Source organism: Bos indicus x Bos taurus, chromosome 3, assembly GCF_003369695.1.
Source record: "Bos indicus x Bos taurus breed Angus x Brahman F1 hybrid chromosome 3, Bos_hybrid_MaternalHap_v2.0, whole genome shotgun sequence".
Classification (NCBI taxonomy): domain Eukaryota; kingdom Metazoa; phylum Chordata; class Mammalia; order Artiodactyla; family Bovidae; genus Bos; species Bos indicus x Bos taurus.
In genome coordinates, this window is record NC_040078.1 from 4679351 (window position 1) to 5832783 (window position 1153433).

At 38.7% G+C, this 1153433-nt stretch overlaps 3 pseudogenes; 2 read left to right on the forward strand and 1 right to left on the reverse strand.

Moving 5' to 3' along the window:
• Positions 1-788076: 788076 nt before the first annotated feature.
• Positions 788077-788565, forward strand: LOC113890392 (annotated as a pseudogene).
• A 93341-nt stretch (positions 788566-881906) lies between these two features.
• On the reverse strand, positions 881907-882182 carry LOC113890393 (annotated as a pseudogene).
• A 230998-nt stretch (positions 882183-1113180) lies between these two features.
• LOC113882593 lies at positions 1113181-1113780 on the forward strand (annotated as a pseudogene).
• Positions 1113781-1153433: the final 39653 nt, after the last annotated feature.

A 1153433-nucleotide genomic window follows, 5' to 3' on the forward strand; every position in this document is an offset into this window, starting at 1 on the left:
ATAGAGCAGCCTGGTGGGCTACAGTCCATGGGGTTGCAAAGAGTCGGACACAACTGAGCAACTAACACAAACATGTTATGATAAGTAGCAAAGGGAAGGAAACCACAAACTGAAGATACTACCATTGCTGGAGGTCCCAAGTGATCAGATCAGGAAAGCTTAAACCATAGAAATAACACCCACACCAGCCAGATCCTCCAATGTAGTCAAGCTCAATATACCAACCATGTACAGTCTCCAAATTTCTAGAGTATTGGGAACCCAGTGTAGGGTTATTTTAATGAACCACAGTCACACTGGCTAAATTTTATTGCACCGTTGGTGTAATCAGACTACAACACAGGTGAGTTATGTTTCTCTATGTCTTTGTTTTCACTGTCTGCTGATCTCCACTGTGCATTTCCACTTTTCATAATGACAGAAGGGTCCCCCTCCTGACTGAATTAGTTTTGCTATTCATTACTTGGCAATCACACCTGACAACTCCTGAACCTCTGATCACCAGTAGAAACTCTTACCACTCTACTGTAAACGAGCTCCAGGAGGTCACTGTGTGGACTTTATCATCACTCAGTATTGCTTCACCATCAAGGTCTTACAGTGAGAATCTCCATCACTTCATAGCCCTCTTCCCTTCTATTTCATAGACTTGTCACTGCTTAAGCCATCCCATCACTCTCTGTACCTCTAGACCCAATATCTTTTCTAGTCATTGGATATTGGACATGTCACTTAAGATTTTAGACCCCCAGAATCCTTATCTGTATAATAGGGATCTTACTACCACTTGAGGAGCCACTGTAAAAATTAGCTTAGATAAACTGTAAAAGTGCTTCTGAATTCTTTCATCATTTGCTTTGTACTGCTTCTTTGACATTCACCATACACTGTTTTGTGGTGGGATAATGAATGTATATATCACCTGTCTCCTTTTAGATTCTAAACCCAAGAAGAAGTATACCTAATCTCTGCTTCTTATGAAACTTGAAAATAATAGATGGTAAACAGGTAAGACATTGTAATGTTTTAATGAAGGCAATACAATTTTTCTGTGTCCTTAAATCATCATTGATGTTCTGTTTTAATATCCCTTTACCTCTTTACTGAGAGGATTGTTTTAATATGTTTAGTCAGATTAAGATAAGTTGTTCCTGAGCTTATCCCCTGATGCTCAGAACCCACTTTCCCTTGCATGTCTCCAACTTAGTATCCAACAATAGCCTTTTAACAGTCAGAGTCAGAGCTGCAGATCCCGTGGCTGACTTGGGGCTGGGGTTTCAATGAGACTGTTTCACAGCAACAGTGACCTTGCTATGTTTTTTTTTTTTTTTTTTTCATGAGATCTACCACCTGTCCTCATTTTCCTCCATACTGTCCCCATTTAGGGACATGAAGCCCCAGTCTGGGAGAAAGAGTGGCAGGGATGTGGAATTTTCCTTGCAGTTTTTTTTTTTTTTTTTTTTAATGTGCTATGGCTTCATTCCCTTTGGCAAGCTGGTTTAACATTTAATAAACAGTTATTGAGTACATGTTATTTGTAAAGAACAATGGTCATTTAAGGAAAGTATTAGATCATGAGCTATAGTTGCTTCACAAAAATTATTTAGACTTGAGAAGGATTTCTGCCTTGTGTGTCTTCATTATTAAATTAGTATCCAGGGCAAGGTAACATACCTACATTTTATATAAGATTACGATTCTTGAGACTGGGACATGAGAAAACTGGGCACAATTATCTCTAAAATCTCTTCCAGTTCTAAAGGACTAGCCAGCCCCTACTGGAATTAGGGATCATCTGTGAACTAAAGCATCCATTCCTAAGACTGAAATTTGTTTCGAGGAAGATTCACCCAACTTTGTGCAGCTTTGTGCAGCTACTGCCGACCTAAGGATGATTATTATGAAGAATGATAACCAAACATTATGATCATGTCTATGCGTGGTCAGTGAATCAAACCAAATTGGGAGTTTAGTCATGATTGATTTTCTTGGCATCCTGTGAGGTGATGACTGTTTTATAGGAGCAAATGAGTGGTTTTGTGTGTGGTGGTGCCACAGATTCCCAGCCAAACTGGTGACTGCATCTGCCACCTGGGGTTTTGATGGCAGGAAGCTGTGTCCTGGTGTCTGGCCAGCTGACTCAGCCACCGCCTGGACCCTGAGCCAATGACTGTCCCCCAGAAGACAGTCCCAAATCTCCTTTCAGTCCAACCTATGAGGGCCTTAGGAAAACCTGTGCCCCTCTGCATGTTCCATGGCTTTCTAGCTGTATAGTCCTAGAACACATAGTTTACTTTCTCTTAGCCTCTGCTTCCTTCACAGGGTTGTTGTGAGCATTCTCTGAAATTTAAAGCTCCTACAACACAGAGGAGGACTTCAGTAATGTTGTTTTCCTTTTGCCACCTCACCCTTTCCTCATCCATAGCTGTCATGCCCCTTGGCACAGCAGGCATCTGAAAGTTTAATTGTAGCAATTATTCACTGAGGCAAAAACATACTCTCGGCTCAATCCCACCCTCCACTTACCATGCTGTGCCCACACAGCTGAACCTGTTGGAAGAAAACACACAGTCCCATAGCCTAACTTTAGACTCCTGGTCACTCAGCACCAGTGGGCTGCAGGCTGCAAGGCAGACCCAGTCCATTCATTCTCCTGCTTTCCTCATGACAACTTCATACCTCCCCTCTCTTCTCAAACCTCCATCATCTTCTCTCCAGTCTCCTCTTCCTATTCCAGTGGGAAAACAGAAGCACTCAGCAGGTGATCCTCACAAGTTCCCCCTCCCCCCACCAGTGGATCTACTAGCACCTATGTTTATGGATGCCACCTTAGTTTTTGTTAGTGTGGATGGACTCTCTTCATCACATCCATGACTGGCTCTTCCCTTGGGCAAAAACTTCTATCCCTTCTCATTGAGTCCCAGTAAGTCTTCCCTTTTTCTTTTGTATCAACAAATTTTTTCTCTTTGTTGGACCTTTCTCAACATAAACATGCTTTGGTTTCTCCTATCTAAAACCAAAAACTGTGTTTCATGTTCCCTCTCCCTTAGCTAGGGCACCAGTTCTTGACTGAAAAATTCATTTAAAATCTTTGAAATGCAAAACGAAACCACAATGAGGTATCACCTCAACACCAGTCAGAATGGCCATCATCAGGAAATCTACAGATAATAAACTCTGGAGAGGGTGTAGAGAAAAGGGAATCCTCTTATGTTGTTTGTGGAAATGTAAATTGGTACAGTCATTATGGAAAACAGCATGAAGATTTCTTGAAAAAACTAAAAATAGAGCTATGACCCATATGACCCAGAAAGCTCACTCCTGGGAATATATCAGGAAAAAAAATGAAAAATCCTGTCAAAGGATACATGCCCCCCAGTGTTCATAGTAACATTATTTACAATAGTCAAGACATGGGAAAAAACCCAAGTGCCATCAACAGATGATTGGTTTAAGAAGATATATATATATATATATATATATATATATATATATATAATACACACTTTTATATATATAATGGAATATTAATATCCATAAAAGAATGAAATAGTGCCATTTGCAGTAACATGGATAAACCTAGGGATTATCATACTAAGTGAAATAAGTCAGATAGAGAAAGGCAAATATCATATAATATCACTTCTATGTGGAATCTAAAAAAAAAATAATACACATGAATCTATATACAAAACAAACAGGCTTATAGATATAGGAAACAAATTTAGGGTTGTAGAGGGGAGAGGGATGGGGGAAGGGACAAATTCAGAGTATGGGATTAGCAGATGCAAACAACTGTACATAAGATAAATAAGCAACAAGCATTTACTATATATCATAGGGAACTATATTCAAAATTTGTAATAGCCTCTAATGAAACATGATCTGAAAAAATATGCAACTAAATCACTATGCTATACAGCTGAAACTAACATAATAATATTGTGAATCAACTATACCTCAATAAAAAAATATTTGTCTCATCCTTGCTGTCTCACCCCCCCCCCCCCCCCATTCTCTCTTAAACTCACTGTAGCCAAGATTTTGATCCCATCTTTTCCCTAAAGTAACTCTGGTCATGATTACCAATAATCTGTCACTAAATTTAGTAGTTATGTTGTAGTCCTCATCTAACTGACCTATCAGCAGCATTTAACACAGTGAATCATTTCCTTTTTCTAGAAATACTTGCTTCTTCACTTTATTTCTGGGTCCATTGAATTTTCTCCAGCCTCACTGATCACTATTTTTTTCTCTTTACTTGCATCTTCTCTATTCCTCAAACACTTAATTGCCCTTAATACAGCAACTTCATCTTTCCAGTTGCTGAGGTCAAATATTTTAGAGTCACTTGTAATTCCTTTTTCTTTCACTCCCTGTATCTAATCCATCTATAAATCCTGTTGGTCCTAGCTAAAAAATATTCAGAATCTGACTTCTCACCACTGCCTCCTACCTTTCCATTCAAGCCACTCTATTCTCTTCTCTGAATTGTTGCAGTCATCTCCTGACAGAATTTCCTGCTTATTCTTCTGTCTGTCTACCATCTAGTCTTATCGGAGCAGCCAGAGGGAACTTGTTAAATTAGGTGACCAGATTGTCACATATAATGAACAGCTCAGATTTTCTCAATATCATCTGATGGCTCCCACTTCATTCAAAGTAAAATCCAGAGTCTTTACAGTGGCCTCAACTGGTTGGGGTCATCGTTATCTTCCTGTTGTCATATCTAGTGATGTGTCTTTGGTCCTCATCTTTATGTGTCATCAACATTTGTCTCAATTGATCATTGCCTTTAAAAATGCTTTCCATACTTGTCTTTTGAAATACACATTTTCTTGGTTTACTGCTGACATAAGTAACTGGCAACTTCAAATCAGTTTTTGTTGTTCCATCCTTGTATTTTCTAGATGTTATGATATATACCAGAGCTTGTATTGGAGTAATGTCTGTCCTCTCTCTTATTTTTTATTCCCATGGCTTTAAATATCATCTATATGCTGAAGCCTCTCAAGTTTATGCCTCTAGCCCTGGGCTCTGGGTATGTTAATCCTACTTCTATTATAATTGTGATTGTCTAAAAGTCATCTCAAACTTAATATATATAGAAGATAATTTTTGAGTTTCAACTCTAAAATTGTGCTCTCTGCTCAGGTTTTCTTATTTTAGTAAATGATACCCTTTTCTGTGGTTGCTTAGGCTAAAGATCAGGAGAGATTTTTGTTTCATCTTTTTCTCTTTATTATAACAATCCATTAATAAATACTGTTGAGTCTATAGTTGAAATATATCCTATATCTGATATTGTTTAAATAAAACAATGTTGAATGAATAGATGGATGAATGTATAGATAGATATGGACCTAATTTTTAACTTATTCCTCTGGAAATTGCTCCAAAAGAGCCCTTTAAGAATATAAAATAAAGGGACTTCTTTCTGAGATATACTACATTAATTTGGGAGGCTCTACTGTATATAGTGGGCATCCCAGGTAATACTAGTGATAAAGAACTTTCCTGCCAATGCAGGAGATGCAGGAGATGTGGGTTCAATCCCTGGATGGGAAAGATTCCCTTGAGGAGGGCAAGGCAATGCACTCCAGTATTCAAGCCTGGAGAATCCCATGGAGAGAGAAGCCTGGAGGCAGGCTATGGTCCACAGAGTCACAAAGAGTTGGACATGACTGAAGCAACTTAGCATGCATGCACACACTGTATAAAGTAGATGCCCAACTAGTATTCATTAATATCAGGAAAGAAGTATTATCAAGCTACAGATAGTGAATAAACAATCTAACATAATTTTCCCCAAATGGTTCAAACATTTCACAAAACATGCTTAAAAAACCCCAGTTAATTTAGAGGAACAACCATACTCATTTTACATCTGGGGGAAACAAAACATTGAAAAGTAAAATAACTTGTGTAAAATTATGGCAATGGGTCACTTAGTTGTAGTGGACAGAAGTGGAAACAAATAGACCAGTCAGGTGGCAGCTTCAGCAATCTAGGGAAATAAAGGAACTTTTCACTTTAGCATAGATATGCTTGGAGTAAAGATGTCTACAAAGCAGATATCTGTAAAGAAATTATATTTTATCTTTTAATTCTATTATTCAATTAGATATATGTTATCAAAGGATGAATTATATAATACACTTACTGAACAGTCAAGTGTTGAAGAAGCTGAAGGTGAACGGTTCTATGAAGACCTACAAACCTTCTAGAACTAGTTCTATCAAAACCTACAAGACCTTCTAGAAATAACACCCAAAAGAGATGTCCTTTTCATTATAGGGGACTGGAAAGCAAAAATAGGAAGTCAAGAGATACCTGCAGTAACAGGCAAGTTTGGCCTTGGAGTACAAAATGAAGTAAGGCAAAGTCTAATAGAGTTTTGCCAAGAACTCACAGGTTGTAGCAAACACCCTCTTCCAACAACACAAGAGATGACTCTACTCATGGGCATCACCAGATGGTCAATACCAAAATCAGAGTGATTATATTTTTTGCAGCCAAAGATGGAGGAGCTCTATACCGTCAGCCAAAACGAAACCAGGAGCTGACTGTGGCTCAGATCATGAACTCCTTATTGTCAAATTCAGACTTAAGAAGAAAGTAGGGAAAACCATGAGACTATTCAGGTATGACCTAAATCAAATCCCTTACAATTATACAGTGGAAGTGAGAAGTAGATTCAAGAGATTAGATCTGATAGACAGAGTGCCTGAAGAACTATGGATGGAGATTTGTAACAAAGTACAGGATGCGGTGATCAAAACTATCTCCAAGAAAAAGAAATGCAAAAAGGCAAAATGGTTGTCTGAGGAGACCTTACAAGGTCTACAATAGACCTTCACAGCTTCTATTCACAAAGCTGTGAATAGAAGAGAAGCAAAAGGCAAAGGCGAAAAGGAAAGATATACCCATTTGAATGCAGAGTTCCAAAGAATAGCAAGAAGAGATAAGAAAGCCTTCCTCAGTGATCAGTGCAATGAAATAGAGGAAAACAACAGAATGGGAAAGACTAGGGATCTCTTCAAGAAAATTAGAGATACCAAAGGAACATTTCATGCAAAGATGGGCTCGATAAAGGACAGAAATGGTATGGACCTAACAGAAGCAGAAGATATTAAGAAGAGGTGGCAAGAATACACAGAAGAACTGTACAAAAAAGATCTTCACGATGGTGTGATCACTCACCTAGAGCCAGACATCCTGGAATGTGAAGTCAAGTGGGCCTTAGAAAGCATCACCATGAACAAAGTTAGTGGAAGTAAGGGAATTCCAGTTGAGCTATTTCAAATCCTGGAAGATGATGCTATGAAAGTGCTGCACTCAATATGCCAGCAAATTTGGAAAACCCAGCAGTGGCCAAAGGACTGGAAAAGGTCAGTTTTCATTCCAATCCCAAAGAAAGGCAATGCCAAAGAATGCTCAAACTACTGCACAATTGCACTCATCTCACACACTAGTAAAGTAATGCTCAAAATTCTCCAAGCCAGGCTTCAGCAGTTCGTGAACTGTGAACTTCCAGATGTTCAAGCTGGTTTTAGAAAAGGCAGAGGAACCAGAGATAAAATTGCTAACAAACTGTGGAAAATTCTGAAAGAGATGGGAATACCATACCACCTGATCTGCCTCTTGAGAAACCTGTATGCAGGTCAGGAAGCAACAGTTAGAATTGGACATGGAACAACAGACTGGTTCCAAATAGGAAAAGGAATACATCAAGGTTGTATATTGTTAGCCTGCTTATTGAACTTATATGCAGGGTACATCATAAGAAATGATGTGCTGGATGAAGCACACCCAGAATCAAGATTGCCGTGAGAAATATCAATAACCTCAGATATGCAGATGACATCACCCTTATGGTAGAAAATGAAGAAGAACTAAAAAGCTTCATGATGAAAGTGAAAGAGGAGAGTGAAAAAGTCAGCTTGAAGCTCAACTTTCAGGAAACAAAGTTCATGGCATCCAGTCCCATCACTTCATGGCAAGTAGATGAGAAATAATGGAAACAGTGACAGACTTCATTTTTTGGGCACCAAAATCACTGCAGATGGTGACTGCAGCCATGAAATTAAAAGATGCTTGCTTCATGGAAGAAAAGCTATGACAAAGGCTAGAAAGCATATTAAAATGCAGAGTCATTACTTTACCAACAAAGGTCTGTCTAGTCAAGGCTATGGTTTTTCCAGTGGTCATGTATGGATGTGAGAGTTGGACTATAAAGAAAGCTGAGTGCCAAAGAATTGATGCTTTTGAACTGTGGTGTTGGAGAAGACTCTTGAGAGCCCCTTGGACAGCAAGGAGATCTATCCAGTCCATCCTAAAGGAAATCAGTCCTGAATGTTCATTGGAAAGACTGATGCTGAAGATGAAATTCCAATACTTTGGCCACCTGATGCGAAGAACTGACTCGTTGGAAAAGACCCTGATGCTGGGAAAGATTCAAGGTGGGAGGAGAAGGGGATGACAGAAGATGAGCTGGTTGGATGGCATCACCAACTTAATGGACATGAGTTTGAGTAAACTCTGGGAGTTGGTGATGGACAGGGAGGCCTGGTGTGCTGCAGTCCATAGAGTTACTAAGAGTTGGACATGACTGAGTGACTGAACTGAACTGAGCAGTCAAGTTTGGAATTCATTCCTTTTCTTTTATCAGGAATTAATGAGGGGAGCAGAAGATTTAGAAAGATGTAGTTTAAACAGTATTTAAGTCTACTGTTTGTTGAAAATTGTATTGGGGATGCTTTGGGGAAAATCTGAGTTAAATAAATTTACCAGTTTCCTATGATAGTCTCTAACATGGTTATATATACTGTGAAAGATGAAGAAGGAGATACGATATAGAGCATTTCCCATAGTAATTTGATCAGGGAATCTCTTTTCATTTACACAGATTTATTTCTTGAGGCACATTTGTTTCTTTCTTTCTTTCTTTTTTGTGGAAGAGAATTTGGAAAATTGTCCATAATAAACAATTTCCTAAATGTCTACTCTTAATCTCCAACTCACTGCTTTTCTCCTCCTTTAATACAATTATCTTTATTTCAGTTCCATGTCATCTTGATATTATACAAAATTCCTCTCTGATTCATTCCATAAGGCAATCTAACTTGAGAGTAGTATTAATTACAGGTCTTGGGAAAAGCAATATAATACATTCTCGATTATTACAAGTACTTTTTAATGTAGCTTTTCATAAGGACTCTATTTGTATGGCTTTCCTCATCCACAAGTGTTGACTTTTGGCAGCAGTCATTTTACATACACATACACATATATTTTAATACATATGGAATATCATTATTGGAGAAGGCAATGGCACCCCACTCCAGGAAAATCCCATGGATGGAGGAGCCTGGTGGGCTTCAGTCCATGGGGTCGCTAAAGTCAGACACGACTGAGCGACGTCACTTTCACTTTTTCACTTTCATGCATTGGAGAAGGAAATGGCAACCCACTCCAGTTTTCTTGCCTTGAGAATCCCAGGGGCAGGAGAGCCTGGTGGGCTGACGTCTATGGGGTCACGCAGAGTCGGACACGACTGAAGTGACTTAACAGCAATATCATTGTATGTAATATAACAATATGGTGTATATTATTATATTTAATATACATATAATAAAAGGCACAGATATGTGTTCCATTCAATGGGATTTGATGACTGTATGCAGCCAAAATGAAGTATAAAAGATTTCCATCTCCCCAGAAAATTCTCTTAAGCCCTTCCCAATCAATCCTTCCCACACTTTCACTGAGTATATTTTCTGATTTATTTTTAAACCTATTCTTATATTTCCTATAGATTAAATAATTTAGATGGTACATTTTCATTTCTGACTTCTTTTTGTGCTTTATACAACTTGCTTTTGATACTCATCCATGTTATTCTATGTATTAGCTGCTTGTTCCTTTGTATTTCAGAGTAGTAATCCATTTACGAATATATCACATTTTGTTTAACAATTCTCTTGTTGAAGAACATTTGGATTATTTGCAATTTTTGTTTTTTTATGACTAATGTCATCAGAAACATTCTTAAACAGATCTTTTGGTTGGTCGTTTCTCATGAGTAAATGTCTAAGAATGGAATTAATAATTAATAGGACAGCTGTATATTTAAGTTTATAAGATGTTGCCAAATAATTTCCCAAAGTAATTTTATCACTTTACATTTCACCAAAAATATGAGTAGTCCCAACTTTCCAGCATATTTGCTGACATCTGTATTGTTGTTCTTTTAAACTTCAGCCATTTTAGTGAATGTGAAATGGTATCACCTTTTAAAATTTACATTTCCCTTATGATCCCATTTGAACAACTTCTCATATTCTTATTGATACTTTTAAAATATTTTATTTGTGAAATGTCTGTTTAGATCTTTTGCCCAATTTTGTTGGTCTTTTGACTATTGATTTATAGGTGCTCTTTCTGTATGCTGGAAAAAGAATTATCACATATGTGTATTGCAAATATTTCCTCCCAGACTGTGTCTTGCCTATTTATTTTTTTCCTGGTGCATTTTGATAAACAGAAATTCTAATTTCAGTAAAGTCTAGTTTATCTATATTCCCTCATATGGTACTAGTCTTTCATCCTCCATTGATTTATGTAGTGTTTCTGGTGGTCATATTGGCATTGCTGCTGCTAAGTCACTTCAGTCGTGTCCGACTCTGTGCAACCCCATAGACGGCAGCCCACCAGGCTCCCCTGTCCCTGGGATTCTCCAGGCAAGAACACTGGAGTGGGTTGCCATTTCCTTCTCCAGTGCATGAAAGTGAAAAGTGAAAGTGAAGTCGCTCAGTCGTGTCCGACTCTTAGCGACCCCATGGACTGCAGCCTACCAGGCTCCTCCATCCATGGGATTTTCCAGGCAAGAGTACTGGAGTGGGTTGCCATTGTCTTCTCCGCATATTGGCATTATGTGATTTTATTTCTCTGGTTTTAGACAGTTGTAAAATTCTGCTAGTAATCATTTTTAAAGTTATTTATTTTAAATTGATTGATGATTGCTTTATAATATTGGTTTGATCTCTGCCATACGTCACCATGAATTAGCCATATATGTACATATATCCCTTCCCTCTTGAACCTCCTTCCCACCTCCCACCCTTTCCTACCCCTCTAGATTGTCACAGAGCCCCAGGCTAATACTCATTTATTCTGCTAATAATCCTAGCCTCATTTCTGAACCAGACACTGTGCTAGTCTCTGGAAAGGACAATGGAAAGCAACAGTCATTGTCCCTATCCTTAGAGTTGGATTAGCTGGTTAGCTCAGTAATTGAAATCTAAAGTGGCTCAGACCTAGGGATACATATATAATCTTACAAAACCAGAATTCTGTGATAAGGCTAACTTCAGTCAATTGAATTCAGTTGCTCAGTCATGTCCAACTTTTTGTGACCCCACAGACTGATAACTTCAGGGTTTATTAATTTTGTGGCTCAATGGTGTCATAGAGGTTTTTTTTCATCTTTCTGCCCTGCCATCCTCACTCAGATTGCCTGTATCCTCAGGCTATAAGCAAGGCGCTTACTGCAGTTTAAGGTATTACAGTGAGACAGAGTGATGCCAAGAGGTGGACAATAACTTGGTTTTACTTTTAGCTCTAATTTTGGAGTAAGGATTTTTAAAATTCTTTTCCTAGAGTCACTTCAGTGGACTCACTCATGTCTCACTGAAAAGAATCACATCTGTTCCAGAGATAAACATTGGCCAGGGGAGTGAGATTGCTCTTAGATCAACCAAATCCCTTTCTGGACCTGGGCAGAGGCTACTTCTGCTGAGGCACATGGAAATTTGTGGAAATGACAAGTTAGTCTCTCCCACCAGGAAGCTTCCATAAGCCTCTTACACTTATCCATTAGAGGGCAGACAGAATGAAAACCACAATCACAGAAAATTAATCAAACTGATGACAGGGACCACAGCCTTGTCTAATTCAATGAAACTATGAGCCATGACATGTACGACCACTCAAGACAGACAAGACATGTTGGAGAGTTCTGACAAAATGTGGTCCTTTGGAGACAGGAATGGCAAACCATTTCAGTATTCTTGCCTTGAGAACTCCATGAACCATATTGAAAGGCAAAAGATATGACTCTGAAAGATGAACTTCCCAGATCAGTAGGTGCCCAATATGCTACCGGAGAAGAGTGGAGAAATAACTCCAGAAAGAATAAAGAGATGGAGCCAAAGTGAAAACAATACCCAGTGGTGGATGTGACTGGTGATGGAAGTAAGTCCAATGCTGTAAAGAACAACATTGCATAGGAACCTGGACTGTAAAGTTTGTGAATCAAGGTAAATTAGAAGTGGTCAAACAGGAGATTGCAAGAGTGAGGATCGACATTTTAGGAATCAGTGAACTAAAATGTACCAGAATGGGTGGATTTAACTTAGATGACTATAATATCTACCAGTGTGGGCAATAATCTCTTAAAAGAAATGGAGCAGCCCTTATAGTCAACAAAAGACTACAAAATGCAGTACTTGGGTGCAATCTCAAAAATGACAGAATGATCTCTGTTCGTTTCCAAGGCAAACCATTCAATAACACAGTAATCCAAGTCTGTGCCCAACCACTAATGTTGAAGAAGCTGAAGTTGAACAGTTCTATGAAGACCTACAAGACCTTCTAGAATTAACATCCCCAAAAGATGTCCTTTTCATCATAGGGGGCTGGAATGCAAAAGTAGGAAGTCAAGAGATAACTGGAGTAACAGGCAAGTTTGGCCTTGGAATGAAGCAGTGCAAAGCCTAACAGAGTTTGGCCAAGAGAATGCACTGGTCATAGCAAACACCCTCTTCCAACAACACAGGACTCTACACATGGCATCACCAGATGGTCAACACCAAAATCAGATTGATTATGTTCTTTTCAGTCAAAGATGGAGAAGCCCTATACATACACTCAGCAAAAACAAGACTGGGAGCTGACTGTGGCTCAGATCATGAACTCCTTATTGTCAAATTCAGACTTGAGTTGAAGAAAGCAGGGAAAACACTAGACCATTCAGGTATGACCTAAATCAAATCCCATACGATTATACGGTGGAAGTGAGAAATAGATTTAAGAGATTAGAATTTATAGAGTGCCTGAAGAACTATGGATGGAGGTTCATAACATTGTATAGGTGGCAGTGATCAAGACCATTCCCAAGAAAAAGAAATGCAAAAAGGTAAAATGGTTGTTTGAGGAGGTCTTACAAAGAGCTGAGGAAAGAAGAGAAGTGAAAGGCAAAGGAGGAAAGGAAAGATATACCCATCTAAATGCAGAGTTCCAAAGAATAGCCAAGGAGAGATAAGAAAGCCTTCTTCCGTGATCAATGCAAAAAAATAGAGGAAAATAATAGAATGGGAAAGACTAGAGATCTCTTCAAGAAAATTAGAGATGCCAAGGAAACATTTCATGCAAGGATGGGAACAACAATGGACAGAAATGGTATGGACCTAACAGAAGCAGAGGATATTAAGAAGAGGTGGCAAGAATACACAGAAGAACTGTACAAAAAAGATTTTCATGACCCAGAAAACCATGATGGTGTGATTACTTACCTAGGATCAGACATCCTGGAATGTGAAGTCAAGTGGGCCTTAAGAAGCATCACTATGAACAAAGCCAGTGGAGGTGATGGAATTCCAGTTGAGCTATCTCAAATCCTGAAAGATGATGCTGTGAAAGTGTTGCACTCAATATGCCAGCAAATTTGGAAAGCTCAGCAGTGGCCACAGGACTGGAAAAGGTCAGTTTTCATTCCAATCCCAAAGAAAGGCAATGCCAAAGAATGCTCAAACTGTGGCACAATTGCACTCATCTCAATAACACTCAATAACACTAGCAAAGTAATACTAAAAATTCTCCAAGCTAGGCTTCAACAGTATGTGAACTGAGAACATTCAGATGTTCAAGCTGGATTTAGAAAAGGCAGAGGAATCAGAGATCAAATTGCCAAAATCCGCTGGATCATTGAAAAAGCAAGAGAGTTCCAGAAAAACATCTCCTTCTTTATTGACTATGCCAAAGCCTTTGACTGTGTGGATCACAACAAACTGTGGAAAATTATCTAAGAGATGAGAATACCAGACCACCTTACCTGCCCCCTGAGAAATCAGTATGCAAATCAAGAAACAGTAGTTATAACTGGACATGGACAAAGGACAGGTTCCAAATTGGGAAAGGAGTATGTAAAGGATTTATATTGTCGCCCTGTTTGTTTAACTTATATGCAGAGTACATCGTGAGAAACACTGGGCTGGAGGAAGCACAAGCTGGAATCAAGACTGCTGGGAGAAATATCAATAACCTCAGATATGCAGATGACACCACCCTTATGGTAGAAAGTGAAGAAGAACTAAAGATCCTCTTGATGAAAGTGAAAGAGCAAAGTGAAAAAGCTAGCCTAAAACTCAACATTCATAAAACAAAGATCATGGCATCTGATCGCATCACTTCATGTCAAATAGATGGGGAAACAATGGAAACAGTGACAGACTTTATTTACTTGGGTTCCAAAATCACTACAGAGAAAAATTATTAAAAATTCCAATGTATGGAGGCTGAACAACATGCTGCTGAATAACCAACAAATCACAGAACAAATCAAAAAAGAAATCAAAATATGCATAGCAATGAATGAAAATGAAAACACAACAACCCAAAACCTGTGGGACACTGTAAAAGCAGTGCTAAGGGGAAGGTTCATAGCACTACAGGCATACCTCAAGAAACAAGAAAAAAGTCAAATAAATAACCTAACTCTACACCTAAAGCAACTAGAAAAGGAAGAAATGAAGAACCCCAGGGCTAGTAGAAGGAAAGAAATCTTAAAAATTAGGGCAGAAATAAATGCAAAAGAAAAAAAAGAGACCACAGCAAAAATAAACAAAGCCAAAAGCTGGTTCTTTGAAAGGATAAATAAAATTCACAAACCATTAGCCAGACTCATCAAGAAACAAAGGGAGAATAATAAAATCAATAAAATTAGAAATGAAAATGGAGAGATCACAACAGACAACACAGAAATACAAAGGATCATAAGAGACTATTATCAGCAATTATATGCCAGTAAATGGACAACTTGGAAGAAATGGACAAATTCTTAGAAAAGCCCAGGTCCAGATGGCTTCACAGCTAAATTCTACCAAAAATTTAGAGAAGAGCTAACACCTATCCTACTCAAACTCTTCCAGAAAATTGCAGAAGAAGGTAAACTTCCAAACTCATTCTATGAGGCCACCATAATCCTAATACCAAAGCCTGACAAAGATGCCACAAAAAAAGAAAACTACAGGCCAGTATCACTGATGAACATAGATGCAAAAATCCTTAACAAAATACTAGCAATCAGAATCCAACAACACATTAAAAAGATCATACACCATGACCAACTGGGCTTTATCCTAGTGATGCAAGGATTCTTCAATATCCACAAATCAATCAATGTAATACATCACATTAACAAATTGAAAAATAAAAGCCACATGATTATCTCAATAGATGCAGAGAAAGCCTTTGACAAAATTCAACATCCATTTATGATAAAAACTCTCCAGAAAGCAGGAATAGAAGGAATATTCCTCAAAATAATAAAAGCTATATATGACAAACCCACTGCAAACATTATCCTCAATGGTGAAAAATTTAAAGCATTTCCCCTAAAGTTAGGAACAAGACAAGGGTGCCCACTCTCACCACTACTATTCAACATAGTTTTGGAAGTTTTGGCCATAGCAATCAGAGCAGAAAAAGAAATAAAAGGAATCCAAATTGGAAAAGAAGAATTACAATTCTCACTCTTTGCAGATGACATGATCCTCTATGCAGAAAACCCTAAAGACTCCACCAGAAAATTGCTAGAGCTAATCAATGAATATAGTAAAGTTGCAGGATATAAAATCAACACACAGAAATCCCTTGCATTCCCATACACTAATAATGAGAAAATAGAAAGAGAAATTAAAGAAACAATTCCATTCACCCTTGCAAAGAAAAGAATAAAATACTTAGGAATATATCTACCTAAAGAAAGTAAAGACCTATAAATAGAAAACTATAAAACATTGGTGAAAGAAATCAAAAAGGACACTAATAGATGGAGAAATATACCATGTTCATGGATTGGAAGAATCAATATAGTGAACATGAGTATACTACCCAAAGCAATTTATAGATTCAGTGCAATCCCTATCAAGCTACCAACGCTATTTTTCAAAGAGCTAGAACAAATAATTTCACAATTTGTATGGAAATACAAAGAACCTCGAATAGCCAAAGCGATCTTGAGAAAGAAGAATGGAACTGGAGGAATCAATCTGCCTGACTTCAGGCTCTAGTACAAAGCCACAGTCATTAAGACAGTATGGTACTGGCACAAAGACAGAAATACAGATCAGTGAAACAAAATAGAAAGCCTAGAGACAATTCCACGCACCTATGGACACTTTATCTTTGACAAAGGAGGCAAAAATATACAATGGAGAAAAGACAATCTCTTTAATAAGTGGTGCTGGGAAAACTGGTCAACCACTTGTAAAAGAATGAAACTAGAACACTTTCTAACTCCATACACAAAAATAAACTCAAAATGGATTAAAGATAATGATAACCCTGTATACAAGACAGCAAAAGAGACACAGATGTATAGAACAGTCTTTTGGACTCTGTGGGAGAGGGAGAGGGAGAGGGTGGGATGATTAGGGAGAATGGCATTGAAACATGTATAATATCATATAAGAAACAAATTGCCAGTCCAGGTTCGATGCAGGATACAGGATGCTTGGGGCTGGTGCACTGGGATGACCCAGAGGGATGGTACAGGCAGGGAGATGGGAGGGGGGTTCAGGATGGGGAACACGTGTATACCCATGGCAGATTCATGTTGATGTATGGCAAAACCAATACAATATTGTAAAGTAATTAGCCTCCAATTAAAATAAATTTATATTAAAAAAATAAAAATTACTGCAGACTGTGGCAGAAGGTCTCAGAAGAAATAGAAATTCACAGGGAGAAATGGAAGTTTCAACATATCAGCCAAATAAAGGGTAAAGAAAAGACTCGGAAAGAAAGTAACAATTGATGAAACCAAATTCAGGAGTATGTGTGTGAGCCCTTCCTGTAGAAAGAAGTGTGAGTTTTCAAATCTTAACAAAAGAAGCAGCTTTCCAGTTATGTGAAGAAGAGAACAACAAAGAATGAAATGAAATTCATGGTTCTTTTAAGAAATGCTCAGTATGGTCAGAGCAATAGAAATGGTTAATCTTTTTTTACTCAAATCCCTGATAATTATTAATAACTTGTCACAGTGGGAGAGAAATGCTATGGGGAAAAAAAACTATGATGAATTCTCAAAAATATGGTCAAAATAAGCATAAGAGAATAGAATGTAAACAGAACATTTTTTGTGGATATAGGAAAAACATATTTATGTGAAAGGAATTTGTTGCGGTCATAGGGGTTTACTCTCCCTTTTCTGTTTTTTTTTTGGTTTTTTTTTTTTTTAAACACTTCCAGCATTTTAACTGCTCCTCCAAAAGAAACTAAATCTGGAAAAATGATACTTAGCTGGGATCAACTCATATAGATGACTTGATTTTAGTTAATTTGTTCACAGAATGTCAAACTCAAAGAAATTATATGTGCTTCGATTAACAGCTTTTTAGTTGTAAGTCATAAAATCCACTTCAAGTTAGTCTAAGCAAGAAAGGTGAATTGACTAAATGAATCCAGCACATGCACACAATTTCAAGGACTCATGGAAGGTACTGGGAAAAAGGCACTGAAAAGCAATCAGGATTTTCTCTCTCTATCTGCCTTGTCTCTGCTCCTTTCTAGACTTCTGCTTCTTCTCTTTCACTTCACAGACTTTTTCTGCTTCTCACTCCAGGGCCAGGCAGATTTTCCCTCATCTTCCTGCCCCAACTCCAGTTCTGGAGCTAATATTCCTGCATCTTGGGAGATAATTCCAAGCTGAAGTATATTCAGTTATTCTCTATTCTGAATTACAAGAAAAGAAAAAGCAAGGGCACAAAATGGCCCAGCAAAGCCTGTAAGACCTTGAATGATGTGGCCCTTCCTGTGACTCCAACTTTGCATCATGTCCCCCTCAGATTCATTCATTAACCCATTCACCCTTTGAAGTCTCAGAAAATGGCAAGCTTTCTCTCTCCCCAGACACTTTGCTGTTGCTAGTCCCTTTGGCAAGAATAATGCTGTTCTGGATATGGACAGGGTTGGCTTCTTCTCAGTCACTTTTCTCCTTAGACATCATTGCCTTCAAAAGGCCTGCCTTGAACACTCTACCTTAATTGGGAATTCCTTGCCCACTCACTCTATTTGTTCTCTATCATAGAACTTGATTAACTTACATTTTAAAACATTCCAGTCATTTCCTTTCCTGTTTGCTTATACACTTGGGTTATGTGCATCTCCCCTAATTGAACATGAGGAACAGACCATGAACACGAGTGGTTGCTGATCCATTATTGATTTTCCCTGCCTGGATTACTAAAAATTCCACAATTTTTCAAGTACAATTTTTCAAGTTCAGTCTCAGTCATGTCTGACTCTTTGTGACCCCATGGACTGCAACATGCCAGGCCTCTCTGTCCATCATAAATTCCTAGAGTTTGCTCAAACTTGTGTCCGTCAAGTCGGTGATGCCATCTAACCATCTCATGCTCTGTCATCCCCTTCTCCTCCTACCTTCATTTTCCAGCATTTTCCAGTCTTTCCCAGCATCAGGGTCTTTTACAACGAGTCAGATAGGTTAGAATATTCTGATCTGCTGGAAATTTTTGACTGTTTTGACCTGCATAGATTTGCTTTCTCTGATGTTCTCTTATTCATATAAGCAGATTTACAGATTTTTAAAAAATTAATTAATTTATTCTAATTGGAGGCTAATTACTTTACAATCAGTTTAGTTCAATCGCTCAGTTGTGTTCAACTCTGTGACCCCATGAACCGTGGAACACCAGGCCTCCCTGTCCATCACGAACTGCTGGAGTTTACCCAAACCCATGTCCATTGAGTCGGTGATGCCATTCAATGATCAAATCCTCTGTAGTTCCCTTCTCCTCCTGCCTTCAATCTCTTGCAGCATTAGGGTCTTTTCAAATGAGTCAGCTCTTTGCATCAGGTGGCCAAAGTACTGGAGTTTCAGCTTCAACATCAGTCCTTCTAATGAACACCCAGGACTAATCTCCTTTAGGATGGACTGGTTGGATCTCCTTGCAGTCCAAGGGACTCTCAAGAGTCTTCTCCAACACCAGAGTTCAAAAGCATCAGTTCTTCGGCACTCAGCTTTCTGTATAGTTCTACTCTCACATCCATACATGATTACTGGAAAAACCATAGACTTGACTAGATGGACCTTTGTTGACAAAGTAATGTCTCTGCTTTGTAATATGCTGTCTAGGTTGGTCATAACTTTCCTTCCAAGGAGTAAGCGTCTTTTAATTTCATGGGTGCAGTCACCATCTGCAGTGATTTTGGAGTCCATAAAAGTAAAGTCAGCTACTGTTTCCACTGTTTCCCCATCTATTTCCCATGAAGTGATGGAACCAGAGGCCATGATCTTTTTTTTTTCTAAATGTTGAGCTTTAAGCCAACGTTTTCACTTTCCTCTTTCACTTTCATCAAGGGGCTCTTTAGTTCTTCTTCACTTTCTGCCATAAGGGTGGTGTCATCTGTATATCTGAAGTTATTGATATTTCTCCCAGCAATCTTGATTCCAGCTCGTGCTTCTTCCAGCCCAGCGTTTCTCATGATGTACTCTGAATGTAAGTTAAATAAGCAGGGTGACAATATACAGCCTTGACGTACTCCTTTTCCTATTTGTAACCAGTCTGTTGTTCCATGTCCAGTTCTAACTGTTGCTTCCTGACCTGCATATAGGTTTCTCAAGAGGCAGGTCAGGTGGTCTGGTATTCCCGTATCCTTCAGAATTTTCGACAGTTTATTGTGATCCACACAGTCAAAGGCTTTGGCATAGTCAATAAAGCAGAAATAGATGTTTTTCTGGAACTCTCTTGCTTTTTCAATGATCCAGTGGATGTTGGCAATATGATCTCTGGCTCCTCTGCTTTTTCTAAAACCAGCTTGAACATCTGGAAGTTCACGGTCCAAGTATTGCGGAAGTCTGGCTTGGAGAATTTTGAGCATTACTTAACTAGCTTGTGAGATGAGTGCAATTGTGCGGTAGTTTGAACATTCTTTGGCATTGCCTTTCTTTGGGGTTGGAACAAAAACTGACCTTTTCCAGTCCTGTGGCCATTGCTGAGTTTTCCAAATTTGCTAACATATTGACTGCAGCACTTTCACAGCATCATCTTTTAGGATTTGAAATAGCTTAAGTGGAATTCCATCACCTCCACTAGCTTAGTTCGTAGTGATGCTTCCTAAGGCCCACCTGACTTCACATTCTAGGATGTCTGGCTCTGTGTGAGTGTGAGTGATTACACCTTCATGATTATTTGGATGGTGAAGATCTTTTTTGTATAGTTCTTCTGTGTATTCTTGCCACCTCTTCTTAATATCTTCTGCTTCTGTTAGGTCCATTCCGTTTCTGTCCTTTATTGAGCCCATCTTTGCATGAAATGTTCCCTTGATATCTCTAATTTTCTTGAAGAGATCTTTAGTCTTTTCCATTCTATTGTTTTCCTCTATTTCTTTGCACTGATTGCTGACGAAGGCTTTCTTATCTCTCCTTGCTATTCTTTGGAACTCTGTATTCAAATGGATATATCTTTCCTTTTCTCCTTTGCTTTTCCGAAACTTCTCTTCTTTTCACAGCTATTTGTAAGGCCTCCTCAGACAGCCATTTTGCTTTTTTGCATTTCTTTTTCTTGCGGATGGTCTTGATTCCTGTGTCCTGTACAGTGTCATGAGCCTCCATCCATAGTTCATCAGGCACTCTATCAATTCTAATCTCTTGAATCTGTTTGTCATTTCCACTGTGTAATCGTATGGGATTTGATTTAGGTCATACCTGAATGGTCTGGTGGTTTTCCCTACTTTCTTCAAGCCTGAATTTGACAATAAGAAGTTCATGATATGAGCCACAGTCAGCTCCCAGTCTTATTTTTGCTGAGTGTAAAGGGCTTCTCCATCTTTGGCTGCAAAGAATATAATCAATCTGATTTTGGAGTTGACCATCTGGTGATGTCCATGTGTAGGGGTTTCTCTTGTGTTGCTGGAAGAGGCTGTTTGCTCTGAGCAATGCATTCTGTTGGCAGAACTCTATTAGCCTTTGCCCTGCTTCATTCTGTACTCTAAGGCCAAATTTACCTGTCATTCCAGTTGTTTATTGACTTCCTACATTTGCATACTTTACAATATTGTAGTGTTGTTTTTTTTTTTTTTGCCATACATTGACATAAATCAGCCAGGGGTGTACATGTGTCCCCCATCCTGAACCCTCCTCCTCCCTCCCTCCCTATCCCATCCCTCAGGGTCATCCCAGTACACCAGCTCTGAGCACCATCTCATGCATCAAACCTGGACTGGCGATCTATTCCACATATGGTAATATGCATGTTTCAATGCTATTCTCTCAAATCATCCCACCCTCACCCTCTTCCACAGAGTCCAAAAGACTGTTCTATACATCTGTGTCTCTGTTACTATCTCACATATCAGGTTATTGTTACCATCCTTCTAAATTTCATATATGTGTGTTAATATACTGTATTGGTGTTTTTCTTTCTGACTTACTTCACTCTGTAGAATAGGCTCCAGTTTCATCCACCTCATTAGAACTGATTCAAATGCATCCTTTTTAATAGCTGAGTAATACTCCATTGTGTATATGTACCACACTTTCTTATCCAATCATTTTCCAATGAACATCTAGCTTGCTTCCATGTCCTAGCTATTGTAAACACTGCTGCAATGAAATTGGGGTACACATGTATCTTTCAATTCTGCTTTCCTCAGTGTATATGCCCAGCAGTGGGGTTGCTGGGTCATAAGGCAGTTCTATTTCCAGTTTTTAAAGGAAACTCCATACTGTTTTCCATAGTGGCTGTAATAGTTTGTGTTTCCACCAACAGTGTAAGAGGGTTCCCTTGTCTCCAAACCCTCTCCAGAATTTATTGTCTGTAGACTTTTGGATAGCAGCCATTCTGACTGGCATGAGATGGTACCTTATTGTGGTTTTGATTTGCATTTCTCTGATAATGAGTGATGTTGAGTATCTTTTCATGTTTGTTAGCCCTCTGTGTGTCTTCTTTGGAGAAATGTCTGTTTAGTTCTTTGGCCCATTTTTTGATTGGGTTGTTTATTTTTCTGGAATTAAGCTGCAAGAGCTGCTTGTATATTTTTGAGATTAATTCTTTGCCAGTTTCTTTGTTTGCTATTATTTTCTCCCATTCTGGAGGCTGTCTTTTCACCTTGCTTATAGTTTCCTTTGTTGTGCAAAAGCTTTTAAGTTTAATTAGGTTCCACTTGTTTATTTTTGCTTTTATTTCCATTACTCTGGGTGGTGGGTATTAGAGGATCCTGCTGTGATTTATGTCAGAGAGTGTTTTGCCTATGTTTTCCTCTAGGGCTTTTATAGTTTCTGGTCTTACCTTTATCTTTGTGCCAGTATCTTACTGTCTTGATGACTGTAGCTTTGTAGTATAGTCTGAAGTCAGGCAGTTTGATTCTTCCAGTTCCATTCTTCTTTCTCAAGATTGCTTTGGGTATTTGAGGTTTATTTGTATTTCCATACAAATTGTCAAATTATTTGTTCTAGTTCTCTGAAAAATACCATTGGTAACTTGACAGGGATTGCACTGAATCTGTAGATTGCTTTGGGTAGTATATTCATTTTCAATATATTGATTCTTCTTACCCATGAACATGGTATATTTCCCCATTTTTTGTATCATCTTTGATTTCTTTCATAGTGTTTTATATTTTTCTATATATAGGTCTTTTGTTTTTTAGGTAGATTTATTCCTAAATATTTCATTATTTTTATTGCATTAGTGAATGGAATTTTTCCCCTTAATTTCTCTTTCTGTTTTCTCATTTTTAGTGTATAGGAATGCAAGGGGTTTCTCTGTATTAATTTCATATCCTGCAACTTTACTATACCCATTGATTAGCTCTAGTAATTTTCTGGTGGTGTCTTTAGGGTTTTCTATGTAGAGGATCATGTCATCTGCAAAGAGTGAGACTTTTAATTCTTATTTTCCAATCTGGATTCCTTCTATTTCTTTTTCTTCTCTGATTGCTGCAGCTAAAACTTCCATAACTATGTTGAATAGTAGTGGTGAGAGTGGGCACCCTTGTCTTGTTCCTGACTTTAGGGGAAATGCTTTCAATTTTTCACCATTGAGGATAATGTTTGCTATGGGTTTATCATATATGGCTTTTAGTATGTTGAGGTATGTTCCTTTTATGCCTGCTTTTTGGAGGGTTTTTTTTTTTATCATAAATGGATGTTGAATTTTGTCAAAGGCTTCCTATGCATCTATTGAGATAATCATATGTTTTTGTTTAATCTTTCAATTTGTTAATGTGGTGTATCACATTGATTGATTTTCAAATATTGAAGAATCCTTGCATCCCTGGGATAAAACCCATTTGGTCATGATGTATGATCTTTTTAATACATTGTTGGATTCTGTTTGCTAGAATTTTGTTAAGGATTTTTGCATCTATGTTCATCAGTGACATTGGCCTGTAGTTTTCTTTTTTTGTGGCATCTTTGTCTGGTTTTGGTATCAGGGTGATGGTGGCCTCATAGAACGAGTTTGGCAGTTTACCTTCTTCTGCAATTTTCTGGGAGAGTTTGAGTAAGGTAGGTGTTAGCTCTTCTCTAAATTTTTGGTAGAATTCAGCTGTGAAGCTGTCTGGTCCTGGGCTTTTGTTTGCTGGAAGATTTCTGATTACAGTTTGGATTTCCATGCTTGTGATGGGTCTGTTAAGATTTTCTATTTCTTCCTGGTTCAGTTTTGGAAAGTCATAGTTTCTAAGAATTTGTCCATTTCTTCCAAGTTGTCCATTTTATTGGCATATGATTGCTGATAGTAGTCTCTTATGATCCTTTGTATTTTTGTGTTGTCTGCTGTGATTTCTCCCTTTTCATTTCTAGTTTTATTGATTTGATTCTTCTCCCTTCTTTTCTTGATGAATCTGGCTAATGGTTTGTCTATTTTATTTATCTTCTCAAAGAACCAGCTTTTAGCTTTGTTGATTTTTGCTATGGTCTCTTTTGTTTCTTTATCATTTATTTCTGACCTAATTTTTATTATTTCTTTCCTTCTACTAACGCTGGGGTTCTTCATTTCTTCTTTTTCTAGTTGCTTTAGGTGTAAAGTTAGGTTATTTATTTGATTTTTTCTCCTGTTTCTTGAGGTTAGCTTATATTACTATGAATCTTCCCCTTAGCACTGCTTTTACTGAATCCCATAGGTTTTGGGTTGTTGTGTTTTCATTCATTTATATGAATATTTTTCTTTATTTTTTGATTTGTTCTGTGATTTGTTGGTTATTCAGAAGTGTGTTGTTTAGCCTCCATATGTTTGTACTCTTAATAGTTTTTTTCTTGTAGTTGACATCTAATCTTACTGCACTGTGATGAGAAAAGATGCTTGGAATGATTTCAACTAAAAAAAAAAAAAATTACCAAGGCTAGATTTATGACCCAGGATGTGGTCTATCCTGGAGAAGGTTCTGTGTGTACTTGAGCAAAATGTGAAATTCATTGTTTTGTGGTGAAATGTTCTATAGATGTCAATTAGGTCTAACTGATCCATTGTATGTTTTAAAGTTTGTGTTTCCTTGCTAATTATCTGTTTAGTTGATCTATCCATAGGGGTAAGTGGGGTATTGAGGTCTTCCACTATTATTATATTACTGTGAGTATCTCCTTTCATAATAGTTAGCATTTGCCTTACTTATTGCCATGCAGTCTTATGTTGGGTGCATGTATATTTATAATTGCTATATCTTCTTCTTCGATTGATCCTTTGATCATTATGTAGTGTCCTTCTTTGTCTCTTTTCATGGCTTTTATTTCAAAGTCTATTTTATCTGATATGAGTATTGCTATTTCTGCTTTCTTTTGGTCTCAGAATTTTGATGCAACCATTCTCTCCCTCACTTTTTTCTTTTTGCATATATGAACATCTGTCTTCTCAGTAAGATTATCAATTTTAGAAAACAGAATCTCAGTTTCACATGTTTTGACAGTTAGGATTTGGTTTTACTTTATAAAACAATAAAGCCAAATACTTTGGTTGAATAAGATAGAGATTTATTATTTGCTAATGTAAAAGGAATCTGGAGCTGTTGTTTCAGAATGGCATGGAGATTACACCGACATTAGAGACTCAGGCTCCTTGCTTTCTTTTGTTTTATAATCCTTAGTATGTAACTTTTCAATCAGTTTTGAAAGCTTAAGTCACCTCTTTGTAGGCAACCTTGACAAGTGGGAAAACTGTACTCTAGGATGTATCTGCTGTTACATGTTGTATGCTCCATATTGTGTTGAGTAGTGCCCCTCCCTCAATTTCCGTTTATTTATCAACTGTAAATATGACTTTATTTGGAAGTAGGGTCTTTGTCCCTATCATGGATGTGAGTCATGTCATGGTGAAAGGGCTCTATGAAGCTATGAGACATGCAATGCAGAGCCACCCAAGATGAATGGGTCATAGTGAAGAGTTTTCACAGAATGTGATCCACTGTAGCAGGAAATAGCAACCCACTCCAAATTCTTGCTTGGAGAACACCGTGAACAGTATGGAAAGGCAAAAAGATATAAACAATGGTGGGTGAGCTCCCCAGGTTGGAAAGCATGCAATATGCTACTGGGAATGAGCAGAAAGCAATTACTAGTAGCTCCAGTAGGAATAAAATGACTGGGCCAAAGCAGAAATGATGCTCAGTTGTGGATATGTCTGGTGGTGAAAGTAAAATCCAATGCTGTAAGGAGCAATATTGCACAGGAACCTGGAATGCTAGGCCCATGAATCAAGGTAACTTAGACGTGGTCAAGCAGGAAACTGTGGTTTTCAGTCTGTCTGCCCTCTGATGGAGAAGGATAAGAGGCTTACGGAAGTTTCCTGATGGGAGAGACTGATTGAGACTCAGCATTCAGAAAATTAAGATCATGGCATCTGGTCCCATCACTTCATGGCAAATAGATGGGGAAACAATGGAAACAGTGAGAGACTTTATTTTGGGGGGCTCCAAAATCACTGCAGATGGTATCTGCACCCATGGAATTAAAAGATGCTTGCTCCTTGGAAGAAAAGTTATGACCAAGCATATTAGAAAGCAGAGACATTACTTTGCCAACAAAGATCCATTTAGTCAAAGCTACGGTTTTTCCAGTAGTCTTGTGTGGATGTGAGAGTTGGACTATAAAGAAAGCTGAGCACTGAAGAATTGATGCTTTTGAACTGTCTTGTTGAAGAAGACTCTTGAGAGTCTCTTGGACTGCAAGGAGACTCTAACAGTCCATCCTAAAGGAAATCAGTCCTGAATGTTCATTGGAAGGACTGATGCTGAAGCTGAAACTCCAATACTTTGGGCACCTGATGCAAAGAACTGACTTGTTGGAAACGACCCTGATGCTGGGAAAGATTCAAGGTGGGAGGAGAAGGGGACAACAGAGGATGAGATGGTTGGATGGCATCACTGACTTGATGGACAAGAGTTTGAGTAAACTTTGGTAGCTGGTGATAGACAGGGAGACCTGGCATGCTGCAGTCCATGGCATTGTAAAGAGTCGGACATGACTGAGTGACCAAACTCAACTCAAGCAGGAGAGGGCAAGAGTGAATTTTGACATCTCAGGAATCCGTGAACTAAAATATATGGGATTTCTTCTAAGAATCCCTTAGAAGAAATGAAGTAGCCCTCATGGTCAAAAAAAAAAAAAAAAAAAGAGTCCAAAATACAGTACTTGGGTACAATCTCAAAAATGACAGAATAATCTCCATTCATTTCCAAGGCAAAGCATTCAACATCAAAGTAATCCAAGTCTATGCTCCAACCATAATGTCATAGAAGCTGAATTTGAACAGTTCTCTGAAGACCTACAAGACCTTTTACAACTAACACCAAAAAGAGATGTCCTTTTCATCATAGAAGATTAAATTGTAAAAATAGAAAGTCAAGAGACACCCAGAGTAACAGGCAAGTTTGGCCTTGGAGTACAAAATGAAGCAGGGCAATAGAGTCTTGTCAAAAGAACACCCTGGTCATAAAAAACACCCTTTTCTGACAACACAGGAGTTGACTCTATATATGGACATCACCAAATCGCCAATACTGAAATCAGATTGATTATACTCTTTGCAGCTGAAGATGGAGAAACTCAATACAGTCAGCAAAAACAAGACCTGGAGCTGATTGTGGCTCAGATCATGAGCTTCTATTTGCAAAATTCAGGCTTAAATTGAATAAAGTAGGAAAAGTCACTAGACCATTCAGGTATGACCTAAATCAAATCCCTTACAATTATACAGTGGAAGAGACAAATAGATTCAAAGGATTAGATCTGGTAGACAGAGTGCCTGAACAACTATGGATGGAGGTTCACTACATTATACAGGAGGAATATATATGAAAATATACAGGAACATATATATATATATATATATATATATATATATATATATTATTTTTCCCAAAGGAAAAATACAAGAAGGCAAAATGGTTGTCTGAGGAGGCTTTACAAATATCTGAGAAAAGGAGAAAATCGAAAGGCAAGCGAGAAAGGGAAAGATATACCCAACTGAATAAGGAGTTCCAGAGAATAGCAAGAAGACAAAAGAAAACATTCTCATGTGAACAATGCAAAGAAATAGAGGAAAACAATAGAATGGGAAAGACTAGAAATCTCTTCAAGAAAATTGAAGATATCAAGTGAATAGTTTAAGCAAGGATAGACACAATAAAGGACAGAAAGAGTAAGGACCAAACAGAAACAAAAGATACTAAGAAGAAGTGGCAAGAATACACAGGAGAACTATCCAAAAAAGGCCTTAACGATCTGGATAATCACAATGTTGTGGGCACTCATCTTGAGCCAGATACCTGGAGTGTGAGGTCAAATGGGCCTCAGGAAGCAGTACTACAAGTAAAGTTCGTGGAGGTGACAGAATTCCCCCTGAGTGGTTTAAAATCCCCAAAATGATGCTACAAAAGTGTTGTATTCAATATATTAGCAAATTTGGAAAACTCAGCTTTGGCCACAGGACTGGAAAGGGTCAATTTCCATTTCAATGTCAAAGAAGAGCAATGCCAAAAGAATGTTCAAACTACCATACAATACCGCTCATTTCACAATCTAGCAAGACTATGCTCAAGGACTTTCTTCAAGGTAGGCTGCGGCAAATTGTGAACTAAGAACTTTCAGATGTATGAGCTAGGTTTTGAAGAGGCAGAAGAACTAGAGATCAAATTGCCAATTTTCACTGGATCATGGAGAAAGCAAGGGAGTTCCAGACAAATGGCTGCTTCTGCTTCATTGACTATGCTAAAGTCTTTGACTGTGTGGAGCATAACAAACTGTGGAAAAATTCTTAAAAAGATAGGAATACCAGGCCACCTTACCTGCCTCCTGAGAAGTCTGTATGCAGGTCAAGAAGCAACAGTTAGAACCAGATATGAAACAACTGACTGGTTCCAAATTGGGATAGGAGTATGACATGGCTGTATATTGTCATCCTGCTTATCTAACTTATGTGCAGAGTATATCATGCAAAATGCTGGGCTGGATGAAGCACAAGCTGGAATGAAGAACATCATTGAAGAAGTATCAACAGCCTCAGCTATGCCGTTGATAACACTCTAATGGCATAAAGTGAAGAGGAAAAGAGCCTCTTGATGAAAGTGAAAGAGTAGTGTGAAAGAGTTGGCTTAAAACTCAACATTCAAGAAACTAAGATTATGGCATCCAGTTCCATAACTTCATAGCAGATAGATGGGGAAACAATGGAAACAGTGAGAGACTATTTTTTGGGCTCCAAAATCACTGCAGATGGTGACTGCAGCTATGAAATTAAAAGACGCTTGTTCCTTGGAAGAAAAGCTATGACCAACCTAGACAGCATATTAAAAGGCAAAGACATTATTTTGCTGACAAAGGTTCATCTAGTCAAAGCTCTGGTTTTTCCAGTAGTCGTGTATGGACATGAAAGTAGGACCATAAAAAAGCTGAGCAATGAAGAATTGATGCTTTTGAACTGTGGTGTTGAAGAAAACTCTAGAGAGTCCCTTGGACTACACAGAGATCAAACCAGTCAATCCTAAAGGAAATCAGTCCAATATTCATTAGAAGGACTGATGATGAAGTTGAAGCTCCAATACTTGGGTCACCTGATGTGAAGATCTGACTCATTGGAAAAGCTCCTGATGCTGGGAAAGACTGAAGGCAAAAAGAGAAGGGGGTGGCAGAGGATGAGATGGTTATATAGCACTACTGAATCAATGGACACAAATTTGAGCAAACTCATTCCAGATGAACCTGGCATGCTGTAGTCCATGGGGTTGCAAAGAGTAAGACACAACATTTTGACTGAACAACAACAGCAAGGGTCTTTGTAGATGTACTCAAATTAAAATGAGGTCCTGTTGGGTTAGGGTGACATCTAAATCTAATAAATGGCATATTCATAAAAAGAGGAAAATTCAGACTGAGACTCACAGGGAGACACATGGAAGATTGCCATGTGATGCAGGAGGTAAAAATTGGAGTGATTCAGCTACAAGACAAAGAATACTAAGGATTGGTGGTAACCACAAGAAGTTGGGAAAGGCAAGAAGTGATTCTTCCGTAGAGTTTCCCTGAAATTCTAATCTCCAGAACTGTGAAAAAATACATTTCTACTATTAAGTCATATAGTTGGTGGTAATTTGTCACACTAGCTGTCAGAAACAAATATAGTCCCCCAATAGTCTCAACATGTGCATCTATGAACCGAAGCATGGGAGCGAGATGAGTTCTCTCATCATCACCTTATGTGACTCATCTGTGGAATTTATGCCTCCTGCTCAACAGAACTGGTTGTGCCCAAATAGAATCTCCTGTTTCCTGGAGTAGAGATGATGGTAGTGGTGGAGAGGGCCCACAAGGGGATGTACTAGTTCTCTATACCTAAAGCTATAATAATAATTATTATTTTTTAATTTAATTTTATTTTATTTTTTAACTTTACAATATTGTATTGGTTTTGCCATATATGAACATGAATCTGCCACAGGTAGGGAGAATGGCAAAGCTACAATTATTAATACAACCTGCTCATTTGGGCATTTCCTGCTACAATAACGACAGACAGAGAAAAGACTGATGATACTGATGTGTTAATTGATCCAAGTTATCATGAAGAATTAGAATTGCTGAAACAAAGGGTTCAGATAAGAGTATATGTGGCATCTAAATGAATCACTGTTGTATCTCTTGGTATTTCCATGTCCAGTGATAATGATGAAGAGGTAACTGTCATAACCATTGCTTGACAAGGGCAAAGCAACTAGGGATGCACATCCTTTAAGGATGATGTTCTGGATTACTCCATCAGGCAAGCAGTCTAGATCAACTGAAGTGCTGGCTGAATGTGAGAAAAATCTAGGATTGGTTTTGCTAGAGGTGGATAAAGACTGTCAATTACTATTTCAAGACCTGCTGTTTGTTTCACTATGTCTCTGTACTGAGCACATGCAGACTGGCTATTCACTACCTTGTGAAGTGAAGTGAAGCCGTTTAGTTGTGTCCAACTCTTTGCGACCCCATGGACTGTAGCCCACCAGGCTCCTCCATCCATGGGATTCTCCAGGCAAGAATACTGGAGTGGGTTGCCATTTCCTTCTTCAGGGGATCTTCCCGACCCAGAGATCGAACCCAGGTCTCCCGTATTGCAGGCAGACGCTTTAACCTCTGAGCCACCAGGTAAGCCACGTATTCACTACCTTAAAAAGGACTAAAATGTTGGACCTAATAGAGAGCTAAATGATAGAACTCCTTATTGCGAAATTCAGACTTAAATTGAAGAAAGTATGGAAAACCACTAGACCATACAGGTATGACCTAAATCAAATCCCTTATGATTATACAGTAGAAGTGAGAAATAGATTTAAGGGACTAGATCTGATAGATAGAATGCCTGATGAACTATGGAATGAGGTTCGTGACATTGTACAGGAGACAAGGATCAAGACCAACCCCATGGAAAAGAAATGCAAAACAGCAAAATGGCTGTCTGGGGAGCCCTTACAAATAGCTGTGAAAAGAAGAGAAGTGAAAAGCAAAGGAGCAAAGGAAAGATATAAGAATCTGAATGCAGAGTTCCAAAGAATAGCAAGAAGAGATAAGAAAGACTTCTTAAGCAATCAGTGCAAAGAAATAGAGGAAAACAACAGAATGGGAAAGACTAGGGATCACTTCAAGAAAATCAGAGATACCAAAGGAACATTTCATGCAAAGATGGGCTCGATAAAGGACAGAAATGGTATGGACCTAACAGAAGCAGAAGATATTAAGAAGAGATGGCAAGAATACACAGAAGAACTGTACAAAAAAGATGTTCACGACCCAGATAATCATGATGGTGTGATCACTGACCTAGAGCCAGACATCCTGGAATATGAAGTCAAATGGGCCTTAGAAAGCATCACTACAAACAAAGCTAGTGGAGGTGATGGAATTCCAGTTGAGCTATTCCAAATCCTGAAAGATGATGCTGTGAAAGTGCTGCACTCAATATGCCAGCAAATTTGGAAAACTCAGCAGTGGCCACAGGACTGGAAAAGGTCAGTTTTCATTCCAATCCCAAAGAAAGGCAATGCCAAAGAATGCTCAAACTACCGCACAATTGCACTCATCTCACATGCTAGTAAAGTAATGCTCAAAATTCTCCAAGCCAGGCTTCAGCAATTTGTGAACCATGATTGACCCAGATGTTCAAGCTGGTTTTAGAAAAGGCAGAGGAACCAGAGATCAAATTGCCAACATTCGCTGGATCATGGAAAAAGCAAGAGAGTTCCAGAAAAAACATCTATTTCTGCTTTATTGACAATGCCAAAGCCTTTGACTGTGTGGATCACAATAAACTGTGGAAAATTCTGAAAGAGATGGGAATACCAGACCACCTGATCTGCCTTTTGAGAAATCTATATGCAGATCAGGAAGCAACAGTTAGAACTGTATGTGGAACAACAGACTGGTTCCAGATAGGAAAAGGAGTATGTCAAGGCTGTATACTGTCACCCATCTTATTTAACTTATATGCAGAGTACATCATGAGAAACGCTGGGCTGGAAGAAGCACAAGCTGGAATCAAAATTGCTGGGAGAAATATCAATAACCTCAGATATGCAGATGACAACACCTTTATGGCAGAAAGTGAAGAGGAACTCAAAAGCCTCTTGATGAAAGTGAAAGTGGAGAGTGAAAAAGTTGGCTTAAAGCTCAACATTCAGAAAACGAAGATCATGGCATCTGGTCCCATCACTTCAAGGAAATAGATGGGGAAACAGTGGAAACAATGTCAGACTTTATTTTTTTGAGCTCCAAATTCACTGCAGATGGTGACTGCAGCCATGAAATTAAAAGACGCTTACTCCTTGGAAGGAAAGTTATGACCAACCTAGATAGCATATTCAAAAGCAGAGACATTACTTTGCCAACAAAGGTCCGTCTAGTCAAGGCTATGGTTTTTCCTGTGGTCATGTATGGATGTGAGAGTTGGACTGTGAAGAAGGCTGAGTGCCAAAGAATTGATGCTTTTGAACTGTGGTGTTGGAGAAGACTCTTGAGAGTCCCTTGGACTGCAAGGAGATCCAACCAGTCCATTCTGAAGGAGATCAGCCCTGAGATTTCTTTGGAAGGGATGATGCTAAAGCTGAAACTCCAGTACTTTGGCCACCTCATGCAAAGAGTTGACTCACTGGAAAAGACTCTGATGTTGGGAGGGATTGGGGGCAGGAGGCAAAGGGGACGACAGAGGATGAGATGGCTGGATGGCATCACTGACTCAATGGACGTGATTCTGGGTGAACTCTGGGAATTGGTGATGGACAGGGAGGCCTGGGGTGCTGCAATTCATGGGTTTGTCAAGAGTCGGACAGGACTGAGCGACTGAACTGCACTTAAATGATAGAACGGTGGACAGTATTAAACACCTGTGTGCCATTTCAATCCGTTCACTCTCATTTCCTATTCCAGCCACTTCTGTAGCAGCGTCTTCCATGTAGGCTTTGACTAGCTTCGTATGGTGAAGTTTGATAACACTTCTACTTGGGCCAACACTAAATACTTCTTGCTTCCTTTCTTAAGGCTTTGCTAATGCCACTATTGGGGAGACTTGTTGAAATCTACTTGACATTTTTGCCCATGAAGCCATCCATTTAGCAAAGGGAGGAGTTAATGGATAAATATGTCTTCTTATCAAATCTAAAGTGTAAGGGCTTCCCTGGTGACTCAGATGGTAAATAATCTGCTTGCAGTGCAGGAGACCTGAGTTTGATCCCTGGGTCAGGAAGATCCTCTGGAGAAGGGAATGGTTAACCACTCCAGTATTCTTGCCTGGGGAATTCCATGAACAGAGGAACCTGGCAGGTTACAGTCCATGGGGTCACAAAGAGTTGGATATGACTGAGCAACTACCACTTTGAGACTCACTTCATACTATTCTTCACAATGTCTCATAGAGGTGAATATCAGATGCTCATCTTTAGGGTCAACTGAAGTTGCCATATTGTCTTTTCTTACTCCCCTGTTTTACTCCCTCTTAACATTTTTCCCTCTTCAGAGCATTACTTCCCCAATAAACTACCCATATGCCAGTCTTTTTCTCAGCCTCTTCTTTTGAGGAAACACAATCTAAGTTAAAAAAAAAGATTTAATATTTATTCTGCCTTAGGCATAAGTATCTGACAGCATTTTGAGGTTACTTTGCTAAGAATATGTACAGTTCAACAGAGTAAACATTTATGTTAAAAGGGCTGACTCCTCATATGGGTTTTCAGACACTGGTGATCCCTGATAAAGCATTTTTGCATTGAGGGATCTTCTTTACACTTTTCAACTACAGCAGGATCTCAGAGTGACTTATTTAGTTCATTCTGGGTTCTTAACCATTTATTCAGACTTCTAGCATCTAAGTAATAGTGTAGTGTAGTGTTAGTTGCTCAGTCATGTCCAACTCTTTGCTATCTAAGTAATAATAACTCCCAATAACTTCCTGCAGAAGACACAGCTTGAGATAAGAATGCCAAAAACACATGAATGTTAGAATGCTCTACTGCCTTTCACAGTAGGTTTCAGGAAAATGTATTTGGCTATCTGATCTCTGACTTCATCCCAACAGGGTTTCACCCATTTTCAGTCATATTAAGTCTTCATGGAAAAAAGCAAATTTGTTCCTTGGTTAACTGCAGCTGTTTCATTTGTCTTGTTTCATATAGAACTTAAAACACTCCATTAATTTGGTTCATACTGCTTTAAGAGCTAATTTACTACACTTTATCTGACTTACTCCTATTTGTCACCAAGGAGAATTGTACCTATTTTAATAATCCATGACATTCAGCCTGAGTAGGGTAATGTCTTGCAGAATATGGAAGGTGCCTGCAGGGAAGTCCCAGCACCTGGTGGATTAGACTCTCTTTGTGTGAAGATACCCCTTTGGGGCACTTAAAAATATTTTGTGGGAGATGGAAGAAACCAGATTAGATTCATAGGTCCTGAATTTTGGGAGGTGTTAAGACCTTGAAAAATTCGCATTATTCCTATTAATGTGTTTTTTCCCCAACATTTATTAAACTAATAAGTGCTGTGTGAACTCAGGTCACATTATTATCCTCATTTTCAAGTGAAAAAATTGAGGCACAATTGGCACAAATTATGTGCTTGGAGCCATTTGACTGAAAGGTGTTAAGATAGGAATACAATTCAATTTCGACCTCTAACTTTTGTGTTCAGTTCAGTTCAGTTCAGTCACTCAGTCGTGTCCGAATCTTTGGGACCCCATGAATCGCAGCACGCCAGGCCTCCCTGTCCATCACCATCTCCCGGAGTTCACGCAAACTCACGTCCATTGAGTCGGTGATGCCATCCAGCCATCTCATTCTCTGTCATCCCCTTTGCCTCCTGCCCCCAATCCCTCCCAGCATCAGAGTCTTTTCTAATGACTCAACTCTTCGCATGAGGTGGCCAAAGTATTGGAGTTTTAGCTTTAGCATCATTCCTTCCAAAAAACACCCAGGGCTGATCTCCTTTAGAATGGACTGGTTGCATCTCCTTGCAGTCCAGGGGACTCTCAGGAGTCTTCTCCAACACCAAAGTTCAAAAGCATCAATTCTTCAGCACTCAGCTTTCTTCACAGTCCAACTCTTGCATCCATACATGACCACAGGAAAAACCATAGCCTTGACTAGACGGACCTTTGTTGGCAAAGTCATGTCTCTGCTTTTCAATATGCCATCTAGGTTGATCATAACTTTTCATCCAAGGAGTAAGCATCTTTTAATTTCATGGCTGCAGTCACCATCTGCAGTGATTTTGGAGCCCAAAAAGATAAAGTCTGACACTGTTTCCACTATTTCCTCATCTATTTCCCATGAAGTGATGGGACCAGATGCCATGATCTTCCTTTTCTGAATGCTGAGCTTTAAGCCAAAATTTTCACTCTCCTCTTTCAGTCTCATCAAGAGGCTTTTTAGTTTGTCTTCACTTTCTGCCATATGGGTGGTGTCATCTGTATATCTGAGGTTATTGATATTTCTCCCAGCAATTTTGATTTCAGCTTGTGCTTCTTCCAGTCCAGCGTTTTTCATGATGTACTCTGCATATAAGTTAAATAAGCAGGGTGACAATATCCAGCCTTGACGTACCCCTTTTCCTATTTGGAACCAGTCTGTTGTTCCATGTCCAGTTCTAACTGTTGCTTCCTGACCTGCATACAGGCTTCTCAAGAGGCAGGTCAGGTGGTCTGGTATTCCCATCTCTTTCAGAATTTTCCACAGTTTATTGTGATCCACACAGTCAAAGGCTTTGGCATAGTCAATAAAGCAGAAATAGATGTTTTTCTGGAACTCTCTTGCTTTTTCCATGATCCGGCGGATGTTGGCAATTTGATCTCTGGTTCCTGTGCCTCTTCTAAAATCAGCTTGAACATCTGGAAGTTCATGGTTCACGTATTGCTGAAGCCTGGCTTGAAGAATTTTGAGCATTACTTTACTAGCGTATGAGATGAGTGCAATTGTGCGGTAGTTTGAGCATTCTTTGGCATTGCCTTTCCTTGGGCTTGGAATGAAAACTGACCTTTTCCAGTCCTGTGGCCACTGCTGAGTTTTCCAAATTTGCTTGCATATTGAGTGCAGCACTTTCACAGCATCATCTTTCAGGATTTGAAATAGCTCAACTGGAATTCCATCACCTCCACTAGCTTTGTTTGTAGTGATGCTTTCTAAGGCCCTCTTGACTTCACATTCCAGGATGTCTGGCTCTAGGTGAGTGATCATGCCATCGTGATTATCTGGGTCATGAAGATCTTTTTTGTACAGTTCTTCTGTGTATTCTTGCCATCTCTTCTTAATATCTTCTGCTTTTGTTAGGTCCATACCATTTCTGTCCTTTATCGAGCCCCTCTTTGTATGAAAGGTTCCCTTGGTATCTCTAATTTTCTTGAAGAGATCACTAGTCTTTCCCATTCTGTTGTTTTCCTCTATTTCTTTGCATTGATTGCTGAAGAAGGCTTTCTTATCTCTTCTTGCTATTCTTTGGAACTCTGCATTCAGATCTTTATATCTTTCCTTTTCTCCTTTGCTTTTCACTTCTCTTCTTTTCACAGCTATTTGCAAGTCCCCCCCAGACAGCATTTTGCTTTTTTGCATTTCTTTTCCATGGGGATGGTCTTGATCCTTGTCTCCTGTACAATGTCACAAACCTTCATCCATAGTTCATCAGGCACTCTATCAGATCTAGTACCTTAAATCTATTTCTCACTTCCACTGTATAATCATAAGGGATTTGATTTAGGTCATACCTGAGTGGTCTAGTGGTTTTCCCTACTTTCTTCAATTTAAGTCTGAATTTGACAATAAGGAGCTCATGATCTGAGCCACAGTCAGCTCCCAGTCTTGTTTTTGCTGACTGTATAGAGCTTCTCCATTTTTGGCAGCAAGGAATATAATCAATCTGATTTCGGTGTTGACCATCTGGTGATGTCCATGTGTAGAGTCTTCTCTTGTGTTGTTGGAAGAGGGTGTTTGCTATGACCAATGTGTTCTCTTGGCAAAATTCTATTAGCCTTTGCCCTGCTTCATTCTGTACTCCAAGGCCAAATTTTCCTGTTACTCCAGGTGTTTCTTGACTTCCTACTTTTGCATTCCAGTCCCCTATAATGAAAAGGACATCTTTTTTGGTTGTTAGTTCTAAAAGGTCTTGTAGGTCTTCATAGAACTGGTCAACTTCAGCTTCTTCAGCATTACTGGTTGGAGCCTATACTTGGATTACTGTGATATTGAATGGTTTGCCTTGGAAACGAATAGAGATCATTCTGTCGTTTTTGAGATTGCATCCAAGTACTGCATTTCAGACTCTTTTGTTGGCCATGATGGCTACTCCATTTCTTCTAAGGGATTCCTGTCCACAGTAGTAGATACACTGGTCATCTGAGTTAAATTCACCCATTCCCATCCATTTCAGTTCACTGATTCCTAGAATGTCAACATACACTCTTGCCATCTCCTGTTTGACCACTTCCAATTTGCCTTGATTTATGGACCTGACATTCCAGGTTCCTATGCAATATTGCTCTTTACAGCATCAGACCTTGCTTCTATCACCAGTCACATCCACAGCTGAGTATTCTTTTTGCTTTGCTCCATCCCTTCACTCTTTTTGGAGTTATTTCTCCACTGATCTCCAGTAGCATATTGGGTACCTACTGATCTGGGGAGTTCCTCTTTCAGTATCCTATCATTTTGCCCTTTCATACTGTTCATGGGGTTCTCAAGGCAAGAATACTGAAGTGGTTTGCCATTCCCTTCTCCAGTGGACAACATTCTGTCAGATCTCTCCACCATGACCCACTCGTCTTGGGTGGCCCCACAGGGCATGGCTTAGTTTCAGTTAGTTAGACAAGGCTGTGGTCCTAGTGTGATTATATTGACTAGTTTTCTGTGAGTATGGTTTCAGTGTGTCTGCCCTCTGATGCCCTCTTGCAACACCTACCATCTTACTTGGGTTTCTCTTACTTTGGACGTGTGGTATCTCTTCACTGATGCTCCAGCAAAGCGCAGCCGCTGCTCCTTACCTTGGATGAGGGGTGTCTCCTTACCTTGGCCCCTCCTGACCTTGAATGTGGAGTAGCTCCTCTCAGCCCTCCTGCGCCTGTGCAGCCACCACTTCTTGGACCTGAGGTAGCTCCTCCCGGCTGCTATTCCTGGCCTCGGGTGTGGGGTAGCTCCTCCCGGCTGCCGCCCCTGGCCTCTGGCCGGGGGTAGTTCCTCTCGTCCACTGCCCCTGACCTCGGACACTTGGTAGCTCCTCTTGGCTACCGCCCTTGACCTCAGACGTGGGGTAGCTCCTCCTGGCCGCCGCCCCTGACCTCGGACGTGGGGTGGCTCCTCTCGGCCGTTCCTGCGCCATCACAGCCTGTCACTCTCGGCCGCTGCCCCTGACCTCGGACTTGGGGGTAGCTTCTCTCGCCCGCACTTGTGCGCCGTGACTCTTGTGTTAGTCGTTGTTATTTGGTCCTGAGCAAGTTCATTGGCTGGAGCTTCAAATTTCCCAAAGTTCTCTGTTTCTTACAAATTTTAGGTAGCTTTGATTCTTCTTTATCAGTTATTGTTTTTCATGTTTTCAGGGCTTGTTTTCTGTCTTTTCCTTTTTTTTTCAAATTTGTTTTTATTGGAGGATAATTGCTTTACAATATTATATTGTTTTCTGCCGTACAACAATAAGAATCAGATAAAGTGTATATATATCCCTTTCTCCTTGAGCCTACCTCTCACTCTTTGCATCCCATCCCTCTGTGTCATCACAGATAACAGAACTGAATTCCCTGTGCCATATAGTGGCTTCCCACTAGCCATCTATTTTATACATGGTAGTATATGTATGTTGATGCTAATCTCTTAATTTTTCCCACCCTTTCCTTCCCTCACTGTGCTTACAAGTTTGTTCTTTATGTCTGTCTCTCTCTGTTCCTGCCCTGTAAATCGGTTCATCAGTACCATTTTTCTAGATTCCATATATATGTTGAAATATGACATTTGCTTTTCTCTTTCTGACTTACTTCACTCTGTATGACAAACTCTAGGTTCGTCCACCTCACTACTTCTGACTATTTTGTTCCTTTTTATGGCTGAGTAATATGCATTATATATATATATATATATATATATATATATATATATATATATACCACAACTTCTTTATCCATTCATATATCAGTGAACATTCTGTCTATTCTTATATGTAGTTTTCAAAGCTTCACCCACAGTGCCCTCTCTTTCATAAGGTGTGAATCTCTACCCATGAAATTTGGAGCAATTGGAATGTGGCTAGTGAGAACTGAGATGAGTCGTAAATGTAAATAATACACTGGATTTCAAAGACTAAATATGAAAACAAAAATGATAAAATATCTCATATATATATATATTTCTATTGATTTCACATTGAAATGGTGATATATAGATTTGTTGTTTTGTTGCTGAGTCATGTCGGACTCTTTTACAACCCCATGGGCTGTAGCCAGCCAGCCTCCACTGTCCATGGAATTTCCCAGGCAAGAATACTGGAGTGGGTTGCTATTTCCTTCTCCAGGGGATTTTCTTGATCCAGGGATTGAACCCTCGTCTCCTGCATTGGCAGGTGGATTCTTTACCACTGAGCCATCAGGGAAGCCCAATTTTAGAATGAGGGGCACCATTTTCCTCTTGCTTAATTTTCTCGTTGTGATGTGTTGGGCTCTTGATTTCAACATTCATTATTTCATTTCTAACATAATGCTTCTCTTCCTAAGCTAGGCCTTTTCATCTAAGATATTCCAGAGTTTTGGATGGTAGTATATACATTAGAATGCCAACTTACTATTGTGGGTAGGTAAAGAAGAAAATATCAACAGTTGATAGCAATGTTATATTTTTTTCATAATAAGGTAGACTCACTTTTACCAGCTTTTCAAAATATGCTGACAACTACCTTCATTCCTCAATCATGTATTCCCTTGCTCACATATTTATTCTTTAATGAATATTTATTTAGTGCCTATTTTCCACATCTCACAGTACTAATTATTGTGGGTAGATAAGGAAGAAAATATTAGGGGTTTATAGTAAAGTTATATTCCTTTTTATAATAAGGCTGACTCACTTGTTCATGTTTTCTCAGGATGACTTTCCTAACCCTTTCTGTTATTTTATAAACTCATTCTGTACTTACCTGTTTTGCTCTTATTTGTTCATTCTGTTCTTATTACCTGAAAAGCTTTCCATCTTATCTCTATTTTGAACATTCAACCCCAATTCTATTTTCTCTTGAGACTTGCATATATTCCTTGTTTCCTCTTTCTTGTCCCAACAAAATCTGGATTCTCCTGATGGGGTATAAGTTACAATGAAGGATACCTAAGATGCATTATTATGGCTACCATTTCAAGTAAAAAGAGTTGGGATATTAGGGTAATTCTATCAACATATTATGTTAGCCACCTACTAAGTGGAAACTGGTTTCACTTATACTTGGCTTATTTTGTTTTGCCTCACTTTAGATATTCACTGGACACATTTTGGTTTTCCTCTGCTGAGCTTATTCTGCTGATAAGCACATTGAATTCCTTATCTCTGATGGATTTTGCTCACTTTAAGGATTTCCATTCCTCATCTGTTCATGTGAATTTTCCCACTTTGTAAAACATTTTAAGCATAGATATATTATTAAAGTCTGTGTTGATAATTCCAACAATTGGGCAGTTTCTGGATCTGGTTCTATTGACCATTTCCTTTCTTGGAAATTGGCTGCACTTTCTTGCTTCTTCACCTGTTTAGAGATTTATGATCAAATGCCAGAAATTACTTATAAAAGACACATAGAAACTAAAGTAATAATGTTTAAACTCAGAAAAGGGGATCACTGGGTGTTGGGTGGGAGTTGAGTCAGTCCAGTCTGTGGTTGACCCAAGTATGCACTTTGTTGTTTTAGTTAGATTCATTTGGCCACTGCATCAAAAAACTGGAGGGCTGGGAAGAATCCCTCCTTTAGCAGGGATCTGAGTTCCTCAAGGGTCTGTCTCTGTTCGCCTGCCCTGCTCTCAGCACACTCTTACCTTTGGGTGTGGATGGGGTCTGTCTCAGCTCCCCTGTCTCTCTTATAGCCACAGTTGCCTCCTACCTCATGTTTGGTGTGAGGCCAGAGGTTTCACAGGCATTTCTCAACTTCAGACTTCAATAGGCTCTGCATGCTCTTCTGTTCCTATCTCAATGATAGTGGCTGCTGTATCAATGTAAGATTGGGTGTTCCTCGAGTGCTTCTCTTGGTTCTCTTGTCCTGTCCATAGACTTCAGCAGGCCCCCATTAGATTTTTTGCATTTTGAAGCCACTCATTTTGTCTCTCCTTTTCTGAAATCCTTCAGCACAAGTTAACTGCTCCACATAGTAACTTCTTATATGGCATCTTTTTGTTTAAAACGAACAAACCATTTCACGTTCTCGCTCCAGTCTTTTTAAACAGGACAGGGAGCCTGCAAAAAGACTGTTTCTAATGTCCTGAGCATAGTATAGTACTGAGCATTTTATATACATTTATATCACTTTATCATTATAGCCATAGCTGTGAAAAGAAGAGAAGAGAAAAGCAAAGGAGCAAAGGAAAGATATAAACATCTGAATGCAGAGTTCCAAAGAATAGCAAGAAGAGATAAGAAAGCCTTCCTCAGCGATCAATACAAAGAAATAGAGGAAAACAACAGAATGGGAAAGACTAGGGATCTCTTCAAGAAAATCAGAGATACCAAAGGAACATTTCATGCAAAGATGAGCTCGATAAAGGACAGAAATTATATGGACCTAACAGAAGCAGAAGATATTAAGAAGAGATAGCAAGAATACACAGAAGAAGTGTATAAAAAATATGTACATGACCCAGATAATCACGATGGTGTGATCACTGACCTAGAGCCAGACATCCTGGAATGTGAAGTCAAGTGGACCTTAGAAAGCATCACTATGAACAAAGCTAGTGGAGGTGATGGAATTCCAGTTGAGCTAGTTCAAATCCTGAAAGATGATGCTGCGAAAGTGCTGCACTCAATATGCCAGCAAATTTGGAAAACTCAGCAGTGGCCACAGGACTGGAAAAGGTCAGTTTTCATTCCAATCCCAAAGAAAGGCAATGCCAAAGAATGCTCAAACTACCGCACAATTGCACTCATCTCACACACTGGTAAAGTAATGCTCAAAATTCTCCAAGTCAGGCTTCAGCAATATGTGAACCGTGAACTTCCTGATGTTCAAGTTGGTTTTAGAAAAGGCAGAGGAACCAGAGATCAAATTGCCAACATCCACTGGATAATGGAAAAAGCAAGAGAGTTCCAGAAAAACATCTATTTCTGCTTTGTTGACTATGCCATAGCCTTTAACTGTGTGGATCACAATAAACTGTGGAAAATTCTGAAAGAGATGGGAATACCAGACCACCTGATCTGCCTTTTGAGAAATCTATATGCAGGTCAGGAAGCAACAGTTAGAACTGGACATGGAACAACAGACTGGTTCCAAATAGGAAAAGGAGTACGTCAAGGCTGTATATTGTCACCCTGTTTATTTAACTTATATGCAGAGTACATCATGAGAAACGCTGGGCTGGAAGAAACACAAGCTGGAACCCAGATTGCCGGGAGAAATATCAATAACCTCAGATATGCAGATGACAACACCCTTATGGCAGAAAGTGAAGAGGAACTCAAAAGCCTCTTGATGAAAGTGAAAGAGGAGAGTGAAAAAGTTGGCTTAAAGCTCAACATTCAGAAAATGGAGATCATGGCGTCCGGTCCCACCACTTTATGGGAAATAGATGGGGAAACAGTGGAAACAGTGTCAGACTTTATTTTTTTGGGCTCCAAATTCACTGCAGATGGTGACTGCAGCCATGAAATTAAAAGACACTTACTCCTTGGAAGGAAAGTTATGACCAACCTAGATAGCATATTCAAAAGCAGAGACATTACTTTGCCAACAAAGGTCTATCTAGTCAAGGCTATGATTTTTCCTGAGGTCATGTATGGATGTGAGAGTTGGACTGTGAAGAAGGCTGAGCGCCGAAGAATTGATGCTTTTGAACTGTGGTGTTGGAGAAGATGCTTCAGAGTCCCTTGTACTGCAAGGAGATCCAACCAGTCCATTCTGAGAGAGATCAGCTCTGGGATTTCTTTGGAAGGAATGATGCTAAAGCTGAAACTCCAGTACTTTGGCCACCTCATGTGAAGAGTTGACTCATTGGAAAAGACTCTGATGCTGGGAGGGATTGGGGGCAGGAGGAAAAGGGGAAAATAGAGGATGAGATGGCTGGATGGCATCACTGACTCGATGGACGTGAGTCTGAGTGAACTCCGGGAGTTGGTGATGGACAGGGAGGCCTGGCGAGCTGCGATTCATGGGGTGGCAAAGAGTTGGACACGACTGAGCGACTGATCTGATCTGATAATACCTTTGTGCAGATAAGGAAATTAAGATTTAGAAAGGGTGAATTCACTCATCTGTTCCAAAGTAACTTAGTGTTTACTAAGATATTTTCAATACTACGATGCCCATTTAAATATTTCTGAATTTGTCAAATACTTTACATAGATCTAACATGTCTGAGCATTTAATGTGATAGTAATTCCCTGTCCTGGAGAAGGGCATGGCAACCCACTCCAGTATTCTTGCCTGGAGAATCCCATGGACAAAGGAGCCTGCTGGGCTATGGTTCATGAGGTCGCAAAGAGTTAGACATGACTGAAGTGATTTGACACACACACACAGTTCCCTCTCACCAGAAGGCTATTATTAAACACTATCTAAGCATGAAGGTAGGGGAAATAGATATAGTGGTGAAAATGTCTCTTAGAGATGTATCCTCATGGAGGTTACAGTCCAGTAATCACATAGAGAGTATTAATAGGAAGAGGAAAAGACACTTAAATCAACATAACTTTCATTTGGCACTAGACTCAGAAGCTCCCTGAGCTTTCTTAATTCCTTGCTTTGATTACATTATCAATAGCTCCAACTAAATGTTGAGAGCTGAGGTACTGACTACTATTATTTAATTACTTAATTGAGTTTATTTTTTGTCTTTTAATCTCATCTGGCTTTAACTATATCAATTATTAAAGATTTATGCTCTTTTTTGTTGCTTTACCATGTCCCTAACTTAGCTTTTCTGTCCTTGGGGCATATCCTCCACTCAGGTACTGTTTCTTGTCTGTTTTTGGTTTAGCTATGCCCAGGTCTGCACCTTCCTTTCTGGTGGGTGACTGACTGTGACTATCAGCAGGTACTATACTATTAAATGCTCTTTTATTCTTTGATTTTGGCCCATTGACTATTTTGTCCTTGTGGAGCCACTCAGCTCTAATCAGGCTTATCTTTGGGTATATGGTTCACACTGGAAAACTTGGCTTGTGCTCTGGCAGTTTATGGAAGTTTGCCTTGCTAACTTTTGAAGGCAGTGCCAACCTCATTACATATGATCCATACACATGGCCATGATCTACGCTTTTGTGTGTTTTCTATATCTGTGTTCATACTGTAATAAATTGGGAGTGATAAATAAGGACAGAATAAGGCCACTAACAGTACACCAAGTAGTCCCAGGTGCTACTTCCTTTTGCTAATGTGAGGGCTTTGATCCGTGGTGAAATTTCTGCAGATTTTCTCTTGGAATTCCCAAGGGGAGAAAGTAGAGTGATTTTACATATGCCATGAATGCAGCACCTTCAGCTCTCAAGAGACTACTGCTATTGTTCCTTTTATTGCTTTGGCTTTTTGGTGTTTTCTACTCCTTTTCTCACCTGTGTCTCCCATGACACTTCACAGCAGTGGTGCCTTCTGCTGATACCCATCAGAATTGTACTGTGTCCACAGCAAGTTGAATTCCAGTGTGCCCAACCACCATGCTTGATCTCAATAGCATTCTGATATCAATGAGGGAATGGTGTCCTTTATGTGTCCTCTTCCAAGAAGGGGAGAATTATTTCTTTGTGTTTTAAAAGAAATGGCATGACAAAGTGACAGAATAGTGCTGTTCAGTGATGCTGTAAATATAGTGAAGTTTCTATGAAGAAAGTTGCACTTTCAGTTCTCTTCTCATGGAGCTCAAATGGGATTTCATAAGGCCCTGGGCCAAAGGACAAATTAGCTGACAGGTATTACTGGGCACAGGATCATTCTCCCTTCGGTACAGCTGGGTATCATAATTGGCCCAAGCTCGTACACCTTACTCTCTCCTTTGGTGGGGAGATGGGCTCATTTACAGTTGATTTTTTTTTTTTTTTGCAGTTATTGTGCACAATTCCTGTAAATATCCAGTCCTATAGGCATGCCTTCACATGCCGAAATTCCAGAGTTAACACAATTTAGGTTCCTGTCTACCTCCCCCACTCCATCTTTATGATCTTTTTAAGTGATCACAAGTTAACTATTCTTTTTGTCTTCAATTTTTCCCTTTTATCTAATGAGGTAAGGATAGCATATTACTTCTAAATGAAGGGATGTGAAAATCTGTAAAATAGAACAATAGAATCTTATCTGTAACTTTTTCTTTGATTCATTATGCTTTTTTATGGGACTCATATAATCTTGATTTCATGTCAGATGACCAGTGCTCACATATAGGAAACTGTACATATTTAGAATTCATTAGTATCACATTTGCCATGTCTGTAGTTTGTCTTTGTGTTACTTTTAGAAGTAAGCCATTTCCATATCCCAGCATCTAGTAATGTGCTGCTTGCAAAAAAAGTGACTTTTTTGTTATATATCTTTAAAAAATCAATTGAGATGACTGGAATATGGATTAAAAGGATAAAATCAGAGTTAATGTGTTATGAAGCTGATATTTTCAACATTAAATGTGAAAAAGTAATATATGGTTTGTCAGTTCAAATAGAAAGAGTAAATTGAGAAAAGTTTAATGATCATTATTAGATCAGAAATGTTTGAAGGATGTGTTAACCAAATATATATATATATATATAAAGAGAGAGAAAATGAATATGTGTATTTGCCATGCTTGATAAAATAGCACTGCTACATACATGGTAGAATATAATGTACTCATTCAACTTTACTAGAGAATAGTCCTAATGAAATTTGGCATTTTTATTCATAGGCAATATAGATTCAATAACTACCATTTTGTGAAAAAAATACACTAAAGTTTTTATTAAAAATAATGACTTTGTGCTTGTTAAGTACCCATTGATTACTTAAAAACTCACACTCATTTAAGCTGGAAGAATAATTAATAGAAGAATCATTTCAGAGTTCAATTTTCCAATTACAAAGTTTATTTCTACATTTACTGTAAAAGAGACAATATTGTCGCAAAACACGAAGCTGTAATTTATCCCATTTTAACTACTTCTGTGTTTCAGGCTTTTCCTGAACATGCTGCTGCTTGCTCACCTTGACAGAAGCATTCTGGAAGTCATGTGCCAAGACGGTGATGTGTTCTGTGAGACCCCCGGAGGCCTGGCTGTGGAGAGACTGGTCCTAGCATACACTTGTGAACTACCCTGGCTTCTTGAACTGGAATTAACTTTGCAAATAATTGTGATTAACTCTGCTCAAATGTGGTCTGCTCTGACAGAGTGTAAAATTGTTGTTTGGGGTGCACAGACCATGCCTGATTAATTCACTCGTGGACACCAAGCATTTCAGAGAAGGCATAAAAATGGAGGCTAATCGAGGGCTCTAATAAACACTTTGCTTATAGTCAATTTCCATTAAAAGGCCAGATAGCCTGCATCTGTTGTGGCTATTTTTCCTGGGTGATATAAATGTCTAATGTGCCAAAGAGACCATTTTTGCTGTTATGTGCTATACTGCTGATTTGAGAAAGAATCAGAATACCTTTGCACTGGCTTTGTCACTTTAGATTCCAGACTCCTCAAGCAGTCTTCATTTTGCTGTTCTAAAAGTCAAGAGGAAATTCTCCCTTTGCAAGCTGTAAATGCAGCAAGGAATCCCCACACAAGAGCTCTGCCTGTGTTGTTCCTCAAGGGCATCAGCAGGGCTGATGGGACCATGAGTACCCCTTTTGCCAACAACATGTGAACCAGGAACTTGGGTTTGCCTTTGATCCAAAAGAAATTATATCCAACACACACATAATGTGTGAGATTAGCCATCTGTGGTAATAAACCTAAAGACTGGCAGAAAATATGTGATGGTAGAGGCATCTACCTCTACCATCTGAGGTAGAGGCATCTGCCTCTGCCATGTGAGGTAGCGGCACATCTAAGGGTGCCTAAAATTCCAACCAAGTGTACTGAGTATCATCTAAGGGGTACAAGGCTGAAAGTAACTAATTTTGTAAAAGTAAAAGTGAATGTCGCTCAGCCGTGTGTGACTCTTTGGCACCCCAAGGACTATATAGTCTATGGAATTCTCCAGGCCAGATTATTGGAGTGGGTGGCCTTTCCCTTCTCCAGGGGATCTTCCCAACCCAGGGATCGAACCCAGGTCTTCCGCATTGCAGGTGGATTCTTTACCAGCTGAGTCACCATGGAAGCCCATAATTTGGTAAGAGCATGACTAACTCATTTTATTGTACCCAGTCTGGAAAAACTAAAATGTAACAAGCTGACACAAAGTATAAGATATAGAATCCCAAAGAGTCAGAAATCACAGCATTTACTTAGGGCTAGATCCAACCAGTCCATTCTGAAGGAGATCAGCCCTGGAATTTCTTTGGAAGGAATGATGCTAAAGCTGAAACTCCAGTACTTTGGCCACCTCATGTGAAGAGTTGAGTCACTGGAAAAGACTCTGATGCTGGGAGGGATTGGGGGCAGGAGGAGAAGGGGACGACAGAGGATGAGATGGCTGGATGGCATCACTGACTCGATGGACGTGAGTCTGAGTGAACTCCAGGAGTCAGTGATGGACAGGGAGGCCTGGCGTGCTGCGATTCATGGGGTCGCAAAGAGTCAGACACAACTGGGCGACTGATCTGATCTGAGGGATAGAAACACACACTGTAGAAGGCATCAGCTCTCTGATCATTCGAGAGGCATTTTCTGTTGTGGCACAGAAATGGTTCGTTAGGCCTAAGACTAACTCTAGACCTTGTATTTGGTAGCTTGTTTGTCTGAAACACAAGGAAATATGAAGAGATTATATCTGTATGTGGAAACCATTAAAAAACACTGTGAGTTTTAAAAGCTATAGTTGCTTTACAGTGTTGTGTTAGTTCCTGCTGTACATTGAAGTGAATCAGTTATATGTAGACATATACCCCCTCCTTCTGGCACCTCTTTCCCACCTCCCACCTGGTCCACCCATCTAGGTCACCACAGAGCACCAAGCTGAGCTCCCTGTGCTACACAACAGCTTCACACTAGCTATGCAATTTACACATGATAGTGTATATATGTCAATCCTGATTTCCCAGTTTATACCACACCTCTGCCTTGTGTCCACACATCTGCTGTCTACATCTGTATCTCTATTCCTGCCCTGTATATAGGTCCACTTGTACCATTTTTATAGATTGCATATATATAGGTTAATATCTGAGCTTCCCTAGTGGCTCAGATGGTAAAAAATCCACCTGCAATGCAGGAGACCTGGATTCAATCCCTGGTTTGGAAAGAGTCCCTGGAGAAGGGAATGGCTACTCACACAATATTCTGGCCTGGAGAATTCCATGAACAGAGGAGCTTGTCAGGCTACAGTCCATGGGGTCACATCTGCTATTTTTTTCTCTTTCTGATTTACTTCACTCTGTATGACAGACTCTAGATCCCCACATGCATTGCAATGTTCATTGCAGCATAATTTACAATAGCCAGCAATTTACAATTGAAGCAACCTAAGTGTCCACTGATAGAAGAACGGATAAAGAAAATGTGGTACATATATACAATGGAATACTACACAGACATAAAAGAATGAAATTGAGTCATTTGTAAAAACACTGTGATTTGAGACAGATCTTCCCATTGCTATTGATATACTAAAGAACAATTATAATTACATAATTACAGAAATTATAGAGTTTATTTAAACTTGCTTTAAGATTTGGAAAGTAGTGGAAATGGGAAGTCTCCCACCATTTGTGGATGATGGCAGGCAGATTTACTGAAATAAAAGATTGGGACTTTGTCAAGAATCAATGACAGTGACAATAACAGGATTGGATTAAGTTAACTAGGTGGAAATATTGAGGCAACTAATCCCTATGGATGGTGTAAAGTGAAGTGGCTCAATCATGTCCAGCTCTTTGCGATTCCATGGACTGTCACCTACCAGGCTCCTCAACCCATGGAATTTTCCAGGCAAGAGTACTGGAGTGGGTTCACATTTCCTTCAGGGGATCTTCCCGACCCAGGGATTGAACCCAGGTCTCCCCCATTGCAGGCAGACACTTTACCGTCTGAGCCACCAGGGAAGCCCCTATGGATCATGGGTGGGATATAAATTATAAATAAACAAATTAAGTTGATAGTGAAAGATCCTGATGGCCTAACAGAAAATAAATAGTTGGAAAAAAACACAAAACAACCCTGTTTTATGAATAGTTACATCCAAAATTAAACTGCCAATATTCTATTCTTTGGACCATTGTGAAAATATCTGGGATCTAGCCATGTTCACTAGGTCACATATTTAGAAGAGAATATTAAAAAAATACAGTATTTCTTTACAATAATGGTCTTTTATTCAACAGATATTTATGAGTATTGATGATGTGTCAGCCTCTTTGCAAAGCACTGAGGCAAAGCACTGATCTCAAAAAGCTTGAGGTGATAGAAACACATGTTCACATTATTACAGAAAATGTACCACAAAAGGGGATATGATGTAATAAGTACCAAACATGACACACACATGCACACAACGCTCAGGGTGTAAGTCCCCTGAGACATCAGCAGACACTGATGACTCTTCAAGGCTATTGTTAGTCAAAGAGTCTAAACTCTAAGAGGAATTTGAGAAGGAACAATTCTGTCTTTACTCAATTATCCATCCATTTTCTCATGTTGTCACTCATTAATAAGTATTTTTGAGGACCTATTATAGTAAGGTGCTGTGCTACTTCCACTTTTTGAACAGGGCGGTGGACAAGCCATTCTGCATGGTATCAAGAGTAAAACTTAAAAAAAAAATTTTAATAATTTTTATTGGAGTATAGTTGATTTACAGGGCTTCCTATGTGGCACTCTTGCCAAGGCAGGAGATGTAAGAGATGCAGATTCAATCTCTAAGTTGGGAAGATTCCCCTGGAGAAGGGCATGGCAACACACTCCAGTATTCTTGCCTGGAGAATCCCCATGGACAGAGGAGCCTGGCGGGCTATGGTCCATAGGGTCACAAAGAGTTGGACGTGACTGAAGTGACTTAGCACACAGTTGATTCACAATGTTGTGTTACTTTTAGGTGTAGAGCAAAGTGAATTAGTTTTACATATACATATATCCACTCTGTTTTTTTAAAGATTCTTTCCCCATATAGGACAGTACAGAGTACTGAATAGAGTTCCCTGTACTATCTGTGGGTTATTATTAGTTGTTGATTTTATATACAGTACTACGTTTGTCCTTTTTATTATTAATTTTTGTTCAGTTTTTAAAGCTCTTGTCCTCAAGCTTCCTCTTTTGGATTATTCTAAATCTCTGGGCTCAGTTTTCTTCTCATGAAGTTGTTTACTAAGATGCTTTGCAAGCACCTCGAATCTCAATTGAGAGTGAGGATTTAGCCTGGGTGATTATTACCAGCTTGACCTCAGCCATTAGGGAGGGTCTCTCTCTTTTCTCTGTTCTAGCTAATTTCCTGCTCCCATAGATTCAAGATGAGAAAGGAGCTTAGTTCAAGCAAAGCAAGACACCAATTGTCAGGTTTAGAATAAGCCTTACACTAAAGAAACAAGAAATGATAACAAAGTATAGAGGTGAAGACTGGGAAAGGCTGCCCAAGCAAATGGCATTTAAGTTAGGACCTGCATGGATATTGTTTGTCCAAAGGAAGATCAGAAGAGAATTGGATATGGAGTGGGGAAGAAAAGAGAGTGTACTAGGCAGAGAAAATGATGCTTGAGAAGGGAAACTATGGCACAACTAAAAAGCTCAAGACAGTTTAGTATGGATGAAACTTTGGGCAGGGTATGAGTACAAGTGGAAGAATTTTAAGGAAGGGAGTGTCACTATGTGATTTCACTTTTGAAAGAATCTTTGTGGCTGCAGTGCTGAGAGCAGACTGGTACAGAGAAATGGAAGAAGGTAAAGCAATTCTCTAAATGAGAAATGACTGTTGCCTAATCTAGAGTGGTGGCAGTAGAGATGGAAATATATAGACTTTTGAGAACTATTTTGGAGGCAAAATTTGCAGAAACTTACATGGAGAATCTTTTCTCATACAGGAGAGCCAGAATAGGTATTAATCTAAGTGGGTAATCATTTGTCTACGTATTACAAGTTAGACATTCCTAGAGAAAAACCTGTCTCCAAATATGATTTTTGTGAGCTGCAAACCAGTGCCTGCAATTCCATCATTAATGATTAATTTCTTTTGATAAGAAATTAATTTAAGATCTATGAGCATTACAGAAGCAAAACCAGAAACTATGTTTCCTAGAATCCCTTTCCTTGTGTAGCTGTAGGTAAGAACTCACATGTGATTTGGAAGGTGGGAAAGGAGAAGCCAATATTCACTGGACACAGTTGCACCAGATACAAAGGCAAAGTTGAGATTCACTCTGGCTTCCCAGTGATTTCTTAAGAATCATTCTGTGGCAGGCTGAGACAGTCAGTGCAAGCTGATCAGCAGTTTCCTGGCAAACTTTTGAGAATCACCCACTTTGTTGCTTCAATCTAATATCATCAATGTCACTTTCCTTGACCTTTGCTCCTCTAGCCTTTCCAAAGATTGCCCCTAATTCCTGTAGTAAACTTTTCATATTTCACATGCATTTAATGGGTTCTATTTTTCTGATGGAGTTCTGTCTGAAACAGATTTCTGTATCTCAAGTGTTTCCAAGGGGAATAGAAAATTTAAAAGTGGGAATCTCACATTAGTTTTATGAGCTGTTTAGTTTTGGAGGAAGTAATAAATTTCTTGCCAATGGAAAATGGGTCACGAATAGTCCATGGCATGCAGTGATAAACTAGCTGTTTAAATTATCACCTTAAACTGCCTGGAGTCATGTGGCTACAGAAATGAGGCTTGGGACCACTGAGTTGTACTAGTAACATTTTATGGTGCATAAAAACTAGTGTGGATGGGATGGTTGCTTATCCCTGAATGGGAGAGTGCAGTGAAAGAAAAGCCAAAGCCAAAAACTTTCAATTCCAGCTCAAGATACCTACAGAGAAGGAGAAAGTATGGCTGTTCTAAAGCCAACAGAGATTTAAATGCAGGTGTGACTAGATACATAGGGCTGAAACTTCTGAAAAGCAAGTCCAGAATCTGATTCTGTGGATGGCTGAATTATGTGCAGATTGTGTCCATGAACTTACTCTGTCTCTTAAGTTGAGGTGAGTTTTTAATTAGAGAAGAATGGGGCCGCAAGACTATAATGAGGAATTTCGGTAGACTGTTATCAGTTTGAGTTCACTGAGCCAGCCTCCAGTCATCCTTCTGTATTTCTGGTTTCAGAACCCACCCCAGATAACAATATCTGGATGTCCCAATCACCAGAGGACTGGATGCTGAAGTCCTTTATTTAAAATGATATAGTAAGGTCAGCCTTCCCACTATGCCTTCATTCATAACCCCCACCCTGTCTAAAAAGTTCAGTCTCCACCTGAGACTGGCTCTGAACTGATCTTCAGTGGAATGCTGATTCTCCTCAAGACCCTCTCTGACCATTTTTCATTTCCTGCAGACCCATAACTAGACTCAAATACCTAATAATCTGAAAGACAAGCACCAAATCTGACCCACGAGGAGATTAAAAAAAGAACTGTGATACTTCGATGTTTAAAATCAGCAGATATTTGGTAAGCGTGTGTGGAAATGAATTTCAAGTGTATTAAGCCATAGAAAAAGATATGTAATAATGGACTGGGCTGAATTGAGTCATATGGGAACACTAAACAGTGATTGGGCTTCCCTGGTGACTCAGTAGTAAAGAATTCACCTGCAGTGCAGGAGCCACAGGAGGCTCAGGTTCGATCCTTGAGTTGGGAAGATCCCCTGGAGGACGGCGTAGCAACCCACTCCAGTATTCTTGCCTGGAGAATATCATGGACAGAGGAGCCTGGGGGGTACAGTCCATGGGTTCTCAAAGAGTGGAACATGACTAAAGCATCTTAGCACATTCGTATGCCCTCCCCTTAGCAAACAGAGATTACATCTGTTATCTCAAGAATCTGGAAGGGACTTTAACAATATTTTCTGTTGACTGATTGAAAATTCTCAACTTAAATGAAAATGAGAAGCTGGAAGTTTCTTGGTATGCTATAGAAGAAAGAGTTTAGAAGATGAGAGAGATAGGAATGCTGGAGTGGCTTTATTAAGAATTATCTGTAACCATCCCCTAACTCTGTCCCCCAGAAGGCATCCCTTTCATCAGGTACTGAGACATATATTGGTTAGGGGAGCATCATCATCCCTAATAGGCCCTATATTGGTTGTTCTCTGGAGGTCAGGGTTGATAATAGGAGATGCCATCTTTGAGATGTAGTCATGCGGGGATAGGATCTCAGAAAGGGAGAGGGAGGCACTTAAACACCAGAGACAAGGTGGAGGAGCTTAGTCTAACAGACATCAAGGCCAGAACATTAAAACGAATGATTTAAGTCTAAGACTGAAATAGATATTTAGCCTGCTGTTACTTGAGCTGTATAAGAAAATAATAAAACAAAGTACCCAGGTTCACTTCTTAGCAATGGATTTCTTTTACAGGACTCACTTGTGTCTTGGTTTTGATAATGATTGCTATTTCCCCCATGGCCTGAGATATGACAGTGGTTTGGCACACACAGAGTTAACACTGTTGCCATCTGTGTCTAAGTTTATGAGCAAGACCCTGTGGCTGTCTCAAAGGAGCACTGAGAAATGAGAATTAGACTAGGCTCATGGTAGGAATAAAAACCATTACCACAATGAAGAAATCTTGAGTTTATTCTGCTTGTTTGCTTATGATTTTTGTTTCCCTTTCTTTAGTCCCTGTGACAAATTCTTGACCCTCTCACTGTGCGGTAAGAACTCTGAGCATTGTTTCTGGTTCATTGAGCTCACAGGCACTGTCTGAGTGGTACTGATCACTAAAATTGTTCTGAACAATTCATCAGCACCTACTGTCTATGAGACCATGCGAAGATGTTGTTGTTGTTCAGTTGGCAAGTCATATCTGACTCTTTGCAACCTCATGGACTGCAGCATGCCAGGCCTTTCTGTCCCTCACCATCTTCCCGAGTTTGCCTAAGTTCATGTCCATTGAATTGATGATGCCATCCAATCATCTCATCCTCTGTTGCCCCCTTGTCCTCCTGCCCTCAACTTTCCCAGCAACAGGGTCTTTCCCAATGAGTCCACTCTTCACATCAGGCGGCCAAAGTAGTGGAGTGTCAGCTTAAGCATCAGTCCTTACAATGACTATTCAGGTTTGATTTCCTTTAGGATTGACTGGTTTGATCTCCTTGGAGTCCAAGGGACTCTCAAGAATCTTCTGCAATATCACAGTTTAAAAGTATCAATTCTTCAGCGCTCTGCCTTCTTTATTGTCCATCTCTTACATCTATACATGACTGCTGGAAAGACCATAGCCTTGACTAGATGGACCTTTGTTGGCAAAGTGATGTCTTTGCTTTTTAATCAATTGTCTAGGTTTGCCATCACTTTCCTTCAAAGAAGAAATCATCTTCTAATTTCATGGTTGCAGTCACCATCCACAATGTGTTCAGAGCCCAAGAGGAGGAAATCTGTCACTGCTTCCACCTCATCTCCTTCTGTTTGCCATAAAGTTATGGGACTAGATGCCATGATCTTAGACTTTTAATATTATTTTAAGACGGCTTTTTCACTCTCCTCTTTCATCCTCATCAAGAGGCTCTTTAGTTTCTCTTCACTTTCTGCTATTAGAGTGGTATGATCTGCATATCTGAGGTTGTTGATATTTCTCCCAGCAACCTTGATTCCAGCTTGTAACTCATCCAACCTGCCATTTTGAATGATTTGCTCTTCATATAAGTTAAATAAATAGAGTGACAATAAAGAGCCTTATCATACTCCCTTCTCAATTTTGTACCAGTCAGTCGTTCCATAGAAGGTGTTAACTTTTGCTTCTTGACCTGCATGTAGGTTTCTCAGGAGACAGGTAAGATGGTCTGGTATTCCCATCTCTTTAAGAGTTTTCCACAGTTTGTTATGATCCATGCAGTCAACGACTTAAGCTTAGCCAATGAAACAGAAGTTTTTCTGGAATTCCCTTGCTTTCTTTAGGAGAAGATGTAGCTAACCACAAAAGTGACAACACAAACTAATGCCTAAGACAGTCTTCTGCTCAGTAAACAACCCTGAGCTCAAGTCAATATGGCTGCCACAAACCTAGTCCCATGATTTACACCAGGGCTGATGTCAAAGTTGGGAAGGGAAGACCTGGACGTGGAGACTAGAAATTTCTGACAGGCATTTGAAGTTGGACTCTAGTGAAAATGGTGGAGGTGACAGAGCCAAGCAGGTAAATTATGATGTTCAAAAGGTACAGTAATGGGTGGTTATGAATCCTGCCCTTCCTCATGGGAGTATGGGAGCATCTGTCTTGTCTTCATGGGACATGGAGTATCAGTGTCTCAGGCTGGGAAATGCAGAACAATAAATCAATGAATGGATGGGTGCTGGGGGAGTTAGAAAGATCAACAGGTCTTGGAGATCTGGGCTTCCCTGGTGGCTCAGACAGTAAAGAATCACCTGCAATGTGGGAGACCTGGCTTGCAAGAGTCGGACACTGAGACACTTTCACTTTTCTTGGAGACCTAAAGGAGAAATCAGCTGAGATATTGAGGGAGAAGTTCAGAGTCAAGGAACAAAGTTGGAGGGAAGTTAAGTTAATCTGAAATAGACTGCAGCATGAGAAACTTAGGTTTAGTATCCAGGAGGAGCATAATATAATCCATTGGTGCAGTGGTGGCTGTATTAAAGATCAAAGAGTTTGAGGGTAGAGAGTGAAGAGTAGGTGGTGAGCAGATAGTAGTACCTCAGTTTGGGGATGCATCTCTAGGGGAGGGCTCTAATTTTTGGAGACAATTGCCAGAAGTCACACATGGTTTCTTTCTTGTAGTAGATGAGGAACAGTATAGGATTCTGAGGTGGAACTTCAGCCAGAGTGAAATTTAAAAAGTACAAAACTGGGATATAAGGTAGGAACTTGTCTATAGAAATAAGGTAGTAGCATAGGTACCAGAACAATGTATAAATGCATCTTTATATAAACTTCATTAAATTTTCCTGTGGAACAGAATCAGTTCCAGGACCAGGGGTAGAAATGGACTGAAGCAGTAGTTAAGAAAACTCAGCCATGTGTAGGGGAGATTCCTAGATGGTTTACAGTGCTTTATACACAGTTCAGTTCAGTTCAGTCGCTGTCGTGTCCGACTCTTTGCGACCCCATGAATCGCAGCATGCCAGGCCTCCCTACCATCACCAACTCCCAGAGTTCACTCAAACTCACGTCCATCGAGTCGGTGATGCTATCCAGCCATCTCATCCTCTGTTGTCCCCTCTTCCTCCTGCCCCCAATCCCTCCCAGCATCAGAATCTTTTCCAATGAGTCAACTCTTCACATGAGATGGCCAAAGTACTGGTTTCAGCTTCAGCATCATTCCCTCCAAAGAAATCCCAGGGCTGATCTCCTTCAGAATGGACTGGTTGGATCTTGCCGTCCAAGGGACTCTCAGGAGTCTTCTCCAACACCACAGTTTAAAAGCATCAATTCTTCAGTGCTCAGCCTTCTTCACAGTCCAACTCTCACATCCATATATGACCACTGGAAAAACCATAGCCTTGACTAGATGGACCTTTGTTGGCAAAGTAATGTCTCTTTTCAATATGCCATCTACGTGGGTCATTTTTCCAAGGAGTAAATGTCTTTTAATTTCATGGCTGAAGTCACCATCTGCAGTGATTTCGGAGCCCCCCAAAATAAATCTGACACTGTTTCCACTGTTTCCTCATCTATTTGTCATGAAGTGATGGGACCGGAGGCCATGATCTTTTTCTATGAATGTTGAGTTTTAAGCCAACTTTTTTACTCTCCTCTTTCACTTTCATCAAGGGGCTTTTTAGTTCCTCTTCACTTTCAGCCGTAAGGGTGGTGTCATCTGCATATCTGAGGTTATTGATATTTCTCCTGGCAATCTGCATTCCAGCTTGTGCTTCTTCCAGTCCAGAATTTCTCATGATGTACTCTGCATATAAGTTAAATAAGCAGGGTGACAATACACAGCCTTGACGTACTCCTTTTCCTATTTGGAACCAGTCTTTTGTTCCATGTCCAGTTCGAACTGTTGCTTCCTGACCTGCATATAGGTTTCTCAAGAGTCAGGTCAGATGGTCTGGTAATCCCATCTCTTTCAGAATTTTCCACAGTTTATTGTGATCCACACAGTTAAAGGCTTTGGCATAGTCAATAAAGCAGAAATAGATGTTTTTCTGGAACTCTTGCTTTTTCGATGATTCAGCGGATGTTGGTAATTTGATCTCTGGTTCCTCTGCCTTTTCTAAACCAGCTTGAACATCTGGAAGTTCATGGTTCACGTATTGCTGAAGCCTGGCTTGGAGAATTTTGAGCATTATTTTACTAGCGTGTGAGATGAGTGCAATTGTGTGGTAGTTTGAGCACTCTTTGGCATTGCCTTGCTTTGGGATTGGAATGAAAACTGACCTTTTACAGTCCTTTGGCCGCTGCTGAGTTTTCCAAATTTGTTGGCATATTGAGTGCAGCACTTTCACAGCATCATCTTTCAGGATTTGAACTAGCTCAACTGGAATTCCATCACCTCCACTAGCTTTGTTCGTAGTGATGCTTTCTAAGGCCCACTTGACTTCATATCCCAGGATGTCTGGCTGTAGGTGAGTGATCATACCATCCAGAAAGAATGAAGGGATGGAGCAAAAGCAAAAACAAAAACAAACAAACAAAAAAAAACCTCAGTTGTGGATGTGTCTGGTAATAGAAGCAAGATCTGATGCTGTAAAGAGCAATATTGCATAGGAACCTAGAATATTAGGTCCATGAATCAAAGCAAATTGGAAGTGGTCAAACAGGAGATGGCAAGAGTGAACGTCGACATTCTAGGAATCAGTGAACTAAAATGGACTGGAATGGGTGAATTTAACTCAGATGACCATTATATCTACTACTGCAGACAGGAATCCCTTAGAAGAAATGGAGTAGCCATCATGGCCAACAAAAGAGTCCGAAATACAGTACTTGGATGCAATCTCAAAAATGACAGAATGATGTCCATTCGTTTCTAAGGCAAACCATTCAATATCACAGTAATCCAAGTCTAGGCTCCAACCAGTAATGCTGAAGAACCTGAAGTTAACAGTTCTATGAAGACCTACAAGACCTTTTAGAACTAACAACCAAAAAAGATGTCCTTTTCATTATAGGGGACTGGAATGCAAAAGTAGGAAGTCAAGAAACACCTGGAGTAACAGGAAAATTTGGCCTTGGAATACGGAATGAAGCAGGGCAAAGGCTCATACAGTTTTGCCAAGAGAACGCACTGGTCATAGCAAACACCCACTTCCAACAACACAAGAGAAGACTCTACAAATGGACATCACCAATGGTCAACACCGAAATCAGATTGATTATATTCTGTGCAGCCAAAGATGGAGAAGGTGTATACAGTCAGCAAAAACAAGACTGGGAGCTGACTGTGGCTCAGATCATGAGCTCCTTATTGCCAAATTCAGACTTAAATTGAAGAAAGTAGGGAAAACCACTAGACCATTCAGGTATGACCTAAATCAAATCCCTTATGATTATACAGTGGAAGTGAGAAATAGATTTAAGGTACTAGATCTGATAGAGTGCCTGATGAACTATGGACGGAGGTTCATGACATTGTACAGGAGACAGGGATCAAGACCATTCCCATGGAAAAGAAATGTAAAATAAAAAAAAAAAAAAAAAAGCAAAATGGCTTTATACACAAACCATGGCCAAATAGGAAACAAACAGTTGTTGGGCACCCATTAGCACAAAACTTTGATTAGTAAAAAGAAGTGGGAAATGTAAAGTGTGCTGAGTGTGCATGTGCCCATGCATGTGTATGTGGATTTTCCTAGGAAGAGGAGACATGAGTTGCAAAAATAAGACATATAAATTTGGTTATAGGTTTTTTCGGCTCTCATTCTAGTCTAAGAACAAAGTTATAAATATTTTCATGAGAAAACCAGAAGTATAGCAACTGAGTACATGAAAAGGTAGTCAAGTTTACTGGAATTATGGTTGTTAGATAAGCCTTCACCAGAGAGATATGGGAACTCATTTGGAAGTTTATGATATGGGTAGACAGAGAAAAGGAGAAAGAGCAAACTGAGTAAGGAAACAAAATGTAATTCATGGGAGGAAAGACATTAGAAAAGAGTGGAGGTGGAGGCGCCTTGGCATGTTAGTGAGAAAGACCCTGGCTAGTGCGGAAAATTTTGTAGGGGAGTACTGTCCATAAAGGAGCTTCCCTGGTGGCTCAGATGGGAAAGAATATGCTTGCAATGCAGGAGACTCAGCTTCAGTCTCTGAGTTGGGAAGATCCCCTGGAGGAAGGCATGGTAACCCACTCCAGAATTCTTGCCTGGAGAATCCCATGGACAGAGGAGCCTGGTGGGCTATAGTATACAGGGTCAAAAAGAGTCAGACATGACTCAGTGGCTAACACTTCACTTCTTCACTGTTCCATTCAGTTCAGTCACTCAGTCGTGTCTGATTCTTTGTGACCCCATGGACTGCAGCACTCCAGGCTTCCCTGTCTATCACCAACTCCCGGAGCTTACTCAAACTCATGTCCATTAAGTCAGTGATGCCATCCAACCATCTCATCCTCTGTCATCCCCTTCTTCTCCCACCTTCAATATTTCCCAGCATTGGGGTCTTTTCTAGTGAGTCAGTTCTTCGCATCAGATGGCCAAAGTATTGGCATTTCAGCTTCAGCATCACTCCTTCCAATGAATATTTAGGACTGATTTCCTTGGACTGGTTGGATCTCCTTGCAGTCCAAGGGACTCTCAAGAGTCTTCTTCAACAAGACAGTTCAAAAGCATCAATTCTTTGGTGCTTAGCTTTCTTTATAGTCCAACTCTCACATCCATACAAGACTACTGGAGAAAACAACCTTGACTAGATGGACCTTTGTTGGTAAAGTAATGTCTCTGCTTTTTAATATATTGTCTAGGTTGATCATAGCTTTTTTCCCAAGGAGCAAGTGTCTTTCTTTCTTTCTTTTTTTTAATTGGGTAATTCTGATTTTATTTTTTTCATAAGCAAATCATTTTTATTTATTTTGTTAAAATTTTATTTTATTTTTAAACTTTACAATATTGTATTGGTTTTGCCAAATATCAAAATGAATCCACCACAGGTATACATGTGTTCCCCATCCTGAACCCTCCTCCCTTCTCCCTCCCCATACTATCCCTCTGGGTCGTCCCAGTGTCTTTCAATTTCATGGCTGCAGTCACCATCTGCACTGATTTTGGAGCCCCACCCAAATAAAGTCTGTCACTCTTTCCATTGTTTCCCCATCTATTTGCCATGAAGTGTTGGGACCAGACACCATCATTTTAGTTTTCTGAATGTTGAATTTTAAGCCAACTTTTCCATTCTCCTCTTTCACTTTCATCAAGAGGCTCTTTAGTTCTTCACTTTCTGCCATAAGGGTGGTGTCATCTGCATATCTGAGGTTACTGATATTTCTTCCTAGATAAAGCCAAGAGGAAGAAATGAAGTTTGCATTTTATATTTAAGAGATCATTGTTCCATCACATTAAAAAATATTTTTATTTACAATGTTGTGTTAATTTCTGTTGTACAACAAAGTGAATCACCTATACTTATACATATGCCCCTCTTTTTTGGATTTCGTTCCCATCAGGTCAGCACAGAGCACGCAGTAGAGTTCCTTGTGCTATACAGTAGGTTCTCATTAGTTATCTATTCTATACGAGTAGTGTATGTGTGTCAATCCCAATCTTCCAGTTCATGTCACTCCTTCTCTCCCACTTAGCATCCATAAATTTATTCTCTACCTCTATGTCTTTATTTTTGCTTAGCAAATAAGTTCATGTGTACCATTTTTTTTTTGATTCCACATATAAGTGATGTTATATGATATTTGTTTTCCTCTTTCTGACTTTCTTCACTCTGTATGACAGTCTCTAGGTTCATCCATGTTTCTTTAAATGGCACTATTTCATTCCTTTGTATTCCATCACATTTTGATGTTCACCTCATCAGGGCTGCTTTTTTTGTTGTTATATTTATTTCAACTTCACCTAAGAACTAGATGGGATAAGAAGGTTCTAGGCAATAAATAGACTAACATTTTGGCTTATAGATTCTTGGAGATATTTCAAAGATTTCTTAATTTTTATTGTCACAAAGGAATGTTTGCTTTATTTTTGTTTGTAGTATGGCTAATAAGCTAATGAGTGTTCAAGCATGATTCAAACCCTGGTAGTTTTTCCTAAAATCTGCATTCTCACCAGTATATGGTGCGGTGGTGTTGTAGGGTCACTAAGTCTATCTGACTCTTTGCAACCCCATGGATTGTAGCCTGCTAGGGTCCCCTGTCCATGGGATTTCCCAGTCAAGAATATTGGGGTGGGTTGCCATTTCCTTCTCCAACACTATGGTGGTGACTCTGTAAATATCTGTTTCACCCCTGCTCAACTGCCTCTGGGCTGGGCTTATATGTATAGACCCTGAGTGGCTTGCAGCAACATGCTGGTTACTATTCTTATATAAGAATGTGTAAAATTACAAAAGTAATATATGTATTTTATTTGACATGCATTTAATTGTACACGGGCAAAGTATATAAAAGGACTGAAGCCTTGATTTCTTTTGAAAGAAGACATCAGTGAATGAATAGCATTGTACACAAACTTCTAGCAGGGTGACAGGTGACAATAATTGACTGCATGGGTGGGTGAACCAATGAATACTGAAGTGGGGATGATGCATGCACAAGGTGTCACAGGGAATGTGGTTGCCCTAGACAAAGTCAATTAGTCAATTGGGTCTACATTAAGGACAGCTGTGTGGCAGGATATGAGGGCACAGCTATTGCAGGTTTGGTTTCTATTTGGGGGTAGAGATTTAATCAGAGTCCACAGGCACGACCTACTATCTTATAATTATCACTAAAAGCACAGCAACTTACCTATATGATGAGTCTGAAGTAGTTTCCTCTCACAGGCAAAAAATACCTACTCAATCTGCAAAAGAAGAATTGTTATGCTCTTTGAGTGGGAGCTTGTGTGTGTGTGTTTCTTTGAAAGCTAGCAGTGAAAGGCCAAGTAAAGCACTGCAAGGCAACATAAATGATTTAAGACCCAACAGTTTTGCCAGGGAAACATTCAAGACGGAGTCTAATCCTTTAATCTAACCCCAGTCCCTTTAAAAGCTTTGAGCTAGGAGTTGACTCAGCATGTCAGTGCCAAGAAGATCCATTGACCCTGAGTTCAGTGCTAAGAAATTGAGAAATGTTCTTTTTAATGTCTATTCAATAAATACAGCATCCACCTTGCAAGGGGCTGCACAATCCACTTCAAATCCATTATGGGATGTTCTAGTGGGCTGACAAGTTGTCCTGAGACAACAGCGGCCATGAGATGAGGTTAACCCTTCCTTTGGAATGTAAATCATCACAGCCACTACCATTGCAGGCTCTTCTAAGACCTTGGAAAGAAGGTAATATTTGCATTGATATGAGGACCCTGTGGTATGCACTTCCTTCAAGAATGAGGTCATCTTCTTCAGAACACATAAATTCATACACAGATGCCTACACAGAATAACCACAAAATGATATTTTCTAAAACAAAAACAATGACAAAAAGTGAAATTATGTCTTTCTTTGTCATCACCCTTGGGGACATGGATCAGATTTTTCTCACCTCATCTGGCAGAGACTATTCCTAGGTGTTGCCTATGAGTACTGTGACCATACTTTATGAAGTTCACATCAAGACATGCAATCTGATAAAGAAAGTTCTGCTGATAATAGGTGAAAGAAGAAATCTAGGGACTGTAGCTTGTATAGGAAAGTATTAGAGTTGTGTGAACATTTCACTGGATTATAAGACAAATGGAGAGACATTGAAGATCAGGACAATTCCAAAATATGTCTAATAGGTTATACCTGTCCTCCTGCATGGCTAGAGGGAGGGGTGAACAAATTTGGACAGATTTCTCCAGAATCAGACCCAGTCAAGGCTGAGGTTCAGTGTTTTGAATTTTTCACATTAGATTGTCTTGTATGAAACTATTCAACTTACAGCAAAGAGCATATGATGCATTGGAGAAATATTTGTGGGGTGATAGATTAGTTAGTTGACAGTTTGTGGTGTCACATTAGCCAACAAGGGGTGATTGCCTATTGTTTGCCAAATGGCTAATCACTTGTGAGATCTATTCATTTAGAAAAGACTTACTGAATACCCTCTATCTGTTAAAAACTCATTAAAACCTAAATAGAATTTTGAATACGTAGGAGAAAAGAATCAGACTCTTTGCCAAAGTTACCTTTCTTAAAACCAGTTTCATAGAATTTTACAGGTGTTCTTTGGAAAAGGGATTCCCTTGTCAAATCAGTTTAGGAAATATTAACAAATATACAGAAGCTGCTTTACCAGAATTCCTTTCTAATAGATGCTGTCAGTCTTAAAAGGTGGGGATGTGACATGTAGTGTCTTACCAACTTTAGATCATGAAGTAGTCTTTTTTTTTAAATAAAAAAGAAAAAAATATCTCTGGGAACTAGCATGTCATAGAGCATATCTTGAAGAATGGTTGTCCATTGAATTCAAGTAGGATGACTTTTTCAAAGCAACCAGAAGTTTTTTGCAGTCAACCTTGATTTTCTCCTTTGTGTCTGAGAAGGTGCTAGCAATTTGCTATAGTGGACTCTTAGGAGGCCAGATTTATGCCTCCCAACAGACTAAAGTGACTTCAACGTACAGATTGCTGGTGTTGAGAAATGTAAGCTCTGGGGATAAAGGGAGGGTTTAAACAGCTAGGGAATGTCTCAGCAGAAAAAAATGACTAAATGGCTCTGTTCTTCTCCATCCCTGCCATGCTCCCTCCTAAGAGTTTGTTTAGATCAGGGATAGGGTATTATGCCCAGGCCTCGCTGCCTGTGCACAGTTTCTTCTCTCTTTTGTAGCTTTATATGCGTCTCATTACACACCTCCACATCCACACATGGAGCTCATATTGATACTTGTTTACACTTACCTTTTCTTCCCTTTGCAGAGGGATGAGGTGTCCCCACTGTCTTCATCAGGATCATCCAGTGAGCAAGTATAAGAGAGAATGGACATTTATTAGATCCTCCATCCCAGGTAGATGTTTTATACATGAACTTTGGGGCAGGTATTATTGTCCTCATTCTAGAAACAAGGGAATTTAACTTGCCCAAGAATGGGGAGCTGATAAATAATGGGAATAAAGTGGTAACTGTGTGGCTTAGCCCAACTCCAATGTCTATTGCGTCATAAGATGTATGGAAATGCCTTACAGGTGACAAAGAGTTACATATGCATTATGTCATTTGAATTCTGAACTTTTATTAAATCAGGATCCAGATTAAAAAAGAAAGGGCTTTTCACTTCTCCAAGGTCACACAGCAGACTGTAGGCTCAAAGGAAAAGATCCTGGTCTAGGTTTGAGCTAGATATCCTGCCTCAAAACAGATGACAACCTAGGTTGTCTTTGTAAAAACCGTTACCATTTTTATAAATTCATAATGGTTCATAAGTAGCATTTTCTCATTTAATCCTTGAAATAATTCTAAAAGTAGTTATTTTTATTTTCTGTTTATTCCAAAGGAGGACTATAAAGCCAAGAAAGTGACTTACTCCACATTAAGCCTAGATATCATGCTAGGGATCTGGTAGTTATTATTTTATTTAACCCTCCATAATCTTAGGAGGTGAGTATTATTATTATTCCCATGTCTCAGAAGAGAAAACTGAGGCCCACAAACCTTAGGTAAGGAGTGCTGGAGTTGGTCCTCCACTCTCTTCAGGCTCTAGAGACTCAGCTATCAGCCCAATGCATGGTTACCTCTCAAATTAATGCTCCACCTTAAGCCTTCTTTCTGGGAACTCCCTAGTGGTCCAGTAGGACTGAGCACTCTCACTGCTGGCATGCATACTAAGTCACTTAAGTTGTGTTCCAACTCCTTGCCACTCTATGGACCGTAGCCTACACTGTTCCTATGTCCATGGGATTCTCCAGGCAGGAATACGGGAGTGGGTTGCTATGCCCTCCTCCAGAGGATCTTCCCGCCCCAGGGATCAAACCCGCATCTCTTTACGTCTCCTGCATTGGCAGCAGGGTTCTTATCACTAGTACCACCTTGGAAGAAGACACCCAGATTCAATCTTTGGTGGGGGAACTAAGATCCCACAAGGGACTATTGACCCAGCCAAATAAAATACTTCTTTCTGATTCTCATTCTCTTTCCAATATAGTTACGAAGCTGTTAAGAACTATGGATGTAAGCTAAGAGTAAGCCAATAATCAGGACACCTTCTCTATTAGAAATACTAGGTGTGCATCTCAAAATGTGTGCATGTTTAAGGTTGTAAATATAAATGCAACCTACTGTGCCTTAAAATAACTCACCAACTTTAGAACTCCAAGAGAGGATCTCCACGTGCCCCACTTCTGTGGCTTTGCCCATGTTACAATGAAATCCTGTCATAAGTCAGTCTCTTTATATCTGAGTCCTGGTGAGCTCTTACTGATTGATTAGGATGGAGGATCTGTCTTTCAACCAGAACTGCACAGTGTGTGTCGTGTGACAGCCCGTGCATCAGTCTGGTCCTCCGTCACTGCAGTTGCTCGAATCCCAGATTGGCTTGTGCCTGAACATTGACATTCCGGTACTGATGCTCATGTGACACTGGGAGCTATTGTAACAATCTTTATCTGTGGCTTTTGCTCTCGGGCTTGGGTTGAGCCCCCACAGGGTTACCACGATAATCAACACCTCTAATTAGCACTTAGAAATGTCTGGCTCCCAAGGCTGTCATTAGAAGACAAGCTTGGTGTGCAAAATACTGACGCTCTTGCATTTCCCCAGCAAAATCTTCCTCCCAGGCCTATGTCATGGATCGTGCTTTCAACACTCTGCCAGCAGGAGACACCCCCTCCCTGCTCCCCTCATTTAGGAAGACCTGAATTCAGGGGATGAGGTCTGCCTGGGCAATTGGGAGGCTGGAAATTAGACATCACATCGCATGCCTGATTCTTTCTGCCCAGAAGGCAGGTCCTCATTTCGAACTGAGCTCTCTGCCCACACTCTACTGTGATGACTGAGATGATGGGCTGTGAGTGATCAATGCAAAGAAAGTCACCAAGCCTTTCTCCTCTGTTCCTCCATCTCATTTTCTTTTTACAAATGGGATGGGGAGGAATAGCTGAGCACCTGCTGATATCTCTGTGCTCAGCAGGCCCAGGGGAACACGGAGAAAGACACTATCTCATTCTACTCACTTCCACCCCTCCCCAAGCAGGGAGCAAGTGATGAGAGGCAGCTGGATAGGTCCTCAGTGGAGGTTTTCTGGCAGGAGGGAAATGATCCATTGGCCAAGGGGACCATGGTGTACCTGTGAGCAGGTTCGCTGTTTATTCTCCATAAGTCATCACCAAGTCAAGTGGGAGCTAATGCTGATAACAATTTATTGCTATTATTGTTGCTGTTACTGATATGAACACAAACTCCAGAGCAAGAGAGAGAGCAGTAGGACACCCAGCTGCAGCAGCGGATGTCTTTGACTTCCTCCCTCCTTTAAACACAATCTTCTCTTTAATCAACTGACACTGCATCATTCTCCTATCCAATTTTCAGGGAGCATTCTTAAATGGCTTTATTTATCTATTCGGAGAGCCAGGGCAAACGCAGGAGGTGGTAGAAAAGGAAATAAGGGTAGAAAGGGAATTAATGCAGAGTGAGGCTAGCCTAGGCTCACTGGGAAAGGTCTATGTATCCTCTACTATCAATAACCCTTTCCACCCTCTCCAATTCTTGCAGCCACGATGGGTGAATTTCCCCAGAACCTGATCCGAGGAAAAGCCTGGGGGACAAAAGAGTCACAAGCCAGTTGCAGCCTTCATAACACAAAGATAGAAGACTTGGTTTCTCTTCTGCTCCTAGATGCTCACTGGTGAAGTTACTTCAGTGTTTTCTGCTTCTTATTTTTCCATTCATAAGAGATAACAATATTTACTCTTAGAAGACAGGAGGCAAATGGCCTCTGCAGGTTACTTCCAGTTGAACAATTTAGGAAGCTGGGTTTCGGCATTTTCAACTTTGTTCCTAACAAAATTGGCCTCACTACCCTCTCTTTAGAGAATAAAGCTCCAGGCCAATGGCTACTCATTCTTCTGCACTTACCTGCTCAGCCCTCAGTTAGTTAGCAAGGTTACCAAGGATGACAGTGATTCTGTGCTTCTCACCAGTAGCCAACTTATTTTGTTATCCATCCCTGCCCCCAGCCCCACACATACACTTTGAGACCTATTACTCCGACAATATTTTAACTCAAAGGAACTATTTTATTTGAGTTAATAGGGTAATAGAAATGGTAGTATTTCAGTTTTTCTTGTATGAAGGGTCTAAGATTCATATTTAAAATCCACCCTCAAGCACCTTATAGCTATCGGGAACCATTCCAGGCATATTTTGTGTATATTATCTTCTTAACTAATGTAACCCTCAAAACCAAACCCTGTGGTTATTATTCTATGTATTTTATACACTAGAAAACTAAACTGAAACACAAAGAGAGTTGAACTTGTTCAAAGTCATATAATGATCAGTTTTGGATTGAAGTGTCTTTTGGTTTTCCCTCAAATTAAACCAAAGGAAAGCAGGTTTGCTTCGTTTACCCACAATCTTAAATCAGGTTCCATCTCTACATTATCTGGTCTGGAAGCTGGACTTAGATGTAACTGCAGTCAGGCAGCCCTGCCTGCGTCTGGTGGCCACAGCGTAGTAGACGGTGGTGTGGTGGTGGGTGACAGACATGGGCTTCAAGCAGGCCTTGAACTTGCAGCTTGATGGGCAGATAGGCAACCATTTGAGCCTCAGTTTTCTCTGTAAAATGGGATTGAAACACCTTAAGATTAATGTAAGTGAGTGAAGTTGCTCAGTCATGTCTGACTCTTTGTGACCCCGTGGACTGTAGCCCACCAGGCTCCTCTGTCCATGGGATTCTCCAGGCAAGAATACTAGAGTGGGTTGCCATTTCCTTCTCCAGAAGATTAATGTAAAGGGCCTGGCAAATAGGTGCTCAGTACAGGTGACTTCTTTCAGACTAAGGCAAGCTGGTAAGTTTAATAATAATGGCTAGGATTTCTGGGAGAGGTTATAGTTTGCAAAACACTTTTACATGTTCTTTATCACCTCACTTTACTGGACAGATGAATATAAGAGGTAGTCAGAGAGTATTTTGGTATTGACACCTATCAAGTAGTTTACTCTGTAAAGGAGGAAAATTAGAACTGGTGGGCAAAGCAGACTTGGAAATGTAGAACATGATGTTGTTTTCTTGAATGAGTACCTAGGAAATCTAGAAGATGGGAAATCAGCTTTCTCTGATTTATATCTACTAAAGCATGAGTATTTTATTCCACACCTGCTTTGTCGGTATGACCAGGATGAATCCTGTTTAGTCTGTTTACTTGATATTTGCCCAAGTCTGCAATCAACAAGAAAACACATCTCAGCATCTCACTTGGCAAGAGGAAGAATGGAGGCAGCACAGCAGCTGTCATATTTATTTCAGTGGCAAAGCAGGTCAGGAAAATTGATAAAATTAATCATACAAACTAGCAAACATCAGGAGTGAGAACTGGAGAAACAGATGAGTTCCTGCTTCATTCCAGGCTGCACCTGCCCTTAGTTCTAATGGAATCGGTGCAGTCAGCTGATGGAAGCAGGAGTGGAGGGGGCCATGGCAATGGGAATAAAAGCCTGAAGAGAAATTGGAACATGAGAGATTATTGGGGCAGGTCTTTTTCTGTGGGCCTGTGGTGTCTGTGAAACTCTATTAAGTTCTCTGAGGTAGTAGGAAATCCATCTTTTGGTGTCCCATGAAGAGAATAAGTTCAGGACTTAATATTGGCTTGGCTCTATGGCAGGTGATTCTAACTAATTTGGGCAACATTTCTTTCCTGTTAGGAGAAGCAGCATGGCCTTGACTGCAGTAGCCTCTGACTCCAGATGTACTTTAGCATCACCTGGGGAGTTGTTAAAACAACTGATGCCCGCACCCTACCCCAGATGAAATGAGTCAGACTCTTGGGGGTGGGGCCTCACAATTGAAGTTTTGATTCAGTAGCTTTAGGGTGGGGCCTGAGAATTTTCATTTCCAATAGTCTTCAGGGAATGACTGTGCTGTTGGTCCAGAGAGGAAACAGCTTCTCCTTCTGAAGATTAAACCTCATCATTAACTAGCTGTATTACCTTGAGAAATTCATGCTGAAACTCATAAACAGAAATTCATGCAGTTGCCCTATTTATTGCAAAAAAAAAAAAAAATGAGAAATGTACATGGAAGTACTTTGTAAACTATAAACACAGGATGAAAATTAATTTTTAATTATTTCTATTCAAATTTCCATTTTGCTCAGTGTGTAATAGATCTAGCTGTGCTCATTACAACTTACAGGGAGATTTATTTATTTATTGAAAAAGTAACTAACACAAGCCATTATATATGAGGCCCTGGATCAAATCCTGTAGTATAACAGTGATATGATAAGTGTATCTCTCTCCGCACAAAGTTTATATTCAGGTGCAGGGCCAAATTCACCTATTTCTATATGACCTGTGAGTTCAGCAGGTTTTTACATTTTTTGATGGTTGAAAAAAATCAAAAGAATATATTTCATGATTCAAAAATGATATGGAATTGAAGTTTCAGTGTCTAGAAATAACGTTTTATGGGAACATAGATATGCTTATTTCAGTTTTGCTGAAATATAACTGCTTTCACTCTACAATTCTAGTGGACTGTTGTAGCTGTGATAAGGATGGTATGGCCCACAAGGACTACAATACTTACTCTCTGGCCCTCTATGGAAAAATCTGCTGACTCTTGTTCTAGGGGAAGAGTGAAATCCCTCCATAGTAAGTGCTGGGAGGAAGCAAACAAAAGACTGGATAAACTCACAGAGGCACGGATGTACTGTGGATACGGAGGCCAGGGAAGATTTCTCCAAAGAGATTGTGTTAACCCAGGACCTAAAAAATGAAAGGGGTTAATCATGCTGATTTTCAGGGAAGAAGAGAACAACAGGTACAAAGGCCCTGAGGTGACCAGTTTGGCTCTTTTGAATCATGTAAGAAGACTAGCATAGCTGAAGCATAGATTCAACATGAAATTGGGTTTGTTATTGATTCAAGATGAGGGCACAGAGAGGCAGGAGTGAGGTCAAGAAGGGACTTTTATGCCTTAATGGTTTTCCTTTTATTCTAAGTACAATGGACACTATTTTAAGGAAGGGAAGGCACTGATGATAAACAAAGCTAATTTTTATTGAGTGCTTACTATGAGCTATGGGCTTTCCTGATAGCTCAGTTTGTAAAGAATCTGCCTGCAAGGCAGGAGACCCTGCTTCAATTCCTGGGTTGGGAAGGTCCACTGGAGAAGGGATAGGCTACCCACTCCAGTATTCTGGGGCTTTCCTTGTCGCTCAGCTGGATAAGAATCCACCTGCAATGCGGGAGACCTAGGTTCAATCCCTGGGTTGGGAAGATCACCTGGAGAAGGGAAAGGCTGCCCACTCCAGTATTCTGGCCTGGAGAATTCCATTGACTGTATAGTCCATGGGGTTGCAAAGAGTTGGACATGACTGAGAAGGCAATGGCACCCCACTCCAGTACTCTTGCCTGGAAAACCCCATGGACAGAGGAGCTTGGTAGGCTGCCGTCTACGGGGTCGCACAGAGTCGGACACGACTGAAGAGACTTAGCAGCAGCAGCAGCAGCAGAGCAACTTTCATTTCACTACTATAAGCTAGGTATTATTCTAAAAGCAGTCCAGTTTTCCAAACAAAGTTGTAAGATAAAGGCTATTGTTATCCTCATTTCACTGATGACAAAAGTAAGGTGCAGAGAAATTTAACACCAAAAGTCACAGATTTGAGATTAGAACCCAGAAAGTGTGGCAATTGTTTAGAGGTATAAAAGGAGAAACAGATCAACTGGGAAGCTGTTCCACAAGTCCAAACAAGAGATAGTGTGGGCCAATCTAAGGAGTTCACATCCATACATGACAGTAGTCATATATGGTGAGAGTTCAACTATAAACAAAGCTGAGCACCAAATAATTGATGCTTTTGAACTGTGGTGTTGAAGAAGAATCTTGAGAGTCCCTTGGATTGCAAGGAGATCCAATCACTCCATCCAAAAGGAAATCAGTCCTGAATATTCACTGGAGGGACTGGTGCTGAAGCTGAAACTCCAATACTTTGGCCACCTGATGCAAAGAACTGACTCATGTGAAAATCCCTGATTCTGGGAATGATTGAAGGCAGGAGGAGAAGGAAGATGATGGCAGAGCATGAGATGGTTGGATGGCATCATCAACTCAATGGACATGAGTTTGAGTAAACTCCAGGAGTTGGTGATGGACAGGGAACCCTGACATGCTGCAGTCCATGGGGTTGCAAAGAGTTGGACATGGCTGAGTAACTGAACTAAACTGAACTGAATCTAAAGAGTTAGCAAAAGAGATGGTCAGAAGAAAAGGCTAAGGCCTAATCAAGTCAAGTTGATGGGACCTGTGGTTGTCTAGGGGTAGAAGTGAGAGAAAGGTCAAGGACAACTTCCAAATTTCAGGTCCGGATTAATCGATATTTATTGAACATGCCTTTTCATACTGTCTCATGGGGTTCTCAAGGCAAGAATACGGAGGTGGTTAGCCATTCCCTTCTTCACTGGACTGCATTTTGTCAGAACTCTCTACCATGACCCATCTGTCTTGGGTGGCCCTACATGGTACAGCTCATACTTTCATTGAGTTAGACAAGGCTGTGGTCCATGTGATCAGTTTGATTAGTTTTCTGTGATTGCAGTTTTCTTTCTGTCTGCCCTCTGATGAATAAGGATAAGAGGCTTATGGATCAAATTGCCAACATCTGTTGGATCATAGAAAAAGCAAGAGAGTTCCAGAAAAACATCTATTTCTGCTTTATTGACTACACCAAAGCCTTTGACTCTGTGGCTCACAACAAACTATGGAAAATTCTTAAAGAGATGGGAATACCAGACCACCTTACCTGCCTCCTGAGAAATCTGTATACAGGTCAAGAAGCAAGAGTTAGAACTGGACATGGAACAACAGACTGGCTCCAAAGAGGGAAAGGAGTACATCAAGACTATATATTGTCACCTTGCTTATTTAACTTACATGAAGAGTACATCATGCAAATGCTGAACTGGATGAAGCACAGGCTGGAATCAAGATACCCAGGAAAAATATCAATAACCTCAGATATGCAGATGACACCACCTTTATGGCAGAAAGCAAAGAAGAACTAAAGAGCCTCTTGATGAAAGTGAAAGAGGAGAGTGAAAAAGCTGGCTTAAAACTCAACATTCAGAAACTGAAGATCATGGCATCCAGTCCCATCACTTCATGACAAATAGATGGGGAAACAATGGAAACAGAGACAGACTTTATTTTCTTGGCTCTGAATTCACTGCAGATGGTGACTGCACCCATGAAATTAAAAGATGCTTGCTCCTTGCAAGAAAAGCTATGACCAACCTAGACAGCATATTAAAAAACAGAAACATTACTTTGCCAACAAAGGTCCAGGTAGTCAAAGCTATTTTTCCAGTACTTATGTATGGATGTGAGAGTTGGACTATAAAGAAAGTTGAATGCTGAAGAATTGATGCTTTTGAACTGTGGTGTTGGAGAAGACTCTTCCAACCAGTCAATCCTAAAGGAAATCAGTACTGAATATTCATTGGGAGGACTGATGCTAAAGCTGAAACTCCAATACTTTGGCCACCTGATGCGAAGAACTGACTCATTTGAAAAGACCCTGATGCTGGCAAAGATTGAAGGCAGGAGAAGGGGATGGTGGCAGAGGATGAGATGGTTGGATGGCATCACCAACTCGATGGAGATGAGTTTGAGAAATCTCGAGGAGTTGGTGACGGACAGGGAAGCCTGGCATGCTGCAGTCCATAGGATTGCAGAGTCAGACACAATAGCGACTGAACTGAACTGATTGAACATGCCATCACCAGAAGCCTCAGTGGACTCTATAATTTGGAACAGGCATCACAAATGCACATAAATGCATATCTTACTCTCACTCCCCCATCCCTGAGAACTGTGCACCTTTTGAGGATATAGACAGTGAGCCTTTTTTTTTTTCTTTCCCTGTCTCCAACATGTAATAGAATGTATGGCATATTAAAGCCTGGTCAATATGATTTATAGAAAGTTAAGTAAATTTTAGTACTTATGCATGTTGCACATGTATAAGTTGACCAGGCTCAGCCACATAGAATTTTTACCATAAAAGTGTTATTTGAATGCTGAAACCTTAGTGTTAAGTAGATTGGATTATTTTGAAGGAAATTGTTTATTTATATATTTATTTTTTCTTTTATCATGTCAAAAACTTTTCAGGGTTGGATTCCCTCTTGACCAGTCCTTGAAATTTCTGGAGTATCTAAGTATTTATAAAAATTAATATTAAAAAAAGGTCATAAAAAGACTCAGAAATGTACATGTCTATGACTTCTGTCCCTTCTTTTTAAGGATGTTAGGAAATTAAAGAAAAATTGGATTTGGTTTATACACACTTCTATTCACAGATTCTTCAATTTCATCTTGCAGAGATCAGTAGAGAGTTTTCTGGCTCCTCAGTGACCTTTAAGTTCCCTTGATCCTGATGCTGTGACCTCTTCTAACTCATTGGATCCCTTCAGATTCTCTGAGATGTCATACACAGGTTGCCAGGCAACATTAACAAGACCAGTCCTTACCCTGCAGTTAGGCATCAGCTGCTGTCATCACATTTTAAGTTATTATTACTATTTAACAAAACAATGGCCAAGGCCCGTGTCTCTCTCAGTGGGGTACTCTCTCTTGAGAAACATGTAGATTTCCTGGGAAAGTGATTTATTTTCTTTTCTTAAAACAGATCACTGTTAAGTCTGTAAAGGATAGACAAGGTCTAGGATAGGGTAAAAGGAGTGTGGTGCTGGACAGATGAAAAGACACCATACAGGCTGTCCTGAGCAGATAAATAATCAGTATGTGCAAATTATACATAGGAACAGAGCAGAAAACACATTTATTTCTTGACAGTTGCTAAGACTACCAGTGTTTTGGTAAATTCCTAAGTATGAGCCTGAACTTGAATTACAGAAACTGTGTACCCGAGAGCCAACCTTTCAGTGTGAAAATGAGCTTAACAAGTAGGATTTTCACTTAGAATTTTAGAGATGTTTTGTTTCTAATTCTTTACTAATGTCTGGCTAACACAGTGACAAGCATAATTCCTTAGTCGTTGTCGTTTCTTGATAAGTATCTGTGGATTGGGGTAATTTATGCAACAAACTTCTCCCATTGTGCTTACAGATGGAGTTTCTCAACCAAGCAGTCAAACCCATATTTATTAAGCTCCTACTATTTGTCCTTCAATGTGCTTGGGAATTTGAGAGATGAAGTAGAAAACCTAACAGTTGCTTTTAAGTGCACAACTTATTTGAGACCATAATTACACAATCGTTACCTTTACTGAACACCTACTATGGGCCAGGCACAAGGATGAACACTTTCTAGCCTCTGTCTCCAGTTCATACAACAGCCCTCCATGGTGGACATTATTGCCCTTGTTATCTTGTCCGAGGTTACACAGTTTGTTATGGGGGGGGGGCACTCAAGTTCTATACCAGGTAGGGCTGGAACCAAAGATCTTCTATTTCTGCCTATGCCTATGGTATTAGCACGCATGAACATATTCATGCATTTGGTCTTTCATTTACTATCTATATGGTTCTACCACATACCTGACACAGTACTCAGTCCCTGGGAGAGAAAGTCTCAAAGGACCCACTGAATAAAACAAACAAGGTTCTTTCCCTCTTGGAACTTGTATTCCAGTGGGAAAGAAAAACAAGCAAGGAACGAAACAGTAAGCACACAACTGAGTAAGCGAACAAGCAAGCATTTATAATTTCTGGTAATATAGTATGGTCTGATGAAATACAGCAGGGTCAGAGGACAGTTAACATGATCTGCTCCAGTTTGCCTGCTATAGACCCAGAGTTGCTTACTTCTCATTCAGTGGACTTTCTACTTCATGATTACTTAGAAAAGCCAGAATCTTCAAGCATTTCCAACTTGTGACATGGGATCTGATATGACTGGCTAATAGTGCTCGCTTTAACATCACAATGTACTATTCCATTTAAAATCAAGTTCAGTAACTTTGAAAGCCAAAAGTTGAAACACATCACATCTTTGTAATATATGTAACTGGACCATCTGCCTCCTATTACAACTCCTAATTCTTTGACTTATGTTGATAGCTATGATAATGATAATGAAGTAACAATTTCGAGAGTGTAAATACTATGCAATAGGCCCTCTGTTACTAGGGAAAACAAACAAACAAAAGCCACTGATTTTCTGCCTATGTCTTATGACTCTGAGACGAGAAGAGGCACAAAGGAAGGTCTTTTTAATTCTGTTGCCTGCCTCCCTCTCTCCCCTAACCTGCCAAACAATGCAAAGTCACCAGTAGAAAGCTAAACACTGCTGCAAATATGAAGAGTAATTCTACTATTAAAGAACAGCCCAGGAAGACACAACCACTAACAAGCATTAAAAAAAAGGCAGAACAAACCCTTGTATAGAATCTTGCTGACAAGTGCTATTAAATATTAATTCTATAGACCGTGGAGACATCATTAAACAAACACACATACCCTGATGCTGAATGTGCACTGGTTCAGGCATTTGTTTTACATGTGGCTGTTGACTAGGTGTAGTCTTTTGTGTTGCTTTACCAGGGAGAAGACAATTTCCCCCCTGCTTCTATTAATTGTATCCTTACACATCACTGAAATTCTCATTGCCTTTTTGGTTATTTGTCTTATCCTTTCATTTAATTGGAAAGACAATTTTAGGGAAAATGAAGTGAGTTACCTGTTTTAAGACTGTCACGCATGGATAAAAATGCTTCATGGCTTGATGGCGATCTTTTGGATTTCAAGAACCAGTGCTACAGACACAAGCATCTAGAGAAGTGACTGCACTGGGTGACCTTCGCCCAGCTTAATACTACTCTCCAATTTCTTCTCTTCAAGACTCTTTCAATAAAGATCCTAAATGTTAAAGAGGAGCAAAAACTATCCCACAAAATTAACAAAGCTTATCTATGCAGTTTAATATGAAAGCATGGAGGGACTTTACATACTGTAAATATGAAGGAACAACCTCAACCTATATGGCATTATAGTCGTGGGACTGCAAAGAGCCTTAGGGAGCATCTAACCCAGTGGTTGTCAAACTTCAGTAGTATCAGAAAATCCTTAATAAAACACAGGCTGCCTTCCTCAGAGGTAGATCTCCGTGATGCCAGAGAATTTGCATTTCTAACAAGCTCCCAGGTAATGTGGATGCTGCTGATCTGGGACCATGCTTGAATCTAGTCTGGGGATGGTGGTTTAGTCCCTAAATCGTGTCTGACTCTTGCGACCCCATGGATTGTAGCACGCCAGGCTCCTCTGTCCATGGGATTTCCCAGGCAAGAATACTGGATTGGGTTGGCATTTCCTTCTTGAGGGAATCTTCCCACCCAGGGATTGAATTTGTATCTCCTGCATTGCAGGCAGATTCTTTACCACTGCACCGCCAAGGAAGCCCTTGGATTTAGTCTAACCTTCATATTTTACAGATGAGGAAACTGACATCCTGGGACTTTACTATAATTTCACATGGTTACATGTTTAGTTAAAGGCTGATACTCCATTGGAACATGAGTCTCCAGAGCCTAGACCATGCTTTTCCCATTATACCAAGGAGAATTTTAGACAGATTTCATGGGAGGATTTCACTTCTGTCACTGTATCAGAAAATCACCCTCTAGGTTAATCATTCTGCTGAGGAATTCTAGAATCATTCAGTGGTACAGCAGGGGAGCACAGAAGCAATCTCTCAGTCCTAGGGCTCTCTTACAGGGCAGTATCCAGCCTTGGGATGCATGTGGCATACATCACAGCCAGCGACAGAGATGGAATCAGAATCCACTCTCCAGAATCCCAGGACGGGCTCTTTCTGCCAGCTGCTCAACCATATGGGACAACCATCAACTGCCTCTGCAGGACGCTGGGGCCAACTGAAAACATGGTTAAAAATCGCTCGCCTACTTTTAAGACAGACTTGGTCCAAGCAGAAACATAGCCAGGAGGGACGCTTCAAAACCTCCCAGAGAATACATCCCGTAACACCATGAACTCCAAGGGCCTTTCGGGGGTCTTTAGTTTTCATGGTACTCTTCGTCCATCATAAAAGAGGAAACATGATCTTTTATCCTTACATTGACATGAAGACCAGTATAATCCAGGCTGCCTTCATGATTCCATTTCCATTAGGATTTCTTCTGATTCTAAAAGAAATTACCATGCCAGCTTTCTCGTGGGCCCCTCCAAAAGCAGGCACTATGTCAAATGTCCCAGTGGGTGAGCGGTCGCGGAGGAGCCCAGCACTTTGCTGAACGCCCTGGACTGGAGACAAAGGGGCGGGCCTCCATGGCCGTCGGGGCAGAATCTGGGAGCAGCGAAGGCCGGACCGCCAGGAGCAGCGCGCAGGTGGGACCGCCCGGCGCCGGCGGAGGCGGCCTGGACCCCGGGGTGGTGGTCGGGCTGCGGACGCTGGAAGCGCGATTCCCGGAGCTGGTGAGGCTCCTGCGACCCGCTTGCGCCGAGGAGGCGCGGCCCGGCTCCCAGGATGCCGCGCACACAACAGAGGGGAATGCGGTCCTGGGCTTTTTTCTTTTTGCATACAATTATAGTGATGGCATCATTTTTTTTTGAAACAAACTGTCCATAAATGTCACTGAAAATCCGGGTCTCCTTTTATTAAAACTGAAAAATGTGTATAAATGTAAATAACAAATGACTGATACAGGGATAAGAACACCAGAGAGGCTGCTGGCGTCTCTCTCTTTCTCTCTTTTTTTTTCTCTCCTCCTCATGTAATTTGCATTAATAAAGAGGCTGTTCCTTGTCGGAATGTGTTTCATCCGGTTTAAAATCCCAGGGCGATCCACTAGGAAGAGCTCTGGGAGAATCCAACTGTCAGAGCCGACAAGACAAATGAATCCCGGTGTCAGGAGCGTGTGGTTCAACGATGACAGATTGAGAAGAACTGTCCCCCTCTCGACAGGCGGGCTTCATTTTCAAATTAATAAATCTGAATAAAATATTTTTCCTTTCATTACGAGCGGAGCCTGTTTGACAGTTCCTGTGACAGGAGGGAGTAGCAGTGTTGATGAGAACAGTTTGCATGAATTCCACCTGGGCTTTTTCTGTTTTATTTTTACCTGCAATCTCTTCCCTGTTTGCCTCTCTCTTTACCCCCTCCCTCACCTCCCGGGTCTCCGTTTTCCCCTCCCTTCTATTCCTTTTCGTCTTCTGTTTCCCCCATATTCTTGTTTCGTGATTCTTGCCTCCCATCCACTCGCTTCGCTATTCCGCGCTCTCTGAAATGTCACCCGCTTCTATTTTTTTTTTTTTTTTGCTATTCTTTTGATTTACCTGCAGGCTATTACCGTGAATTAAAGGCCAACGTATTATTTCACTAAAAAGGGCCAGAGCTAATTATTATGAAATGTTTGCTTTATTTGGTGGTTGCTTATCACTGATCATATTATGATAATAGGACACAATCAGGCTGGAGAAAATAGTGGATTTCTCTAATTTATAATATCATTTTAGGAGACAATCCTAATAATTTCCTCTTCACCCATACAAAACAAAAGCAACCCCTTCAAACAAACAGACAAACGACAAAAAACTCCTTTGTTGTCATTTTCCTCCCACAGCCAAAAGAATGAGATCAAGTGCACCTTAGGAACTAGTGTGCACAGGCAAATCTTAATGCACAGGGTGACAGGCTGTTCCTCTTAAATAATTTAGGAGTACTTTCTGGGAAACAATATGTGATCATTAGAGAAATACTATTGAGAAAAGTGACTTCTTGATAAGAGGGAGTTTTGTTTTTGCATTTGGTATAGAATCCGGGCACAGCAGGCAACTTGCAATGTCCCTGTTCTCCAGTCTAAGAGCCACAGAGTCAGAGAATAATTAATGTGACTGCAGCAGTCAATGACTCCCAAGTGCCCAACCTGAATGGCAGGCCTCCTCCTTCCTTTCTCCTCAACGTGGAAAGAAGGAAGAAACCTACCACAGCTACCACAGTAAAATGGAAGAGGCACCAGCAGAGTCTGAGCTCTTTAGCCCTAGGGTCTGGTCTCCAAACCTGATGTGTTATAATGTGCCCATCTGTTGTTCCTGCTCTTTCCCATCCCTTGACAAGGTTATGAGCCTGCAATGTCTTCTCTGTAATCATACAGGACAAACTTAGGTCTTATGGTTTTGTGTCCGATGAGCATGGACAGTTTGCTTCCCTTCTCCCCAGTAGTCTTTGAGAGCACAGGGCATAACAGTACAAAGACTGTGTTTGGTAAACGTAGATGGAATTTTCAAACAATTTTAGGAAAATGTTCTTGAGCACGCGAGTGTGTGCATGCAGGTGTGTGTATGTGTGTGTATCATATTTTGGGTTCAATTTGTGAAATAAATTATTTAACTGGCAGAAATTAAGACCATAGTAAAATCAGGAGAGCTTTCTGAATCCCCATAGGTATGACTACACTAGTAGGAGGCATGGTTGTAATACTCAAATTTCTCAGACAGGTGACTTTACTTTGGCTGAAATCCCAGATTAATCATTAAAATAAATAGAAAAGACATCCACTAAATGGTCAAAAGCAGGCCATCACTGGGAGGATGGGAGGAAGTTTGATGGTCAGTGTCAAGATTCTAGAAGTTTTTACCCAGGTTTTTGTGGTCACTTTATTATACACCTCCCTAATTGTACCTTTTCCACATAGATAAAAAAATATATTTCTGAGGCTGTCTACCAATGTCCAAACCCAATATCATAAATATAGATTTTAATCTTCAAGTAGCTATTGCAACACTATAGGCATGTAGGAAAAGGAATGTGACTGTTTCAAGTTTTTAATGTATATTAATTCATTTGATTTTCACAATCCTGGTAGGTAAAGTGGGCATTGCAATCTTCATTTTACAGAATTTACAGGAAACTGAGTGTCAAGATTAAGTGACTTGTATTACTTATGAGCACTTGACTCAGAAAAGGGAGGATTGATTTTTTTCCTTACTCCATGTGCCATTACCTTTTCACCAAATTATACTGCATTCTGCTCTGTGTGTGTGTGTTCTGCATGTAGAAGTCCTTAGGTAAACCAATAATAGTAGAATTGACTACCATTAATTTTCCAGTGGTTGGAAATTATTGCTTTTGAATCTTAACAACCCACATTCCATTTTGATGATTGATTTATATCTAAGTTTTTTTTTTCCTTTCAGATTCTCTCTTACATTTTGTTTCTGAATAATATTCAGGTGTTTAAAAAACAGTCATGCTAGGACCATTACTGCCCTCAAACAAGCAATATTATTGATTATTGAAAATAGCCTACAAAAATTCAAGATCCTGCACAATGTTAAAAATATTCACAACATTGAAATAAGACCATAATAGATAAAATGATTTATGCATTTAATTTTTAAAGATGTGATTCACTTTAAATTACGTGAACATGGAGAATTACGCCCTATTATAATTCAGTGAGCTGGTTACTTATTGAGTATTTGATTTTTTTTGACAACTCTTCTTCCTTGTGGCTGTCTTAATAAAAGTGGACAGTAATTATTTTATAGGAACACTTCAAAGACACTTGAGGATAACATAACACTTTGCATTTATATGGTATAATTTTCAAACTATCACAGAAACACTGCTTCTTTTCTTTCTTGAACCAGACAGAATAAGAAAGATGAATAAATTAATGAGTAAACAAGCAGATAAACAAATCCCTTTATCTTCATGAAAACCCTGTAAGGTGGGCATGATTATTGCCACTTTACTGTCAGAAGATGATACAGAGAGACCAAATGGCTTAGAATATCCAAAGAACAAATGTGAGCCCGAACCAAATTCAAACCCACACTGTCTCAGTCTAAGGTTCTTTCTACTCCATCAGAGGTGGACTTGGAATCTAATCATGTCTTTTTTGTTACTAGAACAGACAGTCACCCTGGTGCTTTAGGTAATACACTAAACTGGCAAATTGCATCTGGTACAGATCCGCTGAGTAATGGAGAAGTATTGAAAAGGAAGAATGAGTCACTCATTCCATGGGACACTTTTTAGCCTGAGCTTTCATTAAATGCAGCTCCGCGGTTTACTAAGAAGATGTGGCTCAGGCTTAGGATCTGGTTGTAGCTCCACAGGCCGAAGGTCACTGTGAGGGCTGAGAACACCAGAATCACCGGGGTACATGGCAAGCAGAGGTCAGCCCTGCCCTGGGCGTGGGTGCCCTCCTCCCAGGTCTCCTGCATGGTGCTGAAGGAAATCAAACCACAAGAGCTTCTCTTTCCCCTTTATGGGAAGGAAGTACCAGAGGCAGTTACAAGAGCAAGTGACTCACTTACACAGTTCTGAGCTCCAGCTCTATGCCAAGCATGTGTTGGAGACAAGGCTAGAAAATGCAGCAGGACTCACACTTGTCTTCATGGAGCTGAGTCACACCAGTGCTCACAGTTCTCTGGGCCAAGTTCTCTAACAGAGGCATATTCATAGTGCTTTGAGAGCAGAGAACGGAGCAGCTAACCAGGTGTGGAGGATGCATAGGAAGTTTGCTTTAGAGAAACAGGATAATTTCACTGAAAAGTGAGTGTTATGGAGTATGGTAGTGTACTTGTCTTATCTTTCCATTATTCACTTATACACATTCAATTTTCCAGTCAAACTGAATCACTTTCCTTTTTGTAGTAGTAATTATTGCCATTAATATTATTGCTATACCATTACTTAGGTACCTACTGTGTACTAGCACTTTGCTATCTCTTCCATGTATGTCTCATTTAACCCTGACAACAGCTCTCTGAAAGTTGTTGTTGTTTTTTTTTTTTTTTTTTTTTACCATTTTCTCATTACATAGATGAAAAGATTGAGGCTTAGAAGCCTCCTAGGTCATGTGACTAGTAAGATGTAGAGACTGGATTCAAACTGTGGACTTACTATCTTCTAAATCTGCATCATTAATTCTGAGGTGTTACAGTCACTTACCTCATTTATGTGCTGCTTCTTTGCCTTTGTTTCATTTACCTAGAGTTGCCTTTCTCTTTATCCCAGTTGTCAAGGTCTCACTCAGGGCTTACTTCAGATGCCTATTTCTTTTGAAATCTTTCCTGATTTTGCACTGCTAGAGTAGGCTGTCTCCACATGAAGATCTTTGAGCTTGGAAATCATGACACTCATTTGAGGATAATTGTGAAATCATGACCTAAGAGCCCATAGTCCTGCCTTCAAACAGACTTGATTCATCATGTCCCTCCCTCAAGAGATATGAATCTCTGTTCTTCCTTAACTATCTCCAGGGAAAGGATTTCTACAGTCTCTAAGTAGTCCATTTCTTTTGGCAGATCCACATTGCCTCCACTTGATCTAAATGTGTTCCCTCTTGTTTGATATTCTGCTGTGTTAGAGGCTATCTGTGTTAGAGGCTCACAGATAATGCCCTACCTGAAAATCATCCCTCAAATCCAGTACAGTAACCAGGCAACCCTTTTGCCTTCCCCTCTCTGACTAACCTTTCACAGTTCTTGTGACCTTTCCTTCAACGTCTATTTTTCATCTCTTTAATCCTTTTGTCACTGCCCTTTCTCACCTTTAGCAGCAACGGCGAGTAGACCAGGTTCTGACACACAAAGATGCCACTCGCAGGTGGCAGGCAAATTGGCATGCTTAGAACAGCCCCAAACACCCTCCAGGGATTAATAATAAAAACCATTTGATGATGAAATCTGAGTGTATTTTCTTTTCAATGAGACAGTGTCAACTGTTTTCTTCTAAAATAGAAACGAGCAGAATACAAAACTGAGCAGCCTTCATTTCTCCCCGCTCAGGAGGCTGTTGTGACTGATCTGGTTGGCGTTCCTCCTGGCTTAGCCCAGACGGAAGGAAGCTTAGCAGGTGCCGTTGCACACCCCCTTGATAGCTAGCTCTAATTTATGAAAAATTGGAGATGAGTACTTGGAATGCTTTGTTTTCTTTATTTCCTGGTCCAGTTGGTAATACTTTGAATTATTAAAGCAGATGATTTTAACCATTAACTAGAACTCCAAAACAAAGTAGAAAATCATATATATATATATATATATATATATGTTAAAAATTGGATGACTATGATGGGGCTAGCAGGATTCATCCTTCTGACACTTACTGAACCTTTTCTCTGTATTCTAAAGTTGAGGTAGTTTTGAGAGATGGGTGTAGGGAGAGGAAATAAGGGTGGAGATCCTCAAAGTAATCTACTCCACAGACTTTAATTCCCAAATAAGAAATCTGAGGCTCTGAGAGGCTGGATATAATTCATTGGGATTTTATTGGGAGGATTTAGATCAGGATATGTCTTATTACACTCACTGAAAGTCTATTTACAGTATGATCATGCCACCTCTGTTTTTCTTCAAAAAGCACTATGTCAGTGCCATGGAAAAAAGAAATATAAAACTATGGTTCAGATAGCCAAAAACAGTGAAATATAGATCAGGCGAACTTGGGGCTCTGCTTGAATTAGGGATGGAGGCCTGGCGATCTGCCTCCCTTGCCTTTCTTTGCTTCTCCCTCCTAGATGCCTAGGGCTTTGAAAGTGTGTAACAAAATAATTTCTCCAGGGAGATGAAAAAAAAAAAAAAAGAAATAGGAGAGTTTTCCTTTGTCAAGGAGAATCTATGTTAGTTAAGGTTAAATGTCAGAAAAATGCAGAGAGTTAGTAACGCCAGAGATAAACCAACAAGGCAATCAAATACACACTAAAAATCTGAGGGCATGGTTAATTGCCAAATGAATGATTCCATAATTGCTGTAAGAATTTAAATATGGAAGCAAAACTGTGAGGAAGGAGAGAAATTTAAACCTCATCTGCAAGAATATATATGATCTGAATATATAGAAAGCAAAGAGAAGAATTTCTGGGAGATATGGGGAATATTTTGCATCAAGAAAAGGTAAAATAAGTTTGGATAGTAAATAAATCATTTATTATACTGGGGTATTTGATAAACTGAGTTGTTAGAGATAATACTTTAAAGGCGGGTTTGAGTCAGACAATGAAAAGTGCTGAAAGTCAGGTCAAGGAAAATGGAATTTATTGTAATTTCTTAGTATTGAATTGTTTCAGTATTACCCAAAGAGCCAGCCTATAAGAACTGGTCCACACACCTTCCCTGGGTGGATTTTTTTTTTTTTTTTTTTTTGATAACTTTCACATAGTCTCTAATTTCTGAACCAACAGTGACATCTACCACTTGTTCTAGTTCAGTTTGGCAAGTATTTTTTTCAAAAGTGTGGCCCTCTATCCCCCAATCTCATTCCTATATCACAGAATACATTTGTCTCCACTCCTGTCATAACAACTGACCGTAAAATACTCTTTGACAAGTGTTGCTTCCAATTACTGTGGAATGTCATACAGCGTGCAACCAATCTGCTGATCTGCCTGCCCCTAGTCGTCCAGCCATCCTCTGACTTCATGTGCAATGTTAGTTGTATCTTCCTATCTTTCAAATGGGGATAGCACTCAGGCAGCGTGATTTTCACTGGTATGGACATGACTATCCTAATGTACACAATAGCAAATACCACACACCAAATAATCAATAGAGATGATGAGGATCTACAGAAAAATCTAGGACTTATGTGGGACAAGAAAGGAGACTGAGGTGTGCTACCTGACATGTGATTAGGGGAAAAGAGCTAATAGACATAGAAAAAATCACACAGGGTATAGACAGGGAAGATGCTAGTCTGAATAATTACTTAATTGAGAATTATTTGATTATATTCAATAGTCTATATGATACTCACGATTGTATTTTTGCCTTGTGGTTAAAGGTAAGACACAGTCTTCTTATTAGATCTACACTAAAAGAATCTCAAAAGAAGAATCCATTTCTAATTGATGGAAATTTAGTTGCTGGCAAGAACCACACAATGGGCTCGAAAGAAAATAAGGTGAGTTAATAACAACCACCACATTGGAAAAGACTCTGATGCTGGGAGGGATTGAGGGCAGGAGGAGAAGGGGACGACAAAGGATGAGATGGCTGGATGGCATCACCGACTCGATGGACGTGAGTCTCAGTGAACTCCGGGAGTTGGTGATAGACAGGGAGGCCTGGCGTGCTGCGATTCATGGGGTTGCAAAGAGTCGGACACGACTGAGCGACTGATCTGATCTGATCTGATGAATCTTTGAGTGGAATTGTTTAAGAGCCCCTCCAGGGCTTCCCAGGTGGTACTAGTGGTAAAGAACCCTCCTGCCAATGCAGGAGATGTAAGAGATATGGGTTCGGTCCCTGGGTTGGGAAGATCCATTGGAGAAAAAGATCATGGAAACCTACTCCAGTATTCGTGCCTGGAGAATCCCATGAACAGAGGACCCTGGAAGGGAGTCAAGACACAACTGAAGCGACTTAGCACTCATGCACGCATATACTTACATGAAGTGTAAAAAGTACTGGAAAGGTCACGACGTGCCCATAGGGAGAGACAGTGTGCTAACCTTGGCCTTATTACCAAATGTATGATTTGCAGTAAGTCACCTACAGAGGACCAAGTGATTTTCTGGAGATGAGACAACATGTAGTCTAAGAAAATATCTATGCAGTTTATGATAGAACACTGAAAAAGTTGTGAAACTTTGTGGACTATTTTCCAACTTGAGCTCTCAAATTTTATAACTTTGAAATCGTCTGTCATGTAAACCAGAGTGTTTACTTAGTTTTTGCTAAAGAACCTTTGCTAGATGACCTTCAGGAACTTTTAATGTGTGGCTTCAATTTTCTACTATGTTTAAAAAAAGACAGGTTAACAGTTTTTCTTTATAGTACATATATATGTTTAAATGATAGGTCCTAGATTACAATAGTTGACAACTATTTGCATTATTTTAGCATTTATCAAGTGCTTTTGAATACATCTATTATAGAAATTTTATTATAACATAATCAACAATAAAAAATAAGAATACAAATTTGTATCTTAAAGAAACAAGTCAATTACTGGAGTAGTAATTTATAACCTATAGAAGCCATAGCCAGAATTTAAATCTAGGTCCTCTGACTCCAAATTTCACTCTTTCTAATCTATCATGCAGCCATCATATCACATGTAAATAATGCAGTCTAATGCAAGATATCTAGTTGAGGTTTTTAGCTTTGTTTGTAAAAACACGTAGAACTTTGCTTTTGAAAAATCACCTTCATTTATGAATCACAGGTTGGTTGGAAGACTATAGCCAAGGTATATTCCATCTCATCTTTCCCATCTGTAAGGTGGAGTAAACAGTACCTGCCATCTTCGTTTGCTTGCAGGGTGGTGGTGATATTGAGTGATGCTGTGGATGCATAGCTCCTTGGAGTAAGGAAGCCATATAAATCCAAGGTATTTCATCAAGATGCTCCTGATATTTACATAGCTCTCTTCTCCAGGGCATAGAGGGCTTTTATTGCTTCACAGAGCTCTAGGAAATGGAGCAGTAAATGCTCTTTCCAAAAAGGAAGCTGACCAATAAAGTGAATAAGTAGATGACCCCTGCATGGCACAGTAAGGTGATAGTCGTATTGCCCAGTGATGTTCATTAATAATTGCTAGTAATAATTAGTCCAGTGAGTCTAGCCTGCTGCTGGCTATCACTAAAGTAATAAAAACTCTCCTGTTATAGAATAGTCCATGGTTTCCAAAATGGAATTTATACTGAACTTTTTTATTTTTCCTGAGGCTCTTAAATTCTCAGATAGCTTTCTCCTATACTTCCTTTCTGGTTTCAACAGAAATAGCACAAAAATGCTGACTGTGGAATTCCTGGCCCTCAGAACAATGGAGGGTTTGAATGTTGCAAGAAATATTGGTTTCCTTGAGGCTTTCAGATACCTTTTTCTAATGACCTAAATAGCTTGGGGGTGAAAGAGAAAGCAAGAGGTGGGAAAGAGTTGACAAGAGTGAAAATGTTGCATTTTCAAAAGAGAAGTGGAGAGTCTATATGTGTTTCATCTCACGAGGAAGAAAAGTGTGTGTGCTTGGGGTGGGGGAGTGTGGAGGTGGGTTAGTAAGAATGGCAGTATGAAATAGCGGGTATCAGGAAGAAGAAGACCTGAACCCTATGCTTATATAAATTTATTTTTGGCTGTGTCAGGTCTCAGTTGCGGCACCAAGCCTTAATTGTCCTGCCCATGTGAGATCTTAACTCCCCAACCAGGGTTGAATCTGCGTTCTCTGTTTGGAAGGTGGATTCCACTGGATCACCAGGAAAGTCCCCTGTGAGCCCCTATGCAGTGGCAGATGTGTGATTCTGCCACTGAGTTTGACCTGGGATAGTTACTTAATCTACCTTGGTTTTTAATATCTGAATCTTTAAAATTAGAACAATACATTAGTAGATCTATAGGAGACTCTTTAAGATTTAGTGTATCCCTAAATATCACCATAAAATTGCCTTCTGCGTTAGCTATTTTTTGTCCCTCCACTTTGTGCCATGAGAAAACTTCTTCATATGAGGAAAGAGCAGCCTTGAATTCTTTATGTGGATTTTTGAAGGTGTGAGATGTTCCAGGAGGTTCCAGCATGTTTTTTCAAGGCTGAATTCCCTTTGAGGATAACTGAAGGGACACTGATAAGGGCCTGAGACTCCATGGAGAATCTCTCACTGTGAACCAAGGAATGACAAGTGTTGATTCTATTCACAGACTCCAAGAACAGGCACTTGAGGGGAGAGATCAAATTAGCCAAGATGGCATGTTCAGGCTCTCTCGCCCCACGTTTTGTAGATAACGACTATTTAACAGCTGAGATCATTTACAGCACTGTGCATGCCCCTTACGAGGTACCCGCTTGGTCAGGGGCTACTTTGTGCTGTACGGATGTATGCACTCTACCCAGAAAACTGGGGGCAATCCTGCTGTCACCACTGTGTTTGTTGGGTCAGCCACGAGAGGAGAGAATATAGTGTGCCTGCTGCTATGGCTGCTGTGCCAACCAGGGGAGAATAAATGTGTCTGCATTTCCTATGGCTCCCCTAGTCTCCTTCCAGCCTCTTAGCTCATGCCTTGCCTACCCTGCGTTCAACTAACAGTGTGCACAGCATGAACGGCAATATAACTGGCACAGTCAGCAGGATACCCAGTGGGTAGAGAAGCTTGAGGCGCCTCTGGATGGAGGAAGCCAGTGGCCACCAGACAGCATGTGACACTGTGTGGCTGTGATCCTCTCGGTGTAGGCTCTGGTGGAAGCCTGGGAGGTGGGGGACGGTTCACTGGGTAGCATTGAAAAGGCATTACTGGGGTGAGTGTTTGCCAAACAAGGCAGCACTGGGCTGCTGCTGGCACCGTGGGGTGGATTTTCCTGACTGCGCTGAAGATGAATATGGATAGCGCTCTCTGTGATGCTGTGCCAGTGCTCAATGTGCAGAGACTCTTGGAAGAACTAGAGCACTGGCTTTAGAGCAAGAACCCTGTGGCCCAGAAAGAACCAGTATCTCGGACAGCGAGGTGATAAGTGATGGTGATGATGAACGTTATGAGACTGCATGTCGCCGCTTGGCAGCGAGGCCTGTTGTACAGCAGAAAGTGAAGCATGAGCAGTCTATGGCACAGAGCGGAGGGGATCCTCGAGGGGCCCCTAGCGTGACTGAATTCTCAATGTATCTACCATATCCTCAGGCAGAGTTGGTCAACTTGGGTAAAAAGTTTTGACAAAGGGAAGGGGAACCTTGACAGCTTGGCTTTTGCAACTCTGGGACACAGGGGTGGGCCTGGCACTCGTGGGAGTGTTGTAGGTCCTTAATGAGAGAAGTAGAAGAACGGCGTGTGAGATACCATTTTGAAAGTGTGAAGACCGCGGAAGGGGCCCAAGCTGCAAGGGGCCCATCTGGGTTTCGCGGATGCAACTGTGGGATGATTTGTGTGAAAGTATACTCAACTCACTCCAGTACTCTTGCCTAGAAAATCCCATGGATGGAGGAGCTTGGTGCAGGCTACTGTCCATGGGGTCGCAAAGAGTCGGGCACAACGGAGTGACTTCACTTTCATACTGTAAAGTAGACGTTAAAAAAAAAAAAAAACAAAAACAAAAAAAACTACCTCTGCTTTATTGACTACACCAAAGCCTTTGACTGTGTAGATCACAAAAGACTGTGGAAAATTCTTCAGGAGATGGGAATACCTGCCGCATGAGAAATTTGAATGCCTGTCAAGAAGCAACCATGATAATCACGATGATAAATGAAGATAATCACGATGGTGTGGTCACTCACCCAGAGCCAGACATCCTGGAATGTGAAGTAAAGTGGGCCTTAGGAAGCATCACTATGAACAAAGCTAGTGGAGGTGATGGAATTCCAGTTGAGCTATTTCAAATCCTGAAAGATGATGCTATGAAAGTACTACACTCAATTGTCAGCAAATTTGGAAAACTCAGCAGTGGCCACAGGACTGGAAAAGGTCAGTTTTCATTCCAAACCCAAAGAAAGGCAATACCAAAGAATGCTCAAACTACCGCACAATTGCACTCATCTCATACGCTAGTAAAGTAATGCTCAAAATTCTCCAAGCCAGGCTTCAGCAATACATGAACTGTGAACTTCCTGATGTTCAAGCTGGTTTTAGAAATGGCAGAGGAACCAGAGATCAAATTTCTAACATCTGCTGGATCATTGAAAAACAAGAGAATTCCAGAAAAACATCTATTTCTGCATTATTGACTATGCCAAAGCCTTTGACTGTGTGGATCACAATAAACTGTGGAAAATTCTGAAAGAGATGGGAATACCAGACCACCTGACCTGCCTCTTGAGAAACCTGTATGCAGGTCAGGAAGCAACAGTTAGAACTGGATATGGCACAACAGACTGATTCCAAATAGGAAAAGGGGTACGCCAAGGCTGTATATTGTCAGCCTGCTTATTTAATTTATATGCAGAGTACATCACGAGAAATGCTGGGCTAGAGGAAGCACAAGCTGGAATCAAGATTGCCAGGAGAAATATCAATAACCTCAGATATGCAGATGACACCACTGTTATGGCAGAAAGTGAAGAGGAACTAAAAAGCCTCTTGATGAAGGTGAAAGTAGAGAGTGAAAAAGTTGGCTTAAAGCTCAACATTCAGAAAACGAAGATCATGGCATCATGGTCCCATCACTTCATGGGAAATAGATGGGGAAACAGTGGAAACAGTGTCAGACTTTATTTTTCTGGGCTCCAAAATCACTGCAGATGGTGACTGCAGCCATAAAATGAAAAGACACTTACTCCTTGGAAGGAAGGTTATGACCAACCTAGATAGCATATTCAAAAGCAGAGACATTTCTTTGCCAACAAAGGTCCGTCTAGTCAAGGCTATGGTTTTTCCAGTGATCATGTATGGATGTGAAAGTTGGACTGTGAAGAAAGCTGAGTGCCGAAGAACTGATACTTTTGAACTGTGGTGTTGGAGAAGACTTCTGAGAGTTCCTTGGACTGCAAGGAGATCCAACCAGTCCATTCTAAAGGAGATCAGTCCTGGGTGTTCTTTGGAAGGACCGATGCTAAAGCTGAAACTCCAATACTTTGGCCACCTCATGCGAAGAGTTCACTCATTGGAAAAGACTCTGATGCTGGGAGGGATTGGGGGCAGGAGGAGAAGGGGACGACAGAGGATGAGATGGCTGGATGGCATCACTGACTCGATGGACATGAGTTTGGGTGAACTCTGGGAGTTGGTGATGGACAGGGAGACCTGGCGTGCTGCAATTCATAGGGTCGCAAAGAGTCAGACACAACTAAGCAACTGAACTGAACTAAAACAGGGCTGTAGAATTACCCAGTTTTTAAAAAATATGAGCCAAGACCTCTCATTTTTTTTTTTTTTAGACTATTGGAGTGGAGTTGCTTTATTTTTGTATTTCTACTGTACAGAAAATAAATCAGCTATAAGTATGCATACACCCTCTTTACTTAAGGTCACCACAGAGCATTGAATAGAGTTCCCTGAGCTATACAGTAGGTGATCATTAGCTATCTATTGTATACATAAGATCAATAGTGTATATATATCAATCTCAGTCTTCCAACTTATTCCGCTAGAATTACCCACATTTGTACTGTTCCTTACATCTTCTTAAAAGTAATCAGTGCATGATAAACTCTTACTAGGTAATTTTAAACAAACACTTGAGGTCTTTTTCCTTCTAGAAAGAGCTGAAACTCCCTTTTTCCACCTTAAAGAAATAGTTAATAGTACCACTGTGGTGTTGTAATAAAATATACTAATTTTACAGGTGCTTTCCATTTTATAATTTGTTTAAAGAGTATCTTTGATTCCTGAAAGGGGGCAATTGAACATAAGGAAATGAAGCTTTCCTCTCTAGCTCATATTGTGTCTTTTTGATCATGTCATATCTGGTGTATTACACAATGTTTCTACTATCAGAAATTTTTCTTGTGACCTCCTATGGTGATGGTTATACAGGAATGTCAGCCAGGATTATAACCTAAAGTTCTAATTTGCTTTCTCAGTCTATTCTACTTTGGATAAGAAGAGTCATATCTCCATGTGGATTCAAGTACAGCCTCCAGTTCATATACACTTCATAGGTTTGGACTTAAGTAATATGACCACAGAAATGGAAAGTATGAGCTTTGATTTAAACTGAAGGTTCTACATGGGAATCATTTTCATTTGACAATTGAACAATTGCTTTAATTTTCCAGATTACTCTGAAATTATCCCTCTGTGACTATCCAGCTCTGGACCAAAGCTTAGAATATTAATCTAATGGAATTGAACAGCTACCTAGTCCAATTTCATGGATAAAGACTGGAGATTATTCTTATAAAATCAGTTGTCTTTTTTTTTTCCCTACTTTTATCTGTAAACCCAACATATTTGACAGTTGAGCATTCTTCTCATAAATATAGCCCAGGGGCTAATTTGCATTGTCACAGGTTGAAGTGGGATGCCTCGTATTTCAGGAGCCTCTTTAGAAAAGGCTCTCTGGCTCCATGTCTTGGGCTACAAGAAGGACTTTGAAAAGGTTTAAGGGGATTTTTCCCAATTAAGGCCCAGATACTTACATGATGGACATGATCCCCCCTGGGGAGAAGATCTTCACAAAAGTAAAATAGCAGGAGAGAGAAACAGAGCACAGAGTACTTAGGTTAGGAAGACTAGGTAGCACGTAACATGTATTTGGTTTTTACACTTTTGGACTCAGTCAGTGAAACATAGAATAATGTCTTGCTCCTTTGGCTCTGTAGCTCAAGCCAGTTTATCTAGTCTAGTTCTGATATAGATGGAGCCTGTAGGAGCAAAGTCTCTCCATGCCAAGCATGCTCTGGCAGACAAACATGCTGACCTGGAGGAGAGGCAGCAGGCTCAGCCAGAGTTGGGAGAAGTGTCCCTGGCAGGGATGTGAAACAACAGATGTAGACCTGAGAGGAGAGCAGTGGGCAATTATGATACCAACTGGAATTGCAATGTGGTATGTGTTGGTGTCTCAACAGGATATGTGGCTGTAGTAGGAATAATAATAATAACATTAACACATTTTTTGCTGGGTTATTTTCACATATTATCACATTTAATTTTCATAATAATCACATAAAAGACCTGTTATTGTCTTTTTAATGCATATTAAAAAAGTAGAAGTTGCAAGACTTTAAAACCACACAGCTATAAAATTGGAGCTAAGATTTGGACTCATTCTGACTTGAAACAAAACCACTTCAATGTCACAAACAATAGAAATTGTCCCTGAAATGAATGGGCCTTTGGTGACCCAGGGACAGGGTTAACACATTCTCAGTAGAACCATCTTGCCAGAAGAGTGTCTGGAGGAAGAATTGTAGAACAGAGTAGGGTTATAAGAAACAGAGACAATGTGTAGAGTGGCCCTTGGAGGTGGAGACAGAAACTAGGATCAGTAACGGTGTCTGTGCTTCCCTTCTAGTCTGAGAGCATCTGAAAGGGCAAGAATTGTGTCTTATTAATTTTTGTATTTTCAGCACTTAGGATAGTATCGAGTGTATTTAAAGTGGTAAACAGATTCTTAAGTGTTTGAACTCAAGGTGGTTGCACAAGACTCAAGTTAGCAGGGAGGTGGCGGTCAGCCGTAATGGACAAGATCAGATGCCAGCAGGGTGATGCCAGCATGACTCTGCTATATGGAGGGTCAAGTCTACCCCAATTTGGCAGGGTCATTGGGATCCACCAGAAGTAGAGGGCATTGTTTACCTTTTACATCTGCAGTGCCTAACCTTTTTGACACTAGGGAGCATTTCATGGAAGATGATTTTTCCATGGAGCAGGTTGAGGGGATGGTTTCAGGATGATTCAAGTGCATTATATTTATTGTGCACTTTATTTCTACTATCATTACATCAGCTCCACTTCAGATCATAAGGCATTAGGTCCCAGAGGTTAGAGACTCCTGCCTTACATGACGAAGGCAGTATCCTCTGGCAGATAACTTTTACTTTGAGGGAATATGATTTAATATACTTATTAGTTTTGTAGTATACATTTATTTATTTTAATTGGAGGAACTCCTTATTACCAAATTCAGACTTAAATTGAAGAAAGTAGGGAAAACCACTAGACCATTCAGGTATGACCTAAATCAAATCCCTTATGATCATACAGTGGAAGTGAGAAATAGATTTAAGGGACTAGATCTGATAGATAGAGTGCCTGATGAACTATGGAATGAGGTTCATGACATTGTACAGGAGACAGGGATCAAGACCATCCCCGTGGAAAAGAAATGCAAAAAAGCAAAATGGCTGTCTGGGGAAGCCTTACAGATAGCTGTGAAAAGAGAAGTGAAACGCAAAGGAGAAAAGGAAAGATATAAGCATCTGAATGCAGAGTTCCAAAGAATAGCAAGAAGAGTTCAGAAAGCCTTCCTCAGCGATCAATGCAAAGAAATAGAGGAAAACAACAGAATGGGAAAGACTAGAGATCGCGTCAAGATAATTAGAGCTACTAAGGGAACATTTCATGCAAAGATGGGCTCGATAAAGGACAGAAATGGTATGGACCTAACAAAAGCAGAAGATATTCAGAAGAGGTGGCAACAATACACAGAAGAACTGTACAAAAAAGATCTTCACAACCCAGATAATCACGATGGTGTGATCACTTACCTAGAGCCAGACATCCTGGAATGTGAAGTCAAGTGGGCCTTACAAAACATCACTACGAACAAAGCTAGTGGAGGTGATGGAATTCCAGTTGAGCTATTCCAAATCCTGAAAGATGATGCTGTGAAAGTGCTGCACTCAATATGCCAGCAAAATTGGAAAACTCATCAGTGGCCACAGGACTGGAAAAGGTCAGTTTTCATTCCAATCCCAAAGAAAGGCAATGCCAAAGAATGCTCAAACTACCGCACAATTGCACTCATCTCACACGGAAAATCCCATGGATGGAGGAGCCTGGTACGTTGCAGTCCATGGGGTCGCTGAGGGCCGGACACGACTGAGTGACTTTACTTTCACTTTTCACTTTTATGCATTGGAGAAGGAAATGACAACCCACTCCACTGTTCTTGCCTGGAGAATCCCAGGGACGGGGGAGCCTGGTGGACTGCCATCTATGGGGTCACACAGAGTCGGACACGACTGAAGTGACTTAGCAGCACACACGCTAGTAAAGTAATGCTCAAAATTTTCCAAGCCAGGCTTCAGCAATACCTGAACCGTGAACTTCCTGATGTTCAAGCTGATTTTAGAAAAGGCAGAGGAACCAGAGATCAAATTGCCAACATCCACTGGATCATGGAAAAAGCAAGAGAGTTCCAGAAAAACATCTATTTCTGCTTTATTGACTATGCCAAAGCCTTTGACTATGTGGATCACAATAAACTGTGGAAAATTCTGAAAGAGATGGAAATACCATACCACCTGACCTGCCTCTTGAGAAATCTGTATGCAGGTCAGGAAGCAACAGTTACAACTGGACATGGAACAACAGACTGGTTCCAAATAGGAAAAGGAGTATGTCAAGGCTGTATATTGTCAGCCTGCTTATTTAACTTATATGCAGAGTACATTATGAGAAACGCTTGACTGCAAGAAGCACAAGCTGGAATCAAGGTTGCCAGGAGAAATATCAATAATCTCAGATATGCAGATGACACCACCCTTATGGCAGAAAGGGAAGAGGAACTAAAAAGCCTCTTGATGAAAGTGAAAGTGGAGAGTGAAAAAATTGGCTTAAAGCTCAACATTCAGAAAATGAAGATCATGGCGTCCGGTCCCATCACTTCATGGGAAATAGATGGGGAAACAGCAGAAACAGTGTCAGACTTTATTTTTCTGGGCTCCCAAATCACTGCAGATGGTGACTGCAGGCATGAAGTTAAAAGATGCTTACTCCTTGGAAGGAAGGTTATGACCAACCTAGATAGCATATTCAAAAGCAGAGACATTACTTTGCCAACAAAGGTCCATCTAGCCAAGGCTATGGTTTTTCCAGTGGTCATGTATGGATGTGAGAGTTGGACTGTGAGGAAGGTTGAGCACCGAAGAATTGATGCTTTTGAACTGTGGTGTTGGAGAAGACTCTTGAGAGTCCCTTGGACTGCAAGGAGATCCAACCAGTCCATTCTGAAGGAGATCAGCCCTGGGATTTCTTTGGAAGGAATGATGCTAAAGCTGAAACTCCAGTACTTTGGCCACCTCATGTGAAGAGTTCACTCATTGGAAAAGACTCTGATGCTGGGAGGGATTGGGGGCAGGAGGAGAAGGGGACAACAGAGGATAAGATGGCTGGATGGCATCACTGACTCGATGGACATGAGTCTGAACAAACTCTGGGAGTTGGTGATGGACAGGGAGGCCTGGCGTGCTGCGATTCATGGGGTCGCAAAGAGTCGGACATGACTGAGCAACTCAACTGAACTGACACTTATTAGTTTTTAAGAACTTATTATATGCAAGCCACTGTGCTAAGTTCTGAGGCAAACAAAACTCTTGAAGTCTTCCCCATAAGAGATGTGTGTGTGTGCTCAGTCATGTCTAATTCCTTGAAACCCTCTGGAATGTAGCCTATGAGGCTCCTCTGTCCATTTTCCAGACAAGAATACTTAAGTGGGTTGCCATGACCTCCTCCAGGGAATCTTCCTGGCCCAGGGATGGAACTTGTGTCTCCTGCACTGGCAGGCAGGTTCTTTACCACCGGGGAATCTTATGGGAAGTCCATAAGAAACTTACCAGGTGATTACAGGCAACTAAGCAATTACATTGCAATATGAGAAGCACATCAATAGTAGAAGAACTAGGTACAATAGGAATAAATATTAGGAATGTCTAGCCCAGATATGGAGATTCAAGGACAGCTTTCCAGAGAAAGTGGAAAGAGGCATTCAATTTGGATTAGACCTGAGTTTGAAGTCCTGTTCTGTCATTTTGTAGCCACAGACATTTGAAAAGTTGCTTAATCTATCAGAGTTTCAGTTTTCATATCTTTGAAACAGGGAAAGTTGAAATTGACCATTTATATTTATTCAGTAATTGCATGAATTAAAGTGCTTAAAGTACCCTGCACATTAAGGTGCAGGGCACAAACAGATGGTCAAGAATGTTTTCACCCATCTCCATCCTTCCCTTTTTTGTGGGAATACTAAAATACTTTGTGTTAATCTGGTGGCCACACTAGCTTCTCAAAATCACTTGAATCTTTATGAAACAATATGATTTTATCATTTTCCATCTTTTTCAGGGATACTTGTGTTTCTAGAATCATGTAAAATCTGAAATCATTAAGTCATGTCATGCAGTGATGACATCCAGGTAATACTTCACCTTATAAATAATAATAAAAAAATAAACTCTTAAGGGAATGCAGAATACCTTAGAGTATTAGATAATGTTTAGCATATGCAGATAACTTATGGTTTCTTGGTTTTTCAGAATGCTTACTCAGATGTTGGCAAAATTTTTCTTTTATTGCGCCTGTGTACAAAGTCTGGGAATACTAAACTAGGAGAGGGAGTGTTTTAACTGCAGAAGACAACTGTTTTTAGTTTTCTCCATAGAGACTGTCCCATAAACTGAAGTGTGAGTGAAAAATTTAGCAACAACAGTGTTCTAACAGTGATTGTGATGACCGTATCTCCTTAAACCGGCAATTTGCAGCAAATTGCAATGAAGATAAGTAATACAGTGGCCACGGACACTCCAGTCCCAGCCAGTCCCATCATCGTGAAGGCTTGGCTTAAGAGTTCCAGGTTTCCACAAACTTAACAAAACTCTATCCTTGTTGACTTTTGTATAACAATAATGACAAGAACACAGGAGCAATATTTCTGCAATCAGAAACTTCATAACATCATGAAATCGAATACCTATTCACCACATGCACTGCTTCCTGGAAGAGACCTCAGGCCCTTTGTGTGGATGGAGCCAGAACATCTAAACTGTAATTCTCAAAACACTTAACAATTCCCAGTACTTTATGAGTAAAAAGAAAAATCCTAGGGGGCATTTGAAGATATTTGGCTTAGGACTTGAAGTATGCCAGTGCCCTTTACATTTTTTCTTGCTTTGTACCCCTAGGCTCTTTTGCATAGATTTCATTCACTTCCAAAAGGAGGAAAAACTAGAAATCATACAGACAGTACTAAGGATCAGCATTAGGATAAATGTAAAAATAAGTTATGCAAACAATGGAGAAGAGGGCAGTGGGGTCTGAAATTGGCTTGGGATCCATCTTTCTGAAGGACTGAGAGAACATTGGTGTTAGAATGGAACACAGTGAATTAATTCTAAAAGGCTTTGTTCATCCTTCTATTTATGACTCTTGCACTCTTTGGTCTAAATATGTTGTCCTAAATTGACTTTGTTTCTCTTCCTGTGATGCAGACACTCTTAAATGACTTACTGCATTTTTGCAACAGTTAGAGTTGTGCAGAGTACATTTTCATGTACTGATCCCACCCTCTCATAAAGTGAGGCAAATGACATTTTCCCCATTACAGAAGTAGATATTGGGAGATTTTAGAACAGTGGGGGACTTGGACTATAGACCTAAGATTCCTGATTCTCAGTCTAGATTTCCCAGTAAATTATGCTGCCACCCTGATCCTGGCTGTTGTTAATTTCAATATGAGACTGATTTCTTCATTATCAATGACATGAAGTTCTATCAGCAGATGCACATAATATGATTTTCCCTCTCTCTTCTCTTCTGAATCACAGCAAAACCATTTGTGGCCACTGTAATGAAGTTTCCTAGGAAGTAGGAAAGAGAATCTAGGAAGTAGAGGGAGCAGACAAAGAATCAGAGCGAATTAATATCCTGTCCTTTCCTTCTATAGATGATTCTGTGACTATTTACATACATGAGATAATAATTAACAGGTGAGCCCTTTGAGCTCTGAAGGGAAAAAAGTGTCATGTTATTGCTTGGATTAATTGGGTCTTAGCACAATATAACAGTAAAGAGATTATCAAGATAAATTTTAATTGTCTATTTTGAGGTAAAAATGTCAGATGTGCAGAAATCTAATTGGATGTCAGGGTATGACAATTCTGTAACTTCTCATTGTATGTGAAATCACTCTAAGAGTTGAACAGCCTGACTTTTGTCTAATACTTCTCCATCTCTGGCTTTCTTTTAGCTCTTAGAATTATAAGTAATAAAATCTTATCAGGCATCTTGGCATATGTTATTGGGATATTGCAACTTAAATCTCTGTATTAAAATTCACTGTTTTGAAAGTGTCGATCTCTGCCTGGTTCAGATCTCATCGTAGAGTAACACTCAATGGCCTCAGAAGGTTTCCAGGCACACTCTCCTGGTACCAGTGGATTGTGGCATGCTGTTAACACTCTTATAGGAGAGTCTAGAAAAGTTTGTGTTTGAATTCCAGCTCTAGTATGTATTTTATAAACAGGATGATCATATTCCTGGCTTGACCTGGGCAATTCCAAGTTATCTATTATGCCAGAATCATTATTATAGCTCTGCCTTTCATTCTCAAAAGGGCCCTTACCATGCTATATATGTGGTACCCTGGAAAAATCACAGCCTCTTTAATCTGTACCTTTTCTCATCTGGAAAAAAAATTTGAAAAACTTTGCTAATTTGAAATACATAGTAAGTATTGAAATACTGACTATTAACATTATTTTTTGCAGCATTCCATCTATGGGCCTTTGAAGGATGACTGACATGTTCTGTTGCTCTCCCATGGCAGTTCTGAAAAGCAGCTGCTGGAGTCCATCTTTAATGGGACTTTCATCTGACAATCTCTGGTTTAGATTGGCATAACATCCAGAGTTTTTATACCTGATGGCTGTCTTTCCTGGTTGAGAAGACCTCTCCTCTACTCCAGTTGGACATCTAGGCACTGACAGTGTTGTTTCCCAGGCTCAGCCTGATCCTACTCTACGTCATATTTGATGGATTTCTCCAGATACCTGGGCTCTGCCTCTTCTTGAAAGTCTAATTTTTAAAAATTAGAATTGATTTACAGTGTTGTGTTAATTTCTGCTAAAACTTTAAAGTCTTGCGATCTCACCCTGGCATTCCCACTTCTTTCTCAATGATGTTGGGTGAGTGGAGTAACAGAGATACAATGAAGTTAAACAAACAGTGAAGAAGAGAGGGGAACAGTGGGGGAAATGTGAAGAGCCAAGGGGCTGGCCAAAGGTGAAGCCCTTTAAAGAAAGTGGAGGTAAAATGTTAGGTGCAGACACCAGGGGCTAAGGGTAAAGGCAGAAAACCCAGGTTAACATGTGAAGACAGGAGCCTACAGTTTGATAAATGCAAGTTCAGAGCAAGAGCAAACAGAGTACAAATAAGAAAGGCATGGCGGATTCATTTTGATATTTGGCAAAACTAATACAATTATGTAAAGTTTAAAAATAAAATAAAATTAAAAAACATAAATAAAAGCAGATCCAATTCTAAAAAAAAAAAACAAAAAAACAGAAAGGCATGGGTATTTGCTGCAAAGAATATTGAGATGTCTTCTACTTTCCAAGCTGGCTGGTTTGAGTGGTGAATGGGAGTGTGGAAGGCTTAGAGACAAGGGTGAGTGGACATTCTTCCACTCTCTCAAATGGATGCCTTCTTGGATATGGATGCCTTCTTAGAATTGGACTGAAGTGGTCACAGTCTCATCAATTTCATCTCAGTTATGATTCTTGAATCCTCCTTGGACCATTGCTTGTCCTCCTGCTGCTGCTGCTGCTAAGTCACTTTAGTCATGTACAACTCTGTGCGACCCCATAGATGGTAGCCCACCAGGCTCCTCCATCCCTGGGATTCTCCAGGCAGGAACACTGGAGTGGGCTGCCATTGCCTTCTCCCTGAAATGCTATTAAATCTTTCCTAGAACTAAGACTGCCTTTGTTCTCTGAATGATATTCTTTGTTGTGGCCCAAGTCTCTCCTGGGAAATGAAGTGGTTGCCAAGAACAGGTAAGAATCTCACACTCAAGGGGTACTGCTAAAAATCCCAAGCACAGCCCCAGAACAGGATTTAAAGTTCCTTGCTCCAATCCAGATTCCAAGGATGTACTAGAGAAGGGCTACTCTGGACCTAGCCAACATTTTGTACATTGCTACCTGTGTTAGCTCTATTTTCTGTTTTCCTCATGCTCTGACATCAGAGGCCTCTGAACTCTGATGACCCAGACAGGGACAGCCCCTTCCAGGGTTAGCTAATTCTTAGATATTAATAGTAAAGGCTTACCTGTAAATATGTCTTTGATAGGCAAACCAACTAATTCTAAGCTCATATCCCCAGTAGTCTTGAAACTCTATGCACCTGGCTCAGTCACCACAGGGCTAGGTACTGGATAACTAGAGAATATTTCTATAGCCTAGAGCCCATTGGATTTATTCAAAGTATCTGTTCCTAAACCTGTTTACTCTACCTCATGATTCCTTTTCTAGACAAGCACAATCAAGTCTCTTGCCAGCGGTTCCTTTCTCTCTCTATGCCTGCACATGTTGCTTTGGTGCTTCCCAGTTGGCCTTGAATGGGATGCTGTGCCATTACTCCTGTTTCTAGGGGACTAGGAGGATAATAAAGTTCTTCATGACATGATTTCTGTGTCTGTGTGTCTTACCACACCTAATTAAAACAAATCTTGGGCACTACTATAACCCCTCTGTTCATGCTCTGTTATTATAGTTGTACAAGATTATTTTGGAGTGAAAACTGAGCTCTGCTCTTTTCAGTATCTGCCCTCTCTCATAACAACACACTTTGAACCTAGCGCATGTGTATCACAAATGACCAAAATCGTAGATGGAAGATTTTTCTATCTGGGAAGGAGAACTAGGCCAGGCCTTGGTCAAGTTTGGGAGAATGATACTGATCTTGATTGAGGCAACTTTAGCTTCAGCTAATAAACAATGTATAGAATATTTGGTGCTATTCCTTTGACCCTCCAACCATTTTTTTTTTCCCCCCTGCAGGATTGTGTCCCAGATTTCAGAGGTTTTAGCAGAATGTGCAGAGTGAAGATTCTACCAGATTAGAGAAATAGTATAGGCTCGCTGCTTTTTTTATATTGTTTCAGATCGGAATAGCAGAGAAGGAGGGGGCAATGTTCAGCACCTAAATTCTATCTAATCAGCATAAAAATTATTTCAGACTTCACCAAAATTGCAGCCTTCAGCTTTTATTTCTTCCTCCATTATCTGAACCCTGAGGTCTCAGGTTATCTGAGTTGTTTATGGCTTACAACACAGAGATATACAGTCAATTTTTATTATTTTGCAGTAGTTATATTCTATAAAATCACCACAAATTTTGAATTAGCAACTACTAAACCATTGTTCCTAGTGGAAAATATAGTGTTAGGTTTCTGCAAGCTTTTGCTCACAATATTTTCATCAACTTATCCATACCTACCTGTGTTTGTGTTTAAAAAACCAGTTTGATCACTAACATTGATCTTGCAACCATCAGCACTGTAAGAATGTTCAAATGAAGCTAATCTGACACACAGTTTCTTGGTCAGGTGTATCATTTCCTTCTTGCACTCAGCAGCACTAGATGTTAATAGCACCTTAGTATTATGCTCGAAGGATGATTGAAACAGAATAAATTACCCCAGAAAAGCACAAAAATGGGAAATGTGGCATTAAATAGACCCCCAAAGACTTACACTATGAGAGCCAAAACAAGAAGGCACAGCATTGGGACTTCCCTGGTGGTCCAGATGGCTAAGTGGCTAAGATTCTGAGGTCCTGATGAAAGGGCCCTGGGTTTGATCTTGGTCAGGGAACTAGATCCCACAGTATTGCCTTGTTCAGCCTCAGCCAGGAAAGGCACATTGGGTAGCTCAGATTTTTCACAACTCAGAATGTCTGTGAATAACTGCAAAAGCATTATGTATATCAGTTTGGGGGTTACTAATGCATTTTAATGAAGAGGTGAATTTACAAATATGAAATCCATGAATAACAAGGATTGACTTTAAAAATCATATGAAAAGGCCCATAGCACTCCAACGCCAGCTCTTCCAAGATCTATTCTTGACCGAGCCTACTATTCTCCATTCACAACACACTCTGTCTCTTCCTTGTTTCTGTCCCACTTGCCACTTTCACCGGCTGGAATTCTGTTGGTGTAAGTCTAGTTTAAGCTCAGGAACATTGATACAACTACTTTCCTGAGCTTCAACTCATTGGGATTTCTTATATCTTATGAGTTTTCCTCTCTGCCTTCTTCAGCCTAGCATGTGAGCAGTCTAGTGTATATAGGACTCTTTTTTTTTTTATTATCAACAACTCACTTCTGTGGATAGCCTCAGTGGATAGCCATGAGTGTATATTCTAGGGCTGGACATCTTCTCAGGCAACTGATCTGGAAAGTCAGCCTTGCACACCCAAACTGGACTTGCTTTATGACATGCAATGTCTGCTTACTCTTAGTACAAGGGTTGTGCTACATCATGGGACAGCTGATTACATGTTAAAAGTTTTAATCATGAGAAAAGTATTCCTCCCCTTAAAGTTGAACTTAAATTTGAATCTCTATAATTTTCATTTCCAGTCTCAAAAATTTTATGATCATAATACACTTTATTGATTTACTATCATTTTGACCAATTTTTTTGCTGACTGTATAGAGCTTCTCCATCTTTGGCTGCAAAGAATATATCAATCTGATTTTGGTGTTGACCATCTGGTGATGTCCATGTGTAGACTCTTCTCTTGTGTTGTTGGAAGAGGGTGTTTGCTATGACCAGTGCATTCTCTTGGCAAAACGCTATTAGCCTTTGCCCTGCTTCATTCCATATTCCAAGGCCAAATTTGCCTGTTACTCCAGGAGTTTCTTGACTTCTTACTTTTGCATTCCAGTCCCCTATAATGAAAAGGACATCTTTTTTGGGTGTTAGTTCTAAAAGGTCTTGTAGATCTTCATAGAACCAGTCAACTTCAGCTTCTTCAGTGTTACTGGTTGGGGCATATACTTGGATTACTGTGATATTGAATGGTTTGCCTTGGAAATGAACAGACAGAATTCTGTCGTTTTTGAGATTGCATTCAAGTACTCCATTTTGGACTCTTTTGTTGACCATATGGCTACTCCATTTCTTCTAATGGATTCCTGCCTGCAGTAGTAGATATAATGGTCATCTGAGTTAAATTCACCCATTCCAGTCCATTTTAGTTTGCTGATCCCTAGAATGTTGACGTTCACTCTTGCCATCTCCTGTTTGACCACTTCCAATTTGCCTTGATTCATGGACCTGATATTTCAGGTTCCTATGCAATATTGCTCTTTACAGCATCGGACCTTGCTTCTATCACCAGTCACATCCACAGCTGGGTATTGTTTTTGCTTTGGCTCCATCCCTTCATTCTTTCTGGAGTTATTTCTCCACTGATCTCCAGTAGCATATTGGGCACCTACTGACCTGGGGAGTTCTTCTTTCAGTATCCTATCATTTTGCCTTTTCATACTGTTCATGGGGTTCTCAAGGCAAGAACACTGAAGTGGTTTGCCATTCCCTTCTCCAGTGGACCACATTCTGTCAGACCTCTCCACCATGACCCACCCATCTTGCGTGCCCCACAGGGCATGGCTTAGTTTCATTGAGTTAGACCAGGCTGTGGTCCATGTGATTAGATTGACTATAGTTTTCTGTGCTTATGGTTTCAGTGTGTCTGCCCTCTGGTGCCCTCTTGCAACACCTACCTTACAAACAAAACCGTCTTACTTGGGTTTCTTTTACCTTGGACGTGGGGTATCTCTTCATGGCTGCTCCAGCAAAGCGCAGCCATTGCTCCTTACCTTGGATGAGGGGTATCTCCTCACCGCCACCCCTCAAGACCTTGAACGTGGAGTAGCTCCTCTAGGCCCTCCTGCACCTGCACAGCCACCTCTCCTTGGATGCAGGGTAGCCCCTCTTGGCTGCCACCCTCGGGCATGGTGTCCTCCCAGCTTCTGCCCCTGACCTCGGACGTGGGGTAGCTCCTCTCAGCTGCGCTTGTGCACCATTGCAGCTGCCCCAAGATAATCATGATGGTATGATCACTCACCTAGAGCCAGATATCCTGGAATGTGAAGTCAAGTGGAACTTAGAAAGCATCACGAAGAACAAAGCTAGTGGAGGTGATGGAATTCCACTTGAGCTATTTCAAATCCTGAAAGATGATGCTGTGAAAGTGCTGCACTCAATATGCCAGCAAATATGGAAAACTCAGCCATGGCCACAGGACTGGAAAAGCTTAGTTTTCATTCCAATCCCAAAGAAAGGCAATACCAAAGAATGCTCAAACTACCACACAATTGCACTCATCTCACACGCTAGTAAAGTAATGCTCAAAATTCTCCAAGCCAGCCTTCAGCAATACATGAGCCATGAAATTCCAGATGTCCAAGCTGGTTTTAGAAAAGGCAGAGGAACCAGAGATCAAATTGCAAACATCTGCTGGATCATTGAAAAAGCAGGAGAGTTCCAGAAAAACATCTATTTCTGCTTTATTGGCTATGCCAAAGCCTTTGACTGTGTGGATCACAATAAACTGTGGAAAATTCTGAAAGAGATGGACCAGACCACCTGATCTGCCTCTTGAGAAATCTGTATGCAGGTCAGGAAGCAACAGTTAGACTTGGACATGGCACAATAGACTGGTTCCAAATAGGAAAAGGAGTACATCAAGGCTGTATATTGTCACCCTGCTTATTTAACTTCTATACAGAGTACATCATGAGAAATGCTGGGCTGGAAGAAGCACAAGCTGGAATCCAGATTGCCAGGAGAAATATCAATAACCTCAGATATGCAGGTGACACCACCCTTATGGCAGAAAGTGAAGAGGAACTAAAAAGCCTCTTGATGAAAGTGAAAGAGGAGAGTGAAAAAGTTGGCTTAAAGCTCAACATTCAGAAAACGAAGATCATGGCATCTGGTCCCATCACTTCATGGGAAATAGATGGGGAAACAGTGGAAACAGTGTCAGACTTTATTTTTCTGGGCTCCAAAATCACTACAGATGGTGACTGGAGCCATGAAATTAAAAGACACTTACTCCTTGGAAGAAAAGTTATGACCAACCTACATAGCATATTCAAAAGCAGAGACATTACCATGCCAACAAACTCCGTCTAGTCAAGGCTATGGTTTTTCCAGTGGTCGTGTATGGATGTGAGAGTTGGACTATGAAGAAGGCTGAGCGCCGAAGAATTGATGCTTTTGAACTGTGGTTTTGAAGAAGACTTCTGAGAGTCCCTTGGACTGCAAGGAGATCCAACCAGTCCATTCTGAAGAAGATCAGCCCTGGGTATTCTTTGGAGGGAATGATACTAAAACTGAAGCTCCAGTACTTTGGCCACCTCATGTGAAGAGTTGACTCATTGGAAAAGACTCTGATGCTGGGAGGGATTGGGGGCAGAAGGAGAAGGGGACAACAGAGGATGAGATGGCTGGATGGCATCACTGACTTGATGGACGTGAGTTTGAGTGAACTCTGGGAGTTGGTGATGGACAGGGAGGCCTGGACTGCTGCAATTCATGGGGTCGCAAAGAGTTGGACACGACTGAGCGACTGAACTGACTGAACTGACCAATTCTGCTAATAGCAGCTGTTTTCTAATCATTGTGCTTGATTGTAAATTGTATTTACAGATTAATTACATAGCTTATATTTTAGGGTGAAATATGGAGTTCAGTTTAGTCACTCAGTTGTGTCCAGCTCTTTGCGACTCCATGGACTGAAGCATGTGAGGCCTCCCTGTCCATCACCAACTCCAGAAGCTTTCTCAAACTAATGTCCATTGAGTTGGTGATGTCATCCAACCATCTCATCCTCTGTTGTCCCCATCTCCTCCTGCCTCAATCTTTCCCATCATCAGGGTCTTTTCCAGCGAATCAGTTCTTCACATCAGGTGGACAAAGTATTGGAGCTTCAGCTTTAGCATCAGTCCTTCTAATGAATATTCAGGACCGATTTCTTTAGAATTGACTGGTTTGATCTCCTTGCTGTTAAAGGGACTCTCAGGAACCTTCTCCAACACCACAGTTCAAAAACATCAATTCTTTGGCTCTCAGCTTTCTTTTTGGCCTAGCTCTCGCATCCATACATGACTACTGGAAAAATCATAGCTTTGACTAGATGGACCTTTGTCAGCAAAGTAATGTGTCTTCTCTTTAATATGCTATGTATGTTTGTCATAACTTTTCTTCCAAGAAGCAAGCATCTGTTAATTTCATGGCTGTAGTCACCATCTACAGTGATTTTGGAGTCCAAGAAAAGGAAGTATCTCACTTTTTCTATTGTTTCCCCATCTATTTGCCATGAAGTGATGGGACCAGATGCCATGATCTTTATTTTTTGACTGCTGAGCTTCAAACCAGCTTTTTCACTCTCCTCTTTCACTTTCATCAAGAGGCTCTTCAGTTCCTCTTCACTTTCTGCCATAATGGTGGTGCCATCTGCATATCTGAGATTATTTATATTCCTTCCAGCAACCTTGATTCCAGCTTGTGCTTCATTCATCCAGTCCAGCATTTCACATGATGTACTTTGCATATAAGTCGACTAAGAAAAGTTACAATATACAGCCTTGACGTACTCCTTTCTCAATTTGGAAAAAGTTCATTTTTCCATGTCTGGTTCTAACTGTGGCTTCTTGACCTGCATATAGATTTCTCAGGAAGTAGGTAATATGGTCTGGTATTCTTATCTCTTTAAGAATTTTCCAGAGTTTGTTGTGAACCACACAGCCAAAAGCTTTAGTGTAGTCAATGAAGAAGAACTAAATGTTTTTCTGGAATTCTTTTGCTTTTTCCATGATCCAATGGATGTTGGCAATTTGATCTGTGGTTCCTCTGCCTTTTCTAAATCCAGCTTGAACATCTGGAATTTCTTGATTCATGTACTGTTGAAGCCTCACTTGGAGAATTTTGAGCATTACTTTGCTAGCTTTTGAGATGACTGCAAGTGGGGTGGTAGTTTAAACATTCTTTGGAGCAATATCCAAAGAATGTTGGAGATAAAATATGGAGGCAATATCCAAACACTGTAACATTAGTATAGATGGATTATTGAATCGATCAAAGAGAGCATGTTCCCCAGCTCATGAGTCAGCCAGGTGGAAATGGAGGTTAGGCAGGCAGTTTGTTAATGGTGACTTGTGGCAAAAGCCTCAGCTGGGATACGTAACCATGGTTACAGTATGATATGGACTCTGGGTGCAGTGTTCCAAGGATAGAGTCAATAAAATTATTGGGAATGTCATACTCCAGATGGAGAAGTATAATATGTTGTTATAGCAGAAGTCATGGAGAAACTGGTAGAAGCTAGTATGCATAACATGATGGGTATTGTTCTAGGGTCTAATTATCATCTTAATCTGCTATTATGAATTTACTACATTCAGTCAGACTCTCTATTAGCAAAGGAATGTGCTTCCTAACACTGGGAAATCAGCTCTGGCTCCCAGTCAGGTACGATATTGTCTCCTCACCATTGGATTGAAAGGTGGCCTATCAATACTGTACAGTTGTCTCTAGAGTTGTGGGAGGACTTTGGCAGAGAAGGTCAGGCATTATCCTAGATGTTCATGATGACCAGACTGACATTTTGAGAAAGCACCATGTCATTTCTGTAATTCAGAATGTAATTGCAAAGTGTGCTGCAACAGGTGAAGTGTTAGTGAAAACTGCTATGGACTGAATGTTGGTGTTCCCTCGAATTCATATGTTAAAGCCCTAAATGCAAATGGGAGGTATTTGGGTAGGGGCATTTGAGAGATAATTAGGTTTAGATGCAGTCATGAGGATGAGGCCCCCATCATGGGATTAGTATTCTTACAAGGAAAGGAAGAGAGACAAGAGTTCTGTTTCTCTCCCCCACATTAGGATGTAGAGAGAAGGTGGCTATTTATAAGCCAGAAAGAGTTTCATACGTCTGCTAGCACTTGATCTTGGACTTCCTAGCTTCCAGAACTATGAGAAACAAATGTCTGTTGCTTAAGCCACCCAGTCTATGGATTTTTGTTATCTCAGCCTGAGCTGATGAAAGCAGAGGTAAAGCCAGTTATCTAGGATGCGTATGTCTCTTAAGACACAAGACACAGATTAAACTTAGAGAGGACTGAAGCTACTCAGTGTCTCCTGTAAATAAGCTTAAGGTTTAAAAAAAGCCCTGGATCCCTCAGCAGGGCACCAAAGCATAAGATGATAATATGCACTTTGGTGTCCTTAGTGGGAAAAATAGGGAGAAAGATGCGAAAGGTGATTCCATAGGTAATCTCCTGGGGTAATATTTAAACTGGGAAGTTTTGGGTGAGCAAATCCTGGTTAATGCTTGTGTCATACAGCAGCTAGTACATCCTAACAGGTGTAAGCTGTAGTCTGGTTTCCCACTCAGGCCCCCTGTGGTGTTTGATACAAGAGGTCATTCCCTGGGAATTGAGAAGAGCTTATTCGCTCCAAAGTCCTTGAAAATTCCTTTGCTGAAGGCAGGTATGCTTCAGTAGTACTGTCCTGAAAAAAGAGGAAAAAGTGTTGGGATAATACCTGAGGCATATTGAAAGACTTGATGGAAAAAAAATAAAATAAAAGGTAGTTCAAGTAAATTAACATACCATAATGCAGCAGAACTGTACTATGCAAGAATAGTGAAGAATTAGGATTTGCAATTAATCTTCCTAGTTTCAAATTCCAATCCTACTTTATTAACTCTATGACTTTGGGAAATTAAAGTCTCAGTTTGCTTACTGACTAAGAATTACTTATTGGCCAAAGGGAAACAGGAAGATGTCTCGTGTAGAATGGGTAAGACAATAAAATGATATGAAGTAAAGAAGAAGACTTCCCTGGTGGCTCAGATGGTAAAGCATCTGCCTACAATGTGGGAGACCTGGGTTCGATCCCTGGGTTGGGAAGATCCTCTGGAGAAGGAAATGGAAACCCACTTCAGTACTCTTGCCTGGAAAATCCCATGGATGGAAGAGCCTGGTAGGCTACAGTCCGTGGGGTTGCAAAGAGTTGGACACAACTGAGCGACTTCACCTTCACCTCAAAGAAAAAGAAAGTTGCATAGTGGTTGAATATTGTTGTTGTTTAGTCAGTAAATCATGTCTGACCTCTGCATTGCCATGGACTGCAGCATGCCAAGCTTCCCTGCCCTTCACTGTCTTCCAGAGTTTGCTCAAACTCACAATTGAGTCGTCGATGCCATCCAACCATCTCATCCTCTACCTCTCCTTCTCTTGCCCTCAATTTTTCCCATAATCTGAGTCTTTTCCAATGAGTTAGCTCTTTGCATCAGGTGGCCCAGGTATTGGCATATAGTAAACCTTTAATAAATGGCAGTATTATTATTTGTACTGTTATAGGATTTGATGTCTTATTTGCTCCTAGTGGTACCAACTAATCTTATAGTTTTCTTAGAAAGTCCGACTTTTCCCCAAATGCTATTAGTTCTAAGCTTGGGTCAAATTCTATGGTAAGTATTGAAGATAAAAATATGACCTTTGAATGTGTTTCGGAGATGGCTCCTGGAAAAGAATAGCATACACCTGCCAGTAGGATGCCCAAGCTTGGACATGAGTGTTTTAAGGATGGGGGTTGTCATGTTGCAACATTTTATTAACCAGTCAGATGGATGGTCCTTTAAAAATTTTATTAATGGAGCAATCACAAGGATTATAAATTCATTTTGGTTATGGGATATATAGTCAAACTTAGCATTTAATTAATTTTAGGATGTATTGGGAAGTGATGATCTGTGTAAATTTTCTTCAAAGAACCAGATAATCAGTTTGACTTTGTGGGTCTGGCCATAGGCATCTATACAACTACTCAGTCTGCCATTGTAGTGCAAAAATAGCCACATAGATAACTTATGAGTGTAGCTGTGTTTCAATAAAACTTTATTTACAAAACAGGTGATGGGTTGTGTTTGGCCCATAGGCTACAGTTTTCCAAGCTCTTATGTATGGAAACTAAGTTTCTCTATTTGTATGTTTATATCTCAGTAATCATAATATACTAAAGCTAAGGTATTCAAAAATAGGTTCTTGGATTGAGGTGAATCTGAAAAGAAAAAAGTTAAGTAAATAACCAAATAGCATGATATCTTCAGGGGAAGGGTAAGTGAGTCCATCCCTTTGGCTAAGATTACTCCTTAGTTTATAGGTTCATACTAAGTCATTGTTCTTCAAGCTTTGCTCGCCATGTCCGGGTGGCTGGATTAGAAGTGGCTTGAGCAGCAGTCACATATGCCAGAACAGCCCTCCTTTCACAACCACTTGCACCATAGTGCCAAACCTGTCGGATCCGTAGTGCTGGATCACCTGTCAGATCCTCGCTCCGCACCCCTACCCCTCAGTGGTGGATTCAGCTTGCGTACTGCTAATATTCTTTAACTCCAAAGCATCATGGTCAAAACTATCTCAATTTATCAGAAAAGGTCTAATGATATCAGTCTCCAAAGTGAAAGTGGTCAGGAGTCCTAGTTTTCCCCTTCCACTTGGCTTCCTAATCCCTACATAAAACATAATCACCTTCTTCCTAGAGAGGGACTCTGTACATCTGAAGGCAGTGTTTACCAAGGCACAAATTGTTTCTTTTCACCTTTTAGCACAGCAGTGATCACCAAATTAATGTATCTGCACAATGAAGGAGGAAATTCATATATGACACAGAACATTAAGATTTGCTGAGATGACTTTCTGTCTTAACAAGACAAGGAATATCAGGCAGCCTTTAAATAATAACTCCTCTCACTTTAGTTCCACTTAGCTTGATCCCTTGTTGCTGCTGCTGCTGCTAAGTCACTTCAGTCATGTCTGACTCTGTGAGACCCCATAGACGGCAGCCCAGCAGGTTCTTCTGTCCTTGGGATTCTCCAGGCAAGAATACTGGAGTGGGTTGCCATTTCCTTCTCCAATGCATGAAAGTGAAAAGTGAAAGTGAAGTCATTCAGTTGTGTCTGACTCTTAGTGACCCCATGGACTGTAGCCTACTAGGCTCCTCCATCCATGGGATTCTCCAGGCAAGAGCACTGGAGTGGGTTGCCATTTTCTTCTCCACAGATCCCTTGTTAAGTTGGTTATTATTCAACCAGAATGTAAACCAGTTATTCACATTTTTCATTTAATGATACACTTTTTAATAAGGGCATATAATTGTTATTTCACTTGACTGCTGTGTCATACTCTTAAGTGTGGCTTTCACTGCACTAAAATGTTGTCTACAAGCTGATCACTATTCTTTAATATAATTTTTCAAAGTGTTTTAAGATCTTCAGTTTGACAGAATAGCAGAAATACAGATGGTTATTTCAGTTTGAAAAAATTCCAATGCCACCTATTTATATTTAATTGAGAAGATAAAGGGCAAAGTTTCTATGGTATGTGAATACTTCTCTATGGGAACGAAACAAATATTTAGGTTGCAATAGTTGTAACTTTCTCCATTACCAAATCTATGAACTCTTAAGGCATCAGTGTTTCTTGATCTCTTTGTAGCTTCTTAGGACATTACAAGAAGAAAGACAATGTGAGAGTATGCGGACACAATTGAATATATGAGTCTCAAAACTAAAGTATGCTACTTCACAGGATGAAAGAGAAGGGAAGAAATAAAATCTCACCAAAAGTTAAAGCAGTAATCAGGGAGTAGCTCTTCAGAAGAGGGAGATAAAAGGAAATGGCAGAAAGGCCAAGGGAAGCTGAGTGCTGAGAACTGGCAGAGGGGTTGGAAGGCTTGGAGTGATTGACTCAAAGAGAGCGCAACATTAAAGGAGGCTTTGAAAACACCTCAAACGCAGAATGAAAAAGGCTAGTTAAACAGGCATTGCTTTATCTTGAGTAAGGACATGTTTTATTTATGTCTATATAAACAGATATGAAAAGTTATAGCGCTTCACTTGTTTCTTTTTTCTTTTTTGTTAGATGCAGTGCTGTTTTGCAAAAATGGTCCCTGGGCTTAACTTGAGTAAATCAGATGGTCTGACCCTGATTTAGCTGAAAGAAACTCTTGAAGCATAGAGCAAGAAATATGATATTCAGGGTGCTTTGAAAAGAATGGCAACTAACCGATGACCCTATAAACTGTGGAGCTGTGGTGAATGCTACAGGAAAATGGAAGGAATGACACATTCAACCTCAATGAATTTGAACTAGAAAATGGGAGAGTTGGGAGGAGATGAGCAATAGAATCAAATATGAGACCTTCCTCCTCTCTCCCAACTTAATTTTTAAAGTTTTATTTCTTGGGGGCTTCTGAACAGCTCAGTGCTATGTTTCTAATGTATTTCTTGAATGGACTTGTCCTCCTGATTCTTCTTCCTGCTAGCTGTGTGGCAGAAGGGATGAAGCATTAGGCCCTAAAATATCCGTTCCTTGATTCCCATCCTCAAACAAAAGTTCTCCAAAAACTTAGAAGGGGCTTGTATATGTGTTCTTTATTGTAGCTTAAAAGCTCCAGACTATCACTTTTCTTAAAGAGGGGTCTCTTTCTGACCAGTTGGTGCTGGTGCATTTTGTTGTTGTTCAGTTCTTCAGTCTGACTCTTTGCAGCTAGGAACTGCAGCTCACCAGGCTTCCTTGTCCTTCACTATCTCCCTGAGTTTGCTCAAACTCAAGACCATTGAGTTGATGATGCCATCCAACCATCTCATTCTCTGTCATCCTCTTCTCCACTGCCCTCAATCTTTTTCAACATCAGGGTCTTTTCCAACAGATCAGCTCCTTGCATCAGATGGCCAAAGTATTGGAGCTTCATCTTCAACATCAGTCCTTCCATTGAATATTCAGTGTTGATTTGACTTTAGGATTGACTGGTTTGATCTCATTGCAGTCCAAGGGAGTCTCAAAATTCTTCTCTAGCACTACAGTTTTAAAGAATCCATTCTTCTTCACTCAGCCTTCTTTATGTTCCGACTTTCACATCCATACATGACTACTGGAAAAACAAAACAAAACAAAATATAGCTTTGACTATATGGACCTTTGTTAGCAAAATGATGTCTCTGCTTTTTAATTTGCTGTTCAGGTTTCTCATAGCTTTCTCCCAAGGAGCAAGAGTCTTTAATTTAATGGCTGCCGTCACCATCTGCAATGACTTTGAAGTCCAAAAAATATTCTGTCTCAATAGTTCTCACAGAGAGTCAGTCTCACAAATTGATATGATTCCAACCCAACTCATAGTAATAGCACCATGACTCTTACTACACTACTTCTTCTATTAAATACAATGATGGCAATCATTACAATTAGCTGACATTTATCAAGCACTTGCTATGTGTTGAGCACTATATTGAACACTTTCTATGCATTATCCCATTAAACTTTATAATAATCCTCTAAGGTAGATGCCCTTGAAGATATTCATCACTTCCACTGTACAGAAGTGACAAATAGATTTAAGGGATTAGATCTGATAGAGAAATAGCCTGAAGAACTATGGACAGAAGTTCATGACATTGTACAGGAGGCATCAAGGAGGCATCATTGTACAGGATGATCAAGACCATACCCAAGAAAAACAAATGTAAAAAGGCAAAATGGTTTTCTGAGGAGGCCTTACAAACCGCTGAGAAAAAAAGAGAAGCTAAAGGCAAAGGAGAAAAGGAAAGATATACCCATCTGAATGCAGAGTTCCAAAGAATAGCAAGGAGAGATAAGAAAGCCTTCCTCAGTGATCAGAGCAAAGAAATAGAGGGAAACAATAGAATGGGAAAGACGAGAGATCTCTTCAAGAAAATTAGAGATACCAAGGGAATATTTCATGCAAAGATGGGTGCAATAAAGGACCGAAGTGTTACGGACCTAATAGAAGCAGAAGATATTAAGAAAATGTGGCAATAATACATGGAAAAACTACGCAAAAATTATTTTCATGACCCAGATAACCATGATGGTGTGATCACTCACCTAGAGCCAGACATCCTGGAACGTGAAGTCATGTGGGCCTTAGGAGGCATCACTATGAATAAAGGTAGTGGAGGTGATGGAATTCCAGCTGAGTTATTTCAAATCCTAAAAGATGATGCTGTGAAAGTGCTGCACTAAATGTGCCAGCAAATTTGGAAAACTCATCAGCGGCCACAGGACTGGAAAATGTCCATTTTCATCCCAATTCCAAAGAAAGGCAATGCCAAAGAATGTGCAAAATACTGCGGAATTGCACTTATCTCACGTGCTAGCAAAGTAAAGCTCAAAATTCTCCAAGTGGGTTTTCAACAGTACATGAACTGTGAACTTCCAGATGTTCAAGCTGGATTTTAAAAAGTCAGAGGAACAAGAGATCAAATTGCCAACACCTGTTGGATCATTGAAAAAACAAAAGAGTTCCAGAAAAACATTTACTTCTGCTTTATTGACTATGCTAAAGCCTTTGACTGTGTGGATCACAACAAAATGGAAAATTATTAAAGAGATTGGAATACCAGACCATCTTACCTGCCTCCTAAGAAATCTGTATGCAAGTCAAGAAGCAACAGTTAGAACTGGACATGAAACAATGGATTAGTTGCAAATTGGGAAAGGACACATCAAGGCTGTATATTGTCACCCTGCTTATTTAACTTATATGCAGAGTACATCATGCTAAATGCCAGGATGGATGAAGCACAAGCTGGAATCAAGTTGCCAGGAGAAATATCAATAAACTCAGATATGCAGATAGTGCTACCCTTATGGCAGAAAGTGGAAAGGAACTGAAGAGCCTCTTGATGAAAGTGAAAGAGGAGAGTGAAAAAGCTGGTTGAAAACTCAACATTTAGAAAACTAAGATCATGGCATCTGGTCCCATCACTCCATGGCAAATAAATGGAGAAACAGTGGAAACAGTGAGAGACTGTTTTCTTGGGCTCCAAAATCACTGCAGATAGTGACTGCAGCCATGAAATTAAAAGACACTTACTCCTTGGAAGAAAAGTTATAATCAACCTAGACAGCATATTAAAAAGGAGAGACATTAGTTTGCCAACAAATGTCCTTCTAGTCAAAGCTATCGTTTTTCCGGTAATCATATGGATGTGAGAATTGGACTATAAAGAAAGCTGAGCATGGAAGAATTGAAGCCTTCAAACTGTGGTGCTAGAAAAGACTTTTGAGAGTCCCTTGAACTGCAAGGAGATCCAACCAGTCAATACTAAAGAAATCAGTCCTTCATACTGAATATTCATTGGAAGGACTGATGCTGAAGCTGAAACTCCAATAGTCTGGCCATCTTATGTGAAGTACTGACTCATTGGAAAAGACCCTGATGCTGGGAAAGATTGAAGGCAGGAGAAGGGGATGACAGAGAATGAGATGGTTGGATGGTATCACTGATTCAATGGACATGAATTTGAGCAAATTCTGGGAGTTGGTCATGGACAGGAAAGCCTTTCGTTCTTGCGGTCCTTGGGGTCTCAAAGAGTCAGACACAACACAGCTACTGAATTGAGCTGAGCTGAAGGTAGATGCCCAAATTCATATAGCAAGAAAACCTTAGAGTAAGAACTCAAACTTTGTTCCGTTCCTTCATTATATTACACTTTTTTGTTATTTGATGCCTTGAGTGTTTTTTTCTCTGTAGGCACTGCCTGATCTCTTTCTCCTAAACCATTACTCCCTTGCTGCTTCCATCTGCAGGGCCTCTCTGAGAGGAGCATTCTATCAAGTGTTGGGGTGCTGGGAGTTGGGGCTTTTACTTAGCTGAAGGAGTCTGCCTCTGTGCCTGAAAGATACAAGCTATGAACTCAGATCTTAAAGAATCTGCCTGTAATGCAGGAGACCCAGATTTGATTCCTGGGTTAGGAAGATCCCCTGGTGAAGGGAATGGCAAACTGCTCCAGTATTCTTGCCTGAAGAATTCCATGGCCAGAGGAGCCTGGTGGGCTATAGTCCATGGGGTCACAGAGTCAGACATGACTGAGTGACTAACACACACACACACACACACACACACACAGGTATTTTTGTTATCGTGTGTTCCTCTTTCATTATGGTTTGTTGATGAGGATGATACCCTATTGGGGCTCCATGACTCTGATGGCCAGTGCAATCTTCCTTGTGGTCTCTCTCTTCAACTTTAGAGCTCCTGAGGTCATATGGGATCACAGAGACCACATAAGTCTGGGTCTTTTTTGTGAAATCTCTCACCTCCATTAGTCTGCATTGCACTGTAACTATAGAAAGAAGTGACTCCTCATTGTGTTGAATGACTGACAGTGGGGTTCTTTGTTATAGTAGTTGGTATTCAGTTCAGTTCAGTTCAGTCACTCAGTCGTGTCTGACTCTTTGTGACCCCATGAATCAGAGCACGCCAGGCCTTCCTGTCCATCACCAACTCCTGGAGTTCACTCAGACTACTTATCCAAAATAATGCATGACTGTACTGGATCTTCCTTTTATCCTTACACATTTTCATAAAAGCTTTTGCTTTCATGAGGATGGAAATAATAAAATAAGGGAAGGAAAGAGAGGATATGGAAAGGAGAAAAGAAAGAAAGGAGGGAGGAGAAAAGGAGAGAAGGAAAGAGGATTGGTATTTAGATATGTCATGCCGATATGAAAAAAGACTTACTGTAGTTATACTTGTCTCAAATCTGGATACATATTACAGGTCTTATTTGTACACATTGTGATTTGTGGATCACAAATAGGAATGTTGACCATGTGACAGATGTACATGGACTGTCTTTCAATACCACCAAGCAATTCTTCAGTTTTCAGTAGACGCAGATTGGGTGTCCTACAAACTTAATTTGATTTTGACATTATGCATTTGGAGAGTGTCAGACTCCACAGATCAAAAGGTTGAATTTTGTAGGACTGCTTCCCCTTCAGATTGTCACTTGCACTCCTAATTGACTGGCTATAAACCAGGGATTCCCATGATCCCTTCCTCAGCTTTGATATTTGTCAGGATGGCTCACAAAGCTCAGGGAAACACTTACATTTACCATTTAATTATCAAAGATATTATAAGGATACAATGAACAGCCAGATGAAGAGGTGCATAGGGCAAGGTCTGGGAAGGCCCCAAGTATAACATCTTCTTCCCCAAGATATAACTGGGCATGTGAATGTGTTCATGAACTCAGAAGTTCATCAGGTCTCACTGTACAAGAGTTTTCATAGAAATTAATCTGCAGCCCACTCCCCTTTCTCCTTTCCAGAGGTTGGTGGATATAGCTGAAAGTTCCAGTTTTCTGATCATTGGATCTTTCTGGTGGCCAACCCAATCCTCAGGCTATCTAGGGGCCCTGCTTTAAGTCACTTCATTAGCCTAAACTCAGGTGTGCTCAAAAGGGGCTCCTTATTAATAACAAAAGACACACCTATTACTCAGGAAATTTCAACAGTTTTTTGGAAGCTTTGTGCTGGGAACTGTGGAAAGGGTGTAAATATGTATATTTTTTTAATATACCAGAGGTCACCATTTGTAGGATATGTTCCTCAGGATTTTGAGCCCTTATTCTTCCTGAAAGCTGTCACTCTCCTCCCCATTCCCCACGGAAAATATTTTCTTCTTTTTTTAATATAATTTTTTTTGCTGTTATTTAGTCACTAAGTTATATCTGACTTTTTGTGACCCCATGAACTGAGGCACACCAGGCTCCTCTGTCTTTCACTATACAGTTTTCCCCACAGCCAGTCCTTCCCATCAGGAAGCTTGCACAAGTCTCTTATCCTCATCTGTCAGAGAGCAGATAGAATGAAAACCACAATCACTGAAAACTAAACAAAATGATCACATGGAACACAGTCTTGTGTAATTCAATGAAACTAGGAGCCATGTAAGTAGGGTTACCCAAGATGGACAGGTCACATTGGAGAGTTCTGACAAAACGTGGTCCACTGGAGAAGGGAATGGCAAACCACTTCAGCATTCTTGCCTTGAGAACCTCATGAACAGCATGAAAAGGCAAAAAGGTAGGACACTGAAAGATGAACCCCCAAGTCAGTATGTGTCAACATGTTACTGGAGAAGAGCAGAGAAATAGCTCCAGAAAGAATGAAGAGGCCAAGCAAAAGCAGAAATTATGCCCAGCTGTGGATGTGTCTGGTGGTGAAATTAAAGTCCGATGCTGTAAAGAACAATATTGCACAGGAGCTTGAAATGTTAGATCCATGAATTAAGGTAAATTGGAAGTGGTCAAACAGGAGATGGCAAGAATGAACACTGACATTTCAGGAATTGGTGAACTAAAATGGATGAGAATGGGTTAATGTAATTCAGATGACCATTATATCTACTATTGTGAGCAAGACTCCCCTAGAAGAAATAGAGTAGTCCTCATAGTCAACAAGAGTCTGAAATGCAGTACTTGGGTGAAATCTTAAAACCTACAGAATGATCTGGGTTCATTTCCAAGGCAAACCATTCATAATCACAGTAATCCAAGTCTATGTCCCAACCACTAATGCTGAAGAAACTCAAGCTGAATGGTTCTATGAAGACCTACAAAATCTTCCAGAACTAATACCGAAAAGATGGGGATTGGAATACAAAAATAAAAAGTCAAGAGATACATGGAATAACAGGCAAGTTTGGCCTTGGAATAAAAAATTAAGCAGGGCAAATGCTAACAGAATTTTGCCAAGAGAACGCACCGGTCATAGCAAACACCCTCTTTCAGCAACACATGAGACGGCTCAACACATGGACATCACCAAGGTCAACATCAAAATCTGATGTATAATATTTAGCAAAAACAAGACTGGAAGCTGACTGTGGCTCAGATCATGAGCTCCTTATTGCAACTTCAGACTTAAATTAAACAAATAAGGAAAACGCACTAGGCCATTCAGATATGACCTAAATAAAATCCCTTATGATTATACAGTGGAAGTGACAAATAGATTCAAGGGATTAGATCTGATAGACACAGTGCTTGAAGAACTATGGACAAAGATTTGCAACATTTTACAGGAGGCAGTGAACAAAAACATCCCCAAGAAAAAAAAAATGCAACAAGGTAAAATGGTTGTCTGAGGAGGCCTTACAAATAGCTGAGGAAAGAAGAGAAGCTAAAGGCAAAGGAAAAAAGGAAAGATATACCCTTCTGAATGCAGAGTTTCAAAGAATAGCAAGGAGAGATAAGAAAGCCTTCCTCAGTGATTAATGCAAAGAAATAGAGGAAAACAATAGAATGGGAAAGACTAGAGATCTCTTCAAGAAAATGAGAGATACCAAGGGAATATTTCATGCAAAGATGGGAGCAATAAAGGACAGAAGTGTTACAGACCTAATAGAAGCAGAAGATATTAAGAAAAGGTGGCAAGAATACACAGAAAAACAATACAAAAAAAGATCTTCATGACCCAGATAACCATGATGGTATGATCACTCACCTAGAGCCAGACATCCTAGAGTGTGAAGTCAAATGAGCCTTAGGAAACATTACTATGAACACAGCTAGTGGGAGTAATGGAATTCCAGTGGAACTATCTCAAATCCTAAAATATGATGCTGTGAAAATGCTGTGCTCCATATGCCAGCAAATTTGGAAAACTCAGCAGTGGGCACAGGAATGGAAAAGATCAGTTTTCATTCCAACCCCAAGGAAGGGTAATGCCAAAGAATGTTCAAAGTACTGTACAATTGTCCTCATTTCACATGCTAGCAAGTTAATGCTCAAAATCCTTCAAGCTAGTCTTCAACTGTACATGAACCAAGAAATTCCAGATGATCAAGCTGGATTCAAAAAAGGCAGAGGAATCAGAGATCAAACTGCCAACATCCATTGGATCATAGGAAAAACAAGGACATTAAAAAAAAAAATCTAAAAAAAAAAAAAAAAACCTACATCATCGACTATGCTAAAGTCTGTGTGTGAATCACAACAAACTGGAAAATTCTTCAAGTGATAGGAATACCAGACCACCTTTCCTGGCCTCTGAGAAATCTAAATGCAGCTCAAGATGCAATATTTGGCAAAACTAACACAATTATGTAAAGTTTAAAAATAAAATAAAATTTAAAAAAATAAATTAATTAATTAAAAAAAAAAGAAAAAAACAAAAAAAAGAACCAGACATGGAACAATGGCTTGGTTCAAAACTGGGGAAGGTGTATTCAAGGCTGTATATTGTCACCCTGCTTATTTAACTTATATGCAAAGTACAATATGCAAAATGTCTTGCTGGTTGAACCACAAACTGGAATCAGGATTGCCAGGAGAAATATCAATAACCTCAAATATGCAGATGACACCACCCTTATGACAGAAAGTGAAGAGGAACTAAACAGCTTCTTGATGAAGGTGAAAGAGGAGAGGGAGAAAGCTGGCTGAAAACTCAGCAAAAACTAAGATTATGGACTCTGGTTCCATCACTTCATGCAAGTAGATGAGGAAAAAGTGTATACAGTCACAGATTTTATTTTCTTGGGCCCCAAAATCACTGCAGATAATGAGTACTGCCATGAAATTAAAAGACACTTGCTCCTTGGAAAAAAAGCTATAACAAACCTAGACAGTGTATTAAAAAGTGATAGACATCACTCTGCCAATAAAAGTCCATCTAGTCAAAGCTATGGATTTACCAGTAGTCATGTATGGATGTGAGAGCTGAACCATAAAGAAGACTGAACACTAAAGAATTGATGCTTTCAAATTATAGTGCTAGGGAAGCCTCTTGAGAGCAAGAGTCTTGGACAGCAAGGAGAACCAATCAGTGTATGTTCAAAGGAAATCAACCCTGAATATCCAATCGAAGGAATGATGCTGAAGCTGAAGCTCCAATACTTTGGCCACCTGATGTGAAGAACTGACTCACTGGAAAAAACCCTGTTGCTAGGAAGGATTGAAAGCAGAAAGAGAAGCGGGTAACAGAGGATGAGATGATTGGATGGCATCATCGACTCCATGGACAAGAGTTTGAGCAAACTCCAGGAGGTAGTGAAGGACAGGGACGCCAGTCATGCTGCACTCCATCGGACTACAAAGAGTCAGACGCAACTCAGCAACTGGACAGCAACAGCAAATCTCCCTGAGTTTGTTCAACTTCATTTGAACTTGAACTGTTGGTGATGCTATCTGACCATCTCACCTTCTACAGCTCCCTTCTTCTGTTGCCTTCAGTCTTTACAAGCATCAGGGTCTTTTTCCAATTTGTTGGCTCTTGGCATCAGGTGGCCAAAGTATTGGAGCTTCAGCTTCAGCATCAGTCCTTCCTATGAATATTCAGGGTTGATTTCCTTTAGGATTGACTGGTTTGATTTTTCTGCAGTCCAAGAGACTCTCAAGAGTCTTCCTCACGACATTGGTCATAGTACCTTTGAGTTGCACGCGCCCCTACGCCATGACAAGCCTGTGATACATGAAGCGGAAATACAAATTTTACCTTTGGTCAATGTACAATGCAGATCTTCTCCACTTTAATCATAATTACTTTAATCTTTAGAACTGATGTCAGTACACATTGATCTTTGTCCTCCCCCATTTTCTTTTCCTTAATCAGTTTGTCGATTAGCCACATGTTATTTTGTTTGATAAAATGTCTGTGTATATAGCTTATGTATCTAGACTGAAACTCCTTGTGACCTGAGAGGGTGCCTTGTTCTTTTTTATTCATAAATGTCTCAGGCATGATATGGATAATTAATAGATTTCCATAATTATTATTAGAAGACAGGTTTATGTATCATGCTTTTATCTATCATGATTATGTAATACCTTAACATGCTTACATGTTTGTGAAAATTAAATATTAGGCAATGGTTTATAATAGTGAAGGAACTCATTAGAAAATCCATGAATCATGATCCTAGAGACAAGATTTTTGTTATTTTAAGAGTGATGTGATATTGGGTTCATGACTTTCATTTTGTTTAAATATGTATAAGTCTATAAACCTGTAGGCTTTGCAGCTCATTAGAGACAGTAACAGTGCCAAGGAAGGCAGACAACTTTAGCTCAAATAAACAAATGGTTAGAGATGACAACAGAAATTTAAACAAAACTCTCATGACTCTCTTCACTCCTCTAGACATTGTTCTCTGTTCTGTTACCTCTAACATACATGCATTCACACAGTGTCATTCACAGACACTGCATCTCTTCAGCACAGAACAACTTTATATTCTAAAGGATAGTATTGTGTTTACCCACAGGTACAGGTTTCTGAAGATCCTCTACAAAATTATCATCACATTAACAAAGCAAAACTTCCTAGCTCTGTTTTGTATTTTGCAATATCAGCCCTGCTCTGGAAGCTGTTTAGATTTGCAGATCAATGGAGTAGAAGAAAAAACAAGACCAGGAAATGAGATGCAACCAGGAGCTGGAGGGTATCTGGGGAAAAGGAATGGTGAGTGGAGTTGAAGCTTAGTATCAGGGTCAACTAGGTCCATGAGGGTGATAGGATTTCAGAAACCACTGACAATTCTACAGTTTTTTTTATTTTTATTTTTTCACTTAAAAGGAGAAAACAATGTCTGGGCAAAAGTGCTATTTCAATTTAAATGTGTGAATGGGAGACATTATGTCTACATGTGTTAATCTGAGATGTGCTATGTAAGGAAGAACTGAAAGAGTCCCATTTTCTCTTCTTATGCCCCTGAATTTCTTAATCTATTTTTAGCTTTTGTCCTTTCAGCTCAGCCAGGAGCTGCCTTGAGACTCAGTCTATGGAAATGTGCTGGGCTCTGAACTGAGCTGTAAAGAATGAAGGTGAAGCTTTGAGCTGCTAGATTCATGGCTGGGCTTTTTACACACACATAAAATATGAATCTCAGTTGTATACAAAGCTGAACCCATCGTGCCAAAAGGATCCCAGTCAAGCAGGCCTGTAAAATGAAATCCTCTTGGACTAATTTAGGGAGACCTGAGTGATATAAATTGTGGCCTGCTCAAATGCAGGGAAAAAAACAAAAACAAAAACCCAACTTGAATACATGCTTCTCTCTTGGTGCCATTGGCAGCCCTGGAATATGAGCAATGGGAACAGAAAACAGACCCAGAAGTTAGATCTCAATTCATTTCCCAAATAAGTCTGCAGCTCCTTATTTATACTGGTCTTGTGGGCCTAATGAAACTCTCTTTTCAGTGGGAATTTAATATGGAGATAAACTTCAATAAATAAATGGCTTTGAGTTGGCTCAATTCTAATGCCTTTCAGTCTGGAATAGCCACTTCTCTGGAATTGGTATGCATAGAAGCAAAATGCTCGTAAAACCATTCTTGATAAAAGAATTAATTCACACAGAACACTGAGCCGGAACCTCTGCCTATCAGACGAAGATTTCTCTATTTCATTCGATTTTTCACTAACTGTCTTAGAGGTCTTTTGTTATCTGACTAGGCACAAATGCTCAAGGTCCCTCTGACCTTCTTAAGCAGGCACTTAATGGTTATTAGAGCAATTAAATACAGTTGTATGTAAAAAGATTTCAATATCTGTTTAAAAGATTTCAAGGAGTAGAAGATGTACTGCAAATAACATGTGTAACCTTGAAGATGAGTTTCATGTGAAGCAACATTCAGGCTCTTATCTCCTAGAATGCATTAATTTGTTAGGATTTGAGAAATGCATCATCTTCACACACTGGGACAGAGGATCTGAACTTTTCTGTAGAAGATAGAAGATAATTTCTGTGACTGCCATTTAGTTAAGTTTTTAGGGAAGGGTACTGATGTATTAAGTCACTGATGTATTAATTTAAAAAATTTATTTTTTCTATTTAACAACTATTTTTTGAGCATTAGCAAGTGTTTGGTGTGTTCATAATATTCCAGACCACGATCCTTTACTTGGTAAGTCAATTAATGTACAGAGAAGACAGCATAATCATGAATATTTTATCAAAAATTAGATTTCCACCTTCTTGCAGCACACATGAGAATCTAACAAATCATAATGTGCTTTTCTTTTCAATTTAAAAAACAGAACAAAAACCTCCAACTTTGTACAAATTGATGTGGCTTATTTCTCCAAGTGTTGGGTAATTTGCTCTCTTCCAACCTCACATCATTACAAGAGAGAATTAATGTTGTAATCAATTTATAAAGGGCTTCATAACTATTAAAAATGTAAGAGAAAATAGACATTGTTTTAAGAAACTATCTTATGAAACACTGAAAAACATATTTTATATAAATAGAAGAAAAAAATTGAACATAATATGAAAATACTTGCTTAAATTTTTTTTTTTTTTTTTTTGCTAAGGAATCAGTTTGCCAAAGGAAAATGTGAATCTCCAATGTATAGTTGCAATGTTGTTATATTCTAAAGATAGTTTAGTAAGCCAATGAAGAATTTTCAAGACTTGTTTACTGCTGAGATATGTGCTATGTAAATCCAAAAAGAACATTCCTCTAAAATAGAGATGATAATTTTTTTTCTTTGAGAGTCTCAAATGACAAAAGTTCTGCTTTTCCTCTAGAGTTTCTCCTTTTATAATTTCTATAAGAAAAGATAGTATTTTCTAATACACTTAATCAAAACTTAACTCTAGAGATTACTATGTTTATAAGGTTATTCTAATAGGACCTTTTACAAAAATGATGGGCCTGAGCCCTGTTTCAAGTTCAGAGTGTCAGGCCTAGCAGGTTGCTATAGCTTCAGGGCAAAGCCAGCTGTATTCTAGGACAGAAATGGGTGCCTGCTTACCAGAGTGATGAGAAGCATACTAAAGTCTTAGAAACCAGAGCTGTCACCTGTCAGCCTAGTATTACTTTGGAGTTTGAATCCTTGTGTTAATGACTTCTTTTTATGCTTTAGCCAGGGATGATGATAGATTTGATTTCGTTTTCCCGTGTTGGCAGTGGCTGTAGGAACTGCATCTTTAAGATTGTTTAACTGCTAAAATGATCAGTGGAAAAGAGTAATTGTTTAGCAATGTCTGTCATAGATCAGGGCTAGATTGTATCTGACAATCTTTTGAATTATCAATTTGGCCATATAAAGCATAAATACCTCCTAGAGAATGAACTTATGGTTGTGAGTGGAGGGTGAGAGGATTGGAGGATGGGGGAAGGATAGTTAGAGAGTTTGAGATTGACATGTACATGCGGCTATATTTAAAATGGATAACCAAAAAGGACCTATAGTATGGCACACTGAATTCTACTCAGTGTGGAGGGGAGCTTGGGGGAGATTGGGGGAGAATGGGTACCTGTATATGTATGGCTGTGTCCCTTTGCTGTTCACCTGAAACTTTCACAAGATTGTTAATCTGCTATGAGAAGTGAAAGTGAAAGTCACTCAGTCAAGTCCGACTCTTTGTGACTCCATGGAATATACAGTCCATGGAATTCTACCGGCCAGAATACTGGAGTGGGCAACCTTTCCCTTCTCCAGGGGATCTTCCCAACCCAGGGATTGAATCCAGGTCTCCTGCATTGCAGGTGGATTCTTTACCAGCTGAGCCACAAGGGAAGCCCAAGAATACTGGTGTGGGTAGCCTATCCCTTCTCCAGCAGATCTTCCCAACCCAGGAAATGAACGAGGATCTCCTGCATTGCAGGTAGATTCTTTACCAACTGAGCTAATCAGCTATACACCAATACAGAAAAAAAAAAAAAAAAACAGCATAAATACCTCCTAGAAGGGCATTTACTATGCCTATTACTTGGTCTGTGGAATCTTTTTTATTTGGGGAAGTATATTTATACACATGTTTCCTGTGGTCATGTATGGATGTTAGAGTTGGACTGTGAAGAAGGCTGAGTGCCGAAGAATTGATGCTTTTGAACTGTGGTGTTGGAGAAGACTCTTGAGAGTCCCTTGGACTGCAAGGAGATCCACCCAGTCCATTCTGAAGGAGATCAGCCCTGGGATTTCTTTGGAAGGAATGATGCTAAAGCTGAAACTCCAGTACTTTGGCCACCTCATGCAAAGAGTTGACTTATTGGAAAAGACTCTGATGCTGGGAGGGATTGGGGGCGGGGGAGAAGGGGACGACAGAGGATGAGATGGCTGGATGGCATCACTGACTCGATGGACGTGAGTCTGAGTGAACTCTGGGAGTTGGTGTTGGACAGGGAGGCCTGGCGTGCTGTGATTCATGGGGTCGCAAAGAGTCGGACACGACTGAGCGACTGATCTGATCTGATCTGACACGCGCATAATATATGTATATATGAACGTAGATATTTATAGACATTGTGAATATATAAATATATGTATTTTGCAAAGTGAACATATTAGTATAACTACCACCAGGATGGATTATTAGAACAGAAACAATATTACCAAACAATCTCTTAAGCTTCTTGTCCCTTTATTGTCACTGTTTATTCCCCTCCCCAATGACAACAGATTTTGACTTTTAACACATACAATAGATTTGTGTGTTCTGAAATATACATTAATGAAATCATACAAGATGTTTTCTCTTGTGCATGTCTTCTTTAGCTCAACATTATAATTGTAAGATTTACTCACTTGGCATGTGGCAACAGTTTATTTGCAATTGTATAATATTTTATTTTTTGAATATACCACAATGTATTATTACATATTATTGCTAATAACATTTGGTTTGTTTCTACTTTTGGGTTATTAACATTACTATGAACATTTTATGCGTGACTTTTGTAGCATACATACGTTTATGTTGGGCAGTAGAGTATGCTGCCCTACTCTATGCTTAAGAGTAGAATTGCTTGGTCATAAAGGATGCATGTATTCGGTTTTAATAAGTACTGCTAAATGGCTTTCTAAAGTATTCGTGTGAACTTATACAATCATCATAAATTTATAAGATACTCCACATCCAGTCCAATAATTTGTATTGGCATTTGTAAGATTGTGGTCATACTAGTGGATGTGTAGTAGAATCTTATTGCAGTTTTAACTTACATTTTCTGATGATTACTAATGGTGAGGATATTTTCTAATACTTATTAGCTCTTTGATATCTTTTTTTGTGTGTGAAATATCTAGTCAAGTCTATTGCCCATTTTTTCTTATTGAGTTGATTACCTCTTCCATATCTCATAGGAATTTAAGAATATACTCTAGGTATAAATCCTTTGTCAGATTCAAAAATCTCTCAAAATGTTTAATAATGTCTTCTGGAAATCAGCAGTACTTAATTTTAACAAAGTTAAATTTATCATTCTTCATTTATAGTTAATAATTTTTGTCCACATTAAGAAATCTCTTCTTACTCCAAAGACATGAAGCATGCAGATGTTCATATTCTGATTTATATACCACCTAGAATTGAGTGTTGTTATGTCTAATGTGAGGTAGGGGAAAAGATTTGAAATGAATATCAATTTAGTGGAAATGATAACACCATTTTTTTCTCATCGAATAGTGATGGTCTTAAGAAACTGTATCTGTCTTTTTCTGGTTTCTCTCTTGTAGTGTGCTCATCTATTGTCTATTTTGTATCAATACTACTTATAGGAGCTTTGTTATGTCTTAATATTCCATAGTCTAATTCTTGCAACTTTTTAAAGATTATTGTCACTGTTTATATTTTAATTTTATATTTTATAAAATATATTTTATATATATTTTAGAATCTTTATATTTTAATACACATTTTAGAATCAGCTTGTCAATTTTCGTATTAACACTTTCACATAGACACAGGGTATGTTAGGATTTCTATTTTAGTTTCATTGACTCTATAGATAAATTGGGTGGGAGCTGATATTTTTATTATATTGGATGATATGGCCTATTTTATCATTAATTCAGATATGGTTTCATTATTTGAAAAACAGCTTATAGTTTTCCATATAGAGATCTTGTATGTTTTCCTAGGTACATTTGTAGACTTAATGATTTTAGATAACACTGAAAAGTTAAAAGTTAAAAGTTTCACTTTCTAGTTTTTTTTGTTTTTAGAATGTAAAAATAAAATTAATATGCATACAATGATTTTGTACTCACAGAATGAGCTAAATTAAATTATTATAATAACTCTAGTAGTTTTATGTAGATTTTTAATAGATGAAAATGTTTTCAGATAATGATAATTCTACTTTTTCTATTCTATTTTTTAATCTTACTTTATTGGGTTAGCAAAGATCTCTGCTACAATGATAAGTAGAATTAGTGAGCATTCTTATTTTGCAATGCTTTTAATATTTCACCATTAGGAAGATATTTGCTGTTGGTTTTTTGTGCATATATGTTATCAGATTATGAAAGCTTCTGCCATTTCTAGTCTGCCAAAAGTTTTTTTTTTTTTTTTTTTTTGAATGCTTAGGTGTTGTATGGAACAGGCAAAGAAACCAGAGATCAAATTGACAGCATCTGTTGGATCATAGAAAAACCAATAGAATTCCAGAAAAACATCTACTTCGGCTTAATTGTGTCTTTGACTAAGTGGATAACAACAAACTGTGGAAAATTCTTAAAGGGATGGGAATATCAGATTACTTTACCTGTTTCCTGAGAAACCTGTATGCAGGTCAGGAAGTAACAGTTAGAACTGGACATGGAACAATGGACTGGATCAAAATTGGGAAAGAGTACATCAGGCTGTATATTATCACCCTGCTTATTTAACTTATATGCAGAGTACATCATATGAAAGGCCAGGATGGATGAAGCACAATTTGGAATCAAATTACTGGAAGACAAACATCAATAACCTCAAATACGCAGATGACACCACCCTTATGGCAGAAAGTGAAAACGAACTCAAGAGCCTCTTAACGAAAGTGAAAAAGGAGAGTGAAAAAGCTGACTTAAAACTAAACATTCAAAAAATGAAGATCATGACATTTGGTCCCATTACTTCATGGCAAATAGATGGGTAAACAATGGAAACAGTGAGAGACTTTATTTTCTTGGGCTCCAAAATCACTGCAGATGGTGACTGCAGCCATGAAATTAAAAGATACTTGCTCCTTGGAAGAAAAGCTATGACCAACCTAGATTGCATCTTAAAAAGCGGAGACATTACTTTGCCACAAAGGTCTATTTAATCAAAGCTATGGTTTTTCCAATAGTCATGTATGGATGTGAGAGTTGGACCATAAAGAAAGCTGAGCACCGAAGAGTTAATGCTTTTGAACTGTGGTATTGGAGAAGACTCTTGAAAGTCCCTTGGACTGCAAGATCAAACCAGTCCATCCTAAAGGAAATCAGTCCTAAATATTCATTGGAAGCAATGATGCTGAAGCTGAAACTCCAATACTTTGGGCACGTGATGTGAAGAATTAACTCATTGGAAAAGAGCCTGATGCTGGGAAAGGTTGAAGGCAGGAGGAGAAGGGGATGGCAGTGAATGAGATGATTGGATGGCATCACCAATTCAGTGGACATGAGTTTGAGCAAGCTTGGGACGATGGTGAAGGGCAGGGAAGCCTGGCAAGTTGCAGTCCATGGGGATGCAAAGAGTTAGACATGACTAGCAACTGAAGAGCAACCCAAATGCTGAGAAAATCTTATGATTTTTCTCCTTATTCTGAAGATGTGGTGTATCATAATGATTCTTCCTCAAACATTTGACAATCATACAGTTATAGAATAAATGATACACTTTTTTTTTTCTAACATTTTGGGTTTGATGGCATCCGGTCCTATCACTTCATGGCAAATAGATGGGGGAAATTTGTAAACAGTGTCAGATTTCATTTTCTTGGGCTCCAACATCAATGCAGACAGTGACTGCACCCAGAAATTAAAGATGCTTCAGTTCAGTCAGTTCAGTCACTCAGTCATGTCTGGCCACCTGGTATGAGGGCTACTCATATTAGCAAGAGTCCGAAATGCAGTACTTGGGTGCAATCTCAAAAATGACAGAATGATCTCTGTTCATTTCCAAAGCAAACCATTCATTATCATAGTAATCCAAGTCTATGCCCCAACCACTAATGCTGAAAAAGCTGAAGTTGAATGGTTCTATGAAGAAAATATGCTTACTCCTTGGAATAGTTATGACAAACCTAGACTGTATTGAAAAGTAGAGACATCACTTTCCTGACAAGGGTCTGAATAGTCAAAGCTTTGGTTTTTCCAGTAGTCATAGATGGATGTGAGAGCTGCACCATAAAGAAGGCTGAGCATTGAGGAACTGATGCTTTTGAACTGTGGTGTTGGAGAAGACTCCTGAGAGTGTCTTGGACTGTAAGGAGATCAAACCAGTCAATCGTAAAGGAAAGCAGCCCTGAATATTCTTTTGAAGGACTGATACTGAAGCTGAAGCTCCAATACTTTAGCCACCTGATGCGAAGAACTGACTCATTAGAAAAGACCTGGATGCTGGGAAAGATTAAAGGCAAGAGGAGAGGGGACGACAGAAGAGGAGATGGTTGGATGGCATCACCGACTCAACTGGACATGAGTTTGAGTAAACTCCAGTAGTTGGTGTTGGACAGGGAGGCCTGGCACCCTGCAGTTCATGGGATCACAAAGAGGTGGACACGACTTTGCAATTGAATAACAGAAATATTTTATATAAGGCATTTAACATTTACTTTTTGTAAGAGCTATTGGACTATTTTGTCATTGAAATTTTCCTTTCCTTTAAGGTCCTTGTCTAGCTTTGGTGTCAGCAAACCATAGAGGGACTTCCCTAGTGGTCCAATGGCTAAAAATCTGCTTTGCAATGCATGAGATGTAGGTTCAATCCCTTGTCAGGGAACTAGGATCCCACATGTTTCAGGGCAACTAAGCCCATGTGCTATAACTAGAGAGTTTGTACATGTCAACAAAAGCTCCCAAATGCCAAAGACCTTGTGCAGCTGAATAAATAAATGTTATATTAACAAAGAAACCATAGAATAAGTTATCTGGTAAGTATATCTTTTTATTTTCTTTGAAATTTGTTATTTAAAATACATAATTAAATTAATATTATATTTTACTTCTATGCTTAGAAGAATTCACCAGCAAGCCATATGAGCCTGGAGTTATGTTTGTGTGTACAAAGTTGCATTTTTCAAGCATTTCATCCATTTCATTAAAAATTTTCAAGTTTACTGGCTTGGAGTTATTCATGAGAACCACTTATTATTTTTTAAAAGTCTGTAAAAACTATAGAACCTATTGTATGTTTATCTTTTGTTCCTGATAATGGTAGTTTATACCTTGCCTTGCTTTTGTTTTTTCTTGATTGATCTTGCTAAGTACTTATCACTTCTATTAGTCTTAAAAAGGAAGAAAAAATGTTGTTTCTCTTGATTCTTCCCCATTGTTCTTAAAAAATTCATTGACTTGTGTTCTTCTTCCTCTTTTTTGCTTTTTTACTGAATTTTGCCTTTTTTTTTTCCCTCCAAGCTCCTTGAGATTGATACCTAGATAACGCATTTTCTCCATTACATATGTGTTTAAGGACTTACTAAATTTGCATTTAAGCTTAGCTCTGAATTCACCCCCTGAAATCTGATTAGTTATATTTTTACTTTCATTCAAAGTATTTTTTAATTTCCTTTAGGATTTCTATTTTGACCCTTGTGTTAAGTAGGAATATATTAGCTGATTTACAAACATATGAGGATTTTCTGGTTACTTTTGTTTTTATTTCTAGTTTAATTCCACTGTTGCTGGAGAATACACTATGTATAATTTCAATACTTTAAAATTTGTTGAGACTTGCATTATAGTTCCACATATGGTCAATTTTGGTAAATGTTCAGTTTACACTTGAAACAACGTGTTTCATGCAGGTATTGGATGCAGGATTCTCTGCATATCAATTAGGTGAAAGTGAAAGTTTCTCAGTTGTGTCCAACTCTTTGTGACCCCATGGACTATACAGTCCATGGAATTCTCCAGTCCAGAATACTGGAGTGGGTAGCCCTTCCCTTCTCCAGGGGATCTTCCCAACCCAGGGATCAAATCCAGGTATCCCGCATTGCAGGTGGATTCTTCACCAGCTGAGCTACTTGACTGTGTGGATCACAACAAATTGTGGAAAATTCTTGAAGAGATGGGAATACCAGACCACCTTACCTACTTCCTGAGAAATCTGTATGCAAGTCAAAAAGCAACAGTTAGAACCAGACATAGAACAAAAGAATGGTTCCAAATTGGGAAAGGATTTCATCAAGGCTGTATATTGTCATCTTACTTACTTAACTTATATGCAGAGTACATCATGAGAAACGCTGGGCTGGATGAAGCATAAGCTGGAAACAAGATTGCCAGGAGAAATATCAATAACCTCAGATATGCAGATGACACCACCCTTATGGCAGAAAGCAAAAAGGAACTGAAGAGCCTCTTGATGAAAGTGAAAGAAGAGAATGAAAAAGCTGGCTTAAAACTCAATATTCAAAAAAACTAAAATCATGGCATCCAGTCCCATCACTTCATGGCAAATAGATGGGGAAACATCAGAAACAGACTTTATTTTCTTGGGCTCCAAAATCACTGCAGATAGTGACTGCAGCCATGAAATTAAAAGACACTTGCTCCATGGAAGAAAATCTATGACAAACCCAGACAGCATATTAAAAGCTGACATTGCCCATAAAGGTACATCTAGTCAAAGCTATGGTTTTCCAGTACTCATGTATGGATGTGAGAGTTGGACCATAAAGGAAGCTGAGCACTGAAGAATTGATGATTTTGAATTGTGGTGTTGGAGAAGACTCTTGAGAGTCCCTTGAACTGCAAGGAGATCAAACTAATCAATCCTAAAGGAAATCAGTCCTAAATATTCATTAGAAGGACTGATGCTGAACTGAAGCTCCAATACTTTGGCCACCTGATGCAAAAAACAGACTCATTGAAAAAGACCCTGATTCTGGGAAAGATTGAGGGCAGGAGGAAAAGGGGCCGACAGAGGATGAGATGGTTGGATGGCATCACAGACTCGATAGACATGAGTTTGAGCAAGCTCCAGGAGATTGTTATGGACAGGGAATCCTGGTGTGCTCTAGCCCAAGGGGTTGCAAAGAGTCTGATACAACTGAGCAACTGAACTGAACTGAACTAAATCTTTGTTGTCTCCTATTTCAATCATATTCTCTCTATATCTGTCAAAATATTTTTAGTTTCCTAGTTGCTACCTTTCTCTCCTTCAATGCCCCTTAATAGGTATTCAGTTTTGTCTTTTTTTCCTTGATTAGTTTCTCATTTCAGTTTTTTTCCCCTGAAATTATCTTTTTCATCTTTTACTTCTCTATTTACCTATATTCAACTGACTCTCACTTCATTCCTTCCCTTTTTAAATTTCCATTTCTGTTCTAAGTTTTTTCAAAATATCTGTAAATACTTGTGTTGATATTTTAATACAGTTTAGAGTGTTGTGTAATTTCCTTTTCCATCACAATTTTTTCTTTCCTGTGTTTTTTTTGGGGGGGAGGGGCAGAATGGAGTTTTCATTACCTTATCATTCTTATTCTCCTTTTATGTTTTATTTTGGTACTAATTTTCAATAGATGAAGACTGTTTATAAATTTTTCCATGGAGAGGACTGGTGGTTTGATATAAGATTCATAGTCTAAGGTCTGACAAAACATTTCTGACAAAACGTGGTCGACTGGAGAAGGGTATGGCAAACTGCTTCAGCATTCTTGCCTTGAGAACCTCATGAACTGTATAAAAAGGCCAAAAGATATAACAGTGAAAGATGAACTCCCCAGGTCAGTACGTGCCCAGTATGCTACTGGAGAAGAGCAGAGAAATAGCTCCAGAAGGAATGAAAAGGCTGAGCCAAAGCAGAAACAGTGCCCAGTTGTGAATGTGTATGGTGGTGAAAGTAAAGTCTACTGCTGTAAAGAACAGTATTGCATAGGAACCTGGAATGTTAAGTCCATGATTCAACAAAAGGAACAAGTCAAGTGAACCTGGAGTAATAGGCAAGTTTGGCCTTGGAGTACAAAATGAAGCAGGGTAAAGGCTGACAGTTTTGCCAAGAAAACACACTGGTCATAGCAAAACCCCTCTTCCAACAACACAAAAGATGACTCTATACATGGACATCACCAGATGGTCAATACCAAAATCAGACTGATTATATTCTTTGCAGCTGAAGATGGAGAAGCTCTATACAGTCAACAAAAACAAGACAGAGAGCTGACTGTGGATCAGACTGTGAACTCCTTATTGCAGAATTCAGACTTGAATTGAAGGAAGTAGGAAATAGAGAAAACCACTAGGCTTTTCATGTATGATCTAAATCAAATCCCATGCGATTATACAGTGGAAGTGACAAATAGATTCAAGGGGAAAGGTCTGATAGACAGAGTGCCCAAATACCTGTGCATGGAGGTTTGTAACACTGTACAGGAGGTAGTGATCAAAGCCATCTCCAAGAAAAAGAAATTCATAAAGGCAAATGGTTGTCTGAAGAGGACTTACAAATAACTACAAAAAGAAGAGGAATGAAAGGCAAAGGAGAAAAGGAAAGATATACCCATCTGAATATAGAGATCCAAAGAAGAGCAAGGAGAGATAAGAAAGTCTTCCTAAGTGACTGATGCAAAGAAATAGAGGGAAGCTACAGAATGAGAAAGACTAGAGAGCTCTTCAAGTAAATTAGAGATAACAAAGGAAAATTTCAAGCAAAGATAGGTGCAATAAAGGACAGAACCAGTATGGACCTAAAATATAAGCTGAAGATACTAAGAAGATGTGGCAAGAATACACAGAAAAACTAAACAAAAAAGATCTTAATGATCCGGATAACCACGACGGTGTGATCACTCACCTGGAACCAGACATCCTAGAGTGCAAAGTGTGCCTTAGGAAACATCACTATGAACACAACTAGTGGAGGTGATGGGAATTCAGCTGAGCTATTTCAAATCCTAAAAGATGATGCTGTGAAAGTGCTGCACTCAATATGCCAGCAAATTTAGAAAACTCATCAGTGGCCACAGGATTGGAAAAGGTCAGTTTTCATTCTAATCCCAAAGAAGGGCAATGCCAAAAAATGTTCAAACTACTGCAGAATTGCATTCAATTCACATGACAGCAAAGTAATCCTCAAAATCTTCCAAGCTAGGCTTCAACAGTATGTGAATCGATAACTTCCAAAAGTACACACTGGATTAGAAAAGGCAATGGAACTAGAGATCAAATTGCCAACATCCATTTGCTCATAGAAAAAGCAAGGAAATTCCAGAAGAACATCCACCTCTGGTTTACTGACTACCCTAAAGTTTTTGACTGTGGATCACACAAAAAATGGAAAATTCTTCAAGAGATGGGAATACCAGATCTCTTTATCTGCTTCCTGGAAATCAGTATGCAGGTCATGAAGCAACAGTTAGAACCAATAATGGAACAACAGACTAGTTCAAAATTGGGAAATGAGTACATCAAGGCTATATATTGTCACCCGCTATATATTGTCACCCTGCTTATTTATGCAGAATACATCATGTAAAATGCTGGGCTGTATGAAGCACAAGCTGAAATCAAGATTTCCAGGAGAAATATCAATAACCTTAGATGTGCAGATGACACCACCCTTATGGCAGAAAGTGAAAAGGAACTGAAGAGTCTCTTGATGAAAGTGAAAGAGGAGAGTGAAAAATCTGGCTGAAAACTCAACATTCAAAAAATGAAGATCACGGCATTCAGTTCCATCACTTCATGACAAATAGATGTGGAAACAAAGGAAACAGTGAGAGACTTTATTTTCTTGGGTTCCAAAATCCCTGCAGATGGTTACTTCAGCCATGAAATTAAAAGACGCTTGCTCCTTGGAAGAAAATCTATGACAAGCCTAGACAATGTATTAAAAAGCAGAGACATTACTTTGCTGACAAAGGTCCATATAGTCAAATGTGTGTTTTTTCCAGTGTTCATGTATGGATGTGAGGGTTGGACCATAAAGATGGCTGGGCATTTAAAAAATGATGCTTTCTAACTGTGGTACTGGAGAAGACTCTTGAGAGTCCCCTGGACTGCAAGGAGAACTAACCAGTCAATCCTAAAGGAAATCAACCCTGAATATTCATTCACTGGAAGGACTGATGCTAAAGCTGAAACTCCAATACTTTGGCCACCTGATGTGAAGACCTGCTTCATTGGAAAAGACCCCGATGCTGGAGAAGATTGAAGGCAGGAGAAGGGGCTGGCAGAGGATGAGATGGTTGGATGGAATCACAGACTCAATGGACATGAGTTTGAGCAAGCTTCTGGAGATGATGAAGGACAGGGAAGCCTGGCATGCTGCAGTCCATAGGGTCACAAAGAGTCAGACATGGTTGAGTGACTGAACAATAGCAATAAGTTTAAGGTCATCCACTTCTGCTATTACAGTAAAGTAGAGTTCTTTATGGGCTTCTCTGGTGGCTCAAACAGTAAAGAATCTGCCTGCAATGCAGGAGACCTGGATTCAATCCTTGGGTTGGGAAGAATCCCCAGAGGAGGTAATGGCAACACACTCTAGTTTTCTTGCCTGGAGAATCCCCATGGATAGAGGAGCCTGACAGGCTACGGTTCATAGGGACACAAAGAGTTGGACATGATTGAGCGACTAAACACTGTCCAGCACATAGTTCTTTATCAATAGTCTTTGCTTTGTGGGGATGGGTTTTGGAGGAAAGAAGCATGTGTCCTTTAATGTTAAATTCCTTGATATATTTTGTTTTGAGATATTTTATTTTCTCTTCTTTTTCCCTCATTTACCAAGTACTCTTCAAAGCTTCTGCTCCCTTTTTCACCCTCTTGTACAAAGTGTTACCCTTTCAGGACAGGATCCTCAAGTCTCAGATGAAGTTTATGAGTCTTTCCCCTGTAATTTTATTTGAGTTCCTACTGCTTTCACACTTAGGGAGGACTTTCTCTTTATAAAGACTGACTTACTGCAGTTTCAGATCTGATATTATTTCCATTCTCCTCTGTTATGCGCATTTGTGTATGAGTGTGAGTTGCACCTGCCTTAGCGCAGCAGCAGCTTGGGAGGAAGCTCACCAGGGTCTGGGGTTTATTTTCCTACTTGCAGGTGATTTGAAACTTCTGAATTTCCTTATTATATTAATTTATGAGAGAATACAATTGTTTTGTTATTATTGATAATTTTCTTGAGGGGATATAATAGGAGATTCAGATTTACACCACATGCATTGCCTTGGTTACCTAGAAACCTAGCTGTTATTTTTCTTAGCACCTTAACGATATCAATCTGTTTTCTTGTTTCCCGTATTTGTTTATAACAGTCAATTTTTAGTCTTTAATGTTGCTCCTTTGAAAGTAATGTGTTCTTTTATTTTTAATACTTTCAAAATTTTCTTTGTCTTTTTCTTCCAGAAATTTTACTCTGAATGTCCTAAATGTTATTTTCTTTTTCTTGCTTAGATTTGCAGAGATTCTCCCACATAATGTTTGTTGCCTTTTGTCAGTATAAAACGTTTCTGATCAGTATCGCTTTTTATATTGTTTATTTCCCATTTGCCCTGTTCTCTTTTTCTGGGATTCCAAGTGAATTTATTTGACTTTTCTACCATACTACATATTTTTCTTTTCTCACTTCTGAATTTTCTAACATTTTCTTTTTTGTATTGATCTGGATGTTTTCAGCTGATGTATGTCCCAGTTCACTAATCCTTCCTCTTGCTGTGATTAAATATTGTTTTACTCACCAATGAAGTATAAGTTTTCATTAAATTTTACTTTTTAGCTTTAGAATTTCCATTCGATCCTTTTTTTAAAAAAATAGCTTTCCTGTGGCAACATATTTTGTTAAGCATATTAAAATAGCTATTTCACAGTGTGTGCTGTGGCTCCCTCCAACACCTAGTCATGTTCATGTTTCTTCCTTTTTCTTTCCTTTTCTGGGATTGAGTTGCTAGAGAGAAGGTAAGACTGGGAAGGAGTCTGGATGGGGGGGGTCCAGATCATTTCCAATTAGCATAATTAGTTATACTTTGTTATATGATATGCTTAAATATACCATTTTGCTGTTTGTTTTCTATTTGGCTGATATTTTCTTAGTTATAATATATGACCCTAACAGGATACTTTCATTTCATCCTTCTCACTCTCCTATCCTCGGTGTTATTTTAATCATTCATTTTACTGTTACATATGTTACAGACCCATGAATATACTGCTTTACATAGTCACTGACTTTTAATGAAAATTTTAAAATGACTAAAAAGAGAGAATTTTATATGTAATTTATATTTGCCATTTTAGAGCTTTTCTTTCTTCCTACCTTCTTTCCTACCTCTCTTCCTTTCTTCCTTTTTAAGTTTCTTTTGGCTTTGTGGCATATGGGATCTTTGTTCCCCAACTGGAGTTTGAACCAGCACCCCCTGCATTGGAAACACAGCATCTTAACCACTGAACCATCAGAGAAGTCCCTTTTCTTCTTTCCTCCTTCCCTCCCTCCCTTCCTTCCTTTCTTCCTTCCTTCATTTCTTTCTCCGTTCCTTCCTTCCTATCTACCTACCTAGATCCAAGTTCCCCTATAGTGTCTTTTTCTTTCTGTATGAAGAATGCCTTTTTATGTTTCTATTAGCAAATGACATGAAGGCTTAATTGTTAACTAGTTCTTGTTAATATGACATCTTATACCTGATGAGTCAGTTTGTTTTGTCAGGATGGCAGGTGGAGAATAGTCTAGGAGATGAAGCAGTGCATTGAGAAGGCATACCTCAGCAGAAAAGTACTGCAGAGACTGCTAGGAGAAAATATACTTTCTGCATGTAACAGTAAATATATTTTCACTTTTTGAAAGTTAGACAAATGAGAATGGCAAGAGATAAAAACTAAAAGTGATTCTAGAGAAAGTTTGCTATAAATTGTCACAGTGAATATATCTTCATTTCTTTGCTTTTACTTTAGACCCTAATCTGTAGACTTCATATTAGCATGCTTCAGGATTCCAAATCAAACTTACAATTCAGTTCTTCGCATGATAATTTGTATAATGTTCAATGAATATCTGATGAACGGACACATGAATAAATGGGTCAGACTTGAAGACTCTAGAAAAAGCTCCTTTCCTTCCTGTTCAGGCAAAATACAAAGGATCTGAATGAAAAAAAATGTCCCCTCCCCCCTGCCTTTTTTTTTTTTCTGTTGTCAAAGGAGGAAGAAGGGAAAGGTTGAGATTATGGATACATGGTAGGTAGTAGAGTCTGAATGAAAAAGAGGGCTCTCTAGGACTCTTCAAGCATTATTGCCCTACATTGATTTCTGAAATTTTGAAAATGCAATTCATCTTTCAAAAACCAACTATTCGTATAGCAAAACACATACCTTAGAGAAGGCAACTAACAAAAATTTAGTTGCCATATTGTAAGATTGGGAGAGAAGTTGATAGATACAAATTTAGCAATTTAAATAGAACCTAATAAAAAGAATCAATTTAAACTGTCACTGAATATAAAACTATTTGCCCTTTTTTGAAAAGGAAGCCAAAAAGAATCAAAGACAATGTAAAGAACTCACATATAAAACTCCCTGTAAATGATAATAGTGAAGGTTTCTTTTATATTTTTATTTATGTGACTTTTCTTATCAGATTAATTTGCTTAAAGCAGTATTTTGTAGAGCTTGGTTTTTCTCTGCTGGGTTCTCACACCCTAATACCAAAACCTGACAAAGATCCCACAAAAAAAGAAAACTACAGGCCAATATCACTGATGAACATAGATGCAAAAATCCTTAACAAAATTCTAGCAATCAGAATCCAACAACACATTAAAAAGATCATACACCATGATCAAGTGGGCTTTATCCCAGGGATGCAAGCATTCTTCAATATCCACAAATCAATCAATTATATACACCACATTAACAAATTGAAAAACAAAAACCATATGATTATCTCAATAGATGCAGAGAAAGCCTTTGACAAAGTTCAACATCCATTTATGATAAGAACTCTCCAGAAAGCAGGAATAGAAGGAACATACCTCAACATAATAAAAGCTATATATGACAAACCCACAGCAAACATTATCCTCAAAGGTGAAAAATTGAAAGCATTTCCTCTAAAGTCAGGAACAAGACAAGGGTGCCCACTTTCACCACTACTATTCAACATAGTTTTGGAAGTTTTGGCCACAGCAATCAGAGCAGAAAAAGAAATAAAAGGAATCCAAATTGGAAAAAGAAGAAGTAAAACTCTCACTGTTTGCAGATGACATGATCCTTTACATAGAAAACCCTAAAGACTCCACCAGAAAATTACTAGAACTAATCAATGATTATAGTAAAGTTGCAGGATATAAAATCAACACACAGAAATCCCTTGCATTCCTATACACTAATAACAAGAAAACTGAAAGAGAAATTAAGGAAACAATTCCATTCACCATTGCAACGGAAAAAATAAAATACTTAGGAATATATCTACCTAAAGAAACCAAAGACCTATATATAGAAAACTATAAAACACTGGTGAAAGAAATCAAAGAGGACACTAATAGATGGAGAAATATACCATGTTCATGGATTGGAAGAATCAATATAGTGAAAATGAGTATACTACCCAAAGCAATTTATAGATTCAATTCAATCCCTATCAAACTACCAACAGTATTCTTCACAGAGCTAGAATAAATAATTTCACAATTTGTATGGAAATACAAAAAACCTCGAATAGCCAAAGCTATCTTGAGAAAGAAGAATGGAACTGGAGGAATCAACCTACCTGACTTCAGGCTCTATTACAAAGCCACAGTTATCAAGACAGTATGGTACTGGCACAAAGACAGAAATATTGATCAATGGAACAAAATAGAAAGCCCAGAGATAAATCCACGCACATATGGATACCTTATCTTTGACAAAGGAGGCAAGAATATACAATGGATTAAAGACAACCTCTTTAACAAGTGGTGCTGGGAAAACTGGTCAACCACTTGTAAAAGAATGAAACTAGACCACTTTCTAACACCATACACAAAAATAAACTCAAAATGGATTAAAGATCTCAATGTAAGACCAGAAACTATAAAACTCCTAGAGGAGAACATAGGCAAAACACTCTCTGATATACATCACAGCAGGATCCTCTATGACCCACCTCCCAGAATATTGGAAATAAAAGCAAAAATAAACAAATGGGACCTAATTAAATTTAAAAGCTTCTGCACAACAAAGGAAACTATTAGCAAGGTGAAAAGGCAGCCTTCAGAATGGGAGAAAATAATAGCAAATGAAGCAACTGACAAACAACTAATCTCAAAAATATACAAGCAACTCCTACAGCTCAACTCCAGAAAAATAAATGACCCAATCAAAAAATGGGCTAAAGGACTAAATAGGCATTTCTCCAAAGAAGACATACAGATGGCTAACAAACACATGAAAAGATGCTCAACATCACTCATTATCAGAGAAATGCAAATCAAAACCACTATGAGGTACCATTTCACGCCAGTCAGAATGGCTGCAATCCATAAATCTACAAGCAATAAATGCTGGAGAGGGTGTGGAGAGAAGGGAACTCTCTTGCACTGTTGGTGGGAATGCAAACTAGTACAGCCACTATGGAGAACAGTGTGGAGATTCCTTAAAAAACTGGAAATAGAACTGCCTTATGATCCAGCAATCCCACTGCTGGGCATACACACTGAGGAAACCAGAAGGGAAAGAGACACGTGTACCCCAATGTTCATCGCAGCACTGTTTATAATAGCCAGGACATGGAAGCAACCTAGATGCCCATCAGCAGATGAATGGATAAGAAAGCAGTGGTACATATACAGAATGGAGTATTACTCAGCCATTAAAAAGAATACATTTGAATCAGTTCTAATGAGATGAATGAAACTGGAACCTATTATACAGAGTGAAGTAAGCCAGAAAGAAAAACACCAATACAGTATACTAACGCATATATATGGAATTTAGAAAGATGGGAACAATAACCTTGTGTACGAGATAGCAAAAGAGACACCGATGTATAGATCAGTCTTATGGACTCTGTGGGAGAGGGAGAGGGTGGGGAGATTTGGGAAAATAGCATTGAAACATGTATAATATCATGCATGAAACGAGTCACCAGTCCAGGTTCGATGCACGGTACTGGATGCTTGGGGCTGGTGCACTGGGATGACCCAGAGGGAGGGGAGGGGAGGGAGGAGGGTGGAGGGTTCAGGATGGGGAACGCGGGTATACCTGTGGCGGATTCATTTTGATATTTGGCAAAACTAATACAATTATGTAAAGTTTAAAAAAAAAAAAAAAAAAAGATACATTGCAGCAGGAGTTCCAAAAGAACTTAGGGGAAAATGCTAAGTGGGCCCTGAATCAAACTTCAGGTTTCAGGGAACTTACAACAACCAATAACCCCCCACTATCATAAACATTGTTACTCTTTAAGTGCACAAAATTTCACCATTCTTCCAAAAGTTAGAAATTGTAGCTGAGGATCTTAAGTGAATCACTGCTTAATGATCTGTTCAAACTTATCCACATATAGGTAGAGGCCAAAGTCAGAAAAATCATTGTTTTTTTTTTTTTTTTGCATGTGCCATCAGTATAAGCACATAATTAACTAGGATGCTCTTTTGGCTTTTGATTTAGTTGTTTTCAGAAAAGATAGTAAAAATCTCTTAGAGAGATTGTATAGGTTTAAAGAATAGCACAGAAAGGAGATTCTTAAAGATCATTAAGTGGAAAGTTAAGTTTTGCGTATCTTGTTCAAGAATAGTGAAGTGGTTTGCCATTCCCTTCTCCAGTGGACCACATTTGGTCAGCGCTCTCCACCATGACCCATCCATCTTGGGTGGCCCTACATGGCATGGCTCATAGTATCATTGAGTTAGACAAGGCTGTGGTCCACGTGATCAGATTGGTTAGTTTTTGTGACTGATTTTCATTCTGTCTGCCCTCTGATGGAGAAGGATAAGAGGCTTATGGAAGCTTCCTGATGGGAGAGACTGACTGAAGGGGAAACTGGGTCTTGTTCTGATGGGCAGGGCCTTGCTCAGTAAATCTTTAATCCAATTTTCTGTTGATGGGCCAGGCTATGCTCCCTCCCTGTTGTTTGACCAAACTATGGTGGAGCTAATGAAGATAATGGCGACCTCCTTCAAAAGGTGCCATGCGTGCACTGCTGCACTCAGTGCCCCCAACCCTGCAGCAGGCCACTGCCCATGCACGCCTCTGCCGGAGACTCCTGGATACTCAAGGGCAAGTCTGGGTCAGTCCTTGTGGGGTCACTGCTCTTTTCTCCTGGGTCCTGGTGCACACAAGGTTCTGTTTGTGCCCGCCAAGAGTCTGTTTCCCAGTCCTATAGAAGTTCTGGCAGCTCTGCGGTAGGGTTCATGGCGACCTCCTCCAAGACAGCTTATGCCATACCCAGGTCTACTGCACACAGAGCTCCTGCCCCCGCAGCAGTCCACTGCTGACCCGTACCTCCACAGGAGACAGTCAAACACAGTTCTGTCTCAGTCTCTGTGGGGTTTCTGCGTCCTAGTTTGCACAAGGTTATTTTGAGCCTTCTGAGCATTGCTGGCGGGAATGGCGTTTGATTCTAAATGCAGTTTCGCCCCTCCTACTATCTTGCTGGGGCTTCTGAGACATCAGAAAAAACATATACTTCTGCTTTATTGACTATGCCAAAGACTTTGACTGTGTGGATCACAACAAACTGGAAAATTCTTAAAGAAATGGGAATACCAGACCACCTGACCTGCCTCCTGAGAAATCTGTATGCAGGTCAAGAAGCAACTGTTAGAACTGGACATGGAACAAGACTGGTTCCAAGTCTGGAAAGGACTATGTCAAGGCTGTATATTGTCACCTTGCTTATTTAACTTATATGCAGAGTACATCATGAGAAATGCTGGGCTGGATGAAACATAAGCTGGAAACAAGATTGCCGGGAGAAATATCAATAACCTCAGACACGCAGATGACACCACCCTTATGACAGAAAGTGAAGAAGAACTAAATAGCCTCTTGATGAAAGTGAAAGAGGAGACTGAAAAAGCTGGCTTAAAAGTCAACATTCAGAAAACCAAGATCATGGCTTCCGATCTCATCACTTCATGACAAATAGATGGGGAAACAATGAAAACAGTGACAGACTTTATTTTTTTTTGGCTCCAAAATCACTGCAGATGGTGACTGCAGCCATGAAATTAAAAGACGCTTGCTCCTTGGAAGAAAAGTTATGACCAACCTAGACAGCATATTAAAAAGCAGAGCCATTACTTTACTAACAAAGATCTGTTTAGTCAAAGCTATGGTTTTTCCAATAGTCATGTAAGGATGTGAGATTTTGACTATAAAGAAAGTTGAGTGCCAAAGAATGGATGCTTTTGAACTGTGGTGTTGGAGAAGACTCTTAAGAGTCTCTTGGACAGTGAGGAGATCCAACCAGCCCATCCTAAAGGAAATCAGTCCTGAATATTCATTGGAAGGAGTGATGCTGAAGCTGAAACTCCAATACTTTTGCCACCTGATGTGAAGAGCTGACTCATTTGAAAAGACTCTGATGCTGGGAAAGATTGAGGGAAGATGGAGAAGGGGATGACAGAGGATGAGATGGTTGGATGCCGTCACCAACACAATGGACATGAGTTTGAGTAAGCTCCGGGAGTTGGTGATAGACAGGGAGGCCTGGCGTGATATAGTCCATGGGGTTTCAAAGAGCTGGACATGACTGAGAGACTGAACTGATCTTATTCAAAGCCATATAAAGAGCTAAAAGTTTTGTGTTATTCTTGGGGAAATTTTCCATACTATAGTAAAATGAGTTTAAAGTGTTTTTTTAAACTTAATAATATTGGCAAAACTATTCTGAAGAAGAAACAAAAGAGTCTATTTGAATTGAGAGGCACTGGGATGTTTGTGAAGTAGTTTCAGCAATGCAGTGCTAATAAAACAATCAATGGAATGCAAGAAGCAGGTCAAGTCAAATATATATAACATTCAATATTTGACAAAACTAGCATTTCAAAAAAGTATAGACATTCCAATAACCTGATTGTTGATATTGAATAGTTGGAAAAATTAGAAAGCTCAATTGCTTACATCAAATAATACACCAAATTGAATTACCAATATATCCAGTGTTAGAGCTTCCCAGGCAGTGCTACAGAACCCGCCTGCCAATGAAGGGGACGTCAGAGGTGTGGGCTCGATACCTGGACTGGGAAGAGTTCCTATAGGAGGGCATGGCTACCCACTCCAGTATACTTGCCTGGAGAATTCCATGGACAGAGGAGCCTGGCAGGCTACAGTCCATGCGGTCACAAAGAGTGAGACATGACTGAAACGACTCAACGTGCATGTATACAGTGTTAAACAAGAAAATTATTTAAAAAATGTACCTTCATAATCAGAACAGATGATAGGACAATTAAATAGCATAAGATAGAATAATTATATTATGATATATACAGACCATAAAATTTTATACAAATATTAAATTTTTAAGCTTCAGCAGAATATATAATGACATGAGAAAATAGTCATGCCTATTGCTAAGTGACTTGTGTAGAATCTCTTCAAAATAATATTGTTGTAACTACATCTGTATTTCCAGAAATATATATACCAGTGGCATATTTTTAAAAATAAAATTCTGCTTTTAATATTAGATAATTAATAGTTGTGTGTTCTATAATCAAAATTCTATTAATAGACACAAAAAAATCAAGAAGTAGCAAAAATGTAACAATTATTACATCTAAGTGATAACAATAAAATAATTTTGTCATTGTTTATTATATTTTACAAATTTTATATAATAAATGATTTTTATAATGAGGTAAAATCCTTTCTGATCCTAATTAATGTGTGTAATATGTGTATAGAAAAGAACTGTGAACAAACACACAAATATAGTCTTGATATTTTCTCGGTAGTGAGGTTTTTCTGAGGATTTAAATTTTCTTCTTTATACTTTCTGGTATTTTCTATTTTATATATTTATTTTTTTTTTAATTTTATATATTTAAAAAGATCTATGTATAATAAGAAAAATAAGTGTTATTTAAGTATCCTCACTATGTCGTGTTTAGGTATTACTTAACATTATATGGTAGAGTTTTTTTTTTTTTTGTACTTACATTCTGTAACAAGAAGCAGAGTTTTTCTGCATGAAGGTAGTGAGTGTTTGTGTATTTAAATTACTAATCAATTAAAGCACCCTTAAGAGATTGCAATTCTTGCTGGAATGGAAATGTTAAGGCCTGATGTGAAACAGAAGAGAAATGTTATGATTGCCAAACAGTTAATCATAGAGGGTCCCACTGGGACAAGGGAACTTATTTCATACTCATTCCCCTATTTTTACTTCTTTTGGTGAGTGGAAAAATAGGAAAGACAGGAGCAGAAAAGCCAAAAAGATTGTATGGATGGTCATACTTTTATTTAACTCTGTTTAATGAGTGGGGACGAGTTGATGGCTGACATACATCAAAATAGCATACAAATAACTGAGGAAACAAAAACCAGCTGAAAGTTGCATACACGCTACTAGGAGGTCACCTAACCTCAATCTAGGCTGGAATCCTAGAACAGTGTTAGCAGAAATTTTGACAGGATATAAAATTCTAGGTGAGTGGTAAAAAGTGACACTTTCAACATTCTGTATAAAGCAAGGTTAGATTAAACACAGGTTGATAACTTTTGAAGACTAATTCAAAAGGAACCCAATTATACTGAGGGTTTCTTGGTTAGCTGGCTCTGTGGTAGTATCAAATTCTTTTTTCACTTTTTAAACTGTGGCAGAATATATATAACATACCTTTTTCATTTTAACCGTTGTAAATTGAGGTATAGTTGCTTTACAATACCGTGTTAGTTTCTGCTGTACAAAAAAGTGAATCAGCTACATGTATACGTTTTAACCATTTAAAAATGCACGTCAGTGGTATTAATTATATTCACAGTGCCCTGCAACTATCATGACCATCTCCCTAAACAGAAATTCTGTAACCATTAACTTTCCAACCTCCCATCCCCGCAGTGTCTAGTAATTTTTAATCCACTTTCTGCCTCTATGAATTTACCTATTTTAGGTACTTCATGTAAATGGAATCATATACTACTTGTTCTTTTATGTCTGGGTTATTTCACTGAGCACAGTGTTTTTAAGGTACATTAATGTTATAGCTTGTGTCAGAACTTTGTTCCTTTTCTATTGTAAATATGTAACACATTTTCTTTATCCATTCATCTGCTGATTTGACATTTGGGCTGGTTCCACCTTTAATCTGTTGTGATTAATGACACAATAAATATTTGTTTATAAAAGTACGTTAGACTCCCTGCTTTAATTCTTCTGGTTATGTACCTAGGAGCGGAATTGTTGAGTCACAGGGTAATTATGTGTTTAACATTTTGATGAACCACCCTATTGCTTCTTATAGTAGCTGCACTAATTTATATCACTACCAGCAATGTATGAGGATTACAATTTCTCCATATTCTTAGCAACACTTGTTATTTTAAAAAATGATTATTATAGGTATCCTACTAAGTATGAAGGTGGTGTATCGTTATGGTTTTGATTTGCATTTTCCTAATGATTAGTGATGTTGAACATCTTTTCACATGCTTACTGGCTATTTGTATATCTTCTTTGGAGCCTGTCTATTGAAGTCCTTTGTTCATTTTTTATAAACTGTGTTTGTCATTCTGCTGTTGAGTTGTAGCAGTACTTTTATATATTCTGAATACTAAAACTTTATCAGGTATATTATTTAGAAAATATTTTCTTTGTTTCTGTATGTTATTTTTTCACTGTTTTGTGTCTTTTGATGCACAAAGTTTTAAAATTTGGTGAAGTCAAATTTATTATTATTTTTTTCTTCTATTGCTCATGCTTTTGGTGTAATATCTAAGAATTCATGGTCAAAAACAAGGTCATGGAGATTTATCCATATGCTTTCTTCTAAGAGTTTTATGACTTTAGCTGTTATATTTAGGTAATTGCTCCATTTTGTGTAGATTTTTTGTGTATTACATGAAACTGGAATCCGACTTCATTCTTAGTCATGTGGAAGTCCAGTTGTCCAAGCAACAGCTGCTGAAGAGATTCTTCTTTCCCTATTCAATGGATTTGTCACTCTTGTAAAAAAAAAAAAAAAAAAATCAGTTGGCCATAGATGTATGGCTTTATATCTGGATTGTCAATTTTATTCCATTGGTCTTTATGCTATTTTATACTATCTTGTTTATGGTCACTTTATCATATAAATGTTGAAATTGAGAAATGTGAATTCTTCTAACTTTGCTTTTCTTTTTAAATATTACTCTAGCTATTTGAAGTCCCTTGCAATGCTATATGAATTTGAAATTGGCTTTCCCATTTCTGCAAAGAGACTTGGAATTTTGATAGAAACTATATTTAATCTATAAGTCACTTTCAGTGGTATTAACAAGTTAGCAATATTAAGTTTTCCTATTCATAAACCGCAGGGGATCTGTCCATTTATTTAGGTCTTCTTCGATTTCCTTCAGTTTTGTGGTTTTCATTGCACAAGTCTTTACTTCCTTGCTTCAAGTGTTGTCTTTTAAAATAAAGTGATACATATAAAATATTATCACTATTAAAAATGAAAACAAAATGAAAGTAACTGAATTGAAAAGCTGACTAGTTTCTTCACTGGATAAGCCTATGTTATAGGCAGCTGGCTGTTCAGACAAGGATACTTCAAGTCTCTGTGGAGTTTATAAGCTCAAACTCATAATGAGCTAATAAAAGGTGTCTCTGCTATAATATAGAGAGTCAGCAAGCCTAATTACATCTTTCTTGAATTTCTGAGGATATGAATATTTCTCAGTGAGATAATTCTGAACGTAAATTAAATTATGGGGTAATGATAAGCAGAGAAGGTTTAGAAGATTGGGTTGGTGGTATGGAGCCTCCAAAAATTGTTTGGGACCACTGACAATTTTTTAAAAATTAATTTATTTATTACTCCTGTCTCTTCTAACAGGCAAAATAGCTGATGCTATCCCTTTCTTCTCAAAGGAATGAATAAAATATTTTATGTTTTATTTTTATTTATCAGGATTTTCTATAAAAGGATTATATTGAAGCAAAACAAAACAAAAGCTGGACCATCTTGGTTCCTTGGAAGACCCTCAAGACACAGTTGAGGCTACTCTGGTTGCCCCTCTGTGATGAATGGTGAAGTGCCTTTGACAGGCATCTCCAGACAACCTTCTAGAAATTCTGAGAGCTGGAGGAGACTTGGACCCAAATGAGTCTTCAGTCCAAGTGACTTTGAAGGGGTCTACTACTTCAGATATTTTGGCAGAAAATCTCTTAAAATTTTCCTGAATCTATCTGGGGAATTTTAAATTTTGATGAGAATATTTTATAAAATTATATAGACTATATCTTTAAAAAGTAATTAATCAATTAGTTTTTTATTGAAATATATGGTTAATATACAATTATTATTGTATATTAGTTGTATTAGTTGTGTTAGTTTCAGGTATACAGCAAGATGATTCAGTTATATCTATCTAGATAGATATCTATCTGTATATATTTTTATATTATTTTCCATCATAGATTATTATAAGATATTGGGGATAGCCCCCTGTGCTATACAGTAGCTCCTTGTTAGTTATCTATATTTTTTATATATAATAATGTGTATATTTTAAAACTGAATAGACTTTAAATTTTAACATTTAGAATAAGACTTAGACTGTTTGGGAGGATTTGCAGAACTAAACCACAGATTTCCCCTCTGTCTTTGTCTGTCTGCCTTTCATAGAGTCTTTTTGCAAAGATGTCCTTTTCCTTTTCTAGGAAAATGAAAAAAAAAATCCTGAATTCCCCTCTTGTTTTCCTCTCTTTCCTTCCAGTTCAGATTGGCTTCTTAAAAGCTTGAGCTCCTGATGACTGGAAAGTTGAGGGTTTCAGAGTCTGTGTCTTAAAATTTTTAGTATAGTCACTTAGATTTTATAATAAAATAGGAATGATGTTGGAGGTGATGGTGTAAAACAAATTAAAGAGTTGTAGCTGAGGATTTATGAAAACCCTAGTGTGGAGTAAAAATATCACATTTCTTAGAAAATAGGTGTCAGGTTCTCAACCAAGTCTCTTTGGACATAAAAAATAAAAGAGGTCTAAGATGCTTAAAAGAATTATTATTTGTGGTATTCATACAAAAATGCCAGTATACTAGTATGTAGCAACATTTATTAAGCAGCTTTAAAGTATTTTGTTAGGTATCCTTGAAAATAATCCTCAGAGGTAGGTCATTAAGTTTTCAGAAAATAAAAGAGGAATGGTAAGCTAAATAATTTTAGAGGTAAATGGTAACTATAGGTTATATATACATCTGCTCAAACACACGTGAAGGTTAACCAAGAAATGACTCTTAAGATTGTTTAGCTTTCTTTGTTTCTTCATAGGAAAAGATATAAAAGATAAATATACAACCTTGGTTCTGCAATCAGGGAGCTACCTTTTAGAAAAGTCTACTCTGAAAAGTCCTGAGAAGTATTTGCAAAATGCTGAGGCAAGATAGTGACTATCTGGGGAACTTCAAATGCATGCCTGCCTATACCTGCATCCGAGGAGGACTACTTCATGTACAGTCATTCTGATATATAGTAACTATTTAAAAATTTTGGTTCAATTAAATTGGTCCAGGAGAGGGCACTTGATTCTGGGATGTCTAGGCAGGGTTTGGCCAGCCATGCATTCTCTGTGGCTTGGCTTTTGTTTTAATTAATTAATTTATTTTGGTTGGAGGCTAATTACTTTACAATATTGTGGTGGTTTTCGCCATATATTGACATGAGTCAGCCAAGGGTGTACTTGTGTTCCCCATCCCGAACCCCCCTCACACCTCACTCCCCATCCCATCTCTCTGGGTCACCCCAGTGCACTGGCTTTGAGTGCCCTGTTTCATGCATCAAACCTGGACTGGTCCTCTATTTCACATATGGCAATATACATGTTTCAATGCTATTCTCTCAAATCATCCCACCCTTGCCTTCTCCCACAGAGTCTAAAAGTCTGTTCTAAAAGATGTGGTAGTCCAAAATAATTTCTCTTGCAAGAATTTACAATTAGAAAACCAAAAGTAAAGGGCAGTTAGTGGTGGGGCCAGAAGATGAATGGAGGTATTGAGATATGAGAGATAGAATTAGAACTAAAGCAAATGGAAAGCATATTTAAATCAAACTCGTGAGGCAGCAGACATGATGAGTAAGCATGAGGAAGTCAGTTGATAGAAGGAAGAATAAGTAATATACAGAGAGAAGAGGCACCAGGAGATGGCCTTGTTCCATTAGCGCCAGAGAATGAGGCTTTCTGCTTTGTAAAGCTTTTCAGTTTCCCACCGTGGGGCTTTCCTGGTGGCTCAGACAGTAAAAAATCTGTCTGCAATGTGGCACACCCAGGTTCAATCCCTGGGTCAGGAAGAACCTCTGGAGAAGGGAATGGCAACCCACTCCAGTAACCTTGCCTGGGAAGTCCCATGGACAGATGACCTGGGGGGCTATAGTCCATGGGGCCATAAAGAGTTGGACATGACTGAGTGACTCACACACTGCAGTTTCCATTAGGTCAGATGTCAAGGTCTTGGATTTCTATGAGGTCTCTGAACCTTTGCATTAAAAATAGTCCAAATCAATTATTTCTGGAGACAGATTGAATGGGTCCCTTTTCTTGAAAGGCAAATGAACTTTACCATAATCCCCAGAAAATACTGTTTGAAACACAAGAGCCCAGTGCATAGCTTCATTTTCATTGAGAGCTGTAACAATGCTGAAGCATGCACATAAATGTATGTCCTATTGGTTCTGGGTACTTCTACACACAGCTGTACAGTTCTGATTACTTCTTGCTGTCAGCTTATAGGGTGTTGGTGAGTGAAGTTGCTCAGTCGTGTCCGACTCTTTGTAATCCCACGGACTGTAGTCTGCCAGGCTTCTCTGTCCATGGGATTTTCCAGGCAAGAGTACTGGAGTGGGTTGCCATTTCCTTCTCCAGGGGATCTTCCTGACCCAGGGATCGAACCCAGGTCTTCTGCATTGCAGGCAGACTCTTTACCCTCTGAGCCACCAGGGGTGTTGGGGAAGATCATAAAAATGGATGTCATCCCCATGGTACAGTGCCTACTTCTCATTGTGATGCCAAGGACACTGGTAAGAGCGGTGATGGGAGAAGAGCAGATGATGGCTGTGAATGAGGCAGATGGAAGGATTGTTTTTGAGGTGTTGGAATGTGACAACAATGATTATGCCCATAGTTGGACCATAGAATTTCAGAGCTCATGGGACCACAGTGAGCATCTCTTCCTGCTTCCTTGCTTATAAAAACGGTTCAGACTTAGAGGACTGATGATATTCTAAAAGACTATTGAAATTAGGGACAGTGCAGGGGCCTGAAAGCAAGTTCTCTGCCTCTTAGTCTGGCAGTCATTCCATCTTACCTGGGATCCAGCTTCTTTCCTTGGTTATCTTTTGAAGGCCGTTAGCCTGAAGACTCACCAACAGACTGGAGGGTGGACCATATGATCTTGGAATTTATTAGATAAATAGGTACATGTTTCTTTGACTTCCAGTAATTTGAGAGTGCTACAGAAGCAGGAAATAAAAATGTGCTCTGCCCAGGTTTGTGCTTTTAAGACTTTTTAAATCTTACAGATGGGTGCACATTGACCTCGCAGTCTAAAATGCCAGTCTAGCCATCTCACTAAATAGAAATATGTTGTACTCTGAGTTATAAATTTTTCATAATTATGAAGTTGATAAAGAGTTATTTCAGGCAGAAATAATAGGCTATGAACTGAGGTCATAGATTAAACTTTTAGATTGTAGGCCAAGCACATTGAACAGAGTCAAAATGAAGCTTTATGCCTCACACTTATTTCTTTGTGTTGCATATGCAATAAGGTGGTTTTCTTGGAGATGGCTGAGTTTTAATTGACTTGTATCCTGTAGTATAGTTTTTCCACTGAGCAAAAAGCCTGCAAATTCAGCTTGGAGGATTTGCCTGAGGCAAGGTGTCATAACTATTCACAAATCACTACTTGTATCCTGTTTACACTACCTTTGCCCCACAGAAGGCTATGTAACTGATCTCATTTGCCTTTTGCACAAAGGGAAAACCAGGTCCTATAAAGTCATTGTTGCATAGCTGTAGCTATCACAATACTGTGCTAAAAGAAAAGGATGAAAACAGAGGTTCCACTGCCTTGAATACTATTTGAGCAAAGGGTTTAAGAGTAAAAGCAAGTACCACCAAGCCACATCACGCTAAATACCATTAAGTACCACCAAGCCACATCACGCTAACTACCATTTACTGAGTGTCTACTGTGTGCCAAGCACTATGCCGTAGTTATTTGATTTAAGGCTCATAATTATCCTATGAGATAACTTTTGCTATGTACATTTTACAGATAAGAGGACTGAAGTTCAGAGAGTCTAAGATCACATATCTCAGAAGTGGCCAAACTGAAATTTAAATTTAGGTGCCTTTTCCACTAATGCCCATGGATTCTCTAAACTAGTACATTATCTTGTCTTTCATCTGATAGAGAAATAATTCTGTGGCAGTCACAGCAACTTGATATATTATTTGACCCACTGAGATAGAATGTATATGAAGACAAATGCTTCACAGAGGAACCAAACACAGCTGTCCATGACCCATTAATGAACAAACTTTTACTGATACAAACTGTATGCATGACACCGGACTGTCTGCTCTAGCAGGTTCCAAGAAGTAGAAGAATCAAGCTTTGCCCTTAACGACTGTATAATGTAGTTGGGGCAATAAGATGTGCATATCAAGGGTAACTAACAACACTGGACTTATATGATAATAGATGACAAGAAATATCTTAAGGGTAAGAAAGAATAATGAGAAGATGTGAGGTCATCCTTTCCCCCCAGGAGAACAGAGACTTGCAGTGCAAATTATGCCAGAAAAATCTTTATGGAACTGGCTAATTTCATTTGAACTGGAGATGATTTCTGGGCTGCTGGGCTGCTGACCCCATTCTGGCTCTAAAGTTAGACTTTTTATGAAAAACAGCCTATCAGTAAGACAGTAGAAAGCACATCTGGTCTGTCACAGGGTTCTATTGATGGAAGCAGGACGCTTGTCTAGAGTGTAACCTCATTCTCCTGAACCTGTCCTTGTTGGAGACCGAAATGTGTACAGCAGGCAATTATCAGCTGAGAGAGTTTGAGGTACTGCAATCCTACAAGCAGTATCCTATCCTTGCAAAGTACTTCTTCAATTCCATTACTCCAGAGACATATCTTATAATACTAAGAAAAAGCTATATAATTTTCCTTGCCCTGTCATCTTCTTAGGCAGTCTCTAATGGGTTCGTACAATGGCATCTGAACTGAGTAATCACAAACCTCTAACAGTTGAATCAGTAATGTCGAGTGATCTCTGTTTGGCATCGCCTCATGAAATGGCCCATTGACAAACAGAGCAAGCCACTGTCAAACACACTGGTGGCTGCGTGCTTCCCCTTTGTGTGCTCTGAATATGTCCCCTAGGCCACCGGGCTGACATGCCATGGCCCCACTGTCAGATCTGTTTATAAAAACTACCCAAACCCTTGTTCTACATGCTCCATGTGGTCCTCCCATGCCTGGCTTTATACTGTGATGTCATCAATCAATGCCATACTGAATTCACCCAACTTTGTCAGCTCTGTGTTTACCTTCATCTTAAATGCTGTTAGTGTGGTCTTCTTACCGATAGGGAGCCACCAAAACATATATAAACTGGACTTGTGGCCAGGACTACCAGTGCAGTGACATCCCATAATTGCTAGAGCTCTTCACTGCCATGGTCTGTGAGATGGCATTCTTATCTTTGCAAGCCTATCTTGATTTTTTCATGTTCTAGACAGAACTCAAGTGAACAACACTCAAATACTCAGGCTTCCAGCATGGGTCACTTTCTTTGTTACTTCGTTTAATAACACTGGCCACTAGGAAGATTCAGAGTATCTGTAGTTATTCCTCATTGGAGTCACCGTAGAATGCAGAACCTCCATAAAACTGTGGTAAAATTGTGATCTCTCTTCTTTAGAAAAGAAATGGTATAACATTAGCTAGGAGAAGAAAAGCATAATTGGATGTATATATCTTGCCTTTATCCAAATGTGGATAAACTTGTATTACTGGCTTCTGTATCTGAAATGTGGCATAAAGGACACATTTGATTTTGTATACTTGACTCCAGTCTTTCACCTGGTTGATGACCAATGGCTGAATTATTTTGAGGAAATGTTTGTGAGGACACCCAAGACGCTAATTTCATTGACAGTGTTACCTCTGTGGGAAATTCTGATGGATAAAGGAAGCTTTAAATATACACTTGACATGTTTCTAATTCACCATCTTTTTTCTCCTCTCTTTGCTAAAGTCCTTAAGGAAAGAGGAATGTCTTTTTTAAAAACAAAGCTTTTTTATCATCCACAAAATATTTTACAAAGGAAGCTGAAGTACAGTGTAGCATCTTGAAGCCTATCAAAGTACCAGCATAAACTCATCCTGTTTCTCATAGATATATTCTACAGCCCTACATTCTGCTACTCTGTACCCTAATTCCTGTAAGCAGTCCCTTGTGGTAAAACTAGAAATTACCATTTGATTTTTCTCTCCATACCTTTTGTTCAAGTCTGTTAAACTCATGAACTTATGTTTGTCTGATGTCCAGTTTGTCAGTTTCTAAGTCAAGTGAACCCCAAAACTAATGTTCCAGAGAAGAGTTCCTTGTCATAATAGCCACTTGTATTTTTTTTTTTTTGACTGTCTTACTATATTAGAGTCCTTTTGCTGAAACAATGAGAAAATATGGGCTGTTCTTTTCTTAAGAATGTATTTCCTATTGATCAGTTGTTTGTTCTCCCCACTTCTTGACCTTAACTTTGAAACATCTTGTTCTTGACCTTAGATATGACCCAAATACATCCAGTGATCAAGTAGCAGAACCAGGAGGGTATCACTGAAGTGGCATTTGCCAGCTGTTGTTAAAAGCATGCAGGGACAACCCTAGCGGGGACTCAGTTTTTATCTTTCCCTCCAGTGTTTGCTACAGAGTAAGAGATGGGAAGACCAGGATGTCCAAAGAATGATGTCAAGCTGTGAAAAGGGTGTTGATATGGAAGGCACTTGAGTAAACTCCTTTCAGCATAGGCAGATGCTCTGGCTAGTTCAGCCGCATATCTCTGCTCTGGGTATGGAAACTAGGGCCGAGAAGTAATTGAGGGAACCGTTGTGTCTTGCTGAGAATTCTATAAATTTACTTGCATTCCTAATAAGCCAGAGGAAAACAGTGTTCTTAAAGAAAAGAAATTGGCATTCTTATACATTGCCACATTGTCAAATTTCCCTTCTTCTCTGCAAAATTTGCTCTTACATATTTAAATAGAAAAAAAAAAGTAAAAAGAGTTAGAAGATCTTGGCATATTTCCCGAAGCAGAAAAATTACCCTTACCCTAAGGTGAAAGAAAGTGTGAATGGTGCCTTAAAGGCAATTCAGGAAGTATTCATTAATCAACAAATATTTATTAAGCACTATTTTCCAAATTGTGCTTGGGGCTGTGGTAGGATAATAAAAGATGTGTAAAACAGAATTCGTGCCCTCAAAGAATTTATGCTTTAATTGAGGAGAGAAGAAATAATAAGAGGCAGTTTCGAATAAATGCTAAATTGTATGTTTCAGATCATCAGAACTGTAAGAAAGAAGCAGGTTGTCACTGAGACCTGGAGTAGTCAGAGAAGCCCTCACTAATGTGATAGGTCTTGAAAGGAGTCTTGAAAGATGGGTTAAATACCGTTAAAATGACCCCCACATTAATTAATTTAGAGAATTAATGAATTCTGGTAGTGGGGAATGTGACCTAGGATACAGCACTACTGTCACCATTTCCTTTAATTACTAAGAGGAAGAATTAACCTATACCACGAAAGCATTTCAAATGCATGGCCACCTTTGAGACAATTTATAGGCAAGCCACTTAAGTAGCAGGGTTTTTGCTAATCGACCTCATTTCTCCTTTCCATTTTTTTTTTTTCTGCAGGCATTGTAACCTTTAACATTTTTGAACTATAACTTTGCTTTGTGCTACGTGAAAATTCTCTTAAACTTAGGTTGGAGGTGCGCCTGAGGACTCAGATTGAGAAGCTCTTCCGTATCTTGTGATCTGGAGATGCTGCATGACCTATGGCACCCTTGTGTAGGTCAACAGGACAGCCACCTCTTGTTTCCTAGGTGACAGTGAAATGGCATTGCATAATCTACAGTCTACCTTGCAGGGGGATCCAAACTGCCACTTCCTTTAAATCTCTTTTTATGCCCTGGGAAAACTTCTTTGCCATTACTCCACGTCATCTTGAATTAGGCTACAGATCACCAAAGAGAGCAGTTTCGTCCCTCCCACGTTACCTCTCATTCGCCCTATAATATCCATGCACAATGACTTGAGTCTTAGGGAAAGCCCTTCCATTTGTTGTGTGCAGAGCAATAATGACAGTTCACATTTTAAAGCATTTTTGTGTTCTTTTTCCTATTCAATTCATATGCTGGTTCAATGAGATAAATAGGAAAGAGTGGATTATAAAAACCTATTTCCTCACACATAAAAATGCTTCTTCTGAAGAAATGCTTTTTAAAGCATTTTATAAATATTTTAAGAAATATTTCTTTTCTTTATATAAAAGTCATATGTATAACTGTGAAATGATGTGTAAAACATGTATAAGCCCACATATACTGGATTTAGAAAGGAGAAAATAATATGAATGAAAGCTTTGAGCCTTCAAGAAGTTAAGACTTGCTCAAGGTCATATTCCTATGTGAAGGACAAGATTGGGCTCAAATTTAGGTTGCTTGAGGCCAAACCCTATGCCACTGGTCTAGTTCAGAACCTTACTAGAGAATGGTTTACAAGGTAAAGTTTTTCAGCAGCATCACCACCCTTGATATTCAGGAGGGTATATAATTTTATCAACACAATACAAAGGTTAATGGGATTGCTTCCTTCCAACTCTATCATAGTGAATGCAGGCTTTATGGCAACGTTAAAAAAAATGACCCCTCTCTGCTTTATGCTGATCATTAACTAAGATTATCTCACACTAGAGATTTACTACACCGAAAAGCACTGACATCACTAGCTGCTATTAAGTGTATGATACTTAAACTCCATAAAGAGGAGCAAAATGCCTTTGTCAGCAGTTTAGGGAAAGTAGATACAGCCAGAGACATTCATCCCATACAAAACAGAGTTGCTGCTTGCAGGAATCTGTCTACCAGTTTTTGATACTCTCTGGTCATATCTACCTGATGAAAATCTCTGTCTAGAACAGATGGTCTGTTCTGTGTTTCTGCTCTTGTAAACAACTGAATGAGATCCTCAACAGTCTAGTCATTTCAATAGGCAGTGTGGAGTGATCAAAACTTTCCAGCTGCAAGAAAAACAGAACAGAAACAATTGAATCAGTATATCTGGATATGGCTACAAGATTTAAAATTTCAAATGATTAATATGATCATGTCCCTAAGGAATCAAGCTTTGTTTCCAATAAGGATGTATTAAAAAAGAATGAGTTGCATCAAAAAGGATAAAACATATGGGAATAAACTTAACTGAGGGAGGTGAAAGGCCTGTACTGAAAACTGCAAAACATTAATGAAGGAAACTGAAGATAGCTCAAAGAAATGGAAAGGTAGCCTGTACTCTTGGATTGGAAGAATTAATATTGTTAAAGGGATCAAACTACCTAAGGCAGTCTTCAGATTTAATGCAATCCGTATCAGGATATCCATGACAATTTTCACAGAACTAGAAAAAATTATCCTAAAATTTATATGGAACCAAAAAGAACCAGAATAGACAAAGATATCTTAAGAAAAAAATCCAAACTTATAGGTATCATGCTTTGAGACTTTATACTACAAGCCTCAGTAGCCAAAAATGCATGGTTTTTGCATTTAAGCAGACACATAGGTTACACAGACACATAGATAAACTGAACAGAATAGAGTCCAGAAATAAACTCGTGAACTGATGGTCAATTAATCTATGACAGAAGAAGCAAGGGTAGACAATGGCAAAAAGACAATCTCTTCAACAAGTGGTGCTTGGGAAATTGGACAGCTAAACACAAAACAATAATCCTAGAACATCACCTCTCACCATATACGGACATACATTCAAAATGGGTTAAAGATTTAACTGTAAAACTTAAATGGAAAACTACTAGAAGAGGACATACGTGATTTGACATACATTGTAATACATTCTTTTTTTTAATATCTGAATCCTAAGGGAAAAAAAATAAAAGCAAAAATAAGCAAATGATATCTAATTAAACTTAGAAACTTTTGCACAGCAAAGGAAATCATAAACAAAAAAATCTCACAGAATGGAAGAAAACATTTGCAAATGGTATGATCAACAGGGGGTTAATATCCTAAATATATAAACAATTCATCCTACTCAATATAAAAGACCTAAACAACCCAATCAAGAAACATCAGAAAACTGAATAGACATTTTTCCAAAGAAGACATACAGATGGCTAACATGCACATGAAAAGATGCTCAGAATTTCTAATTATTAGAGAAATGCAAATCAAAATGAGATATTACCTCACACGTTTCAGAATGGCTATCTTCAGAAAGTCTGCAAATAACAAATGTTGGGCATATGGAGAAAAGGGAACTCTTATACACCATTGGTGGGAATGTAAATTGGTGCAAACACTATGGAAAATGGTATGAAGATTCCTCAAAAACCAAAAAATAAACTACAGTATGACCCAGCAATTCCACTCCTCATTATATAGCTGGATAAAAACAAAAACACTACTTCAAGAAGGTACCTGAACCCAAAGTTTCATAGCAGCGCTATATACAATAACCAAGATACGGAAGCAACCCAAATACCCATCAGTAGATAAATGAATAAAAAAGGTGTGCTATATGTACACAATGAAATATTATTCAGCCATAAAAGAATGAAATTCTGCCATTTGCAGCAATGTGAATTGACCTATAGAATACTATGCTTAGTGAAATGTCAGACAAATACTCTATTGTATCATTTATATGCATTATCTAACAAATAATACAAATTAATGTATATGCAAAACAAACTGGTGGTTACTAAAGAGGAGAGGGAAAGAAAGATGGCAAATTAGGGTTATGGGATTAAGAGATACAAACTACTACACATAAAGAGATATAATGTATTACACAAGGAATTATAGTCATTATCCTGTAATAATTTTTAATGGAATATAATTTATAAAATGCTAAGTCAGAATGCTCTATGCCTGAAACTAATATAATATTGTAAATCAACTGTTCTTCAATAAAAAATAAAAATAAAATGAAACAATTAAAGAAAAAAGAATGAGATAGGTAAGGCAATTTTCACATGAATTTTCTTAGGATTCTTGTAGGAGTCATTTATCCAACAGTATGCAATCAGTGTTAATTCAGAGAATATTTATTTAGTGCCTGTTATTTCTGAGACATCAATGTAGGCTCTGGAGACAGTGATGAAACAAACAGCTGGTCTCAAAAAAGTCCCCATCCTAGTAAAAAAGACAAACATTTAAGCAATTGGTATAGGTGTTTTGGGAGTGGATATTTTGGAGACCTGATTCTGAGTGGCTCATAAACCCACTGTGGAGTGGGGAGCAGTGTTATAACAAAGTGAATTTTCTAGAATAGTCTTTCTGAAGCTTATATTTGGAGTTCCAGTAAAATGTCATGTATATGGATTCCTTTTCCCTCACAAACAACCCATAGGTAGTAAAATGTCTTCTTTAAGAGCTCAACCTCTAGTTCTATGAAGATGCTGGAGGCTGACATAACATAGTGGGAATTCTGGCCATTTACTAGGAAAGTAAACACCTGTTTTTTTTTTTTTTTTTTTAAATCGGTGTGAAAGAAAGTGAAAGTGTTAGTCACTCAGTCGTCTGACTCTTTGCCACCCCATGAACCTGCCAAGCTCCTCCATCCATGGAGTTCTCCAAGCAAGAATACTGGAGTAGGTTGCCATTCCCTCCTCCAGGGGATCTAGATCATACCTGGGTCTCCTGCTTTTCAGGCAGATTCTTTACTGTCTGAGCCATCATAGAAGCAGGTAATAATAAAATAAGATTTTCATGTATCAAAGTTACCCATTTGGTTAAATAGGTATCTTATTGAAAACACTCATTTTAATTTTGTTTAATTTTATATCCAAAGTCATTTAAATAGAAAGAAGGCACAGTATCATGAAATTTCAGAACACTAGGAGTTTCTAAAAAGTTTACTTTTAAAAAGTTGTATGCTATGCTATGTTATGCTCAGTCACTTAAGTCCTGTCGGACTCTGTGTGACCCCGTAGACGGCAGCCCACCAGGCTTCCCCGTCCCTGGGATTCTCCAGCAAGAACACTGGAGTGGGTTGCAATTTCCTTCTCCAATGCATGAAAGTGAAAAGAGAAAGTGAAGTCGCTCAGTCGTGTCCGACTCTTAGTGACCCCAAGGACTGCAGCCTACCAGGCTCCTCCGTCCATGGGATTTTCCAGGCAAGAGTACTGGAGTGGGGTGCCATTGCCTTCTCCGTAAAAAGTTGTAAGAGCAGTGCAAAGAACATCTATATTGTGTTTTATAGGACTCAGTTGTTAACAATTTATCACATTTGCTCCAGTACCATCTCCATATTCTATCTATAGACATTGCTCTCTATATACCCAGAAGTATATGTTATCATTCAAAACTTGCTCAGGACTGAGAGCTGCAAAGTAATTTGAAGCAGAAAAGTTTAATATAAAGTATTATTAACTACAGCTGGAGATTGTAGAAATGAGCTAATAAAAAGTGAAGAGAACTCTAAACAATATAGGAATAGCAGAGATAAGAAGCAGCCACTACCCTTAGGGATGAAGTGCCTAACAAGGAATTTTTCTAGGGCTGGAATTCAAACCTTGTCGAGGAAAGCACAGCTGTAGTTTGTTGAATGGCAGAGAAATTGTTGTGGTGGTGTGCTAGTGGAACTTGCTGGAGATCTACCCTCTAATGAGTCAGGGAAAGCTGTTCACAAGTAGCTGTATACCTGGAGGTGATTGCAGGTGGATGCTATGATCACTTGGCTCTTTTGGCCACCATGCACTGCTGGGGAAGCTGCAGGCACTGAACCCCGGAGAAGCTGCCTGGGCCACAGGAGCTAGGTGAGAGGGTTGCTCCGTGTGCTGGAGGAGCCAGCACTGGGGAAGCCACCTGCTCTACAAAACCCTGTCAAGTGAACACATGGGATCCAGGAAGCAAAACCCCTTCCTCCTGCAATAGCTTTCCAATATCTCCACCTCCCTATACTGATAAAGCTTTTTGTCAAGTGGCAAAAAACTTAAAAAGTCCAGATCCATTTTTGTAGAGCAGGCTATAAAATATGAATTTGGAGTTGAGAGAGACAATACACTGATAAATCACTTTTATTATCTCAATCATATGAGAACCAGTTACATAATGCTACAGCATGCCTAAGTACTCTAATATATGTTCTCCCTATACTTTCTTACACAACCACAATACAACTTTCTAAATTAAATCAGCATTGATACCAGATTGTCCCAATAGAAGTCTTTTCTCTTCTAATCCAGCATAAATATGGGATAACATTTGGCATTCAGATGTCATTTTTCTTCCATGTCCTGTAATCTGTAATAGTTTCTTAATTTTTTATACCTATAATGACCTTGAAAGTCTTACAAATTACAAACATTTCATTCTGTAGAATGTCCTTCAGCTGAGGCCTCACGACAGGGCTCAGGACATGTAAAGTGGGCATGACTCCATAGAAATGATGGTTACAGTGTGCATATTCATATGTCTATGACATGGACCTGCTCTTCCACTGCTGATATTAAACTTGATCATATAATGAAGGTGATGCTTCCTGTTTCTTCACCATCAAGTCACCATTTTTTCACCTCTGCAACTGGTGTGTGTATCATGAAAAAATACAGACATACCTTAGTGATAATGAAGATTTAATTCCAGACCACTTCAATAATGTGAAATTTTGTGGTTTTCCAGTGCAAACAAAAGTTATGCTTATGCTATACTGTAGTCTATTAAGAGTACACTAGCACTGCATCTAAAAAACAATGCACATAGCCTTAACTAAAACTATTGAATTGCTAAACATGCTAACTATCATGCTGGTGGAAGGTGTTGCCTTGATGCTGATGGCTATGACCCATCAGGGTGGTGTTGCTGAAGGATGAGTGGGTGTGGCAATTTCTTAAAATAAGACATCCCTGAAGTTTGCTGCATTGATTGATTCTTCTTATGAACAACTTCTCTGTAGCATGCAGTGTTGTTTGAGAGCATTTTACCCACAATAGAACATTCAAAATTGGAGTCATATATTCCCTAGTGCTATCTTCTGATAGTGCAAACAAGTAAACACACTCTAGTAGCAAAAAACACACTTAGCACCAATTGTCCAGCCTGATGTGGGTTAATAGCCCAGTTAATAATATTTGCTAATGTTTTAATTCTATTGAATAAATACTCCGTCCTTAAATATTTTTGCTCCTATGTCTTTGTCACTCATCAAAGCACTAATCCTTCATCCTTTTTGTTGATTTCAATGTAAGATATTGATATCTTTTCTAAAACCCCGGCTTTTCAATTCTGTGTCCTCTTTTCTTTCAGTGGTCTTATTCTTTGTCTTTCCTAAGCCATTTATTTCCATGGTCACATCCTAGATCTTGTCATTGGCAATAATTTTAACACTTCCACAATCTCAGTGTGATGTATTTCATTCTTTGACCACTACTTTCTATCTTTCTAGCCCCACCCTCCCTCTTTAGATTCTTCAAGTCTTACAAGTCTTAATCCTAGTTAAGATATATAATCCATTGATGTGAATATACTCTCCGTGTTCCCCTGCCCACCTCTCCTTTGTAATCTTACGTTCCTACCCAGCTTAAGTTCTCTGGTTAATTATTATAATCACTCCCTTAAATATACCTTCAGCTCTCTTGCACTTGTCATTACTGAATTTCTTCAGCTAAACCACAACTCGGAATAATTCAACCCTTATTATATACTGTGCTTACCCACTTGTAGTTGAAATGGCTGGAGGAAAACACACAACTAAGCTGATTGATCTCACTTGAAAGTCATAATCTTCAAACTCAAATGGGCCCCTAGTGCTATCTAGAGCTCATATTTTTTATCCATTCATTTTTAGATATTTTAGAACATTATTTCATGCCTTTTTCTCTCTCTTGAAATCTCGAATACCTTTATACCTCCTTCTCTTTATCAATGGCTTTGCTTCTTATTTCACTGTGAAAAAATTCTGTAACCTATTACTATCACATCTACATCCCTGCTGACACCTGTGCCTATGGCTCTCACTTCCCTGAACTGCCTCTGTTCCTCTGTAAGACCATCCCCTCCATCTGTCCATTAGATTTCATCCCATGTTGTCTATTCAAGGATATGCTGCTCTTTCTCCATCAGTTAAAAAAAAAATCAGAACAAGAGAAAACAAAACTCAATTGATGACCCTCTTTGTCCCTCTTTCCAGATATCACTCCATTTGTTTCTTCCCCTTGAGATTAAACTCTGTGAAGTGTTTGTATAGCTATTGTCTCTAATTTCATATTTCTCATTTTCTCTCTGACCAAAAATCCACAGTCTGCATTTTTTTGCTTTAGGTCTTTTTAATAATTCACATTTCTTAAGCTCTATACTTTGCTTTATTCATCTCTTAAGTGCCAATCCCTGTCTCTTCTAAAATATAATATATTCTATTTATGTTTTAAAATGTATGTCTTTCCTATAAGACTTTAAGTTCACTGAAGACAAGGACTTTAATAAACACTGGATATAAATAAATAAGACAGAGTGGAGATGTTTGTGTAATTATACGTTTCAATTCTTACGTGACTGCGATCTGGGGACCTGATCTAACACAGCCACGTGAGGAATTTCTATCAGTAAAAGGACCATCATAGAAGATCAATGTGAGTCATTGTTGTAACGCCCACACTGGTGCACTTGAACCCACATCCTGAAACACCTCACCTCCAACGTCCCAGCTGCTTTACTTTGTAGATTGCTATTAGCGCTGTGGACTTGAGCATTCCATGTCATTATCTTTTATTAACCACCTAAATATTACAAATTAAATTTGCACAACCTGGCACCCCAAACTGTATTGTCTATTATTTTACTTTTAAAACTAGTCGGGACAGCACAGTTGATTGAGGCTCACTAACACCCATAAATCATACAAAGTCTTGTATGATTTATGGGTGTTAGTGAGCCTCACTTGATATGGCAAGGCTGTTGAGTGTCCTGCATTGCATTTTAGAGCTGCGAATAGACCTTACTGTCTTCTATTCATATTGTGCTCCAGGGGACACATATCCTCGTTTCTCTACTGCCCATTTCCTCCCCCACCCCCGCTTTCTTTATCTTCCCCTCCTCTCCCATTTCCTCCTGCCTTATTGAACCCTTTCCTTTGGTACATTAGTTGTTTCTTGGCAGTGGCATATTTGTTGACTTGCTCTTTTGGTGACATCTTCTTCTAATAAGGAAATCTGTCTCATGGTGTCTCCTTGCCTAAGGGTGTGCTTACTTAAAGTGTAAAATGTCAAACTCTACCAAGGATGACAATAACCCTCTGGGTGAAGAAGAATCAGCCGCTGTATTATTAACACTGAAGAAGTAGACAGGAAATATCAACCCTCTCAAAGAAGAAAACACTGAAATTAGGCAGATTCTGCACCCTCTTCCTTTTAGTCCCTCCCCATCATCTTGTGCACAGGCCTCAAGTGTCACCTGTTGCTCCCCATGATTTCAAAGGTCAACAATAAAAAAGTCAAGAGTAAGAAAATCCCACCTAGAAACAACTGCATTGGCCCTAATAGCAATTGGAGCTTGAATTTACCCAGTGAGAGTCACACTGATGAGTCTAAGAAAACATGGGAAATATTTCTTTGTTGTGAATTGAGACTATCTAGATTAGTGTCACAAACTGTGATATGGATTAGGGCATGAGGGAATAAGTAGGTGGCTACATTGTGACCCTTACTATTGCTTGACTGGCAGAGCTAGAATTCCCAACTGTCCTGATTTAATGTCCCTTAAAAATGACAGCAGCCTGACCTTCATAAGTCTGCAGAGAATGGTAGCCTGAAGTTTAACAGGAAAGAAAACTGGGTCTAATGAGTAACACCCTACATGAGCATGATCTTTCTGGATGGTTACACAAGCATGAAGAAATGGAGAGAGGGTGTTTTATCTTGGTTTGTCTATCTCCAACCAAATAGTGATCACAAGTTTATTCCATTGTGAGGTATTCTGTCTGCCAATATCTCTCTATCTGACATACACACACCTGTACACACCAATATTCTTTACACAGACTATCAAAACAATTGAAAACACCCTACAGAATGCTAGTGCTGCTCCCCAAATCCCACATCTGTGGACCTGGAAGCAGAATATCTTTTGTGCAGATCCCTTGTAGCTAATAATACTTTCCTTTTTGTTCCAGCTAAATCATGGATTTCTGATTATCTTGGCATAGTGCCAGAAGCATCATCATAACTTGAATTTTCCCAGTGAGGAATTATATTGAAATTAAAAATTTTAAAAGAGGTTTTATTTTTCGTGATAATTTTCTGCTCTAATATGTATGTTTTATTTGTTTATTTTTGTTTGTAATAGTATTTAGATTCTTTCAAAGGAACCAGCTAACATAAAAATATAGTTTAAGATCTGGACTTTTTAACTTTCAATCTGAAATCTCATGAGCCAGTTCAAAGCTAATGGGATAAATGTGATTGATAGATGATCTGGTCTACATATAGAGATTCAGCTGAATTTTAATTGTTAATAGGCAATCAAAAGTCGAGCCTTAGAGGAGACTTGAGAGTTTATGTAGTTAACTGTTTTCATGCAGAACTGTACCTGAGCCGTTTAAGCTACAGTGTTCAATGAGAGGGTTGCTTCTACTTGACAAACCCTATTCTAATGTTTTATACATATAGTCTGATTTTATTCTCATGACAACTGTATAAGATAGAGATTAGTATATTAAATTTGTAGAAGAAACAGAGTTTCCAAGAAAATAGATAACTTGACATAAGCAGAAGAGCAGTCCAATTTCAACGATTTCTAAAGCCCACCATAGAAGAAAACCTTATTATATTTTACAATAAATAAATATTTTTCCAATATGAGTGAATAGATTTTTCTCTGTACTTTTGCCTGAGTACACACACATACATGGTATTCCCTTTAATTTCAATATGCCAAATTTTGTCCTGAATTTGAATTTTTTAAAAATATGAAAAGCATATTCAGGATAAACTGATGACAAAAAACCCTTTGAAACTCTGAGATGTGGCATATTTTCATGCAAAAAATATATTTATTACATATTTGTGAAGTCTTAATGTAGGTTTGAAATTTATTGTAAAATTGTTATAGTACAAAATGTAATCCAGGTTTATGAACTCTGAAGATTTATGGTTCTATCTTAAACTAGAATGAGCACCCAAATATCAGTGAGATTTAAAAAAATTCAACAAGTACTGTACACATAATAGAAGCCAAAGACACACAAAGCCCTATATTCCAGTTCTGAGTAAGAAAGATAATACCCTTGCTATTAGAGGGGTCTCACACATCTTGAAAATTACAACTAATATGTATGTATTTTTAAATCTCAAAAACAAAATTCACAAAAGGGAATGATCTAGCAATATTTCTTTTTCTTTCTGATAAATAAGGTTTTTTTTTCTTTTTATTATTATTATTATTTTTTTTTACTTTGCAATATTGTATTGGTTTTGCCATATATCAACATGCAACCTAGGCTACAGTCATTCTAACATTAAATGTCATTAATGTTAGAATGACTGTAGCCTGGGTTCATCTGTTTTTTAACATTAAATTAATAACTTATACAGGATAGAAAATCCATGACTAGTCAGCTGGCCATTTGTATTTATGTAAAAAATCTGTAATAAGTCCAAATCATTCAGTTGTTTTGTTCTTTTCTTCATTTACTATTTTGCAAATGCTTCAAAGTGGTATATATTTAATTCCTATAAATACTAGGTTTAATTAATATTTAGTAGTTTAATTGTATCAAATTATATTGATAATATAAAATAGTTTAATTTGTGTTCATTGTGATTAATTGAAATATATGCCCTTTCCCATAATTCTACCATTTTTGGTTTCAGAGGCTCAGAGACTTGTTATTACTTCCTTTGAATGACTTAACTGAAATTAAACCATGAGAGTTTCTTTGACTTAACAGTCATGCTGGATAAAAAGTATGTTAGGGTTTCTGGAAGATGTAGCCTTAATATTTGAGAAAGAACAATTGTAGTTGATGATCTACAGAATAATTTCTGTACCTCCTACGAGAAGTGACGCAAAGGCCACTGAAGACCTGTACAATAAACTAAGAAAAAGCAATTGTTCAAAGTTTCAAATAAATATCAACTAAGGTATATATTCAGATTGATGTTAAGGTTAGTTCTTACTGCTAGGCAACCAGTTGACGTAAGTGAATTTAAATTGCCATTATAGTGTTTCCTAATCCGAACTGTCAGTAAGCAGAATTTCTGTGGCATACAGAATGTAGGGATGCTCCCCCTCTCCAACTCTTACTTGTAAAAAGTGACTTCATACCTAAATTGTGTCTACAAAGCCAAAGGAGATGGGAAAATATGACAATTATTGGAATAAATCAGTCCACTATAAGACTTTCATTAAAATTTCCCAGGCAATACAGAGTGTGCCTGATATTTTGGGTTTGAACTATCTAATTTCCTTATTGCTTTGTTTTCTTTTATGTTTAGACACCAGTGAGACCACATAAAATCAAATTTAGTGGTACTGGCAGGAATGTTTTTCTGCTTTCTTATTGTATTATTCTTTCTTTTTTACTACTTTTAAATGCCAGATTTTCCCTGACTTTTTGTTTCTATGGACTTATTTCTATCTGAAGCAAGAAGCATCATCTCAGCTAAGAGTATTTATAAGGTTCCAGTGTGTGGGAACAGTGGTGCTCCAGGAACTCTTGGCTTCCTGTGCTGGTTCCCGTAAATCAGCCTAAGAGATAGGGGTTTTATCGAATATATCAGCTGGCATCCTAGGTAATGGCAATATAAAACTCCCAGAAATGTTAAGTCCAAGCTAATGTTTTGTGTAAATCCTGGAAGGGCATTGTCAAGTCTTATTTTGTAGTCACTAGCTCCAAACAAAGGGCCTTTTCCAGTTTCACTATTTCCACTCACCTTTTTCAATAATGTCAAGATGATACAGTATAGACTTTAGCGTGGCCTCCAAACACATAACTATATAGTTGATTTCTTTTGCTGATTGAGTCTTCTACTTAAATAAAGTTTATTAACAAGTTTTAAGAGAAATTACAGATGCGGAAAATGTTCACCATGTAACTAGTTGAACATACAAGGGGTAAGAAAATACAGTCACTAGTAGAGATAATAAATCATATCAACACAGCAATTTCTCACTTTTATCTATTATACTTGAAAATATATTTTTCAAAAGATTATTCATTCCTGTTAAGTTATGATAAAACACATACTCCAGTGAATTGTTATTTGCCAGGACCTTGGTGAAATTGTTTTGGAAATGAACTTGCATACATTAATGTTTAGACAGTTTGGAACAATAATTTCATTTTGAAGGGATATTTTGCAATTACCTAATTCTTTTGTAGAAAACATTATATGAAAGAAGGTGTTACAGAGTTTATTATTTAATTGTTATTGGAAAAAATAAAGAAGCCTACCAATAAGAAATTATTATAAAACTGTAGAATACCTTGTTATTTTGAAAGTATTTACATCAATAGACTTACGCTACACTGTGGGGAAAATTTTATCAAGTGATGTAAAATATAAAAGATAATACTGGATGCTTGGGGCTAGTGCACTGGGACGACCCAGAGGGATGGTATGGGGAGGGAGGAAGGAGGAGGGTTCAGGATGGGGAACACATGTATATCTGTGGTGGATTCATTTTGATATTTGGCAAAACTAATACAATTATGTAAAGTTTAAAAATAAAATAAAATTAAAAAAATAAAATAAAATATAAATGGGAAAAAAATAAAAGATAATTTGAAAACTTGGCTATCAGTATGATTATGACTATATCCTCTTACAAATTGGTAAGTAGTGTTGGTGAATTATTTAAAGTAACAGATAAACTGAAATTCCAGTGGTTTTTTTAATCAAAAGTTGTTTAGCACTTGGGTAAGACTAGCATAATTCAACACTGCTGTTTGGAGGGTATCTTTCCTGATGATTCAGGGACCTAGGCTGCTTCTGCTATGTGGCTCCACCATCTTCTCCAGGACTTGAGGTCTTTTACTTGCAGCTAAGAGAAATGGAAAACATGAGGCAAAGCCTCGCCTTCTCTTAACCACCTCAAGCCTGAAGTGACACCAGTCACAATTGGTAAGAACTAGCTCATGTCTCTGCCTGGACACTTCTAGATGGGAAAAGTAGCTTTTCTGGATAGAAGGCTGTTTTGCAAAAATAATGTTGCATTAAGGAAGGCAGACACAAATTTTGGCTAGAAAACTGGCTGTCTCTGCCACAGTTGTCATGGTGGTATCATCCTGGGTCTTGGCTCTAACAATGGGGATTCAGTGGGAATTATTGGGAGAATTACATGAAGTAATCTCTATAAAGCACCAAATAAGAGTTCAGAAAATGTTGACTATGGTTATAATGATATTCTTGCCCTCTCTATCACATCTGTGAAAAATATTGCAAGGTAAATTGGCAAAATGCTAATGATGGTGGTATTAAGTGACTCTTGTTCCTTTTTCTGTTTGCCCATTTCTCTCTATTGTGGTCTGGTAGCTTTTCTCATAAATATTAATTCATATGAATATCTGAATATAGGGTGCTCAGAAAATTTATAATTGCTATAATTAATCAATATTTATGTAATGCTTACTATGTGATGGACATTCTTTCAAGCACTTTACAAATCTGTCTGAAATAAAGACTGTGGAGAGGATAGCAGGTTGCAGTTTATAAAGTCCATGTGAGTAAAGTTGGCTGCAGAAGATCATTAATAATACTTGTATCAATGAGATTTCTAACGTATGCAAAAAGCCAAAACTAGAACATGGTCAGATTGATGGCCCAAGTTTTTTCTGCCGGGATGCCTAAGGAGTTTGTTTGGTCCAACTCAAAAGAATATTACTCCTGGCAACAGGAGTATATATTTTTACTTTTACGTTTTATAGATGAGAGAACCGAAATTCAGAGAGAAAGGGACTTGCTTTCACTCACACCCCTGGGTTGCTTTTGGTGTTGGTGATGTTAGTGGTCAGGAACACTGACACAGCATGCAGCCCTGAGAAGCATTTTTATGGCTAAAGGGCAGCGTCATCAATGCATTCAGCAATTAAGGGATGGGGGAGCAAGTCTGGGTAGCAGGACATTGGGGAGAAATAGAAAGGGAGATGAAAGAATTCAAGACATCTCACTGATTTCTGAATTTTGCCTAAGGTTGACAATATTTTTAAAAAACTTCTTAAATAGTGGTAAGAAATAGATTGCAAAATGCAAGTATTTATACCAGCCTGAAGAATACTACTGGAGGGTTCATTCAGTTGATAAACATATCTGTATTCAGAGAGTAAGTTTACAAAATGAATGAAATTCAGTCTCTTCCATAGAGCAGCTCAGAACATTGTTGGGGAAAGAAGGAAGTGTAATTACAACATATATTGTTACAAGCTGAAATAGATGGATACTTGAAATGTGTTTTAAAATATGAAGGAGACTCTTCTATGGGAAGTAAACTTTTAAAGGCATAGAGAAGTAAAACAAGTTCTCCAAAATAAAAGTAGTTTCTTCTTTAAGTTTTATTCAGAATGGATTACCAATATTGAGTTGATTTTGTAATTATGTCAAGAACATTCTATACATATGTATCCTGAGGACAAGGATGCAATGGGAATATTCAAAATCTTCAAAATCAAGGTAGCTGTGTTTTAGGGAATGCTCATTCAAATGATGATACAACTAATATTCATTGAATACACTTGTGTACCAACTAAGTCCTCATATTCACTCCACTGGGTACCAAGATAGTTTTTCACTAGAGAACATTATGGTAAGAAACACTAAAACTGCTCTCTCAACAAAAGGATTTATTCATGAACTATTTTTAGTTTATTAGAAGGAATTATTAATAGTTCTAGTGTTGTCTAGTATTTTTAGATCTGAAATATAAAGGCATAACTATTGATGACTAGCCAACAATTTCAGAACATTTGCCTCTCCTGTACCTCTTTATCTCTTGGTCAGTTGCCCTCACATAACAAATTAACCTTCTAGAACTCATTATATAATATCTCCAATGAATAAAAAGACCTTTTGTGAGTGTGAGTGGATGTATGTGTGTGTGTGTGTGAGTGTGGGGGGTGTTTTCCTGGCTAACACAAGTCAGGATCTGTTTAAACCCCTTGCTTTGTGCTCAAATGTCACCCTGCCAGAATTCATTACATCCTGTTTATTAATTAATTAAAATATATTTATACAGAAGAGGTTTTATGAGATGGAGTAAAAAATAACATTATGAGAGGCATCCTCAAGATGGAATGGCTTGTCTCCAATGGCAACCAGGAATGCAAACCCAGCATTAGCTGTCAATGCCACTGGAAGGGTCAAGATGATACAAGAATTCAGTAATTAAAGGTAAGAGATCAAAGGAAATAATTCCGGGGTTGGATATGGGGAAAGTGCTTTATTTTCTAGACCAGTATAAAATTACAAATATTACTTGTGTTTTTGGATACATAAAACACACACTCACACACACACACACACACACACACAAGGTCTAATGGGGACATGATGTGCGGTGCTAAGGCAGCTCTGAAGATTCAACTAATGCTCGCTGACCTTCTACTGACACCAAGCACTGGACTGGATGCTCCCATTATCCTTTCAGTTCAACTACCTCTACGATACCAGGACATTTACCTCATCCCCTTTAACCGTGGGTTCCTCTCTTGTTTTCCAAATGGGGTTAAACACACCTGCCCAATCATTCAAAGTGACTGTGAAGGTGAAATAAAGATGAGAACTTATTCTGAAAATAAAACTAAGAATGACATAGAAATGAAGTGTCATTGCTAGATGGCTTTTCCAAGCATCTTCTTAGAGACATCTTTATTCAAGAACTAGGTTATTTGTATAGGGCTCAGTCCTGATGTTTAAAAAGGGTTAGTCCTTGAGTGCAAAAGCTGGGGAGTGTGTCAGTGATGGGTGAGATAAACACATTATTTTAAAACATTATAAAGTAGGCTCAGTGGGTAAAGAATCTGCCTGCAGTGTAGGAGACACAGAAAATGCAGATTCAATCCCCGAGTCAAGATCCCCTGGAGAAAGAAATGACAATCCACTTCAGTATTCTTGTCTAAAAAATCCCATGGACAGAGGAGTTTGGCAGGCTACAGTTGAAAAGAGTAGAAAAGAGTTGGACATGACTGAGCGACTAAGCACACATGTGAGTTTACTGGAGAAGAAATAAATATATGAGTATTATATGCTATGGGGAATCCTTCGAGGGCAGTGCTACAAAATTAGGAAGAGAATGATCCAAAAAAAAAAAAAAAAGGGAAAAAACTGAAAAATAAACCAAAAGATAAAAACAACAATGAGAAAACAGTGATAGGAAACAAGAAATAGAAAGTAATTAAGATCAGGACTTATTTCCTTTGTCTTCCAGCAAATGTAGAAATGAAAGCAAAATATTGTAGAACCTAAAATAGTGTTGAGAACATATTTACTGAGTGAAATATCTGAACAAGTTAGAAGGAAGTTAGTTCTATCCAATACTGAATAAAAATTACTTATCCATTCTGGTCCTCTCACCTAAGTGGAAATCAATGTGAAAAATCAAATTTCATTTACTTAAGTTCTCTTTAAACCTGCTTTTCAGGAACATGTCTATTTCAGAGTATGAAGCAAAGCTATTTGTGATAAGCTGACTTTTGCCTGTTCAATGATACTAGTAATGATTTTGATTTGTAATCATTGGTCCAACTCCAGTTTGTGGGTTGTGTTTAATCTAAAATTAATCCTTTAAAAATATTAGGCAGTAATTCATAATGGTATGATGCATGGCTATCAGAACTGGTCTTATCTGGTTGAGTTTCCTTCCCTGGGCCTGTATAGATGTTTTTTTTAAAAAGGCAGAAAAAACATCGGCAATTTGAATATTAACCATCTATAAACTGAGCCTGAGATTACCTGGAAGGTATTTGCATATGACTTCCATTAATGATATATTTCAAAATTTAGGTGTTGAAAAAGATTTTATGAATTGTCTATCCTTCTGTCTTATTAAATAGGTAAGAGAACAGGCTCACAGAAGTGCAGCCAACCACCCTTAGTGTTGAGGACAGGTTCTGGTCCTGAACACCTAGCCTGCATTTTTACCTCTAAAAAATGGGCTATATCTGTAGAAAGCAACCTCTTAGACATGTTTGGAAAATAAAATCAATTTTCCAAACTTACTCAGAAATAAATCAGTGTATTTTCAGATTAAATCTCTGAATACTTGTTGGGATTTTAATCTAGTTATTCTATGATTTGGAAGTGAGGAAACAGTCCTAGCTAGCAAAGAAAATGCTTGCTGATTTAAACTTGATGAGAATTTTATGTTTAGGGGAATTTTGGTGTGAAAGGAAAAAAAATGATCCAGTTTATTTGAAGTACAGTATAAGAGATAATCGTTTTATTTAATCCTACTTTCTCTTCTGTATGCTCCTAAACTTAAGTATCTTGTGGCAGACAGTTCTTGGCAAATAATCCAGGCCAAAGCAGCTAAGTGCCCATATACTTCGGTCATCCTTTTGCCTTGCTTCAACATCCTTAGAGGGTATCTGTTTTACAAGATGATATAAGACTGCTAGACTCACATGGAGCCTTACGTGAGCAAGAAGTAAACTTTTGCTACATTTCACCATTCAGGTGGGCACTTGGTATTAATTGTTCATTTTACAGTGATCACTGTGACTTCCTGTGCCTCTTTTCCTTTCATTCTCTGGGTCTCAGTTACGATTCCACTGATATATCCTAGTCTTCCTAGGGATCAAAGAGCCTCTTGAGAAGGTGAAAGAGGAGAGTGAAAAAGATGACTTAAAACTCAATAGTCAAAAATAAAGATCATGACACCCAGTCCCATCCCTTCATAACAAATAGATGGGGAAAAAATGGAAACAGTGACAGACAATTTTCTTGGACCCCAAAATCACTGGAGACAGTGACTGCAGACACGAAATTAAAATAAGCTTGCTCCTTGGAGGGCTTCCATGGTGGCTCAGTGGTAAAGAATCCTTCTGCCCATGCAGGAGACATAGGTTTGATCCCTGGGTCAGGAAGATCCCCTGTAGAAGGAAATGGCAACCCACTCCAGTACTCTTGCCTGGAAAATTCAATGGATGGAGGAACCCGGTAGGCTACAGTCCACGGGGTCACAAGGAGTCAGACACAACTGAGTGACTTCACTACTCCTTGGAAGAAAAGCTGTGACCAATCTAGACAGTATATTAAAAAGAAGAAACATTTTTTTGCTGACAAAGGACTATATAGTCAAAGATATGTTTTTTTCCAATAGTCATGTACAGATGTGAGAGCTGGAAAAAAAGGCTGAGTGCTAAAGAATTGATGCCTTCAAACTATGATGTGGGAGAAGACTCTTGAGAGACCCTGGGACAGCAAGATTAAACTAGGCAATTGTAAAGGAAATCAACACTGAATATTCACTGAACAGACTGATGCTAAAACTCCAATACTTTGGCCACCTTTTGAGAAGAGCCAAATCATTGGAAAAGACCTTGATGCTGGGAAAGATTGAAGGCAGAAGGAGATGGAGATGACAGAGGATGAGATGGTTGGATGGCATCACCGACTCAATGGACATGAGTTTGAGCAAACTCCAGGAAATAGTGAAGGGCAGGGAAGCCTGGTGTGCTTCAGTCCATGGGGTCACAAAGAGTCAGACACTACTAAGCAACTGAAAAACAAGTGAACAGGTGTAGAATTTTCAGTAACTTTGCATGATCCAAGAAATGCCACTGCTTTGAATGTCATCAGAATATTCCTTATGAATTACATTCTCCTCAAAAGATTATCTTGGTTCCTACTAAAAGCATTTTTTTTGGTATTAAAATGTTTTTATTTACTACTTTGAAAAGGGATTAGGCTGATTGCAGCTTTTAAATTCCTCTCTCTCCTCTTATTTTTCAAAGTTTGTATCTGAATAGCCTAGCAGTATAAAGGCCAAGGTGGTGTTACTTTTCCCACTGGCAACCAGTTAAATCTATCCCATGACCATATTACTCCAATCTTCATTGTAATAACAATTGCAACAAAAAGATAACAATTTTTGCAGAAATTGTAACGTGTCCTTCTTTATTCTCTTCTCCCTTCCTTTTGTCACATGGACTGTTAGCTTGGTCTGCAGCCATCCAGAAAGAGGCAGACGTGGCCACTGTGAGAGGATGTGTTATGTGTGACCTTCATGTCATCTCTTCAAGAGGAAATTGCTTTTCCTTTTTTCTTTAATGTGGTGCTGATGGGTTAATTTTAACTAAGCTGATGAGACATATTCTAAAGCAATGCTTCTCAAATATTAATTTGCTTACCTAGTGATCTAGTTAAAATATGGATTCTAATTCAGAAAGTTAGGATGGGGCCTGAGCCTTAACATTTTTAACAAGGTCCCACATAATCCTGATGTTGCTGATCTGGACCACACTTGGAATAACCAGACCTTAGAAGATGACGCAAGCATAGGCAGAAGACACATGGCCCCTGAATCACCTTCAGGAACAGAGCTTTATCACTCACCTAGACCACTCCATTCTGCATTGTTTACTGATAAATGTATCAACTTCTATCATATCCACAGTCTTTGTATTTATTGGTTAGCTCTAGCCTATACTGAAATAAGTATAAAACTAGTAGTAGTAATAAGTATCATTTACTATTTACCATGTGGCTTATTTACTGAATATCATTTACTGAGTGTTTGCCAGGGTGTTTACCAGGTTTATCATTACTGAGTGTTTATTCAGCTGGTAAAGAATCCACTTGCAATTCGATTCTTGGTTCGATTCTTGGGTTGGGAAGATCTGCTGGATAAGGGATAGGCTACCCACTCCAGTATTCTTGGGCTTCCCTGGTAGCTCAGCTGGTTAAGAATCTGCCTGTGATGCGGGAGACCTGGGTTTGATCCCTGGGTTGGGAAGATTCCCTGGAGAAGGGAAAGGCTACCCACTCCAGTATTCTGGCCTGGAGAATTCCATGGATTGTATAGTCCACGTCACAGAGAGTCAGACGACAACTGAGTGACTTTGACTTTGACTTTCACTTCACACTACTGTGAGGTAGGTAATATCTCAATGAAGTGTTATACCCATTTTATGGACATGGAAACTAAGGCAAGAAGGGGTCAATAGCTGGCCAGATGCATGCAATTTGCAAATGGCAGATATCGCAGATGTGGTATTAAATTCTAGTGACAAAAGAAACATTACCAAAAGGATTACAATTTGACTGGTGCATTTACCTTGGGATTCCTAAGTTTTAAATCTGATCGATCAGCAGAGGTTTTGTCTCTCTTTGGGTTAGTGTTGTCTATTCTCTTCCAGCCAACAAATCAAGGAGAATCACTCTTTACAATTCATGGAAGAGTGTCACTCTTTCTGCCCACCATCTATTCTCAACCAAGATTACTGGAAGAAACAGGCTGAGACTGTAGAAGGCATTAATGTGCATACTACAGCTGAAGATTAAAGAGATTTGTTCTCTTTTACCGCTTCATCTTATTAGGTTCTTGTCTTCTACCGATCAGCTCTTTTTGGTCCCTAGTGAGCTATGAGAGGGAAGGAAAGAGAGAGAGATGCTAATGGATTAGAAGCCTGGGAAAATGTCAAGTCTGGCAGAGAGAGGAAAACTAGTATATATGCCTGATGTTCTTCTGGCCTTTGGTCTCTGTTGCCAATCAGAACTGTTAGCCTGAGTCAATCAGAGGTTCTAATAACCTAGAGAAGTATAAAGACACAGCACACCAGATACCCCCTATATCTATTCATCTCTGGGTTGTCTAACTGTGTGGAAGCAAAGCCAAATTACACACTATGTTTATGAACTGTGTGTGGGGAGAATAACAGATGGATTAAGACATTTTAAAAACACAACTCTGGATTAAAAGTCAAAAGGAGCACTTCTCCATTTGCTACTCGAGAAAAGTAGAATCCACCCCTAGTGCGAGCAGTTTAGGGCTATTATTTTTGTGACAGAATAGCAATGACATTTCTACTTAAAACTCCTTGTGACCTTTCCAAGGGAGCTGTTTGTGCTTCACTTGTTCTGTTTTTTTTTTTTTTTTCCCCCCTCTTCTCCTCTGGAGATTGCATTGCTTTTATAACAATGAAAGACTAATAAATAGAAGGAGTAAGAAAGGGGTAGGAAGAATGAAAAGGTGAAGAGATGAGAGAGAAAGAGACAGTGTAATAAGATTAAACTGTAATAAGATAAAAAGAGAAGGTGAAGGAAGATAAAGGAGAGAAATTAGCCTAAATAATAAATGTAAATTCTAGGTCACCCAGCTAAAAATATCAGAAAATGCTTTCTTGTTTTTTTGATAATTGCACAATTAATAGATTTCCAATGAAAAAGGATCACTCCTGCAATACAGAAAGTCCAGGATATTGTTAACTGAATGCTCGAGACTGTGTAACAGGAGACTGATTTTGCTTTCAGAGCTCTCCTTTGGCCCAAATTCTTTACCTCTATCCTTCATAGATACTGCTGCATTCTACCATCTGCTCCTTTGAAACTCAGGAGCCTCACTGTGACCCTTAACTTCCTTGAGATCTTGAATTAAATCTCAGAGGAGTTCGTGGGGTGGGTGGGGAGCACCTCCCATCTCATCCAAAGGTACCTATTGTAAGTTCCTTTCCTCCAAGAGTCCACCTGCCCTTATGACATCAACAAACTCAAATTAAGCCACTAGTGGATAGTAATTAAATCATTCACTAATCTTCCCAAGCAATATTTGCCTTTCAATATGCAAAGGAATTTTAATTATCCTGGTTAGAATTCTAGATACCTTGGTAAGATTAGAAAGAATTAATCATAAAAAATATATAGTAGCTGAATCTGAATGCCCTTCTAAAAGAGGAATACATACATAGTATATAATTAATATCTATCTATCTATATCTGTCAGGGATTGAGAACTGAATTATTTAATTGAGTATTATTATTTGTGATCACCTTGGGATCAGTTTGATAAAAATTATCTGTATCTATTTCTCTTTCATTTACACATAAAATGCTAAACCTCATTAAATTACACTGAAAAATGTAAAAGTAATTCAAGAAAAAAACCAAACTGAATTTTAGAAAGGAAAAGTACTATAGTTTTCTAAAGAACTTCAATTTCCCCAAAACTGATGCAGATACAATAGGAGGCACATGAAGTCACCAGAGAGAATGGAGTTTTTTATCCTCCCAGTCCTTGATATAATATTGTGACTGAAGAATTATTCTCTTACTAAAGTAAGGAGTACTTGTTAATCTTTTTTTTAAACCCTATTGCCAACCAGATGACCCATAACTTGTGAGTAATAATAAATACTTACTTGTTTCAGCTGTTTACTTTACAATAGCTTGTTCTGAGGCCATAGCTCACTGAAGCATTTATCCACAGCTGACAAATTCTGCCAGCAGTCCCATGAGTTAGTAAACACACAGAACCAGCAATAGATTCAGCATAATGATAATGTGGAATTAAGCTATGACCATAGTTTCACTTTGTGGTAGATACTTGGAAGTGATAAAGAGACTCAGGGAAGTTCATGAATTCTTCTCTACCTCTCACTTTTTCTTCCTTTATAACATTCATCTAACTTCTGTGATAGGAAGTGACAACAAGAATGAGTCACTGTCTTTGCCCCTAAACTCAGGGTTTATTGAGCATATGTGTATGTATAGGGAGGCAAACAGGAAATGATTAATTAATGACATCTGTGAAACTTTGATGTTTGAGAATACAGAAGGGATACAAGGCTTAATTCTCCTTGAGAACCTAAGGAAAATTTTTATAGAAGATATCTCATTTGAGCTAAGTGTTGAAGAAATAGGTTGAAGAAATCATAAAATATGATCCATGGACCACATGATGCCAATTGCTATTCACACTGTTCACTAAACCCAGGGTAGGCAAGGCTTGGACCTTATTAGAGGCTGGAAGGAGACTCAAAGAGCCATGGGAACTGCAGACACATTTACTCTCTCCTGCTGGCACAGCAACCATAACACAGCCTCTCTTCCGGACGACTCAACAGCCACAGCAGCAGCCACAGTATAACCATCATGGAGCTACAGTGGAGCCATAACATAACCTCACATAACATAACCACGCTGTCACTGCTTTGCAGCCCCAATGCAGCAGCGGCCAGAGCTCTCCTGGTGACACTCTTACAGGTATACCTCACACAGAGGGCCATGGCCAAGAGAGTACCTCATGATATGTGTGCGCAGTGCTATGGATGACCTCAGCTGTTGGTGAGATGTGAGAGAGCCTGACCAGCTATCTTGGCTAATTTGCTTTCTCCCCACAGGATCCCATCCAGACTACTGGATCAAAATCTGCATTTTAAAAAGCTCCACAGGAGATGCACATGTGCATTAAAGTTTGGGTTAGAGTTGTTGTTAGTGTGATGGTTCTATTTTGTCTGTGCATTAGAAACATCAGGAGAATTTTTAAAAAATGTATTAACACCCATGGTCGCTGTATCTAGAGTTTCTCACTCAACTAGCCTAGAGGAATCCCAAGCATGAATATACATAGGGTATGCAGGCTCTAGTCAGTGGTTTTTTATGGCTACAGCCATATGTTAGACTGTTGAACTGTCATGAGCTTTGAATGTTATGAGCTGGATCTTAAGGTATAAAAAATGGGCATGGTGAGATACAGTTCTAAGATTCTGAGAAATTCTTCCAACTCTCCAAGCTACAAATATGAAAGTTCTGCAAATGGTCATGATGACTTTCATTGATGCCTGAGTCCTAAGCCTGATTGCATGACAAAAATCTTAGGATACCTGGAAATGTGGGCATAAATTAGATGGCAAAAGTTCTCATGTTGCAGGAAATAGAAGCAGAAGGACATGATAAAGGAGACAGATCATATTTGGAGATCTACTTGTCAAGGCTGTAATGAACAAAGGCTTAGAGACAACTTATGGGGATGTTTTATATAGGAGATGGTGTTGGAAAGAACATAATTTATCCAACTTTTTTTTTAGTGGTTTTTGTCCTGTTCTGATTCTTGCCAGACTTGACTCAGCTTGGAGAGAGAATTTAACTGCCCCCACCCCAAATCTCCCACTGATGCATATTACAGATCCCATGACATTCTCACTGTATTCATTGCAATGTTTGGGCCAAGTTCCAATCAGAAAATTACTTTCTATTGACTGTAAATTTCACACCTCTAGCATGAGGACTTCTTGTAATACACAGTCTCTAAATTGGCTTCAAGTCCTTCCTGAGACCAAGTATGACACATACCCTCAAATGGGTTTCAAATTGAGCCACAGCCTTGGCTAAACATATTTTAATGACAACACATAACATTCAGGTCATTGAAAGAATATTTCCCCCTTCATATGATACATGTGTTGCTGGCATAAAATTATATGACTTATGTCCCCTTTCAGCGTTAGGAGGGTCGAGAAATCTTTTTCACTTTCAGCCTGAAATTACTCTGCAGTATAAATTATTACTCACAGTTCAACACTTGCTGTGTTCAGCCCAGAGGTGGCTGCCTTCTCAAAGGCTCTGTGATTTATGGGTGGAGGCAGAAGGGCGAGAGTGCCTCTGAGCAAGCATGTACCAGCCCTGTGTTCCCTCTGTCAGAGGCAACAGAAGGTTGAGAAGATCATTCCCATCAAATCATACAAATCAGAGAAATAACAGAGAAGCTTTCAACTCCATTGATATGGGAGAATCAGTGCAGGAGGGTAGGGAGAATCACTGAGGGGAACATCTATTCTGCTTAGCTGTTTCCTTATTTTGATTTTTGGGTTCCTCAAGACTAAAACAATTAGAATCTTGAATAATCCAAGAAGCAGACAATAGATTCAGCTGCTGGATTCTCTCTGCTACTTGCTAACATTTGGTCATCTCAGACTCCATTGCCTCAATGTTAAAAATGGGTATAATAAAATTTTTGCTTCATTTACAAGGTTATTGTTTCACTCAAGTGAGCTGAATTCTTGGAACTATTGTGCGAACTGTACAAACGCAAATACTTTATTAGGTGAAAGTTGCTATTTTTACATATGATAAGTTCATCCTGGGGCACACCCTCCTCAAGGGTGATAGCACTTTTATTATGACTGGGTTGTCCAGAGGTGTTTCAGACATGATCCTGCTGCAGCCCTTCATCTTCACCCTGTATATTACAACCTCATCTTCACCCTGTATATAGCTGGTATTCTCTCTATATTTTTTTTTCAGGTAAAACTCTTTAATGATAATTGGTTAAATGTCAAAATTAATATGAACAATAGACTACTAGACAAGAGCATCTAATGAAAGACTTTACTGGTAAGTTTCTATATATTTTTTTATTTCAAGAAAACCATTTTTGATTGCAAAGGAAATAGATCTCCAACACCTGGACTCCTTCATGAAATGAAAGACTGTCCACAGGAGAAACTAAACAAAGTTCTATCATTTTTGTAAACTTTTGTTACTTATATTAAACTTCAAAGAGTGAAAGCAATCATCTTTAGCAAAGTAGAGAATTTAGAAATTTAGAATTACTGATTTTTTTTTAATGGAAAAGGTACATTGAGGTTGTTATCTACCTTGAATTAATACTTCCATAATAAGCATGTTTGCATTAGTAAAAACTGTCTGGGGATTATACTGGTTTGCAAAACACTGAAATTAAAGTTACATAGTATTGTAAGCAGGAGAAAACACTCAGTTGGAAACACTGAAGGGTCTATGTTTCTCTGTGCTTCAGCAAGCATTGACAGTCCAAGTTTGGACATGTGTCTATTTAGAGAGGAATAAACCTCTGGTAGAGTTAGTGAAAGCTCTTAGCCACACAAACATAAAACATCAACTGAAAGGTGATAACAACACTTCTCATACAATCAGGGATCTTGGGCGATGTGTGCTTGTAGGGGGCCAGGGTGATCACAGGCCTTAGTGGCTGTGAGTGGCAGGGGGCTTGGGAATTCTGACATTTCTAATTAGAAGTCATTTCCTCATAAGCTATCTGTCTGGCGCAGACAGTAAGGAATCCACCTACAATGCAGGAGACCTGGGTTCTGTCTCCAGGTTGGGAAGATCCCCTGGAAAAGGGAATGATAACCCACTCCAGTATTCTTGCCTGGAGAATTCCATAGACAGAAGAGCCTGGAGGGCTACAGTTCATGGGGTCACAAAGAGTTGGACATGACTGAGCAATTAAAAACTTTCACTTCACAAAAGTTGAATTTTTTTTTTCTTTCTTAAATTGGCAATTCAACTTTGACTTTAAATCTCTTTCAGGGTGCTTTAAAAGATTAATTTTTTTCCCCCTTGGAAGCCAGAGTCTGTTTTATGGGGAAGAACTCTGAATAGCCAAAGGAAAAGCTTTCCTCGGATCTCCCAGTGAATCTTGGCAGATTTTAAATATAGGCACCTTCTTATCCTTGATTTCGAATTTCAAACATCTTTTCTACGTCCACTCTTTCTTCTGTTATATAAATGCAATCCCCAAAGACATACTTCTCAGTCATTAATAACTATTAGAAGAATACTATTAAAGGATCAATGTGCTAAATTTCAGCAGCATTGCTAGAGGTTACATTGATTTATAAGGTTTAGAGAGCTACTGTAGCTGGGATTAAAATTTTTTTTAGGGTGAGATGTTCTCCTATTCATTAACTGTAGAGGTGGATGGATCTGCTAATGTATGATACAAAATGAATCAACCAACCAAACACAGCTATTTAAAGCATTTTGAATGTTTTTGTCATGCTTTAATCTAAATTTTTTAAATATGAAAATATATCATAATATATGTGTAAGTATTATAAATAATGCATATTTATAATTATACATACATATTGTATATAAAATGTAATGATAATAGATGTTTATAATAATTGATATAAATCCATTTAAAGGTTTTCCATAAGAATGAAATTCGTAATTTGGTTCTTCATCATAACATTGTTTATATGTATTTAAAATAGTAGTTGTTTATAGAAATTCTGCTTACACATGAATTCTCAGGAGCACATTTTTTATATTAAAGAGTACTTAAGAAGTAGAAATTGTTTAGAACCAAGCTACTTGGAATTTCAACTCTGGAGAAATGCTGAGGAGCACAGTACTGGGCAATATACCACCCTCACAGGACAGAATGTATATCAAGGAAGATTTCTCAGAAGAGGTGATGCTTAAACTGAACCACCAAGGATAAGTAAGAGTTCCAGGCAGAAGCCCAGTAAAACGTGAAGGCACATGCATCCTGTGTATGTGTCTAGGGGGCAGGAGATGATGCAGTAAGGCTCTAAAGTAAATAAGGAAGGGCTTTGTGTTCTAAGTCATGGCACTTTTATTCTGAAGCCAGTGAAAGGTTTTAATATAAGTTTCATGATGAAATCCTGTTTCTATCTGGACAGCCTAGCAGGTGATGTAAATGACTTTGTCATTTATGTGACTTTCCTAAATATTTGACATTTCTACCTAACGTCACTCTCCTTAAATAATGTTGGAAGACAACACTATGGAGTGGGTCAGAGTTGATTGATGTCACAGTGTAAAAAGAAAGGGAAAATGATTCTGCAGCACAGACAGCAAAGTCTTTCTTCTAGTGATCCCTGGGCCTGGGTATCTGGAGACGTTGACTTGAGTGAGAGCTGTCTGTTAAATACCTCCTTGTATTAGCAAAGCTCCTTGAGTGGCCTTGAAAATCACTGAGGTGCCAGAAAGCTTTATAATCCAGAGCTTAAGTTTACTTCAGTGATATGGCACAGGAATTGTTAAGTGAGAGTACGACCTGTCTGTTCACCTTAACAAGTAAGAGAGGCCGACAGTCTCTCCTAGATCAGAAAGGTATGTAAGAGGGGGAATGAAGAGGTACCTTGGAAAGCCGAACCAACTGAACCAGAGGCAGACTGAACCAACATCCAGGGTAGCACACAGCAAATCCCTGAAGAAAGAAGCAAGGTTTCACTCCATACTAATTTGTGCCAAACATAACTAAACATCTCCTGTATAATTTTGGTTTGTGTGGTTTTAAGATTTTATGGGCTCTTGGAACCAAAAGGAGAGACCAATGAGGAAAGTAACTGTCAACACACGTTCTTAAGGAAATCATACATTTCAATTCAACTGGCATTCAGGCATGGTGCTGACATAATAATTTTCAGGCAAAGGTGTAAGAGACATCTTTTTATACAGGACTTCAATCAACCACTGGAAGTCCCTATTGTAAGGGTGGAGAACCAAATGTGGGCTAAATGAAAATAATTTAATTCAGAGAAGAAGGTGCCAGTGTTAGATGAAGCAATGAGATGATTGCGATTTTTCAAGTTCACAGAGTATAATCTTTATGCCAGACTAACCTCTTTCTTCCTTTTAATTATCCAAAATTATGTGATTTCAAACAAATGTGCTGCTCTATACATGAGAGAAAAGTGAAGGTAAACCATTGCTTATTGGTTATAATTTCCATCAGTGGAGACATTTGCAGTTAAATCAGCTGAAAGTTAAGACTGGAGATTCTTACCTGCTATGGGCAAGTTGCTCCTATCTGAGCCAGCTGAATCCTTACTCTGTTTTCTGGCAAGCATATTTGCCCAACACTTATTGAACATTCCAAGGTATATGCTAGGTATTGTGTCAAGTTCTTTACATAAATCATATTATCTAATACTCACAGCAATTCTCTAAGAAAGACCTAATTGTTTCCCCATTGTTATAAAAAATTTATTTCATGTTTGAAAAATCTGAAGAGAAACAAACAAATGAAAAATAGCAGTCTGTATTGTTGTTGTTATTTAGTTGCTAAGTTGTGTCTGACTCTTTACGATCCCATGGACAGTAGCCTGCCAGGCTCCTCTGTCCATGGGGTCTTCCAGCAAGAAAACTGGAGTGGGCTGCCATTTCCTTCTCCAGGGAATCTTGGCGATCTTGGAGATCTTGGTTCAATCCCATGGATTGAACTTTCATCTCTTGTGTTGCAGGTAGATTCTTTAGCAATAGTCCTTAGGTAAATGGGCTAAAGGGCTATTTAGGCTAAAGGGCTTTCTGAAAGCCAATGTCACTGTAGAATGTACTGAGTGAGTGAAAGTAGCTCAGTCATGTCTGATTCTGTGTGACCATGAACTGTAGCCCACCAGGCTACTCTGTCCGTGGAATTCTCCAGGCAGGAATACTAGCGTGGGCAGCCATTCCCTTCTCCATGAAATCTTCCCAACCCAGGGATTGAACCCAGGTCTCTCGCATTGTAGGCAGATTCTTTGTCATCTGAGCCAACAGGGAAGCCCATAGAATGCACTAGAAGGCCTTATTTTTAACTCAAATTTTCAGAAGGGGAGATTGTAGTACAAAGTAGTTAAGTAACTTACTCAAAATCAGACTGTCTTTAAGTGGCAGAACTAGGATTTGATCCCATGACTACCTAGCTCCAGAGTGTAAGCTAACTAGTTTGTTAATTATGAGTTTAATCTTTCCTATGTCTCAAGTTTATTAGTTCACTTATGGCCGGAACCTCAAACTTTGACCTTATTCACACTTTGTTCTTAAAAACCACAAGCAATGAACATTTATACTCAACTATGATAACTCAATAGACAGGTATTTACTCAAAGTGAATTCATGTATCCTCAAATCCAAGATTCCTGCATAACCATCTGAGTTTCAGAGAAGTATAAGAAAAATTCAGGAGCACACATCTCAGTGGGTGGAGGAAAATATATTTTGTGATTTTAACCTAAACATTTTTTAGCCTCAATATTTAACTCATTTTCTTTTGCACTTCAAAAAAAAATTATCATTCAAGTTCATGAAATGAAGGATTGTACATCAGAGATCCTAAGAAAGCAGACAGCATACTAACCAACCTTCTGAACACTGCAGAACCTTGTTTAGAAACTCTGGTTAATAGGGCCCATTCAACTAGCCACTGGCTAGACTATATGTAATAAAGTACCTTAAAAGAAGCTCTCATTTATTCATAGGAAATACTGATACTTCTATTTAATGACTTCTTAGTACATTACTCTCTAGCAGAGAATGATCATATTTTGTGTATTTCCCCATCTCATTAAATGACAACACTCTATACAGCTTTTCAGACCAAAATTTTGGGCATCTTTTCTTTCTTTGGCTTCCTTATATCGCCAATCCATCAGTTCTACTTTTGAATTATATCTAGTGTTAACGCATGTCTCATCATTTCCACCACTACTTGGTTCATGCCTCAGTCATTTCTTACCTTGGCTATTCCAACAGCCTCCCAGCTAGACTTTCTTCCATTTCTGCATTCGTCTCTTTGTCTTGCAGAGACCAGAATGAGCCTCTTGAAACGCACTTTCCTTCATATTACTCTTTTGCTCAAAGCTATCCAGCTGTTGTCCATCTGACTCAGAATAGAATGAAAACACTTCACAATGTTCCACAAGACTGTGCATAACCTGATGCACTGAAAACTCTCTGATCTTATCTCCTAACTGTATCTTTCTCATTCATCAATTTCCAGCCATCTTGATCTTTATGGTAACCGTTTCTTTGTATTTCTTAAAGTTCAATCATGTGAGCGTGCAATATAACAATAGTTGTTTGCCTTCTCTTTGAATTTCATATAAAATGGACTCATCCTACACATTGTTTTTCCTCACTTAACTCCTTTTGCTCAATATTGCTTTTTGAGATTTATTCATGTCGTTATGAATAGCTCTAAGTTCTTCGTTTTCTTTTCAATATTTTATTTTATTGTGATTATTTATAGCTTATTTTTATTCTATTATTGATGCACATTTGAGTTGTTTCCAGTTGGAAGCATTATGATAAATGAGGCCATGACCATGAATTTCTGTTGGATTCTACCTGGAAGTGGAATTTCTGAGTCATAGGATATGGAAGGAGAAGGCAATGGCAACCCACTCCAGTGTTTTTGCCTGGAAAATCCCATGGACAGAGGAGCCTGGTAGGCTGCAGTCCATGGGGTCGCTAAGAGTCAGACACGACTGAATGACTTCATTTTCACTTTTCACTTTCATGCATTGGAGAAGGAAATGGCAACCCATTCCAGTGTTCTTGCCTGGAGAATCTCAGGGACGGCGGAGCCTGGTGGACTGCCGTCTATTAGGTCGCACAGAGTTGGACACGACTGAAGCGACTTAGCAGCAGCAGCAGCAGCATGATATGGAAAGTTTAGTTAATAATTCCAACTTGTTCTTTAAATAACTGTGACAGTTAACACTTTCACCAGCAGGGCATGAGATTGTTCATTAATCTACATTCCTGCCGAATATCAATTGTTTTTGTTGTGTAGTCACTAAGTTGGGTCCAACTCTTCGCGATCCTATTGACTGTAGCCTGCCAGGCTCCTTCTGTCCCTGGGATTTCTTAGGCAAGAATACTGGGCTGGTTTGCCATTTCCTTCTCCAAGGCATCTTCTCAACCCAGGGATCAAACTGTGTCTCCTGCTTGGCAGGCAGATTCTTTAGCACCGAGCCACCTGGGAAGCCCATATTGTCAGTTAAAAAAAATTTTAACTCATTTGATAGATATGTAGTAACATTTTATTTGGTTTTAATTTCTGATTGCTAATTACATTGGACACTGCTTTTGTTAATATTTATTAGCCATTTGAATATTTGTTTTTTTGAAACACTAGCTCTAAATGTTGTCTGTGTTTTATTTGGTTTTCAGGTGTTATTATTTTTAATTAATTTATAGAAGCTCTTTATGTATTCTATATAGTATCCCCTTCTCATTATGTGTGTTGAAAAAAAATTTCCCATTCCATGTCTTACCTTTTCATTCTTTTATGGTAATTTAATGGACTTCCCAGCTGGTATTAGTGGTAAAGAAACCACCTGCCAATGCCAGAGATATGAGAGACATGGGTTTGATCCCTCAGACAGGGAAGATCCCTTGGAGGAGGGCATGACAATCCACTCCAGTATTCTTGCCTGGAGAATCCCATGGACAGAGGAATCTGGCAGTCTACAGTCCACAGGGTCACAAAGAGTTGGGCATGACTGAAGCAACTTACCACACATTCATTGTACTTATAGATGAAAAGAAGTTTGTCATTTTATTATACTCTGAATATATCTCTTCCATTAGCATTTGTTTGCTTTTTATGTCCTGTTTAGGAACACTTCACCACAAGGTCATGAATATCTTCCATGTTATCTTGTAGAAATCACTGATTTACCTTACACATTTAGATCTACAGTCTGACTGAAATTGAGTTTATTTGTTTAAAAAAAGCAGAGGTGGGAGGAGAAGGGGATGACAGAGAATGAGATGGTTGGATAGCATCACCAAGTCAACGGACACGAGTTTGAGTATACTCCAGGAGTTGGTGATGGACAGGGAGGCTCGGCATGCAGCAGTTCATGGGGTCGCAAAGAGTCGGACTCGACCGTGACGGAACTAAACTGAACTTGTTTGATAACTAAAAATCAACAGTTTTTCTTAATGCAGATATTTCAGTTGATACAACAACATTTACCACTCTCCACTGATTTGCAGTATTACCTCTGTCATAAATTTTAAGTGTCCATCTTCACATTTTAGTTATTGTAGATCCATAATACATCTTGGTATCTAGTAGGGAAAACCCTCTCATCTTGTAACTCTTTCTTCAGAAGATTTTGGTGATATTTTGTAATGGTCATTTCCATATCACTTTGATAATTATTTTGGCAACTTTCAAGACACATGCATCTCTTTTTGGGATTTTGATTATAATCATTTAAAAACTAAATAGATTTATTTGGAGAGTCTTGATATCTTTAAAACACGTGCTTAGTTGTTCAGTCATGTCCAACTCTTTGTGACCCCTTGGACGGGAACTCAGCAGCCTCCTCTGTCCATTGAATTCTCCAGGCAAGAATACTGAAGTGGGTTGCCGTACCCTCCTCCAGGGGATCTTCCCAACCCAGGGATTGACCCAGGTCTCCCCCATTGCAGGCAGGCTCTTTACCGTCTGAGCCACGAGGGAAGCCCATCTTTAAAACATGGTATGAGTCTATTGAGAAGGGGTCCGAGCCCTCCCGGGCAACTCCTGGGCCCTGTAGCCTACCTGCCCATCTGTTCCCTTCCTGGAACCTACCTCCTTTTCTCCTCCAGCCTTCATTCAAATAAAACCTGTAGCCTTCAGGTTAATTACATTAACCTGTCAAGGGGTTGGGGTCAACAGGGCTTTCAGCACAAAGACTTCATCATTCAAGTTTCTTTGCCAATAGTGCCGAACATTAATACATTCTAGTTGAATTCAGTGGGACACTTGTCCTCAATGACCTACATCTCCTTCCTTTGTTACTATATCTCTTACCCCTCTGATAAAGTGATCAATTAAGGGGGGAAAGGAGTGGCTTTAAGAAATTACTTAATTCTCAATCTCGTCTTTGGAGCGCTAAGAGTAAGAGTTTCTGTGGATAAATTAGTTCTCTCAATTTGAACCTGGAACTGTTCTTTAGGTATGTAATCTGTATTCCTCACCTTACCCACTTGAAACAATAGGCTTTTTAAAATATAAATTTATTTATTTTAACTGGAGGTTAATTACTTTACAATATTGTATTGGTTTTGTCATACATCAACATGAATCCGCCACAGGTATACACATGTTCCCCATCCCTAACCCCCCTCCCTCCTCCCTCCCCGTACCATCCCTCTGGGCTGGTGCACTGAAACAATAGGCTTTTATCATTAGAATGTTCTAGTTCAGTCTTCAGAAAATCTAGTTCTTGACTGTGAAGATCCAAGTGAGAAAGTAAAATCTTTTAGTAGGAACAAGATTTAAACAGTAAAGCTTATTGTTTTGGTTTTGCAGTTTTTCATGGTGTTCATGGTTAACTTTGCTTCAGATTCCTGATAGAGCCAGTATAACTTTGAATGGTAAAAGTTCTTTAAGACATGTTTCCCTCAAAGAGGCCATATTTGTGTTTCCACCCATATCCTGCCTTTCTTATAGTTACTTTTGGGCATATTTTATATCCTGTATAGAGTTCCTGGGATGGAAGAAATATACATTTAAAAATAGTAGTGAGTGGATTTTGGAGGTGTGTGGAGGGTGTGATCTAACTGAGCCAGTCTTTTTCAGTAGTAATGCTTAAGATGTTTGCCAGTGATGCACTTGAGTTGACTTTGAGACAGATTACATTAAAAAACAAACAAACAAAAACCCCAAAACCTTTGTTGGCAGAACTTCCCAAAGAGAACTGTGTTTGTGAATGGTTGCCTCAAGAAAAGTAAATGTTTGACAGAGGTAGTGACTTCACTTTCACTTTTCACTTTCATGCATTGGAAAAGGAAATGGCAACCCACTCCAGTGTTCTTGCCTGGAGAATCCCAGGGATGGCGGAGCCTGGTGGGCTGCTGTCTATGGGGTCACATAGAGTCGAACACAAGTGAAGTGACTTAGCAACAGCAGTGAAACCAAATCTATTCTTCAAGTGGAATATTTTAAGTGGCTTCGAATTCATGCTGGCTTTTCTTTAAGAGTGATTTTAAAGAAATAGCATTTCATAGTATAGGCTAAATTAACACTTCAGAATGCAGCTGTTATTGAATTCTATTTTAGGTATGTTCTAGTATGGGGTCGCACAGAGTCGGACATGACTGAAACGACTTAGCAGAAGCAGCACAGCAGTATAGATAGGATGGATTAGATTGGAATACCAGCTTGAAGAGGGGCCTCCCAGTTGGCTCAGTGGGAAAAAATCTGCCTGCCAGTGCAGGAGATGCAGCAGGCATGGGTTCAATCCCCAGGTCAGGAAGATCTCCTGGATTAGGAAATGGCAACCCATGCCAGTATTCTAGACTGAAAAACCTCACGGACAGAGGAGCTGGTGGGCTACAGTTCATGGGGTCACAAAGAATAAGACACAACTGAGCGACTGAGCACAACTTGAGTTGAGCATTCACTTAGATCTTTGGTTTCTTTCAATAACATTTTATGGTGTGGTTTTTTGTTATTATTGTTTTGTTTTTGCAGATATCTTACACATTTTTGATGTCATTATTCATAGAGACTTGATGTTTTGATATAGCTTAAGATGGGATCAGTTTTCAATAATTTTTTTTGCTGGTATATTGATATAAAAATGCACTTAATTTTTGAATGTTGACCCAGTGTCTAGTAACCTTGCTAGCCACATTGATTGTCACTATTTATCTGTGGTTTCCTTTGTGCTTTTTCAAAGTAGATTTATATAATCTACAAAAAAAGTTTTGTTTCTCTCCTTTCAAAGTTTATAACTTATATTTATTTTTCTTGTCTTACTAAGTTGGTCAAGACACCTAATACAATGAAACAGGCATTTTTGACTGGATTTTTCAAAGGGGAAATTTCAAGTTTTGTAATTAAATGTGACACATACAATAGGTTATTTTGCAGATATGTTTTACTAGACTAAGGAACTTCTCTTCCATTCTTAGATTTTTAAAAAACTGAATATTTTTAGAATTTTATCACATGACTTTTCATGTATTAAAATGACCTTATTAGTTTTCTTTGTTAATATGAATTGCATTGCATGGTTTTCAGATGTTTCACTCACTTGACTGAAATTAACTAAATTTGTGATGTATATTTTCCATTTTCTATATCAGTGAATTAGTTTTACTAACATTTTTATTATGGCTTTTAACCTATTTGATGTTATTTGGCCTGCAACTTTCTATTATTGTAAAGTTCTTTTCAAAGTAGATATCAAAGTTATTTTGATTGTATAAAAATGGATTTAGAAATATTCTTTCTTTGATTCTCTGAAAAACTTTAAGATTGATGTTATTTCTTGCTCAAATATTTGTAAGAATTAACCAGGGAAATAAATCATCTGGGATTATATATTTCTTTGGCAAAATTTATATAAAGAATTGAATTTCTTTAGTATTTTGGGTTTTATTAAAATTTCATTTCTTTTTTAATGTAATTTTTGATAAAAAACATTTTAATTTTATCTAGATTTCAAATGCATTTGCATATATTTTTTTATACAATTTTAAAATTGAGTTTCATTATGTCTATCTGTACCATCTTTATTTTTACCTTGATCAGACTTGCTAGAAATTCATTAATTTTACTGTTTTTTACTTTTTCAAGAGCCATTTGCTTTGTTTATTCTCTGAATAATATCTTTGTTTTTATCCCTATTATCTCCTTTTTTCTTTCCTTGAGCTTAATTTTGCTATTAAGTTTCTAATTTCTTAAGGTAGTTAATAGGTTCTTGATTTTAACCTTTCTTTTTTTCAAATAATACAATTACAGAAATTGATTTTTAAAATGAAGTAGTTTTAATTGCATCTCAAAAGGTTTGATACACGTGATTTTGTTGTCATTTGCTTAAAATATTTTGTAATCTTATTGTGACTTTTTTCTTTAACCCATAGGTTATTCTGGAATGTATTAATATTTATTAATTTCAAAATATTTGAAGAGCTTTTTTCTCATTAAAAAAAAATTCTAGTTTATTTCACTTGTTAGAGAGCATTCTCTATATTGATTGCAGTCTTTGAAATTCATGGAGACTATCCTAATGATCATTATATGATTAATTTTATAAGAATTCTGTTTGCTATAGAATATTCTTATTTTGCAGTTATTTGGTACTCTGTACATAATATGGCAAGTTTGCTAATATTGCATATGTTGTACATTTTACTGGCATTTTGGACTTGCCTGGTGGCTCAGATGGTAAAGTGTCTGCCTACAATGTGGGAAATCTGGGTTCAATCCCTGGGTCAGGAAGATCTCCTAGAGAAGGAAATGGCAACCCACTCCAGTATTCTTGCCTGGAAAATCCCATGGATGGAGGAACCCGGTAGGCTACAGTCCATGGAGGTGCAAAGAGTCAGTCATAACTGAGTGACTTCACTTTCACTTTTCTAGTATAAAATTAGCTGTTCAATATACTACTTTATATTAGTATTTAATTTTTTCTATTAATTAGTGAATTCAGTCAGTTCAATTCAATTCAGGAGCTCAGTCATGTCCGACTCTTTGCGACCCCAAGGACTGAAGCATGCCAGGCTTCCCTGTCCATCACCAACTCCTGGAGTTTACTTGAACTCATGTCCATTGAGTTGGTGATGCCATCCAACCATCTAATCATCTGTCATCTCCAACTCCTCCCACCATCAGTCTTTCCCAGCATCAGGGACTTTTCAAATGAGTCAGCTCTTCATATCAGGTGGCTAAAGTATTGGAGTTTCAGCTTCAGCATCAGTCCTTCCAATGAATATTCAGGATTGATTGCCTTTAGGATGGACTGGTTGGATCTCCTTGCTGTCCAAACTTGGGACTCTCAAGAGTCTTCTCCCATACCACAGTTCAAAAGGATCAGAGTCTTTTCAAATGAGTCAACACTTCGCAAGAGGTGGCCAAAGTACTGGAGTTTCAGCTTTAGCATCATTCCTTCCAAAGAAATCCCAGGGCTGATCTCCTTCAGAATGGACTGGTTGGATCTCCTTGCAGTCCAAGGGACTCTCAAGAGTCTTCTCCAACACCACAGTTCAAAAGCATCAATTCTTCAGTTCTCAGCCTTCTTTACAGTCCAACTCTCGTATCCATACATGACTACTGGAAAAAACATAGCCTTGACTAGATGGACCTTTGTTGGCAAAGTAATGTCTCTGCTTTTGAATATGCTATCTAGGTTGGTCATAACTTTCCTTCCAAGGAGTAAGCGTCTTTTAATTTCATGGCTTCAGTCACCATCTGCAGTGATTTTGGAGCCCAGAAAAATAAAGTCTGACACTGTTTCCCCATCTATTTCCCATGAAGTGATGGGAACAGATGCCATGATCTTCGTTTTCTGAATGTTAAGCTTTAAGCCAACATTTTCACTCTCCTCCTTCACTTTCATCAAGAAGTCTTTTAGTTCCTCTTCACTTTCTGCCATAAAGGTGGTGTCATCTGCATATCTGAGGTTATTGATATTTCTCCTGGCAATCTTGATTCCAGCTTGTGCTTCTTCCAGCCCAGCGTTTCTCATGATATACTCTGCATATAAGTTAAAAAAGCAGGCTGACAATATGCAGCCTTGATGTACTCCTTTTCATATCTGGAACCAGTCTGTTGTTCCATGTTCAGTTGTAACTGTTGCTTCCTGACCTGCATCTAGATTTCTCAAGAGGCACGTCAGGTGGTCTGGCATTCCAATCTCTTTCAGAATTTTCCACAGTTTATTGTGATCCACACAGTCAAAGGCTTGGGCATAACAAGAAAGCAGAAAGCAATGTTTTTCTGGAACTCTCTTGCTTTTTTGATGATCCAGCAGATCTTGGCAATTTGATCTCTGGTTCCTCTGCCTTTACTAAAACCAGCTTGAACATCTGGCAGTTCACAGTTCACATATTGCTGAAGTCTGACTTGGAGTATATTGAGCATTACTTTACTAGCGTGTGAGATGAGTGCAACTGTGTGGTAGTTTGAGCATTCTTTGGCATTGCCTTTCTTTGGGATTGGAATGAAAACTGACCTTTTCCAGTCCTGTGGCCACTGCTGAGTTTTCCAAATTTGCTGGCATATTGAGTGCAGCACTTTCACAGCATCATCTTTCAGGATTTGAAATAGCTCCACTGGAATTCCATCACCTCCACTAGCTTTGTTTGTAGTGATGTTTTCTAAAAAGCCCATTTGACTTCACATTCCAGGATGTCTGGCTCTAGGTGAGTGATCACACCATCGTGATTATCTTGGTCATGAAGATCTTTTTTGTACAGTTCTTCTGTGTAATCTTGCCACCTCTTCTTAATATCTTCTGCTTCTTTTACTGCTACTGCTACTAAGTCGCTTCAGTCATGTCCAACTCTGTGTGACTCCAGAGTCCCTGGGATTCTCCAGGCAAGAACACTGGAGTGGGTTAGGTCCATACCATTTCTGTCCTTTATCAAGTCCATCTTTGCATGAAATGTTCCCTTGGTATCTCTAATTTTCCTGAAGAGATCTCTAGTCTTTCCCATTCTGTTGTTTTCCTCTATTTCTTTGCATTGATCACTGAAGAAGGCTTTCTTATCTCTTCTTGCTATTCTTGGAACTCTCCATTCAGATGCTTATATCTTTCCTTTTCTCCTTTGCTTTTCACTTCTATGTTGGTCATAATTTTTCTTCCAAAGAGCAAGTGTCTTCTAATGTTGTGGCTGCAGTCACCATCTGCAGTGATTTGGGAGCCCAAGATAATAAATTCTGTCACTGTTTCCATTGTTTCCCCATATATTTGCCATGAAGTGATGGGACCAGATCCAATGATCTTAGGTTTCTGAATGTTGAGTTTTAACTTTTTCACTCTCCTCTTTCACTTTCATCAAGAGGCTCTTTAGTTCTTCTTTGCTTTCTGCCATAAGTGTAATGTCATCTGCATATCTGAGGTTATTGATATTTCTCCCACAATCTTGATTCCAACTTGTGCTTCATCCAGTCCAGTATTTCTCATGATGTACTCTGCATATAAGTTAAATAAGCAGGGTGACAATATACAGCCTTGACGTACTCCTTTTCCTATTTGGATCCAGTCTGTTGCTCCATGTCCAGCCCTAACTGTTGCTTCTTGACCTGCATACAGATTTCTCAGGAGGCAGGTCAGGTGGTCTGGTATTCCCATCTTTCTTAGAATTTTCCACAGTTGGTTGTGATCCACACAGTCAAAAGCTTTGGCATAGTCAATAAAGCAGAAATAGATGTTTTTCTGGAACTCTCTTGCTCTTTTGATGATCCAGCGGATGTTGGCAATTTGATCTCTGGTTCCTCTGCCTTTTCTACATCCAGCTTGAACATCTGGATGTTCTCAGTTCACATACTGTTGAAGCCTGGTTTGGAGAATTTTGAGCATAATTTTGCTAGTGTTGCTGCTTCTGCTGTCGCTTCAGTCGTGTTCGGCCCTGTGTGACCCCATAGACCACAGCCCATGAGGCTCCCCCATCCCTGGGATTCTCCAGGTAAGAACACTGGAGCGGGTTGCCATTTCCTTCTCTGCTAGTGTTGAGATGAGTGCAATTGTCCTGTAGTTTGAGCATTCTTTGGCATTGCTTTTCTTTGGGATTGGAATGAAAACTGATGTTTTCCAGTCCTGTGGCCACTTCTGAGTTTTTCAAATTTGCTGGCATATTGAGTGCAGCACTTTCACAGCATCATCTTTTAGGATTTGAAATAGCTCAACTGGAATTCCATCATCTCCACTAGCTTTGTTCATAGTGATGCTTCCTTCCTAAGGCCTATTTGACTTCACATTCCAGGATATCTGGCTTTAGGTTAGTGATCATGCCATTATGATTATCTGGGTCATGAAAATCTTTTTTGTATATTTCTTCGGTGTATTCTTAATTAGATATATTAAAATGAAGCAAATAATTTTGCTTCTTCCTTTGGTTCTTTCAATTTTTGCTCTCCATAGCTTTATCATATTTTTTTAGGTATATACATATTTAGAATCATTATTTTTCTCTTCACCTACCTTCCATTTCACATATTTTTTTTCATTGGCTGTATCTAACCTTTTCTCAACCAATCTTAAAATTGGCTATTACAGAATTTTCATTTGGTTTCTTTTCTTATATTGTAATTTCTAGAGCTCTGCTGAAATTCTCAATCTAATTCATGTTCTGTGAAAATAACAAGCATTTTATTTTAAAGTCACTATTTGATATCTCCAGTACTGGTGTGTCCCGCTGGCTTGTTTCTCTTATCTGTTGTTTCTTTTGGTTTCGGTTTAGTTTAGCTTATTTCCTATTGTGTTGTTACTTTTGATTTTATGCCAAATATCTTATTTATAAAATTGTTGACAGCAATAATTTGAGATCAGATATTTTTACATTCTTCTAAGAAGATTTTAATTTATTTCAGTCAGGGATTGGAAGTAATAGAAATTCAGCATCATCTTAGTCCAAATCCAGAGACTGAATCAATCGGAATCTGAGCTACAGGCACCTCAAGAGTGGTCTTTTGTAATTTCATTCTCACTCTTGGGTGTGACATTTCAGATATGAACCCAAAGAGTGGGAGGTAGTTATCAGGATAAAGTCTTCTAACTTGTTGGGTCCCAGACTCTTAATAGCCGTGTGTGTCTTTCAAAATCATAGTGCAGTCCCTAGCACCCACTCTGGAATTTACTAACGCTCCATAAAAAAGTGATACCTACACAGCTCTCAACTCTCTAGGTCTCTGTTCTCTTGCTCTGGTAAACCCCTACTATCATATTGGTCCTTTAATTCCATTAATAAACAGTATTTTTTCCAGTTGTTTTGTTTTCTCTTAGATAAGATTTCCCTGCATTTCTCAACCCATTAATTGAGCTATATGTTTCTTTACAATACTTAGCACCACCCCAATTCAAATCCATCTTTGCTTCTTACCTATCTTCTCGCACTGAAATGTAAATTAAGTTCCATGAAGAGATGGACTGTTTGATTTTTTTTAATGTTGATTTTATTTAATAATGATTCCCAAAGATCTATAAAGCTTCCTGAGGTATCAGTTCAGTTCAGTTGCTCAGTTGTGTCTAACTCTTTGCGACCCCATTGACTGCAGCATGCCAGCCTTCCCTGTCCATCACCAATTCCCAGAGCTTATTTAAACTCATGTCCATCAAGTCAGTGGTGCCATCCAACCATCTCATCCTCTGTCATTCCCTTCTCTTTCCACCTTCAATCTTTGCTAGCATCAGGGTCTTTTCCAATGAGTCTGTTCTTTGCATCAGGTGGCCAAAGTACTGGAGTTTCAACTTCAGCATCAGTCCTTCCAGTGAATATTCAGGATTGATTTCCTTTAGGATGGACTGGTTGGATCATATCTTGATGCATAGTAGATAATAACAATGAAAAAAGTAAACAGATGTATATTTATCAATTATGACAGATGCTTTATCTATGTATTATATCTGTTAAAGTGATTTTACATGAATATACACACTTGATCATTGCAACAATCTTGTGAGGTGTGATTACTGGTGCATTTGTCAGATGAGAAAAGCCAAAATATAGGGACTTCCCTGGTGATCCACAGGTTAAGACTTTGCCCTACAATGCAGGGAGTTTGGGTTCGATCCCTGGTCTGGTAGCTAAGGTTCCCACATGCCTCAGGTCCCTGTCCCTCAGAAAACCAAAACAAAACAGAAGCAATATTGTAGCAAATTCAATAAGGACTTAAAAACAAAAAAGAAAGAAAACTGAGGTACAGAGAGACTGTGGCCAACCCTTGATTCCACAAATAAGTTTCAAGTATTTTATTTGAATTTACATATTCAAACTTGGAAATGTAGATTTGTAGCTATTGAGTTATAATTTGATATTTGCTTACATCTGGTGGCTGAGATGGTAAAGCGTTAGTCTACAGTGCGGGAGACCTGGATTCAATCCCTGAGTTGGGAAGATCCCTGGGAGAAGGATATGGCAGCCCACTCTAGTACTCTCGCCTGGAAAATCCCATGGATGGAGGAGCCATGGGGTCGCCAATAGTCGGACACTACTGAGCGACTTCACTTTCACTTTACACAGGAAAAGCATATGTGTTTATTATCTAACAATGTGAAATCCTTCATAATTTGGAAATTCTTCCTCATAAGTGATTTCTTTAAAATCATACCTTAGATGCCAGAATTTACTATTCATAATCCATGCTTCCTAGAAATTTTAAGGTAGCATGCAGAAATCAACAGTGGTAAAATGTTTGTATCTCCAATTAAATGGACGGTATTTAAGTATTTAAAAAAATAATAAAACTACTTGTTTTTAGAAACATAGTTTTCTCACCTCCTTCAAATCTGAGAACTCTCAAATATTATTATCAAAGTGTTTCAGATTAAATAATTGGGACCTAAAAATAGGATTTTTTCTCTTATTATGAAGGTTATAACTTTTTATCCAGACAATAGATACAAATATAGATACTAATATAGAAAAAAACCTTAAAACATTCTTTAATAAATAGCCCTTATTAGTAGTTTTATTAATAACTTCATATACGCTCACATGAACTTTCCAGGAAGCTCAGTGGTAAAGAATCCACCTGCCTATGCAGGAGATGACATGGGTTTGATCTTTGGGTCAGGAAGATCCCCTGGAGAAGGAAATTGCTACCCACTCCAGTATTCTTGCCTGGGAAGTCCCATGACAGAGGAGTCTGTAGAGTCACAAAAGAGTCAGACACAACTTAGCAACTAAACAACAAGAACAACACACACACACATGTTTTGAAAATTGGATTAATACTGCAGGATTATTTTGCAACCCAACTTAATTTTACAATACATTGCCAATATACTGGTCAATTGTTTTCATTTCATCAAATATTCTTCTGAAACAAGAGTTTTAATGGCAACATATGCAATGCAATGGAATATAATTAACTTATTAGACACTACAGTTATTTATAAAATTTTTTAAAATTTTAAATGTGCACTTCTGTACTTGCTTTTTCACAATGTTTATATAATATAATATATTATATATAAAATTGTTGTGTAGGAGATTATTCAGAAGTTTGATTTGTTACATAATTTTAAATTATTCCAAATTTGTTACTGTAATTTATAACTCAACTAAAATAATACAGTAACTTTCTTTCTCAAATCTACTGTTACATTGGAATTATCTCTTTGAAAGCCTTTACCATTGATAAATAAAATATTATTTTTTTCTTAAAAAAATTGCCCATTTTTGATCTATCATGAGGTTGACTATTTTAATGGTTTTGGTTTTATATTGTATGTGTGTATGCGTTATGTATGTACTGATGTGTAAATATATTCATTCTGCAAACCTTTTATTTTTTGTTTATGTACTTTTCTTGTTATTTAAGAATTATTCTTATATTAAGGGTGTTAGTCTTTAAGTAGTAGGAATGTTAACCTTTTTCTTTCTCATGTAAGTTAAAATATTTCTCCACTTTCCCACTTGCTTTTTTGTTTATGGTAATTATTTTTTCATGTGCAAAAGTTTGAATAGATGTAAGTTCTTGTTTCTTCTTTTTTCTTTACACTTTGAAAACATTAATTATATTATTTATAATTTCATTATATCTTATTTCATATGTAGTTCTAGATAGTTTAACTAGATTTTACTTTGCTATCAAAGAAAGTTTAATTTATGTTTTCTTAAGAGTTAACTAATTTTCCCAGAACTAGTTGGTTGAAAAATCATACTTCTCTATTATTTTAGCATGCCAGCTTTTTTCCCTGGAATTCTGTTTCACAAGATATCTTACACTAGTATTGTAATGTTTATATTATAATGTTTATATTACTGTAGCTTTATAGTATGCTGTAATTTCAAGCAATGAACATTCAGCTTCCCAGTGAAACAGTTAGGACTTGAAGATGACAGCTAGAACATGTGCACAAGATAAATCTGAGCCAAATATTAAAGATTTGGGGGAAATTAACTGACAGAGCAAAGCCTATGGCATGAAACAAAGAAAGTGTGAAACAAATAGAAAGCTATTTGGACCAGAAACCCTCCCATAGCAAGCGTGGTGAGGATGAGGTAGAGATTCCTATTAATTATTGATTTTGCCTAAATATTTTGAATAAATGGAGTAGAATTCATAATATTCAGCATCATTTTAATCATTCTCCACATATTTTGTTGTATTCATGAGATTCTGACTTATAGAACACTGCTAAGTATTATGTATTACACAAAAAGACCATTTGGATAAGGTAGAATATACTTGCTAATTAGAGATATACAAATATAAATGTACAAACTGAGCAAAATCATTAGAAGAGCCCACCATCCAGACTTGTTAACAAGACTGATCTCTGCCTGATTATGCTGTACACTGTACAAACCACTGATACCAAATCCTGTAGAAATGAACAGGGAAAGAAAAGGGAATTAGATCCCATCAGTGAGCTATGTTTTGAATAACTGACATAGTCTTCATTATTGTGCAGGTATCTCTCATTTTCCTTGGCCACAAGTTGGTTTGACCTGGTTTTAACTGTTATGCTTACATGGGAGAGAAAGGTGAACTCCCTGCTTTAGCTCAGCCCCTGAGCTCTTAGCAGACTGGTAAGTAACCTGGCTGTTGAGTGAGTCAAATTTTAGGGCCCTGGATTTGACTTCACATGCTGTTTGTCTGTGCTTTGGCCCTTCAGATTTTCTACTGATGCTTGTAAATCATTTGTCATCTCTACCACTGAGAAAGAAACCAAAAAGATCCTTCATGAGTCAATGGTACTCATTTTTTTTGAAAGGAAAATTTCTCTGGTCTCCCCACTCTATCTTGACAAGGACAGCAGCAAACCCTGCTCCATGAATACTAACAGAGTCCCCTGGCAGAGCTCAGATATACAGGCCCAGTGCCCCCTACAATTGAGAAGCTGCAGACACTACCTCCTGGTAAGGTCCACTTGACCTGACAGGAGGTATCAGTTGGGCTGATGAAGGCCCTGTCCTAGGACTTGGGGTGAAAAAGTTAAAGTGTTATTTTCTCATTGTTGTCCGACTCTTTGATGGACTAGAGTCTGCCAGGCTCCTCTGCCCATGGAATTCTCCAGGTAAGAATAGGGGAGTGGGTAGCCATTCCTTTCTCCAGGGGATCTTCCTGACCCAGGGATCAAAGCCAGGTCTACCTGCATTGCAAGCAGATTCTTTACCATCTGAGCCACCAGAGAAGGCAAGAACTTGGGCTAGTCCCAACCAAATCTATGCTGATATTGTGAGCTAAAAGAAAACCACGAGAGAATCTGAGTGCATGAGACACAGCAAAAAAGGAGTGTGCAGGGTTATAGCTCAATCCTGCCTCAGAAATTCTGGGGCTGGTTGGGACAAAGGGTTAAAATCCCTTAAGATTTGCTTTGGCCTTGACTGCCTACACTCTCAACCTCCCCCGCCACTTCCTCACATTTCTAAGATGTCCCTTGTGCCGAATTCTTATTCAACTTCAAACTGACAAACTGTTTTTAATCTTTTCTTTCCATCCAGCCTGGAGATTGGGAAGCAAAAATCAATACTGGTTGGCAGGTGATCAAGCTGCTTCAGACTGGTGTGAGGAAGGAGAAGAGCCAGAGAGCAAGGGGACAGGAGGAAGGAGAGGGGCAGCAGGAGGGGCTGGAGGCGTGGGGGAGGGAGTTTGACTAAGCACCATGAATTACTAGCCAGAGGTCCAAAGGGCTGTGATTTCTCTGGCCTTGAGCAGGGGAGCTTGGGAATGCCATTAGAACAATTAGGTCAGGAGTTCACAGCTGTTGAGGTGCCTTTGAAGAGAGGCACAGAGAATTTTCCTGACAATCCATTGAGGGTGAGTGTGAGGGAGAGAGACAGCCAGAGAGGGGGGCTCGATCCTTCTGTAGTGTCCTCCAAGTAGAGACTCGACAACATCAGCCCCTAGGTGTGAGGTTGACTATTGCTTTATAAAAGAAAACGGGATAAACGTTTTCTTAATTCCATTAAAAAATAAAGTTTGAAATATTTTCTCAAGGATGGCAGGGACGGATGTTATGGGGAAAGGTGCTCACCCGGACTTCTCTAAACCCAGTGATCTGGGAGATTTAGTCTCCATTTCTGGTTCAGAGACACAGTGATCCTGATTATTTAATTATTGACATACTGAAAGTTTTAATAAGGCAGTAGATCCTCACTTCACTGGGTGGGAGCTAGGAAACATGGCCTTTTTAAGTGTTTGTTTAGTCTCCAAATTATGTCCGACTCTTTGCTACCCTATGGGCTGTAGCCCATCAGGCTCTTCTGTCCATGGGGATTTTTCAGGCAAGAATACTGGAGTGGGTTGCCATTTCCTTCTCCAAGGGACCCGCCCAACACAAGGATCAAGCCCACATCTCCTACGTCTTCTGCATTGCAGGCAGGTTCTTTACCACTGAGCTATTGGGGAAGTGTGGAAAACCGATCAAAGCCTGGGCCACATTTGTGTGGCCACAGCAACAAAAGGGCTGCTATGTGGACCTATGATATAATTCAGACAAAATTCTGAGATTTTATCTAAAGATTCTTCCCTAACATTTACTTTCCCCAACATTTGGGCAGTAGTATGGCCACTCTATTACCCTTCTCAGGGAAGGGACAATGTGGAGAGAACAAAGAGTCAAAATGTGAGCCTCCCAGCTTCTCTAGATAGTATTGTGCCAATTTGATGGTAGGTAAAATTCCTCAATGAGAAAGGTTTTTCAACATTAAGAATCAGGATTTTGGCATAATGTTAGGTATAGACTCCTAATTAGTCTCCTGCTTCCACTCCTTCTAGGAAAGGGGCTATACACTCTTCCTGCTGCTGCTAGGTCGCTTCAGTCGTGTTCGACTCTGTGCGACCCCATAGACGGCAGCCCACCAGGCTCCCCCGTCCCTGGGATTCTCCAGGCAAGAACACTGGAGTGGGTTGCCATTTCCTTCTCCAATGTATGAAAGTGAAAAGTGAAAGGGAAGTCGCTCAGTCGTGTCTGACGCTCAGTGACCCCATGGACTGCAGCCTACCAGGCTCCTCCGTCCATGGGATTTTCTAGGCAAGAGTGCTGGAGTGGGGTGCCATTGCCTTCTCCTTACACTCTTCCTAGAGTAGGTCAAAGAGTTTTTGTCTCCAGTGGAGGAGGAGTAGAGTAAAAAGGCAGTCGATGGTCACACGGGTTCTGCACAGTGTCCTCTATTACCATAGGATCCTTGGGCATGAGTAGGTAGAAAATACAAACCCAGGTCCTTATGAGGGGAATCTCAGAGCAAAGAAAACTGTACTTCCCTTTCCAGCATGTAGCCGGGGAAGGCTGTGTAAAGGATGTAGAAGTCTGAGGCCAGAATTTTGTTACAGCAGAAGAGCAACAAAGATTGAGAAGCACCTAGGAGTTGGGTCTTACAAAGTGGTGGGATTCAAAACACACTGTTCTCCCAATATGGCACCATGGGGTATTGAATATTTCAAACTGACAGATTTGAGAAATGGCATGTGCAGCAAGAAGTTTCTGACCTTCTTATATGCTATAAAACAGTCATATGAGATGTGTCTGTCCTATATTTAGAAGAAAGGAGCATTCTTGTCTCTGAAGAAGAAGAAACGGAGAGCGGAATCTGAAAGTACAGGACTTGCTAAGATTATTACCGTTAGCTCAATTTCATCCTATCACATCTTTCTGTGACTTTCCACTCTTCATTAAATCTAGCAAAAAATCATTCAGATTTAAACTGGTTTTCAAGTCTCCATTTCCTTATGAAGCCTCCTGTCATGTGAAACTTATATTAAGTATGTTCATGTGATTTTCTCCTTTGGTTTATCTCTTTAGTCTTTGTTGGTCTAATTTTCAGATCCAGCCAAGGACCCTAAGAGGGTCAAGGAAACATCTTTATTCCAGTACAAAGTTATCCATTACAGTATGATGTGAGGAAAACAGTACAGAAATCTTTTTCCCCAAGCTTTATTATGGTACAATTGACATATAACATTGTATAAGTTTGAGGGCAAAAGAAGACGGGGCAACAGAGGAAGAGATGATTGGTTGGCATCACTGATTCAATGGACATGAGGTTGAGCAGACTCCAGGATGTAGTGAAGGACAGGAAAGCCTGGTGTGCTGCAGTTCATGGGGTCACAAAGAGTCTGCTACAACTTAGCCACTGAGAAATAATACTTGTGTAAATTTAAGGTATAAATGACTCAATGATTTGATATATGTATGTGTTTTGAAAAGATTACCACAATAATGCTAGTTAACATATCTATCACTTCCTATAGTTACACATTTTGTGTGTGTGTGTGTTGGTACATACTTTTAAGGGTTTCTCAGGTGGCGCTAGTCTGCCAATGCAGGACACTTGGGTTCAATCCCTGGGAAGATCCCCTGGAGGACAGCATGGAAACATACTCCAGTATCCTTCCCTAGAGAATTCCATGAACAGAGGAGCCTGGCAGTCTACAGTCCATGGGGTAGCAAGGAGTTGGACAGGATGGTTTTCCCTGTGGTCATGTATGGATGTGAGAGTTGGACTGTGAAGAAGGCTGAACGCCGAAGAATTGATGCTTTTGAACTGTAGTGTTGGAGAAGACTCTTGAGAGTCCCTTGGACTGCAAGGAAATCCAACCAGTCCATTCTGAAGGAGATCAGCCCTGGGATTTCTTTGGAGGGAATGATGCTGAAGCTGAAGCTCCAGTACTTTGGCCGCCTCATGCGAAGAGTTGACTCATTGGAAAAGACTCTGATACTGGGAGGGATTGGGGGCAGGAGGAGAAGGGGACGACAGAGGATGAGATGGCTGGATGGGATCACTGACTCGCTGGGCGTGAGTCTGAGTGAACTCCGGGAGTTAGTGATGGACAGGGAGGCCTGGAGTGCTGCGATTCATGGGGTCATGAAGAGTCGGACACGACTGAGCGACTGAAATGAAATGAATGAAGCAACTTAGCATGCATTCATTAATGAGTTCTTTTAAAACCTGATTTCTTAGCATCTTTCAAATATGCAATACAGTATCATTAACTGTTGTCAGCATGCTGTATGTTACGTCCCCAGAACTTATTCATAGATAGTTTTTGAGCTCAGAGGAAGAGCTTGAGAAATCTGAGAGTAAGCTTGTAAATCTCAAAGGGCACTTGGCATTCCGGAAAAGAGAATTAATGTTGGGTAATCTTGGGATCCTGAACACACATATGAAGGAGTATTGACATGAATTATATCATATTGGAAGTTACAGAGGAGAGATTATTATGACTAAGTATGACATGTTCTCCCTTGACCTCTGGGCCCATTTCAAGAATGATATTTAATTTCCTCTCCAACTTTCAAGACATATGTCAAACTTGAGAAGAAAGGAAGAAGAAGAATGTATAGATGGAGTGTTTGTGTTCCCCCTCCCCATTCATATGTTGCAACTCTGGTCCCCATTAAGATAGTATTAGGAGGTGGGGCCTTTGGGACCAAGTATTTGTTTAGATGAAGTCATGAGGATGGAACACTCATGATGGGACTGTGCTTAGTCACTCAGTCATGTCCCACTCTTTGCGACCCCATGGACTGTAGCCCACAAGACTCATCTGTCCATTGAATTCTCCAGGCCAGGATACTGGAGTGGGTTACCATGTCCTCCTCCAGGGGATCTTCCCAACCCAAGGACTGAACCCAGGTCTTGCATTGCAGGCAGATTCTTTACCATCTGAGCCACCAGGACAGCCTCACAATGGGACTAGTGCACTTATAAGAAGAGGAAGGGACACCCAAGTTTCCTATCTCTACCAAGTGAGGTCACAGCAAGAAGGCAGCTGTTTACAAGCCAGGAAGAGAGTTTTCTTGGACTGAAATTTAAGGGTTTTAATGGAGAGCTGTTATTCAATAGGTATAAAGCTTCAGTTACATATTAAAAATATATTCTAGAGATCTACTGTATGTCATTGTACCTATAGTCAGTCAACAATACTGGATTATGCACTTAAAATGTGTTAAGAGGGTGGATTTCATGTTTAGTGTTCTTACCACAATGATAAAAAAAAAGCAAGTCTGGCTGCACGATGTTGAGATACTAACTGCTCCTGCTTTATGACTAAAGCATCAATGATGAAAACATATCTAAAATGAGCTTACTTTTTGTTTTCTCTCCTTCCAATCTGATGTTCTGTCTGCCTGACCTTTGTATGTGGCATCACGTGTTACCTGAGTGCCATCCTTTGATCTGTTCACCTATATGCCTGAGTTAATAGGTCATGCAGTTCTGTTTATTCTGCTTTTAAAATGTCTCTTGAATCCTCCACTACTCGCTGCTATTGTTTTATTTCATACACTCCCACCTCCCTCTGGATCCCAACTGTTCCTGTTTTGTTGGCATTGGAAATTCCTCTCTTCTGGCTCATCATGTGCACATCCTGAGTCTTTGTCTGGTGGACAACCCCGCACAGTGCGATTGGGGCCCTTCTGCAGCTTGTAGATATTCTCATCTCACCATTGGCAGAAGTGCACCTGACTTTAGTGCCCTCCTCCTCTCTGTTTCCTAAGCAGGTATCTCTTCTCCCTTTAGTCTTTCTTAGGTGACAAATACCTCAAACTTTAGGGGAAATATGCCAAATCCTCCAGCGGGTGTTGAGGAAGTCCTCCTCTCACTGGGTTTAACGTGGAAATAAAGTAGTCCCACTTATTCCTTGAGGCTGGTAAGGGTCAGGCAGCAAGAATTGTGAAATTCTCTCCAAAGAATCACTTCTCTGATCCTCTTTAACTTCAGATTACTTATCACAAAGGGTAGTGTGAGCAATAAAGAGAGCGTTGTAATGAAAATTAAATCCCTAAGGTAGAAAATGTTCTGCCAGTTATTGCTTGTTGGTTATAAAGAAATATATTGAATACTGCCTAACCATCATATTTCTTGGTGTCCAGTGACCAAACAACATCACTGAAATTTGCTTTTTGGCCAGCATATGTCATCATTTTTGTGTTCCAAATTTCAGTCAACCAATAAACACATTTTCACTCATTGGTTCATTCATTTACTTATTTAAAATGTTTATTGACCTCTTGGAGCAGTATATTGTTGTTATTGAGAAGTTCACAATGGTATGTACCGTTTCATGGGAGTTCAGAGGAGGAAGCACTCAATTCTTTGTGAAGGAATTTGGAAAGATTTTCGTGAGGGTTTGAAATCCTTGTGTATTTATCTGCAAAAGAAAACAAACCTCTTTTGATTCTAATTATTGCCGACTTTTCCTTCAAAGCTAATAACACTGAAAGCATAGTCTTAGCTTGTTTATGATCAGTTTATTCTTTAACTCACTGCAATGAGGTTTCTCTTCCATCTCTCCCATGGAACTAGCAAAGGTCAGCAGTGTGCTCCTAATCACCAAGTTCAGTGGGCTTTAATCATCATCTTCTTACTTGACCTTCCTCTGATGCTTGACACTATTGATTACTCTCTTCTTGAGATTCTTTCCTTCTTTGACTTCTGTGGGTTTTTTTTTTATCTCTTTCTCAGCTTCCCCTCATATTCCTCAGTATTTCTTAGCTTCCTTAGTTGCATCCTTTGTTCTATCCATCCTATAAATGTGGCTGGTGCCCAGGGTCCTGTCCTAGACCAGCTTTTCCTCTTACTTTATACTTAATCATTTTCATTGCTTCAACTAGCATCTGTATAATAATGTCTCTTATATCTAAATTTTTAGCCCATCCATATGTGTCTTATTTCTAGATTAGTACAACTAACTAACCTCCTGGGAATTATAATTGGATTTCCTACAAGTATCTTAAAATAAATAGGACTCAACCCTATCTTACATGCTCTTCATCTTTATGATCCCTTTTCACTGGATCATACCAGTCATTCAAAACCAACCCTGTGACTCATCCTGGAAACTTTCTTCTCTTTTACTCTATACATCCAGTCCCAAGTCTAACAAATTCTACTCGTTATTCTTTCATCAAATTATTTTTCCCTCCTCACTGCCACTCCCTAAGTTCAGGCTCTCATTATTTCTTGACTGAAACACAGCTGAATTCCTTACCTCCAGTCCTGTGTTAATCTTGGTTAGAGTAATTGTTCTAAAAACACCAACCTTATCATTCTGATTTATTGCTAAAAATTCTCAAGGGTTAGTTATTTTTAAGGCAAATTCCCACCTTTTTAATGTATAATGCAAGGGTTTCCCTGAAACAGCCTCTGCTTTCTTCTCTAATTTTATTTCTTGGTATGCTTCATTCTTGCACAGTGTTTAAAATTCTTTCAATTTGCATTAACTTGTCATGCTGTTTCATGAATAAGCATTTTTGCTCCTGCTGTCGTGTTTGCTGAGAGTTACTTTTCTCTAACTCTATTTCATCTCTTCAGCCTAGTAAGAAATTATGCCATTTTTTAGACTGTAATTTCAATGACTTCTCATTTTAGAGTAGTATCTGACCCTCTACCAGGCAGAAATGATCACAGGACTGTTTCTGTCTTTCCTGCTCTACTTCTTTCTATACAGACTTCACTTACATCATAAAATAGTTTACATTACTCATGCATGACAGACTAGCTCTATCAGTATGGTGGGTAGAATAATGCTCCCCAAAGTTATCCACGTGCCAAGCCCTAGAATCTGTGAATGTGTAACATTACAGGCTACTGGAGAGTTAAAGTTGATATTCAATTGATTTTAAAATAAGGAACATTTTCTGGGTTATCCAAGTGGGTCCAATGCAGCCACAGGGGTCCTTAAAAGTAGTGGAAAAGAAGACAGAAAAGATGGAGTCAGAAAAGATGTGATGGTGGAAGCAAACTTGGAATAATGCTATATATGGTTTAAACGCTTGATTGCTGGCTTCACGAATGGAAGGAGGCCATAAGCCAAGGAACACAGGCAGCCTCTAGAATCTGGGAAAGGCAAGGAAACAGATTTTCCCTAAGAATTTCCAGAAGGAATACAGCCCCGCCAACACCTTGGTTTTGAGCCTGGTGAAAACCATTTCAGACTTCTAATCTCCAGAACTCTAAGATAATAATTGTGTTGTTTTAAAGCCACTCAGCTTGTGCTAATTTTTTAAAACAGCAATAGAGAACTAATACAAGCAGCATGATGCAAGCTCCTTAAAGATAGTTCCTTTGTGTGTGGGGTCTGGCACACAATTAATATTTAATATTTCTGTATTGAGCAACTAAGCCTAAATCATGATTACTAAGGGAATTCCAGGAGTTTGCTTTCCATCTGTGCATGTGCAAAGCTTTGAAGCATAAAACTCCAATTATGTTGCAACTAGTTATAACATAATGGAGTTGTAGGGTATGCTCAAAGCTTTAGACTTTGCCCTGTAGAAAAGGGGAAAAAATGGAATGTTTAAAATTAAGGCAGAACAGCTTGGTGTGGAGACACTGCATCAGACACAGTCCATCTCTCAAGTGTATAAGTCTTAACTCTATTTCAGGAGATAAATATGCAGATGGAAAGAAAATGAACATAAGAGAGCATGTAAAAAGAACTTGAACAGTGAAGGGATAATTTTGTTCTGAGATGATCACAGTAGATATTACAGAGGCACAGGGGACAGGAAGAGGATTGTCACACTGTGTGTGTTTACAGCTTCATTTTGGCCAGGCATGTAAAGCCAGGGGAGAGGCTTATGCTGGAGACTTACTAGAGGCTTGGATATACAAGTGAACTAATAAATAGTACAGTGAATGGATGGATATAGAAAAAGAAAGCCAGGTTTACATCATAAGGATGCAGTTCTAGGGGAAAAAAGGAAAAAATACGGAAGCATACTTAATAAAGCCATTTTAGACACTTGTGCTTGCTTTTTACCATGCCTAAATTGTATCAGATGTGAACTTGGGGACAGCAATAAAGAAGTGCCTATATTTTCACTTTGGCTCCTACACCTTTACCAGAATAGTTCTCTCAAAGAGTGACACACTGTTTTCCAGTTTTTTTTCTTCAAATGGCCTTCTTTCAGTCCTCAAGCTATTCAGCTTCTGTGTAGCATGTGATACCAAGCGCTCACACCTCTTCAGTTCTAGCCACCATACCTACTTTTTTATCCCTCTTTTTAGTATCCTCTCACTCCCCACCACTTTCAGCTTAAAATGTTGTATACCTTGGGAAGCCTTTAGGTATCTGGCAATGTTGGGTTCTTCATTGTGCCTAATGAGGATATCTACATCATTTATATCCCCAAAGAGTTGTGAAGTAAATACGAATTCCAAGGTGAATGAAGTGGGTAGAAATACAGGGTCTGCCTGTCTCCTTCCTTCAACCAGAGGGTGAAGACTTCCACAAGATTACTGAGTACAGTTACAGATGCCACCTCCTGCATGGTCAGAGGAGAGAAACAAGTGTCTGTGCTGCATTGGGGGAAGCAAAGGAGAGGAGCTCTTGCACTGTGACCCACTCGTGGGAACAAAGGATCTATACGTGCTTTTCAGAAAAATCAGATGTATGCTATGGGTGGGGCAAGGCAGGGACCACTGGCTGAAGCCATTTGATTCTGGCTCAGGAAAACTGCCTGGAAGGTCAATGGAACCTGGAGAGAGGCCTTGAGCGGGGAAGCAGTGGGCAGCTGGAGCAATACAGGACTTTGCCTGTGAAATCAGGACTTGAATTCTGTAAAAACACTGTTCACTTCGAAGAGCACATCAGAGCAGCGTGCAGCAGTGGCTGCAGGAGAAAGGCTGCTTCACACATCTACCAGGACCCAGAAAACCAAAGTTATATAACCAGTTACACAAGTAAAAAAATGGCCATATCCTCACTACTCTTCTATGCTCATGCCCCATTTTCTAGAAATTAATAACAAAACCTAAAAGTTGGAGAGGAGATTTTTGGGAGACAGAAAAAATACACCACATTCCCTTCCTTAAAGGAGGTTCTTGAAGAAAGCTTATACAAGGCCCTAGCTGAAGCCAGGAAAATTGAAGTGTGTGCTGCATATGTATTGGACTGGGTGTTCTGCATTAAGACTCGGCAACTTGAAGTGACCATAAAAGTATTAGCTATGTTCAGTTTAAGTGACTATCAATAATATTACAAAGGGCCAGGAAATTCATGGAGCAGTCAAGGATTTTACCCAAGGGCAAGAGTTAAGCTCATCCTTTGAATAAACACACACATACAAACACACAAATGGTGGGAGAAAGCAATTCAGTTACATATGGGACCATCCCACAATTTGTGTCTAATAATTTTTGTTTTGGTTGCAAAAGTTATCATTATCCTTTAATGATTTTGTAAGTGTCGTTTCTTTTTAAGAAGGAGGCTGGCTTCTAAGACTACGGTCTTTACTTTGTGTAGGTTATACTTATAAATACCTAATTAAGAACCATCACAACTTTTGTGTAAATGATGAGGCCACCCCTCCACTCTTCCTCCCTCTCCTCCCTTTCCACCATGAGAGTATAGTGTGAGCTTCTTGCAATCTACAATACCTTGTGCGTCTCACAAAAGTTGGGCTGCTGTAACATTACTGTCTACTTTCTCAGAGCCTGGTACTAGATCACACACTGGATTCTAGACCAAATCCATCTTTTATTATGAAGAAAACTTAAAAAAAAAGATTATTTAAAAATTTCTTTCAGACCTATTATCTTGTTTAGTTGATTCTGGTTTTTAAATGTTCAGAAAAATAATCCTCTACTGGACAAATTTCTCCCTTTATTCAGGAAACATAAATATAGCTATCTCTGTTAAACCCTATGTTAAATACTGGCTGTGTAATGGTGAAAAAAAAATAGACTTATTTCTTATTTTCACCAGGGTCACTGTTAATGAGAGGCTTATATTCAACAAATATGCAAAAAGACTTACAAGTTTTAAGTACTAAGAAAAAAAGATCAGAATCCATAGAAATAATAAGAGGCAACAAATTTTGACCAATATAAAAACCTTATTATAGATAAAATCAGTTTTAGTTTCTGAAAATGGGATTGTAATTGGTGCAATCACTTCGGAGAGCAGTTTGGCCCCTATATTTCAAGAACTTTAAGAAAATTCTCAGGTGCTTTAACCTAATGATTCATTTGTAGAAATTTATCCTGCAAAAGTGATTTGAGATGGAACTAAAGAGCTATGATCCAGCATATTCATTGCAGCATTATTTAAAGTAACGAACGACTGAAAATGACCTAACTTTCTAATAAAAAGAGAATGGTTCCATAAATTAGAGTAAATTCATAAAATAGAAAATCATGAAGTCTTTTACAAAGGGTAGTTATGAGCTGTTGATAAGTGGACTTTTGGTCTTGCCCAAAATGGTCACTGAGACATTTGGTCCACACCAAAATTTTGTCCTATCAAAAATGTCCATAAGTATATTAGGTCCATGTTAAAAAATCCTTGATATTCGATCCTCTTAAAACCTCCACCCTCAGAAAACATCCCTGGGTTCCAATAGCCTATGATATTTATTTATGTTTTTGGTTTATAGAATTAATATGTAAAAATACCATCCATCATGTTTTATTGGTCCAATAATTGTGTTATGTCTATATTGCCACTAATAACTCTTTTTGCTTTAGTAACCTAGCTGGTAATCATGTAGGTAGATGGGCTTGGGATCAAACCATGCAGAAAAGCTGGATTTATATTAATTATATTTACCAAGGAAGACTCCTACAGTTACAGAAATATACCGAGAATAACTCTAGGATGGACCCTTGTGATCCATGATGTATTAATAGCTTACAGGGCTTTTGGTTGGCTATAGCTGGATTGTTCAATAAGGGTGGAGCTTGAAAGAAGGAGCTTGGTCAAGCTTCTGGGTAAAACAAATGAAAAATACTTTGAGGCAAATTTTCCATAAACTGTCTTCCTTTATTGGGAGCAGCAAGAAGGGGTCAAGTGATCATAGCTGTCATGAGGGAGATGGTTGTTATTCAGTAACCAAGTTCTGTTTGACTCTTTGTGACCCCATGGACTGCAGCATACTAGGCTTACCTGTCCTTCACTATCTCCTGGAGATTGCTCAAACTCATGTCCACTGAGTCAGTGATGCCATCTAGCCATTTTATGCCCTGTTGCTCCCTTCTCCTCCTACCCTCAATCTTTCCCAGCATCAGGGTCTTTCTGAATGAGTTGGCTCTTTGCATCAGGTAGACAAATTATTGGAGCTTCAGCTTTAGCATCAGTCCTTTTAGTGAATAGTCACGGTTGATTTCCTTTAGAATTGACTGGTTTGATCTCCTTGCAATCCAAGGACTCTCAAGCATCTTCTCTAGCACCAGTTTGAAAGCATCATTCTTTGGTGCTCAGCCTTCTTTATGGTCCAACTCTTGCACTCATACACAACTACTGGAAAAACCACAGCTTTCACTACACAGACCTTTGTTGTCAAAGTGATGTCTCTGGTTTTTAATATGCTGTCTAGTTGCATCATAGCTTTTCTTCCAAGGAGCAAGCATCTTTTAATTTCATGACTGCAGTCACCATCCACAGTAATTTTGGAGCCCAAGAAAAAATTTGTCACTGTTTCCACTTGTTCCCCGTCTATTTGCCATGAAGTGATGGGCTTGGATGCCATAATCTTAGTTTTCTGTAGTTGAGTTTTAAGCCAGCTTTTTCACTCTCCTTTTTCACCCTCATCATGAGGCTCTTTAGTTCCTCTTTGCTTTCTGTTATTAGAGTGGTATTATTATCTGCATATCTGAGGTTATTGAAATTTCTCCCAGCAATCTTGATTCCACCTTGTGCTTCATTCAGTCCAGCATTTCACATGATGTATTCTGCATATGCTGCTGCTGCTGCTAAGTCACTTCAGTAGTGTCTGACTCTGAGCGACCCCATAGACGGCAGCCCACCAGGCTCCCCCATCCCTGGGATTCTCCAGGCAAGAACACTGGAATGGAGTGCCATTTCCTTCTCCAATGCATGAAAGTGAAAAGTGAAAGGGAAGTCACTCAGTCGTGTCTGACGCTCAGCGACCCCATGGACTGTAGCCTTCCAGGCTCCTCCATCCATGGGATTTTCCAGGCAAGAGTACTGGAGTGTGGTGCCATTGCTTTCTCCGGTATTCTGCATATAAGATGCAAATAAATAAGGTGACAATATAGAGACTTAATGTACTCCTTTCCCAATTGGGAACCAGTCTATTGTTCTATGTCCTTTTCTAACTGTTTCTTCTTCACCTGCATACAGGTTTCTTAGAAGGCAGGTTAGATGGTCTGATATTCTTATCTTTTTAAGAATTTTTGAGTTTGTTATAATCCACACAAAGGCTTTAACGTGGTGAATGAAGCAAAAGTAGATGTTTCTTTCTGCGAATTCCCTTGCTTTTTCTATGATCCAGCAGATGTTGGCAATTTGATCTCTAGTTCTTCTGGCTTTTCTATATTCATGTTTTATATCTGGAGGTTTTGAGTTCATGTACTGCTGAAGCCTATCTTGAAGGATTTTGAGCATAACCTTGCTAGCATGTGAAATAAGTGCAACTGTATGGTAGTTTGAACATTCCTTGACATTGTCCTTCTTTGGGATTGGAATGAAAATTGACCTTTCCAGTCCTGTGGCCACTGCTGAGTTTTCCAAATTCGCTGGCATAGTGAGTGCAGCACTTTAAGAACATCATCTTTTAGGATGTGAAATAGCTCAGCTGGAATTCCATCACCTCCACTAGCTTTGATCTTAGTAACACTTCCTAAGGCCCACTTGACTTCATACTCCAGGATGCCTGACTCTAGGTGAGTGACCACGACATCATGGTTATCTGGGTCATTAAAAGCTTTTTGTGTGTGTGCAGTTCTGTGTATTCTTGCTACCTCTTAATATCTTCTGCTTCTGTTAGGTCCATACCATTTCTGTCCTTCATTGCACCCATCTTTGCATGAAATTTGCCCTTGGTATCTCTAATTTTCTTGAAGAGATCTCTAGTCTTTCCTATTCTATTGTTTTCCGCTATTTCTTTACATTATTCACTTAAGAAAGCGTTCTTATCTCTCCTTGCTATTCTCTGGAACTCTGCATTCAGGTGGGTATATCTTTCACCTTCTCCTTTGCTTTTCCCTCTCTTCTTTTCTCAGCTATTTTTAAGGCCTCCTTAGACAGACATTTTGCCTTGTTCATTTCTTTTCCTTTGAGATGGTTTTAGTCACCATCTCCTGTACAGTGTTATGAACCTCTGTCCATAGTTCTTCAGGCACTCTGTCAGATCTAATCCCTTGACTCTGTTTGTCACTTCTACTGTATAATCATAAAGGATTTGATTTAGGTCATACCTGAATGGCCTAGTAGTTTTCCCCACTTTCTTCAATTTAAGTCTGAATTTTGCAATAAGGAGCTCATGATCCAAGCCACAGGCAGCTCCAAGTCTTGTTTTTGCTGAATGTATTGAGCTTCTCCAACTTCATTGAATACCCAGCATCTAATTATCACCCCCCCCCCCCCCGCCACACACACAACTATTCCATTGCTCAAGGTTATTGGGCAATATTTCCCTTGAATTGATGTCCTACAGAGGTACAACTGCAGTAGCCTGCAAGAGCTTCGTACTGCTACTTGGGAAAACATTAGTTGATATGACTTCCACACTTACCTCTCGATCACTGTGGACCACCACGCCGTCAGCTGTTGCCTACCTACTGGTGATTCAGCCTGGTTGAACAGGGTGTCGGATGCATAAGATATCAGTAAGGTTTACCCAGCTAGTAAACCAGTATGGGTCAGATGCTTACAAAGAAATAACTCTTCTCCTCTTGCTTGGAAATATGACACCTTTATTTGAAGTTTCTCACCAGAATATGGCAGAAATAGTGTACTCTCAAAAAGAAAAACCAGTGTTATATCTTAATGGTTTTTGTTACCATTTCCAATCCTTAACAGTAATTGTAGTAAAGCTACTGAAGCTGTGAAAAGAGGAGAATCTTCTACACCAGATATATTAAGTCAAGGCTTGGATGACATTTCAATTATTCAAGGTGAGACAGGAAAACATCAGCACAACACTGGTCTTGAAGGGGAAGTAAGAGAACCTGGAATAGGTTAAAATGGCAGAATAAGAAGCAAATGCAATACCATCACAAGTACTGTGAAGACCTCATCATGATATTTAGGATGAAGAGGTCCTTTTGATACTACCAGAAAGCAACTCATTAAAGAGGAGAGTAAACAGAATTTAAAACAAACATCAACCCCTGAACCCAACTTCATTGCATGGAGCTGAAATTCCAGAGGAGTATTCCAGTAACCAGTAGAGACCCAGTTCTTATGCATGATTCCAGTGCTCAAGATGAGGAAATAATTCTTTTTTATGGCTATACAAGTGCCAGTACAACATTACTCAGCGATGGCACCTTCAAGATGGCACCAACACAGTTCACTCAGTTATTTACTGTGCACCGTGTACTGTTGGGTGAAAGTGTGCCATTGATTTATGCACTAGCAGTGAAAAGGCAAGGAAACACTTATAGATAAGCAAATGAGAAAACACTTGCATTGTACAGAAAGAAATCTCAACAACAACCTTTCATTTACCTAATGAATTTTGAGATTTGCAAATATGAATGTGATTTGACAACACCTGTCAAATGCAGGAGGAAAAGGGTTCTTGATCCACTTTTCACTCTCACGATGGTGAAACATTTCTTTGTGTCTGATATTTGAGAATATGACAACAGAAAGTAACACCTATGAGTGTGCATCCCTGTTATCTGCACTTCTATCTGTGTCTTTGGAAGATGTAAATGAAAATTTTAGGTACATTGTGGAAATTGCAGAAAAAATTTAGATGACCTAATGGATCATGTGGTGAGAAAACATGTCCGTGGAAACCTTGGCAGAGGCATAAGATCATAAGTTCTAAGATTTCCACCAGAAACTTGGAATATTTTTATATCAACACTGAACAGCAATCACAGAACAAACAACACAGTGGAAGGCTGTCATAGCAAATTTCAAAAGCTGATGGTAATACATCATCCTTCAATTTGGAGTTTTTTTTTTTTTAAGTGTTAAATGAAGAAAAGCAAAGCAGTTATGACTCAGGTCCTTGGTGGTCACACTCAAATATGGCCACTAGCTTCATGACAATATTAACAAAATAAATCCATATAATGAAAATTGTCGACAGATATACTGGATATAAAACCAATGATCAGGCCAATGTATCCTTGAAAGCAATCACTCAGTGACTTAAGAGTAATCCTGATGAACATGACTAGGAAGAACAAGAGTAAATGTGAAAGCCAAAACTCATCATGAATTACAATAAAATAATGCAAAATACAGCTTTAACACAGTTAAAATTTGTATCATTTAATGAATAATAGACCAAAATTCTCAATAAACATTTTGAAAGCAATAAATGTCCTGCAAGAGATCTGTTAAGTTGGTACAGAATTCTAAACACATATAGTATAATTTCAATCTAAATAAAAATCACACCACTTATTAATGATCTATTGTGTGCGGCCCAGGAACTATAGCTAATAATAGATGTCTTTTACTTTCTCTATATTTTTCTGTGTTTTCTATAATGAAGATGTACTCTTTCTACAAGAAGAAAAACAAAATGTTATAAAACAGAAAAATATGCACAAAAAGGAAATTAAAGGGCAATGGCTATCTGTAAACCATAAGAATATCTAGGTTAAATAATTAGCCCATGTTTCTAATTTTTGAATATTTTCATTGTTTTCTAACTTTATAAAATGAATATGCACTATTTTGGGAACATCAACAGTGTCTACCCAAATAACAGGTTTTTGAGTCAAATAGACTCAAAATCCCATCTGACATTGAAAAATCATTTCTGTGAATTTGGACAAGCTATTTAACCTCTCAGAATTTGTTAACACATTTGTAAAACAGATGTACCAAAATGTCTCAAGTTTGTTTGTTTTGTTTTTTGGAAAAATAAAATGAGGAAAAAAATCACATGAAATGGCTTACTGCAATCTGTCATAGAATAAGTCTTCTTTAAATTCTCCCTTCTTACCCCTTCTCTTATTTCCTGCCACCTTCCACTGCATCAGTTTTCCTGCACTGGGGAAAAAAAAATTACATTAGCCTAGTAGCACTTGGTTAAATTTCAAACAATCATATAAAGGATAGGAATTTTAGCTGAATTTTAAGAATAGCAGGACAAAATTGATCAATGAAAACTGGACAGGATTTATATCCCCTTTGTTACTGAACTTTAACATTTTTAATGACTTTGTATTTATAGAATTTCAATTTCAATATTTTCTAGACACGGGAATCTACTGAGTTGTTGCAAATGTGTTCAATGTTCATTTCAATTGGGTTATAAATGATAATTCATTTATGTTGACAAAGGGAGAGAATTTGAAATTATGTCTGTTTTCCTACTTCCTTCAATCCTTTTAAGATAACCATCATCTAGGATACCATCTTCTATTTCAGTTGCACATTTTCTGATGGGTCAGCCATAGTGCAGAACAGAGACATTATTATAGGGAGCCATAGAAACCAGTGACTTTCTAAATTTTAAAGCAGTCCCACAATTATTCTCAGTAGTTAAGCACTCTTTCCCCTAAAGTGTCATTGTATATTCAGTTTAAATATTAGCTCACTTTCTATAATGGCAGTGCTCTTAAAGAGATTTTATGTAAGTGCATTTGGAAAGCTAGTTATTTAATGCTGTCCTATGGTGAATTCTTTATTAAAATAAAGGCTTGTTACCAAATTTACCTTTTCTTGTATAGGGTTTTGTTTAATGAGGCATATCCACATTGATCCCTGCTGAATGAAAAGGCATTATTTCATAGGCTGGTGGAAGTTTCTAAGGAGAGGCACTGCGTTTAGTGAGGCTTGTCAGTCTCTCCTTGTATCACCCTGGCACCTGAATAGTGATATAGCAGGCTGGGAAGGTAGGGATAGGTCCAGTAACTGACCTGAAACTTACCAGAGGTCTAGACAGTCCAGTCCTATCCCGGAGACTGGTGAGTAATGTTGTTCTAAGAAGGAACAAAGTTGGGGATCAGTGAGGTCAGGGAGTCAGTGAGAGAATTCTAGTGAGCTGGGGGATGGTGGGAAGGGTAGGGTACTGAATGTCTCCCAGACTTGGGACTGTTGGCTGCTCAGGCTGGTTCTTCATTGTCTACTGACTGTCAACACCTCTAAATTCCCAATTGTTATTTCTGAACAATAGGAAATCACAGTTCTCTATGATACACTGATATATTGATAAGTGTTTAACAATCTGCTGGGAAGTGGGTTTGGGGGTGAAAGTGAAAAGAGCTTTTATTGGTAGCTTCTGCTGATTTCCATGGTGTCAATACTTTGGTGACAGCTGATTTCAAGCTGTAAGTGTGAGTCATTGGACAAGCTGTTGGTAGAAATGGGAGACCTCAACTCTTACCAGCCAGTTTGAGATGGCTCTGGGAACATTACATTACCTTTTCTTGCTTGATGTTATGTCTGATGTATGGGAATACTGGAATATTCTCAAACTTTTACTTTTTAATCTCTGTCTCAACATACTTTCTCTTTCCTTTCCTTTCTTTTCCTCTCTCTCTCTCCTCCTTTTTTTTTTTTTTCCACCCCTCCTTTCTCCAACCCTCTCCCGCTTTTCTCCAGTTTTCAGTTAACTAGTGAATCACCTACAAATATTTCTCCCATAAAATAGCCCCAGGGTTATTGGTCATGTTGCTCCTTTCAGCAGATTTTAACATTCTTTTTTCCCCCTAAAACAATGAATTGCCATACTCTTGTCTTTACTGACACAGAGATCTTTTCCTTCTGGTATGCTTTCTTAACACCTGAGTGATGTTAGCGAAAAGTTACTATTTTCTCTTCCATTAGCAGTATGTTAATAATTCTTGTATTTTAATCTTCATTCATATACTACTATATGAAGTAGTACATGTGATATGAAATAGTTTCATATGATAGTACTTGAATCTTCCAGTATTTGTTAGATGCAGCATTGGGTACTATGAGATCTATGAACAGCAATGAGATGACAACCTGGCCTAAAATTTAATTAACAAGAAAACAATAACATACAGTAAAAAGCAGAGAAATTTATGGGAGTGAGTAGAAACAGATGCTAAATTCCATAGAAGATTACAGCAATTTAAAACTGACTGCCCTCAGAAATGTTTTGTTTGGCTTGTATAGTGTTTTTCAAATTTTCAACCAGTTCTAAATTTCAATTTTACATGAAAGTTAGATATTATGATTCAATGGGATAAATGGGATTATTTAGGAATCTTAGTCCCACACTGGAGAAGGTAGCAATCTCTTGAGTTTATGATCTTCCTTAATCCCAAAGATATATATCTGTAAACTCATCTTGTCTCAATATCTGGGCCAATCCTTCCTTTGCATGATAGGGATTTATGAAATTTTTGTTCAACATTCACCTGATTCAGCATAAAAGTAGCTTTGATAGTTTAGGATTTGTATCATAATCTTCATAATACTTCTTTTTTTCAACTAAGAATGAATCTCTACTTGGGGGGCCATTTTTCAAATCTATCCAGGCCAGTCTCCTTTTCTTCATGTCCCCTCTTCATGATGATACTTGAAACCCAGAGTTTGTCAGGGAGAAGTGAAGCTTGAACTACTAGCATAGTCTCAGTGTTCCCTGCCGCTCATTGGCTGGACTGACCATGCTACTATCTCTGGTTGAACAGTCTATGACAACTATTTTTCCCTATTTATACCATCTTACCAGATATAACCTGCCATTTCTAATCATCTCAAGAAATTGAATTAGTTTGAGTGGGGTTGAATCTGGATTCTGTGGAAACAAGTTTGGACCAAGATTTCGAAGGGGCATCAACCACCTTGCAAAGAAAATATTCAGTGTGATTCTACTGACATTTTTCATTATATAAAATTAAATGTGGAGATGCTCTAGCACTGAAAAATGAGTCTTAAGCACTTTAAAGCATTTAAAGCATCACTATTCAGTTCAGTTAAGTTCAGTTCAGTTGCTCAGTCATGTCCGACTCTTTGCAACCCCATGAATAGCAGCACGCCAGGCCTCCCTGTCCATAACCAACTCCTGGAGTTCACTCAGACTCACGTCCATCGAGTCAGTGATGCTATCCAGCCATCTCATCCTCTGTCATCCCCTTCTCCTCCTGCCCCCAATCCCTCCCAGCATCAGAGTCTTTTCCAATGAGTCAACTCTTTGTATGAGGTGGCCAAAGTACTGGAGTTTCAGCTTTAGCATCATTCCTTCCAAAGAAATCCCAGGGCTGATCTCCTTCAAAATGGACTGGTTGGATCTCCTTGCAGTCCAAGGGACTCTCAAGAGTCTTCTCCAACACCACAGTTCAAAAGCATCAATTCTTTGGCTCTCAGCCTTCTTCACAGTCCAACTCTCACATCCATACATGACCACAGGAAAAACCATAGCCTTGACTAGCCAGATCTAAGCATCACTATAGTTCATGTTTAACATGGCCTTTATATTCATCTTAGAAAATGTTTCCATTTCTGCATCCCCTACCATTTGCTATTGAATTTGCAAACTCTAACACATGTTCATTGTTCACATTTCCAGACATTGCCAATGGGAGATGAGAAAGGAAGAGAAAAAGAAAAATCTGTGTTTAATCAGCCCTGGGTGTTCTTTGGAAGGAATGATGCTAAAGCTGAAACTCCAGTACTTTGGCCACCTCATGTGAAGAGTTGACTCATTGGAAAAGACTCTGATGCTGGGAGGGATTGGGGGCAGGAGGAGAAGGAGACAACAGAGGATGAGATGGTGGATGGCATCATTGACTCGATGGATGTGAGTTTGAGTGAACTCCGGGAGATGGTGATGGACAGGGAGGCCTGGCGTGCTGCTATTCACGGGGTTGCAAAGAGTCGGACACGACTGAGCGACTGAACTGAACTGAACTGAACTGAAAATAAATATTCCTCTCAAAAATATACCAGTATGCCGCCTACAACCCACAGCAATTTTTTCCTCAGACTTTACAGCTTCTCTTCTTTTTTCTTCTCTTTTCTCTTTCTTTTTAATCATTGTCCTCTTGCTCATCTCCTTTTCTTTCCTTTTCGTTTATCACTGATGAGTTGTCTTTTCTTTCTGTTTGAAAGTGGCTAAAACAAGAACACTATCACGTTAGATTCTAAGCAGAACTCCAACATCAAGACTAGTAAAAGTCATGTGGTTCTTCAAGAAATTCCCAATAGTGGGGTGGTATATTTAGCTCAATTATTTTGTACATGAAGCAGTCCATAGAGTAGCATGATACTGTCTGTAACTATGTACCTAATTACTATTTAGCATAGGACAGTATGTATTATCATCAATATATGTAAATAATTTCACAAATCCCCAAAAGTATATAGATCTTTATTCAGAGCTGGTGCCTTGATTCATTTAAAAAAATCATCATTCATTTATTAATTTTTTTGGTTCTGGAGAACTGCAATAATTTCTCTATTAAGGGAAAATTATAGTCAAGCTAGTAGTTTCACAGGAGGAAGTAAATATGGACTGGATCTGGTGGAAGTAATGTCCTTGGAAGAAGGTGATGGAGAATCTTACCAGCTCTGTGCCCTATTTATTTATTTTTTTTGTGCCCTATTTAATACTCTTGCTCAATGGACCTCTCAGGATCAGATATATAGTGGTAAAGAGAAGAGAATTCAGAATGACAAGAATGATTTGTGAATCAAAGCAGCCAACTAAAGGAATGATGAGCATGCTCAACTCAGTAATGTTGAAGAAGAAAATACTCCTTTTTATAGAATGTGACTCAACAAAGAGCTCAATAAGGTGAAAAGTCAACTTCAGTTATTTGGAGATGATTATGCCATTAATTATACTAGCTCATATTTTATATTACTTTATAAAATATATCCTTCTCTTTTACTCTTTAAGCAAGCATTTTAGGTAAGATAAAATTATACTTCATTAATGCAGATGTAGAAACTGAGGCCTGGAGAGGATGTATTTTACCCAAGGATGAGCAAGTAATGAATGCTGAAGTGGAGAAGAAAATCTAGGTCTACTGGGTCTACATGTGTTAATGCTGCTGTCCAGATACTATTAATAAATGATAAAGACTAATTGGTCACTGAAACCAAAGAGCAAAGAGAATGAGATGACTAAAATAAATTGCAATTATGTAATATTGTACATAATATTTATATAAATTATGGGAGATAATATTATAAAGTATATAACAATTATATAATATAGTACATAATATTTATATAATATTATGGTACATAATATTATAAGCATATAGCAATTATATAATGTTATGGGGAAAATATGTTAACCCTCTGACATCATTTTCCTATTGAATTATTTGGAAATGCTTGGCTTGGGCCATTTGAAGCTGAAATTGAAAAGACTGTGTAAGGCCCAGGCTGCCCTGAGGATAATAGAAGATAGACTGGGTGATCTGTTAAATGTGACTGGCTCAAGTCTGGAGGATTCAAATGGCTCTTGTTGTATTCATTAGAAACAGGTTTGCTTAACAGTCTCGAGAGCTCCCTGAGAATGGAGCTGACATTTGCAAATGATAGGCTTAGGAACTTTCTTCCCTCCACAAGTCCCCTTTTTCTATTGTTCTTTTTCCTCCGAGCTTTCCTTCTGGATGTTGGTAAATCTCTAGGAAATGCACTTGTGTTTTCTGTTGTCACATCTCATCAGTGCCTTGCAAGGGGGGTTTGCAGGGGAGATGAGGGAGAACCAGGAAGAAGGAGAGAATGCCCTGGGCTGAAATGGCAGCAGCATGCAAATGAATGCCAACCCTGTGAACGTTTCCCAAGCAGTCACATTTTATTACAACAAAATTATGGGATGCAATTCCTAGAAAATGGCAAAAGAGGGACAAAAAAAAAGAAAAAGGAAAAGTGATCATGCATGATTTATTCTTGATAGACTTACTGTTGAAATAGCAAAAGTACTATAATTTAGTTCTTTCTATCCTTCAATAAATGCATGCATATTTACTAACTATGCTTACCACCCTAGGTAGGAAATAGAGGTGCATACATTTGTACATTAATTTTTATATCTCCACCCCATTTTTTTTGTTCTTTACCATCTTGGTTCTATTATAAACCTTCAAATTTAAGTAGGCTCCTGGGCAACCAACATTTCTAAAATATTTTAGCTCAGAAATGCAATCCAAGATCTTTGCATATTTAACTGGGAACAAACCCAGATATTTGTTGATGACCACACTCACTCTAGCGACTATTTTTTAAAAAAAAAAAATATATATATATATATACATTCCTATGAATAACTCTTATGAAATTTTTTATTTGCTAGATCTCAGATGGGAGATTCTGATGACAGCCAGGTTTGGAATTATGAGATAAAACACATACCTCAGGTAATGACAAATTGGTAGAAGCAATTAATTACTTTAACAAGCTTGTAAGACTGCACCAAATAATAATTGTAGCTTTTGCAATATTAAATTTGGGACAAAATTCAAGAATAAACTATATGTGTATTGGATAAAGAATATTTTGATAAATATTAAACTTGGAGAAAAGGAGAGTAGTATACAATACTTCAGAGAAGCACTGAGGAGCTCAATCCAAAGTGATTGAGATGTGGTTCTTACCTTTCATATGGTGTCAGTCTGCTGAGGAAATCTTGTATAAACTCTTAGTGGTATACAAAGTAGTATGTGCTAGAATTTGTGTATACATGAACAAAGAATTGTAGGAGCAGAAAAGGGAGAGAAACAGGATTAGCCTCAGAGCAGAGGGGAAAGGCTTCACAGAAGAAATCTGTTGAATGTAAAAGGGTGTAAAGAGCTGAGTGAGGTCAAGGTGGAATCACATTCCAAATGGAAAGAAAACTCTAAACGTGGGAAAGTGTAGACTTTTGAAAGTACATGACAATATTTATAACCCGTATAAAAGCCAGTGGCTCAGTTTATGCATACTACAATATTTAAAATAAATCAAAAGACAGGCTGACAAGAAAAAGTAATTTGAAAATAATGCAAATTTAATTGCTTATTAGTAAATTTTCATATAAATGAAACCTAGGGAAATCATATTTATAGTTCTTTCTTCTTTCCTATTCCCTTCTCTCATGAGTCATTCCTGAGAACTAAGATCTTGCCTATCCCAGTGTCTCACTCCTTTTTGGCTATTGCTTCATTCTTTTTGCTCTCTAGACTTAAACTATTTATTCTCCAAACTCTGCATTAAAAAATAAAACAGTATAAAAATAAAAGCAGCCACAGTACTTACTCTTTAAAACAAGATGGAATAACAGAAATTGTATTTCCTTTTTCCACATAAAATAATTGAACAAAGTATAGGAAAAATTATACTTTGACCACCTGATGCAAAGAGCTGACTCATTTGAAAAGACCCTGATGCTGGGAAAGATTGAAGGTGGGAGAAGAGGATGACAGAGGATGATATGGCTGGATGGCATCACCGACTCAATGGATATGAGTTTGAGTAAACTCTGGGAGTTGGTGATGGACAGGGAGGCCTGGCATGCTGCAGTCCATGGGGTCACAAAGAATTGGACACGACTGAATGACTGAACTGAACTGAGCTGATATATAAGTCACTGGACATCAGTCAAACAAATCAGGTGACCTATGATTGTTTCATGTTATTGTATGGAGAGTTCATGGGTCATGGTATAAGAAAGGTTAACTGATGGTGGTTCTAGCCCTCTGGCTGAGTAGAAAGGATATTGTTGAGAAAGCATAGAGTTCATAGGAAAGACTACTAGAGAAGAGAAAGTTGCACAGCCAGAGAATTTCAGAGATATACAAAGGGTTACCCTTGAGTCTTTACTGGAGCAATGATCAACATACATGTGTGAGGAAACTGGCAGATTGGGGAAAGAATCATCTGAAGGAAGTAGAGGCAACATGCCCACATTTAGGAAATGTTCCTGGCCCCACCAATAAGACTAGAAAATCACATGATTTATGAAACATTTGAGTAGAATATACAGAGGAATATTGCCTCAATAGTATAAAATATTTATTTCTAGATTAATCATAATCTAGACCTGCTTAACAAATCTTAGAAACAAGACCCCTCAAAGTTTAATTGATTTAAAGTAAGTTAATTTTAGAAAAAGTTTTGACTAGGTATAGGAAAATAAAAATATCCAGCATCTAAAAAGGTAAAGTACAAAAACTAAAATGTCTGAGATGAATCATAGATTAGATTAGACAGTGCAGAAGAAAATATCAATAAGTGTAATACAATAAAGCAGGGGGAATATTCCAAATTAAACATAGGAAGAAAAAAACAAATATGCAATTAAAGCAATATTAGTGAGTTTTGAAAAGCCATGAGCGACCTAATATACATATAAATAGAATCCACAGAAGAGAGGGGAGTGTGAAGAAAAATAATTGAAGAAATAATGGTCAAAACTTTGCTAAACCCGATAAAACCTATAACCTCACAGATAATAAGATTTTATGAACCCTAGGCATAAGAGGCATGAAGAAAATTATACCAAAGTACAATGATTGCTCAAGTAATAAAGAGACTGTCTTTATTATAATAAAGACAAAGGAAGACTGAGACAAAGGGCACATTTAATTCTAAGGATCCAAAATAGTGTTTATTTTGTAAGAGTATTTTGTAAGAAAAAATTCAAGCAAGAAGACAGTAGAGCAATATCATTTAAGTACTGAAAGATAAAGATATCATTCTGGTATTTTATATTCAGCAAGAATAGTTTTCAAATTTGAGGGTGAAAGACTTTTCCAGATACATAGCAGTTGAAAGTAGTGTTCATTATCTGCACACTTAACTCAGAGGAGATGATAAAGGAAGTCTTTGGGGAGGAGGAAAACAATACCAGATGATAATTTGAACCCCAATAAAGATATGGAGAACACTAGAAACAGTTGCAACATGGGAAAATATAAAATAATAAGAAAATATTACTATAAGTATGTAAACTATAATAAACATTTAAACAAAAATAATATTAACGTAGTGGGATTTATAACATATGTAAAAGTGAAATGTATGGCAATAATAACATATCAGACAGAAGGGGAGACACTGAAGTACACTACTATAAGTTTCCTATGTTATATGTGAAACAGTATATTGTCACTTGTAACTAGACTGATATGTTAAAAATGGATACTATAACCCCCAGATCATCTTTTAAAATAACATGGCAGATTTATAACTAAAAATTCAACAACAACAACAAAAAAACCACAATGACACTTTAAAAGAGCCATTAGTTAATCCAAAAGAAGAAAGAGTAGAGGAAAAAGAAATTGTCTTCTAGATAAAGTTAATCCTAATCACATCAGTAATCACATTAAATGTAAATGGATCATATACCCCCAAATAAAAGACATAGCTTGTCAAATTGAATAAAAAGCAAGGACCAACATATGCTTCCTCTAAGAAGTGCATTTTTAACATAAGGGCAGGATAGCTGGCAGTCCTAAGACGGTGAAGGACTAGGACAGGGAGACCACTTTCTTCCCTACAAATTCATCGAAAGATCATTTGAACGCTGAACAAATTCCACAAAACAACTTCTGAATGCTGGCGGAGGACACCAGTCACCCAGAAAGGCAGCCCACTCTCTTTGAAAGGAGGTAGGACAAAAGATAAAAGATAAAAAGAGAGACAAAAGACTTAGGAATGGAGACCCCTTCATGAGGGAGTTGTGAAGGAGAAGTTTCCAAACACCAGGAAACCCTCTCACAGGCGTGTCTGTGGGGAGTTTTGGAATTTCAGAGGGCAACATAACCAGGAGGGGGAAAAAAAAAAAAACAAACCCACAGATTACACGCCTAACCTCAACTCCCAGTGGAAAAGTAACCCAGATGCACGTGTCTGCCAGCAGCAAGCAGGGGCTGAACAGGGAGGTGCGAGCTTCATTGCTTAGGGAAATGATCTGAGGACAATCTGAGGGAGCTAATGCGAAGAGTTGACTCATTGGAAAAGACTCTGATGCTGGGAGGGATTGGGGGCAAGAGGAGAAGGGGACGACAGAGGATGAGATGGCTGGATGGCATCACTGACTTGATGGACATGAGTCTGAATGAACTCCAGGAGTTGGTGATGGACAGGGAGGCCTGGCGTGCTGCGATTCATGGGATCGCAAAGAGTCGGACACAACTGAGCGACTGAACTGAACTGAACTGAATGTGAGATAGCAACCTAAACTGTGGGATAGCCAGAGAGAGAGAGAGAGAGAGGGAAAAAAAAAAAGAGAGAGAGAGAGAGAGAACTTTCCCGTGAAAAGCTCTAAGGCATAGCCTGGCCTGCTCACAGAACAAAGGACTGAGCAAATACCAGAGGAGAGCTAGCCGGCTGCAGACAGGCCCCTCCCCCCGCTGGAGGCAGAGAGGCAGGCGGGTGACAACCAGAGCCGGAAGGCGACGGGCAATCTCGGCCCCAGAGACGGCATCCTCCACCAAACTATGAGCAGGCTCCCAGTTACTAACCAAGCCTTCCTGGGATCCTGGATGGTTGACATCCACCAGGAGGGTTGCAGTAAGAAATCAATTTCCTAGAAGAGAAAAATGGCACACTTGAGATGGCACTTTTGTGGTGCACCCTGGAAACTGAGCGGCTGGGAAGGGGGAGGTGATAAGACACACCATCCACCTGGGGAGAGTGTGCTTGCCAAGCACCTGGCCACCTGAGCTGCTCGGATTTGTGAAGGGCACAAAACAAAGGCCCAACCAAGTCTGTGTTTTTGTGGAGTACCCAAGAACCTGAACCTGAGAGGCTTAGACCTGGGAAGTGCACACAACCCAGGGCCCCCTGTAGAAGAACCTCGAGTCTGAGTAGTGTAGACTGGGAAAGCACACACGCCGTGAGCGGGGGCAAACCTAGTAGGGCCCAGACACTGCGAGCACTCCTCAGTGTTCCTCCCTCCCCACAGCACAGTTGAACAAGTGAGCCTTAATAAACATCCACCTTTGCCCCCTTGTGTCGGGGCAGAAATTAGACACTGAAGAGACGTGCAAACAGATAAGCCAAGATAAACAAAAAGAGGGAATCGCTTTGGAAGTGACAGGTGCGACAGATTAAAACCCTGTAGTTAGCACTGACTACATTGGAAGGGGCCTATAGACCTTGAGAAGTATAAGCTGGAACAAGGAACTATCTGAAACTGAACTGACCCCACACTGCCCTCAACAGCTCCAGAGAAATTTCTAGATATATTTTACTATTATCATTTTTTAATTTTTAAATTTTTTTAATTTTTAAATTCTTTATTACTCCTTTAATTTTTAAAAACTACTATTACCTTGAAAAAAAAACCCAATTTTTAAAGCAAATTTCATATATATATATATATATTTTTTTTTTTATAATTTTTGTGATTTTTAAAAAAAAATTGTATTTTTGGAGCCTAACCTCTACTCTAGATTTTTAATCTTTATTTTTAATATTTGTTATCAATTTTGTACCTTTAAGAATCCAATCTTCAGTACCCATTTTTACTTAGAAGTGTGATTACTGGCTTGATTACTCTCTCTCCTTTTGACTCTCCTTTTTCTCTCCCAGGTCATCTCTATCTCCTCCCTCTCCCTTCTCTTCTCTACTTAACTCTGTGAATCTCTTTGGGTGTTCTGGGCCATGAAGAACTCTTAGGGAACTGATTACTGGCTAGATTTGTTTCTCTCCTTTTGACTCCCCCTCTTCTCCTTGTCACCTCTATCTCCTTCCCCCCTCTTCTCTTCTCTATGTAACTCTGTGAACCTCTCTGAATGCTCCAGACTGCAGAGAGCACACAGAGAATTGATTACTGGCTAGATTGCTCTCTCCCCTTTTGACTCCCCCTCCTCTACTCCTGGTCACCTCTATGTCCCTCCTCCCACTTCTCTTCTCCATGTAACTCTGTGAACCTCTCTGGCTGTCCCTCACTGTGAAGAATCTTTTCACCATTAACCTAGATGTTTTATCATTGGTATTGTATGGATGGAGAAGGCTTGAGGCTACTGTAAGAATAAGGCTGAAAGCCAAAGGCAGGAGGCTTAAATCCAAAATTAGAGAACACCAGAAAACTCCTGACTCCAGGGAACATTAATCGACAAGAGCTCATCCAAAAGCCTCCATACCTATACTGAAACCAAGCTCCATCCAAGAGCCAACAAGTTTCAGAGCAAGACATACCAAACTAATTCTCCAACAACACAGGAAGATAAGCCTGAGCATTAAAACACATGTGGCCAAAAGTCACACCAAATGCATAGACACCTCAAAATTCGCTACTAGACACTTTATTGCACTCCGGATTGAAGAGATCCAGCTCCACCACCAGAACACTGACACAAGCTTCCCTAAACAGGAAACCTTGACAAGGCACTCTTCCAACCCCACCCACAGGGAGGAATCTCCACAATAAAGAGGAACCACAAACTTCCAGCACATAGAAAGGTGTCCCCAAACACAGCAATCTAAACAAGATGAAAAGGCAGAGAAATATTCAGCAGGTAAAGGAACATGATAAATGCCCACCAAGCCAAACAAAAGAGGAGGAGATAGGGAGTCTACCTGAAAAAGAATTCAGAATAATGATAGTAAAAATGATCCAAAATCTTGAAAACAAAGTGGAATTACAGATAAATAGTCTGGAGACAAGGATTGAGAAGATGCAAGAAAAGTTTAACAAGGACTTAGGAGAAATAAAAAAGAGTCAATCAATAATGCGACCCCATGGACTGTAGCCTACCAGAATCCTCAGTCCATGGGATTTTCCAGGCAAGAGTACTGGAGGGGGTTGCCATTTCCTTCTCCAGGGGATCTTCCCAACCCAGAGATCAAACCCGGGTCTCCTGCATTGTAGGCAGATGCTTTACCATCTGAGCTACCAGGGAAGCCCGAATAATGCAATAGCTGAGCTCGAAAGCACTCTGGAGGGAACCAAGAGTAGAATAACAGAGGCAGAAGATAGGATAAGTGAGGTAGAAAATAGAATTGTGGAAATAAATGAAGCAGAGAGGAAAAAAGAAAAAAAGAATGAAAAGAAATGAGGACAACATCAGAGACCTCTGGGACAATGTTAAACACCCCAACATTCGAATCATGGGAGTCACAGAAGAAGAAGACAAAAAAAAAAAGACCATGAGAAAATACTTGAGGAGATGATAGTTGAAAATTTCCCTAAAACGGGGAAGGAAACAGCCACTCAAGTCCAAGAAACCCAGAGAGTCCCAAACAGGATAAACCCAAGGTGGAACACACCAAGACACATATTAATCAAATTAACAAAGATCAAACAGAAACCACAAATACTACAAGCAACAAGGAGGGGGAAAAAAAAAAACAAATAACACACAAGGGGATTTCCATAAGGATAACAGCTGATCTTTCAATAGAAACTCTTCAGTCCAGAAGGGAATGGCAGAAAATACTAAAGTGATGAAAGAGAAACATCTACAATCAGATTACCATACCCAGCAAGGATCACATTCAAATATAAAGGAGAAATCCGGAGCTTTATAGACAAGCAAAAACTGAGAGAATTCAGAACACCAAACCAGCTCTTCAACAAATGCTAAAGACCTTCTCTAGACAGGAAACACAGAAAAGGTTTATAAACTCAAACCCAAACAACAAAGTAAATGACAAGGGGATCATATTTATTAATAACTACCTTAAATGTAAATGGGTTGAATGCCTCAACCAAAAGACAAAGAATGGCTAAATGGATACAAAAACAAGACCCCTATATATGCTGCCTATAAGAGATCCACCTCAAAACAAGGGACACATACAGGCTGAAAGTGATGGGCTGGAAAAAGATATTTCACATAAATGGAGACCAAAAGAAAGCAGGAGTAGCAATACTCATATCAGATAAAATAGACTTTGAAATAAAGGCTGTGAAAAGAGATAAAGAAGGACACTACATAATGATCAAAGGATCAATCCAAAAAAGAGATATAACAATTATAAATATATATGCACTCAACATAGGAGCACCACAATATGTAAGGCAAATGCTAACAAGTAAGAAAGGGGAAATTAACAGTAACACAATAATAGTGGGAGGCATCAATACCCCACTCACACCTCTAGATAGATCAACTAAACAGAAAATTAGCAAGAAAACACAGACTTTAAATGATACAATGGACCAGTGACACCTAATTGATGTCTATAGGACATTTCACCCCAAAACAATGAATTTCACCTTTTTCTCAAGTGCACACGGAAACTTCTCCAGGATAGATCACATCCTGGGCCATAAATCTAGCCTTGGTAAATTCAAAAAAATGGAAATCATCTCAAGCATCTTTTCTGATGACAATACAGTAAGATACGATGCCAACTACAGGAAAAAACTATGAAAAAATCAAACATATGGAGGCTAAACAACACACTTCTGAATAACCAACAAATCACAGAAGAAATAAAAAAAAAAGAAATGAAAGTATGCATAGAAATGAATAAAAATGAGAACACAACAGTCTAAATCCTATGAGATTCAGTAATAGCAGTGCTAAGGGGAAGGTTCATGGCAATACAAGCTTACCTCAAGAAACAGGAGAAAATCAATAAATAACTTAACTCTCCAGTACTCTTGCTTGGAAAATCCCATGGATGGAGGAGCCTGGTAGGCTGCAATCCCTGGGGTCATGAAGAGTCGGACACAACTGAATGATTTCATTTTCACTTTTCACTTTCATGCATCGGAGCAAGAAGTGGCAACTCACTCCAGTATTCTTGCCTGGAGAAACCCAGAGATGGAGGAGCCTGGTAGGCTGCCATCTATGGGGTCACACAGAGTCAGACACGACTGAAGTTACTTAGCAGCAGCAGCTACATCTAAAGCTACTAGAAAAAGAAGAAATGAAGAACTCCAGGGTTAGTAGAAGGAAATAAATCATAAAAATTAGGGCAGAAATAAATGCAAAAAAACAAAGAGACCATAGCAAATATCAATAAAACTAAAAGCTGGTTCTTTGAGAAGATAAATAAAATAGAAAAAACTTTAGCTAGACTAATCAAGAAAAAAAGGGAGAAGAATCAAATCAACAAAATTAAAAATGAAAATGGAGAAATCACAACAGACAACACAGATATACAAAGGATCATGAGACTACTATCAGCAACTGTATGCCAATAAAATGGACAACTTGGAAGAAATGGATAAACTCTTAAAATAGTGTAACTTTCCAAAACTGAACCAGGAAGAAATAGAAAATCTTAACAGACTCATCACAAGCATGGAAATCAAAACTGTAATCAGAAATCTTTCAGCAAACAAAAGCCCAGGACTGCTGGCTTCACAGCTGAATTCTACCAAAAAATTTAGAGAACAGCTAACACCTAGCCTACTCAAACTCTTCCAGAAAATTGCAGAAGAAGGTAAACTTCCAAACTCATTCTATGAGGCTGCAATCACTTGAATAGCAAAACCAGACGAAGATGGCACAAAAAAAGAAAACTACAGGCCAATATCACTGATGAATATATATGCAAAAATCCTTAACAAAATTCTAGCAAACAGAATCCAACAACATATTAAAAAGATCATACATCATGACCAAGTGGGCTTTATCCCAGCGATGCAAGGATTCATCAATATTCATAAATTAATCAATGTTATAAACCACATTAAGAAGTTGAAAGATAAAACCATATGATTATCTCAATAGATTCAGAGAAAGCCTTTGACAAAATTCAACATCTATTTATGATAAAAACCCTCCAGAAAGCAGGCATAGAAGGAACATACCTCAACATAATAAAAGCCATTTATGATAAACCCACACCAAACCTTATCCTCAATGGTGAATAACTGAAAAATATCCCCTAAAGTCGGGAACAAGACAAGGATGCCCAGGGTCACCACTAATATTCAATATAGTTTTGGAAATTTTAACCACAGCAATCTGAGAAGAAAAAGAAATAGAAGGAATCCAGATTGGGAAAAGACAACATAAAACTCTCACTGTTTGTAGATAACATGATCCTCTACATAGAAAACTCTAAAGACTCCACAAGAAAATTACTACAGCTAATCAATGAATATAGTAAAGTTGCAGGATATAAAATTAACACACAGAAACCGCTTGCATTCCTATACACTAACAATGAGAAAACAGAAAGAGAAATTAAGGAAACAATTACATTCACCATTGCACTGAAAAGAATAAGATACTTAGTAATAAATCTATCTAAAGAAACAAAAGACCTATATATAGAAAACTATAAAACACTGATGAAATAAATCAAAGAGGACACTAATAGATGGAGAAATATACCATGTTCATGGATTGGAAGAATCAATATAGTGAAAATTAGTATATTACCCAAAGCAATCTATAGATTCAATGCAATCCCTATCAAGCTATCAATGGTATTTTTCAGAGAATTAGAACAAATAATTTCACAATCTGTATGGAAACACAAAAAAGCCTCGAATAGCCAAAGCAATCTTGAGAAAGAAGAATGAAACCAGAGGAATCAACCTGTCTGACTTCAGACTATACTACAAAGCCACAGTCATCAAGACAGTATGGTACTGACACAAAGACCAACATATAGATCATTGGAACAAAATAGAAAGCCCAGAGATAAATCCACACACCTATGGGCACCTATCTTTGACAAAGGAGGCAAGAATATACAATGGAGAAAAGACAAGTGGTGCTGGGAAACTGGTTAACTATCTGTAAAAGAACAAAACTAGAACACTTTTTAATGCTATACACAAAAATAAACTCAAAATGGATTAAAGATCTAAATGTAAGACCAGAAAATGTAAAAATCCTAGAGGAAAACATAGGCAAAACACTCTCTGACATAAATCACAGCAGGATCCTCTATGACCCACCTTCCAGAATATTGGAAATAAAAGCAAAAATAAACAAATGGGACCTAATTAAACTTAAAAGCTTTTGCACAAAGAACAACCTATAAGTAAGGTGAAAAGACAGCTTTCAGAATGGGAGAAAATAATAGCAAAAGAAGCAACTGACAAATAATTAATCTCAAAAATATACAAGAAGCCCTTGTCGTTCAATACCAGAAAAATAAGCCACCCAATCAAAAAATGGGCCAAAGAACTAAACAGACATATCTCCAGAGAAGACATACAGATGGCTAACAAACACACGAAAAGATGCTCAACATCACTTATCATCAGAGAAATGCAAATCAAAACCACAATGAGATACCATCTCACACCAGTCAGAAGGGCTGCTATCAAAAAGTCTACATACAATCAATGTTGAAAAGGTTACAGAAAAAAAGGAATACACTCATACACTGTTGGTGGGAAAGCAAACTAGTATAGCCACTATGGAGAACAGTGTGGAGATTCTTTAAAAAACTGGAAATAGAACTGCCATATGACCCAGCAATCCCACTGATGGGCATACACACCAAAGAAACCAGAATTGAAAGAGACACTTGTACCCCAATTTCATCACAGCACTGTTTACAATAGCTAGGACATGGAAGCAAACTAGATGTCCATCGGCAGATGAATGGATAAGAAAACCGTGGTACATATACACAATGTGATATTATGCAGCTATTAAAAATAATACGTTTGAATCAGTTTTAATGAGGTGGATGAAACTGGAACCTATTATACAGAGTGAAGTAAGCCAGAAAAAAAAACCACCAATACAGTATATTAATGCATATATATGGAATTTAGAAATATGGTAATGATGACCCAATATGTGAGACAGCAAAAAAGACACAGAGATAAAGAAGAGACTTTTGGACTCGGTGGGATAAGGCGAGTGTGGGATAATTTGAGAGAATAGCATTGAAACATGTATATTACCATATGTGAAATAGATGACCAGTCCAAGTTCAATGCATGAAACAGGGCACTCAAAGCCAGTGCACTGGGACAACCTTGAGGGATGGAATGGGGAGGGAGGCGGCTGAGGAGTTCAGGATAGGGGACACATGTACACCGATGGCTGATTCATGTCAAGGCATGGCAAAAACCACTACAATATTGAAAGTAATTGGCCTCCAGTTAAAATACATAAATTAATTTTTTAAAAAAAGAAACTAAAAAAAAATTGTGGGCATGATGTTGCAACATAAAATTTAAAAAGTATTCATTTTATAAGGCTTAATAATATATCTCTTTCTGAGATTTTTCTTTAGTGATGCACCCCTTCCCAAATACTCTGCATTCTTAGTTCTCATCACTACTCTTATTTTCCTGGGGCTTTTTTTCACTCATTTTCCACTATTGTTCTCTTATACTATGGATTTGTTCTCAGTTCTTCACTTTAGATTTACCTTATCTATCTTTGTCTTGAGGCTAATGATCAGCATTTTTCTTTAAACTCTTCCAGATCACTGAGAAATTTTACCTTAAAACTTCATGTCTTTGGGAATTTGGCTGTCTTAGCTACCTCGAGTTGTTCTAGATGTACTGAAGTCAAATAGAAAAAAAATGAAAGCATAGTTGCTAAATGCTATCCGACTCTTTATGACCCCATAAAGAAGCTCTCCTGCCCATGGCAAGAATCCTGGAGTGGGTAGCCATTCTCTTCTCCAAGGGATCTTCCCAACCCAGGGATCAAACCTTGGTGCCCTGCATTGCAGGTGGATTCTTTACCATCCGATTTACTGGGAAAGCCTGTATAAAAGTCAAGGACACAGCGAAAGAGAGCTCATCTCAGATGGTTCAGATGAAAGACTTTAAAGAAGTGACCACTTTTTAGTTAAGGGGTAAAACAAAAAGGAGTGTTCAGGGAACACCAGAAGCATAGAAACTGAGCTGTCCTTAGGAGTGGAGCAAATAAGGAAGAAATGCCGTGATCTTTTTCTTTCATCTTCCAATCTCCAGTGAAGGCCTCCCATTACCAGCTGGCACAGGAATATGAGGAATGCTGTTTGCAAAGGCAGTCCTACTGCAGATATAAAGCATGGCAGAGAAACACACACAAAAAATGTATCTAGGAGAGAAAAATAGCATAGGACAGAGGGTAATTCTGAATTACTTTTTGTCAGCCCATAAATATCTTCTGTTTGTATGACATAACTACTAGGTCATGATGTACATAATTTAAAAGGCAGAATTTTCAGAAGATTTTAGAAAGAATTTACTTGTTTGTTTTTAGGTAAGAAGCAGATTTATTTAGAGAGAAACACACTCATAGAGTGTGGGCCATCTCAGAAGGAGAGAGAGGCTTTGAAATATGGCATGGTTAATTTTTATGGGCTGGCTAAGTTCATAGGTAAATGAATGGGAGGATTATTCCAACTATTTGGGGAAAGTGGGGGGATTTCCAAGAATTGGGCCACTGTCCACTTTTTAACCTTTGTGGTTGGCCTCAGAACTCATGGCACTGGTAGAGATGTAATGAAAGGGAAAGAGAGCAATCAAGGATGCCTAGAATATTTTCTTCAACATCACTGACAAATTATCATCTGGCTTTGATTAAATTTATTGAATAGCTTGTTCTCACCATTTTGCAAGGCATCTATGATGTTCATATTGCCCTCTATGGTAAATCAACTACACCATTGATGCATTTTTTTCTCCTATGAAATTTTGAAGTTTAAATAAATTAATTAATTAAAAACAATAAATTTTATGTTTAGTTATTTATCTCTGTAAACTGTTACTGTAACTTTAATTTTTCTTTTCTGCAGATGCCACAATGCTTGCACATGAAGCTCTAAAGAACCACATGAAGCCCATGGCAGTGGGTTGAAACATCCCTACACTTGCCCTTTTCCCAATGTGCTTCAAATGAGGGGACTTTGACATTTTCAGTGATGATCTCCTTTGATACTGTCTGTGAGCCTTCCTTGTCTGTGAGGCTATTGCTTCCTTTGTAAGAGGGAAGAGGTGATTGAAGATATTTCTCTTTACTTGCAATACAGTCAGATTAAACAATCACTGAGGGACCATTCTTTGCATTTTGTGAAAAGGTGATGCATAAAATAAAGTACAGAGGCATAATATAAGAGTAACAATAAAATAGTATCTATCAAAGTTATAAAATCCAATATGGGTTTGTTTTGTGCTTGGGAAAGAATATTCTATATTTCACCTGATGATTGGAAAAATATGTAATTTTACGATTGTTCTAGTAAAGTAGATTATATCAAAGCTATAATGCAAGCAATAGTGAGAACTTACATTTGTGTCGTGCCTTTCATCACAAAACACTTTTAGAAAACTGTATGTATTAACTCTAAGACATATAGAAATGCATAGTCAAGATGTGTGCTATAGACTGAATGATTGTATACCCTACCTTCCAAATTCATATGTGATGGTGTGAGAAGGTTGGGGGGGCCTTTGGGAAATGATTAAGTCATGAAGGTGGAGCCTCATGAATGGGATTAGTGACTTTATAAACTATCTCAGAGAGCTCTCTTGCTGCTTCAACCATGTGAGGACACAGTAAGAGGAGAGAGCCATCTATGAATCAGGAATCAGACTCTCACCAGACACCAACTCTACTGGTACCTTGATTTTGGACTTCTCAGCCCCCAGAATGGTGAAAAATAAATTTCTTTTGTTTAAGTCACCTAATCCGTGGTATTTTGTTATAGGAGCAGGGGTAGATCAAGAACATACATATAAAAGAGATTGACACACAGATAGTTCCTTCACTGGTATGAACTGACTTTATCTTGTGTAGGGTGGAGGGACTCAGGCAACAATGGACACGATGTTGCTTGCTGTCTGCTATACATTTATTAGCAGTCAGCCAGCTTGCTCTGAGTTATCCACTTTCTAAGGGGGAGGGGGGAATAAGTGACACAAAATCATGCAGGGGCTTATTTAGTGTGCTTTGTGAAATCAGAGTGTTATTCATAGACATTTCATGGATAGGCATACATCTGAAGAGAGGGAATAAAATAGCTACATGAGCAGCTTGAGAGAATGGAAATTCCCTGGAAATGAGGAAGTCCTGGATAGAGCAATGGAGTCTTAGACAAGAAAGAGGAACAGCACTGATTAGTTTGTGCCATTCTGGTTCTTGGATTTGTGTGGAAATGAGGAGCAGTGCAGACAGTACCAGCCTCCCAGGTGGTGGAGTGTTAAGGAATCCACCTGCCAATGTGGTAGACACAAGATGCTTGGGTTTGATCCCTGGGTTGGGAAGATCCCCTGGAGTAGAAAATGGCAACCAACTCTTGTATTCTTACTTGGAAAACTCCATGGACAGAAAGGCCTGGCAGGCTACAGTCCACGTGGTCGAAAGGAGTGAAACACAACCGGGTGACTGATATGAAATGAAGAAGAAGCAGAGAGCAAGCACAGACATTGCACATAAAAAGCACTTTATTTTGCCAGAAACTGAGATGATCATTTAATCTATGGCTATAGAAAAAAAACAAAAAAAGAACCATGGGTTGAGAGAAAATGATTCTATAACTTTGGCTTATTGAAATAGCCCTTTCAAATAATCAAGTTCATATGGCCTATTGTGTGATATTTGCTTACGTGTCATGGCTTCACCAAGAATGAGCAAATAAGGTAGTTACACATAAACCTCAGGGGGTAAAGAATCGCCTGCAATGCAGGAGGCACAGGTGATTCAGTTTTAATCTCTTGGTTGGGAAGATCCTCTGGAGGAGGAAATGGCAACCCACTCCAGTATTCTTGCCCGGAGAATCCCATGGACAAAGGAGCCTGGCGGGCTACAGTCCATGGTTTCTCAAAAGAGTCAGATACTACTGAAGTGACTGAGCACACACACACACAGACACAAACCTGATTCCAGTTCCTTGTGACTAAAATTCAACCTCCAGACCTAGCTCCTCTTAGGAAATGGAACATGAGGATAGTTTTCTTGACTCTCCTTAACTTTTATTGATACTGTATAGAATTAGAAACCAGAATCTAATAAGACTCTTTATTGAATATTTTGTGTAATACTGAACCATTGCTTCAACAAGTCCCCGCCCCCTCAACCCAGGAGCATCATTTTTGTTGGCCAGGAGCCAATTTGGTTTTTATCTTAATGAAATTGGAGCCAGACTGGTCATTCATTCTCATCAGGGTTGGGAAGGGCTTGGTTCACATCATGTCTCGCATTGCCTACTGCTCCACTCACATTTCCCATACTTTCTGCCTGTACATGTGTGATGGAGTCTGCCCACTCAGAAAAAGCAGACAAAAATCTCCTTTCCAGTTGAACACAATCACCTGCAATTCTCAAATCACCAGTTTTGTAAAAGGCAAGAAGGTGCTATTCTATGTGATTTTGGCAATAAGGAGAACATCTGCTTCCCCAAAACTGTGGAATCTTTCATTCCTTTACTAGGAGGAAACGGATAATACAAGTATTAAAAAGATACTTGTCTCTTTAGAGATACATACTGAAATATTTTCATATGAAATAGTCTAATTTATGAGATTTATTTCAAAATAATCTTGAAATAAGAGAAAGTGGAGCTTGGAGAAATAGCTGTAGGAAGACTGGCTATGTACTGATATTAGATGGATCTAAATTTTGGATAAATCAGTTTAATTATTCTATTATCTTTACACTTGTAGAGATATTTAAATATCTATATTTGTATTTATAGATATTTAAACACATATTTTAAATATTTCATAATAAAAATATTAAATATTTAAAGTGTTCTGGTGGAGTGGGAAGCCAGGCTACTAGCTTAATGACTTAAAATTACACAAAAGTTGATTTGACAGGTAAGCTGTACAATAATACCATCAGCCTCCCAACCCATCAGAAGCATCACGAGTAAACTGATTAATCAGCACATTTCCCCTCACATTCTGTCCAGTAATATGTTGAGAAGAATTCTGAGGCAGCCTTCAGGGAGTCACTACATGAACTGACTACAGCTGACAAATAGGATGATAACCAGTTGTTTTCCCTACTATAAGATGTAAATACTTGGGACGATGGTGCTGAATGCCTAAGGAAGGTGGAAGAGAAAAATGGAAACATGAAAAAAAGTAGTATCTACAAAGGAAGAGCCTGATATCACTAAAGAGAACCTGGAGGCAGTATTCTTAAAAATTCTTAAAAATAACTCAAAGGATTAGCATAATCAAAGCATTTTAGGGTCTTAGGACACACTGATTCCTCACTTTGCCTAAAAGGCTAGAGGTCAGTTAACAGTTTAATTCTTCATGATTGACATCTTAGCCTCTTTGTTCTCTTTTTCTGCATAATTTATAGTATTCTCAACTATTTTGATGTGCTATTTTTGATGAATTATTATTCATCATTTGGAGAGAAGAGATAATTAGGGAAAAGTAAATAAATCTTTATGGGGCTCTGATTATAAATTAGGCATACATTTTGGAATTTTATTTATATATATATATATACACATAACATTCCATCTTATTAAAATATAGAGCATCTTAGAATCACTGAGCTTTTCAAGTTGTGTGGACTGAATCTTCATTTATTTGGCTTTTACTCCAGCTAATTCAGTTTAAATGTATACTGACAAAAATGAAGAACTCAATGTAGGCTATATACTTTTCTCCATCTAACTTATAGAAACCTAACTGCCTTATAGCATAACTTCATAGCAACATTTAATGAAATGATAATCTGCCTCCAGAAACCTTGAAGAATAACATAGATCTTTAGTCTAGATCTCTGTAAAACTGCTGTAAGTGTCATTCAGGGCAACCTACAATACAGAAAACAGATATATATATATATACATATATATATATATATATAATTTCTCTTTAAATGTATCTTCTTCTTTGAAAAGCTTTATTTCTCTCCCTAACTCCCTTATTCCCTACCTCCATTACTGTCTCAACATTGCTTTTCTGTCCACTTTTTCCAACTCCACTCTGTACCTTCATAGGCTGAGTTTTGACACATGGCCTCCCTTGCTGGGAACAGCCCTTTGGAAATCTGGTCTTATCATCATGACAGTTTTTATCATGAGTCAACAGCACTGTAATTCTGATGGGGGAACATTTCAAAACTTGTTAGAAATGTAGCTTTCTTGTTTTGGAAGTGTTGCTATTATTCCTATTCTCCAAAGTCATAAAGAGTTACGGACTTGTGCAATGGCAACCCACTCCAGTACTCTTGCCTGGAAAATCCCATGGACAGAGGAGCCTGGTAGGCTGCAGTCCATGGGGTCACGAAGAGTTGGACATGACTGAGCGACTTCACTTTCACTTTTCACTTTCATGCATTGGAAAAGAAAATGGCAACCCACTCCAGTGTTCTTGCCTAGAGAATCCCAGGGATGGGGGAGCCTGCGGGGCTGCCGTCTATGGGGTCGCACAGAGTCGGACACGACAGAAGCGACTTAGCAGCAGCAGCAGCAGCTTTCTTTCTGGAAGCTAGAGCAGTGAAGAGGGGGTATGGGAGGACTGAAATATCCTGCCACATGTGGTTGCAGGAGCGAGGTATAGAAGTGAATGGAGCCAGCCTGCATCTGCTGCTCAAAGCTAAAGTCTAAATCCTGTAAAGGGTAGGTACCAACATCTAGGCTGGACATTAAGCAAAATGTGTTGTTTACTTAAGCAGGGCTGGGGCAGTTTAAAAAGTAAAAGATAAATTAAAATGTTGTATTCAAGGGTATGGAGAAAGAGTTGCAACATATTCCCTAAAGTGAGAAAGCCACAGAAAACAGATAAGGTAATAATACACATTTTGGAGGTGGTAGTATCTAGCTTTGAGACAAGGGTTGTGTGTGTGTGTGTGTGTGTGTGTGTGTGTGTGTGTGTGTGTGTGTGTGTGTTGGTAGTATGCTACAGATGACTATATTAATCTAGGACCTAAGACCATACTTACCATGTATTGGTAAGTATGGCTTGGCCCTACATTTCCCCCCTTAATTTTCTAGGACATTTCAGGTTAGGAATAACCCCTTTGGCATCAACATGTCCACATTCTGTTTCTCCAAGCACCAAGAATTGGTGACTGTACCAATGAAAAAAAATGCTTTTCAATCTTAAGAGCAATTGAGAATTTTATGCAACATTTTATTGAATACTTTGTGAAGCACGAGTGAGTGATGGTATTTATTATATTTTAAGATCTGGTTTTCATTCCAATCCCAAAGAAAGGCAATGCCAAAGGATGCTCAAACTACCACATAATTGCACTCATCTCACACGCTAGTAAAGTAATGCTCAAAATTCTCCAAGCCAGGCTTCAGTAATACATGAACTGTGAACTTCCAGATGTTCAAACTGGTTTTAGAAAAGGCAGAGCAACCAGAGATCAAATTGCCAACATCTGCCGGATCATGGAAAAAGCAAGAGAGTTCCAGAAAAACATCTATTTCTGCTTTATTGACTATGCCAAAGCCTTTGACTGTGTGGATCACAATAAACTGTGAAAAATTGTGAAAGAGATGGGAATACCAGATCACCTGACCTGCCTCTTGAGGAACCTATATGCAGGTTAGGAAGAAATAGTTAGAAATGGACACGGAACAACAGACTGGTTCCAAATAGGAAAAGGAGTATGTCAAGGCTGTATATTGTCACCCTGCTTATTTATTTTATTTATTTATTTATTTTTTAATTTTATTTTATTTTTAAACTTTACATAATTGTATTAGTTTTGCCAAATAACTTCTATGCAGAGTACACCATTAGAAACGCTGGATTGGAAGAAGCACAAGCTGGAATCAAGATTGCCAGGAGAAATATCAGTAACCTCAGATATACAGATGACACCACCCTTATGGCAGAAAATGAAGAGGAATTAAAAAGCCACTTCATGAAAGTGAAAGTGGAGAGTGAAAAAGTTGGCTTAAATCTCAACATTCAGAAAACTAAGATCATGGCATCTGGTCACATCATTTCATGGGAAATAGATGGGGAAACAGTGGAAACAGTGTCAGACTTTATTTTTTGGGGCTCCAAAATCACTGCAGATGGTGATTGCAGCCATGAAATTAAAAGCCGCTTACTCCTTGGAAGGAAAGTTATGACCAACTAGATAGCATATTCAAAAGCAGAGACATTACTTTGCCAACAAAGGTCCGCTTAGTCAAGGCTATGGTTTTTCCAGTAGTCATGTATGGATGTGAGAGTTGGACTGCGAAGAAAGCTGAGCGCTGAAGAATTGATGCTTTTGAACTGTGGTGTTGGAGAAGACTCTTGAGAGTCCCTTGGACTGCAAGGAGATCCAACCAGTCCATTCTAAAGGAGATCAGCCCTGGGATTTCTTTGGAGGGAATGATGCTAAAGCTGAAAGTCCAGTACTTTGGCCACCTCATGCGAAGAGTTGAGTCACTGGAAAAGACTCTGATGCTGGGAGGGACTGAGGGAAGGAGGAGAAGGGGACAGCAGAGGATGAGATGGCTGGATGGCATCACCGACTCGATGGACATGAGTTTGAGTGAACTCCGGGAGTTGGTGATGGACAAGGAGGCCTGGCGTGCTGTAATTCATGGGGTTGCAAAGAATCAGACAAGACTGAGTGACTGAACAGAACTTAAGATCTTAAAATGTCGTTAAGAAGGTCTGTTGCAGCTATTTTTATGTATAGAGGTGATTGATTAACTAGTACTGGGAGCATTTCCATTAGGCTATTTCAACTAAGACTTTTAATTATGAGTTTTTAATTGAACTACAATAGTTTTCCCTGTGATATTTGGTTCTAGTACCCTTATTTTCATGCTGATGTTCCCTTCAGAAATAATACAAGATTTCATAGCTTTAAGTTAGCTGTCCTTTGCTTGCCATTTGGTTTTCTAAGAGTGCTGATAGTTAAAATTCTATACTGATGTATTCAAAACCTGATTCAAATATATAATTGCAATATATCACACCACTTAAAATAAGTACAACTTCTTTTGCTGCTTATATGCCAGGATTACTAATAGTAATCTTTGTACTAAAAATCTTAAATTGCAACCTGGTGTTTCTGGAAGCAGACATAAGATAAAATTTAACACTTTTATTGGTGCTCAATACCTCTGGAAGAAAGGGAGAAAGTAGTGTTGGTTAGAGGAAGGAGAAAAGCTATGACACCAAGCCTCACTCACCCTGGCAGTGACTTACAGAGTGACTGTTACCCAACAAGTGTCTTGGTGCTGTGCTGATAAATATTTAATAGCTAACTCTCTGGAGTGGGGTGTGGGGGGGGAATTTGGATTTGTAGTATTTGCCAATTTCCATCACTTAAATTCCTCTACCGTGGCTGACTTGAAACTACAAACGTGATGCCATTGAGTGGGGAATGAGGAGGAAATGCATACACACAATTCCTGTGATATGGCGCCAGATAATCACTAGCCGCATTACACCCCGATAGCCAGAATTCTGCTCCTCTGCTTTGCAAAGTCTCTGGATATGGGCTGCTCTGGGAAGGTCATGATTTTGGGCAAACCCATTTTCGACAATTAAGGCAGAAGGAACCTTTGACTGCATTCCATGCAGAGTGGTATTAGGTTCTTTCTTGCAAAAGACTATGGATAATTCATCTGTCTACTATGTTTCATTGTTTATGCCACTCAGATCCACTTTTCCGTACAGTAGCACTTTATCATGTAATTCAGTGGGACACTTATTGTGTCCCCTAAAAAAAAGTGTGGCTCTTTTGAAAACCAGAACCTATAACCCAGAGTACTAGATACTGGAAACACAAAATCCAGTGAATCATTCTTTGTGATGGTAAGACCATTGATGCCTCCACCCCTTGATTTCTTAAACTATATCTTTTTTCTTACTGGGGGCACAGTGTATACATTTTTCCAGTTGATGGCATTACATCCTCTAGCAGAGGGGTTGGCAAACTTTTTCTGTAAAGAGCCAGATAGTAATTATTCTAGAATTTGTGGGCCATATGGTTTCAGTGACAACAACTCAAGTCTGCCCTTGTAGTGCAAAAGCAGCCATAGACAATATGTGTACGAATAAGGATGGCCGTGTTCCAATAAAACTTTTATTTACAAAAACAGGTGGTAGACTGAATTTGCCAACCCTTTCTTAAAATTATAGTCTCTCTGCTGGAGCTGGAGCTGTAACTGTGCCTCTGTAGGCCATCCCAGCATTCTATGAGGCCAGCTGCTTCTGCCATTATAGTATGTCAAATGACCATTGGATCCTGCTTTGTGCCCACACTGAGGACCCTGTGAAGTGGGCCCCAGCCTCAGCCACTCTGTAAGACAGTGGTGATGACTGAGGCTTTGTAAACAAGAAAGGGCAACCCATATGGGAAATGGGTCACTGTGAAGATAAACTGCTGGCCCTTTTGGGATATAGGTGACCCAATGTGGTCTACTTGTCATCAAGTGGCCATATGGTATTTTAGAGAAATAGTGCCATGAGGGTGTCAAGTACTGATCTCAGTTGCTGCCATTTAAACCTCCAATGGCAGCAATGGTTATGTCAGTCTTTATTATTAGGAATTCATGCACTTGAGTCCATGCATAGCCTCCATCTCTGTCAACATGGACACTTTATTCTTTTGTCCATTATATAAAATCATTTGATATACTTATTTGACTGGATCCCTGGTGGCTCAGCTGGTAAAGTATCCACCTGCAACGTGAGAGACCTGGGTTCAATTCCTAGGTTGGGAAGATCCCATGAAAAAAGGAAAGGCTACTCACTCCAGTATTCTGGCCTGGAGAATTCCGCAGACTGTATAGTCCATGGGGCCGCAAAGAGTTAGACACAACTGAGTGACTTTCACTTTCTTCCTTTCTTTTATTTAACACTTATGTGGGGAATGCTCTTTGGTGGGTGTTATCTTGTGTTTGAAAGACATTCAAACTTTATCCCCACTCCAGTATCTTCTTTTATGTGTCTGTATCCAAGAATGACTTGTCCCCAGTATTTCAATCTGTTTCCTTCTAGGCTCCTTGCCATCTGGTCCATTATTTACCATTGCCCATGAAGTCTAATGTGGGGTCACCTCTCCTTCACCACAAAGTGTATGAACAGGGGCACTGTCCCAAGCTAGGAATTTCTGTTCCTTCTTCATGAATCCCCACAGAGCTCTAGATGCAAGGCAAGGAAGCGTACAACAATGATGGATAGCATGGGAAATTTTGACTATATATTTATGCAGTTTCTTTCTGCCCTCTGATCCTACTTGATCTCAGTCTTAGAAGTGACACTTAATCCCACAGTGGATGATCACTGGGTCACTGCCCTCCAAACGTGGTGAGTCTGATAGGAGCCAGCTCAAGATGGGAAGTTTCAGGTGCATGGTCACCTGTGTCTCATGGTCATGCTTGTGCTCTACCAGGGCCAAGAAACGTGGTAAGAGTTGTTTTTCAAAAGGAGTATAATTATCTTCAGCAGATGGTAAAGTCCCACTTCAGAATCCCAAGTGCTGCCATGTGATTCTCTTACTTACAAACTCCATGCAGCATCTTTTCCCATCACTGATACTTCTGACACCAGAGGAGCACAGTCCAAGTGATACCTTGGACTATGTTGCTACCAGTTGGTACCACAGCGTGGATCTTCTGGAAAGTCCTCCCCTACTTTGGGCCTAATCAAAGCTGATAGCCTTTTGCCTCTTTTTGTATAAGGGGCAAAGCCATATTCCTAGGTGTAGAATATGCAGCTTCTGGAACATGTGATTTAGGCTTTATTCTTTGTGGTAAGAAGAGCAAGATGCAATGATTGTCTTTACTTTGATGCAAATGTCCTGGTGCAGCAATAACCACTGAACCACTACAGATTTTACAGGTGTATTTGATCCCTGCATCTCTCTTTGGAAAGGTATGTACAATGCCTTTCTAAGGCCTCCAGTGCTCCAGCCACTTCTTGCTTATTCAGCCCAGATCAGTGTAATGTTATCAATGTGATTTTTTTGTGGCATGTCGCCAGCTGTCTCTGAATTATATTATCACCTAAGGAAGGAGAGTTAATATAACTCAAGACGATAACTCTAAATGTATAACACTGTTCATTCCATGTGAATGTAAACTATTTAAAATCTTTTTCTAGCTTGAGAAAGAAAAGACTATATTCACCAAGTTGATAGTTATATAAAATATATCCAAGTTTGTAATCTGCTCTAGCAGACTAAGTGATTTGTGGCATATGATGGACATCAAGACACATTCCTAGATTCCCCTTTAACCCACCTGGATCTGTGTTGGGCCTGATTTAGAGAGAGAAGAGACTCTGGCTCAAATGAACTACATAACCAAGCTGACATACACTCACAGTACAGTAAGTCCCCTACATACAAATGAGGTCTATTCTTGGAGCACCTTCCTAAGTCTCCTTTGTTTTTAAGTCCAACAAAGTTAGCCTAGGTACACAACTAATGCAATCAGCTACATAATACTGTAATATTTTTTCACACAAATTAATACATAAAAAGTAAACACAAGAAAGAAAGCATTTTTAGTCTTACAGTACATACTTGAAAGTACAGTATTATAGTACAATAGCTGGCATACAGGGGCTGGTATTGAGTGAACAGGCAAGAAGAGTTAATGACTGGAGGAGAGAGAAGTGGAAGGTAGTAGAGATGAAGGATCATCAGAAATAGGAGATGGAGGGCAAGCTGCAATTTCACTCACACCTACCTGATATTGATGGCACAGGTTCTGCTCCTTGCTGAATTCAATTCTATCTACTCCAACCCACTCCAGTATTCTTGCCTGGGAAATTCCAAGGATGGAGGAGCCTGGTTGCCTACAGTCCATGGGGTCAAAGAGTCAGACGTGACTGGAGCAACTGAGCACAATGCAACCTCTTCAAAAAACATTCCAGTTATGCATATTCACATATTTGAAAGTTTGCAATTTGAATGTTCTTTTGCAGGGGACTTACTGTATTCCTGGGGCTATATTCTTAGCAGGTTAGGTCCAGAGTCCTCAAACACAGAATGTTATGGAAAAGAATTTATTGGCCTGGGAGCTTGCTTAACTTTTTGGCCACATGGCACAGCATGCAGAATATTGGTTCCCCTACAAAGAATCAAACCAGTGCCCCTGCAGTGGAAGTGTGGAATCTTAACCATTGGATAACAACCATGGAAGTCCCTGAAAACTCTTTCTTGACATATCAGTTCAGTTTAGTCACTCAGTAATGTTTGACTCTTTGCAACCCCATGACTGCAGCACACCAGGCTTCCCTGTCCATCACCAACTCCCAGTGCTTGATCAAACTCATGTCCATCGAGTCAGTGATGCCATCCAACACTGTCATCCTCTGTTTTCCCCTTCTCCTCACACCTTCAATCTTTACCAGCATCAGGGTCTTTTCCAATGAGTCAGTTCTTCACATCAGGTGGCCTAAGTTTTGGAGTTTCAGCTTTAGCATCAGTCCTTCCAATGAATATTTATTACTGACTTTAGGATTGATTGGTTTGATTTCATTGTTGTCTAAGGGACTCAAGAGTCTTCTCCAACACCACAGTTCAAAAACATCAGTTCTTTAGTGCTCAACTTTATTTATGGTCCAGTTCTCACATCCATACATGGCTACTGGGAAAACCATAGCTTTGACCTTTGTCAGGAAAGTGATGTCTCTGTTTTTAGCATACTGTCTAGGTTTGTCATAGCTTTTCTTCCAAGGAGCAAGCATTTTTTAATTTCATGGCTGCAGTTACCATCTGCAGTGACTTTGGAGCCCCCCAAAATAAAGTCTCTCACTGCTTCCATTGTTTCTCAATCTATTTGCCATGAAGTGTTGGGAACAGATGCCATGATCTTTGTTTTTTGAACGTTGAATTTTAGGCCAGCTTTTTCACTCTCATCTTTCACTTTCCTCAAGAGGCTGTTTAATTCTTCTTTACTTTCTGCTATAAGGGTGGTGTCATCTGCATATCTGAGGTTATTGATATTTTTCCCAGCAATCTTGATTTCAGCCTGTGCTTCATCCAGCCTGGCATTTCACATGATGTACTCAGCATATAAGTTAAATAAGCAGGGTGACAACTTTCAGTCTTGACATACTTCTTTCCCAGTTTGGAACCAGTCTGTTGTTCCATGTCTGGTTCTAACTGCTGCTTCTTGACCTGCATACAGATTTCTCAGGAGGCAGATCACGTGGTGTGGTATTCCCATCTCTTTAAGAATTTTCCACACTTATTTTGTGATCCACGTGGTCAATGACTTTAGCATAGTCAGTGAAGCAGAAATAGATGTTTTTCTGGAATTCTATTGTAGTTCCTATGATCCAGTGGATGTTGGCTATTTGATCTCTGGTTCCTCTGCCTTTTCTAAATACAGCTCGAATATCTGGAAGTTATCAGTTCACATACTGTTGAAAACTAACTTGGAGAATTTTGAGCATAACTTTGCTAATCTGTGAGGTGAGTGCAATTGTGTGGTAGTTTGCACATTCTTTGGCATTGCCTTTTTTTTTTAGGATTGGAAGAAGACTGACCTTTTCCAGTCCTGTGGTGCCTGCTGTTTTCCAAATTTGCTGACATGTTGAGCTCAGCACTTTAGCGGCACCATCTTTCAGGATTTTAAAAAGCTCTGCTGGAATTCCATCACTTCCAATACAATATCGGACTTTACTTCCATCACTACTCACATCTACATGTGGGCATTGTTTTTGCTTTGGATCAGCCTCTTCATTCTTTCAGAGCTATTTCTCCAGTCTTCTCCTGTAGCATATTGGGCACCTACCTATGTGGGGAGTTCATCTTTCACTGTAATATCTTTTTGCTTTTCATAATTTTCATGGGGTTCTCAAGGCAAGAATAGTGAAGTGGTTTGCCATTCCCTTCTCCAGTGAACCACATTTTTCAGAATTCTCCACCATGGCCCATCTGCCTTGGGTGGCCCCACACAGCATGGCTCATAGTTCCACTGAGTTAGACAGGCTGTGATCCAAGTGATCAGTTTAGTTAGTTTCCTATAATTGTGGTTTCTGATCTGCCTTCCCTTTGATGGATAAGGATAAGAGGCTTATGGAAGCTTCCTCATGAGAGGAACTGCTTGTGGGGAAATCTGGTTCTTGCTCTGGTGGATGGGACCATGATCAATAAATCTTTAAACCATTTTTCTGTTGATGGGTGTGGCTGTGTTCCCTTCCTGTAGTTTGGCCTGAGGCCAAACAACGGTAGAGGTAATGGTAACTGGCAATCTCCTTCAAAATACTTATGCCTGGACTGTTGTATTCAGTACCCTTGACCTCATGGCAGACCACTGTTGACCCACGCCTCTGCTGGAGACTCCTGGACACTCACAGATAAGTTTGGCTCAGTCTCTTTCAGGGTCACTGCTCCTTTCTCCTGGGTCCTGGTGTGCACACCGTTTTGTTTGTGCCCTCCAAGAGTCAGTTTCCCCAGTCCTGTGGAAGTTTTGTAATCAAATCCCACTGGCCCTCAAAGTCAAATTTCCTAGGGATTCTCAGGGTCTTTGCCAGATCCCCAGGTTGGGAAATCTGTTGTGGTCCCTAGAACTTTCACAACAGTGTTAGAATTCTTTGATATAACTGTTCTCCAGTTTGTGGGTTGTCTGCTCTGGGCCTCTGTGTTGGGTCTCACATGCTGCACCTCCCAGGTCTGCTGCAGCCAGAGCCCCTGTCCCTGCAGCAGGTCACTGCTGACCTGTGCCTCCACAGGAAGACACTCAGACACTCAAAGGCAGGTCTGGCACAGTCTCCTGTAGGGACCCTGGGTCCTAGTGCACACAAGGTTTTGTTTGAGCCCTCTGAGCATCTGGCAGGTATGGAGTTTGATTCTAAACATGATTTCACCACCCCCCCAACCATCTTGTTAGGGCTTCTCCTTTGCCCTTGGACATGGAGTATCTTTTTTTGATGGGATCCAACATTCTGCTGTTGATGGTTCTTCAGCTGTTATTTGCAATTTTGGAGTTCTCACAGGAGAAGATAAGCATATATTCTTCTACTCTGTTGTCTTGTGAAAATCAGGAGCACTGAGTACAACAGTCCTGGCTCAAGTCCTTTTGAAGTAGGTCTCCATTGCCCCCATTACCCCTACCACAGTGAGGGAACACCTCCCAGCAGAAAATCAATCAACAATCAACAGAAAAGTGGATTAAAGATTTACCACCTGCCAGTGTCTCCCATCAGGAAGCTTCCACAAGCCTCTTATCCTTATCCATCAAAGGGCAGACAGAATGGAGACCACAATTACAGAAAACTAACCAAACTGATCACCTGGATCACAGCCTTGTTTAACTCAAGGAAACTATGAGCCATGCTGTGTAGGGCCACCCAAGATGGACAGGTCATGGTGGAGAGTTCTGACAAAATGTGGTCTATCAGCTTCTTGACATATATGATTTCGTATTCTGGACCTAAACAAATTGTGTAAACTTGCTATTGATATAGCTTCTAGAAGCATTGAAAAGGTCATGACTACACTGAACAAAGTTCTAATGCCACAGTTAGCACTGCAGATTGTGGAGATGGGAGTCAAATATTCAAGGAAGTGAGTATGTTGTAATACATGTACTATAAATGGCTGGAAAAATACAAAATGGTATGTTTTCATGGGAAGCTGCAGAGAATAGACCACCTATCAGAGTCATCAGGAGTGCATGGTGAAAGGGTCTCCAGAATCAGAAGTCCAGAATATGTCCTTGGTCTGTAGGCCCATTTCTTTCTTCTTCATGCCTCAGCTTGGGTGTATTGAACAACTCTGAGCTTTAGTTTCCTTATCTGTAAAATAGAACTAAATGGTAATAAAGTGGCTTTTGCAACAGTTAACTGAAATGCTGTTTGTAACATTCTCAGCATAGTCTGTAGTGCATACTAGCAGTAGTGGTTATTTTTTAAATGATAAGATAGGGCTCATTCAAGGTATCTTGGAATGATTAAGGCAGACAACATGGAGACCCTATGTCTTAACCTGCCCAGAATGAATTTCCTGTTTCTAGTCAAGGATTCATAGCTGTGGCTCACACTGCCTCCTTGCTTCTAAGTCCAGACATACTGTCATTCAGAGAAATTTATCACCCAAGGGACACTTGATGGACACTTCATTAAAGTCAGAAAAATAAATCACCTTGAACCTATACTAGAATTAATGGGAAAAAGGAATTTCTTTTTAATACTTCTTTAGGTCTCAACAACTACCTGATCACCTGTGTCAGCATTTGTAATGAAACCACCTGAGAATTAAGCAAAACAGGGGAAACCAGAGTCCAGAAATTAGGAGTAATGTGAAGAAGTGCAGATGCGGGGCACAGATTCCTAAAACATATTTTAACTCTTAAATCTAGCCACATCTGTCCAGATACAGCTCTGGAATGTTACAATTACATGAATTAATATCCATTTCTACCATTTAAACGAGTTGTCTAAGGAGGCCTTACAAATAGCTGAGAAAAGAAGAGAAGTGAAAGGCAATGTAGAAAAGGTAATCTGAATGCAGAGTTCCAAAGAATAGCAAGGAGAGATAAGAAAGCCTTCCTAAGTGAACAATGGAAAGAAATAGAAGAAAACGATAGAATTGGAAAGACTAGAGATCTCTTCAGGAAAATCAGAGATATCAACGGAATGTTCATGCATAGATAGGCACAATAAAGGACAGAAATGGTATTGACCAAACAGAAGTAGAAGATATTAAGAAGAGGTGATAAGAATACACGGAAGAAATATACCAAAAAGATCTTAATGACCCAGATAACCATGATGGTGTAATCACTTACCTAAAGCCAGAACTCTTGGAGTGTAAAGTCAAATGGGCATTAGGAAGCATCACTATGAACAAAGTTAGTGGAGGTGTTGGAATTCCAGCTGAGCTATTTCACATCCTAAAAGTTGATGCTGTGAAACTGCTGCATTCAATATGCCAGCAAATTTGGAAAAATCAGCAGTGGCCACAGGACTGGAAAATGTCAGTTCTCATTTCAATCCCAAAGAAGGGCAATGCCGAAGGATATTCAAACTACTGCATATGAATAATGCTCAAAATTCTCCAAGTGAGGTTTCAATACTACGTGAACTGAGAACTTCCAGATGTTCAAGCTGGATTTAGAAAAGGCAGAGGAACTACAGGTCAAATTGCCAATATTTGTTGGACCATACAAAAAGCAACGGAATTCCAGAAAAACATTTCTTTCTCCTTCAGTGACTATGCTAAAGTCTTCAACTGTGTGGATCACAATAAACTGTGAAAAATTCATAAACAGATGAGAATACCAGACCAGTTACCTGCATCTTGAGAAATCTGTATGCAGGTCAAAAAGCAACAGTTAGAACTGAACGTCGAACAGCAGACTGGTTCAAAATTGGGAAAGAGTACGTCAAGAACCTACATTGTCACCCTACTTATTTAACTTATATGCAGAATACATCATGCAAAATGACAGGCTGGATGAAGCACAAGCTGAAATCAAGATTGCTAGGAGAAATATCAATAAGCTCAGATTTGCAGATGACACCACCCTTATGGCAGAAAGTGAAGAGGAACTAAAGGATGTTTCGATGAAGGTGAAAGATGAGAGTGAAAAAGGTGGCTTAAAACTCAACTTTCAAAACACTAAGATCATGGCATCTGGTCCCATCACTTCAAGGCAAATAAATATGGAAACAATGGAAGCAGTGATAGACTTTATTTTCTTGGGATCCAAAATTACTGTGGATGGTGACTGCAGCTTTGAAATTAAAAGACACTTGGTCCTTGGAAGAAAAGCTATGACAAACCTAGACAGTGTATTAAAAGGCAGAGGCATTACTTTGCCAACAAAGGTCTGTGTAGTCAAAGCTATGGTGTTTTTTCAGTAGTATGAATGCAAGAGTTAGACAATAAAAAAGGCTGAGTGCTGAAGCTGGACAATAAAAAAGCCTGATGACTTTGAACTGTGGTGTTGGAGAAGACTCTTGGGAGTCCCTTGGACTGCAAGGAGATCAAACCAGTCAATCCTAAAGGAAATCAGTCCTGAGTATTCTTTGGAAGGACTGATGCTGAAGCTGAACCTCCAGTTCTTTGGCCACCTGATGCAAAGAGTCAACACATTGGAGAAGACAGTGATGCTGGGACAGATAGAAAGCTGGAGGAGAAGGGGATGACAGAGGATGAGATGGTTGGATGGCATCACTGACTCAGTGGACATGGGTTTGAGCAAGCTCTGGTAGATGGTGAAGGAGAAGGAAGCCTGGCGTGCTGCAGTCCATTGGATGGCAAAGTTGGACACAACTGAGTGACTGAATCACAACAACTACTTAAAATGAAAATTTTTAGTTTCAAGTCTGCAGCAAAGCAATCCAGTCAAACTATATATATATATATATATGTGTGTGTGTGTGTGTGTGTGTGTATTTATAATCTTTTCCATTATAGCTTATTACAAAATATTGAATATAGATCCCTGTGGTATAAACAGATCCTTGTTGTTTACCTTTTTTAGATATAGTAGTGTATATACATTAATCCCAACTTCCTTATATATTTCTCCCCCACTCCACCTTTTTGAACTGTAAGTTTATTTTTAATGTCTGTAGGTCTATTTCTATTTTGTATATAAGTTCATTTGTGTCATTTTTTTTAAGATTCCACTTATAAGTGATATTGTGTGACATTTGTCTTTGTCTGGCTTACTTCACTTAGTATGATAATCTCTAGGTCAGTTCATGTTGCTGAAAATAACATTTTTCATTCTCTTTTATACTGAGTCATATTTCATTATATATATGGATCATATCTTTATTCATTCATCTGTCAATGGATATTTAGGTTGCTTCAATGCCTTGGCTATTGTAAATAGTTTTTGAGACCTAATTTTAGTTGGGTTTCTGTTGCTTGTAGCTGAAAAATTCCTAATTTATAGACCTAGACAACCTAGTCTTTGGTGGTCAGAAAAAGCTTCTCTGGGTAAGTGAAATTTAAATGGACCCTTTAAGAAAGAGTAGAAACTAAGTTGGCCAAGTTGGGAAGAAGGATCAGTTAAAATGGCATAATTTTCTCTCTTAGCCTATTCACCATTCTTTGATAGATTCAGTTACAGAAATTTGATAATCTGGATTATACAGCACATTGCAGATTACAGATATCAAATTGGAAGGGGAAGAAGTCAATGAAATTTCAGACTTACTGACAGCGTGGCAAGTGAACTTAATGTGAATAGTGTTGGTGGAGTAGTGGGGGCATCAGCCTAATCATGAGGTGCTGTAAAAAAAAGGATAAAGTATCGTGCATCGAACCTGGACTGGTGACTGGATGCTTGGGGCTGGTGCACGGGGACGACCCAGAGGGATGGTACGGGGAGGGAGGAGGGAGGAGGGAGGAGGGTTCAGGATGGCGAACACTTGTATACCTGTGGCAGATTCATGCTGATATGTGGCAAAACCAATACAATATTGTAAAGTTAAAAAATAAAATAAAATAAAAAATTTAAAAAAAGAAACAAAAAAATTCAGATAAAAAAAGAAAAACAAAAGGATAAAGTAAAAGTCATAAGAAAAATTTGTCATCATGTGTACTACACTTAGAGTGAAAGCAGAAAGCCCATAATCACTGCATGACAATAATAGCAGAATCAGTTATGGTGTATTGAACCCTTTACTAAATTCCAGGTATTGTGTTAAATCCTTCTCACTCATTATCTATAATTTTATCCTGAGAACAATTCTGAAAAATAGGTGTTATAATCTTGTGCATCATCATTTATTTTTCTAAGGATCATTTATTAATATATCAGCATGCAAATATAATAACACCACTCATTTTAAATAATAGGAGAAAATAAAAGTTCTTAACTCCAGTGTCTCTCCAGCTTTCACCTAATCCCTTTGATCTTTTTCTGTGATCCTCTTTCTATTTGAAGAGCTGCTTATAATTTACTGACTCCAAGTCATCTCTGATTCTTTCTTAAAATTTTGATTTAATTAACATTCAATAAAATGCACAGCCTTCAAATGTATAGTTCATTGAGTTGTGACAAGTGCTTACACTCATGGAACTAGCACACAAAACAAGACACAGAGCATATTCATCAACCCAGAAAATTTCCTTTTGCCCTTTCTAATCAATTAGCTTTCTTCCCACGTGAATTTCTATCTGTTTATAGTTTTTTTTTTTTTTTTTTTGGACTTCATGTCCTCATATAATCATGCAGTATTTATGTTTTTGAATCTGATTTCTTTTGCTCAACATAATGTTTTTGAGATTTTTCCATCAGTATCAGTTTATTCTTTTGTATTGTTGAGTAATAACATTATACAAAAGTGTGAAAGAAAGTGAAAATCTCTTAGTCGTGTCCAACTCTTTGAGACTCCATGGATTGTACAGCCCATGGAATTCTCCAGGCCAGAATACTGGAGTGGGTAGCCTTTCCCTTCTCCAGGGAATCTTCTGAACCCATGGATCAAACCCAGGTCTCTACCATTGCAGAAAAATTCTTTACCATCTGAAGCACAAGAGAAGCCCAAGAATACTGAAGTGGGTAGCCTATCCCCTCCCCAGCAGATCTTCCTGACCCCGGAATCGAACCAGTGTCTCTGGGATTGCAGGCAGATTCTTTACCAACTTAGCTATCAGGAAAGCTCTCACATTATATGACCACACCACAGTGTGAATATCCACTCTCCTGTTGATGGATATTTTAGTTTTTTTCTAAGTTTTGGCTATTATGAAGAGGCTCTTCTAAGTCCTAGTATATAAGTCTTTGAGTGGATATACGTTTCCGTTTATTTTGGATATTTGTCTTGGTTGTATGTGCTGGGTATTATGATAAGTATATATTTCCGTTTAAAGAATCTGCCAAACAATTCTGCAAAGTAATTCTAAGACTTCATATTCCAATCAGGATTGTGCGAGAGCTCCATTTGCTTTACATGCTCACCTATATTTAGTGAATAGTCTCTTTGATTTTAGTTAATATTCTAGTGAATGTGAAAAGGTATCTCATTATGATGTTGAATTAAATTTCATTCTCTTTTAAATCCTTACATGAGTAAATTGCCTGCACCAATTTACTCTAAAATGGTTCTTGTCAAGGTTTCCAACAATCCTCATCTTGGCAGATCAAATGAGAAATCCTTAGTCCCCTTATTATTTTACGTGGTTTGTCACACAAGGGTTCCAGCATCTATTTTTCTCCCCTCATTGACTGCTCATTCTCATTATCCTTTGCTGGTTCCTCATCATCTCCTGACCTCTAACATTATATTGCTTCAGAACGTATTCCTTAGTTCTCTTCTCTTTTGTTGGTGAGCTCATCTAGTCTCATGACTTTAAGCTTTGTATCGTCAGCTCAGATCTCCCTCCTCTAAACCACAGATTTGGGAATACAGTGGATAGCTGGATATATTCATCTGGATGTCGCATAGGCATTATAACTTAACATGTCCCAAAAATGAACTCCTGAACTACTACAATAAATTTGCCCCTCTGTAGATTTCCCTGTCTAAAATAATGACACTTAATCCTTCCAGTGGCCCAAGATTCAAACACTGCAATCATCTCTGACTCTTTTCTTTCTTTTATACCTAATATCAAATTTGTTAGCAAATACATCACTTCCCACCACTTCTGTCACTACTTTTTCTGTACAAGCCACCGACATCTCTAACTTAAATTATTGCATTAGTTTCCTAAATAGTTTTCCTGGTCCCAGTCTTGTAAACTTACAATTTCTTTTAAAGAGAGCAGCCCATGTGATTCTATTGAAATATAATTCATATCATGTCACATTTTTACTCAAAACTCTTTATTCTTTCAATAATTGACACCTATCATGTGCCAGCCAGGGACATTCTGGCATGAAGAAAAAGAAACAGGTTTTGTGCTTTCTTGAAACTTGTGATTTATTAGGAAAGTTGGACAGTAATTATACACTTAATTTCATAGTAATTCTGATAGCTGTCACAAGGGATAAGTACAGGGAGACCTGAGAATGTGAAAGAAGGAGTGAGAAAGACAACTGGAGGAAATGATATTTGATTTGATATCCAAATAGTTTCACCTCTGTACAGGTGATGTGAAAATATAAAATATTCTATCATTAGAAAGTGGTGGAATGACTCAAAACCAGATTAATATGTTTCCAAATTTTCAGCTTATAAGCATTGTATCATATTATCCTTGATGTTAAACATATTGATTGCATTTTATCAAGATCGTAAAGCCCATGGATAATGGAGCCTGAACATAAATGCAGAGTCAAGGGCTCTTTTTTTAAAACCCTTATGCCTGTTAGCTATTTTATGGCAAGACTTACATTTGCAATGAATGAAAAGAGAATTAGTTAATTAAGAACTTATGCTTAGAAATCAGGCTTAAAATTATGTATGTTATATGGATTAATTACAATAATAATCACCTTTCCATAAAATGTACTTTACAGTACAGATACTATGTTGAACACGCCACATAAATTATTTTAATTTCACAACAGGATTATGAAATAGGTTCTATTATTCCCATTTTGCTAACAAACAAATTTCAGCTTAGAGAGAGAAAATCTTAACCTAAAATCATATGGTCAGAAAATGGAAGAAGGGGGCTTTGAACCAAGTACTTTGGCTCCTGAGTCTGCTGTTTTAATAACTGTGTTATCTTTGATAATATTTCTGTGTATTTAGTTGAGAGTTTTCAGGCAACACTAGCTCTGAGTTATCCTTTGAGCAAGCATAAGGTGCAAAAGGAGTGCTGTTGATTTTTTTCTTCCAGTCATTATCTACTCATCCCTTGCCCTCATCCACATTCAGCACTTCTAGAAACAGGTGTGCTTTGTTAACAGTTTTGACACCTACAGAGACCAGCTGTTGGATTGCAGAACAGGCAGCAGTGTTAGGCAACCTCACGTTGGAGTGTGTGACATGTGGCTTGCATAGGCTCCACTTTCCCCTTTTCAGCCTGCTATCATTATCCAGGTCACTGTCACTTCATAAAACATCTTATTGAAATTACTATGGGTCTTCTTTAATGATTTTCATTACTAACAGATATTCTAATCTCAGATTTTCCTTTTAGTATTAAGAAAAATCACACACATGTAAAAACTGTAAGAATGAACATAACCAACAATAACCACAAGCTAGTGCATCACAACTTCTGAGGAATTTCTCTTGCAAACAGCTAATTGAAACAGTCCTTCAATTTGTGCTGCTCAGTTTTGACAGTAACTCTGTCCCTTGTCATAAAATCAATGGTCTTTTTTCATCCCATCCCTCCATTCACCATCTCGCCTCTGACTGTAGGGCCCTCTTTCCCCACTCAGAGTCTTCCTCAGATCATCGGGGTTAAGTGATCTTTTCAAACTGCCTGGCCAGACTGTCACAAGGCATTGAGTGCCTTTTGAAAATGAGCCATGTTAAATGGACTTGATGGGGGTTAAAACCACCATTATTGCTATCACCACTGTGATAAAATGGAGCAATAATGACGGGGGAAGGTACTTATCACTGTCTTTTTGAGATCACTTAAGATAGTTTGGATTTGAAGCTTTTTGCCAAAGATAAATGGAACATGTATAAGATAAATGTTACCATTGCAGAATCTTTTGTGTGTGAACTTGCACGGGCCTGAGTTGTTTAATTGTGCAACAGCTAGAAAGGGGGCAATAAAGCCAGGACAGAAAACTCCATTTTGTATAAGGCGGCCACTTGTCATAGTTGAGGGTGTGAGAGCCTTGATTAAAATGAGTAAGTCAGAATGCAGAGAATGGAACAAAATAGGATAACATCATTTTTTTTTAAATTGCTAATATGCCATCCATTTGCCTTAAACATACAAGGTTATGTGTGTGCTCAGTCACTCAGTCATGTCCAATGCTTTGTGACCTCATAGACTGTAGGCCACCAATCTCCTCTGTCCATGGGATCATCTGAGCAAGAATACTGAAGTGGGTTGCCTTTTTTTCTCCTTCAAGGATCTTCCCAACTCAGAGATGGAACCCATGTCTTCTACATCTCTTGCATTGTCAGGTAGAGTCTTTACCACTCAGCTTCATATAACCACTTCATATAACACTTATATGAAGAGTTAAAGTCTGTGTTTCGAAATTTAATAATCACTTAGTCACTGTGGTTTAGTTGGAAGGGCCCAGGACTAGTTAGGTAGGAGCTCTGAGTTCTCGTCCAATCCCATCACTAATTTGCTGTGTGACTGAGGATGAGAAATTTAAGCTTTCTCAGGATCATCAGCTCATTTCAATTGGTCCAGGACTGTCCTTGTTTTAGCACTGGAAGTCATATGTTCAGAAAAGCCCTCAGTCCTAGGCAAAGTCCTGTTTCCTGATCTACTTTGTCAAGCAATTATATTAATCTCTTTTGTGAAAACTACTGAATATTATAAAATGAATTAGAAACATAAAGGATAAATTGTTATAACATGAGTATCCCCACAGGCACATCTTTGTCCTATCTTGACTTTAAAATCTTGAAGTTATCAAAAAGCCACCTCACTTCCAACTGGAAATGCCTGATGGCAACAGATTTTGGAAAGGTACTATGGCAATGGTCAGACAACTGAACTTTTAACAGTTACTGATTAATGCTACAAACAGCAAAAAGAGCCTTTAGGAATCTCTGTTTCAGGGAATACTAACTCTGGATCACCTCAAAAGACGAGTCCGAAAGAACTGTAAAATTAGCATTCAAAGACCTATTTTGCAATCTAACCCATGTTCTATTTTAACCTGTTTGAATATTCAGATTTTCTGAGACATCGAGACATCGTCAATTATTGTAAGAAACTATGAAACGAGATTAAGAATGTATATCTGTCTGTCAAGTAGTAGTTGCTCAATAAATGTTAGTTTTCTTCCTGAAAGGATTTAGTCCTTGGTTCATCTATACCACATCAGTTTTCAAGTAAACCCCACAGTTAAATTATGATGCAGAATATCTATACTTTTATTTTATGTTATTTACAGCTTTCAATGAGAAATGAAGCCCTTTGGACAGTTCTTAAATATCTTCCAATTCTAACATTATGTTACTCTAGAATCATCAATAATGTCTATAAATAAGAAACAATTGCAGAACAACCTGTATGTACCCATCATCAAAAAAGCAAGAGAGTTCCAGAAAAACATCTATTTCTGCTTTATTGACTGTGCCAAAGCCTTTGACTGTATGGATCACAATAAACTGTGGAAAATTCTGAAAGAGATGAGAATACTAGACCACCTGACCTGCCTCTTGAGAAACCTATATGCAGGTCAGGAAGCAACAGTTAGAACTGGACATGAAACAACAGACTGGTTCCAAATAGGAAAAGGAGTACATCAAGATTGTATATTGCCACCCTGTTTATTTAACTTATATGCAGAGTACATCATGAGAAACACGGGGTTGGAAGAAGCACAAGCTGGAATCAAGATTGGCAGGAGAAATATCAATAACCTCAGATATACAGATGACACCACCCTTATGGCAGAAAGTGAAGAAGAACTAAAGAGCTTCTTGATGAAAGTGAAAGACGAGAGTGAAAAAGTTGGCTTAGATCTCAACATTCAGAAAATGAAGATCATGGCATCCGGTCCCATCACTTCATGGGAAATAGACGGGGAAAGAGTGAAGACAGTGTCAGACTTTATTTTTCTGGGCTCCAAAATCACTGCAGATGGTGATTACAGCCGTGAAATTAAAAGATGCTTACTCTTTGGAAGGAAAGTTATGACCAACCTAGACAGCATATTAAAAAGCAGAGACATTACTTTGTCAACAAAGGTCCATCTAGTCAAGGGTATGGTTTTTCCAGTAGTCATGTGTGGATGTGAGAGTTGGACTATAAAGAAAGCTGAGTACTGAAGAATTGATGCTTTTGAACTGTGGTGTTGGAGAAGACACTTGAGAGTCCCTTGGACTGCAAGAAGATACAACCAGTACATCCTAAAGGAGATCAGTCCTGGGTGTTCATTGGAAGGCCTGATGTTGAAGCGGAAACTCCAACACTTTGGCCATCTGATGGGAAGAGCTGACTCGTTTGAAAAGCCCCTGATGCTGGGAAAGATTGAGGGCAGGAGGAGAAGGGAAGGACAGAGGATGTAATGGTTGGACGGCATCACCAACTCAATGGACATGGATTTGGGTGGACTCTGGGAGTTGTGATGGACAGGGAGGCCTGGCATGCTGTGGTTCATGGGGTCATAAAGAGTCAGACATGACTGAGTGACTGAAATGAATGCCCCATCACGAGTTTCAGAAATTAATAAAAATATGAATATAAAATATTATGTATTCATTGTGAAAATGTAAATAATATATAAAGGAGCAAAATGAAATTTATCCTATTTCCTCTTCTTAGAGATGAGAACTATATCCTTATAAACATTATTTGACAAAGCAGTAGCTTTTTAAAATTTGCAATTATTCTGTAGTTTTTGGTATTTTTTAGTTATACAAAATAAAACCCAGTTATACAAAACATAGTAGTGGAATAGAAATTGGGAGTTGTGTGTTCTAATCTAGAACCGGCCACTATCTACTACTTTGCCATGATTCTGAAATGGAAGGATTGAACCAGGTGTTCCTTAGGTGCTATAGAGGTTACAAATTGTGGTTATCTAGTTTAATATTTTATTATAGAAGTATCAGGCATACAGCATTTTAATTTGACATCTGTATACACTGAAAAGTGATCACCACCACAAGTCTAGTTACCGTGTATTTGACCCCTTTAACCCATTTCACTCATCCTTCAACCTACCCCTCTGGACACTAAAGTTCTCTACATCTATAAGTTTGTATTTGTTTTATTTTTGTTTAATCATTTGTTTTGTTCTGTTTTGTTTCTTAGATTCCCTATGAGTGAAATCATATAGTATTGGTCTTTCTTTGTCTGGCTTATTTCACTTAGTATAGTTCCATGAAAATCTATCCGTGTTGATACAAATGGCAGAATTTCATTCCTTTTCATGGTCAAATAATATACCTGTGTGTGTGTTTGTGTGTGTGTGTAACACATCTCCTTTATTCATTACTTCATCAATGGACACTTAACGTTGTTTCCATATCTTGATTATTGTAAATGATGCCACTATAGACACATGGGTGCACATATCTTTTTGAATTAGTGCTGAGCCTCCCTCCTTTCCCCCCATCCCAGCCCTCTAGGTCATTACAGAGTGCCAGGCTGGACTCCCTGTGTTATGTAGCAACGTCATGTGTTTTATACATGATAGCACGTATACGTCAATGCTATTTTCTCAATTCATCTCATCCTCACCTTCCCCACTGTGTCCACAAGTCTGTTTTCTACTAGGTTCATCAGTAGCATTTTTCTAGATTCCATATATATGCATTAATATAAGACACTTGTTTTTCTCTTTCTGAATTACCTCACTTTAAGAATCACCAGGTTCATTCACCTTACTACAACTGACTCAGATCTGTTCCTTTTTATGACTGAGTCATATGCCATTGTATAAATATACCACTACTTCTTTATCCATTCTGTCAATGGACATCTAGGTTGCTTCCATGTTCTGGTTATTGTAAATATTGTGGCAATCAACATTGGGGTGTATTTTTAGAATTGTGGCTTTTTCATTGTTTATGCCCAGTAGTAGGATTACTGGGCATTGTAAGCTTAACATAGCTCATTATTAGAGAAAAGGGAAGCTTTGCACAAAAATAGGATTTATTCCTAATTTTTAAAGTAATCTCCCTACTGTTCTCCATAATGGCTATATCAGTTTGCATTCCCACCAACAGTGCAAAGAGGGTTCCCTTTTCTCTATATCCTCTCCAGAATTTATTATTTGTACTTTTTTTTGATGATGGTCATTCTGATTGGTGTGAGGTGATATTTCTTTGTAGTTTTGATGTGCATTTTTCTAGTAATGAACTATCTTAAGCATCTTTTCACATGTTTATTAGCCATCTCTATGTTTTCTTTGGAGAAATGTCTTCTCCCCATTCTTTGATTAGGTTTTTTTTTTTCTGACATTGAGATATATGAGCTGCTTATATGTTTTAGAGATTTACCTTTTGTCAGTTGCTTCATTTGCAATTATCTTCTCCCATTCACAGTGTTGTCTTTTCATCTTGCTTATAGTTTCCTTTGCTGTGCCAAAGTTTTTAAGGTTTATTAGGGCCATTTCTTTATTTTTTATTTTATTTCTGTTAATCTAGGCGGTGAATCAGACAGAATATTGTTGCAATTTATGTCATAGAGTGTACTGCTTATGTTTTCTTCTAAGAGCTTTATAGTTTCTGGCCTTACATTTAAGACTTTAGTCCATTTTGAGTTTACTTTTGTGTTTGATGTTAGGAAGTGTTCTAATTTCATTTCTTCTACACATTGCTGTCCAGTTTTCCCAGCATCATTATCAAAGAGGTCGTCTTTTCTTTATTGTATATTCTTACCTCCTTTGCCCATAGTTTTGTGGGTTTATCTCTGGGCTTTCTATCTTGTTCCATTGGCCCATATTTCTGTTTTTGTTCCAGCAGCATATTGTCCTCATGACTGAAGATTTGTAGTATAATTTGAAGTCAGGGAGTTTGATTCCTCCAGCTCCGTTTACCTTTCTCAAGATTACTTTGGCTATTCAGGGTCTATTGTGTTTCCGTACAAATTGTGAAATTTTTTGTTTGAGTTCTGTGCAAAATGCCACTGGTAATTTGATAGACAAAGAAATGAATTTGTAGATTGCTTTGGTTAGTATATTTTGGTTAATATAGTCATTTTGACAATATTGATCATTCCAATCCAGCAATGTCGTATATCTTTACATCTGTTTGTGTCATCTTTGATTTCTTTCATCAGTGTCTTATAGTTTTCTGTTTTATAGTCTTTTGCCTCTTTAGGTGAGTATATTCTTAGATAATTTATTATTTTTGTTGCAATGGTGAATGGGGTTAATTCCTTAATTTCCCTTTCTGAATTTTCATTGTCAGTATATAGGAATGTGAGTGATTTCTGTGTATTAATTTTATATCCTGTGGCTTTACTAAATTCATTCATTAGCTCTAGTACATTTTTGTGGCATTTTTAGGGTGTTATATGCACAGTATCATGTCATGTGCAAACAGTGAGAATTTTACCTCTTTTCTAATCAGTTGTTCAGTCATGTCCAACTCTTTGTGACCCCGAGAACTACACACAGCACACCAGGCTTCCCTGTCCTTCACTATCTCCCAAAATTTGCTCAAATTCATGTCCATGAAGTTGGTATGCCATCCAACCATCTCATCCAATGTTGTCACCTTCACCTCTTACCCTCAGTCTTTCTCAGCATCAGGGTCTTTTCCAATGAATCGGGTCTTTGTGTTAGGTAGTCAAAGTATTGGAGCTTCACCGTCAGTCCTTCCAATTAATATTAAAGGTTGATTTCCATTAGGATTAACTTGAACTGAAGGCATCAATTCTTCAGGGCTCAGCCTTCTTTATGGTCTAATTCTCACATTTGTAAATGACTGCTGGAAATACCACACCTTTGACTATACAGACCTTTTTTTGGCACAGTGATGTGTCTGCTATTTCATATGTCATCTAGGTTTGTCATAGCTTTATTCTCAAGGAGCAAGCACCTTTTAATTTCAAAGCTTCAGTCACTGTCCACGGTGATTTTGGAGTCCAAGAAAATGAAGGCTGTCACTATTTTTACTTCCCCCCCATCTATTTGCCATGAAGTGATGGGGGCAGATGCTATGATTTTAGTTTTTCGAATGTTGAGTTTTAAGCCAGCATTTTCACTTTTCCCTTTCACCCTTATCAAGAGGTTCTTCAGTTCCTTTTTGCTTTCTGCCATAGAGTGGTATTATCGTCATATCTAAGACTATTGATATTTCTCCTGGCCGTCTTGATTTCAGCTTCTGATTCATCCAGCCCAGCATTTTGAATGATGTACTCTGCATAGAAGTTAAATAAACTGGGTGACAACATACAGCCTTGACATACTCCTTTCCCAACTGGGAATCAGTTCATTGTTCCATGTCCTATTCTAACTGTTGCTTCCTGACCTGCATGCAAGGTTCTTAGGAAGCAGCTAAGGTGGTCTGGTATTCCCATCTCTTTAAGAATTTTCCACAGTTTTTTGTGATCCACACAGTTAAAAGCTTCAGCGTAGTCAACGAAGCAGAAGTAGACTTTTTTTTTTTTTTTTTTTCTGGAATTCCCTTGCTTTTTCTGTGATCCCACCAATGTTGGCAATTTCTCTGGTTCCTCTGCCTTTTCTAAATACAGATTTAACATGTGGAGGTTCTTGGTTCATGTACTATTGAAGCCCAGCTTGGAGGATTTTGAGCATTACCTTGATAGCATGTAAAATGAGAGCAATTGTATGGTAGTTTGAACATTCTTTGGCATCGCCTTTGGGATTGAAATGAAAATTGATTCTTTCTATCACATTAACAGCATTATCCTTTAAGATTTGAAATAGCTCAGATGAAATTCCGTCACCTCCCCTAGCTTTGTTCATAGTAATTTTTCCTAAGGCACAGTTGACTTCGCACTCTAGGATGTCTGACTTTAGGTGAGTGATTACACAATCATGGCTATCTGGGTCATTAAGACCCTTTTTGTATAGTTCTTCTCTGTATTCTTGCCATCTCGTGTTAATCTCTTCTGTTTCTGTTAGGTCTTTGTCTTTTCTGCCTTTTATTGTGCCCATCATTGCACGAAATGTTCCTTTGGAATTTTCAATTTTCTTAAAGAGTTCTCTAGTCTTTCCAATTCTATTGTTTTCCTCTATTTTTTTTTTTTTTTTTTGCATTGTTCACTTAAGATGGCTCTTTTATCTCTCCTTGCTGTTCTTTGGAACTTTGCATTCAGATTGGAATATCTTTCATTTTCTCCTTTGGTTTTTGCTTCTTTTCTTTTCTCAGCTGTTTGTGAGGCTTCTTCAGACAACCAGTTTGCCTTCTTGCATTTCCTTTTATTTCTTTTTCTTCTCTGATTGCCGTGACTAGGATTTCCAAAACAATATTGAATAATATTAGTGAGAGTGAGCCTTCTTGTCTTGTTCCTGATCTTATAGGAAATGCTTTCAGGTTTTCATCATAAGGAATATTTGCTGAAAGTTTGTCACTGTTGTTTTTGTTCAGCCAATCAGTCAGTCTGAACTTTGCAACCCAATGGACTGCAGCATGTCAGGCTCCTGCTTCCTTTACTATCTCCCAGAGTTTGCTCAAATTCATGTACACTGCGTCAATGATGCCATCCAACTATCTCATCCTCTGTTGCCCCCTTCTCCTCCTACCGTAAATCTTTCCCAGCATCAGGGTCTTTTCCAATGAGTTGGCTCTTCACAGCAAGTGGCCAATCTATTGGAGCTTCAGCTTCAGCATCAATCCTTCAGTGAATATTCAGGGTTGATTTCCTTTAGTATTCACTGGTTTGATATCCTTACTGTCCAAGGGACTCTCAAGAGTCTTCTCTGGCACCACATTTGAAAGCATCAGTTCTTCAGTACTAGGTCTTCTTTATGGTCCAACTCTCACATCCATACATGGCTACTGGAAAAACCATAGCTTTGACTATACAGACTTTTGTTGACAAAGTGATGTCTCTACTTTTTAATATGCTGGTATATGACCTTTATTATGTTGAGGTATATTCCTTCTATGTTGGTTTTCTGGTGAGTTCTTATTTAAAGTGGGTGTGAATTTTGTTGAAAGCTTTCTCTGCATCTATCGAGATGATCACATTGTTTTTAACTTTCACTTTGTTAGTATGTTGGATAACACTGATTGATTTGCATAAAATGAAAAATCCTTCCATCCTAAATGTGGCATAAACTCTAATTGATTATGGTGTATGATTCTTTTAATGGATTATTGAATTCTGTTTGCTAGAATTTTGCTGAATATTTTTGCATCTATGTTCATCCATCATATTGGCCTGTAATTTTCTTTTTTTTAAATGATATCTTTGTCTGGTTTTGGTATCAGCATGATGGTGGCCTTGTAGAATGAAACTGTGTTTTCCTCTCTCTGCGATTTTTTGGAAGTTTGAATAGGATGGATATTTCATATTCTTTGAACTTTTAATAGAATTCACCTGTGAAGCCATTTGGCCCTGGGCTTTTTTGTTGGAAGACTTTTGATCATAGTTTCAATTTAAGTGTTTATGATTTGTCTCTTCATATTTTCTATTTCTTTCTGGTTCAGTTTTGGAAAGTTTTTCTTTTGTAAAAATGTGTCCATTTTATTAGTATATAGTTGCTTGTAAAGACTAGAGATCTCTTCAAGAAAATTAGAGATAGAAGGGAACATTTCATGAAAAGATGGTCTCGATAAAGGACAGAAATGGTATGGACCTAACAGAAGCAGAAGATATTAAGAAGGTGGCAAGAATACACAGAAGAACTGTACAAAAAAGATCTTCACGACCAAGATAATCACGATGGTGTGATCACTCATCTAGAGCCAGACATCCTGGAATGTGAAGTCAAGTGGGCCTTAGAAAGCATCACTACGAACAAAGCTAGTGGAGGTGATGGAATTCCAGTTGAGCTATTTCAAATCCTGAAAGATGATGCTCTGAAAGTGCTGCACTCAATATACCAGCATCTTTGGAAAACTCAGCAGTGGCCACAGGACTGGAAAAGGTCAGTTTTCATTTAAATGCCAAAGAAAGGCAATGCCAAAGGATGCTCAAACTACCGCACAATTGTACTCATCTCACATGCTAGTAGGTAATGCTCAAAATTCTCCAAGCCAGGCTTCAGCAATACGTGAACCGTGAACTTCCAGTTGTTCAAGCTGTTTTTAGAAAAGTCAGAGGAACCAAAGACCAAATTGCTGACATCTGCTAGATCATCAAAAAAGCAAGAGAGTTCCAGAAAAACATCTATTTCTGCTTTATTGACTATGCCAAAGCCTTTGACTGTGTAGATCACAATAAACTGTGGAAAATTCTGAAAGCGATGGGAATACCAGACCACCTGACCTGCCTCTTGAGAAATGTGTATGCAGGTCAGGAAGTAACAGTTAGAACTAGACAAAGGAGGCAAGAATATACAATGGATTAAAGACAATCTCTTTAACAAGTGGTGCTGGGAAATCTGGTCAACCACTTGTAAAAGAATGAAACTAGAACACTTTCTAACACCATACACAAAAATAAACTCAAAATGGATTAAAGATCTAAACCTAAGACCAGAAACTATAAAACTCCTAGAGGAGAACATAGGCAAAACACTCTCTGACATACATCACAGCAGGATCCTCTATGACCCACCTCCCAGAATATTGGAAATAAAAGCAAAAATAAACAAATGGGACCTAATTAACCTTAAAAGCTTCTGCACATCAAAGGAAACTATTAGCAAGGTGAAAAGACAGCCTTCAGAATGGGAGAAAATAATAGCAAATGAAGCAACTGACAAACAACTAATCTCAAAAATATACAAGCAACTCCTACAGCTCAACTCCAGAAAAATAAACGACCTGATAAAAAAAATGGACCAAAGAACTAAATAGACATTTCTCCAAAGAAGACATACAGATGGCTAACAAACACATGAAAAGATGCTCAACATCACTCATTATCAGAGAAATGCAAATCAAAACCACTAGGAGGTACCCTTTCACACCTGTTAGAATGGCTGCGATCCAAAAGTCTACAAATAATAAATGCTGTAGAGGGTATAGAGAAAAGGGAACCCTTTTACACTGTTGGTGGGAATGCAAACTAGTACAGCCACTATGGAGAACAGTGTGGAGATTCCTTAAAAAACTGGAAATAGAACTGCCTTATGATCCAGCAATCCCACTGCTGGGCATACACACTGAGGAAACCAGAAGGGAAAGAGACAAGTGTACCCCAATGTTCATCGCAGCACTGTTTGTAATAGCCAGGACATGGAAGCAACCTAGATGTTCATCAGCAGATGAATGGATAAGAAAGCAGTGGTACATATACACAATGGAGTATTACTCAGCCATGAAAAAGAATACATTTGAATCAGTTCTAATGAGGTGGATGAAACTGGAGCCTATTATACAGAGTGAAGTAAGCCAGAAGGACAAACACCAATACAGTATACTAACGCATATATATGGAATTTAGAAAGATGGTAACAATAACCCAGTGCACGAGACAGCAAAAGAGACACTGATGTATAGAACAGTCTTATGGACTCTGTGGGAGAGGGAAAGGGTGGGAAGATTTGGGAGAATGACATTGAAACATGTAAAATATCATATAAGAAACGAGATGCCAGTCCAGGTTCGATGCACGATACTGGATGCTTGGGGCTGGTGCACTGGGATGACCCAGTGGGATGGTATGGGGAGGGAGGTGGGAGGAGGGTTCAGGATGGGGAACACATGTATACCTGTAGCGGATTCATTTTGATATTTGGCAAAACTAATACAATTATCTAAAGTTAAAAAAAAACAAACAAAAAAAAAGAACTAGACATGGAACAAAAGACTGGTTCCAAAAAGGAAAAGGAGTACGTCAAGGCTGTATATTGTCACCCTGCTTATTTAACTTATATGCAGAGTACATCATGAGAAACACTGGGCTGGAAGTAGCACAAGCTGTAATCAAGATCGCTGGGCAAAATATTAATAACCTCAGAGATGCAGATGACACCACCCTTATGGCAGAAAGTGAAGAGGAACTAAAAAGCTTCTTGATGAAGGTAAGAGTGGAGAGTGAAAAAGTTGGCTTAAAGCTCAACATTCAGAAAACGAAGATCATGGTATCTGGTCGCATCACTTCATGGGAAATAGATGGGGAAACAGTGGAAACAGTGTCAGACTTTATTTTTGGGGGTTCCAAAATCACTGCAGATGGTGACTGCAGCCGTGAAATTAAAAGACGCTTACTCCTTGGAAGAAAAGTTATGACCAACCTAGATAGCATGTTCAAAAGCAGAGACATTACTTTGCCAACAAAGGTCCATCTAGTCAAGGCTATGGTTTTTCCAGTGGTCATGTATGGATGTGAGAGTTGGACTGTGGAGAAAGCTGAGCACCGAAGAATTGATGCTTTTGAACTGTGATGTTGGAGAAGACTCTTGAGAATCCCTTTGAACTGCAAGGAGATCCAACCAGTCCATTCTGAAGGAGATCAGCCCTGGGATTTCTTTGGAAGGAATGATGTTAAAGCTGAAACTCCAGTACTTTGGCCACCTCATGTGAAGAGTTGACTCATTGGAAAAGACTCTGATGCTCAGAGGGATTGGGGGCAGGAGGAAAAGGGGATGACAGAGGATGAGATGGCTGGATGGCATCACCGACTCAGTGGATGTGAGTTTGAGTGAACTCCGGGAGTTGGTGATGGACAAGGAGGCCTGGCGTGCTGTAATTCATGGGGTCACAAAGAGTCAGACATGGCTCAGCAACTGAACTGAACTGAATTGAGTAGTCTTTTATAATCCTTTGTATTTCTGCATTATCTGTTGTAACCTCTCCTTTTTCATTTCTTTTTTTTCATTTCTTGATTTTGTTGATTTGATTCTTCAATATTTTTTCCTTCATGAGTCTGTCTAAAGGTTCATCAATTTTGTTTATCTTCTCAAAGGGCCAGCTTTTATTTTTATTAACCTTTATTATTTTTTCTTTAACTTCTTTTTCATTTTCTGTTCATATCTGTATGATTTTTTCCTTCTACTAATTTTTTTTAATTGTTGTTTTTTTCCCCAGTTGTTTTAGGTGTAAAGTTAGGAGGTCTATTGGATGCTTTTCTTGTTTCTTGAGGTAGGTTATTATTACTATAAACTTCCCATTTATAACTGCTTTTGCTGCATCCCATAGGTTTTGAGTTGTTGTGTTTTCATTGCCATTTTTTTTCTAGAAATTTTTTGATTTCCCTTTTGATTTCTTCAGTAACCTGTTGGTTATTTAGAAATGTGTTGTTTAATCTCCATGTATTTGTGTTTCTTTTTAAAATTTTTATCTATTTTTTAATATAAATTTATTTATTTTAATTGGAGGTTAATTACTTTACAATATTGTATTGGTTTTGCCATACATCAACATAAAACTGCCAAGGGTATACACGTGTTCCCCATCCTGAACCCTCCTCCCACCTCCCTCCCCATACCATCCCTCTGGGTCATCCCAGTGCACCAGCCCCAAGCATCCTGTATCATGCATCAAACCTGGACTAGTGATTTGTTTCATATATTATATTATACATGTTTCAATGCCATTCTCCCAAATCATCCCACCGTCTCCCTCTCCCACAGAGTCCAAAAGACTGTTCTATACATCTGTGTCTCTTTTGCTGTCTCGTACACAGGGTTGTCATTACCATCTTTCTAAATTCCATACATATGCATTAGTATACTGTATTGGTGTTTTTCTTTCTGGCTTACTTCACTCTGTATAATAGGCTTCAGTTTCATCCACCTCATTAGAACTGTTTCAAATGTATTCTTTTTCATGGCTGAGTAATACTCTTTTGTGTATACGTACCCCAGCTTTCTTATCCATTCATCTGCTGATGGACATCTAGGTTGCTTCCATGTCCTGGCTATTATAAACAGTGCTGCGATGAACATTGGGATACATGTATCTCTTTCAATTCTGGTTTCCTCGGTGTGTATGCCCAATAGTGGGATTGCTGGGTCATAAGGCAGTTCTATTTCCAGTTTTTTAAGGAATCTCCACACTGTTCTCCATAGTGGCTGTACTAGTTTGCATTCCAACGAACAGTGTAAGAGGGTGTGTGTGATTGATATCTAGTCTCATAACATTGTGGTCAGAGAAGATGCTTGATACAATTTCAATTTTCTTTATTGAGGTTTGATTTGTGACCCAAAATGTGGTCTGTCGTGGATGATGTTCCATGTGCACTTGAAAAGAAGGTGTGTTCTTCTGCATTTGCACAGAATATCCTGAAGATATTAATGAGATCCATCTCACCTAATGTATCATTAAAGCCTTGTGTTTCCTTATTAATTTTCTGTTTTGATGATCTGTCCATTGGTGTGAGTGGGGAGTTAAAATCTCCTACAATTTTTGTGTTACTGTCAATTTCTCCTTATATCTGTTTGTGTTTGTTTTATGAATTGAGGTGCTCCTCTGTTGGGTGCTAGATATTACAATTGCTATGTCTTCCTTTTGTATTGATCCCTTGATCATTATATAGTGTCTTTCTTTATCTCTTGTAATCTTTATTTTAAGGTCTATTTTGTCAGATATGAGGATTGCTACTCCAGCTTTCTTTTGCTTCCCATTTGCATGGAATATATTTTTCCATCCTCTCACTTTCAGTCTATATGTGTCTTTAGGCCTGAATTGGGTTTCTTGTAGATAGCATATATACAGTCCTGTTTTTGTATCCATTCAGCCAGTCTGTGTCTTTTGGTTGAAGCATTTAATCCATTTACATTTAAAGTAATCAATGATATATATGTTCCTATTGCCATTTTCTTAATTATTTGGAGTTGATTTTGTAGATCTTCTTTCCTCTCTTGTATTTCTTGGCTATATAAGTCCCTTTAACCTTATGGTAAAGCTGGCTTGGTGATACTGAATTCTCTTAACTTTTGCTTGTCTGAAAAGCTTTTGATTTCTCCATCAATTTTGAATGAAATCCTTCCTGGGTACAGTAATCTTGGTTATAGATTTTTCCCTTTCAACACTTTAAATATATCCTGCCAATCCCTTCTGGCCTGCAGAGTTTCTGCTAAAAGATCAGGTGTTAAGCATATGGGATTTCCCTTATATGTTACTTGTTGCTTCTCCCTTGCTGCTTTTAATATTCTTTCTTTGTGTTTAGTCTTTGTTAGTTTGATTTGTATGTGTCTTGGTGTGTTTCATCTTGGATTTATCCTGTATGGGACTCTTTGTGCCTCTGGGACTTGATTGACTATTTCCTTTTCCATGTTGGGGAAGTTTTCAGCTATAATCTCTTTGAAATTTTTCTCATACATTTTCTTTTACTCTTCTTCTTCTGGAACCCCTATACTTTGAATGTTGGTGCATTTGATATTATCTCAGAGGTCTCTGAGACTGTCCTCAGTACTATTCTTTTTCTTTTTTTACTTTATTCTGCTCTTCAGAAGTTATTTCCACCATTTTATATTCCAGCTCACTGATTCGTTCTTCTGCTTCAGACATTCTGCTATTGATTCCTTCTAGAGTAGTTTTTTTTTTTTTTAATTAATTTTATTTTATTTTTAAACTTTACATAATTGTATTAGTTTTGCCAAATATCAAAATGAATCCACCACAGGTATACATGTGTTCCCCATCCTGAACCCTCCTCCCTCCTCCCTCCCCATACCATCCCTCTGGGTCGTCCCAGTGCACTAGCCCCAAGCATCCAGTATCGTGCATTGAACCTGGACTGGCATCTCGTTTCATACATGATATTTTACATGTTTCAATGCCATTCTCCCAAATCTTCCCACCCTCTCCCTCTCCCACAAAGTCCATAAGACTGTTCTATACGTCAGTGTCTCTTTTGCTGTCTCGTATACAGGGTTATCGTTACCATCTTTCTAAATTCCATATATATGTGTTAGTATACTGTATTGGTGTTTGTCCTTCTGGCTTACTTCACTCTGTATAATAGGCTCCAGTTTCATCCACCTCATTAGAACTGATTCAAATGTATTCTTTCTAATGGCTGAGTAATACTCCATTGTGTATATGTACCACTGCTTTCTTATCCATTCATCTGCTGATGAACATCTAGGTTGCTTCCATGTCCTGGCTATTATAAACAGTGCTGCGATGAATATTGGGGTACATGTGTCTCTTTTCCTTCTGGTTTCCTCAGTGTGTATGCCCAGCAGTGGGATTGCTGGATCATAAGGCAGTTCTATTTCCAGTTTTTTAAGGAATCTCCACACTGTTCTCCATAGTGGCTGTACTAGTTTGCATTCCCACCAACAGTGTAAGAGGGTTCCCTTTTCTCCACACCCTCTCCAGTATTTATTGCTTGTAGACTTTTGGATCGCAGCCATTCTGACTGGCGTGAAATGGTACCTCCTAGTGGTTTTGATTTGCATTTCTCTGATAATGAGTGATGCTGAGCATCTTTTCATGTGTTTGTTAGCCATCTGTATGTCTTCTTTGGAGAAATGTCTATTTAGATCTTTGGCCCATTTTTTGATTGGGTCGTTTATTTTTCTGGAGTTGAGCTGTAGGAGTTGCTTGTATATTTTTGAGATTAGTTGTTTGTCAGTTGCTTCATTTGCTATTATTTTCTCCCATTCTGAAGGCTGTCTTTTCACCTTGCTAATAGTTTCCTTTGATGTGCAGAAGCTTTTAAGGTTAATTAGGTCCCATTTGTTTATTTTTGCTTTTATTTCCAATATTCTGGGAGGTGGGTCATAGAGGATCCTGCTGTGATGTATGTCAGAGAGTGTTTTGCCTATGTTCTCCTCTAGGAGTTTTATAGTTTCTGGTCTTACACTGAGATCTTTAATCCATTTTGAGTTTATTTTTGTATATGGTGTTAGAAAGTGTTCTAGTTTCATTCTTTTACAAGTGTTTGACCAGATTTCCCAGCACCACTTGTTAAAGAGATTGTCTTTAATCCATTGTATATTCTTGCCTCCTTTGTCAAAGATAAGGTGTCCATATGTGCCTGGATTTATCTCTGGGCTTTCTATTTTGTTCCATTGATCTATATTTCTGTCTTTGTGCCAGTACCATACTGTCTTGATAACTGTGGCTTTGTAGTAGAGCCTGAAGTCAGGTAGGTTGATTCCTCCAGTTCCATTTTTCTTTCTCAAGATGGCTTTGGCTATTCGAGGTTTTTTGTATTTCCATACAAATTGTGAAATTATTTGTTCTAGCTCTGTGAAGAATACTGTTGGTAGCTTGATAAGGATTGCATTGAATCTATAAATTGCTTTGGGTAGTATACTCATTTTCACTATATTGATTCTTCCAATCCATGAACAGGGTATATTTCTCCATCTATTAGTGTCCTCTTTGATTTCTTTCACCAGTGTTTTATAGTTTTCTATATATAGGTCTTTAGTTTCTTTAGGTAGATATATTCCTAAGTATTTTATTCTTTTCGTTGCAATGGTGAATGGAATTGTTTCCTTAATTTCTCTTTCTGTTTTCTCATTATTAGTGTATAGGAATGCAAGGGATTTCTGTGTGTTGATTTTATATCCTGCAACTTTACTATAATCATTGATTAGTTCCAGTAATTTTCTGGTGGAGTCTTTAGGGTTTTCTATGTAGAGGATCATGTCATCTGCAAATAGTGAGAGTTTTACTTCTTCTTTTCCAATTTGGATTCCTTTTATTTCCTTTTCTGCTCTGATTGCTGTAGCCAAAACTTCCAAAACTATGTTGAATAGTAATGGTGAAAGTGGGCACCCTTGTCTTGTTCCTGACTTTAGAGGAAATGCTTTCAATTTTTCACCATTGAGGATAATGTTTGCTGTGGGTTTGTCATATATAGCTTTTATTATGTTGAGGTATGTTCCTTCTATTCCTGCTTTCTGGAGAGTTTTTATCATAAATGGGTGTTGAATTTTGTCAAAGGCTTTCTCTGCATCTATTGAGATAATCATATGGTTTTTATTTTTCAATTTGTTAATGTGGTGTATTACATTGATTGATTTGCGGATATTGAAGAATCCTTGCATCCCTGGGATAAAGCCCACTTGGTCATGATGTATGATCTTTTTAATGTGTTGTTGGATTCTGATTGCTAGAATTTTGTTTAGGATTTTTGCATCTATGTTCATCAGTGATATTGGCCTGTAGTTTTCTTTTTTTGTGGGATCTTTGTCAGGTTTTGGTATTAGGGTGATGGTGGCCTCATACAATGAGTTTGGAAGTTTACCTTCCTCTGCAATTTTCTGTAAGAGTTTGAGCAGGATAGGTGTTAGCTCTTCTCTAAATTTTTGGTAGAATTCAGCTGTGAAGCCGTCTGGACCTGGGCTTTTGTTTGCTGGAAGATTTTTGATTACAGTTTCAATTTCCGTGCTTGTGATGGGTCTGTTAAGGTTTTCTATTTCTTCCTGGTCGAGTTTTGGAAAGTTGTACTTTTCTAAGAATTTGTCCATTTCTTCCACGTTGTCCATTTTATTGGCATATAATTGTTGATAATAGTATCTTATGATCCTTTGTATTTCTGTGTTGTCTGTTGTCTGTTGTGATCTCTCCATTTTCGTTTCTAATTTTATTGATTTGATTTTTCTCCCTTTGTTTCTTGATGAGTCTGGCTAATGGTTTGTCAATTTTATTTATCCTTTCAAAGAACCAGCTTTTGGCTTTGTTGATTTTTGCTCTGGTCTCTTTTGTTACTCATATCAGATAAAATAGACTTTAAAACAAAGGCTGTGAAAAGAGACAAAGACGGTCACTACATAATGATCAAAGGATCAATCCAAGAAGAAGATATAACAATTATAAATATATATGCACCCAACACAGGAGCACCGCAGTATGTAAGACAAATGCTAACAAGTATGAAAGGAGAAATTAACAATAACACAATAATAGTGGGAGACTTTAATACCCCACTCACACCTATGGATAGATCAACTAAACAGAAAATTAACAAGGAAACACAAACTTTAAACGATACAATAGACCAGTTAGACCTAATTGATATCTATAGGACATTTCATCCCAAAACAATGAATTTCACCTTTTTCTCAAGCGCACATGGAACCTTCTCCAGGATAGATCACATCCTGGGCCATAAAGCTAGCCTTGGTAAATTCAAAAAAATAGAAATCATTCCAAGCATCTTTTCTGACCACAATGCAGTAAGATTAGATCTCAATTACAGGAGAAAAACTATTAAAAATTCCAACATATGGAGGCTGAACAACACGCTGCTGAATAACCAACAAATCAGAGAATAAATCAAAAAAGAAATCAAAATTTGCATAGAAATGAATGAAAATGAAAACACAACAACCCAAAACCTGTGGGACACAGTAAAAGCAGTCCTAAGGGGAAAGTTCATAGCAATACAGGCACACCTCAAGAAACAAGAAAAAAGTCAAATAAATAACCTAACTCTACACCTAAAGCAACTAGAAAAGGAAGAAATGAAGAACCCCAGGGTTAGTAGAAGGAAAGAAATCTTAAAAATTAGAGTAGTTTTAATTTCAGTAATTATGTTGTTTTTTCCTTTGCATGTTTATGCTTTAATTCTTCTCAGTCTTCATTAATTGATTCTTGCATTTTCTACATTTTGTTCCCAAGGTTTTTCATCATCTTTACCATCATTATTTTGAATTCTTTTTGAGGTAGTTTCCCTATTTCCTCTTCATTCATTTGGACCTCTTTCTAGATTGTTCTTTCATTTGTGTAGTATTTCTCTGCCTTTTGTTTCTTTTTTTTTGGTTTAATTTATTGTGTTTGAGGTCTCCTTTTTCCAGATTTCAAGGAAAGTTGAATTCTTTCCTTGAAGAAGGTTGAATTCTTTCTTTCTTTTGGTTTCTGCTCTCCTAAGATTGGTCCAGTGGTTTGTGTAAGCTTCTTATGGGGTGAGATTTGTGCTAAGTGTTTGTTTTTTTCTGTGATGGGCAAGGCTGAGTGAGGTGGTAAACATGTCTGCTGATGATTGGGTTTGTATTTTTGTTTTGTTTGCTATTTAGATGAGGCATCCTTCACAGGGTGCTCCTGGTGGTTGGGTGATGTCCGGTATTGTATTCAAGTGGTTTCGTTTGTGTGAGTTCTTACTATTTGATACTCCCTAGGATTAGTTCTCTGGTAGTCTAGGGTCTTGGAGTCAGTGCTCCCACTCCAAAGGCTCGTGGCTTGATCTCTGGCCAGGAACAAAGATTCCACAAGTAGTTTATTATGGCATTAAGTGAGATTAAAACAACATCCAAAAATGAGAAACCAAAGATGCTGCTGCTGCATCGCTTCAGTTGTGTCTGACTCTGTGAAACCCCATAGACGACAGCCCACCAGGCTCCCCCGTCCCTGGGATTCTCCAGACAAGAACACTGGAGTGGGTTGCCATTTCCTTCTCCAACCAAAGATAAACCCCAGACAAATGGCAGGTATAGAATCAGGAAAATAATAATTAAAATACTGGAATATACACATACACATATACACCTATGAGCAAAATCAAAACAGTCCAACAAAAATAAAATACCATAGACTGACCCTGCAAACAATGGAAACCAAAAATTACATTTACCAGTTAAGAATAAAACTAACTAAAGCACAATCTGGAAACAAAACTAAAGCAAAGTGTCAAGTGGAAATAAAGCAGAGGAAACAAAACTAAAAAAATATATTGAGAGGAGTGAAAGAAAAGAAAGAAAGTATAGATATGCTAATTAAATAGCGGTAGTCGAAGAAGATTCAAACAAAGATTAACTGTAAGGGAAAAGAAGAGTAGCAAAGGCAAACAAAGGTATAAGTGTATTAAAAAATAATAGGTTTTAAAAAATTACAATTATAGAAAATGGGGGGGGGGGGAAGGAAGAAGAAAGAAAAAAAGAAATAAAAATAGGAAAACTACACAGAACTGCAAAAGCTCAACATAGAGGCAGAAGTTTATAACAGCAATAAAATGTGTGACTGAATATCCACATATACATATACACCCATTACAAAATCAAAACAATCCAAAAAAAAAGTAGAGTACAATAGACTAACCCGGCAAACAAAGGAAACCAAGCATTAAATCTATCAGAACAAAGCTGACTATAGCACAAACTGGAAAACAGAATGAAAACAAGGTGCCAGTTAGAGGATAAAGCAATGAAAATAAAAGGACAGAAGAGAAATAAAAGAAAGATAGAACAGGTATGCAAAGTTAAATAGAGGTAGATAAAGAAGATTTATATACATTAAAGGTTAACTGCAAGGGGAAAAGAACAGTCGGAGAAGCAAAGGAATAAATTTAGAAAAAATAATAATAGGTTTAAAAAATTACAAATGAAAAAAAAAAAAATAGGAAAACTCCACAGAACTGCAAAAACCAACATAGATGAAGAGGTTTATAACAACAATAAAATACATGACTGAGAAAAAAAAAATAAGAAGCTCAAAAAGTTAATTGGGTTTCACTTCATGCATTGGAGAAGGAAATGGCAACCCATTCCAGTGTTTTCTTTTTAAATTATATTTTAAATTATTTTTTTTACTTTACAATATTGTATTGGTTTTGTCATACACCAATATGCATCCGCCATGGGTGTACACGTGTTCCCAATACTGAACCCCCCTCCCACCTCCCTCCTCATACCATCTGGGTCATCCCAGTGCACCAGCCCCAAGCTTCCTGTATCCTGCATCGAACCTGGACTGGCGATTTGTTTCTTATATGATATTATACATGTTTCAATGCCATTCTCCAAATCAACCCCTCCCTCCTACAGAGTCCAAAAGACTGTTCTATACATCTGTGTCTCTTTTGCTGTCTTGCATACAGGTTATCGTTACCATCTTTCTAAATTCCATATATATGCGATAGTATACTGTATTGGTGTTTTTCTTTCTGGCTTATTTCACTCTGTATAATAGGCTCCAGTTTCATCTACCTCATTAGAACTGATTCAAATGTATTCTTTTTCATGGCTGAGTAATACTCCATTGTGTATGTACCACAGCTTTCTTATCCATTCATCTGCTGATGGACATCTAGGTTGCTTCCATGTCCTGGCTATTATAAACAGTGCTGTGATGAACATTGGGATACACATGTCTCTTTCAATTCTGGTTTCTTCGGTGTGTATGCCCAGCAGTTGGATTGCTGGGTCATAAGGCAGTTCTATTTCCAGTTTCATAAGGAATCTCCACACTGTTCTCCATAGTGGCTGTACTAGTTTGCATTCCCACCAACACTATATGAGGGTTCCTTTTTCTCCACATCCTCTCCAGCATTTATTGCTTGTAGACTTTTGGATTTGTATCTCAGTCATTCTGACTGGCGTGAAATGGTACCTCATTGTGGATTTGATTTGCATTTCTCTGATAATGAGTGATGTTGAGCATCTTTTCATGCGTTTGTTAGCCATCTGTATGTCTTTTTTGGAGAAATGTCTATTTAGTTCTTTGGTCCATTTTTTTTTATCAGGTCGTTTATTTTTCTGGAATTGAGCTGTAGGAGTTGCTTGTATATTTTTGAGATTAGTTGTTTGTCAGTTGCTTCATTTGCTATTATTTTCTCCCATTCTGAAGGCTGTCTTTTCACCTTGCTTATAGTTTCTTTTGTTGTGCAGAAGCTTTTAATCTTAATTAAATCCCATTTGTTTATTTTTGCTTTTATTTCCAGTATTCTGGGAGGTGGGTCATGGAGGATCCTGCTGTGATGTATGTTGGAGAGTGTTTTGCCTATGTTCTCCTCTAAGAGTTTTATAGTTTCTGGTCTTATGTTTAGATCTTTAATCCATATTCAGTTTATTTTTGTGTATGATGTTAGAAAGTGTTCTAGTTTCATTCTTTTACAAGTGGTTGACCAGTTTTTCCAGCACCACTTGTTAAAGAGATTGTCTTTTCTCCGTTGTATATTCTTGCCTCCTTTGTCAAAGATAAGATGTTCGTAGGTGCGTGGGTTTATCTCTGGGCATTCTATTTTGTTCCATTGATCTATATTTCTGTCTTTGTGCCAGTACCATACTGTCTTGATGACTGTTGCTTTTTAATAGAGCCTGAAGTCAGGCAGGTTGATTCCTCCAGTTCCATTCTTCTTTCTCAAGATTGCTTTGGCTATTCGAAGTTTTTTGTATTTCCATACAAATTGTGAAATTATTTGTTCTAGCTCTGTGAAAAATACTGTTGGTAGCTTGATAGGGATTGCATTGAATCTATAAATTGCTTTGGGTAGTATACTCATTTTCACTATATTGATTCTTCCGATCCATGAACAGGGTATATTTCTCCGTCTATTAGTGTCCTCTTTGATTTCTTTCACCACTGTTTGATAGTTTTCTATATATAGGTCTTTAGTTTCTTTAGGTAAGTATATTCCTAAATATTTTATTCTTTTCATTGTAATGGTGAATGGAATTGTTTTCTTAATTTTTCTTTCTATTTTCTCATTATTAGTGTATAGGATTGCAAGGGACTTCTGTGTGTTGATTTTATATCCTGCAACTTTATGATATTCATTGATTAGCTCTAGTAATTTTCTGGTGACGTCTTTAGGGTTTTCTATGTAGAGGATCATGTCATCTGCAAACAGTGAGAGTTTTACTTCTTCTTTTCCAGTTTTGATTCCTTTTATTTCTTTTTATGCTCTAATTGCTGTGGCCAAAACTTCCAAAACTATGTTGAATAGTAGTGGTGAGAGTGGGCACCATTGTCTTGTTCTTGACTTTAGGGGAAATGCTTTCAATTTTTCACCTTTGAGGATAATGTTTTCTGTGAATTTGGCATACATATCTTTTATTATGTTGAGGTATAGTCCTTCTATTCCTGCTTTTTGGAGAGTTTTTACTATAAATGGATGTTGAGTTTTATCAGAGGCTTTCTCTGCATCTATTGAGATAATCATATTGCTTTTATTTTGCAATTTGTTAATGTGGAGTATTACATCCATTGATTTGTGGATATTGAAGATCCTTGCATCCCTGGGATAAAACACACTTGGTCATGGTGTATGATCTTTTTAATGTGTTGTTGGATTCTGATTGCTAGAATTTTATTAAGGATTTTTGCATCTATGTTCATCAGTGATGTTGGCCTGTAGTTTGCTTTTTTTGTGGGATCTTTGTCAAGTTTTGGTATTAGGGTGACGGTGGCCTCATAGAATGAGTTTGGAAGTTTACCTTCCTCTGCAATTTTCTAGAAGAGTTCGAGTAGGATAGGTGTTAGCTCTTCTCCAAATTTTTGGTAGAATTCAGCTGTGAAGCCGTCTGGACCTGGGCTTTTGTTTGCTGGAAGATTTCTGATTACAGTTTCAATTTCTGTGCTTATGATGGGTTTGTTAAGATTTTCTATTTCTTCCTGGTTCAGTTTTGGAAGGTTATACTTTTCTAAGAATTTGTCCATTTCTTCTACATTGTCCATTTTATTGGCATATAATTGCTGACAGTAGTCTTTTATGATCCTTTGTATTTGTGTGTTGTCTGTTGTGATCTCTCCATTTTCATTTCTAATTTTATTGATTTGATTTTTCTCCTTTTGTTTCTTGATGAGTCTGGCTAATGGTTTGTCAATTTTATTTATCCTTCCAAAGAACTAGCTTTTTTGGCTTTGTTGATTTTTGCTATGGTCTCCTTTGTTTCTTTTGCATTTATTTCTGCCCTAATTTTTAAGATTTCTTTCCTTCTACTAACCCTGGGGTTCTTCATTTCTTCCTTTTCTAGTTGCTTTAGGTTATTTACTTGACTTTTTTCTTGTTTCTTGAGGTATGCTTGTATTGCTATGAACATTCCCCTTAGCACTGCTTTTACAGTGTCCAATAGGTTTTGGGTTGTTGTGTTTTCATTTTCATTTGTTTCTATGCATATTTTGATTTCTTTTTTTATTTCTTCTGTGATTTTTTGGTTATTCAGCAGCGTGTTGTTCAGCCTCCATTTGTTGGAATTTTTAATATTTTTTTCTCCGGTAATTGAGATCTAATCTTACTGCATTGTGGTCAGAAAAGATGCTTGGAATGATTTCAATTTTTTTGAATTTACCAAGGCCAGATTTATGGCCCAGGATGTGATCTACCCTGGAGAATGTTCCATGTGCACTTGAGAAAAAGGTGAAATTCATTGTTTTGGGGTGAAGTGTCTTATAGATATCTGTCGTATCATTTAAAGTTTGTGTTTCTTTGTTAATTTTCTGTTGAGTTGATCTACCCATAGATGTGAGTGGGGTATTAAAGTCTCCCACTATTATTGTGTTATTGTTAATTTCCCCTTTCATACTTGTTAGCATTTGTTTTACATATTATGGTGCTCCTATGCTGGGTGCATATATATTTATAATTGTTATATCTTCTTCTTGGATTGATTCTTTGGTCATTATGTAGTGACCTTCTTGGTCTCTTTTCACAGCCTTTGTTTTAAAGTCTATTTTATCTGATATGAGTATTGCTACTCCTGCTTTCTTTTGATCTCTATTTGCATGGAATATCTTTTCCAGCCCTTCACTTTCAGTCTGTATGTGTCCCCTGTTTTGAGGTGGGTCTCTTGTATACAATACATATAAGGGTCTTGTTTTTGTATCCAGTCTTTGTCTTTTAGTTGGAGCATTCAACCCATTTATGTTTAAGGTAATTATTGATAAGTATGATCCCATTGCCATTTACTTTATTGTTTTGGGTTCAAGTTTATATACCGTTTTTGTGTCTCCTGTCTAGAGAATATCCTTTAGAATTTGTTGGAGAGCTGGTTTGGTGGTGCTGAATTCTCTCAGCTTTTGCTTGTCTGTAAAGCTTTTGATTTCTCCTTCATATTGAATGAGATCCTTGCTGGGTACAGTAATCTGGGCTGTAGGTTATTTTCATCACTTTAAGTATGTCTTGCCATTCCCTCCTGGCTTGAAGAGTTTCTATTGAAAGATCAGCTGTTATCCTTATGGGAATCCCCTTGTGTGTTATTTGTTGATTTTCCCTTGCTGCTTTTAATATTTGTTCTTTGTGTTTGATCTTTGTTAATTTGATTAATATGTGTCTTGGGGTGTTCATCTTGGGTTTATCCTGTTTGGGACTCACTGGGTTTCTTGGACTTGGTGATTATTTCCTTCCCCATTTTAGGGAAGTTTTCAACTATTATCTCCTCAAGTATTTTCTCATGGTCTTTATTTTTGTCTTCTTCTTCTGGGACTTCTATGATTCGAATATTGGGGTGTTTAATATTGTCCTGGAGGTCTCTGAGATTATCCTCATTTCTTTTAATTCGTTTTTCTTTTTTCCTCTCTGATTCATTTATTTCTATCATTCTATTTCACTCATCCTATCTTCTGTCTCCGTTATTCAACTATTTGTTGCCTCCAGAGTGTTTTTGATCTCATTTATTGCATTATTCATTATATGTTGACTGTTTTTTATTTCTTCTAGGTCCTTGTTAAACTTTTCTTGCATTTTCTCAATCCTTGCCTCGAGGCTATTTATCCGTGATTCCATTTTTATTTCAAGATTTTGGATCATTTTCACTATCATTATTCAGCATTCTTTATCAGGTAGATTCCCTATCTCTTCCTCTTTTGTTTGGTTTGGTGGGCATTTATCCCGTTCCTTTACCTGCTGGGTATTCCTCTGTGTCTTCATTTTGTTTATATTGCTGAGTTTGGGGTGGGCTTTCTGTTGTCTGGCAGTTTGTGGAGTTCTCTTTATTATGGAGTTTCCTGGCTGTGGGTGGGGCTGTATTGGTGGCTTGTCAACGTTTCTTGGTTAGGGAAGCTTGTATCTGTGTTCTGGTGAGTGGAGCTGGATTTCTTCTCTTTGGAGTGCAATGAAGTGTCTAGTAACGAGTTATGATATGTCAATAGATTAGGAGTAACTTTGGCCAGCCTGTATATTGAAGCTCAGGGCTGTGTTTCTGTGTTTCTGGAGAATTTTCATGGTATGTCTTGCTCTGGAACTTGTTGGCCCTTGGTTGGTGCTTGGTTTCAGTGTAGGTATGGAGGCGTTTTATGAGCTCCTATCGCTTAATGTTCCCTGGAGTCAGATGTTCTATGATGTTCTCAGGATTTGGACTTAAGCCTCCTGCTTCTGGTTTTCAGTCTTGTTTTTACAGTAGTCTCAAGACTTCTCCTTCTATACAGCACCATTGATAAAACATCTAGGTTAAAGATGAAAAATTTCTCCACAGTGAGGAACACCCAGAGAGGTTCACAGAGTTACATGGAGAAGAGCAGAGGGAAGAGGGAGTTAGAGGTGACCCGAATGAGATGAGGTGGAATCAAAAGAGGAGAGAGCAAGTGAGCCAGTAATCACTTTCTTATGTGCGCTCCACAGTCTGGACTGCTCAGAGATGTTCATGGAGTTATATAGAGACGAGAAGAGGGAGGAAGGAGACAGAGGTGGCCAGGAGGATAAAAGAGGGGAATGAAAAGGAGAGAGACAGATCCAGCCAGTAATCAGTTCCCTAAGTGTCCTCCACCATCTGGAATACACAGAGATTCAGAGAGTTGGGTAGAGAAGAGAAGGGGGAGGGAGGAGACAGAGGCGACCTAGTGGAGAGAAAGGAGAGTCCAAAGAGGGAGAGAGCAGTTAAGCCAGTAATTTTGCTACCAAGTAAAAATAGGTACTGAAGATTGGGTTCTTAAAGGTACAAAATTGATAACAAATCCCCAAAAACAAATATTAAAATTCTAGAGTAGAGGTTGGATTTTCAAAAATACAATATTGAAGAAAAGAAGAAGAAGAAGAAGAAGAAGAAAACAAATTCACAAAAGTTATTAAAAATATATATATATATATGAAGTTTGATTTAAAAAATAATCTTTTTGAAAAGTAATAGTAGGTTATAAAAATGAAAATTAAAGGAGTAATAGAGGACTTAAAATTAAAAAAAAAAAGTTAAAAAAAGAAAAAAAGAAAGAAAAGAAGAAGAAGAAGAAGAAAAAAGAAAAGAATGATCGTAAAAATAGTAAAAATATATCTAAGACTTTCTTTGGTGGTGTTGTGGGCAGTGTGCGGTCAGTTCCTTTTCAGATAGTTTCTTGGTCCGGCTTATATTTCTCAAGATCTATAGGCCCCTTCCTATGTAGTCCATACTAACTACAGGGTTTTAATCTATTGTACCTGTCACTTCCAAGGTGGTTTCCTTGGTTTTAGCTTCTGTTTGCTGGTCTCTTCAGTTCAACTTCAGCTTCTTCAGCGTTACTGGTTGGGGCATAGACTTGGATTACTGTGATATTGAATGGTTTGCCTTGGAAACGAACAGAGATCATTCTGTTGTTTTTGAGATTGCATCCAAGTACTGCATTTCGGACTCTTTTGTTGACCATAATGGCCACTCCATTTCTTCTGAGGGATTCCTGCCCACAGTAGTAGATATAATGGTCATCTGAGTTAAATTCACCCATTTCAGTCCATTTCAGTTTGCTGATTCCTAGCATGTCGACATCTAGGAATCTTGCCATCTCTTGTTTGACCACTTCCAATTTGCCTTGATTCATGGACCTAACATTTCAGGTTCCTATGCAATGTTGCTTAAAAATTTTTTTTTATATTTTTTTAAATTTTATTTTATTTTTAAACTTTACAATATTCTATTAGTTTTGCCAAATATCGAAATGAATCCGCCACAGGTATACCTGTGTTCCCCATCCTGAACCCTCCTCCCTCCTCCCTCCCCATACCCTCCCTCTGGGTCGTCCCAGTGTACCAGCCCCAAGCATCCAGTATTGCTTTTTACAGCATCGGACCTTGCTTCTATCACCAGTCACATCCACAGCTGGGTATTCTTTTTGCTTTGGCTCCATCCCTTCATTCTTTCTGGAGTTATTTCTCCACTGATCTCCAGTAGCATATTGGGCACCTACTGACCTGGGGAGTTCCTCTTTCAGTATCCTATCATTTTGCCTTTTCATACTGTTCATGGGGTTTTCAAGGCAAGAATACTGAAGTGGTTTGCCATTCCGTTCTCCAGTGGACCACATTCTGTCAGATCTCTCCACCATGGCCCGCCCATCTTGGGTCGCCCCACAGGCATGGCTTAGTTTCATTGAGTTAGACAAGGCTGTGGTCCTAGTGTGATTAGATTGACAAGTTTTCTGTGAGTATGGTTTCAGTGTGTTTGCCCTCTGATGCCCTCTTGCAACACCTACCATCTTACTTGGGTTTCTCTTACCTTGAGCGTAGGGTATCTCTTCATGGCTGCTCCAGCAAAGCATAGCCATTGCTCCTTACCTTGGACGAGGGGTATCTCCTCACTGTCACCCTTCCTGACCTTCAGCGTGGGATAGCTCCTCTAGGCCCTCCTGCGTCCACTCAGCCACGGCTCCTTGGACGTGGGGTTGGTCCTCTTGGTCACCGCACCTGGCCTCGGGGGTGGGTTTGCTCCTCCTGGCTGCTGCCCTTGGCCTTGGGCTTAGGTGTGTGGGGTATTTCCTCCCGGCCACTGCCCCTGACCTCGGACGTGGGGTAATTCCTCTCGTCGCCACCCCTGACCTCGGATGTGGGGTAACTCCTCTCGTCATCACCCCTGACCTCAGACACGGGGTAACTCCTTTCATCGCCACCCTGACCTCGGACGCTGGGTATCTCCTCTCGGCTGCCCCCCCTGACCTCGGACGCGGGGTAGCTCCTCTCGGCCGTTCAATATGTGAACCGTGAACTTCCTGATGTTCAAGATGGTTTTAGAAAAGGCAGAGGAACCAGAGATCAAATTGCCAACATTTGCTGGATCATGGAAAAAGCAAGAGAGTTCCAGAAAAGAATATATTTCTGCTTTATTGACTATGCCAAAGCTTTTGACTGTGTGGATCACAATAAACTGTGGGAAATTCTGAAAGAGATGGGAATATCAGACCACCTGATCTGCCTCTTGAGAAATTTGTATGCATGTCAGGAAGCAACAGTTAGAACTGGACATGGAACAACAGACTGGTTCCAAATAGGAAAAGGAGTACGTCAAGGCTGTATATTATCACCCTGTTTATTTAATTTATATTCAGAGTACATCATGAGAAACGCTGGACTGGAGGAAACACAAGCTGGAATCAAGATTGCCGGGAGAAATATCAATAACCTCAGATATGCAGATGACACCACCTTTATGGCAGAAAGTGAAGAGGAACTCAAAAGCCTCTTGATGAAAGTGAAAGTGGAGAGTGAAAAAGTGGGCTTAAAACTCAACATTCAGAAAACGAAGATCATGGCATCTGGTTCCATCACTTCATGGGAAATAGATGGGGAAACAGTGGAAACAGTGTCAGACTTTATTTTTCTGGGCTCCAAAATCACTGCAGATGGTGACTGCAGCCATGAAATTAAAAGACGCTTACTCCTTGGAAGGAAATTTATGACCAACCTAGATAGCATATTCAAAAGCAGAGACATTACTTTGCCAACAAAGGTTCGTCTAGTCAAGGTTATGGTTTTTCCAGTGGTCATGTATGGATGTGAGATTTGGACTGTGAAGAAGGCTGAGCGCTGAAGAATTGATGCTTTTGAACTGCGGTGTTGGAGAAGACTCTTGAGAGTCCCTTGGAGTGCAAGGAGATCCAACCAGTCCATTCTGAAGGCGATCAGCCCTGGGATATCTTTGGAAGGAATGATGCTAAAGCTGAAAGTCAAGTACTTTGGCCACCTCATGGGAAGAGTTGACTCATTAGAAAAGACTCTGACCCTGGGAGGGATTGGGGCCAAGAGGAGAAGGGGACGACAGAGGATGAGATGGCTGGATGGCATCACTGACTCGATTGATGTGAGTCTCAGTGAACTCCGGGAGTTGGTGATGGACAGGGAGGCCTGGCGTGCTGCAATTCATGGGGTCGCAAAGAGTCGGACACAACTGAGCGACTGATCTGATCTGATCTGATCAGTGTCTGATTTCCGCCCTGACACAAGGGGGCAGTTGTGGACACTTTTTTAGGCTCACTTGTTCAGTCGCACTGTGGGGCGGGAGGGGCGCTGCAAACAAATAACACTGGCGTGTGCTTGTAGTGTCTCAGCCACACTGGGCCTGCCCCCGCTCACACCACGTGCACCCTCCCTGCCCACACAGCTCAGGCTCTAGGTTGCTCCACCGGGAACCGTCCAAGGCCGGCCCTGGGCTGCATGCACCTCCCAGGTCTAAGCCGCTCAGGTTCAGGTACTCGGGTAGTCCTCAGAGGCACAGACACTATTGGGCCTGTGTTTTGTGCCCTTCCCAGCTCTGAGCAGCTTGAGTGATGAGGTGTTTGTTGAGTGTGCTCCCTGTGACTTATCGCCTCTCCTGTCCCTGCCGCTCAGTTTTCTGGGTGTACAACTGGTGCACCTTCTCTGGCGGATGACTGTCCAGAAACCCAAGAAGTCTCAGTTAGCAAAGAAGCCCGCTTGCAGTTTGGTAGATAATGTCTCTCTGGGGCTGCGATTGCCCCCTTCTGGCTCTGGCTGCCTGTCACCGGAGGGGGATGGTCTGCAGCCGGCTAATTCTCTTCGGCCCTTTGTTCTGTGAGTGGGCCTGGCGGTGTCTTAGGGCTTTTTGTGTGGTAGCTATCCCACAGTCTGGTTTGCTAGCCCAAATTAGTTTGCTCTGATTACCCTCGGGGCATTCAGGCCTGATCCTTACTCTAAGCAATGCAGCCCGCACCTCCCTGCCCAGCCCCTGCTTGCTAGTGGCAGGCGGCAAGCATCTGTGCTGCTTCTCCACTGTGGGAGTTACCGTTGGGGGCTCGTAATCTGTGGGTTTTAATTATTTACTTATTTTTCCTCCCTATTATGTTGCCCTCTGTGCTTCCAAGGCTCAGCACAAACTCAGCAGTGAGAGTGTTTCCTGGTGTTTGGAAACTTCTCTCTTTTTAAGACTCCCTTCCCAGGATGGAGCTCCATCCCTACTTTTGTCTCTTTTTTTGTCTTTTATATTTTTCCTACCTCCTTTTGAAGACCATGGGCTGCTTTTCTGGGTGCCTGATGTCCTCTGCCGGCATTCAGAAGTTGTTTTGTGGATTTTACTCAGCATTTAAATGTTCTTTTGATGAATTTGTGGGGGAGAAAGTGGTCTCCCCATCCTATTCCTCTGCCATCTTAAGACCGCCTCCCACTCCAGTGTTCTTGCCTGGAGAATCCCAGGGACGGGGGAGCCCGGTGGGCTGCCATCTATGGGGTCGCACAGAGTCAGACATGACTGAAGCGACTTAGCAGCAGCAGCAGCAGTGTCAATGAAATCGATAACTACAACAGATGGGGGAAAATGGGGGGAAAAGTCCAAAAGAATCTACAGAACAAGTCAAAAAATAAGTATAATATGTTTTTCTTGAGTCACGGCTGTCAGGGTCCTTTCCCTCACTGGGAGTCACAGTCCACCTTACCTTCCTAGGATGCCCTCCAACACTATGCTGATCTCTGAACCTGCTATGGGGGCAGCTCAAATTCTAATCTGGTCCTACTCCTGTGTATTCTTGCCTCCAATGTCCACAGCTATCAGAACTAGTGTGTTCTCTTTTGTGGGAGCTGTCAGTGACCTTTAATATATTCCATAGTCACAGTCTGCCTAGTTGATTGTGTGGATATAATCTGCAGCTTGTACAGCTGGTGGGGAGGTTTTGAGTCTTCTTTCTTAGCCACACTGTCTTGGGTTTCAATTGTCATTTTATTTCCACCTCTGCATGTGGGCCGTCCACTGGGGTTTGCTCCTGTGAGGGCCAGGTGTGGAGGAGGTGCAGCTGCTTGGGTTGCAGGGGTTCTGGCAGCACCAGGTACTCAGGGGAGTTGGCGGCTAGGGAAGGAGGGAATATAGTGCTCTAGAAGGCTATGGCAAACAGTATTGGCCAATACACTCCAGTGTTCTTGCCTGGAGAACTCCCCTCCTCCCTGACAGAGAAGCCTGGCAGGCCACAGTGTACAAGGTCGCAAAGAGTTGGACATGACCAAAGCAACCTTGCGCACATAGATGCAAGACATTTTTTTTGCCTATGGCAGCTCTGCCCTGGTGAGAATTGAGCATGAATGTGGTGCAGCTGCTTGGTTGTGGGGACCCTGCTAGCCCAAGTGTGTAGGGACATGGACTGCCTCCAACACAGGAGTAGGGCCCTATCAGAATCTTTTTTTTAGCTTCTTGTAGCTGGTAATCGGAAGGCCTCTTTGGCCAGTCTTTCTCCATAGCTGTGCCTGTTCAGGCACTTAGAGGGCTCCCTTGTCTGGAGAAGGCAATGACACCCACTCCAGTACTCTTGCCTGGAAAATCCCATGGATGGAGGAGCCTGGCGGGCTACAGTCCATGGGGTCGCTGGGGGTCAGACACGACTGAGCGACTTCACTTTCACTTTTCACTTTCATGCATTGGAGAAGGCAATGGCAACCCACTCCAGTGTTCTTGCCTGGAGAATCTCAGGGACAGGGGAGCCTGGTGGGCTGCCGTCTATGGGGTTGCACAGAGTCGGACATGACTGAAGTGACTTAGCAGCAGCTTAGCAGCTTGTCTGGTGTGCTTCTCTGTTGTTCAGAGTTAGGCACATAGAGGGGCCACCCTGGCTGGGGTCCTACTCTGTAGATTCACGCATCAATCACTTAACGGAGCACCCTGGGTGGGTGCTTCAGTTCAGTGCTTCAGGCGTTTGATGGGCCAACCACTCTATTGTTCAGCTGCAGATACTGGCATGTGGAGACAGAGAGGCTTTGGTGATGGCTCCACTTAGCTGTATCACCTTGCTACTATGACTGCGTGGTTTTCCTCCACCAGCATTTCCCACCTTGATCTCCTCCCTCACATCCCCTCAATCCATCTCTCTGCAGTCAACAGCAGCTTTCACCCTGAAATTGCACCACAATCCCTAAACTCAAGCTCCCAGCTGCTGTGCCTTCCAGGGGACCAGCATTCCTGTCCAGGGTATGTAGGGCTGTGGCAAAGACTTTCAGATTCTCATTCAATTTATGCTGCCACAGATCAGCTGTTTCACTCTCAGCCTTAAATGTTTCTCCTCTGACTCAGACAATTGCCCCGATGTGGGGATTGGACCCCATGCCTCAGTTCCCCCACCCTCCAAGGGCAGGTCCAGTCTACTAACACTCCTGTTTCCCCTCCTAGTACCTTCATCCTACCAAGTTTTGCATGATTCTATATATTCTTTTCCACTGGTCAGGTAATCCTGTGTGCTCTCAGCACACAGGTGTTTTGCATGCACTTCTGTTTCTGAAAGTGTATTCCTGATGTATCCATGGAGACAGATGTACTCCTCTGCCATCTTGTTCTCCCCTTGTTTGCTTAATATATATATATATTAAGCATATATATATATATATATATATATATATATATATATATTTACTTATTTGGCTCTGTTGGCTCTTAGTGGCAGAATGTGGGATCTTTTGTTGTGGTGAGTGGGTTCTCTTTATTTGTGGTGCCCAGGTTTAGTTGCCCTGTGGCATGTGGGATCTTAGTTCCCCTACCAGGGATTGAAACCACCTCCTCTGCATTTGAAGGTGGATTCTTAACCACTTGACAATCAGGGAAGTTCCTTGGATCCTTTTAATGAGAGAAAACCAAAGCTTGGTGAAGCTCAGGGCTGGGCTCCAGGTGGGAGAGAGGTCTGGCCAGAGAGCCTCATGCCCCTCTCATGGGCTCCTTGCTGACAAGCCTCCACATTCAGGGGACTTCCCAGTGCTTTCCCCCTTGTACCAGAGGCTGTACTGTCTCCTTCCAGGTTGTACTTTTTATTTATTTATTTTTTAATTTTATTTTATTTTTAAACTTTACATAATTGTATTAGTTTTGCCAAATATCAAAATGAATCCACCACAGGTATACATGTGTTCCCCATCCTGAACTCTCCTCCCTCCTCCCTCCCCATACCATCCCTCTGGGTCGTCCCAGTGCTCTAGCCCCAAGCATCCAGTATCGTGCATCGAACCTGGACTGGCATCTCGTTTCATACATGATATTTTACATGTTTTAATGCCGTTCTCCCAAATCTTCCCACCCTCTCCCTCTCCCACAGAGTCCATAAGACTGTTCTATACATCAATGTCTCTTTTGCTGTCTCGTGCACCAGGTTATTGTTACCATCTTTCTAAATTCCATATATATGCGTTAGTATACTGTAATGGTGTTTTTCCTTCTGGCTTACTTCACTCTGTATAATAGGCTCCAGTTTCATCCACCTCATTAGAACTGATTCAAATGTATTCTTTTTAATGGCTGAGTAATACTCCATTGTGTATATGTACCACTGCTTTCTTATCCATTCATCTGCTGATGAACATCTAGGTTGCTTCCATGTCCTGGCTATTATAAACAGTGCTGCGATGAACATTGGGGTACACGTGTCTCTTTCCCTTCTGGTTTCCTCAGTGTGTATGCCCTGCAGTGGGATTGCTGGGTCATAAGGCAGTTCTATTTCCAGTTTTTTAAGGAATCTCCACACTGTTCTCCATAGTGGCTGTACTAGTTTGCATTCCCACCAACAGTGTAAGAGGGTTCCCTTTTCTCCACATCCTCTCCAGCATTTATTATTTGTAGACTTTTGGATCGCAGCCATTCTGACTGGTGTGAAATGGTACCTCCTAGTGGTTTTGATTTGCATTTCTCTGATAATGAGTGATGTTGGGCATCTTTTCATGTGTTTGTTAGCCATCTGTATGTCTTCTTTGGAGAAATGTCTATTTAGATCTTTGGCCCATTTTTTGATTGGGTCGTTTATTTTTCTGGAGTTGAGCTGTAGGAGTTGCTTGTATATTTTTGAGATTAGTTGTTTGTCAGTTGCTTCATTTGCTATTATTTTCTCCCATTCTGAAGGCTGTCTTTTCACCTTGCTAATAGTTTCCTTTGATGTGCAGAAGCTTTTAAGGTTAATTAGGTCCCATTTGTTTATTTTTGCTTTTATTTCCAATATTCTGGGAGGTGGGTCATAGAGGATCCTGCTGTGATGTATGTCAGAGAGTGTTTTGCCTATGTTCTTCTCTAGGAGTTTTATAGTTTCTGGTCTTACGTTGAGATTTTTAATCCATTTTGAGTTTATTTTTGTGTATGGTGTTAGAAAGTGTTCTAGTTTCATTCTTTTACAAGTGGTTGACCTGTTCTCCCAGCACCACTTGTTAAAGAGATTGTCTTTAATCCATTGTATATTCTTGCCTCCTTTGTCAAAGATAAGGTGTCCATATGTGCCTGGATTTATCTCTGGGCTTTCTATTTTGTTCCACTGATCAATATTTCTGTCTTTGTGCCAGTACCATACTGTCTTGATAACTGTGGCTTTGTAGTAGAGCCTGAAGTCAGGTAGGTTGATTCCTCCAGTTCCATTCTTCTTTCTTAAGATGGCTTTGGCTATTCGAGGTTTTTTGTATTTCCATACAAATTGTAAAATTATTTGTTCTAGCTCTGTGAAGAATACCATTGGTAGCTTGATAGGGATTGCGTTGAATCTATAAATTGCTTTGGGTAGTATACTCATTTTCACTATATTGATTCTTCCAATCCATGAACATGGTATATTTCTCCATCTATTAGTGTCCTCTTTGATTTCTTTCATCAGTGTTTTATAGTTTTCTATATATAGGTCTTTAGTTTCTTTAGGTAGATATATTCCTAAGTATTTTATTCTTTCCGTTGCAATGGTGAATGGAATTGTTTAAAGAAAACTACAGGCCAATATCACTGATGAACATAGATGCAAAAATCCTTAACAAAATTCTAGCAATCAGAATCCAACAACACATTAAAAATATCATACACCATGATCAAGTGGGCTTTATCCCAGGGATGCAAGGATTCTTCAATATCTGCAAATCAATCAATGTAATACACCACATTAACAAATTGAAAAATAACCATATGATTATCTCAATAGATGCAGAGAAAGCCTTTGACAAAATTCAACATCCATTTATGATAAGAACTCTCCAGAAAGCAGGAATAGAAGGAACATACCTCAACATAATAAAAACTATATATGACAAACCCACAGCAAACATTATCCTCAATGGTGAAAAATTGAAAGCGTTTCCTCTAAAGTCAGGAACAAGACAAGGGTGCCCACTTTCACCATTACTATTCAACATAGTTTTGGAAGTTTTGTCCACAGCAATCAGAGCAGAAAAAGAAATGAAAGGAATCCAAATTGGAAAAGAAGAAGTAAAACTCTCACTATTTGCAGATGACATGATCCTCTACATAGAAAACCCTAAAGACTCCACCAGAAAATTACTAGAGCTAATCAATGACTATAGTAAAGTTGCAGGTTGTACTTTTTAAATGAAGCAAAGTAAGCGTGGAGTTCTTCTCCTATGAAGGCTTGCTTCCCCCTCCTTCCTTCCCTTTCTTTTCTTTCTTCCTTCCCTGTTGCCTCCCTCCATTTTTATTTCCATTCTTTTATTCCTTCCTTTCTTCCCTTGTCTCTCTGCCCTCCCCATTCTACTTTATCTCCACCTTTTATCCCTTTTGACTTCTATTTATTTTTTTATTAATTATTTATCAGATATCATATCAAAATGCCTCATCTTCCTCATCACTGGAGGGTGAGGTGGATATAAAGGTGAGAAAATTTTAAATGTTCATCAAGGTTTTATATAAAGTAGTGAGAAAAGCAAGTATGCAAACCACTAAGTTGGTTCTTTGGTTCTTGTTTTCATGCCAAGATGAGTTATTATCTAGGTGTATTTTGCTAATGCTCTCCACTCTATTCTTTAGCAAAACCAGGGAAAATATAAGCCAACTTTAACTTTTTCCCCGCTGGATTTGTGGGGAAAAAAAATGTTCAAAGATTCTAATATCCTCCCCATCCCTTTATGTGGGAAAAAGAAGTTCCTTCTTCACCCCAGATTTCAAACACTGCTGCCTCTTTACATGCCAAGTGAAGTGCAAGTTGCTCAGTCCCGTCTGACACTTTGTGACACCATGGACTACACAGTCCATGAATTCTCTAGGCCAGAATACTGGAGTGGGTAGCCTTTCCTTTCTCCAGTGGACCTTCCCAACCCAGGAACTGAGCCAAGGTCTCTTGCATTGCAGGTGGATTCTTTATCAACTGAGCTATCAGGGAAGCCCCTTACATGCCAAAGTATGCTCTTCTTTTCAGTTTATGCTTCAACAAATGCAAAGTTTTCTGGAATTGAGATGTGAGTGTAATACTAGAAGTTCTTAGTGCCACTAATCTTTGCCCCATGGCACAGCTATAATTACCCCACAAAGAAACATAGTAGGAAAATGCCATGTTATGACAGAGTATTTATAGAGGTTTGAGGATTATTGTATAATTACACTGAAGAGGTCCAAAAGTAATTACTACATGCTTCTCTTGGGGTTTAGAGGAAAAGGATTATCATACACACAGAACCCCTTCCCTCAAAGCAAATCTCTCTTGTCAGGATTTCCCAATAGGAAGGGAGAAAAAGAGCCTTAATAATTCTTTATGGTCAAGCACTTTGCCTAAAAGCACTGCTATAAACCCCATTGCTCTGGCCTGACTTCAGTTCAGAAAACTATATTTTGCCGTCCTGTTTCTCCCATTTCACTTTTATCCCAAGAAATTTCAGTCCAACTGTATCTGTGTTCATTGCTCTTATTCATAAACCCAGCATGGCCTGGGCTCATTCCATTTCATTCTGTTCACTCTGGTTGAAATCCTGGTGACTGATAGGCATTCATGGTACAAATTGCCTAGTCTGGTAGGGAAATGAGATGTACCAATCAGAAGTATGAGGCAGAATATGGTGAGTTCCTTAAGAAAGTTAAGGTAACATAAAAAAGTGGTTAGTTTCAATAGAGGTTTCCAACAAAAGAGATCATAGATGGTTCCATGGAGAAAGGCAATTTATGCTCATATTGGAAGATGGGCAAAAACTCTCAGTAAGGGAGGGACAATTAAAGAGAAGGAAATGACAAAGAGAAAAAAATATCATGAGCAAGTTAATGGAAGCATGAGAGGGAAGGGAAAACTTGGAAAAGGATAAGAAATCATGCTTATTTGGAAAGTTTGGTAACATGAAAAGGACTTGTCAGTCAGAAGGGTTAAAAGTAAAGTGAGTTCATATGAGGAGGGCTTTGGATACCAAATTATGATGTTTGAATTTTATACTTAAGTGAATAGAGATCACTGAGTGGAGAAATATGATTAAGGGCTGACTTTACAAAAATTAATATGGCAACACCAGGAAAGATAGGTTAGGTTTGGACAGGAGGGCAGGAAAAATTTTGAGGTTGAATGTTCTGAAAATAGATAGTCAATGGGAATTTGCTGCATGTCTCAGGAAACTCAAACAGGGGGTCTGTATCAACCTAGAGGGGTGGGGTGGGGAGGGAGATGGGAGGGAGGTCCAAAAGGAAGGGAGTATATATATATATATATATATATATATATATATATATATACATACATACATACATACCTGTGGCTCATTCATGTGGAGGTTAGACAGAAAATAACAAAATTCTGTAAAGCAATTATCCTTCAATTAAACAGTAAATAAAATAAAAATACAACAACAATTATGTAATATCAAGTTGAAAAGCAATTGGGATCACTAGATGAACAATTCAGGAAAGGGAAAGTAGAGGATGTTTAAAAAGAAACATTACCTAAATTCAGTAAGCAGATTAGAGTTAGAATTTGAAGTGAGGAATAAGAAAGGGGTGATAGGAAAGGGACATAATTATATGTCAGAGTATGACACTGTTATTGCTGAGGACAGCAGACACAGAGGAGAAACCACAGCAAGAAGGTGAGCTCAGCTCTGAGGGGTGGCATTTCAGAAAAGATTTGCAATCCTTTTCAGAAACAGAAAGGAGAATTTTCCATAAACTAGTGGCACTCCCAAGAAGCAGAAAATGTACTGCCTTTCTCTTGCCTTTCATTTCCTCTTCCAAAGAATGAGGGCGTCAAACAAGAACATGGCAAGAGTTTCAGCTAATACTTGCATCCTACCTTCTAGGAAGAGTTCAGCAGAGCAAGGAGAGATGAGCCCCTGTCTGTCTACAACAGGCTTATAATGTATAAAACCAAGCAAATCAAAATTTGGCTATCTGTATATTCTTTGTAAGATCACATTTATAGAGTAACAGTGATGATTATTGGTACCAAATTACCTCCTTAAAATGTGCTGCCTGTAATTACTGTCATTCTATTGACTGACTTACATAATCATAAATTCAAGAAACATGAAACTATCCTCCTCAACTCTCACTCAGGTCACCCACCTTAGCATTATATGGTGATTCATAGGTGCAATAAGAAAAAAAAAATTGTATTTAAAAACAACTTTGAAGAAAAAAGTCCTAGCAAATACTAATAACTCATTTAAGCACTTATGAAATGATCTCAGCATATGGAGTATGCCACAAGTATACAATAAGTCTATAAATTGGTGAGGTCTTTTGGGTTGAATCCTTTTTCGTGTTTGTGATTTTTCTACCTTCAAAAGCAATGTGATGCCCCTGTTTCTAACTTTCTTGCCTTTTATGAAATAGTATCTGTTAAACAAATCAAAGAAGAAACAATTTACTCTGTACACCATCTGAACTGCGTTCTGAAAAGATTTAGCAGGGAGTGGAGAAAAGAAATCTCCTTCTTTACATAGTATTTACATAGTAAATTTACATAAGTATTTACATAGAAAGCTTTTCCAAAATAATGAATAAGCAGATAAATTTCATAGAAATCTTAATTTTGAATACATGCTGGCCTATATCTTTTTTCACTAATGTTGGAGATAAAATATTAGGTTGGCAGTGAGAGAATCTGAGCACACAGCACTGAAGCTGTTGGGAGTCATTTCCTGGATGTATACACTTTCTCTTTTTCTCTTTAGGATGCTCATGGATCTTGAACTAGTGAAGAGGTGACAAGCTTAGGATTCCTATGTCCTATAGAATGACATAGCCTAAGATTGCACTGTCCAATAGAAATTTAATGAGAGTTACAAGTCAAATTTAAAATTTCAAGAAGCCACATTAACAAAAATAAAAAGGTGAAATTAACTTTGATATACTATTACAGTTAATGCAATATGGTGGAAGTATCATATTTCAATAAATGTATTAGTTGCCAGGGGCTGCTGTAATGAGTTATTGCATACCTAGAGGATTAAAATAAGACAGATTTATTCTCTTACAGTTCTGGAGTTCAGAGTCTGAAATCAGTTTCATTGGGACAAACTCAAGGTTTCAACAGGACCATATTCCCTCCAAAGGTGCTAAGGGAGAAACGTTCTTTTGCTTTGTCCACTCTCTGGTGACTGCTGGCGTTCTTTGGCTGGTAGTGCATCCTTTCAGTCTTTGCCTTCATGGTTAGACACACATACTTTGTGTATGTCCAAATATCCTTATACCTTTCACTCATGAGAAAGTATGTGACTAAATTTAAGGCGGACCTGGATAATTCCAGATAATCTTCTCATCTCAAAGTCTTTAACCACTTCTGTAAAGACCCCTTACCCAAATAAGGTGCAAGTTGCAGGGATTAGTACCTGATATCTTTTGTTGACAATTTTTTCAGATATTGGCATTCAGATTATGACATAATGTAATGAATAAAAAAATTTTTAATGAGAATCTTTATTTTTTGTACTCTTTTTGACCTCTAACATACATTCCCCATTTTCAGCACATCTTAATTTGGATGTGAAGTTTTCAGTGGCTTAAATGAAACATAGTCTTACTTTACAAAAGAAGTTGTGTTAAACAGAAAAATATTAAACACTGCTTCAGGTTTTTAAATTTAAATTAAAATGAAAGACACTGAAGATTCAGTTCTTCAGCAGCATTAGCTGTGTTGCAGGTGCTACATAGCAGTATGTGGCTATTCGATGCCATTTTGGACTGTGTAGGTCTAAAGGGTGCCTAGTTGTCCTACTCTTTTCTCAAGCCAATAAATACATGTAGTTGTATTCTGTGTACAATGATGCAAATATACAACATTTTCCCATAAATAATTTGGTTTTGAGACTAATAGTAGTCACTTTAATGATAGCTTCTCCATCTCCCCATATACTTTACAAATAAACAACCTAGAGAGAAAACATGGGTTTACAAAGAACTCACTGGTCCTTAGTGATGCATGTGTGTTTGAATCCAGCAGTATTTTCATGGCATCCTAGTGTATTTTTCCAATAGTGTATCTTAAGATGAAAACATGAGAATTTTCCTCCCATTCAGAAGTTTAGCTTAGTTTAGTAATAAACTTCCAGAGGTTGAATCCTGCCTGAAAACATTGCTAAATAAGATACAGGCATGGAAACAGTGACATCTAGTTCTCTCAGTTAAGAGTTATAATGTTTGATGAAATTGAAAGAAAACCATTTGCCAAGAAAACATATGACATGTGCATATGACATATCTAATTTGTTATAAAATTACAATTCAGTTCCGTCACTCAGTCATGTCCGACTCTTTGCGACCCCATGAATTGCAGCATGCCAGGCCTTCTGGTCCATCACCATCTCCCAAAGTTCACTCAGTGATGCTATATTACAATCTGTTTTATTGACTATGCCAAAGCCTTTGACTGTATGGATCACAATAAACTGTGGAAAATTCTGAAAGAGATGGGAATACCAGACCACCTGACCTGCCTCTTGAGAAACCTATATGCAGGTCAGGAAGCAACAGTTACAACTGGACATGAAACAACAGACTGGTTCCAAATAGGAAAAGGAGTACATCAAGGCTGTATATTGTCACTCTGCTTATTTAACTTCTATGCAGAGTACATCATGAGAAACACTGGGCTGGAAGAAGCACAAGCTGGAATCAAGATTGCCAGGAGAAATATCAATAACATTAGATATGCAGATGACACCAACCTTATGGCAGAAAGTGAAGAGGAACTAAAAAGCTTCTTGATGAAAGTGAAAGAGGAGAGTGAAAAAGTTGGCTTAAAGCTCAACATTCAGAAAACGAAGATCATGGCATCTGGTCCCATCACTTCATGGGAAATAGATGGGGAAAGAGTGAAGACAATGTCAGACTTTATTTTTCTGGGCTCCAAAATCACTGCAGACGGTGATTGCAGCCATAAAATTAAAAGACGCTTCTCCTTGAAAGGAAAGTTACGACCAACCTAGAGAGCATATTCAAAAGCAGAGATATTACTTTGCCAACAAACGTCCATCGAGTCAGATCAGATCAGATGAGATCAGTCGCTCAGTCATGTCCGAATCTTTGCCACCCCATGAATCACAGCACGCCAGGCCTCCCTGTCCATCACCAACTCCCAGAGTTCACTCAAACTCACGTCCTTCGAGTCAGTGATGCCATCCAGCCATCTCATCCTCTGTCGTCCCCTTCTCCTCTTGCCCCCAATCCCTTCCAGCATCAGAGTCTTTTCCAATGAGTCAACTCTTCGCATGAAGTAGCCAAAGTACTGGAGTTTTAGCTTTAGCATCATTCCTTCCAAAGAAATCCCAGGGCTGATCTCCTTCAGAATGGACTGGTTGGATCTCCTTGCACTCCAAGGGACTCTCAAGAGTCTTCTCCAACACCACAGTTCAAAAGCATCAATTCTTCGGGGCTTAGCCTTCTTCACAGTCCAACTCTCACATCCATACATGACCACAGGAAAAACCATAGCCCTGACTAGACGAACCTTTGTTGGCAAAGTAATGTCTCTGTTTTGAATATGCTATCTATTTTGGTCATAACTTTCCTTCCAAGGAGTAAGCGTTTTTTAATTTCCTGGCTGCAGTCACCATCTGCAGGGATTTTGGAGCCCAGAAAAATAAAGTCTGACACTGTTTGCACTGTTTCCCAATCTATTTCCCATGAAGTGACGGGAACAGATGCCATGATCTTCGTTTTCTGAATGTTGAGCTTTAAGCCCACTTTTTCACTCTCCACTTTCACTTTCATCAAGAGGCTTTTGAGTTCCTCTTCACTTTCTGCCATAAGGGTGGTGTCATCTGCATATCTAAGGTTATTGAGATTTCTCCCAGCAATCTGGGTTCCAGCTTGTGTTTCTTCCAGTCCAGCGTTTCTCATGATGTACTCTGCATATAAGTTAAATAAGCAGGGTGATAATATACAGCCTTGACGTACTCCTTTTCCTATTTGGAACCAGTCTGTTGTTCCATGTCCAGTTCTAAATGTTGCTTCCTGACCTGCATACAGATTTCTCAAAAGGCAGGTCAGGTGGTCTGGTATTCCCATCTCTTTCAGTATTTTCCACAGTTTATTGTGATCCACACAGTCAAAGGCTTTGGCATATTCAATAAAGCAGAAATATATGCTTTTCTGGAACTCTCTTGCTTTTTCCATGGTCCAGCGGATGTTGGCAATTTGATCTCTGGTTTCTCTGACTTTTCTAAAACCAGCCTGAACATCAGGAAGTTCACGGTTCACATATTGCTTAAGCCTGGCTTGGAGAATTTTGAGCATTACTTTACTAGTGTGTGAGATGAGTGCAATTGTGCGGTAGTTTGAGCATTCTTTGACATTGCCTTTCTTTGGGATTAGAATGAAAACTTACCGTTTCCAGTCCTGTGGCCACTGCTGAGTTTTCCAAATTTGCTGGCATATTGAGTGCAGCACTTCCACAGCATCATCTTTCAGGATTTGGAGTAGCTCAACTGGAATTCTATCACCTCCACTAGCTTTGTCCATAGTGATGCTTTCTAAGGCCCACTTGACTACACATTCCAGGATGTCTGGCTCTAGATGAGTGATCACACCATCGTGATTATCTGGGTCATGAAGATCTTTTTTGTACAGTTCTCCTGTGTATTCTTGCCACCTCTTCTTAATATCTTCTGCTTCTGTTAGGTCCATACCATTTCTGTCCTTTATCGAGCCCATCTTTGCGTGAAATGTTCCCTGGGTAGCTCTAATTTTCTTGACGAGATCTCTAGTCTTTCCCATTCTGTTGGTTTCCTTCATTTCTTTGCATTGATCGCTGAGGAAGGCTTTCTTATCTCTCCTTGCTATTCTTTGGAACTCTGCATTCAGATGCTTATATCTTTCCTTTTCTCCTTTGCTTTTCGCTTCTTTTCTTTTCACAGCTATTTGTAAGGCCTCCCCAGACAGCTGTTTTGCTTTTTTGCATTTCTTTTCCATGGGGATGGTCTTGATCCCTGTCTCCTGTACAATGTCACGAACCTCATTCCATAGTTCATCAGGTACTCTATCTATCAGATCTAGGCCTTAAATTTATTTCTCACTTCCACTGTATAATCATAAGGGATTTGATTTAGGTCATACATGAATGGTCTAGTGGTTTTCCCTACTTTCTTCAATTTAAGTCTGAATTTGGCAATAAGGACGTCATGGTCTGAGTCACAGTCAGCTCAGGGTCTTGTTTTTGTTGACTGTATAAAGCTTCTCCATCTTTGGCTGCAAAGAATATAATCAATTTGATTTCGGTGTTGACCATATGGTGATGTCCATGTGTAGAGTCTTCTCTTGTGTTGTTGGAAGAGGGTGTTTGTTATGACCAGTGCATTTTCTTTGCAAAACTCTGTTAGTTTTTGCCCTGCTTCATTCCGTATTCCAAGGCCAAATTTGCCTGTTACTCCAGGTGTTTCTTGACTTCCTACTTTTGCATTCCAGTCCCCTATAATGAAAAGGACATCTTTTTTTGTGTGTTAGTTCTAAAAGGTCTTGTAGGTCTTCATAGAATCGTTCAACTTCAGCTTCTTCAGCGTTACTGGTTGGGGCATAGACTTAGCGCTTTGACTGGTGTGCTAAGCGCAGGCGGCTGTGACCAGCACGCTAAGCGCGGCTGAGAGGAGCCACCCCACATCCGAAGTCAGGGGCAGAAGACGGGAGGACCCCATGCCCGAAGGGCATCGGCCAAGAGGAGTTACCCCACGTCCGAGGTCAGGGGCGGCGGCCAAGAGTACCAGGCTGCGATGGCACAGGAATGGCTGAGAGGAGCTACCCAGCATCCGAGGTCAGGGGTGGCGGCTGAGAGGAGATACCCAGTGTCCAAGGTTAGGGGTGGCGACCGAGAGGAGCTACCCCGAGTCCGAGGTCAGGGGTGGCAGCCGAGAGGAGTTATCCCGTGTCCGAGGTCAAGGGTGGAGGCCGACAGGAGCTACCCCAGGTCCAATGTCAGGGACGGCGGCCGGGAGGAACTACCCGACGCCCCATGCCCGAGACCAGGGGTGGTGGCCAGGAGGACCAACCCCACGTCCAAAGAGCTGTGGCTGCACGGGTGCAGGAGGGCCTAGAGAAGCGATCCCATGTTGAAGGTCAGGAAGGGTGACGGTGAGGAGATACTCCTCTTCCAAGGAGCAATAGCTGCGCTTTGCTGGAGCAGTCCTGAAGAGATACCCCACGCCCAAGGTAAGAGAAACCCAAGTAAGATGGTAGGTGTTGCAAGAGGGCATCAGAGGGCAAACACACTGAAACCATACTCACAGAAAACTAGTCAATCTAATCACACTAGGACCACAGCCTTGTCTAACCCAATGAAACTAAGCCATGCCCATGGGGCAACCCAAGATGGGCGGGTCATGGTGGAGAGATCTGACAGAATGTGGTCCACTGGAGAAGGGAATGGCAAACCACTTCAGTATTCTTGCCTTGAGAACCCAATGAACAGTATGAAAAGGCAAATGATAGGATACTGAAAGAGAAACTCCTCAGGTCAGTAGGTGCCCAATATGCTACTGGAGATCAGTGGAGAAATAACTCCAGAAAGAATGAAGGGATGGAGTCAAAGCAAAAAGAATACCCAGCTGTGGATGTGACTGGTGATAGAAGCAACGTCCGATGCTGTAAAGAGCAAAATTGCATAGGAACCTGGAATGTCAGGTCCACGAATCAAGGCAAATTGGAAGTGGTCAAACAAGAGATGGCAAGAGTGAATGTTGACATTCTAGGAATCAGCGAACTGAAATGGTCTGGAATGGGTGAATTTAACTCAGATGACCATTATATCTACTACTGCGGGCAGGGATCCCTCAGAAGAAATGGAGTGGCCATCATGGTCAACAAAAGAGTCTGAAATGCAGTACTTGGACGCAATCTCAAAAACGACAGAATGATCTCTGTTCGTTTCCAAGGCAAACCATTCAATATCACAGTAATCCAAGTCTATGCCCCAACCATCTAGTCAAGGTTATTGTTTTTCCAGTGGTCATGTAGGAATGTGAGAGTTGGACTCTGAAGAAATCTGAGTGCCAAAGAATTGATGCTTTTGAACTGTGGTGTTGGAGAAGACTCTTGAGTCTCCCTTGGACTGCAAGGAGAAACAACTAGTCCATTCTAAAGAGATCAGTCCTGGGTGTTCATTGGAAGGACTGATGCTAAAGCTAAAACTCCAATACTTTGGCCACCTCATGTGAAGTGTTGACACATTGGAAAAGACTCTGATGCTGGGAGGCATTGGGGGCAAGAGGAGAAGGGGACGACAGAGGATAAGATGGCATTAATAACTCGATGGACATGAGTTTGAGTGAACTCTGGGGGTTGGTGATGGACAGGGAGGCCTGGCGTGCTGCAATTCATGGGGTCTCAAACAGTCGGACATGACTGAGCCACTGAACTGAACTGAACTCATATTAGCATCTGCACTATATATTGCATTGTATCAATTTTATATATTTGGTTAAAAGAAATGACATGTATTTTGTATTATTTTCTACTTTTCACAGTATATTTTATGCACTGTTTCATTTGATCTCCTGAAATCATCCTCCAAATTTGACGAGAAAAAAATTACTTATAAGTATGTCAAGATACACAGTTTTACAGACATAAAATATATCAGTATGTATTGTTAAATAAATTGAATAAAGGAAAATAGAGTAGGAAAATATAAAAAAATAAATTTACCAAAGATAGAAACAGAAAATATCTCAGCCCATGGTATAACAGTTGGTGGGTATTAAAAGTCACACATATTGTCTGTAGTATAGCCTTGTCAATGTCAAAATTCTGATGACTCAGTTCTTTTTCAGTGGCTGCTTTTGACATTTCAGCTATGCAGAGTTCTGAGGACCCTCTTCTGTGTCAAATAGACATTCCATCTTTTCAGCTGAGATTCCCCTATCACCTCACTCCTCCCCTCCCCATCCTCTCTCCATGTGGTGCTGTTGCTTGTGATATTGACAGGCTAAAGGATTGCTCATTCCCCATAGCCACACAAGGTAAATTAAAAAAAGGAAAAGTCAGAGCTATTTCTGGACCCTCTCACACGTAGGGACTCCCAACACAATACATCTTGGTTGCTTGAAAATAATGCTTATTAATAAGTGAGGAAGGCACAGTTAGTTCATGAGGCTTCAGGGTCACCTATTTAGGGGATACTTCACTTCCCAAACATACTTTTGCTTTCGATTCTTATAAATTGTTGAGCACAAGATATTTTACTTTAAAGCAACTGCTGTTATCTGATCTGTAACTACAGCAAATAATCAGAGGAGCTGGGGAAATTTTCCAAAATCTTTCTAAATTCCATCAACTGAAAATTCTTAGCAATTAACCCACCAGTGGTTACAGTCATTCAGAGAATCAAAATATGTCCACATAAAATCAGATTAAACTTGAATTCCTTTCCAGAAAGAAAAATAATGGCAAGAAATAGAAAATAGTATAAGTTAAAAATATGTGATTTAGTTTATAAAATATACAACTGAGTAGGTAACTTTCAGATATGTGACACTTTGAGCTTTGATGTCTAATCTTTAATCTGACATTGAGCTCTTGAAATGACTACAAAAACATAATGTTAGCAAAAAGCCTGTGTTAGAGTTGGAAGGTAGGAAGAGACCTTCTACATGTAAACCCTTCAAAAATTTTCTGATACATATGACATTAAATATTGATGGATATCAATTAGCTGAGAAGACAAGTCAAAACCTGGAAGAAAATATTTGCAAAAGACACATCTGATAAAAGGATATTATCTAAAATATATAAACAATTCTGAAAACTGAATAATAAGAAAATAAACACACAATAAAAATGGGCCAAATATTTTAATGGGAATTTCACTAAAGAAGGTATACAGATGGCAAATAAGCATACAAAAGATAATCCACAGCATATGTCACCGGGGAAATGCAAATTAAAACAATAATCACATACTGCTGCTGCTAAGTCACTTCAGTTGTGTCCGACTCTGTGCGACCCCATAGATGGCAGCCCACCAGGCTCCCCTGTCCCTGGGATTCTCCAGGCAAGAACGCTGGAGTGGGTTGCCATTTCCTTCTCCAATGCATGAAAGTGAAAAGTGAAAGTGAAGTCATTCAGTCGTGTCCGACTCTTCACAACCCCACGGAATGCAGCCCACCAGGCTCCTCCGCCAATGGGATTTTCCAGGCAAGAGTACTGGAGTGGGGTGCCATTGCCTTCTCCAATCACATACTACTACACACCTATTAAAATGGCCAAAATCCAGAACTCTGATAACACCAAATGCTGATGAGAATATAGAGCCACAGGAACCTATATTCAGATGTTGGCAAGTATGTAAAATAGTATACCAATTTGAAGGGAAGATATGACCTAAATCAAATCCCTTATGATTATACAGTGGAAGTGAGAAATAGATTTAAGGGCCTAGATCTGATAGATAGAGTGCCGGATGAACTATGGAATGAGGTTCGTGACATTGTACAGGAGACAGGGATCAAGACCATCCCCATGGAAAAGAAATGCAAAAAAGCAAAACAGCTGTCTGGGGAGGCCTTACAAATAGCTGTGAAAAGAAAAGAAGCGAAAAGCAAAGGAGAAAAGGAAAGATATAAGCATCTGAATGCAGAGTTCCAAAGAATAGCAAGGAGAGATAAGAAAGCCTTCCTCAGCGATCAATGCAAAGAAATGAAGGAAACCAACAGAATGGGAAAGACTAGAGATCTCGTCAAGAAAATTAGAGCTACCCAGGGAACATTTCACGCAAAGATGGGCTCGATAAAGGACAGAAATGGTATGGACCTAACAGAAGGAGAAGATATTAAGAATAGGTGGCAAGAATACACAGGAGAACTGTACAAAAAAGATCTTCATGACCCAGATAATCACGATGGTGTGATCACTCATCTAGAGCCAGACATCCTGGAATGTGTAGTCAAGTGGGTGTTAGAAAGCATCACTACAAACAAAGCTAGTGGAGGTGATGGAATTCCAGTGGAGCTATTCCAAATCCTGAAAGATGATGCTGTGAAAGTGCTGCACTCAATATGCCAGCAAATTTGGAAAACTCAGCAGTGGCCACAGGACTGGAAATGGTAAGTTTTCATTCCAATCCCAAAGAAAGGCAATGCCAAAGAATGCTCAAACTACCGCACAATTGCACTCATCTCACACGCTAGTAAAGTAATGCTCAAAATTCTCCAAGCCAGGCTTCAGCAATACATGAACTATGAATTTCCTGATGTTCAAGCTGGCTTTAGAAAAGGCAGAGGAACTAGAGATCAAATTGTCAACATCTGCTGGATCATGGAAAAAGCAAGAGGGTTCCAGGAAAACATCTATTTCTGCTTTATTGACTATGCCAAAGCCTTTGACTGTGTGGATCACAATAAACTGTGGAAAATACTGAAAGAGATGGGAATACCAGACCATCTGATCTGCCTCTTGAGAAATCTGTATGCAGGTCAGGATGCAACATTTAGAACTGGACTTGGAACAACAGACTGGTTCCAAATAGGAAAAGGAGTACGTCAAGGCTGTATATTATCACCCGGTTTATTTAACTTATATTCAGAGTACATCATGAGAAACGCTGGACTGGAGGAAACACAAGCTGGAATCAAGATTGCAGGGAGAAATATCAATAACCTCAGATATGCAGATGACACCACCCTTATGGCAGAAAGTGAAGAGGAACTCAAAAGCCTCTTGATGAAAGTGAAAGTGGAGAGTGAAAAAGTGGGCTTAAAGCTCAACATTCAGAAAATGAAGATCATGGCATGTGGTCCCATCACTTCATGGGAAATAGATGGGGAAACAGTGGAAACAGTGTCAGACTTTATTTTTTTGGGTTCCAAAATCACTGCAGATGGTATCTGCAGCCATGAAATTAAAAGATGCTTACTCCTTGGAAGGAAAGTTATGACCAACCTAGACAGCATATTGAAAAGCAGAGGCATTACTTTGCCAACAAAGGTTCATCTAGTCAAGGCTATGTTTTTTCCTGTGGTCATGTATGGATGTGAGATTTGGACTATGAAGAAGGCTGAGGGCCAAAGAATTTATGCTTTTGAACTGTGATGTTGGAGAAGACTCTTGAGAGTCCCTTGGACTGCAAGGAGTTCCAACCCGTCCATTCTGAAGGAGATCAGCCCTGGGATTTCTTTGGAGGGAATGATGCTAAAGCTGAAACTCCAGTACTTTGGCCATCTCATGCGAAGAATTGACTCATTGGAAAAGACTCTGATGCTGGGAGGGATTGGGGGCAGAAGGAGAAGGGGACGACAGAGGATGAGATGGCTGGATGGCATCAGTGACTCGATGGATGTGAGTCTGAGTGAACTCCGGAAGTTGGTAATGGACAGGGAGGCCTGGCGTACTGCGATTCATGGGGTCGCAAAGAGTCGGACACGACTGAGCAGACTGAACTGATGGCTGTTTATTGGGGGCTTCCCTGGTGGCTCAAATGGTAAAGAATCTCCCTGCAATGCAGGAGAACTGAGTTCTATCACTGGGTCAGAAAGATCCCCCGGAGAAGGGAATGACAATTCACCCCAGTATTCTTGTCTGGAGAATTCCATGGACAGAGGAACCTGGAGGCCTACAGTCTATGAGGTCACAAAGACTTGCTCATGACTGAGTCTAACACTACCTACACTACACTATGGCAGTTTCTCACACAATTAAAGATATAGTTACTATACAAGATAGCAATTGCACTCGTTCATATTTACCAAAAGTTGTTGAAAACTTTGTGCCCACACAAAAGGCTGCACATAGATGTTTATAGAACATTATTTTTATAATTTCCAAAACCTGGAAGCAACCCATATATCTTTCAGTAGATGAATGAATAAACACCTGGTGGTGTGGTGTGGCTCAGTCATGCCCAACTCTTCATGACCACATGGACATGGAGCCCACCAGGCTCCTCTGTTCATGAAATTCTCCAGGCAAGGATACTGGAGTGGTTTGCCATTTCCTCCTCCAGGGGATCTTCCTGAACCAGTGATTGAACCTGAGTCTCCTGCTTTGCAGGCAGATTCATCACCATCTGAGCCACCAGGGAAGCCCAAATACCTTTGGTAGATCCAGACAATGGAATATTATTTGATACTAGAAATGAGCTCACTTGGGACTTCCTGGCTCTCTACTGGATAAGACTTGAACTTCAAATGCAGACGTTGTGGATTCAATTCCTGGTCAGATCCCATTTGCCCCATAGTGTGACCAAAAAACAGAAAAAAGAAAATAAATGGGTTCTCCAGCCATGAAAAGACATGGAAGAATCGTACGTGCATGCTACAAAGTAAAAGAAGCCCATCTGAAAAGGTTGCATACAGTATGACTCCAACTATGTGACATGCTGGTAAAGTCAAATTGGAGATGGAGGAGGGAGTGAGGAATAGGGTGAGCACAGAGAATTTTTAAGGCAGTGAAAATACTCTGTACAAACATTAATGATAGATATATGTGTTATATGTTTGTCCAAACTCATAGAGTGTACAAACCAAGAGTGAATGGTAAGGTAAACTATAACCTGTGGATGATAATGATGTGTCAATGTAGGTTCATCCTTGATTAAAAATGTACCACTCTGGTGGGGCATAATGATGGGATGGGGAAGGCTTTGGCTGGGCAGGGCATATATGGGAAATCTCGGTACTTTCAACTTTGCTGTGAATCTAAAACTAAGACTTTTTTTTTTTTAAACCCCCTCTCCCCCCTTTTAAAAATGTATTTATTTTTGACTGAGCTGGGTCTTTGTTGCTTTGCACAAGCTTCCTCTCGTTGTAGAGACCAGGGGATACTTCATTGCAGTACAAAGGTTTCTCATTGCACTGGCTTCTCTTGCTGGGGAGCACAGGCTCTAGGTGCATGGGCTTCAGTAATCACAGCATCCAGGCTCATTAGTTGAGGCTCATGTGCTCTAGAGTGCAGGCTCAGTAGTTGTACCACATGGGCTTAGTTATTCCACAGCATGTGGAATCTTCCTGGACCAGGGATCAAACCCTTGTTCCCTGGATTGGCAAGTGGATTCTTATCTACACCTCCAATTGTTCAGTTATGCTCAACTCTTCACAACCTCATGGACTGCAGGATTCCCTGTCCTTCACTGTCTCCCTGAGTTTGCTAAAATTCATGTCCACTGAGTCAGTGATTCTACCATCTCATCCTCTGCCTCCCCCTTGTCCTTTGGCCTTCAGTATTTCCCAACAGTGGGGTCTTTTCCAATGAGTTGGCTCTTCGAATCAGGTGGCCATAGTATTGGACCTTCAACTTCAGTATTAGTCCTTCCAATGAATATTTAGAGTTGGTTTCCTTTAGGATTGATTGTTTTCATCTCCGTGCAGTCCAAGGGACTCTTAAGATTATTCTCCAGCACAATTTGAAAGCATCAATTATTCAGTCCTCAGCTTCTTTATGGTCCCACTCTCACATCTGCACGTGACTATTGGAAAAAACATAGCTTTGACTATATGGACCTTTGTTGGCAAAGTGATGTCTCTGCTTTTTAATATGCTGTCTAAGTTTATCATAGCTTTCTTTCCAAACAAACAAACAAACACACAAGTGTCTTTTAATTTTGTGGCTGCAGTCACCATCTGCAGTGATTTTGGAGCCCAAGAAAAAAAAATCTGCCATTGTTTCCACTTTATCCCCTTCTATTTGCCATGAAGTAGTGGGGCACGATGCCATGATCTTACTTTTTTTAATGTTGATTTTTAAGCAAGCTTTTTCATTTTCCTCTTCTATCTGATGATGTTGATGTGCAGAGTCCTGTTTTGTGTTGTTGGAAGAGGGTGTTTACTATGACCAGTGTGTTTTCTTGACAAAACTCTGTTAGCTTTTCATTTTGTTCTCCAAGGCCAAACTTGCCTGTTACTCCAGATATCTCTTGACTTTCTACATTTGCATTCCAATTTCCTATGATGAAAAGGACATCTTTTTTTTTTTTTTTTGGTGTTAGTTCTAGGTCTTGTATGTCTTCATAGAACCAGTCAACTTCAGCTTCTTTAGCATTAGTGGTTGGATGGGGGATAGATTTGGATTACTGTGATGTTGAATGGCTTGCCTTGGAAATGAACTGAGATCATTCCGCTGTTTTTGAGATTGTATCCAAGTACTGCATTTTGGGCTCTTTTGTTGATTATGAGGGCGACTCCATTTCTTTTAAGGTAGTCTTGTCCATAGTAGTAGATATAATGGTCATCTGAATTAAATTCACCCATTCCTATCCATTCCTTTGGAGAAGGAAATGGCAACCCACTCCAGTACTCTTGCCTGGAAAATCCTATGGACAGAGAAGCCTGGTAGGCTACAGTCCATGGGGTCACAAAGAGTCAGACCCGACTGAACAACTTCACTTTTACTATTCCTATCCATATTAGTTCACTGATTCCTAAGATGTTGATGTTCACTCTTGCCATCTCCTGCTTGACCACATCCAATTTACCTTGATTCACAGATTTAACATTCCAGGTTCTTATGCAATATTGTTCCTATGCAATATTGTTAAAGTCAACACCGGACTTTACTTTCATCACCAGACATATTCACAACTGAGTGTCATTTCCGCTTTGGGCCAGCCCTTCATTCTTACTGGAGCTACTAGTAATTGCCCTCTGCTTTTCCCCCATAGCACACTGGATGCCTTCTGACTTGGGGGGCTCATCTTTTGATGTCATAATTTTTTTTTTTTTTTTTTTTGCCTCTTTAATACTGATCATGGGTTCTTGTAGCAAGAACACTGGAGTGGTTTGCCATTCCCTCTTCCAGTGGACCACATTTTGTCAGAACTTGCAACTATGACCCGTCTGTCTTGGTGGCCCTGCACAGCATAGCTTATAGTTTCGCCAAGTTATGCAAGACCCTTCACCATAACAAGGCTGTGATCTGTGAAAGGGCACAACCAGGGGAAGTCTTTAAATTTTTTTCTTTATTAAATAAAATGGTTGTGTTTGGTTAAAATGGTGAGTTAAAGGCAACTTCGTCTTGCACTTCCTTAATTAACTGAAACAACAGCAACAAAAATTAATGAAAGCAGAAAATTCCATCTTCAACCAAGCTAGAAAACAATCACAATCTCAAGGCTGTGAGGAATGGCACACAAGACCTACACAGAAAGAATCTATACTTAGTCAGAGGAGAAAAGTGAGAACAAATTGATCCTTTAAAGAACTTGAGCCCTGTGTGAAATCCTCCAAAATTTTTTTAGATATACTAAAAATCAAAATTCTATGACCTTTAGCTTTCAATGTAAGCCTCATTTTGTGGAGAGCTTCTAGAACAACGTGGTCTGACACTACAGACAGAGAAGAGATGGGCCTGATTGAAAAAAAAAAAAAAAAAGACAGGACACATTTTCTTTTGCAAGAAAACAACTATTGAGTCTGTGATAAACAGAATAATGGCCTTGCAAAGTTGTCCATTTCCTAATCCTTGGAACCCACGGATTACATGGCAAGAAGAAATTAAGTTTTAAAATGCAATTAAGTGTCTAATCAGTGACTTTATATGGAAGATTACCTTGCACTAAGATTACCTTGCACTACACTGGCAGAACCAGTATAATCACAAGCGTCCTTAAATGGAAAAGTGGGAGACAGAAATTCAGAACCAGCTAGAAAGCATTGAAAGACTCAACCAGTTATTGATAACTTTGAAGCTGGAAGGCAGCCACAAGTCAAGGAATGTAGGCAGCTTCTAAAAGTCAGAAAGATGAAACAGATTCTTCCCCAGAGGTCCCAGAAAGGAGCAGAGCCCTAACAATACCTTAATTTTAGCCCAGTGAAAGCCATTTTGGACTCTGACCTCCAGAACTGTAAGATAATAAATTTCTGTTGCTCTAAGCCACGAAATTTGTGGTAATGTGGTATAGCAGCCATAAGATACTGATACATGATATGACAAAACAAAGGGAAATAGTGGATGGCAGCCAATTTTGCAGTTGACAAATTTAGTCTACTATATAGATGTAATATTAAGTTAAATCTTTGCAATAAAGACTGCTAAATGAGTTTCTTCTCTGATCATAATTACTATAAGCACTTATTATGTACCAGGCACTGTACTAACTGCATTACATGAATTATCTGATTCAGTCTTGAACAGAACCCTGTGAAGTAGGTGTTATTGTTACACAATTTAAAAAATGCAGAATATAAGACTCAGAGAATTGAATAAACCTGCCAAGGTTACAAAGCTAAGAACAGTTGGCTTTAGAATTCAGACCTGTGTACTCTAATTTTATTTATTATTTATTATTTTTTATTATTTTTTATTTTTTTATTTTTTTTATTCCTTTACTTCTCATGCGTTCCTTGCTAGCCCAGACTAAAGAGACACTTATTAAGCATAGTACTGGAAAGAAAGTGACTAAAGACTAAAACAAAAGCTGTCTGTTAATCCACCTGAGTTCTCCTTCCTTCTCTTCCATGATCCATCAAACGATAGCTTATCATATGAATAAACAGTCAACATCCAAATTAATAAAAAGAAAAATATATAGATATAGTCCCTGCTAGTCTACAAAGAGAAAGAAAAATAAAAACAAAACCAAGATGCAGACTATGAAGTACACAAATTGCATTATAAAGCAGATTACAACTATGGATCAACATAATTCCAGGATATCAAAGAAATGAAGGAAAAATGACCTCCTGACACAAGAGTTCAAAAAGTGAATACACAGGCTAATGGAAGAAATAAGACAACAGAATGTGATGAAAATTGAGCTGACAGAGTTCAGAAATTAAATATAAGGAGAAATTTCATAAATGAAAATTCTGTTAATAGCAGCAAAGAAGGACAACAGATACTCCTGAAACCACAGGAAAGGACATGGAGGACAGAACTGAGAAAAGAAATGCAATAAAATGGAAATGAGTTAAAGGAAAATAATAAGTATGGAATTTATATGAAAATCTAACAGGCACATCATTGTTATCAATTAGGAATATAACTGAACATATGAAATGTTAAAAATTCAAAGTTATAAAGAAAAAAAATTAATGAAGTAGATGAAATTCTGGAACTTCTGTGTATCTAAAGATATACATTAATAAACATCAAACCACGGTCTGGTAGAGTTATAGTGCTTCAGTGATAAACAGAGAACCCGTTGGTATAGACAATCCCTCCTACTCAAAAAATGAAACCACTTATTAAGAATCAGACTATCAAGAGAATAAGATGGCAGAGGAGTTGGTGGACATGGAGTACATCTCTCTCCATGGATACACCAGGAATACACCATCAGATACAGAAGTGCATGCAGAAAACCAGCTGAGAGTGGACAGGAGTACCTGACCAGTGGAAAAGACTATATAGACCCACGCAAAACTCCATAGGACAAAGGAACAGGGGGAAAAACAGGAGTGTTAGTAGGACTGGGCATATTCTCAGCAGGTGGGGGACCTGAAGCAGGTGTCTGATCCCCACATCAGGGCAATGGTCTGAGTCAAAGGAGAAACATTTAAGGCTGACAATGAAACAGTTGATCTATGGCAGCCTAAATGGAATGAAAATCAGACAGTACTTGCCGCAGCCATACATATTATGGACAGGAATGCTGGTCCCCTGGAAGGTGCAGCAGCTGGGAGCTGGAGTTTAGGGATTGTGGGGCAAACCCAGGACGAGGGCTGCTGTTGACTGTGGAGATACAGATTGAGGGAATGTGAGGGAGGAGATCATGGTGGGAAATGCCCATGGAGAAAAGCCAGGGAGCCATGGAAGCAAGATGATACAGCTGAGTCATGTTAAGCGGGTGGAACCATCACCAGAGTCTCTCTCTCCCCACATGCCAGCATCTTCAGCTGAACAATAGAGAGGCTGGCCCATCAAACACCAGACACACTGAACTACAGAGTAGGATCCCACCCGGGGTGCCTCTAAGCAACTGATGCACCAATATACAGAGTAGTGCTCCAGCCAGAGTGTGCCCTCTATGTGCCTGATGCTCTGAACAGCAGAAAAGGCCCCCAGGAAAAGAAGCCCTCTAAGTGCCTGACTGCACAGAGCTATGGAGAAAGACGTCAAAGAGGTCTTCGAACTGCCAGCTACAAGAGGCTCAAAAAATAAATAAATAAAAAATAAAATAAATAAAAATAAAAAAACCCACACTCTGATAGGGCCCTAACTCCTGCATCTGAGGCAGTCCGTATCCCTGCACACTTGGCACTGCCAGGGTCTTGCTGCAAGCCAAACAGCTGCACCACATTCATGCTCAATTCTCACCAGGGTAGAGCTGCCACAGGCAAAAAAGTCTTGCGTCTATGTGCGCAGGGTTGCTTTGGTCATGTCCAACTCTTTGCAATCTTGAAGACTATGGTCTGCCAGGGTTCTCTGTCAGGGAGGAGGGTTCTCCAGGAAAGAATACTGGAGTGTATTGGCCAATACTGCTTGCTATACCCTCCTAGAGCACTATATTTCCTGCTGTCCTAGCAGCCAACTCCCCTGAGTACCTGGTGCTGCCAGAACCCCTGCAACCTAAGCAGCTGCACCACCTCCACACCTGGCCCTCATAAGGGCAAACCCAGGTCCTTCAGGGCAGCCTCAGGAGCAAACCCCAGTGGACAATCCACATATAGAGGTGGAAATAAAAACCACAATTGAAACCCAGGGCAGTGTGACTAAGCAAGAAAACCTAAAACCTTCCCACCAGCTGTACAAGCTGTAGATTAAGTCCACACAATCAACTAGACAGACTGTGTCTATGGAATATGTTAAATGTCACTGAAAGCTCCCACAAAACACAGCACACTAGTTCTGATCAGATCAGATCAGTCGCTCAGTCGTGTCCGACTCTTTGTGACCCCATGAATCGCAGCACACCAGGCCTCCCTGTCCATCACCAACTCCCAGAGTTCACTTAGACTCACGTCCATCGAGTCAGTGATGCCATCCAGCCATCTCATCCTCTGTCGTCCCCTTCTCCTCCTGCCCCCAATCCCTCCCAGCATCCAAGTCTTTTCCAATGAGTCAACTCTTCGCATGAGGTGGCCAAAGTACTGGAGTTTCAGCCTCAGCATCATTCCCTCCAAAGAAATCCCAGGGCTGATCTCCTTCAGAATGGACTGGTTGGATCTCCTTGCACTCCAAGGGACTCTCAAGAGTCTTCTCCAACACCACAGTTCAAAAGCATCAATTCTTCGGCGCTCAGCCTTCTTCACAGTCCAACTCTCATATCCATACATGACCACAGGAAAAACCATAACTTTGACTAGACGAACCTTTGTTGGCAAAGTAATGTCTCTGCTTTTGAATATGCTATCTAGGTTGGTCATAACTTTCCTTCCAAGGAGTAAGTGTCTTTTAATTTCATGGCTGCAGTCACCATCTGTAGTGATTTTGGAGCCCAGAAAAATAAAGTCTGACACTATTTCCACTGCTTCCCCATCTATTTCCCATGAAGTGGTGGTTCTGAGAGCTGTGGACATTGGAGGCAAGAATACACCAGAGTAGGACCAGATTAGAAGCTGAGGTGCCCCCACAGCAGGTCCAGAGATCAGCACAGTGTTGGAGGGCATCCTAAGAAGGTAAGGTGGACTGTGACTCCCAGTGAGGGAAAGGACTCTCACTGCAAAGACTCAAGAAAAACATTTTTTATTCTTATTTTTGGACTTGTCCTATAGATTCTTTGGATTTTTTAAACTTCCCCATTTCCCTCCCCTCTCTGTTGTAGGTGTCAATTTTATTGGCACTAAGAAATCCTCAGCTTTTGAGTCACTCCCCCCCCCCCCCCCCCCCAGTCACATTTTTTTATTGTGGTAACCCTCTGCATCTACATTGGGCTTTTGTAGTTCTGTGGAGTTTTCCACTTTTTTTCCCCCCTTTTAATTTCTTCTATTTTTTTTCTTTCTATTTTTCATAATTGTAATTAAAAAAAATTTAAACCTATTACATTTTTTCTACATTTACTTCTTTGTTTGCTTTTCCTACTGTTCTTTTCTGCTTGCAGTTAATCTTTAATGTATATAAATCTGATTCATCTGTCTCTATCTCACTTTGCATATCTATTCTTTCTTTCTTTCACTCAGCATATTTGTTAGTTTTGTTCTCTTTGCTTTATTCCCCACTTAGCATTTGCTTTAGGTTTGTTTCCAGATTGTGCTTTAGTTAGTTTTGTTCTTAACTGGTAAACATATTTTTTGATTTCCATTGTTTGCAGAGTCAGTCTACTGTGTTTTATTTTTGTTGGAATGTTTTGACTTTGCTCACGGGTATATATGTATATGTGTATATTCCAATATTTTAATTATTATTTTCCTGATTCTATAAGTGCCATTTGTCTGGGATTCATCTTTGGTTTCTCATTTTTGGATATTTGTTTTAATCTCACTTAATACCATAATAAGCTACTTGTGGAATCTTTGTTCCTGACCAGAGATCAAGCCCTGAGCCTTTGCTGTGGGAGCACTGACTCCAAGACCCTAGACTGCCAGAGAACTAACCCTAGGGAGTATCAAATAATAAGAACTCACACAAAAGAAACCAGTTGAATACAAGACCTGACATCACCCAACCACCAGTATCACCCTGTGAAGGATGCCTCATCTAAACAACAAACAAAACAAAAATACAAACCCAGTCATCATCAGACATATTTACCACCTCACTCAGCCTTGCCCAACAGAGAAAAAACAAACAAAAACTCAGCACAAATCTCACCCCATAGGAAGCTTACACAAACCACTGGACCAAGCTTAGGAGGGCAGAAACCAAAAGAAAGACAGAATTCAACCTTCTTCAAGGAAAGAATTCAATTTTCCTTGAAGCCTGGGAAAAAGAGACCTCCAACACAATAAGTTAAAAAAAAAAAAAAAAAAGAAAAGGCAGAGAAATACTATGCAAATGAAAGAACAATCTAGAAAGAGGCCCGAATAAATGAAGAGGAAATAAGGAAACTACCTCAAAAAGAATTCAAAATAATGATGGTAAAGATGATGAAAAACCTTGGGAACAAAATGGAGAAAATGCAAGAATCAATTAATGAAGACTTAGAAGAATTAAAGAATAAACATGTAGAGACAAACAACACAATTACTGAAATTAAAACTACTCTAGAAGGAATCAATAGCAGAATGTCTGAAACAGAAGAATGAATCAGTGAGCTGGAAGATAAAATGGTGGAAATAACTTCTAAAGAGCAGAATAAAGTAAAAAAAGAAAAAGAATAGTACTGAGGACAGTCTCAGAGGCCTCTGAGACAATATCAAATGCACCAACATTCAAAGTATAGGGGTTCCAGAAGAAGAAGAGTAAAAGAAAATGTATGAGAAAAATTTCAGAGATTATAGCTGAAAACTTCCCCAACATGGAAAAAGAAATAGTCAATCAAGTCCCAGAGGCACAAAGAGTCCCATACAGGATAAATCCAAGATGAAACACACCAAGACACATACAAATCAAACTAACAAAGACTAAACACAAAGAAAGAATATTAAAAGCAGCAAGGGAGAAGCAACAAGTTACATATAAGGGAAATCCCATATGCTTAACACCTGATCTTTTAGCAGAAACTCTGCAGGCCAGAAGGGATTGGCAGGATATATTTAAAGTGTTGAAAGGGAAAAATCTATAACCAAGATTACTGTACCCAGGAAGGATTTCATTCAAAATTGATGGAGAAATCAAAAGCTTTCAGAGAAGCAAAAGTTAAGAGAATTCAGTATCACCAAGCCAGCTTTACCATAAGGTTAAAGGGACTTACATAGTCAAGAAATACAAGAGAGGAAAGAAGACCTACAAAATCAACTCCAAACAATTAAGAAAATGGCAATAGGGACATATATATCTTTGATTACTTTAAATGTAAATGGATTAAATGCTTCAACCAAAAGACACAGACTGGCTGAATGGATACAAAAACAGGACTGTATATATGCTATCTACAAGAAACGCAATACAGACCTAAAGACACATATAGACTGAAAGTGAGAGGATGGAAAAATATATTCCATGCAAATGGGAAGCAAAAGAAAGCTGGAGTAGCAATCTTCATATTAGACAAAATAGATCTTAAAATAAAGAAGATTACCAGAGATAAGGAAAGATACTACATAATGATCAAGGGATCAATCCAAGAGGAAGACATAGCAATTGTAATATCTATGCACCCAACAGAGGAGCACCTCAATTCATAAAACAAACACTAACAGACATAAAAGGAGAAATTGATAGTAACACAAAAATAGTAGGAGACTTTAACTCCCCACTCACACCAATTGACAGATCATCAAAACAGAAAATTAATAAGGAAACACAAGTATTAAATGATACATTAGATGAGATGATTCTCTTTGATATCTTCAGGACATTCCATCCAAATGCAGAAACCTTCTTTTCAAGTGCACATGGAATATCCTCCAGGATAGACCACGTCTTAGGTCACAAATCAAACCTCAATAAATTTAAGAAAATGGAAATTGTATCAAGCATCTTCTCTGACCACAATGTTATGAGACTAGATATAAATCACACACACACACACACACACCCTTAAGAAACACAAAGACATGGAGATTAAACAACACATTTCTAAATAATCAACAGGTTACTGAAGAAATCAAAAGGGAAATAAAAAAAAATTCTAGAAACAAATGGCAATGAAAACACGACAGCTCAAAACCTATGGGATGCAGCAAAAGCAGTTATAAATGGGAAGTTTATAGCAATACAATCCTACCTCAAGAAACAAGAAAAGCATCCAATAGATCTCCTAATTTTACACCTAAAACAACTGGAAAAAGAAGAAGAACAACAACAACCACCACCACCACAACAACAAAAAACAAAATTAGTAGAAGGAAAGAAATCATAAAGATCTGAATAGAAATAAATGAAAGAAAAAATAGTAAAGGTTAATAAAAATAAAAGGTGGTTCTTTGAGAAGATAAACAAAATTGACTGAACTTTAGACAGACTCCTGAAGAAAAAAAGATAGAAGAATCAAATCAACAAAATCAAGAAATGAAAATCAAGAAATGAAAAAGGAGCAGTTACGACAGATAATGCAGAAATGCAAAGGATTATGAGACTATTATGAACAACTATATAACAGTAAAATAAGTAACCTGGAAGAAATGGATAGATTCTTAGAAAAGTTAAATCTTCCAAGACTGAACCAAGAAGAAACAGAAACTATGAACAACCGAATTACAAGTCCTGAAATTGACACTGTGATCCAACATCTCACAAAAAACAAAAGCCAAGGATCAGACGGCTTCATTGGAAAATTCTATTAAACATTTAGAGAAAAGTTTATTCCTAGCCTTCTAAAAGTCTTTCAAAAAATTACAGAGGAAGGAACACTTCCAAACTCATTCTATGAGACCACCATCAGACACCAAAACCAGACATAGACAGCACAAAGAAAGAAAACTACAGGCCGATATCACTGATGAACATAGATGCAAAAATCCTCAACAAAATTTTCGCTAAGAGAATTCAACACCACATCAAAAAGCTCATACACCATGATCAAGTTGGGTTTCTTTCAGCAATGCCAGGATTCTTCAATATATGCAAATCAATGTGACACCCCATATTAACATGTGCAAAGATGATATCCATATGATCATCTCAATAGATGCAGAAACAGCCTGTGACAAAATTCAGCACACATTTATGATTAAAACTCTTCAAAGAATGGGCATAGAAGGAACCTACCTCAACATAATAAAGGCCATATATGATAAGCCTACAGAAAACACTATTCTCAATGGTGAAAAACTGAAAGCATTCCCTCTAAGATCAGGAACAAGATAAGGGTGTCCACTTTCACCACAATTATTCAACAGAGTTCAGTATGTCCTAGCTACGGCATTCAGAGAAGAAAAAGAAATAAAAGGAATCCAGATCGGAATAGAAGAAGCAAACCTCTTATTGTTTGCAGATGACCTGATACTGTACATAGAAAACCCTAAAGATAGTATCAGAAAATTACTAGAGCTATTCAGTGAATTTACCAAAGTTGCAGGATACAAAATCAATACACACAAGTCACTTGCATTTCTATATATTAACAATAGAAAATCAGAAATATAAATTAAGGAATAAATCCCATTCACCATTGCAACAGAAAGAATTAAATATCTAGGAATAAACTTACCCAAGGAGACAAAAGAACTGTACACAGAAAATTATGACACTAATGAAAGAAGTCAAAGATGACATACACATATGGAGAGATATTCCATGTTCCTGGGTAGGAAGAATCAATATTGTGAAAATTACTATACTACCAGACACAGTCTACAGATTCAGTGCAATCCCTATCAAATAACCAATGGCATTTTTTCACAGAATTAGAACCAAAACACTGTACAATTCATATGGAAACACAAAAGACTTCGAATAGCCAAAGTAGTCTTGAGAAAGAAGAATGGAGCTGGAGGAATCTACCTTCCTGACTTCAGATTATACTACAAAGCTACAATAATCAAAATGGCATGGTACCAGCACAGGAACAGAAATATAGACCAATGGAACACAATAGAAAGCCCAGAGATAAGCTTACTAACCTATGCGCACCTTACTTTTGACAAAGGAGGCAAGAATATACAATGGGGCAAAGACAGCCTCTTCAATAAATGGTGCTGGGAAAAGTGGACAGCTACATGTAAGAGTGAAATTAGAATACTTCCTAATGCCATACACAAAGATAAACTCAAAATGGATTAAAGACCTAAATGTAAGACCGGAAACTATAAAACTCTTAGAGGAAAACATAGGCAGAACACTCGATGACATAAATCAAAGCAAGATCCCCTATGACCTACCTCCTAGAGTAATGGAAATAAAAACAAAAGTAAACAAGTGGGTCATGAGAAACGCTGGGCTGAAAGAAGCACAGGCTGGAATCAAGATTGCTGGGAGAAATATCAATAACCTCAGGTATGCCGATGACACCACCCTTATAGCAGAAAGTGAAGAAGAACTCAAAAGCCTCTTGATGAAAGTGAAAGTGGAGAGTGAAAAAGTTGGCTTAAAGCTCAACATTCAGAAAACAAAGATCATGACATCCGGTCCCATCACTTCATGGGAAATAGATGGGGAAACAGTGGAAACAGTGTCAGACTTAATTTTTGGGGGCTCCAAAATCACTGCAGATAGTGATTGCAACCATGAAATTAAAAGACGCTTACTCCTTGGAAGGAAGGTTATGACCAAACTAGATAGCGTATTCAAAAGCAGAGACCTTATTTTACCAATAACTCTGCCATCTAGTCAAGGCTGTGGTTTTTCCAGTGGTCATGTATGGATGTGAGATTTGGACTGTGAAGAAGGCTGAGCGCCAAAGAATTGATGCTTTTGAGCTGTGGTGTTGGAGAAGACTCTTGAGAGTCCCTTGAACTGCAAGGAGATCCAACCAGTCCATTCTAAAGGAGATCAGCTCTGGGTGTTCTTTGGAAGGACTGATGCTAAAGCTGAAATTCTAATACTTTGGCCACCTCATGTGAAGAGTTGACTCATTGAAAAAGACTCTGATGCTGGGAGGGATTGGGGGCAAGAGAAGGGGATGACAGAGGATGAGATGGCTGGGTGATATCACCAACTCAATGGACATGAGTTTGAGTGAACTCCGGGAGTTGGTGATGTACAAGGAGGCCTGGAGTACTGCGATTCATGGGGTTGCAAATAGTCGGACATGACTGAGCGACTGAACTGAACTGAACTGAAACAAGTAGGACCTGATTAAACTTAACTTTTGCACATCAAAGGAAACTTTAAGCAAGGTGAGAAAACAACCCTCAGAATGGGAGAAAATAATAGGAAATAAAACAATGGACAAAGGAGTTATTTCCAACATATACAAGCAGCTCGAGCAACTCAATACCAGAGAAACAAACAACCCAATCAAAAAAGTGGGAAAAATACCTAAACAGACATTTCTCCGAAGAAGACATACAGATGGCTAGCAAACACATGAAATGATGCCCATCATTGCTAATTATTAGAGAAATGCAATTCAAGGCTACAATGAGATATCACCTCACACTTGTCAGAATGGCCATCATCAAAAAGTCTACAAGCATGTGTTCCCCATCCTGAACCCCTCTCCCACCTCGTGTACACCTATGGCTAATTCATGTCAATGTATGGCAAAAACTACTACAATATTGTAAAGTAATTAGCCTCCATGAAAATAAATGAATTAATTAAAAAAAAGTCTACAAACAGTAAATGCTGGAAAGGGTGTGGATTAAAGGGTATGCTCTTGCACTGTTGGGAATGTAAGTTGATACAGCCACTGTGGAAGATGTTATGGAGATTCCTTTAAAAACTAGGAATAAAACCACCATATGACCCAGCATTCCCACTCCTAGGCATATACCCTGAGGAAACCAAAACTGAAAGTGACACATGTATCCCATTGTTGATTGCTGCACTATTTACAATAGGTAGAACATGGAAGCAACCTAAATGTCCATCGACAGGTGAATGGATAAAGAAGTTGTTGTACATATGCACAATAGAACATTACTCAGCCATAAAAAGGAACACATTTGAGTCAGTTCCAATGAGATTGATGAACCTAGAACCTATTATACAGAGGGACGTAAGTCAGAAGGAGAACAGTAAATATATTCTAATGCCTACATATGGAATCTAGAAAAATGGTACTGAATAATTTATTTACAGGGCAACAATGGAGAAAGAGACATAGAGAATAGACTTATGGACAAGGGGAGAGGGGAGGAGAGGGTGAGACATATGGAAAGAATAACATGGAAACTTAAACTGCCATGTGTAAAAAAGATAGCCAATGGGAATTTGCTGTATGGCTCAGGAAACTCAAATAATATTAAAAATAAGTTAGTTTAGGGTTTAATAGTAAAGCAAAATAAAATGATATGCTTATTTTTAAAATGAACATTTTATGTTTAAAATGAAAAAGACACATCTGAAACAGTAATCTTGACTAAATCAGGTTAATCCTAGGGGAATACGGTTAGGTCAATGTTAGCAAATCTAACAATGAAACATGTTATTAAATATATGATCAATCCCCATAGACAACAAAAAATGTAGTTGGTGAAATACTTCATTAAACTATGGCTGATTCATGTTGATGTTTGACAGAAAACAACAGAATTCTTTAAAGCAATTATCTTTCAATTAAAAAATAAATAAATCTAAAAAAAGACAATTATTTTAAAAAGCACTCTCTCCTTTTCCTTGTCTCTCTCTAATCTCTCATTCATAAAATTATATATCTTAATTAAAATCTAGCATTAGTTTTAATGAAAAAATAGTAGTCATATTTTCTTTAAAATTAGTAATCAATGACTCAATGCTAAAAAATCTGCCTATGAATGTAGGAGCCATAGGAGATGTGGATTTGATCCCTGAGTTGGGAAGATTCTCAGGAGAAGGGAATGGCAATCCACTCCAATATTCTTGCCTGGAAAATCCCATAGACAAAGGAGCTTGGCAGGTTCCCAGAGTCAAATACGACTGAGCATGCATACACAGAAGATGCAGCACAAGCCAACTTTGCCTACCATGCTTACTATAATTAAGCAATGTCCTAGAATGTAGATGCACTTGCTAATAAGACAAGAGAAAGAAATAAAACGTATAAAACTTGAAGGAAATAAAATTTTTATGACATAGAGATAAGATAATATATATGAAAGACATAAGGAAAATAAATTAATTTATAAGAAAGTTTAAAAAGCAGCAAATTACCAAATTAACACTTGAAAAAAAACTGTCTTGCATGCTAAGAGTCAATTGAAAGAAAAGACAGCATCATCAATAACAGTACAGTGATAATATATTGAAAGTTCAGCTTGTCAAGGAATATTCAAAATCTATTAGAAGTATATCCCTCCACCCTTGGAACATAAACAAATCTTGCATAAACAGAAAGATACACTTTATTCTAAAAGGAGAATTATTGGGGAAAGTTCATAGCAATACAGGCATACTTCAAGAAACAAGAAAAAAGTCAAATAAATAACCTAACCCTACACCTAAAGCAACTAGAAAAGGAAGAAATGAAGAACCCCAGGGTTAGTAGAAGGAAAGAAATCTTAAAAATTAGGGCAGAAATAAATACAAAAGAAACAAAAGAGACCATAGCAAAAATCAACAAAGCCAAAAGCTGGTTCTTTGAAAGGATAAATAAAATTGACAAACCATTAGCCAGACTCATCAAGAAACAAAGGGAGAAAAATCAAATCAATAAAATTAGAAATGAAAATGGAGAGATCACAACAGACAACACAGAAACACAAAGGATCATAAGAGACTACTATCAGCAATTATATGCCAATAAAATGGACAACGTGGAAGAAATGGACAAATTCTTAGAAAAGTACAACTTTCCAAAACTGGACCAGGAAGAAATACAAAATCTTAACAGACCCATCACAAGCACAGAAATTGAAACTGTAATCAGAAATCTTCCAGGAAACAAAAGCCCAGGTCCAGACGGCTTCACAGCTGAATTCTACCAAAAATTTAGAGAAAAGCTAACACCTATCCTGCTCAAACTCTTCCAGAAAATTGCAGAGGAAGGTAAACTTCCAAACTCATTGTATGAGGCCACCATCACCCTAATACCAAAACCTGACAAAGATGCCACAAAAAAAGAAAACTACAGGCCAATATCACTGATGAACATAGATGCAAAAATCCTTAACAAAATTCTAGCAATCAGTATCCAACAACACATTAAAAAGATCATACACCATGACCAAGTGGGCTTTATTCCAAGGATGCAAGGATTCTTCAATATCCACAAATCAATCAATGTAATACACCACATTAACAAATTGAAAAATAAAAACCATATGATTATCTCAATAGATGCAGAGAAAGCCTTTGACAAAATTCAACATCCATTTATGATAAGAACTCTCCAGAAAGCAGGAATAGAAGGAACATACCTCAACATAATAAAAGTTATATATGACAAACCCACAGCAAACATTATCCTCAATGGTGAAAAATTGAAAGCATTTCTTCTAAAGTTAGGAACAAGACAAGGGTGCCCACTTCCACCATTACTATTCAACATAGTTTGGAAATTTTGGCCACAGCAATCAGAGCAGAAAAAGAAATAAAAGGAATCCAAATTGGAAAAGAAGAAGTAAAACTCTCACTGTTTGCAGATGACATGATCCTTTACATAGAAAACCCTAAAGACTCCACCAGAAAATTACTAGAACTAATCAATGATTATAGTAAAGTTGCAGGATATAAAATCAACACACAGAAATCCCTTGCATTCCTATACACAAATAATGAGAAAACAGAAAGAGAAATTAAGGAAACAATCCCATTCACCATTGCAACGGAAAGAATAAAATACTTAGGAATATATCTACCTAAAGAAACTAAAGACCTATATATAGAAAACTATAAAACACTGGTGAAAGAAATCAAAGAGGACACTAATAGATGGAGAAATATACCATGTTCATGGATTGGAAGAATCAATGTAGTGAAAATGAGTATACTACCCAAAGCAATTTATAGATTCAATGCAATCCCTATCAAGCTACCAATGGTATTCTTCACAGAGCTAGAACAAATAATTTCACAATTTGTATGGAAATACTAAAAAACCTCGAATAGCCAAAGCTATCTTGAGAAAGAAGAATGGAACCGGAGGAATCAACCTACCTGACTTCAGACTCTATTACAAAGCCACAGTTATCAAGACAGTATGGTACTAGCACAAAGACAGAAATATTGATCAATGGAACAAAATAGAAAGCCCAGAGATAAATCCACGCACATATGGACACCTTATCTTTGACAAAGGAGGCAAGAATATACAATGGATTAAAGACAATCTCTTTAACAAGTGGTGCTGGGAAAACTGGTCAACCACTTGTAAAAGAATGAAACTAGAACACTTTCTAACACCATACACAAAAATAAACTCAAAATGGATTAAAGATCTAAACCTAAGACCAGAAACTATAAAACTCCAAGAGGAGAACATAGGCAAAACACTCTCCGACATACATCACAGCAGGATCCTCTATGACCCACCTCCCAGAATATTGGAAATAAAAGCAAAAATAAACAAATGGGACCTAATTAACCTTAAAAGCTTCTGCACAACAAAGGAAACTATTAGCAAGGTGAAAAGACAGCCTTCAGAATGGGAGAAAATAATAGCAAATGAAGCAACTGACAAACAACTAATCTCAAAAATATACAAGCAACTCCTACAGCTCAACTCCAGAAAAATTAAATGACCCAATCAAAAAATGGGCCAAAGAACTAAATAGACATTTCTCCAAAGAAGACGTACAGATGGCTAACAAACACATGAAAAGATGCTCAACGTCACTCATTATCAGAGAAATGCAAATCAAAACCACTATGAGGTACCATTACATGCCAGTCAGAATGGCTGCGATCCAAAAGTCTACAAGCAATAAATGCTGGAGAGGGTGTGGAGAAAAGGGAACCCTCTTCCACTGTTGGTGGGAATGCAAACTAGTACAGCCACTATGGAGAACAGTGTGGAGATTCCTTTAAAAAATGGAAATAGAACTGCCTTATGACCCAGCAATCCCACTGCAGGGCATACACACTGAGGAAACCAGAAGGGAAAGAGACACGTGTACCCCAATGTTCATCGCAGCACTGTTTATAATAGCCAGGACATGGAAGCAACCTAGATGCCCATCAGCAGATGAATGGATAAGAAAGCAGTGGTACATATACACAATGGAGTATTACTCAGCCATGAAAAAGAATACATTTGAATCAGTTCTAATGAGGTGGATGAAACTGGAACCTATTATACAGAGAGAAGTAAGCCAGAAAGAAAAACACCAATACAGTATACTAACGCATATATATGGAATTTAGAAAGATGGTAACAATAACCCTGTGTACGAGACAGCAAAAGAGACACTGAATTATAGATCAGTCTTATGGACTCTGTGGGAGAAGGAGAGGGTGGGAAGATTTGGGAGAATGGCATTGAAACATGTATAATATCATGTATGAAACGAGTCGCCAGTCCAAGTTCGATGCATGATACTGGATGCTTGGGGCTGGTGCACTGGGACGACCCAGAGGGAGGGTATGGGGAGGGAGGAGGGAGGAGGGTTCAGGATGGGGAACACAGATATACCTGTGGCGGATTAATTTCAATATTTGGCAAAACTAATACAATATTGTAAAGTTTAAAAATAAAATAAAATTAAAAAAAAAACATATCTAACATTGTGAACCAAAAAAATAAAAAAATAAAAGGAGACTTATTGTAAATATATCAAGAAGAACTATAGAATTAATGTAATGAAAGTTAGGAAAAGAGACCTTTTTTCCCCACAAATAAAGAATGATCAAATACTGATGAAGGATAAAATAAGATAGAGTTCAAAAGATTTATTCGATTTGAAAATTAAGTGGTTATTGGTGAAGTTAACTTCAGTGAGAACAATGTAGAAGTGGGAAAGATAAATTTTAGCATAGAGAGAGGAAGGATAACTGAGGAAACTTGCTCCATTTCTGGTGGAAGGAGGAGGGAATCGAGTCAAGGTGGGCAGGTGTCTTGTTATGTGAACTAAAGGAAAAAAAAAATGGAAGAATGAAAATATGAAAGCTCTCAATAGGTAGAGCTGAGGCATGGAAACCAACAAAATAAAAATTTTAGCAGGGATAAGGTCTGCATTTGGGATAAAAAACTAAATTGTCTAAAAAAGAGAGAGCTAAATGAGAAATTTATTGCTTTTACTTAATTGGAAACTCAATGTGTGTTAGTTACTGGGAACAATTTTTCAGTTGCATTTGTAAATAAAAATCCATATCCCAATCAAATGTTAGGATGGATGGATTCCCTGTAATCTAACAAATCATGCCACACTTGAACATTTGGATCTAGCCTTAAAGCACAGCCCTTTACAAGGCTAAAAGTGGATAAACCTAATCATCGGTAGTAAAGGCTGAATGTTAGGCAAACCATGATTTGGGAACTTTGATTTGGAGAAGGGAACGTTTCGAAAAGAGATGCCCAGGAATTTGGTTTTAATATTTGAAGAGTTGCACTGATTTCGTATATACCCTTTACCTTTATTTTTTAAAGATTGAAGATATGCATATATTCATATGGATAAACAATGCAACTGTGGCCATGAAGTGGTGAGCTCCTGTCCACTGGAGGACTACTCCCAATTATCCTATATTTTCAAGAAAAATAAGAAATAGACTATCATCCTGAAGTGAGCAGATTCTCACCATGCCCCTCCCAATGTGGGGAACAACAACAACAACAAAGAGCGAATAAAGCAAAATAAATCACTGAGTGGATTCTATGTACCAGGCTTTGTGCTCAGTGTTGAGTTGACTATAACGTGGTAAATTTTAAGTCTTATAAAGAAGAAGCTTCTAATAATTATATCTGTAAATAATTGAGCTTCCTGTTTTAAAAAGTGATGTGATCTCTATCACTTGAAATATTCCAAAGGGGAGCTGCATCAACATTTTTCAGGTGTGCTTGAGAAATCATGTTTTAGGAAATGAATTATACCAAGTAGTATCTTAATTACCATCTAGTGGGTTAAAGGACCCTACGCTTTGGATGCTATTATTGGGCAATGTACATGGACTGGGTCTCTATGAACTCTTCACGGACTTCTCCCTCCTGTCCCTCATTGCCTGTTATATTACATCAGAATATGAATTACTGCTCCCAATATTCATCTTTTTATGGTTAACTAGAAGTTGAATGGTCACTAATCCTTCCTTGTTCTCTTTAATCCCCACCCTTCTCAGCTAAATATTCGTCTTTTGGTTTCTTTTACTCCACTGGCACAGGCCTAGCATGTCTGTGCAATGTTGAGAGATGAAGTGAGGAAGAAGTTACATGGTGTTGAGTTGTTAGCTTATAATTTATTTATTTAACATATACGTTTTGATCACCCTTGGCTGTACAGCCATCTTATTGGCAATTCTAGAGTTCAGTAACAATATTCACTCTGCCTCATACTTCCTCTGCTCTGGTATGCATAGATAGTTTTACTCACACTTTCCAAGTTATACCTTTTGTTTGTCCTCTAGATCATCACTAGCAACCAAAGCCTTTTATTTTGGGTTAAAAATGAAACCTTTTGCTATTTCAGGACTAAATAGTTCTATTGCTGTTAAGTGTGTGTGTAATTTTATGAAAACTACTTCTGGTATACTTAGCTTTCTCTCTTATTTTAGATAAAACCAAAATAATCCTCACAAGTTAACTTTGTTACTTGTCTTTTTTTTTTTCCCTATCTGCTAACATATATAAGTTTTCACTCAATAAATATTCAAGCAATGCCAGACTCTGTTCTAATTGTTATGGAAGCAATACTGAATAAAACACCTGCCCTCAAGGAACTTTTATTACAATAAAATTATATTTTATGGAAAAAATTCTGAGATCACATTTAAATTTAAAAGGCTAAAACATATGAAATATATATCTATATCTATGTTTATGTTTGTATATACATATATATGTATACCTATAGCCATCTATAGGGGAGGAGAGGGGTGTTTGTGTGTGTATGTGAGTGTGTGTGTTGCCTATAAAGTTTGAGAAATTAACTCTAGGTCAGCTGAAGAATGTGCTTTCTGTTAAAAATATATGAAAACAAAGAAGAGGAGAAATACAAGAAGGAAAGCATATTGAGTACTTTTTATATAACTCTTCCTCTTCACAAAGTAGTGAAAGATATTACTAAGTCTACCAGAGGGGTTTTTTTCATTCAAACTCCACCTAGGCTTTGAGTCTTGAAATAGAGGAAGAGAGAGAGAGAATCAGAAAATATCTGTGGTGAAGACTGGGTAGTAGAAGAGGGAACTTGTACTATATAAAACATTTCCTAATTGGAAAAATCCATTTGCTTTCTCCTCGCCTAGTTTTGAAACTTTCATGTTTAGATATTCTTGAAATAAGACATGGAGAAAAGAAATGGCTGGTCCCCAAGAGCAACTGTACATCTGAGTTCTGCTTTAGGAGGAGGTAGAGGTCATGCAGGACAGAATGGTTAGTTTGGACCAAGTCTACTAAGATCTCTGTCAGAAATCATGCTGGAGTTCTAGGCTACAGAGGCTATGAAGTTCTCTAATAGAATTCACAGGGTCCCTGGATGTAAATGGGTTAACTATTATATCTTCATTTTTATTAACTTCTAACTAGAGTTTAGCACTTCCTTCTATTATGAATGTAGGAAAGAAATCACATTAGGATTAGCAGAATTTATGGACATCATCAATAGAAATCACATATATCCTTATACCACATCACAGTTGTTGCAAGTGTCTACAAATCACGTTTGTGCTCATCAGTACTTTGAGATTATGGTGGCTATTAGACCCACACTAGACCTTGTTATTGAATATGTCAATAAAAACATATATGATCTTATAGGATATTTTTTCCCTTAATTGAATAACTGTCTCAATAAAACAGGTTTCTTTTGAAATTTACCTATTTTGCTTTTGTATTTAAAAGCTTTATTCTAAGGAGGAATTTACAGGCTTCCTCAGACTTTCAAAGGAGTGTATGACACAGAAAAATTAAGATTTCTGGACTAGAGAGAAGAGGTTACTGTTAGAAACACCTGGATCAAAGAATGTTCTACACTCGGTTGGATGATATTATTATTTTGTTAAATTTTTTATTCGAAGATATTTCCTCTACAATATTGTGCTGGTTTCTGCCATACATCAACATGAATCAGCCACAGATATGCATATGTCCCCTCCCTCCTGAACCTCCCTCCTATTTTCCACCCTGTTCCACCCCTCTGCTGCTGCTGCTGCTGCTGCTAAGTCGCTTCAGTCGTGTCCGACTCTGTGCGACCCCAGAGACTGCAGCCCATCAGGCTTCCCCGTCCCTGGGATTCTCCAGGCAAGAACACTGGAGTGGGTTGCCACCCCTCTAGGTTGTCACAAAGCACTGGGTTGAGCTTCCTGTGTCACACAGAGATTCCCACTGGCTATCTATTTTACATATGGTAAGGTATGTGTTTCCGTGCCACTCTTTCAATTCGTCCCACCCTCTCCCTCCGAAGTAAGTCAGAAAGAGACAGGCAAATATTGTATATTAACAAGTGTATGGAATCTAGAAAGATGGTACTGATGAAACTATTTGCAGCAATAGAGACACAGACATGAAGGCTTCCCTGTTACCTCAGTTGATAAAGAGTCTGCCTGCAATGCAGGAAACCTGGGTTGGGAAGATCCCCTGGAGGAGGGCATGGAAACCCACTCCAGTATTCTTGCCTGGAGAATCCCATGGACAGAGGAGCCTGGTGTCACAGAGTTGGGCACGACTGAGTGACTAAGCACAGCATAGTGTCCAACATAGTGATTCATAATTTTAAAAGTTGTACATCATTTATAGTTATTATAAAATATTGATTATATTATCTGTGTTGTACAATGTATCCCTGTAGCTTATCTATTTTATACATAGTAGTTTGTATCTCTTAATTCCCTACCCCATTTGCCTTTTCCTTCTACATTCTCCCCATTGTTTATTTTCTATATCTGTGAATCTATTTCTTTTTTGTTATATTCACTAGTTTGTTTTATTTTTTAGATTTCTCATAGAGATGACATTGTATGGTGTTTGTCTTTCTCTGATGTCACTGCTATGTGAAATCTAAAAAAAGAAACTGTTGAACATAACGGAATTTCATAAGCATTTGTACATCATACAGTATGTGTCTGACATTTCATTTAGCATAATACCCTCCAAGTCCATCCATGTTTTTGCAAAGGGCAAAACTTCATTCTTTTACACATTCATTCTTAAGGGTTTCAAACTATTAAAAACTAGTTTGAGGGAAGGACGGAGGGAGGGGGGTTCAGGATGGGAAATACATGTAAACCTGTGGTGGATTCATGTTGATGTATGGCAAAACAAATATTGTAAAGTAATTAACCTCCAATTAAAATAAATAAATTTATATTAAAAAAAGAACTAAAGGTATACTTCTACTAAACACTTAGAGAAAAGGAGTAGCTTTCCAGAGCATCCTTGCTATAGGAACAATACAAGGTTGATCAAGATAAGAGGTAAGATTAGGCCATGATGTTGAGTGGTAGTCAAAGGGTAGCGCAATATGAAAAGAGTTTGTGTCCTACCATCAAATAAAGTTAGTTTAGTATTTAAAGGTGAAGGAAGAAAAACAGAAAAGAGGGCACTATAACTCAAAGGGTCTCTGAACTACATTAATGTGTCAAGTGTATTTGATTCATTTTGAGGCACAGAGCTTGTCAGACAAAACTGGGAAGCCATACTAGCTTGTTTTAATAAGCTTTCCTTATTTGAAAAATGAAGGGAGTGGGACAGATAAGTTACTGAGGTCACTTCTGGTTCTAAGCTTTCTATGTTTAGAGCTTGTAAATTCTTTAAAAGGCAGATACAGGCCTCATAACTCCTATTCTCCAGCAACCCTTCAGTCCCTGCCTGTAGTATAGTGTTCTAAACACATTTCTTAAGTTGGTGCTGAATGAGGGAGGTAGAAACACAGATTGTAATAGATAACATGCATTGAACTACTATGTGCCTGGCACTGTGTTCTCTGACTTTTCCACATGCTTCATTTAATCATCCTATGCTGCCCCTAATTGTTGGATGCATTCATTTTACAAATGAAAAATAGGACTCAAAGACAGAGCTCTCAACAGCGTAACTAGGATTTAAACCTACATCAACCTGATTGCAGAGCCTGTCCTCTTCACCAGGTCCTCATATTGGAGATGCTGAGAAAGGGGTCACTACTGAGACCAAGAGAAAAGAGTGGTCTCACTTGGTCCTTGAAGTCAGACATTTACGGCTTCAGACAGAGCAAGACTCAGCTCTTGCCTGAGCCATCTAGATAACCATCTAGTCCTCTATGTGGATGAGTATTGGTTCAAGGTGACATTTCTAATGACTGTTCTATACCTGGGAAGGCATCTGTTTTCTTGGGGTGGAAAATAATTTTGCCCAATAGATTATGGAAGCCCTGAGAATGAGGAGCCTGATACTAAGAATAGCCAGTTTCCTTGAAAAACTGCTCACATAAAGTAGATCTCTATTTATACGACAGCATGAATAAAATAAACTATTTTGCATTTATATAGTGCCTTTCCTCACATAAGAGCCCAGGGGCTTTGCTAATATAGCCTTACAATGAAACACAGCCACCTCTGGGAGACCACCAGACAGACAACCACAGCTGTGCAGACTGTAAGGCAGTGGGGGAGGCAAATGTGGAGCTGAGAACATCAGACACCTGTTCTGAACTGTGCTAAAGTGAATGCTTTGATAAAAACCTATGCTTTCAGAGCTCAATATAGACACACCATCAATTCTTAAACTTGCCAACAAGAAGTATAGAAGTAGTTACAAATATTCTGTTTCATAGATTACAAAACAAAGAAATTATTTTTTAAAATTGCACTTTCAATTTAATTTAAAATAGTATAATGTCATTTTTGAAATTATAGCTCCTATATATATATCTATATGTGTGCTAAATTGCTTCATTTGTGTCTGACTCTATGCGACGCTAATTACTTCAGCCTGCCAGGCTCCTCTGTCCAGGGAATTCTCCAGGCAAGAATACTGGGTTGGGTTGCTGTGCCCTCCTCCAGGGGATCTTCCTTACCCAGGGATCGAATCTATGTCTCTTACATCTGCCCTGCATTGACAGGCAGGTTCTTTACCACTAGACCACCTGGGAAGTCCACATATATATCTGTATAAGTAGTTGTATATCTCTGCTTAATGTCTCAGTGTGTGTGTGTGTGTGTGTGTGTGTGTTCTTTTATATGGTTGAGACTGTATTGTGCACTATACATAAAAGATCTTTTTTCACTTGGTAGTCCATGAGTATCTCTGTGTATTATGGAAATATCATAACTATAATGTAATAGCACACATTGTATTTCATTTTCTATATGATAGTCCCATAATTCACCTAACTGTTCCTTTTATATTGTTTCTTTTCCCCTATTTATAAAACAGTTCAATGTATTTCTGTATAAAACTTTGTATTTATTTCAGACTTTTTTTCTTGGAAGTGAAATGACTTCATGATGTGATGAGCAAGTTTGAAGTTATTAGTACACACTGCCAAATTGACAACGTAATTTCCTGAAGCTTGTACAAAGTTCTATTATTAGGCACGATCTATGTGCCTATCTTAGTTCATCAATTCTGTTTATTATCACTGAAAATTTATTTTCAAATTTGAACAAATATATATTCATGTTAAAGCTGAGCACAATTTTTAATGATAATCACTTATTTATTCTCTGGCAAATTGTTCATGTTTTCATGGAATATGATGATCTCATACTGATTCAAAATAGCTTTTTCATATGTTAAGGATATATTAACTCTTTTACTCTCTTATTAGAAACATAGCTTGCTGTTTTAGAGTATTATTTTTGGAATTATTCAACCTTAAATTCCAAGCTCAGCTAGCAGTTTACATGCTACGTGATTATGGACAAGTTGCTTTCTCTTCCCATCTTCAGTTTCTTAAAACTCAGGTGAGGATAAGCAGAGGTAAATTTTCCATGAAGACAAGAAAGCACGTTTAGAACTGTGTTGACAGGGTCTAACATTTGGTAAAAATTTGCAAAGGTGAAATATTTGAACCGCACTTAATTTTAGACACCGATCTCCTTCTGTTCCAATTTTCCCTTTATCATTCTGCCCCTCTATAGTGCCTTTGCTTTCTTATATTTTCCCCTGTGACACATTGCATTGTAGTACCTGCAGGAATGTTAGGACCCAGCTAATAGGATATACAGAGTTTGGATGTGTGGTGCATTTTTATATGGCTTACCACTATGTGTATGTATGTATGAAAGAAACTTGATAGCGATTTCCCCAAAGTTGACAATAACCCCAAACACTTGCATGACATTATTAAAAAATGAGTTGAGAATATGAAGAAATTTCCTCGTTATCAATAAAAAATAAAATGACTGTTTTGATGGAAAACAGTATGCAGACAGAGCAAATACAGGGAAAAGTATTATAGATGTGAGAAAACTGGCTTAAAACTCAGCTTTGAAGAAACTAAGATCATAGCATCTGGTCCTATCACTACATGGCAGATAGGGAAAATATGGAAACTGTCAGATTTCTTTTTCCTTGGTTCCAAAATCACTCTGGATGGTGACTGCAGCCATGAAATTGGAATAGTTATGACAAACTTAGACACTATATTAAAAAGCACAGACATAACTTTGCCATCAAAGGTCCATATTGTCAAAGCTATGGTTTTCCCAATATTCAAGTGTGACTGTGAGAATTGTTCTGTAAAGAAACCTGAGCACCGAAAAATTGATTCTTTCAAACTATGGTGTTGAAGAAGACTCTTGAGAGTCCCTTGACTGCAAGGGGATCCAACCAGTCCATCCTAAAGGAGACCAGTCCTGGGTGTTCATTGGAAGGACAGATGCTGAAGCTGAAACTCCAATCCTTTGGCCACCTGATGTGAAGAGCCGACTCACTAGAAAAGACCCTGATCCTGGGAAAGACTGAGGGCAAGAGGAGAAGAGGGCGACAGAGCATGAGATGGTTGGATGGCATCACTAACTCAATGGACATGAGTTTGAGCAAACTCTGAGAGACAGTGAAGTTAATTTCTTTATTTTAATTGGAGGCTAAATAAACTACCACACAATTGAACTCATCTCACATGCTAGTAAAGTAACGCTCAAAATTCTCCAAGCCAGGCTTCAGCAAATGTGTGAATCATGAACTTCCTGATGTTCAAGCTGGTTTTAGAAAAGGCAGAGGAACCAGAGATCAAATTGCCAACATCTGCTGGATCATCGAAAAAGCAGGAGAGTTCCAGAAAAAACATCTATTTCTTCTTTATTGACTATACAAAGCCTTTGACTTCGTGGATCACAATAAACTGTGGGAAATTCTGAAAGAGATGGGAATACCAGACCACCTGACCTCCCTCTTCAGAAATCTGTTTGCAGGTTAGGAAGCAACAGTAAGAACTGGACATGGAACAACAGACTCATTCCAAATAGGAAAAGGAGTACATCAAGGCTGTATATTGTCACCCTGCTTATTTAACTTATATATACAGCACATCATGAGAAACACTGGACTGGAAGAAACACAAGCTGGAATCAAGATTGCCGGGAGAAATATCAATAACTTCAGATATGCAGATGACACTACCCTTATGGCAGAAAGTGAAGAGGAACTCAAAAGCCTCTTGATGAAAGTGAAAGAGGAGAGTGAAAAAGTTGGCTTTAAGTTCAACATTTAGAAAACGAAGATCATGGCATCCGATCCCATCACTTCATGGGAAATAGATGGGGAAACAGTGGAAACAGTGTCAGACTTTATTTTTCTGGGCTCCAAAATCACTGCAGATGGTGACTGCAGCCATGAAATTAAAAGACGCTTACTCCTTGGAAGGAAAGTTATGACCAACCTAGATAGCATATTCAAAAGCAGAGACATTACTTTGCCAACAAAGGTTCGTCTAGTCAAGGTTATGGTTTTTCCAGTGGTCATGTATGGATGTGAGATTTGGACCGTGAAGAAGGCTGAGCGCTGAAGAATTGATGCTTTTGAACTGTGGTGTTTGAGAAGACTCTTGAGAGTCCCTTGGACTGCAAGGAGATCCAACCAATCCATTCTGAAGGCTATCAGCCCTGGGATTTCTTTGGAAGGAATGATGCTAAAGCTGAAACTCCAGTACTTTGGCCACCTCATGCAAAGAGTTGACTCATTGGAAAAGACTCTGATGCTGGGAGGGATTGGGGGCAGGAAGAAAAGGGGATAACAGAGGATGAGATGGCTGGATGGCATCACTGACTCGATGGATGTGAGTCTGAGTGAATTCTGGAAGTTGGTGATGGACAGGGAGGCCTGGCAGCTGCGAATCATGGGGTCAGAGTTGGACACGACTGAGCGACTGAATTGAAATGAATTAAATTTCAATATTGTGGTGGTTTTTTTGCCATATATTGATATGAATCAGCCATGGGTATACATGTGTCCCCCCATCCTGAAACGCTCTACCACTTCCTTCCCTACCCCATCCCTCTGGATTGTCCCAGAGCACTGGCTTTAAGTGCCCTGTTTCATGCATTGAACTTGCACTGATCATCTGTTTTACATATGGCAATATACATGTTTCAGTGGTATTTTCTCAAATCATCCCACCCTCACCTTCTCCCACAGAGTCTAAAAGTCTATTCTTTACAGCTGTGTTTCTTGTGGTGTCTTGCATATAGGGTCATTGTTACCATGTTTCTAAATTATGTGTATATGCATTGATATACTGTATTGATGTTTCTCTTTCTGGCTTACTTCACTTTGTATAAAAGGCTCCAGTTTCATCCACTTCATTAGAACTGACTCAAATGCATTCTTTTTCATAGCTGAGTAACATTCCATTGTGTATATGTACCACAACTTCCTTATCCATTAGCCTGCTGATGGACATTTAGGTTGCTTCCATGTCCCAGTTATTGTAAAAAGTGTGGCAATGAACATTGGGGTACATGTGTCTCTTTCAGTCTGTTTTCCTCAGTGTGTATGCCCAGCAGTCGGATTGCTGTTCTATTTCCAGTTTTTTAAGGAATCTCCACTGTTTTCTATATGGTGCCTGTATTAGTTTGCATTCCCACCAACAGTGTAAGAGGGTTCCTTTTCCTCCGCACCCTCTTCAGCATTTATTGTTTGTAGACTTTTGGATCGAAGAAGACAATGGAAACACACCCCAGTACTCTTGCCTGGAAAATCCCATGGACGGAGGAGCCTGGTAGGCTGCAGTCCATGGGGTGGCTAAGAGTCAGACACGACTGAGTGACTTCACTTTCACTTTTTTGCTTTGGAGAAGGAAATGACAACCCACTCCAGTGTTCTTGCCTTGAGAATCCCAGGGACAGGGGAGCCTGGTGGGTTGCCGTCTATGGGATTGCACAGAGTTGGATACGACTGGAGCGACTTAGCAGCAGCAGCAGCAGCAGACTTTTCGGTGGCAGCCATTCTGACCAGCATGAGATGGTACCTCACTGTTGTTTTGACTTGCCTTTCTCTGATAATGAGTGATGTTGAACACTTTTTTATGTGTTTGTTAGCCATCTGTATGTCTTCTTTGGAAAAATGTCTGTTTATTTCTTTGGCCTGCTTTTTGATCAGGTCATTTATTTTTCTGGTATTGAGTTGCATGAGCTGCTTGTATATTTTTGAGATTAATTATTTGTCAGTTGTTCTATTTGCTATTATTTTCTCCCATTCTGAGTGCTGCCTTTTCACCTTGCTTATAGTTTCCTTTGCTGTGCAAAAGCTTTTAAGTTTAATTAGGTCCCATTTGTTTATTTTTATTTCCATTACTCTGGAAGGTGGGCCATAGAGGATCTTGCTTTGATTTATGTCTTTGAGTGTTCTGCCTATGTTTTCCTCTAAGAGTTTTACAGTTTCTGGTCTTACATTTAGATATTTAATCCATTTTGAGTTTATTTTTGTGTATGGTGTTAGAAAGTGTTCTAGTTTCATTCTTTTACAAATGGTCGACCAGTTTTTCCAGCACCATTTGTTAAAGAGATTGTCTTTTCTCCATTGTATATTATTGACCCCTTTTTCAAAGATAAGGTGTCCATAGGTGCATGGATTTATCTTTGGGCTTTCTACTTTGTTCCACAGATCTATATGTCTGTCTTTGTGCCAGTACCACACTGTCTTGATGACTGTAGCTTTGTAGTATAGTCTGAAGTCAGGCAAGTTGATTCCTCCAGTTCCATTCTTCTTTCTCAAGATTGTTTTGGCTATTTGAGGTTTTTTGTGTTTCCATACAAACTGTGAAATTACTTGTTCTAGTTCTGTGGAAAATGCCATTGGTAGCTTGATATGGATTGCATTGAATCTATAGACTGCTTTGGATAGCATACTCATTTGTACTATATTGATTCCTCAATCCATAAACATGATATAGTTTCTCCATATTTGTGTCATCTTTGATTTCTTTCATCAGTGTTTTATAGTTTTCTACATATAGGTCTTTTATTTATTTCAGTAAATTTATTCTAAGTATTTTATTCTTTTCATTGTAATGGAGAATGGGATTGCTTCCTTAATTTCTCTTTCTGTTTTCTCATTGTTACTGTATGGGAATGAAAGGGATTTCTGTGTATTAATTTTATATCCTGCAAGTTTACTATATTCATTGATTAGCCCTACTAACTTTCTGGTGGTGTCTTTAGGGTTTTCTGTGTAGAGCACCATGTCCTCTGCAAACAGTGAGAGTTTTACTTCTAGTAATTTTCTGGTGGTGTCTTTAGGGTTTTCTGTGTAGAGGATCATGCCATCTGCAAACAGTGAGAGTTTTACTTCTTTTCCAATCTGGATTCCTTTCATTTCTTTTTTTTTTTTTTTCTCTGATTGCTGTGGCTAGGACTTCCAAAACTATATTGAATAGTAGTGGTGAGAGTGGGCACCCTTGTCTTGTTCCTGATTTTAGAGGAAATGCTTTCTTTCTTTTTTTTTTTTTTTTTTTGCCATTGAGGATAATATTTGATGTGTGTTTGTTGTGAAGAAGGCAATGGCATCTCACTCCAGTACTCTTGCCTGGAAAATCCCATGGATGGAGGAGCCTGGTGGGCTGCAGTCCATGGGGTCACTAAGAGTCGGATATGACTGAGCAACTTCCTTTCACTTTTCACTTTCATGCATTGGAGAAGGAAATGTCAACCCACTCCAGTATTCTTGCCTGGAGAATCCCAGGGATGGGGGAGCCTGATGGGCTGCCATCTATGCAGTCACATAGAGTTCAGACACGACTGAAGCGACTTAGCAGCAACAGCAGTGTTTGTTGTATATGGCTTTTATTATATTGAAGTATGTTCCTTCTATGCCTGCTTTCCTGTAGAGTTTTTATCATAAATGGGTGTTGAATTTTGTAAATGGTTTTCTCTACATCTATTGAGATGATATGTTTTTAATCTTTCAATTTGTTAACATGGTATATCACATTGGTTGATTTGTGAATACTGAAGAATACTTGCATCCCTGGGATAAAACCCATTTGGTCATGATGTATGATCTTTTTAATATACTGTTGGATTCTGTTTGCTAAAATTTTCTTGAATTATGTTCATCAGTGATATTGGCCTGTAGGTTTCTTTTTTTGTGTGTCATCTTTGATTTTGGTATTAGGGTAATTGTGGCCTCATAGAATGAGTTTGGGAGTTTATCTTCCTCTGCAATTTTCTGGAAGATTTTGAGTAGGATAAGTGCTTCTTCTCTGGATTTTCAGCAGAATTCACCTGTGAAACCATCTGGTCCTGGGCTTTTGTTTGTTGGAAGATTTTGATTAGAATTTGAATTTCCATGCTTGTGATGGGTCTTTACGATTTTATATTAAAAATTTTTTTTTAATTAAAGTGGTGACATTTAACAAATATTTATTTATTTGGCTACTCTGGGTCTTAGTTGTGGCATACAAGATCTGTAGTTGTGGTTTGTGAACCCTTAGTTGCAGCATGTGGATCTATTTCCTTGACCAGGCACTGAACCCAGGCCCCCTGCATTGGGAGCATTAAGTCTTAGCCACTGGACCACCAGGAAAGTACCTCTCCAAAGAAAACCTTAATAAGACATATGTAAGACTACGAGGAAAAGTCAGAGAAATTTGAGTTTTAGGCCTGGGGAAAAAATAATTGAGGATTACTTACAAATTGCCTACACTATAATAATGATGGTAAATATAGGTACTATGCAATGATAAATAGGTTTAAAGTAATTTTAATATAGAATGATAACTAGCAGTTTTATTAGAGGTTTTTAATCATAATCGTTTAGAAGGTAGCAACTGTGTCCTGTGTGCTTAGTCACTCAGTCGTGTCTGACTCCTTGGGACTCCATGGACTGTAGTCCACCAGGCCTCTTTGTCAGTGGAATTCTCCAGGCAAGAACACTGGAGTGGGTAGCCATTCCCTTCTCTAGTTTGGATCTTCCTGACCCAGGGATCGAACTGAGGTCTTCTGCATTGCAGATAGGTTCTTTACCTTCTGAGCTACCAAGGGAAAGAGAACTATGTCTTAGGTGGTATATTAAGTGTGATTTTTGGATTATCTTAATTATTTTTCATTATATCCCTAGGAAAATGGTATTATTATTCTCATTTTACAAGGAAGAACATGAGGCTAGAGAGGAATATTACATTGTCTAAGACCAAACATCTGTAAGAAGAGGGCTAGAATTTTATCCCACTCAATCTGCCCACACTCCTAATTAGTAGAAACATCTCACAAGTTATTGGGGGTTTTAACTGTATGTGTGGCTATGTGTTTTAATTAATAAAATGTACCTATATCATACCACAAAATAATCACATGCTCCTTCAATTGCTTTTTTTGTTTTATAGCCTCTTTGCTATAATAGCCTCTATTGATAATTTGCTTATTGCATCATGAGTTGTATCTACGCTTCTCTGGAAAAAAAAATAACTCAATAAGTCACACTAATCCATTCTATCACAAAAGTAAGCATTATCTATTACAATTTATTTCCTAAAGAGTAAAGATCTTTAAGTAGTGACTAGGACAGGGTAGAGAGGAGAAACTAGGATGGCTGAAGTCTTGGGCAGAGGTCTGTTATCAATGATGATAAAGCCATCACTTATAATGGATAACTCAGAGGTTGACATATATAGATAAGATGAACCAATTACAGCAGTTGAAGAACTAGGAGTGTGATGTGAAGGACTGTATACAAAGGTTGAGAATGGGGAGCTTGTGGACCATTGGATCAATAATTTAGATACTATGGTGGAGCTAAAGAGAAAAGATGATTAGTCAGATCAGGTTATATAGAAAGAAAGGTAGTAAAGATAAAATAGTGTACATTAGAGGATGCCAAAATAATTGAGATGAAAGTGGCTAAGTGGAACATGCCCATGTCAAATATTTTAAACAAGATTCTGTCAGACAAGGGAATGTTAATGCAATAGTTATGCTTGCCTCCAATATTTCCCAAGGTTAACATAAGTGGCTTCTGATTCCAGAGATCTCAAGGAATCTCTAGAGGGCTTCAGGGACCTGTGAAAGTTGTAATCTGGCTCTCATGCATGTCAATGAACTCAATGGGAGAAATTTTGTGTCCCTTTCTACTTATGAGAGCCTGCATTTCCTTTATTAAGTCCATCCCAGAACTCTGCTGAAGTGGCAACCCAATGACAGGTAACACATAAACTCTTGGCTGGATAAATAGACAGATGATTCTTGGAACATGTTCTGTTGCACTGATTTCATTTCCCTCAGATGGAATGATACCTGGAGATTTAATCATTTTCACTGCTGAGTGGATGCACAAAAATACAAGACAAGGCAAGAAGAGAGTTGCAGCTTACAGGAAATGTTAATGTGTAAAATCTTTCTTCAAAAGCAGGTTTTTAAAAACAGCATTCTGGTAAATGAGAAAGCTTGAACCCATATGGATTTTTAAATTATTTTTATTTTAATCCAGAACATTTGCAAAAGGCAAAGGAGAAAAGGAGATATAGCCATCTGAATGCAGAGTTCTAAAGAATAGCAAGGAGAGAAAAGAAAGCCTTCCTCAGTGATCAATGAAAAGGAATAAAGGAAAACAATAGAATGGGAAAAACTAGATATCTCTCCCAGAAAATTAGAGATATCAAAGGAATATGTCATGCAAAGGTGGGCACAATAAAGGACAGAAATAGTATGGACCTAACAGAAGCAGAAGATATTAGGAAGAGGTGGCAAGAATACATAAAAGAAATACATTAAAAAAAGATCCTAATGACCCAAATAGCCACTATGGTGTGATCACTCACCTAGAGCCAGACATCTTGGAATGTGAAGACAAGTGGGCCTTAGGAAGCATCACTATGAACAAAGCTAGTGGAGGTGATGAAATTCCAGTTGAGCCATTTCAAATCCTAAAAATGATACTGTGAAAGTGCTGTACTCAATATGCCAGCAAAATTCAGCATTGGCACAGCACTGGAAAAGGTCAGTTTTTATTTTAATCCCAAAGAAGGGCTATGCCAAAGAATGTTCAAACTACTGCACAGTTGCACGCATCACACACATTAGTAAAGTAATGTTCAAAATTCTCCAACCTAGGGATCAACAGTACATGAATGGAGAACTTCCAGATGTTGAAGCTGGATTTAGGAAAGGTAGAGGAACCAGATCAAATTGCCAACATCGATTGAATCATTGAAAAAGCAAGAATTCCAGAAAAGCATCTACTACTGCTTCATTGACTACTCTAAAGCCTTTGCCTGTGCGGATCACAACAAACTGTGGAAAATTCCTCAAGAGATGGGACTACCCGACCACATTACCTGCTTCATGAGAAATCTATATGCAGATCAAGAAGCACAGTTAGAATCGGACATGGAACAATGGACTGATCCAAATTGGAAAAGAGTACATCAAGGCTGTATATTGTCACCTTGCTTATTTACCTTAAATGAAGAATACATAGTGAAAAATGCCAGACTGGATGAAGTAAAAGCTGAAATCAAGATTGCCAGGAGAAATATCAATAAACTCAGATTTGCAGATGACACCACCCTTATAGCAGAAAGGAAGAGGAACTAAAGAGCTTCTTGATGAAAGTGAAAGAGGAGAATAAAAAAGCTGGCTTAAAACTCAACATTAAAAAAACTGAGATCATAGAATCTGGTCCCACCACTTCATGGCAAAGAGATAGGGAAACAATGGAAACAGTGAGAGACTTTATTTTCTTGGGCTCCAAAATCACCGTGGATGGTGACTGCAGCCATGAAATTAAAGGTTGCTTACTCCTTGGAAGAAAAGCTATACCAAACCTAGACACCATATTAAAAGTCAGAGACATTACTTTGCCACCAAATGTCCATCTAATCAAAGCTATGGTTTTTCCAGTAGTCATGTATGGATGTGAGAGTTGGACCATAAAGGAAGCTCAGCACTGAAGAATTGATTCTTTTGAACCGTGGGGTTGGAAAAGACTCTTGAGAGTCCCTTGGACTGCAGGGAGATCAAACCAGTCAATCCTAAAGGGAGTCAGTCTTGAATATTCCTTGGAAGGCCTAATGTTGAAGTTGAAGCTCTAATACTTTGGCCACCTGATGCGAAGAACTGACTCACCAGATAAGACCTTGATGCTGGGAAAGATTGAGGGCAGGAGGAGAAGGGGACGACAGAGGATGAGATGGTTGGATGGCATCACCGTTTCAATAGACATGAGTTTGAGCCAGCTACAGGAGTTGGTGATTGATAGGGAAGCCTGGTGTTTTGCAGTCCATGGGGTCGCAAAGAGTCAGACATGACTGATTGACTCAACTGAAGTGAACTGAAAGCATTTGGGGTTGGAGTAATTCATTTTTGTTGTACTTTTATTGATACATTTTTTTGCTAATAGTTAAAATGCAATAGTATCATTTTGGAAATTCAGCTATGTGAAATTTATGCTCTCTACTTAGAACATGGTTGGCACTTGTAATTTGTTCTCAAGACCAGAAACTTAGGGTTGCTTGATCTTCACTTTGTTTTCTTTGGTCCAAAGAAACTTGTAAAAATATCAGGAAATCAAAGAGCTCTCCAGCTGATTAGTTTTCATGTATTTTTTTTTAATTCTTTTCACATATGTGTTTGGGTTTAAAATGATGAGATAAAGCAGTGTATTATTATAGTTTTTTGAGAGTATGTAGATTCTAAGTGACTCTTTACACATGAAGGTAAATGAATGGATTAAATTCTTTTAATTTTATGAATAGATTGTATTTTTAAAACCTTGGTATATCCATTGGCATATTAATTTATTGTCTGAACACTCGTTCATTCATGTATCCACTCCATGAATGTAATGGAAAGTTGGGCCATAAAGAAGACTGAGCACTGAAGAATTGATACTTTTGAACAGTGCTGCTGAGAAGACTCTTGAGATCCCTTGCACAGCAGGGAGGTCAAAGCAGTCAATCCTAAAGGAAATCAGTCCTGAATATTCATTAGAAGGGCTGATGCTGAAGCTGAAACTTTGGTCACAATTATATGTGTGATGACTGTGTGATATACTGTGATGAGAATTATATTAAAGAACATATCCATTATTCCCAAAACATTCCTCTTGCCTCTTATAGGTCCCTTCCTCCCATCCATTCTTAAACCCTTCCCTTCCTCAAGTAACCACTGATCTGCTTGCTGTCACTATAGATTATCTCATGCTTTACAGAATTTTATATGGAGGAAATCATGCACTATATTCTCTATTTTTTTTTTTTGGCTGTTTTCACCCCTTGTGTCTATTTTGAGTTCATATATACTGCTGCATGTACCAATAGTTTCTTTTTTATTTTTATTTTTAAATATTTCTTTTTTATTGCTGGGTCACATTCTATTGTTTGGCTATGCAACAACTATTAATTTACCTGTTGATAAACATATTTTTCTAGTTTCAGGTTTTTAAAACTAAGCATTGCTACAAACACAGTGCTAAATCTTTATGGGCCTATGCTTTATTTTCTCTCTGGTAAACACCCAAGAGTGGAATGGTTAAATCATGTGGTGTAGATACTTACTTATCTATAAGTTTTTTTGTTTTTTTTTCAAACTGCCAAACTGTGTCCCAAAGTTGTGGTTGTGTAATTTTAGATTCCCATCAACAGTGATGAGAGTTCCATTTCTTCTACTTCCTTGTCAGCTCTAATATTGACAAGTATTTTTAGTTCAAATTTTAATTTTAACAAATTTTATTTTTTACAGTAATTTTACATTTACAGCAAAATTGAAGGGAAAGATAGATATTTCCCAAATACTCTCTGCCATGAATCATGCATAGCCTCACTCATTATTCATACCCCCCACCACAGTGGTCCATTTTTTACAACTGATGAATCTACATAATCATCATTATCCATCATTATCACTCTAGATCCATAGTTTGCATAGTTCACTCCTTGTGTTATGCATCCTGTGTGTTTAGACAAATGTGTAAGGACATGTATCCATCATGGTATCATAAAGAGTATTTTTATTGCTATAAAAATCCTCTGCACTCTACCTAACTCATCCTTCCCTCCCTAACCCCAATCCCTGGCAACTATGGACCATTTTTCTGTCTCCATAGTTTTTCCTTTTCCAGAATGTCATATAGTTGGAATCATATAGTATGTAGTCTTTTCAGACAGGCTTCTTTCACTTAGTAATATGCATTTAAAGTTTTTCTATCCTTAGCTTTTCATTACTTGATAGTTTTGTTTTGTTTTTTGCTGAATAATATTCTGTTGTCTCGATGTACCACACTTTATTTTTTCATTCACCTATAAAGTTGAATGAAACGTGGTGAGTTGCCAAATTCTAGATTTTGGCAGTTATGAGTAAAACTGCTATAAACACTCGTGAAAGTTTTTATGTGGGCATAAGTTTTCATCTCCTTTGGTAAATGCCAAGGAGCATGATTGCTTGATTGTATGCTAAGAAACTGCCATTCTACCCTCCAAAGTTGCTGTAGCATTTTGCATTCCCACTAACAATGAATGAACATTCCTGTGGCTCAAGAATATTGCCATTTGACGCTGTCAGCATTCTGAATTTTGGTCACTCTAATTGGTGTGTAATAGCATTATTGTTTTAATTTGCATTTTCCTTATGTTGTGTGATGTGGAGCATATTTTCATATGCTCATTTGTTATCTGTGTATCTTTCATGAAGTGTCTGTTATGATCTTTGGCCCATTTTTAAATTATATTATTTTCTTATTGTTGAGCTTTCAGAAAATTTTGCATGTTTTGGAGAGCAATCCTTTATCAAATGTGTCTTTTTCAAATGTTTTCTCCTGGTCTGTGGCTTAGCTTTTCATTCTTTTCATATTGTCTTTCACAGAGCAAAAGTTTTTTTTGTTTTAATAAAGTAGAGTTTATCCTTTGTTTCATTGATCTTGTTAATGTTTTATATAAAAAGTCATCATCCTACCCATCATCATCTAGGTTTTTTCTTATTTGCTTTCTAGGAGTTTTAAACTTGTATTTTACATTTAAGCCAGCAATTTATTTAGAGTTAATTTTGTAAAGTGTTTTTTTTTTTTTTTTTTTTTTCCTCCTGCATTTGGATGTCCAATCGTTCTAGGACCATTTTTTGAAAAGATTATCTTTGTTCCATTGCATTTCCTTTGTTCCTTTGTGAAAAGTCAGTTGACTATGTTTCAGTTCAGTCACTCAGTTGTGTCCGACTCTTTGCAACCCCATGGACTGAAGCTCGTCAGGACTCCCTGTCCATCACCGACTCCTGGAGTTTTCTTAAACTCATATCCATTGAGTCTGTGATGCCATCCGACTATCTCATCCTCTGTTCTCCCCTTCTCCTCCTGTCCTCAATCTTTTCCAGCATCAGGGTGTTTTCAAATGAGTTGGTTCTTCACATCAGGTGGCCAAAGTATTGGGGTTTCAGCTTCAGTATCTACTTCCTGAATATTCAGGACTGATTTCCTTTAGGATGGACTAGTTGGATCTCCTTGCTGTCTAAGGGACTCACAAGAGTCTTCAACACCACAGTTCAAAAGCATCAGTTCTTTGGTTCTCAGCTTTTTTTATAGTCCACCTCTTACATCCATACATGACTACTGTAAAAACCACAGCTTTAACTAGATGGACCTTTGTTGGCAAAGTAATGTCTCTGCTTTTTAATATGCTGTCTAGGTTGGTCATGACTTTCCTTCAAAGGAGCAAGCTTCTTTTAATTTCATGGCTGCAGTCACCATCTGCAGTGATTTTGAAGCCCCCAAAATAAAGTCTGTCACTATTTCCACTGTTTCCCCATCTATTTGCCATGAAGTGATGCCATGAAGTGACTATGTTTATGGGGGCCTATTTATGGGCATTAGTTGCTATTCATGTGTATGTGTGTGTGTGTGTGTGTGTGTGTGTTTTGAAAGTATCTTTCAACCTTCTGGTCCATTTTATTAGTTTTCAAGTTTTTCTTATTGCTGAGTTTGAGAGTACTTTTTGTGTTATCTTTATATCATTTTTTATCATGTGTAGTCTTTCACTTTCACTTTTATGCATTGGAGAAGGAAATGGCAACCCACTCCAGTGTTCTTGCCTGGAGAATCCCAGGGACGGCAGAGCCTGGTGAGCTGCCGTATATGGGGTCACACAGAGTCGGACATGACTGAAGCGACTTAGCAGCAGCAGTAGCAGCAGTCTTTGCAAATAATTTCTCCCAGATTAAAACTTGTCTTTGAAAACTTTTATTCATTTTTATTAGTTTTTAGGGTATTTTTTTTTGGATTATTCATTGCTACTATTTACCATTTATTTTTGTATGTTGAACTTGAAACTAGAATTTGCTTATCTTACTTACTAGTTCTAGTAGATTTTTGCTAATTCCCTATGTTTTCTATGTGAATAATCATAATGCCTGAGAATAAAGATTTCTTTCTTTCTGATATTGATGCACTTATTTATTTTCTTTCCTTATTGTACTGAGTAGGGGCTTCCCTGGTAGCTCAGACAGTAAAGAATCTGCCTGAAATGCGGGAGACCTGGGTTGGGAAGATCCTCTGGAAAAGGGAATGGCTACCCACTCTGGTCTTTTTGCCTGGAGAATTCCATGGACAGAAGAGCCTGGCAATCTACAGTCCGTGGGGTTGCAAAGAGTCAGACACGACTCAGCGACTAACACACACAAATGAGTAGAACCTATATGTTGCATAGACATTGTGAGATAGGAATCCTTATCTTTGGTATGATTTTATTTTTTTAAATTTACTTTTATTTATTTATTGGCCATGAGGCATATTAGGAACTTGGTTTCCCAACCAGGGATCAAACTCATGCGTCCTGCTTTGGGAACATGGAGTCTTAACCACTGGACCACTAGGGAAATCCCTGGCCTGATTTTATTGAGAAAATTTTGGATTTCACCATTAAGTATGACGGTAGCTGCAAGATTTTTATAAATGTCTATCATCAGGTTGAAAGAGTTCACTTTTCTCCCTAATTTGACAAGAGATTTTATCAGGAGTAGATGATAGATTTAGTCAAATACTTTTTATGTGTTTATTGAGATGATAATTACATTATTCTTTTAAGAGTATGAATATGATGAATTACATTATTTGATTTTTGAGTAGTCCTTTGCATTCCCAGGATAAACCCCACCTGGTTATGTAGTATTTTCTCTATACTGTTGGGTTTAACTTGCTAAAATTTTGTTAAAAATTTCTATTGGGACATTGGGCTATTGTTTTTGTATCTTTTTTAAAAATTTAAATTTATTTTAATTGGAGGCTAATTACTTTACAATATTATAGTGGTTTTGCTTCTTGTACTACTTTTGTCTTGTTTCAGTATCAGAGTAATGCTGACCTTATAAAATGGGTTGAGGACATATTCTCTTCAATTTTCTTGAAGAGTTTGTGTAGTGTTGCTAAACACTGTAAATTTTAGTTGTTGGGTATATAGACAGATATATATAAACATATATATCATACAACTTTATTAATACTTGCTTTTGTTGTCTTCAGGTTTTATTTTTTTATTTTTTTTTTACATGAGAAGTTGAAATTACAAAAATGTTAGGTAATTTGCTTGAAGCCATAAGCTGATAAATAATGAGGCCAGGATGTAAAATAGGTGGACTGACTTCAAAATTCATGCTCTTAACCATCACAGTATCTTCTCTTTTAATTACAGTAAGATTTCCTAGGTTTGTCTGATTCCTGAAGTTTTAAAAAGTAAAGCAATATTGTCTGTCCCAGAATAAAGCAGTGGTTTAATGATGGGACACAGAACTATTCCTTTACTTCTTTTGGCTAAGTTCTCACCCTTTTCTGCATATTTTTCCTTCACACTACCGAAATAAAGAATATCAGCTCTCAGTTTAACACATAAGCTTGAACATGACGTACTCTCTAGGCTTGCTGGGTCTGCTCATAAATTGTTGGCAGGAACATACTTAAGTAATTAAAGGTTTGGTTCCTATATGTTTTCTATTTGATGAGGTACATTTTGGAGATGTAAGTAGCTGTTGAGCTTGGCTTCTGTTTGCTTCCTCTTCCCACAGCTGAAGACATTTTTTTACTTCTACCATTATGCTCAGTCCCACTCTGGTCTTAGAAACACTTCTTGGAGTAGACAGATACAGCAGCTCAGTACTGTATCACTTTTCTTGTTATTCTGATGTATATTTCATAGTCCAGTTGTGGTGACTGAGCTCCTGCTATATTCCTTAATTTGATAAGAATCCCGTGGCCTATTCCTAAATGAATACCTGATTGTGCCAACCCCATTCCACCTTTCTCAGCCTTCTCTCTCCAGATTGCTCAATTCTAGAACCAGAAATATAAACGCAATTACTGAAGATCCCACCTGCCTGTTATAGGGATTGCACTTGGTAATGTTATTCAGAAAACGAAGATCATAGCATCTGGTCCCATCACTTCATGGGAAATAGATGGGGAAACAGTGGAAACAGTGTCAGACTTTATTTTATTGGGCTCAAAAATCACTGCAGATGGTGACTGCAGCCATGAAATTAAAAGACGCTTACTCCTTGCAAGGAAAGTTATGACCAACCTAGATAGCATATTCAAAAAGCAGAGACATTACTTTGCCAACAAAGGTCCGTCTAATCAAGGCTATGGTTTTTCCAGTGGTCATGTATGGATGTGAGACTTGGACTGTGAAGAAGGCTGAGCACCGAAGAATTGATGCTTTTGAACTGTGGTGTTGGAGAAGACTCTTGAGAGTCCCTTGGACTGCAAGGAGATCCAACCAGTCCAGTCTGAAGGAGATCAGCCTTGGGATTTCTTTGGAAGGAATGATGCTAAAGCTGAAACTCCAGTACTTTGTCCACTTTATGCAAAGAGTTGACTCATTGGAAAAGACTCTGATGCTGGGAGGGATTGGGGGCAGGAGGAGAAGGGGACGACAGAATGAGATGGCTGGATGGCATCACTGACTCGATGGACGTGAGTCTGAGTGAACTCCGGGAGTTGGTGATGGACAGGGAGGCCTGGCGTGCCTGATTCATGGGGTCACAAATAGTCGGACATGACTGAGCAACTGAACTGAACTGAACTGAACTGAATGTAATGAATTGAGTCACAGTTCTGCTGGTGACTCTCATCCCTTTATTGGTAATTCTTTCACCTGCTCAAATGTTTCCAGATGCCAAGTATTTGCTTGCTGCTTGACTCTGGCTTCATCAGCCCACCCCTCATGTAACTATATGTCTGAATTAATACCTATAGTCTTCTGCCAGGTTTTGTGAACATGGTACTCTGCTTGGAGGCTGTGTCTTCTTCAAACATGAGCAACTAAGTCTTTCTCTCTGGCACTTGTCTGGTCAAATGTGTTGGTATTTTTTTAATAATTGTTAATTTATTTAGCCATGTCAAGTCTCAGTTGTGGCATATCAATTCTTTGTTTCAGTGTTGAGGCTTCTCTATTTGTAGCACATGTGCTCCAGAACACATGGGCTTAGTAGTTACAGGGCTTAGTTGCCCAGAGCATGTGAAATCTTAGTACCCTGCCCAGAGATGAAACTGACATTCCCTGCATTGGAAGGCAGATTCTTAACCACTGGACCACCAGGGAAGTCCTGGGTTGGTAGTTTTGGACCTTGGATTCTTTGCTACCCGGTTCTATTGTAGTCAGCATAGCCATATCAAGGCATTAATAGAATAACAAACTCTTAGAGCAAAAATAGCCCTTTTAAGTTCGTGTGTACCTAATTGATTTAGCTATGTCTCTTCTAACCCTTCCAACAAATCATTATCCTGCTTGAAGACCTCTGGGGATAGAAAGATAAATTAGGAGCCACTATTTTCTAGCAAGTCCATTTTGAAAATGTATGATAATATTGAGTCAAATTTTTTCCTTTAGATTTTTACATCTTATCCAAATTTCATTATCAGGCTTAAAGTCATTAGTTTTAACAACAACAAAAAAAACTAAAGTCAATACAATTTAATTTCATTACAATTAAAAGCAGAAGAGAGCAGAGCTGGCAATCTAGAAAACAACTTGCTAAACTTTAGGCATTAGTGCTGCTAACCAGGGGCAAGAGTCTTGGCTCCATTTCTTTATCTCATAAGGTGAGAAGCTGAGCTACATCATCCATTTCAAAATGTTTACTGGTTTTCTTACATTTTGATAGGCTTTCCAAATACCTAAAAAGCATTCTGTCAAACAACCCAAATTGCTGGGTTAAAAAAATTAGTTTTTTTCACAGGAAGATTTCTTAAAATCTTTAATAAATCAATGTGTTTTAGAAGTCCAAGAAGAAAATAATATTTTCTAAATAATAAAATAAAAGCAATAAAAAATAGTTTCTAAAAACCTCAATTTAGTTATTTTTTATTCTTTCATTGACTACCTAATTAACAGAATTCAACTGAACACTTCTGGAAATGCTGCAACTAATTTCTATGGCCAAAATATGTGATTCTGTGTTGAAAAGTGTTGCCTTTGAGGAGGAAGCTTAAAAAAGCGCATATATATATATATATATATATATATATATATATATATATATTTATATTTATATTTATATTTATATATACTTCCCTGGTGGCTCAGACGGTAAAGCGTCTATCTACAACGCTGGAGACCCGGGTTCCATCCCTGGCTTGAGAAGATCCTCTGGAGAAGGAAATGGCAATCCACTCCAGGACTATTGCCTGGAAAATCCCATGGACAGAGGAGCCTGGTAGGCTATAGTCCATGGGGTCGCAAAGAGTTGGACACGACTGAGCGACTTCACTATACATCACTATATATATGTGTGTGCATATATATATATATGATTTATACTCAAGATTTGAATATCAGTTAATGCATCTTTCAAATATATCCTTTAAATTATTCTATAAAACTTACATTTTTAAAAGCGGCTTCCTCAAGTAATATCTGTATTCTGATCACTCTTGAACTCTGTGTATTCAGCTGGTGAGAATCTGTCTGCGTTAATGACTCAGGTATATCCATGTATTACCCTGTCTCCTTAACTAAACCCTTCAACGGTATGGGTAACCTGCTCCGTTGTCTTCCTTTCAGAGTGTCTAGAATAGTGCTCTAAGTACAAGAGATCTGCACATACAAATGGACTTTCTCGTGATTTTTTTTTTTTATTTCTCGGTTTATTGATAGACTGATGTTTCTTCTCCTCACAGCAGCTTCTTTCCCAGGACTCTATTTAGTCTCATGATTTTTAGGAACCGGCGTGTAGCAATTGCTTTTAAATAACTCCAGTCAACTGTTTAAGTTACTCAAAAGATGAGCTGAACTTTAAGCGATATTATTTTCTGAAGAGACTTTTAGTCTCATTTAATACCATACCCCAAGAAAAATATGCCATGCCATTTCAGACAGATTTCAAACTTCCTGTTCATCCCTCCTCCAGTGTGCCAGCTCCTCTGCAGAATGAAATGTCTCCAAATCGCTGAGACTGTAATTTCCATGACAGTGTCGTCCATCTCATTTCTCGCCTGTCCTTTCAGTTTTATGAAGGTTACAGACATTCTTCCTGGGTGTTTGCTAAATTGTTTATCTAGTCTGGAACCAGCTACCTATGCTCTCTTCAGAATATTTTATGCAGATTCTGCTATCCCTTGTTGCTGGACGCCTCTGAAAGCCGGCAGCCACCAAGCAGGAAGAGACATTTCTTTGATGGCTGTTTCATTTGCGTTTAACCATATTCATTCATGTCAGTTTCTCCTGCTTACTCGTTGGACTCAGAATATATGCTGTGTCAACAGACTAGGGCATTTCCTGTTTGGTCACAAGTCTGCTGTATTTTTCTGTCTCACTCCAGTTCAGTGCACACAGCGGATCTTTGGTTCCACTTCATCAATATTCAAACCTGTTGTTCTGATCAGGAAAATAAACACACATTCTCTCTCTCTCCTCCCTCTTTCTCTCCTTTTTTTCTTCTTTTGCAAGACATTTTGTAAAAATGGCATACAGTTTCTCCTACTGAACTTCTCCATATATTTAATGGAAAATGCATTTATGTGGTCATTCACTGATTGATGCACTCCAATGCTATTGAACATGACCCAGGAATAAAAATAAAAATAATAAGACAAGATCCTTGCCTTCGAAGAGCTTGCAAAGTGTTTTGTTTGGGAAGGACCAATGTGGTAGCAAGAAAATTGGGTGGTTTAGTTACGAATGGAACTCAATATATTTTTTAAAGCATTATGGCTAAAAAAGATGAAATTATTCTCCAAAGCTGGTGGCAATTCTTCCATTTCTATAGAGAAGATATTTGACTTCTTTTTTAAGGTAAATTATCCTGTTGCATTTTAGGGAAAAATCATTTAACATTTTAATGTACAAAGGTGAATCTGTGCTACTATTCCAGAATGGCAAGGATTTATGCTATGAAAACCTAAAGCATTCTCATGGAAACATGAACAGTTATCTTCACTATGGATTGTTGTTGTTCAGCTACTCAGTTGTGTCCCACTCATTGCAACAACATGGACTGCAGCACATCCCCTTCATCTCCTGCCTTCAATCTTCCCCAGCATCAGTGTCTTTTTTAATGAACCAGTTCTTCATATCAGGTGGGCAAAGTATTGGAGTTTCAGCATCAGCATCAGTCCTTCCAATGAATATTTAGGACTGATTTCTCTTAGGATTGACTTGTTGGACCTCCTTGCAGTCCAAGGGACTTTCAAAAGTCTTTTCTAACACCACAATTCAAAAGCATCAGTTCTTCAGTGCTCAGCCTTCCTTATGGTCCAACTCTCACATCTCTTCATGACTACGGGAAAAATCATAGCTTTGACTAGATGAACCTTTTTTGGCAAAGTAACCTCTGCTTTTTAATATGCTGCTTAGTTTTGTCATAGCTTTCCTCTCAATAAGCCAGCATGTTTTAATTTCATGGCTGCAGTCATCATCAGCAGTGATTTTAGAGCCCAAGAAAATCTATCACTCTTCTCATTTTTTCCGCTTCTATTTGCCATGAAGTGATGGGACCAGATGCCATGATCTTAGGTTTTTGAATGTTGAGTTTTAAGCCAGATTTTTCACCCTCCTCATTCACCTTCATCAGGAAGTTGTTTATCACTATGGATAGCATCCCTGAAAATATACTGAAGAAGAGCCTGGCCTTAGACTTGGAATAAGAAGGAAACTGAGACTTTTTCCTTCTGCTGGGTATCAGAAATGAACTTCCTTGAAGGAGACCGTATATACAGACAGTCAGATTGGAGATCAAGATTGCTTTGTTTTGTTTCATTTTCTTTTCCCCAAGAACTCTAATTCTTCTTTGTTGTCCCAGGCTATTGGTCAAGTTTTGATAAATGTTAAAAAGCCTGGCCTTGGTAGTGCTTTGGTGAATTAAGGAGCAGAGATGTATTCTTATAGGGCAAAATGGAATAAGAAGAGCAGCAGCAACTCATTACACAGTGGGAAGCAGTGATTGTGGGAGCTGAACAGGGAGGGTTGTTGCCAGTCTGTCCTACAAGGTTACACATGAAAAGTAGCTAGGCCCGTGTAACATGAAAGCTTTCCTCACAGGTGTCCAGAGATGTCTGGGGAAAACTTGGTAAGGACTGAGCGTATTATAGCCACATTGCATTAGTCTTCAGACTCTTGCTGTTTGAAAAATGAAAGATTACCATTTCTGATGAGGGACCAAAAAAATTACAGATATTTTGTTATGATGCACAGAAGGGCCTTCCAACTACATCCATAGCTATATTCTAAATATACTACAACAAAACTAATTTTTGATACACTTATCAACTCTAGCATAAATAAAGGGAATTCCTAAGGGCCAAACAACCAGTTTTGAAGCACGGTAGATGAAACTACAGAAAGTAGTGAGGAAGGGTGAGCAAGAACAAAAGCTAGGATTGCCCTGCAGTCACTGAAATAGGGAAACTAAGTCTTAGACCCACCTCAACATGAGGGAATTGAACTTGACACTAAACTTGTTTCCAGATTATTAAGCTTTGTACTGCCAGGAAAAAGAAAAGCAATTCCTCTCTGTAAGAAACTATATCCAACTTACACCCTTAGAATTTTTCCAGATTGTATTCAGTGACATGTGAGGACATAGAACATTTCTCCAACAAAGAAAAAAATGAGATATCATAAGTAATAGTAAAAAAATGAGCAATAGATGTATACCCTCTAAAACTTAAGATATTGGGATTATCAGGCACTTATTATTTAATATATGTATGGAGTGCCTAAAGAAATAAAGAAGAAATTAAGAAAAGCAGAAAACATGAGACTATAAAACATATTTAAATACTATCATTTTTAGAAATAAAAATATAATTGTTAATATTACTACATGTTCTAAACAAGGATTCTAATTGGTTGAGTAAAATAGACTACAAAAGTGTAGAAAAAATATCAAAAGAATGTAAAAAATATCTTACTTTTTCTTTATGTGAAAGTACCAGGTGGATAATTTTCAAAACTGTTGTGGTAGGTTTGTTTCTTATTTACTTTTATACAGAGAAGCAAACAATGGAATCTTAATTTTATATGATGTGGAGGTTGAAATTCTTTTTAGCCTCCTCACTTGAATAGATACTCAGATGGGGCTGGAAACTGGACATCTAAAGTCACCTAATTTGATAAAAAATCTTCACTATAAAACCAGGTTTGATTCTCTACTTTCTTCTTTAGATTCACTGTTTTTCGTCTACTTAGCTTTTTGTGGAAATTTTTTTTTCTACTTTATCGCTAATTCAGTAATGCATTTAAAAAATGGCATTAAGTTATGTTGCTCAGCACTTTAGATTTTTTTAGATAGTCCTTTCAAAGCTCAGTTCAAAACAAGCAAAAAGAGAAAAATCAAGCAAGTGTGGTGAATAGAAAAATACAATAAAATAATTATAAAAAGAACAAAATAGTTTAACAGCCATAATATTAATATATATAATAGAATTGTTTAAAGACAGGGTCAAAAATCCACTTAAGAAAAAGTCTATACCTATTCTTTTCACTAGATACATATTTAAAGCCTGAGGATGAAAAAATAATGAGGTCAAATGTATGGCAAAACCACTACAATATTGTAAAGCAATTAGCCTCTGATTAAAATATTAAATTTATTAAAAAACCAAAGAATGGAATGTTGGATATGCCAGTTGAATTCTAAAATAATTTGAAGTGAGTGAAGTCGCTCAGTCGTGTCCGACTCATTGCGACCCCATGGACTGTAGCCTACAAGGCTCCTCTGTCCATGAAAATTTCCAGGCAAGTGTACTGGAGTGGGTTGCCATTTCCTTCTCCAGGGGATCTTCGTGACCCAGGGATCAAACCCAGATCTCCTGCATTGCAGGCAGACACTTTACCGTCTGAGCCATCAGAAAGTCAAAAAATGCACATCAAAAGACAAAAAAAAGACAAGCAACACTATTAAGGCTGTTAATTATTTAGAAAAGGCAGAAGAACCAGAGAACAAATTGCCGACATCCATTGGATCATCAAAAAACAAGAAGGTTCCAGAGAAACATCTACTTCTGCTTTATTGACTATGCCAAAGCCTTTGACTGTGTGGATCACAATAAAATGTGGAAAATACTTAAAGTGATGGGAATACCAGACCACCTGACCTGCCTCCTGAGAAATCTGTATGCAGGTCAAAAAGCAACAGTTAGAACTGGACACGCAACAGAAGACTGGTTCCAAATTGGGAAAGGAGTACGTCAAGGCAGTATATTGCCACCCTGATTATTTAATTTACATGCAGAGTACATCATGCAAAATGCTGGGCTAGATGAAGCACAAACTGGAATCAAGATTCTTGGAAGAAATATCAATAACCTCAGATACGTAGATGACAGCACCCTTATGGCACAAAGTGAAGAAGAACTAAAGAGCCTCTTGATGAAAGTGAAAGAGGAGAGTGAAAAAGTTGGCTTAAAATGCAGCATTCAAAAAACTAAGATCATGGCATCTCGTCCCATTACTTCATGGCAAATAGATGGGGAAACAATGGTAACCGTGAGAGACTTTATTTTGGGGGGCTCCAAAATAACTGCAGATAGTGACTGCAGCCATGACCTTAAAAGATGCTTGCTCAGTTCACTTCAGTCGCTCAGTTGTGTTTGACTCTTTGCTATCCCATGGACTGCAGCACGCCAGGCCTCCCTGTCCATCACCAACCTCCAGAGCTTATTGAAATTCACGTCCATTGCAACAGTGATGCCACCCAACCATCTTATCCTCTATTGTCCCCTTCTCCTCTGACTTTCAATCTTTCCCAGCATCAGGGTCTTTTCTAATGAGTCAGTTCTTCACATCAGGTGGCCAAAGTATTGGAGTTTCAGCTTCAGCATCAGTCCTTCCAATGAACACCCAGGACTGATTTCCTCTAGGATGGACTGGTTGGATCTCCTTGCAGTCCAATGGACTTGCAAGAGTCTTCTCCAAACCACAGTTCAAAACCATCAATTCTTCGGTGCTCAGCTTTTTCTATAGTCCAACTTTCACATCCATATATGACTACTGGAAAAACCATGGCCTTGACTAGATGGACCTATTGTTGGTTAAGTAATGACTGCTTTTAATATGTTTTCTAGGTTGGTAATAGCTTTTCTTCCAAGTAACAAACATCTTTTAATATAATGGCTGCAATTACCATCTGCGGTGATTTTGGAGCCCCCAAAATAAAGTCTGTCACTATTTCCATTGTTTCTCCATCTATTTCCCATGAAGTGATGAAACCAGATGCCATGGTCTTAGTTTTCTGAATGTTGAGCTTTAAGTCAACTTTTTCACTCTCCTCTTTCACCTTCATCAAGAGGCTTTTTAGCTCCTCTTCATTTTCTGCCATAAGGGTGCTGTCATCTGCATATCTGAGGTTATTGATATTTCTCCCGGCAATCTTGATTCCAGTTTGTGCCTCATCCAGCCCAGCATTTTGCATGATGTACTCTGCATACAAGTTAAATAAGCAGGGTGACAATATACAGCCTTGACATACTCCTTTCCCTCTTTGGAACCAGTCTGTTGTTCCATGTCCAGTTCTAACTGTTGCTACTTGATTTGTATATAAATTTCTCAGGAGGCAGGTTAGGTGGTCTGGTACTCCCATCTCTTTAAGAATTTTTCCCAGCTTTTTTGATCCACACATTCAAAGGCTTTGATGTCGTCAATAAAGCAAAACTAGATGTTTTTCTGGAACTCACTTGCATTTTTGATGATCCAGCCGATGTCAATTTGATCTCTGGTTCCTCTACCTTTTCTAAATCCAGCTTGGACATCTGGAAGTTCAAGGTTCATGTACTCTTGAAGCCTGTCTTGCTCCTTGAAAGAAAAACTATGACAAAAGTAGACAGCATATTTAAAAGCAGAGACATTACTTTGCCAACAAAAGTCTGTCTAGTCAAAGCTATTGTTTATCCAGTAGTCATGTATGGATGTGAGAGTTGGACTATAAAGAAAGCTGAGTGCTGAAGAATCGATGCTTTTGAACTGTGTTGTTGGAGAAGACTCTTGAGAGTCCTTTGGACTGCAAGGAGATCAAACCAGTCAATCCTAAAGGAAATCAGTTCTGACTATTCACTGGAAAGACTGAGGCTGAAGCTGAAAGTCCAATACTTTGGTCACCTGATGCTATGAACTGACTCACTGGAAAAGACCCTTATTCTGGGAAAGGTTGAAGGCAAGAGGATAAGGGGATGACAGAGGATGAGATGGTTGGATAGCATCACTAACCCAAAGGACATGCATTTGAGCAAACTCTGGAAGTTGGTTATGGACAGGGAAGCCTGGCGTGCTACAGTCCATGTGGTCACAAAGAGTCAGACACAACTGAGTGACTGAACTGAACATTATTAAAGGATAAGCATAGTCACTACATAATGATAGAAAGAGGTTCAGTTCACTTGGAAAATATGATATATCTAAGTTGTATACTTTTAATAAAATAAGCTCAATATTTTCTCAAAAAATTGAGAAAAGTCTATAGGGAGAAGTTGAATAATTTACCAGAGTTGAAGCTTTTGATACACTTGTCTTAGTATCAATGATATAAATTAGACAAAAGCTACGAAAATTAGTGAAAGTTTAAATAATGACATTAATAAATCTAATTTAACGGGCCTCTGTAACAATGCAAAAAAAAACACATTATTCTTTTTTTTTTTAACACATTATTCTTAAAGTTTATAAAATGTGTACAATAAGTAACAAGATAGTAGGCCATAAAGCAAAATTTGATAAATATAAAAGAAATCACCTTCTCTGAAAATAGTGCAATTAAGTTTGAAATTAGTAACAAAAAAGACAAGTGAAAACTCCAATTTGGGATATTACAAAATATTCCTAGTTAGCTTGTGGTAACAGATGAAATCATATTAGATATAAAATTACAAAACTAAATATTAGGAAATTTTGTTGTATACAAGTGTAGGATGAAATAAAAGCGGCACTTCAAATTAAATTTATAAATTTCAATGCTTATTAGGAAGGAACAAAGATAAAAAATGAATTGCTAAGTTTTTGATTGTAAGGTATTAGGAAAACCACAGAACAGAGGACAGGATAAAATGCAGAAATCAGTGAAATAGAAAAAAATATATAATAGGAAAATAAATAATAAAATAAATTTCCGGCAACATCAGTTATGGGAAAAATTATTTTACAAAAAGTTCCACCAAACTTTCAAGTTCTGGATAATTCCTGATTCATGAAGAGACTCTTCAGAGGCTGGAATGAAAGAAAATATTCCAGAACTCATTTTAGTGGGATCAGAACAACCCTGTTATAAAGGAGAGAGAGAACCACAGAAGCAGAGATAAGGAAAGGGGGAGAGGGAAGAGAGATTGATTTATTATGAAGATATTGTTTATGTGATTAAGGAGGCTGAGAAGTCCTACAATCTGCTGTCTGTAAGCTAGAGACCCAGGAAAACTTTGGGGATGTAACTCAATCTGAATCCAAAGGCCTGAGAACCAGGATGGTAATGGTATAAATCCCAGTCCCCAGGCAGAGGAGGTGACATGAGATGTTCTAGTTCAAACAGTGAAGCAAGAATACAGTGAGTGAGTTTCTTGTTTCTCTGTCGTTTGTTCTGTGCAGTCCCTCAGTAGACTGCAGTTTGCCCATCCTTGCTGGGGAACACTACTACTTCAGTGAGTCCACAGATTCAGATGATAATCTCATTCAGAAACACTTACAGAGCACCAGGAAATGGTGTTTAATCTGCAAAACCCATGGCCAAATTGACATATAGAATTCATTATTACGCTGGCCAAGTATAATACATCCAAAATCTCTAGAGCAGATTGAAAGGAAGAGAAGAGCTCAAGCACGGGAGAACTCCATGGGCACAAACTCAAATTGCTCTCTCTAGTGAGAATTCCTTCTCTCTTTTGGGAAAGTCTCAGCCTTGTTTTTTAATTAATTAATTTTTATTGACATGTATTTAACTTACAACGATTCAGGTATACAGCAAAGTGATTCAGTTATATCTATATATATGAATATGTATATATATATATTCTTTTTCATTATAGATTATTATGTGCATTTGTTAGTTGCTAAGTCGTGTCTGACTCTTTGTGATCCTGTGAACTATAGCCCGTTAGCCTCCTCTATCCATGGAATTCTCCAGGCAAGGATACTGGAGTCGGTTACCATTTCCTTCTCCAGGGGATTTTCCCAACCCAGGGATCAAACCTAGGTCTCCTGCATTGCAGACAGATTCTTTACCATCTGAGCCACCAGAAAGACCCTAATAGATTATTACAAAATGTTGAACAGTCCAGATTTTTAAGATCTTTCAACTGATTCTTCAAACTCATCTGGGATAATCTTCCCTACTTGAAGTCAACTGAATAATTGACTTACATCTTAGCCCAGAATTAATGTTTGATTTAATAGCTGGGGCCAGGAGCTGACTGTGGCTCAGACCATTACTCCTTATTGCCAAATTCAAATTAAATTGAAGAAAGTAGGGTAAACCACTAGACCATTCAGGTATGACCTAAATCAAATCCCTTATGATTATACAGTGGAAGTGAGAAATAGATTTAAGGTCCTAGATCTGATAGAGTGCCTGATGAACTATGGAATGAGGTTTGTGACATTGTACAGGAGACAGGGATCAAGACCATCCCCATGGAAAAGAAATGCAAAAAAGCAAAATGGCTGTCTGGGGAGGCCTTACAAATAGCTGTGAAAAGGAGAGAAGTGAAAAGCAAAGGAGAAAAGGAAAGATATAAACATCTGAACGCACGGTTCCAAAGAATAGCAAGAAGAGATAAGAAAGCCTTCTTCAGCAATCAATGCAAAGAAATAGAGGAAAGCAACAGAATGGGAAAGACTAGGGATCTCTTCAAGAAAATCAGAGATACCAAAGGAACATTTCATGCAAAGATGGGCTCGATAAAGGACAGAAATTGTATGGACCTAACAGATATTAAGAAGAGATGGCAAGAATACAAGGAAGAACTGTACAAAAAAGATTTCACGACCCAGATAATCACGATGGTGTGATCACTGACCTAGAGCCAGACATCCTGGAATGTGAAGTGAAATGGGCCTTAGAAAGCATCACTACAAACAAAGCTAATGGAGGTGATGGAATTCCAGTTGAGCTATTTCAAATCCTGAAAGATGATGCTGTGGAAGTGCTGCACTCAATATGCCAGCAAATTGGGAAAACTCAGCAGTGGCCACAGGACTGGAAATGGTCAGTTTTCATTCTAATCCCAGAGAAAGGCAATGTCAAAGAATGCTCAAACTACCGCACAATTGCACTCATCTCACATGCTTGTAAAGTAATGCTCAAAATTCTCCAACCCAGACTCCAGCAATACATGAACTGTGAACTTCCAGATTTTCAGGCTGGTTTTAGAAAAGGCAGAGGAACCAGGGATCAAATTGCCAACATCCACTGGATCATGGAAAAAGCCAGAGAGTTCCAGAAAAGCATCTATTTCTGCTTTATTGACTATGCCAAAACCTTTGACTGTGTGGATCACAATCAACTGTGGCAAATTCTGAAAGAGATGGGAATACCAGACCACCTGACCTGCCTCTTGAGAAACCTATATGCAGGTCAGGAAGCAACAGTTAGAACAGGACATGGAACAACAGACTGGTTCCAAATGGGAAAGGGAGTACGTCAAGGCTGTATATTGTCACCCTGCTTATTTAACTTATATGCAGAGTACATCATGAGAAACGCTGGGCTGGAAGAAGCACAAGCTGGAATCAAGATTGCCAGGAGAAATATCAATAACCTCAGATATGCTGATGACAGCACCCTTATGGCAGAAAGTGAAGAGGAACTAAAAAGGCTCTTGATGAAGGTGAAAGAGGAGAGTGAAAAAGTTGGCTTAAAGATCATCATTCAGAAAACGGAGATTATGGCATCTGGTCCCATCACTTCATGGGAAATAGATGGGGAAACAGTGGAAACAGTGTCAGACTTTATTTTTTTGGGCTCCAAAATCAGTGCAGATGGTGACTGCCACCATGAAATTAAAAGACACTTACTCCTTGGAAGGAAAGTTATGGCCAACCTAGATAGCATATTGAAAAGCAGAGACAGTACTTTGCCAACAAAGGTCCGTCTAGTCAAGGCTATGGTTTTTCCAGTGGTCATGTATGGATGTGAGAGTTGGACTGTGAAGGAAGCTGAGTGCTGAAGAATTGATGTTTTTGAACTGTGGTGTTGGAGAAGACTCTTGAGAGTCCCTTGGACTGCAAGGAGTTCCAACCAGTCCATTCTGAAGGAGATCAGCCCTGGGATTTCTTTGGAAGGAATGATGCTAAAGCTGAAACTCCAATACTTTGGCCACCTCATGTGAAGAGTTGACTCATTGGGAAAGACTCTGATGCTGGGAGGGATTGGGGGCAGGAGGATAAGGGGACGACAGAGGATGAGATGGCTGGATGTCATCACTGACTTGGTGGACGTGAGTCTGAGTGAACTCCGGGAGTTGGTGATGGACGGGGAGGCCTGGCGTGCTGTGATTCATGGGGTTGCAAAGAGTCAGACATGACTGAGTGACTGAACTGAACTGAATTATAGAACAAAGGAGAACTAAGAGAGATTCTAATTTATCGTCTGTAGTTCAGACATACTCCTCTCTATTTCCACTGTGTAATAACAGACCCCTTCCCTTTGCTAGTAGGGACCAATTGCCCCCAACAGTAACCACTTCTTTGCTTGTTGAATCAGAGACACTTGGAACCCAAAGTGAGTTGGGTGGCAGTCTCACCTTTCAGTTCAGTGGAATTATTGCTATGTCCTCTGATGGAAGAATTCTCTTGTTAAGAACTAGAAACACTCTTCCACAAAACTGCGGTTTATAGGAACAGGAAGCAAAACTTTTGCTAGTGTATCACTAGAGTTAATAGTGACAGGAGTCACTCCTATTTCTGTACTTTAATTCTCAGATCTGTGAGTCCTGGATAAAAGAGAAACAGCACCATACCTTGGATGCTGATTCAGAGTATGTATCTTATCTGAGAGAAAACTGCCTCTGCTCTACAAATTATTGCCAGCTAGTCTTCATCATAGCTGAGTCTTCAAAAGACCATTACACAATTCTATCACATGAGCTTCTTCAGACTGATGAGAAAGATGCTAAGAACAGTGAATTCCATGAGCCTGAGTCAATTGCCATAGCTTATTTACCGTGAAATTCATGTCTTGATTAAAAGCAATCCAGTGTGGAATATCAAGATAAGATATTCTGTAAGTCAACAGATGGTCATTTGGAAAGAAGAATTACAGGCAGCATAAAAGCAAGAGAGTTCTAGAAAAAAATCTACTTCTGCTTTATTGACTACACCAAAGCCTTGACTGTGTGGATCACAATAAACTGTGGCAAAATTCTAAAAGAGATGGGAATACCATATCACCTTACCCGCCTCCTGAAAAAATCTGTATGCAGGTCAGGAAGCTGCAGTTAGAACTGGACATGGAACAACAGGCTGTTTCCAAAGAGGGAAAGGAGTACATCAAGGCAGTATATTGTCACCCTGCTTATTTAACTTACATACAGAGTACATCATGATAAATGCTGGCCTGGATGAAGCACAAACTGGAATCAAGATTTCCAAGAGAAATATCAATAGCCTCAGATATGTAGATGACACCACCTTTATGCCAGAAAGTGAAGAAGAACTAAAGAGCCACTTGATGAAAGTGAAAGAGGAGAGTGAAAAAGTTGGCTTAAAACTCAACATTTAGAAAACTAAGATCATGGCATCTGGTCCCATAACTTCATGGCAAATAGATGGGGAAACAATGGAAATAGTAAGAGACTTTATCTTTTTTTTTTTTTTAATTTTATTTTATTTTTAAACTTTACATAATTGTATTAGTTTTGCCAAATATCAAAATGAATCTGCCACAGGTATACATGTGTTCCCCATCCTGAACCCTCCTCCCTCCTCCCTCCCCCTACCATCCCTCTGGGTCCCAGTGCACTAGCCCCAAGCATCCAGTATCCCACTGCTGGGCATACACACTGAGGAAACCAGAAGGGAAAGAGACACGTGTACCCCAATGTTCATTGCAGCACTGTTTATAATAGCCAGGACATGGAAGCAACCTAGATGTCCATCAGCAGATGAATGGATAAGAAAGCAGTGGTACATATACACAATGGAGTATTACTCAGCCATTAAAAAGAATACATTTGAATCAGTTCTAATGAGGTGGATGAAACTGGAGCCTATTATACAGAGTGAAGTAAGCCAGAAGGAAAAACATAAATACAGTATACTAACGCATATATATGGAATTTAGAAAGATGGTAACAATAACCCGGTGTACGAGACAGCAAAAGAGACACTGATGTATAGAACAGTCTTATGGACTCTGTGGGAGAGGGAGAAGGTGGGAAGATTTGGGAGAATGACATTGAAACATGTAAAATATCATGTATGAAACGAGTTGCCAGTCCAGGTTCGAGACTTTATCTTTGGGAGCTCCTAAATCACTGCAGATGGTGACTGTAGCCATGAAATTTAAAGACACTTGTTCCTTGGAAGAAAAGTTATGACCAACCTAGATAGCTTATTAAAAAGCAGATACATTAATTTGCCAGCAAAGGTCCATCTAGTCAAAGCTATGGTTTTTCCAGTAGTCATGTGTGGAATGTGAGAGTTGGACTATAAGGAAATCTGAGTGCAGAAAATCGATGCTTTTGAACGGTGGTGTTGGAGAAGACCCTTAAGAGTCCGTTGGACAGTAAGGAGATCCAACCAGTCCATCCTAAAGGAAATCAGTCCTGAATATGCATTGGAAGGACTGATGCTAAAGCTGAAACTCCAATACTTTGGCCACCTGATGCGAAGAACTGATTCACTTGAAGAGACCCTGATGCCGGGAAAGCTTGAAGGCGGAAGGAGAAGGGGATGACAGAGGTTGAGATGGTTGGATGGCATCACCAACTCAACAGACATGAGTTTGAGTAAACTCTGGGCATTGGTGATGGACAGGAAGGCCTGGTGTGCTGCAGTCCATGAGATCACAAAGAGTCAGACACGTCTGAGAGACTGAACTGCACTGTACAGGCAGGGACTACAAATTCATATCTAGAATATATGTCTATTCCAGTTAAAAAAAAAACACTGCTCCTTCCATGGTGGAAGTGGCCAAGTGTAATCAAACTTCTATCAGGTAGCTTATGACCCTAGGGAATGCTGCCATGTTGGAAAAGCCATGTTTGTGATGATGCTGGTAGACTGGGCACTCATCATTAGCTCTAGTCAGGTAGCCTTGGTTAGTTAGAGTTCATGACTGTTGAGCTCAATCATAACCTCCATTGTTGCCACTGTGGCTACTTTGTCCATGAGCCCATTGGATATTTAGAGGGATAACTAGACAAAGAGACTGCTTGAAACCTATAGAACCGGTCATTCTCTTCACTTGGTTGTTAGAATCCATCTCTGATGAATTACTCTGGTGAATATTCACGTGGGACACAAATATCTGCATGTCATTTGCTCATTTGGAGAGGTTTATCCACATAAGTCTTTTTCCGGACCTTCTCACTGCTAACTTTCCAATCACGTTCTTCCTAAAGCCTTGATCAATCAGCTAAACCACTGGCCACAGTCCATGAAATGGTATACACTCATGACTTTGGCCATTTCTTCTTCAAAGCAAAATGAACAATCAAGTGCTCTATATGAAGTTTTGCCCAAAGGAAGGAGTTCTCCTCTTTGCTGTCTTTCAGTGTTACCTTAGAAAAGGACTGTAGTTCTACTGCTATCCACTTGTGGGTGGCACTTGCAATATCATAAAGAACCAGCAATAAATCTGGATCAAATTATTTTTTTCTTTCTTATTCAACTTGTTGTAGGAAACTCTGCATGAGGACATAGGTATGGACTCACAGAGAAAAGGTAGTGTAGTAAGAGTCAGGTATGTGTATATGGGGCACTTCCACATGAATCTTACTTGTGTGCTCAAGGTTTGCTTCAGTCCAATCTCACATATATGAATTTCATTTAGTATTGGAGTCTGGAGGTGCACACCCAGATCTGTAGTTTGATGGATAACAACCAGTTCAGGTTGTATAGTTACTTATTGACCCATAGTAAAGTAGTCAGTCTCTACTAAGGGCCAGTAACATGCTAAAAACTGATTCTAAAAGGAGAGCTTTTCACAGATGACATGGCTTTGCTCCAAAATCTTAAGGGTCTGTGTTGTAATTTACTTATATGGAGCTGCCAAAATTTCCAAACAGCATCTCTATCTGTTGCTGACATTGCAAGCACTGTTATCTGTTGGATCACATGGTTTAAGTGTCAGCACGGTTTGTAAGGCAGACTGGACCTGTTGAAGAATCTTCTCTTGTTCTGGAAGTCTCTCAAATCTATTAATAGCAACTTTCAGGTCACTTAATAAATGAGTCAGTGTAGTATATCCACATGAGGCATACATCAAAATGCAAAGAGGTCCATTTCAGGAGGCACCAGACCAGCAGTTTACCTTTTACCTTGGAAAGGATATTTTAATATCCCCAGATCACTAGACACCTAGAAATTGTACTGTGATTTTTTTTGTGAAAGGACATTAACAGAATAGAATCAAGGTGATTTATTATGCAACAATAAAAAAACCAATATACCTAGGATAAGAACTTCAAAACCTGAGAAACTGACAAAAATAGGATTAAACCGAACTGGATATAAAAATTGAAGGAAAAAAAAAAAACAGGAAAAGTAGATGTTACATTTTTTACTTGGTTTTCCTGGAAATAATACAATGAAAGAAAACAAATATTTGGAGTTATCATCAAGGGAAACTTTCTTAAAATAAGGTAAAATCACCACATTCATATTAACAAGGGCCAATTAAGTTACATGAGAATGGTAAACTCTAGAACTTACTTTAGTAAACTATTAGAAAAACAAAAATACCTACAAGGTCTTCAGGAATAAAAGCTAAAAAAAAAAAAAATACTTAAAAGGGTAAGAAAATGTGATTGGCATCAGATTTCTTAAGAGAATAGGGCAACTGTGCAAAATATTTACAAGAAATTTAAAAAAAAAGGAAAAATATGAGCCCAAAAATTTATATCCAGAAAACTTACCCTTCATACATGAGGATAGATACTATTTTAAACTTAGAATAAATCAAGCAATACTTTGTTTACAAACACTTTGCCCAATCTTGCTACAAGAGGATGAGATTTATCCAATTAAGGAATTAATGGTAAAACAATGTGATGGTGAGCATTTATGCATATAATCAAACATTTAAAATAAAAATAAAAGTAAAGTGTTAAAGAATATTATGTAAACATTATATGTTCTGACAAAATAGAAATATTATGACTAGAAATGTGAGGTAAGGGGAAAGAAAGAGAGTAGAACAGAATCATTGCAGTAAGTGGGGTATTTATGGGAGTCAAAGGACACTTTGTAAACCTGAACAAACTAGTTAGTGAACAGTTACACAAGAAGACAAGGGGAGGTGGATTAAGAGTACTTTAGAATATACAGCTATACATGTTACCACCAGAATTTAAATGTAAAACACTCTCCGAATAAGGGGAAAAAAGAGAACAGTGAAGGTATACCATTTGTGACCAGAGCAAAATAATACATGCATAATTATGAAATAATATGATAAGAATACATTAGAGGTATTAGAAGAATCAAATATATTTACCTTATCAAAAAATCTAACTACTTAAACTGGCATAGTAGAAGGACAAAGATTTTTCATATTGGTCCATAAAGCAAAAACAAATTTATGTTGTATAGTTCGGTTCAGTTCAGTTCAGTCACTCAGTCGTGTCTGACTCTTTGCGACCCCGTGAATCACAGCACGCCAGGCCTCCCTGTCCATCACCAACTCCCAGAGTTAACTCAGACTCTAGTCCACCAAGTCGGTGATGCCATCCAGCCATCTCATCCTCTGGCGTCCCCTTCTCCTCCTGCCCCCAATCCCTCCCAGCATCAGAGTCTTTCCCAATGAGTCAACACTTCACACGAGGTGGCCAAAGTACTGGAGTTTCAGCTTTAGCATCATTCCTTCCAAAGAAATCCCAGGGCTGATCTCCTTCAGAATGGACTGGTTGGATCTCCTTGCAGTCCAAGGGGCTCTCAAGAGTCTTCTCCAACACCACAGTAAAGGCATCAATTCTTCGGTGCTCAGCTTTTTTCACAGTCCAACTCTCACATCCATACATGACCACTGGAAAAAACATAGCCTTGACTAGGTGGACCTTTGTTGGCAAAATAATGTCTCTGCTTTTCAATATGCTATCTAGGTTGGTCATAACTTTTCTTCCAAGGAGTAAGTGACTTTTAATTTCATGGCTGCAGTCACCATCTGCAGTGATTTTGGAGCCCAGAAAAATAAAATCTGACACTGTTTCCACTGTTTCCCCATCTATTTCCCATGAAGTGATGGGACCACATGCCATGATCTTCATTTTCTGAATGTTGAGTTTTAAGCCAACTTTTTCACTCTCCTCTTTCACCTTCATCAAGAGCCTTTTGAGTTCCTCTTCACTTTCTGCCATAAGGGTGCTGTCATCGGCATATCTGAGGTTATTGATATTTCTCCTGGCAATCTTGATTCCAGCTTGTACTTCTTCCAGCCCAGCGTTTCTCATGATGTACTCTGCATAGAAGTTAAATAAGCAGGGTGACAATATACAGCCTTGATGTACTCCTTTTCCTATTTGGAACCAGTCTGTTGTTCCATGTCCAGTTCTAACTGTTGCTTCCTGACCTGCATACAAATTTCTCAAAAGGCAGGTCAGGTGGTCTGGCATTCCCATCTCTTGAAGAATTTTCCATAGTTTATTGTGATCCACACAGTCAAAGGCTTTGGCATAGTCAATAAAGCAGAAATATATGCTTTTCTGGAACTCTCTTGCTTTTTCCATGATCCAGCAGATGTTGGCAATTTGATCTCTGGTTCCTCTGCCTTTTCTAAAACCAGCTTGAACATCAGGAAGTTCACGGTTCATGTATTGCTGAAGCCTGGCTTGGAGAATTTTGAGCATTACTTTACTAGCATGTGAGATGAGTGCAATTGTGCAGTAGATTGAGCACTCTTTGGCATTGCCTTTCTTTGGGATTGGAATGAAAACTGACCATTTCCAGTCCTGTGCCCATGGCTGAGTTTTCCAAATTTGCTGGCATATTGAGTGCAGCACTTTCACAGCATCATCTTTTAGGATTTGAAATAGCTCAACTGGAATTCCATCACCTCCACTAGCTTTGTTCGTAGTGATGCTTTCTAAGGCCCACTTGACTTCACATTCCAGGATGTCTGGCTCTAGGTCAGTGATCACACCATCGTGATTATCTGGGTCATGAAGCTGTTTTTTGTATAGTTCTGTGTATTCTTGCCACCTCTTCTTAATATCTTCTGCTTCTGTTAGGTCCATACCATTTCTGGCCTTTATCGAGCCCACCTTTGCATGAAATGTTCCCTTGGTATCTCTAATGTTCTTGAAGAGATGTTGTATAGAGACACATCTAAATAAAGAGACTCAAAAAGATTAAATTTAAAGTGATGAACAAAGATGTATCAGTCAAAGGAGGGGGAAAAAAAGGAAAGAAAGTTTCATAATGCTATTACCAGGCAAATAGGCTACCAAACAAAAAGCATGAATTGAGATAAAATAGAACACTTTAAATGCTAAAACCCTTGACTCTCAATGAAGATATAATATTTATAAATGTTTCTACATAGTACAACATTGCTGTGACCTAAAGCAGAAACTGCTCAGCAGTAATTAAAGGAGAAAGTAGTAAACACATATTAATAAAAGGAAACAAACATTACTGTCTGTATAACACAAGCCAAATGGACAAAAACTAAGGATACTGATGATATAAACCACATTGTCAACAGATAAACCATATAGAAAGTGAGTCAGCATGTGTGTGAAACACTGTGAAAGCAGAGAATACATATTCTCATTTACATACAGAACTATAACAAAAATTGATCACTAATAAAGCACCAACAATTTTCATGAAATAAACATATTACAAATGACCATTCTCATTACAATGCAACAAAAATAGAAATTAAAGCTATCAAGCTTAAGAGGACCCCTATCTGGAAAGTTAAAAATCTTTTAAAAACTTTTGGTTAAATGAAACGTATAAACAGATGTTTGGGAAATAATGATAATAGAAACACTATAAATCAAAATTGAGATTTAAATGTGTGATCACAGAAAAATTTATAGGCCTAAGAACTACCTATCTACTAAAACATATAAATCAAAACCAAAACAAATAAACAAAATTACCAGATACAGATATTTTCAGAGGGAAAGTCTGTCTATTCAATCTTTAGAGATTGTCTCAATGCTACATAAATTATTTCAAAGCATAGAAAATTAAGAAAAACTTCCAAATTATTTTTATGAAGCAGATAAAACATTGATATACCCAACTGGATAAATGTGGCTAGGTAAAGAACACAGAACAAAAGCACTTAGGAAAGTAATGCAAAAATCCTAAATAAAGTGTTAGTGAACAGACTCCAACATCGAATTAAGCAAATAATATACCATCACTAAGTAGAATTTATACTAGGAATGCAAACATGCATTAAGAACTCTATCATTTAAATATATCTAAGCAGAACAAAACAATCATAATTATCCCCATACATGTTGACAAAGCATTGGAATAAATCAACATATTCTTTATAAGAGGAATATTCCCAAGGATGACTTTAGTACAAAATCCAGTATTTACTAATGAGAAAACAATGGAAACATTCCCACTATAGTCAGAAAAGAGGTAATGTTCAGAATCTCCATTACAGTGTTTTGGAGGAATTAACCAATCCAATAGGAAAAGAACCTTTAGAGGTGTAAGAATTGCAAAAGAAAGGAAACTATTTGTAGATAATTTCTTATGATATGGAAAAAAACTTGACCTTGAGAATCAAGACTATAACAAACAAATAATTCAGCAAGATATGAGGATATAAATTTATGCACAGAAATCAATTGTCAGTTAGAAACTATAAAGGAAAAAAATATCGATTTACAATAGCAACAGTAACACACAAGTTTAAATGCTTAAAAACATACTTTAAAAGTGTTCAAAGCCAGCATTAAGAAAACTTAAAATATTTCTGAACACAAAAAGGAGAAATTTCCCTTATCCTTGGATGGAATGTCTAAGTAAGATGTCAGTTTCCCTTAGGTTAATTTATAAGCTTGAAATGATTCCAATACAAAACATTGCACGTTGTTTGTATGACTCTAGAAAACTGATATTACAGTTCTTGTGGAAAAATAGGCACATAAAAATATATGGGAAAACACTAGAAAGGGAGTGGTATCAGATACTAAAATATTCTACAAAGTTTTAATACTTAAAACAGTATAGTACTCAGCACATCAACAAACAACTAATGAAATAGAATTCACTAATAGAACCAAATGCCTTAGGACCCTTTTGTGTATGATATATGTGGAGCATCTAATCAGTGGGATAAAGTTGGAGCTGTCTGATAAGTGTTTGGGGACAACTGAACAGGCATGTGAAAGAGGTAATATAGAACTATGTGTTATACTATCCACACGAATATGCTCTAAAGAGATCAGTGACCTTGATTTATAAAATGGAACTATAACTGTACTAAAAGATAATGTGGATTGATTCTTTTATAACTTAGGTGTATCTCTGTGTGTCTATTAATCTTTAACCATATAGATCAGATTTCAGGGAGTACTTTTTGGTGCTATATATTTAACTCTGTTCAGTTCAGTTCAGTTCAGTCACTCAGTCGTGTCTGACTCTTTGTGACCCCATGAATTGCAGCACACCAGGCCTCCTTGTCCATCACTAACTCCCGGAGTTCACTCAAACTCATGTCCATAGAGTCGGTGATGCCATCCAGCCATCTCATCCTCTGTCATCTCCTTCTCCTCCTGCCCCCAATCCCTCCCAGCATCAGAGTCTTTTCCAATGAGTCAACTCTTTGCATGAGGTGGCCAAAGTATTGGAGTTTCAGCCTCAGCATCAGTCCTTCCAATGAATACCCAGGACTGATCTCCTTTAGGATGGACTAGTTAGATCTCCTTGCAGTCCAAGGGACTCTCAAGAGTCTTCTCCAATACCACAGCTAAAAAGCATCAATTCTTCGGTGCTCAGCCTTCTTCACAGTCCAACTATCACATCCATACATGACCACTGGAAAAACCATAGCCTGGACTAGACAGCAAAGTTGTTGGCAAAGTATTATCTCTGCTTTTGAATATGCTATCTAGTTTGGTCATAACTTTCATCCAAGGAGTAAGTGTCTTTTAATTTCATGACTGCAATCACCATCTACAGTGATTTTGGAGCCCGAAAAAAATAAAGTCTGACACTGTTTCCACTGTTTCCCCATCTATTTCCCATGAAGTGATGGGACCAGATGCCATGATCTTAGTCTTCTGAATGTTGAGCTTTAAGCCAACTTATTCACTCTCCTGTTTCACTTTCATCAAGAGGCTTTTTCGTTCCTCTTCACTTTCTGCCATAAGAGTGGTGTCATCTGCATATCTGAGGTTATTGATATTTCTCCCAGCAATCTTGATTCCAGCTTGTGCTTCTTTCAGCCCAGTGTTTCTCATGATGTACTCTGCATATAAGTTAAATAATGTATATTAATCACTCAGTCATGTCCTACTCTTTGCGATCCCATGAACTGTAGCCTGCCAGTCTTCTCTTTCCATGGAATTCTCCACCAAGAATACTGGAGTGGATTGCCATTCCCTCCTCCAGAGAAAATTCCCAACCCAGGGAATGAACTGTGGTCTCCTTCCTCACATATTATTTACTGTTTGAGCCAGAAAGGCAATGCCAAAGAATGCTCAAACTACCGCACAATTCCACTCATCTCACACGCTAGTAAAGAGATGCTTAAAATTCTCCAATCCAGGCTTCAGCAATATGTGAACCGTGAACTTCCAGATGTTCAAGTTGGTTTTAGAAAAGGCAGAGGAACCACAGATCAAATTGCCAACATCTGCTGCATCATGGAAAAAGCAAGAAAGTTTCAGAAAAATATCTATTTCTGGTTTATTGACTATGCCAAAGGCTTTGACTCTGTGGATCACAATAAATTGTGGAAAATTGTGAAAGAGATGGCAATACCACACAACCTGACCTGCCTCTTGAGAAACCTATACGCAGGTCAGAAAGCAACAGTTTAAACTGGACATGGAATACCAGACTGGTTCCAAATAGGAAAAGGAGTACGTCAAGGCTGTATATTGTCACCCTACTTATTTAACTTGTATGCAGAGTATATCATGAGAAACCCTGGGCTGGAAGAAGCACAAGCTGGAATCAAGATTGCTGGGAGAAATGTCAATAACCTCAGATATGCAGATGACACCACCCTTATGGCAGAAAGTGAAGAGGAACGAAAAAGCCTCTTGATGAAAATGAAAGTGGAGAGTGAAAAAGCTGGCTTAAAGCTCAACATTCAGAAAACTAAGATCATGGCATTTGGTCCCTTCATTCATGGAAAATAGATGGGGAAACAATGGAAACAGTGTCAGACTTTATTTTTTTTTTTGGGGGGGGGGTGCTCCAAAATCACTGCAGATGGTGACTGCAGCCATGAAATTAAAAGATGCTTTAGTATACTGTATTGGTGTTTTTCCTTCTGGCTTACTTCACTCTGTATAATAGGTCAGGGAACTAGATCCCAGATGTGGCAACTAAGCACTAAGCATTCACAAACTGCAACTAAGACCTAATTCATTTGGTGCTGTCAAATGAATAAATAAAATAAAATATATTGTAAAAAAAAAAAAAAAAAAAAGATGCTTACTCCTTGGAAGGGAAGTTGTGACCAACCTAGACAGCATATTAAAAATCAGAGACATTATTCTGTTAACAAAGATCCATCTAGTCAAGGCTATAGTTTTTCCAGGGTTATGTATGGATGTGAGAGTTGTACTGTGAATAAAGCTGAGCGCCAAAGAATTGATGCTTTTGAGCTGTGGTGTTGGAGAAGACTCTTGAGAGTCCCTTGGACTGCAAGGAGATCCAGCCAGTCCATCCTAAAGGAGACCAGTCCTGGGTACTCATTTGAAGGACTGATGCTGAGGCTGAAACTCCAATACTTTGGCCACCTCATGCGAAGTGTTGACTCATTGGAAAAGACTCTGATGCTGGGAGGGATTAGGGGCAGGAGGAGAAGGGGATGACAGCAGATAAGAGGGCTGGATGGTATCACCGACTCGATGCACATGAGTTTAAGTGAACTCCGGGTGTTGGTGATGGACAGGGAGGCCTGGCCTGCTGGAATTCATCGGGTCACAAAGAGTCAGACACGACTGAGTGACTGAACTGAACTGAACTGATGAAAAATTCTAGACTATGTTTTGTTTTGTTTTTCCCTAAAAAGCAAATGTTTTGGTTAAACATAGACCACTGCCTTGTCGTGGAGAAGGGGCTTGCATAACTCAATGATGCTATGAGCTGTGCCATGCAAGGCCACTCAAGATAGATGTGTCATAGTGGAGAGTTCTGACAGAATGTGGTCCCCTGGAAGAATGAATGGCAAACCACTCCAGTATTCTTGCCAAGAACCTGATGAACAGTATAAAAAGGCAAAAAGATATACCACTGAAAGATGAGCCCCTCAAGTTGGAAGGTGTGCAGTATGCTACTGAGGAAGAGCAGAGGGCAATTACTAATACCTCTGGAAAGAAGAAGTGGCTGGGCCAAAGCAGAAGCCATGCTCTGTTGTGGATATGTCTGGGGGTGAAAATAAAGTCCGATGCTCTAAAGAACAATAAAACCTGGAATGTGAGTTCCATGAATCAAGGTAAATTGGATGTGGTCAAGCAGGAGATGGCAATAGTAAACATCAACATCTTAGGAATCAGTGAACTAAAGTGGACAAAAATGGGTGAATTTAATTCAGATGACCATTATATCTACTTCTGTGGGCAAGGATCCCTTAAAAGAAATGGAGTAGCCCTCATAGTAACAAAAGAGTCCAAAATGCAGTGCTTGGCTCCAGTCTCAAAAATGACAGCAAAATCTTGGTTCATTTCCAAGGCAAACCATTCAACATCACAGTAATCCAAGTGTATCCTCAAATTACTTATATTGAAGCAGCTGATGTTGACCAGTTCTATGAAGAGTGACAAGACCTCTGGAACTAACATTAAAAAAAAAAAAAGAGAGAGAGAGAGAGAGATGTCTTTTTCATCATAGAGGATTGGAATGCAAAAGTAGGAAGTCAAGAGATACCTGGAGTAACAGAAAAGTTTCACCTTAGAGTTCAAAATGAAGCAGGGCAAAGGCTAACAGAGCTTTACCAAGAGAATTCTCTGGTCATAGCAAACATGCTTATCCAACAACATAAGAGATGATTCTCCACATGGACATCATCAGATGGTCAATACCAAAGTCAGATTGATTACTTTTTTTTTTTTTTTTGCTGCTGAAGATGGAGAAGCTGTATACAGTCAGCCAAACAAGGCCTGGAGCAGACTGTGCTTCAGATCATCAGCTCCTTATGGCAAAATTCAGACATAAATTAAAAGTGGAGAAAATCACTAGGCCATTCAGGTGTCTGACCTAAATCAAATCCCTTATGATTATACAGTGGAGGTGAGGAGTAGATACAAGGTATTAGATCAGGTAGACAGAGTGCCTGAAGAGCCATGGATAGAGGTTCATTTAACATTTTACAGAAGACAGTGACCAAAATCATCCCCAAGAAAAAGAAATGCAAGAAGGAAAAGTGGTTATTTGAGGAGGCTTTACAAATAGCTGAGGAAAGAAGAGAAGTGAAAAGCAAGAGAGAAAGAGAAAGATATGCTCAATTGAATGCACTTTCAGAGGATAGCAAAGAGAGATAAGAAGGCCTTCTTCAAGGAACGATGCAAAGAAGTAGGAAAAAAAATAGTATGGGAAAGACTAGAGATCTTTTCAAGATAATTGGAGATATCAAAGGAACACTTCATGAAAAGATGGGCATGATAAAGGACAGACAAGGTAAGGACCTAAAAGAGGCAGAAGAGGTTAAGAAGAGGTGGCAAGAATACACAGAACTGTACAAAAAGGTCTTGATGAGCCATATAATGATGATGGTGTGGTCACTCATATAGAGCCAGGTATCCTGGACTGTGAAGTGAAATGGGCCCTAGGAAACATTACTATGAACAAAGCTAGTGGTGGTGATGGAATTCCAGTTAAACTATTTAAAATTCTAAAAGATGATGCTGTTAAAGTGCTACACTCAATATGTCAACAAATTTGGAAAACCCAGTAGTGGCCACAGAACGGAAGTAAAATCAGCATTCTTCCCAATTTTAAAGAAGGGCAGTGCTAAAGAATGTTCAGACTACTGGACAATTGTGCTCGTCTCATGCTAGTAAATGTTACTCAGTTGTGTCTATTTGCTGCCCCATGGATTCTAGCCTGTCAAGTTCCTCTGTTCATGAGATTTCCCAGGCAAAAATGCCGGAGAGGGTTGCCATACCCTTCTCCAGGAGATCTTCCTAACCCAGGGATAAAACCCAGAACCCTGTATTGCAGGCGGATTCTTTACAGCTGAGTTACCAGGGAAGCCCCAACCTTACTAACATGGAGCCTCATGATAGTAATGTTATGCTCAAAAATTTTCAAGCCAGGCTTCAGTACTTGAATCAAAAATTTTGGAGGTACAGGCTGGATTTAGCAAAGGCAGAGGAACCAGAGATCAAACTGGTAACATTCATTGGATCATAGAGAAAGCAAGGGGATTCCAGAAAAATACCTACTTCTATTTCACTGACTACACAAAATCCTTTGACTGTATGGATCACAATAAACTTTGCAAAATTCATACAGAGATTGGAATACCAGACCACCTTAGCTGTCTCCTGAAAAACCTGTGTGTGGGTTAAGAAGCAGCAATTAGAACCTTACATAGAACAACAGATTGGTTCAAAGTTGGGAAAGGAGTGGGAGATAAGGCTGCATATTGTCACCCGCTTTATTTAACTCATATGTAGAGTTCAGTTCAGTTCAGTTTAGTGACTCAGTTGTGTCTGACTCTTTGTGACCCCATGAATTGCAGTGCGCCAGGCCTCCCTGTCCATCACCAACTCCCAGAGTCTACTCATACTCATCTCCATTGAGTCAGTGATGCCATCCAACCATCTCATCCTCTGTTGTCCCCTTCTCCTCCTGCCCCCAATCCCTTGCAGCATCAAGGTCTTTTCCAATGAGTCAACACTTCGCATGAGGTGGCCAAAGTATTGGAGTTTCAGCTTCAGCATCAGTCCTTCCAATGAACACCCAGGAATGATCTCTTTTAGGATGGACTTGTTGGATCTCCTTGTAGTCCAAGGGGCTCACAAGAGTCTTCTCCAACACCACAGTTCAAAAGCATCAATTCCTCAGTGCTCAGCTTTCTTCACAGTCCAACTCTCACATCCATACATGACCACTGGAAAATCTATAGCCTTGACTAGACGGACCTTTGTTGGCAAAAGTAATGTCTCTGCTTTTTAATATGCTATCGTTTGGTCATAATTTTTCTTCCAAGGAGTAAGTGTCTTTTAATTTCATGGCTGCAATCACCATCTACAGTGATTTTGGAGCCCAGAAAAATAAAGTCAGCCACTGTTTCCCCATCTATTTCCTGTGAAGTGATGGGACCAGATGCCATGATATTCCTTTTCTGAATGTTGAGCTTTAGGCCAACTTTTTCACTCTCCTGTTTCACTTTCATCAAGAGGCTTTTTAATTCCTCTTCACTTTCTCCATAAGGGTGCTGTCATCTGCATATCTGAGATTATTGATATTTCTCCTGGCAATCTTGATTCCAGCTTGTGCTTCTTCCAGCCCAGCATTTCTCATGATGTACTCTGCATATAAGTTAAATTAGCAAGGTGACAGTATACAGCCTTGACATACTCCTTTTCCTATATGTAGAGTATATCATGCTAAATGATGGGCTGGATGAGCTACGAGCTGGAATCAGGATTGCTATGAGAATAACAACCTCATATATGCAGATGAACCACTCTGATGGCAGAAAACAAAGATGAGCTAAAGAGCCTCTTGATGAAGGTGAAAGAGGAGACTGAAAAACTGGCTTAATGCCCAGCAATGAAAAAACTAAGATCATGGTAGCCAGTCCCATAACTTCATGGCAAATACAAGGGTAAAAAGTGGAAGCAGTGACAGATTTTCTCTTCTTGGACTCAAAAATCACTGAGGACAGTGACTCTCACCACAAAATAAAAAGATGCTTACTTCTTGGAAGAAAAACTATGACAAACGTAGATAGCATATTTAAAAGCAGAGACATCACTTTGGTGATAAATGTCTGTATAGCCAAAGTTATGGTTTTTCCAGTATTCATGTGCGGATGTGAGAGTTGGACCATAAAGAAGGCTGAGTGCCAAGGAATTGATGTTTTCGAATTGTGGTGTCGGAGAAGACTCTTGAGAGTCTCTTCAACAGCAAGGAAATCAAACCAGTCAATCCTAAAGGAAATCAACCCTGACTATTCATTGGAAGGACTAATGCTGAAGCTGAAGCTCCAGTATTTTGGCCACCTGATACAAAGAGTTGCCTTAATGTAGAAGACCCTGATGCTGGGAAAGATTGAAGGCAAAATGAGAAGAGGGTGGCAGAGGATGAAATGGTTAGATAGCATCAGTGATTCAGTGGACATGAACTTGGGTCCAACTCTGGGAGAGAGTGAAGGACAGGGAGGTCTGATATGCTGCATCTGGTCCTACCACTTCATGGAAAATAGATGGGGAAACAGTGGCTGACTTTATTTTTCTGGGCTCCCAAATCATAGCAGATGGTGACTGCAGCCATGAAATTAAAAGGTCCTTACTCCTTGGAAGGAAAGTTATGACCAACCTAGACAGCATATTGAAAAGCAGAGACATTACTTTGTCAACAAAGGTTCATCTAGTCAAGGTTATGGTTTTTCCAGTGGTCATGTGTGGATGTGAGAGTTGGACTACAAAGAAAGCTGAGTGCCAAAGACTTGATACTTTTGAACTGTGGTGTTGGAGAAGACTCCTGAGAGGCCCTTGGACTGCAAGGAGATCCAACCAGTTCATCCTAAACGAGATCAGTCCTGGGTGTTCATTGGAAGTGCTGATGTTGAAGCTGAAACTCCAATACTTTGGCCACCTGATGTGAAGAGCTGACTCATTGAAAAAGACCCTGATTCTGGGAAAGATTGAGGACAGGAGGAGAAAGGGGTGACAGAGGATGAGATGGTTGGATGGCATCACCAACTCAATGGACATGGGTTTGGGTGGACTCCAGGAGTTGGTGATGGACAGGGAGGCCTGGCATGCTGTGGTTCATGGGGTCGCAAAGAGTTGGACACAACTGAACGACTGAACTGAACTGTACTGATGGGGCTGCAAAGAGTCAAATACAACTTAGTGACTGAACAGGAACAACAGCATGACTTAAAAATAACTGAAAGTAATTAATTGAATAAAAATACTACTTAATTTCACACAAAAGTTAAATGAATAGCCAATGTACCATGTCTACTTTATGTCTACTTTATACCACCTTTTATTACCCATTTATTTCACCTCCTAAATCCTCAAACTCCTTTCAAACAAACTAAATTTTAACCCAATCCACTCACTAACTGGTTGTGCAATACTGATTTGCATCTTCATCACAAGAAATTAGGATAGAGGCTGAAATAGAATGATGGAAGTTAAGGAAAATAATACCACAGAGAGTAAGTAGCAAGCCAAACTTGAGATAACATAAAACATTTTAATTTATGTGATTTGAGATCCAGTTTTTACTTATCTTTTCTTACTAACCCTCCCAATCCATAATCCTTCACAAACCTAATTTCCGGCCATATCAATTCCACTTAAATCCAAGGAGTTCATGAATTGTTTCACTTCAGCACTGTTTGTAATCATAATAGCAATGATTAATGAGTATAAATGTAGCTGAAGTCCCACTGTCATCTGACTGAAATGTCCCACTCTATACTCCATTTAAGCATCAGTTATTTTAGCTTTCTCCCCTTTCTCTATTCTCTATATAGTTGCATTTGGACCTTTAAATTTCAGCCATCTTATTTCTCTAATTATTATTATTTTATTTATTTAATTATTTTTATTATTTTTTTTTTTTACTTTAAAATATTGTATTGGTTTTGCCATACATCAACATGAATCTGCCAGGGGTGTACACGTGTTCCCCATCCTGAATCCCCCTCCCACCTCCGTCCCCATACCATCCCCCTGGGTCATCCCAGTGCACCAGCCCCAAGCATCCTGTATCCTGCATCGAACTGGACTGGCAATTCATTTCTTATATGATATTATACATGTTTCAATGCCATTCTCCCAAATCATCCCACCCTCTCCCTCTCCCACAGAGTCCAAAAGACTGTTCTATACATCTGTGTCTCTTTTGTTCTCTCTCATACAGGGTTATCGTTACCGTCTTTCTAAATTCCATATATATGCGTTAGTATACTGTATTGGTGTTTTTCTTTCTGGCTTACTTCACTCTGTATAATAGGCTCCAGTTTCATCCACCTCATTAGAATTGATTCAAATGTATTCTTTTTAATGGCTGAATAATACTCTATTGTGTATATGTACCAAAACTTTCTTATCCATTCATCTGCTGATGGACATCTAGGTTGCTTCCATGTCCTGGCTATTATAAACAGTGCTGCGATGAACATTGGGGTACACGTGTCTCTTTCAATTCGGGTTTCCTCGGTGTGTATGCCCAGCAGTGGGATTGCTGGATCATAAGGTAGTTCTATTTCCAGTTTTTTAAGGAATCTTCACACTGTTCTCCATAGTGGCTGTACTAATTTGCATTCCCACCAACAGTGTAAGAGGGTTCCCTGTTCTCCACACCCTCTCCAGCATTTATTGCTTGAAGACTTTTGGATCACAGCCATTCTGACTGGCGTGAAATGGTATCTCATTGTGGTTTTGATTTGCATTTCTCTGATAATGGGTGATGTTGAGCATCTTTTCATGTGTTTGTTAGCCATCTGTATGTCTTCTTTGGAGAAATGTCTATTTAGTTCTTTGGTCCATTTTTTTATCATGTCATTTATTTTTCTGGAATTGAGCTGCAGGAGTTGCTTGTATATTTTTGAGATTAGTTGTTTGTCCGTTGCTTCATTTGCTATTATTTTCTCCCATTCTGAAGGCTGTCTTTTCACCTTGCTAATAGTTTCTTTTGTTGTGCAGAAGCTTTTAATCTTAAATAAATCCCATTTGTTTATTTTTGCTTTTATTTCCAATATTCTGGGAGGTGGGTCATGGAGGATCCTGCTGTGATGTATGTTGGAGAGTGTTTTGCCTATGTTCTCCCCTAGGAGTTTTATAGTTTCTGGTCTTATGTTTAGATCTTTAATCCATTTTGAGTTTATTTTTGTGTATGGAGTTAAAAGTGTTCTAGTTTCATTCTTTTACAAGTGGTTGACCAGATTTCCCAGCACCACTTGTTAAAGAGATTGTCTTTTCTCCGTTGTATATTCTTGCCTCCTTTGTCAAAGATAAGATGTCCATATATGCGTGGATTTATCTCTGGGCTTTCTATTTTGTTCCATTGATCTATATTTCTGTCTTTGTGCTAGTACCATACTGTCTTAATGACTGTGGCTTTGTACTAGAGCCTGAAGTCAGGCAGGTTGATTCCTCCAGTTCTATTCTTCTTTCTCAAGATTGCTTTGGCTATTTGGGTTTTTTGTAGTTCCATACAAATTGTGAAATTATTTGTTTTAGCTCTGTGAAAAATACCGTTGGTAGCTTGATAAGGATTGCATTGAATCTATAGATTGCTTTGGTTAGTATACTAATTTTCACTATATTGATTCTTCCAATCCATGAACATGGTATATTTCTCCATCTATTAGTGTCCTCTTTGATTTCTTTCACCAGTTTTATAATTTTCTATATGTAGGTCTTTAGTTTCTTTAGGTAGATATATTTCTGAGTATTTTATTCTTTTCGTTGCAATGGTGAATGGGATTGTGTCCTTAATTTCTCTTTCTATTTTCTCATCATTAGTGTATAGGAATGCAAAGGATTTCTGTGTGTTGATTTTATATCCTGCAACTTTACTATATTCATTGATTAGCTCTAGTAATTTTCTGGTAGAGTCTTTAGGGTTTTCTATGTAGAGGATCATGTCATCTGCAAAGAGTGAGAGTTTTACTTCTTCTTTTTCAATCTGGATTCCTTTCATTTCTTTTTCTGCTCTGATTGCTGTGGCCAAAACTTCTGAAACTATGTTGAATAGTAGTGGTGAGGGTGGGCACCATTGTCTTGTTCCTGACTTTATGGGAAATGCTTTCAATTTTTCACCATTGAGGATAATGTTTGCTGTGGGTTTGTCATATATAGCTTTTATTATGTTGAGGTATGTTCCTTCTATTCCTGCTTTCTGGAGAGTTTTTATCATAAATGGATGTTGAATTTTGTCAAAGGCTTGCTGCATCTATTGAGATAATCATTTGGTTTTTATTTTTCAATTTGTTAATGTGGTGTATTACATTGATTTGCGGATATTGAAGAATCCTTGCATCCCTGGGATAAAGCCCACTTGGTCATGGTGTATGATCTTTTTAATATGTTGTTGGATTCTGATTGCTAGAATTTTGTTAAGGATTTTTGCGTCTATGTTCATCAGTGATATTGGCCTGTAGTTTTATTTTTTGTGGCATCTTTTTCAGGTTTTGGTATTAGGGTGATTGTGGCCTCATAGAATGAGTTTGGAAGTTTACCTTCCTCTGTAAATTTCTGGAAGAGTTTGAGTAGTATAGGTGTTAGCACTTCTCTAAATTTTTGGTAGAATTCAGCTGTGAAGCCGTCTGGACCTGGGCTTTTGTTTGCTGGAAGATTTCTGATTACAGTTTCAATTTCTGTGTTTGTGATGGCTCTGTTAAGATTTTCTATTTCTTCCTGGTTCAGTTTTGGAAAGTTATACTTTTCTAAGAATTTGTCCATTTCTTCCACGGTGTCCATTTTATTGGCATATAGTTGCTGATAGTAGTCTCTTATGATCTCTTTTGATCCTCTTATTTCTGTGTTGTCTGTTGTGATCTCTCCATTTTCATTTCTAATTTTATTGATCTGATTTTTCTCCCTTTGTTTCTTGATAAGTCTGGCTAATGGTTTGTCAATTTTATTTATCCTTTCAAAGAACGAGCTTTTGCCTTTATTGTATTTTGCTATGGTCTCCTTTGTTTCTTTTGAATTTATTTCTGCCCTAATTTTTAAGATTTCTTTCCTTCTACTAATCCTGGGGTTCTTAATTTCTTCCTTTTCTAGTTGCTTTAGGTGTAGAGTTAGGTTGTTTATTTGACTTTTTTCTTGTTTCTTGAGGTATGCTTGTATTGCTATGAACTTTCCCCTTAGCTCTACTTTTACAGTGTCCCACAGGTTTTGGGTTGTTGTGTTTTTGTTTTCATTCATTTCTATGCAAATTTTGATTTCTTTTTTGATTTCTTCTCTGATTTGTTGGTTATTCAGCAGCGTGTTGTTCAGCCTCCATATGTTGGAATTTTTAATAGGTTTTCTCCTGTAATTGAGATCTAATCTTACTGCATTGTGGTCAGAAAAGATGCTTGGGATGATTTCAATTTTTTTTGAATTTACCAAGGCTAGATTTATGGCCCAGTATGTGATCTATCCTGGAGAAGGTTCTGTGTGCCCTTGAGAAAAAGGTGAAATTCATTGTTTTGGGGTGAAATGTCCTATAGATATCAATTAGGTCTAACAGGTCTATTGTATCTTTTAAAGTTTGTGTTTCCTTGTTAATTTTATGTTTAGTTGATCTATTCATAGGTGTGAATGGGGTATTAAAGTCTCCCACTATTATTGTGTTATTGTTAAATTTCCCTTTCATACTTGTTAGCATTTGTCTTACATATTGCAGTGCTCCTATGTTGGGTGCATATATATGTATAATTGTTATATCTTCTTCTTGGATTGATCCTTTGAACATTATGTAGTGTCCTTCTTTGTCTCTTTTCACAGCCTTTGTTTTAAAGTCTATTTTACCTGATATGTGTATTGCTATTCCTGCTTTCTTTTGGTCTACGTTTGCATGAAATATCTTTTTCGAGCCTTCACTTTCAGTCTGTATGTGTCTCCTGTTTTTAGGTGGGTCTCTTGTAGACAACATATATAGGGGTCTTGTTTTTGTATCCATTCAGCCAGTCTTTGTCTTTTGGTTGGGGCATTCAACCCATTTACGTTTAAGATAATTATTGATAAGTATGATCCTGTTGCTATTCACTTTATTGTTTTGGGTTTGAGTTTGTACACCCTTTGTGTGTTTCCTGTCTAGAGAATATCCTTTAGTGTTTGTTAGAGAGCTGGTTTGGCGGTGCTGAATTCTCTCAGCTTTTGCTTGTCGGTAAAGCTTTTGATTTCTCCTTCATATTTGAGTGAGATCCTTGCTGGGTACAGTAATCTGGGCTGTAGGTTATTTTCTTTCATCACTTTAAGTATGTCTTGCAATTCCTTCCTGGCCTGAAGAGTTTCTATTGAAAGATCAGCTGTTATCCTTAGGGGAATCCCCTTGTGTGTTATTTGTTGTTTTTCCCTTGCTGCTTTTAATATTTGTTCTTTGTGTTTGATCTTTACTAATATGATTAATACGTGTCTTGGGGTGTTTCATCTTGGGTTTATCCTGTTTGGGACTCTCTGGGTTACTTGGACTTGGGTGATTATTTCCTTCCCCATTTTAGGGAAGTTTTCAACTATTATCTCCTCAAGTATTTTCTCATGGTCTTTCTTTTTGTCTTCTTCTTCTGGGACTCCTATGATTTGAATGTTGGGCGTTTAATATTGTCCTGGAAGTCTCTGAGATTGTCTTCATTTCTTTTAATTCGTTTTTGTTCTCTGATTCATTTATTTCTACCATTCTATCTTCTACTTCACTAATCCTATCTTCTGCCTCCGTTATTCTACTATTTGTTGCCTCCAGAGTGTTTTTTATCTCATTTATTGCATTATTCATTATATATTAACTCTTTTTTATTTCTTCTAGGTCCTTGTTAAACCTTTCTTGCATCTTCTCAATCCTTGTCTCCAGGCTATTTATCTGTGATTCCATTTTGATTTCAAGATTTTGAATCATTTTCACTATCATTATTCGGAATTCTTTATCTGGTAGATTCCCTATCTCTTCCTCTTTTGTTTGGTTTGGTTTGTTGGGCATTTATCCTGTTCCTTTACCTCCTGGGTATTCCTCTGTCTCTTCATCTTGTTTATATTGCTGAGTTTGGGGTGACCTTTCTGTATTCTGGCAGTTTGTGGAGTTCTCTTTATTGTGCAGTTTCCTTGCTGTGGTTTTATGGGTGGCTTGTCAAGGTTTCTTGGTTCGGGAAGCTTGTGTCAATGTTCTGGTGGGTGGAGCTGGATTTCTTCTCTCTGGAGTGCAATGAAGTGTCTAGTAATGAGTTATGAGATGTCAATGGTTTTGGAGTAACTTTGGGCAACCTGTATATTGAAGCTCAGGGCTGTGTTCCTGTGTTGCTGGAGAATTTTCATGGTATGTCTTGCTCTGGAACTTGTTGGCCCTTGGGTCGTGCTTGGGTTTCAGTGTAGGTATGGAGGCATTTGATGAGCTCCTGTCGATTAATGTTCCCTGGAGTCAGGAGTTCTCTGGTGTTCTCAGGATTTGGACTTAAGCCTCTTGCTTCTGGTTTTCAGTCTTATTTTTACAGTAGTCTCAAGACTTCTCCTTCTATACAGCACCGTTGATAAAACATCTTTAGAAGACAATGGGCTGCTTTTCTGGGTGCCTGATGTCCTCTGCCGGCATTCAGAAGTTCTTTTGTGGAATTTGCTCAGTGTTTAAATGTTCTTTTGATGAATTTGTGGGGGAGAAAATGATCTCCCCATCCTATTCCTCTGCCATCTTAGGACCGCCTCCTGCACCTCTTTTAAATTGCATCTCTTACTTCAAATTATCTTACCAACAAACTACCAGTCACCTAAGCCAAAATATGGGTATCACTCCATCCCCTCATCTTCCGCATGTGAATGAAATTCTATAAGGCTTAGGACAGCATTGCTACCCCTAACATCCCTGGAATGAGGATATTAGCAGATGGTGGACCTGAAGTATCAACCATGGTGTCAACTCTTGTTTGGTGAGTGGCAGTCTGGGCATATGACTTGGAGTCTGATCTAGGCTGTGCCCTTTACCAAGTGAGCCACCACTCTTAAGTCTCAGTTCTTTTCTCCAGGGCCTGAGAGCATGTGCGTGACACAGGCTGGGCGACAAGAGGACGGGCGTGCTGCCTCTCTAATTATTTAGAAGTCTGACTCTTCTAGGGTTTCTCCAGAATAAAATCTCTTCATTTCCAGCATGGTGCCCAATGTTTGACCCAAGCAACTGCTTAATACATGTTTATTAAATGGCAAGCATCAATGTCTGTAGAGTGTTCTACAATTTACAGCAAACTTTCACATGCAAAGTCTTATGATTTTGTAAGCTTCCTTATGAGAAAAAAAGAGATATCCTACAGCTGCATCTACCTGCAATAATGTAGCCTCTTTCAAACTTTCAGAACCAGACCAGGTGACTACTGATGCCATCTGCTTCATACATCCCCATATCCTGCTTGCCTTTTTATTTCTCAGTGTGGTAGTGGTATAGGAAGAACTGGGCTCGGAAGAGAATGCTCAGTGGACATATAATTGTCAATCAGTAATACTAATAATGGCTAACATAGCTGCTCTGTCTCAGGCCACATTATAAATGCTTTACACACATTAACTCATCTATTCTCACATCATACATACAAAGTTTATATTCATCTATTCATTTGTCACTCCCACTGTATAATCATAAGGGATTGAATTTAGATCATACATGAATGGCCTAGTGGTTTTCCCTACTTTCTTCAACTTAGGTCTGAATTTTGCAGTAAGGACTTCATGATCTGAAGTCCTTACTGCAGTGGAAGTGACAAATAGATTCAAGGGATTAGATCTGAGAAACAGAGTGTCTGAAGAACTAAGGATGGAGGTTCATAACATTGTACAGAAGGCAGGGATCAAAATCATCCCCAAGGAAAAAAACCTGCAAAAAGGACAAAAGGTTGCCTAAGGAGGCCTTACAAATAGCTGAGGAAAGAAAGAGAAGCTAAAGGAAAAGGAAAAAAGGAAAGATATACCCATCTGAATGCAGAGATCCAAAGAATAGCAAGGAGAGATAAGAAAGCTCTCCTCAGCAATCAATGCAAATAAATAGAGGAAAACAATAGAATGGGAAAGACTACAGATCTCTTCAAGAAAATTAGAGATACCAAGGGAACTTTTCATGCGAAGATGGGCTCAATAAAGGACAGAAATGGTAGGGATCTAACAGAAGCAGAAGATATTAAGAAGAAGTGGCAAGAATACACAGAACTGTACCAAAAAGATCTTCATGACCCAGATAATCACGATGGTGTGATCACTCACCTAGAGCCAGACATCCTGGAATGTAAAGTCAAGTGGGTCTTAAGAAGCAACACTATGAACAAAGCTAGTGGGGGTAATATAATTCCATTAAGCTATTTCAAATCCTGAAAGATAATGCTGTGAAAATGTTGCACACAGTATGCCAGCAAATTTGGTAAAGTCAGCAGTGACCACAGGACTGGAAAAGGTCAGTTTTCATTCCAATCCCAAAGAAAGGCAATGTCAAAGAATGCTCAAACTACCGTGCAATTGCACTCATCTCACACGCTAGTAAAGTGATGCTTAAAATTGTCCAAGCCAAGTTTCTAACTAACAGATGCTCAAGCTTATTTTAGAAAAGGCAGAGGAACAAGAGATCAAATTGCCAACATCCACTGGATCATCAAAAAAGCAGGAGAATTCCAGAAAAACATCTATTTCTGCTTTATCGACTATGTCAATGCCTTTGACTATGTGGATCACAATAAACTGTGGACAATTCTGAAAGACTTGGGAATACCAGACCACCTGACCTGCCTCCTGAGAAACCTGTATGCAGGTCAGGAAGCAACAGTTAGAACTGGACATGGAACAACAGACTGGTTCCAAATAGGAAAAGGAGTATGTAAAACCTGCATATTGTCACCCTGCTTATTTAACTTGTTTGCTGGCATAGTGAGTGCTGTACTTAAACATGTAAAATGCCAAAATGCCAGGCTGGATGAATCACAAGCTGGAATCAAGATTGCTTGGAGAAATATCAGTAACCTCAGATGTGCAGATGACACCACCCTTATGGCAGAAAGCAAAGAGGAACTAAAGAGCCTCTTAATGAAAGTGAAAGGAGAGTGAAAAAGCTGGCTTAAAACTCAACATTCAAAAAACTAAGATCATGGTATCTGGTCCCATCACTTCATGGCAAATAGATGGGGGAATAATGGAAATAGTGACAGACTTTATTTCTTAGGCTCCAAAATCACTACAGATGGTGACTATAGCCATGAATTTAAAAGATGTTGCTCAGTGATGTTTGCTCAGGAAAAAAAGCCGTGAAAAACTTAGACAGCGTATTAAAAGGCAGAGACATCACTTTGATGACAAAGGTCCATATTGTCAAAGCTATGGTTTTTCTGGTAGTCATGTACAGATGTGAGAGTATGACCAAAAGATACTTGCACCGAAGAATTGATGCTTTTGAACTGTCATGCTGGAGAAGACTCTTGAGAGTCCTAAGGAGATCAAACCAGTCAATCCTAAAGGAAATCAACTCTGAATATACATTGAAAGGACTGATGATGAAGCTGAAGCTCCAATACTTTGGCCACCTGATGTGAAGAACTAACTCATTGGAAAAGACCCTGCTTCTAGGGAACACTGAAGGCTGGAGAAGGGGATGACAGAGTATGAGATGGTTGGATGGCATCATTGACTCAATGGACATGAGTTTGAGCAAACTCTGGTAGATGGTGAAGGACAGGGAAGCCTGGTATGCTGCAGTCTGAGCAGTCACAAAGAATCGAACACAACTGAGGGACTGAACAACAACATCTATTCATTTTGATGGAGCAGGAAACTAAGACTGAGGAAGGCTAAGAAACTTGCCCAAGGACACAGGTTATAAATGGTAGAAGAGGAATCACACCAGTCTTTCTGGTTGGATCCCACTTCTTCACATGCCTATTGCAATATTTTTTTTTAATTCCAAATAATGACATGTAATGAATTTCAAACTAGTTCAGGCTTGTGTCTTGAATTTTAAAAGGCAGAAAGTCTTAGAATGTACTTCTCAAAATAAAGGAATTTTCTTTCTTTTTTTTTTTTTTTTCTTTTTTTTGTGAAACACTTGTTTGAGATATGTGCAAGCATAAAACAGTTTCACTGGTAAAGTTGTACGTTTTGGGTACTTCACAGAGGCACCCAGCTCTGGGGTCACAGGGAATACATGCAGCCATCTTCACATAGATCAAGTCATGTGCCCCAGTGTCTATGTCTGCAAGAGATAGCACCTGTTTCTAGTTTGCCCACCCAGAGGGAGCACCTTTGAACAATTTTCACAAAGATGCCATAAAAAGTAGCAGTGCCTCTATACAAACATATGTGTGTGCTGAATCAGGGTGTGAAATATATTCCTTACTATGGGCTGTAATCAAAAGAAAAATTTTAAAAAAAGTTTCCTACACCATGCCATCAACAAGAAGTTATGTGTTTTAAAACAGTAAAGGATAAATGATATGTTGACCTCATATCATTTATTATAAAGACAGGGCTTATTAAAGCTCAGTGGAGGTTGATGATGGAGCAGAAAGCTTCGGTGGCATTTGTAGCATTTAGAAGTTGCTTCTTCAGTAGTTGCTCTGACCACAGGTTCATAAAACTCTTATTAAAGTGCTTTCAGGACATGCATAACTTTTCACCATTTGGAATTTAGCCTGATTACTTTTTAGGAATGTCCTATTTAAAAATAAAAGCTGTCAAATTTCTGTAATTGTAATAATAATACAGAGGAGGAGGAGACAGAGGAAGAAGAGGAGAAGGGAAAGAAAAAAATATGAATAGTAGCAGCTAATAGATGTTGAGCACTTAACCACTTTGCATTTTATTTTCCCAGTAACAACATGAACAGGTCTTGCATTATCCTTACTCTGCACGAAGCTACCTAGGAATGGGGAGCTAGAGTCTGCACAAGATCACAGAGATATTAAGAGTTGGACCTGGGAATTGAACCCAGTTGCTCTGGTTTCAGGGTCCAGACGTCAGTTCCTCTCCTATTCTCTCTCTCAAAACTAGATAGAAAGTAATTTTGGTCCCATAACAATTACAACAAACTAGTAGGTACTATTCCAACTTTCTGGATTAGATTACCATGAAATATTTGTCACTGCATGGTAAAATATTCTATATAATCTCATCAGTAACTACAGACCACAAAGTGGTTATTTTACTCTCATACTATGAAAAATACTATGAAGAAAACAGGATGTTATGGTTAAATAATTACTTCAGACTGCTCAGCAAGCACAAAGTTAGGCATTGCCCTTGGGGTGTGACATCATAATGTTTGCTACCTCCACTAAATACAAGGTTGTATTTTCAATGGAGCCAGTCTTTAAGAAGCCAAGGAAAAAGAGTGCTGAGACCTCATGATCTCATTTCAACACATATACCAGCAAGTGATAAAAACCTGAGAAGTGAAATAGAGAACTATCAGTTGATAAAGAAATAAAATTGTCTCTAAATACTATGTCTTTCAAAGTTTTCCTGGATACATTCCTGTGTCTGTAAAGACAGCTTTCCCTTCTTTAAAGACAAGGTCAGTCAAGGGCAGCCAGTCATTTATCTCAGAGGTGGCAGAAGTCTATAACTTAAGAACACCCCACTTGAAGACGACAGTCATCTGAAGGCCCCTTTTATGATATCTTCTTCTTTCAAACTGATAATAGCACAGAACTGGGTAAGGGCCACTCCGGGCCATGAATCAGATCATACTTCACAAAAGTCATTTCCTATTGATGTTGATGTGCCTGTTCCTCATTTATATTGATCAGTGGACATTTGTTTGCCAAGATAAAGCTAAAAGAGATTTCCTGGATGCCCTGTGACATTTTCAAAGAGGGAAATTCATTCTTTTCAGCATTTTGAGTATGACTGGGTTTCAGAAAGAGAGTTACAAACCTTCTACTTCAGAGATATCTGGACTAGAATGGGGAAGATAACATCTCTGGGTCATTTCCTGTTTCCCATGGGCCATCTTTACAAAATTGGAGTATGTATCATTTTAAAAATGACACTGGGACCATCTATTCATTCAATTCAGTTGGGTTCTGGGATTCTAATGCTTGTGATCAATTTTTGGCATCTGTCACAGAGAGTGAGAATAGCTGGGTTTCAGAAAAACCTTAAAGCTTTATAAAACAATGGTTCGTGATACATGCTGAATTAAAAGTCTTAATGTGTGTTGTGTGTATATTGTGTATATGTGCACATGTGGGTAGTACCCCTCGAAGCCAAGTAGAAAAACTCAATGTTTATTTGGACAAAATATTTACTTACATTCAGTTCATTAAAAAATGTGCTCAAATCTGTTGCACTCAGAACATTGATATCTATCTATACAACTGTTATATTACAATAAAGTTATTTGCATAAGTAGTTTATCAAAATCAAATATCTGCTTTAATTAAAAAGAGGCTATTTTCACAAAGAAGATATAAGTCAGGATTAATGCATTTAGAAATGGAGGCTCAAACCAAATGCCCATTAAGCAACAGTTACTGTATTTCATCTTGACAATAAAATGTATAAGGGCATTGAGAAATTGACCTTTTGTGGTAATATTCTATGACAACACTTTTTTCCAATTGATCTTGGTGATACTTTGGGTCACATACAAATCTTTTATTACCACCTGAAGAGGCCAGCAATCAAACTCAATCACTAAATTGAGAAGAACAAGATGCTCTTTTGAAGGTCATTGCTAATCTTCTGGGTACAAAAATCTGTGACCTTTCCTCAATTTTTATGATATTTACATTTCCTTTACTACTGAAACTGAAGATGGCCCTTTTATCAGAGGCCCTTTTGCCTTTTCATGTTTCATGAAAATGTACTCTCCATGTTTTATTCTTGATATTCTGAGACTTCCTTTCATTATTTTCTTTGTCCTTTCCCTAATGAAATTGAAATTTTCTAAGATTTAGTCTATAGTTTCCTCCTTTCTTTTTGTAAAATCTCATGTCATGATTTTGTTTTTGCTCTTGAGTAAATGCTGTTTGTACCACTTGTGTTATGATTTCTTCCTAGGTCTAGCTATATCTTACTTTATGCAATGTAGGGATAGTTAAAATATTAAGTTCAAATTGATCTATAAAACAATGTAACAGCAAAATTTTAGAATATTAGAGCAAGAATATTGGTTAATTATTCAAAATATATGTGTGTGTGTGTATATATATATATATATATATATATATATATATATATATATATTTAAAAACAGATAAAAAACTGAAGGCGAAGCAAATCTACAAGAACAGTCTTAGCAATGAAGGAGTGATTGGACAGGTATTACTGCTACTCTTGTGGGAACAAATATCAAACCTGCACCACCAGTCTTGGCTGCTTCTCTGAAAGCTAATTCTGATTTCCAGAGGTTTTCTTGATGTCCTGCTAGAATGTCAAAATCAACTTATCCTTTACCACAAGGTAGATTTTTACTAATCATCACCAGATTTGCTACTGTCCTTGATTTCTCTTTTGTGTTAGTTGTTCTTGTTCAGTCACTAAGTCATGTCCACTCCTTGCAACCCCATGAACTGTAGCATGCCAGACTTCACTTTCTTTCACTATCTCCTAAAATTTGCTCAAACTCATGTCCATTGAGTAGGTGATGCCATCCAACCTTCTCATTCTCTGTTGCCCCCTTCTCCTCCTGCCCTCAATCTTTCATAGCATCAGGGTCTTTTCCAATGATTTGGCTCTTCGCATCAGGTGACCAAATTATTGGAGCTTCACCTTCAGCATTAGTCCTTCCATTGTATATTCAGGACCAGTTTTCTTTAGGATTGACTGCTGTGATCTCCTTGCTGTCCAAGGGACTCTCGAGTGTCTTCTCTAGCACCACAGTTCAAAATCATCAATTCAGTGCTCAGCCTTCTTTATGGTCCAACTCTCACATCTGTACATGACTACTGGAAGAACCATAGCTTTAACTATAAGGACCTTTGTTGCAAAGTGACATCTCTACTTTTTAATATGCTGTCTATGTTTGTCATAGCTCTTCTTCTAAGGAGCAAGCATCTTTTAATTGCATGGCTTCAGTCACCTTCTGCAGTGTTAGTTGTACCACAACTGTAAAAGGAAAAATGTATATCTGTTCTTGCTTTGGAGAGGCTTCTCATATTTTAGATTAGATAAAATTCTTTGGTTAATGATGGGGCTATTTGTCCAGCTCTCCTTCCCTACTAAGACTATTATTCTGGTTTTGTATTTGTCATTAAGTCATTATTCCTATTCTTATATTAATATAATTATTAAATAACCGACATAGGACTTTATCCAGATAGCCTAAGATCCAGTCTTTTCTATGCTTTTTAGTTCCACTGGATGCCATGATTTAGCTTTTTCAACATTTTCTAATGCTATTTTAACTAAGCCAACTGGTAGGATCCTAGGCATAACACTATGTTTATTCCTCTGGGACATCCTTCTATTTATCACATACTGTGAACACTATTATTCATCAACTCTATCTGCAGATCCATTATATTTTAGCTTCATCTAGTTAGAATTTATTCATATTTGCATATTCTTTCATTGCTCAGAATTTATTCCCCACCCACTTTTGGGCAGGTATCATGCTAGGCCTTGGGATTCAAACATAGAGAAGACAATAGCTTTACTCTTAAGGAGTTTCAGTATCATGGTGTAGAGAGAAAATTAAATTAATAAATATAATTCTCTGTATTGAGGTACACATAAAAGTATACCTGGGGTGATATGTGAGACCAGAGAAGTAGAGATGTGTCATCTAAATAAGTAGGGAATCAGTAAGATTAGAAACACTTCCTAGATGAGGAAGTATTTAGCATGTGCAAAGCTCCTGATGCTTGAAACTCATAATCACAAAGTTCTGAATAACTAGAAAGAAGACATTTATCAAAATTTTATAGGGGATTATATATTATACACACACATATATAAGTAAATCATATAGATAAAGGCTTGAACTAAACTTTGAAGGAACTCTGCTTGGTTGTTGTGCTAATGCATTTGAACAGTGTTCTGAAAACTATGGGAGCAAGGGAATGTTATGAATAGACAAACATTCTAGAAAGATCATCTTGGTAGAAAGATAGAGAATGGTCCTAAGCAAGCAAAACTGGAAATGAAGAACGTCATTAGAGTACAATAACAATCCAGGAAAAGTATATTGAGAGTCTGATCTTCAGGTCCTGATATTATAAAAGGAGAAATAATGATAGCATTGAGAGACATTTACCTAGTAGAATTATAGGTGCTGGTGAGTAATTACATTTGGGGGATGAATGATTGAGAGGGAGAGAGAAGTCTGTGATGAATACCAGGTTTTTTTATTTCCATGATTAGATGTGTGGTGATATTTTCACTAATGAAAAACATAGAAGAGGAGAAAAAGGTGTTTGGGAAAAGACAAGAAATTAAGTTTTGTACTTGTGCAAATTGAGATGTCTGTGGAACATTTAAATGGAAGTGTCTGGCAGCTCATAGAGTTTTGAAGCTTAACAGGGAGATCTAGGTTATAGATGTACATTTGTAAGTCATAATACAGATGGTAGCTCAAGCAATGAGAGTAGATGAAGTCATCCACGGTAGGTATGTGGCACATGATCAGGATCCTGAATTGAACCTCAGATACTGCTAGTTTTAAGGGTTATTTGGAGGAAGCATAGGTCATGACAAAAAGGAAGGAAGGAAGGGAATGAGTAAAGGATGAAGGAAGGAAGGAAGTGAAGAAGAAGGTGAGGAAGAAAGAGAGAGAGAAAAAAGGATTTTTACTAGAGTAGAATGACAGCGAAGAATCATGAAATTTAGTTAAATTCAGTCACTTCAGTTGTGTCCAACTCATTGTGATCCCATGAACTGCAGCACACCAGACCTCCCTGTCCTTCAGGAACTCCCAGGAGCTGGCTCAAACTCATCAGGAGCTTGCTCAAACTCATGCCCATCAATTCGGTGATACCATCCAACTATCTCATCCTCTGTCATCCCTTTCTGCTCCCACTTTCAATATTTCCCAGCATCAGGGTCTTTTCCTATCAGTTAGTTCTTTACATCAGGGAACCAAAGATTTGGAGCTTCAGCTTCAGCATCAGTCCTTCAAATGAATGTTCAGGACAGCTTTCCTTTAGGATTGAGTGGTTTGATCTCCTTGCAGTCTACGGGACTCTGAAGAGTCTTCTCCAATACCGCGGTTCAAAAGCATAAATTCTTTGGTGTTCAGCTTTCTTTATGGTCCAACTCTCACACCCATACATGACTACTGGACAAATCATAGCATGGGCTAAATGGACCTTTGTTGGCAAAGTAATGTTTCTGCTTTTTAATATGCTGTCTAGTTTAGTCATAGCTTTTCTTCCAAGGACCAAGCATCTTCTAATTTCAGATGGTAACTGCAGATGGCTGCAGTTACCATCTGCAGTGAATTTGGAGCCCAAGAAAGAAAAGTCTGTCACTGTTTGCATTGTTTCCCCATATATTTGCCATGAAGTAATGGGACTGGATGCCACGATCTTCGTTTTTTTGAATATTGAGTTTTAAGCCAGCTTTTTCACTTTCCTCTTTCACTTTCAATAAGAGGCTCTTCAGTTCCTCTCTTCTTTCTCCTATAAAGGTGGTGTCATCTGCATATCTGAAGTTATTAATATTTCTCCAGGAAATCTTGATTCCAGGTTGTGCTTCATCCAGCCCAGAATTTCGCATGATGTGAAGTGAAGTGAAAATTGCTCAGTCATGTCCGACTCTTTGCCACAGGCCAGAATACTGGAGTGGGTAGCCTTTCTCTTCTCCAGGGGATCTTCCCAACACAGGGATCTAACTCAAGTCTCCCACATTGCAGGTGGATTCTTTACCAACTGAGTAAATCATGTACAATCATGTACATTGCATGTAATTTAAATAAGCAGGGTGACAATATACAGCCTTGACATACTCCTTTCCTAATTTGGAACCAGTCCATGGTCCTATGTCTGGTACTAATTGTTGCTTCTTGACAACAGTTGGAAAAACAAACTGGTTACAAATTAGGAAAGGAGTACATCAAGGCTGTATACAGAAATCTGCACACAGGTTTCTGCATACAGATTTATCAGGAGGCAAGTAAGGTGGTCTGGTATTACCATCTCTTCAAGAATTTCCCACACACATTCAAAGACTTTGGAATAGTCAGTAAAGCAGAAGTAGATATTTTTCTGGAACTCTGGATCCAACGGATGTTGGCAATTTGATCTCTAGCTCCTCTGCCTTTTCTAAACTCAGCTTCAACATCAGGAATTTTTTTGTTCACATACTGTTGAAGCCTCCCTCACTTGGAGAATTTTGAGCATTACCTTGCTAGCATGTGAAATGAGTGAGATTATGTGGTAGTTTGAACATTCTTTGGCATTGCCCTTCTTTGGGATTGGAATGAAAACTGACCTTTGCCAGTCCTGTGCCAATGCTGAATTTTCCAGATTTGTTGGCATTTTCAGTGCAGCACTTTAATGGCATCATCTTTTAGGATTGAAATAGCTCAGCTGGAATTCCATCATCTTCACTAGCTCTGTTCATAGTGATGCTTCCTAGGGCCCACTTAAGTGACTTTGCACTCTAACATGTCTGACTCTAGGTGAGTGATCATACCATCATGGTTATCTGGGCCATTGAGAACTTTTTTGTATAGTTCTTCTCTGTATTCTTGCCACTGCTTCTTAATATCTTCTGATTCTCTTAGGTCCATACCATTTCTGTCCTTTATTGTGCCCATATTTACATGAAATGTTCCCTTGGTATCTCTAATTTTCTTGAAGAGCTTTCTAGTCTTCCCCATTCTATTGTTTTCCTCTATTTCTTTGCATTGGTCACCAAGGAAGGATTTCTTATCTCTCCTTACTATTCTTTGGAACTGTACATTCAGATGCATATATCTTTCCTTTTTCTTCTGCCTTTAGTTTCTTTTCTTTCCTCAGCTATATGTAAGGCCTCCACAGACAAACATTTTACCTTTTTAAATTTCTTTTTCTTGGGAATGGTCTTGATCTCTGCCTCCTGTACAATGTCATGAACCTCCATCCATTGTTCTTCAGGCACTCTGTGTATCAGATATAATCCTTTGGATCGGTTTGTCTCTTTCACTGCATAATCATAAGGGATTTGATTTAGGTCATACTTGAGTATTCTAGTGCTTTCCCCTACTTTCTTCAGTTTAATTCTGAATTTTGAAAGAAGGAGTTCATGATCTGGGCCACAGTTAGCTCTCAGCTTTGTTTTTGCTGACTGTATAGAGCATCTTCATCTTCATCTTCAAAGAATACAATCAATTTCATTTTGGTATTGACCATCTGGTGATGCCCATGTGTAAAGTCATCTCTTGTGTTGTTGGAAGAGGGTATTTGCTATGACCAGTACGTTCTCTTGGAAAAACTCTGTTAGCCTTGGACCTGCTTCATTTTTTTTTTTAATGTTGTTCTGATTTTATTTCATTTATTTATTTATTTATTTACTTTACAATATTGTTTTGGTTCTGCCATACATCAACATGCATCTGCCATGGGTGTACACGTGTTCCCCATCCTGAACCCCCTCCCACCTCCCTCCGCATACCATCCCTCTGGCATTTTGTACTCCAGGGCCAAACTTGCCTGTTACTCCAGGAATCTCCTGACTTCCTACTTTTGCATTCCATTCCCCTATGATGAAAAGGACATCTTTTTTGGGGTGGGTGGGTGTTAGTTATAGAAGGTCTTGTAGGTCATCACAGAACCATTCAACTTCAGCTTCTTCAGCATTAGTGGTTGGGGCATAGACTTACATTACTGTGGTATTGAATGGTTTGCCTCAGAAAGGAACAGAGATTATTCTGTCATTTTTGAGATTGCACCTAAGCACTGCATTTTGAACTCTTTTGTTGACTATGAGGGCTACTCCATTTCTTCTAAGGAGTCTTGCCCACAGTAGTAGATATACTGGTCATTTGAATTAAATTATTCCATTCCAGTCCATTTTAGTTCACTGATTCCTAAAATGTCAATGTTTATTCTTGCCATTTCCTATTTGACCACTTCCAATTTACCTTGATTCATGGACCTAAGATTCCAGGTTCCTATGCAATATTTTTCTTTACAGCATCAGACTTTACTTCCATCACCAGTCACATCCACAACTGAGCATTGTTTTTGCTTTGGCGTTGTCTCTTCATCCTTTCCGGAGTTATTTCTCCACTCTTCTCCAGTAGCATATTGGGTATCTACCGACATGGGAAGTTCATTTCAGTGTCTTATCTTTTTGCCTTTTCATACTGTTCATGGCATTCTCAAGGCAAGAATGCTGAAGTGGTTTGCCATTCCCTTCTCCATTGGACCACATTTCGTCAGAATTCTCCACCATGACCTGTCCATCTAGAGGTGCCCTACATGACATGGCTCATAGTTTCATTGAGTTAGACAAGTCTGTGGTCCATGCAATCGATTTGGTTAATTTTCTGTGATTGTGGCTTTCATTCTGTCTGCCCTCTGATGAATAAGGATAAAAGGCTTATGGAAGCCTATAGAATAAACATGAAAGGAATTAAAGAATCAGTAGCTAAAATTAATGGGTAAAATTTGATGAGAGGCAGGTTATTACAGTCTCAAAATATCTCTCAACAATTTTATTAATTTGCAAAGAGAAAACTGTAACATTATAATGAATAAACCTGGTGGACATCGTCTTTATCAGGTCATCAAATTTTGTAATATCAATATTGGGACAAACTGACATTCTGACATTATTTGTTTCTCGATATTCTCGGGGAAAAGTAATATGACACTTCTCCATAAATTCTGCAGAAAATGTGGGGACCTGGTACCATCCCTTTATGGCAAATAAGTTCAGTTCAGTTGCTCAGTCATGTCTGACTTTTTCTGACCCCATGGACTGCAGCATTCCAGACTTCTCTGTCCATCACCAACTCTGCAAGCTTGCTCAGACTCATGCCCATCTAGTCAGTGATGCCATCCAACCATCTCATCCTCTGTTGTCCCCTTCTACTCCTGCCCTCAATCTTTCCCAGCATCAGGCTCTTTTCCAATGAGTCTGTTCTTCTCATTAGGGGGCCAAAGTATTGGAGATTCAGCTTCATCATCAGTCCTTCCAGTGAATATTCAGGACTGATTTCCTTTAGGATGGACTGGTTTGATCTCCTTGCTTCCCAAGCGACTCTCAAGAGTCTTCTCCAGCACCACAGTTAGAAAGCATCAATTCTTCAGCACTCGGCTTTCTTCATGGCAAATTGATGGAGAAAAAGAGAAGACTCTTGTGAGTCCCCTGGACAGCAAGGAGATCAAACCAGTAAATCTTAAAGGAAATCAACTTTAAATATTCATTGGAAGGACTGATGCTGAAGCTGAAGCTCCACTATTTTGGCCACCTGACGTGAAGAGCCGACTTATTGGAAAAGACCTTTATGATAGGAAAGATTGAGGGCAGGAGAAGAAGGTGACAACAGTGAATGAGATTGTTGTATGGTGTCACCAACTCAATGGACATGAGTTTTAGCAAACTTTGGAAGATAGTTAAGGACAGGGAAGCCTGGCGTCTGCAGTCCATAGGGTTGCAAGGAGTCGGACATGGCTGAGCATTTGAACAACAAAAAAATAAGAAAAACTTCAGAAAAACACTAGTGAGGGACATTCTATAAAATACTTAGCATGTTCTTTTTATATGTAAAGATCAATAAGAGCAGGAAAGACAGGGCTCATTCCATATTAAAAAAGACTACAGAGACATGACAACTATATACATGCTTAAGTTTGCATTGCATCCTGAATGATAATATAAAAAAAAAAGACCTATAGATGCCATGACAGCTGATAAAGTTTGAATATGGACAGTGGATTAGATAATAATATTACATAATGTTAAGTTTCCTGATCTTGATAATCATTCTATGGTTATCTAACACATTGTTCATGTTGTTAGGAAATATACACTGAAATATTTGGACACAAAGAGGCATGCTATTTCCAGTTTATTCTTAAATTGTTCAAGACATAAATCAGATAATTAGATAAATAATGATAAAACAGTTTGTAAATAAATTGGTGAATCTCTTTAATGGGTATACAGAAATTCCTTGTACTAATCTCGTTACTTTGCTACTTGTTTTTAAAGTTTGAAATTATATCAAAAAGAAGATTATTTTGATTCTTTATTGCTGAGCTACCAGGGAAGCCCTGTTTCACCCATACCCCATTCTGTAATGTCCTGCCAAGACCAATACAATAGTAGAGCTTATTGATGTTGCAGCTCTATGATGTTAAACAGCCTGAGGAATATAGACAGGAATCAAAGACACAAATTGCTCCTGTTAAGACAGGACATTTGTAAAGAAGCTCTCCTTATCTTCAGAGTTAACAACAGGATATAATGAATTTGTGACACTGTCAAATTGAGGGCCCAGAGCCACCCTCACCACCAGGACAGTTGGCTTCACTAGTCATTCCTCTCCACTACTTTGAGTTCAACTTCAATGCCAGAGGACAGACAATCTCAGGCTTTTTAACATCATAGAGCTGCAACATCAATAAGCTCTACTATTTTATTAGGTTTATCTGGCCAGGATGTGTGGATCTGTTATCAAAACTCTATCCCACTTTATCTTACAACAGCAGTCTGTGAATAGCATGTTACATCCATGCTTAAAATATGACTGTTATTCCATTAAAGCTTTAGAGACTCTATTCAATGTGCAGTAGAGTCAGGGCAGTGAATTGTGCATACAAAAGGAAATAGATTATAGTTTGATCCTTTTTTTTTTCCCCCCTATGGCTTACTATTTTTATTTATTTATTTACATTATTTTTAACAGAAAAAAAAATCTCAGGCTTTGTCTCTTCCTAGGGAAATAACTACTATAATTAATTTTCTTGTTGTTATATTGTAAAAATTCTATTTTATTTTTAATTTTATCATCAGCTTAAGTTTATTCTAGTATTTTGCACATAGAACTATACATAGCTTTTGGGGCTTCCCCAGTGGCTCAACAGGTAAAGAATTTGCCTGCAATGAAGGAGACACAGGTGATGCAGGTTTTATTCCTGGGCTGGGAAGATCACCTGGAGGAGTAAATGGCAATTCGTTCCAGTATTCTTGCCTGAGAAGTCCCATGGACAGAAGAGCCTGGTGAGCTGCAGTCCAAATGTTTGTCAAGTCAATCCAAAAGGAGGAAAAGAGTCAGACACAATTGAGTGACTGAGCACACAAAAATAAACTACCTTGCTTAAATGAGGGCAGTTAGGGTGCAATCTTAGCAACAATATTATCCTTAGGGTTATCACCCACAACAGGTGAAGTACTGTATTGTTCACACACATACTCTATTTTCTAGGGCAGCAAATGTCTTTCTTAAATATATAGACTCTTCATTGGTACGTGCCATTTCAACCCGTATTCCTCATCACAGTTGTAGATTCATCAAATGCAACGTGAAGGTAGTTTCCCTATTGGACCACTGAGAAGAAAGGAGAGGGGAGAGGAAGAAGAACTAGGAGAAGGGGGGCAAAGAAAGAAGAGGAAGAGGAGGAGGAGGAAGAGAAAGGAGGAGGAGAGGAGGAAAATGAGGAGAACAAAGAGGAGGAGGAAGAAGGAGAGGAAGAAGAAGAGGGTGAGGGGTGGGGGAGGAAAGAAAGAGGAAGAAGAAGGCCAGTGGTATTATACTACTATTTTTACTCCAGTTGTATATTTTCTATGGGTTTATGTATAAGATCAGAAATGTCAAATAATAATCAGCTTTGCCTATTCATTGATTACATTTGTCTTCTGATTCAACTTGTAACCATATAAACTTTACTTTTTATACCTCAAGTCATAAAATATTTGACTAGCCTTATAAACTACAACTTTTCCCTAAAGAAACCTTCCATATCCCTCCTAGGCATAGTGTCTTATCTCCTCTATCATGTTGACATTGCCCTTCTATATGCCTGCTTTATTATGCACATGACACTTTTTCTGCAAGAAACTATAAATAGGTTTTTTTTTTTTTTTTTCCACTACCTCCTGGAACTCTTGTTAACTTTAAAAATTTAGTTTTGAATCCTAGATACCTAGCTTCATGACTGTGTGAAAGGTAGCTCTCAGTAGTAGACTAAACCTGTTTCGTTGGATGTAATAGGATGTAAAGATGGGCCTCTCAACTCAAATTTCCCCCAAGACCAGTAAAATAGAAGTAAAGTACTAAAGTCATTGTGGGAAAGACACTTAGCCTCCACCAACCCTACGTAAAAACTACAAAGGAAATATCTACATATCAGGTTATCTATAATTATTTTCCCTTTAATGGATCAATAAAATAAACTGGAGTAAAGACTGTGAAGAGAATTTCTTTAGAGACCCTATACTTTGATTCCCAAAAGATTGGGATGTGGCAGGGGAATGCTACCTGTTTCACTTGAAAATCAGAGTGTAGTTTAGAGTTAAGCAAATGTAAACGACGTAGCAAAGGATGTAGAAGTAAGGAACCATATGTCTCAGACTTTTCAGGACAGTTCTACTATCAGATTGTCCTGTTGTCCCCCATAAGTATACTCATGCTGTCAGACCATATGTTTTAATTTTATGATAAAATATGAAAAAAAGACGCAGAAATTTTAAGATAATATGATTTTCAGATATTTATATCTGAAAAACTTGAAAGAAATAATAAGGAGAAAATGGCTTGACAGTTCAGATAACTCTGGGTGATAAGGGTGCTTTTTTTTTCTTTTTTTTTAATTTAATTTTATTTTTAATCTTTACATAATTGTATTAGTTTTGCCAAATATCAAAATGAATCCACTACAGGTATACATGTGTTCCCCATCCTGAACCCTCCTCCCTCCTCCCTCCCCATACCATCCCTCTGGGTCGTCCCAGTGCACTAGCCCCAAGCATCCAGTATCGTGCATCGAACCTGGACTGGCAACTCGTTTCCTACATGATATTTTACATGTTTCAATGTCATTCTCCCAAATCTTCCCACCCTCTCCCTCTCCCACAGAGTCCATAAGACTGTTCTATACATCAGTGTCTCTTTTGCTGTCTCGTGCACCGGGTTATTGTTACCATCTTTCTAAATTCCATATATATGCGTTAGTATACTGTATTGGTGTTTTTCCTTCTGGCTTACTTCACTCTGTATAATAGGCTCCAGTTTCATCCACCTCATTAGAACTGATTCAAATGTATTCTTTTTAATGGCTGAGTAATACTCCATTGTGTATATGTACCACGGCTTTCTTATTCATTCATCTGCTGATGGACATCTAGGTTGCTTCCATGTCCTGGCTATTATAAACAGTGCTGCAATGAACATTGGGGTACACGTGTCTCTTTCCCTTCTGGTTTCCTCAGTGTGTATGCCCAGCAGTGGGATTGCTGGATCATAAGGCAGTTCTATTTCCAGTTTTTTAAGGAATCTCCACACTGTTCTCCATAGTGGCTGGACTAGTTTGCATTCCCACCAACAGTGTAAGAGGGTTCCCTTTTCTCCACACCCTCTCCAGCATTTATTATTTGTAGACTTTTGGATCGCAGCCATTCTGACTGGTGTGAAATGGTACCTTGTTGTGTTTTTGATTTGCATTCCTCTGATAATGAGTGATGTTGAGCATCTTTTCATGTGTTTGTTAGCCATCTGTATGTCTTCTTTGGAGAAATGTCTATTTAGTTCTTTGGCCCATTTTTTGATTGGGTCGTTTATTTTTCTGGAGTTGAGCTGTAGGAGTTGCTTGTATATTTTTGAGATGAGTTGTTTGTCAGTTGCTTCATTTGCTATTATTTTCTCCCATTCTGAAGGCTGTCTTTTCACCTTGCTAATAGTTTGCTTTGATGTGCAGAAGCTTTTAAGGTTAATTAGGTCCCATTTGTTTATTTTTGCTTTTATTTCCAATATTCTGGGAGCTGGGTCATAGAGGATCCTGCTGTGATGTATGTCAGAGAGTGTTTTGCCTATGTTCTCCTCTAGGAGTTTTATAGTTTCTGGTCTTACATTTAGATCTTTAATCCATTTTGATTTTATTTTTGTGTATGGTGTTAGAAAGTGTTCTAGTTTCATTCTTTTACAAGTGGTTGACCAGATTTCCCAGCACCACTTTTTAAAGAGATTGTCTTTAATCCATTGTATATTCTTGCCTCCTTTGTCAAAGATAAGGTGTCCATAGGTGCGTGGATTTATCTCTGGGCTTTCTATTTTATTCCATTGATCAATATTTCTGTCTTTGTGCCAGTACCATACTGTCTTGATAACTGTGGCTTTGTAGTAGAGCCTGAAGTCAGGTAGGTTGATTCCTCCAGTTCCATTCTTCTTTCTCAAGATCACTTTGGCTATTCGAGGTTTTTTGTAGTTCCATACAAATTGTGAAATTATTTGTTCTAGCTCTGTGAAGAATACTGTTGGTAGCTTGATAGGGATTGCATTGAATCTATAAATTGCTTTGGTTAGTATACTAATTTTCACTATATTGATTCTTCCAATCCATGAACATGGTATATTTCTCCATCTATTAGTGTCCTCTTTGATTTCTTTCACCAGGGTTTTATAGTTTTCTATATATAGGTCTTTAGTTTCTTTAGGTAGATATATTCCTAAGTATTTTATTCTTTCCGTTGCAATGGTGAATGGAATTGTTTCCTTAATTTCTCTTTCTGTTTTCTCATTATTAGTGTATAGGAGTGCAAGGGATTTCTGTGTGTTGATTTTATATCCTGCAACTTTACTATAGTCATTGATTAGTTCTAGTAATTTTCTGGTGGAATCTTTAAGGTTTTCTATGTAGAGGATCATGTCATCTGCACATAGTGGGAGTTTTACTTCTTCTTTTCCAATTTGGATTCCTTTTATTTCTTTTTCTGCTCTGATTGCTGTGGCCAAAACTTCCAAAACTATGTTGAATAGTAATGGTGAAAGTGGGCACGATAAGGGTGCTTTTGATGATCCTTTTAGTCATATAGATTTAGAACATTTGGAAGTTGGCTTCTATGAGGCATCTCCTAGCTTGACTGTCAGCCTAAACTTCCACTGAGGCTGATAAAACTTGAAATATCTTTACTTTAGTTAGAAGCAATCAAACCAAAGAAGAAAAGAAATGGGATCTGGGTGTGAATTAGAGGACCATAGATGGCTATTGAAACTCAAAGCCCAGAATATACTTGGAAATGGGGAAGCCATGAAGAAATTGATGGATATTTTTTGAGGTTTCTCATTTCCATTTCATATACAACTTTGTTTCTTTCTTTTCTACTTGTAGATTATCTTTCTCTGATCATCACAAAATAGTATTGTGACTAGCTATCACGTTAAGCATTTACTCTATGCTTCATTTACATGGAGGGAGCTGGTGGCTCAGTGGTAAAGAACCCATCTGCCAATGCAAGAGATGTGGGAGATGTGGGTTTGATCCCTGAGTCAGGAAGGTTCCCTGGAGGAGAAAATGACAACCACTCCAGAATTTTTGCTGAAAAAATCCCTTGGACAGAGGGTCCTGGCGAGCAATGGTCTGCTGGCTCGCAAAGGGTTGGGCATGACTGAATGACTGAGCATGCATATCATTTACATAATAGCTACTGCTGCTACTGCTAAGTCACTTCAGTCGTGTCCGACTCTGTGCGATCCCATAGACGGCAGCCCACCAGGCTCCCCCGACCCTGGGATTCTCCAGGCAAGAACACTGGAGTGGGTTGCCATTTCCTTCTCCAATGCAGGAAAGTGAAAAGTGAAAGTGAAGTCGCTCAGTCGTGTCCGACTCTTAGCGACCCCATGGACTACAGCCTACCAGGCTCCTCCGTCCATGGGATTTTCCAGGCAAGAGTACTGGAGTGGGTTGCCATTGCCTTCTCCGCTAATTTAATGCCAACTACAGCCTTATGAAAGTGAAAGTGAAGTCACTCAGCTGTGTCCGACTCTTAGCGACCTCTTAGACTGTAGCCTACCAGGCTCCTCTGTCCATGGGATTTTCCAGGCAATAGTACTGGAGTGGATTGCTATTTCCTTCTCCAGGGGATCTTCCCAACCCAGGGCTCGAACCTGGGTCTCCCACATTGTGGACAGACGCTTTACCGTCTGAGCCACCAGGGAAGTCCACCCTTATGGAGATAATCCTATTTTACAGATGAAGAGATTAAGGCCCAGAGATGTTAAATAATTTTCCCAAGCTCTTAACTCTTAGAAGAGAGTTTTGAAAATAAGTCATTCTGACTCTGGGACTTCTAACCACTAAGGAAAATTCCTCTACCTGGCAAAATAAGTACTCTCCCTCTTTAAATATCTCATAAGAGATCAAGGTACTGGAAAAGTATAATTCTAATTCCTCAGGTTCAATTCTCAGCCCTTGAGGGTCAATATCTGCCTGGTCAAGATCGAGTGAGATGGGAATTTCTGATGGGGATGGTCATGCTTTGTAAATGAGGACTCATCTGCTACAGAGGATCTTTATTGAGGAACGATCCATTTTCTGAAAATGGAGACTCACACACCAATATATGTCTATTATACTCTCCTTTGCAAATGATATTCCAAATCTCTGATTACAATGCAAATGGAATTCCATATCTCACAGGTTAATTTGATTCTATCCCACAAATATTTATTGAACACCTATTATGCACATGGCATTATTCAGGTTGCTCAATTTAGCAAATAACGTATAGGACATCCAGCTATATTTAAATCTCAGATAAACAATTAACACTTTTTAAAGCTTATGTATGTCCCAAATATTGCACGGTAAAAATGGATTTTACATGGCAACCCTGAGCATTATTTTTTACCCCAAAGGTTCTAGTGTCATGAAGAAGAAGGAAACTAGTCATCGTTTCTGGTCATTTTAAACTAAATCTAGGCAGTTTCATTTAATATGGACAGGCTTGAACAGTATATTTTCTCCCTACATTTCAGTTTGGATTCACTCACAATATCAGCTAGCACTTTTTTTTCTAGACAGAAGAAATTATTACCCAGGTTATTACCTGTGGGGTTATTTTGGTAGTTATAAAAGGAATTAGCTCATTGAAGAGCCCTCCGCCAAATATCATTAAAATCACAGATCTTTGGATTCAGCATAGGCACCTAAGATTTTGAATCTGTTCCCAAGTCTTATTTAGGAAATTAATTATTTAGAAATATTAAATGGGTTGGGAATGGCTAATTTAAGATGATTAAGTGGTCACTAATTAAAATCAATTTTATGTCCAGAAGAGACTTCTATCCAGGTGTGTGTTATGACAACTTGGCGCTCCAAATATCAACTCATTAAAATGTCTCCATATTGCTCCTCTTACTTCACTGTTTCCATGCCTTACCTCCCCTTCAAAGCACACACACGTGCACACACACACATACACACACACACAGAGGTGAGCTCACACAGGTACATACACACATACACACACACAGTTGAGTGGTGAGTTGGAAGGACTGCACAGTTTTTGTGTAGAGAAAGGTGTTTATGACTCAGCTGTGTACACCTTCAATACTACATTATTCCCCAGAAAAATTCCCCCTCCTTTCGTATCTGGCTCCAGATCACATCCAGTATACCTGAGGCACCGGCTGTGCTTTATGAAGTCTAAAATTTTCAACTGGTTGTATCTTTCCATGCAAACTCATTAGGCACTATTTACACCCGCTGCAGCTGCGAAGAGAGAGGTTCTGAACTCTGGCATTCTACAGTAGGCTTTGTTTCTCATTTACATTTGCATATTAAAGTGTTTGCCTGAAATAGGCTATTGAAATTAATTCAGGATTAATTGGTGTCTTTATCTCATTAGGACAATCTAATTTAAGGATGATGAAATTGTTTAGCCTCCCGTTTGCATAATTAGATTGCTTTGAATTGCTGTCATTATTGGCTCTTTAGCATCATCTGTAGGCCTCAAACAGACAAGAGCTTCAACCTCATAAAGACCAATCATGTGTTACAGCAGAGGGCTGTTAACCCCTTTTAACCCAAACTCACTTGGATTAGCAGTCACAATAGTCAGGCCTTGGTCCCTGAGAGCCTGGAGTGCCTTCCTTCTTGAATTCTTAATGTTCAGATTGATAAATTTCTCTGCATTTGTGTGTTTGGTTGTGGAAACTGCTATAGCATCTCTTTTGAGATCTAAAGTGTTCTCAAGACTCTTCTCCTTTGGCCATCACCCTCAATGTGGAGCAGACTTTCCTTCACTGTAAGTTTATCTCTTTCCACCTCTTAAGCCAATTGGGAATTCTTCATGACCTCAAAATGTGACAACATTCCTAACATCTCTGAGAGTATATTGGGCTTCTACCAAGTCCAGTGTTCTTTACTTGTCTGAATGCTCAGCAATAAGCATTATTATTTTATTGAAATTACAAATAAGACACAGGGAACCTTCTGACATTCATTCAATTATTTATTCATTCTGCATTTAACAAATGTTTGAGTACTTTTCATGTACTTGACATTGTGCATGGCACTGAGAGGTCATTGGAAAATGTTATAGGCTTGTTCTGCAAATGTTTTTGGTGAGTGAGAACATAGAATAAATGACAGGAAAGCTGGGTGGTAGACCTAGCTTAGTCACTCCTTTGGGAAGTCACAGAACCTCAATGAACTCGAATTTCTTTACTACTTTGTTTTATCAATGAAGAGTTGTACCACATTAAAGATTCTCATCCCTGGCTGCACATTAAACTCACCTGTATGCTTTTGAAAACTACCAATACCTGGGCCCAAATTCTCCATAAATTAAATTCAAATTGCTCAGAAGGGGTGTAGTCCCCTAAATTCTTCAAATTCAGTTAAATCTGAAGCACTGAAAGCCAGTCTCCTAAATATCTTTAAGGCTGTTTATAGTAATTAAGGGCTTCCCAGGTGGTGGTAGTGGTAAAGAACCTGCCTGCCAATGCAGGAGACATAAGAGATGTGGGTTTGATCCCTGGGTTAGGAAGATCCCCTGGAGAAGGGTATGCCAACTCTCTCTGGTATTCTTGCTTGGAGAATCCCAAAGACAGAGGAGCCTGGCTGGCTACAGTCCATAGGGTCACAAAGAGTTGGCCACGACTAAACTGACTTTAGCATACATGAATGCGTAGTAATTAAAATAAACCTACAGAAAAGACACTGTTTTCACTTTCTGCTAAACTAGTAAGAATAATTCCTGGAATACAAAATTTGACTTCAATTTTCTCAGGTATTAATTAAGAAGAATGGAAACAACAGAATAAAGAGAATTTTTCGATTTTAAACTAGAAAAAAAGTGGTAACTTCAAAAAAAATCAAGGCTTTATCTGGAGAATACATATTTGAGAAAATTAAAGCCACTTAAATTAAGAACAACACAAACAATATATAATAAAACAACAAAGGCAGCATACATAAACATTTGGTGACATTTCCCACCACCCCTGAAAAACTGAAGTGGCTTATTAAAGATGCTTGATTCTCATGTTAGTTGTATTTCTCATGCGTTGCTGGCTCTGCAGGTCATAAGAGTTAATTTCTCCAAATTATCGGTTAACAAAACAAGCCAAGTCAAGAACAGACAGTAGAAAGAAAAAACTTTAGACATAAATTACATTGTGGTAAGTTTTCACAGTACAATTCAAAGAACCCTTGAGTACCCTTAGTCAATATTCATTATCAACAATATTATGATAGAGTGATGCATTGTTTCATCACCCAAGTTATTTAAAAGAGAATGAAATTCAGAAAAGGAATTATCTATCATGAAGGATTATGATATCTGATTTTTAAAATCTGTTTCTATTTCCATTGATTTTTGCTTTAAATTTAGCCTGGCTTCAAATATAAAGGGTTGAGATTATAATTATGTATTTATATTATATTAGTGACTGAACACGTGCACACATATCATATTATTAGTTTCCTGAAGAGGCACAACAATGTGCCCAAACAGGTATCTGGAGCCTTGGGTTTGAATATCAGATTGCATAATCTTGATAATTTGCTTGATAATTTGCTTAAGCAACATGGCCTCAGTTGCTTCAACTTAAAATGACGAGAATACGCCAAAGCCCAAAGGGTCTTTGAGCTTTGCTATTTCTAGAACTACACTTTGGAAAATATATTACAATTCATTATTTCCTAAAAGTGTTAAATATGTCTTAATAAGTTTGAAAGAATAGGAATCATATGTAAAATCAGACCATACATCTTGGGGTGAGTAAGGACCATAGATAGACATGCTATTTTCTCACAACACAGCACAGCAAGAGTGTTCCCAAAGAATGGCAATGAACTCCACACAGGAGCATTAAGTAACAGGAAATATCTGTGGAGTCGGTGATAACAACTACTTCATTATTCATATTGAAAGATATACTTGTTCTGGAAAGTGATTGACTTCAATTTAGACAAACAAGCCCCTCAGCTGAGGATGAAGAACTAAATGGACCACCAGTTTCTATGACTTGGGAAGAAAGAGCAGGAGAGAGGCTGCTTTATGAGTCAGTTCACGTTTGGCAACATCTGGTTGTGTCTCATCACATTGCAAATTTATGACCCTGGAAACAACATGTTGATGTTGATGATCCTTTACGAAGAGAAGCCTGAACTATAAGCTTATGACCAGAGCAGCGGCAAGAGGCTGTGGCTGCATTCTCTGATCTGACAAATCCCTGGCTTGGGTCAAACTGATAAAGACTTGGACTGCTGGCCCTTCCTAAACAATGTCATGGATAAATATTGAGTGAAGAGGACTAGCTGACAGAAGAGCAGAAGGTTATGAGGAAGTTAAGGCCTGGCTTCCCCCAGGAAAAGCGTAGTGAGATTTAGCAGAGGCCACACTGCACAGAAGTCAAGAAGTGAAGACCTATCACAAGTCAAATCTCCAATATTTAACTCCCACAATGGCAAATTCATCAAATTACAAGGCAAAACTATTCTATGAAAAAATTGGGGTTTGTTTTTAGATAAGTCTGAAACTCTGAGAACCAAAGGCATACTGTGTGTATGTGTTAGAATAACTTTAGGCTTCTCATCACAGCCATGTTACAGGATAAGATATATTTCAGCTCACAAGCACTATGTTTTTAACAGCAAAAGACAAGTTCCTGTCCATGAAGAATTCACCTTTGAGAAATTCATTCTCTCAAGTCAAATGGAAGACTAAAAATTTATCTTAAAATATATTAAAAATGTACCTCAATATTTGCTTGACAATGTAGGCAATGGAAGAATTATTGTATTTCTGCATATTATATTTAAATGTCTTATTTTTAAGACTGCTGGTAAAAGAAAGCAGAATAAAGTGTTTGTTCCATACCATTTCCTGAAAGTAGCTCCACAGAAGTAAAAACATTTTTTTTAAAGAGAAAATTCTACTTCCCACAGAGATAAGAAAATCTGCCAAACAGAGTAAAAACTGTACATTTAGACATGTTGTGTAATAACACACACTACTCCAGATCTCATTCAGTGTGCCACATTTTCCTGCAATAAGTTAGAGTCTTGAAAGATTCAAGTAATGATTTCTCTGGAGTGATGAGAAATGGGTATATATGTTTTAAGGGAGGTGAATATAAGTCATAGAAGGCATTTTTAGAGCAGTTCATTTCCAGGAAAATAATATAGTTGAAGGCTACTCATGGAAGGATTTGTCCATATTTGCCAAATTCATTCACCACACATCCTCTCAGGAAATATAAGGGGCAGAATGTTAAGAAAGAGAGAACTGCACAGTAGGTAACACTGAAGTTGCTGACAAGAGTCAACTGAATAGAGATATATAAAAATCTAATAAACACAATAAGATAAACAAAATATTTAATGTGTCACACAGTCTTCTTAACAGGGTAAACTATTCATCTCAAAATGTAAACTTGCCATGCTCAGGAGACTTTTTCACTGAAATTGAAGGATATGGAAAATTTAATGGAGTATTTTAAGGCACCATACTTGAATTAAAGTGTTGCTGACTTCCCCAGTTCATTTTATCAATTGATCTTTATTAGTGGGATTAGGTGAAATTCTCAAAATTCAAAAAGATACATGCACCCCAATGTTTATTGTAGCACTCTTTACAGTAGTCAGGACATGAAAGTAACCCAAATTTTCATCAACAGAGGAATGGATAAAAATGCAGTACATGTATACAACAGAATATTACTCAACTACAAAAAGAATAAAATAATGCCATTTGCACCAACAAGGATGGACCTAGAGATCATCATACTGAGTGACGTAAGTCAGAGAAAGCCAAATATGATATCACCCCTTACATGTGAAATCTAAAAAATAGGCACAAATGAATTTATTTACAAAACAGAGGTAGTCACTGATATAAAAAGCAAACTTATGGTTACCAAAGGGAAAAGGAGGAGGGGATAAGCTTAGAGATTGTTATTGACATATGTACACTACTATACATAAAACAGATAACTAATAAGGGTCTACTGTATAGCACAGAGAACTCTACTCAATACTCTGTAATGGCCTATATGGGAAGAGTTTAAAAATGGGTGGACACATGTATATGTATAACTGATTCACTTTGCTGTACACCTGAAGTTAACACAATTCTGTAAATCAACTATATGCCAATGAAAAAAGTCAAAACAGAATTGTTTATATATATATATATATATATATATATATATATATATATATATATTTGATTTTGGAAATAAAAACACATTAAAATACTCAAAATTAGAATAAACATTGTTTGAAAAGAATGAATGCATGGAATATGGCTTGGAAAAATCTTATAAAAGAAAGTAGAAAAGAGTAAAAAGCCATGAGATGATATTATTACAAGAGAGAAAATAGAGATCCAATTTGCATAATTGATCTTCCTCAAGAAGAGAATGGAACAAATGGAAAAGTTAAATACTCAAAAGTATAATAAAAGAATATTTTTCTGGAATAAAAAACTGAAATTATAGATCAAAGGAATATGAGTTAAATAACAATTAGCTGAAAAATTCAAGAGTAACACAATTTGAGAAGTTATGATCTTCAAGATTCAAGAACCAAGAAAGAATTATATCAACATCAAAGCAGAAGAACTAAGCCACAACACACACACACACACACACACACACACACATCTTTGATAACATATTAAACCAAAATCTAACATCATGTGTAATGATAACACAGTAGAAGTAACCCCACTGAGGATAGGGACCCCCCCCCAAAAAAAAATCTATCACCAAGACTATTTAACACTTCACAGATAACAATTAATGAAATCAGTTTTTAAACTCAGCTTTTCTGATACGTAGAATTTATAGGAAGTCTATTAGAAATTAGAATGGAAGTTATTTTATGTCTGAACTCTGCCTACAGTTCACCACAACCTTCAATAAAATCTGTATAATTAGCAGCATTGATTTAGTGTTATAAAGAAAGAAACAAAAGGGTTACCGTCTCAGAATTTCAAGCATTAGAAGCATTAAAATGATCAGAGTTTTCAGGAGATGCAAGAAACAGTGAGAGACAGAGTAGACCCTACTCAGGAACCAGTATGAAAAAAAAAAATAATAATCTTTTCAAATATACCAGAGAAAATATGTGTGTATATGGGGAAGAATCCATTAGCATACTACTATTATATGGTGAAAATTCTCCACTTTTTCATTTAGACTTTAAAGGAACAGGAAGCCCATTAAGGTTAAAGAATAAAGAGAACGATTGCAAAAATAACAATGTGAAAAAAGACAAGGAGATAGAAAATTCCATTCGCAAAAAGGGAGAAGTACAGCTAAGTAAATTAAAGAATGTGAAAAGATTTGTATAAAAGAAAGTTGATACTAGTTAGGAGTATAAATATATATACAATTTAAAAGGAGTGTCTTTTTTCTTGGGTAGGACACCTACTTTTGAACGATGTTTTTCCCAAAGCTTATCTATAACTAGCAGTACAGTTCAGTTCAGTCGCTCAGTCATATCTGACTCTTTGCGACCCCATGAATCGCAGGACGCCAGGCCTCCCTGTCCATCACCAACTCCCGGAGTTCACCCAGACTCACGTCCATCAGGTCAGTGATGCCATCCAGCCATCTCATCCTCTGTCATACCCTTCTCCTCCTACCCCCAATCCCTCTCAGCATCAGAGTCTTTTCCAATAAGTCAACTCTTTGCATGAGGTATGGACCCCATCAAAATATTAACAGAATTTTTTAAAAACTTGTCAAAATGTTTCTACTGTTTGGGGGAAAATGCTAGAATAGCTTTTAAAAATATGAAAAATGTTACAAATGACAAACTATTCCTACCAGATACTAAAAATTATTTTAGGGTACAATAGTTTAAAAATCATATGACTGGTGGAGAAAATGTCAGATTATTGGAATAAAAATAAATACAAATGATCCTTAATAGCATGAAGGCCAGGGTGCTAAACTGCCACAAGGCCAGTTAAAAATTGGCACCTGACTTTATAGTTGGCCCACTGAATCCGCCGTTCTTTGTCTATGAATTCAACCAAATGTGGATCGGGTAGTACTGCTGTTGCTGTTGTTCAGGCTAAATCGTGTCTGATTCTTTGTAACCCCACAGACTGCAGAATACCAGGCTTTGCTGTCCTTCACTATCTCCCAGAATTTGTTCAAACTCATGTCCACTCATTCGGCGATGCCATCCAACCATCTCATCTACTGTCACCCCTTCTTCTCCTGCCCTCAATCTTTCCCAGCATCAGGGTCTTTTCCAATGAGTCAGCTCTTCACACAAGTTGGCCAAAATATTGAAGCTTCAGCTTCAGCATCAGTCCTTCCAATGAATATTCAGGATTGATTTCCTTTAGGATTGACTGCTTTGATCTCCTTGCTGGCAAAGGGACTCTCAAGAGTGTTCTCCAGCACTTTAGTTTGAAAGCATCAATTCTTTGACACTCAGCCTCCATTATGGTCCAACTGTCACATTTGTACATGATTCTTGGAAAAACCGTAACTTTCACTATATGGACATTTGTCAGCAAAGTGATGTCTCTGCTTTTTAATATGATGTCTATGTTTGTCATAACTTATCTTCCAAGGAGTAAGCATCTTTAATTGCATGGCTGCAGTCTGGAAACCCACAAAAATAAAATTTGTCACTGTTTCCACTTTTTCTCCATCTATTTGCCATGAAATGATGGGACCAGATGCCATCATTTTCAGTTTTTCAAAGCTGAGTTTTAAGCCAGCTTTTTCACCCTCATCAAGAGGCTCTTTAGTTCCTCTTAGCTTTCTGACATTATGGTGGCAGATCTAAGGTTGTTGGTATTTCTCCTGGCAATCTTGATTCTGGCTTGTGATTTATCCACCATTTTGCATGATGTACTGTGGTGTTGGAGAAGACTCTTGAGAGTCCCTTGGACTGTAAGGAGATCCAACCAGTCCATCCTAAAGGAGATCAGTCCTGGGTGTTCATTGAAAGGACTGATGTTGAAGCTGAAACTCCAATACTTTGGCCACCTGATGCAGAGAGCTGACTCAGGTGAAAGACCCTGATGCTGGGAAAGATTGAGGGAAGGAGGAGAAGGGGACGACAGAGGATGAGATGGTTGGATGGCATCACTGACTCCGGGAGTTGGTGATGGACAGGGAGGTCTGACATGATGCGGTTCACAGGGTCGCAAAGAGTCGGACACGACTGAGCAACTGAACTGAACTCTGCATAGAAGTTAGTACCCTTTTATGGGGGGGGGGGAAGGGATGTAATTGTACCTGGGCAGTTCAAATCCATGTTATTTAAAGGTCAACTCAGTTAGTTCATATGCAGCTATATTTGTTCATATGTAAATATAGTAAGAAAAATATGACTTTTCAAATAAAGGGAGGGGGAGGGGATGATCAATTTTTTTAAAAAAGTGGATTAACTGGTCAGCTGTTTGGAAGAGCCACATGAATCATAGTTTTATATGTAAAAATGATAAAAGTAATACTAAGTTAAAATATTTCTATATTTGACTAAAACATTTAAAAAGAAAATTCTTAGTGGTATTTATAAAAATATGATAACAAAATTAAAACAAAAATGAGAAAAATTGTAGTATACGACAGACAAAAAAAGGGCTGATTTCCTTCATATAATAAGGGCACTTATAAATCAATATAAATGGAATAACAGAGTGTGGACTGCAAGGAACTTGTTCTCCCTATAAAACAATGAAAGCATCAACAAAAAGGCTTCCCTAGTGGCTCAGACAGTATAGAGTCTGTCTGCAATGTGGGAGACCCAAGTTTGATCCCTGGGTCTGGAAGATTCCCTGGAGATGGAAATGGCAACCCAGTTTAGTATTCTTGCCCAGGAAATTCCATGGATGGAAGAGCCTGGAGGGCTACAATCCTGGAGGTCACAAAGAGTTAGGCATGACTGAGCAACTAACGCTGAATGAACAAAATACTAAAGTCACGAATTTCAGATTTCTAGCTAGTAACCAAAGCCAAAGAATGAGGTACAAATCATATATATAAGAGACACTATCAAAAATCATTAAGACAACAGAACCTATAGTGTTCTAACTTGGGACTATGTATATTTCTCCTTTTCCTAGCTCAGAGGCATGGTAGCCAAAAGCTGTCTTAATTGCAAACAACAAAGAGATCTGATGGTTCTTATATTGTGTTAAAAGCATCATCCCCAGAACACAGTGAAAGTGTGGGAAAATGCTTACTCCAAAGGATTAATTTAAACAATTCTAATGATCATCTAGGAAAAATGCTAGGATACCTCTTAGGTGACTAGGTATGTGAATTCAATTGGGGCAAACAAGAGCCTGTCTAGATCTGTAAAAACAAATAAACAAATAAAAGAAAATTTGAAAACCTCTGAAACTGAAGGTTTTCATAAGGCTGTGCACACATGCCATACTATGCTCATATCCAGGAAAGACACAGGAAAAGTGGAGGCTCATCTTGAGACCCTGTGTAAGGAGATGGAAGCTGTGGGAGATTATCATTATACTTGTCTAAATTGGAAAGAAATCTTTCCTAATTAAACTTAAAAGCTTCTGCACAACAAAGGAAACTATAAGCAAGGTGAAAAGACAGCCTTCAGAATGGGAGAAAATAATAGCAAATGAAGCAACAGACGAACAACAAATCTCAAAAATATACAAGCAACTCCTATAGCTCAATTCCAGAAAAATAAATGACCCAATCAAAAAATGGGCCAAAGAACTAAATAGACATTTCTCCAAAGAAGACATACAGATGGCTAACAAACACATGAAAAGATGCTCAACACCACTCATTATCAGAGGAATGCAAATCAAAAACAGAACAAGGTACCATTTCACACCAGTCAGAATGGCTGTGATCCAAAAGTCTACAAGGAATAAATGCTGGAGAGGGTGTGGAGAACAGGGAACTCTCTTACACTGTTGGTGGGAATGCAAACTAGTCCAGCCACTATGGAGAACTGTGTGGAGAGTCCCTAAAAAACTGGAAATAGAACTGCCTTATGATCCAGCAATCCCACTGCTGGGCATACACACTGAGGAAACCAGAAGGGAAAGAGACACGTGTACCCCAATGTTCATTGCAGCACTGTTTATAATAGCCAGGACATGGAAGCAACCTAGATGTCCATCAGCAGATGAATGGATAAGAAAGCAGTGGTACATATACACAATGGAGTATTACTCAGCCATTAAAAAGAATACATTTGAATCGGTTCTAATGAGGTGGATGAAACTGGAGCCTATTATACAGACAGAAGTAAGCCAGAAAGATAAACACCAATACAGTATACTAATGCATATACATGGAATTTAGAAAGATGGTAACAATAACCCTGTATACGAGACAGCAAAAGAGACATGATGTATAGAACAGTCTTTCGGACTCTGTGGGAGAGGGAGAGGGTGGGATGATTTGGGGGAATGGCATTGAAATATGTATAACATCATATATGAAACGAGTCGCCAGTCCAGGTTCGATGCACGATACTGGATGCTTGGGGCTGGTGTACTGGGATGACCCAGAGGGATGGTATGGGGAGGGAGGACGGAAGAGGGTTCAGGATGGGGAACACATGTATACCTCTGGCAGATTCATTTTGATATATGGCAAAACCAATACAATGTTGTAAAGTTAAATAAAATTAAATTAAAAAAAAAAGAAATTTTTTTCCAACCATCAACTGATTTCAACGTTTGGGAGTTTTGTTATAAAAAAAAAAAAGAAATCTTTCTCATACAAATATTTTTGGCAAAAGTGAAAGTTACACAAGCATGCTAGTTAATAAAACCTTCTGACCAATTACTGGCTGACCACTAAATTATATTAATCCAGGATGACTTTTAGGAAGCCGGGCTTAAAGTATAAATAAGCGCTTTAAAAAAAAAAAAAACTAACAGAAAACTTATAAGCTACATTGTAGAGATAGTGGAATGCACAGTAGTAGTCCTAGAAAGTCACCAAACAAATAAACATCAAGAAAAACAACACATACCTTGTAAGATGGGGCAATCTGATATCTGAGTTTCCATACTATCTGAAAGGGGATAGTTAGGGGAATTGGGATTAACATGTATAAACTACTGTATTTAAAATGATAACCAACAAAGAACTATTGAATACCACTGAGAATTCTGCTCAATATTATGTAACAATCTAAATGGGAAAAAAAATTGAAAATGAATAGATACATGTATAAATGTATAACTGAATCTGTTTGCTGTACACCTGAATTAACCACAACATCATTACTTGACTGTACTCCAATATGAAAACAAAAACTAAAAAAAAAATTTTTTTTTAACTGTCTAGTTTCAACAAAAATTTAGCAAGGCATGAAAAACAATAGTAAAGGATGCTTCATGAGAGGGGGTTGGTGAAGCCAACAGAACATCTCCCTGAAAGGCCCAGATTTTGGAATTAGTAGGTAAAGACTTTAACTTGGTTATTGTCTATTCAGTTCAGTTCAGTCGCTCAGTCGTGTCTGACTCTTTGTGACCCCATGGAGTGCAGCACGCCAGGCTTCCCTGTCCATCACCAACACCCGGAGCTTATTCAAACTCATGTCCATCAAATCAGTGATGCCATCCAACCATCTCATCCTCTGTTGTCCCCTTCTCCTACCCCTTCAATCTTTCCCAGCATCATAATAACTTGGTTATTATAAACACGTTAAAAAGACTAAAAGACAACATCAGTCAGTCAGTTCAGTTGCTCAGTCATGTCAGACTCTGAGATCTCATGAACTGTAGCACACCAGGCCTCCTCATCTGGGAGTTGTCCATCACCAACTCCCAGAGCTTGCTTAAACTCATGTCCATCAAATTGGTGATGCCATCCAACCATCTCACCTTCTGTCGTCACCTTCTCCTCCTGCCTTCAACATCTCCTCCTTTCCCAGAAACGAGGTCCTTTCCAATGAATCAATTCTTTCTACCAGGTGGCCAAAGTATTGGAGCTTCAGCTTCAGCATCAGTCCTTTCAATGAATATTCAGGACTTATTTCCTTTAGGATTGACTGGTTTATTTCCTTGCAGTCCAAGGGACTCTCAAGAGTCTTCTCCAGCATCACAGTTCAAAAGCATCAATTCTTCCACACTCAGCTTTTTTTATGGTCCAACGCTCACACCCATACATGACTACTAAAAAAATCATAGCTTTGACTAAACAGATCTCTGTTGGTAAAGAAATGTCTCTGCTTTTTAATATGCCATCTAAGTTTGTCATAGCTTTTCTTTCGAGGAGCAAGTGTCTTTTAATTTCTTGGCTGCAGTCACCATATGCAGTGAGTTTAGAGACCAAGAAAATAAAGTCTGTCACTGTTTTCATTGTTGCCCCATCTATTTGCTATGAAATGATGGGACTGGATGCCATGATCTTAGTTTTTTGAATGTTGAGTTTTAAGCCAGGTTTTTCACTCTCCTCTTTAACTTTCATCAAGAAGCTATTTATTTCCTCTTTACTTTCTACCATAAGGGTGGTATCATCTACATACCTGAGGTTATTGATATTTCTTCCTGCAGTCTTGATTCCAGCTTGTGATTCATCCAGTCCAGCATTTCATATGATGTACTCTGCGCAAAAGCTAAATAAACAAGGTGACAATATAGAGCCTTGATGTACTCCTTTCCCAATTTGGCACCAGTCCATCGTTCCATATTCAGATCTGATTTTTTCTTCTTGACCTTCATATAGATTTCTCAGGAGGTGAGTAAGATGGTCTCATGTTCCTATCTTTTAAAGAATTTTCCACAGTTTGTTGTCATTCACACAGTCAATAGCTTTAGCGAAGTCAATGAAACAGAAGTAGATGTTTTTCTGAAAAACTCTTGCTTTTTCTATGATCCAACAGATGCTGGCAATCTGATATCTGGTTCCTCTGCCTTTTCTAAATCCAGGTTGAATATCTGGAAGTTCTCAGTACACGTACTGTTGAAGCCTAGCTTGGAGAATTTTGAGCATTACTTTGCTAGCATATGAGATGAGTGCAATTGAGCAGTAGTTTGAACATTGTTTGGCATTGCCTTTCTTTGGGATTGGAATAAAAACTGATTTTTTCCAGTCCTGTGGCCACTTATGAGTTTTCCAAATGTGTTGGCATATTCAGTGCAGCACTTTAACAGCATTATCTTTTAGGAGTTGAAATAGCTCAGCTGGAATTCCATCACTTCCACTAGCTTTGTTCATAGTGGTGCTTCCTAAGGCCCACTTGACTTCATACTCTAGACTGTCTGGCTCTAGATGAGTGATCACAGTATCATGGTTATCTGGGTCTTTAAGACATTTTCTGTATAGTTCTGTGTATTCTTGCCAGCTCTTCTTAATATCTTCTGTTTCTGTCAGGTCCATACGATTTCTATCCTTTATTGTGCCCATTTTCGCATGAAATGTTCCCTTGGTATCTCTAATCTTCTTGAGGAGATCTCTAGTCTTTGCCATTCTGTTGTTTTCCTCTATTTCTTTGCATTGATCACTTAGGAAGTCTTTCTTATCTCTCCTTGCTATTCTTTGGAATTCTGCATTCAGACTGGATATAGTTTCCCTTTTTTCCTTTGCCTTTCACTTCTCTTCTTTTCTCAGCTATTTGTAAGGTCTCCTCAGACAACCCTGGGCTTCCCTGGTGGCTCAGAGGTTAAAGCATCTGCCTTCATTGCAGGAGAACTGGATTCAATCCCTGAGTTGGTAAGATCCTCTGGAGAAGGAAAAGACAACTCACTCCAGTATTCTTGCCTGGAGAATCCCATGGAGAGAGAAGCCTGGTAGGCTATAGTCCCCAGGGTCATAAGGAGTTGGATATGACTGAGAGACTTCACTTTCACATCACTTTCCTCAGACAACCATTTTGCCTTTTTGCATTTTGTTTTCTTGGGGATGATTTTGATCATCACCTCCTGTACAATGTTGTAAACCTCCGTCCATAGTTCTTCAGGCACTCTGTTTATCAGATCTAATCCCTTGAATCTATTTGTCACTTTCATTGTATAATCATAAAGGATTTGATTTAGGTCATACCTGAATGGTCTAGTGGACAATATACAAAGGACAACATATAAAACAATAAAGGAAAAGATGATAATCATATCTAATCAAATAGAGAATGTCAATTAAGAGATAGAATTATATAAAACAGAATTGAATAGAAATTCTAGAGCAGAAAAATAAAATATCAGAAATAAAAAATTCACTAGATGCACTCAACAAGAGATATGGGTTGATAGAAGAATCAGTGAATTTGAGGATATGTGAGTAGAAGTTGGGCTTCCCTGGTGGTTCAGTCTGTAAAGAATCTGCCTGCAATGTGAGAGACCTGGGTTCAATAAAGATTATCTAGTCTGGAAGTAGGAAGAAAATGAATGAAAAAAAAAAAAGTGAACAGAACCTCAGAGATATGATATAAAACATACTTATAATGAGAGTTCCATAAGATTAGGAGAAAGGGAAAAAAGACAAAAATATTTGACAAATAGTGGCTGAAAACTTCCCAATTTTGATTAAAAATATTAGCATACACTTTCAAGAAGATAAACAAGCTCCTAGTAGAATAAATCAAAGCAATCCACACCAAGACACTTTATAGTCAAGCTGATGAAAGACAAAGAAAAAATGAAAATCTCACAAGTAGCAAAAGAAAAGTGACTTATCACATACCAAAACTTCACAGTGAAATTAACAGCTGGCTTCTTTTCACAAGTGATAAAGGCCAGATTATAGTGATATGACACTTTAAAAGTACTGACAGAAAAAGCTGTCAAGGAAAAATTCTATATTCACTTATGACCTCTTTTAAAAATGAAGGAGAAATTAAGATATTTCTGGATTTTAAAAAACTGAGAAAATGTGTTACCAACATCCCTACTCGACAAAAATTGCTGAGTCCTTGAGGCTGAAAGTGAAGAACTAAAGAGCCTCTTGATGAAAGTGAAAGAGGAGAGTGAAAAAGTTGGCTTAAAACTCAACATTCAGAAAACTAGGATCATGGCATCCGGTCCCATCACTTCATGGCAAATAGATGGAGAAACAGTGGAAACAGTGGCAGACTTTATTTTGGGGAGCTCCAAAACCACTGCAGATGGTGACTGCAGCCATGAAATTAAAAGACGCTTTCTCCTTGGAAGAAAACTTATGACCAACCTAGACAGCATTTTAAAAAGCAGAGACATGACTTTGCCAACAAAGGTTCATCTAGTCAAGGGTATGGTTTTTCCAGTAGTCGTGTATGGATGTGAGAGTTGGACTATAAAGAAAGCTGAGCATCAAAGAATTGATACTTTTGAACTGTGGCGTTCAAAAAAGAGAAGACTCTTGAGAGTCCCTTTGACAGCAAGGAGATCCAACCAGTCCATCCCTTCAACCTGAATCTGAAACTTATGCTGAAGCTGAAACTACAATACTTTGGCCACCTGATGAGAACTGACTCATTTGAAAAGACCCTGATGCTGGAAAGATTGAAGATGGGAGGAGAAGGGGACAATAGAGGATGAGATAGTTGGATGGCATCACCGACTCAATGGACATGAGTTTGAGTAAACTCTAGTAGGAGTTGGTGATGGACAGGGAGGCCTGGGATGCTGTAGTCCATGGGGTCACAAAGAGTCAGACATGACTGAGTGACTGAATTGAACTGAACTGAAGCTTCAATGAAAGAACACTAGAAGGTAATTTGAAACCACATGAGGAAAAAAAAAAAAAACACGCTAATCAACAGATGGCATAGGTAGTGTGAAAGAAAGTAAAAAGCGTTTTTGTTTGTTTCACTCTTCTTTACCTATCTATTTTTAAAAGAAAACTACATAAAGCAATAATTATAAAAGGTGATAATGGGTTTCTAAAGTATACAAATGTAATTTATATAGCAATAGTAATATAAAAGGAGAGAATAGAAGTATGTTGAAGCAAAAAATTTGTTACTATTTAAATTAAGTTTTTCCTGTGGTCATGTATGGATGTGAGAGTTGGACTGTGAAGAAGGTTGAGCGCCGAAGAATTGATGCTTTTGAACTGTGGTGTTGGAGAAGACTCTTGAGAGTCCCTTGGACTGCAAGGAGATCCAACCAGTCCATTCTGAAGATCAGCCCTGGGATTTCTTTGGAAGGAATGATGCTAAAGCTGAATCTCCAGTACTTTGTCCACCTCATGCCAAGATTTGACTTATTGGAAAAGACTCTGCTGCTGGGAGGGATTAGGGGCAGGAGGAGAAGGGGACGACAGAGGATGAGATGGCTGGATGGCATCACTGACTCTATGGACGTGAGTCTGAGTGAACTCCAGGAGTTGGTGTTGGACAGGGAGGCCTGGCATGCTGCAATTCATGGGGTCACAAAGAGTCAGACATGACTGAGTGACTGAACTAAACTAAACTAAACTAATGTTAGTCTGAACTAGGTTTTTTTTTTTTCTTTTTTTTAGTTAAGATACCAATTGTCTTTCCTAGGGCAACCACTAGGAGGAAAAAAAAAAAAAAAACTCTTAAAAACATAGTAAAAGCAAAAATAGAGCAATTTAGAAGATACTATGTAGTTTCCTAGGGCATTCATAACAATCATAAACTGAGTGACTTAAAATAGCAGATTTATTTTACCAAAGTTCAGGATTCCAGAAATCCAAAATCAAGATATTGGCAAGCCAACACTTCCCCTCAGGGCTCTAAACGAGAATCCTTCTTTTCCTTTCACCTCCTGGTGGCTCCTGTTAATTCTTGGCAAGTAGTAGCATCAGTCCAATCTCCATATCCATCTTCACATGGTCTTTTTACTGATCTACTAATACAGTAGAATCTCATCTTGATTCCTACTTTAGCTACAACTGCCAAGATCCTCAGAGAAGGCAATAGCAACACACTCCAGTACTCTTGCCTGGCAAATCCCATGGACAGAGGAGCCTGGTAAGCTGCAGTCCATGGGGCCGTGAAGAGTCGAACACGACTGAGCGACTTCACTTTCACTTTTCACTTTGGTGCTTTGGAGAAGGAAATGGCAACCCACTCCAGTGGTCTTGCCTGGAGAATCCCAGGGACAGGGAAGCCTGGTGAGCTGCCCTCTCTGGGGTTGCACAGAGTCGGACACGACTGAAGTAACTTAGCAGCAGGAGCAGCAGCCAAGATCCTATTCCTATATAATGTTGCATTTTGAGGTTCCAGGTGGATGTGAAATATTGAGGGACACTAGTCAAAACACTTCAAATGCACTAGAATATGGGTTTCCCAGGTGGCACTAGTGATAAAGAACCCACCTGCCAATGAAGGAAATATAAGAGACGCAGATTTGATCCCTGGTTTGGGAAGATCCCCTGCAGGAGGGCATGGCAACCCACTCCAGTATTATTGCCCAGAGAATCCCTTGAACAGAGGAGACTGGAGGGCTACAGTCCATAGAGTTGCAGAGAGTCAGACATGGCTGAAGCAACTTAGCATGCACACACACACATTAGAATATATCTATTCAACACGCATTAAAAAAAATAAAAAACAGGAATTAAGAAAGAGAGCAAAAAATATAAAAGACATATTGAAAAAAATGGCAAAATAGCAAATGTAAATTCTATTTTATGGGTAATTGTATTACAATAAATGAATTAAAATGAAAATCAAAAGACAAAATTAGCAAAACACATTTTTAAAACATAACAGCTATCTATCTATATATATATATGTCTTTAAGAGATACACATCATATTCAAAGAAAAAGAGTAAAAGAATGAAATATGAAAGTGAAAGAATGAAAACTGATAAACCATGAAACAGTAACAAAAATGAGAGCTGGAGTAGCTGTACTAATAAGAGAAAAATTAGATTTTAAAACAAAAATTGTTACTAGAGAAAATGAAGGATACTTTATATTGATATGAAGGTTAATTCATCAAGAAGAAAGGATGAGTATAAATATATGTGAACCTAACAACAGAGTCTAATCTTCTACTCACATTGTACTGAGCTTCTAAGGTATAGGCTAAATAAGCAAATAAATAAATAAATGAGTGACATGCTTATTGGAAAGAAAGAAACAAACTATAGTTATTCACAGATTATGTAACCTTATATGTAGAAAAGCATAATAATTAAGGATTCCACAAAACTCTATTAGAATTAATAAATGAGTTTATCATTTTGGTAGAATATAAGAGCAACATACAAAAACGCATTGTATGTCTGAACATGAGCAATAAACAACCCAAAACGAAGGAAAAAATTCCATTTAAAAAAGCATCAGAAACAATAAAATTCTTAGTAATAAATTTAGCAAAAGAACTGCAAATCTTGTACACTGAAAATTTAAAAAAAAAAAATTTGGAAGACTGGAAAAGGTCAGTTTTCATTCCAATCCTGAAGAAAGGCAATGCCAAAGAATGTTCAAATACCGCACAACTGCACTCATCTCACATGCTAGCAAAGTAATGCTCAAAATTCTCAAAGCAAGGTGTCAATGGTATGTGAACTGAGAACTTCCAGTAGTTCAAGCTGGATTTAGAAAAAGCAGAGGAACCAGAGATCAATGTCAACACCAGCTGGATCATAGAAAAAGCAAGAGAGTTCAAGAAAAACATGTACTTCTGCTTTATTGACTATGCCAATGTCCTTGACTGTGAGGATCACGACAAACTATTGAAAATTCTTCAAGAGATGGGAATACCAGACCACCTTACCTGCCTCCTGAGAAATCTGTATGTAGGTCAGGAAACAACAGTTAGAACTGGACATGGAACAACAGACTGGTTCCAAATTGGGAAAGGAGTACATCAAGGCAGTATATCGTCACCCTGCTTATTTAAATTATATAATGTATGAAACGAGTCGCCAGTCCAGGTTCGATGCACGATGCTGGATGCTCGGGGCTGGTGCACTGGGACGGCCCAGAGGGAGGGTATGGGGAGGGAGGGTTCAGGATGGGGAGCACGGGTATACCTGTGGCGAATTCATTTTGACGTTGGGCAAAACTAATACAATATTGTAAAGTTTAAAAATAAAATAAAATTAAAATTATGGAACCCAGAAAAAAAAATAAATTATATGCATAACAGACCATGTGAAATGCCTGCCTGGTAAAGCACAAGCTGGAATCAAGATTGCCAGTAGAAATATCAATAACCTCAGGTTTGTAGATGACACCTCCCTTATGGCAGAAAGCAAAGAAGAACTAAAGAGCCTCTTGATGGAAGTGAAAGAGAAGAGTGAAAAAGCTGGCTTAAAACTCAGGATGGGGAACATGTGTACACCCGTGGTGGATTCATGTTGATCTATGGCAAAATCAATACAATATTGTAAAGTAATTAGCCTCCAATTAAAATAAATAAATTTATATTTTAAAAAATAAATAAATAAAAAAGGGAAAATACAATGGAGACCAGAAAAATAAATAAATAAAACAATAAAAACAAAAACAAAAAAACCCCTCAACATTCATAAAACTAAGATCATGGCATCCAGTCCCATCACTTCATGGCAAATAGATGGAGAAACAATGGGAGACTTTACATTTTGGGGCTCTAAAATCACTGCAGATGGTGACTGCAGCCATGAAATTAAAAGATGCTTACTCCTTGGAAGAAAAGTTATGACCAACATGGACAACATATTAAAAATCAGAGACATTACTTTACTGACAAAATTCATGTATTCAAAGCTATGGTTTTTCCAGTAGTCTTGTATGGATGTGAGAGTTGGACAATAAAGAAAGTTGAGCGCTGAAGAACTGATGCTTTGAACTCTGGTGTTGGAGAAGACTCTTGAGAGTCCCTTGGACAGCAAGGAGATCAAACCAGTCCATCCTAAAGGAAATCAATACTGAATATTCATTGGAAGGACTGATGCTGAAGCTGAAACTCTTAATACTTTGGCTACCTGATGCGAAGAACTGACTCACTTGAAAAGAACCTGATGCTGGGAAAGATTGAAGCTGGGAGGAGAAGGGGATAACAGAGAATGAGATAGTTGAATGGCATCACTGACTCAATGGGAGTTAGCTCTGGGAGTTAGTGATCGACAGAGAAGCCCGGCATGCTGTAGCCCATGGGGTCGCAAAGAGTCAGATACGACTGACCGACTGAACTAAACTGAACTGAACAGAGTACACCAGGTGAAATGCTGGGCTGGATGAAGCCAAAGGTGGAATCAAGATTGCTGGGCAAAATATCACTAACCTCAGATATGCAGATGACACCACCCTTATGGCAGAAAATGAAGAGGTGCTCAAGGGCCTCTTGATGAAATTGAAAGAGGAGAGTGAAAAAGCTGGCTTAAAAACTCAACATTCAAAAAATTCACATCATGGCATCCAGTCCCATCACTTCATGGCAAATAGATGGGGAAACAATGGAAACAATGACAGGCTTTATTTTTCTGGGCTCCAAAATCACTGCAGATGGTGACTGCAGCCATGAAATTAAAAGATTCTTGCTCCTTAGAAGAAAAGCTGTGACAAACCTAGACAGCATATTAAAAATCAGAGACATTACTTTGCTGACAAAAGTCTGTCGAGTCAAAGCTATGGTTTTTCCAGTAGTCATGATGAATGTGAGAGTTGGACCATAGAGAAAGCTGAGCACTGAAGAATTGATGCTTTTGAACTGTGGTGTTGGAGAAGACTCTTGAGAATCCCTTGGACTGCCAGGAGATCAAACCAATCAATACTAAAGGAAATCAGTCCTGAATATTCATTGCAAGGACTGATGCTGATGTTGAAACTTCAATACTTTGGCCACCTGGTGTGAAGAACTGGCTCATTTGAAAAGACCCTAATGCTGGGAAAGATTGAAGGCAGAAGGAGAAGGAGATGACCGAAGATGAATGAATTGATGGCATTATCGACTCAATGGACATGAGTTTGAGCAAGCTCCGGGAGTTGGTGATGGACAGGGAAACCTGGAGTACCATAGTCCATGGGGTCCCAAAAAGTCAGACAAGACTGAGTGGTTGAACTAATTAAATAAATGGAAAGATAACTCATGCTTATAAGACATTCTTAAGTTGTTGGTACTCCCAAAACTGAGCTACAGAATCAGTGAAATGTTTCTCAGAAAGCTTAAGTTTTTGGTGTGTTTGTTTGTTGCATACATTGACAGTCTGTTACTAAAATTTATATGGAAATGCAGCAGACCTAGTATAGCCAATGTGGGAGAACTGGGTTTGACCTCTGGGTTGAGAAGATACCCTGGAGAAGGGAAAGGCTACCGACTCCAGTATTCTGGCCTGGAGAATTCCTTAGACTGTATAGTTCATGGGGTCACAAAGAGTTGAATGTGACTGAGAGGCTTTCACTTTACTTTAGCCAAAATCATCAACAACAAGAAAAAATGGATATAGAATAAATTTTCAATTGTCTCAATTTAAAGCATAAAACTTTAGTAATCAATACCGTGTGGTGCTATTATAAAGAAAGATATATAAATCAATATGAAATTGAGTGTACAAATAAACCCTTATATTTAATATCAACTGATTTTCAACAAGGGTGTCAAGACAGTTCAATTGGGAAGTGTAATCTTCACAACAGATGGTGGTGAGACAATTGGAAATCTGTATATAAATGAATGAATTTTGTCCCTTATCTCCAACCATACACAATAATTAACTCAAGTGGATCATAGATCTAAAGGTAAGAAAATTATAAAATTCCTCAGAAAACATAATAAATAATAAATCTTCATGACATTTGATTAGGCAATAGTTTTTAAGACATGATGCCAAATGCATTAATGAAAAAAAAATAGGTAAATTGGACTGCCACAAAACTGAAAACTTCTGTGTATTAAAGGATATCATCAAGAATGTGAAAAGGCAACTCACACTGACAAAGGACATATATTTGGGATATACGAACACTTACAACCCATCATTAAAAAGATTATTTCAGTTAAAAATGGTTGAAGATCTATCTAATGAAGATACACAAATGACCAACAAACACATGAAATGGTACTCATCTTCATTAGTCTTTAGGAAAATGTAAATAAAAATACAATATCATTCCATACTCACTACCATATTTAAAATAAAAGGGAAAGACAATAACAAGTAAATAAAATGTGTGTGTGGGGGGAAATGGAACCTTTAAACATTGTTTCTGCCAATACAAAATGGTGTAATCTCTTTACAGAAAAGTTTTGTTCTTACATTGCTCAACCACGTCATCCAGTAATTCTTAGTAGATATACTCAAAAGAAATGAAAATATGTCTTTACCAAAATTGTACACAAATGTTTATAGCATTATTATTCATAATAGCCCCAAAGTGGAAACAGTCTAAATGTCCATCACTAGATAGCCATGATGGATGCTACCATGAACAATGGTAAAACAATCATCCATGATGATGGATAACCAAAAATGGTATATCTATACTATGGAACATAATTCAGCAATAAAAATGAAATGAAGTACTGATATGTGCTATGTGTATTAACTTGAAGATATTAAGCTACACGAAAAATCCAGTCATAAAGACTTAATATGGTATTACATTTACGTGAAATGTCTAGAAATACAGTTCATGGATATAAAAGGTAAATTCATGTTTACTTGTGACTGGGAACAAGGTGAGGAAAGAAGTAATAGGGGATGATTGCTAATGTGTACATGGCTCTTGTGAGGGTGCTAAAAGTATTCTAAAATTGGATTGTGATAATGCTTACACAGCTCTGTGAATAAACAAAAATCATTTAAATAGGAAAATTTTCTATATGAGATACATATCAATAAAGCTGTTAAAGAAAAAAGTGCCATCACCTCAATAGAGAAAATAATTTTTTAAAATCTTAAGGACACAGATAAAAGAACATAAATTACTTTTAAATATAATAGAGATAATAAACTATCTTCATGATGAAAAAGCTAAATTAAAACAAAGTGTTATGTTTCCATTTATTTTTGCAAGTATTAAAAAAATGGTAGTGCTCTTTTACACAACAGTGGAAATGTAAATGGGAGCACACATTTTGGAAGGCAATTTGAAGAGATAGCTGGATGAGAGGTTGATGTAGGTATAGATATAAAAGTATCTGAACATTTGAAATATATATATATTTATATATATTATATATTATTATATATTCAATATATATATTGAAATATATATATATATATATATCTCCAACAGCTATTCCAAGAAGTGAAAGTGAAAGTCTCGCGATCGTGTCCAACTCCTTGTGACCCCATGGACTATATGTTTGTGTGTGTGCTAAGTTACTTCAGTCGTGTCCAACCCTTTGTGACCCTATGGACCATAGCCCGACAGGCTCCTCTGTCCATGAGATTCTCCTAGCAAGAATACTGGAGTGGGTTGCCACTTCCTTCTCCAGGAGATCTTCCTGACCGAGGGATTGAACCCAGGTCTCCTGCATTGTAGGCAAATGTTTTTACCATCTGAGCCACCAGGGAAGTCCTATATAGTCCATGGAATTCTCCAGGTTAGAATACTAGAGTGAGCAGCCTTTGCCTTCTCCAGGGGATCTTCCTGACCTAGGAATTGAACCAGGGTCTCCTGCATTGCAGGCAGATAACTATTTCCAGAACTTTATCCTGGAAATAGTATGTAGAGTATACCAATACCAATAACTTTATATACCAATATATAAATATAAGAATATATATATATATATATATATAAAGAATATATAATATAAAATGTAATAAAATATGTATAATATGAAATGTATATATTATTTATAATATATATAATATATATAAGCATATAAAAACATCTATTTCTGCTTTAATGACTTTGCCAAAGCCTTTGACTGTGTGGATCACAATAAACTGTGGAAAATTCTGAAAGAGATGGGAATACCAGACCACCTGATCTGCCTCTTGAGAAATTTGTATGCAGGTCAGGAAACAACAGTTAGAACTGGACATGGAACAACAGACTGGTTCCAAATAGGAAAAGGAGTACGTCAAAGCTGTATATTGTCACCCTGCTTATTTAATTTATATGCAGAGTACATCATGAGAAAAGCTGGACTGGAAGAAATACAAGCTGGAATCAAGATTGCAGGGAGAAATATCAATAACCTCAGATATGCACATGACACCACCCTTATGGCAGAAAATGAAGAGGAACTAAAAAGCCTCCTGATGAAGGTGAAAGAGGAGAGTGAAAAAGTTGGCTTAAAGCTCAACATTCAGAAAACGAAGATCATGGCATTTGGTCCCATCACTTCATGGGAAATAGATGGGGAAACAGTGGAAACAGTGTCAGACTTTATTTTTCTGGGCTCCAAAATCACTGCAGATGGTGACTGCAGCCATTAAATTAAAAGATGCTTACTCCTTGGAAGGAAAGTTATGACCAACCTAGGTAGCATATTCAAGGGCAGAGACATTACTTTGCCAACAAAGGTTCGTCTAGTCACGGCTATGGTTTTTCCTGTGGTCATGTACGGATGTGAGAGTTGGACTGTGAAGAAGGCTGAGCGCCAAAGAATTGATGCTTTTGAGCTGTGGTGTTGGAGAAAACTCTTGAGAGTCCCTTGGACTGCAAGGAGATCCAACCAGTCCATTCTAAAGGAGATCAGCCCTGGGATTTCTTTGGAAGGAATGATGCTAAAGCTGAAAGTCCAGTACTTTGGCCACCTCATGCGGAGAGTTGACTCATTGGAAAAGACTCTGATGCTGGGAGGGATTGGGAGCAAGAGGAGAAGGGGATGACAGAGGATGAGATGGCTGGATGGCATCACTGACTCGATGGACATGAGTCTGAGTGAACTCAGGGAGTTGGTGATGGACAGGAGGCCTGGCGTGCTGCGATTCATGGGATCACAAAGAGTCGGACATGACTGAGCGACTGATCTGATAAACATATATAAAGAGTATGCCAATACCTTTACATGCTTAGAAAATTCCTGAAAATATATAAATTCAATAGTTCAAAGTAGGTACTTCTGGGAATGGGATAGACACCTTTGTTATTACAAACACATATAAGCTTATAATTTTATAGCAAAGATCTTGTTAAAATGTTTGAAATATATAAAGGATTTGATGCCACATTGTTGAAACACAAATGATATTTCATAGCTATTGATGTCTACAAAGAGGAAATTTTTTTGGTTACTAATTCTGGTGTTTGATCACCTAACTGCATTTGATAAGTATTGCAATTCCAGAATGGTGGCTCCACAGTTACAGACGTCAGAGACTCCTGTCTTTCTGTTATACTATCCGAGCAGATCCCAAACTTAAGTTAACTCTATGGTTCATGATGGAGCCTGGAGCCATCACATACTTTTTCTTAAGTTTTGAGTCCTCTATTTAAAGAATGTGTAGTTAGAGTTGAGTGTTATTAATCACTACCTCGAGAAAATTACAGTAGATTTTTTTTGAGGTTATAAAGTCAAGAGTTAAAAATTACATTTTTCACCAGTGCTTTGGCATCTCTTTGGGTTTAGTGAAACAAAACAAACAGAGGAGGATTTTATAATGGTATCTAACTACTTTGACTGTGTGGATCACAATAAACTGTGGAAAATTTTGAAAGAGATGGGAATACCAGACCACCTGACCTGCCTCTTGAGAAACCTATATGCAGGTCAGGAAGCAACACTTAGAACTGGACATGGAACAACAGATTGGTTCCACATAGGAAAAGGAGTACGTCAAGGCTGTATATTGTCACCCAGCTTATTTAAATTATATGCAGTGTACATCATGAGAAACGCTGGGCTGGAAGAAGCACAAACTGGAATCAAGATTGCCAGGAGAAATATCAATAACCTCAGATATGCAGATAACACCACCCTTATGGCAGAAAGTGAAGCGGTAAAAGACTCTAAAAGACGCTTACTCCTTGGAAGGAAAGTTATGACCAACCTAGATAGCATGTTGAAAAGCAGAGACATTACTTTGCCAACAAAGGTCTGTCTAGTCAAGGCTATGGTTTTTCCAGTAGTCATGTATGGATGTGAGAGTTGGACTGTGAAGAAATTTGAGCACTGAAGTATTGATGCGTTTGAATGGTTGTGTTGGAGAAGACTCTTGAGTCCCTTGGACTGCAAGGAGATCCAACCAGTCCATTCTAAAGCAGATCAGTCCTGGGATTTCTTTGGAAGGAATGATGCTAAAGCTGAAACTCCAGTACTTTGGCCACCTCATGCGGAGAGTTGACTCATTGGAAAAGACTCTGATGCTGGGAGGGATCGGGGGCGGGAGGAGAAGGGGACAACAGAGGATGAAATGGCTGGATGGCATCACTGACTCGATGGACATGAGTCTGAGTGAACTCCGGGAGTTGGTGATGGACAGGGAGGCCTGGCATGCTGCGATTCATGGGGTCGCAAAGAGTCAGACATGACTGAGCGACTGAACTGAACTGAACTACATTGAATACATTTTATATATTCTTTTGATAATTACAAGTTACCTTGTCTATTGATTCACTCAAAGTTCTTATTTACTAACCACATTGTTTCTCTAATTCTCCGTGCCATTACATCTAAAGTCTGGGTGTTCAATAGCAGAACATTGAGTTTTGACAGTTTGTACATCGTGTCTGATATTTCACATCTGGCAGCATTATAAAGTGACAGGTCTTTCACAGTTTTTTTTGAATTCACTCTGGTAATGTTAATATAAGTGATGAACTTTGTGTATGCTATGGACATAATGGGCAATTCTATATGACTGACACTCTAATTTTACTCTATACTAATGGGCACTAATTGTAACAATCAGTGATTATGTCAGTTAAAGGCAATGCTGATGGCAATTGATGTCAGCAGTGAAAGCCCTGACACCATTTTGGAACAGAACTTGGAGCAGCCATTTGTAAAGATGGGAGATCAAATTTGTAAAGATGAAAGATCAATTGATTTCCTATATTTTGTATCTTATACTTTTCTTCATTTTTAAAAATAACATACAGCATGTTGTCCTTAAATATCAATGGCTTTCTGAACTCTTCTATCTATTATAACATTATTTCTATATACTAGGTATATTGCTCTCAAAACACTGAAATGACTCAAGGTATTTTTTAAAGAGAGTAATGCCTCTTAAAAAGATAACTCTGAATAAAATTTTCTCTTAAATTAGGGGCAAGTTATGGCTAAAAGAAGCAACAAGTGACTATAAATTCCAGTGGAACATCTGGACTGTGTGATGATGCTAGACTTACTGTCTGCTTCCCTGTAAATATTCCATGGGTATTTATAAGTCCTCTGCTGTTCCTGAATGAAGACAGTCATTTTTAGTGATAGTTAAATTTGTATTCTATCTAAATGTAGCATCCTTCTCCAAAGTTATAAGTTATTTCCAGAAAAGAACATTACTTACTGATTTGGAAGAGAATGAATAGTATTCAAAGGCACAAAATGAAGTAGGGAAGCAACACAAGTCAATAATAAAAAAAAAAATGCAAACTTCTATTGCATGTATCATATTAACAGACACTACTTAAATACACATAGTCTATATTAAAACAAGCAATATATTTATGCATAAACTGAGGTTAAGAGAGCTTAAATATCAAGCATAAATATTCAAGGTCACACAACCAGTAGTCTCCTAGACATTCTTTAAGATTTAATTAAGTTTGATGTCATATCCTACAAGGGCCCTTCTTTGACTATCTCCTGGCTGAATATAGATCTCTACCTGCCTATTTCTACAGTGTTCTTTGCTTCCTTCTGTTTTTATGCTTATCACAATGCATGACATAAATTTTCTCTGCACTTGTTGTTGATTTCCTTGGTTGAATTCTAACCTTTTAAAACAATGACCTTATTTTGTGATTTTTTTTTAGTCCCAAATCTGTTAGCATAACATTGGACTTGTAGTAGGAACTCAAAAAAAAACATGGAATAAGTGAATGAATGAGTAAAGAAATGAATGAGTATAACAAAAATTAATAAGGCAAGGTCATATCTTAGGGAATAAAACCCACTGGAGGTGGTGAGGGAAGAGTCCAAGAACCGCAAAATCAACCAAATGCAACCTCATAGCATTCATTGCTGTCTTGTATGATGTGGTTTTCTAGGTGGGTGCAGTGAATTTCACTGGTTCTCCTTGGATAAGCTTAATTTTACATAATGCTAGATTCATCACACACATTATACCACAGATATAAAAACAATGAGGCATTGCAATTATCAATATAAAAGTCTTGAAAGTCCTTACAAGAAATATAATTTAAAGATAAATGTTTATTATTTAACATTATAGGTTATTGCAAGAGAATGAATATAGTTCCCTGTGATACATGGTAAATTCTTATTATTAATATTAATCTGTTTTACATATAGTAGTGTTTATCTTGGAGAAGGCACTGCCGACCCACTCCAGTACTCTTGCCTGGAGAATTGCAGGGATGGTGGAGCCTGGCGGGCTGCCGTCTATGGGGTCGTACAGAGTCGGACACGACTGATGTGACTTAGCAGCAGTAGCAGCAGCAGCAGTGTTCATCTATTAATCCCATTTATTGGTGTTCAGTCACTAAGTCACTATGTTGTCTTTGCAACCTCATGAACTGCCAGGCTTTTCTGTCCTTCAGTATCTCCCAGAGTTTGCTCAAACTCATGTCTAAAGTGTTGGTGATGCTACCTAACTATCTCATCCTCTGCTGCCCCCTTATCCATTTAATATTCGTCAGCATCAGGGTCTTCTCCAATGAGTTGTCTCTGAACATGAAGTGGCCAAAGTATTGGGGCTTCAGCTTTGATATCAGTCCTTCAAATGAATATTTAGTGTTCATTTCCTTTAAGATTGACTGGTTTGATCTCCTTTCTGTCCAAGGGGCTCTCAAGAGTCTTCTCCAGCACCACAATTCATAAGCATCAATTCTTTGGTCCACAGCCTTTTTTATGGACCAATTCTCATGCCTGGATGTGACTACCAGAAAAAATTGTAGCTTTGACTATATGGACCTTTGCAAGCAAACTGATGTCTCTGCTTTTTCATAAACTGTCTAGGTTGTTCAGAGTTTTCATTCCAAGGAGCAAGCATCTTTTAATTTCATGGCTGCAGTCACCATCCACAGTGATTTTAGAGCCAAAGAAAATCTATCACTGTTTTCACTTCTTTGCCTTCTATCTGCCATTAAGTGGTGGGACCGGATGCCATGATCTTTGTTTTTTGAATGTTGAGTTTTAAGCCAACTTTTTCACTGTCTTCTTTCACTCTCATCAAGAGGCTCTTGTTCCTCTTCTCTTCCTGCTATTAGAGTGGTATCATCTGTATATCTGAGGTTGTTGATATTTTTTCCAGCAAACTGGATTCCATATTGTGATTTTCACATAATGTACTCTGTATAGAAGTTAAATAAGCAGTGAGACGATATACAGCCTTGTCATATTCCTTTCTCAATTTTGAAACAGTCCAGTTTTGTTCCATGGAATCAATTTTGTTCCATGTCCAGTTCTAACTGTTGCTTCTTGACCCACATACAAGTTTCTCAGAAAAAAGGTAAGGTGGTCTTGTATTCCCATCTCTTTAAGAATTTTCTTCAGTTTGTTGTGGTCCACACAGTCAATGACTTTAGCATGGTCAATGAAGCAGAAGCAGATATTTTTTCTGGAATCCCCATGCTTTCTATATGACTCAATGAATGTTGGCAATTTGATCTCTGCTTCTTCTGCATTTTCTAAACCTAGTTTGTACTTTTAAAATTTCTTGGTTCATGTAACATTGAAATCTAGCTTGAAGGATTTTGAGCATAACCTAGTAGCATGTGAAATAAGGGCAATTGTATGGTAGCTTGATAATTCTTTGGAATTGTTCTTCTCTGGGTTTGGAATGAAAACTGACCTTTTCCAGTCCTGTGGCCACTGATGAGTTTTCCAAAATTGCTGACATGTTGGGTGTAGCCCTCCAACAGCATCATCTTTTAGGGGTTGAAATAGCTCAGCCAGAATTCCATCACCTCCACTAGCTCTGTAGTAATGCTTCCTAAGGTCCACTTAACTTCACACTCTAGGATGTCTGGCTGTAGGTAAGTGATCACACCATCATGGCTATCTGGGTCATTAAGACCTTTTTTATATAGTTCTGTGTATTCTTTCAACTTCTCCATCTCTTCTGCTTTTGTTAGGTCTTCAACATTTCTGTCCTTTATCAGGCCCATCCTTACATGAAATGTTCCCTTGATACCTCCTATTTTCTTGAGGGAATCTCTAGTTTTTCCCATTTCTATTGTTTCCCTATTTTTCTTTGCATTGTTCACTTTAGAAAGCCTTCTTATGTCTCCTTGATATTCTCTGGAACTCTGCATTCAGTTGAACATATCTTTCCATTTATCTCTGCTTTTCACTTCTATTCTTTCCTCAACTATTTGTAAAACCTCCTTAGACAACCACTTTGCCTTCTTGCATTTCTTCTCCTTCGGGGTGATTTCGGTCACTGCCTTCTCTACAATGTTACAAACCTCCATCCGTAGTTCTACAGGCACTCTGTCCCATACTCCTAATTTACCCTTCCCCTACCCCTTTGGTAGCCATAATTTTGTTGTCTATGTCTGTGAGTCTGTTTCTGTTTCATAGAAAAAAAAAAAAAAAAAGGTTGATTTGCATTATTTTCTTAGGTTCCACATGTATGTGATATACACTATTTATCTTTATCTGATATACCTCATTAAGTATGATAATCTCTAGGTCTATCCATGTTGCTGCAAATGGCAATATTTCATTGCTTTTTTATGACTGAGTAATATTCCAGTGCATATATCTCTATGTCTATATCACATTTTCTTAAGCCATTCATCTGTTGATGGACATTTAAGTTGCTTCCATATCTTGACTTTTGTGAATAGTGTTGCTATGAATATACAAGTGCTATAATGTTTTTCAATTTGAGTTCTCATCTTTTCCAGATATATGCCCAGGATTATTGGATCATATGGTAATTCCACACCCTCTCCAGTACCTATTATTTGGAGATTGTTTGGAGATGGCCATTCTGATTGGTGTGAAGTGGTTCCTCATTGTAGTTTTCATTTGCAGTTTTCTAATAATTAGTGATGGTCTGTCACTTTATTATTTTCTGCTTTGTTTTTAGCCCAAAACAGATAACAAATCCACCAAGAATGATATTCCTTGATTAATTTTTAAATTTGCCAGGGTGAAGATAGTAATAGAAAATAACAGGTTGGTAACTAATTGCAAAAGGATTTGTCTTAGTAAATTAATTTCATTCAATTTTGTGAATTCAATGATATGAAAAAGTAATATATTAAATGTATATACAAAAATATGTGGTGGCTTCCTGGTGGCTCAGCAGTAAAAATTCCATCTACTAATGCAGGAGATGTAAGTTCAATCCCTGAATGGAGAAGATCCTCTGGAGAAGGAAATGGCAACCCACTCCATTATTCTTGCCTGGGAAATACCATGGATGCAGGAGCCCGGTGGGCTATACAGTCCATGGGGTTACAAAGAGTCAGACATGAATGAGCGACTGAACAACAACAATAAGTACATGTAGTTTTTCCTGCATATATGTGTATTTGTGTGTGTGTACATTAACAGCAGTTATCTTTAAATTGAGAAGTTATGGCCATTTTAATAATGATCTTATCTTTCCTAGGGCTTTCCTTGTAGTTTCCTTGGCAAAGAAACTGCCTGCAATACAGGAGACCTGGGTTCAATCCCTAGGTCGGGAAGATCCCCTGGAGAAGGAAATGGCAACCCACTCCAGTATTCTTGCCTGGAGAATCCCATGGACAAAGGAACCTGGCAGGCTACAGTCCATAGGGTATAGGGCATGACCTAGTGACTAAACCACTGCCACCAACTTTCCTAGTCTTTCCACATTTTTTATTGTAATCATGCATTAGTTACAGAAATAACAGTTATAGCTAACATTTTTAAGCACTTATTTATGACATTAAGCTGAAATCAATACATAAATTATCTCATTTAATACCACAACCCTGTAACATTGGTATCTACTTTGTAAGTTTAAAAATTGTGGTTTTAAAAAATTCCTGAGATTAATAAGTGATGGAGACAGGGTCTGACCCCAGAGTCTAACCTTTTAAATACTACATTCCATACCCATTGGAAAAGAAAATGAGAGAGAAACAGAACGGAGGAGAGAGACAGACAAATAGAACAGCATAGACAGTCATTTTATAATTGTTTTGCACTAGTGAGACAAAATTGGAGAAGGAAATGGCAAACCACTCCAGTGTTCTTGCCTGGAGAATCCCAGGGACGGGGGAGCCTGCTGGGGCTGCCGTCTATGGGGTCGCATAGAGTCGGACACGAATGAAGTGACTTAGCAACAGCAGAGAGACAAATGTGGTGTAGTAAAAAGATTGCTATACTGAAGATATTGAGTTATGGATCTATCTGAATCCATCTTTTTCCCTAGAATGACTAGTGTGGAGCTTAGATACCACATGTACTCTAGTGTATCTTCCAATCTTAAATTCCGATGTTTCAAAGCTCAAATATCTTGGGCACTTGAGCACTTGATTTGTTATTGTTCAACAAAAGCTTTTGTTGTTCAATCAGAAGCACTCTAATTTGATAGTAATATACACAGAGAAGACATTATTTTCAGTATCAATCTTTTTTGGAACATCATTATATCTGTCAACTAAATTGGGCAATTTGGATTCATGGCCACATGTCTCAACACCTTTATAACATGATTCTGACTTTTTAAAATTAATTTAGTTTTTAATTGAAGGATAGTTGCTTTACAGAATTTTGTTGTTTTCTGTCAAACCTCAACATGAATCAGCCATAGGTATACATATATCCCCTCCCTCTTGAAACTCTCTCCCATCTCTCTCCCAATCCCACCCCTCTAGGTTGATACAGAGCCCCTGTTTGAATTTCCTGAGCCATACAGCAAATTCCCCTTGGCTATCTATTTTACATATGGTAATGTAAGTTTCCATGTTACTCTCTCCATCCATCTCACCCTCTCCTTCCCTCTCCCTGTGTCCATAAGTCTGTTCTTTATGACTGTTTCTCCACTGCTGCCCTGCAAATAAATTCTTTGGCACCATGTTTCTAGATTCTGTATATATGTGCTAGTATATGATATTTATCTTTCTATTTCTGACTTACTTCACTCTGTATAATAGGCTCTAGGTTCATCCACCTCATTAGAACTGACTCAAATGCATTCCTTTTTATGGCTGAGTAATATTCCATTGTGTATATGTACCACAACTTCTTTATCCATTCATCTGTCGATGAACATCTAGGTTGCTTCCATGTTCTAGCTATTGTAAGTAGTGCTGCAATGAACAATGGAATGTTTCTTCAGGATATATGCCTAGGAGTGGGATTTCTGGGTCATATGGTGGTGTTATACCTAGGTTTTCAAGGAATCTCCATACCATCTTCCACAGTGGCTGAATCAATCTACATTCCCACCAACAGTGCAAGAGAGTTCCCATTTCTCCACACCCTGTTCAGCATTTATTGTTTGTAGAATTTTTGATGATGGCCATTCTGACCAGTGTGCGGTGATATCTCATTGTAGTTTTGATTTGCATTTCTCTAATAATGAGTGATGTGGAGGATCTTTTCCTGTGTTTGTTAGCCATCTGTATGTCTTCTTTGGAGAAATGTCTGTTTCGGTCTTTTCCCACTTTTTGATTGGGTTGTTTGTTTTCCGGGTATTGAGTTGTATGAGCTGCTTGTTTCTTTTGGAAATTAATCCTTTTTCAGTTGTTTCATTTACTATTATTTTCTCCCATTCTGAGGGTTGTCTTTTCACCTTGCTTATAGTTTCCTTTGCTGTGCAAAAGCTTTTAAGTTTAATCAGGTCCCATTTGTTTACTTTTGTTTTTATTTCCATTACTCTAGGAGGTGGGTCATAGAGGATCTTGCTTTGATTTATGTCATTGAGTGTTCTCTTTCCTCTAAGAGTTTTATAGCTTCTGGTCTTACACTTAGGTCTTTAATCCATTTTGAGTTTATTTCTGTGTATGCTGTTAGGAAGTATTCTAATTTCATTGTTTTACATGTATCTGCCCAGTTTTCCCAGCACCATTTATTGAAGAGGCTGTCTTTGCCCCTTTGTATATTCTTTGCATATTCTTTGTCAAAAATAAGGTGCCCATAGGTATACACCTATGGGCACCTTATTTATTTCTGGGCTTATTTCTGGCTATTTATTTCTGAGTTTATTTCTTGGCTTTCTATCTTGTTCCATTAGTCTATATTTCTGTTTTTATGCCAGTACCATACCATCTTGATGACTATAGCTTTGTAGCATAATCTGAAGTCAGGAAGGTTGATTCCTCCAGCTCCATTCTTCTTTCTCAAAACTGATTTGGCTTTTCACGGTCTTTTCTGCTTCCATATGAATTGTAAAATTTTTTTGTTCTAATTCTGTGAAAAATGCCACTGGTAATTTGATAAGGATAGCATTGAATCTGTAGATTGCATTTGGTAGTATAGTAATTTTCACAATATTGATTCTTCTTACCCAGGAACATGGAATATCTCTCCATCTGTTTATGTTCTCTTTGATTTCTTTCATCAGTGTTCACCACTTTATCTTCCAGCTCACTGATCCATCCTTCTGTTTCAAATATTATGCTACTGATTCTTTCTAGAGTATTTTTAACTTCAGTAATTGAGTTGTTTGTGTCTGTATGTTTATTCTTTAATACATCTAGGTCCTTGTTAATTGATTATTGCATTTTCTCCATTCTATTTTCAAGGTTTTTGATCATCTTTACTACAATATTTTGAATTCTTTTTCAGGTAGTTTGCTTATCTCCTCTTCATTAATTTGGACTTCTATGTTTCTAGGTTATTCCTTCATTTGTGCAGTATTTCTCAGCATTTTCATTATTATCATTTTTTAAACGTATTGTATTTGAGGTCTCGTTTTAAAAGCTTAAAGGTTAAATCTTTTCTCTTTTTTGGTTTCTGCCCTCTTAAGGTTGGTCCAGTGGTTTGTGTAAGCTTTGTATAGGGTGAGATTTTCACTGAGTTTTTCTTTTTTTCCCTCTGATTGACAGGGCTGAGTGAGGTGGTAATCCTCTCTGCTGATGATTGAGTTTATATTTTTGTCTTGTTTGTTTTTTGTATGAGGTGTCCTTCACAGTGATACTACTTGTAGTGGGGTGATGCTGGGTCTTGTATTTAAGTGGTTTCCTCTCTGGGTATTCTCACTATTCGGTACTCCCTCATGTTAGGAGTTCTATGATAGTCTAGGATCTTGCAGTCAGTGCTCCCTCTCCGAATTCTCAGAGCTTGATCTCTGGCCAGGAATGGAGATTCCACAGGTGGTTTGTTATGGCATTAAATGAGATGAAAACAAATACACAAAAATGAGAAATCAAAGATATGCTATGCTATGCTAAGTCACTTCAGTCGTGTCCAACTCTGTGCGACCCTGTAGACGGCAGCCACCAGGTTCCCCCGTCCCTGGGATTCTCCAGGCAAGAACACTGGAGTGGGTTGCCATCTCCTTCTCCAGTGCATGAAAGTGAACAGTGAAAGCGAAGTCGCTCAGTCGTGTCCGACTCTTAGCGACTGCATGGATTGCAGCCTACCAGGCTCCTCCATCCATGGGATTTTCCAGGCAAAAGTACTGGAGTAAACCCCAGACAAATGACATTTACAAAATCAGGCAAGTAATAATTAAAATAACTGCACACACACACACACACATATATACACATATACCCATAAGCAAAATCAAAACAATCCAATTAAAATAAAGTACAATAGATTGGCCTGGCAAACAAAGGAAATAAAATATTATATCTACAAGTTAAGAACAAAACTAACTAAAGTACAAACTGGAAAACAAAACTAAAGCAAGTTGCCAACTGGGGAATAAAGCAATGAAAACAAAACTAACAAATACGGTGAGAAAAAGAAAGGAAAGAAAGAAAGACTAAAAATGCAAAGTTACATATAGGTAGATAAAGAATATTTACATACATTGAAGATTAACTGCAAGGGGAAAAGAACAGTAGAAAAAGCAAATAAAAGAATAAATGTAGAAAAAATAATATTAGATTTAAAATTTTTAAAAATTAAAATTAAAAAAAAAAAAAAAAAACAGAACAAAGAAGAAGAAGGAGGAAAACTCCACAACTCCGCAGAACTGCAAAAGCCAAAATAGAGGCAGAGGTTTATAACAGCAATAAAAAGTGTGATTGGAAAAAAAAAAAAAAAAACTCAAAAGATTAATTAGATTTCATAGTGCTAATAACACTGACAACTACAACAAAGAAGGGAAAGAAAACAAAAAGAAAAAAGTCCAAAAGAAATGACAGAACAAGTCAAAACATAAAAATAGTAACTGATTTTCTTGAGTCACTGCTGTTGGAGTCCTTTCCCTCACTGATAGTCTCAGTCCACCTTGCCTCCCTAGGATGCCCTCCAAGGCTGTGCTTGTCTCTGGACCTGCTGTGGGGCCAGCATAGAGTCTGCCTAGTTGATCATGTGGATTTAATCTGCAGCTTGTACAGCTGGTGAGAAGGTTTTGGATCATCTTAAGGAAATGGTAAGCCACTCCAGCACTTTTGCCTGGAAAATCCCATGGATGGAGGAGTGTGGTAGGCTACAGTCCATGGGATCACAAAGAGTTGGACACAACTGAGCAACTTCACTTTCACTTTCCTTAGTTACAGACCTGGGCTTCAATTGTGGTTTTATTTCCATCTCTGTATGTGGGTCATCCACTGGGGTTTACTCCTGAGGCTGCCTTTGAGGACTTGGGTCTGCCCCAGTGAGAGTCAGGTGTGGAGGTGGTGCAGCTGCTTGGGTCATGGGGGTTCTGGCAGCACCAGGTACTCAGGGGAGTTGGCGGCTGGGGAAGCCGGAAATATAGTGCCCTAGAAGAGTATGGTGAGCAGTATTGGTCAATACAGTCCAGTATTCTTGCCTGGAGAACCTCACTGACAGATAAGCCTGGCAGGCCACAGACCTCAGGGTCTCAAAGCGTTGGACATGATCTAAGTGACCCTGCATGCATAGACACAAGCCTTTTGTGACCTGTGGCAACTCTGCCCCAGTGAGGGTTGAGAATGAAAGTGTTGCAGCTGCTTGGGTCACAGGGACCCTGATGGCACCAAGTATTCAGGGACATGGACTGCCTCAGCCGCAGGAGTTATGTCCCTATCTGAGTCTTTTATTGAGCCTCTGGTAGCTGGTGATCAGAAGTCTGTTTTGGCTAGTCTTTCTCTGTAGCTCTGCCCATTCAGGCACTTAGAGGGCTCCCTTGCTTGGGTCCTTTTCTGTTGCTTGGTGCATCAGGTACATATAGGTGACCCCTGGCTGGGGTCTTAATCTGTAAATCTGTGTGTCAGGCACTTAAAGGGGCACCCTGGGTGGAGTCCTACTCTGTAGTTTGGTGTGTCAGGTGCTTGATGGGCCAGCCTCTCTGTGGTTCAGCTGCTGATACTGGCTGTGTGGGAAGAGAGAGGCTATGGTGATGGCATGACTCAGTAGTATCGCCTTGCTTCCATGGCTGTCTGGCTTTCCTCCACCAGCATTTCCCATCCCAATCTCCTCCCTCACATCTCCTTGGTCTATCTTTCTGCAGTCAAAGCAGCCCTTGTCCTGGGATTGCTCCACAATCACTACACTCCAGCTTCCAGCTGCTGTGCTTTCTAGGGGAATTGTGTCCCTGTCCAGGGTACTATGGCTACAGCAACGACTGTTTGATTCTCATTCCATTTAGGCTGCCACAGATCAACTGCTTCACTCTCAACCTTAAATATTTCTCTTCTGACCCAGACAATTGTCCTGATATGGGGATCAGACTCCTGCTTAAGTTCCCCCACCTTCCAAGTGCAGGTCCAGTCCTACTGACATTCCTGTTTTCCCCCCTAGTTTCTTCACCCTACCGAGTTTTGCATAGTCCTATATATTCTTTTCTGATGGCCAGGTACTCCTGTCTGCTCTCAACTGGTGTTCTGCAAGCACTTCTGTGTTCCCAATGTATCCATGGAGAGAGATGTACTCCACGTCCACCTACTCCTCCACCATCTTGTTCTCCCCCCATGATTCTGATTTTTAAAAACCACTTTTGAGATGAGATATACTCAGCACATGCTAGACAGAGTAAAAGAAGATGAAAATTGAGAGATAGTGTGGGTGGGGGAAAGGTGGAGGAGGGGAGACAGTAAACCAAATAATAACTACTATGGAATATACAAGACAGTGGTTTGGTTACTTTCCCAATGTGTTCACCATTTTCCAGATTCTACTGTAATATCAGGAAGACTCAACTGCAAATGGATTTTCTTTGGATACCACTCCATTGTACTATCTACTTTTTTTAGATTTTTTAAAAATTTATTTTTAAATGAATTTTAACTTCAATAAATTGAAATTTATTTTTAACATTTCTTTACAATATTGTGCTGGTTTCTTCCATACATCAACATGAGTCAGCCATAGATATACATATGTCCCCTCTTTCTTGAACCTCCCTCCTGGGATCAAAGGAGAATAACATGAAAACAAATATACTACCTACGTGAACTAGATAGCCAGTGGGGATTTGCCAAGTGATTCAGGGAACTGGTGTACTGTCTTCTTATTTAAGCAAAAAAAAAAAAAAAAAAGTGTTGGGTGTAATTGACAGTTTTGTCCACTTACTTCAGTGAGCTCTTTTCAAGCTATAAAACTATAACAATTCTCAAGGGTGTTCTTTTCTTGGGACTCTGTATAAAAGGATAATAAAAAATACAACTAGAGGAGAATTGAAGCTCTTTTAATGTACCACATACAGTTTATTATACAGATAATATCATAAAAATGAGTATTTAACTAACCATAGTTAATATACTTATATGTCTATAATGCAGTGCCAGTGTCATTTCATAAACTTCTTTACTCTTCTTATTTAATTTCTCTTATTTTTTTTCATTTTGCAGACTGGTTCTGTGCTATTTGTCAAACTGCTTGGGTATCCTGGTCTATGTATTATGCTGGTGCTCACTTAGACTGGTTATTTCCTTATAATGGGATATTCCCTGAGAAACCAATAAATGTATCTGCCATTGACCAAGATTCAGTATGTGAGGTCTAAAGTTTCCATAGCTGAAAATCTATAAATCCACTTGTTTTTCATTTTCAACACTACTCATCAATGGAACATTAAAATTCTATTTTCCTCTAGGGTATACCTGCTGAATATGCCTAATATGGATGCCTGGGGAGGGGGTGCTTATATCTCTATCTGCTATGGCAAGTAGCAGATAGACTACTAGGCTTACATGTTGCCCCTATATTTGGCAGTAAGAGAAAGACTTTAAAAATTAATGCTGCTGCAGACAGTTTTCTCCCATTGGTCAAGCTATTGTTCATCTATGGGTGCTTCTTGTTTATACTGTTATAGATCTCATGATAGTTCAAAACTTGTGCATTTTATGCCAGTGAATGAGTTGTTCCAACTTAGAGTCCTTTTATATGGCTCAGTTTTGTGAAGACCAGTTAAAGGGCATTTCAGACAGTAAAGCAGTTGCCTGCAATGCAGGAGACTCAGGTTCTATCCCTGGGTTGGGAAGATCCCCTGGAGAAGGAAATTGCAATCCACTTCAGTATTCTTGCCTGGAGAATCTCATGGACTGTAGAGCCTGGCTGGCCAGTCCATGGGGTCACAAAGAGTTAGACACGACTGACTAACACTTTCACTTTTGTGAAGACCAGTTAAATACTCTGTAGTTTATTTGTTCTTCTGCATATAGTTTGGATTTAAGGCATAAAGAAATTCCTACCAATGAGGAGATCAAATTTTCTAATCCATCTCTTATTTAAGGGGAACAAAATATTTTATGTATTTTTCTTCCTACACTGAGAACCTATATGACGATGGTGAACACTGGCTCCTTGAGAAGAGCAGGGGGAGGGGGTAATTCTATAAGCCATTTCACAGTCCAGTGCTTCATCTAGGAGGTGTGATATGAGAGTCATGAAGCTCAAAGTCATCAAAGGAAACCTTGATAAAAACAACTCGATAAATATTCAGACATTGCATGAACTACTTAACACTCATCCAGACAGGAGAACAGCTCAGACACGGCTGGAAACTTGAGCAGCACCAGAAGTTTAGACCAACTAGTTTTACTCACTACTTCTGCTAAAACTGAGGAGTCACAAATTAGTAAGATTTCTAGAGATATCATTTAGCAGCCACCCACGGAACTGGTTTTTGTGACTCTGCATTTATATGAAGAGATGCTGTTTTCATGATGCTTTAGAGAATTGTGATGGGAGGGAGAGCTGTGTATATCTAAACAAGCAGAAGGATTTTGTGTTAATGAGGATTAATTAAACATCAGAATGAAGACATGCTTCTGTTTATCTCTTAAAATTTGAATAGAAATCCATCTATTTAAATGGTTTAATATACAGGATTATGACCTTCAGTCTATTTTTTTTCAAGTTTTCTGGCTTTAAATGTGCTATTTTATACTCAGTTTATACACCCATAGCATTTTATCTAGGTATATTTTATTTTCACATATTTATCACAGTTTTGGTTTAAAGATATATTTGCTACTATAACTATACCTATATCAGCTATGTATTTATTAAAAAATAAAGTTAAATATCTGAAAAATATCCTTAGTTCTTTTCTTCAAGGATTTGACAGGCAACAAGAAGTTCTGAACTGTGTCCTAATTAGAGATGGAAGTAGGAGAAGTGAAGAAAATATTAATTAATTTTGAGGGGTGTTCAATCTACTTAGACAAACATATGGAAAAACACATATGAATATCTTCATCAGTAATAGATATCTATGTTCCTATTCAACAGCTCTAAGGATACACACATACACAAGTTATAGAGCATTTATAAAGTAAATGTAGGAGTATAACAATGTGCATAAAAAGAATCTAGGGACTTTCCTGGTGCTCCAGTTGTTAAGAATCCATCTTTCAGTGCAGAGTACTTGGGTTCGATCCATGATCAGTGAACTAAGATCCCATATGCCTAGGGGCAACTAAGCCCGTCTGCCACAGTGGAAGATCCTGCATGCCACAACTAAGGCCAGACACAGCCAGATAAGCAAATAAATATTTCAAAAAATCTAAAAATCTCCACTGAATAAGCAAAAATGAATCAACACAAAGAGAAGCATAAAATAAATTCCAGAAATAAAAACTCAAAAAGGAAATGATCCAATGTTGTAATTGGGAAGAGTTATTTAGGGGTTAGTAAGCAAGTCATTCTGGCCACAAAACGCTGAGCAAATGGTTGAATGAATAATCATTCTCTTCTACTTTCTACAGTAAGCAGAATAGATGTGGGGAGCACATCGCTGCCATTCCAGAGACCCAAATCTGCTCCAGGTGGTGCACAATAGTTCAGGTTGTGCCACAGACCACTGGAAATACTTCTGGATGCTCTCCAGGGGAATCAAATCTGAAAGGTGATCTAACACCTTTTATTCAGAGCAGTGAAGTAAATTGTTTAAAATGACAACCAAGGGTGTAGGACTTCCTGCTCAGTGTGGGAACAATGAGAATCTTTTTCATCTTAGAGTCTTGTCGTAAAAGACACTGAACAATTTTAGTCAGTATCAGGAAGCAGACTGAGAATTGAGAGGATGAAAAATTATGGAAGGGAAAGACTTAAATGTGATGATGGAGGAAATACCCTTTTGCTTTTCAAATCTTATTCTTCATATTGCAAAAAATGTTTGGAAGAAAGAGATAAATTAGTATGGGGAAGAAAATGAAAATGAGGAACATGGAATCAGCTTTGAGTATAAAAGTGTCCAATGAAACTAAATCCATTGAAATAGAAATGGATTTAGTTTTGATGAGTGCGTATAACTAGAACCAATGGGTAGAATATACAGAGAGCCATATTTTGGTTTAATGTCAGGAATATTTTCAATTAGTACCACAATAGATTGTTAAATGAATTGGAGAAAGTCCTTCAATGGGATGTGTCAGAGCAGAATCTTTGTCTGTAAAAGGGCTGATGAAAGGACTGGTAAATTGCTTGGAAGTTTGTTTCAGAATCTGATCTTTACAGGTCTTTCAACTTGAAGACTCTCAACAAAAGAAGAGCAATGTTTTGAGACTGCATTAACAATAATACGGAATTACAGAGGAGCTAGAATTTCATAATTCTTTCTGCTGTGTAAGTCGCTTCAGTCGTGTCCGACTCTTTGCAACCATGTGAACTGCAGTCCTCGGGCTTCTCTGTCCATGGGATTTTGCAGGCAAGAATACTGGACTGGGTTGCCATGTCCTCTTCCAGGGGACCTTCTCAATTCAGGGTTCAAATCTATGTCTCCTGCATTGGCAGGTGGGTTCTTTACCCCAAGTGCCACCTTACCCCTGCCCAAAACCTGTGTTTGAGGGGATGCGGGGAAGTGGAATGATGCAGGGGCCATCAGGAAATATGACAGTAAACAGTGATGGCAAGACACTGGGAATTCAAATTCAATGATTGCATAAACAGATTAGTTTAGATCATATATCAACCTTCTGTGTATCCAAATTCTATACATTTTTCAAGGGTTAGTTCAAAAACCGTCCCCTTAAGCAGTACCTAACATGCCACAGCTCTTTGGTGCAGGCACTATCCCAGGCAATGCAATTTTAGCTGACTGCATGAATAGTTGTAATGTGATATTCCACTGAAACACTGAGGATCATTTAATAGAGATTTAAAATACTAAGTTTTTTTTTTTTTAATTACTGTTTTAAAAGATTTGCGGTTAATTTACTTGATCATCGAATAGCATTTTCTCATTTGTACTTCTCTTTCTCTCAGTGGTCTCAGCTTTTAGGCGCTTGATGATGGTGATTTCACTAAATCTTCTTCCTCTAAATACTTGTCCTTGTTGTTTGGGTATAATTAAGTTTCCAGGTTGCTTAGGAAACTAAACCTAGGCAGCAGCTGCCAGGGCTTAACAATGAGGTCCCATTCCAATTCAGCTCCTTTGTCAGAGGTTAAGTGGACAACCATTATTATTTCAGAAGAAACATTTTTCAAATAGTTCATTTAATTTAAGTTAAAAATAAATTGCTAAGTAAATAATCCAATAAATGCTTTTTCAAAGACATGCTGAAGGAAGATAGGGCTACATTACTGTTGCAACCATATATTCTAGGATGTAACAAGCCATTGTATCAGTTGCAGGCAGCATTGGGGATATGGCTGGGAGTGAGATGGGAGCTGTGTTTGCAGTTGTGCCAGCATCTCTGGACAGGCAAATGAAAACCACCTGCCAGAGCAATGATACCCAGGAGCCTTCCTCAGGCCAGGCAAGCAGAGTCAATTGTTCTTAGGAAATGAAGGGAAAAAAAAAAAAGAGTTCAGCCTCACAGAAATTAAAATCGTTCAAGAGATGAACAACATAAGGATAATGGCTTCAGCTGTGGCTTTTTCAGAGTTATCAAGCTCTCATGGACACATTTCCTGCATGTTTTATCATAATAATTTAGACTCGTTTATTAAAGAGCTAGTTGTTTGTGTCACTTTCTAGCCACAATATTAAATAAAAATATATAGTTTTTCCCCTCAAATCTCTTAACATTATTAATGGTTACTTGAGCCATTTGTTTCTGCATATATGAATTTATTCAGTAAACAAGTGTATACTGAATGCCAGGTATATAATAACTGTGTCAGGTATAGAGTGACACAAAGGGGAATAAAACACAACCCCTCAAAGACTGCTATTCAGGAAAGTAATAAGACTACATCAGGACACTGATAAACACGGTTAGGTTAAGTACAGGTGCTATGGAAGCAAATATGACAGGCAACAAAGCCAAGATAGAATGATGGTTAGAGATGTCTTTTCCAGATGATTGTAAGAGAAAGCCTGGAGATGGCATTTAATTATTTATAGAAAGTATGTATAGAACTGATACTTTTATGTGGAGGGAAGTAGTCAGGTTGATGTTAATAATATTTTGTACACCATAATTTTATAAGGATGATAATAAAAGTAATACAAGAGTTTTAAACAGAGAATTAATTTGCTTCTGTTTGATAAATGTTTCATTTTTCTTTGTGGTGCCTGGATAAGAAGTGGGAGGGCTAGAAGTACAGACTCGTGTGAAGCTATTCAGTTCAGTCACTCAGTCATGTCTGACTCTTTGCAACCGCATGGACTGCAGCAAGCCAGGCTTCCCTATCACCAACTCTAAGAGCTTGCTCAAAATCATGTTCATTGAGTCGGTGATGATATCCAACCATCTCAACCTCTGTTGTCCCCTTCTCCTGCCTTAAACTTTTCCCAGCATCAGGGTCTTTTCCAATGAGTCAGTTCTTCTCATCAGGTGGCCAAAGTATTGGAGTTTCAGCTTCAGCATAAGTCCTTCCAATGAATATTCAGGGCTGATTTCCTTTAGGATGGGCTGGTTGGATCTCCATGCTGTCCAAGGGACTCTCAAGAGTCTTCTCCAAAACCATAGTTCAAAATCATCAATTTTCGGTGCTCAGGTTTCTTTATGGTCAAACTCTCACATCCATACATGACTACTGGAAAAACATAGTTTTGACTAGATGGACCTTTGTTGGCAAAGTAATGGCTCAGCTTTATAATATGCTGTCTAAGTTCATCATAACTCTTCTTCCAAGGAGCTCTCTTTTGATTTCATGGCAGCAGTCACCATCTGCAGTGATTTTGGAGCCTAAGAAAATAAAGTCTGTCACTTTTTCCATTGCTTCCCCTTCTATTTGCAGTGAAGTGATGGGACTGAATGCCATGATCTTAGTTTTTTCAGTGTTGAGTTTTAAACCAGCTTTTTCACTCTCCTCTTTCACTTTCATCAAGAGCGTCTTTAGTTCTTATTTGCTTTCTGCCATAAGGGTGGTGTCATCTGTATATCTGAGGTTATTGATATTTCTCCTGGCAATCTTGATTCCAGCTTGTGCTTCATCCAGCCTGGCATTTCTCATGATGTACTCTGAATATAAGTTAAATAAGCAGGGTAACAAAATACAGCCTTGATGTACTCCTTTCACTATTTGGAACCAGTCTGTTGTTCCACGTCCAGTTCTAACTGTTGCTTCTTGACCTGCATACAGATTTCTCAGGAGGCAGGTAAGGTGCTCTAGTATTCCCATCTCTAAAAATTTTCCACAGTTTGCTGTCATCTAAACAGTCAAAGGCTTTGGTGTAATCAATAAAGTAAAAGTAAATATTTTTCTGGAATTCTCTTGCTTTTTCTATGATCCAACAGATGTTGACAACTTGATCTTTGGCTCTTCTGCCTTTTCTAAATCCATCTTGAACATCTGGAAGTTCACAGTTCATGTACTGTTGAAGCCTTGCTTAAAGAATTTTGAGCATTACTTTGCTAGTGTATTGATGAGTGTGAAGCTATTACTCTAATCCAGAAATGAGATGCTAGTGGCTTAAACTAAGAGAACACCAATGGGGATCCAGAGACGTGAACAGATTTTAGAAATATTTTGGAGGTAAATTTTATAGGATTTTTACTTTGTGATATGGCCACTGAGGGATAGAGAGAAGCAAAGATCAGCTGAGATTTCTGACATGGGCAGGTGGAGTGGTGCTAAGGCCATCTTTGAAATAGAAGAATACCAAAGATAAAACAAATTATAGAAGAATATTTATTGAGCACGAGCCACTGGGTCATATACTGTTCTAAACTGAGGAAGAAAAAGATTTTGACCTCACATAGCTTATATTCCAGTTGAGAAAGCTAAGTTGACAAACTTCCATACTCATAAATATAATAGTTATATGGTGGTGAGTTATTGAAGAGATAAATGGAAAATGTGAATGCAAAAATGGTAAGAAAGAAAAGGACAGGAATGTGATAGATGATGATTACAGGTTGGAAAGCATAACAATTCAATGATGGAGGAAGTCTTCTCCAATAAGATGGAGCTACTCTTGAGAAGACCTGAGGATGCATGGCATCCCAGACAGAGGAACCCATAAGTAAGAGGTTCTAAGTTGGAATTGAATTTGACATGATTCAGAAACAAAAGATCAGTGTGGTTAAAACATAGTGGATATATGGGTATGGGGAGTCCTAGGTCATGAGATAATACAAGCAGGGATCCCAACAGTAAGGGACTTTTAGGCTTCAGTAAGCAATTTAAATTTTATTGTGACAGATATGAGAAAACAATGAAAGACTATAAGTAGATGAGTGACATAATCTGACTTCTCTTTGGCTGCTGTGTAGTAAATAGATTGATTATAAAGGAATAAGACAACAGAATACCAAGTAAGAAGGCTGTAGCTACATAGAAAAGTGTAGATTTGTAGATATGGTGGTCATTAGATGAGGCTGTTTCTTTCTTATTTCTATCATTTTATCAAAGGATTACAAAGTAAAGTATCAGTTGAAAATAAAGGGTGAGGAAGTGTTTTGGAGATTTGAGGAAAGAAGTAGAAGTACACATATTATGCTGCTTGAGTTTAAGTGAGAAGTAGACATGCAACTGGATTTATCCATGCTTAGAATTTTTAAGCCAGTATTATGATGTTATAGGAGAATAAAATAATCAGTGAGGTTTGCAGTGTATGAGTATGAAATTGTACCTTAGAATGGGTATGGATTTAGGATGGATAGTGGAAGCCAATCAAAGAATTAGAGGTCCTTAACTGTGGGAGAAGTTGTTGGACTGAAGTTATTAGAGTAAGCTTTAAGCAAAGGAGGTATCAGAGAGACAGACAGAGAGAGACATACACAGAGAGGTTATTGAAAGTGAGATTCCAGAGATAGTGCCATTGGCTGTAGCACACAATTGAGTAAGTGAGAGAGGTGGAGAACTTGGTCAATGGAAATAAGATCAAGAAAATGAGAGGCTAGGGCATTTGATGGATCATTAAAATGGTTGTGGAAGTTACCAAGCATCATGATGGAAGCAGTAGTAGAGAATAAAGGGGCAGATGTTAGAATCATCAGTAAATGAAACAGAAGTCACCAGGATCATGGCTGCAGAGACCGAGTCTAATTTGATTACATAAATTTCAGATAATCTTGAATGTCTGTATTGGATAGGAAGACAATCAGTTTATTAAAGTGTGTAACTTTATGATGACTTCCCCAGACAGAATTAGTTTAGCCATTAGAGGGTTGATCTACAGCATAGCCAAGATGATTTTTAATATGGATCTAGAAGTCGAGGAAATGAGACGAAGAAGAAGAAGTTGAAGGCAATTGAATATATGAAGGTGATGAAGTTAGCTGATGAAAATTTTGAGGGGTTTTACTCTTTAGGGGAAACAGAAAAGAATCCATAAAGAAAACTGAGAAACATTTAAAAGGGTAAGAAATGATCCTATGGACTGTAGCCCACTAGGCTCTCTGTCCATTGAATTCTCCAGGCAAGAATACTGGGGTGGATTGCCATGCCCTCCTCCAGGGGGATCTTCCCAACTCAGTGCTCAAATCCTTGTCTCTTATCTCCCCTGCACTGGCAGGCTGCTTCTTTATCACAAGCACCACCTGGCAAGCCTAAAAGGGTAAGAAGGATACCACAAGTAGTGTCAAGAAAACAGGACTGTATATACTGTAGTATACGTGTGTATACACATATGCTAGAAGGTGTATGTGTGTATATGTACACACACACACACACACACACATATACCCTATACACATTTATAGGGTATATATATGTGTGTGTATATGTACCTTACAAAACAATAAATTCTTCCCAATTAGCACAAATTTCATTTTATTATGACAGTGAACACATTGAATTACAGTAATTTTTGTAAGTCTACCATCTACATTTTATTGTGAGCTGATAAGCTCACTACCATTGATAAATGGTAGTGAACACATTTTATTCAACTTTGCACCTCAAATAGTTATTGTAATGAGACAAATAAGCATTAAAAATATCTTTTTTGAATTTACTTCTACATTTAAACTTTATGTTGTTTTGGCTTTTTTCCAAAACGGTATTTTAGAAAAAGAGAGATTAATGAAACTAAGATAAAGCAGAGGCAAAGAAAGGTTAAGTAATGGTTTAGAGTGGCATGATAAGTTTAATCTTTATGATATTATATTTGACAGGGAAATAGATATCCCAAAAGAAATGCAACCTGAATTTGCTCTGTGTTTGTGTGAGGATAGGGTGTTGGGAGATGCGCATCATAGGTGAACTGATAAGTTTAGAATTTATTGAAGTCAAGGGATAGGTTATCTTGAAGCTAAAATATTCAGTTGCCTTCCAGAATAAAGGAGTAAGGAGTAGGACAGACTCTCTATTCAGCAAATAATCTTTTATTGGGGGAAGTTATTTTTAAAAATACTGAAGGATTCTTTTAGTCTCTGAGCATTGTTGTAAGGGCATACCCCAAATGAATGTACACCTACTTAAAACAACCTATTAAACCTCAGTAAATAGCAAAGAGACTGTGGCATTTGAGCCCAATCCATGGCCTCATACAGCAAACTGTTTTATGAAAACTACTTGGATAACAAATCCAGATAGATGTGATCAAGAAAATAGAGTGCCTTGTTTTTCTAACTCCAAGTCTGGGACTAGAAATTTACTCTGGGAGGGGAAAGCCACTAGTTTGTTCTCTTCTAGCTTTGTGTCATAGAAGCTTTATTCTGCATACCAAGAGGACTGGGATTTCTTCCTCCACCCACTTGCCACTGGGCAGAAGCTCCCCCCAGGTGCAATAGACTGAGATTACTTGACTCTAATACCTCCTATCTAAGCAAATGATCCCATGTTCATTCAGTGGAAATCCCATGTTCCCAACAGGTTTTTGGGGCAAGCTAAGAATGCCAGTGGCACACTCTCCCTGCTTGTAGGGCAAGGGTGACAATGCAATACTGGCATGAGGATAGAAAAAGAGAATTGACAGGGCTTCCCTGTTGGCTCAGCGGTAAAGAACCCACCTGTCAGTACAGGAAACACAGGTTCATCCCCACATCAGGAAGATCCCTTGAAGAAGGAAATGGCAACTCACCCCAGTATTCTCGCCTGGGAAATCCAACGGACAGAGGAGCCTGGTGGGCTGCAGTCCATGGGGTCACAAAGAGTCAGACACAACTTAGCAACTAAACAACAACACAACAATGGACTTGACAATACAGAAATAAATATTTATAATTACGGTCAATTGCTTTTGACATAGGTACCAAGATGTTTCAGTGGGGAAAAGTACAGCCTTTAGAACATAAAATACTGGGACAAATAGATATTTGCATGCAAAAGAATGAACTTTATCCCTTACCTCACATCAGACAAAAAGTAAATCAAAATGGATTATAGATCTAAATGTAAGATTTAAAACTATAAAACTCTTTAGAAGAAAATGTAGGAGTAGATTTGATGACCTTGAATTAGGCAACAATTTCTCAGATATGACACCTAAAAATGTGAAAAGGGAAAAAAAATGTATAAATTGGACTGCATTAAAATGAAAATCTTTTGTGCTACAAATTGTATCTTCAAGACAGAAAAGATAGCCCTCAGAATGGGGAAAATATTTGGAAATCTTATATCTAATAAGAAACTGATATACAAAATATATCTTAAAACTCATGAAACAAAAATAATCAAATGACCCCATTTAAAAATGGGTGAAGTATTTGCCTAGACAAGTATCCAAGTTGCTGCTGCTGCTGCTAAGTTGCTTCAGTCATGTCTGACTCTGTGCGACCCCATAGATATAAGCCCACCTAGACAAATGGATGATAAGCATGTGAAAGCACACACACCATGTTAAATTATTAGGGAAATGCAAATAAAAAACACCATAGATATCCAAACCCAGAAAATAACAAGTACTGGTGAGGATGTAGATAAATCAGTAACTTTATACATACTGTTGACAATGTAAAATGGTGCAGCCATTTTGGAAGACAGTTTGGCATTTCTTCAAAATGTTTTGCCTAGTTACTGTCTGATCCAGCAATTCCATTCCTAAGTATATACTTGGAAAAATTGAAAATATATGTCCACCCAAAGACTTATAAAATAGCAATTATGACAGCATCATTCATCATAGACAAAAAGACAAAACTACCTAAATGTACATCAACTGGTGATTTATAAGTGTAAATGTCCATATAATAAAATATAATTCAGCAATAAAAAAGGAATGAACTACACATTTATGTGAAAACACTGATGAACCTTGAAAACGTGTTACAGGGTGGCGGTCTTAAGATGGCAGAGGAATAGGACGGGGAGACCACTTTCTTCCCCACAAATTCATTGAAAGATCATTTGAATGCTGAGCAAACACCACAAAACAACTTCTGAATGCTTGCAGATGACACCAGGCACCCAGAAAGGCAGCCCGTTGTCTTCAAAAGGAAGTAGGACAAAATATAAAAGATAAAAAGAGAGACAAAAGAGATAGGGATGGAGACCCATCCTGGAGAGGGAGTATTAAAAGAGAAGTTTCCAAACACCAGGAGATCCTCTCACTAGTGGTTCTGTGGGGAGTTTTGGAATCTCAGAAGGCAACATAACCGGGAGGAAAAAATAAATAAATAAAATTCACATATTATGGGTCTAACTATAACTCCTAGTGGAGAAGTAGCCCAGATGTTGACCTCCACCAGCAGCAAGCAGGGGCTGAACAGGGAGACATGGGCTGCATTGCTTAAGGTAAGAACCAGGCGAGAATGCCCTGAGGGCAACCCGAGGGAGCCAACGTGAGATAGAAACCCAAACCATGGGATAGCCAGAGAGGAACAACAACAAAAAAAGAAGAACAAGAAAGATAGAGAGAGAACTTTCCCTCGAAAAGCTCTAAGAAAGCCTTCCTCAGCGATCAATGCAAAGAAATAGAGGAAAACAACAGAATGGGAAAGACTAGAGATCTCTTCAAGAAAATTAGAGATACCAAGGGAACATTTCATGCAAAGATAGGCTCGATAAAGGACAGAAATGGTATGGACTAACAGAAGCAGAAGATATTAAGAAGAGGTGGCAAGAATACATAGAAGAAGTGTACAAAAAAGATCTTCACGGCCCAGATAATCAGGATGATGTGATCACTGACTAGAGCCAGACATCCTGGAATGTGAAGTCAAGTGGACCTTAGAAAGCATCACTATGAAAAACGCTAGTGGAGGTGATGGAATTCCAGTTGAGCTCTTTCAAATCCTGAAAGATGATGCTGTGAAAGTGTTGAACTCAATATGCCAGCAAATTTGGAAAACTCAGCAGTGGCCACAGGACTGGAAAAGGTCAGTTTTCATTCCAATCCCAAAGAAAGGCAATGCCAAAGAATGCTCAAACTACCGCACAATTGCACTCATCTCATATGCTAGTAAAGTAACGCTCAAAATTCTCCAAGCCAGGCTTCAGCAATATGTGAACCCTGAACTTCCTGATGTTCAAGCTGGCTTTAGAAAAGGCAGAGGGCCAGAGATCAAATTGTCAACATCCGCTGAACTGAAGGCACTGCTGGCCAGCTCACAGAACGAAGTTCAGTTCAGTTCCGTCACTCAGTCATGTCCGACTCTTTGTGACACCAATGAATCGCAGCATGCCAGGCCTCCCTGTCCATCACCAACTCCTGGAGTTCACTCAAACTCATGTCCATCGAGTCAGTGATGCCATCCAGCCATCTCATCCTCTCTCGTCCCCTTCTCCTCCTGTCCACGATCCCTACCAGCATCAGGGTCTTTTCCAATGAATCAACTCTCACAAGAGGTGGCCAAAGTATTGGAGTTTCAGTTTCAACATCAGTCCTTCCAGTGAACACCCAGGACTGATCTCCTTTAGAATGGACTGGTTGCAACTCCTTACAGTCCAAGGGACTCTCAAGAGTCTTCTCCAACACCACAGTTCAAAAGCATCAATTCTTCAGGGCTCAGCTTTTTCAAAGTCCAACTGTCACATCCATATATGACCACAGGAAAAACCATAGCCTTGACTAGATGGACCTTTGTTGGCAAAGTAATATCTCTGCTTTTTAATATGCTATCTAGGTTGGTCATAACTTTCCTTCGAAGGAGTAATCGTCTTTTAATTTCATGACTGAAATCACCATATGCATTAAGGACTGAGTGAATACCAGAGGAGAGCTAGCCAGCTGCAGACCGGCCGTGAGAAAATACTTGAGAAGGTAATAGATGAAAACTTCTTTAAAATGGGGAAGGAGATAGTCACCCAAGTCCAAGAAACCCAGAGAGTCCCAAACAGGATAAACCCAAGGCAAAACACCACAAGGCAAATATTAATCAAATTAACAAAGATCAAACACAAAGAACAAATATTAAAAGCAGGAAGGGAGAAACCACAATTAACCCACAAGGGGATCCCCATAAGGATAAGAGCTGATCTTTAAACAGAAACTCTTCAAGCCATAAGGGAATGGCAGGACATACTTAAAGTGGTGAAAGATAAAAGCCTACAACCCAGATTACTGTACCCAGCAAGGATCTCAATCAAATATGAAGGAGAAATCAAAAACTTTACAGAAAAGGAGAAACCAAGAGAATTAAGCACCACCAAACTAGCTCTTCAACAAATGCTAAAGGATCTTCTCCAGACAGGAAACACAGAGAAGGTGTATAAACTTGAATCCAAAACAACAAAGTAAATGCCAACAGGATCATCAGTTCAGTTCAGTTCAGTTCAGTCGCTCAGTCGTGTCCGACTATTTGTGACCCCATGAATCACAGCACGCCAGGCCTCCCTGTCCATCACCAACTCCCGAAGTTCACCCGGACTCACGTCCATCGAGTCAGTGATGCCATCCAGCCAGCTCATCCTCTGTCGTCCCCTTCTCCTCTTGCTCCCAATCCCTTCCAGCATCAGAGTCTTTTCCAATGAGTCAAATCTTCGCATGAGGCGGCCAAAGTACTGGAGTTTCAGCTTTAGCATCATTCCTTCCAAAGGAAACCCAGGGTTGATCTCCTTTAGAATGGACTGGTTGGATCTCCTTGCAGTCCAAGGGACTCTCAAGAGTCTCCTCCAAAACCACAGTTCAAAAGCATCAATTCTTCGGCACTCAGCCTTCTTTGCAGTCCAACTCTCACTGGAAAAACCATAGCCTTGACTAGACGAACATTTGTTGGCAAAGTAATGTCTCTGCTTTTGAATATGCCATCTAGGTTGGTCATAACTTTCCTTCCAAGGAGTAAGCGTCTTTTAATTTCATGGCTGCAGTCACCATCTGCAGTGATCTTGGAGCCAAAAAAAAAATAAAGTCTGACACTGTTTCCACTGTTTCCCCATCAATTTCCCATGAAGTGATGGGACCAAATGCCATGATCTTCGTTTTCTGAATGTTGAGCTTTAAGTTAACTTTTTCACTCTCCACTTTCACTTTCATCAACAGGCTTTTTAGTTCCTCCTCACGTTGTGCCATAAGGGTGGTGTCATCTGCATATCTGAGGTTATTGATATTTCTCCCGGCAATCTTGATTCCAGCTTGTGCTTCTTCCAGCCAGTGTTTCTCATGATGTACTCTGCATATAAGTTAAATAAGCAGGGTGACAATATACAGCCTTGACGTACTCCTTTTCCTATTTGGAACCAGTCTGTTGTTTCATGTCCAGTTCTAACTGTTGCTTCCTGACCTGCATACAGATTTCTCAAGAGGCAGGTCAGGTGGTCTGGTATTCCCATCTCTTGAAGAATTTTCCACAGTTTATTATGATTAACAGTAAAAGGCTTTGGCATAGTCAATAAAGTAGAAACAGATGTTTTTCTGGTACTCTCTAGCTTTTTCCATGATCCAGCGGATGTTGGCAATTTGATCTCTGGTTCCTCTGCCTTTTCTAAACCCAGCTTGAACATCAGGAAATTCACGGTTCACATATTGCTGAAGCCTGGCTTGGATAATTTTGAGCATTACTTTACTAGCGTGTGAGATGAGTGCAATTGTGCGGTAGTTTGAGCATTCTTTGGCATTGCCTTTCTTTGGAATTGAAATGAAAACTGACCTTTTCCAGTCCTGTGGCCACTGCTGAGTCTTCCAAATTTGTTGGAATATGGAGTTCAACACTTTCACAGCATCATCTTTCAGGATTTGAAAGAGCTCAACTGGAATTCCATCACCTCCACTAGCTTTGTTCGTAGTGATGCTTTCTAAGGCCCACTTGACTTCACATTCCAGGATGTCTGGCTCTAGGTCAGTGATCACACCATCGTGATTATCTGGGTCATGAAGATCTTTTTTGTACAGTTCTTCTGTGTATTCTTGCCACCTCTTCTTTATATCTTCTGCTTCTGTTAGTCCATACCATTTCTGTCCTTTATCGAGCCCATCTTTGCGTGAAATGTTCCCTGGGTATCTCTAATTTTCTTGAAGAGATCTCTAGTCTTTCCCATTCTGTTGTTTTCCTCTATTTCTTTGCATTGACCGCTGAGGAAGGCTTTCTTATCTCTCCTTGCTATTCTTTGGAACTCTGCATTCAGATGCTTATATCTTTCCTTTTCTCCTTTGCTTACGCTTCTCTTCTTTTCACAGGTATTTGTAAGGCCTCCCCAGACAGCCATTTTGCTTTTTTTGCATTTCTTTTCCACAGGGTTGGTCTTGATCCCAGTCTCCTGTGCAATGTCATGAACCTCATTCCATAGTTCATCAGGCACTCTATCTATCATATCTAGGCCCTTAAATCTATTTCTCACTTCCACTGTATAATAATAAGGGGTTTGATTCAGGTCATACCTAATGGTCTAGTGGTTTTCCCTACTTTCTTCAATTTAAGTCTGAATTTGGTAATAAGGAGTTCATGATCTGAGCCACAGCCAGCTCCTGGTCTTGTTTTTGCTGACTGTATAGAGCTTCTCCATCTTTGGCCGCAAAGAATATAATCAATCTGATTTTGGTGTTGGCCATCTGGTGATGTACATGTGTAGAGTCTTCTCTTGTGTTGTTGGAAGAGGGTGTTTGCTATGACCAGTGCATTTTCTTGGCTAAACTCTATTAGTCTTTGCCCTGCTTCATTCTGTACTCCATGGTCAAATTTGCCTGTTACTCCAGGTGTTTCTTGACTTCCTACTTTTGCATTCCTGCCCCCTATAATGAAAAGGACATCTTTTTTGGGTGTTAGTTCTAAAAGGTTTGTAGGTCTTCATAGAACCGTTCAACTTCAGCTTGTTCAGCGTTACTGGTTGGGGCATAGACTTGGATTACTGTGATATTGAATGGTTTGCCTTGGAAACGAACAGAGATCATTTTGTCGTTTTTGAGATTGCATCCAAGTACTGCATTTCAGACTCTTTTGTTGACCATGATGGCTACTCCATTTCTTCTGAGGGATTCCTGCCCGCAGTAGTAGATATAATGGTCATCTGAGTTAAATTCACCCATTCCAGTCCATTTCAGTTCGCTGATTCCTAGAAAGTCGACATTCACTCTTGCCATCTCCTGTTTGACCACTTCCAATTTGCCTTGATTCATGGACCTGACATTCCAGGTTCCTATGCAGTATTGCTCTTTACAGCATCGGACCTTGCTTCTATCACCAGTCACATCTCAGCTGTGTATTCTTTTTGCTTTGGCTCCATCCCTTCATTCTTTCTGGAGTTATTTCTCCACTGATCTCCAGTAGCATATTGGGCACCTACTGACCTAGGGATTTCCTCTTTCAGTATCCTATCATTTGCCTTTTCATACTGTTCATGGGGTTCTCAAGGCAAGAATACTGAAGTGATTTGCCATTCCCTTCTCCAGTGGACCACATTCTGTCAGATCTCTCCACCATGACCCGCCCGTCTTGGGTCGCCCCACAGGCATGGCTTAGTTTCATTGAGTTAGACAAGGCTGTGGTCCTAGTGTGATTAGATTGACTAGTTTTCTGTGAGTATGGTTTCAGTGTGTCTGCCCTCTGATGCCCTCTTGCAACACCTACCATCTTACTTGGGTTTCTCTTACCTTGGGCATGGGGTATCTCTTCATGGCTGCTCCAGCAAAGCACAGCCGTTGCTCCTTACCTTGGACGAGGGGTATCTCCTCACCACCGCCATTCCTGACCTTCAATGTGGGATAGCTCCTCTAGGCCCTCCTGCACCCACGCAGCCATGGCTCCTTGGACATGGGGTTGGTCTTTCCAGCTGCCTCCCCTGTCCTTGGGCATTGGAGCGTGGGGTGGCTCCTCCAGGCCACTGCCCCTGGGCTTGGGCTTGGGGGCGTGGGGTAGCTCCTCCTGGCCGCCGCCCCTGACCTGGGACGCGGGATAACTCCTTTCGTCGCTGCCCCTGACCTCGGATGCGGGGTAGCTCCTCTCGGGACCCACCTCCCCCGACCTCAGACTCGGGGTAGCTCTTCTCGGCCGTTCCTGTGCCGTCGCAGCCTGGCACTCTCGGCCACTGCCCCTGACCTTGGACGTGGGGTAACTCCTCTTGGCCACCGGCCTTCGGGCATCGGGTCCTCCTGGCTTCTGCCCCTGACCTCGGACGTGGGGTAGCTCCTTTCGGCCACGCTTAGCGCGCCGGTCGTGACTGCCTGCGCTTAGCGCGCCAGTCGCGGCCACCTGCACTTAGTGATCATACTTATCAATAATTATCTTAAATGTAAATAGGTTGAATGTCCTAAGCAAAAGACAAAGACTGGCTGAATGGATACAAAAACAAGACCCCTATATACGCTATCTACAAGAGACCCACCTCAAACCTAGGGACACATACAAACTGAAAGTGAAGGGCTCAGAAAAGATATTTCATGCAAATGTAGACCAAAAGAAAGCAGGAATAGCAATACTGATATCAGATAAAATAGACTTAGAAATAAAGGCTGTGAAAAGAGACAAAGAATGACCCTCCATAATGATCCAAGGATCAATCCAAGAAGAAGATATAACAATTATAAATATATATGCACTCAACATAGAAGCACTGCAATATGTAAGACAAATGCTAAAAAATATGAAAAGGGAAATTAACAGTAACACAATAATAGTGAGAGACTTTAATACCCCGCTCACACCTATGGATAGATCAGTTAAACAGAAAATTAGCAAGAAAACACAAACTTTAAATGATAAAATGGACCAGTTAGACCTAACTGATATCTATAGGACATTTCACCCAAAAACAATGAATTTCACCTTTTTCTCAAGTGCACACAGAACCTTTTCCAGGATAGATCACATCCTGGGCCATAAATCTAGCCTTGATAAATTCAAAAAAATTGAAATCATCTCGAGCATCTTTTCTGATCACAATGTGGTAAGATTAGATGTCAACTACAGGAAAAACAAACTATGGAAAATACAAACACATGGAGGCTAAACAACACACTTCTGAAAAACCAACAAATTACAGAAGAAATCAAAAAAGAAATAAAAATATGCATAGAAATGAATGAAAATGAAAACACAATAGCCCAAAACTTATGGGATTCAGTAAAAACAGTGTTAAGGGGAAGGTTTATAGCAATACAAGCCTACCTCAAAAAACAGGAAAGAAATCACATAAGTACTCTACACTTAAAGCAACTAGAAAAGGAAGAAATGAAGAACCACAGGGTTAGTTCACATCAGTTGCTCAGTCATGTCTGACTTTTTGTGACCCCATAAACTGCAGCACGCCAGGCCTCCCTGTCCATCACCAACTCCTGGAGTCCACACAAACCCATGTCTATCGAGTCAGTGATGCCATTGAAGCATCTCATCCTCTGTCATCCCCTTCTCCTCCTCCCCTCAATCTTTCCCAGCACAGGGTCTTTTCAGATGAGTCAGCTCTTCGCATCAGGTGGCCAAAGTTTTGGAGTTTCACTTCAACATCAGTCCTTCCCATGAACACCCAGACTGATTTCCTTTAGGATGGACTGGTTGAATCTCCTTGCAGTCCAAGGGACTCTCAAGAGTCTTCTCCAACACCACAGTTCAAAAGCATCAATTCTTCGGTGCTCAACTTTCTTTATAGTCCAACTCTCACATCAGTACATGACCAATGAAAAGACCATAGTCTTGACTAGACAGAACTTTGTTGGCAAAGTAATGTCTCTGCTTTTTAATATGCTATCTAGGTTAGTCATAACTTTCCTTCCAGGGAGTAAGCGTCTTTTAATTTCATGGCTGCAGTCACCATCTGCAGTGATTTTGGAGCCCAAAAAAATAAAGTCAGCCACTGTCCCACTGTTTCCCCATCTATTTGCCATGAAGTGATGGGACCAGATGCCATGATCTTAGTTTTCTGAATGTTGAGCTTTAAGCCAACTTTTCACTCTCCTCTTTCACTTTCATCAAGAGCCTCTTTAGTTCTTCACTTTCTGCCATAAGGGTGGTGTCATCTGCATATCTGAGGTTATTGAAATTTCTCCCAGCAATCTTGATTCCAACTTGTGCTTCCTCCAGCCCAGCATTTCTCATGATGTACTCTGCATATAAGTTAAATAAGCAGGGTGACGTTATACAGCCTTGACGTACTCCTTTTCCTACTTGGAACCAGTCTGTTGTTCCATGTCCAGTTATAACTGTTGCTTCCTGACTTGCATACAGGTTTCTCAAGAGGCAGATCAGGTGGTCTGGTATTCCCATCTCTTTCAGAATTTTCCACAGTTCTTTGTGATCCACACAGTCAAAGGCTTTGGCATAGTCAATAAAGCAGAAATAGATGTTTTTCTGGAACTCTCTTGCTGTTTCCATGATTCAGCAGATGTTGGCAATTTGATATCTGGTTCCTCTGCCTTTTCTAAAACCTGCTTGAACATCTGGATGTTCACGGTTCACTTATTGCTGAAGCCTGGCTTGGAGAATTTTGAGCATTACTTTACTAGCATGTGAGATGAGTGCAATTGTGCAGTAGTTTAAGCATTCTTTGGCATTGCTTTTCTTTGTATTTGGAATGAAAACTGACATTTTCCAGTCCTGTGGCCACTGCTGAGTTTTCCAAATTTGTTTGCATATTGAGTGCAACACTTTCACAGCATCATCTTTTAGGATTTGAAATAGCTCAACTGGAATTCCATCACCTCCACTAGCTTTGTTCGTAGTGATGCTTCCTAAGGCCCACTTGACTTCACATTCCAGGATGTCTGGCTCTAGTTGAGTGATCACACTATCATGATTATCTGGGTCATGAAGATCTTTTTTGTATAGTCTTCTGTGTATTCTTTCCACCTCTTCGGTTAGTAGAAGAAAGGACATCACAATAATTAGGGCAGAAATAAATACAAAAAAAAACAAAAGAGAGAGAGAGAGACTATAGGAAAAATCAACAGAGGTTAAAGCTGGTTCTTCGAGAAGATAAATAAAATAGAAAAGCCATTAGCCAGACTCATCAAGAAACAAAGGGAGAAGAATCAAATCAACAAAATTCAAAATGAAAATGGAGAAATCACAACGGACAGCACCAAAATACAAATGATCATAAGAGACTACTATCAGTAACTATATGCCAATAAAATGGACAACTTGGAAGAAACAGACAAATTCTTAGAAAAATATAACTTTCCAAAACTGAACTAGGAAGAAATAGAAAATCTTAATAGACCCATCACAAGCAGAGAAATCAAAACTGTAAGCAGAAATCTTCCAACAAACAAAAGCCCAGAACCGGATGGCTTCACAGCTGAATTCTACCAAAAATTTAGAGAAGAGCTGAGACCTATCCTACTCAAACTCTTCCAGAAAATTGCAGAGGAAGGTAAACTTCCAAACATTCTATGAGGCCACAATCACCCTAATACCAAACCCCAAAAAAGGTGCAACACACAAAAAAGAAAACTACAGGCCAATATCAGTGGTGAACACAGATGCAAAAATCCTTAACAAAATTCTAGCAAACAGATTCCAACAACATATTCAAAAGATCATACATTGTGACAAAGTGGGGTTTACCCCAGGAATGCAAGGGTTCTTCAATATTTGCAAATCAATCAAAGTAATACACCACATTAACAAATTGAAAGATAAAAACCATATGATTATCTCAATAGACACAGAGAAAGCCTTTGACAAATTTCAACGTCCATTTACAATTAAAAAAAAAAAAAACCTTCAGAAAGCAGGTGTAGAAGGAACATACTTCAACATAATAAAAGCCATATATGACAAACCCATAGCAAACATTATCCTCAGTGGTGAAAAATTAAAAGCATTTCCCCACAAGTTAATGATGCCCACTCTCACCACTACTATTCAACATAGTTTTGGAAGTTTTGGCCACAGCAATTAGAGCATAAAAAGAAATAAAATGCCTCCAGATTGGAAAAGAAGAAGTAAAACTCTTACTTTTTGCAGATGACATGATCGTCTGCATAGAAAACCCTAAAGATGCCACCAGAAAATTACTAGAGCTAATCAATGAGTAAAATTAATATGCAGAAATCCCTTGCATTTCTATACACTCTCAATGAGAAAACAGAAAGAGAAATTAAGGAAACAATTCCATTCACCATTGCACTGAAAAGAATAAAATACTTAGGAATAAATCTATCTAAAAAAATGAAAGACCTATATACAGAAAACTATAAAACACTGATGAAAGAAATCAAAGATGACACAAATAGATGGAGAAATATACCATGTTCATGGATCAGAAGAATCAATATAGTGAAAATGAGTATACTACATGAAGCAATCTATAGATTCAAAGCATTCCCTATCAAGTCACTAATGATATTTTTCAGAGAATTAGAACAAATAATTTCACAATTTGTATGGAAATACAAAAAAAACTTTGAATAGCCAAAGAAATCTTGAGAAAGAAGAATGATATTTGACAAAACTAATACAATTATGTAAAGTTTAAAAATAAAATAAAATTAGAAAAAAAATAAAATAAAAAATAAAAATAAAAAATTAAATCAAAAAAAAAAAAAAGAAGAAGAATGGAACTGGAGAAATCAACCTGCCTGACTTCAAGCTATACTTCAAAGCCACAGTCATCAAGACAATATGGTACTGGCAAAAAACCAGAAACATAGATCAGTGAAACAAAGTAGCATTGCCAGAGATAAATTCACGCACCTATGGACACCTTATCTTTGACAAAGGAGGCAAGAATATACAATGGAGAAAAGACAATCTGTTGAACAAGTGGTGCTGGGAAAACTCAACAACCACCTGTGAAAGAATGAAACTAGAACATTTTCTAACATCATACAAAATAAAAAATTCAAAATGGATTAAAGATCTAAATGTAAGACCAGAAACAAAAAACTCCTAGAGGAAAACACAGGCAAAACAGTCTTTGACATAAATCACAGCAGGATCCTCTATGACCCACCTCCCAGAATAATGGAAATAAAAGTAAAAATGAACAATGGGACCTAATTAAACTTAAAAACTGCTGCACAACAAAGGAAACTATAAGCAAGGTGAAAAGACAGCCTTCAGAATGGGAGAATATAACAGCAAAAGAAGCAAATGACAAAGAATTAATCTCAAAAATATACAAGCAACTCCTGCAGCTCAATTCCAGGAAAAAAAAAAAAAAAAAGCGACCCAATGAAAAAATGGGCCAAAGAACTAAACAGACATTTCTCCAGAGAAGACATACAGATGGCTAACAAACATGAAAAGATGCTCAACATCACTCATTATCAGAGAAATGTAAATCAAAACCACAATGAGGTACCATCTCACACCGGTCAGAATGGCTGCTATCCAAAAATCTACAAACAATAAACATTGGAGAGGGTGTAGAGAAAAGGGAACCCTCTTACACTGTTGGTGGGAACTAGTGGGCAAACTAGTTCAGCCACTATGGAGAACAGCGTGGAGTTTCCTTAAAAAGCTGAAAATAGAACTGCCATATAACCCAGCAATCCCACTGCTGGGCATACACACCAAGGAAACCAGAATTTAAAGAGACACATGCACCCCAATGTTCATCACAGCACTGTTTATAATAGCTAGGACACGGAAGCAACTTAGATGTTCAACAGCAGACAAACAGATAAGAAAGTTGTGGTACATATACACAATGGAATATTACTCAGGTATTAAAAAGAATGCATTTGAATCAGTTCTAATGAGATGGATGAAACTGGAGCCTATTTTACAGAGCGAATTAAGTCAGAAAGAAAAACTGTAATACAGTATATTAATGCATATATATGGAATTTAGAAAGATGGTAATGATGACCCTATATGGGAGATAGCAAAAGAGACACAAATGTAAAGAACAGACTGTTAAACTTGGTGGGAGAAGGCGAGGGTGGGATGATTTGAGAGAAAAACATTGAAACATGTATATTATCATATGTGTAACAGTTCACCAGTCTGGGTTTGATGTATGAGGCAGGGTGCTCAGGGCTGTGCACTGGGATGACCCTGAGAGACGGGATGGGAAGGGAGGTGGAAGGGAGGGTCAGAATGGGGAACATATGTATACCCATGGTGGATTCATGTGAATGTATGGCAAAAACCACCACAATATTTTAAAGTAATTAGCCTCCAATTAAAAAAAAAAAAGAAAGAAAGAAAATGTGTTACATAAATAAGCCTAGTCAGAAAACATGATGTATTTTCTGATTCTCCTTATATAAAAAGTTCAGAATTGGTGAATTTATATACTAAAAGTAGATTAGCAAGTGTCTAAGGAAGGGATAAAGAGTGATAAGAATGGAAAGTAACTGCTATTGGATAGGAGTTTCTATTGAATACGATGCAAATGTTCTAAATAGATTATGGTGATGATTGCACACTCTCAACACACTAAAACTGTTGCAGTATACATTTTAAATGGGTACATTTTATGCAATGAATTTATACTCCAAAGATGCTTAAGAAAATAAAATAGGCTGATGGGATGTCACAACAACAAGCAGAGAAATGGGACTATGTAAGGCGATTTCAAAGAATGGTAAGTTGTCTAATTGGCTGAAGAAAATGATCAGAGTATGGTGTTGGGGGTTGTGAGTAGTGAGAAAGTAAATTAGAAATGCAGGATGCAGCCAAAGGTCTGACTATGGAACTCACTTCTGATGATCTCACTCCTCTGCTTAACAAATAGTGGGAGTCAATATAGGCTTGTGTGCAGAAGAGTAATATGATCTAAACAGTGCTATCAGAAGATTGATTCTGGTATGGTAGGATTTTTAGTTTAGTTACACATCATTTTTTTTCACATCAAAATGAAATTATTATATGTCAATATGATTTCTCTCTCTCTCTCTCTTTTTGTCAATAGAGTCATTTCTACAGGAACCAAGCTAACTGCTTTGCCATTTCTCATATTTAAACTGTGTTTATCTTTCCTTATTCAATTCACCCTAAATGGAAGTCACTTTCCCTGTTCTCTACAGTATTTTGAGCCCTAGTTCAAAGACACATGTGAAACACCTCTCTAGAAACCTTCTTTCATTACCTCTTACTCAACCCTGACCATTTCTATACTGTATATTTCTCTTTCAACATGTGTGTATCAATGTGTGCTATATTGGTTGATATGTATAAACATTATATGTGTGTTTAATTATGTCATTTTAAATATATATTTTCCCAATATAAACTTAAGGTTGGTGCTACCACTTTGGTTTCTGTTGAATGCATCCTGAGTAGCCATAGTATAGTATAGTATTTTGTGCTTAAAAAGTTTACTCAAAAATTGTTCTAGCTGGCAAAGTCCTCAGGGAGGCTCACATTCTTTTTGGATACTTTTCATTCATATCATTTGGCCAAATCTAATTTTCTCTGTGAGATGTTTAATGGCTATCTTCTCAATTTTCAGGATGTGCTGTCTATAATATACACTTCCCAGATGGCCCTATTGTTAAAATAATATTACAGAACATTTACATCTCTTTAACTTTCTCTTCTTCTGACACCTTCTGATTAAGGTGACACACTCCAGTCATACAACTTCATCCTGAGTTGTGACATGCATTGCTTCGAAAACCAAGTTCTCTATTACTATGATTTCATTTCAAGTGCTAAGAACAATGGCATGAAGCACAAAGGGAGTTCTTATTCAATATTTTGCTTAGGAGGTATATACTATAACTTATTTGTTGCCCCTTGGCATCACTAAAAGACATTTTTAGTTGGAAACTTGACCTAAAAGAAAGGACTGTTTATGAGTCCGAAGAATGGCTGTCATCATCTTTCTTAGTGTATGAGATCTATAAAATATGGGACTTTTTAGGAGAAAAGAGTACCTCGCAGATTTAATTAAGACCCAATGCACGTGCATGAGGCCTTAGCCCTGTTCTGACTAAATGAAGACAAAACATAGAAAATTTATAAATGGACACAAGTATTCTTCGATTATTTTGACTAAATAATGGATAATAAAATAATTTTTATGTTCATTCCCATGTCCATCACAATTTAACACTTTTTGAGAAGCCGATTTCACTAAAAAAGAACTCACCTTCAATTCAGGAGATTTTGGCTTTAGTTTTAAATTCTGCCTCTCGCTATTTTTATTTTGGAGCAAATTATATAAACTTTCTGATCTTTGGTTCAAACTTTTTAAAAGGCAGTTATGAAGAACAAATGCACTAAAGCTAGTAAGTTGATTTAAAATTAAAATATTCTAGAGATGAAAATTAATATTATTTTTCAAGATGAAAAATGTCAAGTGTTTATTTTAGAGTAAAAAAAAAAAAGTCCAAAAATAAATGCCAAGACATTTTTTAAAAAAAAGTTTTAAGCATTTTAATATTTATTTTTTCATGAGATAAATCAATATACAAGCATTTAAACTTGTATATGACTTTGAATTTAGCCATTGCATATATTAAAATATGGGGAAGCAGGTTATTTTTAAGTGAAATGAAGTAAGTTCAAATGGGCCAGACTTTGAAATTAGAAGTAAAGTGCAGCAGATGTTTGGAGAACAGATCCAGTTATAGGAGCTAGAAGGAAGTCTTGTCAAAGGTTCAGTTCAGTTCAGTTGCTCAGTTGTGTCTGACTCTTTGCGACCCCATGAACTGCAGCATGCCCCTGCCCATCACCAACTCCTGGAGTCCACCCAAACCCATGTCCATTGAGTCAGTGATACCATCCAGCCATCTTATCCTCTGTCATCCCCTTCTCCTCCTGCCTTCAATCTTCCCCAGCATCAGCGTCTTTTCAAATGAGTCAGCTCTTCACATCAGGTGGCCAAGTATTGGAGTTTCAGCTTCATCAGTCCTTCCAATGAACACCCAGGACTGATCTCCTTTAGGATGGACTGGTTGGACCTCCTTTCAGTCCAAGGGACTCTCAAGAGTCTTTTCCAACACCACAGTTCAAAAGGTCAAGGTTAAAAAGAAATTCCTTTTCAGGCATCTGGCTGTAAAGCCCTATCCTTTTTTGTTGTTGTTGCTTGTTTTCTTAGAGTCTAGCTTTTAACAAATGTAATATACTGTCTCTTGGTCTCATGAAAAATCCCATAATGAGACTATCAAAGAAGATAATTCCATGCTGCCTGATGTTCACTCTTACAGGGATGGATTCCCAGTAGCCAGAGACAATGAAGCTAAACTGGAAGCTTATTATTGGTTTTAGAAACGTCCAAGTCCAAGCTATGAGAACAATTTCAGTGTCAAGTCTAAACTATAGTGAGGATGAAGAATCAGAGCATATGAGAATAGATGGTATCAAGTAACATGGTGTGCAGGATAAGTAAGCTCTAGAAAGGGTTTGAGATTTGAAGTCAGGATATAGGCATTTGATGATGTGGCCAAGACATTAACAGTAGAGGTTGGCACACAAATTCAAAAGAGAAGGACTAGGGTAGAAAAAATGTGGCTTGTGCTTGTTAAAATAATCTCCTGCTTGAAGTGAAGATTGGATGGATTGGGAGATCCTCACCATCAGGAAGAACAAGCAAAGAGGACCACGATTCTCCTGCAGGAGAGGCTGGATTTGGTGGTTGTATGTAATGTCTCTTCAGATCTGCTCTAGCCTAATTAACATTATTCTCTTTTAGAGATAGTTATGATTCACAGTGAGTATAGACCCCTATTCCCAGATAGTATGAGAATCAGACACAGCATGAATTTCAACTCTACTGGGACACACATTCCTGAAGAAAATACGTTGCAATTTTGTAATTGTTCACACATATCCTAGTAAAGTGGTAAATATAAAATTTGTAATATCCAACAAAGTACAATAAATCATGTTTTGAAAACTTCCCTTCCCGATGGCAGATGCTGATTATTTCCACACTTCCTCAAAGAAGCTTCCAATTTCTCCCCCTTATTTCAAAGAAGACTCTGACCCCCTGCCCAAATGATTCTCCCTTTAAAAACTTTTCTGGTCAAGCAGAATCTCTGGAGTTGGTTTTTGGAAACTAGTTTCCCTTCTCCCCAGGTTGCTGACCTCCTGAATAAAGCAACCTTTCCTTTTCCAAAAAACACTTGTCTCAAGTATTGGCTTTCAAGTGGTGAGACACCAAACTTGAGTTTAGTAACACTAAGAGGATGGATAATAAGCAATAGGGTTTCCAAATGATTCTCTTGTAAATCTTTCTTTTGAATGAAAGAACAATCGGATTGTCCTGAGGCCTGTGATCATGGCCAAAAAGACCATATAAGGGCCACATAAAAAGACCCTGAAGCTGCATAAGGAGAGACATTCTCAGTTGCTCATCTAATGTTTCAGTTCAGTTTAGTTCAGTCACTCAGTTGTGTCTGACACCTTGCAACCCCATGGACTACAGCACTCCAGTCTTCCCTGTCCATCACCAACTCCCAAAGCTTGCTTAAACTCATGTTCATCTAGTCAGTGATGCCATCCAACCATGTCATCCTCTGTCATCCCCTCCTCCTCCTGCCTTCAATCTTTCCCAGGATCAGGGTCTTTTCCAACGAGTCAGTTCCTCTCATCAGGTGGCCAAAGTATTGGAGTTTCAGCTTTAGCATCAGTCCTTCCAGTGAATATTCAGGACTGATTTCTTTTAGGATTGACTGGTTTGCTCTTGCAGTCTAAGGGACTCTCAAAAGTCTTCTCCAACACCACAGTTCAAAAGCATCAATTCTTCAGTGCTCAGCTTTCTTTGTAGTCCAACGCTCACATCCATACATGATTACTGAAAAAACCATAGCTTTGACCAGACAGACCTTTGTTGGCAAAATAACGTCTTTGCTTTTTAATAAGCTGTCTAGGTTGGTCTTCACTTTTCTTCCAAGGAGCAAGCGTCTTTTAATTTCATGGCTGCATGAAATATCTGCAGTGATTTGGGAGCCCAAGAAAACAAAGTCTCTCACTGTTTCGATTGTTTCCCCATCTATTTGCCATTAAGTGATGGAACCAGATGCCATGATCTTAGTTTTTTGAATGTTAAGCTGTAAGCCAACTTTTTCACTCTCCTCTTTCACTTTCATCAAGAGCCTCTTTAGTTGTTCTTTGCTTTCTTCCATAAGGGTGGTGTCATCGGCATATCTGAGGTTATTGATATTTCTCCCAACAATCTTGATTCCAGCTTGTGCTTCATCCAGCCTGGCATTTTGCATGATGTACTCTGCATATAAGTTAAATAAGCAGGGTGACAATATACAGCCTTGATGTACTCCTTTCACTATTTGGAACCAGTCTGCTGTGCCATGTCCAGTTCTAACTGTTGCTTCTTGACCTGCACATAAATTTCTCAGGACACAGGTCAGATGGTTTGGTATTCCCATCTCTTTAAGAATTTTCCAGTTTGTTGTGACCCACACAGTCAAAGGCTTTGGCATAGTCAATAAAGTGGAAGCAGATGTTTTTCTGGAAATCTCTTGCCTTTTCAATGATTTAAAAGATATTGGCAATTTGGCCACTGGTTCTTCTGTCTTTTTAAAATCCAGTTTGAACATCTGGAAGTTCACAATTTATGTACTGTTGAAGTCTGGCTTGGAGAACTTTGAGCATTATTTTGCTAGCCTGTGAGATGAGTGTAATTGCGTGATAGTTTGAACATTCTTTGGCATTACCATTCTTTGAGATTGGAATGAAAGCTGACCTTTTCCAGTCCTGTGGCCACTGCTGAATTTTCCAAATTTGCTGGCATATTGAGTTCAACACTTTTACAGCATCATCTTTTAGGATTTGAAATAGCTCAACTGGAATTCCATCACCTCCACTAGCTTTGTTCATAGTGATGCTTTCTTAGACCCACTTGACTTCACATTCCAAGATGTCTGGCTCTAAGTGAGTGATCACACCATTCTGGTTATCTGGGTCATGAAGATCTTTTTTTGTATAGTTCATCTAATGTTTAGTCCACCCTAGTGTGTATCTAGCTGGCTTGAAAATACATGTAAGATCTGAGCCAGATGACTTGAGTGCCATATCCTGAATTTCTTATTCATAAAAATGTGAGGTGATAATGAAATTAGAGTATTGCTTTGAATCACCAAATTTTAAGATGATTTTTTGAAGAAATAAGAGAAAGAAAACAGGAAATATTCCCAGAAGCATTACACACAGTTAAATATAGAATTCAAATAGTAAAGGAAGAAGAGTAGACATCATAGGTTATCAAGCAGTATCTGCCACATTTCTCATAATTTTATGTAATCTGGTGGTAGGAGAAATGGTATGTAAAAAAGTATCAATATATTGTAATATAGTAAATGTAATATGCGCACTTTAATTTTAGTGTACCCGGGCATGTGGATGTGAATACTTTTCTGAAGCTGGTAGTTGAATGAAGCCCTCCTTTAGAAGTTTAATAATAATAAGATTAGCAATGATAAAATTTAACATTTAATAGACTCTTAGTGAGATAAATACTTTAAATATCTAATCTCAGTCTTTATACCCACACTCTGAAGTTTCATTATCCCAGATGTATAAAGGAAAAAGTGGAGACATAAAAATCATTTATCTAGTAAATGAAGGAATTATTTTTTTTTCAAATTCAAATCATTTTATTTTAAATTCTAGATTTGATTTGAGTCCCAAAGAAGAATAAGAAGAAATTAGTGAGTGAGTAGTGAATGAAAAGAGAAAGAAAAGGGATTTGCAAATACAGGAAATTGTATTTATAAGAAAAAAAGGAGGAAAATTTGTGGGAGAACTTCCATTTTGGCATTATTTAAGCACAAAATTCAAGACAGAAAGTGGAAAAGGCTATTGGAGAGTAAAAGGTACCAAATTATAGAGGGTCTTAAGTGACAGGTATAGAACTTCTGCTTTATCCTTTAAATGATAAAAGGCCATTGGAAAGTTTTCTACACTGTTGGTGGGAATGTAAATTGGTACAGACACTATGGAGAACAGTAAGAAGATTCCTTAAAAAACAAGCTACCATATGATCCTGAAATCCCACTCCTGGGCATATATCTGGAAAAAATATGTTTTTTGAAAGGGTGTATGCACCCCAGTGTTCACTGCACTAGCCATGCACATTACAATAGCCATGACCTGGAGATATCCATATATATATATATATATATATATATATATATATATATATATATATATATATCTGATCACATCAGATCAGTCACTCAGTCGTGTCCAATTCTGCAACCCCATGAATCGCAGCATGCTAGGCCTCCCTGTCCATCACCAACTCCTGGATTTCACTGAGACTCACGTCCATCGAGTCAGTGTTGCCATCCAGGCATCTCATCCTCTGTTGTCCTCTTCTCCTCCTGCCCCCAATCCCTCCCAGCATCAGAGTCTTTTCCAATGAGTCAACTCTTCGCATGAGGTGGCCAAAGTACTGGAGTTTTAGCTTTAGCATCATTCCTTCCAAAAAAATCCCAGGGCTGATCTCCTTCAGAATGGACTGCTTGGATCTCCTTGCAGTCCAAGGGACTCTCAAGAGTCTTCTCCAACACCACAGTTCAAAAGCATCAATTCCTTGACCCTCAGCCTTCTTCACAGTCCAACGCTCACATCCATACATGACCACAGGAAAAACCATAGCCTTGACTAGACAAACCTTTGTTGGCAAAGTAATGTCTCTGCTTTTGAATATGCCTTCTAGGTTGGTCATAACTTTCCTTCCAAGGAGTAAGCGTCTTTTAATGTAATGGCTGCAGTCACCATCTGCAGTGATTTTGGAGCCCAGAAAAATAAAGTCTGACACTGTTTCCACTGTTTCCTCATCTATTTCCCATGAATTGGTGGGAATGGATGCCATGATCTTCGTTTTCTGAATGTTGAGCTTTAAGCCAACTTTTTCACTCTCCACTTTCACTTTGATCAAGAGGCTTTTGAGTTCCTCCTCACTTTCTGCCATAAAGGTGGTGTCATCTGCATGTCTGAGGTTATTGATATTTCTCCTGGCAATCTTGATTCCAGCTTGTGTTTCTTCCAGTCCAGCGTTTCTCATGATGTACTCTGCATATAAGTTAAATAAACAGGGTGACAATATACAGCCTTGACGAACTCCTTTTCCTATTTGGAACCAGTCTGTTGTTCTATGTCCAGTTCTAAATGTTGCTTCCTGACCTGCATACAAATTTCTCAAAAGGCAGATCAGGTGGTCTGATATTCCCATCTCTTTCAGAATTTTCCACAGTTTATTGTGATCCACAAAGTCAAAGGCTTTGGCATAGTCAATAAAGCAGAAATAGATGTTTTTCTGGAACTCTTGCTTTTTCTATGATCCAGCGGATGTTAGCAATTTGATCTCTGGTTCCTCTGCCTTTTCTAAAACCAGCTTGAACATCAGGAATTTCACAGTTCACATATTGCTGAAGCCTGGCTTGGAGAATTTTGAGCATTACTTTACTAGCCTGTGAGATGAGTGCAATTGTGCAGTAGTTTGAACATTCTTTGGCATTGCCTTTCTTTGGGATTGGAATGAAAACTGACCTTTTCCAGTCCTGTGGCCAATGGCTGAGTTTTCCAAATTTGCTGGCAAAATGAGTGCAGCACTTTCACAGCATCATCTTTCAGGATTTGGAATCGCTCAACTGGAATTCCATCATCTCCACTAGCTTTGTTCATAGTGATGCTTTCTAAGGCCCACTTGACTTCACATTCCAGGATGTCTGGCTCTAGGTCCGTGATCACACCATTGTGATTATCTGGGTCGTGAAGATCTTTTCTGTACAGTTCTTCTGTGTATCCTTGCCATCTTTTCTTATTATCTTCTGCTTATGTTAGGTCCATACCATTTCTGTCCTTTATCGAGCTCATCTTTGCATGAAATGTTCCTTTGGTATCTCTGATTTTCTTGAAGAGATCCCTAGTCTTTCCCATTCTGTTGTTTTCCTCTATTTCTTTGCATTGATCACTGACGAAGACTTTCTTATCTCTTCTTGCTATTCTTTGGAACTCTGCATTCAGATGCTTCTATCTTTCCTTTTCTCCTTTGCTGCTGTAAAGAGCAATATTGCATAGGAACCTGGAATATCAGGTCCATGAATCAAGGCAAATTGGAAGTGGTCAAACAGGAGATGGCAAGAGTGAATGTCGACTTTCTAGGAATCAGCGAACTGAAATGGACTGGAATGGGTGAATTTAACTCAGATGACCATTATATCTACTACTGCGGGCAGGAATCCCTCAGAAGAAATGGAGTAGCCATCATGGTCAACAAAAGAGTCTGAAATGCAGTACTTGGATGCAATCTCAAAAACGACAGAATGATCTCTGTTCGTTTCCAAGGCAAACCATTCAATATCACAATAATCCAAGTCTATGCCCCAACCAGTAATGCTGAAGAAGCTGAATTTGAATGGTTCTATGAAGACCTACAAGACCTTTTAGAACTAACACCCAAAAAAGATGTCCTTTTCATTATAGGGGACTGGAATGCAAAAGTAGGAAGTCAAGAAACACCTGGAGTAACAGGCAAATATGGCCTTGGAATACAGAATGAAGCAGGGCAAAGACTAATAGAGTTTAGCCAAGAAAATGCACTGGTCGTAGCAAACACCCTCTTCCAACAACACAAGACTCTACACATGGACATCACCAGATGGTCAACACAGAAATCAGGTTGATTATATTCTTTGCAGCCAAAGATGGAGAAGCTCTATACAGTCAGCAAAATCAAGACCAGGTGCTGACTGTGGCTCAGACCATGAACTCCTTATTGCCAAATTCAGACTGAAATTGAAGAAAGTAGGGAAAACCACTAGACCATTCAGGTATGACCTAAATCAAATCCCTTATGATTATGCAGTGGAAGTGAGAAATAGATTTAAGGGCCTAGATCTGATAGATAGAGTGCCGGATGAACTATGGAATGAGGTTCGTGACATTGTACAGGAGACAGGGATCAAGACCATTCCCATAGAAAAGAAATGCAAGAAAGCAAAATGGCTGTCTGTGGAGGCCTTACAAATATATATATATATATATATATATATATATATATATATATATATAATATTACTCATATATATATAGAGAGAGAGTATTACTCAGTCATTAAAAAGAATGAAATAATGTCATTTGCAAAAACATGATGGACCTCAAGATTATCATACTAAGTGAATTCAGAGAAAAACAAACATCATATGATATCACTTATATGTGGAATCTAAAAAAAAATGATACAAATAGCTTATTTACAAACAGAAAAAGACTCACAGATTTACAGAATGAATTTAGGGTTACTGAGAGGAAGGATGGGGGGAAGGGACAGTGAAACTGATCAATCACTGTACTAGAGGCTTTAGAATTTTAGACTTTATCTTCGTGCATATGAGCTATTTGAAATTTCTTTTTGCATGGAGTATGAGTAATGTAGGGGCTTCCCTGATGCCTCAGAAGGTAAATAACCTGCCTGCAGTGCAGGAGACCTGAGTTCGATACCTGGGTTTAGAAGATCCTCTGGAGAAGAATGATTACCCATTCCAGTATTCTTATTATTCTTGCTAGGAGAATTCCATGAACAGAGGAGTCTGGTGAGTTATATGGTGCATGGGGTCACAAAGAGTCGGACACAACTGAGAGATTAACACTTTCACATTTTTCACTTTCATGAGTAATGAAGATTTATTTGTTTGTTAGTTGTTCCAGCACATATAACATGATTTTATTTTCCACATCCAATGGGTCAGTTCAGCTCAGTTCAGTCACTCAGTCATGTCTGATTCTTTGCGACCCCATGAATCGCAGCAGGCCAGGCCTCCATGTCCATCACCAACTCCCAAAGCTTGCTCAAACTCATGTCCATCTAGTTGGTGATGTCATCCAACCATCTCATCATCTGTTGTCCCTTTCTTCTCCCACCTTCAATCTTTCCCAGCATCAGGGTCTTTTCCAGTGAGTCAGCTCTTCGCATCATGTGGCCAAAGTATTGGAGTTTCAGCTTCAACATCAGTCCTTCCAATGAACACTCAGGACTGATTTCCTTTAGGATGGATGGGTTGGATTTCCTTGCAGTCCAAGGGATTCTCAAGAGTCTTCTTCAACAGTACAGTTCAAAAGCATCAATTCTTTGGCACTCAGCTTTCTTTATAGTCCAACTCTCACATCCATACGTGACTACTGGAAAAACCATAGCCTTGGACCTATCCAAGGGGTAGGTCATTATATGGACTTTATCTTTAGTTCCATTGATCTATTTGCCTATCCTGACTTCAATAAATAAATTTAAATAAATTAAAAAAGGATCAATTTTTCTTTTATTAGTGTAGATTTGTATGAGTCTTGCAATCAGGAGCTGTTTGTTCTCCAATGTAGTTCATCTTTTCCAGGATCATTTTTGCTTTTCTAGATTGGTTGCATTTCATACAAATTTAATTATCTGTAGAAGACATAGAACTAACACCAAAAAAATGTATCTTTTTCACCATAGGGGACTGGAATGCAAAATAGGAAGTCAAGAGATACCTGGAGTAACAAGCAAGTTTGGCCTTGGATTACAGACTGAAGCAGGGCAAAGGCTAACAGAGTTTTGCCAGGAGCATGTACTGGCCATAGCAAACACCTTCTTCCAACAGCACAGAGATAGTTCTACACATGGACATTACCAGATGGTCGGTACAAAATCAGGTTGATTATATTCAGCTGAAGATGGAGAAAATCTATAGAATCAGAAAAAAAAAAACAAAAAACCAACCCTGGGGGGTTACTGTGGCTTAGATCATGAATCTTTTATTGCAAAATTCAGACTTAAGTTGAAGAAAGTAGGGAAAACCACTAGACCATTAAAGTATCACTTAAATCAAATCCCTTTCAATTATATAGTGGAAGTGACAAATAGATTCAAGGGATTAGACCTGATAGATTAGAGTGCCTGAAGAACTACAGACAGAGGTTTGTAACATTGTACAGGAAGCAGTAACCAAAACCATACCCAAGAAAAAGAAATGCAACAAGGCAAAATGTTTGTCTGAGTAGGCCTTACCAACAGCTATGAAAAGAAGAGAAGTGAAAGGCAAAGGAGAAAAGGAAAGATATACACATCTGGATGTAGAGTTCCAAAGAAGATCAAGGAGAAGAAAGAAAGCCTTCTTATGTGAACAATGCAAAGAAATAAAGGAAACAACTGAATGGGAAACACTAGAGATCTCTTCAAGAAAATTAGAGATACCAAGGGGAAATTCATACAAAGATGGACACAATAAAAGACAGAAATGATTTGGACCTAAGAGAAGCAGAAGATATTGGGAAGAGGTGGCAAGAATACACAAAACTGTACAAAAAATTCTTAATGACCCAGATAACCATGATGGAGGGCTTCTCTAGTAGCTCAGCTGGTAAAGAGTCCACCTGTAATTCAGAAGAGCCCAGTGCAATTCCTGGGTTGGGAAGACCCCCTGGAGAAGGGATAGGCTACACATGCCACAATGCTCGGGCTTCCTTTGTTCCTCAGACACTAAAGAATCCACCTGCAGTGCAAGAGACTTGCATTTGATCCCTGCGTTGGGAATATCTTCTGAAAGAGGGCATGGCAACCCACGCAAGTATTCTTGGCTGGAGAATCCTCATGGACAGAGGAGCTTGGAGGGCTACAGTCCATGGGTTCACAAAGAATCAGACATGACTGAGTGACTAAGGACAACACAACCGTGGTCACTCACCTAAAGCAAGACATCCTGGAGTGTGAAGTCAAGTGGGTCTTAGGAAGCATTGTTATGAACAAAGCTAGTGGAAGTGATGGGATTCCAGTTGAGCTATTTCCAAATTCTAAAAGATGATACTGTTAAAATGCTACACTCAATATGCCAGCAAACTTGGAAAACTCAGTAGTGGCCAGAGGACTGGAAAATATCAATTTTCATTCAATCCCAAAGAACGGCAATGCCAAAGAATATTCAAACTACCTCATAATTTCACTCATTTCACATGTTAGCTAGTTAATGGTCAAAATCCTTCATTTTAGGCTTCAACAGTACATGAACCTAGTTCCAGAGGTATAGTAGGATTTTGAAAAGGCAGAAGAACTAGAGATCAAATTGCCAACATCCATTGGATCATAAAAAAGCAAGGGGATTCTAGAAAGACATTTATTTCTGCTTCATTGACTACACTAAAGCCTTTGACAGTGTGAATCACAACAAACTGCAGAAAATTCTTAAAGAGATGGAATACTAGTCCACCATACCTGCCTCCTGAGAAACCTGTATGCAGGTCAAGAAGCAACAGTTAGAAACAGACATGGAACACTGCCCTGAGTCAAAGTTGGGAAAAGGAGTATGTCGAGGCTATATATTGTCACTTTGCTTATTTAACATCTATGCACAGTACATTATGTGAAATTTCCGGCAGGATGAATCACAAGATACGATCAAGACTGCTAGGAGAAATATCAATAACCTCAGATATGCAGATGACAAAAGTGAAGATGAACTAAAGAGCCTCTTGATGAAGCTGAACGAGGAGAATGAAAAAGCTGACTTAAAACTCAACACTCAAGAAACTATGATCATGGGATCTGGTCCCATCACCTCATGGCAAATAGATGGGGAAGCAATAGAAACAGTGACATACTTTATTTTCTTGGGCTCCAGAATCATTGTGGATGGTGATACAGCCATTAAATTAAAGGACATTTGCTCCTTCAAAGAGAAGCTATGACCAACCTAGACAGCATATTAAAAAACATAGACATCACATGGCTGACAAATGTCTATGTAGTCAAAGTTACAGTTTTCCCAGTAGTCATGTACAGATGTAAGAGTTGGACCATAAAGTAGGCTGATCACTGAATAATTGATGCTTTCAAACTGCAGTCCTGGAGAAGACTCTTGAGAGTCCCTTGGACTTCAAGGAGATCAAATCAATCAATCTTAAAGGAAATCAACCCTGAATATTGGAAGGACTGGTGCTGAAGCTGAAGGTCCAATACTTTTCCCACCTGATAAGAAGAGCTGAATCATTTGGAAAGACGCTGATGCTGGGAAAGATTGAGGGGAGGAGGAGAAGCAGGTGACAGAGGATGAGATGATTAAATGGCACCATCGACATAATGGACATGAGTTTGAACAAACTCTGGGAGATAGTGAAGGACAGAGAAGTCAGGTGTGCTGTAGTACATGGGGTCAAAAAAAAGTGGAACAGGACTGAGCAACTCAACAGCAACAATGACAAAGCAGGGCACCCAAAGGCAGTGCTCTGGGACAACCTAGAGTCCTAGGGTGGGAAGCAAGGTGGGAGGGGGTTCCGGATGGGGAGGACACATATATACCCATGGCCCATTCAATTTATGTATGGCAAAAACCATCACAATTCAGAAAGGAGTACATCAAGGCTATATATTTCCATACTGTTTATTTAACTCCTATGCACAGGACATCATCAGAAATGCCAGAGTGAATGAATCACAAGCTGGAATCAAGTTTTCCTGGAGAAATACCAACAACCTCAGATATGCAAATGATACCAGTTTAATGGCACAAAGTGAAGATGAACTAAAGAACTTCTTGTTGAAGGTGGAAGAGAAGAGTGAATAAGCTGGCTTAAAACACAACATTCAATAAAGGAAGATCATGGCATCTGGTCCTGTCACTTCATGGCATATAGATGGGGAAAATGTGAAGACAGTGTCAGATTTCATTTTCTTGGACTCCAAAATCACTGGAGATTGTGTCTGCAACTGTGAAATTAAAAGATGCTTGCTTCTTGGAAGAATAGCTATGACAAACCTAGACAACATATTAAAAAGCAGAGACTTCACTTTGTTTACTATGGCTAAATATCCATATAGTCAAAGCTATGGTTTTTCCAGTAGTCTTGTATGGATCTGAGAGTCGGATCATAAAGAAGACTAAGCAAGGAATTATTGATGCTTTTGAACTATGGTACTGAATATGACTCTTGAGAGTCCCTTGGACTGCAAGGAGATCAAACCAGTCAGTACTAAAGGAAATCAACCCTGAATATTCATCAGAAGGACTGGTGCTAATGCTGAGGCTCCAACACTTTGCCCACCTGATAAGAACTGACTCTTTGGAAAAGACTGTGAAACTGGAAAAGATTGAATGCAAGAAGAGGAAGGGGTGACAGAGGATGAGATTATTGGATGGCATCACTGACTCAACAGACAAGAGTTTGAGCAAACTCTGGGAGACAGTAAAGGACCGGGAAGCCTGTCATGCTGTAGTTCATGGGATCGCAAAGAGTTTGACATGTCTTAGTGGCTGAACAACAGCAACAACAATTATCTTCCCATTAAAATAAATTAATGAATTAAAAAATAATCTGTATGTAAGTGTTGCATAAAATTTCCATTGTAATTTTGAATGGTGTGGTATTAAATTAATAATAGGTTCTGAAAGAATAAAATCTTTAATACTCCATTTATTGAACATGATATATATAGATCTTTGTTTAGGTCTTTATTTCTTCTAGTAGTGTTTTGTAGTTTTTAGTGTAGAGGTCTTAAATATTTGTTAATTCATCTCAGTATTTTGTTCTCCAATGATGCTATAAATATAATTTTATTTAAGAAGAAAGGTTTTGAGCAGAGGAATGACAAGATCACAGTTTTTGGATTAGTCATCCATGTACATATGCAGATTGTATTCCAAGAGTAAGAATATAAAATTACAATCAGAAAACAATTACACTACATCAGCATGAAAGACCATGGTGGGCTTGTCAGAATAACATAAATTTGATACAAGGGAATAGGTTCAAGACATATTTAGGAAGTAAAACTCTTAATCCTTAGTTATTAAGGCTGAGTAAGTAATAGACAAGAAGAAATCTCAGATGACTCCCTGGTTTGGGGATTAAGTAACCGGGTGAACTGAGACCTGGAGGACTTGCACATCACTGTGAAGTGTAATAAAATTGTGTTTAGTTCTGAATTTTTCAGTATGATGTACTTAGGAAGACATCTGATGACATATCTAGCAGGAAACCCCATACATAATTTTAAAGTTTGAATGAATGTCCAGGTGAACAAATATATCTTTGGTAATCATAAGCATGTGGTTGTAATTAAACCAGAGTTGATTAAATCATGATCAGAATACATAGAGAAGAGGAAGAGCAGTGGTCTGGAGTCAGACTCCTATGGATGAAGGTCTGAAAAAATGAGAAAGAGCGGGGAGCTATGAGAGGACTTGAAAGGGAGAAGTTAGAGGTATAAGAGAAGAGCCAGAAGGAAAGGGCATCACCAGTAACAGATAAACAGGATGTTTTTAGAATGAGCAAGTTGCTAATATCACATAAAGCAGTGAGGATGTTTTCTGGATAGTCAGAGAAGTCTGAAAATTATTTGATTGATTTGACTTGGATAAAAAAAAAAAATTGGGTTCATGTTTGACTCTTCTCTGTCTCCCACACTTCAGAATTTTTTAGTGAATCTCATTAGCTGCACATTCACTAGAATTTAACCACTCACATTCTCTCCAATTGCTAAGTCCTCTCCTCATTGCCACATTTGACTCCTTACATTCTACTGTCAAGACAGTACCAAGAGTAAGTCCTTTAAAAAGGAGTAACATCAACTCACCTCTCTGTTAAAAATTCTCTAATGCCCTCTCTTTTGGTATAACAGAAATTTTAAATTTTAATGTAGTCTTACTTATTGATATTTTATCTTTTTTGTTGTTAGTGGTATGTATGTTCTCTAAAAATATTTTTGAATACTTCAAGATTGTAACGATATGCTTCTATATTTTCTTCTAGAATTTCACACTTAGGTCTCAAATCCATCTGGAATCTGTTGTTGTGTATGGTGTGAGATCAAAGTCCATCTGTTTAGCTAGATGTATCATATCTATTATGCACTGGTCATAGCAAACAACCTCTTCCAACAACACAAGAGAAGAATCTACACATGGACATCACCAGATGGTCAACACCAAAATCAGATTGATTATATTCTTTGCAGCCAAAGATGGAGAAGCTCTATACAGTCAGCAAAAACAAGACCAGGAGCTGACTGTGGCTCAGATCATGAACGACTTATTGCCAAATTCAGACTGAAATTGAAGAAAGTAGGGAAAACCACTAGACCATTCAGGTATGACCTAAATCAAATCCCTTATGATTATACAGTGGAAGTGAGACATATATTTAAGGGACTAGATCTGACAGAGTGCCTGATGAACTATGGATGGAGGTTCGTGACATTGTACAGGACACAGGGATCAAGACTATCCCCATGGGAAAAAAACTCAAAAAAGCAAAATGGCTGTCTGGGGAGGCTTTACAAACAGCTGCAAAAAGAAGAGAAGTGAAAAGCAAAGCAGAAAAAGATGATAAAAGCATCTGAATGCAGAGTTCCAAAGAATACCAAGGAGAGACAAGAAAGCCTTCCTCAGCGATCAATGCAAAGAAATAGAAGAAAACAACAGAATGAGAAAGACTAGAGATCTCTTCAAGAAAATTAGAGATACCAAGGGAACATTTCATGCAAAGATGGGCTCGATAAAGGACAGAAATGGTATGAACCTAACAGAAGCAGATGTTATTAAGAAGAGGTGGCAAGAATACACAGAAGACTATACAAAAAAGATCTTCATCACCCAGATAATCATGATGGTGTGATCACTGACCTAGAGCCAGACATCCTGGAATGTGAAGTCAAGTGGGCCTTAGAAAGCATCACTACAAACAAAGCTAGTGGAGGTGATGGAATTCCAGTTGAGCTCTTTCAAATCCTGAAAGATGATGCTGTGAAAGTGCTGCACTCAATATGCCAGCAAATTTGGAAAACTCAGCAGTGGCCACAGGACTGGAAGAGGTCAGTTTTCATTCCAATTCCTAAGAAACGCAACACCAAAGAACGCTCAAACTACCGCACAACTGAAATCATCTCACACGCTAGTAAAGTAATGCTTAAAATTCTCCAAGCCAGGCTTCAGCAAATACATGAACTGTGAAATTCCAGATGTTCAAGCTGGTTTTAGAAAAGGTAGAGGAACCAGATATCAAACTGCCAACATCCGCTGGATCATAGAAAAAGCAAGAGAGTTCCAGAAAAACATCGATTTCTGCTTTATTGACTATGCCAAAGCCTTTGACTGTGTGGATCACAATCAACTGCGAAAAATTCTGAAAGACATGGGAATACCAGACCACCTGACCTACCTCTTGAGAAACCTATATGCAGGTCAGGAAGCAACAGTTAGAACTGGACATGGAACAATAGACTGGTTCCAAATAGGAAAAGGAGTACGTCAAGGCTGTATATTGTCACCCTGCTTATTTAACTTATATACAGAGTACTTCATGAGAAACCCTGGGCTGGAAGAAGCACAAGATGGAATCACGATTGCTGGGAGAAATATCAATAACATCAGATATGCAGATGACACCACCCTTATGGCAGAAAGTGAAGAGGAACTAAAAAGCCTGTTGATGAAAGTGAAAGAGGAGAGTGAAAAAGTTGGCTTAAAGCTCAACATTCAGAAATCGAAGATCATGGCATCTGGTCCCATTACTTTATGGGAAATAGGTGGGGAAACAGTGGAAACAGTGTCAGACTTTATTTTTTTTGTGGGGGCGGGGCGCTCCAAAATCACTGCAGATGGTTATTGCAGCCATGAAATTAAAAGACACTTACTCCTTGGAAGGAAAGTTACGACCAATCTAGACAGCATATTGAAAAGCAGAGACATTACTTTGCCAACAAAGGTCCGTCTAATCGAGGTTATGGTTTTCCCAGTGGTCATGTATCAATGTGAGAGTTGGACTGTGAAGAAAGCTGAGCGCTGAAGAATTGATGCTTTTGAACTGTGGTGTTGGAGAAGACTCTTGAGAGTGCCTTGGACTGCAAGGAGATCCAACCAGTCCACTCTAAAGGAGATCAGTCCTTGGTGTTCTTTCAAAGGACTGATGCTAAAGCTGCAACTCCAATATTTTGGGCACCTCATGCAAAGAGTTGACTCATTGGAAAAGACTCTGATGCTGAGAGGGATTGGGGGCAGGAGGAGAAGGGGACGACATAGGATGAGATGGCTGGATGGCATCACTGACTCAATGGACGTGAGTCTGTGTGAACTCTGGGAATTCGTGATGGGCAGGGAGGCCTGGCATGCTTCAATTCATGGCGTTGCAAAGAGTCAGCCACGACTGAATGATTGAACTGAACTGATGTATTAATATCTATCGCTCTAATGTATCTGTCTATCCAGTTGGCCCCACAACAGTGACTTAAGCCCTTAATTTCTCTCTACATCTATTCAGTACCATCTTTCTTATAAATCAAGTAACAAAATATGTATAGGTGTGTATCTATACTCCCTTTTTTTTGCATTGATTTGTCTATTTTCATGCCAATATCTCACAGTCTTAATTTCTGTAAATTGTTCAGTTTTGTTCTTCCTCATGATTGTCTTGGGTCTTTTTGATTGTTTCCATTTTGAATAGAAAATTTATTAATGTGGCACTGAATGTAAAGATAAATTTGAAGAGAAATAACAGTTATATAATATTTAAATTTCTAATACAAGAACTTAGCAAATTTACTTATTTTTCTCAATAATACTATGTATCTTTCTCTATAGAGGTCTTATTATAATTATCCCCATGAATTTAATATTTTTGGTGCTATTTTGAATTGTAATTTTTTACAATTTTTCACTCTTGTACTGTCTTTTGCCAGGCCCTAATTTTTCACCATACCAATTTTCATCCTGCAACATACTATCTGATTATTATTTACGTCTTCTCACTAGAATGTAGCCTCCATGGAGAATGTGAAATTTTATTTGTTTTATTTACCAATATAATCAGGTACTCAGAATAGTGCAGAGCAGGGGATTGATAAATATAAATGAATGAATAATTGAATGCATATATTTTAAGATGCTTGGCTAAAGGGACATCAATGGGTGGTAGATAGGAGCGTTGACATTTCTGGTTTTATTTCATGTTAATGTTATTCTTGATTAATATGTTAATAGTCTGAGGTGATAGAGCCAGTAGTAAAGAAGAGGTTGAAGATATAGAACAAAGTGGGCAATAAATGATGTCTCTGTGGGTGCAGAACAATGTTACAAGAGTGGAACATCTTGTTTTAAGATGAAGAATAAGAGGACTGGAGGGAGGGAGTATGTAGGTCTTCTTTAGATAATCCACAGTTGATTGCTCAGTGGTCAAAGCTGTTTATTTCAGACTGCCTAAAGCTCTGATGATATTGTACAAAAGCTCATCTGCTGAGCATGAAGAAATGAATAGAAAATCAGGAGTGAGAAGAAACGAGTGAAGATTAAGAACAGTTTCTGAGGAAAATGGGAAAGGGAACTGACAAGGGACAAGTAAGCAAAGGGCACAGCTAATGTCAGAGACCATGGATTGGTTGTGGCTCCAAACCACATGTTATATGGTTTTCCGTAAGAGTGCCAGTTGTTAAAGTGAATGGAGAGTTTGAGTTTTTTTCTGGAAAAGGGCAAAAGAAGAAAGCCACAGGAAGTTGAAAGTACTCTTGAGAGTGTAGTTCCAGTGACCAAAAATGTAATCTAAGATGATGAAAGCAAGTTTCTTGACTGACCAAAGAAATTCAGACTCCAAGCTGTTGAAAAAAAAAAAAAAAAAGATTCTATATTAGACAGCCTGCTGACCTTTTGAGAAGAATAAATGTCTATACATGTCTGCTTGTAATGTGAAGAGTAAGAACAATCAGTTTTCCCCTCAAACTGCATCTCCTTCATCAGCCAGCTAACTCTCTGTAAATACCCCTTTGTTGCTACCCTCTAACAGCAAATGAAAATCAGATCACTCGATAAACTGTCAAATATATCCATGCCAGGTCTGTCCGAAGACATATGGGGAGCTACACTTTCTCTAGCTATGAAACTCTGCTACAAGAATTTTGAAAACTGTCTCAATGCCTGGAGACCCAATGCTTTTGAGACAAATAAAGTGCATCTCTCACCTGGTGAGAGGTAAAATGTGAATGATTTAGGGTGCTCTGATTTGCCTTTCAAGGAGAGTTTTCTCAAAGGGAGAAAATCTGCCCACCCTCACAAGCTACAGCTCAACCTGGCTCTAATTAAGAAAGCCCTGGGGTTTCCGTAGCAACTATGCAGGACTTTCAGGGATATGCCCAGCTCTCTGCTTGGTTGCTAAGGAAACAACAGCAGGGGGCACTGAGGAAGCTGAGCATGGCGGGTAGCTGATGCTTGTGAGACACACATCCTGTGGGAAGAGTATTTCTGATTTCTGGACTCAGTCTGGCAGATTTCACCATCCCTTGATCACCAGTTACAAACAACATGAAAAGATTCCTGACTTTAGCATGAAGCCTGAAAGCATTTTCTCCTCACTCACCCTTTCTCAGTCTGATTTGTGTGTATGTGTGAACAACTGAGAAACAATAGGAAAAAGTGTGATTTTCAGTTTAAAAGATGAAGGTTGCCTCTTGAAATGTGAGACGTTTGAGAGGCATCTGGTCAAAGATACCACTGAGGGAGAAGCTCTGAAAATTTTGAGAGATGTCTCCCATCATTTGTGGAGCAATATAGGAAAACTTCTCAGATTGAAACAAGAAAGGCAATTAGTTTCCTGTTTGGAAACAAAGAGACATCTGTGCAAAGTATGCTGGCATATTCACCAAGGGCAAATACTCTACATGAGGAATATATTCCAGCTGGACATCTCTCCCCTTCTTCACCAAAGTTCAAAGGTTAGTCTCAAGTAAAATCATTCACTACAATCTAAGGAAAGTGCCGATGCGTTAATAGTCAATTCCCAGCCTTCTCAAAGACACAGGAAAAAGATGTGCTGTATGTTTTTGTTGTTCAGTTGCTCAGTTGTTTTCAACTATTTGCGACCCCATGGACTGCAGCACGCTAGGCCTCACTGTCCTTCACCATCTCCCGGAGCTCGCTCGAACTCATGTCCATTGAGTCGGTGATGCCTTAATTATAGTATTTCTATTCAAACTTAAAAGCTTTTTTGAACTGATAGCTTATGGTGTCGGATTTGTGATCTACAAAGAAGAAGATTTAACCTCGGGACCAGGGACCAGGCTTTATCACTCAAGAGCTTCTGTGTAGCAGAATTTTATTAAAGTATGAAAAGGGAGAGAGAAAGCTTTTGACATAGGCATCAGAAGGGGGAGGGAGAGTGGCCCCCTTGCTAGTATTAGCAAGGGAGTTACATACTTTTTTAAATTGACTATTACAATAAATCAAAAGAATGTCTCAAGGTTGTAAAAATTTTACCAAACCCCCTCCCACAATTTACATTTTAAGATGACAGGATTAGAACTAACAAGAGAGAGATCTTACCAGACCCACTCCCACAGTATACATTCTAAGATATCAGGATTAGTCAGAGGTTTTCAGGAAGAATAAACAGTTCTTGAGCAGGAGATACTGTTGTTATATAATCCTTACTAAGGAATAAAAAAAAAAAAAAAAAGTTTGTCCTTTCCTCCTCCTTGAGAATTCCAGGCCCCTATCTCCTCTTCGAGAGCCCTAGACCCCTTTCTCCTCCTCGGGGACCCTGGACTTCTTATCAATCTGTTCAGGAATTGACTTTCTAAGAACTCTCTGAACCTTACAAATTAACATTATCTGAATTACACAGAAAAGAAAACTGAAGTCTAGGGACATTAGTAGCTTACCTAAGCTACAGAACAGGTAACTGAGATAAACTGAATCCTTATTATCTGACAATATAATCATACTACTTACTAAATAATTAATGTTTGTTGCCTTTTACAAATGTATTCTTATTTAATCCTCATGATCATCTAAGAAAGAATGTATTATTATTTCTGTCTTAGCAAAGGGAACAAGCTTAGAGTACAAAGTAAATTATTCAAGGTCACACAACTAACAAGTAGTAGAACTAGACTCAAATAAAGGTATATCTGACTCCAAGATACAAGGACTTTTCACTGCATGATTCAGAATCTGGATATCTTTCTTAACATGGTGGAAAGCACCTGTGCAGTTAGATATTCATTGTGGGGAAAAAAAAAAAAAAAAAAGCTGATTCCATGAGGAAGCTCTTGAATATTGTTTTAAAGACACAACTGTCCCCAATTTTTTGCCTTATGAGGGATTATGAGTAGTAAACATTTACCCTGTCCCTCTTATCATATATGTTCCACTCTTTCCATGACCCAATTTGAGCCTGTGGTTCAGACCTTGTCACATTTTGTTCTTATATCTTTTTTTCTGTATTATTCTTTGATTATAATACATTATTTTTTTCTTAAAACATTTTATTTTGTATTGGGGTGTAGCTGATTAACAACCAATGTTGTGATAGATTCAGGTGAACAGTGAAGGGACTCAGTCATACATATAAATGTGTTCCTTCTCCTTCAAGCTCCCATCCCATCCAGGCTGCCACATAACACTGAGCAGAGTTTCATGTGCAATATAGAGGATCCTTGTTGTTTACCCATTTAAAATATAGCAGTGTGTACATGTTCATCCCCAAATCCCTAACTATCTCTTACCCCACCCTTCCCCTCTGCAACCATGAGAACAGTCTCTGTGTGTCTGTTTTGTAAGTAAGTTCATTTGTATTATTTCTTTTTAGATTCCACATGTAAGGGATGTTATACAATAGTCCTCCTTCTCTGTCTGAATTACTTGACGCAGTATGACACTCTCTAAGTCTATTCATGTTGCTACAAATGGCATTATAGCTTTCTAATGGTTGAGTAATATTCCATTCTATATATGTAACGCATCTTCCTTATTCATTCCCCTGTTGATGGACATTTAGGCTGCTTCCATGTCTTGGCTATTGTAAACAGTGTTGCAATGAACACTGCAGTTCATGTATCTCTTCAGATCGTGATTTCCTCCAGATATATGTCCAGCAGTAGGATTTCAGGTCATATGATAGTTCTAGTTTTAGTTTTTTAAGAAACTTTCATACTGTTCTCCATAGTGCCATGCCAATTTACATTCCCACCAAGAGGAGGAGAGTTTCCTTCTCTTCACATCCTCTCCAGCATTTATTGTTTGCGGATTTTTTGAAGATAGCCAAAGAGATGGGAATACCAGACCACCTGACCTGCCTTCTGAGAAATCTGTATGCAGGTAAGGAAGCAACAGTTAGAACTGGACATGGAACAACAGACTAGTTCTAAAGAGGGAAAGGAGTACATCAAGGCTATATCTTGTCACCCTGCTTATTTAACTTATATTCATAATACATCATGAGAAATGCTGGGCTGGATGAAGCACAAGCTGGAGTCAAGATTGCTGGCAGAAATATCAATAACCTCAGATATGCAGATGACACCACCCTTATGGCAGAAAGTAAAGAAGAACTAAAGAATCTCTTGATGAAAGTGAAAGAGAAAAAAGTTTGGTTAAAATAAAACATTCAGAAAAACTAAGATCATGGCATCTGGTCCCATCACTTCATGGCAAATAGATGGGGAAACAATGGAAGCAGTGACAGACTTTATTTTGGGGGGCTCCAAAATCACTGTGGATGGTGACTGCAGCCATGAAATTAAAAGACACTCCTTGGAAGAAAAGTTATGACCAACCTAGACAGCATATTTAAAAGCAAAGACATTACTTTGCCAACAAAGATCCACCTAGTCAAAGCTATGGTTTTTTCCAGTAGTCATGTATGGATGTGAGAGATGGACTATAAAGAAGGCTGAGTAGCAAAGAATTGATGCTTTTGAACTGTGGTGTTGGAGAAGATTTAAGAGTCCCTTGGATGGCAAGGAGATCCAACCAGTCCATTCTAAAGGAAATCAGTTCTGAATATTCTTTGGAAGGACTGATACTGAAGCTAAAACTCCAATACTTTGGCTACCTGATGCGAAGAAATGACTCATTTGAAAAGACCCTGATGCTGGGGAGGATTGAGAGCAGGAGGAGAAGGGGATGACAGAGGATAAGATGGTTGGATGGCATCACCAGCTTGATGGACATGAGTTTGAGCAAGCTTGGGGAGTTGGTGATGGACAGGGAAGCCTGGCTTGCTGCAGTCCATGGAGTCGCAAAGAGTCAGAAACGACTGAATGACAGTTGACTGATTCTGGCTGATGTGAGGTGATACCTCATTGTAGTTTTGATTTGCTTTTCTTTAATAATTAGCTATGTTAAATATCTTTTCATGTGCCTATTGGCTGTCTGTATGTCCTCTTTGGAGAAATGTCTATCGAGGTCTTTTATCCATTTTTTTGAGTAGTTTGTTTTGATATTGTTAAGCATCATGAACTGTTTGTGAATTTTGGAGAGTAATCCCTTATTGGCCATATCCACCTTCAATACAGAAGAGCCCAGTTCACTTCCTTGGTTGGGAAGATCCCCTGGAGAAGGGATAGGCTCCCCACTCCACAATTCTTGGGCTTCCCTGGTGGCTTAGACAGTAAAGAATCCACCTGCAGTGCAGGAGACCTGGGCTTTATCCCTGAGTTGGGAATATCTCCTTGAAGAGGGCATGGCAACCCACTCAAGTATTCTTGGCTGGAGAATCCTCATGGACAGAGGAGCCTGGTGAGCTACAGTCAATGCGTTCACAAAGAATCAGACATGACTGAGTGACTAAGCACAGCACAACCACGGTCACTCACGTAAAGCAAGACATCTTGGAGTGTGAAGTCAAGTGGGTCTTAGGAAGCATTGCTATGAACAAAGCTAGTGGAAGTGATGGAATTCCAGCTGAGCTATTTCCAAATCCTAAAAGATGATACTGTTAAAATGCTGCACTCCGTATGCCAACAAACTTGGAAAATTCCGTAGTGGCCAGAGGACTGGAAAAGATCAATTTTCATTCAATCCCAAAGAAGGGCAATGCCACAAAGAATGCTCAAACTACCTCCCAATCAGTGGGTTGTCTTTTTATTTATTTTTTCCTTTACTATGTAAACCTTTTGACTTTAAATAGGTCTCATGTCTTTACTTTTGTTTTTAAATTCCGTTATTCTGGGAAACAGATCAAAAACGATATTGTTGAAATTTATGTCAGAGAGTATTCTGCCTATGTTTTCCTCTAGCAGTTTCATAGTGTTCAGGCTCACATTTATATATATATATATATATATATATATATATATATATAGTATATGTAATTAAAGGATGATATAGTTTTTTGTTTGTTTTTTAATGTGTAGCTGTCCACTTTCCCAGCACCATTTGTTGAAGAGACTATCTTTCCACCATAGTACAGTCTTATCTCCTTGTCACATATTAATTGACCATAGTGCATGGGCTTATTTCTGGGTTTTCTATCTTGTTCCATTGATCTGTGTTTTCTATTTTTATGTCAATGCCATACTGTTTTGATAAGGGCTCATTAATGAATTTGATAAAGCTGAAGGTTGCAAAATTAATACACAGAAATCAGTTGCATTTCTATACACTAACAATGAAATATCAAAATGATAAATTTAAAAAAAAATCCATTTATCATTGCATTAAAAAAAATAAAACACCTAGCAATAAAACTGCCTAAGGAGATGAAAGACCTGTACTCTGAAAACTATAAGATACTGATGAAAGAAATGGAAGAAGACATAAACAGAAGGAAAGATTTACCATGTTCATGGATTGGAAAAATCAGTATTGCTTAAAATACTGAAAATTCAGTATTTGATTCAAATCAGTCATTGAATCAAAGTGACTCTACTACCCAAGGCAATCTACAAATTCAATGCAATCCCTATCAAATCACCAATGGCATTTTTCACAAAACTAGAACAAAAAGCTCAAAATTTACATGGAGACACAAAAGACCCCAAATAGCCAAAATAATCTTGAGAAAGTAAAACAGAACTGGAGGAATCAGGCTCCCTGACTTCAGATTGTCCTTATCTCTTAACACCATCCCATTCCATATGTTGGGCCCAAATTTAAACTCCTAACCCTCATCCTTCTGGTAAAAATTCTTTACTGTCTAGGTTTATCCATTTTAATTTTTAGTATTATATACACTTACAGCTTTTTTTCTCTGTGTGTTTCTTTTTTAATAAGCAATGCCACCTGAGATAACCTGTACTTCCTTTTATCTGCTCTTCATCCTCTCCTGAACTAGTAAGGGAGCCCTGAGAAGTTGAATGGTTAGGGGAAAGAATTTTAATTTATACAGGCCTTGACCAAAACCTGGGCTTCCCGAGTGGCTCAGATGGCGAAGCATCTGCTTGCAGTAAAGGAGGCCCTTGTTTTATCCCTGGGTCAGGAAAATCCCCTGGAGAAGAGGATGGCAACACACTCAAGTATTCTTGCTTGGAGAATTCCATGGATGGAGGAGCCTGGTGGGCCACAGTTCAGGGAGTTGCATAGAGTCAGACACGACTGAGCAACTAACACACTGACCAAAACCTAACTTAATGTGAGATTGAGATGCACTGCCTGCTCATAATGCCCATGCTATATGAAGTCAATTAAATTTATTAAAAAATTATTCACCATCAATCCTTATCCCCCATCCTAGGGAACAACTGTCACTGGTGCTTATGGGCTCCGTTCTAAATTCAGTAAATGATATTATGATCAGAATTATAGACCTTGTATATTAATGATAACAGGTCATAGTTTCTGTAGGCATTTGGCTGTGATTTGCAATTTCATTCACATATCTGCAGTCAACTGGTTGCCACAGTTTGGCCCTCCTCTTAGGAGGAAGAAAAAAATAACATTCAGAATATTACATACTAAAATATTTTTATAACATCCTGAGTGAGGTTACTGAAGTACTAATGTCTATATATTTGCAGTCCTGTAAATATAATGTGTCAGAATCTCTTTCCCATTTTTTACCTATGTATTTTACAGTTATATTTCCCCATACAACATCTATTTTATCATGGATTATTTTGATAAATGGCATATTTACAAATGTAATCAAGCAGAAACTTGGAAAGCTATTGTGTTTGGGGATGTGACCTTTCTTGTTGTGTTCAGAACCCTGAGACCATTACCATGTGAAAAAGTCCAAACTAGCTTCTAGAAAGGAAGAGACTATTTTGGAAAAGGCCGACACATGAGTGGAGCCATCCTGGATCATCCAGCCACCATCTGGCCTGCCAGCTGACTGCAGAGGCTTTAGTAAACCCAGAAAAAACAGCCCAGCTGACCTAGGAAAAAGATCTTCTCAGCCAATCCACAGCATTCTTAGCAACATAAATGGACATTGTCAAGTCTCTAAATTGTCTGTTTCTTACACAGCAAAAACTAAACAATGCAATAGCGAAAGAGAGTGATAAAGTCAGGATGAGATCATAACCTCATTTTCTTTGTCGATAAAATAGAAACAATTATATTTCCCAGATTCGTTATAAGAAAATAAGAATAATTCAGGAGAGAGAAAAATGTATAATGTGGAATGGGCAAAATTGCCAATGTGATATCCTTGAGTAGGCAAGACAGGATGAAAGCTTGTTCACAAGTGGAGCTTTGAGGTTAAAATAGGAATAAAGGCAGCTCTACGTTAACAGGCAAAAGGCAGGTAGATGCCAATATGTAAATATGGTGGGAAAATCTTGTGGAGGTTCTTTTCTGGAGAGAAAAGACAATATTATTAGATATCTATCTGGAAAAGTACAAAAATTTAAAAAAAAAGATTGACAAAATCTTACAATCAAAAGCAATATGTTAGACATAAATGAATTTATCAAAAATGTTGTGATATGACTATTTAATAAAATACTAGCCAATTAAAATCATATTCTTTAAGGACTGTTAAAGTCAAAAGAAAATACATGAAAAACTTGAAAATTAAAAAAAAGATAAAAAAGCAGAATACAAAACTATATGTAGAACATGACTCCACAAAAATATTTTCATGTAAGTAGATAAAAATAAAACTAGAAATAAATATGCCAATATTTAAAAGTAATGGTCTCTTGAGTCTGAAAATTCTAATAACTTTTATGTCTCTTTTAAGTTTTTGAAATTTTCTAAATTCCTTATGAAAAACATGATAAATAACACAGGAAAATAAAAACAATTGATGCTATTTTGATAGCAAACTAACAATAGGAAAAACAAATTCTTCTTTCCCTTTCCTTGCTTTCTAAAAGCAGATTTAAAAAACTGGAAATTTCCAACACAGGATGAAGTGCAGTGGAAAATAACAGAGAACATAGAAAGTAAAAGAATTACAGAAACATAGACAAATTAATAAAGTACAGGAGCTTTGCTCTCAGGGTTGTCAAGCCCTTTCTTGTTCACCACCATTCTGAGATATTTATGGTCTATTCTCAAACGGTCAGCAGCACTTTCCATTTCCTTACCTTGATGCTATGCTTCCCAGCCGTTCCCTGACTCTGAGAAACGGATGCAGGCATGTGAATTCCCCAGCCCAGCAGCCCAGTTGGGAAATTTTAATTCCTTCAAGGTCAATACCATGGGAAGAAAGCCTCAGTCTATCCCTATAGCAGGCCTGAGCATCCTTTCCATTTCCACCTCACAGCTGGAAGATATATTTCATAATTAACATTTCATCATTCAGATGAAACTCTGCCTGTACCCACAGATTTAATAATAGAATGACATTTTGATTATAAAATAGCCATATTCAGCAAAAAAAAAAAAAAAAAAATCTTAAGATCAGCTATGATCTTGAGTTACAGTATTGAATAAAACTAAATCCCTACCCTCAAGGGGTTAATATAGTGTAGAAAAAGTGTAATTTAATGCATTGGCTTTCAAATTACTTTGACTCTGATAAATACAATTTATACCTCATCCCTTATACATATATTCACATGAATATAAAGACTAAAACAAAATTTTCACAAGACAATACTGTCTCTTATTTCACTTTGCACTCTCTAATACTTTAAAAATTACTTTGGAAGTCATGAATAGGTCACAAATCGTGTTGAAAAAACTGTTTTAATAAAAAGAACAGAGGATTTGAAGTCAAAGAGCCTGAAATAAATTCCCAGCTCTATGGATGATCAGCTTTGTTATCTTGGAAAATTATTTAACCTTCTTGGCATCAATTTTCTCATCTATCAAATTAAGATAATAGTACCTATCATAAAGGCAGTTCTAAGAATTGCATATTATAATATCTTAGCACAATCCTGGTACGTAGAAAACATTTGATATAGGACATTTGCTTAATAATAAGCTATTGTTATTACTATTATTATTGTTATTAATATTGTTATTCAGATGTGATTTTGCTGAGTGGTAGAGGATAATTTTCATGCTACATCTATGTTATTTAGACAGGAGAGGGTGGAAATGGGTTGTGGATATAAGCATTGATTCTGCCAAAGGGAGTTCATGTAATAGAAGCAGACAGGCACCTCACATCCATATAAATAGTCTATCCCTCCTTTTCATTTTTTGTTGGATTAAGAAAGATACCAAGACTGCAGCATATGACTTTTAAAAAGGTTATAGAAAAGGAAAAAGTAAAAAAAATTGTATTCAATGAGGAGCATTCAATTTAACTGTTTTAAGGGTGTTTGAGAACTCTTTTAAGAAAAAAATCTGGCTGATTTTTAAAAACCATTGGATCCAGTTTCATCCACCCAGGGGTTCAGGATGGGGAACACGTGTATACCAGTGGCAGATTCATGTTGATGTATGGAAAAACCAATACAATATTGTAAAGTCATTAACTTCCAATTAAAATAAATAAATTTATATTAAAAAAAACCATTGGATCTCCAGTATTTTTAAAACCCTAGAACCATAGGGTCATGATGACTTGGGTTCACAGGAATACTCTTCAAAAGGGGAAAATGAAGTTCTACTGAAGAAACTATTCTTGAACACCTAGGAAAAGTTATTTGGAGAAAATAACACACAATTTCCTGTTTCACACTGAGGCACCAACTGCTCTTGCTCCTAAGACTCAGTGAATCTTGTCTACCTGCAGAATAGCCCTATAATTCATCTCCCTCCAGTGTGATAAGGTGGAGATTGGCTCTGTGTCTGTTAATTGACTGTCTAATAATTCAATTATTAGAAATCCTTTTAAACGACTTACAATTCAAGTTGAACAGTAACATATATATTTTCTCTGTTCAACAAAAACTTAATAACCAAATAAAAAAGAAGAAGAAAGAATATAGAAGCTAGAATAAAGAATCTCTCCCCCCTACCTTTGAAGTTATCCAATGCATTTACATTAGCCTGAGTGTGATGAATGGATGTGTCGCCTTGCTGAAAGACAAGAATCTCTGACCTTTCAATGCTTGGGTGAGTCATTAAGGTAAATTATGAAAAAGCAAACTTCAGTACTGAAGCTGGGAATATCCCTCTTTAGATCTCAAATTATCTATCAATGATCTTTCCTCTTTTTGTCTCTCTCCTCATCTTTTGCTCTTTAACTAGCTTTTTAAATCTATAATCTGGATAAATGGGAATTCATGCCTATTGATTTATAAGATTTACTTATATAAGGGTAAATGATCCAAACATTACTTAAGTTTCTTATCATGGCCATACTTAGTGTTTCATGATCTGGATGAATAGGACAATGCCTTGGAAAGTCAGATGGGCAGGAGTATTTTAGAATCTACTGAATCAATCCATGAAGTATACTCAGTAGCTAGAAATTCTGCAAATAGGAAAACCCCAGGTTATTGTCATTGTATTTTGGACTCAGAGGAACAGTTAAGCAGAATTAAATCAGAACCTCTCATTTTCAATGAGGATAAAACATCAACAGGACCAAAACACCTTGTCAAATGTCACAAAGCTAGTTGGTGGCAGACCAGGCCTCCTGATGCTTGGTCTAATGTTCCTCTGCTGCTGCTGCTGCTGCTGCTGCTAAGTTGCTTCAGTCGTGTCCGACTCTGTGCGACCCCATCGACGGCAGCCCACAAGGCTGCCCCATCCCTGGGCTTCTCCAGGCAAGAACACTGGAGTGGCTTGCCATTTCCCTCTCCAATGCATGAAAGCGAAAAGTGAAAGTGAAGTCGCTCAGGTTGTCTACTTGAAAGTTACACAGTCATGTCCGACTCCTAGCGACCCCATGAACTGCAGTCTACCAGGCTCCTCTGTCCATGGGACTTTGCAGGCAAGAGTACTGGAGTGGGGTACCATTGCCTTCTCCAATGCTGCTCTAGGGATACCATAATTTCAAACCTGAGGAAGAATTTCTCTTACTTCTTTGATTCAAAGGAATCTGGATGGATTTTCCCCCAATGTTTTTATGATAATCAAGAAACCACTGAAATAACCAAAACAACAGCAACAACAATAACAGAATTTTTCACACAGGGAACTATCTTGGAAAAGAAAAAATACAAAAGCAAAGGATGCATATAGATTATGTCTCCATGGAGGGAGAAGTACTGTTCCAGAGGCACTAATTTCAAGAAAATTAAGATATTCTCATGTGACTGGATTAAGATATAAACAAATTATGGTTTATGGATTTCATCTGAAGTCAGAAAAAAAATTTAAATGTCACTCCATATGTTTGTGAAGACCTAATGCCTACTTTACCAAATATGCAGAAGGGATATTTTTTAGTTTTTGTCTTTTAGTATTTAATTAGTTATATTGATGTCTATCCTATTATTATTTATATCATGGTTGAAAAAATACAGGCAAATATGGAAAGAGATATAAAAGGAAAATTAGTGGTGGTGTGTAGAACAGGGAACAAAGAAAAAGCAAAGTGAAGAGATGTGAGCAACTGAAAAGTCATGTTCAAGGTCAGATTTTGAAGACATTTATGTCCTGTTTTATTAAATCATCATGTTGTTCTTCTGAAAAAGAAAACTAAATAAAGAATGTTTTATAGGCTTGTATTTCCTACCCCAAAAAGTAGCTATTTACAACCTGTTAACAACTTATCTCTCTAAATCTCTACTCACTTCAACCTGCATACTGTTTCCTGGGTAAAATCTTTTGATTCATCATTTGATAAATAAGAAATGGTAGGGACCTAACAAAAGCAGAAGATATTAAGAAAAGGTGGCAAGAATACACAGAAGAACTGTACAAAAAATATCTTCACGACCCAGATAATCACAATGGTGTGATCACTCACCTAGAGCCAGACATCCTGGAATGTGAAGTCAAATGGGCCTTAGGAAGCATCACTATGAACAAAGCTAGTGGAGGTGATGGAATTCCAGTTGAGCTATTTCAAATCCTGAAAGATGATGCTGTGAAAGTGCTACACTCAATATGCCAGCAAATTTGGAAAACTCAGCAGTGGCCACAGGACTGGAAAAGGTCAGTTTTCATTCCAATCCCAAAGAATGCTCAAACTACCACACAGTTGCACTCATCTCACACGCTAGTAAAGTAATTCTCAAAATTCTCCAAGCCAGGCTTCAACAATACGTGAACCGTGAACTTCCAGATGTTCAAGCTGGTTTTAGAAAAGGCAGAGGAACCAGAGACCAAATTGCCAACATCCACTGAATCATCAAAAAAGCAAGGGAGTTCCAGAAAACCATCTATTTCTGCTTTATTGACTATGCCAAAGGCATTGACTGTGTGGATCACAATCAACTGTGGAAAATTCTGAAAGAGATGGGAATACCAGACCACCTGACCTGCCTCTTGAGAAACCCGTATGCAGGTCAGGAAGCAACAGTTAGAATTGGACATGGAATAACAGACTGGTTCCAAATAGGAAAAGGAGTACGTCAAGGCTGTATATTGTCACCCTCATTATTTAACTTATATGCAGAGTACATCATGAGAAATGCTGGGCTGGATGAAGCACAAGCTGGAATCAAGATTGCCGGGAGAAATATCAATAACCTCAGATATGAAGATGACACCACCCTTATGGCAGAAAGTGAAGAAGACCTAAAGAGGCTCTTGATGAAAGTGAAAGAGGAGAGTGAAAAAGTTGGCTCAACATTCAGAAAACTAAGATCATGTCATCTGGTCCCATCACTTCATGGCAAATACATTGAGAAACAGTGGAAACAGTGGCTGAGTTTATGCTGGGGGGCTCCAAAATACTGAAGATGGTGATTGTAGCCATGAAATTAAAAGACGCTTACTCCTTGCAAGGAAAGCATATTGAAAAGCAGAGACACCACTTTGTCAACAAAGATCTATCTAGTCAGGGCTATGGTTTTTCCAGTAGTCATGTATGGATGTGAGAGTTGGACTATAAAGAAATCTGAGCACCGAAGAATTGATGCTTTTGAACTTGGTATTGGATAAAACTCTTGAGAGTCCCTTGGATGACAAGGAGATCCAACCAGTCCCTTGGGAGGGGGGTTCAGGATGAGGAACACATGTACACCCATGGTGGATGCATGTTGATGCATGGCAAAACCAATACAGTATTGTAAAGTAAAATAAATAAATAAATAAATAATAGTTGTTAAAATAAAATAAAATTATGAAGAGCGAAAAAAAAATAAAGGTGTTCATTGGAAGGACTGATGTTGAAGCTGAAACTCCAATACTTTGGCCACCTGATGCGAAGAGATGACTCATTTGAAAAGACCCTGATGCTAGGAGGGGTTGAGGGCAGGAGGAGAAGGGGGTGACAGAAAATAAGATGGTTGGATGGCATCACCGACTCCATGGACATGCATTTGGGTGGACTCCAGGAGTTGGTGATGGACAGGAAGGCCTGGCATGCTGTGGTTAATAGATGCAGAGTCAGACACTACTGAGCGAATGAAATAAACTGAACTGATCGAAATTCATATCTTTCTGTTTATATTGTAAATCTATATTCAAATTGGAATGTCTTTCTCTTGTCCTATGAGAAATTGACCTTCCTTCAAAGCACAGGATTTCCTCACTTCCTCTAGCCAACTTCTGTGCTGTGCTGTACTTAGTCATATCTGACTCTTTGAGATTCCCATGGACTGTAGACCATCAGGCTCCTCTGCCCATGGGAATTCTCCAGGAAGAATACTGGAGTGAGTAGCCATGCACTCCTCCAGGGGATCTTCCCAACCCAGGCATCAAGCCAGGTTTCCAGCATTTCAGGTGGATTCTATACCATCTGAGCCACCAGGGAAGCCCAGTCCCACCCTAATCCATGTCTATACAACATTTTCCAATATATTTTAATAATATTTGACATATTTTCTTAGTTGATGTGTTTATTTCTGTTGATAGAATACAAATTCCTTAAAGTTAGAGATATGTATAAATAATCATCCTTACATATTCTTCACACATGGTTACTCTATGTTTATTGAAAGTATTTATGTATATTGTATTTTCTGCAAGAGAGTAGAGAACAGATTTCAGATCTCCTGACTGATATTGGAATCCAGTTCCAATTGAACTGCACAGTTTCCTTAAATCTCCAGATTTTTTTCACAGAGCTTTCTCACCCACCCCAGCTGGAGTGGTCATGCTCTAGTGATTCCAGATGGTTGGAGTGGGCATTGGGCAGCTGGATGGGGAACGTGCCTTCCATCTGATTGCACTCACCATGGGTGGGCAGGTGCCCTCTGTCAGGAAGGCTGCAACCAGAAGCCAAATGGGTAAAGGCACTGAGGTAAAGGCAGCAAACAGAAATTGCCATGCCAATTCCAAGGTGGACCTGAGCTAAGAAGACTTGATGTTGTTGACCTTAAAGTAACTGGTCCTCCCATTATACAGGTCATTTTCATTATCATTACCTAAGGGTTTGGCTTCTTCCTCAGATACATTTCCTTTCAATTTCATAACCCGATTGAGAAATAAGTCATCAAGAACCACAATGCCTTATTGAGTCAGGAGTCTGGAGTGCTACCAAATTCTCCTTAGGTGGTAGGCATTTATAATGCTACAGACTATGTCCAGATGGGCAATTACAGGTAAACAAAGGAGGTAGAGAAGCCAGCTTTATCCAAATCAGGAGAATTCTCAGAAGTGCTGATCAAGCTCTTTCAAATCTGGAGCTTTCCCTGATGTGTCTGACCATTCTCACCACTTTCAAGCCACCGATATTGCTCCCTGGATATTGTAATATCTTCTCAAATGATTTCTTGGTTTCTGCATTTATATCTCTTTGTATTTTCCTCATGGTAAAATTTCTTTTTAAATTGAAGTCAGTTCAGGTCACTCCAAAGTACAAAACTCTCCAAGGGCTTCCCATTTCCTTCTGAGTAGATTTCAAAGGCCTTGCAATGGCCTATAAGACCCCAAGTAGGTTAGCTCCCATTATCAAAGCCTCATTTTCCATTTCTCTCTCCCTCCCTTGCTTTGCTTCAGTCACACTAGTGTTCCTATGGATCCTCAAACATTTCAGTCTTTGCACTCCTGTTCAGTTTTGCCAACCTTACTCTTTCTCTAGCTCTGAGACAACCACATAATGAACATTTACCTTTCTCAAGCTTCACCTGATCACCCTTTATAAAATCGAAGTGCTCCTCTACAGGATGTTGCTAATCACTCTTCCTGTACTATTTTTGTCTGTAGTATTTTTACTTGTTGGCATATATATTTTACTGATTTATTATTTTATTGTCTATATTTTTCCTGTAGAATGCATGCTCCAGGAAGGCAGAATTATTTGTGCTTTTCCATGACCACATCTCCAGTGCCCAGAGCAGTGTCTGGCACAAGTAAGCAGTATCTTTTAAATGAACATAAGACATTGAACAGATAATTGCATTATCTACTGTACATGCAGTCCTCTTTTCAATAGGAAAAGCATTATCCACAATCCTTATAAGCCTTTTATTCTTCATCAGTAGCCATATTCTGTACTACATAACTCTGCTTTACCTCCTATAATTCTTTAATAGTTGGTAAGACCAGGGGTGGGCGCATGACTCAAGGGAAAATCATTTATAGACTGCTCAGTGGTCTGGATGGAAATTCTAACCTAACAGGATTACAGTGATTAGCTAGGTCTAGAGGAGTCTTTCTCTCAGGAATCTGAGGTAGGAAATAAGAGAAGAATTCCTCAGATGGAGGAGAGAGGAACTACAAAGAGGGGAAAAAACATGACTTCCATAGACATTAATGCCCTATAATTGAGGGCAAAGAACAGTTGCTATTGAGGAGTAATTCAACTGTGAGGATTTTCTAGAGTTCTTTGATACTCCTGTCTTTCCTACTATTGTGTGTAACCTAACAATAAACCCTCCCAAACTGAAAAAAAAAAAAATTGTATAGTCTCTATTCCTTGCCTAAATCAAGCAATCTAAGATTACCTGGCTGCAGAGGAAGACTGATTGTCAAAGTACTGGTCTATCCTATGTAGAATGATCTTCCAGATGTGTTTCTTAATAATATGAAGAAATAATGAGTACATACTACACATCAAGAACAGTGCTAATCACTTCATATACTAGCTAATAACACTAGAGGCATGTGTGTATAAGAATTCTGGAATCCGTAAGATGTTACATGAACATCAAAGTCACTGTTTTCTTATAATTAGACTACCAAAATGACTTTCTAATTGATTGCAATGAATCCTTGTTTACATTCTTGTCCCTGTATACACTGTAGAGGAGAGACATAGAAAGACACATTAATGAGAGCTATTTTTTTTAAAAAAAGAATGGTCAAGTTATAGCAATCTTCTGCTCAAAACCACTCAGGGGGATCTCATCACATTTAGAACTAAATTTAGGCTCCTTAGGTAGCCACAAGGTCCCCAGTTCTCTAGTTCCTGCCTTCCTTTCTGCCTCACGTGCTCCCAGTCTTTCCTTCTTCTGATATTCAGTCACCCCGCTTCCACTTCCAGGAGTTCCTTAATTTTGCCTCAGTCCTCTTGTCTAGCAGCCTTCTCATTAATCATTTATTATTAATAGATCAAATGCCACCTTCTTAGAGAAGATTCTTCAGTCACTCTCTAGATTTACACTGTCCAAACAGTAGTCATACTATGGTAATGAGTACTTGAAACATGGCTACTCTGAACTGAAGTAAATTACAAATATAAGTGTAAAAAACCTCTGAATTTCAAAGACTTAGTATGAAAAAATAATGCAATATATCTCATCAATATTACATGTTGAAGTGATGATGTTTGGCACATATTGGGTTAAATAAAACAATATTGAAAATTATTTCACTTGTTAAACTTTTAATTGGAGGTACTAAAATACCTTAAAATGTATATGGGACTTGTATTATGTATTTCTATTAGACATAATAGACTGACCTATACCATTACTCCTGTTCATTTTCCTCTTAGTACCTATGCCTTTCTCAAATTATTTTAATTGTATGTTTGTTTTCTGACTCCATCACAAAAAACAAAGTTCCAGGAGGGTTGTGACTTTGCTATGTTCACTGCTATATTTTTAGCACTCAAATAGTGACTGGCAGATAGTGAATACCAAATAAGTTTTGTGGATGATTGGTGAATACAATAATAGGGACTTTTTTCATCAACTCTACTCTCCTTTCAATGGATTCTGTTCAGTTGGGCCCAGTTATCTTCTGAGTAATAATAATTCTTTTATATTATGACATTACTATTTATGTAGATCAGGAATCAGCAAACTTTTTCTGTAAAGGACCAAATAATGAATATTTTAGATTAGCAAGACAGACTGTCACTGTCACAGCTATTCAGATCTGCAGCTATGGAGTGAGTGCAGTCAGAGATAATACATAAGCAAATAAGTATGGATGTCTTCCCAAGAAAACTTTACAAAAACAGATAATGGGCTGGATTTAGCCCATGGGCAGTCATTTTCGGCTTCTAATGTAGGCAGTCCAAAGATAACATTTTGACAACAAAGACTTTTGAATAAATGCATGCATGCTAAGTCGCTTCAGTTGTATCCAACTCTTTTTGACCCTACGGATTATAGCCTGCCAGGCTCCTCTGTCACTGGGTTTGTCCAGGCAGGAATACTGGGTTGGGTTGTTGCTCTTCTCCATTTGAATATATACATACATATATATGAACTTCCCTGGTGTTTCAAATGGCAAAGAATCTACCTGCCATGAAGGAGACTCATGAGTTGGGAAGTTCTCTTGGAAAAAGAAATGGCTACCCACTTGTCTTCTTGCCTGGAGAATTCCATGAACAGAGGAGCCTGGCAGGCTATAGTTCATGGAGTCTCAAGGAGTCAGACACTACTGAACAACTAACTACATAAATATATTTATATGTATGTATGTATGTATTTATATTTATTTATCTAAAGTGAGTTTGCAATATACAATGCCATGGAAAGTACAGAATGAGCACAATATATCACAAATCTTCACTTATATATTAGCTGTAGAAATCATATCTGTAAGTATTTATATAAAATTCTTAATAAATGTGTAGTCAGGTCATATCCCAAAAACCAAACATTAAGAGTAATGGCTCTTTCTATACTGATATATGGAAAATATTGAGTTGCCTATGCAAAAGCTATGGAAATTGGACATTTGACTAGGAAAGAAAGCTATCCATCTGACTTAAGTACTATAGAGAAGAAGATACTTTATTCTCCTAGGCAACAGTAGAAAAGTGAAAGTGAAAGTCGCTCAGTTGTGTCCGACTCTTTGAGACCCCATGGACTATATAGTCCATGGAATTCTCCAGGCCAGAATACTTTCCCTTCCCCAGGGGATCTTCCCAACCCAGGGATAGAACCCAAGTCTCCCACATTGCAGGCGGATTCTTTACCAGCTGAGCCACAGGGAAGCCCAGGCAATAGTAGAAGAAGCTTACCTAGAATTCTCCTGAAATCTTTTGAAGATACTGCATCTTTGTGCAGACTGATGATGCAAATAAAAATTCTCTAAGATGTTTAGTACAAAATTATAAGTCTTCAAATAATAATAATAATAAAATTAAAAAAAGATAAATTCTTTCTTAAACTATCTAAATCTGAACTTTTATACTTCCCATTAGGTCAGTTTAATATTTCCTCACAAAGCATGCAATAAGGAAGTTAAGAGTTATGCCATTTGAATTTGACTGACTCAATGGACTGGGTTCAGCCAGTAACGAGATTGTGATTTCAATATTTTAAACTCAGATGAAAATCATCAGTTTCTCCAACATGTAAAATTACCCTCAATTTTCTAATAGTTCCAGAGTATTAGTGCTTTCCAGAGAGAATTATAAATTCTCCAAAGAACAGGTAAGATTCAACGATTTTAGAACCAATGGTCCATTTCATAATCTTATTGAATTTGTCACCTAATTAAGGAACACCGTCAGCCATTCCTCAAGAGCTTGCTTGACCTGATGGTTTCAGTTTTCTAGACACACTCTTTCCCTTAGTTAGGAGGGTGGGAGGGAAACAAGAGATGAGCTACAGCTTAAAGCCAACCTTTCTGTTAGCCAAATTCATTTTCCATATTTATTAATGTGCAAGGCCTATCTCTTTCCCCCTTCCTCTCTAAGTTGTTCCCTTTTATTATCTTTCTCACTGCTGATGCAGCATCACTCCTGCGGTTTTTCCAGGAAAGAAAGGTGATTACCAGCTGAATGACAATTGGGTTAAACAAGTCCATACTGGAGAGCCAGCTGCTGAAATTTGACGTTATAAGTACCACTTACTGTGGCATTTCTGGAGAGGAACTTACATAGGATCATTGAAGTCATTTCGTTAGTGCATGTCTCTGCAAAAAGGACAAGGGGATGAAAAGTGGGGAAGAGGGAGAGATGAATGAATAATTCTTTGTGTGGTGCTTTACAGTTTTCACTGTAATGAATATACATACATGATTTGGATAAAATATTGTGAGAGGGTGCCCCCATTCATTTATGTGTCACTTCCATACATAATCATCCAGTTACACAGAATATTCTGTTAGAATGACCAAAATGGGAGAATAAGATGGAAAATCAATGGACAAAAAGTAGAGAATAATAATTATGATTTAAGGCAAGTGACATGCATTAAAACCACTCTGTGGGCAGCTAGGACCAGGACCAAGGACTTCACTTCTGTTACTGTCCCAGAAATTTATTTCTCTAGAATTTAGGATTCGATTCTAGGGGGTAGAGAAAATAAGGCAGGTTTGTGTATTGTTTAGCTAGATAAGCAGGGGATGGATAACAATCAGCACTGAGAGGAAAAACCTTTATTCAGTGATTCTGCTTGCATAACAGGACTTAATGTTCTGCATGGCATGAATCCAAACCAGAGTCCCTATTTAAAAAAAAAAAAAAAAAAACCATCAAACTTGAAATTGTGAACCACAGGAATTTAAGACAGCTCTGCTTCTTTCTTTCTAATACCTAATCACCATTTTGGACTTTGGCAGAGAAGGAAAAAAAAAAAAAAGCGGACAAATCAGAAAGAGGAGGAAGAGGAAAACATGAAAGTGAAGAATTTCCAGTTGTTCAGATCTACTCAGAGTCTGGAGAGCAGAATTACACTTCAAAAAATAACATAGATTTCTTTTTCTCATTCTTGATCTTTTAGTTCAAATGTTTACTTTTGACATTTTTCCTTTTGTGTTCCTTCCTCCCATGCCCCTGCTCTCTTCATCTAGTGCTTTTCCTTCTCCATTTGAAACTTTTCCTGTGGCCTCAGAACTGCCAAGGACCACACAGGTACTCTAACTCCCTTCCCAAACTGCCTATTCCACCCTGCCCCAATTCACCCCACCCTACCTCTGCCATAGAGTCAAGTACTACAGACGTGTGAGGCGACCCTAAGGTTTTATTGATTTCCGCATTCATTCCTAATTTGTAAATCACAGATTTTCCTGGGTGAGGCCTCTAAGCAGTCTGATCATTTTGCTCTTTTAGGAGCTTTGTTTTAGGAGCACAGGGTGAGAGATGGAGGGGCCCTGAGAGAGAGTTCAGCAGCCACCTTTTAAAATAAAGGAAGTGGGGAAAAAAGTCTCTCTATTTCTTCCAATTTTCCTATAACTTATATAAAGTCCTTGTCCAAGAAAATAATCAGGCCCTTACAAGAAGTCATTTCAAGCCTTCTATGGGTCTCTGTGTAGCAAGGTGAACAGCCATTAAGAGGTACACGGCTGGCAGAGTCTTATTCCTCACTCTGGCAGACCCAGCATATAGTGGGAGGGGTTTAATGAATGAAATTTAATGTGGCTTTATTTGGGAATGGAAAAATACCAGGTGGTGGGGAAACGTGGAGCCTTGCAAACTGTAGGTAGATTGGGAAAATATTTCTCTTCTACTTTGAGTGTTAGATGAGTGCTTCAGAAGCTAAGCATTTCTAAAAACTACCTAAGGGTATACCTATAGAATAATAATTTTAGAAAGTGTTTTTAAAAATGATTCAAGAAAGTATTTAAAATTAATGAGTTTAGGGGAGAATGAATACATGTATGAATACATGTATGGTTGAGTCCCTTCTCTGTTCACCTGAATCTATCAAAACACTGTTAATTGTCTATGCCCCAGTACAAAATAAAACATTTTAGAAATGGAATAAAATAACAATATTTTAGACATAAAATTTGAATAATATATCAAAAATAATGAAAATAAAACAATGTAATTTATTTATTTATTTTTAAATTCTATTTTTTAAATTTTATTTCATTTTAAACTTTACAATATTGTATTAGTTTTGCCAAATATTGAAATGAATCCGCCACAGAAAACAACATAATTTAAAAAAAACAATCATTAAACTTTCTTTCATGTGGATGTGAAATAATTATTTAACAACAAAAATACATTGAGAACATACTATATGCCAGACTACCAGGGCTTCCCTGGCAGCTCAGTCAGTAAAGAATCTGCCTGCAGTGTGAGAGACCCAGTTTTGATTCCTGAGTTGGGAAGATCCCCTGAAGAAGGGAATGGCAACTCACTCTGGTATTCTTGCCTGGAGAAGTCCATGGACAGAGGCGCCTGGAGAGCTACAGTCCATGGAGGTCACAAAGAGTTGCATCCAACTGAGTGACTAACGCACATACAGATGTGAAATATTTATTTAACAACTAAAATACATTGAGAACGTACTATATGCCAGACTTAGTTTTAAGTGCTGGAGATATAGTTGTGAAGAAAGTAGTTTCTACTTCACAATGCTTGGTGGAGAATTTCTCAAGAGACAAAGTTAGGAGTGTGTGGGAAGGAGTGCTATAAAGTGATCTGAGTCACTTTGGTCATGTATAATATTTAGGTCATTCTCAGTAGGTAAATGTTACTGCTGAAGAAGTCTAAAGTTGTAAAGGAAGAGTTGTATCTTCATAACCTCACAACAACAATTTACCTGGTTGTCATGAACAAAGTATGCAAACAGTACTAGGGTGCACCTCAAAAATGACAGAATGATCTCGGTTTGTTTCAAGGCAAGCCATTCAACAGTAATTCAAGTCTATGCCCCTTCCACTGACTCTAAAGAAGCTGAAGCTGATCAGCTCTACGAAAACCTAGAAAACTTCCTAGAACTAACACCTAAACATTATTGCAGATTGGAATGCAAAAGTAGGAAGTCAAGATATAGCTGAAGAAACAGGAAAATTTGGCGTTGGAGAACAAAATTAAGCAGGGCAAAGGCTAACTGAATTCTGCCAAGAGAATGCACTAGTCACATCAAATATCCTTTTTCAACAACACAAGAGACTGCTTTACACATGGACATCACCAGATGGTCAATAGCAAAATCAAAGTGATTACATTCTTTGTAGCTGAAGATGGAGAAAGTGTATACAGTCAGCAGAAAGAAGACCTGAGGCTGACTGTGACATAGAACATTAGCTTCTCATAGCAAGATTCAGACTTAAACTAAAGAAAACCAAGAAAAACACTAGGCCAGCCAGGTATGTCTTAAATCAAATTCCATATGAATTCACAGTAGAGGTAACAAATAGATTCAAGGGACTAGATCTAATTAACAGTGTGCCTGAAGAACTATGGACAGAAGTCTGTAATATTTGACAGGAAATGGCAAACAAAAAAAAAAAAAAAAGCAAGAAGGCAAACTGGTTACCTGAGGAGGCTTTACAAATAGTGGAAGAATGAAAATAAGTGAAAAGCAAGGGGGAGAGGGAAAGGTCCATCCAATTAAACACAGCATTCCAGAGAACAAGTAGGAGAGACAAGAAGGTCTACTTCAATGAACAGTGCTTAGTAACAGAAGAAAACAAAAAAAAAAAAGTTAAGATCTCTTCAGGAAAATTGGAAACATCGAGGGAGCATTGCAAGCAAAGAAGGCATAAGGTAAGTCACTTCAGTCGTGTCCGACTCTGTGCGACCCCATAGACGGCAGCCCACCAGGCTCCCCCGTCCCTGGGATTCTCCAGGCAAGAACACTGGAGTGGGTTGCCATTTCCTTCTCCAATGCATGAAAGTGAAAAGTGAAAGTGAAGTCGCTCAGTCGTGTCCGACTCTTAGCGACCCCATGGACTGCAGCCTACCAGGCTCCTCTGTCCATGGGATTTTCCAGACAAGAGTACTGGAGTGGGGTGCCATCTCCTTCTCCGAAAGAAGGCTCAGCAAAGGATAAAAGTGGTAGAAACCTAGTAGATGTTGAAGAGATTATGAAGAGATGGAAGGAATACATGGAAGAACTGTATAAAAAAGATCTTAATGAACTGGATTATGATGATGATGTGGTTAGTCACCCAGAGTCAGACATTCTGGAGTGCAAAGTCAAGTGAGCCTTAAGAATCACTGCTGTTAATAAAGCTAGTGTATGTGATAAAATTCCAGCAGAACAATTCAAATCCCTAAAGGATGATGCCATCAAGGTTTTACATTCATTATGTCAGCAAATCCGGAAGACCCAGTAGTGGCCACAGGACTGGAAAAGGAAAATATTAATTCCCAATTAATCTTGTCAAAGAATGTGCTAACTCTCGGACAATTATACTCATCTCCCATGCTAGTAAGGTTACGTTTAAAATCTTGAATGCTAGACTTCAGCATTATCCAAACCAGGAACTTCCAGATGTTCAAGATGGGTTTATAAAAGGACGAGGAACTAGAGATCAAATTGCAAACATTTGCTGGATTGATAGTGAAATCAATGGAATTTCAGAAAAATACCTATCTCAGTTTTTTTGACTACACTAAAGCCTTTGAGTCTGGATCATGACAAATGTGAAAAGCGCTTAGAGAGATGGAAATACCAGACCATCTTACCTGTGGAGAAACTTGTATTCAGGTCAAGAAGAAAGAGTTCAGATCAGATCAGTCGCTCAGTCATGTCTGACTCTTTGCGACCCCATGAACTCCAGCACGCCAGGCCTCCCTGTCTATCACCAGCTCCCGGAGTTCACTCAAACTCATGTCCATTGAGTCAGTGATGCCATCCAGCCATCTCATCCTCTGTCATCCCCTTCTCCTCCTGCCCCCAATCCCTCCCAGCATCAGAGTATTTTCCAATGAGTCAACTCTTTGCATGAGGTGGCCAAAATACTGGAGTTTCAGCTTTAGCATTATTCCTTCCAAAGAAATCCCAGGGCTGATCTCCTTCAGAATGGACTGGTGGGATCTCCTTGCAGTCCAAGGGACTCTCAAGAGTCTTCTCCAACACCACAGTTCAAAAGCATCAATTCTTCAGTGCTCAGCCTTCTTCACAGTCCAACTTTCACATCCATACATGACCACAGGAAAAACCATAGCCTTGACTAGACGAACCTTTGTTGGCAAAGTAATGTCTCTGCTTAGGACCCTACTAAGAAAGAGTTAGGAACAACTGATTGGTTCAAGACTGAGAAAGGAGTATGATAGGGCTGTCTGCTGCCACCCTGTTTGTTTAACCTATGTGCTGAGCACATCCTGAGAAATGCTGGGCTGGATGAGTTATAAGCTGGAATCAAGATAGGTGGGAGGAACATCAACAACCTCAGATATGCGGATGATACCGCTCTAATGGCAGAAAGTGAAGAGGAACTAAAGAGCCTCTTGATGAGGGTGAAGGAGGAGAGAGAAAGAACAAACTTAAGACTAAATATTAAAAAAGCTAAGATCAAGGTATCCAGACCCATTACCTCATGCCAAATAGAAGGGGGAAAAGTGGAAGTAGTGATCAATTTCCTCTTCTTGGGCTCCAAAATCACTGTGGACAGTGGCTGCAGCCATGAAATCATAAGACAATTGCTTCTTAGCAAGAAAGTGATGACAAACCTAGACAAATCTAGTGTGTTGAAAAGTGGAGACATTACTCCGCCAACAAAGGTCCATATAGTCAAGGCTATGGTCTTCCCAGTGAGAGCTGGACTATAAAGAAGCAGGACACCAAAAACTTTATGCCTTCAAACTGTGGTGCTGGAGAAGACTACTGAAAGTCCCCTGGACAACAAGGAGATAAAACTAGTCAATCTTAAGGGAGATTAACCCTGAATATTCACTGGAAGTACTGATGCTGAAGCACCAGTATTTTGGTCATCTGAAGTGAACAGACAACTAATTGGAAATGTCTCTGATGCTGGGAAAGATTGAGGGCAGAAGTAGAAGAGGGTGTCAGAGGATGAGATGGCTGGATGGCATCACTGATGCCATGAATATGAACTTGGGCAAACTCCAGGAGATGAGAAGCAGTAGGGAGGGCTGGCATGCTGTAATCCATGGGGTCACAAAGAGCTGGACATGAATGGGTAACTGAACAACAACAAGAACAAAATTCTAAAGTTGTGAAGGAAGAGTTGTATTTTCACAACCTCATAACATGATATCTGCTTAGCATGAACAAAAGTCTCAGACCAAATTCTATAGTGCACCTATTTCATTGGCCAAACACTCTTGACCTGAGGCACAAAATATTTCCTAGACCCACCCAGAGAGATTCAATAAAGTACAATTTTCATATGCTAAGAAAAATTAACTCTAGGTAGAAGGACAATATTTTCAAGGCAGAAGGCAGGGTTCTATGCACTGTAGTAGAATATTGCAGTCACCTGTGGCGGATTCATTTTGATGTTGGGCAAAACTAATACAATATTGTAAAGTCTAAAAACAAAATAAAATTTAAAAAAATACTTAAATTACTGTAGAGCAAAGTGAATCAACTATACAGATACATATACAACCACTTTTCTGGATTTCCTTCCCATTCACATCACTACAGAGTGGAGTTCCCTGAGCTGTACAGTAAATTCTCATTAGTTACCATATGTATCATTTTATACATAGTGTGTATAGGTAAATCCTAATTTCTCAATTCATCCCACTCCCCCCATTTTGGTATCCATAGATTTGTTCTTTGCATCTGTGTCTCTATTTCTGATTAACAAATGAGTTCATGAACATTGTAAAGCAACTATTAGTTTAGTTCAGTCGCTCAGTCGTGTCCGACTCTTTGCGACCCCCGGTACTGCAGCATGTCAGGCTTCCCTGTCCATCACCAACTCCCCAAGCTTGCTCAAACTCATGTCCATCGAGTTGGTGATGCCATCCAACCATCTCATCCTCTTTCATCCCCTTCTTCTCTTGCCTTCAATCTTTCAAAGCAGCAGGATCTTTTCCAATGAGTCAGTTCTTTGCATCAGGGGACCAAAGTATTGGAGTTTCAGCTTTAGCATCAGTCCTTCCAATGAATATTCAGAACTGATTTCCTTTAAGATGGACTGCTTTGATCCCCTTGCAGTCCAAGGGACTCTCGAGTCTTTTCCAACACCATAGGTCAAAATCATCAATTCTTTGGTGCTCAGCTTTCTTTATAGTCCAACTCTCACATTTATACATGACTACTGGAAAAAACATAACTTTGACTAGATGAACCTTTGTTGGCAAAGTAATGTCTCTGCTTTTTGCTGTCTAGGTTGGTCATAGCTTTTCTTCCAAGGAACAAGGGTCTTTTAATTTCATGGTTGCAGTCACCGTCGACAGTGATTTTGGAGCCCCCCAAAATAAAGCCTGCCACTGTTTCCATTGTTTCCCCATCTATTTGCCATGAAGTGATGGGCCCGGATGCTATACTCCATTAAAAAGAAGAAGAAATAGGAGGAGGAGGAGGGGGAGGGGGAGGGGAAGGAGGAGGAGGAGGAGGAGGAGGGGAAGGAGGAGGAGGAGAAGAAGAAGAAGAAAGAAAGAAAAATAAATCATAAAATTACTGGCAGGATTGGGCCTTCGTGGAGATCCAGCCTCAGCAGGCCCATTTATAGGTGCTGCAGAACATCGGTCTTCAAGGGTAAAGAGAACCTCTAAGCTGCTAAACAATGTTTGTACGTTAAATGCTTTAATTTCACAAAGGACAGCCAATTTCTAACATCGTGATGCAAGTGAATAGGTTTCTAGTCGCACCAAAAAAAAAAAAAAAATCACACTTGACATTCAGTATGTCAATTAGCAAACGTTGGTTGCAAACAAGATGGGGATAACAGAAGGACTTGCAGTGACTGGATCTGGAACGAGATTTTGACTGATAAAATTTCTGGTTGATTAGGCCATGACTGGGAATTCTTGATATTATGTTAACTAACCACATTCAAAATTCAAGTTTAACATAACTAGAATATTTGTATTATTCCACTAATTATGCTTAGCATTCTAATGTAAATTATAGATCTCAAAAAATGTAGTTGGAGAGGCCACAAAGAATAGTTCAGTGTTTTGGCCTGAGCAATGGAATAGAGTTGCAAATTAGGGAGAAGGTACAATTCATGGCAGATTTAGGTTTGAGGCAAGAATCAGAAATTCACATGAAATGGCTTAGGGACATAAGTGGAGATGTTGAGTAGAAAGAAATTTAAATATATGATTCTAGAACTCATAGGAGAAATAAGTAGAGGCATGACTTTGGAGATTATCAAGTGCTTCATGGTAATTAGTGTCATAAAGTTGATGCAATCACTTAAAGAATGACATGGCTAGAAAAAAGAAGAGGATCTGGGTACCAAGCCCTGGAGCCACTGTGGCATAAGTGGTCAGAAAGACAATGATGTCGTGGTGATATGACAAAATCTAACGTGCATAGTGCTCTCGTACCAGGCACTAAGCACTTTAAGTACCTTCGTTCATTTAATCCTCAAAACAATGTCATGAGTCAGATATTATTGTTTTTCCTGTTTCAGATGAAGATGGTCAGAAGGGTTAAGTAACTTGCACAAGGTCATACAGTTAGTAAGAAAAGGAGAAACCAATAAAGCAGAGAGAAGAGAAGCAGCCAGTGGAAAAGGAGGACGGCCAAGACAGAGTGATATCATGAGGCCAAGTGAAGAGAGTGATTCATAGAGGCAGGACAAATCTAGTGTCAAATACTTTTAGGTCAAGTTAAAATAATTTAGAGGCATAGCTATTGGTGACCTTCCTAAGATCAGTTTTATTGGAAGGGAGTGATAAAAGCCTAATTGGAGTTGATTCAAGAAAAACTGGGAAGAACGAAAGTGAGATAGAAAGTATTGAAAATCACTTTTAAGAAGCTTCTGCAGAGAAGGGTAAAAAAAAAAAATAAAGCAGTACATAGAGTTGGAAGGAGCATGTTTGTATATTGTTAAGCATGCCTAGATGGGTGGGAAATTTAGATAGCACTGGAAAGAGGGTAGAAAATTGAAGAGTGGTGTCATTTTAGAAGTAGATGGGTTGAAATAAATGTTATCATACGATTTCAATAAAAAGATCGCAGTATCTTATGTATTTATATTAAAAATATGTAAAAACTAGCCCAAATTATTTTATATCTTAAATCTTGTGCACAGCTGGTCTCTGTTGTTCTGCTATGGATGTCTTGAATTAACATAAAGCTTACAAGGCAAAATAGCTAGGAAAAAATCTCCCCCAAAATATAATTGTGAAATTTAAAGAAATGTGTGTATTTCTCCTTAACTTTAACACTAGCCAGACTTCCTGTGTCATGCACATCAATTTCAAAACTTTTATAAATAAGCAAATGTGTATAATTTTAAAATAATTGGGAATAATAAAAATCTATATGTGTAATAATGGCTTCTTGCTAATTTTTATGAGGCCTTTAAAAATATTTAACCCAGAAAAGTTATTTAAATATGAAGTTGTTTAAGGGGAAAGAAAAGAAGCAGATGAGTAGAAGTACAGATAATAAATGAAGATAAGGGTGGAAAATGTTTATGCATTTAATGGTTAGGGAAGCAAAACATAATATAGGTATATAGGCAGATGATTTGGTACACTGGTCAAAGTTCTCAGTCGGTTGGTTCTATTTTCTCAGTGGCCCAAGAAGAAATGTCATCAGTTGAGAATGAGGGGGAGAGATATTGTAGTGGTTTGAGGTGTGTGAGAGAGGTGTGAAATATTTATTTAGAACACTGAACAGTGAAATGACAAGAGAAATGTAAGACAGCTGGATAACCCTAACAGTCTGCTTGAGGTTAGCGGTCATGAATTAAAGGAAAATTATTATTTGAAATTGTAGGAAGTGCTACAATTGAAGCTTTGCCAAGAAACCAAGATGAAATACATGCAGAAATCTGAAGTGTAAGGCCAGAACAAAACGCAAATTTTTAAAGTAAATGGCCGTAATGTATGAGTATTTTTGGTGGGACACATGTGATCTGCAGTAGGAAAAAAAGCACCAACTTGGAGAAATTTTACATCCTGCTCCTCAGGATCACCTGGAAATGGCAGTGAAGTGTCAACAGATTCTAGGTATGGAGTGAACTAGGGGATGAGGAGAGAAAGGCTGCCTTAAGGGGAGTTCTGTCCCTGTTACAAAAGCTGCAGCCAAAGTCCCATCCAGGGAAGCAGTCTTTATAAAACAGACCCAGGAGACAGTCCTCCATGTATCCTCTTTCCATGAAGAGCCCCGAGACTGGAAGACAACTGCACTACCCAAGTTGAACTGGAGCTTTTCCTTTAGTTTTCTTTCCCTCAGGGGTGGTTGACACAAGTATTAGGTAGAAGCAGGAAAGGCACTGTTAGCCAAGGAAAGAGACGAGAAGAACCAGCTAAATTCTCTAGCTCTGTAAGCCAACTGTGTACAGGAAGGCCATTGGTGGAGAGAAGATTTGTCATGAAACAAATTTTAGACTTTAGTGACTTATTCATGAACTGAGACAGTGTTTATGAGCTACAGTTACCAAGGGTTCTCTGCTAGTAAACAGAAAACATAAGAGTCATGGAACTAAACCCTTCTACCCCACCTCCATCACACACACAAACACTTTTTTTTTTAACCCAAGTTCATGGAGGAAATATTTTCTCTATACAATAAATATTAAAGTCATAGTGAAAAGTCAAAACAAGTCCATGCCTATTCAATGTTAGTTATGCAATTTTCACATCTTATTTATTTTCTTACTCTTCTATTAATGTAAAAAATGCTAATTTACACATATAAGGTTACTGTGAAGAGTAAACACATATTAGTGGTTCTGTCAGTGAGTTCTGGATGTTCAAATCAAACAAAGACCCAGAAATTGATACATTTTTAAAAATAATACTTGACAGATACTATAGTGAAGGTAAAGGACCCATAGCATTAATGGTGTACTAAGGTGAAGAACCCATCACACTAAAATGCAGGGAGGTTTAACGTTTCAGTCTTCAGTTTTTTTGAACTCTGGAAATTATGCCTTCCCATTATTACTGCAGTATTATGATGTTTCAAAATATTATATATAATGGTAAATTGATCCGGTCTTTAAGTGATAAAAATCAGTGACAAAAGGAAAAATCTGGTGGCTGAAATGTTTGCATCATAGTTTGGATTTCTTTTTTAAAATTGTTAATATATTAAACTAACCATTTAAAAATTTTAAATATTTTCACCCAAAGTGATAGTCACACACTTTATCACTAAGTTAGACCACTAGGACAAGGCACATGCAATCTTAGATATGGTCTATACTGACATGCTGGGGGCAAAAAAAGGAAGTTCATGTCATTTGATAATAGTTACAATTCCCTATTTCCTTCAAAAGCACATTAGGATAATGAGTTGTAGATTGGCCAACAAGTAATTCTGGAAATAAAATTGTGTGGATTGGCCTTAGGATATATCTACTTTATTTGCATACCTATTTTTCTGCTATTATTGATCACAATGCATTATTTTCAGTTTACATTCTATCTCACAAAGTAATCAAAACCATTATATTTGCTGTCTCATGGATCCTCTTTGGCTTACAAAAAATTGTTTCCTAATCCTTCTTCTTTACCAGGTATGTGTCAGGAGCTGTTTCAGACTCTGCACACCTGTCATTTCACCCACATATAAAGCAAACACCTGCCCCAGACATAAATGATGGCATTTGCTCATTCACTTTGTGTCACTGATATTTCATAATGTCCAGATGGTGTCTTTTGATTTCAAAATTGCTAGTGCTTTATTCTGAGTTATCTCTAAGGAATCGCTTTGTCATTAACATTTCACAAGTTTCACAGTAAGAACATGACCTGAACCCACACAGGGAGTGCACTGATCCAAGGCGTGTCACTTTGAATCATACCTCTGGCATTTTCTTCTTTTCCATATAAGCAAAGATTTTCTTCTTTTTTTTTACTGAAAAATATTATTTAATTTTGTTCAGGGGGAAAATAATCAATTACTTTCCTAGAAAAATTCTATGCTTCCTTCTGTAGTCATGCAAAAACATCAGTGCCTTCATACTACTGTTTGAGAATGACATCTGCAGTCCTATAAGATCCATTTCCCAGAAATTCATCATCATACTTGGTGTTTGCTTTTTTATGATGAAACCCTTTCAAAATAATATCACTGCATTCACAGATATACTTGTAGCAGCATATACTGAAATCCTGTTCAAGTTTGTCTAATTATGTCTTGTATTCTTCAGTATTTCTAGTTTTATTAATCTTTCCTGTTTCCAAAAGACATACTTAAGGCTTTTGTCCATTTTTTTTGAGAATTCTGGGCACATTGCACCACAAAAGAACTGTAAATCTAACAAAAGTAAGCATTAACATGGAAATACAAAGACAATATATTGCCTGAAATGAACTATACCTTGTTAAGTGAATTTCAATGGGGTTGAACTTCCCAAAGCAGATACTGAATGTATGTTCAGACTCTTAAAAAAATAAATGTCTGTTTTAAGTATCTATCAAATTCTTTGAAAATATCACAAGTTTACATTTCAAATTTGTGAAATGCAAGTGAAGAGAATTGTTTCATTCCTTTTTTCCTGCATCTGTCCACCTTTAGGTCACATTGTGAAGACCATCAATCATCAGTGGACACACTCTGTGATGCACTAGTTCATAGCAAACACATATCTCTGAGTTTCTGTCTGTCCTTGTGAGACTGTGTACATGTGTTTGTGTGCATATGCATTTGAGATATACACATAGAGGTGGATGGGTTAGAAAAAGAGACCTAATATTTAGAATAAAGAAATATGTTTTAAATTTTAAAAATGAATGTATGAGTAAATTTTATTTTCTCATTAGTGAGAAAACCTCAATGTTGACTAGATTTGAAGTGCTATCTCCCACTCTGGAATAGTTATGGAACTTAACGCAAGCAGGTCAAACTGGGCCATCTCGCCTGAACCACTAAGACATCATTTTAGGCACTATAACCCAGGCTTAGAAAGCCATTAGGAAATGCTATAGTCTGTGCTTTACATGTGTAGGTGTACACTAGCATATTTATAGAAGAAAATTATTCCTCCTTTCTTCCACTTTCATCTTTGTCCAGCCACTGCTGTCTCTCAGATTATTGTAAGAGCCTGAAAATTAGACTCTCTGCCTTTCTACAATATATTCTCAAAACAAAAGTCAGAGTTGCCCCATTAGAAAATAAACCAGATCACATTGCTTCTGCTTTTAAAACCTGGATGGCATCACTGACTCGATGGACATGAGTCTGAGTGAACTCCGGGAGTTGGTGATGGACAGGGAGGCCTGGCGCACTGCGATTCATGGGGTCGCAAAGAGTTGGACATGACTGAGCGACTGAACTGAACTGAACTGAACATATAGGGTTTATATATACATATCTATTTTATTATATATGCCATATTTATTGTTAATATGTATGTATCATATATGTGCATATGAATATGCTTATCATATGCAATGATATATATATACACACACAGTATATGTAAATACACAGAAGCTTCTCATCTACTTCATCTCATCACATGAACAGTTTTTCTGTTTACTCATTGTGTTCTAGCCACATGAGCCTCCTAGAACATCCTGGGACTTCTATCTCAACACCCTTGCAATTTCGTTCATTTAATCTAGAATATTCATCTGTCTATTTTTATGTGCTTTGCTTCCTCATTTCCTTCAGGTATTAACTGAAAAGTCACCCTCTCTGTATAACCTTTCTTAAGTACCCAGTTAAAATTCTTATCTTCCCCCCTACCTCTATTCAAGAGCTTTCTTGCTTGCTTTGTTTTACCCCATACAATTTACTTTCACCAACTGCTACACATTTGATTTATTTCTTTTTTGCCCATCTACCTTATTACAAGCTTTATGAGGCTTAGATTTTTATCTGTCTTTTTAACTGATGTATCACCAAGATATGGATTTTTATTTGGCAAATAGTAAGCACTTAATATTTTTTGAATGAATAATGATGGACGCAGGAGGAAGGATCTTGGAATGAGCCAACTTAAATGAGTAGGAAGCAGATCTCTCAAAGAGGCTGGAGATACATAGTGTAAATTAGAAGACAAAAAGAAGGTGCTTTTTTTCAAAGAGAATTTCAGACCAGATGGCAAGTTTCATAACTGAACTGTACACATGAAACATTTAACCTTGGGTACTTTCTCTTTGAACTATAAATATATGACTTGCCAGTTTTACTGTCTTGTTTCACATGATGTAATTCCCTTTAGTTTTACGCAAATAGTAAAATCAATAAACCCAAACTCTTGAGTGGTAGTCATTTGAAGGAAAACTCCCTGCCCACCTCCACAAAGTTCCACATAGAAGGGGCAGACATGTGTCAGGGGAGAGTGTGCTGGGATCTCCAGGCCATGAGTATTTAAGTGAATAGTGCTGACAGAAATGCTTTGGAGCAGTGGTCAACATCGTAGACTGGTAGCAGACAAAAGATGTGCATATGTGTGTGTTTTAAGTCACTTTAGTTGTGTCTGACTCTTTGCAACCATATGGACTGTACCCAGCCAGGCTCCAAGGAATCCCAAGGATTCCATGCGATTCTTCAGGCAAGAATACTGGAGTGGTTTCCATGCCCTCCTACAGAGAATCTTCCAGACCCACGGACCCCACCTGCATCTCTTGTCTCTTGCATTGACAGGTGGGCTCTTTACCTCTAACATCACCTGGGAAGCCCCAAGTGAAAGTGTTAGTCACTTGGTCCTGTCCAACTCTTGGCAACCATTCCCTTCTCCAGGGGATCTTCCTGACTGAGGGATTGAACCTGGGTCTCCTGTATTGCAGGTGGATTCTTTACAGTCTGAGCCATCAGGGAAGCCTGAGACAAGATGATCCTCTCTCATTCCTAAATAGACTAGTTGAAGGCGATCCTTGTGGGAAAGAGGAAAACTGATTATTTGGGTACAGGTAGGTGCAGAAACAGATCTTCAAAAAAAATGATTTGTTTTCTTAGTCTTTTAATTCTTGATATTGAATTCTTTTAATTCTTGATTCTTGGTGCTCGTTCTACAATTCCAGGCCACTCTTTGTAATCAGCTCATATTTAACACAAACATGTATGGACCTCAATTCCCCAATCTACATTATAGGCACAAAAATTCTTATGCTTTAACCTATCTCAATTTATATGTCTTCCAATACTCTTGACTCCCTGGATTTTACATGATTCTCAGAGCTTACTGAATCTAAATTTTAGTAATTGTTAACAGTGGCTCTTCTTTCATCTGCTTGAAATTTACTAGGAATTCTAGTAAAAGACAATTAAGAGAGAAGAAGTTCTATAAAAGAAATGTGATCTCTGCAGACTATTCGTTTTATTCTCTATGCACAATTCCACAGCCAAGAAGAAAATATTTCCCCAAAGAAAGCCAAACTGATAAGGGTATTTTATCCTTCTCCCTAATGTCTATATTTTCTAAAACTATTTCATGTTTTAAGAAATGAGAAAAGGAAAAAAAAAAAGTTTATATTGGTTTGAAATAATGTGTGGCATTTTGTCACTTAGAAATGAAAACATCTTTAGTTCTTTCAAGGACTCTGCCTAACCTTTGTTCAATCCTAACTAGTAGAGCCCAAAGTCTGGACATTGCTAGCTTTGGAAATATTGTCTTGCTGGGTGAAGTCACACAATATTGCAAATGTTCCATTGGCGTGTTGTTTCTTTCCCCTACAATAATTGCCTTTCTTTTAGATTTCAGTGTTTCCCTTTTGTGTTTACGATAACAGAGGGATGCTTTATTGCATTTCACCAGGCCGGTTGCCATGGTGATCAGCAGTTGCTGTATGCTGTAAAAATAACCCTCCTTCCTTGATAGATTTCACTTGAGTGAAAATAACCCTTAAAAATAGGTTGAAATTTACATACTAACTCTTCCAGCAGGTTCAAGGGGGGAAAAAGAATGAATTACATTGTGATTTGACAAGCTATTATGCTAGGGGCTACTGAATGAGGTTTGAACAGTGAAGTTTGCTATAAACCAATGTGAAGCCCACCAAAATTCAGTATGGAATCATCAAATTTCATTGGGTCTTTCTTCATTAATGTTGTATGATGGCTAAAAAGATATGTAAGGGAAAATTAAAATTTCTGTTAGCATTACAGATTGTAAGAGCTGGGGACTCAGGGATATTACAGGTTGGTCTAGACCAGAACATCAGTTCTCAAACTGTGCCCCAAAGGACACTGTTCCAGAAAATGTAAATAATAGGCTAGTCCAGACTATGTTAATAAAATGATCTGTGGTCAAATATATTTGAGAAACATAAACATACTGTACTTAAGACATAGTATCATGTCAACATCTCTGAGATATTTTAAGGCAAAATCCCACTTATTTGTATTTAATAGACATTCCAACTTCATTTAAGCATGACTATTTTATTTATATCATTTATGAGAATTCTACTTTGGGAAACCTTTTGGATCCTTTAAATTCTTTTATTGTACAGTTCTAAATAATTTCATGAAGATATTTTAGCAAACTAAGAGGAACTTCTACTAACTCATTTTTTCATGTTTTTCCCAAGGGAAAGAAAAAGACGAAAACAAAAATCAGGGTAAGGGGTAGTGGTAGAGTTGGTATAAATAAACTGGATAATGATATAGAGGGAAATATATAGATCATGATGTAGTCTCATAGCAATGAACAGATAGTAGGGTCAAATGGGTTTCAGAACAAAATTAGAATTGATTTACACACCTACCTTAGTAATCTAAAGTGAATTTGTTGTTGCTGTTCAGTCACTCAGTCGTCTCTTTGCAGCCTGTGTCACTCCTTCAGTTCAGTTCAGTCGCTCAGTCATGTCCAACTCTTTGCAGCCCCACTAACTGCAGCATGCAAGCTTCCCTGTCCTTCACCATCTCCCAGAGCTTGCTCAAACTCATGTCCATCAAGTCAGTATGCTATCCAACCATCCCAACTTTTGTCGTCCCCTTCTCCTCCCGTCTTCAGTACTTCCCAGCAGCAGGGTCTTTTCTAACGAGTTGGCTCTTCTCATCAGGTGGCCAAAGTACTGGAGCTTCACCTTAAGCATCTGTTTTTCCATTGATTATTCATGGTTGATTTCCTTTAGGATTGACTGGTTTGATCTCCTTACTGTCTAAGGGACTGTCTAAGTCTTCAACATCACAGTTCAAAAACAGCAATTCTTCAGGGCTCAGCCTTCTTTATGGTCCAACTTTCACATTCATACATGACTACTGGAAAAAACATAGCTTTGACTATATGGACCTTAGTGGGCATAGTAATGTCTCTGCTTTTTAATATGTTGTTTAGGTTTGTCACAGATTTTATTCCAAGGAGCAAACATCTTTTAATTTCATGTCTGCAATCACCATCTACAGTGACTCTGGAGTCCAAGAAAATAAACTCTGTCACTCTTTCCATTGTTTCCCCATCTATTTGTCATGAAGTGATGGGACAGGATGCCATGATTATAGTTTTTTGAATGTTGAATTTGAAACCAACTTTTACACTCTCCTCTCTTACCTTTATCAAGAGACTCTTTAGTTCCTCTTCACTTTCTGCTGTAAGCATGGTGTCATCTGCATATCTGAGGTTATTGATATTTTTCCTGGCAACCTTGACTCCAGCTTGTGTTTCAACAAGCCTGGCATTTGGCATGATTTACTTTACATATAAGTTAAATAAGCAGGGAGACAATATATAGCCTTGACATAATCCTTTCCCAATTTAGAACCAGTCCATTGTCCCATGGCTGGTTCTAACTGTTGCTTCTTGACCTACAGAAGTCAGGTTAGAGGGTCTGGTATTCTCATCTCTTTAAGAATTTTCCAGTCTGTTGTGATCAGTATAGTCAAAGGTTTTAGCATAGTCAATGAGGCATAAGTAGATTTTTTTTTTCTGGAATTCTCTTGCTTTTTCTATGATCCAACAGATGTCAACAATTTGATCTCTGGTTCCTCAACTTTTTCTAAATTAAGGTTGAACATCTGGAAGTTCTCAGTTCACATACTGTTGAAGCCTAGCTTGCTGAATTTTGAGTATTACTTTGCTAGCATGTGAAATGAGTGCAACTGAGCAGTAGTTTGAACATTTTTGGCATTGCCTTTGTTTGGGATTGGAATGAAAACTTACCTTTTCCAGTCCTATGGCCATTGCTGAGTTTTCCAGTATGCTAGCATATTGAGTGCAACACTTTAAGAGCATCATCTTTTAAGATTTGAAATAGCTCCCCTAGAATTCCATCACTTCCACTAGCTTTGTTCATAGTGATGATTCCTAAGACCCACTTGGATTCACACTCCAGTATGTCTGGTTCTAGGTGAGTGATCACACCATTGCAGTTAACTGGGTCATTAAGATCTTTTTTGTCTAGTTCTTCTGTGTATTCCAGCCAAGTCTTCTTAATATTTTCTGCTTATATTAGGCCCATCCCATTTCTATTCTTTATTGTACCCATCTTTGCATGAAATATTCCCTTGATTTTTCTAATTTTCTTGAAGAGATCTTTAGTCTTTTTCATTCTTTTTTTTTTTTTTCCTCTATTTCTTGGGACAGATCACTAAGGAAGGCTTTTTTATCTCTCCTTGCTATACTTTGGACTTCTTCATTCAAATGGGTATATCTTCCCTTTTCTCCTTTGCCTTTCACTTCTCTTCCTTTCTCAGCTATTTGTAAGGCCTCCTCAGACAACCATTTTGCCTTGTTGTATTTCTTTTTCTTGGGGATGATTTTGATCACTACCTCCTGTACATTACAAACCTCCACCCATAGTTCTCCTGGCACTCTGTTTATCAGATCTAATCCCTTGAATTGGTCACTTTCACTGTATAATCATAAGGGATTTTATTTAGGTCATGCATGAATGGCCTAGTGGTCCCTACTTTCTTCAATTTAAGTCTGAATTTTTCAATAAGGAGTTCATGATCTGAGCCATAGTCAGCTCCTGGTTTTGTTTTTGTTGACTGTATCAAGGTTCTCCATCTTTGGCTACAAAGAATATAATCAATCTGATTTTGGTATTGACCAGCTAGTGACATCTATGTGTAGAATTGCCTCTTGTGTTGTTGGAAGAGAGTGTTTGCTCTGACTTGTGTGTTCTCTTGGCAAAAACTCTGTTAGTCTTTACCAACATAAGACCATAAATAATTCTTTACAACATATGCTCAAAATAATTCTTGTTTGTTTAAAAAAACTTTTAAAAGATTTTTATGTATGTATGTTCCTGTATGATATTGAACTTAGAGCTAATATGTTGTTTTTGCCTGATTATATTTCCAATCTGGGATCATACCCAGAATTATATGTTTTGGTATCATCATACCCAGATTATACCCAACAATCACATTATTATTAGATGTAAACTATTTTTTCCAAGCATAAATTCAAGTCAAATGATATTTTTTTCCTATTTACCTCCCAGAGGTTTCTGGAGATGAATTGGTCACTCCTTGGGATATTAGCCAAACCCTTTAATCTAAGTAGGTTGAAGTCTTCTTATATGGCCAGTTTGTTCTTCTTACTTCTCAGTTTATTGATCTGATATTATTTTTTACTAGCATGTCAAAAATGTTCCCAACTATTTATTAACCTTGACCTCTTATCCTCACTCCTGACAGAAGTGGTCATAATCTAATTATTTTTGTACCCCTGAAATTTTATAAGCTGTGATGGATTAAATGTTTTCATTCTACATGTATCTGAAGATAGCAATAAATCATAATATTTTATATATTTTTTATGTATGTGAGTTCACGCCTAACATATATTGAATTCAGTTCTCAGTGATTGGAAGAAGAGCTTTATTTCCCTTTAACATTGACACCCTACCTCACACCATACACAAGAATTAATTTGAGATGGATCATATAAAACTGTAAGAGGAAAACATAAGGGAATTCCTTTGCAACCTTAAATTAGGTAAAGATTTCTTAGGATATAAAAAGCAATGGATCCACAACTTAAAAATAAATAAATTGGAATTTGTCAAAATTAAAACAACAACAACAACAAAAAACCTCTGTCAGAGGACGTAATTAAGAAAATGAATAAGCAAGCCACAAATTGAGAAAACTATTTGCAATACATGCATATGAAAATGGGCCCATATCTAGAATATATTTTAAAAACCTACAAATCAACAATAAGATAAATAAGACAAACATCCTATTAAAAATTATCAAAAGGCTTGAACATATATTTCATGCAAGGAAGTAGAGGTTTGGCCATGTGAAATGGCCAACATCATTGTTAACCAAGATAATGCAAGTGAAATCCTTAGTGAAATACCATTCAATACACATTAAAATGACTAAAAGTAAAAAGAAAAAAAAACCTACAACCCCAAGTTTTGGCAAGGATACAAGAAAATTGGACCTCTTATTTACTGTTGGTAGGAATTTTAAATCACTTCCCATTTGGAAAAATCTTTAGCAGTTTCTTGTACAGTTGAACATATATTTAGCCTATGATCCAGCAACTCTACTGCCAAGAGAAATATAAATACATGTATAGAAAAATACTTGAAAAGGAATTTTCATATGAGGTGTATTCTTTATAGTAAATAGAACGGAAGTAACTTGTACATACAACTGCTGAAAGTTAAAGCATTGTGCTCTTTCTACAACTGAGCATTTGATGTTGTCACTCAGTTGTGTCTGACTCTTTGCGAACCCAAGGATTGCAAGATGCCAGGCTTCCCTGTCCTTCACTATCCTCCTGTTTTCTCAAACTCATGTCCTTTGAGTTGATGATGCCATCCAGCTAACTCATCCCCTGTTGTCCCCTTCTCCTCCTGCCCTCAATCTTTCCCAGCAGCAGGGTCTTTTCCAATGAGTCAGCTCCTTGCATCAGGTGACCAAAATATTGGAGCTTCAGCATCAGTCCTTCCAATGAATGTTCAGGGTTGATTTTCTTTGAATTGACTGGTTATATCTCCTTGCTGTCAAAGGGATTCTCAACAGTCTTCTCCAGCACCACAATTCAAAAGCGTCAATTCTTTGTCATGCAGCCTTCTTTATGGTCCAGCTCTCACATCTGTAGTTATGTACAGTTATGTACTACTGGAAAAACCACAGTTTTGACTATATGGACCTTTATCAGTAAAGTGATGTCTCTGCTTTTTAATATGTTGTCTAGATTTATTCCCTTCCAAGGAGCAAGCATCTTTTAATTTCATGGCTGCAGTCACCATCCACAATGATTTTGGAGCCCAAAAAAATAAAGTCTGTCACTGTTTCCATTTCCTGTTCTTATCATCTATTTGCCATGAAGTGATGGGTCTGGATGCCACGATCTTAGTTTTTTGTATATTGAGTTTAAGTCAGCTTTTTCAGTCTCCTCTTTCACCTTCATCATGAGGCTGTTTAGTTCCTCTTTGCTTTCTGCCATAAGAGTGGTATCATCTGTATATTTGCAGTTATTCATATTTCTACTGGCAATCTGATTCCAGCTTAAGCTTCATTCAGACTTGCATTTCACATGATGTACTCTGCATATGTTAAATAAGCAAGGCGACAATATGTAGCCTTGACATACTCCTTTCCCAGTTTTGAACCAGTCCATTGTTCCATGTCCGGTTCTAACCGTTGCTTCTTGACATGCAATTGAGTATTACCCAGTAATAAAAAGAACTGGACTACTGATACATGCAATTGAACAAATGAATCAGAAACACATCAGGTTGAGTGAATGAAGCCAGGCATAAAAGAATATACACCACATAGTTTAATTTATATAAAGTCATAGAATAGACAAAAGTAGCCTATTGCAAGAGAGATCAGAACAGTGATTGTCTCTGAGAGATGAGGCATTGATAGGAAAAGAAAATTTCTGGAGGAATGAAAATGTTCTGTATTTTATCAGGGTGATTATATGATTATATGAGCACATGCATTTATCCAAACTCATCAAACTGTAGCTCAAACGGTAAAGAATCTGCTTGGGATGCAGGAGACCAGGGTTTGATCCCTGGGTTGGGAAGATCTTCTGGAAAAGGTAATGGCAATCCACTCCAGTATTCTTGCCTGGAGAATTCCATGGGTAGAGAAGCCTAACAGACTACAGTCCGTGGGGTTGTGAAGAGTTAGACATGACTGAGCGATTAACACACATTCATCAAAATGTACACTTAAAATTAGTTCTCTTTCCTCCACATAAATTGCATGCCTATTTTAAAATATTAAAATATTAAAGAAAAAAATACCTTGTTTTTTAAATTTTATGTTTCATTCAGTGATCTGGATTTCTTTCTCAGTGCTGCCCCTTCAGTTTCATGAACTACGGAGAATGGAATAAATGAGTTCACACAGGTGGTGTCTCCTTTGACCAATCAATAGAAGGAGAAAATCAATAGTTTGAATTTTACAGATGGCCATCATTTTGGAACCTGATGTTCATTTTTGAATTTTTGCCTTAGAATCCCAAGAAAGTGGAAACAAGTAAAGCAGGAGGGTTTTTATTTCCCATTTCTGACTTTGTTCACCTGGTATATATATTTAAAGTACAGTACTGATGTGTCTTTTCTCTTTAATGTTCTTTCTTCTTGGGGGAGATTGAAGGGACTCTGAAAGAGGAGTAGATACAGCCTAGAGTTTTTCCATGATATTCAAAAGGAATAAGTTTTCAAGATATGAAAAATGAAAACCCTAACTTTACCTTTCATTTTCTAATCTTTATGTGGATTCAAATAAAAAATCTATTGTTCATTTATCTTTTATTGGAACCAAGTTTTCGATTTTATTGAAGTATAATTGAGATATAACATTATATTAGTTCAGGGGTACTGCATAATGATTCAATATTTGTATATATTGTGAAATGATCATCATAATAAGTCTAGTTAATATCCATCATCATACATAGTTACATTTTTTATTGTGATGAGAACTTTTAAGATTTATTCTCTTAGCAATTTTCATGCTATTATTTTCTATTTTGGAAACTATAATGTAATCTTCTATATAATCCATAGTCTTTGGTTTTTCCTTTTTTATTTAGAAATTTATTTTTAAAAGAGAGTGAAATGATTCTGTCTAACTTTCTTGACGGCAAGGATTGTTCCATATTCATCTCCACAATGACCACACAAAGAGCAATGTCTTATTCAAAGGAGACTTCCAATATATGCTGATTGAATGAATAAATGGATGGATAAAATGGATGTTTTAAAAGTGTCCTATATATTACTAAAAAACAATATTATGATAATTCTAGTAATACTAGGGTTAGCATTGTATATCTGTAATTTTACAGGGATACTTTTCTTTATGATTCTCCCTAGAGAATTACTAGCTTATCTGTTCTTAGTATTTGCATTAGCATGAGGTATGCTAAACTAAAAATTATTCTTGGTCTTAGCTTTGTGTAAGTAAAGTTTATTTATGTTCCTATCTGGAGTGAAGTTTAATAAATAAATGTTAATAAACCATTGACATGTGCTAAAAAACTGGTCATCACTGCTGTTAGGTTTTGAGAGGGAAAGGATCATGGTAAAGAGCAATATTTTTAACTGAATGCAATTAGAGAAAACTTATTTAAATGTGAATTTCAACTTAACATTTGAGGCTTTTACTTGCTCCCATCTCTTGACTATTTCCATTTGTTTCTTTTTTTTATTTTTCCTCCAGAAAGTAAGAGGTAAAACAATATGACTTGTATTTTTGTAAAGTGAGTACACTTTTTTTTTAAAGCAAAGATTCTGTTGTGTACTTGTGCTTTTAGATTGTGCTTGGAGAGAAACAAACCCTTTGTAATGAAAGGCAAAGACAGCACATTTAAGCATTTAATGCTTGCATCTTGATGATTTCATTATTGACTTCTATTAAGCTCTCTCTGGGCTAAGAACCAAACTCCCCTACAGCTCTACAAAGCTGCATTGCTGGATCTATTTGCTATTAAGTTTAAATCCTCATTTCTCCCCATGACATGCTTATTGGCTTGGGATGACTTCCTCCTGGTCTTATGGAGACATCTGCAGATGCCACATTAAGCTTCCAACCCTCATTCTGTCTACTCCCTCCAACAGCACTTTGCTGAATCTCTTCACTCACTTATTCTTGTGTGCGTCTCTGTCTCCTCTTTCTTTCTCGCTCCTTTCTTCCCCCTCTCTCCTTCTCTCTGTATGTCCCTGTTCTCTGCTATCTCACTCACTTCCCCACTGGTCATAGAGACCATTCTTAGTTCTGAAACAGAACTAAATTCTTCTTGCAAGGTGAGTGCAACCATCAGAAGTAAAGTAATGAGATTATAATTAAAAGTACACCTTGAAAGTGGAGTATCCATCAACCTGTCATAGAAATCTTGTCTCTGTAGCTAGTATTATCAATCTGACCTTTCAAGTACTATTCCCAGTTCATGACTCGAAGTATATATAACTCAGAGATAGAGTATGAGATACACAACTCTTTGCTTGATATCAACAACATTTGGTACCATTCAATGTCCAAAGTCTCTTTTTTGGAATCCTTCTTGGCCTCCCAGGTGGTTTAGTGGTAAAAATTCCTCCTGCCAATGCAGGAGCCACAGGAGATGGAGGTTTGATCCCTGGGTTGGGAAGATCTGGAAAAGGGAAAGAATATTCAAGTATTCTTGCCTGGAAAGTCCCATGGACAGAAAAGCCTGGTGGACTACAGTCCCTGGGGCCACAAAAAGTCAGACACAACTGAGCATAGATGTGCACAGCCTCCTTATAAAGCAAATTTTGTCTGGATCGAACCTCGTCATTTTTACTTTGACCTATGTTTTAAGCTGACTCTAGCTACTCTAATGTATAAAGTCTTCAATGTCAGGGGCTAACACAATAACAATTTACTTCTATTCAGGTAGTAGTCAAAGAAGACATTTGTAGTTGACAATTGGCTTTTTCCACATTGGAGATTCGGGGATTCAGATGCCCAATATTGCAAATTTGCTACCCCTGCTCACTGAGGCCTGGGAATGTTCTGCTTTCAGTTAGTAGATGAGGAAAGAAAATAAAAGGACAGCTAAACTGCTTCTCAATGCCCCCCACCCTGACGTGACATACATCACTTCCCCACATGGTCATGAAAATATGTCATGTGACCTTAGCCGGATGTAAGGAGACCTGGGAAGTAGTGTCTCAGTTGGGGTAGTTGTATCCCACTCACAACTGCTTACTATAGAAAAAAGCAAGAGTGTTCAGTGGACTGCTGGTCACCACCCATTTCTGTAATTCAAAAAAATTAAAAAATATATATTTATTTAATCCTATTTTTAAAATTTTTATTGATTTATTTTTTTGGTTTTGCTGAGTTTTCATTGTTCAGGCTCTCCCTAGTTGTGGTGAGCAGGGCTACTCTTCTTTGTGATGCACAGGCATCAGTCCTTCCAAAGAGTATTCAGGATTGATTTCCTTTAAGATTGACTGGTTTTATCTCCTTGCTTTCCAAGGGATTCTCAAGAGTCTTCTCCTTGGTGGATTCATTTCGATATTTGGCAAAACTAATACAATATTGTAAAGTTTAAAAATAAAATAAAATTAAAAAAATTAAATTAAAAAAAAAAAAAGAAAGAAAGAGTCTTCTCCAGCATCACAGTTTGAAAGCATCAATTCTTCAGCACTTTGCCTTTTTTATGGTCCAGGTCTCACATCTGTACATGACTACTGGAAAGACCATACCTTAGATTATATGGACCTTTGTCAGCAAAGTGATGTCTTTGCTTTTTAACACACTGTCTTTGTCATAGCTTTCCTGCCAAGAAGCAAACGTCTTCTAATTTCATGGCTGCAGTCATCATTCACAGTGATTTTCCAGCCTAAGAAGAGGAAATCTGTCACTGCTTCCACATTTTTCCATTCTATTTGCCAAGAAGTTATGGGACTGGACGCCATGATCTTAGTGTTTTTGAATATTGAGTTTTAAGCCAGCTTTTTCAATCTCCTCCTTCCCCATCATGCCTGACTTAACCTTAATCTAATAGCATTTACTGAGTGCCTCTCTGTGTGTAAATAAAGCAGAGTCAGTCACAGTGCTGAAGATCCACCTTGAGCTTGTTAATAATCTTTCCAAAGGATCTGGAGCCCTCTTTATGCAAAATGGACTGCATACCACTCACATATCTATGACCTTCCTACTGAGTGTCAATATAAATCTCTGGGGGCAACAAAGAGCAATTGGAAAAACACCACCCAGCACATCAGCACTCCAATAATGACCTCTCTCACCCACACTCACCCACTGGCCAGAATATTTCTTTGCCTCAAGTTTCCTCCTCACCAAAACCATAAAATTGAACCAGATAAGGTTCTTCATTTTTTCCACTAATATCCTATGTTTACCCATCTGACATCAAAAGTTATTATTCTGAAATCAGGGAGTGAGGAGGAAAAAGAACATTTTTATAGACAATGCATCATATATCTAGCTTAGTAACCTTCAGAAGTAGCAGAAGAGATCTCCTTTATTTGGAGCCTGGTAATAAAAGCATCACATAGGAAAGATCTACTCTTTCAGAAATTAGAGTAAGAATATTTATAAAATACATCTATCACGTCACAACCCTCAAACAGTTCATACTAAAAGTTAAAGGCAGACAGTGTGGCTGGTATTACTACAAAGAGATCCAGCTTATTTGTCATCTTACACTTAGTTTTCAGGCTCACCTCGATAGAGAAACAATTGACACTGCCTTCAAATTTTAGGGTACGAACACACACACACACAGACGTTCTGCCCAAGGGTGGGGTATGCTGCTAATGGATCAACTTTGTTACTGAGTTTGACCGCCAGCTGCCCGACACAGCAATTACTCCCCTAAAATGCCTAATTTTTCATAGGGCATTAAACATGGTAGCAGCTCTTGGCCAGATGTGTAGTTGTCTTAAAGTAATTGTGCTAAAGTGAAAATAGAAGAGGCCAAACATTACTGAGGGAAAACAAGCAAGAGTTCCGAAGAGGATGTTATTTTTCCTTTAGACAACATAAAGCAGTTCTCAGGAACTTTAGAGGAAGAGTTCTAGAAATGAAGAGGACTTCTATTTTGAATAACAAGGGAGATTGTCAATCCAACAGCTGACCAATTCCTAACCTTCTAGGATCCATAGTTCCCACAGAGTTCATCTTATATTCCTAACAGTATTTGGAAAGTTCTTAGGAGGACTGTAGATTAACTGTTTTTCTACTTTGAATAATGCTTATTAGGAAGTTCTAAGAAAAGAATGAGGCATATAAGATGTCTGACAATTTCAGTTTAAAGTATAAAGAACCCTAATTTATAACTTCAAGCCCTGTTTAGTAATAGCAATAATCATAATTAAGAAGTATCTATTATGTGCAAATTCTATAAAAGCTCTCTATACACTCACCCATTGAGTTGTTATAATATTTATAGGTCAGATTTTTTACAAAGAACCTGAGACTCAAGACAGTGTGAAATTTTTCAAAGGTCAAACATTTTAACTGAAACGTAAAGTCTGAGATTTTATTTTAATGTCCAGGGCTTTTCTTATCACTCTTTCTCTTTCTTTTGTTTCATTTTAGAAAATTGTTTTTCTTTTGTGTAAAGAACAGAGAAAAGGGTATATCTAGAGAGTTAATTAAGAATTTAAAGAATACCAAATTAATATCAGCTATTATGCCCATAAACTGGCAGTTAAGACTGCTACACCCTGAAATGATTTGTAAAATTTAAGCATTAAAAAAAAATTAAGCATCTGAAAGTTATATCAAAACCAAAAGACTGATTCCTGCAGATGGAAATTGAGTATAAGAAATGGTTAACTATGGAAGATGGTGGAGGAACAGGATGGGGAGACCACTTTCTTCCCCACAAATTCATCGAAAGAACATTTGAACGCTGATCAAATTCCACAAAACAACTTCTGAATGCTGGCCGCGCATATCAGGCACCCAAAAAGGCAGCCCATTGTCTTCAAAAGGAAATAGGAAAAAATATAGCAGATAAAAAGAGAGATGAAAGAGTTAGGGACAGAGATCCGTCCTGGGAGGGAGTCATAAAAGAGGAGAAGTTTCCAAATACCAGGAAGCCCTCTCACCAGCAGGTCTGTGGGGAGTTTTGGAATCCCAGAGGAAAACATAACTGGGAGGAAAAATAAATAAATAAAACCCACAGATTATGTGCCTAATGGCAAATCCCAGCAGAGAAGTAGCCCAGACACTCACATCTGCCACCAGCAAGTGGGTGCTGAACAGGAAGGCGCAGGCTGCATTGCTTAGGGTAAGGACCCCATGTCCAAGGAGTGGTGGCTGCACGAGTGCAGGAGGGCCAAGAGGAGCTGCTCCGCGTGCAAGGTCAGGAGGGGCGACCATGAGGAGATACTCCTCATCCAAGTTAAGGAGCAGCGCTGCACTTCCCTGGAGCAGCCGTGAAGAGATACCCCACGTGCAAGGTAAGAGAAACCCAAGTAAGATGGTAGGTGTTGCGAGAGGGCATCAGAAGGCAGACACACTGAAATGATAATCACAGAAAACTAGTCAATCTGATCACACGGACCATGGCCTTGTCTAACTCAATGAAACTAAGCCATGCAGTGTGGGGCCACCAAAGATGGGAGGGTCTTGGTAGAGAGGTCTAACAGAATGTGGTCCGCTGGAGAAGGGAATGGCAAACCACTTCAGTATTCTTGTCTTGAGAACCCCATGAACAGTATGAAAAGGCAAAATGAGAGAATATTGAAAGGGGAAATCCCTGGGTAGGTAGGTGCCCAATATGCTACTGGAGATCAGGGGAGAAATAACTCCAGAAAGAATGAAGGGATGGAGCCAAAGCAAAAACAGTACCCAGTTGTGGATGTGACTGGTGATAGAAGCAAGGGCCAATGCTGTAAAGAGCAATATTTCATAGGAATCTCTAATGTCAGGTCCATGAATCAAGGCATATTGGAAGTGATCAAACAGGAGATGGCAAGAGTGAATGTCAACATTCTAGGAATCAGTGAACTAAAATGGACTGGAATGGGTGAATTTAACTCAGATGACCATTATATCTACTACTGTGGGCAGGAATCCCTTAGAAGAAATGGAGTAGCAATCATGATCAACAAAAGGGTCCAAAATGCAGTACTTGGATGCAATCTCAAAAACGACAGAATGATCTGTGTTCTTTTCCAAGGCAAACCTTTCAATATCACAGTAATCCAAGCCTATGCCCCAACCAGTACGCTGAAGAAGCTAAAGTTGAATGGTTATGAAGACCTACAAGACCTTTTAGAACTAACACCCAAAAAAGATGTCCTTTTCATTATAAGGGACTGGAATGAAAAAGTAGGAAGTCAAGAAACACCTGGAGTAACAGGCAAAATTGGCCTTGGAGTACAGAATGAAGCAGGGCAAAGGCTAATAGAGATTTGCCAAGAGAACACACTGGTCCTAACAAACACTCTCTTCCAACAACACAAAAGAAGACTCTACACATGGACATCACCAGATGGTCAACACAGAAATCAGATTGATTATATTCTTTGCAGCCAAAGATGGAGAAGCTGTACACAGTCAGCAAAAACAAGACTGGGAGCTGACTGTGGCTCAGATCATGAGCTCCTTATAGCCAAATTCAGACTTAAATTGAAGAAAGTGGGGAAAACCACTAGACCATTCAGATATGACCTAAATCAAATCTCTTATGATTATACAGTGGAAGTGATAATGGATTTAAGGGACTAGATCTGATAGACAGACAGTCTGATGAACTATGGATGGAGGTTCGTGACATTGTATAGGAGATAGGGATCAAGACCATCCCCATGGGAAAAAAAAATGCAAAAAAGCAAAATGGCTATCTGGGGGAGGCCTTACAAAGAGCTGTGAGAAGAGAAGCAAAAAGCAAAGGAGAAAAGGAAAGATATAAGCATCTGAATGCAGAGTTCCAAAGAATAGCAAGGAGAGATTAAAAAAGCCTTCTTCAGCGATCAGTGCAAAGAAATAGAGGAAAACAACAGAATGGGAAAGACTAGAGATCTCTTCAAAAAAATCAGAGATACCACGGGAGCATTTCATGCAAATATGGGCTCAATAAAGGACAGAAGTGCTATGGACCTAAAAGAAGCAGAAGATATTAAGAAGAGGTGGCAAGAATACACAGAAGAACTGTATAAAAAAGAGCTTCATGACCCAGATAATCACGATGGTGTGATCACTCATCTAGAGCCAGATATCCTGGAATGTGAAGTCAAGTGGGCCTGAGAAAGCATCACTATGAAAAAAGCTAGTGGAGGTGATGGAATTCCAGTCGAGCTCTTTCAAATCCTGAAAGATGATGCTGTGAAAGTGCTGCACTCAATATGCCAGCAAATTTGGAAAACTCAGCAGTGGCCTCAGAACTGGAAAAGGTCAGTTTTCATTCCAATCCCAAAGAAAGGCAATGCCAAAGAATGCTCAAACTACTACACAATTGCACTCATCTCACACGCTAGTAAAGTAATGCTCAAAATTCTCCAAGCCAGGCTTCAGCAGTACATGAACAGTGAACTTCCAGACGTTCAAGCTGGTTTTAAAAAAGGCAGAGGAACAAGAGATCAAATTGCGAACATCTGCTGGATCATTGAAAAAGCAAGAGAGTTCCAGAAAAACATCTATTTCTGCTTTATTGACTATGCCAAAACCTTTGACTGTGTGGATCACAACAAACTGTAGAAAATTCTGAAAAAGATGGGAATACCAGACCACCTGGCCTGCCTCTTGAGAAACCTATATGCAGGTCAGGAAGCAACAGTTAAAACTGGACATGGAACAACAGACTGGCTCCAAATAGGAAAAGGAGTACGTCAAGGCTGTATATTGTCACCCTGCTTATTTAACTTCTATGCAAAGTCCATCATGAGAAACACTGGGCTAGAAGAAGCACAAGCTGGAATCAAGATTGCCGGGAGAGATATAAATAACCTCAGATATGCAGATGACACCACTCCTATGGCAGAAAGTGAAGAGGAACTAAAAAGCCTCTTGATGAAAGTGAAAGAGGAGAGTGAAAAAATTGACTTAAAGCTCAACATTCAGAAAACTAAGATCATGGCATCTGGTTGCATCACTTCATGGGAAATAGATGGGTAAACAGTGGAAACAGTGTCAGACTTCATTTTTTCGGGCTTCAAAATCACTGGAGATGGTGAGTGCAGCATGACATTAAAAGACGCCTACTCCTTGGAAGGAAAGTTATGACCAACTTCAGTTCAGTTCAGTTCAGTAGCTCAGTCGTGTCCGATTCTTTGCGACCCATTGAAATGCAGAACGCCAGGCCTCCCTATCTCTCATCAACTCCTGGAGTTCACTCAAACTCATGTCCATCAAGTCAGTGATGCCATCCAGCCATCTCATCCTCTGTCATCCCTTTCTCCTCCTGCCCCCAATCCCTCCCAGCATCAGAGTCTTTTCCAATGAGTCAACTCTTCGCATGAGGTGGCCAAAGTACTGGAGTTTCAGCTTTAGCATCATTCCTTCCAAAGAAATCCCAGGGCTGATCTCCTTCAGAATGGACTGGGTATGTCCTTGCAGTCCAAGGGACTCTCAAGAGTCTTCTCCAACACTACAGTTCAAAAGCATTAATTCTTCAGCGCTCAGCTTTCTTCACAGTCCAAATCTCACATCCATACAACTTAGCATATTAAAAAGCAGAGACATTACTTTGTCAACAAAGGTCCATCTAGTCAAGGGTTTGGTTTTTCCAGTGATCATGTATGGATGTGAGAGTTGGATGGTATCACTGACTCGATGGCCGTGAGTTTGCGTGAACTCTGGGAGTTGGTGATGGGAAGGGAGGCCTGGTGTGCTGTGATTCATGGAGTCGCAAAGAGTCGGACATGACTGAGTGACTGAACTGAACTGAAGGACCGGGACTGAATGTCCTGAGGGCAATCTGAGGGAGCTAAGGTGAGATAGCAACTCGAATTGCGGGATAGCCAGAGAGAGAAAGAGAGAGAAGAGAGGGAGAACTTTCCTGTGAAAAGCCCTAACCTAATGTACTGCCAAGCTGCTACAGACAAAGGACTGAGTGAATACCAGAGGAGAGTTAGCCAGCAGGAGACCGGCCCATCTCTTGCTGGAGGCAGGGAGGCAGGCGGGTGGCAGCCAGAGCTGGAAAGGGGCAAACTCAGCCCCAGTGATGGTATCCTCCACCAAACTGCAAGCAGGCTCCCAGTTGCCAAACAAGTCTTCCTGGGATCCTATATGGATGACATCCACTGAGAGGGTTGCAGCCAGAGATTAACTCCCCAGAAGAGACACACAGCACACCTGAGAAGGTGCTCCTGTTGTGCATGCAGGAAACTGAGTCACTGGGACAGGTGAAGTGTTAAGACACACTGCCCGCCTAAGGAGACTGCACTCACCAAGCACCTGTCTCCTGAGCTGCTGAGACCTGGGAAGGGCACAAAACGCAGGCCCAACTGAGTCTGTGCCTTTGTGGAGTACCTGAGAACCTGAACCTGAGTGGCTTAGACCTGGGAAATGCACGCAACCCAGGGCCCACATCAGTCAGTTCCTGGCAGAGCAACCTGGAGCCTGAGCACTGCAGACTGAGAAAGCACACACGCCATGAGCAGGGGCAAACCCAGTGTGGCCAAGACACTGCGAGCACTCACCACACACACCAGTGATATTTGTTTGCAGTGTTCCTTCCTCCCCACAGCATGATTGAACAAATGAGCCTAAATAAGTGACCACCTTCGCCCCCTTGTGTCAGGGCAGAAATTAGACATTGAAGAGACTTGAAAACAGAAGAAGCCAAAATAAACAGAGGGAACCGCTTTGGAAGTGACAGGTGCAACAGATTAAAACTCTGTAGTTAGCACCGACTACCTTGGAAGGGGCCTATAGATCTTGAGAAGTATAAGCTGAAACAAGGAACTATCTGAAACTGAACTGACCCCACACTGCCCACAACAGCTCCAGAGAAATTCCTAGATATATTTTTACTATTATCATTACAATTTTTTAAAGTTCTTTATTACTCCTTTAATTTTCATTTCTATATCCTACTATTACCTTGCAAAAAAAAAAAAAAAGACCCTACTTTTAAAGCAAACTTCATAGATATTTTTTTATAATCTTTGTGATTTTCTTCTGCTTTTTTAATATTATATTTTTGAGAGTCTAACCTCTGCCCTAGATTTTTAATCCTTGCTTTTTGGTATTTGTTATCAATTTTGTACCTTTAAGAATCCAATCTTCAGTACCCATTTTTACTTAGGAATGTGATTACTGGCTTGACTGCCCTCTCCCCCTTTTGACTCTCTTTTTTCTCCCCTAGGTCATCTTTATCTCCTTCCTCCCCCTTCTCTTCTCTACCCAACTCTGTGACTCTCTTTGGATATTCCAGGCTGTGGAGGCTGTGGAGAACACTTAGGGAATTGATTACTGGCTAGATCTGTTGCCCTCCATTTGACCCTCCCCCTTTTTCCTCCTGGTCACCTATATCTCCTTCCTCCTTCTTCTCTTCTCTATGTAACTCTGTAAACTTCTCTGGGTGTTCTAGGCTGTGGAGAGAACATAGGGATTTGATTACTGGCCAGATTGCTCTCTCCCCTTCTGAATCCCCCTCTTCTCCTCCTGGTCAACTCTATCTCCCTCATCCTTCTCTTCTCCATGTAATGCAGCAAATCTTTCTTGGTGTCCCTCATTGTGGAGACTCTTTTCTGCATTAACCTAGATGTTTTAGCATCAGTGCTGTATGGATGGAGAAGTCTTGAGGCTACTATAAGAATAAGACTGAAAACCAGAGGCAGGAGGCTTAAGTCCAAAAACTGAAAACACTTGAGAACTCCTGACTCCAGGGAACATTAATTGATAAAAGGTCATCCAAAAGCCACCATACCTACACTGAAATCAAGCTCCACCCAAGAGCCAACAAGTTCCAGAGCAAGACATACCATGCAAATTCTCCAGCAATGCAGGAACATGGCCCTGAGTTTTAATATACAGGCTGTCCAAAGTCATGTCAAATGCATAGACATCTCAAACTCACTACTGGACACTTCATTGACTTCATTGACCAAGAGAGAAAAAATCTTGCTCCACCCACCAGAGCACCAATGCAAGCTTCCATAACCAGGAAACCTTGACAAGCTACTCATCCAATCCAACCCACACGGAGGAACCTCCAAAATAAAGAGGAGCCACAAACTGCCAGAATACAGAAAGGCCACCCAAAACACAGCAATCTAACCAAGATGAAAAGGCAGAGAAATACTCAGCAGGTAAAGGAACATGATAAATGCCCACCAAACCAAACAAAAGAAGAGGAGATAGGGAGTCTACCTGAAAAAGAATTCAGAATAATGATAGTAAATATGATCCAAAATCTTGAAAACAAAATGGAGTTACAGATAAATAGCCTGGAAACAAGGATTGAGAAGGTGCAAGAAATGTTTAACAAGGACATAGAAGAAATAAAAAAGAGTCAATCAATAATGAATAATGTGATAAGTGAGATAAAAAACACTCTGGAGGGAACCAACAGTAGAAAAACTGAGGCAAAAGATAGGATAAGTAAGGTAGAAGATAGAATGGTGGAAATAAATGAAGCAGAGAGGAAAAAAGAAAAAAGAACTAAAAGAAATGAGGACAACCTCAGAGACCTCTAGGACAATGTCAAACGCACAAACATTCAAATCATAGGAGTCCCAGAAGAAGAAGGCAAAATGAAAGGCCATGAGAAAATACTTGAAAAGTTAATAGATGAAAACTTCCCTAAAATGGGGAAGGAGATAGTCACCCAATTCCAAGAAACCCAGAGAGTCCCAAACAGGATAAACCCAAGGCATATATTAATCGAATTAACAAAGATCAAACACAAAGAACAAATATTAAAAGCAGCAAGGGAAAAACAACAAATAACCCACAAGGGGATCCACATAAGAATAACAGCTGATCTTTCAAAAGAAACTCTTCAGGTCAGAAGGGAATGGCAGGACATACTTAAAGCGGTGAAAGAGAAAAACCTACGACCCAGATTACTGTAGCCAGCAAGGATCAGATTCAAATATGAAAAAGAAATCAAAAGCTTTACAGACAAGGAAAAGCTAAGAGAATTCAGCACCACCAAATCAGCTCTTCAACAAATGCTAAAGGATCTTCTCTAGACAGAAAACACAGAAAAGGTGTATAAACTTGAACCCAAAACAACAAAGTAAATGGCAACGGGATCATACTTATCAATAATTACCTTAAATGTAAATAGGTTGAATGCCTCAACCAAAAGACAAAGACTAGCTGAATGGATACAAAAGCAAGATCCTTATATATGCTGTCTACAAGAGACCCACCTCAAAACAAGGGACACGTACAGACTGAAAGTGAAGGGTTGGAAAAAAATATTTCACGCAAATGGAGACCAAAAGAAAGCAGGAGTAGCAATACTCAGATAAAATAGACTATGACATAAAGGCTGTGAAAAGAGAAAAAGAAGGACACTGCATAATCATCAAAGGATCAATCCAAGAAGAAGATATAACAATTATAAATATAAATGCACCCAAAATAGGAGCACTGCAATATGGAAGGCAAATGCTAACAGATATGAACGGGAAATTAAGAATAACACAATAACAGTGGGAGACTTTAATATCCCACTCACACCTATGGATAGATCAACTAAACAAAAAATTAACAAAGAAACACAAAGTTTAAATGATACAATGGACCAGTTAGACCTAATTGATATCCATAGGACATTTTACCCCAAACCAATGAATTTCACCTTTTTCTCAAGTGCACATGGAACCTTCTCCAGGATAGATCACATCCTGGGCCATAAATCTAGCCTTGTTAATTTAAAAAAAAAAAAAAAATGAAATCATTCCAAGGATCTTTTCTGACGACAATGTAGTAAGATTAGATGTGAATTACATGAGAAAAACTATTAAAAATTCCAACATAACGAGGTTGAACAACACGCTTCTGAAAAACCAATAAATCACAGAAAAAAAACAAAAAAGAAATAAAAATATTCATAAAAAGGAATGAAAATGAAAACACAACAACCCAAAACCTGTGGGACACTGTAAAAGTAGAGCTAAGGGGAGGGTTCATAGCAATACAGGCTTACCTCAAGAAACAAGAAAAAAGTCAAATAAATAACCTAACTCTACACCTAAAGCAACTAGAGAAGGAAGAAATGAAGAACCCCAGGATTAGTAGAAGGAAAGAAATCTTAAAAATTAGGGCAGAAATAAATGCAAAAGAAACAAAAGAGACCATAGCAAAAATCAACAAAGCTAAAAGTGGGTTCTTTGAGAAGATAAATAAAATAGACTAACCATTAGCCAGACTCATCAAGAAAAAAAGGGAGAAGAATCAAATCAACACAATTAGAAATGAAAATGGAGAAATCACAACAGACAACACAGAAATACAAAGGATCATAAGAGACTACTATCAGCAACTATATGCCAATAAAATGGACAACTTGGAAGAAATGGACAAACTCTTAGAAAAGTACAACTTTCCAAAACTGAACCAGGAAGAAATAGAAAATCTTAACAGACCCATCACAAGCATGGAGATCGAAACTATAATCAGAAATCTTCCAGCAAACAAAAGCCCAGGACCAGATGGCTCCACAGCTGAATTCTACCAAAAATTTAGAGAAGAGCTAACACCTATCCTACTCAAACTCTTCGAGAAAACTGCAGAGGAAGGTAAACTTCCAAACTCATTCTATGAGGCCACCATCACCCTAATACCAAACCCCAAAAAAGATGCCACAAAAAAAGAAAACTACAGGCCAATATCACTGATGAACATAGATGCAAAAATCCATAAGAAAATCCTAGCAAACAGAATCCAACAACATATTACAAAGATCATACATCATGACCAAGTGGGCTTTATCCCAGGGATGCAAGGATTTTTAAATATCTGCAAATCAATCAAAGTAATACACCACATTAACAAATTGAAAGATAAAAACAATATGATTATCTCCATAGATGCAAAGAAAGCCTTGAAAAAATTCAACATCCATTTATGATTAAAAAAAAAACTCCAGAAAGCAGGCATAGAAGGAACATACCTCAACATAATAAAAGTCATATATGACAAACCCACAGCAAACACTATCCTCAATGGTGAAAAATTGAAAGAATTTCCCCTAAAGTCGGGAATAAGACAAGGGTGCCCACTCTCACCACTATTATTCAACATAGTTTTGGAAGTTTTGGCCACAGGAATCAAAGCAGAAAAAGAAATAAAAGTAATCCAGATTGAAAAAGAACAAGTAAAGCTCTCAATGTTTGCAGATGACATGATCTTCTACATAGAAAACCTTAAAGACTCCACCAGAAAATTACTAGAGCTAATCAATGAATATAGTAAAGTTGCAGGATATAAAATCAGAACACATAAATCCCTTGCAACCCTATACACTAATAATGAGAAAACAGAAAGGGAAATTAAGGGAACAATCCCATTCACCATTGCAACAAAAAGAATAAAATACTTAGGAATAAATCTACCTGAATAAACAGAAGACCTATATATAGAAAACTATAAAACACTGATGAAAGAAATCAAAGAGGACACAAATAGATGGAGAAATATAACATGTTCATGAATTGGAAGAATCAGTATAGTGAAAATGAGTATACTACCCAAAGCAATCTATAGATTCAATGCAATCCCTATCAAGCTACCAATGGCATTTTTCACAGAACTAGAACAAATAATATCACAATTTGCATGGAAATACAAAAAATCTCGAATAGCCAAAGCAATCTTGAAAAAGAAGAATGGACCTGGAGGAATCAACCTGCCTGACTTCAGGCTCTACAACAAAGCAACAGTCATCAAGACAGTATGGTACTGGAAAAAAAAAAAAAAAACAGAAACACAGATCAATGGAACAAAGTAGCATTACCAGAGATAAATCCACTCACCTATGGACAACTTATATTTGACAAAGGAGGCAAGAATATACAATGGAAAAAAGACAATCTCTTTAACAAGTGATGCTGGGAAAACTGGTCAACCACTTGTAAGAGAATGAAAGTAGAATACTTTCTAACGCCATATACAATAATAAACTCAAAATGGATTAAAACTCTAAACATAAGACCAGAAACTATAAAACTTCTAGAGGAAAAAATAGGCAAAACACTCTCTCACATAAGACACAGTGGGATCCTCTGTGACTCACCGCCCAGAGTAATGGAAATAAAAGCAACAATAAACAAATGGCACCTAATTAAAATTAAAAGCTTCTGCACAACAAAGAAAACTATAAGCTAGGTGAAAAGACAGCCTTCAGAATGGGAGGAAAAATAATAGAAAATAAAGCAACTGACAAAGAATTAATCTCAAAAATATACCAGCAACTCCTGCAGTTCAATTCCAGAAAAATAAATGACCCAATCAAAAAAAGGGCCAAAGAACTGAACAGACATTTCTCCAAAGAAGACATACAGATGGCTAACAAACACATGAAAAGATGCTCAACATCACTCAATACCAGAGAAATGCAAATCAAAACCACAATGTGGTATCGTCTCACACTGGTCAGAATGGCTACTATACAAAAGTCTACAAACAATAAACGCTAGAGAGGGGGTGAAGAAAAGAGTACCTTCTTACACTGTTGGTGGGAATGCAAACTAGTACAGCCACTATGGAGAAGAGTGTGGAGATTCCTTAAAAACTGGAAATAGAACTGCCATATGACCCAGCAATCCCACTGATGGGCATACACACCAAGGAAACCAACATTGAAAAAGACACGTGTACCCCAATGTTCATCGCAGCACTGTTTATAACTGCCAAGACATGGAAGCAACCTAGATGTCGATAAGAAAGCTGTGGTTCATATATACACAATGGAATATTACTCAGCCATTAAAAAGAAGATATTTGAATCAGTTCTAATGAGGTGGATGAAACTGGAGCCTATTATATAGAACGAAGTAAGTCAGAAAGAAAAGCACCAATACAGTGTATTAATGCTTATAGATGGAATTTAGTAATATGGTAACAATGATCCTATATGCAAGACAGCAAAAGAAACACAGCTGTAAAGAACAGACTGTTGGACTTGGTGGGAGAAGGCAAGGGTTGGATGATCTGAGAGAATAGCATTGAAACATGTATATTTTCATATGTGAAACATATCGCCAGTCCAGATTTGATGCATGAGGCAGGGTGCTCAGGGCTGGTGCACTGGGATGACCCTGAGGGATAGGATGGGGAGGGAGGTGGGCAGGGGATGGGGAACACATGGACACCCATGGCTGATTCATGTCAATACATGACAAAACACACTACAATATTGTAAAGTAATTAGCCTCCCATTAAAATCAATAAATTTAAAAAATTAATTAATAAATGAATTAAAGATAAAAAACAAAGAAGAAATGGTTAACTATGTTTTTAAAGAACTGGGACAAATATTAAATGAAGCAATTCCTAATATCAGTTGGAAATTTTAAGAAAGTATTGAACCCTAGATAATTGTTGTCATTTCCTTGTATCTTAATCTAAATGGCATCTGCCTTTGCATCAAATTTAGATAAATAATTATGCTATTTTAAAATTCTTTCTTTTTCAGAAGAATCATATTCTTTTAAGAAAATGCTGTTGTTTTCTTAAGCAAATTTGGAAAACTCAGCAGTGGTCATAGGACTGGAAAAGGTAAGTTTTCATTCCAATCCCAAAGAAAGGCAATGCCAAAGAATGCTCAAACTACCGCACAATTGCACTCATCTCACATGCTAGTAAAGTAATGCTCAAAATTCTCCAAGCCAGGCCTCAGCAATACGTGAACCGTAAATTTCCAGATGTTCAAGCTGGTTTTAGAAAAGGTAGAAGAACCAGAGATCAAACTGCCAACATCTGCTGGATCATCGAAAAAGCAAAAGAGTTCAAGAAAAATATCGATTTCTGCTTTATTGACTATGCCAAAGCCTTTGACTGTGTGGATCACAACAAACTGTGGAAAATTCTGAAAGATATGGGTATACCAGACCACCTGACCTGCCTCTTGAGAAACCTATATGCAGGTCAGGAAGCAACAGTTAGAACTGGACATGGAACAACAGACTGGTTCCAAATAGGAAAAGAAGTACATCAAGGCTGTATATTGTCATCCTGCTTATTTAATTTATATGCAGAGTACATCATGAGAAACACTGGGCTGGAAGAAGCACAAGCTGGAATCAAGATTGCCGGGAGAAATATCAATACCCTCAGATATGTAGATGACACCATCCTTATGGCAGAAAGTGAAGAGGAACTAAAAAGCCTCTTGATAAAAGTGAAAGAGGAGAGTGAAAAAGTTGGCTTTAAGCTCAACATTCAGAAAACAAAGATTATTGCATCTGGTCCCACCACTTCATGGAAAATAGATGGGGAAACAGTGGAAACAGTGTCAGACTTTATTTTTTCAGGCTCCAAAATCACTGCAGATGGTGATTGGAGCCATGAAATTAAAAGACGCTTACTCCTTGGAAGGAAAGTTATGACCAACCTAGATAGCATATTCAAAAGCAGAGACATTACTTTGCCCACAGAAGTCCATCTAGTCAAAGCTACGGTTTTTCCAGTAGTCATGTATGGATATGAGAGTTGGACTATGAAGAAAGTTGAGTGCCGAAGAATTGATGCTTTTGAACTGTGGTGTTGGAGAAGACTCTTGAGAGTCCCTGGGACTGCAAGGAGATCCAAACAGTCCATTCTAAAGGAGATTAGTCCTGGGTGTTCATTGGAAGGACTGATGTTGAAGCTGAAACTCCAATATTTGGCCACTTGATGCGAAGAGCTGACTCATTTGGAAAGACCCTGATGCTGGGAAAGATTGAGGGCAGGAGGAGAAGGGGCCGAAAGAGGATGAGATGGCTGGATGGCATCACTGATTTGATGGACATGAATTTGAGTGAACTCCGGGAGTTGGTGATGGACAGGGAGGTCTGGTGTGCTGCAATTCATGAGGTCACAAGGAGTTGGTCACGACTGAGCGACTGAACTGAACTGAACTGAAGCAACTAAACAACAATGACAACTGTCTATCTGGTAGTAGACAGAGTTTACAGAGATTTTGCAAATTTGAACCAATAAAATTACATAAAACTCATTTTCTAGGTCTTATCATCTGATTGAAATTCCTGTTTTTCATTTAATATCACAATGTCAGTATTCTAGAGAGCTTACAACTCATCCAAAACATTGTTTCTACAATTTTCTTTTTCTATTATCTCACCCTTATGAATAAAAATTAATTAAATTTAATTTCTTCATAACAAGGAAAATTAATTCTAAAGAATATGATTTTGGGGGAGTTGGGTCAAACTTTGAAAGATCACAAGCCAATGTTGTAGATAAGAATTTTCTAATCCTTCAAGAATCTTTTTTTGCCTGCTAGGGAGCAATAATTCCCCCATTACTCCCAACCAGAATGTATAATCTAGTCTGATATTCTTATTGTGCAAAAGAGGAAATGGATCCTTGAGAGGAAAGTACTTTGGTGGCCAGATGAGGTACAGGACCTGATTTGGGGGCTCTTGTGTCACATTTCTTCCCCCAACTCTATCAATCTTCTCCATCTCAGAACTGAGAGGGCAGGTCTGAACAGTCAGAATATACTACAATGGGCTTTGAACCCCTCTGTGGCACAAGGTTTCATGGAACATTGTAGGAAAGCCCAGAGGCACAGTGGGCCCTTCATTTCCAGCTGATTCTCACCTGTAGATTTGACAAAAAAGAAAGACTTCATGGGAAGCAGGGTCTGAATCAACATTGATTGTTGCTCAAACCAAAAGGTCTTTGAAATTCAGAGCCAGTGAACATTATGTCTGGGCTTCTTAGACAAAGAATCTGAAAAATCAATATCTACTGTTGACAGAAAGAGTAGTTCTTAAAACAAATTTCCTGCTCTCAGAATAAACAGAGGAGCCAAATTTGTAATAGAAAAAAAAAAAAAGAAATAAGTTCTTTTGCTTTAGGACTGACCATTGAAACTCTCTCCATCTTTGGAGAACTTGACTCTGATTGGACAGCCTTTATGACTGCACACCTCTGAATAAGAGCAAAGCAGAGGCAGACTGGTACAGAAGCATTTCCAGCTCCTCTTTTTTTGCTTGCGGATAGTCCAATATGTTCTTAAGATAAAGCACTTAGAATCAGATTAAAGGCAAAAAAGGTAGCATTCTTGAGGTGTAATAAACAAGGTTGGTACCAAAAGCATTATGGTTATGGCTGAGAATTATCATGAAGAATGGTGGGGTATTGAAAAATAAACTATTGGATGTCAGGCTTAGTCATTTATTTAAATGTTATTGCCACTCTGCCAGTCCCAGTGGAGTTTCCCTCTCACATTTTTAATATCAAATAACTTTTAACAGCCCATATACAAATTTCATAAAATGAAATAACTAATTTTTGCAAAGCAACCTTAGGTTTTTCATTTGCTAACTGATAGCAGTAGCTCCTGGAGAAGGCAATGGCATCCCACTCCAGTACTCTTGCCTGGAAAATTCCATGGATGGAGGAGCCTGGTGGGCTGCAGTCCATGGGGTCGCTAAGAGTTGGACATGACTAAGTGACTTCACTTTGATTTTCACTTTCATGTATTGGAGAAGGAAATGGCAACCCACTCCAGTGTTCTTGCCTAGAGAATCCCAGGGATGGGGGAGCTTGGTGGGCTGCCGTCTATGGGGTCGCACAGAGTTGGACACGACTGAAGCGACTTAGCAGCAGCAGCAGCAGCTCCAGGATAATGAGGCACTGGTGAGTACCTCAGTCCCAGCCTAGCAACTTGCTAGTTTGGTTTTGGTGGGCTGAAGGAGGTCTAGTACCTCCTAGGAGTAACAGTACTCAAGGTTTTCACATCTTTTGATCTTGGAGGCCCTTCTAGTGCTGTTATCTATGTAAAGTGGGATTTAAGAAATGCAGGTGGGCCAGAGTTGCCCACGTCCTACACAAGATGAGTACTTAATTTTACTTACAGATCAATCAAGGAAGAGCAGCTGAATGGTATCTCCAGCTCAAAAATCACGATTTTCTTTTTTAGACCAATTTATCATACAGTATTAAGGAACTCTTCTTTTTCCTCCGATTTCAGGTACAGAATACTCTTTAAAGATAGTGTGAGCAATTCGTCTGTTGGTTAAACTCTAGTGACTTCATTTTCTAGATTGCATCACTGCTTTAAAGGTGCAGATAGAGGAAACTGCATTGTTCTCCAGATGCCCACATGACATTGTCCAGAATCCTAAGTCAGCTTCCCACAGTTCTAGGGCCTAGCATTGCTGATTTATTGATTCCTTCAGCTGTCAATTGGCCTGTGTGTGTGTGGAGAGAGGGGAAACAGAGAACTTGGGCCATGTTCTTATAGGTTCCTGTGCACCTCACAAATATGATTTTCTATGTGTTTCACGATATATAAAAGGCTAGAAACCTCTGACCTAAGCCCTCGTGGCTATACATTTTCCTGGTACTATCAAGGTTTAAGGATAGCAGTTCAGTTTGTCCCAAGAGCAAAATGGTTGCTCACCAATAGGACAGTGGGGTGTAGGTGGTGGTCATATTTGTTAGGTGTCTCCAATGTGTCATCCAACCCTCTGTTGAGAAATTCACATTCAGTATTTCCTGTGATCCCTATTAGCTGTATGACACATATGTGATTATATTCATCAATATAATTATGTTAAACCTTAACTTAACCCAAAAATAGAGGTTCTAAGAGTTTAAGTCTCCTGTTCAAATTTACCTAGTCAATAGAGAGAAGAAATTTGTTCAAATCCAGTTTTGTTATATTCTAACAGCCGTCCTCCAGCCATAGACAAGCAGTGGTAAGATATAAGTATATGGCAAGGTCCTTCAGCTAATTTTCCTTCTAATTTCAAACTTTCTGAAAGTAGGTTTAAATCTCTGTCCTCTTCAAAATCCCCAGAGCACCAAAATCATCTGGTAACAAGTAATAAAATTGTAAAAAGAATCTTGACTTTAGTGTTGGATTTTTTTTAAAAAACAAAACCAATGATTCTAGACAGGAAAGGAATTTATGTCAGAAAAAAAAAAGCTGATTTTTCACAATACAAAATATTCTGAAACAAGTTAGATTATTTAAAGATAGATTCAATTAGTTTAAAACATGACTGATTTGCAAATCCAGGAATATATTTCATAAAATAATGTACATTCAAGTATCTACTTTATGTCTTAGGATGGATGTGTGATGTCTAGGCCTATGATATATACATAAAACACAAAGATGCAAGGGGTTAGCTGTTAGAACCAGAGTTCAGAGGATCCATGTAGCCTAGGTGATATTTTCTACTCCAGGAAAGTGAAATTCCACACACTACCTTTAGCTGAGAAATTGAAACTCGTTGTAAATAACGCTGAAATCTAAAATAATGAACAGAACACACAGGGGAAATGTAGGTGTGTTCAACAAAACCCAGAACACTGGGAACACTCTTTAAACTCCAGATGAGCTAATGTTAAAATCTATGAAGAAGAAGCAGAACTTTAGCCAGTATATACCAAGGATACAGGACTCTTTTTATTTTTTATTTATTTTTTATTTTTGAGGGAAACCTAAGGCTTAATCTTAATAATGACTCAAGTGCTAGAATTCATAACTAAAGTCACAGAAGAGCAAAAACAAAGTTAGAGACACTTCTGCACACGTCTAAACTTTGGAAGTGATATTTTAAGGGAAATATCCTGTTCTTTGTTCCACTGCCAGAGTAATGCTGGAAGGATCACTTGTGATCCTGGAGGTCTTTTGTGAGGTTGAAGGCTACCTAGATTTTTTCCTCCCTATGCCAGCGTGTACAAACATTAGACACACAGACACACACACATTAACATATTTTCAAAGAACAGTAACTTCTCACACTGTCTGACTGTTTTGGGGTGGATATATGAGAAGCTTTAATTTCATGGAAAATCAGGCAAGAATCAACATGATCACTGAACATTCTCCTGAAGGCTGGAGCAGCAGCAGTGGGGGATTTTATGCTAATAGCACCCATAATCCCATGCTAATTTATTTTATCAAATTTAAGCAAAGGCTTCTCTTTGACCCTAGGGACCTTCCATTCTTTCTCTGGGTCCCCACAGTGAGCTCGAATCCATTTAGCAAGAGAGTTTGCCAAGAATATAAATGAATAAAACAGGATTAAAGGGAGACATGATTATAACCAATTCCTTAATCCCAGTGAATAATTAATGATAGTGATTCACAGTTTTGTTGAGTTCTTTTTATATTTGAATAATAAATAGCTTCAAAATAAACTTTCTGTGAAAACCAACTGAGGGAAACTTCTGGTTTAGTGGAGCTTTTCTTGTAGGTATTCATTTTACTGAGGCAGAATCTCGAGAAGCTGCCTTATTTGACATGCTTTTCAATGAATATTTCAGGTTGGAGTAATAATTCCACTAATCATGAAGATCTTACATATTTAATTATCAAGTGTGGGAAGATCATGAGGATGGCAAAGTTTTAAAAAACATTTTTGGAAGTTAAATATGATTTTGGTTTAGAACTCAGATCATTTAAAGCAGATTTTTTGGTTGCAGGATTATTCTGTTTTATAGTGCTAGACTGTGCCACAGATTGAAGTTCCCTGCCCACTAAATGTCCATCATTTTCCACAATCATTGTGACAACCAAAAACACTCCCTCAGAAGATTAAAGAAGTAAAACAGTCACTTCCTAGTCTCATGAAGTTTCCTACTTCAGTTGAGATAAAACTTACATTAAAAACCCTTGTCTCTACAAAAATTCCATCGATTTTAATGTGAATCCAAATCTAATAGAATTTCACAGTGGTTGCTCACATGATTTGTCATATAATAGAATAGGTGAACAATTTTGTCCCTGAATTTTCAACATTAGTAAAATTTTTTTCCCTCTCACGGTCATAATATATACAAAACGTCAGAGCTGTTTAGGATTTGTGGGGTCCCAGACAAATTTTTTTCTGAGACCCCATATATGTAAATAATTTGATTTTAAAAATATATTCCAAAATGCATGTACCTATGTGAGGTATAGTGGTTTACTAAGAAAGTTTTAGGATAATGAGTAGAAAAGAGGTACTTAAATATTTGCTTCTTGTCCAATCAGTGCATGAGAAGAGTATTTGTATCATTCAGGTGTTATCTCTTTCTGTTCATGTCTAGGAATCATTTCTTTGTGTTCTTTATTGTGAAGTGTGCCCTTCTTAACTATTTTCACATCTACCACCATGAGAAAAATATGAGAGATGTGAATCTTTGAAACCTATTATTATTGAAGCAATATTGGTCTTCTTGCCTGTACATTTTCCCAATAGAGTACCTTTTGTTCAGTATTGGTTACCTCATTATATATGAAGCTGCATTGTCCATCATGCCACCTGAAAATACAAAGACTCTCACTCATTGATGGCAACCACAAATGCAAATCTTATTTAGGATATGCAGGAAAATGGGCACAATAATTTTTAAACTTGTCACTCAGAGTTTCTAATTGTATCTATTCTTTTGTGACCCCATGAACTTCAGCCCACCAGGCTCCTCTGTTCATGGGATTTCCCAGGCAAGAATACTGGAGTGGGTAGCCATTTCCTTCTCCAGGGGATCTTCCTAACTCAAGGATCAAACCTGTGTCTCCTGCATTGCATGGATTCTTTATTACTGAAACAGCAGGACATTACTTTTATAACATGAACAGATGTAGCAAACATATGTACTCTTGAATACTTTAGGCAGACATCACTGTACCCCTAGAATGAGCTCTCTTTCAGTGTTGGCTCTTCTTCTATTTTCCACACATCACCACCTATGGAGAGGAGAACAAAAAGAGTGGCATATATGCTCATGGAGTGTCCCCTTCCCCCTTGTCCAGTATTATAGACTGAATAACCATCTGCAAATAGATCATGAAATAGATTACCTACATAGGCTCCAAATGCAATCACAGGTGTTCTTATAAAAGGGAAGCAGAAGAGAATGAACTCAGAAAAGAAGGCACTGTGACCATGGGGGCATAGATTGGGTGATACAGCCACCAGTAGTTGGCAAGTCAAATAATAGACTGTTCCTTAGAGCTTCTGTAAATAGCTTGGCCTGCTGACACCTTGATTTCAGCCCGGTGAAAATTATTTTGTATTTCTGTCCTCAAAAAGTATAAAAGAATGTGTTTTTTTTTTTGTCTAATGTCACCAAGTTTGTGGTAATTTGTTATAGCATCCTTAGCCAATACATCCATCATGGCTTAACACTGACCCAGGAAAGCAGGATGTTACTACATTAATTTGAGCCAAGTTAGGATATAGTTTGTGGAGAAGGCGATGGCACCCCACTCCAGTACTCTTGCCTGGCAAATTCCATGGATGGAGGAGCCTGGTAGGCTGCAGTCCATGGGGTCACGAAGAGTCAGACACGACTGAGTGACTTCAATTTAACTTTCATGCATTGGAGAAGAAAATGGCAACCCGCTCCAGTGTTCTTGCCTGGAGAATCTCAGGGATGAGGGAGCCTGGTGGGCTGCCGTCTATGGGGTCACACAGAGTCAGACACGACTTAAGTGACTTAGCAGCAGGATATAGTTTGAAAGAATCCATTGGTATTATGGAGCAACTGTCTTGAAAACCCTCAGAGAATTTAAGCATAACCACTTAGGGAATATTGTCTGACCCAAAGATACCACAGGTTAGTGCCAGGGGTAAGGGGTGTAAGGATAAGAGATTTCTACCACAACTCTCATCTCCCTCTGGTTCTGGATGTCAGAAACAGTACTACTGCCAGAACTAATGCAAGGCCCTTATATGTAGGTAAAGCCCAATGGTCAGAAAGAAAGAACTGGTAGCTCAGATCCTTGAACTTATGTTCCTATGTGAATGAGTGCCACCCAAAATTAGTGGGTCAACACCATTCTTACAGTCAATTCCTATACAATACTATAAAAGAAATATCTCATCTGCCAGGAACAGTAATTCACTTGGTGGACCATTATCCTGGAACAAGTTCTTAGACATGGGGCTAATAAAATTCCATAGATATGAGTCCTGGAGCTCTTTGAGACATCTGGTTAACTCCATACAGGGGATAAAGCATCATAGGGTACCTGCACATAAGAGAAAATAGGTCCAGGGACCACTTGTCTTCCAAGTGGGGCACCACTTGGGGCACCTTGTGAGGATGATACTGATGGCCCTAGCCTGTCCCAGACATTGGAAGAGGACTTGGAACATTTCAAGGAAAGCACTCCATAGCTGCAGATGTTGGACCCCTTGAAACATAGAGCTTAGGACAATGGCTCTGCTTGTCTAGGTCTAAAAGGAAGTACTGGAATTCATTAGCACCCTAAAGGGGTAAATTAAATGATATAGAGGAGGATCAATCTTCAGTTTAGATAAAGTTGAAATTGTACATGGCTGCAGCTTGGTTCTTTCAAAATGGCCTAATTCAATTTGAATCTGTACTGTGGATCAGTGTTAATTACTTGGGGTTTAATAATCTCCAAATAGATAGAATTTAGAGTTTATTGAAGGCTTTTATATATTGAAACTGCAAATTAACTTCTAGCTCTAATTATTTAATCAAGTGTTTGTTGAGAGAGCATTGCATTTGCAACATTGTGTCAAATTCCCTGATTAAAAACAAGGAAAATATTAAATTCAAATCTTGCTTTCAAGGAACTTATAATCTATGTAGAAAAAATAAGAGGGAAAGGACTAATAAAACATTTAGAAATCCAGCCTTGACTATAAGAAAGACTGTTTCATAAAATTAATTCCTCTGTGTATGTGTGCATATGCATGTATGTGTAAACAATTTAATTTGTCAAGTTGAATCAGTTAAAAGGTAAAATTGTGAAGAAATTTCTTCTTCTCCTTCTTCTTCTTTATTTTTTTTTTTTACTATTAGCTCACATTTGCCCTGAATTATCTGAACCCTCGGGCTACCCTTATAAATGAAATATAATGTATATTTAATCCACAATTCTGTAAATTATAAAAAAGAATGCAGCACTTAAACCCACTTAACAATCATGCCAGGAGAATCTGATGAGCTATCTTAGCATGTGAAAACTTGCTGTTGCCAACTCCCCCTCCATTCCAGAAAAGTACTGTCTATCTTGAAACTGTCAAACACAGGAAGTAACCACTCAGTAGAATTTTTTATTTTGTGCACTCAAGAAGAAACGGGCTCTGAGTATCTTCCTTTACCTGAGAGATAAGACACTGATCATTTTGCTGACTCTCTCAGTTGGAAGGGAGCCAGGGAAATAATGGCTATCTGAGGATCTTCAAAGATTTAATCTTGGAGATGAGTTTTTTGCAGGGCTCAATTCCTTTTGCTTTGCCAACCTGTCTACTTTCTGAAATGGCCATTAGTGTGCAGGTATCTGACAGAGGTATACACCCACTGAAAGCCAAGTTACTGAACTACATTTCTGTAGAGCTCAGCTGTACTTGCTGAACTCTGCTGCCTGGGGTTCCTGCAACCAAGTCCAGACCTAGTGTTGATTCAGTCCGGGCATTTGTACAGCCCATATGCACACTGTGGGGCACAGGTGGGAGGGCAGGAGGTATCAAGGGGGCAAGAATAGCAGGTCTGAATGCAGAGCTCCAGTGGGAGCATAGTTTATTCAACATTCTTTCATATACTCATCACTCAACCAGACTGGTTTTTGAGTGCTCACGATATGCAGGGCACTACTCTACATGTTTGAACAGAACAAGGAATGACACAAAGATGCTCTCCTCATGGAGCAGCATTTAAGTGAGGAAAACATAAGCAAACAAAACAAAACAAAAATTATATAATTACCAGAGGGAAGAATGAGGGAAAGGGATAGTTAGGGAGTTTGGGATAAACATGTACAGAGTGCTGTGTTTAAAATGGATAACCAAGAAAGACTTACTGCAGAGCACAGAGAACTCTACTCAATGTTATATGACAGCCTGGGTGGGAAGGGAGTTTAGGGGAGAGTGGATACATGTATATGTGTATATGTGTGTGTGTGTGTGTGTATATATATATATATATATATATATATATATATATTTATGGATGTGTATGTATGTATATATATCTCCACCTGAGTCCCTTTGCTGTCCACCTAAAACTATCACAACGTTGTTAGTTGGCTGTACTCCAAAATAAAAAGTAAAAAAAAAACAAAAACATATAAGATCATGTCAAATAATGATAAGGACTGTGAGGAGAAATGTAGCAAAGCAAGATAAGGTAAGACTAAGCTGCTGTAACGGGGCCTCCAGGTGGTGCTAGTGGTAAAGAACCTGCCTACCAATGCAAGAGATATGAGACTAGGGTTCAGTCCCTGGGTTGGGAAGATCCTCTGGAGAATGGTATGGCAACCCACTCCAATATTCTTGCCTGGAGAATCCCATGGACATAGGAGCCTGGCGGGCTACAGTCCATAGGGTTGCAAAGAGTCCAACACGACTGAAGCAACTTAGCGTGCACGCACACGTTGCTATAGTAAAGAAATCTGATATAAACTCAGTGGCTTATAGAAGATAGAAGTTCATTTCTCTCTCACTTAATAGTTTAAGATCAGTGTTCTAGGCTGTTGGAAAACTAGGCTCCACATGCCAGTTAGGAATCTAGGTTTCTTTGTTGCTTCCCAATGCCTGAGTGCCTTGTTGTTATTTGTATAATTTTGATTGGGTGGCCACTGAGACTTAGGTAGAAGGAAGAGGAATGATAGCAAAAAAGATGGCATTTCCAGGGTGTATGGAGCTGGCTTGGTATGGAGGTACACACCATTTCCATTTACCTTCATTTCAGAAAATCTTAATGAAAGCTCGCCAACTGTAGAGAGGGGAAGATTCTATAGAATAACCGGGCAGGTCTAATTCTACAGGAAAAAGAAAGGATCAGTTTTTGCAAATAGCAGGCTCTTCTGCACAGAGTAAAGGATGGAGTAATGGAGGATGACTTTTAGATAGGATGATAAGGGAAGTTACCTCTGAGGAGATGACTTTTAAAGTGAGATGGAGAGGCATGGTATGGGGAGGAAGGTGGGAGGGGGGTTCAGGATGGGGAACGTGTACACCTGTGGTGGATTCATGTTGATGTATGGCAAAACCAATACAATATTGTAAAGTAATTAGCCTCCAATTAAAATAAATAAATTTATATTTTAAAAAATAAAATAAAGGAAAAAAAAAAGAAAAGAAAATGGCTATAAAACCAACAAAAAATAAAAAAATAAAGTGAGACCCAAATGAATTAAAGAAGTGAACCATGTGACTATCTGAGGAAAGAGTATTCTGGACAGAAGGAACCCAAAGTACAAGCAGCCAGAGAAAGAACAAAGCTCAAGAAGCTGACTTTATTGAGGAAGGAGGTTTATGTAGATTTAATTCAGTAAATGAGCAGAAGAATAAGTTGCTTGGCGCCAGATCAAGAAGGGCCTTGGCCTTAATATGGTTTTAGAATTAATTCTCCATTGTCATCACATAAACGGGAAGGAGAAAAGACCTTGAAGTAATATTGGCTGAACATGGAACATAGGTGAGCAGTGGAGAGCAGCTGTGAAAATGTTAAAACCTGCTTCTCCATGTGAAATGCACTGACTCTCTGGGCATCAAATGAGGAGAGGTTCGTTTTAAGATCTTCCCTTTCAACTGCTGCCGTCATGTGTTTTCCAAGAAAATAGGTTTTACTTCTCTGGGTTTATGTTGTTCATTACCAAGAACAAGCATTGAAATGTTCTTTTAACTGCCACCATCGTTCAAGAAAAAGATTACGGAAAGTACTTTAGCCTACAGTATTTACAGCAATTCCTCACACTACTTAACATTTTATTTATACTAATGAAAAAGCACTTAAATTCATTTGTATAGGCAGCTCTTTCTGAGAGACTGAGAATAACGAATATGTGCTATAAATATATGAAAATGACTTATTTCATTATTCTTCTAATAGTTGTTCCTGATAAGAATTTAAAATACAGACTGACGTTTTGCTTTAATGTACTACAAAATTCACAATTTATATAGTTTTTCCTTGCTAATGAATGACTTTACCCATTATTATCTAAGCAGTTTGCAAGTGGTAAAAAATTAAAATCTTAATGTTTCTTTTCTTGGACATCACTTTAAGGTAAAGGGCTCACTTCTCACTTTACCAAGCATACAAAAATCAGACCTTCAAGAAATTCTTCTGCTCCATGGTCTTTCCATTGCATCCACCTTGGCAAAACCCCAATTCTAATTAAACGTAATTATCTACACTATCTGAGCCTATATCCCAGGGCCCAGCACTAAGTGCTGCTGGAAAAGAGAGCAACAACAAAAGCAAAAAATCCTGTAGATTGGAGTCACTTTTGGACCTTACACAATTCTGATCCTTAATCAATTTTCCTGTATGAGCTAAATCCACATGACTGTTTCCAACTTTCCCCATTTCCTTCAAATATTTCAGCCTCATATATGCTTCCTCACTCTCAATAAAGAACTTATTCCCTCCTGACTAGCATACAGAAACTCTATATTATCTGACATTAAATTTGCTAGTCTTTGCACATCATCCCACTCTTGGATTCGTTTCCCCCCACTTGTTTGGGTGGAAGAGGTGCCTCTTTTTGTCAAGGACTAATCCTTAACTTATGTGCTAGTTTCCATCCTCTCTAGCCTCCCTAAGAATTGTGCTCATTGATCAATGCCTCTATTTCCAAAAGTTTCAGTCTCTCCCTCTCTGATGGCTTTTTCCTATTAGCTCTTTAGAGTTTGTCCTATTTTTATATCCTATCTCCCCTGCATTTTTAGAGAGTTCATTACTGTCCCCATTTTCTTAACATTCTTTCATTTCTGAGATGGATAATCTGGCATCTGCCTCCATTCTGCCACTGAAACTGCTGTCTTCAAGGTCACCAACGTTAGTTTGCTGCTAAAACTAATGGGCACTTGTGGATAACTTTTAAGTTGCCTAGCGCCTTGCTAGTCACAGTAATTCCCTAAGTGTCAGTATCATCACCTGGGTACTCGGAAATGCAGAATTTCAGATCTCACCCCAGAGCCACTATGTCAGATTCAGGAAGCAGAATTTCAGGAGATTATGTTTTAACAAATGCTCCAGGTGATTCTCACCCTCACTATAGTTTAGAAATTACTGGTCCATATAAATTAAATTTAACAATTCTTCCAAATCCCACACACAGTCCAACATTGTTTGTTCAACCCCAGGCACCTGTCACATGACTGAACATTCCTCCAATCCACGTATTTTTCCCTTGGGATGCATAGGTTGTGTGTAATGAACATCAGCATCCCCTTTTGGACAATACCTGACGACTGTGATTTTCCCTACATATAGGAAGTCTCTTGCTTTTAATAATTCAAGATATAGGTGGGAAGTAGATACCAACCCCAGAAATCCCATAACAAACCAGGACCCACTCTTCTATTGTGTTCTACCCTTTGCTGACTTGTTTTGAAATATAAATAAGTTTTCTCCTCAGTAGTCAAATTTTTACAAATCTATAAATCAGCAATAGGCATTTATCTTCATATGTTATTGGCTTTTGTATGAGTCAGTGTTCTAAGCTGTGAGCAATGAAACAAACTCTGGTTGACTAAGTAGACAAAGAATTAATTAAACTGATAGTGAAAAACTCAATAAATAGATGGAAGGGCTGATCAGAGGTTTATGGAAGCTCCCTGATGGGAGAGACTGACTGAGGGGAAAACGTGGTCTTGTTCTGATGGGCGGGGCCATGCTCAGTAAATCTTTAATTCAATTTTCTGTTGATGGGTGGACCTATGCTTCCTCCCTGCTATTTACCTGGGCTCAAACCACGATGGAGGCAATGAAGACAACGGTGACCCCCTTCAAAGATCCCATGCATGTACTGCTACACTCAGTGCCACCAACCCTGCAGCAGGCCACCACCGACCCACGCCACTGCTGGAGACTTCTGGACACTCACAGGCAAGTCTGGGCCAGTCTCTTGTGGGGTCACTGCTCCTTCCTTCTGGGTCCTGGTGCATAAGGTTCTGTCTGTGCCCTCTAAGAGTCTATTTCCCAGTCCTATGTAAGTTCTGGCAGCTCTATGGTAGGGTTAATGGTGACCTCCTCAAAGAGGGCTTATGCCATACCTAAGTCTGCTGGATTCCAGAGCCCCTGTCCCTGTAGCAGTCCACTGCTGAACTGTACCTCCACAGGAGATACTCAAACACAGTTCTGTCTCAGTCTCTGTGGGGCCCCTGGGTCCTGGTGCACACAAGGTTTGTTTGAGCCATGTTGGCATCTCTGGCAGGAATGGGGTTTGATTCTAAATGTGAATTCGCTCCTCTTACCATATTGCTGGGGCTTCTCCTTTGCCCTTGAACGTGGGGTATCCCCTCACAGGTGCTCCAGCACCTTAGAAACCTCTTACTGAGGTTTCTCTGACCTTGGACATAGGTTAACCAGTCTCATCACATGAACCACAGCCTTGTCTAACTCAATGAAACTATGAGCCATGCCATGTAGGACCACCTAAGATGGATGTGTCATGGTGGAGAATTCTGACAAAATGTGGTCCGCAGGAGAAGGGAGTGGCAAACTATTTCAGTATTCTTGCCTTGAGAACCCCATGAACAGTATGAAAAGGCAAAAAGATAGGACACTGAAAGATGAACTCCCCAGGTCAGTAGGTGCTCCATATGCTACTGGAGATCAGTGGAGAAATAACTCCAGAAAGAATGAAGAGACAGAGCCAAAGCAAAAACAACACGCAGCTGGTGATGAAAGCAAGGTTGGATGCTGTAAAAAGCAATATTGTATTGGAACCTGGAATATTAGGTCCATGAATCAAGGCAAATTGGAAGTGGTCAAACAGGAGATGGCAAGAGTGAACATTGACATTCTAGGAATCAGTGAACTAAGATGGAATGGAATGGGTGAATTTAACTCAGATGACCATTATATTTGCTAGTGTGGGCAAGATCCCGTAGAAGAAATGGAATAGCCATTATAGTCAGCAAAAGAATCTGAAATATGGTACTTGGATGCAATCTCAAAAACAACAGAATGATCTCTATTCATTTCCAAGGCAAACCATTCAATATCATGGCAATCCAAGCTTATGCCTGACCAGTAATGCTGAAGAAACTGATGTTGAATGGTTCTATGAAGACCTACAAGACCTTCTAGAACTAACAGCAAAAAAATATGTCCTTTTCATTATAGGGGGCAGAAATGCAAAAGTAGGAAGTCAAGAAACACCTGGAATGACAGGCAAATTTGGCCTTTGAGTACAGAATGAAGCAGGGCAAAGGCTAATAGAGTTTTGCCAAGAGAACACACTGGTCATAGCAAACACCCTCTTCCAACAACACAAAAGAATACTCTACACATGAACATCAGCAGATGGTCAACATTGAAATCAGATTGATTATATTCTTTGCAGCCAAAGATGGAGAAGCTCTATACAGTCAACAAAAACAAGACTGGGACCTGACTGTGTCTCCGATCATGAACTCCATATTGCCAAATTCATACTTAAAATGAAGAAAGTAGGGAAAACCACTAGACCATTCAGGTATGACCTAAATCAAATCCCTTATGATTATACAGTGGAAGTCAGAAATAGATTTAAGGGACTAGATCTAATAGACGGAGTGCCTGATGAACTATGGATGGACGTTCAGGACATTGTACAGGAGACAGGGATCAAGACCATCCCCAAGAAAAAGAAATGCAAAAAAGCAAAATGGTGTCTGAGGAGGCCTTACAAATAGCTGTGAAAAGAAAAGAAGTGAAAAGCAAAGGAGAAAAGGAAAGATATATCTATATGAATGCAGAGTTCCAAAGAATAGCAAGGAGAGATAAGAAAGCCTTCCTCAGTGATAAGTGCAAAGAAATGAGGGAAAAAAAAACAGAATGGGAAAGACTAGAGATCTCTTCAAGAAAATTAGAGATATCAAAGGAACATTTCATGCAAAGATCGGCTCAATAAAGGATAGAAATGGTATGGACCAAACAGAAGCAGAAGATATTAAGAAGAGATGGCAAGAATATACAGAAGAACTGTACAAAAGAGATCTTCAGAACCGAGAAAATCACGATGGTATGATCACTCAGCTAGAGCCAAACATCCTGGAATGTGAAGTCATGTGGGTCTTAGAAAGCATCCGTATGAACAAAGCTAGTGGAGATGACTGCAGCCATGAAATTAAAAGATGCTTACTCCTTGGAAGTAAAGTTATAACCAACCTAGACAGTGTATTAAAAAGCAGAGACATTACTTTGCCAACAAAGGTCCATCTAGTCAAGGCTATGGTTTCTTCAGTAGTCATGTATGGATGTGAGAGTTGGACTATAAAGAAAGTTGAATGCCAAAGAATTGATGCTTTCAAACTGGTGTTGGAGAAGACTCTTGAGAGTCCCTTGGACTGCATGGAAATCCAACCAGTCCATCCTAGAAGAGATCAGTCCTGGGTGTTCATTGGAAGGACTGATGCTGAAGCTGAAAATCTAATACTTTGGCCACCTGATGTGAAGAACTGACTCATTTGAAAATACCCTGATGCTAGGAAAGATAGAAGGCAGGAGGAGAAGGGGACGACAGAAGATGAGATGGTTGGATGGCATCATCGATTCAATGGACATGAGTTTAAGTAAGTCAAGTTAAGTAAGTCATCACCGGGAGTTGGTGATGGACAGGGAGGCCTGGTGTGCTGCAGTCCATGGGGTCACAAAGAGTGAGACACTACTGAGCGACTGAACTGAACCAAACTGAACTCAACTGAGGGCTGATCAGCCAAGCTTAAACCTATGCTTCAGGAACACCCACAATCATGTTGCATTGCTGGTCTGTTGAGGGATACATGGTTCCAGCTCCTGAACACAAGATGTTACAGTGTCAAGTCCACCAATACTGTGCCCCAACCTTGACTTGTGATTTATGATAGCCCCAATCTTGATGCTTCCATGGATATCTTCACTTGAAGGTGAATTCTACATGATCTCAATCTTTCCTGAGAAAAAGTTGCTCAGCTCTAAGTTAGAATCGCTAGCAGGTGTTTTCACCCATCTCCTTAACAGTGTAAGTAGAAATTTTAAGCCTGGAGAAAAGTTTAAATTTAGTTCAATATATTAATATTTTCTACAGGTGCTTTTAAAGGCAGTTCTGTTGTTGTTCTTTAGTTGCTAAGTCCTGTCTGACTCTTTTGAGACCCCATGAACTGTAGCCCACCAGGGTCCTCTGTCCATGGGATTCTCCCGGCAAGACTACTGGAGTGGGTTGCCATTTCCTCCTCCAGAGGATCTTCCAAGCCCAGGGATTGATTAGACCCATGTCTCCTGCATTGGTAAGTGGATTCTTTTCCACTGAGCCACCAAGGAAGCCTTTATTTTAGACAAATACTATATTTGTCTAAAATATAGTATTTTATATACTATATATAGTCTATATATACTATATATAGACTATATATTATAGTCTAAAAAAACTATATATTTTGCCTTCTTTCTTGGAAAGGTAGTGGTAAAATATTGCACTTTCTCAAAACAAGGTCAAAGTTTATAGCAGAGAGAAAAACATGACACCTACGTACTACAATTCTGATGATTTGCTCAGAAAAGAAGAGTCATGTTAGGTATTATGTGTGTTGTGTGGGGATTGTTGCCTAATAAACTTACTCAAAAAGTTAATATGCATACAATGGTAAAACTTTTAGTAATGGTAAAATACTTAATAATATTTAGGAAAACAACCATTTTTATTGCCAGGTCATATTATGTTGTTGTTCAGTTGTTCAGTTGTGTCTGACTCTTTGCAACCCCATGGACTGCAGCATGCCAGGCTTCCCTGTCCTTCACCATCCCCCAGAGTTTGCTCAAACTCATGTTCATTGAGTCAGTGATGCCATCTAACCTTCTTATCCTCTGTCGCCTTCTCCTCCTGCCTTCAATTTTTCCCAGCATCAGAGTCTTTTCCAATGAGGGTCATATTGAATCTAAATCTGAACATCTAGTATGGCTTCTATTTGTTTTCATTCTATTTCTCTTTTAATTTTTAATTTTTTTAAAAATTTATTTTATTTTAAAACTTTACATAATTGTATTAGTTTTGCCAAATATCAAAATGAATCCGCCACAGGTATACATGTGTTCCCCATCCTGAACCCTCCTCCCTCCTTCTTCCCCATACCATCCCTCTGGGTCGTCCCAGCGCACTAGCCCCAAGCATCCAGTATTGTGCATCGAACCTGGACTGGCAACTCGTTTCTTACATGATATTTTACATATTTCAATGTCATTCTCCCAAATCTTCCCACCCTCTCCCTCTCCCACAGAGTCCATAAGACTGTTCTATACATCAGTGTCTCTTTTGCTGTCTCGTACACTGGGTTATTGTTACCATCTTTCTAAATTCCATATATATGCGTTAGTATACTGTATTGGTGTTTTTTAAATTATAAAAGTATGATAACGCATTTACAAGAGTCTTGGCAAGTACAGAACAAAGTTGCACATAATTCCACTATATATTACAATTCTTTTTCAAGTAAATAAATTAACATTTTTAGTTGGAATTTCAATATCAAGCTCTCAAAAAAGAATGAATATAGAGAAAAGTAGGATAGAGTAGACCTGAAAAGCATCATGATCCAATTCAACATAATTAAGATTTATACAATTTTCACACAACAGTAGGATACAAATTGTCTTCAAGTTCCCATACACTATAACCTAGGAGACACTGGAACATATCCAAGGACATAAAATAAGATGCAAAAATTTCATGGTCTAAAGGTATTGAAATCATACAGAGCCTGTTCTTTTATCACTGTGGAATTATTTTAGAAATCAATATCAAAAGATATTTGAAAATAACACACATGTTTTCAAGTGCAATGTGACATCTACCAAGAGAGATCTTTGACTTTGGCTTCTGCTTCTTTTTTAAGGCAAGATAATTACCCTATACTTTAGGAAATTCTCTGTACAATGTCTCAGGATTCATTGTTCTCAAACTTCCAGCAGCATTTGTTATTGTCCTATGTTTCTTAGCACTTATTTTCTCTGTAAGTCTGGAAACATCAAAAACAATTCTGAGAGAAGTAGATTCTGTTTAATCTCTTCTAGCTGGTACTCAGTAAAGCCTACTGATTATCTGTTCAATAACCGTATCTGTGATTGTTGTTTTTATAAATTTATTACCTGTTCTATGTCAGTAAAACTGTACAGAGAGGCTACCAATTGAATGATAATAGTTTGGATAGAAAGAGGCAAAGAGACTCTGAAGATGAAAGATATTTTTTTGAGTGTATATAAGAACTAATGGGGATTCTCAGATAGCACTAGTAGTAAAGAACCTGCCTGCCAATGCCGGAGACATAAGAAATGCCGGTTTGATCCCTGGGTTGGGAAGATCCCCTGGAGAAGGGCATAGCAATCCACTCCAGTATTCATGCATGGAGAATCACATGGACAGAGGAGCCTGGTGGGCAGCTCTCCACTGGATCACAGAGTCAGACACAACTGAAGCAACTGAGCACGCATGCAAGCACCAGTGAGAATATTTTGTTTGTTTGGCTTATAGTATATGGAAATGGGGGTAGGAGGAAGGGTTCTACCTTTAAGATCACTAAATGCATTATGCCCATTTTTTTCTGATGAGGAAAATGAATTCCAAAGGGGTTAGATTACTTTTTCAAAACAAATCATAGCAGCATGAAACCAGAAATCAAATTTCTAAGTTCTCATGTTATAAATATTTTCTAGTACATAATGCTGCTCTTCTAATTCACACTGTATGAGGCCATAAAGTTTTTCCGATATTTTATCTAAATATGGAATCAAGTATGTTACTTAACCAGAAGATGACATCAACAGGGCAGATGGAGAAAGAGCCTCAGACAAATGCAGGAAGTCTTAAAATATCTTAGGAATCATGTTGACAATTTCTCCCAAGCAAGAATTCTAGCTGCAGCATCCATTATGTATTTGAACACACATAGCCTACTCTTTGGAGAAGGCGATGGCACCCCACGCCAGTACTCTTGCCCGGAAAACCCCATGGATGGAGGAGCCTGGTAGGCTGCAGTCCATGGGGTCGCAAAGAATTGGACACGACTGAGCAACTTCACTTTCATTTTTCACTTTCATGCATTGGAGAAGGAAATGGCAACCCACTCCAGTGTTCTTGCCTGGAGAATCCCAGGGACGGGGGAGCCTGGTGGGCTGCCATCTATGGGGTTGCACAGATTCGGACACAATTGAAGAGGCTTAGCAGCAGCAGCAGCAGCAGCAGCAGCCTACCCTTGGATCTTCCTTAATGTATTCTCTTTCACATTTACTCCCTGCAAGTTTTAACTACTTCACTTGTTAAACAAGGGCAATAATATTCATCATGGTCACTTAATCTATACTTGTGAATTTTCTTAAAAAAAAAGTCTGACTAATGTAAGTACAATCCAGAATAGCTACAGAGAGATGTTTTTGAAGGCCTCACCATACAAAAAGGTGACAGCAAGAAAAATCTCTGAATATGTCTAGAACCCTACTCATCGTTGATTTCAATTCCATGGAAACACTGCTTGAAATAAATCTGTATGTATGTTCCCTCCCAAACTCAGTCCTAGGAATGGGGCTTTTGTTAACTCTAGAGCATATGTTTACTTTCCATCACTTAGATTTTCTGATTTGTTCCTTTGCTGTTACTGCACAAGATCCCAAGTATAGATGTTTCTTCTCTGTTCTTGAAGAAGACTTACAAGAGAGTTTCAAAGAAGTGGAAAGCAGTATATATTCTTGGCCTGTAATGGTTGTTGAATAATCCAGTAAACTCTTTGTATGTTTGATTGTGGCATTGCCAGAAAATTTCTGTAACTTATTATAAAGCCCATTTGTGTGGATGAGGCAATTGACGCTGTGAGAGCATCACTGACTAGCTCACTGCTGGTAAGTGGGGAAACGAGGATCAGAGCTTGTTTGTCACATTCCAGCCTCTGCTCTTTTCAGGGAATCACACAGTTCCAAAAAGGAAAGAGAATAAACCCCGAGTAAAACCAAGGCTAACAGCCAACTGGGAGAAGAAATAGAGTTCTAACATTTTATAAGACTACTTAAGTTCTGTAGTTAAAAAGGAAAAAGAGATGAAGAAGTAATTTTATGGAGTTTAGGAAAAGAGGAAACAGTTTATAGATCTCTTAGCTTGAGGACTTGAAGAGTTGTTAGTAAGTTTTATTGTTTTAATTTGAGAATGAATCAGCAGCGCCTTGGGCAGCCCAGCTGTCACCATCAGCAAGAGAGTAACACAAGATCAGATTCAGCAGAGAACTTGGGGAAAGAGTGTTTTATTCCTTTTCTCTTGCTAAGTCCCCTTCTGCTCCCCAGTATCCTACACACTTCAGTCCCCTGGAAGGATAATATTTTTAAGGGATAAGGGACTGACTCTTTAAATTGATCTGTGCACTACTTGAAGCTGTAAGAACAAAGTTGCTTTACTAGCTATACCCTTTGCTGTTAATTTTGACTTCTTTTAACATTGGAATAGATATTATTTCAGATCATAATAACTTAGTGACCTCTGATATAGATGAACACAAAGAGTAAAATGGGTTGTTCTCCTCCTGTTTCTTATTTCCCTTTATTGTTAAATAATGTTTTGCCACGTTACATCATGTTCTCACATTAGAGTTTTCAGATAGTGCATGGAAAGTACTAAAACATATGTTGTTTTTCTGAAATTCAAATTTAACAGTGTCCTAAATTTTATGTGGCAATGCTCTCTTATATCCATTTTCTCACTTGAGGTCCAGAACAATTTTTAACGTGGAATTATTATACTTTTCAAATGAATTAACTGATATTCAAGCCCTTTTCCAATGTTCTCCTAGGTCTTTGGCTCTACAGTGGTGCATATTATCACTACCTATGTAAGTCTGGAATAGTTCAGCAGACCAGGGGTGAGAGACACAGAGAGAATAATGAGTATAATGAATAAGTAGAAGAAATCTCAGATATTGGACATCTTGGCAGTAGGTATGGGATGAAAATTCCAAAGAAACATGTTAAGAATGGATTTGATTTAGGTGAGATTAATAATTGAGGCATCCTTCCTGTGAGCAGTCATGATGGCAGAAATTTCCTTAATGGGAGCAGTCAAAGGAAACCTAGGTGTTTAGAGAAACTGATCAGAGTACTATGGATAGCTGCAGGTAGAGGAAGAAAAAGAGGTCAGTGTCTAACCCAGTGATGGCATAGATGGAAGAACACTTGTGCTGGATTTAAGAGGATCAAGGAAGAGAGAGGATAGCCATTCAGGGAAAACAACAACAACAACAACAATAAGGGAAGTTTTATTTTCTCATTTTAACAAAACCTCCAACTAGATTTAAAAATTAAATTTAAAAAATGCAAAATAGAAGAAAAATTAACACACATTTATTTGTGTTCTTCAGAGAAACAAGACCCAGAAGATACATATCTATATGCTGCTGCTGCTACTGCTGCTAAGTCGCTTCGGTCGTGTCCGACTCTGTGCAACCCCATAGATGGCAGCCCACCAGGCTCCGTCTGGTGGGCAAGAATTCCTCCAGGCAAGAACACTGGAGTGGGTTGCCATTCCTTCCTCCAATGCATGAAAGTGAAAAGTGAAAGTGAAGTCACTCAGTCATGTCTGACTCCTAGCGACCCCATGGACTGCAGCCTACCAGGCTCCTCTGTCCATGGGATCTTCCAGGGAAGAGTACTGGAGTGGGTTGCCATTGCTTTCTCCACATTTCTATATATAATCATATAATTTATTAATATACTTATATAAGAAAAAGTATTTATTATAAGGATTTGGCTCAAATGATTGTGGAAATTAACAAGTCTTAAGATCTGTAGTCAGCAAGCTGGAAGCCCAGGAGAACTGATTTTATAGTTCCAAACCAAGTCTGACTGTGAAGGTAGAGAATACCCATGTCCCAGCTTGAAGACAGGCAGAAAGATACAGTTCTCTCTTACTCAGTCCTCAATGTGCTTCTGGTGTTCAACTGATTAGATGTGGCCCACCCACACCAAGAAGGGCAATCTATTCATTCTACTGCAGTAAATGTTAATCTCATCTAGAAACACCCTCATAGGCACACCCAGAATAATGTTTGACCAAATATCTAGACATCCTGTGACTCAGTCAACATGACATGTAAAATTACATTAAACCGACTTGAAATGGCCACTTTTCTTTTGTTTTTATTTCACTTTATTTTTCTTTCTATTATTTTTCAAATTATTTCCCCATTTAGGTTATTACAGACTAAGAAGAATCCCCTATGCTATACAGCAGGGCCTTGTTGGTTATATATTTTAAATATAGCAGTGTATACATGTCAAATTCAAACTCCTAATCTATCCCTCCCCCTACCCTTTCTTTCTGGTAACCATAAATTCATTCTCAAAGTTTTTGAGTCTGTTTCTATTTTGTAGATAAGTTCATTTGTATCTTTTTTTTTTTTTTTAACATTCTGCATATAAGGGATATCATATAATATTTGTCTTTCTCTGGCTGGTTTACTTCACACACTGTGATAATCTCTAGGTCCATCCATGTTGCCGCAAATAGCATTATTTCATCTTTTTACAGCTGAGTAATATCCCATTGTATATATGTACCACATTTTAACCATTCACCTGCTGATGGATATTTTTGTTCCTTCCATGTCTTGACTACTGTAAACAGATCTGCAATGAACATTGGGGTGTATTTATCCTTTCGAACCATGTTTTACTCTGGCTATATGCCCAGGAGTGAGATTGCCAGGCCAGGGAGTTAAACTCAGAGGAAACTATTTCAACCACATAAACATAAGTTTTCCATATCTTAGAAAATCATAAACAAATTTGAGAATCAGTTGTTAAATGAAAGCAATTACAATGCATATAGCAAAGCATAGGTTATCTTTATTACATAAATTTTACAGAACATTAGGAAAAAAGCAGGTATCTCAATAGAAAGAAAAAGGGAGGGAAAAGACAAACAGAGTTAATTTATAGGAAAATAAATATAATGCCTGTTAACATATTCAACTATACTAGAAATCAAAGAAACATGAGTTAAAAAATTTTCGCTTGTTAAATTGGCAAAGTTTAATAGAATAGTTATTAGTGCTAGTGAGAGTGTAGTGTCCATTTATGGCAATTAATTTTGTATAATTTGTTGAGTTAGCAGTTTGCCATTTTACAGAGGTTCAAAAATTCATAACTTGTGATCTAGGAATTATTTCTAAGGAAAATTATCAATTAAAATTTAAATTTTTGTAAAAGATATTCACAGACTATTCATAGAAGCATTTAAAATAAATAACCTAGGTATCTTACAATATGGGATCAATTCAGTTCAGTTCAGTTCAGTCGCTCAGTCGTGTCCGACTCTTTGCAACCCTATGAGGCGCAGCGCGCCAGGCCTCCCTGTCCATCACCAACTCCCAGAGTTCACTCAAACTCACCTCAATCGAGTTGGTGATGCTATCCAGCCATCTCATCCTCTGTCATCCCCTTCTCCTCCTGCCCCCAATCCCTCCCAGCATTAGAGTCTTTTCCAGTGAGTCAACTCTTCTCATGAGGTGGCCAAAGTACTGGAATTCCAGCTTTAGCACCATTCCTTCCAAAGAACACCCAGGACTGATCTCCTTTAGAATGACCTGGTTGCAACTCCTTGCAGTCCAAGTGACTCTCAAAAGTCTTCTCCAACACCACAGTTCAAAAGCATCAATTCTTCGGCACTCAACTTTCTTCACAGTCCAACTCTCACATCCATACATGACTACTGGAAAAACCATAGCCTTGACTAGATGGACCTTTGTAGGCAAAGTAATGTCTCTGCTTTTAAATATGCTATCTAGGTTGGTTAAAACTTTCCTTCCAAGGAGTAAATACCTTTTAATTTCATGGCTCCAATCACCATCTTCAGTGAATTTGGAGACCCGCAAATAAAGTCTGGCACTGTTTTCACTGTTTCCCTGTCTATTTCCCATGAAGTGATGGGACCAGATGCCATGATCTTCGTTTTCTGAATGCTGAGCTTTAAGCCAACGTTTTCACTTTCCTCTTTCACTTTCATCAAGAGGCTTTTTAGTTCTTCTTCACTTTCTGCCATAAGAGTGGTGTCATCTGCATATCTGAGGTTATTGATATTTCTCCTGGCAATCTTGATTCCAGCTTGTGCTTCTTCCAGCCCAGTGTTTCTCATGATGTACTCTGTATATAAATTAAATAAGCAGGATGACAATATACAGCCTTGACGTACTCCTTTTCCTATTTGGAACTAGTCTGTTGTTCCATGTCCAGTTCTAACTGTTGCTTCCTGACCTGCATACAAATTTCTCAAGAGTCAGGCCAGGTGGTCTGGTATTCCCCCCTCTTGAAGAATTTTCCACAGTTGATTGTGATCCACACAATCAAAGGCTTTGGCATAGTCAATAAAACAGAAATCGATGTTTTTCTGGAACTCTCTTGCTTTTTCGATGATCCAGCGGATGTTGGCAATTTGATTTCTGGTTCCTCTGCCTTTTCTATACCCAGCTTGAACATCTGGAAGTTCATGGTTCTTGTATTGCTGAAGCCTGGCTTGGAGAATTTTGATCATTACTTTACTAGCTTATGAGATGAGTGAAATTGTGTGGTAGTTTGAGTATTCTTTGGCATTCCCTTTCTTTGGGATTGGAATGAAAACTGACCTTTTCCAGTCCTGTGGCCACTGCTGAGTTTTCCAAATTTGCTGGCATATTGAGTGGGATCAATTAAGTCAGTCAATTGCATCTAGAGAAGATAGTATAAGGCAACTTTTAAATGTATTTTGGTGAATATCTACTGAATGGGAAAATTTTCCAGAGTTCCAGTGGGAAAATAAAGGGGGAAAAATGATATTTTTGAAATAGAAATAACAATTAAAATACCCTCATTAAAACAATATTGAGTATGAGCTATTTGAATATATTCTATAGGCTCCTTTGTATATTAATTTTTGTAGTCATACATTTAATAATTTGAAATAAATTCCTTAGTAAAGTACAACATGTATACTTGAAAGTGAACAAATAAAAAATGAACACTTCAATTAAATTTTACAGACTTGAACATGCTCTTACAATCACCCCCAGGATCAAGATATAGCAAAAAATTAGCACTTACCTGGTAGCTGTCCTGAATTCTATCACAACTGCTTACTTTTATCTGATTTTGAATTTTCTATAAATAGAACATACAGTATTGCAGTATTATGTATGGCTCCCTTTGCTCAGTTTTATGGTTGTGAATTTCCTTCTTCTTGTGTGTAGCAGTATTTTGTTTATTTCTTCATTCTTGTATAATGTTCCATTGCATAAATGTACCACTACAAAATTCATATAAATGTACAAATATTAATTTATGTTTTATTACTGGTAGAAATTTGGGTTATATATTTCTATGTGCTGGGTGGATGAACATAAATATATAATTCTCTCATATATTAATATCTTAGAGTATGAGGATATTATTCTAATTATATATGAAGTATGACTGTGTTGTAGCCATTTGTGTGTTTAGCTTTATTACATACTCCCAAACTGTTTTCCAATGTGGTTGGACCAATTTACGCAAATCTCTATGGTGTATGAGATTTCTAGTTGTTTCACATTTCAGCATTGCCAGATTTTTTTTTTTTTTTTAATTGAAGCCTTTCTGCTGTGGACTGAGTTCATTGTGATTTTAATTTGGATTTCTGTGATGTTTACTGAGATCAAGCGATTTTTCAAATACTATTAAGTGTTTGGGTATTATTTATTGAAACTCTGTACTTCTATTGATTAATAGGAGTCTTACTTATACGGGTTGAGGCTTATTCTGAGCGTATCTATGAGCCTCCACTATGGCTCAGTAGTAAAGAATTCACCTGCAATGCGAGAGATGTGGTAGATACGGGTTCCATCCCTGAGTCAAGAAGATCCCCTGGAGGAGGAAATAGCAACATACTCCAGTATTCTGGAGAAGGCAGTGGCAACCCACTCCAGTACTCTTGCCTGGCAAATCCCATGGATGGAGGAGCCTGGTAGGCTGCAGTCCATGGGGTCACTAGGAGTCAGACACGAGTGAGCGACTTCACTTTCACTTTTCACTTTCATGCATTGGAGAAGGAAATGGCAACCCACTCCAGTGTTCTTGCCTGGAGAATCCCGGGGATGGGGGAGCCTGGTGGGCTGACGTCTCTGGGGTCGCACAGAGTCGGACACGACTGAAGCGACTTAGCAGCAGCAGCAGCCAGTATTCTAGCCAGGAAAATACCATGGACAGAGAAGCCTGGTGGGTGGCATGAGTGGCAGAGTCACTTTACCATGGGTGTCAGAGTCAGACATTACTGAGCACAGCACATGGCAGATTTCTTCTTCTGAAAGGTTGTTTGCCTCTTCACTCTGTTAACACATTACTGACGGGGCATTTTTGTAGAAACAAATACCCGTGGCTGTAATAAATATCCAATTAATAATGTGTTAATGGTATCTCTCTTTTTTTTAAAATGTAGTAAGAAATCTTAACATGAGACCTACCCTCTTAAACAAACTTTTAAGTATATATTGTATACAGCATTGTCATGCTTCCCTTGTGGCTCAGCTGGTAAAGATTTTGCTCACAAGACAGGAGACCTGGGTTCAACCCTGGATTGGGAAGACCCCCTAGAAAAGGGAAAAGCTACCCACTCCAGTATTCTGGCCTGGAGAATTCACAGCATTGTTAACTATTAGTACTATAAGCAGACCTCTAGAAGGTATTCATATTCCATTGTTGTTCAGTCACTCAGTCATGTCCAACTCTTTGTGATCCCATGGACTGTAGCACACCAGGGTTCCCTGTCCTTCACCATCTCCTGGAGTTTGCTCAAACTCATGTCCATTGAGTCAGTGATGCCATCCAACCATCTCTTTCTCTGTAGTTCCCTTCTCCTCCTGCCTTCAGTCTTTCCCAGCGTCAGGATCTCTTCTAATGAGTCAGCTCTTTGCCTCAGGTGGCCAAGTATTGGAGCTTCAGCTTCAGCATCAGTCCTTCCAATGAAAATTCAGGATTGATTTCCTTTAGAATTAACTGGTTTGATCTCATTACAGTCCAAGGAACTCTTAAGAGTCTTCTCCAACACCACAGTTCAAAAGCATCAATCCTTCGGTGCTCAGCCTTCTTTATGATCCAACTCTCACATCCATACATGACTACTGGAAAAGCAATACCTTTGGCTATATGGATCTTTGTCAGCAAAGTAGTGTCTCTGCTTTTTCATATGCTGTCTTAAGTTTGTCATTCAAAGCTTTTCTTTCAAAGAGCAAGTGTCCTTTTATTTCATGGCTGCACTCACCATCTGCAGTGATTTTTGAGCCAAGAAAAAAATAAAGTCTGCCACTGTTCCCATTGTTTCCCCATCTATTTGCCATGAAGTGATGTAACTGGATGCCATGATCTTAGTTTTTTGAGTATTGAGTTATAAGCCAACTTTTTCACTCTCCTCTTTTACCTTCATCAAGAGGCTTTTTAGTTCCTTTTCAATTTCTGCCATTAGAGTGTTGTCATTCACATATCTGAGGTTATTGATATTTCTCCAGCAATCTTGATTCCAGCTTGTGCTTCATCCAGCCCAGCATTTTGCATGCCACAAGTTAAATAAGAAGGGTGACAAATATACAGCCTTGGCATACTCCTTTCCCAACAAGAAACTTTACACCTGTTGAACAATTCCCCATTTTCCCCACTCCTACTTCTGACAATCACTAGTCTACTCCGCTTCTTTGCATCTGACTATTTTAGATACCTCACATAAACGGAATCATGCAATATTTGTTCTGTGACCTGGTTGCTCAACTGGAAAAAAATCTTCCTGCTGATACAGGAGATGCAAGAGATGTGGGCTTGTTCCTTGGGGTGGGCGACCCCTTGCAGAAGGAAATGGCAACTCACTCCAGAATACTTGCCTGGAAAATTTCATGGACAGGGGAGGCTGATGGGCTACACTCCATGGGGTCACAAAAAGTCAGACATGACTGAGCACTCATGCTCACACATGGCTTATTTTACCTAGCATAATGCCTTCAAGGTCCATCCATTTTCCTGCACACAGCAGATTTTTTTTTTTTTCTTTTTAGAGGCTGAATAATATTCTGTATACATATACTACACTTTATCCATTCATCCATCAGTGGACATGTTTCAGCTATTTTGAATAATGCTACAATGAATGTAAGAGTGCAGCTATTCTTTCAGGCACTGATATCATCTCCTTTAGCTGCATACCTAGAAATGGAATTGCTAGAATACATGGTAGTTCTATTTTTAGTATTTTGAGGAGTCTTCATATTGTTTCTCATAGTGGTAATCATTTTGCATTTTCACAACAGAGTGCAAGGGTTTCAATATTTTCACATCCTCACCAACACTCATGTTTTGTTTTTTATTAATGGCCATCTTAACAAGTGTGACCTCATATCTCATTGTGATTTTGGTTTGCGTTTCTCTGGTGATTAGTGATGTTGAGCACTTTTTCATTTACCTGTGTCCATTATTATGTTTTCTTTGGAGAAATATCTATTCAATTTCCTTGACGGTTTTTTGTAAATCAGGTTATTTATTTTACTATTGGGTAATAAGAGTTCCTTGTTTGACTAGATTGTTCATTTTTCTACCTATAAATAATGTTTTAATTCTATTAATTTTTTAGGTCTGATATCAGACAAAGTGTGATCTCTGAACTTTCTTATTCTTCTTCAACATTATCTAGATACTCTTAGATTTTGCATTTTCACTTGTCATTCTACTAAAAATCTGCTGGGAATATGATTGAGGTTATACTGAATGTATTAATAAATATGGGACAGAACTTTCCAATAGTGAGTCATCCAATTCAGTAGCATAATGTTTTCCTCAACTTATTTACATCTTCTTTCATACCAATCAAGAACATTTTGTAGTTTTTTATCTCTTTATCTTGTGCATATTTTCCTAAATTCAGTTCGGCTCACTCAGATGTGTCTGATTCTTTGTGATTCCATGAACTTCACTGTCCAACATTCCACACTCCAGGCTTCTTTGTACATCATGAACTCTCAGAGCATACTCAAACTCATGTCCTTTGAGTTGGTGGTGCCATCGAACCATCTCATCCTCTTCCATTCCCTTCTCCTCCTGCCTTCAATGTTTCTTCACAGCATTAGGGTCTTTTCCAATGAGTGAGTTCTTTGCATCAGGTGGCCAAAGTATTGAAGTTTCAGCTTTGGCATCAATCCTTCCAATGACTATTTAGGACTGATTTCCTTTAGAATTGACTAGTTGGATCTCCTTGCAGTCAAAGGGACTCTAAAGAGTCTTCTGCAACACCACAATTCAAAAGCAATTACTTTGCCATCAAAGGTCCATCTAGTCAAGGCTATGGTTTTTCCAGTAGTCATGTATGGATGTGAGAGTTGGACTATAAAGAAAGCTGAGCACTGAAGAATTGACGCTTTTGAACTGTGGTGTTGTAGAAGACTCTTGAGAGTCCCTTGGACTGCAAGGAGATCTAACCAGTCCACCCTAAAGGAGATCAGTCCTGAGTATTCATTGTAAGGACTAATGCTGAAGCTGAAACTCCAGTACTTTGGCCACCTGATGTGAAGAACTGACTCATTGGAGAAGACCCTCGTGCTGGGAAAGACTGAAGGCAGAAGGAGAAGGGGACGACAGAGGATGAGATGGTTTGATGGCATCACTGACTCAATGGACATGAGTTTGAGTAAACTCTGGAGTTGATGATGGACAGGGAGGCCTGGTGTGCTGCAGTCCCTGGGGTTGCAAAGAGTCAGACATGACTGAGTGACTGAACTGAATGGAGCAGCATTCTTTATAGTTCAACTCTCACATCCATACATGACTACTGGAAAAACCATAGCCTTGACTAGATGGACCTTTGTTGGCAAAGTAATGACTCTGCTTTTTAATATGCTGTCTAGATTAGTCATAGCTTTTCTTCCAAGGAGCAAGCATCTTAATTTCATGGCTACAGTCACCATATGCAGTGATTTTGGAGCACCCCCAAAATAAAGTCTGTCATTGTTCCCATTGTTTTCCCATCTATTTGCCATGAAGTGATGGGACTGATCTTAGTTTTTGAATGTTGAGTTTTAAGACAACTTTTTCACTCTCCTCTTTTACCTTCATCAAGAGGCTCTTTAGTTCTTCTTCATTTTCTGCCATAAGGGTGGTGTCATCTGCGTATCTGAGGTTATTGATATTTCTCCTGGAATCCTTGATTCCAGTTTGTGCTTCATCCAGCCCACCATTTCAACTATCTTAATTACAATAATTCTGGTTGTTTTGTTCTTGCTGTTTGCTCCCTGCATCTGTAATTGTATAACTGGATTTGTTTCTAGCCGCATAAAAGCTTTTAAGTTACAAATGGTTGCTCAAACTCCTGCTTCTACTGTAGCTTCCTCCAGCTACTATTTGGGGCCCCTGGATCAGATATCCTCAATATGAGGATTAGGAGAATATGTTGCCTCACCAATTTAGGGACAATGCCCCTTGTCAGCTCGGAAGTAGTTATGAAATGAGAACGACGCCCCTTTTCCCTAGGCAACATAATTCTCCTAAAAGAAAAGGGGGGAATGAGAGGGTAACAGGCAGGAAGGCCAGGGGTCTCCAAATAGAGGAAATAGCCTGCAAGTGTCAGACATTTTTATCTCTCTTAAGCGGCAGGAGGAAACAAACTAGCAATATTTTTTCCTTCTCTATACAAATTTAAAGGGAGGTTTCTCTTAAAATACTGTGTTGCCATAATGACACCGGGTTTCGCCTGAAGTTAGCTATTCTCGAGTCTAGAGATAACCAATGCCTTTTTCTTATGGAAATGTTTGTCTTAAGCTATGCTAATGTACTATGCCTTTACCCCAAAACTCTGTCTCCAAGTCGGTTCCGCCTCTTGGCCCAGAACCTACTTGACAAACCAGTATGGATATTGTTCCCCTAATCTATGTAAATGAAACTATTTGTATGGTGGTCTGCCCTTCTTCAAGATTCAAGTTAATCATTTTATGGCCCAGGATAAACCATTTATCCCAAAATGCATCTTATGGGTGAGGGGCCTGGTGCCATTCTGAATTTTAAGACATTCCTTTCTTTCATTAACAGACTGCTAGTGACTATATAACATCCAGCTAAACACTAGCAGGGGGGTACTCTTTCTGCCCCCTTCTGATGCCTATGTCAGAAGCTTTCTCTATCTCCTTTATACTTCAATAAAACTTTATTACACTAAAGCTCTGAGCGATCAAGCCTCGTCTCTGGCCCCGGATTGAATTCTTCTCCTCCGGGGGCCAAGAATCCTGGTGTATTCACGTGATTCAACAACAACCTTTCATCTTGGGGGCTCGTCTGTACTCTGCATATAAGCAGGGTGACAAAATACAACCTGGACATACTCCTTTCCCAAATTGGAACCAGTTTGTTGTCCCATGTCTGGTTCTAATTGTTGTTTCTTGACCTGCATACAGATTTCTCTAGAGGCAGGAAAGGTGGTCTGGTATTCCCATCTCTTTATGAATTTTCCACAGTTTGTTGTTATCCACACAGTCAAAGGCTTTGGTGTAGTCAATGAAGTAGAAATAGATGTTTTTCTGGAACTCTCTTGCTTTTTTCATGAACCAACAGATGTTGGCAATTTGATCTCTGGTTCTTCTGCCTTTTCTAAATCTATCTTGAACATCTGGAAGTTCTCGGTTCACACACTGTTGAAGCCTGGCTTGGAGAATTTTGAGCATTACTTTGCTAGTGTGTGAGATGAGTGAAATTGTGTGGTAGTTTGAACATTCTTTGGCATTGCCTTTTTTTGGGATTGAAATTAAAACTGACTTTTTCCAGTCCTGTGGTCCCTACTGAGTTTTCCAAATTTGCTGGCATATTGAGTGCAACACTTTCACAGCATCATCTTTTAGGATTTGAAATAGCTCAACTGGAATTCTGGCACCTCCACTTGCTTTGTTAATTGTGATGCTTCTTAAGGCCCACTTGACTCCACTGGAGAAGAAAATGGCAAGCCATTTCAGTATTCTTGCCTTGATAACCCTATGAACAGTATGAAAAGATTATGCTTACCTCGTTTAAAAGATTTGAGAGAATTTTCCATCTTTACATTCTTGAAAATATTTTTCTATATTTACATATTTTAGGAACATTTCTATATAGAAGAAAAAATATTCTCAGGATAGAAAAATAAGATTGCCAGTTTTTCTTTCTTAAAATGTTTGAAAATATTCAACATTGAATAAATTTAGGCCTGTAGATTTCATTTTGGGCTATGTTTCAATTGCATGATTATATTAATGACTGCAAGATTTTCCAAATTGTCTACCTCTGTTTTGTCAACCTAAAATGTTGTGATTTTTTTAATAGGAACTTTTAACATTTGTAATGCTTCTTTCTGTATTTTCATGTCTGTAGGCTCTTTAGTGATGTTTTCTTTTTCATTTCTGATTTTAATAACCTATGATTTTTCTAGCTTGAATTGACTTTATTTGTTCTTTTTAAAAAAATATTTTGTCCAACAACCAACCTTTGTCTTATTTCTTTTCTTATAGCTTGTTTTTTATTTTATTAATCTCTGATCATATCTTTTCCTTCCTTCTATTTTCTTTGGCATTAATTTGATATTCATTTTCTAATTTCTTGAGGTAGAAAATGTTTCATTGATTTTCAGCCTTTCTCCCTTTCTTTTGATATATAAATTTCAAGCTATTAACTTTTTTAAAGCAATATTTAACTGAAGTGTAGAAATTTTAGCTTACATTTTAAATTCACTATAATCAGATAAAATTGTCTGAATAAGTTCATTTTTATGAAATATGCTAAACTTTATTTTATGCCCCAGTATGTGTGTGATAAATTATGGTACCACAATATTTCATGTGAGGTTGAAAAGAACAAATTTTACAATTTTACAGTTGTTGGATATAGTGTTTTAAATGTATCTATTAGGTCAAGCTTTTTAATTGTATTATTAAAATAATCTGTATACTTCATGTACTTTTTCTGTTAGTTACTGAGACCTAAGTTAAAGACTCACTCTACAGTTGTAAATTTGTCTATCCCCCTTTAAATCTGCTAATTTTGTTTTATATTTAGAAACATGAATTTATAATTATATCTTCCTGATGCATTGACTATTTTATCATTATGCTCTCTTTATCTCTATTAATGCTTCTTGACTAAAAGCTATTCTTTCTTATGATAGTAAAGCTGAATCAGCTTCTTTTATTTAAAAATTAGACCCCAAAATGAATAATAATCAGAACAATATGGTACAGGCATCAAAACATAGAAAAAATGAGTAGAACTGATAGCCAAGAGGTAAAATCTAAGCAATGGATATTTGACAAGGAAGTCACAAATACTTAATGTGGAAAAAAAAATAATCTCTTCAATAAATGGTGCTAGGGAAACTGGAAGTCCACATGCTAAATAAATAAATAAATATAATTATATCCTAAAAATCCACTTGAAGTTAATCTTGACAATAATTTTTTTGGAAATGATACCAGAAGCCAAACAACCAATTCAAAAAATAAATAATGGGACTATATCAAGCTAAAAGATTTCTGCACAGCAAAAGAAACAATCAATAAAATGAAAAAGCAATGCATGCAATAGGAGAAAATATTTGTGAACCATATACCTCAATATTTAACATATATAAAGAATTCACATGAGTTAATATCAAAAAGACCCAAACATTCTGTTTAAAAATGGGTAAGGAAAAACGTTGGACAAAATTCAACATCATTTCATGATAAAAATTCTCATCAGATTTGTATAGATGGAGCATATCTCAGCATATTAAAGACTACTTATGATAAACCTATAGTTAACATCATATTCGTAGGGAAAAGCTTTCTAAAATCACAAACAAGACAAGGGTGTCACCTCTAATGACTTATAATAAACATTATGTTGAAAATTCTAGCCACAGCAGTCAGAACTAGCTCTATCATTTCTTTTTGATGCCTTCATTGGAATACCTTTGTGAAGAGATATCTTCCCTTTTACTCTTTGGTTACTCAGTGATACTGTTCATACATAAAAGGCAGATAAATGCTATTTTTTATTGGAATATGATTGCTTTACAATGTTGTGTTATTTTCTGCTGTACAATATCATGAATCAAACATGTGTATATACATATACTCCCTCCCTCTTGAGTCTCCATCTCACCCCCCAGCACCCCCCTTCCCCCTCCAGGTCATCACAGTTCAAACTACTGCACAGTTACACTCTTTTCACATGTAAGCAAAGTAATGCTCAAAATTCTCCAAGCCAGGCTTGAACAGTATGTGAACCGAGAACTTCCAGATTTTCAAGCTGGATTTAGAAAAGGCAGAAGAACCAGAGGTCAAATTCCCAACATCTATTGGATCATTGAAAAGGCAATAGAATTCCAGAAAAACACCTACTTCTACCTCATTGACTATGCCAAAGCCTTTGACTGTGTGGATCACAACAAACTGTGGAAAATTCATAAAGAGATGGGAATACCAGACCACCTTTTCTGCCTCCTGAGAAATGTGTATGCAGGTCAAGAAGCAGCAGTTAAAACCAGACCTGGAACAGACTTGTTCCAAATTGGGAAAGAAGTACGTCAAGGCTGTATATTGTAACCCTGCTTATTCTATGCAGAGTACATCATGGGAATTGGTGGGCTGGATGAAGCACAAGCTGGAATCAAGATTGTCAGGAGAAACATCAATAATTTCAGATATGCAAAAAATACCATCCTTATGGCAGAAAGCAAAGAGCCCTCCTGATGAAGGTGAAAGAGGAAAGTGAAAAATTTGTCTTAAAACTCAACATTCAAAAAACTAAAATCATGGTATCTGGCCCCATCACTTCATGGCAAATATATGAGGAAATAATGGAAACAGTGACAGACTTTATTTCTGGGCACTCCAAAATCACTGCAGATGGTGACTGCAGCCATGAAATTAAAAGACAGTTGCTCCTTGAAAGAAAAGCCGACAAATCTAGACAGCATATTAAAAAGCAGAGAAATCTGCTTTGCTGTCAAAGGTTTGTCTAGTCAAAGCTATGGTTTTACCAGTAGTCATGTACGGATGTGAGAATTAGACCATAAATAAAAATTGATGATTTTGAACTGTTTTGTTGGAGAAGATTCTTGGGAGTCTTCTCAATATTCCTTGAATATTCATTTGAAGGACTGATGCTGGAGCTGAAACTCCAATATTTTGGCCACCTGATGTGTAGAGCTGATTCATTAGAAAAGATCCTAGTGCTGGGAAAGATTGAAGGCAGGAGAAGGGGGTGACAGGAGATGGTTGGATAGCACCACCAACCCGATGGACATGAGCTTAAGTAAGCTCCAGGAGATGGTAAAGGACAGGGATGCCTGGCATGCTGCAGTCCATGGGGTCACAAAGAGTTTGACATGACTGAGGGACTGAACAACAATAAGGTCCTCAGAGTGCCAAGCTGAGCTCCCTGTGCTATACAGCAGCTCTTTTACACATGGTAGTGTATGTGGTCAATGCTACTGCCTCAATTTGTTTCCCCTTCTTTTTCCCCTAGTTCTATTTTTTTGTCTTCTGGTTTTCAAGGTTCACGATCCTTATCATTCGATTTGAACATGGTACATTCATATTTAACTAATATATTTAAATATGCTTCACCAATTTTAATACATTGCCATTATTTTAATTTAAATTCAAATTGTCCAATCTTTAGCCAGTGAGAGCCTTTCCAAGTTAGCTTCTGAGTTCTTTTGACATACTCTAGTGACCTCTGTCTGATAGTGTCCTTAGTATCTGCTGTTAAAAGATACTCCTAGCTCATCTTATACATTTCTATATTGGATTTGGAATTAGCCATTCCTGTAAGAAGTCTTGATTTCTTTTAGTGACAATGGTATTTTAAGTTTTTTTTTTTTTTAACCAAACAATTAAAGATGCACTTTAAAGGATGCGCATTACTATCAGGTTGGTCATTGTTAGCTGATCTACCTTTATATCTTTATGAATTATTTTTTTATTCTATTACTTTTAGGTGATATGATAATTTGAAGATGACACCAAATAGATCCTAATTCAGAAGCTTAGAAGTTAGTAAGCAAACAATTAAAATGATAGGTGTATAAAAATGGTTATAATGAGACGCTGATAATGAGACTTATTTATATGTATCAGATACTATTCCAGATTTATCCTTAAATTGACTCACTGAATTATCATAAGAATTCTATGAAGTAGACATTATTATTATTACTATTTAATAAAGAAACAACAAAGTAAGTTGCTCAAGGTCACATAACAAGGAATGGGAATTTTCAAAGCCAGACAGTCTGTACCCAAGGCCCATTTTTTCTTTTAAAAGACAGGTTTATTAATATATAGTTTGGATATCTTATAATGAACCCATTTAAAGTATAAAATTAAACAGTTTTTAGTATACTTACAAATATGTACATTAATCACTACATTCAATTTTAGAATACTTAGAACAAATTTAAATCAACCTCAACAGAAGTCTTGTGTACTTTAGTTATTATCACCTTCTACCTCTCTGTCATGACTTCCAAGTTTTAGGTAGCTACTAGTCTGCTTTATAAATTTTCCTATTCTGGACATTTCATTTAAATCAAATCATATGTTTTTTGTAACTGTCTTCTTTAATTTAGTATAAGGTTGTATAATATATCACTATAGTATATGTAATAGGTATTATATATAACACTATTTTAGTATATATAAAATACTTTTATAGAATACTGTTGTGTGAGCAAATATAGGATATATTACATGTAATAGGTAATACATTAAATATATATAACACTGGCTATTGTTTTTAGTACTATCTCCATAAACTATAGTCATATGTCAGTGAAACACACTTGTACCTCATTCTTTTTCTCTGTCATATTTCTTTTTAACTTTTTGCTACCTGTTGGAAAATGGGAGTAAGAACTCCTTAAAAATGATGATACACAAAAATGATGGGATACATTAGCCAGGAAAATGTGACAAGTAATCATTGAGAACACAATGGATTTGAACGTCTCTGACCACCTCGAATGTGTCCTACTCTGATTGATATTTTTTTCTCCTGAACTTCATCCCCTATTACTCACTACTCTTGATGAAAGAGATAAACGAATTTGCAGTAAATATGATGCTATTTCATTCTGAGGAGCCAGTTAAAGGAGAAATTGATTCTGAAATCTTCTCAATAGGCAATGATTAATGAATCTAATATATATTGTTAATTCACCACCCATTTCCCATCCCCCAACTTCTAACTTCTAATATTCTGATCCAATTGATTAAAGCCAAATTAAAGGAGGCTATAACCACAAATACAGCTTTAATTCTTTATTAATTTTAATCATAAGCAACCTTTCTATTGAAACCATAATGCATTATGAATGTGTTCACAGATCGGGGATAATATGGCAGTGATGACATTTCTTGGACCCTTTTTTTTTTCATTATGGTTTAGCATCAACTTGTTCAAACAGAAAAGAGCGGACACTGATTAAATATCAGAGTTGGACTATAATGAAAGAAAAGTCCATAGCAAATAAGTAGTGATTGTTTTAAATCAAATGTGTGGGAGGGTGGATTTCAAGTGATAGCTCAGCAGTTACACTCCTAATCCCAGCTGAGGCCGCCATGTGATTTTTCATTTGGCTTACAAAACGGAGCTGGATTTCAGCAAGTCCCTGCTGGCTGACCCATGAGCCAAGCACCACATGCCTCTATCTTTGGCATCTGACAATATTGTTATTAATATTACAAGCTTAGGGGGAAAAGCCGCTGATGGTAACTTCTGCTTTGTAAAATTATGTTAACTCATTAAAGTCCTGAATCCTTCTAGACTTCTTTTAAGTGGGGAGTTTGAAATAGAGTGATAAATTTCTCTGTGTATTAAGAAATGCCAGAATTTCAATTTGCAGCATTAATGAAGTCAAGAACAAGAGTTTCTACCTCCAATTCACCTATTACAGCAGGTCAGAAACTTTAAACGTCATCTCATTAAATGCAGATGCAACCAGCATGTTGTTTTATTTGATTTTGTGCTTTAAACCAAGGTAGGTGTACCTCACATTGCCTGACAGGAATGCATAGGAAGGGTATACCAGGCAACATACTTTTTATGACCAATGACCAGAACTTTTTGCCCGAACTCTGACTTATTTTTACCTTTCACTTAGAGCGTGCCATGTCTGTAGCACTTTCTTATTTCCTGATCTATATGTTTGAGTGAGCTTAGGCCAAAAGTGCATGACAAAGTCACTTAAAATATCAGAATGACCCTACATACTTAAATACTATGTCTGAAAATATGGTTAAACATGCTGACTTAAAAAAAAAAAAAAAGCCAAAATTTAAACTCTACTTGTTGAAAATTCTCATGATCAGTAAGTTCATGAAAAATTGGGGGGTGAGTTGCATGGAGAATACTATATATTTTGTTTCTCTCATGTTTCTGGAATTATGTTGTATACTTTACAGGCATTATCATATGTGAATGTTGGGACTGTCATTTGTAGTTTCTAATCAGATAATTAAAGTGGAAGGATTTTTGAATTAAGAATCAGATCTGTTTCAAGGTCTATCTCTTCTTATTGTGCCTTTTTGTCAAGCTGTTTTGCCTTTCTTTGCTTCTGTTTTCCCACTTCAAAAAATAAGATTAATGATATAATACTGTCAAACATCATTTTCAACTTTCCATTTCTTTAATTCCATCAGCCTCTATAAGATGCATTTCTTAATGATTTTACAGAACCATTTTTTAAAACTTTTTAAATTATGTTTTTAATTTGCCTGCCTTTTCTTTGGCAATATCCTCCCTAATTCCGTATGATCCTAGTGGGATAGAAGGAAGCATATGGCTCAGCCTAGGCTAATCATAAATTGTACTTCCCTGAAACCAGTAATTGGTTCAAGGGGTGCATATGGGTCACATGCAAACCAGTAGTCTTTCCAAATAATTTTATGAATTAGAAGTAAAGAATTGCTTCTTTATACTTTTGTAGATTGTAGACTCAGTGCTACTTTAATCTTCCCCATGTATAAACACAAGATATGACTCTAGCAAGAAACAATGAGACATTCGCATAAAGAGACTTAAAAAGAAAGCGAGAGGAGAGAGACAGAGAGATTATAAGCTGATGCTAGTAAAACAGTAAATCCAACCTGCTTCACCCCTCAACCCTCCTGTTATGTTAGTCTTTAAATTGCATTTTTTCCCCTTCCCAGTCCACTTCTTTTCGTCAGGGGAAGTTATATGCTTAAACTATTTTGAGTTGGTTTCTCTCACTTTCTTTTGAATCCATTCTATACAACCATAGCTATATAATCATTCTTCAGAAAATGTGCAATGCAAAAAATGTTATCCATATAATGTATTTCCAGGGTGGGGGTGTGGGGCTTACAGATCATATCATCAGTTTAATAAAACTGCACTTTTATGTAGACCCTTATAAGTTACAAACAAGTTTTCTGCAAAGTCTTATACAACTTTTATGAGAACACTGAAAGTTTTATATTATCATTTCCATTTTGCAGATAAAGGAAGGGAAGCTCAGAGGTGTTAAGAAGTTGCCTATAGTTGCATTGCTAGGAAGTAATGACAAAGCCAAGTTCAGGATGACTTCTTCTAGTTTTGCTTCTTAGAGAGAGCTCAGGAAGTAGCACAGACAGGAAAATACTCTTTCTAAGCTCTTCCACTTGCAGAATAGCAGAAGTAAAATTTAAGGTCATGATGAAAATTTACAATAATTCCTCATATTATCCCAGCCAACTTCCCATTTCTAATTGATTTTTCTCATGTTGCTTTTCCAGCTTGTGAGCTCTGCTCAAACTGATGGTTTAAAAACTTTCCCCTTGAAGATTTAATGACTCCAAATCTGCATTTGATTACTTGTTTCCATTGGAGTTTGTGTGTGTACAATGGCCAAGACAGAAGAGCAAAAAGAAACCTTGTTGGTCATGCATTATGTATCTGCTGCCACTGGATTTGGGCTGAGACTGAGACTGTGACGTCTTCACCAGGCTTAGCATTTACTTTGAGCCGCTTGCTTTGTTTGAATATACATTCTTCAGACAGTGAGGGGTTTAACTCATGAGTCAACCATGTACAATTACTCACACTATAAATTCCAAGAAAAGTCAAGGAGATTTACTTTCTGAGTTTGATCTTTAAGCTGCCAATAGATTTCATCTTCTTGTAAAGGCAGCTAAAATCCTTTGCTTCCCCTTTCCCTGTTTATCCCATCCTATATCAGTTTCTCAGATGAGATCAGGGAGGGCAAGTACCACAAAGCTAATAAATTATATGGTAACATAATTAGGAGAAAAAAATTAAACTAAGTGGGGCAAGGGTGATACATCTGAGTTTTCCATAATTAGTTGTGTAATCCTAGATTAACCACATTGTTCCTCTATCCTCAGTTTGTAAGATGAGTCATCGATACTAGTGATTCAAAAGACTCATCTCTTTTCAAAAATTCTATAAAGTAATAACAACAGAGCCATTTATTTCACATGTAATATAATTTGTGTCCTGCAACGTGGTTTTTGTCTTTGTTTTTTATTTAACTTATTGACTTTTAATTAATTATTCGTTTTTGAGATTGCATCCAAGTACTGCATTTCGGTTTTTCCAGTGGTCATGTATAGATGTGAGAGTTAGACTGTGAACAAAGCTGAGCACCGAAGAATTGATGCTTTTGAACTGTGGTGTTGAAGACTCTTGAGAGTCCCTTGGACTGCAAGGAGATCCAACCAGTCCATTCTGAAGGAGATCAGCCCTGGGATTTCTTTGGAAGGAATGATGCTAAAGCTGAAACTCCAGTACTTTGGCCACCTCATGCGAAGTGTTGACTCATTGGAAAAGATTCTGATGCTGGGAGGGATTAGGGGCAGGAGGAGAAGGGGACAACAGAGGATGAGATGGCTGGATGGCATCACTGACTCGATGGATGTGAGTCTGAGTGAACTCCGGGAGTTGGTGATGGACAGGGAGGCCTGGCATGATGTGATTCATGGAGTTGCAAAGAGTCAGACACGACTGAGAGACTGAACTGAACTGCATTTCGGACTCTTTTGTGGACTATGATGGCTACTCCATTTCCTCTAAGGGATTCCTGCCCACAGTAGTAGATATAATGGTCATCTGAGTTAAATTCACCCATTCCAGTCCATCTTAGTTCGCTGATTCCTAGAATGTTGATGTTCACTCTTGCCATCTCCTGTTTGACCACTTCCAATTTGCCTTGATTCATGGACCTAACATTCCAGGTTCCTATGCAATACTCCTCTTTACAGCATCGAACTTTGCTTCCATCACCAGTTCCATCCACAACTGGGTGTTGTTTTTGCTTTGGCTCCATTCCTTCATTCTTTCTGGAGTTATTTCTCCACTGATCTCCAGTAGCTTATTGTGCACCCACATGCAAAGTACATCATGAGAAATGCTTGGCTGGAAGAAGCACAAACTGGAATCAAGATTTCCAGGAGAAATATCAATAACCTCAGATATGCAGATGACACCACCCTTATGGCAGAAAGTGAAGAAGAAATGAAGAGCGTCCTGATGAAAGTGAAAGAAGAGAGTGAAAAAGTTGGCTTAAAAGTCAACAGTCAGAAAACTAAGATCATGGCATCCAGTCCCATCACTTCATGGCAAATATTTGGGGAAACAGTGGAAACAGTGTCAGACTTTTTTTTTTTTTTTTTGTCTCCAAAGTCCTGCAGATGGTGACTGCAGCCATAAAATTAAAAGATTCTTACGCCTTGGAAGGAAAGTTATGACCAACCTAGACAGCATATTGGGATAATGGCATTGAAATATGTATAATATCATATAAGAAACAAATTGCCAGTCCAGGTTCAATGCAGGACACAGGATGCTTGGGGCTGGTGCATTGGGATGACCCAGAAGGATGGTATGGGAAAGGAGGTGGGAGAGGGGTTCAGGATTGGGAACACGTGTACACCCGTGGTGGATTCATGTTGATGTATGGCAAAACCAATACAATATTGTAAAGTAAAAAAATAAAAATAAAGAGCACACCACCTCCAAAACAACAACAACAAAAAAATGAGGATATGAAAAAAAAAAAAAAAAGCAGACATATCACTTTGTCAACAAAGTTCCATCTAGTCAAGGCTGTGGTTTTTCCAGTGGCAGAGTATGGATGTGAGAGTTGGACTATAAAGAAAGCTGAGCACCAAAGAATTGAAGCTTTTGAACTGTGGTGTTGGAGAAGACTTGAGAGTCCCTTGGACTGCAAGGAGATCTAACCAGTCCCTCCTAAAGGAGGTCAGTCTTGCGTGTTCATTGGAAGAACTGATGTTGAAGCTGAAACTCCAATACTTTGGCCACCTGATGTGAAGAACTGACTCATTTGAAAAGACCCTGATGCTGGGAAAGATTGAGGGCAGGAGGAAAAGGGGACGACAGAGGTTGAGCTGGTTGGATGGCATCACCGAGTCAATGGACATGGATTTGGGTGGACTCCAGGAGTTGGTGTCGGTCGGGGAGGCCTGGTGTGCTGCAGTTCGTGGGGTCGCAAACAGTTGGACATAACTGAGTGACTGAAATGAACTAAACTGAACTGAATTAGTATTGAAACAGAGCCCTAGATAAAAAGATTTTTTTTCCCAGATTGGGTGAAAATATAATACTTTAAGGATGACATAAATTTAAATTCTTGTTTAAATGGTTTATTTTAACCACCTGGTTCAAATTATCTATGAAACTATTGTGTGAGTATGCATGCCTTTTAACTTTCTGGAGATAGCAAAAAATCTTTCTGAATAAGATTTGAAGTTACTGGAAATTTCAGTTCACAGTTTTATTGAAGATTATTGTTCCTATAGCTTTATTAGGATATTGGTGGATGGCATATTTGGTGTAATTTAGTTTAAAATACTCCCACTCCTTATTTTCTAGGAGCAGATATAATGTACAGCAAGCAAAGCTACTATTATAAAATTGAAATAGCGTAATTAATTTGGATGTCAGAAACCATGTTTCTTTTATATATGTGTATTTGACTCTTTGTGACCCTTTGGACTAGAGCCTGCAGGCTCCTCTGTCCATGAGATTCTCTAGGCAAGACTACTGGAGTAGGTTGTCATGCCTCCCTCCAAGGGATCTTCCCAACCAAGGGATGGAACCCACATCTCTTACGTCTCCTGCATTGGCAGACAGGTTTTTAACCACTTGTGCCACTTGGGAAACTTGGCTCATAATATTCTGTAGATCAAAATTAATTTTCACAAATTTTTAAAAATATATTTAGGCATAAAAAACAAGGTATGGTTTGTTGAAGTGTAGTTCTATTACTCTGTTGTTAGGACACAAACACTTTTATGACTCTACATTCTATTCCCTTGTGGTTCAGCTGGTAAAGAATCTGCTGGCAATGTCGGAGACCTGGGTTCGATCCCTGGGTTGGGAAGATCCCCTGGAGAAGGGAAAGGCTACCCACTTCAGTATTCTGGCCTGAAGAGTTCCATGGACTGTATAGTCCATGGGGTTGAAAAGAGTCAGACAGAACTGAGCTTCTTTCACACTCTATTAAAGAAAGTGCAGTTATCTCAGCTTGTCATCCAAGATCCTTCATAATCTGACCACCTCTAACATTTAAAACATATTTTAACTAAATTCTAGTAATCTAATAATCTCCAGCCAAATACTACTCCATCATTTATTCAATACTTTCCCATTTATATGCCTTTTGCTCATGTTTTGTTTATTAAAAATCTACACTTGTTAAAGTGTGGGCTAAATGGTACTTCCTTCATGAACCTATCCCAGATACACCTAATGAAGACTAATTCTTCCTTCCCTCTGTTATCTGTGTTCTCACAATATTCTATTGGTACTATTTTTGGGCATATAACACAACTACTTTATAGAATGTCTAATGTCAGAAAGCTGATATAGAATTGCCATCTGATGAAAGGATGGCCAATATATGAAAACTAAGAACTCATAAAACAGATTTACTAGGAAATTATTATTTTCATAGCAAGAAGACTCTCAGGCTGACAAGATAATTTGCTGTGAAATTCCTTGAATTACAAATGCTTGTAATGTACTGAATATTAACACAGATTTAACTCAGTTCTGTACAGCACACACCTATTGCATACATTGTGATAGTAAAAAAAAAAAAAACAAATGAAATCCATTTTAGTTCATAAAAGTCTATAACCTGGAATCAAAGTGGGTAGTATAGCCACCATTGCTTTTAAATGTGTACAAGAGTTTCATGGAGTCTATTACCACAGGGAGTTGAGATTGTCTACATTACAAAGGGATCTCAAATCCTACCTACTATTTGAATCTTTGAGCTGGGTCATTGTCATTTTATTAAACTACAAATAGCCTTGCCTTGCTCAGGAAATATAAACAACAAGAATTCTGTTGGACAGAAGAGTTGGTTGCTTTATGCTGATAGAGTGAGGGAACAAGAAAAATCTTCATCTGCTAGCATGAGATATTTGGACACCAAACTTTCCAAATAGTCAAATATATATCTGAACATGATACCAACTGCTATCATGGGATATTTAGACACTAAACTGATCATTTTTTCCCCTCCCGCTCAGATCTGTTTTCCTCTTTTTTCTGTTCCTTTTTGAGACTCAGATGACTACAGTCCCTAGTCTCTCTTACTCTCTGACTTCAAGAGTTTACCAAAACAGGTACAAGATTGGAGTGTGGGTGAAAGAAAATATCCAGGGCATCTTGGCTCCTCTCTCTTTACTTCATATGCTATCTCTGGATGTGGCTGTGTCGCCCCTCTGCTTACACAAGAGAACCACTTCATTTCTGACCTTTGCTTCTGTCAGGAAAACATATCACAGTTATAGCTTGATCTAGTGATCCTGGGTCCTGGATGTGGTAACATGTTCTCCCAAATATGTGGCAATGACATCTTGTTTTTCCTAATGTCTTGTTTGCATCACTATATTTTGGCTTCTCAGTTCACTTGTAGAACCAATTTCCTATGTTGTATTTCTCCTGTGTGAAATATACAGAGTGGTTTCTGATTTGATCCTAGTTGAAACCTTCAGTTCCAAAACATTGCCACATATTGCCTCAGAAATGAAACCTATTATGCTCTAGGTGTGTGTGTGCACTTAGTCATGTCCAGATCTTTGGGTCCCATGAGCTGTAGCCATCCAGGCTCCTCTGTCCATGGGATTCTCCAGGCAAGACCACTGGAGCAGGTTGCCATTGCCATTTCCTCCTCCAGGGGATCTTCTCCACCCAGGGATCAAACCCACATCTCTTGCGTATACTGCATGGGAAGTGCATTCTTTACCTGCTAAGCCCTCAGAGTGGGTTTCCCCGAAGACTCAGTAGGTAAAGGGTTTGCCTGCAATGCAGGAGACACAGGAGATGCGGGTTGGATACCTGGGTTGAGAAGATCCCTTGGTGGAGGAAATGGCAGCCCATTCCAGTATTCTTGCCTGGAAAATTCCATGGGCAGAGGAGCCTGGTGGGCTGCAGTCCACGGGGTTGCAAAATGTTGGACACAGCTGAGCATACACATACATTATGCTTTAGGTATATTTACTTATATTATGAGTTTTCCAACAACCCTTTGAGACACATCTCATTGTTCTCATCTTATGATGAGGCTGGAATTTTAAAAGTTACATACCTTACCTGAGAACTGAAAGCTTGTAGTGCCCAAGATAGGATTCATACTTGGCTTTTCTATTTCCAAATGTTTCACAAATGGGGAGAGGATAAGAAACTCGGAGTAGATCCATAATTTTTACCTATTTCCAAAGAGAATTGTTTGTAACTCTGAATTAGAAGATGTTTTCACCATCTTCCTACTCATCATCTTGGAATTAACTTATGGGGATTTTGAGATTGAAATTAGAGTCAAAGAAGCTCTTCCTGAAAAGCCTCTGTGGTTTCAAATATAAGATGGTGTAGGCCAGGGTCATATGAAATACCATCATTAGTGATCCTAAGCTTCAGATTCAACTATTATACTTTTCAAATGCAAGGGTAATTGAGGGAGTTTAAAACTATCCAGTCTTGAAATCAAATATTTTTCTGCAATAAGAAATATAATGTCTGTTATTTGCCCTTGGAATTAGGATTTTGTTAATTTGTTCATTCATTTACTTATTCATTCACTGAGTCTATGAATACTTTTTGAAAACTCCCAGTCAGATGCTGCATATATTTAGTTCAAAAAGTGGACATAATAATATCATAAATAATGCATGTATACATAAGATCCTTCCTAGAAACAAAAGTCTATCCTCAATTTCCATCTCCTCCCTACATTTTTAAAGCCAAACTGCTGAGACTACTCACTCTCTTGTCTTAGTTCCTTCCTCCTACGTATTGTTTCAGTTCAGTTCAGTTCAGTTCAGTCGCTCAGTCCTGTCTGACTCTTTGCGACCCCATGAATCGCAGTACTCCAGGCCTCCCTCTCAGTCCTTCTAGCCTTGGTTCTATGGGTCTAACTTTCTCCTTGACAAACGCTGCATTTCCTTTAATGTTCTCCAAGTTCTGAAAACCCCAGTTTCCTCTTGCAATAACACATACGTGTATGCATTTATTTCTCACTTCCAACACAGAAGTTCAGTAACTTCTGGGGTCATGAAGCCTTAGGGATCTGGACAAAAGGTAAGAAACCTTTTGTTCACTTTTGAAATTGAATATTTGCAGCATCTGACTGAGCAATTCATTATCTGGGAAATCAAAATAAATTCTGTAAAGAAATAGGGTATACACTCATTTCGATTTGTGGCTCAAACTGATCAGGAATTTCAAAGGAGAATCAAGATCCTGGACATTGGTGGAGTGGTGAGGGGGATGTGGTACATGACTATCTGAAAGAGGCTGTGATTATGTTCTTTATGACCCTAGATGGTGGGTGATGGGTGCAAAATTAGTACAAGAAAACCCTTTATGCAACACATAACTTTATAAAAATGGATGGGTACTCTTTGGATCTAGTAACTTTTTTGTGCTGCAAGTCCATATAAGCATAAATGAGATTCCACATGGTAAGACTATCACAGAACAGATTTAAACACTGGGTTTAGCCAGTTGGACTTAATGATGATTAAGTTACCTTGTAACACTAAAATTCTAATCCAAGGCCAACTGCATGCCTATATTTTTTTTTTCTTAGAAACTTTTCCCTCTGCCAGTTTGTCTATGTAATTTTAGAATATATTACTATTCCCCAAAGCTGGCTTTTTGATGTGTCCTAAGTAACTATGGACTTCCCTGGTGGCTCAGTGGTGAAGAATTTGCTGGCAATGCTGGATACCTGGATTCAGTTTCTGGGTTGGGAAGATCCCCTGAAGGAGGCCATGTCAACTCACTCTAATACTCTTGCCTGAAGAATTCCATGGGCAGAAGAGCCTGGCAGCTACAGGCCATAGGGTCGCACAGAATCAGACAACTGAAATGACTAAGCAGCAGGAGTAGCTGCTGAATATGAATATGGGATATTAATATCAATTATGTGATAGGCTAGAGAAAAATAAGAGGGAAAAAAAAAGATAAATTCCTTTAGCTCAGCTTCATCCTTTTTCACAACCCAGCAAGGGAATCTCCAAGCAAAATATCTACATGTCTCAAGTAGAGTTGTGCCAAGAGTCTTTGTGAAAATCTGTTGCGATAGAAACAAAAAGTCCTGGTTCCTGGAGAGAATTATCAGAGCCTTGCCTGAGTAGTTGTTGATGGAGGCCCATCACCCAGGGCAGCAGATAATATGGTTGCCTGTTGGAGTGAAACCAGCTCATTTGCATGTCACAAAGTTGGCAGCTCTGTGTGCACATGGCACATTAAACTTTTACCTTATACATGTCAGGATTGCTTGGGCCACTGCCACCTTCTCCTCCTTTGCTCTCCAGTTTCCATTATCTTTCTTTCTTTTTTTTTTTTTTTTTTTTAAATTTTTTTTAAATTTTATTTTTAAACTTTAAAATATTGTATTAGTTTTGCCAAATATTGAAATGAATCCGCCACAGGTATACCTGTGTTCCCCATCCTGAACCCTCCTCCCTCCTCCCTCCCCATACCCTCCCTCTGGGTTGTCCCAGTGCACCAGCCCCAAGCATCCAGTATCGTGCATCGAACCTAGACTGGTGACTCATTTCATACATGATATTATACATGTTTCAATGCCATTCTCCCAAATCTTCCCACCCTCTCCCTCTCCCACAGAGTCCATAAGACTGATCTATACATCAGTGTCTCTTTTGCTGTCTCGTACACAGGGTTATTGTTACCATCTTTCTAAATTCCATATATATGCGTTAGTATACTGTATTGGTGTTTTTCTTTCTGGCTTACTTCACTCTGCATAATAGGTTCCAGTTTCATCCAATCATTAGAACTGATTCAAATGTATTCTTTTTAATGGCTGAGTAATACTCCATTGTATATATGTACCACAGCTTTCTTATCCATTCACCTGCTGATGGGCATCTAGGTTGCTTCCATGTCCTGGCTATTATAAACAGTGCTGCGATGAACATTGGGGTACACATGTCTCTTTCCCTTCTGGTTTCCTCAGTGTGTATGCCCAGCAGTGGGATTGCTGGATCATAAGGCAGTTCTATTTCCAGTTTTTTAAGGAATCTCCACACTGTTCTCCATAGTGGCTGGACTAGTTTGCATTCCCACCAACAGTGTAAGAGGGTTCCCTTTTCTCCACACCCTCTCCAGCATTTATTATTTGTAGACTTTTGGATCGCAGCCATTCTGACTGGCATGAAATGGTACCTCATTGTGGTTTTGATTTGCATTTTTCTGATAATGAGTGATGTTGAGCATCTTTTCATGTGTTTGTTAGCCATCTGTATGTCTTCTTTGGAGAAATGTCTATTTAGTTCTTTGGCCCATTTTTTGATTGGGTCATTTATTTTTCTGGAGTTGAGCTGTAGGAGTTGCTTGTATATTTTTGAGATTAGTTGTTTGTCAGTTGCTTCATTTGCTATTATTTTCTCCCATTTGAAGGCTGCCTTTTCACCATGCTAATAGTTTCCTTTGTTGTGCAGAAGCTTTTAAGGTTAATTAGGTCCCATTTGTTTATTTTTGCTTTTATTTCCAATATTCTGGGAGGTGGGTCATAGAGGATCCTGCTGTGATGTATGTCGGAGAGTGTTTTGCCTATGTTCTCCTCTAGGAGTATTATAGTTTCTGGTCTTAGGTTTAGATCTTTAATGCATTTTGAGTTTATTTTTGTGTATGGTGTTAGAAAGTGTTCTAGTTTCATTATTTTACAAGTGGTTGACCAGATTTCCCAGCACCACTTGTTAAAAAGATTGTCTTTAATCCATTGTATATTCTTGCCTCCTTTGTCAAAGATAAGGTGTCCATATGTGCGTGGATTTATCTCTGGGCTTTCTATTTTGTTCCATTGATCAATATTCTGTCTTTGTGCCAGTACCATACTGTCTTGATAACTGTGGCTTTGTAATAGAGCCTGAAGTCAGGTAGGTTGATTCCTCCGGTTCCATTCTTCTTTCTCAAGATCGCTTTGGCTATTCGAGGTTTTTTTGTATTTCCATACAAATTGTGAAACTATTTGTTTTAGCTCTGTGAAGAATACCATTGGTAGCTTGATAGGGATTGCATTGAATCTATAAATTGCTTTGGGTAGTATACTCATTTTCACTATATTGATTCTTCCAATCCATGAACATGGTATATTTCTCCATCTCTTAGTGTCCTCTTTGATTTCTTTCACCAGCGTTTTATAGTTTTCTATATATAGGTCTTCAGTTTCTTTAGGTAGATATATTCTTAAGTATTTTATTCTTTCCATTGCAATGGTGAATGGAATTGTTTCCTTAATTTCTCTTTCTGTTTTCTCATTATTAGTGTATAGGAATACAAGGGATTTCTGTGTGTTGATTTTATATCCTGCAACTTTACTATAATCATTGATTAGTTCTAGTAATTTTCCGGTGGAGTCTTTAGGGTTTTCTATGTAGAGGATCATATCATCTGCAAACAGTGAGAGTTTTACTTCTTCTTTTCCAATTTGGATTCCGTTTATTTCGTTTTCTGCTCTGATTTCTGTGGCCAAAACTTCCAAAACTATGTTGAATAGTAATGGTGAATGTGGGCACCCTTGTCTTGTTCCTGACTTTAGAGGAAATGCTTTCAATTTTTCACCATTGAGGATAATGTTTGCTGTGGGTTTGTCATATATAGCTTTTATTATGTTGAGGTATGTTCCTTCTATTCCTACTTTCTGGAGAGTTCTTATCATAAATGGATGTTGAATTTTGTCAAAGGCTTTCTCTGCATCTATTGAGATAATCATATGGTTTTTATTTTTCAATTTGTTAATGTGGTGTATTACATTGATTGATTTGCAGATATTGAAGAATCCTTGCATCCCTGGGATAAAGCCCACTTGGTCATGGTGTATGATCTTTTTAATGTGTTGTTGGATTCTGATTGCTAGAATTTTGTTAAGGATTTTTGCATCTATGTTCATCAGTGATATTGACCTGTAGTTTTCTTTTTTTGTGGCATCTTTGTCAGGTTTTGGTATTAGGGTGATGGTGGCCTCATAGCATGAGTTTGGCAGTTTACCTTCCTCTGCAATTTTCTGGAAGAGTTTGAGCAGGATAGGTGTTAGCTCTTCTCTAAATTTTTGGTAGAATTCAGCTGTGAAGCTGTCTGGACTTGGGCTTTTGTTTGCTGAAAGATTTTTTATTACAGTTTCAATTTCCGTGCTTGTGATGGGTCTGTTAAGATTTTCTATTTCTTCCTGGTCGAGTTTTGGAAAGTGTACTTTTCTAAGAATTTGTCCATTTCTTCCACGTTGTCCATTTTATTGGCATATAATTGTTGATAGTAGTCTCTTATGATCCTTTGCATTTCTGTGTTGTCTGTTGTGATATCTCCATTTTCATTTCTAATTTTATTGATTTGATTTTTCTCCCTTTGTTTCTTGATGAGTCTGGCTAATGGTTTGTCAATTTTATTTATCCTTTCAAAGAACCAGCTTTTGGCTTTGTTGTATTTTGCTATGGTCTCCTTTGTTTCTTTTGCATTTATTTCTGCCCTAATTTTTAAGATTTCTTTCCTTCTACTAACCCTGAGGTTCTTCATTTCTTCCTTTTCTAGTTGCTTTAGGTGTAGGGTTAGGTTATTTATTTGACTTTTTTCTTGTTTCTTGAGGTATGCCTGTATTGCTATGAACTTTCCCCTTAGGACTGCTTTTACCGTGTCCCACAGGTTTTGGGTTGTTGTGTTTTCATTTTCATTAGTTTCTATGCAAATTTTTATTTATTTTTTGATTTCTTCTGTGATTTGTTGGTTATTCAGCAGCGTGTTGTTCAGCCTCCATATGTTGGAATTTTTAATAGTTTTTCTCCTGTAATTGAGATCTAATCTTACTGCATTGTGGTCAGAAAAGATGCTTGGAATGATTTCTATTTTTTTGAATTTACCAAGACTAGATTTATGGCCCAAGATGTGATCTATCCTAGAGAAGTTTCCATGTGCGCTTGAGAAAAAGGTGAAATTCATTGTTTTGGGATGAAATGTCCTATAGATATCAATTAGGTCTAACTGGTCTATTGTATCGTTTAAAGTTTGTGTTTCCTTGTTAATTTTCTGTTTAGTTGATCTATCCATAAGTGTGAGTGGGGTATTAAAGTCTCCCAGTATTATTGTGTTATAGTTAATTTCTCCTTTCATACTTGTTAGCATTTGTCTTACATATTGAGGCGCTCCCATGTTGGGTGCATATATATTTATAATTTTTATATCTTCTTGGATTGATCCTTTGATCATTATGTAGTGACCATCTTTGTCTATTTCCACAGCCTTTGTTTTAAAGTCTATTTTATCTGATATAAGTATTGCTACTCCTGCTTTCTTTTGGTCCCTATTTGCATGGAAAATCCTTTTCCAGCCCTTCACTTTCAGTCTGTATGTGTCCCCTGTTTTGAGGTGGGTCTCTTGTAGACAACATATGTAGGGGTCTTGTTTTTGTACCCATTCAGCCAGTCTTTGTCTTTTGGTTGGGGCATTCAACCCATTGACATTTAAGGTAATTACTGATAAGTATGATCCCATTGCCATTTACTTTATTGTTTGGGGTTCGAGTTTATATGCCATTTTTGTGTTTCCTGTCTAGAGAATATCCTTTAGTATTTGTTGGAGAGCTGGTTTGGTGGTGCTGAATTCTCTCAGCTTTTGCTTGTCTGAGAAGCTTTTGATTTCTCCTTCATATTTGAATGAGATCCTTGCTGGGTACAATAATCTGGGCTGTAGGTTATTTTCTTTCATCATTTTAAGTATGTCTTGCCATTCCCTCCTGGCTTGAAGAATTTCTATTGAAAGATCAGCTGTTATCCTTATGGGAATTCCCTTGTGTGTTATTTGTTTTTTTCCCTTGCTGCTTTTAATATTTGTTCTTTGTGTTTGATCTTTGTTAATTTGATTAATATGTGTCTTAGGGTGTTTAGCCTTGGGTTTATCCTGTTTGGGACTCTCTGGGTTTCTTGGACTTGGGTGATTATTTCCTTTCCCATTTTAGGGACGTTTTCAACTATTATCTCCTCAAGTATTTTCTCATGGTCTTTCTTTTTGTCTTCTTCTTCTGGGACCCCTATGATTCGGATGTTGGGGTGTTTAATATTGTCCTGGAGGTCTCTGAGATTGTCCTCATTTCTTTTAATTCGTTTTTCTTTTATCCTCTCTGATTCATTTATTTCTACCATTCTATCTTCTAATTCACTAATCCTATCTTCTGCCTCTGTTATTCTACTATTTGTTGCCTCCAGAGTGTTTTTAATTTCATTTATTGCATTATTCATTATATATTGACTCTCTTTTATTTCTTCTAGGTCCTTGTTAAACCTTTCTTGCATCTTCTCAATCCTTGTCTCCAGGCTGTTTATCTGTGATTCCATTTTAATTTCAAGATTTTGGATTAATTTCACTATCATTATTCAGAATTCTTTATCAGGTAGATTCCCTATCTCTTCCTCTTTTGTTTGGTTTGGTGGGCATTTATCCTGTTCCTTTATCTGCTGGGTATTCCTCTGTCTCTTCATCTTGTTTAAATTGCTGAGTTTGGGGTGTCCTTTCTGTATTCTGGCAGTTTGTGGAGTTCTCTTTATTGTGGCGTTTCCTCACTGTGTGTGGGTTTGTATAGGTGGCTTGTCAAGGTTTCCTGGTTAGGGAAGCTTGTGTCGGTGGGCTGGTGGGTGGAGCTGTATTTCTTCTCTCTGGAGTGCAATGAAATGTCCAGTAATGAGTTATGGGATGTCTATGGTTTTGGGGTGACTTTGGGCTGCCTGTATTTTGGAACTCAGGGCTGTGTTCCTTGCTGCTGGAGAATTTGCTTGGTATGTCTTTCCCTGAAACTTGTTGGCCTTGTGTGGTGCTTGGTTTCAGTGCAGGTATGGAGGCATTTGATGAGCTCCTGTCAATTAATGTCCCTTGGAGTTAGGAGCTCCCTGGAATCAGGGTTTGGACTTAAGCCTCCTGCTTCCAGTTATTGGTCTTATTTTTACAGTAGTTTCAAAGCTTCTCCTTCTATACAGCACCATTGATAAAACATCTACGTTAAAGATGAAAAGTTTCTCTACCGTGAGGGTCACCCAGAGAGGTTTACAGTGTTATATGGAGAAGAGAAGAGTGAGGAGGGAGTTAGAGGTGACCCAAATGAGATGAGGTGGAATCAATAGAGGAGAGAGTGGGCTATTCAGTAATCTCTTCCTTATGTGCACTCCACAACTGGACCGCTCAGAGTTGTTCACAGAGTTATACAGAGAAGAGAAGAAGGAGGAAGGTGACAGAGGTGGCCAGGGGGATAAATGGGGGGAATGAAAAGGAGGGAGACAGATCCAGCCAGTAATCAGTTCCCTAAGTATTCTCCACTGTCTGGAACACACAGAAATTTGCAGCGTTGGGTAGAGTAGAGAGGGGTTAGGGAGGAGACACAGGCGACCTGGTGGAGAAAAAGGAGAGTCCAAAGGGAGAGAGAGCAGTTAAGCCAGTAATCTTGCTCCCTAGTGAAAACTGGGTACTGAAGATTGTGTTCTTAAAGGTACAAAATTGGTAACAAATACATAAAAGCAAAAATTAAAAATCTAGACTAGAGTTTGGAATTTCAAAAATACAATGTTAAGGAAAAGAAGAAGGAGAAGAAATAGAGAAAAAACGAACAAACAAAAACAAACAAGGTCGCGAAAATTATAAATCAAATATAGGTACAAAATTGATAACTAATACCAAAAAGCAAAAGTTAAAAATCTAGAATAGAGTTTGGAATTTGAAAAATACAATGTTAAAAAAAGAAGAAAAAGAAAGAGAGAGAAAAAAAACAAACAAACAAGAACAAACAAAGTCACATAAATTATAAAAAAAAAAAATACAGGTACAAATTTGATAACAAATACCAAAAAGCATAAATTAAAAATCTAGAGTAGAGTTTGGAATTTCAGATATACAATGTTATTTAAAAGAAGAAGAGAAAGAAACAGAGAAAAAGAAAAAGAAAAAAGAAAAAAGGGTCATAGAAATTATAAAAAAAAAAAAAAAAACTATAGGTACAAAATTGATAACAAATACCAAAAAGATAACATTAAAAATCTAGAGTATAGTTTGGAATTTCAAAAATACAATGTTGAAGAAAAGAAGGAAAAAAAAAAGTTCAAAAAAATTATAAATATATATATATATATATGAAGTTTGCTTAAAAAAAAATAGGGTCTTCTTCTTTTTTTTTTTTTTTTGCAAAGTAATCGGTTATAAAAGTGGAAATTAAAGGAATAATAGAGGACTTAAAATTTTTTAATTAATAAAAAATAATTTAAAAAAAAGAAGGAAAGAATGATCGTACAAATAGTAAAAATATATCTAAGACTTTCTCCAGTTTTGTTGTGAGTATTGTGGGTTCAGTTCATTTTTGGCTAGTTCCTTGGTCCGACTTATATTTCTCAAGATCTATAGGCCCCTTCCTATGTAGTTGGTAGTAACCACAGGGTTTTAATCTATTGCCTGTAGCTTCCAAGGCGGTTCCCTCTGTTATAGCTTCTTCTGTTTGCTGGTCTCTTCAGTGTCTGGTTTCCGCCCTGACACAATGGGGACAGTGGAGGACACTTTTTTTTATTTTTTTAGGCTCACTTGTTCAGTCGGGCTGAGTGGAGGTAGGGAGGGATGCTGCAAACAAATAACACTGGCGTGTGCTCACAGTGCCTCAGCCACACTGGGTCTGGCCCCCGTTCACGGCGCGTGTAGCCTCTCTGCCCACGCTGCTCAGGCTATAGGTTGCTAGGTTCCGCTGGGAACCATCCGTGGCCGGCCCTGGGCTGCCTGTACTTCCCAGGTCCAAGCCGCTCAGGTTCAGGCACTCGGGTAGTCCTCAGAGGCGCAGACTCTCAGTTGGGCCTGAAGTTTGTGCCCTTCCCAGACCCGAGCAGCTCAGGTGATGAGGTGTTTGGCGTGCGCAATTGCTGCAACTTATTGCCTCCCCGCCACTCGGTTATCTAGGTGTGCACCGGCACACCTTCTCAGGCAGATGTTGACCGTCCAGACCCCCAAGAAGTTTTAGTTAGCAAAGAAGCCTGCTTACAGTTTTATAGATAATGTCTCTCTGAGGTTGTGATTGTCCCCTTCCAGCTCTAGCTGCCTATCACCTGAGGGGGATGGTCTGCCGCCGGCTATCTCTGTTCAGTCCTTTGTTCCGTGCGCGGGCCTGGCGGTGTCATAGGTTAGGGCTGGCTTTTTGCTGGTAGATATCCCACAGTCTGGTTTGCTAGCCCAAATTATTTCACTCAGATAGCGCTCGGGGTACTCAGGCCAGATTCTTGCGATGCAGCCCGTGCCGCGCCTCCCTGCCCAGCCCCCGCTTGCTAATGGCGGATACAGGCGTCTGCGCTGCTTCTCCGCTGGGGGAGTTACCGTAGGGCTCACAATGTGCGGGTTTTAATTGTTTATTTATTTTTCCTCCCTGTTATGTTGCCCTCTGTGCTTCCAAGGCTCGGCACAGATTCGGCAGTGAGAAGGTTTCCTAGTGTTTGGAAACTTCTCTCTTTTTAAGACTCCCTTCCCGGGACAGAACTCCGTCCCTCCCTCTTTTGTCCCTTTTTTTGTCTTTTATATTTTTTCCTACCTCCTTTCAAAGACTTGGGTTGCTTTTCTGGGTGCCTGATGTCCTCTGCCGGCATGCAGAAGTTGTTTTGTGGAATTCACTCGGCGTTTAAATGTTCTTTTGATGAATTTGTGGGGGAGAAAGTGTTCTCCCCGTCCTACTCTTCCGCCATCTTAGCTCCTCCCTTCCAGTTTCCATTTTCTTGCTCTGGTTTTCACATCACTTCTACACAGACCATGGGGAATGGTCTCTGTTTTCTGTCCTTTGTAGAGCCCTTTTAGCTTTCTTTATTTTCACACTACCAACAGAACAAGTTCTTACCCATAAGTCTAACTTACAGGTCTAATCTTATCCCATAAAATCTACCAGGACTCACCACTCTATTTCATGTGCACCATATTCCTTTAGGACCTATGAAATCCCCCAGTTACTCAGTCTGCTTTTGCTTCTCTTCCCTTGCCTAGAATGTCCTATACCCTGCAATCTTTATGTGTCTCACTTCTACCTATTCTTCAAGATTCTGCTCATCTACAGCTTAGAGAACCCACTGTTTATCTAAGCAGCAAGGAATGTGCTGATGAAAAAAAGCACCAGCACCATGGAAAAGGTGTCCTCTACAGGCCAAAGCTGATTGTAAGATATGTCATTTCAGAACAGTACCCCTGATATGAAAAGAATTGCAAAATTTCAAACTAATAGAAGACATGGGATGGTTCTCAATGCAAGTGGAATTATCATGAGGAATGGCAAGATTAGAATTATAGTTGGAGCCAATAAGAGTATTCTTAAGTCTACAAAAACAAATGATATAAAACATGGGTAGTTAAGGGTTTACGGTCAGATATGCCAATAAAATTTCACAGTCCCTTGTCTAATTTCCAGATATGAAACAATATTCAAATTGAGGCTCCACTGACTGGAGGATAAGCAAGGTCCCCAAGAAGGACCCTGGAATATCATGGCAAGGGTATAATGATCCCCAATAATCCGTCCTATCGTACTATCAACAAAACAAGGATCCAGGTCCATTTATTCAGAAGATATAAGCTGGTAAATATTTTAACATTTTGAGGACCATTGAATATAGGGTCCAGAATCACATTAATACTTAGGAACTTGAAGAATGTTTCCTTTAGGCTAAGACATATGGAAACTCAGTCAGTTCAGTCTCTCAGCCATATTTGACTCTTCACAACCCCATGGACTGAAGCATGCCAAGGATTCCCTGTCCATTGCTACTCCTGGAGCTTGCTAAAATTCATGTCCATCGAGTTGGTGATGCCATCCAACTGTCTCATTCTCTGTAGTCCCCTTCTCCTCCAGCCATCATTCTTTCCCAGTATCAAGGTCTTTTCCAATGAGTCAGTTTTTTGCATCAGGTGGTCAAAGTATTTGAGCTTCAGTTTCAGTATCAGTACCTCCAATGAATATTTGGGACTGATCTCCTTTAGGGTTGACTGGTTTGATCTCCTTAACTGTCCAAGGGACTCTCAAGAGTCTTCTCTAAAACCAAAGCTCAAAAGCATGAATTCTTCAGTGCTCAGCTTTCTTTATGGTTCAACTCTCACATCCATTCATGACTACTGGAAAAACCATAGCTTTTATTAGATGGACCTTTGTTGGCAAAGTAAGGTCTCTGCTTTTTAATATGTTGTCTAGATTGGTTATAGCTTTTCTTTCAAGGAGCAAGTGTCTTTTAATGTCATGGCTGCAAGAATCATCTGCAGTGAATTGGGAGCCCAGAAAATAAAGTCTGTCACTATTTCTATTGTTTCCCATCTATTTGCATTAGGTGATGGGACCTGATGCCATGATCTTAGTTTTACGAAAGTTGAGTTTTAAGCCAAATTTTTCACTCTCTTTCATTTTCATCAAGCGGTTCATTAGTTCCTCTTCATTTTCTGCCATAAGGGTGGTGTCATCAGCATATTTGGGGTTATTGATATTTCTCTCAGCAATCTTGCTTCCAGTTTGTGTTTCATCCAGCCCAGCATTTTGCATGATGTACCCTGGATAAAATTTAAATAAGCAGGGTGACAATATACAGCCTTGATGTACTCCTTTCCCAATTTGGAAACAGTCTGTTGTTCCATGTCTGGTTCTAATGGTTGTTTCTAGACCTGCATACAGATTTCTCGGGAGACAGGTAAGGTGTGTCTGCTACTCCCATATATTTAAGAATTTTCCACAGTTTGTTGTGATCCACTATAGCATAGTCAGTGAAGAAGAAATAGATGCTTTTCTGGAACTCTCTTGCTTTCTCTATGATCCAACAGATGTTGGCAATTTGACCTCTGGTTCCTCTACCTTTTTTAAATCCAGCTTGAATATCTTGAAGTTCTCAGTTCATGTACTGTTGAACGCTGGCTTGGAGAATTTTGAGCATTGCTTTGCTAGTGTGTGAGATGAGTGCAATTATGCAGTAGTTTGAACATTATTTGGTATTGCCTTTCTTTGGGATTGGAATGAAAACTGACATTTTCCACTTCAGTGGCTACTGCTGACATTTCCAATTTGCCAGCATATCAACTGCAGGACTTTAACAGCACTATCTTTTAGGATTTGAAATAGCTCAACTGGAATTCCATCACTTCTACTAGCTTTGTTTGTAGTGATGCTTCTTAAGGCCCACTTGACTTCGCACTTCAGGATGTATGTCTGTAGGTGAGTTATCACACCACTCTGGTTATTTGGTCATTGAGCTCTTTTTTATCTAGCTCTTCTGTGTATTCTTGCCAACTCTTCTTAACGTCTTTAGCTTCATTTAGGTCCATATAATTTCTATCCTTTATTGTGCCCATCTTTGCATGAAATATTCCCTTGGTTTCTCTAATTTTTTTGAAGTGATCTCTAGTCTTTCCCATTCTATTTTTTTCCCTCTATTTCTTTGCATTGATCACTGAGAAAAGCTTTCTTTCCTCTCCTTGCTATTCTTTGGAACTCTGCATTCAGATGGGTATATCTTTCCATTTCTCCTATGTCTTTCACTTATCTTTATTAGTAAGCTATTTGTAAGGCCTACTCAGACAATCATTTTGCCCTGTTGCCTATCTTTTTCTTGAGGATGGTTTTGATCACTACCTCCTGTACAATGTTATGAACCTCTGTCCATAGTTCTTCAGGCACTCTATCTAGAAGATCTAATCCCTGGAATATATTTGTCACTTCCATTGTGAAATTGTAAGGGATTTGATTTAGGTCATACTTGAATGCTTGGTTTCCACGTCTTTCTTCAATTTAAGCCTGAATTTGGCAATAAGGAGTTCATGATCGGAGTCACAGTCAGCTCCCAGTCTTGTTTTGCTGACTGTGTAGAGCTTCTCCATCTTCGCCTGCAAAGAATATAACCAATCTGATTTCTATGTCTATGTGTAGAGTCATCTCTTGTGTTGTTTGAAGAGGGTATTTGCTGTGACCAGTTCATTCTCTTTGCAAAACTCTGTTAGTCTTTGCCATGCTTCAAGGCCAAACTTGCCTGTTATTTCAGGTATTTCTTGATTTCCTACTTTTGTATTCCAGTCCCCTACAATGAAAAGGATATCTCTTTTTGGTGTTAGTTCTAGATGGTCTTGTAGGTCATCATAGAACCACTCAACTTCAGCTTCTTCAGCATCAGTGATTGGGGCATAGACTTGGATTACTGTGATATTGAATGGTTTGCCTTGGAAATGAATGGAGGTCATTCTGTCATTTTTGAGATTGCACCCAAATGCTACATTTCAGACTCTTTTGCTGACTATGAGGACTACTCCATTTCTTCTAAGGGATTCTTGCCCACAGTAGTAGATATAAAGGTTATCTGAATTAAATTCACCCATTCCAGTCCATTTTAGTTCACTAATTCCTAAAATGTCAGTGTTCTCTTTTGTTATCTCCCTTTTGACCACTTCCAATTTGCCCTGAACACGGACCTAACATTCCAGGTTCCTATGCAATATCATTCTTCATAGCATCAGACTTTACTTTCATCACCAGTCACATTCACCACTGGGCACTGTTTTTTTTTGTTTGTTTGTTTGTTTTTGCCTCAGCCTCTTCTTTCTTTCTGGAGTTATTTCTCCACTCTTCTCCAATAGCATACTGGGCATCTACCAATCTGGGAAGTTCATATTTCAGTGTAATATATTTTTTGCCTTTTCATACTGTTCATGGGGTTCTCAAGGCAAGAATACTGAAGTGGTTTGTCATTCCCTTCTCCACTGGCCCACATTTTGTCAGAACTTTCCACCATGACCCTTCTGTCTTGGGTGGCCCCACATGGCACAGCTCATAGTTTCATTGAATTAGACAAGGCTGTGATCCATGTGATCAGTTTGGTTAGTTTTCTGTCATTGTGGTTTCCATTCTGTCTGCCTTCTGATGAATAAGAATGAGAGGCTTGTGGAAGTTTCTGGATGGGAAAGGCTGGTTGTGGGGGAATCTGGGTTTTGCTCTGATGGGTGGGCATGCTCAGTAAATCTTTAATCCAATTTTCTATTGATGGATGGGGTAGTGTTACCTCCCTGTAGTTTGGCCTAAGGTCAAACTATGGTAGGGGTAAAGGTCAGTTCAGTTCAGTTCAGTTGCTCATTCTTGCCCAACTCTTTGTGATACCATGGACTGCAGTGCAACATGCTTCCCTGTCCATCACTAACTCCCGGAGCTTACTCAAACTCATGTCCATCAAATCCGTGGTGCCATCCAACCATTTCATCCTCTGTTATCCCCTTCTCCTCCCACTTTCAATCTTTCCTAGCATCAGGGTGTTTTCCAATGGGTCAGTTCTTCTCATCAGGCGGCCAAAGTATTGGAGTTTCAGTTTCAGCATCAATCCTTCCAATGAATATTCAGGACTGATTTCTTTAGGATTGACTGGATGTCCTTGCTGTCCAAGGGACTCTCAAGAGTCTTGTTCAACACCTCTGTTCAAAAGCATCAGTTCTTTGGTGGTCAGCTTTCTTTATAGTCCAATTCTGGTATCCATACATGAATATTGGGAAAAAACATAACTTTCTCTGATGGATCTTTGTTTGCAAACTAATATCTTGGCTTTTTAATATGCTGTCTAGGTTGGTCATAGCTTTTATTCCAAGGATCAAGTGTTGAAGCAAGGGTTGAAGGTGGTAATTGCAATTGTGGCCTCCTTCAGGAAGACTTACGCCAGCCCACCATGGCTCATAAAAGTGTTGTATCCAGTGCCCCTTTCCCTAGATAGGCTACTGTTGACCCATGCCTCCCCTGGCAACTCCTGGACACTCACAGACAAGTCTGGCTCCACCTCTTGTGGGGTCACTGCTCCTTTCTCCTGGATCCTGGTGTACCTCAGGTTTTGTTTGTGCCCTCCAAGAGGCTGATTCTCCAGTCCTGTGGAAGTTCCACCATCAAATCTCACTGGCCTTCAAAGTCAAATTACTTGGGGGTTCTCAGTCCCTTTGCTTGATCCCCAGTTTTGGAAATCTGTCTTGGGCCCTAGAATTTTTGCAATAGTGCCAGAACTTCTTTGGTATAGTTGTTTTCCAGTTTGTGGGTTGTCTGCTCAGTGACTCTCTGGTGGGGCGAATGACGACCTCCTCCGTGAGGACTTGTGACACATGCTATGCCTCCCAGGTCTGTGGCAACCAGAGTCTCTGTACCTATGGCAGGCTACTGCGGATGTATGCTTCCTCAGGAGACACTAAAACACTTAAAGGCAGGTATGGCTCAATCTCTTGTGGAGTTCCTGAGTCCTGGTGCACACGAGGTTTTGTTTGCACCCTCCAAGCATCTCTGAGTGTAAGGTGTCTGGTCTAAATGCAATATTGCCCTTCCTACAATCTTTCTGAGGCTTCTCCTTTGCCCTTGGACATGGAACATCTTTTTTGGTGGGATCCAACGTTCTCCTGTCAATGGTTGTTCAGCAATTAGTTGCAATTTTAGAGTTTTATGGAGACAAGGCAATTAAATATAGTCCTTGCCCAATCCTGAATTATAGTGGAAGACCCACTGTTATTTATTTCCCTACTTTGGGTTTTTGAATCTGTAATAGAAGTAAGCATACTTGGCACTTATCAAAGCTCTCATATTGGTTCTTTGCTTTGGAATTTAAACTGTCATTTTGAAGAAGACCAAATGAAAGCCTCTAAAACTGCCTCCACCCTACACCAAGAGAGTAAATCTAAAAATCTTAAGAAAGTATTTGTAACAGGTCCAGCCTGTGATTTGAGAACTCCAGTTGATTGGATCATATGACCAGGCAGAGCTTATGATGTTAGAGGAAACAGTAATGAGAAAAGATGCAGCATAAGGTTTATTGCACGTGTTTACAAATGGGTTCAGTTCAGTCGCTCAGTTGTGTCTGACTCTTTGCAACACCATGGACTGCAGCATTCCAGGCCTACTTGTCCATCACCAACTCCCGAAGCTTACTCAGACTCATGTTGATCTAGTCTGTGATGCTATCCAAACATCTCATCCTCTGTGGTCCCCTTCTCGTCCTGCCTTCAATCTTTCCCAGCATCAGGGTCTTTCGCAATGAGTCAGTTCTTTGCATCAAGTGGCCAAAGTATTAGAGTGTCAGCTTCAGCAACAGTCCTTCCAAAGAATATTCAGGACTGATTTCCTTTAGGATTGACTGGTTTGATCTCCTTGCCGTCCAAGGGACTCTCAAGAGTCTTCTCCAACACCACAGTTCAAAAGCATCCATTCTAATGCACTCAGCTTTCTTTATAGTCCAACTCTCACATCCATACATGATTACTGGGAAAACCATAGCTTTGACTAGACGGACCTTTGTTGGCAGAGTAATGTCTCTGCTTTTTAATATACTCCTAGGCTGGTCATAGATTTTCTTCCAAGGAGTAAGCTTCTTTTAATTTCATGGCTGCAGCAATCATCTTCAGTGAACTGGGAGCCCAAGAAAATAAAGTCTGTCACTATTCCCATTGTTTCCACATCTATTTGCCATGAAGTGATGTGACTTGTTGTGGTCCTTTAATGGACCAGAAACTGGTGGTCCAGAGTCGACGATAAGAAAGTAAAGGAGAGAAAGAAGCTGATATTCCTTGGTTTATGCAGAAAGCCAATAAAGCCCCTGGCACAGGGCTTGCTCTGTTCCCGGAGGCCTCAGGTGCCCTCTCGATGGAGTGAAGGCACAGAGCGCCTTCTTGAGAGGGTCTTAGAAGCCCAGGGAGGAAAATGAACTCAGAGGGTCTCTGCACTCCAAAGAAATAGCCTGAGAGAGAGAGAAAGAAAGAGAAAGAAAGACACGGGGACCAGAGCTCTGATGGAGCAAAGGTGTTTTAATCAACATGGTGTCGGCATATATACTGTAGTTATTTTCAGCAAAGATAAAGATTAAAATTCCAGACTTACAAAACATAGGCAATCCATATTAAAAAGAGAGAGAGAGTTGTAAATAATCACTTTTGCCATATGGTTCACAAGAAGAGGGTACTTATCACCGTATAGAAAAACTAACAAAGTAAATGCCTGGATCCCTGAGCCCCAGGAGAGGCTTGCCTCTCCTCTTAATTTCTGAATATTCAGGAATGAATAAGGAACAGAGGATTCCTGACAGATCCAAAACAGCACACAGGAAGCCTCCTGTTAAATGCTTCCTGATAGTGACTGAATGCCACGATCTTAGTTTTTCAAATGTTGAGTTTTAAGCCATTTTTTTTTTTTTTTCCACTCTCCTCTTTCACTTTCATCAAGATGCACTTCGGTTCCTCTTTGTTTTCTGCCATAAAGTGAAAGTGAAACTCACTCAGTTGTGTCTGACTCCTTGCGACACCATGGACTACACAGACCATGAAATTCTCCAGGCCAGAATCCTGGCTTTTCCCTTCTCCAGGGCATCTTCCCAACCCAAGGATCAAATCCAGGTCTCCCATATTGTAGGCAGATTCTTTTCCAGCTGAGTCACAAGGGAAGCCCCTCTGTCATAAGGGTGGTGTCATCTGCATATCTGAGTTTATTGATATTTCTCCCTGTAATCTTGATTCCAGACTGTGCTTCATTCAGCCAGAATTTCACATAACAATATATAGCCTTGATGTACTCCTTTCCCCAATTTAGAACCAGTCTGTTGTTCTCTGTCCGGTTCTAATGGTTGCTTCTTCTGCTGCATACAGATTTCTCTAGAGGCAGGAAAGGTGGTCTGCTATTCTCATATATTTAAGACCGTTGTACAGTTTGTTGTGATGCACCCAGTCAAAGGCTTTGGCATCATCAGTAAAGCAGAAGTAGATGTTTTTCTGGAACTCTCTTGCTTTTTCCATGATCCAGTGGATATTGGTAACTTTACCTCTGGTTCCTCTGCCTTTTCTAAATCCAACTTGAACACCTGGAAGTTCTTAGATCACTTACTGTTGAAGTCTCACTTGTAGAATTTTGAACATCACTTTGCTAGGGTGTGAGATGAGTGCAATTGTGACCTAATTAAAATTAAAATCTTCTGCACAACAAAGGAAACTATAAGCAAGGTGAAAAGACAGCCTTCAGAATGGGAGAAAATAATAGCAAATGAAGCAACTGACAAATAACTAACCTCAAAAATATACAAGCAACTCCTACAGCTCAATTCCAGAAAAATAAACGACCCAATCAAAAATGGGCCAAAGAACTAAACAGACATTTCTCCAAAGAAGACATACAGATGGCTAACAAACACATGAAAAGATGCTCAACATCACTCATTATCAGAGAAATGCAAATCAAAACCACAACGAGGTACCATTTCACGCCAGTCAGAATGGCTGCGATCCAAAAATCTACAAGCAATAAATGCTGGAGAGGGTGTGGAGAAAAGGGAACCCTCTTACACTGTTGGTGGGAATGCAAACTAGTACAGCCACTATGGAGAACAGTGTGGAGATTCCTTTAAAAAACTGGAAATAGAACTGCCTTATGATCCAGCAATCCCACTGCTGGGCATACACACTGAGGAAACCAGAAGGGAAAGAGACATGTGTACCCCAATGTTCATCGCAGCACTGTTTATAATAGCCAGGACATGGAAGCAACCTAGATGTCCATCGGCAGATGAATGGATAAGAAAGTTTTGGTACATATATACAATGGAATATTACTGAGCCATTAAAAAGAATACATTTGAATCAGTTCTAATGAGGTGGGTGAAACTGGAACCTATTATGCAGAGTGAAGTAAGCCAGAAAGAAAAACACCAATACAGTATACTAACGCACATATATGGAATTTAGAAAGATGGTAATGATAACCCTGTATACAAGACAGCAAAAGAGACACATGTATAGAACAGTCTTTTGGACTCTGTGGGAGAGGGACAGGGTGGGATGATTTGGTGGAATGGCATGGAAACATGTATAATATCATATAAGAAATGAATCACCAGTCCAGGTTTGATACAGGATCCTTGGGGCTGGTGCACTGGGATGACCCAGGAGGATGGTATGGGGACGGAGGTGGGAGGGGGGTTCAGGATGGGGGACACGTGTACGCCCATGGAGGAGTCATGTTGATGTGTGGCAGAACCAATACAATATTGTAAAGTAATTAGCCTCTAATTAAAATAAATAAATTTAAATTTGTTAAAAAGAGAGAAAACTGACCTTTTCCAGGACTGTGGCCTACTGATGAGTTTTTCAAATTTGCTGGCGTGTTGAGTGCAACACTTTCACAGCATAGTCTTTTAAGATTTGAATAGCTCAGCTGGAATTCCATCACTTCTGCAAGCTTTGTTTGTAGTGATGTTTCCTAAGGTCTACTTCACTTCAGATTCCAGGATGTCTGGCTCTAAGTGAGTGATCACACTATCGTGGTTATCTGGATCATTAGGATATTTTTTGTATAGTTTTTCTGTGTATTCTTGCCACCTCTTCTCAATATGTCCTGCTTCTGTTAGGTCCATACCATTTCTGTCCTTTATTGTGCTCATCTTTGCATGAAATATTCCCTTGATATCTCTAATTTTCCTGAGGAGATCTCCAATCTTCCATTCTATTGTTTTCCTCTATTTCTTTGCATTGATAACTGAGGAAGGCTTTCTTATCTCTCCTTGCTATGCTTTGGAAATCTGCATTCAGATGGGTATACCTTTTCTTTTCTCCTTTGCCTTTCACTTCTCTTCTTTTCTCAGCTATTTGGAAGGCCTTTTCTAACAACCATTTTGCTTTGTTGCATTTCTTTTTCTTGGGGATGGTCTTGATCACTGCCTCCTATACAATGTCACAAACCTCCATTCATAGTTCTTCAGGCACTCTGTGTATCAGATCTAATCCCTTGAACCTGTATGTCACTTACACTGTATAACTGTAAGTGATTTGATTAAGGTCATACTGGAATTGCCCGGTGGTTTTCTCTACGTTCTTCAGTTTAAGTATGAATTTGGCAATAAGGAGTTCATGATCTGAGCCACAGTCAGCTTCGAGTCTTGTTTTGTTTACTGTATAGAGCTTCTCCATTTTCAGCTGCAAGAAATATGATCAATCTGATTTCGGTGTTGACCATCTGGTCATGTCCAGGTATAGAGTCATCTCTTGTATTTTTGGAAAAGGGTGTTTACTATGACCAGTGCATTCTTTTGGCAAAATTGTTAGTCTTTGCCCTGCTTAATTTTGTACTCCAAGGCCAGAAATGCCTGTTATTGCAGGTATCTCTTGACTTCCTACTTTTGTATTCCAGTCCCTACAATGAAAAGGACATCTTTTTTTGGTGTTAGTTCTAGAAGATCTTGATAGAACCGTTCAACTTCAGCTTCTTCAGCATTACTGGTCAGGACATAGACTTGGATTAATTTGATATTGAATGGTTTGCCTTGGAAATGAACAGAGATCATTCTGTCATTTTTGAGATTTTGCCCTAGTACTGCATTTTGGACTGTTTTATTGAGTATGAGGGCTACTCCATTTCTTCTAAGGGATTCTTGACTGCACTAGTAGATATAATGGTCATCTGAATTAAATTCCCCCTTTCCAGTCCATTTTAGTTCACTGATTCCTAAAATGTCAATGTCCGCTCTTGCCATCTCCTGTTTGACCACTTCCAATTTACCTTAATTCATGGACCTGACATTCCAGGTTCCTTTGCAATATTGTTCTTTATAGTGTTGGACTTTGCTTCCATCACCAGTCACATTCACCACTGGTCACTGTTTTCACTTTGGCTCTGTCTCTTCATTCTTTTTGGACTTATTTCTCCACTCTTCTCCAATCGCATACTAGGTATCTACCAATCTGGGAAGTTCATGTTTCAGTGTCATATCTTTTTGTCTTTTCATACTGTTCATGGGGTTCTCAAGGCAAGAATACTGAAGTGGTTTGTCATTCCCTTCTCCATTGGACCACATTTTGTCAGAACTTTCCACCATGACCCTTCTGTCTTGGGTGGCCTACATGGCACGGCTCATAGTTTCATTGAATTAGACAAGGCTGTGATCCATGCGATTAGTTTGGTTAATTTTCTTTGAATGTGGTTTTCATTTTGTCTGCCCTCTGATGAATAAGGATAAGAGGCTTGGCAAGCATCCTGATGGGAGAGACTGACAGTTGGGGAAACTGGGTCTTATTCTGATGGGCAGGGCAATGTTCAGTAAATCTTTAATCCAATTTTCTGTTGATTGGTGGGGCTTTTTTCCCTCCTTGTTGGTTGATCTGAGGCCAAACTGTTGACCCATGCCTCCACCAGAGACTCTTGAACACTCACAGGCAAGTCTGGCTCAGTCTCCCACTGGCCTTCAAAGTCAAATTTCCTGGGAGTTTTCAGTCCCTTTGCTGGGTTCCCAGATTGGGAAATCTATTTTGGGTCCTAGAACTTTCTTAACAGTGTGAGCATTTCTTTGCTATAATTGTTCTGCAGTTTGTGGGTCATGTGCTCAGTGGCTCTATGGTGGGACTAATGGTGATGTCCACCAAGAGGGCTTATGCCACAAGCTAGGTGACCCAGGTCTGCTGTAGCCTGAGTCCCTGTCCCCACACCAGGTCACTGATGACCCATGCCTCCACAGGAGACACTCAAACATTCAAAGGCAGGTCTGGTTCAGTCTCTGTGGGACCTCTGGGAATGGGTAAGGTGTGTATCTTCAAGTCATATATGAACACCCACTAAAGAACGTTTAATCCAGAAGAGAGACTAAATAAAAAATAGACAGAATGACTCCAATAGCTGCCCTCAGTCAGTTTGTATCCTTGGTCATCCCAGTGATAGCACAATAGGTGCATAATGGAGTAGCCATGATGGCAGGAATGGAGGTGATGCATGGTCAAGGGGCACGGGCTTCCGCTGACCAAGGCTGATGTAGCTATTGCTACTGGTAGTTGTCCACAATCACCACACAAAAATTATGCTCATCCATGCACATAGCAGCATCTCTCAAAGTGACAATTAGTCACCTGGCAGCAAATTGACTATATTTTACTTCTTTCCCCAGAGAAGTGATGATTTTTATTTATCTTGACAGAAATCAACATACATTCTTGGTATGACCTGTACAGCTTCAGGCAGTATGAGTATCAGAGAACTTCTAGAATGTTTAGCTTATTGTCATGGAATCCTGAGTAACACCACATTTGACCAAGGCAACTATTTTAAGGCAAAGGAGACCTGACCATGAGCTCCACTTTCCTATAGCATACCTAGAACCACATCCAACAGCAGCCCACAGTTAGAATTAAAAAAAAAAAAAAATCTTTCTTCTGTATTTACCTCTAGAATTTTACAAAAAGAAAGCTCACAACTAAATCCTATTTTTATTGTTTATTTTTGACAAATACTGAAAGAAAAGGATGTTAAACAGTAAAGTTTTACCAAGTATGAAGGAATGAGACTGGGTTCTAATATTACATTTGATTCCTTGAAGCTACTGTAGAATCTTCCTCCTTCAAGACATTGTCCTCTTTGGATTCTCTCTGCATCAGTCCACTTCTCCTGGGAATTGTGCATGTGTCATTTTTCATAGGTTATCCATGTTTGCTCCCTGCATACTAGCTTTCTTAATGGTATATTTCTGCACACCTACTTGGGTAAGCTATGAAGTGAAGTTGATTCTTTAAGCATATTAAGGTCTGGGGGCCTTATCGCGCCACTATCTGTTTTTGTAAATACAGTTTTATTGAATCACATTCATGCTCATTCATTTATTTATTGTCTACAATTGAGTTTACACTACAGTGGCTCAGTTGAGTAGTAGCAATGAAGAACTTACCCCATGCAAAGCCTAAAATATTCATTATCTGGACTTTAACAGGAAAAGTTTGTCAATTCCTGCTTTAAACAAATAGTTAAAGATATCAGAACTGATTTTTTGATTCACTGATCTTCATCAGTTTTTAAAGACAGACCTTTGTTTTAGAGAAAAGACACAGACCACTTTGCCCACCCTGAGCAAGCCCAATGATGATGCCATTTTCATATGTCTCTTTTTCAAAAGTGAATATATTTTTTGAGAGAAAAGGATCTGACAACTTGGTTCTTAAGTGTTTCAAGACTCTATCTCTACCAAGACAGAGACAGGAGAGAAGGACCAGTCTGTAGGCTGAGTTTACTGTAGGCATCTAACAAATCAGGTTTTCTTGAGGTTTGCTATGTCTGGGGTTCAATTTGGGACTTTTTTTCTATCTTCCTAATACTTGTCTTACAATGAGTGTTCATCCTCTAAAATCACAGCCAGCCACACCCCTCTTTGGGCTGTTTGGAAAGATTCACTGGCAAATGTTTGTCAATATGTCCAGAAGATGGAAGCTCGTTACGTCTGTGTTAAGTATTATTGATTAAGTGGGACTTCTACTCTCTCTTCACAGTCTTCCCACTAATTATGCCTATGTTTCATTTTTCTAAGTGAATATCAATGTCACAGAGAGGATTTCCCATAGAAAAGCTGAAAGTCCAGTACTATCTCTCCTAAAACAAATAGATTTTTCATTGAAATCAACATATCTTTCAGAATCGAATAGGTTTTCATGGGGCCAATAAATTTCTTCAAAACAATGCATTTTTATTACAACATATTTTTGTTCAAACCAATACTTTTTGACAACCAGATATTAATGACCTGGCCAGAACTATAAATTTACCCCAAACTATGTGTTTTCTCAGCAGAAAATAATTTTTCTTATACAAACACATTTTTATTTGAATCAATCCTTTTCTGAAATCAGATACATTTCTGCAGGGGACACTGAGAACCTCTTTACTAAGAAATGTCATTTTGTTTAAAGGAACATGGCCTGAGTTTCGAGCTTCTCCAGTGACCTAACTTAAACATCTTTATTTAAAAATGTGTGAGGCAAAGACTATTAAAGAAAATATACTTTTTTTTTTTTTTTTTTGTCATCCAGAAATGCACAAAGGTATCAATAGACACTTCTTATACAGCCTCAAGGAAATAGATCTCTAGTTCCATCTATTGTCAGGGCAGACACCAGTCAGTGGTATCTAGCTTCCTTGAGTGTAGCAGAGACAACAATCATGTTTTTCCTTAGAAATGTTCTGTTAATATACTAGCAAATGTACTTAAGAGCTATATTATTAAGGTCCTCTGCAATCAGCAATGCTTGTATTGCTATTTTGTTTTTGTTTTCTTACAAAAATTACCTTGCAATTTTGGATTGTCTTTGTATTTTCCTGAAGACTAGAACAAAGCTACTCTGAGGGGAGCATATTATTAATACCAATAATTTTTATACATTGACCTTTTCTGGAAGCAAGTCCCCATCTTCTTAGATACTGACTTTCTAACCCTTCTCACATGGAAATCAACTATTCAAACAATTGATTTAAAGATTATAGTGATTTTCTTGTCTCTAAAAGTTAAAAAATCATAGAAATAATTCCCAAATATACCTTACTAGTTATATGGAATTATAAAAGGTGTATTTCCAGGGCTCTATTCATTCTTGTATTCTTTTCCTTTGCAAGTCTATGCCCAGTTGATCAGCTTAAGGCTTCAACACAGATTCATCAATTCTAGACTGTCGAGGGACTGCCATCTTTGTCTCAACCACAGTAAATTTATGGGACCTGTGTTTCTTGGTACAAGTATGAGCACATTCATTTTTCTGTTTCCGTCTCATTTTCATAAAATAATAAAAGAAAAGCACAAAGGGAACATTCAAATAATTATACAATGCTTTTCTAGACAAAGATAGCTATACAGCTAAAGTTGAAATCTTGGCTAGCTGATTGCATAGTCATTCAAAATAATCAACTCTTACCTAAGGTACAGAAGTCCAGTTTTAGTGTACCAGAGATAATTTAGAGCTAAACAATATATAAGGTAAAAATGCCTGTGTTGTTTAAAAAAAAAAAAAATCAAGACCTCACTGAATGGAAAAAAGCTTTGAAAATGGAACACTCGGGGTCTTATTAATAAGAAAAATTACTATTGTTCAGCATTTACTATGTGCAAAAGGCATTGTGATTAGTATTGCTTATCGTTTTTTTATTTCCATTTTAGGAAAAATCCATAAAATAGGTATGTTTCTTCCCATGTTTAGGAGAAGAAATAAAACCAAACAATGCAGAGACCCTCTATGTTCAAACTCACATAGTTAATGGGTAAATAATGAGAAAGCCTGAACACAAATCTTGGATTCAGAGTCAGCATGCTATCTGCTAAGTGACCTGGAGCCATCTCTGCCACAAGGCTTGGTTCCTGTTTGCACAGTGTGTTTAAGGATTCCTTCCCTACCTCCTTGGTTTTTTACTGACAGTCAGGTGAAGACATGAAGGGGAAACTGTTTCAAAACAAAAGATTGTAAATATATAAAGTAACACTTGGTAACTGCAAGTTCATTTCTCAAACATGGATTATGTGAATGTGTTTTGGAGACATGGATGGATTTTTTTCCCCACATTTTTTAATTGATTACTTCACTTCAAATGCCTATGTGGGACAGAAAGTTCCTTACTGGCAGTAGAAGAAAATTGTACATCAAGAAGAGAGTTAAGAGGCAGAAAACAGAGCTGAGAGGGCATGATGTAGAAAAGTAATCATCGTGCATTAAGAAACTTTCTAAATTTTAAGTTTTGAAGCATTGTGACAAAACATCTCCTTTGATTTTCACACTAACTTTGAAGTAGGCAGAGCAAGAGGGTAATACCTCACTTAAAAATGAAGACATTGATGTTTAGAAAGATCAAGTACTTTTCCAAGAACACACACCTTAATAATTGACAAGGTCAGAGCCATTTCCATGTCACTATAGAGAGAAGTATTTAGCTGACAAACAAAAAGAAGCAGAAAAATAGTACAAGGATAAGAGACAAATGTATGTAGCATTTACTATATAAAGCATTTTCAAATATTTTATCTCTTTTTTTTTCCTTTGAATTTCCCTGATCAGACTCCCAGCTTAGTCTGACCAAGCTACCCAGACTATTGCTGACCAAACCAGGATTGGCATTCATGTTTTCTGACTTCATCTCTAGTATTTATTATAGAATTCTATAATGTGGACGTGGGGTCTGGTTTGAGAGGGCAGAGAATGGGATTTGGGGGAAAGTGGTATTGTACCTGCTGGCCTTCTTCAGGTATGGACTATGCCAAGGAAAGGTAGGGAGACGCCTCCCCTAATGGCCCAGCACCTGGGTGTCTCTAGGAAGACCTGGGAGCTGGGAACTACAGCAGGAGTGGCTGCAGGTATCACAAGCCATGCTTGGCTGAGCCCAACAGCAGACTCACAATCAAATGCTGCCATATGGGCAAGAAATAGGGGCTGGCTATCTGAGCATATGAAGAAAAAATCTGGGAGCATACAGGAACCAAACATATCAGACTGATTTCAAATAACCATCTGATCCTCATGAAAATGAAGCCCATCTTTTGAAAATTCAGCTTAATTTAAGAATCATTATATGTATATATAGCACCTATGATATACTAAGTACTGTGGGAACCAAAAATAATGCATAAAACTCAACTTCTCTGAACCTCAGTTCTCTCATCTCTAAACTAAGTGGATTGAAATACATCATTTTCAGAGGCACTGTCAGTATTTCAGGCTGTGATATAGTCTCTGCTTGATGTTATTTATAGTTTGGTGGTCACAAAGGTAGCATGTCCACAGTTGCCAGGCTCTTAGGACTTACTTGGTTCAAACATGAGAAGTAGGGGAGCTGATTCAGGCTGAGACTAGAGGCTGGGTCTTCTAAGGCCAAATCCTGGCTTCTCCCAACCACAACTCAGAAGCTTCCACTAACTACAGTACATGTAGAATCCCTGTATTGAAAACAACCTTACCAGCCATGAAGTCCAACTACTCAACAAGTGCATAAACTACTCTAGGACAGCCTCACCATGTGGACAACTCAGCTGGCTGAACTCCATCACAGAAAATTCATTCAGTGAGGGAGAAAAACTATTCTATTTTTGTAAAACTACACATTTTAGTTTTTTCCCTAAATTGAGCTTCCACTTACTGCCTACCATTTTGATCCATAGAGAATATAATTCATGGCCCCTTTTAGATATCTGACTCATTCATATTTCTTGGCACTGCACTACATAACAGGTTGTTCCAGATGGTTTTGGGGATTAAAAAGGAGACACAATTTGGAAAAAAGCTATGACATCCTTCCTAAGAAATGCTATTCTGTGCCAGCTAAGGAGAGAATGTTGTGCTTCACATGGGGCAGAAGATGGTGGTCAGTGTACCTCAAGACACTTACTCAAGTACAGAATCACTTCCTCCACGTTTTCCTTCCCTCTTTTTCCTGGGGATAAACCACATGTCCCTCCCACTGCTCATAGCATCTATACTCCTACCAAACTAAGATAATTAACTAAAGTAGGGTTTTGTAAGCCCAAGGAAAGAGACAGCCATTCCTTATAATAACATACTTTGTTTTTGCCACAGAGGGTGCTCTGGGAAGGGGCCTATTTTTGGTTCTTCTTCCACCCTACATCCTGCACACGATCTGAGGCTCCCTCACGTCCTGTCAGCTCCATTAAAGGAAAATCTAGACCAGAGCCTGAGAGGAGGTCAAAGCAGACCCAAAGATTGAGTCTGAAAGAGGTGGAGAAGTTTAAAAAACAAAAAGAAAAAAAATTAAAACAAAGAACAAAAAGCAAGGAGTATATACATTGAGGGAAGGAAAGAGAAGGATAGGAAGCCAAGGAGAAGGGACCCTCCAATTCACACCTCAAGTATCGTCAACACGGACTGAAATGAAAATTGAAGGAAAAAGTAGTGGACTCTTCTGCATTATCCTTTAGGTTTGGTGTGTGCACTTGACTGTCCTATAATCATGCACTGTGATAATGCATCTGGGATAACATGGCAACCCTCCAAAAATTATAGGTATAAGGAATCCTGATCTGGAGAGGAAGATGAAGATAAGTCTTTCCATTGGTATCAAAAGTAAGACACATAGTCACTGTGATATGTAAAGACCAGATCATTATTCATTCATTTATTCATTCTTTAAATAATAAATTTGAATACTTATTATGTTCAAGGAACCTTATAGAAGCCATGTTTTATCCTCATACAGACAGCTTATAAGCTATTTGGGAAAATGAGACATTAAATTGCAGCATAAATTAAGAGAAATTTCACAGAGGGATTTAACCTTAAGTAGCAAATGAGTGGTATAAACAATAATTGCTATGAGTTCATGGGAAGATTATACTTTGGAATGATTAGGGAAGGCTATGTTGAGAAAGTTAGGATTCAGCAGGCTTTAATGAATGGGTTGGAACTTAATGAAGAGAGAGAAACATGGAAACATGTCAAAAGTGCAGAGAAAGAAGGAGTGTTTCATATATAAGTAATGAATAGGCCCAGATTCGCTGAAGTCAATTGTTTTGAAAGTAATTAGTTAAATAATAACCTGGAAAGGTAGATTATAGAGGATATGAATATCAGGTGAAGAAAAAAACTGATCAGGAAAGTGACATGCTGGAAATTATATTTTAGAAAGATCATGACATGGGAATAGGAAGCAGTGGCAAAGGATGGGTGGGCAAGCTTGAAGGGAGATGCCCATCAGCAGGACTTCAGAATAAGCCAGGTGGGAGGATTTGGATAGTGAAACTGGGGAAATAAAAAATATATGTTTATAAGTGATTTGTGAAGAGAAAACTAGAGGGATTTGGTGACTGATTGAAACTAAAGGAAGAAGAGACTCAAAGATAATTCAGATTTTGAATTCGTGAATTTTACCATTGATGGAAGCTTTTGGAGACTGAAAATGTAAAAGAGTCTGTTGCTATATAAGAGACTGATGCTGTGTAAGAAATGATGGAGTGACTAGAGAAGAATGCTGCATTGAATTTTGAACAGACTTGTGGAATTATCTTCATGCTGTTAAACCTGATAGTCAAAGACTTTCAATTAGAGATAAGGATGTCTTACTATCCTTGTATCAGATCTTACTTTCTTCTTAGACCAGGAGCTTTCAACAATGGCAGTGTTTTACAATCACCTGGAGTGGACGGTAAGCGTCTTTAAAATATTATTATCTTGGGTTATACACTAATCAATTAAATTAGAATCTAGCTGGAGAAGGGGGGGTTGGAATTTAAGTAAATTCATACATTTACTTTTTTTTTTTAAAGTTAAATATATATATATTTTTTAAAGTGATGCTTTTTTTTTTAATTTTATTTTATTTCCAAACTCCACATAATTGTATTAGTTCTGCCAAACATCAAAATGAATCCATCACAGGTAAAAGCTAATTAGTAATGTCATTATTCAGTAAGATGGAGACCACTGTCTTACAGGTATTCACTACTGCTTTCAGTATTTCTTCCCTGGAGATAAACCTTTAAATGGGAAAAGGCATAATAATAAACATTGTCCCATCTCAGTGACCAGCACTATCAACCAACAATCTAGTTACCCAAACCACGGATGTGGGCATATCCTTGGTTCATCTTTCTCCCTAAAACATGAATCTAATTACCAAGTTCTGCAATTCTACTCCTTAAAGACCTCTACAATTTAACTACTTTTCACCTGCTCCATTACCACTTTCTAGCCCAGGTCATTTGTCTTGCAATCCAGATGATGGTAGTTCAGTTCAGTTCAATTCAGTCGCTCAGTCGTGTCCGATTCTTTGCAACCCCATGAACCGCAGCACACCAGGCCTCCCTGTCCATCACCAACTGCCGAAGCTTACCCAAACTCATGTCCATCCAGTCAGTGATGCCATCCAGCCATCTCATCCTCTGTTTTCCCCTTCTCCTCCTGCCCCCAATCCCTCCCAGCATCAGGGTCTTTTCCAATGAGTCAGCTCTTCGCATGAGGAGGCCAAAGTATTGGAGTTTCAGCTTTAGCATCAGTCCTTCCAGTGAACACTCAGAACTGATCTCGTTTAGGATGGACTGGTTGGATCTCCTTGCAGTCCAAGGGACTCTCAAAAGTCTTCTCCAACACCACAGTTCAAAAGCATCAATTCTTCGGTGCTCAGCTTTCTTCACAGTCCAATTCTCACATTCATACACGACCAATGGAAAAATCACAGCCTTGACTAGATGGACCTTTGTTGGCAAAGTAACGTCTCTGCTTTTTAATATGCTGTCTAGGTTGGTCGTAACTTTCCTTCCAAGGAGTAAGTGTCTTTTAATTTCATGGCTGCAATCACCGTCTGCAGTGATTTTGGAGCCCCAAAAAATAAAGTCTGGCACTGTTTCCCCATCAATTTCTCATGAAGTGATGGTACCAAAGGCCATGATCTTAGTTTTCTGAATGTTGAGCTTTAAGCCAACTTTTTCACTCTCCTCTTTCACTTTCATCAACAGGCTTTTTAGTTCCTCTTCACTTTGTGCTATAAAGGTAGTGTCATCCGTTTATCTGAGGTTATTGATATTTCTCCCAGCAATCTTGGTTCCAGTTTGTGCTTTTTCCAGCCCAGAGTTTCTCATGATGTACTCTGCATAGAAGTTAAATAAGCAGGGTGACAATATACAGCTTTGACATACTCCTTTTCCTATTTGGAACTAGTCTGTTGTTCCATGTTCAGTTCTAACTGTTGCTTCCTGACCTGCATATAGTTTTCTCAAAGGCAGGGCAGGTGGTCTGGTATTCCCATCTCTTTCAGAATTTTCCACAGTTTATTGTGATCCACACAGTCAAGGCCTTTGATATAGTCAATAAACCAGAAATAGATGTTTTTCTGGAACTCCCTTGCTTTTTCAATGATCCAGCGGATGTTGGCAATTTGATCTCTGGTCCCTCTGCCTTTTCTAAAACCAGCTTGAACATCTGGAAGTTCACGGTTCACGTATTGTTGAAGCCTGGCTTGGAGAATTTTGAGCATTACTACACAAGCGTGTGAGATGAGTGCAATTGTGTGGTAGTTTGAGCATTCTTTGGAATTGTCTTTCTTTGCGATTGGAATGAAAACCGACCTTTTCCAGTCCTGTGGCCACTGCTGAGTTTTCCAAATTTGCTGGCATATTGAGTGTAGCACTTTCACACCATCATCTTCCAGGATTTGAAAGAGCTCAACTGGAATTCCATCACCTCCACTAGCTTTGTTCGTAGTGATGCTTTCTAAAGCCCACCTGACTTCACATTCCAGGATGTCTGGCTCTAGCTGAGTGATTACACCATCGTGATTATCTGGGTCGTGAAGGTCTTTTTTGTGTAGTTCTTCTGTGTATTCTTGCCACCTCTTCTTAATATCTTCTGCTTTTGTTAGGTCCATAAATTTCTGTCCTTTATCGAGCCCATCTTTGCATGAAATATTCCCTTGGTTTCTCTAATTTTCTTGAAGAGATCTCTAGTCTTTCCCATTCTGTTGTTTTCCTCTATTTCTTTGCATTGATCGCTGAGAAGGGCTTTGGAACTCTGCATTCAGGTGCTTATATCTTTCCTTTTCTCCTTTGCTTTTCGCTTTTCTTCTTTTCACACCTATTTGTAAGGCCTTCTCAGACAGCCATTTTACTTTTTTGCATTTCTTTTCCATGAGGATGGTCTTGATCCCTGTCTCCTGTACAATGTCACGAACCTCCGTCCATAGTTCATCAGACACTCTGTCTATCAGATCTAGTCCCTTAAATCTACTTCTCATTTCCACTGTATAATCATAAGGGATTTGACTTAGGTCGTACCGGAATGGTCTAGTGGTTTTCCCTACTTTCTTCAATTTAAGTCTGAATTTGGCAATAAAGAGTTCATGATCTGAGCCACAGTCAGCACCCAGTCTTGTTTTTGTTGACTGTGTAGAGTTTTCTCCATCTTTGGCTGCAAAGAATATAATCAATCTGATTTTGGTGTTGAGCATCTGGTGATGTCCATGTGTAGAGTCTTCTCTTGTGTTGTTGGAAGAGGGTGTTTGGTATGATCAGTGTGTTCTCTTGGCAAAACTCTATTAGCCTTTGCCCTGCTTCATTCCATACTCCAAGGCCAAATTTGCCTGTTACTCCAGGTGTTTTTTGACTTCCTACTTTTGCATTCCAGTCCCCTATAATGAAAAGGACATCTTTTTTGAGTGTTAGTTCTAAAATGTCTTGTAGGTCTTCATAGAACCATTCAGCTTCAGCTTCTTCAACCTTACTGGTTGGGCATAGGCTTGGATTACAGTGATATTGAATGGTTTGCCTTGGAAATGAACAGAGATCATTCTGTTGTTTTTGAGATTGCATCCAAGTACTGTATTTCGGACTCTTTTGTTGATCATGATTGCTACTCCATTTCTTCTAAGGGATTCCTGCCCATAGTAGTAGATATAATGGTCATCTGAGTTAAATTCACCCATTGCAGTCCATGTTGGTTCTCTGATTCTTAGAATGTCGACATTCATTCTTGCCATCTCGTGTTTGACCACTTCCAATTTGCCTTGATTCATGGGCCTAATATTCCAGGTTCCTATGCAATATTGCTCTTTACAGCACCAGACCTTGCTTCTATCACCAGTCCCATCCACAGTTGGGTGTTGTTTTTGCTTTGGCTCCATCCCTTCATTCTTTCTTGAGGTATTTCTCCACTGATCTCCAGTAACATACTGGGCACTTACCAACCTGGGGAGTTCCTCTTTCAATATCCTATTATTTTACTTTTTCATACTGTTCATAGGGTTCTCAAGGCAAGAATACTGAAGTTGTTTGCCATTCCCTTCTCCAGTGGACCACATTCTGTCATACCTCTCCACCATGACCCTTCCATCTTGGGTGGCTCCACATGGCATGGCTTAGTTTCATTGAGTTAGACAAGGCTGTGGTCCATGTGATCAGATTGGCTAGTTTTCTGTGATTATGGTTTCAGTGTGTCTGCCCTCTGATGCCCTCTTGCAACACCTACCATCTTACTTGGATTTCTCTTACCTTGGACGTGGGATATCTCTTTATGGCTGCTCCTTACCTTGGACAAGGTCGCCCCTCCTGACTTTGAATGTGGAGTGGCTCCTCTCGGCCCTCCTGTGCCTGCACAGCTGCTGCTCCTTGGACGTGGGGTAGCTCCTCTTGGCTGCCACCCCTGACCTCGGACGTGGGATAGCTCCTCTCAGCCGCTCCTGTGAGTGTCCAGGAGTCTCCAGCGTAGGCATGGGTCAGTGGTGGCCTGCTGCAGGGTTGGGGGTACTGAGTGTAGCAGTACATGCATGGGATCTTTTGAAGGAGGTCACCATTATCTTCATTACCTCAACCATGGTTGAGATGGCAAGTAAAGTGAGATGATGGTAAGTGAAGTGAAGTCGTTCAGTCGTGTCCAACTCTTTGCGACCCTGTGGACTGTAGCGCACCAGGCTTCTCCGCCCATGGGATTCTGCAGGCAAGAATACTGGAGTGGGTTGCCATTTCCTTCTCCAGGGGATCTTCCTGACCCAAGGATTGAACCCATGTCTCCTGCATTGCAGGCAGACCCTTTAACCTCTGAGCCACCAGGGAAACCCTCTCATCACCCTTTAATCCCATAACAGTGTATAACTATAAAGCTTTGTGTAAAATGCAAATCTGGTCATATTGCTTCCCTGCTTCAAACCTCAGTGGTTCCATAAAGCCATTAATCTGACTTAAAAGATATTCCTTGATTTGTCGTTTGATTCCTTGCTCGGTTTTCCATCTCGCCACCCCTCTCCTCCTCAGTGATTCGCTTCAGGGTGTTTGTTCATAGTGGCCCCTAGGCCTGCAGCACTTCCCCCTTTCCTGCTTACCTTCCCCCTTAATACACTTCTGCTCTTTTCTCTTTATCACCCTTCTCCACTTTTCAGTTTAGATGTCAGATATTTTCATTTAAAAACTTTCAGTGTATACCTGTGGCAGATTCATTTTGATATTTGGCAAAACTAATACAATTATGTAAAGTTTAAAAATAAAATAAAATCAGAAAAAAAAAGAAAAAAACTTTCAGTGGACCTCCAGGTGTGAATTAGATATTTATCTTCTGTGCTTTGACCTTATTGTAACATTTATTACATTATTTACTTACCTCTGATCCCCACTAATCTATTAATTTTGTAAATACAAGGACTACGTCAATTCTGTTCACTATTTTATCACTAGCAAAATGCCTAGAACATAGTAGGTATTCAGTAAATAATTTGAGTCACCGAGAGATGAATCTCTTACTATTATATTACAGACACAATAACTAATATACATTTGTTCTCACACAGTGAACATGGAGCAAAGAAATAACTGCAAACAATGTTTGTTCATTTTTCATTCTGGTGTCCATACAGGAAACTAATGGAAAAACCAAACATTGTAGTTTTATTTACTTGTGCCTAAAAGCAGAAAAAATAAGAGGATTATTCAAACTTTTTTTTTTAATTGGCATATAGTTGCTTTACAATATTGTGCTAGTTTCTGCTGGACAATGAAGTGAATCAGCTTTACGTATGCATATATCCCCTCCCTCTTGGACCTTCCACCCTCTAGATCATTACATTGCACCTAACTGAGCTTTCTCTTCTTCGTAGCAGATTTCCACTAGCTATTCTACACAAGGTATGGTATATATGTCAGTTCCAATCTCCTAGTTCATCCCACACCCTCCTTCCCAGCCCTTGTATCCACACAACTCTTCTCTACATCTGTGTCTCTATACCTGCCCTGCAAATAGGTTTATCTGTACCATTTGTCTAGATTACACATATGTGTTAATATACAATATTTGTTTTCCTCTTTCTAACTTACTTCACTCTGTATTTAAGTGTTTATCTCTTTGAAAGAACATTATTAGTATAAGAAATAGGAAATTCTCATCTTTTGGATGAGAAACAATAGACAATGGAAGAAAAGTAATTAAAAGTGTTGGTAAGGCAGTGACCATGAGAATTTAGCTGGAATAAATGAAATACCAAAATCAAATGGTTATACCTATTATAGTTTACCAGTCCTATACATTTACTGAGCCCCCATTTTTGCCACTCTGAATGTTTCTGGAATTTAGATGTCCAAATAAGAGTCATTACATTTTCTTATAAGAGAAGATTAAGATGAAATTCTGCTGCTTCTATGCTTAAAGATTAAACTTCTTCAGGAATATGGGAGGGGAATTAAATGGTTTAGATTTCTTATCATTCATTTTCCTGTTCCTCTGGAACCCAAAGAAGTGTCTGACAATCGGGGTCAAGTGGCCATACACCATCAGGGCTGAGCATGTCGCTTTTGTTTGTTTCTCCATGGGAGGACATTTTAGTCATGCAGCCACGCCCTCTGAGACACAAGAGTGAATTAAAAGTGGATTTAGAGAGCACTCAGTGATGATAAACTGCAGTTCTGCGAGGAATAAATTCACAGCCCAGACTCCTGTCAGGCTGCTGAGGGAGGGACTGAGGAAAGGCATAGAATTCACCTATACTGGGAAACAAACCCACAATAACCATGATGTTTTCTTATTCTTAGAGTAGGAGTAAAGACCTGGCTTATAGATCTTAGGTTCTAATGATAACAAAATGCTGAATTAGAATAAAACCACAAAAAGAGTTCTCTGGAAATTTAATTCTAAGCCACTGAATGGCAAGCATTCTTGGAAGTATGGATGAAAGGGACCAAAAGCACCTGATGTTTGAATCTCTTCTGCACCACTTGGGCCGCCTAGCATGTGCTCTCTGTTGATAGAAGAGTCTTTGACAACCAAGGAGGGGTCACTGAGGGTGATCATCAAAGTCCTGCTTTCCTCCTGGTCAACATCATTGGCAGCTCTTTGTCAGCAAGAATTCCACTGCTTCTTCCCAGGACTCAGAACAGCATAAGCATATAATAAATGTCACTCTGAGATCCATAGTCTAACCAGCACAGAAGTCTCTGACTATGCAACTCTGATTGTGGAACCATCTGGTGAGAAAATAGAAAGCTTGTCCTTCACAACATCCTTTGAGGGGCTGGGGATTATGAGGGGGCATCACGCATTTCTTCATTCCAGACTTCTCACTGCCACACTTCACCTCTTTTTACCATGGATTCAACTCACATTTCTTGAATTCCAACTGTGAACCAGCATAATCTAAATGTTCTCTCCTCTTGAACATATATATTGAATTCTGTTTTGGTGTCTTCTTAGGTTTCCCATTTAGTCTCTTTATATTTCGTAGGGTGGCCTTCCTTGCAGTCCTTCACTTGAGTGAAAGAATAACAATAAAATTAAGTTTATGAGCTTCTCTCCCCATTAGGTAAAGTATAACCTGTCATTACTCCATTGATTGTGGATTTATTGCTGTTTTTTATCTTTGCTTTTCACTTTTTCTTGTTTTGATCCATTATTTCTCAATATTTCCACTGAAGTCCTTGAATAAGATAGTGACGCTCCCCACTCAAATTTGGGACTATTTTCAGAGAGAGATATATGTTTTATGTTTATAATTGACCCGAATTTTGCATTCTATGTCATTAAATATGTATTCATTTTAATAAAGCATATTTTATGTGAATATTAATTAAAGTCAGTGTTTTTGATTTCACAATTCTTTCAGAAGATCAAGAGAGAGTTAGGGGGCAGGTACCTTCTATATATATTTTTTAAAGGCTGAAATTCCATTCCTGTAGTTTCCTCTGGTATTTCACAATTTTTCCTTACCTTCTCTGGTACAATCCCCAAACCTGGATGTTTTGGTCCCTCTGTTGATTCCAAGGCCCAGGACAGTATTTTCTCCAAAAGGCCCATCCAATGCTCAGTTGTTCTGCAACCACATGTCCATCTAATAAATATTTCTTGGGCACCCATATAGATGCTCTCCAACCATCCATTTACCTTTCTATCTCAGTCCCACATCATACAGCCTTGTACTCCCATGAATGTGGAAAACAAGAAAACACTTCAAAGAATGTCTGACCTTGCGTGAGTGTGCCAAATGACTCAGTGTTACAACTTCTCTGAATCTTCTTTTTTTTGTTGATGAACTTCGACCAAAGAATCCTAATTTTTATGACTAGATCTTCTTGAGCTTCCCATGTACTTGGTTCATCTGCCTCTTTCCTTATTTCCATACATGAGGTAGGTTACAAAAACTATAGGTAATAGAAACTTTGCCTTGCAATTAAGTGTTAAAAAGTAATACTCTTTCCCAAACACATCTCTACCTGCTCAGATTCTTCCTCAAAAAAGTGTGACAGTGATGATGAAAGTTCTCTGACTTACCAGATAACAGGTATTGAGTACCTCCTGTATATTATGCATCATTTCATTTACATCTTACCAGTATCCCAATCTTAGCACATGAAGAAATGGATGCTAATGGATGTAATCCATGTGCCATGAGCTATAAAGCTACTTGGGTGGTGAACTGGGATTTGAAGCTTAGCCTTTCTGATTCTACAGCCTGAGTGCTCCAATCCAATCCTAATTACACAGTGCAAATGGTACTTTCCAAGGCAGTTTGTATTAATACCATTTAAGACATTATTTTTCTACATTCTTCCTTCCACTGGAAAGTTATATGGATAAAGAAATAAATAGTGATGAAGAAAGTGAAGCCAGAAGACAAATGGGTAGGACAAAAGATTACACAACCTCAGAAAGAATTTGCAAAATAAAACAACAGAGCTAACCCCTGCCACAAAGAGATGCCAGGAGGACTGATGAAGTAACTGGTGTGAGTTGTTCTGTGTTCCTTAGAAGATGGAGCTTTATAAATAACTGAGGCTACTTTTTTTCTCTAAAAGAGAGTTAAATGAATGTTGATTATTTGCTTAACTAGCACAACTTGACCTTTCTTGCTAGTGAATTTCTTTTCTTCTCATAAAAGGCAAGGCCCTTGAGATCACAGGACATCTTCAACATGTGGAGTTGCCAATAATTCACATTGAGGGTCCCCAGAAAACCATCTTTGTCCCAGACAGCCTTGCCCAGGCAAGCATGCGGAGTGCATGGGATAAGCAAAGGGCTGGGTGCCATGGCATTTGTTTTCCATTGAATAGGATTAGGGATTCTGACATGAATGATTAATCACCACATTGCAGACGGCTGATGAACACAGGAAAGAGTCCACTCAGAATGGATGGTGCACGCAATCTATTCCAAACAGCTGCTGGGTGTTCCTGTCTCTTCCACCCTCCCTACTCTTGCCTCAGATTCCTTATTCCTGGTGTCTCTCTTTCTCTCCTTTCTTTTTTAACTCAATTATCTTTCTCTCTCTCTCCTTTTTTTTTTCTTGTATAATCCTTTCCCCACCCCAGTTCATCTTTGTCATTGTTGGTTCTCTCTCTCTTCCTTCCCATCTTAAATCCCCTTTTTGTCTTACTTATATTCCAAGCTAGTCTTTAGGTATGCAGTCCTGAGTAGGAACACTCTGGGGGTTTTGTAAGGGAGGTACGGGAGAGCAGATTTGAAATCTATGGGGGTAAGTTATAGCTTTTACCATAAACAAGGGCAATGAAGAGGAAAGTGTCCTTCCAAGGACCAAAATGAAACATATGAACAGAATTATACCAAACCACATACACAATATAAAACAAGAGTTGTATTTCCAGCTATCTCAAGTTCTAGAGATTTTAACTTCCTTTGGATGGGAGTATATTTGGAGGGAGGCTATTTCCTCCACGTTTGCTCTAGCTTTGTTAAACTTTGGAATGATGTTTCCATTTTAGCCACTTGGGTTTTGGAAAGCTGTGTTTGCTGTGTCTCCCATCACTTAGGAGATGATACCTTCACAACTCCTTGAGCATCGGTGGCCCAGAGCAAGAACTCTGATACTTTTGTTTGATTCCTGGCCTTTCATCCGCCTTTATCACAAATCAGAAGCACCAGGAAAATTTGTGAAAATGCAAACTTCTGCTTCCCATCCCCAGAGTTTCTGATTCAGTAAGTCTAGAATGGGGACCAAAATTTTGCATTTCTAATAACCTTCTAGGTGATCCTGATCCTGCTGGTCTGGAAATCCCACTTTGAGAATCAGTTCCCCTAATAGCTTCCTAGACCTGCCATTCTTCTACATTTATAAATGCATGTGGGGCCTGTGGCCTAGCCTTTATAGCTTGGAAAATTTAGAATTACTTTTCAAGGAAAGAAGTGCTACTAACCAAGTTGACCAAATATCAGAAATAAGTAAATTTTGACCAAGAAAGTCATCTAACACAAAGGTATGAGCTAACAAACAGTCATCTTCCAACTTTTCAGAATCTTTTCCCATATATATCCATTGGTAGAGATCCTTCTTCCCTACACTGTACCTAATGAGCATCTCCCTCTGCAACCTCCCCTCAAGGTCTTCATTTTTACTCCATCACACCCAACATGGTGGTGTGTAAGGAAATGTGACCTGCACATTTTTGAGGTATTGCCAACTACCTAAGATTTTAAAGTAATACATACTAGCTGGCCAAACAAATTAGCAAACTGGCAGGACTTCCATCTGCCCAAATTGCAGTGTGACTGCCTGCCACCAGGGGACCTCTGAGCAGGCTAGGATCAATTAGTGACTGTAATTGAAACAGAATGTCATTATTATATAACTTTGGGCTATTCAAATTTGATTTCACTAAAATTAAATCATGGAACTAGGAGAACTACAAAAAATGGCTGACCAAAAAAAAATAAATAAATAAAAGAATAAAAAACCTAAGCTAAAAACAACTAGAGTGAACAAATAATCCATAAGCACTTGATTCAAGTTGGATACTATAGGTAGGTCCCCCTCTACGTACTTTTATTATTCATTTATCATTTTACCTAGATGTGGATTTCTGTACATGTGGTTATAACTGCAAGAGTTTTGAATGGCCTGATTTACAATAAAGTGAAATGTCTTCAAGTCTTGCCCTCTCTGGGGTATTAGATTTATAAATGCTGTTAGCTCCTTGAAACAAATGATTCTAAATCAAAGACTGACTTTTCAGACACTGGTCCAACAGGCCAAAAGGCTATTGAAGGTGCTGGTTTCTTACAAACTCACACCAAGCAACCTTGTTTATACTGCTGACCCTACCCACTGTAGATAGCCTGGTGGGAGGAACTGTCTCAATGCATTTGAGAATCTACCTCAAGTGTAAGCCTAGAAGGGAAAATGAAGGACATTTGCCTTTGATGAGGAAATATGATCTTACAGCCTGTGGATAGGTGATTGCTGTAATATACATGGTCCCAAAAAGCTGAGCTGTCACATTTAGCTAATGGATGGAAGCATGAAAAACTTTGGAAATATCAAAGCTTAACATTTTTCCAGTAACATTAATTCACTTACACTGTACATAATTTTTTTAGATTACTCATTAAACTGTTAAAACAGCTTTATATAGAATATGAGAAATATGGTGGCTTGTACGTGACTAAGAGTCTCTCAGGCTTTGTATCTCCTAACATTTTTTTAAGTATAAATTTGTATCTGAGTGCTTTATTAACATAGCTTTTTGCATATAATTTCCCTAGTGGTTTTTTGTTTTAAGAGAAAGGATGACTAGAGCAAAGGAACTGCCATATTTAATAATGTTTGCATTTAAATATTCTACATAGCTTTTGAGGTTAGCACAGTGACGGGGTGTCTGGGTGACGGGAAGGTAAAGTTCCCAATTGTGTTCCTGCTGCTGTATATTTGGAGGCTTCTTTTTAACCAGACAAACCTGAGCAGACAGAAGAAAAAAATCTTGGAGCTCTCCCACTCTCAACCAGGCACCAAATGATTCCTTTTTACAAAGTGTTGATAGTTTACCAGAAACTTCCCTGGATGAAATCCTTAGACTGGACACAACTTTCTTCATCAGAGAATGGACTTGCGGACATAGGAGGGGAAGGAGAGTAAGGGATGAACTGAGACAGTAGCGTTAACGTATACACACTAACGTGTAAAATGATGCTAGTGGGAAGCTGCTGTATAGCACAGGGGGATCAGCTTGAGGCTCAGTGATGACCTAAAGAGGTGAGACGAGGATGGGGTGGGAGGGAGGCTCAAGAAGGAGGATAAATACATATACCTATAGCTGATTCCCCTATGAGGAGGCTTCCCTCGTAGTTCAGTTGGTAAAGAATCTGCCTGCTACACAGGAGACCAGGGTTTGATCTCTGGGTCAGGAAGATCCCCTGGAGAAGGAAATGGCAAACCACTCCAATATTCTTGCCCAGAGAATCCCGTGGACAGAGGAGCCTGGCAGGTTGCAGTCCATGGGGTCACAAGAGTCGGACATGACTTAGCAATTAAAACCACCAACCAACCATAGCTGATTCACATTGTTGTACAGAAAAAACTAAGACAACATTGTAAAACAATTGTATTCCAATTAAAAAATTAAAAAAATATATAGAAGCCCTAAAAAATTAGAAAACTATTTAATAATAAACTTGCCCTATTACAAACCTTTAACATAAATGTTATGTTCTCCATCATGTAACTATAGTAGATCAATGGATTAATCTGTGAGTGGGTGGGAATTGAGCTGTAGTAGAATTTCACTGGAACTTACGTATTTCACGAAAACTCTATTATATAGTTCCACTCATATGTAGATTTGGGACATATGCCTTAAAGTCACAGAATTCTGTTAAATAATTAAAATTGAGTAACAGTTATTTGGAAGTGCCTGTAACATTGTTTGCTTTGTGTCCTATATCTTCACCCTTCTGTCCCCATACACATCAAGAAATTCCAGAGTAGAATCTCAGTCTTAGGAAGAATGTCAGCAATGATTTTTGTTCATGGTGCACTGGACATACACATTTTTTCATTGTGCATTGTAGTGTGAAGCCTCCCAACACTGCTCCAATAGTTTGGGATGCAGGGAATTTTAACAAGCCTCATGAAAAGTTGAAATTTAATGAAGGAACAACACTTTTGTTATCACAAAGCATGATGTAGTGTTCATTGTAATTGCATAGAATCTCACTTTGGGGAAGCAGGGTCTGAAAACCTCTCATCTGCTGTCATGAGAGCTTGAGATTCCAGTACCTTTAGCACACACAGTGAATAGCTGGAGCACAGACTGAGGTTCTCTGAAGCCTAGGAAGGGCCCCTTATGCTAGCCTAAGGGCCAGTTCAGGTTCAGGGTGCCTGACAACTGAAGTCTCCAAGAGGAACGCTGTCAGAAAGCTGGCTTGTCCTCTGTCAGGCCAAATATGGACATTAGCCTTAGCAAAGATGGGGGCCAATTGCTGAAGTACAATTTAAAAAGATACTCAGGACATAGGAAATCTGCCCACTCTGTCAGTTACTGGTGAGCCTCAACTTTCATGAACAGTTTAAAATACTCACTGTGTTCCCTCCTCCACAAACAAAAATAGGGGTCACAAGAGAGTAGAGTTAAATTAAATCATGAAAAAAAAAATAGTTCTAATTTTTAAAGTAAACACTGATTTAAGCTTTTCCAGTTCTCTTCCCTAACAACAGAGACAACATTCACTGGCAGTGTGTGCTCTGGAAAGCTGAAATTCTACAGCTCTTCAGGCAGGTTTGGGAATGAATTTGAAACACTGATAGACTCTCATCTTTATTTTTTTTCTTCATATCAAGACTTTGTAGGAAGTATTCTTTAATCTTGGAATTTCGAGTATGCAGTGCAGTGCCAAGCACAGAGTATTTGCTTGATAATTTTTTTTTGGTGAAGAAATGGATAAAATACAAAAGTGAGTAATCTTTAAAAAAATGTGAGTTACTATATTGTACACCCACAACATATAAAATTATGCAACTGTGCTTCCCTAATAAATAATAAAAAAGAAATATATATGTGTGAGTCACTTGCCAACCTCAGTTCTTTACTTGGTTTTACTTAAATATGTGCACTAAAAGGCATTTGTGTATATGTGAGGGAGTGGCCTTTGTGTTTAATACAAGCTATTATTATTATATTTGTGTATAAGATAGAGACGCATCTTAATGCTTGTCTGGCAAATTAAGTTTACTTGATCATGTATACATTTTTCACTGTGTCCCTTCACTGAAAATTATGATGTGAACCATTGTTTTTATGCCACATGTTTGAAAAGTAAGCTTTTCTTATTTCTCATTATTTTCTTGTTTTTCACAGCAAAACGTGTTGATCTACATATGATGTGTGATAAACTGCAGTATATATGCTGTAATAAATGCTCCTTTTTAAATTTAAATGTTTCATTTTATACTGGAGTACAGCTGATTGACAATTTATGACAGTTTCAGGTGCACAGCAGAGCAACTCAGCCACACACACACATGTAACCATTCTCCCCCAGACTTCCGTCCTATCCAGGTTGCCACATAACACTGAGCAGAGTTCCTTGTGCTATGCAGTAGGTCTTTGTTGGTTATCCATTTTAAATATATCAGTGTGTACATATAGACCCCAAAATATATACTCCTTACATGTAAAATTCATGATTTCGATGGATATTTATTTCTATAAGATCTGATGAAGGACAAAAGTGTTATACAGCACAGTCCCAATCCAAGACTACCTCCAAGAAGCAATGACTTTCAACTTCTTCGCAATTTCTTTTGGAACTGATTTCCATTCAGTCGATAGCCTGCCTGTACTGGTATTTCTTTTCCTCCCCTCCCCCCCACTCCTAGGCATTACCTTTGACTTCATCATGTGTGGGTTTCCCAGGTGGCACCAGTGACGAAGAATCTGCCTGCCAATACAGGAGACACCAGAGATGCCAATTTGACTCCTGAGTTGGGAAGAACCTCTGGAAAAGGAAATGGCAACCCACTCTCGTATTCTTACCTGGAAAATTTCATAGACAGGGGAGCCTGGCAAGCTACAGTCCATGCAGTCACAAAGAGTTGAACATGACTGAGGACACATTCATGCACACTGTGTATAAAGTGGAAACTGAGTTCACTTGCTTAGACCCCACATTGAAATACCTATATCCCATTCTCCATCTTTCCCAATATGAGCATTTCAAATTTTAGTAAAATCTATTGGAAGTGTTCATGAAGATGATGTAATTACTGCTTAGCCACAGATTGCATTGGGAATACACTTTCTCTTGGTATAGTATTTTAATTCTTAATGAGCATTGCCTTGTTTTTCATCTATGATCGTATGACAGATTTGTCTTGAAACCTCTGACAGTTAAAACTACCCCCAGAATGGTCAAATGCCACAAGTAACCTATATGTTCTGATTTGTTTTGTCTTTGTTTGGGGGACATTCTTAGTAAGACATGCCACCCCTGGTTCTCATAGAAAGATTACTCTCCTGGACTAGCACACCAGCATCACCCCAGATGATTGCTTCCTGCCCTGTGTTAAATGTCCATTTCCTTGGTTGTCATATATTCTTTTTGAGTTTCCCTCTTGTGTTGGAGTAGGGTATCTTCCAGAAGCTTCTGAGAAAGTGTATATGGGACATAAAATATTGAGACCTTCTTCTGCTCATAACAGGATCTTTATTCTTCCTTAGCAGCTTATCAGTTCAGCTGAGTAAAAAGTCTAGGTGGATATTTAAGGACATTTCTCTTTTGTCTTTTAACTTCTCCATTGGTGTCTGACTTTTAATAGGATATAAAAATGCCACCTTGATTCTCAACCTCTTGTATGAGACCTATTTTTGTCTCTCCAAAAACTGTAGGGTCATTTCTGGTGTTCTCAGCTTCACCATAGTGGACATTGATGGAAATCTGTTTCCTTCTCCTGTGATAGGTTCCTAATTAGCCCTTTCAAAGTTTAGACTTATCTCCTTGACTTTGGGGAAATATATTATATTAGAATTTTGGTGATGTCTTCTTTTTCTCTTGTTCTCTTTCTACAAGTCCTATTATTCAGATGTTAGATTCTAGGTATTGATCTTCAAATTTTATAAATTCTCTCTGATTTTTATTCCTTTGTCATTTTTCTTTTATTTATTTAATTTATTTTTTCTGATTTCTGGGGGCTTTTTATTCTTTGAAAGTTCCTGTACATAAAATTATGTTCTTACTTTATTCACAGAATTGTTGTCTATTTAGATATGAATTACACTATTTTTTTCTTCTGTCCTCTGTGATTTCCCCTGTTTTCCTCCAAGTTTCTTTCTCTCTCTCTCCCTCCCTTCTTTCCTTCCTCTCTTTCTTCTTTTGTCTTTCTTTTCTATTTGTATGTACTGGTCACTAACTTACCTGTTAAGGGCTTTCCTCAAATGTCTAGTGATTCTGGATTCTGCTGAGCCATTTATTTTCAAGACTAAAATCCAAAAAAAAATCTATTTGTGGATAAAGCTGATAGACTAGTGGCCCTCACAGAGGTGCTATTGGTTGTGGCCTGGTTACCTGTCTTCAGAATGGAGTTCCGCATGTCTCATTTCTTGCCTTCATTTCCTCAGAAACTCGACAGAGTTCTTGACAATAAAACAAAGTTGGCATCTATAAATAATGTATTTTTGTTGTTTAATTTTTACCCTCACACATAAAAGTAATAGGTCTTTATAAATTCGGTTTTGGAATTTTGATGGGAAATATCTAAAGGCAAAACTGGAAGAGAATATTTATAATCTGTCATAATCTTCATGACAGAAACTTAGCAAAAAGTGCTGCTTATAAGGCAGTAACAACTGAATTCTTACATGAGATAACTAGTTGGTTTTTGTCTTCACAGTTTTCTCATTTGATCTATGGGAGCTAATATGAAGCAATACTTTCATGATTTTTAAAATAACCAAAATGTGGGGGACCTCTATGAGTATAGGACAGGCTGTACTCAGGTAACTCACTTACAATTGCACACACATCTATTTCCTAGTGACTTGGTGATAGCAGGAGAAAAGAAAACAAACAAAAATCCAGCATCTTCTTCAGTACATGAGAATCTTCAGAGTTTAGATGTCAAGACCACTCAGAGTTCTAATTCTAGTAATGTATTAAATTGAACTGCCCTTGTGACCTCAAACAGGGAGTGCCCTGATTTTTTTAATAAATGAGAAATTTTGCACCCTCTTTTCATCCCGAACAGCTGTCCTGAGATTGATATCTGCCATTTCTGCCTTCATTAGGGTATCAAGTAATGAGAGCTGGTAGAAGATTTGGTGAAGTTTTAATAAAAGCCTTTATAATACTAGGAACTGTCAGAGCATTTAAAAAATTGACCATTGTATATTGTTGCCAGTAAGAATCTCTTTGTAGAATGTGATAAACAGGTGGATATCAACTCATATTGACACCATGAAACACTGCATTGTTGGTCACCAAAGTGGCAATACACCACATCAGAGATGGATGAAGTCATCGTGCCATTCCCAATGCCAAGGATACAGAGAGTGTGACTATGACCCTGACTTCAAAGCCGTAAACCTTGTGTCTTTGTCCCCGGTGGAATATACTCTAAATTGGCCAGGATCAAAAAGGATTAAAATACATGAATAAATGGAAAACAAAAAACAAAAAAAAACATTCCCAGATGAGTGCTGGACGCACACACACACATATGCACATATACATACTTGAGTGTTAACAGAGAAAGAATTCAAGGTAAGTGGCACAGGAGTTAACAGGCAACAGGCCAACTAACAACTGATTTCAAAATATAATCCAAGATAAAGGAGCTTTCTACAAGATAACTGATATTTATAAACAAAGTGAACAAATGAAAGATGACTTAAAAAGATTCTCTGCTCTACAGAAGGATCAGTCTTGAAACTCCTTTCTTGGGTTGCTTTTCTTAAGGCTTGTGACATGTTTTAGATTATTAATGGATGCAATTGTTAAAGAGCTGGGTTGAGGGAAGAAGAGTATGGGCAGCTACTGCCAGGTGGAGATTAATCAGGAAAAAAAAAAGAGTCTTTGAATTGATAATTTAGGAAACTGGGAAATAGGACATATTGGCAACAGTTTGATTTTTTTTAAATAGTTGTTTTTATTTATTTATTTAGCTATGCCAATTCTAAGTTGCAGCATGCAGGATCTTTACTTGTGGCATGTGGAACCCAATTCCTTGACCAGGGATCAAACCTAGACCCCCTGCACTGGGACTGTGAGGTCTGAGCCATTGGACTCAAGGGAAGTCTCAAAAATTTGATTTTTAAGGACCTTTAAAAAATATGATATTTGGTAATTGGCAAACTACATTCACAAAAAACACGTAAAATCAATATTTATTTCTCAAAGGTTATCCATTGTGAACATGAATGATACTTTGTTAAAGAAAGAAAGTCCTTATTTTCTTCCTTCGTTTACACCAAGTTCTAACACTTTTAAATTACATAATCATAATAAAATTAAGACAGCTAGCAAGAAAAGATTTGTGTGCAGGTGGGTAGCGGGAGCAGACACAGGGTCACCAACTTTCCTTTTTTCACAATGGAGACTTTAAACAAAGCAAAATGTACTATCTTAATAATTTATTTCATTTCACATAATGAAATATGAAAAAAATAAGTACAGTCTCAAATAAAAGGCAGTCCTCTATTAGCTTAAAATAAATTGAATCAAAGATTTTAAGCCACAGTCTTTAGGTTTTTCATCTTGGAACATGCAGGTTAATATTTGTGCATACTACAGCAATGGTTATTGGGGAAAGCTCGTGAACTACCGATTCAGACATTACCAGATCCCTGAAAGTCTGTTGGATCCTGATATAACTAAGTACTGGAGCTAGAAAGGGGCTCAGAAATTACTTTGCTAAATTATTCGTTTTATAGTTAATAAAGGAAAGCTTTGTGTGGCCTAGGGTAGCCAGTGAACTGCGGCTGGAATGGGGTTTCAGTCAGCTCTCCTGGCCAATGACTGTACGGTGCTCCTATCACGCATCTCTTTGCCTGAGATGCTAACATTTTGGCACAGCTCTGCAGGATGTGGGGGCTCTTAAGAAAGGACTCCTTTCAGTTAAAAGGGTTTCACTATCAAGAAGTATTTATTGGGTACCTGCTCAGAGCAAATCTCAGAAGAGAAGAAGAGTTTTTTGTTGCTGTTGTTTTTTTTCCCTCCAGTTGAGCATGATGCAGTCTGGAAGCGAGGTCAAGTGCATGAAAATAAACCTAACAATGTGTGACAACACAGGGCTGAACACATCATGAGTAGGCAGACAGCAAGTAGCAACAGGGCATGGGGGTATGGAATAGTCGTGTGTTTCTGAAAAAACATTTATAGGGAGAAGTATTGCTACTTGAGGTTTGGCTTTTAGGCCCAGAATGTGCATCTGGCCGTCTGAGCACTAAGAAGGTGGAGCCTGCTGGACCTCTCACCAGGGCTTTGGGCATCTTTACTCTCTATCGTTTTAGTTCTGACAAGACAAAGAACTCAGGAAGGGGGGAGTTTTGAAGATGGCAGGAGGACAAGCAATGAAACATGCAACACCCCTTTTTCACTCTCATTAAATGCCACAACCTTCACTATTAAATATGCTCTTGACCTTGCGGGACAAACTCTGGAAGCAAATTTCTCATTTGCTGGCCTCTCCCTGGGCCTTCTGCGACATACTGTCGCTCAGACAAGGACTGTTCTTAATGGGTTTATGGGAAAGGCTTGGCCTGCCTTTCCATCTGCACCTTCTGCCGGCTCCCTCTGAAAAGCGCTAGCTTGCCATACGACATTGTCTTGAATTATTTAGATTGGTAAATCTTTCTGCATCTCACATCTTTAGTCCATCTGTTAGCCGGAGCTTTTCCTTTATAGGAAGTGTCCTTTATGCATGCTGGCATCTGTCAGCAGTACACTTCCCTCTTTTATTCATGATCTTCTATGGGAGAGGGTACAAGCTGCAGAAACGCCGCATGCCTGGTATGCATTTCATTTTAATGGAAGATTACATGACTGGGGTGCTGGTTTATTACCTCGCTCCGCATGCATCCATTCATCACCTGGCAGCCCCCTCACCCGGCCTGTTAGAAGGTGCTGGCCCTTCTGCAGCCCTTGGGTCCCAGCTTTATGCAGGAAGTGGGCTTGGTGGGGGAGAGAAAACTGATCCTTTAAACAAAGATGAAAGATCATGAGAAAGAAAAATATATAGTGGAGAATCAAGGGCTGGGGGAGAAGGAAGAGGTCTTGACCTCAGCCAAATACCCAGATACAGACATGGAATTATTTATACAAATCACTAGATGTGTTGAGGAAAATGTTATCATGAACACCATATCTTAGCTGAGTATATTCTTAAAAAATTGTGCTCCTAAATTTATTCAAGTATTTTTTATTTTTCACTCACAGGATAATTAAATCTCAGAATTTCTCATCCACTTTTTTTTTTAATGCTGCAATAACCTCTATAATGCTGTTTGCCAAATGTAGATTTTTTTCTGTAAGAATCTTCCACAAGAATTTTTAAATATTTTTATGCTATTATTTTGATGTCAATCTAAAAATAGTCAATATAAAGATAACCTAAATAGGATGACCATATATGTTGGTCACGGACTTCTGAAGTGGCTTAGCAGATGAAGAACACATTTGCAATGCAGGACCTGTAGGTTCAGTCCCTGGATTGGGAAGATCACCTGGAGGAGGGCATGGAAAGCCACTCCAGTATTCTTGCTGGGAGAATTTCATGGACAGAGGAGACTGGTGGGCTACAGTCCATAGGGTCACAAGGGATTGGACAAAACTGAAGTGACTGATCATGCACGCACCCAATATGATTTCAGTGCCCATATTAGCAATTCTATTGACTTTCTCCCTGGTACCATGTCAAGCTACTATGGACCCGATGGGGATGAGTCCAGTGAGGAAGAGACCAATATCTATATTTGGAAGATGACTTCTGTCTTACCTCCTGCAATATGGGGAGAAAGCCATCACCTACCTAACAGGGGTAGAAGAGAGCATGGGGGATCAGTTGGACTTCAAATATGCTTTCAAGCAACCTTCCTATTTCAGTCCCTTTGCATCTCTTCCTCTTCTCTTCAGAGATATCAGGTGCCTTTCCAGAGTTCTAAAACTTGAATTAGGTTGCTTTTCCTTGGTCCTTGCTCTGAAGGCTTGAGTTTGTATATTTCTGCTCTGTTAAGTAAGTTACATACAGTCCATATCCATGCTTTTTCCAAAATGCTATCTCTATCTGCTTACCATGTTCTCTCTTCTTTTGAATTTATCAACATATCTTATTAAAAATTATTCCACAGAATTATAGCAAAGTTTCATGAGGGAACAGAAATCATCTGCAATCCATCTTCCAGCTATTTTTGGAGATCCATATATCTGTTTTCCATGGTAGAGTTTTTTTTGTTTTTTGTTTTTTTTGAGATTTCTGATAATGTGAAAAGCTACTGAGCTCTTCCACTATACTGAATGTCTTTTCATAGCACAGCTCACTGTTCTCTGGCTTATTTCAGATCCCAATTATTATAACAAATGTAAAATATGAGATCCATGGAATTAAGTCTTTTTTAAAATGTTGCTACTAAAATGACAAAAAGAAGTGATGTAGAAGACACAGTCTTTGTCTTTTCAATGATGATAATCTATTTAGGGTTTTGGTCTCAAGAAATCAGGAGGTTTGCCAGAAATCATTGGAAATACAGATTGCTGCTCTTATTTTCCCTAGCAAGTGAAATCTCAGTTCACCAAATTTGTCCAGTCTTCTGGATAGATAAAATATGGGTAACAGCACCAATTTCCTCCCATTCTATGACCACTCCATTTGAGCTGGAGTGACTAGGTGGTGGAGAAGTCTTGGTTTGCTGGAAAATGTAAACTGAGAATGTTCTCTTAGCCCTGAGCATGAAGACTAGCTTCATGGGTTTCAAATGTGGACAGAGAGTTTCCCACAGTTAGAAGTACCCACTACTTCATTTAATGCTCTGTGGAAATTCTTAATAATTTTTGAACAAGGAATCCCATATTTTCATTTTGTCCTAAGCCCTGTAAATCATGTCATCGGTCCTGCCTGACACACTTCATGAATCCTTTGCAGCTGAGAGATTGGAGGGTGACTTGAACCAGTCTGGCCTCCCTCTGGTGTGACAACAGTTGGGAATGATCAAGAAGCTGTTCAAGTTCACAGATGATAAATAACAGGGCAACAGAAGATACAGTATAGATTGGAACTGCAGTTGCAAACACATGTATCCAGGTTCCAGGAAGTCAACCCAAATGTGGGAGAGAGTTGATGTAACAGGATAAAGCTAGTTACTGGCAAACAGAAAGAGCATGCCCTGTCTAAAGACATTCAAATTCAGTTTTTAAAACACTGGGTTGTACTGGACAGAAAAAAAAAAAGAAAAAGTGGGTCACCAATCTGCAACCTGTGCTTTGCAAATTTGAGGCAATTACATATCCATGGTTATTCCCCAAGACATCTGCTTATCTTGTACATTTTTTCTTTTCAGGACTAAGATGTTTCTCAGTAAACGAGGATGTCAAATCCATTTTTATGTTGTTTTTTTTTATTATTATTATTCCATTGTTTTCCATAGATATATGTGTGTACTTTACACTTAGGACACTTATTTGGCATGAAGCCTGTGCCGAATCCTCCTGTTTCCTTTTAGTTGAGCAGCCTCACCCTTGTCATTCATGTTGTATTTGATATTTTCTGTAACATGATTAGATAATTGTGGTGAAAGCATCATTCCCTGAGCAGATGGGCTGAACATTTAGGGTGAGCCCTGTAGCATGGTGCCTGAGAGCACTAGGAACCTGCCAGAAACTGAACAGAGGATGTGTGTGTGTATATTTGTGTATGTGTGTGCACGTGCTCACCAAAAACAAGAGCAACCCCAAATAGCTGGCAAAGTGGCACCGTCCTGACTGTTGCTGCTGCAGGGACTCCTGAGGGACCAGAGAGTTATAATTTTAACAGCTGATCATAGTTCCCTTTAATTTCCAAATAGTATCCAGGCTGAAGGAAGCACATTAGTCTGTATGCCACTCCTTTCCCAATATTAAGTTGATTTGTTAGCTTTCTCTCAGCATGTTTAAACACATGCATCAGAATTGAAATATTGTATCTTGATTCTCAAACTCTCAGGGGAGAAAAAGGTGACTTTTGAGTATCTAAATATATTTATGATACACGCTGCTGCTGCTGCTAAGTCGCTTCAGTCGTGTCCGACTCTGTGCGACCCCATAGACGGTAGCCCACCAGGCTCCCCCGTCCCCGGGATTCTCCAGGCAAGAACGCTGGAGTGGGTTGCCATTTCCTTCTCCAATGCATGAAAGTGCGAAGCGAAAGTGAAGTCGCTCAGTCGTGTCCGACTCTTAGCAACCCCATGGACTGCAGCCCACCAGGCTCCTCCATCCATGGGATTTTCCAGGCAAGAGTACTGGAGTGGGGTGTCATTGCCTTCTCTGTATGATACATGAGATATAACCAAAAAAGTGAAAGACCAAAATTCAAGTTCTTATTCTTCTGTGGCCTAGACTTGCATTAATCATTTAACTTCTCTAACCCTCCATTTCCTTATCTGTAAAATGGGATTATAATTATTGTTGCAAGGATCAGATGTTAAAGGCTCTCCTTGTCACCCAGACTCTTGAGGCATTTATAGTTCAGCAACTCATTTATAGAATACAGATTGGTAAACTCTGTGAAATCCAGATACATGTGAAATCCAGTAAGGAATCTTCTCTGGTAAAATAAGAATAGCTCTCATGAATTAAGTAGGAAATCTACTTTTATCCAAATAAATTCATCTTGTATAAAAATGCATAATACACCTAAAATTGTACAATTTTGGAGGAAAGAGAATATCAGTTGCTTTGGATGGGGTTTAAAGGTAAGAAAGAAAAATAAACTTTATAATCATTGTAGGTTCTCTTAAGATCAAAGATCTAGGATTTAGAGATATAAGTTACATTAGTAGACACTGAATTACTGGAACAACACCCAGAGTCCTGTGAATTATCTCTATTCTTTTCAAACGATACTGATGATATCATTTGGATCATATAAAACCAAAACCAACCTGTGGCAAGGGCATTCCTGCTCTCTAAACTTGCACTGTGTGATAGGTGGTGGTGGTGGTGGCTTAGTCGCTAAGTCGTGCCTGACTCTTTCGACACCATGGACTGTAGCCTTCCAGGCTCCTCTGTCCGTGGGCATTCTCTAGGCAAGAATATTGGAGTGGGTTGCAATTTCCTTCTCCCGGGGATCTTCCCCACCCAGGAATTGAACCAAGGTCTCCTGCATTGCAGACAGATTACTGACTGAGCTATGAGGGAAGCCCACGTGATAGATAAGGTCTATGAAATTCTACCTGCTCCAGTTATTTCTCTAAGATGTCAGTGAACTTTATCTTTAAGAAATGAACTGCTCTGAAAAGACCAGGGCACCTGGGAACCTCCTAAGAAATTACATGAGGTTGAGTAGGTTTGTATGTGAAGTAGAATTGCACGCCACCTCCCATTTTATCTTCCTCAATTAAAACTATATGATAGAATGAATAATAACCCCCCAAATAACAGGCAACAATTTCTGAAACCCATGAATATTACCTTATATTACAAAAGAAAATTTTAAGTATGACTTATTTATGAATTTTGATATAGACACAATGCCCTGGATGATTTGGATGGACCCTGAATATCTTTAAAAGGAAGTTGGATATGTAATGACAAAGGAAGCAAGAGGTTGGAGTGATGTAAGGAAAAGACCAGAATTCAAGGAATATAGGCAGTTTCCAGACCCTAGAAATGCAAGGAAATGGAAATCCCCCAGACCCTCAAGAAAGAACAAGAACTGCCAACACCTTGACTTTAGCCCAGTGAAACTGACTTTGCTCTGCTAAACTGTAAAACTGTAAGATAAGTTTGTGTTAAGTCAACACATATGTGATAAATTGCCCAGCATCAATAGGAAACATATATATACTGGTCTCATCAATTTTTACTCTCTTAAAAATTATCAACAGGTAACTTATAATAATATCTAAAATATATTGAGCACTTACTGTGTGCTAGGCACTAAATTCAGTATAATATTTACATATGATTATTATTATTTATCTGCCTGATAAAGCCTCAGCATTGATATAGTACTATTAACATTTTATAGAAGAGGAAAACAAGGCTAATAAAAGCTAGGAAACTTCTCCAAGGCCAACAGATAATAACATTTCTGGTTTTATTTATTTATTTTTTTTGTATCTGTCTTACCCCAACTATTAGGTTGTAGCCTTCTTGAAGGCAAAGTTTGTATCTTAACCTCCTTCATTCCAATCACTTCTTATCAGAGTCTCTAAATTCAAATGAAAATAAAAATGAAACCCACCTGAAACCATGATGTTAGCTAATAAGAAAATAATTTTATATGTAGAAATTTAATCCACACCCATCTGTTCAGAATTCTGCTCATTACATAAAAGAAAGTGCATCTGATTTCCCTTATCAGTCATCTCCACTGTGTTTTCTTCTGTTTTGTGACTATGACCATAGAAGCATCTCATCTTTAAAACTGTATTCACTTATTCACTTATTCTTCTTGTTGGCTGCCCTCCCTGCTCCCACTTTCTTTTTGTGATTCAGTCAGAGGAAGTAGATTTCTTGCAAGAGATCTGTCATGCAGAAGCCAAGTGCTTCTGGTTTTTCATTAGATGCTGATGGTGTTAGATTTAAAGTTGACACCAAAGCCTAATTAAACATTATGCCAGTGCACATATTCTGCAAATTAAGACACAACACATTACCGAGCCCAGTAGAGGAAGGATAAGTTAAAAAGGAAGCTGTCAACATGCAAAGGACCCTGTTAAGTGCTTTAAATACAAATTTTGAATTTAAAATGCAAATGGGTTGAAACCTCTTTTCCTTTCAACTTGGAAAGGAAGATTAGTGGAGTAGAGAGAGTTTTACTTCAGTTTTGGCTAATTATTGAGTTTTGACTCAGTGGCAATCAGAGTACATTACAGTAGTCTTAGAAATGGCAAGAGGAACTAGCCCACAGCTACAACTCACTTGCAGCTCCTGGTTAGCTGAATGAAGAGCAGGAAGCACACCAACCCCATCAATGTTGGCAAGTCAACACATGCACTGAAAAAGAAAATAAGTTTTCAGATCGAAACAGGGAGGGCCACTGGCACTCTTCAGATCTGCACAGCTGTGGAAAAATTCTAAACCTGACTTCATCAAATTGGGATGGGTGGAGTGTTGGGAAAAGCCCAGAGAGATTTTGAAATCTGAGATGATGAACTCCAGAGCAACAGGGCCAGGATCAGAGCTGGGTATATTGGCTGTGACAATCTGAGTTTTAGGAGAGCAATGGGAAGGAATGATGTAAGAGATGGAGAGACTGGGGCACTCTGCTCTGCTTCACTGGATCCCACCTCCATGCCTACTCCCATTTTTCTCAATCATGTATGAAGAGACAGTAACCAATAAAAAGCTGAGATGAGGTTCCTCTATATACACCAGCATGTAGTTATTGCTCTACATTTACTATTTTTCAGTCTTTGAGGTGTTACTTAAATTCATCCAGCAAATACCAAGTCTTTAGTACATTTATGTTATGGATAAAATAGAAAGTGTTTGTTCTGCTGAAAGAACTTGCATTTGAGAAGTGAAAGACATCTACCTTACAAACTGTCCTTCCAAGCGATAAATGCTTCAGTAGAGAGTGACAGAAAGTGATCCCGTCTAGCATGGAGATGAAAAATTCCTCTGAAGTAGGTTAGGAAAACCTCAAAATGACCAAATATTTGAGCTACATCTTAAAAAAAAAAAAGTAGAATTTGAACTGTTAGACCTGATGGAGAGAGAAAAGCAGACTGAGGTACTTTGAAAATAATGTTTAAAAGTAAAATCACTGAAAAAACTAAAAGGGGTAATGCAAAAGACAGGTTTATTAAACTCAACCAAAAGAATCATGACTTGGTTCCTTTCTTTTCCAAGTTGTTTATTCTATTGTATCTGACTGTAAGCCATTCATATATTCTTTCAAGGGACTTAAATCGCAGGATTGACTATTTCAATTTTCAATTACTTTCTTCTTAAAAAATAAAATAGACTTTGGAGGCAGAAATCTGATTGAACAACTAATCCAAAAAGTAGAATATAGTTGCTTTTATAATCTTTATTAAAGGATCATTAAGATTCAGCTGTTTCAGAAAGAACTCCATAAGCCTTGCCTTCAATCTTGCTGGGAAAGATTGAAGCTGGGAGGAGAAGAGGATGACAGAAGATGAGATGATTGGATGGCATCACTGACTCGATAGACATGAGTTTGAGTAAGCTCTGGGAGTTGGTGATGGACAAGGAATACTGGCATTCTGCAGGCCATGGGGTCACAAAGAGTCGGATATGACTAAGTGACTGAACTGAATTGACTGAAGTCTTGGCCAAAACTCCATGCCCATAATCAACCCAATTAATTTTGTTTCCACTAAATTCAGTTCTCATCATATCGGCAATAATCTGTTAAATAAATGGAAAACACATACTTGTACGTACACACACACACATACACACACACAGTTTTCTACTCTTAAGGAAGTTAACATTCTGATAGAAGGGTTTGAATACATGAGAAAATTACAGAGTATTATATGATAAAATATTAAATTGAATGAAATCAGTGCCAAAATGTATAGCAAAAGACAAATTCTGTGGGTGGCAGAGATAGAAGAAATCAAAATTGGAAAAGCTTAATTGCAATTGGCTCAAGTTAATATTTTTTTTAATGCATAAACACCATCATTTCAAAGAAGATTTGATATTTTATTGTGGTTACTATATGAAAAGTGCAAAGTGACATAATTTTTTAAATGCCAAATTTTACCTTATTTGAAGTTCCAATCTTTAAAAACTGTTAACATATTTAACTGTTTAATTTTCTTATGATTATGCTGGGAAAACCGATTTTTCAAATTCATCTTGATTTCTAAGGTGACTTAAATATAATTTACTAAATAACATAATAGTAGGAAAATTGAATGGTACTTAATGGATTTTGCTAACTGAAATAATTAAATGATAATTGCTTAATAATGTCAAATTATTTTCTGCTGTACAGTTATTAATTATATGCAAAGATGAATAGTTTATGTTTTTTTGGCAACTACAATGATTCAATAAATTATTTAAGTGTCCAACTAATTGTATTGTATTCAATAATAAGATAATAACTGATTGAAAAGTAACAGATGAACTTCACACTCAGCAAGCAATACTACATGGGATAAAAATCTATATTAAATCAAGAAAATGAATAAATCATATATAACAATAGTCTGTTAAAAGTAATTTCTTTTTTACTTTAAAAAAATGAATTAGAATGCAGCTTTGTGTCTGTAAACATTTTTTTCCCTGGGGCGGGGGAGGAGGGGTGGAGTTTGAAAGATATTACATAAACCCTGCCTGCCTTCTGTCAATGCAGTAAAGCAGGGGTCCTTCCCCATCACGTAGGGATGCAAGCAAGACATTGACATGTGACCTGAATTCCTTTGTGAGTCTGGTGAAGGCTAATAAATAATGGGATTTACAATTAATTATTACTGATGAGCCAGACAGGCTGAGACATAATTCCCTTAAGCATTTCCCAGTCACAAGAACTATTTTCATGGGCAAATTCTCATTTTCCACGTTGGGAAAACTTTCCATCTTTCCTTCACTAGTGGTTCTATCCTTGATAACAGTAGTCCTTAGAGAATCATAGACACTAGAATTGGACTGGATCTTAAAATTCATCTAGCTGCAGTGTCTCCCAAGTGCAAGACAGCATCTCCTCTTGGTGCTGTCAGTACACTGCATGACCATCCATGTGGGACAGGCCTATGCATCCATGTGGGAGAAGAAACCTCAGACAGACGTCCATGCTCTCCTCTGGCAGCAAGGCTTGCCACAGAATCTTCTCCACTCAGTACAGTGAGTACAGTCTCAAAGTATGACTGATGAAAATGTCCTAGAGGAGAGAGTAGAAAGAGAGAGAGGAGGAAGAAGAAGGCAAATTATAAATGGAGGAGTGGAAGGTAAACACAAACCCTGTACAGAGGGAGCAAGTTCTGATCATGTGAGGAAAATTAACTCTATTATACATAGATACTGGAGAAGGAAATGGCAACCCACTCCAGTATTCTTGCCTGGAGAATCCCATGGACAGAGGAGCCTGACAGGCTACAGTCCATGGGGTCTTAAGAGTCGGACACAACTTAGCGACTAAACCACCACTACCATATATAGATATGATAGATTAGACAGACGATAGATCTTCCTAAGGAATTAATCTTCCTTAGAATTCTTTAGTCATATAATAAAACACTGTCTTTATCTATGCCTGCCATTATTATGAGGGCCAAATGCAAATTTCATATTTTATAGGCCTAAACTCATTTTCTTCTGTAAAGCTTCTGAATTTTTAATTAATATTTCAGTATAAAATTAAGGGTATTCTTGGGTTTCCCAGTTGGCCACAGTGGTAAGGAATCCAACTGTCAGTGCAGAAGACACCAGAGATGTGAGTTTGATCCCTGGGTTGGTAAGATCCTTTGCAGTAGGAAATGGCAAGCCATTGCAATATTCTTGCCTGGAAAATTCCATGGACAGATGAGCCTGGCGGACTACAGTCCAGAGGGTCACAAAGAGTCAGACACACATTGAGCACACACTGCACCTGGAAAGAAATCAAAATATGAATAATCTTTTATAATGAGATAATGTATCTTTACCAAGTCCTACTCTCCAGAAGTACAGATTAACAAATTTTAATCTGCATTCTTGAATTTGGAGTGGGGTGGGGTTGGGGGGAGGACAGGGGCAGGAGAAGGCTATAAAAGCAGTTGAAGAAAATTTATACATGGGACTTCCCTGGTGGTCCAGTGGCTAAGACACTGTACTCTCAAATCAGGGGGCCCAGGTTTGAGCCATTATCAGGGAGCTAGACTCCACATACCACAAATGAATTTGCATGTTGCCACTAAGACCCAGTACAGTCAAATTTTAAAAATAAATTACGCAAAAGAATTATCAATAAGATATTCTGAAATTTTTTCAAACCCTAAAAATGCAGCTTCCTTACTTAACTATTTTTTTTAATAGCAGCATAATATTCTGTTTTGAATTTGCACCATTTAACTAACTTGCAGGTGATTGATGCTTATAGTGTTTTCAGTTTTTTTATAATACAAGCCAGTTGAATTTTTAAAATATTCAGAATGCTGAATCGAGAGTCAGACAGTACAGACACTATTGGCTAAATAATAGGCCAGAGCTATGTGATAATAAGGGCTTCCCTGGTGGCTCAGATGGTGAAGAATCCGCCTGTAAGACGAGAGACACGGGCTTGATTCCTGGGTTGGGAAGATCCCCTGGAGGAGAGAATGGCAACTCACTCCAGCATTCTTGCCTGGAGAAGCCCCATGGACAGAGAAGCCTGGCGGACTGCAGTTCATAGGGTTGCAGAGTCGGACACAACTGAGCGACTAAGCACAGCACAGCACAGCACATGTAATAATAAACACAAGTGTGAAAACAAGAGAATTAATGTTCTTTGTTTGCCTAGCAGTCAATTAAGACAGCAACAGAGGTGATTCAACTGATTGCAACATTTAAGGCTAATTGGAAAAAAAATTCAAAAATGGTAATTCTGCTTCCTGTCTGTAAACACTGGCAATGTTCCTTTGTGACCTTGGCGAGGCTTTGCCTCTTTCTACTCCCTTCTGGAAAGTGATAATAAATCACATCATCTTAGAAACATCACTGTGTGACGTTTTACACAGTTTGCATTCATAATACATCATTTATATTGAAGAGAATAACTAAGATGAACTTGTATGATATTAAATGGACAGTGTCATTGCACCAATTTCTGAAGCTTGTTATACACATTACCTAGTATTGAGATGAAAAACAACTATTTATTCCTAGATTCTATACTTTGAAATCAAGGTTCCTTACACAATTCTTTTCTTATTTACCTTGAAATTTCACTGGCTAGTTCACTCAGTCATTCACTAGATATGTTTTTAATGCTAACTATGGGCCAATCACCATGTCAAGGGTAGAAATATAAAGATTAACAGTTCTTAAATAGTCTGTATCTCCACATCGTTCAAAAAACATTCCAAAAAGGCGAGCTAGTATTTATTCTCTTTGCCATTTTACACAATTAATCCTGATTTATTTATTTATTTTTTAGATTATTCTGCCTCACACTTTTCAACCATGCTCTTATCTTTATGATTTCAGTTTTAAGAGGTAGCAGATAGTTCAAGGAAGATGGGGACTGGAAAGGGCTTCACCAAAGAAATTGAAATATATATTATAAGTGCAAAGGGTTTAAACATGGCAGTGATGTGATGATACCAGGGACTTATGAACTGGCAGTAGAGAAGACTGGAGAAAGAATTTCTTTATAAAACAAAAGAGAGATGATGGAGAGCCTGAAATGATGAAAGCTGGTGAAAATGGAAAGGAGAAATAATTGTAGAGGTATTTCAGAATAAGAATCAGACAGACATGGAGACAACTGAACGTAGGAGTGAGAGGAAAGGGCACACAGATTTTTTAAAAGCCCATTCCTGTTTTCTTTTTTTTCCTTTTATCACCTCGGGAGGGGAAAGGGTGTTCTTTATCTGTGAATTGTGTCACTCTCACCACAGAGCCTGGTGTTATGTGTGTCCCCGTAAAACATCCCAGCTTCCATTAAACAAAGTGCTCTTCTTAAATGCCTTCCTTGTAAGACCTGGCTGCCCTACCCCAAGCCATTAGTGGGAACAGAACGTTAATAAGGAGGGACTGTGGTATCTCTAAGAGACGTTGACCTCCTTCAACGGAAGCAGGGCACCCATTACAGTGTAATGATAAATCACAAGCTTTCCCCTTCCATTATTTTCCTAGAAGACTCGTCTCTGAATGCATAAACATACTGAAGGGAGGAAGGAAAAAAAAAACAAAAACACAAAAAACACAAGCAACAGATTAACAGAAAGGTGAAAATAAAAGAGAGGGAGCAGACAATCAGCAGACTCCCAGTGGGATTTAAAACAATAAATGCACCGTACACATCCACATATATATGCATATAGTGAAACTTCAACATAGCCTTGTAACGAAAAAAAATCTCCAGAAAACTGTACAAATGTACTCTAAGATATAAAGGTCTCACTCAGAATTATAAATATAAGTGACATCTCTAGGGTACTTATTGTATTTAATATTATGGTGCTTTTCTCTTTATTGCTGTAAATTCAAAGGCAATCTAAACCAAAGGGTGGAAAAAGCATAAATAATCAATAAATTAAAACTAACCAGTCTTTAGGCTCTATCAGTGACATCCTCACATTGAATAAGAATCCACTTTCAGGGGAGAACATTTTCTAGGTTCTCCTCTCTTAATGCATTGACCAAGAACCTATATTGAAGTGTAGACCACTCTTGCTGACCATACAATGCTATCAGTTCAGTTCAGTTCAGTCGCTCAGTCGTGTCTGACTCTTTGTGACCCCATGAACCGCAGCACACCAGGCCTCCCTGTCCATCACCAACTCCTGGAGCTCACTCAGACTCACGTCCATCGAGTCCGTGACGCCATCCAGCCATCTCATCCTCTGTCATCCCCTTTTCCTCCTGCCCCCAATCCCTCCCAGCATTAGAGTCTTTTCCAATGACTCAACTCTTCACATGAGGTGGCCAAAGTACTGGAGTTTCAGCTTTAGCATCAGTCCTTCCAAAGAAATCCCAGGGCTGATCTCCTTTAGAATGGACTGGTTGGATCTCCTTGCAGTCCAAGGGACTCTCAGGAATCTTCTCCAACACCACAGTTCAAAAGCATCAATTCTTCGGCACTCAGCTTTCTTCACAGTCCAACTCTCACATCCATACATGACCACTGGAAAAACCATAGCCTTGACTAGATGGACCTTTGTTGGCAAAGTAATGTCTCTGATTTTGAATATGCTATCCAGGTTGGTCATAACTTTCCTTCCAAGGAGTAAGCGTCTTTTAATTTCATGGCTGCAGTCACCACCTGCAGTGATTTTGGAGTCCAAACAAATAAAGTCTGACACTGTTTCCACTGTTTCCCCATCTATTTCCCATGAAGTGGTGGGACCGGATGCCATGATCTTCGTTTCTGAATGTTGAGCTTTAAGCCAACTTTTTCACTCTCTTTCACTTTCATCAAGAGGCTTTTGAGTTCCTCTTCACTTTCTGTTATAAGGGTGGTGTCATCTGCATATCTGAGGTTATTGATATTTCTCCCAGCAATCTTGATTCTAGCTTGTGCTTCTTCCAGCCCAGCGTTTCTCATGATGTACTCTGCATATAAGTTAAATAAGCAGGGTGACAATATACAGCCTTGATGTCTTCCTTTTCCTATTTGGAACCAGTCTGTTGTTCCATGATAAGATCCCTTAGTAATTATTGCTAACGACATGCTGTTTTATCAGCCACAGCATGTGCCTCTCATGTGACTTTTGCCTCTGTTGCCAAGTTGCTATAGTCATGTCTGACTCTTTGTGACTTTATGGACTGTAGCCCACCAGGCTCCTCTGTCCATGGAATTCTCTAAGGCAAGAATAATGAAGCAGGTTTCCATGCCGTCCTCCAGGAGATCTTCCTGACCCAGGGATTGAACTTGCTTCTCTTATATATCCTGCATTAGCAGCCAGGTTCTTTACCACTAGCATCACCTGGGAAGTCCTTTGCCTCTGGAGCCTAGGATATACCAGCCAAACACTAAAACAATTTTCAGAGGTCTAAGAAGATGACTACTGTTCTGTGGAAACAAGATCAATTAAGAAGCATGATTAGAGTGAATAAAACAGGTTCCAAGGTGACTGATATGAATAATAAGAATGTTTATAGTTGTTTATGTAAATTGAAGAACTCACTGTGAGTGTATGGATTAGTTGGACTGTCCCCACCTAGCTCAGGACATCAGTCTCCACCTAGCTCAGGACATCAGTCTCTACCTTTGACTTTTACTTCCTCTGCCTCTGATAGCAAGAGTTTCTTGTTTAGACTAGATTGCTCTATATTTGGAGAAGGCAATGGCAACCCACTCCAGTACTCTTGCCTGGAAAACCCCATGGACAGAGGAGCCTGGTGGGCTGCCGTCTCTGAGGTCGCACAGAGTCGCACACGACTGAAGCGACTTCACTTTCACTTTCATGCAATGGAGAAGGAAATGGCAACCCACTCCAGTGTTCTTGCCTGGAGAATCCCAGAGACGGGGGAGCCTGGTGGGCTGCCATCTCTGGGGTCCCACAGAGTCGGACACGACTGAAGTGACTTAGGAGCAGCAGCTCTATATATTCCAACCTATCTTCCATTGATGACTGTGGCATGACTGGAATGACTCTTCTCAAGTTTTGGAATTTCATTTCCCCTTCCAATTATATCTAGTATAAATCCTTTAGTCTGGTTTGTTTATCGAGTCCCAGGGCTCTTATAACAGAAACATTCACATAGATGAATGATTGGAAGTTGGACTTTAAGACATTGGGATCAAAGGAAGCCTAGTTGCTCACAGCTTTTTGTACCTCTAGGTATATGTCCCTCTGTTTCGTCTCCTAGTAGATATCTGGCTGCAGGTCAGGAAGCAACAGTTAGAACTGGACATGGAACAACAGACTGGTTCCAAATAGGAAAAGGAGTACGTCAAGGCTGTATATTGTCACCTTGCTTATTTAACTTATATGCAGAGTACATCATAAGAAATGCCGGGCTGGAAGAAACACAAGCTGGAATCAAGATTGCTGGGAGAAATACCAATAACCTCAGATATGCAGATGACACCACCCTTATGGCAGAAAGTGAAGAGGAACTCAAAAGCCTCTTGATGAAAGTGAAAGAGGAGAGTGAAAAAGTTGACTTAAAGCTCAACATTCAGAAAACGAAGATCATGGCATCTGGTCCCACCACTTCATGGGGAATAGATGGGGAAACAGTGGAAACAGTGTCAGACTTTAATTTTGGGGGCTCCAAAATCACTGCAGATGGCAACTGCAGCCATGAAATTAAAAGACACTCCTTGGAAGGAAAGTTATGACCAACCTAGATAGCATATTCAAAATCAGAGACATTACTTTGCCAACAAAGGTCCATCTAGTCAAGGCTCTGGTTTTTCCAGTGGTCATGTATGGATGTGAGAGTTGGACTATGAAGAAAGCTGAACGGCAAAGAATTGATGCTTTTGAACTGTGGTGTTGGAGAAGACTCCTGAGAGTTGCTTGGACTGCAAGGAGATCCAACCAGTCCATTCTGAAGGAGATTAGCCCTAGGATTTCTTTGGAAGGAATGATGCTAAAGCTGAAACTCCAGTACTTTGGCCACCTCATGCGAAGAGTTGAGTCATTGGAAAAGATTCTGATGCTGGGAGGGATTGGGGCCTGGAGCAGAAGGGGATGACAGAGGATGAGATGGCTGGATGGTATCACTGACTCGATGGACTTGAGTCTGAGTAATCTCTGGGAGTTGGTGATGGACAGGGAGGCCTGGCGTGCTGTGATTCATGGGGTGGCAAAGAGTTGGACGTGACTGAGTGACTGAACTGAACTATCTGGCAGTTGTTTCCAACAACTCCCCTGAACCCCTTGTTTGCCCCATCTAAAGTACCTCTGTTAGCTTTGGAGATCCAGATCCACATAGATGTGGGGAGTTTGGACTGACCTCTGGCTGCAGAAATGAAGTGCATGACCTAGGTGAGTCAGTTAGTACATCCCACTGCTTTTCCCTCATATCCTGGCCAGAGAGATACTTTTAGGACTAGGGATGTACCCTAAAGCAGTTCAGTCAGAATGAATTTCAGGACTTCTTCTGGGGATGTTGGGATGAAGGTATCATCTCTCTTCTGCTGATGTGAAGAGGGATGCCTCCAGCTGCTCTGTTGCATCTCTCTTGGAGCGACAAGCAAGTCAGGCATGTGATGCATCCCCCAGCAGGTAAGACAGAGCAAAGAAATTGAAACAAAATAGGACTCTACCCCTACTTCTGGAACTTTCATTCATTTAGGGCATTAAATTAAATTTGAACCTAATTTGAATCAGGTTTTTTGCCATTCACATTCAAATAAACAAAAATTGACTTGACTTGTGAGGGGTAGTTTGTACTCGTGGCTACAATATAGGTTTTGGTCAATATCTTTCATAAGATTTGTGTATGATTTGCAAATAGTAAGTACATTTCCAATGTGTTCTACCTTTAAACAAAAAGGAACTGACACATTGAAGTGCATATTCCAAAGTTATTGGTCAATTTCTTTTTTTTTTTTTCCTCTAAAAGACTTCTATCTTAAAAATTATTGTTTAAAATTATTCTTCCAACATATTAGGTGTACCCTATTTCCATGACACCAACCTTTTACAATTTTATCAAAAAATTGTTCCCCATCTCCACTCTCTTTACTTCATGATTGCTTTTTGGTTTTGGGTCCATAGCTCTTATCATGACAGTTACCGATACCCCCTCACTTTCTTTTGGTAAGAATTGCAGTTAGCATCACTTGCATGGTAAAGGACCATATCATCTTTGGCTTGAGCCGAGGAATATTTCCTCACAGACTATTGATTTATGCCTCAGATTTTTCAAATATTCTCTAATAGAGCTTTCCATCAATAGCTGTTTTATATGTACAAACTATTCATTACTTTCTAATAATTCAGACTCCTTTTCCTTAGCTTTGTTGCTAACATCTATTTTTTTGACCATACGTCAGTTCAGTAACTCAGTCATTTTTAAGCTATCATGATTTTCATCCCTTTTCTGATTTATTAGCAGGCTACTCTCTCTCTAGTATGCCTTTCTTCCTTAATATATTTGAGAAAGACTCTTTGACCCCAACTGTCCTGAATGTTTTACGTGCTTGCTGGCCAAGGCTTTTGCAATGGGTGCAGTTTTATGAATCTCGATATAAGCTTTGCTTTTTAAAGATGCCCTTTCAGTTCATTTAAATAAAATGTCTCCAGCTGTATTTATGCTATGAAACCATTTGTAACCCTCTCCTCCGCTTTGGCCCCAAACGTTTTTTATTCTCAGACCTCTAGATTGCAGCCCCAATGGCTCTTGTATTTGTACTTTTCTGTGAACCTACAATAGCACTATTTTCAAGAACTGTCAATTGCTTATTTTGGATCTTTCCTCTACTCTGAGTTGTTAGATCAAAACACTGGCGTCATAAGCAGCCACCCCATGGTAAACCCTCTGCCCCAAAGCCCAGGCAGTATCTCCCACCACCAATTTTCAGTTTATGGTGACCAGACAGAAACCTACTTAGTATGCATCAGGGGTCTTAGTATGCATCAGGCATCACCAGAAGCTGTTGTGACTGCCAAAAGGGCTACTTTGGGGCTAAGGTATGCGGCCTACAAGACTTATGGCTGGCTGATTTAAGGGCAGAGGGACTTGTCCCACAAGAGCTAAAAAGCAAGAGACTATTTTTTAAAACTATATGTTCAATATGGGAATGACCAAATTAATCAAGTCCCTTCCTAGGTAAACTGTTGATTCCTTATTTTGTCTTTTCTCCACTATTTTGCTTTATTTTCCACTTTCTTTTTCTATTCTTCCGTGACGCTGTTAGAATACTCATCCACTTTTACAAACGGGTAGAGGATACCAGTTTGAATATCTTCTCACCTGCAACAGAGCATGTACCATGCTCATGAAACTGACAAACACTGTGTGGTTAGGTTGGATTAGGTAAGAAGTGCTGTCAGTTCCGGTAATTACTCTAGGAACTCATTATGCTAGGCAGCATTATATTTTAGGTTATCAAATAGCAACATGGAGCATCATTTGTTTGATCATGAAATGGAGAAAATTCAGTTCAGTTCAGTTCAGTCACTTAGTCCTGTCCAACTCTTTGCAACGCAATGGACTGCAGCACACCAGGCCTTCCTGTCCATCACCAACTCCTGGAGCTTGCTCAAACTCATGTACATGGCATCAGTGATGCCATCCAACCATCTCATCCTCTGTTATCCCCTTCTCTTCCTGCCTTCAATGTTTCCCAGCAACAGGGTCTTTTCCAATGAGTAAGTTCTTTGCATCAAGTAGCCAAGTATTGGAGCTTCAGCTTCAGCATCAGTTCTTCCAATGAATATTCAGGATTGATTTCCTTTAGATTGACTAATTTGATCTCCTTGCAGTCCAAGGGACTCTCAAGAGTCTTCTCCAACACCACAGTTCAAAAGCATCAATTCTTCAGTGCTCAACTTTTGTTATAGTCCAACTCTCACCATGCATAACTATTAAAGAAACCAAAGCCTTGACTAGATGGACCTTTGTTGGCAAAGTAATGTCTCTGCTTTTTCATATGCTGTCTAGGTTGGTCATAGCTTTTCTTCCAAGGAGCAAGCATCCTTTAATTCCATGGCTGCAGTCACCATCTGCAGTGATTTTGGAGCCCAAAAATATAAAGTCTGTCACTGTTTCCATTGTTTCCCCATCTATTTACCATGATGTGATGGGACCAGAGCCATGATCTTAGTTTTCTGAATGCTGTTTTAAGCCAGCTTTTTCATTCTCCTCTTTCACTTTCATCACGAGGCTCTTTAGTTCTTCTTTGCTTTCTGCCGTAAGGGTGGTGTCACCTGCATATATGAGGTTATTAATATTTCTCCCGGCAGTCTTGATTCCAGCTTGTGCTTCTTCCAGCCCAGTGTTTCTCATGATGTAGTCTGCATATAAGTTAAATAAGCAGGGTGACAATATGCAGCCTTGACCTACTCCTTTTCCAATTTGGAACCAGTTTGTTGTCCCATGTCCAGTTCTAACTGTTGCTTTTAGACCTGCATACAGATTTCTCAGGAGGCAGGTAAGGTGGTCTGATATTCGCATCTTTTTAAGAATTTTCCACAGTTGTGATCCATCCAGTCATATACATGTAACTCCTAGTAGGAAAAAAAAAAAAAAAAAAGTGATCCAGAGCCAAGTCCTTCAGAGAAATCTTACGATCAAGCTGGGAATAAAGATACCAACATTGAGTTCAGAGAGACAAGAAAAATATTTTATTTTGGAAGTAGAGCCAAAAGTAAGAAGTTAGAGTTTTAAAAATGGATAGAAAGTTGTTATGGGATCAAAAGAAGAAGGTTGTCCTTAGGGTAATAAATGGAATCATATATATGATACTAAATATTATTAGATAAATCCTATAAATTTATGAGATTATAGTAGTTGATCAACAGAAAGAAAGTTTATAAATGCCTTGGATTAATAAGTTTAGGGATAAAAATATTTCCATAGGTTTTACAGTAACCTATATGTAGCCATCACTCTGTGGTATTGATTTCTCTGGCGAATGACACCATTTAAACTTCTTAAAAAATATTTCTGAAATATGTGCTAGCCTTCTTGGTTCAATGTTTTAATTTCTTACAAAGTAACACATGAATGTGCCTTACAATAGCTACTGATTATACCAGGAAAATTTTGACTTTTCCTTGACAAAGGGCAGAAGAATAACACAATTACATTTAAACTAGAATTTATCTGTACCCATATGGTGATTTTACAAGACAATCTTTGTGCTTAATTGCTCAGTGGTTTCTGACTCTTTGCAACCCCATGGACTGTAGCCCACCAGGCTCCTCTGTCCATGGGGATTCTCCAGGAAAGAAAACTGGAGTGAGTTTCCATGCCCTCCTCTAGGAGATCTTCTCAACCCCAGGATCGAACCCAGTTCTCCAGCATTGCAGGCAAATTCTTCACTGTCTGAGCCACCAGGGAAGCACAAGATAACTTTAAGTCGTAAACACAGTTTCTTGTCCATTTGTGCTCTAAGAGCATGATTACCAATACCATAGTTTTTAAATGACTAAGCGTTCCCTGCTATAGAAATTATTTTCTTTTTTTAGTAGATCTTGATGACCTATTGGTCAATAGATGATAAATTGGCAATAATCTAATAAGCTTGTCCATGGTTAATTTGTTGATTCTATCTTAGATAGAAAGAAATTTTCAACTGAAATTAAGCATAAGTCACTTAAATGTTTGAGCTCATGGGATGTCAGAAATCTAAATTTAATAATTAACAATATTAATCATAATTTTAAAGCACATGGTGTCCTAATTGCAACTTGACATGCTAGATTGGATCCTGGAATCAAAAAAAAAAAAAAGTGGAAAACTGGTGAAAAAAATAAAGCCTGTAGTTTAGTTAATAGTAAGGTATCATTGTTAAATTCTTTGTTTTGAGATATGCACTGTGGTTATGTAAGATATTAACATAAGGGAAACTGAATAAAGAATATATGGGAACTCTTTGTACCATCTTTGCAACTTCTCTGTAAATCTAAAAGTACTCAAAAATAAAAAGGGCTTTTTTTTTTTTTAAATCAAATGATCAATGTAAAGCAGAGAACATAATGTGATTGCTGTCATCACTTCTTTGTTATTTCCCCTTGGCAACATTCATCCCCTCTTTTTAAATGGTTTAATTTGATTCTTTCTTTTCCCAAAGGCAGAAATTAATAATAAAAAAATTAGGCAGTCAGTTCTGTAGATATCAATAATATATGTATAGGAGACATTTGTATTAAAACAAAAAGCAAACAAAACAAAGAAAGCAGAAAAGCAATAAAGCAAACTACAAAAGCTCAAATTTCGCTCCCCTTCCTCTTGCTATCTAAACCAAATTCTTGGAAAGGTCAAGGACATTGGTTCTTGAGTGAGGTCAGGATTCATTAAAGCCATTTGTCAGGCTCCCCTTGTACCTGACCTAGAATCCTCTTCATGTTTCCTCCATGGAGTAGCTACAGGTGCTGTCTAGGTCTTGGTCTGGACACCTAGTTCTTTTGACAGCTGCAGACTACTTTGGTAAGAACAAGCTTCAGTGGAATTCAAACTTGAGCCCACCTTAAAGACCTGGGAAATCGTGGTTGCTCAATAATGTTCCCAGATGAATAAATTAGATCGAACAGTGAGCTGAGAGTAGAAGAAGAGACCAAAGGCCTCTGCCGCTCTGATCTGCCAAACACCCTGTCCCTGACCCAGACCTGATCCCTGCACATTGTCCTATGCTCACAGAACTATGACTCACCACTGGATATTGTCTTGCACAAGGAACTGAATTTTCTTTACCCATGAACTTCCTAAGAGGCAAGTTTTTTGCTTTTTTTTTTCCAAGACAGAATAATAATAATTTGGGGTTAGAAAGGAAGAATTTCACAAGGACCTTGATTCTTGCCTTAAATTGGAGAAAGTCAATTGGCTGATGAAAGTTTGATTTGGTATTAATAACACAACTTTACATATGCTTGTATGTCATGAAGCATAGTGGCAAAGTACCATAATTCTAGGATGAAATTCCTTTGGAACTAACAAATGTCAAATTGCTGTATGGGCCTATTTCCTGACATCTTTGCAGTTAAAAAAGCTATTGAAGAAAATAATTCTGTGACAACCTATAATCTATGACAATTTCTGCCATTGCTGTTTGTAGCTCTGTCCTTTGAAGCTACTCTTTTGTATGGTCAGCAGTAAGAATCTCTACATTTCTGTGCAAGGAGAAAAAGGAAAAGAATTGAGGGACTGAGGACTTCCCTGGTGGTCTAGTAGTTAATTAAGATTCCATGCTTCCAAAGCAAGGGGCACAGGTTCAATCCCTGATCAGGGAACTAGGATCCCACATACTGTGGGTATGGCCAATAAGTTAATAAAACAATTTGAAAAAGAACTGTGAGACTTAAGAATCCAAATGAAGGAGCCACGGTTAGGCATTTGTTAAATATCTCTACTTTTCTGCTTGGCCTATCTAGGTGATAGTTGTTGCTACATTATGTTTGATAAAAACAACAAAAAGTTTTCAAAGTTTTGAGATTCATTGTGGACCTGCTATCTATGCATGAATGAAAAAGAGCACCTATTTCTTGGAAAGATTTCAAAGTAGAGACCTCTCTGCACACCCCAGCAATAAATTTAATCCCATAATTAACAACGCATTTTTGTCCTAAAGCATTCTAGTCTGTTAAAATACAACTGCCCTTGGGAGAAGTGGCATATTAAACTTTAGAAGCCATGTGGATTAGTTTAGCAGACATTTTTGGAGGGTTTGACGAAAAACGAAAAATGAGATGAACAGTCAAGGAAGATGCATCCTCAATGCATTTGACATGTTTTCACGTTTAATCTTCACATGACCCTAGCTTCATTTTTCAGATGTGGACATGGTAACTCACAAATATTAGGCAAATTGCCCAAGGACACTCAACTGGTATAAAGGAGTCTTGGATTTAAATCTGGTGCATCTGACTCCCAAGTCTTGGCTGTTCAGGTTAGAGCAAGCTTAGACTACGCAGAGTTGCAAGTCAAATGGAGGATAGTGAATGCAGTGGGGCAGGAGGGGTGGGGCTGGAAAACAAAGAGTGGTCTTTTGTAAACAAAGGTTGCTGGCTCTCAAAGTCCTTACTGGGTTTATTTCAGCAAAATCTCTCTCTTTTCATTTCCTACGGTTTTTTGTTTGTTTTGCAGTCTTTTATGGAGCCAGATTAGTGCCGTGATTTAGTTGATGGGCTCTGGAGTCAGACTGAGACCTAGGTTTTCATGCAGTGCCTGCATACTCAGTGTGTAACTTGGAAAATATATCTACTTCTTTCTTATTTTGTTCCCACATTTGTAAAGTGCAAATATTAATCAAAACTTTTTTCACAGAATTACTGTAATGATTAAAAAAAATATTGCTTAAATGTAAAATGCTTAACACCAAGATTGAGACAGAGTAAGTGCATGATCAGTGTTTGCTGTTATTTCTTCAGGGAAAGAAAGATAGGTGAGTCATATCCATAAGGATCAGATCAGATCAGATCAGTTCAGTCGCTGAGTCGTGTCCGACTCTTTGCGACCCCATGAACCGCAGCACACCAGGCCTCCCTGTCCATCACCAACTCCCGGAGTTCACTCAGACTCACGTCCATCGAGTCAGTGGTGCCATCCAGCCATCTCATCCTCTGTCATCCCCTTCTCCTCTTGCCCCCAACCCCTCCCAGCATCAGAGTCTTTTCCAATGAATCAACTCTTCCCATGAGGTAGCCAAAGTACTGGGGTTTCAGCTTTAGCATCATTCCTTCCAAAGAAATCCCAGGGCTGATCTCCTTCAGAATGGACTGGTTGGATCTCCTGGCAGTCCAAGGGACTCTCAAGAGTCTTCTCCAACACCACAGTTCAAAAGCATCAATTCTTTGGTGCTCAGCCTTCTTCACAGTCCAACTCTCACATCCATACATGACCACTGGAAAAACCACAGCCTTGGCTAGACAAACCTTTGTTGGCTAAGTAATGTCTCTGCTTTTCAATATGCCATCTAGGTTGGTCATAACTTTCCTTCCAAGGAGCAAGCATCTTTTAATTTCATGGCTGCAGTCACCATCTGCAATGACTTTGGAGCCCAGAAAAATAAAGTCTGACACTGTTTCCACTGTTTCCTCATCTATTTACCATGAAGTGGTGGGACCAGATGCCATGATCTTCGTTTTCTGAATGTTGAGCTTTAAGCCAACTTTTTCACTCTCCTCTTTCACTTTCATCAAGAGGCTTTTGAGTTCCTCTTCACTTTCTGCCATAAGGGTGGTGTCATCTGCATATCTGAGGTTACTGATATTTCTCCCGGCAATCTTGATTCCAGCTTGTGTTTCTTCCAGTCCAGCATTTTCATGATGTACTCTGCATATAAGTTAAATAAACAGGGTGACAGTATACAGCCTTGACGTACTCCATTTCCTATTTGGAACCAGTCTGTTGTTCCATGCCCAGTTCTAACTGTTGCTTCCTAACCTGCATACAAATTTCTCAAGAGGCAGATCAGGTGGTCTGGGTTCCCATCTCTTGAAGAATTTTCCACAGTTTATTGTGATTCACACAGTCAAAGGCTTTGGCATAGTCAATAAGGCAGAAATAGATGTTTTTCTGGAACTCTCTTGCTTTTTCCATGATCCTACAGATGTTGGCAATTTGATCTCTGGTTCCTCTGCCTTTTCTAAAACCAGCTTGAACATCAGAAAGTTCACGGTTCACGTATTGCTGAAGCCTGGCTTGGAGAATTTTGAGCATTACTCTACTAGCGTGTGAGATGAGTGCAATTGTGTGGTAGTTTAAGCATTCTTTGGCATTGGAATGAAAACTTACCTTTTCTAGTCCTGTGGCCACTGCTGAGTTTTCCAAATTTGCTGGCATATTGAGTGCAGCACTTTCACAGCATCATCTTTCAGGATTTGGAATAGCTCAACTGGAATTCTATCACCTCCACTAGCTTTGTTCATAGTGATGCTTTCTAAGGCCCACTTGACTTCACATTCCAGGATGTCTGGCTCTAGGTCAGTGACCACACCATCGTGATTATGTGGGTCGTGAAGATCTTTTTTGTACAGTTCTTCTGTGTATTCTTGCCACCTCTTCTTAATATCTTCTGCTTCTGTTAGGTCCATACCATTTCTGTCCTTTATCGAGCCCATCTTTGCATGAAATGTTCCTTTGGTATCTCTGATTTTCTTGAAGAGATCGCTAGTCTTTCCCATTCTGTTGTTTTCCTCTATTTCTTTGCATTGATCGCTGAAGAAGGCTTTCTTATCTCTTCTTGCTATTCTTTGATAGATCCTTCCAATCTTTATCAGCCAAGGACCTGTCCCAGACTCTAGGACAATAAGGCTTGATTTTATGGTGGTTTGAAATTTCCTTTGTTTTGGGTGGCTTCCCCTTAACCACACCCCCTCCCCCCACCGCCATATAAGGCTTCTCACATCTTATTACAGTCCTAGTACCTTCCTACCCATGAATATGAAGCAGAAAAACACCTTATTTGAGAAAATTTGCAATTTTCTCAAAGAGAGAGGCAAAGGGAGACAGGCAGGGAAGAGGTCTGTAACCCCTGAAGAATCTGGAAGGAAGTTTATTTCAAATGCTGCCTTTTCTTCATGGATGATCAAATATTTCCAATTTCCCCTTGCCATTCTACTTTCTTGTACTGTAAAGGGTATGGGAAGGAGGAGTTAGTAAATGGTAAACAGTAAGCAGGAGGTTTTCCAAAAGTACTAGAAACATAATTTATCTGTGAAAAAGTGAGGTTATATGACATAGAGAAGGTAAAACTTTTCACTGTCAGTCAGAAAACTGTGGTCACACTAAGGCATACCATTCTTTTAGAGTTTACAATTTTAAATAGAGGGAAAGATCTTTTGCGGTACTTGAATATTGCTGCTGAAAATGGATTGGATTGGTTTGGGGGTGGCTGGGAGGAGAAGAGGGGAGAGAGAGCTGAAATACAAAATAAAACAAAGCTGAAACACCCAGGAGAGTCCCAGCCCTTTAGCTTGTAATAAGTCAGCTTTTGTTAGCTTGGCTTTTCAGTATTAAGCACTCAGTTCATCTCCATTGATTTGTAATGAGGCTGGGAGGCTCACAAAGCCTTAATCAAGCCAGGATCCCTTTAAAATGGACTCTTCAGTGAAAAGAGCTGGCAGATAGCATCTGCTGAGGAGCTGTGTTGGAGAGAGCTCACTGTCTCCATTGTGAGGCTTACACCAGGCTAGAGAATGGTGTAGGGGCTTCATTAGTCTGATAAAAACAGACAGGCCAACTTTTCATTAGAAGGATGCACAAATCCACTTTACTTGGCTTTCCTCCTTTACATTATAAGAGCATTATCAGGCTCAAGCTTATGGGACTCATTATTCCATACAAACACCAGAAAGGGAGGTGGGGAAGCTGAGCCCTCCCTCTTCGACTGGCATAGAGGGCTCTGCGAACTTTTTAAAGCAAAAACCTTGAGTTAACCAGAGGCCAAGGTTTCTAACCCCATGAAATAAAGATCCATGAGATCATTTTCTATCATTTTCCTGCTGTCAAACAAAAGAAAATGGTAGAACTTTTGACCATTTTCGGTAAGGGTCATTATATTAAGATTTGTGCTTCAGAATTTGGGATTATAGAGATATTCTAATGCTGATATGTTTCATGCACTCTGCTCTAGTTCTAGTAAGATGGTTGAAAGCAAGTTAAATATATTGCTGTTTTTTTGTGTGTCATATTACATTATGAAATCACAAATAATATAAAATTTCATAGTAGATTTAAACTACACTTTGAGGGTGGAGGCAGTTAAATAGTGACTTGGATCAATGCACCTCCTTTAACTTTTGTTAACACTTTTTTTTTTTTAGTTTTGACTCTGCCTTCTGCTAACTCTATCTCTCTATTTTATTCACCTTTTCCCCCTTGTTGTTTGAACGCTTTGCTGTCTACTAAGCTGAGAATTGACACTGCCTGTGTGCTCCTGTCACCTAACTGAAAAATCCTGGATCTTCTTTTCCCTCACCCCTTTGTATATAATGACATATATTGTTTAATGCTGTATTTTTTCAGGTGCCTCTATTTTAAGCCATATGCTGCCTTACTTTCTTGTTTTGTTCTTAGACTAAGGCTCTGTATTTTGTAAAATAATTATAATAATAATATGCTTTATCAGCATGGTATAATCCAACTTTTGCAAGGTACATTTATCCAAAATAAATACTGTCTGAATAAATTTCCCATTTGCAAAAATAGTGGCACTCTGATTTACTTTTTAAAAATTACATTGAAATCTCTACAGGAGATAGCTGATACAGTCAAGGTAAAGTGTTGGCTGTAATCCAGGGGGTCCCTAATCTCCAAGCCATGGACTGGTACCTCCTGTCAGGTCAGCAACAATATTAGATTAGAAATAAAGTGCATAATATAACACAGGGAGCTCAGTCTTGTGCTTTGTGATGACCAAGAAGAGTGAGATGGGTGTGGGGGAGGGGAAAGCAAAGAGGGATGGGATAGGTGTATACTTACAACTGATTCGTGCTGTTGTAAGGCAGAAACCAACACAGCATTGTAAAGCAATTATTCTCTAATTAAAAATTAAAATTAAAAAAATACATGTAATGCATTTGAATCATCCTGAAACCATTCTTCCTACTATTTCTAGTCTGTGGAAAAATTGTCTTCCATAAAACATGTCTCTGGTGCCAAAAAGTTTTGGGACCTCTGCTCTAATCTACTTCTCTAGATTAAACAGATACCTTGATTCCTAGGCCAAGAATGACCCATTGCTTCATGGGAAAAAATTCAGGTTGAACTTGGGGGAAGCTGGCATCTACATAGAAAAAAGGATTTATTGCATTTCATACCACATCTGAGGCTTCACCTGGAACTTCCTGGTGTCATCATGCATTCATCTGTGTGCTGCAGGCTTCCCTGACGGCTCAGACGGTAAAGGATCTGCCTGTGATGCAGGAGACCCTGGTTGGATACTGGGTTGAGAAGATCCTCTGGAGAAGGGAATGGCAAGCCACTCCACTATTCCTGCCTGGAGAATTCCATGAACAGAGGAGATTAGTGGATTACAGTCCATGGGGTTGTAGAGTCAGACATGACTGAGTGACTAACGCACACCAAAAGTGGCAAGGCTCTGGGCCTGCTTTTAAGGAATTTTAGCTTCACCACAGATGTAGGCTTCACTATTTCATCATATATGTTAACAATGGGGGCTTCCTGGTGGCTTAGACGGTAAAGAATCTGCCCACAATGATGAAGATTCAAGTTTGATCCCTGGGTCCAGAAGATCCCCTGGAGAAGGGGATGGCTACCCACTCCAGTATTCTTGCCTGGAGAATTCCATGAACAGAGGAGCCTGGTGGACAACAATCTATGTGGTCACAAAGAGTCAGACATGACTGAGTAACACACACACACATTGATAATAATACTCCTTTATCTGGTCCTCCTTTTAGTCCTGTAAGGGAGGAAAACAAATTAATTTTTTCTCTACTCCCTTAGATTCAAAAGATGGACTGTAAATTAGACCCACAAAAGACAGATTTAACAGGAGGGGAAAATAAAAGAGAGTTTATATACACATACAATGTGATACTTGCAGGAGAATTCAGCAACGAGTAATTTAAAGAGCTGTTGAGAATTTGGGGCCCATGTGCTGTTTTAGTAAAAGGAGATAAATTTGTGGAGAAGTGACTAGATGAAGGAAAAGGGGTTTGTGTTTCAAGGGATGGTAACTTGGGGGAAGGTAAATATGTGGGGGAAATTAATAGAAAATGAAGATGATCTTAATAATAAGTTTTTATGTGTGTGTGCAAACCCATCTTGATTCTTACTTTCAATTTCCAGTGGTAAGTTTGTTCTCCTCTTAGAGGAGAAGGGAGAAGAATCAACTTCACAAAAGGAAATTTGTGTTCTGCTTTTAGGCAGATAAGTGGAGCCCAAGAAGATCATTTTGCTCCTGTGCCTGCTTAAATCCCTTTAGCCCCAAATAATCCTTATGCCAAAGTGGTGTATTCTGGAGTGGTATATTCTGATCTGCTGTCATGCCTTTTAAGATGGGACCTGTGCTTTAGATAGGCCAATGTTTAACACAGTGTTTCATGTTGAAGTTATGTAATCAACTCACATTTGCAGCAGCTGTGATGATAATGATGATGATGATGATGGTAAAGCAACTCAATCCATTCTCACCTGTCTTGCATTTTCAACTTCTGACTTGAATATGACAAAAGCTGAGGGGCCTAGATGTCAGCTCTATCCATTGTCAGAGATGAGGTGACTCGGCACTTCGGGGCAAATTTATCCAGCTCCTAGAGGATGCCTCTTTGATCTCAGGACATTTCCTGAATCGGGCACTAGGATCACTCAGCCCCAGAAATACCAAACTGTGAGGTGCACAGTTCTCCAAACTGGGATGTGACAAGTTAGAAAGCAGACATTGTGCCTTTTTTTTTTTTTTTTTTAGAAATGTCTGACTGAGTTTACTAGACAAAGCCCTCTTTTTACTTCTAAAGGTGTAGAATTTGGGGCACTTCCTGGTATAAACAGATAATAACCTGCTTGATGAAAGGAAGAACCTACCTTCCTTAACCTGTGTAAATATTTGTGAAAGCCTATCAATTTCTGCTATCTGAATTCTTATCTGAGATGAGGGTTCCCTATGTTTAAAAAAGAATATAAAACCCTCACCCTTCCTTAAACTTTTTCTGAGCTGGAACTGCCATAAATTTTTATTACAAATCCATATGCTAATCAGACATAAGCCTGGGCCTGAACCAGTGGGAAATTAGTAGAGATTTACAACATCTTCTTGAGACCATACCTGGTACAAACCTACTCAAGACAAGTTAGTTGGTCTGAATGTTAGTTTTCTTTTCTCAATCAAGAGTTAAATTCCCTTTCTTTTATGTAACTGGCACTGCATGGCCTGAGGTTCTTTGTTTCTTGTATTGATAAAGTTAATTGGCTCTCAATCCTGAAAACAACCTCTGATTTGGCACTTATCCAATGAGAAATGGAATGTGGTATGGAGATCAACAGGTGATAAATTGAGAAATTATGGATTATACCTTCAGCTTTGTTATTTTAATTGCTTTTAACGTCATTGTGAAGGGAGACCAATCCAGCAATGGTCAAGTACTCAACAAAATAAAGTGAGAACTGAGGGTATGCCTCCCAGAATAGGTGAGCTCTGGTATGAAGTTTATTGCGGTCAAATCATGTGTAACTCCAGCTTTTTCAAATATTAGCTATGAAATGAATAAAAGCATTGTGGTCTTGAAGATGCCAGGTCTCTTAAAGTAGCTCTGATTCTAATGCAAGATGTGAATGGATGAATATCAATACCTGGGGAAGGTCTAGATGGATGGGCAATTTCACAGACTGCTTTATACTCTAGCATGGGATTGGTAAGCAAACAAACAGTGCTCCCAAGACTGTACAGAAATGGCTGAGAACAGTTTGATTATTCTCTAAGGATTTCTCAGTTTGGACAAAGAGACCCCAGAAACTTGGACCTTGACCATGGTGGAACTCAGATATTTCAAATCACCTAAAATCACCTAAAATCAAAACATGCTGAGACCCATCAAACCAGATATCCTTTTCCCTGATATTATTAATCTGGTGAAAAGAACAGGAAAAAAAGCAAAGAAAAGAATACAAGAAACAAGAAATGCAGTTAACCAATTCAATTTTAAATCAAAAAGGATGGTTTATACAAATTGATAAATTTTAGTTCTCTGCCACAGGAGAAAGGTATTTATCTGCACACCTAAATCTTGTGACTATAAGAACTCCTATAAGATCAAAAAGGTGAGTATGTTGTGGAAGAAAAATGAGCGATCCAGTAAAGCAAGAATTGAGAAGGAGGCTCAGAAAGTGTCACCATGATGATTTTTTAGGATACTGTTGAGAGATTTTCAACGTATTGGTAGGAATAAAGAGCATGCTGAGAGTGAACAGGGAATGAGGACCTGAAGATAACTAACTAGGATTGGAAGAAAAGAAATAAAATTGGAGAATATCTGTAATAGGACTTGGGGTCAAATGGAGTGTGAGACTAATTGAATGTTTATACATAAAGGACAAAGCCAATAGAGAGATAAAAGAAGCCATAGGAAAAAAAGAGAAGATATCTTAAAGGAGGTAAGGGATATGGGATGGAGTGACATATAGATTGGTTATGGAGAATGGGAAGAGATTGGTTTTATTTCCTCAGACAGGAACTTTATATAAAGGAGAGTGAGATATTGAGGGAGTTAATGGTTAACTGCATTTCCAGCAGCAAAAACTTTCAACATCTAAACTAGACACCCTTGCATGATATCTATCTCATTTTGGTGAATACTTTTTAAAAAATATATATTTATTTTATTTATTTGTTTGGCTTCCCTTGTAGCTCAGTCAGTGAAGTGTCTGACCACAATGCAGGAGACCTGGGTTCAATTCCTGGGTTTGGAAGATCTCCTGGAAAAGGAAATGGTAGCCCACTCCAGTATTCTTGCTTGGAGAATGACATGGACAGAGAAGCCTGGCAGGCTACTGTCTGTGGCGTCGCAAGAGGAGGACACAATCAAGCACACAGCACTAGATCTTAGTCGTGGTGCACAGGATCTTTAGTTGCACCATGTCGAATCTTTTTTAGCTGAGGTGTGTGGGATCCTTGAGTTGAGGTATGTGAACTCTTAGCTGTGACATGTGTAATATATTTCCCTGACCAGGGATCGAACCCAAGCCCCCTGCATTGAGAGTATGAAGTCTTAGCCACTTGATCACGAGGGAAGTCCCCTTTGGCAAATACTTTCAATGTCTTTCTCTCTTCTAGCATCTGAGTTCATGACGTCTTATAAAAAGTTTCTGAAACCTCTCCTATAGCTTCTTACTCTCTCTTTCAATCTTCTCTGTCTTTCATATTCTCCTCTGACCTCTCATGGATTCACACCTCATTTCCACTGCTCTGCTGGAATCTTCAGTTATTGTCCATCAACTGTCCATCAAGTTTTCAGCTGGGTAATTTCCTGCTATTCTACCATAGTGAAGGTCACAGACAAGGCACACTACACCACATGTCCCAGGATTCTAGTCCCACTCCGGGACTCCACTTATATCAGAGGGGTAGAGGCACAAGGAAACCCTCTTGCTGCTATTTTGTTTAAAAAAATAAATAAATAAAATAAAAACAAACACTCATACTTTCTTTTTTCCTTTATCTCCCTATTTTCTTAGCATAATGAAAGTTTTTACTATTAACTACTGATTACCTTGGGACTTTTGGGGGCATACAAAATATTCAGGAAATTATAAATAATAGAAAATCTGAGATTGAGCCTATGACACTCTATTTCCTTCCCTGGAATAAAAGAGATGCTGTTGCTTCTCTTTACCTCTTCTAGAAGTTGTGGTCCTTCAAAGAACCACAAAGAAAGCTTCAATAAAAGAGGACTGTATCAAAAGCTTGACGGCAGTCACTCAGTGTAATGACCAGGAGATGGTTTTTTTGTTTTTTTGTTTGTTTGTTTTAAGGTGGAGACTCTGCATCATAATAGTGTTGAATTTCATGGCAAGAGAAACACCCTGGTCTATATTATAGCTTAAAATCTAGGAGAGTTTCACAGGATACTTGTTGGTTGTTCATAAATGAAAAAAAAAAAAAATTAACGTTATGGGGGTCACATTTCCTCACCTGAACAGTTTAGGCACCGAAGAACTGATGCTTTTGAACTGCAGTGTTGGAGAGTCCCTTGGACTGCAATGAGATCAAACCAGTCCATCCTAATGGAAATATATCCTGAATGTTCATTGGAAGGACTGATGCTGAAGCTAAAGTTCCAGTACTTTGGCCACCTGATGCAAAGAGCCAACTCATTAGAAAAAAACCCTGATGTTGAGAAAAATTGAAAGCAGAAGGAGAGGGGGATGATAGAGGATGAAGTGGTTGGATGGCATCATTGACTCAATGGACATGAGTTTCAGCAAGCTCCAGGAGATGGTGAAGGACAGGGAAGGTTGCAAAGAGTTGGACACACCTGAGTGACTGAGCAACAACAACAACCTCTTATTTTGTCATCAGTTCAGTTCAGTTCAGTTGCTCAGTCTTGTCTGACTCTTTGTGACCCCATGAATTGCAGCACGCCAGGCCTCCCTATCCATCACCAACACCCAGAGTTCACTCAAATTCACATCCATCGAGTCGGTGATGCCATCCAGCCATCTCATCCTCTGTCATCCCCTTCTCCTCCTGTCCCCAATCCCTCCCAGCATCAGAGTCTTCTCCAATGAGTCAACTCTTCGCATGAGGTGGCCAAAGTACTGGAATTTCAGCTTTAGCATCATTCCTTCCAAAGAACACCCAGGGCTGATCTCCTTTAGAATGGACTGGTTGGATCTCCTTGCAGTCCAAGGGACTCTCAAGAGTCTTCTCCAACACCACAGTTCAAAAGCATCAATTCTTCGGCGCTCAGCTTTCTTCACAGTCCAACTCTCACATCCATACATGACCACTGGAAAAACCATAGCCTTGACTAGACTGACCTTTGTTGGCAAAGTAATGTCTCTGCTTTTCAATATGCTATCTAGGTTGGTCATTACTTTCCTTCCAAGGAGTAAGCGTCTTTTAATTTCATGGCTGCAGTCACCATCTGCAGTGATTTTGGAGACCTAAAAAATAAAGTCTGACACTGCTTCCACTGTTTCCCTATGTTTTTACCATGAAGTGATGGGACCAGATGCCATGATCTTCGTTTGTCATCAGTGGGCTATAAACCACAGAATATTCTGCAATCTAATAACATTATTTATGGCTGGCTGGTACTCATGCCATGCCATGCTCAGTCACTAAGTCATGTCTGATTCTTCACAACCCCATGGACTGTAGCCTGCCAAACTTCTCTGTCCATGGGTTGTACAGGTAGGAATACTGGAGTGGATTGCCATTTCCTCTTTAGGGAATCTTCCTGACCCAGAGATCAAAACTGCATCTCCCATGTCTCCTTCATTGGCAGGCCAATTCTTTACCACTGAGCCACCAGAGAAGCCCATAGCTGATTGGCACTTTAGCCTTAAATTTATGAATAATTATTATGGAAATTTGTCTTCCTATTCCCCTAATATTTAAAGCAGAGTCAGTTCTGATTGGTCAGCTTTGGACCTTCTTTTTCTGTGGTCATCCTGGTCCTTCAGGACCTCCTAAGAGTGAGGGGCCAAATTCCAGTTTGGAGATTTCCTCCATACCCACCTTATCAAATAAGCTGGAGGAGAGGGGAAAGGGAAAAAAAGAGAAATTTATAAAAGTTATTTGTATAAACTCAATTCCACTTATAAGCACTCATGCCTTCTACTGTGATTTATCTCATACTACAGATCCTCTAGTCACTCAAGGGGAAATGTTTAACACAGAGATTGGAATTTGGTAGGTAATCAATGGTGGCAATTTTTTTGTCATCACTCATAATATTCATTAACTTGGCAATTATTAATAGAAAATAAGGTAAATAGGTCCTTCTCAAATAAAAGCCCAACATGCCAAATCAAAGGTTTTTATTTACATTGATTTGTCTCAACTTACAACAGGGTTACTTACCCCATAAACCTATCAGAAGTTGAAAGATCACAAGTCAAAAATGCATTAATATACCTAAATTACCAAACATCATAGTTTATCCTTGTCTACCTTAAAGATGTTTGGAGCCCTTACATTAGCCCCCAATTGAGCAAAATCATATAACACAAAGCCTATTTCATAACAAAGTGCTGAATAGCTGACTGCAGCCATGAAATTAAAAGATGCTTGCTTCTCAGATGAAATGCTATAACAAACCTAGACAGCATATTAAAAACCAGAGGAACAAAATGGCTGAGAGCAGGTAGACATAGAGTACATCTCTCTCCATGGATACATCAGGAATGCACTTTTAGACACAGAAGTACATGCAGAAAACCAGCTGAGAGCAGACAGGAGTATACCTGACCAGTGGAAAAGAATATATAGACCCACGCAAAACTCGGTAGGACAAAGGAACAGGGGGAAAAACAGGAGTGTTAGTAGAACTGGACCTGCCCTTGGTGGGTGTGGGAATTGAAGCAGGAGTCCAATCCCCATATTGGGGCAATTGTCTGAATCAGAGAAGTATTTAAGGCTGAGAGTGAAACAGCTGATCTGTGGCAGCCTAAATGGAATGGGAATAAGACAGTCCTTGCTGCAGCCTACACATCCCAGACAGGGACATAGGCCTCCTGGAAGGTCCAGAGGCTGGGAGCTGGAGTTTAGGGATTGTGGAGCAATCCCAGGGTGATTGCAGGCTGCTGTTGACTGCAGAGAGACAGATTGAGGGGATGTGAAGGAGGAGATCATGGTGAGAATTGCCAATGGAGGAAAGCCAGGCAACCACAGAAGCAAGGCGATACTGCTGAGTCATGCGTAGTGGGTGGAGCCATCGCCATAGCCTCTCTCTCCTCACACACCAGCATTGGCAGCTGAACAATAGAGAGGCTGGTTCATCAAACACCCATTGCACGGAACTACAGAGTAGGACCCCAGCCAGGGGGACTCCTCTATGCACCTGATGCACTGAACAACAGAGAAGGACTCCAGACAAGGGAAACCTCTAAGTGCCTGAATGGGTGGAGATATGGAGCAAGATTGTCCAAAGAGGACTTCTGATTGCCAGCTACAAGAGACTCGAAAAAAACTGATAGGGCCCTAATTCCTGTGGTGTCCCTGCACAATTGGTGCCCCCACGTTCCCTGCAAGTCAAGCAGCTGTGCCACCTTCACGTTCAACTCTCATTGGGACAGAGCTGCCACAGGAAAAAAGGTCTTGTGTCTATGTGCACAAGGTCATTTCAGTTGTGTCCGACTCTTTGCGAGCCTGTAGACTTGGCCTGCCAGGCTTCTCTGTCAGGGAGGGGTGTTCTCCAGGCAAGAATACTGGAACATATTGTCCAATACTGGTTGTCATACATTTCTACAGCACTGTGTTTCCTACTGCCCTAAGCCACCAACCCCCCGGAGTACCTGGTGCTGACAGAACCCCCGCAACCCAAGCAACTGCACCACCTCCACACCTGGCCCTCACAGGGGCAGACCCAAGTCCTCTAGGGCAGCCTCAGGAGCAAGCCCCAGTGGACGACCCACATGTAGAGGTGGAAATTAAACCACAATTGAAACCCAGGGGCAGTGTGGCTAAGGTAGAAGACCCAAAACCTTCCCACCAGCTGTAAAAACTGCAGATTAAATCCTCACGATCAATTAGGGCAGACTCTATGTCTCTGGAACATATAAAATGTCATTGAGAGTTCCCACAAAGGAAACACACTAGTTCCAGTTGCTGTGGACATTGGAGGCAGGAATATACATGAGTAGGACTGGATTAGAACCTGAACTGCCCCCACAACAGGTCCAGAGACCAGCACATGCATGTTGGAGGGCACCCTAGGAAGGTAAGGTGGACTGTGACTCTCAACGAGGGAAAGGATTCTGCCAAGAAAATAGTTTATTATTATTTTTTGACTTGTTCTGTAGAAGTTTTTGGATTTTTCTCTTTTTCTTCTCTTTTTTCCCCTTTTGTTGTAGTTGTCAGTTTTATTGGCACTATGAAATCCAATTAAGCTTTGGAGCTTTTTTATTCCTCAGTCATATTTTTTTACTGTTGTTATAAACATTTAACTCTACACTGGTCTTTTGCAGTTCTCTGGAGTTATCTTTTCTCTCTATTTTTAATTTTAATATTTTAAACCTATTATATTTTTTCTATATTTATTCCTTTTTTTGCTTCTCCTACTGCTCTTTTCCCCATGCAGTTAATCTTTAACAGATATGAATCTTGTTTATCTACCTCTATTTAACTTTGCATGTCTATTCTTTCTTTATTTCTCTCCTTCTGTCTTAACATATTTGTTAGTCTTATTTTCATTGTTTTATTTCCCAATTGGCACCTAGATTTAGTTTTGGTTTCCAGTTTGTGCTTTAGTTCATTTTATACTGGTAGATATAATTTTGGTTTCCTTTGTTCTCCGGGTCAATCTATTGTACTTTATTTATGTTGGACTGTTTTGATTTTGATTATGGGTATATATGTATATTTAGTCACACTTTTTAATTGCTGTTATAAACCTCTGCTTCTATGTTGGTCTTTTGCAGTTCTGTGGAGCTTTCCTTTTTTTATTTCTTCTTCCTTTAACTTTTTCTTTTCTCTTTTTGATAAATTTAATTTTTTAAACTTATTATATTTGTTCTATATTTATTCCTTTGTTTGCTTTTCCTACTGTTTTTTTTTCTCCTTGTAGTTAATCTTTAAGGTATATAAATCTTCTTCATCTATCTCTGTTTAACTTTGCATATCTATTCTTTCTTTCTTTTCTTTCTTTCCTTTCCTCTCAACATATTTGTTAGTTTTGTTTTCATTGCTTTATTCCCCACTTGGCACCTTGCTTTAGTTTTGTTTTTCAGTTTGTGCTTTAGTTAGTTTTGTTCTTAACTGGTAAATATAATTTTTGACTTTCTTTGTTTGTTGTGTCAATCTACTGTACTTTGTTTTTGTTGGACAGTTTTGACTTTGCTCATGGGTGTATATGTATATGTGCATATTCCATTATTTTAATTATTATTTGCCTGATTTTATAACTGTCATTTGTCTGGGGTTCATCTTTGGTTTCTCGTTTTTGGATATTTGTTTTAATCTCACTTAATGCCATAACAAACAATTTGTGGAATCTTCGTTCTTGACCAGAGGTCAAGCCCTGAGGCTTTGGAGTGGGAGCACTGACTCCAAGACTCTAGACTACCAGAAAATGAACCCTCAGTTCAGCTCAGACGCTCAGACATGTCAGACTCTTTGTGACCCCATGGATTGCAGCATGCCAGGTCTCCCTGTCCATCACCAGCTCCCGGAGTTTGCTCAAACTCATGTCCATTGATTTGGTGATGCCATCCAACCATCTCATCCCTTTTTGTCCCTTTCTCCTCCTGCCTTCAATGGTTCCCAGCATCAGGTGAGAATTCACACAAAAGAAACCACTTGAATACAAGACCCAGCATAACCTAACCACCAGTAGCACCCTGTGCAGGGCACCTCATCTAATCAACAAACAAAACAAAAAGAAACCCCAATTATCAGCAGAAAGGTTTATCACCTCACTCTGGCAACCCACTCCAGTGTTTTTGCCTGGAGAGTCCTAAGGACGGGAGAGCCTGGTGGGCTACTGTCTGTGGGATCGCACAGAGCTGGGCACGACTGAAGCGACTTAGCAGCAGTAGCAGCAGCCTTGCCCATCATAGGAAAAACAAACAAACAAAACATCAGCACAATCTCACCCAATACAAAGCTTACACAAGCCATTAGACAAACCTTAGAAGGGCAGAAACCAAAAGGAAGAAAAAATTCAATCCTCTTCAAGGAAAGAATATAACTTTCTTTGAAGCCTGAGAAAAGGAGACCTCAAACACAATAAGTTAAAATAATAATAATAATGAAAAGACAGAGAAATACTACACAAATGAAGGAACAAACTAGAAACACAGAAGTCCAAATAAATGAAGAGGAAATAGACAAACTACCTGAAAAATAATTCAGAATAATGATAGTAAAGATGGTCAAAACCCTTGAAAACAAAATAGAGAAAATGCAAGAATCAATTAACAAAGACTTAGAAGAATTAAAGAATAAACATACAGAGACAAACAATACTATTACTGAAATTTAAAATACTCTGGAAGGAAGCAGTAGCAGAATTTATGAAGCAGAAGAAAGAACCAGTGAGCTGGAAGATAAAATGATAGAAATAACTTCTGAAGAGCAGAATAAAGTAAAAAGAATGCAAAGAACTGAGAATAGTCTCAGAGACCTCTGGGACAATATCAAACATACCAACATTTAAATTATAGTGGTCCCAGAAGAAGAAGAGAAAAAGAAAGAGCATGAGAAAAATTTTGAAGAAATTATAGTTGAAAATATTCCCAACATGGAAAAGGAAATAGTCAATCAAGTCCAAAAGGCATAAAAAGTCCCATACAGGATAAACCTATGGAGAAACAGGCCAAGACACATACTAATCAAACTAACAAAGGTTAAACACAAACAAAGAAGATGAAAAGAAGCAAGGGAGAAGCATCAAGTAACATACAAGGGAAATCCCATACACTTAACAGCTGATCTTTCACCAGAAACTCCAGGCCAGAAGGGAATGGCAGGATATATTTAAAGTACTGAAAGGGAAAAATCTACAACCAAGATTACGGTACCTGGCAAGGATCTCTTTCAAAATTGATGAAGAAATAAAAAGCTTCACAGATAAGCAAAAATTAAGATAATTCAGTACCACCAAACCAGCTTTACAACAAATGTTAAAGTGAAAATATAGCCAAGAAATACAAGAGAAGAGAAAAGATCTACAAAATAAACCCCAAGCAATTACGAAAATGGCAATAGGAACAAGTATATCAATAATTATTTTAATGTAAATGGATTAAATGCACCAAACAAAAGACACAAACTGGCTGAATGGATAGAAAAACAAGACCAATAAATATGCTGTCTACAAGAAACCCAATTCAGACTGAAAGACACATATAAACTGAAAGTGAGAGAATGGAAAAATATATTTCATGCGAATGGGAAGCAAAAGAAAGCTGGAATAGCAATCCTCACATCAGACAAAATAGACCTTAAAATAAAGATTACAAGAAATAAGGAAGGACACTATATAATGTTCAAGGGATAAATCCAAGAGGAAGACATAATAATTGTAAATATCTATGGACCAAACATAGAAGCACCTCAATACATAAGAAAAACACTAGCAGATATAAAAGGAAAAATCAATAGCAACACAATCATAGTAGGAGACGTTAACATCCCACTCACACCAATGGACAGATCATAAAAACAGAAAATTAACAAGGAAACACAAGTCTTAAATGATACATTAGATGAGATGGATCTCATTGATATCTTTAGGAAATTCCATCCAAATGCAGAAGAACACACCTTCTTCTCAAGTGCACATGGAACATTCTCCAGGATAGACCATATATTGGGTCCAAATCAAGCCTTGGTAAATTTAAGGAAATTGAAATCATATCAAGTGTCTTCTCCAATTACAACACTTTGAGAGTAGATATCAATTACAAGAAAAAACCTGTAAGAAACACAAACACATGGATATAAACAATGCACTTCTAAATACCCAACAGGTTCCTGAAGAAATAAAAAATTTTCTAGAAACAAATGACAATGAAAACATGACAACTCAAAACCTATGGGATGTAGCAAAAAGCAGTTCTAAGAAGGAAGTTTACAACAATACAATTCTACCTCAAGAAACAAGAAAAACATCAAATAGACAACCTAACTTTACACCTAAAACAACTGGAAAAAGAAGAACAAAAAGCACCCAAAGTAGTAGAAAGAAATAAATCATAAAGATCTGAGCAGAAATAAAGGTAAAGGAAATGAAACAATAGTAAAGATTAATAAAACTAAAAGTTAGTTATAAGAGAAGATAAACAAAATCGACAAACTTTTAGCCAGACTCATCAAGAAAATAGAGAAGCATCAAATCAACAGAATTAGAAATGAAAAAGGAGACATTACAACAGACAATGCAGAAATACAAAGGATTATAAGAGACTATTATGAACAACTATATGGCAATAAAATAGGTAACCTGGATGAAATGGACAGATTCTTAGAAAAGTTTAATCTTCCAATACTGAACCAGGAAGAAGTTGAAATTATGAACAACCCAATTACAAGCACTCAAATTGAAGCTGTGATAAAAAAAAAAAAAAAAAAAAAAAACTCCTAAAAAACAAAAGCCCAAGACTGGACAACTTCACAGGAGAATTCTATCAAACATTTTGAGAAGAGCTTATGCCTATCCTTCTAAAACTCTTTCAGAAAACTGCAGAGGAAGGAACACTTCCGAACTCATTCTATGAAGCCATCCTCACCCTGATACCCAAATCAGACAAAGACAACACAAAAAAAGAAAACCACAGGCCAATATTACTGATGAACATAGATACAAACATCCTCAACTGTTTAGCAAACAGAATTCAGCAACACGTCAAAAAATTCATACACCTTGATCAAGTTGGGTTTATTCCATGGATGCCAGGATTTTTCAATATATGCAAATCAATCAACTTGATACATAATATTAAAAACTTGAAAGATAAAAACCATATGATAATCTCAATAGATGCAGAAAAAGCCTCTGACAAATTTCAGCACCCATTTATAATTAAAACTCTTCAAAAAGTGGACATAGAAGAAACCTATCTCAACATAATAAAGGCCATGTATGATAAGCCTACAGCAAAGATTATTCTCAATGGTGAAAAACTAAAAGCATTCCCCCTAAGAGCAGGAACGAGGCAACAGTGTCCACTTTTGTCACTATTATTCAACATAGTTTCTGGAAGTCCTAGCAACAGCAATCAGAGAAGAAAAAGACATAAATCCAGATAAGAAAAGAAGTTAAGGTCTCACTGTTTGCAGATGAAATGATACTGTACATGGAAAACCCTAAAGATAGTATCAGAAAATTACTATAGCTAATCGGTGAATTTAGCAAAGTTGCAGGATACAAAATCATACAAAATTGCTTGTATTTCAATATATTAATAATGAAAAATCAGAAAGAGAAATTAAGGAATCAATCCCATATACCGTTGCAACAAAAAGAATTAAATATCTAGGAATAATCTACCTAAGGAGACAAAAGAACTGTACACAAAAAATTATATGATACTAATGAAAGAAATCAAAGATGACATAAACAGATGGAGAGATAGTCCATATTCCTGGGTAGAAAAAAAATCAATATTGTGAAAATTACTATATTACCAAATGCAGTGTACAGATTCAATGTGATCCCTATTAAATTACAAATGGCATTTTTCACAGAACTAGAACAAAAAATTTCACAATTCATGTGGAAACACAAAAGACCATGAATAGCCAAAGAAGTCTGGAGAAAGAAGAATGGAGCTGAAGGAATCAACCTTCCTGACCTCAGATTATACTACAAAGCAACAGTCATCAAGACAGTATGGTACTGGCCCAAAAACAGAAATATAGACCAACGGAACAAGATAGAAAGCCCAGAAATAAACCCATGCACCTATGGGTACCTTATCTTTGACAAACGAGGCAAGAATATACAGTGGGGCAAGGGCAGCCTCTTCAATAAAAGGTGCTGGGAACACTGGACAGCTACATGTTCAGTTCGTTTAGTTCAATTCAGTCACTCAGACATGTCCGACTCTTTGCAACCTCATGAACTGCAGCACACCAGGCCTTCCTGTCCATCACCAACTCCTGGAGTCCACCCAAACCCATGTCCATCAAGTTGATGATGCCATCCAACCATCTCGTCCTCTGTCATCCCCCTCTCCTCCTACCCTCAATGTTTCCTAGCATCAGGGTCTTTTCCAATGAGTCAGCTCTTTATATCAGATGGCCAAAGTATTTCAGCCTCAGCTTCGACATCGGTTGTTCCAATGAACACCCAGGACTGAGCTCCTTTAGGATGGAATGGTTGGATCTCCTTGCTGTCCAAGGGACTCTCAAGAGTCTTCTCTAACACCACCATTCAAAAGCATCAATTCTTCGGTGTTCAATGTAAAAGAATGAAATCAGAACACTTCGTAACACTATACACAAAAATAAATTCAAAATGGATTAAAGACCTAAATGTAAGACCAGAAACTATAAAACTCTTATAGGTAAGCATAGGCAGAACACTCAAAGACATAAATCAAAGCAAGATCCTCTATTACCACCTCCTAGAGTAATGGAAATAAAAACAAAAGTAAACAAATAGGACCTGATTAAACATAAAAGCTTTTGCACAGCAAAAGAAACTATAAGCAAGGTGAAAAGAAACCCTTAGAATGGCAAAAATAATAGCGAATGAAACAACTGACAAAGGGTTAATTTCCAAAATATACAAGCAGCTCACACAACTCAATCCCAGAAAAACAAACAACCAAATCAAAAAGTGGGAAAAACACCTAAACGGACATTTTTCCAAAGAAGACATACTGATGGCTAACAAACACATGAAAAGATGCTCAACATCGCTCATTATTAGAGAGATGCAAATCAAAACTACAATGAGATATCACCTCACACTGGTCAGGATGGTCATCATCAAAAAGTCTACAAATGCTGGAGAGGGTGTAGAGAAAAGGGAACCCTCTTGCACTGTTAGTGGGAATTTAAATTAATACAGCCATTTTGAATGATGATTTGGAGATTACTTTAAAAGCTAGGAATAAAGACACCGTATGACCCAGCAATCCCACTCCTAGGCAAATACCCTAAGGAAACCAAAACTGAAAATGACACAAGTATCCCAATGTTCATTGCAGCACAATTTATAATAGCTTCAAAATGCAAGCTACCTAGATGTCCATTAACAGATGAATGGATTAAAAAGTAGTGGTACATATACACAATGGAATATTACTCAACCATGAAAAGGAACACATTTGTGTCAGTTCTAATGAGGTAGATGAACATAAAACCTATCATACAGAGTGAAGTAAGTCAGAAAGAGAAAGATAAATATTGTATTCTAACACATATATATGGAATCTAGAAAAATGGTACTAAAGAATTTATTTACAGGCAACAATGGAGAAATAGACATAGAGAATAGACCTATGGATATGGGGGGAGGGGAGGAGATGGTGAGATGTATGGAAAGTGTAACACAGAAACTTACATTACCATATGTAAAATAGATAGCCAAAAGGTATTTGCTGTATGGCTCAGGAAACTCGAACAGGGGCTCTGTATCAACCTAGAGGGATAGAATGGGGAGGGAGATGGGAGGGAGGTTCAGAAGGAAGAGGATATATGTATACCTATGGCTGACTCATGTTTGATAGAGAACAACGAAATTCTGTAAAGCAAATATCCTTCAATAAAAAGTAAATTTAAAAAAGAAGAAGAAAAACAGACGCATCACTTTGTCAACAAAGTTCCATATAGTCAGAGCTATGATTTTTCCAGTAGTCATGTACTGATGAGAGAGTTGTACAGACCATAAAGAAGACTGAGCATCTAAGAACTGATGCTTTGAACTGTGATGTTGGGGAAGACTCTTGAGATTCCCTTAGACAGCACACTGATCAAGCCAGTCAATCCTAAAGGAAATCAATCCTGTATATTCATTGGAAGTACTGATACTGAAACTGAAGCTCCAATACTTTGGGTACCTGATGTGGAGAACCAACTCATTGGAAAAGACCCCAATGCTGGGAAAGATTGAAGGCAGTAAAAGAAGGGGGTGACTGAGAGCGAGATGGATGGATGGCATTGTCAACTCAACGGACGTGAGTTTGAGCAAACTCCAAGAGATAGTGAAGGGCAGGGAAGCCTTCATATTCATGGGTTAGAAAGAGGGATGTGACTGAGCAATTGAATAGCAACAGTCTATTGAATACTGTGCTGAAAGTGAAAAACAGAATGTTTGTGTGGATACAGAATGGTTGTAACTGTATTGGTTGCTTCTACTCCTGATCGTTCAGCTGACTTGGAGCTGTGGCTACCTTGGCAGTGCTCAGCCACGTTCCAGTCCTAGAGGGGAACCTCTAGGGTCCAGAGAAACTATGGGTGTCACTGAGGTCTCAAGACTGGACGTAAAATAAGCTAGCTGATAAAATGATAGCACAGGCAGAAAGAAAGAGGTAAGTAGAAACAGGGAAAATGGTAGGAGAAACAATTTCGTTCCTTTTTTTTTTTTTTTTTTTTTAGTTGAAGTATAGTTGCTTTACAGCTTCCCTCATGGTCAGTAGTAAAGAATCTGCCTGCTGATACAGGAAACACAAGTTCTATCCCTGAGTCAGGAAGATCCCCTGGAGAAGGGAATGGCAGCACACTCCAGTATTCTTGCCTGGTAAACCCCGTGGACAGAGGAACCTGGTGGGCTACAGTTTGTGGGGGTCACAGAAGAGTTGGACACAACTTAGCATCTAAACAATAGTTACTATACAATGTTGTGTTAGCTTCTGCCATACAGCAAAGTGGATCAACTTCATATATTCTCTCTTTTTTGGATTTCCTTCCCATTTAGGTTCACGGAGCATACAGCAGAGTTCCCTGTGCTATACAGTACAGTAGGTTCTCATTAGTTATCTGTCTTAAACATAATATTAATGGTGTATATTTATCAATCCCAGTTTCCCAATTCATCCCACCCCCTTCCCCTTCCATATCCATATGTTCTTTCTCTACATCTGTGTCTCTGTTACTGCTTTGCAAATAAGATTATAGCTCCTTTGTCCATGGATTTTCCAGGCAAGTGTACTGGAGTGGGGTGCCATTGCCTTCTCCATATAATTTTCTAGATTCCACATATATGTGTTAGCATACAATATTTGTTTTTATTTTTCTAACTTAATTCATGCTGATTGAATTCAAGTCTCTAGGTCCATCCATATTCTGCAAATGACACAGTTTCATTTCTTTTTATAGCCGAGTAATATTCTATTGTATATATATACTACCATATGACCCAGCAGTTTGAATTTTATTTATCATCCACTCTTTGCCAGGAATTGAGTTTCCAAAGGTAAATAAGAAATTCCCTTGCATTTCAGTCATTTACAGTTTAGTAGAAAAAATAGATTACAATTTCATGTTCAACACACTTATACTCAGTACTGCCTGGAAAATTCTGGAAATATAATTTAGGATTAGTGGGTGCTAATCTAACCTTAACATGTGTACCTTTAAATTTAAAGAGCTTCTGAGATATAAGAATAACAACAGTAATAATAAATGTCTTCCTTGAATTGAAGGAGGGAAAAAGTAAATGATTTGTGAATGCAAATTCATCCTTTTCTCTAGACCGTGCAGGAAGCCTAGGATGTCACCCTCAGCAGAATAGCAGGTAAATGCTGGCTTTATTTCTTACAGGTTTTGGACTTTCTGCAAGTCTCTTCACCTCCATGGCCTTCAGTTTCCTTGTCTGTCTCATGAAGATACTTACATTTTCCTTGCAGAGTTGTGAAGAGTGAAGATGATTGTGTGGGAGGTGTTGAGGTCCCTAAAATATAGGAGTCATTTATAAAATGATCTAAGAATGGTTTATAAATAATAGTTCTTAAAGTTATTATTCTGTTTGGCAGCATAAACTATAAGCTTTTCATCATGTGACTTTCCTGCTCAAAAACCCTCAATATTCATTAAAGATCATGGGAAAAGAACTATGACCCAAGGAAAATACAGGAGTTTCTACCTGTCGAGAGAGACAGATTAATATATTGCATAATAGCAGGGATCCTGCCCTCAGCCTAGTGTGGACTTGAATGCGACCACTGCTATTTACTAGCAGTGTGTCCTTGGGTGAGTTATTTAACCTTTCTGGTCAGAACTTCAGTTTCCTTACCTGTTAAATGTGGATAATGATAATACCTTCTTAGAGTTGCCCTGAGAATTAAATGTGTTCAGTTCAATTCCGTTCAGTTGCTCAGTCATGTTCGACTCTTTGCGACCCCATGGACTGCAGCGCCAGGCTTCCCTGTCCATCACCAACTCCTGGAGCTTGCAAATGTGTTGCTGCTGCTGCTGCTAAGTCGCTTCAGTTGTGTCCGACTCTGTGCGACCCCACAGATGGGCCCCCACCAGGCTCCCGCATCCCTGGGATTCTCCAGGCAAGAACACTGGAGTGGGTTGCCATTTCCTTCTCCAAAGCATGAAAGTGAAAAGTGAAAGTGAAGTCGCTCAGTCGTGTCAGACTCTTCACGACCCCATGGACTGCAGCCTACCAGGCTCCTCCATCCATGGGATTTTCCAGGCAAGAGTACTGGAGTGGGGTGCCATTGCCTTACTGCATGTAAAACACTGGGCAAAGTGCTTGACATTTAAAAAAATTCTCAAAAGTTGACTGTGAAAATAATTAGTTATACTACTGTTATTAGAGAGGATCATGAAGTCACACTGGGAAAAATATACTGATGAAAAGTCGATCTCCTCTCTCCCACCACCACTGTCTCCTTTTCATTATTCATACCCTCCCTTACACACTCCCGCAAACACTTTCAATATGTTACATTGGGGTGAACTCCAAAGCATCAGGAGAGGCTTTTTTCACCCCCAAGCTGCATTGGTTCAGAGAGGTGCTTGCCCTCAGAAAATCACAACAGGACTGAACTCTGTGTTCGTGGCTCTCACCCTGAAAGCAAAATTACTGTGAACAAGTCTAGGACATGGCTTCTCGGAGGAGTCACAGGAACAAATAATCCAGCTCTCTCCTATCTCTATGCAATTTACAGTTTTGAGCGAGAAATGATACCTCTATAAGGAACTCAAATATAATGTTAACTGTTTTATAAACTAGAAAACTAGCATAAACAAAAAACAGCAGGAATTTGGAGGAAAGAATGAGGACCTATATATGGGTCATAAGGTGACTTTTCAAGGAGGAAGTGGCATCTGAATGGTACTTTGAAAGACAAGTCAGATTTCAATGAAGTGAGAAGATAAGTCAGGTTATTCTAAGCTGAAGAAACAGTGCACATATAAGTATAAAGGCATAAAAACTTGGGGCATCTTCTAGAAATGCTATATTTGTAAATATTAATTTGTGGCTTTTCTAAGCATGTATGTTGGTTGCTTTTGCAACTTCTTTCTTTCTTTCTTTGATCTGAGTTATGGGGTCAATTCCTGAGACTCAAAGAATTCCATAAGTTTCTTTTCAGTTCACAGGAGGTCTGGAGATAGAGATGTCTTTCTGGATCTCTATGGGAAGCCATTTCATAGGGAACTATATCAGCCGGAATCTGAGGTTTAACCTTGAGAAAGATGGCTTCTAAGAATTGCTGGGAAGGAATTTTCTGAACATGTCACTCAGATTCCTTAACATTTGACCTAGGATGGATATCATTTAGTTAAAATTAAAAAAAAAAGGAAAGGAAAAATAAAACAAAAAAAGATGAAAAGAAAACTCCAAACCAGTGAAATGTTTCCCCTGAGTTCATGGGAAAGCTGCAAAGACCTCAGTTGAAAGAAAACTGTCAGGGGTAGAATGAACTGGAGCAGTGCTATCTTCCAGGTCTTAGGTAGGCTCCCCCACAGAAGGGAAATCACCAAAACATAATCTTCCACATCTCCCAAATTCCCCATGTTGCATATTGCTGATTGCCAGGGAGAAAGAAACAGCCAGGGAGAGTTCAAATCAGAAAAAGAAGTGGAAACCAGATTCTCTGAGGGGAAAAACACAATCAGCGACAGGTGGTGAGAGAAACCTGGAAAGCAAAATTCTAAAAGCAAGTGAGAGAGGCTCTTGCAAAAGGAAATTAGATATAAGCTGCCAGGTGATATAGCAGCTGAAAGGTCAGTACTATTTTGGGCTAAATATGAAGAGCCTTCAGGCATCTCAGGACAGGGAAAAAAAAAAAAAAGTACAAATAAAGAGCGTTCAGAGAAAGGCAACTGCATTGATTAAAAAATGGCTGTTGGCTTTGTGGTGAAAGATGAAAGGCATGAGATAGGCAGGGGCAGCCAGGGAGTTGGGTGCCAATTGTATATTAATAGCACTTTGTGGTGACAAAACACTCAACACTGTTTATTTCTTATCTCTCACATGGTCATTCTTCCTTGTAAAATGTGTTCATTTACTCAACAGTCATTTATTGACCACCTCCTCTGTGCCATTTTGTGTGCTTGGGAGTCAAGTTAAATAAGGTGCTGCCTCAGTCCTTGAAAACATGACACTCACTTACAGAGACTGTGCAGCAGTAAGAAGAAAGCTGTGGAATAAATACTCAACAGGCCCCATGCACTCAAGAAAAGGAATTATTACTCTACTGAAAGGGGGTAGGTACAGTTTAAAGAGAAGGTAATCTTTCAGCTGGATTTTGCAGAATGAATAGGCTTTCATAAAGAGGAATGAGTGGGTGGGAGGGTAGGAGAACACTTAAAGCAGAGGTGAAAGCATAATTAAGTGCACAGATTTGGGAGCATGACCCATGAGGCTGAAGCCTAGGGCACACTGACAGATCAAGGAGAGGAGTTGTGGAAAACACATCACTGAAGGGACTGATCACTTTTTAGAGCATGTTGGAATATGTTGCCTGGCATAAGACTTGCCAAAATAGTCTTGAAGGTATACAAAAAAGCTCCATGATGGCAAGAAATACAAATGTGTGCAAACATAGTCTATGACCTTAAAGAGCTTATCAATTAATGAATAAACATTTCTTGAGTTCTCATATACCCCAGGTGCTAAGCTGAAGATTCATCTCAAATAAAAGATTTTAAAAAAAGAAACGAAAACTCCAGAAAGCATTCCATCAATATGATGATGATAGATCAAACATATTAAGTATTAACATTTTTTAAATGAGTAGATTAGAAGCCCACAGAGATATAACATGCCAGTAGTGGCGAGGAAGGACAGTATATGGTAAGCTCCTGTTCAAAATATCTGTTGAGGTGTAATCAGACAATCAGTTCAGTTGCTCAGTCGTGTCTGACTCGTTGCAACCCCATGGACTGCAAAACACCAGGCTTGCTTGTCCATCACCAAATCCTGGAGCTTGCTCAAACTCATGCCATTGAGTTGGTGATACCATCCAACCATTTCATTCTCTGTCATCCCATTCTCCTCCTGCCTTCAATCATTCCCAACATCAGGGTCTTTCCCAAAGAGTCAGTTCTTTGCATCAGGTGGCTGAAGTATTGGAGTTTCAGCTTTAGCATCAGTCCTTCCAGTGAATATTCAGGACTGATTTCCTTTAGGAGTGACTGACTGTTTTGATCTCCTTGCAGTCCAAGGGATTCTCAAGAGTCTTCTCAACCCCACAGTTCAAAAGCATCAGTTCTTTGGTGCTCAGCTTTCTTTATAGTCCAACTCTCACATCCATACATGACTACTGGGAAAAAAAAAACAAAACATAGATTTGACTAGACAGACCTTTGTTGGCAAAGTAATGTCTCTGCTTTATAATATGCTGTTGAGGTTGGTCATAGTTTTTCTTCCAAGGAGCAAGTGTCTTTTTAATTTCATGGCTGCAGTGATTTTGGAGGCCCCCAGAATAAATTTTCTCACTGTTTACATTATTTCCCTATCTATATGCCATGATTTTAGTTTTCTGAATGTTGAGTTTTAAGCCAAATTTTTCACTCTCTTCTTTAAATTTCAACAAGAAGCTCTTTCTGCCATAAGGGTGGCATCATCTGTGTATCTGAGGTTATTGATAATTTCTCCCAGCAATCTTGATTCCAGCTTGCCACATGATATACTCTGCATATAAGTTAAACAGGCAGGGTGACAATATATAGCCCTGACGAACTCCTTTCCCAATTTGGGACCAGTCCATTGTTCCATGTCCAGTTCTAACTGTTGCTTCTTGACCTGCATAAAGATTTTTCAGGAGGAAGGTAAGGTGGTCTGGTATTCCCATCTCTTGAGGAATTTTACATAGTTTGTCGTGATCCACACAGTCAAAAGCTTTGGTGTAGTCAATAAAGCAGAAGCAGACAGTTTTTCTGGAACTCTCTTGCTTTTTCGATGATCCAATGGATGTTGGCAATTTGATCACTGCTTCCTCTGGCTTTTCTAAATCCAGCTTGAACTTCTGGAAGTTCACGTTTCACACATTCTTGAAGCCTGGCTTGGAGAATTTTGAGCATTACTTTGCTAGCATGTGAGATGAGTACAATTGTGTGGTAGTTTGAGCATTCTTTGGCATTGCCTTTCTTTGGGATTGGAATGAATACTGACTTTTTCCAGTCCTGTGGCCACTGCTGAGTTTTCCAAATTTGCTGTCATATTGAGTGCAGCACTTTCACAGTATCATCTTTTAAGATTTGAAATAGTTCAACTGGAATTCCATCACCTCCACTAGCTTTGTTTGTAGTGATGCTTCCTAAGGCCCACTTGACTTCACATTCCAAGATGTCTGACTCTAGGTGAGTGATCACACCATCATGGTTATCTGGTTCGTGAAGATCTTTTTTGTATAGTTCTTCTGTGTATTCTTGTCACCTCTTCTTAATATCTTCTGCTTCTGTTAGGTCCATACGATTTCTGTCCTTTATTGTGACCATCTTTGTATGAAATGTTCTCTTGGTATCTCTAATTTTCTTGAAGAGATCTCTAGTCTTCCCCATTCTATTGTTTTCCTCTATTTCTTTGCACTAATCACTGAGGAAGGCTTTCTTTTCTCTCCTTGCTATTCTTTGGAACTCTGCATTTAAATAGATATATCTTTCCTTTTCTCCTTTGCCTTTAGATTCTCTTCTTTTCTTAGCTATTTTTTAAGGCTTCCTCAAACAACCATTTTGCCTTTTTGCATTTCTTTTTCTTGGGGATGGTCTAATCATTGCCTACTGTACAATGTCATGAACCTTTGTCCATAGTTCATCAGGCACTCTATCAGATCTAATCCCTTGAGGTGTAATAAACCTCCCCAAATGTTAATGGGTTTAAAAAAAAAAAAAAAAAACTTTATCATGATAACTGATGGTTCTTGATTTGACTGGGTTCAGCTGGGTGATTCTCCTTTGGGGTCTCTCAGGCAGTTTTTGACAGATGGCACCTGGAACTGGAATTATCTGCAGACCTACCTGGGCTGGAGATCCTGAATACTCCTTTATTCCAATGTGTGATGCCTGATGGAATGTCTGACACAGATAGAAGCTACCCAGGCACATGTCTGTCTCCACATGTCATCTTCATATGGCCACCCTGCACTCTCTCCCAGTAGTCTCAGATGATTTAAGCATCTCGTATGATATTTGGCTTCTGATGGCTTAGCCCATAAAGAATTCGCCTGCAATGCAGGAGACCTCATTTCATTTCCTGGGTTAGAAACATCCCCTGGAGAAGGGAAAGGCTACCTACTCCAGTATTCTGGCCTGGAGAATTCCATGAACTGTATAGTCCTTGGGCTTGGAAAGAGTCAGACACGACTGAGCTACCAAGTTAATAAATTAATTAAGGGAGTATTTCCAGAGGCTGAGGACAAAGTTGCAAGGCTTCTGAGGATTTACCAGTCATGCAATGTCCCTTCCATCACATATTATGGGTAAAAATGCAAGTCATGAGGACAGCCTGTTCAGAGCCTGAACATCAGGATGCATGAGTCACTGGAGAGGCATCTTTGGAGACAAGTCACCTTGGTTCCAAATGACAACAAGGGTTGCAAAGAAGAAGACATATGGTGTAGAGGACTGTCAGAGAAGACACTTCACTGCAGCGGGGGAGCTTAAGTTGGGCTTTGGAGTAAATGTGAGTTTCATCTAAGTAGAGAGAGACCTCATGGCAAAATGAGCATATAGTCACAAGTTGATCTCAGTTTGAATCTTGCTTCTATCACCTACTTCCTAACCATATCCCTTCAGGAGTGATACCTCTTAGAGTCATTGAAGAGAATACTGATAACATACATAAAAAGCTTGTATCCTACTTAGAACCCATAAAAGAAGTTATTATTAATCACAAAGGAGGGTATTTGAACCTGGGTAAAAATTAAAGACATGAGTAAAGTTGAGGATATAGTGAATGATATAAAACATTATGATAACAATATTCAAAATGAACTAGAGGAGAAAACTTATAACAAGAGCCTAGATTCCACAGTTTCTGCATTTATCACAAATTGTACTTCCTAAAATGTAAATGTATGTAGTCATCTGACCATACACCGTCATGGTGTGATTAAAGAGCAAACAGACTCTCTTATTCCAAAATGTCATCTTCTTTAATATGCCCAAGAGTCTTCCACTCCATCATTAGTACCTCATTCTTCTCAGTTAAGATATCTTGTCCCCTGGGATCTCCTATCACAATGAAAATACACTGGGAGAGGTATTACATTAAGATATCATCAATTACTAGCAGTGTATTATACTCTTGAGATTACTTTTCAACTGTAATAGTCAAAATATTCTAGGTTATGCAGTGCTAAAAATATTCCCACAATTTTAGTTCCTTTTAATGCAATAACACTTATTGACTTATATGAAGTCTGCAGCATGTCCAGGCAACTCTCCAGGGCAACCGTCTACCATGTATTGGGTCCTTTGATCTCATGGACCTCCATATCAACACACTGTGGTGGAAGAAAAGACAGGAGAGTTATACACTGGCAATTAAATGTTCCTACAAGAAAGTGATACACATCACTTCTATGTACATTTCACTGGCCAAAGCAAGTCACATGGCCATATATAGCTTCAAGATGCACTAAACTAAGCCTCTCTTGTGCCCAGAAGAGGAATTGGCTGTTAGTTGGGCTAAAAATGTGTGGCACATTGATCAAAGAAAAAATTCAATGAAGAAAAATTAGACTGCAATTGGAAAAAATTTGTTAATGAAATGGATAGGAACAGAGGTTGAGGTAGCTCTGATGGGTCATCACTATGGGTTTTTTGATACAGTGATACTCAGAGTGGCAGTAAACTCCAAGATATCAAAGGTATGTCAAAAATAGAGATAAAGGATCCCAAAAGGGAAAAAGAGGAGCACATACCTGGTACCAGCTTTGGCTCTTTCACATTTAAGCATCAAGTCATTCATATTCAAACACTAGGTTGCAATACTTATCATCATCAGAAAGCAAACCATCCAATGGCAATTTTTAAATTAATAGTTAAAAGATTCTGAGAAACTAGTAGAGTAAGCATTCTGTAAAATACAGAAAAGAAGGTAGGCTGAAATGAAACAGTTGAAACTGTCACAGTTGGGAGGTTGAGAAAGGAGATAGGTCAGTAAAAATAGAAGGCTGTTTCTGAGTATCAGGAGAGATCACAATGAGAAACTGAAAAAGCAAGGATAATATGAATTGGTTTTAAACTGATTTCAGTTCAAGATTCTGGGGTGAAGGAGAGCAGATGGATATGTCTTAGGGGAAAATGTCTTTGAAGAAGGCTTAGGGAAGTTTTAGTTTAGGGAACAGCCTACTGATCCTAGAGGGGATCTAGCATGCTTGTGTTAGCAATACCCCATATAAGGGAGATGGTTACCCACTCATCTCAGGCTTGCTGCTGACTCTTCACTTGTGCACTTAAACAGTCTTAAGGGTTTATCTCTGCCATTCTAACATAAATCCAACCATCATTTACCCTCTAGAGCTAATTCATAGTAGGCTTATAGCAGATTAATGTCTGGTCACTTCATCTTTACTTTTAATTTTAAAACAGTTTTAGAGTCACAGAAAAGTTGAGAAGATAGCACTGAGAATTCTCATATATCACACCGCCAGTTTCCTTATTATTTTTATTTTATACTAGTATGGTACATTTGTCACAACTAATGAGCCACTGTTGTTACATTATTATTAATTGGTGTATCACACAATGGAATACTCAGTTCAGTTCAGTCGTTCAGTCCTGTCTGACTCTTTGTCAGACCCCATGGGCCACAGCACTCAAGGCCTTCCTGTCCATCACCAACTCCTGGAGTTTACCCAAACTCATGTCCATTGAGTTGGTGATGCCAGCCAGTCATTTCATCATCTGTCGTCCCCTTATCTTCCTGCCCTTAATCTTTCCCAGAATCAGGGTCTTTTCAAATGAGTCATTCTTTGCATCAGGTGGCCAAAGTATTGGAGTTTCAGCTTCAACGTCAGTCTTTCCAATGAACACTCAAGTCTGATTTCCTTTAGGATGGATTGGCTGGATCTCCTGGCAGTCCAAGGGACTCTCAAGACTCTTCTCCAATATCACAGTTCAAAAACATTAATTCTTCAGTGCTCAGCTTTCTTTATAGTCCAACTCTCTGGTATTCTCATCTCTTTCAGAATTTTCCACAGTTTATTGTGATCCACACAGTCAAACGTTTTTCTGGAACTCTCTTGCTTTTTTGTTGATCCAGCAGATGTTGTCAATTTGATCTCTGGTTCCTCTGCCTTTTCTAAAACCAGCTTGAACATCTGGAGATTCACAGTTCACGTATTGCTGAAGCCTGGCTTGGAGAATTTTGAGCATCACTTTACTAGGATGTGAGATGAGTGCAATTGTGTGGTAGTTTGAGCATTCTTTGGCATTGCCTTTCTTTGGGATTATAATGAAGACTGACCTTTTCCAGTCCTGTGGCCACTGCTGAGTTTTCCAAATTTGCTGGCATATTGAGTGCAGCACTTTCACAGCATCATCTTTCAGCATTTGAAATAGCTCAACTGGAATTCCATCACCTCCACTAGCTTTGTTCATAGTGATGCTTCTTAAGGCACACTTGACTTCACATTCCAGGATGTCTGGCTGTAGGTGAGTGATCACACCATTGTGATTATCTAGGTTGTGAAGATTACTCAGCCGTAAAAAGGATAAAATAATGTCATTTGCAAAGCATGGATGAACCTGGAGACTATCATACAAAGTGAAGTCAGTCAGGCAAAGACAAATATATGTTATCACATGTATGTGGAATCTAACAAATGATACAAATGAACTTATTTATAAAGCAGAAATAGACTTATAAACAAATAGAAAAGAAACTTACGGTTACCAAATGGGAAAAGGTGAGGGAAAGATAAATTTGGAGTTTGAGAGTAATATATATGTACTTAAAATATATCATAGTACATATATATTACTCTCAATGGCACCCCACTCCAGTGCTCTTGCCTGGAAAATCCCATGGATGGAGGAGCCTGGTAGGCTGCAGTCCATGGGGTCGCTAAGAGTCGGACACGACTAAGCGACTTCACTTTCACTTTTCACTTTCCTGCATTGGAGAAGAAAATGGCAACCCACTCCCGTGCTCTTGCCTGGAGAATCCCAGGGACGGGGGAGGCTGGTGGGCTGCCGTCTATGGGGTCACACAGAGTCGGACACGACTGAAGCGACTTAGCAGCAGCAGCAGCATATATAAAATAGATAAACAGGAAGAATCTACAGTATATCACAGGGGACTATACTCAATATCTTGTAATAGAAAGGAATTTGAAAAAAGAATATATATTCATATACATATATGTGACTTACTTTACTAAACACCTAAACTGACAGATTGTAAATCAACTATACTTCAATTAAAATTTTTCCAATTAAAAAACTAAAGAATAACAATTTTTTAAAGCCATTTCTGTGTATGATTTAGAGATTGGCAACGGTCACAGTGTATGTTCATAAGAAAATAAAAAGGGTTTTGAAACAGTACAACTTTACATAGAAAGGACAGAACATTTCAAAAACCTTATCTCTGGTAGGCGAATAGCAACAAAATAACATGCAAAAGGCTTCTCTGGAGCCAAAATTGTCATTATTTCATGTATGCACTAAATTAAAGAAGAATGAAATTAAAGGGTATTTCAAAAGTTTGAGTTCATAAGAAACACACAAACAAGCAAAACAGAAACACACACAAACAACTAGTCATCAACAAGGAATGTGTCAGACTTATCTACTGGTTCTGGAGACTTCCAACCTATGTTTCCTGGGTGTCTCTTGAATAAGCTTAGTAATTAATTCAGTAGGTTATTCGCACAGGTGGGATCTAGAATTACTCAAGGGCTGGGTATCTGACAGTCTCAGGTGAATCTCTGGATACTTGTGTATCTTCTAAATTTCAGTTTTCTTCAGAAATACCTAAGATCTTAAACCCTGCCCCCACCTTTTCCCCAATTTACCTCTTCAGTTCTCTCTTGAAATTCCAGGCTGCTTGACTGATTAATGGACCTTTCCAGCTATCTCACCAAACAGCCAGACTTTGTCCCGCCCTGTATCTACTACTTTGGCATACCATTTCAAATCAGATACCATTTCAAATTCAGTTTCAATATATTCCCGAGTATGAATATCACCACTTCCAAAGATATTTGCTATCATTTCTTACCTACACCTTGTATATTTGTAACAGCTAAGATCAGACCTTAGGTCACCATACTAATTTGGGTGCCATAGTCCAAAAATGGGCTTCCTCAGTGACTCAGCCAGTAAAGAGTCTGCCTGCAATGCAGGAGACTCAGGTTCGATCCCTGGTTAGGGGAGATCCCCTGGAGAAGGGAATGGCAACCCACATATTCTAAAATGCTGGCTGCCTGCCTTTGTGTACAAATCTGAACATTTCTGGAAAACCTGATGTCTCAGCACAAGTACGTAGCACTATGTGGTTGACCTAAATAGATCTGGAAGCATTGTTGTAGTTGTTCTGTCACTAAGGCGTGTCTGACTCTTTGTGACCCCATGGACTGCTGCATGCCTGGCTCTCCTATTCTTCACTATCTCCTGGAGAAGCATTGAGGTCAGCACAAATGGTTGTGTGTGTGGCAAGGGGTAGGGAGTTCATTAAAGAATCCATGAAGCATAATTGTTAGGGACGGTCATTGATGAGGAGAGACTTTGGAGTGGTAGACAGGGTTTAGGAATAATAGAAAAGGGGGAAAAGTTAAAAAAAAGAACCAAGGGTCAGCATTACTTGATAGGACCTCCACTGAAAGAACAGAGTGCTAGGAGATTATTAGCCAGAAAGGGAAAAAGACAATAAACAATCACTAAAATAAAGGAAATGAAGGAGACAGTCCACTTTTCCCCAAAGTTGGAGATCTAAGTCATGTTAGTGATACAAACATTTGTCCCATGCAGCCAAATCACTGCTCTATAGCATTAGACTAATATGCACTCAAATTTGTCTGCATTTAAATTTGGTCACAAACCACAGGAACACTTACTTTCAACTTTCATCTCTGACTTCTAGTTTTTAGTCATGCTCAAGGTCTCTATTTCATTAGTGGAAAAATATGAGAGCCCTCCAGTGGCCAAAAATAAAACCGATAAATTTATACCACCTCTAAGTAAAACCTCTTTAGCCTTGTGGGAAAAAAGTCATCTTCATATTTCAAAGGCAGAGAATTCAGTGTCAAGGTGGAACTTTTTATTACTATTCCATTGACTCTCAAATAACTTGAGTAGTTCTTAGCATAGGTAGACAGAGGCACATCATTGAAAACAGAATCAGAGGTGAATCATTACAACACAAAGAATAAAACCTCTTGGTGTATTTCCTTAAATGGAGATTTGTTATGTAAAAATAAAGCAACGACAAAGAAGAGCTAACATTCATTATGAGCAAGTTAAAGAACTCATGCACAGAGGAACTTGGATTCCTTTCTTCAAAGATATAAATCTGTAGCTATGAGAAACCTTTCCTAAATTCCTAATAGAATTTTATGTAGATATATGGTTGGACTGTTTTTTTGTTGTTTGTGGTTTTTCCATCCCTCTGGCTTATCTATGTCATACACTTTCTCTTATCCATTCTAATGGAGGGGATCAGTAGTGCAGATAATTGAAAGGTTGTGTGCCAACAAACTGCTTGGTGGTTGCTGCCAAAAACTCCCCAGTGTTGCATAGTAAATGAAAAGTCAAGCAATGGCAGGGTTCTCATCACATAGCAGCCCAGTATAATAATAATAGCTCTTATTATTGAACCCTCTTTGTGTGCCAGATTAAGTGCTTTATATACAATTATCTCATTTCATTCTAATCTACAACCCTATGAAATTAGTATATTTTCTCTTTTATGAATCAGAAAATTGAATCTCAGAGGGTCAAGTAACTTCCAATGGTTGCTCTAATCATTTTAGTGGTAAAGCCATATTTGAAACCAAGTTGCTTATTAAAGCAAAGCCTATGCATTCAGCCTTTTTGCTATCCCACTTCCAAATGCCATAGTGCACCAACCTATGCTTGAGAGAATTAACTTGCAAAGGTGAGATGCTGGAAGTGGATTTAGAGCATTGGTCCTACTTTAAACTCCATAAAGGGATATTTTCAGGTAAGAGCTTTCCTGGTGGCTCAGGTGTAAAGAAGGCACCTGCAGTGCAGGAGACGAGGGTTCAATCCCTGGGCTGAGAAGATCCCCTGGAGAAGGGAATGGCAGCCCACTCCAGTATTCTTGTCTGAAAAGTCCCATGGACAGAGAAGCCTGGGGGGCTACAGTCCATGGGGTCCCAAACAGTCAGACACAACTCAGCATGTACACATGGTACTTATTATTCATAGATACATGTTATTCATAGGTTTTCTAGTTTTGAGTTATTCCTAAAATTTTAATTAATCTCTGGATGAGGGAAAGGTTTGAGATGCCACATGCAAAGAATGCATTTTAATCCTTACCTGAGGTTCTCTGTAGAATTTGGCTTAGTAACGCTCCCTTCCTGAATACCTTTCTTATTTCAGCTTCCAGACCCCAGTTCATCCTGGTTTACAATTAGTTCCGATTTCTTTCACTGTCGTCTCTTCCTTAACCCATACCTTGTATTTTGGTGTTACCCATGGTGCTGCCATTTGCTCTCTTCTTGGCTCGTTCAACATGGTCTTAATGTAACTTCAAACAGGATCCAAATTCCAATACTTGGCCAGTATTATTATTCAGTTCTGATCTCCCTCCATTGCCCAAGCTCCATACTTCCAGCTGCCAACTAGTTAGTTTTTCATTTGAATATCATATTGGCACCTCAAACTCACCAGTCTCGAGTGTGTTGCTTAGATTGCTATGAAAATTGTATTATTACTTGACAAAGTTATTTTCTCTGTGACATATATTAGCCTGATTATCAATAGCAGTAGATGAATATATGTACAAAGTTCAAATTTTTTAGCTAAGAGTATAGTGATTGTCTTAGTCTAGCTTTATATCAAACTTCATTTTCATACTTTCGATGGTCTCCCTTCTGGCCTAACTCCCATCTATCCTCACATAGTCTAATTTCTTAATTTTTCCTTGCCCAAGTGTAAACAAGATTTTGATTCTATGCTTCATGTTCTATGCGTATTGACTTTTTTCATTTCTTCTTTATGCTGTGAATGTTTACTCTAAAATTCATTCCACATATTTGCTCTGTATTGCCCAAATTTTCAGGCAAAATCATTTTATCTGAGATGCTATAGTACCTTGTGCTGTTGTTCAGTCACTCAGTCATGTCTGACTCTTTGCAACCCCATGGACTGCAACCCTCCAGGCTTCCCTCTCCTTCACTATCTCCCAGAATTTGCTCAAGCTCTTGTCCATTGAGTCCGTGACGCCATCCAACCATCTCATGCTCTGTCATCCCCTTCTCCTGCCCTCAGTCTTTCCCAGAACCATGGTCTATTCCAATGAGTTGACTCTTTGCATCAGATGGCCAAAATATTGGAGCTTTAGCTTAAGCACCAGTCCTTCCAGTAAATATTCAGGGTTGATTTCCTTTAGGATGGACTAGCTTGATCTCCTTGCTGTCCAGGGGACTCTCAAGAGTCTTCTCCAGCACCACAGTTTGAAAGTATCAATTCTTCAGCATGCAACCTTCTTTATGGTCCAATTCTCACATCCATACCCACATATGACTACTGGAAAAACCATAGCTTTGACTATATGGACTTTGGCAGCAAAGTGATGTCTCTGATTTTTAATATGCTGTCTAGGTTTGTTATAGCTTTTCTTCCAAAGAGCAAGTGTCTTTTAACTTCGTGACTGCAGTCACCATCCATAGTTATGTTGGAGTCCCCCCAAAATAAAGTTTGTCACTATTTCCATTGTTTCCCTGTCTATTTGTTGTGATGGGACCAGATGTCATGATCTTTGTTTTTTGAATGTTGAGTTTTAAGCCAGCTTTTTCACTCTCCTCTTTCACTTTCATCAAGAGGCTCTTTAGTTCCTCTTCACTTTCTGCTATAAGGGTGGTGTTATCTGCATATCTGAGGTTTTGGTATTTCTCCTGGCAGTCTTGAGTCCAACTTGTGATTGGAATCACAAGTTGGAGTCACATCCAGCCTGACATTTCACATGATGTACTCTGCATAGAAATTAAATAAGCAAGGTGACAATATACAGCCTTGACATACTCCTTTCTTAATTTTGAACTTTTTCCATTGGTAATATGGAATTTATATTTTAATAAAAAAGTTAACCAAAGTATCTGTCCTCTTCACCATGCCAGGTGAAGAACTGAGATTTATGCTTCTTTTTACTTTTATTAAAACAGTTTCACATCAACAGAACTTTGATGAAAGGAAATGTTTCAGTGTCTATCTTTTTCATGTTCTGGTGTATATAGTGTTTAGTGCAATTAGAATTAATTAATTTAATCTCAGATGCAAGGCCAATCAGAAAGATGAAGCTTTAGAAATTAACACCACTTATGTAATTGTGGAGGATTTAGAATAAAATATAAAAGGGAACTTCATAGGTAAATACTAAAAAAAAAGAGGTAGAGTAAACAAGAGGGGTGAGTGATGAACTAAGAAATAAGTAAGCACAAGTAATTAAAATTTAAATAAGATAGAGATTGGCATCAAGGTTGAGCATCTCAACCTTCTCAGTAATTCAAACCATTCCTCATTTTGGCCATCGGCAGCATCATTTTCTTAGCGCTCTTGCCATGTTCCCACTCTTCAATTTGGCAAAACTTGAAGATATTTCCACTCCTTCCCCTTCTCCATCTTCACTGATAGTATGTTCTTTTCATTGCAGGCATACTTGAGTAACCTCGAGTGCCAAAGAACCCAGGAAAATTAGAGATAGCAGATGGCCAAGGAGCAGCAAACAAGTGAGAATTAACTACTGTGCAAGTGGGGATTGGAATAGGGCTGTCACAGAGGAAAAGTGGACCTGAAAACTGATTCAGTTTAAGGCATTCTCATTTAAGAATACACAGTATAGTGTTTCACTTTTAGCAGGAGCCATGTATCTACTCCATTCTTTTTGTACAACTAACTGACTTCTTGTATACTTAAACTGTATACTTTATTTTCTCTCAAAGTTTCTACTTAAAGATATTTTCTGATGTCTCAATTTGTATATCATCCTTGTCTCCCTGATTTGACTTGTCACATTCCTCTGTGAAAGAACACATTATTCCCCAGTTTCCAGTTTCTCCTCCTGAGATAGTAGCTTTCAACCCTATCAGACGAAACACGCAATTGTTACACTAAATGTTTTACAATGTCACCTTTACTATCCTGAAATTTATAAATATACCTTATTATATAAATACTTTGAAAACAGTCAATAATTACTTTGAAAAGTGTTATTGATTCTTTTCAAAGTACCTATATCAAGAAAAGGAGAAAATAAAAATGACATAAAATAATTTACATTCTTTATTTAAAATATATAATTTAATATGGTTATGCTCAGGCATAGCTACACTTGAAATAAAGTAGGAAGATGATTATACTTAAACCAGGATGACTGTGATGCAGAGGGTAACTGACACAGTGTCTCCTATTGTCTTATATCAATGATGTAGATGCCATAGGTAGCCCTGTTGCAGATGACATTTTTGTTGTTGTGGCTGTTCTTTTTCTTTTTTTTTGAAATAGTGAACAATTCTGACTAAGATGCAACCTGCTGCTGCTGCTGTTGCTGCTAAGTCGCTTCAGTCGTGTCTGTGCGAACCCATAGACAGCAGCCCAACCAGGCTCCTCCGTCCTTGGGATGCTCCAGGCAAGAACACTGGAGTGGGTTGCCATTTCCTTCTCCAATACATGAAAGTGAAGAGTGAAAGTGAAGTCGCTCCATCGTGTCCGACTCTTGGAGACCCCATGGACTGTAGCCTACCAGGCTCCTCCGTCCATGGGATTTTCCAGGCAAGAGTACTGGAGTGGGGTGCCATTGCCTTCTCCGAAGATGCAACCTAACCATATACAATTCTCCCTTGACTCTCTACACCTCTAAAAAAGTCAGTGCATGCTACAGTTGCACATTTATATGGAAAATGGAGTTAATCTCTACACTTAGAAAATTACAATTTGTTTTCCCACCTACCTGGGCATCCTTCAGGAATTTTAAAATCTGTGAAGAATACAAGCCAACTGTTTACTGTGTGAGGCTCTTCTGGACATTGCAGTTCACCCAACCTCCTTAGATCTTCCAATTAAGTAATAAGACTTTCCAGTCATTGTGTCAAACAAAAACACCATCATACATGTTTCTAAAATTTTACCTAAAACATGAGTTGAAAACTACTGTTTCTTTGAATGTGTATGTGTGCTAAGTCACTTCAATCATGTCTGACTCTTTGCGACCCTATGAACCATAACCCGCTACGAAACTCTGTCCATGGAGTTCTCCAGGAAAGAATACTAGAGTGGGTTGTCATGCCCTCCTCCAGGGGATTTTCCTGATCCAGGGGTTGATCTCTTGCATCTCCTGAATTGACAGGTGGGTTCTTTACAGCTAGCACCACCTGGAAATCCCTTTCTATGAATAGAATTCCTTATTTCTAACCAAGTAACCAGCTGCTCGAAACATATTAGATTATAGTTTCTAGCCTCTATGGTGGCTAAATGTGGTCATGTAACTAAGTTCTAGACAATGCTGAGCGCAACTTTTTATTTGTTCTAAAAGGAAAAAGTGTGTCCTCTCCTTCTTTGCTGTCTTGTTGCTTTGAACTGAAAATACAATGAAAGATTTCTTTTTTTTTTTTTTTTTAACCATAGGTGAGAGCGTCACTTTAGGAACAGAAAGTAAGGAGACAAAAGGATCCTGAATCTTGAGAATGTGAGATTGCCTTTCCTGTGGTGTCAGACACCTCTGATGTCCAGCCTCACATCTCTTTATCTTTGCCTTCATCTGCAGCTGCTGTGGAAAGTTCCATGAGAACTTTGACTCATTTCACACTGGCCATATCCTGTATTAAGTATATTTGCTATGTCTTCACTTTCCACCACTTGGTTTCTCTTATAATTTGAATGCCAGAAGGAACTTGCTCAGACAGTACATGTAAAACAGGGAGGTGCATGTGTGTTCATATCCTCAGAGAGAACTGTCAACCCATTGGGAATGGGTAACATTGGATGTGTTTTCCTGCTTTCCCCTTTAATGTAGACACTTCTGGAAGACATTCTAGACACTTCTCATGTGGTCCATGCAGAATCCAGTTCTTAGAGCCCTTAGCTTTTATTAACTACTGTGGATATTTTAAAGAAAGAAAACAACCAACTTAGGTTATAGGGATAAAACAAAAGGCTTCCATGTGTGTGATTAAAGCAACATTCACCTCCTGCATCCATAGGTCAAAGGGCATTCAAAATCATGATCAGAATTTTTTCTTTTTTTTTGTAAGAGTGTAATTGCAGGGGACACAAACAATACAGATTTATACATACAATGGGTCGCTTCTGTCAGAGATGAGGCTGATAGTAAAAAAAATAAATAAATGAGATGTTGAGACCAAGAATGGAGACATCTGGACAAATGAATTTGAGAGCCTCCTACACCTATGCTCCCTTGTCACCTCTGAATCAATAGAAACACTCCAGTCCTATCTGGAGACAAGTCTCTCCCTTTATTAACAGATTATGCAAGTACATGAACAAGGCAAATGCTTCAAAAGGTATTGCTTGCCATCTATCCCTGCATACCCTGCCTCCAGATGAAAAACTGAAATCAGAGTTCAATAAGCCCTAAGCAAGGAAGCCTAGTCCATGTGCCAGGTGGAAAAAGCTTATGCTTACTCAGTCAAAAGTATTTTTGTACTTGACTATTAATACAGAAACAAACAGCTGATCTTAAAGGAGTGAGACTTGGGGAAAGGAATGAGATATATGGCTATGTACACCCTGTAGTTATTTTCCAAATGCATAATTGAAATGTATATATTTAGTAGCTAGCAGAATGTGAGTTTAGAAGCTTTATGGTAAAACGGGCTAATGGAAACTCCTAAAACAGTCCTTACAAACCCCATCTTGCCATCATAGTAAAACAGAGTGTTCATAGTAAATATAGTAAATAAATAGTAATAAATATAGTGAAGCAAGTATTCATCCTTGGAAAAATTGTAAAGATTAGTGCCATTCTCAAATACAGAGTTGACGGGAATGTGGTCCTCAGTTCCCCTAGTGAAACCCTGAAACACCCATAGAGATCATAACCAGAAGCAATTAATTATGAATCACTGTAAACTTTATTACTTGGTTGCCTCAGTAGCAGCTCCTGTGCTGCATATTATATTTTTACTATAATTGACACTTGATATGCACCTATTAATCTGGCAAATGTGTTCTTCTCTATCTACAAGAAGCTGTTCCTGTTTGCAAAGAGACAACAGCTGTACAGATTCATTGTCCGGTCCAAGCACTAGATTAACTCTCTTGATCTCTGCCACAATATAATATGCAGGGACCTTAATCATCTTGACATGTCTTAGAACGTCATGCTAGTCCCTATACTGATGCCTAATGATGCTAATTGGACCTAGTGGACAGAAAGTGGCAAATACTTCAGATACTCTAGTATCCGCATATATAGATGCCAGACACATACATGCCAGCACAGTGGGAGATAAGTCCCTCCAAATTGTAAGGACTTGCCACATTAGCAGTAGTTTGTAGGGATCCAAAAGTCTGGAGTACAAATGAGTATCATTTCTGTGTGCTCTGTACTTTCAGCCTTTTGGATTTTGAAAGTAGCATATGCCATGCCTGGGAACATTGCTTTGACCTAATTATTGAGTGGCTCATGAAGCTGCCAGTTTTAAGTGAGTCAGGCCACATCCTCAGGGTTCTGGAGAAGGGCCATGATGTCTGTGGCTGAGAATTGCTCTTCATATGCTTGATCACAACGGTGAATGGACAATTTCAGCAGCCATGATCTAATAAAGGAAAGGCAAACTGTGGACTCAAACTACTCAGAAATGAAGGCCTTTGTCACCCCACCAACCAAGCAGCCTATCAACTGAAATGTCAGGCAAGAGTAAGGAAAATCTAGAATGTGTGGTAGAAGAAAGAGATTCTGAGTATCAGTTAAACCCTTTGGGCCAGTAATCTTGTGGGATCAGCGATGAGATTATAATTTGTTTCACTAACCTTTGTTTATTTATTCTCTGCAGCCAGCCTCGACCTTGAAGAGCCACTGATGGATGAGACTCTATGCAAACGTGAACAAAGCTGGACAGTGAGGGGGTAGACTGTTTCAGCTGTGTCCATGCCCCAGCCTACATCATCTCAGCATACTTGTGATTCCAGCCGTGACAACTGCCAATGGGTAGCTTCATACTGGTTTAAACTCAATTCTTTCTGACAATGCTTCCTATCAAGAATGCTCCGCATGACTTTGGTTTCTCTCCCACAGTCTCCCCAACACCTAGGACACTGGTAGGAATTTACTTTGGCAGGATACATTCTACTCCTAAGAATCTAGAGTTACCACCCTGAGGGCAATCCTGAAATGATGAGAAATGGACAAAAATTCTCCCACCTCTCATGCTTCAGGTAGACAATTCTGAAAGGTATTCTGTAAGTTCGTTAGGTTGTCCCAGTGAAGGCCAGACCTCACACAAAGGTGACATCCATAACAAAGCCTTATAATATCTTGTCTCTTTCCATGTCTTACTTCCTCTGAAACTCACTAAATACTAGCTCTGGATTGCTAGTTCTGTTCTGATATGAAAGAAATAAATATTTATTAATGCCATTATAATTTTGGCCAAAATTTATCTAACTAATAGGCCCCTGACTCTAATATGACTAATATTCGAATATGACTCCTATTCTACTTATTTTGATCTTAGGTGTATCTTTCTAGTTTCACTTTTTCCACCTAACTGTTTTCTTCTGGCATTTTAGTTTAAATTCCAGAGAGAGAGACTTTGATTGATTTAGCTTATCCTTTCATACCAGATCAATCCATAACCTTGATATAAATTGACTGATCTGATGGAAGAAGTATATTATTAAATTAATTAACTACTTCCAGAAAGGAAGGGGTGAAATGCATATGATAATAAACACCAGGGCTATTCTTTCACGTAAAAGCATGAATGAGACGCTTTCCCCTAGAAAGAGCTGTGAGCCTGGGCAGCTTCATGACTGATTGGAGTAACAGTCCTCTAAGACTCCAGATCTTCCCCAGGTATTTTCTTACTTCCATTTCTTAATCTTCATTTCTACTACCAGAGAACCACCCCCTATTTATCAAGTTTTGGTGGGTAACCCAAAAGCCTTCTACAATAACTTTCATTCATCCAGCTTCATCACATTTTCATTCAGCTTTTAGAAATATGACATATTAAGCTTTCCATTTTGATTATTATCTTCCCCTGCTCAAGTTTTCACCAAAGATATGTCTTGCCTATACATCAACTTTAAACCACTGAGCCTAATATTTAAGACACTCATAAACAACACTGAAATATAAGTTTCTTTAGGGCAAAGCTGTATCTTCTGCTCTTTAAATACTGCCAAGAATCTCTGCAGAGTCCTAGGCAAACAAGAAGTGATCAGTAAATGTATATTGAATTTAAATTAATGGATGCTTCTGAATCTTTCATCTATCATTAGGCACTTAAAGTCTCCAATCTGAGAAAACAAATATGTATTTTTCAAATGAGAAAGAAATATAAGCGCTATAAGAAGGGTCCCTAAATGTCACTCAGTTGTGCCCAACTCTTTGCGACCCCATGGACTATATAGTCCGTGGAATTCTCCAGGCCAGAAAACTGGAGTGGGTAACCTTTCCCTTCTCCAGGGGATCGTCCTAACCCAGGGATCAAACCTAAGTCTCCCACATTTCAGGAGTGTTCTTTAACAGCTGAGCCAGCTTTAACAGCTGAGCCAGCTCAGTGGCTGAACTGAGCCACTTCACTTCCCTTGGGCTAAGGGAAGCACAAGAATACTGGAGTGGATAGTCTATCCCTTCTCCAGCGGATCTTCCCTGAACCAGAGTCTCCTGCATTGCAAGTGGATTCTTTACCAACTTAGCTATGAGGGAAGCCCATAAGAAGGGTATATAGCACCAAAAAAGAACCATTGTTCAATTCGGTTCAGTTCAGTTTCTCAGTTGTGTCTGATTTTTTGTGATCCCATGGACAGCAGTACGTCAGGCCTTCCTATCCATCACCAACTCCTGGGGTTTATTCAAGCTCATGTCCATTGAGTCAGTGATGCCATCCAACCATCTCATCCTCAGTCGTCCCTTCTCCTTCCACCCTCAATCTTTCCAAGCATCAGGGTCATTTCCAATGAGTCAGTTTTTCACAGTCAGGTGGCCAAATTATTGGAGTTTCAGCTTCAGTCTTCCCAATTAATATTCAGGACTGATTTCCTTTAGGATGAACTGGTTGGATCTCCTTGCTCTCCAAGGGACTCTCAAGAGTCTTCTCCAACACCACAGAACCATTGCTAAGTGATATCAACAAAGATTTTATACTACAGAGGTTATGTCCAGGGAACAGGTAATCTCAGAGTTATTCTTGAGTTTTTACTCAATGAAAAGACTAATGTGCATTGTTACCTGATCAATTTCATTTATTCTTTGTAATTAATCACTAGCATAGACCAAAAAAAAGTTTTATGGAAAATTGGCCCGCATAAAAGACACAATATAATATTTCTGAAAAAAAGATCTTTTACTTAAGTACCATTGACTGACTTTTATTTATTGCAACTTTAATACTTCTATTTTAGTAATAAAGATTATGAAAAAAAAACATTCTCTGTGTGCATTAAAGTTGGCATTTTGTTATACTTCAGTACAGCTAAGAGCAAGACAATTTAGTCACTAACTCCTGTAATAACAATCAACACAATTCTATTTGTAGTCAAGTCAGGTAAAAAAAAAAAAAAAAAAAATTCCCAGTAGCCAATGATGCTTCCAGTTACACTTCAAATTTTGGGGGAACAATGACTCCTTTAAATCCTGTTGAAGATTATGGAGTCTATCCCTATGTGAAGAAAAAAAAATGCCCATAATATACATTGTCTACAATTCTTGATAGCATATTAAAAAGCAGAGACATTACTTTGCCAACAAAGGTCCGTCTAGTCAAGGCTATGGTTTTTCCAGTGGTCATGTATGGATGTGAGAGTTGGACTGTGAAGTTTCTTTTTCTGTATACTGCAGATGATAACATCTGCAGTTCATAGGGTTTTTGTAAAGATTACATGATTCGATGTAGGTAAATCATTAAATACAGTACCTGGACCATAGCATAGGCTCAATAAATTAATATTACCTACGATTATTGTACTCAGCAGGGAGACTGCCTTCAGCTGGAAATCTCCCCCACCATATGACTGATGCGGAGGGCCTGGTTAATGGGGGGAGGGGCAAGAATGGGAGTGGAATGAGGAGCAGGAAACGTCATGTACTGTTTCCTTGTCCTTAGAAGACCACCTTTGAGGGTTATAGGACCTCAATCTTCATTTTTCAGAGGACTCTGTGCAAACAGAGTAAGAGACTTGCACAAGGTCACCTGGGGGAGTGGTCACAGAAGGACAGATCAGATCAGATCAGATCAGTCCCTCGTTGTGTCTGACTCTTTGCAACTCCATGAATCACATCACGCCAGGCTTCCCTGTCCATCACCAACTCCCGGAGTTCACTGAGACTCACATCCATCGAGTCAGTGATGCCATCCAGCCATCTCATCCTCTGTCATCCCCTTCTTCTCCTGCCCCCAATCCCTCCCAGCATCAGAGTCTTTTCCAATGAGTCAACTCTTCCCATGAGGTGGCCAAAGTACTAGAGTTTCAGCTTTAGCATCATTCCTTCCAAAGAAATCCCAGGGCTGACCTTCAGAATGGACTGGTTGGATCTCTCTGCAGTCCAAGGGAAGGAAGACAGAAGGACAAGGAACCTCCAAATCCTTACCTGGTTTCTTTTCCAGCATACCAGATGGACTTCCAAATGAAAATTCACTTATTTGATTTATCCTTTTAAGATGAAAAAAATTATCTTGGTTGAGCATTAGAGTAGGATTTTTTCAAATGGCATAGAGCCAATATTTGCAATATAATAATAAAGCCATCAGAATTATTATCATGACATGATAGGAGAATACCAACTACTTGCTGTTTACTCCAGTCTCTTCAATAATAAATTGATTCATTTAAAGAAAATTTACCCATGTTCTTTTAGTCATATTAATAAACTTTTAATTTTATAAACTATTATGCATCATGCCTTTTAACCTAATAGTTTTAATATATATTCCAATTCCTAAAGCATTGTTTTTAAATGTTTTCCTATATAAGTCAAACTAAATGGTTCTATTCTTCTTCTTGCTCTTTTATCCTAAATCTTTGTTTTGAGAATTAAATGAGACAATGTATTGATATGTAAATTACCTGTCAGAGTGCCTGACTTAAAAGAGCCTTATTAATAATAATATCAAAAACAGCAAGTATATATGTGTGTATATATATATTTACCAGGAAACAATTGATTTTTTAATATACACATACAAAATGTTTATAGATGCAGTGGATGATCCAGGCTTAACTCACAAGCAGAGGCAAAAACAGGTATAATTTCATAGTCATCAGAGAAAATTCCCTCATTCCCTTGAAAATCCTTTCTCACTTTTTGCTTTATATTTGAAATTCCACTGTCAGAATTTCAGACTTGATTGTCTGTTATTAATAATACTGCAACTATCTAGAACTTCCTCCAGCTTTACCACCGATGGCTAGTCATTTAAGTTATATCAGTCTTTTTCTCTTGAACATTAGAAACACCCAAAGAGGTTTCATTAGGCACAGAGACTAAAAACACAAGTTGTCTGCTGTAATGAATCTCAAGCCTTTTTTTGACTCCCTATTCTCTCCTCCTCTCATTCCTGGTGATCTCATTCACTTCAAAGTTGAACTGTTTGCCAGCTGAGGATATCAAACTTTCTGGACTAGATTACCATTCTTAGAGGCTGGCTGCTAAGGACAACTGTGTACAAAATCTCTCCACTTGGAGAAGTCTCTGTGAGCCCCTCAGGGAGCATCAGTTTCCCCTTTATGGGCTCCATTACACATGGTCCATCTCTACCACAGCACTTACCATGATGAATTAGCATGATCTATTGACTGCTCTATTTTCCCCACTGGATTGGGAGTGCCCTGAAGAAACTATAAACGAGAAACTATGTTTCTCATTCATTCATTCACTCACTCATTATTCAATCAACAAATCTGTGACTGTGTTTAAGATCCCAGGGAACAGACCCATGCCTGGCTAGAAAGAGTGGCCAATGAATGTTTGTTGAATGAATAAATAAATAAATGTTGAAGTAAGTGAATAGATAAATGACCAAAATAAAGTAACTTTAACACTAAAGACAAACTTCCCCACAAGTAGATTCAGGCTGCTTCTGGTTGCTGATAATCAGAAACTGCCATCAGAGGCAAATGTATGACTGTCTCTATTCCGGAACATTGTGTAGCAGGGTTCAGGGAAAGGCAGTGTGATGAGAGTGAGATTAAGTAGTTTGATAACATCAGCTTCCAATCACCATTTCTCATGGTGGACTGAATGATGAATGCAGGCCTGTCAGGCATCTATCGAAATTCCTGGAACACCTGTCTCCTGACTTCCAGGGTAGCTTTTCTCTTCTATTTCTGAGCAGAAATGAGGAAATGCAATTCAACCTTAACTTTATCTCAGCAGCTCAAGAAACTGGTTTTATTTCTTGGAATTTCCCATTAAGAGGTTGTTTGATTGTACTTCCTCTGACCTCTTGAGTAGCTGGAACTGGGTTGGAGTGTTGTTTGACTAGATCATTATGTCCATAGACGAAATAGAAGGAAATATACCTTGGAGCTCTTTGAAAATAAATTTTAAAGGGCAGAGCAATGGTTTTTCATCTGAAGCCAACATCATAAAATGAGCTTGAGAATGAAAAATTGGCTGAAGAGTCTGGCTCAGGCTTTCTTAGAGGCAAAAATGAAGCAGAATTCTAGTTTTTCCAAAACATCTCCCAAAAATATTCCATGGGCATCCTTGTTGGTTTCAAAGATAGAAGACAATCATAGACTGCTACAGCCATAAGGGAAGTTAGTATTTAATTCAACTTTTGCAAGTAACAGATGTTGAAATTAAGTCCTGGAATTTTGAAGTGATTTGTTTAAGATCACTCAACAATGCCATTGTAGGATCTATAGCAGAACCACATTTGTAGATTCGTCTCCCATTCTTTCCCTTCCTCAGTTTTGTTTGGTTTTGTTTTGAACTCTACCACATGATCTTCAGAAAATGGGCTATGTCTGACATATATAGATTTTACATGCTTGTTCCATATGCAATAAGATTTATTGGACATTATATGTAGAATAACACCCTCAACATCATGGAGGGTTCAAAGGTGAATTAGACACTCAGTATTCATGAAGCATACACTCTCCTCTCTAATAGGGTAGCATGAAAGCTTCAGAAATAACCTATTGTGTAGAAACAATGAAAGAAAAGGCTTCTTGGGGACCCAGAGATTGAGTGTGCTCTAGCAGGCTATAATAGAATCTGACTGTGCATTGCCAGCTATTATTTTGGTAACTATCCTTACAGGCATCCAGGGAATCTCCTTTCCACATGGTAAGCAGGATGCACATTTGTTCACCAATCATACATTTTCCATTTCTTAGAACTGTCATCCCATATTTCTCCAGGGATCTCTGGCTTCACTCATCCAAACCCCAAATTAAATCCCTCATGATCATTATTGCTAACTGGAAGAAGATTTCCTCATAGTAACTGGAAAAATCTGTAGGTGCATTCAGTAAGGATTTGAGCTGTAGGGTTAGTTAACGCTTAGGTCAGAGGTTGAACATTTGCCTGAAGGTATGTTTTGTGGAAACTAATCTTTTGTTGACCTAATCTAATGTTGACCCACACAGTGTTTTAAATTTGAACTAGTTGCCAACACAGAAGCACTGGAAAATTATACCTACTAATTTGGGTTTTCAGACTCCACAGAAAACTGGAGATTCTGCACACACTGGGTCTGCCTTTGCCTGTGTGCTAAGTGGCTTCAGTTGTGTCTGATTCTTTGTGACCCTGTGGATGATAGCCAGCCAGGTTCCTCTGCCCATGGGATTCTTCTCCAGGCCTTTGCACATGACAATAATTGCTTGGAGATTAGTAACCACCAGTTCTTGAGACAGAGCATGTACTTTCCAGCTTGCCACAGTTCCCATCACTTATTACTACTTTTGCAAAGCAGAGGCCCAGTGTAAGATACTATTCATCATTTACTCCCCACCTACCTCACCAGTTTATGTCAACAACTGGCATTGTAGGTATTGAGCAATTACCTCTGCTTTAGGTAATAATAACAATACAGTTGACTAATTTAGAAGTTATTTAATTTTGTTTACATGGGTTTGAGCCTTCTCTGGTGGCTTAGACAATTAAAAAAGAAAAATCTGTCTGTAGTCCAGGAAACTTGGATTCAATCCCTTATGGGGAAGATCCCCCAGAGAAGAGAATGGCTACCCACTCCAGTATTCTTGACAGGAGTATCCCATGGACAGAGGAGACTGATGGGCTAAAGTCCACTGGGTCCCAAAGAGTCAGGCATGATTGAGCAATGAACACTTTCACTTTCACATAGCTTACATTTGATTCAGTTAAATTCAGTTCAGTCATTCGGTCATCTCCGACTCTTTGTGACTACGTGAACCACAGCACACCAGGCCTCCCTATCCTTCACAAACTGCCGGAGTCTACGCAAACCCATGTCCATTGAGTCGGTGATGCCATCCAATCATCTCATCCTCTGTCATCCCCTTCTTCTCCTGCCCTCAGTCTTTCCCAGCATCAGGGTCTTTTCAAATGAGTCAGCTCTTTGCATCAGGTGGCCAAAGTATTTGAGCTTCAGCTTCAACATCAGTCCTTCCAATGAACACCCAGGACTGATCTCCTTTTGGATGGACTGGTTGGATCTCCTTGCAGTCCAAGGGACTCTCAAGATCTTCTCCAACACCAAAGTTCAAAAGCATCAATCCTTCGGTGCTCAGCTTTCTTTATAATCCAACTCTCACATCCATACACGACTACTGGAAAAACTATAGCCTTGACTAGATGGACCTTTGTTGGCAAAGTAATGTCTCTGCTTTTTAATATGCTGTCTAGTTTAGGTATAACTTTCCTTCCAAAGAGTAAGAGTCTTTTAATTTCATGGCTGCAATCACCATCTGCAGTGATTTTGGAGCCCCCCCCCCCCACCAAAAAATAGTCAGCCACTGTTTCCCCATCTATTTGCCATGAAGTGACGGGACCAGATGCCATGATCTTAGTTCTCTGAATGTTGAGCTTTAAGACAAATTTTTCACTCTCCTCTTTCACTTTCATCAAGAAGCTTTTTAGTTCTTCTTCACTTTCTGCCATAAGGGTGGTGTCATCTGCATATCTGAGGTTATTGATATTTCTCCTGGCAATCTTAATTCCAGCTTGTGCCTCCTCCAGCCCAGAGTTGTGCATGATGTACTCTGCATATAAGTTAAATAAGCAGGGTTCCATGTCCAGTTCTAACTGTTGCTTCCTGACCTAAATACAGGTTTCTCAAGAGGCAGGTCAGGTTGTCTGGTATTCCCATCTCTTTCAGAATTTTCCAAAGTTTATTGTGATCCACACAGTCAAAGGCTTTGGCATAGTCAATAAAGCAGAAACAGATGTTTTTCTGGAACTCTCTTGCTTTTTCCATGATCCAGTGGATGTTGGTAATTTGATCTCTGCTTCCTCTGCCTTTTCTAAAACCAGCTTGAACATCTGGAGGTTCACAGTTCATGTATTGCTGAAGCCTGGCTTGGAGATTTTTGAGCATTGCTTTACTAGGGTGTGAGATGAGTGCAATTGTGTGGTAGTTTGAGCATTCTTTGGCATTGCCTTCCTTTGGGATTGGAATGAAAACTGACGTTTTCCAGTCCTGTGGCCACTGCTGAGTTTTCCGAATGTGCTGGCATATTGAGTGCAGCACTTTCACAGCATCATCTTTCCGGATTTGAAATAGCTCAACTGGAATTCGATCACCTCCACTAGCTTTGTTCATAGTGATGTTTTCTAAGGCCCACTTGACTTCATATTCCAGGGTGTCTGGCTCTAGGTGAGTGATCGTACCATCACGATTATCTGGGTCATGAAGATGTTTTTTGTACAGTTCTTCTGTGTATTCTTGCCATCTCTTCTTAATGTCTTCTGTTTCTGTTAGGTCCATACCATTTTTGTTTTTTATCAAACCCATCTTTGCATGATATGTTTCCTTGGCATCTCTAATTTTCTTGAAGAAATCTCTAGTCTTTCCCATTCTGTTGTTTTCCTCTATTTCTTTGTATTAATCACTGAGGGAGTCTTTCTTATCTCTCCTTGCTATTCTTTGGAACTCTGCATTCAAATGGGTATATCTTTCCTTTCCCCCTTTGCTTTTCATTTCTCTTATTTTCACAGCTATTTGTAAAGCCTCCTTGGACAGCCATTTTGCCTTTTTGCATTTCTTTTCTTGGGGATAGTCTTGATTCCTATCTCCTGTACAATGTCACAAACCTCTGCCCATAGTTCCTCAGGCACTCTGTCTATCAAATCTAGTCCCTTAAACCTATTTCTCACTTCCACTGTAGAGTCATAAGGGATTTGATTTAGGTCCTACCTGAATGGTCTAGTGGTTTTCCCTACTTTCTTCAATTTCAGTCTGAATTTTGCAATAAGGAGTTCATGATCTGAGCCACAGTCAGCTCCCAGTCTTGTTTTTGCTGCCTGTATAGAGCTTCTCCATCTTTGGCTGCAAAGAATATAATCAGTCTGATTTCTGTGTTGACCATCTGGTGATGTCTTTGTACAGAGTATTCTCTTGTGTTGTTGGAAAAGGGTATTTGCTATGACCAGTGCATTCTGTTGGCAGAACTCTATTAGCCTTTGCTCTGCTTCATTCTGTACTCCAAGGCCAAATTTACCTGTTACTCCAGGTGTTTCTTGACTTCCTACTTTTGCCTTCCAGTCCCCTATAATGAAAAGGACATCTTTTGGGGTGTTAGTTCTAGAAGGTCTTGTAGGTCTTTAGAGAATGGTCCAACAGTATGCAATATTTACAAATTGCTTTCTCACAAGTTATAGGTATGTATGAATTATAGGAGATGGTTACAATTATGCTCAATTCTCAGCTGAACACATTAAATCTTGGATAGGTAAAATAATTTTCCTAAGGATATGCAGACATCCTCAAATTACTGAGACCATAGTTCTTTAGATCACATCTCCACTTGACAATTATGGTGATAGATGCTAAAACTCTAAGGGTAAAAAATAAGTACACACGTATCTTTTCTTTCCTATACTACAATTCTGCTGTTGAAGCAAACTTACATTAATAAGCAATAACAGTCATTTCAGCTATATCAAAATACAAATGTTAGTCTTTAATTGAGAATAAATTGAGTATCCTAATAGATAACACTTATTATTGCAACTATTAGAATTTTAACTTAAAATTCAGCCAGTGCATCACACAGCTCTTGGACTTCCCTGGTTGCTCATACAGTAAAGAATCTGCCTGCAGTGTAAGAGACGGGTTCAATCCCTGGCTCAGGAAGATCCCCAGGAGAAGGGAATGGCTACCCTTTCCAGTATTCTTGCCTAGAGAATTCAATTGACAGAGAAGCCTGGCAGGCTACAGTCCATGAGATCAGAAAGATTCAGATACAAATGACTAACAGTTTGCTGCTGCTGCTAAGTTGCATCAGTCGTGTCCGACTCTGTGTGACCCCATAGATGGCAGCCCACCAGGCTCCGCCATCCCTGGGATTCTCCAAGAAAGAACGCTGGAGTGGGTTGCCATTTCCTTCTCCAATGCGTGAAAGTGAAAGTGAAGTTGCTCAGTCGTGTCCAACTCTTAGCGACCCCATGGACTGCAGCCCACCAGGTTCCTCCGTCCATGGGATTCTAGAGGAAAGAGTACTGGAGTGGGGTGTCATCGCCTTCTCCGACTAACAGTTTATCTTTGTGTGCAATATGGTTTACCCTTTTTAAAAAACAGATTATAAAACTAAAATGCAAAGAAATAAATGGCTTATACATGATCATATAAACACTATTGTCAAAATTAGTATGATAACTCAAGTCTCCCAATCCTAAAAAGATTCTTCTTGGTCTTCATTGTGTTACACGTATTCTTTAAGAAGGATATAAAACATAGCACATAAACTAAAGATGATTTTTACCTGCCCTTAAAGAGCTAAAACCTCCTCTAAAGAGCTTAAAAGTAAAATCCATTAAAGAAGCCAACACAGAACTGTATTTTGTTCCACCATAGTATACAAAAGATGTATTATATATTATGCTACAGACGATATGAGAAAAAGTTCTTCCTAAAATTCATAAAGTTTTTATCTTTTTTTTTCCTTTAAAAGTTTTGGAAAAACAACACAGAGGTTATCAAAATACAGGCTGAGGCAAAGGGAGCTGAAGCCAGGATCAGACAGAACAGGGTTATGAGCTCTAAACCACCTATAAGGGGAGAAAGAAAATACTTTCACCTGAAGAAGAACATCTAAGCTATCAGATGGAATATAACCACGCAGATGTAGGTAACTGTTTTGTCTCAACATCAGGAGGCACAACATGAGTCCAGTCATAGTTTCAACTTTAAGAGAAAGATCTCTCACTAATGGTTGCAGGGCTTAACATAAAACATAACTGAGTTAATGAATGTGTTTATCCTATTTACACATTTTTTACTCCAGCATATTGGAATTTCAGGTTAGGGGAGACTCACTGAAGCATGAGGGATGGGGGTAAAATGGTGTGTAGAATGTAGAAAGGTGGAACGGCCATTGGTTCAATAGAATGGTGGCAGAGTCCGCGAGCTTTAGATAGTTCATGAGAACAATGAATAATGTATCCAAGACTCCAGGGAAGGGCTTTCTCAAGAAAATAGTGGTTTATTAGGGCTTTATCCAAGGAGTCAGGGATTTATTTTTAAACTCTCTGGTAGGATACGAAAGTGCTAATTAGAGAGACCAACACAGAAGATAAGAAACGCAACCGTGTCAACACAAATGAAGAAGTCACTGCTGTGGAGGTGGAGGAAGTTTGAGAGTCAATGGCCAAAGCCCTCTCAGGATTTGTTAATCATATTTCAGAATTTCATTTTCTAACCTTGAGATCAGGATCATATTCTACCAGATGATGGATATGGACAGGTAATGTGCCTCCAGCCGTAGCCATCATCACCTCACAACCTGAGGTAATCTGGATGGGACATCAGTGGTTGTCACTAGGGAACTCTGAGGACATCAGATCTGGAAATTAGGAATGTTAATAACATATTTGTTTCTATGCATTAGAAAAAATAAACATTCTAAAACCAGTGGAATTATTATTAGTACATACTACAATAAATCCAAATATAGTGAAAGTCTAGATTAAGCATTAGCACACATGTTTCTCTTTTAACAAAAGTTATACATTTAATTAATTTATTTTTTCATTTGTATGAAGCATCTGCCACTGACATTACATTCTTATTTCTGAAAGCATTAGCAAATTACACAGGAACATTAAGCATTTCAACTACCATTCTTCATCTTTCAAAAACAGCTCTCTATATTGTTTTATAAGAAAGAATCTCTAAAAAGCAAATTTATCAGCTTAGGAGGTTTGCATTATAATTTGAAACATTAAGGATAAAAACATAGAATGAAAGTACACACACTTATATTTTGAATGAGAACTCTGCTCTTCAGAAACAAAAATCCCAGTTGATCTTCTGCAGTTTTCATGCACTCGATTCCACATGTTTAGCAATGCAGTGGTCACTGTTTGGTGTACGTCTGAAATATATGGGAAGGACATTTTATTTTAGCTATGCTATGAGATTCCTCTGTTCCCACAAGGCACTGAAAGAGAAACACATCTCAATCACCTGCAAAGGATTATCTAAATTGGTCCATGAGAAATATTTCAGAGAGAGGGAAAGGCTAGTTTGCTTTTGATATAGTAATAAAAGCAACAATGCTTGATACCCATGTGGACTCTATAATTCACATGGTGTTTTCCCATTCACTTTCTCATTTCATTGCCACAGAATCCCTGTGATGTCAGTAGGGTGAGTATGATTATCTCCACTTTATAGCTGCATTAACTGAGACACAAAGAGGTAACAACACGCCCAAGGTTGCACTGCTACTGCACTTGGAAGGATAAGACTAGAATCAAGATCTCAGAACCTTGTGTGTCTCTGTGTGTGTCTGTATGTGTATATACTTGTGTGTGTGTGTGTATTCCATACATTTTACTCATTTTATCCCAACAGAAAATGAGAGGAAATAATTTTTTGTTTCAATTGCCCCAAGAAAGGCTTCTGATACAAAATTCCTTCTTTTACTCTCTAAAAATGAGTGAACTTATTAGAAGGAAAGACATAACTAAAGACAGCTGCTCTGCTTAGGCTGAAGCACATTGTGGGAAAGAAGGAAACAGAAGAGGTGGAGAAAATGGGAGGAAGAGTGGGGCCAGGAGGAAGACATTGAACAGCTCTAGAAGAATGCAGGGGAGCCCTGATGAAGCACAGTTAGATTTTTTTCCTTCCAAGTGAAGCCTTCACAGTGCAACTTTGCCTTCTTGGATGGAAGTCCCTGAACATCAATTCAATCTGCTTCAACATGTATTTATTGCACATGAGCCATGTGTTCAGTCATGAACATGGCACCATGGGGAACATAAAATAAGTACATATTACACACTCCCCACAGTATAAAGGAGCATGCAGACTTGAGGAGAGGAGGGAAGATGGTGGCAGTATATATGAAGCCGCTGGAGAAAGGTCTAAATACAATATAAAACAAAGTGTTCATTGTAAGCACCTAAATGTCTGGAACAAATAAGACATACTAGGAAATCTGATAAAGAAAAAATTGGTAGTCACAAAGCTTTGAGTGAAAACTTTATAGCGAAAATGGAGCTGAAAATGAGTAAGAAATTACTGAATCATTGTGTTAGAATGGGCAAGTTATACTGATTATACAGTTTTGGATAGCCTGGCATCTAGGTTCAACTTGAACAGTTCCAAATATAGTGATTCTCACTACTAAGAGAGACAGCCAACTATGTCTTAGGATGGTCTCACAAACTTGCTGTTGAAAAGTACTTCCTTATTTTCAGTTGTATCTTATTTCCTTCTCCCTCTCATTCTTCAGCTCTGCCTGCATGCTCTGTCTCAGGAAACACACAGACTGATTCAGCTCATCCTCCACAGGACAAACCTTGAGGTGTTTGAAGACAGCCTGCACATCTCCTAAAATCTTCTTCTTTCCAGTCTGAATATCCCATTATTCTTCAATCCAAGATCATTGCAGTAGGTTGAAGAAAATGAGTGTGGACACATGAAACCTTTCTTTTGTCAGCTAGGAGATATTTCCTTGGAATTTAGGTCTATAAGAATGCAATTATTTGTTAGGAATATTATGAAAGTTCAGGTAGGTGAAAAAAATGATTCTCATTTTTAGTTTGCCGCCTTCATAAGGCTAAGTAGGTTTTCATTTTTGTCCCTGTGCTTTTTGTGATTCTTTCATTCACTTTTGATAAGTTAACCAGAGTCTAAAAGCATCAGCATATAACTTGTGTCCACTAGTTAAGTCAAAATCTGAAATATATCCTTCTATAAAGAAGGAGCAGATACATTTTTTTAATGCTGAATCTGTACTCCTTTAGACACCAACCTTTAACTTTTTGATGCACAGAATGATAAGTAATCCTGATACACACAGACACAACTTGTCCGGGGTCACTGGTCACAGAGTGAAGTTGATGTCAGAATGAAAAACATAGAACTTGATAACTAAAAATAGTCTTAATATATGGTCTGGTCCAATATTTCTCCTTGAATTCTAGAGGTGAAGATGAATATATCCAGTGTTTTATCACAGAAACTGTTGAGAATATGCTTCATGTGGGTTTATCAATCCCTCTCAATTTCCTAAAGTCAGCTTCAGTTTTTAGACTGCAGTGATCAGAGTATTTTGTTCTAGAAAGCCCCCTAGAGATCCATTCAGAAGCCTGTGATATGTTGGCCATGAAACCATTATATGTGCCTGTTTAGAAGCAGGACTTGGGATAGTGTTTTTCTAATTGCTTTTAGAAACCCATTATGTAGTCACTCGGAGAATGCAATGGCACCCCACTCCAGTACTCTTGCCTGGAAAATCCCATGGATGGAGGAGCCTGGTAGGCTGCAGTCCATGAGGTCGCTAAGAGTCGGACGCGACTGAGCAACTTCACTTTCACTTTTCACTTTCATGCATTGGAGAAGGAAACTGCAAACCACTCCAGTGTTCTTGCCTTGAGAATCCCAGGGATGGGGGAGCCTAGTGGGCTGCCGTCTATGGGGTCGCACAGAGTCGGACACGACTGAAGTGACTTACAGTACTTACAGTATGTAGTCACTTCCAGAACTGAGTCAAAAGGATGGGAAACTGAGAGCTGGACAAACTCTCACATTGTGAAAAAAAGTTGTTGAGTCAAAATGTCAGAGTGATTGGACCCCTGACTGTTTTGTCCTCACTAAACAAACATCATTTATTTACTATTGTGAGATATTCCAGTTTGCAGATGTCAGACCATGGAATTCTCAGCCTCCATAACTACACACACTTATGTTGCTGATTGGGCTTTGCTAGTGGCTCAGACGGTAAAGGATCTGCCTGCAATGCAGGAGACTTAGGCTCTATCCCTGGGTCAGGAAGATCCCCTGGAGAAGGGAATGGCAACCCACTCCAGCATTTGCCTGGGGAATTCCAGGGACAGAGGAACCTGGCCAACTACACTCAATAGAGTAGGCAAGGAGTTGGACAAGACTGAATGACTAACACTGGCCTGTTGTATAGTGATCCTTCCCATCAGGAAGCTTCCACAAGCCTCTTACCTTATCCATCAGAGGACAGATAAAATGAAAAACACAGTCATAGAAAACTAACCAAACTGATCACATGGACCACAGCCTTGTCTAACTCAATGAAACTATGAGCCATGCTGTCCGGGGCCACCGAAGACAGATGGATCATGGTAGAGAACTGTAACAAAAAGTAGTCTACTGAAGAAGAGAATGGCAAACCACTTCAGTATTCTTGCCTTGAGAATCTTATGAATAGTATGAAAAGGCAAAAAGATAAGACACTGAGAGACGAATTCCCCAGGCCAGTAAGTGTCCAGTATGCTACTGCAGAAGAGTAGAGAAATGGCTCCAGACGAATAAACAGGCTGGGCCAAAGTGAAAATAATGCCCAGTTATGGATATGACTCATGATGGAAGTAAAGTCCAGTGCTATAAAGAACAATATTGCTTAGGAACCTGGAATGTTAGGTCCATGTAAATCGGAAGTGGTCAAACAGGAGATGGCAAGAGTGAACATTGACATTTTAGGAATCAATGAACCAAACGAACAGGATTGGATGGATTTAATTCAGATGACCATTATATCTACTACAATGGGCAAGGATCTTTTAGAAGAAATGGAGTAGCCCTAATAATCAACAAAACATTGCTAAATGCAGTACTTGAGTGCAACCTCAAAAATGACAAAATGATCTCTGTTTGTTTTCAAGGCAAAGCATTCAATATCACAGCAATCCAAGTCTATGCCCCAACCACTAATGTGGAAGAAGATGAAGTTGAACGGTTCTGTGAATATCTATAAGACCTTCTAGAATTAATACCAAAAAAAAAAAAAAAGATGTTCTTTTCATCAAAGGGAACTGGAATGCAAAAATAGGAAGTCAAAAGTTACCTGGAATAACAGACAAGTTTGGCCTTGGAGTACAAAATGAAACAGGGCAAAGGCTAGCAGAGTTTTGCGAAGAGAACGCACTGGTCATAGCAAACACACTCTTCCAACGACACAAGAGATGCCTTTATACATGGGCATCACCAGATGGTCAATACCGAAATCAGACTGATTATATTCTTTGCAGCTGAAGATGGAAAAGCTCTATACAGTCAGCAAAAACAAGTCCAGGAGCTGACTGGGGCTCAGATCCTGAACTCCTTATTGCAAAATTCAGATTTAAATTGAAATAGGGAAAACCACTAGAGAGTTCAGGTATGACCTAAATCAAATCCTTACAATTATACAGTGAAAGTGACAAATAGATTCAAGGGATTAGATCTGATAGACTGAGTGACTGAAGAACCATAGACAGAGGTTCATATCATTGTATGGGAGGCATTGATCAAAACCAAGAAAAAGAAATACAAAAAGGCAAAATAGATGGTGAGGAGGCCTTACAAATACCTGACAAACAAAAAGTTAAGGAGAAAAGGAAAGCTATATCCATCTGAATGCAAAGTTCCAAAGAATAGCAAAGAGAGATAAGAAAGCCTTCCTCAGTGCAAGGAAATAGAGGAAAACAATGGAATGGGAAAGACTAGAGATCTCTTCAAGAAAATTAGAGATACCACTTGAACATTCCATGCAAAGAATGCACAATAAAGGAAAGAAATGGCATGGACCTAACAGAAGCAGAGGATGTTAAGAAGAGGTGGCAAGAATACACAGAAGAACTATACAAAAAAAAAAGATCTTCATGACCCAGATAACCACTATGATGTGATCACCAACCTAGACCCAGACATCTTGGAGTGTGAAGTCAAGTGGGCCTTCTGTTCAGTTCAGTTCAGCTCAGTCACTCAGTCGTGTCCAACTCTTTGTGACCCCATGAATTGCAGCACACCAGGCCTCCTTGTCCATCACCAACTCCCGAAGTTTACCCAAATTAATGTCCATCGAGTCAGTGACGCCATCCAGCCATCTCATCCTCTGTCGGCCCCTTCTCCTCCTGCCCCCAATCCCTCCCAGCATCAGGGTCTTTTCCAATGAGTCAACTCTTCGCATGAGGTAGCCAAAGTATTGGAGTTTCAGCTTCAGCATCAGTCCTTCCAATGAACACCCAGGACTGTTCTCCTTTAGGATGGACTGGTTGGATCTCCTTGCAGTCCAAGGGACTCTCAAGAGTTTTCTCCAACACCACAGTTCAAAAGCATCAATTCTTTGGTGCTCAGCTTTCTTCACAGTCCAACTCTCACATCCATTCATGACCACTGGAAAAACCATGACCTTGACTGCTGCTGCTGCTGCTAAGTCGCTTCAGTCGTGTCCGACTCTGTGCGGCCCCAGAGACGGCAGCCCACCAGGCTCCTCTGTCCCTGGGATTCTCCAGGCAAGAACACTGGAGTGGGCTGCCATTTCCTTCTCCAATGTATGAAAGTGAAAAGGGAAAGTGCAGTCGCTCAATCGTGCCTGACTCTTAGCGACCCCATGGACTGCAGCCTACCAGTCTCCTCTGTCCAAGGGATTTTCTGGGCAAGAGTAGCCTTGACTAGATGGACCTTTGTTGGCAAAGCAATGTCCCTGCTTTTTAATATGCTATCTAGGTTGGTCATAACTTTTCTTCCAAGGAGTAAACGTCTTTTAATTTAGGAAACATCATTATGAACAAAGCTAGTAGACATGAGGGAATTCCAGATGAGCTACTTTAAATCCTAAAAGATGATGCTGTGGAAGTACTGCTCTCAATATGCAGCAAATTTGCAAAACTCAGCAGTGGCCACAGGACTGGAAAAGGTCAGTTTTCATTCCAACCCTAAAGAAAAGTAATGCCAAATAATGTTCAAACTACCACACAATTGCACTCATCCCACACACTAGTAAAGTAATGCTCAAAATTCTCCAAGCCAGGCTTCAGCAGTATGTGAATTGAGAACTTCCAGATGCTCAAGAAGGATTTAGAAAATCCAGAGGAACCAGAGATCAAATTGTTTACATCCACTGGATCATAAGAAGCAAGAAAATTTCAGAGGAACATCTTCTTCTGCTTCATTGACTATGCTAAAGTATTTGACTCTGTGGATCACAAAAATCTGTGGGAAATTATTCAAGAGATGGGAATACCAGACCACCTTACCTACCTCCTGAGAAATCTGTATCTGGGTCAAGAAGCAAAAGATAGAACCTAACATGGACCAACGTACTGGTTCCAAATTGGGGATGGAGTATATCAAGATTGTATATTGTCACCCTGCTTATTTAACTTATATGCAGAGTGCATGATGTGAAATCCTGGGCCCAATGAAGTACAAGCTGGAATCAAGATTGCCAGGAGAAATATCAATAACCTCAGATAGGCATATGTCACCACCCTTATGTCCGAAAGTGAAGAGTAACTGAAGAGCCTCTTGACGAAATTAAAAGAGGAGAGTGAAAAACACGGCTTAAAACTCAACATTCAAAAACTAAGATCATGGCTTCCAGTGCCATCCATTCATGGCAAATAGATGGGAAAACAATGAAAACAGTGACAGACTTTATTTTCTTGGCTTCCAAACACTGCAGATGGTGACTGCAGACATGAAATTAAAAGACACTCCTTGGATGAAAAGCTATGACCAACCTAGACAGCATATTAAAAAGCAGAGACACTATTTTGCCAGCAAAGATCCATCTAGTCAAAGCTATGATTTTTCCAGTAGTCATGTATGGACATGAGAGTTAGACCATAAAGATTTGAGCACTGAAAATTGATGCTTTTGAACTGTTGTGTTGGAGAAGACTCTTAAGACTTCTCCACAAGACTCTTGGAATTTAGTGAGATCAAACCAGTCCATCCTAAAGGAAATCAATTCTGAATATTCATTGGGAGGACTGATGCTGAAGCTGAAACTCCAATACTTTGGCCACCTCATGCAAAAAGCTGACTCATTAGTAAAGGCCCTGATGCTGGGAAAGACTGAAGACAGGAAGAGAAGAATATGACAGAGGATGAGATGGTTGGATGGCATCACTGACTCGATGGACACAAGTTTGAGAAAATTCTGGGAGCTGGTGATAGACAGGAAGCTTAGCATGCTGTAGTCCATGGGGTCACAAAGAGTCAGACACTACTGAGTGACTGAACTGACTGAATTGATTGTGAAATATTACAGAGTATGAATTATCAGCTATGAAATACTTCAAAGATGAATCAGAAGAGAATCCAAGTTTTTGATCTAGTGTTCTATCCATAAAAAAATATAAAAAATGGAGAAACTACATTTTTAAATAACATTAGAAATAGACAAATCCAGAATCTTGAACATTCTGACTGTATGTCCTCAATAAGTCAATCAGTAAATTAATAACAGGAAAAAACTTTTAAAATAGAATGAACACTAGATAGTTCTGGATTAAGAGAAACTTAATAGGTATTTACAGATAGAATAATCTAATAAGTAGGTCTTGTTTATGTTATGATTGGACAAGTCAACTATAAAAAGTCATTTCTTAGGGATTTGCCCAGCAGTCTAGTGCTTTCTATTGCAGAGGTTACAGGTTCAACCCCTGGTCAGGGAGGTAAGATCCTACATGACACAAGGCCAAAAACATAAAACAGTAACAGTATTGTAACACATTCAATGAAGACTTTAAACATGGTCCACATTAAAAAAATCTTTAAAAATATCATTTTTAGATAAATAGAGCACTGAAATGTGAACTGAGAATTAGATGGTATTTAGATGATAATTATTGTTAATTTTGTTAGGTTTAATAATGGCATTTTGATTATGTAAGACAGTATTACCTTTGAAATGCAAAATAAAGCATTTGGAGGAAAAATAAAGTCTAGTATTTGATTCAAATTACTACAGCAAAAAAATAAAGAAATTAAGGTGAGAATATGGAAAGTCCAAATGAAACAAATAAAAATGATAAGGGTTATTGACACTGGGTGATTCCAGTCCCTATTTTTGGGGAAGCATGGATATTTTTATAATAAAAACTTCTTAAAAACTCAGAATGGCAAAGAGGACTGAAAGTTTCGTATTTTAGATCAGTGACACTGAGCAAAGGGATTGAGTAGAGACATTAAAAACATTCTGAGGACACTTCAAGGGACCAGTGATGATCACCCTTTTGGTTTGTGAGGCATAATGAGAACTTGTTCTTGATTGTAAACTGAGCAATTCGAAAAATTTGTTTGTTAGAAAGCATGTTTATTTTTCCTGAGAGATGGAATTCCAATAGTGATTATAGACATAATTTTAATCCTATTCCTACTTCCAGCCTGGCCTTTCTTAATCTTAATCTCTGCTAATAATAACATGTTATAATTTGATTTCACCAGTTTAGGGATAAGAGTTTAAAACAGGAACAAAGCCAAATGAGCAGTAGATCAACAGGAAATGAGAATGTGTGTGTGTGTTTAGTCACTCAGTCATGTCCAATCCTTTGCAACCTCAAGGACTGTAGCCCACCATACTCCTCTTGTCCATGAGGATTCTCCTGGCAAGAATATTGGAATGGGTAGCCATGCCCTCCTCCAGATCCTCCCAACCCAGGGATCAAACCCAGGTTCCCTCATTGCAGATTCTTTACTGTCTGAGCCTCCTAGGAAGCCCAGAAATGTGACTATTATTCTAAAATTATCTATTGTTTGTGGCCTCATTTTGTCCATCAGGAGACCTCCAAGCAATGTCAGATATGAGAGGAAAAAATGTATAAATGGGGATGAATATAGGGACATCCTAATGGCTATAGTACATTGATTCTGCTTGCCCAGTTCCTGCTCCACTGGTGCTGATTTCAACACTTTTTTTTTTTTTCCTCTCCTGATGATTATATCTCACAGGCGTAGCCAATCCTATTCAATTGTCTCTTTTGCTGGCTATCCATTTGGCTAAGGGCTATTGGAAAAATGGTCTGTCATGCTGGAGACACAAATTACTTCTCTTTCCTTGTCAATGGTTTGAGATACCTGTCTACTTTATGGTCAGGCAGAAATTATCTGCTAGGTGCCAGCATTCATAGAGACCTCCCTTTGTTTCATCTAAGAGATCAATTCTATGATCTTTATTTCCTTGAGCAGAAATGTCAAGAGTGGCTAATGCTGACATTGAAGTCCATCAAACACAGTCACTGAATCACTTCCTGCTTTCTTGGTCATGCTATAGTTTAAGCTGAAATTTTGACTACCTACATCAGCTGACAAGTCTTAATATTTGACTATTGTAAAGACAAGGGGAAAACTTTCTTCTTTCAATCATTTATTTATTAAAAACTCTTAAGCACCAGGCAAAGTGCTAGGTGCTGGGGTCATGACTGGAAATGAAAAGCATGGTTCATACTACTACAGAACTAAAAATCTAGGAAAGAGGACAGAATTAAAAACAAAAACAAAGTTTTGGACACTTGATGTTGAAGAAGAAGGGGGGAAGGACTTCCTGGGAAAAAAACATTTCAAGTTGAGATGGAGGATGAGACGATGTAGTTAGATGGAAAAGAGGAAAGAAAAGAGGAGTGATTTATTGACATGAGAAGAACCTTAAATAAAGAAAGAGTTATAGATTTGCTCCCTAGAAGAATATCAGTCATACTCCATATGTTATTAGATTTCTGGATCAAAATAGCTACTTAAGGAGTTATGTTACTATTTTTAATGTAATATGTATATAAAATATGAAAATACCCAGATCCTTTAACCTTAGCTGGAATTAGTTTGATCTGCCTGATTTTTTTTACAGAGTTTATAGGGTGACAATGACATACCATAAGCTTTTACTATTTATTTCTTGTTTTTATTACCTATGCCACTCACTGTGTGCTTAATACATGTTACGTACAAACTCAGTGGAGACTTTAGGATGACATTCTGCTCACCTATGTGGAACATATATATACACACACACATATGTGTTTGTGTTAAATTACTAAAAATGTCTTAAGCTATGTCAGCTAGAGTTAAAGTTAGTGTGCAAAAATTAGAGCATCTAAATAATAGTGACATAAATGATACAGAACCTATTTTTATCTCACATGAAAGAGTTCTATAGATAAATAATCCAGGACTGGGATGACAGCTTAAAGTAAGCAAGGATAGTATCCTTCCAACAATTGATGCTGCCATCCTTACCATGACTTTGATCCTCAAAGCCAGCACAAGCCCAGGATGCCTACTACAGCGCCAGCCACCTTTTGGTCAGCAGAAAGGAGAAAGGCAAAAGGCTATACTTGTTGGTTGAGTCAATTTGTTAGCCCCTTTTAGAGATTCCTCAGACAGTCTACCAAATGATCCCACACATTTTCCTAGCTATTGTTTTCTATGTAGGATAAATAGGCTAAGATGATTATTTATTTACTCTTTCAGTTAATCTGGCTGTTCTTAGTAATTAGGAATTCAGTTACTCCAAAGAAAAGGCGGAGCATTTTTTTAGGGGAAAATGGGCAGTCTCTCTTATAGAAGCTATATTTTAATGGATATTCACCACGTGCTAGGCTTTTTCCCAGACACTTTAATTATGTTATTTTTATATTATTTGACAACAGTTTTATAAGGTAACTATCATCATCCCTGTTTTGCAGATATTAAGGAGCTGAAACTCTTACAGTCAATGTGCAAATGATGCCTGGAGGAGTTGAATGGTGCCATCTGATAGACACAGTGCCTGATGAACTATGGACGAAGGTTCGTGACATTGTACAGGAAACAGGGATCAAGACCATCCCCATGGAAAAGAAATGCAAGAAAGCAAAATGGCTGTCTGGGAAGGCCTTAGAAATACCTGTGAAAAGAAGAGAAGCGAAAAGCAAAGGAGAAAAGGAAAAATATAAGCATCTGAATACAGAGTTCCAAAGAATAGCAAGGAGAGATAAGAAAGCCTTCCTCAGCAATCAATGCAAAAATAGAGGAAAACAACAGAATGGGAAAGACTAGAGATCTCTTCAAGATAATCAGAGATACCAAGGGAACATTTCATACAAAGATGGGCTTGATAAAGGACAGAAATGGTATGGACCTAACAGAAGAAGAAGATATTAAGAAGGGGTGGCAAGAATACACAGGAGAACTGTACAAAAAAGAACTTCACGACCCAGATAATCACCATGATGTGATCACTCACCTAGAACCAGACATCCTGGAATGTGAAGTCAAGTGGGCCTTAGAAAGCATCACTACGAACAAATCTAGTGGAGGTGATGGAATTCCAGTTGAGCTATTTCAAATCCTGAAAGATCATGTTGTGAAAGTGTTGCACTCAATATGCCAGCAAATTTGGAAAACTCAGCAGTGGCCACAGGATTAGAAAAGGTCAGTTTTCATTCCAATCCCAAAGGAAGGCAATGCCAAAGAATGCTCAAACTACCACACAATTGCACTCATCTCACACGCTAGTAAAGTAATGCTCAAAATTCTGCAAGCCAGGATTCAGCAATACGTGAACCGTGAACTTCCAGATGTTCAAGCTGGTTTTACAAAAGGCAGAGGAACCAGAGATCAAATTGCCAACATCTGCTGGATCATCAAAAAAGCAAGAGAGTTCCAGAAAAACATCTATTCCTGCTTTATTGACTATGCCAAAGCCTTTGACTGTGTGGATCACAATAAACTGTGGAAAATTCTGAAAGAGACGGGAATACCAGACCACCTGACCTGCCTCTTGAGAAACCTGTATTCAGGTCAGGAAGCAACAATTAGAACTGGACATGGAACAACAGACTGGTTCCATATAGGAAAAGGAGTTCGTCAAGGCTGTATATTGTCACCCTGCTTATTTAACTTATATGCAGAGTACATCATGAGAAACGCTGGGCTGGAAGAAGCACAAGCTTGAATCAAGATTTCCAGGAGAAATACCAATAACCTCAGATATGCAGATGACACCACCCTTATGGCAGAAAGTGAAGAGGAACTCAAAAGCCTCTTGATGAAAGTGAAAGACGAGAGTGAAATAGTTGGCTTAAAGCTCAATATTCAGAAAACGAAGATCATGGCATCTGGTCCCATCACTTCATGGCAAATAGATGGGGAAACAGTGGAAACAGTGTCAGACTTTATTTTTGGGGGGGCTCCAAAATCACTGCAGATGGTGACTGCAGCCATGAAATTAAAAGACGCTTACTCTTTGGAAGGAAAGTTATGACTGACCTAGATAGCGTATTCTAAAGCAGAGACATTACTTTGCCAACAAAGGTCCATCTAGTCCAGGCTATGGTTTTTCCAGTGGTCATGTATGGATGTGAGAGTTGGACTGTGAAGAAAGTTGAGGGCCGAAGAATTGATGCTTTTGAACTGTGGTGTTGGAGAAGATTCTTAAGAGTCCCTTGGACTGCAAGGAGGTCCAACCAGTCCATCCTAAAGGAAATCAGTCCTGGGTGTTCATTGGAAGGACTCATGCTAAAGCTGAAAGTCCAGTACTTTGACCACCTCATGCAAAGAGTTGACTTATTGGAAAAGACTCTGATGCTGGGAGGGATTGGGGGCAGGAGGAGAAGGGGATGACAGAGCATGAGATGGCTGGATGGCATCACCGACTCAATGGACATGAGTTTGAGTGAACTCCGGGAGTTGGTGATGGACAAGGAGGCCTGGCGTGCTGGGATTCATGGGTTCGCAAACAGTCGGACATGACTGAGTGACTGAACATGAACTGAACTGAACTGATAGGCAAATACTTTGGAGTTTTTCACACACGAAAAAATGGTTCTTGATGTTTTCTTACGCATTTATGTTCAAGCCCTCTATAATCTACAAAATTCAAAGTTCCTGAGTGAAAAAGACCCTTTTTGCTCATCTCTTTTTCCCTATTTTATAAAGACTGCACCTTGCTTGTAGGAAGTGCTCGTGAAAATTTGCTGTGTGTCTGTTTAGAGCCAGGACAGAGTTAGGTGTATGGTCCTCAGACCAGCCCTCTATACGCTACAGGTGTCTCCACTAGCCTTCTTACCATGCAGAGTGAACCTCCTCAGGCCAAGCCCATCTGCACAGGAGACTGAAGACAGAACAAAATAATCTCTGCTTATTCATTTCCCACCAGAGGGCTGGATATACCCAGCTGCTCCCTCTTTCCAAACAGAGACAACTAAAAAGAACAAAAGGTAGTCCCTCTCCTCAATGCCAGAGGGCACAAAGGGGAGTGTGAAAGTTGGGGAATAAAATAGAACCTGATTTATAGGCAGAGTTTTAAATCATGCTTATCTCATTGCCAATGTTTCCAAATCCAATAGTCCTAGAGAGAAATAAACACTAACAATGCAAAATAGATTCATTTGCAAATGACTCATACTCTGTATTTTCTCACTAAAGAGACAGTCTTATAGATCTAGGAGAGTTTGATTCTTTTTACTAAAATGCTTAAACGACTTCAGCTGTGAATAATCAGAGGCTAAAAATATTTATTCAGGATATTATTTGTTCAGTGCTTGAATATTACCATGTAGAGAAAAAAAAATCAACAAATGCAAAGATATATAGGTGGTTTCTGTTATCAAACATTTCTTCCAATCATACAAACAAAAATATTGGATCATGCATCAGAAAGAGAAACAAAATCAGAAAACTCTGACAATGCAAAAGTTATAAATATCTTCAATCTACATGCAATATTTCTTATGGAGTACTTAGAGAACAAATAGTTTATAGATGGAGATCATTCAAAGGTATAAAATTAGCAAATTTCTTTATCCTATACTCCTTTCTTCTGTGTTTCATTCCATCTGTACCTCTTTCTTGTGGCATATCTCACGCTAGCTGTATAAGGAGAAAACTTTTATTATTATCTACCACTTAGGATGATTGTAAATTCTTAAAATGAGATATACCACATTAAAGTGTCTAGTACAAATAATATTACATTTTAATAAATAAGTGATTTATTTAAGAAATTTAAAAGCATTGCCTTAAATGAAAGTTAATAATTTGTTGAATCCACTAAAGCTGCTACTTTCAAACTATGTCTTCTTGGGCCCCAAATATTCTGAGAATATAACCGAAAAGCAGCCCAGGGAAGGTGGAGCCGAGGAATCGGGATGTTATACATAGACTTGGCTTTAAAATGCCATTTGGAAACAAAAAAACAAACTACACTCTACAAATTTGCTTTATTAGTGTAGCCCTTTATCTGCTTCAGTCACTTTAGACTCTCTGGTACCTAGAACGGTGCTTATAACATTGTAAGGACTCAGGGCACATATGTAGAATGAAAGATGAAAAGCAGCCCAAAGTGAGAAATCTTTGGACACAGTGCAGAACTCTTTATAATTTCTTCTAATGTGAAAAAAAAATTAACTGAAATTTTAAAATCCTGATCAGTCCATGTTTCTACATTTTCACATCTATGAGAATAAATGAGCCATATTTTTTTCCAATTCCTTGAACAAATATGTAATGACTTATTGTAATATTCCACTGCTAGAGATCATCCAATCTCTGATTTCAAATTTCTCATAGTAAACAAGAAAAAAAAATACCATTATAAATATAAGGAGGCACATACTCTAATTAAAGAACAATGTGCTTTAATTATAGTTAACAAAGTGGAAGATATTCAATTAGTCTAAAGATGCTCAGAAAAGGCTTCCTAAAAGAGGTAACTCTTAATCTGGGTTGTAAAGCATAAAGAGGATTTCACCATTCATGACATCCTCAAGGCAAATGATTTAGTCCTTCATAAAAATAAATCTGTGGCATAGTGAAGTGCTTTATAATAAGGTATGTCATATGATAACAATGGGAAGTTCAATTCCCAGATAATGGGAAGTACAATCTAGGCAGTGGTGCCAAACTCGTGGAACTTTGGGATTATACATTCATTTTATGGTGGTGTTTAAGCCTTTCTGGTGAAGTATGATTGTCAGACTGTTAGAAAGCAGTAGGCTAATTGTAATAATAATCATGATCTGGTTAGACATGATTTCTTTAACGCAATCAATGACTGCTGAACCCTGTGGAAGTTGGAGATGAACAAAGATCCATTAAATCATCTTGGCTGTTTCTCCTGGAGGCCAAATCAGGATCAGATTGGTTAATGGTATCTGCTTTTGTTGTAGACTTAGTCAGGAAACCTCAGGGAGAGAGGAAGGAAAGTGGCCAAGACAACTGCTACCTGATTCCTCAGAGTCACAGAATAAACTTCCTACAATCCTGATTAGCAGAATTCTACCTCTCATTGTCTTTGAAGCAATCATTTACTTTCCAATCTGCCATTGTTTCACCCTCCTTCCAGCAAATTGCCTTAGCATTTGAACATATGATACCTGATTATTTTATTGGAGATGACTGACTGTGAGAAAGAAGGAGGAAATTTAAGAAAACCCTAGGGAATAAAGGGCCCGAAAGAAAAAGCAGAAAATTTAAGAGATCAAGAAGAAATATGGATTCAGTCTCCACCCTATTCTATTGTAGGGGGTTTACCACCTCTTACAAATACCAATCAAGGAGTTATATGTTCCTCAAAGCTTAAAGCTCTCCTTTAGAGATCTAATAACATTACATTGCATTATAGAACAGTCATTCTTAGAGATTGGAGCTGGAGAAGCACTTTATGAGCTAGATGAAGCGAGCCATCAAGTTGGAAAAGAACTTGTGACAAGGAGCAATGCGTGGTATCTAGAAACTGTGGAGAAGTCTCTAGAATTTGCGTGAGCTCCAGCCAATAACCAACAAAAGCTGGGACCCTTAATTATGCAATCTCAAATCATGCCAACAACCTGAAAGAACTTGGAAGTGAATTTTTTCCCACCTGAGACTGAAGATGAGACCAGCCTGGCTGACACCTTGACTGCAACCATGTGAGGGCATAAAAAGAAGATTCAGCTAAGCTGTTCCCAGATTCCTGACCCACAGAAACTGTGAGATAATAAACATGTTTATTACCACAAAGTTTGTAGTAATTTTATTACACAGCTACAGAAAAGGAGTACAGTGTACTTCTGCCTTCCCTATTTATCTCCTCCTTCTCTCTTGGTATAATCCATCCTGCTTCGGTCCAGTATCCACATGAATTATCCATCTGCCCAACATCTTCCTTATTCCTGTCACTCACAATGACACCTCACAATGGGATTCCTCAATAGTACTTTCGTTTTTTCCCCCACACCTCAACCCCCACCTCTGGCAACTACAAATCTATTCTTTGTATCTGTAAGGGTTTCTTTTTTTTTTTTTTTTCTTTTCAAATTCCTTTCATACATGATCTAGTCATATCATACAGTACTCATTTTTTCTATATCTGACTTACTTCACTCATACTACTTTAGTTTCTAAAGTGCTTTCCTCAACCCTTCCCCCTTTCCATTTAATCTTTACTTGTTTACACATTTACCAAAATGTACCTATCCCTGTTCCTCTGTTAGTCAGCATTGCTACTGAAATAAATTACCAAAAACTTACAGGCTTAAGACAACAAATTTATTAGCATATAGTTTTGCATATATTTTGTAAGAAATACAAAATGGATTGCACTGGGATAAAATTAAGGCTTCAGCAAGGCTATATTCCTTTCTAGAGGCTCTGGGGGAGAATCCATTTCCTTGCCTTTACCAGCTTCTAGAAAGCCCCTGCATTCCTTGGTTTATGGCCCCATTCCACCAGCAACATTGGGTTGAGTCCTACTCATACCCTTATCCCTCAGGTCTTCTCTCTCTTCTGCGCTCTCTTCTAATAATAATGGCTTTTGTGATTACACTGAGCCCACCTAAGTAATTCAGGAGAGTTTCCCTTTTTCAAGGTCAGGTGTTTAGGAATCATAATTCTATCTGAAGTCTTAATTCCCCTTTGTCATGCTATACTATGCTATGCTAAGTCACTTCAGTCGTGTCCAACTCTGTGTGACCCCATAGACAGCAGCCCACCATGCTCCCCCGTCCCTGGGATTCTCCAGGCAAGAACACTGGAGTGGGTTGCCATTTCCTTCTCCAATGCATTAAAGTGAAAAGTGAAAGTGAAGTCGCTCAGTCATGCCTGACTCTTAGCGACTCCATGGATTGCAGCCTAACAGGCTCCTCCATCCATGGGGTTTTCTAAGCAAGAGTACTGGAGTGGGGTGCCATTGCCTTCTCCGTTGTCATGCTACAAGGTACCATCTGGGGTTTAGGATGTGAACATCATTAGATGGCTGTTTTTCTGCCTACTACCCTTTGTGAAAGTTGTAAATTTGTTTTTTTTTTTTTTTTTTAAACAATCTGCAGGACTCAGTGAAGCCCTAGTGCACATGGTTAATAGTTAGTGAACCCTCCCAAAGCAATTTTACAGTAAACAGACCTCTTTGAAGTACATAGAACTTTCATATCTAAGGGATATCTCCTAAAGGGGAAATTTTCTGGCACTGGGGCAGGTCTGTGAGAGACATATTTTAAGCAAAATGTCATTTAATGATTCACAAATCACATCATAAAAATGACTGCTTGTTCTGCCTTCTGATAAAAATACCTCCCATTTTGCTCTTCATGGTCCATACCAGTTATTATTTGACTGTTGACTGTCAGTCTAAGTAGGTTAGTGGTTGTAGGCTCCAATGATGAGGTAGTTAAATGAGGAAACTGGGAGGCTCCCCACAGAGCTGGTACAATGACTATGCTGCCCTAGGGAGGGAGCAGAAGCAGTGAACCATTTAAGCTGTTACAACACCCAAGCAGCAGTCAAATTCAGGGGCTCGGTTTTGTGACTCCCCAGCGTGTATCAATTATCTCAATGGGAGTTTCAGATTTTCCAATATATCTCCAAACAAAATTAATTTTAATGGCTTTAATTAGCCTTAATTGTATTATTACTATTATTATATGTGCCCCTTTTGTGAGGCTGATGAGAAATACTTCCAGAGCAACAAACCAACAGAAAAATGAGAGATAGTGTAGGTCCAGATTATTTGGAAATTAATTGCCTATATGCCATTTTATTCATAATTGTGAGAAAATAGGTCAATTGTTAATTACAAACAGTTGTGGCATGTACACATATTCTGAGACACAGCCAAGAACCATAGATTCTGATTTATTTCTCTTCAAAGTGGCTGCTTTCTCCCCAGTAGACACACAGTCAAGGAAACACACATACACATACTATACATATATATATATATATATATATATATATATATATATATATATATATTTTATTCTGTGTTTTCCTGGTCCTCTAATTCATAGTTCTGAGAACTGTCCTGTAGGCCACTGTTTCAACTCCTCTATTTTTTAAAAAATCTGGCCATGGCTGTCAAGAGGAAATTAATCTTTTGCAGCCAAATGAAATTTGGGCTTCCCAGCACTAGCCACTAATGAAAAATGCATTAATGGAAAGCATCAGGAAAAACCCCTGGCTCTTAGTACCAGAGGGTACATTTAAATAATTCTATGAATATAGATCAATAAAACTAATTTACTTATAGCCTTTGTGTGCAGTATTCAAATCTGAATAAAAGTCATTTGTATTACAATGTTTTGTATTAATTTGAGGTATCTATTGTTTTACATATTAAATTAATCTTGGTCTTTAGACAAACTTCATATACGATATTAAAATATGAGGTCTGGGATTTGATATTAGTAATGCTATGATTTCATAATTCAGCCTGGTTTGTCTGGATGTCATTTGAAAGGCTTGGAGAGGTCCCAGAGGGCTAGCTCTGAGAAACCAGGGTTAAGTTGCAGAGAGAGCAGAAGGCTTTAATATTCAAGCATGCATCATCTCAGCAGCAGTGCCTCAAAGACCCACTGGGAGTTAGGGCTTGGAATGGGATCCTGCTGAGTAGAGATGTGAGAATGGCATTCAGAAGCACCTGAATATCCATAGCCTAAAGGGATGGATACAGGATGTGAATATCTTGATTCAAATGCTGAGATCAAGATATTGCTTCCTATTTCAATGAAGATCATTCTTTATTCATCAAGTATTTACTTAGTGCCTTTTCTCTACTAGGTACATAGACACACAGGTATAGAAACATAAAATTAGATTCTAAGAGCTTAAAATCGACAGGCAAATCACTATGCAGTTATGCTTTGATGTGGTAAGTACTGCACCAGAAATAAGTATAGAGTGCTCCAAGAGCCTGTTAATAAATGCTTAAGCAGCCTGATGCTTTCTGGATTTATTTGGCCATGGAATTTTAAAGCAGTCAACATCAAAAATATTAATATCCCTTTAAACTCTGTTCATACACAATTGTGAATGTAAAACAATGATATAGTTAACCAAGAGGCAGCAATGGAGGTTAGTAAAAAATTCAACTCAGCTCTATCTCCTGTAAGAATAACAAAGCAAAATCTCTGCATTCTCTCTGGCCCCAGCAGCATCTCCTCTACAGAGGTCTTCTTGCTGTGAACCCTGTGACTGCTCATCCTCCAGCCAGATGTTCCTGAATGGTATACCCATGCCATGGCCAGGAGCTCAAAATAAATGAGAATTTCCTGAGGGCCAGCGGCAGCTCTGATGTTTCGATATTTTCAGTCATTTGCTTGAAACAGTGTGCAAACTTATTAGTCAATTAAACTAGATAGCTATTGTCTTCCATATCAATACAATTTCTTCAATGCTTGTCTTTCGGTTTTAGTTATGAGGATAACCAGAAGTGAATGAGCTTTGTAAAATACAGAATTTTTAATACATTTAAGGCATTTTTTATTGCCAAGAAAATAAAATAGTTTATCTCATCTCACAGTTCTAGGGTTCTGAGACATCAGGGATCATGCGAAGATTAATACCTTCATGCTTTCCTTCACCTCTAGTCCCTGAGATGAAAGTTAATACAGTTTGGAGAAGAGAATTAAACGAGTCTCTAGCTATCAAAAAAGGCAATGGCAACCCACTCCAGTACTCTTGCCTGGAAAATCCCATGGGTGGAGGAGCCTGGTAGGCTGCAGTCCATGGGGTCGCTAAGAGTTGGACACAACTGAGCGACTTGCCTTTCACTTTTCACTTTTATGCATTGGTAAAGGAAAGGGCAACCCACTCCAGTGTTCTTGCCTGGAGAATCCCAGGGACACAGCTGAAGCAACTCTGTGCGACCCCATAGACAGCAGCCTACCAGGCTCCTCCGTCCATGGGATTTTCCAGGCAAAAGTACTGGAGTGGGGTGCCATTCCCTCTCCAGCAGCAGCAGCTATTTATCCCTTATTAGCAGTATGACAAACCACATATAAGCCTCAGTTTGCTTACCTGTAATAGAGGATATTAGTGATTGCCAGACTTATCTCACAGAATTAGCAAGAGGATTAAAATTAGACATGAGATCATGTGTATGCACCACAAAATTCTAGATCATTTTTTCACTCATTCATATGCTTTCTGTACTAGTTAACACACTGAACTAGTTGTTGGGAGAGAGCAGTGACCAAGGAAGATATAGTTGCTGTCATCATGGAGCTTACAATCTAGTGGGCAGGACCACTGTTTAATTAAACCACCTGTTTAATTGACATGGATTAAATTTACAGCATAAGTTTAATCATGTCAATTAAACTTACAGCATAAGTTTCCTGCATTTGGTTTATTTTTGGCTGTCACTCTCCTGAATTTCTTAAAAGTTTGAACAAGGAACCATATTTAGTCCCACAAGATATGTAGTCTGTCCTGCTGATGAGTGTAAGATGTGATTGCTGAAAATAAAGAATTAAGGGCTTCCATGTTGAAATAAAAATGAGACTACAAAAATAATATAGAGAGGACATACTCAAGCAGAAACAACATGGCAAGGTCCTAGATTGATAGAAAAGAAAGATGGAAAGAAGACAAAGGCAAAAATGGAATTAGCTCATTTAGCAACATAAATTGCAGGTTCAATCCCTGGGTTGGGAAGATCCCCTGAAGAAGGAAATGGCAACCCTCTCCAGTATTCTTGCCTGGGAAATCCCATGGACAGAGGATCCTGGTGGGCTAACATCCTAGGGGTTCACAAAGAGTTAGACATGACTGAATGCACACACAGGCAGGCAGCAACATAAATAACTAGAGAAAAGACATAGACATGAGATCAAAATAAAAAAGAGCAAAGGGAAAAATACCAAGGACACGAGAAGAGAGCAACCATTGATGGAGGGGGTATAGACAGAGTGGAGCTTGGGACAGAGTAGAGGTCACAGTTACAGCATCAGGATGAATCCTGTCCCCTTGACATAGGGAAATTCCATTAGCCCAATTGTGATTGAACCAAAAATTACTTGGGATGGAGACAGAATTCCTTATGAATAGCTCCTCCCATAAGGCCGGGACCCTTAATTTACAGTGTTATATAGCAAGATCTACATTGTACTCCTATCACTGAACAAATGTATGAGCCTTCTCTGTATTACCAGATGCTGTTAATCTGGATAATTATGTATTTCATGTGGTTTGAAACTCATAGTCCTTCTTTACACGTTACCATGTACAGTAGCCTGAGCTTGTACATGTATTAATTCTCTTCATCTGTTTTCATAAGAAGGCATTGTTGAAAAATAGACAAGTTGTACTAATTGTAACATTCATGTGACTATAGTCTAGAAAATACTGGTCTCTATCCCTTTGCTCATGAGTTTGCAATCTAGTAATATGACATATTTTACAGTGAGTACAATAACAGAGGAATATACAGCTATGTGGCAAAAGCGAGGGAACGGTAACTCCTCTTAAATGTGTCAGGAAGACACCTCAAGGAGCTTCTTCCACATCCTACCTTAAGCAGGGTTTTGAAGAATTTATGGATACTTATCAGATTGATGTGGTACATGGCATGCCATGAGAAAATTGCTATCACCTATGCAGAGATTGAAGGGTTAATACAAAGAATTAAAGTGCTGTATGAACAGAACCAGCTCTTCATCATAAATTCTAAACTTGTTTTTCACTTCACACATATACAGAAATCAGTATATATACCAGATGAATAGCAGGAGTTGGGGTTGCCATTTTTCTCTGTCTTCTTTTTCACATCAGTTCTAATATTCTAATATTTTCAACAAGTCACTAAGTTGGCAGCAAAGACATATGATGATATTTTCTCTACAGATTTTTTTTTTTCTAGAAAACCAGTCTTCTCTCTGTTTGCAAATCCAGAACTAGGATATATTTCCCCCCATATATGATGTATATAAAAGGCCAATCGTAAAAAGCAAAAACCAATAACAAATATATTTTGCATAAACTTCCTTCTCATTATCAACATTATTATCATTTTATTATAGTATTGATTTTATATTACAATAAATAACAATAATACTATCTCACATGTGTAAAGAGGTTTCTGCATTTTAAATTATTTTCACAGCCATTATCTGATTTGGATTACTACTCAAAAACTCTGGAAGATTAGAAAGAAAAAAAGGTTTTTCTTTTCTATTATATAGATGAGAAACCTGTAAGTTAAAGAGACTAGAATTATCCAAGGACACAACAAATGATTGGAGATGAAAGTTTTGATCCTAGAACTCTGCTTTCCGGTTTTGAGTTCTTTGGCACCTACACCACTGAATATTGTTCTGTAGGATACCACATGTGGAACTGATAAGCTATTCACAAAGTATGATTTCTGAGAATTGAATACAAATAAAATTTAAAAATTTCTTAGCTTCTCTAATGTGGTAAGGAATGAAATAAAATAAATTGTTTTCGTAGCACCTTCCAAGAGGATATCGCTACATAAACCAGTCTTACTTCTAATTTTGAAAGATAGGAGAGTCATGAAAGGGTGGATACCAGGGAAAGGGTCCTAATTATCTTCCAAATATTTTAACAGATGCAGGTTCAAGTACATACTCTAGTACCAGTCACATAAAACTGGGCTATCACTTTTAAATTATACTTAATTGTTTTTCCTAATTGATAACATCAAGTGAACAAAAATCAAAAAGAATAATTTCATTGCAGACTGACTTTCCTTCCCACTTTTATTTCTGGAGCATATAACTCTTTTTAGCAGCTTCATCAAGGTATAATTCACACATTATATAATTCACCTATTTAACCTTTACAATTCAAGATTTTTAGTATATTCACAGAATTGTGCAACCATCACCATAATCTAATTTTAAAATAGCTTCTTCATCAAAAAAGAATTAATAGTCTTTTCCCATTCATCCTCTCCTGTTTCCCATTCATCCAACCCCATTTCTGAGTGGGGGCGGAATTCTGCTTTATGTCTCAATGGATTTGCCTATTCTGGCCTACATAAAAATAGAATCCTACAATAATTTCACAGCTGGTTTATTTCACTTAGGATAAATATTCAAAGTTCACCAACATTGTACCACATATCAGTAATTAATTCTTTTTGATGGTGTAATAGTATTCTATTATATGGCTATATCATAAATTGTTTATCCATTTATCATTTTATTTATAGATTTCTCAGTGGACATCTGGGTTGTTTCCACTTTTTTGCCATTATACATAAAATTTCCAAGAACATTTGGGACCAACCAAGTCTTTACATGGATGTATGTTTTTATTTCTCTGGGTACATACTTAGGAGAGGAGTTGTTGGGACAGATGGTAATTCTATGTTTATTTTTCTTTTTGAATGCCAAGTTCCCAAGGCAGCTGTACCATTCCCATCAGCAATGGATGCAGATATCAATTTCTCCACATCTTTGATGACATTTTTTGCTTTTTGTTTTTGATATTTTGAATTATACTATTCATAGTGGGTATGAAGTGGTATCATACTGGCTTTGATTTGCACTCTCCTATTGAATAATCCTGTGGACAGAGGAGCCTGGTGGGTTATAGTCCATGGAATTGCAAAAGTAAGACACAACTGAGCATACATGCATGCACTCACACACGTTCATACAAACAATGAATAATGAGGTTAGGCATTTGGTCGTGTGCTTAGGCTCTTTGTGTATCTTCTTTGGAGAAATGACTATTCTTTGTTTATTTTTCAATCAGGCTATTTATCTTTCTATTACTGAGTTGTAAGTATTTTATATATTCTGAATATAAGTCTTACTGAATATATGATTTACAAATATTTTCTTTTCTGTGGGCTGTGATTTACTTCCCTGGTGATATCATTTGTAAGACAAAATTTTAAGTTTTTATCAAGTTCAAGTTATTTTTAATTTGGTAGTTAGTGCTTTGATGTCATATCTAAGTGATGTTTGCCTAAAATAAAGATTTAAAACTGCATTTCCTTCTAAAAGTCTAATAGCTTTAGCTTACATATATATACATACTTGTATACATATATATGTCTATAATCCATTTTGAGTTAATTTTTGTGTACTGTATAATACAAAGAAAGGGTTCAACTTCTTTCTTTTGAATATGAGTATTCCGTTATTCCCACACCATTTGTTGAAAAGACTCTGCTTTCCCTCATTAAATTATCTTGACATCCTTGTTGAAAATCAGTTGACTGTAAGGTAAGGGTTTATTTCTGAATTCACATTTTACTCCACTGGTCTGTGTGTGTGTGTGTGTGTGTGTGTGCGCACTAAATCAATCATTTCTGACTCTGCAACACTACTGATAGTAGCCCATCAGGCTCCTCTGTCCATAGGATTTTCCAGACAAGAATGCTGGAGTAGGTTGCCATGCCCTCCTTAAGGGATCTGGATGGCCAGATCTCTGGATGGCCAGAGATTGATTCTATGTCTCTCATGTCTCATGCATTGGCAGGTGGGTTCTTTACCACTAGCACCACCTGTGAATCCCCCATTGATTTATATGTCTACCTATATTCCAACACTAGGCTTTGTAATATGTTTTCATATTAGAAAGTATTTTGACTATTTTGGATCTTCTGCATTTCCATATGAATTTTGGAATTCATATTTAGTTTCTGAAAAATATAACTAATATTTTAAAGGTGAGGGAACACATGTATACCTGTGGCGGATTCATTTTGATATTTGGCAAAACTAACAGAATTATGTAAAGTTTAAAAATAAAATTAAAAAAAAATAAAGGTGAGTATGCAGATCAATTTGGAGTACAGCCATCTTAAAAATATTGAGTCCTACATTCCATAAATATAGGCTGTCTTTTCACTACTTAGATTTTCTTTAATTCTTCCAGCACTTTTTTGGGGCAGTTTTCAAGTATCAAGTTTTGTTCTTCTTTTGTTGAATTTATTCTTAAGTGATTTAGTCTTCAGATGCTCTAATAAATGAAATGGTTTTAATTATATTTTCAGATTATTCATTACTAGTATATAGAAATAAAACAGGATTTCTTGTATACTGATATTGTATTTTGCAAACTGCCTGAATCAGCTTATCAGTTCTAAGTTTTAGTGACTTCCATAGGATTTTTTTCTATGTAACACTGTCATCTGCACGAGTTGCTGTTGTTCAGTCCCTAAGTTGTGTCCAACTCTTTGCGACCCCATGAACTGCAGAATGCCAAGCTTCTCTGTCCTTCACTGTCTCCCGGAGTTTTCTCAAACTCATATCTACTGAGTTGCTGATGCTATCCAACAATCATCCTCTTTAGCTCCCTTTTCCTCCTGCCCTCAATTTTTTCCAACATGAGTATCATTTCCAATGAGTTGACTCTTCACATCAGGTGGCCAAAGTATTGTTATTTTTTCATAAAGTTCCTTTTTCATATTCAGGAAGTTCCCTTTTATTCCTTGTGTATTAAGTGTTTATAAAAAAGGTGGGTTATTTTTTTTAAACTTTTTGCTTGCATCTATTGAGCTAATCACGTGGGTTTTGCCCCTTTTTCTATTTGATAGTCTGTTATTACATTGGTTGATTTTCAGGTGTTAAATCAACCTATATCCTTTTGAAAAATCCTACTTATTAATGTTATATGATGTTTTTTGCAATGTTGCTAACATAGTCTGTTAGTATTTTGTTAAGGACTTTTGTGCATTCAGAGACTATAGTTTAGTCTGTGGTTTTCTTGTAATGTTTCTGTCTGGTTTTGATATCAGGATTATACTAGATTCATATATAAGTGAAAAAGGGTTCTGCACTCTGTTTTTTTAAAAGTTTGTGAAGAATTGATATTAACTCTTGGAATATTTGGTAGAATTCACCAGTAAAGTCATCTATGCTTGGCCTTATCTTTGTGGGAAGTTTTAAAATTATTAATTCAATCTCTTTCTTTGCTATAGGCCTGTTCAGAGTTTCTTTTCTTTTTTTCCTTAAATCAATTTTGATAATTTATATCTTTCTAGGATAGCCCTTTTTATTGAAGTTTCCTAAATTATTGGCCACCTGATGCAAAGATCCAACTCATTGGAAAAGACCCTCATGCTGGGAAAGATTGAAGGCAAAAGGAGAAGGGGGTGGCATAGGATGAGATGGTTAGATAGCATCACCAACTCAATGGACATGAATCTGAATAAACTCCAAGAGATAGTGAAAGATAGGGAATCCTTGTGTGCTACAGTCCACGGGGTCAGCAAGAGTCCGATATGACTTAGAAACTGAATAAGAATAATTACTCATAATACACTCTTAACATATTTTTATTTCTGTAAGGTTGAGTATGACCCCTTTCATTTCTTTTTTTTTAATATAAATTTATTTATTTAATTGGAGGCTAATTGTTTTACAATATTGTATTAGTTTTGTGTTCTAATAGTACTAATTTGAATAATCTCTCTTTTTTCTTAGTCTGGCTAAACTTTTGTCCATTTTATTAACCTTTTCAAACAAAAACAACTTTTGATTTTGAGATTTTCTTGATTGTTCTATTTTTTAATTTTATTAATTTCCATTCTAATTTTTATTTCCTTCCTTGTGTTTGCTTTAAATTTAATTTGTTCTTTTTCCAATTTCTTAATTTAGAAGCCCAGGTTATTAATTTGAGATTTTTTAAATTAAATGTTTAACAACTTTAAATGGTCCTTTAAGTATTATTTAAGTTACACTCTATAAATTTTGATTTGTTGTCCTTTTGTTTTCATTCATCATGCAATTTTAATCTAATTCTTGTGATTTCTTTTTTGACCCACTGATAATATGTGATCGTATCATTTAATTTTCATATATCTGTTGATTTTCTAAATTATCTTCTGGTGCTGATTTCTGATTTAATTCCACTGAATGGAATGTCAGAAATTATACTTTGCATGATTTCAAACTTTTTAAATTTATTGAGGCATAGAGGCTTATTCTGTAGCCTAGCATATGATCTTATCTTGGAGAATGTTCTATGGGCATTTGAGAAAAAATATGTTTTTTGCTATTGTTGGTTGGAGGGCTCTATAATTGTCTTTTAATTCTACTTAGTTCATAGTTTTGTTCAAGCTTTCTGTTTTCTTAGACATTATGTCTAGCTCTGTTATTGAAAGTGAAGCACTGATGGCTCCAACTATTGTGTAATCTGTTTCTCCTTTGAATTCTGTCAATTTTGCTTCGCATATTTTGTGACTCTGTTGGTATGTGTATCCTTGTTATATTGTTATGTGTACCTCTTTTATCATTATAAGTTGTCCTTATTTTTCTTTAGTAATTTATTTTGTTTCAAGGTCAGTTTTGTCTGGTATTAATACAGTCATATCAGCTCTCATGTTTCACAGTATATATTTTCTACACTTTTACTTTCAACATTTTGTAACTTTGCATGTAAAGTATGTCTCCTGTAGACACCACAAAGTTGGATGTCATGTTTTTTATCCACTCTGATAATTTGTGTCTTTGACTGTTTAATCCTTTCCCCATGTAATATAATGGATACAGTTGAATTTCTATCTGCCAGGTGAATTTTTGTTTTCTCTGCATGCTCCATTACTCAGTAGAGTCTGACTCTTTGCAATTCTTTGGACTGTACCCTGCCAGGGTCCTCTGTTCGTGGGCTCTTTCAGGCAAGAATATTGGAGTGGATTGCCATTTCCTACTCCAAGGGACCTTACCAACTCAGGAATCAAATCTGCATCTCCTGTGTCTCCTGCAAGGCAGGCAGATTCTTTACCTGCTGAGCCATGGGGAAGCCTGACATAGAAATATTACTCTTATATAACTCTATTCCATTTTCCTATTTTTGACAGCTACTATTATAAATATTATATTAATATATGTACAAACTCAACAATACATTATTATAATTATTACTTTTGATAATAACTTTACCAAAAAGAAACTAAGTGAAGAAGAACATTTTGAGTTGACTATATAAATTTATTTTACAATTTGGCATCATTCCCTCTTTTAATAAAAATTTTAATCCCACCCTTCCTTGTACTGTTATTGCCAGCAATTAAATCCATCCATCATCACAACTATACATATATTTTTGTGCATTTGCTTTTTCTATATGTTTTAAATTTTTATTTATTTTTTAATTGAAAGATAATTGCTTTATAGAATTTTGTTGTTCTCTGTCAAACCTCAACATGAATCAGCCATAGGTATACATATATCCCCTCCCTTTTGAACCTCCCTCTCATCTCCCTCTCCATCCCACCCCTCTAGGTTGATACAGAGGCCCTGTTTGAGTTTCCTTAGCCATACACAAATTCCTGTTGGCTATCTATTTTACATATTGTAAAGTAAGTTTCCATGTTACTTTTTCCATATATCTTACCCTCTCCTCCCTCTCCCCATGTCCGTAACTCTATTTTCTATGTCTGTTTCTTGACTGTTACTCTGTAAATAAATTCTTCAGTACCATTTTTCTAGATTCTGTATATATGCATTAGAATACAGTATTTATCTTTCTCTTTCTGACTCACTTCACTCTGTATAACAGGTTCTAGGTTCATCCACCTCATTAGAACTGACTCAAATGCATTCTTTTTTATGGCTGAGTACTATTCCATTGTGTATATGTACAACTTCTTTATCCAGTCATCTGCTGATGGACATCAAGGTTGCTTACCTGTTCTAGCTATTGTAAATAGTGCTGCAATGAACAATGGGATTCATGTGTCTTTTTCAATTTTGGTTTCCTCAAGTTATATGCCTAAGAGTGGGATTGCTGGGTCATACAGTGGTTTTATTCCTAGTTTTTAAGAAATCTCCATACCGTCTTCCATAGTGGCTGAATCAATTCACATTCCCACCAACAGTGCACCTCTCCAGCATTTATTGCTTGTAGACTTTTTGATGATGGCCATTCTGACTGGTGTGAGTTGATATTTCATTGTAGTTTTGATTTACATGTCTCTAATAATGATTGATATGAGTTGATATCTCATTGTAGTTTTGATTTTCATGTCTCCAATAATGATTGATATTGAGCATCTTTTCATGTGTTTGTTAGCTATCTGTATGTCTTTTTTGAGAAATGTTTGTTTAGGTTTTTTTCCAATTTTTGATTGAGTTGTTTGTTTTCCTGGTATTGAGTTATATGAACTGCTTGTTTCTTTTGGGAGTTAATCCTTTGTCAGTTGTTTCATTTGCCATTATTTTCTCCCATTCTGAGGGTTGTTTCTTCACCTTGCTTATAGTTTCCTTTGCTGTGCAAAATCTCTTAAGTTTAATCAGGTCCCACTTTTGTTTTTATTTTCATTATTTTAGGAGGTGGGTAATAAAGGATTGTGCTTTGATTTAGGTCATCGAGTGTTCTGCCTATGCTTACTTATAAGAGTTTTATAGTTTCTGGTCTTACATTTTGGTCTTTAGTCCATTTTGAGTTTATCTTTGTGTATGGCATTAGGAAGTGTTCGCAATTCATTCTTTTGCATGCAGCTGTCCAGTTTTCCCAGCACCATTTATTGAAGAGGCTGTCTTTGCCCCATTGTATATTCTTGCCTCCATTGTCAAAAATAAATTACTCATAGACACATGGGTTTATTTCTGGGCTTTCTATCTTGTTCCATTGGTCTATATTCATGTTTTTGGGCCAGTACCATACTGTCTTGATTACTGTAGCTTTGTAGTATAATCTGAAGTCAGGAAGGTTGATTCTTCTAGCTTCATTCTTCTTTCTCAAGGCTGCTTTGGTTATTCAGAGTTTTCTGCATACAGTATACTGTCATCTGCAAACAGTGAAAGTTTTATTTTTTTCTATTCCAATCTGGATTTCTTTTATTTCTTTTTCTTCTCTGATTACTATAGATAGGACTTCCAGAACTACGTTGAATAACAGTGGTGAAAGTGGACACCCTTGTCTTATTCTTCACCTTAGGGGGAATGCTTTCAATTTTTCACCATTGAGAATAATGTTATTGTAAGCTTATCATATATGGCCTTTACTATTTTGAGGTAGGTTCCTTCTATGCCTGTAATTTAAAGAGTTAACTATAAATGGGTTCTGAAGTTTGTCAAAGACTTTTTCTGCATCTATTGAGATTAGCATATGGATTTTATCTTTCAAATTGTTAATATGGTGTATCACATTGGTTGATTTTGTATAATGAAGAATCCTGGCACTCCTGGAATAAACCCAACTTATCGTGGTGTTGAGCTTTTTGATGTGTTGCTGAATTCTGTTCACTAGAATTTTTTTGAGGATTTCTGCATCTATGTTCACCAATGACATTGGCCTGTAGTTTTCATTTATTGCATTGTATTTGTCCAGTTTTGGTATCAAGGTGATGGTGGCCTCATAGAATGCGTTAAGTGTCCCTTCCTCTTCAATTTTTTGAAAGAGTTTTAGAAGGATAGGCATTAGCTCTTCACTAAATGTTTGATAGAATTTGCCTGTGAAGCCAACTGATCCTGGGCTTTTGATTTTTGGGAGATTTTCAATCACAGTTTCAATTTCAGTGCTTGTAATTGGGTTGTTCATAATTTTTATTTCTTCCTGGTTCATTCTTGGAAGATTGAGCTTTTCTAAGAATATGTCCATTTCTTCCAGGGTATCCATTTTATTGCTATATAGTTGTTCATAATAGTCTCTTATAATCCTTTGTATTTCTGCATTGTCTGTTGTAACCTCTCCTTTTTCATTACTAAATTCATTGATTTGAGTCTTCTTTTTTCCTTGATGAGTCTCTAAAAGTTTGTCAATTTTACTTATCTTCTCAAAGAATCAGCTTTTAGTTTTATTAATCATTACTATTGTTTCTTTCATTTCCTTTTCACTTATTTCTGCTCTAATCTTCATGATTTCTTTCCTTCTACTAATTTTTTTGGGGGGTGTAGGAGGGGGAAGGTTGTTCTTTTTCCATTTGTTTTAGGTGTAGAGTTAGGTTGTCTATTCAATGTTTTTCTTGTTTCTTAAGGTAGGATTGCGTTACTATAAACTTTCCTCTTGGATCTGCTTTTGCTGCATCCCATAGGTTTTGAGTTTTGTTTTCATTGTCATCTGTTTCTAGAAATTTTTTGAATTCTTCAGTAACCTGTAGGTTATTTAAAAACGTATTGCTTGATCTCTATGTGTTTGCATTTCTTTCATTTTTTTTTCTTGTAATTGATTACTCTCAAAGCATTGTGGTTGGAGAAGATGCTTGATGTGATTTCAATTTTCTTAAATTTACTGAGGTTTGATTTGTGATCCAAGATATGGTCTATCCTGGAGAATGTTCTATTTGCACTTGAAAGAAGGTGTATTCTTTTGCATTTGGATGGAACGTCCTGAAGATATCAATGAGAACCATCTCATCTAGTGTATCATTTAAGACTTGTTTCCTTATTAATTTTCTGTTTTGATGATCTGTCCGTTGCTGTGATTGGGGAGTTAAAGTCTCCTACTATTATTCTGTTGCTGTCAGTTTCTCCTTTTATATCTGCTAGTGTGTGTCTTATGCATTGAGGTGCTCCTATGTTGGGTCTATATAACTTTACCATTGCTATCTCTTCCTCTTGGATTTATCCCTTGATCATTATGCAATATCCTTCCTTATCACTGATAATATTCTTCATTTTAAGGACTATTTTGTCTGGTATGAGGATTGCTTCTCCAGTTTTCTTTTGTTTCTCATTTACATGGAATATATTTTCCATTCTCTCACTTTCAATCCATATGTGTCTATAGGTCTGAAGTGTGTTTCTTATAGACAGCCTGTATATGGGTCTTGCTTGTGTATCCATTCAGTCAGTCTGTGTCTTTTGGTTGAAGCATTTAATCCATTTACATTTAAAGTAATTATTCACATACATGTTCCTATTGCCATTTTCTTAATTGTTTGGGATTGATTTTGTAGATCTTTTTCTTCTCTTGTATTTCTTGACTATATAATTCCCTTTAACATTTGTTGTAAAGCTGATTTGGCAGTACTGAATTCTCTTAACTTTTGCTCGTCTGAAAAGCTTTTGATTTCTCCATCAGTTTTGAATGAGATCTTTGCCAGGAATGGTAATCTTGGTTGTATATTTTTCCCTTTCAGTACTTTAAATATATCCTGCCAGTCCCTTCTGGCCTGCAGAGTTTCTGGTGAAACATCAGCTGTTAAATGTATGGGGTTTCCATTTTATGTTATTTATTGCTTTTCCCTTGCTGATTTTCATTTTATTTCTTTGTGTTTAGGCTTTGTTAGTGTGATTGGTATGTATCTTCACATGTTTGTCCTAGGATTTTACCTGTATGGGACTCTTTGAGCAACTTCAACTTGATTGACTATTTCCTTTTCCACGTTGGGGACATTTTCAACTATAATCTCTTCAAAATTTTTCTCATACCCTTTCTTTTTCTCTTCTTCTTCTGGGACCCCTATAATTCGAATGCAGGTGCTTTTGATATTGTCCCAGGTGTCTCTGAGACTATCATCAGTTCTTTTCATTCTTTCTGCTTTATTCTGCTCCTCATTTTAAATTGCAGGTCACTGATTCATTCTTCTGATTCAGATATTCTGCTACTGATTCCTTCTAGAGTATTTTTAATTTCAGTAATTATATTTGCCTCTGTATGGTTATATTTAAATTCTTCTAGGTCTTTGTTAATTGATTCTTGTATTTTCTCCGTTCTGTTTTCAAGGTTTTTGATCATCTTTACTATCATTATTCTTAATTCTTTTTCAGGTAGCTTGCCTATGTCCTCTTCATTTATTTTGACTTCTGTGTTTCTAGCTTGTTCCTTCATTTGTGTAGTATTTCTCTGCCTTTTCATTATTATTATTTTAGCTTATTGTGTTTGAGGTCTCATTTTCCCAGGCTTCAAGGTTGAATACTTTCTTCCTTGTGGTTTCTTCTCTCCTAAGATTGGTCCAGTGGTTTGTGTAAGCTTTGTATAAGGTGAGATTTGTGCCTTTTTTTTTTTTTTTTAATGATAGTTTGTTTTTCCTCTGACGGGCAAGGCTGAGTGAGGTGGTAATCCTGTCTGCTGATCATTGGGTTTGCATTTTTGTTTTGTTTGTTGTTTGCTTCCCTGGTGGCTCAGAGGGTAAAGTTTCTGCCTCCAATGTGGGAGACCCAGATTTGATCCCCAGGTTGGGAAGATTCCCTGGAAAAGGAAATGGTAACCCACTCCAGTATTCTTGCCTGGAGAATCCCATAGACGGAGAAACCTGGTAGGCTACAGTCCATGGGGTCGCAAAGAGTCGGATACTACTGAGTGACCACTTTCTTTTGTTTGCTGTTTAGATGAGGAGTCCTGCACAGGCTGCTACTGGTGATTGGCTGATGCTGGGTCTTTTTTCAAGTGATTTCCTTTGTGTGAGGTCTTGCTATCTGATACTCCCTAGGGTGAGTTCTCTGGTATTCTAGGGTCAGTGCTCCCACTTCAAAGGCGCAGGGCTTGATCTCTGGTCATGAAGGAAGATTCTACAAGTGGTTTGTTAAGGCATTAAGTGAAATTAAAACAGACACTCAAAAATGAGAAATGAAAGATGAAACCCAAACAAATGGCAGTTACAAAATCAGGCAAATAATAATTAAAATAATAGAATATACACCCATAAGCAAAATCAAAACAGTCCAACAAAAATAAAGTACAGAAGACTGACCCAGCAAACAAAGGAAGTCAAAAATTATATTTACCATTTAAGAACAAAAACAACTAAAGCACAAACTGAAAAACAAAATTAAAGCAAGGTGCCAAGTGTGGAATTAAGTAATTAAAACAAAAAACAAAACTAACAAATATTTTGAGAGGAAAGGAAAGATAGAAAAGAAAGAATAGACATATAAAATTAAATAGAGGTAGATGAAGAGTATTTATATATATTAAATACTAACAGGAAGGGGGAAAGAACATAGGAAAAGCAAACAAGGGAATAAATGTAGAAAGAATATAATAGGTTTAAAAAAATTAAAAGGAAAAGAAAAAATTTTTTAAAAAGAGGAAAAAAAAAGTCCACAGAACAGCAAAAGCCCAAAGTAGAGGCTGCTGCTGCTTCTGCTAAGTCACTTCAGTTGTGTCTGACTTTGTGTGACCCCATAGACGGCAGCCCACCAGGCTCCTCCATCCCTGGGATTCTCCAGGAAAGAATACTGAAGTGGGTTGCTAGTTCCTTCTCCAACTTAGAGGAAGAGGTTTATAACAACAATAAAAATGTGACTGAGGAGAAAAAAAAAAATCAAAAGCTTAATCAGATTTCATAGTGCCAATAAAATCAACAGCTACAACAACAGGGGGTGGGAGGTGAGGGGGGGTGGAGAAAAAATCCAAAAGAATCTACAGAACAGGTCAAAACATAAGAATAAAAAAAGTTTTTCTTAAGTCACTGCTATCAGAGTCCTCTCCTTTGCTGGAAGTCACAGTCCACTTCACCTCCCTAGGATGCCCTCCAACACTGTGCTAGTCTCCAGACCTGTTGCGAGGGCAGCTCAGATTCTAATCTGGTCCTACTCCTGTGTGTTCTTGTCTTCAATGTCCACAGCCATCAGAACTAGTGCGTTTTCTTTTGTGGGAGTTCTCAACGACATTTTATATATTCTGTAGACACAGAGTCTGTCTGGTTGATCGTGTGGATTAAATCTGCAGCTTGTACAGCTGGTGGGAAGGTTTTCAGTGTTCTTCCTTAGCTACACTGCCCCAGGGTTTCAATTGTGGTTTTATTTCCACCTTTGCATGTGGGTTGTCCACTGGGGTTTGCTCCTGAGGCTGCCCTGGAGGACTTTGGTCTGCCCCAGTGAGGGCCAGGTGTGGAGAAGGTGCAGGTGCTTGGGTTGGAGGGCTTCTGGCAGCACCAAGTACTCAGGGGAGTTGATGGGTAGGGCAGCAGGAAAATTTCTGCTTTATTGACTATGCCAAGGCCTTTGACTGTGTGGATCACCACAAAGTGTGGAAATTCTTAAAGAAATGGGAATACCAGACCACCTTACCTGTCTCTTGAGAAGTCTGTATGTAGGTCAGGAAGAAACAGTTAGAACTGAACATGGAACAACAGACTGGTTCCAAATAGGGAACGGGTATGTAAAGGCTGTATATTGTCACCCTCCTTATTTAAGTTATATGCAGAGTACATCATGAGAAATACTGGGCTGGATGAAGCACAAGCTGAAATTAAGATTGTCAGGAGAAAAGTCAATAACCTCAGACATGCAGATGATGCCACCCTTATGGGAGAAAGCAAAGAAGATCTAAAGAGCCTCTTGATGAATGTGAAAGAAACAAGTGAAAAAGTTGTCTTAAATTCAGAAATATAAAATCATGGGATCTGGTCCCATCCCTTCATGGCAAATAGATGGAGAAACAGTGGAAACAGTGACAGACTTTATTTTTGGGGGGCTCCAAAATCACTGCAGATGGTGACTGCAGCCATGAAATTAAAAGATGCTTACTCCTTGGAAGGAAAGTTATGACCAATCTAGAGAGCATACTAAAAAGCAGAGACATTACTTTGCCAACAAAGGTCCATCTAGTCAAGGCTATGGTTTTTCCAGTGGTCATGTATGGATATGAGAGTTGGACTGTGAAGAAAGCTGAGCACTGAATAATTGATGCTTTTGAACTGTGGTGTTGGAGAAGACTCTTGAGAGTCCCTTGGACTGCAAGGAGATCCAACCAGTCTATCCTAAAGGAAATCAGTCTTGAATATTCATTGGAAGGACTGATTTTGAAGCTGAAACTCTAATACTTTGGCCACCTGATATGAAGGACTGACTCATTTGAAAAGACCCTGATGCTGGGAAAGATTGAAGGCAGGGGGAGAAGGACACGACACAGGATGAGATGGGTGGATGGCATCACTGACTCAATAGACATGAGGTTGAGTAAACTTTGAAAGCTGGTGATGGACAGGGAGGCATGGTGTGCTGCAGTCCATGGTGTTGCAAAGAGTCAAATACAACTGAGTGACTGAACTGAACTGAGAAGGGTATGGCAACCAGTATTTGTCAATATACTCCAGTATTCTTGCCTGGAGAACCGCCCTGCCTGACAGAGAAGCCTGGCAGGCCACAGTTCACTAGGTCACAAATAGTTGGACACAACTGAAGCGATCTTGAGTGTGTAGATGCAAGACATTTTTTGCCTGTGGCAGCTCTGCCCCAGTGATGGTTGAGTGTGAAACTGGTGTAGCTGCCTGGAATGCAGGGACCCTGGTGGAGACAAGCGTGCAGGGACATGAACTGCCTCTGCTGCAGGAGTTATGGCTCTATCAGAGTCTTTTTTCCAGCTTCTTGTAGCTGGCGATCAGAAGACCTCTTGGGCCAGTTTTTCTCCATAGCTCTGCCTGTTCAGGCATGTAGATGGCTCCCTTGCCTGGAATCCTTCTCTGATGTTTGGAGCATCAGTCGCATACAGGGGCACTCTGGGTGGGTTCCTACTCTGTAGTTTAGTGCCTTGGGCATTTGATGGGCCAGCCACTCTATTGTTCAACTGCCGATGCTGGCATGTGGGGAGAGAGAGGCTCTGGTGATGGCTCCACCCCCTACACATGACCCAGCTGCATCACCTTGCTTCTCTGGCTGTCTGGCTTTCCTCCACTGGCATTTTCCACCATAATCTCCTCCCTCACGTCCCCTGGATCCATCTCTCTGAAGTCAATAGCAGCGTTCACCCTAGGTTTTCTCCACAATCTCTAAACTCCAGCTCCCAGCCACTGTGCCTTCTAGGGGACCTGAGTCCCTGTCCAGGGTATGTATGGCTGTGCAAGGACTGTCTAATTCTTATTCCATTTAGGCTGTCACAGATCAGCTGTTTCACTCTCAGCCTTAAATGTTTCTCCTCTGACTCAGACGATTGCTCCAATGTGGGGATCGGACCCCTCCTTTAGTTCCCCCACCCTCCGAGGGCAGATCTAGTCCTACTAACACTCCTGTTTCCCCTCCTAGTTCTTTCGTCCTATTGAGTTTTGCATGGTTCTATATATTCTTTACCACTGGTCAGGTACTTCTGTCTGCTCTCAGCTGGCATTCTGCCTGCACTTCTGTGTCTGAAGGTGTATTCCTGAAGGATCTGTAGAGAGACATGCACTTCATGTCCACCTACTCCTCCGACATCTTGTTCTGTCTGTTCATTTATTTTTTAAATCAGTTAAGAGGAAAAAGGAGGAGAAATATGTGATTGCTCTGTCCTTTTAATTGTGTATATATATATATATATATATATATATATATATATATATATAATTATTTTGACTGGCTGTCTTTGTGGGGTTTTTTTGTTTGTTTGTTTATTTGCATGAAATCATATTACTGTCTTTTGTCACTCTTTCAGCCTGAAAAATTTTGTTTAATATTTCTTACAAAGTGGTTCTGCTAGAAATTAATTGTCTAACTTTTTATTTATCTGAGAATGTCTTTATTTTATCTTCATTTTTTTGATGGCCATTGTTTCTTTAATGGGATTTTTTACAAAAAAGATTTGAGTTGAAAGTATAAAGTTCCAATAATCTGGGAGGTGGGTCATAGAGGATCCTGCTGTGATGTATGTCGGAGAGTGTTTTGCCTATGTTCTCCTCTAGGAGTTTTATAGTTTCTGTTCTTATGTTTAGATCTTTTATCCATTTTGAGTTTATTTTTGTGTATGATGTTAGAAAGTGTTCTAGTTTCATTCTTTTACAAGTGGTTGACCAGTTTTCCCAGCACCACTTGTTAAAGAGATTGTCTTTAATCCATTGTATATTCTTGCCTCCTTTGTCAAAGATAAGGTGTCCATATGTGCGTGGATTTATCTCTGGGCTTTCTATTTTGTTCCATTGATCAATATTTCTGTCTTTGTGCCAGTACCATACTGTCTTGATGACTGTGGCTTTGTAATAGAGCCTGAAGTCAGGTAGGTTGATTCCTCCAGTTCCATTCTTCTTTCTCAAGATAGCTTTGGCTATTCGAGGTTTTTTGCATTTCCATACAAATTGTGAAATTATTTGTTCTAGCTCTGTGAAGAATACCGTTGGTAGCTTGATAGGGATTGCATTGAATCTATAAATTGCTTTGGGTAGTATACTCATTTTCACTATATTGATTCTTCCAATCCATGAACATGGTATATTTCTCCATCTATTAGTGTCCTCTTTGATTTCTTTCACCAGTGTTTTATAGTTTTATATATATAGGTCTTTAGTTTATTTAGGTAGATATATTCCTAAGTATTTTATTCTTTCTGTTGCAATGGTGAATGGAATTGTTTCCTTAATTTCTCTTTCTGTTTTCTCATTATTAGTGCATAGGAATGCAAGGGATTTCTGTGTGTTGATTTTATATCCTGCAACTTTACTATAATCATTGATTAGTTCTAGTAATTTTCTGGTGGAGTCTTTAGGGTTTTCTATGTAAAGGATCATGTCATCTGCAAATAGTGAGAGTTTTACTTCCTCTTTTCCAATTTGGATTCCTTTTATTTCTTTTTCTGCTCTGATTGCTGTGGCCAAAACTTCCAAAACTATGTTGAATAGTAATGGTGAAAGTGGGCACCCTTGTCTTGTTCCTGACTTTAGAGGAAATGCTTTCAATTTTTCACCATTGAGGATAATGTTTGCTGTGAGTTTGTCATATATAGCTTTTATTATGTTGAGGTATTTCCTTCTATTCCTGCTTTCTGGAGAGTTCTTATCATAAATGGATGTTGAATTTTGTCAAAGGTTTTCTCTGCATCTATTGAGATAATCATATGGTTTTTATTCTTCAATTTGTTAATGTGGTGTATTACATTGATTGATTTGCGGATATTGAAGAATCCTTGCATCCCTGGGACCTAATTAAACTTAAAAGCTTCTGCACAACAAAGGAAACTATCAGCAAGGTGAAAAGGCAGCCTTCAGAATGGGAGAAAATAATAGCAAATGAAGCAACTGACAAACAACTAATCTCAAAAATATACGAGCAACTCCTACAGCTCAACTCCAGAAAAATAAATGACCCAATCAAAAAATGGGCCAAAGAACTAAATAGGCATTTCTCCAAAGAAGACATACAGATGGCTAACAAACACATGAAAAGATGCTCAACATCACTCAATATCAGAGAAATGCAAATCAAAACCACTATGAGGTACCATTTCACACCAGTCAGAATGGCTACGATCCAAAAGTCTACAAGCAATAAATGCTGGAGAGGGTGTGGAGAAAAGGGAACTCTCTTACACTGTTGGTGGGAATGCAAACTAGTACAGCCACTATGGAGAACAGTGTGGAGATTCCTTAAAAAACTGGAAATAGAACTGCCTTATGATCCAGCAACACCACTGCTGGGCATACACACTGAGGAAACCAGAAGGGAAAGAGACACGTGTACCCCAATGTTCATCACAGCACTGTTTATAATAGCCAGGACATGGAAGCAACCTAGATGCCCATCAGCAGGTGAATGGATAAGAAAGCCATGATACATATACACAATGGAGTATTACTCAGCCATTAAAAAGAATACATTTGAATCAGTTCTAATGAGGTGGATGAAACTGGAGCCTATTATACAGAGTGAAGTAAGCCAGAAAAAAAACACCAATACAGTATACTAACGCATACATATGGAATTTAGAAAGATGGTAACAATAACCCTGTGTATGAGACAGCAAAAGAGACACTGATATATAGATCAGTCTTATGGACTCTGTGGGAGAGGGAGAGGGTGGGGAGATTTGGGAAAATGGCATTGAAACATGTATGCTATCATGTATGAAGTGAGTCTCCAGTCCAGGTTCGATGCACGATACTGGATGCTTGGGGCTGGTGCACTGGGACGACCCAGAGGGAGGGTATGGGGAGGGAGGAGGGAGGAGGGTTCAGGATGGGGAACACATGTATACCTGTGGCAGATTCATTTCGATATTTGGCAAAACCAATACAATATTGTAAAGTTAAAAAAAAAAAAGTTTAGGGTAGAAAATCTTCAAAGGAAAGGGGTCAGAGGGGAGCCAAATACTCTGATTTGCCCAAATAATTGGCTGACAGCTATATTATACACACAAAGAAAAAACACCAAGGAGCCAATGAAAAAAACCAGCACCTGCAAGCTGAAAAACTAAACAGAAATGTTAACTGCTGTACATTATATAGAAGATAAGACTTAGAGTTTATTCAAGTTAACTCTACTATAGCAAAAATCATTGTCTATTGTATATAATAGTCTTCTTTATGTTAGCAATTAATCATGATAAAATTAAATAATAATGTAGAATATTATTGTCCAAAACTATAGTAAAGATTCAAAGATAAAAAAAAAGAAAGAAAGTATAAAGTTCCCATACCACTATCCACCCACCAATTTCTTCTATTTTTAACATATTAAAGTAACTGGTTATTCTTGATGAACCAATTTTGAAATGTTCAGTTCAGTTCATTTGCTCAGTTTTGTATACCTCTCTGTGATCTCATCAACTGCAGCACGCCAGTATTCACTGTCCATCACCAACTCCCAGAACTTGCTCAATCTTACGTCCATTGAGTCTGTCATGCCATCCAACCATCTCATCCTCTGTAGTCCCCTTTTCTTCCAGCCTTCAATCTTTCCTAGCATCAGGGTCTTTTCCAATGAGTCAGTTCTTCACAACAAGTGGCCAAAGTACTGGAGTTTCAGCTTCAGCTTCAGTCCTTCCAAAGAACACCCAAGACTGATCTTTAGAATGGACTGGTTGGATTTCCTTGTAGTCGAAGGGACTCTCAAGAGTCTTCTCCAACACCACAGTTCAAAAGCATCAATTCTTTGGTGCTCAGCTTTCTTTATAGTCCAACTCTCACATCCATACATGACCACTGGAAAAACCATAGCCTTGACTAGATGGACCTTTGTTGACAAAGTAATGTCTCTGCTTTTTAATATGCTTCCTAGGTTGGTCATAACTTTCCTTCCAAGGACTGTCTTTTAATTTCATGGCTGCAATCACCATCTGCAGTGATTTGGGAGCCCAGAAAAGTAAAGTCAGCCACTGTTTCCACTGCTTCCCCATCTATTATAAAACCATCACATAGTTTTGCAATGAAATTATAAAGAGGCATGTGAAAAATTTGTGGAGTGTCTTATTCCAGTAGGGCTACTATATCAAAGGGTTTCCCTGGTGGCTCAGACAGTAAAGCATCTGCCTACAATGTGGGAAACCTGGGTTTGATCCCTGGGTCAGGAAGATCCTCTGGAAAAGGAAATGGCAACCCACTCCAGTACTCTTGCCTGGAAAATTCAATGGATGGAGGAACGTGATAGTCTATAGTCCATGGGATCACAAAGAGTCAGATATGACTGAATGACTTCACTTTTACTTTCAATCAAAATCTGACAATCTCTTTATTGGGAGTCTTTAAAGCTGAGTGCCGAAGAATTGATGCTTTTGAATTGTGGTGTTGGAGAAGACTCTTGAGAGTCCCTTGGACTGCAAGGAAATCCAACCAGTCCATTCTGAAGGAGATCAGCCCTGGGATTTCTTTGGAAGGAATGATGCTAAGCTGAAACTCCAGTACTTTGGCCACCTCATGTGAAGAGTTGACTCATTGGAAAAGACTCTGATGCTGGGAGGGATTGGGGGCAAGAGGAGAAGGGGACGACAGAGGATGAGATGGCTGGATGGCATCACTGACTCGATGGACAGGGAGGCCTGGCGTGCTGTGATTCATGGGGTCGCAAAGAGTCGGACACGACTGAGCGACTGAACTGAACTGAACTGAGGCCATTTACATTTGCTGTAATTATCAATAGAGTTGGTTTAAATCCTCCATTTAAAAAAAAGAAAATTTTTTGTAATCTGCTTTTTGTTCTTTTCCTCTGTTCTTATCTTCTTTGGAAGAATTGGACATATTTTAGGAATTCTTCTCTCCAGTATTAATTATACCTCTTCTTTTATTATTTTAATATGATTGTTCTTGGGTTTATGGTATATATTGTTAACATTGCACTCTAATTTCAAATTATATTTACCACTTTGCATAAAGTGTGTAAGAACGTTAGAGAGTTATATTTTAAGTTATTCTCTCCCAACCCTTACTTTTATAGATTTTACTCTGACATAAATTATAAACCTTCACATTCATTGCCATTATTTTCAGTCTCATAGTTATCTTTTGGGGTGATTAATTTAAGTTGAAATGCCTTCTATATTTATTCATATGTTAATATGTCCACTGCTATTTATTTCCTTGTGTAGATATGAATTCCATCTGGCATTATCTTCCTTCTGTGTAAAGAATTTCTTTCAACCTTAAGGTAAATTTGTTGATAATGGATTCTCTCATCTTTTATTGTCTTACATCTTCTGTATTTATTAAAATATACTTTTTTTTTTCTCAGTACTGAATTCTAAATCAACTTTTATTTTACAATGTCTAAAAAAATTACTTCATTGTCTCCTGGCTTGCACAAATTTTCAAGAGAAGTTAGTTACCATTCTTACCACTGTTACTCTGTACTACTTTGAGCATTTGTATGTTTTTTCCCAGTGGCTGCTTTTAACACAACTTTAAAATTTTCAATTATTATTTTATTTTTCTCTTTATTCTGGATTTTTAACCATTTAGTTTGTTGGTGTGAATTTTTAAAAGGTAATATTATTGTCTGAGTTTTGTGTATGGGCTTACAGTTCTCATCAAAATTTTGTAAAATTTCTAATCATTATTTTTCATATTTTTTGGTCTTTATCTTCTCTTGTTAGGGCTCCAGTCACATCTATTTTAGATAGTTTACATTTTCATACCATCATCAGGCTTTGTTCATTTTTTGATCTCTTCTTCCTGACTCTCATTTTAGGCAGTTTCTTTTGCCATGTGTTTACTTTCAATGACATTTTCTTCTGCAATGCCTACCATGATGTCTTTTGTGATGTCTACTACAATTATATCTAGTTTATTTTTCGTTTCAGTATTGCATGTTTCATTACTAGGTTTTCTATTTGGGCCATTTTTATACATTTTTTTGTTTTTTTCTTATCATATTTATATTTTTCTTTACCTTCTTTATCAGATGAAGTACATGTATGAAAGCTGTTTTAATATCATTTACTGCTATTTCCATTATCTCTCTCATTTCTAAGTCTGTTTCTAATGATTGATTGTCTTCTTGTAAGAACACATTTCCTGTTTATGTACATGCCTGGTAATTCTTGTTTGGATCGAGACATGTTAAATTTTGTTTTGTAAGTTCTGGATTGTTGTTATTTCTTTAAATAGTTTTAGACTTTGTTCTACAATATTATTATTATTAGTAGTAATAGTAGTCAAGTTATTATTTGTTTGATCCCCTGAATCTTTTTTCTACATGTAATTAAGGAGGCCCAGCACATTCTTTAATCTACTAATTTACTCCCACTAAAAACACTATATTTTTTTAGTGCTTTAACAAATGAACCATGTTTTATAAGATCTTTCTACTTTGGATCTTAAAGGTACAAACTATTCTTTACTTTTTGTGAGCCCTGGGAAAGGTTTAGCATACTATTTGCCAGGAATCTTTGCCTATACATGAATATTTTTTTTCTTATATGTCCACAGACAGTTACTCAATCAATGACTTAAAAGAACTCCTCTGCATATTTCTAAAAGTCTTCCTATAAATCTTTTTCTTCTCTGGTACTCTATTCCAAAAATTTCGATCACCTTAGTTTTCCTGCAAGACCATCAGGCTCTGTTTGGGTTCCCTCACTCTATCCTATGGCCCAGAAACTCCAAGTAGTAAGTTGGGACAGAATAGGGGTTCCTTCATTTATTTCTTATCTTAGGGATCACAGTCCCGCATTCTATTGTTCAATGACTAAATAAGTTATTCCATATATTTTGTTCCGTTTTCTACCTTTCCAAGCTGGAAAGGTGAAATTGTTTTCTATTACTATCTCACTGCAGAAAGTGAAATTTCATGTTCTTATTTCTCATTGCTATCTTAGCAAAGTAATTCATCTCCATGAGCTTCAGTTTCCCTTTTTGTTAATTGGGAATGTGCGCTGTGCTCAGTTGCTTCAATAGCGTCTGACTGTTTGTGACTCTATAGACTGTAGCCTGCCAGGATCTTCAGTCCATAGGATTCTCCAGGCAAAAATATTGGAGTGGGTTGCCTCATCCAGAGGATCTCCCTGACCCAGGAATCAAACCTGCGTCTCCGGCATTGCAGGTGGATTCTTTACCAGTGAGCCACCAGGGAAATCTGAAGGGAATAGCAATATCTATTTCATAAATTACTGTAGTGAAAATATCCAGCATAGAGCTATATCTGTAGTAAGTATCAGAGGAAGAATCATTTATTTCTCTTTCTTTTGATAATTAAAACACATGGTATTCCTCTCTACTTATCCAAATCTTTCCTATTCTGGCAAGACTAAATTCAACCATATTTTTCCTTAACAATGTCCTTCCAAGCCTAGCCTAAAGGGATCTCTCCTTTCTCTGAAACATTTCAGCTATTATTGTCTGTACAATTTCTTGATTAATTAATCATAGGTACCCTTTAATAACATTGCTACTGTTGTCTAGAAATGCTATTTAAATTCTTTATTATTGGATATTACCTAATGTTTGTAGGTGTTTCTATTCAATAAGCCATAAGCTGTCATGAAGACAACTTATGAAATGTGTCAATATTCACTGTAGTTCCTGACTCAGAGCCTACCACATAGTAAGGACGAAATTATTAATTTAGTTTTGATGACATGTGATCACAATAGTTATTCTTATGCCAGAAAGGTCATCATAGAATTAAATGTACACACAGCTCATGGGACAAAATCTTCTTTCTTCAGATTACCCTAAATAATCCTTCATATCTTTTCTCTCTGAGATTCAATGTTTGGCATTCTTCAGGAAAAAAAAAAAATAATGACAAAACCAGTAGAAGAATATGTGGAAATGTATATGCCATTTAGAAGATGAGCAGAGCCTCAAGACTGAAAAGCCACATATAATTTGACTCTGTACCTTGTGTGGAGCAAGGGTCCTGGCATCACCATCCACCCAATAGCAGACGCTCTGATCAAGAGGTTAAAACATCAAGAAGATAAATCTCTGTGTTTGTGATCTCTTGGTTACGGTCAAAGCTAAATCATGTGCTCAGTGTGAATTTCAGGATTTATTGTGCTACACTCTGTTAATATTAATGAGAACTTTCCCCAAAAAAATAAAGCCTGTCATTGCTCTATGAGTTTGAAATCTTGGTGATAGGCCAAACACTTCAGAAATCATCTACAACACTCTTTGGAGTAACAGTTGGTATCTGATTTTGCTTTCTTTACCCTATGACCATGCATCATTTTCCCTTGAACTGAAAATTCCCAATAACATTGGAAATAACATTCTAATGAATGATAGTGTGGATTTTGAAGCCTATTTCATCTCAGTGACTTCCTCAGAAATTGTTTGCTAGTCACATGATGACTGGTATGACTGAAAATCCCTGCAAACTTGCTCAAATCTGAAAATTCTCCTGCATTCTTATGACTCTGGCACAAATTTCTGGTACATATGTTTATAATCTGATTACAATCACATAGACTTATGAAATCAGAATCCATTGTCCTAAACTATTAAGGCTGGTCCCAGGACTTCCCTGGTGGTCCAGTGGTTAAGACTTACACTTCCAATGCAGGGAGCACGGGTTCAATCCCTTGTTGGGGAACTTAAATTCCCACATGCTGCGTGGCAGGGCCAAAAAAAGAAAAAGAAAAAGACTGGTCCCAGTCTCCTCCTTTGAGATAAGTCAAAATAAGAAAGATATTCTTTCTTATACCCTGGAACCATGAGGCATTATGTACAAAAGTACTTCGCATATTGTGGCTCATCAGTGGAATTAGAATGGAATTAGAAAACATTTACTCTCGTCACACTGTCTTCATTCATTATATATATATATATATATATAGATAGATAGATATAGATATAGATATAGATATATATCTCAGATCACCTGATATGAAAGATGTCCATTTCTTCTGCCTCAGACAGCACATGTTCTCCCTGCCTCTCTTCCATGCCGTACTATCTAAATCAGGAAATTCTTTAAAAATAATTCATTCACAAATTACTCTTCTCTTTATCCCCTCTTTAACATGTACACAGTCTTAATCAAGATTTGAGACTTGACTTGGGAATTTTCAACATTACACATAGAAATGTAAGGTCACAGAGGATTTCTCTTAGTTCATTACCCCAAATTTCTTCAGCCATTCCCACTCCACCATCTCCTAAAGGTGGTCCAGCTGGGGTGTTCAGTGAGCATCAGCCAACATAGAGTTCTTTTTGAGCCAGCAGGGAGCCTGATATTTTGCATCTTTCAATCAAAGTAGCAGACTTCCCTTATTAAAGAAAAAAAAAAAAGGAAGAAAGGTATAGATAAGGACTTTCTCTCTCAAGCCCCTCCTGTAATCCAGCTCCAAGTCTTCATGTGCATGATGGCTACTTTGTCCTTTCCTTGACCTGTTCTCTGGGATAAATGAACCAAAGCCTGGAATAGCTGCTTCCTGTGTGTATCAATCTGCCTCACAAGGGGAAGAGGGGAAGGCAGAGTGGTCTCTGGTTTCATCCTCCTCTACCTCCATTTTTCACTTCCATTGAATCGCTAGCTCCTTCTTGCTTCCCAAGGGTAAGCCCTGCTTCCCCTTTATTGCCTATACCTAAATCCAGCCTCTCTCTTCCCAGCACTTTTGATTTCCCATTAACACACCGAACCCCTCATGTTTCAGGAAGTTTGTGAGGGCAGTTGGTGAGGTGAATTGTGCTTCCTGACAAGTATGCAAAGCATTCTATGATATACTGGATCTGGAAACCCCTATTATAGGAGATTTACTATTCTGTTCTAAGGTTGCACTCCAGGTTGAAATTGGCTGACAAGGTCTCAGCTTGGCTAGGATTTATTCCTACATATTAAATTATTTTTTTAATTAGTTCAATGCCCTGGTCATTTCTAAACTAAAGAAATGTGAAATAAGTTCATGAAGCAAAAGTGAAACAGGCCATGGTTTGAGTCAGTTGTTCAGTTTCAGCTACAAAAATATGTGTAGCCCTCAAGCTCTTAAATACTTCCATACATTTTCTTAAGATCAAGGATTCACATATATCCTGTGTGTATGTGCACTCAGTTGCATCTGACTCTGCAATCCCATGGACTGTAGCCCACCAGGCTCCTCTGCCCATGAAATTCTCAAAGCAAGAATACTGGAGTGGGTTGCCATTCTCTTCTCCAGGGGATCTTTCTGACCCAGGGACTGAACCTGGGTCTCCTACGTCTTTGCATTGGCAGGTGGTTCCTTTACCGCTGAACCACCAGGGAAGCCCTCTCATACATCCTAGACTTTTGCAAATTAATTCCTATTGCTATCAGTCTCCTTGGCCTCTGTTTACAGATCAACATTTTTTTTTTAAGGCAAGCATGAAATGCATGTAAAATCTTTGGCAGGAAGGCAGAAACTGGCCTCTTCATTCTATCTGAAATCCTTTCTGCATTCCTGGTTCAGTGAGGTATATAAGCGTGGGAGAAGTTGATGGAGAGTATCTGTGCCTGGCAGATTGTGGGGAGGAGGTATTATTGCCTGCGCGTGTGCACACACAGACATACACAAACCCCAGATGGTAACTAGATGAGGAAAAAGAGCCAACAACACCAGGAGTTATTTTGGGAACAAAACTAGGAATCTACATATGGTTAGATTTTTCGTCCTAAATGTTGCTCTTGCATATGACAAGCTCCTTGGTGGAGCAGAAGCCAATTCATAGATCTATTCAAATTACTTTTCTAGTGTCTAATGCTTTGGAGGAAGAAGTAAAGAGGTGTGTGATCTCTTTAATAAGACCAAAATATTGCAACTATCTCAGAAGAGGCCCTATAACTTCTTCAAGCTCTCTTTTCTCTGTATAGATGCACAAGAACCAGTAATGTCAAAAAAATAGTTAAAAGTCAAGTCAGATTGCTAGAATTTAGCAGTTACTTTCAGCCTTTGGTGGATGATGGGCTGTGTGAATGGTGGGATATTGCTGGTGAGAAAAAAAAAATCATATGTTTGATCTGCAGGGCAGTACATTTGCTAATGGTCCATACTTACCAACTCCACCCTGAACACTAGTCAAGAGATTCACAATTTCCTACTGTTTAGGGAGAAAAAAAGCTTGTCATTAGCACAGCATAAATTCTTGACTACTATACAGTTCCAAACACAATATCAGGTACTGGTAATTTATTAATATCCTCTTTACATACATCAATATTACTATTATTCGTTATGAAAAATACAAGAAGACTAACACTTACTTCCCTTTCTCCCATTCCATGTTTCTAATCAAGCAGCAAACATTTCTCAGAGGTTGCTATGGGAAGAGTGCTGGGACTTTCAGGAGTAATCTTACTTTTCGATAACAATAGTTGTATGAAATGCAGTGTACAGCTTTTTTCCCCCTACATTGTTGCTTGAAAGATTTGCTGTTTCTGTTACTTGGGGAAAGCACTTCAAATTAAGAAATAGTGAGTTTTTAGTTTTTCTTCTCTAGCAGGAGAAAGAATGCCACTGAAATAATGTACCAGGAACTGAGCATACAAAACTGTGAAGATAGTCGCTGATCTTAAGGAGCTCACAGTTTACAGATGAAGACAGGCACATAAATAATAATTACAAGACAGTGTATTAAGTGATTTACCAGATGCACACTTTTGATGCTATAGGAGCACAAGGGAGTGAGTCATGAATCAGAAAAGGGAGTACAGTAATGGCTCCTGCCCAACTGCATATTCTCAGAGTGAGACTTAGCTCAGCGCTTGCATAATAAACTCTCATTGCCCTTATGTGAAACTTAGGCATGGCATGGTATGCACAAATTTTTGCACAATTTTTTACAATAGCAGCATAGCATGAATGTATTGCTTTATCTGTTAGGTGTATCTCCTTTCTTTTGAGAATAGCACCACTTTTGGACAGGGCAAGGAAATATTGTTCATTTACTCTTCAAATGTGAGATTTTACTAGAGGTACTCAATCATAACACTCTTTCCACTGAGCCCCGGCTTCTTCAGATTGAAATTATGGAACAGAAACAGTTCAGCTAGAAAGGAAGGGCTTTTAACTGAAAGCCTGGGATCTACCAATGGACAATATTTCCAGCTCTTAGAGAAAGCCCACATAAGGGAATGAATTAGGGACACAAAGAGAAACAGAAATGAGAGATAGCAATTGAGAGAAACTGATGGAATTCACAACCCAGTTTCTGGTCATCCCTGAGGCCAACTGCCTCTCAACATTCTGCTGTTTGATTATAGAGTCAAAACACTGTACTTTTTGTCTTAAACAGGTGTTCATTTTTGTATCCAAGATAATTTTAGATGGCCAAAAGGATTAACACTAGGATTTCTCCATAGAAGTTACTCACTCTTGGTATTGTATCAATCTGCTAATCTACAAGTGAGATATTTTTCTTCAGATTTTGATTATCTGGTGTTAATTACCTCTCTTCCAGAGTGTTCCTACTCTTCCTAGCATCCTGCTTCACTGGGTCACATTAAACTAAACAGATCACAGAAGTTCTGAGTTAAGAACTGTTTAGAGGAAAAAAAAAAAGCACTGTTTAGAATTCAAAGGGAATAGATGGGAATGTATTGTCTCATGAATTACAAACACATACCTGCTTCTGAAATGTGACTACAGACTGAGTGTAACATCTTACTCCAGAAGTGTGACTTTACTATAGAAATGGGACTTTATGTCTAACAGTGATGGTAAACAGGCAATTGCAGCAACTATTTAGAGCAGGTTGGGTAATTAGGACCAACATGATTCACCAAAGACTCAAATGAACCTGCTCAGAGCTAAGCTAATACTTTTCTCTCCAACCTGCTCCTCTTATAATATTCTTAATCTTCATTAGTGGTACCATAATATTCCCAGTCACACAGACTAAGAAAGGACAACTTTATCATTGAGAGAGCCTGCTTCCTTAGTCCTCATGACTAATCACTCACCATCTCAGTTAATTTCACCTTTACATATTGTTTCTTTCCATCTTTGCTTTTAATGCTCTGGCTCAGGCCCTCCTTATATTTTGCCATGCCTAATTCAACATGCTTTTAACGTGTTTACTCGCCTCCATTCTTGAGTGCATGCTAAGGCGCTTCAGTAGTGTCCAACTCTGTGTGCCCCCATGGATCGTAGCCCTCCAGGCTCCTCTGTCCATGGGACTCTCCAGGCAAGAATACAGGAGTTTGCCATTTCCTTCTCCAGGGGATCTTCCCAACCCAAGGACTGAACCTGCATCTCCGACTGTCCTGCCTTGGCAGGCAGGTGCTTTCCAACTAGCACCACCTGGGAAGCCCATCCCTATTCTTGCCCTCCTCTAATCCATCTTTTAAACAGTTGCCAGTGATTTGTCTGAGATGCAAACATGATCCTGCTACTTTCCTATTAATAATCATGCAAGGGTATCTCATCACTATAGAACTTTGGCATGGCAGTCTAGCCAAGCTCTGTCTTCAAGTGTTTGGTCAATGGTCTGCTCCTGCCTACCTCTCTACTTTCGTTACCTGCCACTCCTCTCCTCTAGGTTTCACTCCAGCTGTGCTGTTCTTTTTGCAGTACCTTTCTCAAGTTTTTCCTTTTCCTTGGAATACTCTTTACTCAGGCTATGATTAAACCATTCAGAGGCCCTAAGCATCAAAAAAGATTAGGACGCCTCATGTAAAATTAAGAATTTAATAATATTAAAATAGAAATCAAGTCTAGCATTGTGCTGATGTCATCTTAATGGATTCTTTTCCTTTTTCCTCTTCCATTATATCAAATATACAAAGGAAGTGTTACAACATCTGGGGTATATTACGAACTGGGTCAAATTATAAGGATAAGGACTCCCAGTAGATTTTCAAACACTGAATAGATGGGACCTCTGAAGTCACAATTTGCAATTGTTCATGTCTTGCCCTTTTTCTTGGTAATGGAATCACAGTCTTCCTCTGATAACACTTTTCAACTCATCCGGGAAAGGAAAGGAGAGCAGCCCGTGTATGGAAGCTTCCTGATAATACCATTGCCTGCCTAGAAGGATAGCTTGATTTTTTCCCCCAAGCAATTACTTAATTGGTATTTTGGCCCCTTTTTCTCTGAAGCAGGACATAACCTTTATTGACATTGTGGCTGCTGCCACATCTGTTATGCTGACAGAGAGAAGGAGCTGGCCCAATTCTTATGATGGATTTGGCAATGTCAAACCTTCAGCACATTTTGTAATGGGGCAAAAGGAAGCTTATTGCTAGTGGAAGGTTCCCCCAATCCCCGAAACATTGTGGATATGAAGAGGACTGTCCCCATCCTCCTAGCACCAAAATCCTCTCATCACCTCTGAAGTGAACCAGAAAGATATGAACTCCATTTCTGGAGGAGTGTCTCACTTTTGCTGGCTACTGAGCATAGGAACTGGAAGCAACTCACAATGTATTACGACAAAAATGTCTTCTATACCTGCATAGTGGATCTTCCCTGTGGCTCAGTGATAAAGAATCTGTCTGCCAATCAAGAGACGTGGGTTCGATCCCTGGGCGGAGAAGATCCCCTGGAGAATGAAACAGCAGCTTACTCCAGTATTCTTGCCTGGGAAATCCCATAGACAGAGAAGCCTAGTGAGCTACAGTCCACTGTGTCACAAAGGTGTCAGACACAACTTAGTGACTAAACAACAACAAACCTGCATAGGAACCCTATAAATCGATGTCCCAGAGACAAGTAAACACAGAAAATGAAGAAGAAGTTAACTGCACAAGATCTGCTGAAGAGAGAGAGCTGTGGATGTAGATTCATGTCAGTCCATGAGTAATGCGTTGTAGGGTTTTCACTAGATGGAAGTTCGCCGAGTGCATTGTGTAGAATAAGCTCAGTCTGTACCCACAGTCCAGGACATCTCTACTCCAGTACAGAGTACTTTATGATTTAGCAATCTTTACCAGACTTGGCATTCATAGGAGAGGCTGTAGTTATAGACCATACTGAACTGAGGTCCTCTGGAGGTAATAAAACACTAAGAAGATGCTATCTCATGGATTTGGAGCATGTCATTCCCTTGAAAGTCAAGGAGACAGCTGATTTAAAGTTTCCAGCTAGGTCACAGAAAAGTCAGTCGCGGCTGTTTCCAGCTGAGTTCAGAGTTTGAATATTTATGGTGTCAATCTGAAATCCAGATAACCACAAATAATATAAATCCATTAACTCCCCTGCACAAGAAAAGCTTTTTGGCTGCTAATGCCTTGATTGCTAGGCTACCACAGGATTGGTGTGTAGATTTCTTGCTTTTGGGCTTTCTTTTTTTTTCTGTCTGTCTCTCCTTCTGTCTCTCTCTGTATCTATCCGTCTGTTTGTTTGTCTATCTCCACATCAACCCCCGCCTTTACTGACTGTGTAAAGTTATACCAAGATACTTTAAACTGATTGAGACAACTTTCCAGGAAAAATAAGCAGGAACAGCAATGCTGGGATTGTCTGGCCTCCTCTGTGCATAGCATTTATTGTTGAAATGTTATAGTTTTGATCATCTGAGAATCACAGTGCTGGTTTATTTCTACTACTTACATCAAGTGAAGTGAAAGTCATGTCTGACTCTTTGTGACCCCTTGGACTATATAGTCCATGGAACTCTCCAGGCCAGAATACTGGAGTAGGTAGCCTTTCCCTTCTCTAGGAGATCTTCCCAATCCAGGGATCGAAACCATGTCTCCTGCAATGCAGGTGGGTTCTTTACCAGCTGAGCCACAAGGGAAGCCCAAGAAGACTAGAGTGGGTAGACTATCCCTTCTCCAGCGGATCTTCCTGACCCAGAAATTGAACTGGGGTCTCCTGCATTGCAGGAGGATTCTTTACCAACTGACTTATGAGGGAAGCCCACTTACATAGAAAGCGGATATTATTCACCAGATTATTGAACCTGAAGTCCTCTAGCATATTTGCTTCTCTGTAAGCAAAATTTTGCCCATGAAATAAAAACCATATCTTCTCTGTTCTCAACTACCCTAGAAGGCAGTAAGTGGGAGTGCCCAGATAAAGAATAGTAGCATGGACTTGTATTAAATGACACTTGCATATATGGTATTATTGGAGTTTTATAAGAGTCAGTGTGATACAGATTACTGTGCTCCTGTTTTGGATGAGGAAATTGAAGTTCAGCATCCAGCTGAAGATCATGCAGGCATATTAAAAAGCGTCTGAAGCTCCTACCCTGAGAGGCTTTTGTCAGACTATTCACCAGATCTTTGACTGTGCTAGTTCACTTACAAAATGTTTCAGAGTGACCTGGTTTGGAGACCCCTTGACAGAGATAGCAAGACAATGAACAAAATCTCACAAAAAAGCCAAAACTGGGATGGCATGATTTGGGTCAACGGCAAGCCCTGTGTTGAATTCATCCAAACCGTAGCATACCTGAGTGGCCTTCTTTACTTTAGAAATACTGTTTAAAATTTTTTTTTGATGTGGATCATTTTTAAGTCATTATTGAATTTGTTACACTATCAATTCTGTTTTATGTTTTGGATTCTGTTTTTGGCCACAGGCATGTGAGATATTAGCTACCCAACCAGGGATCAAACTGGTATCCTATGCACTGCAAGGTAAGTCCTAACCATTAGATTGCCAGAGAAGCCCCTAAAAATACTATTGTGATCTTAAAGACAGTTGGTAAAATTCAACAATTATTCCTCCACTCCTGCCTCCCTCACCATCACCATATGTTGGTCCTGTGTTAGATACTTGAGTGTGAATGGCAACAGAGGGACACCCTAGCTTCGAGAAAATTACAGCCTTCAACAAAATAATATAGGCCTACTCACACCTTTGGAATAATGAATGAATCATGAAAATGTTATAAGATCAAACAATTAAACAAACACCATCTTGACATATGACACGCAAAGCCCCTCTAAAGCACTGATTCTCAATCTCCAGCATAGAGAAGGTGTTCTCAATACTCTGCATTGGAATTACACACCAGAAATTTTTTTAAAGTACACATTTCAGGACTCCAACCTCAGACATCCTGATTTAACTTTCCTTGTGTAAAGCCTGGGCATGTGAATTTTTAAAGAGTATCCCAGGTGATTCTGATATACATTGGGGATTGAGAATCACTAGTTTAGAGATTCCCATTTAATGGTTTGAGAGCTCTTGCATGCCTGCTAAGTTGCTTCAGTTGTGTCCAACTCTTTGCAACCCCAAGGACTGCAGCCCACCAGCCTCCTCTGTCCTAGAGATTCTCCAGGCTAGAATACTGGAGTGGGTTGCCATGTCCTCCTCAAGTGGATCTTCCCAACCCATGGATCGAACCTGTGTCTCCTTTGCCTCCTACAATGCAGGTGAAATCTTTACCACTGAGCCACCAGGGAAGTCCTTGAAAGCTCAGGCACTTCAAAAGATTTGTTGTATTTTTATATTGTACTATATTTTTATACTATATTAGTAAGTAATGCTTCCATGGCATATATTGTCCAGGCACTGCTTGAAATACTTTATATATATTAACTCATTTTTTCCTTATAACAATCTTATGAGAAAAATACTTCTGTTATCCTCATTTTACAGACAAGGAAACTGAAACAGAAAAGCATTAAGTCACTTGCTTAATGCTCAAGAAGAGCTGAAGAAGAACAAAACTGGAACTTGAACTCCAGGTATCTGAGACTTGCTATAAATCACTGCATCATAATGCTTCATGAGGTCACTCATTTAGAAATTTTAGTTTAAGGACATGTTAAAGAGCGTGAGGGAATCTGGTCCTTAAATCTGTGTATTTCCATTCAGAGGGCATTTCTACTGACTTACAAGCAAAAAGGATCAGTGAAAATTATTTAGAAAACTCCCCTTAGTCTCTCTAAGTCTCAAGGAAGAGATTTGTAAAGTTTAGATCCACTTATACTCATTTGAAAAGACCCTGATGCTGGGAAAGATTGAGGGCAAGAGGAGAAGAGGACAACAGTGGATGAGATGGTTGGATGGCATCACTGACTCAATGGACATGAGTTTGGATGGACTCCGGGAGTCGGTGATGGACAGGGAGGCCTGGCGTGCTGTGGTTCATGGGGTCCCAAAGAGTCGGACACGACTGAGCGACTGAACTGAACTGATACACCGCCAGTGCTTTTTTTGTTTGTTTGTTTTTACAAAAAGCAAACTTGTGGACTTAAAGCAGGTTTGTTTTCAGTGATAAGTCACTTCCTGTTCTTAAGGCCAGGAGACCTTCTAAAAGCTTATTTTAAATCTCAAGTTGCTTCTCAAGCGTCAGCATTGTTTTACAAAGCCACATTTAGATGAGTGCAGGCCAAATAAATCACTAAAGTGTCAACTGTGTAACCTTCCAAAGAATGCCCCCTTCCTTAAGCATGGGGAAAAAAAGCATAGTCTCTGGAATTTGCCTTGTTTTACAAGGCTTGCACGTCTAAAAAAACATCTAAAATATTTTTCAAACCCTATATGGTTTTGTATTCTTTCTTAACTAATGACAATAATGAATGATTATAAAGATCTAAGTCAGCTCTTCATTTTTTCCCACAAGAAAATGTCAAATAAGGAAATGTAAACCATTCCCACCTCTATATGTGAGAGTCAGAGCATGAAGAAACAGGTTTAAATAGAATCAAGGTTTTGGACAATTTCTAAAGATGTATTCAGTGGCTACAAGGTACCCAACCTGGGCCAAATACTGTGGGGTTACCCATAAGACATGGTTCCTACTGATATGACCTGCTGGAATAACTCACTTTCTACTTCTAGGGGGAGTTCTAATTTGGCCTCAGAAACAATTCCATTTCGAGGCAATTCAGTCAGTGAGACTTGTTACTTGCTAACTCAAATTCAATTCATTGAAAAAATTAGTGATATCTTCACTCCAGTCAGGAATCATGCGACTCTTCACTCCATCCTTCAGTCCTTCTAAGTCCTCACCTCCAAATAATGTGGTCAGCTTTTCCCACTTTGCCCTAGGACTGTCCAGGTTTTAGCACTGGGAATACTATGTCCCTTGGGACTGTCTAGATTTTAGTACTAAAAGCTGATGTCCTGGGAAACCCCTCAATTCTGGACAAACCAGAATGATTGGTCACACTACTTTTAATATAGCCCCAAGTCTCACTTTTGAACCTCGCTTTGTTCAGGGTGCCATACAAGTGAAGTATTATTGTAGCTCAGATGGTTTATAAGGATGCTCAGTCTCTAAGCCACCAATCAGGAACTGAGGGGAAAAGTGGGTATCTTGAAAGTAGAAGCCACTGAACATAGCGTTACCTAGAGCTATTTTATCTAAATTATGGCACAGTTTCATGCCAGTCTCAATATCAGTTCTTTTTCAGATAAGATATTTACTTGCAGCAGCTACTGATAAGCTAGGATAAATGAAAATGACTCAGCTGTTAGCTTAGACTAACACAGCACATGCAATCATTCCAATGGCCCATCTACTGGCCAGGCCTTCATACACACAAAATTGGCTAGAACAAGCACCTTTTCGTTTTTATGGTGGGGGAAGGAAGCTATGCTCTTCCTGGGCAGCATTATCTTGCAAAGAAAGCATGGGTTGGGGGTTATACAGGCAGTCTTTCCTTGTCAAAAGGAGTGGAAGGCCGTTTATGCTTTTTTGTGTCTCATAAATCACTTGCTTCCATACTTGAAAACCTGAAGTCAAAATGCTCAGCCAGAACGGAGAGATGGTCACTTTGCCTTTGGCCGCGTGCTACCAGAGTCATTTACAGAGCAGGTACCAACAGCCCTGCTGACTGTGTGTCATGTCATCCATCATGCGAAACTAAACCAACAAGGCGTGAAGAGACGGTTGTGGGAACTCTTGTCAGAGAGGTCAGACCACTTCATCAAGGAGGCAGGGCAACGTTTAGGATAGCTGGCCAATGGGAAGGGTTGCGCAGGGCACATTTTTAACGAGGGGCTTTCCCATACTCTATAAAGAAAATCTCAGGAGGCAGAAGTTCACCTTTACTTTGGGGCACCAAACTGTATTTGAGAAAGGACTATCACTCCTAAAATACGCTACAGTCTCATTCCTCTTCCTTCCTGCTGGCCCTTTTCAATTTTTCTCTTGTTGTGAACAGCTGAAGTGACTGCCTTGTCAAGTTGAGAAATGGCACTACTTTCGAATATTATTCATATTTTACGAAAGATATACTTTGTGAAGTAGACTTGCCCACTGAGCCAGGTTCTGATACTGTAGCCCCACTGCCATAACTATCTGTGTCTTATCCTCAAGACAATCACAAAAAAACATATGTTAAGAGACAAAGTTCCGAGCCTCACCCGACCCCACCCCGCCCTGCCGACTGGCCCAGCGAACCCACCGCAGACCTGCGGACAGCCCGCGGATCTGCCCTCCTTTGAGTGCGCCATGTCTGGTTCATCCACTGTCGCTGCTGCTAAGTCACTTCAGTCGTGTCTGACTCTGTGCGACCCCATAGACGGCAGCCCACCAGGCTCCCCCGTCCTTGGGATTCTCCAGGCAAGAACACTGGAGTGGGTTGCCATTTCCTTCTCCAATGCATGAAAGTGAAAAGTGAAAGTGAAGTCGCTCAGTCGTGTCCGACTCTTAGCGACCTCATGGACTGCAGCCCACTAGGCTCCTCCATCCATGGGATTTTCCAGGCAAGAGTACTGCAGTGGGGTGCCATTGCCTTCTCCTTCCAGTGTTGCAGCTATGAAAAAAAGTGGTTCAACAGCTCTGGCTGGAGGCCGGGCTCAATCAGGTGACGGTTTCCCAGGCAGCTGCAGATATCAAACAGTTCTGTCTGCAGAATGCTCAACATGACCCTCTGATGACTGGAGTATCTTCAAGTACAAATCCCTTCAGGCCCCAAAAAGTCTGTTCCTTTTTGTAGTAAAACAAATCTTTACAAGGTTTTCCAAACCATTTTTTATAAACCAGTGATTATTCAAAGGAAAGCTAAATTTGAAACCTGTACAAAAGCCTCTTTGTAAAGTGCCATACTGTACAAACTTCTACTTTTGTTAATCCTTAATGTCTACCTCTCTGAATATTCATAATTTTCTGTTTCACAAGGATAATTATTTTATATACACTGATGGCAGCATACAATAAAATATTTAGTCTAAAAAAAAAGAAACAAATACAGTCATTGCTCATATAACACTCAAATTTATGTAGAATCCTTTGCCTGGCACATATTTAGGCTCTCAAAAGTTATTTGTTAAATAAGACGATAAAGATGGATATTGGAAGAACATAAAACTACTGCAATTACCACATGTGAGGAAATTGAATGATAAAATAGTGAAGTAATATTCTTAAGCCATGCATTTAATGGGTATTTGGTCACAAGTACCCTAGGTTCAGAGCCTAAGAAATTAACCATTTAGCTAAATCACATCCACTATAAGGTATTCTTGCCTGTAATGCTAATATATTATTACCTTGCCCTCTTTTAACAGATACCCTGAGTCTTATACAAATCCAACCAAGAAAACAGTAGAAATGTAATACATAAAGCAAACTGTAACTTGCTAACAGCTTCTAACTCCTTTTTTATTTGTAACCTGTTTTAGATAAAGTTATCCTATCTCCAGATTGGTTAGCAGAGGGTCTGGAAAAAAAAGTTTTTAATAGACATTTAACCAGAGTTATCGCTGATACTGTGGGAGATAAAATGAGTTCTCATTCAGATGATTTAATATCCATAAAGAGTTAAAATGAAATAGTTAAAATGAAAAAGAATACTCAATTTGGTGAAAATGACCCCGAAGAATTACATTCTCCAGTCTTAAACCTCAATCACCAAAAACTTATTGACCTCTATTTAGATCTACTTTGGTGATTTCTTTTACTACCTGAGGATTCCAAAAGAAAATGATCGATTCAATTATTCCAGTAGATGTAATTTACTGTAAATCAATGATCGTAGAGGGAGACTGATGAGATATGTAAGTATAAAGGTAATTGGAATTGAGTTTCTGAGTGAGAAAGGACTTCCAAATATTGGAAGGGAAAGAACTAGAATTAACGCCTTTGTTGAATTGGAATTGGAAGTTCCATGTGAATTCATGGTGTTTATAAACTTCCCTGGTGGCTCTGCTGGTAAAGAATCCACCTGCAATACAGGAGACATGGATTCGATACTTGAGTTGGGAAGATGCCCTGGAGAAGGAGACAGCTACCCACTCCAGTATTCTGGCTTGGAGAATTACATGGACTGTATAGTCTGTGGCGTCACAATGAGTCAGACATGACTGAGCAACTTTCCCTTTCACCTTCACCCTTCATAAATATATAAACATATATAAATATATATCTCACTATGTATACATATATCACACTATATTAAATGCCATTATGTATCAATTATCTATTGGTACCTACACAAAATGCACATTTAAATATGCATAAAAATGTATACATAACATACATAATGTATTAGTTTCCTAGAGCTGCTAAGCAAATTAATGATTACTAGAAAGTTGGTGCCTTAAAGTAACAGAAACTTATTTTCTAATAGTTCTGGAGGCCAGAAGTTTAAAATTAAGTTATTGGCAGGGTTGGTTCCTTCTTCATTCTCTGAAAGAGATTCTATTCTGTCATCTTCTTCTACCTCCGGTTAGCTGTCCTTAGTCATTGTCTTCAGTCCATGACATTGACATTGGCTTGTAGCCATATCACTATAATCTGTCTCCATCCTCACATGACCTTCTTCTCTCTATGTGTCTGTGGCTCTGTACTTTTTTCTCCCTTGTCTTATAAAGACACCAGTGATTGCATGTAAGACCCACCCAATCCAATATGATCTCATTTTAACTTAACAAGTTCCATCTGTAAATATTCTGTCTAAAAAAGTCACAGTCTGAGGTTCTGAGTGGACATGAGTTTTGGGAGGAGACTAACAAATTATGCACATTCCCAGCATTGTCTGGTGAGAGAGCTTGGTAATAGTGACAAAGTAATGAGCACATCGAAAGTAATGAGCACACCTAGTTTCCAGATCTTGGTTTCTAAATGCCCTTGTTAACTAAAAAGAACCAGGGATAACTGTTGAATTAAGTGATGGATAATTCAAGGTCATTATACAATTCTTTCTATTCTGGAGTCAGAAGCTGTTGATCAATGAAGGGTCAGGAAAGAAGAGGTCAAGAGTTAGAGTGCAGAGCTCTCTACTGGAAGTGCTAAACTTTGTCACTCTATCATTTTTTTGTCAACCTATCATCAGTTATTTGTATGAATATGGACAAAACACATAAGTGTGAAGGCTTTTATTTCTACAGTGAGATTAGAATTAGCTGTCTTCCAGAAGATCATAATCTCTTGAGTTCCCTTTCAGCTTTAGGAGATATGGATTATGAAACACCTCTGAAATGGAGGGGATACTGCTACCTGAAAACTGGGTTTGCTTCTTAGTGTGTCAAGCCAATAGATACAACCAAGTCAAAGATTGGGAGAAGGAAGTATTGAGTATTATTTGCAGCAAGTAAGGAGAATATCAGGGATCTTTCTCAAAGCAGTATCTCCTCAAATTGAAAAATTGGGAAAGCTTTAAGCTGCTGCTAAGTCACTTCAGTCGTGTCCAACTCTGTGAGACCCCATAGACGGCAGCCCACCAGGCTCCCCCATCCCTGGGATTCTTCAGGCAAGAACACTGGAGTAGGTTGCCATTTCCTTCTCCAGTGCATGAAAGTGAAAGTGAAAGTGATGTCGCTCAGTCATGTCTGACTCTTAGCGACCCCATGGACTGCAACCCACCAGGCTCCTCCATCCATGGGATTTTCCAGGCAAGAGTACTGGAGTGGGGTGCCATTCCCTTCTCCGAAGCTTTAAGCTAAGGGTGCATATTTATGAAAGGATTTGAACAGAGGAGAATTCAGCATAGAATTGGGGCAAAGACTGACAGAGTCCAAACTTGGGCTAATTGAAGTCAGGAGGATCAATATCACCATCCCATTCTCCACCTTAGTGGGGACTTTAGTGTGTGGGGAACTCTCAGTAGAGCAGAATACTTCTGATAATAGTTATTTGGGTGGTCTTTGAGAAAGTCCCTTCACCTTTCTGTGTTTCAGCTTCTTATTTTTCATAGGAAAAAGGTATTGTAAATCAATGATTTTCTAGCCAAAAACTTTATCATAACAAAATCTTATACCAAGTTCAAATACTTAAAAATTTTAACTAGAGCTCGTGTAGGGAAAGTGGGGATTAAAAGCTTGAAGTTGAGGGTTGAGTCAACCCTCCTAGATGAAGCTGTTAATCCCAGGGAATGACTCAGATTAACCAGTTATATTATAATTCCACTACCATCAAATTGATTTGTATGCAGTTTGGAATCGCTATAATTTTTTTTATATAAAAATGAAACGCACCTGAATTAGCTCTGTATTTCAAGTCTCATAATTTTTTTCCCACAAATCAAAACATGGTACACTTCCAAAATCAACTCTCAGAGGTTTCAAGAAAAAAATTGCATGTTAAATTCCCAGGACACTTTTATCCTATACCTAGGGTGTGCCTTAAGGGCAGGCTGAGACCTCTCCATGACCCAGCTCTGTCTGTCTCAGGGAAGAGAGGTATCTCTCTCTACTAGATAAACTTTTCCTCACAGGATTTATGGCCACCCACTTTCTGGCCTGCAGGTCAAGGCATAAATGAAAAAGAAGGTCCCGTAGGGGAATTGCTAACAATTTAATGAGACAATCAGGGTTTTGGCCCTGAGGTCAAACACCTTTGAAGATTTCAGGTTATTTCTCAGGGAAAATGTTTCTGGCTGTGGCTCCTTCAGCCACCTACATTCTAATCTCATTGTCCCTAATGGATGACATAACCATTCTTGGCAAGTCTGTTTCCCCTTTCTGAAGCCTCACCTTTCTCACATTTGAAGGAGATTGGCTCCCAATAGACTGCACTGAGGGGCTCCAGTGATTAAGAAGATAAACTTAAGCAAAGTGCAAGCTCCTTAATGAAAGGGTGTTACTGGAATATCAAGTCCTATCATGACTCACAGAGGAATGTGCCCCCAAATACAGGTCTCTGGGGAGTCATTAAGGCTCAGTCGTGTGTACCAAAGGAGGAGTGAGTGCTGAGCCTTCTTTCTAATGTATATGGTTTCACTATTATCAAGTCAACATGGCACATAATGAAGGGGCAGGGTCACCTTCACTGAATTGATGACTAGCTGTTCATCTAATACTTACGTGGTGAGAGTGGAATGTTAAGTGCTTTTTAACAGTCGCTAAGTAAACATTAAAGCATTTACATCATGGTCGTTTGTTTCTTACCCAAGTTCCTAGTAAATAAGTATGGCATTGAAGTTTAAATGGAGAATAATACTAAACTCAAACTTCTCCACCTAGGAGTTCTAGGACTAAACTGCAAGAGAAGTGATCCTTTAAGGAAGAGCAATGAATTGGAAATAAACAGAGCCTAGTTCAACTGATCCTGTGCCTGGCTTTTTCAGAGACGCTTTGCTGGGACCAGATTCCGTAAAGTAAGTGGAATTCCACAGCACCTCTGAAGCAGTGCTGTCTGTAATAACTGATCATTGAGATGGCCACGACTAAAGCAGACTAATCACATGGTGGCTTTTGCTGGTGTGGGGGGTTGGGGGGAAGGAATTTGGCAAGAAAGAATCACACACTTGCTCACTAAGAATTACATATTTATGATAAATGATTCATATATCATGTAAATAAGCTTGCAGATAGGTTCAACTTGAGCCAGACCCCTGGAGATTTTACCAGCCTTTCACATTTTCCCCAGTCTTTTCACATCTTGTAGTGTGATAGAATCAATATATTTGATAGAGACACACTTCAGTTCCCTAAATGATATAATTGAGTAAACATTTAATTAGCCTGCATTTTATTGGCTTAAACTCCTTTAACCTACATTTCCACACACTGACAAAACAGTAATAACAGATGGCCATAGCCCTGCATATGATATACAGCAATATCTCAAAGAGTCTTCTATATTTTTAAAGAAAGATTATCGTGCTGAATTCATTTTTGTTTTGTTTTACTTGTGTTTTGTGGTCTATATAGGGTGAACAAACTATGGCCCCTTGGTCAAATCTGACCTGCTGTTTTTATTAAAAAAATTTTATTGGAGCACATCTATACCCACTTATTCATGTATTGTCTAGAGCTATTTTTGCACTACAATGGCAGAGCTGAGTGATTGTGACAGAAATCATGTGCAATGCAAAGCCTAAAATATTGACGATCTGGGCCTTTTCTGAAAAAGTTTGCCAATCCCTGGCCAATACTAATTTGAAAATTAGCGTTCTTGGCGTGACCCATGTAGTAAGCAATGGTGTGCCAGAGCCTGCTCACTTCATGAGAGCTGACTGTGTACACCTCTTCTCACCTATGTATTTCATGATGTCCTGTTGGCAGCAGGAAATTAGCCAGGAAATTAGGAATGGAGAATTTACACCAATATACATCACAGATCAGATTTTCTTTTTCCACAAAGAGTTGGTTGCTAAGTCTTTTCTAGCACATCACTGGTAGTAACCCTTTATTAGTCAGAACCCCTACTTATGATGAGTAGTAGATTTGCAGCCATAGGACAGAGATCTTATTAGCAATGTGGAACCAACCTATGTTAAAAAACCTTATTGGATTTTGAAGTATCTAATTTTGCTAATTATAAAAATCCAGCTTAAGTCTTAGGAAACACAAAGAATAACATACTTGTAAATTCACTATTGTACATACTGTAATAGTATTACAATTTTATTCACTATGACACAAAGTTCATTGAGTACCTACTATGTGCCAGACACTCTTAAGAAACTAAAACATCATGTTTACTTTCACTGACAGTTAACTGACAGCTTAGTTAGAAAAATAAAATAATCATATATTACTTATAAATCCTCATTTCAATCAAATCCAGAGTAAAACAGCTTAAGCCAAAATGGTATATATTGTATTATGAGGATAAAAGTGTATATCTCAGGGAAAAACCAACTATAGAAATTTAACTAAGTATTAAAGAAGATAATTCAACCAGGAACTCCAGCTCTGCCAGCATACTCTCTTTCCCTTCTTCCCTTTCCCTTCTTTGAAGTGTTTACTTCAATCTTCCTTCATGAGCAAACTTCTGTTTCTCCTTACATTCATGGTAAACCCAACTTCTGATAGATATATTTACATTTTATATTTTAGCATCCAAGAAAGATTGTGACTTCCAAATATAGAAACTCCAGCTCCAGTGATTGTGGCAATTGAGTGCCCATATACAGTGATGTGGAAGGGTGAGAAATTCATAGGATTGCCAAGTAGGACATAAATAACTTGCTTTTTCCTCTCCATACCCTCTGGCACTCTGGATAACTTAGTTTGGCATTATTAGTACATAGATTATTATCCCACTCCTACCTGACTGAGGGGAAATCTCCCTCTGTGGAATTCTAGCATGTACTCTTTCACTGCCACATACCTGTAGCAAAAGGACAGAAACAGTATGCAGACTGACAAAGCAGAAAGGTCTTATAGGTTGTAAGCTCAGAAGCTTTCAGTTCAAGTCCTTACTCCAAAACTTCCTAATCAGCAACTAGAGCAAGTTGTTTAACCTCTATAGCTATTTATTTTCTAACTTGTCAAAAAGAAGAGGGTAGGTTTTCAATACAACTAGGTATACTTCTATTCAACCCTAATTTCACATAGAAAACAACTCTAAAATATAAGAAATATATATATTATACATATTGTATATGAAACAATAATATGAAAATAGTGGGGAGGGAACAAAAGCAAACAGATTCTTAGGAGAAGCCATATTTTTTAAGAAGTGGCCTATTTGGGATAATTTTCCTGTTTTTACAGGCTACAGCCTGATAGCTGGCCAGAGTCTGCTATGCTGAGCAACTAGAACACTAACAGAAACCCAGCAGTCTTCTGAGCTGAAGAATTAGAGATCAGTTTAAGGTAACCACTAGAAAGTAAGAAAGAAATTCTGAGAGAAAGAGCCAGGGAGGGAAACTCCCAAATTCTGTGTACAGATTCTTCCCAAATCACCAGCTATACTCTGAACTATGTATGCGGGAAATGGATTCAAAACATCTTAGCCAAAGTCAATGTATCTGGACTCAGATTGGAATGGCTATCTAGGTCATAAAATTTGAATCTGAGCCCAACCAATTTAATTGCCCACTACAATGAAAACATAGATGAGTTTTTAATGAATATAACAGAAACTAGAATCTACAACAAAAACCAGCATTTATACAGCATAACATTCACAATGATTTGGGACTCAATTCAAATCACTTGTCATACACAGACGTAGGAAAATGTGACTTAGTCTCAAGTAAAAACACAAAAACTTGAGCTCATTTATAAGATCACAACATATTTGAGTTAGGATGTAAGAATTTTTAAAGTAGCTACTGCAACTATGTTCCATACTTTAAATAAAAATATACATTAACAATAAATTATATGATAGGAAATTACAGGAAAGAAATAGAAACTATAAAAAAGGAACTGAATGAAAATTCCAGAATTAAAAAGTAGAATATCTAAAATGAAAAATAAATAAGTTCAGATGGATTTGGAAGAAAAGCAAGTGTCTAGTAGCTCTAAAGAAAGTAATAATTCAAAGATGTCCAAGAAAGAGTCATTTCAAAGATGCTTTTCATAAAGCTACTTTGGTGAAAATAAAAGCTGATGAGTACACTTGAAGAAAAAAATCACTGAATGGTGTTGTATGTATGATGGAGAGGAAAGAAAAATAAATTGGTTAAAATAAAGACAGAACAATAGAAATTATTGAAATCTGAAAAAGAAAGTGGAGATTATTGTGGGGAATAGAAAGAAGAGTTTTAGAGACTTGTGGGGCAATATTAAAAAGCCTACAATGTTTTTATCTCTCATTCCAGAAAGCAAGGAGGCAGAGAATATGGCAGAACATATTTTAGGAATTATATGTAGAAAATTTCTCATTTTAATGAAAGACATATTCACAGATTCAAGATACAACACCAAACAAAATATACATGAGAACTTTGCCTAGTAACATAAGAGTCAGACTGATCAAAGCATAGATTTAAAGAAAAACTGAAAAGCAGCCAAGGAAAAAGAGCACATTTCACATGTAAAGCACTATGAGTCACTTTTTGGTTGACTTCTCATTGGAAATTATGAAGGTCAGAAAACAATGGAAGATAGTGAACCAAAAATTTTAACATGGTGAAATTAGAAATGTAAAAAAAAAAAAAAAAGAAAGAAAACTGTTGACCCAAAGTTCTATATACGGCAAAAAATACTGTTTAAGAAGGAAAAATTGTTGTGAGCATATCTACTTTACAAGGAAAGCAAAAGGGCATTCATCAAACTGAGGGAAACAATAAGAACAATAAAAAAAGAAATTTGTGTAAATGTAAAAGACTACTTTTCCTTAAACTTTTATTAAGCTATTAGATATATTAATCTCTATGCTTTCTTATTAAATAAATTGCTTTATAGGATAAAGTGTAGATTTAATATGAAAGACAAGTAAAGAATTAGGGATTTGGTGCATAGTACACAGACCATATATGCAGAGTACATCATGAGAAACGCTGGGTTGGAAGAAGCACAAGCTGGAATCAAGATTGCCAGGAGAAATATCAATAACCTCAGATATGCAGATGACACCACCCTTATGGCAGAAAGTGAAGAGGAACTAAAAAGCCTCTTGATGAAAGTGAAAGAGGAGAGTGAAAACGTTGGCTTAAAGCTCAACATTCAGAAAACAAAGATCATGGCATCTGGTCCCTTCACTTAATGGGAAATAGATGGGGAAACAGTGGAAACAGTGTCAGAATTTTTTTCGAGCTCCAAAATCACTGCAGATGGTGATTGCAGCCATGAAATTAAAGGACGCTTACTCCTTGGAAGAAAAGCTATGACCAACCTAGAAAGCATATTCAAAAGCAGAGACATTACTTTGCCAACAAAGATCCATCTAGTCAAGGCTATGGTTTTTCCAGTGGATATGTATGGATGTGAGAGTTGGACTGAGTGCTGAAGAATTGATGCTTTTGAACTGTGGAGTTGGAAAAGACTCTTGAGAGTCCCTTGGACTGCAAGGAGTTCCAACCTGTCCATCCTAAAGGAGATCAGTCCTGGGTGTTCATTGGAAGGAATGATGCTAAAGCTGAAACTCCAGTACTTTGGCCACCTCATGCAAAGAGTTGACTCACTGGAAAAGATTCTGATGCTGGGAGGGATTGGGTGCAGGAGGAAAAAGGGACGACAGAGGATGAGATGGCTGGATGGCATCACCGACTCGATGGACAGGAGTGTGAGTGAACTCCGGGAGTTGGTGATGGACAGGGAGGCCTGGCGTGCTGCAATTCATGGGGTCTCAAAGAGTCAGACATGACTGAGTGACTGAACTGAACTGAACACAGACCACTGTAGTTATAGGTTTCTACATTTTACAGGCAAGTATACAATATGAACTCTGATTAGGCTATGAGAAGTAAAATATGTTTGTTTTAGGCCAATATCAACCACTGAAATGAAATAACTAATCATTTAAAGAGGGGCTTCCCTGGTAGTCCAGTGTTGAAGATTCAGCATTTCCTCTGCTGTGGTCATGCGTTCAATCCCTGGTGGAGGAACCAAAATCACACATGCCATGTGGCATGGCTAAAAAAAAAAAAAAAAGATAATTTAAAGAAAATACTTGTGCTTTCAGTAATGAATAAGATCATGATAGACCAATTTGTTTTCAGATAAGAGCCTCTTCATGAAGGTGAAAGAGGAGAGTGAAACAGCTGGCTTAAAACTCAACATTCAAAATACTCAGATCATGGCATCTAGTTCCATCACTTCACAGCAAATAGATGAGGAAAAAGTGGGAAACTGACAGATTTCATTTTCTTGGTCTCCAAAATCACTGCAGATGTTTACTGCAGCCACAACATTAAAAGATGTTTGCTCCTTGGAAGAAAAGCTGTGAAAAACCTAGACAGCATATTAAAAAGCAGAGATATCACTTTGCCACCAAAGGTCTGTATGGATAAAGCTATGTTTTCTTCAGCAGTCATGTACAAATATGAGAGCTGGACCATAAAGAAGGCTGAACACTGAAGAATTAATGCCTTCAAACTGTAAGTGCTGTATAAGACTCTTGAGAGTCCCTTGGACTGTGAGGAGATCAAACTAGTCAATCCTAAAGGAAATCAGTCCTGAGAATTCAGTGGAAGGACTGATACTGAAGCTGAAGCTCCAATATTGGCCACCTGAAGCAAAGAGCCAACTCATTGGAAATGACCCTGATGCTGGGAAAGATTGAGGGCAGAAAGAGAAGGGAATGACAGAGGATGAGATGGCTGAATGGCATCACTGACTCAATGGACATAAATTTGAGCTAACTCTAGGAAATAGTGAAGGACAAGGAAGCCTGGTGTGCTGCAGTTCATGGGATCACAGAGTCAAACACAACAGTGACTGAATAGCAACAAGAGAACTATAAACTTCAGACAAATAAGAAAAGAAATTGTCTGAAAGCACCAGAAAGTGAGCAGAAACAAGAAGCTTCTTTTGGGGTGCCGACAGTTAAAGGAGGTAGCTGTTTAGAGTTACTCACTTTTACTGTATTTAGAGTGTGGGCAGACACGGTCAAAATGAGACAGGTACTGGGAGTACCAGTGGAAAATAATGGCAGACATTCTTGCTTGGGTAATCAGAGTGCTAAACCTGGGCAACCGTGGAAACTGAAGTTGGGTTGGGGGAGTCCTTCAAAGGAAAAATCAGAGATGTATTTCTGTCTAGATAATCTTTAGCTGGCTTCTGAACAATACATTCATGGAGCATATGCAAAGAAACTCCGCTAAAGACAGTATATTTCAATTGAGATTGAAAAAATATCATCTAAGGAAGAACAGTTTATGTCCAACCAAGTTAGTGTTTATTAAAACGAATCAACACTCATTAGAGAAAAAGATTAGAATCCCAAGTTCCAACACCGTAAAATTCATGATGCTCAGGATATAATTCAAATCACATATGAAACTAGAAGCTAGTCCCAAGAGACTAAGACCAATTAAGACCAACTCTAAAGCTATCTAGCTATTGAAATATGTATGGCAAAACCAATACAATATTGTAAAGTTAAAAAATAAAATTAAATTAAAAAAAAAGAAATTAGCAGACAAGGATTTTCAAGTAATTAATAAGATACTTTTCAATGAAGTAAAGGAAAATAGACTTATAATACATGAAAAAGAAGGAAATGTCAGCAGATACACAGAACAACAAAATAAAACCAAGTAGAAATTCTAGAAATGCAATATTGCATTTAAAAAAAAAAAAACACTGAATGGAGATGATAGAGTAAAACTTCAGTTAATGTTAGCTAGATCAATAGAAATCATGCATATAAAGAATATTGAGAATCAGTTCAGTTCAGTTCAGTCACTCAGTCATGTCCGACTCTGCGACCCCATGAATCGCAGCATGCCAGGCCTCCCTGTCCATCACCAACTCCCGGAGTTACTCAAACTCATGTCCATTGAGCCGGTGATGCCATCCAGCTACCTCATCCTTTGTCGTTCCCTTCTCCTCCTGCCCCCAATCCCTCCCAGCATTAGGGTCTTTTCCAATGAGTCAACTCTTCGCATGAGGTGGCTAAAGTATTGGAGTTTCCACAAATACATAGAAAAAATAGAACTTCAAGGAACTGTTGTATGACATCAAATTTTCTCATATGTATAATTAGAGTCCTAGAAGAGGAGGAGTGATAGAACAGGGCAAGAAAATATTTTAGAAAATAATGACTAAGTATTTCCAAAATTTGATTCAAGACTTAAATTTATTATTGCAAGATACACAATGACAACCAAGCAAAATTCACACAAGAAAGTCATAACTAGTTATATCATAGACCACCACTAAAAAACAAAAATGAAGAGTAAATCTTGAAATTTGTAAAAGAGAAATTAAATATTACATGAAGAAGAGCAACAAATAAATTACGGGTCAGTTTCTAATCAGAACCTGTGGAAGTCAGAAGACAATAAAGTAATGTTTTTAAAATGCTGAAAGAAAAACTATCAACCTCAAATTTTACACGCAGCAAAAAGATTTCTTAAAAATTAAGAAAAGAATATTTTGGATAAATGAAAGCTAAAATCTACACTATAAGAAATATTAAAAAAATTCTTCAGGCTGGGGAGATAAAATAATAATCCAAATAAACAATATCAGTTGTCTTGTTGGCAATAATAGAAGTTTATACCTCTATATCTGTATAATATACTTTCTTTTCAAGTGTACATGGTATATTCACAAAGATATACTTCATATTGGACAATAAAACAAATGTATTTAACTTTTAAAAATTTGAAATAATAATATAGAGAATATTTTCTGACCACATGGAATTAAGCTGGGAATCAATAAAGAAAACTATCTTTGAAATCCTGAGCATTTGGATATTAAACAATACACTTCTAAATAACTTACAGACCAAAGAACTAAACAATATAAAAATTCTCAATTGAATAAAAATTAAAATGTCATATATCAAAGTAAAGAAGCAAATGAACTGCTTTCAAGGAAATTTTTGAAAGTGAACAAGACTGGATAATAAACATTTCCTGATTTCAAGATTTAAACAAGCCAAATAATAATGATACTGTGATATTGGCATAAAATTTGAAAAGTAAATTAATGAAATAAACTAACCCAGAAATGCACTTACAGTTATACGGCATTTGATTTTTGATAATGCACCAGAGAAATGTAGGAAGAAAAGATTTTTCAACTGGTGCTAGTATAACAAATTCTATATGGAGACGAAATGAACCTCACAACTTATACAAAAGTTAATTTGAAATAGATTTGAATATAAATGCTAAAGCCTTAGGACATTTACAGGTAAAACTTGGGTTAGACAAAGGTTTATTAGTTCACAAATTCCAATGATAAATTAGAATTCATAATTAAATTGTTTTCTCATCCAAAGATATCATTATAAACAAACTTTCCTAGTGATTCAGTGGTAAAGAATCTACCTGCCAATGCAGGAGATGCCAGTTCAGTCCCTGAGAGAAGGAAATGGCAACTCACTCCAGTATTCTTGCCTGGAAAACCTTCACCAGAGAAGCCTGGTGGGCTACAGTTCATAGGGTCCCAGAGTTGGACCCTACTGAGCAGTTGAGCATTCATGCAAAACCCTTTCACATTTCAGATTGCTTCTATCTCTTCTGTCTTTCTCTCTCTTTCATTTTTAAGGGCCCATGTGATTTTTAATACCTTGGTTTCATCAGGATAATCCAGCATAATCGTCCTATCAGCATAAACTACATACATTAAAGTCTTTAATTCTGTTTATAAAGTTTTCTTTCTGTATAACAGCATATTCACACATCCTGGAGTTTAGAACATGAACATTTTTGGTTTGCCATTATTTTGCCTTTCATACCAGTGCTCATTATAATATTCTTTTCAATCCTTTTCTGTAATATGCTGTGGGAAAGGGACGTGTGCAGTAATATCTACCATATTTAATAAGAGGCCTATGGTGAAGTTCAAATTAAATATGTAAACAATATAAAGTGGTATTTAAGTAAAATTCATCATCCTAATGCTTCAACTTAGCAGCCAATTTTTTTGAACATGAGGTATTTGTTGAATTAAAAAAGATTCATTGAATGGATAAAATCTGCATCTATGATTTGAATTTTGACTTCTCTAATTTTATCCTTTCAAACTGTCTTTAATAAATCTATGTTTCAACCATGATACTCCTTTAGTCCCTGGAAATTCCAAATCTCTCAATTATTAGGCAATGCTATTTATGATATCTGTAACACACTTATTTCACTTCCTTGGCTTTTCAAATCCTACTCCTTTCCCTCTGCCATCCTATTCTTGCTAGTCAGAAATTCCCATTTATCTTTACAATTATTAAACTTCACTTTTGGTTACACCAAACCCCTACATTAAATCAGGTCCCCTTGCTGTGGACTTCATATTTATTGAATAGATAAATGAGTTATTTATTTTCTATATTCTCATACTTCATTCTAAATATATATTTTAATCCTATCTTTTTCACTCTTAATTCTAGACTCTATGAAGGAAGGAACATTGTCTGTCTTATTCACTACTGTATGCTTAACACTTATCACAAGGCCTAGCAAACAATGGATGTTTAATAAATATTTATAAAATGAATCAGTCAATGAATAGAATTAATGGATAAGGAAACTCAGCATTTTCCTAGGATCAGTATTCAACTTAGTGGCCTTAAATACCTGGTGTGATTCTCCAACATTTTCTGATATTCTGTATCAGTTTTTCGTATGAGGTACCTAGTTCACATTTTCTGCCTTACTGAATTTCTCAAATATTCCCTCTGGACGAGAAATCCTGTGCTTCCCGCCTGATCCATTCAGCCTGTCTCATCTCAACTTCTTGCTTGACAAATAGAAGATACCTGTCAAAACTGTCTTGCACAGCAAGAGTTCTGGTTCTAGACCTTTCTAATTAGTAATGCTGAATTGTCCCACACTTCACTCAGTCCTCACAGGATAATCTTAAAAATAACAACAAGCTAAAGCAAAATTTACACATTGCCATCCAGTGATAGATATCTTTATTAGAGTTCTTATTTTTAACCTTTTCCCTTTAGGCATTTCAACTCCTTTACACTACATCCTATTATATCCTGTGGTTGCAATTGCCCACTGAATAAATAAAGAAAATCACAGGATTGTCCTTAATATAAACACAATGAATATGTGTTGGAGACAGATGTAATCTCTAGCCGTGCAGCTGAAACTTACACTGCTCAACATGGGGTGAAAAGATGCCAGAAAGATCCAGTTTCAGGGAATGACTGACAAAATCACAAATAATCATTGCAGGGTAATCATAGCTCAGGAGCTGCTCCACACAGTTGTTGGCATGACTGCCTGTGAAGATGTGATTACAGGATAGAAAAGTCCATGCAGCTGGACTCACGATAGAGTGGAATTCTTTGCAGAAAATTGGTGAACCACTGCAAGCTCTTAGGTTGAAGGTAAATGATAACAGGAAGAATAGATTTTCCTTTTGGACTCTCATATAAGCAAACTATGTTTCTATTGTTGATGGAGTTAGATAGTTTGATAAAAGTTCAGATTTCTGGTTTCCATGTGTCTTTTTGCTCAAATACATCTGGTATGAAAATGAGGTGTCCCCTACTTGGAAGTCATGAGTAAAATAATCCCTGAGTATCAATGTATCTGATTCTCAAACCTCACCAGCTCTAGTTTGAGTTAGCATTACTTTGAAATCTAACTCTAGTCTTAAGACCCTGTGGTTATTTACAAAAGGAAGGGGAGAATTGACACAGAAAAAGTACCTGCATTATACTTTCCTACAACACTTTAGGATTTAGACAGTGGTTCCTTTATTTTGGGGTCTGCAAATTTTGAGAATATTCTTCTGCAAAGTATAGTGGATGGTTCAATTACATCAGAATTAACAATTATTTCTTTAGAGCATTTGACTACAGAATTATCAATTATAGATTCAGGTTGTTCCTAGACCCAGTGAACACTTGTTTCAGGATACAGGGCATGTGATTCTGCATTTAACCAAACACTTAAAAGTGTTTCAAAGACACACTAAGTTTGAGGAGCCTTACTGAATGAGTATCATGGATGGGTTTCAAGGGACATTGAAAATCTGAAAATTTCAGCTAAAATTTTATTCAATTGCCTAACAGAAGGACTATAGCTTCCTGAGAACTTCAAAGCATATGTGACTTCAAATATTTTAAATCATCAGAATACACTATCTTCTGAAGAGTGTTCTGGCTTTTGTTGACTCATACTGATGCTAACTTGGAGAAGGCAATGGCACCCCACTCCAGTACTCTTGCCTGGAAAATCCCATGGATGGAGGAGCCTGGTAGGCTGCAGTCCATGGGGTCGCTAAGAGTCAGACACGACTGAGCAACTTCACTTTCACCTTTCACTTTCATGCATTGGAGAAGGAAATGGCAACCCACTCCGGTGTTCTTGCCTGGAGAATCCCAGGGATGGCTGAGCCTGGCGGGCTGCCGTCTATGGGGTCGCACAGAGTTGGACACGACTGAAGCGACTTAGCAGCAGCAGCAGCAATTGATGCTAACTATAGCCTTTCCCTAAAACATTAAAAAGACCTATGAAACAATTTTAAGACAGTTCAGTTCAGTTCAGTTCAGTCACTCAGTTGTGTCTGACTCTTTGCGCCCCGTGAACAGCAGCATGCCAGGCCTCCCTGTCCATCACCAACTCCCGGACTCCACCCAAACCCATTTCCATTGAATCGATGATGCCATCCAACCATCTCATCCTCTGTCGTCCCCTTCTCCTCCTGCCCTCAATCTTTCCCAGCATCAGGGTCTTTTCAAATGCATCAGTTCTTTGCATCAGGTGGCCAAAATATTTGAGTTTCAGCTTCAACATCAGTCCTACCAATAAATACCCGGGACTGATGTCCGTTAGCATGGACTGGTTGGGCCTCCTTGCAGTCCAAGGAACTCTCAAGAGTCTTCTCCAACACCACAGTTTAAAAGCATGAATTCTTACATGACCATTGGAAAAATCATAGCTTTGACTAGAGAGAAAGTTGTTGGCAAAGTAATATCTCTGCTTTTTAATATGCTATCTAGGTTGGACATAACTTTCCTTCCAAGGAGCAAGCATCTTTTAATTCCATGGCTGCAATCACCATCTGCAGTGATTTTGGAGCCCAAAAAAATAAAGTCAGCCACTGTTTCCACTCTTTCCCCATCTATTCCCCATGAAGTGATGGGACCGAATGCCATGATCTTCGTTTTCTGATGTTGAGCTTTAAGTCAACTTTTTCACTCTCCTCTTTCACTTTCATCAAGAGGCTTTTGAGTTCCTCTTCACTTTCTGCCATAAGGGTGGTGTCATCTGCATATCTGAGGTTATTGATATTTCTCCTGGCAATCTTGATTCCAGCTTGTGCTTCTTTCAGCCCAGCATTTCTTATGATGTACTCTGCATATAAGTTAAATAAGCAGGGTGACAATATACAGCCTTGACGTACTCCTTTTCCTATCTGGAACTCGTCTGTTGTTCCATGTCCAGTTCTAACTGTTGTTTCCTGAACAGCATACAGGTTTCTCAAATGCAGGTCAGGTGGTCTTTTATTCTCGTCTCTTTCAGAATTTTCCACAGTTTCTTGTGATCCACACAGTCAAAGGCTTTGGCATAGTCAATAAAGCAGAAATATATGTTTCTCTGGAACTCTCTTGCTTTTTTGATGATCTACCGGATGTTGGCAACTGATCTCTGGTTCCTCCGCCTTTTCTAAAACCAGCTTGAACATCTGGAAGTTTACAGTTCATGTATTGCTGAAGCCTGGATTGGACAATTTTGAGCATTACTTTACTAGCGTGTGAGATGAGTGCAATTGTGCATTCATTGAGCATTCTTTGGCATTGTCTTTCTTTGGGATTTGAATGAAAACTGAACTTTTCCAGTCTTGGGGCCACTGCTGAGTTTTCCAAATTTGCTGGCATATTGAGTCCAGCACTTTCACAGCATCATCTTTCAGGATTTGAAATAGCTTAGCTGGAATTCCATCACCTCCACTAGCTTTGTTCATAGTGATGCTTCCTAAGGCCCACTTGACTTCACATTCCAGGATGTCTGGCTCTAGGTGAGTGATTACACCATTGTAATTATCTGTGTTGTGAAAATCTTTTTTTTTATAGTTCTGTGTATTCTTGCCACCTCTTCTTAATTTCTTCTGCTTCTGTTAGGTCCATACCATTTCTGTCCTTTATCGAGCCCATCTTTGCATGAAATGTTCCCTTGGTATATCTAATTTTCTGGAAGAGATCTTTAATCTTTCCCATTCTATTGTTTTCCTCTATTTCTTTTCATTGATCACTGAGGAAGACTTTCTTATCTCTCCTTGCTATTCTTTGGAACTCTGCATTCAAATGGGTATATCTTTCCTTTTCTCCTTTGCTTTTTGCTTCCCTTCTTTTTACAGCTATTTGTAAGTCCTCCTCAGACAGCCACTTTGCCTTTTTGCATTTCTTTTTCGTGGGGATGGTCTTAATTCCTGTCTCCTGTACAATGTCATGAACCTCCATCCATAGTTCATCAGGCACTCTGTCTATTAGATCTAGCCCCTTAAATCCATTTCTCACTTCCACTGTGTAATCATAAGGGATTTGATTTAGGTCATACTTGAATGGTCTTGTGATTTTCTACACTTTCTTCAATTTCAGTCTGAATTTGGCAATAAGGAGCTCATGATCTGAGCCACAGTCAGCTCCTGGTCTTGTTTTGCTGACTGTATAGAGCTTCTCCATTTTTGGTTGCAAAGAATATAATCAATCTGATTTTGGTGTTGAGCATCTGGTGATGTCCATGTGTAGAGTCTTCTCTTGTGTTGTTGGAAGAACGTGTTTGCTATGACCAGTGCATTCTTTCAGCTAAACTCTGTTACCCTTTGCCCTGCTTCATTCTGTACTCCAAGGCTAAATTTTGCTGTTACTCCAAGTGTTTCTTGACTTCCTACTTTTAAGACAAGTTAGATCTAAAATTGTTAGTAGATATGAGAACTACAGTTAGAATTGGACCTGGAACAACAGACTGGTTCCAAATAGGAAAAGGAGTACATCAAGACTGTATATTGTTACCCTGTTTATTTAACTTATATGCAGAGTACACCATGAGAAATGCTGGGCTGGAAGAAGCACAAGCTGGAATCAAGATTGCCGGGAGAAATATCAATAACCTCAGATATGCAGATGACACCACCCTTATTGCAGAAAGTGAAGAGGAACTCAAAAGCCTCTTGATGAAAGTGAAAGTGGAGAGTGAAAAAGTTGGCTTAAAGTTCAACATTCAGAAAACGAAGATCATGGCATTCAGTCCCATCACTTAATGGGAAATAGATGGAGAAACAGTGGAAACAGTGTCAGACTCTATTTTTTGGGGCTCCAAAATCACTGAAGACGGTGATTGCAGCCATGAAATTAAAAGACACTTACTCCTTGGAAGGAAAGTTATGACCAACCTAGATAGCATATTAAAAAGCAGAGACATTACTTTGCCAACATAGGTCCGTCTAGTCAAGGTTATGGTTTTTCCAGTGGTCACGTATGGATGTGAGAGTTGGACTGTGAAGAAAGCTGAGTGTCAAAGAATTGATGCTTTTGAACTGTGGTGTTGGAGAAGACTCTTGAGAGTCCCTTGGACTGCAAGAAGGCCCAACCAGTCCATCCTAAAGGAGATCAGTCCTGGGTGTTCATTGGAAGGACTGATGCTGAAGCTGAAACTCCAGTACTTTGGCCATCTCATGTGAAGAGTTGACTCATTGGAAAAGACTCTGATGCTGGGAGGGATTGGGGCAGGAGGAGAATGGGACAACAGAGGATGAGATGGCTGAATGGCATCACCAACTCGATGGACATGAGTTTGAGTGAACTCTGGGAGTTGGTGATAGACAGGGAGGCCTGGCATGCTGCGATTCATGGGGTTGCAAAGAGTCGAACACGGCTGAGCGACTGAACTGAACCGAACTGAATGAGAGCTACTGGGGCAAATCCTTTAGTATTTATTTCTTTCCCTATTTTTGCCTTCTTTCAGGCAGATAGGTAGGTGTTCCCTATCTCAAGTCCATTCTAACTCTAAACCACTTTGACAAAATCAGGGAATACAAGAAGCTCCAGAATCTCATTTGGATGCATCTGGAATAATTTTCTGTTGTTCAGTTGCTCAGTCATGTCGGACTCTGCAACCCCATGCAGACGCCAAGCTCCCCTGTTCTTCACTATCTCCCGAAGTTTGGTCAAATTCATGTCCATTGAGTCAGTGATGCCACCCAATCATCTCATACTCTGCCATCCCCTTCTCCTTTTGTCTTAAATCTTTCCCAGTATCAGGGTCATTTCCAGTGAGTTGGCTCATCACATCACATAGCCGAAGTTTGGAGCTTCAGCTTCAGCATCAGTCATTCCAATGAATATTCAGGGTTGATTTCCTTTAGGACTGACTGGTTTGATCTTGCAGTCCAAGAGACTCTCAAGAGTCTTCTTTAGCACCAGAATATGAAGGCATCAGTTCTTCATCACTCAGCCTTCTTTATGGTCCAACTCACACATCCATACATGACTACAGGAAAAACCATAGCTTTGGCTAGATGAAACTTTTTTGACAAAGTGATGTCTCTGCTTTTGAATACGCTGTCTAGGTTTGTCATAGCTTTCCTTCCAAGGAGACTGTGTCTTTTAACTTCATGGTTGCAGTCACTGTCACAGTGATTTTGGAGCCCAAGAAAAGAAAGTTTCACTGCTTCCACTTTTTCCCTTTCTATTTGTCATGAAGTGGTGGGACCAGATGCCATGATCTTTATTTTTTAATGTTGAATTTTAAGCCAGCATTTTAATTTTCCTCTTTCACCATCATTGAGGGGCTCTTTAGTTCCTCTCCATTTTCTCCCATTAGAGTGCTATCAACTGCATAGCTGAAGTTGCAGATATTTCTCCCAGCATTCTTGATTCCAGCTTGTGATTCATCTAGCCCATTATTTTACATGATGCCCTCTGCATATAAGTTAAATAAGCAAGGTGACAATATACAGCCTTGTCATTCTCCTTCCCAATTTTGAACCAGTATATTGTTTCACATCCAGTTCTAACTACTGCTTCTTAACCCACATACAGGTTTCTCAGGAGACAGGTAAGGTGGTCTGGTATTCCTATCTCTTGAAGTATTTTCCATAATTTGTTTTGATCTAAACTGTGAAAGTCTTTAACATAGTCAACAAAGAAGTAGATGTTTTTCTGGAATTCCCTTGCTTTCTCCATGATCCAATAAATATTGGCAATTAGATTTCTGGTCCTCTGTCTCTTCAAAACCCAGCTTGTAACTTGTTGGTTCATGTACTGTTGAAGCCTAGGTTGAAGGACTTTGAAAGTGAAAGTGTTAGTCATTCAGTCATGTCCAACTCTTTGTGACTCCATGGACTATAGCTCCCCAGCTCTTCTGCCCTGGGATTATCCAGGAATGAATACTGGAGTGAGTTGCCATACCCTCCTCCAGGGCATCTTTCTGGTCCAGGAATCAAACCCTCATCTCTTATGTCTCCTGCGTTTGCAAGATTGTTCTTGACCACTACCACCACCTGGAAAGCCCATATGAGCTTCTTACTATATAACAAATATCACTCTTACACCATACCATCAGCAAGTAATAAATGTTCCCTCATTTCATTCTCCTTAAATTAAATCTGGGCTCCAGGCTCCCAGCCCTCAGACAAAAGGAAATCAAACTTTAGCCATTATACACTCCCTCAAATATCCAAGACTATGCAGAGATCTTGGAATGTGTACCCAGAAGAGCATATTAGGCAAAGGCCCTCCAGTTGTTAGGCCAAACTGATTAGCACTGAGATATCCACTTTCCCACCCTGCATTGTCTGAATGACCATGAGTTCCGTACTTTTACCTCTTCCCTGTCTTGTTTGGGAACAGGAAATTTTAAGGTTCTCACAATTTTTATATTTTAGACCTCTGTCTACTCTTTAGTTCTGAAAATTTTCTTTTTTTCTTACTTCTTTCCATTGTATCTTGCTTTGATCTGAATGTTTGTGTCTCCTCAAAATTCATGTGGTAAACTCTTAACATCCACGGTAATGGAATTAAGAAGCAGGCACCTTGGGAAATGATTAGGTGAGGAGGGTGCCCTCCTGAACAGGATTAGTGCCTTTAGAAAAGAGACCAGGATAACTCACTTATCCCTTTTTACCACGTCAAAACATTGTTATATATGAAATGGGAATGGGTCATTATAAGATACTGAATCTGCTGGCACTTTCATTTTGGACCTTCCTAGACAAACTCCAGTACTTTGGCCACCTCATGCAAAGAGTTGACTCATTAGAAAAGACTCTGAAGCTGGGAGGGATTGGGGGCAGGAGGAGAAGGGGACGACAGAGGATGAGATGGCTGGATGGCATCACTGACTTGATGGATGTGAGTCTGAGTGAACTCTGGGAGTTGGTGATGGACAGGGAGGCCTGGCGTGCTGCGATTCATGGGGTCGCAAAGAGTCGGACATGACTGAGTGACTGAACTGAACTGAACTGAACTGAGACTCCAGCAATGAAAAATAAATTTCTGTTGTTTCTAAGCCACAAATCATGATATCATGTTGTATTATCCCAAATGAATTAAGCTCAGAATTTCTTTCCTGTTTCAAATCCCCTCTGCATGTGCAGGTGACACTGACCTTACTGCATTACCTTATGGGATTTGGACATCATGAAATTCAGCACAAATTCTGACACTCTGACTACTATTATTGCTGTGAATATTAAAGTCTGACCAAGGAGTCTCATGTCTTCTACAGCAATCCTTGAAATTATAAACTAATTTGTTAGCAAGTGGTATATAATCTCAGCATCTGTACAGTTCTTGGCACTCTTGTATCCTGCCTGCTAGGTGGAACTCCATCATTCAATCCAATAGCAGCATTTACCCCATGCAAGTCTGTTTTTGCCAAATTCCTTACACACTCAATATGGGATCTGCCAACACGATCAAGGTCAGGCTCCCACAGAACTTTATCTCAGGTCTTGATGCAAGCTATTCCCAATTTCTTATCTTCTTGAAAACTTTATGATAAGTTTTCAGATTACAATATGCTTCAGTAAGTCTATGTTTTGAAAAAAGTTCCTGTCAACATTCAGTGTATAAAAAGTGTTAGTTGCTCAGCCATGTCTGACTCTTTGGGGTCCCACGGACTGTAGCTCACCAGGCTCCTTTGCCCATGGAATTCTCCAGGCAAGAATACTGGAGTGGATAGTCTTTCCCTTCTCCAGAGGATCTTCCTGATCTAGGGATCGAACCCAGGTCCCTTGCAATGCAAGTGGATTCCTCACTGTCTGAGCCACTAGGGATGTCCTCAATATATAAACAGTAATTCATAAATTATATATTTTTCAGTATATCTACTAGCACCATAGATATTCAACATTTATTATAAATGTGTGGATCACAATAAACTGTGGAAAATTCTGAAAGAGATGGGAATACCAGACCACCTGACCTGCCTCTTGAGAAACGTATATGCAGGTCAGGAAGCAGCAGTTAGAACTGGACATGGAACAACAGAATGGTTCCAAATAGAAAAAGGAGTACATCAAGGCTGTATATTGTCACCCTGCTTATTTAACTTATACGCAGAGTACATCATGAGAAATGCTGGGCTGGAAGAAGCACAAGCTGGAATCAAGATTGCCAGGAGAAATATCAATAACGTCAGATATGCAGATGACACCACCCTTACAGCAGAAAGTGAAGAGGAACTAAAAAGCCTCTTGATGAAAGTGAAAGAGGAGAGTGAAAAAGTTGGCTTAAAGCTCAACATTCAGAAAACGAAGATCATGGCATCAGGTCCCATCACTTCATAGCAAATAGATGGGGAAACAGTGGAAACAGTGTAGGACTTTATTTTTTTGGGCTCCAAAATCACTGCAGATGGTGATTACAGCCATGAAATTGAAACTTTCCTTGGAAGGAAAGTTATGACCAACCTAGATAGCATATTCAAAAGCAGAGATATTACTTTGCCAACAAAGGTCCGTCTAGTCAAGGCTATGGTTTTTCCAGTGGTCATGTATGGATGTGAGTGTTGGACTGTGAAGAAGGCCGAGTGCCGAAGAATTGATGCTTTTGAACTGTGGTATTGGAGAAGACTCTTGAGATTCCCTTGGGTTGGAAGGAGATCCAACCCAGTCCATTCTAAAGGAGATCAGTCCTGGATGTTCTTTGGAAGGAATGATGCTAAAGCTGAAACTCTAGTACTTTGGCCACCTCATGCAAAGAATTGACTCATTGGAAAAGACTCTGATGCTGGGAGGGATTGGGGACAGGAGGAAAAGGGTATGACAGAGGATGAGATGGCATCACTGACTCGATGGACGTGAGTTTGAGTGAACTCCGGGAGTTGGTGATGGACAGGGAGGCCTGGCGTGCTGCGATTCATGGGGTCGCAAAGAATCGGACACGACTGAGCGACTGAACTGAACTGAAGCGTCTATTTTGTTCATCTTTCCAAGCAAGAGATATGGATTCTATCCATAGGTTTGGATGATCCCCTGGAGAAGGATATGGTAACCCACTCTGGTATTCTTGCCTGGGAACTCCCATGGACAGAGGAGCCTGGGAGGCTACAGTGCATGGAGTTGCAGAAGAATCAGACACAACTTTGTGACTAAGCAATAGCAAGAACAAGGTTTGTTATGATAAGAGGGTTAGAGGGGCATTTATATTTACAAAATATTTTCTAAATTCTAGTTCTACTTTCTATTTTTTTTTTCTTTTTGCTTTCAGATTTTCTTCCTCCTCTCTTCATGTTTTATGAGCTTAATGAATCATTGATCATAACAGCTCTCTTCCTGCTCATGCACAAAACCCTACTGCCCTATGAAAGAAGCCATAACTATATTCTATGGCTCAGGGGATTTCCTAGCCTGCAGTGTCTTTTCTCCTTTCCTAGTTGAAGCACTTTAAGTGTAGTTCATATGCTTTCAGTCCTCAGACTCCTGGCTACACAAACACAGTGTGTATATACAAATATGTGTGCATATTTTTACATACAAAATAGCACATTAATATGCATATATAGTTTAGATAATATTAATAAAATTCATGTAACCAAAACCCAGCTTAAAGTCAATGTACTAAAAGTTATCAGGGTGACTCTCTTCAATCTACTCCATCATCCCCATGGCAATAGTTAATTGCTATTTGGAATTATTGCCTTGTTGTTGCTGTTGTTTTACTTCATCTTTATATATATTATTAAACAATATGTTTTAGTTTTCATGGTGTAAGCTTTATATGAACAAAATCACATGTACCATTGTATAACTATTTTTCTGCAATTTTTATGGAAATAACTTTTACTGCTGCTGCATATGTGGCTATATTTCATTCATCTTCATTTGAATGGTAGATTCCTGCTCTCTCTCCAGCACTTTGGACCACTGACTCCATGTTTTTTGTTCCCTGACTTTGATCCAGACAGTGATTCACAGGTCACTCTCAGCATTATGCTCTATAATCTGGGTTTGTCCTGTCCTCTTCCTCCCATGCAATCCAGATCCCCAGGATGTCCTGTACTCAAACTCATATTTTATTATGAGGTTCACCAGGGATCTTAGGTATCTACCTGCTCAGCGAGATCATGACTGCTTTCTGGAGGACCCATATATGGTGAGATTTCAAAAGTCATTATTATTTCTCCAACTCTTTCCCATCTCCTCCAGAGCAGGATGAATAAGTCACAAATGGTCTAGCTGCACAGTACAGCAAAGCCATCCATCAAGGTCACTCCAGAACCCTAGTCCAAGGAAGGCAAAATAATAATAATAATAATAATAATAATAATAAAAGGTAACAGAGTTTACATCTGAAATGGAAAACAGACTCAATAAGAATTAAAAAAAAAAAAAAAACTAGCCTATGAAACAGTTTAAGGATCTAAAGTGCATCCTAATATTGCATTTGTTTTTGAAGGAGATTGAATTAGAATGAAGAGACCACATTCTCTCATAGGAAAAGATACTTCACTTCTCTAAACCCTCCATGGCTCCTCCTAATCTCTTACTTCCTCTTTCTGTTCTTCAGGTCACATACCATGCATGTAGAGAACACGCTTATTAGGCATGAGCCAATTAGATTCCATAGATCTAAACTATATTAAGTACTCTCAGCACATCCCTTCTCTACTTTTTCTGTTGAGTTTTATAGGATTTGGCCTGAGACAGATTGCAGATTGGCTTTTCATGCAGTCAAATGTTGGTCCATTTAGGTTAGGAAGCTGATGGGACAACAATGTCAAAAGGGAGGGACTGGCATTGCTGAATTGGATAAGAACAATGCCAACGGAATTTTGGCAGTTTTGCTGGTTTTCAAAAACATATGCAAAACTAGGTTGAAATACTCTTCAAACTAGCAAAATCTAGGGCCAGCTTGTGTCTGCTTCAATGTTCAGGCTGGTTGGCACATCTGACTCTGAATTTCTATTTAAGTGTCAAGTCTGACCTTTATTCAGTTTAATTCAATTCAATTTAACTCTGCAAAATTTATTGAAGAAAATTTTTGCCACGCTACTGCACAGGAAGATCCCAAAGAACATATCATTTAATATTAAGATTATCTTTGAACACAAAGAAAAAAATTCCAAAGTAAGAAAAAAATGGTTCTCAAGGCTTCCTCCTAGTATGTGCTGTATGGTTTGATTTTTGTATTCATTGTTGTTTGTTGTTTAGTCACCAAGTCATGTTCAACTCTTTAGCAATCCCATGGACTGTAGCCCGTCAGACCCCTCTGCCCATGGATTTCCCAGGCAAGAACACTGGAGTGGGTTGCCCTTTCGTTTCTTACTCCATGGCATATTCCCAACCCAGGGATAGAAATCTGCATCTCCTATATTGACAGGCAGGTTCTTTTCCACTGAGCAACCAGGGAAGCCCTTTTGTATTCATGACTAGCAATAATAACAGCGTCAGAGAAAAGGGGTAAAGGAAGAAAGACAGAAGGAAGAGGTTTAAGAAAAGAACAAGAACAAGAAAAAGATGATGGAAAGATAAGGATAAGAGTCACAAGGTGCAAGAACAACATTGATGAGTATTCTGAGCCCCATTTTTCTCATTTTATCATGGGAACCAGCATGATTCAATCTAACATCTGAGTGGCAGTTGAAAGATCCTTTTTGATTTTGGTGAACAATTTCACCTCTCTGAATTTCAGTTTTCACTGTAGTAAAATGACATGATATGACCATATACTTCAAAAATTGTTTTGTGGGCCAAATTAATGAGAATTTTTAAAAGTACTTTATTTTTCAAAAACTGTACATTTGAAACTATTTTAGAGTCATGTCTATACACTTTTTAAGTTTTTTTTTTGCTCATCAAGTTCTCTTTTTTAAAACCTTTATTTATTATTTAATTGAAGATAATTGTTTTACAGAATTTTGTTGTTTTCTGTCAAACCTCAGCATGAATCAGCCATCAGTTCAGTTTAGTTCAGTTCAGTTGCTCAGTCATGCCCGACTCTTTGCGACCCCATGGACTGCAGCAAGCCAGGTCTCCCTGTCCATCACCAACTCCCGGAGTTTACTCACACTCATGTCCATTGAGTTGGTGATGCCATCCAACCATCTCATCCTCTGTCATCCCCTTCCCTTCTCACCTTCAATCTTTCCCAGCATCAGGATCTTTTCCAATGAGTCAGCTCTTTGCCTCATGTGACCAAAGTACTGGAATTTCAGCTTCAGCATCAGTCCTTCCAATGAACAGTCAGGACTGATCTTTAGGATGGACTGGTTGGATCTCCTTGCAGTCCAAGACACTCTCAAGAGTCTTCTCCAACACCACAGTCCAAAAGCATCAATTCTTTGGTGCTCAGCTTTCTTTATAGTTCAACTCTCACATCCATACATGACCACTGGAAAAACCATAGCCTTGACTAGACGTTTGAATCAGCCATAGGTATACATATATCCCCTCCTTCTTGAACCTCCCTCCATCTCCCTCACCATCCCACCCCTCTAGGTTGGTACAGAGCTCCTGTTTGAGTTCCCTGAGACATATAGCAAATTCCCATTGGCTATCTATTTTATATATGGTAATGTTAGTTTTCATGTTACTCTCTCTATCCATCTCACCATAATGAGGTGGATGAACCTAGAACCTATTATACAGAGTGAAGTAAGTCATAAAGAGAAAGATAAATATCATACATTAATGCATATATATATATATATGTGGAATCTAGAAAGATGGCCTGGAGAATTTATTTGCAGGGCAGCAATGGGGAAACACACTTTTTAAGTTTTAATGATCCTCTTCCCCACCAGTTTTTCCTGAGACTTGGAGAGATCCTTTTTACAATGAGAATCCTTGTAAAATGGACCAAGAGAAGAGATAAAATCATATGTTGTAACTTCAGAGTCCATATAATCTGAATTCATGGTGGCACTGACTTGGTTTGGTGAACTATGCAAGATGAGAAAGATCCAGATCAGGAGAAAATAAGGTAAAGATCATGATCATATAAAATACGCTTGCAAAATTGCTTTTATGTGAAACAGATGTACCTTTCTATCTACTGGTATGATTGTCCCAGTATTAGTTTAGTACCTATAGGTTGGGGAGTTATGTCTATCCTAACTCAATTATTCACATATCATGTCAGAAGCACTGTGATATATATTCCCTTACCATCCCTGTGCTATACAAAAGTGCCAGACAAGCTGGTGTTAGCTCTATCTGAAGATTTGGTCTGTTCCTAATCAATAAGAAATCTTGACAATCAAAGCTATTTTGGAGACTAAAGACTACATATTTTTGTTTCATTAAGCCTTCTACTTCAGATAGCATCTTGATGAAAGTGAAAGAGGAGAGTTAAAAAGTTGGCTTAAAACTCAATATTCAAAAAACTAAGATCATGGCATCTGGTCCCATCACTTCATGACAAATAGATGGGGAAATAATGGAAACAGTGAGAGACTTTATTTTCTTGGGCTCCAAAATCACTGCAGATGGTGACTGCAGCCATGAAATTAAAAGATGTTTGATCCTTGGAAGAAAAGTTATGACCAACCTCAGTCCAGTTCAGTCGCTCAGTTGTGTCTGACTCTTTGCGACCCCATGAATCGCAGCATGCCAGGCCTCCCTGTCCATCACCAACAGCCAGAGTTCACTGAGACTCACGTCCATCAAGTCAGTGATGCCATCCAGCCATCTCATCTTCTGTCGTCCCCTTCTCCTCCTGCCCCCAATCCCTTCCAGCATCAGAGTCTTTTCCAATGAGTCAACTCTTTGCATGAGGTGGCCAAAGTAGTGGAGTTTCAGCTTTAGCATCATTCCTTCCAAAGAAATCTCAGGGCTGATCTCCTTCAGAATGGACTGGTTGGATCTCCTTGCAGTCCAAGGGACTCTCAAGAGTCTTCTCTAACACCACAGTTCAAAAGCATCAATTCTTTGGCGCTCAGCTTTCTTCACAGTCCAACTTTCACATCCATACATGACCACTGGAAAAACCATAGCCTTGACTAGACAGACCTTTGTTGACAAAATAATGTCTCTGCTTTTCAATATACTATCTAGGTTGGTCATAACTTTCCTTCCAAGGAGTAAGCATCTTTTAATTTCATGGCTGCAGTCACCATCTGCAGTGATTTTGGAGCCCAGAAAAATAAAGTCTGACACTGCTTCCACTGCTTTCCCATCTATTTTCCATGAAGTGATGGGGCCAGATGCCATGATCTTTGTTTTCTGAATGTTGAGTTTTAAGCCAACTTTTTCACTCTCCTCTTTAACCTTCATCAAGAGGCTTTTTAGTTCCTCTTCACTTTCTACCGTAAGGGTGGTGTCATCTGCATACCTGAGGTTATTGATATTTCTCCCGACAATCTTGATTCCAGTTTGTGCTTCTTCCAGCCCAGCATTTCTCATGACCAGCATATTAAAAAGCAGAGACATTACTCTGCTAACAAAGGTCCCTCTAGTCAAAGCTATAGTCTTCCCAGTAGTCATTTATGGATGTGAGAATAGGTCCATAAATAAAGCTGAGAACTGAAGAATTAGTGCTTTTGAACTGTGGTGTTTGAGAAGACTCTTGAGGGTCTCTTGGACTGCAAGGAGGCCAAACCAGTTAATCCTAAGGGAAATCAGTCCTTAATATTCATTGGAAGGACTGATGCTGAAGCTCTAATACTTAGGCCACCTGTGTGAAGCACTGATTCATTTGAAAAGCCCCTGATGCTGGGAAACGTTGAAGACAGGAGAGGGAATTACAGAAAATGAGATGGTTGAATGGCATCACTGACTCTACGGACATGGGACTGAGCAAGCTCCATGAGTTGGCGATGGACAGCAAAGCCTGGCATGCTGCAGTCCATGGGGTCACAAAGAGCTGGACACGACTGAGTGTCTGAACCAACTGAACTGACTTCAGATAGAGGAGCTCCTAGGCAGCACCAGGTAGATGTAAAGAGATTTGACTGGTATCCTCTCACCATCTCAGAGTCTTCACAGGCTGTATATCGTATATTGGGTTGGCCAAAAAGTTTGTCCAGGTATTCTGTAAAATCTTATGGAAACACCCAAATGGACTTTTTGACCAACCCAAGATCTTCTTATTTTTACCATTCTTTTCTCCCAACCAGCTGATATAATCTGGTTTAAAATGGTAATTGATAAAGGTTTAAGAAATTATATTTCCAAGGGATACTGCTCTATTTTAAAGAATGATAACTTTTATACATCAGTGTCTCTTTTGCTATGGGAGAATGGCATTGAAACATGTATAATATCATATATGAAATGAATCACCAGTCCAGGTTCGATGCACAATACTGGATGCTTGGGGCTGGTGCACTGGGACGACCCAGAGGGATGGTACGGGGAGGGAGGAGGGAGGAGGGTTCAGGATGGGGAACACGTGTATACCTGTGGCAGATTCATGTTGATATATGGCAAAACCAATACAATATTGCAAAGTTAAAAAATTAAATTAAATTAAATTTAAAAAAACTATATTGTAAAAAAAAAAAAAAAAAAGAATAAGTTTTCAAATTCCCAAAAGACGACACTTAAAACATGGAATAGTAACCATTCTAAAAATTTTCATTTCTTTTCATCTTTTTGTTGCCTTAAGAGTGAAAGGAGGGTTGGGTAGTTCTATGGCATCTCTACAATAAAAATCTGCTTATATGACTTTCGGGCTTCCCTTGTGGCTCAGCTGGTAAAGAATCCACCTGCAGTGTGGGAGAACTGGGTTTGATCCCTGGGTTGGGAAGATCCCCTGGAGAAGGGAAAGACTACTCACTCCAGTATTCTGGGCTGGAGAATTCCATGGACTACAGTCCATGAGACTGCATAGAGTCAGACACGACTGAATGATCTTCACTTTCACTATATCACTTTTTCTTTAAAATTCCTCAAAATAGAGCTATATTCCTGTTCTATTCTGTTATAGGGTGATAAGTTTCTTACCTAAAATAGAACAGTGATAGGTTTCAGTTTGCAGTGCCACTATTTAACATGAATTAGTATGTCTCTGGATTTAAAGCTGTGCTCTAGCCCTGCCTCTCTTACTTACTAGCTGTATCATTTTGTGGGCGGTCTCTAAGTACTTACATCTTTGAGAGGAAGTATTGTACAATAATTAAAAGCATGGATCTAAAATTAGAAATGTTGAAGTCAATCACACTTGTATTCCATCTCTTTGTAGCCCTCTGGTAGCCCCTTAACCACCCAAGGACTCAGTTTCCTTATGTATAACATAATTACTTATGACTTTGGGTCAGTGTGTGGTTTTAATGAATATAAAGTGCTGTTCCATATAATATGCTCTCCATCATATTAACTATTATTTTATTAACTATTATTCTTCTTCATCTGAAAGAAATGAGAGATGAAAAAATTAGAATATTGTGAGAACCTATGATTATATAGGTACTAAGGTTGTTTTTGTTATATTCACCACATCATAATATCTCAGTAGATGGTTATCAAGTTGACAAACACTTCTGAATGTCATATTTGGAACTTTGTCCCATATTGGTTCTCTTGGTCTCTGTCTCTCCTTTAATATTATTTTTACTTCCTCCTAGTCTCTCTTCTCTTTTTTCAATAAGAATCATATTTTCTTGTGACACCATGGTCTTAATTTTCCTCACTCTTACTTTTCAAACACATTTGTAGCTGTTTTCATCTGTAAGATTGCTTCCTGACTACAGTTAAATCCTATCCTTCTTACTCTATACTCCTTTTTTTAGGCAGTATTTATCTCTCTTAGGTTTTCCTGGAAAGCTAACTAATTGTATTTACTGTTAGATTCATTATATTTGCTTATCTGAGACAGAGGGAGATTCAGAAACTACAGCAGTGGACAAGTAGCTGCAAGACTTTGAACAATGGCAGTCCTTAATGAGGTGACTAGTTTCTACACACAGAGGAATGAATCAAAAGCCAGGATAGTTGTTTCCATTAAAATGTTTTCAGTAGAGAATCCTCAGCTATCCATTAAAACTAAACTTTTCTCTGGGTATTTTCAAGATGGGTAATTTCAAGGTAATAACCAAAAAAAAAAGTTGTTTGAAGTTGAAATGACTTTTGTTGGAGAAAGATGTAAAAATTATTTCAAAGACTTGTGTATACAACTCTCCAGTGTCCAAGCTATTTGCCTATGTACAAAGTTCTTACTCAGACAATGTCTAAACTTGCTAGCTAAGCATTTTATAAATTCACTAGGAGCCGCTGTATGCCAGGTTTTTTTTTTTTTTTTTTTTAAGATATGTGATTCAGGTTTGACTTAATCAATTGCTCCAGTAATCTAGTTCCCCCTCACCTGCCAACTGAATATACAGATTGTTGTAGAAATGTCACTGGTGAAATCTAACACATAAAAATGGAATTTCCAGGCCAATTGTTCAGTAACTAAAAAGGTCCAAATCATGATGAGGTGGAAACACAGGGGAGATCCAGGATCCTGCTGAAAGTGTAAAGTATAAAGAAAATGAAAAAAACATGCTTCAATTATTAACTAAATTGAAAAAGGTCAAGTTCCAGTGTCAGATGTTGGATGTGAATTGAAAACTCTTAGTTTGGAAAGTACCAATGCTATTCCTCACCTAATGACACATAACTCATTCCCATAGAACAAGAAACAAAGACTTAGGAATAAGATATTACCATTCCCAGTTGCCTTCAATAACCTAGTAGGCACTGAAATAATTTATTGATTGGAAGAATTTATTAGCTGCTCCAGTCAGTATTAAATTGACTGAGATTTTTATATATGAGAGACTTAAAAGTGAGGGAGAGTTCTTACTGAGATAGAGTATATTTTCTTTTTTTAATTAATTTTTATTGGAGTGTAATTGCTTTACAGTGTTGTATTGGTTTCTGCTGTATGGCATGGTGAATCAGCTATATGTATACATACATCCCCTTTTTGTAGATTTTATTGAATAAATGTTTTTCCACTCTGTGTATGCTTTCAACAAACCTTAAATGTTTGTTTTCTTTTTTAATCATTTTCATCAGTTAAACTGGTGTTTGCTGATGAAAGTACCAAAGTCCTTATTCTGCCAATCTGTCCCTGCACTCTTTGTATAAACTTTAAAAAATCTACTTGATAATTATAACATCATTTTGAGCTGTAGAGCAGCAGATATTGTTTCCATTTTTAAATTAAGGTGAAATAATTTAAACGTAGAAATGAAAACCATGCACAGGAAAATAAAACATGTCTCCTCTCTTCAGCCAAAAAATAGTGAAGGAGAAAGACGTGGCTATTAGAAAGTATAAAATAACATTTATAAACATTATATGACTGCAAAAGTATCATTACTTCATAGTTTTTAAATAGAGTGGGGTTGAGGAAGATTGGGTTCCCAGGTGGTGCTAGTGGTAAAGAACCTGCCTGCCAATGCAAGGGATATAAGAGACAGCGGGTTTCATCCCTCGGTAGGGAGGATCCCCCGGAGGAGGGCATGGCAACCCACTCCAGCATTCTTGCCTGGAGAATCCCATGGAGAGTGAAGCCTGGAGGGTTACAGTCCATAGAATCACAAAGAATCGGTGATGACAAAGTAAGTTAGCACACATGCACAAGGAAGAATATGAGAAATCAATACACCTCCTAAGATTTCTCTCTTTGATGTTACTTCTGGCCAATTTATGTTGACTTCTAGCTCACAATTACCATCAGTGTGATCCTCCGCTGTGAAGCTCAACTAGAAAGATTCCTCCCACTAGAACTTATATTCCACCCAAAAAGGAAACTTTTTTTTTTAATTTAGTGTTTTTGCAATGTATTTATATGCAAACATCAGTTTATTTCAACAATATTTACCAAGCGTCTACTTGTGTCAGGTACATTCCAGAAGGCAGTGTTATAAAGATAAAACAAACATAGCTTCTTTCCTTAAGCAACTTGTAGTTTAGTGAGACAGCCATGTAAGTAAATATTCCCCTATAACTGAATAAGGATATTGAGAGTTACCCACATTGCCACTAAGAAACACGGAAAATTGGGTACCAATTGAAAGCAAAAGTAAATAAAAACCTAATTTAAGAAGAATATATGTGTAAATACCTTTTAATATAAAAAGCAACTTTTCCCCCAAATTAAGATGATGCTTCCAGGAAACCATGTCAGTATTCTTGCTTTGGGAACACCATGAACAGTATGAAAAGGCAAAAAATTAGGACATTGAAAGATGAACTTCCCAGGTCGGTAAGTGCCAATATGCTACTGGAGATCAGTGGAGAAATAACTCCAGAAAGAATGAAGAGATGGAGCCAAAGCAGAAACAACACCCAGTTGTGGATGGGACTGGTGATGGAAGTAAAATCTGATGCTGTAAAGAGCAATATTGCATAGGAACCTGGAATGTTAGGTCTATGAATCAAGGCAAATTGGAAGTGGTCAAACAGGAGATGGCAAGAGTCAACATCGACATTTTAGGAATCAGTGAATTACATGGACTCAAATGGGTGAATTTAACTCAGATGACCATTATATCTACTACTGTGGGCAAGAATCCTTAGAAGAAATGGAGTAGCAATCATAATCAACAAAAGATTCTGAAATGCAGTACTTGGGTGCAATCTCAAAAACAACAGAATGATCTGTTCATTTCCAAGGCAAACCATTCAACATCACAGTAATCCAAGTCTATGCCCCAACCAGTAATGCTGAAGAAGCTGAGGTTGAATGGTTCTATGAAGACCTACATGACATTCCAGAACTAACACCCAAAAAAAGATGTCCTTTTCATTATAGGGAAATGGAATGCAAAAGTAGGGAGTCAAGAAATACCTGGAGTATTACTCAGCCATTAAAAAGAATACATTTGAATCAGTTCTAATGAGGTGGATGAAACTGGAGCCTATTATACAGAGTGAAGTAAGCCAGAAGGAAAAACATAAATACAGTATTCTAACGCATATATATGGAATTTAGAAAGATGGTAACAGTAACCCTGTGTATGAGACAGCAAAAGAGACACTGATGTATAGAACAGTCTTATGGACTCTGTGGGAGAGGGAGAGGGTGGGAAGATTTGGGAGAATGACATTGTAACATGTAAAATATCATGTAAGAAACGAGTTGCCAGTCCAGGTTCGATCCACGATACTGGATGCTTGGGGCTGGTGCACTGGGACGACCCAGAGGGATGGTATGGGGAGGGAGGAGGGAGGAGGGTTCAGGATGGGGAACACAAGTATACCTGTGGTGGATTCATTTTGATATTTGTCAAAACTAATACAATTATGTAAAGTTTAAAAATAAAATAAAATTTAAAAAAAAAAAAAAAAAAGAAATACCTGGAGTAACAGGCAAATTTGGCCTTGGAATACAGAATGAAGCAGGGCAAAGGCTAATAGAGTTCTGCCAAGAGAATGCACTGGTCATAGCAAACACCCTTTTCCAACAACACAACAGAAGACTCTACATGTGGACATCACCAGATGGATTACATTATTTGCAGGCAAAGATGGAAAAGCTCTATATAGTCAGCAAACACAAGACTGGGGCTGACTGCGGCTCAGATCATGAACTCTTTATTGTCAAATTCAGACTTAAATTGAAGAAAGTAGGGAAAACCACCAGACCATTCAGGTATGATCTAAATCAAATCCCTTATGATTATACAGTGGGAGTGACAAATAGATTCAAGGGATTAGATCTGATAGACAGAGTACCTGAAGAACTATGGATGGAGGTTCATGACACTGTACAGGAGGCAGGGATCAAGACCATCCCCAAGGAAAAGAAATGCAAAAAGGCAAAATGGTTGTTTGAGGAGGCCTTTCGAATAACTGAATAGAAGAAAAGCAAAATGAAAAGAAGAAAAGGAGAGATATACCCATTTGAAAGCAGAGTTCCAAAGAATCCCAAGGAGAGATAAGAGAGCCTTCCTCAGCAAACAATGCAAAGAAATAGAGGAAAACAACAGAATAGGAAAGACTAGAGATCTCTTCAAGAAAATCAGAGATACCAAAGGAACATTTCATGCAAAGATGGGCTCGATAAAGGACAGAAATGGTATGGACCTAACAGAAGCAGAAGATATTAAGAAGAGGTAGCAAGAATACACAGAAGAACTGTACAAAAAAGATCTTCACGACCCAGATAATCACAATGAAGTGTTTACCAACCTAGAGCCAAATATCCTGGAATGTGAAGTCACGTGGGCCTTAGGAAGCATCACTACAAACACAGCTAGTGGAAGTGATGGAATTCCAGTTAAGCTATTTCAAATCCTGAAAGATGATGCTGTGAAAGTGCTGCACTCAATATGCCAGCAAATTTGGAAAACTCAACAGTGGCCAGAACAATGGAAAAGATCAGTTTTCATTCCAATCCCAAAGAAAGCCAATGTCAAAGAATGCTCAAACTACCGCACAATGGCACTTATCTCACAAGCTAATAAAGAAATGCTCAAAATTCTCCAAGCTAGGGTTCAACAGTACATGAACTGTGAACTTCCAGATTTTCAAGCTGGATTTAGAAAAGGTAGAGGAACCAGAGATCATTTGAATCAGTTCTAATGAGTTGGATGAAACTGGAGCCTATTATACAGAGTGAAGTAAGCCAGAAAGAAAAACACCAATACAGTATACTAATGCATATATATGGAATTTAGAAAAATGGTAACACTAACCCTGTATATGAGAAGCAAAAGAGACACTGATATATAGAACAGTATTTTGGACTCTGTGGGAGAGGGAGAGGGTGGGATGATTTGGGAGAATGGCATTGAAACATGTATAATACCATATATGAAACGAGTCGCCAGTCCAGGTTCGATGCACGATACTGGATGCCTGGGGCTGGTGCACTGGGATGACCCAGAGGCATGGTACGGGGAGGGAGGAGGGCGGAGTGTTCAGGATGGGGAACATGTGTATACCTGTGGTGGATTCATGTTGATATATGGCAAAACCAATACAATATTGCAAAGTTGAAAAATAAAATAAAATTAAAAGGAAAACAAGAGTGTTCTAGAAAAATATATACTTCTGCTTTATTGACTATGCCAAAGCCTTTGATTGTGTGGACCACAACAAACTCTGGAAAATTCTTAAAGAGCTGGGAATACTGGACCACCTGACCTGCCTCTTGAAAAATCTGTATGCAGTTCAGGAATCATAGAACTTCACACTGGACATGGAACAACAGACTGGTTCCAATTAGTGAAAGGAGTACTGCTTGTTTGACTTATATGCAGAGTACATCATGAGAAACGCTGGGTTGGATGAAGCATAAGCTGGAATCAAGATTGCTGGGAGAAATATCAATAACCTCAGATATGCAGATGACACTACCCTTATGGCAGAAAGTGAAGAGGAACTAAAGAGCCTCTTGATGAAAGTGAAAGAGGAGAGTGAAAAAGTTGGCTTAAAGCTCAACATTCAGAAAACGAAGATCATGGCATCTGGTCCCATCACTTCATGGGAAATACATGAGGAAACAATGGAAACAGTAACAGACTTTATTTTTTTGGCTCCAAAATCACTGCAGATGGTGATTGCAGCCATGGGATTAAAAGATGCTTGCTCCTTGGAAGAAAAGTTATGACCAACCTAGATAGCATATTCAAAAGCAAAGACATTACTTTGCCAACAAAGTTCTGTCTAATCAAAGCTATGATTTTCCAGTGGTCATATATGGATGTGAGAGTTAGACTATAAAGTAAACTGAGTGCCAAAGAATTGTTCCTTTTGAACTGTGGTGTTGAAGAAGACTCTTGAGAGTCCCTTGGACTGCAAGGAGATCCAACCAGTCCATTCTGAAGGAGATCAGCCCTGGGATTTGTTTGGAAGGAATGATGCTGAAGCAGAAACTCCAGTATTTTGGCCACCTCATGCGAAGAGTTGATTCATTGGAAAAGACTCTGATGCTGGGAAAGATTGAAGGCAAGGGGAGAAGGGGACAACAGAGGATGAGATGGTTGGATGGCATCACTGACTCAATGGACATAAGTCTGAGTAAACTCCAGGAGTGGTGTTGAACATGAAGGACTTGCATGCTGCAGTCAGGGGGGTCGCAAATAGTCGGACACAACTGAGCAACCGAACTGAACAGAACTAACCATATAGCAGTAATTTTCTATTAAAAATGTTACAGATGTGTTGAACTTATCCAGAAAAAAATGCCTTCAGATTTGAGATAAGAGAAATGAGTTCTCACCCTTGTCATTTATATATCTTTTCTGTCATTTACTATTTAACATCCGTTATGTGTCAAGTGCAAGACTTGGTCTCTTAACTGTCATATAACTGATGCTAGAAAAGTAATTTGAAGACTATCTGAACCTTCAAAACTGCAAATTGAGCATTATATAAATATAAATATTTTTTCCTTTTAGGTTAGTGCAAAAATTAAGGGTCATAGAGTATATGTAGAAAAATCTATACATTGTATTATGGTAACTTGGGAAATTATACAAAAACAAAATACAGAAATATACAAAAACAAAATATCAGTGTCCCATAATTTTCTTAAATTCCTGAGCCTTTTATCTATTTATTGTTGCTTTAAAACTTCCTGATACCTACTGATTTTTAATTATTTATTCCAGGCTTGAGATAAAACCACATAAGGAGCTTCCAGTTTCCATTTGGAATGTAGAAAAATGTAACCAACATCTTAATAACAAGAAAAAGCCAGATAATCTATAAAGGCTTAGCTTTTCTTGAATGCATGAGAGATCCAAAGTCACAGGACAATCATTTGCTTGAAACTGAAGGAAAGACAGACGCCTCCAGGGAAAGATAGGACCCAGGCACTGAGAAAGCACAGGTGAGAGAGACCTAAGACACCACTTGAGCTGCTAAGAAGGATTCAGTCTACTTGTGTGTGTGTGTTTTGTTTTGTTTTGCTCACAGTCTTGTGTGGGGTGTAGTGACAATATAAAACTCCTGGCTGCCACAGCACTAGAGTTTCCATCACTTACAGGATCTTCTCCTGGACCTCACTTGATGCTCACAAGGAAGACTGGGGCAAGGTGAAAATCCTGAGAAATCTTCCTGGTGGTACAGTTGGAAGGTGGGACATAGCAACAGCCACAGGAAAGGATTACTACCTAGATTCTTCCCTCTGTATTTCCAAACCAGGAAAGGAATATGTCAAGGTTGCATACTGTCCCCCTGCTTATTTAACTTATATGCAGAGTACATCATGAGAAACGCTGGGTTGGATGAAGCACAAGCTGGAATCAAGATTGCTGGGAGAAATATCAATAACCTCAGATAGGCATATGACACCACCCTTATGGCAGAAAGCAAAGAAGAACTAAAGAGCCTCTTGATGGAAGTGAAAGAGGAGAGTGAAAAAAGTTGGCTTAAAGCTCAACATTCTGAAAACTAAGCTTATGGGATCTGGTTCCGTCACTTCATGGCAAATAGATGGGAAGCAATGAAAACAGTGACAGACTATATTCTTGGGCTCCAAAATCACTGCAGATGGTGACTGCAGCCATGGAATTAAAAGATGCTTGTTCCTTGGAAGAAAAGTTTTGATCAACTTAGACAGCACATTAAAAAGTAGAGATATTACTTTGCCAAAGCTAGTGAAAACTATGGTTTTTCCAGCAGTCATGTATGGATGTGAAAGTTGGACTATAAAGACAGAGGAGCACCAAAGAATTGATGCTTTTGAACTGTGGTGTTGGAGAAGACTCTTGAGAGCCCCTTGGACCTCAAGGAGATCCAACCAGTCCATCCTAAAGGAAATCAGTCCTGAATATTCATTGGAAGGACTGATGCTGAAGCTCCAATATATTGGCCACTTGATGCGAAGAACTAACTTATTTGAAAAGACCCTGATGCTGGGAAAGATTGAAAGTGGGAGAAGGGGATGACAGAGGATGAGATGGTTAGATGGTATCACTGACTTGATGAACATGAGTTTGAGCAAGCTCTGGGAGTTGGTGATGCACAGGAAAGCCTGGCATGCTACAGTCCATGGAGTCACAAAGAGTCTGACACAACTGGGTGACTGAACTGAACTGATTCTCTTTTGAACAAAAGACTTAAGCATCTCTGTTGAAGGCAAACCAGCCTGTCATCCTCAGTTCACAAGTGAAGATAATGCCTTTTGTGGGAAGGAAACAAAGCAAAACCTTTCTACTTCTGGAGGAAAGACAGGAAATTATCATGGGCACAGACCTTTGGAGACACCCTATTGCTAGGGAAAGGGAGGATCACTGAGAAAGACAAGGAAGATGAGGAAGAAAAAGACACCTAGAAGAGGAAGATGGTGCCTACCTGAGATTGAGGCTGAATCAGGTGAAAATGGAATAATTCAATCCCCTACATTAAATGTCTGACAGAAAGAGATGTGTGCTTATTTCCAGAAATAAATATGAATACTATTTAACTCAGTTTATGAAGAAATGTTTGGCTTTCAATCAAAAATTATGAGTGAGAAAAATAATCAAGATAAACACACACACACAAAAACATATTTTTAAAAGTTATAGCACTCAATAGAAAAATATATAGCTATGACCAAGATGTTGAAACTATAAGTCAGGAAATTTAAAATAATTATGTTTAATATATTAAAGGATCTAGTGGAAAGGTGTACAGCATACATAAATAGACATTTAGTAGAGAATTAATATTATAAGACAAAACCCAAGTGACAATATAACAAATGAGAAAAATATGGTAACGTACATAAAAAATGACTTTAGCAAGGTCAAAAGTGAACTTGAATTTCAATAGATGAAACATAAAAAATAAAATCATGAAAACATGATTTGAAAACTAAAATACTGAAGTAAAAATTTAAAATAGGAGATGAAAATGTAATAGAACATTTAAGACCTATGTTGCTGTTGCTGCTGCTGCTAAGTCACTTCAGTCTTGTCCAACTCTGTGTGACCCCACAGACGGCAACCTACCAGGCTCCCCCGTCCCTGGGATTCCCCAGGCAAAGAACATTGAAGTGGGTTGCCATTTCCTTCTCCAAAGCATGAAAGTGAAAAGTGAAAGTAAAGTCGCTCAGTCGTGTCGGACTCTTCACGACCCCATGGACTGCAGCCTACCAGGCTCCTCTGCTTATGGGATTTTCCAGGCAAGAGTACTGGAGTGGATTGCCATTGCCTTCTCCTTAAGACCTATGGGGTAATATCAAACAGTTTGTAATGAAAATCCTAGAAGAAGAAGAAATTTAAAATGAGCCAAAATTTTTTTCAAAGGATAAAGGCCAAGAAATTTCCAAAACTGATGAAAAACATCAAAACATCAAAACAAATATCCAAGAAACTCAGGAATGCTAACAAGATAAACACATATACAGGTCAACATATTATACTCAAAATTATAAAAAAAAAATTCAAATTAAAAATTTAAAGATAGCCAGATGACCCCTCCTCCCCCCACCAAAAAAAGAAAACATTATATACAGGGAACAAAGAAAAGAATTGCAGGAAATGTCTCTTCAGAAACTATGCAGTCTGGAGAAGAACATAATGACATTTTTAAAGGGCTGAAAGAGAAACATTGTCAACTAAAACTTCTATTCTCAGTGTAAACATCTTCCAAAAGTAAAGAAGAAATAAGAACATTTTTTGTAAAAACAAAAGCTTAGAAAATCTATTACTAGCAGGTCTACACTATAAGAAATCTTGACGTTTTTCAAGAAAAGGAGTATACTACAAGAGGAACTTGAAAATCTACAAAGAAATAAAGAATGCTAGAAATAGTCTGAATGAAGGTTAATAAAATATTCATTAGTAAAACTAATGAACTGGTCTTTAAAATAATTAGTAAAATTTATAAACCTTTAACCAGGAAAACTGAAAATGGAGATGTTCAGTTCAGTTCAGTCGCTCAGTCGTGTCCGACTCTTTGCGACCTCATGAATTGCAGCACGCCTGGCCACCCTGTCCATCACCAACCCCCGGAGTTCACTCAAACTCATGTTCATTGAGTCGGTGATGCCATCCAGCCATCTCATCCTCTGTCATCCCCTTCTCTTCCTGCCCCCAATCCCTCCCAGCATCAGAGTCTTTTCCAATGAGTCAACTCTTCACATGAGGTGGCCAAAGTATTGGAGTTTTAGCTTTAGCATCATTCCTTCCAAAGAAATCCCAGGACTGGTCTCCTTTAGGATGGACTGGTTGGATCTCCTTGCAGTCCAAGGGACTCTCAAGAGTCTTCTCCAACACCACAGTTCAAAAGCATTAATTCTTCGGTGCTCAGCTTTCTTCACAGTCCAACTCTCACATCCATACATGACCACTGGAAAAACCATAGCCTTGACCAGACGGACCTTTGTTGGCAAAGTAATGTCCCTGCTTTTGAATATGCCATCTAGGTTGGTCATAACTTTCCTTCCAAGGAGTAAGCGTCTTTTAATTTCATGGCTGCAATCACCATCTGCAGTGATTTTGGAGCCCAAACATATAAAGTCTGACACTGTTTCCACTGTTTCCCCATCTATTTCCCATGAAGTGATGGGACCAGATGCCATGATCTTAGTCTTCTGAATGTTGAGCTTTAAGCCAACTTTTTCACTTTCCTCTTGGAGATGAAACATATACAATTGTCCAGATAGGAAAGCTACACCACGACTTAAAATTGTCAAGACAGAAATCAAACCATCTCTAACTTTTCCAAGTATAATCTGAAATCTGTGTTTTAGCATAGTTCATAGATAGATGTGATGCACATCGAGTTGGGAACTACTTTCATCTAACAAATGAGGCAACTGAGAAAGAGGGAGACAAGGAAATGATTTGCTAAGGTCACATGGATAGTTAATAGCAATACAGGAATGTGAACCTAGGAAATCCAATATCTATTTCAATGTGTTTCCACATAAGTTTATTATATTTTCTTTTAAAACAAAACAGTTCACCTCTTGGATGATATATTTGAATATGCCCCTATTAATTAAGAAGACAATTGAAAACAGTGAAATATATTGCATAGTATAAATCACCCATAAAATGCCAACTGATTTAAATTTGATTCAACATCCATTTATTGAGTACCTGCTATGACGCAATTCTTCAAAGTATTAAAGTATGATATATGATCACTTCTTAGCTGGTGGAATCTTTTTTACCTTTCATACATATAAAATTTAATCTTTTCTCTCTTTATTTACTCCTATATTATTACTATTATTTTAACAATTAACACTTATGAAATTCTAATAAGTGCAAATCCTTACTGTGTAATTGGATATGCTAGCTATTTTTTAAAAAGTTATTTTTCTTTGATCCTCCCTCACAGCACTCCTATGAAGCACTATTGTTATTGTGTCCATTTTGTAAATGAGGAAAAATATTTTTAAAAGTTAAGTAAATTGCTCAAGATCACACAGCTATTAAGTGGTAGAACAAAGGTATAAATCCCACTCTGATTCCAGAGGGCTTTAGTCTAAATAACTATGCTATAATATCAAAATTTACCCTGCTATTAGTCTGCAAATGCCTTAAATGTGAAAATCTTATCTAATTATTTTATGTCTTCTGTAGCTTTTCAGGACTTCCCTGGTGGCTCAGACAGTAAAGAATCTGCCTGCAATCCAGGAGACCTGGGTTTGATCCCTAGATTGGAGAGATCCTCTGTAGAAGGAACAGCTCCAGTATTCTGGCCTGGAGAATTCAATAGACTGAGAAGCCTATCAGGCTACAGTCCATGGGGTCGCAAAGAGTCTGACCCAACTGAGAGATTTTCACTTTTACTTTCATAGCTTTTCAGAGTCTCTTACCAATAGTAAGTGCCTAATATTTATTACAGAGAAGGCAATGGCACCCCACTCCAATACTCTTGCCTGGAAAATCCCATGGATGGAGGAGCCTGGTAGGCTGCAGTCCATGGGGTCGCTAAGAGTCAGAAGACTGAGCAACTTCCCTTTCACTTTTCACTTTCATGCATTGGAAAAGGAAATGGCAACCCACTCCAGTGTTCTTGCCTAGAGAATCCCAGGGATGGGGGTGCCTGGTGGGCTGCCGTCTCTGGGGTCGCAGAGTCAGACATGACTGAAGTGACTTAGCAGCAGCAGCAGTATTTATTATGGATAATAATGGGTAATAATGGAACAATGGACTGATTCAAAATTGGGAAAGTGATACATCAAGGCTGTATATTGTCATCCTACTTATTTAACTTATATGCAGAGTACATCATGTGAAATGCTGGGCTGGATGAAGCTAAAACTTTAGAATCAAGATTGCCAGGTGAAATATCAATAACCTCAGGTATGGAGATGACACCACCCTTATGGCAGAAAGGGAAGAAGAAATAAAGAGTCTCTTGATGAAGGTGAAAGAGAAGAGTAAAAAACTGGCTTAAAACTCAACATTCAAAGAACTAAGATCCAATCCCATCACTTCATGCCGTATAGGTGGGGAAACAATGATAATAGTGAAATATTTTATTTTCTTGGGCTCCAAAATCATGCAGATGGTGACCGAAGCCATGAAATTAAAAGATGCTTGCTCCTTGGAAGAAAAGTTATGACAAACCTAGTGAAAGTGAAAGTTGCTCAGTCGTATCCAACTCTTTGCGACCCCATAGACTATACAGTCCACGGAATTCTCCATGCCAGAATACTGAAGTGGGTAGCCTTTCCCTTCTCCAGGGGCTCTTCCCAACCCAGAGATCAAACCCAGGTCTCCCACACTGCAGGCAGATTCTTTACTAGCTGAGCCAAGAAGGAAGATCAAGAATACTAGAGTGGGTAACCTATCCCTTTTCCAGCGGATCTTCCCTACCCAGGAATTGAACTGGTGTCTCCTGCATTGCAGGAGAATTCTTTACCAACTGAGCTATCAGGGACAAACCTACACAGTGTATTAAAAAGCAGAGACATCACTTTGCCTTAAAAGGTCCATATAGTCATGTAGGGATGTGAGAGTTGGACCATAAAGAAAGCTGAGCATGAAGAATTGATGGTTTCAAACTGTGGTGTTGGAGAAGACTCTTGAGAGTCCCTTGGACTGCAATGAGATAAAACCGGTCAATCCTAAAGAAAATCAACCCTGAATATTCATTGGAAGGGCTGATGCTGAATAATGCTCCAATAATTTGGCCACCTGATGCGAAAAGCCAACTTATTGCAAAAGATCCTGATGTTGGGAAAGATAGAAGGCGGGAGGAGAAGGGGATGACAGAGGATGAGATGGCTGGATGGCATCACCAACTCAATAGACATGAGTTTGAGCAAGCTCTGGGAGCTGGTGAAGGACAAGGAAGCCTGGTGTGCTGCACTCCATGGGGTCAAAAAGAGTCAGATACAACTGAGCAACTGAAAAACAAAATGGATAATGTGTTATTTCATTAGGTATAATTTTATGAGAAAGTTTACAGCTTATCAGAAGTTTATGGGTTTTTTTTTTAATTTTATTTTATTTTTAAACTTTACATAATTGTATTAGTTTTGTCGAATATCAAAATGAATCCGCCACAGGTATACATGTGTTCCCCATCCTGAACCCTCCTCCCTCCTCTCTCCCCATACCATCCCTCTGGGTCGTCCCAGTGCACTAGCCCCAAGCATCCAGTATCGTGTATCGAACCTGGACTGGCAACTCATTTCTTACATGATATTTTACAATGTGTATAATTGGAAAGGATTCAGGAAAGCCTAAAGAGAAAAGAGTTGGGAAATAAGATTTTCAAAATGGTGGTGTGGCTCAGGGAAACCTCTCCCTGAAGAGGAAGCTATTAAACTGGTCAAATTAGCAAAGACAATCAATCAAAGTGGAATGGTTTTGGGATTGATCAGAGTTTTCAACAAATTGAGAATCATTTATTAAAAAAAAAAAGTATGGACATTTTTAAGAGCAGTTCCCCAGGTTGAGAAAGTTAATCTGGGTGCTTTAGGCTGCCAGTGAACGTCAGTAGATTCCATTGTCTATAGCTGTATGCTGTAGAAGACTTGCCAGGAAACCAAAGAGCAAACAATTTGCACTCATTTCCAGACCTCAAAATCATATTACATAGGGAGGATGTGGGCATGGCAGGTGGGAAGAAAACAGTTACCCCTTTCCTGCCTACTCTGTGTTGTCAAAAACCTGGTCTATTTCTCAGCAGCTGATTGGCAATTCCCATCTCCCTGATCATTCTAGGGTAGAAGATCTATTGTAGTTAGATGTGGCAACTACAAAATCACCAAACTCTATCTTCTCTGGCTCTTCACTGTGGAAAACCTATACTAGGAACTGTTTGCAGCGTAGTGGCAGTACCACTAAGCCCATACACATACACACAGCTCCTGCTATAGGGAGGATCCAAGTGAGGCCGTTGGTAGAGTTCCCCAGCAACTCCCCTGATCACCTTCTCCCTAGTGCAGAGATTTTGCCCATGGGAACATCAGAGCGAGTCTCAACGTCTACCCCTGACATGGGACTGGATTTCAATTGGAACTGATTACAGAAAAAGTTTTTTGCTCCAGCACATTTTTGAGAACAACAGAACTATCAGTTTGGAGTCAATGGACGCTAACAGCTGAGGGTGCATGCAGTAAAAGAACAACCACATTTTAACAATGATATCAGAGAAAGAGAAAATCAAGGAAGGCCCAGCTAAAGCCACAGTTATTGCTGCTGGCCAGGAACATTTAATGTATGTCCAAGGCTGCCAACTCTGAAGACAAGCATTAGAGGTTGCAAACTGCAATGGAATTAGGTGACACTGAACTAGTCTGGCTGAATCGCAGAAATTATTAATTAATTTAAAAGAAAGTAAATAAAACCACAATCCCCATAGAAAGAAGAAATAGTGTCCAGAGTTGCTACAATATATGTAAAATATCTACTTTTAAGCAACAACAAAAAAGAAACATTAAAAAAAAAATCACGACAGTATGAGCTATCCATAGGAAAAAATAAAATAAAAACATGCAATAAAAACTGTCCCCAAAGGGATGAGAATTTGGACACAGCAGACAAAACTTCAAAAGAGCTAAATATTATAAATATGTGCAAAGAGCTAAAAGAAACCATATTTTAAAAATTAAAGAAATGGGTGGTGGCAATAACTCACAGAAATATGAATAAAGAAATGGAAATTAATTATTAAAGGACTCAATAGTAGATTTGAGATGGCAGAGAAAAAGTTGGTGAGCTTGGAAATAGAAATTATAAGTCCACAGAAGAAAGGAAAATGGAATAGAGAAAACGAAGAAAACTGAGAGAAATGTAAGTACATAAGCATAACGGGAGAATCAGAAAAAAGAAATAAACATGTGGAAAAAATATTTGAATAAATAATGACGAGAATGTCCCATTTGAAAAAAAACTCTAAAAAAATAAAAATAGTCCCAGTGATGAAAACGTTAGTCTAAATATCCAAGAAGGACAATAAACTCCAATTAAGCTGGCCATAAAAGGATCCATACCTAGACACATTATATTCTCCACAAAGACAAAAAAAAAAAAAGGCAGAGAAAAATAACCCATTAGATACAAGGAATTCTAATAAGATTAACCAATGATTTTTATCAGAAAGAATGGAGATCAGAAGGCAATAAGAGACATATTTAAAGTGCTAAATTAAAGAACGGCAACCAGGGAAATTATATTCAATAAAAACATTTTTGAAAAATAAAGGGGAAATTTCCCAGATAAAAACATGTTTATGTTGCTAGTAGAGTTGCATCCTGATGAATGCTAAAAGAACTTATTCAGGCTGAAATCAAGTACTATCAGAAAACAGTTTTAACGTACACATAAAAACCAAGAACATTGGAAGAAGTAACCATGTATCTAATTATGAATGACAATATAACAAAAATAATTCTCCCCTTTAGGGGCTAAACAAATAAAACAATATGCACACAGTTGTAGTTGAGGCCTGTAACATATAGAAATGCCACTTATTTTGGAAAACTGTGCAAAGGAGATGCTGCTGATTGGTCGCGGAGTCTTGTCTGACTCTGATCCCAAGGACTATAGCCTGCCAGGCTCCTCTGTCCGTAGGGTTTCCCGGGAAAGAATACTGAAGTAGATTGCCAATTCCTCCTTCAAACAAAAGAGATAGGTGGGAACAAAATTGAATTGTAGTGGTAAAATGATAATAGATGGTAACTCAAATCCAAAATAAGAAATGAAGAAAACAAGAAGTATTAAATATAAAGGTTAATTACTACTTCTGTAAAAATATACTTTCCTGCCTTTCTACTCTCAGATTCTTTAAAAGAAAAAATATAGTGATAATCATTACAACATACGTTTGGGTTAGTAACATATACAGACATTACATGTGTAACAATAATAGCACAGAAAAAGAGAAATAAGAGCTATATAAGTATATGAGTATATAAGTATATAAGAGTATAAGAGTATATAAGTATATAAGAAAGAGAGAAAATGGAGCTATATAAGAGTAAAGTTTCTATATTACACTGAAATTAAGTTAATATAAATCTGAAGTAGATTTTGATAACTTAAAACATACATTGTAAGCTCTAGAGCAACCACTTAAAAATGTTTAAAAGCTTTACAATTGTTAACTGAATTAAGACGCTACATTAGAAAATATGTAATTAATGCCAAAAGAAGCAGTAAGAAGAAGAGAAATAAAAAAATATATGAGATATATTCAAAGTGGCAGATGTAAAATCAGCTGTATCAAAACTAAACTTTTAACAATCCAATCATTAAGCAGATTGTCAGATTTGATAAAGAAGACAGAATTCAACATTATGCTATTTACAGGAGTCACATTTCAAACTTGAAGTACAATTTGTTTGAAAGTAAAAGGATGGAAAGGATACACCACATATACAGTATCCTTAAAAGACCTGAGCTGGCTATACTAATATTACACAAAATAGACTTTAAAACAAAAATATTGCTAGAAATAAAGAAGAACATTTTATAATGATAAAAGATTTAGTTCATAGAGGAATTTTAACAATTATAAATATATATGTACCTAAACAACATAAATTCAGAATAACTGAAAGGCGAAAAAGAAGGACAATTCAACCTATTTCTGGAGACATCAATATCCAACTTTCAGTAGTGGAAAGAATAGCATGCACAAAATAAATGAGAAAGTACAAGACGTGAACTACACTATAAACTGATTAGACTTAACAAGTATCTATAGTACACTCCAGTCAATAACAGTGGAATGTACATTCTTCCAAAGTGCACGTTGAGTAATCTTATACCATATGTTCAGCCATAAACCATTCACAATAAATTTTAAAAACTTGAAATTATACAAAGCATGTTCTCTGATTACAACAGAAAAATATTAGAAAATAATGACAGGTGAAATTTAGGAAATTCACAAACAGTATATTCTAAAAAACTAAAGGATCAGCAGAAAAATCACAAGGGGAATCAGAAAATACTTTGAGACAAATGAACATGAAGATACAACACACTAAAGTGTCTGAGAAACAGTTAAAGCAGCACTTAGAGGGAAATTTATAGTAATAGTATCTAATTAAACAAGAAGAAATATCTTTAGTTATTAACCTAGTCTTCTACATTGAGAAGGGTGGGGAACAATTTTAAATCAACACTTTCAGAAGAAAGAAAATAATAGAAAACAGGGGAAATAAGTAAGGGGTAAAAACAGTGAATAAAATGAACAAAAGCAACAGGTAGTCTTTGAAAAGACATACACCCAAAACAAGAATAAATCTTCTGTTAGGCTTCCCTCGTAGCTCAAATGGTAAAGACTCTACCTGCAATGCAGGGGACTCTGGTTCAATCTCTGGGTGGGGAATTTCCCCTGGAGAAAGAAATAGCAACCCCCTCCACTATTCTTGCTGGAGAAGCCCACTGATAGAGGGTGGCAAAGAGTCAGACATGACTGAGCAACTAACACTTGTTAGATTGCCCAAGAAAAAGAAGGGATTCAAATTACTAACATTGGCAATGAAAGAAGGGACATTACTATCAAAATCAACACTATGACAATAAATTAATGAACTATATGAAATCAGCAAATTCTTAGAAAGAAAAAAAAATGCCAAAGCTGATCAAGAAGTAGAAAGTCTGAATACATGTATAGTAAATAAAGAGATCAAATTAGTAATTTTAAAAAATCCTCATGAAGAAAAGCTCAGCACCAGATACTTCATTTAAAGAAGTATTACAAATTCTCCACAAACTCCACCAAAAAATATAAGAAGAGGTAGCACTTTCTAATATATTCAGTAAAGTCAGTACTTTCCTGATACCAAAACTAACAAAAACAACACAAGAAAACTACAGCTCGAGAATCTGTTATGAATATAGATGTAAAAATCTTTAATAATATCATAGCAAACTGAATCCAGTTACTTATTTAAAAAAGATTATACATCACAACCAAAAATGATTTATCTTAGAAACATAGTCTTGGCTTAAATCTGAAAAGTAATTAATGTAATGCACCACATAAATAGACTAGAAAACAAAATCCACATGATCACTTTGAAACACGCAGGAAAAAAAGTAGCAAAATGCAATACTTTTCATGATTGAAAAAAACTCAAAACCCCCTAGTATTAGAAGAGAACTTACTGAACCAGAACATTTACAAAAACCACACAGCCTAGCATAGTACTTATTAGTAAGACACTGGGTGATCTTTTTGCCCAAGAACATAACAAGGATATTCACTTTTTTCATTTCTATTCAACACAATACTGGGTTTCAACTAGGGAAATTAGGCAAAAAAAGAAATTAAAAAAGCCATTAGTGATTCACATATACACACTACTATATATAAAATAGGTAACAAATAAGAACTTGCTATATTGCACAGGGAACTCTACTCAGTAATCTGTAGTGGCCTATGTGGGAAAAGAATCTAAGAAAATAGAACGGACATATGCATATGTGTAACTGATTCACATTGCTGTACACATGAAACTATTATAACACCTTGTACACAAACTATACTTCAATAACAATTTTTAAAAAAATAAAAACTAAAACAAATGAATAAATAAGCTACAACGATATATTGTATAGTACAAAGAATATAGCCAAGATTTTTTAGTAGCTTTAAATGCAATCTATAAGCATTGATTTGAATTGCAAAAAGGCAAAATGGTTGAGGAGGAGTTATGAATAGATGAGAAAAGAAGAGAAGCAAAAAGCAAAGCAAAGGAAAAAGGAAAGATATACCCATCTGAATGTAGAGAACACATGTATACCTGTGGCAGTAATACAATTATGTAAAAGTTGAAAATAAAATAAAATAAAATAAAAAAGAAATAATAGCAAGGAGAGATTTTAAAAAAGCCTTCCTAAGTGATGAATGCTAAGAAATAGAGAAAAACAATAGAATGGGAAAGATTAGAGATCTCTACAAGAAAACTAGAGACACCAAGGAAACATTTCATGCAAAGATGGGCTCAAAAAAGGACAGAAATGGTATGGGCCTAACAGAAGCAGAAGATACTAAGAAGAGGTGGAAAGATCACAGAAGAACTATACAATAAGGATCTTAATGACCTGGATAACCATGATGATATGATCACTCACCTCGAGTCAGACATACTGGAATGCAAAATCAAGTGGGCCTTAGGAATCATCACTATGAACAAAACTAATGAAGGTGATGGAATTCCAGCTGAGATATTTCAAATCATAAAATATGATGCTGTTAAAATGCTATACTCAATATGCCAGCAAATTTGAAAAACTCAGCAGTAGCCACAGGACTGGAAAAGACCAGTTTTCATTCCAGTACCAAAGAAGACCAATGCCAAAGAATGTTGAAATTACCACACAATTGCACTCTTCAACATACTAGCAAGGTCATGCTAAAAATCCTCCAAGCTAGGCTTCAAGAGTATGTGCACTGAGAACTTCCAGATGTACAAGTTGGATTTACAAAAAGCAGAAGAACCAGAAATAAAATTGCAAACATCCACTGATCATAGTAAAAGCAAGAGAATTCCAGAAAAACATCTACTTCTGTTTCATTGGCTACGCTAACACCTTTGACTGTGTGGATTACAACAAATTATGGAAAATTCTTAAAGAGATGGGAATACTAGACGATTTTTCCTGCCTCCTGAGAAACCTGTAGGCAGGTCAAGAAGAAACAATTAGAATCGGACATGAAACAACAGACTGGTTCAAAGTTGGAAAAGGAGTATGTCAAGGTTGTATATTGTCACCCTACTTATTTAACTTACATGCAGAGTACATCATGTGAAATGCCAGGCTGGACAAAGCAAAAGCTGGAATCAAGATTGCCCAGAAAAATATCAATAACCTCAGAAATGCAGATAACACCTCTTTTATGGCAGAAAGTGAAGAGAAATTAAAGACCTTCTTGATGCAGGTGAAAGAGGAAGAGTGAAATAGCTCACATAAAACTCAGCATTCAAAAAACTAAAATCATGGCATCCGGTCCCATCACTTCACGGCAAATAGATGGGGAAACAATGGAAACAGTGGCAGACTTTATTTTCTTGGGTTCCCAAATCCTGGCAGATGCTGACTGCAGCCATGAAATTAAAAGATGCTTGCTCCTTGGAAGAAAAGCTATGATAAACCTAGACAGTGTATTCAAAAGGAGAGACATCATTTTGCTGAGAAAGTTCCATACAGTCAAAGCTATGGTTTTTTCAGTAGTCATATATGGATATGAGAGTTGGACCATAAAGTAGACTGAGAATGAAGAATTGATGCTTTTGAATTGTGATGCTGGAGAAGACTCTTGAGAGTCCCTTGCACAGCAAGATCAAACCAGTCCAAAGGAAATCAACACTGAATATTCATTGGAAGGACTGATGCTGAAGCTGAAGCTCCAATACTTTGGTCACAGGATGCGAAGAGTTGACTCATTGGAAAAGACTCTGATGCTGGGAAAGATTGAAGGCAGGAGGAGATGACAGAGGATGAGATGATTGGATAGCCCATCCACTCAATGGTCATGAGGTTTAGTAAACTCTGGGCAATAGTGAAGGACAGAAAAGCCTGGCATTTCTACAGTCTATGGGGTCACCAAGAGTTTGTACGACTGAACAACAAAACACAGCATGGAGATTCAAATGTTTATGTTGTTGTTGTTGCTGTTCAGTTGCTCATTTATGTCTGACTCTTTGTAATCCCTTGGACTGCAGCATGCCAGGCTTCCCTGTCCTTCACCATCTCCTGGAGTTTGTTCAAACTCATATCCATTGAGTTGGTGATGCCATCTAACAATCTCATCCTGTTTCCCACTTCTCCTCCTGCCCTCATTTTCCCCCAACATCAGTCTTTTCCAATGAGTTGCCTCTTTGGCATCAGGTGGCCAAAGTATTGGAGTTTCAGCTTTAGCATCAGTCCTTCCAATGAACATTCAGGGTTTATTTTTTTTAGGATTGACTGGTTTGATCTCCTTGCAGTCCGAGGGACTCAAGAGTCTTCTCCAGCATCACAGTTCAAAAGCATCAACTCTTCAGTGTTTAGCCTTTTTATGGTCCAACTCTCACATCCATATATGACTACTGGGAAAATCATAACTTTGACTATATGGGCTTTGTCAGCAAAGTAATGTCTCTGCTTTTGAATATGCTGTCTAGGTTCATTATAGTTTTTCTTCCAAGGAGCAAGCATGTTTTAATGTCATGACTGCAGTCCCCATTCAAAGTGATTTTTGGGCCCAAGAAAAAAAATCTTGTCACTGTTCCCCCATCTATTTGTTTCCCCATCTATTTGCCATGAAGTGATGGGACCAGATACTATGATCTTAGTTTTTTGAATGTTGAGTTTTAAACCAGCTGTTTCCACTCTATTTTCTCACCTTCATCAAGAAGCACTTCAGTTCCTCTCAGCTTTCTGCCAATAGGGTAGTATATCTTGATATCTGAGGTTATGGTATTTTTCCTGGCACTCTTGATTCCAGCTTGTGCTTCATCCAACCTGACATTTTGCATGATGTACTCTGCATATAAGTTAAGTAAGCAGGGTGGCAATATACAGCCTTGACATACCCCTTTCCCAATTTGGAACAAGTCCACTGTTCCATGTCTGGTTCTAACTGTTGCTTCTTGACCTATGTACAGGTTTCTAAGGAAGCAGGAAAAGTGGTCTGGTATTCCCATCTCTTGAAGAATTTTCCACAGTTTGTTTTGATCCACACAGTCAAAGGCTTTAGCATAGTCAATGAAGCAGAAACAGATGTTTTTCTGGTATTCCCTGATTATATATACCTGAAACTAATATAACATTGTAGGTCAACTATAGCTCAATTAACAATAAAGAATAAATATGAAATAAAGTTTCTGGTCTTACGTTTAGATCTTTAATCCATTTTGAGTTTATTTTTGTATATGGTGTTAGAAAGTGTTCTAGTTTCATTCTTTTACAAGTGGTTGACCAGATTTCCCAGCACCACTTGTTAAAGAGATTGTCTTTAATCCATTGCGTTAGTATACTGTATTGGTGTTTTTCCTTCTGGCTTACTTCACTCTGTATAATAGGCTCCAGTTTCATCCACCTCATTAGAACTGATTCAAATGTATTCTTTTTAATGTCTGAGTAATACTCCATTGTGTATATGTACCACAGCTTTCTTATCCATTCATCTGCTGATGGACATCTAGGTTGCTTCCATGTCCTGGCTATTATAAACAGTGCTGTGATGAACATTGGGGTACACGTGTCTCTTTCCCTTCTGGTTTCCTTGGTGTGTATGCCCAGCAGTGGTGTTGCTGGATCATAGGGCAGTTCTATTTCCAGTTTTTTAAGGAATCTCCACACTGTTCTCCATAGTGGCTGTACTAGTTTGCATTCCCACCAACAGTGTAAGAGGGTTCCCTTTTCTCCACACCCTCTCCAGCATTTATTATTTGTAGACTTTTGGATCGCAGCCATTCTGACTGGTGTGAAATGGTACCTCATAGTGGTTTTGATTTGCATTTCTCTGATAATGAGTGATGTTGAGCATCTTTTCATGTGTTTATTAGCCATCTGTATGTCTTCTTTGGAGAAATGTCTATTTAGATCTTTGGCCCATTTTTTGATTGGGTCATTTATTTTTCTGGAGTTGAGCTGTAGGAGTTGCTTGTATATTTTTGAGATTAGTTGTTTGTCGGTTGCTTCATTTGCTATTATTTTCTCCCATTCTGAAGGCTGTCTTTTCAGCTTGCTAATAGTTTCCTTTGATGTGCAGTTTTAATTAGGTCCCATTTGTTTATTTTTGCTTTTATTTCCAATATTCTGGGAGGTGGGTCATAGAGGATCCTGCTGTGATGTATGTCGGAGAGTGTTTTGCCTATGTTCTCCTCTAGGAGTTTTACGATAACCCTGTATACGAGACAGCAAAAGAGACACTGATGTATAGAACAGGCTTTTGGACTCTGTGGGAGAGGGAGAGGGTGGGAAGATTTGGGAGAATGGCATTGAAACATGTGAAATGTCATGTATGAAACGAGATGCCAGTCCAGGTTCAATGCACGATGCTGGATGCTTGGGGCTGGTGCACTGGGACGACCCAGAGGGATGGTATCGGGAGGGAGGAGGGAGGAGGGTTCAGAATGGGGAACACATGAGAAATAAAGGAATAAAAAAAAAAAGAAAGAAAAAAAATATGAAATAAAGGTTTTTCTTCTAAAAACAAGGATATTCTCCTATATACACTATTTCCTACAATATCAACAACAACAACAACAACAAAAAACTCATTCAGGTTGAAAAAGAAAAGGTAAAGCTATCTCAGTTTGCATATGACATGATCTAGTATATAGGAAATTCTGAGGAATCATTAAAATTATTAGAAATAATAAATTAGTTAGCATGCCTTCCCTGGTGGCTCAGATGTAAAGAATCCACCTGCAATTCGGGAGACTCTGGTTTGATTCCTGAGTTGGGAAGATCCCCTGGAGAAGGGAATGACAACCACTCCAGTTACCCTGCACAGAGAATCCCATAGACAGAGGAGCCTGGTGGTCTACAGTCCATGGGTTCACAAAGAGCTGAACATGACTGAGCGACTGTCCATCATGTTGGACACACTAACATGGCTTCAGGATTCAAGATCAATGCTTAAAATTTTATTATTTATTTCTATTCATTAGCAATGAATGGACAGCAAAATCCCACCATTCTCCATTAGCCATGTCACGTAGGTAAAGAGGAAATATGTCAATAAAAGCACGTTGACTAAAGAAAGAATTGTAATCAACTTAGATAGAATGAAACAGTTTTAAAAGCTAAAGCTCCAGCTCTGACCATTCCCCTGATTCTCAAAGATAGGTAGTTATATTCAGTAGGGTCATTTTTATTAAGCTAAAGAAAATAAAGATTTGGATTATTAGGGTAATCTTCTGGGCAGTTTTTAACCAAGAAATATTTCTTTTTCCCATATGAAGACAAGGAATTCTAAAAAGTCCCTGCCATTGCACTAACATTCTCACAGCCCAAAGAAAGCTGTGGAGAACTGAGCAACAGTAATTTGGAACAGAAATGGAGAATGTGTGATCCATGGAAATTCTGTTGATGAATTCCATGTAGTCAGGGTAGATGGTCTATAAGGATAGAATTTGGAGCAATTGTTGACAGACAAACTACATAGCTATCATTCTTAGCATCTCTGAAGTAGAAAGTGATCTGCCCAATATTGATGACTCCAGGGTGACTAAAGAAGATACGCGCAGAATCTGTGCAGAGGCATGACATTAAACACGATGACCAAAACCTAGTGTGAAGATCTTAACACTGTCTTTAACACTAAGTATTTAACACTAGAACCTCATAATATTTGTCTATGTGTATTATTCTTAAGTGTCTACATGTTATTTCATATTGTTGCTTCCAATTTTTTTTTTTTACTTTACAATATTGTGTTGGTTTTGCATACAATTTTTATAGTATATGTACATTAAAGTTACCATTAAAATGTTATAAGTTAGACATAAAAGAGAAAAAGTCAAATTAATCAGAGTTGATCATGATGACCATTGAAGGGCTAATTGAGAAGATTAGATAAGGCTGCCCTTTACATGATGCTATTCAAACAGGGAACAATCCTCACAAAAAGATTAACCTATGGCAGCAAGAGTTCTCTGTATTAGCAAAATGGGATCAATAAATTAGCAAAGGTGGGATTTTTCAAAATATAAAGAATTTTCTGTTTAATTTATATCACAGTGGGAGAACCTGCCTTATAAAATAACATGCTCTTCATCATGTGAAGTGAAAGTTGCTCAGTCGTGTCTGACTCTTTGTGACCCATGAACTATATAATGGAATTTTCTAGGCCAGAATACTGGAGTGGGTACCCTTTCCCTTCTCCAGGGGATCTTCCCAACCCAGGGATTGAACCCAGGTCTCCCACATTGCAGGCGGATTCTTTACCGACTGAGCTATCAGCGAAGCCCAGCTTCATCATGTGGAAGTGCTTAAATAGGAGCAGGATGGTAGTTTATCAAAGATGATGCTGAAGGGGTCATGCATAGGGGAGAATATTACTTCAGTCTTTGAGAGATATTTATTGAGTGCTGTGAGAATAGTAAACAGACTTTTTGTTGCATGCCAACTCCAATCAATTTGAAGAAACTTCCTAGGGCAATATTGAGAGGTGACAACTCTGTAGAAAAACTGCTATAATAGATGAGTAATGCCTGTCATAGAATCAAGAGTGAGAAATAGATTAAATTTTAGCTTGCCGTATTCCTGACCTATCTGTTTGCAAGCACTGTTGGATACTGAGACCACAATGGTAAATGGCAGAGGGATAGTGCCTGCTTTCATGAAACACATAGGAAGGTAAAAAGTCCTCTATGAATTTCTACCAACTGGGTTTCTAGGATTACACTGGAAAGCTTTTGTCCTAATAACCTCCCACTAAATTTACTCTTGGGGCTAATTTGAAAAAAAAAAAAAAAAAAAAAACCTTTTGAGAAGGAAATAAATGAACAAGAATATTTGCTATAAATAAAGAACTGTTCTGTGGGGTTATTTGGAACTTTGCAGTGTCAATTACTTCCTGAATGTCAATGAAGTAAAGCGCAACAACCAAGGAACACCCAATGAGGGAGCCCCTAAGTTCTGGAGTATCTTTTTCCTGTTCCATACCCAGTGGGTCAGAGACATCCATCTCAGGGAAGTTTTCTGTTTTTTTTTTTTTTTTTTCCTGGAGGGAAACATTACAAGTCACAATTGGGGGATAAGAAACTACAATATGAAATATCTGAGAGAAAAGATTAGTTATTAATTTAAGTACTAATGAGAAAAGGGGATAATGAGAAAATGCCAGTTAACGACAGAAGTCTTGATTAGGGAGCTGGAGATACCTAGCATGAAAATGACTGAGGGAGACCAGCGAAGAAGTAACTGCCTTGGGAAGAGGCACAGTCAGGCCTCCTCATGGATGGATATCTGAAAGGAAAGTTATTAAGCCAACAGATGTCAGACGGTAATAGATCAAGTAAACCCTTGAGAGAGTCAGAAATGAAGATGCTGGAAACGCTGACAAATCCCCTAGATTGTCAGTGAGAGGTTAGAAGGACTTCCCGGCCTTTCTTACCTGACTTTAGAGGAAAATGGAAAAACTGGTAGATAAGTCATTTCATATCAAGTGAAAGTCAACCATGAGTGGCTCTCCAGGTGAAGGTTAAGAAACACTCTCAAACTACCCCTAAAAATATACTAAAATGCCTGAAAACTCCTAAAAAGTGTGCTCTATTGTGACTCATTATTCCACATGGGTTTATTGAGTACTAGATAAACAAAACTGGGTCAGACATTGGAGATGATTCCCAAAATATTTGAAAATATTATCTGTCTTCTATGAGATTTAAATCCAGTTGAAAAGAGAAAATAATCACTCAGTAGTATAAGAAGAGTAAAAGATTTTGATAAAGGCCAAATGAGCAAGAAAAAAGATTAAAATGGACCCTAAAGGTGACAAGTGAGTTATTTAAGTAGAGAAGGGAAGAGAACATCTTTCTTGAGTATTATAAAAAGACAGAAATCAAGAATCAAAACAAATCTCCCAACATCCTCATAGCAATCCTACCCAATAATCTTATAGTTCTCTAACTATAAAGGTGAATTTCATATATGACATGGTATCTCCTTTAAATTTAATATCTTCACAGTCTCACTTTCTGGTATATCTCCAAGTCTCCCACACTATAGCTCCCTCAGTCCATTCACAGAGTACAATATAACATTCACTCAATTCCATTATTTCTTACCTCTTATCTGTCTGGAATGTCCTACTCTCTCCCCCACATCCACCTCCACCAAAACCTTTCTTCTTCATGAATCTTCTCTAACTCATCTAATAGGAATTAACTGCTTTTTTACATGTTCCTTGTAGTTTTTGCTATATTCTACTTTATATCATATTAAAATTAATTGACTGCAATGAAATTTCTTCCATTAGACTGTAAACTTCTTAAATAGAGTCATATCACTGTTTACTTGCTTTTGAAATTTCCTAGTTCCTAGTACAGTTTGCAGATAGAAGGCACTTAATTTGTGCTTACTGAATAGGAAACAAAGAAAACCACCAAACACCAAGCCACCTTCATTAATTTCCACAGAAGCATTATAAGTATTTGCAAGGTTCTGCATTATTATCTTTTGTGTGAACTGTAATACTATTTTACAGTGTAGTTCTGAAGCCCAGAATGCCAGGGTTCAGATCTTGGCTCAGTCACTTAAAAGAGTTGTATAACCTTAGGTAAATGAATTAATGTCTCTATGTTTCAGTTCCTTCATCTGTAAAGTGAGAATAATAACAGCACTTACATCATAGTAAAGAATCTGCCTGCAATGCAGGAGACCTGGTTTGATTCCTGGGTCCAGAATATCCCCTGGAGAAGGAAATGGCAACCCACTCCAGTATTAAAAATCCCATGGACAGAGGCGCCTGATGGGCTACCGTCCATGAGGAGGCAAGAGTCGGACACGACTTAGTGCCTAAACCACTACCACCATAGTAGTTGTGAGGCTTAACAATTTAATACATATAAGCCTCTGTCACCCATCAGTTGTCAATCAGTGACTCAGTCATGCCCGACTCTGTAACCTCATGGGCTGCATTGCCACACAATAAACAGTAAATTTTAGCTACTTTCTTACAACCCTAATTACTTAATCCTAACTCTACCTTGACTGGTAAAATTATTATATTTGCCTGTGCATCCTTGTAGCAGACACCACTGTTGGCCCAATAAATCTTCTATCCCTCTTTCTTGTTACTTGTTTATGCACCTCTGTGGAGACATATGTTTAGACAAAGTAAACTCATCAGTTCAATGATAAATCCTAAATAATCTAAGCCAAACATGGTAATTTCATTCTCTGTAGTTTAAAGGTAGGCGTGTGATGAGACAACTGGAGAGATATGGTGGAGAACATCTATATTCCTTTCTCCCTCCACCCCCACTTCCCTCTTCTCCCTCCTCATCTTCCTTACTCTTTTATTTTCTCTTCCTTCTTTTCCCCCTCCCTCCTCCCTTCCTTTCTTTCTCTTCAACTAAAGCAACATACCAGAAAAATCAGTTCCTCTTCTACTGTTAACTGTGACATCTATCACTATAGTTGCCATTTTGTAACTAACAGTGTCAAAGCCACACTGATTATGCAGAGCAGATAGAAAGAACTTGGATCCAAACTGATACTGTTGACTCCATTTGTTTGCTAAACTTTTGTAAATATAAGAAACACCCCATGATACCATTTTTAAAATCACAAATTCTCAGGTCCTATGCTAAGCCCCAGAATAAGAACATCCAAGAAAAAGGGCTTAAAACTGATTTTTAAGAATGGAGTGTTAACATCAGAGAAATTTGGAAACACTAATCGATCTTTAGTTTGGTTCCCTACTATTTCGTCTAATGTTATTTCTATTATTTTATTCTATACTGTACCTGATATATCAGTTTACTCAACTGCATGCTTTAGGGAACCAATATTGGACTACTATAAAATTTCAGTGAGAATAGATCCTTGTAGTTATAAATAGGTTAAATAATCCAGCACATTCCAACTATAGGGACTATGCTTAAGGGATTTCTCCCTCAATTCCTGCAATTCATGGTTGTGTTTAGTGGGCAGAGGCATCAGGGAATGCTTAAAGAATCCTTAAAAGGTAAAATCAATCATATACTCTGTTGTAGTAATAGACACTCATTTAGTAGCATGCAAGCCAATTATAAAGTAAATTAGCTTAACCAAGCCACACCTTTACTAGGTTCATAAAAGCACCCAACTAGCTAAGCTTTCTAGATCTGATTTGCTTTCACTTTAGAATTTAGGATTTCTAACTCTGCTAAACTCACCTTTGGTACCGGTTAAGAGTTGATTTGTCTCTCTAAAATTTGTATGTTGACATCCTAAACCTCAGTACCACAAAATGTGACTTAATTTGTTTTAGAGTCTGTAAAGAGGTAATCACATTAACATGAGGGGCATCAATGGGCCCTAATCCAATATGATGTGTTCCTCTGTAAGAAGAGTAAATTAGGACACAGACACACACAAAGGGAAGACATGGAGAAGACAGCCACCTTTAAAACCAAGGAGAGAGGTTTTATGAAGAAACCAACCCTGCCAATACCTTGATCTAGGACTTCTCCAAAACTGTGAGAAAATAAATGTCTTTTGTTGTAGCTGTCCAATCAGTGGCACTTTATATGGCAGCCTTAGTAAACTAATACAGTGTCTTTTGTGCATGAATGTTTGGAACCACCAGTTCAGATGTCTGTTGAGTCATGGGCAGAGTCTTAACCTTAGTTGTCAGTCTTGCCAAAAACCAAGCCTACTTTAGGACTATATTTCTGCCAAAACCAGCCCTTCTTGGGACTAATGTTGCAGTCAGGAAAAAAAAACAAAACAAAAAGACTGCACTATTCTCTCGTATCTTCTTTCTGTTCAACTTTGAACTATTTGGGAATAGAGATAGTCCTGCTTGTGCATCAAAATCCATTTATGATTGTCTGTTTTTCTATCCACTGAGTGTATTGTGAGGATAAAACTGTCTTGCTCGGCTTTATTTTTCCACCACCTATCACAGTGACTTGTACACAATAGATTTGCCAAAAATGCATGTTAAAGAATGAATAGTGAATAAATGAATGGATGAATCACAAGTAACATGAAGTCCAGAGAACACTATTATGCACCAACCAGGCATTTGATAAATATGCCAAGTAGCTGACTAGCGAACAGAGCAACTCTGTAAAGATAACAAATTGCATCACTTTTCCCAGCTAGATTGATTACACATATTACCTCGGCTATTTCTTCCCTGCACTATTTTTCATTATAGGGAATATTAATGAGTTAACAAGGACTCTATCTCTGTTTATCTTCTTTCCCATTTTAACAAGTAATTCTGGTGCTAATTGACAAATCTCTAGATTTATAATAATCTGACCACTGTGAAAATAGCAATGGCATGCAACTTTTAAAAAATTCTTTGTGCAAAAATATTTATTGAAATTCCTTGATTAAAATTTGAAAGCATGTCAATAACAAATACTACCCATTTCTAGGTAAGAAGGTTTTCCAAGGTTTTCTGGTCACAATTTTTAATCAGTCAATTGATATACACATTTATTTATCCTCTAAAATGTTCAATATACTATGCTAAGCATCAGTGGGAACAGAAAAAAATATATAAAATTTCTTTCTTATCTCAACCTATTTACACACTGACTGTGTTGAAACAACATATACAGGTGAAAAGCTTTTATGTCAGAATAACACTACAGGTATTGTCATTGTAAAATAATATATGTATAATTTAATATGTAATAAACTTGATAAAAATAATTTATATTATGTACAATTTCCTTCAATAAGCTTCATTTTGGAGACTATATATGACGTGTATATACATGTGTATATAAAAAATACTGCAAGGAATAAAGAATACCAGTATAGGAAGATAAATGCCATAATGAAAAGTGGTTACATTCAGTAAGGTTCTGAATGGTTTTATAAGTCTGCTTACTATATCATGTGAATTTTTTCATTGTGCATACAACAGCTTTGTATAATTAAAAATATGAGGCTGTGAATTGCAGCTTTCAAATGAGAGTATATAAAGGACAAAAGCAAAGACTTATAAAGAAGAGATGATAACGAGGACTGGAATATTCAGGAAAACTCTTGTGGAGGGGGTTGGAAGTGAGCTAGGTTTTGAAGGATGGATAGAACTGAGATGGTGGAAGACGGAGGCCACTCATAGCTGCACATAAACAGTACCTATATATCAACACCAAGTAACCTCCCACACTGGCCACCACAACAATGAGTCATACACCTCTCAAAACCTGTTGACACATATCCCAGAACATCCCTTTTATCCCTTGCTTTTAACTTTTTTTTATATTACTATCTGGCCTGAGAATCTAGATGTTGTCTCATATTTATAATTCTAGAACTGGTCTTTGGAGTCATCCTTGAAAGTGGATGGTCATCTTTGGCTTCTGCCTTTTCTCAAGGACCCTGACCCAAATGCCCCTCTCTTAACCCATATTAAGTATATTCCTCACTATAACTAGCCCCAGAATCCATCCCTCTCCTGGCAGTAGCTAGCCCCTCAGTGGAGTCTGTCTAGTCCCCATCAATCTTAGAAGAGAACATGTTTGACTCCAGACCCAGAAAAATGGAGTGACAAATTGTGTAATGTACAAAGTGTGTTTAGAGACCAGTATTCAGAGTTCAGAGGGAGGGTTGATCTAGGGTAACTAAGGACAAAGCAGGATAACATTGTGAAAGAGCTTGAAGGTAAGTGTATCAGTTTCTTTTTCTTGCTGTAACAAGCTATTACAACATCTTAATACAACAAAAAGACACAAATTTATTATGTTACTGTTCTGTACATTAGAAGTCTGATACTGATGGGCTAAAATCAAGGTATTGGCAAGGTTGTATTTCTTCTGAAAGTTGTAAAGAAGAATCCATTTCCTTGCCTTCAGCTTCTGGAGGCTGCCACATTCTTTGACTTGTAGTCCCCTCCACCTTCAAAGCCCACAATGGTCAGCTGAGTCTCACATTACCTCACTCTAAGTTTTCCTCTGCCTCTGTTTCCACTTTTAAGGACATTTGTGATTACATTGGGCCCACCCAGATAATTCAAAGGAGCCCTTTCTATCATAAAGTCATCTTGTTTTAACAAACTTAATTCTACCTGCTACCTAATTGCTCTTTTCCATGTAGTGTAGCATATTTACAGGTTTTGGGGATTAGGATGTGGACCTCTTTGAGAGGGCATTATCCTGCCTGTTATAGATTAAAGATCTGAATGTTTTCCTCTAGATAATGGGGAAATTTTGAGAGTTTTTAATACATTACAGTGTAAAAGGAAGATTAAAATGTATAAAATTGTTTGGCTCATTTATCACCAGAAAATTGTTTCCCTCTTTAATGATTAAATTCTAGATCATATCATCAGGAGATCCATGTCTACTTTTTGCAACTCCATTTTTACAAAGGGGGATAGGATCATAGAGATCTAAAAGTGGCAGTTTGTATACTAGGTTGATCAAAAATTAAACATGAAGAGTTATCTGATGAGGCTAGTTCTTCCCAGGCTCAGACATCATGTGTCTGTGCTGAATGTTGCTTTCTTTGCAATAGATGGCAATAGATTTGACTCAACCAATCTCAATTCTCCCTCATACGATTTCTCTCCTTCTTCCTACAACTTTCTGCCACTCCCCAAAATTAATTTCAGACAGGCATTTGTGCTTTGGCTGACATTCAAAACTGTCACCTCCATGCACACATTAACTCCAAAGCCTCTGTCATTCCTCACATTAAAATTCTATCACTAGGAGTCAGCACAGCTTGATTCAGCAAGCTAAGGGGCTGGTTCTGAGCAAGATGCAGTGACAGCAGGCTTCACCTGTGACAACTTCGGTCAGTTTGACAGCAATAAGACACCCTCCTTAGAACCAGTTGCAGCTCTTGTTGACCCAAGTGGGAAGGTCATCCTTCTGAACAATTTTCTCTTCTTCCTAGGAGAAAGAAAGGCCAAGGGTTACAAGACTTAGGCTGTGAATATTTTATGGTTAAATGACCATAACCATGAAGAACAATTAGTAAATTCCACAATCTAGGTTTACATTCTATTGTGAAGAATAATCATTTGTTGGCTTAGAAGGGACTCTAAAATGATAGCTTAAAAAAAAAAAAAAATCCAGAATGTGGGTAATAGTCTATTGGTAATTCTGTGTTGAATCCTGACATGGGATATGATTTTGCAATCACCCAAAGTTTTGAAGTAATGTTCAGAGTGGTAAAATTTTCCTGTGACCACATTACTGATAACCACCAAAGCACTCACCCTCTCCTTATTTTCCCCGTGCCTGGCCTTTCTCATGTAGTCTCTCATTTGGGTAGGTTTTGCAACTAGCACCATGATCTGTATTTGAAGACAAAAAAATCATTATGATCACAATTTAAGGATTCACTCACCTGCCTTTTGAACTAAGTTAAATTTCACACAAATATGTGAAAAATGACAAACAGTAAAGGATTCACTTCAAAGGTCACTTCCTCTATGAAGTCTTTCTGGCCTCTCCCCAGTTCCCAGGAGAAGTGAGTGTCTGGCTCCCACGTGCCCCCTCTGTAGGATGGTTTCTTAATTCATCTTAATTCTGTAATATGTAAAAGTACACAATGTCTAAAAGTAAAAACCACATAACCGTGCATTCAGAAAATTCTCTTGCTCCCTTCGCCCTACTCCCCATAGGGAATCATTTCTGTCCATTTCCAGTTCATCCTTGCCCCTGACATCTTTGGACACCTTAGTCATAAAACCTGTACTCTTTAGTGACCTATGAGAGACATGCTCTCTCTTCCATGAGATTGCAACTCTCTTTATAGCAGAAGGCATGTTTTGTCATGAAAGTGACAGTGCCTACCACAAGTTTGGTCTATACTAATTTGCATTGAATGTTTGTAGCATGTTGATTGAACACACTCAAGAACTTCTGATTCCATAGTCACCAACACATTGCATTTAATACACTGACATTTTATTCTTCAGTGACTGTCACAACCATAACATCTCAGTGTTTATCATTGGGGAGGGAAGTAACAGAATGACTACAGCAGACATGACATCAGTCTTAGAGTCAGCAGAAGTAGAATAGAGTTTTGCCTATTTCAGGAATGGGTCTTAGCTTGAGGCAAGTCATTAAAATCCTTGAGCTTGTTTCATTATCTGTAAAATGTGATATGAAGCCCACTTCACTAAAGATTTGTGGATACTAAATGAGATGATCTATGAAAAGAAGCTCCACAACTTAATTCCCCCTTTGTAATGATTTTATACCATGCAGCTTTTCATATAATGGGCATGCTACTTTTTTGGATAAAGTATGTGCTATTTTGAACTCTTTTGCTTGATGTAATGCTCTTCAACCACAAGAGAGCATTACCTGTAAAAATTGTCCCTAGAGCTGTCTCTGGCTGTTTTTTTAACTTGATTCTCTCCTTAATAGAGATTTTGATCAGAAGATATCACCAAATCACTATGGAGGGGAGACTGGAATAGAGACTATCAGTTCAGTTCAGTTCAGTCACTCAGTCGTGTCCAACTCTTTGTGACCCCATGAATCGCAGCAAGTCAGGCCTCCCTGTCCATCATCAACTCCCAGAGTTCACCCAAACTCGTGTCCATCGAGTTGGTGATGCTATCCAGCCATCTCATCCTCTGTCATCCCCTTCTCCTCCTGCCCCCAATCCCTCCCAGGATCAGAGTCTTTTTCAATGACTCAACTCTTCGCATGAGGTGGTCAAAGTACTAGAGTTTCAGCTTCAGCATCAGTCCTTTCAAAGAATACCCAGGACTGATCTCCTTTATTTTTTTTTAAATTTTATTTTATTTTTAAACTTTACATAATTGTATTAGTTTTGCCAAATATCAAAATGTATCCGCCACAGGTATACATGTCTTCCCCATCCTGAACCCTCCTCCCTCCTCCCTCCCCATACCATTCCTCTGGGTCGTCCCAGTGCACTAGCCCCAAGCATCCAGTATCGTGCATCGAACCTGGACTGGAGACTCATTTCATACATGATATTTTACATGTTTCAATGCCATTCTCCCAAATCTTCCCACCCTCTCCCTCTCCCACAGAGTCCATAAGACTGTTCTATACATTAGTGTCTCTTTTGCTGTCTCGTACACAGGGTTATTGTTACCATCTTTCTAAATTCCATATATATGTGTTAGTATACTGTATTGGTGTTTTTCCTTCTGGCTTACTTCACTCTGTGTAATAGGTTCCAGTTTCATCCACCTTATTAGAACTAATTCAAATGTATTCTTTTTAATGGCTGAGTAATACTCCATTGTGTATATGTACCACAGCTTTCTTATCCATTCATCTGCTGATGGGCATCTAGGTTGCTTCCATGTCCTGGCTATTATAAACAGTGCTGCGATGAACATTGGGGTACACGTGTCTCTTTCCCTTCTGGTTTCCTTGGTGTGTATGCCCAGCAGTGGTGTTGCTGGATCATAGGGCAGTTCTATTTCCAGTTTTTTAAGGAATCTCCACACTGTTCTCCATAGTGGCTGTACTAGTTTGCATTCCCAGCAACAGTGTAAGAGGGTTCCCTTTTCTCCACACCCTCTCCAGCATTTATTATTTGTAGACTTTTGGATCGTAGCTATTCTGACTGGTGTAAAATGGTACCTCATAGTGGTTTTGATTTGCATTTGGACTGATTGGATCTCCTTGCAATCCAAGGGACTCTCAAGAGTCTTCTCCAACACCACAGGTCAAAAGCATCAATTCTTCGGTGCTCAGCTTTCTTCACAGTCCAACTCTCGCATCCATACATGACCACTGGAAAAACCGTAGCCTTGGCTAGACAGACCTTTGTTGACAAAGTAATAGAGAGTATAGTATCATGGAAAAGGAACTTGGAAGTAAACAGAAGAAAATAATCAAGTTCAAAGACTATTATCCCAGACTTGATCTTCTCCAGACACCATTCACAGCCATCTCTATTTTCTGGGACTACAAACCACTGAAGTTGCCCTTGGTATGTCAGATTCTATCTGAAACTTGGTGTATCAGATAGATACTGGCCAAATAGAAAATTAGCAGTGTCTTACAGTGAAGGAGAAACTTCAGGGTAAGACAGATGATACAGGGGTAGATTTAGGTGACTCCATTCCAACAAGACAGATCTGCACTGTCATATGGCAGCTAGTCTCCAAGAGAAGGTCACTGTAAAAGCAATAAAAACAGTGGGAATTTTTCTCTTCTTTGATAATAGCAACTAATATTTCTAGAGAACTTCAGAATTCATGAAGAAATTCATGCACATTACTTGTATTTGAACCTTTCTGCAGTTCTGTATATGTTACTTTCCCCATGTTGTAACTGATGAAACAGAAGTTCAGAAAGCTTTAGGGATTTCATGAAGCTCACACAGCCCTTAAGCAAAAGAACTGGAGTTCAAAAGCAGCTATGTTGATGCCAAATTTGAGGCTGTTGACACAGAGCTGCAGGGACAGGAAATCACAGACCTATCTCATGGTTTTTACTGTTCCTTGACCCATCATTATGCTTTTGCCTAATCACTCAGTCGTGTCCAACTCTTTGTGACCCCATGGACAGTAGCCCACCAGGTTTCTCTGTCCATGGGATACTCCAGGCAGGAATACTTGAATGGGTTGCCATGCCCTCTTCCAGGGGGTCTTCCCAACCCAGGGACCAAACTCAGGTCTCCTGCAATGCAGGTGGATTCTTTACCATCTGAGCCACCAGGGAAGCCCCCTTTTCTTTTCAAGTTCGTTACCTGAACCTCCTTGTCCAACCCCTCTGGCTTATATAAAGCCTAAACAGGCCAAGTTCACTTTTTAAAAAACAACTACAGCTTTTATGGAGGAATATCTGTTTAGCTCTTTTTCCCACTTTTTGATTTGGTTGTTTGTTTTTCTGGTATTGAATTGTATGAAATGCTTGTATATTTTAGAAATTAATCCTTTGTCAGTTGTTTCATTTGCTATAATTTTCTTCCATTCTGAGGGTTGTCTTTTCACCTTGCTTATAGTTTCCTTTGCTGTGCAGAAGCTTTAAAGTTTAATGAGGTCCCACTTGTTTACTTTTGTTTTTATTTTGATTACTCTTGGACGTGAGTCATAGAGGATCTTACTTTGATTATGTCATTGAGTGTTCTGCCTATGTTCTCTAAGAGTTTTATAGTTTCTAGTCTTACATTTAGGTCTTTAATCCATTTACATGCAGATGGCTAACAAACATATGAAAAGATGTTCAATATGGTTCATTATTAGAGACATACATATAAAAACTATAATGAGATATCACCTCACACTGGTCAGAATGGCCATCATGAAAAAGTCTACAAACAATAAATGCTGGAGAAGGTGTGGAGAAAAGGGAACCCTCTTGCACTCTTGGTGGGAATGTAGATTGATTCAGCCACTATGGAAGACTGTATGGAGATTCTTTTAAAATCTAGGAATAAAACCACCATCAGTTCAGTTAAGTTCAGTCCGGTTGCTCAGTCGTGTCTGACTCTTTGCGACCCCATGAATCACAGCACACCATGACCCAGCAATCCCATTCCTAGGCATATACCTTGAGGAAACCAAAATTAAAAAAGACACATGTACCCCAACATTCATTGCAGCACTATTTACAAGAGCTAGAATATGTAAGCAACCTAGATGTCCATTGGCAGATGAATAGATAAAGAAGTTGTGGTACATATACACAATGGAATATTATTCAGCCATAAAAGGAATGCATTTGAGTCAGTTTTAATGAAGTGGATGAACCTAGAGCCTATTATACAGAGTGAAGTAAGTCAGAAAGAGAAAGATAAATATCACTTACTAACACATATATATGGAATCTAGAAAGATGGTACCAAAGAATTTCTTTGCAAGGCAGAAAAGAAGAAACAGACATAGAGAAAAGATCTATGAACATGGGGAGAGGGGAGGAGAGGGTAAGATGTATGGAGAGAGTAACATGGAAGCTTAACAAATGGGAATTTGCTGTATGTCTCAGGAAACTCAAACAGGGGCTCTGTATCAACCTAAAGTGGTAGGATGGAGAGGGAGTGAGAGGCAGGTTCAAAAGGGAGGGGATATATGTATACATGTTGAGGTTTGACAGAAAACAACAAAACTCTGTAAAAAAATTATCCTTCAATTAAAAAATAAATATTTTTTTAAATAAAAAATACAAATTATATAGTTTAAAAATTAATAGACAATTATTTAGAAAATATAACTCTTCAGAAAAATTGATTAAAAAATACAGAGAGCTCCCAGGTAACCCCTCTCCCATCTTTCCCAAACACAATCCCCCCTATTATTTATGTCTTTATTGTGTGGTACACTTGTTAAAATTGATGAACCTGTGTTAATGTATTGTAATTAATGAAAGTCTATAATTTACAATAGTGTTCATTCTGTGCTGTGCATTTTGTAGATCTTGACAAATGTCTAATGATATATGTCCATCATTACTGTATTACGGAGAATAATTTCAATGCCTAAAAGTCTCCTGCACACCACTTATTTGTCCCTCCTCTTTTCTCCTCCTGGAGAATTTCATGGACAGAAGAGCCTGGCGGCTTACAGTCCATGGGGTCAGAGGGTCAACAAGACTGAACACTTTTTTTCACTCTCTCCTCCAGTATCCCTTGCAGTCACTGATCTTTTTGCTGCTTCCACAGTTTTGCCTTTTCCATAATGTAGTAGGTTGGAATCATACAATATGTAGCTTTTTCAGATTGGCTTATTCCACCAAGAAATATATATTTGACGTTCCTCTGTGTCTTTTCAAGTCTTGTTAGCCTGCTCCTTTTTTTTTTTTTAACATATGGATTTTTAAATTTTTTTATTTTTATTATTTTTTTTTATTTTTTAACTTTACAATATTGTATTGGTTTTGCCATATATCAACATGAATCTGCCACAGGTATACACGTGTTCCCCATCCTGAACACTCCGCCCTCCTCCCTCCCCGTACCATCCCTCTGGGTCATCCCAGTGCACCAGCCCCAGGCATCCAGTATCGTGCATCAAACCTGGACTGGCGACTCGTTTCATATATGATATTATACATGTTTCAATGCCATTCTCCCAAATCATCCCACCTCTCCCTCTCCCACAGAGTCTAAAAGACTGTTTTATACATCAGTGTCTCTTTTGCTGTCTCGTATACAGGGTTATTGTTATCATCTTCCTAAATTCCATATATATGCGTTAGTATACTGTATTGGTGGAGAAGGCAATGGCACCCCACTCCAGTACTCTTGCCTGGAAAATCCTATGGATGGAGGAGCCTGGAAGGCTGCAGTCTATGGGGTCGCTGAGGGTCAGACACGACTGAGCTACTTCACTTTCACTTTCACTTTCATGCATTGGAGAAGGAAATGGCAACCCACTCCAGTGTTCTTGCCTGAAGAATTCCAGGGATGGTAGAGCCTGGTGCGCTGCTATCTATGGGGTTGCACAGAGTCAGACACAAATGAAATGACTTAGCATAGCATACTGTATTGGTGTTTTTCTTTCTGGCTTACTTCACTGTATAATAGGCTCCAGTTTCATCCATCTCATTAAAACTGATTCAAATGCATTCTTTTTAATGGCTGAGTAATACTCCATTGTGTATATGTACCACTGCTTTCTTATCCATTCATCTGCTGATGGGCATCTAGGTTGCTTCCATGTCCTGGCTATTATAAACAGTGCTGCGATGAACATTGGGGTACACGTGTCTCCTTCAATTCTGGTTTCCTCAGTGTGTATGCCCAGCAGTGGGATTGCTGGATCATAAGGCAGTTATATTTCCAGTTTTTTAAGGAATCTCCACACTGTTCTCCATAGTGGCTGTACTAGTTTGCATTCCCACCAATAATGTAAAAGGGTTCCCTTTTCTCCACACCCTCTCCAGCATTTATTGCTTGTAGACTTTTGGATCGTAGCCATTCTGACTGGTGTGAAATGGTACCTCATAGTGGTTTTGATTTGCATTTCTCTGATAATGAGTGATGTTGAGCATCTTTTCATGTGTTTGTTAGCCATCTGTATGTCTTCTTTGGAGAAATGTCTATTTAGTTCTTTGGCCCATTTTTTGATTGGGTGATTTATTTTTCTGGAGTTGAGCTGTAGGAGTTGCTTGTATATTTTTGAGATTAGTTGTTTGTCGGTTGCTTCATTTGCTATTATTTTCTCCCATTCTGAAGGCTATCTTTTCACCTTGCTTATAGTTTCCTTTGTTTTGCAGAAGCTTTTAAGTTTAATTATTTCCCATTTGTTTGTTTTTGCTTTTATTTCCAATATTCTGGGAGGTGGGTCATAGAGGATCCTGCTGTGACATATGTTGGAGAGTGTTTTGCCTATGTTCTCCTCTAGGAGTTTTATAGTTTCTGGTCTTACGTTTAGATCTTTAATCCATTTTGAGTTTATTGTTGTGTATGGTGTTAGACAGTGTTCTCGTTTCATTCTTTTATGAGTGGTTGAGCAGTTTTCCCAGCACCACTTGTTAAAGAGATTGTCTTTAATCCATTATATATTCTTGCCTCCCTTGTCAAAGATAAGGTGTCTATAGGTGTGTGGATTTATCTCTGGGCTTTCTATTTTGTTCCATTGATCTATATTTCTGTCTTTGCGTCAGTACCATACTGTCTTGATGACTGTGGCTTTGTAGTAGAGCCTGAAGTCAGGCAGGTTGATTCTTCCAGTTCCATTCTTCTTTCTCAAGATTGCTTTGGCTATTCGAGGTTTTTGTATTTTCATACAAATTGTGAAATTATTTGTTCTAGCTCTGTGAAGAATACCATTGGTAGCTTGATAGGGATTGCACTGATTCTATAAATTGCTTTGGGTAGTATACTCATTTTCACTATATTGATTCTTCCAATCCATGAACACGGTATATTTCTCCATCTATTAGTGTCCTCTTTGATTTCTTTCACCAGTGTTTTATAGTTTTCTGTATATAGGTCTTTAGTTTCTTTAGGTAGACATATTCTTAAGTATTTTATTCTTTTCTTTGCAATGGTGAAATGAATTGTTTCCTTAATTTCTCTTTCTATTTTCTCATTATTAGTGTATAGGAATGCAAGGGATTTCTGTGTGTTGATTTTATATCCTGCAACTTTACTATATTCACTGATTAGTTCTAGTAATTTTCTGGTGGAGTCTTTAGGGTTTTCTATATAGAGGATCATGTCATCTGCAAACAGTGAGAGTTTTACTTCTTCTTTTCCAATTTGGATTCATTTATTTTTATGCTCTGATTGCTGTGGCCAAAACTTCCAAAACTATGTTGAATAGTAATGGTGAAAGTGGGCACCCTTGTCTTGTTCCTGACTTTAGGGGGAATGTTTTCAATTTTTCACCACTGAGGATAGTGTTTGCTGTGGGTTTGTCATATATAGCTTTTATTATGTTGAGGTATGTTCCTTCTCTTCCTGCTTTCTGGAGAGTTTTTATCATAAATGAATGTTGAATTTTGTCAAAGGTTTTCTCTGCATCTATTGAGATAATCATATGGTTTTTATTTTTCAATTTGTTAATGTGGTGTATTACATTGATTGATTTGTGGATATTGAAGAATCCTTGCATCCCTGGGATAAAGCCCACTTGGTCATGGTGTATGATCTTTTTAATGTGTTGTTGGATTCTGATTGCTAGAATTTTGTTTATATTTTTGCATCTATGTTCATCAGTGATATTGGCCTGTAGTTTTCCTTTTTTGTGGCATCTTTGTCAGGTTTTGGTATTAGGGTGATGGTGGCCTCATAGAATGAGTTTGGAAGTTTACCTTCCTCTGCAATTTTCTGGAAGAGTTTCCGAGATAATATTTCATTGTATGAGAGTTTGCTTATCTATTCGTCTATTGAAAGATGTTTTGCTTGAATGCTTCACGTTTTGGCAATTTTGAATAACTTTGCTATAAACATATGTTGGAGAAGGAAATAGCAACACACTTCAGTGTTCTTGCCTGGAAAATCCCATAGACAGAGGAACTTGGCAGTCTGCAGTGGCTGGAGTCACAAAGAATCGGACATGACTAAGCAACTAACACATAAACATATGTGGGTGTACATCACTCCTTTGTGTGAATACCAAGGAGCATGTATGCCAGATCATATGGTAAGAACATGCTTAGTTTTGTAAAACACTGCCAAACTATTTTCAAAAGTGGTTGTACCATTTTGCATTCTTCCCAGAAATGAATGGAAATTCCTGTTGCTCCATATCCTCGTTAGGATTTGCCAATTTCTGTCTTTTCAATTTGACTTTTCTAAGATGTGTGCAATAGCATCTTATCATTATTTTAAATTGCATTTCCCTAATGATGTATAATATTGAGCAGATTTTCATTTGCCTATTTTCCATCTGTATATTTTTGATGAGGTGTCTATTCATATAATTTACACAATGTTTTCTTTTTTGGATGAAGATAATTTTTCTTTGAAAATTGCTTTGACCATCCCAGCATTCCTGAGTCTTACCCCTCTGAATACCAGCAAATCACGTTGTCTAGTTTTCTCTCATCTGTTATGACTTCCATGGCTACTTTGCTTTCCATGCTTGTTACAGTCTCCCTAACTTGCTGATAAGCCTCTTCAAGGATAGAATCAGTGTTGTACATCCCTGAACCATCCATAAAACCTAACAACACGTTTTTTACATAGAAGATACTCAGAATAATATGTAAAGCAATTCAGTTAAAACTAAGACTGTTTTGTTTGTTTGTTTTTAGCCAAAGTAGGATGAAACTAAGTAGAGTAGATGAGGTATCTGGATATCTGTATATTAGTTATTACTCTCAGAGTCGATTACTTCCTGGGCTTCAGTTTCTTTGTTGTAAACATTCTTGTATAAAGGGCAAACACTCTATGACTGTGATATCACTTGGAATGTTCATGAACGGGGAATGCATTTTTACCATCTGAAAATTTTACATCATTACTACACTATCCCCAACTTGGAAGAAGGCAGAAGTAAGATTAAAGTTTATGCCTAATTAGAGTTCAAGGGCCATTAGTTTGTAGGAGTTAAGACTCTAAGTAATCCAACAACCAATGAATTAATCAAATGTCTTAATTGAGCAGAATATCTTTTCTTTAATACAGACTGGTAGAGAATAGGAGGTTGAAAGCAACAGTATAAACATGTAACAGAAGACTCAAACATAGTCCACTCTGGGATTGTACAAAGCCCAAGCAGATAATAATTTTATTTATTCATTCAGTTGATTCTTTTTGTTTGTTTGCTTGTTTCTTTCTTTCCTTTCTAACTGAAAAGTGTGAAACTCAGGTCTCTCTGTATTAAAGCAGGGCATGTGCATATGAAAAATGAAAACTGCCAGAGCCTGCAAAAAAGGCTTTGTGTGGTGGGGAGGTGATCTTCACTCAGTGGATTCCAGATGTGTAAGCATGTCAGTAATTTCTTTGGGTGAGGAAGGATTCTGGTAGTCAAGACAAGACCTGAGAGAACAGTAAAGTTAAGACAGAGGCTGTATCAAAGACCTTTTCTATTACTAGTTAATTAAGTTGTACAAGGGGCTTATTTTGTAAGAACGTTTAATATACCCAAGCCTTTAGATATTGTGAGTTATAAAATACAGGGGAAGGGAGAGAAGGAAGGAATAGAGAAAAAAATATCAACAATTTCTAAGTGGTACAAAATTTCTTAAATCTTACAAATCTGTTTCAATGCATGAAGTAGATTGGTAGATAGCTTTGACAAATCTCTTGTGTATGGAAAGGCTGCCAGAATGAATTATTGTTCTGCCTAAGCTCCTCCATCAGTTGTGTGGTTGGTGGTTATACCATTGTACGTATTGAGTCTCTGAGCCCTCCTCTGGATAACAAAACTGATAAATAGTCTCCTATACTATGAAGAGTTACTGAGAGAAATCAAATATTATTTATGTTTAACCATGTTGATTCAGTCAAAGTATATAAAAGTATGAGCCATTATCTCTATACCTCTGGAAATTGATCTTGAAATCTAGAATATTGTTAAGCATCAATTTGTTTATAAGGTTAATCTTAGAAATCCCAACTGAATATAAAAGTAGTTGCTTCTCATTTATTTTTTATTAAAGAAATTGCAAATGATTTACTCAACTTTTTAAAAAAATGTCAGTTTATGTTAATATTCTGATTATGCTCCTATATCAAGTGAATGAAAAATGTTAACTTTACTTTTAGGGTAATCCTGACATTTAATTTAGAAGAAAATAAAAAGGTAAAACCATAATAATTGGGGGAGGGGACAAAAAAAGCACTAAAATATCTGATATATTTAATAAACCCCAGAATCAACAATATTTCAGACATGCATTGCAGGCATGCTGACATCTGAATTCTGAATTTTCACTGAATCTTGTGGTCTAGAATTGGGTGGATGCATTACACAACTTTGCTTATTGCTATGGCCTCTCAAAATAAGATTATTCATATTTTGTTTTTCTCATAGTTTATCTGCATGGTAAATATTGATAGTGCAGTGATTATTTTACATTAAACACTTCTCAAGTATCAGATAAATGTAGTTAAGATGACCCTTGATGTCAGTAAACACAGATGACCCTGTGCATTATTCAGCTTTCCCTGGGTTAAATGGCCCTGGATTTCAGTGTTTTATAACAGCAGAGTCTTACTTCTCACTCACATTACATACTGGTGGTGGTTTTGCTTCTTTTCTCTATGTCTTCTCTTTTACAGAATCTGGAATAAGAACCCCTCTCTGCTCAAGGCAGAGGGGAAGAGCAAGAAGGCTGATCAAAACTCTGTAATGACTGCTCAAAATACAATTCCTTGACCCAAAACTGATGTCCAAGAAGTGTAAACTCCTAGCCATCCTACTCGCCCACCCTCCTAGTCCTGACCTCCAACCAAGGAGGGCACTATATCCTTTATAAAGAATTGAGAAGAAGAAGAATACAATCTGCCATACCACTGCTCACAGTGTTTCTTCTTTTTAGAAAGAGATGCATTTCTTGATATGGGAGAGATTATATTTGGCCTATATTTAACAAAATTTATGAAATGTAGGCAATTATGATGGATACCTTTCTTTTTTCCCTCCCTTCCTTTCTTCTTCTTTTTTTCCTTTCTTTCTAAATGTGTAGAGGAATTGCTCCAAATGATTCATCCTTTGCTCTGAAGCTAGATAAAGCTGTGTTCACCTAGGGGTAGCTGAAGTTGAATAAATCAATGTGATATTGAGAGACAGGAGAAGATCATCAGTTTGATTTTTTACTTATCACAGAATTACAATCCTTTGCTCTGTGAATATAGAACAAATCCAAGATATTAGTGGGTTGATCAAGGCTTTACATATTTATAGGAATTGCCTAATGTTTATAGGAAGATTATATTACACAAGATTCTGGTTGAGTGGTTACAGGGTGAAATCAAGAATTCTACATTTTCTAAAAAGTTTCTAGGTGATGCTGCTGCTGCTGGCCCAGGGACCTCACATTGAATAGCAATGGATAAGATAACTCCTGAACTTCTTTCAAACTCTAATTCTCTCTGAAGTTACTTCAATTAGTTTCCCACACCTATGTGGCTTGAAAAAGGTAAATAGAAATTGTGCATGATGTAAGGTGGTTAAACTTTTATTAAATTGCTTCTTAATAGAAGGGAGAGGGTTTTACCCATCTCCGTGTCCTTCGTAACCAACAGCACCATGCCATATGGATAACTGATAGCATATAGCAGTTTGGAGAATGCCAAGCTTAAATGAAGAGGTAGGAGTGGATGACAGAATGAAACTATGAGGCCTTTACAAATATCCAAGTAAACATCCTTCCAGAAGAATGAGTACTGTTCCCTTTATGGGCCCATCCTCACTGGACTGTATGTTTTTTGCCAAACTGTTACTTATATTTCAACACACATCCTTACCTCAGGGACTTTCCATGATTAAGATTTAGAATCGATTTTAGGAATGAGCTTCATTTACAAAGGAAAGTAAGGCCATTCAATTCCAATTAACTGCACAGTTCTTGGGTAAAAAAACAACCTTTTAAACTTAGACTATTTAAAGAAAAGCCAAGTCCCCACCCTTACTTTTTCATAAAGCAGAATTGTCTTGACAGGGCTTTCCTGTTCTTTTGAGTCAATAAGGCTCAAAGAGCTTAAAAATAGATGATGGTTTACATTTATCATTTGAACAAACATGGGAAATTCAGAAATAGTTGCCATGGAATTCCGGGAGTAATTTTTCCATCCCCACAGTTGGCCAAGTGGTTCTTAGGGAATAGTAGACTACACACTGGGGATAGTCCTGCAAACCAGCCTCATATGACACAATGTCATTTGAGGCCAATCTCATTGGGATGGCACAGTAGGGATTTTCAAAATGTTGCTAAGGAACATGATGACATTTACTAGCTCAGTGAAACTTTCTATCCTAAGGCACTAATGATTCTAAGACACCACCAGGACCTCACTTTCCTACCTTTTCCTCCTATTCCCAGTTGTATTTTGTCAGGAGGTAGGGAGCTGAGGCAGACAAGGCAATGGCACCCCACTCCAGTACTCTTGCCTGGAAAATCCCTTGGACAGAGGAGCCTGGTAGGCTGCAGTTCATGGGGTCATGAAGAGTCGGACACGACTGAGCGACTTCACTTTCACTTTTCACTTTCATGCATTGGAGAAGGAAATGGCAACCCACTCCAGTGTTCTTGCCTGGAGAATCCCAGGGACTGGGAGCCTGGTGGGCTGCCGTCTATGGGGTCGCACAGAGTCAGACACAACTGAAGTGACTTAGCAGCAGCAGCGGCAGCAGGGAGCTGAGGATAAGGAATAAACCATTACTATAGAAAATGTACTGAAAAGGCCAAGCGTAGACCTGGGTTCTAGTTTCAGGTATAGCAATTGTTAGCTGTGTGATCATGAGCAACTTATACATGACAGTCCTTGTTTCCTTGTCTGTAAAACAAGAGGATTTGATGGGATTTCTAAAGATCTTTCTAGTATTAGCCTTCTAAAAGGAAAAATAGTAACAACACACACTTGTTTCATTGATAACTATATGGAAGTCTTTCATGTACAAGCATGTAGCCTACATAATGTACGCAGTATAGCTGATAGACAGGGCTTCTCTTGTAGCTCAGCAGAAAAGAATCAGCCTGCAATGCAGGAGACATGGGTTCAATCCCTGGGTTGGGAAGATTCCCTGGAGAAGGTAGTAGCAACCCACTCTAATATTCTTGGCTGGGAAATCCCATGGACAGAGGAACCTGACAGGCTATATAGTACATGGGGTTGCAAAATGGTCAGACACAAATCGCAACTAAACAAACAAATAACAAAATAGACTGTATACACATAGAGACAAACTACACAGAAAGAAGGAAAAATACAAACATTTCATGGAAACAGACTGGAATTGGAAGTCAGAGGAATTATTTCACTTATTTGTTTATTATTTACTCATCCTCTTGTCATTGTTCAGAAATATTTATTGAAAGCGAATCCTCTCCCACTCATACTAAGACTAGAATCTGAGAGGGAAAAAGACAGGCTTTCCTGCTCTTTTGGAATTGATATTCTGGGAAAAACAGGTAAGATATAAATAAACAAAGAAGTAAATAAGATGATTGAAGATTGTCAACGATGCCACAGAAGAAATAAATGAGGTACAGAAATCCCAAGTAGCAAAGTGGTTTGGTGTGTTTGAGGAAGAATAAAGAAGCCAGTGGGGTCAGCATGCACTAAGAAAGGGAGAGACAGTTGTAGCCAGCAAGACTCAGGTCCTGCTGATACCAAGAAGACCCTAAGGGGCTCTTGGACACAAAAGCCTTTCTATGTTGCTCATTTTTTGATTATAGGTAATAGGTTTTATTCAGCCTCAGGACCTTCCCTGAGTTTCAACTGGAAGGTTCAAACAGTTGCTGATTAGGGAAGGTTTCCTACTGGTTCGGGGGTAAAGAATCTGCCTCCAATACAGGAAGCTTGGGTTCAATCCTGAGTTGGGAAGATCCCCTGGAGAAGGGAATAGCTACACACTCCAGGGGATGTGGAAACACAGAGGAACAGTCAAGAGAAACTGTAGTGCAGCCTTAGGGCAGGGTCCTGGTTCCCTATCAAGGAATATACACAACATCTTTGAGCTGTTTTGAGATCAAGAAACACCCACTAGATGGGAGAAATTAGTATTATGATGCCTACAAGTGCTAGATCAAGATTGGTTGGAACTAGAAGGTTGATGATGCTGACTCCCATTTACGTCACCACCAACCAATCAGAAGAATGTCCACGAACTGATCACGTCCACTTTGAATCATTACTATAAGATTTCTCACTACTGTCTCCAGCTGGGGACACACAGTTTTGAGGGCATTAGCCCTCTGTTGCCCTCTTTGTCTGGCAAAGCAAAAAACTGTTCTTTCCTACCTTGCCAAAAAACTGTCTCCAAAAATCAGTTTGGCGTTAAGGTACAGAGGCTAGATTCAGCTTTAGTACAAGACCTTTGAAATCATAGTACAGATTTAAAATTTTTCACTATGGCCTCATGCATTTTTATTTATTATTTTACAGCACTTTATGGTGGATTAGAGTCATTATTCTTTTTCTCCTTACGTTTTCCCCAAATTTGGCCTAGGATGGAGAGTAGGTAAGACAAAGCTTAAAGATTACTTCTGTACTTTTGGATTTGGCCCCTTTTAACTGCCTCTTTGCCTTTATTTCCTTATTTTTCCTTTCCTCAAAGCAAAATTGTTTTGCACCCAGGTCTGGAATCAGCCATTTCTCTAGGAGACCAGGTTCCACTGAGTGAGAATAATATCCAGAAACTAATATTTTAGCTCTGAGTCTGTTCATTTCTATGGCATGTCATTGTTTGTAGGTCCTTTAACTAAACTTTTAGTCAAAATCAGAAATGTTTCCCTGATAGCTCAGTGGGTAAAGAATTCGTCTGCAATGCCTGAGACCTGGGTTCAATCCCTAGGTTGGGGAGATTCCCTGGAGAAGGGAACAGCTACTTACTTCAATATTCTGGCCTAGAGAATTCCATGGACTGTATAGTCCATTGGGTTACAAAGAGTTGGACATGACTGAGCAACTTTCACTTCACTTCTATTCTCAGTTTATAATGGAATTTACCCATGCTTCCTAATACTTAGATTAAAAAAAAAAAAACTCTGATTCATTTGGAATTTAGGTTGATAAACAGTGTAAGGTTTGCCAATTTTATCTTTTACTAAATAGCTATCTAGTTGTCTCAGCATTGTTTATTAATAGGTCATTTACCTCCAGTGATTTGATACACTACTTTACTATTTACCAAATTTCTAAGGTCTATTTCTGGACTTTTCATTATTTCATTGCTCAGTCCACCCATTCATGGGTCATATTCTCTTTATTTTAAGGTCTTTATGGGGCATTTTAGTATCATGTAAGGCTGACCCTGTCGTTGATCATTTTTTGCCTGGTATTCTTGGCTACCATTTCTTACTTTTTTTGCATATTAAATGTAGAATCAACTCGTCTTCTTTCAGAAAGAAAAAAAAAAACTGCAGTTACTTTGTTAGGTTCACTTTCACTTATAACTTGGGGAGAAGCATGGAGAAGCATAATCTTTTTGAAGGTGACTAGCCCTATGAAAGAACATTGGATAATTATTTGTTCAAAACTACTTTTGCATCCTTCATGAAGGATGATGCTGTGAAAGTGCTGCACTCAATATGCCAGCAAATTTGGAAAACTCAGCAGTGGCCACAGGACTGGAAAAAGTCAGTTTTCATTCCAATCCCAAAGAAAGGCAATGCCAAAGAATGCTCAAACTACCACACAATTGCACTCACCTCACACGCTAGTAAAGTAATGCTCAAAATTCTACAAGCCAGGCTTCAGCAATATGTGAACCGTGAACTTCCTGATGTTCAAGCTGGTTTTAGAAAAGGCAGAGGAGCCAGAGATCAAATTGCCAACATCTGCTGGATCATGGAAAAAGCAAGAGAGTTCCAGAAAAACATCTATTTCTGCTTTATTGACTATGACAAAGCCTTTGACTGCGTGGATCACAATAAACTGTGGAAAATTCTGAAAGAGATGGGAATACCAGACCACCTGATCTGCCTTTTGAGAAGTTTGTATGCAGGTCAGGAAGCAACAGTTAGAACTGGACATGGAACAACAGACTGGTTCCAAATAGGAAAAGGAGTTCGTCAAGGCTGTATATTGTCACCCTGTTTATTTAACTTATATGTAGAGTATATCATGAGAAACGCTGGACTGGAAGAAACACAAACTGGAATCAAGATTGCTAGGAGAAATGTCAATGACCTCAGTTATGCAGATGACACCACCCTTATGGCAGAAAGTGAAGAGGAACTAAAAAGCCTCTTGATGAAGGTGAAAGTGGAGAGTGAAAAAGTTGGCTTAAAACTCAACATTCAGAAAACGAAGATCATGGCATCCGGTCTCACCACTTCATGGGAAATAGATGGGGAAACAGTGGAAACAGTGTCAGACTTTATTTTTCTGGGCTCCACAATCACTACAGATGGTGACTGCAGCCATGAAATTAAAAGATGCTTACTCCTTGGAAGGAAAGTTATGACCAACCTAGATAGCATATTCAAAAGCAGAGACATTACTTTGCCAACAAAGGTTCATCTAGTCAAGGCTATGGTTTTTCCTGTGGTCATGTATGGATGTGAGAGTTGGACTGTGAAGAAGGCTGAGCGCCGAAGAATTGATGCTTTTGAACTGTGGTGTTGGAGAAGACTCTCGAGAGTCCCTTGGACTACAAGGAGATCCAACCAGTCCATTCTGAAGGAGATCAGCCCTGGGATTTCTTTGGAAGGAATGATGCTAAAGCTGAAACTCCAGTACTTTGGCCACCTCATGTGAAGAGTTGACTCATTGGAAAGGACTCTGATGCTGGGAGGGATTGGGGGCAGGAGGAGAAGGGGACGACAGAGGATGAGGTGGATGGATGGCATCACTGACTCGATGGACATGTGTCTCAGTGAATTCTGAGAGTTGGTGATGGACAGGGAGGCCTGGTGTGCTGCGATTCATGGGGTCGAAAAGAGTCGGACACGTCTGAGTGACTGATCTGATCTGATACATTTATCTGTTGGCTGTTCCAGGTCTGAGTTGCAGCACCCTGTATCTTCATTGTGGCATGTGGGCTCTTAGTTGCAGCATATGGGATCTAGTTCTCTGACCAAAGATCAAACCTGGGCTCCCTGCTTTGGGAGCATAGAGTCTTAACTACTGGGCCAACAGGGAAGTCTATTTTCTTCATTTAGATTTTAAACATTTCTAATTGATTTGCTCTTAATATTGCATCTTTTTTTTTCTTGTTATGTTATTTCTTTTAATTTGTTATTATTTTTATATATTAAAACTTTTGACTTTTTTATTATGGGAAAATTATCATAAAATTTGTCATCTTAACCCTTTCAAAAGTATAGTTCAGTAATGTTAAATATATTTATACTATTGTGAAACTAATCTCTAAACCTTTTTATCTTGACGAATTGAATGAAATTCTGTACTCATTCAAGTAATAATATATCTCTGCCTCTTCCCTTAGGCCCTGGCAACCACCATTCTACTTTCCACATGTATGAAGTTATCTACCTTCAATACCCCATCTAAATGGGGTATATTGTATTTGTTCGTTTGTGACTGACATTTCATTTTGTAAAATGTCCTTTGAATCTGTCATTGTTGCACTATATAATAGCATTTCCTTCCTATTTAAGAGTATATAATATTCTGTTGTAGAGATATCACTTTCCCAACAAAGGCCCATAAAGTCAAAGCTATGGTTTTTCCAGTACTCATGTATGGATGTGAGAGTTGGGCCATAAAGAAGGCTGAGTGACAAAGAATTGATCCTTTCAAAGTGTGGTGCTGGAGAAGATTCTTGAGTCCTTTGGACAGAAAAGAGATCAAACCAATCAATTCTAAAGAAATTCAGCCCTGAATATTCATTGGGGGAACTGATGCTGAAGCTGAAGCTCCAATACTTTGGCCACCTAATATAAAGAGCCAACTCATTGGATAAGACGGTCATGCTGGGAAAGATTGAGGGCAGGAGGAGAAGGAGATGACAGAGGATGAGATGTTTGGATGGCATCACCGACTCAATGGACATGAGTTTGAGCAAACTCCAGGAGATAGTGAAGGACAGTGAAGCCTGGTGTGCTGCAGTCCATGGGGTCTCAAAGAGTCAGACTGAGTGGCTGAACAACAGCAGCAACTGCATTTTATCCATTCATCCATTGACAGAAATTTCAGTTGCTTCCATGTCTTGATGATTGTGGGTAGTTCTGCTACGAGCATATGTGTCTTCAAAGATAGACAAGATACTTCACGGAACTGTCTCTTCATGATAGTTCCTTCAATTATTTTGGATATATACCTAGACACATGATTGTAGATCATATGAAAGTCTAGTTTTTGTTGTTCTTGTTTTGAGCAACTGTCATCCTAATGGAGTGAAGTCATATATCACTGTGGTTTTAATTTGCATTTTACTGATGATTGCTAATGCTGGGTATTTTTTCATATGCTTGTTAGCCATTTGTATGTTATTTTTGGAGAAATATTTATTCAAGTCTTCTGCCCATCTTTTAATCAGATAATTTTATTTTCATTGTTTAGTTATAGAAGTTCTTTGTATATTCTGGATATTAATCTCTTATCAGATATATCATTTGCAAATATTTTCTCCTATTGGGTAGTTGCCTTTAACTCTGCTGAGTGTGTTCTTTGAGGAACAAAGTTTTTAAGTTTGATGTAGTCTGTTTTGATTATTTTTGCTTCAATTGCCTTTACTTTTGGTATCACGTCCAAGAAATCATTGCCAAGCCCAATGTGTTAAAGATTTTACCTTGTGTTAACCTAGAAGTTTTAGAATTTTGAGTCCTAGGTTTTGTAATTCATTTTGAGTTAATTTTTGTTTATGATGTAAAATAAGAGTTTAACTTCATTTTACATGTGAATATTTAGTTTTCCCAGCACCATTTGTTTGAAGAGACTACCCTTTCCTGATTGAGTGATCTTAGCACTCTTATTGAGGGGGGGTTGTTTCTGAATTCTCTATTTTAATCTATTGATCTATATATCAGTCTTTATGATAGCACTACACCACTTTAGGCTTCTCCAGTGGCTCAGCAGTAAAGAATCTGCCTATAATTCATGAGACAATCCAAGAGACCAGGAGACATGAGTTCCATCCCTGGGTTGGAGAGATCCCTTGGAGAAGGAAATGGCAACCCACTCCAGTATTCTTGCCTGGGAAATCCCTTGGACAGAGGCAGGCTACATTCCATGGGGTTACCAAAGAGTCCAACGTGATTTAACATGCAAACAACACCACCACTTTAACTACTCTAGCTTTGTAATATGTTTTGAAATCAGGAAGCATGAGCCTTCCAACATTGTTCTTCTCTGTCAAAATGTTTTGTCTATTTGGAGTCCTTTCCGATTCCATGTGAATTTTAGAAGGTTGTTTTTTTTTTTTTTTCCTGGAAAAAATTCCATTATGATTTTGATAGAGATTACATTAAATATGCAAATCTCTGAGAATTATATTGACATCTTAACAATATTGTCTTCTAAGTCATGAACATGATATTTCTTTCCATCTATTTGTGATCTCTTTCATTTATTTTAGCAATGTTTTATAGTTTTCAGTGCACAAGCCTTTTATTTCCTTGGTTAAGTTTATTTCTAAGTATTTTATTCCTTTTTATACTGTCATAAATAGAGTTGATTTTTAAAAATTTACTTTCCTGATTGTTTTTAGTGTATAGAAATGCAACTGATCTTTGTGTGTTGATTTTGTATTCTGCAACTTTGCTGAAATTAATTCCAGAATTTTTTATTTTCCCTTATTTATGGAATTGTTAGCATTTTCTACATATAATTTCATCTGCAAAGAGATAATTTTACATCTTCCTTTTCAGCTTGTATGTCTTTTATTTCTTTTTCTTGGCTAATTACCCTAGCTAGAATTCCCAACACTGTGTAAAGTGAAGCAATGAGAGTAAGCATCCTTTTCTTGATACTGATCTTAGAGAACAAGTTTTTAGTTTTTTATCAAGCATGATGTTAGCTGTAAGTCTTTCATATATGACCTTTATTACGTTGAGGTAGTTTCCTTCTGTTTCTAATTGGTTGATTGTTATTATCGGAAGGAGTACTGAATCTTGCTTCAAATGTTTCTTCTGCATCAACTGAAATGATCACGTGGCTCTTGTCATTCATTCTGTTAATGTAGTGTATCAGAACTATTGCTTTCTATTCATTATTTAAATTTTCTACAGCATCACTAATTTTTAACTGAATTGTATTTTAATTCTATGAAGTGTCATAGGTTTTCAAGATATGCAATAGTATCATATCATCTACAAATAAAGATATTTTCAACTCATTCTTTCTAACTTTTGTGATTCTTATTTTGTGCTTATCATCATTAGTGACCTAAAAGCTCCAGTTCTATAGTAATTGATACTAAAGCTGGCCATTTTTGCCTGGTGCCAGATTTTAGAGAGATGATTTTACTGTTTTCCATTATAAATGCCATCTTTTGGCTGGAGTATATATCTTTTATTATGTTAAGAATAATATTCATTGATTATTTTTATATATTTTTAGTGGGAAGGTGAGTTAAATTTTACAAATGCTTTTCAAGCATTTTTTAATATGAGCATATGACTTTTCTCTGTAAAGATAATAATAAAGTAAAATGTATTAGTGGACTTCCTAATATTAGCATTTCTGATATAAACTGTATTTTTTCCTGATGTATTATCTTCTTAGTACTGTTGCTCCCTGAGTTAATATTTTGGGCTATTGAATCAATATTTATAAGTGAAATTTGTCTATAGACTTGAGAACAGTAATTTTTTAAATCAAGTTTTGTTATTAATGTTACATTCTTTTTATCAGAAGGATTTGGATGATTTCCTTCTTTTTCATGCTTTTGTAAAATAGGACCTGGACCTTGAAATTTCTGTAGAATTCCCCTAAAAAATCATCTTGACCTGATGTTTTATGAGATATGGGGAGTGCAAAGTAACTCTTAAGTATTCTCCATTTTTTCTATTAAAAAAATTGGTATTTTTTTAAATTGGAGTCAGTTTCAGCAAAGCATGTTTTCTAGAAAATTATCTACTTTTCCATTATTTAAATCTCCTGTTTCAGTGGTTATTTTCCTTTGTCACGTTTATCTTGTGTATTTATTCTTTTTTTCACCCCCAGCCTCATCCCATAAACAAGCTTTCTGCTTGTTTAGATTAGCAAGTGATAATTTATTTATTTTTTTGTAAACAAATATTGGCTTAGTAATATGGTTAATCTTTCTTTTCTATTTCATCAATTTTTTTGCTTTTATTCTTATTTCCTCTCCTTTGTTATCTTTATTAGCTGAATCGTTCAAATTATTCAAATAATCAATCTGGCAATTAGATTTTCATTGTTCATTTTTATTGACATATATATATATGACTATAAAATTTCTTCTGCTCACTTTAATTGTATAGATTAAAGATACACAAATTCTGATACATAATACATAATGTTTTACATTTTTTTTTTTTTTTTGTAATGTGTGGGCATATGATAAATCTCAGATTTGTATTTTCTCATCTAAATTGAGCTTTTAGCAAAGTAAGAAGGATGGTTTTATTATTACAACTTTGTGTAATTTATTGAAATTTTTGTAACTCAGTATGTGGAGAATTGGTGAATTTTCATAAGTATTAAATATGCATTAGGAAGCAAGATTTATTTTCTATCACCAGTGTACAAATAAGAATATCTTATTTATTATGTTGCTTGTGTCCTCTGTATCCTTACTTGTTTCCATTCTTTTTACCTTTTTCAGTCTGAGCATGCACCCCACTCCAATACTCTTGCTTGGAAAATCCCATGAGCGGAGGAGCCTGGTGGGCTGCAGTCCATGGGGTCACTAAGAGTCGGACACGACTGAGCGACTTCATTTCCACTTTTCACTTTTGTGCATTGGAGAAGGAAATAGTAACCCCCTCCAGTATTCTTACCTGGAGAATCCCCAGGGATGGGGGAGCCTGGTGGGTTGCCATCTATGGGGTCACACAGAGTTGGACACGACTGAAGCGACTTAGTAGTAGTAGTAGTTTGGTGTGCCAGAATCTCCTGGTTTTGTTTGCTTCTGGATCCTTGCATTTCCTGAGGTTTCTGCTTTAGGAAGGTGGCTGATACGCAGATAGTGTCTGTCTTATCTTTTCTGTGAACTGTGGCCTTTGCCTCTAAAAAGTTTTCTTCTTTGTCTTATCTGTTTTTCCTGAATTCTACCTTATCAGATACACAATCACAATCGTGCTTTCCTTTTCCTTGCATTTACCTTTGTTCAATTCTTTATTTTTCAGCTTTCTCCACTGTCTGGTTTTAGTTTTAGCTTATGTATACTGCAAACAGTTGGTTTTGCTTTGTGAGCCATTTTAAAATGTTTTCTTTTAATACCTTAGTTAAATGCATTTACATTTACTGATTATAATGTATTTCATTTCAGCTTTATCAATGATTTTATTGTATTCTTCATATAGTTTCACTATAAAGTGACTTTCAACTGTCACTTTATAAAAAAAGAGAGATCTCTTTTTTCTCTTTCTGTTTTTACCTTGTGTTTTATGTTTCTTTTGTTATTTAGGAAGGCTTGTAACATGACTACACTGTTACCTCATACCAATGTCCAGAGTCTCTTCTTTCCTTAGTTTTGACTACTCTGCCTGTCAGCTTTAAATGATATTCTCTGAACCCACTCTGTCTCATTCTCCTTTCTGCTCTGCTTTCCCCAGTTATTTTCTCAATTAGTTGTAAATTAAAGTTTGCAAAGTTCTTTGTTTTTATGTTATATTGCTTGCAAGATATGGGTGATTTTATTTTCACCCCTTGTTCATCTGTATCTTTGTTTGTTTTTCAAGGCTGTGTGGAGAGATTCTAATTTAGGCAGCTGCCATTATCCTATGGACCTAGAAGCTTCTCATAGATTTTTATGAGAATTAAATGAGCTAATCTATGTGAAAGTAAAGATAGCTGATTACCCTTTGGTGCAAAGACTTTAGTAATCTGTTTTTTTGCTTCTAAAGATAACACTTTTTTTTTTTTTTCTAACTACTGTCTATTAACCCTTTTATGGGAAGTATTTTTGCACCTTCCACTTCCTAACATGCTTTCTGTTTTGCCATATAGATATTTTCTGATTTGATAGGTAGAAAGGTACAAGAGGTTGAGGGCAGGGTAACATCTCAGTGGGCTTCCCTGGAGAGGGTAGGTAGAAATGAACAAGCTGGAAGAGAAAGCACCAAACAGGAGTATAAATAGATAAAAAAAAAAATAGAGAGGAAATAATTCTCAATTCTCTTGCATTCTACTTAGACTTGCTCCAGGCTACAAACAAGGCTGAATTGTAGGTTGGTTTTCAATGCACCAACTAGCCTAGATTCAAATAAGAACACTAGAAACTCTTTTGAGCAACAGCTATGTTTAGTTAACTTATTCTTTCAAAAAGGCATTGCACTTGAACTCTAAGGAATAACAATACATTATATAGATAGTCAGTGACCTCCCTGAAGGTTTAAAATATATGACAAAATAAGCAATAGTTTAACATTATGTTCCGGAGAAGGCAATGGCACCCCACTCCAGTACTCTTGCCTGGAATATCCCATGGACGGAGGAGCCTGAAATGCTGCAGTCCGTGGGGTCGCTGAGGGTTGGACACGACTGAGAGACTTCACTTTCACTTTCATGCATTGGAGAAGGAAATGGCAACCCACTCCAGTGTTCTTGCCTGGAGAATCCCAGGGATGGGGGAGCCTGGTGGGCTGCCGTCTATGGAGTCGCACAGAGTTGGACATGACTGAAGCGACTTAGCAGCAGCAGCAGCAGTAACATTATGTTCACAACAACCCAAGAATTTTGAATTTTTGTTATCTGCATTTTAAACACAAGAAATAATGAGGATTCAAATTCAGAGAGATTGAGTGAATGTTAGAAAGCCATATAATTTAAAAAGAGCAGAGCAGTGATTTGAATCAAATGTTTCTTTCCTCCAATATAATATAATTTAAGAAGATAAAGAAGGGCAAGATGAGTGGCAGTAGCAGACGTATTTTAAATGTTTAGAGCACAAGAAAGTTATTTGTGGTTGGAATGGTCTAAGAGGATATTTCAGAAAATGTTGGGCTTGTAGATTAGTTCCCCTCCAGTGCAGGGCAGCATGTGTGTTTCTAATTCCTGTGTATCCCACTTGTACCTAGCTTCTCTTTTGCTCTGTGACTCTATCAAGAACGGTTCTTCTGTCTTAAAAAAAAAAAAAAAAGAAACAAACACTTTTTTTCCACAGAGACCTTCAGGCAGGAACCTCTTTTAAATTAGAGATGGTAATTAATATTATCACTGAGTCCTGAGAGGGGAGCTTGATTGAGACTGCAGGAATAGAGAGTGACAAGATACAGATTGCCTGTTATCTGATCAGGAGGGCTGGTGTTTGAATTCACTTGGAGGAATAAAGACAGTCTATGAACTGATCCTTTGATCCAGATAAACACCAGCAGGGTGTGAAGTGGTCTTGGAATGACCTAAGGCTGAATCTGTTATGAGAATGGGGGGGGGGGGGGTTGTAAATATCAGAACAGCAGGAGATAGAAGTGATTTAAATGGAATTAGATGAGGCTACTGATAAGGTCCCATACGGTCCCATCACTTCATGGTAAATAGATGGGGAAACAATGGAAACAATGACAGACTTTAATTTCTTGGGTTCCAAAATCACTGCAGATGGTGACTGCAGCCAGACAAACCCAGACAGCATATTAAAAAGCAGAGACATTACTTTGCCAGCAAAGGTCTGTATAATCAAAACCATAGTTTTTCCAGTAGTCACGTATGGATGTGAGTTGGACCATAAAGAAGGCTGAGTGTTGAAGAATTGATGCTTCTGAACTGTGGTGTTGGAGAAAATCTTGAGAGTTCCTTGAACTGTAGGAGATCAAATCAGCCAATCCTAAAGGAAATCAGTCCTGAATATTCATTGGAAGGACTGATGCTGAAGCTCCAATATTTTGGCCATGTGATGCAACGAACTGACTCATTAGAAAAGACTCTGATGCTGGGAAAGACTGAAGGCAGGAGGAGGAGGGGATGACAGAGCATGACATGGTGGATGTCATCACTGACGCAATGGACTAGAGCTTGAACAAGCTCCGGGAGATGGTGAAGGACAGGGAAGCCTGACGTGCTGCAGTCCATGGGGTCGCAAAGAGTCAGACATGTCTGAACAACTAACAACAATAACACTGACAGGAACCTGGCTCTCTGGAAGTGTTTCTTCAACTCCCTGGAGGTGATATTCCTGTTAAACATATTATTTAAAATGGAGAATAAGAGAAGAGAACTACGGAATAACAAAATAAAGTTGGTGACCCCAAAGGTCAAGCAAATTTCAAGTAATCTCCATGTCTGTATCCAGGTGTATGAAAATATCCTAGGATATTAGGACAGAAAGACCTCAAAGAAAAATGGCTCCATTATTTTCATTTTATAGATGAAGAAACAGAGTTCTCACTGTTCAACCCCTGCCTGACTCTCCTAAAACAAAACTAGAACACTTGGCCCAGTGACAGACCGGAAATCTGATTCTCAAGCTATGAAAGGCTTCTTTTAACAAAAAGGGAAGCTTTTTGTGGATAACTCTAAAGTGTAAGGTAGGTGAAGGGGAGTATCAGAAATAGTCGTATTTGAATCTTACTTTCATTATCTATTTGGTACTGTGTGGTTATGGGAAAAATCACTTTTCTATATTGAGCCTCAGTTTTTTCATCTTTAAGGTCTAGATAATAATTCATCAGATCAGATCAGTCGCTCAGTCGTGTCCGACTCTTTGCGACTCCATGAATCGCAGCATGCCAGGCCTCCCTGTCCATCACCAACTCCCAGAGTTCACTGAGACTCACATCCATTGAGTCAGTGATGCCATCCAGCCATCTCATCCTCTGTCATCCCCTTCTCCTCCTGCCCCCAATCCCTCCCAGCATCAGAGTCTTTTCCAATGAGTCAACTCTTCGCATGAGGTGGCCAAAGCACTGGAGTTTCAGCTTTAACATCATTCCTTCCAAAGAAATCCCAGGGCTGATCTCCTTCAGAATGGACTGGTTGGATCTCCTTGCAGTCCAAGGGACTCTCAAGAGTAGAAAAAGCTAAGCAGATGGAGTGATGTCCTCTACACGAAGAAGGCACAGAAAAAGCAATTTTAAACTTTTCATCAAAGACAGTTGAACCTTGGGGAAGGGGGTAACAGAATGGATGGTTCAGGCAGAGGAAACTTAGAGGAAAAAACTAAAATAAATTTTACATTTATTCGCACATTTAATTCTACAGTAACACTGTCAGGTAAGGTACTCTGGTCTTCATTGTAGAGACGAGAAAACTGAAATAGAAAGATTAGGTTATTTGCTCAAAGTCATGTACAGAGCAAATTCAAAATCTGATCTGCACCAGGGAATGAGAAGTAAACAAAATATTCTTAAATGTGGTAATAGAAGAGCCAGCTCTGTGCATGCATACATTATCAGTTCAGTTCAGACACTCAATTATGTCCAACTTTTGCGACACCATGGATTGCAGCATGCTAGGCTTCTCTGTCCTTCACCATCTCCTGGAGCTTGCTCAAACTTACGTCATCGAGTTGGTGATGCCTTTCAATCATCTCATCCACTGTTATCCCTTCTCCTCCTGTTTTCAATCTTTCCCACCATCAGGGTCTTTTCCAATGAGTCAGTGCTTCGCATTATGTAGCCAAAATATTGGAGCTTCAGCTTCAACATCAGTCCTTCCAATGAATATTCAGGACTGATTTCCTTAGGAGGGACTGGTTTGATCTCCTTGCTATCCAAGGGACTCTCAAGAGTCTTCTCCAACACCACAGTTCAAAAGCATCAATTCTTCATCATGCAGCTTTCTTTATGGTCCAACTCTCACATCCATACATGACTACTGGTAAAACCATGGCTTTGACTAGACACACCTTTGTTCATAAAGCAATGTCTCTGCTTTCTGTTTTATTTTATTTTTTGCTGATCTGAACTTTATTAAGATGAAATCAGTGATAATTACACAGAAATTACTTGCCTAAGCTAAAATCCTTGAGATTCACATGAACTTAATTACACAAACAAATGGCATGTTCAAAACCATGAGGAAATATCCCAATGCTCAGGTGATGAAGGCTTAGGTGAATAAATCTGCACACCTATTTCAATCTATTAAACAGTTTGTGGGCCTCACAGTGGTCTCTTGCATGCAAGAAGTCAAAGAGCTCCTCTGTGCAGTACTCCTCTGCCTGTGGCCTGGAGGATACACACTCATCACAGAGCTCTAGTCACTCCCAAGCCTTTACACATTTCTTCAGCTGCTCACATTGCCCTCTCATGGTTGTCAGGGGATCCACTAATTCCTCCTCCTCTTCTTCCTCCTCCTTGGAATCTCCAGACCCGGTCAGCATCCTTTGCTTGTCCTCTAGCCCCATGTCTGGCTGCAGTCCTGGTCTGCTATTTAATATACTATGTAGGTTTGTCATAGCTTTTCTTCCAAGGAGCAAGCGTCTTTTAATTTCATGGCTGCAGTCACCATCTGCAGTGATTTTGGAGTCCAAGAAAATAAAGTCTCTCATGTTTCCATTGTTCCCCCATCTATTTCCCATGAAGTGATGGGACTGGATGCCATGATCTTGGTTTTCTGAATGTTGAATTTTAAGCCAGCTTTTTCACTCTCCTCTTTCACTTTCATCAAGAGGCTCTTTAGTTCCTCTTCACTTTCTGCCATAAGGGTGGTGTCATCTTCATATCTGAGGTTATTGATATTTCTCACCACAATCTTGATTCTAGCTTGTGCTTCATCCAAGCCAGCATTTTGCATGATGTACTCTGCATATAAGTTAAATAAGCAGGGTGGCAATACACAGCCTTGATGTACTCCTTTCCCGATTTGGAACCAGTCTTTTGTTCCATTTCTGGTTCTAACTGTTGCTTCTTGACCTGCATATAGATTTCTTAGGAGCAAGTAAGGTGGTCCGGTACTCCCATCTCTTTAAGAATTTTCCACAGTTTGTTTTCATCCACACAGTCAAAGGCTTTAGCATAGTCAATGAAGCAGAAGTAGATGCTTTTCTGGAATTCCCATGTTTTTATCTATGATGCAACGGATGTTGGCAATTTGATCTCTGTTTCTTCTGTCTTTTCTAAAACTACTTGAACTTCTAGCAGCTCTCAGTTCATGTACTGTTGAAGCCTAGCTTAGAGAATTTTAAGCATTAGTTTGCTAGCATGTGAGATGAGTGCAATTGTGTGGTAGTTTGAACATTCTTTGGCATTGCCTTTCTTTGGGGTTGGAATGAAAACTGACCTTTACCAGTCCTGTGGCCACTGCTGAGTTTTCCAAATTTGCTGGCATATTGAGTGCAGCACTTTCACAGCACTGTCTTTTAGGATTCAAAATAGTTCAGCTGGAATTCCATCACCTCCAGTAGCTTTGTTCATTGTGATACTTCCTAAAGCCCAGTTGACTTCACAGTCCAGGATGTCTAGCTCTGGTTATCTGGATCATTAAAATCTTTATTTTATTTTATTTTAACTTTACAGTATTGTATTGGTTTTGGCATATATCAAAATGAATCTGCCAGGTATACATCTTGCCACCTCTTCTTAATATCTTTTGCTTCTGTTAGGTCCATACCATTTCTGTCCTTAATTGTGCCCATTTTTGGTATCTCTAATTTTCTTGAAGAGATCTCTAGTCTTTTCCATTCTATTGTTTTCCTCTATTTCTTTGCATTGGTCAGTTAAGAAGGGTTTCTAATCTATCCTTGCTATTCTTTGGAACTTGATATACAGATGGATATATCTTTCCTTTTCTCTTTTGGCTTTTTCTCTTTTGGCTTTCACTTCTGTTTTCTCAGCTATTTGTAAGGCCTCCTCAGACTACCATTTTGCCTTGTTGCATTTCTTTTTCTTGGGAATGGTTTTGATCAGTGCCTCCTGTACAGTGTTATGAATGTCTGGCCATAGTTCTTCAGGGACTTTGTCTATCAGATCTAATCCCTTGAATCTATTTGTCACCTCCATTGTGTAATTGTAAGGGATTTTATTTAAGTCATACTTGAATATTCTAGTGGTTTTCCCTACTGTCTTCAATTTAAGTCTGAATTTGGCAATAAGGAGTTTATAGTCTGAGCCACAGTTGGCTCCTGGTCTTATTTTTGCTGATGGTATAGAGCTTCTCCATCTTTGGCTGAAAAGAGTATAATCAATCTGATCTCGGTATTGACCATCTGGTGATATTCATGTGTAGAGTCATCTCTTATATTGTTGGAAGAGGGTGTTTGCTATGACCAGTGCATTCTCTTGGCAAAACTCTGTTAGCCTTTGCCCTGCTTCATTTTGTACCTGAAGGCCAAACTTGCCTGTTACTCCAGATATGTCTTGACTCCGTACTTTTGCATTCCAGTCCCCTATGCTGAAAAAGACATCTTTTTTTGGTGTTAGTTCTAGAAGGTCTTGTAGTTCTTCATAGAAGTGTTCAACTTCAGCTTTTTTGGCATTAGTGGTTGGGGCATAGACTTGGGTTACTGTGATATTGAGTGGTTTGCCCTGGAGATGAGCTGAGTTCATTCTGGTTTTTTTTTTGAGACTGCACCCAAGTACTGCATTTTGCACTCTTTTGTTGACTATGAGAGCTACTACACTTCTTCTGAGGGATTCTTGCCCACAGTAGTAGATATAATGGTGATCTGAATTAAATTCACCCATTCCAGTCCATTTTAGTTCACTGATTCCTAAAATGTCGATGTTCACTCTTGTCATCTCCCATTTGACCACTTCCAATTTGCCTTGATTCATGGACCTAACATTCCAGGTTCCTATGCAAGATTGTTTTTTACAGCATCAGACTTTACTTCCATCACCAATCACATTCACAAATGGGCATTGTTTTCACTTTGGCTCTGTCTCTTCATTCTTTCTGGAACAATTTCTCCACTCTTCTCCAGTAGTTTATTGGGCACCTCCTAACCTGGGGCGTTCTTCTTTCAGCATCATATCTGTTTGCCTTTTCATACTGTTCATGGGATTCTCAGGGCAAGAATATTGTAGTGGTTTGCTATTCCTTTCTCCAGTGGACTACATTTTGTCAGAACTCTCCACCATGACCTGTCCATCTTGGGTGGCTCTACACAGCATGGCTCATGGTTTCATTGAGTTATACAAGGCTGTGAGCCATGTTATAAGTTTGGTTAGTTTTCTGTAATTGTGGTTTTCCTTCTGTATTTACATTATGCATATATATATATATATATATATATATATATATAAAATATGTATATACAGATGTGTAATATATAAACATATGCATTATATCTTAGATACATATATATATATATATTATATATATAGTATGTATATGTTTACTGGCATGTACTTGAATAAAGAAAGTTTGGACCTAGGGAGAGAAGGAGGAACCATTTAGAAATATAATATAACAGTCCAGGTAACAGATAATGGAGGTTAGAACAAATGCAGCAGAGGTAAAAATGATGAGTGACAAGAGATATATTTAGGAGACAACTCGATAGTGCAAAGTGAGAAAGTATGAACCATCAAGGATTACTGTGAGATGAGGAAAGTGGATAGATGGTGATGATAATATAAACTCAACTGGGTAAGAATGGTTTTAAATAGTTGTTTGCAAGCCTTTAATATGAAAGTGAACAAGTGACTGTACAACTGGGACATATTATCTTTAATCTAGACCCTAAATATCTGCCCATCACCACTTCACTCATTCCTTACTTTTTAATCTCAGGATAATAGAGTGCCAGAGTTGCAAAGATAGATTATTAGATATTTAGAGTCTGGATTCAAGATAATATGCTACAGGACTGTGTTATTTTGTGTATATTTGTGTGCCCACACTTATACAGTAACCTGGGACAGAAGTCAAAACAGGCATGTCAAAATGTTCGCCATCAGATTATGCTGATTAAATATATTCTTTGCCCCATTGAATGCTATCATTTCCTTGTTAACTTCCAGCACTTCTAAAGAACAGAAGCCATTTTATTTTCTTTAGAAAAAGAAGTACCTGTGTCATAGTTATCAGTGAAATATTATGAAGGGACTAAAAATGTTGCTTCTGGAAAAAAGAAAAACACACAGTGATATTGACCTAAAGAAAGGTTTCTTACACTAAATAAAGTATGTACACAAAATGGTACGCAGAGTCTACGAAACAAGTGACCAGTACTTCTCAAACTGTCAAGGTCATCAAACTAAGAAAAGGCTGAGAAGCCTGTCATATCGAGAGGAGACAGTGTAATGTAGTGCTGCAGATGGAGCACTTGAACAGGAAAAGCACTGGGTTAGAGAGCAGATGTCTCTTCCCCACTGACTCAGCAGTAAAGAGCCTGCCCGCAGTGCAGGACACCCAGGCTCAACCCTTGGGTCGGGAAGGTCCCCCAGAGAAGGCAATGGTAACCCACTCCAGTATTCTCGCCTGGGAAATCCATGGACAGAGGAGCCTGGTGGGCTACAACCCATGGGGTCTCAAAAAGTCAGACAGGAGATAGGGACTAAAGAACAACAGCAACAAAGAGCAGACAGAAGTTTACTTCTGTGTAAATTCCTAGGCATCTGAAAGCTTAGGAGTCCTGAAATTTCACACATGTCTCCTTAAAATCACATATTTTTTTAAATTTTTCAGAAAAAAAGACTTACCTGAAGATCCATTTTAAAATGTGCTAAGTGGCTTCTATTTTCTGTCCTATTTTAATGCATAAGTTGACCCCTCAGTGTTGAGTAGCTCCATAGGGAGATAAAGCACATGCTCAAGATGCTAGCAAAGCAGGGATGCTAGCAAAACAGAACCATTTTTTTAAAAAAAATGATGATATCTGATATTTATCAATCTTATTATGGTAAGGTGTCACTTAGATTTTTTAAATTAGTTTGAGCTCTACGGAATTGCCAGTTTCCAACCTGGAAAAGAAAAAGGTAACTTCATACGGTTCAATCTAGTGCCTTATGGAATATGCAGCCTTATCTTTCTGTTGTTGGAGGCACATAAGGACTCCATCCAACTTTGCTGCCAACACAAGCTTTTAATAAGCGGCTCTTAATTTGAGTGGTCAACATTGTAAAATATCTGCAAAGTGTCTGTTTCCACCCTCTTCGCTCACCTCTCCCAATCTGACCTCCCACTTCCAAATTAAGTGAACTAACTCTGGCAATACCCTAAGACCAGAGCAAAGTCAGTGATGCTTTTAACTCAAGAACCCAAGCAAAGGCTTGGCAGATTTTGTGGAAAGGTTTTTGAAAGTTAGGAAAATTTCCATCCTCATTTAACCCTCTAGGATTAGATTTGGTGGTGGGGCGGGGGGGATCAGGTCCCGTGACTTGGTGTAACATTTCCTGAGTTGAGGGAGCTGAGCATCTCAGTAACGAGAGAATGAGGAAACATTGGAACTGAAGGTCTGGAAAAAGTATTTGGTTTGTTAAAAAGGCTCCCGCGCCCCTCAGTTGACCTGCATTGCAGAGTCCTTGGTAATAAGGCAGTATTTTATCCTAGCTTCCTCCCTCTCCCCTTCCCCCTCCTTCCAACTCCTGATCCCCACCCGCCCCCCGCCCCCCCTCCCTGGAGTAGCAGCCGCAGAGCATGGGGTGAAAAGTCGCTGGAAGGACAAGTTGACAGATAGCATTTGGGTTACCGGGTCACTGGAAGGCGTCGTGATCCGGGCTCAGACGGAGCGATTTCCTCGCTGATTTTAATCTTTCGTCTGTTCACACGTCATGCCACCTGGACATAATGCAGAGAAATCTGGAGATTTAACAAACCCTTCCGCTTGCCCCCAAAGCTCCCTTGGAACAGACAGAGAGAGAGAATTAACTCTTTTCCTGCCTTTTCCATCAACAGTAGAAAACCTACGAGTGGGACAGACCTCTCTAGCAATTAATAAGCTTAAGTTTTTGTCTGAGCAAGGAGGGCTTCCTCTTTATGAAGACTGTAAATAATATAACAAGCTGTCCCTTTTACTGCCTTAGACACACGTAAGTGGCAGCTTTATCCTTTTTTGTTGACCCTCTGTCCAGGTTTTCATTTACTTTCAAATCTCTTGTCTTAGATTCTTAGAAAATATTTATTTTGGGGGTGAGGGGTGGGGTGTAGTCAGTGGGAGAAAGGATGGAAAGAGAGATATCTGAGAAGAGGAATATTAATAACTTTCTTGTGACTGTGGCCAGACAGTCTGCTTTTCTTATTTCCCCATAAGGTTTGGAGCTATTTCTGACTAAGGGTGTTAAAGCTGAGAATTAATGGATTTCAGCAAAGTAGATGCTGTCATTCCAGAGAAATGTTTCTGCTTAACTTGTTAGAGATGTCTCAGGTGATGCTTTGTAGAGCTGGGGAGTAGGGAGAGTAAAGGTAGCCAAGGTCCTTGCAGGGAGCTGCCCCTTCAGGTTTCTTCCCTCTGGACAAACAGTGGCTGGAGAGAGAAAGACTCTTGCTCTCTGTTTTCTCACAGAATGTGTTTCATACTTCTATGAAAGCACTTATCAGATTTGATCACACTTATCTGTTCAAATGTCAGCACCAGATTAGAAGCTCCACAGGGTCAGTGACTGTATCCTTCACATCTAAGTGCCTGATATATGTAGGTGTGCTTTAAATATTTGGCTGTTTATCAAACATGGTCTGAGCACTTACTATTGCTGGGTACAGAGCTAGCCAATGTGGATATAATGAAGAATAAGCTAGAGTCCTTTTTCTCAAGTTCCTCATAATCTGGTGGGGAAAACAGATATGTAATGGTAACATTTGCAATAGAACATTACACATTTTGTCCTGGTTGTATCAGATTTGACTGGGGGAAATAGTAAGGAGAATTCCATTCTACTGGGGAAGGGAAAAAACAAGAAAAATACCAAGTAAAACGATGGTAAGAGTACAAACCAGGAGCCACAGAGGCCAGTTAAGACACTATCTCAACAGCCTTTTGGAGAAATACCAGGGTATAATATGGACATTATCGGAGAAGGCAATGGCACCCCACTCCAGTACTCTTGCCTGGAAAATGCCATGGACGGAGGAGCCTGGCAGGCTGCAGTCCATGGGGTCGCGAGGAGTTGGACACGACTGAGCGCCTTCACTTTCACTTTTCACTTTCATGCATTGGAGAAGGAAATGGCAACCCACTCCAGTGTTCTTGCCTGGAGAACCCCAGGGACAGAGGAGCCTAGTGGGCTGCCACCTTTGGGGTCGCACAGAGTCGGACACGACTGAAGTGACGTAGCAGCAGCAAGGACATTATCAGTGTGGCAGAGAGGAGATAGCATTAAAAGATAAGAAGGTAATGATTTCAAAAAACTCAGTGAACACTAAGATGAAATGACTGGAAGAAAAGGAGATGACCCCTAGGCTTCTGGCACTAGTTACTAGGTCATTAAGTGCATGGTTTATAAGGCAAAGAAAAGAATGAAGAACATGATACCCTTCACCTAAGTGGTCATAATACCAGGGTATTGTTTACTAATCCCAATAACAATTTCACTGCATTTGTGTCCTCATATTATCCCAGTTTCCTTGACTTGCAGTAGACACAGCTTGCTTTACTGCCATGAAACCTGGAACACCACCATTTACTTGAGCCAAAGTAAGTGGAACATCATAGGCAGGGAATTTGGAAACCTGGATTGACTTTTGGCTCTGAAACTCTCTGAGTCCCTGCTTAGTCACTTTTAAACCAGAGAAAAACAGCTACTCCCCTGCCTGCTTTATTAGTTGGTTGTGATGGTTGGATGAGATTTTGCATCTAAAGGCTACACACACATAAGTAGCAAGATAGGACAGATCCACAAACCTTTCCAACCCAGGAATTTGAAGCGGTTCTTGGTTTGATCCCTGGGTCAGGAACATCCCCTGGCAGAAGGCATGGCAACCCACTCCAGTATTCTTACCTGGAGAATCCCATGGACAGAGGAGCCTGGAGGGCTACAGTCCATAGAGTCACCAAGAGTCACACATGACTGAAGTGACAGTGTGCACACACACACACACACTTGCACTTTTTAACCAGATTTGCAGCCATTCGCAGACAGAGAGCTAATAAAAATGAAAATTACACACTGCCTTGAAGTCAGAAAGCCTCACACATGAGGATGAAACTTCTCTGAAGAGGATATTTGCCAAGTGGCTCTTGCTCAAAGGAGAATACTTTGTCAAATCTTCCCAGCATGGGCTCCAGACTGCTGAGCTTTCAGGAGGCCCATTTATCAGGAAAAAACAACAACAACAACAACTTCAATCAGTTCTTCAGTCTAGTGACCCTAACTTGTGCAGGTGGTAGCTCTAAATCTTGGCCAGATTCCAGTTTGGATAATTCCATTAAGTTTCTCATCATTCTACCTTCAACTTCATCAGGAATACTCTCCTTTCCTTCCTGTCTTGGAAATTGCCACTGGTAGGAGACTATGTGAGAAAGAGGAGAGTGAAAAAGTTCACTTACAACTCAACATTCAGAAAACTAAGATCATGGTATCCGGTCCCATCACTTCATGGCAAACAGAGGGGGAAACAATGGAAACAGTGACAGACTTTAATTTGGGGAGCTCCAAAATCACTGCAGATAGTGACTGCAGCCATGAAATTAAAAGACCCTTGCTCCTCAGAAGAAAAGCTATGACCAACCTAGACAACATATTAAAAAGCAGACATTACTTTTCTGACAAAGGTCTGTCTAGTCAAAGCTATGATTTTTCCAGTAGTCATGTATGGATGTCAGAGTTGGACTATAAAGAAAGCTGCACGCTGAAGAATTGATGCTTTTGAACTGTGGTGTTGAAGAAGACTCTTAAAAGTCCCTTAGATCACAGGGAGATCCAACCAGTCCATCCTAAAGGAAACCAGTCCATCCTAAAGGAAATCAGTCCTGAATATTCATTGGAAGGACTGATGCTGAAGCTGAAACTCCAATACTTGGGCCACCTGATGCAAAGAACTGACTCACTTGAAAAGACCCTGATACTGGGAAAGACTGAAGGCAGGAGGAGAAGGAGATGACAAAGGATGAGATGGTTGGATGGTATCACTGAATAGATGGACATGAGTTTGAGCAAGCTCTGGGAGTTGGTGACAGACAGGGAAGCCTGCTGTGCTGCAGTCTATGGGGTCTCAAAGAGTCAGACATGACTGAGCAACTGAACTGAACTGAAGAGAGTATGTCTATATTTTGCATGCTCAGAGTATATTTTCTCTGCTCTATAATGAGGACATTATTCTTGTGAGACCAATTTCCAGGTAGTTTATTCTTAGAATCTAGCCCTGAGAGCTTTTCTCACCAGCCAGGTAAATTAGAGGAGGATAGACTATAATAGCAATTTGGAAAGCCTTGGACACTGATTGATAGTAGCTAGGTAGATAGCATAGAGAAGTGAAGTGGTCACTGAGGACTAAAATAGGTGAGAGAGTGATGAGGACTGGATAGTACATTCCACATTTAAGCTCATCCACATTTTAAAATATTTTTTTAATGTTTTTTTGGCTATGTGTGCAGCTTGTGAGAATCTTAGTTCCCCAACCAGAGACTGAACCCATGTTACAACAGTGAAAGAACTCAGTCCTAACCATTAGGCAATCAGGGAATTCCCTAAATTCATCCACATTTTAAAAAGTGAAACATTGTGTGCAAAGGTTCCCCTTTCTCCACATCCTTGTGATGGCTTTCTTTTTGATGTAGCCATTTTAACAAGTGTGAAATGATATCAAGTTTCTCTTTGCCTGGAGAATCCCATGGCATCATCATTTCCCTGATGATTAGTGCTGTTTATTCCCTTTTCATGTAACTGTTAGCCATTTATGTCTCTTTTGGAAAAATATCTATTTAAGTCTTTTTAAATCAGATTTTGTTATTGCTTTTCAGTTGTATGAGTTCCTTATATATTTTGTATATTAATCTAGATTAGCTAGTTACCTAGAATCTTATCATATAGATGTCTTGCAAATATTTTTCCTTGTTACTTATTGCCTTTTCACTTTATTGATTTTTTCTTTTGCTGTGCTGGAGATTCCTCAAAAATTCAGAAATAGAACTACCATAAGATATATATATATATATATATATATATATATATATATACACACACACACACACACACACACACACACTCCCCTCAATAAATGAAATCAGGATCTGGAAGAGATCACTGAACTCCCATTTTCATTGCAGCATTACTCATAATAGCCAAGATATGGAAACAACTAAAAATCTGTCTATGAATAAATGGATAAAGAAAATGTGATACATACACACAATAAAATATTATTCAGTCATGAGAAGGAAATCTTGCTATTTATAACAACACGGATGGACCTTAAGGGCATTATGCTAAGTGAAATAAGTCAGAGAAAGATAAATTCTGTATTATCTCACTTATACATGGAACCTAAGTAAGCTGAATTTACAGAAACAAAGAGTAGAATGGTGGCTAACAGAGGCTAGAATGGATGGTGAAGGAGGGAAATATTGGTTAAAGGGTACAAATTTCCAGATATAAGCAAAATAAATTTTGTTAATATATTGTACAGCATAAGGACTTTAGTGAATAATACTGGTTAGAAGTTACTAAGAGAGTAATTCTTAAATGTTCTTAAACCCCCCAAAAATAATTCTGTGAGGTGACACAGGTGTTAACTAACCTTATTGTGGTAATAATTTTACTATATATACATTTATGGAATCATTAGTTTATATAACCTAAATATACAAAATGTATATATGTTAATTACAGCTCAAGGAAAGCTGGAAAAAAATTAAAACATTGTGTAGCCTAAAAAAAAAAAATCATTTAATCATTTGTGAGCATAATTTGCTTTGTAGGTCACCAGTTTTCAATCCCTAATCTAGCTCTTAAAACTTACTAAAGTAAAAGTCACTCAGTCATGTCCAACTCTTTGCGACTCAGAATACTGGAATTCTCCAGGCCAGAATACTGGAGTGGGTAGTCTTTCCATTCTCCAGGAGATCTTCCCAACCCAGGTCTGCCGCATTGCAGGCAGATTCTTTACCAGCTGAGCCACAAAGGAAGCCCAAGGATACTGGAGTGGTAGCCTATCCCTTCTCCAGCAGAACTTCCAGACACAAACATCGAACCGGGGTCTCCTGCATTGCAGGCGGATTCTTTACCAACTGAGCTATCAGGGAAGCCCTAAATTTAGTAATGATTTTACTAAACCAGAAGTAACTAAATAGCCAATACATAGGTAGCTACAATTTATAAAGCCAGTTGAACACAAATCTGAATTATTACCTGGTCTTCTATCTCTCAGTCCAAGGCTTTTCTTCGATGCCAGGTGGCTTTCTGTTCCAACCTTTAGAAATTTGAAATACTCTGTCAATATTTCTTTGCCTTCCTAACTTACTCTCCTATCATTTTGTAAAAGATATGTAATTATGTTTCAGTGGAGAGAGCATTGGAATTTTGAATCAAAAGCTGTGGGTCCAGTACTGGTTCTACCCCACAGTAGCAGATCAGTCTGGACCAGATTCCTAAATTGTGAGTTGATGCATTAGTAAGTCCTGGAGACTGCTCATTTAACTCATTCAGTTTAAAATGTTAATGGTATTCAAATTTTTTGAATTACTGTCCAAATACTTGTGCAGTGGGCCCGTTGTAGGATAGTGTTCATTTGAAGATCAGGATCACTATCTTCATGTATTAAATAATGACATTTTCTACTCTTGAGATCCTTCCCACAAAAATGCGTTCATTGCACAATAGGTATCCATTGGAAAAAATCAGATTGATATACATTTAATTAGCCCCCACTAGAATCATTTTCAAAAAACTAATAGCACAAATAATTGTTTCAGGGGCATTGGGTTTAGACAGATATGGGATTAAAAACTTGCCCTATCATTTAAAAATCTTTGAGACATTGGATAATCACTGAGGCTTAGTTTCCCAACCTCTAAAGTGGAAGAATATTAACTACTCCATCAACATAAGATTCAGTTCAGTTCAGTTCAGTCGTTCAGTCATGTCTGACTCTTTGCGACCCCATGGACTGCAGGATGCCAGGTTTCCCTGTCCATCACCAACTCCAGGAGCTTGCTCAAACCCATGGCCATTGAGTTGGTGGTGACATTCAATCATCTCATCATCTGTCATCCCCTTCTCCTCCTGCCTTCAATCTTTCCTAGCATCAGGGTCTTTTCCAATGAGTCAGTTCTTCACATCAGGTGGCCAAAGTATTGGAGTTTCAGCTTCAGCATCAGTCCTTCCAATAAAGATTCAGGACTGATTTCTTTTAGGATTGACTGGTTGGATCTCCTTGTGGTCCAAGGGACTCTCAAGAGTCTTGTCCAATACCACAGTTCAAAGAATCAGTTTCTCAGTGTTCAGCTTTTTTTACAGTCCAACTTTTCACATCCACACATGACTACTGGAAAAACCATAGCTTTGACTAGACAGATCTTTGTTGGCAAAGTAATATCTCTGCTTTTTAACATGCTGTCTAGGTTTTCTTCCAAGGAGCAAGCATCATAGCTTTTCTTCCAAGGAGCAAGCATCTTTTCATTTCATGACTGCAGTCACTGTCTGCAGTGATCTTGTAGCCCAAGAAAATGAAGTCTTTCACTGTTTCCTTTGTTTCCCCATCTATTTGCCATGAAGTGATGGGACCAGATGCCATGATCTTTGTTTTTTGAATGTTGAATTTTAAGCCAGATTTTTCACTCTCCTTTTTCACCTTTATCAAGAAGCTCTTTAGTTTCTCTTTACTTTCTGCCACAAGGGCCATGTCATATGCATATCTGAAGTTATTGATATTTATCCCAGCAATCTTGATTCCAGCTTGTGCTTCATCCAGTCTAGCATTTTGCATGCTGTACTCCACATATAAGTTAAATAAACAAGGTGACAATATACAGTCTTGATGTACTTCTTTTCCAATTTGGAACGAATCTGTTGTTCCATGTCCAGTTCTGACCTTCACTTCTTGACATGCATACAGATTAAATGAGGGTAAATTCAATGCATCTGGCAGGTAGGAAATGTGAGAGCAATAGCAACTTATATTATATATTCAAGTGTCTCCATTAACAGTTTTCCTTCCCTCCCTATCAAAGTTTTATGACCAAAATTCCAGTTACTCTGGAGGTTCTAACATCTTTATTCATAGAAAGATTTTATGAACATTTTTTCCTTGCTGAAAGATTCTGGACAAATGAAAAGCATGACATAATTTGAATGGAAGTAGCACTTGGCTGCTTAACATGGGTCTGACTGTAATAAATGCATTTCTTCAGTTTTCCAGTAGGATTGTTCTCCAGGTGGTCCCTTAACTAAAACAAAATACTAGAGAAGAATAAAGAATGTACAGTGCTTAGAAAATCATGTGCTTTTGATTTCCAAAGATATTTGTGTTTCAAATGAATGATAGGTGAGAAAAGCTCCTGCCATATTCTCCTACCTTTTCCACAAAGGGAAAGTTTTTAGTGACAGTTTTGTTCTCACAATCTAACATTTAGAGAAGTCTCCAAAGGATTTCTTCTTTGAGCATGTGGAGACTTGGTTCAAGTTGATGAGTTTGATTAGAGAATGTTAGGACTTGGCCAAGTGATGGTGTGTGGGTTGGGATAGGATCAAGTAAGGAAAGGGTATCGGGTAGAAAAAGGGTACAGAGGCTTTTCTTGTATTATCCCTTTGCCCCATCCCTGAAACCTTCTAAAACTCTTCATCTCATGATGGAGGTAGCATGTTTGGACTTTTAAAACTTTTGGCACACTCATCTAAGGACCGATTGCCCTGTGTCTTTGAATTTCAAAGGAAGCTCCCTGCTCAAGATTTGCTGCCTGGTTGGTGTTTGAATCAAAATTAGAAATATCAGTTCTAATGCTGCTAATAGGACTTATAGCATATCACAACTTCAACTCCTGATGGATGAGTCATTGGATGAAGGATCAAATAATTTCATAACCTTAACTCTTTTTAGCTCAACTCCTATGTTTGACAAAGAAAGTAAGGTCCAGAGAAATTGAATCAATTACCTAAATTAAAAGCTGGCCAGATATGGCTCATAGACCAAATCTTCCCTGCCACCCCTTTCATAAATGTGGTGCTATTGGAAAACAGCTGTACTCATTCACTTACGTATTATCTACAGCTGTAAAGAATCGGAAGACATGGGTTCAATCGCTGAGTTGGGAAGATTCCCTGGGGAAGGGAAAGGCTGCTGCTGCTGCTAAGTCGCTTCAGTCGTGTCCGACTCTGTGCGACCCCATAGACGGCAGCCCACCAGCCTCCTCCATCCCTGGGATTCTCCAGGCAAGAACACTGGAGTGGGTTGCCATTTCCTTCTCCAATGCATGAAAGTGAAAAGTGAAAGTGAAGTTGCTCAGTCGTGTCTGACTCTTAGTGACCCCATGGACTGTAGCCCACCAGGCTCCTCCGTCCACGGGATTTTCCAGGCAAGAGGACTGGAGTGGGGTGCCATTGCCTACCTACTCCAATATTCTGGCCTGGAGAATTTCCATGGACTGTATAGTCCATGGGGTCACAAAGATTTGGACATGACAGAGAAACTTTCACTTTCACTTCACGGCTGTTTTTATCCTACAATAGCAAAGTGGAACAGTGATGACAAGACTGTATGTCTCTCAAAACCTAATATATTTACTATTTACTATCTGGTCCCTTATGGGAAAAAATTCACTGACCCCCGATCTAAAATCACACAATCCATTGGAAGCAAAGCCTAAATTAGAATTAAGGTCTTCTGAATCTTGAGCCAGTGGCCTATCTCTTATAGCATACCAGAAGAGAGAATGAAAAACACAATGCTTATAGAAACTTAGGCCTCTCCAAATAAGAGAAATAATGGAATCTGAGGTGTTTTTTGTTTTGTTTTGTTTTGTTTTGTTTGCTGCCATAATCAATATCAGGAGATATTTCTCAGTCTACCAACCCTAAGCTGGACTTTAACTAAGACCAAAATTGGAGCTGGATTTTGTTAGTTCAAGGAGTCCTCCATGGACTCTGTATCCCCTTATTCTAGATACTTATCAATCTGCTCATCAAATATGTACAAGTCCTCTTTCTATGCCTTAAAAATATATATATGTTTAAGGATAATTCAGCATCCTAATAAGAGTTTCACCAAGATTAAGCAGCAAGGGTATTTAAAGAACAAATCACACCCAACAAACTTCATAGCCTTTTACAATGTAGTTTCAAATTAGCAGATGAAAGGAAGACAAGGGATCTTATATCTCTGCCTTTTAGTAAAACACATGTGACAGGATCTCTCACAAAACGTTAGTGGCAAAGCCATTTTGTGTCAGCCTTTGCCAGTTCAAATGGGCTTGAATGTTTCCATGTAAACTGGAGAAAGAATGATGATAAGTGTCATTGCAAAGAGTTTGGGCATGGATGTGGCATCTCTGAGATTATTAAGTAATATCACAATTGACCTTTAATAAGGCACAATAAGGTCACAATCAAATAATATGTGTGCAGTGCTCAAATATAAACAAATCCCAAGGAAGTTCAGGCAAATAAGAAAATGGAGTTAAATAAAAGTAGATATATCTTCATGGACACAGCCAAATAACAACCCATGGAAAAAAGTGAGTCAAAGAATCAGCTCTTCCAAATTTCGGAGACCTAGAAATAACTGAACACCAAAAATATTGTATTAGAAGTTAGAGTTGTTACTGCTGCTGCTGCTGCTGCTAAGTCGCTTCAGTCGTGTCTGGCTCTGTGCGAACCCACAGACTGCAGCCCACTAGGCCCCGCTGTCCCTGGGATTCTCCAGGTAAGAACACTGGAGTGGGTTGCCATTTCCTCCTCCAATGCATGAAAGTGAAAAGTGAAAGTGAAATCACTCAGTCGTGTCTGACTCTTAGCGACCCCATGGACTGCAGCCTACCAGGCTCTTCCATCCATGGGATTTTCCAGGCAAGAGTACTGGAGTGGGTTGCCACTGCCTTCTCCAAAGTTGTTACTACTGAATATTAAAAATTGGATGCAGCTCATATCCCAGTTGCAAAGCTAAAGAATTGTAAGCAGCATGACAGATTGGTGGTTAAACAATAAAAGAGAATCACCGATTCATTTATTCATGTATTCACTCATCCACTCCAAAACTATTTACTCAGTGCCTGCCATGTGCTTGTCACAGTTTTAAGTACTGAAGTTATAGCAGCACACAAAGCAGGCACAGGTCTTACCCTCATATATTTTTCCCTCTCTCTTCTGCTTTCTCTCATGTAGCTGCTTTATCAGAATATGGTAAGTAACAAGAAGTAACTTGAAAAAGAATGATGGAAGAGTAGGGGATGAAGTACACTACTTTAGACAGAAATATAAGAAGAAAACCCCTCCATGAGGTGTCTTGACTAGTGGAAGGATATTCCAGGCATAAGAAAGTGTGAAGGTCCCAAAATGAGAGCACACTTGACATTTGGGGAACAGAAAGAAGTACAGAGAACAAAACGAAAAGTCCTGGGAACTGAGACGAGACAGGTAGGTGTTGTAGGATACTGTCATGTAGATTTTGGTAAGAATTTGCATCTTATTTTTATTGAGGTGAGGAGACATTTTAAGATAAGAACTAACACCTTAAAAAGATCAGTCTGATTGCGTTATGAGAATGAACTACAAAGGGGCCAGGTAGAAGGAATGCCAGTTAAGAGGTTTTTGCAGTATTTTAAGTGAGAGGTAATAGTAGCTTGGACTTGGGTGAATACAAGCTGTGGAACTGATTTAAAAAAAAAGGGGGGGCACTTTGTGCATGGGTATATACTGAAGGTAGATTCCAGTAGGATTTATCACTTGTTTGGATGTGGGAAATAAGAGAATAAAAGAAATCACAAATGCTTCCAAGCATTTTTGCCTGAGCATCTGGTACTGCTGCTGCTCCTAAGTCACTTCAGTCGTGTCCAACTCTGTGCGACCCCAGAGACGGCAGCGCAGCAGGCTTCCCCGTCCCTGGGATTCTCCAGGCAAGAACACTGGAGTGGGTTGCCATTTCCTTCTCCAATGCATGAAAGTGAAAAGTGAAAGTGAAATCACTCAGTCGTGTCCGACTCTTAGCGACCCCATGGACTGCAGCCTGCCAGGCTCCTCCGTCCATGGCATTTTCCAGGCAAGAGTACTGGAGTGGGGTGCCATCGCCTTCTCTGGCCTGAGCATCTAGATAAGTCAAATAGCAGTTTTACTCAAATGGGAAAACCAGGGGAAAGGGTAATTCAAGGTAGAAAACAAGAGTTAAGTCTCTATCTAATAAGTTACAGGAGTATAACTTATCCTCCTTCACCACCACAGAAGATTACAAAAGCTCTCAGAGTCTTCCCATCCTAAGAGTTCAAACCTCATATATCACTTCTCCCCATGTTTTTCTTGAGTTTCCTATAAGGGATGTTGGCTATATACTACGGGATTTGATCTCTCCCAATCCAAGTCCCAAAGCCAAAGCAAAAACAACACCTAGTTGTGGAGGTGACTGGTGATAGAAGCAAGGTCCAATGCTGTAAAGAGCAATACTGCATAGGAACCTGGAATGTTAGGTCCCTGAATCAAGGCAAATTGGAAGTGGTCGAACAGGAAATGGCAAGAGTGAATGTCGACATTTTAGGAATTAGCAAACTAAGATGGACTGGAATGGGTGAATTTAACTCAGATGACCATTATATCTACTACTGTGGGCAGGAATCCCTTAGAAGAAATGGAGTAGCCATCATATTCAATGAAAGAGTCCAAAATGCAGAACTTAGATGCAATCTCAAAAACGACAGAATGATCTCTATTCATTTCCAAGGCAAATCATTCAGTATCACAGCAATCCAAGTCTATGCCCCGACCAGTAATGCTGAATAAGTTGAAGTTGAATGGGTCTATGAAGACCTACAATACCTTTTAGAACTAACACCCAAAAAAGATGTCCTTTTCATTATAGGGGCCTGGAATGCAAAAGTAGGAAGTCAAGAAACATCTGGAGTAACAGGCAAATTTGGCCTTGGAGTATGGAATGAAGTAAGGCAAAGGCTAATAGAGTTTTGCCAAGAGAACGCACTGGTCATAGCAAACACCCTCTTCCAACAATACAAGAGAAGACTCTACACATGGACATCACCAGATGGTCAACACCGAAATCAGATTGATTACATTGTTTGCAGGCAAGGATGGAGAACCTCTATACAGGCAGCAAAAACAAGACCAGGAGCTGACTGTGGCTCAGATCATGAACACCTTATTGCCAAATTCAGACTTAAATTGAAGAAAGTAGGGGAAACCTCTAGACTATTCAGGTTTGATCCAAATCAAATCCCTTATGATTATACAGTGGAAGTGAGAAATAGATTTAAGGGACTAGATCTGATAGATAGAGTGCCTGATGAACTATGGATGGAGGTTCATGACATTGTATAGGAGACAGGGATCAAGACCATCCCCAAGAAAAATAAATGCAAAAAGCAAAGTGGTTGTCTGAGGAGGCCTTACAAATAGCTGTGAAAGAAAGGGAAGCAAAAAGCAAAGTTGCCAACATCTGCTGGATCTTCAAAAAAAACAAGAGGGTTCCAGAAAAACATCTATTTCTGTTTTATTGACTATGCCAAAGCCCTTAACTTTGTGGATCACAATAAACTGTGGAAAATTCTGAAAGAGATGGGAATACCAGACCACCTGACCTGCCTCTTGAGAGACCTGTATGCAGGTCAGGAAGCAACAGTTAAATCTGGACATAGAACAACAGACTGGTTCCAAATAAGAAAAGGAGTATGTCAAGGCTATATATTGTCACCCTGCTTGTTTAACTTATATCCAGAGGACATCATGAGAAACGCTGGGCTGGAAGAAGCACAAGCTGGAATCAAGATTGCTGGGAGAAATATCAATAACCTCAGATATGCAGATGACACCACCCTTATGGCAGAAAGTGAAGAGGAACTAAAAAGCCTCTTGATGAAAGTGAAAGAGGAGAGTTAAAACGTTGGCTTAAAGCTCAACATTCAGGAAACGAAGATCATGGCATCTTTCATTTCGCAGAAAATAGATGGGGAAACAGTGGAAACTGACTGACTTTATTTTTTGGTCTGCAAAATCACTGCAGATGGTGATTGCAGCCATGAAATTAAAAGACGCTTACTCCTTGGAAGGAAAGCTATGACCAACCTAGACAGCATATTCAAAAGCAGAGACATTACTTTGTCAACAAAGGTCTGTCTGGTCAAGGCTATGGTTTTTCCAGTAGTCATGTATGGATGTGAGAGTTGGACTATAAAGAAAGCTGAGCACTGAAAAATTGTTCCTTTTGAACTGTGGTGTTGGAGAAGACTCTTGAGAGTCCCTTGGACTGCAAGGAAATCCAACGAGTCCATCCTAAAGGAGATCAGTCATGGGAGTTCATTGGAAGGACTGATGTTGAAGTTGAAACTCCAATACTTTGGCCACCTGATGAGAGGAGCTGACTCATGGAAAAGACCCTGATGCTGGGAAAGATTGATTGCAGGAGGAGAAGGGGACAACAGAGAATGAGATGGTTGGATGGCATCACCGACTCAATGGACATGAGTTTGGGTAAACTCCAGGAATTGGTGATGGACAGGGAGGCCTGGCGTGCTGCAGTTCATGGGGTCACAGAAAGAGTTGGACATGATTGAGCAACTGAACTGATTGACTGAATCCCAGTCTCCCACCCCACATCCAACCATCAAATTCAATATTTCTGAATCTCACCACTGTTGACATTTTAAGCCAAATAATTCTCTGTTGGGCAGAGAAGAGGGGGTTCCTGTGTGTTGTAGAATCTTTGGGTGCATCCCTAGTCTGTCCACTATATTCCAATGGCAATACCTTTTCCATTGCCTCCAGTTGTGACAAGAAAAGACATCTCCAGTCATTGCCAAATGTCCCCTGGGGTACAAAAAAATTTATCCAGGGAAGAAGCATTGGTTTAAAACATGCAGATCCAATGGATTCTACTGACTTGCTTGAACAAAATGCCACCCTGGGTATGATGCCCTCTGACCCTGCCCATCAAAGTAGCTTACAGATAACCATATTTGCCCATGATATAAATTCCAATTCACACAATTAAAGGAGACATTGTTTATTTGTGTATTAGCATATCCAGCTGCTTGTTTGCCTTTGCTTGATATTTCAGTCCAAGTAGAGGGATTTGGCATAAATAATATCCAGTCACTGAAGGCTGAAAGATACTGTAAATATCCAAGTCCTAAATTACTGTGTTGTTTTCAAGAATAATCCATAAAAACCACTCTTAGCTTCGAAGGAGGCGGGGTGGAAAAAACAACTCCGTCGCCATTACTTAAATAGGCCCATTAAAAATGAGCTGTGAGTGAAATATGGCTTTATTAAACAGATGACATTACATCAGGAATGACGAATCATAAAGTTTCTTTTCAGCATTACAATGGTATACAACCTTTTAAACTTTAATCATTCACCTCATATTCTGAACTACCGTCAGGTGTGCAGGCTTCTTTCTAATTTCATTAAACGTGAGGCAACTGAAGAAATGTTGGCAACGATTCTCAACAGGCTTTTACCAGCATGGTTTAGGGACACACAGCCAGAACTGGGGCAGCCCCTGGTCTGTCTGGAAAGGGAAGTATGGCCTCACTCTGACTGCCAAAGTTCAGGAATGACAGGGAAGGAACTCTCATCCCTTACATATTGTTGTATTCCCAGGACCGAGCAAAAGGTCTGGCCCAAAGTAAGGCGTCTATCAATGTTCACTGAACAAACCTCAATAACCAAGATATTGGAATATCGTGTTACATTTGGATAGGACTTTCAGTTTACAAAAAGCATGGTTCAATCTTTACAGGGACCTGGTGAAGAAGGCCAAGGTCACACTAGTAGTAAATGGTAGAGCTAGATGACCAGTTTGTGTTCTTTTCACAACTTTCCACAGTGGATATAAGACAATACTGTGCTGTTGCTAAGAGCACCAACTTGGCTTCCAACCCAGCACTTCTACTCAATAACTGTGGGTCCTTTCACAAGGCACTTAAACTCTCCAAGTTCCATGGTCCTCAAAGGTCAGTGGTGAGAACTATTTGAGATGATGCACATAAAAAGCCTGGCATGATGAATGGCACATGGTAAGCATCCAATAAATGTTATTTATAATTATTAACAGTTTCAAAAACTACCCTGGGGAAAATAGAAAACTGGTATTACAGAATCCTTAAGGGAAAAGCAGCATTTGAAATCATAGGAACTTAGTGGCCTATCACCCATAAAAATTGGTTGAAATTTCAATTAATTTCCACATAACTTTCTTTTTGACTTCTTCTATAAGAGAGTTTTTAGGAAGGAAAGTAAAGGACAGTTTTTCACTTGCTCTCAACAACTCCATCCTGCAACCTGGTACCAAAAGTATCCCTGGACCTTTTTTGAGAAGTCCCATATCATGGTGTGATTATGTCAGTGATAATCTAACTGGTAGGTAAGTGTTGTTTTTTAATTTTATTATTGTGGTTCTCCTATCTCTGGTGTTCTCATCAATATTTTAAATGGCACAGGGAACATATAAAGAGGTTCAAGAAGAATTTTAGTAAATTTCTTATGACAGATCTGAATCCGGTTAATTTTTTAAAATATGAAAATTTGAAATAAATACATAATCTTTGAGTTGTGGCCATGTAAGAAAACTATCATACTTTTTCGCAAAATATCCACAGATCTCTCTTCAGGGACAATATGAAGTTTGAGGTCAGTCTTCATTTTGTCCTAGGATAGCGTATTTCTCTTGAGGCTAAATATAAAATTAAGAGTTCATGTATTATTCAGTATACTTTTAGGTATAAATTCCAAAAACACCAAGTAAAGTAACATAAATGATAAATACCACAAGGTCAGGGAATATGTTGGTATTCGGGTTCATTAAGTTTTAGTGGTACACTGATTATCGACAAAAACATAGAAATAGACCCACCAACTTAGAAAATAAACTTATGATTACCAAAGGGGAAAAGTGGGGGAGTACATTATAGATTGAGATTAACATATACATATTATTAAACATAAACTGTAAGGATCTACTGTATAGTAGAGGTAAATATACTCAATATTTTGTAATAACCTATAAGTGAAAAGAATCTGAATAAGAATAGTTGTATAAGTATGTATAGCAGAATTACTTTGCTGTACACCTGAAACTAACACATTGTAAATCAACTATACTTAAATAATTTTTTAATAATTTTTTTATTTTATTTTTTAACTATACAATATTGCATTGGTTTTGCCATATATTTAAAAAAAATGTTTCATATGTAATTAGGCATTGTTAGTGTGCTTCCTTGATCCTTTCTATGTCTTACTCCCTGCAAGATCTCAATAGCTATCATGTCTCCCCCACAAAGTTAATGTCCAGAGGTAGAAAAAAAAAGATAACTGTTTTCGCACAGAAGTCTCCTTTGTTAATTGCAAAGAAACCTTTCCCATAATTTCTCTCCACTTATATTTTTCCCTATTTCATAACTCTCAAATTAATTATTGCCACAGAGAGAATACAACTAAGAATAAGATTCACCCCATTCAACTGGATGAATCTCTGTATTTTTGTGCACATGGTTATTTAATGCCTGAAAAAAAACTGAAGTTCTATTGGTGAGGAAAACAGTGATGAATAATGGTAATGGGCTAGGGGAACAATGGTTGTCATTCATTAAACATACCACAAGTAAGTGATGTCTATGTGTCGATCGTCTCTTGTGTTGTCGGACGAGGGTGTTTCCTATGACCAGCGCGTTCTCTTGGCAAAGCCTTTGCCTTCATTTTGTATCTCAAGGCCAAATTTGCCTGTTACTCCAGGTATCTCTTGACTTCCTACTTTTGCACTCCAATCCCCTATGATGAAAAGGACAACTCTTCTTGGTGTTAGATCTAGAAAACCTTCATAGAACTGTTCATCTTCTTTGGTATTAGAGGTTGGGGCATAGACTTGGATTACAATATATTGCATGGTTTGCCTTGGAAATGAACCGAGATCATTCTGTCACTTTTGAGATTGCACTCAAGTACTGCATTTCAGATTCTTTTGTTGACTATGAGGGCTACTCCATTTCTTCTAAGGGAATCTTCCCCACAGTAGTAGATACAATGGCCTTCTAAATTAAATTCACCCATTCCCATCCATTTTAGTTCACTGATTCCTAAGATGTCAATATTCAATCTTGTCATCTCCTGCCTGACCATGTCGAATTTACCTTGATTCATGGACGTAACATTCCAGGTTCCTATACATTATTATTCTTTATATCATTGGGCTTTATTTTTACCACCAGATACATCCAAAACTGAGCATCATTTTCACTTTGGCTGAGCCTCTTCATTCTTTCTGGAGCTATTTCTCCGCTCTTCTTCAATAGCATATTAGAGACCTATTGACCTGGGGGTGGGGCTTATCTTCCACTGTCATATCTTTTTGCCTTTTCATACTGTTCTTGAGGTTCTTAAAGGAAAATTACTGGAGTGGTTTGCTATTCCCTTCCACAGTGGACAAAGATTTTCATGGTCATAGCAAACACCCTCTTCCAACAACATGAGAGAGGATTCTACACAGGAACATCACTAGATGGTCAATACCAAAATCACGTTGATTATATTCTTTGCACCTTAAGATGGAGAAGCTCTATACAATCAGTAAAAGCAAGAAAGACCTGGAGCTAACTGAGGCTCAGATAATAAGCTCCTTATTGCAAAATTCTGGTTTAATTGAAGTAGGGAAAAAAAGAAAAAAACTAGGCCATTCAGGTATGACCTAAATCAAATGCTTAATGATTATGCCATGGAGGTGACAAATAGATTCAAAGGATAAGATCTGGTAGACAAGAGGGCCTACAGAAGTATGGATGGAGGTTCATAACATTATATAGGAGGCAGTGACCAAAACCGTCCCAAAGAAAAAGAAATACAAGAAGGCGAAGTTGTTGTCTGAGGAGGCTTTACAAATAGCTGAGAAAAGAAAAAACCAAAAGGCAAGGGAGGAAGGGAAAGATATACCAAACTGAATGCAGAGTTCCAGAGAATAGCAAAGAGATAAGAAGGCCTTCTAAAGTGAACAATGCAAAGAAATAGAGGAAAACAATATAATAGGTAAAACTAGAGATCTCTTCAAGAAAATTGGATATGCCAAGGGAACATTTCGTGCAAAGATAGGTACAATAAAGAATAGAAATGGCAAGGACCTAATAGAAGCAGAAGAGACTGAGAAGAGGTGGCAAAAATGTACAGAACAGTAAAAAAAGAAAAAAGTTATTGACCCAAATGACCACGATGATGTGGTCATTCACCTAGAGCCAGACAACCTGGAGTGTGAAGTCAAGTGGGCCTTAAGGAGCATTACTACAAACAAAGCTAGTGGAGGTGATGGAATTCCATCTGAACTATTTCAAATCCAAAAAGATGATGCTTTGAAAGTGCTACATTCAATATGCTAGCAAATTTGGAAAACTCAACAGTGGCCACAGGACTGGAAAACTTCAGTTTTCACTCCAATCACAAAGGAGGGCAAAGCAAAAGAATGTTCAAGCTACCATACAATTGCACTCATTTCACATGCTAGCAAGGTAATGCTCAAAATCCTTCAAGCTAAGCTTCAGTAGTACGTGAACTGAGAACTTTCAGATGCACAAGCTAGATCTAGAAAAGGCAGAAGAACCATAGACCAAATTGTCAACATCTGTTGGATCATAGAAAAAGCAAGGTAGTTACAGAAAGACATCTAATTCTGCTTTATTGACTACACTAAAGCCTTTTATTGTGTGGATCACAACAAACTGTGGAAAATTCTTGCAGAAATGGGAATACCAGACAACCTTACCTGCCTCCTGAGACATCTGTATGCAGGTCAAGAAGCAACAGTTAGAACTGGACATGGAACAATGGGCTGTTTCAAAATTGAGAAAAGAGTATGACAAGGCTGCATATTTTCACCCTGCTTATTTAAATTATATGCAGAATACTTCATGCAAAATGATGAGCTGGATGAATCACAAGCTGGAATCAAGATTGCTGGGAGAAATATCAACAACCTCAGATATGCAGATGATCACCACTCTAATGATTAATGCCTGCAATGCAGGAGACCTGGGTTTGATCCCTGAGTTGGGAAGATCCCCTGGAGAAGGCAAAGGCTACACACTCCAGTATTCTGGCCTGGAGAATTCCGTGAACTATATTAGTCAATGGGGTCACAGAGTCAGACATGACTGAACGACTTTCACTTCATTCACCACTCTAATAGCAGAAACTGAAGAGGAACTAAAGAGTCTTTTAATGAGGGTGAAAGAGGAGAGTGAAAAGCCTGGCTTGAAACTCAACATTCAAAAAAAAAAAACAAAGATCATGGCATCTGGTCCCATCACTTCATGGCAAATAGATGGGGAAAAATGGAAACAGTGGCAGATACTATTTTCTTGGACTCCAAAAATCACTGCAGTGACTGCAGCCATGAAGTTAAATGATGCTTGCTCTTGGAAGAAAAGCTATGACAAACCTAGACAGCATATTAAAAAGTGGAGACACCACTTCGCTGACAAACGTCCATATAGTCAAAGCTATGGCTTTTCATGTAGTCATGTATGGGTGTGAGAGTTGGACCATAAAGTAGGCTGAGTATGAACTTTTGATGCTTTTGAACTGTGATGTTGGAGAAGATTCTTGAGAGTCCCTTGCACAGCAAGGACATCAAACCAGTCAGTCTCAAAGGAAATGAACCCTGAATATTCTTTAGAAGGACAGAAACTGAAGCTCCAATACTTTGACAACCTGGTGTGAAGAGCCGACTTATTGGGAAAGACCCTGATGCTGAAAAGATTGAGGACAGGAGGAGAAGGTGGCAACAGAGGATGAGATAGTTGGATGGCATCACCCACTCAATGGACATGAGTTTGAGCAAACTCTGGGAGATAGTGAAGGATGGGGAATTCTGGCATGCTGGCTGCAGTCCATGGGGTCACAAAGAATTGGACATGACTTAGGGACTGAGCAACAGAACATCAAGTCTGTGATTCCTAAACACATCACCATATTAGAATCATTTTAAGCATTCTGCTCACTTGCTAGATCATTCATGTTACACTCTCTGGGGAGAACACAGGAATGAGTAATTTCTGAAGCTCCTTAGGAGAATCTAAGGTACAAAGAAGTTTGGGGGTGACTACTTAAGCTACTTGTTCCATAGTAGCCATGCTAGCAGGCTCTATTGGGCCACTTCATTCCTGATCCATGGGATCCTGCAGATCCTTTTCAGTTTCATTGAACATATATAGAAAAGTTTTACTATGTAGTGTTGACTTGAACAGAACATGACATGTACCATCATACCACTACAGAATTTACTCCAAATAATCATCATCTCAGAGCTAACAGAGCTTCTATAAGATAGCTGAATGTTTTGAAATACAAAATGCTTTATTGTTTTGTGTTTTTAGGCAGTTCATTATTTCCAAATGATAAAAATAGCATTAGATGGCTCTATATCTCCACTTGCATTGTGTAGTTGTAGAATTATAACCACAACCACTGCAAGATTAGCTTTATAAAGGCAAAATATTTTATCTACTGTTTATTTTCTTTTTTTTTTCTTATTGAAGGATAATTGCTTTACAGAATTTTCTCTTTTCTGTCAAACCTTAACATGAATCAGCCATAGGTATACATATATCCCCTCCCTTTTGAAACTCCCTCGCATCTCCCTCCCCATCCTACCCCTCTAGGTTGATACAGGTTGATACCTGTTTGACTTTCCTGAGCCATTTGACAGCAAATTCCCTTAGGTTATCTATTTTACATATGATATAAGTTTCCATGTTACACTTTCCATACATCTCACCCTCTCCTCCCCTCTCCCCGTGTCCGTAAGTCTATTTTGTATATCTGTTTCTCCACTGCTGCCCTGTAAATAAATTCTTCAGTATGATTTTTCTAGACTCCATATATATGCATTAGAATACAATATTTATCTTTCTCTTTCTGACTTACTTCACTTTGTATAATAGGTTTTAGGTTCATTGACCTCATTAGAACTGACTCAAATGTGTTCCTTTTTATGGCTGAGTAATAGTCCATTGTGTATATGTACAACAACTTCTTTATCCATTCATCTATCTGTCCATGGACATCTTAGGTGACTTCCATGTTCTAGCTGTTATAAATAGCACTGCAATGAACAATGGGATACATATTGTCTCTTTCAATTTTGGTTTCCTCAAGGTATATGCCTAGGAGTGGGATTGCTGGGTCATATGGTGGTTTTATTCCTAGTTTTTTTAAGAAATCTCCATACTCTCTTTCATAATGGCTGAATCAATTTACATTCCCACCCACAGTGCAAGAGCGTTCCCTTTTCTCCCCACCCTTTCCAGCATGTATTGTTTGCAGACTTTTTGATGATCGCCATTCTGACAGGTGTGAGGTGATATCTCATTGTAGTTTTGATTAGCATTTCTCTAATAATGAGCAACGTTAAGCATCTTTTCATGTGTTTGTTATTCATCCGTATGTCTCCTTTGGAGAAATGTCTGTTTAGGTCTTTGTCCCACTTTGATTGGGTTGTTTGTTTTTCTGGTATTGAGTTCTATGAGCTACTTGTATGTTTTGGAAACTAATCCTTTGTCAGTTGTTTCATTTGCTATTATTTTCTCCCATTCTGAGGGTTGTCTTTTCACCTTGCTTATAGTTTCCTTTGCTGTGCAAAAGCTTTTAGTTTAATCAGGTCCCACTTGTTTCCTTTTGTTTTTATTTCTGTTACTCTAGGAGGTGGGTCATAGAGGATCTTGCTTTGATTTATGTCACTGAGTGTTCTGCCTGTGTTTTCCTCTAAGAATTTTACAGTGTCTGGTCTTACATTTAGGTCTTTAATCCATTTTGAGTTTGTCTTTGTGTATGGTGTTAGGAAGTGTTCTAAATCCATTCTTTTATATGTAGCTGTCCAGTTTTCCCAGCACCATTTATTGAAGAGGCTGTCTTTGCCCCATTGTATATTCTTGCCTCCTTTGTCAAAATAAGGTATGCATAGGTGTATGGGTTTATTTTGGGGCTTTGTATCTTGTTCCATTGGTCTATATTTCTGTTTTTGTGCCAATACCATACTGTCTTAATGACTGTAACTTTGTAGTATAATCTGAAGTCAGGAAGGTTGATTCCTACAGCTCCATTCTTCTTTCTCAAGACTGCTTTGGCTATTTGGGGTCTTTTGTGTTTCCATATGAATTGTGAAAATTTTTTCTAGTTCTGTGAAAAATGCCATTAGTAATTTGATAGGGATCATATTGAATCTGCAGATTGCATTTGGTAGTATAGTGATTTTCACAATATTGATTCTTCCTACCCAGGAACATGGAATATCTCTCCATCTGCTTATGTCATCTTTGATTTCTTTCCTTAGTGTCTTATAATTTTCTGGGTACAATTCTTTTGTCACCTTAGGTAAGTTTATTCCTAGATATTTAATTTGTTTTGCTGCAATGGTAAATGGGATTGATTCTTTCATTTCTCTTTCTGATTTTTTCATTTTTATTATATAGAAATGCAAGTGATTTCTGTGTATTCATTTTGTATTCTGCAACTTTGCTAAATTCACTGATTACCTCTAGTAATTTTCTGATACTATCTTTAGGGTTTTCTATGTACAGTATCATGTCATCCGCAAACAGTGAGAGCTTTGCTTCTTTTCTGATCTGGATTCCTTTTATTTCTTTTTCTTCTCTGATTGCTGTAGCTAGGACTTCTAGAGCTAAGTTGAATAATAGTAGGGAAAGTGGGCACCCATGTCTTGTTCCTGATCTTAAGAGGAATGCTTTCAGTTTTTCATCATTGAGAATTATGTTTGCTGTAGACATCATATATGGCCATTCCTACATTGAGGTAGGTTCCTTCTATGGCTATTTTTTGAAGAGTTTTAATCATAAATGGGTGCTGAATTTTGTCAAAGGCTTTTTTTTTTTTCATCTATTGAGATCATTATATGGTTTTTAATCTTTCAATTTGTTAATATGGTGTATCACATTGGTTTGTTTGCATATACTGAAGAATCCTTGCATCCCTGGAATAAACCCAACTTGATCGTTATGAATGAGCTTTTTGATGTGTTGCTGAATTGTTTGGTAAAATTTTATTGAGGATTTTTGCATCTATGTTCATCAGTGATATTGGCTTGTACTTTTCTTTTTGTGTGTTGTCTTTGTCCGGTTTTGGTATCAGGGTGATGGTGGCCTCATAGAATGAGTTTGGAAGCATTCCTTCCTCTACAATTTTTTGAAAGCATTGCAGAAAGATAGGCATCAGTTCTTCTCTAAATGTTTGATAGAATTCTGTGAAGCCATCTGGTCCTGGGCTTTTGTTTTCTGGGAGATTTTTGATCACAGCTTCAATTTCAGTGCTTGTAATTGGGTTGTTCACAATTTCTATTTCTTCCAGGTTCAGTCTTGGAAGACTGAACTTTTTAAAGCATATGTCCATTTCTTCCAGGTTATCTATTTTATTGCCACATATTTGTTCACAATAGTTTCTTATAATCCTTTGTATTTCTGCATTGTCTGTCGTAACCTCCCCTTTTTCATTTCGAATTTTGTCGATCTGATTCGTCTCTCTTTTTTTCTTGATGAGTCTGCCTAAAGGGTTGTCAATTTTGTTTATCTTCTCAAAGAACAAGCTTTTAGTTTTATTAATTTTTGCCATTGTTTCTTTTATTTCTTTTTATTTATTTCTGCTTAGATCTTTATGCTTTATTTCTTTCTACTAATTTTGGGGTTTTTTTGTTCTTCTTTTTCTAGTTGTTTTGGGTGTAAAGTTAGGTTGTCTATTCAATGTTTTTCTTGTTTCTTGAGGTAGGATTGTATTGATATAAACTTCCCTCTTAGAACTGTGTTTGCTGAATCCCATAGGTTTTGCATTGTTGTGTTTTCATTGTCATTTGTTTCTAGAATTATTTTTTTTTAAATTTCCCTTTTGATTTCTTCAGTAACCTGTTGGTTATTTAGAAACATGTTGTTTAATCTCCATGTGTTTGTATTTCTTACTTTTCCCCCTTGTAATTGATATCTACTCGTATAGCATTATGGTCAGAGAAGATGCTTGATACAATTTCAATTTTCTTAAATTTACTGAAGTTTGATTTGTGACCCAGATATGGTCTATCCTGGAGAATGTTCCATGTGCACTTGAGAAGGTGTATTCTGCATTTGGATGGAATGTCCTGAACATATCAATGAGATCCATCTCATCTAATGTATCATTTAAGACCTGTGTTTCCTTATTAATTTTCTGTTTTGATGACCTGTCCATTGGTGTGAGTGGGGTGTTAAAGTTTCCCTCTATTATTGTGTTACTGTCAATTTCTCCTTTTATGTCTGTTAGTGTTGTCTTACATATTGAGGTGCTCCTATGTTGGATGAATGTGCTGTGCTTAGTTACTCAGTAGAGTCTGACTCTTTGAGACCCCATGTACTCTAACCCACCTGTCTTCTCTGTCCATGGGAATTCTCCAAGCAAGAATACTGGAGTGGTTTACCATTTCCTTCTCCAGGGGATGTTTGCAACCTGGGGATGTTGGGTGCATAGATATTTACAATTGTTAGTCTTCCTCTTGGATTGATCCCTTGATCATTATGTAGTGTCTTTCCTTATCTCTTGTAATCTTCTTTATTTTAAGGTCTATTTTGTCTGATATGAAGATTGTTACTCCAGCTTTCTTTTGCTTCTCATTTGCATGGAATATATTTTTTACCTCCAGTCTGTATGTATCTTTAGGTCTGAAGTGGGTTTCTTGTAGACAGCATATATATGTGTCTTGTATTTGTATCCATTCAGCCAGTCTGTGTATTTTTGCTGGAGCATTTAATTCATTTACATTTAAAGTAATATATATATATATATATATATATAATCTGTTCCTATTGCCATTTTCTTAATTGTTTGTGGTTGATTTTGTAGATCTTTTTTCTTCTTTTGTATTTCTTGGCTATATAAGTCCCTTTAACATTTGTTGTAAAGCTGGTTTTGTGGCACTGAATTCTCTTAACTTTTGCTTGTCTGAAAATTTTTTTATTTCTCCATCAATTTTGAATGAGATCCTTGCCAGGTACAGTAATCTTGGTTGTAGATTTTTCCCTTTCAGTACTTTAAATATATCCTGCCATTCCCTTCTGACCTATAGAATTTCTGCTGAAAGATCAACTGTTAAGTGTATGGGATTTCCCTTGTATGTTCCTTGTTGCTTCTCCCTTGCTGCTTTTTATATTCTTTCTTTGTATTTAGTCTTTGTTAGCTTGATTAGTATGTGTCTTGGCATGTTTTTCCTTGGATTTATTCTGTGTAGGACTCTTTGTGCCTCTTGGAATTGATTGACTATTTCCTTCTCCATGTTTGGGAAATATTCAACTACAATGTCTTCAAAAATTCTGTCATAGTCTTTCTTTTTCTCTTCTTCTTCTGGGACCACTATAATTCAAATGTGGTGTGTTTGATATTGTCCCAGAGGTCTCTGAGACTATCCTCAATTCTCTTCATTCTTTTCACTTTATTCTGCTCTTCAGAAGTTATTTCCACCATTTTATCTTGTTCTTCTGCTTCAGATATTCTGCTATTGATTCCTTCTAGAGTATTTTTAATTTCAGCAATTATGTTGTTTGTCTCTGTATGTTTATTCTTTAATTCTTCTAGGTCTTTGTTAATTGATTCTTGTATTTTCTCCATTTTGTTTTCAAGGTTTTTGATCATCTTTACTATCATTATTCTCAATTCTTTTTCCAGTAATTTGCCTATGTCCTCTTCATTTATTTGGACTTCTGCTTTTCTAGCTTGTTCCTTCATTTGTGTAGTATTTCTCTGCCTTTTCATTATTTTTTTTTAAGTTATTGTGTTTGAGGTCTCCTTTTCTCATGCTTCAAGGAAAGTTGAATTCTTTACTTGAAGAAAGTTGAATTCTTTCTTCCTTTTGGTTTCTGTCCTCCTAAGATTGGTCCAGTGGTTTGTGTAAACTTCATATGGGGTGAGATTCGTGCTGAGTTTTTGTTTGTTTGTTTTTCCTCTGATGGGCAAGGCTGAGTGAGGTGGTAAACCCTTCTGCTGATGACCGGGTTTGTATTTTTGTTTTGTTTGTTGTTTAGATGAGGCATCCTGCACAGGGTGCTAGTGGTGGTTGGTTGATGCTGAGTCTTGTATTTGAGTGGTTTTGTTTGCGTGAATTCTCACTACTTGATAAGCCCTAAGGTTAGTTCTCTGGTAGTGTAGGGTCTGGGAGTTAGTGCTCCCACTCCAAAGGCTCAGGGCTTGATCTTGAGTTTTGTGTGGTTGTATATATTCTTTTTTACTGGTCAGGTACTCCCGCCCACTCTCAGCTGGTGTTCTGCATTCACTCGTTTGTCTGAAGGTGTATTCCTGATGTATCCATGAAGAGAGATATACTCCATGTCCACCTACTCCTCCACCTTCTTGTTCTCCCTTGGAAAGTCTCTCTTCACCTTTGACATTTCTGGATTTCTGTTGCCTGGTGAGTGAGGAGCAGACCCCAAGAAGGTTTGAGAGCTTCCAGACTGCTTGTCCTGTGATTCCAGTGTCAGTTACCGGCTCCAAGAGGCTGGTTTGTCTGGTCCCAGATGTGACATCTTAGGCAGGTGCATGGCTAGACTCGCAGCAGGAGTTCACCCTGCACTACAATCCTTTTGCAGAGGAGCACAACCGTTAGCCCTCCTCTCAGCAGATCCTGAACTGAATCTATCTATTGTTTTTCTTTTTTTTTTTTTAATTTTATTTTATTTTTAAACTTTACATAATTGTATTAGTTTTGTCAAATATCAAAATGAATCCACCACAGGTATACATGTGTTCCCCGTCCTGAACCCTCCTCCCTCCTCCCTCCCCATACCATCCCTCTGGGTCGTCCCAGTGCACTAGCCCCAAGCATCCAGTATCGTGCATCGAACCTGGACTGGCATCTCGTTTCATACATGATATTTTACATGTTTCAATGCCATTCTCCCAAATCTTCCCACCCTCTCCCTCTCCCACAGAGTCCATAAGACTGTTCTATACATTAGTGTCTCTTTTGCTGTCTCATACACAGGGTTATTGTTACCATCTTTCTAAATTCCATATATATGTGTTAGTATACTGTATTGGTGTTTTTCCTTCTAGCTTACTTCACTCTGTGTAATAGGCTCCAGTTTCATCCACCTCATTAGAACTGATTCAAATGTATTCTTTTTAATGGCTGAGTAATACTCCATTGTGTATATGTACCACAGCTTTCTTATCCATTCATCTGCTGATGGGCATCTAGGTTGCTTCCATGTCCTGGCTATTATAAACAGTGCTGTGATGAACAGTGGGGTACACGTGTCTCTTTCCCTTCTGGTTTCCTCAGTGTGTATGCCCAGCAGTGGGATTGCTGGATCATAAGGCAGTTCTATTTCCAGTTTTTTAAGGAATCTCCACACTGTTCTCCATAGTGGCTGTACTAGTTTGCATTCCCACCAATAATGTAAAAGGGTTCCCTTTTCTCCACACCCTCTCCAGCATTTATTATTTGTAGACTTTTGGATCGCAGCCATTCTGACTGGTGTGAAATGGTACCTCATAGTGGTTTTGATTTGCATTTCTCTGATAACGAGTGATGTTGAGCATCTTTTCATGTGTTTGTTAGCCATCTGTATGTCTTCTTTGGAGAAATGTCTATTTAGTTCTTTGGCCCATTTTTTGATTGGGTCATTTATTTTTCTGGAGTTTTCATTGCTGTGTCCTCACTGCTCTGAATGCCTCATGGCATGACTCATGATTATACCATACCTTAGTTTTGTCAGATTATTACTCCATAGTTCAATTCCCTTATCTGTTATTTAGAGACATTACTACCCTATTACCAGCTTCTTCATATGGGGAAGGAATAACTGCATTTTGAAAATGCAGTGTGGAGATCCATTTCTTCTACCAACCAGCTGAGCAACATGTTAAGGGTTGCTTGATCTCCTCGAGCTTCTTCAGGAAGGGAAATATTACTTTGTATTTCAGAAGTCTCTTTGAGACTCCAATATGGTGATGTATGTGAAAGTGCCTTGAAAAATGTCTGTGCATGTATATTCAGTCACTTCAGTCCTATTTGACTCCTTGGGCTGTAATCCACCAGACTCTTCTGTCCATGGGATTATCCCAACAAGAATACTGGAATGAGTTGCCATGCTCTCCTCCAGAATCCTTCCCAACACAGGGATGAAACCCAGGTCTCATGCATCTCCTGCATTGCATGAGGATTCTTTACCACTGAGCCACTGGAGAAACACTCAAAATGTACATTTCTATACAAATATGAATTATCACTTCCAAATATATAAAGTTAGATGCTCAATTAATGAACACAATATTCTGAGCACTTTCCCTCTCATATACACTTTTCTCTTTCTCCTTCTTCCTCTGTTGCTCTCAAAATGTTTATACGGGTCTCCTCTATAAATAACGATAGTGGCATACTGACATTCAGATTTAAATGCTGCAGCACAGCACCCTGTACAAGAAGGCTGACACAGAGTTTCTATTTTTATATGTTTAGTGATATATCCAAGTGTCACTCAACAAAAACAGGAAAGGAATGACTGTGCTGCTATCGTTCACTCAGATCTTCATCCCTCCTCCACCTACCAGTCAGACACATCCCTGACAAGCACTGCGCAGCTCCACCTGCTCACCACCTGTCAATATTTGGGTTAAAAAAATAGACTCCAGCATGTGACTCTTAATTTTCATTAGGATGAGTGTAGATATTGTGACTAATAAACTATTCTCAGCATTTACATGGCAAGGCCACTGGAATTTAATTGTTTCCCTCTCTTGAAATGCTCTATCTCAGTATCAAATGATCTCTGTAAAGGCTACTCCAGAGCTTCTGAGATGGGAATTGAAATATATTCTGGTGGATCACTGAAGGCACTGGAGAAATGCAAGGAAGTACCTTGGACTCCGATTAGAACTTCAGTCAGGACAGGGCTAATTCTCCAGACTTCAGGGAAAGGTAGCACTATAGTTTTACACCCTGACTGAGCAAATTGATATTATAGCCCCTTCTGCTTACTATAATCCTTTCAAATGCTGAACTGAGGCATATCATCAAAGAAAATTAGGGTTAAAGTTTTCATCTACTGAAAATCAGTGTGGTTCACGATTGTCTCAAAACACCTGGGGGAATATTCATTTATAAGAAGACTAAATCCCACTGAAGAGACAAAGGACATCCAAACCTACGAGTGCTTATAGGCAGGAGAAGGAGTGGACACTTTCATTAATAATTCACTGTTTGGTGAATTCAATATGCTGTCTATGATTTATAGGTTTGCATGCCATAGTGACTTAGAATAGGCTCCAAAGCCAGAAAGTTGTGGTTCAAATTCTAGTTCTGTAACTTTCTGGCTCTGTGATTTTGAATGTTTATTTTATTTCTCCAAACCTGTTTCCTTACCTGTAAAATAGATTACATGCTTAACTTGGAGGATTATTATGAGTATATGAAAGTATATTTGCATGACACCTATATAGTGGTTGATTTATCATAAGTTAAAGCTAATACTTACTAAGCCCTAATGCATACTAAACATAGTTTTAAGCACTTCCTAAGATACCTCTAATTGTATTAGTAGTTTAAATTGCTTTTTTCTTTCTGAAACTTTACTTCCATTATTGGATTTTACCCAGGCTAATAATATCAAGTCTAGGACTGTTTTCTATTTGTTGTTCCAGGACATAATAAGCCTTAAAGGAAAGCCACTGACTTATAGCATGATGGGTCTAATCAGAAAGAAGCCAACATTCAAAATCTAGTGCAAGAATTTTTTGCCAGAGTGTAATATAGACTGCAAATGGAAAGATCTCACTATGGATGCAGCAGAGTTGCACCCAGAGAGGTAGGCAGAGTCTTAAGAAGCAGAATTTAGTTCTCTGCCTCCTGGGAGTTGCCATGTCTTGATTGACTAAGGACTTAGGCTTGGTGATTGAGACTTGTGGTCAGGTGGTCCCAGGGAGTGCTCTAGCTCTTCTGTATTTAAAATCATCCTTCAGCCCTATGGTAACTTGCCCAGGCTTAAGCACTGTGAAGGGGTTGGTTGAGCAGGACCAGAAGAGGCTATGGCACTGACAGCAATACCAGCAATAACACAAGCAATGCAGTAATTCTGACCTGAAGGGAACAGAGTATGTTGCTCCTTTTCATCCCCAGAAGACTTAGGTGCATAAAGCTTTTCTCATTCTGTGTTCAGTCAACCAGAAACCAGTAGCAGGTAACAAAGACTATAAATGCACCTACCAAGATGGAAAAATGCTTACTTTTTCCAAGTTCAGATTTGGCTACTTAAAGTAAAGGGAAGACAGTGTATATTTCTGGAACCTTATCTAATCCAGGTATTAAGTGATTTAAACATGTTTATTTCCATTTAATATTTATATTTTGATAATGATATTGTCTTAATTTTATAATGGAGATATTGAGTTTTAAGAATGTTGAGAAACTTGACCCATTACTAGGTTCAGACTTAAATTCAAAATAACATCTGCCTGGCTCTAAATTTACTTTTATATGAAACAACTCTCACTAAAATTAGCATGATGAGAGCATTCTGTTATTTAAGAATTTCTAATTTGTCTCTACAGTCAGTTGGGTCATGTTTAACCTTCTTTGCTTTATATATGCAAGGTTTGGTACCTATAAAACCTTATTTACAATTAACAAAAAGTTGTTTTTGTTTTTGTATTCAGTCGCTAAGTCATGTCTGACTCACTGTGATCCCATGGACTGCAGCAAGCTAGGCTCCTCTGTCCTCCACTGTCTCCCAGAGTTTACTCAAATTCATGTCCATTGAGTTAGTGATGCTATCCAACCATCTCATCCTCTGCTTCCCCTTTCTCCTTTTGTGTTCAGTCTTTCCCAGCATCAGGGTCTTTTCCAAAGACTTGGCTCTTTCCATCAGGTAGCCAAAGTATTGGAGCTTCAGCTTCAGCAATGCCAGGTCAGGACAGAGTACCAAATAGATGTTAAAAAAACAAACAAAAACTTCTTGAATTGAATTTGAGAGAATTAGAACTAGCAAAAAATTAAATAAACAAATAATGTTTGAGATGAGAACTAGAGACCTAAGGATGTTCAACAACAGTTGGAGCATATCTTACAAGAGAACTCAATATCTCAGAGCTATAGTTGTATTAGAGGTCTACACAAAAGCAGGTGTATACCAATAAAACCTGAAAGGATATACCACTTCTTAGAGAACATCACCAATGATGGAGAACTCATAAACTCCTGAGATAGCTATCTCATTTTCCAAAAGCTCAAATTTTTAGAAGAAAAAGTGAGCTTCCCTTGCTTTGCCAGTATACCATAATGCAGTTTTCCCTGTCTATCTCTGTAAAAGGCTACAAGATACTCCCCACCCCAACTTGAACGTCAGGAATCTGCAGCTTTCCTTGAAGAGTAAGCACCGATGTGTCTACTGATGCACGCACTTGAGTAGTGGTTGCTTCTTCCTGTTGGACATGAATTTCAGCCTCCTAGGAATTCATGGCTAAATATCCTTCTACAGAAAAAGCAGAGGTCCCTGGAACAAAAGGGATTATAAGTCATGAAAGCTTTCAGCAGAAAAGGGGAACTGAAAAACTGCCAACTTGTTGGGGGATATGGAAGTGAGAAAACCTTTGATCAGTACTTCATTAGAGGATTGAAGAGGAAAGGATTTGGAAGCTGTTGGAAAATCAAGCATTCTAGCAGAATCATAAGCTTTAAATACTCTTTTCAAAGGGTTTACTTATTTATTGAATTTTAATTTTTTAGTTCTCTTGTCTGTGGATTTTTTTTTTTAAGTTACTAATTTTCTGCTAGACCTACCGGTCAATCACTGTTGAAAGAGAGTAGGATAAGATGACCTTAGAGCATTCTACACTATGAATATATGGATACCATGTGACAAAGACAGGCTCAGTGGTGATGGTGAAGGGATGAGAGAATTTGTATGTGGATGGGAAGGACTTGGGGGTTCAACACTGTCATTGATATCAAATCACTGTCCAAAAAATCCCTGAATAGGAAGATAGCCTGATTATCCAAAACCTTCTGGATTATGTATTATACCAGTCTCTGCCCTGTAAACCTCATATATATGTATATATATATATCTCAAACACTTGAGCCTTTGCTCAGTTTCTAGGGAAATTAAATATCACTGAATCTAACTCTAAAGAAAGGATAACTTTTGGAAAATTCTGAATAATAATATATTTTATGGAAAACAGTCTTATTGAATTTGAATACTTGCACTATCAGGATTACTTGCTAACAGAATATTGAAGTGTTTTGTCCCTAAAAATACATTCTTAGGTTTTTATTAATATATATGATTCAGTTATAATTAAATAGCACTCTTCACTGAATACTATGTCTGTCTTAAAAAATGGAATCGATCTTTTAATAGGCTATTACAGCACCCAGATAGTCCTCTTTATATTCTCAGGTTTGTAAAACTTTTCCTTCCCACACATACAAAGAAAATAAATCTCCACCAAGCCAGATTTCAGGATACCCTTATTTCTCAACTGGTGAACTTGATATGGAAAAAGTTTTTCTGTTCCAGGAGGGTTTTCTTAAACAATGAAAAAATGGTTTTGTCCCAATTTCCACAAAATAGATTTTCCCCCCATTTTTCTTATTTCTCCATTTTCCTAACCGCTTTCCCCTCCCTTCTTTTCATAGAGCCTATTTTCTCAAGCTGTTCTCAGTTAGGCAGTGTCTGCAAGCAGCGCTAATGTTTCCACTCTGAGAAGTCTCCAGTGATTATACCCAGTCTCTTTCATGCTAGAACTACATATTTATCAACCACAGACACCAAAGACAGGGCGGCACCAGGGTAGTGAGTGATATGAATTGCTGTCACAGCAAAAATTTTGCTAGGGGAGGTCTCTAGATAGGGGGAAAAAAAAAAAAAAACTTTTATTATTATTATTATTATTATTTTACTCTTTGAGGAGGAGCAAAGAGCCAAAAGAAAAGAAGAGATGAGGGTTTTTTTTTGTTTGTTTGTTTGTTTTTTTAGAAAAGCAGGAAGAGGGCAGTGAGCAATTAGAGAGGACTCAGTGGTGTGTGCACAGTTGCTTGTTCCTGCTGGAGATGCCCTCCGGTGGCCAGAAGTGGGTCATAAGTGTAATGAGCTGGGCAGCCTGACATCTGGACTCTTAAGTCCAGCCTCAGATTTCCACCTGGGTCTAACAAACTTGAGAGCTTCAGAGCTGAGAGGTAAGTAAATGTTTTTTTTTTTTTTTTTTTGGTTCTTATCTCTCTTCTCAGACATAGGAACATATTTCCCTACATGGGATAGAGCTTACCCTTTTTGACTAACCAGGAGTAACTGGAGGAAGCTACAGTCCAGACTGGGTCTCTTACCTCCCTCAAGGCCTGCACTGATTTAAGAGAAAACTTGCTCTGATCCCTCCCAAAGTTCATAACTTATGAGTATCTAATTAACACCCATCCCAGGCCTTTGAGTTTGTAGAGATGCAGATAATATTCATTTATAATAATTTAATTCTCCCAAAAACAGTCAGAAGTTTTGCAAAAACTATTTGGCTTCAAGAAAACTAGGCAAGAGTGATCCACAGTTCATCCCAACTATGGCTACTGCCTGTGAAACTTCCCAGAGTACCTTTGATCTTGGCACTAGATTAGTATGGTCATTATCAAATGCACATATGGCAACCACATTTTCTGAACCTCAAGCAGGGATATTGGTCTAACAATGGGAAAGAATATATGATAATGGAGAAGTGGTAGCCATCTTACTCATGCTTCATAGAATGTTAACTGGTCCCTCTTTACTATCTTTTCCATGACTCTTCACAAATTCTAGACCAAGAATAACTTTATCCTCAAGCTTTACCCTTTATTTCTCTAATTTTGAGCTTTATCTTGTCACCTTAGAGATAGCACTCATTTGTGAAAGTTGAGTAGAAAAAAGTCTAAATGCTACTTAGTCAATGTTATAAGACTCTTCCTAATATACTAGTGGTATTCAAGCCAAACAGAAAGACAGGGCAAGACACATAGTAATTCTATGGGCTTTGCTTCAGCTTCCTGAAGCAAAGGAAGCAGAGAACAAAACTCCAGGTTATGAGGTTAAAGCCAAGGCTATATAAGCTTCTTCAGTCTCCTGGCATTTGGGGAAGTAGAAGAGACTATTTCCACTTTAAAGAAATTCACACAAGGAATTTTAGATCACTCTAGAAAAAAGGTAGCATTAGTGATAAAGAACCCACCTGCCAATGCAGGAGACTTAAGAAACACATTCAATTCCAGGGTTGGGAAGATCCCCTGGAGAGGAAATGGCAGCCCACTCCAGAATTCTTGCCTGGAGAATCCCATGGACAAAGGAGCCTGGCAGGCTACAGTCCATTGGGTTTCAAAGAGATGGACACAACTGAAGTAACTTCATACACACTAAAAAAAAAAAAAATTTTAAACTGGTTAAACTTTGATACTTCTGAATTTCTCTTTCTTCTTCATCTTCCCTTGTCTCCTGTCTCCTTTTCTTTACCAGTAGGTCTAAGTTGTATCCTGACATTTTTGTATTTCTAATAAAATCCTAGAGGACTTCACTACTACTTGCCATGAACCATATTTTGGGTACAAGATTAGATGTAAAAAAAAATATGAAGCAAGATAAGGTCAATACAAGGATATGTGTATTTTCAGAGTGTCCAGAAGAACATCCTCTTAACAAGGACTGAAGGAATGACTAATTGTTGAAGAGAGCAGAAAAAAGATGAAACTTGGCATTAAAGAACATGAGTTTATGTGCAGACTTTGACATTTGCTACCTGAGCAACCTTGGGCTATTCATTAACTTTTCTGTTGCCTAATTTTCCCATCTGTAAAATTATAATAATACTTATTTCTTCTGGTGGTTGTTAAATTCAAAATGCATAATGTTTAATAGAAGTTCAAAGTGAGAATAAGTTACTAATACAGTTGAATTTAGCAGTCTGTTGCAAGAGATAATTTTAGGCAGAAGGGTTTTCCCAGGCCCCATCAAATCATATCAGCAGGTTATATGCTTATTTTGCTACAATAACAGACCATCCTAATCAAGTATATGAATGCTTAGTCACTCAATCATGTCTGATTCTTTGTTATCCCATGGATTGGGATACACCAGTCTCCTCTATCCATGGGAATCCCTAGGAAAGAATACTAGAGTTGATAGCCATTCCCTTCTCAAGAGGATCTTCCTGACCCAGGGATCAAACTCAGGTATCCTACATTTCAGGCAGACTCTTTACTGACTGAGCCACCAGGGAAGCCCTGTAGTTCTAATCAAGTATATAGGAATGTACAAAAACAAACATCACAATTAGAACTCATTGGTTTAAGAAGGTGACTTCATTTTAATCAATCAACCAGTAGTTATGAAGTAATTTGATACATGTTTTTATTTCATACATATGCTCCCTGAGTTGTCTCAGGTCCCATAGATTTACCAAAACCAAGACAAATAGCTGAGCTAAAATTCTCATCTGTTTATTGCTTCATTGTATCTGAGTATCTATTATGATTTTTCTAGAGGCAGGTTAGAGATCCAGGTTCCAAAAGATAGAGTACTTTTCTTGTGTAAAGTACTGTGCTTGTGTAACTGAACATAGGTTCAGCCACTTGCAGCTTGACAGCCAATACATCAAGGGGTCATTTCAGTTCAGTCAGTCAGTCATGTCTGACTCTGCAAACCCATGGACTGTAGCACACCAGGCCTCCCTGTCCATCATAACTCCTGGAGTTTACTCAAACTCATGTCCATTGAGTCAGTGATGCCATCCAACCATCTCATCCACTGTCATCCCCTTCTCCTCCTGCCTTCAATTTTTCCCAGCATCAGGGTCTTTTCAAATGAGCCAGCTTCAGATGATCAGAGTATTGGAGATTCAGCTTCAGCATCAGTCCTTCCAATGAATATTCAGGACTGATTTCCTTTAGGATGAACTGGTTGGATCTGCTTGTAGTCCAAGGGACTCTCAAGAGTCTTCTCCAACACGACAGTTTGAAAGCATCAATTCTTTAGCCATCAGCTTTCTGTAAGGTCCAACTCTCACATCCATACATGACTACTGGAAAAACCACTGCTCTGATTAGACGGACCTTCATTTGCAAAGTAATGTCTCTGCTTTTTAATAAGCTGTGTCAATTCAGTCTGACTCTTTGCAACCCCATGAATCACAGCACACCAGGCCTCCCTGTCCGTCACCAACTCCCAGAGTTTACCCAAACTTACTGGTTGGATTTGGTCTTTTCCAATGAGTCAACTCTTTGCATGAAGTGGCCAAAGTATTGGAGTTTCAGATTCAGCATCAGTCCTGCCAATGAACACCCAGGACTGGTCTCCTTTAGGATGGACTAGGTTGGTCAAAATTTTTCTTCCAAGGAGCAAGGATCTTGCTGCAGTCACCACCTGCAGTGATTTCATGGACTGGTTGGATCTCCTTGCAGTTCAAGGGACTCTCAAGAGTCTTCTCCAACACCACAGTTCAAAAGCATCAATTCTTTGGCACTCAGCTTTCTTCACAGTCTAACTCTCACATCCATACATAACCATTGGAAAAACCAAAGCCTTGACTAGACGGACCTTTGTGGGCAAAGTAATGTCTCTGCTTTTCAATATGCTATGTAGGTTGATCATAACTTTCCTTCCAAGGAGTAAGTGTCTTTTAATTTCATGGCTGTAATCACCATCTGCAGTGATTTTGGAGCCCCCCAAAAATAAAGTCTGACACTGTTTCCCCATCTATTTCCCATGAAATGATGAGACCGGATGCCATGATCTAAGTTTTCTGAATGTTGAGCTTTAAGCCAACTTTTTCACTCACCTCCTTCAGTTTCATCACGAGGTCTTTTAGTTCCTTTTCACTTTCTGCCATAAGCGTGGTGTCATCTGCATATCTGAGGTTATTGATATTTGTCCCGGCAATCTTGATTCCAGCTTGTGCTTCTTCCAGCCCAACCTTTCTCATGATGTACTCTGCATATAAGTTAAATAAACAGGGTGACAATATACAGCCTTGATGTACTCCTTTTCCTATTTGGAACCAGTCCACTGTTCCATGTCCAGTTCTAACTGTTACTTCCTGACCTGCATACAGGTTTCTCAAGAGGCAGGTCAGGTGGTCTGGTATTCCCATCTCTTTCAGAATTTTCCACAGTTTATTGTGATCCACACAGTCAAAGGCCTTGGCATAGTCAATAAAGCAGAAATAGATGTTTTTTCTGGAACTCTCTTGCTTTTTCCATGATCCAGCGGATGTTGGCCATTTGATCTCTGGTTCTTGTGCCTTTTCTAAAACCAGCTTGAACATCTGGAAGTTCATGGTTCATGTATTGCTGAAGCTTGGCTTGGAGAATTTTGAGCATTACTTTACTAGCGTGTGAGATGCGTGTAATTGGGCAGTAGTTTGAACATTCTTTGGCATTGCCTTTCTTTGGGATTGGAATGAAAACTGAGCTTTTCCAGTCCTGTGGCCACTGCTGAGTTTTCCAAATTTGCTGGCATATTGCATGTAGCACTTTCATGGCATCATCTTTCAGGATTTGGGAAATAGCTCAACTGGAATTCCATCACCTCCACTAGCTTTGTTCATAGTGATGCTTTCTAAAGCCGACTTGACTTCACATTCCAGGATGTCTGGCTCTAGGTCAGTGATCACACCACTGCGATTATCTGGGTCATGAAGATCTTTTTTGTACAGTTCTTCTGTGTATTCTTGCCACCTCTTCTTAATATCTTCTGCTCTTGTTAGGTCCATATCATTTCTGTCATTTATCGAGCCCATCTTTGGATGAAATGTTCCCTTGGTATCTCTAATTTTCTTGAAGAGATCTCTAGTCTTTCCCATTCTGTTGTTTTCCTCTATTTCTTTGCATTGGTCGCTGAGGAAGGCTTTCTTATCTCTCCTTGCTATTCTTTGGAACTCTGCATTCAGATGCTTATATCTTTCCTTTTCTCCTTTGCTTTTCTCTTCTCTTCACAGCTCTTTGCAAGTCCTCCCCAGACAGCTATTTTGCTTTTTTGCATTTCTTTTCCGTGGAGGTGTCTTGATCCCTGTCTCCTGTACAATATCACAAAGCTCCGTCCATAGTTCTTCAGGCACTCTATCTATCAGATCTAGTCCCTTAAATCTATTTCTCACTTCCACTGATTTAGCAAAGTAGAAACCCGGAGTTAGATTAACTGTTGCCTAGTGACCTCATCTTTATATCTGAAGAAAACCATGAACAAATAGAAAAGGGGAAAGAGTCAGTTACACTTGGTATATAAAATACCCAGTTCATTTTGATTGTAAGGAACCCATCATATTCTTTGTATGATTTCCTAATGAAATGGGAAGCAGCTTGGCCCCAGAATAATTAGAACAAAGTGGATGTCAAACCCAATTCACAACCTGGAAAAATAAAAGAGCTGTATTAAAATGTCCCTGATGCTTTGCAGAGAGCTTAGCTACCTTGTGCTATGACCTGCCACTGTATATGACCATTAGTCACCTAAGTTTTTAAGAAACAAGAATATTCCTAGGATGTCGTATCCATCGCCATGCAAGATCAAATCCAGAAATTCACAGCTGAGGAAAGAGAATTGGTAAGCAGTATGAGTGGTATTGGAGAAGGAAATGGCAACCCACTCCAGTATTCTTATCTGGAGAATCCCATGGACGGAGGAGCTTGGTGGGCTACAGTCCACGGGTCGCAAAGAGTCGGACACGACTGAGTGACTTCACTCACTCACTTATGAGTGGTATTCAATCCAGAAGGCAAGTTGGGTAATAAGTAGCATGAGGAAAAAAAAAAAAATGAATATCCAGTATCAGAAGTTCATTAGACAAGAGAAATTGAAAATTTCCAACTAGAGAACTGACAGAGCCAAATCAAGGATCAGTGCCTAGGAAATTAGATGAGGTGACAGGAGATGGTAAGATGCAAGCATTTACTAAGGTATCTGACAGTTTTGCTTGACTTCTTCCCTTCAGCTCTGGTCTGTTTCCATGATGCTTCATGCTGCTGCTGCTAAGTCGCTTCAGTCATGGCCGACTCTGTGCGATCCCATAGACGACAGCCCACCAGATTCCCCTGTCCTTGGGATTCTCCAGGCAAGAACACTGGAGTGGGTTGCCATTTCCTTCTCCAATGCATGAAAGTAAAAAGTGAAAGTGAAATTGCTCAGTCGTGTCCGACTCTTAACGACCCCATGGATTGCAGCCTACCAGGCTCCTCTGTCCGTGGGATTTGCCAGGCAAGAGTATTGAAGTGGGGTGCCATTGCCTTCTCCGATGCTTCATGCTAGGTTACTGCTTTGGGTACTGGGCATCTTATAGCACCATGCAACACCTGAATAATAGCCATCACCTTACCAGAGATCCAAGTACTCAAGGCCCTGTATATTTTGGCCATTGAAATGATAAATTATTGAAAAAACAGAACCTAATTTCTTTTCCATGCTTCAGTTTTATGTCCCAAACAAAAGTACAATAAATTAAAATTGAATGAAAATTGTGATAAAGCCTCATGTCTAATGAATTTGAGATGAGAAGGAATTATGCTAATTTGGGTACTTGGTTGTACCCATCATGTTAGGCTTTCCTGAATCTGTGTAGAAACACAGGTCCTATATGCAATATAAACAGGGATATTACTGCTACTCAGTCCTTTGCCACAAAGAGCAAATAATTTGACTGACTATGGATATGTTTCAAGGCTGGACTATTGGGCAGCTGAAGCACTGGGATTTATACAGAATTCACTCCATGTCAGAAAAGAATGCATTCTTTTCTGCAGTAGAAACTCCCAATTTCTTGCTTCAGCTTGATCAGAGAATTTGTCAACTGCAAACTCCTAGCTAAAAATGAGTTTCTTCTCTTGCCAATCTGGATTATGATAAATATCTCCCCTACCCCTGTGTCCTATTAGTCTGCCTGCTGACAGGAAGGGACTCAGCAAGTTGGTAATGTGGGAGATCCCTTTGTGATATTTGGCACAACCTGATTTGATCTCTAGTTATCTTTATTAATCCTTCCCCACTAGATTTGGGCTCTCTTGGATTTAAATGACATCTTTAAGCTGAGAAACAAAGAATTTGTAATTGTTTCCCAGCAATGTGCAAATTGGCACTTAACTGAGAATTAATGGTGTGCTAACTGCTCGCTGCAGCCGTTCCCACTGCAAATTGCACTGGGACTGCTTCCACTTTTGACTTTGACATGCTTTTTATAGGGGTACATGAGTAATTTGATCTGTAAAAGGAAGAGAAGATTCCACCTCCTGAAGGAAAAGTACTAATTAGTAGCAAAATCAAACTGCCTTTCTCCGGCAGGGTCTCTTTTTGCTATATTAGACTTAATGCAAACCCCTGCCATGCTGAGTTTCTACATAGGATTGTCCAATACAGTCTGTTTAATTTTAATTTCCTTCAGCAGAGTTGATATTCAATTAGCCACATCAATGAAGGGATGCATTAGTACTCATAATAATCTCTTAACTTTGTATAGTGCTTTAGAGTTTACAAAGAACTTTTACATCTGCTTTTTATAGACATAATTGTATTTAGCAACAATTATTAGCCCCATTTTACAGCTAGAGAAATTTAAGTTTAGGATATTAAAGCTATGTCCAAAGCCACATAGTAAGAAGTGGAAGAGACAGAGAATACAGATTCCATCATTTCTTTAAAAAAAAATTTTATTGGAGTGTAGTTGATTTACAATGTTGTTAGTTTCAGGTGTACAAGCAAAGTGAATCAGTCGTACATATACATGTGTGATATGTGTGCATGCTCAGTCACCTCAGTCATAGCTGACTCTTTGCAACCCCGTGGATAGCAGTCTGCCAGGTTCCTCTGTCTATGGGATCATCCTGGCAAGAATATTGCAATGAGTTGCCATTCCCTTCTCCAGGGGATCTTCCCAACTCAGGGATTGAACTCAGGTCTCCTGCATCGTAGGCAGATTCTTTACCATCTGAGCCATGAGGAAAGCCCACACCGTTTTAAAAACATGCCCATATTGTTCATTTATTTATTCATTTTTTAAAATTTTATTATTATTATTATTATTTTGCTTTACAATATTTTATTGGTTTTGCCATACATCAGCATGAATCCACCACGGGTATACACGTGTTCCCCATCCTGAACCCCCCTCTCACCTCCCTCCCCATACCATCCCTCTGGGTCATCCCAGTGCACCAGCCCCAAGCTTCCTGTATCCTGCATTGAACCTGGACTGGAGATTAGTTTCTTATAAGATATTATTCACTTTTTAAGTACAAAAATTTGCAGGACAATGCTGTGTAAATAATACTTGCTAAATGTCCTTAGAGAAAAGAAACAGCAAGATTAGGATTCTCAAAATCTCCTTACCATGCATACATGGCAAGTATACATTGCATGTAAATATTAATGTTAGACAAAAACCCAGTCCTTGAGGATTAGGAATTGTGTCTGATTCATCACTGTATCTTTCCACAGTGCCTAACATAGTACAGGACCTAACAGAGAATAGGCAGGACATAAATACTTGCTGGGAAAAAAAGTGAATGTCTCTACCCTATCTCATTAGATTCTCTGTCCTTTCATTTTTCCTTATTGTACTTACTACTACTGTTAATATATGCTTTCATGTGTGTTTATTCTGTCTCCTCCACTGGAATGTAAACTCCATGAGGATGGGGATCTTTGTCAGTTTCATCCACTGATATTATTTCAAGTATGGAAAACAGTGCCTGGATTTTACTGAATAGATGGCATAAAACTGAATGATATCACTTGAAAATAGGTTTGGTTGGCCAGAAAAGTCTAAGATTTAACTTTGCATTTTTTGCTTCCCTGGTTTTGAAAGCCATAAGCTGCATTTGGAAGGTTCATTCATTTCCCTGTCTAAAAAGAGAAGTGATCTCACTCACTGAAGCAAAATCTTATTTGAGAGTTTCTTTCCAAGTACATTAGGATAGTTTGGAGAAGACAATAATGTATATATAGATCTATAGACCTGTCCCTCTTTCCAATGACTTCTAATGACCTCCTGTTTTAGGTGGACCACTAACTGCAGGGGAAATCAGGGTAATTGTCTTCATGTCCCAGAAATGACTCCCTGTAGATTTAGAACAGCCTTGGAGAGCAAATGGCGAACAGTCAAGTGAATCAGAGAACTTTAGTGCCCTCGTCACAAAGCCTGGGACCTTGGACCATTTTCTGATCTGTAACAAAAATATCTTCCCCAGGATTCTTTGTTGACTAGAACTGAGGGATTGAGAATAAGGAGGAAAGAGTCCTCAGCCTCCTGCTGTGAAGATGTGAGATCTCCAGCTGTACCAGTCCTCATTAGCACCCAGTGGGGGGGGAGGGTTGGGGGTGGGGCGGGTGGGGAGGGACCATACAGCAAGTATGTGGAATACTTTGGCTCAGAGCCCTGTCTAAGAAGTCCCCTGAGATGGTCTTTAATAAACCTCCTGGGAGGGACTGGAAAAGTTAATTAGGATGCATAAAGGTAGTTTGACTACTTAAAATCAGAAGCCGTTGGAGAGTATTAAATATGTTTCAAATCCATTTGTTTTACCAAAGGGGGTGGATTTCTTGTTCATGGGGCTTTACCTTTAAAAAGCATAGTTAATATTACAGCAGGTAATTGTTAAGAAAATTTGACACATCAAGAGCATTGTTTTTCACATGACAGTGGCATGTAGCTTCTAGATTTGGGCTGTCCCTTTTGACAGCTACTAACCACATATGACTATTGGACATCTGAATGTAGCTAGTGGTACTGAGGAATTCTTAAATTATTCAATGCAATCTAATTTAAATCTAAAATTGGATATTTTATTTAGTTACTGGAAAAGTTTCAGAGTATATTTAGAACAACAGTACTATGTAAACCTACTTCTTCAATTGTAGAGTTTATTAACTCTAAATGTTAATCAAATGTTAATCAAATGTTACTTCTGATGAAAGTTTAGTGTCTAAATTCAAATGTGATGTAAGTGTAAAAAGCACACTGGATTTCAGAAAATTTTACAAAAATGCAAAGTGTCTCACTAGTAATCATTTACATTGTTTAAACATTGAAACGCTATTCTGGATATATTATATCAAACACATTTTATTATTCAATGTAAATTCATCTGACTTTGTTTTACTTTTTAAAATCTGACTACTTTTAAAACGTTAAATTATATATGTGGCTCACATATTTTCATTAAGTATTTTTCTAGTAATAGTGATGTTATGGACTGAATTATGTCTTCCCACCCCATACCCCACCCTTCATGTGTTGAAGTTCTAAACCTAAAACCTGATAATCTGGCTATGTTTGGAGATAAAGTTTTTTTTTTTTTTTGAGATAAAGTTTTTAAAGGGTTAATTTAGGTGAAATGAAGTCATTGCTGCTGCTGCTACTGCTGCTAAGTCGCGTTAGTCGTGCCCAACTCTGTGAGACCCCATAGACGGCAGCCCAACAGGCTCCTCTGTCCCTGGGATTCTCCAGGCAAGAACACTGGAGTGGGTTGCCATTTCCTTCTCCAATACATGAAAGCGAAAAGTGAAAGTGAAGTCGCTCAGTCGTGTCTGACTCTTAGCGACACCATGGACTGTAGCCTACCAGGCTCCTCTGTCCATGGGATTCTCCAGGCAAGAATACTGGTGTGGGTTGCTATTTCCTTCTCCAAATGAAGTCACTGAAGGGGACTTAATCTGAAGATATCTTTTCAAAGAAGAAATTAGGTCACAGACACACAAAGAAAAGACCATGTGGAAACTCGTGGAGAAAATGACCATATAAAAGCCAAGAAGAGAGGACTTCAGAAGAAACCAACTCTACCAACACCTTGAATTGGACTTCTGGCCTCCAGAACTAAAAGGAAATAAATTTCTTTTTAAGTCACCCACTCTGTAGTACTGTGTAGAGCAGCCCTAGTGAGCTAACACAAGAACTAACATTAAGCTTGCAACAGGAGAAAATACCAGAGCAGCAGATGCAAACTTTATGCTACTTGTTCATTGTCATTCTCTCCCACTACACTATAAGCTCTGTGAAGGGGAAAACTGCTTCTTTCTTAAGCATTCTGTATTGACAACACCTGGCACAGTTCTTGTTACAGAGTGTTGCTGTTCAGTCACTAAGTCATGTCCAAATCTTTGTAACCCCCTGGACTGCAGTGCTCCAGGTTTTACTGCCCTTCACCATCTCCTGGAATCTGCTCAAACTCATGTCCATTGAGTTTGTGATGCTATCCAACCATTTCATCCTTTGTCACCACCTTCACAGAATAAATGTTCAATGAACATTTGTTGATTGAAACAGTGATTATCTAACTCATTCAATCAATATAAAGAGCTGATTTGGGTGACTAACCAAAAAATGTCATTTATTTCTCATTAGCATGGGTTTATAATCTGAATTTTTTTTTTCAGTTAAATTGCTACCATTTGTTTGACCAGGATCAACTCAAATATGTGTCTTAACAATTAGTATTGGCCTTCTTAAATATGAATTCACCAGTCGTTAATACCCAGGAAAGTACTGTCTGAGACTATAGACCCATAGCTAGACAATAGTTTCATTTTTTTTAAGGGATGTAAAAGCAGTTTTAACATTCTTTGTTTTCTCACTAATATTTCACAAGATATTCACAATTTGACTAACTGAATTAAGTGATACTTACAATTTGACTAACTGAATTAAGTGAAAGCCTTAGAGCTTGAAGGGCCATTTATAATCCAGTTATCTCTCCAGTGGGATAACCTACTTCAAAATCTGTTGGGTACTCAGTTTTGATGGATGTTTTCCTCCCTCTAATTTCCTCACCTTTGTGATTAAGACATCTTCTTATCCAGTTACCATTACACTTGCTCAAGGACTGCCATTAGAAAGCCCCTCTTTTCTAGAGCCTATCCCTACCTCATGGAATTGGCTCTACCTGTTCAGGTAGAAGTAGTGAATGATGGCCTCTCCTTGCCTGACACTAGCAGTAGTGGGAAGCCAGTCTAGATTCTGAAAAGCCCAGAATCTGCAATAGCCATGGCTGTAGTTCTATCAATTAAAGAGTGTCATAGATACCTGTCTGGTATGGACTTATGGATTTTTCTACCTAAGTCTACTGTGATCATGTTTATTTTATTTCATCAGTAGGTAGGCATTGAGCATATAACGTCCCCGGCTCTGGGAAAATAAAGTGAAAGGGAAAGTCGCTCAGTCATGTCCAACTCTTTGTGACCCCATTGACTATACAGTCCATGGATTTCTCCAGGCCAGAATACTGGAGTGGATAGCCTTTCCCTTCTCCAGGGGATCTTCCCAACCCAGGGATCAAACCCAGGTCTCCCACATTGCCCCAGTAGATTCTTTACCAGCTGAGCCACAAGGGAAGTCCAAATACTGGAGTGGGTAGCCTATCCCTTTTCCAAGAGGATCTTCCTGACCCAGGAATCAAACCAGGGTCTCCTGCATTACAGGTGGATTCTTTACCAATTGAACTATTTGGGAAACCCATAAGAGAGAGTCAAACAATTGTTTATACTATATAAATGGATGCTAGTAGTGGGTGTGGAGGCAAGAAGTGGTAAGTTGGATGTGGGCCAAATAATTCTCTATAAATGTATAATCTGAAACTGAGAAAACGTATATGAAACATAATTGTGTGTGTGTGTGTGTGTGTGTGTGTGTGCATGTGTGTGTGTAATGGGTTTGAGGGAGAAATGACTATAATGAAAAAGTACATAGGAGTATATAACCAAGGAGCATTACCTAACCTTGACTCTCAGGCAATTCAGACTTGAGATCTAAAGAATATTCAAGTTAATTGTGGTGAAAGGAAACAGCAGGACCATAGAAAGCATGATGGGCAAAAGTTCAGTGATGGAAAATACATGGGGCATTTGAATGATATGAAATAAAGATGAAGTGGTTACCAGGGTACAGATTTTTATAACTGGTAATCAATTGGCGGTTTTGGTCCTTCTCTTAAGAGACAGCATTTTTATAAGGGCTGTTACAGTTTTATTTGTATTTTAGAGATGAACATTTTGGCTTCTGGATAAAAAATTAATACAAAGGGGCTGAGAACACATGAAGATATTCAAGTCACAAAGCTATTTTAGTAGTCCAGGTGAGAGACAACGGGGACTAAGGGACTGAAATTAAAGATGAAGTTGGGTGGATTTGAGAGTTTTTATTTCTGATACTTTAATGTGCATGTGAATCACCTAGGAATTCTGCCAAACTATAGATCTTGATTTAGTAGGTGTGCCGTGTAGCCTGCCGATAGACCTAGAATTCACTATTCTAGCAAGCTTCACACAAAAGCAACTTCTGGTCCTCCATATACACTTGGAGTAGCCAGGTGTTAGTCTAGAATCCACTGGACTTGGTAATATTGTACAAATATAGAGTGTAAGGATTTAGGGAAATGTTGAGTTTAAAGGGCCTTCAAGACTTCTAAGAGGAGATACTAATTAAATACTAATTAGGAGACTGTATAAACAGGTCTATACAGAGGGGAATTCTCAGCTGGAGATATAAATCTTTGCATCATCTGAATACAGTGCTTGTGGATGTCATCATATAGTGAAAAATAAAAAGTAAACAGTGAAGAGGGCCCAAAGCCAAGCCTTAAGAAAAACAACACATGGAGGCAAAAAGGAAGGAAAAGCAGATGAAAACCAGAAGAGTCCTGTGTTATGAAGACCAAGACGCTATTTTAAGAAGAATAGAGAGATCGAGAGTTGATTATTCCTAGCAAATCACATAAGATTAAAATCAAGTTGCTCTTTTTGTTTTCACCTCAGCTGCTTATTGGGATTATAGACGAGTGCCAACTTTTTCACCCACTTTCCCTCTGGCCTCTTTCCTCAGACTAAACTCCATTTACATACACTTTTTTCCCATCCCCCAGCTTCAGGCTGGTTAACTCAGTGACCTTGGAAGCCAGGTGTTAAAAAATTGGAAAACTATAAAAAGGAAAGGACATGGAACTCTAAATCACTGCTTGGAGAAGGGCCAGTAAGAAGTATCAGTTTTAGATTTTACAAGGAGAAATAAATTTATGTCATGTTTGAGTTATTATATACTTTAGTGTTTGTTTTTCACAACAGGTAACATTATAGTAATAGGTATATGGAAGAATGCATGCATTCATCAGTTACCAGATTATAAGTCAATATATATTTGTTTATAAAATATATATTTTTTTTGTAGAAACACAAGACATGGCTTAATCAAGATTTTGTTTTGCTTTCTTTTGTTTTGTTTTTGTAACAGTCTGGTTAAGAACCTAGTTCATGTTTTTAAGCCCCTTTAATATTTTATTAGTTATGCATTCTAAGTTTTGAACAACTAGTTTAGAATGAACTTTTGGAACCACGCCCATTTCTAAGATGGGAACTGCTTACCAAGTAAAGGATTTACTGCTGAATGATCAATTTGATATGCTTGTTATAATCACTAACCTATACAGACATGGACCATTTATTCCAGACAGCATAATGTCTGAATTGGATTGAAGAAATTGGATCAATAGACCTTAACCATCGACCTGCAAATGGTCACTCTGTACAGTTGTGGAAAATCAACCAGTCTAGTTTTCTGAAAAAATAACATTGGTAACCAAATTACTTAATCAGTCATCTTTGTCTTTGGTGGAAAATGGTATGGCTTTAATTTTGAAAGGGATATGGTCACTAAGCTTATGATGACATGGCAAAAATTTGAGAGATATGTTATATAATAAAGCTGTTTGAATGTGAAACTTCAACTAAATGTATTTTTTTTTTTTTTTACTAAAAGGAAAGTAATATAGATAAGTTTGTTTAAACCAGTAATAATAATAATATCTGGAATGATTGTAGCACTGTCATAAAGGAGGAATTGGGAATATTTTGTTTCCATGTTAAATATGAAGTGAGACAGTCTTATTTTAAGGTTGAATTAAATTAGTTATAAATGTATATTACAAACCCTGGAAAAACAACTAAATTTTTAAAATATGTATGCTAGACAGGAAGTAAAATAGAATTATATCAAGTACTCAAAACCAGAGAAGGTAGGAAAAAAAAAGAGGGAACAAGAAATAAAAACAGAGAAGGACGTGTGCACATCTGCCAGAGTACCAAAATTGCAACTAGCTGTTGAACAACCACCAACAGGAAGACAGTGGAACCCACCAAAAAAGATATTTCGCATCCAAGGACAAAGGAGAAGCCACAATGAAATGGTAGGTGGGGCACAATTACTATAAAATCAAATTCTATACCCACCATGTGGGCAACCCACAAACTGGAGAACAATAATGCCAAAGGAATTCTCATACTGTTGTGAAAGTTTAAAGCCCCACATCAGACTTCCCAGGCTGGGGACCCAGCCAAGGGACTGGGAATCCCCAGGGAATCAGACTCTGAAGACCAGCAAGATTTGATCACAGAATTTCCATAGGACTAAGAGAAACAGACTCTTGGAGGACACAAACAAAATTTTGTGTGCACCAGGACCCAGGGAAAAGGAGAAGTGACCCCACAGGAGACTGAGCAAGACTTATCTGTGAATGTTTGGGGGTCTCCTGCAGAGGCATGGGTTAGCAGTAGCTTGCCGTGGGGATGGGGTACTGGTGGCAGCACTCCTGGGAGAGACATCTTGGCACAAGTCCTGTTTGAGGTCACCAAATCCCTACTATATAAGTTTATACACTCCAGAACTGGGTCCCCTCAGGTCAAACAACTAATAGGGAGGGAGCACAGCCCAACCCATCAGCAGACAATTAGATTAAAGTTTTACTGAGCCCTGCCCACCAGAGCAATGGTACTCCAGTATTCTTGCCTGGAAAATCCCATGGATGGAGAAGCCTGGTGGGCTGCAGTCCATGGGGTCGCTAAGAGTCGGACACGACTGAGCGACTTCACTTTCACTTTTCACTTTCATGCATTGGAGAAGGAAATGGCAACGCACTCCAGTGTTCTTGCCTGCAGAATCCCAGGGATGGGGTAGACCGGTGGGCTGCTGTCTATGGGGTCACACAGAGTCAGACACGACTGAAGCAACTTAGCAGCAGCAGCAGCAGCAGCAGCCCACCAGAGCAAAACTTAGTTTTCCACACAGCCAGTCCCTCCCATCAGGCATCTTGCACAAGTCTCTTAACCTCATCTACCAGAGAGCATACAGAAAAAATAAGAACTACAGTCCCATTAGCCTCCAGAACTAATAACACAATCACAGAAAGCTACCCAAAATGAAAAGAAATAAGATTATGTCCTAGATGCAGGAACAAGATCAACCTCAAGAAAAACAACTAAATGAAGTGGGATAGGCAACATCCCAGAAAAAAAATGCAGAATAATGATAGTGAAGATGATTCATGATCTCAGGAAAATACTGGAGGCAAAAATTAAGAAGATGAAAGAAATGTTTACAAAGGACTTAGAAGAACTAAAGGACAAACAAACAGAGATGAATGATATACTAGAAGGAATCAATAGCAAAATAACTGAGACAGAAGAACAGATAATTAATCTGTAACACAGAATGGTGGAAATCAAGTTTCAAAGAATTGCAGCATATAGAAAACAGAATATAGAAAAAAGAATGAAAAATAAAATAAAGACAGCATAACGGACATCTGGGACAACATTAAACGCACAAATATTCACAGAAGCGCACCTACTGCGATGGACCATACAGAAATGTGGGTGAGAGGAGCTACCCCTCACCCAAGGTCAGGGACAGCAACCAAGAGCACCAGGCTGCAACTGCACAAGAGCGGCTGAGAGGAGCTACCCCACATCCGAGGTCAGGTGCGGCAGCCGAGGGGAGCTACCCCATGTCCAAGGAACTGCAGCTTCACAGGCACAGGAGGGCAAAAGGAGCTACTCCACGTTCAAGGTCAGGAGGGGTGACCTCGTCCAAGATAAGGAGCAGCGGCTGCACTTTGCTGGAGAAGCCGTGAAGAGATTCTCCACGTCCAAGGTAAGAGAAACGCAAATAAGATGGTAGGTGTTGCGAGAGGACATCAGAGGGCAGACACACTGAAACCATAATCACAGAAAACTAGCCAATCTGATCACACGGACCACAGCCTTGTCTAACTCAATGAAACTGAGCCATGCCATGTGGGGCCACCCAAGACAGACAGGTCATGGTGGAGAGGTCTGACAGAATGTGATCCACTGGAGAAGAGAATGGCAAACCACTTCAGTATTCTTGCTTTGAGAACCCCATGAACAGTATGAAAAGGCAAAATGATAGGATACTGAAAGAGGAACTCCCCAGGTCAGTAAGTGCCCAATATGCTACTGGAGATCAGAGGAGAAATAACTCCAGAAAGAATGAAGGGATGGAGCCAAAGTAAAAACAATACCCAGCTGTGGATGTGACTGATGATAGAAGCAGGGTCTGATGCTGTAAAGAGCAATATTGCATAGGAACCTGGAATGTCAGGTCCATGAATCAAGGCAAATTGGAAGTGGTCAAACAAGAGATGGCAAGAGTGAATGTCGACATTCTAGGAATCAGCGAACTAAAATGGACTGGAATGGGTGAATTTAACTCAGATGACCATTATATCTACTACTGTGGGCAGGAATCCCTTAGAAGAAATGGAGTAGCCATCATGGTCAACAAAAGAGTATGAAATGCAGTACTTGGATACAGTTTCAAAAACGACAGAATGAACTCTATTCATTTCCAAGGCAAACAATTCAATATCACAGTAATCCAAGCCTATGCCCTAACCAGTAACGCTAAAGAAGCTAAAGTTGAACGGTTCAATGAAGACCTATAAGACCTTTTAGAACTAACACCCAAAAAAGATGTCCATTCCAGGGTACTGGAATGCAAAAGTAGGAAGTCAAGAAACACCTGGAGTAACAGGCAAATTTGGCCATTGAGTACAGAATGAAGCAGGGCAAAGGCTAATAGAGTTTTGCCAAGAAAATGTACTGGTCACAACAAACACTCTCTTCAAACAACACAAGAGAAGGCTCTACACATGGACAGCACCAGATGGTCCACACCAAAATCAGATTGATTATATTCTTTGAAGCCAAAAGCTCTATACAGTCAGCAAAAACAAGACCGGGACCTGACTGTGGCTCAGATCATGAACACCTTATTGAAAAATTTAGATACAGGTTGAAGTAAGTAGGGAAAACCACTAGACCATTCAGGTATGACCTAAATCAAATCCCTTATGATTATCCAGTGGAAGTGAGAAATAGATTTAAGGGACTAGATCTGATAGACAGAGTGCCTGATGAACTATGGGCGGAGGTTCGTGACACTGTACAGGAGACAGGGATCAAGACCATCCCCATGGAAAAGAAATGCAAAAAAGCAAAATGTCTGAGGAGGCCTTACAAATAGCTGTGAAAGGAAGAGAAGTGAAAAGCAAAGAGAAAATAAAAGATATAAGCATCTGAATGCAGAGTTCCAAAGAATAGCAAGGAGAGATAAGAAAGCCTTCCTCAGCAATCAATGCAAAGAAACAGAAGAATGGGAAAGACTAGAGATCACTTCAAGAAAATTAGAGATACCAAAGGAACAATTCATGCAAAAATGGGCTCTATAATGGATAGAAACGATATGGACCTAACAGACGCAGAAGATAGTAAGAGGAGGTGGCAAGAATACACAGAACTATACAAAAAAGAGCTTCATGACCCAGATAATCACGATGGTGTGATCACTCACCTACAGCCAGACATCCTGGAATGTGAAGTCAAGTGGGCCTTAGAAAGCATCACTAGAAACAAAACAAGTGGAGGGTGATGGAATTCCAGTTGAGCTCTCTCAAGTCCTGGAAGATGATGCTGTGAAAGTGCTGCACTCAGTATGCCAGCAAATTTGGAAAACTCAGCAGTGGCCACAGGACTGGAAGAGGTCAGTTTTCATCCCAATCCCAAAGAAAGGCAATGCCAAAGAATGCTCAAACTACCCCACAATTGCACTCATCTCACACGCTAGTAAAGTAATGCTCAAAATAATCCAAGCCAGGGTTCAGCAATACGTGAACCATAAACTTCCTGATGTTCAAGCTGGCTTTAGAAAAGGCACAGGAACCAGAGATCAAATTCCCAACATCTATTGGATCATGGAAAAAGCAAGAGAGTTCCAGAAAAACATCAATTTCTGCTTTACTGACAATGCCAAAGCCTTTGAATGTGTGGATCACAATAAACTGTGGAAAATTCTGAAAGAGATGGGAATACCAGACCACCTGACCTGCCTCTTGAGAATACTATATGCAGGTCAGGAAGCAACAGTTAGAACTAGACATGGAACAACACACTGGTTCCAAATAGGAAAAGGAATACATCAAGGCTGCATATTGTCACCCTTCTTATTTAACTTCTATTCAGAGTACATCGTGAGAAAGGCTGGGCTGGAAGAAGCACAAGCTGGAATCAAGATTGCCGGGAGAAATATCAATAACCTCAGATATGCAGATGACACCACCCTTATGGCAGAAAGTGAAGAGGAACTAAAGAGCCTCTTGATGAAAGTGAAAGTGGAGAGTGAAAAAGTTGACTTAAAGCTCATCATTCAGAAAACTAAGATCATGGCATCTGGTCCCATCTCTTCATGGGAAATAGATAGGTAAACAGTGGAAACCGTTTGAGACTTTATTTTTGGGGGCTCCAAAATCACTGCAGATTGTGACTGCAGCCATGAAATTAAAAGACGCTTACTCCTTGGAAGGAAAGTTATGACCGACCTTGATATTATATTCAAAAGCAGAGACATTACTTTGCCAACAAAGGTCCTTCTCATCAAGGCTATGGTTTTTCCAGTGGTCACGTATGGATGTGAGAGTTGGACTGTGAAGAAAGCTGAGTGCCAAAGAATGGATGCTTTTGAACTGTGGTGTTGGGAAAGACTCTTGAGAGTCCCTTGGACTGCAAGGAGATCCAACCAGTACATTCTGAAGGAGATCAGCCCTGGGATTTCTTTGGAAGGAATGATGCTAAAGCTGAAACTCCAGTACTTTGGCTACCTCATGTGAAGAGTTGACTCATTGGAAAAGACTTTGATGCTGGGAGGGATTGGGGGCAGGAGGAGAAGGGGACAATAGAGGATGAGGTGGCTGGATGGCATCACTGACTCGATGGACATGAGTCTGAGTGAACTCCGGGAGTTGGTGATGGACAGGGAGCCTGGCGTGCTGGGATTCATGGGGTCGCAAAAGTCAGACACGACTGAGCGACTGAACTGAACTGAAACAATATGCTACTAAATAACCACTGCATCAAAGAAATCAAATAACCAAATAAATAACCACTGCAGAAAGAAATCAAAGAAGAAAAAATTTTAAAATACCTAGAGACAAATGAAAATGAAAGCACAATGGTCCAAAACTTATGGGACGCAACAAAAGCAGTTCTAAAAAGGAAGTTTGTAGCAATACAATACTCCAAAAAGACAGACAAATCTAAACATGTACACACCTAACTATTGAACATCAAAATACATGAAGTGAATCTAATAGAAATGAAAGAAAAAATAGAAAGTTCCACCCTGATATTTGGAAATTTCAAAACCCCTGACAGTAGTTGATAAATCAAGAAGGCAAAAAATCAGTAAGGATGTAGATGACCTGAATAAAACCATATATCAATTTTATTTAACTGACATTTGTATCCAGCAACAGCAGAATATACATTCTCCTCAGTTCACATGGAATAATCACCAAGATAGACCATATTCTGGATGATAAAACATGTCTTAACAAAAATTTAAAAAACAGACATCATATGAAGTATATTTTTAGAGCAAATAGGATTTAAGCTAGAAATAAAAAACCCAAAGATAGCTGAAAAATATTCAGAAATTAACACAATTCTAGATAATGTATAAGTCAAAGGAGACTGAAGAGAAATTTAAAATATTTTTAACTAAATTAAAATACAACTTATCTGAATTTGTGAGGTGCAGTGAAAGCAGTGCTTAGAGGGAAAATCATAGCATTAAATGCATATATTAGAAAAGAAGAAAAATCTGAAATAAATAACCAAAATTTCCATATTAGGAAACTAGAGAAAGAATAGGTATTTGAACTTAAAGGAAGCAAAAGAAAATAGATGATAAAAATTAGAGGAGAAATGAAATACTAGTGTGAAACAATAAAGGAAACTAAAAGAACTGAAAGCTGGTTCTTTGGAAAGAAATTTACAAACTCATAGCCAAGCTAACCAAGAAATAAGATAGGGGACATAAATTATCAATATTAAAAATGTCATCACCATTATTAAAAAATATTTAAAAAGTCATCACCACTGATCTCATAGACATTCAAAAGGTAATAAATTACAAACAAATCTACGTCAAAAAATACTGATAACAGGTGAAATGGACTAATTTCATGAAAGACAGACAGCAAAATCTCACAAAATGGGAAAAAAGAAAACTTGGCTAACTCTATTCTTATTACACAAATTAAATTGATAATAACTATCCAAAGCAGAAAATACAAGGACCAGGTCCAAATGGTTAAAGAAATGTTAGTCACTCAGTCATATCCAATTCTTTGTAACCGTTTTCATGATTTAAAGACTCACTCTTGTTAAGATATTCAGTTCAGTTGCTCAGTCGTGTCCGACTCTTTGCGACCCCATGAATCGCAGCACGCCAGGCCTCCCTGTCCATCACCAACTCCCGGAGTTCACTCAGACTCATGTCCATCGAGTCAGTGATGCCATCCAGCCATCTCATCCTCTGGCGTCCCCTTCCCCTCCTGCCCCCAATCCCTCCCAGCACCAGAGTCTTTTCCAATGAGTCAACTCTTCACATGAGGTAGCCAAAGTACTGGAGTTTCAGCTTTAGCATCATTCCTTCCAAAGAAATCCCAGGGCTGATCTCCTTCAGAATGGACTGGTTGGAACTCCTTGCACTCCAAGGGACTCTCAAGAGTCTTCTCCAACACCACAGTTCAAAAGCATCAATTCTTCGGTGCTCAGCCTTCTTCACAGTCCAACTCTCACATCCATACATGACTGCCGGGAGCTGGCATGAGGAACTCTGCCCGTGGCAAAGGTCATGAGGAAGGAGGCTCGGCATACACAAAGGTGGGATCTAGCATCAGGAGTCCCCCTGGAAATTCTGGAGCATCTACCCCCAAAACCAGAGTCTGCCTACTTTCTGCTTTGTACTCTCACCTACACCTCTGACTTTATGGGGGGCTGTCCCCCACTACCTCTTTCTGAAAAAAGAGTTAACTTACAGCTCCAGTTAATAATTCCTGGGTATGACAGTATTTCAACCTACAAACTCCTTTGGAAGTCCTCTAGCCTACCTGAATAGGTTTTTCCAGCCACATGTGATTGTTCAGAGCCTCCCAACTGTGAGAGGCATGAGATGTTCTAAACTAAATACAGATTCCTTTGAACAGTTAAAACATTGATTAGAAATTGTATTGGTGAAGGGTTTTTCACTTGTTGGGCCAATGTTGGCTGCTAAGTCTCCATATCCCTTACCTGCTGTGTCCCTGGCAGTGTATCGATTGATATAATTGGTGTATAGAAATGTAAGTAGTAGCTTTAATGCTTGTAACCTTGGACCCTTGAGTTAATTCTTTTTCTTGTTATAGCCCACCACATCTTTGCCCTGTAGGAATGCAACTTTATCTAATGCTTTTGAAGGGTGGGGCCTGACTAATCACCTTTAGAGAAAAAAAAGTTTTCTGAAGAAAGGGTCTTAAAATGTTAACAGGCCTCCTGGCCAGAAGATGATGCAAATCACCTAAACTTTTGCATATGATAAGTTTGCAGAAAGAAAGCCTGGCTTACTGCATGACTCTACCCCTTCCCCCATTATCCTCTATGCATAATTTAAGGTATAAAAACTACTTTGGAAAATAAAGTGTGGGCCTTGTTCACCGAAGCTTGGTCTCCCCATGTCGTTCTTTCTCTCACTTTCTGGCTGAATTATTTAGCCACTTTTCTCCACTGAATTTCCTCACTGAGCTATCCTTATTTAACAACTCTTTACATCTTTAATTAACATTTAAATAAGCTGTTATTTCCTGATCCCCTAAGCCATCTCCCCTTCGAATTCTCTGGATCCACCGGGGCTGGATCCCGGCACATAACCACAGGAAAAACCAGAGCCTTGACTAGACGGACCTTTGTTGGCAAAGTAATGTCTCTGCTTTTGAATATGCTATCTAGGTTGGTCATAACTTTCCTTCCAAGGAGTAAGCATCTTTTAATTTCATGGCTGCAGTCACCATCTGCAGGGATTTTGGAGCCCCCAAAAATAAAGTCTGACACTGTTTCCACTGTTTCCCCATCTATTTCCCATGAAGTGGTGGGACCAGAAGCCATGATCTTCGTTTTCTGAATGTTGAGCTTTAAGCCAACTTTTTCACTCTCCACTTTCACTTTCATCAAGAGGCTTTTGAGTTCCTCTTCACTTTCTGCCATAAGGGTGGTGTCATCTGCATATCTGAGGTTATTGATATTTCTCCCGGCAATCTTGATTCCAGCTTGTGCTTCTTCCACCCCAGCCTTTCTCATGATGTACTCTGCATATAAGTTAAATAAGCAGGGTGACAATATACAGCCTTGACGAACTCCTTTTCCTATTTGGAACCAGTCTGTTCCATGTCCAGTTCTAACTGTTGCTTCCTGACCCGCATACAGATTTCTCAAGAGGCAGGTCAGGTGGTCTGGGATTCCCATCTCTCTCAGAATTTTCCACAGTTTATTGTGATCCACACATTCAAAGGCTTTGGCATAGTCAATAAAGGGGAAATCAATTTTTTTCTGGAACTCTCTTGCTTTTTCCATGATCCAGTGGATGTTGGCAATTTAATCTCTGGTTCCTGTGCCTTTTCTAAAACCACCTTGAACATCAGGAAGTTCACGGTTCATGTATTGCTGAAGCCTGGCTTGGAGAATTTTGAGCATTACTTTACTAGGGTGTGAGATGAGTGCAATTGTGCAATAGTTTGAGCATTCTTTGGCATTGCCTTTCTCTGGGATTGGAATAAAAACTGACCTTTTCCAGTCCTGTAGCCACTGCTGAGTTTTCCAAATTTGCTGGCATATTGAGTGCAGCACTTTCACAGCATCATCTTTCAGGATTTGAAATAGCTCCACTGGAATTCCATCACCTCCACTAGATTTGTTCATAGTAATGCTTTCTTTTATATATATATATATTATTTTATTTTTTACCTTTACAATATTGTATTGGTTTTGCCATATATCAACATGAATCCGCCACAGGTATACACGTGTTCCCCATCCTGAACCCTCCTCCCTCCTCCCTCCCTGTACCATCTCTCATAGTGATGCTTTCTAAGGTCCACTTGACTTCACATTCCAGGATGTCTGGCTCCAGGTGAGTGATCACACCATCGTGATTATCTGGGTCATGAAGATCTTTTTTGTACGGATCTTCAGTGTATTCTTTCCACCTCTCTTAATATCTTCTGCTTCTATTAGGTCCATACCATTTCTGTCCTTTATCGAGCCCATCTTTGCATGAAATGTTCCCTTGGTATCTCTAATTTTCTTGAAGAGATCTCTAGTCTTTCCCTTCTGTTGTTTTCCTCTATTTCTTTACACTGATCTGAGGAAGGCTTTCATATCTCTTTTTGCTATTCTTTGGAACTCTGCATTCAGATGCTTATATCTTTCCTTTCCTCCTTTGCTTTTCACTTGTCTTCTTTTCACAGCTATTTGTGAAATAGCCTCCCCAGACAGCCATTTTGCTTTTTTGCATTTGTTTTCCATGGGGATGGTCTTGATCCCTGTCTCCTGTACAATGTCACAAACCCCATTCCATAGTTCACCAGGCACTCTATCAGATCTAGGCCCTAAATCCATTTCTCACTTCCACTGTATAATCATAAGGGAAATACTTCTTAAATCAATTTACAGACGCAGTACAATCCCCATCAGATTGAAGAAGTGTCTTTCTATTTGTAATGTACTGAGTTTTTATCATACAAGTATTTCGGATTTAATTTTTTTAGTTTGTTGATATGTTATATTACATTGGTTTTTGAACATTGAAGCACTCTTTTTTTTTAATTTTATTTTATTTTTAAACTTTACATAATTGTATTAGTTTTGCCAAATATCAAAATGAATCCATCACAGGTATACATGTGCTCCCCATCCTGAACCCTCCTCCCTCCTCCCTCCCCATACCATCCCTCTGGGTCGTCCCAGTGCACTAGCCCCAAGCATCCAGTATTGTGCATTGAACCTGGACTGGCATCTCATTTCATACATGATATTTTACATGTTTCAATGCCATTCTCCCAAATCTTCCCACCCTCTCCCTCTCCCACAGAGTCCATAAGACTGTTCCATACATCAGTGTCTCTTTTGCTGTCTCGTGCACAGGGTTATTGTTATCATCTTTCTAAATTCTGTTTAGTCATTCAGTCATGTCTGACTCTTTGTGACCCCATGGACTGCAGCCCACCAGGCTCCTCTGTCCATGGGGTTTTCCAGGTAAAAATACTGGAGTGGGTTGCCATTTCCTTCTCCAGGGATCTTCCCAACCCAGCGATTGAACCTGCATCTCTTGCACTAGCAGGTGGGTTCTTAACTGCTGAGCCCCCAGGGAAGCCCCAATATCTTGAATATCTAAAAAATAAAGCTCTTGAATATCTCAAAAATTATTTATGATGGATTATTCTTATACATTATTATATTCAATTCCCTGATATGCAATCCTTCATAGCCTTTCAGAAAATAGATGCTGAGGTAATACTCCAAACTTATTCTATGAGGTCACCATTACCTTAATACTCAAACAATATGGACATTAGAAATAAGGAAAACTCAAGGCGAATATCTCTCATGAACTAAAATGTAAAAATAGCTAACAGAATATCAGCAAATTGAGTACAATAATGTATAAAAAGAATAATCCACTGTAAACAACTTTCTCAAGATATTTAAAAGTGCTTCAGTGTTCAAAAATCAATGTATTTTAACATACCAACAAGGTAAAAACAAATATTGCATGGTATTATCAATTGATATAATAAATGAATGTGACAAAATTCCAAACCCTTCTATGATAAAAACTCTCAGTACATAAGAAATGTACTACATCTACGTAGATAGGGATTGTACTACATCTATAGATTGCCTTAGGTAGTGTTAGCATCTTAACAATAGTGAGTCTTTCAATCATGAAAACGGCATGTCTTCCTATTATTTGTACCTTGATCTACAAATTCATTGCAATTCCAATAAAAATTCAGCAAGCTTTCTTCTAGATAGCTACAAACTGATTGTAAAGTTTATACAGAATCTTCTGAAGAAGAAGTTGGAGGACTGCCACAGTCTCATTCCAATACTTATTGTAAAGTTACAGTAGCAAGACAGTGGTGAAATGCGGAAAGAATAGGCACACAGATTAATGGAACAAAATGGAGAATTCAAAACAGTCTTACAAATATAGGAATCTAATTTATTTTCAACTTTTTTAAAATAATGGTAAAATACATAACAAAATTTACCATTTTTACTATTTTTAAGTGTAGTATTAATTATATTTAAATCATTGTGCAACCGTCACTACTATGCATTGCCAGAACATTCTCATTATCCCAAACTGAAACTGTAGCCATTCAGTTCAGTTCAGTTCAGTTCAGTTGCTTAGTCGTGTCTGACTCTTTGCAACCCCATGAATTGCAGCACGCCAGGCCTCCCTGTCCATCACCAACTCCCGGAGTTCACTCAGATTCACGCCCATCGAGTCAGTGATGCCATCCAGCCATCTCATCCTCTGTCGTCCCCTTCTCCTCCTGCCCCCAATCCCTCCCAGCATCAGAGTCTTTCCAATGAGTCAACTCTTGGCATGAGGTGGCCAAAGTACTGGAGTTTCAGCTTTAGCATCATTCCTTCCAAAGAAATCCCAGGGCTGATCTCCTTCAGAATGGACTGGTTGGATCTCTTTGCAGTCCAAGGGACTCTCAAGAGTCTTCTCCAACACCACACAATAACTATCCATTATTTTTTTCCCAAAGTCCTAATAACTACTATTCTACTTTCTGTCTCTATGAATTTGACTATTTTGAGTACCTCGTACATGTGGAAGTATACAATATTTGTCCTTTTTCAGTGGGTTATTTCACTTAACAGAATGACTTCAAGATTCATCTGTGTTGTAGCATGTTTCAGAATAGCTTTCCTTTTTAAGGTTCAATGATATTTCACTATTTCTATGCCATATTTTCTTTATGTGTTGTTTTCCACCTTCCAGCTATTATGAATAATGCTGCTATAAAACTGGTATACAAACACCTGTTAGAGTCTCTGCTTTCACTGATTTGAGTATACACAAAAAAGTGGAGTTACTGGATAATATGGTAATTCTATGCTTAAGTTTTTGAGGAGCTGTCATGCTATTTTCCACAGTGAAGATACCATTTTACAGTACCACCAGCAATGAATGAAAGTTCCAACTTCTCCACATCCTCAGAAACACTTATTATTTGCTCTTGTTTCATAATAGCCATACTAATGGTATAAAATGGTATCTTATTGTAGTTTTGATTGCAATTTCCTAATGAGTAGAGAAATTGCATCTTTTCATGTTTTTATTAACTGTTTTTATATATTCTTCAAACAAAATTATCTTTAACTCCTTGCTTGCTTTTAGAAATCTGACTGCTTGTGTTTTGTCTTTATTGATTTATAGAATGATAGGATACTGAAAGGGGAACTCCCTGGGTCAGTAGGTGCCCAGTATGCTACTGGAGATCAGGGGAGAAATAACTCCAGAAAGAATGAAGGGATGGAGCCAAAGCAAAAGCAATACCCAGTTGTGGATGTGACTGGTGATAGAAGCAAGGTCCAATGCTGTCAAGAACAATTTTGCATAAGAACCTGGAATGTCAGGTCCATGAATCAAGGCAAATTGAAAGTGGTCAAACAGGAGATGGCAAGATTGAATGTCGACATTCTAGGAATCAGTGAACGAAAATGGACTGGAATAGGTGAATTTAACTCAGATGACCATTATGTCTAATACTGCGGGTAGGAATCCCTTAGAAGAAATGGAGTAGCCATCATGGTAAACAAAAGAGACCAAAATGCAGTACTTGGATGCAATCTCAAAAACGAAAGAACGATCTCTGTTAATTTTCAAGGCAAACCACTCAATATCATAGTAATCCAAGCCTATGCCCCAACCAGTAATGCTGAAGAAGCTGAAGTTGAACGGTTCAATGAAGACCTACAAGACTTTATAGAACACCCAAAAAACATGTCCATTCCATGGGACTGGAATGAAAAAGTAGGAAGTCAAGAAACACCTGGTTCCTGCTGCTGCTAATTCGCTTCAGTCGTGTCCGACTCTGTGCAACCCCATAGACGGCAGCCCACGAGGCTAACCCATCCCTGGGATTCTCCAGGCAAGAACACTGGAGTGGGTTGCCATTTCCTTCTCCAATGCCTGAAAGTGAAAAGTGAAAGTCAAGTTGCTCAGTCGTGTCCAACTCTTCACGACCCCATGGACTGCAGCCTACCAGGCTCCTCCGCCCATGGGATTTTCCAGGCAAGAGTACTAGAGTGGGGTGCCATTGCCTTCTCCAAAGAAACACGTGGAGTAACAGGCAAATTTGGCCTTTGAGTATGGAATGAAGCAGGGCAAAGGTTAATAGAGTTTTGCCAAGAAAATGTACTGGTCACAACAAACATTCTCTTCCAAAAACACAAGAGAAGACTATACACATGGACAGCACCAGATGGTCCACACCGAAATCAGACTGATTATATTCTTTGCAGCCAAAGATGGAGAAGCTCTATACAGTCAGCAAAAACAAAACTGGGAGCTGACTTTGACTCAGATCACGAACACCTTATTGCAAAATTTAGACTTAAATTGAAAAAGTAGGGAAAACCATTAGACAATCCTTATGATTATACAGTGGAAGTGAGAAATAGATTTAAGGGCCTAGATCTGATAGACAGTGCCTGATGAACTATGGATGGAGGTTCATGACATTGTATAGGAGACAGGGATCAAGATCATCCCCATGGAAAAGAAATGCAAAAAAGCAAAATAGCTGTCGGAGGAGGCCTTACAAATAGCTATGAAAAGAAGAGAAGTGAAAAGCAAAGGAGAAAAGGAAAGATATAAGCATCTGAATGCAGAGTTACAAAGAATAGCAAAAAGAGATAAGAAAGCCTTCCTCAGCGATCAATGCAAAGAAATAGAGGAAAACAACAGAATGGGAAAGACTAGAGATCGCTTCAGGAAAATTAGAGATACCAAGGGAACATTTCATGCAAAGATGGGCTCAATAAAGGACAGAAATGCTATGGACCTAACAGAAGCATAAGATATTAAGAAGAGGTGGCAAGAATACACAGAAGAACTGTACAAAAAAGAGCTTCACAACCCAGATAATCACGATGGTGTGATTACTCACCTAGAGCCAGACATCCTGGAATGTGAAGTCAAGTGGGCCTTAGAAAGCATCACGACAAACAAAGCTAGTGGAGGTGATGGAATTCCAGTTGATCTATTTCAAATCCTGAAAGATGATGCTGTGAAAGTGTTGTACTCAATGTGCCAGCAAATTTGGAAAACTCAGCAGTGGCCACAGGACTGGAAAAGGTCAGTTTTAATTCCAATCCCAAAGAAAGACAATGCCAAAGAATGCTCAAACTACCGCACAATTGCACTCATCTCACACGCTAGTTAAATAATGTTCAAAATTCTCCAAGCACTCATCTCACACACTAGTTAAATAATGTTCAAAATTCTCCAAGCCAGCCAAGCCAGTACATGAACCGTGAATTTTCAGATGTTCAAGCTGGTTTTAAAAAAGGCAGAGGAACCAGAGATCAAATTCCCAACATCTATTGGATCATGGAAAAAGCAAGAGAGTTCCAGAAAAACATCTATTTCTGCTTTATTGACAATGCCAAAGCCTTTGACTGTGTGTATCACAATAAACTGTGGAAAATTCTGAAAAAGATGGGAATACCAGACCACCTGATCTGCCTCTTGAGAAACCTATATGCAAGTCAGGAAGCAACAGATAGAACTGGACATGGAACAACAGACTGGTTCCAAATAGGAAAAGGTGTATGTCAAGGCTGCATATTGTCACCTTGCTTATTTAACTTATATGCAGAGTACATCATGAGAAAGGCTGAGCTGGAAGAAGCACAAGCTGGAATCAAGATTGCTGGGACAAATATCAATAACCTCAGATATGCAGATGACACCACACTTACGGCAGAAAGTGAAAAGGAACTAAAAGACCTCTTGATGAAACTGAAGGAGGTGAGTGAAAAAGTTGGCTTAAAGCTCAACATCCTGAAATCTAAGATCATGGCATCTGGTCCCATCACTTCATGGGAAATAGATGGGCAAACAGTGAAAAAAGTGTTGTGTCAGACTTTATTTTTGGGGGCTCCAAAATCACTGCAGATTGTGACTGCAGCCATGAAATTAAAAGATGCTTACTCCTTGGAAGGAAAGTTATGGCCAAGCTAGATAGCATATTAAAAAGCAGAGACATTACTTTGTCAACAAAGGTCCATCTAGTCAAGGCTATGGTTTTTCCAGTGGTCATGTATGGATGTGAGAGTTGGACTGTGAAGAAAGCTGAGTGCTGAAGAATTGATGCTTTTGAACTGTGGTGTTGGAGAAGACTCTTGAGAGTCCCTTGGACTGCAAGGAGATCCAACTAGTCCATCCTAAAGATCAGTCCTGGGTGTTCATTGGAAGGACTGATGCTGAGGCTGAATCTCCGGTACTTTGGCCACCTCATGAAAGAAGTTGACTCATTGGAAAAGACCCTGATGTTCGAGGGATGGGGGCGGGAGGAGAAGGGGAGGACAGAGGATGAGATGGCTGGATGGCATCACTGACTCGATGGATGTGAGTCTGAGTGAACTCCGGAGTTGGTGATGGACAGGGAGGCCTGGCGTGCTGGGATTCATGGGGTCGCAAAGAGTCGGACATGACAGAGCGACTGATCTGATCTAGTCTGATGTTCTATATGAATTTTAGGATGAATTTTCCTATTTCCACAAAAAAAGTTGGGATTTTGACAGTGATTTCATTGAATCTATAGATTGCTTAGGCTCGTCTTTACATCTTAACACATCATAAGCATGGTATGTCTTTCCATTTATTTGTGTCAGTTTCTTTCAGCAGTGATTTGGAGTCTTTAGCGTGACTTTCACTTTGTTGTAAAGTTTATTCTAAGTATTTTATTCTTTTTGATGCTATTGTAAATGAGATTGCTCTCATTTATTTTTATTTTTCTGTTTTATTGTATAGAAATGTGATTGATTTTTGTATATTAACTTTGATCCTGCAATTTGCTGAATTTATCTATTAGCTTTAAATCAACTGATTTCTGACAAAAGTACAAAAGTAACTCAATACATAAAGGATAGTCTCTTCAACAATATTGCTGGAAAAACTGGATGCCCAGTATCTCCAGGGATTTGAGGGGTGGAAAGTTAAATACGTGAAGCATAGAGGATATTCTAGGGCTGTGAAACTATTTGTTTGATAGTTTAATGGCAGACATGGGACTCTGTGCATTTGTCACAACTCACAGAATTTTACACATGAAAGGTAAACTTTGATTGTGCAATAATTTGGGGGAAGTTAGGAATGGAATGCTGAATGTGATGCTTTAATTGTTTTATAAATGATGGAACGACCTTTTGGAATGGAATGGGTGAAAAATGTGTTGATCTAACTAATTTTGAAAATAAGTGGAGCCTGTTATAATCAAGACAAAAGGAACTGCATAGAAGCTCTATACTCTAGTGAGGATTAAGGATTTTGCATGGGAAATGGTCATAACCAAGAGGAATCCAATGACTACTAAATGTAATATGGTATCCTGGATGAGACAGTATACCAAAAAAGGATATGAGATAAAAACCAAAGATATTTAAATAAAGTATGATCTTTAATTAATAACAATGTTATCAAGATTGGCTTATTAAATGCAACAAATGTATCATACTGTATAAGAAATAATAGGTGAAATTGGATATTGGGTATATGGAAACTTTCTGGACTATCTTAGCAACTTTTTCTGTAAATATAAAACTATTTGAAAATAAAAAGTTAGACAGAGAGAGAGAGACAGATTGCTGTGGTATCTGAGTTCAAGGATAAGTGTGATCAATCTCCCCATGTGTCTTTCTTTTATCCCTCCCGGTCCTGTTTCCATTCATTGCTATCCTGTTCTGGGCCAATAGCAGGGAATCAAGGTGGAAGGCAGGAGACTGAAAATGAGACTGCAGGATTTAATTGTTTGCCTATTTCCCTGCAGGGCTGTATTCAGTAGACAAAACTTCCATATAACTCTTTCTCTAACAGAGTTCTCTCATGCCCTTCATGTCTTTCTCTATTGATTGTTCACTTTTAAGTGGTAATAACTCCCTCTTGTCGCTGACCCCAGGGTACTGCACCAACCCTCATTGGTTTCCCTAAGCCTTGACCACCTCTTTGTAAAGAATCCCTTTAATATATTTCCTTCAGTGACCTAACTTGTGTGTGCCATCTAATACCTGCTGAAGCCTGGTGAATAAACCCTAGATTTCCTGACTCAAGCAACAGTGTCATGAAAAGATAGTCCATGAACAACACGTTTAACTTCTATAAGTCTCCCTTTTATCCTCTAAAAACCTGGAGTAATTCCTATCTCAAAAACTCTGATGTATTTCCAATGAAATAATATAAAAGATCATAAGATAAATTGCCATACATTTTCATATCACTTTTTATCATGGCTTTCCTATACAGCAGGGGGTTACTAGTATTGTGCAATCTTTTTAGAAAAGCACACTATATTAGCGACCCTCACAGAGCATTTCAAGGGGATGTGGGTGGACTATGAGAGGACTGAAGCTAAGGCAGTGGAGGAATGGAAGCTATGTCTCACATTGCTCCATACAATGGGGTAAGAGCACCAACATCTGTCAGAGAATTTCACTTCCATTTAAGAAGAAATTGGTTACTAAGTTCAAGCAGAGAATAGGCCAAGGTCAGAATTTGGCCGACAGTTTGGATTTTGAAGTCAGAAGACCACATTTGAAAAGAAGATTGGTTTATATCTGTATAACATATTGTAATTTATAAAATACCTTATCTTTTTCTTACTTGTTTTACTCAAAAACAATGTGAAGTTCATATTTTGAAACCAAGCAGGACACTGTGGGACTCCAGGGCACAAAAGCCATTCTGTGTTTCCCATTTCTTGATTATAGGAGATAGGCTTTGTCCAACCTCCATGATCTCTGAGTTCCAAGGAACAGGTTCAAACAGTTGTTAATTAGGGAAGGGAGGGGATTCAGGGACCAGGGAGGAATAGTCAAGAAAAAAGAGCGCAGCCTTGAAACAGGGTCCTGGTTCTCCCTCAAGGGATATATTATGTAACAATGTCATCGAGCTATTTTGCAGATCCTGAAAGCCCCATTAGGTGGAAGAAGTTAATCGCATGCTGCCCATAGCATGCACATAGACCCTATACCATTGGAATTAGAAGGTGGATGATGCTGACTCCTGCTTACATTACCAATCAGAAGAATATCCACAAGCTGATCACATTCTCCTCTTTGAACCATAACTACAAAACTCCTCACTACCCCCTCCATGTTGGGACACACCATTTTGAGGACATTTGGCTTCTGTAGTCTCCTTTGTCTTGCAAAGCAATAAAGCTATTATTTTCTATTCATCTGAAACTCTGTGACATTTAATTCTATTTGGGGATACAAAGACCAGATTTGGCTTCATTTTCTTTTTTTACCTTATTTTATATTATTATTATTATTGCTTCATTTCCAAACTTATTTATAAATGAGAAAGAGTTTGGAGAGATCCTGTGACCTGGCTAAGGGCACCCTCTATGAGTGAGCAAGCCAGCACTTTACACTGAAGCTGTCACAACTGTGCTGAAAAAAAGCCACGTGAGGTGTGCAAGAGAAATGGGAGGCCAGGAACAAGTTCTGGATAGCCCAGAATGGTAGTGCAAGAGAGTGGATGGGATCAGGTATCTAGCCCAGAATGGTAGTGCCAGAGAGTGGATGGAGTAAAGAAGGTACAATGAAATTTTGATTCTCGTATGCTGGTCCCTCTACTTTGTAAAGAGCTTAGGACTAAAGCAGATCTAGGACTCTTAGGGGTTCTGACAAATGAAGAAATTAGGATTTTGATCTTCATACTTCAGTTTGGAAATACTATTTCCAATGGAAGACTTAATGCAACCTGGGACCATAACTACCCAATAGGAGCATTTCAGCAGCCTCTCCTGTCCGGAGTGTCAAGTGTTCTTTAACATCCAGGCGCCCTCATTTGCCTTCTCAACAAATAAAGTTTCTCACTATTGGACTTCTGAAATACCAAGCTCTTCGGTATATCATTTTTCCATTTGCAGTAACTTGAGACAGACAACTTTTTGTCACACCCAGAGGGTTTCTTTTTACTTCAATTATATAATAGGTTTCCTGGTGTTTTTGTCCCCAAATGTAGGTTAAAAAGTGCTTGCTAAAATTAACTTCTGCTATTCTGTACTCAGGGGGCTTTCTGGGGAAGAGCTGTCCACTTAAAATAGCTTCTAAGGGAACTATTCAGGACACTTGTAACTTTAGGTTTTATTAAATGACACAAGCTGCTGATGCTGGTGTTCCTTGACATGTAACTGAATCTCATTTGATCAGGGAAAAAAAAAAAGTTCCCTGTATTTCTGGTGAAATAATGGGATTGCGGCCATCCTATATTGCCATTTTAGCAGTCTAGATTGGGGCGGGTACAGTACAGTGTGGGGAGACTGAAAATGAATGAGTATGACAGCTTACTGGAGGTAGTTCAACTCAGGCTAAAGGGCACTCAGGGGCTTTGACCTCTGTCCTGGTGGTCAGCTGAGTATCTTGGAAAAGGCTGAAAGAAAGCACAAATCATAGAACTGCCTTGCCCTATGATAAGAATCAGACATGTACATCCTGCAAGTTTACAATGATACAGTGTTATACACACAGAGATGAAAGGTTACTTTCACATGGTCACAGAACTACTCTCTACAGTCTACATACAAATTGTTTTCTCATGGGATATTCACATATACATGAATATACATACTATGTGAATATGCATGTTTTATATAGATAATTCATGCATGTATACTATATATATCTATATACGTAATACACAGCCACCACTTATCTCCTTGGAGGTAGCTAGGGTTGGGTGGCAACCTACTTGCAGTGGTAATTGCCTTCGAGGTACCATGCTGTTTTATTATCCTGACTCCTTAGTCCTGAGTGTCTGACACTCCTTCTTGGTGGAACTTGTGATGGTTACTCTCTGTTAGTAATTTATTGCTGTTTCTGCTGCCCACCAGATGTGCCCAGCACCACCAGCAGGGCCCATTTGTGAGTTTCTCTGGTCATTAACTCTATTTTCCCCTCATTATCTGCTTCTCCGGCCCCCTCATTTCCCAGACCCACAGTGATAGTATTGGGTCATACTTTTTGAGCCATGATGAGCAAGGCCATCAGAATATTCTGAGGTGGAGGATGGCTGTGCTGACAGCAGTGGTTCTCAGCACAACATGGAGCCTTTCCAGTCTTAGGTTATGGAGCAAAGGAATGGAGTGAAGATGAGGGCTCAAAGTTCCATTAGCTCTTGGCAAGAGCTACCTTTCCTTCCCATCCCCACTTCAGACTAGCACCTTAGTCTCACCACAACTGTTTCTCTTGGGGGTTGTCAGGCTTAACAGTTTATTACTGTTTCCCTTATGTCACTTATCAATTCCCACCCCCAATACTCTTATCCCAATACTCACACTCTGGGTATCCTTTACAGGACTCCATAGTCAAGGTATTGCATGATACCTTTCTTTTGTGTCCTCTGGAACTTTTGACCCCCTAATCACTAGATTTTTCTTCTGGAGTTCCCAATCTGTTTTCAAAATACCCTGCTCTTCTTGATCTAACTAAAACTAACCTAAGTCTCCCCTGAAGGCATCACTTCCCTTGTAATCCCCTCCTATTGTGGAGGTTTCTCTTCCCTTCCCACTCCTTCCCCTATTACCACCAGGTGGGATAGATGCTCTTCTCACTTCTCTTGCGGCTTCCACTTGTGGAATATTGTAACATCCTTCCTCCCTTACACTATCCAGAGATGACATTTATGCCATTACCATGTACCATCAACAATGCCTCCTCATTACAGTCATCTTCAGACACCTTGGTTTAGATAGACACCTTGGTTTTTATATTAGTTAGATAATAACATCTAACTACCACCTTTTATTTTTCCATTTCACTTCTTGCATCAAATTCTAACAATCAGTTATTTCACTGGGACATAAAATCCCAAGGTCATATCACATTTTACTCGTTCTTTCCTCTCCTTCATGATCTTACATCTTCCCTATCAATACCTAGCTTAAATTCTATCACCTTTTATTTTTTTAAATCATACCATTGCATTTACACTCATCCCCATTGTCCCTCTATCGCATAATTATACTTACTTTGCAAAAATCCCAAACCTAACTGTATTCAGCTCTCTACCTACCCTGCACCTACACTTACCCAGGAAAATACCAACAACCATCCTCTTTGTTGTCACTTTAAAATTCATGGGGAGGCTGAAGAAAAACAACGAGGGTACGGGGTAGGCGTGCGAAGGGAACCTGGGAGATGCGGCGAGCCGGCTTCTCTCTTCCCGCCTCCTAATAAAAAAAAAAAAAAAAATTCATGGGGACTTCTCTGGTGGTCCGATGGTTAAGAATCTGCTTTCCAATGCAGGGGACACATGTTTGATCCCTGGTTGGGGAATTAAGATTCTGCATGCTGTAGCCAACTAAGCCCATGCAGTAACTAATAAGCCCAGCTCTAGAGGCTGAGGATTCTACCCAGAGAGCCCACACACCACAACGAAGAGCCCTCAAGCTGCAACTAAAACCCATCAAAGAAAAATTTAAAAATAAATAAATAAAGTTCACAACTACTGACTTCAAGTAGACTGTGAACATCACTCAGCAATCCTACTCTATTTCCCCAGTCTATTTCCTTTTCCTCTCTCCTCATGAGTACTTCCTGCCTTCTCCTTTGTCCTCAAGCCTCCAGCTCCTTCTGCATTCTCCTTCTTAGCTGATAACCTTATTTCCTATCTAACTATACATAAACAAAAAAAAGTAAAAGCAATTAGAAGAGAGTGCCCATACTCTTCCAGTATCACATTTACAAAACTGTCCTTATCCATGCCCGTATACTGTTTTCTTTCCAGTGCTATGAATGAACTTCCCATGGTTGCGTCTAAACCCACCTCATGGCTTGGGCAGCAGATCTCTTCCTCGCTTGCCTGTGCATGCCTGCTCAGTCGCTTCAGTAATGTCCAATTTTTTGTGACCCCATGGACCGTAGACTTCCAGGATCCTCTGTCCGTGGGATTTTCCCAACAAGAATACTAGAGTGGGTTGCCATGCCCACCTCCAAGAGATCTTCTTGACACAGAGATCAAACCCACATGTTCTGCATCTCTTGCATCGCAGGTGGATTCTTTACCTCTGAGTCACTGGGAAAGCCCCCTTTCTTGCCTACTCAAGGACAATACTCTCTGGCAATGCCCTTTATCTACCTCGCATTATAAATGTTTCCTTTGTTCTGGGTCATTCTTAACAGCATACAAATATACTACGATATCCCTCAACATTAAAAAATACCTTTTTTTCTGGATCCCACATCCCTCTCTAGGCATTACTCCATTTATTCGCTCTTTTTCAAAAGGCAACGTTTCTCTAAAGAGATTTATATTCTTGCTATCTCCAGTTCTTCTAGTCTCACTTTAATGCATGCCAATCAGTCTTTTAACCCAGGACTTCACTGAAATAGCTCCTGACAAGGTCACCAATGATGTTGCAAACCAATACACATTTCTCAGTTTTCATCTTACTCATCCCATCACCAGCATTTGACACAATTGATCATTTCCTCCCACTTGAAACACTTTATTTCTTTTCTTAGCCTTTTTCCTCTCTGTCTGGCTGTTCATTCTCAGTCTTCTCTGCTTCTTTCCTCATATTTCTCCAACCTATAGAGGCTCAGTTTTGAGAGCTCCCATCTTCTCTATCACCCTAGATGACATAATCAAGGTTCATGGTGTCCCATACAAATAATAAGCCAATAACGTTCAAATATATATTTTCCTCCTGGAAGGTCCTCTGAAATCCAGACCTTTGTATCCAGACCTTTTTTATTGCCTAGTTGAGAGCTCCATTTAATATGTCTACAAAGAAATCCTTGATTTCCCCCACAACACTCTCATCATCAGTAAATAGCAATTGCAGTCTTCTAGTTTGTGTTCAAAAGTTTAGAATCATTTAATCTGTCAGTAAATGGTGTTGTATTTATGATACCATAAAACTCCTAGAAGAGAACATAGACAAACAGTTTTCTGACAATGTTTTCTTAGGTCAGTCTCCCAAAGCAATAGAAAGAAAAGCAGCAGCACTATTTGCAATAGCCAACACATAAAAGCAGACCAAAGGTCCGGGGACAGATGAATGCATAAAGAAGATGTGGTGCATATATACAATGGAATACTACTTAGCCATAAAAAGAACAAGATAATGCTTTTTGCAGCAACATGGATGGATCTAGAGCTTATTATACTAAAGTTAAATAAGTCAGATATAGAAAGCCAAATACCATATTATGTCACTTACATGTGAAATCTAAAATATAAATGAAAACATTTTAATAAAACAAACAACAGACTCACAGACATAGAAAACAAACATGATTTTCAAAGGGGAAAAGGATAGAAGAGGGATAAATTAGGAGCCTGAGATTAGCAGATACAAACTACTATATATAAAATAGGTAAACAACAAATGAATCATACGAACCACTTTGCTATACAACAGAAATTAACACAGCATTATAAATCATTCATACTTCAGTTAAAAAATAGATCTGTCAGCTAATGCTATTGGTTCTATTTCTAGAGGACATCTAGAATCTGACCTCTTGTCATCCACCTGTAGTATAGGCACTCAGCTCCAAGCCACTATCAATTCTTTCCTCTATTATCTGTTACTGCTTCCTCTTCAGAATCACTACAGTGACCCACTCCATAGAGGTTAGAGGAGTGATTTCAAAACTTGTGCATATCTCTCTATGGCTAATATCCTCTAGTGGCTTTCCATATCATCCAGAATAAAGTCAAATCCCTTACATACCCAATAAACCTGTAAATAATCTGCCCTCCTAACACGTCTTTGATTTTATCTCCTACCTCTTTTTTTTTTTTTTAAACTTTACATAATTGTATTAGTTTTGCCAAATATCAAAATGAATCCACCACAGGTATACATGTGTTCCCCATCCTGAACCCTCCTCCCTCCTCCCTCCCCATACCATCCCTCTGGGTTGTCCCAGTGCACTAGCCCCAAGCATCCAGTATTGTGCATCGAACCTGGACTGGCATATTCTCTAAATATATATTTATTGGGTGTCTACTACATACTGAGCACTATTCTAGACCCTGGAAATAAAACAGTAAATAAAACCAGCAAAATCTCCATATTCACAGCTCTCTTTACTGGGCCTCACCTCATCTCCTTTGGATATCAGTTTCAACACCATTATTCGTAAGATCGCTTTAAAATACCATTCCCCATCCCTGGCTTTCCCTTTCTCATTTCTCTGTTGTATTTTTTCCTATTGAATCCATCATCATCTGCCTTAATTCTTCTGCTTTTGTATTTATTTTCTGTTCTGTCAACTAGGATATAAATTTCATGAATATGGAGACTTTGCTGGTTTTATTTACTGTTTTATTTCCAGTGTCTAGAATAGTGCTCAGTATGTAGTAGACACCCAGTAAATATATATTTAGAGAATGAATGGTGAAATTATGACACCAAAATTAAATATTCCAATAAAAAGAGAAACTGAACAAGGAGGGCATTTCGAAAGTTTCAAACATATGTAATCCTGCAGCTTCGAGTCTAATTTGTAGTTCAAACTACTCTTGTTGTAGCATGAGAGAACCCAGTGCAATGGTGGGCCCAAGAGATAGGGCACTGACAGTGAGCTGGAACCACTTTATTTTGACCTTCCAGGTAAAACAGAGAAGGAGATACGAGAGAAGAGGCCCAAAGGAAGAAAGGTCATGGGCAGACACAGAAAGAATACAGAAACTAAAAGCAGTCATTTGAATACTGAGGGATGATAGGGAAGAATCATAGGCATAGAAACGAATGAAGGAAAGAAACATAAAAAAGGAGGGGGCTTGTAAGGCAGAAACTCATCTCTGATATCCCGCCTTACATTAATTTAATACTCTATTAATCTTCATAGTGGAATCTTTAATTGCAAAGTCCTTCATCAGCCTTGTTATTTGCTGCACCTGTCATTGGAGACACTCAGTAGTTTTTGTTGTGTTGTTGTCATTTCTCACGCTAATTAGAGAGCTGTTTCTGTTGGGTTTTCCTTCGATGTGGCTGGGTTTAAACGCTAGTGCTATCAATTATGCTCCTGCTCCTTGAGCAGATTTCGCATAGCATTTTGGGCAGATTTCAAAGGATAGATTGCTTAAAGCATTAATTAAACACCCTCGCAATATTAACAACTTTCTTAGTGTCCTTTAACAATCCCACAATCCATCCTGCATCTGCTGCATAGTCATTAAACCTCAAATATACGTGTTTCACATTCAATTGGGTGCTTAATGATCTTACCTTAACTGGGCCTATTAAATTTAAAGACATGTGCATTATTGGGTTATTGCACATTAATTATAAATACCTATTGGCTATTAAAATCACATTCCAAGGGTTAACACCTATCACTAGATTTGGCTAAACCTTGCCCAATCTCTGTTCTTCTCAGCAAAAGACACTTGTCATAAAGAAATGAGGAAGCCTATCTCTTATCAGAGTGACCAAGTCAAATCAAAACTGCAAAACCCAATTCTAACCAGATAGAGGGGATGCCTCTTAAAGAGTTACACAGAGAAAGTCAGTAATAATTCCTCACAATTTTAAAGCACTTAATATATTTTAAAAGACTTTCACCAAACATCATCGCTTCTAAATTTCCAGATACACTGGCAACATATATAAGATATATAATTCTCTTTATGACAGATGGGAACACATCAGACATGAAGAGTTCAAATGTTCCATTCAGAACTGACTTAGTCAGTAGAAGGGCGAATAGAGGCTATGTAAATATTTTGCTTTGCAAAGTAAAAGGTAAGAGCAATAAGGAAGTAGCAGGTGCCCTTCTGCCTTCCAATGCAGGATATGTAGGTTCTATCCCTGGGTCAAGAAGATCCCCTGGAGAAGGAAATGGCAACCCATTCCAGTATTCTTGCCTGAAAAATCCCATAGACAGAGGAACCTCACTGGCTACAGTCCATGGGGTTGCAGAGAGTTGGACGTGACTGAGCACATATGCACACAGCTGCCCTTAACCAACTGATATTGTCATTCTTTCTTCTATAATCCTCCACTCTCTTTGGCTGCTACTTCTCCCAGCGCTACTCCACAGCTTTAAAGATGCTACTGGCTCTGTATCTTCCTGTCTAATTGAACAAACACCTTAAGTTTCAGGTTGGCCAAAATTTCATTTGTTTTTTCTGTAACATCTTATGGAAAAACATGAATGAACTTTTTGGCCAACTTAATATATTTCTCTACATGTTCATAATACCCATCTGTACCACTTGTCATAATTTTGTTTGCTATGGATAGAACTATGCATGACTTTACACTTACTGAGGGCACCAAGAGTTCTGATTATTTTGAGGTCTCTCTAACTCATGCATTAACAGTCAATGGTGAGTGCTTAAAAAATATAAGCAGATTAATTCCCTTTATTGATACTCATTCCACCTTTCAGATGATGCCCATTTAAAGTACTTTGGAAATCTTCTTTTGTACTGAATCTTTAATTTATCCTTGAAGACAGTGCCTATGAGTTTGGATGTTATGGGACTAAAATAGAATTGTGTATGAGTCCCTTCCTGTGTTTTTGCCTGTGCCTGAGCTCTGAAGTTCCTCTGGGCGTTTCTCCTCTCAATAATAAAACATGACTGATAACAAGAAACGGCAGCCTTCCAAGTGGCTCCCTTTGTAGAAAATCCCCAAACGCATTCAATTCAAATTTAAACAGCCACATTTGAAACAAAGAGAGAGATGTAACAAATGGCCCCCCACTCTGTTTTCTAATTGTCTCCAGAGACAGATCATGTCTATTTGAATCTTTTTCAGCTCTGTCACATCAGTGCACTGACGGATCCTGTCCTTTTCCATCAGGCTTGCAGCTTTCTTTCTTGGGCCCAGTATAAGGTAGAGCAGCATAATTTGGGAATTCAGATATGACTTTTGTGGTTTGTGGGCCTCTCCATGGTACAGCTTTGAAACTTGGACAAAGTTTTTATATACAACAAAAACAAAACTTGTCAAAATGTGAATTTTACGATGCTACTAACATCTTTCAGCCCACCCTCTACTATTGTTGCTTCTCATTGGTTCTCCTCTGCTCTTTTAAGGAATCGAGGGGTTTTAGTTTCAAGGCTGTCACTAAGAGAAAGTCAATAAATCTCTCTATACATTTCCTCCCATGATCAAATGAGAACAAGACCAGTCAAATTACCTTGTCAAATTTTTCTGAAATCCAGTGGAGAAATGTATGTAAAAGTTTTGAAAGAGGCAAAACATTAAATGCAGTTGGAAGGACTGTATTATTTGTCTCAAATAAACAACTGAATGAAGGCCATATGTGTTCTACACAGGCCTAGAACTATGGTATTTAAACAGGTATCACAGGAAAAGTAGTAAATTTAAAGGAAGACACAGATGTTCAAGAGGGTCTCCAAGAAGGTTCTTCCATGCAGCATGTGGGATCTTGGTTCCCTGACAAGGGATCAAGCCTGCATCTCCTCCTTTGGAAGCATAGAGTCATAATCACTGAACCACCAGGGACATCCCAAGAAGGAAAAGGGACTTCAATAAAGAAAGGAGGAATCACATCTTGGATGTTTACAGAGCTTTCCTTTACAAAAACATCATACAGTGGAAATGAGGTATTGGCAAACTAGACTTTAGTCCCACTTCTGTCACTAGCTGTGTGACTTCAGGCAAATTACTGAACTTCTCTGGAGACTTCATTTCCTCAGCTACAAAATGAGAAGTTGGCCTGAATGGGCTGTGAGGTCCCTGCTGGTTTTAAAATTCTACGTAGTTCTGTATCTACATTCTGCTACTCCACCATGCAGGACACTGACTCTGACATGGTTGGGTTGAGCATGTGATGGGAAGGAGGCTCTATGATTATGAGCTTTATTACCCAAAGTTCAGACAAGAGACTGGGCTCATGTCACCTGTGCCTGGAATTCTTCTCACTATGTGAGCTTCATCAACTGCTCATGATGCAGATGAGCAGATAGCTCAGAGGCAGATTCCAGAGCCCTAATAGGATAAGTTCAGGTAGACAGGGCTGGGGAGGTGATGTTAAGAGGCTGAAAAACACACTTCACAATATTGATTGTTTGTCGTGTCTTACTCTTTGTGACCCTATGGACTGTAGCCAGCCAAGCTCCTCTGTCCATGCGGTTCTCCAGGCAAGAATACTAGATTGGGTTGCCATGCCCTTCTCCAGGAGATCTTCTCAACCCAAGAACTGAGCCTAGGTCTCCTGCACTGCAGGCAGATTCTTTACTTCTGAACCACCAGGGAAGCCCCATTGACTGAGTAACACAATGATAATTATCTGCTGTCAGCTCTGCTTTGTGCATTGACATGACAATGGATATGATAAATCCCCACTCCATTTGGGCCAGTATCCTCATTGTTATCTACATTGTTAGGAAGTATATTCCCACTGAGTCTTAGCTTATGATACTCATCACTCTTGGAACATCCCCATCCTCTCCAGTGAACTCTCATTTAGTCTCACAGCCCACATTCCATCCCATCTCTCTGAAAGTTTGATTTTATATTGTATGCTGCTCACCCTGAATTTGGAAATTTAATATAAAATAAAATAGGACATACCATTTCAGAACTGGGAATAAAGACCTTGCCAAAGATTTACAGTGAATTAGTCTTAACCATCAGTAGCAGTTGTTTAAAGGAAATGCCTTCTTTATTAACTATTGTCAAGATACTATTTTAAGAGGAACCATTTAAAAGTCTAGAAAATAGAAGAGTTTCACATAAAGAAAGTTAAATTGGTGAGATTCTTCCTTTCCCAAAGATGATTTCCATGCTGTAATCTCTTACTGACATGTCACGATGTTTTCGATATGAACTGCATATTTCATTTTCCACCCAACTCTCTGCAGATAGAGATATGTCAAAGAGAGATCAGATGACAGCTTCTAGCAGGGCCTCACGGGTGAAAACTTGATGGGAGATTTTCATAGGTCCAGAGCCCACCTTCAAGTTTGAAGTCTTGAAAACTCAATTTTCCCAGACCTCCTAAAGATCATCAAGCTTTTGGACTCAATTAAGTTAAGAAATCTGCATCTACCAAACTCACACATCAGAATATGAATTCACTGGGAGTGGGAGACATGTATGGAAATATAATCTAAATTGCAAACTCAACCATATTACTCCCCTGCTTAACATTTTTAATATCTCCTTTCTGTCTATAAATTGCTAGTAAGGCAACTCTCAATATAACCACTTTCTGTCTCATCTCCTTCTAGACCGCCCCCCCTTACATGCAACCTATTAAATAATATTCCAATTTTCATAAACCCACAATGCCCTCCAATATTCTTTAAGTTCCCCACATTTTTTTTCTTTTTAGTTTATTTATTTTAATTGGAGGCTAATTACTTTACAATATTCTAGTGGTTTTGTCGTACATTGACATGAATTAGCCATGGGTGTACATGTGTTCCCCATCCCTTTTAAACATAGTGCCAACCCTGACTTACCATCCTAATCATCCATTTTCACTTCTAATCTTCACATGTAAGAATAAATTCAGGGACTTCCCTGGTAGTCCAGTGGCTAAGACTCCAAGTTCCCAATGCAGGGACCTGGGTTTGATCCCTGGTCAGGGAACTAGATCCTGAATACTACAACTAAAGATAAAAGATCCCACATGCTGGAACTAAGACTGGGCACAGCCAAATAAATAAACAAGTAAGTTCAGATCTCCCCCCATCTGATGTGGCCCACCACAGACTGAGTAATGTACTTCTTCTCCATACTTTTAATCCATACTATGGTTTTCTCTTTTATAGATCCTCTCTCTTCACATTATGATTTTAGGTTGAATTCCCTGTTTGTCCTAGTGGACTATGAATAGCCTGAAAATGTTAATGATCCATTTTATCCCTGTAACCTTAGTGGTGGTGTACTTAAGACATGGGAGTACTTAATAGTGTTTAGTCAGTGAATGAAAAAAATATTCTCAGGACTCTCACTTCTGGTTGGTCAGAACACTCAGACTCCAAGTTACAGACCAGAACCTTATTTGGTAAGATGCCTTTAGGACAAGAGTTGCTAGATGCTTGTAATGTCTATCTTTATCTAGTCAAGGTCACCAGGTAAAGGACCCTTCTCTTCTCTATTGATACTTTTGTTAGCATCCCAGTGCCCTTTCCCCAGATGTTGTTTTTGTCAGTGATGTCTGATTCTCTGTGACCCCATGGACTGCTGCACTCCAGGCTTTCCTGTCCTTCTCTATCTTCCAGAGTGTGCTCAAACTCATATCCATTGAGTTGATGATGCCATTCAACCATCTCATCCTCTGTTGTCCCCTTCTCCCCCTGCCCTCAGTCTTTCCAATGAGTTAGCTCTTAGCATCAGGTATCCAAACTATTCAACTTCAGCATCAGTCCTTCCAATGAATAGTCTAGGTTGATTTCCTTTGGGATTGACAGATTGAATCTCCTTACTGTCCACAGGCTACTCAGATAATATGACTTAAATTTCTATCCCTTCTTGCTCAGCAACTCACTTTATTCTGATTTTTACACATAATTATCTCAGTCATTGCTTATTATTTTATAAGCTTTTGTTTCTCAACACCAGTTGCATTTTAGTACTGAGGCAGCACATTGGTTGTCTTGATCAGCATGAGAAATACTGTGGTCTTCTGTCTGGCTAGTTTTCTCAATTCCCCCAAATAGAAACTGGAGAGCATCTTAGTTTTATCATTACATCATTATCATCTCTTCAGAATCAGTTACTTCTGCCAATAGATAATTTTACCTATTATCCATGGATGCTTGTTAGCTTACATTTCAGAGGCTGATTTCTGCCACTCTGTCCTCTATTTCTGAAACGAAACTACAGTTCCTGTGCCTGTCATTATTAGGCATGCCTTCTAGAAATAGCTGCCAACTCAGTCTAAATTTGCATAGTGTCTGGGCCTTGGCAGTAGAAGGAGGATAGCTCTACAAAGCCACCTTCCTAGGTTTCTACATGCCAGAGGAAAGATGGTCCCTGGGGAATGGCCCTATAATAGATTCTTGAGAAGGATACAGCTTCAGCTGCTGGCACCATGAGGAATATCCTAGTTTGCTTTGCAAAGTCTGCCCAATCTTGGCTCACCACGCTATTCAGATAGCCTTCCTAGGAAAGCTGGCTGTGCTTCTTATGTTCATTTATTCTAAACACAGTGTCTTCTCCTCATCCCTCGATGCTTATTGTGTGGTTTAATTACTACCCTTTGCCTAGTGGTTGCCAGCGTGATATGCTGTGAGACTAACGCATACAATGCGATGTGTGCTTGGAGGGACTGACAAGACCAGCTTCTAAACCAGAGTCTCAAAGGGAAAGACCAACAAAACCCGTCGTTGAGAAAGTGATCATTTCTGTGCCATGCAATTATATCCTTTAAAAAGTATACCTCTGGTGCACTACCCTGCCAACAGTTTACTGACGACCAGGAAACAAAACCAGCAGTTGATGTGAGAATGGCTATGGAAACCCTGTAATCATCTTAAAAATAGATTTATACAGGGAACCTGATTGTTAGGAATGTAGTTTTACACTCTGTCTCAAAAGAAAAAAAAATTTCTTCACACTTTGGCCATTTTAATTTCTACAATAACACTGTGGATATTTGGGGTTGGAGGAGAGGTGGGAGGAGATAAGGGAGAGAGGAGGGACCAAATCTCAAAAATGCTGAGTTTTTTTTTTTTTTTTTTTATGTCATATGCTTACCCTCAACTTACCACCCGCAGACACCCCCATACACACCACACCCCTATCATTATGGGAATATCTCCCTACTGATCACACCCACCAAGAAGCCATAAAAATAAACGTTGTTATCACAAATAACCACTTCTCTAAGTTCTACTTTACCTCATCCACATCCTCCACATGCAACACTCTTCAGTACTTCCTTTCCCACCATGAAGGCATAAAATGCACATGTAGATCACAGTCTTGCTCTTCAGGATCCACTCACGGTGGAATTGCTGGAGAAGTACCAATGGAGATTCCCACCCCTCTTTCCCTGAAACTTGCAAGGTAAAGTGATGAGTCTAATAAAGTCAGGGAAGGTGTACCAGATCGAAGAAGTTACAAAATATCAATTGACCCTAGCCTTGGGAAAATGGGAAGCTTGGCCTGAGAATTTAAATGCCATTTGCTAATGTTGTCAATTAAATGAGTTGTCTCTAACTGATTTTATGAGAGGAGTATACATATTCTTGAGGGAGTAAACTCTGCAAATAGATGACTTGAGTTTGAATCCAGATCCTTCATTTATTTACTCATAATCTTGGATAAATTAAAATCTCTCTATGCCTCTCATCTATAAAGTAGAAATTTAAATAGTACATATCTCATAAAAGTTGTCAGGAAGATTCAATTAGTTAATATATGCAAAACACTCAGAAGAAAGTGCTATTTATTCATATTTGTTATTGTTGTCATTGCTGTTGTTTGTATATCAAAATTCAGAGGATTAAACCAACTGGTAGAGAAATTTTTATCCTATTTAGATAACTCCATAAGTACTCAGTTTGGAGAACTTGATGGAATTCTTTGGAAAATACAAATAAATGACTCAGCAACTGTCCTGTTTAGCCAGGAAAATGGCATTGTATGGTTGACTCATAATGACAGAACTGATTTCTTCCATATAGAAGTGACCTGAATTATAGGATAGGTGATGGAGTAGGAAACAAGAGGGGGTTAAATTTAAAGTCAAAGGAGAGGAAGAAAAAACATGAAATGGATAGCAGAGAAATACAAAGCTTAAAACATGATAAAAAAAAAAATAATGCAGGAAAACACAAATACTTCTAACTAGTACTTAGGTCCATATAACCTGTAAGACTATTTTGTCAAAGTTGAGTTATTTTTAAAAAAAAAAACTTAATTTACCATGTTTTCATTAAAAGTGACCTGCACTTTGAATATCGTGTAGGTGTTAGAGAAGTTAGACTATTTTATGTTCTGAAGAATTTGAAATTCGCCATAGCACTTCAACTTCAAATTCAAAACAGTTGTATCACTAGATGGTAAACTCCTTGCTAGCAGAAATCCTGCCTATCTGGTTCACAGTTGTCTTATTTCACATACTGCCCAGGATGTAGTAGGTACTCGATAAATATTGAGGAAATGAAAGAATGAGTCATAGATTAAATGAGTGAAGTCTCAGCATGCTTGTGATGGAATGGAGTGTTAATAATCTGGGATTCAACAGTGATTCCATGGAAACCCATCAGATGTAGAAGGAGAAGTGGGATCTTGCCCCAACTCTGGAAAATATTGGCTCTATTTCATTTGCAAATTACCTGAGATGATTTACAGCAGTAAAAATAATTGGTCTCTCATAGGTATCATGTGAGGGAGAAAAGTTGGCAAAAATGCTTTGTTAACCATAAATCCATGCACAGAGCCAATTACCTTTTTAAATGGGTAAACTATGGTCTCAAAAAGAAACTCCCTCAAGATTGTTTGTTGTTGTTTAGTCACTAAGTCATGTCCAATTCTTGCGATCCCATGGACTGTAGCCCCCCAGGCTCCTCTGTCCATGGGATTTTCTAGGCAAGAGTACTGGTGTAGCTTGCCATTTCCTTCTCCAGGGGATCTCCCTGACCCAGGGATCAAAATCACATCTCCTGCATTGGCGGGCAGATTCTTTACCACTGAGCCACCAGGGAAGCCCACCACTGCTTAGAGAACTTTAATTCAGATGGTACATTCATTTTGAATTCGTCTTTACATAAATCATGGGAAGGAAGAGAAATTTGAGAAGTGGAGAGAAAGAGGAGAAGGTAAGAAGGAAATGAAGAAGAATTAGAAGAGGGAGAGAAAGTACTTTCACCTTTGACAGGAGTTATGCAGCAATGGTGAGAATAAACATTCTGGAAATCATTCTTGAAAAATGAACAGCCTGACCTTGATTCTTTTCCCAGATCTCCTCGAAGGGTTGAGGCTGGTATTTGGAGTGACTTTTCAATTAGCCAGTCCTCCAGAAGTCTGCATTCAGGCTGGGAGATGCTTGCCAGGGTAGTGGCTTTTATCTTATTCAGTCATAAGGAACATGGAAATCAATTTTTCCCAATCTCAGTTATAGCTGGAAATCCATCCTTTTTAAGTCAGCAGGAAGATTAATCTATTGAATGATTTTCGGGATTTTGCTGACATATAAACATTTTAAGAATACATTACACTTTTTTTTTTTCTCCTTCCCTAGCACTATTTTTAAAATGAAGCCAACATGCTGTGCCAGCCAGGGGAAGAAAGATGGACACACATTTCCTCCCCACAAGAGTGCAACCCATTTTTTTCAAAGCCTGAAGCATGAACTTCAATTCACGTTGGTCAGTGCCTTCCTCTCAAAAGACTGTCCCAAATCACAGGAAAGCCTACATTTTATGCAGATATTTATGATTCCAAATAATTCAGTTTAGGGGGTCCCATGCACCAGGTAGTGGGCTTCCCACATTAATGACTGCGATGATTTGGTGGTTTGTTGCGCCTAAAACTGAGGGTGTCTGGACAATCCAAACCAGTGGTATTTTTAGGTAGTATAGGGCTTAACAGGGCAGTGTCTGAAATGTGTGTTGTAGAATTCCTGAAGCCTAAAAAGTCATTTCAAAGGGTTCAGAGATATACCTAAGCATCATCTGTAAAATAAATAAAACTCAAGTTCTCCACACATACATTTCTACATTTCAAATGCCTTTAGGTACTATTATAATATAGCATTAAATAACACATTAATATAACATTATATAGTAAAATAACATTAAATACTAAATCTATAAATAAGTATATTAAATGTTATATACTAAAATGATACTAATATAAATAGAACATTGAAATTGAACATACCAATAAAAATACATACTATTAATTACACTAAATATACAAAACTTGAAGAGTACTGAACACAAAGTAACATTTATGTATTGAGCCAGGCAATAACTAAAATCATGCTTATTAGTATAAGTGAGAGTAAGAACATCTGTTAGGTCTCCAGGTGGTTCCTCATCCTCAAAAAGTTTTAGGAGCACTGATGGAGAGAGGAAAAATAGGCTTGAGTAATGTGGAGCTACTAAAACGATAAAAGCCTCAAATAACAGTGATGCCACATGCTAGTGCAGAAAAATAATGCAGAGTGGGGTGGGGGGAGTGGACATGTGCGTCATCCTGATAGTCATAGGTCCACTCCAGTCTGTGAATGGCAGGGAGCCGGATGGACAGATTCTTGCCGTCTATGAAGTTGTGCAGAATATGAATACAAAGGCAGACATACCAAGATACTGAAACTTAAGCTTCAGGGCCCTTCCCTTACATTGCCCCTCCTAAGACTCTGGGAAAGACTCTAGGAAAATGGGGATTCACCTGAGGCTAAGATTCTATAAAATTTGCAAAAGCAAAACATTTTAACATCAATCGGTTAAGTCCATTCTTCCTTCCAATATAATTTCCCCTTTGTCAGGTGTCATTAGAGAGAGTATGGTCATTTGGAGGATTTGGGAAATTAGTTGGGGATGTATTTAAGTGAGAGTTAGTGTGGGTGGATTTATGTAGTTTGCCATTACTTCCACTTAGATAGTTAAGGTATTGCTAACCAGCACAGTGTTGGAATGGCGTCCAAAACTGTTCATACTGCCCTCTGAGCTGACCTACGCATTAATGAAATGAAGCTGTGGGCTGGAAGTTATAGGATGAAATAAATACATAACTCTATGCCAGAGTGAAGTGGGAAACAAAAGAAAACAAGATTTGAAAGGTGTAGCATCTGAAGTTAGTCTATGTAAAAATTTCCGAGTAATCAGACATCTAAAATTGTAAGCAGAAGATTCAGTCCTTATCAACACTCGGTCGAGATAGAAATCCACTCTTGGAAGAAATATATTTGATTTTTGTGCAGAGTATACCATTATAAAACCCCATAGGATTGACGTTTTTGTGGGACCCAAGCCTGTGGCAGTGTGACAAACAGCGTGTAGATGTGTCCATGGTGATGTTGTGTTAATGAAAATCAAATTATGATCAATCATGCTGAAAGGAATAGTGGATTGTCTTTGTATTCTCTAGTTAGAAAATATTACAAAAATTGCCTTCATATGAAAAGATGGTCAAAGAGTTATTACAAATATCTTTAAGGAAAAATTAGTATAAAGATATATAAAGATTAACTCAATAAAATATTTTTATGCATTTTATTATATTTGTGGAATTTTAATTTATAATGATGTATTTTCTTATCTAAATAAATGGGCAATTTTATTTTTTTTCTAATTTTATTTTATTTTTAAACTTTACATAATTGTATTAGTTTTGCCAAATATCAAAATGAATCCGCCACAGGTATACATGTGTTCCCCATCCTGAACCCTCCTCCCTCCTCCCTCCCCATACCATCCCTCTGGGTCATCCCAGTGCACTAGTAAATGGGCAATTTTATATCTAAGGTTGCTTTCATAATTTTGCATCATTTTTCTTCAGTAGTGTTCCCAGAACTCCAATACTTTGGCCAACTAATGCAAAGAACTGACTCCTTTGAAAAGACCCTGATACTGGGAAAGATTGAAGGCAGAAGGAGAAGGGGACGACAGAGGATGACATGGTTGTATGGTATCACCAACTCAATGAACATGAGTTTGAGTAAACTCCGGAAGTTGGTGATGGACATGCCTGATGCATGGGTCTCAAAGAATCAGACATGACTGAGCAACAGAACTGAACTGAACTGAAATTTTATATGCCACAAAACTTGTATCCATACCTGGGGAAAGGAAAATTTCCTCACTTGTATCTTTTGATATAAATTGCTTATTACTCTCAACAAGTTATCATACAGTCTTCAGTTCAGTTCAGTTCAGTCGCTCAGTCGTGTCTGACTCTTTGTGACTCCATGAATCACACCACACCAGGCCTCCCTGTCCATCACCAACTCCTGGAGTTCACTCAGTCTCACGTCCATCGAGTCAGTGATGCCATCCAGCCATCTCATCCTCTGTTGCCCCCTTTTGCTCCTTCCCCCAATCCCTCCCAGCATCAGAGTCTTTTCCAATGAGTCAACTCTTTGCATGAGGTGGCCAAAGTACTGGAGTTTCAGCTTTAGCATCATTCTTTCCAAAGAACAACCAGGGCTGATCTCCTTTAGAATGGACTGGTTGGATCTCCTTGCAAGGATATCATACATTCTTAGGGTCAGTAAAATCATTAATTGGCTAAGAACTTATGCTCTGAAGTTGAATAGACTTGAGGTCAAATCCAGATGCTACAGCTTACCATCTCTGTGCCCCAAAGGATTTGCCCAAATACTCACAGCCTTGTTCCATCATCTGTAAAACTAGGCCATTTATGTTGAGGATTAAATTACAGTATATGTAAAGCATTTGCTACTCTGCCTAGTATATGGGATGTACACAATAAATATGATAAGAGAGAAAGAAACACATATATGCTTTTTGTGTAAATATACATAAAACATACAATACACAGACAAATTTTTTCTTAGTGAGATTAGCACTAACAAATACACAGAAAGTATTTACCATATGAAGCTATGCAACAAAAATGTCTAAAACATAGCCTTGCCCACAGGAAGCATTCTACCTAGTTGAGAGTAATAAAGTTAGTAACCTACTTCCTGGACCCAAACAATTCTTTGCCTTTTTTTATGCTAAACAAGTAGTAATTCATTGCAGGTCTAGTTTATTTTCCTCCATGTGTACTTACAAGGGTCAGTGTAGGTTGTGCAAGTTGATAAATTGTGTTTATTTATTGGCAGGGCTGCACCAAATAACATGCAAATGATATGCAAAATGACATACACATTCACATCAACGACTCTGCCACTTATGGTAATAGCACTCTAACCCTGCTCTGCCTCTGATTGTAGCACTGCGTTGTTTCATAAGTATCGATTGCTCTTGACTTCTGCTGATGCAGTCAGACAGTTTGTCAGGAGATAGGCCAAAGAGACCCATCCCTTCAGCTTAATCTGTCCTTCGTTCACCTCCTACATTTATGCGAGGACTTGCACCTTTGGGTTTTGGGTCCATCTACATCATTATTGAACTATATGTGATACAGATAACTGTTGCTCTCTAATGTAGATTGCATGCTTCTTAGGTTGCCTTTGTTAAAGTTTAATGACATCTCTGTTTGGGCTCCTAAAACCTAACAATATAGACTATAGGTTATAGCCAGATCATTCCTTATTAGCCTCAGGAGACCCGATAGTGAAATCGTATTCTTGCTGGCATTTGGTAGTCAACACCAAGTTTTCCCTCTGAGCACTTGTCATGTGAGGTGGCAGTATTCTCCTGGAAAGTAGATGGGCCACGATCAGCCTCTTTCTCCATGATAAACATGTCTGGATGTGACAATCATTTCTTTCCCTGGGAATGCAATGATGATGTGATTTCCAGGGCCCTGCTCTGGATGTATGAGTAACAAACCCATGATCCATCATCCACAATAAACTGTCTTCGTGTATGTATTTAATTTAGTCTTATGTAATATATAGAAGCGATTTGTTGGCAAGCAAGCAGAAAGCATGTGTTCAAGCAGGCCAAAGATATTTGGGCCTCTCCTGCACATCTCTCTAACTTGATCGTATATACCATGCATATTGATGCTGTTTCATATTGGAGGCTATTTTCTGAAATGCTTTTTCATGGTCTTCATTACCACACAATGCAGTTGTAGGAAGAAATGGAGGATGGCTAGGTCTAAACACACTGGGGTTTTCAGGCATCTTCATTCACTAAGCAATAATGTGAATAAAGAATAATGCAAATGGAGAGGTTTATTTTTTCTCTTTAATGGTTTTGGAACAGATGCTAATTTTCATGGCTATTTATTAATCTGAATTTGGGCTCTTAAAGACATGTTCAAACTTTACAAAAACCAAAGAATTTAATTTGTGCTTTAAGGAAGAAAGTTCGAAACATAGCATCAGGCTTGTTTTTTAATTCATATTATCTTCTATTCAGCTCAAGCCAACAAAATATAATAGAGTCATGAATATCATTTTATTGATTTTTTAAAATTTTATTTTATTTTTTAACTTTACAATATTGTATTGGTTTTGCCATACATCAAAATGAATCCGCCACAGGTATACATGTGATCCCCATCCTGAACCCTCCTCCCTCCTCCCTCCCCATACCATCGCCCTGGGTCATCCCAGTGCACCAGCCCCAAGCATCCAGTATCGTACATCGAACCTGGACTGGCGACTCGTTTCATATATGATATTATACATGTTTCAATGCCATTCTCCCAAATCATCCCACCCTCTCCTTCTCCCAGAGTCCAAAAGACTATTCTACACATCAGTGTCTCTTTTGCTGTCTCGTACACAGGGTTATTGTTACCATCTTTCTAAATTCCATATATATGCGTTAGTATACTGTATTGGTGTTTTTCTTTCTGGCTTACTTCACTCTGTATAATAGGCTCCAGTTTCATCCACCTCATTAGAACTGATTCAAATGTATTCTTTTTAATGGCTGAGTAATACTCCATTGTGTATATGTACCAAAACTTTCTTATCCATTCATCTGCTGATGGACATCTAGGTTGCTTCCATGTCCTGGCTATTATAAACAGTGCTGCGATGAACATTGGGGTATACGTGTCTCTTTCAATTCTGGTTTCCTCAGTGTGTATGCCCAGCAGTGGGATTGCTGGATCATAAGGCAGTTCTATTTCCAGTTTTTTAAGGAATCTCCACACTGTTCTCCACAGTGGCTGTACTAGTTTGCATTCCCACCAACAGTGTAAGAGGGTTCCCTTTTCTCCACACCCTCTCCAGAATTTATTGTTTGTAGATTTTTGGATTGCAGCCATTCTGACTGGCATGAAATGGTACCTCATAGTGGTTTTGATTTGCATTTCTCTGATAATGAGTGATGTTGAGCATCTTTTCATGTGTTTGTTAGCCATCTGTATGTCTTCTTTGGAGAAATGTCTATTTAGTTCTTTGGCCCATTTTTTGAGTAAGTTCATTAAAAAGATTTTAAAAGATAACAAATTTAATAATATTTTATTGAACTAAATACACTAAAAATCTTTTTTCAAAATATTGTTGTTTTTGTTTAGTTGCTAAGTCATGTCTGACTCTTTTGCGACCACAAGAACTATAGCCTACCAGGCTTCACTGTCCTTGGAATTTACCAGGCAAAAATTCTGGAGTGGGTTGCCATTTTCTTTTCCAGAGGACCTTCCCAAGCCAGGAATCAAACCCACATCACCTGCATTAGCAAGCAGATTCTGTATCACTGAGTCAAGAGGGTAGCATTTCACTAGGTAGCCTATATTAAAATGTATTACTGTATTTTGCATTCAGTTCAGTTTAGTTCAGTCACTCAGTCTTGTCTGATTCTTTGCAACCCCATGAATCACAGCACGCCAGGCCTCCCTATCCTTCACCAACTCCTGGAGTTCACTCAAACTCGTGTCCATCAAGTCGGTGATGCCATCCAGCCATCTCATCCTCTGTCGCCCCCTTCTCCTCCTGCCCTCAATCCCTCCCAGCATCAGAGTCTTTTCCAATGAGTCAACTCTTCACATGAGGTGGCCAACGTACTGGAGTTTCAGCTTTAGCACCATTCCCTCCAAAGAACACCCAGGGCTGATCTCCTTTAGAATGAACTGGTTGGATCTCCTTGCAATCCAAGGGACTCTCAAGAGTCTTCTCCAACACCACTGTTCAGAAGCATCAATTCTTCGGTGCTCAGCTTTCTTCACAGTTCAACTCTCACATCCATACATGACCACTGGAAAAACCATATTTTACATTAGGATGGAAATATATTTCCTTTTCTCCTTTGCTATTCATTTCTCTTCTTTTCTCAGCTATTTTTAAGGCCTCCTCAGACAACCATTTTGTCTTTTTGCATTTCTGTTTTCTTGGGAATGGTTTTGATAACTGCCTCCTATACAATGTCACAAATCTCCATCTGTAGTTTTTCAGGCACTCTCTCTATCAGACCTAATCCTTTGAATCTATTTGTCACTTCCACTGTATAATAATAAGGGATTTGATTTAAGTCATACCTGAATGGGCTAATGGTTTCCCTATGTTCTTCAAATAACGTTTGAATTTTGCAAAAAAGAGTTCATGATCTGAGTCACAGTCTCCTCCAGGTCTTGCTTTTGCAGATTGCATAGAGCTTCTCTATCTTTAGCTACAAAGAATGTAATTAATTAGATTTCAGTATTGACCATCTGGTGATGTCCATGTGTAGAGTCATCCTTTGTGTTGTTGGAAGGGTTTTGCCATGACCAGTGCATTATTTTGGCAAAATTCTGTTAGCCTCTGTCCCGCTTCATTTTGTGCTCCAAGGCCAAATTTGCCTTTTACTGCATGTATCTTTTGACTTCCTACTTTTGCATTCTAGTGCCCTGTGATGAAAAGGACATCTTTTTTGGTATTAGTTCTAGAATGTCTTGTAGATCTTCATAGAACTGTTCAACTTCAGCTTCTTCAGCATTAGTGGTTAGGGCAGAGACTTGAATTACTGTGATGTTGAATGGTTTGCCTTGGAAATGAACAGAGATCATTCTGTCATTTTTGAGATTGCACCCAAGTACTGCATTTCAGACTCTTTTGTTGACTATGAGGGCTACTTAATTTCTTCTGAGGGATTCTTGCACACAGCAGTAGACAGAATTAAATTCACCTATTCCTGTCCATTTTAGTTCACTGATTCCTAAAATGTCAATGTTCACTCTTGCCATATTCCTATGCAATATTGTTCTTTACAGCATTGGACTTCACTTTCATCACCAGACACATCCACAACTGGGCATTGTTTCCACTTTGGTTCAGCTTCTTCATTCCTTCTGGAGCTATTTCTCTGCTTTTCTACAGTAGCATATTGGATATCTACTGACCTGCAGGGGGTGGGAGGCGGGTGGCGTTCATCTTTCAGTGTCATATTTTTTGCCTTTTCATATTGTTCATGGGGTTCTCAAGGCAATAATGCTGAACTGGTTTGCCATCCCCTTCTCCAGTGCACCATGTTTGTCAGAACTCACCACCAATGTCTGACCCTGAATTGAATTAGGCAAGGTTGCATTGCATGTGATAGGTTGGTTAGTTTTCTGTGATTGTGGTTTCTGTTCTGTCTGTCCTCTAATGGATGAGGATGAGGATAAGAGGTATGTGCAAGCTTCCTGATGGGAGGAACAGGCCATGGGGAAAACTGGGTCTTGTTCTTGTAGGCAAGGCCATGCTCAGTTCAGTTCAGTCGTTCAGTCGTGTCCAACTATTTGTGACACCATGGACTGCAGCATGCCAGGCTTCCCTCTTCATCACCAATTCCCACAGCTTGCTCAAACTCATCTCCACCAAGTGAATGATGCCATCCAACCATCTCACCCTCTGTTGTCCCATCTCCTCCTCCCTTCATTATTTCCCAGCAGCAGGTTCTTTTCCAATGAGTTTGCTCTTTGCATCAGGTGGCCAAAGTATTAGAGCTTCACCTTTAGCATCAGTCCTTCCAATGAATATTCAAGATTGATTTCCTAACTGACTGGTTTGATCTCCTTGCAGTTCAAGAGACTCTCCAGAGTCTTCTCCAACACCACAGTTCAAAAGCATCAGTTCTTCAGTGCTCAGCTTTCGTTATGGTTCAACTCTAACATTCATACTTGACTACTGGAAAAACCATAGCATTGACTATACGGACCTTTTTTGACAAAGTAATGTCTTTGTTTTTTAATATGCTGTCTAGGTGGTCATAGTTTTTCTTCCAAAAACCAAGTGCCTTTTCATGGCTGCAATCACCATCTGCAGTGACTTTGGAGCCCAAGAAAATAAATTCTGTCACTGTTTCCATTTTTTTCTCCATCTATTTACCATGAAGTGATGGGACCGGATGCCATGATCTTCATTTTATGAATGTTGAGTTTTAAGCCAGCTTTCTCACTCTCCTCTTTCACTTTCATCAAGAAGTTCTTCAGTTTCTCTTCGTTTTCTGCCATAAGTGTGGTGTCATCTGCATATCTCAGTTTATTGATATTTCTCCTCGCAATCTTGATAGCTTGTGCTTCATCCAGCCTGGTATTTTGCAGGATGTACTCTACATGTAAGTTGAATAAGCAAGGTGACAATACACAACTTTGACATACTCCTTTCCCAAATTGGAACCTGTCTGTTGTTTCATGCACGGTTCTAACTGTTGCTTCTTGACCTGTATACAGATTTCTCAGGAGGCAAGTAGGGTGGTCTGGTATTCCCAGCTCTTGAAGAGCTTTCCACAATTTATTGTGATCCACACAGTCAAAGGCTTTAGCATAGTCAATGAAGTAGAAGTAGATATTTTTTCTGGAATTCTCTAGCTTCTTGTATGATCCAATGGATGTTGGCAACTTGATCTCTGGTTCCTCTGCCTTTTCTAAATCCAGCTTATACATCTGGAAGTTCTTGGTTCACATACTGTTGAAGATTAGCTTGAAGGATTTTGAGCATTACTTTGCGAGCATGTGAAATGAGTATAATTGTGCAGTAGTTTGAACATTCTTTGGCATTGCCTTTATTTGGGGTTGAATGAAAATTGACTTTTTCCAGTCCTGTGGCCACTGCTGAGCTTTCCAAGTTTGCTAGCATATTCACAGCACTTTCACATGAGCACTTTCATACCATCATTTTGTTGGATTGAAATAGTCAGCTGGAATTCCATCACCTCCACTAGTTTTGTTCATAGTGATGCTTCCTAAGTCCCACTTGACCTCGCACTCCAGGATATCTGGCTATAGGTGAGTGATCACACCATCGTGGTATTCTGGATCATTAAGATCTTTTTTTTTTTTTTTTTTTTTTATAATTCTTCTGTGTATTATCACCACCTCTTCTTAATTTCTTCTGTTTCTGTAAGGTCCATGCTATTTCTGTCCTTTATTTTGCCCATCTTTGCATGAAATGACTCCTTGGTATCTCTAACTTTCTTGAAGTGATCTCTAGTCTTTCCCAGGCTCAATAAGTCTTTAATTCAATTTTCTGCTGATGGGTGGGGCTGTGTTCCTTCTCTGTAGTTTGGCCTGAGGCAAACTCCTTCAAAAAAAGTTAGGCTAGCAAGCTGGGCCTTCCAGGACTGTTGTAGTCAGTGCCTCTGACCCCATAGCAGGGCACTGTCAACCCACACCTCTGCCAGAGACTCAAAGAAGGTCTTAATGACCCAGATAACCACAATGGAGTGATCACTTACCTAGAGCCAGACATCCTGGAGTGTGAAATAAAGTGGGCCTTAGGAAGCATCACTATGAACAAAGCTAGTGGGGGTGAAGGAATTCCAGCTGAGCTAATCCAAATCTTAAAAGATGATGCTGTTTACTATTGCACTCAATCTGCCAGCAAACCTGGAAAACGCAGCAGTCACCACAGGACTAGAAAGGTCAGTTTTCATTCTAATCCCAAAGAAGGGCAATGATAAAGAATGTTCAACTACTGCACAATTATACTCATTTCACATGCTAGCAAAGTAATGCTCAAAATCCTTCAAGCTAGTCTTCAACAGTATGAGAACCAAGAACTTCCAGATGTATAAGCTGGATTTAGAAAAGGCAGAGGAACCAGAGATCAAGTTGCCAACATCCACTGGATCATACAAAAAGCTAGAGAATTCCAGAAGGCATCTACTTCTGCTTCATTGACTATGCTAAAGCCTTTGATTGTGTGGATCATAACGAATTGTGAATAAACATGGCTTATGTAAAAGGAGAGAAGGTTGAACATATCAAGAAAGCCAGGTTTAAAGCAAGAGAAGGAGAATTTCTCTGGTGGTAAAGTGGTTTAAACCATACTTGCCAATGTAGGAGATATAGTTCAGTCCTGATCTGGGAAGATTCCATATGGCACAGAGCAACTAAGCCCACGGCCACAACTAATGAATCTGCACACCGTGACTACTGAAGCTCATGCACCCTAGAATCTGTGCTCTGCAAGAAGAGAAGCCACCACAATGAGAAGCTTGTGCGCCACATTGAAGAGTGGCCACTGCTCACCACAACTAGAGAAAGCCCAGGCACAGCAACAAGGCCCCATTACTGTCAAAAATATAAAGAAATAAGTTTTAAGAAAAAGCAGGAGAAGGAAAGAGTGCTCACTGACAGAGTTGGAAAGACTTTCTCACTGGTGTTTCAGAACCCAGGGGTAAGGAGTTAAGAGCATCAATCCTTCCTTGCTTCTCCTCTGATTCTTCACAGGTGACTATTGGAAGATATTTTGAATGAACCTTGTATATGCTAGTATTTTTCAACTTGCAGGTTGAGACCCATTAATAGGTCATTAAAAGCAAAATAGAATACAATATCAACTTACAGAATTTATCTCATGTAATAATGGTAAATATTGTTTTATGACATTCTGTCTTCAGTGATGTGTGCATAAGAGTGTGTGTGTTGCCACAGAAATTGTATTTGTTTTACTCTGAGTGACAGTAAAAATAGAAAGCAACTTGGAAAACACAGCTGTATGCCACCAGAACAATCACAGCCATACATTATTCTGCACCAGCACTGTACCAGCTCGGCAGTGGCTGTTGCTTCCAGTAAACCTTCTGACTATACTGGATCAATCAAGCTGACTGCCTCAGCCAATTTCACAAAGCATAGAATTGTCTCAATTGGTCCAAGAAGATGTCAGTCAGGATGATATACACTCAATTACATAAGTCCACACCTTAAGTTCACATTTCAGTATATGGCCTCTTCCACTCCTTCAGATTACTTCATCGTCGTTATTTTTTACCTCTGAAACTTAAAAAAAATTAAACTCTTTCAGCAACAGTTTTGTGTATTGGCTATAGTAGTGAATGAATAGAGGGAAGGATTTTATATGGTGAAAGATGATCATGCATTTATGCACCTGGTACTTACTGAGTAGCTTTTATGGGTAAAAGTTAATTCACTATGCTCTGTTGGGATAAGAAGTAATCAATTGTGATAGTGTAGGTAGAGCTCTCACAAACACACAGAACTCAACTAAGAGGGAGATGACTTAGTTTCTCTGAAAAAGAGATCTTTAAGAAAAGAGCAGAGGTAGCCTTACCAAGAGCCACATTACTCAAGAGATGTGAAGAAGCTCTGCTGGACTGGGTTTATGAAGGGGGCCAAGAAGAGAAAAGATTGGCCCAGAGGGTGTCAGCAACTCTGGAGAAGCTTGGATTTGAAGAGAAGGAAAGAGAATAGGAAATAGTTAGACATAGAGGTTTAGTTAAAAGATATATATATATTTTTTTTTTTCAGTTGAGATATTGCATTTTTAGATGAAAAAGACAATCTTTTTTAAAGGCCACTAGGAAATTTCTAGGAGAAAGGATGCATGAGTGTGTGCTAAGTTGTCTCAGTTTTGTCCAGCTCTTTGAGACTCTATGGACTGTTGCCCACCAGACTCCCCTGTCCATGGGGATTCTCCAGGCAAGAATACTGGATGGGTTGTCATTTCTTCCTCCAGGGATCTTCCCAACCCAGGGATCAAACCTGGGTCTTTAATGTCTCCTGTTTTGGCACTTTACCTCTAGTGACACCTGGGAAGCTCAGGAGAGGGGATATGACTCCTCATTTTCACTTCTCTACATTTTACTTATTCTTTCCATGTCTAAGATGCATATCATTTCCTGTATGAAATCACTGGCCTCCTCAGCCCTCTCCCACCCATCCCCTTTCCCAACTGATAATTAATTTGACACTCCCCTCTACCCCGAGAGTTCCCTTATTTGTAGTATTAGAATATTTATTCACTATAGTGGTGATGACTTTCTTGTATGTGTTTTCCTCAGCTTATTTTCTGTCTTCTTATTTGGGCTTTGAGTTTCTTAAGAGAAACAGCTGCATCTTGGTCAGCTGTGCCACTCACTGTGAGCGCAGTATGCACTCAGTAAATGGTTGACTGACTCTGCAGGAGGGCTTCTGAAAGCTAAGGAAACTGCAGAGCTAGAAGCAGAGAAGGTGTAAGTGTCCTTCTCCCCCTTACAGTCACAGACATCACTGTCTCCATTCCTTCAATAACCTAAACTCACTGTCCCAATTATTTTAAGAATTTTAATGATTAAAATCAACAACAACAACAACAAAAACCCAGAAGCTGTCTGGTGGCCTAGGGACAATAACCCCTCAAAATCATTCCATTTGGCCTGTATAATGATTTTTAAGATTGTGAAGATTGTCAACCTTTAAATACAGAGGATTTCACCTAAGACTTAGGTATCTAACTTCTTTTGAAAAAAAAAAACAAAACACTCAGCAGTACTGGGACCATTTTCCTAGCTGGCAACAACTTGCATAAGTTGATAGGTGCTGTTCATTTTAGAAAGGCCCTAATGTCTAAACTGGCTACAGCCCTCATCATGCTTACTTTATTCCTGTTAAATGTTGGCCTGGCCCCTGAGGATTTTTCAGCTTGTAACACTTGAATTCCAACCAACCAATCTACTACATCTCATGTTTATCATGGGAGGAGTAAGTATCCTATAGATACTTTTTATAGACACTTTTTTATAAAATAATTTTGTATTATATATGACTGTCCATTCACTGCAGGATCTTCCACTCTCATTTGAAAGACCAAACTCTATCTCTCTGGATGATTTCCCAAGATATGATTGAATCCTAACTGGGAAAGAACAAGGAATTCTCATTTGAAGTCTGCTACATCAGATCCCGGCCAGTTCTCTCTCCCAAACCTCAACATACCTGCTACTGAGTCCCTAATATGCCCAACAGCTAAATCCAGTCCCAAACCAACGGCAGTCCTGTCATTTTAGCCTTCAGCACACCATACAAAGGGAGCATATCAGTGCTGGCCAGAGGCAGGGACTACACTGAAAAGAGTAGAGGGAAATGCAAGAGAAAGCAAAAAGAGCTACTGAACCTCACAACTCTTGTGTAAGCTAAGTAGGATGCAAAGTTTTGTGGAGACACTAAAAGATGAAATCACAGGGGTAGAAGGAGCTCCTATTCAGATGCGAGTTTTCTCTCTGCAGTGATTGTATCCCACCAAGTGATGATAACCACACCAAGTTATTGTTCAGGCTATGAGAGCTCAACTTCAGTGACAGAGACGTCTTAACCGGTAGCTGATGCTGTCTGTAGACAGTTCTAAAGACTGTTTCTTCACATAGAGCTGAAAAGTCCTTTACTAACTGGAATCATACTCTTACATTCAAAAGAAGTATACATAATAATAATTATTATTATTACCACATAATAATATGAGAATGTTGATATTCCAACTATGCTTCACTGAATGCTTATTAAACATCTGAAAACAGCTAACACTTTACAGGCATGATCATAAAAGATTGAGTAGTCCTTTTTCTATAGCTGTGATAAGCAGAATAATGACCTCCAAACATGCACACACTACAATGCCTAGAATGTGTGAATATTCTATTATATGGCAAGAAGGGATTAAGGTGAATGGACAGCTACTTTAAAATAAACAGATTATCCTGGATTGTCTGGTGGGTTCAATGTACTCACTGTTGTTGTTGTTGCTCAGTTGCTAAAGTCATTTCAACTCTTTGTGACCCCATGAACTGAAGTACACCAGGCTCCTCTGTTCTCCACTATCTCCTTGAGTTTGCTCAAATTCATGACCATTGAGTCCATGATGCTATCTAACCATATCATCCTCTGCTGCCTCATTCTCCTTTTGCTTTCAATCTTTCCCAGCATCAGGGTCTTTTCCAATGTGTTGAATCTTTGCATCAAGGGGCCAGACTATTGAAGATTCAGCTTCAATGCAATCCTTCAGGGTTGATTTCCCTTAGGATTAACTGATTTGATCTCTTTGCAGTCCAGGAGATTCTCAAGAGTCTTCTCTAGCACCAAAATTTGAAAGTATCAATGCTTAACCTTCTTTATGGTCCAATTCTCACATCCATACATGACAACTGGAAAAACCATAGCTTTGACTATACAGATCTTTGTCAGCAAAATGAGATCTCTACTTTTTAACATGCTGTCTACATTTGTCAAAGCTTTTCTTCCAAGTAGCAAACATCTTTTTTTGGTGCTAGTTTTAGAAGATATTATAAGTCTTCATAGAACTGGTCAGCTTCAGCTTCTTCTGTCTTAGTGGTTGGGGCATAGACTTGGATTACTGTGATGACGAATGGTTTGCCTTGGGAATGAACCAAGATTATTCTGTCATTTTAGAGACTACTCTCAAGTACTGCATTTCAGACTCTTGTTGACTGTAAGGCTATTTCATTTCTTCTAAGAGATTCTTGCCCAAAGTAGTAGATACAATTTTCATCTGAATTGAATTCACCCATTCCCATCCATTTTAGTTCACTAATTCCTAAAATGATGATGTTCACTCTTGCCATCTGTTTGACCACTGTCAGTTTACCTGGATTCGTGGACCTAACATTCCATGTTCCTATGCAATAACTCTTTAGAGCATCAGACTTTACTTTCACCACCAGCCACATCCACAACTTAGTGTCATTTCCACTTTGGCCCAGCCAGTTTATTCTTACTGAAGCTATAAGTAATTGCCTCCCATTCTTCCCCAGTAGTACATTGGACACCCTCCAACCTGGGGCATTCATCTTCCAGGGTCATATAATTTTGTCTTTTTATACTGTCCATGGGGGGCTTCCCCTGTGGCTCAACAGGTGGTAAAGAATCCACCTGCAATGTGAGAGACCTGGGTTCAATTCCTGGGTTGGGAAGATCCCCTGGAGAAGGGAAAGGCTACCCACTCCAGTATTCTGGTCTGGAGAATTCCATGGACTATATAGTCCATGGGATCACAAAGAGTCAGACACGACTGAGTGACCTTCACTTCAATGGGAAGTGGAGGTCACTTTCAACTTTCATGGGAGGGTCCAGGAAAGAACACCGGAGTAAGTTGTCATTTCCTTCTCCAGTGGACCAACCACATTTTGTACAGAAATTTTCACTGTTATCCGTTTGTCTTGGATGGCCCTGTGCGGTATGGCTCATAGCTTCGTTGACTTAAACAAGCCCCTTTGCTGCAACATGACTTTGATTCATAAAGGGAAATGTAATCACTGCAGTCCTTAAAATTGAGAAGAAGGAGAACAATGTTAGAGTGATACACTGTAAGATTCACCTGGCCATTGCTGGCTTTGTCTTTGAAGCTGGAAGGAGGCCATAAAGGAAGGAATGCAGGCAGTCTCTAGAGGTTGGAAAAGGTAAAGAATCATATTCTCCCCTACATTTTAAAAAGGACTACAGCCCAGTCAACACCTTAATTTCAGTACAACATCAGACTTCTAACCTACAGAGCAATAATATATTGTGTTGTTTTTAATTAGGGCTTTCCTTGTGTCTCAGTTGTTAAAGAATCCGCCTGTGATGGGAGAGACCTGGGTTCAATCCCTGGGTTGGGAAGATCCTAATATAACATCAAAATTCCTTGCAAAGGTGAATTAGACCTATTTTTTTTTTTTTTTACTTTGTGCCCAAGCTAAGCATCCCCAGCTTTTACCAGCTAAGCCTGGCTTACACATAAAGTAATGATGTCATTTGGCTTGATTTAATTTGATTGGTATTAAGCAACACATTCAAAATAACCAGGTTAACTGTTTTGCAAAACAGCCACTTTAGGAATTATGATATATTCCTCCTCAATGCTGTCATTGTGTTCAATATTTTGAAACTTGCCTTTAAAATGCACTGCAAAAGTACTGCAAAAAATGCTATTATTTTACAATCAGGAATTTTTGCAGCTTTATGAAATCTCATTTTGAGACAGAGAAATATTAACTAACCTTAACCACTTACTTTTTTACCTTAGTATGTAAATAATTGTAGTTATTTGTAAAAATTAAGTACAACCCTCAACAGACTGACCACCAAGACTACACCCAACAATGTGTTCTAAATGTTCTATGAGCAATGTTCCCAAAAGTGATCTCAAAACTTTTTTGAGCAAAGGGCAGTATCTTTAAATAAGGATGGCACAGGATCTGCTAGCCAAGGCAGAACTTGATGTACATAGTTTTTGTATGTTTCTTAAAAACAGAACACATCAATTTGAAACCAAACACATATTCTTCTATACTAGTCTTGGGAACATTTGTTTCTTTTTCAATACTTAAAAGGGAAGGAAGACAGGAGCCACTTGCCCTCTCATATCTCTTCTTCATTCTCTCATGAAGCTAAAGATAAAATCTCTTCCTCATTCCCCAGTCTCCACCCATGCAAGAAAAAAGAAATGGGTCAGTATTTTACTTAAACAATCCTGCTGTAATTATATACGGTCTAGGGGTGAATTACTTGGGGCACTCAGAGTCTGGGGAGATTGCTAGATGACTCTCATTGCCTATATTGCAGTTTTGTTTGTGTGGTTTTTAAAACATTGATCCCCAAACAGTAACCAGCCTAATAACTCTTGACACTCCATCACTAATAAACTTGGTAATGGATTTCTTTTCTCTCAGCATTTCATAGGTTTTGCCCAGGCTGCCAATGAAAGTGAAATGTGCTCTGCATTTCTCTCTCTCTTTCTTTCTTTCTTTTTTTTTTTTTTTTTTACCTTGTTCCCTTTTAAGTTATTGTCACTGGAGAGACTTGATAAGTTTCGCTCTTATCGCACTAAGACATCTGAGACTGATCCATAGTAACTGAATAATCAATTAATTCTCCTGCAGAGTTCCATTTACATAATGAAAATGCAACGTGCTGATATTTTATACAAGTCGTTTTTGGTCGTCTAGACTGATAATATATTGTGTATTGATTGAGAAGGAAAGCCTAATGGATCTTCTGTTGTTGAAGTTGCAAAATTACAATTAAAATAAAATGACAGAAGCAAGCATCTATTGGGTTTATATCTATATATCTCCCTTTAATATAGGATTCTAAATGTCTAGGCCTGATTAAGACTTTGCTCTCATTTGAGCAAAAAGGGCGCATAATGTGTGGCTATTCATGTTCTCATTGCAAGGGCCAAAATCAATATTGTACTGTGTACAAACATCACCAATGTACAAAGCTGAGTCCTGTGTCCTCTGTGTGACCAGAGCACCTGTGACTTAAATCACCCCTTCACTGATGATTAGGTGGTCTCTTATCCTGGAAAAGGAAGGAATCTGAGTATGAGTGAGTGAGTGAAGTCGCTCAGTCATGTCTGACTCTTTGCAACCCCATGGATTGTAGCCTACCAGGCTCCTCTGTCCATGGGATTTTCCAGGCAATAGTCCTGGAGTGGATTGCCATTTCCTTCTCCAGGGGATCTTCCCAACCAGGGATTGAACCTGGGTCTCCCGCATTGTAGACAAATGCTTTACCATCTGAGCCACCAGGGAAGTCAATCTGAGTATAGCTCAGACCAAAAATATGCAAATTAAATCTCCTGTGGTCTGTACAGTCATGTAAGGAAATTAAGTTGTTAGCCTCAGTTCTTTTGCCTTAATGTGTTTACATATTCAGATCATCATTAATGATTTTTATGGCATCTTTAGCAGAGAAGCTAGTAAAGTGTAATGGTTAAGCTCATGAGCTCTGAAGCCAGCTTCTCTGAGTCACAATCCTACCTCCATCACCTAATAAATGTGAGATGCAGTATTAGTTACTTGATTTCTTTGAGCCTCAGTTTTCTCTCCTAGAAACAGACATAATATTAAAACTCACCCTCAGTGATGTTGTCAAAGGAGCTGATACTTCTTAGATGCCCAGAATAAGATCTGTCACAGCAAATTCTCAATAAAGTTAGCTATAATTACTAACAAATCTAAGAAGGAAAGTGTCATGGTCTTCAATCTCTAGGTCAGAGCTTTTTACTGAATTGGGGCATCAGAAGAATCAATATAGTGAAAATGAGTATACTACCCAAAGCAATCTATAGATTCAATGCAATTCCTATCAAGCTACCAATGGTATTTTTCACAGAGCTAGAACGAATAATTTCACAATTTGTATGGAAATACAAAAAACCTCGAATAGCCAAAGCTATCTTGAGAAAGAAGAATGGAACTGAAGGAACCAACCTGCCTGACTTCAGACTCTACTACAAACCCACAGTCATCAAGACAGTATGGTACTGGTACACAGAAGTATAGATCAATGGAACAAAATAGAAAGCCCAAAGATAAACCCATGCACCTATGGACACCTTATCTTTGACAAAGGAGGCAAGAATATACAATGGATTAAAGACAATCTCTTTAACAAGTGGTGCTGGGAAAACTGGTCAACCACTTGTAAAAGAATGAAACTAGAACACTTTCTAACACCATACACAAAAACAAACTCAAAATGGATTAAAGATCTAAACATAAGACCAGAAACTATAAAACTCTTAGAGGGGAACATAGGCAAAACACTCTCCGACGTAAATCACAGGAGGATCCTCTATGACCCACCTCCCAGAATATTGGAAATAAAAGCAAAAATAAACAAATGGGATCTAATTAAAATTAAAAGCTTCTGCACAACAAAAGAAACTATAAGCAAGGTGAAAAGACAGCCTTCAGAATGGGAGAAAATAATAGCAAATGAAGCAACTGACAAACAACTAATCTCAAAAATATACAAGCAACTCCTACAGCTCAACTCCAGAAAAATAAATGACCCAATCAAAAAATGGGCCAAAGAACTAAACAGACAGTTCTCCAAAGAAGAAATACAGATGGCTAACAAACACATGAAAAGATGCTCAATATCACTCATTATCAGAGAAATGCAAATCAAAACCACAATGAGGTACCATTTCACGCCAGTCAGAATGGCTGTGATCCAAAAGTCTACAAGCAATAAATGCTGGAGAGGGTGTGGAGAAAAGGGAACTCTCTTACACTGTTGGTGGGAATGCAAAGTAGTACAGCCATTATGGAGAACAGTGTGGAGATTCCTTAAAAAACTGGAAATAGAACTGCCATACAACCAAGCAATCCCACTGCTGGGCATACACACTGAGGAAACCAGAATTGAAAGAGACACGTGTACCCCAATGTTCATCGCAGCACTGTTTGTAATAGCCAGGACATGGAAGCAACCTAGATGCCCATCAGCAGATGAATGGATAAGAAAGCTGTGGTACATATACACAATGGAGTATTACTCAGCCATTAAAAAGAATTCACTTGAATCAGTTCTAATGAGGTAGATGAAACTGGAGCTGATTATACAGAAAGAAGTAAGCCAGGAAGAAAAACACCAATATAGTATACTAATGCATATATATGGAATTTAGAAAGATGGTAACGATAACCCTGTATGCGAGACAGCAGTAGAGACACAGATGTATAGAACAGTCTTTTGGACTCTGTGGACTCTGAGGGAGGGGGGAGATGATTTGGGAGAATGGCATTAAAACATGTATAATATCATATAAGAAATGAATCGTCAGTCCAGGTTTGATGCATGATACAGGATGCTTGGGGCTGGTGCACTGGGATGACCCAGAGGGATGGTATGAGGAGGGAGGTGGGAGGGGGGTTCAGGATTGGGAACACGTGTACACCCGTGGCGGATTCATGTTGATGTATGGCAAAACCAATACAATATTATAAAGTAATTAGCTTCTAATTAAAATAAATAAATTTAAATTAAAAAAAAAGAAAAGAAAACCTAAAAAAGGAATTCAAAAGAATAAATTTGAAGCATGGGGAATTAGTATTTATTTAAACATCAGTCATAGGATTATATTTACTATTTTTCTTCTTTTAATTCTTTCTATATGTTATAATATTGTCAAAATGGGCATGTTACTTTTAATCACTTAAAAAATAAAATCATTTCTACTTTGAAAGGGAGAGGGAAACCATGAGTCCAGAAAGAGGCAGTAATATCTGAAGCTCATTTTGAATGGACTGGTTCAGAATTGGGAAATGAGTTGGGAAAGATTGAAGGCAGGAGGAGAAGGTGATGACAGAGGATGAGATGGTTAAATGGCATCACTGACTCAATGGATATGAGTTTGGGTAAACTCCAGGAGTTGAAGATGGACAGGGGGGCCTGGTGTGCTGCGATTCATGGGGCTGCAAAGAGTTGGACACGACTGAGCGACTGAAGTGGAGTGGACTGGACATCCAGGCTGTATATTGTCACCGTGCTTATTTAACTTATATGCAGACTACATCAAGTGAAATGCCAGGCTGTATGGCTCACAAGCTGGAATCAAGACTGCTGAGAGAAATATCAATAACCTCAAATGTGCAGATGATACCACCCTCATGGCAGAAAGCAAAGAAAAACTAAAGAGCCTCTGATCAGAAGGTGAAAGAGGAGAGTGAAAAAGCTGTCTTAAAACTCAGCATTCAGAAAACTAAGATCAAGGCATCTGGTCCCAACACTTCATGGCAAATAGATGGGGAAACAATGGAAACAGTGAGAGACTTTATTTTCTTTGGCTCCAAAATCACTGCAGTTGATGACTGCAGCCATGAAATTAAAAGATACTTACTTCTTAGAAGAAAAGCTATAACTAACCTATACAGCGTGTTAAAAAGCAGAGACATCACTTTGCTGATAAAGGTCCATATAATCAGCACTATGGTTTTCCAGTAGTCATGTATACATATGAGGGTTGGACTATAAAGAAGGCTGAATGTCAAAGAATTGATGTTTTTGAACTTTGGTGTTGGGAAAGACTCTTGAGAAACCCTTGCACAGCAAGGAGACCAAACCAGTCAATTCTAAAGGTAATCAGTCCTGAATATTCATTGGAGGCACTGAGGCTAAAGCTCCAATACTTCGGCCACCTGATATGAAGAGCATGGAAATCAATCATTGGAAAAGACCCTGATTCTGGGAAAGATTGAAGGCAGGAGGAGAAGGGGCAACAGAGGATGAGATGGTTGGATGGCATCACTGACTCAACAGACTTGAGTTTGACCAAACTCAGGGAGATAGTGATTGACAGGAAAGCCTGGTGTACTGCAGTTCATGGGGTTGCAAGAAGTTAGACATGACTGAGTGACTGAACAACAACACAATCTGAAGCTCATATGCTGTCATTCTGTATTTTGTTTCCACTGCTTCTTAAAATAATTCTTTCTGAAATCCATGTTTACTCTCTGATCTCTGTGAAGAGCAACTCCAAACATATTTTGAGATACCTTCAGAGTAGGTACCCTGTGACAAATCAGGGTTAAGTCCAGATATTGCACCTTTATTTGTATTCATATATTTTCCATTTGCTCATATATCCTGTCCCCTCTCATCACAAACAAAACCTCACAGGCAGAAAACAAGTGACAGTTGTTTTAATTTACTTTTTCTCAAGCAACAGAGCCATCCCTAAAATGGAAGGACACTCTGAAGCCCCCAGGTGCTAATAAAGGTGCTTAAGAATTAATCAACCCGTCTTTGTCTGGTAATGGGAAAAAGCACCCTTGGAGCTTATTCCAGGGAGCCCTGGAAACAGGGAATCTGTTTGAAGAGCAGATGTGGAGCAGCACTGACAAGGAAAAGAAAACTGGGGTCAATTTATAAAACCCAGGAAGTTCAGCACAGCAACCAACAGGAAAGACGGAAACACCCTCCTTCTATAAATCCAGTTTAGCAACCTGTACTCGGCTCTGGGCTCTGCCTTCAAGAGAAAATAGTTTGACATGTGAAAAGGAAGAGGAAGCTATACAACACTAGTCTCTTGATGGTTCATTAATTACCCTTTCCAACAATGGAGTATGAAGTCAAGTTATTCAGAATTGGTTAAAATTAGCACTGGTGGCAGGCATAATCGTACTCTCATCCCAAGGAGAGGACTTCTCCCATGAAGCCTAAACTAAACCATACAACTCGGTAAAAATGTATGCAGATTTTTAGAATATCCAGGGTAAAAGTATACGTACTATTTATTTTTTAGCTTTGTGCCAAAATTAATCACATCTGACTCTTTGCAACCTCATGGACTGTAGCCCACCAGCTCCTCTGTCCATGGGATTGTCTAAGCAAGAATACTGGAGTGGGTTGCCATTTCCTCTTCCAGGGGAAATTCCCAACCCAAGGATCAAACCCATGTCTCCTGTGTCTTCAGCACTGGCAGACAGAGTCTTTACCACTGAGCCACCTGGGATAATAGTTCCTATGCATACCTGGTCTTCCTTCTACAGGTGGTCTTAATTCTCAAATGTTTTAAATGTTATAAACTATCCAGCCTATAATCCCGGAGAAGGCAATGGCACCCCACTCCAGTACTCTTGCCTGGAAAATCCCGTGGACACAGGAGCCTGGTAGGCTGCAGTCCATGGGGTCGCTAAGAGTCGGACACGACTGAGCAACTTCACTTTCACTTTTCTCTTTCACTCATTGAGAAGGAAATGGCAACCCACTCCAGTGTTCTTGCCTGGAGAATCCCAGGGACAGGGGAGCCTGGTGGGCTGCTGCCTATGGAGTCTCACAAAGTCAGACACGATGGAAGCAACTTAGCAGCAGCAGCATCAGCAGCCTATAATCCTGATTTGAGAAAACAAATAAACAAAATAGACCAATAACTTTTCTTTATCTTAGGTCTGACAATGCATTCCAATAAAATCCGTGTGAAGGAAGGATATAACTGTACAATGGGAAACAGAGATACAAAGAAAACCTATGGTAAATTTAGAATTCCAAACCACCTGAGTAATCTTTAGAGGTCAGGATCTGACTCAGAGGCCCTGAGGATGAAAGGGCCATGCTGGAGGGTCCAGGCTATCTAAAATACATCTTGCATCTTCCCCAGGGTAATGTCCCAGGTATATGGTTCCAAGAGTAGAAATGATGCTTGAATGGATTTAGGGATGGTTCTTCCCAACACTCAAGGAAAACACATTTTTTCAGAGACCTAGAAAAAAAAGAAAAAAAAACTTCCCTAAGTTTATGTAGATTAAACATAAAAGAACATTAAATGAGATACTTCCTTTTTTTCTGGAATTAGAGAATAGGCTTCAAGCTAGGTAATAAAGAAATCCTAAATAACTTGTTTCTAAAGAAACCTGCCAATGACTAGGATAAACACCACTCTCAGAGCTTAAGAATCAGCAATCAGCTCAGCATCTAAAGTTGTCAGCCTGGTGAGAAGATATATATGGCTCTTTCCCTGCCTTTTCCTTGAGAAGGGTGAAGGGGTACTGTCCCCTACCAAAAACCTAGTGAAGCAAGATTCAAATCTTAGACATATCTACAGAGGACGTCTGGATGGTTGTGTGCTCAGGCACTGGGTCTGTTAGCTGTGACCTGCACATACTTGAGCAGGCGGAAAGGGAATTGAGAGAAAGCACCAGGGAGTAGTGCTCCCTAGTTTCCCCACGACCAACCCAAGCCCAGGGAAAGAACTTGCTTTCTTTTGCCAGGTGGCTCAGTTGTATATGTTGCTTATCAGCCTACTCAGCAGGCTGATCACCCCAGGGGGCAGCCCAGATCTGTGACGTGTGCCCCTGTGCGCAGTTGTTGAGGGGTTGGAAGAAGTCGGACCAGATACAGCCACGCCAAGGAAAAGGAAGGAAGGTTCCAGGAACCAGACAACACTCCAAACTGGGAGAGAAGATGAAGTTACAGATCAGATTGCATCCTCATAATTCCTGCAACCTAAGAGAGCCAACAAGTCCATTCTAAAGGAGATCAGCCCTGGGTGTTCTTTGGAAGGAATGATGCTAAAGCTGAAACTCCCGTACTTTGGCCACCTCGTGTGAAGAGTTGACTCATTGGGAAAAGACTCTGATGCTGGGAGGGATTGGGGGCAGGAGGAAAAGGGGACGACAGAGGATGAGATGGCTGGATGGCATCACCGACTCAATGGACATGAGTTTGAGTGAACTCCGGGAGTTGGTGATGGACAGGGAGGTCTGACGTGCTGCGATTCATGGCGTCGCAAAGAGTCGGACACGACTGAGCGACTGAACTGAACTGATACGTTTTTAAATTGACTACATAGAACTTCAGAAAATCCTAAAAGAAAAGAAGAAGAAGAAGAAGAAAATCCCAGGCCTTCCCTGGTGGTACAGTGGATAAAAATCCACCTGCCAATGTAGGGGACACAGGTTTGATCCCTCGTCCAGGAGCATTCCACATACCATGGGGCAACCAAGCCCATGGGCCACAACTATTAGAGCCTGTGCACTGCAGCTACTGAGCCTGTATTCTGCAACTGCTGAAGCCAACCAGCCTGATGCTCTGCAACAAGAGATGCCACCAGAATGAGAAACCTGCACGTCACAGAAGAGAGTAGCCCCTTCTCACTGCAACTAGAGAAAGTTTTCACGCAGCAGTGAAGACACAGTGCACCCAAGATAAATAAATAAAAAAGAACATCCCAGTAGGATCTCCCTGAGATAATAACAGCTTAACACTATAAAAACTATAAAAATGTTTCAATAGTTGTACCAGCCATGGATTAAACTGTGCAACAAATTGGTTACATAGGTGATTAGTACTTAACGCCTTATACTAGAACTGGGACTTAGAGACAATTTGACTTCAAACTCTAATAAACTGCTTCCTCCCCTCAATACCAAATAATTCACCCCATTTTTTGCAAAGAAATAAATGAAAAGAGTGGGGAAAACTAGTAAACTTTAAAATAATTCTATTTTCAAAATCCTTTTAAAATCATCACCTCTTCCAACTGGTTTCTTAAATAATTAGATTTTAAACCATGTACTTAAAGAGACTCAATAAGATTACAAACAAATGGAGGTGGGGGTGGAGGCCCTATACCATTGTGCCCATCAACTTAATAAATGCAGTTATCCTCATCAGTCAGATCCAGAGGCCAGAGAGTCCCTGCAGTTTGCTGAGTCAGACCCAGCACATTTAATAAAAGGGATTGAAAAATAATGCTTGATGCTGCTCTAGTTCATATGAGTAAATTGTGAGGACACTCCATACATTAAGTGGAACTATTCATTTCCATAATGTGATAGGATCATCTTCATTGATCCCACTGAGCTCTAAGGACAGAAACTTGCCTTGGGTCCTCATGAAAGGCTTATCAGGGGCTCAAAGGAATTGACAGGGGGCAATATGCTAAACTCCGTACCCAAACCCCAATAAGATTTTCAATTTATGTCTCAGAATTTTATGATTTTTTGTTTATACCCATTAGTTCAATAGAGAATGCAGAGTCTACTCTCTTTTGTGCAGCATATACTTAGAATATGTGGTTTCCATTTCTCAGTTAGGTCACTTAGTCAGGTCTGACTCTTTGCAACCCCATGGACTACAGCACACCAGGTTTCCCTGTCCATCACCAACTCCCGGAGCTTGCTCAAACTCATGTCCATGAAGTCGGTGATGCCATCCAACTTGGTCCTGACAAGTGTCACATTTAGAAATGGAAAGGTTCCATTATAGTTCATGGAACGATAGGTTCCTTACAGTTCATGGCTCTTCAGTAGTGAGTTCATACCTAACAGTGAGGTCTAATCCCAGCATAACTGTTTGATAGATACAACTGAGTAAATTGAAAATGTGTCATCTTTCCTAATACTCTTCAAAGTCTTTTAATTTTCCCAAGCATATTCTCAGTCATGTAGACTAGAAATTATATCCTATTACCCAATTCTTATTGTTAGTTGCATATGTTGCTTATTTTTTGCCCCATAAACACTGAACTATTTCACATTTTACACCTTTGCTTCCTTGACCTAGACTCTGAACACACTAACATGACCCAATCTGGGTCCTCAAGTAACTTTCAATCTAATATAATAGAGTCAAGGTGAAAAATCCTTGGAGGGTCAATTCAAACCAGGAGATCATTAGTTAAGTGGCCCCCAGTAGTGATTCTAGAGAGAAAAGTCAGGTTGATTGTCAAGGGGAGCTAAGATCCTGTGCCCAAGTCAAAGAACAGTGCAAAACAGAACTGAAATTAAGAACAATGAGTGAGATCAATAACTTCAAAAGTTGAGAGCACAAGTGGTAAAGTGTTTAGATCAGGTGAAAGTGGACTACTCAGAGCTGACTCTGTGATCAGTAAGAATCTACAGCCAAACCATGTGACACTCGCCAGGACCAGAACAGGGACAGGAAGAGTAACAGTAAAAACTGCTTCCAGGGACTTCCCCGGTGGACCAGTGGCTAAGACTACACACTTCCAATGCAGGGCTCCCAGCTTCAGTTCCTGGGCTGGGAACTAGATCCCACATGCCACAACTAAGACCCAGCACAGCCAAATAAATACATACATTAAAATAAATTTAAAAAATAAGAACTGTTTACAGGCTAGACTGCTTTAGCAGGCTATAATCATTAATTTTTTGTGTGGACAAAGTTTTCAAAAAGCGTTAAAATTATTAGTAGCCAGCATTATCTTTAAAAAAGAATCATTACAAGGGAATGTTAAATAAGCACAACACCTTCTTTTTAATTGGGATATCACTTTACCAAGGATTTGGTTATACTTGGTAGATTCAGCACTGAAAAATATAATTCAATGAAAGCAATTTTCTTCATGATTAAGTAAAAGCCTATTATGTAGGTATTCTTGTCATTCTCCTAACATATGTCCTGTTATAAAATCTTGTTGGACAAAGTGTCTTTATATGACTCCCTAATTCAAATATTTAGAGGATTGATACAATATGGCTTTTAATGAGTGCTTCACAATTTATAAAAACCAGGGCTTTCAGGAGCCAAACTCATAGGCAGAGCCTCCACACACAATGCCATATCTCGGATGAAACAGCTCACACACTAGACATCACAGATTTGCATATTTATCATGGCAGCTCTCTGGGGATGCTGGCAATGCTTCCTGTTCCAACATAATCAGCATCCTAGAACAGGATATGCAGTGTCTGTTTCTAATGTCCCTAAAGACCATATGGGCTAGTAGGCCCTGCTCATGGGTCACATTGAATCACAGTGAGACCAAGGTCCCCAGGTCCTTTCAGCTGAGAACAATGGAGCTTAACCATCATGGGTGGTGGTGTTCATAATTCTTATTGGTAAAACTGTACTTTGTTCATGAGAAAGCTCATTAGCCCACTGATCAGGTAGCATCTAAATTATGTGTTTAATAATGGCAGTTAACATTTATTAAACACTTAATATGTGACAGACATCATTCAAAACACCTTATAATTATTATCTCATTTTATACTCACAGTAACTCCATGATATCAAGTTACATTATCATCTTCATTTTTGAGTAATGAACTTCTTGAAGATTAAAACTCAAGAGTGACCTATCAAGGATGCATGACTGGAGAACATATACAAATATCACACGGGTTGTGATCACCAATAATGTCAATGGGACTGCCACATAGTTGATTCAATCTCATGTTTATTGAGATTTGAACTAAAAGACCAACAGTTACCAGGTTACGATATGGGCTTTCCTGGCAGCTCAGCTGGTAAAGAATCCACCTGCAATGCGGGACACCTGGGTTTGATCCCTGGCTTGGGAAGATCCCCAAGGGAAAGGCTATCCACTCCATTATTCTGGCCTGGACTATACAGTCCATGGGATCACAAAGAGTCAGACACGACTGAGTGACGTTAATGTCTATATGCTATAGCAGAATTAATGGGAAGCTTGAGTTTTTAAGTCTAACTGCCTAGGATTGAATCCTGTGTGGTCCATGTACTCTCATTATCAGGACCATATTAATTAAACTACTCTTATCTTTTAATCGTCTGATTAGTTACTTTGTTAACTATGTTAATAAAAATGATAATCAGTGTCAAAAACAATGTCTTTGAATAGACTGATAATACTGTTTTGAGAACTTCCTTGAATATATTTTTATTCTGTAAACTTATTTCCTACAGTGAGAAAGATTGGCAGCATCATAAAATATTCACAATATAAAAACACATCATGTAACTTTTGTAACTATAATCCTATGGAGCAGTGCAGTATGGTAAAAAAAAAAAATTTAAATAGCATTTACTATCTGGAACTTCATTGAAAAGACAGGGTAAGTCTAAAACTAAAATTTTTGTCTTAGTACTTAAGAGTTTGCCATACTTATGGATTCCATCATAATCTCAGGTCTAACGCTTTCTTGAATCCTGCAGAAGTTTTTAGATGCCTGTTGAGCAGATAGAATAAAGTTCACTGTTCCAATTTTAAGCCAATAAGAAAAGATTATAGATAGACATTTGCATAAATACATACAAAATACATACAAATTCATTTTACCTTCTATTCAAATGTGTTTTTCAAAATAATATTTATGGGCTATTTTTTTCTACATTAGAATCATTCATTTTATACCATTTACAGCTTGGCAGGCTATAGTCCATGGGGTTGCGAAGAGTGAGACACAACCGAGTGAGAATATGCACACACACAAGCTACATGCAAGGCAAGAATAAGATATCATGTCTGCCCCCAAGATATTAATCCAGTGGATATTTCAGAGCTAGTGCATCAGCAAAGAATGCTTATCAGTAGTACCTTTGTGGGACAAAGTTCTGATCCATGCTTTGTCATTCTCTTATTATTTGACAAGAAGTAACCTAGTCCACCCACACTTCTCAGATTTTTAGTTTTCTTATTTAAATTGAAGGTGTTGATCAAAATCAGTTTTTGTTTTTATTTTCAACAGTGTATCTTGGGGGGAAAATCATACAATGTATAAAAGCATAGCCAAGGAAATAAAAATATACCTGAAATTCCATCACTGTTGATAATTTTGGTGACTCACTATTAATACATCACTCTCTGCATGTAACGGAGAAGGCGATGGCACCCCACTCCAGTACTCTTGCCTGGAAAATCCCATGGACGGAGGAGCCTGGTAGGCTGCAGTCCATGGGGTCGCTGAGGGTCGGACACAACTGAACGACTTCACTTTCACTTTTCACTTTTCACTTTCATGCATTGGAGAAGGAAATGGCAACCCACTCCAGTGTTCTTGCTGGGAGAATCCCAGGGACGGGGGAGCCTGGTGGGCTGCCATCTATGGGGTCACACAGAGTCAGACACGACTGAAGTGACTTAGCAGCAGTAGCAGCTCTGCATGTAAACATGACTGACATGCAGTTTTACATAAATTATGGTATGTGTTTATAATTCAGACTGTTTTTTAAATAACACTTTTCTTTTATCTTCTTCTCCTTGTTCAACTGGACATAATAATCAACATTAGCAACATTAACAATTCTCTGACTTTTATCATTGTAATAAAGCAATGTATATATATATAATAAAATATATTGCTTTATGAGCATGACTGCAATAAAATACACCTATATGGAAGACTTGCATGACATTATAAAAGTTGGTGTTAAAATCTACCTATTCTAACATAAAACACATCCTGATGATCTCTCTAAGCTAACGTATTGGGCTGCCTTCATCATTTTAATGATTGCTTAACTTGTCATCATATGAGCAGGCTACAATTTTATTTCCCTATCAATGAGCATTTATTTGTTTTCAATTTTTAGCAACAGAAAACACTGTGCAATAAACATCTTTGTAATGTTTTAGTGTTTTTATTTCTGTGGGATAAATCTCTAGGAATGAGATTGTTGTGTCAAAGAATATTTTAAAATTTATATTGTTAGAACTTTCCAGAAATACTGTAATAATTTATTTCCACCAACAATATTCAAGAACACTCTAGTAGTTGCCTGGTAGTCTAGCCAACTCATTTACATGTTTGCCAATGTAGAGCTTATAAAGCTGTTTTAATTAGTATTCCATAGTGAATGCTAATAGACTTGAGCATTTCTCCCACTGTTTATTGGTTATTTCAATGTGCTCTTAATAATTATTTTTCCAGTGGAAACACACAGTCCCTCAAGTTCCTGGTGGCCACCATAGGAAGAAAGAGAGTGCCCACAGCACAATATCAGGGCTTCACATCCCTCTGTTCTTTTCAACTCTAACAGTTTATTTATTGGATTCCTTATGGAATTTGTTATATAAAAATTATTTAAGAAGTATTAGGCACAACATTTTTTTATATTCTTTCCCTAAGATTTTAAAATAATCTTATTTGTTAATTTTATTTTTGTTATCATCATTATCTTATTTAGATTTTAAGTTAACTGTACCCAGAATCTCCTTCTCACACTCCTTTTGTATCATTGAATCTTACTAAGACTGTAGCTCTTACACTTTATTATGAATAAGAATCACCTGGGGAACTTGCTAAAAATGTGTATACTCAGATGCCAGTGCCAGAGACCGATTTAGAAGGTGCTGGGGTAGCATTTAAGAATTTGTATTTTAACGAACACTTTAGGAGATTGTTACACAGATGGCCCAACAAGCATACTTGAAGTGTTGGCCAGGATGTAAGAAAAGGTAACACTTGTGCCCTGTTGGTGGGATTGCAAACTGGTTCAGCCACTGTGGAGAAGAGTATGGAGGTTCCTCAAAAGATCAAAAATATAATTACCATATGATCTAGCAATCCAATTTCTGGGTTTATTTCCAAAGGAAATAAAAACAGGATATTGAAAAGATATCTTCACTCCCTTGTTTACTGCATTATTATTTACAATAGCCAAAATACAGAGACACCCTAAATGTCTATCAATGGATTAGTGGCTAAAGATGGTGCTTTAAATATACATGCATATATATTTAGCATCCATTGTGTGTGTATATATATAGACACCCATGAGGTAAAAGGAAATTCTGCCATTTGCAACAACATAGCTGGACGTTGAGGATGTTATGTTAAGTGAGGTAAGTCAGAGAAAGACAAATGCTGTACATTATATCTTACACATGGAATCCAAAAAAAAAAAAAAAAAAAAAAAGCTCATAAAAGTAGAGAGTTAAGTGGTAGTTACCAGGGGCTGGAGGAAAGGTGAGGAAATGGGAGAGATGTTTAAGGGTACCAACTTGCAACTAGTAGATAAATAAGATCCTGGAGATAAATAAATAATAAATAGACAAATTAGATCCTGGAGATCTAATACACCATTCAATGATTATAGACAAAACTGTATCCTAAACATGAAACTTGCTAAGAGACTAGATCTTAATTGTTCCCAATACTAGAAGAAATGATGATTATATGATGAGATAGAGGTGTTAGCTAACACTACTATAGCAATGAATTGCAATATATAAGTGCATCAAATCAATATGTTGTACACCTTTAACTTACACAATGTTGTATGTCAATTAAAAAGAAGATACTCTGTCATTTGGTACTTAGTGAGTGTTCAACATATGTTTGGTGATTAATGGATACCCTTTAGCTGTCTCCTTAGGTCTGTGTGCTTTGGTGAAGATACATAAGTATGGCACTAAAAAGTTCATGTAAAATTTTAGACTCCAGTACAATACAGTGCTGGAATCCAGCTAACGTCTTCAGAAATAGGAGAACATCTTCACTTTTTATGGGCAACTGGGAGGTCAAGGAGAATAAATGTAGGTTCTGCTGGTCTATCAGGAGTTATCCCAGGGTGCCTATAAGGTGATCCTAAAGAATTCCTCTTTCTGACCCTATTCTATACCTCGTTATTACTAAACAGAGGGTGGGCTTATACAAAAATATTTCAAGTTCGAGGTCTAGAAAGCTAAAATTCATTTCAATTAAGTCATCTCACAGAAAAAATGCCAAGAAAAGGAGTCATATACGGCACTGTTTCTATAGGGAAGTGTATTAAAGAAATGCACATTCTCTCTGATAAGGAGGGCCCTGTTCCATCTTGCCTCTAATCCTATCTGCATCCCAATCACCCTGATTTACTCTGTCACTGGGTGATGGTACAAAGGGAAAGATTGCAGATCTAATTAGCATAATATGGATAAGCAAATGAGGCCTAATCAATTATGGTTCACACTTGCTTTCATCACTCGTGCCAACAGTCGGCAAATTCACTGACAGTTCAAATGCGACATTTTTAGAAGCCATCAGTAAATCAATACCAAGTGACAGTAATGTAGATGCACACTTCGTTCTGCCTCCATTTCAGTCCAGGAGAGGCAGCATCACAGCCCAGAGACACCTGAGCTCAGCAGTCACCGCCTTTCACCACTTAAATCACACGTTGGGGCCAGGTCTGCATCTCGACTCTTGACACCTGTCTTGCTGATCCTTTTCATGACACCGACTGTCTTGCTACAGCTGACTGTGTGCACTATTCCCTGAACCCAGGGTACGCAAGGCATGAGCTAAGAGGCTGGAAGGAGGCTCGAGGAGCCGTAGGAACTGAGGATGCATTTGTTGGCTCCTGGCTGACGCAGCAGCCCTAGCATAACCTACTACAACACAACCTCTCTCCTGGCTGATACAGAAGCCATAACAGTATTCTCTCCTGGCTGATGCTGCAACTGTAACAGTAGACATGCTCCATTCTCTCCTCTCATGGCTTACCCAAATAAACAGCCATGATACAGCAGCAATACCCCCGCTTTTTAGGTGGAACTCATATAACAAAAGTAGCCCATGTCCAAGAGAGCACCTCGTGATGTGCATGCTGAGTGCTATTAATGACCTCAGCCATTATGGAGTCATTATTTACAAAACGCGGGGCAAGAGAGCCTGAACTCTCCATCTTGGCTAATTTGGTCTCTCTCCACACTTCATCCCTTCAGGGCCTCTTGCCTCACATTCTATGTGCAGTCCATTTTCTGCGATATTCCCTTGGCAGGTAACACTGACCCTTGGATTTAGCAACAACAGTAGCTACAACAACAGTTACATCCGCAATACATAGCAAAACCCTGTGCAAGGTATCACCTGGAACTCATGTTGCAGCCCTTGCCTTCACAGGGCTAGAAGAGCCACCCACCACATGTGGAGGACCTTTATCTTCCTTGGCCAAGTCCAGTCCACTGTCTGTCCTTGTGAAACTGCAGAAAAGCCTCCACAGGGGCAACTCCACTCCTGTGGAATCTTTATTAAGGACCCGCAAAACTCCCCGCAGGTCCCAGGCCCACCACTTCAAAGAGGGGATTTTTGTGGCATTCACAGCCCACCCAGATTACACTTTTCTAAATCTGAGGACACAGAATTTACAGTACACTGTTCTAAATCTACATCATAAGACACAGCCTTTACAGTATCCATGGGCACAAATCAGCCCACTTTTGAATCTTACCCGGATGGAACCCCTGTGGGGTCTTCACACTTTCAAAATGGCATTTCGCATGCCATCCCTCTACTTCTCTCAGTAAGGACCCACAATCCCCCCTCCCAGTGGTTGCGGGCCCACCCCTGTGTCCCAGAGTAGCAAAAGCCAAGCTGCCAAGTTTCCCCTTGCTTTTGCTGAAACTGCTTACTCAAGTCGACCAACTCCGCCTGAGTATGTAGTCGATATGTCCTGAACTCAGTCGCATCGGGGGCCCCTTGAGGATATGCCCCCCTGGGAAGTAGGCAGCTCATGCTTTATTTTCTGCCATACAATGAGCCTTGCTGCCAAGCAGGGAGCCGCAGTCTCACAGCGTTCATCATCACTGTTGCTTACCACCTTGCTGTCAGAGAGACTGTGTTCTTCAGGGCCACGAGGTTCTTGCTCTAAAGCCAATATTTGTTGCTCTAGTTCTTCCAAGCATCTCTGCACATTGCACACTGGCATGACATCATGTAGGGCATGATTCATATTTGCCTTCAGGGCAGCCAGGAAAATTCACTGCATGGTGCCAGCTGCAGTCCATGCCGCCTTGCTTGGGAAATGGGAACTCACTGTCTCTAATGTCTTTTCAGTGTTATCCTGTTACCTGTCCATGGCTTCCCAGTCTTTCACCAGAGCCCACACTAAGAGCATCGCTGCCACATGGTACCGCATGCTAAATGGTGGCCACTGACTTCTGGGTATCCTGCTGGCTACACCAATTGTCTTGCTGTATCTCACTGTGCACACTGTTCCCTGAACCAGGGAAGGCAAAGCATGAGCTTAGAGTCTGGAAGAAGACTCAAGGAGCCATAGGAATGGCAGACACATTTATTTTCTCCTGGCTGTTGCAGCAACACGAGCATAACCAACACAGCACAACCTCTCTCCTGGCTGGTACAGCAGCCATCATGGTATTCTTTCCTGGCTGATGCAGCAATTGTAATAGTAGACACACTATACTCTCTCCTCTGCTTGCTAAGCCAATGGACACTGACACTGCTTTTTAGGTGGAGCTCATATAACAATGGCACCCCACTCCAGTACTCTTGCCTGGAAAATCCCATGGATGGAGGAGCCTGGAAGGCTGCAGTCCATGGGGTCGCTAGGAGTCGGACACGACTGTGACTTCACTTTCACTTTTCACTTTCATGCATTGGAGAAGGAAATGGCAACCCACTCCAGTGTTCTTGCCTGGAGAATCCCAGGGACTGGGAGTCTGGTGGGCTGCCGTCTATGAGGTCACACAGAGTTGGACACGACTGAAGTGACTTAGCAGCAGCAGCAGCATATAACAAAAGTAGCCCATGTCCAAATGAGTACCTGGTGATACACACACGCAGTGCTCTAAATGATCTCAGCTTTTCATTGTTGTTTAGCTGCTAAGTCGTGTCCAACTCTTGTGACCCCATGGACTGTGGCCTGCCAGGATCCTCTGTCCATGGGATTTTCCAGCAAGAATACTGAAGTGGATTGCCATTTCCTTCTCCAGGGGTTCTTCCTGACCCAGGAATTGAACCCAGGTCTCCTACATTGCAGGCAGATTCTTTACTGACTGAGTTATGAGGGAAGCCCAGCTGTTCTGCTAAGTCACTCCAGTCGTGTCCAACTCTGTGCGACCCCATAGACAGAAGCCCACCAGGCTCCCCAGTCCCTGGGATTCTCCAGGCAAGAACACTGGAGTGGGTTGCCATTTCCTTCTCCAATGCGTGAAAGTGAAAAGTCAAAGTGAAGTCGCTCAGTCGAGTCCAACCCTCAGCGACCCCATGGACTGCAGCCTACCAGGCTCCTCCATCCATGGGATTTTCCAGGCAAAAGTACTGGAATGGGGTGCCATTGCCTTAGTCATTATTTGTAAAACATGGGGTGAAAAAGCCTGAATAGACCCATCTTGGCTAAGTTGCTCTCTCCTCACAGCAGCAAAGCTATCCATGACCATTAGCATGAAGCTGATGGCAAGTGAGGTGATTGGAAGTTCTTCTTCAGTTTGTATTACATTTTTGGAAGAAGCTTAGTATACGTATTTATGAGAGGCAATATGGTCTGATACTACATGCCACAGAGCAGCTGAACTGTATTCTTATCCTCACTCTGCTACTCACTGCTTATATAATCTTGGGGAAAATAACTTAATCTGTCTGTATTGCAACTGAAGGGGCTTGTGTAACTCAATGAAGCTGTGAGCCATGCCATGCGGGGCCACCCAAGATGGATGGGTCATAGCAGAGAGTTCTGACAAAACGTGATCCACTGGAGGAGGGAATGGCAAAGCGCCCTAGTACACTTGTCATGAGAACCTCATGAACTGTATATAAGGCCAAAAAGATATGACACCAAAAAATGAGTCCCCCAGTGTGAAGGTGTTCAGTATGCTACTGGGGAAGAGCGCAGTGACAGATTTCCTCTTCTTGGGCTCCAAAATTACTGCGGGTGGTGACTGCAGCTATGAAATCAGAAAATGATTGCTTCTTGACAGGAAAGCAATGACAAACCTAGACAGTGTGTTGAAAAGCAGAGACATTACTCTGCCGACAAAGCCCATATAGTCAGTGGTCACGTACAGTTGTGAGAGCTGGACCGTAAGGAAGGCAGAACACCAAATAACTCATGCCTTCGAACTGTGGTGCTGGAAGAGATTCCTGAAAGTTCCTTGGACAGCAAGGAGATCAAACCAGTCAATCTTAAGGGAGATCAACCCTGAATAGTCACTGAAAGGACTGATGCTGAAGCTGAAGCTCCAGCAGTTTGCTGCCACAAACTGTCATCTAATGCAAACAGATGAGTCATTGGGCAAGTCCCTGATGCTGGGAAAGATCAAGGGCAGAAGGAGAAGAGGATGTCAGAGGATGAGATGGCTGGACACCAACACCAATGAACATGAACTTTGGCAAACTTTGGGAGATGGTAAAGGACAGGGAGGCCTGGAGTACTGCAGTCCATGCAGTAGCAAAGAGTTGGACACGATTGGGCAACTGAACAACAACAATTCCAGCTGCACCCTCTGCTGAATCAGGGGGAGGGTGGGGGAGGGAGTGCCACTACGTACCAGCCTCACAAGATGTCAGTGGTAAACTACTTTTCATAAATATAAGGTCATTGGTAGGACTTCGAGAGAACAGTTTTATCTTTCAGGGTAAAGAGAAATGGTCTGTTCTCTTGTCTGACTTATGGTCATTTTATTTTATCCCTATGATATTCATGTCAAAAATTCCCACCTGAATATGACTCATAAAAAGGCAGCATGAGAATTGTAAAGTTTAAATTCAGTGCAGTGAAATGAAATCTGAGAAAGCCGGCGTTGGAAAGAACCTAGTTGTCACCATCATCAGCTCTGTCATCATCACCAATACCCTCTTCTATTTCTTCAGTGCTTTACAGTTAACACAGAGCCCTCACGTACAGGGGTGATCTCTGCGTTTCATGTTACAGGAAGGACACTGAACAATTGAAAATCAGCCAGAAATGAGTGATGATGGAGGCTCTGGCACCCTCCTCAAAAGTCTCTTTCCATACCACCGTCCACCTTCCCACTGCTTGGGGATATATTCCTTTACCTGTTCTAAATACAATAAGCAAGTGTCATCCCACTCCCATCTCTGCACATTGCCCACAGGTCCTCCTGACTGAAATTAACATCGGAGAAGGCAATGGCACCCCATTCCAGTACTCTTGCCTGGAAAATCCCATGGACAGAGGGGCCTGGTGGGCTGCAGTCCATGGGGTCGCTAGGAGTCGGACACGACTGAGCGATTTCACTATTTTTTCACTCTCATGCATTGGAGAAGGAAATGGCAACCCACTCCAGTGTTCTTGCCTGGAGACTCCCAGGGACAGGGGAGCCTGGTGGGCTGCCATCTATGGGGTCGCACAGAGTCCGACATGACTGAAGCGACTTAGCAGTAGCAGACCTACAACATCCCCTTAACTCAGTGTCATTGTTATATGCACGAATAAATCTGTAATGTCTTCTGTAGGTCTCTCTTCCCCATTTTAAGTGTGTAAGAGGGACTTTCCTGGTGCTCCAGTGATTGGAGTTGCCTTCCAGTGCAAGGTGTGTGGGTTTGATCCCTGGTTGGGGAACTGGGATCCCACATGTCTCACTGCCAACAGGTCAAAACATGAAACAGAAGCAATATTGTAATGAATTCAATAAATACTTTTAAAAAGTGCATACAAATTCGTCCTAAAACATTCAATTCTAGAATGGAGAAGGCAATGGCAACCACTCCAGGACTCTTGCCTGGCAAATCCCATGGACAAGTCCATGGGGTCGCTAGGAGTCAGACACGACTGAGCAACTTCACTTTCACTTTTCATTTTCATGCATTGGAGAAGGAAATGGCAACCTACTCCAGTGTTCTTGCCTGGAGAATCCCAGGGACGGGGGAGCCTAGAGGGCTGCCGTCTCTGGGGTTGCACAGAGTCGAACAGGACTGAAGCAACTTAGCAGCAGCAGCAGCAGAGTCTAGAAAATAATTCAATTTATTTAAAGATGTTAATTAATATTATATCCATTGGCTGTTGTTACAAAATTGCTGTGCAATGAATAACTACAAAAACTCAGTGAAAAATAAACACCTATTTTTCATGTCTTTGCAGCTCGGCTGATCTTGGCTATGTTTTCTTATATCTCTTTATATAGCCTAGGGCCTCTGCAGCTTTAACTGGAGCATCTTGCCTGGAGCAACTCTGCACTACACAGCTTTCTTTCACTCTCATCCTTATCCTAAGACTGGCCTTCTCATGGTGATGTCCAAAGAGCAGGAACAAGGAGGCCAGTCACACAAGCACTTTCCAGGTCTGCTCCATCACATCTAATGACATGCAACCCACCGGCCACATCAGAGCATGTGCCTAAACTAAGGTGTGGAGAATGTGTACTCTGCCCACAGCAAAAGTGTACCATCGAGTTATATGCAAAGGATACGGATGTTTGTTGGGAAGAAAATTGAGGTCATTAATGTTACTACCTTATATGGAAAAGTCTTGAGTGACTTTCTATAGGAAATACAAGTATAAGAGGAAAGATATTTTGCCATGTAGAACCTTATAATGTTCTAATGAACCTGATTGCATTTCATGTAAAGAGAAATTCTATCTGGCTGTAGAATGAGGAAAGGTTATTATGGTATCATTTGAGATGGATTTCAATGAGCAAGGAGGTTAACAACCAAATAAGAGAATAAGAGAATGTTCTATGTGGTAGTAACTTCCCAGGAGATGGCACACAGGAGGAAAACCATGGTTATGTCCAGAAAACAATCACAGGTACTAGATGGCTGTAGATCAGGCATGCAAATCGTAGTAACTGACTAATTGAACCAGAATAGAGGTTAAGCTTGTGATTCTTAGTGTCTCAAAAATAGAGATCTCATTTCTAGCAGTCTATGGCCAAATTCCAACCAGACCAACAACATGTACACACAGAGACACCTTTATGGACAAGAGCTTTATTACTTCTAAGCATCAAGCCTAAGTGATGACCTGGACTTTCCATTAGTTAAACACCTCCCCCAACTTTTCAAAGAAACATTTCATGTGAGAACATCTGCATCTGCCTGAAACACATTTTCCCAGTGTAGTACTTGACTTTAAGCTGACTAGAGATATCAAACTTTCTTTCACAGATTCTTTGACATACTTTAACATTATTGAACAAATGTCAGTTATGTCTGTCTCTTGAATTGTGTCAATCTAAATTGAAAATGTGCTGACTCTTTTTTCAGTATCATCACTCTCTGTGTTTCTACGCCAGCAGTGCAATTGGACATGACTGGGAGTATCAGTCGCTTCTATTCCCTGGGATGGTTAAGTTCATTCTTGCATGTGTGGTTCCAGGACCTGACCCAGAAAAACTGAATCACACCTAAAAAACATAGGGATAATGACAATTCTTTTGTGATTATGCAGATATAGTTGCTGATAGTATTGAAGCTAATAATGTATTAATAGAATACAGCTTTGTAAGTGAAATGAAAACTCATGGGATTAATGAAATCAATGTATCTGATTTCTTGCAATAGTATTCAAATTCACTAATTCATCTTGGTTGAGACATGAACTCTCTTAATTACTAAAAATAAGAATTATAAGATCATAGAAGGCAATGGCATCCCACTCCAGTACTCTTGCCTGGAAAATCCCATGGATGGAGGAGCCTGGTAGGCTGCAGTCCATGGGGTCGCTAAGGGTCAGACATGACTAAGCGACTTCACTTTCACTTTTCACTTTCACGCATTGGAGAAAGAAATGGCAACCCACTCCAGTGTTCTTGCCTGGAGAATCCCAGGGACGGGGAAGCCTGGTTGGCTACTGTCTATGAGGTCTCACAGAGTCAGACACGACTGAAGCGACTTAGTAGCAGCAGCAGCAGCAGCAGAATTATAAGATATTTGTGAAATATATTAAGATGATAATTTTTGAGGTACTAAATATAGTAATTTCTACTAAGTTTGCAAAATGTTTCAAAGTAAAAGATAAGAAGCAGATAGTAATAAATAATAATATATGCCATTTATTAACTGTTTGCTACTGCTTGTGTGCTGCACCAGGTGTTTGTATGTTACCCAATTTAGCACTCATACTTACTTGGGAGGGTGGTATTGTGGTCATGCCCATTTTACAGATGATAAGACTGAGGCTAGATAACTAATTTGCCCAAGACCACATATCTGATAAATAATAAAAGCTAAATCTGTCTGACTCAAAATCCCAGTTAGATGTAGTCAGTAAGGAATTCCCTGCCTGTGATATGAGATACTACTCTAGACTTGGGTTCTTTCAGTGAACAACACAAATAAAAATCCCTGTCCTCAAGGAACTTATTTTTGGGTCTACATTGTATATTTACAAAAGTAGGATAAATATTCAGTATTTCACAATTTAGTGTATTAATTTTCTTCAATATATTACCATAACTAAATTATAAATTCTGTATAAACTGGAATTATATTTTAGAGCTCTTTTTAATTTCCCTGTAGTACACAGTAAAGTGATGATAGATGATGCCATTCAATATGTACTTTTTAATTGATATATTTTTTGAGTAACACATCATTAACAAACCCTTGAGAAATCACCAGTTCGGGGCTGTTTTATTGTTTGAAGTTGCTGCTGATTCATTGTTAGGGCAGCAGGGAAGGTGATTAATCCAGGTCCCCAGGGTGTCTATATAACTTTCATTTCCAGATGTTGTTCTGACTTGAATCACTAGTGTCTAAGGCCAACATCTAGAGAAAAACGAAAAAAAGTATGTTCTCTGGACATTTAGCACCATATTGAAAAAGTTGCTGCATAATATTGGCTATATCCTTTTTTCTTCCTGTGTTTGCTTCTCCTTGTATTGCACTTCAGCAGAAGGAAGTGTTAGAAGGGAAAAATAGGATGATACCTGACCTCCTTCACAGAAATTGTCTGCTATTTATTCTTTATTATTACTTCTATTCCAGTGCCTGCCTGCTCCTACCTCTCTCTATCTCCTGAATTGCCATCTTTCCCTCACTGCTTCTTTCATTGCTCTTTCTTTGTTTTTGTTTTTTTTTGTTTGTTTGTTTGTTTTATTAGCTCCTCCATCACTCCTTGTCCATCTCCCCCAGGTCCTTCCTCTATGACTCCACCTGTATTTGTTGTCACTTGTCTCTGTCTCCATAGGGCTGGCTCTGTCCCCCTCTGCCTAGGTATGTGTCTCTAAGTCTCTCCCTCTCTTTCTGAATTTTACACCTTCTCACATGACTTTTTCTCTCTCTCCTTGTGTGCGTTTCTATAACTGTGTCTCTGCATATTTGAGTATTTTCCTATCCTTCAATCTGTTTCTGTACTTTTCTATCTTTATCTCCCTGCGGGTATTCCTTATTCTTTTTTTCTTCCCTGTCTAAATCTGCTTTTTCCTCTTTCTTCTCTCCTCTTTCTTTTCAGAGCTATTATCTCATCTGCACACTCCACCAGCACTCACTGTGTGTGTCCCTTGTTTCTTTCATGTGAATGTGAGCATGTGTGTGTCTCTGTGTATATATATGTATGTGAGTGTGTGCCTGGTGCCTGTGTATTCATAAAGGCTGTCTTGATGCCTCTGTCTCTATTTTCAGCGAATCAATTATTTTTTCTCTCTCTTACTTGGTTTATATCTACAATGGAATATTATTCAGCCATAAGAAAAGAGGTCCTGACTTTTTTGCACATTATGTTAAATGAACTATTTGTTAGAGAAAGACAGATACATATACTCTCACTTATAGGTAGAATCTCAAAAAGCCTAACTCATAGAAATAAGGAGTAGTTGGATGCTTCTCAGGGGCAGAAGGGTAAGGGAAATTAGAAGATATTGCTAAAAGATATAAAATTCCAGGTATAAGATGAATAAGTCCTAGGAACCTAATGTACAGCATGATGACTATAATTAAAAATACTGTATTATATATACTGTTAAGAGAATAGATCTTAAATGTTATCACCACTATAACAACAAAGTTAATTATGTGAGATAATTAAAGTGTTCACTATCCTTATTATGATAACCATTTTGCAATATATATGTGTATCAAATAATCACATTGTGCATCTTGATGTATGTTGATAATGTTTCAATAAATCTGGAGGAAAAGATATGAGTGAAGGGGAAACACAAGTAATACAGAGAGAAAAACTGATCATCCTGTTTATTTTTAACAGATTGTCAAGAGGAATTGTGCCTTTATTTAATTATTTAACTCCTGGCATCTTGGTGCACATAGTGAGAAACACAGGACCCTCCTTCATGTGCAAATTCAGTTACAGCAATTTCCAATTAAAGGTTAGACAGTCACTGCTGATCTGGCCCTTACAGAGATGTTGAAAATGACCAGTGATGACTTGAGTTCCAAAAAGAAAGACTTAAAACTTCTAAGTGTCAAACTTAAGAAATTAGAAAAAGAGTACAAACACACAAAGAAGAAAGTAGAAAAAAGATAGCTTAAATCAATGAAATAAGCAAACATGAAATAGAAAGGATACAAATATGAAAAGGTTGACTTCCTGTAAAGTTTAAAAAACTGACAAACCATTTGCAAAACTGATTACAGAGAAAGAACATGGGAAAGATAAAAACAGAAAGAGAAGTTCCCAAATACAATATTAGAAGTAAAAGATGAACAGGACCACAAATGCACTAAAGATTAAATAAATATTATGATATTTTTAAATTTTTATTTATTTTTAATTGCAGCATAATTGCTTTACAGTATTGTGTTGGTTTTACCAAGTATCACCATGAATCAGCCATAGATCTACCTATGTCCCCTCCCACTTGACCATCCCTCCTACCTCCTTTGCCATCCCACTCCTCCAGGTTGTTACTGAGCTCCGGTTTGAGTTCCATGAGTCCTAGAGCAAATCCCTGTTGGCTATCTATTTTACATATGGTAATGAATGTCCCCATGTTACTCTCTTCATACATCCCATCCTCTCCTTCCTTCCCAGCCCCCAGCCATGTCCATAAGTCTTTTCCCTACATCTGTGTTTCCATTTTGCTGTGTTGCTGTGCTTAGTTTCTCAGTCGTGTCCTACTCTTTGTGACCTCATGGACTTTAGCACACCTGGCTCCTCTGTCCATGGGATTCTCCAGGCAAGAATACTGCAGTGGGTTGCCATGCCCTCCTCTAGGGTACCTTCCCAACCCATGGATCAAACCCAGGTTTCCTGCATTGCAGATGGATTCGCTATCATCTGAGCCATCAGAGAAGCTCTGCAAATATGTTCATTAGTATCATCTTTCTAGATTCCATATATATGTGTTAACATACAATATTTGTTTTTATCTTTCTGACTTACTTCACTCCATATAATTATACCAATAAATTGGCCTAACTTTTAGAAGTTTTATTAGGAAAATGGGAATTACCTCCAAGAAGTCAACTTAGAAAAATCTTCTTTTATTAACTCAGGACACACTGCTTTAATATAATGCAGATCATATAAGTTGTTAAATATTGAAACATCTACACACTAGCTTTTAAGAACTCCTTCCTTGATTCCGAAGTACTAATCAAACCACTTTTTGCTCCTCCTCCAGGCCTCCATAAACCTCTCTACAATCCATCAGCTGAAGGTTAATTCTGGGTCCAGTTGATCTTCAGATCCTAATTCAAGGCTACTTGTTGAAATCTATCCTGACTAGTTCAGCACCTGATGCAAAACACTAGTTAAATATTCTACCTGTCACTCCTGCTTATAACAATTAATTAAAATAAATAACCAATAAAAAATATATTCATCAAAAACATACCAGGTCCAGATAATTTTATAAATGAATTCTGCAAAGCATTTAAGAAATTGGTAAATTCACACAATTTTTCACACATTTCTTCAAACGCTATAAAAAGACGAAATATTGCCTAATTCATTCTATTGGAATAATCTAGATACAAATTCAAAATGAGACAAGAAAATTATGAAATGCAAAAATCACAGGCCAATTTCATTGACAAATTTAAATGAAAAATTATTGAACACAATATCAGAAAATCAAATTCATAATGTATATAAAGATGGCACATTATTAGCAAAATTAGGCTTATTCCAAGAATGCAGCATGAAAGTGAAAGTCACTCAGTCGTATATGACTCTTTGTGACCCTGTGGACTGACTATACAGTCCATGTAATTCTCTAGGCCAGAATACTGGAGTGGGTAGCCTTTCCCTTCTCCAGGGGATCTTCCCAACCCAGAGATCAAACCCAGGTCTCCCACATTGCAGGCGGATTCTTTACCAGCTGAGCCACAAGGGAAGCCCAAGGGTAATTTCGGTATAAGAAAATGCAGTAATGTGGTTCACTGTATTAAAAGAATATCATAAAAAATGCAGTCATTTCAATAAATACAGAAACATAATTTAACAAAATTCAACTGATATTCATGATTTTTAAAAATAGAATCTTAGAAAATTTGGAATAGACATGATTTCCTTCTCCTGGCAAAAGTTATGTTCAAAAACTATAGTAACTCCATATTTCATGGAGAGTATTAAAAGAGTTCTGTTTTCAGTTATGAATAACATTTTAAAAGCCTACTCTGATCACTTCTCGTTAACATAGTATTTGAACTTAGCTCAATTTGACTACAGTAGTAATAATAATACAAAGAGTGGAAAAAAAGAGCTGGACTGTCATTCTCAAGTGATATGTGTTGATTGGAAACCGAAAAATAGAGATTAATTATTAGAATTAATAAAACAATTTAGCAGTGTTTCCAGCAAGATGACCAACCTACAAAAATCATTTTCATAGCTAGAAATAATACAAAAGCTTTAGAAAACATTGTGTGTGTTGTCGTTTTTCAGTCACTGAGTCATGTCCAACTCTTTGCGACGCTATGGACTGAAACATCCAGGTTTCCCTGTCCTTCACCATCTCCCATTGAGTCAGTGATGCCGTCCAACCATCTCATCCTGTTGTCATCTTCTCCTGCCTTCAATCTTTTCAAGCATCGGTGTATTTCCCAATGATTAAAGATTTACTGAGCATGGCCCTGCCCATCAGAGCAAGACCTAGTTTTCCCCACAGCTAGTCCCTCCCATCAGGAAGCTTGCACAAGCCTCTTGTCCTCATCTATCAGAGGACAGACAGAAGAGCAACGTGTGTGTGTGTATGTGTACTATGTATGATGATAAAAAGAACAAGGAGCAAATGCATCAAAAGACAGGAAGACCAAAGCTTTTTGAAGAAAATTATCAAGTATTATCAAACTACTTAAATAAATCTTAAGCAAATGGAAAGATACATCTTATCCACTCATGGATGTCAGTTGTTTCTGAAATTATTTTTTACATTCAACTCAGTTCCAAATAAAATTGTATACTTTTTTTTTCAAACTGATTCTAATGTTTATATCTAATAGCAAAAAATGAAGAACAGTCAATACATGAATTCTGAAGAAGGAAAAGATAATAAATCTTGCTATAAGCAAGAATTATAGTAAAGTCTAGGAAAGACAATATAGTTTGGGGATAGTGCAAGATAAATGGACAAATACAATCAAATGGAGATCTCACAAACTTAGAAACTTAATACATGATAGAAAAATCAGTGAATAAAGTAAACTCTATAGATGTATATGGAGATCATTAGTTATCCATATGGGAAAAAATGGAATATTTCTTGCTATTTGCATATATCATTTGCAGCTACATTTATGACATAAATGTAAAGATGAAATATTTAACTTTTAGAACAAAATATAAGGAAAGTCTTTTGTGATTTCAAGATAGAAAAACATTTCTTAACCTAGACTCAAAAGCAAAAATCATAAAGAAAGAAATTGATAGATTCAACTATATTAAAATTAGAAATTGCTTTTAACAAAAGACACTATAAAGAAACTTCTAAGAGGTGAGCCACAAGCTAGGGAAAAAAATGCTTGCAGCACATATAATAATAAAGTATTTGTGTTCAGATAAAAGAGAAAACCTCTGGATTTCAAAAAGAAGAAGACAAAATCTCAATAGGAAAATTTGCAAAAGTCATGAACATAAATTTTCCAGAAAAGAAAACTCCAATGCTGAATAAACATAAGAAAATTCACTAATTTTATTATTAATCAATGAACTGTAATATAAAATCCCAGTGAGATACAAGTATACAATCAACACATTAGCAAAAATTGAAATGCTGGACAATAAAAAAGTTGTCAAGAATGCACAATGAAAAGTTTTATATGCTGCTAATTGCAGCATAAATGAATCCAATTACTTTGGAAAATAATTTGGTAATAAACACCTTGGAAATTTGAAGATGCATAGACCTTACCACCCATCAATTCTACTCCAGGAGTTATACAAAGATGCTCAGAAAAGCAATGCTCTCAATGGAAAAAAATACAAAAACAAAAATGGAGAAGAACACAAATGCCCAACAGTAAAAAATTGTGTTATATGAAAGTAGGGAATACTACTTATATACATGGATATAGCGCCATGTAAAAATTTAGAAGAATTTCAAAAATATAGGATTGAGAAGAACATTCAAAAATCTCAAACCATATGTGGCATAATTTCACTTATATGAAGTAAATAATATACTGTGTAAGGAGACATATATGTGTGAAAGCAACAACAAGAACAATTAAGACCAAACCCAGTCCATGGTGAACCCAAGCAGGGAGATGGGGATTTTGATCTGTGAAGGGCACACAGGATGTTGAAAGGTACTGGTATTGTTCTCTTCTGTATGCAGTCTGGTGTGTACACATGAGTTCACTTCAATATTTTTCTTTAAGTTCTAAATATATGTTGTATAGATTCTTCTCCGTGGATGATATATTTCATAATAAAAAATTTTAATATCATGGAAATCCCATGTTGAAAATATTTTAGAAGTCTCAAAAGAAAAGCCCTGTGGATTGCATATCAAGGCATAGTAATTCAGTGTAAGGAATAAACTCAGAGGTGATATGAAGAAAATACAACTTATACAAAAGAACCCTGTTACACAGCCTGGGCAACCAGGCACAGAAGTGAAATGCAATTTTAGACCAGCTTAAATCTTGGAATAAGAAAACAAAAAAAATATTGGTTTCAGAGAGGAAATACAAATTTACATTTGAATGAGAATTTTCGGGGCAATGAAACCACAGGATGAAAATGTTCATGAATCTGTCTGCAGATGCTGTCAACAGAACTGTGACCTCCCCCACAGACCTCTGGCAGGGCATCCAGCTCTTGCCCTAGCATTAGAACCCTGGGACTCCTGGTCTGGGAGATGGGAATAGTTGGCAACTATAAGTTCAGAAGAGTGGGTTAACCCACAGCTGGTGGAAATCAACCAAAGGACTAGGAAGACAAAGAACATGTGGAGGAGGTGCAGACAGAAGCAAGAGAGGAGAAGAGCTGACTAAATTAAATCAGACATCCATATGAATTAAGCTTTATTAAAATGGTGCCTTGGTTCTGATTCTTTTAATACTAATTTATTGGTTTGATCGACTCTTACAGCTGAGAAGAGCTCAGGGTACAGGAAGGCAGAATGTTCCTGTGTTATGGACAGAGAATACTATGAGGCTTCCCTATTCTCTTCTTCCTCCTTCCCACAGTCCCTCATCCTTCAAGACTGTCTGGCCTGTTTGTTTCCATGGAGCCCCTGAAACCAAGCATCCTGAAAAGCTAAGATCTGTGTCAGTGGCTCTAGTTGATGAAGTACAACTTACACGATTCAGCTTTTAGGCTTGACCATTAAGAAAACATTTCTTACTGTAAAATGCAAAAGACTAAAACATATTTTGCTAAAGAGTGTATTTTATCACTAAAAGCTAAGTGGGCCACATTTCAGAAAGATCTGTAAAGTTTAAGAGGAATTAAAGGAGGAACATATCAATGTTTATGGAAGATTAATGAAAGACTGCAAAATGTAAAATGCAATGTCCTTAAATTAGTCTGGGAAAAGAGAAATGAACAAAATGTTGAGGAAACTGGGATAAAATTCAGAAAGAAACATCTTAGACTGAACATCAGAATGACAGACAAGGAGAAATTGACTATGATAAGGGGCTTTCCCAAGGAAAGGGAAGAAGTGGCCCAGAGGAGACAGATCGTTCTGGGGGTCCACTGTCAGGGCCAGGTGAATGAAATGATCTGTTTTGCACTGTATCTTCCATCTTTAATGTCTCATCTCTGTCTGACCAAAACAACCATCTATCTTACAGCAGGACATTTTCATCAAAGATGTGTCATTCCTAGGGTGGGCAAATTGACCTTAGGATAAAATGAAAATTCTAAATTTACTCAAACAGTCAAACAGGAGCTCTGTTCCCCAGAGGCCCTTCTTAATGCACCCTGATCAATTCCTGAGTATTTTCTAGAGGAGGTTGAATGGAGTAGGGAGCAGAGAAGCAGGGTAGAGGATAAATTGTTTCGCTTTAAACAAAGATAAATAACATCTTGAATTTTGATATAACTATATTTATATATATATATATGATATATATATATATTAATGGGCTTAGAAGTTTAAAATCTTGAATAAATGAGTAGACTATGAAGAAAACAAATTTATATAAGCTCTCAAATTCCTATCTTTATTTTTTTCCCAAATGCAAAGGAGTAAAACTTCTTAGGAGTCTTGAAGAGCAAATGACAAATGGTAAGCGAAAATGCTTTGTTAGTGTAAATAGTAGAGTTTTCATAGTAAAAACCTTCTTTGGAGTTCAGACAACATACACTTCATACTAATTTACACCCTAAACCTCTTTTCTTAAACATCAGTGAGGTAATCAGGTTCCCCAATGACCCAAATGACCCCACCACACTAGGAGTGAATGCTTTCTGTATGTTACACAATATCCTAAGCATTAATTCCTCAGATGCAAAAACCTCATGGAATAGGCACAATCTTTATCTTCATTTTCCAGAGGAAACACATAAGCTTAAAGAGATTTGCTAATTTGTTTAAGGTTAAGTAGTGAACATAAAGGTGAGGGGGGTCCAGCCCAGTCCTGCCACTTAATAACTTTGTGATTTGGGGAAAGTTCCTGGTCAAAATATAACGGTACCCTCCTCTTGGGATTATTGGAGAAGGGGATTACATGAGATAAAAGTAATAGAGAATCTGGCACTAAGTAAGTAGCTGAAAAAGTTCATTTTAATGTTCATTAGTTGTAGAAAACACTGGTCTCTAGAATTTGGCTAGCATCAGTATTATCTATGGGTGTTATAGAAAAAAAAAATATTAAAAAGCCTTGAGCTCCACTCCAACTTTGTCCTACTGAGTCATAATCTCCAGGAGTGGGCCCATGAACTGGTTTTTGAAAAAGCTTCCTCTCAAGGGATTCTGTTGTAGTAGCTGAGTCTGGTATTTAGAAACTTATTATTGGTATTTGGGCTAAAGAAGGTCAGTGAAAGGTCGACCATGAAGCTAGCTATGGTGGTTGGAATGTGCTTCCTGGGGACATAAGTAAAATCTGCCTCTTGAAGGCACATAAAATGTAGACATGTTGAACTGAGTCAACACGTATCACCTAGGAAGTGGCCACCTGATTATGAGCCGTGGCTACTTTCACGAGATTGGAGCCCCCTCTGAATGGCCTGGGCAATGCTCAGGAAATAAACTTCTAATCTACACTGCTGCATCTCCCATGCATGCTGTAGTGGATTAGGATTTCTTGGGCTCAGAAAGCTATCAAGGGGAGGAGGTGCTGTTACCCAATTCAAAGTGCTCATGGTCCTAAAAGCCCATCTCATCTTAAAACTAAGGTCAGGGCAAGGTGCAAATTCTCTGCTGGCCTCAGTGCCCCAGCTAGAAAATGAGAGGGGTCAAATCAAATAATGCTGTGACTTCAACATTCCATAAGTTTAAGACTTACAACTATTACTTAGACTTTCCAAGTGAGTGTACATGTTAAGAGGGGTCAGGGGAGGCACAGAGAGTGTGGATTTCTGTCTGGAACTAATCTCCATGAAGCACCAGGAATGTAAGGATATGGATTCTATTTGTCCAAAAGATTTCCCTTTTCCCCTTCCCTGTGGTTGCAGGTCCTCCCGCCTGTTAAAAAGAACAACAGACCCAAATGAAGTTACTTATGCTAAGCCGCAGGGCTTCCCTAGTGGCTCAGATGGTAAAGAATCTGCTTGCAATGCAGGAGATCTGGGTTTGAACCCTGGGTCGGGAAGATCCCCTGGAGAAGGGCATGGCAACCTACTCCAGTATTCTTGCTTGGAGAATCCCATAGACAGAGGAGCCTGGCGGACTACTGTTGATAGGGTTGCACAGAGTTGAACACATCTGAAGTGACTTAGCACACATGCAGGCATGTTAAGCCCCAGGACAGTTTGCTTCTCTCAGAGATAGAATCCTAATCCAGTCAATCAGGAGTTGTCTGATTAGCACACACACAAACTGCCTGATACACACCCATCACGCCCTAAAGCAGAGGTCCTGAATCTTTTTGGCACCAGGGACCAGTTCTGTGGAAGACAATTTTTCCACAGACCAGTGGTGGGGGGATGGTTTTGGGATGATTCAAGCACAATACATTAATTGTGAACTTTATTTCTATTATTATTATTATTATTATTACATCTGCTCCACCTCAGATCATCAAGCATTAGATCCTCGAGGTTGCTGATCCCTGCTATAAAGAAAAGTAAACTTTCAATCAGTTCAGTTCAGTCGCTCAGTCGTGACCGACTCTTTGCGACCCCATGAATTGCAGCACGCCAGGCCTCCCTGTCCACCACCAACTCCTGGAGTTCACTCAGACTCATGTCCATCGAGTCACTGATGCCATCCAGCCATCTCATCCTCTGGCATCCCCTTCTCCTCCTGCCCCCAATCCCTCCCAGCATCAGAGTCTTTTCCAATGAGTCAACTCTTCTCATGAGGTGGCCAAAGTACTGGAGTTTCAGCTTTAGCATCATTCCTTCCAAAGAAATCCCAAGGCTGATCTCCTTCAGAATGGACTGGTTGAATCTCCTTGCAGTCCAAGGGACTCTCAAGAGTCTTCTCCAACACCACAGTTCAAAAGCATCAATTCTTTGGCGCTCAGCCTTCTTCACAGTCCAACTCTCACATCCATGCATGACCACAGGAAAAACCATAGCCTTGACTAGACGGACCTTTGTTGGCAAAGTAATGTCTCTGCTTTTAAATATGCTATCTAAGTTGGTCATAACTTTTCTTCCAAGGAGTAAGCCTCTTTTAATTTCATGGCTGCAGTCACCATCTGCAGTGATTTTCGAGCCCAGAAAAATAAAGTCTGACACTGTTTCCACTGTTTCCCCATCTATTTCCCATGAAGTGATGGGACCGGATGCCATGATCTTCGTTTTCTGAATGTTAAGCTTTAAGCCAACTTTTTCACTCTCCACTTTCACTTTCATCAAGAGGCTTTTGAGTTCCTCTTCACTTTCTGCCATAAGGGTGGTGTCATCTGCATATCTGAGGTTATTGACATTTCTCCCAGCAATCTTGATTCCAGCTTGTGTTTCTTCTGGTCCAGCGTTACCTACCTGCTTTCTTGCCTAGGAGACTTGCCTAGGATAACTCCCTGTTTCTCTTACCTTCTGCCTATAAAAGTCTTTCATTTTAAGTATGAGGATCTAATGTATAATATGGTGAATATAGCTGACAACACTGTATTTTTTTTAACCAATTAATTTATTTTAATTGGAGGCTAGTTACTTTACAATATTGTAGTGGTTTTTGCCATACATTCACATGAATCAGCCATGGGTGTACATGTGTTCCCCACCCAGAAGCCCCCTCCCACCTCCCTCCCCATCCCATCCCCCAGTGTCATCCCAGTGCACCAGCCCTGAGCACCCTGTCTCATGCATTGAACCTGGACTGGCGATCTGTTTCACATATGATAATATATACGTTTCAGCACTACCCTCTCAAATCATCCCACCCTCACTTTCTCCCACAGAGTCCAAAAGACTGTTCTTTACATCTGTGTCTCTTTTTGCTGTCTCACATATAGGGTCATCATTACCATCTTTCTAAATTCCATATATATGCGGACAACACTGTATTGTATAACTGAAAGTTGCTAAGAGAGTAGAACTTGTGTTCTCACCAAAATAAAATGGTAAATATGTATATATATATATACACATTTATTTATATATATAAATATATATCTATGATAGTCAGAATTTTAATCCATTGGTCTGAAAGCTAAAATTCTTAATATGTCCACCCATAGACTTCACATTATATTTTTGTTCTTTAGTCACTAAGTCATGTCCAACTCTTTTTGCAAACCCATGGACTGCAGTCCACCAGGCTATCAGTTCAGTTCAGTTCAGCTCAGCCATTCAGTCATGTCCGACTCTTTGCCACCCCATGAACTGCAGCACGCCAGGCCTCCCTGTCCATCACTAACTCCCGGAGTTCATTCAAACTCATGTGCATTGAGATAAGAAAGCCTTCCTCAGTGATCAATGCGAAGAAATAGAGGAAAACAACAGAATGGGAAAGACTAGAGATCTCTTCAAGAAAATTAGAGATACCAAGGGAACATTTCATGCAAAGATGGGCTCGATAAAGGACAGAAATGGTATGAACCTAACAGAAGCAGAAGATATTAAGAAGAGGTGGCAAGACTACACAGAAGAACTGTACAAAAAAGATCTTCATGACCAAGATAATCACAGTGGTGTGATCTGTCACCTAGAGCCAGACATCCTGGAGTGTGAAGTCAAGTGGGCCTTAGAAAGCACCACTACGAACAAAGCTAGTGGAGGTGATGGAATTCCAGTTGAGCTATTTCAAATCCTGAAAGATGATGCTGTGAAAGTGCTGCACTCAATATGTCAGCAAATTTGGAAAACTCAGCAGTGGCCTCAGGACTGGAAAAGGTCAGTTTTCATTCCAATCCCAAAGAAAGGCAATGCCAAAGAACGCTCAAACTACCACATCAGGCTATGAAATCTAATAAATTCTATTATGTTAAATCACCAAAAAAAGTCTTTCATTTTGTATAGCTTCTTGGAGCTCCTGTTTGTCTGCTAGACTGGATGCTGTCCAAGTGAATTCAGTCTTTGCCCAAATAAATTCTTATAATGTTTAACATTCCTAAAATTACCTTTCAATACTTCCCATCCTGACTCTTTCTTCCTTGGTGCCCCTGAATATCAATCAGCAAGGCCCCCCTGAGCATTTCATCCCCACCCTCCCACTACACATTTTGCCTGCTGTATATTTATCCTATTTAGAGTTGTATACTGTTGTGCTTGAAATCTGACTCTCTCTTTTGTTTGCTAAATCAGCAGTACTTCCGCTGCTCCATACATCCATGCTGGCATAAATTGGGACTTTGTCTTCTAGAGTCCTTTGGAGCTACTGAGTTTTGGAAATCCATTGATTCCACATTTGCATTTGCATGTTAGTGGACATTCAAGCATCTCATCTACATAAGCAAAAGAAGAACATCTGTTTTCCTTTCCTAAATAGTATTGATCATAGATTTTTCAGGAACTTTAACGCTGGGTGCTCCTTGATATCTAATCCCAGCATGTATTATAGAGCCACCTCCTGGCCAAAAGGAAGGAAGGAAGGGAAGAAGGGAGGGCAGACAGAAGGGAGGATAGGTTTGGTGAAGTAAGAGAAGGGGCACCTGTGGGAAGACAAGATTGTTCCTAGCGCTTGCTGCTGCTGCTGCTAAGTTGCTTCAGTCGTGTCCGACTCTGTGTGACACTTGTGCAGCCCTAAACATGAACTGAGACTTCAAGGCAGTTGCTGACTCTTTGCTCTGAGTCTCTGGAGCTGTTTTTAATAGGAGTGCACATCATGAAAGAAAAAAAGAAAGAAAGTGAAGTCGCTCAGTCGTGTCTGACTCTTTGCGACCTCATGGACTGTGGCCTACCAGGCTTCTCAGTCCACGGGATTTTCCAGGAAACAGTACTGGAGTGGGTTGCCATTTCCTTCTCCAGGGGATCTTCTCGACCCAGGGATCTAACCCTGCTCTCCCACATTGCAGGCAGACGCTTTACCCTCTGAGCCACCAGGGAAGCCCATCATGAGCTCAGGTGAAAAAGGCCTGTTAGAGCATACGATTTGGTCCTTAGTGATAGAACAACTCAGGGAAGTATGAGTGACTCTCTTGCCAAAAGTCAAAGAGATTAGATTTATTTTTAGCCTCACAACCAGAAACCATCACCTGCTGCACTTGTAGAACCAAAATAAATCTTTTCATTCCTTTGTCCATTCATATTAACACATAACTAGCCTTCTTGATCATGGTTCCAGATGGCACCAGTGGTAAAGAATTTGCCTGCCAATGGGGGAGATGCAAGAGATGAGGGTTCAATCCCTGGGTCGGGAAGATCTCCTGGAGTAGGAAATGGCAACCCACTCCAATATTCTTGCTTGAAAAATTCCATGGACAGAGGAGCTTGGTAGGCTACAGTCCCTGAGTTTACAAAGAGTCAGACATGACTGAGCACACACGTAAGCCTGCCTGATGCAGAATTGTGAATAAGAGATGTTTCAAGAAGCGGGGACCCCTTCCAAGGCCTTAAAGGAAGCCCTTGTCTAACACTCAGAAATGAATTGTCTGAGGAGAAACACATGCTGACAAAGCAAGAGACTTTATTGGAAAGAGGCACCCAGGCAGGGAGCAGGAGGGTAAGGGAACCTGGGAGAACTGCTCTGCCACATGGCTTACAATCTCAGGTTTTGTGGTGACGGGATTTGCTTCTGGGTCATCTTTGACCGATTATTCTGACTCAGGGTCCTGAAGACGCATGCATTGCTCAGCTAAGATGGACGCCAACAAGGATTCTGGAAGGTGGTAAGACACGTGGCATCTCCTTTTGACCTTTCTCAAATTCTTCTGGTTGGTGGTGGCGAGTTAGTTCTGTGTTCCTTACCGGGACCTCCTGTCATAAAATAACTCACATGAATAATTACTATGGTGCCTGGCCAGAGTGGGCAATTTCAGTCAGTGCATTTCCCCTAACAAAGAGACAATTACATGCTTAGAAAACCTGGAGAGAGATATAACCATTTGTGAAAGAACATGGGTATATAGAATGCACCAGACTAGGACTCTGAATGGTGTGCTCCCCAGGCCTGGCTCTGTTGCTCCAAAGATGTGGGAGCTTGGAGCCATACTTCCTCTTCCAGACCTTAGTTTTCTCACACTGATACTGAGTTATAAAACTTCTGAGGCCCCCTCCATGTGTTTAATACTGAGTCTCATAGTAGTTAGTCCTCTTTCCCCATATGTGTTCATCTCATCCAGCACGTGCATGCGCGCACGCACACACACACACACACACACACGCTGCTCAACAGTGCCCAGTGGTGACAAAATCTTTCCCTTCATCAACCCAGGGCCTATGCAGCCAAGATATTTCAGGCCTCAGTATCTGTATTCTTCCAGGTCAAAGTGAAGGTAAGAACTTTTCACCAAATAAACAAATTATTGTAATGGGATAAAAATTAACTTCCTAGATCATATCAGGTTAAGTCCTTCACTGTTTGAGAATGCTTTTGACAACTTAAGTTAAATATTAGTTATTTTTTTCAGCAATGGAGACTCATGCTAGAAATACTTTTAAGGTGGCAGAGGTGCTTCAAGGTACCTGGGACCACCTACTTGCAAAATTGGACCTCAATGAGATCTTGTAGTTTCTGTTATTTACAGGTGAAGGGACTGAGGAGCCAGCGTGACACCACCAGTGAGAGGCACATTCAGGACTAGAGGCCCTGTCTTCTAACTTCTGGGCTGGTATCCTGCCCACTGTAGTGTTTACTCCATACCTTTTCCCTTTAGGAGTCTCCTGACATAGTGGTCAGTTGGGTTCTGAGATCACTGACCTGAGTTGGAAGTATGTGTCAGTCCTTGAGTGGTGACTCACCTCATCAGGAGCAAAGCACAGACATAGCACAAAAGGAACACAGGTAGCAGCCTAGAAAACCAAGGATTCTTAGAAGTAAACTTCGAACGTTAACAATATGAAAAATGTCCTATTAATGTTTAAATTCCTTCTCTTTCGGTCTCAGTCACGGCACCTGCCACAGAGCAGGTTCAAGGCTTATAAGCTGATGGAGTGACGATGGAATGGAAGCAAGTTCTCTGTTCCTGGGCATCCAAGAGAAGGCAGATTGCATTCCTGCCCCAGAAGGGCAGTAGGGCTAGAGCAGAATTTGCTTTGCTCAGCCATCATAAATTACTTATTCTTCCCTACTTCCCTATAACCCAATTTACCAGGCATTGATTTCAGAGTGTGACACTGTAACTACTTGCTATCTGTCAACCTTAAACTTTTTGCCTTTTTAAAAATTGAAGTATAGTTGATTTACCATGTGTACAACAAAGTGATTCAGTTATACAAATATGTATATATTCTTTTTCAGATTTTTTCAATTATAGGTTATTGCAAGATATTGAATATAGTTTCCTGTGCTATACAGTGGGTCCTTTTTAAATCTGTTTTATACAGTAGTGTGTAGTAGTGGGGACTTTCCAGGTGGCACTAGTGGTAAGAACCCGCCTGCCAATATAGGAAACACAGGAGATCCGAGTTCGATCCCTGGGTCAGGAAGATTTCCTGGAGTAGGAAATGGCAACCCACTCCAGTATTCTCGCCTGGAGAATTTCATGGGCAGGGGAACCTGGTGGGCTATGGTCCATAGGGTAGCAAACAGCAAGACACGACTGAAGCAACTTAGTATGCATGCAGTAGAGGCGGTAGATATATAGTAGTAAATATAGTAGCAGATACATAGGAATCTGCATCTCTTAATCCCAAATTCCTAATTTATCTCACTCCTCCTTTTCTCTTTGGTAATCAGAAGTTTTCTATGTCTGTGAGCCTGATTCTGTTTTTAATAAGTTCATTTATCTATGCTACTTGTCTTTCTCCATCTGACTTATTTCACTTACTATCATAACCTCTAGATCCATCCATGTTGCTGCCAATGGCATTATTTCATTTCTATGGCTAAGTAGTATTCTATTGTGTGTGTATATATACACCACATTTTCTTTATCCATTATTCTGTTGATGGAATGTTTGTTTCCATATCTTGGCTATTTTAAATATTGCTGTGATTACCACTGGGGTGTATATAGCTTTTCAAATCAGAGTTTTCTCCAAATATGTGCCTATGAGTGCTTACCTGGTGGCTCAGATGGTAAAGAGTCTGCCTGCAGTGTGGGAGACCCGGGTTCAATCCCTGGGTTGGGAAGATCCCCTGGAGAAGGAAATGGCAACCTACTCCAGTCTTCTTGCCTGGAGAATCCCATGGACGGAGAAGCCTGGCAGGTTACAGCCCGTGGGGTCACAAAGAGTCAGACACAACTGAGTGACTTCACTTTCTTTCTTCATGCCCAGGAGTGGGGTTGCTGGATCATGTGGTAGCTGTATTTTTAGTTTTTTGAGGAACCACCATTCTGTTCTCCATAGTGGCTCTACCAATTTACATTCCCACCAACAGTGTAAGAGGGTTTCCTTTTTTCCAGTATTTCTTATTTCTAGATATTTTATTGATAGACTTTCTGACTGGTGCTAAGTGGTATCTCATCATGGTTTTGATCTGCATTTATCTAATAATTAATAATAGCAATGTTGAGCATCTTTTCATGTGTCTATTGGACATCTGTATGTCTTCTTTGAAGAAAAGTCTATTTAGTAAGGGTTTACTTCTGCCCATTTTTTGACTGAATTTTTTTTATATTGAGTTGTATAAACTGCTTGTGTATTTTGGAAAGTAATCTATTGTTGGTCACATTATTTGCACATATTTTCTCCCATTCCATAAGTTGCATTTTAATTTTGTTTATGGTTTTCCTTGTGTGCAAAAGCTTTTAAGTGCAATTAGGTCTCATTTGTTTATTTTTGCTTTTGTTTCCATTACTCTAAGAGACAGATTCAAAAAAAATATCGCTGTGATTTATGTCAAAGCACATGTATACCTGTGGCGGATTCATTTTGATATTTGGCAAAACTAATACAATTATGTAAAGTTTAAAAATAAAATAAAAAAAAAAAACAATAAAGAACATAATACATCTTTAAACAACAACAAAAAAAGAATCTTTTGCCTATGTTTACCTCTAGGAGCTTTATAGTATCCACTCTCACATTTAGGTCTTTAATCCATTTTGAACTTATTTTTTTATGGTCTTAGAGAATGTCCTAATTTCATTCTTTTACATGTAGCTGTCCAATTTTCATTGGAGAAGGCAATGGCACCCCACTCCAGTACTCTTGCCTAGAAAATCCCATGGATGGAGGAGCCTGGTAGGCTGCAGTCCATGGGGTCGCTAAGAGTCAGACACGACTGAGAGACTTCACTTTCACTTTTCACTTTGATGCATTGGAGAAAGAAATGGCAACCCACTCCAGTGTTCTTGCCTGGAGAATCCCAAGGACGGGGGAGCCTGGTGGGCTGCCATCTATGGGGTCGCACAGAGTCAGACATGACTGAAGCGACTTAGCAGCAGCAGCAGCAGTCCAGTTTTCATAGCACCATTTATTACTGTTTTTTTCTCATTGTATAGTCTTTCCTCCTTTGTCATAGATTAATTGACCACAGATGCATAGGTTTATTTCTCAGCTTTCTATTCTGTTCTATCGATCTATGTGTCTGTCTGTTTTGTGACAATGCCATACTGTTTTGATGACTGTAAGTTTGTAATAAAGTCTGAAAACAGGGAGCCTAATTCCTCCAGCCTCATTCTTCTTTCTCAAGATTATTTTGGTTGTTATTCACTATATTTTGTGTTTCTATACAAATTTTAATATTATTCATTCTAGTTCTGTGAAAAATACCACTGGCAATTTGATAGGGATTGCAGGAAACCTGCAGAACGCCTTGGGTAGAATATTCATTTTAACAATATTAATTCTTCCAATCTAAGAATACAGTACTTCTTTCCATCTGCTTGTGTTGTCTTGATTTTCTTTCATCAGCATCTCATAGATTTTAGAGTACAGGCCTTTTGCCTGCTTAAGTAGGTTAATTCCTAGGTAGTTTTTTTGATGCAAGGGTAAATGTGATTGTTTTCCTAATTTCCCTTTCTGATCTCTTTGCCTTTTGCTGCCTCTATCACATTTGCCTGCCACAATCTCAATCTTGCCAAATCTAGTTCTCCACTTATGTTGCACCTATACCAGAGGAAAATACACACACAAACATATATACACAAGGGTACTTTCTTCTTCATTTATGATCATCATCTTGGACATAAAACACTGTTAGACAATTTCGCTAGTTCCCAAGTAAATTCGCTTGTTCTTTTCCACACTTACTCAAGTACTCCCCTCATTCCTGCAAATATCCACTTTTGCTCTTCTATCATCAGTTTCTTCCTTTCTGCTGGATTACAATCATCAGGATACAAACCTGAGCATCATGCTTTAATATCATCTATCTGAGGTGATATTAAAAACAAAGAAAAGAAAAGCAAACTCTCCTTGAACTTGACCTCCTTAGCAGCTTTCATCTCATTTTCCCCCTATTTACAACAGAATACCTCAAAAGAGTTGTATATACACACTGACTCTTTTTCCTTACATTCTACCCTCTCCTCAACCACTCCCATTGGGCTTTTGTCCCTGTCTCAGAGCCCTCAACAGGACTCCTTAATGTCACCAATAACTTCCATCTTAGCAGAACCTGAGTCATTTTACCATGCACATCTCATTCAAATTCTCCCCAACATTTGACTCAATTGATCACACCCTCCTTCTTGTGATGGTTTCTTCTCTAAGCTTCCAAGGAAATTGCATTCATCCAATTTTCTCTTTATCTTCTCCTGAATCCCGTAATTGGCATCTCCTTCTCTGAAACATTTTTAAATGTTATTGCACTCCAAGAATCTGAAGGATTTGTCCTTGGCCTTCAACATTTTCTCCTTAGATGATCTTTCTGAATGTTATGGATAAAATTTCTCTCTATATATATAGATAGATAGATAGATAGAATTTAGGATTCCCAAAACCATATCTCCAGCCTGGACCTCTGTGTTGAGTTTGTAAATCCAAATGCTTACAGCAAGTCCCCTACATACAAACTTTTAAGTAGTGAACTTTCAAAGATGCAAATGTGCATTGAAGACAGATAGAATTGGAGACCCAGAGAAAGGATGAAGAGAGATAAGAGAAAAAAGTAACTGAAGAACTGAAGAGATTCACGATGCAGGAAATGGCAAGAGGATTTTCTTTATTTGATGAGGCATTGCTAGTTTTTGAGGCATAGGACCCAAACTTAGAACAGTACACGAAGAATTTAGCAGCCACTCAGAATGCAATCCAGTGTTACTGCGTCATTTATGATGAGAAAAAAGAGCTGCTACCAGGCATCACTGGATCATTTTTTCAAGAGGGTAGACAGAACTGAATCCAGCAAGGAACTAAAACCTGTGCCATCAATGTCAGGCATGAGTGAAATTGCAACGGGCCTTCTGTCTCTTCAGTCAGTCAGTCAGTTTAGTCGTTCAGTCGTGTCTGATTCTTTTCTACCCCATGGACTGCAGCACGCCAGGCCTCCCTGTCCATCACCAACTCCTGGAGTTTATACAAACTCATGTCCATTAAGTCGGTGATGCCATCCAACCATCTTATCCTCTGTCTTCCCCTTCTCCTCCCACTTTCAATCTTTCCCAGCATCTTTTCAAATGAGTCAGTTCTTCACATCAGGTAGCCCAAGTATTGGAGTTTCAGCTTCAGCATCAGTCCTTCCAATGAATATTCAGGACTGATCTCCTTTAGGATGGACTGGTTGAACCTCCTTGCAGTCCAAGGGACTCTCAAGAGTCTTCTCCAACACCACAGTTTGAAAGCATCAATTCTGTAGTGCTCAGCTTTCTTTATAGTCCAACTCTCATATCCATACATGACTACTGGAAAAACCATAGCCTTGACTAGATGGACCTTTGTTGACAAAGTAATGTCCCTGCTTTTTAATATGCTTTCTATGTTGGTCATAACTTTTTTTTCAAGAAGTAAGCATCTTTTAATTTCATGGCCACAGTCACCATCTGCAGTGATTTTGGAATCCAAAAAAATAAAGTCTGCCCCTGTTTCCACTGTTTCTCCATCTATTTGCCATCCATCAAAGATGCCATGATCTTTGCTTTCTGAATGTTGAGCTTTAAGCCAACTTTTTCACTATCCTCTTTCACTTTCATCAAGAGGCTGTTTAGTTCTTCTTCTCTTTCTGCCATAAGGGTGGTGTTATCTGCATATCTGAGGTCATTGATATTTCTCACAGCAAGCTTCCTCCAGCCCAGCATCTCTTATGATGTACTCATATAAGTTAAATAAGCAGGGTGACAATATACAGCCTTGACGAACTCCTTTTCCTATTTGGAACCAGTCTGTTGTTCCATGTGCAGTTCTAACTGTTGCTTCCTGACCTGCATACAGGTTTCTCAGGAGGAAGGTCCGGTGATCTGGTATTCCCATCTCTTTCAGAATTTTTCACAGAATTTTCTGTCTCCTATTGCTGACAGTTCTTCAGCTCTACTATCTCCCACCTTCTCTCCCTCCTACAGTCAGTAACTCTTCTTGCCTGTTACTCCTTGTCAGCCCCTGCATGCCAATTGCTGTACTGTACTGTTGTACCTTTCAAGGTACTGTACTGTAAAATCAATAATATTTTATTTTTTGTGTTTCTTTTTATGTATTATTTGTGTGAAAAGTAATATAAACCTATTACAGTACAGTGCTACAGGGTCAGAAACGACTGAAGAGACTTAGCAGCAGCAGCTACATAGCCGATTGTGTCAATTGGCTAATTAGGCTAACTTTGTTGGATTTATGAACAAATTGGACTTAACAAATGCACTCCCAGAAAGGAATTCATTTGTATTTAGGGAACTTACTGTACTTGGCACCTCCTCTTGGGTGACTGAAACATATCTGAAACATAGCATGGTCAAAATACAGCTCTTGTTTTCCTCTCACTCTCATCTTACTAATCTACAGCTCTTCTAGTCTTCCTCTCTGACAGCATTATATACTCAGTTAGGCCAAGAACCCAATCATTATCTTTGATTGTTCTTTTTCCTTAATTCTCTATATTAAATTCTTTGAGGTGTCATCTCAAAAATAAATATTTCCAAAATACATCCAAGACCAAGCCACTTCCTATCACTTTCCTTATAACCACTTTATTACAAAGAGAATGAATGAGTGACTAATGTGATGGAACCTACTGGGGGGGAACAGCACTAGGGGTAATATTTTTAATTGTTCTGTGATGTAGCATCACATGAACATGAAGAGAGAATTTATGAGATGTGAACTCTGATATCTATATGTATTTTGAAAGAGAAGTCACACTGCTGCCATAATTCATTGGCACTTTGGCAGACTCTTTGCAACCCCATGGGCTGTAGCCTACCAGCTTCCTACGTCCATTGGATTTTCCAGGCAAGAATACTGGAGTGGGTTGCCATTTCCTTCTCCAGGGCATCTTCCTGACCCAGGGATCGAACCCAGGTCTCCTGCATTACAGACAGATGCTTTACCCTCTGAACCACCAGGAGGACCCAAATTAAAAATGGAATTCAGGCAGGCTTACAAATAAATTTTTTAAAACTTTAGAACCTCATTCTAACTATCTCTGTTTCTGGGTCCTACAGAAATCCAACTTCTAACAAGGATGAACTTTCTTTCTTGACTTAGTTAAGATAGCACCATGAGGCTTCTGCTTTCAGACAACTTACAGTTACAGGGACTAAATTTAGCCTTCCCCTAGAAACAGATAAAATAATGTACAAAATAAGTAAAGTAACAATTTTCATATCATTTAATATCAAGCAGGAAAGGACACAGAAACTTCAGAGACAAGAATTGATCTGAAGCAGCTCCTATGATTGTCTCAGTCTGCAGACAAGGAAACTGAGTCTTTTCCAATAATAACAACTAACATTTCTGTGACACTTACTAGGTGCCTGCCTGCCAAGTCGCTTCAGTCGTGTCCGACTCTGTGCGACCCCATGGACTGCAGCCTACCAGGCTTCTCCGTCCATGGGATTCTCCAGGCAAGAACACTGGAGTGGGTTGCCATTTCCTTCTCCATACTAGGTGCCTAGCACTGCTCTAAGTATTTGATGCATATGTTAGCTCAATAAACCCATAGAACAACTATTTGAGGTAGGTGTATTACTACTGTCTGCATTTTCCAGAAAAGAATTTGAGACAAAAATGTTTTGAACTTTACTCAAGGTTACACAACTATTTTATAATGGAACTGCAGTTGAGTCAAGACAATCTGCATTCAGATTTTATGCTCATAACTACCAATCTAAACAACTAATTGGGGCTTCCCTGGTGGCTCGGTGGTAAAGAATCTGCCTGCTAATGCAGGAGATGTAAGTTCCGATCCCTGGGTCAGGAAGGTCCCCTGGAGAAGGAAATGGCAACCCACCCCAGTATTCTTGTGTGGGAAATCCCATGGACAGCAGAACCTCATGAGCTACAGTCCCTGAGGTCACAAAAGAGTCAGACATGACTTAGCAAGTAAACAATAAAAACAAGCAATCAATTCAGTAAGATTTCTTTGGATTCAGTAGCACTGAGAAATATTGGAGTGATTGGGGAAGAATTTTCAAGTCTGTAGAAGTATGAAGCATTCAGGATATGTATTAACAATCAGCTCACAGAGAAGAAGGCCATGTGAAGACAGAGGTAGAGACTGACGGTATATTGCCACAAGCCAATGAATGTCAAGACCTACCAAGAGCTAGAAGAGACAAGGAAGACCTTCTGAGGAATTTTGGCCTTCCTAACACCTTCATTTTGGACTTCTAACCTCCAGAACTTTGAAAGAATAAACTTCTGTTTATAGTAATTACCAACTTTGTTGTGGTTGATTATAGCAGCCCTGGGAGACTAGTAAACATTTTGATTTTCAGTTCCTGGAACTAAGTCAGTTTTGACTGAAGGTTTTTCAAGCCATCCATCACTTAGTTCCTCATGCTGTCTGTCACTATGGTTTCCTAGTATTCCAGAGCTATACAGTATCATATAGAATGCATAGTCCAAGGGTTTTCAGAACTTCCTAAGAGAGCCAGAGGAGTAATCCATTCTTGCGAACAAGAACTTTACCAAAGTTGACTTTGGTAATTGGTTTAGGTAGCTCAATGGTTAATTAAGTTCTCACCAGAGACCGCAGAGACTATATAACTCCTTGAATCCCCTTACTGTTCTTCAATGGGGCTGTGCCTTTCTCAAGTCTATGATCTTTGTTTACTGCTTGGCTTCAGTGTTTAAGTTTCAACTCAATCATTTTCAGCATATTCAGTATCTTCCTGACTTCTGGTCAAGATAACAGTTTGAATATTATTATTCTAGACAAGTAGGGACTGGATTTACCCTCTCCTTGAAACAGTTAAAATATCATACAAAATATACATAAAAAGCTATTTTAAGACATTAGATATGAGACAAGAAAACCTCAGAAATAAGAATCAAATGAAATAAGACCTATGATCTTCCAAGACCACAGCATAGGAAGAGAGAACCTAGACAAAACTGGCAGTCTGTCTGAGTTGAGAAAATGGAGCTGGAAGTACAATTAGACTAAGGCAATAAGAATTTTCAGGGAAGAATCTCAAAGAGGAGAGAGCTACATAGTGACAGAACAACTGAAATCTGCAGAGCCCGCAAATCCTTAGCTTAGAAAAGATCAGCAATCACTTTTAAGAAAAGTAGCAGAAGCCAGGGAAAGAACCACCTGAAGGATTATAAGGAGCAGTTCAGTTCAGTTCAATTGCTCAATCGTGTCCAACTCTTTGAGACCCCATGAATCGCAGCACACCAGGCCTCCCTGTCCATCACCAACTCCCGGGGTTCACTCAAACTCATGTCCATCGAGTCAGTGATGCCATCCAGCCATCTCGTCCTCTGTTGTCCCCTTCTCCTTCTGCCCACAATCCCTCCCAGTATCAGAGTCTTTTCCAATGAGTCAACACTTTGCATGAGGTGGTCAAAGTATTGGAGTTTCAGCTTCAGCATCAATTCCTCCAGTGAACACCCAGGACTGATCTCCTTTAGGATGGACTGGTTGGATCTCCTTGCAGTCCAAGGGACTCTCAAGAGGCTTCTCCAACACCACAGTTCAAAAGCATCAATTCTTCGGCGCTCAGCTTTCTTCACAGTCCAACTCTCACATCCATACATGACCACTGGAAAAACCATAGCCTTGACTAGATGGACCTTTGTTGGCAAAGTAATGTCTCTGCTTTTCAATATGCTATCTAGATTGGTTATAACTTTTCTTCCAAGGCATAAGCGTCTTTTAATTTCATGGCTGCAATCACCATCTGCAGTGATTTTGGAGCCCCCCAAAATAAAGTCTGACACTGTTTCCACTGTTTCCCCATCTATCCGTCAATTACTTAACCTCAAACAGTCAAGAATATTGCCTGTTATCACCAACTAAATTAGAAAATCTCATAATTGATGGACCATCAGGTAGAGAATTCCTAAAAGTCTATTTTCGTAGTTGAACAAAATTAAGCTAGACTAAACATGTTTTGATCCAACCAAAGAAAGCTTAAAAGTAAAATCTAAAAGGATTAAATAATTTCCAAGTAATTTAACTGCTTTGCAAATCAAAGTTCAATAAAGCTTTTAGGAATCAAAAAATATCTATCACACAATAAGTAACATTCACAGTGTCTGGCTTCTGGTCAGAAGTTACCTGACATGCAAAGGAGGGAAATAAAACCCATAAGGAGGATAAATAAATCCATTTGAAACTGACCAAGAAATGATAGAGATGATATAATGAATAGATATCACAAAACAAATTTTACATATTCTATTTTTATATGCTCAAGAAGCTAGAGAGAGATTGAAAATTTAAGTTAAGATATGGAATATGCTTTTAAAAAATAAAAATTGAACTTATAGAAACAAAAACTGTAATATCTGAAATGAAAACTAACTGGATGAGACTAATAACAGACTGCATATTGCATAAGATAGGAGTAAAGAACTTGGAGAAGTAGTGATAGAAATAAAATTCCAAAATGAAATTCAAAAAGAAAATACTAATATAATAATAATAAAAAATGAATAGAAGACATCTGTTTCCAGACAAGATGGGATAAGAGAGGCTGGATCTACCTCCCAGCCACATGAAGCAAGTTTTAAAATTTATTTATTTATGTATTTATTTGTGGCTCTTATGGTCTTTGTCACTACAGGCAGGCTTTCTCTAGTTGCAGCAAGTAGGAGCTACTCTTCACTTGTGTTTCCTGCCTAGATAAGTTCCTTTAGCACTTTTTTAAAACTGGTTGAGTGGTGTTGAATTCTCTTAACTTTTGCTTGTCTGGAAAGCTTTTGATTTCCCTAACAAATCTTATTGAGAGTCTTGCTGGGGAGAGTATTCTTGGTTGTCGGTTCTTCCTTTTCATCACTTGGACTATATTTTGCCATTACCTTCTGTCTTGTAGAGTTTCTGTTGAGAAGTCAGCCGAAAACCTTGTGGGATTTCCCTTGTACATTGTCTTGTTTCCCTTGTTGCTTTTAATATTTTTGTCTTTGTCTTTAATTTTTGTCAGTTTGATTACTATGTGTCTTGATGTGTTCCTCCTTGGGTTTATCCTGCCTGGAACTCCCTATGCTTCCTGGACTTGGATGACCCTTTCTTTTCCCATGTTGGGGAAGTTTTCAGCTATTATCTCTTCAAATATTTTCTTGGGCACTTTCTCTCTCTTCTTCTGGGACACCAATAATGTGAATGTTGGTGTGTTTACTGTTGTCCCAGAGGTCTCTTATGCTATCTTCATTCCTTTTCATTCTTTATTCTATATTCTTTTTTGCATCAGTGATTTCCACCCTTCTGTCTTCATGGTCTCTTATCTGTTCTTTTGCCTCGATTATTTGGCTATTGATTCCTTCTAGTGTACTGTTCATCTCTGTTTGTTTATTCTTTAGTTCTAAGTATTTGGTAAACATTTCTTGCATTTTCTCCATTCTTTTTCCGAGATCCTGGATCATCTTCACTATCATTTTTCTAAATTCTTTATCTGGAAGTTTGCCTATCTCCACTTCATTTAGTTGCTTTTCTCGGGATTTATATTATTCCTTCCCCTGGGACATAATACTATTTCTTTTCATTTTTGGTTAGTTTTCTGTGGTTATGGTATTAGTTCTGGAGACTGTGAGATTATAGTTCTTGTTTCTTCTGTCTGCCCTCTGATAGATGAGGATAAGAGGTTTGTGCAAGCTCCCTGGTGGGAGGGACTGGTTGTGGGGAAAACTGGGTCTTGCTCAGGTGGTCAGGGCCATGCTCAATAAAACTTTTATCCAATTGTCTGCTGATGGGTGGGTCCACACTCCCTACCTATCAGCTGTTTGGCCTGAGGTGGGTCGTCCCCCTGGCAGGTATAGGATTTGATTTTATCATGATTGCACCCCTCCTACCATCTCCTTGTAGTTTCTTCTTCATCCTTGGATGTGGAGTATCTTTCTTCAGTGGGTCCCAGTGTCTTCCTGTCTATAGTTGTTCAACAGCTCGTTGTGATTTTGGTGATCTTGCAGGAGAAGATGAGCACACGGCCTTCTACTCCACCATCTTGAACCAATCTCACAGAAGCTACTCTTCTCTGCGGTGTTCTGTCTTCTCATTGCAGTGGCTTCCCTTGTTGCAGAGCACAGGCTCCAGATGCATGGACCTCAGTAGTTGCAACATGTGGGTCCCGGAGTGTGGGCTCAGTAGTTGTGGTTCATGGGCTTACATGCTCCACTGTATGTGGAACCTTCCCAGACCAACTAAAAGAAACATATCAAAGTGTGTTAACTGAAAAGAACTTGTATCAGAATACAGGAAAATTTTCCAGAATAAAATAAGAAAACAAATACCCAATAACAAAATGGGAAGAAGATGTGAACAGATACTTCACCAAAGAGGATATATGGGTAGTAAATAAGCACATAAAAATATCCTTAGCATCATTAGTGATTAGAGAAATCCAAATAAATCCACAGAAAATACAACCTTGAGGTTGTTAGCAAAATGGTTAAAATTTAAAATATTGACCATATCATGTGTTTGCAAGGATGTGGAAGAAATGAAACCTAAATAAACTCTTGCAGCAATCTAAAATGACACATCTACTTTGGAAAACTTTTGGTGGGGTTCTTTTCCTTTTTTTTTTTTTTTTTCGTTAAAGATCCATTTGTCACATGATCTAATCATTCATTTCACCCCTAGATAAATATACAAGGGAAATTAAAACATATATTCTTAAAACAACACTTGTATGCCAATGTTTGTGGTTTTTTAATTTGTAATAGCCAAAAAGTCAAAACGAGACAAATTTGCATCAACAGACAATTAAATTGTGGGTCATCAACCTATGAAATAATAATCAACAATAAAAATAAATGAACTATAGGAACACACACCAGCATGGATGATTTTCAAGATAATTATTGTGTGTGAAAGAATCCAGACAGAGGAGATAGAGTAAATATTGTTTGGCACAACTAATATAAAATTTGAGAAACTGAAAACTAATTTATAAAAACAGAAGACACATCGTGCTTGCATAAGGAGTGGGTGTGGGGTGCAAGGAGCTATGTTAGGTAGGAAAAGAGAAAATGTTTGGAAGGGTTGGCTGTGTTTAATAACTTGATTTGGGTCACAAATTCAAGAGTGTATACAAGTATTAAAATTTATAAATTTATATACTCCATGTACATACCATTTTTGTAGTTGCTTACAACTAAATAAAGCTGTTATTAAAAATAACATGGGGAGTTCATGTTTGCCAGACAACATCCATCTCCATATATATCCAATGCTCTGAAATAAAATAAATCTCTCTGTGGAATAGAACTGAAATAGAATCCCAAGAGAGTAAATGGTGCTAAATCCACAGATCTTCCAAACTAAGTGCTTGAAAGAGGCAAAAGCGATGAAAAGTTACAATTTTGTTGAGTAATGGGGACTAAAACGTGCCCCCTGTGAAGAATGAAACCAGAAAAATCTTACAATTAAAAACTATGAAGTGAGTGTCTCCTTCTTATAAGGAGGCTCAAACACTATCTATGTTATGAATTATATAAAATTGCTTGCTTGGAGAGGAATGAGGAAAAAGACACAGCTTCTTAGCCATAACTGGGTCTGGCTCCTAAAATTGGTGACCAGATCTTCAATATCTAGAATATAAAACTGTAGTAGGAGACTTTAACCCTAATATAAAACTAGGTTCTTGATAAAGGTGTTTAAGCCACACTTAGAACTACAATGGAGGGAGGAGTAAGGTAAAAATTGTGCAAAGTCGGATTTCCACAGAAGATGAATATATAAAACAAAGAGTTGAAAAGCATAAGAAAAAAAATGTTAAGAAAGCTACAAAAATCAGTAGTTATGAAATTAATTCATCAGAGATTAAATAAAACCAATAGATTCATTTAAAATGACTTTAAAATAACAGTTAATATCCTCACATAAAGGAAGAAATGCTATTCTTCACACACACAAAAATAAAACATTATGAAATAACAAGAAAGATAATTATTTTTTAAAAAAAGCAATAGAAAAATCCTGGATATGAAATATATACAGCTAACTCCTAGATATGACACAAAGAGTAGTGGGATACAATTAATACTGAAGAATCCACCAAAAACACAGCACAGAGAAAGAAATATATATTTTTATTTTATATTAGAGTATATTTCATTAACGATCTTGTATTGGTTTCAGGTGTATGGCAAAGTGATTAAGTTATCCATGTACATGTATCTATTATTCTTTTTCAATTTCTTTTTTCCCATTTAGGTTATTACAGAATACTGAGCAGAGTTCTCACTGCTATACAGTTGGTCCTTGCTGGTTATTTAATTTAAATATAGCAGTGTATACATGTCAGTCCCAAACTCCCAATCTATCCCTCCCTGCTATCATTCCCTTCTGGTAACCGTAAATTCATTCTCTAAGTCTGTCAGTCTGTTTCTGTTTTGTAAATGAGTTCATTTGTATTGTTTTTATAGATTCCACATATGAGCAATATAATATGATATTTGTCTTTATCTATATCACTTACCTCACTTGGTGTGATAATCTCCATGTTCATCCATGTTGCTGCAAATGGCATTATTTTATTCCTTTTTAAAGGCTGAGTAATATTCCATTGTATATATGTACCACTTCTTTTTTTTAATTTAAATTTATTTATTTTAATTAGAGGCTAATTACTTTACAATATTGTATTGATTTTGCCATACATCAACATGAATCTGCCATGGGTGTACACGTGTTCCCCATCCTGAACCCCCCCTCCCACATCCCTCCTCATACCATCCCTCTGGGTCATCCCAGTGCACCAGCCCCAAGCATCCTGTATCCTACATCCACTTCTTCTTTATTCATTTCTCTGTCAATAGACATTTAGGTTGATTCCATTTCTTAGCTATTGTAAACATTGTTGCAGTGAACACTGGGGTGCATGTATCTTTTCAAACCATGTTTTTCTCTGGATATATATCCAAGAGTAGGATTGCTGGATCATATGGTAGCTGTATTTTTAGTTTTCTAAGGAACCTTCATACTGTTCTCCATAGTGGCTATACCAAAAAAAATAAATTAAAGAAAAGTGTAATTTTAAAAAGCAGCATGACTATACCTAAAAATACAAATATTTTATTAGTATTTTTGTATGATTATCCTACTTTTCCACCTTATTTAGTTTGGCAGTATAGTTCTATTAAAACAGAGGCTTTATTTAAAAAAATGAAAGTGAAATAAAAAGATATGGAGAACACATTGATAGACTCCAATATAGATCTCAGAAATGTAGAGAAAGAATGGTGGAAAAGTTAATTTAAAGAGCAAATATCTGATAACTTTTTTTTATATTTGAGAAAAGCCATGAGTTCTCAGATTAAACATATAAAAGTATAAACCAAGATAAAATATATTAATACCAAAACCTTTTGTACATTTTTAGGGAGTTCTTCAGGCTTCCCTGGTGGTTCAGTTGTAAAGAATCTGCCTGCAATGCAGGAGTCTCAGGAGACACAGCTTTGATCCCTGGTTAGGGAAAATCCTCCGGAGGAGCCCATGGCAACTCACTCCAGCATTCTTACCTGGAGAATCCTTATTCTTACCTGGAGACAGAGGTAGGAGCCTGGGAGGCTATGGTCCATAGGGTCACAAAGAGTCGGCGTGATTGAAGTGACTTAGCACACCCGCAGGGAGTTCTTCAGCATACTAATAACTAGACTGTTGACTACCCTTGAAAAGATCCTCAAAATGAGACAGTACAGTAATTGAAGATCTTGTCTTTTCACTTTACATGTGATTTTATTTGATTAATAGATTTTAATTTAACATAGCCAGATTTACCAACATTTCCTCTTAAGGTGAGCACTTTTTTCATCTTGCAAGAGAAAAATTTTAACCCTCCTTCGGATATGTTTTACTTCCTTAATGTGTAGAGATGCCTGTTTTTCATCAGTTTTAGAAAATTCACACCCATTATCTCTTTAAATATTGTCTCTTTCTCATTTTTATTGTGGTTTTATATAAAACTCCAGAAAATGGTCTGCTATTTCTATTTTCATATATTTGTTTGTTTTCTTTTGCTATTTTACCCTTCAACTTTGTCTAATATGCTATTTAAGTCTATTTAATAAGATACCTTAAATTTTAGATATGAAGATTCTTTTAATATCTAGAAGCTTCATTTGTTTCTCTCTTTTTTTAAATTTCTGATAGCTTTTTTTGTCTTAAGCTCATAAAAATTCTTTTATATCTTGTACCTGACAACTTCACCATCTTCAATCTTTTGTGATCAAAATCAGTTTAGTGTGTGTGTGTCGTTGCTTTATCTGTTGTCACTCATAGTAATATAGGTATGATTTCTTGACCAATTCATACAACAAATGAGTGGCAGAGTCAGGATTTAAATCCAGGCATGTCTGTCCCATCATCTGAGTTGAAGCATTTGCTTGTGAAGGCAGATATATTTCCTTTTGAGTCTTTGCTTATAAGGGCTAATATGACTATTAATTATACCATAACCCTCTGATTCTTATTTGTTTGGTATCTGTGAGAGGCCTAAAGGCCTAAAATGAGGACAGTTCTCTTTATACTAATAAGTCAGGAGATACCTATGAGTCAGACCACAGTAGCCCATTTGGAGGGTTTTATCTCATAGATTACTTCCTCATTTAATTGCTGCTCCAAATTGTAGTGACCTTTTAGTGTTGGTATGTAAATCTATCTTAATTTCAGTTGACCAGATCTTGGCTCCAGACCACTGAGGGTCCAGCTCCCAATTGCCAACATCCTGGAAGTTCCAAGCCAAGTTCATTTGTGTCTTTTCTCATTAATTTATTTTCTTTGGGGTAAGATGTCCTTGACGACTTCTCCCATCTTCTATTACATGATTATTGACTCAGTGAGTATGTTATGTTTTGTTTTGTTATCACTAGTGTTAGCATGGGATGATACTAAAATCAGAACTCTATGCATGTCTTTAAATTATAATAACATTTTGAAGGATAGACATACAGAAGGAAAGACTGTAATTGAAGAAGCCACTTAAATTTTGTTTATTAAGTACATATCATGCCAGGCATTGTTTTAAGAAATTTTCATGTGTAACCTCATTTATTCCTTCATCCTCCCCTGTGAGATAGATAGGCAGGTGTCTTTAAAAATTCCCACATGAATTAATAGAACACATACGAGGACTGATTTCTTAACCAAGTTCATACAACACATGAGTGGCAGAGTCAGGATTTAAAATCCAGGCATGTCTTTCCCATCATCTGAATTGAAGCATTTGCTTGCAAAGGCAGATATATTTCCTTTTGAGTCTTTGCTTATAAAGGCTACTATGACTATTAATTATATCATAACCCTCTGATCCTTCATTACTCAGTTGTTTAATGGGCTTAATCCTTACCTCATAGGGTTGATGTGAGAAATAAAATGTTAAATTAATACGGTTTTTGACACACAATAAGGACTAAGTAAATATTAGTTTTTATTTTCTGCCTTATATCTTCTTTTCTCTTCAACAATATACAATGGAATCCAAACTGTTTTCATCATAGGAGTTAGAAACAGCAAATAAATGTCTTTAACACAAAACATTTTACAAAGTTCTAGGATCATATTCAACTACTTATTTTTACACCTGCCCTTAAATATTGGCCTAACCTCAATCTTCCCCCAAATAAATACCACCTCCTGTGTTCTTCACTGCAGATGGTGACTGCAGCCATGAAATTAAAAGATGTCTGCTCTTTGGAAGAAAAACTGTGACAAACCTAGACAGCATATTAAAAAGCAGAGACATTACTTTGTCAACAAAAGTCTGTCTAGCCAAAGCTATGGTTTTTCCGGTAGTTATGTATAGATGTGAGAGATAGACCATAAAGAAAGCACTGGAGAATTGATGCTTTTGAACTGTGGTGTTGGAGAAGACCATTGAAAGTCCCTTGGATTGCAAGGTAATCAAGCCAGTCACTCCTAAAGGAAATCAGTCCTGAATATTCATTGGAAGGACTGATGCTGAATCTGAAACACCAATACTTTGGCCACCTGATGCAAAGAACTGACTCATTGGAAAAGACCCTGATTCTGGGAAAGATTGAAGGCAGGAGAAGGGAATGACAGAGGATGAGATGGTTGGATGGCATCACCAACTCGATGGACATGAGTTTGAGCAAGCTCTTGGAGTTGGTGACTAACAGAGAAGCCTGCTGTGCTGTAGTTTATGGGGTCGCAAAGAGTCACATGACTGAGTGACTGAACTGAACTGATCTCCTTTGTTCTCAGTGAAAATCATCACCCACCCTCATTGCTGAGCAAGTAACCTAGAAGTCCATCCCTACTAATACTCTTCCATTCAAACCATTATTGCTTTTTTTCTAATTTATTTATTTTTTATTGAAGGATAATTGCTTTACACAATTTTGTTGTTTTCTGTCAAACCTCAACATGAATCAGCCATAGGTATACATATATCCCCTCCCTTTTGAACCTGCCTCCCATCTCCCTACCCATCCTACCCCTCTAGGTTGATACAGAGCCCCTTTTTGACTTTCATGAGCCATACAGCAAACTCCCATTGGCTATCTATTTTATGTGTGGTAATGTAAGTTTCCATGTTATCCTTTCCATACATCTCACCCTCTCCTCCCCTCTCCCTATGTCCATAAGTCTATTCTCTATGTCTGTTTCCCCACTGTTGCTCTGTAAGTAAATTCTTCAGTACCATTTTTCTAGATTCTGTATATATGTGATAGAATACAATGTTTATCTTTCTCCTTCTGACTTACTTCACTCTGTATAATAGGTTCTAGGTTCATCAACCTCATTAAAACTGATGTAAATGTGTTCCTTTTTATGGCTGAGTAATATTCCATTGTGTATATGTACCACAACTTCTTTATCCATTCATTTGTCAATGGACATCTAGGTTGCTTCCATGTTCTAGCTATTGTAAATAGTGCTGCAATGAAAAATGGGATACATGTGTCTTTTTCAATTTTGGTTTCCTCGGGGTATATGTCTAGGAGTGGGATTGCTGGGTCATATGGTGGTTTTATTTCTAGTTTTTAAAGGAATCTCCATACTGTCTTCCATAGTGGCTATATCAATTTACATTCCCACCAACAGTGCAGGAGCGTTCCCTTTTCTCCACACCCTCTCCAGCATTTATTGTTTGTAGACTTTTTGATGATGGTCATTCTGACCAGTTGCAGTAACATCTCATTGTAGTTTTGATTTGTATTTCTCTAATAATAAGCAATGTTGAGCATCTTTTCATCTGTTTGTTAGCCATATGTATGTCCTTTTTGGAGAAATGTCTGTTTAGGTCTTTTTGCCACTTTTTGATTGGATTGTTTGTTTTCCTGATATTGAGTTGCATGAGCTGCTTGTGTATTTTAGAAAATAATCCTTTGTCAGTTGTTTCATTTGTTATTAATTTATCCCATTCTGAGGGTTGTCTTTTCACCTTGCGTATAGTTTCCTTTGCAGCACAAAAGCTTTTAAGTTTAATCAGGTCCCACTTGTTTCCTTTTGTTTTTATTTCTGTTACTCTAGGAGGTGGGTCATAGAGAATCTCACTTTGATTTGTGTCATCGATTGTTCTGCTTATGTTTTCCTCTAAGAATTTTATAGTTTCCGGTCTTACATTTAGGTCTTTAATCCATTTTGAGTTTATCTTCATGTATGATGTTAGAAGGGTTCTAATTTCATTCTTTTACATGTAGCTGTCCAGTTTTCCCAGTAACATTTATTGAAGAGGCTGTCTTTTCCTGATTGTATATTCTTGCCTCCTTTGTCAAAAATAAGGTACCCATGGGTGCCTGGGTTTATTTCTGGGCTTTCTATCTTGTTCCATTGGTTTATACTTCTATTTTTGTGCCAGTAATACTGTCTTGATGACTGTAGCTTTGTAGTATAATCTGAAGTCAGGAAAGTTGATTCCTCCACCTCTGTTCTTCTTTTTTAAGACTGCTTTGGCTATTCGGTTGGACCTAACAGAAGCAGAAGATATTAAGAAGAGGTGGCAGGAATACAAAGAAGAACTATACAAAAAAGATCTTCATGACCCAGATAATCATGATGGTGTGATCACTCATCTAGAGCCAGACATCCTGGAATGTGAAGTCAAGTGGGCCTTAGAAAGCACCACTATGAACAAAGCTAGTGGAGGTGATGGAATTCCAGTTGAGCTATTTCAAATCCTGAAAGATGATGCTGTGAAAGTGCTGCTGCACTCAATATGCCAGCAAATTTGGAAAACTCACCAGTGGCCACAGGACTGGAAAAGGTCAGTTTTCATTCCAATCCCAAAGAAAGGCAATGCCAAAGAATGCTCAAACTATTGCACAATTGCACTCATCTCACACGCTAGTAAAGTAATGCTCAAAATTCTCCAAGCCAGGCTTCAGCAGTAAGTGAACCATGAACTTCCACATGTTCAAGCTGGTTTTAGAAAAGGCAAAGGAACCAGAGATCAAATTGCCAACATCCGCTGGATCATGGAAAAAGCAAGAGAGTTCCAGAAAAACATCTATTTCTGCTTTATTGAACATGCCAAAGCCTTTGACTGTGTGGATCACAACAAACTGTAGAAAATTCTGAAAGAGATGGGAATCCCAGACCACCTGATCTGCCTCTTGAGAAACTTATATGCAGGTCAGGAAGCAACAGTAAGAACTGGACATGGAACAACAGACTAGTCCAAATAGGAAAAGGAGTACATCAAGGCTGTATATTGTCACCCTGCTTATTTAACTTTTATGCAGAGTACATCATGAGAAATGCTGGGCTGGAAGAAGCACAAGCTGGAATCAAGATTGCTGGGAGAAATATCAATAACCTCAGATATGCCGATGACACCACCCTTATGGCAGAAAGTGAAGAGGAACTAAAAAGCCTCTTGATGAAAGTGAAAGTGGAGAGTGAAAAAGTTGGCTTAAAGCTCAATATTCAGAAAACGAAGATCATGGCATCTGGTCCCATCACTTCATGGGAAATAGATGGGGAAACAGTGGAAACAGTGTCAGACTTTATATTTTGGGTCTCCAAAATCACTGCAGATGGTGACTGCAGCCATGAAATTAAAAGACGCTTACTCCTTGGAAGGAAAGTTATGACCAAGTTAGATAGCATATTGAAAAGGAGAGACATTACTTTGCCAACAAATGTCCATCTAGTCAAGGCTATGGTTTCTCCAGTGGTCATGTATGGTTTCTCCAGTGGTCAGGTATGGATATGAGAGTTAGACTGTGAAGAAAGCTGAATGCCGAAGAATTGATGCTTTTGAACTGTGGTGTTGGAGAAGACTCTTGAGAGTCCCTTGGACTGCAAGGAGATTCAACCAGTCCATTCTGAAGATCAGCCCTGGGATTTCTTTGGAAGGAATGATACTAAAGCTGAAACTCCAGTACTTTGGCCACCTCATGTGAAGAGTTGACACATTGGAAAAGACTCTGATGCTGGGAGGAATTGGGGGCAGGAGGAGAAAGGGACGACAGAGGATGAGATGGCTGGATGGCATCACTGACTCGATGGACATGAGTCTGAGTGAACTCCGGGAGTTGGTGATGGACAGGGAGGCCTGGCGTGCTGCGATTCAAAGAGTCGGGGCATGACTGAGCGACTGAACTGACTGACTTGGCTATTTGGTGTCTTTTTTGTTTCTATATGAATTGTGAAACTTTTTGTTCTAGTTCTGTGAAAAATGCCATTGGTAATTTGATAGGGATTGCACTGAATCTGTAGATTGCATTTGGTAGTATAGTCATTTTCACAATATTGAATCTTCCTACCCAGGAACATGGAATATGTCTCCATCCATTTATGTTTTTTTTTCTTTCATTAGTGTCTTATAATTTTCTGTGTAGTTCTTTCATCTCCTTAGGTAAGTTTATTCCTGGATATTTAATTCCTTTTGTTGAAATGGTGAATGGGATTTATTTTGAAAAATTTCTTTCTGATTTTTTCATTGTTAGTATATAGAAATGCAAGTGATTTCTGTGTATTGATTCCTGCAAGTTTGGTAAGTTCACTGATTATCTCTAGTCATTTTCTGATACTATCTTTAGGGTTTCCTATGTACAGTGTCATGTCATCTGCAAACAGTGAGAGCTTTACTTCTTCTTTTCCAATCTGCATTCAAACCATTATTTTTCTTCAGGGTTCTATAACCACCATAAACATGCCCCTTACCATGACTTGAGGCATTTCATTTTTTCCATTGTTCCAGGGTCATCTTTCTAAAACACACATCTAATTCAATAATTCTCTTACCTAATATAGTTTACTGGAGTCCTATATTTTCAGGATAATCTCTAAATTTCTTACCATATATACAAGATCCCCCTGAACTGGTGTTGACCTACCTTTCCAGATTTATCCTCCACAATTCCCTTCTTTACACAGTATAAGTCTGTAAAGTAGGTAGAAGTATTGCTTTCCTTATTTTATGAAGTAGGTAGAAGTATTGCTTTCCTTATTTTATGATGTTTGTATATAGAATTATGACTTGTAGCAGATGAAAACTGAATTTAACAGGTCAATTCAGCTCCCCTTCTAGATCTTTGTTTCCTCATCTAGAAAGAAGTTGGACTTTATGTTCTTTCCAACTGTAGCATGGCATAATTAGCAGCTATATGCATCTCAAGTTATACCTAGTGGAAATTTTTCTGAAGGTTGCCATCTTCAGAGACGGAAACAGGTCACCAAAGAGAATGCAACTATTTGTCTTAAATAATAAGATCGACTTACCTCTGTAGAGTGGGGTAGAAGCTCTGCTCTGTGTTTGTACAAAATAAGTGTTCAACAAATGTTTATCCAGAAAATAAAGTTGATGTGCATTTTCTGACATCTAGCTCACAAAGCACTTTCTCATGGTAAATTAACATGGTCTTTGAAATGGCAACCCACTCCAATATTCTTACCTGGAGAATCCCATGGATGGAGGAGCCTGGTGAGCTATAGTCCATAGGGTCACAAAGAGTCAGACACGACTGAGCGACTTCACCACCTCTTAACCTCAAGGGCTAAGTAAATATTAGTTATTATTATTATTTTCTGCTCTATGTCTTTTTTCTCAACAATATACACTGGAGTCCAAACTGTTTTCATCATATTTAGAAACAGCAAATAAATGTCTTTAGCACAAAGTAGTTTACAAAGTTCTAGGATCATATTCAACTACCTCTTATCACATTTGACACTGCACTGTTCTTACAAAGTGGCTAGAGAAAGTATTCTTGACCCTCTTTTCTAGACCCACAGAAAAGCAAGCCTCAGAGCATCTAAGTGATTACGCCAAGGTCACAAAGCTAGGAAATGGCAGAGCCAAGTCTCAAACTGAGATCTTTTAGCTCTAAATCCAGTGTTCTTTCCATGGCATTATGCAAGCCTTGTAATTCTAAGATACAGCCCTTAAAATAACACAAAAGACTCAGCCAACCTTCTGCTCTGTTCCCTTGACCTCATTAAAGCCTTAAATGAAACTTGTCCTCACAAACTTAGGATGCAACATCAAATCCATCTTAGTTTCTAGGGCACGTAGCAACAGCTTGCTTTAATCTAATAATTGGCTGAAGCAGAACCACAGAGAGGATGTTAGGAAAAAAAAAAAAAAAGGCAAATTGTTATTTTTCAAAACCAAGCCATTCCCCTACCTAAAAGGTTCACAGCTTTTTCCTTTTCCAAGAAAATATTTATCCCTCTGAAAAGATTCCTTCCCATTAACAATATTTTTACAGCCTTTGTGATACTTTTAGAGCATTTTAGATACAACCTAAATACTATATATTTCAAGAATGAAACCATTACATTAAGAACGCTGCATATGTTTAAAAGTGCCTTTTATGAGGTTTATTAAAAGAAGCCATAAATTTCCAAGAAAGGTTTAAGTCATATTACATTGATCTTACTTCTCATTTAAACAAAATGTAAACTTTAAGTAAAACCTTGATGTGGAATGTAAACGCACTCATCTACCCTGAGCTTACTCATTCGCATGTGCTACCTCGAAAATATTAAATCATCTGTGAAGCACTCCATTTCTTTGAGTGTTTTCCAATCACAACAAATAGCTTTCCGGTGATTGCTTGTACCTGTTGAATTTCTTGGATTCATTCACAGTAAGTGAAGAATGGGTGGTGCCAGCTGGATACAAAACAGGGTTTTTAAATCATTCTCAACTCTGCACACTAAGGGCAAATTACAGCCCACCTTAGCTCCTGAGGTGTCCTCTCAAAATTGAGCTCATATAAAGAAAGTAGGTATTATAATTATTCCCATTTTATAGATGGAGATACTGAGACACAGGTAGGAATTGAGCAGCTTTCCAAGGTCACACAGTTAATAAGGAATGGAATCACCCCCATGAACTCAGGCAGCATGGCTCCAGATGGCCAAAGCCCAAGCCCTGCTGTATATCCTGACACCACTCTGCCTTCGTAATAAGACTCCTATGGTGATAGATGAGATCATACACATAAAGCATTTGGTACAGAATTTGACGTGTAGTACTCAACAAGATTAGCAGTTATTGATATTGTGATTGGGGCTTCCCTGGTGGTTCAGATCGTAAAAAATCCCCCTGCAATGTGGGAGACCTGGGTTTGATCCCTGGGTTGGGAAGATCCTCTGGAGGAGGGCATGACAACCCACTCCAGGATTCTTGCCTGGAGAATCCCCATGGACAGAGGAGCCTGGCAGGCTACAGTATCTTTACGAGTCTGCAAAGGGTAAGACATGACTGAGTGACTAAGCACATGGGATTATTATTATTATCCAGTGCATGTTGAGGCTGTTCACGAGGGCCAAGGTACATTGTGTGGTGACTCCAACATTACCCTCTTAGCCCAGGCCCTCGGGGAGTAAAGTGAGCACTGATTGTCTGACAAAGAAACTGGAGTTACAGAATCAACAACAGAGGAAAGAAAGGTGGCTCCAACTCTGCAGTATTTTAAGATTCCACTTATAAAACCGTCAGGCCTTTTTAACACTACAGTCTCCTTGAATTAGAGTAGCACCTCATCTGTCCACTTCAATACCCATACCCTCCATTCAGAGCAATTGTCATTAATTTTGCCCCTAACTTTTTACACTTGTATATGTATTGATTCTTCTATCTGGAATGCTCTTCTCTAACTTCTCCACATGACAAAAAAAGTCCAACTTCCCTTTCCTTATCGACTTTGTTGCCCTTTCTCTAATAATATTTCAAAGGTTGTATTAGAGTTATATGCTTACATGTCTATCTCTTCCATTCAAGAAGAGACAGAGGACAGGAACCGGCCTTACTTATCTCTGTATCCCTTTACCTAATAGGAAGTCTGACCCAAACAAAATTTTCTGTGAAACTCCAATAAGTAAATGAGTATGTGATGACCTCTTTTGTCCCAACCTACCCATTTGACCTCAAGGCCTGGTCAGGTCAGAATCAAGAACCAGAAAGAACTCATTCACCCAACACTACACCTAGGCCAAGATCTATGTAGATCACGGAAAAGGCTGAATCTCCCCTGACCCATAGATAATAAAGCTTTAGACCCAAATCCAGTTGCCATAAAGTCAGACTCGGTGAAGCTGCCTCTTCCTACTTTACAAAGGTTCTTTCTAAGTCACCGTATTCCGATCTGATCTTAAGCTCCTTTTTAAGTTAGGCCTCAGTGGCTTTGTCAATCATTATTCCACACCTCAGAAATGGTTTTAAAAACATGAAAATGAGTAGATGCTTCCTGACAAAGTCTAAGCTGAAAGAATGCATCCAAGATTTCTAGGAAGCAGGGAGAAAACTGCTTCCACCAGGGAGCCACTATGGAAAAAGTTCAAAATTGTCAAGTAGGGGACTTCCTGGTTGTCCAGTGGTATTGATTTGGTGCTTCCAATGCAGGGCACATTGGTTCGATCCCTGGCCAGGGAACTAAGATCCCCTCATGTTGTATGGCATGGTCAAAACTGTCAAGTAGGTCTAAATGCAGAACTTTTTTTTTTTAAGGTGATCATCATCCCCTGGCCCATGTATATTTCACAACCTACTAAACCTCTGCCATATTTTGTATTTAGAGAAAATGGCCATTGATGTAGCATTTTTCTGCAGGGATTGTTAAACCATAGACTTGAACACCTAGTATCTCACCTAACTCGCTATGTAGCAGTGACATCTACTGGGGAACAATGTCACTTCAGGGCTCCTACTTTCATACTGGACTCATTAAGTTTAAAATGTTAACTCATTTCATCATTGTCATAGCTCTGTGGGGTTGTTAATATTATGATCTGCATTTGTGAGATGAGGAAACTGATAGCCCAGAAATTGAGCAGGTGACCTGGTGTCATAGAGTTAATACATGGCAGAGCTGGAGTCTGAACCCAGGGGAGCACAACTCGAGGGTCTGGGTTTTATGCCATGGAGACCTACTGCCTCTTCTACACTTTGAATACATCCATCTTATTGTGCTTTGCCTACTGCTTTGAAATCATGCATTGATATGTCCCTAGGAAACTCTGTCCTTCCAGTGTCTCATTCCTATTTGTAAATTTGGTACCTAGCACCATTCCTGACACATGTGTTAGTTGCTCGGTCGTGTCCGACTCTTTGCCATCCAGTGGACTGTAGCCCACCAGGCTTCTCTGTCCATGGAATTCTCCGGGCAAGAATACTGGAGTGGGTTGCCATGCCCTTCTCCAAATCCTGACACATAAGAGGTGCTTAATAAATACCTGTTGAATAAATATTGCATACATAAACGAATAAACAAAAGTCCATCTTAGCATATGTGTGTGGTAGACACAGAATGAGGAGAAGGGGTTGGTAAGGAAGGACTGGCTTCTCTCTTTCCAGCCATAAGGCTTTATAATGTGGCTTTCAGAAATGCATGTCAATGAGGACAGCGGTGTCAATAATTCTGGCCTAGTCATCACTGATATCTTTAGAGTTTCTTTGTAGTTATCAGACTTAAGTTCATGTCTAGCTGGGACTTTGCAATCTTATGCCTACCTACCTCTCCAGCTTGTGTACCAGCAACAATGTCTTGTACCATTCACTCCAGCGTCCTTGAGCAACTGGGGATTCTCTGAACAAGCCTGTCCTCTCTTATCTCCAGGTTTTGACATGGCCTGTGCCTGGAAGACCCCTCTCACCCTGCAGGCCCCTTCCCTCTTTGCCTGAGAAACCTGTATTCATTTTGCAAGATTCAGGGGACTTGCCTGTTGATCCAGTAGTTAATACTTCATGCTTCCAGTCCAGGGGGTGCTGGTTTGACCCCTGGCCAGAGAATTAAGGTCCCACATGCCGAGTGATGCAGTAAAAAAAAAAAAAAAAAAAAAAAAAACACCATTTTTCAAGATTTAGGTATCATCTCCTCCAGAAAGATTTATCAGAGGTGCCAGTCAGGGCAGAGACCCTCTCCAATAGAGCAACACTGTCACAGGTAGGGGAAGTGTTTGCATGATCCCAGCTCAGTTGTTCAGTCATATCTGACTCTTTGCAACTCCATGGACTGTATAGCCCACCAGGCTCCTCTGTCCATGGAATTATCCAGGTAAGAATACCAGAGTAGGTGGCCATTTTCTACTGTAAGGGATCTTCCTGACCTAGGGATCGAATCCATGTCTTTTGTGTCTCCTGCACTGGCAGGTGGATTCTTTATCACTGTGCTACTAGGGTCCCAACCTGGCCACTCACTAAATGTGTGACCTTAAGCAAGTTAGTTTTTCTGTCCCTCAGTCCCTCCATTTTCAAAATAGGATAATGAAAATAATGTCATAGTTTTCAGAATTAAGTTGTAAATGAATAAGCATAAACTGCCTCAGACAGTGCATAGTAAGGGAAACTTAGGTATTTGCGATGATTATCACTACAAGTGCCTATTTCCCCATCTCTCTTCCTTTCCATCAATGAGCTCCTTCACCAAGACTATTTCTGTAGTGTCTTTTAGTCCATAGGGCCTAGTGAAGTGTTAGAAAACAATAAATACCCAGGGGGGAGAGAGAGAAGGAGGAAGACAAAGTGAAACAGGCTTGATTTTCAGATGTGGTTATGGCATCTATCCCACAAATAGAATCGGGCATTCTGAGGCAGCACAGAGCAAGAAGGGGGACAAGGATGGAGCTGAGCTGCTTATTTTATTGTAGCTTTTGCTTCCTCCTCTCTATGCTTTGCTCTGTGCACAAAGTTCATCAATGGTTGCTTCATCCGCCCAGACCCCATGCTCCTCTCCAAGCCCATCCCCCACCAGGACATCTTTTAAAAGTTACAACAACTTCCACACATGGAAAACATATTGAAACCACTCTGGATAGTTGTTACAGAGAGACAGGAACCGGAGTGATAAGCTCTTTCTGGAGCCAGGCCTCATAAGCTGGGTAGGGAACCATCTCTGTGGGTACAGCTCTGAAATGCACTCAGCTCCAAAATACCTCCCTATTGCTCCTCCTCTGGGGCTACAAATCTTAGCATTAGAATCATCTTGGTTTAGGTCACTGTATTTCCAGAAAGACCCCATTCAAAAAACAAAGATATACCCAAGAAGGCTAATCTCATTTATATACAACAAAGGATTTGTTTTTCCCATGGAAAGACAAGACTTAGAAAGTGTTAAATAAAGAGCTGGTTCAAGTTATGGGGAAAAACTAAAGTTACCATTTGTTGAGTACTTTCTATGTGCTATTGGGCCTCATGGAAAATGCTTCTTATGAAGCATTTAACTTTTAAATGCTGAGTGAGAAGGATGGAGCTAGATGGCCAGCGTTGATTGGCAACCCTGCATTGACAAGAGGCAAAGAGCTTCTAAGAAGGGAGGGCAGTTCAAAAAAAAAAAAGAAAAGTGCAGACTGTGGGTCAAATATCTCCTAGGTCAAGCCCAAACTGGACAGTTCTGTGTTCTTTACAGGTAAGGAGAAGCTGCTAGTCTGAGGAAATAATGGCATAGCCATTCAAGGATCATTCTTACCCATCATTATATGGCCATAATTTAACATGTATTTCATTAACCTCTTTCTCTTCCTCTCTTTTCCATCACAATCCATGAGGAACCAAGTAGATGAGCTCTTTCCCGTGAGGTTCATTCATTTGCTGGGTAAGTGTGGATGGTGTACCAGCTCCCTGCCAGGCACTGAGGGCCCCTAGGACAGAGCATCCAGCTGGACTCAACCCTGCTTTCAGGTCTTCAGAACTCTGGGAGAGCCCTCTCACTAAGCCCAGTGTGGCAAATCCTTAAAATTCTGCCCCTCTTAACTGGATCCCACTTTTCCCTCCTTATGACCCTTCCCATTTTCAGCCCCCTTGTCTCTCCCCTGGAATCTGGCACGATCATCCTCATCACTCTGTCTTAGGTTAAGTGTCCCATCTTCAGAACAAGTTCCACCTCTCTTTGTCAAGTGTGTCAGAAGCTCAAGATCCTGCCTGTTTTCTTCCACAGCCCCCTCCCCTCCTGCATCCCACACTTTGCCCCAGCCCTGCTGAGCCTGCAGAGGTTTCCTCCAGCACCATATGTGAGCACTCACCTTGTTCTGCTCACTCTCACCCCATGGCCATTGTTCTTTTAATAGCATTATTCCCACCCCTCACATTTCACCTCTTCAGGAGCCTTCACCCATCTTCTCAAGAAGGTTCCTCCTCACCTCCATGCTCCCAGAGCCTTATCTAGTGATAGCAAACACGTTGCTGTAATAATTTGCTTACCTGTGTGTTTGCTTGCTGAGGCAGTGAGCTCCAGGAGAGGCAAGGAATGTCTCCTTGTGATCTCTGTACTCACCATCTCCAGGGTCCATCACCTGACAACACAAATCATACATGAATGAGTGAGTGAATATTTTTAAATAAATTAAATACAGTAAAGTTGTATAAAATGACTATGAGAAGACACAGCAGGAGTCACTCATTCTGCCTTGGGGAAGTGGGGAGAGAAGACTTCCATTAAATGTTGAAGGATAATTAGGGATCATTCTTCACTTTGGTATCTGGAAATGATGAAAGCTCTAATGTGAAAAGATGCATTCACCCCAATGTTCATTGCTACAGTAGCCAAGACATAGGAGCAACTAAATGTCTCAATTCAGTTCTGTTCATTTCAGTCACCCAGTCATGTCTGACTCTTTGCGACCCCATGGACTGCAGCACGCCAGGCTTCCCTGTCCATCACCAACTCCCATAGCTTGCTCAAACTCATATCCATCGAGTTGGTGATGACCTACAAATAGACATTTGGGATCAATGTCTAATGTCTATTGATAGATTAATGAATAAAGGAGATATGTGATATATATATATTCGATATATAATATATGTGTGTATATTTATACATACACACATACAATAGAAAATATTATTCAGCCATAAAAAGAATGAAATAATGCCCTTTGCAGCAACATAGATGGACCTAGAGATTATTATGCTAAGTGAAGTAAGTCAAACAGAGAAAGACAAATATATGATATCGTTGATATTGGATCTAAAAAAAAAAAATGTACAAATAAACAAAGGAAGAGAGTATGACTTAGGGGTCGGTAAAAGTGCCCTAACAAAGATGAATTAGATTTTCTTTACCTTATCTGGAGCTCCTGAGTTGACATCATTAAACAGCTGCCTGTCCAGATATCTAAACTTTCCTACACATGCTTTTGCTGTCCTGGGGAAACCCAGAACGCTGTGCTTCTTTCAGAAGGCTGTTAAGTACCTCGGGGAATGATTCAAGCACAGGGTTCCCTGTTACCACACCTACCCCTTTTCCCTGACTCTGCAGAAACACTAGTCCTTGAATCTAACCACTTCCAACTCTGCCCTCCCTTATCTTATTTCATGAAAAATGCTGCTCCCCCAACTCTCAATCAAGCAGATATGGTACATACATGTTCATCCTCCCCAAATGTTGAGGAAATCACATCAATGTTCAGAACACTGTTCACAGTTTTGGCAAAGCATATTTTATCTTAGAATGCATTCTAACTGTTTTAAAAGTCAGTTTTGAAGATCTCTCTTGCAGACATAGTTTGCAGAGAGAAGTTCTAAACACTGAAGCTGGATGACAATTGCCAAAATAGACAGAAGTAATGCATATAACTTCTGCCACCAGTGCATTCAGTGTGGGTGGCTACCCCACGTCGGAGGTCAGGGGCAGAAGCCGGGAGGACCCCATGCCCGAGAGGAAGCGGCCAAGAGGAGTTACCCCACGTCGGAGGTCAGGGGCAGCGGCCGAGAGTGCCAGGCTGTGACGGCGCAGCCTGGAGGAGCTACCAAGTCTGAAGTCAGGGGTGGTGGCCGGGAGGAGCTACCCCACACCCGAGGCCAGGGGCGGCAGCTGGGAGGAGCAACCGCACCTCCAAGGAGTGGTGGGTGGCTGCGTGGGTGCAGGAGGGCCTAGAAGACCTATTCCATGTTCAAGGTCAGAAGGGACAGGGGTGAGGAGATACCCCTGATCCAAGATAAGGAGCAGTGGCTGTGCTTTGCTGGAGCAGCCATGAAGAGATACCCCACGCCCAAGGTAAGAGAAAACCAAGTAAGATGGTAGGTGTTGCAAGAGGGCATCAGAGGGCAGACACACTGAAACCATACTCACAGAAAACTAGTCAATCTAATCACAGTAGGACCACAGCCTTGTCTAAATGAAACTAAGCCATGCCTGTGGGGCCACCCAAGACAGGCAGGTCAGGGTGGAGAGGTCTGACAGAATGTGATCCACTGGAGAAGAGAATGGCAAACCACTTCAGTATGCTTGCCTTGAGAACCCCATGAACAGTATGAAAAGGCAAAATGATAGGATACTGAAAGAGGAACTCCCCAGGTCAGTAGGTGCCCAATATGCTACTTGAGATCAGTGGAGAAATAACTCCAGAAAGAATGAAGGGATGGAGCCAAAGCAAAAACAATGCCCAGTTGTGGATGTGACTGGTGATAGAAGCAAGGTCCAATGCTGTAAAGAGCAATTTTGCATAGGAACCTGGAATGTCAGGTCCATGAATCAAGGCAAATTGGAAGTGGTCAAACAAGAGATGGCAAGAGTGAACGTCGACATTCTAGGAATCAGCGAACTAAAATGGACTGGAATGGGTGAATTTAACTCAGATGACCATTATATCTACTACTACGGGCAGGAATCCCTCAGAAGAAATGGAGTAGCCATCATGGTCAACAAAAGAGTATGAAATGCAGTACTTGGATGCAATGTCAAAAACGACAGAATGATCTCTGTTCATTTCCAAGGCAAACCATTCAATATCACAGTAATCCAAGTCTATGCCCCAACCAGTAACACTGAAGAAGCTGAAGTTGAACGGTTCTATAAAGACCTACAAGACCTTTTAGAACTAATACCCAAAAAAGGTGTCCTTTTCATTACAGGGGACTGGAATGCAAAAGTAGGAAGTCAAGAAACACCTGGAGTAACAGGCAAATTTAGCCTTGGAATATGGAATGAAGCAGGGCAAACACTAAAAGAGTTTTGCCAAGAAAATGCACTGGTCATAGCAAACACCCTCTTCCAACAACACAAGACAAGACTCTACACATGGACATCACCAGATGGTCAACACTGAAATCAGATTGGTTATATTCTTTGCAGCCAAAGATGGAGAAGCTCTATAGAGACAACATAAACAAGACCAGGAGCTGACTGTGGCTCAGATCATGAACACCTTATTGCCAAATTCAGACTTAAATTGAAAAAAGTAGGGAAAACCACTAGACCATTCAGGTATGACCTAAATCAAATCCCTTATGATTATACAGTGGAAGTGAGAAATAGATTTAAGGGCCTAGATCTGATAGATAGAGTGCCTGATGAACTATGGAATGAGGTTCATGACATTGTACAGGAGACAGGGATCAAGACCATCCCCATGGAAAAGAAATGCAAAAAAGCAAAATGGCTGTCTGGGGAGGCCTTACAAATAGCTGTGAAAAGAAGAGAAGCAAAAAGAAAAGGAGAAAAGGAAAGATATTCCCATCTGAATGCAGAGTTCCAAAGAATAGCAAGAAGAGATAAGAAAGCCTTCCTCAGCGATCAATGCAAAGAAATAGAGGAAAACAACAAAATGGGAAAGACTAGAGATGTCTTCAAGAAAATTAGAGATAGCAAGGGAACATTTCATGCAAAGATGGGCTTAATAAAGGACAGAAATGGTATGGACCTAACAGAAGCAGAAGATATTAAGAAGAGGTGGCAAGAATACACAGAAGAACTGTGCAAAAAAATCTTCACGACCCAGATAATCACGATGGTGTGATCACTGACCTAGGGCCAGACATCCTGGATTGTGAAGTCAAGTGGGCCTTAGAAAGCATCACTATGAACAAAGCTAGTGGAGGTGATGGAATTCCAGTTGAGCTATTTCAAATCCTGAAAGATGATGCTGTGAAAGTGCTGTTGCACTCAATGTGCCAGCAAATTTGGAAAACTCAGCAGTGGCCACAGGACTGGAAAAGGTCAGTTTTCATTCCAATCCCAAAGAAAGGCAATGCCAAAGAATGCTCAAACTACTGCACAATTGCACTCATGTCACACACTAGTAAAGTAATGCTCAAAATTCTCCAAGCCAGGCTTCAGCAATACATGAACCTTGAACTTCCAGTTGTTCAAGCTGGTTTTAGAAAAGGCACAGGAACCCGAGACCAAATTGCCAACATCTGCTGGATCATGGAAAAAGCAAGAGAGTTCCAGAAAAACATCTATTTCTGCTTTATTGACTATGCCGAAGCCTTTGACTGTGTGGATCACAATGAACTGTGGAAAATTCTGAAAGAGATATGGGAATATCAGACTACCTGACCTGCCTCTTGAGAAATTTGTATGCTGGTCAGGAGACAACAGTTAGAACTGGACATGGAACAGTAGACTGGTCCAAATAGGAAAAGGAGTATGTCAAGGCTGTATATTGTCACCCTGCTTATTTAACTTATATGCAGAGTACATCATGAGAAACACTGGGCTGGAAGAAGCACAAGCTGGAAACAAGATTGCCGGGAGAAATATCAATAACCTCAGGTATGCAGATGACACCACCCTTATGGCAGAAAGTGAAGAGGAACTCAAAAGCCTCTTGATGAAGGTGAAACAGGAGAGTGAAAAAGTTGGCTTAAAGCTCAACATTCAGAAAACGAAGATCATGGCATCTGGTCCCATCACTTCATGGGAAATAGATGGGGAAACAGTGGAAACAGTGTCAGACTTTATTTTTCTGGGCTCCAAAATCCCTGCAGATGGTGACTGCAGCCATGAAATTAAAAGACGCTTACTCCTTGGAAGAAAAGTTATGACCAACCTAGATAGCATATTCAAAAGCAGAGACATTACTTTTCCAACAAAGGTCCGTCTAGTCAAGGCTATGGTTTTTCCAGTGGTCATGTATGAATGTGAGGGTTGGACTGTGAAGAAAGCTAAGAGCCGAAGAATTGATGCTTTTGAACTGTGGTGTTGGAGAAGACTCTTGAGAGTCCCTTGGACTGCAAGGAGATCCAACCAGTCCATTCTGAAGGAGATCAGCCCTGGGATTTCTTTGGAAGGAATGATACTGAAGCTGAAACTCCAATACTTTGTCTACCTCATGCGAAGAGCTGACTCATTGTAAAAGACTCTGATGCTGGGAGGGATGGGGGCAGGAGGAGAAGGGGACGACAGAGGATGAGATGGCTGGATGGCATCACTAACTCAATGGATGTGAGTCTGAGTGAACTCCAGGAGTTGGTGATGGACAGGGAGGCCCGGCGTGCTGCGATTCATGTGGTCTCAAAGAGTCAGACATGACTGAGCGACTGAACTGAACTTAACTGAATGCACATAAAAGTCAAAAAACCCTGAACAGTGATTCCATTTGGAAATATATGTTAAGCAGGCAGAACATACTCCTCTTCATTAAAAAGAAGTAAATTTTGTATGAAAGGGAACATGAAGAACCACGAAGAATTTCATGACAAGACATAAAGAAGTATGGAATTGCTGTATGGATGTAGCAAAATAGAAGGAAAAAAAAAAGTGTTTCTCAAACAAGAAGGAGGACCAAAAAAAGGAAGAAGAGGAAGGAGGGAGGAAAGGAGGAAGGAGGGAGGAAAGGAGGAAGGAGGGGGAAAGAAAGGGAGTGTCAGGGAGGAAAATACCTTTTTCTGCCCTTCTAGGTTCTTCTGGCTGATCTATGAATTAAACTGACCTGAAAATGATTAGGGCATCACAGGTGACTTAGTGGTAAAGAATCTGCCTGCAAATGCAGGAGATATGGGAGATGTAGGTTTTATTCCTGAGTTGAGAAGATCCTCTGTAGAAGGAAATAGTAACCCATCCAGTATTCTTGCCTGGAAAATCCCATGGACAGAAGAGCCTGGTGGGCTACAGTCCATGGGGTCACAAAAGAGTAGAACACAACTGAGGGGCTCTTTCTACTGTTTCCCCATCTATTTGCAGTGAAGTGATGGCACCGGATGCCATGATCTTCATTTTCTGAATGTTGAGCTTTAAGCCAACTTTTTCACTCTCCTCTTTCACTTTCATTAAGAGGCTCTTTAGTTCTTCACTTTCTGCCAGAAGGGTGGTGTCATCTGTATATCTGAAGTTATTGATATTTCTCCCAGCAATCTTGATTCCAGCTTGCGCTTCTTCCAGCCCAGCATTTCTCATGATGTACTCTGCATATATGTGAGCAGGGTGACAATATACAGCCTTGACATACCCCTTTTTCTGTTTGGAACCAGTCTGTTGTTCCATGTCCAGTTCTAACTGTTGCTTCCTGACTTGCATACAGGTTTCCTAAGAGGTAGGTCAGGTGGTCTGGTATTCTCATCTCTTTCAGAATTTTCCACAGTTTATTGTGATCCACCCAGGGAAAGGTTTTGGCATAGTCAACAAAGCAGAAATAGATGTGTTTTTTTTGAACTATCTTGCTTTTTCAATGATCCATCAGATGTTGGCATTTTATCTCTGGTTTGTCTGCCCTTTCTAAAACCATCTTGAAGATCTGGAAGTTCATGGTTCATGTATTGCTGAAGCCTGGCTTGGAGAATTTTGAGCATTACTTTACTAGTGTGTGACATGAGTGCAATTGTGCAGTAGTTTGAGCATTCTTTGGCATTGCCTTTCTTTGGGATTGGAATGAAAACTGACCTTTTCCAGTCCTGTGGCCACTGCTGAGTTTTCCAAATTTGCTGGCATATTGAGTGCAGCACTTTCACAGCATCATCTTTCAGGATTTGAAATAGCTCCACTGGAATTCCATCACCTCCACTAGCTTTGTTCATAGTGATGCTTCCTAAGGCCCACTTGACTTCACATTCCAGGATGTCTGGCTCTAGATGAGTGTGAGTGATCACACCATCGTGATTATCTGGTTCATGAAGATCTTCTTAGTATAGTTCTTCTGTGTATTCTTGCCACCTCTTCTTAATATCTTCTGCTTCTGTTAGGTCTATACCATTTCTGTCCTTTATTGAGCCCATCTTTGCATTAAATGTTCCCTTGGTATCTCTAGCTTTCTTTATGAGATCTCTAGTTTTTCCCATTCTATTGTATTCCTCTATTTCTTTGCATTGATCGCTGAGGAAGACGTTCTTATCTCTCCTTGCTATTCTTTGAAACTCAGCATTCAAATGGATATATCTTTCCTTTTCTCCTTTGCTTTTCACAGCTATTTGTAAGGCCTCCTCAGACAGCCATTTTACTTCTTTGCATTTCTTTTTCTTGGGTATGGTCCAAGAAATTTTGGGGCTCCAAAATCACTGCAGGTGGTGACTGCAACCATGAAATTAAAAGATGCTTACTCCTTAGAAGTATAGTTATGACCAACCTAGACAGCATATTAAAAAGCAGAGATATTACTTTGTCCACAAACGTCTGTCTAGTCAAGGCTATAGTTTTTCCAGTGGTCATGTATGGATGTGAGAGTTGGAGTATAAAGAAAGCTGAGCAAAGAGTAATTGATATTTTTGAACTGTGGTGTTAGAGAAGACCCTTGAGAGTCCCTTGGACTGCAAGGAGATCCAACCAGTCCATCTTAAAGGAGATCAGTCCTGGGTGTTCATTGGAAGGACTGATGTTGAAGCTGAAACTCCAATACTTTGGCCACCTGATTCGAAGATTTGACTCATTTGAAAAGAGCCTAATGCTGGGAAAGATTGAGGGCAGGAAGAGAAGGGGACAACAGAGGATGAGATGTTTGGATGACATCACTGACTCAATGCACATGGGTTTGGGTGAACTCTGAGAGTTGATGATGGACAGGGAGGCCTGGCGTGCTGTGGTTCATGGTGTCACAAAGAGTCAAACATGACTGAGCAACTGAACTGAACTGAACTGAGGGGCTGAACACACATATACATGCACACATATGAGACAGATTAACCGGAAAAAATTAAAACAAAAGTTTAAAAACATGGGAAAGACCCAGGAAAACTGAGTAATTTGCCAAAATGGGCAAAGCCCTAACCTTAAATACCATCTTCAGCTAAAGGTAAAAAAGAAGGATGTTGGGTGCAGTGTTTGGGACTTCAAAGAGGAGGAAGAAAATTTACAGGGAGATGGGAGAGCAAATGTTTGCTAAACAAATGTTTGCTGTTTCAGGCAGAGAAAATGGGGTACAGAGTGGACTCTGATCTCTAGGTCCTGTCTAGAGTTTCCCCACCACACCTAGCCCATATTTTTTGCAGGTATCTCTGGTGATAACTCTATTTTAGTTCTTTTAAACAATTAGGGGAAGGCAGTGTTTCCTCCTGAGTCTTCTGGGCTTTAAAAATAATCAGCCTAAATTTATTCTCATGATAAAGATACAATTTGGGATGGCAAATTTTAATCCCCTACAGAAGGAAGGAAGGGAGGAAGGGAGGGAGGAAGAAAGAAAGGAAAGAAGAAAGGGAGAGAGAAAGAAAGAAGGGAAGAACAGAGGAAGAAAGCTTGTCTATTAAATATGATCATTTAAATGTATTGGTTAAATGAGCCCCACCTAAGGTTAGTAAAAGAGGAATTATTAATATCCTATAAGAATACTGAAGTAGTTCAGCAAATTGAAGAAGGAGATTAAAAGCCCCAAGAATACCAGCAATTAGAATAAGCTCAAATAGTTAGGATTCTTTCTGTACAGAAAACTACCGTGAGAGCCATCAAGCTTCTCAACCATATGCTTTTTCATCAAAGTTTCACAATTGCAGAAGATAAGATCTGGTTGACCGAGCTTGAATCAGGTGTAAAATTTCCTGGATCAATGGTTACAGCGAAAGGTTTGGGGTAGGAGGAGTGCGAAGGCATTAAAGGCATGACCACTCAAAAGACACACAAATATTCTGTGCTCCTTACTGTGTTGGAAGCATTTTGAGGAGCTAAAGTAGAGAACAAGAAGACAGAATTTCTGCTTTGAGGAAGCTCAGGGGATCTGTATGGACAAGGCTGCCACCCAATTAGGGTTGATAAACCAAGAAACAGTGTTTCTGAGAATGAAACAAGAAATCTGCAAACTACCAGAAAGCTGTAGACTTGTTTCTGGAGGATATTTTTTTTTTCAGACAGTGAGCTGAGCTGAAACCTCCAAATTACATGCTAGCCCGTGGAGGATTTGAGTATTAAGGGAAGGGAGGAGAAAGTGGTAGAGAGAGCTTGAGAAAGAGAAAATGAACTTCTCAAGTCTAAAGAAGCTCACCTTTTTTTAAGCCGTGTTAGATAATAATTAGAATTAATGGAAAAATCCAAATGGTATCCATATTTACAGTGGATGCTTATTAAATATTAGCTGAACATGAATTTACATTTTATTAATTGATAGGAAGCCACAGAATATAGACAGAGTAGTAGATGTACGGACTTAACGCAGCCTGGTCAGCCAAAAAATGCACAAATACCCAACGCGTCCTTACTGTGTCAGAAGTGTTTTGAGCGGCTAAAGTGGAGAACAAGCAGAATTTGTGCCTTCAGGAAGCTCAGGGGATCTGTATGGACAAGGCTACCACCTAATTATTGTATCAACAATAATTGATACAAGAAATAGTCATTGCTATATGACCCAGACAAAAAACTTAAGCATCTTTAAACTGAGGACCCTGAAGTTATTATTTTAGTACTTAAAAAAGTATTATGAGGATGAAATAAAATTGTGTATATAAAGGCATATAGTAAGTGCTTAGTAAATGTTTATTCCCTCTCTGATCTCCTACCTCCTTTAAGTTCATGCTTTTAACATTCAAGGTTGGGTTTTATTTGAAAGTTCAAATTTTTTTTTTTTAAAGGAGTCTTGAAAGGTTATTTTTATAATGGGTTAGAAGACAAAGCCCGGTGTCACATAAGCCACGTTTCTACAGACAGTAACTGTACACTCACGGCTGCAACTACCGCCGCCCGGTGGCTGCATGCTGTATAATATTTTGAGTTGAGTACAGAGTCTATGTGTACAGCTCACACAGTTGGAAGGGGAGAGAAAACAAAATTGTTACAACATATTTTCCTAACCAATATGTGTGAGACTTTGATGTTGTGCAGGTGCCTGAAGCAGAAATCTATGTTTTCTAAATTCCCTGCTGCTGCTGCTGCTAAGTCGCTTCAGTCGTGTCCGACTCTGTGCGACCCCATAGACGGCAGCCCATCAGGCTCCCCCGTTCCTGGGATTCTCCAGGCAAGAACACTGGAGTGGGTTACCATTTCCTTCTCCAATGCGTGAAAGTGAAAAGTGAAAGTGAAGCCGCTCATTCGTGTCCGACTCTTCGCGACCCCATGGACTGCAGCCCACCAGGCTCCTCCGTCCCTGGGGTTTTCCAGGCAAGAGTGCTGGAGCGGGGTGCCATTGCCTTCTTCGCTACCATCTACTCCAATACCACTCTCCTTCAGTACTCCTGTTGCAACCTGAATCAAAATACTCTTAAGTTCCTTTTAAAAGTCATATAAAAATAAAGCAGGTTGTAACATCAAAGGTACAAACAGATATAAGATAAATTAGACTTTATCAAAATTAAAAACTCTGTGCTTCAAAGGACACTATCAAGAAAGGGGGAAAAAAACAGAGAAAATTTTTGCAAATAACTTGTACATAGAACATATAAAGGACACCTACAACTCAATAATAAAAAGCCAAATCATACAGCTCAAAAACAGACAAAAGATTTGAGTAGGTATTTCTCTAAAGAAGGTTTACAAAAGGCAAAAATAAAAATGTTCAACATCAGTCATCAGAGAAATGGAAGTTAAAATCATGAGATATTACTTTACACACACTAGGATGGCTATCATCACAAAGACAAAGACAGTTAATAACAAAGATGTGGGAAAATCTGGAAACCTCACGAACTATTAAGGGAAGTATAAAATGGTACAGCTTCTTTGGAAAACAGTCTTAAAACATTAAACAAACATGTCATATGATCCCAGAAATTCATTCCTATGTTTATATCTTAAAAAAGTGAATATATAGCCACACAAAACTTGTACATGAGTGTTCATAGGAGCATTATTCATAATAGTCAAAAAGAAAAAAACAACCCAAATGTCTGTAAAATTGATCATTACAACAGAATATTATCCATCAGTGAAGAGTGAAGTACCAATACATGCAACAACACAACTGAATCTTGAAAACATCATACAAAGTGAAAGAAGCCAGTCACAAAGCTACATATTAAGTAATTCCATTTACATAAAATATTCAGCCCAGACAAATCCATAGAAATGGAAAATAGATCATGTTTTCCTAGAACTATAGGGGATGATGCGATTGGAAGATATGGCTAAGACAGGCAGGGTTTCTTTTGGGTATGACTGATGTTCAGTCACTCAGTCGTCTCTGACTCTTTGCGACTCCATGGACTGCAGCATGCTAGGTCTCCCTGTCCCTCACCGTCACCAGGAGTCTGCTCAAACTCACATCCACCAAGTCAGTGATGCCATCCAATCATCTCATCCTCTGTCATCCCCTTCTCCTGCCCTCAATCTCTCCCAGCATCAGGGTCTTCTCCAATGAGTCATTGCTTCGCATCAGGTGGCCAAAGTATTGGAGCTTCAGGTTCAGCATCAGTCCTTCCAATGACTATTCAGGACTGATTTCCTTTAGAATGGACTGGTTGGATCTCCTTGCAGTCCAAGGGATTCTCAAGAGTTTTCTCCAACACCACAGTTCGAAAGCATCAAATCTTCAGTGCACAGCCTTCTTTATGGTCCAACTCTCACGTCCATACATGACTACTGGAAAAACCATAGCATAATAAAATGATTTTGAGGCATGATAAAATGTTCTAAAATTGATTGTGGTGATAGTTGTAAAAACCTGTGAATATATAAAAAGCCATAAAATTGTCCATTTTAAAATGGGTGGGGTGTATGGTGCTTTAATTATATCTTAATAAAACTCTTAAAAAACAAAAACAAAACATGTCTGAAACATGATGAAGAAGTGGTCCCCTATCTCTCCTGCATGCCAACAAAAAGCTCTACATATCTAGAAAAAAAAAAAAACTAAAATTTTTAATCCAATATTGGAAAATACTTTTTAATAGAAATTAAAATCTTTTTCATAAACTAATTTGGAAGTTTGGAAACATTTTTGCCCTATTTAGTTTTCCCATAAAAGACCAGGCTTTTTTTTTTTTTTTTTCCAGTTTTAGTAGTGTTGGTCAAAATGGAAAAATAATATAATTTCACATTTAACTATAACAAGATTCCCTTTAGATATCCAGAGCAGAGCTAATCTCACCATCAGAAGTCATTTATGCTGGCACTGCATTACTCTTTTAATGGACAGAACCATGCCTGCTTTTCATAACACACACACACACTCACATGTGTGCACACACAGGCACCCAAGCCTACATACAGTTGTTACATGGAACAACTTGGGGACCTTCACCTGCAGTACCAAGGCAGGTCCAGGCTAAGCTAAGCATATACAACTGTTTAATTCTGGGTACTTATTATATGCCTAAAAGCAGCATTTGGGACCTTTATAGCTCCAGATTGAAACAAATCACAGAATCTCAGCATTTTAAAGCATTTACCAGCAGCTAAGTCTTACAGAGGCCTTCCAGTGTGAATAAAGCCAGTACAATCTTTCATTCCTATCTGATTCTGCTATAGTCATAGAGATGCCGTGCAAAGGATAAAAGAACCATTTTTCATGACCTTCCTCATGTCTCTGAACAAAGCCCAGTGTCAAAATCTTTGAAAAGCTCGTATTATAGTAAAGAACAAGATTTTTTAAAAAATATTTGGAAGCTTTCATGATACAGGAAAATAATTTCCTCTCTCTCTCCCATCCCAAAATAAAAAGCAACCTTATGATGTGTTAGATTGAAATGTTTAAATATTGAACCAGTGCCAAAAAATGGTGCGTATGCCTCAATAAACTTCATGAAATTTAAAAATGATATTATTATCCCATCTGACAGAATGTCTTTCAGAACTTGAAGCTGTGTGGTTCAGATTAGGGGCTTTCTAATGAAAAATAAACGTGGAACACATTTGACTTACAAATATAGTGACATATATAATACTCACAAGACATATATTCAATGAGGTCCATTGGCAATTGCGAGTTACTAGTATCAATTTTGCTTCCTATGCAAGGCAATGGAGTCTTCTCTTGAATATTACATGCTAATAGTTGTAACAAAAACCTGCTTTCCAGGAAGGAAACAAAGCCGGCACTTAAGAAAGGCAACACAGTGCCTATACACACCTGACTGAAATATCCTAAAACTTGGTATTTTAGAAATATGGACAACTGATTCTCTGTAATGAGGGTATAATATTCAATATGAAATACATGTATTCACTATAGTTGTCTGTGACATAATGTTAGATGTGTGGCTGAGAGTCATTTCTGCAGTCTCAGTTCTAGTTATTCTATTTTTTAATGATGAAATATATTCCATAAAACCAGTAACATAGGAGAAAAGGGCCCCCTTAGTCCACCTTTCTGTAGCCCTCTCTTTACCGGGAACACTTTCTGCAAATAGCATCTCTTCTTTTGCTGCCTCCTGCTTTGCTGCAAATCCTGGTAGAGGAAGCAAAGGAAGTGAGTAAGAAATGTTTAGACAGAGGGGGAGGGGTAGAGAAGGGGCCTTGTTCACTCAGCGGCTCTGAGCTCAGAGCAGGCACAAGATTGATGATGCTCCCTGGATGTACAGGAAGATCTTCTTGTGAAAGACTGCTCATGAGGCCTGATAGACTTGTCATCTCTTAATAAACATCTCGGATATGTTGGGAGGAGAAACTCAGAGCAGGAGTGGGTACACGCGAGCAGAGGGCTTGAGGATTTACTCAGCATGTCCAGCTGATGGGCCTGCAGAGAGGTGGACCTGCTTCCCCAGCTCAGAACTCTCCTGGGAGATTTCATTCCCTCTGGGGACCCCAGCAGACACATTTGGGATCCCGTTCCTCCCTCCTCTGAAATTTTCCTCATTCAGTGGAGTTCTCAAAAAAGAAGAGGTTCAAATGTTTCAGGAGTCTCTTCTCTAGAAATGCAGGGCATCCACATATTATGATTTTTCTTAGTCACTTGGGAGGTTTTTCTCTATGTTTTTTGAATACTAGAAACTGAGCATCTGATCAGCTTTCATAAACTCCCATGGCAGCAGAAGCAACTTCAGCAGAGATTCTGTCCTGGTTCTACAATGTTCTTCACCTCTTGCCTCCTCTTGACCCAACCCTTTTTATAAATTATTACTGAAACCCAACCTTTCCCATAAGAATGTCAATGATCAACTAACTCCCTAGGCCATTCTTGTTGCCCTTTACATGCATTACCGAGGAAATTCTGTTTCTCCTGTACTCAACACCCCCACTCCCAAGCAAAGGTCTCACCTCTGTTGCCTTCTCCAGGTCCCAGTTAGGAGCTGGCAACCAGTGCACAAGTCACTAACATTTCAAAACAAAAGAACGTGTTCATGGATGAATTCTATGTTCATCCTTTCCCCTTCCCAACTTAAAATGAAACATTTTTGTATATCCATTTTAATGTTCATTTTGATATTTCATTCTACTTTCCAATGAGTGATCAGCACATTTTCCCTGGTGTATCTGCATTAGAACATCCTGGAAGACAGGGGTGCAGGCAGGCCAGTCTCTGGGCAGCCCTAGGGCCCCTTTCAAGGAAGTAGTCTTTCCTAATGGATATTGCCAATGATGGTGCTGACAGCACTCACTGACACCTGCTCCAGCTCTATAGACATTTTTAATAGTGTTGAATCAGTCATGCAGGCCACTTGGCCAGCACAAGACAGCTATCTGACCACTATAAAAACAGAAGAATCTGAAGACACAAATGGGGCCATAGCTTGGTGGCTGTGGTAGGGCTTTATGGTCTCAGCTTTGATATCTAAGCTATGTTCCATCCTTCATTTCCCCCTGTAGGAATTAACTCTTTTGATATTTTGAAGCCTTTTATGTATAACATGTGTGTGTGGCCAAATAGCAAGCTTGGTTATATACATTTTCATCTTGAAATAATTGCAATTAATAAGTTACAATGAAGCTGCAGTACAAGCTTCATTCCTAGGGGAACCACATGTTGTTTATATTCCTATAAGTCAGCTATAGCTTGAAGTCAAAAAGGTCAGCTTCCACTGGAATTCAAGGAGGTTTGTAGAAGATATGTGATGGGTTGGGAAATGAGGAAGGGGGTGAAATTGACTTCCAGAATCCTCTTCTAGAGTCCTCCTCTGTCCTCTGCAATACCCAAGGCAACCACTCTTTATTACTCTCCTACTCATCGTATCCCCAGTAGAGCAACAGCAAACTGCACACATGGCAGCATCATTCCTCTCCTTAGTCCCCCACCTTTCAAGGTAAACAGCCTAGTAGAAAGCCTCTGCAGGTCTGCTTGCTGAGAAAACTGGGAAAGCAGCTATTCTGTGATGGTGTGGATTGAGTCAGCTGCATAGCTTTGTCAAAGAAACCTTTTATTAGGTTCTTTCAGAAATATCAGCTATTCCATGGAAATACTAGAATTCACTTTATAAAAGCCCCTAAGCTCAACTTCCCTGATGCTAGGAAAGATTGAAGGAAGGAGAAGGGAACAACAGAGGATAAGATGGTTGGATGGCATCACTGACTCAATGGACATGAGTTTGAGTAAAGTCCAGGAGTTGGTGATGGACAGGGAGGCCTGGCACGCTGCAGTCCATGGGGTTGCAAAGAGTCGGACATGACCGAGCAACTGAACGGAACTGAACTGAACTGAAACTCAACTCAGGCAGTACAGCAAAGATGTAAGAAACCTTGCTCCAAGCAAGATCAGCTTTGCTTTGATTCCAGGCTCTACCACTTTAACTGGACAGCTTTACCAGTTCTTATAATTCCCTTCTACCATTCTCCTTTCTCATCTGTGGGGGTCATTCATGGATAATATCTTATACACAATCACCACTCAAAATTTAGGGCTATTATTATTATCATAGCTTGTTATTATCATTATGCTTGTTATTATCATCGTGCTTGTTATTACCAGGATTGACTGAAATTCCCTTCATTAATTTAACATTTATTGATCATGATCTCTGTGCTATGTGTGGTCAAAGATGATGAAAAACATGGAGCCTGAAATGAATGTGTTTTACCTCCCACATCAATCTAAGTACAAAAATATTCACAGAAACAAGCGATTCCTAGACTATTTCAGGTTGCGGACAAAAAGTAGAAGATAATCATGATAACTAAAGCACCTCATTTGGCTTTGCATCCACCGCTTCTTTCCCAATTAACTCTTGGTGTTCTTGAGTGGTTTCTTGAGGGTTCATGAAATAGTTCCCTCAGCTAAAAGATACTCCCTGTATCCTTTGGCTTCAGTTTACACTACTGGTGTCTCTTTTTACTGTCATTCTCAATAAATCAAATTTGCATCTGTCTTTGGAAGACCCTTTTGAAGAGGAGCAGAGAATTTTTAAATGTTGACTTGGTCCTCTAAGCCAGACTGAGCTCCCCAGTTTGACAGACTCCACCACTACAAATTAATTGTCATATATATCACTTCACATTTCATACATATTTTATATTTCCTGCCAGGACATTACATAGGTTTTGCAAATACCCTTTCCCATAAATTCACTGATTCCAAAAGCCAGTGATGCATGCTGAGGGCATCCAAACTGCTGCCGAACCTAGGAGGCCACCCCAGCACCTTACTTTGCCTGCTTCTTCCCCATGCCAGCTACCTTTGGCACATGGGAGATGCTTCATGGAATGCACTGACTGACTGCTCAGTCTGACATGTCCATCTCTCATTGGTGCCTGCTCTTAACCACAGCTCCGAAGAGGAGGTACTTTACGTGACATTCGATTATTTAAGCTACAAAATAAGAAGTCCCATCATCTCAACATATCAGGGAGATCTTAATGAAACAGCATTTTATTTTCTTTTCTCTTTATTGCTTCTCTTCCTCACCCATGTAAGTCTTGGAAGAGCCGCAGAAAACAATAGGAGAACATCCTATTGCTCTCAAAACAGTGTGGGTGCACACGCATATTTGTTTTTGTGTGCATGCCCGGTTGCTCAGTCACATCCAACTCTTTGCGGCTCCATGGACTGTAGCCTGCCAAACTCCTCTGTCCATGGGATTGTTCAGGCAAGAATACTGGAGTGGGTTGCCATTTCCTTCTCCAGGGAATCTTCCTGACTGAGGGATCAAACCTGCATCTTCTGCATCTCCTGCATTGGCAAGCAGATCCTTAACTACTGAGCCACATGGAAAGCCCACATATTTGTCTTTACTCCCTACTTATTCCAGGATGTTCAGAGAACTTTATCAGTCAGAGATATATTCTGCTGCAGGTAACAGAAAATCCCTCAGAGAGCGGCATGCACAAAGAAAGGAAGCAGTTGCTGTGTGGAACAAGTTCAGGGTAGGCAGTCTAAGTCTGGAGAGAGGCTCAATGGCCTCTGGACCCTTCTATCTTAGGGTTGCACCACCCTTACTGCGGGGTCTCATCTTTTGTGTGTGTGTGTGTGTGTTGTGGTGGGGGGTTGCCATAAGATACTCTGCCACCATGTTGTTCCTACAACCCCGGGGCCGTAACTAGACTGTCTTCCCCTTTCTACCTTTCAGAGTACTGATTTGGTTCCTTCATGCATTATTTCCAGAGCTTATAGTTAGAAGAGAGGAACATGAAAAAAATGAGACCATGGTCTTGCTGCTCACTATTTTTAGAATTCCATTTTTACTTATCTATAGTGTTTCTGAATGTATCACTTTGTACAGATTTTTACATTGTATTAAGTATTATATACTATACATATTATTTCATTATACATATTATTCTCTATATGTACATAATTTATCACAGTCCAACCATGTCTTCATCTTTTAGTTCAAGATTAGAAAACTTTCCAGCTATTAATTCCCTTTGTTCTTCCCTATTATAATATTATCATCATCTTAGTTATTTCTCTACATACTTTGAGAACCACTTAAGACAATACTTTTTTTTCCTTCAGTAGTCTATTATATTTATCCCTAATTTTTCTTTTTGTGTTGTTCTTTCTTCTTTATTGATGTTCCAAAGATTCCTTCTTTCATCATTTCCTTTCTATTTAGATTTTTTTTTCTAGCCATTCTTTTAGGGTAGGTCTGCTGGGGACAAATATTCTTAGTTTTACTTCATCTGAGAATGTCTTGATCTCTTCCTCTTTTCTGACAGATATTTTCTCTGGATATAGATTTCTATATTAACAGTTCTTTTCTTGCAGCACTTGAAAAATGTTTTGCTACTTCTTTTTATTTTTATTTATTTTTCTTTTTTAAATTTTATTTTATTTTTAAACTTTACAATATTGTATTGGTTTTGCCAAATATCGAAATGAATCCACCACAGGTATACATGTGTTCCCCATCCTGAACCCTCCTCCCTCCTCCCTCCCCTTACCATCCCTATGGGTCGTCCCAGTGCACCAGCCCCAAGCATCCAGTATCGTGCATCGAACCTGGACTGGCAACTCATTTCATATATGATATTATATGATTTCAATGCCATTCTCCCAAATCTTCCCACCCTCTCCCTCTCCCACAGAGTCCAAAAGACTGTTCTATACATCAGTGCCTCTTTTGCTGTCTCGTATACAGGATTATTGTTACCATTTTTCTAAATTCCATATATATGCATTAGTATACTGTATTGGTGTTTTTCTTTCTAGCTTACTTCACTCTGTATAATAGGCTCCAGTTTCATCCACCTCATTAGAACCGATTCAAATGTATTCTTTTTAATGGCTGAGTAATACTCCATTGTGTATATGTACCACAGCTTTCTTATCCATTCATCTGCTGATGGACATCTAGGTTGCTTCCATGTCCTGGCAATTATAAACAGTGCTGTGATGAACATTGGGGTACATGTGTCTCTCTCAATTCTGGTTTCCTCAGTGTGTATGCCCAGCAGTGGGATTGCAAGATGGCAGCAGCACTTCCAAGCATCATGACTGAAATCCAGACCAAGAGAAGAAAAAAGAGCAAAAAGTTGTGTGAATAACTCTATCCTGTTTAAAGAATTTCCCAGAAATCTTATCTAGCAACTGCCACTTACATTTCTGTGAACAGGACAATGCTTCATATTAATCTCCAATTTCAAGGAAGTCTGAAGAAGATAATTTTTTAAGCAGGTTTCCTACCACTCCAAATAAAGTAAGTTTTGTCATCAAAGGAGAGAGTAGATATTAGATAGGTAATTAGCAGTGTCTGCCAAAAGAATAGGGTTTGATATAGCAAAAAAGTGTCATCAAAGACATTTGCAAAAGAAAATTTCAAGGTCTAACTTCTAAGAAGAATCTTTATTTTAGGTGGATAGCACTTTACAAAAAGCATAACAGGATGTTAAAGTAGGACATTTTCTTCAACTGCAGCTCCTAAGGCCAAGAGTGAAACGATAGGGGTCAAGTACACCTGCATGGCCAGGTAAGATTATGGGCATTCTGTATAGCATTGGCAGCAGGAATAGCTGAGAACTGGTCTTCCATACTTTAGCTGAACACACACCTCCAGCTGACACAAAAAGGCTCACCTCAAGTCAAATGGAAGGCCTATAAAAGAATCACCTGTAGGCTCGACTTGTGTCCCATGAAATCAAGGCACCCAAGCACTGGTACCTGATTCTCTCCTGAGAAAAACAAGATAAGAAAATCATGTAAAGTCACAGCCTTGGGACAGAGCAAAAAGAGGTAGCTGCCTTCAGAGTAAAATGTACTTCTCCCAAGAACTGGGCAAAAGTATATGTTTTTCAGAACTAAGTGTAGAACCTCATAGAAAAGAAATACCCTGGGTTTATTTGAAACTGGATTTCAACTAAAAGAAGGCCAGGGGTGCATACTCGACTGTTGTCATTATGAGTAGGATGAGTTATGTCCTGGTTGTCCAGGGGCAATCCCATGGGACAACTGCTGTCCCAGTATCCCAGCAACTCTACTGATAGCTCCTCCTTACAATCTCAAAAGTGTCCACTTCAGATGACAAATTATATGCTCACTTGGTAATGAAGGACTCTCATTGACACACAGAGCTGGATTATCAGCCTGCAGTTTCTCAAGATCTTAATCTGCGAGGGTCCTAAAGCATCACTAGGAAGGTACCTAGCAAAACTACTTATGAGGGATATTGTTTATGTGAATAATAGAATGACTTTAAGGTGCCAATTAAGGAGAAGCAGAGTCATAGGTAGTAACAGCAGATGATTGATAAACTGCTTTTTCAGGATGGTACCTCCAGATAACTGGTGGAACTCATTTTGCCAATAGAAAATTCTGAAAGAGATGGGAGTATCAGACCACCTAATCTGCCTTTTGAGAAATCTATATGCAGGTCAGGAAGCAACAGTTAGAACTGGACATGAAACAACAGACTGGTTCCAAATAGGAAAAGGAGTTCGTCAAGGCTGTATATTGTCACCCTGCTTATTTAACTTATATGCAGAGTACATCATGAGAAACGCTGGACTGAAAGAAACACAAGCTGAAATCAAGACTGCCGGGAGAAATATCAATAACCTCAGATATGCAGATGACATCACCCTTATGGCAGAAAGTGAAGAGGAACTAAAAAGCCTCTTGATGAAAGTGCAAGTGGAGAGTGAAAAAGTTGGCTTAAAGCTCAACATTCAGAAAACGAAGATCATGGCATCTGGTCCCATCACTTCATGGGAAATAGATGGGGAAACAGTGGGAACAGTGTCAGACTTTATTTTTCTGGGCTCCAGAATCACTGCAGATGGTGATTGCAGCCATGAAATTAAAAGATGCTTACTCCTTGGAAGGAAAGTTATGACCAACCTAGATAGCATATTCAAAAGCAGAGACACTACTTTGCCAACAAAGGTCCATCTAGTCAAGGCTATGGTGTTTCCTGTGGTCATGTATGGATGTGAGAGTTGGACTGTGAAGAAGGCTGAGTGCCGAAGAATTGATGCTTTTGAACTGTGGTGTTGGAGAAGACTCTTGAGAGTCACTTGGACTGCAAGGAGATCCAACCAGTCCATTCTGAAGGAGATCAGCCCTGGGATTTCTTTGGAAGGAATGATGCTGAAGCTGAAACTCCATTACTTTGGCCACCTCATGCGAAGAGCTGACTCATTGGGAAAGACTCTGATGCTGGGAGGGATGGGGGCAAGAGGAGAAGGGGACGACAGAGGATGAGATGGCTGGATGGCATCAGTGACTCAATGGACATGAGTCTGGGCGAACTCTGGGAGTTGGTGATGGACAGCCTGGCGTGCTGCAATTCATGGGGTCGCAAAGAGTCGGACACAACTGAGCGACTGAACTGAACTGAACTAGTTTGAATGGATCAGAGGAATAGAAGAAAACATGTTACAAGAGATCTTCTGATGCATTCTCCAATATAGAATTCAGTGGTAAATATACATTGAACAAGCAGACGAAGGAGGTATCAGTTTAAAGTGGGGGTAAATACCTTCTGTAGATTTTCATGTGTATCAGTCAAGCGTTGTCAGTGTGTCATAATTTCTGAAATTATAAAGTATCAGGCGCTTCATTTCTCTACAACATCACTTTGGGGCTCACAACGCCCACAGGGTGTTTCCTAGATGTGAAAACCATCCCTGTGTGCACAGCAGGACCAATGCTGGGATAGCAAATCATCTTTTCTGGATGCAGACTCTGTCACAATTACATTTGCTATGCCCCCCAGAATGTAAAGAAGAAAAACAGAGGAGAAAGAAGAGGAGCCAAATAGAGCACATAAGCCACATGGATTAACAATATCCTGACAATAGAGCATTAAATTAGTTTTCTTCACATCACTGATAAAAACAAATGTTGATTAGGACAAAGCTAACCACCTCCTGGACTTCCCAAGTGGCACTAGTGGTAAAGAACCCACCTGTAAGTGCAAATAGATGTAAGAGACACAGATTTGATCCCTGGGTTGGGAAGATCCCTTGGAGGAGATCAAGGAACTCATTCCAGTTTTCTTGCTTGGAGAATCCCCATGGACAAAGGAGCCTGGCAGGGTACAGTTCATAGGGTCGCAAAAAGTCACACATGACTGAAGCATTTCAGCAAGCAAGCCAGCAACCACTTCCCAATGGCACCACTTCTAAACACCATCACACTGGGTATTAGAATTTAACATATGAATCTTGCTGGGACACAGACACTGAGTTCATAACACCTGCCCTACTGGAAGCCAAGTCTGCTAGGTCAACTTGGTTTCCCTAATATTGTCATCTAATAATACTGTTGACGAAATATACATGGCTGGTCTGGATGGGCTTTTTCTTTGTGAACCCAAGAGAGACTGAGCCCTTAGTTGTCATTACTAGCTTTTCTAAATGTCTACACATTGCAGCATCTTGCTAGGGAACAGTGCCAGCCTTGTCAGGATTTATAAAATTCATCTTTTTTTGTTTGGGAATCAAAATAGCATTTGCCCATTTAGACTTCTGGCATCTCTCTGATTTACCATGATTCTGCAAAGATCACACATTTCAATAAAAGTTGCCAGATACTAAATGCTTACTAGATATCAATCAGTGTGCTGAAAGCTCTTACATACATTATCTCCTATACAAAAAGATTAATGGACCCTGTCTAATCGTAACACATGTGAACACAAAATGCTAATTTTCAAACACTTTTAAGCCAGCATTATAGAATTTGTTTATTTTTCTACAAAACTTGGTTGTCCTCAAGTTCTCCTGTCTACCAAGTCACACTACATCTCTAGTATCCTAAAGGTCACCATCTGAGTCCCTGTTCCAGCTGACCTCTGGCAGCCTGGTGTCTTTCATAAATCTTGAGGATTCCAAGGAGAGTTTACTTAGTCCTGGTGTCATTTGTCACCTCTGAGAATAGCTTTTCTGGACTTTGTAAGATGCTGTGAAAGTGCTGCACACAATATGCCAGCAAATTTGGAAAACTCAGCAGTGGCCACAGGACTGGAAAAGGTCAGTTTTCATTCCAATCCCAAAGAAAGGCAATGCCAAAGAATGCTCAAACTACCGCACAATTGCACTCATCTCACACGCTAGTAAAATAATGCTCAAAATTCTCCAAGCCAGGCTTTAGCAATACGTGAACCATGAACTTCCAGATGTTCAAGCTGGCTTTAGAAAAGGCAGAGGAAACAGAGATCAAATTGCCAACATCCGCTGGATCATCGAAAAAGCAAGAGAGTTCCAGAAAAACATCTATTTCTGCTTTATTGACTATGCCAAAGGCTCTGACTGTGTGGATCACAATAAACTGTGGGAAATTCTTCAAGAGATGGGAATCCCAGACCACCTGATCTGCCTCTTGAGAAATTTGTATGCAAGTCAGGAAGCAACAGTTAGAACTGGACATGGAACAACAGACTGGTTCCAAATAGGAAAAGGAGTACGTCAAGGCTGTATATTGTCACCCTGTTTATTTAACTTATATGCAGAGTACATCATGAGAAACGCTGGACTGAAAGAAACACAAGCTGAAATCAAGACTGCCGGGAGAAATATCAATAACCTCAGATATGCAGATGACATCACCCTTATGGCAGAAAGTGAAGAGGAACTAAAAAGCCTCTTGATGAAAGTGCAAGTGGAGAGTGAAAAAGTTGGCTTAAAGCTCAACATTCAGAAAACGAAGATCATGGCATCTGGTCCCATCACTTCATGGGAAATAGATGGGGAAACAGTGGGAACAGTGTCAGACTTTATTTTTCTGGGCTCCAGAATCACTGCAGATGGTGATTGCAGCCATGAAATTAAAAGACGCTTACTCCTTGGAAGGAAAGTTATGACCAACCTAGATAGCATATTCAAAAGCAGAGACACTACTTTGCCAACAAAGGTCCATCTAGTCAAGGCTATGGTGTTTCCTGTGGTCATGTATGGATGTGAGAGTTGGACTGTGAAGAAGGCTGAGTGCCGAAGAATTGATGCTTTTGAACTGTGGTGTTGGAGAAGACTCTTGAGAGTCACTTGGACTGCAAGGAGATCCAACCAGTCCATTCTAAAGGAGATTAGCCCTGGGTGTTCTTTGGAAGGAATGATGCTAAAGCTGAAACTCCAGTACTTTGTCCACCTCATGAGAAGAGTTGACTCGTTGGAAAAGACTCTGATGCTGGGAGGGATTGGGGGCAGGAGGAGAAGGGGACGACAGAGGATGAGATGGCTGGATGGCATCAGTGACTCGATGGACGTGAGTCTGGGTGAACTCCAGGAGCTGGTGATGGACAGGGAGGCCTGGCGTGCTGCGATTCATGGGGTCGCAAATAGTGGGACACAACTGAGCAATTGGTCTGATCTGAAGATGCTTCTCCAGACTACTGTGATGCTCCTCACTTACATTCCATGTTTGAGCATCCCCTCTCTAATTTGCCGAATAGAGCTAACACTAGGCATTATAATCAATAAACTGGCTTCAGCCCCTGAGACAACACAATCCCACGCCCACCTTAAAACTCAGAAATATGATGGGTATAGTAGAGTGTGAGGAAAATGAAGGAAAAAGGGAGGATATCTTTTTTATTTTAAATTCCTCTATTTTCCCCCCATACTCTCACACGGATACTCCAGTCTCCCATTTGACATTTTTATGTACCAGAGCCCTCTTTCTGAAAAAAAGAAGTTGGAAAAAATAATATAGGTTGAATCAGTGACCAAGAATAAAAGCAATGCAGAATAAAAGAGGAAGTTTCAAGCCACACAGATGAATCATCTATTGATGCCACAGATACTGCCTTTTTTTGAAACATCTATTGTGTTCCCTCTTTGGAGTTGTTTATTAGAAACTAAATATCTTCCATGGAGCAAAATTCCCATACTTTCATGGTGACTTTAATTTCTGAAAACAGGCAAAAGGTGTTTGGAACTAAGTCTGACAATTAAGGTGAGTAATGTGTTTCTAGGTCAAAAACCAGATGTGACAATATTGCAATGATAGTGATGTTTTTTGTGACTGGGGAAGTAGCTGTTAAGGATATTCCCAGAGAGGCACTTACAAAGATGTTTGAGCAATTGCAGTGTGAGTATTTTGAAGCCCAACACGCACCAGGAAACATGGTATCATGACTAGAACCTAGCCTTGTTGGTTAATTCTAGGGATAAAGCCACATTCTGCAACTCACTTTGTCAATTTGGAAACATCGTTTGGTCATTTTTCTTTTCATATTGCTCAGCTGTAGTAAGTGAATAATGTCTGCCTTGAGAAAATTGTTGTGAGGGTTCTTATGCCAGATAAGTGGGCCATGGAGCTCAGGAGATAACACTTCTACTTTCACTATTTCCATGGGCAAAGCTAAGACATTTGAAAATCCTTGTCTGCTTCTAATCTCAAGGTGGATGTTTTAGAATTAATGAAAAAAATAATGTCCCTGTTAAAACATTCTGTCTCTATGTTTCAATGTATACAGGAGCAGAGGAATTAGTTTTGAGTGTTCAGGAGGCAAATATATTGAATGGATAAGAAAAAAATGTATAAAATCCAAATGGTCATAAACAGTGAGATTATCTGTTGAGATAATCCTACTTGCCTATCGCATACTGTTCATCACTTTGCTGCCTCAGAGGTGAGGAGTCCAGGCTGAGCTGACATAGCAACAGAACCCAGAGTAAACTATATAGATATTTACTGAACTGAAATTTTCTTTTATAGAATGTATTTTTATACACACACACATGCTACACAGAGAATGAGAAAGTGAAGCCTGGGAGAAATATCCTGTCTGGAAATCCTACCTTGGGACAATATAATGAGGAGGTATATAGAAGCACAGTTTCCCGTGGTAACAGCCTTTATTGTAGAAATTTTGTCAGCAACCGGGTGTACTTATTATTAAAGCTAATTTAAATAATAATAGCAATATTTATGAAGCTACTAAGCACTGTACTAAATGCTATGGCCACATGATCATAGCTGCTTTGGTTTAGTATAAAAGTCAGTATCCACTAGTCACATAGTCAAGAATGAATTTTTATGGATACAAATACAGATTATATAGATGTATCAATTACCAAGTAAAAGACATCAGCTTCCCCAAAATGTACAGGGAGTGTGGATTCCTTGGCACATCCACTGGAGTTGGGAATAGGCCAGGCCAACAAGGTGGAGACTATCAGATGCCAGAGGGAGGAAAAGAGGTCATGAGGGCAAGGAGACAACCCACTATTCTAAAGCAAATCATTTACTTTTGAATTGCTGGTGATTTTACAAAAGAGATGAGTTCTGCAGCGAGGGCAGCCATGTTTCACCAGCAGGCAGAGTTATGGGGTCAGTCTGAATTCCATAAAGCTGCAGAGGCTTGTGAAAGGCACTATATGGGCCTCAATAAACAACAATGATCAGGTTAACCTCTTGCTTCTGAGATGCTCCTGACTTTCTGTTTGCAGCAGGACCTGATTTGGGGCATGGTTAACAGCATTCCCCACTGATGCTGCCCTTTACAAAGCAAGTGCATTGTGACAAAAGGACAGAAGGTAATCTCAGAATCTAAGTCCACTTGGATGAGTATGAATATTGGAATTTAGTGTGAAGGTATTTTACATTATCGCCATCCCATTTGAGCCAAATAAAGAGAAAGCACTCCTCGGCAGAGGTTTTATTTTGTTTAAAGTCCCTATGATGGGTTTCTGCTCTTAGAAGTTATATAACAAAGTGGGGGCATAACAGATAGAGGCAGTGGGACGAGAGTTGGACATACCTGTATTTGAAGCCGTAATGAGAGCTTGGAGGTAACAAGGGGGGTGATTTGGATAATAATTAATAACCCGAGTTCCAGGCGCCACTGAAGCAGCATGCAAATTCAATGACCCCGCAGTGGTACCTCTTGAAGAAGAAGGTGCTTTATTGCCTCTGTCAGGCGTTCCCTTCTCAGCTGTGATTCCTTCCAGCCTCGGTGGTTTGCATACTGCGGCTAAACATTAAGCAGTAATGAATAACAACCCAGACACTCTGCACACTGCAGTGAGAAGCTGCCATAATTGGCTCCCCCAGCCTCACCGTTCTCTCCCCCTCTGCAGAGGAGAGGAGGCCACTCATGGCAAGCACTTTGACAAAATGCAAAGGGCATGGGAGCCACCACAGTACTCAGAGGACACAGAAGTGATTGTGCCAAATCCATACTTATACTTTCCCCAAAGATACAGAGCCTACTGACTGGAGATATGAAGTATGCAGTTCCCCTCACATTTTGTACAGTTCCCCTCACATCTTGTACTGGGAAGTACAAGATTCTAAGGGACCAGGTAAGTATTGGAATTCTTGATATATGTATGTGCTTCCTGGGCTTCTTCCCCCTATTTTGGGTTTGGGTTTAGATTGCAAAACTGTAGGGATGAGAAGATCCACAAGAAAGATCGAAGGACATGAACCCTAATTTGGATTTTGTTTTCTCTGATCATATCTAAGATTTTTGTTGTTGCTATTTTTAATGTCAGACTCAGTGCTCAGCCCTCTGTTCTAATTTAACTCTGCCACTACACAGATGATCCTGAACAGGCTGGAAGGCCATTCTGAATTGCAAATAGCAATAATATTAGTCAAAGGTACTGAAAATGAAATGAAATAGTAAGTTTAAGAATATATCTAAAACTTAAAGTCATATATACAAAAGTTCTATTCGTGTCTAGCTTCCATTCCATATCCCAATTTTTAAACTTTTATGTTGCAATACAATAAAAGGCCTACTTTCTATATTTTGGATTCTTTAATAAGGATAAGCCTCTGACATTTTGGCTTAAGTGATTAGATTTAACTGAAAATTAAATTCTGTACTTTTTACTAGTTGACAGACCCAGTGACTAGCTTAACTAGAGGCCTAGGAATAAGGTCAATAACAGATAGTAAACATTAGCCCAGTGGACTCTTCAATGTTGAACATTGAAACTATTTTTTTTTAATTTATGGAAATGTTTATTGAAATGTAGTTGATTTACAACATTGTGTTAGTTTCATGTGTAGAGAAAAACGGTTCAGTTATACTTATACATATATGTATATACATTCTTTTCTAGTTTCTTTTCTATCATAAGTTATCACAAAATACTGAATATAGTTACCTCTGCTATACAGTAGGTCTTTGTTGGTTATCTATTTTGTATACAGTATTGTTTATATTTTAAAACTACGCTCCTAATTTACCCCCTACTTTTTCCTTTGGTAACCATAAGTTTGTTTTCTATGTGAGTTTATTTCTGTTTTGCAAATAAATTCATTTATATCATTTTTTAGATTTCTCACATAAGCAATATCATGTGACATTTGTCTTTGCCTGACTTACTTCACTTAGTATGATAACTTCTAGGTTCATCCATGTTGCTGCAACTGGCATTATTTCATTCTTTTTTATAACTCAGTAATATCCCATTGTGTATATATACCACATCTTCTTTATCCACTCATATGCCATGGACACTCAGGTTGCTTCCATGTCTTGGCTATTGTAAATAGTGCTGCTATGAACATTGGGGTGCCTGCAACTTTTCAAATTGGAGTTTCCTCTGGATGTATATATATATATATATATATATATATATATATATGGGAGTGGGATCACTGAATCATATGATACTTCTATCTTTAGTTTTTTAAAAAATCTCCCTACTGTTCTGTACAGTGACTGCATCAATTTCCATTCCCACCAACAGTGTGTGTGTGGGGTCCCTTTCTCCACACATTTTCAGCATGTATTATTTGTGGACTTTTTGATAATGACCATTGTGACAAGCCTGAGATGATACCTCATTGCAACTTTGATTTTTATCTAATAATTATAAATGTTGAGCACATTTTCATGTGTCTGTTGGACATCTGTATGTCTTCTTTGGGGAAAAGAAAAAAAGAAAAAAACTTCTAGAAAGCAAGTACTTGGTACTTACATGCATAACACATATACTGCTATTCTTTCAATTTTACGTAGTAGAAATTTAACTGAGATTATCATTTGATATTCAATTGTTCCACATAGCTATTTGAATCACATTTAGAATAGTTATTTAACTTGGTAATTTATAAGCACAAGGATTTGAAATGAATAAATTAATACCATGGTGAGCAGTTCAGCCAAATCATTAAAAGCAAAGGCTTTTAACAGAGACTATAAGGAACAATGATTTCTTGGAAGGCGATTAACAGGATAACCTTAATTTAGACAGATAGTCACCAAACATTGCACAAACATTGTGCAGGCAAGATGTGATAATCAGAGGAAGAGGTTGTATCATAGGGTTGGAGAAGAAGCCAAAGTTCAGATCACTTAGGACTTTGTGATAAGGACTGATAGTAGTCTCTTCCCTTACAGGACAAGCTAGATTTTTTTTTTTTTTTTTTTGAGGTTGGAAATGTTCTTGAATAAAATATCATCTTTCTTAGCCGCCTTTGACTATAAATATGGACATGTGATTAGATTCTGCCCAAGGAGACTTAGCAGAACTTAGCTAAGAACATCCAGAAAGCTTTCTTCAACTTCTGTTCTTTATCCCCTCTTTTCTCTTTCTTTCTTCCCATTTGAAAAATACATGTAATAGCTACAGGTTCTCTTACATTATGACCATGGGCCACACTGAGGATGTATGCCAAGGTGAAGAATAACAGACTAACACAGTTGAGAGGCCCAGGGTCCCTCATGACTTTCTGGAGGCAGCAAGCCACTACTAGATGAATGTATTCAGAGTTTTTCTACATGGAAGAATAAACCTTTGATTTGTTTAAATACCATAGTTGGATATTTGTTTCAGCAGCTGAACACAATTTCTTGTAGACCCAGACATCAAAAAAGGACTTTTATTTTATTTTCCCTGTGATGAGAAGCCAAGAAACTTTTAATTTTTTAATATAAATTTATTTATTTTAATTAGAGGCTAATTATTTTACAATATTGTATTGGTTTTGCCACACATCAATATGAATCCACCACAGGTGTACATGTGTTCCCCATCCTGAACCCCTCCCATCTCCCTCCCCATACCATCCCTCTGGGTCATCCTAGTGCACCAGCCCCGAGCATCCTGTATCATGCATCAAACCTGAACTGATGATTCATTTCATATATGATATTATACATGTTTCACACATAAAACACAAGATCCAATTCACATATTTTAAAAAGAAAACTGACTGTTATATGGAGAATGGATTGAAGCTGAAGAAAAGAGGGAAAGCAAGGAGGTCAATTAGAAATGTTCAGCCTTAGTTCAAATGAGAAATCAATATAGCTTTGAGTTGGGTGGTGCAAATAGGAATGGGGAGAATACATATTTTAGAGGTTGAAAATCTAGGGGATAGTGAAAGATTTGATGAGCGGTGAGAAAGACGCAGATTACTTACCAATATACTTCAGGTTTTTTAACTGCTATTTAAAACCACTTTAGTTAAGAATGTGGGAAAATAAAAGGAAAAATATAAAAGGAAAATAAAAGGAAAAGCTATGCAAACAGTTAGAGGTAGAGTAAAAAAGGAAAAGTGAAAACTGAGATGGAGATGTCTGAGAGGTAAGGGGAAAAAGGAGTGTGGGATTACAGAACTCAGGAGAGAAGAAAGTTTCAAGAAGGAAAGAATGGCCAGAGGTGTTGAATGCTGTTGAGAATTCAAGTAAGATGAGACTCAAGAAAATATTAATCAAATATGGAGACATAGTAGCCAACATGATGGTAGCTACTTGTAGACATGGAAATCAGATTGATTGGGTTAAAGAGTTCTGACAGACCCTTCCACTAAAAACAACTGGAAAAGCTGGGGTATACTCACACAGATACACACATTTATCTGCTTGAGTCATTATAAATATAATAAAGTTCTAACTAATCATGCAACCAAGATCCAGAAGAATGTAAGCCAAAGAGTTGAGCACAGCATTTGAGGAAATTTCCTCTTCGCAGCATCTCCTGTTCCCAGGAGAGGAAGCTGAAAGAGGACAGGAAGACAAAACCAGAGTCCTGGGACTACCAATAAGGAGTGTGCTAGTGACTCTTCCTCCCTCTGTGCTCAACAGGAAAAAGCTACAAAGTAGAAGTAACAGTGATTCAGCATTCAAGAGGTTCTTGTTCAAATACTGAATTAACTCAAATCTAAAATCTCAAAAATATACAAGCAACTCCTACAGCTCAACTCCAGAAAAATAAACGACCCAATCAAAAAATGGGCCAAAGAACTAAATAGACATTTCTCCAAAAAAGACATACAGATGGCTAACAAACACATGAAAAGATGCTCAACATCACTCATTATCAGAGAAATGCAAATCAAAACCACTATGAGGTACCATTTCACACCAGTCAGAATGGCTGCGATCCAAAAGTCTACAAATAATAAATGCTGGAGAGGGTGTGGAGAAAAGGGAACCCTCTTACACTGTTGGTGGGAATGCAAACTAGTACAGCCACTATGGAGAACAGTGTGGAGATTCCTTAAAAAACTGGAAATAGAACTGCCTTATGATCCAGCAATCCCACTGCTGGGCATACACACTGAGGAAACCAGAAGGGAAAGAGACACGTGTACCCCAATGTTCATCGCAGCACTGTTTGTAATAGCCAAGACGTGGAAGCAACCTAGATGTCCATCAGCAGATGAATGGATAAGAAAGCTGTGGTACATATACACAATGGAGTATTACTCAGCCATTAAAAAGAATACATTTGAATCAGTTCTAATGAGGTGGATGAAACTGGAGCCTATTATACAGAGTGAAGTAAGCCAGAAGGAAAAACATAAATACAGTATACTAACGCATATATATGGAATTTAGAAAGATGGTAACAATAACCCGGTGTACGAGACAGCAAAAGAGACACTGATGTATAGAACAGTCTTATGGACTCTGTGGGAGAGGGAGAGGGTGGGAAGATGTGGGAGAATGGCAGTGAAACATGTAAAATATCATGTAGGAAACGAGTTGCCAGTCCAGGTTCGATGCATGATGCTGGATGCTTGGGGCTGGTGCACTGGGACGGCCCAGAGGGATGGTATGGGGAGGGAGGAGGGAGGAGGGTTCGGGATGGGGAACACATGTATACCTGTGGCGGATTCATTTTGATACTTGGCAAAACTAATACAATTATGTAAAGTTTAAAAATAAAATAAAATTGGAAGAATAAAAAAAAAAATAAATAAATAAAATAAAATCTATAGGCATTGACCTGTATTACCTAAATTACCTAAAATCTATAATTACTTTTTCCCTAGTAGGCTGTGATGCAAACTAAATACCCTGAAAGAAGAACATCACTCTTTTCTCAAATTATTTCTATAAACTGTGATAAAATAATACCAGCCTGGCACTTAAAAAAATTCAAGCACATATGATGGAAAGCTACATTAAATAATAAACAACAGCATAATTTAAGGCAAGAAGCAATGCTGCAAACTGAGGACTTTTTAAAATGATGGAAAGGTAAATTCACCAAGAAGATAAAACAATTTAAACTTCTTTATGGTTAATAATAACCCAAAACAGATACAGAATTTTGAAATATTGACAGAACTGAAGAATTCCATAAAATGTCCAATCATTATGTAAGATTAAGTGTTTTTTCTCAACAACTAGTAGAACAAACAGGTATTTTTTTAAAGATTAGGAGGATATAGAAGATTTGAACATGATTAGTAAACTTTATTTAATTGACAGAGCACTGTGCCAGTCACTTCAGAATAAAAATTCTTTCAACAACACAGAGATATTTACCAAAATTGACCATAAAGTACATCACAGCAAACTCAAAAATATTGAGACTATGTTGCTTGTTCCCTACTATAACATCGAAAACTAGAAATCAACAATGAAAAGATAACTATAAATCCCTATATTCCAAGTGTTAATAAATTAATCAACATACTATTTGTTTGTTTTTCTAAATTTTCAGTTTGTACCATATATTTTAAAAGTTAGCACAGATTTCCTAGTTCTATTCATTGAGGAGGCCCAGAAGAGGCCCAAACCAAAAAGGAATAAGCACCACTAAAGCCTATGTTATGGTCTCTAAATGTCATTTCTCATTAAAGAAACCAATAATCTTTGGATTTCAAGCATCTAATCAATATACCTTTAAATAACATGATTCAAAAAAGAAATCTCAATGGAAATTGGCTGACAATGAAAATGTAACACTTAATAATTTGCAACACGTGGTTAAAGGTATGCCACATCGAAGAAATGTGGTCATGCCTTAAAATTAAGGAACTAGTTCAGTTCAGTTCAGTTCAGTCGCTCAGTCGTGTCCGACTCTTTGCGACCCCATGAATCGCAGCAGGCCAGGCCTCCCTGTCCATCACCAACACCTGGAGCTCACTCAGACTCACGTCCATCAAGTCAGTGATGCCAACCAGCCATCTCATCCTCTATCGTCCCCTTCTCCTCCTGCCCTCAATCCCTCCCAGCATCAGAGTCTTTTCCAACGAGTCAACTCTTCACATGAGGTGGCCAAAGTACTGGAGTTTCAGCTTTAGCATCATTCCTTCCAAAGAACACCCAGGGCTGATCTCCTTTAGGATGGACTGGTTGGATCTCCTTGCAGTCCAAGGGACTCTCAAGAGTCTTCTCCAACACCACAGTTCAAAAGCATCAATTCTTCAACACTCAGCTTTCTTCACAGTCCAACTCTCACATCCATACATGAGCACTGGAAAAACCATAGCCTTAACTAGACGGACCTTTGTTGGCAAAGTAATGTCTCTGTTTTTCAATATGCTATCTAGGTTGGTCATAACTTTTCTTCCAAGGAGTAAGCGTCCTTTAATTTCATGGCTGCAGTCACCATCTGCAGAGATTTTGGAGCCCCCAAAAATAAAGTCTGACACTGTTTCCCCATCTATTTCCCATGAAGTGATGGGACCAGATGCCATGATCTTCATTTTCTGAATGTTGAGCTTTAAGCCAACTTTTTCACTCTCCTCTTTCACCTTCATCAAGAGGCTTTTTAGTTCCTATTCACTAGTAATACATTCCGAAAGTTAGAAGAGCCTTGTTGGTGCTCATTGTTTAATTGCTAAGTCATGTCGACTCTTTGCAACCCAATGGATTACAGCACACCAGGTTTCCCTTTCCTTTACTATCTCCCAGAATTTTCTCAAATTCATATCCATCGATTTGGTGATGCCATCCAACTCTCATTCTCTGTTGCCCCTTTCTTCTCCTGCCCTCAATTTTTCCCAGCATCAGGGTCTTTTCCAATGAGTTGGCTGTTCGCATCAGGTGGCCTAAATAGTCGAGCTTCACCTTTAGCATCAAGCCTTCCAATGAATATTCAGGCTTGATTTACTTTAGGATTGACTGATTTGATCTCCTTGGTGTCCAAGGAACTCTCCAAGAGTCTCCTCCAGCACCAGAGTTTGAAAGCATCAACTGCTCAGTGCTCAGCTTTCTTTATAGTCCAACTCTCACATTCATATGCGACTACTGGAAAAACCATAGCTTTGACTATCTGGACCTTTTACAGCAAAGTGATGTCTCTGCTTTTTAATATACTATTTAGGTTTGTCATAGCTTTTCTACCAAAGAGCAAACAACTTTTAATTTTGTGGCTGCAATCACATTGCATTGATTTTGGAGCCCAGGAAAATTAAATCTGCCACTGTTTCAATTTTTACCTATCTATTTGCCACGAATGATGGGAACAGATGCCATGATCTTAGTTTTTTGAATGCTGAGTTTTAAGTCAGCTTTTTCAATCTCTTATTTCATCTCCATAAAGAGGATCTTTAGTTCCTCTTTGCTTTCTGCCATGTGAGTGGTATCATCTGCATATCTGAGGTTACTGATATTTCTCCCAGCAATCTTGATTCCAGCTTGTGATTCATCCAGCCTGACATTTCCTGTGATGTACTCTGACTAGAATTTTAATAAGCAGGGTAACAATATACAGCCTTGCCATACTCCTTTCCCAATTTTGAACCAGTCCATTGTTACATGTCAGTTCTAAATGTTGCTTCTTGACCTGCATACAGGTTTCTCAGGAAGCAGGAAAGGTAGTCTGGTATTCCCATCTCTTGAAGAATTTTCCAGTTTGTTGTGATCCACACAGTAAAAGGCTTTAGCATCATCAATGAAGTAGATGCTTTTCTGGAAATCCCTTGCTTGCTCAATGATCCAAGGGACATTGACAATTTGATCTCTGGTTCCTCTGCCTTTTCTCAGTTCATGTACTGCTGAAGCCTAACTTGAAGGATTTTGAGCATTCCCTTGCCAGCATGTGAAATGAGCACAATTGTGCGGTAGTTTGAGCATTCTTTGGCACTGCCTTTCTTTGGGATTGGAATGAAAACTAATCTTTTCCAGTCCTGTGGCCACTGCTGAGTTTTCCAAATTTGCTGGCATATTGAATTCAGCACTTTAACAGCATCAAATTTTAGGATTTGAAATAGCTCAGCGGGAATTCCATCACCTCCACTAGCTTTGTTCATAGTAATGATTCCTAAGACCCACATGACTTCACACTCCAGAATGTCTGGCTCTAGAAGAAGAGCCTGATATAGAACAATTAGTGATGATATATTGTAAAATGAATATATATATATATATATATATATATATATATAGTATTACATAGTGTAATTTAAATTCTATGAAATTAAAGGAATAATTTTCAAATGTTAGCATACCCATAGAAGAATATTTGGAGGAACATAGAATATAGGAAATGCTGGGTTGAAAAGTGAAGTGTCTGAAATGGATAGTTTCTGGTGATGGCAAGACTCAGGTTATGACCTTGGGAAAGGGTGGCTTAAGGGCAGTAGAGAAACAGGTCAACAGAGATGAGATCAAAGAACTACCTGATCTGCAGTGGAGATGTTTCCTTATATTAGAGCATTTGAACCACCATCAGGGAATATTGGTTTCTGAAACTGCTCAAAATTCAGTACATAAGTACTGAGCTTCAGATACTGTGATTTTATAGTTAGCCCAATTTTAGTTTGTACTAAAGACATTGAACTTAAGCAATTTTCCTCTGCCTCTGCCTCTGGAAATGCCTACTACCTGGTTTATTCTGGAAATGGCTTTACCTTATCTTCCCACCACTAGACCTCTGTTCTGTCTCCTAGAAACTTCATGATCTGCCTATGATGCACTTCAGTTCAATTCAGTTCAGTCCCTCAGTCCTGTCCGACTCTTTGTGACCCCATGAATTGCAGCATGCCAGGCCTCCATCACCAACTCCCAGAGTTCACCCAAACTCATGTCCATCGAGTCGGTGATGCCATCCAGCCATCTCATCCTCTGCTGTCCCCTTCTCCTCCTGCTCCTAATCCCTCCCAGCATCAGGGTCTTTTCCAATGAGTCAACTCTTCGCCTGAGATGGCTGAAGTATTAGAGTTTCAGCTTCAGCATCAGTCCTTCCAATGAACACCCAGGACTGATCTCCTTTAGGATGGACTGGTTGAATCTCCTTGCAGTCCAAAGGACTCTCTAGTGGAAAGGAATTTAGCCTTTCCAGGTTTTAGTGAGGCTAAAGTAACTTTCAGAATAGGTTAAAACTGAAAAAAATTTTACCATTAAGAAGAGTTGTCTCCACTAGGCTTCCTCAAAGTTAACATCAGATGCTTTCTTCTAATGGCACCATCTTTAAATTTTTCTTTTCAATCATCTTCAGTCCTCTTGCATGCATGTGTTGTGTGCTCAGTCATTTCCGTCATGTCCAACTCTTTGCGACCCTATGGACAGTAGTCTACCAGGCTCCTCTGTTCATGGGATTCTCCAGGCAAGAGTACTGGAATGGATTTCCATACCCTCCTCCAAGGGATCTTCCTGACCCAGGGATCGAACCACTGTCTCCTGTGTCTCCTGCGTTGCAGATGGATTCTTTACCCACAGCAACTTCTGAAAAGTTCCTTCAGTTCTCTTACATGTAGTCAACTTCAACTTTGTGATAGCATGTTCTTCAATGACTTTATAAATTAAGCTTTTCATTTCTTCAGCAGTTGTTGAATATGCATATTATAGGGGTTCCTAATCCTCTCTGATCTAGCCTTGGAGGATTCAACATGTTCCAGTGTGTTTCTGAGGTACAGGTACAACAGATCTCGACTCCAGGAAGTTCTCTTGGAGTTTAGTGTCAAGGAAGCTGCTAGAACACTTGCAGTTAGGCTTAGGCTTGTCTGGGTAAAAGACTAGAGGAGTGCTGTCCAATAAAGCTTTCTGTAATGATGGGACAGTTCTATACAGAATATGGCAGCCTCTAGTCACATGTGCTCATTAAAATAAAAGTAGCTGAAATTAAATAAAATTTAGGTCCTCAGTCACACTAACTACATTTTAGGGATCCCACTTCAGAGAAAGAGTGGCCAGTATTTCCAAGTACAGAAAATGTTTGTTTCCATCAACAAGGATATTTGAAGGTGAAGTTTCCAACACTGGCAACAGCCAGAATGCTTCTTGCTGATCCATCACAGGCTCCCTGTGCAAACTTCCCCAGCTATGTTTGAGGTCCATCTTCTGGTCCTGGGCACTTCCCAGGCACCCAGAGTGGGACCACTCCAGGTCTGAAGTCCCTGGAAATTTCAGCCTGTGCATCAGTGTAGCAGTTACACTCAGGCAAAGGGATTAGGGGTCTAAATTTCAGACCCATTTCTTGTCTGTCTGTCTTTATCTTGCTTCCAGCTCTGAAAAAGTTCCTTGTCTCTGCTCTTGTTAGGACCTTGGACACAAAAGCCCCATTTGTCTTTTATAGACCTAGAATGGTATTTGATGAAACAGTGAAAACAATTTGCAAACACACCTTTATAATATAGACTTCTTTACCCCCACTAGTAATTTTTTAAAAAGCCAAATACTTGAAACAATATGACCCAATTCCAGGGTCCAGAAGTTAAAGGAAATAACTTCACTCTTTCCTAAAACATAAAATTGAATAAAAGTACCAAAAACAAAGTCAAATGACTAGGAAACTACTTATCTACAAGCATAAGGTGAATTTTTCTACCTTGTTTTCTGAATTACTCACATATTACAATATATAGAGATGCCCATTAAAAGTTAAATCTAATTCCCTATCTCACAGTATGACAAAGAATTTTACCTAAACCACTGTTGAAAAGACAAAATACAGTTATTAATAAATTAATCTTTCTGGAAATGCCCAGAGCACACCTACATTGATAGTTCAAGTCTCAGCATTCCTACTGACAAACAACCCTGGTTTTTTCTTCCAGCTTTAATAAGATATAATTGAGCTGGAATATTGTGTAAATCTAAGATGTGCAATGTGTTAATTTGGTACATTTACATATTGTAAAATGATTACCACATAAAGTTAGCTAACACCTTCACCATGTAACACAATAGTGAATACTTCTTTGTGGGGAGAACATATAAGGCCTACTTTCTTAGAAACTTTCAAGTAGTATTAATATATAATGCAGTATTATTAACTGCAATCATCATGCTGTAGATTGGAGCCCCAGAATTTATTCCTCTTATAACTGTAAGTTTATTCTTTGACCTATGTCTCCCTTTTCCCCCCACTACTCAGCCCCAGGTACCACAAATCTAGTCTCTGTTTCACCTTTTAGAGTCCGCATGTAAGTGGTATTATATATGCCTGTCTTTCTCTGTCTTATTTCACTCAGAATAATGCCCTCGAGTCCCACCCATATTGTCACCAGAGAGGATTTCCTTCTTTCTTGTGACTGAATAGCATCCCATCATGAATGTATGTGTGTGTGTGTGCCTATGTGTGTGTGTATCTCACATCTTTTTTATCCATTCATCCATTACCTAATTATGAATTTAAGTTCAGTGAATGATATTTCTGAAGTTCTCACATTTAATGCACAAATGTGTCTCAAGATTCCTGAACACTTAGTATAGCATCTTGTTCTCATTTTCTTAAGAACTTTTAGATAAAAGAAAATAACATAAACTTCTTTTAGACTGGAATTCCTCTTATGTATTGTTAATGCACAGTTTTTGGCTATGCTTTAAGACAGAGAGGTTTTAATTATATGTGCTCAGTGACTTTAGAGTTATGATATCAGGCAAAATATACTGCATAATGCAGAGTGCCTGCTTCCAAGAATAAGTCAAATAGAAAAGTCTGTATTCAAAACCAAACTTTGCTTTCATTTACACATGCTCAATCCTCCTTGCATTAAGTTCAAAAAAGAAAAAAGAAAAAGTGTACTTGGTCTTTCTTGACTCTGAGACTCCCTTTGAGTTCAAATGGGAAATAGATTTTTGTATATCTCATTTCTGGTATACGAGCTATGGACAATTATATGAGGTATGAATAATACTGCATTTTTGCCCTCCGTATGTTTTGAATCACATAAGATCACTTAAGACTTCAAGTCTAATTTTTGCTCAAGGTAGATTGTTTATTGATTCCTGTAACTTATAGGAAGTGCCTAGGTAAGCACATTTGACTGCCCAGGATGAGATTAATCAAACTCTCTTTTCAACTCTGTTATTGTAAAATCACTTCAGTAGTAGCCACAAAGAGTATCTCAGGGCTGGCAAAAAGCTTTATACCTCTCCTACCTTACGCTATTCATCAGTAACTACAAAACCTAAACTAAATATTACTTAATCTAAGCGTTAAGCATGCTTTCTAGACAAATCAGCTCTCTTTCTATGCAAATCCACGTCTTCTTAGCACTCCTACCCCATCTTAATGATTCCATGTATATAGAAATTCTTGATCCTCTTCTGCACTACTAAAACTCAAGGCACTGTGAGGGGCACATGGCAGGACATCAGTCATAATATTGATTAGCAGATTTGACTTCATTCTCTGGTCTGTTGGGAAGGGGAAAGTTTAGTAAAGGAAAGTTTCTTCCTTTACTAAATCTCCATGTTCATCTTTCTCAAAGCTAGAAGAGGAGAGCTCTTTGGTCAGGATTCATATATACCAAACCCAATCACAACCAGCTCCCGTGAATCTGCAGCTTAGTAGAGAAACACTGAAGGATCAGTACTATTTCTCCAGTCACAGAAGAGAAAGGATGTCATTTCAGCAACAGAATAAAGATTAGCAGTCGGGAAAAATCAATAATGAGTACCCAGTTTGGAGGATGGGTGTGATAGAGTTTCATGTACAGCAATAGCAACAGATATAAAGATGTAAACAAAAGTGAGCATGCTAAGTCGTTTCAGTCATGTCCAACTCTGCGACCCCATGGACTGTAGCCTTCCAGGCTCCTCTGTCCATGGGATTCTCCAGGCAAGAATACTGGAGTGGGTTGCCATGCCCTCCTCAGGGGAATCTTCCCCACCCAGGGATCGAATCCACATCTCTTATGTCTCCTGCATTGGTAGGCCAGTTCTTCACCACTAGCGCCACCTGGGAAGCAGTTGCCATATTTATTGCACAGACTAATTTTCTCCTCTTGTTTCATTGGATATACCTCATGATCACCTGTATATAGAACTCTGATCTCTCCCCTTGATGTCTACTGGAAATTTCACCTCTATTTCCTGAATGGAAAAGAAGGATGCCCAGAACTTAGGATTTTATATATACTGTATGAGTCACATCATTACCAGAGAGACAAGGCTGGCTGAATGGGTACCAGGTATGTGTGTTGTAAGGATTGCACTATGTTTAATATTTCAAATTAGAGGTAATGATGAATCAAAGAAATGGACCAGTGACCAAGCCTATTTAAAAAAAAAAAAAACATTTACAAGAAAAAACACATTCAGATACCAAGTCTTAGGAGTCAGAGGACAAGGATCAAAGAGGGTGAAGGAACCAAGAATGCATGTATATCCTGCTTGCAAACTGAGCAAGCATCATCAAAGTAGGGAGTGAGACAAAGTTGGTACTAAACGAATGTCATAAACATCAGCTGTGGCAAATCTTTAGATGACAACAAGTATGTTGGAGAAGTGGGGTATACTGATCTAAAGGACAAGAGCCAAGTAAACATCTCTCCTGGTCCAATCCTAGTAAATTACTCCCTTTTTCCTATTCATATTGATATACATACCTAATATTCCAATGGATGGGATGAAAAGTGTTCATCTCCTTGTGAGCAAACTTTCAAGACAAAAAAAAAATCTTTAGCAAGTAGTGTTAATGCAATTAAATGTCTAAAATCAAGGCTTTTACAATTAATCTTGATAAACTACACTATAAAACATCTTACTAGCCTCTGTGTTGTTTTTCTATTGCTATATTTAAAAAGCACTACAAATTTAACAGCTTAAAATAACACTTTCCATAACTCTGTAGGTCAAAAGTTTGGCAGAACATGGCTGGGTTGCAAGCTAAGGTTAAAATAGATGTCAGCAGCTGAGAATGAGTCTTATTTTTGTAGTTATAGGACTGAGGTCCCCATACTTTTGTTTTTTTTTTTTTCCAATTTTATTTTATTTTTAAACTTTACATAATTGTATTAGTTTTGCCAAATATCAAAATGAATCCGCCACAGGTATACATGTGTTGGTGTCAACCAGGAACAGATCTTAGTTCTAAGAACTGTTCCTTGCCCATGTCTACCTCCATTATAAAACTAGCAACAGAGAACCTCCCTCATGGGAAATCCTTTTCATAATTTTTATCTCTCAGATTTCTTCTTCTGTAAACACTCAGAGAAAACTCTTTGCCTATAAAGGTCTCATGTGGTTAGGTCACCTAGTTAATTTCTATATTTTGTGGTCAACTGATATGAGACTGGTGCTATATATGAAAAGTTCCCTCACAACAGAACCTAGAGAAATATTTGAATGTTACAGTGAATCAGTCTTTTTAGGCCATATTTCTAATTCTTTTCCCCTCTTCAATTAGGCCTCTCCAGTGACCCAAACACTCCATTATTTTTTGAATACAGAATTATGCCCCTCACTGCCTTTACTTATGATTTGATTTTTCCTGGATTGCTCATTCACTCCATTTCCAATGCTTAAAACATCATACTTCACTTCTGCATCTACCAATAAAAAAGTAATTTCTATGGGACATTACCTCCCACAATAAACAACTAGAAAAATGAAAGATATATGAAACGATTCTTTTCAGGCAATGAGAAAAGGCAGCAGAGGGCTGTGATTCTTAAGAGAAGGGAAAAAAACTTAAGTGAACTCTATAATTACCCTGGATTTCAACCAGAAAGACATTTCTGGACTGTATAATGTAGGAAGAAGGGACGGCAGTCAGAGACCTGAGGAGACAGAGTAGATTTCAGAAATACCAATGTGGCTAGACTTTGTAGGTCAGAGTGCCAAAGAAGAGGGAATTATATAGTGAAGGTTCTCCAGAAATTTGCATAGCTCCCTAAGGTCTTTGGCTTATTGCCAATTTCTGCATCAATAAGTAAACTTTCCAGGCCATGCCCAGAAAAAGTACAACTAATGAGGAACTATAAGCCAAACAATTCTCAAAGCTTCACACAAGAATGTAAATCTTTTAGATTCCTACCAGCCAGAGAGGAAAAACTGTGTCAAATACACAGGACACTCACTAGAACACTATGAGGTTCATAGGTTACTAGTGTGAAGAGTAAAGGCTACTGTGCAGCCCCAACAAAAGTTTAAAAATGCACTCCAGAAGAATTACCTGATCCACAAGGATCACTGCTTGATAGAACAAATCTCAACACTATTTAAAAGAATACAACAGAATCCAGCAAAGAATTATGCAATATTTAAAATGTCAGCATTAAATAAAAGTTACTGATATGAAAAAGCAAGAAAATGTTTCTTTTAATCAGGAGAAAAAGATCATTCAATACAAGCATACTCAGAAAGGAAATTTTAAAAAATAAATAAGTTTTTTTTAAGTTATCTTAATATTAAAATATGCTCAAAAGTTAAAATAAACACATAGACTTAATGTAAAAAGAAATTAATGATATTTCAAAAAATAGAATTTCTAAAGATGAAAATGTGTCTGAACTGAAAATTACATAGTTGGGATTTGAAACAGATTAGACACTGAAGAAGGGAAGATCACTAGATTTAAAGTCATAGTAATAGAAAATATCCAAAGTGAAACATAGAAAAAAGATGGAAGCACAAAATAATCAGTGATGTGATTCAGTGGCTTATGAGGAAATGAGTATAAATTTTAACCCCAGAAAGGAGGAAAATAGAAAACATATTCGGAAAAAAAAAATAGTAGCTGAAAATTGTCTAATTTGATGACAATCACAAATGCATTGATCCATGACTCTCAACAAGCTCCAAGCTGAATAAACATACAGAAAGTTACACCAAGGACATCATAATCAAATTGCTATATATCAATAATAAAGAAAAACAGCCTATGAGCAGAGGCAGCCCAAAAAGCCAGTATACAGTATTATTAAACTCAGAAGCCTATCTGTAAAATGAGTAAGAGTGGAGAAAAACCGAACTACATCCACACAAAACTACTGCAAAATGTCAGAATTTGTAAATAAAAGATTTTTATACTGATAAGCCTTTGAAAAAATAAACCACAAAGATGAAGAAAACAAAACATAGCATTTTAAGCAAGCACATGAGGATACAAAGAAACCCCTTAAATAAAAAATACAAATGTTAAAAATAAAATGGAAAAAAATAGTATAAAAATAAAATTAGAGTTAATTTTCCTGGTGAAAGCAGTAGCAAAAGACAAAAAATCATATCAAAAAAGAAGACTAAATTACTGCACGTCCAGGTGAGAACAGATTTTAATACAAATTTAATAAACAGTATCGAAAAAAATCAGTAAAGAAACGAGAGAATAAAATTGCAAAGAAAAATGAAAAACAGTAAAGGGATTAAATTAGAAAACAGAAAAAAAATATGTTTTTCACATAACTCGGTTCCTGAAGAAAAACATCAAAACAATGTAAAATAATAAAAATTTAAACTATAATATAGGGGGTGGTCCTAAGATGGTGGAGGAATAGGATGGGGAGAACACTTTCTCCCCCACAAATTCATCAAAAGAACATTTGAATGCTGAGTAAATTCCACAAAACAGCTTCTGAATACTGGCAGAGGACATCAGGCACCCAGAAAAGCAGCCCATTGTCTTTGAAGGGAGAAAGGAAAAAAATACAAAAGATAAAAAGAGAGACAAAAGAGGGAGGGATGGAGATCTGTCCCGGGAAGGGAGTCTTAAAAAAGAGAGAAGTTCCCAAACACCAGGAAACACTCTCACTGGCGAGTCTGTGGCCAGCCTTGGAACCTCAGAGGGCAACATAATTGGGAGGAAAAATAAATAAATAATTAAACCCACAGATTACGAGCCCAACAGTAACTCCCAGTGGAGAAGCAGTGCAGACGCCTGCATCCGCCACATCCAGCAAGCGGGGGCTGGGCAGGGAGGCATGGACTGCATTGCTTAGAGTAAGCACCGTGCCTAAATGCCCTGAGGCCAATCTGAGGGAACTAACTTGAGATAGCAAACCAGACTGTGGGATAGCTACCATGCAAAAACCCCTAACCTAAGGCACCACCAGGCCTGCTCACAGAACAAAGGGCTGAGCAGAGCTAGCCGGCTGTGGACCGGCCCATGCCCTGCTGGAGACAGGCAGGTGAAGGCAGCCATAGCCGGAAGGGGGCAATTGCGGCCCCAGAGAGGCATCCTCTACCAAACTGCAAGCAGGATTTGTTGCTAACCAAGACTTCTTGGGATTCTGGATGGTCAACATCTGCCAGGAGGGTCGCAGCCAGAGATGAGCTCCCCAGAAGAGACACACAGCACACCTGAAAAGGTGTACCAGTTGTACACCCAGAACACCGAGCAGCAGGGACAGGGGAGGTGATAAGTCACAGTGACCATGCTCACCAAGCACCTGGTCACCTGAGCTGCTCGGACCTGGGAAGGGCATAAAATGCAGGCCCAACTGACTCTGCACCTTTGTGGAGTACCCGAGTACCTGAACCTGAGTGGCTTAGACCTGGGAAGTGCATACAACCCAGGGCATGCCTCAGAGAGTTCCGAGCAGAGCAACCTAGAGCTTGAACAGCGCAGACAGGGAAAGCACAGATGCTGTGAGCAGGGGCAAACCCAGTGTGGTCGAGACACTGTGAGCACACGCCAGTGTTATTTGTTTGCAGTGTTCCCCCTTCACTTGCACGACTGAACAAGTGAGCCTAAAAAAGTGTCCACCATCTCCCTCTTGTGTCAGGGCAGAAATTAGACACTGAAGAGACCAGCAAACAGAAGAAGCCAAAACAAAAAGAGGGAATGGCCTTGGAAGTGACAGGTGCAATAGATTAAAATTCTGTAGTTAGCACTGACTACATAGGAAGGGGACTATAGATCTTGAGAAGTATAAGCTGGATCAAGGAACTATCTGAAAGTGAACTGACCCCACACTGTCCACAACAACACCAGAGAAAGTCCTAGATATATTTTTACTATCATTTTTTAAATTAAAATTTTTTAAGTCTTCTATTACTCCTTTAATTTTCATTTTTATTACCTACTATTACTTTGCAAAAAAAAAAAAGACCTTATTTTTTAAAGCAAACTTCATGTATATGTATATATATATTTTTTTTTTATAATTTTTGTGACTGTTTTTTTTCTTTAATATTGTATTTTTGAGAATCCAACCTCTACTCTAGATTTTTAAACTTTGCTTTTTGGTATTTGTTATCAATTCTGTACCTTTAAGAACTCAATCTTAAGTACCCATTTTTGCTTGGGAGCGAGATTACTGGCTTGACTGCTCTTTCCCCTTTGGACTCGCCTTTTTATCCACCAGGTAGCCTCTATCTTCTCCCTCCCCCTTCTCTTCTCTACCCAACTCTGTGAATCCCTTTGTGTGTTCCGGGCTGTGGAGAACACTTAGGGAACTGATTACTAGCTGGATCTGTGTCTCTCCTTTTGATTCCCCCCTTTATCCTCCTGTCCACCTCTGTCTCCTTCCTCCTTCTTCTCTTCTCTGTGTAACTCTGTGGACATCTCTGAGGGGTCGACACAATGGAGAACACATAGGGAAATGATTACTGGCTAGCTTGCTGTTGCCCCTTTTGATTCCCCCTCTTCTCCTCTTGGTCACCTCTATATCCCTCCTCTCTCTTCTCTTCTCTTCTCCATGTAACTCTGTGAACCTCTCTGGGTGTCCCTCACTGTGGAGAAGCTTTTCATCTTTAACCTAGATGTTTTATCATAGGTGCTGTATAGATGGAGAAGTCTTGAGGCTACTGTAAGAATAAGACTGAAAACCAGAGGCAGGAGGCTTAAGTCCAAATCCTGAGAAAACCAGAGAACTCCTGACTCCAGGGAACATTAATCGATAGGAGCTCATCAAACGCCTCCATACCTACACTGAAACCAAGCACCACCCAAGGGCCAACAAGTTCCAGAGAAAGACATACCATGCAGTTTTTCCAGCAACACAGGAACATAGCCCTGAGATTCAATATACAGGCTGCCCAAAGTCACACAAAACCCATTGATATCTAAAAACTCATTACTGGACACTTCATTTCATTCCAGAGAGAAGAAATCCAGCTCCACCCACCAGAACACCGACACAAGCTTCCCTAACCAGGAAACCTTGACAACCCCACCCACAGTGAGGAACCTCCACAATAAAGAGGAACCACAAACTGCCAGAACACAGAAAGGCCACCTCAAACACAGCAATCTAAACAAGATGAAAAGGCAGAGAAGTACCCAGCAGGTAAAGGAACAGGATAAATGCCCACCACCAAACAAAAGAGGAGGAGATAGAGAATCTACCTGATAAAGAATTCTGAATAATGATTGTAAAAATGATCCAAAATATTGAAAACAAAATGGAGTTACAGATTAATAGCTTGGAGACAAGGATTGAGAAGATGCAAGAAAGGTTTAACAAGGACCTAGAAGAAGGAAAAAAGAGTCAATATATACTGAATAATGCAATAAATGAGATCAAAAACACCCTGGAGGGAACCAACAGTAGAATAACGAAGGCAGAAGATAGTATAAGTCAGGTAGAAAATAGAATGGTAGAAATAAATGAATCAGAGAAGAAAAAAGAAAAATGAATTAAAAGAAATTAGGACAATCTCAGAGACCTCTGAGACAATGTCAAATGCCCCAATATTAGAATCATAGGAGTCCCAGAAGAAGAAGACAAAAAGAAAGACCATGAGAAAATACTTGAGGAGATAATAGTGGAAAACTTCCCTAAAATGGGGAAGGAAAAAGTCCAAGAAACCCAGAGAGTCCCAAACAGGATAAACCCAAGGCGAAACACCCCAAGACACATATTAATCAAATTAACAAAGATCAAACACAAAGCACACATATTGAAAGCAGCAAGGGAAAAACAACAAATAACACACAAGGGGATTCCCGTAAGGATCACAGCTGATCTTTCAATAGAAATTCTTCAGGCCAGGAGGGAATGGCAGGACATATTTAAAGTGATGAAAGAAAATAACCTACAGCCCAGATTACTGTACCCAGCAAGGATCTCCTTCAAATATGAAGGAGAAATCAAAAGCTTTACAGACAAGCAAAAGCTGAGAGAATTCAGCACCACCAAACCAGCTCTCCAACAAATACTAAAGGATCTTCTCTAGACAGGAAACACAGAAAAGGTGTATAAACTCGAACCCAAAACAATAAAGTAAATGGCAATGGGATCATACTTATCAGTAATTACCTTAAACGTAAATGAGTTGAATGCCCCAACCAAAAGACAAAGACTGGCTGAATGGATACAAAAACAAGACCCCTATATATGTTGTCTACAAGAGACCCACTTCAAAACAGGGGACACATACAGACTGAAAGTTAAGGGCTGGAAAAAGATATTCTAAGCAAAAAGAGACCAAAGGAAAGCAGGAGTAGCAATACTCATATCAGATAAAATAGACTTTAAAACAAAGGTCGTGAAAAGAGACAAAGAAGGACACTACATAATGATCAAAGGATCAATCCAAGAAGAAGATATAACAATAATAAATATATATGCACCCAATATAGGAGCACCACAATATGTAAGACAAATGCTAACAAGTATGAAAGGGGAAATTAACAATAACACAGTAATAATGGGAGATTTTAATACCCCACTCACACCTATGGATAGATCAACTAAACAGAAAATTAACAAGGAAACACAAACTTTAAATGATACAATAGACCATTTATATCTAATTGATATCTATAGGACATTTCACCCCAAAACAATGAATTTCACCTTTTTCTCAAGTGCACATGGAACCTTCTCCAGGATAGATCACACCCTGGGCCATAAATCTAGCCTTGGTAAATTAAAAAAAAAATTGAAATCATTCCAAGCATCTTGTCTGACCACAATGCACTAAGATTAGATCTCAACTGGACTCTTGAGAGCCCCTTGGACTGCAAGGAGATCCAACCAGTCCATTCTGAAGAAGATCAGCCCTGGGATTTCTTTGGAAGGAATGATGCTACAGCTGAAACTCCAGTACTTTGGCCACCTCATGCAAAGAGTTGACTCATTGGAAAAGACTCTGATGCTGGGAGGGATTGGGGGCAGGAGGAGAAGGGGACGACAGAGGATGAGATGGCTGGATGGCATCACTGACTCGATGGATGTGAGTCTGAGTGAACTCCGGAGTTGGTGATGGACAGGGAGGCCTGGCGTGCTGCGATTCATGGGGTCGCAAAGAGTCAGACACAACTGAGCAACTGAACTGAACTGAACAGAAGAAAATCTATTAAAAATTCCAACATATGGAGGCTGAACAACACGCTGCTGAATAACCAACAAATCACAGAAGAAATCAAAAAAGAAATCAAAATATGCATAGAAACGAATGAAAATGAAAACACAGCAACCCAAAATCTGTAGGACACTGTAAAAGCAGTGCTAAGGGGAAGGTTCATAGCAATACAGGCATACCTCAAGAAACAAGAAAAAAAAGTCAAATAAATAACCTAACTCTACACCTAAAGCAACTAGAAAAGGAATAAATGAAGAACCCCAGTGTTAGTAGAAGGAAAGAAATCTTAAAAATTAGGGCAAAAATAAATGCAAAAGAAACAAGAGACCATAGCAAAAATCAACAAAGCCAAAAGCTGGTTCATTGAGAAGATAAATAAAATTGACAAACGATTAGCCGGACTCATTAAGAAACAAAGGGAGAAAAATCAAATCAATAAAATTAGAAATGAAAATGGAGAGATCACAACAGACAACACAGAAATACAAAGGATCATAAGAGACTACTATAAGCAACTATATGCCAATAAAATGGACAAATTGGAAAAAATGGACAAATTCTTAGAAAAGTACAACTTTCCAAAACTGAACCAGGAAGAAATAGAAAATCTTAACAGACCCATCACAAGCACAGAAATTGAAACTGTAATCAGAAATCTTCCAGCAAACAAAAGCCCAGGACCAGACAGCTTCACTGCTAAACTCTACAAAAAATTTAGAGAAGAGCTAACACCTATCCTACTCAAACTCTTGCAGAAAATTGCAGAGGAAGGTAAACTTCCAAACTCATTCTATGCAGCCACCATCACCCTAATACCAAAACCAGACAAAGATACCACAAAAAGAAAAAAAAAGAAAACTACAGGCCAATATCACTGATGAACATAGATGCAAAAATCCGTAACAAAATTCTAGCAAACAGAATCCAACAACACATTAAAAAGATCATACATCATGACCAAGTGGGCTTTATCCCAGGGATGCAAGGATCCTTCAATATCCACAAATCAATCAATGTAATACACCACATTAACAAATTGAAAAATAAAAACCATATGATTATCTCAACAGATGCAGAGAAAGCCTTTGACAAAATTCAACATCCATTTATGATAAAAACCCTCCAGAAAGCAGGAATAGAAGGAACATACTTTAGCATAATAAAAGCTATATATGACAAACCCACAGCAAACATTATCCTCAATGGTGAAAAATTGAAAGCATTTCCTCTAAAGTCAGGAACAAGACAAGGGTGCCCACTCTCACCACTACTATCCAACATAGTTTTGGAAGTTTTGGCCACAGCAATCAGAGCAGAAAAAGAAATAAAAGGAATCTAGATTGGAAAAGAAGAAGTAAAACTCTCACTGTTTGCAGATGACATGATCCTCTACACAGAGAACCCTAAAGACTCCACTAGAAAATTACTAGAGCTAATCAATGAATATAGTAAAGCTGCAGGATATAAAATCAACACACAGAAATCCCTTGCATTCCTATACACTAATAATGAGAAAATAGAGAAATTAAGGAAACAATGCCATTCACCATTGCAATGAAAACAATAAAACACTTAGGAATATATATACCTAAACAAACAAAAGACCTATATATAGAAAACTATAAAACACTGGTGAAAGAAATCAAAAAGGACACAAATAGATGGAGAAATATACCATGTTCATGGATTGGAAGAACCAATATAGTGAAAATGAGTATACTACCCAAAGCAATCTATAGATTCAATGCAATCCCTATCAAGCTACCAACGGTATTTTTCACAGAGCTAGAACAAATAATTTCACAATTTGTATGGAAATACAAAAAAACCTTGAATAGCCAAAGCAATCTTGAAAAAGAAGAATGGAACTGGAGGAATCAACCTGCCTGACTTCAGGCTCTACTACAAAGCCACAGTCATCAAGACAGTATGGTACTGGCACAAAGACAGAAATATAGATCAGTGAAACAAAATAGAAAGCCTGGAGATAAATCCATGCACCTATGGACACCTTATCTTTGACAAAGGGGGCAAGAATATATAATGGAGAAAAGACAATCCCTTTATCAAATGGTGCTGGGAAAACTGGTCAACCACTTGTAAAAGAATGAAACTAGAGCACTTTCTAACACCATCCACAAAAATAAACTCAAAATGGATTAAAGATCTAAACATAAGACCAGAAACTATAAAGCTCCTAGAGGAGAACATAGGCAAAACACTCTCCAACATATATCACAGCAGGATCCTCTATGACCCACCTCCCAGAATATTGGAAATAAAAGGAAAATTAAACAAATGGGACCTAATTAAAATTAAAAGCTTGTGAACAACAAAGGAAACTATAAGCAAGGTGAAGAGATAGCCTTCAGAATGGGAGAAAATAATAACAAATGAAGCAATGGACAAATAATTAATCTCAAAAATATACAAGCAACTCCTGCAGATCAATTCCAGAAAAATAAATTACCCAATCAAAAACTGGGCCAAAGAACTAAACAGACATTTCTCCAAAGAAGACATACAGACGGTTAACAAACACGTGAAAAGATGCTTAACATCCCTCATTATCAGAGAAATGCAAATCAAAACCCCAATGAGGTACCATTTCACACCAGTCAGAATGGCTGCGATCCAAAAGTCTACAAGCAATAAATGCTGGAGAGGGTGTGGAGAAAAGGGAATCCTCTTACACTCTTGGTGAGAATGCAAACTAATACAGCCACTATGGAGAACAGTGTGGAGACTCCTTAAAAAAACTGGAAATAGAACTTCGATATGACCCAACAATCCCACTGCTAGGCATACACACCAAGGAAACCAGAAATGAAAGAGACACGTGTACCCCAATGTTCATCGCAGCACTGATTATAATAGGCAGGACATGGAAGCAACCTAGATGTCCATCGGCAGAAGAATGGATAAGAAAGCGGTGGTACATATACACAATAGAGCATTACTCGGCCATTAAAAAGAATACATTTGAATCAGTTCTAATGAGGTGGATGAAACTGTAACCTATTATACAGAGTTAAGTAAGCCAGAAAGAGAAACACCAATACAGTATACTAATGCATATATATGGAATTTAGAAAGATGGTAACTATAGCCCTGTATGTGAGACAGCAAAAGGGACACAGATGTATTGAATCGTCTTTTGGACTCTGTGGGAGAGGGCAAGGGTGGGATGATTTGGGAGAATGGCATTGAAACATGTATATTATCATATGTGAAATGAATCGCCAGTCCAGGTTCGATGCATGGTACAGAGTGCTTGGGGCTGGTGCACTGGGATGACCTAGAGAGATGGGATGGGGAGAGAGGTGGGAGGAGGGTTCAGGATGGGGAACACACGTACACCCGTGGTGGATTCATGTCAATGTATGGCAAAACCAATACAATATTGTAAAGTAATTAGCCTCCAATTAAAATAAATAAATTTATATTAAAAAATTAAACTATAATACATAAAAAAAGACTTTCAGACTCTCCAGAATAAAATAAGAACTCAAACACTGAGAGGGATCAGCATGTTCCATAGAAAATTGGCATAGAAAGATGAACTCTGAGACATAAAGTAAAAATATTCAAGGGCTCTGGAAAGAAAAGATGAAATAAATTATAGAGGCAAGAGAATTAGATTATCAGATTTCTCAAAAAGCAACATAAAAAGCAGGATAATAATGGAGCAGTATTTTCAAGGAACTTAAGGGGGGAAAATGTGTGAACCAAGAAAATTATATCTGGTGAATCTACCACTCAAGTTTTAAGATTATAGAACAGTTTTGCATGTTCCTGAACTCAGGAAGTACTTAGTGAGGGTCCCTTCCCTATGAGCCTTCTACAGGATGAGCTTCTTTCAATCAAAAGATCATTGGAGAAATGTCCCAGGGTGAGGACTCATCTCTTATTTATACTAAGACCCTAAGGGCTAATGTAATTGTATAGGGAGTACTGAATTTGGAAAATTATCATTGTGTAACCAACATGGTAAATATTGGGTTAAGCAAGAATCAATGAAATCTCAGAGAATTTTGCTATGAATTTTGCTGTAAATAATTTATTTAATTACTTAATGTTAAAGAATATTACAGAAATTAAATTTATTATTAAGAACATTCCAACAAAAAACCTCCAGGTTAAGATGGCTTCATTCTGAGTTTCATCAAACAATTTAGAGATAAATATTAAGCCTATGAAACCAATTTCAGAAAACATAGAAAGGGATATGCTTGTCAACCCACTGTTTAAGACCAACATTCAAAAGACAATACAATAAAATAAACTACAGAAAACTACAAGATCATGTCTTATGCAGAAAAAGCACTTGATCACAGTTATGAGATATTACTACACACTTTATAAATGGCTAAAGTTTAAAACCTGGCATATCAAGTGCTGATGAAGAGGGAGAGCAACTGGAAGTCTCATATATTGCTAATTGGAATGTAAAAATTTACAACCACTTTATGAAATAATGTATCAGTTTCTTATATAGGTACACATACACTTACCATATGACACGGAAATTCCTCTGTTATGTATATAGCCAAGAAAAGTAAAAATATTTGTCCACAGAAAAACTTGATCATGAATATTTATAAGCAGCTTTATTCACAGTAGCTGTAAATTGGAAACAACTGAAATGCCCATCAACAGTTGAATGGATGAAAAAATTTTGGTATACAATAGAGCTGTTTAGTCCGACTGTTTTGCGACCCTGTGGACTCTAGTCCGGCAGATTCCTCTGTCCATGGGATTTCCCAGGCAATAATACTGGAGTGGGTTGTTATTTCCTTCTCCAGGGGATCTTCCTGACCCAAGGATAAAACCAGCATCTCCTGCATTGGCAGGTGTATTCTTCACTACTGAGCCACCACGGAAGCCAATCATATTGCAATTTCCATACAACAGAATACTACTCAACATTAAAAGCAATAACTACTTAAATAGCAACCACATGGATAAATTGCAAAAAAATAATATGTTAAGCATAAGGATGCATATCTATGATCTCATTTATGTAGAATTATAGACGAGGAAAAATTAATCTACAGTGACTGAAAGAAAAGCAGGAGTTCCCTGAGGCTAAGTATTGACTGCATACAGGCATGACAAGATACCCTGGGATATTGGAAATGTTCTATATAATGAGGTGTGGTTACATGAGTACAAATACTTGTCAAACTCCTTGAACTGCAAACTTAGAGTGGGGATATTTTATTATATGCAAAATATGCTTAATAACATTGATTAAAAATCCTGCTTGTCCTTAAAAATCATGCTGAAATATTACCTTTTCCATGAACCCTCCCCAGTCTCCAAACTCACAGGAAGTCCCTCTTCCTGCTCCTCCCACAGCCCATCATCAATACCTATCTTATAGCTCTCCATAAGTCTGCTTTACACTACAGATGACGATGTGTGTGCTCCTCTCTCCCACTTGAGTTTACATCCCCTGTTTATCCCTTAAAAATCTTCCATCTGAAATCATTCTTGCTAACATCAATAACTGCCAAGTGTAACAGTCATGGTGCAGTTCTTATCATAGTTAATTTCTTCTTGGCAACCAATGCTTTTGAGCACTTGTTTTTCCTCAAACTATCCGACTTACTTGTATGTTATTACATTCTCCTTAGTTTCATATTATGGTTCCTTTTTCAACTTACCTTTAAACAATGATGTCCCCTAGGACTTTCCTCTTGATCTTTTCTCACTGACAATCTTCCCGGAAAACACTTTTCTGCCCAACAATTTCTACCACCGCTATACTGATAACTCCAAAATATATTTTTTACCTTGAGTTCTTTTAAATAAAAATCATTGTAGACTGTGACTGCAGCCATGAAATTAAAAGACACTTGCTCCTTGGAAAGAAAGCTGTGATAAACCTAGACAGTGTATTAAAAAGTAGACACATCATTTTGCAAACAAAGGTCTGTATAGTCAGTTGTTTTTTTCAGTAGTCATGTACAGATGTGAGAGCTGGACCATAAAGAGTAGGTGCCAAAGAATTAATGCGTTTGAATCGTGGTGCTGGAGAAGACTGTTGAGAGTCACCTGGACTGCAAGATCAAACCAGTCAGTGTGGGAAACCAACCCTGACTATTCATTGGAAGAACTGAGGCTAAAGTTGGACCTCTAAAACTTTGGCCACCTGATGTGAAGAACTGACTCATTGGAAAAGACCATGATATTGGGAAATATTGAAGGCAAAAGGAGAAGGGGGCAGCAGAGGATTGGATGGTTAGATAGCATCACCAACTCAATGGACATGAGTTTGAGCAAACTTGAGGAGACAGTGGAGGACAAAGGAGCCTGATGTGCTGCAGTCCATAGGGTTGCAGAGAGTTTGACATGACTTCATGACTGAACAATAACAAAACTCATTTACTTACCTGCATTCTGAATATCATATTCATTCAAATTATTCTTTTCCAGAAATGACCTCATTTTTTAAACTCTCAAATGTATTCCTCCTTTTGTGTTCTCTCTCCTAATAGGAAACTACATAAACCAAGTCACTTTAAATTACATCTAGAGATTATCCTAGACTTCTGGTTATCCCTGCCTATTTAACTGATCATTAAGTCAGACACAACTGGGCAACTGAACAATAGCAACAAGTCCTTTTTGCTCTATTTTGTGATAGTTTTAAAATCATTTAGTTGTTCTCATCTCTGATTTAATTCAAAATCATATGACTATACAATGAAGCTTTCTATTACATCTCAGGTTTAAGAATAGGAATATACTAAATTCAGTGTGGGTTCTGTTGATTTTTAAGGTAAATGAACAACAGTCAACAGGAAATGTTCATTGAGGAGTTGGATTCATGAGCTCAAATACCAGTGAAGGGAACAAACTTGAGATGAAAGTACAGATTTGGGAGTGCTTAGAATGTAAGTAGTGGTTATTTTCACAAGAGTATGAGCATCCAGCAATGGGTCAAAGTTAGAAGCCTGACACCCTCTATTTCCTTCTGGGAAGAAATGCTGCCTGTGAAGGCAGGGAATTTACAAAGACAACTGAAGTCTTGAAAGAACTTCTTTGGAAGATGGGAAGGGAAGTGGACAAGGAAAGTGTGGCATGGTTCTTGAGCAGCCCTGAGAAGGAGGCAAGAGAACAAGGGGTGAGGGATGTCTAGGGTCCCAACCAAAAGATCCCATGGTGTCCTAGAATAGTGCCTATCCCAGATTACTAGTGAGGAGAAGTTAGGCAGGGGAAGGGATCCTGACAGACTCAGAGAACAGGGGGAGTCAAGGGATTAGAGATCACATCTAGAGCACAGCAAAGATGTATAGTGTAAATAACAGAAAAACCTAAGGAAGGACAGAGATTAGGTCAGAAAACAGAAGATTACAGGGGTGCTGAAGGGGAACAGATGTAAGGAACATTAAAATCAAACATGGCAAGGAATTATATTGGGGCACTGGATGTGATGTCAACAAAGGCACTGAATCTCTCCAATATTTTAGGTGTCTTGTGGGGTAACCAGGAAGGCTTTAGCCAGATATCAAAGTCCTCTACGGAGATAGCAAAATGACAAGAAGTATACAGTCACCCATAATACCAAAGAGTGCTAGTTTAAGTGAGTTATAAGTTTTAGGAAATATAATGTGGCTAGAGACTCAGAAACTTCACTCTGAAGTCTGGAGTGGGAAATGGGATGGGAAGATGGAGTGGGAATGAGATGCTACCAGTCCTTGTCGCCTTGAATTAACAGAGGGCAAAACTCTGGGGTAAAAAAAAAAAAAATTAAAGTCTGTATCTTGTGTGTTTAGGGGTTGAAAGGCCTCTAAACATTTTTTTTCAAATTAGTTCTGATTTTAAGCCCTGGAAATTTAGAAACTATTTTACTCATGGAGGATGGTGGTATAAGGGAGGGGGGATATTTTTTCTCTTTCTCTTGAAAATGAAACACTTCTTGGTAGGAAGTCTCTGGAGAAAGAGCTGACTCATAGCTCTGCTTGTGACAAAACCTTACCGTGGTGCTGCTTCGGGTCACAGAGAGCTTGGACTTCCTGCCAGTCAAGCAGGTCAAAGCTGGCTAGAGAAGAATACAATTAGTGTCTCTTCCTGAAAGACCCACTGGCTCATCCTGGAAGACACTTTGCTTTTGTGACCTTTTTCAGCTTCTAGTTTTAGATTTCTTATAGAAGCTAAAGGAAAAGGCATTTGGGCTGCATTTTTGTTTAGGTAAACTTGTTTTAGCCGATTTTTCCTCTCCCCAATATTTTTTTTTCCCCCTTTTGATCCTAAGTGGACATCATGTAAAGGGATAGTATCTTTAAAGACTATTACTATGAGACATACCCACTCCCCCCACCCCCGCAAAGAAAAAGTCATATATGTTTGTGAGGTGTATAGAGCCTGCAAAATACAGACAAAAACACAGGCGGAGAGAAGACAGACTACGAAGAGAGCTTCTAGAAATCACAAAAGGCAAAAAGGCTCTGCCAAAATCCACAGAAATTTTAAAATAACAGGTATTCCCATTTAAAAAATGAACTTGTCAGTCTAAATAAATTACACACATTCAATGACAAAACCTAAAATATAAAGAACAAGTGGGGGGAAAAATAATGAGGGATGAGATTTTCCCAGCTTTTTAAGAGTAACTTTGCCTTCCCAGGAGAGAGAGCTATTTTGCTGACTCACTAGTTAAGATGGTAGGAGAAATGTGTCAATAGACCTAGAGAAGAATTACTAGCCTCAATTCTAATCATGTCCAAAAAAATTAAAGAGTCAGTGTAGTTGAGTAGAAGGATTTGGAAGTAGAAATACCATCTCTAACCCAAGATTTTCTAGGCAAACCCTGGGATCTCCACTCTCATACAGGGACTTTTCCCCACTAAGTTTGGTTGCAGATCATTCTGGTGACCATCCATAACGGAGAGATGCTTTACTTCTGCATCATAGCTAGTGCCTTAAGTTTCAAAAAGCTGTATCCTTGATAACTGGGTCAGGAACTCTGCTGCACATTAGACAGATACAAATATTCAGCAAACCCTATGAATATTTACCATTTAGTGGGGTTATGGCACTGCATCTAACAGCCAACTAGCTGCTGTTGATGACACCAAAGAACATAAATGTGATCCCTTACATTCTAAGACAGGAGAAAAGACATATGCAAGAGAGATTTTAAAAGGGCGATGGCCTTTCCATGTGGCGGCAGCCATCAGGTGAACTCAGATGGACACTTACAGACACCTCCAGGAACTAGGGAGGAAGAAGCAGTGGACATGGTGCCCTCAGGGTACGTTGCTGGCAGTACTGCCAGCTCTCCATCCTGCACTGCATTGCCCCCAGCCCCCGCACCCCACCCAGCCAACAGGCACACAGGCTGAGATACAAGGCCAAGCAAGGTCATGTCATATATTGGATTCCTGTGCACCATGGTGGCTGCAAATGCTCAGTTTCTAAGGATGCCACCTATGCAAGCCTGTCCACCATGGGGTCAACCAGCTCAAACTTGCTCAAAGCCTTCAGTCTGTTGCCAAGGAGCAAGCTGGATGCCACTGCAGGGCCTGTGGGATCTCCCTGTGTTAGGGATGATTCTGTGTATGAATCTTCGAGGTTATTCCCATTGATCCACTCCATAAAGTTTTCATCAGAAACCCTGACACCCCGTGGATCACCAAACCAGTCCACAAGCATAGGCTGACATCACCAGGCAGAAAGAGCCCTGGTGTTGGAAAGGGTCACTTGTCCCTGCACAAAACTGGTGGTTCTTCCTGGACAGCCTGGAGACAACGTAATACTCTCCAGCCCGAGCTCCACTGCTACTGCTAATATAAGTAATGTTTATAAAATTCTTACCTAATAAACTGTTTAGGACATTCAAAAAAAGGCAACAAACACAAGCCAAGTCAAATGAGAGATGCTTACAGTAAGTAAAAGACAGAGGTGGTAGTGAGCTCAAGCACTCAGAAAACTTCTTTTGTGAGGTCACCTCAGTGAGAAATGGTGCATAGGTTTTGAAGGTTGAAGTGTCACCAGCAGATCGTTGTTTTAGAATATTACTCCAGCAACATTTATTACAGATGGATTTAAGGAGAAAAGAGGACAAGGAGACGAGTGATTTATCAACAATGATACAAATTAATGTGGTGGAAGCGAGGATGAAGAGAAATAGATGCATTTAAGTCATAGTAAGATCTGTCAGAAATTAGTGACTGATCGGAGGAGAGGGTTGCCAAACAAGGAGAAGTTTAGAATAACACACAAGATTTTTTGACTTAAAAACACTGTTTAGAGTCACTCGGATAGGGAGTGCATTTGAAGAGACAGACTCCTGTGCTGGTATTACCTAAAATGCATGCATAGTATAAAATGTCCTTGCTTGGGCTCCACTTCTCCTTTCTCTTTCTTTCCTCCTTTATTTCAGGAGTCTTAAATAGTTTCATTGCCCAACTTCATTTAAATATTTTTGTGGCCAAATTTGTTGCCCTGTTGCCTTTCCTTTGGCACTTCTGAAAGCCTTAGGGAAGCTAATTGAAGTGTGACCAGTTCATAACAAAGAGATTCCAAAGTTCATTTTATGGGGATCTCTCCAGTCTTCCATTCCTAACTCTCCCAACTTTTCTAATTAAAAAGACTAAAAGAGGGACTTCCCTGGTGATCCAGTGGCTAAGATTTCATGCTCCCAATGCAGGGGGCCTGGGTTTGACCCCTGATCAGGGAACTAGATTCCACATGCCACAACTGTTTGCACGCCACAACTAAAACCCAATGCAGTCTAATTAATTAATTTTTTAAAAAAGGACAAAAAGAGATTGAGACAGACAAGACAGACTTTCAAATGTCTTCACAAACTAGTCAGGTTTTCAAAAATGCTTTTGGACCTACTCATCTCTACCTGTATCTAAGGGATATTGTACAAGAAGTCCATGAAGACCGGTCTCCAGGTCAGGACTGAGGCTTTCAATTGCATTTTCTGCTTAATTTTTTTTTTTTTTCTGTAAAGATTTCCAATTTTCTGAAAATTTGAGCTCTCAGCTGGAAATCTCTTAGGCCTCTGAGTCAGGCCTGAGCCTGAGAGATGTGAATGCATTTATATGGCTGGATTAAGCAGATCATTTCTAGCCTCATTTGGCCTAGACAAGAAACCAGCTTTCCCCAAGTTGCAGGTTCTCCCAGGAAAAAGGCTTCATCACCACTGTCTATTCTACTTTGAGTCTGGAATTGATGGAGAAACCAATGTTTCATGCAAGAGAGAAGGGGGAATTTGCACATGTCAACATCGTGTTGGCAGCAAAATGCCACCCCTGGTAAACGTCTAGAGACCCAGCAGCATAAGCGTGTATCTGCCAAGATAAGGATCGGTGGAGAGAACCTAGGGCCCAGGTAAACGTCCCAACCGAAGTGTTGCTAGTCAGCACTGATAGACGCAAGACCTAGATACGTCACTCAGAGCCTGTCTCTCTGTTCTCCTGTGGCATTCAACCGAAGACAGTTGGTGTATGTTGGCTTTTCCCCACAACAGGGAAGTACTTTATGTCCCAGTCAGAAGTATTCTCAGAGTTCAAAAGTACTTTTTACTAAATGGTTGCTGCAAAGGTCAAACCCGTCTGTATACAGTAATCTCTGCTAGTGAAGTCTTTCTTTTGGAATCTTTAGATCTAGGCTCCTAACCATTAGGGTTTGAACAGTTATTCCCGTATTTCCCAGTCTGGGACTCCGAGGAATGAAGCCAATGGCACGCTTCTGTAAAACGGGGCCACCCTGAAACAAGTTGGTAACAGAGGCGGCAACAGTGGCAGGAGCAAGCCGGAGTTGAATTCCATTTAAATAAAATGCCAAAAGGCAGTCAGTGAAAGTGACATTTATGGTGTTACTACAAATGCATTCAGTGGGAAAGCTCAGTAGCAGAAGCAAGGGGGAAAAAAAACAAGCTGTAGTGAAAACTGCCATCTGTATATTGTGCCCCGTTTTTAATATTCTGTATTCTCATAAAAAGTGTTGTTTCTGTCACTATTCAATCTCACAAACTCACACAGAACACTGTTAAAAGTCAGCAGTGTGTGAAATGGTATTTTAAAATAAATGAAACCCGCTCGCAGAGCTGCGGAGGAATATTGCAATGCTGGGCGCTGACAGACAGGCACTGAAAAGTAACAACCGTTATCATCTTAAAGCAAAGCGGATTAAATAAAAACCCACAGCCAGTGGTGCATTACCAAGTCTGATATTGACACAGCTGCTGTGGTGGTTATTTTTCATTGTCTCATCAAGACAAAGCATCATGGGATATCAATCTTCCCTCTGTCAGGCCATGCCTAGTATAAAGTTTTTCGTTTACATTTTCATTATATCCCTTTTATCTCCGGTGCCAGCAATTTTTTTTTTTTCCTTAACTGTGGGATCAAATGACCTGCGGGGCGGTGTTGGGCTATTAGCTTCTGGCCGGAAGAGCTCCCTCCTGGGGCAAAGGGTAGTTGAGCCCTCTTCCCCTCCCCCATCACCTCTGAGCATCTCTCAATGGTCTAAGATGGCCATTATCCTCATATGCTGTTGGATGATTAGAAACAGGAATACTCATGTGTTTGTGTGGTGGAGAGAAAAATACAGAGCAACCAGGAAAGAGATAATGACTATGAGAATTAGAAGAGAATTTGAGAGTACTGTTTTACCTCTTTCCCTTTTCACTGGAGAGGGACGGTTGGAAAATACACAACTCTTGAGAATGCTTCAACTGAAAAGCCGGATTATAGCTTAACTTTTCTACACCACTGTTTCATTTTCTGGACTGGCTCACTCTTCCTAGAATTGGCTTTCAATGGAGAAGCTGACTTATCTGTAGAAAAATGTATTTTAATTTGACTCACAGAAAACAGTATCTTTGAAAAAAACTCAGTCTTCCTTGGGAGGTAAGAGGAATTGATAGTTTTCTGTACATTTCTTCCCCTACTATTATGTCACCTGCTTTGGAAGTTTATTAATGCAATTTCTTTAGGAGAGAAAATTCAGTTATGAAATACAGTATTTTGATCTCCTGTCTGTAAACCATTAGCCCCAATGACAAGGAAACATGACCACCAAGTTCTCTTAGCAAAAGTTAGAAACATTTGATTTTTTAAGACTGAGGTGAGTATAACAGGGAATAGAGCTCAGAGTCCCAAGGGGGTTCTGCCTCTTTGAGCATCTTCTATGTCCCCGACAGAAGGGTTGGAAATGAGTGAGTGCACTCAAATCATGATGCTCTACACCTTAACAATACAATGCTGTATGTTAATTATATCTCAGTAAAACTGGTGGAAGTAATGAATGAGAGGATGTGCTGAGGTTTTGTGAGATAGTCACAGAAAGGACTGCTCCCCAGGACTTCTCTGACAGTCCAGTGGTTAAAACTCCATGCTCCTAGTGCAGAGGACACAGGTTCAATCCCTGGCCAGGGAACTGGATCTTGCATGGCACAGCTAGGACCGGGCACAGCCAAATAAAGTAAATAAATATTTCTTAAAAAAAAAAGAAAAGAAAGGACTTCTCCCCATAGGTGCCTTCCATGCCAACAAAAAGCAAGTCAGGTCAAAGGATTCTATGTAAGTTAAGGTAATGCTCACTGACTACTGAACAAATAACCTTGATATTCAGCATCTCAGTGGTTTAATAAAAGTTTATTTCTTCCTCATGTCACAACCAATGAAGGCTGAGTTGTCCTCCTACAACTTCTGAAGCATGTGGCCTCCAAGATCATTGCTGAAAGAGAGTATCCAAGTGTCACATAGAAAGTTTTTAGGACCAGGCACTAAAAGTTTTTAGGACTAGACAAGAGGGGGCATATTTATATCACTCTGGCCTCAACCAACTTTAAGAAAGTCAGGGAATCTTGTAAGAGGCTACATATGTATTCTGCAAAGGGGTGCAATGAACACAAGGAGGAAAGGGAAAGGTTGAAGGGACAGTGTGAAGTCACAGTGAGTAGGAAGAGCAGAACTATTGTTGCAATAAAGCATAAGGAGCAACTTCCACCTCATTCTGTTTAGCCATCCTGCCAAACTCAGTGACTGTACCTCTCACTACCACTTCTGCCCATATCCCCTGCCCTCCATCAGAAAACAGAGACTCCATAGAAATGTTCATAAAATTGTATTCTGGTTATCCATTGCCAGGTGATGACTCATCTAAAAGAATGACATAAAACAGTACAACTTTCAATTTTTTTCGTGAATCTGGAAATTGACTGGGCTCAGTGTTATAGACTGGATGTTTGTGTTCACTCCCCAAATTCATATGTTGAAACCTTAATCCCAATGTGATAATATTAGAAGGTGGGGCATTTGGGGGGGCGGGGGATTGGGTTATGAAGGTGGAGCCCCCGTAAATGTAATTAAGGCCCTCGTAAAAGAGACTGAAGAAAGCTCCATTGCTCCTTCCATCATGTTATGTGAGGTTACAGTGAGAAGATGACTATCTCTGAGGAAGTAGTGTTTTTAGCAGACACTGGATCTGTTGGAACAATAATCTTGGACTTTCCAGCCTCTAGAACTGTGAAAAATATATTTGTATTGTTTGTGGACTACCCAGTTGCTGCTGCTGCTGCTAAGTCACTTCAGTCGTGTCCAACTCTGTGTGACCCTATAGAGGGCAGCCTACCAGGCTCCCTGGTCCCTGGGATATTCTCCAGGCAAGAACACTGGAGATGGTTGCCATTTCCTTCTCCAATGGATGAAAGTGAAAAGTGAAAGTGAAGTCGCTCAGTCGTGTCTGACTCTTAGAGACCCCATGGACTGCAGCCCACCAGGCTCCTCCATCCATGGGATTTTCCAGGCAAGAGTACTGGAGTGGGGACTACCCAGTTGATGGTACTTTTTTTAAGGCAGCCCAAATGGACTAAGACAGTGAGGCCATTCTTCCTCAAGGTCTTCAGAGAGTTTGCAGTGGAATAGTGACTTCGGTGGATCCAAATATTTCTTTATTCACATGTCTGGTGCTTGGACTAGGAAGACTCAGAACAGCTGTGACTGGAATTTCTGGGGCTCCTTGAGCATCTCTCTGTACATGTGATTATTCTGTGTGCTCTCTCCACATTCTGGTCTCAGGGAAGCTGAACTTCTTACGTGGCAGCCAAAGGGTCTTAAAGAGAATCTCCCAAAAGAAACCACCAAGAGTTACGAGGCTTTTTCTACTCAAGTCTCAGAAGTCAAAAGGTGTGATTTCTGCCACAGCCAGATCAGATTTCCTTTCTCTCCCAATTCAACGGGAAGAGACAAAGGCTTCCACAAACAGTTTTAAAACCATGACAAAATTGAAAGTTTTAAACTACCCATCTTGATGAAGATGAATGTTCAGAATAAACCCCTATCCTAGCAAATTCTTAAATTTTGAAAGTCAGTCTACCATGGGAATAGATCTAACATGGTATTTCTAACATAGAAGCAAAGATATGATTGGCTATGAGGCACTGATTTTTTTCATCTTAGTCATCCAGTTTGGTTAAATTTGTTCTATTTTTACATTTGCAACAACAAAAATCCTTCAGGAACTGTTCTATTACAGGTTATCTCCTAGCTATCCATTCCCTCTGTAACATCTCTAAAGGTTCAAAATGGATTTTTTTCAGCCAAAACTTTTCATTAGAAAAAGTTCTTTTGAAGAACCTCAAAATGTGACAATGTCTATAATGACCTGGCTGCCCATCCACCTCAGTAAAGAGAACTAAAGTTCTCTCTGTGAGAACTTTATCAGAATAGAAAGTTGGTAGGTGGCAGAATAGCAATGGGAAAACGTCAATGTCATCCTCACAACCAAAACCCTGACTTCCCTGTAGGTATAAAGATCAGAAGCCTGTACACATAGCCCCCAAATGTAGAAGGAAATCTGATACTTCCTTGTGAGTAAAATCAGTGTAGCTGTCTGAGAATTGCTATCTGTGTGCCAATGATGGCCCAGACACCCTCATGCCTTCTAAGCTCCAGCTTTATCCTCTAACTTCTCCCCTCTTAACCCCTGTTTAGAGCCCAGCTTCTGCTCTGGTGTACTGATTGCAGTACAGCTCCCCTTTGAGACAGACAGCTGGGCTGAATTCCTGTGTCTCTTGTTGGTGGCTCTGAACTTCTGCTGCACTCTGAGTCCCAGCTGTCCACACCACAAATTTTGACTGACATTCTTCTGCACATAATCACAATACTACAAAGCATCCCAAAGAGTCTTTTAAGTGAGATTTCTGCTGCCATTGCAACAGGAATTGGACCTCTTTATGGAGCAGTGTTATGGCTACTTGGATATTGAGATGTGGACTAATGGCCACCTCAGGACTTCTTCCGTGGTACAGTGGATAAGAATCTGCTTGCCAATGCAGAGGACACAGGCCGAAACCTTGGTCTGGGAAGATTCCACATGTCATGGAGCAGCTAAGCCCATGTGCCATGACTGTTGAACCCTTGTGCTGCAACCACTGAAGCCTGTGCTCCTAGAGTCCAGGCACCACAAGAAGAGTAGCCTCTACTCGCTCCAACTAGAGAAGGCCCACGTGCAGCAATGAAGACCCAGCGCAACCTAAATAAATAAATAAACTTAAAAAAAATGACCACTTCAACCAAATTTCTTCCCCTGGTCCTGGCCTCTTAAGTTACCAGTTTACATTCCACTTTCTCCAGCATCAAGATGCTTAACAATGAGGTTGTGTGAATAATGATAGATAGGTGATAGATAAATATGAATTGTCCACTGTTTATTCCAACTACTTGCAGAATCTCTCTTCTCCCTTTATATCCTGAGTTTCACCTTGTAGACAGCATTTAACTTAAAATTTGTGACCTCAGGAACGTGATCCAATTTGAATTTTCACCAACCTATGACATCACCAAATCAGTAAGATAGTAACTTCTATTCAGCATAGGGAAAAAAGCATTCTCACTAATCACATGTTCTGACAATCAAAAGCTCACAACTGAGATAATCTACCTATTGTAAGGTATACAGAACATAACAAAATATTTGGGGCAAAAAATTTTTTCTGAACATAATTCACCACACCTTGATGATTCATAAGTGGCTTTAGAATCATACTATGAGGCCAGTGCATCATCTTTATGAGCCTCAGTTAACATGGAGCTATTTCTCTGATTGGGGAGTGATTATCAACAGAAGCTGTCCAGTTAATGGGGTGCTGGATAGTAAAGGGTATGGGAGGCACTGTAACGTAAGTGCCTCGAGAAAGCAGCGACAAGACAGTAATCAGAGTGCTCCATCCCTCTGTGGTTGCCATAGGTCTCACTGGGGTTTAAATGTCAAAACACAGCACTGATCTTCCTTCACCAGATACCACCTCCTTCCTTCAACAACTGAGAGCTCACTTCCCATACTTTTCTCCTTGCACAGAAAAAAAAAAAAAGGCTCAAAATCAGGTAATCATTTAAACCTTGATTTTCCTTTTCAGAAACCTCATAATAAAATTGCCACTTTACATCCAGATCAAATGACTCAGCATCAGTCAGTAACCTATAATGTTATTATTCTATGGACGTTTCAGGTTTACCTATATCATGCTACTGATCCTTTTGTTGTTTAACGAGTATTGCTATGTCTGTCTGTAAGCAAATGACTACCTTCAGTTTCCAGCTGAAGTCCCACCTGAACTATCTTGGCCCCTCATTTGTATCCTTCTGATTGGGGGCTGCTGGATCAAATGTTGAATTTGTGTGTTTCTCATATCTGTCAGTCATATCTTATGGTCTCTAAGGACTAATTATAATTTCATAAAGTTGATGATTCATTTGTATAGAACTTAAAAACTCTGTAAGTGTCTCAGATTGACACTTAAAACAATGGTATGAGATAGGCAACGTCTGTACAATTAATCCTATATCACGAATAAGGAAACCAAGGCACAGAAAAGGTTTTCCCAGGATTCCCACAAAAGAGGAGGTTGAAACCTCAGACATATTGAATTATTTACTTAGAATTATGAAATCAAAGTTTTCATTCCAATCCCAAATAAAGGCAATGCCAAAGAATGCTCAAACTACCACACAATTGCACTCATCTCACACACTAGTAAAGTAATGCTCAAAATTCTCCAAGCCAGGCTTCAGCAATACGTGAACCCTGAACTTCCAGTTGTTCAATCTGGTTTTAGGAAAGGCAGAGGAACCAGAGACCAAATTGCCAACATCACTGGATCATCGAAAAAGCAAGAGAATTCCAGAAAAACATCTATTTCTGCTTTATTAACTATGCCAAAGCCTTTGACTGTGTGGATCACAATAAACTGTGGAAAATTCTGAAAGAGATGGGAATACCAGACCACTTGACCTGCCTCTTGAGAAATTTGTATGCAGGTCAGGAAGAAACAGTTAGAACTGGACATGGAACAACAGACTGGTTCCAAATAGGAAAAGGAGTATGTCAAGGCTGCATATTGTCACCCTGCTTATTTAACTTCTATGCAGACTACATCATGAGAAATGCTGAGCTGGAAGAACCACAAGCTGGAATCAAGATTGCTGGGAGAAATATCAAAAACCTCAGGTATGCAGATGATACCACCCTTATGGCAGAAAGTGAAGAGGAACTAAAAAGCCTCTTGATGAAGGTGAAAGAGGAGAGTGAAAAAGTTGGCTTAAAACTCAACATTCAGAAAACTAAGATCATGGCATCTAGTCCCACCACTTCATGGGAAATAGATGGGGAAACAGTGGAAACAGTGTCAGACTTTATTTTTGGGGGGCTCCAAAATTACTGCAGATGGTGACTGCAGCCATGAAATTAAAAGACGCTTACTCCTTGGAAGAAAAGTTATGACCAACCTAGATAGTATATTGAAAAGCAGAGACATTACTTTGCCAACAAAGGCCCGTCTAGTCAAGGCTATGGTGTTTCCTGTGGTCATGTATGGATGTGAGAGTTGGACTGTGAAGAAGGCTGAGTGCCAAAGAATTGAGGCTTTTGAAGTGTGGTGTTGGAGAAGACTCTTGAGAGTCCCCTGGACTGCAAGGAGATCCAACCAGTCCATTCTGAAGGAGATCAGCCCTGGGATTTCTTTGGAAGGAATGATGCTGAAGCTGAAACTCCAGTACTTTGGCCACCTCATGCGAAAAGTTGACTCACTGGAAAAGACTCTGATGCTGGGAGGGATGGGGGCAGGAGGAGAAGGGGAAGACAGAGGATGAGATGGCTGGATGGCATCACTGACTTGATGGACGTAAGTCTGAGTGAACTCCGGGAGTTGGTGATGGACAGGGAGGCCTGGCATGCTGCGATTCATGGGGTCACAAAGAGTAGGACACAACTGAGTGACTGAACTGAACTGAACTGATGAAATCAAAGGGTCAACTGTGTCCTAATCTGATGTCCTTGTCTCTGTCCCAGCCTTTGACTTTCAGATTAAAAGATTATCATCTTCACTCCAACATGCAGGTAGCACAGGCCCCACCCTCAGTGCTCTTGTTCATCATCCTCGTCTTTCCTGAATCTTTGCTCCTAGGTCATTTTTACATTTTAAACTTTAGTCTTGCATGCACTATTTGAGTTGCAGATGCAGTCACCTTTGTATCACTTGTCAAACTTCATATTATGTCATGAACATGGAGGGGCTTCAAAACATATGTGATGAATGTATACATTTCTAATAATACTCAGGTCCAGCACACCTTCTTCCTGAAGAGGTCCATTGGCAATTCAGCCATCTCTGGTATATCCTTTGTAATCCACCATTCACACATTGGCAGAAGGAAATAGGTATAGCATTATTCGTTTGCCTAATAAACATCAGTTTATTTTGCACACTGGAAAAATTGCAGGCTATGGGTCAGATAGACCTGGATTTAGATCTCAAGTCTGACAATTTACAGGCTCTGTAAACAGGCAAATTATATAACTTCCTATTTCCTAGTGTCCTCATGAATAAAATGAAATAAGAACCTCTTTGTAGGTTAATTTGAAAGATTGCTGCTAAGTCACTTCAGTCGTGTCCAACTCTGTGCGACTCCATGGACTGCAGCCTACCAGGCTTCTCCGTCCATGGGATATTCCAGGCAACAGTACTGGAGTGGGGTGCCATTGCCTTCTCCCAATTTGAAAGATTAAGATAATGTAAATAAAACTGCAGACACATGATAGTCCCCCAATCAGCTGCAAAAATGGTTACCTCATCATAATTTCTTAATGTCTTTTTGCCCAAGAGAAACTCTTCCAGTCTCCATGGTTTTCAAAGACTGTTTACTAAATCTATAGGCCTTTTCTCTATGGCAGCTCTTCAAATATTATAGTTTCAATCTGCTACGCTAAGTCACCTCAGTCATGTCTGACTTTTTGCCACCCCATGGACTGTAACCTGCCAGGCTCCTGTCCGTGGGATTCTCCAGGCAAGAATAACAGTACTCAAAAGTCTCTTGGCAATTCCATGCTTACATGCATTGGGCTTTCTCATATATTAAGAAATTTTCCACTTGGAATATATGACATATATTTTCCATTATCAAAGCATGATAATATGTGATTACTTATATTTATCATCTATGTACCCAACTAACAGAAAATGATGGTGGGATATGACTTCCTAAAAGTTTCAGTTATCCAGATGCCTTTCCCAGACTTTACTCAGTTGGAAATGAGAGGCACAGTTCTTCACTCATGATCAGGGTGAGTAATAAGATGTTCACTAGCTAATGCCTTCAAAGTCATCATCCAAGGGCTTTGATTGCTAGGGAAAGTTGTGAGATGCTTCTGATTCTTCTCCAAAAATAAAAGGGGTCACTTGAAAGACAAGAGGGCAGGCAGCTCCTTATCTTCAAGAATGCTATGCTTAAGGAGGCCACACGACCTTCAGAAACACCTCAAAGAGAATGCAAAAGTATGAACGCCAATCTTCCCTTTACATTTTTCCAGGAAATGAATAGCATTTATACATAAATTACACACCCTGATTTATCCACATCAAATTCCTAATATGATCTGGATAACTGAAACTGTACCTCGAACTTACAACAGCTCCTGGAACCTCTGCAATTAGATGCTGGCCCTTTGAAGTGAGTGGCTTCTCAGAGCAAATCTTTTCATCATGACCCAATGTCTGATTTCTTATTCCTCTTCATTTACAAAATTATTTAAATAAATATTAAGCTGCTTATTTACCAACATTAAATTTCACAGTGATTATGTGGAACATTTCTTTAACATGATTAACCACAGAGCAGTCACTTCTCATTAGTAAAACTCTTTTTTAATGTCCTCAGTAAGGGTTCCAAAAAGCAGTCTGATTTCTTCAGACACTACCTTTGGTAAGTACATTTCCATGGCCTTCATCTAAAGTCTTTTTTAGCATCATCATCAGAGTTTAAACCCTAGCCTTTCCAATATAGTATCGAAAATATTGTTTTCAGATATCAGTTTGTCTACTTGTTCTGACTCAGGTAGACTATGCTACATCTATGGTTAATTCTCAGTAATTTAAGTAAATATTTCATGCTTCTAATGTCTAAATATTAACACTGGTCCAAATAAACCTCTCTATTCTTAAGTCATTGTGCTGTGATAAAGGTCTTGTTATCTGACTGCAATTACTTCAACTCAATCAGTAAACTAGACAATCAAATAAATGAAGGGAGGGGGCATTAAACAGACTGTTTCTATTCTATCCCTCATTTCTAAAACTCTGTCAAGGTCCAATTTAGTATTGCTTATATTTGTACAAGACAGGATTTTCTAGATGTCTGTCTGAATATTGGCCCATTTTTTAAATTCCTCTCTTAAAAGAGTCAAGACTGGCCTAACCACCCTTTGGACATTGGATTTTGGTGGGCTGGGACACAGCAGGGATATATACTAAATTACAATGAAAACTGAAAGTCAAAGGATTAGACTCACATAAAATCTAAAGGAAAAAAATGAAGTCCAAGCATCAGAAAAATTTCTTATGAACCATAAGCCCATAGAAAGTGAAAGAAAGTGAAGTTGCCCAGTCGTGTCTGACTGTTTGTGACCCCATGGACTGTAGCCTATCAGGCTCCTCCATCCATGGGATTTTCCAGGCAAGAGTGCTGGAGTGGATTGCCTTTTCCTTCTCCAGGGGATCTTCCTGACCCAGGAATCGAACCCAGGTCTCCCGCGTTGTAGGCAGACGCTTTACCGTCTGAGCCACCAGGGAAGCCCCAAGCCCACAGAGGCAGAGTACAAATAGAGAATATGTTATCAGAAGAAAAGGGGGTATTCTTGAATGGCCATGCATCAGAAGACCAGAACTTTAGAGTGTTTAGATATGACCTCAGTGTAACACAGGTCAAAAAGAAGCAGTGCATACAACAGTGGTCAGGTGGCCTGGCTGGCAAATGCAGCCTACTGTTACAGTAAGTTTGTAGATGGGGCAGGCTTGTTTAAAGGCCAGAGTCAGAATGGTCATTGCCTAGCAGTAAGAAACTTTAAACAGTAGTTTTGATATTTTGACATCCATCTATGAAGTTATCACAATGTAGTTACACAAGACTCATCTGAAAGGTCATCAAGCATCGCCTACAGCCACTGATCTGACTGCAGAATTAGTCATAAGATTTTGGTTTTAAGGGAGGGACACATTCATTCTGTCTCTCTCTATCTCTCCCCCACCTCTTTCTCTCTTATTCTTTATTTCATTAGAAAATCCTTTATAAATCTGGGTAGCAAATCTGGGACGACAGAGGATGGGATAGTTAAATGGCATCACTGACTCAATGGACATGAGTTTGAGCAAGCTCTGGGAGGTGGTGATGGACAGGAAGCCTGGCGTGCTGCAGTCCATGGGGTCACAAGGAGGTGGATAAGACTGAGTGAACTGAACTGAACTAAGAAGAGTAGACTGTATTGAAATATATATCCTTGGGAAAGACTGAAGGTTGATAGGCTGATTTTATTCAAAACAATTTGGCAAGAGATTCTACCAAATGGTTATCTTCAGTTCTCATGGTACTTTTTAAATAATAATTTTTATAATTTATAAAATTATAATTTTATATTTTTATATAATTTATAATTAAAATTTTTATAATTCTAATGATTTTGATCTTTACCACATAAGCTGATGTTGGCAGGTTCTGGCTGAACCAGTGTCCTAAGAGCTAGGCATAAAAGAGCTTGCCTCTCACAAACTCTATCTGATTTGATAGCAGAATTTTCCTGTGGTCATCTGGTCATTTGACCTCTGGCAGTACCCTTATCAACCCACTTAAATCAAACGTAATATGCCTCAAAGGCTGAATATTTGTGTCTAATCATAGGACTCAGTTATTAAATCTTTCACCCATTTCTTTTTTCTCCCTTTTTTGACAGCCAAGTTTTATGTTTTATAGAACAATGTTTCCTCCATTATACAGTTCCATTATTTTTAAAAGAGTTGGTGATGCAGAGGTCCCAGGAGATATTTGTATCATAAAATGTGATGTTCACAGAAGTGATTCCAGATGCAGATCCATTTTTTAAAGCTTAGACTCTCTTTGAGGAGTTCTTTCTCACACTTGGAACGTTTAAGACTGTGTCCTGGTTTTGAGAAATGTCAAAGGGAAACAGTTACTGTCAGCAGATTGACACTCCGACTGAATTTGCAGTAGTGTCGTTCACACTGTCTTACACTGTGAATAGTTAAAACTCCATCTGCCCAGGGACCTAGTATAAAATATGTAAGGTTTTATATGTTCAAATAATTAGATGAAAGAAATATTACATCTCCTTAGTTTCCCCTAAAGAGCATGCTTCCTTTAATGGTAAGGTGCCAACATCTGTGGATACTTACAATAGTGTGCTGGGCACTGTTCATGAGTCTTCAATGTGCTGGCTTATTTATTCCACTTAGTACTCCTAAAATGTGATGGGTATTATTTTACTTTACTGTTACTTAGTTTCCTAGGCTACAAAAGAGGCTACGTTTAAGTCACGTGTTCAAAGTCATAGACCTGGAATTGAAACATGAGCTATCCAGCTCTTCAGTTCAGTTCAGTCACTCAGTCGTATCTGACTCTTTGTGACCCCATGGACTGCAGCATGCCAGGCTTCCTGTCCGTCACCAACTCCTGGAGCTTGCTCAAACTCATGTCTATTGAGTCAGGGATGCCATCCAACCGTCTTATCCTCTATCATCCCCTCCTTGTCCTGCCTTCAATCTTTCCCAGCATCAGCGTCTTTTCAAATGAGTCAGTTCTTCACATCAGGTGACCAAAGTATTGAAGCTTCAGTTTCAGCATCAGTCCTTCCAATGAATATTCAGGACTGATTTCCTTTAGGATTGACTGGTTTGATCTCCTTGCAGTTCAATAGACTCTCAAGAGTCTTCTCCAACACCACAGTTCAAAAGCATCAATTCTTCAGCACTCAGCTTTCTTCATAGTCCAACTCTCACATCCATACATGACTACTGGGAAAACCACAGCTTTGACTAGATGGACCTTTGTTGGCAAAGTAATGTCTCTGCTTTTTAATGTGCTGTCTAGTTTGGTCATAGCTTTTCTTCCAAGTGTCTTTTAATTTCATGGCTACAGTCACCATCTGCAGTGATTTTGGAGCTCAAGAAAATAAAGTCTCTCATTGTATCCTTTGTTTCCCCATCTATTTGCCATGAAGTGATGGGACCAGATGCCATGATCTTAGTTTTCTGAATGTTGAGTTTTAGTGGTACATATACACAATGGAGTATTACTCAGCCATTAAAAAGAATGCATTTGAATCAGTTCTAATGAGGTGGATGAAACTGGAACCTATTATACAGAGTGAAGTAAGCCAGAAAGAAAAACACCAATACAGTATACTAATGCATATATATGGAATTTAGAAAGATAGTAACGATAACCCTGTATGCGAGACAGCAAAAGAGACACAGATGTATAGAACAGTCTTTTGGACTCTGTGGGAGAGGGAGAGGGAGAGGGTGGGATGATTTGGGGGAATGTCATGGAAACATGTATAATATCATATAAGAAATGAATCGCCAGTCCAGGTTCGATACAGGATCCTTGAGGCTGGTGTACTGGGATGACCTGGAGGGATGGTATGGGGAGGGAGGTGGGAGGGGGGTTCAGGATGGGAAACATGTGTACACCCATGGTGGATTCATGTTGATGTGTGGCAGAACCAATGCAATATTGTTAAGTAATTAGCCTCCAATTAAAATAAATAAATTTGAACTAAAAAAAAAAAGAGAAAAAAAAAAAAGGTCAACAGATACTCAAAGAAACAATTAATTAATTAATTAAACCAACTTTTTCACTCTCTTCTGATACTTTCACCAAGAGGCTCTTTAGTTCTTCTTCACTTTCAGCCATAAGGGTGGTGTCACCCTCTGCCTATCTGAGGTTATTGATATTTCTCCCAGAAATCTTGAGTCCAGCTTGTGCTTCATCCAGCCTGGCATTTTGCATGATGTACTCTGCATATAAGTTAAATAAGCAGGATGATAATATACAGCCTTGACGTACTCCTTTCCCAACTTGGAACTAGTCTGTTCCATGTACAGTTCTAACTGTTGCTTCTTGACCTGCACATTTAACCAATTTGTTGTTGTTTAGTTGCTAAGTCATGTCCAACTCTTTTGTGACCCCATGAACTGTAGCCCACCAAGCTCCTCTGTCCATGGGATTTCCCAGGCAAGAATACTGGAGTGGGTTGTGCCATTTCCTTTTCTAGGTGATCTTCCCGACCCAAGGATCAAACCTGCATCTCCTGCATTGCAGGCAGATTCTTTACCACTGAGTCATGAGGGAAGTCCAATTCACTGTACTTATTCCCCAATAAGCTATCCCTTAAAATTGCATCTAGATTTTTATCCTCAATCTCACTAGTTAGATGCTGTCCCCCAGATTATTATCTATGCTTCTAAAATAGCTAGGTGAACTTTCTTACTAGAACCCAGCCAATCTGGGGTCAAATCGCTATGTCTTTCATTGTATGCCAAGGATAATGTGTGGATGCTCTTCTAAAGTAAATTTTAATGTAGAGTCCAGTGAAGCTCTAGAATCACCCTTAATTTTCAGGTAATGCTCACTCAAATGACCCCTCCCATTCAGTGTGTCCAAGTCTATAAGGTGGCCCAAAACTGCTTCTGTAAATATATTCACATTATTCTCTCTTTTCTATTACTTAAGATCCTATCATCTTTCCAGTAGCTCTCTAGGATATGTCAGTTCCCAACTTCCCACGCATATTAGACTTTCCTTCACAGGTGGTCTGACTTTGGTTCCTCTTCAGTTCTTGACTCAGAATCACAAAGTCATGGCAAATCCATATAGACAAAAAATAGATTGGTGGTTTCTAGGGGGAGGGAGAAAAATCGGGAATGATGATTAATGGGCACAGGGTTTCTTTGGAGGTAACTCCCAGGAATTAGATAGTGGTGGTGACTTTACAATATTGTGAATATATCAAAAGCCACAGAGCTATCCACTTCAAAACGTTTAAAATGCTGACTTTTTAAATGCAATTTGAATTTTACATCAGTTTAAAAAAAAGAGGAAAAAGAAACATACCAAGGCTAGCCTTGTTCACTGTCTCATTCAGTCTTGACTCCATAGGAGCCAGTAGGAATTCTATAGACATCTAGATGAGGTTGGTTTTGCTATAATAAAGATGCTTCAGCCTTACCTTCCTACAAGGCTTCACAGAGATCAAATATGTGCCTTTGCTGTTGTTTTGCCTTATTCCATGGTGTTATTTCTTCAGACATGGTTCTCAGCACCCCTGAGACTGAGGCCTCCTTAACCACCTGCCTGTGAAAGCAAGCTGTTCTATTAAAATCCCACCTAAGCTTGCACCATGGTTTAAAACATGCAGACAAATTTTTTGACACAGAATTCTTCCCCACAGAAGATGGAACTTAATTCTCCTCTTTTTCAGTGTGGGCTGGACTTAGTGATTCCAGTATATAAGTGATGATGTGTACCTAGGTTATAAAAGGCACACCATCCTCTTTCCGTTGTCTGTCTTGGGTCGCTAACTCTGCGGGGAGAGCCAGCTACCACTTGATGAGGACACTCCAGCAGCAAGCAAATGGAGAGATCTGCTTCATGAGGAACTGAGACCTCCTGCCATCAGCCATGTGAGGTGAGTCACTTTGGAAGCAGATTCCCTGGCCCCAGGCAAAACTCAAATGACTGCATCCCTGAACAAACCCTGACTGCAACCTCATAAAAGACCCTGGGCCAGAACCACCCAGTTAAGCCATTCCTGACACAGAAAGAGTAAATGTGTCATGTTTTAAACCAGCAAGTTTTACAGAAATTGTTTATGCAGCAGTAAAAATCTAATACAATTATACTGTATCTTGTTGTCTTCCTTCTGTCCACATCCTTTGTTTTCCTTCTTTGCCCCATCACTTTCTCAACTCCTAGTTAGTACTACATCAATAGCTTTTAATTGATTTACTGATCATTTCATGAAATAAGTATACCATTTCAAACACTGTAAAAGTGGTTTCTATACTGCATACCCATATACCGCCACCTAAATTTAATATTTTGCTGCTTTTAATTTTTTCATCTCCCTCTCCATCAATCAATTCATCCTATTTTTCACGTATTTCTAAGTAAATTGCAGACATCAGTACCCTTCACCCCAAATATTTCAATATTCAAGTGTGCATAGTGGTGAGTGGGTTTCAATATTTATGTACAGTGTTCTTCTTGTAAAGTAAAAGTTCAATGCAATGAAATGTACAGTCTTAAGCATCATTTGTTGATTTTGACAAATGTATACACCTGTGTGCATGCCAAGCTTTCATGAAGATATAGAACATTCATGGGTGTAAATTTATATTACTGAGAGTCCATAAGACAATTTCTTACAGTTCTGTGTCTGTCTCATAACATCAGATCACATAGTAGATGCTCAACCAATACCTTTTAATCTATTACTAAATGTCGCCTGGATTTTTGAGAGAAGGCAACTAAATATTTTTGTGGCCCTGACAGACTGAAAAACAAAGACATTTTGGAGTCTTGAGATGCAGAGGAAGGACAGAGAAGCTGCCCTCTGTTTTTCATCTGAACAAAACCCCTTAAGGAATAGTTTATCTACCAAAATCAACATGGTGTAGTGATAATAAAAATGCTTATGAAAAGCAATTTGTTTTCCATGGTATTCACCAGATGGTCCATACTGTTAGGTATCACTTAAATCCCCACTTGGGAAAACCTGTTATCTCTCTTCCTTATAATAACCCCTTGGCCAGAATATTATGACCTGTACACAAAGTAACTGAAAAGTTTTGCTACATGCATTTTAATGGCTTTGGACAGCATGTGAAACAAAGATATCTTATAAGGAAAAAAGGAAAAAAATAAAGAGCAATCTTCTGGTCTGAGCATGCTTTAGATAAGGAAAGGAGAGTTTCTGCCTCTTTCATTATAAGGGCTCAGCTCCAACCACCAGAGCTACCCATGCACCTGAACCCCACTCTCATCTCTGCCTGCTCACTCTCCCTCCCCTCCTCCCTGCATGTCCTGGCCCTGGCTGACAGCAGATAACTCTGAACAGGCCCTTTGAAATTACACGCTGATACTGGCCTGAATTTACAGTGGTGTCTGCATTTTTTTTCTTTTTTGGCTTTCCATTGTCTTCTTTCCTCTGACCCTCTCTCCTTATCTCTCATCTTTGTCTATTGATCTCCAAACACCTCTTTTCTTGAAGTTTCCATTTATTTCTTTCACAGTCTATCTTGCTCATGTTGGCTCTCACATCATTTTTATCTCTCCCTTCTCCCACTTTCTCTCTCTCTCATCTTTTTCTCTGTAGCTTTCTTTTTTCTTTCAAACTTTCAGTCTCACACCCAACACCCACTTTGCCAGTTCAGTCTCTTGTTCTGCCCTGATCCAAGTTGAGTGGACATATTGCCCATTTTCAAACCTTCTTGAAATGATGCTATTCCTCTTTCCTACCTATGCTGCTGCTGCTAAGTCGCTTCAGTCATGTCCGACTCTGTGCGACCCCATAGACGGCAGCTCACCAGGCTTCCCCGTCCCTGGGATTCTCCAGGCAAGAACACTGGAGTGGGTTGCCATTTCCTTCTCCAATGCATGAAAGTGAAAAGTGAAAGTGAAGTCGCTCAATCGTGTCTGACTCTTAGCGACCCCATGGACTGCAGCCCACCAGGCTCCTCCGTCCATGGGATTTTCCAGGCAAGAGTACTGGAGTGGGGTGCCATTGCCTTCTCCTCCTACCTATGCTAGACTCAGTCTTTTGTAGCAAAGTGAAGAGACTTGATTTCCAACTGTGAAGGTTGCCCAGAGATGTCTAATTTGTCAGCCTGTTTCCACCTGCCGTGTGCATAGCCTGACACCCCATGACAGCCCTCATTTTCTAAGCTGACCTTCAGTCTTTGCCCTTGGACCCTTTTGTTCACATTCTGTTGTTGCAAAGGGACAGAAACACAACCCACTACTGCCTTATTATGTTTTAATTTCCTGAGTAGTTCTAGCATCTCATAGGCATCTTCACTGTCTCTCTCTTTTCAGTTGCTCCCCTTTGCTCTGGGTGAAACATAACCTCAAGAATCACATTTGCATTTTCTCTGTGATTGAGATCCATGTTAAGGTGAGATTTTCTTTGAATGTTTTTTTGAGTCCTCTGCCCTTCTCTGTTTCTAGATGAATATACTGGTTATCACTCACCTCTTCCTCTTCACACACCCAATATAAAACATATAGATTAACACAGATATCTTTAAGGAATTTTTTCAATTTTATGATATCTTGTTGGCATTATTGTTGCTATTTCTGCTGCAGCTGCTTCTGTCCTGAAACTCACCAACAGAGTTTTGTGTTCTTCAACCTAGACTTTCGACCCAGGAAAGCAGGGATTGTTGGTCAAAAGCACCTAGTTTCTGTATGTCTATCCATGGTAAGTTTATTTTGTTCTGAAATCATGGTTAAAAAGGATATTCAGCCTAGTTAGAAATATTGTCATCATTATTTGCTGTTGTTTAATCTCTTAAGTTGTCTGACTCTTTTGTGACCCCATGGACTGTAGCCCTCCAGGCTCCTCTGTCCATGGTATTTCCCAGGCAAGAATGCTGAATGGGTTGCCATTTCCTTCTCCTGGGGATCTTCCTGACCCAGGGATCAGATCCAAGTCTCCTGGATTGCAGGTGGATTCTTTACCACTGAGCCACCTGGAAAGCCCATAGTCATCATTATGGCCCTTCATTAATCTAGAAAAACTAATTTATCTTGAAACTTTAAGGCCAACAACTAGAAAGTTCAGTGAATAATCTTAACTTAAAGGTACTAAACTGAAAAATACTTCAGCAACTAGAATGCATAATTTCATTTAACATCTCCATGAGGCCCGAGGTAGTAAACAGTCTCCCACAGCACACAGCAAGGGAGATTACATATTGTAGACTGGACTCAGAACTATTATATAGAGGAAACTGTGTCCTTTCTCTTTGAATTTCCAGCAGTTAGCAAGGTAGCTAACATTTAATATTGTCTCCATAAATTTTTGCAACTAATCACTTTGATTTCACTAATATGTCTGATCATTAGCCAGTATTATCATTAGGCATTGTAGACTTTCTAGAAGGAAAAGATTTGATGGAATCTTTGAATGCCTACATAGCAGGCTCAGAAGAAAAAAAAAAAAAAAAGTGTCACTTCTTCACTCTATAACTCAGTTTCTTCACCTATAATGTAAAAACAGTCAAAGAGATCATCTCTAGGTCTCTGACATTTCCAATACTACAAAATGATCATCCTGATTTAATCCCATGTGAACATAACCTATACACACAATGGGGGAGAAGCTAAAATTTAACAGAATTAACAAGAAACTCAACCGTATTGAGCACAAATGTCTATGTATGGTAGATATAAAGATGATTCAGTGTACTCTGTATTCTTCATGTATCCACATTCTAATGAGGAAAACAAAATTTAAGCAAAATTATCTATAAAAAGTAATCTGATAGTAACTATCATTCTGTTTTTCCTTTTTTAATTGGAATATAATTGCTTTACAATATTTTGTTGGTTTCTGCCATACAGCATTGTAAAACAGCTATCAGTTCAGTTCAGTTCAGATCAGTCGTTCAGTCGTGTCCGACTCTTTGCGACCCCATGAATCGCAGCACGCCAGGCCTCCCTGTCCATCATCAACTCCCGGAGTTCACTGAGACTCATGTCCATCGAGTCAGTGATGCCATCCAGCCATCTCATCCTCTGTTGTCCCCTTCTCCTCCTGCCCCCAATCCCTCCCAGCATCAGTCTTTTCCAATGAGTCAACTCTTCGCATGAGGTGGCCAAAGTAGTGCTATATGTATACATATATCCCCTCCTTCCCGAGCCTTCCTCCCAATCTTCTAGGTCATCACAGAACACTGGGCTGAGTTCCCTGCACTATAAGGCAGCTCCCTGATAGCTCTCTGTTTTACACGTGGTCATGTATATACGTCAATCCCAACCTCCCAATTTATACCCTCTTCCCCCTCCCCACTCCCATTCCATGTCTGTATTCTCGACGTCTGCACCTCTATTCCTGTCCTGCAAATAGATTCATTGGTAACATTTTTCTAGGTTTCATACATATGTGTTAGTATGCAATGCTTATTTTTCTCTTTCTGACTTACTTCATCCTGTTTGACAGGCTCTAGATTTATCTACATCACTTCAGCTGACTCAGTTTCATTCATTTTTATTACTGACTAACATTGTATTGTATATATGAACCACATCTTTATCCATTCATCTATCGATGGGCATCTAGGGTGCTCCCATGTCTTGGCTATTGTAAGTAGTGCTGCAATGAACATTTGGGTAAGTATGTCCTTTTCAGCTGGTTTTCTAAGTATATGCTCAGTAGTTGGATTGCTGGGTTATATTTAGTTCTATGTTTAGTTTTTTAAGGAACTTGCATACTGCTCTCCATGGGCTTCCCTTTTGGCTCAGCAGTAAAGAAGTGTCTACAATGCAGGAGACACAGAAGACACGAGTTCGATCCCTAGGTTGGGAACATCCCCTGGAGGGTATGGCAACCCACTCCAGTATTATTGCTGGGAGAATTGCATGGATAGAGGAGCCTGGAGGGCTGCAGTCCATGGGATGCCAAAGAGTCAGACATGACCAACATGACTGAGCATGCAAGCATACTGTTCTCCATAGTGGCCGTATCAATTTACATTCCCGCCAACAGTGTAGGAGGGTTCCCTTTTCTCCACATTCACCGCATTTATTGTCTGTAGATTTTTTGGATAATAGTCATTCTGGCCAGTGTGAGGTGATATCTCATTGAAGTTTTGAGTATGTATGTAGTCATTTTTCCCTTTGTTCCCCTCTCCTAAAAGATTTATCAATCAGTTACATAGTCTATTCGTTTAGCACATATTTTTTTTTCACAACAGTTAAAAACAATTCAGCTCTGAATATCTAACCTCCAACTCAAGGTGTTAGCAGTGAGCACAAATAGACAACCTCTACTTTAACCATGAAAGTCCTTGGGATTGCAAGCAAAGGATCAAGAAGGAGAGGGTAGATTAAGGCTCAACTAGATCCTTCACAGATCACTGCCTTGTCATGGCAAAGGGGCTTGCATAAGTCAATGAAGCTATGAGCCCTGCCACGCAGGGCCAACCAAGACGGACGGGTCACAGTGGAGAGTTCTGACAAAATGTGGTCCCCTGGGGAAGAGACTGGCAAACCACTCCCGAATACTTTCTGTGAGAACCCATGAGCTGTATAAAAAGGTATGGCACCAAAACATGACCCACCCACCCCTGCCCAAGTCAGAAAGTGTTCGATATGCTGCTGGGGAAGAGTGGAGGGCAACTACTAATAGCTCCAGAAAGAATGAAGCAGCTGAGCCAAAGCAGAAATGACGCTAAGTTGTGGGTGTGTCTGGTGATGAAAGTAAAATTTGATGCTATAAAGAAAGGTTTTGCATAGGAACCTGGAATGTTAGGCCCATGAATCAAGGTAAATTGGATATGGTCAAGCAAAACATGGTAAAAGTAAACATCAACAACTTAGGAATCAGTGAACTAAAATGGACAGAAATGGGTGAATTTAACTCAGATGACCATTATATATTCTACTGTGGGCAGGAATCCCATAGAAGAAATAGAGTAGCCCTCATAGTCAAAAAAAGAGTCCAAAATCAGTTGGGTGCAATCTCAAAAATAACAGAATGATCTCGGTTCTTTTCCAAGGCAAACCATTCAACATCACTGTAATCCAAGTCTGTGCCCTAACCCACTGATGCTGAAGAAGCTGAAGTTGATCAGATCTATGAAGACCAAGAAGACCTCCTAGAAATAATGCCAAAAAAGATGTCATGTTCATAATAGGGGATCGGAATGCAAAAGTAGGAAGTCAGGAGATTCCTAGAGTAACAGGCAAGTTTGGCCTCGAAGTACAAAATGAAGCAGGGGGAAGGCTAACAAAATTCTGCAAAGAGAATGCACTGATCATGGCAAACATCCTCTTTCAACAACACAAGAGATAACTTTACACACGGACATCAGCAAATGGTCAATACTGAAATCAGATTCATTATATTCTTTGTAGCCGAAGGTGGAGAAGCTGTTTACAGTCAGCAAAAACAAGACCTGAAACTGACTGTGGCTCAGATCATCAGCTTCTCATAGTAAAATTCAGGCTTAAACTAAAAAGAGCAGGGAAAATCACTAGACCAGTCAGGTATGAGTTAAATCAAATCCCCTATGAAGATACAGTGGAGGTGACAAATATATTTATGGGATTAGATCTAGTAAACAGAGTGCCTGAGAATTATGGACAGAGGTTTATGATATTTTATAGGAGACAGTGAATAAAATCATCCAAAAGAAAAATAAATGCAAGAAGGCAAAGTGGTAGCCTGAGGAAGCTTTACAAATAGCTGAGGAAACAAGAGAAGCAAAAAGCAAGAGAGAAAGGAAAAGGTACACTCAGCTAAACATAGAGTTCCAGAGGCAAGACAGACAAGTAGGCTTTCTTCAATTAACAATGCAAGGAAATAGAGGAGAATAACAGAAGAAGAAAGATTAGAGATCCCTTCAAGAAAATTGAAAAAAAAAAGAAAATATCAAAGGAATATTTCCTCCAAAGATGGGCACAATAAAGGACAGAATCAAAGATCAAGAAGAGATGGCAAGAATACACAGAAGAACTGTACAAAAAAGATCTTAATGACCAGGATAATCACGCTGGTCTGGTCACTCACCCAGAGCCAAGCATTCTGGCGTGTGAAGTCAAGGGGGCCTTAGGAAGCACTCCTGCTAGTAAAGCTAGTGGAGATGATGGAATTCCAGCACAGCTATTTAAAATCCTAAAAGATGATGCTATGAAAGTGCTTCACTCAGTATGTCAGCAAATTTGGAAAACCTAGCAGTGGCCACAGGACTGGAAAATGTCAATCCTTATCCCAATTCCCAAGAAGGACAGTACTAAAGAATGTTCAAATCACCAGACAATTGCACTTATCTCCTATGCCTGTAAGATTATGCTGAAAATCCTTCAAGGTAGGCTTTAGCAGTTCATGAACCAAGACCTTTCAGATGTTCAGACTGGGTTTAGAAAAGGCAGAGGAATCAGAAATCTACCTCTGTTTAATTGACTGGAATAAAGCCTTTGACTGTGTGGATCATAACAAACTGTGGAAAACTCTTGAAGAGATGGGAATACTATACCATCTTACCTGTCTCCTGAGAAACTTGTACGCAGGTCAAGAAGCAACACTTAGAATTTTGTGTGGAAAAACAGACTGGTTCAGAATTGAGAAAGGAGTACATCAAGACTGTTTATTTTCACCCTATTTATTTAATTTATACACAGAGCACATCATGTAAAATGCTGGGCTGGATGGGTTACAAGCTGGAACAAAGATTGCTGGGAGGAATATCAACAACCTCAGGTATTCAGATGATACCATTCTATTGACGAAAGGGAAGAATAACTGAAGAGCCTCTTGATGAGGATGAAGGAGGAGAGTGAAAAAGCTGGCTTAAAACTCAGTATTAAAAAATAAGATCATGGCATCTGGTCCCATCACTTCATAGCAAGTAGAAGGGGAAGAGGTGGAAACAGTGACAGATTTCCTCTTCTTGGGCTCTAAAATCACTGTGGATGGTGACTGTAGCCATGAAATTAGAAGAGGATTGTTTCTTAGCAGGAAAGCTATGACAAACCTAGACAGTGTGTCAAAAAGCAAAAACATCACTTTGCCGACAAAGGTCCATATAATCAAGGCTATGGTCTTTCCAGCAGTCGTGTAGGTGAGAGCTGGACCATAAAGAAGGCAGAGGACTGAAGAATTAATGCTTTCAAATGTGGTGCTGGAGAAAACTCTTGAGAGTCCCTTCGACAGCAAGGAAATCAAACTAGTCAATCCTAAAGGAAATCAACCCTGAATATGCACTGGAAGGATTGATGCTGAGGCTGAAGCTCCAATACTTTGGCCACCTGAATCAAAGAGCCGACTCGTTGGAAGAGACCCTGATACTGGGAAAGATTGAAGGCAGGAGAAGAGGGTAACAGAGGATGAGATGGTCGGATGGCATCACTGATTCAATGCACATAAACTTGGGCAAATTCTGGGAGATGGTGAGAGACTGGGAAACCTGGCTTGCTACAGTCTATGTGGTCTCAAAGAGTCAGACATGACTTGGCAACTGAACGACAGCAAAAGCAATATCCAGAGAAGGAGGGCAACATAAGTTCCTTCAGTGAACTGAATACCTATCATATATTAAGCACTGTGCTTGACAGCTTGATAGAGGCAGAAAGGGAATCACAGAATAATGAACAAGACATTATTTCTATCATCAAAGAGTTCAGTTCAGTTCAGTCACCCAGTCACGTCAGACTCTTTGCGACTCCATGAACTGCAGCACACCAGGCCTCCCTGTCCATCACCAACCCCCGGAGTCCACCCTAACCCATGCTATCAAGTTGGCAATGCCATCCAACCATCTCATCCTCTGTCATCCCCTTCTCCTCCTGCCCTCAATCTTTCCCAGCATCAGGGTCTTTTCCAATGAGTCAGCTCTTTGCATCAGGTGGCCAAAGTACTGGAGTTTCAGCTTCAACATCAGTCCTTCCAAAGAACACCCAAGACTGATCTCCTTTAGGGTGGACTGGTTGGATCTCCTTGCAGTCCAAGGGACTCTCAAGAGTCTTCTCCAATACCACACTTCAAAAGCATCAATTCTTCGGCATTCAGCTTTCTTTATAGTCCAACTCTCACATCCATACATGACCACTGGGAAAACCATAGCCTTGGCTAGAAGTACCTTTGTTGTCAAAGTAATGTCTCTGCTTTTGAATATGCTATCTAGGTTGGTCATAACTTTCCTTTCAAGGAGTAAGCGTCTTTTAATTTCATGGCTGCAATCACCATCTGCAGTGATTTTGGAGCCCAGAAAAATAAAGTCTGACACTGTTTCCACTGTTTCCCCATCTATTTCCCACGAAGTGATGGGACCAGATGCCATGATCTTAGTTTTCTGAATGTTGAGCTTTAAGCCAACTTTTTCACTCTCCACTTTCACTTTCATCAAGAGGCTCTTTAGTTCTTCTTCGCTTTCTGCCATAAGGGTGATGTCATCTGCATATCTGAGGTTATTGATATTTCTCCTGGCAATCTTGATTCCAGATTGTGCTTCATCCTGCCCAGCCTTTCTCATGATGTACTCTGCATATAAGTTAAATAAGCAGGGTGACAATATACAGCCTTGACATACTCCTTTTTGGAAAACAGAGAAGGTACCAACTAGAAGAACTGAAAAATGCTTTCTTTCATGGTGATTCTGGCCTTTAAGCTAACTTTTGAAAAAATGAATGAAAACCTGAAAGATGGTGCGTATGGGGGGCGGGAGGAGTAGATGAGTAGCGTGTGGAGAATTAAAGGCGATAGCTTATGGTGAATGATGTCAGATTCATGATCTCTGAAGAAGATTTAGCTTTTGGATCAGGGACCAGGCTTGATCACTCAAGAGTTTTTGTGTAGCAGAGTTTTATTAAAGTATGACAAGGGACAGAGAAAGCTTCTGACACAGACATCAGTAGGGGACAGAGAATGACTCTGTGCTAGATTTAGCAGCTGTTTTATGTTGGTTAGAAAGTTATTAATCAGATAAGAGAGACACCTCAAGGCTGACGGAGTTTCTTTCACTAGGCTCTTCTCCCACAATATGCATTTTTGAGATAGGACGGCATGAGGTGTGTCATTCCCCAGCCATAAAACAATTGATATGAATACTGGTTTGTTGAGCTATTATCAGCCCAAGGTTTGAGAAAAGAAAAAAGTTAGTCTTAGGTGAAACCATTTTGAAGAAAGGCAAATTGCAAAGCAAATACATAGTTTCATTAACCTAGCTTAAGAAAAATATTTCCATAGAGAGTTTGTTTCCTCCTGCCACTTAAGGGAGAGATTTTTAAATGTCTGACACTTGCAGCCTATTTCCTCCATTTGGAGACCCCTGGCCTTCCTGCCTGTTACCCTCTCAAAGACATCTCAAATTACTCTGGAAACACAGACTTGGAATAGATGGAAATAGTCCTGCAGTGTAGGACTGAAGATCTGGGACCTGATTCTGAAGGTAAGGAGAAGCTGTGGAAGTTTTTCAGGGAGAGGAGTTTTCCATTTTAGGAAGATTATGGTGGCAGAAGTGTAAAGAATGCACAAGATGCAAGAGACACGGACTCACTCCCTGGGCCCCGGCAATCCCCTGGAAGAGGAAATGGCATCTCCCTCCAGTATTCTTGCCTGGAAAGTTCCATGGGCAGAGGACCCTAGTAGGCTACAGCCCACAGGGTGGCAAAGAGTTGGACATGAGTAAGCACGCACACCCACTTTATGGTAGGAATATATAGAATAAGTTGATGAAGAGATAAACAGGAAACCAGTGGGCTCATAGAGATGCTACCAAATATGTGTCTGGTGGGAACTTCCTTGGCAGTCCAGTGGTTAGATTTCACACTTCCACTGTGGAGGGTGTGGATTCCATCCTATATGCCATGTGACATGGAAAAAAAAAATTAAAGAAGTGTATTTGGTTATCTTTATTTTATTTACTAAATGTTCCAATCCTGCTCCCTCCCAGATATTGTAGAATTGTGCTTCCCTACTATCATGAAGTTGAACATGGCCACATGACTTGCCTTGACCAATAGAATTGAACAAGTGACACATATTGCTTTAGGACAGAATCATTTTATTCCCAGTGCAAACCCTGTACTGCCTCTCTCCATTTCACTATGTATTCAGTAATTCTTTAGATGACAGAAGTCTACATCTCTGAGTGGAAACAGAATTCCTACATTGCCAATGCAGCAAAAGAGAAATAAATGTTTATTATTTGGGGCCACTGAGATTTGACCTGTTCTCACTGATGTGCGTGCTCAGTCGCTCAGTTGTGTCCAACTCTTTGCGACCCCATGGGACAGTAACCCGTGAGGCTCCTCTGTCCATGGCTTTCCTGGTGAAAATACTGGAGTGGGTTGTCATTTCCTCCTCTAGGGGATCCTCCTGATCCAGGGATCAAACCTGCATCTCCTGTGTGGTCAGGTGAATTCTTTACCACTGAACCACCTGGGAAGCTCATTCTCACTGATAATGTGCCTCTAATATAGTTTCACTTCTACCAGTTACCACTCCCCACCACCCCCAACCACCCGCATATCTCTTGCTACATTTTATCTTTTTTTCATTAAGAAAAACTACTCTGTAGCCATACCTGAGCCATTAGTAAAAGCTCTTTGGGTCTAAAGCACTTATATCATTTACAATCACTCCCTATCAAAATAATGCAGCTGTACTCCCTCCCCCGGGCAAGAGGCTCATTCCTATACTTCCACATCAATGTTTGTAATGCCCTCTCCTGCCCTTTAAAACACTACATTGTAATTATTTTCAGACTGTATCCTCTACTTGCACAATGCTATGAAGTCCTTAAGAACATGTTCTGCGCTTATACACTTTGGTAACCCTGAATCTTGAAACTAGTTGCTCAATAAAATTTGATGAATTAGTGACTAATAACCAGTGGAGAAGGAAATGGCAACCCACTCCAGCACTCTTGCCTGGAGAATCCCATGGACAGAGAAGCCTTATGGGCTACAGCCTTATGGGCTACATGGGGTCGCAACGAGTTGGACACGACTGAGTGACTTCACTTCACTTCACTTTACTTCAACCAATGGATGAGTAAACCCAGATTCTACTAACTAGTGATGTGATTTTGAGAAGTGCTGGTCTGCTATGAGTCTCTATTTCACCTTTTGAAATAAGACATTTGGATTAGGTGATTCCTAGTGACCTTCCATCTCTGAAACCCCTTTGACAATAAGTCTAATATCACTCCTTCCCCTTTCAAATCCCTCTTTATTTTCTCATTCTCATGCTTTCCTTCACTTTTATGTCAGAGTTACAAGCTACTCTTTTCTAAACATTTTCTCCATTTTCTTGTGTGACTATCTTCTCTGTAGCGCCTTAGGTCACCAGGCTGATTCTCCTACTCTTCACCTCGTTATTACTGTCCCACTTCCTAGTCAGCCCTCATATTGATTGAAGGCTTTGGTTCTTGGTTGAATCAACTGCTCTAATTGAGATTTCATAATCATCCTGGTGGCTTCAGTTTTCTCCTAAACAGACTGATCTTTTAACTTTGTTTCAGTTGCTTCCTTCTTCAATTCCAGTCATTTTTAACTCTTTTGGAATCATTCAGAAAAAATGGCCATACCCTAGACCTGATGTCACAGGGACTTGCTCTACTTTTAACCTTTAATTTAAAAAATGCCAGCATACCACCCTGCTAGCATGTGAAATGAGTGCAATTACGTGGCAACAAGTAGATCAAACCAGTCAATCCTAAAGAAAATGAACCCTGAATATTCACTGGAAAGACTGATGCTGAAGCTGAAGCTCCAATACTTTTGGCCACCTGATGAGAAGAGCCAACTCTTTGGAAAAGATTCTGATGCTGGAAAAGATTGAGGGAAGGTGGAGAAGGTGGCAACCATGCATGAGATGATTGGATGGTATCACTGACTCAATGGACATGAGTCTGAGTAAACTCTGGGAGACAGTGAAGAAGGGGAACGTCTGGCGTGCTGCAGTCTCTGGGGTCTCAAAGAGTCAGATATGACTTAGCGGCTGAATAACAGCAACAGCACACCACACTTGCATCAATGAAAACCTCTTAATCTCTAACTCTTCCATTCCTTGATGTGTATAATATTTGTTGTTCAAATTTCACCCAGAGAACCATTTTCTTGATCCCAATATCCTTTCAAATGTGTTTGCCTCTTGTTGATTTTATTCCCTTACTTACTTGGCCCAAAAACATGGTTTACATTGTCAGTCTCTCTCTTTTTTTAATTTTTATTTTATTTTATTATATATATATTTTTTTACTTTACAATATTGCATTGGTTTTGCCATACATCTCTTGTTATCTTCAGTCAGCTAGTCTTTTGTCTTTCCTCTACACTCAATCAACAATGCTGAAACCAATCCAATTATTTTCCTTCTCTGATCTTAAATCTAGACCTTCAAGCTCTAGTAGAGAAAATTACAAAATCACTCATATTGGTTTCAGAGGATCTTTGTTTCTGACTTCATCTTCCCAATCCCCCATGGTTTCTGGAAAATTTTCTATATGTCCCTGAATAAGTCTCTCCCATCCCCTTCTAGAACTGTTTCATAGATGGAAACAGTTTATCATATTAAGTGAAGTAAGTCAGTCAGGAAGAGAAATATCATATGACATCACTTATAGGTTCAGTTCAGTTCAGTCGCTCAGTCGTGTCCGACTCTTTGTGACTCCATGAATCGCAGCACGCCAGGCCACCCAGTCCATCACCAACTCCTGGAGTTCACTCAGACTCACATCCATCGAGTCAGTGATGCCATCCAGCCATCTCATCCTCTGGCGTCTCCTTCTCCTCCTGCCCCCAATCCCTCCCAGCATCAGAGTCTTTTCCAATGAGTCAATTCTTCACATGAGGTGGCCAAAGTACTGGAGTTTCAGCTTCAGCATCATTCCTTCTAAAGAAATCCCAGGGTTGATCTCCTTCAGAATGGACTGGTTGGATCTCCTTGCAGTCCAAGGGAATCTCAAGAGTCTTCTCCAACACCACAGTTCAAAAGCATCAATTCTTTGGCTCTCAGCCTTCTTCACAGTCCAACTCTCACATCCATACATGACCACAGGAAAAACCATAGCCTTGAGTAGACAGACCTTTGTTGGCAAAGGTCTCTGCTTTTGAATATGCTATCTAGGTTGGTCATAACTTTCTTTCCAAGGAGTAAGCGTCTTTTAATTTCATGGCTGCAGTCACCATCTGCAGTAATTTTGGAGCCCCCAAAAATAAAGTCTGACACTGTTTCCACTGTTTCCCCATCTATTTCCCATGAAGTGATGGGACCGGATGCCATGATCTTCATTTTCTGAATGTTGAGCTTTAATCCAATTTTTCTCTCTCTACTTATACTTTCATCAAGACGCTTTTTAGTTCCTCTTCACTTTCTGCCATAAGGGTGGTGTCATCTGCATATCTGAGGTTATTGATATTTCTCCCAGCAATCTTGATTCCAGCTTGTGTTTCTTCCAGTCCAGAGTGTCTTATGATGTAGTCTGCATAGAAGTAAAATAAGCAGGGTGACAATATACAGCCTTGACGAACTCCTTTTCCTATTTGGAACCAGTCTGTTGTTTCATGTCCAGTTCTAACTGTTGCTTCCTGACCTGCATACAAATTTCTCAAGAGGCAGGTCAGGTGGTCTGGTATTCCCATCTCTTTCAGAATTTTCCACAGTTCATTGTGATCCACACAGCCAAAGGCTTTGGCATAGTTAATAAAGCAGAAATAGATGTTTTTCTGGAACTCTCTTGCTTTTTCCATGATCCAGCGGATGTTGGCAATTTGATCTCTGGTTCCTCTGCCTTTTCTAAAACCAGCTTGAACATCAGGAAGTTCACGGTTCACGTATTGCTGGAGCCTGGCTTAGAGAATTTTGAGCATTACTTTACTAGCATGTGAGATGAGTGCAATTGTGAGGTAGTTTGAACATTCTTTGGCATTGCCTTTCTTTGGGATTGGAATGAAAACTGACCTTTTCCAGTCCTGTGGCCACTGCTGAGTTTTCCAAATTTGCTGGCATATTGAGTGCAGCAGCACTTTCACAGCGTCAACTTTCAGGATTTGAAATAGCTCAACTGGAATTCCATCATTTCCACTAGCTTTGTTCGTAGTGATGCTTTCTAAGGCCCACTTGACTTCACATTCCAGGATGTCTGGCTCTAGGTTAGTGATCACACCATCGTGATTATCTTGGTCGTGAAGATCTTTTTTGTACAGTTCTTCTGTGTATTCTTGCCACCTCTTCTTAATATCTTCTGCTTCTGTTAGGTCCATACCATTTCTGTCCCTTATCGAGCCCATCTTTGCAGAAAATGTTCCCTTGCTATCTCTAATTTTCTTAAAGAGATCTCTAGTCTTTCCCATTCTGTTGTTTTCCTCTATTTCTTTGCATTGATCGCTGAGGAAGGCTTTCTTATCTCTCCTTGCTATTCTTTGGAACTCTGCATTCAGATGGGAATATCTTTCCTGTTCTCCTTTGCTTTTCGCTTCTCTTCTTTTCACAGCTATTTGCAAGGCCTCCCCAGACAGCCATTTTGCTTTTTTGCATTTCTTTTCCATGGGGATGGTCTTGATCCCTGTCTCCTGTACAATGTATGAACCTCATTCCATAGTTCATCAGGCATTCTATCTATCAGATCTAGGCCCTTAAATCTATTCTCACTTCCACTGTATAATCATAAAGGATTTGATTTAGGTCATACCTGAATGGTCTAGTGGTTTTCCCTACTTTCTTCAATTAAATCTGAATTTTGTAATAAGGAGTTCATGATCTGAGCCACAGTCAGCTCCTGGTCTTGTTTTGTTGACTGTATAGAGCTTCTTCATCTTTGGCTGCAAAGAATATAATCAATCTGTTTTCGGTGTTGACCATCAGGTGATGTCCATGTGTAGAGTCTTCTCTTGTGTTGTTGGAAGAGGGTGTTTGCTAGGACCAGTGCATTTTCTTGGCAAAACTCTATTAGTCTTTGCCCTGCTTCATTCTATATTCCAAGGCTAAATTTGCCTGTTACTCCAGGTGTTTCTTGACTTCCTACTTTTGTATTCCAGTCCCCTATAATGAAAAAGACATCTTTTTTGGGTGTTAGTTCTAAAAGGTCTTGTAGGTCTTCATAGAACCATTCAACTGCAGCTTCTTCAGCATTACTGGTTGGAGCATAGACTTGGATTACTCTGATATTGAATGGTTTGCCTTGGAAACAAACAAAGGTCATTCTGTCGTTTTTGAGATTGCATCCAAGTACTGCATTTTGGACTCTTTTGTTGAGCATGATGGCTACTCCATTTCTTCTGGAGAGATCTGACTAAATATGGTCCACTGGAGAAGGGAATGGCAAACCACTTCAGTATTCTTGCCTTGAGAACCCCATGAATAGTATGAAAAGGCAAAATGATAGGATACTGAAAGAGGAACTCCCCAGGTCAGTAGGTGCCCAATATGCTACTGGAGATCAGTGGAGAAATAACTCCAGAAAGAATGAAGGGATGGAGCCAAAGTAAAAACAATACCCAGCTGTGGATGTGACTGATGATAGAAGCAGGGTCTGATGCTGTAAAGAGCAATATTGCATAGGAACCTGGAATGTCAGGTCCATGAATCAAGGCAAATTGGAAGTGGTCAAACAAGAGATGGCAAGAGTGAATGTCGACATTCTAGGAATCAGCGAACTGAAATGGACTGGAATGGGTGAATTTAACTCAGATGACCATTATATCTACTATTGTGGGCAGGAATCCCTCAGAAGAAATGGAGTAGCCATCATGCTCAACACTTATAGGTAGAATCTAAAAAATGACACATATGAATTTTTTACAAAACAGAAACAAACATGGTTATCAAAGGGGAAAGGGAAGGAAGAGTAAATTAGGAGTTTGGTATTAGCTGATACAAACTACTATATATAAAATAGTTAAACCATAAAGCCCTAGAGAGAGAAAATACACATAACATATGTGTGTGTGTGTGTGTGTGTGTGTGTGTGTATATATATATATATTCTGAATCACTTTGCTGTACATTTGAAACTAATCAAGCATACTTCAGGTTTTTTTTTTTTTTTAATTTGAAAAGAACTGTTTTAAACAGTTTTCAAGTTTCCAAGTCAGTATTTCTGTTTATTATTTCACCACCTAATTCTATGTTGAAATAGAGGTAACTAGGGTAAGACTCTTGGCTTCTTGTTCAACTGTCATATCATCCCCACCTCGGAGAGGTTTAGCAATCCATCTCTTAGTTTCTGATTCATTTAGCCTGGGTGGACCCAGATATATTTTTGGAGTTTTGTTTTGTTTTTTAAATTATCCATGTAACATAATGTGGAGTTAGCTTTTAATCTTCAAATCACTGCTGAAATGTCTTGTTCTGTGGTATTGTTTGCTTACTCTCAAATTTAACACTTCTAATCAAAATTCAACATTGGCACCAAAGTATTGTGGGTTGTTTTGTTTGTTTTGTTGCTGTTGTTGTTTTCTTTTCCAGTGGTAAAAAATCCAGGGGCAAGAAGTATTGGCTTTAGTTTGGTTAGTCAAGGATGTCAGGGCTGGGAGCTGAGAGCTGAAATATTCTTGGGTTTTGCTTTATATTCCCAGGATGCTACGACAGTTCTAACAATCATATCTGTTTTTAGGCAGAATAAGAAAAGCCAGATGCTGAAAATGGTGGAACCTCCCTCAGGAACAGGCTTCCACTTATGTTTCTTGGTCAGTGCCCCATCACATGGCCAGCCCATCATATGACCACTCTCTCACAAAGCACAGGATCTGAAGAGGTGATATTCTAGCTTTCTATCTCTAATGACAAAGGAAAGGAGGAAAAGGGATAAAAATAAATGCTGAGTGTGGTATCTGCCATGAAGCTTGTCTCAAGAGGGTTTTTTTTTTGGGGGGAGGGGGGGAATAGTTTGTTTTGTTTTTTGTTAATTGTTTTCCTAGTCAACTAGTTTTAAAAACCTGGTATCACCCTCAGCTCTTCCTGTCCTCTCACATTCATTTCCAACTAAGCTTTTAAAGCTAAAATAAATGCCTTTCCAACTCCATTGGCATCATCCCAACTCAGACCCTTGGTATGTTTGGCCAGGATAATTACCACCTTGCCTCTAGTCTCTTGATACTCTGCCCAAGCTTAGCCTGCACACCATCACCAAGGCTTATGTTACCAAAAGAATCAGAAGTGTTTAACGGCACCCGTTGCCCTTGAGATTCTTCACTGTCTACTCCTGAAGATCAGGCTGCTCATTGAGAATATCTCAGGCCTCTCCACCTCTGCCACCACTCATGCCCTACTCTCTGTTCAGTGTGCCCACTTTCTCTCTTTCCTTTCTTGACCTTTACCAGCTTCTCCTAATGTGGTGGTTACATCAGGATCTAGGGCAATGATTTCTTACTGAGCCATAATGCTGAATCCTGGGACTCACTGTGATAACTCAATGTCTTCCAACATTCAGCCCACAGAGGGCTGTGTTCATTCAGATTTTATTCTCTCACATTGGGAAGCAGATGAGGCTGTTGCTTAGAAAAACATAAGACATGCAGGATAAGCAAACACAGAATAGATAAATACTGTTCAACTTACTCTTCTTTAGAGAACAATTTTGTCGATGTACTTTCTCTCATTGATGAGGTAAGCATTGCAAGTATAGGATAAAAGAAAAGTTCTTTCAGCTTGCCTTGCTGCTGCTGCTGCTGCTGCTAAATCACTTCAGTCATGTCCGACTCTGTGCGACCCCATAGACAGCAGCCCATTAGGCTCCTCTGTCCCTGGGATTCTCCAGGCAAGAATACTGGAGTGGGTCGCCATTTCCTTTTCCCAGCTTGCCTTAGGCCAAGGTAAAAGGAGACATCTTGGTGGCCAGCCTAGCTCACAAGATGATTACACTGGAATTGGGACATTTCCAATAACCTATCACTGTCAATATTTTACAATATCTAGCTATTTATAGATAAATCTTACTGTATCTATATATCTATGCATCTATCTATCATCTGTCTATCTCAAGATGTACAGAAAGTAAAGACAGGCTTTGTGGCCATGGTGTTCTGGTCACTGTTTAACAACTGGTTTCCCTGGTGGTTCAGACAGTCAAGAATCCACCTGCAGTGCAGGAGACCTGGGCTTGATCCCTGGGTAGGGAAGATCCCCTGTAGAAGTAAAGTCTACAGTCCATGGGGTCACAAAGAGTTGGACATGACTGAGCGACTAAGCATGCATTAGGGAAGAAAACCTTTCCCTGATGTGTTTGCCAATTTCCAAAGTGTGAATACATGCACCATGAACTATTTCAAGCTACCAATGTGATACCACTGAACACAGAATTGAGAAAACATGTGACACAATTAGCCCTTGCAAGTACATTGCTGTGTGCTACCCATTACTGAATAGTTATTTATTAAATGCTTACTACACCCTAGGTAGTGTGATATTGATAATGCAGGAAACAAGACAGACATAGTCCCTGCTTTTGTGACATTTACAACCTAATGGGAGGACAAAAGCTAATTCTCCAGGAATCCAGGCTTCTGTCATCTTTTCCACCTTTAATTCAATTTACTTTTAAAGTATGCCATACAAATTATTTTTATAATTTATGCATATCAATTATTATGCAGATATCTTTTATCCTGCATTATAAACTCCCTCAGAATTTATATATCCTCAAATGATATTCCTTCACTTTGACCCCACCATATTTAGTCAACATTTCATCCATAGTAGACCTCTGTATATATTTATTAAAGAAATGAGTGAGTGTTGGAATGGTTATTGGGTTACTTGGGAGTTTTTTGTATAATTTGATGGCAGTTGGGACATGGATTGAAGTGGCAAGAATACCCATTAACAAAACCTCTTCCCTCTTAGTTCCTTCTGCTCCCAGGTGACTGAGTTCATTATGTAAGTCAAGCTTTGAGTGATTTCAACCATGCCCTCCTCCTCCACTCAGTTCCAAATAAAAATGAGTTACACAGAGCCCACCAGCAGTACTTTACGAGTGCTAGCAATTGCTACCGTGCATCCTTAATAGCAGCGTAATCAAAAGTTATGATGCATTTTTCTGTAATCACAAGAAATGATACCCACTTAAGTGCTAAGTAAAGCAAATTCCTACCAAAAAAAAAAAAAGGCAAAAGCATTTCAATTTTCATTTTGAAATGAGTAAGTCAAAATCAATTTGGTGAAGCAGTTAATAGCAACTGTGTGCCTCTTTCCTGTTCCTAACAGGTACAATTTTCTTTCAACAAACAGCTATGCAGAGGTCTCTGATGCTGCATTAACATGTGTATTCAAACCATCTCACTATTGTGTATTAAAATTGGGTAATAGAGGCCATAAGAGAAACACGAACATGAATCTTAAGAAGCAGACCGATTTGCCAGCATCAAGAACATATACTTAGCAAAAAATAAATATAAATAAACTGGTAAGGAGTTTTTACATGGGGATTTCAGAACACTACAGCTGAAAAGTGCATCCCAAGTGCCTCTGTGTGAGCTATCAGCTGTGCCAAAACCAAGCTGGAGGAGGAAGGAAATATCTTTGTTTGTAAAGAGTATATGTGTGTTGTATATCCTCACTCTTTCCCCCAAAATGAGGATGTCAGCTAAAAAGAGACATGTCAAATATTAATTGGATTGAAAAGACCAACATTCTCCCATTTCTTACACACACACACACACACACACACACACACACACACACACACTATCTTGTCTAGTAAAACTGTAAAAACTGTAAAAAGTGTTGACAAAATATATTTGTCTATTGTAATTATGTGTCCTAAGAAACTGATTTGCAAAAAGAAAAAATTGTAACCTTGAATTATCACCATGGCACATTTTCTCCTATAACTCCTTTATTTCTCTGTCCTTCTCTCTCTCTTTCTGTCTTTAAGTTTTAGGAAATTGTATTGTAAATATATGTGCATGTGTGTATGAGTGTGTGTGTGCCTGTGTACACAAATGTTTGCATTTTATCTTGCAGCAGATTTTAATAAGAATCATTGAAGACTATTAAAAATGCATGTTTTCTGAAGCAACAGGCATTTTTGTTTCTTTGCATTTTTTCACTATATATTTAGTTTAAAATTTAAGCAAGAAAATCACATTGCAGTTGTTAAGATAAAATCCCTAAGATAAACATTCTGAGGTTACTATCCAAAGATAATATAGTAATCCAACACATATTCCCAGTACTGTCTTAAGAGCTACAAAGATAGCTTACTGCACATATGAAATTATTAGAACATAAATTTCTAGAAATGAAGTCACTTCAATGATGCAATGTCCTATTTCTTATTTTTTAGACTTCAAATAAATGCTTCCCAAATTTTCACTAAAGCCGTTGTTGAAATCAATAATGTAGGAGTCTAATCATAAGACTCAATTAATATGATGCAGGCAAAAGCTGGATATTGATCCAGCTGATGTGAAATAACTCACTGAGTGCACTGGTAGCCAAAACACACCTGGAGGAAAATTAACAGGGGCCCTACTTTTATTTTTACCAGTGGGTTATGTTTCCCTATTCACACCCTTGCCCCAGGCATCCAGTCCAGTTTAGAGACAACAAATCTTCATTCATGAAGTTGGACGGATTACTGTGCCATTTTTTTAAAGCATGGACCATACTTTGGATTCAGTATGATAAATATATATATTGAAATTACAGTAAAATTTGCTGAAACTTTGAAGAAAGTGAAAGTGAAGTCACTCAGTCATGTCCGACTCTTTGCAACCCCGTGGACTGCAGCCCACCAGGCTCCACCGTCCATGGGATTCTCCAGGCAAGAATACTGGAGTGGGTTGCCATTTCCTTCTCCAGGGGATCTTCCCAACCCAGGGATCGAACCCAGGTCTCCTGCATCGCAGGCAGACGCTTTAACCTCTGAGCCACCAGGGAAACACAGATAGTTTGTTCTTTTGTAATGTTCCATATTGAAAACTATTCTGGATTTCCTTTTTATCTGAGAGAAACATTCTGAGGTGAAACTGAATTTTAAAAGACAGGTATTTCTGTTGAAAAATATTTTAGAGATGATTCCTATACACAGAATTAAATATAAGAAGGTTAAGAAGAGTATATGACAAAATACTGATGATGATAGGTTATCCCCTATAACTAGGATAAAGATTTTTATCCTCTTTGTGTCCATGGTATGTGTTTTCTGATTTTTCTGTGACTGCTACCAATTACTTGTAAAATAAAACTGAAAATAAATACACAAATATCCAGAGATGTTTTCAATACCAGTAAAACAGACAAGAAGAAGATAACCCAAAGGACAGGCTGAGTGGAAGCCAACAAAAATTATGAAGGCCAAGAGACAACAAAACTGGAAAAATTACCTAAAATGTCCTGGTCACCAGAGGTGGAGGGAGAGAGCTGCAGCCTTGAACCAGTAGGAAAGTGAAACCATTAAAACATTAAGG